Source organism: Pongo abelii, chromosome 2 (assembly GCF_028885655.2).
Source record: "Pongo abelii isolate AG06213 chromosome 2, NHGRI_mPonAbe1-v2.0_pri, whole genome shotgun sequence".
NCBI lineage: Eukaryota > Metazoa > Chordata > Mammalia > Primates > Hominidae > Pongo > Pongo abelii.
Window position 1 is genome coordinate 21,400,672 of NC_085928.1, and position 1,153,433 is coordinate 22,554,104.

Below are 1,153,433 nucleotides of genomic sequence, written 5' to 3' on the forward strand. Positions count from 1 at the left end.
TTCTGTTTTGGGCCCTGTTCTATTTGATATTTTTAGCAGTGACTTGAATAACAAAGTACAGGGCCTGCTTATCAAATTTTCAAAAGTCTAATTTGTGACGGATATCGAATACTCTGAATAACAAAATAAAAATTCAAGACTGTCAGATTAAAAAGTGAGCTAAAGGTAACAAGCTGAAAGTCAATGGGAATAAATGTGAAGTCACACTTAGATTAAAACATCCATTGCACAAGACAGGTTGGGGGAAATGGAACTTAATTGCAGTTTATGTAAAAACAAGCATTGATCGTTGGCACAATTTATGACAGAAAGCAAAGCGATCTTATACTTGAGTTAATAGAAATATAGCCTCCAGATGGTCGGAGGTAAAAATCCAAATGTACTCTGTACTGATTAGATTACATCTGGAGTCTTGTATTTAGCCAATATATTTTCAAACAGCCATTGAAAACTAGATGGTAATCGGGTGGTAGAAACATTTGTACACCACCATAGGACCTGATTAAGCTGGGAGAAGAAGAGATAGTTCGTGAGTATACAATAGTCATCATTTTATTTGAAGGTTTTCCACATGGAAGTAAAATTAAACCTGTCTCCAAAGGCAAAACTTTCTTCATAAATTAGACTTAAATTTGGGGTCAAATTTGAGGAACTGTTTTCCAACAATTAAACATACTCAAGGATTAAAGCTGTTTTGCAAAACAGGAAACATCCTGACAGAACGGAGGCCAGAAAAGAGTCGGGCAAGAAGGACTTAAAGCGAACACTGGCATTCATTGAGGGTTTGGCCTGTATGTAGATGATCTCTAAGGTCCCTTTTAACGCTGTGGCTGTACAAGAAGGAACTGGATTTTGAAAGCTGAATCTTTATAGTGAAAACGTGTTCCTTGGTATTAGCTGTCCAGGCTGCTGAGTCGTGCACATAGGCAGTGTTTTCTTTTGATTAGCTCATCTTTGTCTGATGGACAGGTGGTGTTTCCAGTGAAGCTGGCTCAGCTTTCTTTGTTTTAGTCACTTTGAAGCAGAAGGATTAATCCCCTCTGGAGATATTTGCTTGTTTTTGCTGTCAGAGCAGTCACACTTTTCCCTTTGTGTCTCTTAGATTGTTTTTTGAAGTTTAGCTTCACAGAGAAATAGGCCTCATGTTTCGTTGGTGATACACTGAGTCTAGATAGTCCCTCCACCGCCTCCTCAAACTGCCACTGATGGTTTCTTCATCCTGGTTTGCATTTTGGCCTCCACAAAGAAGGATAAAAGACCGACCACTTCTTGGGCCAAAACTTAACAATTTCTTGCAAAAAGTATCTCTCAGAGGTCAAACAGGCACAGGCCAAAGTCATCTCTTTCATTTTTTCCCCCTACCTTTATTTGAGGTGCCTTCTGTATGAGAAAATAAACAAATGTTAATATAAGTTTATATTTTAGAAATAAATGCTTTCATCAGAAATAAATATAGAAACTCTATATTAACCCACTTTGTAAAAGCGTTAATGGTTTACATTTAAGGCCTTTGCCATTTTTGAGTCATGGCAAATTGTCCCTTCTGGCGTTTCTTCCACAGGGCACTTTTTTCAAAATAGGATTGTTGTAAGGGCATGAACTTGGAAACACATTTATAAAAATTGAACTTGAATTAAATGGAGTAAAATATTATAAAATCTCAATGTAAATAAAACTACAAATACATATATGTCAGCTTTATTACCTAAATGCATTTTGTTAATGCCATATGAAATGGATAATTTAAATCAAATGTAAATTTTCCCTGGAAAGTATCTGGATCAAGAGAATAAGAACATAAGGCACAGACTGAGAAAAAATATTTGCAAAAGATACATCTGATAAAGGACTATATCAAAATTATGCAAAGAACACTTAAAATTCAACAATAAGAAAACAAACCCGATTTAAAAATGGGCCAAATAACTTACCTGACACCTTACCAAAGAAAATATACATATGGCAAATAAGCATATGAAAATTTCCACATAGTATGTCATCAGGGAAATACACATTAAAATAACAATGAGATACCACTACACATATACTAGAATTCCTAAAATCCTGAACACAGGTAATACCAAATATTGACAAGGATGTGAAGCAATAGGAACTTTTATTTACTGCTAGTGGGAATGCCAAATGATATAGCCATTTTGGAAGACAGTTTGGTATTTTCTTACAAAACTAAATGTAGTCTTACATATTATCCATCAATTATGCTCCTTGCTATGTACCCAAAGGAGTAATAAGCATATCCACACAAAAACCAGCCTACAGATGTGTATAGCAGTTTCATTCATAATTGCCAAAACTTAGAAGCAACCAAAATGTTCAGTTGGTGAATGGAGAAATCAACCATGGTACATACAAAGGAATATTATTCAATGTGAAAAAGAAATGAGCTATCAAGCCATGAAAATGCATGGAGAAATCTTAAATGCATATTACTAAGTAAAAGAAGCCAATCCGAAAAAAGCTATACGCTGTATCATTCTGACTATTGACATTCTGGAAAAGGCAAAACTATGGAAACAGTGAAAAGATGAGTGGTTGTCAAGGGTTTGGGAAGCAGCATGAATATGCAGAACACAGAGGATTTATAAGGCAGTGAAAATCCTCTGTACGATACTATAGTGGTATAGACATGTCATATATGTCATTTTTCAAAACCCATGTAATGCACAAAACCAAGAGTGAACCCTAATGCCAACTATGGACTTCATGTGATTATGTGTCAATGCAGGTTCATCAATTGTAACAGATGTACCATTCCAGTGGGGCCCATTGATAAGGGGGGAAACTATGCCCCTGTGGAGGGAGGGGCTATATGAGAAATCAGCGTATCTTCCTCTTAATTTTGCTGTGAACCTAAAAATTAAATCTTTTAAAAAATGGTATGTGGCTAGTGTGTAGCCATTTTTCACTGCTATGTCAGACAGTTGGAATAAAAATACCCTACAGGTCTTGCTATTTGAAATGTCGTCCATGGATCAGCTTCATCGACATCATCTGGAGACGTTTTAGAAGTTCAGATTCTCAGGCTCTACCCCAGGTTTAGTATATAAAACTGTACTTTAACAAGATTCCCAGTGATTTATATACACATTAATGTTTGAGAAGTACTGCTCTAGAACTTATATGCTCAAAAACTTGCAGATACCTAAAATCTAAAATGCAGACTAGCTCTAAGTTGATGGTACTGTTTTAATGATAAAATTTCAGAAAGATCATCATGCCAAACCATCTCCTGCTGTATTTTCTAGATTAAGAATACACATTTGGTGCGAAGGTCTACAATTCCACGGTGAAAGGTAAAATTTCTAAAAGCTCTTGATTCCACACAGAAAACTCTTTTGATGTGGGGGAGATCTTTTGTTCTCATTGGCTTATTTGCTTTAAATTGATTTTTTTTTTTTTTTACCTGTTTCCCATGGCTATTACAGTAATAGGTGCTTTGGGGGTTTCCTGGTGGGTGAAAGATGTATGCTTCTTTCCTCTGCAGCAATAACTTTGAGAAGGATAATAGGAAGTCACTGTATGAACCAGAAAAAAAGGAAACATAGAATATAGTCTAGCTTCTTTTTTCTTTTCTTTTCTCTTTTTAAAGATGGATTTTCGCTCTTGTCACCCAGGCTGGAGTGCAATGGCACGATCTCGGCTCGTTACAACCTCTGCCTCCTGGGTTCAGGTGATTCTCCTGGCTCAGCCTCCCAGGTAGCTGAGATTACGGGTATGCACCACCACCCATGGCTCATTTTTATGTATTTGGTAGAGACGGAGTTTTGCCATGTTGGCCAGGCTGGTCTCCAACTCCTGACCTCAGGTGATGAGCCCACCTCGGCCTCCCAAAGTGCTGGGATTACAGGCATGAGCCACCACGTCTGGCCTAGTCTAGCTTCTTAGGTATGCGAAAGGTGTCTTTACAGCTCGTAAGTGTTCCAGGACAGTTCATCATGATTAGAAACCTTCTACAGATTTAGGCTTAAAACTCTAGTTAGAAACAACAGTGTTCATATCTTGTTTATTATCCACGTAGATCTCTATTCAATACTTAGCATAATGATAGGTGGTTGAAGGGATTCAGGAGCCTGAAGCCTGGCAACAAAACACAAATGACATCTCTTAGCAGAGTTGAGCTCCATATCTTAAGAATTTGATTCAGGTTATATGGTAAATATCCTTGCTTGGGATGGTATGTTATATTAAGTGGGTCTCAACATCTTGCATTAGTGAATGACCTTAGGGCTGCTGTTAACAGTTAGGGAGTGGCAGCATAATGTTAATATAGCACCCAAGAAAAGTGCTTAACCAGAGAATTTAAGAAGGAATTGTTTTTGTCACTGGGTCATCTATAGAATTTTGCCCTGATTACAGTTTGTGTCTAATCTGCTCCAGGAAAGAACAAGATAACAGGTACAATGAGGTGGACTGCTAATTAAAACATAGCCTTAAATTCATTATCCATATTGTGAGTGATTATAGTCTACATTGTATTAAAATTTTTAAATCTAGAATAAGAAGAAAGTGATTATGAACTCAGGGTTAGAGATATTTGTGTGTGTTTTAGAAGTAATCTTTAGCTTTTTCTTATTTAAAATGAACTCATAATGACATACAGTCAATTTGAAAATTTGATGGTGTAATGCATGTGGAAGCACTTGGTAAGCTGAAAAAGACAGCTCAAATATTATATGTCTACATACAAACAGATACTATTTATTCTCTCACTTACCATTTTCTCAGTGCAGGTCAACACTGATTGTAACCTAAAAGCATGAGATGCAACTCTTTCTCTCTAGACTTAATTTGGTTATTTATCAAAATTTACAATTGATGAGAAAACGCCCCTGCCCCCAACTTAGCATATCTCTCTCCTTTCTTCAATTCTGTCCTCTTGCTCTGCTTATTCCCCAGACCATTCTAAAAAGTTCCTTCTCTTTCTTTGGTGTTTATATTCTTCAAATGCTTGTAGACAGTTTTCATATGCCACCTCAGTTGCTGCTTTGCCAAGCTATACAGTTTTAGTCCTTTTCATCTTTCCTCGTAAGTCACTGCCTCCATCTCTTTAATCATTTTTCTTGCTGTTCTCTGAATTCCATCCAATTTGTCGATATCTTTCTGGTAGAGAGGTGCCAAGAGCGGAGGGTACAGTGTGGTTAAGGAGCCGTGTCCATCACTTCTCAGCCAGATGGGATGGTTGTTACTTCAGAGGACACACTGAATATATACTGGGGGCTGAGATAAAGGAAAAGGAAACAGTAAATCTTGAGAAAGTGATTCTATAATTCATTGTCCCTAGGGAAAATAAAATAAGCATTTAATTAAAAGATGTGTTTCTAGTTTTGTGACTAGCAGATGCTATTTTGGTGACAAAGGCAGAAAATTGCATCATTTAATAAGATAAGAAAACACAGGAGCATAACGCTGTAAATCAGACTGTTTCTCACATTTGGAGAAACAATTGTAAACTATGAACAATATTATCTTGAAAATGCTTTCAGTTATTTTATTTAGTATGAAAGCAGACAGGAAATTTGGATCAAATAATTTAAAACATTTAACATAGTTCTTGTACCATGCTAATGCAGATAATAACCAATTCATAAAATGTGCCTCACAAAAAAGGATAAATTCTGTAAATTCATATTTATGTAGAGTTTCCATCAAAGGTTTTTAGGTTATGTTTCAAGATTTAGGTTTAGGTTTACTTGCAGGATGAGTGACAGGTTAAAGTGTGAATATTTGTTATGTAGGCTTTCCACAGTTAATACTCAGAAGCAAGTATTTTCTAGTGTATTAGACTGAAGCTGAATATAGACATTTCACCAGATGCTTTATTGAAGCTGAGTTTCATTACAGCCCTAATTTATCTTTAGTGTTTTGCTTTATGCTTATGTTTAAAGTTTTACTGTACTCATTGAACTGTGCTTGATCATTAATAATGGCAGCTATCTTTAATGAGATGCATGTCACCCTCTAGCAGGTGGTATGGTCTAATAGTCTGAGGATTGAATTATGATTCAGAAAGGAAATATTTCTTATATGGGACTACATCATAGAATGAGAAAGCTGCAAGTATCTTAAAAATGGAATAACACTTGAAATTGGAGAATGAAAAAATAAACAAAACATGTTTCCGGAATAATAATCATGCCCTCTTAGTCCCTGAAAGGAGAAATCACAATTCATATGTTGCTATTATAGAATCTAGCAGAAGCTTGGTCAACAAAGTGCTGACATCTTTAGTTAAGATAACCCATCTGTTACTCTCCTTTGTGCTGTAAGGAGGAGGAAGAGAGAAATAGTTACTACAATATATGTATGTTTTCTAGCATTATAGCTGCAGAGAAAATAAATATGCATGACCTTACTTCTTAGAACTCCAAGAACATTACTGAGATTGTGTTGGTCTACATACTACCAATACTTACACTGACGGTAATTCTTAGATATTGGCCTAGTCAGAGTACAAAGTTTAATTATAAATTCATATCTTCCCATTGATACCTTTATCCTAAAATTCAGGTTTTGAAGATGGGAAAGTAAAATCCAGAAATATAGGCACAATTAACAAAGCTATGTAATTGGATTCATAAGAATGAAAGTTTGGGTTTTAGCTTATCCAGCCATGTGACCTTGGGAAGCACTCTTTGTTAATGCAGTTTGTTAATGGAGTAATTATCTACACACTTCTAATTCCCAGGGTAGTCAGGAATGTCTAAGGGGATAATGCCATGGGGTAATAGTAAGGGAAGTGCTGTACTGAAAGGCACAATAACTCATTGTTTTTCATTTTGTGGTAAAGGTAATCATGTCTCTTTACATGTCTTTCATCTTCACTCTAAGGTCTACTCCTAAAAAGAACATTAGTTTAGAAAAGATTCAACTCTGCAAACATATTAGTTTTGCTTATAAGATTCAGAGTAGTGAATGGGAAAATAATTTGCATTGCATGAAAAGTAGTACTTACATTTAGAATTTTCTTTCGTATCAGTTTTTTATATTTAGAAGTTTAAAATTTTAGTAGAGAAATAAGGGATAGGAAATTATTCTAGTCCCAGCTGAGACTTCTATCTCATTGTATGGCTGTACCCTAAGGGCGTGGTTAGCATCACTTTTCTGGTCACTTCCTCCTAATATATTTGGGATAAGAAAGGGTTTATACCTGCTCTTCTGCCACATCTTCATCTTGACTATCACTTCTGCATGGCATTTTCTCTCCTCCGTCATTCTCTGTGTTGCCATGGTCCACTGAACACTTGTTGCTGGTACACCAGGGAAGTTATGTGTGGCAGACCCCTTTCAGTAAAACTGAGATCTTCAAAATGGCCTTTGCAGAGAGGGAGTAGATAGAATGGAGGGCAGGTCCTCTTTCATCTTACACTTGTGGGAATAGTAATCCAAAAAATTTTATGGGCATATATACGATACCACTGAAATCTTGGGAAACTATTTTAAAGTTAGAAATTTGTGGGAAATTTTAATTTTTATTCTAAGCGTTCTTTGTTTAAGAGAAATGTGCTCACGGTTCGAGTTTGCTTGAGCATGATCTGTGGGTACAGCCTCACTTAACATTGCTCTTTTCTTTCTTGAGCTCTCCAGCATTAGCAGAGGCCCTTCTTGACTAAACCACTGTCAGACTTATCTCTACCTACGTTTTAGGACACATTATCCTCTACCTATAGAAACTGATCTTATCATCTTCCTACCTCTAGCAAGATATATCTCCATGTCTTAAGTCTGGAATAATCTGGAATCTGTTCCCAGAGGAAAAGCTCAGGGTGGACTTTGGTACCCCTTGTGTAACAGAACAATCTAGGGTGTCATAGGAATATCATCTGTGATTCCTGTGAGGTCACAGATGATTTCATCAATATGCGCCTTTTGAAGGGGGCAGGGGTACTGGTTAATTGCTAAATCCCATACATAGAAGCACATACACACAGATCCATATTCTGCCTGCTCAAGAAGGAAACACGAATTCTCAGAGGCAGATCTTTCTAAATAAGAGTTCTCAAACTAGTAATCCACTAGCCTAATTCAGCTTGCATATATATTTTATTTGGCCCATACAGTTTTTGTTTATTTTTAGAAATTGCACCAACATTAAAAATGGATACATTTGATATAAAAATCCACATTTCTAGCTTTTCTCAAAAATATATTAAGATCTAGACCCACTAAGACCTATAATTCGACATGAGAAAATTTGGCTAAGCTGAGTAGGGGCTGCCTTCTATACGCAATGTGTATGGTCTTCATTCAGCCATGGTCTCTACCAGTTCCCGTTACTGTCCTAGCATGGAAGCCATGCTAATTATTAGTCATCACCACATTGTTTCTCTTATCCATAAGAAAAAAAAAATCCATTTCTGTTTTCAAAATCCATAATTCTGAGCTGTGGAAAATCAATTAAATGTTCTAATTTTTTTCTAAGCCTGATTAGTGGCAGTAACTGAGTTCAAATTTGTATATTTTCATCCATAACAAACTTGTATTTTTGGACCATAAAGTGAAAATAATAAAGAAGGAATAAAACTGTAAAAACCCACCTGATCAAAATAATTATAATTATTATTAACAAGGGGTACAAATGTAGAAAGACATATTTATTGGATAGATGACCATCACTAAAAAAAAAAAAAATTAACTCTCCATGTACTAAAGCAAGAACAAAGCATATTCCATTTTTTCCAATTCAGAATGCCATTGAAGTAGATTCTACATATAAGTAATCATGGGCAAATTATAAATTATAAAAGTGATATAGGCTTCCTTGAATAAAGAGAAAACAAAATAGACTTTATGTTTTCTCAATTCTTAAGATGTAAGTTGCCTAATTGTGGCTGGGGGAGATGGAATCAGAAAATATTAGAGATTGAATGACTCTTGCTAGCATTTAACTTCTCCCACATCCCAACATTTACTGATGAAGCAACTGAAACTGTCCATAGTAACACAATTCATCTATTGCAAAGGCTAGAAAACAGGATTTTTGGTTTAGAGATAGTGCTGCCTTTGATCATTAGAAATTATTATAACTCAGCACATGGAATTGGCATTGATCTTTTATGTTTGCAGTCTGCAAGATGTGCCTTTATTATTTTTCAATAAGTCTTAAGGCGGTCATTGGGCAGGGAGGATGGTCCTGCTATGGAGTAGGGAGAAACAAATCAACATAGTTTTCATTTCTATAGAATGCTTCACCTCTATAGCTATTAGACCATGAGACTTTATGAACTAAGTTTAGCCACTGCTCTTTCTACCAACTTAGTAGAGAGAACAGAGGCCTGGTAGTGAAGGTCAATCACTCTGATTTATGACCTGGCTCTACCTGGTATTTAATTTTAAGACTATGACTAGGAAATTTAATCTTTCTGAGCCTCGGCTTCCTTATCAGTGTAGTGAAGATAATGCTACTCAGCTTGCGGACTGTTCACTTCTTCATCGAAGAAGTGCATATTAAACCCCTACTATGTGCCAGACGTTGTTCTTGGTGCTGGTGGAGAGCCAGAAAACAAATGCTCTACCTTACAGAAGGCAAGGTAGTTGCAAGCATTGAAAAAGTCATCTGCAATGGTTTCTTACACAGAGGGCGTGTTCAATACTTTTCATTGTTCATTTTCTCTCTGATTCTTTTCCAAAACCACACCCTAAAATCAGGAGAATCTTTGCTCCTAAGTTTCAGTATAGACTGAGAAAATAAAGCATATAAATGGCCAAGAATAGGACTTTGTGAATTTTAAATAACCAACCAAGATCCAATTTTTGTATCTTTGTGCCCTGCGTGAATGAGGTAGGTTATGTAAGACAAGGACAAGTTCACAAGCGCCTCCAATCATACACTTTCCCATGACAACATGCACAATCTATTCTTTGTCAAATGTAGAGCAACTCCTGCAGTACCTGTATTTCAGAATTTTTCTATGGCTCTTAGAGCAAAATCACAGACATTTTACTTTGTCTTTGTTTCCGCCAAAAATTTGTAAGGCAGAGTAAGATTCCCATTCGTCTACGTTTTTATACACTAGGATTAGGGGCGGACACGGGTGATTAATCAAGAAAAAATTCTCATATCTTCTTTTGATCATCATCTCTGAAAGAGAAAAGAGAAATTAAACAGAATTAGGCTGCTGTGAGGAGATCTTGAAAGCATTCAGGAAGACTAACAACAGAATCGCTTATTTTTTTCCCCTAAAGGGAACTGTTGATAATTGAAGTAAGGAATGAAAGTAAACACTCTACTAGGCCCTTTATAGGTGTTTTCATTAATTCTTACAACATATAATCCAATAACATGAAATATAAATAATGGAACATTGGCAAAAAAAAAAACCCACACAATTTAAGTATAGTTTTGAATTATGTTTATGTTATCTCTGATTAGGAAGCCCATGTTTTTCCACTGCATCATAAGTGGGATTCATCATATCCCATTAGCCATTGTCAAATGTGTGTGACAGTGTTTTTCTGAGCTTTGTTTCATTTCAATCCAAAGTATACTTTCTTTGGTGTTGTGTACAGCTATTTGAGTAGCGACTTCTCCCTATTATAGGATCATGGGTTAATGAAAAATACATCCATTTCAGACCTGCTAATAACTGGTTGCATGGCATGGGTTGAACAGTCATTTTATTTCTCTTAGCCTCTGTTTCCTCACCTGTAAAATGGGATGAGGTCAGACTAGGCTACCTGTAATACCCGCGTAGCTCAGCAAAGGCAGTTCCTCAAATGTATGTGTGTGCGAGTGTATTTAAATAAGTTTTTAAAACTACCTGATTGTCTATTCTTTTATAATAATACTGGAAATATACTGAATTGTCACAAAATTAGGGTTCTGTCCCCTCCTGAGAGAAATATATTTGCTATTAATTCTAAAATACCCCCCTACATGCTTGTCATTTCCCCAGGCAAGTGATGGAAGAGAAAACAGGAACAGGAAACAGTACCTGCAGTTATGCATTTCTTTTTTCAGAACACTGGCTCCTAAATTAACAGAAGCCTGCCTGTTCCCCCAGCATCTTCTGTCTCTGTCTTCCCCTCCCTTTCATCAGTAATCTTACCTCTTCTCAGCTAGCTGTTTGCTAACCCAGGGTAAATTATTTTTCAAAAATGTGACATTATACTTATTGTAACAGTAGCAATTAACTTTCAGTTGTTTTCAGCTTGTAGCAGAAGTGAAGTGAGTTTTGGTAGGGGAGAAGAAGGAGGTAATTTCAGGGAATTCAAGCGTTTGGAGAAGCCCACATCTTATAGATGACAGTAACAAACAGTTACGGATTTAAAGAATGTAAAGCCCCAATAGAATGCCTGACAAATAGTAGGAGTTTAATAAATTGCATCCTATTATTCTTACTTCACAAACCAGCCTTATGTGTTTTATAATCTACTCAGATCCTTGGAAAGCAGGTTCTTCTTTAAAACCTCCATGAAGTCGGCTGGGCGCGGTGGCTCACACCTGTAATCCCAGCATTTTGGGTGGCTGAGGCGGGTGGGTTACTGGAGGTCAGGAGTTTGAGACCAGCCTGGCCAACATGGTGAGACCCTGTGGTGGTGGGCACCTGTAGTCCCAGCTACTCAGGAGGCTGAGGCAGGAGAATCGCTTGAACCCGGGAGGCGGAGGTTGAGGTGAGCCAAGATTGTCCACTGCACTCCAGCCTGGGCAACAGAGTGAGACTCCGTCTCATTAAAACAAACAAACAAACAATTAAAAAAACCTCCATGAAGTCCTTGAAACCTGGAACACTGTTTTATAATTCAACCTAATGTATTAGTTCTACAGATAAACCATTTTCTGTTGCCTTTTCTTTTCTCTTTCCCTGGATTTCGCTACTCCCTTATTTTATTCTTCATTCCCGTGTTTTCTCTCATTCCCTCTTTTGACTTTGTTCCTTTTACATCTGCAATAGAATTGCTATTTCCTAATATCCTTATTATCCAGCCCATCTCACTTGTGGCCATGAGGTAAGTATATTCTCTGGCTTGGGAGAAAGCCTACTCATGTGCAGAAACCCCATACCTGAGGCAAGGTGAGGATTTAATACGTTTTCTCATCTCTTCTTCCCCAGTCCCCCTCCTCTGTTTTCTTTTGTATCAAAGTGCTAAGAGTCATACAATCTTTTTTTTTCCCCAGTTTTCTTTTCTCTTGCCTTCTTTTATTTTGTTTTGCTTTCTGTCAGCTTCTGGAAGACTGAGAATCAAGGATGTGTGAAGAGATTGTCCAATAACATGAAAGCAGAAACAGCAAAGGGGTCAGTGAGTTTTGAGAGGACTACTGTGGCATTCATGCATACTACTGGTATTCTTTCACTTAAATAAAATGTCTTACGTTTATTTCTTTAAAAAATATCAACAATCTGTGGTTTGATTGCCCTTCCTCACCTCAGGTCTTTGTCTTTCTGGTATCCAATGCTCATTTCTCCATCTGCTTTTTCTTATACTGTTTCTCTTTCCTGGATAACTGGCCTCCCTCTTCTCTATTTAATACTCCTTTCAGTATAAATCTCCCTCATTTTATACGATTTTGCTAATGAATAATAATAATAAAATAGAAATTGTGTATTGCTTTACAGGGTAAGATTTTTTTATTTTCACGTTTTATCTGACTCTTGAAATAACTCCAAAAGACACATATTACTGTAATTCCCAATTTGCAGATGAGAAAACCAAGTCCAGGCCCCACATTACGTGGAACTAATAGGCATTATGATTCCTGATATTATGCCCTTTGCACAAAACTGTACTGTCTTTCTATCTTGCCTATATTGATCTTTGCCTTTGCTGATTTATTTTAGCACTGACACCAACTCTGTGTAATTTATTATTTAATTATATACTGTCGAGAATTATTCTAAAATTACTTTTTTTTTTTTTTATTTTTATTTTTTTTCTTTTATTATTATTATTATTATTATTATTATTATACTTTAGGTTTTATGGTACATGTGCACAATGTGCAGGTAAGTTACATATGTATACATGTGCCATGCTGGTGCGCTGCACCCACCAACTCGTCATCTAATATTCTAAAATTACTTTATAAATCATCTCATATATATTAGGTTTATTCAGTTTAATAGTTTATTCAGTCTAACGGGATGGAGATCCTATCTTACCCAATGCTTATATGTCTCTTTTAGTACTTGACTCAGTATTTAAACCACGCATATTTAATAAATATTTTTATTGATTGACTGAATTAAAAATTATTCTATTCAACAAATTTCATATCTTCTTATGTGTCTAAAGAGATGGCTAGGTGGTAATTGTAATGATGATGGTGATAGTTCTTGTTGTTCATAAACCCTGCTATGGTTTGAATGTGCCCTTAAAATGCATGTGTTGGAAATTTAATCCCCAATACAGCAGTGTTGGGAGGAGGGACCTAATGAGAGCCAATTAGGTTATGAGGTCTCTGCCCTCATTAATGGATTAATGTCATTATCTCAGGGGTGAGCTTTTTATAAAAGGATGAGTTCATCCCCCTTTTACCTGTTTCTCTCCTGTCCTTCTGCCTTCCATCATGGGATGACCCAGCAAAAAGGCACTTGACAAATGCAAACCCCTTAATCTTGGACTTCCCAGCCTCCAGAACTGTAAGAAATAAATCTCTCTTCTGTATAAATTACCCAGTCTCCCATATTCTGTTATAGCAGCACAAAAGGGACTAAGACAAACCTCATCATCTTAATTCCTGTATGAGAACTATGTGTGTTTCTCCTGCTGGTATTGCCATTTCACAGATGTAACCATGAAGCAGACAGTGACCAAATCACTTCTGCCAGTGTTGCCCTTGTCAAAGTGAATGATGACTGATGCCCTTTGGAATGCATACTGCACTCTCTATTTTGTAAATGTGGACTACCCATGTCAGCTTCAGCAATATTTGTCCAAGAGTAAATAAGATTTTTGAAATTATAGTCAAATGTTTGGAATACCACTTTACAAATCTGGGTAGGCTAAGTGCCATTGTGTTATACTACTCTAGCCTTCTGTACAATATGATATTTTAAATTCCTTTTTTAACTTCTATTTTTTTTAATCTGGCAGAGATGGTTTAAAGAAAAAGTAAAGAGCTGGCTACTGGCTTATTATTTTTTTCCAGTAGGAGGAGTACCTCTTTAAGGAGGAAACAGGTGTTGAAGTATTTCTCTTCTTTATCCTTAACCTACTCCCTATTTTTTTTTCCCTATCTTCCTCACTGGCAAGAGAGTCTGGCTTTTATACATAAGATTTACAGGAAATGTTTCTTCCTCGGCAGAAGAAATATTTAGACAGCAGCAGTGACAGACTTGAATCCTCCACCCACAGTAGACCTTCTGGTTCCATGCAGTCTTTCATATGAGAGAACTGAAGGATGAAAGGTGTTTTTCAAAAATTTTAAAATTATTTTTAATAATTACAGTTCTCCTCCTCAGAGACTGGCAATCTGGAGATTTAGGGATTTTTTTTCTCTTCACTGGCTTGAATTTTTCAAAATTCTGTTGCTTTCTTTTTTCTCTTTCAAGGATAAGTAGGAAACCTTACTACAGGTTATCATGCAAGGTGGCTTTTGAAAGTGATGGTGGCAAAAAAAAAAAAAAAAAATGGAATGCTTGCTTCACAGTCTATGTGGGAAGTAGTGATAAAGGAAGGGATGCTTTCAGGGCAGAGAGTGTATTATTTCTCCAAAAAACCAGGTCAGTATGTAATGTAGCAGACATGTTATGGAACCTGAAAACAGTACAAATGAAATAACATTAGAGAAAAACAAAACTACATCCTATAAAGAGAATATGAAAGAAAACCAGAGCACATATACAATGTATCCTTTCGGGAGCAAAGGCATCCTTAAACAAAGAAAAATGCCACTCTTGGTACTCTTAGTATTCTTGACACTATTGTTTTTTGGGATAAACAGCATTTCCTGGGAGCTTGTCAGAAATTCAGACCCTTCATCCCCACCTCAGATCTACTGAATCAGAATCCGCATTTGACAAGATTCCCCCGTGACTCACTCTGAGGTGCTGCTAAAGACGTTGGTACTAACTCTTTATTTCTGACTGTTTCTGCCTTTTCTGTCTTTGGACCCTTTGCCTTCCCGTTTCCCTTTATTTCAGCAGGTTCTTAAGGAGGACTCAGCTGACTTCTCAGCTACTGGATCAAGCCTGTCTGCTTGTAATAAATTGCATAATACTGTAGAGGGAATCTGTATTTAGATAGCAAAACACAATTCTGATGTCAGGCTAACTGTCTCTGGGGATGCTGGTTGGGCATGCTGCTGGGCACTCTGTGGTTGATATATAATTTTATCTTTGAAAGACAGAAATTAGATCAATGTTTCTTCATTTCCTTGGGTTTAAGAGTAGCTCACACTAGGATTGATAGGTCTCAATGTTTTTCAAAATGCTAATATTCGTTCTATGTTGTCAGAACAGTAAATCATTTACTCTAAGTTCATGCCCAAGGAATAGTGAAGCAATTACTGACTCTGGTCACAAGATTAAACCTTTGAAATAATATTTGCTGATACATTCTTCACCAGGAAATATCATCACTTTCTTTGCCAATTACTATGGGCTAATAATGAACCCCCATTACATGACCTATTGTTTGTTATTGCTTTATGCTGAGAAAACACCATGAAGCCATCTGGAAAATACTCATCAGCTGTTCTCCTCAAGTGCCATAATACCAAGTTCGTTCTGCATATTACCATATAATTGAGACTCAAACTTGCTTTGGCCTCTGAGGGAGTGGCTTTGGTGTGGAGTTCTTTCTAGTATATTACTTGTAGTATGCAGTTACAGGGACTTGTTTGCTGAAGATCTTACTCCAGTTTGATATTAAAATAGGAAAAACTCAGTATGTTTTTTCCTCTATGGTTAACTACAGAGCCAAAATAAAGTATATTAGCTGGTGCATTGGGATAGTGTATGATTAAAATCAAAACAAAAATTCATTTTGGCTGAGTAGATTCAACTCTGGGGGAACTAAAACTTCTTTCATTGTCATGTCTACCACTATGACTAAATTAGCTGTGGTGTCCCTAATTCAGTATTTGTAACTTTTAGTCATTAATTCTACAGCAGAGGATTTGATCAACCTTGCAGAAATTTGAATCAGTTCTTAATAGAATGAAAAATAATACTTCTATCTCTGCAGCAGAGAAACTCCATGAACACAGTAGGTGCTCAAAAATACTTGTTCTATTTCTGAGCTTATCAATAAAGATTTTGAAATTCTACCCTGTTTAACTGTTATACCTAAAATCAAAGAAACACAATACAAAGGGAGCTGTTTCTTTTCCCTAATATTGAAGATAATGCATCATGCTAGAAGAAAAATTCTAACATCAATGTTTCTTTAATCCATTTCTAAGAGATATGCCTTTGCCTAGAGCTATGTTGATTGACCTTCAGGGTAATTTTAAGCCCTGAGCACCACATCTGAATTGGAATCAAAACACGTATCTTTCTTGCTAAGCACAACATTCTTTTCAATTCAACAAGAATTTTCATGTGCTTAGCATTATCATAGGCAAGGGAAATGCTAAACCTATAGAACATATGGTTTTTCCTCTCTATACAACATATATATTATTACATAATACAGTTAGAGAGAATCTCAAAGAAGATGTAAAACAGAATAGCATGTATGAATTAAACCATTATCTGTATTCACCAAGCTGGTTCTCCTCCTTCCACTTCTCTTCTAGAGAGTAGCACCTAAGCCTTAAATTCAGATTTCATCCTAAACTCCTCCCTTTCATCTCCCATTACATCCAGTCAATCATCAAATCCAGTGGATTCTATCTTCGTAATATTTCTTGATTCAGTATCTTTTTCTCTATCTCTTATGCTGCTGCTTTAGATTGGCTGGCATTACCTTTAGCTTAGACTATTACAATACCCTTTTACATTTTGACTCATCTTCCTGAATGACTTTCCACCAACCCAGTTTCTTAAAACATAGATCTAAAACTTATACTGTTCTTATTTTCTCCATCAGTCACGAGTAAATGTCCGGACCCTATATTCTTGATCTGGGCCTCCAGTTTTGTCTCTATCAGCATAGATACTTATATCCTATAATTCCACCAGAACATATCCAGCTGTTTCAGCATCTGGAATTTTTCACATATTCCTCCCCTAAAATGCCCTTCTTTCTCTTATTTTCTCCACTTGACAACCAACAAAGTACCCTTCAAATTTTTATTTAAGAGGGTTTCTTTTTTTTTTTTTTTATACTTTAAGTTTTAGGGTACATGTGCACAAAGTGCCGGTTTGTTACATATGTATACATGTGCCATGTTGGTGTGCTGCACCCATTAACTCGTCATTTGACATTAGGTATATCTCCTAATGCTATACCTCCCACCTCCCCCACCCCACAACAGACACCGATGTGTGATGTTCCACTTACTGTGTCCATGAGTTCTCATTGTTCAATTCCCATCTATGAGTGAGAACATGCAGTGTTTGGTTTTTTGTCCTTGCGATAGTTTGCTGAGAATGATGGTTTCCAGCTTCATCCATGTCCCTACAAAGGACATGAACTCATTCATTTTTTATGGCTGCATGGTATTCCATGGTGTATATGTGCCACATTTTCTTAATCCAGTCTATCATTGTTGGACATTTGGGTTGGTTCCAAGTCTTTGCTATTGTGAATAGTGCCGCAATAAACATACGTGTGCATGTGTCTTTATAGCAGCATGATTTATAATCCTTTGGGCATATACCCAGTAATGGGATGGCTGGGTCAAATGGTATTTCTAGTTCTAGATCCCTGAGGAATCACCACACTGACTTCCACAATGGTTGAACTAGTTTACAGTCCCACCAACAGTGTAAAAGTGTTCCTATTTCTCCACATCCTCTCCAGCACCTGTTCTTTCCTGACTTTTTAATGATCGCCATTCTAACTGGTGTGAGATGGTATCTCATTGTGGTTTTGATTTGCATTTCTCTGATGGCCAGTGATGATGAGCATTTTTTCATGTGTCTTTTGGCTGCATAAATGTCTTCTTTTGAGAAGTGTCTATTCATAACCTTTGCCCACTTTTTGATGGGGTTGTTTGTTTTTTTTTCTTGTAAATTTGTTTGAGTTCATTGTAGATTCTGGATATTAGCCCTTTGCCGGATGAGTAGCTTGGGAAAATTTTCTCCCATTTTGTAGGTTGCCTGTTCACTCTGATGGTAGTTTCTTTTGCTGTGCAGAAGCTCTTGAGTTTAATTAGATCCCCTTTGTCAGTTTTGGCTTTTGTTGCCATTGCTTTTGGTGTTTTAGACATAAAGTCCTTGCCTATGCCTATGTCCCGAATGCTACTGCCTAGGTTTTCTTCTAGGGTTTTTATGGTTTCAGGTCTAACATTTAAGTCTTTAATCCATCTTGAATTAATTTTTGTATAAGGTGTAAGGAAGGGATCCAGTTTCAGCTTTCTACATACGGCTAGCCAGTTTTCCCAGCACCATTTGTTAAATAGGGAATCCTTTCCCCATTGCTTGTTTTTGTCAGGTTTGTCAAAGATCAGATAGTTGTAGATATGCGGCATTATTTCTGAGGGCTCTGTTCTGTTCCATTGATCTATATCTCTGTTTTGGTACCAGTACCATGCTGTTTTGGTTACAGTAGCCTTGTAGTATAGTTTGAAGTCAGGTAGGGTGATGCCTCCAGCTTTGTTCTTTTGGCTTAGGATTGACTTGGCAATGCAGGCTCTTTTTTGGTTCCATATGAACTTTAAAGTAGTTTTTTCCAATTCTGTGAAGAAAGTCATTGGTAACTTGATGGGGATGGCATTGAATCTATAAATTACCTTGGGCAGCATGGCCATTTTCACAATATTGATTCTTCTTACCCATGAGCATGGAATGTTCTTCCATTTGTTTGTATCCTCTTTTATTTCCTTGAGCAGTGGTTTGTAGTTCTCCTTGAAGAGGTCCTTCACGTCCCTTGTAAGTTGGATTCCTAATTCCTGCAATTAATTTATTCTCTTTGAAGCAATTGTGACTGGGAGTTCACTCATGATTTGGCTCTCCATTTGTCTGTTATTGGTGTATAAGACTGCTTGTGATTTTTGTACATTGATTTTGTATCCCGAGACTTTGCTGAAGTTGCCTATCAGCTTAAGGAGATTTTGGGCTGAGACGATGGGGTTTTCTAGATATACCATCATGTCATCTGCAAACAGGGACAATATGACTTCCTCTTTTCCTAATTGAATACCCTTTATTTCCTTCTCCTGCCTGATTGCCCTGGCCAGAACTTCCAACACTATGTTGAATAGGAGTGGTGAGAGAGGGCATCCCTGTCTTACAATCATCTTCCTAAGCATGACTGAACTTCCTCTCTCTTGAGTCCCATTCCATATACTTCTATACTTATTCCTACAATATTATATCTACTCCCATTCAGTTGTAAGCTCCTCAAAGAGGGGATCCAAATATTCATCTCTTCAGCTCCTTGAAGAGTGAGTAGAATACAGCCAACGCTCAACACAAGGAAAATGAGAATGAATGAACAAATGAGAGCTAAGAAAATGAATGGTCAAAGTGTGATACTCTTGTGGAAGAATATCTGAGAAGAGGCTCACCAGTGTATTAGTTTTCTATTGCTGCTGTAACAAACTGCCACAATCTCTGTAGCTTCAAACAATATAAAATTATAATTTTACATGCTAGGCCAGAAGCCTGAAACTGGTTGGCAGTAGCCTCCGTATAGAGGGTAGGGAGGAGAATCTGTTGCCTTGCCTTTTTCAGCTTCTAGTGGCTGCCTACTTTCATTGGCCTGTGGCCCTGATGTGGAGAGGAGACAGGGAAATACTGGGTAGAAGAGGGTGATTCCCCAGCAAAGTCCCCACCCTCAAGCCTGGAAACCCACAACCTAATGGGAACAGGCGTTCCTGTTTTCACACCCGAAAGTTGCCTCTTGGCCCGCCACACTCCCCTATCCTGTACCCATATAAACCTCAGACCCTAGGCTCCAGAAGGCTGATGAGAAGATGAACAGAAGAGCAAAAGAATGGCAGAACGGTGAGGGAGAGAAAAGAGAAGGAGCATCTGAATGCCCAGAGGAGTTCAGCTGGGGGCAGTTGGAGAGGACAGCAGCCACTGGACGGCTACACTCCAGGGGAAGATCATCTTCCCACTCCATCCTCATCCATCCCACTAAGGGCCACCTCCACCACTCAATAAAACCCCTGCATTCACCATCCTGCAAGTCTGTGCGTGACCTGATTCTTCCTAGATGCCAAACAAGGGCCCGAGTACCAAGAGGGCACTGAGCTGATTAACACTTAAGCTGTCCATGGACAGCAAGGCTAAAAGAGCACACTGTAACATAATGCCCACTTGAGCTTTGGAGTTGCAGACATCCACTCCTGGACATTGCCGTGGGGCCAGAACCCAGGGGCACTTGCCCAGCTCCTGCACCTGCCTGCCTGCATGCTTCCCTTTCCATAAGGGATTTGAGCATGCCGAACAGGCAAGCCACACCCCTGTCACACGCCCTGCGAGGAGAGTCATGGAATTCTCCTGCTTCAGCCCCACATCACTCTGACCTTCTACCTTTGTTGTCACATCTCCTTTTCTGACTCTTCTACCTCTCTCTTCCATCATTTAAGGACCCTTGTGATTACACTGGGCCCACCAATGTAATTCAAGATAACCTAGAATAATCTCCCCTTCCTTAATTAATTACACCTGCAAGATCCCTGTCGTCATGTAAAGTGACATATTCACAAATTCCAAGGAATAGAATGTGTATATTTCTGGCAGGCCATTTGTCTGCCTACTATGTGCAAATCAAGCAATTTCTTGTATGTTACAAATACCAGCCATGCCTATTATTGCATCGATAGGAAGATGGAAACTAAACTAGCAGGGAGAAGATGGCTGATACTAAATAAAATTCTTATAAAACAAAACCACAACGTGAGGGTCACAGGCAAGTATACAGGCTGATGGATTTGTCCAGAGAGCATGTGTACATGCCTGCACTCATGAGTACAGTCCTTCTCAATCCATCTCCAATTCAAGGTTCTCTACCATGCTCCATGCACTCCATATTGCCCTTATGCTTTTTCTCAAAAGTTTCTACCCAAGATGAGCGTTAGCTTGATTTCATGTGTTATGTGCCCAAGGACAGTAGTGTGATTTGACTCAGCTCTCTCCCACCTAAATAAAGACCAGAGTGAGTTAAATTTCTATTTCTACGTCTCTTCAGTCTTTGTAACATGGCAAGTGACACTCAGATTACTATTATTCAAAATCACCTTCAGAAATCAGAGTACTTGAGGAAAGAATGTGAATATCTTTTGTTTTAGATGGTTATGATTTTCCAAAGAGTTCCTTGCTTTGTTATTTCTTTAAAAAGCCTCAGGAAAACTCCGTCAGATGGATTCCAAGCACTCTTATGGCCTGAAATTCAATTTTTCCCATTGATATTGCCTAACTTTAAGATTCTCCATCTCTCCTCTAAGGTCACATGTTTGGCTTAGCTTTAAGTACGGTTTTGTTTGTGTGTGGCTAAAAGCTCCTTCAAGGCTGTAACACACACCTTCATCACTTGTCATATCACTTGTGAGTCAGTCAAACGACTGGTTAATTTTTCTGCTTCTGTTCCCTTGAAACCTAATGGTCCTCCCTGTGCATATTCATCAGCTCCTCTCTCTGTGCTCACTCAGATTCCTATAAATGTGTGTATATGTGTGTGTGTGTGTGTGTGTGTATGTGTTGGTATACTGAGCGCCAAATTTCTTTTCCCTCTTAATACTGGATTCAGAATATAGTAAGATAGTGTTCTAAAAATATCAGCACTAATCCTCTTGCCCTGAAGGGAATGGTATTAGGAATCTTGAAGTCTTTTATCAGACCAAACTCGATTTCTCTATAACTGGAAACCTCCTTATATCATAAATACTTGTTATGCAAATGTCTTCAAATGACAAGATAATGCCTTATCAATCACAAATTTTCCAAACTATGCAGATGTCTTCTCTTCTGTTTCTATTGTTATTTGTGGATGGTGCAAAAAAAGTTAGAAGTTTATAAGAGAGAATATTATCAGGTCATTTCCCTGTATACTTCAAAAGTCAAACACCTGTTTCTCACTGGTTTTAAGAAACAGATTGTTACTCATGCAAAGTCAGTTAATAGTAATTAGACACTGATTTTGTTAAAGAGCACTGGGTGTGGGGAAGAAAGTGGCATGAGGTAACTTTCTGGCAAACTGAAGTTCTGAATTGATTGAATTTGATTTTTACAGAATGGCTAACAACCCAAGGGCATTATCCAAAGCTGACAGTTATATATCAAGGAGTTCTCTGAATTTGGCTAAGCTTATTAGGGACAGCATTATCATTTATAAGAAAATTCCATGAGGCTTTTTAAGTACATGGAGTCCTCAAGAAATATCAAAAACACACACACAGTGAACTATGAGATAGGCAGTATTCAGTCTCTGAAGAATGACAGGTTGTCTTGACCCAGGCTGGATTTGAAGCTGAGGTTGGAGATATTGCAGAGCTGAGTTTTAGATCACTAAGTAATCCCCTCCGGCTCATCTTCTCTGCTTAGTCTGTGTCATTTTTTTTTAAAGTACCTGAATTACATTTTTATGTTGCTCTATAAATAAAGTGATTTTGACATTTTTAATACATTTACAGTTCCTGTAAGTCATTGCTCCTTTCACTTAATTGAAAGGAGGGGCAGATGGTTTAAATTTGGTAATATAGTATCAAATGTAGTTCAAGTGCAACTCAGAAATAAACAAGCTTTTTAAAATTTAAGTACAAATGTAGTATTAGAGGTGTTCAAATCATAACTCAAAAATACCTTTACTCAAGGAGTTTAAATCATTGTATAAACTACTAGAGAAACTCACAACCAAGTATGATGAGCTGTGAGCTCTTTGAAAGTAGTCACCCCATCTTATTTTTCTAATTCAGGTGCCCAATCAATTGTCTAGAATGCATTTATTCATTCATTCAACAAAGTTAATTTTTGCCTGCTGTGTACCAGGCCTATTCTGGGGCATGGAGATGAAGAAAGAAACATCACAGTTCCTCTTCTTAAAGACAGATATGTGGAAAATGTGGGACAGTGTAGAGTAGTCACTTCACTAGCCTGGAGAATGACAAAAAAGACTTTGAGGAAGAGATGATTCTTGAGCTGAGCTTTGAAAGGGAGTACAGGAGGTGGTCAAAGCAAGGAATCTGGCCATTCTGGGAAGTGGAAAACTAAACAGGAATGGACTGTTCAGTGTATGTAATGAGAGTGGGAAAAGTTGATTTTTAGGAGATAACAAGAAGACATTTAAGAAAAGCCTGGTGTGACCACACTGGACATTTGGGTTCTATTGTGAAATTCATAGGTAGCTGTTGGACAGTTTTAAGAATTAGTAGAACATGATCTGATTTGGGCTTTAGAAAGGTGACTCTTACAACATTATGAAACATAGATCGGTGTTAGGGAATAGTGCAAAAATGGAAGCAGGAAGATCAAAAGAGATGTTTCAAAATCCAGGAGATGGCTGCTTCATCTAGAATAGGATTGATGGAAATGTGGGTTGTAAAGGTAAAGAAAGAGTCAAAGATAATTCTTGTTTCTTGCTTGGGCAGCTGGCTGGAGGGCAAAGGTGTTTGCACAGGGAGGGAACAGTAGAGAAGTCATGCTTTGAGAACAAAAAGGTCAGAGGAGTGCCATTGAGGTTAGGACGATGGCACAGCATAATAACCTAATAAAGTTTGGTGCATCACTGCGTTGTCTTTTTTTCTCAGCAGGCCATTCTTTTCAATTTTTTGTAAATGAAATCTACTTTAACTATACTGCATTAACATCATCAACTTCCATTCCTTTTATGATAATAGCCTATTTTCTTCAACCTCTTGCCACATTTTCCCCCTTCTTTGCCGATACCTTTATTTTCCTCTCGGCTATAATTTTGGCATACCACTCACCTCTCATGCCTTGCCTTGCTATACCTGTCTGTGCTACAAGGCTAAATTTTAGCATTAGAGATTACCTTCAGTCCCTTCCAACTCAAATAATCATTCATTCCATGAGTCTTATTTTTTGTTGTTGTTATTTGTTTGTTTTTGTCTGTTTGCAGCTAAACCATATCAGACCTTCTCTTTGCAAATGATTTGGTATACCTTGGTCAGTTTCATGTTGACTCTTGCAAGGGTTCCACATGGGAGCATGTAAGCCTGAACAAGCTGCCTAAAGCTAATAACTAACCTCAAATAATGCCTATATATTTTCTTTAAAAACACTAAGAGAAGAAACAGAGCTAGCTTCAGGGAAGAAAGAGCAGCTAATGTTCAAACTTACCGCCTATTTCTGGGTCCTGAGCAATTTGAACACTTTTAATTGTGCTGAAAATCATGATTTTCTAACAAATATGCAATAAATGCCTTGGTTATTGCACAGTGGAACCAATCCTATGACAGATCCATTGAAAGATTTTAATTTATTATATAAAAATAAAAAATAATAGCGATAAGGAAGAAATAATATAGATAAAATAAGAAAAGTGAATTGGTCAGAAGTAAAAGAAGGAGACTATAAGTTTGAGAAGAGAAGTCAAACTTTCAAAATCCATCTTTAGCTCTTTAAATAAATTATTATGCCCTCCATCAAAACCGCCTGCCATAAGTAACATAGCATGTACGGGTGTGCCTTTTAAGTGTACTGATGGAATAAAGTATGGAGTGTGGCATCTGAGTCTCTCCTTCAGCTATCCGCTTGGCTTCCTCCCTTACCTTTTTGCAGTCTTTACTTAGATAATACCTTCTTAATAAGGTTTTCCCAGTCACTTCATTTAACATTGGCCCATCCTACATTCAACACTCCCTATCACCGTTCCGTGCATTTTTTGTTTGTTTGTTTGTTTTTGGCTCTATAGCATTTAAATCCATTTAACATACTCTATGTTTAACTTTTTTAAAGTGTTGTTTTACATTCATTTACATCCTCCTTCATCCAACTAGAATGTTTATACTTACACTGTCTTTATGTGTATGTATACACACACACACCCCACACACCATACAGGTGTATATATGTATGTCTATATAAATGTGTATATAAATGTGTATATACGTATAGATGTGTCACACACCATATATGTGCACTTATACACACATATATATGAGGTATAAGTGTGACTTCTTTGTTCACTGCTATATCCATAGCCTCTAGAACAGTGCCTGATACACAGTACACACTCAAGAAATATTTTCTTAATAAATAAATGGTCAATTGTTTTAGAACTATTTGCCTCTTTTAACATTTTAAAAAATTTATTTTCATCAGTTCTGATGTACTGAGAAAACTACTAAAAATGCTGTATAATCATAAAATTGTAAACAGAAGGACTACTGTGGTAGCAAAGATGAGAAATATCTTAGGTAATTGATCCTGGAGGATTTCCGCTGATATTTCTTTAAAAAAAAGGGAGAAATCTCTTTCAAACAGCATAGATATAAGGTAAGACTTTCATGATTTTTGGCTTTAGAAAAATTGATTTTTAAAACATTTTCATCAAGACTCTTACTTACATTTTTTGTGAAGTATGCTCTGGAAATATAAATATAATGGCCTAAGAAAAGAGAGGGAGGTCTTGTGAATATTCTGCTTTTGTATTTGGAATCTTTTTATTTTCATTTTAATCATTTGGATAATAGTCTCACAGTTGTTCCCCACTGTCTGATGGATTTAGAGCTTTTGGAAGAAGCCCAGAAATGAATGAGTAGGCAGAGTGTTAACTGATTACACATATCAGCAGTATAAAATCAATTTATTAATTTCTGCTTCATGCCAGTTTTTTAAGGGAGTGAAGAGTAAAGGTATGTTGTAACCAGGATGAGCTTAAGGGGCAGAAGAGACCCTACTGCATCTTACCTAACCTGAAAATTCATGCAGACTCTATTTTATCATTAACTACAATGCCATAGTCTGAATGAGAGGAGGAGAGAGAATACAGAGAGAAGGAGATTTAGGGACCCAAAGACTAGTTTTTACTTCTTCACAAATCTGAAAACTCTTTAACATATTTTCAGTTTTAATATGTTCATGTGTTCATTCATCTATTCAACAAAGGCTTTTTGATTGCTTGTTCTGTGCCAAGACACTATGCTCTACCCAGGTTATATTCATTTTTTACTGAAAAAAAAAATGCATTGCACCCCTACTAGTGCCAGGCCCCGTTCCAAGCCCTCATGATAGAGAAGCAAAAATATTAAGTTCCGACTTTCACTGAGCTTACATTATATGAAGAGGAAAATAATAGTAAGCAAGAAACCAGGTTAGGCGTGGTGGCTCACACCTGTAATCCTACCACTTTGGGAGGCCAAGGCAGGAGGATACCCTTGAGCTCAGGAGTTCGAGACCAGCCTGGGCAACATAGGGAGACTCTGTCTCAGAAAAAAAAATAAATTAAAAAGAAACCAAAACAGACAAACAAACCTATATTACCATATTCTGGCAAATGCTGTGATGCAATATATAGCTAGGTAGGTGGAAATGGAACATGGGATGAGGGCATAGAAATAAATCTGTGGTGAAACAAATGGCAATATTATATTTTGTGGTTTTGTGCTTAAGAAAGACAGCTCTAGAGGCAAGTGTGAGGGCCAGTCTGAATGGTGGTAAGACTGGGGTCTGATGGTTAGATATCATTGCAGCTGTTTAGGGCAGAGATGGCAATGGCTATGCTAAGGTGGTGGCAGTGGAGTAGAGTATAAGTAAATAGAGAGAAAGCATATATTCTATATAGTCAAGCACCACAAAATGACATTTGCATCAACAGTGGGCCATATATACCACTATGTCACCATAAATAAGATTATAATGAAGCTGAATAATTCCTATCGCTTAGTGATGTCACAGCCATTGTAAAGTAGTGCAATGTATTACCTTTTCTATTCAGATATGTTTAAGATACACAAATACTTATCGTTGTGTTACAATTGCCTGTGTTATTCAATACGGTGACATGCCATATAGATTTGTAGCCTAGGAACAATAGTCTCTGTGGTATAGGCATGTAGCAGGCTATACCATCTAAGTTTGTGTAAGTGCACCCTATGATGTTTGCACAATGGCGAAATCACCTAAGAATGCATTTTTCAGAATGTATTTCTATCATTAAGCCATGCATGAATGTGTATACTATATATATGCTCTGTATAAATATAGAAAGCCTATAAGTATATATGTGTATATACATAACAGAGTATAAGTATGCATATTTATACTTTACTGTCTTGCCAAATATATTCATATATATTACATATTTTAAATATGAGGAGGGAGAGATAGGGGACTATAGAGAAGGTATAAGCCATGTTTTAAAAAGTAGACTAGACAGGACCAAGTCACTGTTTAAATCTTTATTGAGCAGATGCTTAATTCAGGCAATATGCTAGATTCTCAGACACACAGGATACTTGTGTAGGTGTACAATATTTTACATAGGAAGGTCTGTTTTATATGAAGCAGCATGGACTGTGTCTGTTGCAAAGAATACTTAGCAAATTCATGAATTGTGCCTGCCACATTTTATGTATCTTCTCAAAAATATAATTACTTTTTAGGATGTATTAGTAAAGGAAAATGTGTTTTCATTTTAGAGCCATGTTTGTTTGTATTACATAAGCAAGTTTTCTTTTCCCTGCAGGCCACAGAGTCTGGTTGGCCCTACATTTACTGAAGGCAGTAATAAAGCCATCAGACTTTCATAAAGAAAAATTGCCTTGAGGATAGGAAGTGTGAGTTTCTGTATAATTCAAGAATTTACTGATTGTTTCCCACCTGAACTACCCTTTCAAGAATTTAGCCTCCAATTGCATATACACATGCACATACACTCACACACCTGTATGAACTAATTTTTAAAAAGCGTTCTCTGGTACTGACGAGTATCATTTCAAAATGCTTTCTCTTCCCATTAGATGGGATTACTGAGCTGGAGAGTGGAGGGTTTGTCCCTTTCTGACCAGGACACTGATGAGCCTCATAAGTTAAAATTTATGTCTTCCCTTGTTACTGATATACCACCTGGCTCTTTTGAATTATCACAGCCACCAAATGAATTTTATAGTCCATTGGGGGCTGTCCATGCTTGTTAAGGTGATATTTCCATCTCTGGTGTAGCATGGAATCTCATCTCCTCCTTGGTGAATAATCACAGTGCCAAATCCCCCATCAGCTATCTTTTGCTTCTTGAAATGGACTTTATGTTATATATCCTCTACTTCTTCAAAGGCCAGTCAAAAAATGGCATTACGGTCAAACCCCACTGGACCTGTTGATTATCGCTATCGTATATCATCTTCCTACTTCAGAAGCCTATGGTTTTGTGACACATATTCCCTAGATGAGTTCCTCTATTTCCATCTTTTCCACCTATTTCTATTATTTCTTTTACAAGTTTCTATTAATTTCTACTTCTCTTTCTTCCTCTATTTTATTAAAGCCACTTAATGACATGGTTTGGCTGTGTTCCCAGCCAAAATCTCATCTTGAATTGTAATTCAAATTGTAATTAGATCATGGGGGTGGTTCCCCCATGCTGTTCTCATGATAATGAGTGAGTTCTCATGAGATGTGCTGGTTTTATAAGGGGCTTTTCCTCCCTTCACTCTACACATCTCTCTCCTGCTGCCCTCTGAAGAGGTGCCTTCCGCCATGATTGCAAGTTTCCTGAGGCCTCCCCAGCTATGCAGAACTATGAGTCAATTAAATCTCTTTTATTTATAAATTACTCAGCTTAGGTTATTTCTTCATAGCAGTGTGAGAATGGACTAATACACTTAGATTCACTCTGCTAGGAGATTTACTTATGTCACTGTATTTAATTCCTTCAAGACTGTAATTAGGTATTTCTATTCTTATATTACAGATGCAAGAAAGGTGCCCAAGGTCAGGCGGTTAATAGGAGAAAAAGCCAGAATTCCACTTGAGATTATAAAATTCCCAAAGCCATCCTTTTTTACATCCAATACAGGCCCTTGGAAAAGTCATGGATTTCCTGTCATTCTTCTTGCCCTTACTATAGCATTCTCAACAGTTTACAGCAAACTCCTGGGAGAAGATGATGGAACTACAAGATTCACTTGAGTGTCTTTCCAGCAATTTTTTTCTTTGTCGTAGAAAATATGGGAAGATAAAAAACATAAAATCTAGATTAAGGAGATTTCGTTTGGAGTATAGTTCTGGTCCCAATTTGTCATCCAATCAAGTGTGAAGGACATAATTCCTGTAGTAACTTAGGGTTGTGGAGAGACTAAAATGAGACTGCTTAGAGGTGTAGCATTCTGGTGTCCACTGGGAAATCTGATTTATCCAGAGGCAAAAAATGGCTGAAGGCCAATGGCTTGTATGGTAGGACCATAATGAGATCACCTTAAATTTTCTGCAAACCAGATCCTGGGAGATACCTGGGTCCCTGTCTTTCCTGGGCCATGTATATAAAAAGCACTCAATATACATTTCCTAAATCTTTTTTCCCCCAGAACTGTACCACAGTAAGTTTGTGTTGTTTACAACCAAGAAAATACTAATACAATGTCTGCTCTACAACTTCCCAGTATTTTGATTCCCATGGGATCTCAGTGAGACAATATTCAGCATAGCTACTCTTTTGAGGAAAAATGGCAAAATTGAATAAATAGTAGGCAAGAAATTGGCTTTTGAGGCCAAAAATCAGTCTCATAAAATAAGGCGGGATGGGTCTTGGAAGTAGCATCATAATCTGTCCTTGTCTTATAGCATGACATCCCTAAATTGGCAATAATTCTCAATAAAGCTGACAGAGGGAACCCCTCAGTCAGAGGTAACACAGACGTGGAGTTCTTTCTCAAAGACAGAAACTTGTAAAACTGTCTTTGGCTCTGTTGCATGCCAGCGTCTCAATGATGTTGGAATGACAGCAAGTTCTGAGGTGAATTGCTAACTGAAGACAGTAATATTCTGAGCAAGGCTGCCTTTGTTGATGAAGAAACATAGGGGTTCATGTTCTAACTACTAGGTGGAAGGGAAGGCTCCACTAGCGTACATAAAAGGTGTCCCATTTTAATGCAACAGCTAATGTGCATTTGTGACTAAAGACTCCTAAGTCTTCACCCTTGAAAAGGATCAAGCTCCAGGCAGTGAGTAAATCGGGGAAGAAAAACATAAAAATTCTTTGAGAAATATATCTTTTATTTTTGTTACAATTTGTCCATGAAGAGTTCTTTTAAAAGATTACTATGATTAGTATTTTCTTAAGGTGAATTTCAAATTTTGGTTTTGTTTGTTTTTTTGAAGAAAAACGAGGGTAGGGGTGTGTGTGTGCATGTGTATGTGTGTTTGTGTGTGTGTGTATTCATGTGATGACTGTCGTGGTTTGTGATTACATTAAATTGAAATTCTTACGATGTTGGCAGGAAGATGACTGGAGAATATCTGATTTCCCAGCAATCAGTGTCATTACTAAACAAGTCTGTGCATGGATCTATATTTTTATTGTTTATCTAGCATAAGTAGTCCACTCGAGGCTGTACCATAAGTGAATAAATGAATATTCCTTTCATTTACTGGGACATTTTATCTACTAAGGGTGTGGTGAGTTTTGGATAATACATAAAGTCAAGATCAATACATGAAGTTTGGAGGGACAAAAACATTCTAACCATGGCATTCTGCCCCTGGCCCCCAAAATTCATGTCCTTCTCACATGTAAAATATATTTGTTTTATCCCAATAGTCCCCAAAAGTCTTAGCTTGTTTCAGCATCAATCTGAAGTCTAATGCGAAAGTCTCAACTAAACATCGTAAGGGTGATGCTCAAAGTATGATTCATTCTGAAGCAAATTTCCTTCCAGCTGTGAGCCTATGAAATAAAACATGTTACGTGCTTCTAAAATACAATGGCAAGACAGGATAGGATAGACATTCCCATTCCAAAAAGGAGCTACAGGAGAAAAAGAAAGGGGCAAGAGGTCCCAAATAAGTCCAAACCCAGCAAGGCAAACATTTCATCTTAAAGCTCCAGGGGACCTTGCCTCATGGCTTTGTTGGGTGTAGCCCATGCTTCAGCTCTTCAAATTAGAGTCGTATGCATGTGGCTTTCCCAAGCTGATGCTGCACACTGGTGGCTGTACAGTTCTGGGAGTGAGCCTGGCTCCATGGCTCCATGAAACATTGCCCTACTGGAGGCTCTCCAAATCAACCCTGACCCTGTAGCAAGTACCTACCTAGGCTATGAGGCTGTCCAAGACATCCTTTAAAATCTAGGTGGAGGTACTCCTGCATCCACAGCTCTTGCACTTTGTACACCTGCAGAATTAACACTGTGTGAATACAGCCATGGCTCACTGCTTGTGCCCCTTGGAGTGGCAGCTTGAGTTGCATCTAAGCCTTCTTGAGCCACAGCTAGGTTGGCTGAGTAGTGCTGCCCTAGAATATAGGGAGCAGAAACAGGAGGCAACCCTTGGCAGTGAGCCCCAAGTTCTTACAGGTGCCCTGGGACCCTCCCCTGAACCCATTCTGCCCTCAAGGCTCTAGCACCCTGGTAGCCCAAAGATCTTCAAAGTGCCTTCAGGATCACTCTCCCATTGTCTTGATGAATAGCACCTGGCTTTCTTCTAGCTAGACTAATCCTCTTATTAAACAATTGCTTGGCCACACCCTTGGTTTTCTCTCCTGAACTTGCTTTTTTTTTGTTCTTTACATGATCAGGCTAAAAATTTTGCAAATTTTTACATTCTGCTTTTCTTTTAATTATAAATTGCATCTTTATATCATTTGATTCTTCTCACATTTTACTATAGGCAGTTAAGCCACACAGCACACTGGATGCTTTGCTGCTTGGAGATTTCTTCCACCAAATATCCTAGCTCCTCACTCCTAAGTTTTTCCTTCCACAAAGTACTAGTGAAATGGGATAGTTCCCTTGACCCCTTCACTGAACTTGTGAAGGGGTTTGCTTGTTTACTCAGTCTGCAGCTCTCAACCCCTCACGGGAGGGGGAGCACACAGGCGAGCAGGTGCAGGGGCCAAGACGAGTGCGTCTGGGCTGCAGCAGGAGCAGAGCTCTGTGAGGCCCTGCGGCAGGGTCTACGGAGTACCTGCGGCCCCTGGAGCCCCCGAGGGCGTGTGTTACATTGTGCTCTTTTAGCTTTGCCCTCTGTGGACAGCTGAAGTGTTCAGCAGCTCAGTGTGACAGCTCTCTGTATCCTGAGCTCTTGTTGGGCGTCCAGAAAGAATCAGGTCACTCGAACGAATTGAAGATGGTACATATCGGGGATTTTATTGCCGATTAAAGTGGCTCTCAGCAGGATGGAGAGCTGGAACGGGGATGGAGCGGGAAGGTGGTCTTCCCCTGGAGTTCGGCCCTCTCCGGCCAGACAGTTCTCCGAGGTCTCACTGTCAGGCCGCCCCTCTGAAGTTAAGTGGCTTCTCTCCAACATCCGGGAGCATCTTCTCCTCTCCTTCTCTGCTGCTCCACACTGCCACTCAGCTACTCTGTCGCGCCTCTGCCAGTGGAGCCTGGAATTTTTATGGGTACAGTATAGGGGGTGGGGGTGGGTCAAAAAGCAACATTCAAGCAGGAAAACAGGAATGTATGTTCTCACTCTGGGCCGTGGTCCCAGGCTTGAGGATGTGGCTGTAGCCGGGGACTGCCCTCTTCTACCGAGTATTTCCCTGCCTCCTGTCCTTATCACTAGGACATAGACATAGTTCAGTCAAGTTATTTTTCCTTTTATAACAAGGGTGGCCTTTCCCCCAGTTTCTAATACCTTGCTCTTCGTTTCCATCTGAGACCTCATCAGAACAGTCTTTACTGTCATGACCACCTAACTATAATCCTTAAGAAAATCGAGGCATTCGCTACAGCTCTTCTCTTCTTTTGAGCCCTCACTTGAATCATCCTTAGTGTTCTGTTCATGGCAAGACAGGCTTTTTTCAGTATTCAACTTCAAAACCATTTCTACCTCTACCCATTACCTGGTTCCAAGCTGTTTCCACACATACAGGTATTTGTTATAACAACATCCTACTTCCCTAGTATCAATTTCTGTCTGAGTTCATTTTTGCTGCTATAACAGAATACCACAGACTGGGTAATTTTAAAAGAACAGTAATTTATTTTCTCATAGTTCCGGAGTCTAGGAAGTCCAAGATCAAGATGCTATCAGGTTTGGTTACCTGGTGAGGGCTTCTTTCTGCTTCCAAATGGTGCCTTCAACACTGCATCCCCCAGAGGAAAGGAATGCTATGTCTGCAGGTAGCGGACTGTGGAAGAGAAAAAAGGAATTAACTCCCTTCATCAAGTCCTTTTATAGGGCACTTAATCCCATCCAGGAGGGAGGACCCCTCATGAATTAAGTACCCCTTAAATGCCCCACCTGTTAATACTATCGCATTGGCCATTAAGTTCAACACATGGCCAGGCGGGTGGCTCAGGCCTGCAATCCCAGCACTTTGGGAGGCCGAGGCAGGCAGGTCACGAGGTCAGGAGTTCGAGACCAGCCTGACCAACATAGTAAAACTCCGTCTCTACTAAAAATACAACAAAATTATCTGGGCATGGTGGCATGTGCCTGTAATCTCAGCTACTCGGGAGGCTGGGGCAGGAGAATCGCTTGAACCTAGGAAGTGGAGGTTGTGGTAAGCCAAGATCGCGCCACTACACTCCAGCCTGGGCTACAGCGTGAGACTCCGTCTCAAAAAAAAAAAAAAAAAAAAAAAAAAATTCAACACATATATTTTGGAGGGAACAAAAATATTCAAACCATAGCAGTTCCCAAATATGCTTTTATGGAACATTATTTCTAAGTTTTGGGTTGAAATTATGGCTATTTGTTTCACAGAAATTGGTTTTCCTTCTTCACTTCTTGTTTTATAGTTTTTCGTTGGCTCTGTGGGGAGCAGCTAACATTCTCTATCCTGCCATCTTTGACCATGTTTCTGTAGTATGTTACTTTTACAAGTAATTTGTATTAATATTGCTTTTACCAATAAACAAAACATAATTCAGTGACTTTAAAAGGTATTTTGTTACATTATTATTTAATGAAGTGATTTCCTCTCTGTCTCTCTATGATTGCAACTTTTTATGAATCAAGGTGAAAACATGGTACAATGTACAGACAACCCCAGACTTACCATGACTTATTATTTTTTCAATTTTATGATCATACCAAAGCAGTATACATTCAAATACTCATACAAACATTCTATTTTTCACCTTCAGTACAATATTTAATACTTTACATAATATGTTCAACACTTTATTATAAAATAGGCCTTGTGTTACATTATTATGCTCAACTATAGGCTCATTGAAATGTTCTGAGCACTTTTAAGGTAGGCCAGGTTAAGCTATGATGTTCAGTGTGTTGGCTGTATTAAATACACAACCCTCTGTGTCTGGAGGATAATGATGCAGAGATCTACCTCCCTTGTGGCTGCTCAGGACCACACTTCTATCTGTCAGTTCCCAAATAAAATCACCATATGAAGACAAGCTGGACCTGTCTGCCTCCTTTGGTTTCTTGGTTCCTTCTGCAGTTGAGGGTCACTTCATGTAGGCAACTCTGTCACAAAACCCTTAGCAAGTGGCAAAGCCAGTCTTGTCTCTAAACTTCATTGTTTTGAGTGCTATACACATATCCAGTTGCTAAAAGAAGAAAAGTAAGTAAGGCAAAAAAGAGAGCAAATACATGGCATTTTTGAAGGTATAAAATGCATTTGTTATTGCTTGAATATATTGTGAGTGAAAGAGAAGCTAGAGATGGGGCTGGAGAAGTGATCAGGGCAGGTGTGTGTGTGTGTGTGTGTGTGGCCGAAGAGATTGGGCTACATTAGAAATAAAGTGAAAAACTGTTGAAGACTTATAAAGGCAAATGCCATGCAGAATTGTGTGATTTTGAAGTACTGTTCTGACTGCAAAGTAGAAAATGGATTTGAGGAGAGCAACACCAGTGAAAGGGGACCAGTTGGGAAGGTATTGTAGCACTCTAGGAGAAAATGAAGTTGCCTTGCTGACAGTGGTGACAGTAACAATGAAGAGAAGTAGAAAGATTTGAGAGATTTATGAGCTAGATTCCATGACATTCAGTTACCAATTGGATTTCAGGGGTGATGAAGTAAGTGGAATCAAAGATAACTAAATATCAGACTTGAGCAATTACTGGGATATTGATAAATAGGAATAAATTTATTGAGGGAGAAAATTTTAGCTTTAAACATTTTCATTTTCAGAATTGCCTGTGTATATGCATTTAATCAGGCAGTTGGATATGTATGCCTGGAGCTCAGGAAACATCTGAGGGGTGTGTGTGTGTGTGTGTGTGTGTGTGTGTGTATGTGTATGTGTGCATGTTAGTCATCTGATGTATTTGGTAGTTGGTGCCATGGGCCTAGAAAGCACTGTCCTGTGAAGTTTCTAAGAGTGAGGAAAACAGAAGAACCAAGACAAGGCTTTGAGAAACACTGATATTTAAAGGATAAGTACAGGAGGCAGAGCATGCATATGAGATTAAGGAAGGGTGACCAGAAGGGTTATGCTGCAGAGGCATGAAGAAGGGAAGTTCTGGTAAGACATGAAGCCAGATAAGAATGCAGAGTGCAGTTGGATTTGGTAGAGATGCAAGAATGCTGAAAAATTTTCTTTTTCTTTTATTTTTTCCTTTGAGTCAAAGGTCATCTGACTCTTGAGGTAAAAGTTTCCAATGTAAATAATAATACTTTTTATTTAATTTAAAATGCAACACAGAGTTAATATTTACTTAAAAGCAGAGTTTGAAGTAGGCACCTAGAAATTTAATGAGATTCGATAGTAGTGTGATAACATCTGTGAACTCTGTCACTTATGAATAACCAGTATAATGGGCACATATAACCATGGATCACATTCTCTTTTCACATTTCTTCATATTTTCCTTAGTCATTTCTTTTTATCCTCAGTTCTGCCAATAGGTGCTGGCTCCATCCAAGAAAGTACACCCCAAGGTCCTGAGGAATGAGATCATTCGGGAAGAGGGTGGCAAGTCTTTACTGTGCTTCTTTGGTAGACGTTTCTGAAAGGTCTAATCTTCAGAGCCATGCATCTATAGGACAAATGTATCTTTTTCTTGCTAATATTGGCCAGATCACATAGCACTACTTTGATGAGTTATTATGCCAAAAAAGTGCCTGACTTGACTCTGTCTTACAGACACACCTTCCTCACCAGCAGTGAAGAGGGAGGAAAAAAGGAAATAAGAGAAAATAAATTCTGTCTTGTCCCTTTGAACACATATGGAGATCCTGTAGAGGAAATTGACATTGTGGCTATATGTGCCAATTATACTGGTTATTCACAAGTGACAGAGTTCACAGATGTTATCACACTACTATCCAATCTCATTAAATTTCTAGGTACCTACTTCAAACTTTGCTTTCAAATAAATATTGACTCTGTGTTGCATTTTAAATTAAATAAAAATTATTATTATTCACATTGGAAACTTTTACCCCAAGAGTCAGATTGTCTAACGTCTAGTTTAGCTTTATAAGCATTCAACTTTAACAAACATTTTACACAATGATGATTTTAACTGAAGCAATGAAACTGGGGACATTGTTCTATCTTTCTAAATCTCTGCCCCCATCCCTTTTTTAATTTTGCTTCCTCTAACCTTATGTTCCTTAATCATTCTGATAGTTTGTGTACATGCAGAAGGAGGTGGGGGTGGCTGGTATTGCCACCTTTTCTTTCTCTGGATCCTGATTACTTCTTGTTTTATTTTTTTCCACTTCATTTCCATGTTTTTCCTCCTCCTACTCAGTGTCAAAAAAAAAGAAAAAAAGAGTGCTTTTTAATATGTTTAAAAAAACACTTTGAAATGATACTATCTCTGTCACTTCACTCTCACTTTTTAAATTATAAACTAAAATAAAAATTGGCATATTGATAAAAGCTTCCAAGGCTGCTGCCTGCTGCTTCCTGGTGATTAGGTGTGAGAAGGTGGCCTTTCTCAGTTCAGATAAAAAATATGCAGATGATGATATTTAAATCAAAATGACAGTATAGTAGAGGATGGAGGGGCACATTTATTCCCTTTCTTCCCAACCCTTTTTCTTTTGTATACCTAAGGAGGAGTTTCTAACTTCATGGACGAGTTGAAGATTAAGGAAAAGTTCATACCTGCACACCAAGTACCAACTTAGAAAGAAAACATTCCTGACCTTGCTTCAAATATTCTAAATTATCCCTCTCTTATTCAGATAATGCATTTAGTTTTTGTGACTTTTCTGCATTGAAAATTATCTTACATGTTTTGAGTACTTGATGTGGGCCAACGTTTATGCTGGGCTTTTAAATATGTTTTCATTTAATCCATACGCTCATCCTCCAAGGTAAAAATCTAAGTGTGGTCCAGGCACAGTGGCTCATGCTTGTAATCCCAGCACTTTGGGAGGCCGAGGGGGGCGGATCACGAGATCAGGAGTTCAAGACCAGCCTGGCAAACATGGTGAAACCCCATCTCTAGGAAAAATACAAAAATTAGCCAGGCGTGGTGGTACATGCCTGTAATTGCAGCTACTTGGGAGGCTGAGGCAGGAGAATCGCTTGAACCCAGGAGGCAGGGTTGCAGTGAGCCGAGATTGTGCCATTGCACTCCAGCCTGGGTGACAGAGCGAGACTCTGTCTAAAAAATACAAAAAGTAAAAACCCAAAAACCTAAATGTGATGATCAGACGTATCTAACACTAATGGATCCAAGATCACTGACTAGAAAGCGAGGGATGCAGGCCTGGGATTGTTTCATTCTAAATTACATATAATTGTCACCAACAAGAAAAGGGGTAGATATGCTCAGGGTGGACACTGAAGTGTGTCCAACATCTCTGTTCATGAGTAGAACAGAAGACTAAAAACATTTTCAGGTCTATTTTTAATGACTCCGAATCATCAACATGAATGCAATCCAGAAAAAGATGCACAAATATTGTGCAGTGTCTGGAAGGAGCATGCAGATAATTTTTTTTTATTATTATACTTAAAGTTCTAGGGTACATGTGCACAACGTGCAGGTTTATTACATAGGTATACATGTGCCATGTTGGTTTGCCCCACCCATCAACCTGTCATTTACATTAGGTATTTCTTCTAATGCTATCTCTCCCTCAGCCCTCACCCCCCAACAGGCTGCAGTGTGTGATGTTCCCCTCCCTGTGTCCATGTGTTCTCATTGTTCAACTCCCACTTATGAGTGAGAACATGTGGTGTTTGGTTTTCTGTCTTTGTGATATTTTGCTGAGAATGATAGTTTCCAGCTTCATCCATGTCTCTGCAAAGGACATGAACTCATCCTTTTTTATGGCTGCATAGTATTCCATGGTGTATATGTGCCACATTTTCTTTATCCAGTCTATTATTGATGGACATTTGGGTTGGTTCCAAGTCTTTGCTATTGTGAATAGTGGCACAATAAACATACATATGCATGTGTCTTTATAGTAGCATGATTTATAATCCTTTGGGTATATACACAGTAATGGGATCGCTGGGTCAAGTGGTATTTCTAGTTCTAGATCCTTAAGGAATTGTCACACTGTCTTCCACAATGGTTGAACTAATTTACACTCCCACCAACGGTGTAAAAGCATTCCTATTTCTCCACATCCTCTCCAGCATCACATGCAGATAATTTTTAACTAGCATGCATAGCCACACTGTGGCCACTCTATAGAATTTGAGTCTGAACTCTAAATTTTCCGTCATGTATTCTCACATATTTAGAGTCACAGTCAATTTAATGTGTTACCCAATAAACTGATGTAATCATAAGTTTTAATATGTATAAAGACCAGGAATTGGGGTTTTCTGGTGTAAATAAGAATCTAGTAACTGTGACTTCATAAATGCTGTGAATGTTTTGAAACTTAATGGGTAAGGGAGTACAGTGTGAATATAGTTTACTGTAGACCTCGGCTGGATATGATGTGTGAATTTCTCTGCTTCTATCTAAAAGGGTATTTTTTTTTTTTGCACAAAAAGAGGCGAAGGAAGATCTGGAAACCTGGAATGGATAACATTTTCAAAACAATAGCTATCTTTGTTGAGTGAAGACTGACTACTTGAATTTTAAATTTCTATTATTAGGATGTAATTAATCTTACCAGTGACACTAAATGGGTTTCCAAAAACAGTTTAACCCCAGGATACAAGCAATATCCTTGTAAAGCACTAGGGTCATATGCAACCTCCCAGCTGAATCCAGAATTACAGATGCATGTAAGAAAATTTATTTTCTTACTAGGAAAGCTAATACTAACTAACCTGGATTAAATTTTTTCAAGCTACTTGATATCATTTAAAGAGTAAATATTTGATTAAAATTTTACGGAAATATAGAGAGGAAAAAGAACATGGTATAGTTTGCCCCTTTGGACAAATGGCTGAATAACTATAGTACAGATACTTCTTATGATGTTTAAAGGGTCACATGTCCCATTCATGCCTCATGGCCTCATTATACAGCTGCTTCTGATGAAACTGTCTTTGTATGATTTCTGTCTCATAAATGTTCAATCCTTCAAATGGAGAGAGGTAGCAGTCTATCTCTGTAGTTTAAAAGAGAACATTTGAGTAGAATTGGGCATCTGTGTCTTTCATTTTAGCCATGTAGAAAAGACAAAATCAGAAGTCAGGAGATATGGATAGCTGGCACTTTGCCTATTGTGAAGATTACGGGAACCCCAGCAGCTTCCTCTAGAGACAACACATCTCTTTATTCTTTTATCAAAGAGAATTCGTCATGTTGAAAGTCTAAACTCCTTTAGCAAAAGAGAGACCTGATGGTGCTTTTGTGTCTCTCATCCCTCACTACTGTTTGATCTCTGAGCCTTTTGAGAAGTAGGTAGCATGAGACCAGGAACCTAATAGCATGTCTACTCATGCCGCCTCCTCCCTCTTCCCCTTCCCCCACCAAACTCTATGGGAAGAATAAGAATGAGGTCTTGTAAATTTGGAATATGATTCAGCAGGTTTTATATAAGCGAGAAAATAGAAGTAGTTATCAGATAACAAGTGCAGTTTCATGTTACAGGTCTTAGCTTCTCTGTGAGATACAAAAGAGATGCCACCCTGGACAAACTCTGATCCAGAATCTTCTCAACATACTTCTAATGATTGTACTCATGATGGGTTATCATTTTTAAAGATTCTAAGGTCAACAGAGTTACAAATTTGTGATACTCTTTTCTTAAAATTTACTCCAGGTCAGAAAAATAACCAGATTCATAAGTAGATATACCTTTAACCCCAACTTGTTAGAATTTGCCAGTCTTGTATCGGCCATACCTCCCTTCAAGCATATGTGCTAAGAGTTAAATGAAAGAATGCCGCCCTTTTAGGCATTAATTATCTCTCACCTTGGAAAAGCAAATAATGTTTATTCTGACAAGTGGTGTACTGCAATTTAATTCTGACACTAAACATGGGGAGTTAGTGTCAGACTCCAGAGGTTTAAGGCCATGGTCCCCAACATGACTGCCTTTACTTTAGAAACCAGATGCCCACTGGGAGTCCACAGGCCACTTGCAATTATGACTGAATGGCTATACATCTGGAGGTCGCCTGGGCCCCTCAGGTTTGATAATTCACTATCACAACACACACAACTCAGTAAAGTACTATGCTTATAACTAGAGTTTTATTATTAAGGATAAAATTCAGGACCAGTCAAATGAAGAGACACATTAGGCAATGTTTGGGAGGGTCTAAAATGCAAAGCCTTTGTGTCTTCTCCTTGTGGAATTAGGAAACATCACCTTTCTGGAACAACAGTGTGTTCACCAAACAGGAAGCTTCACTGAGCCTCAGTGCTGAGTCTATACTGGGGCTTTATTACATAGACATAATTGATTAAACTCATTCTCTAGCCTCCTTCCTCTGCCTGGAGGTCAGGCTGGTCCAAAGTCCCAACTCTGTCATCATATGGTTTATCTTTCTGATAACCAGGCCCATCCTGAAGCTATGTTAGGGCCTACCATGAGTCTCAGTGTAAACTCAGGTGTGAGCCAAAGGGCTCGTGAATAACCAAGATACTTCTATCATTCAGGAAATTCCAAGAGTTTTTGAAGCTCTGTGCAAGGAACCCAGAATAAAGACCAGACAAATTTTTAAGTAGACAATAATGTGAAATCCAGATGAATCTTGAACATTGTGCAGCTATAAGAGTGCTATTGTTTCAAACCAGAAAACAAAGTCTCAGATTTTCTACTTAGCTCACCCTCGGTCAAAAACATTTGTGGAAGAAATAGAAACAATACTAGAACAAAGGCTCTATGGCTGCCTGCTGTGTCCTCTGATCCTCATGTCTCTTTGTACATTAGCTTGCAGCAAAATGCCCTCCTGAAGCTGTCTCTATAATGTGCATTTTAAGACAGCTAATTTGAAATTTAGTACAAAACAGTTCAACGTGGGGTGGGATCTTCCTGCTTCCTCTCTCCTTTTCTATGCAGCAGCCTGAAGCTCCTTACCTCATGAAAATGAAGAGATGACTTCTTAAGGGTAAACATTTTGAAGCACACATAATGCCTGTTTGAGGAGGACAGGGCACCCCAACATTTTGTTGAGAAGAGTTACATTTTTGAATGACCCTTGACAGTTTTTGTCACTTCCTGTAATCTGCTGTACTTAATCCAAACAAGTAACTTCTGTATACAACCCTACATGATGGTTTGATTTTCAAGAGGATATATAGAAAATGGCTTGTCTTTGATGATGGACTGTTCAAAGCTATTTCATCTTTCCCTTCATCCTTCAAGGGAGAAAGACCAACACTTTCCATTTTCTGAGAATTCATCAATTCTACAGTCCCAGTGCCTAGATGAAAATCATACTTAGCTTGCCCTTTGTAGACTTATCTCTCTTGTCCCAAATAAGAAAAAAATTGCTCTCTCTGCTGATTCAACTGCAGGAGACACTTATAAACCAGTTTTGCTGTTTGCTTTTGCAAACACATGTGGCCGTATTTACACATTATCAGGATTATGAAGTTCCTAGTGATAATTTATGCTTGCAGATAATTGTGGCTTAGATTCAAGGCCTGTTTTGGCTTGATTTCAATTGTTTAAAATCAAGCCTGCCCTCATACAGACACTAAGCCTTCTTGTTTCTCTTCATTACCCATTCTGTTTTTTCCTTCTACTTTCCATCATCCCAGATATTTAAAGTATAGATTAAATGATAGATTATAAAGATATCAAAATCTTCCACTCCTATTTATCCTATAAATGACTACTTACTTTTTAAAAATGAACATCACCAATCATGCCATTTTTTTCCTCAAAAACTTGTTATGATCTTTGATTGCCCTCCATTAATTTAAAAATGAAGTACAAGTTTAGCTTGGCATTCAAGGTCTGTCATAACAAAATTTCTTTCTAGTATATTATTCCTTTCATATATGTTTGATCTGCTTCCAATCAGGTCTATAAAGTATTTTACGTATGCCTGTCAATGTTTTACAGATTGCTTTTGTTATTTCCATTTTTTAAAATAACATTTCCTCAAACGACGAAATTTGTCATCTTTAAGATTTAACTCAAATGCCGTCTCTGCCGGAAAATCATTCATTCTGTCCCTCTGACCTTACTTTCTTCTTTCCATGGACAACAGACTTTTATTGATAAACCACCATAAGTCAGGTACAGCATTAGTTGCTGGAAATTCAATGGTGATTAATTTAGAAATAGGAGCCTCCTTCCTTCAGAAATCTTAAAGCCCAGGGAGAGGAGACAGAGCAATACAACAAAGCATAAAGAATGCCATAATGGAGGAAGTATAAGGTTCTATGGGGACACATAAAAAGGGAACTTGGACCAGTCTTGAGCAATGAAAGAATGATTCTGAGAAAAAGTGATATCTTTGCCAAAGCTCGAATAAGAATTTACTACATGCCAGGATAAGGAATAAGGAAGAGGGAGGAAGGCTCCATGCAGATGGAAAACATGTGTTAAGGCCCAAAGGGGAGAAAAGCCACAGCATATTTGAGGAGTACACATAATTTCCAAATAATCCGAGCATAAAATGAATGAAAGAAGTGATGAAAGCTGACACTGGGAGGAAAGTAGGAGATTATTTCAGTTGCTTTTGAGCAATGGTGGGAAAGTTTATCCAAAAGAAAATTGGATTTACAGGTCAAGAAAAAAGAGAGATTTAGTTAAAAAAATTTGTAGTTGAGAATCTTCCATATATTGTTGGTCACTAACTTAATAACAGAGTGTGGCTATCACTCAAGATGAGTATGCAAAAATGTGACCCTAAAACAATTCTGAGGAATGCATTGGTAATTAAAGAATGGTGAGGTAGTCTAAAGAATGGCCAGAGAACTGGGAGAAAAACCAGAAGAATCTGATAGCATATCAGCAAGACACAAGGCTGGTCTGGCAAGACACAAGGCAAGGCTAGTCAAGAATTAAATGCTCCTAAGAAGTTATGTAAGATGAGAAATAAATATGCCCAATGTATTTAGCCAAAACAAAATCACTGGGAGCTCTAAAAATAAAAGCACCTTCAATGGACTAGTGAGGCCAGACAGTCTTGGGTTGAGATAAGACTGGGAAATAAATGGTAACACTCCAAGTGAAAACTTATAAGAAGACTGGCTATGAAGGGGTGGAAAAAAAGACATTGGTAGCCAAAGGCAAATATGGGTTGAGAAAAGGATGTTTTATGTTATGAAAGAAATAATATGTTTGGACAGTCCAGAGGAAGGTACAGGAGAAGGATTAGGAATACACGAGAGGGATGAACTCTTATTTAGTATGTCTACGGAAAGAAAGCAAAGCACGATGAACTATTACTCTTAGGCAAGAGGTTAATTACTTATTTGTAGCCAACAGGAGATTCCAAAAGTTAGGTGTGGATTTCTCATAATGCACAGGTTTGCTGGGCAAAGAGTTGGGAAAATCCCTGCCTGATGACTTACACTCTTTCCCAATTTCCATTATATTTGACTTGTGGCTTCTTTCGGCACTTCCTATATTATCTCATGGGTTTCTGGTTAATTCGTTTTGTCTCAACCAGACTATAGATCAGTGCTGTCCAAGAAAATTTTAGTGTAATTCACACATGTGAGCCCTATATGTAATTTAAAATTTTCTAGAGTCACATTAAGAAAAACTTAAAAAGAGAAAATTCATTTAAATAATGCATTTTATTTAACCAACATATCCAAGATATTATAATTTTAACACATTCTTATTCATGTGCCCCCTAACAATGTTTTGGTCAATGACAGACCACATATACAACAGTGGTCACATAACATTATAACAGAGTTGAAAATGTCTGTGGCCTAGTGATGCTGAAGCTGTCATAATGTGGCAGCACAGCACACTACTCACATGTCTGTAGTGATGCTGGTATAGACAAACCTACTGTGCTGCCTGTCTCATAAAAATGTATAGCACATACAATTCTGTTTAGTACATAATGCTAGATAGTGATAATAAACAACTACGATAGTTGTTTATTTACAATACTACACTTTAAAATGTTATTTTAGAGTTCACTCCTTCTACTTATATAAAAAAGTTAGCTGTAAAACAGCCTGAGGCAGGTCCTTCAGGAGGTATTCCAGAAGAAGGTATTTTATCATAGGAGATGACAGCTCCGTGTGGGTTATGGCCCCTGAAAACTTCCAGCAGGACAAGATGTGGAGGTGGAAAACAGTGATATTGATGATCCTGACCCTGGGTAGGCCTAGGCTAATGTGTGTTTTGTGTCTTAATTTTTAACAAAAAAGCTTAAAAAGAAAAATTAAATAGAAAACGTTTATAGAATAAGGATATGAAGAAAGAAAATATTTTTGTACAGCTATATAATATATATTTGTGTTTTTAGCTAAGTGCTATTACAAACGAGTTAAAAAGTTTTTTAAAAATTAAACGTTTATAAAATAGAAAAAGTTACAGTAATCTAAGGTTAATTAGGAAGAAAGACACATTTTTAAATGTAATGTAGTCTACATGTACAGTGTTTATAAAGTCTTCAGTAGTGAATAGTAGCGTCCTAGTCCTTCACATTCACTCACCACTCACTGACACCCAGCACAATTTCCAGTCCTGCAAACTCCATTCACGGTAAGGACTCTATACAGGTATGCGATTTTTTTCTTTTATGCTGTATTTTTATGGTTTTTTTTTCTATGTTTGGATGCTTAAACACTTACCATTGTGTTACAATTGCCTACAGTATTCAGTACATTAATAGGCTGCACAAGTTTGTAGCCTAGGAGCAATAGGCTACACCATACAGCCTATATGTATAGAAGGCTCTACCCTATAGGTTTGTGTAAGTACACTCTATGATGTTCACACAATGACAAAATTGCTTCACAACACATTTCTCAGAATGTACTCACATTGTTAAGCAATGCATGACTGTATATTTAATTGATCCAATAAATGCAAATCATCAATATCTACATAGTGTTTGTCAGCTTTGGTGCTAGAAAAGTCATTTTTTTTTTTCTTCAAAGACCTTCGGGAAACCGAGCTCATTTTAACAAACAAAACTGATGCTGTGTTAATTTGAGCAGCCTAGATGGGATTAGGAAGCATCCTGACCAAATCAGTCAGTTGTTCTAGCTTAGGCTTTCCAACATCTGCCTTTCCAAAAGAGATTCTGATTCAATTAATATAAATTAATACAAAATGCATCTGATTTGTTATTAGAGGAATTTGTCTTCTCTGAAGTAAACTCCACCATCTTCCTGACAGGTGCGTGATCTGAAAGACCTGGGAGGGGTTTCAGGTTTCTCTTCATTGGCTAACTACACCCAGGAACCAAATAAACATCAAAGAGTTTCTGCTCCAACAGTCCTTTCACAAATAGGCTACTTTTGCTAAAAGGTATATCCTTTGGTAGTGTCTATATGCTACAAGAATGAGTGAGTCATGGGGTTACAGAATATTATAGTTGGAAGGGACCTTGGAGATAATATTTTTAGCACTTCTACACCCTCCTCTCCCCAAATTCTTATAAGGGAGAAAGTGCTCAAAATATCACATTTTTTTCCCTGATATTAAAAGCAGAATCGAGACCTGGCATAAGACATTCCCTAGAAAACATTTTATTTAAAAGTGTGGTCCGACCAGAATGAATGCATGTTATACCTTACAGAATAATTCTTGCACATGTGGCTTATATATTTGCAATTGAATTTTAAAAATTACTCTGCTGTAATCTCAGCACTTAGTGAGGTCGAGATATGAGGATCCCTTGAGCCCAGGAATTTGAGACAAGCCTGGCAATATAGTGAGACCCCTGTTTACACATTTTTTTTTTTAAAGTTAGTTGGGGGCCGGGCGCGGTGGCTCACACCTGTAATCCCAGTACTTTGGGAGGCCAAGGTGGGTGGATCACGAGGTCAGGAGACGAGACCATCCTGGCTAACACGGTGAAACCCTGTCTCTACTAAAAATACAAAAAATTAGCCGGGCGTGGTGGCGGGCGCCTGTAGTCCCAGCTACTTGGGAGGCTGAGGCAGGAGAATGGCATGAACCTGGGAGGCGGAGCTTGCAGTGAGCCGAGATCGTGCCACTGCACTCCAGCCTGGGCGACAGAGTGAGACTCCATCACAAAAAAAAAAAAAAAAAAAGTTAGTTGGGTGTGTTGGTTGCACACTTGTGGTCCCTGCTACTCGGGAGGCTGAGGAGGGAGGATTGCTTGAGCCAGGGAGGTCGAGGCTACAGTGAGCTGTGATTGCTCCATGGCACAGACTGTCCCTCCCTCTCTCTCTCTCACACACACATACAAAATCACTGCACATATTCTGTTTCTCTAAATAGTTAAGTTTTATGTATTCTTGAAGTATAAAATGTATCCCTTTAAATGGATTCTCCCATTTCTTTTAAATTTCCTAAAATAAAAAGATTCCCACTATGTATGGACTTCTTTGTCAGTTCCTGCCACTGTACTCCCAGCTGTGGCTACTGAAGAGCTCCCAGCAGATTGCTCAGCTTTGCCTAATGCCTGAATCATTAAGATTCAGGCCCGGTGGTATATTAGAAACTAATTCTCCACCAGCAGGAATAAGAAAATTAGTCTCTAGCCCTATGCCAGGTGTCTCTTTTCTCCCAAGGACTACATCAGCATCAAGCTAAGCTTTCTTTCTCTAACCACCCTCCCCCTTCTTCCCTCTGCATTTCTATTCCATTCTTCTGAGCTGCCTGCCCTCCTGGGCCCCTTGTAATAAACCTCAACCACAAGGTAAGTTTTCTAGGGCTCTCCCCTCCTTCCTGCTCCCACAGGTCTCTTCCTCCAGGGTCTAGTTCCTACTCTTTGCATCCTCGGCTACTAGCTGCGGCTCTGCTTTAATCCCCGTGGAACTCCCTGACAGCATGGCTCAGTTCCCTCACCTAATGTCAGATACTAAACCAATCCCTGTTTGACCTTTCTTGCTTTTCTTCCTTTAAAGCAGACCTTTTGGAAACCAGATCTAGCCTGGAGGATTCACTGTGTTACATTAGATCTAGCGATTTTAACTTTACACCGTCTTCCCTTTGAGTTATAACATCTACCCTAGGATTATTCTTTCTAGCCTTTATTTTATTGTTTCCAGGTATCTTCCTTCTTTCCACTATTACACTGCAGGGCAAAACTCGGGCTAGAGTTATGCAAAGTATCAGATTCTAGCAGTTTTTCAGAAGCAGAATAAGAGACACGTGTTTGTATTATAATATAGTATCTCATTTCAGTTATCCCTAGGAGTCTTTCTGCAAGGTTATTATACTTTTATTATCTTTGATGGCTGCCTTACCAAGAAAAATTAAACATCTGTCTAATTTTAAACAGCTAGTTTAAAAGGCACTATCAAAACTTTGGCTATGGTATAGAGGCCCATAAAGATGAGAAAAGAGATTCTAATATTGTGAGTTCTGTTTACACAGAAAATCACAGATAAGCTAGTTGTGTAAGAATGGAAACCCATGCCGTATAGTGCCATATAGCATTATTGACCGTTTCTTTTTTTGCCTTCATATATTTTTGCTTTCTGATGCTAAGAAAAAACCTACTGTATAAAGACAGAGCTATTTAGGTACAGAAATCTTTACTATCAGGAATGTGTACACTAGAACACACCCTGACTCCACATATTAGCCTGCAGAGACTTCATCATATATTAGGCTGCAGCAAAAAAAAAAAGTGTTTATATAGCCATCTTGAAAATTGTCAGACAATATATCACTTGGAGGCTGTCATATAAAGTAAAACATTAAGAAGAATATTTATGGGGTTTTTGTGCTGTCCTAGCTTTACAATTCCGATACATCATTCCTCACCATGTACCCCTCTTTCCTTTCTGCCTTTGTAAAAGTTGTGCAGCTTAATAGATGGTTAGAACTTGGGAAGTCACAAGCCTGATGGAATCTTGAACTGGATGGTGGTGATTAAACTGCCATCCTGCGTGATGTTTCCCCCTAGCCTTTGAGCACCAAACTGACATTCACCCTGTGTACACTTTGTACACATCTTGCAGGAAATTAAAACTAGTTTGGTAAGGGAAAATGACTACATAATTTTAAAAGGCTTTCTAATTCCCAAATAACACTACAAAGCTGCAAATTAAAAACATATCAAGTGGTAGCCATCTCTTTGACAAGGTACTGACACCGAGCAGTTAGACACATCACACTGGCAGTTTGGGTTTAGGAAGTGCTACTAAGTAAGTAGCCTATCTTATAGCAGCTGGAAAGTTCTCCTGCTCTTTTCTGGGGCTTTTCAGGCCTGTGTTGATTCTTGTGTCAGGCTCCATACTGCCCTTGGTGAATGGTAAGAAGTCTAAGTAAAAGTCAGCAGCTTTCGTTCTAGCAGACACTACAGAAAAGAAGTATATGAAATAGTGAATAAGATTCTATACGTGATTTCTCTTTGTTTTTCCTAGGTGTGATTTCTAACAATCCATCTATGTGGGCAACATTTTGGACTTACCATTCAAAGGCACCTTTATTGTGTTTTAATGTTTAACTTGGATACATCGTACAGTGCTGCTGGGTACTGAGTGAGCCCGAGGTACTAATGAATTCAGAACTTAGAAGTAAAAGGAAGGGAAATGGAGTTGGGTTTTGAGTGCCATTAATATTCAGTTCAGAGCTTTCACAGTGGGGACCCCTGACCAACATGACAGGCAGATATGAGGGGCAGCTACAAATTCAGGAGGGGAGGGTGCTATCCAGGTCCCTATCTTCATTTATATTTCATCTCTGTACATTAGGCCTTGCAAAAGGGAAAATGGTAAGAACCTCTAGGCTTTTATTTTCTTATTCTTCTTCCCTATTTAGTTCTTCATTTATACAGAGATGGGAATGGATGTCCTCTTGTTTGAAAGTCTCATATCTTCTTTTTAGGGTTCCTAGGATAGCAGATACAGAATTTAAAACAAAACAAAACAAAACATACCACAAGACTGAAGGAAAGAAAGAAATTAATTCCATAGGTAAAAGTTAGTCAAGTATGACACAAATATTCTCTTTTTATTTTACTCTATTGTTTAAGGAAGCCACACCTAATTATGTAGCATTTTTCTATAATGTTATAAACACTGTGCAATCCAAGCTATAGATTTGCAATAGGGACATAGTCTGACTAATCTGTAATTCAGTGTAGTGAGCATCATCCACATTGACATGACTCTGCATGATAATTGTTTCTATATTTTTAAATGCCAGTTAATATGCTTACTTGCTAAGTTAAAACACGTTCCTTGGATTTTCAAATTTTTCCTAACTAAAGCTTTTTTTTTTAAGTGTCATGTGTTTCCATCCAAATTTACAACTTGAGCTAAGCTTCTTTAGATCAAATTGCAAATTTATGTGAGTATTAATATAAAATTATCAACATTTACCTTAAAAAAACAAATTGGCACATGTTTTGCATGTGTAATATAAAAGTTAAAATAATCTGGGTTTTCATGCATTTACTAATTTGTATATTACCCACAAATGTCACAAAAATGGAAAGGGGGGTATGTTATGCAGGAAGAGAGCTAAAGATAAAAGGTCATAATTCAGGGCCTCCCAATCCATTTGTGATCTCACTGAAATTATTTGACTTTCTCACTATAAGTATTTGTAAAATAGAGCTCTAATAACAATCAGTACTAGTACTCCTGAATAATTATAGAAAATTATATAAAGAACCTGGTTAATGTACAGCTCCAAATATTTCATAACACTGTCCTCACTGACTCTTCAACTGCTCTATGAGGTTCTTGAAGACAAACATCATGGCTGTATAGTTCCTGCACCTAGCATAGTGATTGGCATACAGTAGTCTCTTGATGAGAATTATTGGATTAATGAATGAAAGCTCATTGGCTTTGTAGTCACAACTAAGATCAGACTTTTTTTTATACTATATGTGATCCAAGTGACCTTGAGTAAGTTACTGAACCTCACTGTACATTGGTTTTAGTATCAAGAAAAAAAAGAGGACCCTCATACTTCTTATGGTAATAGTGAACTTCAAATAAAATAATTTATATTAAAAGAGATGGCACATTTTTAGGGCTCAAAAACCCACTCCCCTCCTTTACATCGCTATCATACAGATTGGAATTCAAGTCTTATGTAAGAAAAACTTGCTAGTGCATGGCTCTTTGATCTTTCCAGTAAACAGTCTTTCTCTCTTTCTATGTAAAAGTATGAAGAGAATTTCCCTGGGAACAGGAAATGTCAATAGTCAGAAAAGGAAGAGGGAAGAACAAAAAAAAAATGTTCACTTGGCCTTTGGAAATTCCATAAATCGTGAAAGGTGCTGGCTTTCCTACCACTGATAAACATATCCATGCAAGACAAAGTCGAGAAGCAGCTGTCTGTCCCTGCACTGCTCTGCCTCTTCCACAATACCAGTTCTCTGACTTTATTGGTCAGGTCCTTGACTTCCCCAAGGAACTGCAGGCTACTTCCAGTATACCTTGCTGGGACTTCCTGCTTAGCCCTTTCTATTTCCTATTTTCTTTGAAAACCCTTATTAAACACCATCCAATACTTCAGGCCTCTACTCTTCTTTCCTAATCTGATAAATTGATCTCTGCTAGGGAAGTTTTAAAGCAGACTATGATTTAATTAAATTAATTTTCTGTTTCGATGTTACTGTTTGTAGAGAACATGCCAAACTTTTGATGAATGTTTTTGACTGGTGCTTCTCAGGTCACATAAAACCATAGATTTTGTGCTTCCTTGTGCTGACACTTGAATCTTGACAGCAGTTGGTGGGAGCTGTTCGGGCCTTTGAAAAGCTTAAAAAGCTCTCTTTCTCATTCAAAATGAAAATAACTTTATTCACTGTTTTCTGGTCATTAAAGCAATCTACACACCTACTATATTAAGGGGGATTAGGTATAGAAGGAAAAGAGTATAATAATCTTTTATAAGACCCTTCTCTACTTTTAACATTTTGGAATATATATATTTTAGTATTTTTCTCTGCTACTGTAGAAGAAAACTGGGTCATATCATATTTTACTCTCCTTTTTCAGTAAAAAATATGGAGAGATTTTAATGTCAATGAAGATAAATCTACGTGATTGTTTGTAATGGCTACATAGAATTCTATTGCCTGTTGTCTTATGCTGTTCAGGCTATTGTAACAATATCTCATAAACTGGGTCGCTTATAAACAGTAGAAGTGTAGTTCTCACAATTCTGAATCCTGGAAAGCACAAAATGAAGGCATTGGCAGATTCAATGTCCGGTGAGGTCTTGCTTTCTGGTTCATAGACAGTACTTTCTTGCTGTGTCCTCACATGGGAGGTGGTGGGAAGGCATGATGGGTCTCTCTCTTGCCTTTTTTTATAAGGACTGTAATCCCTTTCATGAATGCTCCCTCTCCATGACCTAATCATCTCCCAAATGCCTCATCTCTTAATACCATCACCTTTGGGGTTTGAATTTCAACATATGAATTTTGAAGAGACAAACATTCTCTTCTTTTCTTAGAAGAATTTAGAGAGTTTTTCAAGCTTTTCAAAGGCCCAAACAGACCATAGTAGATATTATTATCATTACTTGTTTAACCATTTCCTTACTAAAGAATATTGTGGTTGTTTTCAGTTTTTTGTTCTTGTAAACCACACCTATGGATTTTGTTAAAAATACAACTTTGATGTTAATCTGATTGTACTCTGATATATAATTTTGAAATATATTCTTAGTGATTTGTTGAATCTAATGGAATATATTTTTAGATTTATGATTTATTTTACCAGATCGTGCTTTCAAATGTGTGAACCATTTTTCCTTTCCACTAAGAGAATGCCCAATGGATCTAATCACGAATACACACACACACACACACACACACGCTAGGTAATAACCAAAACACCTTTTGGTGTTTATAAAGTGCTTTCACATTTATTGAACCATTTGACCCTTATTGCTATCACTTGAAGTAGGTAGAGAAGGTAATATCCAGTTTTTATGGTTGACTAAACTAAGGCAACTTAGTTTGTTCACTTCCTTGATAGTCTAATGACTGTTGCTTCCAGGATACTTGCATTATCATCTCTTCATGGAGTGCCTTAGTCAGTTTTGTGAAGCTATAACAAAACACTTGAGATAAGGTAGCTTATTAAGAAAAAAATTTACTTCCTACAGCTCTGGAGGCTGGAAAGTCCAAGATCAAGGAGCCTTCTTGCTGCATCATCAAGAGCAAGTGAGAGAGGGAGAAAGAGAGGAAAAGGGGGCCAAACTTTCTATTTTATAACAAACCCACTTCCAAAATAATGGTATTAATCCATTAACTCTGCCCTCGTGGCATAGTCACCCCTCATTAGGCCCCACCTCCCAACACTGTTGCTTTGGGGGTTACATTTCTGACACATTCAAACAATAGCATGGAGGTAAGATAATATTTTATTATATTTTTAGTGTAGATCCAACATTTTAAAAATTCATGGTCTCTGCTAAAAGAAAATAGCTAGTGCCAATTGGCTTTTAATTTGCATATAATTTTCATCTAGCTCCTTGGATTTCACTATGTATAGGAATCCACTTAGCCTCTCATTTTAAAAAGCTACCTTTTTGGGTAAAAGTAACACCAAATCACCAAGGCTGGCACTGATAAGATACTTTATTACTGGGAAAGAACTAAACTCCACAGTGCCACTCTGCCTCTGAGACCCACCTGCCCTATGGATTTTCTTACTAATAATGCTGCCATTTCAATAATGCCCATGAGGCTTGATTTCTCTTAATACATTGGCCCTAGCCTTTCATTTAATATCTGTAGCATAGCTGAGACAAGTCTGTAATATATAACCAACACACTACTAACAAAAATCAACAGAAGATGCATGTCATGTTGCTGTTGTGTGCTGTATAGGCACTTGTGAATCTAATGTAAATCATAGATTATCTTAATGATTAAACTACACATAAACACTCATGCAAAACATTTTGTGTATTAATAAAATTCATTAACTCCCTAGAGTCCATACATGGACGGTAAATATCAATCTGAAATTCTTTGCTGAGATAAGTCTGATTTGAAAACCTGTATCTGACTCTCTTAGCTTATTGATTTATTTATTCAAAATATTTGTTCCTTCTTGAGTCTTTCTGTATCTTAGTAGGCAGTACCCAGTACTACATCCCTATACGCCAAGACACCCTCCAATACAATGCCAACCTTATCATTATGTAACTGCAGGTCCCTTTGCCCAGCAGTTTACAGTTTCCTTCCTGACCTCACCTATCAACCAATGCCCTGGTTCTACAAAACATCAGAAAAATAGCTATGTGTCTATACAACACGACCATCATAGCACACATACAATAAACAGAGATAAACCCATACAGAGCTTAGGTGGGAAAGACCTTCCATTTCTACTCTTGTTTTCTGTTTCCTTCTACCTTTTTCTAGTATTCGATATAGTTTCCTTTCTGTTTGCTGAAAGAGTTTAAAGTTCTGTATTATTTTGTAGTCTAAGAGATTCTATAACTTGAAAAACTCTTTTTCCCTTTTTCATAAAACAGTTGCTAGGAGACACTGGCTAAACAACTAGAAATCAATAAGCCTGTGGTCTGATGTTCCCTGGTAGTAGAGGTATAGTGTATCCTTTGCAGCAGAGAATATGCTAGAGAGAACTGAGCAACCTACTCTGAGACAAGATCTTCTAGTTCTTAGCAGAGGATAAGAAAGAATGAGAGAAAAGAGAATAACAAGCATTATTTTCTGAAAAATAGAAATTCTGAGATGATATTAAAAACTGGAATTTGATACAGCACTTGAGAGTTGATACTGAAAGAGAGAAATGGTTCCCTGCAAAACCAAGTAAAAAAATATAAGGGGATGAATACGGTTTTCAGTTTAGGACATTTTATCAAAACGCTGTGTGGTAGTCCAAATTGCAGTGATGTAAAGGAATAAATGCCTCTGTCTCAACTGGTAATTTACTAGAGCAGTTATCCTTAATTTTCCCATTTTTAAGCCCAACGAAAATTTGCTCATCTCTCTGCTTACCACCCCCTGCCTTAAAAAAACTATTTAGTGGGGCTTGGCCTGTAGGTTCCCCTGTTAGTGCCCAGTAATTCCAGGGCTAAGCTAAAGTAGGGCTCTACCTTCATTGTGTGATTTGAGGAGCAATAAAAGGACTATATATACTACTTCTATTGCTTTTTTGTTGTTGGTCACTCATTCTGCCTGTGACTGAGTTTTCTCAATTATTAATTTATTTCCTTGTCTATTAAAAGGCTGTGACATGTGAAGTGCATGCTATTTGGAAGGAAGAAAGGGGGGAATAAAGAAGGGAGAGGGAGGGAGGGAGGAAGGAAGGAAGGAAGGAAGCATGGAAAAGACGGAAGGAAAAGACTCACTCTGTTGAAGGATAATCAGTTGTATCAATACATACTTCAGAGGAATTAATTGCTGCAGTCTGAGTGGGGGACTGAACAGGATGAATATTTGGGAAAGGGCTGAGACCTTGAGATGGGAAATAGGGGACTTACTTCAGCAATTTTACCGGAGGTCAATCTGGCCAGATCTCTAAGGATTACATGAACTCTGAGAAGCAAAAAAGGAAATTAAAATATCCATTTGGGGAGGCCAATTTGTGCTGTTCACTTATTCCAGGGAAGAATTAGTGTTCTGTAGCTCTGGTTTCCACGGGCGCATTTCATCTCGGTGGCCCCTAGATACTAGTGTTTTTAAAACCTTATACTTTTTTCAGCAGTTTAGTTTCTTGACCAACACCTTTTCTAAATCTGTACCGTAGAAAGTCCTACCACCCTACAATTAATAATGACCAAAGCATTTTTCACCATCGTCTCAGTACAAAGGGTGACTGCTTTGTCTTTTTAGTGTATGTTCAGTAACAGTACATAAAAGCCTTGGCTTGCTGCCCCCCAGGTGACCTCAAAATCAGGCCTTACTTAGCCCACAGCTCCGGGAAATCTTCATACTGCTCTCTAGGGTTAGGTGACTGAATGAAGGGCGAAGTGTTTTAACCTTGGGAGAAAGCTGGAATCTAGTTGTGACTATGCTCTAACATTTTAACTTTGACAGCCATTTCCCCTGTTTGAGACATAGTTGCTTCATCTGTATACAAAGAGGATTCATTTATCCTTATCAAGCAGTAGCTTCATAAAAACCTACTTTGCATGGGGCACTGTGAGCCTAGATAATTCTTAACTCCCTTTTTGAACTGTAATCCTCCAGCTTTGTTTTTCAGCCCCAGCCCAGGGCAGGACTCATCATTGGGTACAATTTGCTAAAGATTTTTATGATATGGTCTCTGTATCCAATCAAAAGACTTTTTCTTACCCAGTGAGTATTACAGGCTCTATATGTGATCCTCTCAGACACTGAATTTTTCTCTATGTGATTTCCAGTTTCCCATGATTATGACTACCATGCTCCTGCCTCTTTCCCCCTGCTTATTAGTTGCTGCTAGAAGCCCTATTTCTTGCTGTCTTTTCTCTGCTTAAACACTTTGGTCTGGCCCTGGGTCCTGAGTTCCTGAGATCTGCATCCTGTTTTCTCTGTACACTGGTCAGAGTCTTGATTCCTGAATGACCACCCTTCTAATAATCCACCCAACCTCACTTCGATAGCCCAGATTGGCTCCACTGAACATAGTTGATGCTGACTTTCCCTCAACAGAATGGTGCTGTCACATTCCAATCCATGTTCTGACAGAATTCTGATTAAATACACCAACCGAAAAATAGAATATGTTTATGGCAAATCTTCAGGCAAATATAGCATATTTGTTTTGTTGTTGTTGTTTTTGTTGTTGCTTGTCTAAGTAGAAATGATAAACAAGTACTTCCTATTCTAAGTGGTAACAAACCAAAGGGGAACTAAGTGCTGCATTTCTGTTGTTTCATTATCCCCTTTTCTTTTTCCCTCTATTTTTGATTCTGTGTCAAATATTTATCTGTGTGTTGTCCTTGTTCCTCCCAAGCACTGGCTCTCTTTGGAGCTTTTGTTTTAGAAACATGCACACATATATATGCAATTAAATGCAGGCTTTGACTTTTCGCCTGGGAAACTGGAAGGATAAGGTGAGCTAAGCTTTTAATTACAAGTACCCATTCTGGGAGGCAGGGAGTTTGAGCTTCTGACAGCTACCACTGCTCAGCCTAATCCCATCTTTCAGGGAAGAAAAAGAAAAAGCCCACATGTATCTATCTACAAAAATGTTGACTTAATATATTTGACATTTTAAAAAATATTTGCTAAAGTAAATACTGCTTTAAAACCAGCAAAAATATTATTGTTGTTGTTCAATTGAAGGGTTTATGTAGCTATGATTCTTTGATTCCTCTTAGGTTATTCTATCTCCGTTTTGTTTAAAGTTGATTCTTGATACACAGAAATTCTAGTATTCTGCACTTTTATAACTGCTTTCATCCAGAATCCCAAATCTCTTTACAAATACTAATTACTGTGGTCTAATGTCACTGGAAATTGTTTAATATGCTCCAAAGAGGTTAAACACTTTAAATCCCAATTTACAAATTAAAAAAAGAGAATGTGGAAAAGCTAAGTTGCATTTGGGGATTTAAATACGGTTTTGGTTGAAACAACTGGAAATGACAGCTGTCAACCCAGTCCCCTGGTCCTTGAACTCATTTGATATCCTACACTTCTTGAATTATTATACATACAGAAAGATAGGTTGCCATTGTGAATTCAGACACTGAAGATCTCTTTTCCTCCAAATAATACATAACACCTAAAAGTATTACTGTAGAGTAGTGGCATCATCCCATGTCAAAATTTAAAATAGTTTATTTCTTCTAGAAGTCATTTTTTAAAACCCAGGATTGTAATAAGTGAAATTTTCTCTCCCCTTTTCAGGAATTTCTAGCTATCCATCAACCAGATTCAGTTTTGTAAATATTAAAAAAAGATACACATATATATTTTATGCATAGGTATGTTTATGTACATGCGTGCACATACCTATGTATGCATATATATCACATACATATATATACACACACAGAATTAAACAAAAATTACTTCCATGTAAGATCTTGATATAATGACCAAACAGATGAAAGTCTCTTGTGTTTCATGCGAATATGCATCAATATATTTCTAGTATTGCCTTCTTTTCTCTAACGGCTTGTCTGTATGTACAGTTTTGTTGAAGCAGCAGGAAGCAACATCTACACACATAAGCTCATAGTCTAACTTCATTTCTGTATTATTGTATTTTCTTCTCAAAAACTATTAAGCTAGAAAAAAAAAACCCACAAAAAACTATTGAGCTAGAGGTACCTCATTGGCCAACCTGGAAGTAGGCATCCATAGACTAGAAAGTAAGTCTAGAGAGTGAAGCTGATCTTAGTATAAATAACAGATGGTAATATGGTTTGGCTGTGTCCCCACCCAAAGTCTCATCTTGAATTATAATCCCCATAATCTCCATGTGTCAAGGGCGGGACCAGGTGGAGGTAATTGAATCATGGGGGCAGTTTTCCCAATGCTGTTCTCGTGATAGTGAGTCTCACGAGATCTGATGGTTTTCTAGGTGTCTGGCATTTATCCTGCTTGCACTTCTTTCTGCTGCCCTGTGAAGAAGGTACCTTTCTTCCCTTTTGCTTTCTGCTATGATTATAAGTTTCCTGAGGCCTTCTTAGCTGTGTGGAACTCTGAGTTAATTAAACCTCTTTCCTTTATAAATTACCTGGTCTTGGGTATTTCCTTATAGCAATGTGAGCACAGACTGGTCAGAAGTGTATTAGAACTTTCATAGGCATGAGGTAAATAGACATGACATCAGGCAATATTAGTTGATATTTGGAGAGTGAGGATAACAATTTGTAACATATGTTATGCTGTGTATTGATAGGGAAATTAAAAGACTAACATTGGCACAAATGACTTTTTATTGGAGTTGCAAAGAGGCCTTGCCAATATAACAAGCAAGTGTTGCATCATTTCCTCCTGAGTTCCATCCAAAATATTGGACCCTTGGTGTCTGAATCCAAGGAACATGTTTTCCTACCTGAATGTGAATCAGTGTATTTTGATGACTCATTTGGAAATAGGGATGTTATATAGAAGAGATATTGGTTGATGAATGGGTGAGACGCCAACAAAATAGTTTATTTAGCTACCAGAAACTCTTTGTGCGTGTCGAATTATTGTAGCAATTTTGTTCCTATTTACAATCCCCTTTATTTATAATTTCTCTTCTGTATTTTAAAATCCTCCCAAGTATTACCCAGCATAAAGTGATGATTATAATCTAGTATCTCTCTACCAACAATAATTCCCCTTAAAACTTATTTTTGATTAAGTTTATCTTGAATTTTATGATCTCAAATTACCCATGTGAAGTGACATTCCCTAAAGTGAACCAGTTCCTACCACAATCCAACATTAGAAAGACTCTAAAAGTTTTGTTCCCATTCCCCACTAGGTTTTGTCACATAATTACAGACAAAGATGCCCCCAGACCTGGAACCTGTAGGCTCCCGGATTCAGGTTCCTTCAATTCTATCTGATAACTGGATAATTTGGACATAGATAATATATGAGGATTAAGGTGAGTTTGAGCTATATAATATTTATATCTGTATTTATAAACCCACATCTGTATGTGGTTATCTGTATTACATGAGTTAATTGATATGAATCACATAAAAGAGTTCCTAGATCATGCTAATTGCTCAATAAGTGTTAGCTGTAGCTGCTGTTGTTGTTACTGTTGTTTCATGTGTTGTTTTGGTTGTAGGTATTATATGACATAATTACCTTCTGGGGAAGTATGAACTAAGATTTGAAGAAAGACAGGAGTCTTCATAGTTAGAAACTCTTAGATTGGAACATCGCATACCAAAAGTCATTCTAAGAAACTCTTCCCCAAACAAGAGTGCTTCACCTCACTAAGGGCTGGTATCTTTCACCCCAGAGTGCTCTTCTGTGATTGACAGCCCTATTTCTAATGCTGTCTCTGGGGAAGGAGCTGAAAGCCATTTAGATTGTGGGCCATTGTGTCAGACCTTCTATTCATCCATGAACAAGCACTCTTTATGGAGGATGGGTTTTTGGTCTGGCCAGGTATTAGCAGGATTCATAGAGTAAGCTACAAGAAGACATTTCAGTGACCCTAGCCTTTTCTTTTGGCTTGATGAAGCCCAAAGAAATCTCACAAGCTGGCCTTGGAGATTCTGGTACTGCCTCCTAGTTGTCAATCAACATGAGAGAAGGCTTATACCTGGAGTTAACCAGCGTTCTGATTAGTGTAATTAAAAAGTGAAATTATGTCTCGCTTGGAACTAAGCTTTGTACCAGAATAAATTCTGAGTCATACTCCATAGCCCAGGGTTATTATCTATTATCACACATGTGAGTATCCTCTCCATCTTGTCACTGCCTATGCATCATCTTCTCTAATTTTTCTGCAGTTTATCTCTTCAGTCTCCAGGTTAGGCAGTTTATTCTACCTGTTCCCATCATCATTTATCCTAAGAGCATGTACTATTAACAGTCAGATTACATCTCCCAAATTCCTCAAATCTCCACAAATTAATAGTGTTGCATGGCTGTTTAGATCATGGGCTTTGAAATCTGTCTGACTTGGCTTTATATCCTTTTTCTAACTTGCTGATTGGATGAATTTGGGCAGTTATTTAACCTCTTTGAGTCTTCCTTTCATTGTTCATAAAATGGTGATATTGATAACTGAATGTAAAGAGTTGCTGTGAGGATTAAAAAATAATGGTGTATGTTATTTTGTTTTGACCATAAATATTTGATTAATAATGAGGCACTTCTTTGGATTTTATGTAAAATAATATTATCAATAATTACCCTATTCCATGTACAGTCAATTTTGAAGTGTACAATGGATTTTCACATCTTTTATCTCATTTTGTCTTCAGAAAATATTCACCTGGTAGATTTATATTATCTCCATATTTTCAAATAAAAATTAAGTATCATAAAGACTAGGTAACTGCCTCATTCTCATTCTAATTAGACTTGCCGAAGCGGAACTCAAACCCAGATAATCTCACTTCAAGTTCAGAGTTCTTTCTAGTCTTTTCACTGCTATTCTTACTGCTAGTCACATAGGAGTTATTAAGACTATTTTGCGTGCATAGATTTATGAATGAGAAAATACTTTAAAGGGGAGGTGTTAAATAAACATTTTACTAAGTGAAGACCAGAACAGAGAAGTCTGTATTTAATACGTCAGCACCAGGTGGAGACCCTCAGAAGGGATATATAAATCTAGAATCCATTGAGAGAAGTGGCATTGAGGGGAAGGAGAGGTTACAGATGTCCTGGAATGGAAATCCTTCACCAAGCTTGAACAGAAGATGCTGACCAGCAAATTCTGAAAATGTCGTATTTCCTCTGGGAAAATTAAAATGTGAGCAGACAGATAATAAAGCAACAAATAACAAACAAAAAGATCCCAATGGTATATGTAAGGTTCTTGGCACATAGCTAATAATTGATTAAATGAGGTGAATATGCAAAATACTTACTATGATATTTTGGTATTCATGAGCATTCAGTGCATCTCAGTTATTACTAATGCTTCTTCTTCACCCTTTCTCCTTCCCTCAGTCCCTTCTTCTAGCTCTCCCTCCCTTTTCTAGGATCTTTGGGATAGAATAATTTATGATCTCTGACTTCCTGATGCTGGGAGTGGGAAGGAGTCTGAGGTGAAAAAAGAGTCAAGAGGTGGAAAGATGAGAAATATAAATAAAGTCTTATGATAATTCTTAGTAGGGAAAAATTGATTCTGGCTAGGGAGTGGAATGTCAAAGAAAGCTTCACATAGAAGATATTATTTGAACTGGCTCTTGAATGACTAAAACTGATCGTTTAATAATAAAGAAAAAGGAATGAAAGAAAGCCAGGAAATGTGATCACAGTCAAACATATTTGACCTGCTATAACTTGTCAGGTAATAAGAGCAAGGTGAGCAAAACAGCAACTGTGTCTTGAGACTCTAAGAGAAGCATTTGTTCAGAATAATTTGATTAAGTATTATTTTACCATTTTTCTCTTGACTCCAGAAAAGACCTCAAAGTGATTAAGAAGAGGACATGGAGTTCAATTCTTATTTTTGTTGTTTTAAGGCATTTATACAATCTGTAGTATAATAGATTTTGCTCTCAAGAGGCAAATTTTTCTAACTCTGAGATAAAGGGGTACTTTGTGGCTTTATTTTGGAGGCACCTCACCCACCAACCTATATCACATAAAACACCTATCTATATTGAATACATTTGTTTAATCATAAATAAAAATTACAATGAAAGTGTAAGCATTCCTCTAAATACCAACTATCATTAACCAGTAGTTGTTTTGGTTTTTTTGAAACATTTAAAAAAATCCCTCTTGACATACACTTGCTTGTGCTTACACACAAATCATTTCAAAGAGCATTACAAGAGCCAGAACAGTTGGCATTAGACTTAGAGGAGAGATTAGCAAGACTCCATTCCAGGAAAATCGTTATAGTGATCACTTGCCACTTGTCATTACATATACATCTTATTGGTCTTCTTGCTTCAGTTTCAGTTTAGACTTAACTAACACTTGAGAAATCACTCTTTATCGTCTTCTCTTCTTCTAGAATTCACTGGATTCATCTGACTGGCTGCCAATTTATGCTGGGTCTTCTGTTACCCACCTTATTAAGCTCTCTTTCATTCTCTTCCTTAAAGCCAAAAGAAGTATTTTTTTTTTTTGTATTTGTGTATAAGAATCAATAGCACACACATATGATATTGTGTTTAACAGGATGCCTCAAATGAAGCAAAACATAAACAAGATTCTCAGGACAGCCCAGATTGAGTAAAATATTGTTGGAATTTTCCTAAAGATGTTTGTGTTTGTAGAATGTTCAGAAATTTCCTAATCAATCATGGCAGAAATCCATTCTTCTCCAAGCGTATACTGAATTTTGGGATAAAAGTCTAACCTCGATAATATCTTAGGGAATGAATGTTGTCCTATATTAATCAAGGTTCTCCAGAGAAACAGAAATATATAGGATAAATATATATATTTTTTATATTTTATATTTATATATACATAGAAATTTATTATGAGGGATTGGCTTATGCAATTATAGAGGCTGAGAAGTCCCATGGTCCACTCTCTCCAGGCTCTGGAGGCCCAGGAGGCTGGCGGTGTAGCTCCAGTCCAAGCCTGAAGGCCTGATAACCAGAAGGGCCAATGATGTAAGTCACAATACAGGAAGTGGGGAGGGGCTCAAGAAGAGATAATTCACTTTTACTTCATCGTTTTGTTCTGTGTGGGCTCTGACTGAACTGGATGATCTTGGTGAGTCTGATTTGTTTCACTCCGTCTACCGATTCAAATGCTAATCTCTCCTGGAAATGCTCTCACAGACACACCCAGAAATAATATTTTACTAGCTATCTGGACATCCTTAGCTTAGGCAAGCTGACACATAAAATTAATCAACACATGTCCTATTTCTTTTTCAATAATATTTCCTTGCTGCATCCTATTTATATCTTTTAAAAAATATATATTGTTGCTATGACCTAAAAGAAATCTCTCTCTTTGCTATTATTTACTAGCTCCTCTCCCATGTGACTATATGACCGTCTTCAATGTACACATTCATCCCTTATTGGAACTTTGGCCTTTAAATTAGCTATAGTAGGAAAAAAAAAAAAAACCCTCTATATTCAGCACAAAGCTCTATGTTGAATATATAATGAGATGTCAGTGCCCATTGAATAAATAAATGAGTGAATGAATGAAAATAGCCAGAGATGCCAGATAAAGTAGAATTGTAGTAGATTATCTACTCTTGCTATATCTTTTATTCACACTATAGAGTAATAACACTTGTTGGGGTGCATTTCTATGAGAAAACTGCAAAAATATTTTGACTAATACATTAATAAGATAGCTTACAGACATAGGAAGAAACCCAGTATTTCAGACCAAAAATGGTTAAACTGTGAATGACCACTGAGTTTACTTTCAAAGTTGATACAGAATATGTCACATTGAAGCACAACTACCATTGCCTTCACTACTCGTTAGAAATATTTTATGCCCCAAATTTATAACTGGACTCTCTTTCACTTTGAGATACACCCCCAGTTCCTTAAGTACCTTCTTTGAGAAAGAACATATTCTTTCATAAATTTCTGCAATAAAAAGTGTTCTGCACTTTTCTGCAAAGTTACCTATAATTCCATCTTTCAGTTAAGGAAATGTTCCCTATTGAAAAAATCAAGAGGGGTGGCATTAGCTTCCATTATCAGATCTTAATAGCTTAGCCTGGATCTATTCATCATAACCTGAGATTTCATTCTTACCAAGGGAGAAAGGAGACATAAACTTTAGTGGGTTGACATGTGAAAAAATAGATTAGGAGTAATATATCTAGGTACAAATGGGCCAGGGTGTCAGACTTAGAAGGTCTGACACCCTGGCAATGTAAACTCAGAGTTGATTAGTATGAGGGATGGGTGGATGGGTTTGGTGACCAGACAAGTAAAGAAGAAACCAAAAATGGTGTTTTAAACAGAAAGGATGTGATAAGGATGCCCTTTTTGTTTAGGGCAGGACATAAATACTTTGGTGAGGTGAATTACACTTGTACTATACATATTAATAAGACAAATATGTTCTTACCTGCAATTGATAGCTTGTTGAAAATGAATAATATCTTTTTCTAGGCAGTAATTTCTACTGATTTACTATTAAGACAACATTCCTGAGTAAGCATGATTTGTATCCTACATGACAGATAATCTTTCCTTTTGGTCTGTAAGAATATACATAGAACTCTTTACAATGGTAGAGTCAAATGGAGCAGAACTGACTTCTGAGATTTTTAAGTTCTTTGCTAATATTTAATACTTTCTCTAGTTAGAATAAACTTTGCATTCTTTTTCAGCTCAATTTATATCTCTTAATATGTTCTACCAACCTGGAAAATGAAGCATTTTAAATTATGTTAGTAATAATTTTACTATACTGTGAAACTTTTGCCATTGCCTAGGTGTCAAATCATTTGACATCTAGGTATTTATTGAGCACCGGTGTATATGTAGTCATTGGCTAAAACACAAGACCTCATAATTTACCAGCTTTAAATAGGCAAAAAGTGAAGACTGCATAATAGTCTATTTATTTTATGGTACTTAATTATAGCATAACTACAGAAGAGAAGAGCTCCATTAAGCAATTCTTCCTTAAAGTATGAATGACAGCTCATGTAATGATATTATGACTCTGACTTGATCACTCAGAAAATAGTAGGAAAATTTTTTAAAATTCCAGCACCATTATATGTAGATAGTTTACACTTTTTGGTTCCAGTCACATCCCACTTGTACCCTAAGGGTTTCCTTACCTTTTTCAGTGTCCTGAATGTACACCCTGCTTTCAACACAAACAGACTATTATTGCCCTCACTTTCCATGACTACTCGGCTCTTCTTAACCAGCCCTCCACCCTCCACTCAGTATTATTTTATTTTCCCCCATGCCAAAACGTGTGATTTCTCCTCGTACTTATTTATATCTTTCATGGCTAATTTTCCCAGGGCTCTTTCCTTTGACTAATGACATCCAGGCTCAAGACTAAGAAACCCATGAGGATAGGAGTATCTGTTTCAAATCTTTTCCCATTCCTTTTTCTTCAGATTGGGCTGTACTTCTTTCATTTATTCTAAATTAAACTTCTCCTCAGGCATGGATTTTACAAGACTTTCTCTGCTTTCTAAATCCTAAATCTACCTTCTCTTCCAAATCTATAAGCCAAGTTTTACTTGTCAGTTCATTGATTCTGGCTTGAAAGTCAGGAAAAGCAAAAGCTATCCACCAGATGACTTACTCGTTCTACTCTCTCACTTTGGAAAAAAAGACAAATTCTGTGTCAGATTTTTTTTAGAGTAGTACTTTTCCTAGGGGTAAAGACTTACAAAGAATGTTATCTTCTTAGAAGAATTATGCCACATCAGAAGGTGCCATCAAGTGCGGTTTTTGAGGTGTTTATAAAGCATGTCCTAGAACTTTTCCTCATCACCATTCACAACAAAAAGGATGATCAAATCTATGGCCCTAGCTAAAGTAGATTAGTTATAAAAACGTCAATAGCAACTTAAGGAAAGATGGTCTTACCTATAAGGAGGTTCTGTGGCCAAGATCCCAGAAATAGCTGTAGGTTTATCATTATATTTACCAAATGTGATGCTGAACTGCAGGTCAGAACTGTGTCAGGCACATAGAAGGAACTCATTAAATGTTAGTCTCCTTCCTCCTTTTTATGTTTGTGGCTGTTCTATGCCATCAGTCTTCTCTCTCTCTCTCTCTGTGCATATGTATTTGTACTTAAAATCTACCTGAATGTTTGTAAGATATAATAATTATTTCTCTTTAAAATCTGAGAAAATTTAGTGACCTGTATATGGCATATAATGTGACTTTATTTGAATTTTAAACTTAAAAGTAAGAATCAGTGCCTTGCAACTAGGTTGCATTATGAAATGTGTAATGGGGAGTGGTAAGTCTCATGCCTTCAGGTCCTAGAATGCACAATAATTTTCAGTAACAATTTTTACTTCAGAAGCTAGTAGACATAGACCTTTCTTCTCCATGCTTTTTGACTGTAGACTATAGGACAGCCACAGGTAAAGCTTATGTTAGTGTAGCACTTGGTAGGTCACCTACCCCTCTTTTTTTGGTAAGCTTTAGACTGTTCAAAATAGTGTGTTTCAGTGACTACCTCTTGCCTCCTACTATATCTACAAAATTTCTAATCCACTCCTTATAATTTTTGGTCTAGTTTTTATTTTTGGTTGTTGAATAAACTAGAAGAATATGAAAGAATTACTTTTGTTTAAGTGGTTTCACAGCATTTCCTTAAAATGTTTTTACAATAACATTTGCCTTCTTTCTCAAATTCCAGTTTCATATCTATCATCTTCCTAAGAGCCTTTCTTTTATTTTAATCTCCATCTTTGCTTTGCCTAATTATTTTGCCCATTCCAAAGTACAACTGAGGTGAAGGGAACACACTTCTTGCTAAAATCTTAAAGAAAAAAGAGGGATTAACTATACTTTAACAATTATAATTTAATTTGGATAATTAAATTTGTACATCATTATTTATAAAGTAAAACCCTATATAGACTTAAATGTACTTTCTCTTCAGATACAAAATGTTTTATTTCATTAAAATTATCATTATTATATCATTTTATGAACATAAAATAAACTTGAATGTATTAAAAAGTAAAACACCTTCCCTCAGTACTCCTGCATGCTTTACTACTTCTTCATTCATTAGGATACAATTAACAGGCCTTTCAATAATATTGAACACGATCATATGCAAGGCTTCGATGAAGTAATGTGTTTCTCCAACTAGAATAGTTTTAAATGTGCATGAGTTTAGTTTATTCAAATCTTTAGGCTGTGACCACCTGAGTCACAGACTTTTGCAGAATTTTAGCTGTCCTATTACTAATTTCACATTTACATAATTGCTTATATTTTTATATACTCATTTTGTTCCTTGGCCATAAATTTTATTGTTTTCAGATTTCATGACGAATTATCTCTATAAAATAATGTTTACTCAATAAATAGTTACGAAGAGCTTATTATATACTTGTCTTAGTTTGGGCTGCTATAACAAAGTACTATAGACTGAGTAGCTTATAAATAATAGAAATTTATTTCTCATAGTCTAAGAGGCTGTAAAGTCTAAGATCAAGGTGCCAGCAAGTCATATCTGATGAGGGTGGACTTCCTGTTCCACAGATAGCCTCTTCTCATTGTATTCCCACATGGTGAAGAACAGAGACAGAAAGCAAGTTATCTTGTGTCTTTTTTTTTTTTTTTTTTTTTTGTGACAGAGTCTTACTCTATTGCCCAGGCTGGAGTGCAATGGTGTGATCTAGGTTCACTGTAGCTTCCACTTCCTAGGTTTAAGTGATTCTCCTACCTCAGCCTCCTTACTAGGTGGGATTACAGTCCGTGCCACCACGCCCAGCTAATTTTTATATTTTTAGTAGAGACGGGGTTTCACCGTGTTGGTCAGGCTTGTCTCAAACTCCTGACCTCAGGTGATACACCTGCCTTGGCTTCCCAAAATGCTGGGATTACAGGCTCTCTTGTATCTTTTTGTAAGGCCACTAATCCTATTCATGAGAACTCCATCTTGATTACCTAATTACCTCCCAAAGGCCCACTTCTATTACTATCACATGGAGAGTGAGGATTTCAACATATGAATTTTGGAGGGACACAACTTTGTCCATAGCAAAACAGCACCGATCTAACTACTGGGAAATAAATAGTATAATTACAAAAGCCCTGTTCTAATAAGTCTCATTCAACTTAGTGGAGATATTTGGTACAGAATAAATAGGTGTATTTTATAGTAAGTTGTGTGGTGTTAAGTGCTGCAGAGAAAAACAGATCGGTTAAGGGGAATAGAATTGAGGTGGTGTTGCATGTGTGTCAATTCATGTGTGTAGGTATGTGGATTTGCATACGTGTGTGCATGTGTGTGTTTGGGGTTATGTTTTAGTAGATTTGTTAGGAGAGGTTTCATAAGATGACATTTTGGCAGACATTAAAGGAAGCAATTGAGCAAATTACGCAACTCTAGAGGACTTTCCAGGGGAAGGGAACAGAGGATATGAAGTGTGACTTCGTTTGGCATATTCAAGGAACAGAAGGAAGGCCAGTTTGGCTGGAACAGAATGAAGGAAGGAGTGGGGTATGCACTCCCTTCAGAGATAGGTCTGAAAGTAACAGATTAGTGGGGAGGGAAGGAAGATTATGTTGAGACTTTGAAAGCCTTTGTAAAAATAATGATTTTCTTACAGAACTGATATGATTTGGCTTGCATTTTTATTTTATTTCTTTTTAATTTTTGAAGTATGATTTATGAACAATAAAATATACTGGTCTTAAATGATCGGGTCTAAAATTCTTGACAATTATATGTTTATATACACCATGTAATGACCATCCAGAACAAGATACAGAACATTTTCATCACACCAGAAAATTTCCTTATGCCTTTTCCATTCAGTTCCTCCCTTTTTCTGTTCTTAAGCTTTATATAAATAGAATGATGTAGTATGTACTCTTTTGTGTCTGGCATCTTTTGTGCAACATATGTTTATGAAATTCATCCTTGTTTTTACATAAATTAACAGTTCATTTCTTTTTATTGCTGTGTAGTATTCTAATGTTAATTTATTTATATTTTCATGTATTCATTTTCCTGTTGGTGGATATTTGGGTGATTTGGGGTTTGAAGCTGTTATAAATAAGGCTGCCATCATGTCTTTTTGAGAACATATGTTTTTAATTCTTTTGAGTATTTACCTAGCTGTCATGCTGGATCATAGGGTAGATGTAAGTTCAACTTTATAGCAAAATGCTAAATAGTTCTTCAAAGTAGTTGTGTCATTTTAAACACCCACTAGCATTGTAAAAAGTTGTGGTTGTTCTCTATTGGTACTACTGTGCTTTTTTTCTGTTTTTCTTTTCTTTTTTTTTTTTATCTTAGCCACACAGGCCAGACAGGTGGGTGTAAATGGTTTCTGTTGCTTTAATTTGCATTTCTCTGATAGCTAATGCTAATGCACACCTTTGCTGTGCTTGTTGGCCATGTCTTCCTTTGTGATGCACCTATTCAAATGTTTTGTCTATTTTGTAAATGAGTAGCCAGTCTTTGTATTGTTGATTTGTGGAAGTTCTTTATATATTCTCATAAGAAGTGCTGTTTTCAGGTGTATGTAGTACAAGTACTTTTTCCCAGTGTGTAGTTTTTGCCTATTACATTTTCTTAAAGGAATCTGTTAAGCGGCAGAAATTTCTTCTTTTGATGAAATTTATCATTTTTGTTCTGTTCAGTTGTACTTGTGCCCTGTTTAATCAATTTTCACAAGCCTTTAAAGCTATTCTTCTCCATTTTCTTCTAGAAGCTTTATAGTATTAGCTTTTATATTTAGGTTTATGATCTATCTCAAATTAATTTTTGTATATTAAGTTAGGAAAAGATTGAGGATTTTTATCCCGTGTATATATCCATATGTTAAAAAGACTTTCTTTTTCCTTATTGCATTGGCTCAGTGACTTGGTTGACCATTAATTGACCATGTATGACTTACATGTTACAAATATCACTGGTTCCTGTGTTGACAGTATACTGTGGTAGGCACATCAAGGAAAGAAACATAGATGACCATTAAAAGGCTATTAAAATAATCCAAATGATAGGCTTGGACAACAGTAGTAGCAAGTCTAATTTTAGGTATATTTTTAAGGAAAAGTAAGGAGATTTGCTAATAGATTGGATGTGGTTTGAGAGAAGATGAGACATCAAGAATGGCTCCAAGTTTTCAGGCTAGAATATCTTGTAGAAAGCTAAAGAGGTGAAGTTGTTATTTACTAAGATGAGGAAGACTGTGCATTAATAGATTTGAAGGGCAAAATTTGGAGATTATATATGTATCCCCACATACATACCCACATATTTGGTCTCCAGGTAGAGAAATAATCATTACATCCTTTTTTTTTTTAAGCCATTTGTGATTTGTTCATTAGGTGATTTTACTCACGTTTCCTCCAATCTTCAATTGGAAATTTTTATGGAAACCTTGATTCATACTTTCAAATGTCTACTAGATATTTCCAGTTGGAATGCACTCAAGTACCTCAAGATCACCTTTTCAAATCTAAACTTAACAACTTGCCCCCAGTATATTGTCCCCTCAACATTCTTTCCACAATTCTTTTCATGGTAGGATAATGTTTCAAGTCAAACGAAAACTGTGGAGTCAATCCAGATGTTTCCCTCTCTCTTGCTGTCATATCTAAGTCTCTTTATTTGCCAAGCCCTAGCAAAATATATATTAAAAATATAACAAAAACTTACCTTTCATTTATATCTCTTTTATAGGTATTGCCTAAGAATTTTTGAGACTGCATTCATAAAAATTCCTATTAACCTCTAGCCCCAGGTTTTTGCTCCCTAACGAAATCTGGCTCCATTGTATAGTAGTTAATACAGCACATGTTGGATGAAATGAGTTAAAATCCGGCTTGGGTTGATATCATGGTTCTGCCTTTTCTTAGCTGTGCAATCTCAATCAAATTAGGAAATATCTCTGTAAAATGATGATAACATTGGCAACGATATCATAGAATTTGTTGGTAGACTGAACTGGTTAGGAAATATAAAGTGCTTTAGTGCTTGGCACAGGGTACTCAATAGATGCTAGCTCTTTCTTGCCTCTTGTTTTTATTATTCTAATAAAACCATGAACTCCCCCTTTAAATTCAGGCTCATTATCTCCCTTGTATTACTTGCATTATTCATTGCACTAACTTCCTATCTGGCCTCCCTGACACCAGGTGGCAAACTCTGTTAGTGATTTAATTTTTCCTCTAAAATAAGAACTTGCTTAATTTCTTCAACTAGTTTAAAATCCTGCTATGAGTCCCACATTACCTATACAATACATGTTCCTATTAAGAGTGAGTCATTTATAACATTACCTTGCTACCCTTCTCTCTTCCTAGTCCTCGCTTTGTCCCCTCCAGTCTCATTTCCTATTGACTCCTCCAATGTTATGCTCAAGTTACACTGGTTAGTTCCCACTCAGGTACTGATACGTGCCTGTTTGCCTCTCCAACCTTCTTCCTCATGGTGACAAACAATTGTTTCTTTTTCAAGATTCTCTTTCAATACTTTGTGAATTTTTTTCTTTGTCTAACAAACCAACATAGGTATGCTTTCCTTCATGTTTTCTTTATTCATATCTTTCAAATGACTCTACCACAGCATAGAAAGGTAAAGTATTATTAAGAGTTGACACCAGAGTTTGGTTCACACATAATCTTTATTCAAATAAATTAATTAATAAACTTAGTAAGCTACTCTCATTAGAAGTAGAAACATTGAGTGTCTAGATGCCAGTAGGAACCCAAGTAACAAAGGGTCAGTACGGTTTTTCTATGTGGGAAACTGGGGTTTTATTTTAAACTGGATCCTACAAGAAAGAGAGGAAAAGTTAGTGAGTGTGAGATGAAGGAGTTTCCGGATGATGGCCCAGTGAACATACACTTGTATAGAGGCGTTTGAAGGACATTCATGTACAGACCTGCTAAATGTTTTTGTTGTTGTTGTTTGTTTGTTTTGCTTTTTTTTTTTTGAGATGGAGTCTCACTCTGTCACCCAGGCTGGAGTGCAGTTGCACAGTCTCGGCTCACTGCAACCCAACCTCTGCCTCCCATGTTCAAGCCAATTCTCCTGCCTCAGCCTCCCGAGTAGCTAGGATTATAGGTGCTTGCCACCACACCTGGCTGATTTTTGTGTTTTTAGTAGAGACAGGGTTTCACCATGTTGGTCAGGCTGGTCATGAACTCCTAACCTCAGGTGATCCACCTGCCTCGGCCTCCCAAAGTGCTGGGATTACAGGTGTGAGCCACCGCACGTGGCCAGATCTGCTAAATGTTTAACCTCTCCTCTGCCTCCTCCTGACATCTTCAAGTAATGTTGCTGCATGCTGTCTTGTGTACATGGTAGGTGTGTTGGAGGGAGTTGGTGAAGAGTTCAGGAAGCATCAAGGAAGGGCTGAATTTCACAGCAAATACAATGTGTAAAGGGCCCAGATGAGAGGAAAGAGGTATGGAGAGGAAGGTTTATATTTAGAGCAAAGGCACGAAGGTTCTTGCTGATAGCCTGGTTACAAGAGTAGACTCTCCTGCTACTTCTTGGCCTAATTAAATTTCTCACATTCAACTCTTAACCCAAATGTTTCTTCCTCAAGAAAGCGGGCCCTGACCCTGGGGTTAGGTTAAATTCCTTGGTTCCAGGATCTTTTGACACTGCATATTACAGAGCTAGAGTTTTTAATTTAAGGCAGTATTCCTCCCAGAGGCACTTTGCAATTCTGAACTATCTTTGTTACCACTGCAGGGGATGGAGGGAGGGGTGCTACTTGCTTCTAGGAGGTTGGAGATCGGGAATGCTGCTAAATGTCCTAAAATGTGCAAAGAATTATTCAGCTCAGTATGTCAATAGTTTTGAAGTTGTGAAGCCCTGGTGCAGAGTCTAATATAATTCTGTATGTACATAGCTCCCCACTACACTCTAACCTCTGTAAGGAAAGATTGAGTCAGTTAGTTAACTAAGGCATTCTCATTGCCTCAGCTACTGATTGGCACATAGTACATGCTCACTTAAAAGTTGATTGATTGAATGATTGATTGCCATTATATTTGTTTATTCATGTGTCTGTTTTGTACTAGACTTCACTCTTCCTGAAGCCAGAACAAGTGCCTTTTCATCAATGAGACAATAGAATGAAGCATAGTTCCTAATACACAGAAGATGGAATAGAATATTTTTTCAGTAAATGAAAAATTATACAAGTTCTCTGTGGTTTTGAAGAGAAGAAAATGCAAGGTTAACACATTCTCTCTCTACTTTTCCAAAATTCTCTTCAAATCCAATTTTTTTACATTCCCAGGCCAAGAAAACTTGGCCACAGGAATAATTTGTCCATAGTGATAATTAGTCCAAGACTGAGAAACTGTTTTAGGGCAAAAGAGAAAAAAAATTGTCTGTAAACTAATAACTTTTTCAGCCTCTTTCAGGTCTAAATAATAGAAGGGGCTGGTGTTTTAAGTATCAGAAAAGGAAGCTGCCTCCCTTGGTGATATTTTCCATGTTCTTAAAGAATTCATAATCTAGCGGGAAGGTAGACATGTAAACAAATCATCACAATGCAAGGAGAAAGAGAAGAGACTATGTCATTGGGTTCTCATTGCCTAAAATAGTGCTTGCTTAGAATAAGTACTTGCCAGATGAATTTGAAAGTAGCTGGCATAAGCCTGACAACAATGAGGTTCAATAAATAACCACTTTCACTTTTCTCCTAATGGGGAAAAACTCAACGTATTCAGGTTTTGTTTGGTGCGTGTGTTTTCTTAGCACTTCTACCACGTCTTTCACAAAGGATATGACTATGTTCACTGAGGGATCAAGGAATCTCTATTTTATGTTTGCTGAGGCTCAGTCTAAATTTGAGGGATGAGGGACAGTGAAGGAAAAGAACTTTCTTTCTTTGACTGGTTTTGTCTCAGTATTCTCATAGATACACACTACCCTCTATCCAAAGTGAACCAACTGTAATTCGCAGACCCTGTTTCATGGGGTTTCAGCTGTATGCCTTTGCTTCCTTCTGCTTCCTTCTCATGAAACGACTTTCTTTTCTTTAACAAAACAAACAAACAAACAAAAATCACTCTCACCTATCCAGTCTGAAAACCCCTTCGAGTAGTATAAAGCCTCACCTGTTCAAATAGTAGATTGCTCGCTCCTTAAATATCAATAGCACTGTTGTTTTCAGTTCAGTACCACTCATGTCACATAATGCCAGCTGTCTTGAATTCCATGGTCTGAGTACCTATCCTATCTCATTAGGTGATGGGAACTCTGCAGCACAAGGGGTTTGGGCTTTGAATCATACAGATTTGGGGTCTCAGGATGGTTATTTATCCTTCAGAAAATTATATGATTTAATTTAGACTCATTTTCCTCATCTGCAAAAGGGACATTATAATGTGCAACATTGAATCAAATGTTATTTAAAAAGTTCCTAGTGTAGTGACAGGCATATATTAAAATCTCAGTAAACTTTACTGTTCTACCTGTGTCCTTTTCACTAGATTGTAAGCTTCTAGATTCTTTTTTTCAGTCTAGAGCAAAACATAACAAAATCAGTGTACAATATCTTTAAATAAAGTTTTTAAAGAACAGTTTTAGATTTACAGAAAAATTGCAAAGAAAGTTCCCACTTACTTCCCACTACGTTTTCCACACAATTAATGTTACATTAGTATGATACATTTGTTACGATTTACAAACCAATATTGACACATTATTAAATTCATACTTTATTCATATTTTCTTAGTTTTTACTTAATGTTCTTTTTCTCTTCCAAAATCCCATCCACAGTTCATTACATTTAATCATATCTTTTCAGGCTCCTCTTGGTTGTGGCAGTTTTTCAGATATTCCCTTTTTTGATTACTTTGTTTCTTTTGAGAATTATTTGGTCAGTATTTTACGAAATGTCCCTTAACTGGAATTTGTCTGATTTTTCTTATGAGACTGAGGTTATGTATTTCTGAGAGAAGGATCACAGAAGTAAAGGGGATTTTCATCATAATGTTAAGGGCACATATTATCAGTGACTTATCAATGTTATTGTTGACCTTGCCTAAGGTAGTATTTGTCATGTTTCTCCATTATAAAATTACTGTTTTCGCTCCCTTTTTCATATTGTATTCTTTTTGAAGAATGTCACAATCTACAGCCCACACTTTAAATATGAGGTGTTATATTCCACCTCCTTGAGGGTGAAGTATCTAAATATTATTTGGAATTGTTCTGCATGGGGGATTTTAAGGTTCTACCAGAAAAGCAGAACCAATAGGATTATCCAGATAGATAATCCTATTATTATCCAGATAGATAGACAGACAGACAAACAGACAGGCAGACATGGCCTGTGTGATTATGGGGGCTGGCAAGTCTCAAATTTGTATAGGACAGGCAGCCATGCTGGAAGTTCTCATACAAGAGCTGATACTGCAGCCCAGGGAGTCCAAAATTAGAATTTCTCCTTGTTCCAGGAAATCTCAGTTTTTCTTTTAAGGTACTTCAATTCATTGAATGAAATGAGATTATCCATTTCAGATTATCAATGATAATCTCCTTAGTAAAGTTGATTATTACTCCGTTACTGATCATCAACTGATTGTAGGTATTAACTACATCTATAACGTATCTTCACAGTAACACCTAGATTAGTGTTTAATTGAATAAGTAGGCACTATGACCAAAGCTAAAACATTCAACTGACCATTACAGTCTCTTCTCTCTCATTTATATATGCAATTGTTTATTTATATCAATGTGAACTCATAGTTATTTATTTTTTACTTCAGGTTATAATGCAACATTACTTTGTTTATTCTGCTGCTCAAATTGTTCCAGCTTTGAACTCCTTCACTTGCCTACTGTGTCCCTTTAACATAATCCCATCTGTGTTTATGTGTGTATTTAGCACTTCTTCACTGTCTAGCACTACACGATGCTCCAGGCTTATTTTATATATGTCCTGGATAAATCAATTAGCCATTTATCCAAAATCCCAGGTTCCCTTTATTGCAAAATAGTATTAGAAACCAAGATTTCTGTGTCACATGTGCCGGTTATTATAGAGTACCCTATTTCTAACCCTCTCAACTCACAAGACAAAGAAATATATGTGTGCCCACTAGCTAACCAACATATATACATGATAGGGTTTGACTGTGTCCCCACCCAAATTTCATATTGAATTCCCACATGTTGTGGGAGGTACCCAGTGAGAGGTAATTGAATCACTAATTGAATCAGTGAGAGGTCTTTCCCATGCTGTTCTTGTGATAGTGAATAAGTCTCACAAGGTCTGATCGCTTTATAAGGGGGAGTTTCCTTGCACAACCTCTCTCTCTTTGCCTAATGCCATCCGTATAAGATGTGACTTGCTCCTCCTTGCCTTCCACCATGATTGTGAAGCCTCCCTGGCCACATGGAACTGTGGCCCATTAAACCTTTTGTTCTTCCCAGTCTCAGGTATGTCTTTATCGGCAGCATGAAAATGGGCTAATACAAAATACAAACCTGTAAATATTTCTTTATGCTTCTAACTCTAATATATTGCTACATGGATCATCCTAGCCTCTTATTTGTGGTTATCTGTAGACTCTCACTCCAACAGTAAGAAACCTTGCTTCTGCCATCTGCCTTCCATCTTTTTACTTTCAATTCCAGTATGCATATATAGTGGTTTGAGAATTGTTAACCTGTCCCCTCCTGGGAAGCAGCTTTATCAACTTCCAAAGTTACCTAGATCATTATGTTTCCTCCCCACCGTCTTCAATGAGGTAATTTCATACAGAGAGGCTATAACAAAGTTAGATTTTTTTTTTCATTTTCTATGTTCCATCCTGGTATTCTCAGTCCTATAAGTAATTTTTTAAAAATTTGCACACATTAAGTTTCACTTTTTGTGCTGTAAAGTTCTATGAATTTTAACAAATTTATAATATTATGTATCCACGATTACAGTAACATACAGAATAGTTTCACTATCCTAAAAACATTCATACTTTACCTACTCACATCCCCCTGAATCCCTAGCAACCACCAATCATTTTAAAGTCTTTATAGCTTGCCTTTTCCATAATGTCATATAACTGGAATTATACAATATGTAGACTTTCAGACAAGATTCATCCATGTCTTCACATAGCTTGATCACTCATTTCTCTTTTATCACTAAATAGTATTCCGTTGTATGAATATACCACAATTTTATTGTCTATTTACCATTGAAGCAACATCTCATTGCTTTGTGTTTTTAGCACAGTTATGTCTTGATCCATAAAAGAATGGAGTGGGGTATTGAATGAGAAAAACAGTGTCTTCAGGCTTAAAACTAAAAAAAAAAAAAAGGAAAGAACCTAACTTCTTTAATTTATTTCAACCTCAACTTCTCTGATGCTTCTTCTTCTTTGCCTACCCCATGCCTACTTAACTGGGAATTTATTTCTACCACTTATCAGAGAGGATTGTAGCTTTTGCAGCAGAAAGGAAATTTCACAGAACTATTATGTGTAGCCTGAATTGAATCAGAAACCCCCTAAACAAGGAAAGCTGCATTATCATTTTGTTTGCCCTGAAAAATATATAAAGCCTATTAAACATAAAAAGGAAAAACAAGCCATACATAGAGCCATCAGGAATAATCACAAAAGGACTAAAACTATTACGTTTTTCTTTGGATACTACAGTTAATATTACCTCTTTCTGGACTCTCATGGATGAGGATTTTAAGGTATAAAAGTTGTCAGGTGAAAAGAAGGTAAAATACATGGAGATGATTATTATATCAAATATTTACCTTTAATAGCACATTGACGAAAAATGCATATGTTATGCTGTCTAGTTTTTCTTTAATTCTGTTCTCAGAGGCCCTCAAAATCTCTCCAAATTGGAATGCAACACCCCTTATATCTTGGAAACAGAAATTGCTTTGGGACACCATCTCTGAAACAGGAAAAAAATAATACACCATCCTCACTGAAGCATGCCAATTCCAAGGCTGATTCATATTCCAAATCGAGTTGTTTTCCCTTTCTTAGCTTTCCTTTGAATCTGTTTCCAAGCCATAATCGGTAGACAACTGCTCGCCCACGTACCTGTGGTTAGGGCATTGTGAGACAGCTTTGCCTTTATTCCATATTAAATGCAACAATTACTTTAATGCAGCACTGAAGTAAAAATGCTGTAGGCACTCTAGAAAATAAAAGCCAGAAATTACCAACTTAATGGTCCTGGAGAAGAAAAATCTCAGTTTCATTGTGTGTCCTTTGCATATCACAATGTACGTTTGACGCAAAGCTGAAAGATAAATAAGATAAGCCACTTTCATCTTACTACTTATTATGAAGGATTAGAAAAATATATTCAGGGCAAGCTGAGGTCTTAGTTTGTCCCCAGTTTTGTTCTTGTGTATCTTTCTGGGCAGGGAGTTCTAAAGTCAGATTTCTGAGATGAGCTCCGGAGGAGGGCAGAGAAGAGAACTCAACTCAAATGTACCACTTAGTTGAATATATATCTTTTCAGTAATATAAATTATCTACCTGGTTTTTGAATTAAAATTGCTTCATATTTTTTAATTATAAAAGGAACTTTCATTTAATCAACGAATATTTGAATTTTTTTTTTTTTTTTTTTTTTTTTGAGGTGAAGTCTTGCTCTGTCCCCAGGCTGGGGTGCCGCGGTGCAATCTCGGCTCACTGCAACCTCCGCCTCCTGGGCTCAAGCAGTTCTCATGCCTTAGCCTCCTGAGTAGCTGAGATTACAGGTGTGTGCCACCACGCCTGGTTAATGTTCATATTTTTAGTAGAGATGGGGTTTCAACATGTTGGCCAAGATGGTCTCAACGTCCTGACCTCAAGTGATCCACTTGCCTCGGCCATCCAAAGTGCTAGGATTACTGGCATGAGGCACCATGCCTGGCCAAATAAATATTTCTTGAAAGCCTACTTTGCCAATAGAATGCTGATAAATTCTGAAGATATACTAACAGATTAAGAAGATAAATCAGATTAATTATTTATAGGGGAATATAGATTTATAAGACATTAACAACAAGACAGTATACAATTAAGTACTTGATAAGTGGTATAGAACTGTTGTTTCTATGAAAGAGGCACTGGTGGAATTGTTTGAGAAAATAGCAGAATCTCTTGAAATTGCTGGTACAGTCAGAATGTCATAAGAACTCATAAAAGAAAAAGAGAGTGAGCATGCACATTGTGGAGCCAGAGTATTTCAAGAAAGACATCAAATAGAATAGAGAGAGAAGAAGTAAAGCAAGATGACTGAATAGAACCCTCTAGCCATCTTCTCCCCACAGGAATACCAAATTGAACAACTATCCATGCCAGAAAGCACCTTCATAAGAACAAAACATCAAGTGAGCAGTCGAAGTATCTCTTTCAACATAATATCAAGGAACAAGGGATTGAAGAGGATAGGAAAGACAGTCTTGCAATACCTACACCAACCTCCCCTAACCCCAGGCAGGGCTGCATGTAGAGAGAATCTGTATGCTTGGGGGAGGGAGAGTGAAGTGAGTATATTAAATTTGCATCGGGACTCAGCATTGCTCTGTCATGGGAGAACACAACACGGGACAGAATTCTGCCAGTACCCATGGAGAGAGCATTTAAACCAGCCCTTGGCCATAAGATAATTCTCAACACCAGTAAAAGTAATCTGAGTCCTGGCTGGTGCTACCATAGGCTGGCTCTAACACAGTGGCCTAGGACCCAGAAAAAAATGTTCAGTGGTAATCAGTCCACAGGGACTGCAGTCTTTGCGTAAGCCCTGGTGCTGCATTGGTCTCAGAGGCAGTGGACTGACTTCACGTGTGCACAACCCAGTGCAACACCAGCTGTGTCAATCAAGAAAGTGCCGGCATCAAGGCAGTGCAGCTTAGGGAGAGTATCTTTCCACTTGAGGAAAGGAGAGGAAAGGGTATAGAAGACTTTGTCTTGCAACTTGGGTACCAGCTCTGGCACCGTAAAATAAAGCACAAAGCAGTTTCTGAAACCCCTGTTTCCAGACCTTGGCACTTGGATAGCATTTCTAGACCCATCCTGGGCGAGAAGGGAATCTACTGCCCTGAAGGGAATGACCACCTGCTGAATAAAAAGCCCTTGGCCTTGAATAAATATCGGCAGTAGCCAGGCAGTAGTCACCATGAGCCTTGGATGAGATCCAGTACTGTGCTGGCTTCAGGTTTGACCCAGCATAGTGCCAGCTGTGGTGGTCATGGGAGTGCTCATGTTACCTCTGCCCCAACTCCAGGCAGCCCAGCATGGAGAGAGACCCCTTATGATTAGGGGAAGGAGAGACAAGAGAGCTAGAGACTTTGCCTGATAACCCAGAGAATTGTCCCTTATTTCTCCAAAGTCCAGCGAGGAAGTCTGCCAGAGTCACAGCATTCCTGGATTTAGGGTACCTTCACCTAGTGGTGATAAGGCTGCGGCGACCACTGGCTTAGATCACAACACTCAATCCTGTTTGAATATGTGGAAAGCCCTCTCAAGAATGACAGGTACAAATAAGCACAGACTGCAAAGACTGGAATAAACACCTAACTCTTCAACGTCTAGACATTGATCAACATTCACAAGCATCAAGAACATCCAGGAAAACATGACCTTACCAAATGAACTAAATAAGGCACCAGTGATTAATCCTGGAGTGTTAAAGATATGTGACCTTTCAGACTGGGAATTCAAAATAGCTACCTTGAGGAAGCTCAAAGAACTTCAAGATAACACAGAGATGGAATTCAGAATTCTATCAGGAAAATTTAGCAAAGAGATTGAATTAAAATAAAAATCCAACAGAAATTCTGGAGCTGAAAAATTCAATTGACCAACTAAAAAATACAGCAGAGTCTCCCAAGAGCAGAATTAACGAGCAGAAGGAAGTATTAGTGAGCTTGAAGACAGGCTATATAAAAATTCACAGTCAAAGGAGAAAAGAGTAAAAAAGAATAAAGCATACCTACGAGATCTAGAAAATAGTCTTAAAAGGGAAAATCTAAAAATTACAGGTCCTAAAGGAGAAATAGAGAGATTAGGATAGAAAGTTTAATCAAAGAAATAATAACAGAGAACTTTTTAAACCAAGAGAAAGATATGAATATTAAGGTGCAAGAAGGTTATAGAACACCAAAAAGATTCAACCCAAATAAGAAGACACCATAATAATCAAATTCTCAAGGCATATAATAATCAAACTCTCTAAGCTCAAAGATAAATAAAGGATCCTAAAAGCAGCAAGAGAAAAACAACAACAACAACACATAAAGGAGCTCAAGTAAGTCTGGCAGCAAACTTCTCAGCAGAAACCTTATAGGCCAGGGGATACTGGAATAACATATTAAAAGTACTAAAGAAAAAATTCTTCCAACCTAGCATATTACATCCAGAAAAATTATGTTTCAAGCATGAGGAAGAAATAAAGACTTTCCCAGACAAACAAAAGCTGAGGGATTTTGTCAACCAGACTGTATTATAAGAAATGCTAAAGGGAATTCTTGATCTGAAAGAAAAAGACATTAACGAACCATGAGAAATCATCTGAAGGTGTAAAATTTACTGGTAGTAATAAGTAAGCTATTAAGAAAGAAAGTAAGAAACATACAGAATGCTGCAGCACTGTAAATGCAGTGTGTAAACCATTCATACATTTTGTAGGAAGTATAAAAAACTATCAAAAATTAATAACTTCACAACTTTTTAAGATATATAAAAGATATATAAATAATATAAAAATACAATATAAAAAGATATAAGTGAAAACAACAAAGAAGTCAAAAAGCAGGGGGAATGGAGTGGAAATTTAGTGTTTTTTGCTGGGCATGGTGGCTCACACCTGTAATCCCAGCATTTTGGGAGGCCAAGACAGGTGGATCACCTGAGATCGGGAGTTTGCTACCAGCCTGACCAACATGGAGAAACCCCGTCTCTACTAAAAACACAAAATTAGCCAGGCGTGGTGGCGCATGCTTGTAATCCCAGCTACTCGGGAGGCTGAGGCAGGAGAATTGCTTGAACCCAGGAGGTGGAGGTTTCAGTGAGCCAAGATCACAACATTGCACTCCAGCCTGGGCAACAAGAGCAAAACTCTGTCTCAAAAAAAAAAAAAAAAAAAAAAGAAGAAAGAAGAAAGAAAAGAAATCTAGTGGTTTTTTTTTTCTACCTTTCTCATTGCTTGTTTGTATTTTCTTTGTAATCGGAGTGGAGCTGTCATTAGTTTAAAATAATTGGTTATAAGATGTTATTTGCAAGCCTCATGGTGACCACAAAACAAAAACCTATAATACATAGGCAAAAATTAAAAGTTAGAAATTAAACCATGCTCCCAGAGAAAATCACTTTTACACAAAGGAAGACAAGCAGAGAAGGAGAGGAGGAGAGGACCAACAAAACAATGAGAAAACCAATAACAAAATGGCAATAGTAAGTCTTTATCAATAATAGCATTAAATACAAATGGACTAAATTATCCAATCAAAACAGAGTGGTGAATACATAAAAAAGACCTAATGATGTAGTGCCTACAAGAAACTCACTTTTTCTGTAAAGACATACATGGACTGAAGATAAGGAGGTGGAAAAAGATATTCCATGCAAATGAAAGATAAAGAGCAAAAGTGACTATATTATATTAGACAAAACAGATTTCAAGACAAAAATGATAACAAAAGACAAAAAAGGTCATTATATAATGATAAAAGGGTCAATCTAGCAAGAAGATAAAACAATTGTACATATGTGTGGATCCAATGCTGGGGCAACCAGATACATAACGTAAATATTATTAGAGATAAAGAAAGAGACAGGGGGGAGGAGCCAAGATGGCCGAATAGGAACAGCTCCGGTCTACAGCTCCCAGCGCGAGCGACGCAGAAGACGGGTGATTTCTGCATTTCCATCTGAGGTACCGTGTTCATCTCACTAGGGAGTGCCAGACAGTGGGCGCAGGTCAGTGGGTGAGTGCACCGTGCACCAGCCGAAGCAGGGGCGAGGCATTGCCTCACTCGGGAAGCACAAGGGGTCAGGGAGTTCCCCTTCCAGGGGTGACAGACGGCACCTGGAAAATCGGGCCACTCCCACCCGAATACTGTGCTTTTCCGACGGGCTTAGGAAACGGTGCCCCAGGAGAGTATAGCCCGCACCTGGCTCAGAGGGTCCTACGCCCACGGAGTCTCGCTGATTGCTAGCACAGCAGTCTGAGATCAAACAGCAAGTCGGCAGCGAGGCTGGGGGAGGGGCGCCCGCCATTGCCCAGGCTCGCTTAGGTAAACAAAGCAGCCTGGAAGCTTGAACTGGGTGGAGCCCACCACAGCTCAAGGAGGCCTGCCTGCCTCTGTAGGCTCCACCTCTGGGGGCAGGACACAGACAAACAAAAAGACAGCAGTAACCTCTGCAGACTTAAATGTCCCTGTCTGACAGCTGTGAGGAGAGCAGTGGTTCTCCCAGCACGCAGCTGGAGATCTGAGAACGGGCTGACTGCCTCCTCAAGTGGGTCCCTGACCCCTGACCCCCGAGCAGCCTAACTGGGAGGCACCCCCCCGCAGGGGCAGACTGACACCTCACACGGCCGGCCAGGTACTCCAACAGACCTGCAGCTGAGGGTTCTGTCTGTTAGAAGGAAAACTAACAGAAAGGACATCCACACCAAAAACCCATCTGTACATCACCATCATCAAAGACCAAAAGTAGATAAAACCACAAAGATGGGGAAAAAACAGAGCAGAAAAACTGGAAACTCTAAAAACCAGAGTACCTCTCCTCCTCCAAAGGAACGCAGTTCCTCACCAGCAACGGAACAAAGCTGGACGGAGAATGACTTTGACGAGCTGAGAGAAGAAGGCTTCAGACGATCAAATTACTCCGAGCTACGGGAGGATATTCAAACCAAAGGCAAAGAAGTTGAAAACTTTGAAAAAAATTTAGAAGAATGTATAACTAGAATAACCAATACAGAGAAGTGCTTAAAGGAGCTGATGGAGCTGAAAACCAAGGCTCGAGAATTACGTGAAGAATGCAGAAGCCTCAGGAGCCGATGCGATCAAATGGAAGAAAGGGTATCAGCCCTGGAAGATGAAATGAATGAAATGAAGCGAGAAGGGAAGTTTAGAGAAAAAAGAATAAAAAGAAACGAGCAAAGCCTCCAAGAAATGTGGGACTATGTGAAAAGACCAAATCTACGTCTGATTGGTGTACCTGAAAGTGACGGGGAGAATGGAAACAAGTTGGAAAACACTCTGCAGGATATTATCCAGGAGAACTTCCCCAATCTAGCAAGGCAGGCCAACATTCAGATTCAGGAAATACAGAGAACGCCACAAAGATACTCCTTGAGAAGAGCAACTCCAAGACACATAATTGTCAGATTCACCAAAGTTGAAATGAAGGAAAAAATGTTAAGGGCAGCCAGAGAGAAAGGTCGGGTTACCATCAAAGGGAAGCCCATCAGACTCACAGCGGATCTCTCGGCAGAAACCCTACAAGCCAGAAGAGAGTGGGGGCCAATATTCAACATTCTTAAAGAAAAGAATTTTCAACCCAGAATTTCATATCCTGCCAAACTAAGCTTCATAAGTGAAGGAGAAATAAAATACTTTACAGACAAGCAAATGCTGAGAGATTTTGTCACCACCAGGCCTGCCCTAAAAGAGCTCCTGAAGGAAGCGCTAAACATGGAAAGGCACAACCGGTACCAGCCACTGCAAAATCATACCGAAATGTAAAGAACATCGAGACTAGGAAGAGACTGCATCAACTAACGAGCAAAATATCCAGCTAACATCATAATGACAGGATCAAATTCACACATAACAATATTAACTTTAAATGTAAATGGACTAAATGCTCCAATTAAAAGACACAGACTGGCAAACTGGATTAAGACTCAAGACCCATCAGTGTGCTGTATTCAGGAAACCCATCTCACGTGCAGAGACACACATAGGCTCAAAATAAAAGGATGGAGGAAGATCTACCAAGCAAATGGAAAACACAAAAAGGCAGGGGTTGCAATCCTAGTCTCTGATAAAACAGACTTTAAACCAACAAAGATCAAAAGAGACAAAGAAGGCCATTACATAATGGTAAAGGGATTAATTCAACAAGAAGAGCTAACTATCCTAAATATATATGCACCCAATACAGGAGCACCCAGATTCATAAAGCAAGTCCTGAGTGACCTACAAAGAGACTTAGACTCCCACACATTAATAATGGGAGACTTTAACACCCCACTATCAACATTAGACAGATCAACGAGACAGAAAGTCAACAAGGATACCCAGGAATTGAACTTAGCTCTGCACCAAGCGGACCTAGTAGACATCTACAGAACTCTCCACCCCAAATCAACAGAATATACATTTTTTTCAGCACCACACCACACCTATTCCAAAATTGACCATATACTTGGAAGTAAAGCTCTCCTCAATAAATGTAAAAGAACAGAAATTGTAACAAACTGTCTCTCAGATCACAGTGCAATCAAGCTAGAACTCAGGATTAAGAATCTCACTCAAAACCGCTCAACTACGTGGAAACTGAACAACCTGCTCCTGAACGACTACTGGGTACATAACGAAATGAAGGCAGAAATAAAGATGTTCTTTGAAACCAACGAGAACCAAGACACAACATACCAGAATCTCTGGGATGCATTCAAAGCAGTGTGTAGAGGGAAATTTATAGCACTAAATGCCCACAAGAGAAAGCAGGAAAGATCCAAAATTGACACCCTAACATCACAATTAAAAGAACTAGAAAAGCAAGAGCAAACACATTCAAAAGCTAGCAGAAGGCAAGAAATAACTAAAATCAGAGCAGAACTGAAGGAAATAGAGACACAAAAAACCCTTCAAAAAATAAATGAATCCAGGAGCTGGTTTTTTGAAAGGATCAACAAAATTGATAGACCGCTAGCAAGATGAATAAAGAAAAAAAGAGAGAAGAATCAAATAGATGCAATAAAAAATGATAAAGGGGAAATCACCACCGATCCCACAGAAATACAAACTACCATCAGAGAATATTACAAACACCTCTATGCAAATAAACTAGAAAATCTAGAAGAAATGGATAAATTCCTCAACACATACACCCTCCCAAGACTAAACCAGGAAGAAGTTGAATCTCTGAATAGACCAATAACAGGAGCTGAAATTGTGGCAATAATCAATAGCTTACCAACCAAAAAAAGTCCAGGTCCAGATGGATTCACAGCCGAATTCTACCAGAGGTACAAGGAGGAGCTGGTACCATTCCTTCTGAAACTATTCCAATCAATAGAAAAAGAGGGAATCCTCCCTAACTCATTTTATGAGGCCAGCATCATCCTGATACCAAAGCCTGGCAGAGACACAACAAAAAAAGAGAATTTTAGACCAATATCCTTGATGAACATTGATGCAAAAATCCTCAATAAAATACTGGCAAACAGAATCCAGCAGCACATCAAAAAGCTTATCCACCATGATCAAGTGGGCTTCATCCCTGGGATGCAAGGCTGGTTCAATATATGCAAATCAATAAATGTAATCCAGCATATAAACAGAACGAAAGACAAAAACCACATGATTATCTCAATAGATGCAGAAAAGGCCTTTGACAAAATTCAACAACCCTTCATGCTAAAAACTCTCAATAAATTAGGAATTGATGGGACGTATCTCAAAATAATAAGAGCTATTTATGACAAACCCACAGCCAATATCATACTGAATGGGCAAAAACTGGAAGCATTCCCTTTGAAAACTGGCACAAGACAGGGATGCCCTCTCTCACCACTTCTATTCAACATAGTGTTGGAAGTTCTGGCCAGGGCAATTAGGCAGGAGAAGGAAATAAAGGGTATTCAATTAGGAAAAGAGGAAGTCAAATTGTCCCTGTTTGCAGATGACATGATAGTATATCTACAAAACCCCATTGTCTCAGCCCAAAATCTCCTTAAGCTGATAAGCAACTTCAGCAAAGTCTCAGGATACAAAATCAATGTGCAAAAATCACAAGCATTCTTATACATCAATAACAGACAAACAGAGAGCCAAATCATGAGTGAACTCCCATTCACAATTGCTTCAAAGAGAATAAAATACCTAGGAATCCAACTTACAAGGGATGTGAAAGACCTCTTCAAGGAGAACTACAAACCACTGCTCAAGGAAATAAAAGAGGATACAAACAAATGGAAGAACATTCCATGCTCATGGGTAGGAAGAATCAACATCGTGAAAATGGCCATCCTTCCCAAGGTAATTTACAGATTCAATGCCATCCCCATCAAGCTACCAATGACTTTCTTCACAGAATTGGAAAAAACTACTTTAAAGTTCATATGGAACCAAAAAAAAGCCCGCATCGCCAAGTCAATCCTCAGCCAAAAGAACAAAGCTGGAGGCATCACACTACCTGACTTCAAACTATACTACAAGGCTACAGTAAACAAAACAGCATGGTACTGGTACCAAAACAGAGATATAGATCAATGGAACAGAACAGAGCCGTCAGAAATAATGCCACATATCTACAAGTATCTGATCTTTGACAAACCTGACAAAAACAAGAAATGGGGAAAGGATTCCCTATTTAATAAATGGTGCTGGGAAAACTGGCTAGCCATATGTAGAAAGCTGAAACTGGATCCCTTCCTTACACCTTATACAAAAATCAATTCAAGATGGATTAAAGACTTAAATGTTAGACCTAAAACCATAAAAACCCTAGAAGAAAACCTAGGCATTACCATTCAGGACATAGGCATGGGCAAGGACTTCATGTCTAAAACACCAAAAGCAATGGCAACAAAAGCCAAAATTGACAAATGGGATCTAATTAAACTCAAGAGCTTCTGCACAGCAAAAGAAACTACCATCAGAGTGAACAGGCAACCTACAAAATGGGAGAAAATTTTCGCAACCTACTCATCTGACAAAGGGCTAATATCCAGAATCTACAATGAACTCCAACAAATTTACAAGAAAAAAACAAACAACCCCATCAAAAAGTGGGCGAAGGACATGAACAGACACTTCTCAAAAGAAGACATTTATGCAGCCAAAAAACACATGAAAAAATGCTCACCATCACTGGCCATCAGAGAAATGCAAATCAAAACCACAATGAGATACCATCTCACACCAGTTAGAATGGCAATCATTAAAAAGTCAGGAAACAACAGGTGCTGGAGAGGATGTGGAGAAACAGGAACACTTTTACACTGTTGGTGGGACTGTAAACTAGTTCAGCCCTTGTGGAAGTCAGTGTGGCGATTCCTCAGGGATCTAGAACTAGAAATTCCATTCGACCCAGCCATCCCATTACTGGGTATATACCCAAAGGACTATAAATCATGCTGCTATAAAGACACATGCACACGTATGTTTATTGCGGCATTATTCACAATAGCAAAGACTTGGAACCAACCCAAATGTCCAACAATGATAGACTGGATTAAGAAAATGTGGCACATATACACCATGGAATACTATGCAGCCATAAAAAATGAGTTCACGTCCTTTGTAGGGACATGGATGAAATTGGAAATCATCATTCTCAGTAAACTATCGCAAGAACAAAAAACCAAACACCGCATATTCTCACTCATAGGTGGGAATTGAACAATGAGAACACATGGACACAGGAAGGGGAACATCACACTCTGGGGACTGTTGTGGGGTGGGGGGAGGGGGGAGGGATAGCATTGGAAGATATACCTAATGCTAGATGACGAGTTGGTGGGTGCAGCGCACCAGCACGGCACATGTATACATATGTAACTTACCTGCACATTGCGCACATGTACCATAAAACCTAAAGTATAATAATAATAATAATAATAATAAAAAAAAAAAAAAAAAAAAAAAAAAAAAAGGAAGAGACAGACCCAGATACAATACTAGCTGGGGACTTCCAACACCCCTAACAGCACTGGGCTGATTCATTTAGACAGAAAAGCAATGAAGAAACATCAGACTTAATCTGCATTATAAACCAAAGGGACTTAATAGCCATTTATAGACCTTTTCATTCAACAGCTGCAGAATACACATTCTCCTCAGCTTAGGGAACATTATTAAGGGAAGATCATACGTTAGGATACAAAACACGTTTCAATTTTTAAAAAATTGAAATCAAGTATCTTTTCTGGCCACAATTAAATAAAACTAGAAATCAATAACAAGAGGAACTTTGGAAACTATACAAACACACGAGAAATAAACAATATGCTCCTGAATAACCACTCTATCAATGAAAAAATTAAAAAGGAAATTTATTATTTTTGGAAACAAATGAAAATAGAAACACAACATACCAAAATTTATGGGATACAACAAAAGCAGGGAAGCTTATAGCAGTAAATGCATACATAAAAAAGTAGAAAAACTTTAAACAGACAACATAACAATGTGTCATAAAGAGCTATAAAAGCAAGAGCAAACCAAACTCACAATTAGTAGAAGAAGAGAAATAATAAAGATCAGAGCATAAATAAATAAAATTTAAAAAAGTACAAAAGGGCAAAAAAATGAAAAGTTGGTTTTTTGAAATGATAAACAAAATCAACAAACCTATAGCCGGACTAAGAAAAAAAAGTAAAGAACCAAATAAATAAAGTCATAGATGAAAAAGGAGACAACTGATAACACAGAAATTCAAAGGATTATTAGAGACTATTATGAGTCAACACATAAATAAATGAATGCAAATAAATTGGAAAACCTAGAAGAAATGAATAAATTCCTAGTCACATACAACCTACCAAGTTTGAATAATGAAAAAATCCAAAACTTGAACAAACCAATAACAAGTAACAAGATTGAATCAGTAGTAGAAAGTTTTCCATCAAAGAAAAGCCCGAGACCGGATAGCTCCAGTGCAGAATTCTACCAACCATTTAATGAAGAACTATTACCAATCCTACTCAAACTATTCTAAAAAATGAAGGAGGAGGGGATACTTCTAAATCCATCCTATGAAGCCAGTATTGCCTCAATACCAAAACCAGACAAAGACACAACAAACAAAAGAAAACTATCAATACCCCTGATGAACATACATACAAAAATCTTCAAGAAAATATTAGCAAACCACATTCAACAACACATTAAAGATATCATTCATCATGACCAAGTGGGATTCATCCCACGGTGATTAGTATATGCAAATAAATCAGTGTGATACTTTATACCAATGGAATGAAGGATAAAAACATATGATCCAAAATTCAACATCCCTTCATGGTAAAACCTCTCAAAAAAAAAAAAAAGAGGAATAGAGAGAACACTATACAAGCCACATACAATACAACCCCAGCTAGTATCGTACTGAATGAGGAAAAACTTAAAACCCTTTCTTTAAAGTCTGAAACAAGAAGGATATCCACTTTTACCACTTTTATTCAACATAGTACTTGAAGTCCTTGTCAGAGCAATTAGACAAGAAAAAGAAATATAGGACATTCAAATTTAAAAGAACTGTTAAAAATGTTAAATGTTACAATGCTTATACTACCCAAAGCAATCTATAGATTCAAGGCAGTCCCTATCAAACTACCAATGAGATTTCTCAAATAAATTTTTTAAAATCCTAAAATTTATATGGAACCACAAAAGACCCAAAATATTCAAAGCTATCTTGAGCAAAAAGAACAAAGCTGGAGGAATCACATTACCTGACTTCAAATTATGCTATGGAGCTATAGTAATCCAAACAGCAGGGTACTGGCATAAAAACAGACACATAGACCAATAGGACAGAATAGAAAATACAGAAATAAATGCATGCATTTACTTTAATTCATTTTCAACAAAGATGGTAAGAACATACACTGGGGAAAGGGCAGTCTCTTCAGTAAATTGGCTGGGAAAACTTATCCATATCTAGAAGAGTGAAACTACACTCCTATCTTTCACTGCATACAAAAATAAAATCAAAGTGGACTAATGACGTAAATCTAAGACCTGAAACTTTAAAACTACCAGAAGAAAACTTTGGTGAGACAATCCAGGACATGAGTGTACAACCTTTTGGCTTCCCTGGGCCACATTGGAAGAATAATTGTTTTCGGCCACACATAAAATGCACTAATACTGACAAGCCAAGCAGATGAGCTTTAAAAAAAGAGTTAGTGAATAATTTTTATGATATTCACCACCACAAATAAGCAAAAAAGTCCTCCCTTTAAAAGGATTGGACACCCTTCATCCAGGACATTGGTCTGGGCAAAGATTTCTTGAGTAAAACCTCAAAAGCATGGGCAACCAAAGCAAAATGGAGAAATGGGATCACATCAACCTAAAGAAGGGCTTCTACACAGCAAAGGAAACAATCAATGAAGTGAATAGATAACCCACAGAATGGGAGAAAATATTTGTAAACTACCCATCTGACAAGGAATCAATACCCAGAATATATAAAGAGCTCAAACAACTCAATAGGTAAAAAAAAAATAATCAAATTTGAAAATAGGCAAAAAGATCTGAATAGACATTTCCCAAACAAAGGCATACAAATGACAATGGTATGTGAAAAAATGCTCAATATCACTAATCATCAGATAAATGCGAATCAAAACTACAATGAGTATCATCTCATCCCAATGAAAATGGCTACTATCAAAAAGACAGGCAATAATGAATGCCGGCAAGGATGTGGAGAGAGAGAGACCCTTGTATGGTACACTACTGGTGAGAAAGCAAATTTGTTATAGCCACTGTGGAGAACAGTGTAGAAGTTCCTCAAAAAAAAAGCAAAAATAAAAACAAAAAACGCAAGAGACCTATGATATGATCCAGTAATCCTACTGTTGGGTATGTGTCCAAAAGAAAAAAACCATAATATTGAAGACATATTTGCAATCCTATAATTATTGCAGCACTATTCACAATAGCCAAGATATTAAAGCAACCTAAGTGCCCATCAATGGATGAATGGATTAAAAAATGTGGTAATACACACAATGGAATATTGTTCAGCCAAAAATTCAGAATAGAATCCTGTCATTTGCAACAACATGGATGGAATTAGAGGACATTCAGTGAAATAAGCTGAGCACAGAAAGAAAAATATTCCATATTGTCACTCAAATGTGGGAGCTAAAAATAAATATAACTTATGAAGGTAGAGAATAAGATGATGGTTACCAGAGGCCAGCAGGGTAGTGGGGAGGGGGGTGATAAAGAGGAGATAGTGGGTATAAAAACGCAGTTAGATGGACTGAATAAGATCTAGTATTTGGTAGCACAATAGGACAACTATAGTTAAAAATAATTTATTGTATGTTTAAAAATAACTGAAATAGTAGAACTGGAATGCCCCTAACACAAAGAAATGATAAGTGCTTGAGACAATGGTTACCCCAGTGACCCCGATTTGATCATTAGGCATTGTATACCTTTATAAAAACATCACCTGTACTCCATAAATATGTATACCTGTTATATATCCAAAATAATTAAACATTTTAAAAAAGACATCAAATAGGGGGCAATTAAATCATAGGTTTGATTAACTTTTGCTACATAAAAAAGCATGCCCAAACTTACTGGTTTAAAACTACTAATTTATTTAGTTCAGGAGCTTGTGGATGGCCGAGTCCAGGCTGCTACTGCTGATTTCTACAGGGTCCCCCATGCATGTGTGGTCATTCATAATGGGCAGCTGGTGGTTGGCTGGTGGCTGGTAATGCAGGATGGACTCATTCACATGTCCAGTAGTTTCTGTAGTCAGATGGAAGACTCCCCCAGTATACTAGCTTGGGCTCATTAACAGGGTGTTCTCAAGGTTCCAAGTGCAGCAAGAGTGGACAAGTCCTAACGCAAAACTACTTTTCAAGTCTCTGCTTGATATGTTTGATATTATTCCATAAGCCAAGGCTAGTTGCAAAACAAAGTGGAGAAACAGATGCCATACTTTGATTAGAGGAGCTACCGATTCACCTTGCAAAGTGACATTCATGTGAGAATGGGAAAAATATATGGCCATGTTTTTCAGTGTATCAGAATATATAAAGCAGTGAGCAAAGATGTAGTTTTGATGGAGTAGAGTTTATGTTGAAAAGAAGTGGAGAAATATAGTCAGGTGTCCTTGATTGAGTGAGCTATTGGAGGGATTTTGTCAAGGGAAAGAGGAGGTGGTTAAATTACCATTTTATTAATATTAATCTAAAAGTTGGGTTGAGGGTATCTTGGAAGAGAGAGAATATAGGAAGACACTCCCTGTTTGTGAAAGTAGCTAACAGTGGCACACACAATCACTGGCAAATCCCAAATATTTATTTTACAGAAAGGTAAGGCAAGTGAATCAGTGACTAGAGAGAGTTGTAAACAGATTTTGAGGGTTTTTTTTTTTTTTGAATGAGAATAAGTAGATAAGATCCTCTTAAAAAGAGCTCATGTTGGAAAGAGATAGCTGACAAATTGTTTTCATATCTTAATCTGAATCTAGATGTAAGGTGGTAAGGACATGCCTTGTGTTAATGGCAAAAGGGTTTTTTTTTTTTTTTTAACTGCCAGTTATGATAAGTAGTTTAGAATAAATTATTGGGTTACTTTGATTATGATGAATTTGTGGGTTAAGGGCAGTAGTAAAAGGAAATAAAAAAGATAACTTTAAGGTTTCAATTCTTAGTGAGAAGAAGACTAGTAATATGTTAACAGATATAGAGAAGGAAGAATCCAGTCTGGGGTACGGTTTTGTTTGGACACATTAATCTAAGTAGATGGCATTTTATTGAATTAATCATGTTCAGTACAACGTGGTACATGTGGGCACAAAGCTTGAGACAGGGCCAGGAATATATGGATAAACATATATTCAGTTCATATTCCACACAGAGGTGATCAGAAAGTGTAATAATTGGATGAATTGTCTGAGACAGCATATACAGAGAAAAACACAGGGTGTTTTTTTTTTTATATGAACCTTAAAGGATGATCATTAGGGGAATGAAAAGAGTAAAGAAATCAGAAAAATATAAAGAACAGAGAAAAGAGTGATTAAAGAATTGGGAGTCGGGGGAGATAATATAATATCAGACAGGACAAATTAAGAAACCTTTTGAAAACAATTTTCTGGGGCTTTTTTTTTTTTTTAATAATCGGGAGTATTTGAAAGCAGAAGTTAAATTGTGTTGCTTTACAGGACCAACAATAACAAACAAAAGAGGTTGGCATGAGGTTGTCAGCAGTGCTAATGAGCAGTCTAGAAAGATGAGGAAAATGACAGTAATAATTGCAATAGAAGATAATTAAGGCCAAACTCCCAGTTGCCAGATTCTTCTTGCATCAAGGGGAAGATTGAACCTTGAAACCCTCTGTGTTTTGGCTTATCAAGCAGGCTGACCATTGCACCATTTGATACAAAGCAACTGGACATTTGAAGATGGAAGTTAAGAAAGTTATCTGACCTTGGCAGATAAAGTGTGAAGAGTCAACATTTTCTTCATTAATTTTGTTCTCACTTTCTGCTTTTAAAAATGATGCACAAGTTTATTTCCTAGTGTTGGATGTGTGTCCAGTGTTTGCTCTGCCATTTGTTGATTGTATGTTATAAAGTTAGTGGAAACAAACTGATATCCATGTTGCATTGTGGTCATTGTGAATAGGGTTGCCTACAGTTATGCAGCATAAAATGTGTGACCATTTGCAGCAGCTTAGGGTGGAAGGGAATCATTCTGAATAACTTATACTCCAATGTGGGGAAAAGACAGATGGAAAGAAAAAAAAAAACAGGCATTGCGTTTTTTCCCAAATATTTATTTTGAAAGATAAGGCAAAGGAATCAGTGACTGAAGAGACTTGTAACGAGATTTTGAGAAGTTTTTGTTTGGAGGAGAGTATAAGTAGACGAGATCATCTCAAAGAGAGCTCGTGTTGGGGAGAGGTAGATGACAAAGTGGGAAACCAAATATATAGGTCTCCCAAATGTCAGAATATTCAGCTTGGATATCATCAATAGGCTGCATAGAAACTTGAGAGATAGTAACATCTTCAGGAGAATTTAGAAGAGTGAAGGGAAGCTGTTAGGGGATGCTTTTGGGAAAAATAATTACCTTTTTTTTTTTATCTTAAGAGTTATGTACAAGTAAAATAGCATCAACTTATCTGATCTGCTTAGCCAAGGTAAATATCCTGAGATGAAGTAAATCTGTGTTGTATGTCCTTCAGATTTATTTTGCAATTTATTTTTGGATTACCAGGGACATTTTTGTAAATTCAGTATTATTCACATGAATTCTGATTTTTCATTCTGGTAATGTAAGAAAACTTAAGTACACATATTGTATAAAACTCAACTATTATTTAAAATGAATTTACGCTGATCAATGCCAAGAATATTGTCTTAGTATGTTCTTATTTTTCTACTTAAGTGAAATAAGTATGTCAAATTTTTGTTGGCTTGTTTAATTTGAGAAGACAAGTTTTCTTTGAATTGATATGAACATATCAATGGCTAATCAGTTTAAATAGCAATCATTACTGAATATATTTATGGGAACTTAATTATTGTACAGTAGTGCCATGTCAAGTGTGAAAAAGCATTAGAATATACTAGGATGTGTCAACAGGCAATGTCAGAAAATGCAATGGACTAAGAACCCATTAAACTTTATATTTTTAACCACTTTACTTGGACAAATCATCAAATCACAGTGATAACTTGCAAAGTATGCAAATTAGTAATATTGCACTTCCAAGCAAGCCATGACACATTCTTGGCCTATTTGCACATTCACTGTGTTCAACACAACTTACCATCAGGGTTGCTGTTGTCGAGTACAGATTCTAGAGCCTCTCGACTGAAATTCCGGTGATGATATGGGCGGGTGGTAAAAACTACATTGTCTATTTCAGCAATATCATCTAGAGCTATCTTACTTCATTGCAATGTTTTATACTTTATAACACAGCTTAGTTCATTGGGCAAGCTTGTCTTAGAAAACAGTCAAGCTTCATGCATGAAAGAATGGAAAGGCCAATTTTATTGCAAAGTTTCAGAACTTTAAGAGTTCTTAGCATTGCCAGGATAGATTGGATTTGAGTTAACAGCTGAAGTGGTGGCTCTGTGGGCAATGAGGGAAAGAAGGAAATGCCTATGGAGGTTGGGAGTAATGCAAGTGTTACAGTCTTGCCAATGCACCACAGTGTAGCAGTCTCACATTGTGAGGTATCACCCGGAGGTCTTTGTCTCAGGACCAGGAGAAATAAGGAGTATGGACAGAGGATGAGGCTGGAGTGAAAGTATAATAGGCGAAAGAAGAAAGCTCTCTGCAGCAGAGAGGGGGCCTGAATGGGTTGCCATTTTTATAGTTGAATGCAGAGGCTTTTATAAGAAACCAATGAGGACTGTGTATCTCATTTGCATAAGGCACAAATTTCTGGTAGCTCCACCCCATCCTCCTAGTGTGCATGTGGACTCTTAGCTTGAGTTACTCCATGTTGCTTTGTTCCCCTTACTGCGCATGTGTTAGGAAACAAAAGTTTCCATTGCAGGCATGTCTGGGCAAATCATCTGTGCAGCCTTTCTTATCTGTGTGGCTATGGCTATGTCTTAGGCAAGCCCCTCTGTGCAATTTCCCTTATCTGTACCTGCGGCCGGATTTTTTAGGCTGTTTGTTTGTTTGAAAGAATTCGACCAAGGATTCACCCTAACTGCCTGCCTGACCAATTTCTTCCTTTCTTCTCTCTCACAAGGTGCCTATTTTAGAGTTCTGAAATAATTTGATAATCAGAAATAAAAGACATATTGATGGTAGGAAGTCAACACTTAGGGATTTTTTTTTTTTTTTTTTTTTTTTTTTTGAGATGGAGTCTCGCTCCGTCCCTCAGGCTGGAGTGCAGTGGCAACTGCAACCTCCACTCCCAGGTTCACGCCATTCTCCTGCCTCAGCCTCCCGAATAGCTGGGACTACAGGCGCCCACCACCATGCCCGGCTAATTTTGTGTGTGTGTGTGTGTGTGTGTGTGTGTGTGTATTTTTAGTAGAGATGGGGTTTCACCATGTTAGCCAGGATGGTCTCGATCTCCTGACCTCGTGATCCACCCACCTCGGCCTCCCAAAGTGCTGGGATTACAGGCGTAAGCCACCGTACCCGGCCCCACTTAGGGATGTTTTTACAGCTGTCAGTTCTATCCATCTCTCACTATGTCTGATACAAGCACATATATGCTATATACTCACACTCATACACACACACACACACACACTCCTAGATACACACACACCCTCTTTAATGGTTAAAGACTATAAAATAAATATTGTTGCTACCCTTATCTCTTCACCACCCCTCTCCCCAAATTCTTCAGCCAAGCTTTTATTATGAACTCTATTCCAAAAGCTAGATGGGAGAGAAAATTTTCTGCTGTTAAATGGAATCATTGTATCCTATTTTCAAGCAAAGGTAGAGGAGGAAATAAATGCAGTCTGTTTTTTTAAGTCATTTTTTTTCTGACAGTCTCTGAACCTTATTGATAAGAACACTGTGTCTTGAGGGCTGCATTTTTTGCATCTGTTCTTTCCATAGTTTCTATAAGAGACACAATATTTCTATATAGTTCCACCTTAATTAAAACGGGGCCTTAAAAATGAGAGAGGGGTGAGGAAAAAGTAAAAGTAAAAATTAATTTTAATAAGAGAATAAATAAAAAGAGAGAGAAAGATAAATCAACCTGGCCAGAGAAGCAAAAATCAGAACACATGTGATTGGGGAAGCCAAAAAGAAATAAAATATGAAGGTTTGCAAGCTTTGGCCAAAAGCTACAAGACAAGTCTAACTGATACAGGTTTTTTGGTTTCCAAGGCTCCTACATTCACTCAGAAGCTTCCATATCCTTTTTTTCTTCTCCTAAATGAAAAAAAAAACAACAACAAAACCTTTTGATGGATTGATTGCTGTGATAATTGCACCCCAAATGCAAAGCCCTCTTTTCCCAAGTTAGAGGGAAGTAGGGCCATGGCCATGCAAATGGCTTGGGGATAGCTGGCTCCTAGTCAAAGGTATTTCGGGTCAATGTTAGACTCCCCCAGTCTCCTGAAAACATAGAATTTACACCATTTCCTCTCTACATGCATTTCTTTGAGAAAAGATGCACAATTCTGTGTCTGTGTGCTCACACGACTTATAACCTAGGAGTTTTACTTGTCATGGATTCCCTCCTTGATTCTGAAATATTTCTAAGATTCAGGCTTATAGAAACATTGTCAGAGAGAAGACATATTAGTCAATTCTACTAACCTACTTAAAACGAATAGGAAAGAAGTGGTGAGAGAGTACAATCACACCAGTCCAGCAGTGCAACGGGTCTTGCCTTTTAGTGTTACTAGCTACACATGAAACTGATGATATCTCACATCTACAATTTTTTCATCATATATACACAATATAATATCCATATGAATATTACTGTTGAAAAATGTGATTACATACGTGAAGAGAAAAGCATTCGGCTAAGTTCAAAGAAAATATGTTCTGGAAACTGGAGTATATTTTAAGTAATATTTCCTTTAATATTTTATATAGGCAATGTAAGAAAAGAGCTGAGGCAGCTAGATATTGAAAGCTGTTGGCAAAAGAGCCCTGAATTGTCCATGCTAAATTCCTAATACATCAGATTTCACAGAAAATTATTTTTTCCCTTTACCCTAATAATCTGGATTTTTGTGCTTTTTCCTTTTAACAAAATAAGACTTCCATCCAAGAGGAAACAAGCTGACCTGAAATTTTTAGGTTCATTGGAATCGATCTCTGAAAGGAGCTACACTGTCTCTCAGACCAAAAGTAGAACATAAAATTCATGCTGGCTCATTAAAACACTAGATGTTTCAAGCCCCATCTGTAATGATGACAAGTAGTAATCAATGTGATTGCAATGTGCACTTAATGCTTTTGCATGTGGCATGGTTTGGAGACACTGGAAATACTTCAAGATTGTTTTGAACTGTAAGATTTCAGACTGTATCCCTGTTTCTATTACACAATGTAATTGAAATGGGTGATGATCTAGGTAGGAGAGGAGAAGCTAGCAATGTGACTTTTCCCCCCCATTGTGGGCTTTTTGGGTTTCAGCAGCCCAACACTCTCAGTCCCTAATGTGATTCCCAAAGATACTGAACATAAGCCACACCACTATCTAGTGTTAACACCCGGAGATGATACAACCAGAAAATGTTTCCTTTTGGAAAGCCTCTGAGGATCCCAATTACTCTGAATCAAGAGAGAAGTCAGTCAGGCTTGAAGTAAGGGGCTTGCATTTAAAATCAGCAGAGAAGGAAAAGTGTGATGAACAGATAAATTTTCTTGGCTTGTCAGAGCTGCTGAAAACTATTACTGTCAAACTTACCACCTCCCTTCAGCCCCTCCCTTCTCTTTTACGGTATCTATAGGAAATGCAATCAGATCCATTCCTCTTCATCTTCCTACAAGAGCATGAGGTCACTTATTGACATTCTCTAAATTTCAACTCAAGAAGTTATTTTTCAGGACAGGATCCTAAGGAAGCCCCTACATCTCTCTTCATTCAGAATTAAAACTCAGGAGGTGCTTCTCAGGGAGCAAAAAAGAAGAAATGCCTGCAGCTGTGTTTGCTGCCAAAAGACTTAATGAAAGATTGCAGGAGCCACAGCCTCTTTAATTGAGTTTCAGCTTATTTCACACATGGGAGTCCAGTTGTCACAAGGGAACTATAAACAGATGCATTGCCCTTCATGGCTCTGGAGGCCACTGAAGTGGAGGATGAGAAGAGCATTATTCACAAAGATTGTCCATGCCTCCTTAGGAAGGGTCAGATGGCTGGAGTCCTTGAGCACGAAGTTACATTTCTAGGATGCTTTTGACAGTCTAGCCAGTCAAATACTGTTCGTTCTTTAAACATTTCCCCCTAGTGGTTGTAGTAAGAAAATGTACAGATATGCTGAGTAAATAATTAAATCCTTACCTTCTAAGACCAACGATCCATCTGGATTCTTAACAGACTTTGATCTCTTTGGTCAAGTAGTTTATTATTGATTATGTTTTGTGGTTTTGTAAAATAATTTTTAAATGTTTAATTATGATAGAAAAACACATAACATAGAATTTACCATTGTAACCATTTTTAAGCCTATAGTTCAGTAGTGTTAAGTATATTCATATTACTATGCAACAGATGTCCAGAACTTCTTCAACTTACAAGACTGAAACTTCATATCCGTTGAGCCATAACTCTCTTTTTCCTTCTGTCCCTATCTCCTGGCTACTTTCTGTTTTTATGAGTTTGATTGCTTTAAATATCTCATGCAAGTAGAATCATACAATATTTTTCTGTGTTCTGTGATTTTCCTTAGCTAGTTGATAAGTAGCTAATACTTACCTAACACTAATTCCACAAAGATTGAGTTTTTACATTCTAACTACTGTAGTATCCTGAGAAATAAGTTTCGGCCCTTATGAAACTTACAATCTAGTGGAGAAAATTGATATTTCAACAGTGACTACAATGCAAGGTCATATACACGATAATGACATATGCACATATAGTAATATCACTTTGATTAATAATCTTATCTCTAAAATTCTTTTCACCCGTGTTTCTATTCCAAATCAGAAATTTTTATTTCCACGTTCTTGCCACAGGTCTTATACCCTGAAATTTAAGATCATATTTCAATTCTTGTATTTAAAAATGTAAAGGTTACTTTTTATTTTCCACACTTTGTGCATCGACTTGTAGTATCTTAAGTCATAAGTATTGTTTGTCACTTTTTATTTTTAGAGAATTTTATGAAAAGTCCCCTTTCCACCCTTTTTTCTACTTTATCTATCAGTTCTGTGGTTCTCTGATATTTTACAAACATTCTTCATCCTTATGAGATTTCAGTATAAAGTTCACTCAGTCATATCCAGAGGACTTCTGCCAGGCATTCTTCCCAACTCTGTGAGATATATTGTATCATTTGAAAAATCCATATTTTTGATATTAAAAGGTGCTGTTTGGTATTTTTAAACACCCACATAATAATCTTCACTTTGAATATCTGCATTCAAAAATCTCTTCCAAAACAATAATCTTGAAACTTAGATAAAAATTATACTTGTACTTTTATAATTTCTACTCAGGTTTTTAAAAAATAAAAAAATTAGAGTTCTTTAATGGACTCTAAATTTCATTGGCATCAATGCTCCCATTTTGAAAATAAGAAAAATAAAGCCTGGAAATAGGAAATGATTTGTCCAAGGCCAAGTCATTAAATACACATTTTAGAATTTTTTTCTGGCTCAACTATTTTTTCTCATTTGAATCAACAGAAGTGGGTAGCAAATGGAGAGTTTGATGAGTCTTGGGAGGCACAGCATCACCTTTGGATAAATGCTCTGGAAAAATAACAAACCTCTCAATCAGCCTTGTCAATCTACGTAAAAGACATTTCTACAAGTGACTGTTCTCATATCTTTCTCCTAAGGTCTGTAATAAGATGCCTTGAATTTATTAGTGCCTATAAGTTTTTCATTATATAATGTGGCTCATGGGAAGTAGCTGCTTCTCTAACTACTATGGGAAGAGACACGTAATAGGTTTATGTTAGGTGAGACAGATTTTTTTTCTCCCTATTGTCTATGTCATGTCCTTCCTCTAAAATACTCTAAATCTCCTTTACCCATTCATGCATTCATTCCACAAGTGATCATTGAGCTCCTAATGCATTGCAGACACTTTATTTGGCACTGGACATAAAATAGTGAATAAGATAGACTTGGTCTCTGCATTCAAGTCTCTGCTTTCAAAACAGTCTAACATGACTATTATTTGTCTTTTCTACCTGTATTGTTTCTTGTAGGTAGCCCACGAAGACTTTGTTTTTTTTTTTTTAAGCAAGTGAGAGGGTAGAGAAATATTCCTCATGCTTTTTTCTTATGCCCTCACATAGAAAGGACAGCTCATGCAAGAAAACTAATGTGATAGAAATGCCCTCAAACACAAAAATGAGTTCCTTATTTATTCCCAAGATTGGAAATTTTATTTTATTTTTATTTATTTTTATGAGATGGAGTCTTGCACTGTTGCCCAGGCTGGAGTGTAGTAGTGCGATCTCAGCTCACTGCAACCTCTGCCTCGCGGGTTCAAGCGATTCTCCTGCCTCAGCCTGCCGAGTAGCTGGAATTACAGGCACGTGCCACATGCCCAGCCAATTTTTGTATTTTTAGTAGAGACAGGGTTTCAGCATCTTGGCCAGGCTGGTCTCAGACTCCTGACCTTAGGTGATCCACCCACCTCAGCCTCCCAAAGTGCTGGGATTACAGGCATGAGCCACTGTGCCCAGCTGCAAGATTAGAAATTGAACTAAAGTTCTCTGTTGTTAGCTCATGCCTGTAATCCCAGCACTTTGGGAAGATGAGGTGGGCAGATCACCTGAGGTCAAGAGTTCGAGACCAGCCTGGCCTCGAACTTTAGTAGAGGCAGTGGCGAAACCCTGCCTCTACTAAAAATATAAAAATTAGCCAGGCATGGTGGTGCATGCCTGTAATCCCAGCTACTCAGGAGGCTGAGGCAGGAGAATTGCTTGAACCTGGGAGGTGGAGGTTGCAGTGAGCCAAGATTGCACCACCGTACAACCAGCCTGAGAGAGATCCTGTCTCAAAAAACAAACAAAAAAAGTTATTTATTGTTAAAATTACCAGTGTGAAGGTCAACTAACTGTTTTTTTTTCCTGGGGGCAGGGAGAGGAGCTCCCCTCCCATGCTTGTTCATTTGTGGAGTGCTTATGTGTTTAGTAGTCCATAAATTATTAACATGATCTGTAGGTACTAACATGCCAATCTAGCCAACTACTATGTATCCATTGTTTCTAAAACAGGCCTGGAACTTAGCAAATATTTAATAAATACCACAGAATAAGTGAAAAAAATGAATGAATGAACTTCGGGAAATACTGGTTGCATGCAGACTGGTCATTTTTCTTTTTCATTCCTCATTTCTAGAAACTGCCCATTAACCTGAAAAGGGTTAGTAATTAGATTTAATTTCCATGAAACTTGCTATAATTATAGCCTTGTTAAGGAAAATGGTTTTGAGGAGTCTTTCTGAAAAATTCAATAGTGTTTCTCCTACATTCTAGTACTTTATTTTCTACTCACCTTCTTTTCCCTAGGCAACTGCCATCCTTGGAATCCTGACATGTGCCCAACCTTATGGAGCCCACCTGGAGGCATCTCAGCAAAGCTTGCTTTAGGGCAGGGGCTGGAATGGGGGCTGTTAATCTTACAAAGCGAAGTTTGCTTTTGTATAGCTGCCACCCACAGTCGAGTACATATTCTCACTTTGTGCTTCATTTCTCTGCCTGGATGATGGACTAGTTTAGAGAGGGCATGAGGAAATGAATAAAAAATATGTTGGATTAATTTTTTTTCATTTAGTAATTACGGTACTGCAGCAAACAGAACTGGGTCTGAGTGAATGTTGACATCTAATTTTCAGGTTTTGAATTGCTTGGAGAAAAAGCAGATCTCACTGTTTTCATCTACTAACTTTTCACTGTGAGGTAATTATGCAGAACAGAGTATGGTCTTGGGCAGTGTTTAACACAAGCAGGTCATAACTAGACAGAAAATGGACCCTTGCTTTTAGAATAGGAATAATTAAAAGTTCATAATCTTGGAGAAGCAATGGTGATGTTGTTTAACAGACATACACTTGCAGGGAATTGCCTGCTTGAAAGGCACACATTTTACTACTCTAGGGCATTCATAAACTGGCAACATAGTTTTGAAGCAAAGCCTCTCTTATCTAACCCTTTGTCCCATTGTTGGAGGTACATTTCCATCTCCATGAGCAACGCTATGCTTTATGAGCATTTTGTGGATTATGTGTTATTATTTCACATGCATGTTTTTCTCAGGTTCCAAATGAATGAAAATATTGGGAAAATGGAAATCTAAATGAAAAGTAGCATGGAGTCATGGAGCTGATGTTTTAGGGCTGTGAAAAGTTTCAATGATCACATTTTAATTTCCTTTTTATGCATTGCAAAGTATTAGGCAAAACGTACAATATGAAGAGATAGTCCCCACAATATTGCCAAAACTGAAGACAACAGCCACGAATCCATCGGTCTTCAGGATCACCGTCACTTCAAACTGGCTACAAGTTCAGGGATTTCTACAGATGACCGTTATCAAGTTTGGTAACTTAACAAGAATAATTCACAGGACTCAGGAAAGTGCTATATTTATGACTGCAGCTTTATTATACTGAAATAACGTAACTTAGAACAACCCAAAGGAAAAAATGCTGGGAGGGTTCAAAATGCAAACATAGAGCAGAATCTGGGAGGGTTCAAAATGCAAAGTTTACATTGTCCTCAGGAACACATTTTCTTCCCAGCACTGATGTGTGACAATATGCAAGGAATATTGTCAAACAGGGGAGTTCACCTGAGCTTTGGTTTCCAGAATTTTTGGGGGGCGGGGGGTGGTTATTACATAGGCATGATTATTTGAATTATTGCCTATGTGGGTGAACTCAGTCCCTAGCTTCCCACCCCCATGCCCTGAACGCCAATCCTTTAATCACGTGACTGGTCCTTCTGACATGGTTGGATCTCAGCTTGAGTCATCTCATTAGTGTAAAGTTTCTAGGGCTCCACCATGAGTTGCCATGTTAGCATAAACTATTGGGTATGATTGAGGGGCCCACAATCAATAACAAAGACACACCTATCTTTCAGGAAATTACAAGGGTTTAGAGGCTGCCTCCTAAGAGCAAGGGTAATGAATAGATTTCTATTTTAGATGAGGCCAAATTTCTTACTACATACACGCAAGCCCAGATTGCTTCTTTGCTTTAAGGAATTCAAGTAAGTTAGAGGAAAGAACTGGATCTCGGGGAAATACCTCCCGGCTCCTTGTCCAGAATTTTTTTTTCCCTACTGCCCAAAATTATAACTAGGATGTGAGATTTACTCCATGTCAGCTGTTACAGGAAACTATCCTGAAAAATACACAATTTATAAGGCAATGATAGGATGATTCTTGATTTTAGACCTGTCAGACTTAATTTCCATACAATGACCTCATCCAAGTTTGAATGGGAGCCTAATAATCAGGATAAATCTATTCGTAAAGAGACAAGGGTGATGAGTGGAGAAGTAGAAGACTGGTGGGCTTGGGAACTCAAGAAGAACAACACAGGATTTGGGGGAAGATTTAAAAAGGGGTAGTACAGGAAATTAGAGAAGATTTAGCTTTAAGGAACCTAAGAGGATTTTGAACAAGTGTAGTTGAAGATGACATTAGAGTTAAGTAACTGGATAGAAGACTTCAGAATTTAAGAATAGTTCAATAAGAAGTTTCTTCATCTTGTGTCTTTATTCATTTAATGTAGGCAAATGGGTAATCTTAAAAATCCTTGCATCACAGTAGAATATCTTTCATCCTAGTAGTTACCGTAAAAGCACATATATTTCATGCTATTTTTTGTGTAAGAAAAAAGGGCAAATAAGAAAACATGCACACATTTGCTTATTTTTACAAAAGAAATATAGTTGATACAAACTGAACAACCAAAGATGTTGTTTATAAGGCATTGGCAGGAGGAACAAAATGTAAGGGATAAAGGAGAAAGAGACACTTCTTTGACTATAATTTTGGTACAGTTTTAACTTTTGGAAACTTCTACATATTCAAAAATAAAAAATAAGAATAGGAAGAAGAAAACCAATGACTAGCAGCAAACAGAAACAATTTCCACTGTCTTTCAAATGAATGGCATAAGGACATTTAGAAGAAAAAACAAAAAAATAATGTAAGTGCTTTAAGATTATTATATAATTATCAAGATGTAATTTACATATAATAAAATTATCATTTTCCCTTATTCGTATTATTTAGTTCATGTATAATTTACTTGGTACAACATTTGTAAGGGAGATAGAAAATAGATAAAAAGAAGTGGCAATAACGAGTCATTCTGTAAAGACATACCAACTAAAATAACATGTTAAAGTTTGCCTTTAAATTTTTTGTGGTATATCAAAAAATACTATTTGTCCTAGATTTCTCAGGGCAGTGATGGTTTCAAACAGTTTATTACACGGTAAGTGTATTTTTCTGTGTTTATACTTGGACAATATGATTGCCATAAGCATACTTTTATTCATTTAATAATAAAATGAGTTGTTTGGGAAACCATGATTTGTGAATGGTTGATTTTCTATAAGTGTTGGTTTAGTCAGCGTGAGCTGTTATAACAAAATTCCATAAGCTAGGTGGCTAAAACAACAGACATTTATTTCTCACAGTCTTGGTGTCTTTGAAATCTAAGATTAAGGTGCCTGCTGATTTGGTTCCTAGTGAGGATCCCCTTCCTGGCTTGCAGGCGTCCATCTTCTTGCTGTGTCCTCACATGGCAGGGAGCGAGAAAGGTTGAGAACAAGTTCTCTGCTCTCCCAGGATGGCACTAATCCTGTTATGAGGATCCCACCCTCATGACTTTTTCTAAACCTAATTAATCTCTAAACCCCCACCTTCTAATACAATCACATTTGGGTTTGGGGCTTCAGCATATGAATTGTGGGGACACTCACATTTAGCCCATAAGAAGTGTCTACAACTATGTATTAAATACAGTCTTTTGACTGATATCCTCAATCTAGAGGGAAAAACTGCAAACCAAATTCTTTTTATGTTGTCTAGCTTTTTGTTTTTGATAGGGATATGAGTATAACAATTCTTAAATTACTTTGTGTGCATTGTAGGACTGAGCAAATAAATATTAATAAATGTGATGATGTTGAAAACAATGTGATGAAAGGGACGTTGGAATAAAGGAAGGCAAAGAAGAGCACTATGGGGTTATATTGGCAAGGGGGATATCAATAGAAAAATATATTTCTGTGTCCACCGAAAGGGCAAGACACAATAACATCCTCAGGAAGAATGAGCATACTTAACGCATAGATGTTGGTTTCTGTGTCATTCTTCACTAAATGAAACCAGAGATAATTGAAGATATGATTAATACCAGGACTGGGGCAGAGGAGGTGAAGCAGGATATTTCCCTGACTCCTTCTTAAGACTTGTGATGGGGGTACCTTTTTTACTCAGCCCACTGCTCTCAACTCCTCCAGGGAGGGTGCAGGTGAGTGAATGAGTGCAAGAACGGGAATGAATGAGCACTGGCACCAGCCAGCTGCTTTGGTGCCGGTGGGACCAAACTCCACTCACTTGGGCCTGCTGCCTTCCTCCCCTCATGGGATGGAGCAGCCGCTTTTGGGCACCAGCAGTAGCAAACTCTGTGCAGGCCCTGTGGCAGCATCCAGGCAGGGGTGTCTGTGACTCCTGAGGCCCCAGAGAGCATGCTATGGTGCTCTTTTAGCTCTGCCTTCCATGAACAGCTTAAGTGTTAACAGCTCGGTGGGCCTTTTGCTTTTCTGTGTGAGGCAGCTGCCCTCCACGAGTGAGGGCAAAGGGCCAGGGGCCAGTGTAACAGCCTTTTGTATCCACATTCATGGCTCCCAAGCTCTTGCCTGGCATCCAGGAAAAATGAGGCCTTGTGAGCAAATTGAAGGATGGTAAATGAGGGGGATTTTATTGTTGATGAAAGTGACCCTCAGAGGGAAACAGAGCTGAAAAGTGGATGGGGTGGGTAGGTAATCTTCCCCTGAAGTCCAGCCTTCTCCAGCTGGATTCTTCTTCGTAGTTACACTGTAAAGCTGTCCCTCTGAAGTCAAGCTGCTGCTTCTCTCCAATGTCTAGCTGTAGTCCTATCTGCTGGCTGAGTCTGGGGTATTTATAGGCACAGGATGGGGGTGGGGCTGGGCCAGTGGTGGTTGAGGAGAAGGCAACATTCAAGTGGAAAAACAGAAATATAAGTTCTCACTTTGGGCCACAGTTTCAGGCTGTTTGGATTGAGGGTGGTGTTTTGTCGGAGTCCTGTTGTGTCCAGAGTTTGTTCCTTCTGGTGGGTTCGTGGTCTTGCTGCCTTCAAGAATGGAGCGGCAGACCTTCGCGGTGAGTGTTACAGCTCTTAAAGATAGCGCAGACCCAAACAGTGAGAAGCAGCAAGATTTATTGTGAAGAGTGAAAGAACAAAGCTTCCACAGCTTTGAAGGGGACCAGAGTGGGTTACCGATGCTAGCTGGGGTGGCCAGCTTTTTATTCCCTTATTTATCCCCGCCCATGTCCTGCTGATTGGTCCATTTTACAGAGTGCTGATTGGTCCATTTTACAGAGCGATGATTGGTCTACATTTTACAAACTTCTAGCTAGCTACAGAGTGCTGATTGGTGTGTTCTTACAGAGCACTGATTGGTGCATTTTACAAACCTGTAGCTAGCTACAGAGCGCTGATTGGTGTGTTCTTACAGAGCACTGATTGGTGCATTTTACAAACCTCTAGTAAGACAGAAAAGTTCTCCAAGTCCCCACTTGACCCAGAGAGGCCAGCTGGCTTCACCTCTCACTGTCTTTCCACCTGGAATTTTTCTGCCCCCTGTTTCTATCAGAAGTATGAGTCTGGAACAGCCTATTGTTCAGGAAGTACTCAAGACAAAAACAGAAACAAAAAAACCCCAAACAAATAAAAATCCCAAAGAGGTGTGTTAAAAGGACACAGAAGCCAGCTTGCACACATGTAGGTAATATCTTCATCAAAATTTAAGGAGTATAATGGGTTAAAATACAGTGAGTAAGAGGAGTTCATGAGTGCATACTGATAAACAATAAACAAATAAATAAATGGGGAATAGGGGAAGGCTCTTCCTAACAGTAGACTAGCAACTGATAAATGTGAAAAGAATAGTGGAATTGGAAAAACATCATTTTGCAACCATCACAGAACAAATTGCTATAGGCAAGAATCATTCATGGATACTAAGTCTAGGAAGAAAAACTTGGTGAGAAACAGTGTATTTGTATAATTTAAACTATTTCTCCCCAGATTGCTTATTAGCTGCATGGGGGAAAGTAGTTACTATACAGTGGAGAAACTGGACAACACTTTGACCTGGGAATCCAAATTAACATCACTAATAACTGGGAGATGAGTAAGATGCCTTCAGATGTGATACCATAGAAAGAATATATCACTTATGTCATATTCCACCTGGGCATATATTACTTGAATAGAATTAAAAGGAAACATCAGATGTGACAACTAAATGCAATGAATGACCATGAACTGCTGGATCTTATACTGAAGGGAAAAAATGCTACAAAGGGCAGAACTGGGTCATTTGAGAAAATTGGAAATAAGATGTAGATTAGACAATCATTGTATCAAGGTTAAATTTCTTGAATTTGAAATGTACATATGTATATGCATTTAATATTATAATATGTATCTTAATATTAAATTATATAATTTAATGACAAAAAGAACAAAGGTAGCAAAATAATACAAATTGATGAAACTGGGAAAGGGTATGCAGAAGTCCTCTATACTAATTGAGCAACCATTACAAGTTTGAAATTATTTCAAAATTAGAATTTAAAAAGTGATGGACTTTTATGAATTCTTTACTATACAGGAGAATGCCCCAGGAAAATAAAGAAAGGGCTAAATTTCCAAGGAATGAGTCCTTAAATTGTTGGCTTGCAGCAAGGTAGATGGAGATCTCTTATTTCATTACTTTAAAGATCCCTGTTTGGATGGACCTCTAAAATCTCTTCTTTTCACATTAGATCGGCTGCCTTTTGTATTTCTTATCTCTCAATTCCTTTTTTGCCTTTTAGCACAGTGATTTGTGGGCATGTGTGTGCTTCCCCATTTGTTTACCCTGAATTATTATAGTCCAGTGGAGGGCCCCAGAAGAACACAAGTGTACAAATGCCTCATAGCTTGAGCAGATTCCCAGGTCATTCTTCTTCAGTGGCTCTTTTCCGTTTCAGCCCCAAATCTGTTTTTTTTTTTTTTTTTTTTTACTCAACCTAAGGAACCAGATGGCTCTCTGCACCTCCAAGGGGCCTCCACTCTGGTGAGAACTCACTTTACATCTTGTACGGATGATGAAGATTAACAATCCTGACCAGACAAATTATATATTGCCTCGTATTTGTCATGTCACCAGCAGCTAAGATACCTTTAAGGATTTCATTTTATTTACTCTGTCATGGTCTTTGAAAGGTAGATATGGGACATGTACCACAAGGTTCTTCCTTCAAGAGAATCAGTTTGTGCCCAGATATATATTATGTGCACTATTTGCCAATCTTGCAAAGGCTTTTCTGAAAAGAGACAATTTAATCTGTTTGATGGCAGCAGAGCTTTCCCCTGAAAAGTCCTTTTTGAAGTTACAAGATAATAATTTTAAAAAGCCATTAGAAATATTATGCATCCATCTCAGGCCACCATCAATATAATACCCCATAGCCACCTACTGGAGTTTTCATATGGACATATGACTTCTAGGGTGTGACTGTGTGTGTGTGTGTGTGTGTGTGCGTGCGCGTGTGTACATTTATGTTATAATTGTCCCAGAAATGATTTTAACATGATTACTCTTTGAGAAAGATGATGCGATTGTGAAATATATATAACTCTTGCTTTGGGTTTTTCAGAGGTTAGATGTCTCCAAATGCTGCACAATTGTAGAGCTGAGAGGAACCTGAGACACTTGCCACATCTGATACATTCCATTCTAGCAGGATCCTTTAAAAAGTAATCCATGAAGATTACACTATGTATTATTCTAGAGATTGAGGAGACAATGAGAATGCCGTGTGGAAAGGAAAGTCATCACCAATATAAATGAGTATGTTTAGTCTTAACAACTTTCTTTTTTTTTTTTTTCCATATATCTCATTGGGGACCTCAAGCATTGTTACTCAAATTACTTATTCTTCATTTTGATCACAACTTATTAAGAGCATTGATTTTTCTTTCTGCCTTCTTTGACTCCACTTCTTGTTTTTTTACTTTTTCTTCAGCCTGATTCAATTGCCATGTACTTTTTCTTCTCAAACCCTTTGAGTGTTGTTTGAGAATATATCATCCTAACCAACTCCTTTCCTTCGTTCAGATTTAAGTCTGAGTCTTTGAATCTGACCCTAAGTTTCTCAACTGTTAGTTGAGACAGGTATAACAAGAATGCTGTGATCTTGGAGTAACTTCAAGCCTTTCATTTCTAAAGTTATTAAACGTAGTTATTTTAACAGGGCTTCAAGATCATAGTCCTTAAACATTTTCCCCTGTAGGTTATGCTGTGAATTTTTATTTCTTATTTTGTGGCCTCAAATTTTTCCATTGAGTTTTGTTAAAGGAATGAGTATGGGATGTTTATTGATGGTGTTCAAAAGCTAATATCCCCATAGTGCAGTACACTGCTACCAAGAGAATACAGAAGCCTGGGTTCTGGGATTTTTGTGGACAAAAATATCTGAGAGACAGAATTTAGTACTATTTCCCACTTAATTTTTCTTTACATAGCATAACATTACATACAGCCAGTCTCAAACTGCAATAATTCACGAAAATTGTTGCTTTATCAGTGCTAGATGTTGAACCAGTTTGTTACTAAATTTTACAAATATTTACTGAGCACTAAAATTATGAAGCACTGTTTTAGGTAGAAACTAGATGGTGGGAGATGTAGTGGTCAATGAAACACTGCTCTCATGAAGCTTATATGCCATAGAATAGGACAAATAAAATACACTGACAGACAATGAATAGGGTAGCTTTAAGGAGTTATAAATTCTATGAAGGAAAACAACAGAAGGGGATATATAAGAAAGTGACATGATGGGGTAGGGTGGGGGCAGTAGTTTGATTTGGTATTCAGGGAAAGCCTCTTGAAGAAAGTATCTTCTGAATTGAGCCCTGGGTACTAAGGGGGCTGCCATTGAGATAGTGTGAGTGTAGACACAAAGGTCCTAAAGCTAGAAAGAGGTTGGTGCATTTGAACAACAACAATGAAGACCAGGGTACAAAGGGTAGGCAGCAGGAAGAGAAAGTGGTAGGAGATGACGTCAGAAAAGGAGACAAGGATATTGGACATGGTAGACCAAGATGAGGAATTCACCATTTGTGATTTCATGCTTATTTTAAATCTATAAGTAGCAGATACATTGGGAAAGGAGAGGTAATTGAATAAAATGGATGAGAGAAGGCGAGTTACTGATCTGAGAGAAGAGCTGTGGTAATAAGCCATAGAGCAATGTAAGTTTTTGGTAGGCCCTTTACCTGAAACCTCTAGAGCTAGTATATGAGGAATTTTGATTTTTTTTTTTTTTTTTAAGAAGGGTGGGCGGTGGTTGAAGATGTCATGTCACTATTTTGAGCTCTAGATGGCCCTCCCACAGGCTAGAATCTAACAGCCCAGCCTACCCTCACACCCAAGGGGTATATGGTAGATGGATATCCATTATTCTTTTTTTTTAATCGTAACAGGATGACTTTTCCTGAAGCTTTCGTAGGGTAGAAAGAATTTATTTAAATAAAATTCCATTCATCATGCTTTTGGAAGAGAAAAGTGGTAATGATAATCCCAAATAGCAACTAATACAAAATTTCATTTATCTTTGGTTCTTAATTATATGATATTATATTGATTTGGCATCAGGTTTTACCTCTTCATCATTTAGTAGCTGCATAACACTGGCCAAGTTCCTTAACTTCTTTAAGACTTATTTTCCTCTTCCGCATAACTAGGATAATAATACTCACTTGATAGTATTGTTGAGAGAATTATGTTAAACAAGATAATATATGCAAGGCACTTAGCACAATGCCTGTTACCTAATGACCACTGTGCACAGTTACAGAAGTTAGCAAAAATAATAACCACTCACATTTGCATAATATTTAAATTTTACAAAACACTTTCACATACATTATGCCTTTTGATGCTTACAATAATTCTGTGAGTATATATTACTTACACAACGCCAAGCAATTTTATGTAGTCAAAGCTGATTTTGATATAAATTTCTACAGCTAAAGAATAGAAATCTATTAGAGAAAAGGAGACAAAGGAGGCAGGAATAATGGCCTAGAAGCTAACTAAGTCTTAAGGAAAGTTAATAAAGGTTTCAGTTTTACAAAAATAATCTACAAACTAATGTTTCGTATATGGATCATGAAATGGTTAATCCATTTTGTACATTTATTAAAATGGCAACGCAATATCTTTCACTGTGTTGGAGTAATCATGTTAAAAATTCATAGCCAAATTGTGTTACAAGTTATATTCACATACCACTCATTAAATGATGCAGATGATCTGGTATATTCTATTTTAGACTTAGTTCTCTGACATGCAGCCACTTTTGGGAAGCAATATGGCCGCTCTTCAGCAGATACAAGTCTATGTAAATGCTTTACACAGGAATGGAAGATATCCTATCCACTTCAAATGGCAGGGAGATCTAGGGTGATATCACCAATAGAAATGCCTCATTAATGTGCTTCTGTGCAGTACATGTGGTACTCCTAAGAAACCCTGTAAGTGGTTAAAGATTCAAACCGGGATTTGGCTAATTCTCTAGAATACTCCTCCTCTGGCCACACTGCTTTCTCTCTTAGTATAGGAATAGGGCCAAGTAGACCAGAAGTGGCACTAACTAGATTGATGGGGGAACACCTGCCACTGAAATATTTTCCTGTGTGTTGCAGCTGTGTCATCTTCACTCTCATCACCCTACCTTCAGGCATTCTCTATCTTTTATTCAAGGAATATGACTCTACAAAAGAGACACTATCCTTAACAGCCTTGTTATGCCTTCAGGTCAATGCCAGACACACAGAGGTCACTGACTTACAAAGGGAAAATCTATATTTTGCACTCCCTCAGGCAAAATACAGGATGGGAATGGCTCAGTAAGCTGCCTTTATGTTTCTTTCTAGCCTGAGTTAACCGTAGGCAAAACTGTAAAATACTTGAAGTCTGAGGTTGATCTTTGGTTTCTACCTTTCTGTTTTCCATTTCTCTTGTTTAGGCTTTCTCCTATTGCTTAGGACCTGTACTGTGCCAGACACTGTGGGGAAGGTTATACCAAAGTACAAAGAATTATATGACATACTCTTGCTCCAGAGGAACTTTTGTGACCTAAATAGCTAATGGTGACATTTCTAACATGATAGCATCTGAGAATGAAGGCCAGTTTAGAATGAGGGTATATTCTCCAAATTATATGTAGCTGAGAGTCACCAAATCTGCCTGTGAGTCAGATGAGCACACTAAAAATAAGAAATGACCGTAAATGACTTCACCTCTAATGATTTGTTTTTTGGAAGAGCCATTGGGTTGACACATCACACTGAATGTCCTGAAATCATCGCTTGTCTCTGGGGTACAACACAGGTAGTATAAATTAGGAATCACAATTTAAAACTCTCTGCACTAGCAGAGGTACCTCGTTACAATATCCGACTGCTGTTCACAATAAATGCTTTTTAGTAACTTGATAGTTTTGGTTACAAATGCTAGAAAATTATAATGTGCTGTACTTCAGCTTGATTTATTTATTATATTTACATAAGCTGGCTCTCCAAACTCCTACCTAGAATTCAATAATGTAGTTAAGTTTTCTAGTAACTAATAGCCAAAAAGAAAAGAAACAGGGAAATGACAGAGAGAACATGCAAAAATATTTTTAGCTCAAGTTATAAATGAAATGGAGAGTCAATAGTGTTTTCAGTAGATCTCCAATGAGCAGAGGATTCACACGTAGAAGGAGTCACACTGCTGAAAAGAGCGTAAAACATCAAGACTCTTAGAGACATTCCAGAGCTCTAATTAAGAAGCCTGTCCCCACCACTCAAACACATATACATGCACACCCCTACGTAGACCCAACTCTCTTATTTTGACAATTTGACACGACCTTATGACACTTACAGGTTTGGAGAGGCAAAATTTTCTACTTGTGGTATTGAAGTCTGGAATATATTATCTTTATTATTTCTCTTTGACACATGTGCAGTGTATTATAGAGAAAAGCTAGTTGGAACCAGAAAATTTGAGCTTGAGTTTCATTTAGCCATTTATTCGCTGTCCTGTAAAACAATGCTTGTCCTCTCTCGCCCTTAGTTTGTTTTACTTAGAAATAGAGGCTAATTATAGCTTGTATTAAATAAGCAATCCCCAACTTTGCAATGTATATCAGAAAACTCAGCTGAAAATTATAACTTGAGTGGTCATATAGTTATAATGGGTTTAAATGGAACTTCAGAAGCTGTTTTGTGGTCATCGTGCCTGGTGTTGTATTTTACCTGGTGATTAGAGACTTTTGTTGTGCTTTTGATCAGAATGAAAGAAAATCAGGTCCATGTGTCAGTTTAATGTATTCAACTGCAACTAACACAATACTCTTTTTGTAGTGATGTTTAAAATAAGGTTTTATTTTTTTTCTTGTAAATCAGGAAGGCTAGATGTAGGAGGCTGTAGCTCTAGCCCCTGTATCTCCTTGCTGCCAGTTCTAGCACATCTGCAATATTATTTGACTTTCCTTTATAAGTGTAAAATGGTGTCCTCAGCCCTCAGTATCAGATTCCATTCAAGGTGGAAAGAAGCGCAGGGGTATGTGCCAGTCTGAGCAACAGAAAGAGACCCTGTCTCTAACAAGAAAAAAAAAGGGTGGGGGGAAGTGAAGGGTATGACAGACACTTTTTCTAATGAATCTATCAAATACAGAGATACTTGTCTTCTTTCATCAGTAAATCAAAAGCTTTTCCAGAAAACTTCAGCAGATATTCACTTCTACCCATTGATTATAGCAAAGTACTGGGGCCACCTGTTGGTGCAAATAGGTGTGAAAGAAGTAAGGTTTTTACCTAAGTACAATATTGCTCTGAATTTAATTTGGGATTTTTAGCCAAAAAAAAAAAAAAAAAAAAAAAAAAGTGGGTGGGGGGAATTTGGGCAGTTGATTTAAAGTATCTGTCATAAACTAAAGTCTCAATGAAATCATTTAAAATGGAGTAATTTTCCCTAATCAGGCACCAACATTTTTGTTACATTGAGACTTCAGTCACCAACATCTGGTGGCAGAGATACAGGTGTATGAAACATTTCTATTTACCCAAATATGCCAGTTCCCAAATAGGATGACTTTATTTAGTGTTAAACTGGCTTTTCTCATTAGATACTCTAATTGAGGAATATTTAGCTTCTTGAACAGAAACCATCCAAATCATGTTTTTTTTTGATATGTCTGTAACTATAAAAATCAGCAAATAAGAAGAACCAGACCAACAAGGCATTGACTTGTGCACACATCTAAGTTTACCAACAGTAGCTAATTAGTAGTTGTATCTAGATGAATTATAAATGGCGAAAGCACTGCAGTTAGCAACTATGACTCTCACGTAGGCAGCCAATCTCGGCTGGATCTGTAAATATCACAAGAACCACTATTGTGCTTCTTATAGGTTTGAAGAGAAAGATACAAGCTAACTTGTGTGCATAAAGACTTTCTGCTCATTTGATGATGGTAATAGAGTCATGCCCTTTGTATCTCATTGTATTTACCCATGAGCGTAAAAATTGCTATCTGTATCCATAGTGGCAAATGCAGTAGCATCATCTATATGGTTAGTATATAGCGCTTGCAGGGCAAGAATTCTGCCCTAGTTACATGATTTAAAAGGTGATTGAGGAAGAGCTAGTATACAAAGGAGACAACAGCCTGGAGGAAAAACTACTGTGTAGAGAGACCTTTAAAACAAGAAAAATGATCTATCTATATTAGCAAAGACCTAGGATGTATTTCTGGTTTTTTTTCTCATCAGTCTTCTTGGGCATAAGTGTAGAATGGTGGGAGTAACCCCAGATGCAGCTTGATCTATGGGATTACAAAGAAGTTAGGCTACATATGTGCACTTTGAGACTTCTTGGTAAGGACCATAGACATGCATGGCCCTACCTGTCTCAATTTAAATGTCAATTAAAAAAACATTAAGGTATTTGTTTCCATGGAAATAGAACTATCTCTGAGCACCTGGATTCATAAATAGGAAACGGTTGTCAATTTTTTTCCAGAAGCTGAAGGCATTTAATATTAGAACAACTTTACATTTTTTATTGTAACCACCAAGACCAAAGCAATGTCTGATTGTCTTGGTGAAGTGAATTAATTTGATTAAGATGATGTCCAGTACTGGATATTAGGTAAATTCTGGTTAGCATCCTTGTAGATTTCTGTAGACCATCACCAATCAGAAACTCATGGGATATTGGCTACAGTTTAGTGTGTGATTTTCCATAAACTCCAATTGCAGGAAAATAGAAGGATTAAAATCAACTCTATCAATTTGCTTTAAATTTCAGGAACCTTTAGTAGATGTAGAAAACTATAGCTCTCATGCAAGCTGAGTTGCCCCAAAAAACTCACCAAGACCACTTGATGGACTTTCATCCAGCACTATTGATGCCCCGCCTGCCTTGTCCCCATAATTGGTAAAGTGGAACACAGATGCAATAGACGTATTAGTATGCTAGCGTTTACACCACTACACCGCAAGCCACAAGAAGCTTAAAGGACAGTGCCAGAACACATTCCCTGTGTGAATGGAAATCTTTTGAGCTCAAGAAGAATGTAAACATTATAAACCCTTGAGACATTTCACCAGGGATATCTGTAGACAAACGGCTTCTTTAGTACTGTCTATACACCAGAACATGAAAACATGCAGACTACTTCAATGTACAACTGAAAAACAAGGAGACTGTACATTCACCTACATAAGAGAAAACCTGTATAAAGTATAGCTTCGGATATATAACTAGGTTGAGCCTTGGATGGTGATAAAATGATTGATTGTGGCCAGTAAAGTGAAATGTGATTTCTTGCCTGTCAACCATCACTTTCTTTGAGAAATCATTATATCCCATTCTCTCATAACCCCTGCTTACCTGTATAAACCCAGGAGTAGATATTTGACTCAGAATTAGTCAATTAGGAAAACTTATGCCCCACCCCAATCACAGTGATTGATCAGGTGTGATCATGTGACCCAGCTTGATGTCTGATGTCTCAGAGTCCTCACCAGGACATTTATGAAAGCTATGTGGTGAAAATGCTTCCTGGAGCCATAAGTAACAATCTTTCCCTCTGCACGGAAGGATAATGAGACTAAGAATGAAGTCAATGGTGACAAAAGCAAAGCTGAGAGATGGGGTAGTGGGGTGGGAGAAGAAAGAAAATGAGGGACTATGAATCATTTCAAAAGCTGCAATCAGCTGTAGTTGATCCTGAATCTATCTTTGGGTTTTTAATGCTGAGATCTTTTTTCTAAGCTATTTTGAGTTGGGATTCTCTCATTTGAAATTACAGGTATACTGTTACATACACAAAATTGAAAGCACAATGAATTCCAAACATTGGCTTATCTTCTAAAAGGTTTTTAGAACACAGCCAAAATAACATCATATAGCAAGCCAAACCAGAAACTGGCTTGGGTATGGCCTGGCTATATTGTCAGTGACATAAGGAATCCAGACCTGCTAAATGTGTCACACCTGAGTCTTTAAGTGATCTCATCACTGTTATTATGTCATACCTGCAGCAGCTTCTGACCTCATTAACACTATGTTCTATGATAACTGACAGAAGAACACTTCATGGCAATGCAATTTGAACTCAGGGCCTGGCACAGTGGTAACATTAACCAGGGAAATAAACACTCAGCGAGAGTGAGCAGGGCTATATCTGTAGTTGGAGGTTGTAATTACTTTTGTAACACATACTAAAATCTGAAGGTATTTTGCAGAAAAAAATTCAATGGGCCTGAGTTTGTGCTCACAATTTATATGCTGCACTAAAATTTTGCAGTGTTTCCTGGATCAAGGCAGGAAATGGTCCTATGTTTATGCCAAGAATACACAGTTGGGAAAAGTGGCTTTTTTTTGGAGTTTTGCTTTGCTTGGGGCCTAAAATTTAATCCTATACCACTGCTTCTCTACCCTCTACTACTTCACCATAAGCTGTGTGGGGTGCAAACACTTACGTATAAATAGCATGAGATAAATGGGAATCCTGAATTGTGACTACAGAACAAAGCCTAAGGAAAGTGACATCTACTTAGTTGAAGAAAGATGACTATCAGTGCTTGTCTGTCAAAGCTCTTAACTAAAAACCCACAGGACAAAAAAAAAAAAAAAAAAGACACTGCAGATCAGAAGTTAAAATATTTTTCAGATCAGGTTCTCTTTTTAGGCATTAGTCCAGTGTATTTTGTTGTTGTTGTTGTTGTTGTTGTTGTTTTTTACTTAATAAGCGTGTTGTGGGGCTCATATGGAGACTAGAGTCTTGTAGACATCGGCTTTGTAACAGCTCCTTGAGGGAATCGATCACAGATACTCTCTAGTTTTAACCTCAGAGCACGGGGTGGGCTTAGTTAAGTGCGCTTACTGTCAATATTTCTCCTCCATACATAATGCAGAGTACACGCTCCAAGTCCTAACTGGGTAATTTGAGTCAATACTTAGAAAAGTGAGAGAAGGAAAATCTCACGTTATGCTTTATAACCGCTGCTGTTTAACACTTAGATCAAAAACTTTATGGTGATCACAACTTCAGTGCATTTTACTTACATGGGAATGGCTGGAGGTGATTTATTTCTATTATAGTGTATTCCCTGTGGAAAGAAGTGGATGTCATTGGCCGATGTATTAAAAAGTTTCATGCTCTGTATGATTGTTGTGGGGCTGGTGGTGAGGGGAAGAGAGAATGCTGGCTATGGTATTCTTGGTCACAAATTGCTGTAGAGTTTGTACATTCTTATTTGGCAAAAACAGATAATATCACCACTGGTTTTTTTCTTATAATCATAATATATACATGCATATATTCTATGTGTGTATGGAATAAAAGATCTGATAGAGTATTTAGCAAGCTATTTTGGATAGCTGTAATATACTCAACACTGCACAAGTAGCTGGAGGGTCAATGAAGAGTCTATAGATCAAGTAGTCCTTTGCCTGCAACCAGTCTCATCTTTTAGGGCATCACCTGATTGGCTCCAAGAATCAGGATATCTTTGTCTACTTTATTCTTCTTGGGTTTTCCCAAAGGGAAGCTGGTGGTGCAAATGGCAGAGCAATGTCATGCTTGTGGTGTCCCTATTTGTAGTCCAGGGGACTCTTGCCTCTAAGGCAGCTCCAAGGAAGCAGGAAGCCAGGGATTCCAGTGCCAACAAGGATGTTGCAACACATATCTAAACCCTAGAGTGATGAGGAGAACTCAGTGTCTGCTCAGCATAAATTCTAATTTGAACTCTTCAGGACATGTCCAAGGGCTTCATTGAATCTAGTAATATTCAAGGATTCACTTGAAATCTTGCATTTAAAACAACAGTTGGCCCATTAAAAAGTGAGCAAAGAACAAGAACAGACACATCTCAAAAGAAGAAAGCATCCAACAAACAGATGAAAGAATGTTTAACATCACTAATCATTAGAGAAATGCAGATCAAAAGCACAGTGAGATACTCTGTCTCACCAGTCAAAATGGCTAATATTAAAAAGTTAAAGAATAACAGATGTTGGTGAGGATACAGAGAAAAGGGAATGCTTATATGCTTTTTGGTGGGAATGCAAATTAGTTCAACCTTTGAGGAAAGCAATTTGGAAATTTCCCAAAGAACTAAAAATATAACTACCATTTGACCCAGCAATCCCATTACTGTGTATATACCCAAAGGAATATAAATTCTATCGTAAAGACACATGCATATATATGTTCACTGTAGCACTATTTATAATAGCAAAGACATTGAATCAACCTAGGTGCTCATCAATGGTAAGCTGGATGAAGAAAATGTGGTACATATACATCATGGACTAGTACTCAGTCTTAAAAACAATGAAATCACGTCCTTTGCAGCAATATGGATACAGCTGGAGGACATTATCCTGAGCTAATTAACACAGAAACAGAAAATCAAATATTGTATGTTCTCACTTAAAAGTGGGAGCTAAATCTTGGGTTCACACGGACATAAAGATGAGAACAACAGACATTGGAGATTCTGAAAGGAGGGAGGAAGAGAGGGAGGGTGGCAAGGGCTGAAAAACTTCCTTTTGAGAACTATGTTTAGTGTCTCAGTGATGCGATCAATAGAAGCCGAAATTTCAGCATCACATAATATACCCTTGTAACAAACCTGCGCATATACCCCCGGATCTGAAATAAAAATGGAAATTTAAAATAAATATATACATAAATAAAATTGCAGTTGGATAGTCCCATAGATCTGGGATTTTTACAAACCATGAATCAGAATTTATTCTAGTTTTATTGTATGGGTTGAATATCCCTAATCTGAAAATCTAAAATCATCCTCCACATTCTGGAATATTTTGAACACCAACATGATACTCAAAGGAAATGCTCACTGGAGCATTTTGGGTTGCAGATTTTTGGAGTAGGGAAGCTGAGCCAACATAATACAAATATTCAAAAATCGGACAAAATCCGAAATCTGAAACACTTCTAGTCCCAAGCATTTTGAATAATACATACTTAATCTGTATTTGTAAAAGATATTTGAGACAATATGCTAGTACAGTTTCACAGTGGCCTTTGTCACAATAAGCAAGGTATAGATTATAAATATACTGTTTAAAGTCATTATGAATTAGGTGAGGTATTCATTTCTTGATCTTTAACTTGTCCTTTTAAAGAAATCTAGTATAGAGGAAAGAGCTGGAATGTGACTTAGGAGTCAGAAACACTGGAGTTCAGTCCTCCCGAATGTAATTACGGTGTAATGAGCCAGTCACATAATTTTCTGAGTCTGTTTCCCTTTCAAGTAAAATATAAGAAAATTTACATTTGAACTTGTGTTAAGTGTCAGACATTGTGATGACTAAATATTTTGCATTCATTTTATTGAGTTTTGTTATCGCCCCATGAGGTAAGCATTATCATTGTTCCTACTACACAGACAGGGCACTGAAATCAAGAAAGGCTAAATTTTTTTGTCTAAACTCACAAAGGTAGGAAGTGGTTAAAAAGGAATTTAAACCCAGAAAAATTTGACTTGAGACATTTTGCTAATTATTACACTTCTGATACTACACGTTTCTTTACAGGATGGTCATAAACAAAATTTTTTAATACATGAAAACACTTTGTAAACTGGAAGGTAATATGGAGGTATGGTTAATACATTATTTAGTCATATCTAGAAGTCCTGTTCCTCATACTTCCTCATTGATTGCTTACTCTTCCCTTGCTTGCCTGAACTCCTACTGCAGTAACTCATTCCATCCAAATGTTTCTGACCCCCTTCCATTAATGTTTGCTTATTCTAATTCTTTAGAGTTCCATTTCTGGTTGATGCCTAGCAAAATATTTTCTATGCTCAGTATATTGGTAGTCCCTGATATACCAAATAAATTTATTTTTCAGGTTAACATACTCACGTTTTAAGAGACAGTGCCTGATAGCCTCCCAATACCTCAATATATTGCATGACATGATAAGCCTAAGGAGGAACTTATCTTTAAGTTAGTGTAGTTATTCCATAAACTTTTCATGGAGAAGTCAACTCTGTGAGCCAGGGCTTTCTTGGGTCTGACCTTTCAACCATTTCCATCAAATTCATCCAGTATGTATAATGAAAATTTAGACTCTCAGGCCCCACTTTGAGAATTTGATTCAGTTACTCTAACAAGAGCCTTAGTTGAATCTTACACACCCTATAGTTTAATGCCAATTGCTCTAGAGTTAATTATAGATCCCACTCTATAATCTCTTACAGACTATTTAATACATTAATAGGTATTTCCCATGAGGGATGTCAGGGTCAGTTTGCTCAGAAGAGTGTTGACTGTCAAGGATAAGCATTATAGGAAAAAGTGTGTGTGCATCTTGCATGATGGAGTAGATGAGTTGTGTAATGTATAGAAGTGATCCATTCATTTAAAAGGCTGCTTTCCTAGTTGAGGTCAAATAGCATTTATAGTTGGCTTGCATAGCATCTTATTTGGAACGAACCAATAATGCAAACCCAACTGTTCAATTTAGCTGCATTTTGGGGAGATGGCTTGTTGATTCACTTGCAACTTTGTTTTAAATAGTTTTCCCAGAAAAAAAAGTTTAATGAATGTGCAGAGATATTTATTTTTAAAAGCTGTAATTTTTTATGTTCCCTTTGTGTAGCACATTGCAGACAAGAAATGAAAGAAGCCTTCCTCTAGGTCTGACGAGATTCATGAGCAGTCAGTGAGCAGGAGGAGAGGGGTTATTGAAGCAGTGTCGCTCTGACACGGTACTGAGTTGTAACATAGGAGCTTTTCCTGTGACTAAAAGGATAGAAAAAAAAAAATCAACCATCCCAGGAACATTGAGGTCTACTGAACCATGTGCTCTAAGCAGCCGGAAAAATCTCAAGTCTCTCACTTCAAAGGTGTTGGAAAACTTCCAAGTGCAAATGCCAGAGAGCTAGGACCCAGAGTTGAAAGACAGGAGCATGGTTTTTGTTTTATTTTCAAAGGAGAATAGTGTCTTCTGGAATCGCCATGAGTACATTATTTTGGGTGGGGGTAGTTTTTATTTAAGGGCCTCTGAAACCAAGACAAAAATATATAAAGATGATTGTGACACTAGAAAATAATCTTGTTCCCGAGGGTCTGTCAATCACCATATTCTGTGCCCATTCTCCCCCAGCTGTATAAATTGGCCCCAGGTTACAGTATTTGAGAGAGAAAGCTTCAGTCTCAGAATATTTCTCTCAACCCAATTTTTCTTAAAATTGGTCTGGCTATTAAGTTAGAAGATAGAAAATATAAACTTAGTGAGGGAGATACATTCACAGGGACATCTGCCAATCAAAGCAACTACATTTCCACAGACAAGTCTGCTGTCCATAGCGTGCTGAAATGCCCATGTCCATAGAAGAACATCTGAACATCAAATTTTGGAGACTATTTAGCAGATGAGTTCATGGGATTTGCGGTAGATTCCTTTGTTTGAACAAGTTGGAGGCTACTCCCTGGAGCCCCAACTCAGAGAATTTTAAAGCTTTCACTGAGTTACAAAAACGAAGGAAATAATATCGTGGGTCAGTGGCTACACTAGTAAATCATTTATTTACAAAGGCTTACTACAAAAACCCCTTAAAATCCCGTAAAATATAAATACTGTAAAATAGTTCACACCTTTTAGAAATCTGTGAATAGACTTGATTTTCTGCTAATGGATGTACTTGGGCAGCCTAGGGATTTTAGCAACTCCTCCTTCCTCTTGGTGGCTGCACACACAGAGGAGGAATTGTTGTCTCTTGTGGTTGGTGTTCTGAGTAAAAACAGCAAGTCTTCAGGAGCAATTGAAAATAGAAATCCATTATTAAAATTGAGTTGTTCTTCATATTCCCAAATGAATTACCTTAGAAATGGTTATTTAAAAAGCATTTGTCATGATCTGACACAGCCCCTTGTCAAGGTTTACTAGCTATCAGTGTTATTAGGATTTTTTGTGTTTGTTTTTTTCCATTAAGCTGTAAAGGTATTTTAAGACTTTATTATTTTTAAAGGATGCCTATGCTGTTTTGCTGGATTTTTAGCAGTTTATTTCCAACTTTTTTGCATATGGCTTCAGGAGAGACTATATTCCGCCTGATACTGTCTACAGGACAGTGTCTTATGTCTCTCTATTAACTATCACGTTAGTAAGTAGGACAGCAGGGCTGATATCTGAGAGAAGCATCAGAGAGAATCTTTAATTTACTCATTCAACAAGTATTTTATGGAGTTTCCAATATACGCCAAGCATGATTTTGGACATGGAAGTAAAACTGTGATCCAAAAGAGAAAGTTCCTCCTCTTAGGGGGCTGACTTTCTAGTTGAAGAAGAAAGTAAACAATTAATAAATATATAGTATACCTACCTGTAAAGAAGGAGAAATAATCTCTTCTATCCATCTTACATTCTCCAGCTGGGGCCCTGCAAATAAAATTGACCAAAGACATATTCATAAGAAAAAAACAAGCAGAATTTTATTAACTTGAGGATTGTACTTACAAATGGGAGTGCTCAGAGATGGGTAACTCAAAGCAGTGGTTAGAACTTGTATGTACATATTATCTTAGGCTATAACCAACAAAAAGGAGATTGGAGCTTCTAGATGGGTAGCCAAATTATAGGAAGGTGATCAAGACAAGTGTGGAGCATTGAGTTTACATGGACATAAAGATGGGGACAATGGACACAGGGGACTACAGAGGGGGTGGGGCAGGAGGGGGTGAGAACTGAAAAACTCCCTATGGGATTATATGCTCACTACCTGGGTGATGGGATTATTCATTCATCAAACCTCAGCCACATGAAATTTACCCATGTAACAAACCTGCACATGTATCCCCAAACCTAAAATAAAAGTTGAAAAAAAAGTCTGGTAAACAAGAGTTTTTAAATAAGTTTTATTGTGCAAATTTAAATTTCTCCACTAATAAAAGCTAAGATTCCTTCCTTCCCTGGTAAAGAAGAGGGAGACATCTCTACGAATGGGATTCATACTTGGAATTTTTATGTTGGAGGAACAGCAAGCAGGCTGGTATACCTGGAAGGAATGGACAAGGGGCAGACTCTGTAAGGCCTCCTAAACTGTGACCAGAAATTTAGATTTTACTCTGAGTGACAAGGAAAGCCAGAGGAGGCCTTGAGTAGATGATGGGGACACAATCTCATTTAGAATTTCAAGGAATCGCTCTGGCTACTCTCCACTCTGAAAAATAGACAATAGGGGAGAAATGGTGAAAGCAGAACAAAAGGTAAGAAGCTATTGAAACAATTCATACAAGAGATGATGGTGACTTTGACTAGTAGGTTGGGAGCTAGCAGGGAAGTTGATGAGAAGTGGTAGATTACTGGTGAATCTGAGAATCTGTATATAACCAATTTTCAAAAGGATGTATTATTCTTTAGGAATCCCAGTCAAATTTGTTATGCAATTGAGCTGAGACCTCAGGATACTCTTTAGATACAAAAAATCAAATTAAAGAAAAAGCCCCAGTGCAAGGGTAACATTTAGAAATCAGAAGATGTCAATGGCCAGGACCTTTGATTGAGAAGCTCAGAGGGATTCCCCATCTGGGCATAGATGCTAGCTTTAAACTATGGATTAACAACAAGAATTTCTTTGGAGAGTAAGACTAGCCTGTGTGCCTAAGCAGAGAATGTACTGCAGAAAAATTAAACTAGTTGAAATTGGATGAGAAAAAAGCCCTGAAAATCTGTGAACTTTTTATCTTCTTTCAAACAAGCTGATGATCCCAGTCCACATTATGCTTTATGAACTCTGCTTGGTAAATCTATCTACTTGTCTATTTTTATAATTTCTTTAAATAATATGTCACTTAGTAAAATTTCATCTTCTTATTACCAAAAAATGAGGGGTAATATTAAATGAGTGAAAGAAATTTTAACTTTGGGGTCCACATGCCTAGGCTTGAATATCAGGGCTGCAACCTCCTGTTTACCTGGACTTTGGACAGTTACTTAACTTCTTTGAACTTTCAGCATGATCTTCTGAAAAATGAGGCTAATAATATCATTCTCATAGCATTTTTGTAAGAGTTAAATGAAATCACATAGTTTTGGCATCCAGCATCACAAGTGACATGTAGTAAGTTTTTAATCAGTAAGTATCTTCATAAAGGTACAAGTATAATACAGAAGAATATAATGCCCTGAAGACCAACATGGTAGCAGCAGCCATGCTTCCAGATGGAGAACCAAGGAAATGAACTGGTCCCCTACAGACAGACAAATCTAATTCAAAAAGGAAAAGAAGAAAGATTTCAAATCATGGCTCTTTTCACACCTGGGTTTTCTTCCTCTCACAACACCTTCTATGTACTTGACTTGTGTGACAATGTTGGCTCTCCTTTATCTGAAGTCTCCCTTGAGTTCTGCTTCTCGTTAAGGTATCGGTTTTAGCCAGTTAGAATCTGTTGAGTTAATTAGGTGTGCAGGTGGAAAACTTGGAAGAATAATAGAACACTTGCTATTGTGGGCTTTTAGGGGATTTCTTTAGTGCTATCCTGGAAAGAATTGTGCACATTGGGTGGACATCTCAGAGAATCCTGCTGAATTAGACTGTGTTAAATCTGTTGAACTAAACTCTTTGAATTTAGATTGGTGTCTCTCCTGTCTTTGACTCTTGTTTTCTCCTTCTGTTGCCTGTGTAAAGCATCATCCAGTTCCTCTCATGCCTCTCTCCCTTTCATTTTTCCATCTGTTTGTCTCTCACTTTTCCCCATATCAGTTTGTCTCTATGCCTCCCTATGGCACCTTTCACCAGAGATCCTTGGAGCTCAACATAGTTGTTACCCAGTGGGCTTCACAGAGCACTCATCAGGTTTTTTATCAAAGGACAATTAAGTCCCTGCTGCCCTTCACTAACCTGTAGCAAGGGGTCAGGCTCTTCCTGGTTAGTTTAAGGCAGCAAGGAGCTAAGTGTTCCCTTAGTCAGTGTGGTGGTAAACTTCTTTTATTATGTTCACAGATTCACACTCTGCTCTTAAAAGAACTTATTCTTACTAACTTCTTGGCTGATTACCGCCCTGCCTGTAATCCATTCTTATGGCAGGAAAGGTGCTGTCAAGGCACCTCCAGGCAAAGTGGGATAATACAGTGTTTTTTGACACCTTTCAGTGTGAGCTCTGGCTTTCTTAAGAAATGGAGACAGCCTGCATCATTATTTTTAAGGAGAAAGATGTCACTCTATGGCTGAGTTTGTGTTCACTAATGTGCAGATTTGGGAGGCCATCATTTTCTATTTTCCTCGGATGCGTTGTCAAGAGATGGATAGAGCAGAGTGGGCTCTGCTTCACATTCAATGCTACAGGGCCTTAAACAATGTAGGCATTCTACAAAGGCTACAATTTACAAACAGTGTGTTCATATTCCCTATGCATTTGTTAGGCTGTAGTTAACACCTGAATGCATTGTGAATGAGTATTAGAAATATTCATGAGAAATACTAAGTGCAGGCAACATATATTTCAAAAAAGCCTCTCAATTTATATGAAAAATCATCATGTTTCTGATATTGTGGAGGCAAATATGCACAGTAAAAATGTAATCTTGTTCCATAAAGCCCAATTATCAATTAACACCTACTGGTTCTACCTGAACACCATACATCCTGGGATACTGCCAGCAACAACACACAGATTTTTCTACCAGTACCCAGTATAATGTGGGTGTACAGTAAATATTAAGCTACTGCTGAGGCAATTGAAAGATAAAAGGAAATTTTGTAGAATTGATTAACTGACAGTATTTATCATGACCATGATGATTCTTTTAGATTAATCGCAACACACACGCGCACACACATACACACACCAAATCCTCCTTTTTCTTTTCCACTTAACCCTCCTCCTTCTCCTCTTCTTTCTTTTCCTTCTTTTTCCTCCTCTCCCAGCCTCCTTCTCCTCTTCCTTCTCTTCCAAACAGTCCTTCAACTCCTTTTCTAATGGCTGTCTTTTTCCTTGGTCCCTTAATATTTCTTCTCTAATAAATCATTTCAAATGGAAAATTGAGGGTTGCCTTAATAACTTCTAATCAGTCCCTTGGCTAATTCCCTTGCTAAATCTCTCAACCTCAGCTCTATTTCTAAATATCACAGCTTCTATCTTAGCTTTGGTGTCCAACCACTTTGAGTTGTTGACCTGCCATCAATCTTTCACACATACTCTTATTCATCCTACATGCAGCTCCCAGACAATCTTTTCTTTCCTCTCCTATCTCAAGTTACCAATGTGGTTCCTAAATGCCTAATGAGTCACATTTCAGCTCCAAGCCCAGAATTCAAGACTTTCTATTGACTGCCCACACCATCAGTAGCATCATTTGTTACACTAACCCTTTGCCTATCTCTATTGCGCCAAGTCCAGTTGCCTTGCACCCTCTCCTGCCATTAACTCATTTTCTTCATGGCGCTTTGGAGCACTTTGCACAGATTGTCCTGTGGTACCCTGCCAATGCATGCTTCATTTCCTTATGAGTGGTTCAAACTTTTCACCTTCCTGGAAGTGTTTCTGGGAATTTTTATACCTTTATGAGTGTTCTACATAGTTTTACTTTGTGTATCAACATTGCTGGCAGCCAGATTTCATTTGTTGCTCTGTTACCTGGCAGTGTTTCTCAAGGAATGTGTGATTTCTTTTTCCTGTTAAATTATAAAGTAATGCTTGTCACTGACCTTGCTTATAAGATGTTTTGCATTTTGCTATGCCTGGTATAGAATTGTATATATAATAGACATAGATGAATGTTTCTTAACTAATTCTTCTCTCACTTCCTTATTGATACATTCCTTGTATTGCTGTTTCTTTTCACATAGGTGTGAAAAATATCTCCAGTTAGATTTTTTAACCCCTCAGTTGTATATTTTTTTTAGCTCTTTTAGGGTTCCGCACCCAAAGAGTAATCAAAATTGTCTTGACATACTAAAATAAAATAGCGAAGTTAACTAATTACGATTTTATCATGTTTTCATTATTAGCAAAAAGGCTTATTGCTTTTTCATTATTACTTCTGCAATTGATCTTGCTGTACTTTCCAATTGTTTGGAATATTATCTTTAAAGAAAAGTCATAAGCTCCTTTAGCAAAAGAACTTTGACTTCTGTGTTTTTTGTTTTGTTTTGTTTTGTTTCAGAACGCTGAAAAAGTTGGGCTGGAAAAGTAGTAGATTCTAAGTAATAATTTGCTGAATAATCTTAATAAAACAAGGCTCTCTTTTGTTTTGTTCATCAACAACATAACACAGTCAGCATTTAGAAGCACGGACTCTGAAGCAAAACTGTCTGAGTCTGAATTTGAACTCTATCCCTTTAAACTGTGTGACTTGGCCAAGTTACTAAACCTTTCTGTGCCTCAGTGTATACACTTGTAACATGGAAATCACAATAATACCTCTCAAGGTTGTTGTAAAGATTAAATTGAGTTACTATATGTAAAACATTTATTTTAAAAAGAACTGGTTGTGTAACAATTACTAAAATGTATTTGCTAATATATCTTGTCCACAAGCACTGTAATCCGGTAGAGTAGTTCTCAACCTTATTTCAATCTTTGATGGCTAGGATAATCAGACTCCACTTTGGATTTTTGCCTATGAATAAATATTGTAAAGAAATAACAGCATTACTAGTGCCTTGTACCCTTTTTTCTGTAGAACGGTATTAATGATTGATCTGATCCTGTTCATATAAGCAGAACTAGGAATGTAGTTAATAAAATCACAAAAATAAATAGTACAATCAAATAAGATCTTCAGATAATATACAAAAGATGGCCCTACAAAGCGTAAATGTAACTAGTGTTTAAATTGCCACTGCAGTATTCTGACCTCTTGACAAGAAGGATGTGTAAAAAGGGGCATTGACATTTTCTGGATGATGGCTTTGCAGAGAAGTGCCTTTTTAGAGTTATTCTTGGGAAATTATACTTTGAACTTATGCCCTGACTAGCTGGATCATGCATGATATATTTGCCCTCAGCCCAGAATCCCTTTCTCCTCCCATAACCATCTTAAACCTCTACATACCAGGCAAAATCTTATTCATATTTCAAAACTCAACTCAGGTGTCATTTTTGTAATTCTTTGTCCCTCCACCTTTACCTGCACCCCCCAAAAAATAAATCAGTTCTCAAAACTATTTCTATTACATACCCATGTTCCTGTCATTGTATTTATTACCTATATTCTAATTTATTTGTTTACATGCTTGTCTTCTTTTGACTTAGTTACTTTATGGACCGGACTTTAATAAGTTCTCTGTCCCAAGTTTCCAGTCCAGTTTCCAGTACACTTTGCCTGTTCAGTCCAATGTTTTTGTTTTGTTTTTCTTTGTTTATTGATTTTTTAAATCATTTATAAAAATATTGTTCATTTGTTGAATGGGAAATCAAATAAAAAGCACCAAGAGCATGAATCCTATATTGATAAGAAACATTCCAAAAATTAATTAGAACAGAAAATGAGAACTTACAAAGATCTTACAAATGTAGGATGTCTTCTGGAAGATACACGCAAAAAAACTCTTTAGTAATGTCTGCTACCTATATAAAAAGTTGCAAAGACATAAACCACACAAAAAAATCCAACGTTTGTTCACATAAAACTAAAGGCTTAAAAGCAGAAGTCATAAAGAGCAGAATAGGAAAAGTGTCCAGGGCCTGGGTTGGGGGGTGGAGGGGAGAGTTGGTGGTGGTGGTGGGTGGTATAGGATGTGATTTAGGATTAGGTGAATTTGGTTTCTAATTCCAATTCAGCAACTAATATGGCTTTAGAAAGTTAAAGCATTGCTGGGCATGGTGGCACGTGCCTGTAGTCCCAGTTACTTGGGAGGCTGAGGCAAGAGGATCGCTTGAGCCTAGGAGTTCTCTAGCAGGATCAGGTGTCTGCACCAAGTTTGGCATCAATATGGTGACCTCCCAGGAGCAGGGAACCACCAGGTTGCCCAAGGAGGGGTGAGCTGGCCCAGGTTAGAAACAGAGCACATCAAAACTCCTGTGCTGATCAGAAAGTTAAAGTATCTTTTCTTAACCTCAGTTTCCTCGTGTGGAAAATGAAACCTACCTCTGAGTGCTGCTATGAAACTTAAATGCTTGGCATGAATAACTGCTGAATAAATGTTAATTATTATCATCATTAGAGTAGATAAGATATAGGTTCATTAGTGGAAGCAGTGTAATAATGTAATTATTATCTTAATAGTTCAATTTCACAAAATTCTTGAGAATGAGAACCATAGACCCTTGTTAAGTAATATCCAAATCGAGGTGCTACTAGAAATGTATTATTTGATGTTCATATAGTTATAGAACCACTTTATTTTCTGAGTGTATACCAATTTATTCTGGCACATAACTTGTATTCTTTAAAAGGTACTTTCTTTATTACAGAAAAAATTAATTTTGGTACAGTTAGTTCAGGATACAATGAAATAATGATGAACTATCCTTGTAACTGAATTAATTATATGAAGTATATGTCTTCTGTTTTGAGGTATTCTATGATTAAGTATTTGATTAGGTTCTGGGTTCAAAGCTCATCAATATTTTAAAAGAAAAGATTAGACTTAAGCAACATAAGTCTTCTTACTGCCAGTGGATGAACACGGTGAACTAACTTCTATGTGAACACAGACCGTGCAACTAGAGTTAGTTTCACGTATGATCTCTCAAGATATCTAACACTGAATGGCCCTCTTAAAGTTAAGACTACTGAGTTACAACCATAAATTTAGAAAATATTAGATACAAGGTTTATTTGTATTCTTCTCTTTTCCCAACAGAGCCCCTAAAAATAAATAAAAATGGTGCTTTTGAAAAGTTCAGTAGTTTCATCATGCCAATAGAAAAAATATTGGCATTTCAAATTTTAACAACAAGGCTACTTTTAAGGAAAGAAAATTTAATATTGTAATATGGTTTCATGAACAGTCTTATATCAGTAAGTTCAAGCAACTGGCAACCCAACAAAAACAGAGCAAAATCCTTGTATATTCTATCGTATTAATTCCATTACAACAAGATTGAGCAACTCCAAGCCTGATTTTGGAAACCTGATTGATGAAAATAGTCCATATCTGTTATGAAGATCCTCCTCCACTCAATGTGAGAATAAAATCTTAAACAGAACTTAGTGTGACTGCATATTGTTTTTATGTCAAATTGTTAATTGTATGTTTCTTTATAGTACTTCTCTGTGGTAGGTTTTACTTCCATTTTCAGAAAAAAAACAAGAATAAAGCAAATTTAGTAAATTTTCCAAAATGAAAGGCAAACTGAGGCCCAGAGAAGACTTAATAGAAACTGTCAGATTGACCATCGGAACATTGTAAGTTTCCTATTAATTAGCTAAAATATAATTCTTAAAATATACAGAAAACATGCTAACATAGAGAAGGATTAGGGCATATTTGAAAGCTTGAAAGTTCCCTTAATAATGAACTTCTTAATGGGAACATTCATTTCGTCATTTCTCTCGTCTCTTTTTTCATCCACCACCTCCTACCCTTTCTTAATTACAAATGACTTTCAAACAAAGCTTCTCTCATAACAGGGATAGCCTGTGCCCCTCACACTACTCACCTGCTTATACACATACTGTCCTAGTTTGACAGCTCAGTCAATTAATCATTACCAGGCTCCTCCTGGCACTGATACACAGAGCTCTTTCACTTGGCAGAAGACAAAAAGAAAACAAAATATATAAAGAAGAGGAAAAAAAAACTTTTAGCAGATTAATGCTTCATTTGCATTTACCTCTATCTCATTCATTTTTGAATAGAATAAGCTTTCTAATTAAAACTTCCCACTGGTATAAAAATACTAAAACCACCTTAAAATGTAATAATGCAGTAATACCTTTTATTTCAAATACAGTGCTCATGTTTAAAGAATACAAAGCAGTTTAATGGTTTAAAAGAGAAACACTATTTCTCACCTGTTCTTTTACGTGTAACCTTAAATATATATGACAATCACTGTTCGGATTCTGAAATAGAACTTATGCCCGTGTTTCCTGTTCTGGTTTTCTTAAGATTGATGATACCTCACTTTAGAGCTCAGCAGAGATAATTTCTATTTCTTGGAAGTAATAAACAAATTCTCCCACAAGAAATTGTTAAGGATAAGGTTCCAATTTCCTCCAATATCTAGGGGGAATCTTGAAAACTCCAAAAGTGTTATAGGTAATGGTTATCTTTGAGCTAAAATTAATCTGCCAGAAATGGCCCATGCTAACAGCCACTATAAAGATAGACTGCCTTCAGGATGGATGGTGTTTCCGATGGAGAAGTTCTTTCCATATGAGACTTGGGTGGCCTATTTGAGTCAACATGAACTACACTCCAGGATCATCCAGCAGGAAGCAAATATGAATCTTAATAACTCCCTCTAAATTCATACTTATTCTGTGTTTGCATATTGTTGCTGGACCAAAACAGATACCAGAGTTATTATAATGGCCTGGTTCATTTTGAAGTTGTTTTCATACAGTAGGTAATGGAGACTTTAGAACTGAGGAAAAATCAGAGCACCGCTTGCTTCATTTTGGCGCTATGCCAAATCTTTACCAGAACAGGAGTATTTTGGTGATTATCACCATCTTGAACAGGCAGGAATGACACTTTGCATCTCTGTCCGTGGTCCTGAAGCAAAAACAGACAAACCATTCAATTTTAGATTTCCACAGTAGAGTTAAACACTGTTTAACAAAAATGTTTGCAATTGCATGTTTTGTAACAGAATGTGAAGTCTTCAAATTAGTTTAGAGATGTTTAACAGAGAATGGGGGAAAAAAGTAAAGTTGCAATAGATGCTAATTTAGCAGGTTAATTTGACATGCACTTAGAACAGATGCTCAGTTGAATACACCATTCAGTGTTAGCTTCTAAATTTATAAAAAAACATTTAAAATAAAGGTAGTACAAGCATTATCTGATTTCTTGAATATTCAAAGCACATCAATTAGAAAACTTGACAACATTACTAATTGAGTTGTGCAGATTTTATGCTGTTTATTAGTTTGAATTAAGAGCAAAAAAGAGAAAAGCAGCTTTGCTATTTTATAATTGCACTCAAAATATTCAGTGACACTTGGATTATGAAACTTACTTTAAAGTATTCAAGTGATCCTAACTGCTATACCAGTGGTAAGGATCCATGGATTCTGCAGCAGAAACGTTTAGTGCATCAATTTAAATCAGTTCTGTTCTTTATGGGAAGGGAAAATAAAATATTCTCCTGGGGGCTGCTAAAAAGAAAAGTACATTCTTCTGCCACCTGTCAGGTATTCCAATAAAGCTGAGATTGTACCTGCTTCATCTTTAAATGAGCACTGACTAAATTGTGTTTCCTACTGTGTGGATTTCCAAATCAGTTTTTTAAATACTGTGTTTTTCTCTGTCTTTGAAACCTACCTACCACCCTTTCTCTTGGCATATTAAAGAATTACTGTGGAGGAATATGCGAGAAGAATCTATATAGTGACATAGGGAAGGTATGAAATGTCTCCAAAATGACTAAGCTTATTTTAAAAAATTTATTTCATTGGGTTTTTTCAGTGTCGACTTTTCCTTCTTAACCACAGTCCTTTCATTAGCTCAGAGTTGGAGTGGTTTTGAACACAGGGCTTCTATTTATCACTAAAGCCACTGGCAATGTTTAAAGAAGAAAGGTCCCAGATACTCTCTTACCATTCTGGAAAAATGTCAATCTCCCAAAAATGTCCTAATATTTCTGAATAATCCTAAAACTGATTTGAAAAGGAAAAATTCCAACACCAAAAAATTGTTGGAGAATATTGACATTATTCTATATAGAACTATAGAGAAATGTTATATGGCTTGTTTGAGGATTTCAGGACATTGAGGTCATTATGTGGCTTATGTCTTAGAGGAATGTACATGTTATGAATGCAATATTTAGAAGGAAAACTACTTTTTGTATAAAAGTGTAATCTGGAATGATTCTGTGCCCTATCCTTCTTCCTTTGAGTTTTTGAGCTTATACTTTCAGACAGAGAGATACTTTTAAAAACTTTTTTTGTGCCATTAGTTCATGAAAGACTTTTGTAGTATGTTATTTCTTTGGTGACTTGTGATCACTTTTCACCTAGTCTACAACAATTTCAAAATGATCAAAATACTGCTGTATTAGTCAGGGTTCCCTAGAGGGAGAGAACTAATAGGAGATATATATATATAGTATTAATTTACATGATCACAAGGTCCCACAATAGGCTGTCTGCATGCTTGAGGAGCAAGGAGAGCCAGTTCAAGTCTCAAAACTGAAGAACTTGGAGTCCAATGTTTGAGGACAGGAAGCATCCAGACAGAAGAAAGATGTAGGCTGGGAGGCTAGGCCACTCTCGCCTTTTCAAAATTTTCTGCCTCTTTATATTCTCTGGCAGCTGATTAGATTGTGCTCACCAGAGTAAGGGCGCGTCTGTTTTCCCCAGCACTGACTCAAGTGATAATCTCCTTTGGCAACACCCTCAAAAACACACACCCAGGATCAATACTTTATATCTCTCAATCCAATCAAGTTGACATTCAGTGTTAACCACAAGTCCACCACTTGTCAACCTGAGCCCATACACATCTCCTGAGATCATACATAATCTTCAAATAAAGCCAAAAATAATTTCATAATTACACCTAACATAATACAACATCCTTCATACAACCAGAAATGCACCCGTCTCCAACCCAAATATTATTACCTAAAATTAACAATACTTCAATGCTGATATGAAGTCAATAAGTCTTAGTCACAGGATAAAGGAAAAGGAAATAAAGTGAAGATATTTTCTTAGTGCAAGTGTATACATGCACAAATATGTTTTTTTAAAAAAGAAGGAGGAAATACCTATAATGGTTACAGTCCTAGTTTCTGCAGCTGGTCACGTGGTTGTAGCCGGTACTGATGACTACCTTCTTTTACTACCCATTCTATATTCCCTTTGCCTTCAGCAAGCACCTCAGCAGATCATGTCTTTTGTTGTTGTTGGGGAGTGACCCAAGCCTTCATTCCTGAGGGGTCTGGACCATTTGTAGTCCTGCCTAGATTGGACTGTTGCAGTTTTCCATTGACCTTAATGACATGGCATGGTAATACTAAGAGACACCCTAATGGAACTCCTGTATTCCATTCATTCTCTTCATTACCTCTGTCATAGACTAGTAGACTGATTTCATCTTGATAGTTTGGGTCAGTCACCCCAGCCAACACTGTAACTCCCTTCTTAACCTGTTGACTTAATGGTAGGAGGAGCCCAAAGTGTCCAGGTGGCAATCTTAACTTCCAGTTTAATGGAATTTTTGTTGTGTCTCCTGGTGGCAGCATTCCTCCCTCTGGAACTAAGACCTCCAGACCAGCAGAATGTAATGTTGTGGGAATAAGGAAGCAAACATTTTTCTAGTGGATCACTAGGGGTGATGGTGAGTGGTGCCACTTCCACTTCCACCCCTTGATTCCTGCACCTGTGAATCCTGGCTATGGGAGAAACAGTGTCATATACTGGAGGCTGATTCAGAGCATATATGGCCTTCTGGAGAACTTTGCCCCAGCCCTGCAAAGTATTGTCAGCTAGTTGGTGTTGTGATTGTGACTTCAAAAGGCCATTCCACTGTTATATCAAACCATCTGCTTCAGGATGATGGCAAACATGGTAAGACCAGTGAATTCCATGAGCATGAGACCACTGCTGCACCTCTTTAGATGTAAAGTGAATGCCTTGGTCAGAGGCAATGCTGTGTGGAATACCATGATGGTGGATAAGACATTCCGTAAGTCCACGGATGGTAGTCTTGGCAGAAGCATTGAAAGCAGGATAGGCAAACCCATATCCAGACTAAGTGTCTATTCCAGTGAGGGCAAACCTCTGCCCTTTCCATGATATAAGAGGTCCAATATAATCAACCTGCCACTAGGTAGCTCGCTGATCACCCCGAGGAATGGTGCTATATCGAGGACTCAGTGTTGGTCTCTGCTGCTGGCATATATGGCACTCTGCAGTTGCCGTAGCCAGGTCAGCCTTGGTGACTGGAAGTCCATGTTGCTGAGTCCATGCACAACCTCCATTCCTGCCACCATGTCCACTTTGTTCATGTGCCCATTGGACGATGACAGAGGTGGCTGAGGAAAGAGGCTGAGTGGTGTACACGGAATGAGTCATTCTATCCAGTTGATTATTCAACTCCTCCTCCACTGTGGTCACCCACTGGTGAACACTAACATGGGATACAAATATCTTCAGTTTTTGACTACTCAGAGAGATCCATCCACATACTTCTTCCCCAAATTTCATTGTCACCAATTTTCCAATTATGCTTCTTTCAAGTCCCTGACCATCCAGCCAAACCATTGGCTACAGCCAATGCACATCTGTCCATTTCTCCTTCAATACAAAGTGCACAACCAGGTGCACTTCTAGAAGTTCTGCCCACTGGGAAGATTTCCCTTCACAGCTGTCCTTCAGGGATGTCCTAGAAAGTGACTGTAGTGCCACAGCTGTCCACTTTTGGGTGGTGCCTGCGTATCGTGCAGAACCATCTGTGAGCCAGGCCCTAGTCTTCTCTTCCTCTGTCAACTGATCATAGGGAGCTCCCCATTAGGCCATCGGTGCAGGTTGGGGAAGAGAAGGCAGGGTGGCAGGAGTGGAGTCCATGGGCATTTGAGCCACTTCCTCATGTAACTTACTTGTGCCATCAGTACCTGCTCAAGCCTGATCACATATATACCACTTCCGTTTGATGATGGAATGCTGCTGTGCATGACCCACTTTATGGCTAAATGGCTCAGAAAGCACCCAGTTCATGAAAGGCAATTCAGATTGCATGATGACTTGATCACCCATAGTCAAATGTTCAGTTTCCACCAAAGCCCAGTAACAGGCCAAGAGCTGTCTCTCAAACGGAGAGTAGTTATCTTCAGAAAATGGCAGGACTTTGCCCCCAAAATCCTAGATGCCCCCACTGTGATCCACCTATGGAGGCCTGCCAAAGGCTTCAAACAGCATTCCTATCTGCCACTGACACCTCAAGCACCATTGGATCTGCTGGGTCATATGGCCCAAGTGGCAGACCAGCTTGCACAGCAGCCTGGACCTGTTGCAGATCTTTCTCCTATTCTGGACCACTCTCAAAACTGGCAGCCTTTTGGTTCACTCCATAAATGGGCCAGAGTAACACACCAAAATGAGGACCGTGTTGCCTCCAAAATCCAAATAGGCCCACTAGGCATTGTGTCTCTTTTTTGGTTGTAGGATAGGCCAAATGAGGCAACTTATTATTCACCTTAGAAGGAATATCTTGACAGGTCCCACACCACTGGACCCCTAGAAATTTTATTGAGGGTAGAAGGTCCATGAATTGTAGTTGTATTTATTTCCCATCCTCTGGCACACAAATGTCTCACAAATAAGTCCAGTGTGTTTGCTACTTCTTGCTCACTGTATCCAACAGCATGATGTCATTAATGTCATCATATCAGTGTGCTATCTTGCAGAAGTAAAAAGTGATCAAGGTCTCTCCAAATAAGATAACGACAAAAAGCCAGAGAGTTGATATACCCCTGAGGTAGGACAGTAAATGTATATTGCTGACCTTGCCAGCTGAAGGCAAATTGCTTCTGGTGGGTCTTATAGACAGGAATGGAGAAAAAGGCATTTGCCAAGTCAATGGCTACATACCAGATACCAGGAGATGTGTTAATTTGTTTAAGCAATGAAACCACACCTGGTACAGCAGCTGCAATTGGAGTAACCACTTGGTTAAGCTTAGGATAATCCACTGTCATTCTCCAAGATCCATCTGTCTTCTGCACAGGCCAATGGGAGTGTTGAACAGGGATGTGGTGGGAATCACCACCCCTGTGTATTTCAAGTCCTTGATGGTGGCACTAATCCTCAATCCCTCCAGGGATGTGATATTGTTTTTGATTTACAATTTTTTCTAGGTACAGGCAGCTCTAATGGCTTCTATTTGGCCTTTCCCACCATAATAGCCCTCATCCTACCAGTCAGGGAGCCAATGGGGGGCTAGGGTTCTGCCAGCTGCTAAGTATGTCTATGCCAATTATGCATTCTAGCACTGGGGAAATGACCACAGGATGGGCTCTAGGACCCACTGGACCAACTGTAAATTGGACCTGAGCTAAAACTCCATTAATTACCTGACCTCCATAAGCCCCTACTTTAACTGGAGGACCACAATAACATTTTGGCTCCCCTGTAATTAATATCAGCTCAGAGCCCCAGTAGTCCCTGAAATAGTCAGACTATTCTGATTGCTGCTTTGCCTCTGCTGTCCATTACAGTAGCTACACCACCTTGCTTCTGACAGTTGAGTGCCACCACTTGGTCCGTGGCACCTTGGGATGCAATTATTCCCATTGTATTTAAATTTTCTAGTTGAGTGACTGTGGTTCCCATCATTAGCTCTGACATACAGAGAAGAGCAGTTACAGGGCTCTTCAAAGATGCAGGTGCTGCCCTCACAAATCTATTTCGCAAGGCATTGGTCAAGGGTGTATCTTCTGGACCCTCCCAGCTGGGATGAGTAGGTCTAAAGTGCCATCCACCCCACCATCCCAATCTCCCTAAGCCTTTGGATCCCTTCCTCTACATTAAACCAAGGTAGATCAGGCATTTCCACCTCGCTCACAGTGGGCCATCTTTTAATACATATTTCAGCTAACCAATCAAATAAACTATTAGAAACTTTTTTAAATCCCTGAGCTGCAATATTAAATGCAGAGTCCCTACTTAGTGGGCCCAAAGCAAAAAATTCAGCCTGATCCAACTTTATGTTTCTTCCACCATTATCCCATATCCTTAATATCCCTTCCCATGTCTGTTCTCCAGATTTCTGTTTATATAAATTAGAGAACTCAAGCAGTTCTTTTCAAGTGTAGCACATCTCCTCCTGGGTCACACTCTCAACCTCACCTCTAGGGGACCACCAGGACTTTAGTCTAGTTAGAGTTCGAAGCAAACAGGGGTCGTGGGGGTGGCTCCTGATGAGAATCAACATTATTTTGCCTGGCAACTTGCCTCAGGGGAGGCCATCACTGTTGCCTCAGGCAGTGCAGGGTTTATCTCCTCAGACAAAGGTGGAAAGGCTGATGGTAGCATGGGTTGGGGAGGGAATGTTGCCACTACTGGGGATGGTGAAGCTGTTCCTTCTGGCTAGATAGGTTTGTTAGAGTTTACAAACTCAGTATCCCCAGCTTCATCAGGGTCCTCCCATAGGTCCTCATTCCAAGTTGTAGGGCCCCATTATTTTCCAATCAATGCCCTCACTTTAACAGTAGACACCTGGCAAGGCTGTGCATGCACCTTTCATTTCAGGCCAGCCATTTACATGATAAGAGCTTGTGTCTGTTTTTCCACATTTCAACTCTTTCTCTACAGGAGATAAGACTCTCACTCAGGGCACTCTTAACAGATTTGATGCTCAGTATCTGCTTCTGAAGCCAGGAGATATAATCCCTGAGTTCAACACTTTCCTTCATCACTTTGTCTGCTGAACTTAGGAGCAACCAACCAGCTTCATTATGTTTCTTTGTTCTCCACATATGGCCAAAGGCATTATATACAGAGTCACTAAACTCCTTGCCTCTCATGAGTGGTGAATCAGGAGTGCCAAAAGCATTTATTTTGCATAACTCTCTAAACAGTTCAAGCCAAGGACTATTAGTGTTCTTCATACTATTAAATGTAGAGTCCTTAGCATTTTGGGGTCTAATCATATTAGGCGGCCAACACCAGAAACCCCAAAACCAATGAAAGAACTCAGTCCTTAATATTCTCTTCCTTTAGAACCAATCCTGGTACCAAAATCTATATTAGTCAGGGTTCCCTAGAGGGACAGAACTACAGGGACAGGAGATATACGTATCTATATGTATGTATGGAGATACATATATATGTGTATGGAGATACATATATATGGAGATACATATATGTATGGAGGTATATATATGTATGGATATATATATATATGGAGATACATATATATGTATGGATATATATATATATGGAGATACATATATATGTATGGAGATATATATATATGTGTGTGTGTGTATATATATATATGTATATGAGAGTTTACTAAGTATTAACTTGCACAATCACAAGGCCCCACAATAGGCTGTCTACAGGCTTGAGGAGCAAGGAGACCCAGTCAAGTCTCAAAACTGAAGAACTTGGTGTTCAGTGATTGAGGGCAGGAGGCATCCAGCACAGGAGAAAGATGTAGGCTGGGAGGCTAGGCCAATCTCAGCTTTTCACATTTTTCTGCCTGCTTATATCTGCTGGCAGCTGATTAGATTGTGCCCACCAGATTAAGGGTGGGTCTGCCTTCCCCAGCCCACTAACTCAAATGTTAATCTTCTTTGGCAACACCCTCACAGACACACCCAGCATCAATACTTTGCATCTTTCAATCCAATCATGTTGGCACTCAGTATTAACCAACACGACTGCTTTTATTGATTGTTATTGAGTTTGAGTTATTTTGACTTCACTTTTCCCACCCATTATGTTTAATCCATTCACTAACAACTGCTATTTCTCTTCCTGCTCCATTATTTTCACTTCTGTCTCCATAAAGGAGGTGCTCATACCAGAATCCTGAATTTTTGCAATGCCCCTGAAACACTTTTCTCTCACTTATCCATGTGGCCTTAAATCTATCCTGCTCCCCAGAGTTAAATGGCATTTATATAACACTATTTTGATGATAATTCGCTTTCTCTTAAAATGTTTAAGGAGATTCCTCTTTTTTTGTGAAATGTTTTAACATGATTTCTAAGACCTAAATTTATGTAACAACTAACTGTTTTCCCAATCTTTCATTGTGTTAATCATTCACATGTGTTCATTCTTTTGTATAGAGTCTTCCATGGGTGATCTACTGAACATTTCATCCTTACCCCTTGCCTTTTTGAACTCATGGTATGCTCTAAGGTCTGGATTCCCTGCCCATCTCCCTTCACCAATAAACATTAAACATAAGCTCCTATCCCTCATCTTTGTCTTTTATGAGGCCTACTCTTGTAATAACTTCACAGGGTAATCTCATAGCCAATGCCTTTGTCATTCATTCTCTCAGCTATTTCCCCCCTTCGATTATTATGTAAGTATTTCTCCCTGAGTATCATCTAAACTAAAACCTTCCTAGCATTTCTATGTATCTTGTACTCAAATCATCCAGCAAAATGCTGGGGTTGTGGAAGAAATGTATGCTTAGACGCATAAGCATAGATGCATTGATAGATGAAAATGTTTGATAATGAGATACTCTAATTTTCATTAATACAAAACGTTCCAAATAAGTGTATTCACTGTTTAGGTGTTAAGCATTCAAAACAATGAATCAGTACTAGGGGTAGGCATTTTGGCTATTCATAGCTTTAAGTTAACAAAACTGATACTGGTTTATATCTGGGCTCTCTACTTGTTTTAATATTGTTTAGCAAGTTGTGATACTCTGTTTAAGCTCCCCATTATAATATTCCTCTAATCAATGTTTTCTAATATTTCTTTCCTTTATGCCATTTCCGAACCATTTCAAACTATAGTGGTGGTAAATTACTTTGGTCTGATCACTGTATGCCCTATTCATGACTACCCCAGCCCTATGTTTCATTTCATTTCATTATATAGCCTGCAACACCTAAACCTTTCACTAGTTCCCCAACCTGTAACTTAACCTTTAAATATAAAGCTAAAAATTGTCTATGTCACAGAAGATGCCAGAATTCATGAAACTCTTTCTTTACTAATACTTGGATAAGAAAAATAAAAGTCACCATTTTATACCTACCTGCATTAATATGAATAAATACCAATATTCTAGTTTCAAAATGGAGCTTATTGTGCAAATGTACAATGATGCAGTCAATGTGAAAAACTGTAATGCTTTTTCTAAAAGTTATACATAGAATTACATATGACCCAATAATTCAACTCCTAAGTATTTGCCCAAAATAATTAAAAACAGGTATTCAAATAAAAACTTGTACATAAATGTGCATAGAATAATTATTCATGATATCTACAAGATGAAAACAACCTACATTTCCTTAAACAGATGAATGAATAAGCAAAATGTGGTATATCTAGATAATAGAATATTATTTAGCCACAAAAAGGAGCAAAGTACTGATTCATACATGCTACAACATGGATAAACCTAGGGGAAAGAAGCCAGTCACCAAAGACCACATATGTTGTGATTCCATTCACATAGAATATACAGAATAGGCAAATAAAGAGAAGCGGAAAGTAGATGACTGCTTGCTTAATGCTGGAGGCAGGGAATAGGAAACAAAGGATAGCTAAAGGGTATAGGATCTTTCTTTGTGGTGATGAAATATTCTAAAATTCACTGTGGTGACTGTTGCTCATATCCATGCAAATACTAAAATGATTGAATTTTACATTTTAAATGGGTGGATTATATGGTATAAAAATGAACTGTTTAGTAAATTGACCTTAGAGTAATTTGTTTCTGTTTAGATAAATGATCAACTACAGTGAGAGGTTTATTCATAGATAATGGAAGAGTAAAAAGAAAACAAGCCAATTTCAATGCTTCCTCCTGACATCCTCACCTCATTGGAAAGGAAGAAAAGGAGTTGTTCCTGAAGAGGGGAATGCACTAAGGGCTGTGGTTTCTATCCATTTCAGGGCAGCACTGATGTTAGTGCTAACTAACAGTAACTTTAACATGCTAATGTTAACAAAGTCAAGAGTCCTCAGAAAACTAAATAATTTCACTACAAGTCAAGGGAAAGACAGGAAGTCTGGAAGCAGGTCCCAGGCAGATACCACAGCATTAGCATGTGCCAACTGTGTGTATATTTACCTTAGATTTTGTGAGAAACGAGTCAGCAGATCCTCCTTTCTTATATGGTCAACTGGATATAGTCAGATTTTTATTGCCAGGGGACAGCATTTGAGTGTCAAACAACCTAATCATTTGGAAGCTGAACAGATGTTTAGGAGTGCTGAATGCATAAGGCTCTGAAGATTGTAGCATCCTAGGTAAAAAAACAAACAAACAAACAAAAAAAAACCTCATTAGACCTCTTAAAACAAATATCTTGAATGCTGAAATCCAATTTATTGTGTTAAAAAATTGTTTTTAATTCCTCTATATGAAGTCCTATTAGCCAGCTTTATATAGAGGGTTTACAGTTTTTATTTTAGGAAATGATCTAAGGATCAAGAAAGAAAGTCACATTACTTAAGATGATGAGGACCCTGAGTAGGCAAGTTTCAGGGACTGTTGACCAAAGCATTGCATTATTGTTCCTGCCTTCCTGGATTCAGCCCCTGAATTATCTCATTTTCACTAAGGTACAGAATGATTGTTCTAAAAGTATATCTCACATGTCCAGGAAAATAGCCACAAATGATATCCAGGGCTGAAACTGTTGTCTGATAATTCTTTCCTTTGAATCCATTCCAAAACATAAAAAATAAGGAAATTATAAATGTAAACACCACCTGTCATCAGTTACAAGACCATCTCCTTCCACTACCAGAGATTTTCTGTGAAAGAAAATGAAATTCTTTATATGACACTTTAAAAAAAAATTAAAGGAATTAGCAAAGAGTAGTTTTTAAGAGCTCTAGATTCTGATTAACTTAGCTAATTTCCCACTGTTGTTTAATAAATTGGATCGTTAATGCAAAGGCCAATGAATTTTCTAATGACGATAGTAGAATATAGCCCACAAGTGGCATGACTTTTCGCCTTTCACCTACCCAATTTAGAGTGAAAATATTAGACCACCAGAGAAGAGACTTTCTGAATAAATGTTTTAAAAATGCTATCATTTTCGGTCTAAAAACCAAATATTTTTAATAGTATAGACAAAATATACCATTTGAATTGCATATTAATCTTCTATTACTAGTACCATTGATAGCATCTACATAGGTCTGCATCTTGTCAATTAAAAACAAGGGCAAATATATACCCAGGGCAGTTGGCACCAAACACTGCCCTGCTCACAAGTGCTGTTTATAGTAGAAACTTTTAAAAACCATAGACACATATATACATGCACAGCATACATTTTCAAATCTATCTCTTTTTTTTCCATTTTTCTCGCTCTCTTTTTTTCTCCTCTAATATTCTACTACTTCCTTTACTCTTGGTATATTTACATAACGCTGATATACTAGAAAAACTCAAATGCCATGCTGCATGCTGGCAAATGTGTGTGATTAGCCATAGCCACTCAATTATACCCCTTCTGATATTTTTACATACCTCACTATGAAGTACTTCCTGTGTGTGTATGTGTTTCTTGGCAGTAATAGCATATGACAGTGTAAAATCGCTGGTCTGACAAATGACTGTATATTTCTCTTGGGTGAAATTTTTTAAAAAGTGCCCACATTCATACTCCTTCCATCTTCCATCTCCTTCTCCCCACACTGTGCACTATTGAGTGGTGTCTTTGATTAGAGTACATGAACCAGAAAAGAAGAATGGGCTCCTGCTGAAAAGAAGAAAATCCCATTGATAATTCTTGGGTTGTTTGTTCACTTACCTGGAAATGGCTCAACAAGGCGCGGTATTAAAAGAAATGTTGGAATTTTTCTCCTGTGCTTCCCAAGCAAAAGATTAGAAAACACTGAGTTTCTGTAATTATAATAAGTAAAACTGTTAAAGTTTGCCTAGACTGAGATTAAATCAGGAGTATAAAATATAATCAGGACCCAGCATAAATTAGCCATAGTCAGCTCACTGAGAAATATGCCAACAGACTGAGAGATATTTGATTTGATTTGACTCTCCTTTTATCTTAATTTTTTTCTATTTTTACCCTTTTTCTCATTGTTAAGTCTTATAAATGTATATATTTGCTCACCCACTGCTGGGTTTTTTTTCAGGATTAAATAATTCGTTACAAGTCTTTTATAATAAGAGAAATTTGTTACCCCTTGCATTTTATTTTACCAAACCCTCAGTCCACAAAAATTCCATGGAGTAAATTAATTCTTCCTTCCTCTTCACTGTAGAAGAAAAGGCAGTATAATGTATAGCTGTGTTTTACAAGAGAACAAATCTTTTTCTGTGGTGGTGACAACATGGAACTACGTATCACTTCGTCCTACAAAGAAAGTTGTCCTATGTTCAGGACAGACTCAAATGGGAGTGAATGGCACTGATAAACTGGTCATACAAATTAGGTCTTTATCATAAATTCATAGGGTGGCTTTTTAAGGCATTATATATGTACTTGAAGTGTGTTTTATATCATTTTCTGACCTTGGAATGTAGAGTTAAACTTAGGAAACACTGAAATGGATCAAACTTCATAGTCATAAGAGAAATATCTCATGATTTTATATTGTAAGCATCTTGGCCAGTACCTCTCCTTGGCCCTGCCATCCCTGCCCCACTCCATATTGAAAGTAATGGGTAAACTAGAATGCTTAGGGATAAGTGTGACTTCCTAGGCTGTAGACACCTATATGGTGTCATCCACCCTGAGTTGGATGGCTGACAGCTGGAGTCTAATCACTTCCTGGATAGACCAGAGCAGGGCCATCAACTTCTACTAGGAAACAACTCCTGGAGTGCTGGGAGCCACACTTGCATTCTCATCATGCAGAGCCCAAATATGTTTGTTGAATTTAAAGTGATTTAATGAAATTTAAGAAAATATATGAGGCCTTTTATCTCCTTTCTCACTCTTCTTTTCCTCTGAACTCAGGGTGAAATTCTGTTGACATTTTTTGATGGAAATGTGATTGGGTGTTATGTAAACTTTAGTGTGTTCCTTATCTTAGAAGACTAAATTAGTGCCAGACATAAACATGAGTTAGCTCATAATAGTGGATTAGACTTCTGATAAAAAGAAAGCCTCAAAGAGTGGAGCAAAAAAGATAATGATCTTGGACTATTGCAGTGGAGGCTGAAGCAGCTGGCAAGCAAAGGGGTTGGGGAAAAAGAAGAAAACTATGGAGACCTTGGATGCCCATGGGTATAAAGCCTGGCTGTAAGGGAGCGGGAAAAACAGATGTGACCTACTTTTTAGTTATACCTCAAGAAGGTATCCTTGGGACTTAGTTTTGAGTTCATATACATGTAAGTCTTCCCTTGAGTCATTTTATCGCTAATATTTACTATTAAACATTTTATAATAAAAGATTCAAGTTTGTATATTTATATAAATATATCTACCCACATGCATATGAATGGTTCATTTTTTTTTTCTTTGAATAGGTAAGGTTTTGTCTGAGAATGAATGATAATACAAAGAGAAACAATTCTTGATTAGAAAAGGATTTTTCATATAGAAACAAAATGATTCACAATCAAGATCAGCCACTTCAGGCCAGACACTACATAAACATAGATAAATACTCAAATCAATCAACTAAATAACCATCTTCTGTACTTGGAGTCTGAAGGAAAAATGTGGTTCTTCAATAGACCTTGAGATTTTAACAGAAAAAAATACGTTTTTAGTTCTGTTGCCAGTTACTTGGCATTTCTAACTTTAGAGCAAGGACACTAGCCTATTCTCATATTGTTCAGAGAGCTATATATGGGTATATATCCGTTCCACAAGCATTGATTGAGTGACTAATTGATTGAGCACTTAATGCTCCAAATATACCCTTGAATTGCGTAAATTTCTTGCTCTGAAAGCTCAAACAATTGAAAGATAGATGTGCAAACACATGTATAAGTTAATAACAACAGTAAGTATGTGTACCATGTTTGCTGTGTGCCAGGTCCTGTTCTTATATATTCTCATTAAATCCTCAGAGAGACCCTATGAGGAGGCAACGACATTATCCTAGTTCACAGATAAGAAACGCAGACAGACTAAATTAACTTGTTCAAAGTCACACAGCTATTAAATGATAGAGTGAGAACGTGCACCTAGGTAATTTTAACCACAGCTTCATGATGGAAAAATGTGGGAATTTAAATGAGGGAAGTTGTTGTGAGTAAGTAAAAGTATCATAAGGATAAATAAAACTGAGTTTGTTCTTTAAAAATACGTAAATAAGAGGGCCAGGTAGAGAGGAAAAAGAGTCAGGGATCTACATTTTTGGCAGAGGCATTTTTGTTAATAATTTATTTTACTAACCAAGGCTTCTATACAATAGATTTGGCTTCTTCTATTCAATTAACTAGACTTCAATTAAGGATAAAGAAAAATATTATTTTCTTAACGTGTCACGCTTAAATAAATTGGCCACTGTTATGGAGTGAGGAAATAAATAGTCTGGTTGATCAATTCCATGTGGTGGAGTGGGGTGGGCATTATTGATTTGATGTAATATAGAGCTGATAAGAAAACATCTACCTGATGTAAAATATTTCCACTACCACCCTACTTAGGCCTTGGTGTTACACCATTTAAGGCAGAAGATGTTATCTGGAAGGAATAAGCCCTTTGATGATCATCAACACATTAGCTCACATTAGTTTTATCAGTTCCCTAGCAGAGAGCAAACGGCCGAAGGCTAGGCAAGTGAGGCAGAGGATAAATATGTTCTGACTGGTAAAATTCAGAGAGGAGGAGAAGAAAACAGTGAGGAAAGGGCCTCTCCATGGGTGCTGAAACAGGCTGAAATGGGCAATGGAGTTGGGTCAGGGGGAGTGGCAAGGGCATTACTGCAGTCTTAGTTTTGTAACCAAATGTTATACTCAAATGCCCAGGAGTGCTGATCTTGGAAATATAGTTTCAAAAAGAAAGAAAGAAATTTTTTTCTTCCTGTGAGTGGGGAGCTGGGACAATCATCTACATCCTGAAGGGGCAGGATGGGGAGGAAACAAATCTTGGGGTACAAATGTCTTCCTTGACTGATTATATGTAGAGAGTGTCCGAAAATGTTAGAGCTTAGAGGCCATCCAGTTCCCTCCACTGGGTCTCAGGCTTGAGATCCAGGATTACCCTGTCAATTCAGTTGTCCCCACAATGCATGGTGTAACCTTCACATGTTTTGCTGTCCTTGATGGAATAGGTCACCTTATCTGCTGTCAGGCATTATCTTACAAACTCTGATAATCTTCTCAAGAGCATAATACACCTTGCAGAAACATGCTGACACTGAGAGGGATAGGTGCCTCATTTCATCCTCTCTTTCACTGCTTTACTTCCTCTCAAAAATAGAAACCTGGATCCAAAGAAGATATATAGTGAAGGACGCCAGAGTAAGCAAATAAAAATAAAGGATGTCCAGTTAAATTTCAATTTCAGATAGTAGCACTTTGGGGGCATGAGTATATCCCATGGAATGTTTAAGACATGACTGATGCTAAAAATAATTCGTATTCATCTGAAATTCAAATTTAACTGAATGCCCTGTATTTTATCTGGCAGTCCTGCCTGTACATGGCAGAGTAGATATAGCATAGGCCTTTGTGTTTAACAGAACATGAATTTCAATGCCAGCTTTGCTACCTAGCAGATGTGTGCATTTAAAGAAATTAGTCTCTCTGAGCCTATTTCCTCCCTTGAAGAATGAAAATAATATTAATATCTATCATAGGGTTGGTGAGAGGATTAAATAAGCTAATACATGAGCTGTATGGTGGAATGTCTGCAAATTGAAGTCTTGATAAATGATGGCTCCATCTGGAACACAGCAGCATTCAGAGGGTCCTATGAAAACTGATAACAGTTATTATTGATGGAGTTTAATTCTCTACTTTTCTAAAAGTGTTTTCATTGTCTAAATGCATGATCAATATTTAATTTTCATGTAAATTTCAGTATGTTTTAAATTTCTGAAAGGCTTAGGGATTGCTTTTATGTAAAATATTTCATAATCAAATAGAAAGCTATCAAGGCTGATGTTTCTTTGCAAATTAAATCTCTAAAAAGTTGCTTGTTATACTCCTGTGCTTGATTGCCAAAGCTCTACAGTAACCCTGCCAATTGCCACTCTCCCTTTATAACCTACTAGTTCAAGTGAATTCTGCAATACAACTTCCTGCCAGTGAGTACTCTTTGTATGTGTCTCCCTCTCTTTATCTGTCTTTCCTTCACACACACACACACACACACACACACACACACACACACACACAGAGAGAGAGAGAGAGAGAGAGCCCGAGAGAGACACTTACCTGCTCTTGCCTGAGAACAAAAAAAAAGCCCATTTATCTGTCTCAGAAAGAAAAGGATAGGTGTTCTAGAGATTTTTTAAAAATGTATTTTCTATTTAGAGGGGAGAAAGAGAAAGAGGAAGAGAGATAACCCCCAAGAAAGTCAAACTATCTATTTATTTAGTTATGTGTTTTAGGTTGCATTTTGCATTAATCACTGCCACACACAGGAGCCCTGCAATTTATTATTGGTGATAAGTGTGGACAGTAGCTATTATTTTCTCTCCCTGTTCTAAAATGTGGCATAGTGGGACACTTAGATTTATGGAACATGCATTATTCAAAACTCTAGTTCTGGGATGGCTCAGCAGGAAGACTCCTAGCTATTTCCATAACCCTTTTTCAAAATTTCTCCTCACTTGCTTTCTTCGTTTCCATATCGTGGTGTTAGAAATCACTCAAAACTCAGAAGTGGGAGAATTCATCATGGAAATCTATCAGTCCGGCATCTTTCACAAAGGGGAATGAGTAGGAACTCCCTATTCTGCAAAATCCAAGAAACCCTTAGAGGAAGCAAGTAGATTTTTATTGGTAGTAAAGAGATGAGCACCTAATACTCTAGGAGATTCCTAAGGCATTAAAGACCCACATGGTACAGATACCTTCCTCCTAAACTTGAGTGTGCTTGTGCTGATAATTATTTATCATTAATCATGTTTAGATATATATTTTGCTCAGTACTCTAGTGTCATGTATGTGCAAGATATTTGAAGGGAAGAAAAACAAATTAGAAATTTGAGAATAGTAGTCAATAAAAATAATTAAGAAGTAGAAAATATGTCCATCTATATATTAACGTTGATACATGTAAAGTGGATGAATATACAAATGTAAACCATTTAGAATTGTCAAAGTAAAATACAATTGCTAGTAGTAATGTATGTGGACACTTTTATGGGCGGTTCTATATAAGTGTGAATAAGACATAATTTTAAAATATTCAGCTTGTTGATTCAGCATAAGAAATCTCTCTGAAAATGGCTCTGGACTAATATGAAAGGTGTAAGCTTTAATAAGGGTGAGTTGAGATACTCACCCTTGTTTGAAAATGGCATTTTCAAACTTAGATTGAAAATGGCATTTTGATGTCATGGTAACCTAAAAAGGATCAATAGAACAATGTAATCCTTGGCTATAAACAATACAGAAGAGACAGATAATACAGGGGTGTGGTTAGCAGCCTCACTTCAAGATAGCTACTCTGTAGTTGTAATCCTACTTAACAATTATTTCTCTAGCTTTCAAATGGCTAGTTCTCTACTCCCTTTCTTTAGATGTGTGAGACTTATATTCTTTAGTTTCTAAATGCTTAACTTTGTGCCATCATCTATATTCTGTTGTGTTTTTGTATGACACATAACCATTTATGGACGCCTACTATATGGGAGCCATTCTGCTATTTGTTTTTAATATATTCAAGATCTTAGTGAATTTCAAACATTCTTAAGTTTTTCTTAATAGTCCCATTTTAGAGATGCTGAAAAGGTGGGGGAAAGATTGGTTGCTGAATTCTGAAGGAATTTCTCAATGTTGATAAATTTGTTTCTCAACATTGGTAAAAGAGAGTGTGACTTTGGTTCACAGAAAATAGCAATTAACTGAGAGTTAATACTGTGATTTACTGCAATTCCCTTAGCTAGAGGATTCTGGAAACAACTCAGCAATGAAACTACCATCCAGGGTGTTCAAGTTGGAGCTGCTTGATCTCCCTCTCCAGGCCTACTTCAGTATAACATAGTGGTTAAAGACTGGGACCAGACTACTTAGGTTTTAATCCCAGTCATGCCATGCATATACTAGTGTATGGTCTTGGGCAAGTTACCCAAGTGGGAAGAGTGATAGTCGTCATAACATGGATTTGTTGTGAAGAGTAAATGTGTAAATAACTATATAGTACCTAAGGCAGTTCCTGACACATAGTGAATGTTATGTAACTGTTAGCTATTTTAATTACTTGCATTCTCGTATTCTGAGCTGATTGAGACTGCAACAAGATTTTTTTCCACAAGGAATAAGCAGAGACCTTTAACCAAGAGCAAGGCTCTGCTAAGGTGGAGTGGAGAGATAATACATTACCTTGACTCCTTTACTCCTGTCTTCTCAGGCCAGTTCACCATTTTCTAAGGAAAGCAGAAATGAGAATTCAGACCATTTGAACATCTTATGATTCTAATTGGAGAGAATGAGAACATGCAATCAGATATCAAAAATCCAAGGTCACCCCTTTTGTGGTAACTTTCTGAAAAGAGCCTCTTCCCAAAATGGCGACTTTGTCTTTCATGACTTATCACATTGTAGAATATTCTGCTCACTAAGGTGAGAAGCATTCTTAAAACAGCACTCCTTTCTTTATTTCTTTGTTTACTTGATTGGTGCATGTGGGGGGGTAGCTTGGGGAAAATAAGGATTGCTAGGGAAAAAGAGGAAACAGGACAATGAAAGTGTTTAGAAAAAGTCGACTCAATTGTTCCATGTTTGTGTTAGAATTCCAGTTGAGACTAAGACCTCTGGGGTCAATATGGGGTTGAAGAAGGTGGTCAAAATAGTGGGCTGAGGAACCTGCAGAAAACTCAAGAGAAATTACCATTCGGCCTATGAACTATTTAAGAATAAGTTTAAATTAATTTCAAAGCATGAATCTATGTTTTCAGCTACTAAAGAAATAAAAGGATAGGCTAGAGAGAAGCCATATTTTTATGATATGCCTTGTATATATTTTTTCTGTTAACACTAAATACATGTGCATTGATGTATGTATAAAATATATATCTATCTCAACACCCAGTTATAACCGATCTTAACATTTTTGTGTATAGTTTCTCACCTTTTTCTATGCATATATGCAGTGGTGCTATTAATACTATTTAACAATCAGTATGAAAATATAAATTAATAAATAAATCAATACATCAATCCCCAAAATTTAAATTCCACCATATTTTCTTTTCTTTTCTTTTTTTTTTTTTTTGAGACGGAGTCTTGCTCTGTCGCCCAGGCTGGAGTGCGGTGGAACAATCTCGGCTCACTGCAAGCTCCGCCTCCCAGGTTCACCCCATTTTCCTGCCTCAGCCTCCCGAGTAGCTGGGACTACAGGCACATGCCACTACACCCAACTAATTTTTTGTGTTTTTAGTAGAGATGGGGTTTCACCATGTTAGCCAGGATGGTCTCGATCTCCCCTCGTGATCTGCCCACCTCGGCCTCCCAAAGTGCTGGGATTACAGGCGTGAGCCACCACACATATTTTCTAAATATATTCCATGGTATATGTTACAAATCTGCTTACCAAGCAACACAAGCCATGGTATAAATTTTTCATTAACTCATTCTTAATAATTTCCAAATCAGTGGATTTTTAGAGATAACTGCTGTCCTCTGCTCTCTCACATGTGGCCTTTTATTTTATGCTTCTGCCAACAAGGAAATGACACTCCAATCTTCATCATGATTTGACATAGCAAACCCTATCAAATTCTCCCAGCAATGTTCCTGTTAAAGTGATAGTCATTGGATGATTGCAGTCCCAATTAGAGGGTTTCTCTTAACTTCTATTATATTGTCAGTAGCACTTAATCTGTTTTCAGCTTGTGCTCAACTAGATAGGATAATAAAAGTATTCTAGCCCTTAACATATTTCCTGATATTTTAAAAATATAGTAAATACCTTGACTATTGACTCATTCTCAAATACCTTTTACTGGAAAGACATATTTGAATTGATGGAACGTGCGTTTTTATTCCAAGCAAGAAGTAGTACAGTAAGACAATAAAAACAGATCTTTTGTTAGGCTTCTTGGACTAAAATTCTTTCTCTGCTACTTAAATTTTAAATAATTCTCTATGCCTCAATTACCTTACCCAAAATATGGGAGTATTGATTGAATTTATAGTACTCAAGGGAATGTATTTTAAAACAGGTACCTATAAAGCATATTTTATATAAGACTGGCTGTAAGGTTATAAATAAAATTAATGTTAATGCCCATGATCATCAAGCATTTGATGATTTATCTTAAGGTTTTATTAAATAGAGGTTAACTGTCCCATCAAATTGATATTACATTCAAAAGGATGGAAAAACGGATACTTCCACATGAGCCTTCTACTTGTCTCTAGTGGAATAGATGCTCACATGTTCCATCTGTCCCCTTCAGCCTTCTTCCTATCTTTAGATTGTTGTCCATTCCATCAGAGCCTAAAATACTAGGCTCTGATTTGTGTCAGTGGCAGCTCCCATTATTCCTTCTTCTTTTTTTTTTTTTTTCTTGGCTTTTCCAGGTGCCAGATATTTCTTATTTATTTATTTAGAGACGGAGTCTTGCTTTGTTGCCCAGGCTGGTGCAATCTCAGCTCACTGCAACCTCTGCTTCCTGGGTTCAAGTGATTCTCCTGCCTCAGCCTCCTGAGTAGCTGGGATTACAGAAGTGCACCACCACGCCCCACTAATTTTTGTATTTTAATAGAGATGGGGTTTCCCCCTGTTGGCCAGGCTGGTCCTGAACTCCTGACCTCAAGTGATCCACCTGCCTTGGCCTCCCCAAGTGCTGGAATTACAAGCGTGAGCCACAGCGCCTAACCCCAGCCCCCAGGTATTTCAGAAGTGGGCCAGCTGAAATACATGAAACACATGTCCACTAGGATATTCATTAGCCACCTCCAGGAGAGCTGTTGCTAACATCAACAGCTGGCTGGCTGGTGGGCGAGAGATTAACAAGTAACACAGTGTGATTCCCTGGGATGCATGCCTAGGGCTCCTGGTCTAGGCTCCAGTGGTGCTTAAGGGATATGGCATTTGAGAACCTCAGGACAGTGGTTATTTGCTCACCTGTACAGAAGTTTCACTATATATTAAAAGCCACTAGCACTTATTGGTGTGCTTGTTGAAAAATCAGCCCTGTACCAATGTATATATAACTTCTCATGCTTCTATTAATATTTAACAACATATGGTAAACATTGTTTACAAAGCCATTTTTTAATAGTAAAACATCCTGTATAAAATTTAAGACTTCTCCAATTTCCTCAGTCTCTTCATTCCTCTTGAGAGTAGTGGATTTGGTCTTACAAATTCAGGTGTCTTGTATCAAAGAAGTTATCAAAATATTTTGAAAAAAGAATTTTTAAATTTTCTGTTCTCAAATTTATCAAGCACATTCTATTTTGAGATTTAAAGCCTTATTAGAAGGTTACATCTACTTGGAAGGAAGTTTGTACAATAGACATTGCAGAAAACACCATACTAAAAAAAAAAGATTAGCAAAAATGCTGAAGAGAAAATTCTGTGAAGTCTCTTTAGAGTGTTGTGTTTTTCATAGTTCCCTTGGTTTATAGTTGATTTTTAAATAGGGAGATATTGTCACAGCCTGGACTTATGGAATGCAAATGTTGTACTATATCATTCATTTACTTCCTACTCATTAGTCATGAATATGGATGACATTTACTCCTGTAATTAAAATATAGTCTAGTAATTTACACCTGAATTAAATTACAGCCTTAAAATAGGTTCTCCACGGAATCCTGTTAAAGTAACTCTGAGTTATTTTATTCTTGTTCTCATGTTGAGTAATAATACTGGCAAAGTCTTGGCCCAACACTCCTCCAATTCTCTTGCTATTACTCAAAGACACTCCTAAATGCTTCTTTCCATGTTTCAGACTCATTAATGACAGTTTGATTATACATTTACTTGGTGGATATCTGGTCTACTTCTAAACTCATGAATATAAACAAAATTTTTTTTCTATGTTTCTATACCACATTTGATATCCCTTTTGTTTTGATACTTGTCACTTTGTAACTTGTTTTTCTGTTTCTTACCTTCACTAAAATATATAGTTCTGGAGAACAGATATTTGTCTAATTCATGTTTAGCATAGCAGCTTATGCATAGAAGGTATTTAAAAATGAGTTGATGTATAACTAAACAAGCAAGAAATGCTATAAGAACTTCTACAGAGGATAAAACTATGAATTATTATCTCAGTGATTATTTTGTATTATAGTTTTAAAAAGAAAGAGGCACACTTAGAAGAATATAATTATTGTTTTCAATTATTATTGCTTCAAATTGTGAGGGATGTATTCTAAATACCTGTAACTCCCTCCTAAATACACTTTATGAATCTGTCATTCATAATTTTACCTAAACTGTTCTCCATCTGTGTCTTCTAGGGTAGCAAGCTGAAATGTTTACTGTTACCTTTGTAAGACAGCACTTTTTTAAAAGCTACTTCAAGCCTCAGAGGGTGTCTTCTGTTTTATTATATGGGAATTACGTAGGTAAGATCCCTGTTATCTGATCCATAATCTTTATTGGTTTAGGGCTCATGTCCCTCAGCAACCTCATTAAAGCAGTGTGAAGAGCTCCTACAGCTCTGGTCTGCCATCACACTGCATGCACACTGCATGCACCCACTTCCATTCCCTTGGCAATTTTAACCACCCAGGTCTGTATTTATTTCTTTAAAAAAATGACAAAATAAGGTATGCCATTTTAAAGGAGAAAAAAATTGTGATTTTTGTCATAAGTAAAATGATGATATGGACTTTATTTATAACCCTCTTCCAGATGAAGGCCAGCCTCTTTTTATCTTTTTATTCTACAGAAAAGAAATGTTAGTTCAGGTTTCCTAAGTATTAATCAGGACAGGGTCTAACATCCTTTCTAGATTGTACCTTTTAGGTATACCCTTAATGAAAGGCCCACACTATACTTCTGAAGATTTTTTATAAACAAATTCGAACATGGTGAAGTAGGAGCCATTTATTAGCTACTATGTGTGTGTGTGTGTGTGTGTGCATTTAAGTGTATATTTAAAAAGTTATAAAACCTAAATCTGAAATTTTATTGTTCATCTCATTTTCTAGGACAAACAGTAGTTGAAATGGGACACAACAAACATAAATGGGTAAACCCATCAAACTTTTTCACCCAAATATATATAGGTTGAGTATTTCTTATCTGCAATGCTTAGGACCAGAGGTGTTTCAGAATTCAGATCTTTTTGTAAAATTTTTGGAATATTTGCATATATATAATGAGATTTCTTGGGGATGGGACCTAAGTCTAAACATGATATGCATTTGTTTCTTATATACCATATATATATAATCTGATGGTAATTTTATACAATATTTTAAATAATTTTGTGCATAAAACAAAGTTTGCATTAAGTACTTACGTATAGAATGTTCACCTTGTAGTATCACGTCAGTGCTCAAAAGCTGTAGATTTTGGAGTATTTTGAAATTTGAACTTTTAAATTAAGGGTTGTTCAACCTGTGTTGACCAGTTTGATTTCTATCTTTACCTACTGTCTTAGTCCATTTGTGCTGCTGTAATAAAATACCGTGGACTGAATAATCTATTAGCAATAAAAATTTTTTCCTCACAGTTCTGGATGCTGAGAAATTGAGATCAAGGTGCTGGCAGATTCAGTATCTAGTGAGGCCCTACTTGCTGTGTCCTCACATGTCAGAAGGAGCAAATGCTGTGTCCTCACATGGTAGAAGAGCAAAAAGGGGTCTAAGCTATTTCCCTCCAGCCCCTTGATAAGTCACTAATCTTTTCATGAGGGCTGAGGCCTCATGACAATCATCTCTCAAAAGGCTTTACCTCTTAATACCACAACAGTAATAAACTTTTGACACATGAATTATGGGGGACATTCAGACCATGCCATTTACATTTTTATTTGCCTCCTGTGATTATTAGCCCATATTTTGTTATTGTTGTCAACAACTTTTTAACTAGCAATTATCATAAGAGACTTTTTACAGAGATCTATAGAAATAACTGCTACTGAGTCATGTTATTCACCTTTTTTTCGAAAACCCTACCTAATTAATGAGCATATGCCTTCATTAAGTTTTATTTATTCAATAATCCTATACCTCAATACTTCAATAGATACTACGTTTGAGATCTCTCTGTCTTTCTCTCTCTCTCTCTCTCTCTCTCTCTCTCTCTCTCTCGCCTTCCCTCCCTCTCCTCTCTGTCTCTCTTTTTAATTAGAACTAGAAGGGGTATTTTAGAATTAAGAGTGGTAGTATGACCCTAGCAGGAAGAAGAATTTAGAGAAATACTACTACTAATAATATAATAAAGCCAACCTCTATTGTGTTTTTCCTTTGTGTTAATAATTTAAAGTGCTTCTAACGTACTTTGAATATATTATATCATTTAATCCTCTCAACAGCCTCGCTGAGGCCCAGAGAGGTTGAATAACTTGCCCGTGGTCTCTTAGCTAGTTAACAGTAGAGTCAGGATTCCAACCCAGAGAGTCTGGCTTCAGAGCGTGGCATGTAAATTTTGGTGACTAGAGCGCTCAACTCTTTTTCTTTTGTGGTGGAATTGAAAGTATACTATTTACACAGATGTCTTTGAATGAGATAAGAGTTCACTTTTTATCCCCAGAGAAGAAGTGAGTCAATACTATTTTTACTTTTGCTCCTAGATTGTTGAGTTCCAAAGAAATGTTCCCATATGACAAAATTTTAATGGCTCAATTTATAATGCAGTTATCATAATATATTAGTTATAATATTTTCCATAACAGATGTTTATTTTTTACTATTTTTTTACTAAACAACACATGGAAAAACTAAAAATATCTAAACGTAAAGAATATTTTCATTATGCCTTCTTTCGGGTGTTTGTAGTTGTGTATCTGGAATTTTTTTTACCCTAATTTAGAGATTCCTATCAAGGTGTTTTGTATACAATAGGTACCAAGGAAGCCTTTTAAGAATGAAGGAGTTGCCTGAATGACAGATAACTTACTGCACACCTCAGTGAAATTCAGTTTTGAAAATTCATCTACTTTGCCTTCTCATATAACACAACAGCTGTTGCAACATTAATTTTATCATAAGTTTACATTTACTTTAGAAAACTTTTTTTAAAAATTAGCAATCAGATAGACGACGTGAATTCAAATCTCATGGCTATTAGCTGGGTGATATTGGATAATCACTCATTTCCCACCAAACTAAGTTCCTTCATCTTTTCTTCATAAATGGTAATAGTTACTATTTAAGAGAACCTCTAAAAGAACAGAACCACATAATATATGTGAAGTACTAAACACACTGTCCATATACAGCAGGCATGACATTAATATAATATGACATAGACTGATCTTGAGAAATTATTAATAATGACTGTTTTCAGACTCAGTTACTTAATCTTTTCCATCATAGTATGCTCTTAAAATATATTTCTACTAAATAAATTTATGTAATGCTGAACTTTAATATCTTATCTGATATGGCCTTATTTTGGTATATGTATCAGATCATTGATCAGAAGTTTCTTGGAGAGAATATATTTCTGAGGACCAAAAGGTTTTTGATAGATGTGTTTATCTTTGATGAGTAAGAGTAAAAGAAAATGGTGAAACACATTGTCTGTAAGAGAAAATCAATGTTTTCCTGAGCCCTGGGTTTTCCCATGTAGGATCTATTGCCATGGAGGATCTGCTCCCATTCACTTCCACACTGTCTTTGTGAACACACCAATTCTGCCATGCTCCTCTGAGACTGAAGGGCTGTCATCATCATTCTAATATGTGCATAATTACACATAATATGTGTCCAATCTGCCAGTCTAAATGTGGAGAGCTGACATCCTGGCATGCTTATGCATGTATTCCAGCCAGTTCTCTAAACCCTGTGGCACCTTTCAGCGTAGCTACTGAGTAATCCATAAAGTGCTTTAAGTCAGAATTAGGTGTGCAAAAAGAATGGGGACATGGGGAAAAGGAGCAGTTATACAAAGGTCTTAGCTCTGAATTTTTATTTTATTTTATTTTATTTTTAGACAGAGTTTCATTCTTGTTGCCCAAGCTAGAGTGCAGTGATGCAGTCCTGCCTCACTGCAACCTCTGCCTCCTGGGTTCAAGCAATTCTCCTGTCTCAGCCTCCCGAGTAGCTGGGATTACAGGCGTGTGCCACCATGCCCGACTAATTTTTTTTGTATTTTTAGTAGAGATGGGGTTTCACCATGTTGGCCAGGCTGGTCTCAAACTCCTGACCTCAGGTGATCCGCCCGTCTCGGCCTCCCAAAGTGCTGGGCTTACAGGTATGAGCTACCACGCCCAGCCGTAGGTCTGAAATTAAAGCTCCAGTGTTCAGGAAACTACCAGATACAACTGGGTAAAAATTATGCTTTTTCCAGTTTTGAGTCAAAATAATCATAAAAATGTTGAGACATTACTTGGCAGAAAGCATTATAAGAATATAGTGGAAGCAAAAAGTGAACATTTGCTGGCTTCTTACAATGTTCTAGATAATGAGCAAGGTATATACATTATCACATTTAAGTCTCAGAACAGTTTCACAGAGCAGGTAGCATTTGATCCATTTTGGAGATGACACTTATGGCACAGAGATGTTAAGTAGCTGACCAAAATTCACTTAGTTGAAATCTGAAACAAAACAAAAGAAAACAACAAAAAAAATTTCTGATTCTAAAGCCCATGAGTGTTTTTAGTACGTAGCAGTGCCTCATCAGGAATTCTGTGGATAAAAATGTGTGTCAGTATTTAAGGACATAATTAAAGTCTCTAAAGAAGACACAGTGAGAAACTATAAATTTCAATTCTTTCGATGTGTCTAGAGTCCCAGCAGAATCAGCTTACCATTGCATTCCTCCCACTGCAGTCTTGAGGGGTTGGTCTGTGAGCCGTGATAAAAGGGAAAGGAAATGGTTGAGTGGTGGATAGGAAAGAAATTTGATCCACTTGACCTTGTGTTGAAAGTTCTCACCTTGAAGTTGTCCCAAGACTGCCTGAATAACGAGGGCTGTCATGAGGGAGACTGATAAAGACTGAAAGTCTGACAGTGACAACAATAACATTTCATCATTGGTAAAAATGTTCCACAAGGGGCTGATAATATACCCAGGGATCATGCATGACTTATTCACATAATGGCAGTGGCTCCCATTCAGAATAGCTTCTGAAGACAATGGAATATGGGCTGGCAAAGCGTTTCTGCTCCATCAGTAAAGACATCTTTGTCCAGGAGTGAAGCTAATGAAATAACATTACTTGAATCCTTTCTTTTTTGTGTGTCAAAAGGTGGAAGGATGAAAGTTTAAGGCAAGATTTAATGGTCTTGTGTACTTTTATGTGAAATATGGAATTTGATGGTTCTTCTATATATTGGGACATGAAATAGACTTTAAAAAAAAGAAGCAAGAAGAAGATAAAGGTAATTTGGTGTTCTAGAACTGATTGTACAGGGGAGACCCACTTACATCTCAGGCCATGTGTGATGTCCTTTGAACATTAGCATAACCACCTGTGGATTTTGTAGAGTTCAAGTACACCATGCAAAAGACATTTTATCTGAAGAGTTTACTTTACTTTAAATTCTGTGTAAAAGCCACAGATGTAGTGGCTTAGCTTTATTCAGTTGTTAAATATGCATCTAAACAACCAGACAGTGATGTGGAGAAATAAGTACTTCTTTTACTGTGGGTAGAAATGTTAATTAGTACAATTATTGTTAAGCAATTAGAATATACTTATTAAATATAAAACATGTTTATTTAGAAAGTCATTATATAACATTCACACAGAAATAGTCATAAAAGCACATAAAGATACATACATACCTGTGTGATTTTCTATTTCTGTAAAATATGTACTTAAATAGGTATAATCTTTTTGTCCTTGGACATATATATACACACATACACATACATACACATAAACGTATTCATTCCAGCACTCATCACAATGACCAAAATTGTGTATAAACCTAATTAATAAGAAATTAAGCAATGTAAATTAGTTCAGCCATTGTGGAAAGTTGTTTGGCCATTTCTGAAATAGCTTAAAACTGAACAACCATTCGACACAGCAATCCCATTATTGGATACATACCCAAAGGAATGTAAATCATTCTACCATAAAGACACATACATGTGTATGTTTACTGCAGCACTATTCACAATAGCAAAGACATGGAATCATTGTAAATGCCCATCAGTGGTAGACTGGATAAAGAAAACGTTTTACATATACACCATGGAATACTACACAACCATAAAAACAAATGAGATCATGTCCTTTGCAGCAACTTGGACAGCTGGAGACCACTATCCTAAGCAAGCTAAAGCAGGAACAGAAAATCAAATACCACATGTTCTCTCTTACAAGTGGGAGCTAAACATCAAGTACATACGGACACAAAGAAGGAGACAACAGAGACCAGGGCATACCTGAGGGTAGAGGGTGAGAGGAGGGTAAGGACTGAGAAACTATCTATAGAGTACTATGTTTATTACCATGGTGATGAAATAATCTGTATATCAAACCTCCGTGACATGCAATGTACCTATATAACAAACCTGCACATGTACACCTGAACCTAAAATAAAAGTTAAAAAAGAAGTAAATTAGATGCATATAATAGACTACTAAACAACTGTTATAAAAAATAAGATAAGTCCGTGCCCAGATACAGATAAATTTCCAAAACATATGGTTAAACGAAAAGAAGCAAACTAAGAGCAGGAGGTGCAGTCTTACTTCATTCTGTGAATGTTGAATAAGATGAAATGTGTGTGTTTCCCAAAAACAGAATATTGCACAGAAAAAAAAAGGTGGTAAATAACAGATAATTATTCATGAAATTATAGGGGATTTTAAATATTCTGCACTGGACATTTCTGTATCATCTTATTTTTCATTATATGTATGTTTATATGCATATCTTTATAATCAGAAAAACTGATATTTATTTATGAAAAGCCATAGAGTAAACAAGGAAAAAAAAGCAGCAATCCAGGCCTAGAGAAGCTTTTAAAGCTACTGGTTGTGGCAGATGTATATGTGTAATACTATCAGGGTCTCCAGTGTGTACTAAAGAAAACATCATAACACCTCAAAAGCACAGGTCAAAAATACCTAGGATTTAGTGTTCTTTGACATTTCCCAGCTCTCCCTAAATAAATTTCTGAATGTCTTCATAATTCTTTATCCTCTTTCTGTGTTTTTTGCTGGCTGGTGTTCTTACTTGGCTCTTGATGGATCAGAGGATAAGCAGAAAAAGATCCCTTATAAGAACAAAATAACACTCAACAGTAGCAGAAAAACCATCTAAGGTTTTGAGGTCTGTAGCCCAGAAGTTGAGGGAGGTAGGGGTTGATGCCACTTTATATTTTTAGGTAAATTATGAAAAATATACTCAGCAATGTCTATGAGATGGTGGGTGGCCAAGGTTGTTAAAATAAGTTTTAAAAATTAGGGACAGAGATACAGATTATTATTATTTTCTTCAAAAGTCTAACTATAAAGAATTATCTGCTTGGAAATTTAAATTTGACTTGAATTTTTAAAATTTTATAAGTTACATATTTGATATTTTTAAATGGAAATAAAGCTAAGACATTTCGGTGGGCTTCTGCAGAAATTATTACTTGAGTGTGTGGAACTTATTCAAAACATGGTAAGAGCATATTTTAACTTCAGCAAAAAATTATGAAATATAGAAAAACAATATTGCTTCTGGATTCATATGAACAACTTTATTGACATATAATTGATTGTAATAAATTATACATATTTAAAGTGGACAATTTGTTAGGTTCTGATGTATTTCTACATCCATAAAGACATCACTACAATCAAGATACCTAACATTTCTGTCACCCACAAAGGTCCCCTCATGCCCTTTCGTAACATCTTCCTTGCTTCACCTCCATCCTTAGGCAACCACTGATCTCACTTTTGTTTATAGACTGATTTATATGTTTATAATTATATATCAATGAACTCACCTTACATGTATTAATTTTTGCTTGGCTTTTGCAACTCAACATAATGATTTTGATATTCATCCATGTTTTTCTATGTATCAATAACTTGTTCCTTTTTATTGCTGAGTAGTAGTACATGTGCAGGCATATTATAATCTGTTTATTCATTCACCTATTGATGGAAATGTAAATTGATTCCATTTTCAGCTGTTACAGATAAAGCTGTTATGAACATTCACGTACAAGGCTTTATGTATACCCATGTTTTCATTTCCCTTGGGTAAAATGTCTAAAGGTGAAATGGCTGGATTGTATGAATGATATACATTTTACTTTTTAAGAAACTGCCAAACCATGTTGGCAAAATAATCGCAGCAATTTTACATTTCCAATAGCAGTATATGAGAATTTCAGTTGCTGCACATCCTAGGCAATCCAATATGCGGTGAAATTTAATTGCAGTTTTAATTTGCATTTCTCTGATGAATGATGATATTGAACAAATTCTTATGCATGTAATGGTCATGTGTATATCTTCTTTTAAAAATTGTCTGTTCAAATCTTTCTCTATTTTTAATTTGTTTTTCACCTTCTACTTACTGCGTTTAAGACTTTTTTACACACTCTAAATGTAAGTTCTTTGAGATATATGTCTCAAATATTTTCTTTCAATGTAGGGCTTGCATTTTCTTTCTCTTAATGAATCTTATGAAAAGTAAAAGTATCTAATTTTGATGAAATTCAACCTAGCAATTATTTATTTTATGCTTCATGCTTATTGTGTTCTACAATACTTTTAACTATCCTGATATCACATGGTTTATTAAATAGTTTTAATATAAAATTTCAATGGTTTTAGATTTTACATTTAGGATTATAACTTTTCAAGTTAATTTTTGAATATGGTGTGAAATAAATGTTAACTTGTTTTTATATAGATATCCAGTTGTTCCATCACCATTTGTTGAAAAGATGATTTCATTTTCTACTGAATTTCTTTGTCATCTTTGCGGAAAATCAAATATTTTATGGGTCCATTTCTGGACTGTTTATTTTATTTCAGTGATATCTGTCTATCTTTTGCCTATATCAAACTGTCTTGATGATTATTAACTTTCCCCCAACTTTATTGAAGTATGCTTGACAAATAAAAATTGTACATATTTAGAATGTACAAGTGATGTTTTGACATATGTATATATTGTACAGTGATTACCACAGTCAAGTTGACTAACATGTTCATCACCTCACAGTTATCTTTTGTGTGTGTGTGTGTATGTGTGTGTGTGTGTAGTGATGTTCTGGATTCATATGAACAACTTTATTGAGGTATAATTGATTGCAATAAGTTATACATATTTAAAGTGGGCAATATGTTAGGTTCTGATATATTTCTACACCCACAGGTTCAATATAAGACCCATTTGAAATCTACCCTCTTAGCAAATTTCATGTAGCAATACATTATAAACAATGATAGCCACCATGTTGTACATTAGGTCTCCAGTAATTACTCATCTTATAATTGAAAGTTTCTACCCTTGACCAAAATCTCCCCCTTTGCCCCCACCCTCAGCCCATGGTAACCACTATTCTACTCTTTGTTACCCAGAGTTTGACTTGTTTTTAGATTCGACATATAAGTGAGATTATTTAGTGTTTGTCTTTCTGTGTATTTCACTTAGCACATTGTCCTCAAGAGTCACCCATGTTGCAGATGGCAGAATTTCCTTCTTTTACTAAGGCTGAATAATCTTTTATTATGATATTAAAAACCCTGTATATGTATATATATATATATATACACACACACACACGCACACACACACCACACACATATGCTGTATATATAACATAGCATATATGTGTGTATATTTTATATATATATTATATATACACATATATATAACCAACCACATTTTAAATAATTCATTAATTTGTCAACAGACACTTGTTCTTTTTTAGTTTGTTTTGTTTTATGAGACAGAGTTTCGCTCTTGTAGCCTAGGCTGGAGTGCAATGGCATGATCTTGGCTCACTGCAACCTCCACCTCCCAGGTTCAAGCGATTCTCCTGCCTCAACCTCTAGAGTCACTGGGATTACAGGCGCCAACCTAATTTTTGTATTTGTAGTAGAGACAGGGTTTTTCCATGTTGGCCAGGCTGGTCTCAAACTCCTGACCTCAGGTGATCCGCTCACCTTGGCCTCCTAAAGAGCTGGGATTACAGGTGTGAGCCACGGGGCCTGGCCCTTATGTTATTTTAATATCTTCGCTATTGTGAATAATGCTGCAATAAACACAGGAATGTAGATTTCTCTTCCAAACAGTAATTTTATTTCCTTTGGATATATACTCAGAAGTGGGATTGCCAGATCATATGATTTTTCATTTTGTGAGGATCCTCCGTACTGCTTTGACTGTACCAATTTACATTCTCAGCAACAATGAAAAAGGGTACACTTTTCTCCAAATCTTTATGAACACATCTTATCTTTTGATTTTTTAACTGTAGCCATCCTAACACGTGTGAGGTGATATCGCATTATGGTTTGGATTTGCATTTCCCAGATGATTGGTGATGTTGAGCACCTGTTCATATACCTGTTGACCATTTGTATGCCCTTTTTGGGAAACTCTCTATTCAAGTTCTTTGTTCACTTTTTAGGAGGATTATTATTATTTGCAATTGAGTTGTATGAGATTATCTACATATTTGGGATGTTAGTCCCTTATTGTATATAGGGTTTACAACTTTTTTTCCCATTCTGAAGGTTGCTTTTTCATTTTGTCATTTCCTTTGCTGCAGAGAAACTTTTTAGTTTGATGTAGACACTGTTATTTATTTTTGCTTTTGTTGCCTGTGCTTTCAGATTACTGTTAACTTTATAAGCAGTTTTGAAATCAGGTTAGGTAAATACTTCAACATGGTTCTTCTTTCCAAATATTGCTTTCACTCTTCTAGAGCCATTACATTTCCATATAAATTTTAGAATTAACTCATCAATTTCTGTTAAAAATCTGCTGGAATTTTGATTAGGATTGTGTTGACTCCAAAGGTAAATCTGAGTAAAATTACCATCTTAAAAATATTGAGTCTTTTAATTAATGAACGTGGTATATCTCTTCATCATTTGGATCTCCTTTAATTTCTCCAAGAAATTCTTTGTAGTTTCCACGTAGAAAAGAGTTTGGAAACCTTATTTTTTTTTTCTTTTATTTTTAGACAGAGTCTCACTCTGTCATCCAGGCTGGAATGTAATGGTGCTTTATTGGCTCACTGCAACCTCCACTTCCCAGGTTCAAGTGATTCTTCTGCCTCAACCTCCCAAGTGGCTGGGATTACAGGCATGCACCATCACGCCTGGCTAATTTTGTATTTTTAGTAGAGATGGGGTTTCACCATGTTGGTCAGGCTGATCTTAAACTCCTGACCTCAAGTGATTCACCCACATAGGCCTCCCAAAGTGCTGGGATTACAGATGTGAGCCACCACACCCAGCCAGACATCTTTTATGTATTTAATCCTTAGTATACATTTTTGGGGGTAAGGGAATTATTATAAATGATATTTTTAAAGTCAATTATTTCCCAATTGTCTGTTCCTAATTTATAATTATACTATTGATTTTTATACTAATTTTGAACCCCGTGATATTGCTAAATTTGTTTGTTCTAGAAATTTATTTATAGTTTCCTTGGGATTTTCTACATAAACCATTATAGCATTTACAAATAGGACAAGGTTACTTTTTTTTATTTCCAATCGTTACGTCTTACAAAATCAAAAAAAACAAAACCCAGGTGTTTTTTGTTTGTTTGCTTGCTTAACTTTCTTCTTTTTTAAAAGAAAAAAAAAATTTTTAGAGACAGGGTCTTGCTCTGTTGCCCAGGCTGGAGAGCAATGGTATTCCCATGGCTCACTGCATTTTCAACCTCCTGGGCTCAAGCAATTGAGGCTTTTTCAGACAAATAAAAGTTGAATTTTGTGAAATTCTTTCTTTGTACCTAACTAAAATAATCATTTTTTCTCCTTTATATTGTTAATATGGTGGATTGTATTGATTCAGTTTTGAAATGTTACTCCAACCTTGCATTTTGAGGATAAACTTCACTTGTTCATTATATGTTATCCTTTATATATATAGTCAAATTAAATTAGCTAGATTTTGTTAAGAATATTTTTAAGCTTTTATTTAAGGTTCAAGGGTAGATATGCAAGTTTATTGTATAGGTAAAATTGCATGTCACAGGGGTTTGGTGTACAGATAATTTTGTCACCCAGGTAATATGCATAATACCTACCCTCTGCTGTCAAGTGGTACCTGATGTCTGTTGTTCCGTTCTTTGTATCTATGTGTGGTTAATATTTAGCTCCCACTTATAAGTGAGAACATGCAGTATTTGGTTTTCTGTTCCTGCATTAGTTCTCTAAGGATAATGACTTCGAGTTCCATCTCTGTTGCAGCAAAGGACATGATCTTGTTATTTATTTATTTATTTATTTATTTATTTATTTTTGAGATGGAGTTTCGCTCTTCTTGCCCAGGCTGGAGTACAATGGTGTGATCTTGGCTCACCGCAACCTCTGCCTTCCAGGTTCAAGCGATTCTCCTACCTCAGCCTCCCGAGTAGCTGGGATTGCAGGCATGCATCACCATGCATGGCTAATTTTTTTGTATTTTTAGTAGAGACGGGGATTATCTGTGTTGGTCAGGCTGGTCTCAAACTCCTGACCTGGTGATCTGCCTGCCTTGGCCTCCCAAAGTGCTGGGATTACAGGCGTGAGCCACTGCACCTGGCCAACCTCGTTATTTTTATGGCTGTGTAGTATTCCTGCTACATATACAGCACATTTTTTTAATGCAGCCTACCACTGATGGACATTTACAATGATTCTATGTCTTTTCTGTTGTGAATAGTGCTACAATGAACATATGTGTGCATGTGTCTTTATGGTAGAATGATTCATATTTCTTTGGGTATACACCTAATAATGGGATTGCTGGGTCAAATGATAGTTCAACAGAACTAAATTAAGTTCTCTGAGAAATTGTCAAACAGCTTTCCACAATGACTGAACTAATTTACATTCCTACTAGCAGTGTATAAGAGTTCCCTTTCCTCAGCAAACTCACCAGCATCTGTTTTTTTGTTTGTTTGTTTGTTTGTTTGTTTTTACTTTTTAAAAATAACAGCCATTCTGACTGGTGTAATATGTCATCTCTTTGTGGTTTTGATTTGCATTTCTCTCATGATTAGTGATGTTGAACATTTTTTCATATTCTTGTTGTCCACATGTATGTATTCTTTCGAAAAGTATCTGTTCATGTCCTTTGCCCACTTTTTAATGGGGCTGTTTGTTTTGTGCTTGTTACTTTGTTTAAGTTCTCTTACATATTTCGGATATTAGAACTTTGTCAGATGCACAATTTGCAAAAATGTTCTCCTATTCTGTAGGATTTCTATTTACTCTCTTTATAGTTTCTTTTGTTATACAGATGCTCTTTAGTTTAATTAGGTCCCATTTGTCAATTTTTGTTTTTGTTGCAATTGCTTTTGATGTCTTTGCCGCAGAATCTTTGCCAGGGCCAATGTCCAGAATGGTATTTCCTAGGTTATCTTCCAGGGTTTCTATTGTCTTAGGTTTTACATTTAAGTCTTTAATTCATTTTGAGTTGTTTTGTATGTGGTGTAAAGAAGGGGCCCAATTTTAATCTTCTTTATATGGCTAGCCAGTTATTTCAGCACCATTTATTGAATAGAGATTGCTTTCTCCTTTGCCTTTTTTTTGTTGTTGACTTTGTTGTTGCTGTGTGGCTTTTTTTTGGTTGTTGACTTTGTTGTTGGTGTGTGGCTTTACTTATGGCTCTTTAGTCTGTTCCATTGGTCTATGTGCCTATTTTTGTACCAGTACTATGCTGTTTTGGTTACTGTAGGCTTGCAGTATAGTTTGAAGTCAGGTAATGTGATGCCTCCAGCTTTATTCATTTTGCTTAGGTTTGCTTTGGCTATTCAAGCTCTTTTGCGGTTCCATATAAATTTTAAAATAGTTTTTTTTTTCTAATTCTGTAAAGAATGTCATTGGCAGTTTGATAGGAATAGTATTAAATCAGTAAATTTCTCTGGGCAGTATGGCCATTTTAACAATATTTATTCTTCCATTCATGAACATGGAATGTTTTTTCATTTATTTGTGTCAATTCTTATTTTTTTTTTTTAGCAATGTTTTGGCATTCTCAATGTAGAGATTTTTCGCTTCCCTGGTTAGTGTATTCCTGAGTATTTTATTTCTATTGTGGCTATTGTGAATAAGATTGCATCTTGATTTGACTCTGTTTGGACACTGTTGGTGTATAGAAATGCTAATAATTTTTGTGCATTGATTTTGTATCCTGAAACTTTGCTGAAGTTGTTTATCACCTGAAGGTGCTTTTGGGCAGATACTATGGGGTTTTCTAGGTATGGAATCTTATTTTCTGCAAACAGAGATAGGTTTGACTTCCTGTCTTCTGCTTTGGATGCCTTTCACTTATTTTTTTCTCTTGCCTGGTTGTTCTGTTTAGGGTTTCTAGTAGTGTGTCGAGTATGAGTGGGAAGAGTAAGCATCCTTGTCTTGTTCTGATTCTCAAGGGAAATGCTTCCAGCTTCACTAATTCAGCATAATGTAGGCTGTGGGTTTGTCATAAATGGCTGTTACTATTTTAAAGTATGTTCCTTCACTGCCTAGTTTGTTGAGGATTTTTCACATGAAGGGATCTTGAATGTTATAGAAGGACTTTTCTGCATGTATTGAAATGATCATGAGATTTTTGTTCCTAGTTCTGTTTATGTGATGAATCACTCTTACTGATTTTTTTTTTATGTTGAGCCAAACTTGCGTCCCAGAAATGAAGCCTACTTGATCTTGGGGGATTAGCTTTCTGATGTCCTACTGGATTCAGTTTGCTGGTGTTTTGTTGAGGATTATTCTATCTATGTTAATCAAAGATATTGGCCTGAAGTTTTCTTTTCTGTTGTTTCTCTGCCATTTCTTGGTGTCAACATGATGTTGGCCTCATAGAATGACTTAGGGAGGAGTCCCTCCTCAATTTTTTTTTTTTTTGGAGTCATTTCAGTAGGAATGGTACCAGCACTTCTTAATATACTTGGTAGAATTTGACAGTCAATCCCTCTGGTCTTGGGCCCTTTTTTTTTTTTTTTTTTTTTTTTGGTTGGTAGGCTTTTTATTACTGATTCAACTTTAGAACTTGTTATTGGTCTGTTCAGGGAGTCAGTGTCTCCCTGGTTCAATCTCAGGAGGTTGTATAGTTCCAGGAATTTATTCATTTCTTGTAGGTTTTCTAGTTTGTGTGCATAGAGGAGTTCATAATAGTCTATGAGAGATTTTTGTATTTCTGTAGTATCAGTGGTTATGTCCCCTTTGCCATTTCTGACTGTGTTTATTTAGATCTTCTCTTTTTTTCTTTATTGGTCTAGCTAGTGGTCTATCGATCTTATTTATTCTTTCAAATAATCACCACCTGGATTTGTTGATCCTTTGGAGGGTTTTTATGTATCAATTTCATTCAGTTCTACTCTGATTTTGGTTATTTCTTGTCCTACTAGCTTTGGGATTGTTTTGCTATTGTTTTATAGTTCTTCTAAGTGTGATGTTAGGTTGTTAATTTGAGATCATTATAAGTTTTTGATGTGGGCATTTAGCACTATAAGATTTTTACCCTTAACACTGCTTTATCAGTGTCCCAGAGAATCGGATATATTATACCTGTTTTCTCATTAGTTTCAAATAATTTCTTGACTTAGACATTAATTTCATTGTTTATTTAAAAATCATTCCAGAGCAAGTTGCTTAATTTCCATGCAATTGTATGGTTTTGAGCAATCTTCTTATTATTGATTTCTATTTTTATTGTGCTGTGCTCAGAGAGTATGGTTGGTATGATTTCAGCTTTTTGTTGAATTTGTTAAGAATTGTTTTATTGCCAATTGTCTGCTCAATTTTAGAATACATGCCATGTGCAGATGAGAATAATGTATATTCTGTTGTTTTGGAGTGAAGAGTTCTGTAGATGTCTGTTAGGGCTATTTGGTCAAGTGTAGAGTTAAGGTCTCAAATATATTTGTTTTCTGCTACGATAATCTTTCTAATCCTGTCAGTGGGGTGTTGAAGTCTCCCACTATTATTATGTGGTTATCCAAGTCTCTTCATAGGGTTTAAGATCTTGTTTTATGAAACAGGGTGCTAATGTGTTGGATAAACATATATTTTGTATAGTTAAGTCTTCTTCTTGGAAGAAACCATTTACCATTATATAATGCTATACTTCGTTTTTTTTGACCATTATTTGTTTAAAATCCACTTTGTCTGAAATTAGAATAGCAACCCTACTTTTTTCTATTTTGCATTTGCTTGGTAGATTTTCCTCCCTCTCTTTTCTTTGAGCCTATGGGTGTCATTGCAAGACACAGGAGTCTCTTGAAGACAGAATACAGTTTGGTCTTGCTTTCTTTTCTAACTTGCCACACTGTACCTTTTAATTGAGTCATTTAGTCCATTTACATTGAGTCATTTAGTCCATTTACATTCAAGGTTAATATTGATATGTGTGGATTTGATCCTGTCATCATGTTAGCTGGTTATGATTCAGACGTGATTTTGTTGTTGCTATATAGGGTCAATGGTCTGTATACTTAAGTATGTTTTTGTGGTGGCCAGTAATGGTCTTTCATTTCCATAGTTAGCATTCACTTAAGGACCTCTTTCTTGTAAGGCGAGTCGGTGGTAATGAATTCCCTTAGCATTTGCTTATGTGAAAAAGATCTTATTTTTTCTTTGTTTATGAAGCCTAGCTTGTCTGTATATACAAATTCTTTGTTGCAATTTCTTTTCTTTAAAAATGCTGAATATAGTCCCTGATCTCTTCTGGATTGTAGGGTTTCTGACCTTCTTATAAGGTCTGCTGTTAGCTTGATGGGGTTCCCTTTGTAGGTGACCTGCTTCTTCTCACTACCTGCATTTATATTTTTTCTTCATTTTGATTCTGGAGAATCTGATGACTACATGCCTTGGGAGTGGTCATATTGTATAATATCTAAATACATTTCTTTTTTTAGAATCTTGGCTCCTCTAGTGAGGATGAGGAAATTTTCCTGGACAATATGCTCAAATATGTTTTCCAAGTTGCTCGCTTTCTCTCCCTATGTTTCAGGGGTGCCAGTGAGTTGTAGTTTTAGTCTCTACATAATCCCATAATTTTCAGGTTTTGTTCAATCTTTTTTATTCATTTTTTAAAATTTTTTGTCTGACTAATTCAGAAACCAGTCTTCAAGCTCTGAGAGTCTTTCTTCAGCTTGGTCTATTCTGCTGTTAATACTTGAGATTGTATTATGAAATTCTTATAGTCAGTTTTTCAGCTGTATCAGATCAGTTTGGTTCTTTCTTATAGTAGTCATTTCATCTTTAAGCCCCTGTATCATTTTATTGTGTTTCTTAGATTCCGTGGATTGGGTTTTGACTTTCTCCTGAATCTTGATAAATTTCATTCCTATCCATATTCTGACTTCTGTGTCTGTCATTTCAGCCATTTCAGCCTGGTTAAAAACCATTGCTGGGAAACTAGTGCAGTCAGTTGCAGATAAGAAGACACTGTGGTGTTTTGAGTTGCCAGGCCTCTTTCATTGGTTCTTTCTCATCTTTGTGGGCGGATTTTACTTTAATCTTTGAAATTGCTGTCCTTGGAATTTTTTTTTAAATCTTTTTGATGCATTCAGGGTTTTGATTGTGGCATAAGATGGGTTCAGGTGACTGCTTTCATTTCTGGAAGATTTTAGGGCACCAAGGTTGAACTCAGAACTCCTGGGCTGTGTGCTCTAACTCTGGGTGGCTGGTAAAGGGCCCTGAGCTTTGTTCCCTGCCCCCTTAAGGTTACAAACCTGCTGTGTGAGAGGGGCTGAGGTGTTCCCAGTTCACTGGCCACAACAATCTAATGGGGGGTGCAGGCCAACGGGCTTAACTGGGGTGGTGGTAGTGGGATCTGTGCTCGCTCACATGTACCTGATGCCGCAATGTGGTGGGGTGCCTATGCCTCAGCTGGGGCAGGTCATTTGTGGGAGTGGAGCGGTGGCATTCCTGCGCGTTCTTGCACTAGTGGTGGTGGTGGTGGTGCAGTGGGGTTGTGGTGCTGATGAGGGGAGGGTTACCAGTGTTTGCACTGGCAGTAGTGGGGTGGTGGGGTGCCTGTGTGTTAGCAGGTGTGGGGCTATGATGTGCACTTACACCAGCAGTGGTGGAGTGATAGGATTTGCGTGCACATGTGCACTGGCTTGGGAGGGGAGGCAAGATCGGCCCATGCCTGTGTGCTGGCAAAGCAGTTGGCAGGGGAGGTCATGGGCAAGTTCATGCTTGCAAAGTAATGGGTGGAGGCTGCAGTAGGGGCAGGCCGCAGATGGATTTTTGTGTGTTGGCCAAGGCTGGTCTGCTGGAGCTCTCCAATGGTCATGCCTGGCTTGCCGGTGAAGGAGCTATGATGTGTGCCCCCATTAAGCACCCTGGCTGGGCATTTGAGGCTGTGCTGCTAGCAGGGATGGCCAGAGAGGCCAGAGGAGAGACGGTAGTTAAAATCAAACTGGCTCTGTCTCACAGGCCTGCTATGTCAAGGTCTTACAGTCACCCAAAGGCCAAAGTTCCTAGAGGAGCATGGTGAGCCTTCAGGGATGGGCATCTCTGGCCATACCCCTCTCCAGCCATTCCACACCAAACCCTCTGGGCTTTGCACAGACTGAAGTCATGTTCCTACCACCTCTCCAAGCAACTTTCCCTGCCAGCTCAAGTGTCTTTGAGGGCTGCGGAGTCTCTTGGTGCTAGAATTCCAGATATCTGTGTTAAGAGCAGGCCACTTCTCATCTTTTCAACTCACCCCTTCCCCAGGAGTCACCTGAGGCTAGCAATGAGTCCCAGTGCTTGGCAGCCCCATGCAGTTTTCCCAGCCTCTTCAGCCTAGTGTCTGATTTCTGCTTCCATCCACTCTCAATGCCTTCCCACTAAAGTTCTGCTTGGAGTGTGCCCATCTTCCTGATATCCCAGCCTCTGCATGGGAGATGTTTCTCTTGGCTGCATCTAGTCAGCCATCTTGGCTCCCATCAAAATTTTTATATTTATGAGGGATATTGACCTCTAAGTTTCCTTTTTCATTATGTCTTTGTCAGATTTTAGTATTAGGTTTATGTTGGCCTCAGAAAACAACTTGACAGTGTTTAGTCCATCTCTATTTTTTTAAAAAGTATGTGAATGCCTTATGTTTTCCTATATATTTTCTTCCTCAAATCTTTGATACAATTCATTAGTGAAACTACCTATATCTGTGTTTTTTAGGAAAGATTTTTGAGGTTAAATTAAATTTCTTTAATTTTGAGATTAAACTAAATGTCTTTAATAGCTAGAGAACTATTCATGTTTTCTTTTTTTTCTTGTGTTAATTTATATTTTTCAAATGTATTTTTCAATATATTTGTCCATTTAATCCAGAATAATGAATTTGTTGTTCTTGGTTATTACCATGTTGTTAATGTCTTTTTTATGATTATAGGATTTTTGTTGGTAGATTCTTCTTTATTGCTAATATTGATGATATGAGTTCTCTTTCTTTTTCTTATTTCATCTAGAGAGAAAAACCAAGATTTATGTTAATTTCAAACAGCCAACTTTTAATATAGAAAGTTAAACACTCTCTGTATTATCTGTTTTCCCTTTCACTGATTTCTGCTTATTTTTTTAAATTATTTTCTTTGTTACTTCTGCTTATCTTGGGCTAATTTGCTCTTCTCTTTTGATTCTCAATGCAGATACATAGGTCATTTATTTTAGATCATTTTAGGTTTTTGTTTCTAATACATATATTTAAAGGTATACATTTTCCTGTAAGTACTGCTTTCTCTGCCTTTCACAAATTTTCATATGTTGTCATTTTGCTACCACTTAATTCAATGTATAATCATGCATCACTTAACAATTGGGATACATTTTGAGAAGTGCATCATTGAGAGATTTTATCCTTGGGCAAACATCACAGAATGTACTTACACAAATCTACATAGTATAGCCTACGACACACTTAGGCTATATGGTATAGCCTATTGCTCCCAAGCAACAAACCAGTACATCATGTTATTGTACTTAATACTGTAGGCAATTACAACACAATGGCAAATATTTGTGTATCTAAACATAGAAAAAGTATAGTAAAACTATGGTATTAAAATTCTATGGAACTACCATCATATATATGGTTTGTTGTTGACAGAAATGTAGTTGTATGCGGTACATGACTGTATTTCCAATTTATCTGATGATTTCTTATTTGATCTATGGCATTATTAATTTGCAGATAATTGAAGTCTCCTTGATATTTTATTGAATTTTTGTTTAATTCCAATGTGTTCAGAGAATATTCATAATATATATGTATAACTTCTAAATGTCTTGAAATTTGTTTTATAGCCCAACATAAAGTCTATCTTAATGAATACACCAAGTTAACTTGAAAAAAGATGTGTATTCCAAAGTTGTTATATGAACATTTATTTATTTATTTTTATTATTATTATTTTTTGAGACAGAGTCTTACCCTGTTGCCAGGCTGGAGTGCAATGGCGCAATCTTGGCTCACTGCAACCTCTGCCTCCTGGGTTCAAGCAATTCTCCTGCCTCAGCCTGACAAGTAGCTGGGACTACAGGTGTGTGCCACCACACCCAGCTGATTTTTGTATTTTTAGTAGAGACAAGGCTTCACCATGTTGGCCAGGATGGTCTCCATCTCTTCACCTTGTGATCCACCCATTTCAGCCTCCCAAAGTGTTGGGACTACAGGCATGAACCACTGTGCCTGGCCTATGTGAACATTTCTTATATAAATTTGACTTGGACAAAGACTGTTGATAGGGCTATTCACATAGTTTATGCATTTAATAATTTTATTTTTTATATAAATATTGCCATTTTAGTCATATTTTACTTACTGTTTACATGGTATCTATTTTTCCACCAATTCTTTGAACTTGTTTTTAAATTTGTATTTGAAATGTGCCTCTTATAGGCAACATTTAGTTGAGTCTTACATTTTTCTTCACTCCAATAATCTATGATTTTCAATTAAAGCATTTAACATATTAACATTTAGTGTAATTATTGATATTGTTAGATTTAGCCCTGCCATTTTAAAATGTGTTTTCTGTTTGGCATTTTTATCTATTTTTGTTTTCCCTTTTCTACTTTACTACCTTTCTTTGGATGACTTGAGTATTTTTATATTACATTGTAATTTATCTATTGACTTTTGGTTATATCTTTGTATTATTGTTTGTGTGTGTGTGTGTGTGTGTGCGTGTGTGTGTGTATTTTTCACTACAGCACTGGTGGGGCAGACAGTTCCTTTTCATATATATACACATATGTATTTCTTAAGTGTATGTACACATACATGTATATACATCACTATAATGTGTGTACACATTTTACATAGAGTTAATATTACATTACTTTATGAAAAATGTGAAAATATTGGCGTCACAAAGGGTAAATATCCCATTCCTCCCCCAAGTCTTTTATCGTGTAGCTGTCATTTATAAAGTACATCTATATAAGTATATAATGTACATCCATACATATTTAAAACATCACCAGACAATCTTATATTGTTTGATTTAAGTAGTCATATGTATTTTAAGGAACATAAAAGGAAAATAGTATTTTATATCTATTCCCATATTTATTTACCATTTCTGATGTTCTTCATTAGTTCCTGAATTTGCCAGTTGTTTTTGCATAATTTTCCTCAAGTTTGAAAAACTCCCTTCAGCATTTATTATAGAAAATGTCTGCTTTCCTCAAATTGTCTTCATGTTTTTCTTTTTTTTGTAAAATATGTTTATTTTACCTTCATTCCTAAAAGATATTTAAAAAAGAAGTTTAATTTGACAGGTTTTTTTTGTTGTTTATTTGTTTAATTCTTTCAGTATATTAAGCATGTTCTTTCATTGTCTTCTGGCCTCCATTATTTCTCAAATAAAACCATTCAATCTGTGTTTTATGAAAATATTGTTCTCTTATACAATATGTAAATTGTCTCTAACTTTTAAGATATTATTATTTAGCTTTCATTTTCATCAGTTTGATAGTAATGTACCTACACATAGTTTTTTAAAAGTTATCTTATGTGAGGTTAACCTAATCTACAAATTTATGGCTTTTACAAAATTGGGAAGACTTGGACAATTATTAATTAAATTATATTTTTTACCCTTATGTCTTTCTCTCATGCTGAGATTCCATTTACAGTTTTAACCCTTTACCTGCTTGCCCCCAAAATACCCACTGGTGGTGCTTATGGCTGCAGCATTTACCCGAAGACAATTTTGCCACAAAACATCCCACTTGTATTATTACTTTCAGTGGCAAAAACTGCAATTAGTTTTGCACCAACCTAATATTTTTCACATTGCTCTCGTATAGGGACTTGGAAACAAAAAGCATCATTCTATTTACAGCATTCTGTTTTTAGTAGTGTTATCTTCATTTACAAAATTTAGTAAATCTCAATCACTGAATATGTCAAATCCTAGAAAATGCAGCATCATTCCCGAACAGTTGTTGGCTGAAGATTCATTTGATGAATCTGATTTTTCTGAAATAGATGATTCTGATGATTCAGATAATTCTGATGTTAATTCTTTAGAAGTAACTTCAAGAACAGTTTTTTATATTTTATTTTCACATTGAAAATCAGTCAGATTTTCTTTAGCCTCAAAGAGCATTTTTATATAAAAATTAAATGAGCCCTGGCAGCAAGCTGCACCTTCTTTTCCTAAACAGGAAAAGGGTTAAAATCTTTCGATAGTGTACCACTAATTTTCAATTTTTTTCTCTCTGTTCATAGTACAAAATTTCCATAGCTCTATTGTCAAGTTCACTACCTCTTTATTGTTTTGACTGTCAATTTTGAGATTGGGTCATATTTTTCTTTTTATCTGTATGCTGAGTAATTTTAAATGTGATGTATATGTTCTGGGTCTTGCTATAATCCTGTGGAAAATGTTGAGGTTTTTGTTTTTGTAGGAATTAATCTTGTCACTTTAAGATTATAAATTTGGCTTAATTTTCAGTGTTCACGCCTCAGCTTAGTTATCTTAGACTTGCTTGTGTTTTTTCATGTCGGTCCACATATGTGTGGGTCATGGTCTAGGCTAAGACTTGTATGTGTTCCTATACAGAACTTGAGAGTTCCCTCTTCCTGTCCTGATCCTTCCATAATTTCCTCCCTACTCTCCACTGCTCAGGTTCTCTTCTCTGGTTTCTCTGGACAGAAGGAAAGCAGATTCTTTATTAGGGCATTAGTTGTCCATGCAGCTCCCTATGGAATGGGGCCTCTTCCTGAGTCAGAGCTATGAGGGGGAATAAAAGAGAAGAAAATTCAGCCCATGCAGAATGCCTCTTGTATTAGTCCATTCTCACGATGCTGATAAAGACATACCCGAGACTGGGTAATTTATAAAGAAAAGAGGTTTAATGGACTCACAGTTCCATGTGGCTGGGGAAGCCTCACAATCATGGTGGAAAGCAAAAGGCACATATTACATGGAGGCAGACAAGAGGGAGAATGAGAATCAGGGGAAAAAGGTTTCACCTTAAAAAACCATCAGATCACATGAGACTGATTCACTACTATGAGAACAGTATGAGAGAAACTGCCCCCATGATCCAATTATCTCCCACCAGGTCCCTCCTACAACATGTGGGAATTATGGGAGCTATAATTAAAGATGAGATTTGAGTGGAGACACAGCCAAACCACATCACCTCTCCAAGGTTTCTTTTTTATTCATATTCTGCCTGATTTTGACTAATATTTGAGTCCTCAGAAGTTGGGGGTTTTGTATTGTTTCATCAAAAGTTTTTAGTTCTAATAAGTGCTCCATATGAACAGTAGGTGTATTATACCACTATAATGGAACCTGAATGCCATGGTTTAATCTGTCCTGAAACTCACTAGTTTGTGTTATTGGGTAAATTATCTAATTTCTCTGAGCCTTGATTTTATCACTTACAAAACATGGATAACAAATCCACCATTTATTAAAATTAAATGAAATACTGTGTATCAGTGCCCCTCAGGTTTGGGCACACAGTTCTCTTGTTCTACTCCTTAATTTTCAGATCTGTGAAAGGCTATTTCCTTGTGTGAAACTAGAATTCCTAACTGGGTCCTTCAGAGAGCTGAATTGCTAAGACTCCTTCCCAATGAGGCTTTACTTTTCTAAGTCAGGTCTGGTATGGACTCTACTATATTAGAGGAAAACTCTCTGCTCTTTTCTACAAAAGCATACTCAATCTAGATTTTTATATCTTTGTACTGAAAATCAGCAAGAAGTAAAATATTAGAGTTGGAGAGAACTAGGGAACCCTTTAGTACAATCCTTAAAGAGAGAGTGTTTGACTTGGCCAAAGTCACAAACTGAAGAGTAGATCTAGAACTTCATCTCCACTTACTACTCAAACTCCTTTGTCTGTTTTTTTTTTTTTTTAATGAGTGTTTATGTATTCATTTTGAGATCTTAAAGGGAGGAAACCACTTCCACACTTCCATTTCAGTTCTTTAAAATTGTTAAGAGCTTGTTATTAAATCTTATCAAGCCCCCCAGATGTTAAATAAATGTGAAAACTCAGGGGAAAGTGTTCTGACCAATGTGTGTATCCAATAATTAACCAAATAATTTTTGACAGTTTGCCTAAAAATTGATCCCATTATCTATTTTGGAATGCATCAGAATCAGTTGTACATTTAAGTTACTGAAATGCAGCAAACCCTGTTTTCATGGAAAGGTCATGTTCCCCTCCTAGGCACTCAGAAGTGACATTGGTAAAATAGATCTCCTTCTCGTTAAAATCCTGTGCCATAGTTTTGAGTTTCTGTGGTTATCAGTTTTGGACCCTGACTAAGACTTTCTAAATGAAGATTATAATGTAGTTTTGGCTGAAGGTATAATAAACAGCTTTATCCAACCTTTCTACATCTAAGTGCCATGTCAGAGACTTGTTGAGGAGAATAATTTGTGATGAGGCTGCAAGGCTTATGGTGGGGTTTTAAATCTATTTTTGGGCAAACAAGGTGGGGACAGTTGTTATATCTGTACCAGCCACACAGATGTTGAAAGGTTATCAATTATTATTCTGACAGAACCATCTCATTTCAAACACAGTGATGGCCAACCCAGTTCAACCACAGTTAAGGCAATAAATATTTCTGCTTTAAAAATATGGCCTCCCCAAATTTTGGGCTGACAGAAATAATATTGGATGCGATCAATATAACAACGTAGGTCACATAAGATTTTACTACACATCCTAGCTCTGGCACTAATCTTATTTTTGTGTCTTTGCTTGTTATTCTTCCAGTTAGTCTGCAAGCTCCTTGAAGGTAGGAAGCATGTATTGTTCATCTTTGACACTATTCTCAGAATGTAACTTAATACCTGACACATATTAGGCTGTGAGCCGGGAGCAGTGGCATACACCTGTAATCCCAGCACTTTAGGAGGCCAAAGGGGGTGGATCACCTGAGGTCAGGAGTTCGTGAACAGGCTGATTAACATGGCGAAACCACGTCTCTACTAAATACAAAAAAATTAGCCGGGTGTGGTGGCGCATGCCTGTAATCCCAGCTACTTGGGGGGCTGAAACAGAAGAATCACTTGCAACTGGTAGGTGGAGGTTGCAGTGGGCTGAGATCATGGCATTGCATTCCAGCCTGGGCAACAAGAATGAAACTCCATCTCAAAACAACAACAACAACCACAACAACTAGGCTGTCACATTTTTTGAATGAATTATAAAATGACAATTAATACATAATTGTTGAATTACTCACTGAGCCATTTTGTTGATTTACACCTAGTCTCACTTTTTAAAATGATGTGGGGAAACTTACTCACTTGGATACCAGTAGAAAATAAATGTATTTTTAAGTAGGGAAAGGGGGAAATGGGTACAGAGTTCGAGCAAAGGATAAGCAGACAAAACTATATAAAATACAGTCTTGTATAGTTGTTAAATATGAGCCCCCTTTTTACTATGTATTTTCTAGATGCCAAAACAAAATGAAACAACACTGTAGCTGATGTTATCAGTGCCCTGCCATATTGCCTAAACCTTTCTGTGTGTTCCTGACAACATTCAGCTAACTTGGGGATCATCCGTGCTTAGGATTCTTTCCTCAAGAACTTAAGAAAGAAGATGGAAGTACTGAGAACTTATCACCCAGAGCAACTTCATTCAAAGACTTGTCTACTCCTCCACCACTTGGGAATGACCATTCTAAGGCATATGTTTTCCATCATTTCTCAGAGTTTCTCAGTGGGACTGAGCCTCTGTGGCTCACTCTGGTAGTGTTTTTCATCCATCTTTCACGGATTGCATCACCTCTCCACTACTTTGCCGGTGTTCATGGCCCTTCCCAAATAAACGACTTTTACTTTAATCCTTGTCTCAGTGTGTGCTCCTGGGAAGAGCCAGACTAAGATAGATATATAAATCGAAACTAGATTCCAAATACAACAAGTATAAAATAAATCATAGAGGGAGGAGCCAAGATGGCCGAATAGGAACAGCTCTGGTCTACAGCTCCCAGCATGAGCGATGCAGAAGATGGGTGATTTCTGCATTTCCATCTGAGGTACCGGGTTCATGTCACTAGGGAGTGCCAGACAGTGGGCGCAGGTCAGTGGGTGCGCGCACTGTGCGCGAGCCGAGGAAGGGCGAGGCATTGCTTCACTTGGGAAGCGCAAGGGGTCAGGGAGTTCCCTTTCCTGGTCAAAGAAAGGAGTGACAGACAGCACCTGGAAAATCGGGTCACTCCCACCCGAATACAGCGCTTTTCCGATGGGCTTGAAAAATGGCGCACCAGGAGATTATATCCCACACCTGGCTCAGAGGGTCCTATGCCCACGGAGTCTCGCTGATTGCTAGCACAGCAGTCTGAGATCAAACTGCAAGGCAGCAGCCAGGCTGGGGGAGGGGCGCCCGCCATTGCCCAGGCTTGCTTAGGTAAACAAAGCAGCCTGGAAGCTCGAACTGGGTGGAGCCCACCACAGCTCAAGGAGGCCTGCCTGCCTCTGTAGGCTCCACCTCTGGGGGCAGGGCACAGACAAACAAAAAGACAGCAGTAACCTCTGCAGACTTAAATGTCCCTGTCTGACAGCTTTGAAGAGAGCAGTGGTTCTCCCAGCACGCAGCTGGAGATCTGAGAATGGGCAGACTGCCTCCTCAAGTGGGTCCCTGACCCCTGACCCCCGAGCAGCCTAACTGGGAGGCACCCCCCAGCAGGGACAGACTGACACCTCACATGGCCTGGTACTCCAACAGACCTGCAGCTGAGGGTCCTGTCTTTTAGAAGGAAAACTAACAAACAGAAAAGACATCCACACCAAAAACCCATATGTACATCACCATCATCAAAGACCAAAAGTAGATAAAACCACAAAGATGGGGAAAAAACAGAGCAGAAAAACTGGAAACTCTAAAAAGCAGAGCGCCTCTCCTCCTCCAAAGGAACGCAGTTCCTCACCAGCAACGCAACAAAGCTGGACGGAGAATGACTTTGACGAGCTGAGAGAAGAAGGCTTCAGACGATCAAATTACTCTGAGCTATGGGAAGATATTCAAACCAAAGGCAAAGAGGTTGAAAACTTTGAAAAAAATTTAGAAGAATGTATAACTAGAATAACCAATACAGAGAAGTGCTTAAAGGAGCTGATGGAGCTGAAAACCAAGGCTCGAGAACTACGTGAAGAATGCAGAAGCCTCAGAAGCCGATGCAATCAAATGGAAGAAAGATTATCAGCGATGGAAGATGAAATGAATGAAATGAAGTGAGAAGGGAAGTTTAGAGAAAAAAGAATAAAAAGAAACGAGCAAAGCCTCCAAAAAATATGGGACTATGTGAAAAGACCAAATCTACGTCTGATTGGTGTACCTGAAAGTGACGGGGAGAATGGAACCAAGTTGGAAAACACTCTGCAGGATATTATCCAGGAGAACTTCCCCAATCTAGCAAGGCAGGCCAACATTCAGATTCAGGAAATACAGAGAACGCCACAAAGATACTCCTCGAGAAGTGCAACTCCAAGACACATAATTGTGAGATTCACCAAAGTTGAAATGAAGGAAAATATGTTAAGGGCAGCCAGAGAGAAAGGTCGGGTTACCCTCAAAGGGAAGCCCATCAGACTAACAGCGGATCTCTCGGCAGAAACTCTACGAGCCAGAAGAGAGTGGGGGCCAATATTCAACATTCTTAAAGAAAAGAATTTTCAACCCAGAATTTCATATCCAGCCAAACTAAGCTTCACAAGTGAAGGAGAAATAAAATCCTTTACAGACAAGCAAATGCTGGGAGATTTTGTCACCACCAGGCCTGCCTTAAAAGAGCTCCTGAAGGAAGCACTAAACATGGAAAGGCACAACCAGTACCAGCCACTGCAAAATCATGCCAAAATGTAAAGACCATCGAGACTAGGAAGAGACTGCATCAACTAACGAGCAAAATAACCAGCTAACATCATAATGACAGGATCAAATTCACACATAACAATATTAACTTTAAATGTAAATGGACTAAATGCTCCAATTAAAAGACACAGACTGGCAAATTGGATAAAGAATCATGACCCATCAGTGTGCTGTATTCAGGAAACCCATCTCATGTGCAGAGACACACATAGGCTCAAAATAAAAGGATGGAGGAAGATCTACCAAGGAAATGGAAAGCAAAAAAAGGCAGGGGTTGCAATCCTAGTCTCAGATAAAATAGACTTTAAACCAACAAAGATCAAAAGAGACAAAGAAGGCCATTACATAATGGTAAAGGGATCAATTCAACAAGAAGAGCTAACTATCCTAAATATATATGCACCCAATACAGAAGCACCCAGATTCATAAAGCAAGTCCTGAGTGACCTACACAGAGACTTAGACTCCCACACATTAATAATGGGAGACTTTAACACCCCACTGTCAACATTAGACAGATCAATGAGACAGAAAGTCAACAAGGATACCCAAGAATTGAACTCAGCTCTGCACCAAGCGGACCTAATAGACATCTACAGAACTCTCCACCCCAAATCAACAGACTATACATTTTTTTCAGCACCACACCACACGTATTCCAAAATTGACCACATACTTGGAAGTAAAGCTCTCCTCAGCAAATGTAAAAGGACAGAAATTATAACAAACTATCTCTCAGATCACAGTGCAATCAAGCTAGGACTCAGGATTAAGAATCTCACTCAAAACCGCTCAACTACATGGAAACTGAACAACCTGCTCCTGAATGACTACTGGGTACATAACGAAATGAAGGCAGAAATAAAGATGTTCTTTGAAACCAACGAGAACCAAGACACAACATACCAGAATCTCTGGGATGCATTCAAAGCAGTGTGTAGAGGGAAATTGATAGCACTAAATGCCCACAAGAGAAAGCAGGAAAGATCCAAAATTGACACCCTAACATCACAATTAAAAGAACTAGAAAAGCAAGAGCAAACACATTCAAAAGCTAGCAGAAGGCAAGAAATAACCAAAATCAGAGCAGAACTGAAGGAAATAGAGACACAAAAAATCCTTCAAAAAATTAATGAATCCAGGAGCTGTTTTTTTGAAAGGATCAACAAAATTGATAGACCGCTAGCAAGATTAATAAAGAAAAAAAGAGAGAAGAATCAAATAGATGCAATAAAAAATGATAAAGAGGATATCACCACCGATCCCACAGAAATACAAACTACCATCAGAGAATACTACAAACACCTCTACGCAAATGAACTAGAAAATCTAGAAGAAATGGATAAATTCCTGGACACATACATCCTCCCAAGACTAAACCAGGAAGAAGTTGAATCTCTGAATAGACCAATAACAGGCTCTAAAATTGTGGCAATAATCAATAGCTTACCAACCAAAAAGAGTCCAGGACCAGATGGATTCACAGCCAAACTCTACCAGAGGTACAAGGAGGAACTGGTACCATTCCTTCTGAAACTATTCCAATCAATAGAAAAAGAGGGAATCCTCCCTAACTCATTTTATGAGGCCAGCATCTCCTGATACCAAAGCCGGGCAGAGACACAACCAAAAAAGAGAAATTTAGACCAATATCTTTGATGAACATTGATTCAAAAATCCTCAATAAAATACTGGCAAACCAAATCCAGCAGCACATCAAAAAGCTTATCCACCATGATCAAGTGGGCTTCATCCCTGGGATGCAAGGCTGTTTCAATATACGCAAATCAATCAATGTGATCCAGCGTATAAACAGAACCAAAGACAAAAACCCCATGATTATCTCAATAGATGCAGAAAAGGCCTTTGACAAAATTCAACAACCCTTCATGCTAAAAACTCTCAATAAATTAGGTATTGATGGGATGTATCTCAAAATAGTAAGAGCTATCTATGACAAACCCACAGCCAATATCCTACTGAATGGGCAAAAACTGGAAGCATTCCCTTTGAAAACTGGCACAAGACAGGGATGCCCTCTCTCACCACTCCTACTCAACATAGTGTTGGAAGTTCTGGCCAGGGCAATTAGGCAGGAGAAGGAAATAATGGGTATTCAATTAGGAAAAGAGGAAGTCAAATTGTCCCTGTTTGCAGACGACATGATTGTATATCTAGAAAACCCCATTGTCTCAGCCCAAAATCTCCTTAAGCTGATAAGCAACTTCAGCAAAGTCTCAGGATACAAAATCAATGTACAAAAATCACAAGCATTCTTATACACCAACAACAGACAGAGAGCCAAATCATGAGTGAACTCCCATTCACAATTGCTTCAAAGAGAATAAAATACCTAGGAATCCAACTTACAAGGGATGTGAAGGACCTCTTCAAGGAGAACTACAAACCACTGCTCAAGGAAATAAAAGAGGATACAAACAAATGGAAGAACATTCCATGCTCATGGGTAGGAAGAATCAATATCGTGAAAATGGCCATACTGCCCAAGGTAATTTACAGATTCAATGCCATCCCCATCAAGCTACCAATGACTTTCTTCACAGAATTGGAAAAAACTACTTTAAAGTTCATATGGAACCAAAAAAGAGCCCGCATCACCAAGTCAATCCTAAGCCAAAAGAACAAAGCTGGAGGCATCACGCTACCTGACTTCAAACTATACTACAAGGCTACAGTAACCAAAACAGCATGGTACTGGTACCAAAACAGAGATATAGATCAATGGAACAGAACAGAGCCCTCAGAAATAATGCCACATATCTACAACTATCTGATCTTTGACAAAGCTGAGAAAAACAAGCAATGGGGAAAGGATTCCCTATTTAATAAATGGTGCTGGGGAAACTGGCTAGCCACATGTAGAAAGCTGATATAAGAAGTATCAGCTTCTTATATGTAGCTTCTTATATCAGCTTCTTATATGTAGAAGTATAAGATCCCTTCCTTACACCTTATACAAAAATCAATTCAAGATGGATTAAAGACTTAAACGTTAGACCTAAAACCAGAAAAACCCTAGAAGAAAACCTAGGCATTACCATTCAGGACATAGGCATGGGCAAGGACTTCATGTCTAAAACACCAAAAGCAATGGCAACAAAAGCCAAAATTGACAAATGGGAGCTAATTAAACTCAAGAGCTTCTGCACAGCAAAAGAAACTACCATCAGAGTGAACAGGCAACCTACAAAATGGGAGAAAATTTTCACAACCTACTCATCTGACAAAGGGCTAATATCCAGAATCTACAATGAACTCCAACAAATTTACAAGAAAAAAACAAACAACCCCATCAAAAAGTGGGCAAAGGACATGAACAGACATTTCTCAAAAGAAGACATTTATGCAGCCAAAAAACACATGAAATAATGCTCACCATCACTGGCCATCAGAGAAATGCAAATCAAAACCACAATGAGATACCATCTCACACCAGTTAGAATGGCAATCATTAAAAAAATCAGGAAACAACAGGTGCTAGAGAGGATATGGAGAAGTAGGAACACTTTGACACTGTTGGTGGGACTGTAAACCAGTTCAACCATTGTGGAAGTCAGTGTGGCAATTCCTCAGGGATCTAGAACTAGAAATACCATTTGACCCAGCTATCCCATTACTGGGTATATACCCAAAGGACTGTAAATCATGCTGCTATAAAGACACATTCACACGTATGTTTATTGCGGCATTATTCACAATAGCAAAGACTTGGAACCAACCCACATGTCCAGCGATGATAGACTGGATTAAGAAAATGTGGCACATATATACCATGGAATACTATGCAGCCATAAAAAATGATGAGTTCATGTCCTTTGTAGACATGGATGAAGTTGGAAATCATCATTCTCAGTAAACTATCACAAGAACAAAAAACCAAACACCGCATATTCTCACTCATAGGTGGGAATTGAACAATGAGAACACATGGACACAGGAAGGGGAACATCACACTCTGGGGACTGTTGTGGGGTGGGGGGAGGGGGGAGGGATAGCATTGGGAGATATAACTAAAGTATAAGAATAATAAATAAAAAATAAATAAAAAATAAAATAAAATAAATCATATTGGCAGGAAGAAATTTGTTCTGAAAAAAGCTTTTTCATGGATATACAGAGTGGGGCACTGGACACTTTGTAAAACAACATCTTTGATGACATTGATCAGGCAGTGTCTCCATCTCGTATGATCATGATGGCTTTTGACTCTTAAAAGAACCTGAGGAAGGGAAAAAAAAAAAACATTTAGTCCCCCTGCAGAAAGTGGAAATCAAAGCTCACATCTCTTTATTCTGGAGTTTTTATAATAAATATTAGGATTCAGATTATTCTATTACTGGTCACTTGACTATCATTGCATTTTCAACCCAATCACGACTTTCTTTTGTCACTTTACTCATTAGAAGGCTGCTATTCGTTAGCTACTTTGTTATAGTTTTGGCTGACAAGCTGCTCACTTTCCAGCTCTCTCTACACATTTGGTGTCACACATTTTTCTTATAAATTTACCTTTTAAAATAAAATTGTCATGCATGGTTCCTGTAGAGGTGAGCAGGCTTCTCCTTTGTTTTCTCCTGGGGAAGAAAAGAAATAATAAAAGAAAGGATGATGTGCTGACACATCGAATCCTTAAGCCAGACACTTCATTAGTATAGCAGGAAGTTTTTGATCATGAGTCTGATGGACAGTGCTAGTCTATATGTCTTTGCTGTCCTTGGACACCACTAGTTGTCATTGTCTCCTGAGTATTTCCTATACAATTCTGTCAAGAAACTATGCTTAACTTTTTTTCTACTCCTGTTTCCTCTGCCATTTCCTAATTATTCAATAACAATAGAAAAGCAACACTCCAGGAGAGTGAGAGTTAACAAAGAATTAAATGAAGTGAGAGATTCAGGCCATGCTTAGACATCTGAAAATAAGCAGATTGTACCATAGTTGGTCTAGTTATTTTAGCTTCTTTGACAGCTTGTTCAGCACACAGTAGTCTATCTGTGATTAATTGTTTGGCTATCACTTGCTAATACGGCAAGATAAAAAAATCAACTGTAAAGCTGCCGATTAGGCATGTCATATAGACTTAGCAAAAATTTGGGTTTATAGACTCAAGATAAAATATTTTGCTGAATAATTAAGTGTTGACTAATCAGTGCAAACCACCAGTGTGGAAAACTCAGCTTTTCTCAAAGACTACCACCCTCTCTCCTCCCTTCTCCCCAGCAATCCTCCTTTTTATATGTCTGAATATGAGCTATCCCAATATGTGTTATTCAAATGTGTGCTATCTGAATACATGCTATCTTTGGTAGGAACCAAAGCTGTCAGTTTGTTTATATATGGTAGACACTATAACTAAATGTTAATAGAAAAAAACAGCAGCTGCCTCTATCTAATTTAGGTAAGGCACTATTATTCTGATTCTTAGAAGAGTAGATTAAAAGAATGTAGATCCCTAGTGGTGAGGTCAATACAGTGCCAGAGAGTAGGACTATTATTGAGAATTTTATTAATAATAAACTTTCACTGAAAACTCGTTTAGTGCTAAACTATCTCCTAAGTCCCTTTATGCCATTTTTTGTTTAATTCTCACAACAATTCTGAGGTAAAAATCAAAATTACACTTATTTTACAGATGAGAGACTTGAGGCAGAGAAATTGAATCTTTTAGATATTATTAGGCATTCTCTGTGCTAGGCATTCAAAGAATGCCTAATAATAGCTGATTGGTGAATCTTAGTTCTCATTTTGGGAAAAACTTGTATTGTTAAATCACTTTATTTTAGAGAAGAAGAAATAAAGAGGTACTTCATTTGTAAGTATAAATAAGTATAATTTATTGAGCACCACGTGGCAGGCACCAGTCCAGCTCCTTGGTAGTGACAGCAACATCTGCCCTCACAGAGTTTGATGGGTTGTCCTCTCTATCCGGCAGAACAGAACAACCTCATTGACAAGCAAGAGACTTCAGTCTGTGACTTTCAGAGCCTTCCCCAGAATCAAACTGATATTTCAAAGAGATTAAAAACTGAAGGGAACATATAATATTCCCTCAAAGCTGAGACTTCAGATTTAATGAAGGCTGTATCAGAAAGATATGACTCAGATATCAAATTACATTTATTTAGTCCAGCACAGCTTAATAAATCACAGCCGCATTTAATAAATATTTATCTTGTTTTAATCATCATTTAGTGTGTTTCAGTGGTCTCATCTCTCTAAATAGTTCACTTCAATATTTATTTGATGTGATTTCCATTTCTGTAGTAATCTATACATCTTTATTTTATTTTTATCACTCAAATTTCCTTTGCTCACTTCTGTGAGATTTAATTAAGATTCTTTTTTCCTAATTTTTAAATATAAATTTCTACATTTTTACAATTAAATCATTAATAAGTAACATAATTTTGGTATGGATGTCCTATAGGGCAAAAACAAATTGCAGACATGGCACTAATTATTGCTGGATTAGGAAGTTTATCTTAGGTAAAGGTATTTTGTGATAATTATGCCTCCCAATATTGAAAAAAATTATATAAAGTTATAATATAGAAAAAAATACAATCAATATTATTTTCTATTTTGTATTTGATACAGTTCCTAGGTTTTAATTAGTAAATGACAAATGAAAATACTAAACAATTTTGAGAACCGTCATCATCCTAGAGGTCAAGCTAGAGTATATTAAGATTTAAGTTCTCACATTTTCTTGAATTCCAGTCTGTTTAAGAGCTTTATTGTGATTACTGTTTTTATAATAAAATGTATTGGGTTTTCATTATTTGTAGAGCACTGAATTTGTATTAGGAGTATCTAGAAGATGAGTAGCTGTTGAGAAGTGAAACCAGATTGTTGTAAATCACCATGTTTGCATTAGCTGAAAAAGCTCCTTGAGGACAATCTTGAATCAATTTTGCATCTTCCAGGGCCAAGCGTACTATATAAAGGTATTAAATATTTTTCAAATGAGCAATGAATGAATAAATGACTTATTTAGTCAATGAGTACAACAGAGAATCCTGGCCACCTTTAATAACCATTTTCCAAACTTCCCTAGATTTAGAATTACAAGTTTAAAATATGAAATTTATTTGTTACTTGAATTTTTTGGTGTGGAGAAAAGTAGTCAGTGATTTTGAGGATACTTGCTCATTATTACAGCCTACAAAATAGCCATTCCCTTCCCAGAGGCAATACCTGAGAATATGTGACAAACTACTATTTCATATATTTAAACATTGTTCAGGGTTCTGTTGATACTATAGTAAATAAACCAAAACAATTCTTCCCTTAAAGAGTTTATGGGGTTTTAAATAAAAGTCAAATAGTAAAAGCTGTTATGAATAAAAATAAGGTAGGATAAGAGACATAGAGAGGAAAGAGGTAGCACCTCTAAAATAAGATGTTCAAGGAAGAGCTTCTTGATGTTATTTAAATGGAGACCTGAAGAAAGTGAAGAAGCAGGCCATTCAAGATACCTGGGGGAAGAGTTTTCAGGAACAGAAAATAGTGAGTAAAAATGCTTTGAGGCAGAAGGCAAAGAGTACCAAAGAGGCTAGTGTGTCTGAAAGAGTAAGTTAAAGAAAATTAATAGATTAGGTCAAAGAGTAGCATGAGGTAGATAATGTAAGACTTTGTTTGAAATTGGAAGCCAGTGGGTAGTTTTAAGCAGAGTGGTAAGACCTGACATATATTTAAAGAACTATGTTGAGTGGAGAATAGACTCTCTGCTAGAGAATTCAGTATGAAAGGATAAAGTCTAGTTGAGATCATTGCAATTGTTCAGACAAAATAAGATAATGGCTTTGATCATGTTTATAGGCATGTTAGTTGTAAGAACTCATCAGTTTTTTACATATTTTGAAGGAAAAGACAACATGGTGTGTGCATGGGTTGAATGTGGGGTATAAGAGAAAGAGATGAGTCTAGAATCACATTATGTTTTTTCACATGAGCAGCTAGAGTAATGGAAATGTTATTTACTGAGATGGGAAAAGCCAGAGATGAATCTGGTTCAGCAGTGGTAGGAGTTGAAATTCAGAGTTCTTTTTGTGATGTTATTTTTGAAACGCCAGTTAGACTCTCATGTAAAGATGTTAATTAGGGAGCTACAGGATTCTGGATAAAGAAAGAGGTGTTGTGTGGAGATATGAATTTAGAATCTGTTAGCATAAAGGTGGCATTCAAGGGACTGGAAGAGATTACCTGGGAATTAAGTATAGATAGAGGAGAGAAGTTGTATAACACTGGACTCTAAATTATGAAGTTATAGAATTCACACATAGAATGATAAAATTTAATTGATATGAAACAATTAGAATTATAACAAAACAACACTAGAGAAATGAAATATAGACTTTGTATTTTGAAAACCAAGTTACAATCAATCCGGTAACATATTTTTCTTCAAAGGTCAGTCATTGGAATTAACTGCCATCTTTTAAGGTCTCACCCAGCCAATTAGTCTATTAATCTTCCTTTAAACTTCTACCTATACAGGCTCCTTTCAAATTTTTTCCCTGCATTTCAGTCCCAAGTATCGTTAAGATGAGCTAAAATCACAACTCTTCCTGAGATTGTGCAACCATGGATACCACTAGGCCCAAAATCAGATATAAGATAGGCTTTTATCATGCAGCCTATCACTGATGGTTTGCAAAACACAGCTCTTGGTTGTTCATACTGCTCTTGAGGAGGTGGAACCTTGATTGCTGGTAGGGTCAAGAAACCCGTCTTCATAGCATCTTCTTCCTTCTAAGGTAGTGAATGCATTCCTTTAAGTGTCTGAATGGGAGAAACAAGTCCCTGACTTTTCTCTTTTGTTCTTATAGAAAGGGAGACATTGTGAAAATTGCATATAGACCAAATTATTGATTTTAACTATTTCCTGGTTTTACTAAGAAAGAACATGTAAAAATAAGCTAATGCAATTGAATTCAACATAGGGAAGACTGTCTTGACAATACGAATTGATACCATGCTGAAATATGTTATATATATTATCATTTTCTAAAAATGTTAAGCATTTGAAGAAGTAGTGGGGCTCCATTTTTTTCTACTAGACTTTCAAAAGCACAAGTATTTCCAGCTTAGAAGTGTAGGTGTAATTTGGATTAAAGAGCAGTGACCATTCTAAATTAACATCTTCAAAGTTCTTATATAGTACATTATTTTTTAAAAAATTTTATTTTCTTAGACAGATTAACTTCATTTACCCTCAATGTGGCATAATCTTTCTCCTTTTTTCATTGCATTTTCCAGATGACTGAGCAAACAATAAAGGTAGGTCTTGTATAAGAATAAGAAGGAAAAAAAAACACAGCAAATAAAGCACACAACAGAATAAACCAAGTTAAACAAATAGATCTTTCATTTTAGGAAAATCAAACAGCTATCTCTTTATCATAGCAAGTGGGGAGGATAGAGATCTCTGTGGGTAATTACCTGCTCTGTTGTCTTCTAAATCTAGATACAATCAGCTCTAGTCATTTTTTTGTCTGTTACAGTGCAAAAGGAAAATTGTAAGGTTACAATTTCTACGGTACTTCAGATACAAACTACAAAAGCTACAGATTAAAATGTTGAAAGCGTGCTCAGAAGCAGACAGAATGTAGTAGGATATTTCACCATGCAACACCATGAAATAATAGTGTTGCTCTATTTGATTCTAAATCATAAAAGTGTAGCTAGTCAAAGAAAAATCCATATTATGAAGAAAGTATTTCATTACTTGAGATAAATGCAAATGGCTACATAAGGCTTGTCTACTAGGATTTCAGATATTGTGAGTCCACCTCAAAACTGTGAAATTTTATTACAAGAGAAGCACACACTAAGGCAGATTTTCATTGCTCCTCACCCTGGTTGTTTATGGTTACGTTTGTTAAACAATGAGAGCTATTTTAATCCTGTGGTTCTGTCTTCTATTTGCATCTCTAAGAAAGTTTTTCTTCTTCATTACTTACTTCATCCATGTTCCCCTTACTTACAAAGAACAAATAATAAGGATTTACCATGTTTGTGGCACCTCATTCTCATTTTAGTTTACATGGTATATCATCCTACTCTTGGATTGTCAAGACCAACATCACAGAATTTGCAAAATGTATCAAGGGATTATAGGCTTGTCCTACGATGAATCGTTGACATTACCTGACACAACAGAACTACCTTTATCTCCTCCAAGTATTCTGGGCATAATGTAAAGCCACTAAAAATCTTAGTAACAGATTAGCTTTCTAGCCTGATCTATCCCCATTTCATAATCTTTAAATTACCCAATTGGAAACAGCAGAGCCTCTTGGCATCATAGAAGAGTCTCGATGGAGAGACTACTAGTTGTTCAATATCATGGGTAGAAAGAGCTTATCACCAAAATGTTTCACTGCAGTTTTGTCTACCTTTTCAGTTTCCTATCAATTTACTATCTATTTATCTATCCATTCATCTATCTTTCTCTATCTGTATATACTTACTGACCTAGCTACCTATCATTTATCTATCCTGTGTAGTATATAGATAGGTTTGAGAGCTCAGAAAATTCGGCATGACTTTTGGGGCAGGATCTATAGAGGTAGGGCAACTGAATTCCTGCAGATTCTACCTTAGGTAGGGCAACTGAATTCCTGCAGATTCTACCTTAGGATCCCATGTGTTTGAGTGTGTGTGTGTGTGATATATATGTGTATATATATATATATAGTGTATATATATATATAGTGTATATATGTATATATGTGTATATATGTATATATATGTGTGTATATATGTATATATATGTGTGTATATATGTGTGTATATATATGTGTATATGTGTGTGTATATATATTTATATATGTGTGTATATATGTATATATGTATATATGTGTGTATATATGTATATATGTGTATATGTGTGTATATATGTATATATGTGTATATGTATATATATGTGTATATATGTATATATGTGTATATATATGTATATATGTGTATATATACATGTATATATGTGTATATATATGTATATATATACACACACACTTCAGCTTTTCTTCAGCATCTTTACTCAATGCAAGGTCCAAGACTTCCAATATCAAAAGTATTTCACATAACTCTGTGGTGTAAGGCTCCTGGAAGTCATCAAGAGCTTGGACAGTTTATAAGTCACACTACCATTAATAGCAGAGCTTGCATCCTATACTCACCCCTGCTCCCCAATCTTCAATCAATCATAATCCTTTCCCTCCACCCCAGGTGAAATCTAAAAGTTCTTCCTCTATTAGGAGAAACATAAATCAAATGTAAATGACTATAAAGCACAGAAGCATTTTTAGAAAAGGGAACAATGAAGGGCAAGTACAAGTACAGTTGAAAAATTATCAAGTTTTGCTTATTTTTTCTATATTTAATATTTTAACTCTTATGAGCAAAAGCAAGATGAAAAAGCAAATTTTATATGATTAATACATCGAAATGTATTTATCAAGAGTTATAGAATATATTGCCTATCAAAATAGAGTATTTTGCAAAGAAGTTGACAGTTCTTTTTGTAAGGTAGTTGAAAACGTCATATAATAAACTAAGGTTAATGCAGTAATATTATATTTTTATGATTTCCATCAGTATGTGAAGGACTTAGAATAATCACAGGAAGACGTAATGATTTTTTAGTATTAAAAATAGTATTTTCATTAACTTGTACCAAACAGAAAGTTTTCTGATCCTAGATTAAGAAACAATTGTGAACAATTTTTTATCGACTTATGTCTCCTTGTAGCCAAGGTTGAAATGTCTTCAGAAGTGCCCAACAGAGTACATGACATTTAGCTGATATTTTGGTCATAATTATGGAGTGACTGGTTTCTATAAATGAGAGGCTCCCTCCCTAGCTCACAAATTGTGCTGGTATAGGACATGGCCCTGGTTCCTTACGGGCAGTGAAGCAAGGTTTTTCACATAACATCACATAGACATTCTGCCTCAATTCTTCCAGGTTCCTGGGAGGTACTTGTGGCACAAGTGGAGCATCTAATCTTTCATAAAAGAAAATAACATTTGAGGAAGCTAACTGTGGAGAGAGACCTCTGGATAAGGTGCCTTAGTTTCCCTTTACTAAGCACACTTCCAACTCTGGAGTTCTAAGATAATGCTCATTCTGTACATCCATTAAGGATACAAGAGTTTCAGTCTACCAGATTTTAAGTTTTCAATTTACTTTTTTTGTTTATTTTGTAATGAATAGTTAACAAAACAACCTACTGTTATTTGTAACTAGCCTTTGACCTCATACAGTATTTGATGAATAGGAGAGCATATTGTGTCAGAAATGCAATAAGTTTGTTGAACTTTATGAACTAATTGTGTCGTTAATTCTTGAGGGTTAAGAAACAGCAAATAGTTCAAATATCTGTAGGAAATAGCATTTTTGATTGCTTTTTTGTTAAGGCTTTTTCAAAGTTAGCCACAATTTCATGACCACGTATTACTTAAAGTGCTTTCTTTCAGATGAGCTGTACAGTCAAATACCATAACACACTTATTTTTGTAAAATAAATGCATCTGAACTATCTGAATTATTTATTATGTTAAAAAAGTAAGTAGTGAATTCGTTTTCTTGGTCCCTTTTTATGAAGAAAATTAAATAATGTGTAATAGTACTATGAAAGCCTTATCCACTATTATTATTTGCTTATGAGAGGGAAAAGGAAATTACAGCTTATGGGCCAAATCTGTCTGGCCAGCTGATTTTGTAAATAAAGTTATTTTTCAACTCAGCCATGTTGATTCATGTACATATCATCCATGGCTACTTGTGTGCTCCCACAAGAGAGTTGAGTAGCTGGAACTTTACTACAAATTAAAAAATATTTACTATCTGAACCTTTACAAAAACAGTTCCTGGCCTCTGGCTTAAGCTATGATTCAATGGGAAGGTAACCTTTATATATTTCCCACTATTTTCTAGTCTGATATCCTGGTCAGAAGATGTTAGTCTTGATACTTCATAAACAGGAATCTGAAATCCTAATCAAATTTTCAAATGTCATGACATATGTAGAAAAGTATTTTCCTTGAATCCAACATTATTATGCAAAGGCAGCTTCCACATTTCTAAAAAAATGATTAATGTGTATTTTGTCCTCATTTCCATGAGGATATATTATTTATCTGTAGTTATTTCTTCCTCCCCCTTTTCCATTCTTGCCATAGCATTTAAACAAGTCGTGTGTGTGTGTGTGAGTGTGTGTGTGTGTGTGCTGTCTATAAGATGAAAAAACATTTTTCTTGATTAATTTTTCATGCGTTGGCCTCTTCACTTACTCTGAAAACTATCTCTATTTTTATTCCATGGCAGGATACTTTAATAGGACATCATTCAAGATTTCACTGCTATTACTATGTGTTATCATCTTCTATTTTACTCCTTTCTTCAATTCACAGCCACTTTCTTTTTCCATGTCACATTTGTTCTTCCCCAGTGTAGTGATGTGTTCCCTTTGCATACTTAATTCCACTTGAGTAAAAGAGATAAAACATACCAATGCAGTTCTGTGAGCAAATCGTCCTGTAGTTCTCTTAGACTTCAGACATTTTTCTCTTAACTGGTCTCTGATGCTTTGACTTTTATTAACTGTTTTAAACAAACTTTCTCTATTTAAAAGAGCCCTAAAAACAAAGTATAATATTGGGCACTACCATAATATTAACCACTGCTAATATCAAGCCAGTCCCAACATGACCTATCACTGAATAATCTGACACTAACGATAAACCTAAGAAATCCAATATATGGCAAATGAGGTAGCAGAATCTATAGCAGTAATTAAAAAGAAACACTTAGAAATGTCTCAAATAGAGGATTATAAGCTTTTTAAGGGCAAGAAGCTTATATTTAAATTCTTTCTGATTCTCCACTAAGTTCACTGTTTAACAAGAATGAAATAAGTGCTAAGAGCTGACTAATGTGGTGTGGACATCCTGTAGGAAGTTATGTCTTTCTCAGTAGCTACGTAACAGAAGTTAAAAGTGTTATTTTGAGTCCTTTGTCACTGCTGTTGACTACTCACTCATTCTCTTTTCCAACACTGCGGTTATCTTGCATGTTTCATTGTAAGATAAAGTAAATTCATCATTGGATTTTCCGATCTTTAATGACACACACTTAGAGAAATTGAGCAATCTTAAATTTATCTTCTTATAAAAGAGTATACCATTACAGGTAAAATCAATGTGGAGCAAGACAAATATAACATGAAGAATGAGTATATGAAATACTTTTGAAATCATAATAAAGATGTACCAAAAAATAGAAAGAAACATTTCCATTTGGTCACAGTCAGATAACATATTTCATTACGCTGTCATATGAGTCGTATAACATTCATTTCACGGATATCTAAAGTCAGAATCACTAGGGCAATATGAGAAGTAGACTGCATATTTGTATGTAACAGTTTCAACCACCCTATGAAAGCATCCATTTTAAGGTATCTGCTGTCATAGTTTTTAATTCTACAACAGAGGAATGGACACAGATTTTTGTTTTTTGGAGTGTCTCCCACTTAATTCACCTACAACTCTCAACCAAACACTTAATGGCTACTTTCTGTCAGATACTGTCTTAGGCACAATTGGAGATTATGAAGATTCATTCATTTATTCAATAAAGGTTTATTAAGTATCTCTTGTGTAATTTGCAAGGGTTAAATATGAGAAATGAAAATCCCTACTCTCAAATAACTTGTAATCCGATTGAAGAAGTAAGACAAATGCATTTGACTAAGAAGTGTGGTAAAAGGTAGTATGTGAAAAATACTGTTCAAATTTTACCATCAATAAATTTCAACAACAACAAAAAAAACTGAAATAGAAAGAAATTACCTGTAGCTGTAGGAATCTGAGGCAGTCTGGGAGGAGAGGGCACCTGAACTGTATTAGTTAAGACCTAATAATAATAACAAATAAGTTCATGGAGGAGAGGGGAGAGACTGTGAGAGAACAAAAAGATGCTGAAAAGGGAGTTGGGTCAAGCAAGTGACTAAGAACCCCCATTTTATCTGTGTTATATGCGTTTAAATTTGCTGGCAAGTATGATGAAAGGTAGGGAAAATGAGGCAGGAGAACCCATAGATAAGAAAAAAAATTATCCAACTATATTAGGAAATTTATTACTTGGATAAAAAACATCTTGGAAAAAATAAATTCACTTTTCTAATTTTAAAATGCTTTTTGATATAATCTTTGGAACTCTATGAACTATTTGTTTAATTTTATATCACCAAATATGTATGTATGTGCGTGTGTGTGTGTGTGTATGTATATAGACACAAAAGTTTATGTATTTAAAAATTTTAAACTTAATAAATTTGGATGTATGCTTAAAATTTTTAAAGTTGTTACAATTTTAGAGATAATAAATTGGCAGTTTTTCTATTGAGTTTTGAGAAAAATAAAGTATTTGTTTTCTGTAAATGTATTTAGTTAGCTAATGTCTAAGGTCCATTATATATTATAATGATAGTTATTTGATTATCAATTTAAATAAGTGATGATTGCAAATATATGGATCTTTTTGTTTATTATAGAATTGTTAGGCTTCATTAAGTAGCTTCTGAATCAGCCTTGATTATTTTCCATATATTAGTTTTTCAATAAAAATGGTGCTGTTCTAGTTGAACTTTCTCTACAACTTTACAATCCTAATGAATCTCTTTTTGGAGACATATCCCTCTTTGCCCTATCTTAAACACAATCAGCTCACTTACAGTATATAAATATGTTTTTGAGACAGGGTCTCACTCTGTTGCCCAGGCTGGAGTGCAGTGGTATGATCATAGCTCACTGCAGCCTTGATCTCCGGGGCTCCAGTTATCCTTCTGACTCAGCCTCCTGAGTTGCTGCGACTACAAGCCCCACATCACCATGCCCAGCTATTTTTTCTTTTTCAGTAGAGATGAGGTCTTGCTGTATTGCCCAGTTGGGCCTGAACATGAGCCACCATACTCAGCCCATTTGCAGCATATGTAACACATAAAATAATGTTGGTCCAGAGTGCCCAGGTTTTAATTGCAGAGAAATTAAGATAGACTTTTTTTCCTGGGATCTTGCTCTAGGTGATGGCTTCCTTCTGCACTTGACTGTTTCCCCTGCTTTTGGGTGACTCCTACTTGTTTTTGGTATGTGTTAGGCAGTTCTTGCATTGCTATAAAGAAATACCCAAGACTGGGTAATTTATAAGAAAATAAGTTTGATTGGCTCACAGTTTTGCAGGCCATACGGAAAGCATGGCACTGGCATCTGCTTCTGGGGAGGTCTTAGGGAGCTTTTTCTCATGGCCTATGGTAAAGCAAGAGCAGGCATTTCACATGGCAAAACAGAAGCAAGGGAGGGGAGCAGGGAGGAGGTGCCACATACTTTTAAACAACCAGATAATGTGAAAACTCACTCACTCTGGTGAGGACAGCACCAAGCCGTGAAGGATCTGCCCCCATGACCCAAACACCTCCGACCAGGCCCCACCTCCAACACTAGGAATTACATCTCAACATGAGACTTGGAGGGGACATCCAAACTGTACCACAGGAGGTTTTAGAAATGTTTAGAAACCTTCCTTCCTTGATTATAGGCACTCTCTGCCCTGATTCGATGTCCCTTTCTTCCCATTCATGCTACCATATCTGGCTTCAGGGGCTCATTGATCCCCCTACATATCCTAAACAGTGTGTGGAAAAATAAAGTTTTCCTTGCATTTAACTAAAATAAGATTAAACTTTACTGATATTTTAACTTTAAATAAAAACAAAACATAAGAGCAGTGAGTGGATTTTAAAAAGCAAAGATTTCAGAACTGACTCGTTAGCTAAAATTGGTCTTACCTTGGCTTGGTTCAGGAAGCTGCTAATTTCCCTCACCTCAAATATAAGATAATCCCTGTGGAGGAGTACACACTTAACTGAAACACTCAAGCAGCTACCCAAAGCCTCATTGGTTTAATAAATATTTTGATTTTCAGGCTCCCTCATAACCTATTTTGTATTTTTATTTAGAGGCAGAGATCCCAGAGTCATTCTTTTCATTCCAGGTTAGGTTGAAGTTTGTGCTGTTTGCCTGGCCTTGACCTTTTTGATCTTTATTTCTCGAACACCAAAATATCTGCTCCCCTGTGTTTCTCTATACTTGGAAACTTGACCTAATTTCCTATCTCATTGTGCTTTTTTCCCATCTGATTTACCTTCCAAAATGCCTACCAACCTGCTGATGGGACTGGTCCTGTTCTCTGGGGTGGCCCTTTGTCCATAAAAGCCCTATGAACTTCCTGGTGGATTAACTTCCTTTCTTGGGGGCAAGGCCCCCTCACATCATCTTTCTATATTTCTTGCACCCTCTCCATTACTAAGTTTCTACTTAATACATGAATTTGACTTATTGACTCCTAAGAATTGAATACTAAAGGAAAGATGCAGAACTAGTATGTGGTGCCTGCCTTCAAGGTGCTTATACGTAATTGGAGGGATTACTATATATTTGCATTACCATTTTTTCTGGCCACCATGCCTTTGTGTTCTATCAGAACAGTGTCTATAGCCTTGTGTATTTGCAAAGCAGAAACATTTTTTGTGTCCAGTTATTAGGTGTTTCTTGACTCAGATTACTAGATTGCTTCTCCTGGTTCTCTTTGCTGAATCTATCCTTAATTATCTCCAGTGGTATGATGGAACAGCATCCTATCACTATAGGCGTACAATATCAAAATTATTTTAAACCCAGACTCTAAGTCCTAGAGAAATAGTGAAAGTCAAATGTGTTTATGAAAAGAAGAGAAAGGTCATGAAAAGGAGATTCGTGGAATAACCATTCAAACTTTAACATGCTTATATGTTAAAGTAATTATTGGCTACTTTTGCAGAGGGAGAGGGAAAATGCCATAATATGTAATTGAACCCATAAAATGGCTTTGTTATTCCTGAAAGTTTTTAAACATTGTTCCCTTTCTACAATAGTCAAATTTTCACTCATGGCCCATGAAAGCATCCTTAGAAATATGAGGAGTTTGTCTGTTCGCTCTGATGATAGTTTCTTTTGTTTGTTTGTTTGTTTGTTTGTTTTGAGGTGGAGTCTTGCTCTGTCACCCAGGCTGGAGTGCAGTGGCATGATCTCGGCTCACTGCAAGCTCCACCTCCCGGGTTCACGCCATTCTCCTGCCTCAGCCTCCTGAGTAGCTGGAACTACAGGCGCCCGCCACCACGCCTGGCTAATTTATTTTTTGTATTATTTTTTTTTTATTTTTAGTAGAGACGGGGTTTCACCATGTTAGCCAGGATGGTCTCGATCTCCTGACTTCATGATCTCCCCGCCTCGGCCTCCCAAAGTGCTGGGATTACAGGTGTGAGCCACTGAACCCGGACACTCTGATGATAGTTTCTTTTGCTGTGCCCTTTAGTTTAATTAGATCCCATTTGTCAATTTTAGCTTTTGTTGCAATTGCTTTTGGTGATCTCATCATAAAATCTTTGCCCATGCTTATGTCTTGAATGGTATTGCCTAGGTTTTCTTCTAGGGTTTCTATGGTTTTGAGTTTTACATTTAAGTCTTTAATCTATCTTGAGTTAATTTTTATATAAGGTAGAAAAGGGTTCAATTTCAGTTTTCTGCATATGGCTAGCCAGTTTTCCCAGCACCATTTATTAAATAGGGAATTCTCTCCCCATTGCTTGTTTTTGTTGAAGATCAGATAGTTGTAGATGTGTGGTGTTATTTCTGGAAGAAAATTTTTGCAGTCTACCCACCTGACAAAGGTCTAATATGCAGAAATTACAAGGAACTTAAACAAATTTACAAGAAAAAAACAACTCCATCAAGAAGTGGGCAAAAGGATATGGACACTTCCCAAAAGAAGACATTTATGCAGTCGACAAACATATGAAAAAAAAAGCTAATCATCACTGATCATTGGAGAAATGCAAATCAAAACCACAATGAGATACCATCTCATGCCAGTCAGAATGATGATTCTTAAAAGTCAAGAAACAGCAGATGCTGGCAAGATTGTGCAGAAATAAGAAGGCTTTTACATTGTTGGTGTGAATGTAAATTAGTTCAACCATTGTGGAAGACAGTGTGGCAATTCCTCCAGGATCCAGAACCAGAAATACCATTTGACCCAGCAATCTCATTACTGGGTGTATATATACCCAAAGGTATATATTTGGGTATATATACCCAAAGGAATATAAATTATTCTGTTATAAAGATACATGCACATGTATGTTTATTGCAGCACTACTCACAATAGCAAAGATGTGGAACCAACCCAAATGCCCATCAATGATAGACTGGATAAACAAAATGTGGTACATACATACCATGGAATACTATGCAGCCACAAAAAGGAATGAGATCATGTCCTTTGCAGGGACATGGATGAAAGCCAGAAGCCATCATCCTCAACACACTAACATAGGAACAGAAAACCAAACACCGCGTGTTCTCACTCATAAGTGAGAGCTGAACAATGATAACACATGGAGACAGGGAGGAGAACAACACACACGGGGCCTGTTGGTGGGGGTTGGGGGCAAGAGCAGGGTGGGCATCAGGACAAATATGTAATGCATGCAGGGCTTAAAACCTAGGTGACAGGTTGATAGGTGCAGCAAACCACCATGGCACATGTATACCTATATAACAAACCTGCAGGTTCTGCACATGTATCCCAGAACTTAAAGTAAATTAATTAATTAATTAATTAAAAAATAAGAAATATGACAAGTTTTATTTTTCATTTGTCATTTCTAACCCAGAGGTTGATAGTCCTTTGTTCTGTTCTTTCAAGGGTCACTTTTATTTTCTATAAAATATTATATTATTATCTCAATATTACATTTCCATTCCATACCTATGTTAAGAGGACATAAGGTGCCAACACACCTTTTATGCAAATGACATGAAAATGTCCAGAGTATTTGGTTTGTTTTTATTTTCAAATATTGACTCACATCCTCCCTGCTTCAAATAGTAAGCACATGCAGATGCGTGAAAATTATTGTTCTTTAACCTTAGCATCCTGACTCCAGCAGGCATCTTCCTTCTTTCAGGAGGTAGAGGCCAATTGTATCTCTTTCTGTTTAACAACAAGTGACCTCAAAGTGGCAGTCTTTCAGAATACAGTATTGCTCTTACATTTTGGCACCTGCATTTTGAAGATTTGGTGACCATTTAGTAATATTAAGAAATCAACACAAATATTTTCTCTTGTAGTCCTTTTGGACATCACATTGAATTTCACAGAAGTTCTTACCATGCAGATATTTTAGCACCAACTTTTTAGTACTATTCATGGTTCGTTAATTGGATTTGAGATTTTGTAGCCAAGTCCTCTCCTCCCTTTTCTTGCTCATAACTAATGTTTCTTTATGTTCAATGTGTTTTAAAGGCCTATTTTTTGTTCCATTGCCTAAAAAATAAATCTTAGATAGCTTACCCAAAGAATATACAATAATGGATGGTTGTTAAAAGCACAGTTTTGGAGGACAGACACATATGTTGGCCACATATCCTAGAAAGAGCAACAGTGAATTTTCAATCAAATCTGTACTCTGTCAAGTTAGCTGACCTATTCTGTGACTTCCTTAATGGCACCAACCCACAGGTTTATTGGTTACATTTAATGAGACTGTCATTGTAAAACACTTAGTACAGGGCCTGGTAGCTGCTATATGCTCAATACCTCATAACTATACTTATTAATCACAGCCAGATCATACTCCAAAAGCATGCTCCTCACAGCCCTTCGCTACTACCTAAAGTATCCTCTTCACAGTAATTTTAGGATTGAGATACTGACTCTAGCTAGAAAGGCATTTAACAGGAAAACAACATCACCCACTTAGTGTGGTCTGATTTGTTAAATTAGCTGATTTTACCTCCATTTCATACATAACCACAACAAAACAGAAAAGATAGACTGATAAAAAGAGGAAGTTGAGGACATAGAAAGTCTAGAACTTGAAGTGAGGATTCATGTGTGTGAGAACGGGACTTGGGAGCAGTACAGCAGTCCAGCAAGACCAGGGTGCCTGGAGTGCAGATTTACATGTTTCTTCCTATTTTCTACTCCCTCTGTGTCTCCTGAAATCCAAATAATATTGTCTTATTCAAAATATTCTCATATGAAACATAGGAGATCTGATGTTCCTAAATTATAGTAACATTTACTCAGTGTATCATCAACAATAATCACTTAGAATTTTAATAAAACATATAAACATATATTATTATGTTAACTTTGTTATCATTTTTATGTTATAGTTGACAAAATAAAGTTTAGAGAATTGCCTTCTAAGTTCCCAGGAATAAGTAGTGTACTTTGGACAACATAGGCCCTAAAATAAGAAAGACTTAAATCTAATTCTGGCTCAGCCACATGCTTGCAATACAACCCAGTGATATTGAAACTGAGTCTCAGCAGCCTTTTACTGTGAAAAGTTGACAGCATAGGTTTTCCCTTGCAGGGTTTTTATGAAACCACATCTATGAAAATCCAAGTTTGTATGTGAAAAGATGTAGCACAGTGCATGACATGTTATGCCTATTTAATTAATGCCAATTTTTGTCTGCATGATGTTATGTTCCATACTCTTCTTGATTATTCCATGGAAAGATGGACCATTATTGAATCCTTTGTACTTCCAAGTTGAGAAAAGAGTTGACCCTCTTACATCCTCATCTAGATCCTGGACTGTCTTCCTACTTCTTTTGTCATCCATCCAGCTACTCCCTTACTTACTCATTCATTCATTATGTTGACATTTACGGAAGTGCATTACATTCTGCTTTCTTTAGCATTTTCTTTTTTCAGTCAAAATATTTGGCACTTTAAAAAAGTGATTATGAGTATGAGAAAATTCTGATTCCCAAAGTCCTGGGACTTCCAATCACTACCACAATATTTGACTGCTATTACACATTTTCTATATTAAAGGTGGTCCTCCTTGGAAATACTGGAAGAAATAGACAAGCCATCAATGGATATTTTCTACTTTCTACACTTGTTAAGAAAGATAATCCAGTTGGGGGGGTATGTAATAGAGAGGCCATGTTACACTGCAATAGCAGACATCCAGTTTTTAGTAGTTCAATATTATAGCCACTTATCCATGCCTGAGTAGGTACTCAGATCAGCAGAAAAATTCTACCCCAAGTGGTCATTAAGGGATGCCAGTTTCTTCTGTCTTGTTTCATCATGTTATAGAGCCATATGATAATAATCTCCAGCCAGAGAAAGAATAAAAAGCAATTATGGAGGATATATACCACACTTTAGAATAGCCTCGGTCTGGGAGCTATACACTCATATATGCTCATACCCATTGTCAAGACATAGTCATACAGACACACTTGATTAGTTATAAGGGGAGATGTTGAGCCAGAAACCTACTTCTGGAGGAGGAAGCATAACAGGATGCAGTAGGCAGTGAGAGATCTCTGCTACAGTGTATTAAAGAGAAACTATTTCAATTTTATGTTTGTTTATTCTAAAACACTAACTTGCTATTCTATTGATACATTGACTAGTATCATTTGCTAAAGAATCCCTCGAGGAATAGTAATTTAAATTCTGCCTCTTCCCATATGCAAAACACATTATTTGGGAGTGTGGATGGCATTAGTTGTAGAGGGGGGGTAATCCTTCTTGGTCTAATTTTAAATAACAGACCCAATTTAGTGCAGCACCAGCAAAATATTCAATTAAAATCACATTATTAAAATAAAAATTAATGTTCTGTTGTTGAACTGCTTGGCTGAATGCACCAATTAAAAGTTTTCTTATCTTCCTCACCCCCTCTCCAATCTATTTGGGAAAAAGAAGAGGCGTAAACACAAATGCACACACAACTTTCTGACTAAATAAACTGGGGTTGAAGATAAACTTTGTTCCTCAAATACTGTAATTGTACAATTACCTGTGGTGTTTAAGACATGTGTAATGTGGCAAATAAAATAAAACACACACAATGCAAATACTTTACTAAAATGAGTATAGTGTCTAGTTTCTCGTACTTAAAAAACTAGTTTTTATAACTATATTTAACCTTACTTTTCTTCCTTTCTCTTCTTGTCTTCTTAGGATAATTAGAGAAGTCACCGGAAATAGTTGAAAATGGTAGGGGCTGGGAAGTCAGGGTAACACTATGGAAAATCCTTAACTTAGACTGTGGCCTGTAATTTTAAATTCAGTTTTTGTTCTCCAAGTAGCCAATAGACCAGGAAAGATATCATCCTAGAACCCAGATGTGTTAAGCAAGTTTTGGACCCTAGATGTGCTGGATAGGTCTTCTATACCCTCTCTGGCTACCATAGAATATCTTCCAAACACATGTCATTTTTCCTTACTTTTCAAAATGTTTTTCACTCTTTGTTTGTAAGACATTTCTTGTCCAGGGTCCCTTGATGTCACTTAAATGTAAATGTGCTATAACAGTCCCCTTTCACCCCTTGAGAGCCCTACTACAGTGGGTATGCTTTAGCATTCATCCACCTCCAGGCAATTTCTTTCTTGTCAAGATCTCTTTGTGGATATAAGCAATACAGGGTCCTGTGAAGCAACATGTTCTCCAGCTTGATGCAACTGCCATTTTCCTTCTTCCTTCAGCCATTTGATTTTTCAGGCAGTTAGCTTTTCTATTCTAATGGAAAAATCTGCAAGCTTATTTGTAAAGCTTTGAATTCATTTGAACATTGATTGTACCTTCACTATTTTTCCAACACTCTGTGTGGCACTGAAAATACACAGATCACAGCAACTACTGTTAAGTTGGAAAGTGGCTTTCATATTTTTGTGCATTTGCACATCTGATTATGTTTTGTAAACTACACTAAAGTCAAATCTCTCTTGTTTTAAAAGAACTCATCCTCCAAAAACATTATGGACAAAATGCTAATAATTGTTTGAAGTGTTTTTAAAGTGTCACAAGTAGAATTGTCACCAATCTCAATTTTAAAATTGATCCCTTTGATAGCTCTGTGTGATGGGGCAAGAAGAAGTGAGAAGGTAGATATTTAAAACATACAAAAATGCCAGAAACTGACATCTCTCAGTACTGGCCTTTTGCCACATCGGGTTTTAGGAAAAAAGCAGGAAATGTTGTCTGGAAAGATCCAAAAATATTATTTATAAACATAGGTGAATTCACATCTTGTATATATACCAAACACATACACACCTGAATATGAGGACAGCTGCATACAAAGACACAGGACACATTCACACACTCCAAGTAAAAAGTAAGTGGGGGAAATAAAACTAAGTGGAGGAAGAGACTGTAAGTGCAGTCTTGAGGCCATATTCTGAAGCTGCTTTATTTTTCCAACATTTTGAAATTGTGCAGAGACCTCCTGGATAGTGGTTTTAATCAAGACCACATCCTGAAGAACATAGTCCCTCATTCTAGGAGATGTATGCATTTGTTGCAGAAGCATGGCAAGATTGACAGCCATGAAGATGTGCTTAAGATTATGAGTTGAAATGCCTGCAGGACAAGCTAATTGCGAGAAAGAGTTCCTTGTCTCCAGAAACTCTATCCATGGATAATTCTTCGTCTCATGTGAAGACACACCGTCTGTCATTTTCACAAAAGTAACTGCTTCTGATCCTAGTGAGTCTCAGTTCATATTTTCCTGTATCTGTTTCTTCATGTGCTTACCAACAGAAAATTGGTTAATGCCTGAAGGCAGTTCATGCAGTTCCTGCCTGGTCATTTCAAGGAGCAACATTTTTTGTTACAAGAAGCTACAAAGCCACTAGAGGCCAGGACTATTTCCTGATCATTTTCTCCAGCATCTGAGACACTTCTTAGTTCCTAACAAGCTCAGCTGTCCCTAACCAACTTTACCCAACCTGTGGTTTCTTTATTTGGTCTTTTGTAGACAGATAAACAATGACTTTCTCAGGAGGTGGCTCAATTTTTTAACTCAAAATTAATCAAATTACCTTAAATGAATGCCCTTTATTCTCTCTTCTTGGTGAAATTTAAAAAGAAAAACTTCATACAAGGTTTTTTTTATTTATTTATTTATTTTTTTTTTTTTGGAGACAGAGTCTCACTCTGTTGCCTAGGCTGGAGTGCAATGGTGTGATCTCAGCTCACTGCAACCTCTGCCTCCCAGGTTCAAGCAATTCTCCTGCCTCAGCCTCCCGAGTAGCTGGGATTACAGGCACGCACCACCATGCCTGGCTAATTTTGTATTTTTAGTAGAGATGGGGGTTTCTCCACGTTGATCAGGCGGGTCTCAAACTCCCCACCTCAGGTGATCCGCCGCCTCAGCCTCCCAAAGTGCTGGGGTTACAGATGTGAGCCCCTGCGCCTGGCCAAGGCTTTATTTTTATATGTGATTTCTATTAGACTGTGGTTAAACAATAATTGGTTGGAAAAATAAAAAGTCTGTGTGAACAGATTGGTTTCCCAGTGGGAATGAGCTCCAAATATCAGGGAGAGAAATGACCTAGAATCTTGAAAAGCTGAAACATTCCCAGGAGGAGGCTGCCTCTCAGGCTTTGCATAGCTTCTCATCCCTGAGAAGTACACTGTATTGAAATAGGTCAGCATGTGGAGAGATATTAAAGAGATGTTATCTGCCCTCTGAATCATGTTATTAAGTGCTTTATTTTCCCCTAGAAATTGAGGAAAGCAAGACCTCATTAAAGCAAATCAGGCCCAAATTTACAAGCATGTTTTGACTCTCTTGCAATGCATTCAGCCTTGAACTCAGATTTAGATTACGAGGATAACAGAAATGGGCAAAGGGAAATCCGAATGCACCCGCCATCTTCTGTTTGGTAATAATTTTCCTATACCTCAGATATCTGTGTCTTCACTGTTCATAATACTTGGGTAAGTGTTGCTTGGAATACATTAAAACTTGAGTTCCAGGAACTACTTTCAAGGATCTTACAGTCAGGAAAGAGCAAGAAGAAGTGCTAATAATGTCTACATTTAATTTGAAGAAATAGGCAAAGTATAGTCATGTACATAACTGATTCACCCTATGACCTCAGGTACTGTACGTGAACTATCTCATGTAAGTCTGACAAAAATCTAGTGAGATGATTATATGCTCAATTCCATTTTACAGATGAAGCAGCTAGAGTTAAGTAATGAGCTCGAGGTCACATGGTTTCGGTCCCTAGTCTCTCCAAACTTTATGGGCTTTGTATGTAACTGCCAGAGAAACCTTAAATACTTCTTTGATTAGAATTTAAATCCCTACTGATTTGTTCCAATGGCCCCCATTGCTGACTTAATAAAATAAAACTCTGTGATGGATTTGAGACCCTAGAGTCTGGGCCATACTTTGCTGCCCTCTCAGCCTCTACTTTCACGGGAACCAGCTGATTTTCTCTTCTCCTCTCGTTATGTCTCCACATAACGTATACTTTACAATACCTGAGCCTTTTCTCCCACCTTAAGAACTCCTTGATTTCTCCCACTTTATGAACTTCTCAGTTTCTAGGTGATGAGAATCTAACCTTTCCCTGCCACAGTTAAGAAAGACCAGTCATCCTGGCTGGGTCTCTGCCATGGCACTTGGTATTTGCTTGGCCTATACCTGGCTGTCTTTCTCCTCTGAATACTGTACTTGTACCAGTTGTCTATAATTATCAGCTTCTGCTGTTTTCCCAGGCTGACTGCCTATATTTGTCTTAAGGGCTTCTCTAGAAATAAAATCACAACAAATTGAGTGGCTTAAACAGCAGAAATGTATTGTTTTCCAGTTTTGGATGTTAAAAGTCAGATCTAGATGTCAGCAGGGTTAGTTTCCTCTGAAAATTGTGAAGAAGAATTTGTTCTATTCCTCTCTCCTAATTTCTGGTGGTTTTCTGGCAATCTTTGCTGTTCCTGGGCTTTTAGAAGCATCACCTTGATCACTGCCTTCATCTTCACATGAAGTGAATCTGTCCAGATTTCCCCTTTTTATAAGGACATCAGTTATACTGAATTAGAGTTCATCCTAATGACCCCATCTTTATTTAATTAATCACATCTACAATGCTGCCCCTTTTCCCAAATAAGTTCACATCTGAGGTACTGGAAATTAGGGCTTCTGAGTACTAAATTTGGAGGGACATATTTTAACCCATAACACTGCCCCAATATTTACCCAGTGTTCTATTTATGGCCCTCTCTGATTTCCTTAGCCACCACTGACCCCTATATTCTTATACTTTATGTAGTATCTGGTGACCTCTGAATGATAGCAGGAATTTGGGAAATGAAAGCAGTTATTACAGATCCTAAGGTAAGTCAAGTCTGAGAGTCCCAACCAAGTAATTGCATCACAGAGTAGGTTCCAGCAGGGAGCAGAGAGAGACTTGTAGTCACAATTATTTGGAAAGGAGTACTTTGCAAAATTCAACTTCTTTTCGGTTTGCCTTTTGATTACGAACCTGATGCATTGGGTACTATGGCTATGTCTACAAAGGCCCAGCCTAATCATATAGAACGAAGTGTGGCTGAATAGTGGAGCTGAAACCCAGAAAAATGGCATTAAGTCCTTCCAAATGTCATTAAGACAATATTTTGGATCAAATCAGATGAATAAATGTTTCCTTCCTGGATCTGGAACAAAAGAGCAAAATATAGCTTATCAGTGTCTCTTTGAATAACCATGCAATTCTACAAACACATTACTTTACCCACATAACCCATTACAGGGCATTCACAACAACATTATGGCTTTATCACGGCTACAAATTTGGCTTATTAAATCAATGAGGTATTTTTAGTTTTGGCAGATGTTACTGTGACTGTGTTTAAGAATCACTTTGTCCTTTTACATTCAAACCATTTTTAAAGGTTAAGAAAAGAAAAACTAATTTTCCCACCAAGACTTAGAAAACATTTTAAAAGATTATATTGTGGCTTGTAACTAAGTTATACAAATTTGCCGTGATCTCTTTTCCAAAAATAAGTCCTTCAATATTTACTATTAATTACAAAGGAGGGAGAATCTTTTAAAATGCCAAAGAAATAGAAAATAGAGAAGGGAATGAGAGCTTTGTCTGCAGATAAGTATGTCAAGATCAGAAGCAAGAAGTCAAAAGGGTGCAGGTAATTGGTAGAGAACAAGGACTAGCTATACTTTTAACTACTTTTAAAATTTTAACCTTTTCTATTTTATATCCAAGCTCCGTCATTGGCTATATAACTGTGGCAAATACTTAAACTTTCAGGATAGCTTACTCAAGCCTATTCCTGACTCACCTGTAGGCAGTCACTAAAATTATTGGTAAAATATAAAGAAAGAACTAACTTGTGAACATAATATGCAAAGCCAAAACTATATTTTGAGATAACTAATATCTTGGATTCAGACTCCATCAACACCATTTATTCCACAAGCACCAATTGTTTTATTCAGAGTTACCCAACTCTTTATTAAATTTAGTTGAATTTGGTCTACAATATAGTTTGGGAGATTTTGTCATTTGCTCTCAGAGATTTAAGGTGTTACCATGACAGGGACATGAAAAGTTGGCAACACAGGCAGAAAGAGGTAGTGGCTTCTAAGGCATTTGTCAAAAGAAACCAGGCTAATAATATTGAAAAATAATGGGTCTATGAAGAGGATTAGGAGAAACGAATGTGTAGCACAAGTATAAATAAGGCCACTATGGGAAAATGACGAAGAATAGAGGGAATTTCCACAGGGCAATAGAGGGGAGAAGTCTCAGAGGAATGCAGAATGAGATAGCAAGGGGCTTTATTGCTCTAAGTCTGAAACATGTTTTATACGTTTAATTAATAATGAAAAGATTAGAAGACTATAATTTTTTCTGTATAATTACAGAAAAGTAAATAAGTGATCCCTTTTTTGTTTCCACATGAGTACATTGTGCTATATTTCTCTTAAGCAGCAAGGGGGTTGTTTAAAATTCTGTGTTTGGAATCTTCTTGTAGAATGCAGATGGACTCTTCAGCAGTCATTTAAAACTTTTCAATCACAAGAGAAAAGGAAGAAAATAAGGAGGAATTCAGAATTGGTAAAATGCTAAGAGGGAGATGAATACAAGGAGATAAATATTATCCACTGGCATCTTTCAGTCAGGAAAAAAGTCATGCCCTTTCAACAGTTTTCCATAACTTTTTTTTTTACTAATATCCACTATTTTAAAATAATTCTTAGCAATTATTAAAGGTTGTTTTGGACAGGTTTTGTCTTTTTTCAATCAGAATTTATTTATTATATGGTATTTTGTGCTCAGAACTCAGTAAATCAAATTCTTTAACCTCTATTTTTTTATCATTCTCATCTGTGAAATCTAGATAATAATACTAACTAGCTCTTAGAGTAGTGTATATCAAAATGAATTGTTACCTTAAAGAAACTTCAAGCATGAAAAATACTCCTTGAGAAATATCTGTTATTATTTCTGATAATAAATTAATCACTTATATGAATTACATAAGACAAAAATATTGCCACTTTATTCTAAATTGAATAAAAGTGTGTGTATGTGTGTGTGTGTGCACTCACACATTTATATTTTGACATTTTGGGGGAATGCTGTGAAGATAACTTTAAATCTGTGGTTTAAAAATTTCATGCAAGATCTTGTTAAAATTATTTCAAAACTATTATTTTCTGCATAATTGAAAGGCTATTTTAGAATGTGGTTTATATCAAAGCTAGTTTGGAAACATCCCTATAGGAATATGATACTAATAGAATTGTAAGGTAAAGATACATATATGTACGTAAACATACACACACTCTCTCTCATACACACACAGTTATCAAATACTATCTAGTACAATACTCCATCACAAAAAAAAGTATTTTTTACATTTAAATGTGTTTTGCTGTCTCCCACCTCTCTCTCTTTCTATATATATATATTATCTCCACTTAATCAAAGTGGAGAGATTGACCTTTTTTGAATGGCAAAATAACTTTGAGATAGAACTTTATATTTTGAACTTCTTAAGACAAGAACTAGGTATTACTCATCCTGCGTACTCCCTGGCTCATATGCATTTATGAATGAATGAATGAATGAATGAATGAATAAATAAATAAATAATTCAGTAAATCAATAAGCAAATACATGAATAGGAGGATGAAAGGCAAAACGTTAAATGCTGAAAACCACAAAAGCAACACAGCAGTGACTGCACCTGTCATTCCTTTCTCACCAGTTGTTTTCCTTTAGCTAGTTAGACAGGGAGATCCTGGGGAGATATATTTTTAGAATGCTGAGAAACTATTTATTAAGCAAGAAACACCTTATCTGTTAAAAGACGGTTGTGGTAGTTGGCAGCCTTGAGAGAAGCTTGGTGTACTTTAACACCTTGAATCGGAAGGCCACTGAAAAACAAATCTAAACACACATTCACAGACCAAATTTAAAGGTTGCAAAAGGACTGATTAAGGAATAATGATTACATTTGCAATTATTTCTTTTTAATGTGTCCTATACTATGAGCTTTAAGATGTCAGGAAAACTCTTCACCACTCTATCCTTGGCACCGAGCCCACACCTTGCAAACACTATTTGTGCTTTAATAATAAGATTTTGCTGACGAATCTATTACTGAATTAATGATATTGAAAGGAGGTGTTAAGAATGAGGCAAAATTAGTTATGGGTAGAGGCTGATAGAGAAAATAACTGATAGAAGTAAACTAAAAATTGCATAGAAAGGAAGGAAAGACGTTGCATGGATATGAAGAAAGGGTGAGAAGGGATTACAGACTTACAGAAAGTGAACAGCATGGGAGACAGGAAGGGGTATTTGCTTAAAGGTTTGGTAATACTGTGTGTGAGTTTATTTTCTCTAATGAAAAAATGTTTAAGCAATTTGGGAGAAATGAAATTTAAAAAATTACAACAAACACAAGTTATGTATTATGTTTCTCTGCAGACCTCATAAAAGATCAATTTACTCTTGCATGTTCTCTAACTGTTTATAAGACAGAATGGTTTATGGGCATACTGATTTTGTAGATTTCCTTCCCATCTCTGACTCTTGACTAATTATCTTAAAAACAAAAAGTTTCTACACTTGGAAAACGAAAAAGTCTTTCTATGGCTGGGGCTTTTTGATTTGAAGATGGGGGTTCTGGGTTGATTACTCTGTCTCAGAATTAAAATAATTGAAAAAGCCACTAAAAAGGCAATTAGATTTCAAATAAAGGCAAGACAAGTTACACCTCCGTTTCTTCAAAATCCAATAAACCTGTCAGTCTCTTGGCTTAACTCACCAAAAATTAGTCAGTGGAGGCACCATAGAACATGTGGTGATGGCAGGTATCATATTAGGGCCAAAGAAAATAGGGCTGTCTCCTATGTTGAATAATTCCCCCCCCCACCGCCCAAGTTTATAGCTTTATGGAAAATGGATATTATCCTTATTATATACAATAAGAATAAAAATAAGTAAAGACATAGGGCTTAAAAGATATTGCACTGATGTCCTTGTTTAGCAAATTAGGACATTAAGGAGAAATACGGAATTGGGGTTCAGGAAACTACTCAAGGACAGAAAACTGAGGACTCCTGACTCCTTATGTAGCACTTTTTTACTCCAGGATGTACGTTTTAAAAATACACTTGATTACGTTGATGATAAGAAGAAGGATATGGTTGAAGTCTAAATCCTTGAATGGCCTAGAAAAGGCCATTTATTGGATATTCTAGTTCTATGAAAGCAAAGTCTGGTTCATCACTGTATTTACACTTGTTTGCACAGAATCTGGCACTTGGTAGGTGCCCAATACATATTTATTTTTAAATTAGGTATAATTTACATACAATAATATGCACAGATTTTAAGTATTGTTTGATAAATCTTAGCAATTTTATGTATGCATGTAGCCATGTACAGAATACAAATATTCAGTATATGAGTCCTTTGTCAGATATCTGTGTTAGGAAAAATTTTTCCAATCTGTGGCATGCCTATTCTTTTTCTTAATGATGTCATCTACACTACCCCAGAAAATTTCTTCATACCCCTTTTATGTCAATTTTCCCTTCATTCTGCCCACTCACAGAGTTGACCACTTTCTGATTTCTTTCTTTTTATTTAACTTTTATTTTTGGTTTAGGAATACCTGTGAAGGTTTGTTACATAGGTAAACACGTGTCACAGGGGTTTGTTCTACATATTATTTCATCACTCAGGTATCAAGGACAGTACCTAATAGTTACCTTTCCTGGTCCTCTCCATCTTCCTACCCTCCCCATTCAAGTAGATACCAGTTTCTGTTGTTCCCTTCTTTGTGTTCGTAAGTTCTTGTCATTTAGGTCCCACTTATAAATGAGAACATGTGGTATTTGGTTTACAGTTCCTGCGATAGTTTGCTAAGGATGATAGCCTCCATCTCCATCCAAGTTCCAACAAAAGACATGATCTTTTTCTTTTTTATGGCTGCATAGTATTCAATGGTGTATATGTACCACATTTTTTTTCTCCAATGAAAATGGATGGACATTTAGGTTAATTCCATGATTTTGCTATTGTGAATAGGGCTGCAACAAACATTTGAATGCATATGTCTTTATGGTAGAATAATTTATATTTGTCTAAGTATATACCCAGTAATGGGATTACTGGGTTGAATGGTAGTCCCGCTTTTAGGTCTTTGAAGAATTGCCATACTGCTTTCCACAATTATTGAACTAATTTAAACTCCCACCAGCAGTGTATAAGTACTCCCTTTTCTCGGCAACTTCACCAGCATCTGTTATTTTTTGACTTCTTTTTTTATTTTTTATTTTTTTGAGACGGAGTCTAGCTCTGTTGCCCAGGCTAGAGTGCAGTGAAGTGATCTTGGCTCACCGCAACCTCCACCTCCCGGGTTCAAGCAATTCTCTTGCCTCAGCCTCCCAAGTAGCTGAGATTACAGGTGCCCACCACCATGCCCAGCTAATTTTTGTATTTTTAGTAGAGACAGGCTTTCACTGTGTTAGCCAGGCTGGTCTCAAACTCCTGACCTCATGATCCACCCACCTAGGCCTCCCAAAGTGCTGGGATTACAGGTGTGAGCCACTGTGCCCAGCCTACTTTTTGACTTTTTAACAGCCGTTCTGACTGGTGTGAGATGGTATCACATTGCGGTTTTGATTTGCATTTCTCTAATGATCAGCGACATTGAGCTTTTTTTCATATGCTTATTGGCCACATGTATATCTTCCTTTGAGAACTGTCTGATCATGTTCATTGCCCATTTTTTAATCGGGTTGTTTGGTTTTCTCTTGTAAATTTGTTTAAGTTCCTTATAGAAGCTGGATATTAGAACTTTATGAGATGCATTGCTTCCAAAAATTTTCTCTTATTCTGTAGGTTGTCTGTTTACTCTGTGATAATTTCTTTTGCTTGGCAAAAGCTCTTAAGTTTAATTAGATCCCACTTGTCAATTTTTGCTTTTATTGTGCTTGCTTTTGATGTCCTGTCATGAAATATTTGCCCGTTCCTATGTCTAGAATGGTATTGCCTATGTTGTCTTCTACAGTTCTTAGAATTTCGGGTTTTACATTTAAGTATTTAATCCCTTTTGAGTTGATTTTTGTATATGAGACAAGGAACGGATCCAATTTCAATCTTCTGTGTATGGCTAGCCAGTTATCCTAGCACATTTATCTAGTTATACGTAGATGAATGGTATCCTAGTACCATTTATTGAATAGGCAATCTTATTCCCATTGCTTGTTTTTTCAGTTTTGTCAAAGATCAGATGGTCATAGATGTGTGGTCTTATTTCTGGGCTTTTTATTCTGTCCTATTGGTTTAAGTGCCTATTTTTGTACCAGTAGCATGCTGTTTTCATTACTATAGCCTTGTAGTATAGTTTGAAGTCAAGTAACATGATGCCTCCAGCTTTGTTCTTTTTGTTTAGAATTGTCTTGGCTATTCAAGCTCTTGTTGGTTCCATATGAATTTTAAAATAGTTTTTTCTAGTTCTGTGAAGAATATCTTTGGTAATTTGATAGAAATAGCATCAAATCTGTAAATTGTTTCGGGCAGTATAGCCATTTAAATAATATTGATTCTTCCTATCTATGAGCATGGGATGTTTTTCCATTTATTTGTGTCTTCTTTCATTTATTTGAGCAGTGTTTATGATTCTCATTTTAGAGATCTTTCAACTCCCTGGCTAGCTGTATTCCTAGATATTTTATTCTTTTTATAGCATTTGTGAATGAAATTGCCTCTCTGATTTGGCACTCAGTTTGGCTGTCATAGGTGTATGAAAATACTAAGGACTTTTGCACGTTGATTTTGCATCCTGTAGCTTTGCTGAAGTTGTTTATCAGATCATGGAGGTTTGGGGCCCAGGCCGTGGGGTTTTCTGGATATAGAATCATGTTGTCTGCCAAAAGAGATAGTTTGACTTCCTCTCTTCCCATTTAGATGCCTTTATTTTTTTCCTTTGCCTTATTGTTCTGGCTAGGACTTTCAATACTATAATGAATAGTAGTAGTGAGAGGGCATCCTTGTCTTGTGCCAGTTTTTTTATGTCTCAGTTTCCTTCAGTTCAGCTTCGTTTTTGTTATTTCTCATCCTCTGCTAGCTTTGGAGTTGACTTGTTCTTGCTTCTCTAATTTTTTCGGTTGTGAAGTTGTTATTAATTTGAGATCTTTCTAACTTTTTGATGTGGGCATTTAGTGCTATGAATTTCTCTCTTAATGCTGCCTAAGAAGTGCTCCAGAGATTCTACTTGTATCTTTGTTCTCATTATTTTCAAAGAACTTCTTGATTTCTGCCTTACTTTCATTATTTACCCAAAAGTCATTCAGAAGCCTGTTGTTTATTTTCCATGTAGTTTCATGGTTTTGAGAAATTTTCATTGTCTTGACTTCTATTTTTATTGCACTGTGGTCTCAGAGTGTGTTTGGTATGATTTTGATTATTTTACATTTGATGGGGATTGTTTTATGTCCAATTATGTGGTCATTTGTAGAGTATGTGTCATGTGTCAATGAGAATAATGTATATTCTGTTGTTTTGGGGTGCAGAGTTCTGTAAAGGTCTATCAGATTCACTTGGTCCAATATTGAGTTCAGGTTCTAAATATCTTTGTGAATTTCCTACCTTAATGATCTGTCTGATACTGTCAGTGGAGTGTTAAAGTCTCCCACTATTATTGTGTGGGAGTCTAAATTTCTCTGTAGGTCTGTAAGAACTTGCTTTATGAATCTGGGAGCTCCTGTGCTAGATGCATATTTATTCAGGATAGTTAGGTCTTCTTGTTGAATTGAACGCTTTACCATTATGTAATGCTAATCTTTTTCACGTGTGTGTGATCTTTGATGGTCTGAAATCTGTTTTTTTCTGAAATCAGGATTGCCACCCCTGATTTTTTAATGTTTTCCATTTACTTGGTAGATGTTCTTCAGTCCATTGAGCCTATGAGTGTCATTATGTGTGAGACAGGTCTCCTGAAGACAGCATACCATTTGGTATTGTTTTTTTATCCAATTTGCCACTCTGTACCTTTTAAGTGGGGCTTTTAACCTGTTTACATTCAATGTTTGTATTTATATGTGTGGATTTGATCTTGTCATTGTGTTGTTAGCTGGTTATTATGCTGGCTTGTTTATGTGATTGCTTTATAGTGTCACTGACTTGTGTATTTGTGTTTTTGTACTAGCCGGTAGTGGTCTTTCCTTTCTATATTTAGTGCTTCTTTCAAGATCTCTTGTAAAGCAGGTCTGGTGGTAACAAACTATCTCAAGATTTGCTTATCCAAAAAGGATTTTATTTCTTCTTCACTTAGGAAGCTTAGTGTGGCTGGATATGAAATTCTTTGTTGAAGATTTGTTTTTCTTTTTTCAAGAAAGAGTCTCACTCTGTTGCCCAGGCTGGAGTGCACTGGTGTGATCTTGGCTCACTGAAACCTCTGCCTCCTGGATTCAAGCAATTCTTCTGCCTCAGCCACCCGAGTAGCTAGGATTACAGGCACATGCCACTACACCCAGCAAATTTTTGTATTTTTAGTAGAGATGGGGTTTCACCATGTTGGCCCGACTAGTCTTGAACTACTGACCTCAGGTGATCTGCGTGTCTTGGCCTTCCAACATGCTGGGATTACAGGCAAAAACCAAATCCCCACACCGCCTGCCCCTGCCAAAGATTTTTTTTTTTTTCTTTAACAATGTTGAATGTAGGGCCCCAATCTCTTCTGGTTTGTAGGTTTCTGCTGAGAGGTCTGCTGTTAGGCTGATGGGGTTCTATTTCTAGGTGACCTGCCTTTTCTGCCTAGCTGCCTTTAATAACATTCTTTGTTTCATTTCATTTGTGGAAAATCTGATGATTATTTGACTTAGGGATGATCTTCTTGTGTAGAATCTTGTAGGAGTTCTTTGTGTTTCCTGAATTTGACTATTATCCTCTCTAGCAAGGTTGGGGAAGATTTCATAAGTGATATCCAGAAATATGTTTTCCAAGTTGTTTGCTTTCTCCCACTCCCTTTTTTAGAGATGCCAATCATTCATAGATTTGTCCTCTTTACATAATCCCATAGTTCTCAGAGGTTTTATTTATTACTTTTTTTTCCTTTCTTTTTGTCTGATTGTCTTATTTCAGAGAACCAGTCTTCAAGTTCTGAGCTTCTTTTTTCAGCTTTTTCTATTCTGCTGTTAATACATGTGATTGCATTGTGAAATTCTTGTATTGTGTTATTCAGCTCTGTCAAACCCATTATGTTCTCTTTTTTACCGGCTATTTTGTCCTTCAGCTTTTTTCACTTTATTGTGATTCTTATTTTCTTTGGATTGTGTTTTGCATCCTCCTGAATCTTGACGATGTTTGTTTCTATCTATATTCTTAATTCTATTTTTGTTATTCCAGCCAGTTCAGCCTTGTTTTAAAAAAAAAAAAAAAAAAGAAAAACTCTTGTTGGAGAATTGGTGCAGTCATTTGGAGGACATATGACACTCAGGCTGTTTAAATAACCAGAGTTCTTGTGTTAGTTCTTTCTGATCTCTGCGTGTGGGGTATTCCCTTAACTGCAGTGTAGATTGAGTACAGTCAATAGACTTCTTTTCTAGATGTTTTTTATTGGGCCAAGGCTTTGTAGAGTATATTTATTTGAAGCTGACTTTTTGTCTCTGCTTTCAGAGGGGAGTATGTTAGTTAGGTATTTTGCTGCTGAAGCTTTGGGGTGTGATCCAGCAGATGACACTTAGGCTTACCGGTCAGTTGGTAGACTCTTGCTTGGTTGTGTGGCTCCCTTGTGTTCCCTCACAGTTACAGCCATGTTCTCTCTAAACAGTCAGAAAGTGAGGGTTACTCTCTTTGTTGAGTGCTGGCTACAGTCTGTGACTTGGCACTTCTGGGCTGCCCACTGAATCTCTGGGGCAATCTCAGTGCTTATGTTCCTTCTCTAACTTGGAGGCAACAGAGGAAGGGATCTTAGTAGTGGTAGCGGCCAAGGGTTGTTTGCTTGTCTCTTGGAGACTCTACTCCAGAGAGATGCAGATCAGCACTCACTCAGTGCAATCAGCCCAGGGTGGAGGGTCTGTGGTGTGGGCCCAAGCCAGGGGTTCCCTGTCTGGTGACAAGCACTTCAGAGTGTTTGGGACCCTGTAGGAGATGGATTGGCCTCCTCTCCTTGGGTCAACTGCAGATTGTTGTAGGTGTGAATAAGGCAATTCAGATCTTTGCTCCTTTATTAGTCCAAGGGTGGCAAGAGCAGTTCCACTACAGAGGGAGTGGTGGCAGAGAGGCTTTCAGTTGCCCCTGGGGGCTCTGTCCAGGGAGTTGCCAAGTTGCTACTGGCTCAATAACTCTGGTGAGGACTGGTGGGAGGCCAGGCCTGGAGGACCTGCCCAGTGAGGAGATATGGGAATAGGTACCTGCATAACAGTCTGGCCACCGTTCCATAGGGCTGTTCCATATGGCTGCTGCCATATGCTTGGGGCCTGCTCCAGTCACTAGTTACCTCAAATTTTCCAGTATCTGGAGGTATCACTGGTGAAGGCTGCAAAACAGCAAAGATGGCAGCCTGTCCCTCCTTCTGGGAGCTTTGTTCCAGGGAGGTATGGGCATGTTGCTGGCCCAAAGGCACCTGTAGAAGGTGGCTGGAGACCCCACTTGGAAGGTCTCACCCAGTGAGGAGGAACACGGTTGGGAACCCGCTTAAAAAAGAAGAGCAGTTACGCTGTGTCCACTTCAGCCCCAGTTGCCTCAGACACTTTGAAGCTGGAAGGCTGGAACAGCTACGTCCCCCAAAAAGTAAAAAGGGCGGCATGCCCCTCCCTCTAGGAGCTCTATCCAAGGGAGGTTACAAATCTCCCAGCCAGAGAACACTAAGGGAGTAATTAAAAAATGTCCTTGATTAGTCCCAGTGTGAGTACCTGGATGTTTCAGCTGAAGGTGTTGTATTTACTCGCCCCTTCCGTTCCTCTCCATGAGAGCCATACACACTAGCTGCTTCTAGTTGTCCATCTTTCCACCTGATTTCTTTCATCATAAATTAATTTTGTCTATTCCTGGCAGTTATATAAATAAAATGAATCAGCAAATACATTTTTCTTTGCTGTTTCTTTTACTCCTCATAATGTTTTTGAAATTTATTCATGTTACTGCCTGTATCAGTTATTTCTCTCTTTATATTATGCAGTAGCATTATATTGTGTGACTATGCCATTTTGCTTCTTCAGTCTCCCATTGATGAATATTTGTGTTATTTACTTTTGGGAACATTTATGACTATAAAGTTTGCTAAAATATTCTTTTTCAAAATGATTTTTGGACATTTAGAGCACATTTTCATCCACTTATTAGCCATTTACATTTCTTCTTTGTGCAGTAGCTGCCTAATTGTTTTACCCACTTTGTAATCAGGTTGAATTTTTATTATTGATTTGTAGTAATTCTCTATATATTCTGGATATAATTTCTTTTCAAATATATGTACTATGAAAACTTTCTCCTAATGTTTTTTGCCTATTGATTTTCTTGAAAATGTTTCTTTCAGTGAGCAGTACATTTTAATTTTGATGAATTTCATATTTCTTTCTTTTAGGGTTACTGATTCTGTACCCTTTTGAAAACTCTTTTCATGCCCCCAAATTTACAAAGATATTATTCTTATTTTTCCCCTATGCATCGTGATGCTAGGTTTATATTTAAGTCTAAGATTCATCTAATTTTTAAAATCAAAATATAAGGGTTGAGTTGTTCCAGCACCATTTTTAAAAAGGTTTTCCTTTCCTTCATTAAATGAATTCAATGCCTTGTCTGAAGATTAGTTGACACTGTATGTATTGTCTATTTCTGGACTCTATTCTGTTCCACCGATCCATAGATTATATATTTAAGCTAATTATTATACTGTCTTACTGACTATAGCCTTACAGTAAGTCTTGAAGTTAGGTAATGTTAAGTACTCTAACTTTAAATATATATATGATTTTGGCTATTCTAGATCCTTCATATTTCCACCCGAATTTTAGAATCGGCTTGCCAATGACTTCAAAATGGGCTCTTTGCAACATGATAGATACCATATTGAATATTAGGTCAATTTGGGGAGAACAGACCACTTTAAAACATTATGTTTTGTCAGTGAACATAAGCATGGGTCTCGATTTATTTGAGTTATTTAAATTTCTCAGAAATGTTTTGTAGTTTTCACTGTGAAAATCTTGCATATTTTCAATAAATTATTGCCTATGTATTTAATATTCTTTGACGGCATTGTAAATGATATTTTAAATTTTGTTTTCTAATTTTTTATTGTTTGTATCTAAAATTGCTCTTGATTTTTGTGAATTAACTTTGAGTCCTGAAATCTTATGAAATATATTCAGTAGTTCTTGTCTTTTTGAAGATTCCATATGATTTTCTACATATATAATAATTTTGCCTACAAATAACACAGTTCTACTTTTCCTGTCGTATTGCACAAGAAGGAAACGACAGGAAAATATTAAACATAAATGATGAACCAGATGTTTTTGCTTTGCTTAGGAAAGAAAAAAGGAAAGTATAAAATATTTTACAATTAAAAATGTTAGCTATAGGGTTTTTGAGGATGTTTTTTATTAGGTTAAAGAGAGTTCCTTCTATTCTTAATTTGCTGAGTTTTTATTCAGAATGTATATTCCATTTTGTCAGATGTTATTTTCTACATCAATTGAGATGATTATATGGCCTTTCTCCTTTATTCTAACGTATGGTGAATTACTTTAATTGCATTTTCAAAATGTTCAAGCACATTTGCATACCTGTGATAAAATCCATCTGTTCAGGATGCATCACTCTGTGTGTGTGTGTGTGTGTGTGTGTGTGTGTGTGTACCCTCAATTTGTCTCTATGTTGTTAAAGAATTTGTATCTGTGATGATAATATATACTGGTCTATATTTTTTCTTGTAATATCTTTGCCAGGTTTTAGCATCAGACTTATACTGGTCATACAAAAAAGATGGAGTAGTGTTTCTTCCTATTTCACTTTTCGAAATAATTTGTGTAGAGTTGGGATTATTTATTACTTAAATATTTTATAACATTTCAGTAAAGCCATCTGAGCCTTGAGTAACTTTGTAGTATAAACTCAATTACTTTCGTAATTATGGGGTTATTTAGCTGTCCTATTACTTACGTCACTTTAGGTAAGTGTGCTGTTAATAGTTTTGGTTCACTTCATCAAACTTGTGGAATGGATTGGCATAAAATTGTTCACTATTATTGTTATTTTATTTCCTGTAGAATCTCTGGTGATGTCCCCTTCTTGTTCTTGATGTTGGCAATTTGTTTTTTCTCTCTTTTCTCTTGATTACCTTTGCTAGAAGTTTGTCAAGTTTATTAATCTTTTTAATTATCCCACTTTTGACATTTTGGTTTTGGGTTGCTTGTTTTATATATTACTGATTTTGGCTTTTGTCTTCATTGTTTCCTTTTTCTGTGTACTTTGGATTAATTCATTCTGCTTTATCTAGATCTTAAGTTAGAAGCTTTGATCATTTATTTTCTAATATAAGCATTTCAAACTATAATCTTCCTTCTAGTCTACCTTTAACTGAATTCCACAAATATTGATAGCTTTTTATTATTTCATAGTATTTTCTAATTTCCCTTATTAATTATTAATTGACTCATAGGTTATTTAGAAATTTTTAGTTAAATTCCAAATATTTGAGGATTTTATATATATATATTCATTAATTTCTAATTTGATACAATTGTGTCCAGAGAATATGTTCTTTATAATTTTAATCCTTTAATATTTTGAAAAATTTTTATGGCCTGGTATGTAGTCTATTATGGTTAATAATTTATGTGCACATGCAAAGACCATGTACAGTTGCTGCTGTAGTGTTATACACACACAGTTGTTTAGTAATGTGTTATATAAGATCTCTGATTATAAAGGTAGATTTCATCTCCATTTGGTCTATCAGGCTTCACCCTACATATTTTGAAATCCTATTTTGGGTGCATATACACTTATAATTGTTATGATTTTCTGATGAATCAATCTTTTCATAATTGTAAAATGTTCTTCTTTTTCTCTAGTGATGTTCTCTGTCTTGAAGTCCATTTTGTTTGATATTACTATAGCCACACCAGATTTCTTAGTCTTACTGTATATGGTATATTTAACACAACGAATCATGATCTGAACATTAAGATTTTTTATCTTAGTGTTTAAGTGGCATATTTTCATTTTTTGTTCTTCATTTTTCTTTATTCCTTTTTCTCTCTGTTGCTTTTGTATGTATTTATTAATCTTTAATTTTAATTTTAGGTTCAGGTATATGTGCAGGATTGTTATGTAGGTAAACAAGTATCACAGGGGTTTAGAGTACAGATTATTTCATCAACCAGGTCCTGAGCCTGGTATCCAATAGTTATTTTTTTCTGATAGTCTCCTTCCTCCCACCCTCCACCCTCAAGTAGGCCCCAGTATGTGCTGCTTTCCTCTTTGCATTCATGTGTCTCATTTAGTTCTCACTTATAAGTGAGAACATGCAATATTTGGTTTGCTGTTCCTGTGTTAGTTTGCTAAGGATAATGGTGTCTAGCTCCCTCTATGTTCCTGCAAAAGACATTATCTCATTCTTTTTATGGCAGCATAGTATTCCATATTGTGTATATGTACCACAATTTCTTTATCCATTCTGCTATTGGTAGGCATTTAGGCTGATTACATGTCTTTGCTATTGTGAATAATGCTGCATTGAAAATACATGTGCATGTGTCTTCATAATAGAATGATTTCTATTTCTTTGGGTATATACCCAATAATAGAATTGCTGGGTCAAATGGTATTTCTGTTTTTAGCTTTTTAAGGAATCAACACATTGCTTTCCACAGTGGTTGAACTAATTTACCCTCTCACCAACAATGAATAAGTTTTCCTTTTACTCTAAAACCTGGGCAGCATCTGTTAATTTTTAACTTTTTAATAGTAGCCACTCTGACTGGTGTGAGATGGTATCTCGTTGTGGTTTTGATTTGCATTTCTCTAATGATCAATATATTGAACTTTTTTCTCATGTGTTTCTTGTCCACATGCATGTCTTCTTTTGAAAAGTGTCTGTTCATGTCCTTTGCCCACTGTTTAAAAAGGTTGTTTTTCCTTGCAAATTTGTTCACGTTCTTTATAGATGCTACGTGTTAGAACTTTGTAAGAGGCATACTTTGCAAAAATTTTCTCCCATTCTATAGGTTGTCTATTGATATTAATGGTTTCTTTTGCAGGGCAGAAGCTTTTAAGCTTAATTAGATGCCACTTATCAATTTTTGCTTTTGCTGTGATTGTTTTGGCATTTTCGTCATGAAATTTTTGCCCATTCCTATGTCAAGAATGATGTTACCTAGCTGGTCTACCATGGTTTTTATAGTTTTGGGTTTTACATTTAAGTCTTTAATCGATCTTGAGTTGATTTTTGTATACAGTATAAGGAACAAGTCCAGTTTTAATCTTCTGCATACAGCTAGCCAGTTATCCCAGCACCACTTATGGAATAGTGATTCTCTTCCCTATTGCTTGTTTTTGTCAGCTTTCTCGAAAATCAAATGGTTGTGGATGTGGAGCTTAATTTCTGGGCTCTTTATTCTGTTCCACTGGTCTATGTGTTTGTTTTTGTACCAGTACCATGCTGTTTTCTTGCTGTAGCACTGTAGTGTAGTTTGAAGTTGTGTAACATGATGCCTCCAGCTTTGTTTTATTTGCTTAGGATTGCCTTGCTATTCAGGTTCTTTTTGGGTTCCATATGAATTTTAAAATAGTTTTTATCTACTCCTTTGAAGCGTGTCATTGATAGTTTGATAGGAATAGCATTAAATCTGTAAATGGCTTTGGGAAATATGGCCGTTTTAACGATGCTGATTCCTCCTATCCATGAGCATACAATGTTTGTCCCTTTGTGTTGTCTGTGATTTCTTTGAGCAGTGTTTTTGTAAGTTCTCATTTTAGAGATCTTTTACCTCCCTGGCTAGCTCTATTCTTAGGTATTTTATTCTTTTTGCAGCATTTGTGAATGGGATTGTGCTCCTGGTTTGGCTCTCAGCTTGGATGTTGTTGGTGTATAGAAATTCTACTGATTTTTGGTACGTTGATTTTGTATCCTGAAACTTTGCTAAAGTTGTTTATCAGATCAAGCAGCTTTTGGGTAGAGACTATGGGGTTTTCTAAATATAGAATGATGTCATCTACAAACAGTTTTACTTATTTTCTTCCTATTTGGATGCCCTTTTTTCTCGTGCCTGATTGCTCTGGCCAGGACTTTCAATAGTATGTTGAATAGGAGTGATGAGAGAGAGCATCCTTGTCTTGTGCCGGTTCTCAGTGGGAATCTTTCCAGTCTTTGCCCATTCAGTGTGATATTGGCTGTATGTCATAAATGGTCTTATTATTCTGAGGTGTGTTCTTTCAATGGCTAGTTTATTGAGGTTTGACATGAAATGATGTTGAATTTTATCAAAAGCCTTTTCTGCATCTATTGAGATAATCGTGTGGTTTTTGTCTTTAGTTCTGTTTATGTGATCAATCACATTTATTAATTTGTTTATGTTAAACAAACCTTGAATCCCACTGAAAAGGCCTACTTGATCGTGGTAGATCAGCTTTGTGTTGTACTGCTGGTTTCAGTTTGCAACTATTTTGTTCAGGATTTTTGCATCAATGTTCATCAAGAATATTGGGCTGAAGTTTTCTTCTTTGTTATGTCTCTGCCAGGTTTTGGTGTCAAAATCATTATGGCTTCATAGAATTAGTTGGGAAGGAGTCCTTCCTCCTTGATTTTTTGGAATAGTTTCAGTAGGAATAGTATCAGTAATTATTTATACATCTGGTGGAATTCATCTGTGAAACCGTCTAGTTTGGGCTTTTTATGGTTGGTAGGCTATTCATTACTGATTCGATTTTAGGTCTCATTATTTGTTCAGTAAATCAGTTTCTTCCTGGTTCAGTCTTGGGAGGGTGTATGTGTTCAGAAACTTATCGATCTCTTCTAAGTTTTCTACTTTGTGTGCATAGAGGTGTTCATAACACACTCTGAGGGTTGTTTTTATTTCTGTGGGGTCAGTGGTTACATCCCCTTTGTCATTTCTAATTGTGTTTATTTGGATCTTCTCTCCTTTCATCTTTATTGGTCTAGCTAGTGGCCTATCTATCCTATTAATTTTTTCAAAAAACCAGCATGTGGATATTTGATTTTTTTTTTTTTTTTTTTTTTTTTTTTCCGAGACGGAGTTTCACTCTTGTTGCCTAGGCTGGAGTGCAATGTCATGATCTCGGCTCACTGCAACCTCCGCCTCCCAGGTTCAAGCAATTCTCCTGTCTCAGCCTCCTGAGTAGCTGGGATTACAGGTGCCTGCCACCACACCCAGCTAATTTTTGTATGTTTTAGTAGAGATGGGTTTCACCAGGTTGGCCAGGCTGGTCCTGAACTCCTGACCTCAGATAATCCACCCATCTCAGCCTCCCAAAGTTCTGGGATTACAGGCGCTGGGCCTCAATGATATTTTTAATGGTTTTTTTTTTTGTTTTTTTTTGTTTTTTTTTTGTCTCTTGATCTCTTTTAGTTCAGCACTGATTTTGATTATTTTTTGTCTTCTGCTTGATTTGGGGTTGGTTCGCTTTTGGTTTTCTTATTCTTTTAGTTGAGATGTTAGGTTGTTCATGTAAAATAGTCCTAGTTTTTTGATGTGGGCATTTAGTGCTATACATTTCTCTTTTACCACTGCCTTAGCTGTGTCCCACAGATTCTGGTATGTTGTATCTTTGTTCTCATTAGTTTCAAAAAACTTCTTGATTTCTGCCTTAATTTTATTGTTTACCCAAAAGTCATTCAGGAGCAGTTTGATTAATTTCCATGTAATTGCGTGGTTTTGAGTGATTTTTTTTCAGTCTTGATTTTTATTTTTACTCTACTGTGGCCTGAGAGTGTATTTGGTATGATCTTGGTTCTTTTGCATTTGATGAGGATTGTTTTATATCTGATTGTGGTTGATTTCAAACCATGTGTCAATGAGAAGAATGTATCTTCTGTTATTTAAAGTGCAGAGTTCTGTAGAGGTCTATCAGATCCATTTGGTTCAATATTGAGTTCAGGTCCTGAGTATCTTTGTTAATTTTCTGCCTTTATGATCTGCCTAATACTGTCAGTGGAGTGTTGAAGTCTCCCACTATTATTATGTGGGAGTCTAAGTTTCTTTGTAGCTTTCTAACAACTTGCTCTATGAATCTGGGTGCTCCTGTGCTGGGTGTAGAGATATATATATATATATATATATATATATATATATATATATGTTTATATATATATATGTTTATTTATATATATGTTTATATATATATGTTTATATATATATTTATAAATGGAAGGTTTATTCATTTCTTTTCATTCTTTTTTATTTATTTTTATCTGTCTTATTTCAGAAAGCTGGTCTTCAAGTTCTATATATATATATTTTTATATATATATATAGGATAGTTAGGTCTTTTGTTGAATTGAACCCTTTACCATTAGGTAATGTCATTTGTCTTTTTTGATCTTTGTTGGCCTAAAGTCTGTTTTGTCTGAAATAAGAATTGCAACCCCTGCTTTTTTCCTGATTTCTATTTGCTTGGTAGATTTTCCTCCCTTTATTTTGAGCCTATGGGTGTCATTGCACATGAAGTGGGTCTCCTGAAGACAGCATACCCTTGGGTCTTGCTTTTTTATTCAGCTTGCCACTCTGTGCCTTTAAATGGGACTTTTAGCCCATTTATATTCAATATTATTATTTATGTGTGGATTTAATCCTGTCATTGTGTTGTTTGCTGGTTATGTTGGCTTTTTGTGTGGTTGCTTTATAGTGTCACTGGTCTGTGTACTTAATTGTGTTTTTATGTTGGCTAGTAATGGTCTTTCCATATTTATTTTTCCTTTCAAGATCTCTTGTAAAGTGGTTCTGGTGGTGACAAAGTCCCTCAGCTTTTGCTTATCTGAAAAGAATCTTATTTCTCTTTAGCTTTGAAGTCTTACTTTGGCTTAGTATGAAATTCTTGGTTGGAGATTTTTTTTCTTTAAATATGTTGAATAAAGACCCCCAATGTCTCCTGTCTTGTAGTGTTTCTTCTGAGAGGTCTGCTGTTAGCCTGATGAGGTTCTCTTTGTAGGAGACATGCCCTTTCTTTGTAGCTGCCTTTAACATTCTTTGTTTCATTTCAACCTTGGAAAATCTGATGATTATATGTCTTGGGGATGATCTTCTTGTGTAGAATCTTGCAGGGGTTTTCTGTATTTTCTGAATTTCACTGTTGGCCTCTTTAGTGAGGCTGGGGAAGTTTTGTAGAAAATATCCTGAAATATGTTTTCAAAGTTGTTTGCTTTTTCCCCCTCCCTTTTAGGGGTGCCAGTGATTCATAGATTTGGCCTCTTTACATAATCCCATATTTCTTGGAAGGTTTATTCATTTCTTTTCATTCTTTTTTATTTATTTTTGTCTGACTGTCTTATTTCAGAAAGCTGGTCTTCAAGTTCTGAGATTCTTTTTTCAGCTTTTTCTATTCTAATGTTAATATTTGTGATTGCATTGTGAAAATCTTGTACCGTGTTTTTCAGCTATAACAGTTCAGTTGGGTTCTTTTTTATACTGACTGTTTTGTCTGTCTGCTCCTGTATCATTTTATTATGATTTTCATTTTTCTTGGATTGGGTTTGGCTGTCTTCCTCAATCTTGATGATCTTTGTTCCTGTCCACATTCTGAATTGTATTTCTGTCACTTCTGCCAACTCGGCCTGGTTAAAAACCCTTGTTGGAGAAGGAGTGCAGTCATTTAGAGGACATAAGACATTTTGGCCATTTGAGTTGCTAGTCTTCTTGTGCTGGTTCTTTCTCTTCTCTTCATTTGCATGTTCCTTTGATTGCTGGGCTGCCTCTGATTGAAGTGGCAAGCTGGAGGCAGAGTGGTTGTGCTGGAGTCTCAGGTCAGGCAGCCCTGCCCAGTGAGGAGAAGTGAGGATGGGACCTGTATGTAGAAGAGTCTGGCCACTTCTCTGTGAGGTGGTTGCTGTGTGTTGAGGGTCTCAACCAGCTTCTGGTCCTCATGGACACTTCAGAGCCTAGAGATAGTAATGAGACAACAAAGATGACAAACTGCATCTCCCATTGGGAGCTCTGTCTCAGGGAGTTACAGAGGAACTACTGGCTTGATAGCCCCAGCAGGGGGTGGCTGAAGACCCAGGCTGGGAGGACATGCCAATAAGGAGATACAGGATCAGGACCTACATAACAGTCTGGCCACTTTTCTGTAGGGCTGCTGCAGTATGCTGGGGATCCACTCCAGTCCCTAGTCACCTCAAATTTTCTAGCCCCTGAAGGTAACAACAGTGAAGGCTACAAGACAGCAAAGACGGGGACCTGCCCTTCCCTCTGGGAACTCTTTCTCAGGAGGTATGAACCTGTTACTGGCCTGAACACACCAGCAGGATGTGGCTGGAGACCCCTGTTGGAAGATCTCGCCCACTGAGGGTGAATGGGATCAGGGACCCATGTAAAACAGCAGTCTGACTGCTTTTATGTAGGGCAGCTGTACTTTCCTGGGGGTCCGCTCCAGTCCCTGGTTGCTTTGGACTCTCTAAAGCCTGAAGGTAACAACAGCTAATGCGGCTAGATAACAAAGATGGCAACCCACACCTCCCTTTGGGAGCTCTGTCCCAGGAAGGTTTGAAACTGCTGCTGGCCAGAAAACACTGGTGGGGTTGACTGGACACCCCAGTTGGGTGCTTCCACCCAGTGAGGAAGAATGGCACTGGGGACCCATGTAAAAAAGCTGTCTGGTCACTATTTTTTGTGGAGCAGTTTGTGCTAGGGGTCCACTCCAGCCCCCAGTTGATTTGTACTCTCCAAATCCCAAGGGCAACAATGCCAAAGGCTGAGAGACAGCAAAGATGGTGGCCTGGCCCTCCCTCTGGGAGCTCCATCCCAGGGAGGTTTGAAACTGATGCCAGATGGAAAACACTGGCAAGGATGGTTGTAGACCTCAGTTGGGAGATTTCTCCCAGGGAAGAGAAACGAGACCCAAGACGACCCATGTGAGAAAGCAGTCTGGCCGCTTCTTTGTAGAGCTGCTGCTCTGTGCTGGAGAACTGCCCCAGGACCTAGTCACCTTGGACTCCCTACAGCCTGCAGGCAACAACAGCTAAGGCTGTGAAACAGCAAAGATGGTGCCCAGTTCCAGGGAGTCTCAGAACCACTACCAGCTGGAAAACACCAGTGAGGGTGGTTGGTAACCCTGGTCACGAAGTCCTACCTAGTGAGGAGAAGCAGGATCTGGGACCTGTGTAAAAATAGCAGTCTAGCTGCTTTCTGTAGTTGGCTGGACTGAAGGAAATAATAGCTAAGTCTGCAAAACAGCAAAGATGGCAGCCCACTCCTCCCTCTGGGAGCTTCGTCTCAGGGAGGTGTAACACTGTCTGGCTGGAGTTCCCAGTCAGCAAGTCTTATCCTATGAGGTGCCGTAGAAGCAGAGCCTGCAGACCACAGCTCCTCAGCTCCCTGGATTCAGCCCCTTTCCAAGGGGTATGTATGGGAGTCTAACCTCTTGCTTTGCTTGAGTTGCAGCCACTTTTGCTGGGAATCTCTGGTGTGTAAAGCTCCCTGGGCTCTGCATGTACTTGAGTGACTGCTCTGCCAAGACTCCACATAGTTCTGCATGTCAGACTGCAGCCCCTGGTGGAGTGGGTTCATGAGGGTATCGCCCGACCTAAGGGTTGCAAAGATCCATGGGAGGAGCATGGGTCCCTGGGGTCGCTCACTCACTCACCAGTTCCCTGGGCAGGGGAGGCTCCCCTGGCTCCATGTCACTCTCAAGTGGACAGTCCTCCTGCCTTACTTTTCTTCATTCTTCCTGTATCAAGTTGTTTTCTTGAGGAATCCCAATGTTTGAACCTGGATGTTTCCATCAAAGTGCTGTATTTACTCACCCCTTCTATTTCTTTCCATGAGAGCGGCACACACTAGCTGCTTCTAGTCGGCACTTGGCCAGCCTCTGGCGTATTTTTCATACATTTACTTTCAACCTGTCATTATTTTTTCTTCAAGACATGGTCTCACTCTGTTGGAGTGCAGTCACATGAACATAGCCTCACTTCAGGCTAAAACTCCTGTGTTCAAACAATCCTCCTGCCTCGGTTTCTCAAGTAGCTAGAACTACGGGTGTGTGCAACCACACGTGGCTAATGTTTTTATATTTTATTTCTATTTTTATTTTTTGTAGAGATGGGGTCTTGCTATGTTGCCCAGGCTGGACTCGAACTTCTTGCCTCAAGCAATCCTCCCACCTTGGCCTCCCAAAATGTAGGAATTACAGGTGTGAGTCACTGTGCCCAGCCTTAACCTCTGGATTTACACATAGAATGTATTTCTTATAAATAACATAGAATTGTTTCTCTTTTTAAATATAATATTATGATCTCTGACCTTTAAATGAAGTGTTTAGTTCATTAACATTTAATGTAATTATTGACATAGCTTGGTTTAAATTTCCTGTCTGTATTTGTTGTTTACTTATTCCATTTGTTATTTGTTTCTCTTTCCTGCCATCTTCAAAGTAAATCACAGATATTTGAATTCCATTTTAATTCCTATTTTTAATATTTATATATATGCCTTTATGTTGTATTTTAGGAGTTTATCTAAAGAAGTACTCTCTAAGTGAGATTTCTGCTATGATGGAAATATTCTGTATCTGTTCAGTCCAATATAATAGCCCCTTTTGTTCTTTAAATGTAACTAGTGTTACTGAGGAACTGAATTTTTAATTTTTATCTAATTTTAATTAATTTCTATCTAAATTTAAATGCAAACATATAGCAAGTATCCATCCTATCGACAGTACAAATTTTGATATTATAATACAAATCTTAGATTCATTACTGCTCACCTTCAAATAATACTGTGCTACTTCACAGGCAGTACATATAAATGGTTTATACACATTAAATATATATTAACATGTACATTTAATTAATGAATTTGATTTTTAGAGCAGTTTTAGATTCACAGAAAAATTAAGTGGAAAGTACAGAGTTTCCATATAATTCCTCTCCCGTCCAACCTCCCCAGCACACAGCCTGCCCACTGTTGACATCCCACACCACAGTGGTCAGTGGTACATTTATTATCATTGATGAACCTACATTGATATGTCATTACCACCCAGAGTCCATATTTTATATTATAGTTGATTCTTGGTGTTGTGCATTCTGAGGGTTTTGAAAAATATATAATGACCTGTATCCACCATTTTACTATGTTATACAAAACAATTTAACTGCCCTTAAAATCTGCTGGTCTTTGTCTATTCATCTGTTCCTCTCCACAGCTCCTCACAATCACGGATTTTTTGACTGTCTCATTAGTTTTACCTTTTTCAGGATGTTATATAGTTGGAATTATTCAGTATGTACCGTTTTCAGATTGGCTTCTTTTACTTTACATTTGCATAGAGATGGGGTCTCATTATGTTGCCCAGGTTGGTCTTGAGCTCCTAACCTCAAGCAATTCTCTTGTTTTGATCTTCCAGTTAGGATTAGAGACATGAGCCACCACACCCAGCCTCAACCTCTGCCTTTATTCATAAAATTTACTTCTCATAAATGACATAGAGTTTTTTCTCTTTTTTTACATAATCTTTTGGTCTCTGACCTTTACATGAAGTGTTTAGTTTATTAACATTTAATAGAACTGTTGACATAGTTTGATTTGAATCTCCTGTTTTTGTATTTGCTTTTTACTTATCCCATTTGTTACGTTTCTCTGTTTGCATTTACGGTTCATCCATGCCCTTTTATGGCTTGATAGCCCATTTCTCTTTAATGCTAAATAATATTACGTTGTCTGGATGTACCACAGTTTAATTATCAGTTAACCTACTGAAGGATATCTTGGTTGCTTACAGGTTTTGGCAGTTATGAATAAAGCTGCTACACACATCTGTGTGTAGGTTTTTGTGTTAACATTAGTGTTTTAATTGCTTTGGGTAAATAAAAAGGAGCACAATGGCTGAATCCCTTGGCAAGAGCATTTTTATATTCTATATATATGAATCTGCCAAACTATCTTCCAAAGTTACCATACCATTTTATTCTCATCAGCAACGAAGGAGAGCTTCTGTTGCTCCACACCCTCACCAGCATTTGAAGTTGTCGGTGTTCTTGGTTTTGACCATTCTACTAGAGATTTAGTAGTAACTCATTGTTTTAATTTGCAATTCCCTAGTGGCATCTGATGTTAAACTTCTTTTCATATGTTTACTTTCTATTTGTATATTCTTTTTGGGGAGGTGACTATTAAGGTACTTGTCTCATTTTTCAAATTGTGTTCTTCCTTTTAATATAGTTGAGTTTTAAGAATTCTTTATGCATTTTGCATAACAATCCATTATTACAAGAATCTTTTGCAAATATTTTCTCCCAGTTTGTGGATGTCTTGTCACTTTGTTGACATTTTCTTTTCCAGAGCAGAAGGTTTTAATTTTAATGAACTCCAATTTATCAATTATTTCTTTTGAGGATTATGCCTTTGGTGTTATATATTAAAAGCCATCCAAAACCCAAGGTTACCTCGATATTCTCTAATTTTTTTTCTAAAAGTTTTACAGTTTTTGTTTTACATTTAGGTCTGTGATCCATTTTGAGTTAGTTTTTGTGAAGGGTGTACATTGTGTGTCCAGATTTTTTGTTTTTGACTGTAGATGTCCAGTTGTTCCAGTACCATTTTGAAAAGACTCTTTGCTTCATTCAGCTTTCACTCCTTTATCAAAGATCAGTTAACTGTATTTATGTGGGTCTATTTCTAGGCTCTTTATTCAGTTCTGTTGATCTATTTATCTATTATTTTAGTAATACAACATTGTCTTGTTTATGCTAGCTTTATGGTAAGTCCTGAAGTCAGGTAGTTTTAGTCCTCCAACTTTATTTTTCTCTTTTAATATTGACTTGGCTTTCTGGGATCTTTTGTCTCCCATATAAATTTTAGAATAAGTTTGTAAGTAGCCACAGAATAACTTGCTAGGATTTCAGTTGGGATTGTGTTGAATCTATGGAAGAAGTTAAGAAAAACAGATATCTTGACAATAGTGAGTATTCCTATCCATGAACGTAGAATACAACTCCATTTATTTGTGTAGTTTTATTTTTATATCATTCATCAAAGTTTTTTAGCTTTCCTTATTTAGACCTTGTACATATTTTATTAGATTAATGTCCAAGTATTTCATTTTTAGGGTGCTAATGTAAATAGTAATGAGTTTTTAATTTCAAATTCCACATGAACTTTGTTTGTATACAGGAAAGAGATTGACTTTTGAACATTAACATTCTATCCTGCAACCTTACTATAATCACATATTCGTTTGTGGAGGTTTTTTTGTTGCTGTTATTGTTGAATCTTTTGATTTTCTACATAGAAAATCATGTCATCTCAGGACAAATATAGTTTTATTTATTCCTTTCCCATCTGTAGATATTTTATTTCTTTTTTTTTTTTTTTTGTCTCATTGTATTAGCTAGGACTTCCAGTATGTTATTGAACAGTTGTGAAAGGGACGTCTTTGCCTTGTTCCTGATGTTAATGAGGAAGCTTATAGTTTATTACCATTAAGTATGATATTAGTGGTAGAATCTTTGTGGAAAGTATAATTTTCTTCTCTTCCTGTGCTTTGTGCACCTTATTTCTCATACCTTTATTCTACATATGCTAAGAGCCTCTTAATACATTCAGTGTGTGTATATATATATATATATATCTTCTGTAGTCTTTTAAAAGTATAGAAATGTACACATAAATATAAATATAGATTGGAGATCTTTTGTATTTACCCATTTTCATGTCTTTCCTTTATTTATTCAGACCTGGAATTTCATTTGGTATAATTTCTTTTTAGCCTTAAGAGTTTATTTTACCATGTCTTGTAGCGCAAAGCCACGAGAAGCAAATTCCCTCAGTTTATATCATCTGAAAATTACCTTATTTACCTTCCTTTTTAAAGGCAACTGATAGACAGATAGATAGATAAATAGATAAATAGATATATAGATAGATCATACTTAGGTTGATGTTTTTTTCTTTTAGCATTTTAAATATATTATTACTTTGTCCAATAATATGTTGTCAATTATTTTTATTTGTATTTAGTTTTGCTTTTTAAATAATTTCAACTTTTATTTTATATTCAAGGGGCACATGTACAAGTTTGTTACCTGTGTGTGTTGTGTGATGCTGAGGTTTGGATTATAATTGATACCTTAACTCAGGTATGGAGCATAGTACCCAGTAGTTTTCAATCCTTCCCCCAGTCCTTCCTTCCCCCTCTAGTAGTCCCCAGTGTCTATGGTGCCATCTTTATATCCATAAGTACTCAATGTATAACATTTCTTTATCACATTCACTGTAGATGGACAGCTAGGTTTATTTTGTCTTTGCTATTATGAATAGTGCTATGATGAACACATGAGTGCATGTGTCTTTTTGGCAGAATGATTTATTTTCTTTTGAATATATGTACCCAGTAAAACAATTGTTGGGTCTAATGGTAATTCCGTTTTAAGGTCTTTGAGAAATCTTCAACCTGCTTTCCACAGTGGCTGAACTACCTTACATTCCCACCAACAGTGTCTAAGTTTTCCCTTTTCTCTTTAGGCTCACCAGCATCTATTGTTTTTTGACTTTTTAATAATAGCCATTCTGACTGGTGTGCATATTGTTGGTCCATGGCATATAATGTGTCTAGTTTTAATGGCTACTTTTAAGTCACATTCAATGTCTTTGGTTTCTAGCAATTTGACTATGAAGTGCCCAGGAGTGTTTTGCTTTGTAGTATCTGTGTAGGGTTCACAGAGTGTATTAATCTATTTTCATGCTGCTGATTAAGACATACCAAGCCAGGTGTGGTGGCTCACACCTGTAATCCCAGCACTTTGAGAGGCCGAGGCAGGTGGATCATGATGTCAGGAGTTTGAGACCAGCCTGGCCAACATGGTGAAACCCTGTCTCTACTGAAAATACAAAAGTTAGCTGGGTGTGGTGGTAAGTGCCTGTAGTCTCAGCTACTCAGGAGGCTGAAGCAGGATAATCACTTGAAACTGGAAAGGCGGAAGTTGCAATGAGCTGAGATTATACCATTGCACTCCAGCCTGGGCAACAAGAGCAAAACTCTCTCTAAAGACATACCCAATACTGGGTTATTTATAAAGAAAAAGAGGTTTCATGGATTCACAGTTCCACATGGCTGGGGAGGCCTCACAATCATAATAGAAGGAAAAAGGCACATCTTACATGGTGGCAGGCAAGAGAGAATGAGAGAACCAAGCAAAAAGGAAAACCCCTTATAAAATCTTTAGATTTTGAGTGACTTATTTACTACCATGATAACATTATGGGGAAACTGCCCCCATGATTCAGTTATCTCCCACCAGGTCCCACCCACAACACATGGGAATTATAGGAGCTACAATTCAAGATGAGATTTGGGTGGAGCCACAGCCAAACCATATCGTTCCACCCCTGGCCCCTCCTAAATCTCATGTTATCACATTTCAAAACCAATCATACCTTCCCAACAGTCCCCCAAACTCTTAACTCATTTCAGCATTAACTCAAAAGTCCACAGTCCAAAGTCTCATCTGAGACAAGGAAAGCCCCTTCTGCCTATGAGCCTGTGAAATCCAAAGCAAGTTATTTACTTTTTAGATACAATGAGGGTACAGGCATTGGATAAATACACCCATTCCAAATGGGACAAATTGGTCAAAAAGAAGGGGCTAAAGGCCCCATGCGAGTTCAAAATCCAGGAGGGCAGTCAAATCTTAAAGCTCTACTATGATCTCCTTTGACTCTATGTCTCGCATCGAGGTCACATTGATGTGAGAAGTGAGTTCCCATGTTCTTGGGCAACTCTGCCCCTGTAGCTTTGCAAGGTACAACCTCCCTTCTGGCTGCTTACATGGGCTGGTGTTGAGTGTCTGCAGCTTTTCCAGGCATACGGTGCAAGCTGTCAGTGGATCTGCCATTCTGGTGTCTGAAGGATGATGGCTCTTTTCTCACAGCTCCACTAGGCAGTGCTGCAGTGGGGACTCTGTGTGGGGGCTTCAACTGCACATTTTCCTTCCATGCTGCCCTAGCAGAGGTTCTCCGTGAGGGCCCCACCCCTGCAGCAAACTTCTGCCTGGACATTCAGGCATTTCTGTACATCTTCTGAAATCTAGGTATAAGTTCCCAAACCTCAATTCTTGACTTCTGCGCATATGCAGGCTCAACACCATGTGAAACCTTGCAAAGCTGGGGACTTGCACGCAGGCCACAGCCTGGGTTGTATCTTGGCCCCTTTTGGCCATGGCTAGAGCAGCTGGGATGCAGGGCCCTAAGTCCCTAGGCTGCACACAGCAGGGGGCCCTTGGGCCCAGCCCAGGAATTCATTTATTCCTTGTAGGCCTCCAGGCCTGTGATGGAACTGCAGCAAAGGTCTCTGACATCCCCAGGAGACACTTCCCCATTGTCTTGGCAATTAACATTTGGCTGCTTGTTACTTATGCTAATTTCTGCAGCTAGCTTGAGTTTCTCCTCAGAAAATAGGTTTTTCTTTTCTATTACATTGTCAGGCTGCAAATTTTCCAAATTTCTATGCTCTGTTTTCCTTTTAAAACTGAATATTTTTAGCAGCACCAAAGTCACATCTTGAATGCTTTGCTACTTAGAAATTTTTTCCTACAGATATACTAAATCATCTCCCTGAAGTACAAGGATCCACAAATCTCTAGGGGAGGGACAAAATGTCACCAGTCACTTTGCTAAAACATATCAAGAGTTACGTTTACTCCAGTTCCCAACAGGTTTCTTATCTCCATCTGAGACCACCTTAGCCTGAATTTCATTGTCCATATCATTATCAGCATTTTGGACAAAGCCATTTAACAAGTCTTTAGGAAGTTCCAAACTTTCCCACATTTTCCTGTCTTCTTCTGAGCCCTCCAAACTATTGCAACTTCTGCCTGTTACCCAGTTCAAAAGTTGCTTCCATATTTTTGGGTATCTTTATAGCAGCACCCTACACTACTGTTATCAATTTACTGTATTAGTCTTTTCTCATGCTGCTGATAAAGACATACCGAAAACTGGGTAATTCATAAAGAAAAAGAGGTTTCATGGACTCACAGTCCCATGTGGCTGGGGAAGCCTCACAGTCATGGCAGAAGGCAAAAGGCATGTCTTACATGTCAGCAGGCAAAAGAGAATGAGAGAATCAAGCAAATAGGGAAGCACCTTATAAAATCATCAGATCTCTTGAGACTTATTTACTACCATGAGAACAGTATAGGGAAAACCACCCCCATGATTTAATTGTCTCCCATTGGGTCCCTCCCACAGCACATGGGAATTATGGGAGCTACAATTCAAGATGAGATTTGGGTGGGGACACAGCCAAACCATATCACAGAGTGTCTTGGATATGTGTGTTAATGTCTTTTAATCCTTTTGAATCATTCCATGCAAATTTATTTAGATTCTTTTTTTAAAATCATATTCTCTTTCTTCTCTTTCTACACTCATGGTAGGTTTGATATTGTCCCACAGATCTCAAGCACTTTTGTCTGTTTTTTTCTCTTTGTACTTCAAAATGAATGCCTTCTATTGGCCTGTCTTTGAGAATAACCTTATATTCTTCTCTTCTTCCAGTCTGCTGTTAAGTTAATCTAATAAACTTCATTTTGATAGTGTACTGTTTTCTAGAATTTTCATCAGATATTTTTATTTAATATAATATCATTATCTCTGGAAAAATTTCTCCATCTCCTCACTCTTGTTGGCTATTTTTTATACTAGATCTTTTAGATGTTTAATTATAAATTTTTTAAGAAAGTGTCTGACAATTCTAACATCTGGGCCATCTTTGGCTCTACTTTTCTGTGTATATTCTCTCTTGGCCATGAGTTTTATTTACTTGCTTCTTTGAATGTCATGTAAGTTTTTATGGTCCTAGAGATATTTTACATTCAAAAAACAGCAGAAATGAAAGTAAATCATATTTATTTCCAGAAAATAGTTAGAGTTAAGCAACAAATAAACCTTATATGTAGTTGATATGTGTTAGGGCTATGTTGCAACTTTAATCTGACCATAATCTTTCAATGTTTTGAGAGTGGAGTTAGAATTTACCTCTGGTGGGCTTGGGGTCTAAACGCTACTGAGATGCATATGTCTCTATGTTTTTCTGCCCAAATGTTGGCTTTTGAAAACATGGAGCTCTCTCTCTCTGCTTTTGCAGCCTGGCTGCCAGCTCTATGGGTCGCTGGGGAGTTCTCTTTGCTTTGCTTTCCTTCAGTCCTCCCTGAGGCTTTCTATGCAAGGAAGTCCTCCTTCCTCCCAAAATGTTTCAGATAAGTCTCTCTTAGAACTCTTATCTGTCCCCAGCCCTTGGAAGATAAATCCTGCATTGAAATTGATCCCTCCTAGCTCTTCTCTCCTGCCTTCAAGCTTTTGGAAAACTGCCCTGAACACTTGGTAAAGACTCAGGCAATAGAGTTGGCAAGTGAATGCAGATTTGCTCTGCAGTTAAGGGGCTCAAAATTCCAGTTTTTCTTCACAGTCCACACATAGGCTTTAAAACTTTGTTAAAGATTTGGTTGATTTTTCCTTTTGTCTGTCCATAAGGGAATTTTTCTTTTTCTGTCAAGCAGCCAGGGAGGAGAGCAGCTTTGTATGTCTTCTCTCCAAAAGTGTTCATCACTGAAGTTTAGTTTATTTAAAGTTTCTTTGCGTTGTCGCTTTTTTGATGTGTTCAAAAAATCTGATTTTGCACCTCACTGAATTTGTTTTGTTTGTTATGATGAGAGTTGCACTTTCTTATAACTTTCTATTTCATAATTGGAAGGGAAACTATCACTAAATACATATTTGTTGACAAAATTGAAAGAAGCAGGGGGGCAGTCTCTATTGTGCTATGTTTTCAAAGTCTAGGTCTGTTCCTAATTTGTTCCTTGCTATATCCATGACTAGGTTTCTTTTAACATTTCTGTTTTCTGAAATATAAAAAGAGGATAATAATTATGCCTAATTTATATACATTTTGTGAGAATTAAATGAATTACTATATATAAAGCACTTAGACTAATACCTGGAGCATAGTAAGAATTGTGTAAATGTTTGTTATTTTTATTTTTTATTTCGAATAGGATTTTTCTTCAGAAAGCATATAACGTGTTCAAAAATTTCAGCAAGGAAGAGAAAGGATCAATATAATTACCCCCTGCTTTGTAGAGGGTAGACTTAAAAACTGCTACCAATTATTAAAACAAAAAGTATTTCCATAAATAGAGTAGTGTTTAATCAACCTGAATAACACTTTCAAGTTGTTGGTGAGTGAGGTGTTTCATCACTGGAATTAGACACTAAGTTGAATGGGGGAGAAAATATGCTGTTACGTAAGTTAAAATGAAAGTGCCAATCAGCCCCTCTTGCTTGAAGGCCTAAATAATCATTGCTGATCTGTATAACTCCTAGAGTTGACGGAATGCCCTACAGGACAATGCACAGCTGATACGCTCACCGTTTTTATGCCATCCGTTAAGCAGCACTGGCTGACTTTGCCTGGTTATAGGCTCCTGAGATTCTCTACAAATGAAAGAAATAAGCTGCAAAAACCAGAAGAAACAACTTTTTAGCCTCCAGTTTTTTCCCCTTTTAGTCTTTCTCTTCAAAGTCTTTCCTCTCCAAAGTCTCACCCCTTATTTCTTATTACCATCATAATACCTCTCAATTATGGTATTATTACCATATTTGGTAATATACTCAAATATGGTATATTACCATCATAATACCTCTCAAATATCCTCTCATTTTTTTCTCTCTTTTTCTCATGTACTTAAAGTGAAAATAATAATAGCTGATGTAGTATCACTTATGAGATGTATTAGAGAGATGAATGCATGACATTCTCGAAAAATGTATTTCTTGGTAATCTAGGACTTCAAAAATGTAAAAAAAAAAAGGTATTGAAAAAGGTCTTATCAATTAAAACAAACAAACAAACAAACAGCTCAGAATTATTTAAATTGGGTCTAGCCAGTCAAATTTGCGATCTGACAAAATTGTGGCTCCAGATCACAAACTCTTGTATCCCTGGCATTCATAGCTCTGTCTTCTCAGTCTTCTCATGGTCTCCTGGGTTTCTTCAGTTATAAAACATATGGCAAAAAAAAAAAAAACAAGGTTTGTGTGTTTAATAACATTGGGAGTATTGAACCATTCCATTTTTCTCTCAGCTTCATTCTTCCCTGACACCCTCATACAACTCTCCGTCTCTCTGTCTCTCTCTTTCTGTGTCTCTCTCTCTCTCTCACACACACACAGACGAGAGAGAGAGAAAGAGAAAGAGAAAGCTGAAAATAATGCAATACAGTACATGTATTCTGATGCACTTTCAGGTTCTGTGGTTGCTGGTTCAAGGAGGTATTTTTAGATAAGGGGCTCTTCCAGGATAAACAACCACATATATGTAAGTCTGGCTCTATTTCTAATGAATTTTCCAAGAAATAAGGGCTTTTGGGATGCAGTATGTGTATTTTCTAAATGAAAAGTTGAAAGTGGGCAACCTGCACTCCTTCCCATCTGTCCCTGTGCACTAGGCTAGGCAAACGACCACCATCGGTCATACAATCTGCTCCACCCACTCCACTAATGGATTGTTTCCTCTTTGCCTTGTTTTCAAGGTTGATGGTCTCCGAGCCAGACAGGCAGGCAGGCAGCTGCAGAGGATAAGAGCACAGCTCTTGAATTCTGTAGATAATTGCCAAAGGCAGCTGAGTTCAGGAGCCCCACCTGTTAAAGAGCTGCCAATTATTTATATGCTTATAAATCACCTTTTAAACACTAACAAGCACTAATAAGCCTTGGCTGCCAGTTACCATGGTAACTAGCCATGTCCCAAAGGGGAAAGAGACTACTGACATATGGACTGTGGGCCAGTGGTCCAGTATCTCCTGGGACTGATGTTTTTACTCCTGCACATGAAACTGTTATGTCCAAGTACAACCTAAAATCACATGAAAAGGAAGCCATAGGACATAATGAAATGCTGCCTTTTCTCCTGCAGCCCACAGTGTCTAAAGGGAATAGAACTGTGTCCAACTTCCCATGAGCAATGGGAAGAGGCTGCCCTAACTTGTTAAGTGGCAGTTCCTATGTACAGCCACACAGCTGGTCTACTACCCAGGCCACCTGCTGTCAGATATTTTATTCCTGAAAGCTTCCTGGGCTGCTGGGCTCCACTGCTCTAAAGAGGTTTTCCTAATACATTCAGTTTGCTGTTGCAAATAGATAAGATGATAAGCTACTTGGGGTTTGCTCAGTAATATTTAGTGAGATGGAAGGAATGGTTTTAGATGAAAAAACATATTTCTGCTCCCAGCAAACTGCAGGCATTTCTTCCTTTTAAAAGCACAGTAAGAAAGCAACCACCAGTGACCCAAAGCTCTTATTATATAACAGAGAAAGAAAACTACCTTCTGCCTTCAACTAGTTTTCCAAAGTAGTTATAAAGAAGCTCACCACAAGTGGTATCTGGTATGAGATGGCAGATACCAAAGAAGCTCATGGATACAGGGATAAGTGAACAGTGATCTACCCAAGCAGCATAGGAATGTGATTGTAATTGTTTTGCCATGACTCACCCAGAAATGGCTTTTGCCATGCTTTCTAAAAGACACTAGTTTTCAATATAAAATTGAATTGCTGATACCACAAAGATCTTCCTTTCCCTTCAAAGGATATTCAAATTGATACCTTTAATCTCCCAAGCTGTCAACTGTGGTGCAAACAACATTAGCTTAAGACCAAGAGTAACTAATTCGGGATTTATTAGTATTCTTACTATTTGTGTACTTTGAGCTGGAGAATAGCAGAAATGAATGAGCCTCTTTGCAAATATTTAGGTTTTGAGGAAAACTGTGCTAGTGGCTGGAGTATATTGTTGCCTCTACATTGGGCTGTTTCCTGATCTCTGCATTCATTACATTATGGAAGGAAAGGGTGTTCAGAGGCTGCATGAGATTTTGTATCATATATAACTGGATATAGGTACATGTTTCCTTAGAGTTATACATATTCTAGTGCTGGGGAATGTGTCCTTTCCTTGGCACTGTTCTCTTCTGTGGAAAGTGTCTACTTCATGTTTGGTTTCTATCAGTCCTTCCAATCTCTTATGCTTGTTAGTCTAAATATTCAGATAGGGATTTAGAGATAATGTGGAGGTCTTGGGTAGCATATTACACAGATTGGTCCCAAAAATGAGATATTCTGGCATGAGCAGAGTTGACTATGTGAATAAAAATGTAGTGGAAAAGAAGATATAGGACTGATGAGAGGTCAAGAGAGAATCAATTGTGCTCAAAACATTGTCATAATTTAATGGTTGCAAAGAATGTCTAGGTATTGACATTGATAATGAAAGGATAATCAACCATGTGAATTGTGGAGAAAGGTTTATGGGAGAACTTGTGGTCCTCTGGTCTTGCTCCAGCAGGTTGGCAGTGAGGTTGGCAAGGTGAATGAGTAATTTGTAAGTGTGTGCATGATTGATTTAATAAGGAATCAAGTCATTTGAAATGTCACGGGAAAGCAGACAGACTTATTTCCTATACAGGTGAAAATTTAACTGCCCCTACCCCACCCAAACCTTGTCTTCATTTAGAGTGTTTAAGTGGAAAGAGCAGAAACTGGAAACAGGACTCTAAAACTGCTTGTGCTTCTAAATATGTGTGTACCATTGGGCAAGTCATTTCTCATTTTAAGGCTGTAGTTTTCATATTCCCCCTATATGTACTTTATAAGGATGTATCTGTTTATAACTATATAATTAATGTGTAAAATCTATAAAAGGTGAATGTTTCTAAATAAAATATTGTTGGTGTAAAAGATGTTAATATTAGTAATGCTAATAATGACTCCTCCTGTCTTTTGAGAGTGAACTAATACTCTCAGAATTGATTAAGAATGGATATTGAATAAAATACATAGAGAAACTAAAAGAAGACTGCTCTACACACTACTATAAAATACTGGAAGAAAGAACTATGGGAAATATTTAAAAAGGAAAAAAGTAGATACCAACGGGATAGAAAGAGGCATGAGTAGAGGGGGGTGTACAGGGGCAGGAAGGATGCTTGCTGACAACTCTGGAGACAACTCCCGGCTCTGTCACTCACTGAGTGGCCTAAAACAAGCTGCTGAATCTCTCTCCAACTGGAAGTTCTCATTCTCTAACAAAAAAGGTCTTTTATCAAATGAAATTGAAAATGGAACCAGGGTGTATGAACATTGCTGAAAATCTTGTTTCTTTTGTTGAAAGCTTTCTCAGCATTTTCTTTACTCCCACTTCACATTGTGGTCTTGGGACACATTATTTAAAAATCCAAGAATTTGGAAACTCATAGCTTGAAAATCAGGGAACTGGATGGCATCTAGCGGTCTAACTGTACCATTCTTGCTTCTGAGATTCAAACACTCCTAGTGAAATCTGAATTCCTTTGAGAAGGAAATTAAAATAGAAACTAAAGGATGACTCAGGTGGAAAAAGAAACTTATTGTTGACTGAGCTAGTCCAAAAAAACAAACATCTAGAAACAATAGTCACCATAAAAGAGAGAACAGTCCATGGGCAAGCAATGTCCCTCAAATCAATACTATTCTAAGAACATTTGTATAAGCAGAGTAGGAAGAGGAGCCATTAAAGGGTCTATGAAAATAACTTGTATTGGCAGCCTCAACTCTCCATATTCATTGACATCTAATGCAGGCTGATCAAGTTTGCAACTCAGATGGGCTAAACACCCCAATACACCTGAGTAGAGGGTCCATAGGGGTGTAATCTTAGCCAGTTCTCGTTCACACAGCCTACTTTGTTATATTCCTTCCCTTTTTGCCCAATAATTCAGGGAAATTTCTAAAGAGAAATAGCATATGCATTGACCCACTCCTGAAAAGAGGCAGCTGAACAGACTTCTAACAAGGTTCATTCAATCTTTTGCAAACAAACAGAAAGGAAGGTTTTGAGGGGACAAGATCCACCTGCCTTTCTAATGAAGTCATCAGTTTCTACCAAAGTTTTTTGCAAAATGCCACACGAACACACACACACACAAAATTCTTTTATAAGAAAGCTCATACAACTCTTTCCTGAGTTTCAGAATAAGATTACTATTGTTTGGGGTTTTAAAGCTTTGGGGAAATTCTTTATATTTTCACCTTTTCTTTGAGCCTGAAATTTCAATTTCCAAGTTTGAGTTCTCCCAGTGGTCTGTACATGCACTGCCAGATGGGCTATACGGTTGAGAGAGGAAATGGAGAAATGCAGCTTTGGGTGGGAAAACACATTTCTCTGATAGTCTTCTGACAGCTCTCATCTGTATATCGTTGATGCAGTAACAAGCTCGTGAAGCTTGATGTTGAAATTTTTTTTATCTCAAAAAGAATTTTAAATATTCTGAATTTTTAGAAGTCTATTAATATAAATGTTTCAAGTTTCTATAACGCCCACTTTTGTTGGTTTTCAGATCAGATGCTACTCACTAAGGATTGTAAATCAGACATTTGGCTGAAATCTCACTTGGCATGCCTGATGATCTTGGAAAGTCAGCTTATTTTATGGTTAATATCTGAAGGGGCAAAGGATGAGTAAGAGGAAGTGGTGTTTTAATATTTTTAGCTCCTTCTTATCCAAGCAATTGAAGACCTCACATCTAACCATTTCTCTTTCATTTTTTTCTGTCTTTTCATCCTTTCATTGTTGTTCTTCTATTGTGCATCCTTACGTGTGTGTGTGTGTGTGTGTGTGTGTTGTGTGGAGAGATGGAGAGATTAAGAAGAAAGGAGTAAGGATTAGGCTTAGAGGTTTTTTTTTTTTCGCTTGTTTGTTTTGTTTTGTTTTTGAGACAGAGTCTCACTCTGTCACCCAGGCTAAGTGCAGTGGCTCACTGCAATGTTGAACTCCCAGGCTCAAGCGATCCTCCTACCTCAGCCTCCTAAGTAGCTGGGACTACAGTTGAACACCACCATGCCTGGCTAATTTAAAAAAAAATGTAGAGACAAGGATCTTGCTATTTTGCCCAGGATGGTCTTGAACTCGAGGGCAAGTGATCCTCCTGTCTTGGCCTCCCAAAGTGCTTGGATTATAGGCATGAGCCACCACACCCAGCTAGCTTAGAGTTTTAAAGAGAAAAGAGAAGAAATAATTTTAATTTTATTTTTCATTATGTCAAGTCCTTTTCTATGTCCCAGACTGAGCCCCACCTAAAGTGAGTATTTAATTTGGATACTTGATACTATACCTCATTAATTTAGAAAGAAAATGATTAAGGAGTGTGTGTGTTTGTGTGTGTGTATGTGTGTGTAGTGTGTGAGATAGGTCTGTGTGCAGCTACAAAGAAAATGTGTCCCATATAATTATACATGTGTCTCCACAACTATTTTGCTGCTAGTAAAGTTCAGTGCAAGCCCTGTGTTTTGACTCTTGTTTATCTCTCTAAACGATTTCTCCTACTGATAGCCTTACTCTAGACATACTAAAAAGCTTGCATTACCAAATGAGTAGAACAATGTATAGTTTCCTTCTTACTCCTCCTTCTTCTCAATTTATAAGAAATATATTTCGCTTCATCATCACTTTTACAACGAAGATTTACTTGAAATTATTTGCCCCATTCAGAAACTTTGAGAATACTTAATCAGTTTCACCTTTGTGCCTTCGTTCTTCCTTTTGCAAATATCTCAAATTTTTTGCAGCATCTCAAATTTCTAGTGTGCTAATGTGTTAGTTGGCATGATATTTCCTGTACTGTGAAAGCATAAACTGTGAAAGTAGGAGTATACCTGATTCCTTCTCATATTCCCATCATCTGACCAAGTATCTGGACCTGGAAATTTTATACACCTATAATATATAAATAATATATTTATTATTATAGTCATATTCTACTATCACTACATATACAGTATTGTGACAAATCTCAATTTTATATAAGGCTCAGAGCATCTAGTTACTTGATGATTATTTGGGTTCTACCTCTGATTTGCTGGATTTTAGGACTGGCTGGCTTTTGAGGGCACTGCTGGGAGGATATAGCAGGGAGGGGAGAGGACCTTCTGGGAAGCCAGAACTTGTGGCAGGGCCACGGAGTCAAGATATGAAGGACTGGCAGGAAAGACTGCTGCACATCCTGCCTTTGCTGAGCTGGTGTTAGGAATGAGGCCACCCTGAATTTCTAGAAGGGAGCTGGAAAAGGATTTCTAGAAGGGAGCTGCATGGGGCTGGTTAAGGCAGTGTTAAGAAAATGAAGCTGTATTTGATGTTCATGGTTTAAAATCACTACTTTACAAAACTATTTTCCTAAGGCCTCTGGACAGATTCTAATGTGATCCAGCAAATGTCTGCTTGGCTCTAAACTAATGGGCATCTGCTAATTTTTCTAACTGCTTTAATCATTTTTGGGGTTTTGCTTTAGAACCTTTCCAAATCTCCTCCTTCTCACTGAAGTCCCAAGCCTTCAAAGTCTATGCCGATTTTAATAAAGGACTAGGAGGATTACCTTACATTCCCACATTTAGCATTCTTATTTAAGATTCCACTCTTTGTCTCACTTAAATATATCATAATGCAGAATAGATATCCTTGAATTTCCAGGAGCCAATGACTTACAAAACGAGAATTCAATCTGAGATTACACATAAGCAAAAAGCAATTTGTGCGTGTGCCTTACACACTACAGTAGGATGTTCTTGAGGACAAGGACTTTTCTTGAAAATTTTCCCCTAGCACTTTGCAGTCTCTGGCTTCTGTTTCTTCCCTTTTGTCAAAGGTAAAAATTCAGGATTTGTTTATTGCTTTCATCCTAAAACCCTCCTAATCAAGAGTGCTTGGTGACTAAATACCGAATGGAAAATTAAGAACAAAAAATTCCAGAAAAGGTTTTCAGTACAAATATTAGATAATTTTTAAATTTTCAGTTGTTTTGTAATAATCCAGTGTGAGGCATAGGGTGTAGAGTGAGGGCGAAGAAATGAAAGAAAGCGATTGTTCAAAAAAAAAAAAAGATAAAGGAGTGCAGAGAAGGAAAATTTTCAGAAAAGAAATTAGAGTGAATGTGAGTCAGAAGTGTAGGGAAAGGGAGAGAAAACAAAGTGGAGACAGTGACTGGGGCAAAGTCAGAAACGCACATGCTAAAAAGGGCAAAGACTATGAGTAACCACCCTAATTTCCCTACTCATCAAAATCTGTCATAATTCAGCCCAGAGAGGCCTGAATATGCAGCTTAGCTGAAATAACCTTCCACTATCTGTCACTGGAGAAATAGTTGAACTAGATGATTGGTCCTACTTTGTCTTGTTCTCAAAGGTCTCATTCACACATCCCAAAATTGTAGACTTCTCTAAATAATGTATTTTTAGTCGTATAGGATTAGGTGTAACAGTTCAGATATTCCCCAGTAGCAAATCTTCAGGTTAATGAATAGACCATTAACTAAAGCATAACCCATTTAAAATTAGTCCTGAAATTCCAGATCTCTGATGAGTTTAACAAACTATGTATAAATGGATATAAAATATTATCTTTACATAGAGAGAAAGGTGAAGATTTCAAAAAGTCATGAGAAGTCATAGGTACTACTTCTTTAGAATAATACTTAATGGGAAGTGTAGCTACCAGTATTGCTTCTGACAAACAACACTTGGTTCACCCCCAACATTCCAGTACCGGTATTTATGAAAGTTAGGTCCTTATACTTTCCATAAATTTCAGAAACATTAAAATGAAGTACAGTATGATGTCTACAGTAAAGATACACTTCTTAGTTAAACTAAATAAAGAGTAGGATTTTGCTAAATTTGTCTAAATTAAATTGAACCATTTCTACAAACCCCTATGGAATAGTTACCATAATCAAGCACTGTGCTAGTCCCTGTGCATTCAAAGGCAAGCAGCTTATGATTCACATTCTCTTATTTTTTCAGACGGAGTTTCGCTCTTGTTGCCCAGGCTGGAGTGCAATGGCACAATCTCGGCCCACCGCAACCTCCACCTCCTGGGTTCAAGCGATTCTCTTGCCTCAGCCTCCTGAGTAGCTGGGATTACAGGCATGTGCCACCACACCTGGCTAATTTTGTATTTTTAGTAGAGACAGGGTTTCTCCATATTGGTCAGGCTGATCTCAAGCTCCCGACCTCATGTGATCTGCCTGCCTCAGCCTCCCAAACTGCTGGGATTACAGGCATGAGCTACCATGCCCGGCCTGATTCATATTCTTAAGGAGTTTGTAAAATAGTGAAAATGGTCCATGATCTACTCTAAAATAGTATACAGATGTATTTTCAAAGAACTCTGATGCGTTTGACAACTCTGCTACCAAAGTGATTCAGGTGCAGACAACTCCGCTACCGTGTACTTGAAATGATTCAAGTGCTTTCTATGAGAGTAAGGCAAGGGACACTACCCAAGATGGAGCAGAAAGCAGAAAGAGATGGTATTTAAACGGGTCTTGATTAAGGAGTAAGAATTTGCTACATAAGTGGTATTCACACTAGCAAAGACATGAAATCAACCAAGATGCCCATCAGTGGTAGACTGAATAAAGAAAATGTGACACAAATACACTGTGGAATACTATGCAGCCATAAAAAAATGGAATAATGTCTTTTGCAGCAACATGGATACAGCTGGAAGCCATAATTCTAAGCAAACCAGTGCAATCCTAAGCAAACATATAGTACATTATAATACTTTGGCTCTGTCTAGAAAACAAATACTGTACGTTCTTGCTGATAAGTGGGAGGTAAAAAACTGAAAACACATGGATACAAGTAAGGGAATAATAGACGGGACTGTCTGAGGGGGTAGGGTGGGAAGGTGGGCATGCATTGGAAGGCTACCTGTTGGGCACCTTGGTAATGGGATCATTCGTACAGCAAGCCTCAGTGACACACGATTTACCCATGTAACAAACCTGCACATGTACCCCCTGAACCTAAAATTTAAAAATAATAATACAATGATAATAATAATTCTTGTTTTATATATTATTATTTGTATTAGTGAACAGGTTATTCACTAACATGAACAGGTTAACCTGAATAACCTGTTCTCTAACACAAATAAAAATAATATACAAAACAAGAATTTGCTACATAAAGAAAGGTTGAAGGGAGTGGGGGAAGGAAGTAGGAGGACTTTACCCACGAAACAGACTAAGCGAAGAAATACATACACCCACACACATACACACACACCAACACAAACACATACACATATGCACACGGTCATATATGATGTCCTCCTTTGACAGGCTGTCAGTGTATTTAAATCAGAGTTCTGAACTGAGACTAAGAAGAAATGCTTTTTTATCCCGGCTCTCCTACAATCTATTATGTGAGCTTGAGGAAGATCTTTAAAGTCTAAGGGCCTCAGTTATTCCCATTGTAAAATGAAAGAGCTGGATCCTATGACAGCTATGGCCCCATCCAATGAAAAAATTGGAAGATACAATAAAAACTGTGTGGTTTAAAGTTTATAATTTAGGGGATATAATTATAGTTTATGAGAATTGATCAAAACTACCCCTTTTTATTTCTTATAAGGGAAAACATTTTAAACTTTGATCAACAGAAAAAAAATACTTGCAAATTAAATATGCCTTCACTCTGAATGTTTTTTCTGTTTTACAACACACGAATCTTTGGATATAAATTTGGCATTTTCTGTATAAATTAAGGACATTTTCCCTTGAAATTTCAGATAAAAAAACTGCTGAGAGTCAGGACATTGACATATAGTACATTATAATACTTTGGCTCTGTCTAGGCAAGAGGAGATGATAAAGAATCAGTGCAGTATTCAGCACCAAGTTTCAGGTGACACAATTGAATGGCTGGAAATACAGTGGGGATGTACCAAATCTTCTTCTTATATCTGAATATCTGTAGGATTTTTATTTGTCAAATATGAAAACTCAAGCTCAGAACCTATGCGTAATACCAAAGATAGCTCCAGACACATATCTTTCTTTCTGCAAACATTCTGCAAGACTTGGAGCTCAAGGTTTCAGTCTTCAGTTCTCTGGTTCTGCATTTGCCTCATCTAGAAACAACATGAGCACAACTAAGAACCAGCCTTGGAATCTAAACTTCTATAGTAAGGCTTTAATTAAATTAAGGATGAGTTACTGAATGAATATGTTTGCATATGTATTTGTGTGTGTGTGTGTGTGTGTGTGTGTGTGTGTGTGTGTGTTGGCAGTGTTGGTGATGCTCTATATCTTTTCAAAATTTTAAATATTTCTTGGGATAAATGATAATTTGTTGCTGGTTTCCAGAGGTAATATATTAATATTTCATTTGTGAAATGCTTGGAAAGCATCAGAATCTCATATTGTATTTGCAAATCAGAGTAACTATTATAAAATGACATTTGGGGGAATGATTTCATTTCAGTTGTTTACAAGAAAAAAATCCCACATGTATTTAAACAATTCCCTTGGTAAAAGTCCATGATCTTCCACTTTGATGGTAATAATGATGGTTTGTGATCTAAGAATTTCTCTTGGGAACATGAGTCCCACTATACATGTAGCAATAAACTATTGAATTAGTGTCAGTACTAATAAAGGGAGTACTGGATGAGACAAAAGGGCATATTTGGAGAGGAGACCACCCTCTTACACAGGGTGTTTATCACCTCACTACACACTTAGGGATGCCCTAGACTCTTCCTACTCTGGCTTCCCACCAGCCTTTGGTACTGATCCAAACCACTTAGTGATGAATATAGGCAGTACCCTCCTTCTATTTAAAGGTCTTGTGTATCTGTTATTGTTTTTATGTTTATTATCTTAATACCTGACATTTAAAACATCTTTCTTCCAAAGAGCTCTCTGGAGTGCTATAAGGTGTCAAGTGAAGACAAATGAATGTGAAAGCATTTTGTGCTGCACAGATGAAAGGAGATATACTCTGGTCCTGCTGCTTTTGAGGAGCAACTTTTCTTGCTTCTTCTTGCTCCAACATGGCAAACCCTATTCAAGATGCAGTTCTTAGACTCTACTTTTATTTTTGTTCTCTTAGTCTCTCAAACACACACACACACACACACACACACACACACACCTGCATTTCAACCCTTACCTCTCACCTTTACCCTGGTGACTTCTAAATCTGTGTTCCACTATGGGATACTTTCTTAAAGCCTAGCTCCATATTTATAACTATATTTTGTAAATTTATTCTTTAATATTTAAACTTAAATCTAACCTTCCCAACATAAATCTTATTATTTATTAATATTGATGAAAACTGTTTTATAACTTTGATATTCAAAATGCATTTTGAAATGTACAGAATACATTTTTTTAAATGGTCTGGCTCCAGTTAGAAATAGATTAGAATAAAGAAAGGTATGAGACACCCAAGGGCAGATGATAATGATGAACAATCAAATTCAGTGAGCATATCCCAGAATATTTTGGACCCCCTAAGAATTTGAAAATGAGATCTAGTTAATAAAAATAAATAAATTCTAGGGTTATATTAAACATAAGTTGATGACAATCAAACTTTAGTGGATAAAGTCCACTTAAGCCCAAGTATTATGTGTATCACATTTTTAGAGTGGATATTAGAGAATAATTAATGTCATTTTATTTATTAGTACTAACAAATATAAGCATCAGCATTGAAAGGATCATACGGCTTCTTTTTGCAATTTTTACTTTCTTAATTGTGCACATCTGAGAAATTCATATTGGTTGAGCTAATGCTGCCAAACCCAGTAACAGGCACACTCCATCTCATAGAAGTAGCTAACTAGATAGCAGGCATGATGTTTATGAGGAATTAGTTCCTCACTCCACCACCCCCAATATACTTTATTATGCTTTCTCAACTTCTTGATCCCTATCAATAATGATTCCATTCTTCAGAAACCAGGGTTGGGAGGAAGTGGAGATTCATGGGACTCATCTCGAATACCTTCCTCTTACCCATTTCATATACACAGTTGGCCAACAATTCCATTTGAGTCTTCTGTTATAATATATGTTACATTTATCTTTCTCCTCTATTCTTGACTGCCAGATCATTACCTGTTAGGCTTGAATTATGGAGAAAATGTCCTAGCTGGGCCCTCAATTTCAGACAGCTGTTAGACCAAATGCCACTTTCAATAACTTGCCCAAGAGATTAAAGCCCTTCTTGTTTACTAGTGCATTACATTCAGATTTCCCTCTTCCTGTCTTTTAAGGCTCTTTATAATCCATCTCCATCCTCCTTATCTAGAGATTCCTGCTACTTCATGGTGATCCTTCTCTGGTCAGGGACCCTCCTTTCCTGCCCCATGTCCTTGCTCTACGGTGTTAGCACCTGATTCCAAGCATTTATCTCTATTGTTGACCCTCTTGAAATGTCTCCCACATTCTTTCTTAACCATCAACAGCAACTCCTTAGTTCCATCCCTAAGTCCCACTTTCTCAGATGACTTTTTTAGGACACAACTCAGCTGTTATCTTTTCCAGAAAACTTTTCCTTCAGTCTGGATTTGGTGGCCTCCTTTATGTGAACAGAGTACCATGTGAGTATTTGCAAAGCTAATACTATATATTCACTGTCTGTTCATCTGCGTCTATCTCTAGGCTGTTCACTCTTTGAGTGTAAGAATCTTACCCTATGGTACTTTGTGACTTCAGTGTTTAGTATCCTAAATGCCACTTAGAAGGTTGAAGTGAACTTTCTGGGCATTTGGAGCTCTTTTCTCACAATTTCAGACTTAATTGCATACCATTTTCAAATTACTCTTTCTGTGTGTTGATCTTCTTTTTCTAACAATATTAAAATCATCTTATTACAGAGGAATCTTATTTCAGGGATCATAGAGAATAGCTCCCACAGATCTTTCAGAGTACCCACTTACACAGTAGGTGATCATTGATCAATTTTTGTTATTTGATTAAGTAACCAAGCATTATTGCCAATACTATCACAGACCAAAAATAATGTAACCCAAATTAGTAGGAATGAAAAGAAGTTGTGAATTATTACTCAATATTGTTCCTTAATAGAGAGGTGGTCATTTTGTCCCAAGAAAAATCATTTTGCCAGTTATGATATGCATTAAAGCAGGCACCAGCATTAGAAGGTCTCACATCAGCTTATGAATAAAAATGTTCTATCTCAAGAAATAATTGACTACATTACAAGTTTCCTTTCATTGCCTCATATCCTTCTCTTTCACTACCTATATTGGCTCACATTCCCTCTTTTTCATTTAGTGCTGTCACAACCGAAATTTTCTCCCCTGACTATCCTTTCACCTAGCCTCCTAACTCTTTAAAGTGTCTTGTCCATATATCCAAGCTAGATATTTCCTAAATCAAAGCTCTACCTATAACCCAATTCTATTGAAACAGCCAATATTCCTCATACCATCTCATTCCCATTGCTTCCAAACATCACAAATGTCTTCTAAAGCCACTTACCAGACTGATTTTATCCTAGGATCAACACTCTGTCATGCTTTCTTGAAATAGAAAAGAACACCTTAGAAGAAAGAAGACTAATTTTGCTACTGAAAAAAAAAAAATGTGAAAATTTTAACTGATAAATTGTCGTTGGATATGGGCATCAGGAATATTTACCAAGTGTATTGGAAAGTAGGTATATTTGTGAATTGTCTATAGTGTCTATATTTGTTTATATTTATATATACATATTATATAAAGTTTCACTATTTAACTTATTTATCTATTCCTGACTGATGCCTAGTATCTATATAAAAATTTTTAATAGACACAATGTGTTGAGTTGATGATCTAAGCTGAGCTTTCTCATATGTGAGTGGCTCTTATGACTTGAAGGATTAAGATCATGTAGGTTATGTTTGTAATTTTAATTCTGGATCTCTTAAGGTACGTTTAGAGTTGTGGACCTGAAATTTTTAAAAAACAAAGGTCTTTATCTCTTGCTAGAAAGAAGCAAGAGCTATTAAAGGACTCTTCTATACAAAAATATTTTTCCTAATATTTTATCTATTAGAAATGTATTGAGTTTAGGAAACCCTCCTTTTATTATATTTCTATCCCTTCAGACGTTGGAACTTACCAGTCACACACAAGAATAAATTATTTCAATCAAATTTTATTTCCTGCCAAGAGAGAATAGTGACATCCATTAAGAATGGGAGTAACTTTAAGGAGTAGTAACTCAGGTGAAAAGCCAGAAAGCCATAGTAGACTCTCTAGTAGGACATATAGGGAAGAAGAAAAGAGTGCCCCAGGCAGTGGGAGGGTGAGAAAATTTCACTGCAACTCTTCTACTAACACAGTCTGTAATACTCTGGCATTCCTGAAAATCATCTCAAGCCTTGCCTATGGTTATAGAGCCCCACCGTAGACAGACAAGTAGTCTATTCAAACAGGTGATTGAGGATTGCTTTACTTATTTGTCCAACTGATGTGAATTCCATTTATTTTGGTTTTGTTTTCCTATTGTTTCTTACTTTATTATAAGTTTAACATAGCTATGGGTTGTTCTGATGCAATGTAGATTTGGCCTCAGAGAAACAGACATTTTCAATCTACAACCCAGCCTACCTATGTAAATGCTTCAGCTATGCTATAAAGGATTTATATCCTGATATTATTAGGCAGGCAGCATGGTATAATAGAAAGGGCACTGTTTTGAGAGTTGGGCTTTTAAAATACTAATCTCAGTCATCCTAAATAACTGTGTAAAGTCTAAGTTTCCATGTCTCAGCTGTAAAATCGGAGGATTGAACAAGATTTTCTGGGTCTTTTCTATCTTTAACAGTATGAAATTCTTCTAATTACATACGCTTCCTGATTTTCCTCTAATTTCGTATGAGATTTACTGGCTTAAAGTCTCAAAGTAATTTTCTGACAAGTAGGGTGATAATACTTGTACTGTTTATCTCACAAAGTTGCAAGAAGATACCATATTAAATTATGTGTGTCACTATACATTTGCAAACTGCAAAGCTCTATACTTGAACAAAACACATTATCATTGGATATTTCTATTTCTAATATTACTATGGTTTAAAAAGATTCATGATACCTCAATATGCAACCAGCAGAGGGAGACAAGTTCAGATGATATTTCTTCTTGAAACATAGAGTCAGTTAATTGTTATATGGATGTGTTTTTAAAAATCAAAATGAGATTCGTTATTGGCAAATAGGTCACTTGCCAACATGCTGTATATATAAATATATTGAAGTAACAGAAACATGTGATAGAAAAAAAAGAAAAAAAAACACAGACAAATATGGGGGAAATAATCTGAATTTCTGGTCTTAGTTTATTACAGAATGCAGAGACAGCTCTCCTGTGAAGAATGTCATATTCCTAAGACAACTTCCTGAGCCTGTCCATCTGGAAGTGCAGGCTATTTGAGTATCAATTTAGGAACCAATCCAGAATTCTAAAAGTAGAATTTCCAAATTCCCTCTGAGTCTAGCTTTTTTTTTTTTTTAACTCAACGTTTCTATTTTATCAACCTGGACTTCAAGAAAAGAAAAGGAGAGGCATCTTTTGCCCTTCCTATTTCCTCAACTTCCATATCCAGTTAGTTGACAAGTCCCATCAGTCCTGTGAAATTTCTCTAAAAGTTTTCACCTCTTTTCTCTTTTCACTGTCGTTGCCCTGTAGTCTGCTTTTTTCATTTCTTGCCTGTGCTATTTCAGAAACTTTATAACTGGTCTTCCCTGACAGTGACTTGTCCCAATCTATCTTCCATTCCATTGCCAGTTAGTTATCTTCTTAAAATACTCCTTGCTCAAAGTTTTTGATGGCTCCATATTGCATACAGAATAAAGGCCAAACTCATTAACATGACTGTCAAGACCCCCACTAGTCCCAACTTACAGAAGCAGAGTCACTTTCCATTGTAACTTTTTGCCATCTCCACCCTCAAACACTTTCCTACAACTTGCCCTTCCCCATGAATGTGAAGTCTCTGAATGAAGGATTTCATTCCTCATCATTATTAGGAATATATATCAGTATATATAATTGATAAAGTTTGCCTCTCATCATTTCATCAACAACTTTATTAGCCTTCTAACTAGTTATTCTACTTCATCTTTGTTCTACTTTTTAATTTCCCATTGCCAAAATAAGCTCCCTAAGATGTCAGTATCTCTCCTCCCTCCTCCAGAATCTAAAGTAGCCTTCTAACTACGAGATGAAGCGTGACTCTTCATTCAGGCATTCAGGATTCTTCATTAGGCAGCTTCTGTAACCCACCTTCTTGCTCCTCTCCTCTCCTTCTGTTAGTTGGGTGAGTCTTCCTGCAGCTCCATTCTTGTTGCAGACTGATTCTCATGGCCATACTTTGCTTAAAGTGTTTTCTTCCTCCATTCTCTTCTTACACACCTTTCAACGATAAACTAAAATGCCATTTTCTCCACAAAGCCCCTTACTGGATTCCCTTTTCTGAATTCCCATAGCATTTCGATTCTGCTCCCTGACAATTCAGTCCTCAGTTACTCACTGACGAATCTTATTCTGTGCTTCATGTGTGCTCACCTTATTGCTCTGTTTCATGAGTTTCTGGGTACCTGAAAATGAGGACTCTGAATTTTGGTATTTTCAGTACTAATCAGCATCAAAGAGAAGACTGGACATATATGTTGATTAGTTTGCCTCTGTTCTATACTGAAGAGTAGGTTTGAAAGGTCTGCCTTATAATTTTACAAAGCCAATATTTAATCCCTCTCTGGAAGGAGCTTCTAATGCCATTTCCCCATTAGACTTGCAGAAGGGCAGGGTGGTCAGTCTTGTACATCATTGTTTCCTTAGAGGTTAGCACAGTCCCTGTTATATGATAGATCTCAATAATTATTCATTAATTTAATGAACTTTCTTATATATGGCAACACAACTGATTTGGCAGGTTTTGTGAATCCTCTTCCATCTAGGCAATGCTCTTAGACTCAATATTAAAAGCACAAACGGCTGAGAATGAGAATTACAGACAAGATAAGAAAGGAAGATACTTTTAAGCAGGTCGATTTCTGGGACCCTTTGAATAATATAATGACCTAATACTGAACTTGCCCTGCAGCTCGATATTGTCAGTAAACTCTGGAGAAAACATATTAGTGTTATTTACATGACTTATAGCCTCAAGATATTTAACTAGGCATTTTATTTAGATTTAGCAGGATAGCTAATGCCTGATAAATATAGATATGTGAGGAAATATTTAGTAAAGTTTAATAATTATATAGCATCTGTTCCTCTTGTTATGCACTTCTTAATTTCTAACACACTGGCTTATTACACTGATATTTAATTAACATACAATAAACATATTAATGGCAAGCAAAGTTTATACTTAAAGAAAAGCAGCAACTGGAACACTTTTTTTGACTAGCTGGTATTAATAACAGCCCACTTGACATTCTGTCAGTTCTTATTTGATGATTTGATGAGTGGTGGCTTTCTACAAGAGTATACCAGAATTGAATTAATACAGTGAGGAAGAATGCTGGCATATGGAAAACATTGATCACTTGTGATAGCAGATGGCCTTTTGGGGAAGATTTTCCCATTATGAGCAAATCTAGTCAACTCAATCTCCTCTCCATCTCATTTTTACCCCATAGTCTAAGCCAGTTGCCACTGGATGACTACGATTTTCTTCAGCTTGTTTCCTTGCTTCTGCTATTGCTCTTTTACCATCCATTCTTCAATCTTTCTAAGATGTAAATCAGATCATGTCAATCCCTTGCTTATTCAGGTCACTAGACTAAAATCTAAATTTCTTACATGGAACGTTTTCATTATGACCCCTCCTCACTTTCTAATTTTTATTTGTCTTTTCCAACTACCCTCATAACATACACACAAACTACATCCCAGGTTTACTGTCCTTGTTTTGGTTCCTGGTGTATGACACATTTAGTTCTACCTCAGGGCCTTTGCGAATACCATTTCTCTTACCCGGAAAGGCCTTCATGCTGATATTTGCATGGAAGCCTCCTTAGATTTTGGGATTTAGTTAAAATACCAACCTCTTCAAAGAGGTGTTGCTTGACCACTTTTCTTTATGTTCCCATCACCACATCTCCAGGCCATTCACTCTGTATCACACATTTTTCTTTAATAGCATTTACTTTCTGGAATAATATGTATGTACTTGTATAGTGTTCATTTCTCATCTAGGATACAAGTTCAGTAGAGGAGAGTCTTGGCCTGTCTTGATTCACTACTGTATCAAAAAAAGCATATTGATCAAATGAATGAATTACAAACCTATTGGGCATGTCAGAATATGGAATTGTACACCCAGCTCCACTATTCCTCAGTTCTCCTTGGTCTATTTTCAGATTGTAGGAATTCAAGTTACTACAACAATCACAAATAGACGGTAGAATTTCCTGATTACCTGCTTATACTAACATGTTGCTATACTGAAGATGCTGACTGTCATCTTTCCAGATGTTGCAATATTCCTCCCATATCTGGGGGGTAGATCAAAAAGAGTAGTAGCAATGCAGATGCAGCAGTTTTTAGCTATTTCCATCTCCTTGTACGTGGTGGCAGAGTGGACAACCTAGAAAAGAGGAAGGTCCAAGGGCTGGTATATATACTTCTGGGAAATAATAAGGCACATGAAAATTACTTTTCTGATGTGCAAATGCATCAGTAAGTGTAAGCACATATATGTTTATGCATAATCAGAAGCAGAAGCAAGAAGTGAGGATGCAGGTAGCAGTTGAAGAATCCCAAAGACCTTTCAAAAACTGGGACAGATCCAAGCATCGATGCCTACCAAAATAGAACAAGTGACCAAAGTATACTTACTTTGAAGCAAAAGACTGATGTGATAATAAGAAACCACAAAGACATGCACTAAATGCAAACCAAAGAGTGATTTTTTAATTGTGTAGGATGTGGACCACGTGTTTTACATCACTGGGGGAGGGGTTCTGTAGTAAAGATTTGGACAATATTTAACTGACTTGCAGCTGACTGATTTTCTTAGGCAGTGACACACATGCCAATGAAGTGTCTGTATTGGAAGGGCTAGATTCCAGAGAAAACTCATATAAGATAGTGCTATGTTTATAAGCATAAACTGGGTTACTTGAATATTGCTAAATTATGTTGAAATCATTGAAAATATCATACCAGGGATCCTAAGAAGAAGTATTAACAATTCTGCATTTCTAGTTCATATGGAAATGTTAATTCCACTTAGAAAAGTAAGGTACAGGCATGGTGTTATTATGATTAAGACCTTACAACTGTAGAAATGTAGAGTAGTATATTAATATTATAGACATGTTTAGCATAAAATGCAAGCAGTGTTGCTAAATTAGTTGCACATTCCAGGTTGCATCTGGATTTCATGTGAGCCCATTACCTTACAAAGCTAAACAGAAGAATAAACCTTTCATGCTTCTTAGGGTACTCAGACGTTAGCCAGTTTTTGTTTTTCCTGCAACATTTGTCCCTGGAGAGTGCCAGAATCTTTTAAAGCCTCTTTTAGAAAGGCAGTATGTTATTTTAAAGTAGTAGTTAAGATCATCTTACTTGGGTGATGATGGCTGTTTCACATGGCTAACAGCCATACTTGCCTCACAAATAACCTGAAAGTATGTTCATTTTTGCCAACCCTCTTGGAAAAATGTATATAGTGGTTTACAAAAAAATAGCTGTGTAAATTTCAGCCACACGTTTATTTGTTTCCTTCTCTGCATTTCTGAAGAAAGAAAGCAGAGAAGTTAATATCAAGGTAGATTTAGGGGAGTGACCATTAGGATGAGATACATTATCCAATGTATATTGACTGTTAGATTTCTTAGAAAACAAGAGATCATGGAGGACAAAATACCAGAAGATTTCTATCAGTAAGTGAAAAGAGGAAGAACTCTGAGAAAGCATAATGTTGAAATGGAAGTAAATGGTGCACCCTCAAATACTTTTATTATTTTGTAAATGGTGAGGTAAGCCAAGTAAGTGAGCATAAGCATTTAATCACTCTTCCGTTCTTTTATTTATCAAGTATAGAGTATTCCCTCTGGGCCAAGGGCTGGGTTAAAGAGTTGTACTTGAAGTGCTACCTGGATGTAAATAATAAGTTTTAAATGAATAAAACAAACTTTGTAATTTTGAAATTATTGAGAGATTCAGTCTAATTGAATCAGAAATAATTTCTGAACAGCCTAAATTAGAGATTTTTTAAAATATAGTCTTTTTAAAAAAATTGCATCTTACTTTCAGTTGTCATAGTAAGTCAATTTAGTTTAACAAAAGCTGCCAAGAAATGGACTTTATTTAATAAAGATATTTTTAAAAACCTTTAATTACATTATATGATTTTTATACACATATATGCTTATAATTTTTTTCTCATTATGTAGGTTAGGCAATTCTATAATTCTGATTACAATCCAGATTTACTTTAATATATCCATTTCTCAGAGTGAATGTAGAGACAAATTCCAGATTTGATTGAGTTACTACAAATTCCACATTCCTACTACTTTGATGTAAATTACTTCATATTTCAGTATGTTAAACATATGTTTTCTCCAAGCACCACCAGGCAAGTTCTTCTGGTAGTATGAGGTTACCAGTATAGGTATTAGCTAACAATCATGTATAAACATCTTCTGTTTATAATATGCTACCAGCCACCATACTTCCTCCTTGTCCTGAAAAAAACTTTCCTTTCTTCATACAAAATCTAGTTGACTGACACAGGAGAATACTCATACTCTTTAAACGTCTAATCCTTCCCCTCAGAGTATCTCTGCTCTTACTGGGCGTCATACTATTCACCTAGCACCAGCAATGGAAACAGATGATTCTCATAGCTACCAGTCCCTTTTATCTGTCTTTTCTTCCACTTGACATGGAAGAAGCACCAAACCAAAGGATATATGTTAATCGAAGCCTTTGTCTAAGCTAACTCTTCATTCCTAAGTGCTTAAAATTAGCCTGACAAGGATGGTCAAGTCTGTCGGTGGTGTGGGGAAAGGGAGGGTGCTCTTTTCTCTGCAATCTTGGCAGAAAATTATGTAATCCTTACATCTTTGATCTTTGTTTGTTTGTTTGTTTGGCACTTGAAGCTCATTTGTCCATTGATACTGGGATTCACGGGATTATGAGTTTTGTAGTCAACTATCCACTTGGCCTAACTATTTCTCCTATGGCAAAATGGATTCCAAGTTTTAAACAGCTGAGTTATAACTTAGTGGTCGAACATTGGTTTATTAACTGGGCACTGTGTATAATCCCTGACATAGGACACCTTGATTTATATAAAATGAATGCACAGTACACATAAAATTAATTGAACTCCATCAATCATGGATTTGTGACAATTCAGATTCCAATCCTCCGTCTTTTCTTAAAAGCAAAATGGGTCTTCCTTTTTTTCCTCACATAATCTGTAAGAGTTCATCTATCTTTTAAACTGAAAACATGCAGCAGAAAAAGTGCTTTGAATATTCTGAAGACAAGCCAGTTTCAGCACAGTGTTTCTTTAAGGCTTGTGCTCTGGTGGGGTTTGATAAGGATTCCTAAACATGTTTCTTTCTTTCTTTTTATTTTATTTTTGGCAAATGTCCTAGGCTAAACATTTGCTTACATAAGAGGGATGGGTATAATATCTATGTACATATTTATTTTTACATATATGGAATATTTATGGAAAGATATATAACAAACTGAAAATATATGTTGCCTCCAAAAAATGAGAAATGGGTTGCCTAAAGACAGGAATAAGAAGAAAACTACCGCTGGGCGCGGCGGCTCACGCCTGTAATCCCAGCACTTTGGGAGGCCGAGGCGGGTGGATCACGAGGTCAGGAGATCGAGACCATCCTGGCTGACACAGTGAAAACCCGTCTCTACTAAAAAAAAATACAGAAAAAATTAGCCGGGCTTGGTAGCGGGCGCCTGTAGTCCCAGTTACTCGGGAGGCTGAGGCAGGAGAATGGCGTGAACCTGGGAGGCGGAGCTGGCAGTGAGCCGAGATTGCGCCACTGCACTCCAGCCTGGGCAACAAAGTGAGACTCCGTCTCAAAAAAAAAAAAAAAAAAAAAAAGAAGAAAACTACAATTCACTCTATAGCATCTTGTACCATTTGGTTTTTGTACCATATGAATACTTTCATTTATTTAAATAAATATAATCCGAAAAGAGAAAAATAAAGTCCTCGGCTGGTACAAACACATTTTTTATCCTCAACATCAGTAATGAGGGAGATGTCCAAGAGTGTGGGGCTCTCACTTGAGTGACTATCGGTGGTCTTTATGGTCCTCATCATTTCATGGTCCTCATCACTTGCTTGGCTCATGGAATAAAAGGAGTGACAAATGATGGTAACCTGTCTGCCATTAGCAGGAGTACTGCACATAACCTTACTTAGTGTCTCCTTGCAAATGACAAGCTTTCTGATTTACGAATCTCCTTCCTTGCGTATGAACATTTTGAGAAGTAAGTGCCAGGAGGAACTTGGGTAGCAATTCAATGTGCCCTTTAAATAGTAATCCTTAATACCATTACTCATGTGTAGGATTGAGTGAGGGTTTCCTGGAGAGTGAAGTTGATTTAGGGATCAGGGATCAGCTGCTGAGGCTGGCACTTGGAAAAAACAAGCCTAGCATTCACACCCCAGACCACTCAATACCAGCATTGTCTCCAATCCATCTTTCATAAGGGGGTTCCAAGAGGGGGAGGGGATGAAGGAAGGAGAGAAAATAAACCATTTTAATCCTGTAAGAGAAAGTGCAGGAAAGAGGAAAGAATGAACAAGATTTGAACACGCAAAGCCAGTTGCCAGGAATGTTTCGTTTGAAATCAACTTTGGCTTTTAATCTTAGACTCCACTGTCAAGTTTCTCCTCAGTTTCCTTCTCCCATCTTTCAGGACAGTCCCCGCCCTCACTCCCCACCTCAATGCTTTCCTGTCCTGTCTCACTCCCCGCATTTGCAACTCTCCTTCCCACCTCCTTTTTCTTCTTTCCTCACCCCTTCCCTCTCCTTTCCTGGACTCTTTCTCCTGTTCTTTTATAACTTAAGTCCCTCTCCTTCTCCCCTCTCTCCTGAACAGTACCTCTAAGCTCCATTCCCCCTTCTTAAGGAAATCAGCCAGGCCTCAGATGGAGCTGTCGTCCTGACAACCCAAAGGCGCATCAGGCTTTCATTGAGGCTGGCTGCTGCTGAAGGGGGCAGTTGTGCAAAGCGAGGGGCCACGTCGAGGGGAGGGCGGAGGGGATGACGTGGAGGGGCTGTTGAAAACCAGCAGGGTGGGGGGAAGGTGGGGGGAGGGTGGGGGGGTGGGGGGGGAGGTGCTGAGCAGAGAGAGCGCCAGGGACTGGGAGAAACAGGAAAGGGAGGAGGGGGAGAGAGGCTCTGGGTTGCTGCTGCTTCTGCTGCTGCCGCTGCTGCTGCTGCTGTGTGGCTGTTTCTGTACACTCACTGGCAGGCTTGGTGCCGGCTCCCTCGCCCGCCCGCCCGCCAGCCTGGGAAAGTGGGTTACAGAGCGAAGGAGCTCAGCTCAGACACTGGCAGAGGAACATCCAGCCACAGACAGACCAAACAAGAACCCCTTCCTTTGGCTTCCTCTTCAGCTCTTCCAGAGGGCTTGCTATTTGCACTCACTCTTTTGAAATTGTGTTGCTTTTACTTTTCACCCTTCTGCTTGGGTTTTATGAGGGCTTTGTTAAGTCTTAGAGGGAAAAGAGACTGAGCGAGGGAAAGAGAGAGGCAAAGTGGAAAGGACCATAAACTGGCAAAGCCCGCTCTGCGCTCGCTGTGGATGAAAGCCCCGTGTTGGTGAAGCCTCTCCTCGCGAGCAGCGCGCACCCCTCCAGAGCACCCCGCGGACCCACACCTCGGCGTGGCCACCATGGTCGGGAGAGTTCAGCCGGATCGGAAACAGTTGCCGCTGGTCCTACTGAGATTGCTCTGCCTTCTTCCCACAGGACTGCCTGTTCGCAGCGTGGATTTTAACCGAGGCACGGACAACATCACCGTGAGGCAGGGGGACACAGCCATCCTCAGGTAGGGCTTTCGGGCAACTTTTCTGCAGCGCGCGTCTACGTGTGTGTGTGTGTGTGTGTGTGTGTGTATGTGTGTGTGTGTGTGCGCCTGATCTCCTTGAACTCCAGCTCCTGATGCTGCAGGCTTGTGGTGTGTGTGTGTGTGTGTGTGTGTGTGTGTGTGTGTGGTGTGTGTGTGTGTGTGTCCCCGTTTTACTGACTGGTTGGCATTATAGCTAACAAAATTCAAGGGAATTCTGGTCCCTGTCAAGCAGCAGTGGTGTTGGTTAAATGTTGTTCTGTTCTTAGGACCTTGTTTCTCTTATCAAGGAAGCCTAACTTCACCCATGGCATTAGTGACTTCTGGGCAGTATTCTTGCTATTGTAATTGCTGTTGCATTGCACTTGAGAGTTTTGCTGGGAGTCCTTAATTCTGAAAGAAAGGTTGTTGGATTGTGGCTCTCAGAGAGTAGTACACAGTACTGCATTCTCCTTGCTCCTCCCGTGTCTGTGTGTGTTTTCATGCCAACACACACACACACACACACATACACACACATATCAAGGCTGTGTGTGAGGGTTTCTGATAGAAGACTTTCTGTAAGGATCTTCTAATTGACATGGAGGGCAATAAATCAATCTTAGAACTTTGGTTGGTTACTGAGCCTTTTCAGGAATGTGGATATAAATCAACATAAGATTTGAAGAGCAGAAAGAAAAGGGACTTGCCAAATTGCTGATATTTAAGAGTAGGAGTGTTAAACACAGAGGTTGGGAAAGAATTAACCTGGCATAAAATGGATATTTCAAATTGATTATTGACTTCAAAGTCTTTTTTTCTGTGCAGCTCTGGCAAACTGTAAAATAATTTGAGATTGAAATTTGGAAAGGAAGAGTCCCAAGTCCTTGGGAGTTTGACCCCTATCAGGTACTGTGAGCTAGAGAGACTCAAATGAGACCTAGTCGTATTTTTATTTCTAAAGTGCTCCAAGGTTATTTTTTGTGCTTCTCTTTTCTCTTCCTCCTCTCCACCAACTGTACCTACCCCTTGTTCTTTTTTCTAGCTTTCCTTGAATTTCTGGCAGATGCTAACAAAAAGAAAGAATCACTCTCCTTGGAGATCTTTTAAAATCTCATTTCCTCCAAATAAAATGACCCAGTGTCAGTCTATCTAGCTAATATTGCTTGTTGTGGCAATAAAAACACAGTATACGATAGAAAATAAACCTCTAATCTGTGTGCAAGGAGCTGATAGTGCATAAACCCTGGGGCATCAGGGAGCAGTTCTCTAGCAGAGCTGCCGACAGCAGCAAAGTTTTCTTTCCTTTTCTCAGAAATAAATTTGGTTGGCTGTCACAGTGTCCTGCTTTGGGAGTTCTAGCCATGTTAGAGAGGAAAAGTGTGTGTTGTGTGCCGTGCATTGCACGTGTGTGTGTTGTGTGGGTATGTGTTTCTCCAGATTGTAAAAAGTAAGAAAATGCTAATGTGTAAGCACTCCTTTCTTCATTTCCTGAGCATTGGGTGATTACGAATCCCAAAGATCCTACTATCCAAAGCAGATTTTCCCTTCTAGCTCTTCAGCCTTATAAACCTGCATGTATGATTTATCCACATGGAGTAGTAAGATGTATAGAGTAATTTATCTGTTTGCAAAGGAATTTGGACATGGTGCAGAAAATGTTTTTGCAAACACACAAGCATGCCGTTTCAATTGCTAACATTCATAGTCCCTAACATTATTAACCCTTTAATGGTGACACACTCTATATAAATATACACTACCCCTAGAAATTTTGTTCACTGGTTACAAGACTGAATATGAGAAAAATGAATAACTTGAATGTGTAAGTTTTTTATTTCAGTGTCCTTGAGCTTTGTAAGGTCTTTCTAAGTTAGTATCTCCTATACCTTAAACTATAGTTGTCTGAGAGTTAGATAAGTATAGAAATGTTAATTCAGAAGAATAAAAATATTCTTATACTTTCATACAGAGGCAGTCTCACTGTATACATATCTATGGATGATACATAGGTGCTTTTGTATGTCTATGGTGCAATAGAAACAGAGTTTTAAACATTATGCTTTAGCAGACATTACAGTGTGGAAATAGGGACTATGAGAGAAAAAATAAACACAGAACCACTTATTCTCTGGGAAAGAAAAGACAGACAAACAGAGCATGCAAATAAGTCGCCTATGAAACACCATTTCTTTTCCAGACCTCACCTTACATGCCCTCTTTTTTATTTCCTTGCCTTGGACAAGGGTTTATTTTGGGGTTGGTGGAGCTTCATCAGAATTAACTATGGAGAGAATTCCCTTTGTCTTCTTAGCTGACCTTCTTCTCAATCTCTTTAAATCCAGTAAGCTTTGTGGGTCAGTTTCCTGGTGAAGAATGGTGCTCTTGCTTTCTGTTTGTAAGGCCAGACTGGGAAAGGTGTGTTTTCACTTTATTTGTGACATTTTACTGGATGCATGAGCTTTCAGGGAAGGTAAGGAAGGAGAACTTGATTCATTGGAAGCCACAGTAGATGTCTGGCACTGAGAAAGTGAAATGGCTAGGAGAAAAAAATAATTCTCTTAGTGAGTCTGTGGCCCTGAATAATATGAGATGGCAACAGGAGACAAGGGAGGTTTGTAATTCTGGTAATCCAGTGACAGGAGTTAGGCTGTCTGTCCCCAAAATATTTACCTTCACTGACTTAAAGTTTTCTGTGAAACAAGAGTTTCTTTTGGGGATTGATGCTCATTTTTGTATAATTATGATCTTTAGTATAATTATGCATCAGATATGAGAGTGCACACTAGGCTTCAGGTCTTGCCCTGCAATTTCTATCATTTTGAAAATAATAAAAACTATATAATTATGGTGACAAAACTGGAGGGAAAGAGAGATAGCCTCATGTATACATACCTAACTCAATTATTTTCTAGAGGAGATTACAGACCTGTATGAGAAATTATATAAAGAACTAAAGATAACCACAATACCAACTTCTGTCCCAGGGACAAAGAATCAAAGTGTGATTCACAGAGTAGTGGCAGCAGCAGCAGCAGCCTTGGAGGTCCTCCCTAAATAGAACAACCAGAATCTGCGTTTATATTTGTGTGCACAGGAAAGAGTGAGACACGCTTATCCACAGGACTTCAGTCATGAAGCTGCCTCAGGTGCTTTTCTAAACAGAGTCTACCTGCCTCATTACCAGCTCCCGCAGGAGTAAGAGTTCAATTACTGGATGAGTGTCTAACACCGTTTCTTCCCTCCTACCCTCATACCCATAGACAGTCACCTCCTGCTTAATATTGGAAGGTTGAGACTATGTATTAATAGTTCTCTTACAAGTCAAAGAATAGCGGAAATAGAGGCTATTTCAAACCAACCTTTAAAATTGCATGTTTACTAGTCCTACTGACCATATTTTCAACATGAGTGGCAGATTTCTGAAAAGATAATAAACTATTTGGCCACAAAAGAACCATGTTAGTTTTGTAATACATTATATTATCACATATCTATTCATAAGGCAACTTTGTAAAACATACATACACATGCGTATTTGGATATAAAACAAGCGGGCATGTGATAAAATACAGGGACTTCACACTTGTGATTTTAAATATTCTAAATTCAAGGTAATAAAATTTTATTTAGCTCACGATTCTGACCCTATTTGATGTTTACAGGATATTATAATACTTTTAATGATAATAACATTGTGCCCAGTTAAATGTCAGTGTACCTAACAAGTATTACAGATTCCCAAGGAAACTAAGTATCTAAATGAAGAATAGCTAATGTTTCGTTTTTTCAAATTTGGGGTCTTTAATTCCCTGTTTGTTTCTACACCAAGGGGGAAAAGAAGAAACAACAAAAGGAGATTGGATTATTTGATAGTGAAATATAAAGATCTTGTTCAAGTTTCTGTTTATCTTCTGTAAGTCATGTGGAATGGCAATATTCACTAATGAAGTGTCAACACTGAAATTCTTGATACGATATGTGATTTTCTATGACTTACAATTCACTATTTGAAACAAACTGTGGCCATAGGCCTACTGGGTAAGTTTGTGACCATCATGAAATTTTCTTTTTCTGTAGTTAAATCACTAAATGTTATCAAAATCTGTTGGTTAGCCCTGATACTTTAAGGATCGTGCATTGCAGATAAATCCTTTATCAAATATACTTAGTAAATAATGGAGCATAGCATACTATATATCATCTAGGAATATGGCATATTATATACATTTTGTTAAAGAATATTTATGTACCTGTGAACTTTATCATTTGTTGTCATTTATGGCCTGAGAAACACAGTGGGCAAATCTCGTAAGAAAAGCAAATTGTGGCCATCTGTGTTTCTGCAAGTATGGGACATATAAGCGCGTCTATACACACATACAGTACACAGGAGATTTTTATTTTATGTGGTTTGACTTAGAATGACGTATTTGTAGAATTGTGGAAAGAACCAAAGGTGACTGACTCATCCACTAAGTCACTGGTGAGGGTTAAACGTTTGTGTTTCTCAAAGCTGATTCCACATAACAGCAAACTCTGCCCAAAAAGGATTAGTGAATTTTACTGTGGTCTCTGAGAGTGCCAAATACAAAGGGCTGTGACTCACCCGATAGGAGGTTGCCTCAATATTCTTGTCCCTCTCCCTGTCATCATCTGAGCCTCGGAGATATCCCTCCTCCAGGGCATAACTTACAGCTTATAGCCACTGGCCCTGTTTTTCTGTCAATGTCCTGCCTGTTAGTTTGTAGGACTCAGAAGATCTGGGCTCTGAATTTGGATCTATCCTTGCATGCTGTAACTTTAAGCAAGTCTCTTGAATACTTTGAGCTTCAGTTTCCTTTACAAAATGCTGAAACTATCGGCCAGGGTGCGGTGGCTCACGCCTGTAATCCCAGCACTTTGGGAGGCTGAGGCGGGGGGATCACAAGGTCAAGAGATTGAGACCATCCTGGCCAACATGGTGAAACCCCATCTTTACTAAAAATACAAAAATTAGCTGGGCATGGTGGCACGCACCTGTAGTCCCAGCTGCTTGGGAGACTGAGAAAGGAGAATCCCTTGAACCTGTGAGGCGGAGGTTGCAGTGAGCCAAGATCGCGCCACTGCACTCCAGCCTGGCGACAGAGCCAGACTCCGTCTCAACAATAAATAAATAAATAAAAATGCTGAAACTATCTATTTTAGTTAACCTACAGGGTTGTTTTAAGACGTTCACAGGAGGTAAAGTAGAAATTTGTTGAATTGTAAAGTGCTGCACAAACGTAAACAATCAACGGCTTTTCAACCACAGACAGCCAGTTATTTAGACTTCAGGGAATTCTTTTTCCTTTTTTCTTTTTTTTAGGCCAGTGTGTCTCACATTTCAGTGTGTATGTAAAGTATGTGGAGGGCTTGCTATAGCAGATTGCTTGACCTCCATCGCTAGAGTTTTTGAGTCAGTAGGTCCCTGGTAAGTCTGAGAATTTGCATTTCTCACAAGTTCTCAGGTGATGCTGATAATACAGGATACAAGTGTGATCCACAGATGGGCATCTTAAGTATCACATAGTTGCATGTTAAAAAATCTCAGGACCTATGCGGGAGGGACTAAATCAAAGTCCACATTTTAATAAGACTTCCAAGCAATTCGCTAGCATATCGAGGTTGGAGAAGCACTGCATTCGATAGTTCATAGCCATGGGAGAACAGTAACGTCAGCTGGGGAACTTTAAAAAATACTGATGCCACATATCCTCTCATCTCAGAAATTCTGATGTAGTTTGTTTGGGGAAGGGACTGGGCACAGGTTGTTGTTCTTTTGTTTTTTAATGATTCTGCTATGTACATAGAGGTAAAAACCAATGCGTAACTGGATAAGGAATCTCTTTTACAGATCATTTTCAGGGCAGCACTAAATAGATAATCAGTAAAAAAAATTGGCGTCACATTGTATCGTTTGAGAAATATGTCAATAGCCAAAGATGAACAAATTCAAATAGGAGAGAGGAAACAGACGACCGTAAACCCATTTGTTTGTTACACAATTTCATCCTTATGAGGCCATGGAAAATGGGATGACTTTATTTAATATGGATCAGATTTACATAATGTCTATGGAAATAATGTAAAGCTTATTATTCTGTGCTGTCTCTCATTTGGGTTAGACAAGGTACAGAACTGTTCTAGGTTGCTTTTCTTGTTGCTTCTAATGCTATCACTAAGGGAGAAAACAGACAATATTTAGACGAGGAAAATGGCTTCTGTGCCAACATATTCAAGCGCAGTAAATTCTGTGCACTTATATACATGAACATGTGATTTGCAAAATAATTGTATCTTTATAATTCATCTCAATTTTATATAGTGATTTCTCTTTAGTTGAAACTTATAGAAAAGCCGGCGTCATAGATAAAGACTTTTCATAAAGGATATAATAAGTTCAAAATTGTCAACAAGTAGTCAGAAGATCAACCTCTTAATAGCATGAAATACTGTAATCTATTAAATAAAGATAACTGACAACTATTTTTGCCTACTACACAAGCTATTTTTATGATCAAATGATATTGTATGTATCAAAGTATTTTATAAACTATATAATGGTATAAACTATAAACTCTTAAGACTATAGTCATATATTTACAGCAGGATATAACTTTTAGAAAATTTTAAAAATGTAAGAAAACAAGCCTTTTATTCTTATTTCTATGCTATACACAGGCCATTTGCACTACGATGTTTTTATTATGTCATTTCAAGTCCTTTAAAGTCACAAGTATCTTACGATATAGTTGAGTTTCTTATCAGGAGTGCAGGGCAAGTAGACTTTTTTTTTTTTTTTTTTGTAGTTACCTGTAATTAAAACTCAATCTCCAGTTAATGTGTGATTAACCTTTACAAAATAAAACCCTTTACTTCAGATTTTGTTAATTACTGTAGGAAAACCTCATAGATATGTAGAATGGGAAAGGCCTTAGAGATTAGGCAGTCCACCATCTCATTTTAAAGTGTTGTAACTGAGAAGAGAAAAATTTAGTTCGTTATCCAAAAACTTGAGTGATCAATTGAGAATTAGAACTCATGTATTTTAATTTTCATTTCACAGTACCACTGAGATTACTTTTTTGGTTTTCATTTTATCTGATGAAATACCATTTTTATAATACATAAATGTATCCTTTAAAATGTCTTTCTCTCCTCTTCCTTCCTCTCCTTTTCTCTCCTCTCCCCTTCCCTTGTCTCCCTTCCTCCTCTCTCCAATTCTTCCCTCTTGCCTTCTCTCCTCCCTTCTCCTCTCTCCTTCCTCTCCCCTTTTCCCTCTCTCTCCTCCCTGTAAATCAAATCTGCATTTTACCAGTGGAGCATCATCCAGTTAGTGCTGGTCAAGGAGGATTTGTTTCAAGGAAATGTCCCATCTTTCACATGTCTACTATCTGTCTATACCACATGGGTTTTCCTTCCTCCACTTGCAGCTTCCAGCTTATTGGTTTTTACTATTATTTTTTTTCTATAAGTTTTTGGGATATAGGTGGTATTTGTTTGCATGAGTAAGTTCTTTAGTGGTGATTTGTGAGATCCTAGTGCACCCATCACCCGAGCAGCATACTGTGCACCATACTTGTTGTCTTTTATTCCTCGCCCCACTTCCCCCAAGTCCCCAAAGTCTATTGTATCATTCTTATGCCTTTGTGTCCTCGTAGCTTAGCTCCCACATATCAGTGAGAACATATGATATTTGGTTTTACATTCCTGAGTTACTTCACTTAGAATAATAGTTTCCAATCTCATCCAGGTCATTGCAAATGCTGTTAATTCATTCCTTTTTATGGCTGAGTAGTATTCCATTGTGTGTGTGTATATATATATGCCACACTTTCTTTATCTACTTGTTGATTGATGGGCATTTGGGTTGGCTTCACAATTTTGCAGTTGTGAATTGTACTGCTATAAACATGCATGAAACATGCGTATGCAAGTATCTTTTTTGAATAATGACTTCTTTTCCTCTGGGTAGATATCCAGTAATGGGATTGCTGGATCAAATGGTAGTTCTAGTTTTAGTTCTTTAAGGAATCTCCACACTGTTTTCCATACTGTCTGTACTAGTTTACATTCCCACCAGCAGTGTAGAAGTGTTGCCTGATTGCTGCATCCATGCCAGCATCTACTGTGTTTTGATTCTTTGATTATGGCCATTCTTGGAGGAGTAAGGTGCTATCGCATTGTAGTTTTGATTTTCATTAGTGATGTTGAGCATTCTTTCATATGTTTGTTGGCCATTTGTATATCTTCTTTTGAGAATTGTCTATTCACATCCTTAGCCCACTTTTTGATGGGATTTTTTCTTACTGATTTGTTTGAGGTCATTGTAGATTCTGGATATTAGTCTTTGTCAGATGTATAGACTGTGAATATTATCTCCCAGTCTGTGGGTTGTCTTTTTGCTCTGCTGACTGTTCCTTTTGCTGTGCAAAAGCTCTTTGGTTTAATTAGGTCCCAGCTATTTATCTTTGTTTTTATTGCGATTGCTTTTGGGTTTTGGGTCATAAAATCCTTGCCTAAGCCAATGTCTAGAAAGGTTTTTCCAATGTTATCTTCTAGAATTTTTGTAGTTTCAGGTCTTAGGTTTAAGTCCTTACTCCATCTTGAGTTGATTTTTGCATAAGTTGAGAGATGAAGATCCAGTTTCATTCTCCTACATGTGGCTAGCCAGTTATCCCAGCACCATTTGTTGAAAAGGGTCCTTTCCCCACTTTATGTTTTTGTTTGCTTTGTCAAAGATCATTCCCAAAGCTGTTTTTGCATTTGGTAGAACCTCTATAAGGATCCCTTGTTCCTCACAACCCCGGCCCTCTTTTAAGAAAATTCTTTTCCTCTTGTTTCTGGTACCTCTCCCTGTTACTCAGTCTTCACATCTGAATTTGACCCCTTCTCCCAGTTACTACAGCCTAGTTTCTAAACCTGCTGCCTTCTTATTGTTATTTATGAACTTCTGCCTGGTTAAGTTTCCTACCACTGTCCCTCTTAGAGGGACCCTGATTAGGATGGATGTAGATATTCTTTGAACACCCTCAAGAGGTTCTCTACTCATTATAGTCCCTGTAGATTTATTATTTAAAATCCTTTGAGGAAGGCAGAACTTTTTTTCCCAAATAGATACAAAATTTACCTTGGGCTAACAATGAAACTGATGGTGGCCATTTGGGAGGAACTGGGAATAGATCCAGCTCTGGCTCCTGAGTGGTGAAGGCAGTGTGCAAAGAGCCCTCTTGCGGGTGTCTAGTCGTTTCTGGTGTGGCACTCAGGACAAGATCTCTTGAGGTTTTCTGAGCAGTGAGAGTGAGAGATGGAGCTAGAGACATCCAACAAGGTCTTATCAAGAGAAGGACAAAGCAGAATAAGGAGAAATAACAGGCCAGCACCCCCTAGTTAGACCCACAGGGAGGCAGGCAGGGGTGACACGGAGGTTGTCAGCTAATGGTGAAGACTCAGTTACATGCCCCAGGAGTTCGGGAAAGGAACAGAGTCCTTGGGACAAGAGCTGACTTGAACTTGAGTCCTCAGGAATTACATACTTTCATACGCATGTTTCATGCATGTTTATAGCAGCACAATTCACAACTGCAAAATTGTGAAGCCAACCCAAATGCCCATCAATTAGCAAGTAGATAAAGAAAGTGTGGCATATATATATATGTGTATATACACATATGTATATATACACACATATATACACACAATGGAATACTACTCAGCCATAAAAAGGAATGAATTAACAGTATTTGCAATGACCTGGATGAGATTGGAGACTATTATTCTAAATGAAGTAACTCAAGAATGTAAAACCAAATATCATATGTTCTCACTGATATGTGGGAGCTGAGCTATGAGGACACAAAGGAATAAGAATGATACAATAGACTTTGGGGACTTGGGGGAAGTGGGGCGAGGAATAAAAGACAACAAGTATGGTGCAGTGTATACTGCTCGGGTGATGGGTGCACCAGGATCTCACAAACCACCACTAAAGAACTTACTCATGCAAACAAATACCACCTGTGTCCCAATAACTTATGGAAAAAAAAATAATAGTAAAAACCAATAAGCTGGAAGCTGCAAGTGGAGGAAGGAAAACCCATGTGGTATAGACAGATAGTAGACATGTGAAAGATGGGACATTTCCTTGAAACAAATCCTCCTTGACCAGCACTAACTGGATGACGCTCCACTGGTAAATGCAGATTTGATTTACAGGGAGGAGAGAGAGGGAAAAGGGGAGAGGAAGGAGAGAGGAGAAGGGAGGAGAGCACATTACCAAGATGGGTAACTTAGTTAAGGAGTAAAAGAGAGGGTCCCAGTTTTTAGAGCTGAAGCTCTGTACCAAAGCTATAGTAACTCAGGGATGACCTGAAGGTTAATCTCAGAGCACGGAGCTCCATCTTTTAAAACACTTACTGTATAATCTCAGATCATAAAACCTGGTCTAGCTCTGTGGGGAAAAGATGGAGACAAAGGTCTTGACATTAAGTAAGAACTGAACTAGTGCTTCTTCCTTCCTTAGTTAAGTTTACCAGATCACATCTTCAGTCTACTTAGAACTTCCAGACTTCATGGAGTTGGCAGAATGAAGGACCTGAGATGGTCTATGCAAGGCCTGTTGTTTTCCAGTATTCATCTAAAAATGTCGCTCGATCCTTCAAAGAACATCCACAGCATAAAGTCAAAGCCCCGGCTGGGCGCAGTGGCTCACGCTGTAATCCCAACACTTTGGGAGGCTGAGGCTGGTGGATCACAAGGTCAAGAGATCGAGACCATCCTGGCCAATGTGGTGGGACCCCGTCTCTACTAAAAATACAAAAATTAGCTGGGCATGGTGGCGCACGCCTGTAGCCCCAGCTACTCGGAGGCCGAGGCAGGAGAATGGCTTGAACCTGGGAGGCAGAGTTTCAGTGAGCCGAGATCGCACCACTGCACTCCAGTCTAGCAACAGAACAAGACTCCTCCTTCTCCTTCTACCCCTCACTCCACCAAACATCTTTACTAGTTACCTCTTTGCTCCTCCTTCAAGACTTAAGGCTCAGTTCTGGTGCTATCTCGTTCAGGAAATCTTTCTTAATTCTCCCAAGCTAAGCTAAGTATCCTGTTTATTATCACCGCTAGCCTCTCTGAATACTTTAAACTTTGCATTTACTACATGTCTTAAAAACATCTTGTTTACTTGTGTCTTGCCTCAAATATAGGCATTTCATTTACTTTACCTTTTCATCCCAGAATTTAGCTCAGTACCCGTGGATGCTCAAATAAATATTTGCCTACTGAATTGAACAGAGAAAGATGGTTGTACTATAAATCAAGCTGATTTAAGTTGATTTATAAAAAAGGAAACACATTAGAAGAAGATCAGACTGAAGGAAGATATTTTGGTGAAGTCAGCCACCACTGGAGTAATTGTGGATGTGGGGTTGAAGAGGGTCTAGTCGTAAAATCAGAGATAGATAATTCTCTGATTATTGGTAAGGTAAAGAGATTTGGTTAGAAATACCTTCAATATTTCCCATTGCAGTTATTCTTTTCAGGAATTGTTTTTTTAGAAAATGAGAAGGGCAAATGGGGGTATTTTGGGAAGAATCCCAAAGCTTCAGAGTTACAGACATAGGGACCTAGACAAAGCATGCCCCTTTCTTAGGTAAAATAGTAGTTTCTGACAGAACAAGGAGTCACTCAATGGCCCTGAAGGGAGATATCTGTGAAGAGGTCAGTATCCTGGGTAGCTCTGAGAAGAAGGAATCTACCTTCCTGGAGTGCTAGGTGGCTTTCTCCCTCTAGGGGTGATTGTGAATTTTCAGGGATTAAATAGGGGATTTGGGATTTACTTAAATAGCAGGACTGTGTGCAACAGGTATATTCATCTCCATCGATCCATTCTAGTTTCTTTTAAAATGAGGCAATGTGCATATCACTTACATTTATTTGACTAAAACTGGTTATTCATACTGATAGTGATGGTTACCTGGGCATTGCATCTTAGAGCTCATTACTCATTCCTGGAAAAATTAACGCTGGAATGTTCAGTGGAGTTTGTAATAATCCCAAATTTCCTTCTGTATATCTTTCCCTAATGTACAAGGGTATTATTTATGTGAGATAGGAGGGAAACCAATAACCATGAGGAAAAATGCAACCTAGCTTTCCATAAAATAATGCATTACTGTTTATTCTATTGTAATTGTCTAATGATGCATTTCTATGTTGAATCTCTATAATTTGTCCAAAATTAATTCTATCCTTTCTAAAGTTGTATTTTAGTTATGCTACTATTTGCCACCCTATCCTACTAGAAACAAAATATTAAAAAAATAAAGTGATGCAGCCTAACCCTAAGTCATGCATAGTAAGTATCTACATGTGAAAACAATGACTGGGAAACATAATTGGTTTCCTGACTTCTGATTGTTTTGTGTCATTACACACACCTCACTCTAGGATATGTGTATTAGGGCTGTTCATTTTATGAGATGTAAGCCACATATGGTTGCCAATTTGTAGCTGGTGTTTGTTCTGAGATAATTAAAGATCGCTGTCACCTTATACAAGTTCATGATGTGATTGTATAAGAATATCTAAAGATCAGCATTCTATATTGCTGAATCATTAACTTAGCAGGAGAATGGATTTTTTTCTTTGTCTCCCTTTCTGACCTCTGTTCTATCTCTTCTGGCACTAATATGATGCACTGATCATCACCACAACAATAAACTGCTTAAAGACTACAAGATATTACTTGATTGGATAAACCTCTAGATTGGGCATGAAAAAATTTAGCTTTTAGTTCTGCAAAAACCATTACTGTGTAAAGTTGGGAATTAGCTTCCATTGTTCCAACTCCTACTTGTCTTATAAGCAGAGATGTTGGTCTGGTGAAGTGGCTTTATGTTTTTTAATATAGCTGCATTCACAAGAAGAAGAAATGCCAGAAGTTATAAATAGAATGATAATATGCACAATTTTTAAAAAAACTCCTAAATTATATTATAAATGTCATAATATAGAAAACTTTAAAAATATATTTACATTAATGCCTTCATCCTTGCATAAAAATAAAACAGAACTCAAAATCTAATTCTTCTAAAAATAAGAGTATGTATTTGTACAGGATCTCTTATGAAGTATAATTAATTTGTGTCATGAATATATTTAATCTATATAGTGTGACTGTATTTGAATACAAGACCTTAACTTTATTTTTATTTTTGTATATATTTATAATTACATGTAAAAAAGTAAAAGCATAAATGTGCTTTGTATATGTACATAAAATTTACATACACAAAATGTGGACATGAATATTACTTTGAACTTGGGTCATGTCACACTTTAATAGGAACCTAATTAATTTGATGCATCACTTATACAGAAAACCAAATTTTTAAGGGTATCAAGCATGTAAACAGATACGATATATAAGAGGCATCACACAACGGCTACATTAATTTTTTTGATTAATATGTTTTATTTTTAATTAATCATGCAAGGTGCTAAGATTATATTGTAAGGGGAGTCAGACAATGTTTTTTGTTTCTATTAGATCTTGGCAATCATATAGTTCATAAGAAGCAAAAGGAAATCTAACACTTTCTTTTTCTATTTGCTATTATAGGACAAAAATTAATGCTGCCTTAGCTAAAGGAAAAATAACTGTATTTTTTAAAAATATAATTTAATTCTTTGAATTTGTGATTCCAAGTCCATACTAAATTTCTATTTTCTTTCAAAGTCACAAAGAGATCTAATGATTTGTTAATGAGCATGCTTAATGAAGATGACTAGTGTCCACTGGAAGAGAAGAATAATGTTTACCAAGTGAAATTCTCAAAATTATGCTCTTATACCCTTTGCAATTTTTAAAATCCAGGGCATATGAAGACGTGATTAGAATAATATAAACAAGTTCAGCTGTAAGACTGATAAGCATTATATCCAGGGCACTAATACAACTTGAGAGCATAACTATACAAACACTATTACTAACATTAGAAAATCTGTAGAAAACAGAAAAAGTTTCATAATGGTGACATAAAATATTGTCCTAATTATAACTACAAGGGGAAAATCATATTAAATCACTCTACCCACCAAAAGCCTACGTGCTAGAATGTAGTGTTATATAGATTTTGAAAAGAAAGCAGTCATCACTAGAAGCCAACATGTGTTCCCTGGGAACAAACTATAGCATGGCAAATAGATTTTTTTTAAATGAGCAAATATAATTCCAGGCTGTTGGATCAAGGAAATGCCATTTACTTTGAGTATCTGTACTTCAACAGGCTTCTAATAGACTTATTAATATATTATGGGTCAAAAATGAGCTAGATTTTTTTTTTCTCAAGCAATTATGCCAAAAAAATACTGATTGATAGTGGTAGAGGTCTCTCTCATTCTCTCTCAGGCCAGGATCAACACTTGGATAAAACCATAGGAAGCAAACTTTCCATCATGTGTATGAGACAAAGATAAGGGGATAGCTGAGGTGTTTGTTGATGGAATTATAAGGTAAATATGGATGAAAACTATAGGGAAGAAAATTTTAATTAATGTTAAAAAAATGTTATTTATGTGTATTTGTGATTATACCGAATCTCATTCAAAAAAGAAGAAAAGGAAGATGAAAAACAGAAGGAAAGAAAAAATATGGTAGTTTATAATTTAAATAGGACATAATTTAATTAAATAAGCAAATCTAGTTGAATGACATAAAAATGACCATTCAAATGGCATAGTAGAAATAACACAGTTTCTGGGCCAGAAGACCTAGCTCTAAGTATCCCCCTATCAATTACCAGCTCTGCAAACATTGGTAAATTATTTATCCCTACTAGGCCTCTAGTTCTTTATTTATAAAATAAAAATTATAATAATGATATTAAACTTCTCACCTAAGCAGGTCGTTATAAGAAGGAATTAGAAGTATCTATAATTATATTTAGGCCTATCTTTGGATATAGGTGTATTTATTTTGTAAATGTCAGTTTCTCTTCTGCCAAATGGCATGGCTTTCCTGTTAAGGAACTACATTTTCATATATTTTAGTATTTAAGTAGACCTCTATTAGGAAATATTATTAAAATAAAAACAAAAATAAAAACATCTTTATGGAGTAGAAGATTGAAATGGGTGATTTCTTAGGTCTCTGCTAGTACTTATATTTCATCATTATGTGATATTCTGAATTCCCTCTCTAGTTTATTTTGGATATTTTTTAATGGAATTCTATTATTACTTTGCTTATGAAGAATTTCATTTGGAAATATGTTCTCTAATAATTTTCAGTGTGTTTTAATATTCTTGCCTATATTATTTTCTTCCCACTGGAGAATTTGCAAACATGTCAAAAGAGAGGGACTGTGTATCATTAAGACTGAAGATCTATTTAGGCCTTTCATCTTTCTAGGTAGAGCAGTATCAAGACAATTCTGGTCTCAGAGAGTTATTTTTAACATCAGCCAGCTTCATACACATGCATAAGATTAATCAGGTCAAATGCTGACCTCATCTCTTACGTCTTCTAATTCCCTCTGTTACTTTGCCACACATGTTGATATACTTTTGCCTGAAGTCTACACTACGGTTTTAATTCCCACTGTATATCACATTTCTAACTGAACATTTTGCTACCATATGAATTAGGAAATTATGAAAACAGGGTTTCTTATATTAACCATGATATCCTTACCTGTTGTCAACCTCTTGGTCAATATGACTCGAACTCTTTACTCCCCCAAAGAGTAAAACATGATGTCATCTGCAAATCCATGTCTCATATTGGCTGTCTTCCTACTCCAAGGCCTGTGTTATCCCAGGCCTTGACCCTCTGCAATTTTGGCTCCCTCTGAACCCTGCCAGAACTCCACCATCTCCCTAGATATTTGATGTAATCCTTCTCTCTACTGATTCCCACAGTATCATCAGAGATGATCTCAGTAGAATGTAGTGGCAGTGGTCTTATGTAGACATTATTTGCCTATAAGTAAATCTGTTATTTCTAAATTAAGGAATGCTTTGTTTGGTGACTTCTTTATTTTTCATATCAAGTGCACTCATCAGCAATAATGAAGCAAAATAATTTGCATTTCTGGTTTTCTGTTCTTATAATTAAAAAAAAAAAAACCTTTTCTTCCACAAAATATGAGGTCAACCAACAAATGGAGGTCATCTGTCAATAATTTTACTGAATATATCTCCACCTCTTGCTGAAACCAATTTCTTTCTCCAACACCAGTATTTTGCTTTCTTACTATTTGTATGCATGGTTCATTATTTTATCTCTTTTTGTAAAGTGACTTTAATTTACCTAAAAGTGCAACTGTTAAAACTTATAAACAGCAATTATCAGAGTATGAAACCAGTCTCTTTCCTGTAGAGCTGACATGTACTTAGCTAATTACCTCATCATTGCCTTAGCAGTATTTACAGTGAAAGAAGCATTTATGCACAGCTTTGTCTGTGGAGCCAGGCAACTGTTAAATATATAATATAGCATTTTGGGTAACAGTTTTGAAATAGCTCAGAAAGCCCAAACAAAGAAAATTGAGGACTTGCAAAAAGAGTGAAAAGGTAGACAGAGTTTAGGAACTAACAGATTAGGGAAGGATCAGGTATCAGGATTTCAGTAAAACACTAATACCCCCCATCCCAAAGTTAGTTATCTGTCTGTAAAGCTGAAAATATTCCCAAGAATGTCACAAATTCCCAGTGGAAAAATCTATGGATATTAAAATAAAAATGAGGCTTCTTAAAAGATAATGCAAGGGATCCTAAGAATTATCTAATAAAGTCCTAAATATGTCAGAGTTCATTTCTTGAAAATAAAGTACGGTTTCACTCAATTTTAGTCCCAAGAGAAAAGCTTTAGGCAGTCAGTTCCCAAGCCATAGGTTCCTGGGGAGCTCCAGGATTAGTACAAAGGTTCCAAACTTCCATATACACCCTAATCATTATATGTAGACATTACATATCTCAAACATAAATGTATTACTCTTTTATAATGTGTTGTCTCTTTTATAATGAAAAATGCATTTTTTTCTAAATACATGGTAGGTTTTTTAAAAAGTGGACATTTCCTTAAAAACAGTTAAGAAAATTAGTTTGATGACAAAAGATCTGTCACCAGGCTGGAGTGTAGTGGTGCGATTTCAGCTTACTGCAACCACCCCCTCCCAGGTTCAAGCGATTCTCCTGCCTCAGCCTCCTGAGTAGCTGGGACTACAGGCCCACACCACCAAGCCCAGATAATTTTTCCATTTTTAGTAGAGACGGGGTTTCACCATGTTGGCCAGGATGGTCTTGATCTCTTGACCTCATGATCTGCCTGCCTCGGCCTCTCAAAAAAAGATCTTAATAAAGAAATTTGTAGACAATTCTAGACCAGGTAATGATATGTTCAGTTCAAATATAGGTAGGAAATTCACATGAGAAGGTTGGCAGGAGGGTAGAGAGATGAACAGTCCTAAGTAAATAAGGTAGAGCATAAATGGAAATACGTACATGGCAAATATGGGGAACAAATACAAAAAGACATATGGAATGAAATGGTAGATTTTCAAAGTAAGATTAATTTCATTGACTAAATTGAGTTTGAAATACTATCAGGTATTCAGGTAGAGCCCATTGACAAGTCACTCTGAGGACCTGATTAAGAGAATGCTCTGAGTTACCTGGGAACATCAACTGTTTTCCTATTAGGGTATAGTTTAAACTGTGAGTTTGATGCAATTGCCAAGAGAGAGAGTGTGTAACATGAGTAGTTAGTATGCATAGCCCTCTGCTGGAAATTCTGTGAGGATTAAATAAATGTTCAACAGAAGTGGATTTACAGGGAAGCTTAGCTTTGGAGCTCCTTACTTGCACGGGCCATTCCGAGGGTTTACCTCTAAATAGCTCTTATTTTTAATATATCATTTTGTATTTATTTTTTAAAAGAAAGACTTCACACTGTAAAAATTGCAAGCCCCACAAAAATCTGGATCCATACATGTTCTAGTCCCTCAAGGAACCTGTACAAATAAAAAATTAAGTAACAATAAAAACAGTTTGTTTCTAATTGCAGCTCTGATGGCTATTCAAAAAAATGCTGTGAGCTGATGTGTTTCTATGGACATGTTTAATGAAAGAGCTGAGTCTTAAGGGTTGCAATGACACTTGAATGAATAAATGAATGAATGAATGAATGAAGTAGAGAATTAATAGAAATGCAGCCATTTCATAAGGAAGTGAGGACACAATAAACAGAATAAATCAATCTCAGGTTGTATGCTACCAGAAAAACCCCAGGAGATTTTTGTTTTCAAGTTTCTTGGCAGACTTTTTTTTTTTTTTTAACCTCGAGGCAGATTAGTATTAATAATAATGATTACACTCTCCCATACTATAGTCTACTTTGGCTTATAATTCTTTACCATTACATATAACCTCACTATGCTGTTGACGGCACCCTGTTGTTACAGAGCTAGGAAATATGGTAAGATGATGGCCCCAGGGTTCAGGACAAAGAGAGAAGATACAGGCAGCCACAGATGATGTATTTACATTTCAGATTTGGTTTCCCGATTGTGCTGCAACGCTGTTTGGGTTTTATTATTAATTATTTTGCCTTTATTTTTCTTTACACTTGGTAAATTTAATGAGCTGTTTCTAAGTAATGGCGCTTTTTTATTCCCACTGCTATCATTCTATTCCAAATCCTTATCAGTCCATGACTGTATTAACAACCTCAGTCTTCTCATGTGTTGAGTTTTTTTTTTTTTTTTTTTTTTGTTTGAGACGGAGTTTCGCCTTTATTGCCCAGGCTGGAGTGCAGTGGCATGATCTCAGCTCACTGCAACCTCCACCTCCCGGGTTCAAGTGATTCTGCCGTCTCAGCATCCCGAGTAGCTGGGATTAATTTTTGTATTTTTAGTAGAGATGGGGTTTCACCATATTGGCCAGACTGGTCTTGAGCTCCTGACCTCAAGTGATCCAACCGGCTCGGTCTCCCAAAGTGCTGAAATTACAGGCGTAATTCAGCATGGCGCCCGGCCTCATGTGTTGAGTTCTTACTTTTTGGTAGGCACTCAGTTGAGTACTGGTGATGAGCAGTGAATGAGATGGAGTTTATAGCCTAGCCTTTTAGATTTTCACAACTGTTTATATTCTTTTTTAAACATACCTTTTCATCTGTTTATTTTTCTTTTCTATTTTTGCTCAATAAACTAAAATTGGCCTCCAGTTTTTGTTGCATCAGCCTCAATCTAAAGGCACCATCAGGTCTTAAAGTATCTCTCTCTCATACTCACCCTCTCTTTTTGTTAGGAATGTTTCCTGATATATCAAGTCCATCTTTCCTTTTGTGTGTATTGTTTTTTTTTTGCTTTAGGATGTATGGTTTTTTCCCATCTATTTACCTAAATTTTACTCTTTTTAAGCCCATCCTCCTCTAAAAAAACATTAATTTTTTCATCTTTATTGTTTTCCCCTCTAATTAATTAATTTATTTATTTATTGTTTATGGACTTATAGGCAGTATCAATTTTGTGCTTATGTTTGCTGATAGTTTTCTGCATTTTAGCTCTGTATCTTCAACCAGATTGTAAGCTCCCTAAGTCATAGACGGTTAAAGATTACAGGAGTAACTTGGTCTGAGTAACATTTCAATCAATATTTTTATTGACATACTCACCCAAGTATATCACATTCTCTGCATTTTAAAGAAGAGATAAAACTCTAAGAAAAAATGACTTTTCTATGGTCAAACAACTAGTTGTTAGCAGAGCCATATTTGCATCAGTACTATTTCCACTAAGCCTTATCTTCCATGTTCCACATGTTGCCTGGGCCAGGGTTGAACAGGTAGCAGGTGCTCAATAATTTCTTTTAATGGTATGTACAGAATGAAGTATATTTGTTGCAATGACTCATTCTATGGTTACATGGCCAAAGGTAAAGGTTGACAATAGAGGATCTATTTTTCCCTTGTCATAAGTAAATAGGGGATGGTGAAACATGAAGGGTCAATGAAAATATCAAAGGTGAGCATATAACCTCACTATGCTGTTCGTTATAGGTGAGCAATTCTTTTAAAATTACTTTCTTGCTAATTTTGGGTGATAATTGCATTTCCTGAGTCAATGACTTAACAAATGTTTTATGATTTAGAGGCACCGTCAGATCTAAATGCCCAGCCCCTGCACGGTAGACAATTTATTTGGCTTGGCAAACTCCACTCTCTTTTTTTTTTTTTTTTTTTTCCTTCTTCAACTACTAGTGAAGTTGGCCTCTTGGAGATGGCATTTTTAAGAGTAATGCAGATACCTCCTTTCCTATCAATAAAGCTGTGATTTACAGTATTTAATCTAGTTGAAAGGACGGAAAAATGGAAGTCTGCATACAGAATAAATGAAATTATAATAAAATGGCACACTCCCAAAGTTTTCCTTATATGTAGAGTATAAACCTGGCACCCAGCCTTATTTGCTGCATACAGAGCTCCATCGATCAGAAAAAATGGAAAGCCCGGCATTCCAAGACTCTCAATACTGCATTTCACTTACTAGGTTCTGTAGAATTTATTGGGTAAGTAATGTGGTATTTAATCCACACTATGTCCTCTCTTCTGTATAAGACTAAGTCTCTATGTAAGACCTAGAAGTATTCTTTATAATTTCTGCCTCATATCTATCTGGATTCTACTTTTTATCCGTGTACTGCCATATTCTGTGTTGTCCTGTGACCCTCAATTGATTATAAAACATTCAGCCTTCATTAGTAAGAGCTTCCTCTGATTTTTTTTTCCACCAATAATTGCCCCTTGGAGAAGGTAGGGCTATGGAAAATTGTTTGTGTTTTGTCACTAACTTAGAAATGCTGGAATGAAATTGAAATATTTCCCCAATGAACTACAAACTGCTCTCTCTTGCTCAGCCTCAAAACTTGAGTGTGATTTAATGTTTATTTAGCACCAACAATGTACAGCCACTTCAAAAAAGCATTCTGTTTATCTAGCACTCTAAACTTCTAGAGACGTGTCACATACATTGCCTAATTAGTCCTCACCAGACCCGAGTAAAGGAGGAAAGGAGGACATGCACATTATTCCCACTACACACACTGGAAATAAAGCTCAGACTTTTTAACAAGATATAATTGAAGTCAAAGGGCCACAGGACATGAATGAAACACACTCCCTGACTCATTCTCAACTAACCAATACAGTACATTGCTTGTTTTTCCTCTCTCTATTCCCTTTTTAGTCATTTGTTTCCATCACCTGTTTTAGACTCTGGTTTTAGACTCTGGCTCATTCTTGTCTTAAATTTTTTAAAAAATATTGATATTTTCTTTTTGATCTTGCTGTGTTCTTCTTCCCTTTGTGCAGTATCGTTTATGAATCTATTTCCTCTTCTTTTTTCTTTTCACTTACTACTGCATTTAAACTGTTACTATAGGAGACATCACAGGAGGGAAACACAGTGAGAACATTAAGATGGTCTCTCTCTCAGTCTCTCTCTTTCTCTCGTGTTTCTGGTGCTATGTTCAGTACTCGCTCTCTGTTCCCATTGAGGTTGCAGCTTCTCTGCTGAATCGCTGCTTTGTATTCAGCCAGGGACCATGGAGTATTCCCAGTGTATTTATTTTCTGTTCCTGAGCTGAATGCTGGGTGCTTCTTTGTCCTGATGCCTTCTGCAAAGGAGTTGAGGAGGTGGGGGATGGAGGGGAAAAAGAGGAGGAGGGGTAGGAATGCCAATAAAGCTTTCTCTATCCCCCAGAGGAATGTGTGCAAACGTCTTTAACATTGCTTTCCTCAGTGTTCTCCTCTCTGCCACCCTTGCTCTTAATTGGATCTAGACTCTAGAGAAAACAACTTTGTTAATGGGATGGTTAAAGAAAAAGAGAGGTGGATGTTGGCTGTGCTCAGTTCTGGCATCATGTCCTCTTTGGGAATAAAAGTCTCAGATGCCTGATCTGGGGAAGGAATTCCACTCTCTTGATCATGAGGAAATAGCATTTTCCTTCTGTTGCAAGTTTTTTTTTTCCCCCTCTTAAAATGAAAGATTATATTCTGTGTCTCCTAAAGATACAAGAAACTAATTTGCTTAGCAAATATGGCTCATCTATTTACTCAGCTATTTGTCTAGTCATCCATTAATCTGTTTGTTTATACCTTTGACATACGGCTGTTAACCATGTCTTTGTGCCAGGCACTGTGCAAAATTTTGGGAATAAAGTAGTAAATAAGAGAAATAAAGTAACAACTCTCACGGGGCTTACATTCTGATTGAAAAGGAAGGCAGTAAACAAGTATGTCAATACATAAATAAGATAGTTACAGCTTGTGGTAAATAGTAAAGTTGAAAATGAACAGATTATAATAACAAAACTATGAAAAGGATATTTTGGAGAAGGTATCCAGGTAAGACATTTCTGAAGGGGTAATATTGCAGTTGAGACCTAAAAGCTGCTTATATAAGCTTAGCAGCACTATTTATTTTTAGCAGTTTTAATGAGGTATAACTTATATATAATAAAATTCACTTGTGTAAAATATTCATTTCAATCCATTATTAGTAATGTACAGAGTTTTGCAGCCATCGTTACAATCTAGTTTTAGAAGACTTTCATCATTCCCAGAATTTTTTTCATGCCCACCTTTAGTCAGTCCCCATTCGTACTCCAGACTCTGGGCAACCTCCAACTTACTTTCTGTTTCTATATACAGTTGTTCCTTGGTATTCTGGGGTATTGGTTCCAGAATGTCCTTTGATACCCAAATCAAGTCTCTTCTATAAAATGGGGTAGTATTTGCATATAACCTACACATATGCTCAATGTACTTTAAATCATCTCTAGATTATTTATAATACCTAATACAAAGTAAATGTTATGTAAATAATTGTTATACTATATTGCTTTTTATTTGCATTATTTTTATTGTTGTATTGTTATTTTTCATTTTTTCAATATTTTCAGTCTGAGGTTGGTTGAATCCATGGGTGTGGAACCCATGGATATGAAGGGCTAACTGTGTTTGCTTTTCCTGGACATTTCATATAAATAGGATCATACACTATGAAGTATTTTGCATCTGGTTTCTTTGACTTAGCATAATGTTTTTGAGATTCATGCATATTGTAGCATGACTTAATAGTTTGCTCCCTTTTAATGACTAAATAGTATTCCATTGTGTAGATATGCCATATTATGTTTAACCATTCACCCGTTAATGGACACGTGGATTGTATCCAGTTTGGGGCTGTTATGAGGAATGTTGCTTGGGCATTTATGGTCAATTCTTTGAGGGAACATATATTTTCATTTCTCTTCCATAGGTACTGAGGATTGGAATTACTGGATTGTATGGTAAATCTTTTAACTTTTTAAGAAACTGCCATATTGTTTTCCAAAGTAACTACACCATTTTAGGTTCCCACCAGCAATATATGACTGTTCCAGTTTTTTCATATACTTGTCGACACTTATGGTTGTCTCTCTTTTGGGTATAGCCATTCAAGTGGCTGTGTAGTGATGTCTCATTATAGTTTTAACATTTACTTACCTAATACCTAATGTTGTGCATTTTTTCTTGTACTTATCAGCCATTCGTAGCTCTCCTTTTGTAATGTGTTATTCAAATATTTTGCCTCACTTTTGATTGAGAATTTTGTCCCTTATTATTGAACTTTGAGAACTCTTCTTCTTCTTCTTTTTTTTTTTTTTTAGACAGAATCTTGCTCTTGTTGCCCAGGCTGGAGTGCAATGGCATGATCTCGGCTCACTGCAACCTCTGCCCTCTGGGTTCAAGTAGCTGGGATTACAGGCGCCCACCACCATGCCCAGCCAACTCTTCTATTTTCAGTAGAGACAGGGTTTCACCATGTTGGCCAGGCTGGTCTTGAACTCCTGACCCCAGGTGATCCACCCGCCTCAGTGCTGGGATTACAGGCATGAGCCACCACGCCTGGCCCTGATAATTCTTTATAAATTCTGCATGTAAGTCTTTTATCTTTCAGGATATGGCTTATCTTTTTATTTTCTTTAAAAGTGTAAAAGTTTTGAATTTTGATGAAGTTCGATTTATCAAGGTTTCTTTTATAATTCTGCTTTTGGCATTGTAGCTAAGAACTTTTTGCCTAGACTCAAATTACAAAGAGTTATTCTTACCTTCTTCTCTAAAATTATATAGTTTTAGCTCTTACATTTGGGTCTATGATCCATTTTTTATCAATTTCTATGTATGCTATGAGGCAGGTTCTAAATTTATATTTTCTTCAATTTGGAGATCTAATTAGTCCAGCACCACTTGTTGAAAAGACTATCTTTTCTCTATATAATTGCTTTGGCATCTTTGCCAATTTATTTATTTATTTATTTTTTAAGACACAAGTCTCTCTCTGTCACCCATGCTAGAGTGCAGTGGCGCGAACTCCGCTCACTGTGACCTCTGCCTCCCGGGTTCAAGTGATTTTCTTGCCTCAGCCTCCCAAGTAGCTGGGATTACAGATGCATACCACCAGCCTGGCTAATATTTTTGTATTTTTTCAAATTAGAGGTGGGGTTTCACCAGGTTGGCCAGGCTGGTCTCGAACTCCTGACCTCAAGTGATCTGCCCACCTTGGCCTCCCTCCCAAAGTGCTGGGATTACAGTCTTGAGCCACCGCACCCGGCCCAATTTATTTATTTTTAATTGCTCTGTTTCAGAAGAAAACAATGGTTCATGAAAGCTGAAATATGTTAGTTTGTCCTTAGATCAGTCCTTGTTATCTGATGCTGAAATTTTTAGTACTTCATGCCGAATTTTCAAAAGATGTATAAGATATAGTCTTTTGATTATCTACTGTGAAAAAATGGGTTTGGCCTAGGCGCAATGGCTCAGGCCTGTAATCCCAGCACTTTGGGAGGCAGAGATAGGCAGAGTGCCTGAGGTCAGGAGTTCAAGACCAGCCTGGCCAACATGGTGAAACCCCGTTTCTACGAAAAATTCAAAAATTAGCCAGGCGTGGTGGCAGGTGCCTGTAGTCCCAGCTACTTGGGAGGCTGAGGCAGAAGAATCACTTGAACCCAGGAGGCGGAGGTAGCAGTGAGCTGAGATCATGCCACTGCACTCCGGTCTGGGTGACAGAGCAAGACTTTCTCTTGAAAAAAAAAAAAAAAAGAAAAGAAAAGAAAAAAAGGAAAAATAGGTCTGTACTAGGTGCAGATAGCTATAAACGCTTTTTCTGCTCTCAGTTTTCAGGAAGGAAATGATATATCTGCCTTAGCATTCAACAAGAATAGGTACAGTGTCACTTAGATGTCATAGGAACAAAACTTAGAATTTCTAAGTCAAGAGAAACTGACGTGAGAGTTATTTTTACAAAAGGTATTATGATAAATATATTACTGGTGGTTTGGCTGCATGTCTAAAATACTTTCCTCTATTTTTTTTAATGGCTAATACAAGTAGATGAATACTCAGAGTTATACACATCTCTATGTTGGACAGTGAGCAACTTATCCTATCTTTTCTGGCCCAAGTTGGTTCATTTTGCTTTGAGGTTTCTTATCTTTTCCCTGTGAATTTACAGACCTGGGTTTCCATTAGTCTGCCTTGTCCCTATTGATACCTGTTGAATTCTAAAAAAAGATTACTGCTTTACCCCAAATAAGTGTCTTTTAGATCTTCCTTATCTTTGTACACTGAATCTTGACCCACTCTGCCCTACTTTTCTCCTCTCCTGGCTTCTAGCTCCCCACTGTCTAGACCTCAGAGCACCCATTTTCTAAAAAAAAGAAATTTAAACAATTCTGAAACCAGTATTATTTAAAATCTGCAATTACCTATTCTCAAGCCTCTAGAAACACAGGGGATTATCTATTCTGTAACTTCCAAATGAAATCGGTAAATGATTTCTTGAGTACACATTCAGGGGATTAAAAAAAGATGTCACTTTTAATTGGAATTGTCAAAAAAAGGCTTCGAAAATATGTGGCAAATGAAACTTCTTTAAGGAGGATGAGATTAATTGTGTAGTGATGTGGTAGGGGATAGAAAAGTAGGGAACTCCAGGCGGTATCGTTTCATTTATCCATTCAGTCATCACCAGGTATAATGCCACAGTGGCAGGAAGCATAGGGTGATTTTGGAGAATATTTGTGAATTACCTACCCAGAATAGGAGACACAGGGTAGCACTTCTACAAAAGGTGACATCAATATGGTGTCTTTAATGCTCAAGTAACAGTTTGCCTATGATGGTTAAAAGGAATAAGAACAGATATGTTGGGCAGAGGAAATAGCACATGCAAAGGCACAGACACATACAGGTTTATGCAGAGTTCAGGGGACTAGTAGTGAGTTGGTATGGATGAAGCATAGTATGGACGTGACCATGAGCAAAGGAGTAAATCTGGGAGAGCTCAAGAGGTTTTAGGAAATAGTGAATCTCTTTACCTGGTAAATATGAAGGTTGCAGAGAAAATTAAGATATCTATCTATCTATTTATCTATCTATCTATATGAAAATGCAGACAAGAATTAGTTTTGAGCCACCTGGAATACCAAGTTCAGCTTTCTGAATTTAATTTTAATTTTACCGGGCAAAGGAAAGTAATTTGTTAATACACGTTGATGTAATTGTGTCCCATGGCATAGTTTAAAGGTGAGGAATGGCTGGCAGCAGGGGATCATCCAGAAGCTTCCTGAAGTAGTATGTATTTCATGACATGAAGGGATAAGCTAGAATAGTAAGTGTGGCATTGAAAATAAATTTAAAAGAAAAAAAACATGAGAAATATAATGAAGAAATGATCAACAAGAATTTGTAGCTGGTTGGCTTAACGTGACAAGTGTGAGTGAAGATGTCATTGAAATTTCAAGCTTGCAAATAATAGGGAATTAAGCAAGGGGAGCATTTTTGGTGTGGGAAAGACGACAAATTGGGTTTTTACACCTGCTGAGTTTGAGATGACATTGAAATATCTAATAGACCATTTTTGCTGGCCGACTGAGATAAGTAAGTTTCACGAGTGAGATCAGTGCTAACGATTGGATTGGGAAGGTTTGCGGTATAGTGGAAGAAAGATTTGTACTTTAAAATAAACATAAATGGCATAAAAATACATTGGCTCAACTGTGGCTATACAGGAAAGTGACCAACTAAAAAATCCAGATACCAGTGAGAGGGAAAGAGACAGAATAAACACATATTTACAAAACAAATATTCTAAAAATGGCACAACTTTTTAAGATTGCATCTTTGATAACTCAAGGGAGTTTAGGTTATTGAAGCCACTGTAATTAGTCTCAAACTTCTACCTCTCTAGAGTGTAAACATTTTCTCTGCAGTGTAAAAGGGTGCAGGCCTTTTCTGTGACTCCTGCAGCAGGAACTCCATAATACCTACGGGACCTAGGCACTGATACTTAGAGACACAGCAAAATATATTTTTACTGATGGAGCCTCAAAGATACACAAAAGTGTTATACTGTCCTCTTGTCATCATTTATTTATTATAATCAGGACAGGCAAGTGAAATAAAAAGACTCCTATTATTAAAAGAATAGGAAACCAAGCCAGCTGGTTTTTTAAAAAACGGCCAAGATGTAAGCCAAACTCTCTTTCTTTCCCTTTTTCATCCCCCTTGTCGTATTTCTGATTTGTGTTTTCTTGTCAGCATTTTCTCCAGCAGGTCGATTCCTCTTCAGCTAGTACAAGTGATTTTTAAGCAGAGGAAGAAACCTACTCTTTGCAGGTGAGAGATAATCAAATTAAATATTACACAGCCCCTGAAGTGCAGGCAGCTGATAACAAGAGCCAAACTCAATATCCTGTCAGATGTTGTCTTGGATTGATTAATCTCTTCTCTCACTCTGGTTTAGCCATCCTCCAGCGTGGACAGCACAGCCCCTTGGCCGCATCCCAAATGGGTTTCCACGTGGCTAGGACTGACCCAGAGAAGCAACCCTGTTAAATGTGCGATGGAATCCCTTCCTTTTGAGGAGGAGGAACTGAAAACCCAGCTACCTCTACTTTGAAATCCACTGTAGTAAGGCCAGATTCTGGGCTTCATTTATGGTGCTCAGAATAAAGATGTCTTTTCTCTGAATTTTTGGTTGATACACATACACACCATTTGCTCTTGAACTTTAAGGATTGAGGTATGCACATTTTTTGATGGAGAAAAATGTGGGAGATTTGAACAAATACAATCTTAAAAAGAAAAGAGCAAATAAATTACAAACTGCATCCAAATTTAAGTAGGGGAAGAAAAAAAAGATTCCTTTAGTCTTTCACTTTTCCTCCCTGCCTTCCTTTCACCTCTCTTGGACCCCTCCTGTGTTTTCCTTCCTTTCTGCCTCTTCTCTTACCCTTCCAACTTCCTTCTCTCCGTCTTTTATTCTGTTTAATATGTATTACTTATTAGTAAGACACTTGCTAAATGTTGAGGACACAATGAGGTTTAAAAAAAGAAGAAGAAGAAGAAGTCTCAGCCCTCATGCTGCACGTGCCTTTAACTCAGCAAGGGACCCAGGAGGTGATAAATCACAAAACAGCAATGTGATAAGCCATGTGTACGGGAGCAGAAAGATACCAGGGAAGGGTTCATAGGTTCATATAAGACATTAGGTTTGTTCTGGCCTTGAAAGATTGTCAGGTGGTCACCAAAAGGCAAGGAAAGGAGCATTCCAAAAGTAAGCATGAAAGAATGTGGTGTTTTGAGGTAGTTTGTCACCTGTATTCCAGCCTTGACAACTGCAGCATATTCACCACTCAGCTTGACACTTTCAATCACTTTCTAACTCCATTGTTCTTTTTATCCCCATTTTGCTTCTATAACCCATTCTCCTTCCAAATGTAGTATCTTAAACTGATGATCTAGGTTTTCAGTTTATTCCAACTGTAATCATGGTGCTCCCTTAAGATTATGTATTTAAGATGGCCGAATAGGAACAGCTCCGGTCTACAGCTCCCAGCGTGAGCGACGCAGAAGATGGGTGATTTCAGCATTTCCATCTGAGGTACCGTGTTCATCTCACTAGGGAGTGCCAGACAGTGGGTGCAGGTCAGTGGGTGAGCGCACCGTGCGCCAGCCGAAGCAGGGGCGAGGCATTGCCTCACTCGGGAAGCACAAGGGGTCAGGGAGTTCCCTTTCCAGGGGTGACAGACAGCACCTGGAAAATTGGGCCACTCCCACCCGAATACTGTGCTTTTCCGACGGGCTTAGGAAACGGTGCACCAGGAGATTATAGCCCGCACCTGGCTCAGAGGGTCCTACACCCACGGAGTCTCACTGATTGCTAGCACAGCAGTCTGAGATCAAACAGCAAGTCGGCAGCCAGGCTGGGGGATGGGGCGCCCGCCATTGCCCAGGCTCGCTTAGGTAAACAAAGCAGCTGGGAAGCTTGAACTGGGTGGAGCCCACCACAGCTCAAGGAGGCCTGCCTGCCTCTGTAGGCTCCACCTCTGGGGGCAGAGCACAGACAAACAAAAAGACAGCAGTAACCTCTGCAGACTTAAAAGTCCCTGTCTGACAGCTTTGAGGAGAGCAGTGGTTCTCCCAGCACGCAGCTGGAGATCGGAGAACGGGCAGACTGCCTCCTCAAGTGGGTCCCTGACCCCTGACCCCCGAGCAGCCTAACTGGGAGGCACCCCCCAGCAGGGGCAGACTGACACCTCACACGGCCGGCCGGGTACTCCAACAGACCTGCAGCTGAGGGTCCTGTCTGTTAGAAGGAAAACTAACAGAAAGGACATCCACACCAAAAACCCATCTGTACATCACCATCATCAAAGACCAAAAGTAGATAAAACCACAAAGATGGGGAAAAAACAGAGCAGAAAAACTGGAAACTCTAAAAACCAGAGCGCCTCTCCTCCTCCAAAGGAACGCAGTAATAAAGCTGCATTCGGAATAAAGCTGGACGGAGAATGACTTTGACGAGCTGAGAGAAGAAGGCTTCAGACGATCAAATTACTCTGAGCTACGGGAGGATATTCAAACCAAAGGCAAAGAAGTTGAAAACTTTGAAAAAAATTTAGAAGAATGTATAACTAGAATAACCAATATAGAGATGTGCTTAAAGGAGCTGATGGAGCTGAAAACCAAGGCTCGAGAACTACGTGAAGAATGCAGAAGCCTCAGAAGCCGATGCGATCAAATGGAAGAAAGGGTATCAGCGATGGAAGATGAAATGAATGAAATGAAGCGAGAAGGGAAGTTTAGAGAAAAAAGAATAAAAAGAAACGAACAAAGCCTCCAAGAAATATGGGACTATGTGAAAAGACCAAATCTACGTCTGATCGGTGTACCTGAAAGTGATGGGGAGAATGGAACCAAGTTGGAAAACACTCTGCAGGATATTATCCAGGAGAACTTCCCCAATCTAGCAAGGCAGGCCAACATTCAGATTCAGGAAATACAGAGAACGCCACAAAGATACCCCTCGAGAAGAGCAACTCCAAGACACATAATTGTCAGATTCACCAAAGTTGAAATGAAGGAAAATATGTTAAGGGCATCCAGAGAGAAAGGTCGGGTTACCCTCAAAGGGAAGCCCATCAGACTAACAGCGGATCTCTCGGCAGAAACTCTACGAGCCAGAAGAGAGTGGGGGCCAATATTCAACATTCTTAAAGACAAGAATTTTCAACCCAGAATTTCATATCCAGCCAAACTAAGCTTCATAAGTGAAGGAGAAATAAAATCCTTTACAGACAAGTAAATGCTGAGAGATTTTGTCACCACCAGGCCTACCCTAAAAGAGCTCCTGAAGGAAGCGCTAAACATGGAAAGGCACAACTGGTACCAGCTGCTGCAAAATCATGCCAAAATGTAAAGACCATAGAGACTAGGAAGAGACTGCATCAACTAACGAGCAAAATAACCAGCTAACATCATAATGACAGGATCAAATTCACACATAACAATATTAACTTTAAATGTAAATGGACTAAATGCTCCAATTAAAAGACACAGACTGGCAAATTGGATAAAGAATCATGACCCATCAGTGTGCTGTATTCAGGAAACCCATCTCACGTGCAGAGACACACATAGGCTCAAAATAAAAGGATGGAGGAAGATCTACCAAGGAAATGGAAAGCAAAAAAAGGCAGGGGTTGCAATCCTAGTCTCAGATAAAATAGACTTTAAACCAACAAAGATCAACAGAGACAAAGAAGGCCATTACATAATGGTAAAGGGATCAATTCAACAAGAAGAGCTAACTATCCTAAATATATATGCACCCAGTACAGAAGCACCCAGATTCATAAAGCAAGTCCTGAGTGACCTACACAGAGACTTAGACTCCCACACATTAAAAATGGGAGACTTTAACACCCCACTGTCAACATTAGACAGATCAATGAAACAGAAAGTCAACAAGGATACCCAGGAATTGAACTCAGCTCTGCACCAAGCGGACCTAATAGACATCTACAGAACTCTCCACCCCAAATCAACAGAATATACATTTTTTTCAGCACCACACCACACCTATTCCAAAATTGACCACATACTTGGAAGTAAAGCTCTCCTCAGCAAATGTAAAAGGACAGAAATTATAACAAACTATCTCTCAGATCACAGTGCAATCAAGCTAGAACTCAGGATTAAGAATCTCACTCAAAACCACTCAACTACATGGAAACTGAACAACCTGCTCCTGAATGACTACTGGGTACATAACGAAATGAAGGCAGAAATAAAGATGTTCTTTGAAACCAACGAGAACCAAGACACAACATACCAGAATCTCTGGGATGCATTCAAAGCAGTGTGTAGAGGGAAATTTATAGCACTAAATGCCCACAAGAGAAAGCAGGAAAGATCCAAAATTGACACCCTAACATCACAATTAAAAAAACTAGAAAAGCAAGAGCAAACACATTCAAAAGCTAGCAGAAGGCAAGAAATAACTAAAATCAGAGCAGAACTGAAGGAAATAGAGACACAAAAAACCCTTCAAAAAATTAATGAATCCAGGAGCTGGTTTTTTGAAAGGATCAACAAAATTGATAGACCGCTAGCAAGATTAATAAAGAAAAAAAGAGAGAAGAATCAAATAGATGCAATAAAAAGTGATAAAGGGGATATCACCACCGATCCCACAGAAATACAAACTACCATCAGAGAATACTACAAACACCTCTACGCAAATAAACTAGAAAATCTAGAAGAAATGGATAAATTCCTCGACACATACACCCTCCCAAGACTAAACCAGGAAGAAGTTGAATCTCTGAATAGACCAATAACAGGAGCTGAAATTGTGGCAATAATCAATAACTTACCAACCAAAAAGAGTCCAGGACCAGATGCGTTCACAGCCAAATTCTACCAGAGGTACAAGGAGGAACTGGTACCATTCCTTCTGAAACTATTCCAATCAATAGAAAAAGAGGGAATCCTCCCTAACTCATTTTATGAGGCCAGCATCATCCTGATACCAAAGCCGGGCAGAAACACAACAAAAAAAGAGAATTTTAGACCAATATCCTTGATGAACATTGATGCAAAAATCCTCAATAAAATACTGGCAAACAAAATCCAGCAGCACATCAAAAAGCTTATCCACCATGATCAAGTGGGCTTCATCCCTGGGATGCAAGGCTGGTTCAATATACGCAAATCAATAAATGTAATCCAGCATATAAACAGAACCAAAGACAAAAACCACATGATTATCTCAATAGATGCACAAAAGGCCTTTGACAAAATTCAACAACCCTTCATGCTAAAAACTCTCAATAAATTAGGTATTGATGGGACGTATCTCAAAATAATAAGAGCTATCTATGACAAACCCACAGCCAATATCATACTGAATGGGCAAAAACTGGAAGCATTCTCTTTGAAAACTAGCACAAGACAGGGATGCCCTCTCTCACCACTTCTATTCAACATAATGTTGGAAGTTCTGGCCAGGGCAATTAGGCAGGAGAAGGAAATAAAGGGTATTCAATTAGGAAAAGAGGAAGTCAAATTGTCCCTGTTTGTAGACGACATGATTGTATATCTAGAAAACCCCATTGTCTCAGCCCAAAATCTCCTTAAGCTGATAAGCAACTTTAGCAAAGTCTCAGGATACAACATCAATGTACAAAAATCACGAGCATTCTTATACACCAACAACAGACAAACAGAGAGCCAAATCATGAGTGAACTCCCATTCACAATTGCTTCAAAGAGAATAAAATACCTAGGAATCCAACTTACAAGGGACGTGAAGGACCTCTTCAAGGAGAACTACAAACCACTGCTCAAGGAAATAAAAGAGGGTACAAACAAATGGAAGAACATTCCATGCTCATGGGTAGGAAGAATCAATATCGTGAAAATGGCCATACTGCCCAAGATAATTTACAGATTCAATCAAGCTACAATTGCCATCCCCATCAAGCTACCAATGACTTTCTTCACAGAATTGGAAAAAACTACTTTAAAGTTCGTATGGAACCAAAAAAGAGCCCTCATTGCCAAGTCAATCCTAAGCCAAAAGAACAAAGCTGGAGGCATCACGCTACCTGACTTCAAACTATACTACAAGGCTACAGTAACCAAAACAGCATGGTACTGGTACCAAAACAGAGATATAGATCAATGGAACAGAACAGAGCCCTCAGAAATAGTGCCACATATCTACAACTATCTGATCTTTGACAAAGCCGAGAAAAACAAGAAATGGGGAAGGGATTCCCTATTTAATAAATGGTGCTGGGAAAACTGGCTAGCCATATGGAGAAAGCTGAAACTGGATCCCTTCCTTACACCTTATACAAAAATGAATTCAAGATGGATTAAAGACTTAAATGTTAGACCTAAAACCATAAAAACCCTAGAAGAAAACCTAGGCATTACCATTCAGGACATAGGCATGGGCAAGGACTTCATGTCTAAAATACCAAAAGCAATGGCAACAAAAGCCAAAATTGACAAATGGGATCTAATTAAACTAAAGAGCTTCTGCGTAGCAAAAGAAACTACCATCAGAGTGAACAGGCAGCCTACAAAATGGGAGAAAATTTTCACAACCTACTCATCTGACAAAGGGCTAATATCCAGAATCTACAATGAACTCCAACAAATTTACAAGAAACAAACAAACAACCCCATCAAAAAGTGGGCAAAGGACATGAACAGACGCTTCTCAAAAGAAGACATTTATGCAGCCAAGAAACACATGAAAAAATGCTCACCATCACTGGCCATCAGAGAAATGCAAATCAAAACCACAATGAGATACCGTCTCACACCTGTTAGAATGGCAATCATTAAAAAGTCAGGAAACAACAGGTGCTGGAGAGGATGTGGAGAAATAGGAACACTTTGACACTGTTGGTGGGACTGTAAACTAGTTCAACCCTTGTGGAAGTCAGTGTGGCGATTCCTCAGGGATCTAGAACTAGAAATTCCATTTGACCCAGCCATCCCATTACTGGGTATATACCCAAAGGACTATACATCATGCTGCTATAAAGACACATGCACACGTATGTTTATTGCGGCACTATTCACAATAGCAAAGACTTGGAACCAACCCAAATGTCCAACAATGATAGTCTGGATTAAGAAAATGTGGCACATATACACTATGGAATACTATGCAGCCATAAAAAATGATGAGTTAATGTCCTTTGTAGGGACTGGATGAAATTGGAAATCATCATTCTCAGTAAACTATCGCAAGAACAAAAAACCAAACACTGCATATTCTCACTCATAGGTGGGAATTGAACAATGAGAACACATGGACACAGGAAGGGGAACATCACACTTCGGAGACTATTGTGGGGTGGGGGGAGGGGGGAGGGATAGCATTGGGAGATATACCTAATGCTAGATGACGAGTTAGTGGGTGCAGTGCACCAGCATGGCACATGTATACATATGTAACTAACCTGCACATTGCGCACATGTACCATAAAACCTAAAGTATAATAATAATAAAATAAAATAAAATAAAAAGATTCTGTATTTAACATTTACATGTCACTGCAACTGTGAGTAAAAATGCCTTACTCCTTTTCCAGTTCTGGTACAAAACATGTGTAGGTGCGCACCGTGTCTTGGAGAGAGAGCAATTAAGTATGGCTTAGCTGGCACACAGAAGTGCTCAATTAGTGCTTGTTGTGTTATTTATTTCAATAATGCTGATTGAAGGCAAATGGCCTGGAACCATTTCCCATACTACCTGTTTTGCAGAATAAAGTTTTCATCTATGAAAATAAAATCCACGTGAATTATAACTCTGCTTCTTTGAATTTATGTATTATTTCTATGTTAGAATTGCAAGAATATACAGTGAAGCCTTTGTGAATGTCATCACTTTAAGGAAAATGTTTGAGTTGGAATAAACATTTCATTTTAAAATGTATACAATTTATGGAGTACATTTTCACTAGCCCTGCTTCTTTCACCCCAATCCCTAACTACACTGCTGCTGGCCTTCCCCTTGGCAGCTTCTCACCCCTTGTATGCCCAAAGCCTTGTTGATATATTCCAGAATCTTTCATTTGCATTCTCTGCAAGGGCCTATGTTACTTCAATATCAGCAGCATTACAATGCAGCATGAAGGGTGAAACACTATTATTGTTTATTGTGCTTTTGAGTTTATACTTTACCTGTGGGAAGTTTCAAATGACTGCATCATGCCAGTTTCCCATAATCATCTATACACCTTACTTGAGGGATGCCAAGCTCTCTCCAAGATGAAACGAGAAAACCAAGATGATCTGGGTAGTTCTTCCTGCCACTGTACCAAAGAGAACAATCTCCCTCCTCTAGATCGTTTTGTTATGCATGTTGAAAAGCATCAAGGAATGTATTTCTTGTTCTCAGCCCAGTGTCCAATGAATCTGTATCACAGCAGATTTAACTCTGTCCTCCAAACTTTGTCATTTAGGCCTATAGGTCTTTGTATCTATAGCCCTCCCTCAGCAATGTTGTGAATCCTGAAATACTTACCTTTACCTTGTCCAGCAACCATTTTTTTGACAAATCTGTGAATCACTATTCTGTCATTTTTTATGTCATATGAGCTCAAGCCATCTCTGTGAGCCTCACTTTCTTCCTCTGTAAAATGGTCATAAGAATAACTATCGTAAAATAAAAACAAATTTGGACTAAGATAGGGAGAGCCTTTAGTTAGAAAGGCTATTGCAATGGGGAGAATGCTCTGATCTCACAAATCTGTAAGCATCTTCAAATTAAGCAGATTTTTTTTTTCTTTTTTAGCGTGAAGGAGGGACAAGCAGAGGTAAGCAGAATCTTTGGAAGAAAAACTGGACAAGCAAGGGGAGATGGCAATGAAGTCTGATAGGGAATTACCATGCTGTGGTCAGCCACTTGCCTGGAGAAACTAAGGGAGCATGCTTCACTTTTTTATTGCTTGCTCAGGCCTGGGGGCAAGCAGAGTTAAAGGCCTGTAGGAAAGAGAGAAACCTTAGTAAAATTTGGTCAATACAAAGCAGAAGGTAAAAAAATAGGCAATCATGACTACTTGGTTACTATGTCACTATTATTCATAATGACTGTGGGAATTAAATGGCAGTGCATATGCAAAAAGTCACAGATCACAGAGTAGAAATCACAGAACTCACTGATGTTCCATGAGACAAATAGAAAAAGTATTCAACAACACTAGTTTGACTTCTGTCAGACTCCATTTTCCTCCAGTTCCTCAAGATACACTAAAGAGTCTAGTCAGGCTTTTGTGTGAGTTAGATGTGTTTTAGCTGAAATATAATTTCCGCTGAGATGAGAAGAACCAAACGTCGGATGGTTGCTCTGTCTGCTTCAACTCAGTGAGATGTAAGATTGTTGAGGTCAGACCTATGTTTTCAAAATATGTCTGATGAAGAATAAATAAATGAATAGATGAATGAATGAACAGATGAACTGGAAGACACCGGCTGAGCAGGGTAGGACTGTGATATGCAGAAGGAATTGTGCTGTAAAATACAGAGGATGGATGTGTTATTGAAATACACTGCACTGCAGGGTAGAGAATTCTGAGAAACCTGTTACTGAAGGAGTAGGGGGTATTTTAGGGAAAGAAAGAGTCTGCTGGCTTTTTTTCTCCTGTAGTGAAGACTTCTGCTATTTTTGCTGTGATAATGATCCTCAGATGAGGTATAAAATTTACCCTTCAAAAATATAAATTCCCCAAAATGAAAGTTGGTATAATGATCTGGCAGTGTACAACAGCCTGCTTAAAGATGCAGGAAGTGCTGTTTAAAACAAATAATGTCCATTCCTTCAATTGGATATTTTCATCCAGCCGCCTTTCCTGCCTCCTTCCTTTTCCACCTTCTTAGAATTGATTAACTATTAGAGATATGCATTAGGGTAAAGGAACAAAAAGGACTGATTGCAAAAAACAGTTTCCTGGGGTTTTTTTTGTAATTTTCTGTGAGACTACCAGGTGACTGTTTTCAACTTTCTTGTCCTTTCTTGTCCTTACCAGAACCACCAGTATGCTAGGAAGACTTTTGCTTCTGTCACTGGATGTTCTTTCTCTTGAATTTTTCTCTTTGTTTACTGTATACAGGAGGCCCTGAACTACAATTGGTATCTGAGACTTTTTCTGTGGATAATTTGTACCCATACCCTTTGATGCAGAGTGGCCTTTCTCCGCCTGCTGCATGTGTATAGGAACCAGTGGATGAGAAAATACAGGACTTTGGTGCTGATTCAATTTAAAGTATAGTACCTTTGCTCATGGTGACTGAATCATTGGGTTAAGTGAGTATCTAGGCTATGAACAGTCAAATTAAACCTTTCCACCCCTTGTGGCAAGCAAGTAGAAGGCACATAAACATATGGGGAGAGCCTTTGAGCATCTTGTATAAATATTTTAAGGATTATATAGAATATCTGCAAAGACTAGGACAGTGCTTAACATAAAATAGGTCCTTAATAAATGAGAAAGTGTTTATTTGGTTTTTAATGTTATTTTATTAGGCATTTAGGTAGTTTTCAGGATTTCCAAATAGCTTATTCTTTTGAATAACTTAATTTATTTTAATGAAATACAGAAAAATGATATATATGTATAAAATGTCATGAAAAGTATGCTTAAAGCACAATTAGTTTGAAGTCATTTATAATTTTCTTTACAAGAAATTTGTGGTTTTAATGGTATAATCATAAGGTTGCTGATATCATTATAAGCCATTGATTATCAAACTTTACATCAGAATCACCTGGAAGATGTGTTAAAAATGGATTGCTAGGTGGAACCCAATAATATGTATATCTAACAAGTTCCCAGGTGAAGTTGTGGCTGGTCTAAGAAACCACATTTTGAGAATCACTGTGGTAGCCAAATGCTGATGGTGAACAGCATCTGGCTACAGCAGTGATTTAGTGTTTAGTGTCTTCATTGTTTTCTGCCTGGTAAATGGAAAAAAATAATTAACTTCAAAGAGTAAATGTCTGCTTTCTTTCCAATACTATATTGATGCTTCCATCTCAGATTTATTCTCAGGAAGTAAAGGACTCTCAATTTTCTTTTTGATGTTTAGGTTTATCTCATTTTTTTGAAACGTTCAGAAAGTCACCCAACCATAACGATGCTAAATAATAACATTGAACAGTAAAATCCCTCATTTTAAAAGAATTTGGGGATTAGTATTTCTTTAGACTGTTGATGTGACAGCTTTCTTTGACCCAAGCTCAAAAGCAATGTAATTCATGATTTCTGAAGATGCTTCTCAACTATGAACTTGCTGTCAGTACTTGTTTAATTCTTGCTTGGTAGATGGCTTATTTTCTCATTAAAAACCTATTTTCATTGACCTAGGTCCTCGATTTCTCAAAACATTTCTTATAGAGGGGGAAGAGAGTTCAAGTTGAGTGATCAGAGATGTAGAAAGAATCATGAGTAAAGCACGTTTTTATAATGCCTTTGATGTGGGAACCTGCATAGTGAGACTGCATGTTTTTCGGGAGTTCCAGACAGAGAGAACCAAGAGAATCCTCTGTGATGCTTTCTAGAGAACAGCTCTTTTTAACTTAATCTAATCTATTGCTTTGCCTTTCTGTTCATTTCATACATGTCCATGTTCATTCTGGCTATTGGGTAGAATAATCATGTATGAATAATTACAGCTTCTACCTGTGTCCATTGAAGTCCCTCAGGAGAAATAGTTTCAGGGAAGCAGAATTAGCGGTAATAATGGTATCAGCAATATAGCTGCCTTAGTCCGCTTTCTCTTGATAGAGTGGACTACCACAGGTATTTAATAAGAACAGTTTATTTTGCTCACTGTTCTTGAGGCTGAGAAGTGCAAGAGCATGGCACCAGCATCTGGTGAGTGTTGTTCCATGGCAAAAGGCAGAAGTAAGCATACAAGACAGAGAAATGGGGGTCAAACTTATCCTTTTTTCAGGATCCCACTCCCTCAATAATTAACCCTCTCTGGCAATAACAGTATTAATCCATTCATGAAGTCAGAGCCCTCATGACCTAATCACCTCTTAAAGGTCCCACCTCTTTTTTTTTTTTTTTTCTTATTTTGTTATTATTGTACTTTAAGTTTTAGGGTACATGTGCACAAAGTGCAGGTTAGTTACACTTGTATACATGTGCCATGCTGGTGTGCTGCACCCATTAACTCATCATTTAGCATTAGGTATATCTCCTAATGCTATCCCTCCCCTCTCCCCCCACCCCACAACAGGCCCCAGAGTGTGATGTTCCCCTTCCTGTGTTCTCGTGTTCTCATTGTTCAATTCCCACCTATGAGTGAGAACATGCGGTGTTTGGCTTTTTGTCCTTGCGATAGTTTACTGAGAATGATGATTTCCAATTTCATCCATGTCCCTACAAAGGACATGAACTCATCATTTTTTATGGCTGCATAGTATTCCATAGTGTATATGTGCCACATTTTCTTAATCCAGTCTATCATTGTTGGACATTTGGGTTGGTTCCAAGTCTTTGCTCTTGTGAATAGTGCCACAATGAACATACGTGTGCATGTGTCTTTATAGCAGCATGATTTATAGTCCTTTGGGTATATACCCAGTAATGGGATGGCTGGATCAAATGGAATTTCTAGTTCTAGATCCCTGAGGAATCGCCACACTGACTTCCACAAGGGTTGAACTAGTTTACAGTCCCACCAACAGTGTCAAAGTGTTCCTATTTCTCCACTTCCTCTCCAGCACCTGTTGTTTCCTGACTTTTTAATAATTGCCATTCTAACAGGTGTGAGATGGTATCTCATTGTGGTTTTGATTTGCATTTCTCTGATGGCCAGTGATGGTGAGTGTCCCACCTCTGAATACTGTTACGATTAAATTTCAACACAAGTTTTGCAGGGAACATTCAAACCACAGCAATAACATTATAGCCAGCCACCTATGGCCTGGAGGAATAGAGCTGCTATAGGAGAGGGTGACCCATTTGCAAAAAAGAAGACCCTATGAAAAAGTGAAAAAGCCATTATGTAACATTTTCTGCTTATGCTTTGGAGGTACAAGTTAGACCAGAGAAAGGACAGCTAAAAAATTCCATCTCTCCTGGCAAGTTACTGAGCTTGATGGGCAAGGAATGAAGAGGAGAGACCTGATGTGGCTATGGGGTTGGATCTCTAGGAAAAGAATTCTAGGAAGCATCATAGAGTTTCATGGATGAACCAAAGGACAACCATTGTGTACTTGTCTGACCATGTATTATTTCTGTGACCTGAATTTTGCTATGAAAAGTTTTGGTAAGAAAAGAAGTTAAGGAGGTGTTTTAAAATAGAAGCTAGAAATAGAAGAAAGCAAAGGAAGTTTGTTCCCAGTTTAAAAAAAAAATGGCTAATTAGGTAATCCTACAAAAGGTTTTTAAAACTAGCAGTTGCTTTTAGAGGTGGATTCTAGCAGGTGATGGAGCTTCCTCTAATGTTAGTCCTTCTGCTGTGCAGTGTCCTTCAGCTTCACCAGAGTCCATTAGAATAACATGACACTAGAGGTTTTGTTCAAAAATCCCTTTTCTGAGCTCCCCTTGTCATTTCAATATTTAAGCCTCTATTTAGTGAGGTCAAGAATCAGGAGTTTTATAAAAAAAATTCTGTCCCTCCTATTCGGTATAACTGTCTATGAAAAGTGCCAAGAATCTTATCACTTAGAGTCATGATTGAGGTGCTATATAGAGATTTACCAAAAGCAGCAGAAATTATCTTAATATGATGAAAATTGTATCCTCATAATGAAAACTCACAAAGGATGGGAAAGTGAGATTCACCTGAGGTTAACTAAAGGACTGTTCTTGAAACAAACAAACAACACACTCAAGGAATCCTGTGAGTCCTCTTCCCTGTGGCACTAGCCTCAGTGAGAAATGTCCTAGCAGAGGAGGCAGAGTTAGGAATCTGAGCAGACACCTAGTGGGAGAGCTGGCTCTAAACGTGCCAATAATTCTCTTTTTCCTTCAGCATGCCTCCGTAAATAAGCATCTTTCTCCTTCCATTCAGCTCCTCCAAAGCATTTACAGCTCCTTAATTAGACATATGTCTGCTATTTATTACCATTTAAAAGGGCAAGTGGTTAATGTCCCACTGTTGAATATGTCTAGTAATTAATTATTAACTAAATAAGCACAGCTCTTTCTCTACTTACCTCATATTCGATTGTGTCTCCTTGTATTTATACATTAATATGGAGTAATTAAATGATAGCAGAAGTGCCTCAGAGCTAGCCAGTGTCATCAGCATTACAATGGACCTATGGCTCACCCTTCCAGTCACCATTAGTGCTATTTTTAAAGGATGGATTGCAGGGGTCAGATTCTACCAGTTGTTCTAACTTCCTCAGGTCATGAGTGCAATTTCTTATAGGTATAAATTGGAGCAGATTACCTTTATTTTCATCTTTAAAAGGGAAATGGGATGAGTGAAAACTACAGATCCCATCATGCAAAGCAGCTTGGTAGTACTGATCAGAAAAAGACCTTACAAAAAGACTTGTTTCATCTCCTTGAGCTGTCCCTCAGCAGTAAAGAGGAAGATGACTGAAGTCATCCTAAAGCATCTCTGTGACAAATTTGGGCTGGAAACTACACTTTGCCCACACCAGACTTACATCATCCCTGATGGATGCAGAGGGAAAATGCTTAAACAAACAGCTGGTGGTTAAACTTTTACTGTGTCTCATAACAATGTCAATGATAACCCTCTCTCATTCAAGAAATCTGGAGAGCTTTACTCATGATAGACACTTTTTAGCACTCCCAACACCCCTCCCAGGCAACTAGGAGCCAATATGATCTCTGGTGCTCAGATGGGGAAACCAATGTAAAAAAAGGGCAAATCACTTTTTCTGTTTCTGCACAATGACTCAACAGCAAGGAATAGAACGTATATCTCCTGACTGCAGTCCGCATGGGTAGGCACTGGACCACGTACTTAATGAGGAATTCCTTGTGAGAAAGACCATATGTACAACTAAAGCAAAGAAGGGTTTATGCTTTATAGTCATTGTGTATCTGACAATCAGTAAGCCAACTCATTTTCAAACTTCCAGTTCTTATGTTTTTATGTAGTTATTATTCTCTTGGTGTGACAGAAAAGCATTGACTTTGGAGTCAGATAGACTCAGCCATTAACTAGCTCTGAGATATTGTGCAATCTCTCTAGCTTCTCCGAGCCTGTTAAATGGAGGAAAATAGTATCTATCACAGTGGCTATGAGGATTACATGCCTATTTTTACTCTGCCCATAGTTAAGACTGGATGTTTTTCAGTGTGTTGAATGTAAACTGAAAGATTGTACCAGTCATTCAGGTGTGATTAAGTTGCTAGGCAGGAAAACTCAATTTAATACCCACTGCTTCTTTCTAAAATAAAATGCCAAAAGTATAAGAATGCTAAATATTCTTCTTCATTCAGATTTTATTTTCAGAAGTTCCACACTGTAGATTTGTCAATTTCAAATAAATTTTTGATTTTAGTTAATTTCTCCAAAGAATGAAAATAAACATTCTTTCTGCACTTGTAGAACACATAGCATTGATGAATGTCTCATCTATCCATTTATTTACTTACAGTAACATTGACTATAACTGTAGCTTTTATATAAATCACGTTTTCCAATTGCAGGCAATATATAATCATTACATAAAATTTAAATGACATAGATATGTGTAAAGATGGAAAACGTTAATAGTATTTGATGCATCTCTCTTTACAATCTCCTCCAAGAACATATTTCTCAGAGTCCATGTTTTGTCCCTATTTATTTTATTGGAAGTATTATGATAAGAAGTTTGTGTGAAGATTACCTCAAGCCTACTCCTTAATAAGTTTACATTAGGCTCTGATGTACCTTATTATTCATCATGGTTCTATAATAGTATATTTTAATACTATATAAAATAGGATGAAACTTGTTAGAGCCTGACTCTGTTTGTAGGAGCTTATGGCTTGTCACTTGTCACAAGAATTGGTCCACTTGGTGAATGATAGTTGGGTCTGGAGTTAAGAATAAATACCATCAGTGGCCACCTGGGAAGCTGGGTTTAGTAGACACTGGCCTCTAGATTGTTCCTGTCATGCTCAGCTTACCAATTTTAACATGCAAATTCATCATTTTCCATGACAAGGTAAATCGGGCATGCAAATCATGTACCATAGTCATGAAGATTGCTACATGAACAATAACCAACAATTTCTTAAGATTGAATAACCCCAAGGTTGCTTCCATAAGTCACCATTCGCTTTTATGCACATCCTCAGGCTATACTTAGACCTTTTTCCTAACATAAGCATTCCTTGCAAAGGCCTGAAGATGAATAGAATCTTGCTCTATCCTTACTGGTGGCTATAGGGGGGAATGGCATAGGGGTTCCTTAAAACCTTACTACTATTGAGAATCTATATTTAAAATTTGCAATAATCAGTATTGAGAATCAACTAAAGGTCATTTAAATTTGACTTTTATTTAATTACCTTCACATTTTGCCTCTAATGACATAACTGTTTCTGCTTTATTTAAAATAGTCTTTTAGGCTTCTCTCTGTATCTGCTTCACATAGGTGTTTGATGGATGCATGTTTGGAAAGACACCTGTGTATGTATTATAGGGTATAGACAAGTAGATGAAAGATGAATAGAGAGGAGGATACATAAATGGATTATGAACTGATGAAAATGTACTATGTGTTCCCTTCACAAACAGATATGCTTGGCTATTTTTTTATCGGTCTTCTTAAAGAAGTTGAAATTTAAATTAAAAAAATTCAATTAGTGGAGGCAGAAAGTTAAAGTTTCTTCATACTCTTGCAGCAGATGCTTTGAGAATCAAAGACAGGTGGCTTAAGAATTACTAAAAAGAGCCATCACTTGTCTTTTTTATTTTCCATTCTCTTCTTGCCATAATTTCTTCCTTTGCACTTTCTCTTTTTACCTCTTTCTAGGCCTCATCTTCCTTTTCTTTATACTTACATTTTCTACTGCCCTATTTGCTATTTTTTTCTCTCAGTCTCCCTGTTACTCTCTTTATTTTGTTCTACCTTAGTTCTGTCAAAAGCGACCATTTATTTTAGTTTTTACTTGTTATTATGGGGGTGCCATGTGCATGGAGAACAGGAGGAGATAAGCTTTCAAAAGAAATAGAAGTGCTGTTCCAAATTTGCCATTTTTTCTCTCTATTGCAATAGCAAGCATTTTCTACTCAATTTCTAATCAAAGAATGAGAAGAAGATGCAAAGAAAAATTGTGAGGTTTAAGTGGAAGTATTTGATTTAAATATCAATTAAAAATAAAAAAGGCAGGAAGCAAATGTAAGACAGCAGAGTAAAAAAAGAGGCTCAGAGAGGATAACCAAAAGGGAAATCACCAAGAAAGGATTCATAATTATATCATGCCTCCTGAAAGAGAGCCATGCCTCTGAAAATTTAAACTCTTTGATGATAAAGCTTTAACACTGCTTATTGATTCTAAGCTATACTGGGTAGTATAAACTTTAACCTATATCTATGGTATGATTTCCAAGACATAGAAAGAGTTGGGTGTTTGGATAAATCTCTTTGTATGCTAATTTATTCAGCGTTGGTGGTTGTGGCCTGCACTGCTTCATGCAGTACATCCTCAGAGTTCCCCAAGTCTTGAATAAGTGAGTCTTCAAAATAGAAAGGAATTTCAGATACCATGTTGTTTGTTGACCTTTAATTTTTTTGGCAGATGTACACGTCCAGATTTTTACCAGAGCTAAAAGAGAATATTAAAAAAGATAGAAATGTAACTGCTATGCAAAAATTATATCATTAGAATTTGCAGCAAAGTGAATATGGGAAACAACTAGAAATTTTATAAAGTTCTTGCTGAGAGTCCAGATAATTTTCTAGGCTCAGACACCAGTGAGAAACTAAAATCTTACCTGCTGAGAGTCCAGATAATTTTCTAGGCTCAGACACCAGTGAGAAACTAAAATCTTACCTGTTTCTAGTTTTTCCACTTTCAAGTAGTTATTTCTCTTTCTTCCCACTATGGTTCACACATACCTCCCTCCCAACAGATCAGAAAGGTGGATTCTACTTCTCTGTTATTAACTAACTGCATGATCTTGGGCAGGTTTCAAAATCCGTGGATTCCGTATCAGCACCTGCAAAAAATAATTAATAGCACCTCTAATGAGCCTTATAGATCTCAATATTCATGAGACTCATTAAAAACTTTTCTCCTCTTTCTTATTTTTCTTTCCTTTTTCTTATTTTATAACTTAGTGCTTCTGTTGATCACAACACTGCTCATTTGCTTGGAGTTTTGCATGTTTTTTTCTTGTGGTTCATTTAAAGTCAAGATGCAACATCTCCTCTTTAACTATTTATCATATTGGAAGCATTTCATATTGCCAGTGTGACTGTTACTAGCAGTGTGTCAGTCAGACAGAACATCTCAGAGTGGCATTTTTGCAACCCAGACAAAGAAGTTTCTCACACTGTCTGTCTCCCAGACACTCTCCACCTGTCTTCTGTTCTTATCAGGAAGATAAGTAAGTAGCTCATGTTCCTCATAGAAATAATTTAGCAGCTTGTCTGTCTAGAAGGTAATGGCATAGCATGTGTAATTCCTGCAATTTTGATAGTGTAACGTAATAGGAAATGAGACATCCCCAAACTGCAACCCAGACAGCCCTGTTGTTTAGAGTGGTAAATTACTCCAGCCTCCTACTCACAGAAGTATTGCGGTCAGTACCATGCATTTATGCCTGTTCTTTTGAATCTTTTCAAGCTGCCTGTCTCTAGGAAGCAAATATATTACTTACATACTGCCTAAAACTTTTAGATAGCCCAATATGAATAAACTCTTAGCCTCTGAATCCAATGATTTTGGGCTCTTTTTATTCCAATTTCCCATTGAGTTGCCCCTTTTCAATAAATCCTGGTTTTGTGCAATGTTAACATATCTCAAGTCCTGAGGTGTATTACTACATTGACCTCAGAGACTAGAAAATGAGACATTTAGAGGAAGAGAAACAGAATTGGTCACATGTTTGAATATCTATACAGAAGAAGAGAAAGAAAACTTCTAGGAAAAAAATATGAGCCATATTTCTCCTGTAAATTCTGAGTGTGGCTTTTGATATTTACCACACACAATAAAACAATTTTGTTGCCTTAGAATCATGTGATCTGTCTGAGGTTGGCTAACAAGGAGAAAAAGCCATCTGTTTTATTAAATTAAATTACAGTATTTCTTTGTGAGATAGTATATCTGTAGAGAGTTTTATTGTCATCATTATCATTGTAATAATAATGACAGGGTGTCTTCCTTTGACTTTACAACTTATTTACATTTATTCACCCATCTGTCCATTCATCTACCTACCACATTTATCCATTCACCATCCATCATTAATCTGTTAATTTCTTGAATGTGTTCTGTGCATATATTCTATGTAAGGCACTTTGCAAGGAACTAGGAAGTGCCTTATAGTTTACTATAACTTTCTATTTAAGCCAATCTGGTACTAACTGGCATATTTTTACTTTATGAGAAACCCTTCCAAAGCAGGGAAAAAGTAATATTTTCTGAAGCATTAAAAACAGAGAGAATTCTAACTTTCTCTATTAGATCACAATAAATAGATCCTTAAACTTGATTTTGTATTTACAACTGAATCTGAAATTTGCAATCAATATAATCATGGATCACATAGACTATTTGTACCCGTTTTTGGCATCTAAAAATACATGGTAACATTTCAAATGGTGAATTTTTACCGTGAGTTTTTTTTCTTTTCTGATTTCTTTATGAATTAAAACTTTAGGGGAAAAATACTTCCCCCTTTAATCTCCTATTTTAACATATAAAAAATTCTAAGCTGACTTTGGGAGGCCAAGGCTGGAGGATCGCTTGAGGTAAGGAGTTTGAGACCAGCCTGGGCAATATAGGGAGACTCTGTCTCTAGGTAAAAAAAAAAAAAAAAAATTACAAAAGTAGCCATGGTAGTGTAGTAGTACACGCCTGTAGTCCCTGATGCTCAGAAGGCTAAGGTTGGCGGATTGCTTGAGCCCAGGAATTTGAGGCTGCAGGAGCTATGATCACCCCCCTGCACTCCAACCTGGGCAACAGAATGATGCCCTGTCCTTTTTTTGTTTAAAAAAAAAAAAAAGATTTTATGCCAAATCTACATTTTGCAACTTTTAATGTGGTTAATCAATCATGTATGAGACACATTCACTGCATAAATCTTGAGAAAATATGTAAAATAATAAACCCATATGTATTTCTTTTTTTTTTTTCTTTTATTATTATTATTATTATTATACTTTAGGTTTTATGGTACATGTGCGCAATGTGCAGGTAAGTTACATATGTATACATGTGCCATGCTGGTGCGCTGCACCCACCAACTCGTCATCTCGCATTAGGTATATCTCCCAATGCTATCCCTCCCCCCTCCCCCCACCCCACAACAGTCCCCAGAGTGTGATGTTCCCCTTCCTGTGTCCATGTGTTCTCATTGTTCAATTCCCACCTATGAGTGAGAATATGCGGTGTTTGGTTTTTTGTTCTTGCGATAGTTTACTGAGAATGATGATTTCCAATTTCATCCATGTCCCTACAAAGGACGTGAACTCATCATTTTTTATGGCTGCATAGTATTCCATGGTGTATATGTGCCACATTTTCTTAATCCAGTCTATCATTGTTGGACATTTCGGTTGGTTCCAAGTCTTTGCTATTGTGAATAATGCCGCAATAAACATACGTGTGCATGTGTCTTTATAGCAGCATGATTTATAGTCCTTTGGGTATATACCCAATGATGGGATGGCTGGGTCGAATGGAATTTGTAGTTCTAGATCCCTGAGGAATCGCCACACTGACTTCCACAAGGGTTGAACTAGTTTACAGTCCCACCAACAGTGTAAAAGTGTTCCTATTTCTCCACATCCTCTCCAGCACCTGTTGTTTCCTGACTTTTTAATGATTGCCATTCTAACTGGTGTGAGATGGTATCTCATTGTGGTTTTGATTTGCATTTCTCTGATGGCCAGTGATGGTGAGCATTTTTTCATGTGTTTTTTGGCTGCATAAATGTCTTCTTTTGAGAAGTGTCTGTTCATGTCCTTTGCCCACTTTTTGATGGGGTTGTTTGTTTTTTTCTTGTAAATTTGTTGGAGTTCATTGTAGATTCTGGATATTAGCCCTTTGTCAGATGAGTAGGTTGCGAAAATTTTCTCCCATTTTGTAGGTTGCCTGTTCACTCTGATGGTAGTTTCTTTTGCTGTGCAGAAGCTCTTGAGTTTAATTAGATCCCATTTGTCAATTTTGGCTTTTGTTGCCATTGCTTTTTGTGTTTTAGACATGAAGTCCTTGCCCATGCCTATGTCCTGAATGGTAGGTAATGCCTAGGTTTTCTTCTAGGGTTTTTATGGTTTTAGGTCTAACATTTAAGTCTTTAATCCATCTTGAATTCATTTTTGTATAAGGTGTAAGGAAGGGATCCAGTTTCAGCTTTCTCCATATGGCTAGCCAGTTTTCCCAGCACCATTTATTAAATAGGGAATCCTTTCCCCATTTCTTGTTTTTGTCAGGTTTGTCAAAGATCAGATACCTGTAGATATGTGGCATTATTTCTGATGGCTCTGTTCTGTTCCATTGATCTATATCTCTGTTTTGGTACCAGTACCATGCTGTTTTGGTTACTGTAGCCTTGTAGTATAGTTTGAAGTCAGGTAGTGTGATGCCTCCAGCTTTGTTCTTTTGGCTTAGGATTGACTTGGCGATGCGGGCTCTTTTTTGGTTCCATATGAACTTTAGAGTAGTTTTTTCCAATTCTGTGAAGAAAGTTATTGGTAGCTTGATGGGGATGGCATTGAATCTGTAGATTACCTTGGGAAGGATGGCCATTTTCATGATATTGATTCTTCCTACCCATGAGCATGGAATGTTCTTCCATTTGTTTGTATCCTCTTTTATTTCCTTGAGCAGTGGTTTGTAGTTCTCCTTGAAGAGGTCTTTCACATCCCTTGTAAGTTGGATTCCTAGGTATTTTATTCTCTTTGAAGCAATTGTGAATGGGAGTTCACTCATGATTTGGCTCTCTGTTTGTCTGTTATTGATGTATAAGAATGCTTGTGATTTTTGCACATTGATTTTGTATCCTGAGACTTTGCTGAAGTTGCTTATCAGCTTAAGGAGATTTTGGGCTGAGACAATGGGGTTTTCTAGATATACGATCATGTCATCTGCAAACAGGGACAATTTGACTTCCTCTTTTCCTAATTGAATACCCTTTATTTCCTTCTCCTGCCTAATTGCCCTGGCCAGAACTTCCAACACTATGTTGAATAGAAGTGGTGAGAGAGGGCATCCCTGTCTTGTGCCAGTTTTCAAAGGGAATGCTTCCAGTTTTTGCCCATTCAGTATGATATTGGCTGTGGGTTTGTCATAAATAGCTCTTATTATTTTGAGATACGTCCCATCAATTCCTAATTTATTGAGAGTTTTTAGCATGAAGGGTTGTTGAATTTTGTCAAAGGCCTTTTCTGCATCTATTGAGATAATCATGTGATTTTTGTCTTTGGTTCTGTTTATATGCTGGATTACATTTATTGATTTGCGTATATTGAACCAGCCTTGCATCCCAGGGATGAAGCCCACTTGATCATGGTGGATAAGCTTTTTGATGTGCTGCTGGATTCGGTTTGCCAGTATTTTATTGAGGATTTTTGCATCAATGTTCATCAAGGATATTGGTCTAAAATTCTCTTTTTTGGTTGTGTCTCTGCCAGGCTTTGGTATCAGGATGATGCTGGCCTCATAAAATGAGTTAGGGAGGATTCCCTCTTTTTCTATTGATTGGAATAGTTTCAGAAGGAATGGTACCAGTTCCTCCTTGTACCTCTGGTAGAATTCGGCTGTGAACCCATCTGGTCCTGGACTTTTTTTGGTTGGTAAGTTATTGATTATTGCCACAATTTCAGCTCCTGTTATTGGTCTATTCAGAGATTCGACTTCTTCCTGGTTTAGTCTTGGGAGGGTGTATGTGTTGAGGAATTTATCCATTTCTTCCAGATTTTCTAGTTTATTTGCATAGAGGTGTTTGTAATATTCTCTGATGGTAGTTTGTATTTCTGTGGGATCGGTGGTGATATCCCCTTTATCATTTTTTATTGCATCTATTTGATTCTTCTCTCTTTTTTTCTTTGTTAATCTTGCTAGCGGTCTATCAATTTTGTTGATCCTTTCAAAAAACCAGCTCCTGGATTCATTGATTTTTTGAAGGGTTTTTTGTGTCTCTATTTCCTTCAGTTCTGCTCTGATTTTAGTTATTTCTTGCCTTCTGCTAGCTTTTGAATGTGTTTGCTCTTGCTTTTCTAGTTCTTTTAATTGTGATGTTAGGGTGTCAATTTTGGATCTTTCCTGCTTTCTCTTGTGGGCATTTAGTGCTATAAATTTCCCTCTACACACTGCTTTGAATGCATCCCAGAGATTCTGGTATGTTGTGTCTTGGTTCTCGTTGGTTTCAAAGAACATCTTTATTTCTGCCTTCATTTCGTTATGTACCCAGTAGTCATTCAGGAGCAGGTTGTTCAGTTTCCATGTAGTTGAGCGGTTTTGAGTGAGATTCTTAATCCTGAGTTCTAGCTTGATTGCACTGTGATCTGAGAGACAGTTTGTTACAATTTCTGTTCTTTTACATTTATTGAGGAGAGCTTTACTTCCAAGGATATGGTCAATTTTGGAATAGGTGTGGTGTGGTGCTGAAAAAAATGTATATTCTGTTGATTTGGGGTGGAGAGTTCTGTAGATGTCTATTAGGTCCGCTTGGTGCAGAGCTGAGTTCAATTCCTGGGTATCCTTGTTGACTTTCTGTCTTGTTGATCTGTCTAATGTTGATAGTGGGGTGTTAAAGTCTCCCATTATTAATGTGTGGGAGTCTAAGTCTCTTTGTAGGTCACTCAGGACTTGCTTTATGAATCTGGGTGCTCCTGTATTGGGTGCATATATATTTAGGATAGTTAGCTCTTCTTGTTGAATTAATCCCTTTACCATTATGTAATGGCCTTCTTTGTCTCTTTTGATCTTTGTTGGTTTAAAGTCTGTTTTATCAGAGACTAGGATTGCAACCCCTGCCTTTTTTTGTTTTCCATTTCCTTGGTAGATCTTCCTCCATCCTTTTATTTTGAGCCTATGTGTGTCTCTGCACGTGAGATGGCTTTCCTGAATACAGCACACTGATGGGATGGGTCTTGAGTCTTTATCCAGTTTGCCAGTCTGTGTCTTTTAATTGGGGCATTTAGTCCATTTACATTTAAAGTTAATATTGTTATGTGTGAATTTGATCCTGTCATTATGATGTTAGATGGATATTTTGCTCGTTAGTTGATGCAGTCTCTTCCTAGTCTCGATGTTCTTTACATTTCGGTATGATTTTGCAGTGGCTGGTACCGGTTGTGCCTTTCCATGTTTAGCGCTTCCTTCAGGAGCTCTTTTAGGGCAGGCCTGGTGGTGACAAAATCTCTCAGCATTTGCTTGTCTGTAAAGTATTTTATTTCTCCTTCACTTATGAAGCTTAGTTTGGCTGGATATGAAATTCTGGGTTGAAAATTCTTTTCTTTAAGAATGTTGAATATTGGCCCCCACTCTCTTCTGGCTTGTAGGGTTTCTGCCGAGAGATCCGCTGTTAGTCTGATGGGCTTCCCTTTGATGGTAACCCGACCTTTCTCTCTGGCTGCCCTTAATATTTTTTCCTTCATTTCAACTTTGGTGAATCTGACAATTATGTGTCTTGGAGTTGCTCTTCTCGAGGAGTATCTTTGTGGCATTCTCTGTATTTCCTGAATCTGAATGTTGGCCTGCCTTGCTAGATTGGGGAAGTTCTCCTGGATAATATCCTGCAGAGTGTTTTCCAACTTGTTTCCATTCTCCCCGTCACTTTCAGGTACACCAATCAGACGTAGATTTGGTCTTTTCACATAGTCCCACATTTCTTGGAGGCTTTGCTCGTTTCTTTTTATTCTTTTTTCTCTAAACTTCCCTTCTCGCTTCATTTCATTCATTTCATCTTCCAGGGCTGATACCCTTTCTTCCATTTGATCGCATCGGCTCCTGAGGCTTCTGCATTCTTCACGTAGTTCTCGAGCCTTGGTTTTCAGCTCCATCAGCTCCTTTAAGCACTTCTCTGTATTGGTTATTCTAGTTATACATTCTTCTAAATTTTTTTCAAAGTTTTCAACTTCTTTGCCTTTGGTTTGAATATCCTCCCGTAGCTCGGAGTAATTTGATCGTCTGAAGCCTTCTTCTCTCAGCTCGTCAAAGTCATTCTCCGTCCAGCTTTGTTCCGTTGCTGGTGAGGAACTGCGTTCCTTTGGAGGAGGAGAGGTACTCTGGTTTTTAGAGTTTCCAGTTTTTCTGCTCTGTTTTTTCCCCATCTTTGTGGTTTTATCTACTTTTGGTCTTTGATGATGGTGATGTACAGATGGGTTTTTGGTGTGGATGTCCTTTCTGTTAGTTTTCCTTCTAACAGACAGAACCCTCAGCTGCAGGTCTGTTGGAGTACCTGGCCGGCCGTGTGAGGTGTCAGTCTGCCCCTGCTGGGGGGTGCCTCCCAGTTAGGCTGCTCGGGGGTCAGGGGTCAGGGACCCACTTGAGGAGGCAGTCAGCCCGTTCTCAGATCTCCAGCTGCGTGCTGGGAGAACCACTGCTCTCCTCACAGCTGTCAGACAGGGACATTTAAGTCTGCAGAGGTTACTGCTGTCTTTTTGTTTGTCTGTGTCCTGCCCCCAGAGGTGGAGCCTACAGAGGCAGGCAGGCCTCCTTGAGCTGTGGTGGGCTCCACCCAGTTCAAGCTTCCAGGCTGCTTTGTTTACCTAAGCGAGCCTGGGCAATGGCGGGCACCCCTCCCACAGCCTGGCTGCCGACTTGCTGTTTGATCTCAGACTGCTGTGCTAGCAATCAGCGAGACTCCGTGGGTGTAGGACCCTCTGAGCCAGGTGTGGGCTATACTCTCCTGGGGCACCGTTTCCTAAGCCCGTCGGAAAAGCACAGTATTCGGGTGGGAGTGGCCCGATTTTCCAGGTGCCGTCTGTCACCCCTAGAAGGGGAACTCCCTGACCCCTTGGGCTTCCCGAGTGAGGCAATGCCTCGCCCCTGCTTCGGCTGGTGCACAGTGCACTCACCCACTGACCTGCGCCCACTGTCTGGCACTCCCTAGTGAGATGAACACGGTACCTCAGATGGAAATGCAGAAATCACCCGTCTTCTGCGTGGCTCGCGCTGGGAGCTGTAGACCGGAGCTGTTCCTATTCGGCCATCTTGGCTCCTCCCCCAACCCATATGTATTTCAACCCATACATTTTTGAGAGCACACAGAATTATTTCAATTAGAGTTTTAGCTAAATTTTATTAATTTGGATTTAGTTAATGTATGCTCTTCAAGTTGTAGATTTGTTAAATTTCTACCAAGGGATTTTTTTTCTTTTTAAGAATGTCCTTTAAAAGTTCACAAATATCTCCCAAATTAATCTACCGTCAGTAGTATATATTTAAGTGTTCAATAAACAAGAGATGCAAAAGCAAACTCTTAAGATGAATATCTTAATACATTCACAGTGATTTTTATGGAAATAGAAATACATTGTTTATTATTGAGCTTACATTCACAATTATGTAGTTTTAACTATAAAGAAAAGGAAACTTTCAAGCAAATGCCACATAGAAAAGTCTCAGAAGAGGGTTACTATTAGCATTAGTTTATTGTCCAAGGCACTGTCTGCAAACTTCTTGTTCTAGCATAACTATTAATAACATTCTCTTTCAGTTTCAAAAAATCCACTTTGGGCAATCAATCATTTTATGACTACAAGTTTGGGAAGACTGATTAACTTGGTTTAGGTTTCATGACCTCTCTGGACTAATCACTGTGATCAGAGGAATAGGATACAGTGATTGGCCATATCTGGATCATGTGCTAACACTTGAGTCCAGAAACCTAGGGAATTTGACAGCTTCCACTTGAAACATAGGTGGATTCCAGAGGAGCATTCCCTGTAGGCAAGAGTGGTTTTCACTAGACAGTGTAAAGATGTACTTACTGAACAGGTAAAACACACATATGTCCATTGAGTCATAACAGAGTGCAAAGAATGCTGAGCAGGGGGGTTTTACTGCATCTAGTATTTTGTATTACATGGGGTTTTATTGCATCTAGTATTTCGTATAGTAGATTTATCTTTTAAAACTGAAGACAGTCATAGTGCATACTCTGAAAAAATCAGCCCAGTCATTTATGTACATATACTCGCATATATATATGCTTGATGATGTATACGTATGTCTATATATGTGTGTATAAAAACATACAGCCTTAACCTTATTTAATGCCAATAAATAGTGAATTAATTATTAGCATACTTTGTAGTGTTATAATTATGTTTGTATTTATATAAGCAATTAAAATGACTTTGTCTGAATGAAGAACTTGGCAGTTTTTGTTTGTATGTTTTTAAAAATTTTCTTACTGTTGGTGATTGAGATATTGAGATATGCTGTTTTTAAATTAGAGTGGCACAGGTATAAGTAACATGTACACATTTTGCTTTCCTAGCCAGGCCTATCCTCAGCAGTTTCACAAGATAACAGTTTGCAGGAAAAGTCAAGATCTTTCTTAAATGAAAAGTGATTATTCATCATAATAAAATTGCAAATCATACCTTAATGAATGGATGTACTAATGTCTATTCACTCTTTAGATATATTAGCCTAAATTGGTCTCTAGCCCTAACATGTGAAATCACAAATAAAATACAAAATTATCACTTTAAAATAGCACAATATCAGCTATTTCACAGTTTGAGATGTGAGTCACCAAATGTTTTTTCACAATGGTGTAGTGAAATGTATTATTAGAAAATGACAGCAGTTGAATTTTCTAGTTTGGGTTGCTATGTTGGATAATGGAAACATGAAATAAGATTCTTCATAAAATAGCAAGTGGTTTAATTATTTTCTTAAAAATTTATGTAGTATCTACCTACCAATACTACCTACTAGTGTACTACTAGGCAGTCAGAACACAAAAATCATAAGACCTAGCCTTTCATCTCAAGAAAATAACAATCTACACAGTGAACCGACTTAAGCAATTTAATAAATGTGTATATATCTCTTTATGTATATATTTGATGATATTAGATGACAGAACATATATAGCCTTAACTTGGTCTATCTCTATGAATAGTGAACTAATTATATCTATGAGTTGCTGTGTGAATTGAGGAAGATAAATCCGACTCTGCGCAAAAAAAGAGTCAGAGGCTGGTCAGGTAAAATTTGAAAGAGAAGATTACACTTGAGTCTTGAAGGATTAGCAGGGATGATCAAGTCAGCAACGGACAGCCAGGAGCAGTGGCTCACACCTGTAATCCCAGCACTTTGGGAGGCCAAGGCAGGTGGATGGCTTAAGTGCAGGAGTTTGAGACCAGTCTGGGCCACATGGTGAAACCCTGTCTCTACAAATTATACAAAGATTAGCTGGGCATGATGGCATGTGCCTGTAGTTCCAGCTACTCAGGAGGCTTAGGTGGGAGGATCACCTAAGCCCAGGAGGTCTAGGCTACAGTGAGCAATGATTGTGCCACTGCACTCCAGCCTTGGCAACAGAGTGAGACCCTATCTCAGAAAAAAAAAAAAAAGTCACCAAGGGAGATTGTAGTATGATGTAAAGAAATCATTCCAGATGTTGAATACAGCCTGGGCAACAAGTTTCTCTTTAATAAATCTCTCTGGGGTTTTATATGGAAGCTCTGAGATATTCAGCACATGGTAAAGTACAGAGGTATATTAGGTGAGCAATAGTTTGTTGTTAGCCCTTATCTGGCTCATATCCTGGATGTCCTGGAGGCCAGGGTTTACCTAGGAAAATATGCAGCGAAAGCAGAACAACATCACTATTATCAGTGGGTCTTCTCTTGTTGGAATCTGAATTTACATGATTCTTTTGAAAGAGAGGTGGGACACTATTTGCTAGTAGATCAATCCTGTGGTATGTAGTATATATGCACAGGTCACAATAGCAGTACAACCAAACCACTGCAGAGATAAATAAGGAAAAGTAAATACATTACTGAAAAAGGAATAAAAGGTGGAATATGGAAAAAAATGCACTCAGCAAACAAGAGTGGTATCTAAAAGAAACAAGATCAGGCCGGGAGTGGTGGCTCACACTGTAATCCCAGCACTTTGGGAGGCCGAGGCGGGTGGATCACCAGACTCAGGAGTTTGAGAACAGCCTGGCTAACATGGTGAAACCCCGTCCCTACTAAAAATACAAAAATTAACCAGGTGTGGTGGCAGTTCCCTGTAATTCCAGCTACTTGGGGGCTGAGACAAGAGAATCACTTGAACATGGGTAGCAGAGTTTGCAGTGAGCCAAGATTGTGCCATTGTACTCCAGCCTGGGTGATGAGAGGGAAACTCCACCTCAAGAAAGAAAGAAAAGAAAGAAAAAGGAAGGAGGGAAGGAAGGAAGGAGGAAAGGAAGGAAGGAAGAAAGGAAGGAAGGAAGGCGGGCGGGCGGGAGGGAGGGAGGGAGGGAAGGAGGGAAGGAAGGAAGGAGAGAGAGAGAGAAAGAGAGAAAGAAAGAAAAGGAAGAAAGAAAGAGGAAAGAAAGATCAAACTTGGCTCAAAGTGGTGCTGATGTGGACAAGCCAGCCATGCAAGGCACATGTCTTTTTGGATGTGTAATGATTATCTCAAATGTTGACATGTTTGCCCATCTAGTGGACTAAAGCTGTGAGAAAAAAGGGAAACCTCATTAGAAAACTAAAGACTAATAATGCAAAGCAAGAACAAAATAGTCAGCTAGCTCCTTCTGGTATATATGAGAGAATCAAGGAAATTTAGGGATTTTTTAGATTTGTAGAAAGTATTACTGTAGCCTTAATATTTAGTCCTCAGATTTCCTGAGTAGTTCAGATGGAATGAAGCATAGACAAAAATATTTATACCAGAACTGAGTTTTTTAAACATCAGTTTTGCAACTTTTCTTTGATTTTATGTTTCCTTTCTTTCCTTCTGGCCACCAAGCTCAGAAACACACACACCCAGCACTCTGAATACAGTCTCTTGCTGTATCTTGCAAATGCTTTCTACATAAGTGAGCTGAAGACAGAATTCGGATAAGCTTATGCTTGTAGATGTGCAATGAGATGTCAGAGTTGACAATTCACATAGCCTCTGGACTGCTGGTCGGTAGCTTTTGCTCAATGGGATATAAACTTGTGGATCAAAAGGAATTCTTTCTCTCCTTGACTTCACAGAGCATATGACTTCAACCTGCAGACTCAAAAGGGAAGACCCATGCACAGTATTTTTAATCACTAACTGCCCCCACCTCTGCTTATTAACAAAACCTCTGTGATCTCATCAGTCAACAGAAATTTCTCTATATTGCCCATTTTTGGTGCTGCCCCTCTGTGTTTGATCCTAACTACTTTGCAACATCACCTTTCCTCTCTTTGCCAGTGTTTTCTATAGTGTGTCCCTGCCAATTTCACTTAACATCTCTCTTCCTTAACATCTCAATTCTGTTTCTTCTTATTTTCTCTCCCATTATTACTACCCATACACAGGCCCTTATTATTTCTTGCTTAGATCTTTAAAATCACCTCCAATGGTATTCAATGCTCTGTGTTGCCCCTCCAATCTATTCTACATTTTGTAGTTACAGCTTTCTAAATGTTGATTCTACTCTAATCATATCATGGCTTTTCTTACAATTATTTAATTGCTCCCCATTATTCTTAGAATGAAATTAAAATGTCTTCCAAAGATGAACAAGTCCTTTGTAATCTTGCTCCTGCTTACATACCTCTCTAGTCTTATTTTAAATCATTTTCTGCCTACTTTCTCCTTCCACCTCTACCTTCTCTTGCTTTCCAGTCCATTTGAAATGTAATCACACTGAACTTCTTCCATGCCTTTCAATGTGCAAGTTTCTCTTTCACAGTTCTTCCAGTCTTTCCCCTGCCTAACTCCAAATTTTCCTTCAGTCTTTATCTCACTTTTCTTTCCCTCTGGAAAGCTTTCTGTAACCCACCAGTTCTCTTGGTTAGGTAACCCTTTTACATTCGACACTGTCTATTGGATTCTTATTGGATTCATTTATATTGTCATGTTTCTGCCTCACAAGACTGCCAACTCATTGAGAACAGTGAAGTCTTATTCATCTTTAGCATCTAGTGCACAGGCTGGTACATATAGATTCTTAATACATGAATGGCCCAATTATACTGACAACATATTCAAGACACTTATTTTCTAAATTACAGACTCTTTTATGCTTCTACCAATTAGAAGCTGAATATTCTTCACCCTCCTTAAATACACTTTTCTAATGCTTTTCCAAACACATTCATTCTTCAAGTGATTTTCCCATGTGGTCTAGGTGCTGCGTAGTCCAAGGACCATCTCTTTTGATTTCATCAGAACAAATAAGAATTCTTAAATACCTCTATCCTTCATAGAGCTTTGTGAGCTAATCGGTCAACATTATTGAAATTATCCATTGATTCATGAGTATTTGAATACCTACTGAACCAGATACTCTCCTATGGACTGGGGATTTAGCAATTAGAGAGGTGATGTCTCTGATTACACATGATCATCTCACTCTCTCTTCATTTCTCCTTTCCTCAATGAATACTCACTTTCCACAGTGTTTTATGTGTATTTTTACTTTTTGCTCATTGAACAGATATTATTATCTAACTAAGCAGTGTTAGATACTGAGAATACAAGTGTGGAGCTCAGGACTGTATAGTAATATTAGAAATCCTAATTATGTCTTTATTACATGTCTTAAATTTATGGTTCAGAGTTTTTTATTTGCTTTTCTGCATCAGAGAGTAAACTTTGGGATGGTAGAAATGATCACATCTACCAATCCTGTATCATATATCTACTACTAGATACAGAATGCTGTGTAAAAGTATATTCAACCCTATTTTAGAAGTTAAATATTCCCATAAAAGACCACATAAGAAAAATCTACAAAACAATGTAAAAAGCACTCAAGTGGAAGGCAGGCATCAAAACAAATTTACAGATGTGTGCTCAAGGCAAGAAGAATTTCAGGCCTTTCCTGGGGTTACATAGGTAACCCAATGGCTTGAGCTTGGCCTACAGCCTAACACTTCTGGCCATGTGGGACACATACTATGACTCGTGCTACAAGAAAAATGTGCTTTCTCTGAGTGGTGCCTTCCTCTGAGAGTTTTTTCAGTGCAATTCCCATTTATTTTCTACTATATTCACTTTATAAGAACTTTAGCAAGACTATATTACCAGGCTGTTCATTTCTTCATTTGTGCATTCGTTGAAATAATTATTGAGCATTCACTTCTTGCCTGGGAGTATTCTAGCACTAGGCACTAAAGCAATGAACAAAACACACAGAAATTTCAGTGCTCAAGAAGCTTGCATTGTAGTGTAGGGAAATAGACAAAAATATAAATAAATAAGTAAATATTATGTTAGATAGTGATAAGTACTATGAAGAACAAGAATTAAGTGAAAAGGGATATGGTTGTCCCTGCTCCTGAATGACTACTGGGTACATAACGAAATGAAAGCAGAAATAAAGATGTTCTTTGAAACCAATGAGAACAAAGACACAACATACCAGAATCTCTGGGACACATTCAAAGCAGTGTGTAGAGGGAAATTGATAGCACTAAATGCCCACAAGAGAAAGCAGGAAATATCCAAAATTGACACCCTAACATCACAATTAAAAGAACTAGAAAAGCAAGAGCAAACACATTCAAAAGCTAGCAGAAGGCAAGAAATAACTAAAATCAGAGCAGAACTGAAGGAAATAGAGACACAAAAAACCCTTCAAAAAATTAATGAATCCAGGAGCTGGTTTTTTGAAACGATTGACAAAATTGATAGACTGCTAGCAAGACTAACAAAGAAGAAAAGAGAGAACAATCAAATAGACGCAATAAAAAATGATAAAGGGGATATCACCACCGATCCCACAGAAATACAAACTACCGTCAGAGAATACTACAAATACCTCTACACAAATAAACTAGAAAATCTAGAAGAAATGGATAAATTCCTCGACACATACACCCTCCCAAGACTAAACCAGGAAGAAGTTGAATCTCTGAATAGACCAATAACAGGCTCTGAAATTGTGGCAATAATCAATAACTTACCAACCAAAAAGAGTCCAAGACCAGATGGATTCACAGCCGAATTCTACCAGAGGTACAAGGAGGAACTGGTACCATTCCTTCTGAAACTATTCCAATCAATAGAAAAAGAGGGACTCCTCCCTAACTCATTTTCTGAGGCCAGCATCATCCTGATACCAAAGCCGGGCAGAGACACAACCAAAAAAGAGAATTTTAGACCAATATCCTTGATGAACATTGATGCAAAAATCCTCAATAAAATACTGGCAAACCGAATCCAGCAGCACATCAAAAAGCTTATCCACCATGATCAAGTGGGCTTCATCCCTGGGATGCAAGGCTGGTTCAATATACGCAAATCAATAAATGTAATCCAGCATATAAACAGAACCAAAGACAAAAATCACATGATTATCTCAATAGATGCAGAAAAGGCCTTTGACAAAATTCAACAACGCTTCACGCTAAGAACTCTCAATAAATTAGGTATTGATGGGACGTATCTCAAAATAATAAGAACTATCTATGACAAACCCACAGCCAATATCATACTGGATGGGCAAAAACTGGAAGCATTGCCTTTGAAAACTGGCACAAGACAGGGATGCCCTCTCTCACCACTCCTATTCGACATAGTGTTGGAAGTTCTGGCCAGGGCAATCAGGCAGGAGAAGGAAATAAAGGGTGTTCGATTAGGAAAAGAGGAAGTCAAATTGTCCCTATTTGCAGACGACATGATTGTATATCTAGAAAACCCCATTGTCTCAGCCCAAAATCTCCTTAAGCTGATAAGCAACTTCAGCAAAGTCTCAGGATACAAAATCAATGTGCAAAAATCACAAGCATTCTTATACACCAACAACAGACAGAGAGCCAAATCATGAGTGAACTCCCATTCACAATTGCTTCAAAGAGAATAAAATACTTAGGAATCCAACTTACAAGGGACGTGAAGGACCTCTTCAAGGAAAACTACAAACCACTGCTCAAGGAAATAAAAGAGGATACAAACAAATGGAAGAACATTCCATGCTCATGGGTAGGAAGAATCAATATCATGAAAATGGCCATACTGCCCAAGGTAATTTATAGACTCAATGCCATCCCCATCAAGCTACTAATGACTTTCTTCACAGAATTGGAAAAAACTACTTTAAACTTCATATGGCACCAAAAAAGAGCCTGCATCGCCAAGTCAATCCTAATCCAAAAGAACAAAGCTGGAGGCATCACGCTACCTGACTTCAAACTATACTACAAGGCTACAGTAACCAAAACAGCATGGTACTGGTACCAAAACAGAGATATAGATCAATGGAACAGAACAGAGCCCTCAGAAATAACGCCACATATCTACAACTATCTGATCTTTGACAAAGCCGAGAAAAACAAGCAATGGGGAAAGGATTCCCTATTTAATAAATGGTGCTGGGAAAACTGGCTAGCCATATGGAGAAACTGAATCCCTGAAACTGGATCCCTTCCTTACACCTTATACAAAAATTAATTCAAGATGGATTAAAGACTTAAACTTTAGACCTAAAACCGTAAAAACCCTAGAAGAAAACCTAGGCATTACCATTCAGGACATAGGCATGGGCAAGGACTTCATGTCTAAAACACAAAAAGCAATGGCAACAAAAGCCACAATTGACAAAGGGGATCTAATTAAACTAAAGAGCTTCTGCACAGCAAAAGAAACTACCATCAGAGTGAACAGGCAACCCACAAAATGGGAGAAAATTTTCACAACCTACTCATCTGACAAAGGGCTGATATCCAGAATCTACAGTGAACTCAAACAAATTTACAAGAAAAAAACAACCCCATCAAAAAGTGGGCGAAGGATATGAACAGACACTTCTCAAAAGAAGACATTTATGCAGCCAAAAGACACATGAAAAAATGCTCATCATCACTGGCCATCAGAGAAATGCAAATCAAAACCACAATGAGATACCATCTCACACCAGTTAGAATGGCAATCATTAAAAAGTCAGGAAACAACAAGTGCTGGAGAGGATGTGGAGAAATAGGAACACTTTGACACTGTTGCTGGGACTGTAAACTAGTTCAACCATTGTGGAAGTCAGTGTGGCGATTCCTCAGGGATCTAGAACTAGAAATACCATTTGACCCAGCCATCCCATTACTGGGTATATACCCAAAGGACTATAAATCATGCTGCTGTAAAGACACATGCACACGTATGTTTATTGTGGCACTATTCACAACAGCAAAGACTTGGAACCAAGCCAAATGTCCAACAATGATAGACTGGATTAAGAAAATGTGGCACATATACACCATGGAATACTATGCAGCCATAAAAAATGATGAGTTCATGTCTTTTGTAGGGACATGGATGAAATTGGAAATCATCATTCTCAGTAAACTATCGCAAGGACAAAAAGCCAAACACCGCATGTTCTCACTCATAGATGGGAATTGAACAATGAGAACACATGGACACAGGAAGGGGAACATCACACTGTTGGGGACTGTTGTGGGGTGGGGGGAGGGGGGAGGGATAGCATTAGGAGATATACCTAATGCTAAATGGCGAGTTAATGAGTGCAGCACACCAGCATGGCACATGTATACATATGTAACTAACCTGCACATTGTGCACATGTACCCTAAAACTTAAAGTATAAAAAAAAAAAACCCCATGAAAACATAAAAAAAAAAAGAAAAGGGATATGGTTGTCAAAGGTTTATGTGTGTGTATGTGTGTGTGTGTGTTGGGGGGGTGTATTTTAAATAGGGTAGGCTGAGGGAAAAGCACTCTAGGTTGAAAGAACAGCAAGTGAAAAGGCCTTGAGGCAGGAACTTACCTAGAGAATTCAAGGAATTGCAAGGAGATTTCTCTAGCCCACGTGGCTAAAGTGGAGTGAGTGGTGGAGAAAAGACATGAAATCAAAGAGATAATTGAATGTCAGGTCTATAGAGCTTTATAAGTTACTGTTAGGACTTTAACACTTTTCCTATTAAGACTTACAATTACTCTGAAATGGGAAGCCATAAGTGCCATTTGAGAAGAGGAGTGACATGATGACTTAATGTTTTCAAAGAACAACCTGGCTCTTATGTTGAGAATAGAAGGCCAATTAGATGAATATTGTGATGGCATTGTAATCATGATAGCATGGACAAAAGCTATAGTGGTACAAGTGGAAGAATTGATCGTGTTTTGAATTTGTTTTGATGATAGAAATGATATTATGTCATGATGGATGGGATGTGAAGTATGACAGAAAGATGAATCCAAGGTATTTTGGCCTGAGCAACTGGAAGAACGGAGCTTCCAAAAACTGAGTTAGAGAAAACAATGAACAGATTTTGAGAGGAAAAGATTGAGCGTTATGTTTGGATATCAGAAGTTTGATATGTCTATTAGACTCCCACAGGAAAACACTGAGTAGAACAGAGGACAAACAAGTCTAGGGTCCAAGGGAGATGTCCAGGATGAAGATATAATGGATATAATGCTTGATCCTGTAGAAATATAAAGTAGCTCTAAAATACCATCTCTGCTTTCTAGAGATGTATAGTTTGTTGGCTATATATAATAGATATGTGAAAGTAATTAACAAGCAATGCAAAGCAGTAGATGTAGTATTTTTACAAAGTATGTGAGTACCAAAATGAGTGCTGAAGAAAATAAGTGTCATAAGACTTCAGAGATGGGAGACAGACATCCAGGGGAAGGTCCTTAGAGAAGATGGGGTTTGAAATGGAGTTGAAGCAGGTGCTGAATTTTAATAGTTACAAAAAAGAGGCGAATCCCAGGCCCAGAAGAAGTGAGAACACAAAACTGTTGAAACATAGATACGCTCTTTCCTTCCATCTAAAACTGTATGTATGGAAGTCTCAAATTAGATTTTAGAGGATAGAATTGCATAAGAAGACTGATCTGATAAATCACTCTCTTAGAGATTTTTTGTTAGTGAATAACAGATTAATGCATTGTTTTCAGTAAATCAGCCTGGTAGCCACATTGCATATATTCAGTTTTATAAATCCACCTTTAGTACTTCCTCCAAAATGTTGGAGTCCATTAGAGCCTGGGAGCCTAATTAATAAACAACAAAAAAATATAATTCCTTAGCTTTTGAAGTGCTTTCACTGGTTTAAAATATAAGTCAACCTAGCAAAGATATTTAAATAATATTGATATAAAATTACTAATGTGTCCTTGAGTTCACACTTCTGTCCATTATGAAGTTGTCATATCATTTTTATATATTTGGATAGTCAAGGCAATATATATCTTTCTGCTCTAGGCAGGCTGTCTGGCAACCCTGTAAGAAAATAGGCAGTTTTTCTGTGGCCAGTAAATGCTATCCTACAGAAGGGAAAAGTAACAATGGGAACCAAAGAGGTTGAAATACTTTAAAAATCAAAACATATTCCCCTTCCATGAAGTGGTTTTACTTGCCCTGTTTCTAGTCACACCTTAGTTTTCCAAGCAGACTGTACAATCTGAGTCTTTCTCTAGAGATAATACTGGGTGCAGTCCTCTTCAAAGACAGGATTTGTGCTTGCTCGCAGCTCCCAGAGCTCTGTTCTGTCTAGTAGTTAAGATCTCCAATGTGGCTTATGGGCTTTGTGTAATTTCTATCTGCACCCAGACAGCCGGACTTCATTTCGTTTTATTTGCATTTAATAATAAGCCATCTTTCCTTAGCCCTTAAATTGTGAATTATCAAACACTATCAAATCCTGTCTTCCCATATTCAAGCTACACTTACTTTGAAACAAACTCACTGGTAACATGCTCATCCAGGGAAGAGCTGAGCTGTGTGCCATGCATCTCAGGGTGGGAACTACTCTATTTCTTTTGGGGCTACAAATGCCATTTCTGATCTAATGTGAACACTGGGAATGGCAGAGAAAGCTTTGTGGTGGATTCATCTTTACTTATTAAAACAGGAGAGATTATTCATGCTCCTTTGAAGTTCTTATTTCGTTTCCAGTAAAAGAAATGAATGTACAGGTCACTACATGTGAAGCAAGGTAGGTAGTGAGAGTAAAAGGGAAAAAACCCAAATAGAATGATAGAAGAAATGAAAATAGAGAGGAACAGTGGTTACAAAGAGGAAAATAACTGTAGAAATGAGAGCGAAACACAGAGATGGCCTGGCTTGTAGGAAGCTGGTGCACAGCTCTTGATAATATTTAAAAATAAGTGGATTTGAAATCTCTTTGCTAAATCATTGTCAGTCTACATAAATGCAACTGTATATCGACAGCCACAGGGCTTATAAAAGCTAATAATCAAGGAAAGATGAAAGGTGAGGGGGAAAGATTTAACATATTAACACTTGTGAGAGATTGTGTCTTCTAGCAATAGATGTGGAAGAAAAACATATATTAGTTCAATAAATTGAGGAAGCAGGAATGGGGCAAGGAGTTGGGAGGAGAAAAGAGTCACAGCCAGAATAAAAAGTCACTTGATATCAAGCATCAAAGATCTCAGTGTGTGGTTTTTCTTTCTGAGTAAAATTGTCCAGTTCCAGTAATTGGAAAGTGAGCATAATGAGGGGGCTGGTCTGAGTCATGCTCTAATGATTCAAAATTACAGCAGGTTGGGATCTGTTACACGAAAGGACTTGTGTGTGTGGAGGTGGGAGGAAGGTATCATTTTTCAGGAGAGAATGTCAAAAAAGCTTTCCTCTGGCTCAAGGTGTGTTGACAGAATTCTTCATTGGCCTAGGTCAGGGATAACAGAGGGACCATTAGGGCAGGATTAAGGTCTATTAATGGCTTATATGAATATTATCTCAATGTTATTATAATCACAGATAATGTTACATATCTATATAAAAGACCATTCATTTAGTTGCCTTTCATCTATAAGAAATTTGAATCTTCTTATGCAGTGAAATTTCCATAAGGTTGAGTTTGGGTTGGGACTATGGAGATGCTGATGATGGACACAGATTCTGAATGTTAGCCTGGAACAAAGTACCTCATTACTTAATTGTCCTCTAACCTGATACATGTGGGGTTAACACAAGCTTTCCACAATAAAAAGAGAGATATAGAAAGGAAACAAAAACAGGTGCCTTAGATATATGGACAAAACACTAATACTGGAGTTAGAAGAGCAGATTCGCTGGTCTTCCAGCCATAATAAAATCAATCCCAACTAAAAACTCATTCATGAACAGCACTTCAATGTAAGTAATGCAGCAAAATCCTCACTTCCTTGTTGTTCCATGCAAACGTAGTGTAAATATATAATCTCATCTATTCTTAATGCCACCAACCTTGAAATATACCAAAAGCTAGTTAGAAACACATTTCCCAGTTCATCACAACATTATATTTAGTTTATCAATAAAACCTTATCTCTACAGACTGACTTTAATAGCTCACATCTATAAGTTAAAAGGATATCATAGATTGGACATCCCTAAAAAGTAGATCCTAAAATGAGGAATTGTATTGTTATGGGATCTTTGGGGTGCTGCTTTTCTGGCTAGAAAACTCTGTGGTCAGTGTTGCCTTTGCCTGAGTTTTTGTTCGGGCCCGCTGGGCTCATTCCACCCACTCAGCCTGGTGGGCTGCACTTGACTCACACTACCAGACTGGGTCCCACACCTCCAAGGAAGACTGCAAGTCAGACATGGGGCAGTGAGTGGTATGTGAGCAAGCATGTGGTCCAGGCACTGTGCACTGTCAGATGCACTGGCTGTTGCTTCAGGGAGGGCAGCTCCAGGTGCCAGCATGGGCACTGGCTCTCTGTGAGGCTGCAGCTAGACCAGATACACTGCAAGCAGTTTACCCAGCTGGCACCAGGGAATACGCTGGTGCCTAGAAACTTGGAGACACCAGGAATCACAGTGGCCCAAAGAGGGAGTCACAGCCCTGGCTTGGGGAGTTCCTAGGTCTGGGCTCTCTGGAGGGCTGCAGCTCTTCTCTCCTTCTCTTTGCCCACAAGGTCGTGAGCAAAGGGCATGTTTTAGCTCTGTTTGTGTGTGTTACAGCTCTTTTAGCCTTGACATTCAGCAGGTCCCAAGTTCTTGTCCTGCGACTTGGAAGAATGACATATGCAGACAAGTGGAGGGTGAGCAAGATGAAGAGAAGATTTATTGAGCAATAGAACAGCTCAGAGGAGACCCCCAGTGGGCAGCTTGTCTCCATAGCCAAGGTGTCCCATCAAGTGTCCAGCTCTCAGCAGACAGGATGGTTCCTCTTTGCAGCAACTTGTCCCATCATTTCCTTAGTTCTCAACAGAGAGGAGACCCTGGGGTGGACAGCTCCTCTCTGTAGCTTGTCATCCCATCATCTCCCCATTGTCTCTCCATCCTCTGCTCAAGTCTGGCTGCGTCCTGGGTTTTTATGAGCCTCAGAGGGGAGGAAGTGTATGCTGATTGGTCCGTGGGTGGCCATGGGCAGGCCCAGGGAAAGCACCACAAGTTTCCCCTCTGGTCCATGGGACTGGCAGCCCAGCCCCCCGATTTCAGACCCTCCCCAGCCAGAAGGTGGAGCTTCACCAGGGACCCACCCTGTTCCACCCAGGAGCTTGCTTGCCGACGCCCAGGCTGTTCATGCCAAGGGGCACCTTCAGGCCAGCACCAGGCTGTCCTCAGCACCCCGTCAGCCTCTCTCCTGTGCTTGTCATTGCCTTAAGTCCAGAGGAGGCTGAGGTGGCAGGGGGCTGGCATGTCAGTGTTGCCCTGAATGTGTGCACCCCTAGCTGGGCTGCGACAGCAGCACCTGGGCTTGGCCCCTGACTTTGCTCCGAGATTGGAGCAAGTGCTAACAGTGGGGAGAAGCCAGGCAGTGGGAGCAGACACCCTCCAGCCTGTGGGAGGTAGGAGGACCTTCACAGTCCCCCTAGAGTGCAGAGATGCCTGAGTCTGCAGCTGTGGCAGGGTGGCTGTAGCTGCACCTGGAAAGTTCCCATCCACCAACTCAGAACAGGCAGGGCTCCCGCTTGTCCCCAGCTCCCACTGGCTCAATGGAATGTGCACCCCTGGCCATGCCTCTTTGCGGCCTGGTGTGGGAGCTTCAGGTCCTTGCTGGGCCCGGGCAGGCTTTCAGGGCAAGTGTGATATCTCTACAATTTCTTTCCATGGTCTGGATGCTGTGGCCCAAGGCTCCCCGTCACCAGGCTCATGGCCCTGCCCGTGGGGTGCCTTTGGGAGTGGATTGCAGCCCTGGGCCTGGCCATTTGGAGTGTCAGGGTTGGCAGTCATCCTAATGGAGGGTGGGCCTCAGGATGTGGCCCTGGGCAGCCTGGCAGAGAGCCTCTTCCCAGGCAGAGAGCCTCTTCCCAAGGCACAAGAAACCGACACCATCAGTTGGGGGTGAGTGCAGTGGCCACACTGCTGGCCGGATCCCTGAAGTGGGCACCAGTCACCGCTCCCATTTCTCACCCCGGGCCCAGCCCCCATGCTCCAGCTGCTCCAGACGGTCCACTGCTGCCATCAGTACTATCAAAGTGATTTCCCCGGAATCATTCCCTGGACAAACGTGGCACCGCCCCGGTTCAGCTCTGCCTCTGGTCCCCTCCGTGCCACTCCCCCGCCCCGCTTCCTGCCCAGTCATACTGCTCCCGGCTAGTGGGCGACTCCACCCAACCCCGCTGTGGTGGCCCCCAGGGTGGTGGGCTCCAGAAGTCTCCCAGGGGCAGGCTCCGCCTCCTTCCTATGCCCTCCCCGCAGCAGCAGCAGGCGAGAGTGGCGATGCAGGGCCAGGGTCTGGAGCAGCAGAGGTTCCTGGCCTGCGGGTGGGTCCTGCCTGGCTGCACAGGGGTCCCAACATGTGCACACAGGGGTCCCACATGTCAGCTGCCTCGGGGACATGGGGCACAGGGGGCACGGGGCACAGGGGTCCCACCACCGCCACTGCTGCTCCCTTAGCTGCTCCTGCCGCTACTGCCAGCGCGATGGCAGCAGCCGCTCCAGACGGTCCGCTGCTGACATCAGTACTATCAAAGTGATTTCCCCAGAATCATTCCCTGGAAAAATCAGTACAGAAGTAGAAAAATTGATAACCAATAGGAAGAATCCCAAAAGGGAGTGCAATATGATGCAAAATCCTGCTGTGGACAACTTTGGCTCAACTCCACAGAGAAGTTCTGAGGGAAATTTAAATCCTGTTCACTTGAGGAGCTCCATATGTTAGAATAAACCAGCAGCCCAAGGACAGCCCACTGACAAAGACTTTCAGGTGTCAGCTGTTCTGAGTGAACCCCACTGTAAGGCAGTGTACAAGAAAATGGTAGGAGATTGGAAGGGATATGAGCAGACCACTGACCAAAATCTCCTGAGAAGGAATGACACTTCATAGGTTCCCGACTGTCTGCAGAATATGGCTATTATTGTTACTGTAAGCACGGTCCTTGCCTTTTTTTTTTTTTTTTTTTTTTTTTTTTTGTGAGGTGGAGTCTCACTCTGTTGCCCAGGCTGGAGTACAGTGGTGCAATGTCATGTCGGCTCACTACAACCTCCATCCCCAGGTTCAAGCAATTTTCATGCCTCAGCCTCCTGAGTAGATGGGACTACAGTTGCATGCCACCATGCCCAGCTAATGGTCCTTGCCTTTTCTTCCATTGCCTACTTGCCTTCCTTTCCAACTCTGCAGAACTGCTTCCATTATCTCAACTGCAGCGTGCTGTTATACATTTCCTTGCCCTCATACCTGACTATTCTTTGGAATGCCCTTAACTAACCTCTGTCTTTTGATTGCCTGATAAACTAACCCCCATTCTTGCAGATCCTACTCAAGCTTTACCTTCTATGTGAAGTCTTCTGTAACTGAACTGGGAAGAACTGGCTTTCATTTCATCATGAAACTATGGCACCTTTAGTCTCCAACATGAAACATATCCCACTGCTTACAGTATCTTGGTTATGGTGTCTTTCTTTATCTTTGAAAATCCTAGATCCTTCAAAGCATGTTTGGTACCAGGTTGCTATCCATGAATGTTGCTGAATGTAACTAAATGTGTGTGTGTGTGTGTGTGTGTGTGTGTGTGTATACATACATACATATTTAAGTGTAGAAGATACATTGACTTTTTTACCTGGAAGGTCTTTCTGAGGTAATCAAGTCCAAGTTGCCACCCATTATAGAAATTTCTATCTGTAGCATTCACAACTGGTGGACATTTAATGTTCCAGCTAAAACTGTCACCTTTTGTTTAACTATACATTATGCAGCAGTAAGAGTGAATTACGGGAGTGCTCATTCCTTGGGCTAAAATCTTCACATTCTTCTCTTAGTAATTAGAGTTTATATTAAGTCTAATATTACTTTTTTATTATTTTAAATAAAAAAAAATCACGGAATTAGTGATAGTTATATTGATGTCAATATATTCTAGGTTCAGAAGTCAGTAGAGAATTCCAACACAGAAGATAAACGAACATCATGTTCAAAGCTGATACTATCCACCACTGGACATTTCATGGGCATTCATTCTTGCATGTGTATTTTCCTTTTGATTTATGTCCAGGGAAGGGTTTTCTCTTGCTACATCTTTTCCTGTGACCCTGCCATGCATTACTAAATCATCTGACCAAATTTAGCAGTGAAGTTTCTGGCTTTCAAGTAGTCCAAATGAGAAATACCCAGAATGTTTTGTTATTATTAGAGGGACAAGGAATACAGGCCTGTTTTGGAGGGGGAAATCGTGGATGATCCAAAAGAGTTAAGAGATATAACTGATATAAAAATGATTGCAATACAAATTTATCCAGCATCACTGTGGCCAAGGCAGGTCCTCTCTGCCTATCAGTCTGTTAGACAGTATCTTTTCTGTTCTTAACACGACTCTCCCATACCGACTAGCACCTTTTTAAAAAAAAAAAAAAAAAAAGTCATCTTTTGCCTATTCTACCACAGCTGGAAGTAGGCTAGCTTTTGGAAGAGACACTAGAGAGCCTGTGTTTGCATTTTTTCCTCTATGACATCTGTTCACAGAATGGATTACAGTTGCCTCCAGTTAAAAAGCAGATTGTCTTGGCCCAAGGTCAGGAGAGAAGTCTCAGCATCCTGTCTGACTGCTAAAAACCTTTTTCCCATCCCTCCAAGACACAAATGTAACATCTGCAATTAGAACTTGGGTTTCTTGACTGGTTCCTTTTGCTTTTGCATAGCAATGCTCTCCTGGAGATTTGCAATTGCACCTCCTCTTTGGCCTAGCCTCCTATTTCTTAATGCCAATTTATTTTCTATTGGGCTCATCTTTTTCTTTGTTCTTGTCGTTTTTGTTGTTTTTGTTTGTTTGTTTGTTTAAGAAGCCTGCCATCAGCCTAGATTTACCTTCAAATGTGCTTGTGCCCAGAACTTTCAGAACTGTGGTCCCAATGTACATTATAGGATTGGTGAAAAGAGCTATAGTTATATTTTGCTAGATTGCTTTGGCATTATCTTCAAATGAACATTTTGCATGTTTCAGTCTCTTTACTTTGTTTATTGGGGATAAGGAGCAGAGAAAGAGAGAAGACAGTGAAACCGAAAATCAAATCTTCCCCAAATTGTTGGGCAAACACTTTGGAAAAGAAGTAAAGAGATGCAGCGTATATTCTATCTGCCTCTTCCTCCTCAGAGCTTTCTGTTGGCATTTAGTAAAATATTTTCATGCGTTTTAGAGCCCTTATGTTCATTTAAAGAAAGATTTCTGAAATTAGAAAGGTCCTTTAGTTAGATCCAGCCAATTCCAGAGTAATGTGCCTTTGAGTGATAGAGGCAGCTCTGGGTGTAAATTGCGCAGAGCTGTAAAATGGCAAGAGCAATTGAGAATCAAAAGCTAAAAGAAACAAACAAACAAAAAACGCTCAACATCAGTCCCTCCACCTTTACCTTTAGGTGAATCAACCAAAAGGTTTTCTGAAATCTGAAAAATAGGGTCAATATATGCATATTGCTAATGACTTCCTAATTTCTCAGTCAAGTAGCCTCAGTTTTTTTCTTCATGCTTCTGTGATATTTGCTCCACTACTACACTATCTTCAGCATGTCTGTTTCTTTCTTGGCTACAATGCCCCTCCCTCTCTACTTGCCCCCACCACCAATTCAAATGTGGGTATATTCCTATGGTCTTTTATTTTTACACAAGCTCCGCCTCCCAGGTTCACGCCATTCTCCTGCCTCAGCCTCCCGAGTAGCTGGGACTACAGGCGCCCGCCACCACACTGACTCTTTTTTTTTTTCTTTTTTGTATTTTTAGTAGAGACGGGGTTTCACCATGTTAGCCAGGATGGTCTCGATCTCCTGACCTTGTGATCCGCCCGCCTCAGCCTCCCAAAGTGCTGGGATTACAGGCGTGAGACACCGCGCCTGGCAAAAGTAGATATTTTCAATCACATCAAATCTGTAGCTATTTCTGTATCTACATCTACATGTATGTATGATGTGTCAGTGACTCAATTTCAGTTTCTATATTATTTTTTTATTTTCACTAGGAAATCCCGATGTTGTTTGCCTTCTCATTTAGATACTCACATCTTTACCCCAACTAACCATCTTTTCCATGGGGGAAAGAGAACCCCAAAACACTGCTTTCTTGCTTCAATTCAGTCTTTTGTGTATGGAACCTTTGGACTAAGTTTGTTTGTTAGCATTTGTTTGTTAGTTTTTTATTGATACATAGTTGCACATATTTTTAGGGTACATGTGATATTTGGACTATGGTTCTGGAACACTTAAACTCATTTACCCTGTCAACTAACATTTACTGAACACCTCTGTATATATTAGATGTTCTTTGACTCTTCTGTATCTGACATTAAATATCTAAATAGTTCTAATTATAGTGATTCCTTATTTATAATGCTGGGCATTATAAATAGTCAGGCTTGGGCATTCTGTCCATATACCTTTATTCCTAGAGCCTCTCCTGAGTTTCTTAAACAGTCACTCTGGGTCTAGATTTTTACCTCTCCATTTATCCTGCGTGCCAGACCCTGATTAATTTTCCTATCTAAATGCTACTCCTGTCAATGCTACATTATTAGAAACCTTTATTATTTACATATGCTTACAGTATAAAGTCAATACTTCTTAGGCTGATATCCGTGCTCTCCCTCATGTGATCCCAAATTTTATTTCTAACTGTAATTTTCACTGTTGTCCTTGACTCTCTGTATAAGATAAACATTGTATCCTAATATAATATATTCTGTTCTTTTGTATCTTAGCCAATGGGTTTATTTGACCAGACACATCATCTCAGATGTTCACTTCTCCTCCTTCATTGTTTCAGCCTCCATCTGTCAAAATTCTAGTCATCCTTCAAGATCCAGTTTAAATGTCACTTCTTCCATTAAGGCTTCCCTGCAGGCTCCAAATGGAAAATGGCATCTTACCTAAATGAAAAGAACGTACTGGCCAGGTTCAGTGGCTCACACCTGTAACCCCAGCATTGTGGGAAGCCAAGGCAGGAGGATCACTTAAGCCCAGGACTTTGAGACCAGCCTAGGCAGCATAGCAAGATACCATCTCTACAAAAAATATGAAAGTTATCCAAGTATGGTGATGTGCATCTGTATTCCTACCTACTTGGGAGACTGAGGTATGAGGACTGCTTGAGCCTAGGAGGTTGAGGCTGCAGTGAGCTAGGATAGCACCTCTGTTCTTCAGCCTGGGCAACAGAGCAAAACTCCATCTCTCTTAGAGAAAGAGAGAGAAGAATGTGTACTATATGACTGTGCTAGGATACTGTAGAGGATTAGTGAGCAATAAGACTGGCAATGTAGACTATGACCAGGTGGTGGGGTACCTTGAATGTCTGCCTGAGATGGTTGAATTTTGGAGGTAGGAGATATAAAGGCATGAGCATTTTCTTTTAATCTGAAAATTCTGCTCAGAACTGGATTCAGAAAAATTAGCTCTGTACCTGAATATAGGATCTATTGGAGAGAGAAGAGGTTCTCAGATACCCCTTTGACTCCAATCCCATGATCTTAACCATTGCGTTATTGGCAGTTACTATGTACTAGGAGCTTTAGGGTTTTTAAGCAGATCTGGGTTGCAAACCTGCCTCTACTGCTTTACTATTCATGTGATCTTGGGCTTCTCGCAAAATTAGTTTCATCATCTATAAAATGAAGTTATAATAGTAAGAATTTCCCAAAGTTTTTTGAGGATTAAATAAGATAATACGTAAGTAATTATTAGCACAGTTTCTGGCCCATGGTAACTACTCTGTAAATGGTGGCTATTTGTAATAATATTAGTAGTAGTAGTATTAATGTCAATAATAATAACTATTCTTTGCTTTATTTCTTTTATACACGACTCAAAATCTTAATATACACATACCTACTAACACCACAAACACTAATCTTCTTTGGCTTATATAAAACACTACCCCAAACAGTACTCAAGGCATTCATTATTTTTTAAATTGCCTGTTGTGTTCAAATTCCCAAATGGTAACTAGACAGAGTAGATATTTAAAAATAGGCAGACATATTAAGGAAAGACATTCCAATAAAATACAGGGCGACTTACAAGAGTCCTTAATAATCATGAGACATAGACTGAGACTTTTGTGAATCCTTAAATTTGCAAAGATGCATAGAGAATAGGGACATCACACTGAAGTAGAGGCTGGATAGGCTTCAAATTCCCTACACAGCAGCCTCTTTAGATTTGAGATTCAACTTGGCCCTTGTGAAGTTACAATTTACTGTTTTCCTTGCATCTTTAAGAGTGCCCTCAAATAGTGGGAATAATAAAAAATAAATCCTTGCATGGCATCCTTACATTGCTGAAGTCAGCTTATGTGCACCTTACTATTTGTGTTCTAAGAAGTTGTCTCATAGAATCATAACACTTTAAAGCTTGCTGAGAATTAAAGGATTTTAACCAACTTTCTCGAGTGATGTATATAGAAACTGAATCCAGAATATGGGAAATATCTTGGCCAAGGTGGTGTGGCTGATTTCAATTCTCCCTAATTTCAATCTGTCTTTTTAGACTCTTAGGGAAACAGTCATATAAACACAGCGTTTCCTTTTCACCTTCTTTCTCTTTGGTTTTGTGTTTTTTTTTTCATTCCTTCTTCTTGAGTTTCCTATGGAAATAAAAGGAGCTAGATTCTGACCCTGTGACTGAGTGAAGCTCAGTGACTTACATGCACCCCTGCTTGTCCTATAATCCAGCCAGACTCAGTGACTGCTTAGTGCACAGCACCTCAATAATTCATTTCACATATTCCAGTCAGTGTTGTTTTGACATACAGCTTTCGAAAGTGAAAGGTAAGAAAGGGAGCATAGAGCTTTGCCCTGGTTATCCATGCTGGACTGCTTTGAATTAGAAAAACATAATTACTCATAAAATAGTGTGAGAAAATTGTACCTATTAAAATATGTGACTCAAAATTAAATGTGTTTTCTGTGTGGGTGGACAGGTGGTGATATGCAAGAAATGGGAAAAAAATCACGAAACACCTCCTCAAAGTTACCTTTTCTCTGCTTCTAATTTTTAGAACGTTTGCATGTACTGAGAACAATGCACCATCTGTCATCAATATTGGGAGTAATCCAGCTGATTTGTTAACTTTATCACTGTATATATCCCACCTCACTCTGTATCCTAGGCTAATGGGTCTAATTATATGTTTCAGAATACAGTAATTCTCAACCCCCAGTGTGCTGCAGACTCACTCTGTGAGCATAAGAAAATAAATCAATATGGATACCCAGGTCCCACTTCCAAAAATTCTGATTCAATTGGGCTGAGATGTAGGCCATGCATCACAGGGTGTCTATGAAATATTTTTAGGTGATCCTAATGTACAGACTGTTGAGAACAACTAAGCTACTGATTTCAGAAGCCAAAGCAATTGATGAATGAGATGGTCAAAATATGAGAATATTCTTCAGAATAAAGAGGTAACCTCATCCCGAATTGAGACATGAGGTAGCAGCAGGCTAGGAAGTAATCAGATAAATTGTGGAGGATACTGGTGTGGTATTTTTTTCTAAATTGCTTAACGTGTCATTTTAATCAGAGAAAGATGGCAGATTACTGTGCATTGCCAAGCAGAGATAGGCCAAATAATTCTCTGGCTTGATTAATGAGTTTTTTTCTTAAACAAGTGAAATGAGCATGTACTTGTTTAACAAAGTCCCTTTACGTGGCTTGGTCTGAGGTTAGTAGGTTTAGATCTCAGCTGAAGGAGGAAAGTGCTAGTTAGATTGCAGCTATTAGACACCAATACACTAATGAGCCAACTATGGCATCTAATCAATGTGTGAAAAATGGGTAATGCTCACTAATGCCCTGCTAATGTTCTCATAATGATCTGTCAAAGTGCTAGAGCTAATTATTGTCATGGCAATTTGGCCCAAGTTCACTAGGGATAATCCTGGCATTGGTGAATAAGAACATACATTGCCAGTGTGTCACACACTTTATATCTACTTTTCTATTTCTCCTCACATGGAGATCCTGTGTGTCATTTTCTATAAACTTTTAAACATGTGCTTACATACTTCATTTTTCTTTCATTTTCTTGTGTTTCAAGCTCCATGTTTCGTCTTTTCTTCCTATTTCCATTTATTTTTATTGCAAAAAGTAATGACAAGAATAGTGGACAGGCACTTAAGAGCCCTAGGACCTGGTCCTGGTCCACTACTCTCAGAGCAAGGCATTTTATCCTTATGGTAACAAAGAACTAGATAAGGCATAATGTACTTATTGCTTTAAAATAATAGAATTCTACATTTCCCTTTTATGTCCATTCAATGTTTTTATCCATAGTACCATTTTTTTTTTCCTTCAAGTTTATTCATCACCATGGAAATTTACTTTTGAGCTATGGGGCATATAGCAAGCAAGGTGGCTACTGTTAGTCCATGACGCAGAACATGGAGCTCACCTGCTATAGAGATTTAGAAGAGGGAGTAGAAAATAGAGGTTTCAGATACGAAAAAATACTTCGAAGTATTATACATAGCAAGGTAACACTGTTGCCTCCAAACTTTCTCCTAGAGTAGTTTTTCTTGCAGAAGAGTTTCTCATTTATAATCTCTTCAATAATAAATTACCATAGCAATGCTTTGGATCAATATAGCATGTAGTGAAGAGCTCAGATCCCTTTTTATCTCAGTTTACAACATCCTAGTGAGATAGCTGGATAGCTGGGCAGATAATAGCTAAAGTAGGCAAAGGGAAATTAACATTTATGGACAGAACAATTTTGCATTACACATTTCCTTTTTGAAATCATTCTTTATCTTAAGGCTGTTCTTTTCTTCTGTGTGTGTTTACAGAAGATATTTTCAGTAAATGCAACTCAACATCTTAAAGCACTTTGCCCTTTTTCACCTTGAAGTCAAATAAGGAAAGGAGGCAACTTTTACTCCCATAATAGACAAAAGCTGTAACATATAACAAACTTGGGGACTTTAAAAGATTTTTTAAAAATATGTAAACATGACCTTAGATCAGAAGTCAGAAAACTTCTCCTATTAAAGACCAGATAGTAAATATTTTATTTTATTTTTTAATTATACTTTAAGTTCTAGGGTAGATGTACACAATGTGCAGGTTTGTTACATATGTATACATTCGCCATGTTGGTGTGCTGCACCCATTAACTTGTCATTTACATTAGGCATATCTCCTAATGCTATCCCTCCCCCCCCCCACCCCATGATAGGCCCCGGTGTGTGGTGTTCCCCTTCCTGTGTCCAAGTGTTCTCATTGTTCAATTCCCACCTATGAGTGAGAACATGCGGTGTTTGGTTTTTTTGTCCTTGTGATAGTTTGCTGAGAATGGTGGTTTCCAGCTTCATCCATGTCCTTACAAAGGACATGAACTCATCCTTTTTTATGGCTGCATAGTATTCCATGGTATATATGTGCCACATTTTCTTAATCCAGTCTATCATTGATGGACATTTGGGTTGGTTCCAAGTCTTTGCTATTGTGAATAGTGCCACAATAAACATACATGTGCATGTGTCTTTATAGCAGCATAATTTGTAATCCTTTGGGTATATGCCCAGTAATGGGATGGCTGGGTCAAATGGTATTTCTAGTTCTAGATCCTTGAGGAATTGCCACATGGTCTTCCACAATGGTTGAACTAGTTTACAGTCCCACCAACAGTGTAAAAGTGTTCCTATTTCTCCACATCCTCTCTTAGCTATATGTTCTTTTTATGTTTTGCAACCGTTTTCAAATATAAAAACTATTTTTTTTTGTCTCAAACGCTGTACAAAAACAAGCCATGGTCAAATTTGGCCTCCAAAACACAGTTTGCCAACCTCTCCCTTAGAATCATGTCCATATTGTATGATCCTAAGACACTTAGGCCAACTGGAACACTGATGTTCACATGCCGATGCTCCTAAGAGGGGATGTTAACATATCCAGATAAGTAAAGTCCACATCTAAAAGGTGGTCTCTGCGGTAGTCAGCTTTATGAAAGTAAGATTCATTTTGTGGAAGGAATGCACTCTCTAATAAGCAACATAAACCTGAGTAGCAGATTTCTAAATTCTATCGAAAGTTCATCAGGGCTCAAGATATATGTTGTTGTCTAGGTTGTATCCAGCTTATAAAACTGATAGGTTTCTGAAAAGTAATTCTAAAATTGAAAGTTTGTTGAGTGAATCATTTTTCTCTTGTCATTTTAATATAGCATTACTGATAACTCCCCTGGAAAAAAATATTTTACTGTGGGACGTAATAGAGAATGCTCTTTATAATACTGGTGTTTTATTCATTTGTGGCAAATAATTTGTATTCCCATCATTCCTTATACAACCCTCAATGAGAAAAGTTTGTCAAGAAATAACCAATCCACATGATCTTTCATGTACATTATAATATACACAAATACATACGTGTATATGCACAAATACATAGTTCCAGATTTCAAGTAGTTAATAACTTTTTCATTGGACAGTCTAATGATCCATTGAACTTGTATATTTGCAATAAAGAATTTTTAGTCAAAAGAGACAAAGGGAAATATTTTCTATAAAACAAGCACCAATTTATTAAATCTAGATTAAATTTTTCTCTCATTTGGATCTGATAAAACCAAAATGGAGTAACAAACAAAAAGAGGGAGTAAATATCTCTTTTAAAATAAATACCTCTTTCCATATGAGTGACAATGAAGACTGAAAACCTAAATACATTTTGTCAGAATTCATTTTAATGTGCATATATTACATACCTGTAAGGAATATAACATAGGAAGCAGCAGCCTTTGATTTAGCTTCTGATTTTGATGAATTAATTCTATCAGTCATAAGTATATAAGTTCATGCTGTGTTTAGTATAACAATACTTGTAACAGTGTAAACAAAACCAAAGCAAACAAAAAAACCAAAGCTATACCTAATAGAAATACCCATCAATAGAAGAATGCTTGAAGATACTGTAAGATATTCATATTATGAAATATTTTGCAGTTATTGATAAGAATCAGATTGTAATCTATTCATATGAAAGAATGTCCAGAATGCATTAAGTTATAGAGCTCTTTATATAGTGTGAGCCCCACTTTGTAAGTACAAACTCCACAATATATTTGTGTAGTTTGTACAAAATGGAGAAATACGAGGAAAAACATATACTGAGGCTGTTAAATTGGTTGCCTCAGGAAAGTACCAGTGGCAGGGGAGTGGGGTAGGGAGTATGAGGTGGGCAGGCAACAATGGGTAGAGATTGTGAAACTTTTATTTATCAAATTAACAACAAAAATAAAGATAAAGAAAGGCACACAAATAAAGGAAATACAGGGCATAATTATATATCACTGATCTTAAATAGATACTACCTTTTAATGAGCAATAAATCAATTATATGCCAACTAACATGTGAGAAACATGAAAAGTAGATTTCTATAATTCTATTTTGACATATAACTAATAATAATATTAAAAACAGCTCACAGTATCTCTATATGCTCCAAATACTATGTTCAGCCCTTTCTATGGATTATAATTTTTGCTGCCTATAGCAACCCACGAGGTATGTGCTATTGATAATCCTTCTTTACCAATGGGAAAACCATGGATCAGTGAGGTTGTCAGTAGCTCATTCATATAGCCTGAAATGGGTAGCATGGAATTTTAAACCATGGTCTGCCTGCATCTAAAGTCCTTGTTCTCAGCAAAATCATGTTATTACACAGTATATGGTAGTGTTCTAGAAAGACTTTGAGGGTATAGAATTTTAAACACAGGAAAGCCCGTGATTATAGATAGTTTGCCAAATCAGAGATTCCAAACACAGAAGGGATCTGAGTGAAATGAAGGGTTTATGACAATGACTAAGTTTCCATCTTTCAATCCCACATTTGTCTGTAAGTAAGTGTCTTTTATCAGGTCATCCATGTCTGACTATTTCTCTTGCTTGTTCAAATATTTCTTCTAATTTCCACTCTCTTGCTTACCACAGATCTTTTTGATTATGCTGATTCTTATGGTTTTCACCTCTGGTCCTATAAATATATATATTTTTTTCTTCTGTACCCTCTGACTTCCTATAAAGAATTCTTAAATACTATTTACAGTTGGCCCAGCTGTTATTTCCATTCCAGCTGCCCACTTGATCCCGACAGACTTTGATCTAAGCAGTCTTCCAAAAATATAGGTCAGATCATGTCACTTCCCTGCTTAGAACTCTTCAAAGTCTTCCCATTGCTGTTAAAATAGACATTTCTGCCCCAGCCTATCAAAAACCACACATGATCTGGCTCTTTCCTTATGTCCAGTAATATATACTTTACTCTCCATGTCTCAAACTAACTGTACTCTTGTTGAAATGTCCATGTCTGGATCTCTAAGAGTCGTGATTCTTCTTGTCCTTCTCACCTACTCAGAGAAACTGCTCTGGCTACCCCATCACTTTTTATCCCAGTGGTCTGTTTTAATTCTCAACATGACACTAAGAACATATGCAACTATTATCTTTGTTAGGTTAATTAAAAATAATCATCTTTTTAATTTACAATTACCATAGCAATACAATGTATAGTCAATAATACAATTAAATTATTCACTAATAGTGACTGTTATTTCTTTAACATTTACCTTGAAAGACAACAGCATTCAGAATGCCTGTAGACTCACGAATGCTGTTCTGAAGAATCAAATTGTCATGGTAGGACTCGTGTGTGTGTGTGTGTGTGTGTTCTGAGCAATTACCAATAGCAAAAAGAACAGATCAAGCATAAATCCTGGGACATGCATTACTTCTGCCCTTTACTCACTGTGTGACCTTGACCAAGGTCAATTTAACTTTGTGAAGTTCAATTAAATCAGCTGCAAAATGAAATTGATCTTATTTATCTTATAGACATATCTACCTTATAGACTAGGTGAGGTTGTCCACTAATTGGGAGGAAGGAGGAGTAGGAGGTTTCTTATGTCAACCTTACTTCAGTTTTCAAAATTGTAAGCAATAACTATTTATGTAATTAGTTTAACTTTTTATCTTCACCATTGTATGTCTTATGTCATCAGGAATAGTATCTATTTTGTAAATCTATAAATGCTCAGCATTTAATTCAGTGCCAAGACATAGAAGACCATCGATAATACTTGTTGAAATAATAAATTGCTTGTAAAGATCAAATAAAATGTTATACAGTATAGCTTTTTATGACTTCTAAAATGTACTACAAATGTACAATATTAAATGATTCTCTACCCTGGAACCTAAACTCTTCAAGAGAGAGATGTTTTTACTCATTGCTCTTCATACCTATGAAAGAAAGGCTGCCCCTCAGGCGAGTAGGCTCTGGGAAATTATTTTTTGCAGGAGGCTTTGTCCATATGGGTTGCAAAATCACCTAAAATTAGTGTGCCAGCAAGAGTCTGGTAATCCAGACTGAGATGATCCCTTGAATAAAATACCACAACAGCTTCCAGGAACAATCCATTAGCTTGACCCTTCACCTGGAACTGAGCGTGGCCACAGGACCCTAGGTTATTTCCATTGTCATGAGCCTTGGTGCTCTTGTGAACATGTGGTCAAACCCACACAAAGTAGAGGTTTGGAGAAAAATGTGAAGGAGAGAAACAGTTCTGTCAAGGTTTAAGCCCTAGAAGGAGACAGAAAATCTGAGGAAGTCACTCTAAAGTTTAGGTGCTCCCTGAAGCACTGGGGCCAGACTATGGCTCTGCTTTCTAGAAACTGAGGTGGAAGAGCCATGCTGATGCCTGGGGCATAGTACTATCAGAGGAGTATGCTAAACTGAAATCCTGGCTCTAATTAATTCTGGCTCCCAATTAACTGGTTATTTTCAGGCCAACTGTATGTATTTCTGTCTTCTAATTGGTTAAAAGAAACAATGATGTTTTTCTTGTCTAACTCCCAGTATTGTGTGTGTGTTTGTATATTATTGACACACATATACATATATAAAGGGCTCTATGGGATTTCAGTATTATTAGAAGTCATGAAGAGCATGAAAACCAAATAAGTGAATGGGCCATGACTTAGGAGAAATTGTAGGCTATTGACCAATAAATAGTGAGTTTGCAAAGATCTAGAACCACAAATACCATTTAACCCAGTAATCCAATTACTAGGTATCTATCCAAAGGAATATAAATCTTTCTATTACAGAGACACATGCATGTGTATGTTTATTGCAGCACTATTTAAAATAGCAAAGACATGGAATCAACCCAAATGCCCATCAATGATGGAAAGGATAAAGAAAATGTGGTACATATACATTATGGAATACTATGCTGCCATAAAAAGGAATGAGATTATGTCCTTTGCAGGGACATGTATGGAGCTGGAAGCCAATTATCCTCAGCAAACTAACGCAAGAACAGAAAAACAAACACCACATGTTCTCACTTATAAGTGGGAGCTGAACAATGAGAACACATGGACACAGGGAGAGGAACAACATACACTAGGGCCTGTTGAGGGGTGGGGTTGGGGAAGGGAGAGTATTAGGAAAAAGAGCTAATGCATGCTGGGCTTGATACCTAGGTGATGGGTTGACAGGTGCAGCAAACCACCATGGCACGCATTTACCTTTGTAACAAACCTGCACATCCTGCACATGTACCCCGGAACTTAAAATAAAAATTAGAATAAAAAAATAGTGAGGTGTATGTGGTAAATAAAATAGTATTTGAACTGGTAGACTGAAGAAAAGACGGAATAAAGAGGGAAATAAAAGAGAGGGTATTTTTATTTCAATAAAAACTAATTGAAGTTGTCTTAGTAGTAGTACAAACAGATAAGACAAATTTTGTTGACGGCTGTCTTAAAATACAGAGTTAAGAGTTGGGATTTATTTAATATCTGTGGAGAAGTTATTGAACAAGATTCTGATTTGACAAAAAAACTGCTTTCAAAAGATTAATTTGGCAGTAAGTGGTGAATTATATAAACATTTATAGGTGCTAATTGACCCCCACCGGGGTGTCTTTGAAATGTGTTCTCCTTCTTCAGCTTCCTTTAAGTTCCCTTCTGGCATCAGTAAAAAATACCTAATCTGGAGATATCCAGTTACATAAATCAAAAATACTACTCTTGCTAGTTAAATGTAAAAACTGCACTAAGAAAAAATGCTTACAGACAGATTAATAGTACAAAAATATTGTTCCTTTGGATGAACCCAAAGAACCATCAATACCAAGAATTAAACTATGGCTTTCTTGAAGTGTTTGTGGGGTTTCAAGGATAAACCTCAATCCCACCGCAATCCCTGATATAAGAGGCTTTGTTGTTTGTTTTTGTCTGCTTTTGAAACAAGTCAAGCATTGGTATGGCCTGTGAAAGTAAAATATTTTGTTATTGTGATAAGAAGGAATCCCTTTTCCATCACATTTTTTATCCAAAATAAGAGACACAAAGTTTTTGTATTTGAGAAATAGGCAATTAGATGCAAGATTATCTCATCATCCTTGTTTAAAATTAATGGACCCAGTAGCTGTTTTACCTTATTGCATTTATCAGAATTCAAAGAGCATTCCTTATAAGGAATTGATAAGACTCAAAATATTCAACTGCAGCACCTCTCCAACTTACAGACTGTGTTCCAAACATTTGTTGGCAGACATTATTCTGAATAATTATCTTGAAGTTCTGAAAAGTTCATCCTGCTGTACTAGAGCAGGCCTGTTTGAATATTAGCAAGCAGTGCATTGATGAAGTCAAATAAAAATTATTAAAAGTTAATTATATACAGAGTAAAAATATGCACAACAGTTATAATCCTACAAAGAAAGTTGTCGTAAATGATGTACAGTTTACATAAAAGTCTACATTTTGAAGTGTTTTTATACAAAATGAAACTTCAGTGCATGGAAAGTATGTATGGATTTTAATCTTAACACTGAAGAGAGTCAAGTGATGAAAATAAAAATCTAGAACTATTCAAAGTAAGCTTATCAATTATGTTCAGTTTCTTTTCAACACTTAATTTCAGGATGATTTTTATGATCCTCAACTGTAAATGTTAATACAATGTCTTATAGATATTACAAATAAAATCTATCATTGAGCACTGTAGTTACTGTAAACAACAAAAAATACTTTTGTTAAAAAATGAGTAAAAAGGAAGGATGCAATATTTTATGTATACTATGACATTTGTAGTATAAAACCAAACTCAAGCATATAAAAAAAATCCTGTGGGAAAAAAATATTAAATGTTAGTGGTGTTTAGCATTAGATGATAGGCTATGGGTTTTATTTTTTATTATTTTTATTTTTTACTAATTTAAAAAATTTCCTAAATTCCTTTTTCTCTAATCCAATGTGACTAGTAATAAATTTTCTAAATTTCATGGATGCATATACTTAAAAAATTTAAAAAATAGTTTGCCTGTTTTTTTAATATTAACAGTTTGTTTTCTTTTTCCAATACTTTCCCAGCAACAAACAGCAGCCAAAAATGTTCAGCGTGGAACCCTGTTTAGAGTCCTTTTCTTCCAACGGTGGTTGAAATAGCCACCCTTTCTTCTCTTAGTCAGCATATAATAATGATTATAATGGTGATGGTAGACAGAGAACACAAAATAGCATGCATTTGAAAATCATAACATGACTTCAAAGCAATTTTCACATATATTTTCTGATTCGTTCCTCATGATATGAACTCTGAAGTAGATGACTTATTTATTAAAGGGAATCAACTCTTTTTTGTGCCTGAGCCCAAGGCAGGAGAAAGATTAAAGGAGCTATGCAGCCCGGAAGAAAGACATCTTAAGTCTTGACTGAACCATTGTTTATTTACCTAGCGAGTATATTTATCACCATTTCCTCATTCTCAGAATCTCTGTTGGTAGCAATTCATGTTCTGGGGTCCTAGGAGAGCTCCATTTGTGATCTTGCAGTTCTTGAGTCTAGGGTCAGTTGCATAGCCTGTAGAGAAATTTGTAGGATGATTGTAGAGATTGGATGGCACCAAAAATACATCAATAAATGAAATAGTGACAGTTATAGTGGCTTTGAAAAATAAGAAGTGAGTGTTGACAAGATTTACTGATTATTCACTATTGTATTTTTTGTTTTTTAATTGAAATTCTGTACAATTCAGAGATAATAAAACACAACCAGAAATCCAGTAGGTAAAGTGCAGATTAACCAGGTTTTGGATTTCATCTCTGTATGAAATGACATTCTTGGTGTCATGGAGTCAGACACAATCTTTTAGTATCTCAATTCATTATTAGTAAAATGCAGTTAATGTTGTCAAAATACTTATTTAAGCTTATTAAAACTCATAGGAGAGAGGTGCTAAGTTTCAAATGGCATCGTTCTTATGGAATGGGAAATGCCTACCAATTTTCTCAAAGTGTTTCATGAAAATCAAATGTCTCCATGCAAAAAGTAAGTCTCTTTGAATGCAATATAAGAACAGCTTCTTCTTGTATTACAACTGAATGTGATTTTATTGAAAATGCCTATGGAATCACTGCTATCCTCAGCAGAATAAAGAAATTCTCAGTGTCCTGCAACGTATTAATCATGTTTTCTAAAAAGTGATTGTTAATGAATTCCACAGTTCAATCTCTTTACTGCTGACCTTTTTCACCACATAATTTGAGCACCATATAGATGGCGTTTTCTTTCATATAAGATATTAGTGATGGAACATTGAACTGTACATTACATAGAGGACCCTGAAGAGGTCATTATAATAAAATGTGCATGTTCTCACTTGCTTTATGTAATGGACTCTGGGATTCTTAAGAGGTTTGCAGATAACTGTCTTTGATCATGTTGGCTGACTCAGCTAGTATGTTCTCCATTGCCTTGATATGTGAGAAACTAACTCTAAAGTCAGCAGCTCCATGAACCTCAATATTGATTATGGACTATTGCTTTAGGGTGTGTGGGAATCCAGATCCTCCCATTTGCCCACACTACTGGAATCCCTTTTTCTTAAATATACAAATAAAATTATTCAGTTCCAATTCCATATAATCGAAGACATTCAGAGTCTTCTTCAGAATTTCCAAAAAATATCAAGGGCATCATTTTGGTAGGTCTGGGCAGAGTTGGGGAAATTAGGTACTTCTCATAACTTTTTTCCAATTTTTAAAAAATTATGATAATATGCATATAACAAAATTTACTGCCTTAGGCATATTTAAATGTACAGTTTGCTGGCGTTTAGTGCATTTATATTGCTGTGCAACCATCACTACTATCATCTCCATAATTCTTTCATCTTCTAAAACTAAGCTCTATACCCATTCGAAAATAACTCCCCATTCCTTCTTCTTTCCAGTCCCTAGAAGCCACCATTCTATTTTCTGTCCTTATGATTATGAGTACTCTATATACCTCATATAAGTGGAATAATGGCTTATTTCACTTAGCATAATGCCTTCAAGTTTCATCCATGTTGTAGCATATGTCAGAAATATTGTTTTTAAGTTTGAATCATATTTCATTGTGTATGTGTGTGTGCATATATATACATATATATATAAAACACGTTTTGCTTATCTATTTGTCTGTCACTGGGCAGTTAGGTTGCTTCCATGTTTTAGCTGTTGTGAATAATGCCATTAATGTGGGTATACAAATATATTTTTAGATTATGCTTTCAATTTTTTTGAATATACTTAGAAGTGAAATTGCTGGATGATATGGTAAGTGTATTTTCAATTTTTTGAGGAATTACCAAACTGGTGGTAAGAATGTAAAATGGTACAGGTGTTGGTATTCCACAAGATCTGTACCATTTTACATTCCTACCACCAGTGCAAAATTGTTTTAATTTATTTGCTTCTTCACCAACACGTTATATTGTTTTTTTTTTTTAATAGCAGCTATATAAGGAGTGTGAGATGGCATCTATTGTAGTTTTGATTTGCTTTTCCCTAATGATTAGTGATGTTGAGCATCTTTTCCTGTGCTTATTAGTAATTTCTGTATCTTCTTTGGATAAATGTCTATTCAAGTCTTTTGCCCATTTTTTGATAAGGGCAATATTCAATTAATATTCTGAATATTCTTTTTATGATAGTATTTGTAAATATTTTCTAACATTCTGTGTATTGCCTTTTTACTCTGTTGATAGTGTCTTTCAGGGCCATTTTTGAAAACTTTTATAAAGTTCAACTTGCCTTTTTTGTCTATTATTTTGTTGTCTGTGCCTTTGGTGTCATATCCAAGAAATCATTGCCATCAAATGTTGTGATTTGCCCTGTCTTTCTCTAAGAGTTTTACAGTTTTACATCTCACATTTAGGTCCTTTATTCACTTTCAGTTAATTTTTGTATATGGTATTAGGTAAGGGTCCAACTTCATTCATTTGAATTTCGACATCCAGTTTTCCCAGCACCATTTGTTAATACTGTCCTTTCCCCCATTGAATAGTCTTGGTACCCTTGTCAAAAATTATTTAATCATACAGGCAAAGGTTTATTTTGGGGCTCTCTATTTTATTCCATTGGCCTATATATATGTCTTTATGCTATTACTGCACTGTTTTGATTACTATAGCTATGTAATAAGTTTCGAAGTCCTGCAAAAAATGTCACTGGGATTTTGATGGGGATTGTATCGAACTAGTAGTTCACTTTGGGTAGTGTTGATATCTTAATAATGTTGTCTTTCAATCTGTAAACATGGGATGTCTTTTCATTTACTTATGACTTCTTTAATTTCTTTCAGCAGTGTTTTATAGTTTTTATTGTACATCTTTCTTCTTATTATTAAGTTTCTTCCTAAGTATTTTGTTGTTTTTGATGCTCTCATAAATTGGATTATTTTCAAAAATTTATTTTCAGATTGTTCATTTTTAGTGTATAGAAATGTAGCTGACTTTGTGTGTTGATTTTGTGTACTACTTTGCTGAAATTATTTATTAGTTCTAACAGGTTTGTGTGTGTGTGTGATCTTCATAGTATTCTATTGAGAAGATCATGTATCTCCAAAGAGAGATAAATGTACTTTTTCCATTTCAATTTGGATACCTTTAGTTTCTTTCTCTTGCCCAATTGCTGTGGATGAGACTTAGTATTATGTTGAATAGAAGTGATGAAAACACACACCCTTGCCTTGTTCTTGATCTGAGAGGAAAAGTTTTCAGTCTTTCACCATTGATTATGATGTTCACCATGGGTTTTTCATATATGGCTTTTCTTACATTGGGGTAGTTTTCTTCTGTTACTAGTATGTCGATTGTTTTTGTTGTAGAAGGATGTTGAATTTTGACAAATGCAAAAATTGGGATGATACGGTGTTTTTTTCCTCTTTATTTTGTTAATGTGCTATATTACATTGATCAATTTTTGTTTCAAACCATCCTTTATTCCAGGAATAAATTCTATTTGGTAATTGTGTATAATCCTTTCATATGCTGCTGAATTTAGTTTTATAGTATTTTGTTAAGGATATTTTCTTCAATGTTCATAAGGGATATTGGTCTGTAGCTTTTTTCTTGCAGTGTCTTTTTCTGCTTTGATATCAGGGTAATGCTAGCTTCATGAATAAGTAAGGGGAATGTTCCCTCCTCTTCAAATATTTGGAAAAGTTTGAGAAGGATTAGTGTTCCTCTTTAAATGTTTGGTAGCATTCACCAGTGAAGCCATCAGTTACTGGGCTGCTGTTTTCAAGAGATTTTTGATTTATGATCCAATCTCTTTACTGCTTGTAGATATATTCAGATTTTCTATGTATTTATGGCATAGTTTTGGTAGGTTTTGTGGTTCTAGAAATATCCAATTTGTTGGTATACAATTTTCTCAGTACTCTCTTATAATCTTTTTTATTTATGTAAAATCAGTAGCGATGTCCTCACTTCTATTTCAGATTTCAGTAATTTTAGTTTTCTCTGTTTTTTCTTAGTCCATCTATAGCTAAAGTTTGTCAATGTTGTTGATCTTTTTGAAGAACCAACTTCTGGTTTTGTTGATTTTCCCTGTTACATTTCTGTTCTCTATTTCAGTTTGCACCCGTGGGGGGACATGCAACAACCATGGATGGCACCTCTTTGTCTGCACTTTTGTGATAACAAGCAGCAATCAGTGATCAGTGCATAGATCCCTGATATTTTGGATGGCAGGGTCATTTTTACCCTCCCTTCAACTCCCCACAAAATGTGTGCATGCTGCTTAGGTAATACGTGTACAACTGCTTGCCAAGACACTGAGGGTTGGGTGAAGGGTAGCTACTACTCTGCTAATTGATGAGATTGGACAAAATTAGTCACCATTTACTCTCCAAGCCTTTCCCGGAAATTTCGAAGCCTTCAGTACACTCTAGAGTTCCAAAATAATTAAGCAGACAGATTCTGCCAGTACAATTGTTATCTGGTAAAGGGACAGATTTCTGGTGCTTCCTTCTCCATTATCTTTCTAGAATCCTCCCATTCTTCTCTTAGCTTTACTAAATTCTTGTTCTTGTTGAATTCTTAATTACATATTTATAGACTCCTTCCTTACAGCTGATGTCTTCTGTGTTATGTTACCTCAAACATCTTTTCCCTTTTATTCCCCAAAACACTATAACTACAAAATTGTTGTGTGCATAGAATTTTTAAAAGCTTAATGATAATAAATAGATACAGACTATAGCACATACTAAAAATAAATAACAGTATGTTTTGTTCGTTTTAATCTGTTTTCACCCTGACATCACCAGTTCAATGTATTAGTTTGCTAGGGTTGCCATAACAAAATACCACAGGCAAACAATAGAATTTTTTTCCCACAGTTCTGGGGTTGCTGGAAGTTTAAAATGAAGGCGGCACCAGGATTGGATTCTTCTGAGGCCTCTCTTGTTGGCTTGCAATTTTTGCCTTCTTGCTGCCTCATCATGTGACCGTTTCTCTGTGAATGCGCCCCACTGGTGGCTCTTCTCATTCTTATAAAGACAGCAGTCATGTTGGATTAGGGGCCCACATTAAAGGCCTCATTTAACTTAATTACTTCATTAAAGAACTTAGCTCCATGTATGGTTATTTATATTCTGAGATGGGGGAGGTTTGGGAGGGGAGGGAGTTGAGATATTAATGTATGGATTTTTTGGGAGAGACGTAATTCCAGTCAATAACATTCTATTTTCCTTAACACCTCTAATTTTAGTAACTTCCTGTTTCTCCGGTGACCCTCCTCTTCCTCCTTTTCTTTAAATCTCTGTGCCCTCCTCTAAACTTATTCATTCTAGAGTGGCCAGAGGGCAAGCCCATATTTCTATATTTTATATCTCTTGGTCTCTCTTCTCCTTGATAGACCTGCCAGCGTGGGAAGAAGAGAAACAGCCAGAAGAGTTACATAAAAATATTTTCTGGAAGGTAAGAGCAATGCTCTCCTTGGAATGAATACTTCTATCATTGTGGCTCAAACTGCAGCCCGTGTTGTAAATAACATTTTTTCCCTTGACTGCTCAATGTGTATCACATTCAGCCTTCTATTAAAACTATTTGCTGCATCTGTCTGCCTCAACCGGTAGGTTGTAAGGTCTTCGTAGGCAGAAGCTCTGTCTTATTTACTGTTGTATTCCTTACAACCCCTAGCTGAAGCCTTCATATCACAGGATCAATCTTCTCTTTTTTTTTCTTGCTTTCCTCTTTATGGAAAAGCTGTGAATTTCTTTCAATAAACATAATACAATTATTTCTTCTATAATTTCTACACATTAGGTCTTAAGCTTTGTTCTTGAATTGTCCTTAAAATCTACCTATGTACTTCAAATAATACAAATTACCTCATACCCATTCTAGAATGTTTGTTAATCTCATTTCTGTTTATCAAAAATAAACTTTCTTTTCCAGTGAAGTGAAATTCTAACTTCTTAGCCATGAATTTTATATTCCATCTTTTAAAATGCTGCTTGTTTTCTAAAAGTTTAAAAAGGGAAGACTTAGAAACAACCCTAGATGAATTTTTTGTTGAGTGACATATGATCTCTATTATAACATATCTTATTACAACATTTGGTTACTAATTATTCTTTTATCTCACACTTATAGCTGGTGTATCCCATCAAACAGACCAGCATGATTGTAGATATTGTTTTTTCCTTTTTTCCTTTGAATTTGGGGGTTAACTGGCCTATTTGACTGAAACAGCTTGTTGAAACCCGTCTTTTTTTTTTTGAAACCAGTCATTTTTAAGAGGAAGCTTATGAAGTAGATTCAGAGCAAGGCTTCTCCAACCAAAGACTCTTCATGTAGCTTTGTGAATATTTTACTACATAAATCTAAAATTATTTTCTTTTCAATTGATCCTTTACTTTTTTAAGAATCTTGACAATCACTGTCAGCAATGGATATTAATAACTTCCCACTCACTCTTTCTGTACTTAAAAAAAAAAACGGTGTATCTTCAGAGATACAGGTGAGCTATATAAATATTAACAAAAGTGGTTTTAGGGGCTTACAGCAGAGTAAACATAACTCCTGCCTCACTTTTGGCAAATGCGTCTTTTGGAGTTACGAGTGCAAGGTTACCTTTAATCTTCAATCACTGTGTATTAGCCTAGTTTTCACCTGTAGAGAGCATTCTCCACCTCCTCTGTGCACGGCTGCAGTGGAACTCTGTGGGCATCCCTCTGAGCCTTTGCTGGTGCTCTGCTCACACTATTAATTACATGAGAAATATTATTACAGCATTTTTAAAAACCTATCAAGCAGCTAATATTTTCCGCCCACCCATATTTACCACAAGCAATTTTGCTTCCACTTACCTGCCTGCCACTCATTTCATGAGTTGAACAGAATGTTCGTTTGTGCTTGGAGACCAGTAGATTTCGAGATGGCACAGAGCCACAGTCATTCCACCTGAAAGGAATGTGTGCGGAAGCAAATACAAGAGAAGCAGTTGTGTCATTACTCCTGTTAGTAAGCAGTGGATTTCTTGTAAAGTTTTTTTTTGTTGTTGTTTGTTTGTTTAAAAAAAGGAAGAAAAACTGGCCAGGCATGGTCGCTCTAGCCTGTAATCCCAGCACTTTGGGAGGCTGAGGCAGGTGGATCACCTGAGGTCAGGAGTTCGAGACCAGCCTGGCCGATATGGTGAAACCCCGTGCCTACTAAAAATACAAAATACTAGCTGGGCGTGGTGGCAGACGACACCTGTAATCCCAGCTCTTCGGGAGCCTGAGGCAGGAGAAGCCTTGAACCCAAGAGGCGGATGTGTTGCAGTGAGCTGAGATTGGACCACTGCACTCCAGCCTGGGCAACAAGAGCTAAGCTCTGTCTCAAAAAAAGACAAAAAAAAAAAAAAAGGAAGAAAATAAATGTAAAGAAGAGAAAGCAACATTCTCTACCTGTTTAGAGGTAGAGAAACACAGGTGGTGAGAGAGGTACATCTGACAAATTATAGAAGAAATAAAAGGGATACACAAACTTGTGATTCAAGTGGGATTTATTTATATTCTACTGCCTTAGTAGTGGATGGCTTCCTGATTTCTCTTTTTACCTTTTACTAAGTATTTAGCATATACATATTTTATGACTTAGTTTAAGCAATAGAACACTGATACTAATTTGAAGATGCTGCTGGCTGTAATTTCTTTCGTGTAATGCCTCATATTCAAGAAACATAGGATCTTATTGATCTCTATTCCTATGACTCTTCTAATGAAACGATCCAATTATCTTAGCATTAATCTGATCAATCATTATTGAATGGGTTGTTAATCTGTTTGGTCAAGTCTAATATGCCAATTAGAAGTTTTTGGGTAAGGCATAGAAATAATACAAGTAATTGTTACAGGTTTTGGAGATGCCAGCTGTCTTACTCCTAAAGTCTGGCAAATCACATAAATCCACCCTTCCCTACCACCCATATTTTGTGAAGGGCTAGGCAATGCGGTGGCTCAGGAAGATAATGTGGGATGGGAGGGAATGTGTGTCATTGATAAGGAAGACTAAGAAAATATTATAAAATGTCCACATCAATAGGCCTTGGCTTTTGTACATAGCATCATTCCTTAATCCTGACCACTTTTATTGTAGTAAAGCAGAGAGGATGACGACCCTTAAGAGCACAGAGCTTAACAATCATTTGTGACTTCCCAGCCCCTAGTACAAACCAGCTACTAAATAAATGAATAAAAATGCATTACTTCTGAGGCACTTCCTCCATACCTTCTTGGGGACCACATGCCAGGACTTCTTTAATCTTTAGATGCTTTCCTCCATGTTCACTGATACCTTTTATTCATTTATGTAAATACATCTATGGGGAGGACCCTGAGTGATAGTTCTTTGTGCAGCTGAGAATGGATGGCCATTAAAAGTAATCAGTGTCAAAAGACTATACCTATGCTTGGAAAAAATACACTGATTCTCATTGCCTATCAATCTTGGCCATCGTTTTCATGAAAAGTTGATTAGTCTTAAAAAAGAGGTGCTTTTTGACAGAAGTCACATGTTGATTCATATATTGGCTTTAGGCAATCCAGTCTCTCTTTGCTCAGTTTGGTAGGGAAACAAAAAGTTACTTCCTATGTTTGTTGGCCACATGTATGTTTTCTTTTGAGAAGTGTCTGTTTATGTTATTTGCCCACTTTTGAATGAGATTTTTTTTTTCTTGTAAGTTTGTTTAAGTTCCTTATAGACTCTGGATATTAGACTTTTGTGAGATGGATAGATTGCAAAAATTTTCTCTCCTTCTGTAGGTTATTTGTTCATTCTGATGATAGTTTCTTTTGCTGTGCAGAAGCTCTTTAGTTTAATTAGATCCCATTTGTCAATTTTTGCTTTTGTTGCCATTGCTTTTGCCGTCTTCATCATGAAACGTTTGCCTGTGCCTATGTCCTGACTGGTATTGCCTAGATTTTCTTATAGGTTTTTTGTAGTTTTGAGTTTCACATTTTAGTCTTTAATCCTTCTTGAGTTATTTTTGAATATGGTGTAAGGAAGGGGCCCAGTTTCAATTTTCTGCATATGGCTAGAAAATGGTGCAGTTCTCTCAGCACCGTTTATTAAGTACAGACTCCTTTCTCCATTGCTTATTTTTGACAGGTTTGTCAAAGATCTGTGTAGCAAACCACCATGACACGTGTTCACCACCATGGTACATGCTTACCTATGTAACAAATCTGTACATCCTGCACATGTACCCCTGAACTTAAAAATAAAAGAAAATAAAAATAAAAAGTTTACTCCAGTTAAACTGCAGCTTGTTGTACAGGGTAATATGAGTCAAGTTTCCTAAAAAGCTACTTAATGCATAGGCTATGTAACATTTACACATTGGAACCAGCTACACTTCTGACATCCAGTCGGTTTTACCAAGATGACTATGGTTGGTCTGGATATGATTCCATAGTGCTTTGCTGGAGAGAGGCCAAGCCTATGCATTTTTTATCATCACCATTTGAAAAGTTTCAGCATCTTGATCTTATTTGAACACTTTTTGAGTTGGTATCACATACAAAACTTATATTTTTTCACTACCTGCTAACTCAAGGGAAAATATTTCCTTATTGATTGATGGACTTATTAATTAATTAAAAATATATTATATACATAGTACAAATGTATTTTATCTTAGAAAAGACTCAACCAAAAAGTAGTATGTATCATAAACTCTGTTCTCAATAAGTTTAATGTATAATTTTAAACATAATATTTTATAGTAACCACATTTAGAAAGGTCAAATCAAGAAAACTTTTCTTTCATAGAAACTAGGTTTAGTGTAGTTTAGTATGACAAAAATAACCCATAGATTTTATACGTGGTAAAGATATCAAGGGCAAATACGCCCACATTTAAATGCAATCCAAAGTTTATAACTGGAAATAACTATTTATTTATTTATACTCTATATTATTCCAAAAACACTTTTTGATGGAGAATAATTACCAAATACATGTTTGTTCTATTAACAATTTTTAGCTATTTGTACATATTACCGTTTTTAAAATGTTATTAAAACCAGTAGTATCTTTCATTAAGATATGATATTCGAATGACTCACATTTTTGTACTTTATGGTACAAATGATTCAGTCAGCATTTCTGTGTAGAAACAAGTATGCATAGAGAGATAGAATGTCTTTCATCTAGTAAATTAGTCATATTAAAGTGAAAAAAGCATTTTGATCGGTGGATTTTATTATTAAACTCTAGTAATGAGTATATTTAACAGGCTTTCATTGTTTTAAAAAATTGCTATCAGATGTAACTTTGCATAACAAAGCTTTTCTTCCGTCCAAGTGTGGGGAGGGGTTTATGCTTCTAGGTCATTCCTTTTTGTATGCATTTGCATCTGAGGTCACTAACCTCAGATGCAGTATTCCCAAGGCATCTAGACTACTGTCATCCAGCAACTCCCCTATATCCATATATCCTCAAACTATATTACTATATACTGTATATTACTATATTACTCACTACTGAAGTCCAGCAAACACCTCCATTGAGGAAAAAATGAAGAATAAATTCCTGTGTTGCCTTTCTAAGAGGGCTCTAGTGTTTTTGGCCTGCTAGAATTCTTTTCCCTCCTTCCAGTAAAAGCTATTAGCTTTTTCTTTGGGGAACAGACACTCCTATGTTCTACTTGGTGACATTCTGCCTGTCAACCATGAAGCATTCTCTATCTAGATTAAGGCGATTAGACTAAACAGTACTTTCCCAGCAGTTTGAATACAAAGCACTCTCATGCAAGGATAGAAAGTAATTGGAACTCATGTATCATAAGGAGGAAACCCAAAGAGATTCTTCATGAGTTTCTGCCTCCAAGTTTCCTAAAGTTTCCAGGTGTTTTACTTTCCTAAGACCTAGGTGTTCAACCTCTTTTTTTTTTTTTTTTTTTTTTTAATTCTGTGTTTTACTTTGTTTGTGAAAACAAGTCAGTTTTATGGTTTTCCTTATGTAAGCCCCAGGAAAGATTTTCTGTTGCTTTCAGTGAAGAGTGAACTGCTGTAAATTCTTTTTAGACTCTTCCTTTTAGGGTTTATTTATTATTTACTTATATTAGCTTTGGAACAAGCTAATTGGGCTTAATGGTTGTAAACCTTACCTAAAACCTATGCAGCAAATATATAAAATGTGTCTCAAAATAAACTTTTCAATTTGCATGTTAGATCATCTCTTTGAGGAGTGTACTCTGTATTTGAACTTTTTTTATTGTCTTAAAATGTACTGGGTAGATAATATTTTGCAATCCTCTATACCTAGTATTCTGGGAATAATTTAGTTACCATGTGCGAGGTTTTAAATTATATTATTTAATTAGTGTTTAAACCTATAGGTGTCATCTGTACATGCTTTGGAATAACCTCAGCAAGATTCTCCATTGCCTTTTTTAAACTTGAGGAGACTTTGAGAGTCTTCAACAATTTCACAAAAGATTCCTATTTCTCAAAGAAAATTCTGGTCATTTACTTTTCAGGGAAAATGTTAGAAATAATTGCTTTTTAATAAAACAGTGTTTTCATTTAATTACATACATATTGATTAAATGAGTGAATTCTGGTTTTCACTCATTATAAAATTATAGTTTTTTCACATTGACTCTAGAAAGTAATATTGGGGTAGTCATACCTGGTAATCTTGTTTGGCAATTTAATGATCTTGCTATAAGGTAAAATAAGGACCTAAGTGTTGATTGGGTCTATCATTATAAGAAACTGACTTCCTGGCCGGGCGTGATGGCTCACACCTGTAATCCCAGCACTTTGGGAGGCCGAGGCGGGTGAATCACGAGGTCAGGAGATCGAGACCATCCTGGCTAACACGGTGAAACCCTGTCTCTACTAAAAATACAAAAAATTAGCCAGGTGTGGTGGCGGGCGCCTGTAGTCCCAGCTACTCGGGAGGCTGAGCCAGGAGAATGGCGTGAACCCGGGAGGCAGAGCTTGCAGTGAGCCGAGATCACGCCACTGCACTCCAGCCTGGGCGACAGAGTGAGACTCCGTCTCAAAAAAAAAAAAAAAAAAAAAAAAAGAAACTGACTTCCTATAGAAAAATAATTTTAAGTGAGATTTCTTTTTAATTAAAAAATGATTATGGATACCAAGTAGGTGTATATATTAATGGGGTATATTAGATATTTTTTACAGACATACGATGTTACTAATCACAACAGAGAAGAATGTGTTTTCTATCACCTTAAGCATTCATCATTTCTTTGTGTTACAAACATTCCAATTGTACTCTCTCAGTTATTCTAAAATGTACAACAGATTACTGCTAACTAGTTACCCTGTTGTGCTATCAAATACTAGGTCTTATTCATTATATATAAGTATATTTTGTACCTATTAACCATCCCCATTTCCCACCGCCCACTCCCACCACCTCTATTCTTCCAAACCTCTGGTAACCATCATTCTATTCTCTATCTCCATGAGTTCAATTGTTTTAAATTTTAATTTCCACAAATGAATGAGAACATGTGAAGTTTTTCTTTCTGTGCCTGGCTTACTTCACTTAACATAATGCCTTTCAGTTCCATCCACGTTGTTACAAAGACAGGATTTCTTTTTTTATGGCTGCATAGTCTCCATTGTATATAATATGTACATTTTCTTTATCTACTTGTCCGTTGATGGACACTTAGGTTGCTTGCAAATCTTGACTATTGTGAATAGTGCTGTAATAAACATTGAAATGCAGTTATCTCTTCTATGAAACACTGATTTCCTTTGTTTTGGGTATATAGCTAGCAGTGGGATTGCTTGATCATATTGGTAATTCTATTTTTAGTTTTTTGAGGAACCTCCAAACTATTCTCCATAGTGGCTGTACTAATTTACATTCTCACCAACAGTCTGTCATGGCTCCCTTTCTCCATATCCTTGCCAGAATTTGCTATTGCCTGTGTTTTGGATAAAAGCCATTTTAACTGGAATGAAATGATATCTCATTGTAGTTTTGATTTGCATTTTTCCTTATGATTAATGATGTTGAACACCTTTTGATATACTTGTCTGCCATTTGTATGTTTTCTTTTGAGAAATGTCCATTCAGATCTTTTGCCCATTATTATTAGATTTTTTCCTGTAGAGTTATTTGAGCTCCTTGTATATTCTGGTTATAATCCCTTATCAGATGGATAGTTTGCAAATATTTTCTTCCATTCTGTGGGTTGTCTCTTCATTTTGTGGATAGTTTCCTTTGCTATGCAGAAGCCTTTGCACTTGATGTGATCCATTTGCCTATTTTTGCTTTAGTTGCCTGTGCTTTTGGAGTATTACTCAAGAAATTTTTGCCCAAACCAATGTTGTGGAGAGTTTATCCAATGTTTTCTTTAGTAATTTCATAGTTTCAGGTCTCACAGTTACATCTTTAACCCATCTGATTTTGATTTTTGTATATGGTGAGAGACGGGGTCAAGTCTCATTCTTCTGTATATGGATATCCAGTTTTCTCAGGACCATTTATTGAAGAGATTGTCTTTTTCCCAATGTATGTTCTTTGTAGTTTTGTCAAATAAATGAGACATTTTTATACACTAATTCCCAATCAGCAGGCATACTTATTTTTTTAAGAAAAGAATTATCTTGAAAATGTGAAGCAGACTGTATAAATTGGCTTGCTGTTTTTTTCCTTACTGCAGATATTACTCAAATCTTAAAACTCAGAATATTTATGCACATATAAATGTGAAAAACAAATATATATATATATATATATATATATGGTAAAGAACAAGTTAATGTTATGTCATGGATTTTATTTTATAGAATCAATAGCTAATACAATGAACTACTTATTTGAATCACTGTTGAAGCCAGTTATATATTATTATGTAATAAACAAACAGCATCTATACTGGAATGCTGGAGAATCAGTCATGCCATTTGATATACATGTGTGTTTATCTCAGTCTTCTAAATTCCCTCTTCCTCAAGAAAATATAACACACATGCGCACACACACACACACACACACACACACACACATACACCCAGAGAGAGAGAGAGAGAGAGCTTTTTATGTAGTTTTGAAGTCTTTGATTACTTTCTCCGTATTTCCCTCTGGAAGTACAAAACCATTGATGATGCCCCAATGTCTATCCTGGTCCTATTACTTTCTTTTGAGAATGCATAAGTAGTAGATATATGTTTAGTCTTTCCTCTGGCAGACTGTAAGGCAACCTACCATAAAACATTGCATTTGCATGCAATGCCCAAGTCAGCTTTAAACTTGAAGGATCTCCTTCATCTCTGTGAGCTGTAAAATTTTATAATTGTGTGATTCTAGCTATGAGGAAATATTTAAGCTTCTTCATTGCCAAGGGAAAGCCACTGGGACTATGATTCTGCAAATTCAACAAAGACTAACTCACAACAATGTTTTGGTAATTGCCAGAGCCATGTCTCCAATAGTGGTAGAGACAGTGAAGGCTGAAATGGCTAGGCCTGAACTAAGGTGTTTGTAACAAGGTGGTTATAAATAGCAGTACACATGAAGGAGCAGGTAGCATCAACAAGGTGTGGAGTTTGCATAGAAGTGTCTGACCTTGGGAATACCTGCTTTGGATTTTGATTCAGGGATGTCTTGGAAAGAACCAAGAGTATATGGCTGGAACACTGGAAAAGACAGGACAATCAGTTAATTTCAGATCTGGGTATGAGGGTTAAGCAAGACCAACTATTCAATTAGCTAACAGCTTTTTAAATATCCCCTGATCAGAATTAAAAGTTCATGTTGGCATTAAGTGACTCCAGCTTCAAGGGTGAAAAGGAAAATGTGGGAAGGGTTTTAGCAGATCCTGATAATACCGTCTTCAGTCAAACTCTATTAGTAATTCTCATAGCTGTCAAGTTCAGAATAAAATTTTTTACAAAACCATTGAATGGAAAGTCAGTTGGGAAATCTTATAAGCTCTCCTACAATGATTTTTATGAACTTTATTTTAATTGGATCATTAAGTTAATAGATACAAATGACTATTTCCTGAAGTAGGTTAATAATTTAGAATCCAGTGTTCGTGTGAACGTGCTCATATATGTAAACTTTCAGTGGAAATTATAAAACCAATGCACTTCATTATATGAAAATATGGGATGGAAAATGAATTGCTTGATTTTATTACATAATATCTCTATACTCTTTGCCTCTTCTCTCCATTTTTTGTATTGTCACTGGTCTAGATAGTTCTGGAAAGAGGTTTATACTATCCTAATTTTAAAGATTCATATATAACAATTCAATTCAGTACAGAATTATGGAGTGTACTCTGCATGTACTGGATTATCTGGGTAGGAGGATGTAGAGGAACCCAAATTAGATGGGAAGACAGGATCTCTGTCTTCAAGAAGTGTATGGTCCTTTTAAAAAATATAACTTTTGCATATGAAGTAATTAAATAACAATACCAAGGCAGTTTATAATAAAGTGTTAAATTAAATATTATCAAGTACTATAATTATATGGTTCCAACTATAACTCTTTCACAGAACTAGCCAGAGTTAATTGATCATTTTGAGTAATTCACTAAAAGAGTAGATGAATAAAATTTATCTTTGTCTAAATTTTCCCAGTTAGGTCACCTAACCCTTTTTATAACTTCTTCATATTTCTAGGCATGCAGTATTATTAACCCTCATTTCCTCTTGGTTTGCCTGCAGCTGTATCTCTGTCTCATGAACCTAATGTTTTTGTTTAAGCATACCACCCTGATTATCCAGAGGTCAGATTCTAGCTAATCACTTCCATCCAGAACATGTCTTTGAACACACACAAGAACAAGTGAGAAAACTCTAAGGGTACAGAGCCCAGCTGAATGAGTTGTAGAGGAAGCTGACCTGTATTTAGAATCTTAACGAAGTTAGGTATGAAATTCTACATTTTACAAAAAGAAGCAAACATCTCTTTGTTCAGACAACCGATGACACAGGGAAGAAACTGTACGGCTATAAACTTTGGACAAGTGTTTGAACCTTTTCACATTGAGTCAAATAACCCTATATAAATATTCAAGACATTCCAAAAAAGTCATTATTATACAATGCAGCAAGTGCTTGTTGAAGTGAAATACATACGAATTAAAGAAAGTGATTGATATGTTTTATAATTAGTTACAAGAAAAACTGTTAAAACAAAAGCATGTTTTTTAAGATTAATGAGATAACTTTCAGTTATTTGAATGTTTTACTTTGAGGTACATCGCATTCTCTGGAGAGACTAGGTAAAAGAACTATTGCTATGTATCTAACAGAGACCATTTCCATATTAGAGCACAAAACTTCAAAGGAGATTTATTTAATGACCCATCATTAGACTCAGTTTTGTCCCTAGCTGACAGTATAAAGTAAACGAGGTTGGCTTGCCTTTTCTCAGTTCTTCTGTCTCTACTTGTGACTTCTCTCACTGCCTTCAGTTTCTCTTTGCACTACTTACCATATGAGGTCCCTTAGGGCTCATGTAAGTTAGGGTTGAATGGCAAGATCCCATGCTCTGGATCGATCTCATTGTCTTTTTCCTCAACCCAACTCCTTCATAGTATGTACTTTAGAACTTTGTTCTCTGCTAGCTGCCATGATAAACTAATTCCACATCAATGATAATCAGGTATTCGTTCAACCCAACTCCTTCATAGTGTGTACTTTAGAACTTTGTTCTCTGCTAGCTGCCATGATAAACTAATTCCACATCAATGATAATCAGGTATTCGTGGAGTGATGTGTGGATTTTAAAGGATCCCTTTGTGTTGACTACCCTAGTGGTGGAAACGTCAGAGAAGTCATGGAATAATTTTATAAGAAGTGGAACTTTCTGCTTGAATACCTAGAGTTGGTGTCTCCTTCCACTGCCTGTACAAATGGTGAAGTGGTGAACCTTTTAACCAAACTGTGGAGCTGATGAAGAAGCATGACACAGTATTTGAAGGGTTAACTAAAATTTCCTCTGACATTCTAAGTGCTATTTTACACACTTTGTTCACTGAAAGAGGATGATATATATCCACATGTTGGGGATATTAATACATTGAAATAAGGAGTTAATTGATATTTGTCCCTGAGAAACAATGAGATATACTTTTGTTTGGTTTCTAGTTGAATATTTCCTTGAACTTCCTTGAAGATTTCCAGACCTCCAAATGTATTTATTCACATTACGTGTGAGCCAGCTAGTTTGAAGGGAATGATACTGGATAGCAAAAGAACCTTTCACATTTCAGCCGCATTCCAGATAAACAGACAACAGTTTCTAGGGCTCTGCTTCTATTCATTTAATTAGTTCATCACCGCCATCCATTCTGTAGTTTCCAGTGGAGTATTCTTATAATTATTGGGAAGAGTCTGTTTAGTCCAGGCTGATGAACTCTTACTGTATTGAGTTGACAAGGAACATAATTACATGTAATATGAGAGCTCAGAATGTATGGGTACATATGTGAATATGCTGCTGACTCTGGAAAATTCTTCAGAATCCCTTTCCAACATAGCCATGGTGAACTCTCCTGCCATTCCCCTGTCAGGTTCCAAAGCTACTTCTCCGTTACTCAGAGACTAATGCTGCTGAGGTGTCCTCATTCTGTATCTTCTCCCTTCAGATGTCTAGCTTTTGATCATTTTCCTGTTTAATGGCATCTCCATTGGAAGGTAGGGTGTGGGAAATAAACAAAGAGAAATTTAAACTAATCAATGGTATTGTATGTAGGACACAGCAGGTGCACTGCCTTCACTCTCAGCAATGCAGCTCTTTCTTCAATTCTTCTCCCCCAAATCCAAACTTTTGAATCCTTCCTCTTTTATGCAAACTCTTTCAATAAACTCTCAGGCAGTTTATTGAAACTTTCAGGGCTGAAAAAAAAAAAAAAAAAGCTTCTTTACAAAAAGTACCGAGGATGTTATAAAGGCAAATCCCCTGGCAAAAATGGGTATAGTCATCCCTCCTTCTCTGTGGAAGAAATGTTTCAAGACCCTCAGTGATGCCTGAAACCATGGATGATACCAAATCCACAAATTTAGTGCCTTTTCCATCTTAACCAAGCACTTATCATGCACTGTGGCACTTCATAACTTTTACAGTTTAAAGTGACAGCAAAACCGGCACGGATTTCTTTTATCCTTCTTCACAAGTTCACGGATAGAAGATTCGTTCTTACCGTAGACCTTAGCAACCTCAGCATACAATTTTTTTCTTCTCTTATTAAGTAAAGAACTTTCACCTTTTCATGTTAAGGAAACACTTTATGGCTTCTCTTTGGCATGTTCAAATTGCTAGCATCACTACTTATGTGCTTTGGGGCCATTATTAAGTAAAAAAAAAAAGAGTTCCTTGATATAAGCACTGTGATACCATGGTAGTTGATCTGATAACTGAGATGGCTGCTAAGTGACTAATGCAGGGATGAGCTGGACAAAGGGATAATTTATGTCCCAGGCAGGACAGAACAAGATTGATCTGAGATTTCATCACCATACTCCGAATGCAGTGCAATTTGAAACTTATGAATTGCTTATTTCTAGAATTTTCCATTTAATATTTTCGAACTGCAGCTGAGAGTAACAGAAATCATGGAAAGTGAAACCACCGATAAAGGAGGACAGTCATATGGGGTACATAGTGTCAGCAATTAGTATTTGTGTGTCCTTAACACACAAATAGTTGTACCTCTGCAGGGCTCAGATGCCCTTATCTGCAGAATACTTAAATGGTGAAAGAATACAGTTAAATTTTAGTTAGACTGGCATTTATTTAGCACCTGCTATGTGCTGTGACTGGAAATTAATTCTTCTGATTCCTGGGCTCATTTCCATCCTCCACTTACTCTTTTATTTATTAGCTCTAATCTTCTTAATCAATTATTTTAATATCCAAAGTAAAATATGTACAAATAAAAAGGTATAAAGAAGACACTTAAAACCTCTTCCAGCTTTACATCGCCAACATGTAGCCTCCCTGAAGTAATTAAATGTAATACATTCAACAACTTGGTATATTCTCATATATTTTCCTTCCATATTCACACAAAATATACAAACACATGCACATGTTCAGAAAACATGTAAATATACTTCACCTCTTCATATCTTTCAGGATTCTGCCCAAACGTATTCTTTTTTTATTTCCCCAGAGAGACTTTTCTTCACCACCCTGTTTGAAGTTAGTATCCCCTTAACCATCGTTGCCTCATTGGAAATCCCAGGCGTGTGACTACATTGCTTTATTTTTCTCCTATAACACTTAGCACCAGATATAATATATATTTTATTTATTCATTTATTTGTGTGTGAGAGAGTCCTCACACCTTACAATATATTTTGTGAGGGTCAATATTTGTGTCTGTTTTGTTTACTGCTGCAACCCAATACTATAACAGTGCCTGACAGTAAATGCTAAATAATTATGAAGGAATATGTGAGTGTGTGTGTGTGTGTGTGTGTGTGTGTGAGAGAGAGAGAGTGTGTGTGTGTAGTTTTTTTTGGGGGGGTCATTATTCTGTTTTTTTTTTAATTTAAAGTGTGATGATACTAAGTAAATAACTGTACAGTTTGCTTCTCATACTAAAAAAATCCAGCAAGAAGAATAGACACATATCTAGTATATTTTCTAAATTTTGAGATACGTAATATTCCACAGTATGGACTTCACATCATACTTAATTATTCTAATATTGATGGATAGCCAGTTGTTTTCATTTTTTAAATTGAGAAACAATATTATACACTTTCAATATTATCCTTATGTGCTGGTGCTTTTATTTCTAAAGCATAATAATAATAACTGTTATTGATTGCTTTTAGTGCAGAACTTTTCTAAACACTTTACATCCACTAACTCATTTAATTTTCCCAATAGTCCTATTCATTAGATATAGATATTATCCACATTCAGTGGAATACAACTGAGGGAAACAAGGCACTGGGAGTGTAAGTAACTTGCCCAGTGTCACAGGTCTGCCGAGAAGCTAAGCCAAGATTGAAATTCCATGAGTCTGAACCAAGAGACTGCTTTCCTAAAAATTATACAGATTACAAAAGTAGGATTGGCTTGTCAAAGATAATACATATTTTAAATGTAATATCTTTGGCCAGGTAATTTCTGAATATTAATTTTGTCACCAACTATAAATAAGAGTGTCACCAATAATAAATAAAAGTATTTGTTTCCCTTTATCCTCTTCAGGAGATTTTTTATATTTTCATCTCATTTTATGATATGTTAAATTTTTGCAGAAGTAATAGGTTAAAAGGAAAGATGTTTTGAATGCAGCTTCTAGCGAGGATTAATTCTGTGGTTGGGAATTAATACGAGTTTGTATATATTGCTTTACAGGTAAAAAATGTCTGTCACAAATGCTTTTGGTGAAATGGAAATGAAGGCTAATTTCTGGTGGTTACACAGTCATGGCCTCTAAATTACTATTAAGGTTACAGGGATTTAAAAAATCCCTATTCCTAGCAATGAGGCTGTTTCTAACCACCACTTCCCCTTCCTTCTCATAGGACAGGATGAAACAAACCTTGAATGTCAGATGCTTTGTTAAAGAAAAAGGAAGGTAAATGCATGACAGTGAAATCAGAGGGCCAAATACACTTGGGCTGTTGTTTTGGTATGGGTTCGTTATTCACTTAGTCTGCCATATGAGAGGTTTTCAAGAATGCAATTATAGCTGAGTTTATTCTGACCTGGATCAAATTCATTGTACCGAGGCATGAAGAGAATATGATCCCTTAGCAAAGGGGTCTATATTACAAACAACAGGTCGTGAATGAGAAATGAGACCAAATTTATTCAATTGTAAAATTGCCAACCTATCATGAATAATTTCTATCCTTAGGGTGACTGTATAGTTGATGGTTCAAACTGTGAAACTTTGAGAGTGGAAGGATTGCTACCGATAATTATGCTGGAGTACCAGATATACACTGAGACCTTTCCTGGGAAGCAGAGATGTATAGTCACTCTACATACCCCAGATTCTGATTTTTTATTTTTCCCACACTGATGCTTCAAAATCTGCTTGTAAAAAAATACTGGCTAAGTGATGGACAGTAGTATTTTTCATCTCATTCTCTTTTTATGTCTGTCTTTCCTTGTCCCTCTTTCCTTTTCTCATTCGTTATTTTTCTGCCATGCCATATTCTTTCATTTTAAAATATAATATTTCTATTTCCGATTGATAAGAATATAAATAAAAGCAAAAGATGAGCTGAAGTTGGCTGTGGGCTTCTTGGGTTCTAGTGTGGATACACCATGAGCTATGGTCCCGTCCTCTTGGTTTTTTCTGCGCTTACCCTTTTATTTTACTGTCACGTTACCTACAATTTCTGCCTAATAGTTATTCTAAAATAGAAATTCTTGAATTCCATGAAAACAAATATATCTAAATATTTTAAAAGAAAATAGGGTGGGTTGGGGGAGACAGAGACAGTGACTGAACTAGCTAGTACAAGAAAGAGAACACAAGGAAGTTTATATCAGATATAAGTTATCAAATCCTTCAACCACAGTTACTATCAATTCTCTATACACACATTAAGTTGCTGCCTGACTGTGTTAAATGAGACCAAAATTAATTTGCCTGTAAGTCTGGTGAGAGCCAATATTTGTTTTCTGAAGCAGTTATTTGACTGACCTACTAACTGTGAAAGTACTTCTTCAAGTTAAGGGTTAGGATAGGGAAGAAGAAGCAAGTTCTGTATGGACAAGCAAAAGATTGGCCCTTACCATCAAATCTCCTGTCATAAAGAGTGAATAGAAGGAAGGATTGTTATTATTATGACTTTGGTTTTATTTAAGTATAAAAGTATCAGCACTTTAATGCTCAAAGTATAGCCATAAGCAAGATTAGAAAAATGTACTTGCTGTGTATTGTTCCAGCAACACTCTGGGTTTGCCCTACATTTGTGGAAAGTTGGTTTTCTGTATTAGTGTTTTATCATAAACCGAGTATCATTTGTATATTTTTCAAAATTACATAAATAAATCATTTTATCATTTTATTTATTAAGTCCAGAAACTGATTTTAGGGTAGAGGGATGAGTTGTGCTTTTTAATCTTACTCTGGTGGATAAATGAACATATGGATTCAAAGGTGTTGAGTGAGAGAAGACTCTTGATATGTTAGAAGGCCACTGCTCTAGGATATGTGTAGAAACAAAACTGACACATAGTAGGTACTTAATGAATGTTTGTTGAATGAATAAATTTTCAGGCCTGCCTGAAATATCTATGTGACATGTGTCAACACATACAGCCTCTCTGGTACTCAGTATCATATTCTGAAAAATGAAGGTGTTAGATAAGGATTTCTAACAACTGTTTTATTTCTAAAATTCTGTAATGCGTGGTGGCTCACACCTGTAATTCCAACACTTTGGGAGGCCAAGACGGGCAGATTGCTTGAGCTCAGGAGTTTGAGACCAGCCTGGACAACATGGTGAAACCCAGTCTCTACCAAAAATACAAAAATTAGCCAGGTGTGGTGGTGCATGTCTGTGGTCTCAGCTACTGTGGACGCTGAGGCGGGAGGATCGCTTGAGCCTGGGAAGCAGAGAGGTTGCAGTGAGCTGAGATGGTGCCACTACACTCCATCTTAGCCAACAGAGTGAGACCCTGTCACAAAAAGAAAAAAAAAAAAAAAGATAAAACTAGCCCTTAGAAAAAAAAATCATATTTCCTGAATTTAAGAGAAAAAAATCTCATTGGGCATGTAGGCTCACATAAAATTTTAAAATCTTATTAGTAGAAACATATAACAATGCAAAGTAGAATCCATCTTCTTGAAATGGAGATATGGTTATTTGCAATGAAAAAATTAGTTTATATTTTTGTAAGTTTTGACTGAGGTTCTAGAGTCTAATCCTTTTAGGATATATAGTAATTTTAATAATTTGCACCCAGACACTTTAATTGGTAGAATATACCCTGGTTTCTTCCTTCATCTCATTTCAGAACAGATTCTGCCTTTAGATTATGTGCATGGCACACCGTATTTATTTCTTTACCAAGTATGGCATTCACAGTAATGGAAAACACTAGTCGGAAGCAGTCCATAATTATTATGATTATCTCTAATTCTCTTTTCTGCTTCTCTGGGTTTTTGTTTATTTGTTTTGGTTTTGTCTTGTTTTGTTTTATCACATAAGAGCCTGAGCTTCTCTAGGCCCAGTAGCTGAACTAGTAACTGACACTGCTATACCTAATTTTAGGGAAACTTCCTGGGCTAGATATTAACAAAATATATTTTTTTCTTCTTTAAGTCAGTATAAACAAACAAACAAAACCCAAACAAATCTCGGAAGTTCTAAAAAATAACATTATTATGAAACTGGAGAAAAATAAATATCTAAAAAATAAAATTTTAAAAATCAATGAAATTATGAACAGTTTTATTACTGAATGTAACTAAGTATCCACCCAGTTGTAGTTTCTGAAATTTACTGGAGAAATACCATTCCAATGATTGCCATTTACATTAGGTAGTCATTTCTCTGTTCATTTACAGAAAAGAGAAGATACACCCCAAGTCCTGAACTGCAGGGCCGATATCTAGTTCCTCTCATTTCCCCAGATGACCCCTGCTCTGAGGGGTTGACAGCCCTGCAGAATTCTAATTTCTGCATTTTTACAATATTAAGTTACTTTATGACTATAGTGTAATGATAATGACAACAGTAGTAATGGGAGCTTGATATCTCATACTCAGTTGCTCTGTTATGTAGCCACACATTTTCTTTAATAAATTACTAAGAATCAAATCTCTTCCTTTTTTTTTGTACATTGGCTACTATTTGGTCTTAAGGAATCTTGCCTCATCAAGCAAAGCAGACAAATAGTAATCTCCGTGAGAGCAGAGGGCATCCTTATTATTTTATCCACAGTCCTTCACACAGTACATAGTGCAGAATTATGTGTTCAATAAATATGTGCTAAACAAATCAAATATGTAACAGGTACACACACATACATACACACAGGGATTACAATCTATTTGCTTATATCCTAAAGGAGATCAAAACAAGTTTTAAGGAATGCCTACAGTGAATAATATAGAAATCAAAGAGTGGGATCTAAATGGATTTACAGAAACCTATCTCTTTTTCATTGATTCTTGCTGGAAACTTTGGAGTTAGTCAAACTTGGCTTTGAACTTCAGTGCTAGACTAAGTAAATATTTATCCTCCCAGTTTCCTCTTCTTTAACATTAGGGTAATAATACTTAACTTCTTAGGGTTGTTGCATTGATTAAATATACATAGAAATCTCCTAACACATTTTGTATCTAGATTAATGGTTGTAGAGCTTGCATGAGAATTAGAGTTGAGATCATTTGGGGTGTGATTTTTGGGTGTTGGCACCAGGTGCTTTCAGATGTGACAATTAAAGGAGGTAGAGTGGAAGAGGCTAGAGGCAGGAGATTTCTTTAGTGAATATGGTATGGTGAAGGTAGGGTTATGAGTATAATAAAATCTTTTTTGTTGAATGATTTCTGGAATCTCCTTGCAAGTTTGCATGCAATTAAATTAAAATAATGTTCTCCCCCTCATCACCCCCTTCTTCCATCTTTGGCTGTTAATCATTTATTCTGCTTTGTACTTAGATTTTTTTTACCCCAAAGCCATAAGTGATTAATGGATTTCTGGGTTATTTGCATTTTCTTCTGCAATTTCTTTCTTTCAATCTAATCTTCATATATGCCTCTTGTCTGTACCATTATAATCACAGCAGAGTTGGGCTTTTAAGGAGAAAGTTCAGCACATTTGTGACCTAAAACTTGTAGCCAATCCATATAGCAGAGCTACTCAGCATTTGGGAAAACGTGGTGCCATTATCTACATGCTGCCATAGAAGCCGGGTAAGTTTTTATTTGCTTGCTTTTGGTACCCACCTGATGAACTTATTACTCTATAGTTTAATTCCTTGTATTTCATGAAAATTTTCTTTTTCCATGAATATTACCTAAATATTGTGACAAGGAGATTTTCATATATTATCCAATTTCTCTTTTACTCAGGAATAATACATTTACAGTCTTGTAATGTTTGTAGAGTGATGCTGTAATCTGAAAACTACAAACTACCAGTTTCCTTTGAAAAAAATCAGATGGCTACCCTATCTGGACATAGTGGAAATGAAGCTAGACTGTTCAGGTTTCTGTGTGTCTATACGGTTCAGGGTGACCTGCATTCCATCTTTTGCTTATGCTGTGTTGACCCAGGCCATGCTTTTTGAAGATGAAGAAATTTATGAGATATGGCAAAAATAGTTCTTACGTTTAGCCACTAATAATCAACACAGAGACCCATGCTATCAGTGAACCAGGAATGACCTGAATCGATCATAAAGATTGCCTGTGGCCAGCAGTACAGGCCATTTTATACATGGCATGGTGCATTTTACTGAGCATGTTTGGCTAAACTGGCTGCCTCAGGTGACTATCTTGTTTCCATTAAAGCACTTGTATTAGGAAATTACCTGAAACCTAAGAAGCTATTTTCTTTACTATTAGAATATAAATAACAAGTGGACCCTGGTGATTATTATATTGCTTCCACATTCGCCACCAATCCCTTCAGGCCAGTCAGTGGCAGATCTAGGGTGGGTTTTTACTCTGTTTGCATTGCCTACTTTCAGGGTCACCAACCTGTCCTTTCTGTAACTTAGGGGCTCTTTAGTGACCCGTGTTTCACTGTGTTTGCTCTACAGCAGATGTCTGACTTTTTAAAGTTTCCCCTGAGCAAGATATCCTGTCTTTCCAAATCCATCACAAATAGGTGCAGAAATTTCACATTTTCTTTCCACTCCAGGGATCAGCGATGGATGGTCAAGGCAGTTTTTTGTTGTTGTTGTTGTTGTTTTGTTTTTGTTTTCTATTTTTCCACTTTCGTGTGCTAACCCATGATACTTCATTACTTACTTTGTTCCTAAATTGTATCTCCTTAGTATTGTAAATACTTAACACATAATGGAACAACTATTCAACTCTCTTTCACTTTCTTTCTTACATTTTCACTTTGGAAAGAATCCATCAATATTTACTCTTGAATCATGAAAATGATCCTACAGTCACTGAATTATAGAATCATAGAAAGTTAGAGCTGAAAAGAAGCTAAGTTGTATTTCTCTTGCATCTATGCTTCCAATAGAGCATATCTTGGATCGTTGTAACTGCATGAAAATTTCCCCCATGCAGCTTCCTATGTCATAAAGCATGTCACATGCTCTTGATGTTTGGGGTTTTAATGGAAAACCCCAAATATCTATTAAATTGAGCCCGTTCAATCTCTAAGACTATGCTGCAGCTATTTTCACAGCTCTGAATAGTATAGAAGGCATTTCAAAATATAAGCTTTTTCCAACTGAAAGCTTAGGGAATGTCATTTGAAGGTCACAGGGATGATCCATATCAAAACATATTCCTCATCTGTTGAACAGAGACTTCTTTGTGGAGAAAAATAATGTATTATCCTTTGTTCATACATTTGAGAAATGTATTAAACTGTTATCTAATATACTAGCATCTTAGTATAAATTGGTTCAGTCCTCTATTTTCTTTCCTTTATTGTTTTACTTAGAAGAGGAAAGTTCCTAGAGATTGATCATCAAAAGAAAGATTTGATGTGCATTCTGGAAATAAGGATGAGGACATTCAATTTAGTCTAAAGAGTGGGGTAATGGAGATCAGTATTTAAAAAGGTGCTGAAACCACAGTACACGAAATGCAATTGTTCCCAGTAACAACTCCCAACTGCTCAAGTTTCTCTACCTTGCAATTGAGAAGAGGGTCTCTCCAGTACTTTCCAATGACATCATGGCAAATAAAGGACTATTGTTAGTATGGTTGATGTCAGGATGTTATCTAAATCACTAACCTCATACTAAGTCTGCCCTGTCCCCTCTTAGATGCTTTTCCATGGCATTTTAATAGTATTACTGTTATTTTACATTTATATAGCCCTTTTCTCTGAGGGAAATTACACCTTTCAAATGTTGACTTAGTGCTACCCCAGCCCTGTTAGTCATTGCTTATCCAGCCAATACATGTTTAGCTCCTTTAATCTTTTTCCATAAATACATCATTCCATTTCTTTCATCATTTCAGTGCTATTCTCCGTACTCAGTCCAATTTCTCAACACATTTCAAGTGTCGAGGAGCCTGATGGTACCTTAGCCGAACCAGAGTCAAGGAAGGCGGGAGTCATTTCTCTACATTTTTGCTCTGCCCCAACATAATGGATCATTGTATTCAGTTCAAAATAGCATCAGCCCCTTTGGCAGCCATATCATATTGCAAACTGATATCTAATTTGTCCTCCATTATCAGCTCCAGGTCTTTTTTCAGCATTACCACTCACCAGGTTTCTCCTGTCCACTGAATTACTTTGCTCAAGATATATTGGTTTTCATTTTTCTAGGCTGAATCTCATTTTGTGATTTTCAAGTCATATTACTATCCTCCTCTGGTCAATTTATATGACATCTGAGGAGTCTCAAAGGTGCCTGCCATACATCTTCACTTATCACCTGCAAAGTTCATTAATAAGCTATTTCCACTGTTTCCTTATCTAGGAGATCATGAAAATAATGAAAATAATCCTTCTTCCAGGTAATTTTAAAAGAGATTTAATAGAACCTGAGCTAACACTACACCACCACCACCACCAACAAAAAACACTTTTTAACACTATTTTTATATATAATATTAGTTTTTTTCTACTTCTTTGTAGTTTAAATTACCTAAGTTAATTTGGATTACATTCTTAATAAAGATTTTCAGAGTTTGCTGATATTTATATATTTTCATAGAGACTCCATTTTATCTATGCATAACTTGGAGTAGTTAAAATAAAAATCCATTTTTAAAGTGTTTAAATGTCATTACCTTAGCTACTTGGAAGCCATCTGGATCCATAAAAGGATCATTTAGCTTCTCTTGTCTCCATATGCCACATAAGTAATTGTATCAACTTCTTTTATAGGGGGACTGAGGATGATACATATAGAGCTCATCAGAAATGTTTTCTTCTCCTATGTTGAAAGAGCCAGAGAAAATTACAAAGAATTGCCCAACTGGATGTGGTTATGTAGTATCACTTTCAGAGAGTCTAGACACGGAGAATTAGAAAGAGACATTGATGTGTTATAATAATTCCTAGGTTCTGAGGTTTACTGAGCAGTAAAGGCACTTTTTCTAATAGAGCCTTGAATCTGAGTTTACACGCAGTATTGTCTGTAGACTGTGTGACAGATCTATACTGATATTTTTATTTGTAGATAGAAGCCATGGTTAGTAACAAAATACGTAGTTTTTTTTAACGTAAATACTACTATTATATGCATGTCTGGAGATTATTTTAATATTTAAAAATGACTCCTCATATGGGCAAATGTTGGGTTCACTGATCTGCAATAAATATTTCAATAAAATATCTCATCTGTGTAAGGAATATGTTGGGAGGGACAGATAGTACTTTTTTCCATCTTGAGATTTGTTTGACATAATTTAGATGCATTGTGTTGATTTTCCTCAATTGTAAGGGGTAATAACTTTGATCTACACTGGGGTATGTAGAGATCTTTGTTATTTAGTTAGAATGGTGTCTGCAACAACACCAAAAAAGAAAACAGCAATACATATTAAATTTTCACTGTGAGAATTTATTCTCCTATGTAACAGGAAACATGTCAGGCACATTCATACACAGTGCCACTTTTAATCTTTATTGCAGTCTTAAGATATGCTTTTCCCTCTACTTTACATTTTAGAAAACTTGTCTTCTCAGAGCCTGCAGACTAAATTACCCAGAGTCACACAGGTTTTAACAGAATGATAGGGATAATTGAGTGACAGAGCTAGAACTATCAAATTCTCTAATCCTTGCTCTGTTCCCAGTGCCTTGCAAACTTTCTAGTCATGCTGTATGTTCTACCCCTCAACTTTTAACTGTAAAATAACCATGTTGTTATACTCTAGACTCTGGGTCAGGAATTTGGGCAGACAGTGGAGACAGCTTGTTTCTGCTTCATGATGTCTGGAAATTCATCACTGAAGCCTGGGAGTTACTCTGTGGCTTTGAATGGCTCAGTGGTTGGTAACTGGTAATATCTGGATGCATCGTCACTTAGATATGTGGCAATTAATGCTAGCTGTTGGCTGGGATCTCAGCTGGGGAAGTCAGCCAAGATGCTTACGGTGACGTCTTCATGTGAAGCATGACAAAACTCAGACTTCTCATCTGGTGGCTCAAAGCTCTGAAGGAAAAGTATTTTGAGAAAATCAGGCAGAAATTCTATTGCCTTTTATGATCTAGCCTTGGAAATCATAGAGTATCACCTCCTCTGTGCTCTACCAGTCAATCATTCCCTAAGCTTAGTCCAGGTTCCAAGGGAGAGAATGTAGACCCTACTTCCCCATTGGAAAGTGTCAATTTTCAGACATGTTTAAAACCTTTACAATTCAGTATCATAAAAAAAAAAAAAAAAAAAAAAAAAAAAAAACTTCGTTAGTGGCTGTGATAGTCATTCAGTTCTGCTGATTGTTTTAAATTTTTGAAGAACCCTCTTTCTTATGGCTTTGGTTTATTTGCTATGGGTCTTAACCATGGCTACAAGTCATCTCTGGAGAGCATGATAAATCTATCAGTCCTGGAATCCACTTCAAATTTTCTCAAAAAAAAAAAAAAATCTGTAGGAGGGGAGTACAGGAATATGTAGTTTCACCAAGTTCCTGGTGATTCTTAGGTAGCTGGCCTGACCTACGCACCAAGTTTTACTTACACCACTCTCTACAGATAGGGTTGTTATCAAAAGCCTACCTGGTAAACTCCCTGGCCTCTGCTTTTAACGCATCCTATCATTCTCATATTTTCCCTCTGCCTAGGAAAGGCACCTGAACCTTTATAAAATATCACCTTTAGATTTGCAAGTAGAATCCTGAGAGCTTCCTTCTTCATCTCATCCGGAATGGATGACAACACTCTAACAAAGTCTTTGCTGAAACTATCACAGCAGGAGGTGTACCAGCTTAAAGCTGTTGGTTGATAATCACGCTACTGTGAATGGTTGGGCTAGTAGCACCCAGCGATTCGATTTGAATATTTATGACTTGATGTGTTCACAGAAGTGCCACCTTGGGGTGCCACTGCAGCAGCTCCAGTCCAGTGAAAACATCTTCAAAACATCTTCAAAGAGCCTCGTCAGCTTCCTTCAGCATTATTTTCAGGTTTAGAATTAGAGGAGAATGACAGTCCACACCTCAGAAAGAACCCTGATAAAATCTATTAACTCCTTCTCCCCTTACACATCCATCTTTTAGCTGCAGCAGCAACCAGTCCCTTCAGTGGAAATTTTATCACTACTTGAATTGAAAATAAAAGAGTAAGGATTTTAGCACTACTTGAATTGAAAATAAAAGAATAAAGATGCTTCTAGCTTACCTGCCTGTCTGTGGTTTTCAGATTATGAATTTTACAAACAGATTCATCTCCACATCAAGATTGTATGTGGAGATGTCTACTATCCATACATGGAATGGGAGAGAAGAGGCTATAAAGGAACAGCTGGGGAGGATAAAGATATTTCTGTAGATTTGAGGCTGAAAGGGCACTTGGTAATTATCTTGAGTAAGGAGCAGGTCACTAAGGAAATTGTCCTGCAATTCAATAGAGAGGGTACTATATAAACCCTACAGTATTTATCCACAGGATAGGAAAGGCAAACTCAGCTTCCTAAGCTCCCTGGACCACAGTCATCCTAAACTCCAATCACTTCTTCATAGCTATGTCTAGAGGAGGATAAAAGGTGATGATGAAAGAGAATCCTTTCCACAAATCTTTCACAAAGTTGAGTGTCTTTGGAAAAGGTAGGTAAAACAAGCAAAAATCAGCGAAAGCCAAGTTTAATTATTTGTAGGACTGGAATAAGGTTGTGGAGGAAAAGAAGCAAATAGGTAACATTTTCTCTTCCTTTCTTTCCTCTTGGGTGATTTCAGACTGGGCCTAGCTATCTATTTCTTTAAAGTGTAATTCTTAGACAACTTATATCATAATCCTTTATGGGAAAAACGAAGATGTCTGGAACCCACCTTACATCTACTGAATCAGCAATTCTGGGAGTGGGATCCTAGAATCAGAATTTATAATGAGTTGCTCACTGACTCCATTACATACTTGAATTGAAGAAGGATTGACCTAGACCCTGCTATTGCTTGGATCTGGAAAGAGCGTTCCTAAATGTTTTTGTTAACATGCACCTACCTTTTCTCTGTCCTTGACTCTCAATGAGACCCAGGGGCACTAAGAGGGTCTTTTGAAGTTTGATGTTGTTAAGTGGTTGACTTTTATAGGTAGTAAGAGTCTTCTTTGTTATTAATTAATCATTGGGTCAGCAAGCATTCTAAAGGACAAAGCTAGCTAGAGTGCAACATACAGTAAAAATACCCTTTGGTTTTTGACTAAAAGTTAGAGATTATGTGCTATATCTCAACCCAGTAAAACTGCTTGCCCAAATGGCTGTTATAATTTTCCTAGCACTAGATGGAGCAATGGAGGCTGTGTAACGTTCTAATCAATGTAGGGTTCGAACAGATATCAAATTATGTATGATTTTTTCCCTAGGTTTTTTATTGTGTCAAAATATATGTAACATAAAATTTCCCATTTCAAATGTGTAGTTTAGTGCACCAAATACATCATAATGTTGTGCAACAGTTACCACCATCCATCTCTGTAACATTTTTTCTATTGTAAAACTGAAACTCTACACTCAATAAACAATAACTTTCCATATTCCCTTACTTCCAGGCCCTGCAACCACCATTCTACCATCTGTCTATGATTTTGACTATTCTAAGTACCTCATAAGTGCAATCTTATAGTATTTGTCATTTTGTGACTGATTTATTTCATTTAGCATAATTTCTTTAAGGTTCATCCAAGTTGTAACATGTCAGAATTTATGCTTTTTTTTCAAGACTTAATATCCATTACACACACGCACACACACATATGTGTGTGTGCGTGTGTGTGCCAAATATGGTGTATATATTAGACTTAGCCATTCATTTATTAATGAACACTTGCATTGCTTCTACATTTCAGTTGTTGTGAATAACATTACTGTGAACATGGGTATATAAATATCTCTTTGAGACTCTGCTTTCAATTATGTTGAGTTTATACCTAGAAGTGGAATTGCATTTTCATATGGTAAGTATATTTTTAATATTTCGAGGCATTGCCATACTGTTTTCCATAGCAACTATACCATTTTGCATTCTCACCAACAGTACCAAAGGGTTCCAATTGCTCCCCATCCTCACCAACATTTATTTTCTCTTGACAGTAGCCTTCTGTTATTTTGAGAGTAGCTACGAAGAAGTGAATACTTTGTCAACAATGGGTGTGAGAGGGTATCTCATTGTAGTTTTTATTTGCTTTCCACTAATGATTACTGATGTTGAGCATCTTTTCACGTGCTTGTTAGCCACTTCTTTGGAGAAGTGTCTATTCAGGTTCGTTGCCCATTTTTGAATCGAGATTTTTGTTTTTCTGTTTTTAAATGTTGGGTGCTTTCTCCATATTCTGAATGTTAATTATTTATCAGACAGAATTGCAAATATTTTCTACCATTCTGTAGGCTATCTTTTGCTGATAGTGTCTTTCAATGCACAAAATTATTTTTAATTTCCAAAAGTCCACCTTGTCTTTTTTGTCTATTCTTTTGTTGCCTATGCCTTTGGTGTCATAGCCAAGATATCACTGCCAAATCCAATGTCGTGAAGTTTTTGTCCTATGTGTTTTTCTAAGACCTTCACAATTTTATGTCTGATATTTGGGTCCTTTATTCATTTTGAGTTCATTTTTATATGATATTAGGCAAGGGTCCAACTTCATTCTTTTGCACGTGAATATCCAGATTTCTTAGCACCATTTGTTGAAGAGACTGTTCTTTTCCCATTGCATAGTCTTGACAGCCTTGTCAAAAATTATTTGACCATATACACTGTTTACAGCTGAACAATAGTTCAACTTATAATTTTTTTACTTCATGTCAGTGTGAAAGGAAAACATCTTGAGTAGAAACTGTAAGTTCGATACCCATACTACCATTGTGTTTTTCGCTTTCAGTACAGAATTCAATAAATTACATGATATATCCAACACTTTATTATAAAACAGGATTTGTATTAAATAATATTGCCCAACTTTAAGCTAATGTAAGTGTTCTGAGCATGTTTAAGGCAGGTTAGGCTAAGCTTTGATGTTTAGTAGTTCAGGTGTGACAAATGCATGTTTGCCTTATGATAATTTTCACGTATGATAGATTTATCAGGACATAATCCTGATGAACAGATGATAGGTTTAGCAGGTGCCCACCATAAGTTAAAGGACATCTACACATGCAAAATTTCTTTCTGGGCTCTCTATTCTATTCCATTGGTTTATATGTGTGTCTATATGCCAGTGCCACACTCTTGATTACTGTAGTTGTGTAGCAATATTTGAAATCAGGAAGGGTGAGTCCTCCAGTTTTGTTTTCGTTTTTAAATACTGTTTTGACTATTTGGGATCCTTTTGATATTCCATATAAGTTTTAGCATGTGTTTCTTCTATATCTGCAAAAATGACATCAGGATTTTGATAGAGATGGCATTCATTCTGTACATTGCTTTAGTTAGTATTGACATCTAACAATATTAAATCTTTCAATCCATGAACATGGAGTGTGTTTTCATTTGTTTATATCTTCTTTAATTTCTTTCAGCAAAGTTTGTTTTCATCATATATTCTTTCACTGACTCCGTTAATTGCTAAGCATTTTATTTTATGCTATTGTAAATAACATTGGTTTTGTAATTTCCTGTGTAGATTATTCATTATTATTATTACATAGAAATGCTAGATTTTTGTGTGTTAACTTTATATCCTGCTACTTTGCTAAATGTGTTTATTCTCACAGGTTTTTTGTGGAACTATTAAGATTTTCTATATATAAAATTATATGCAAATGGACATAATTTTATTTCTTTCTTTCCAATATGGATTCATTTTCTTTCTTTATCTTGCCTAATTGATCTGGCTATAACTTCCAGTACTATGTTGAATAGAAATAGTGAAAGTGCAAGTCCTTGCTTTGATTCTTACACAGGAAAAGCTTTCAGTCTTTCACCATTGATAATGTTTGCGGTGTGTTTTTCATATATGGCTTTACTTATGTGGACGTAGTTTCTAGTTGTCAAGTGTTTCTTTTTTTCCATAAAAGGGTGTTCAATTTTGTAAACTATCATCTTTACATCAACTGAGATAATCAGGTGTTTTTTATTTTCCTTCATTCTGTTAATGTGATATATTACGCTGATTGACTTTTTGTGTGTGTTGAATCATTCTTGCATTCTTGCCTGAAATAAATTTTGCTTTGTCATGGTGTAAAATCCTTTCAATATGCTGCTAAATTCAGTTTTCTAGACTTTTGTTCAGGATATTTGCATCAATCTTCATAAGGGATGTTGGTCTTTTGTTTCATTTTCTTGCAATGTCTTTGTCTGGCTTAGCTATCAGGGTAATGCTGGCTTCGTAGAATGAGTTGGGGTGTTCCGTCCTCTTTGATGTTTTGGAAATGTTTGAGAAGGATTGGTGTTAGTTCTTTAAATCTTTAAGTAGAATTCATGAATAAAGACATAAGTTCCAGGGTTTTTATTTCTTAGAAGATTTTGGATTACTAATTTAATATCCTTGCTAGTTATAGATCTATTCAAATTTTCTACTTTCTCATGATTTGGTCTTGGTAGGTGTTGTGTTTCTAGAAATTTGTTCATTTCAGCTAGGTTTTCTAATTTGTTGGCATCTGATTGTTAATAGTATTGACTTCTAATTTTTTTTTTGTTTCTGTAGAATCAATAGTAATGTCCCCACTTTCATTTCAGATTTTAGTAATTTGGATCTTTTCTCTTTTTTCTTAGGCCTTATAGGTAAAGATTTGTCATTTTCATTCATCTTCTCAAAGAACACATTTTTTGCTTTATTATTTTTTATATTGTTTCTTCTATCTCTAGTTTGTTTATCTCTAATCTTTATTATTTATTTCCTTCTTTCTTCTAGCTTTGGATTTAATTTGTCTTTTTTTAATTTCAAAATTTGTAAAATGAGTTTGTTTTTTAATTTTTTAAATATAAATGTTCATAGCATAAATTTTCTCAGCACTGCTTTCAATATGTCCCATATGTTTTGATGTATTGTATTTATGTTTTCATTTGTCTCTAAGTATTTTTTAATTTCACTTGTGATTTCTTCCTCAATCTATTGATTATTTAAGAGTGTGTTGTTTAATTTCCACAAATTTGTGAATTTTCCAGTTTTAGTTATTTTATTGATTTCTAACTTCAATCTATTTTGTTGAGAAAAGATACTTGTATGATATCTTTTTTTTTTTTTTTTTTTTTTTTTTTGAGATGGAATCTCGCTCTGTCACCCAGGCTAGAGTGCAGTGGCACGATCCTTGCTCACTGCAACCTCCGTCTCCTGGGTTCAATTCTGTGCCTCAGCATCCTGAGTAGCTGGGATTACAGGTGCCCACCACCACACCTTGCTAATTTTTGCATTTTTAGTAGAGAAGGGGTTTCACCATTTTGGCCCAGCTGGTCTTGAACTCCTGACCTCATGATCCACCTGCCTCAGTCTCCCAAAGTGCTGGGATTACAGGTGTGAGCCACCACACCCGGTCTATTTTCTTAAATTGATTGAGACTTCCTTTGTGGCCTAATGTAGGTCAATCATTAAAAATATCCCAGGGCACTTGAGAAGAATATATACGTTGTTAAGTGGACAGAGTATTCTGAATATGTCTGGTAGATCTAGTTGATTTATTGTGTTTGTTAGGTCCTATATTTTCTTACTTATCTTTAATCTGATTGTCCTATTGTTGACAGTTAGGTATTTAAGTCTACAACTATTATTGTATACTGTCTATTTCTCCCTTTAATTCTGTAGTTTTTATTTTATATATTTTGAAGATTTATTATTAGTTATATAAATGTATATATTTTTTATATCTTCCTACTGTATTGAACAGTCTATTAATATATAATTCCCCTTGTTATTTCTTATAAACTATTTTCTTTTAAGTTCGTTTTGTCTGATACTGGTAGAGCCATCCTGGCTCTCTTTTGATTACTATTTTCATGGAATATATTTTTCTATTCTTTCACTTTTCAACCTATTTGTGTCTTTGAATCTAAAGTAAGTTTCTTGTAGGCAGCATATAATTGCATCATGTATTTTTATGCATTCTACTAATCCATATATTTTTACTTGAGAGTTTAATCAATTTACATGTAAAGTAATTACAGATAGGAACAGATTTACTTCTATCTTTTTGCTACTTATTTGCTATATGCCTCATAACTGTTTTTGTCCCTCATTTTCTGCATTATTCTCCTTTTGCATTTAGTTCATTTTTCTCTAAAGAAATGTTAAATTCCTTTCTCATTTTCTTTTGTGCATATTCTATAGAATATTTTGTGGTTAGCATGGGAACTATATTTAACATTCTAAAATTGAAGCACTCTAATTTGGATTTATATCAGTTTAACTTCAGTGACATACAAAACCCTGCTCCTTTACAGCTTCACCACCACCTCTTTCAGTTGTTGATGTCAAACAATTTTATCTTTACACATTTTGTGCCCCAAAAATAACCTAATAATTATTTTAAATGCATTAGTTATTAAAATTATGTGTAAATAAAATGTACAGTTATAAACCAAAGTTTCAATAATACTGTCATTTATATTAATAATTTCTATCATGCAGAAATCATGACTTTTAAGTCATGCAGAACAATAGGGTGAAGGCCAGGTGTGGTGGCTCATGCCTGTAATCCCAGCACTTTGAGAGGCCAAGGCTGGAAGATTGCTTGAGTCCAGGAGTTCCAGCCAGCCTGGACAACTTACCAAGACACCATCTGTACCAAAAAATAAGCAAAAAATAGCTGATTGTGATGGCATGTTCTTGTAGTCCCAGCTACTTGGGAGGCTGAGGTGAGAGGAATTTTTGAGCCCAGATCTTCAAGGTGAGTGAGCTACGACTGCACCACTACACTCTAGCTTGGCAACAGAATGAGGCCCTGCCTCTAAAAAAAAATAATAATAAAATAAAGAAAGAAAATAAAAAGAAACAAAACAAAAAGTGAAGTTACAATCCATTGTTATAACAATATTATCTTTTATAATTTTCCAGATATTTATCTTCATTTGGATCTTTATTTCTTCATATGGCTTCAGGTTACTATCTGGTGTCCTTTCATTTTACCTTGCAGAACTCCATGAAGCACTTCTTTCAGGGAAGTTCTACTGGTAAGGAAATTCCTTAGATTTCATTTATTTGGACATGTTTCAATTTCTTCGAGGCCACTACCTTCTGGTATCCAAGTTTCTGATGTGGTATCCACTTTTAATCTTATTGAGGAGCTCTCATATGTGATGTGTCATTTTTCTCTTGTTGCTTTCAAATTATCTTTGTCTTTCCTAAGTTTGATTATAATGTGTCTTATCTTGAGTCTCTTTGAGTTACTTGGAGTTTGTTGAGCTTCTTGTGTATTTATATTTCTGTGTTTAATAATAATTGAGAAGTTTTTGGCTATTATTTTTTCAAATGTTCTCTCTGGTTCTTTCCCTTTCTCTTCCCTATCTGGAACTTCCATCATGTGTAGATGGTCCACTTGATGGTGTCCCACCAATCATTTGGGTTCTGTTCTGTTTTCTTCATTTTATTTGCTTTATTCCTCAGGCTTGGTAGTTTCTATTTTCCCATCTTCAACTTCAGAGATTCTCCTTTTATAACTGGTCACCTATGTCTTTGAATTTCCCTTGTAATTTTTTTTTCAGTTATTGAAATTTTCAGCTCCAGAATTTATTTTTAGGTTTGCTATTTATTGATATTTATACTTTGTCCATACATTTTTTTTTTAACTTTCTCCACATCTTCCTAAAGATGAGTATCTTTAAGACCATTGTTTTAAAGTCTTTGTCAGGTAAATCTGCCATTAGTTCTTTTTAGGGACAGTTTCTGTTGACTCATTTTTATGTATCTGAATGTGCCATACTACCTTCTTTCTTTGTATGCTTTATGATTTTTTGTTGTTGAAAATTGGACATTTGAATATAATAATGTGGTAACTTTGGAAATCTTTCCCATACTTAGTTTGGTGTTTTTGTTTATTGGTTTTTAAAAATTGTTTAGGCTGTTTCTGTGCCATGGATCAGCCTGAGAGTTAAACTTAGGCTCTCCTCAGGTCTTTTCTGAGCCTGTGCTTTTCCCTGGGCATTTGTTGTCACTTTCTAATTTTCCCAGATATACAATTATTTTTGAATGTGCTAGTTGTTAATGTTTGGCTTCCAAAACGGAGAAAAAAAGAAAAATAAAAAGGTTGGGTGGGGGGGAGCATGCTGGTCCTTTAAGTCCTCTGGAAATCTCTTCAGTCACAGGATATGGGGCTTGCAGCAATGGAGGCAGATGTAACAATAACAGTTACCTGCTTCTTTGTCTGTGCCTCTGTGATCAGAAGAATTAATCGGAGATCAGACCAAAGATTCCTTATATTTGTAGGACAAGGTCTTTTTTGCTCATCCTTGTCCCACAAGCCGTTACAGGAACACCTGCACAGCTGCCTGCCACAGAGCTGGGGATGTGGGATGGGTAGCTGTTGCTGCACTAAAGGCTGAAAATGATCAAAATTAACTGCACTTTACTGTCCAAGCCTTCCCCTGGAAGTTACAAGCCTTCAGTAGACTCCAGTATTCCAAAATATTGCATCAGACAAATTCTGCCAGTGCCATTGTTGTCTCAATGAGGAAACATATTCCTGTTACTTCCTACCGTGCCGTCTTCCCAGAATCCTTTCTTGTATGACGTGTTTTAATAACTGAACACTATGCGAAGATTATGTGAGTTAATTACCCTTTTGATTAAAGTTACTGGAGGAGTGATGTAGAAAAGAGACACGGTAAGTAGTAATTATTTGGTAACTGATATGTGCCAAGCACTGTATTGAATGACACATTAAACGTTAATTTAATTTAATGTAAGTTATCGGTATTTATTCTTTAAAAAAAAAATCCTTTCATATTAGTTAACTAGCTTTTTTTTCTGTTTTATTTATTCTGTGACACGAATTGGTTTTTCTCTCTCATACATCCACTAAAAATGGGATGGAAGTTACTGGAAATCCAAAATTAGATATTTTGCTCTGTAACATTTGAAGTGTAGGTAGATGGTATATTTGTTCTACTCCAGTTTTTTATCATTATATCATAAAGTCCTCCTTCAAAATTTTTGAATAATATGCAAATACTTGGTACAGAAATAATTACTTTTGAATATTGAAAATTTGGACCATACTTCATTTGTAATTTTTGATAGCTAAGAATTTGCATATATAACATCATCAAATTTTAGATTTAGCAGAAACATTCACTTTTTCAACAAAGAAACAAAAGTCCAAAGTTCATGTTTATTAAAATGTATTTTTTTCTGCCAACAATTTTTAATCATACTCTTAAAAAGGAGAACTACTTTAATTTCAGTGCTTTTTATCAAGTCAGAAACAAACAACTGAGATTTCTTTCATTTACCAATTTTCACAGAAAAAAATTATACTTGAATTTTAAAAGACTCTGCATGTGAACTTCTCTACTTACACATGAGCTGCCTTGGGTGACTCTCTGCTTTAGTTTGTCTAACCCTAATTTGCAATAAAAGATAGATAAAATTCACTGGGCTGTCGTAAGGATTAGAATATGTACATTCAGTGCTTAGCACAGAGCTTATTAAAGCTCAATACCTGTTTCCAATTATTTTATTATTTATCTATTAAATTCTACCTACAGGCAATAGCCTATTCTTATTAAAACCTACCCAATAATTTATAAGTTTTGCTAAACCAAAAGTCTCTTACCCTGCATTATTCTGAGTTGTGTGATGTTTTACATTATTTATAATTATAAACCCATCTTAATGACAATGAAATTCTATATCAAAAAGATGTGGAAATTCAAACTCATTTGCTTTTATTTCCACATACATCAAGCTGTACTCCTATATAGTTGAGTCATAAAGATTTAATTTTAAATAAGAATACTATTAATTTTTATAAGTATATAGAAACTACACATTAATTTTTCTAAAAAACCTTAAATAAAAATTATCCATTTTGATGAATGATAATTAGCTTTTTCTCTAGAGCATCGGTAATGTAAAGCAGCATCCTCTCTTTCCCATCTTACTTTGGTATGTCAGTGTACAGATGGGCCTTCTTTGTTGACAAGGCAGTAATGATGATGCCCCTATCACTTTTCAGCTCTTCTCATTAGCGTCTAACCACTTTCCTTTATTATGACTGATTCCCCCTAGTTCAGTATATTAAATGTTAAAAAATGGTTCTCATTTTATATGACAATTCTAATAATTAATGATTATAGAAGCATATTAGGCATGTAATGCCAAAATATATTACCTGTAATGTTAATCTCTAATTTGAGTTTCTTTTGTATGTTGGGAATAGAATATGCTATTTAGAAGAAAATGAATATATATGCATAAACACACTTGCATTTCTACAAATCTCCTTCTCAGTCTTCTGCCTATTAATTTAAGTCAATAAAGAATTTTGATTCCAATTTCCCATCATCAGTGTCAGGTTTGCAAGAGAGCTCTTTGTGGTTTAGAGAAGAACAGCATAGCTGTAATTCATAATGGAAAGGGATGGAAGGTGGCAAAGGGAAATATATTCTTGACGTTGCATTGCTTTATTGCCCAACTGACTCTGGGGGAAGATCACTTTCCTTGCATGATGGAGTACTAGTTTTCCTTCTATCCAGCTTTGGGGAAGAAGGACAAGGGTAGAGAAGCAGGCCTAAACACTTGGGGGCTCAACTAATGAGCACCAAAAAGACTATAGACAATGCAATAGAAAGAAAAATGCAAAGAGAAGGGAGGTGAGTGAAACAGTGCCTCAGAAATAAGGAACAGAATTGAGGAAATGTCAGAACTTGATCACACAACCATCCATCAGGAGTCCTGACCATTTGTAATATCTCAGCACAAATAGGACAGGCACAAGAGAGATTCACTGATGTCAAGGCATATCATATAGACTCCAGCCTAATCTATGCTGCTCGTTAACATTTTTTCAAGATTCATTTTGTTTTTCTTTTATTTTACCTCTCTCACAATCACATCCTGTTGCCAAATGAGTGTTATTTCTTAGTGAAACACATAATAAGATGTTATTAGGGACTGACATTCTACCCGATACTCAACTTTTCAGTCAGGAATGGATCTAAAATTCAGTGTGTTCTTTATACACTACTTAGTTGAACAAATATCTGCAAAATACTTTAGCATATCACAGAGAGTACTAGAAAATAAGGTTATATAGTGAAGAACCAAATGGAATTTTGTTCTTGATAGCTTCAGGATCTGGTAGAGGAGAAATGGCCATATAATCTTAAACCTTGATACAAAAGTGTCATATAACAGAGATTTAGAGGATAAAATCTTGAAGAAGATAATCTTTTGGTGAAGTCTAAAAAAAAAAAGTAAGAAGAATATTCCATACATAGAGAATAAGATGAACTAAGGTATAGCATAAACAAAACAGAACAAAACACTAGAGTGTTCCTGGCAACTCTGAACAACTTGGCCTTACTAGAAGGTAAAATGCAGGAACATGGGCATGACAGGTGGTGGGAACTGTAGGCAACAGGTCATGGAGGGACATGTGGCTCCTTGCTATCCACATGTGGATACTCAGTGCTATCCACAGCCCTCGGCATTGGCCACTGCTTGAGTTTATTGGAAATGTAACATCTCAGGCCAGAAGCACTATATCAAAATCTGGATTTTAACAAGATCCTTAGGTGATTCATTTGCATGTTAATGTGCAAAAGCACTGGTGTAGTAGATGTGGACAGATCTAAGAAAAACCTAACTGGAAGTTTGGGGACTACAAGCTCCTCTCAGCTATGGTCTCCACCTTTCTCTTTTCCTTTCTCACCAAGATTAACCCCCTACAGTAGCTTCAGTTTCAACTAGGACCTTGAATTCCTGCTTTGTGCTGCTTGATTTTCATGACACCCACGACCACATCCCCATGCCATTAAAAGCCTGAGTATGGAATGCCTTTGGTGTGTAAGGGTAAAAGGAAGGTGGCAAAGGCGTTATGAAAAACCTTGAAGCTTCATATGAAGAATTAATATTCTTTCAGTGCATGATGGTGCCAGTGTTTTCACATACATTTTTCTCACATCAGCCTGTGAGACCATGATCAATTTCCTCATTTTACAGATGAAGAAATTGAGAAAAATGGTATCAACTGTGGAAAGTCACATGGCTAAGGAAGAAGCAAAATAGGGACCGAACCGTGGCTTTTCTAATATCAGGCTAAGTGCTGCTGCTGCTTCTTCAGGTTGCTCTCCAAGCTCTCGTGCCTCCCTATCCCTGACCCACCTGTTTCCCATTGCTGCATTGCACTCTAGTGTCATTGTGGGACAGAGGATCCAAGGACACTGGAGTTGAGAGAGACTCAGGAGAGTTCTGCTAGAGGATGGTTGTGTTCAGCCTGTTCAAAGGAATCAGATCTGGTGAATCTTGGAGAAGTCTGGTTCTTTTGCCCTGAATAAAAATAGCCAGGAAAAACAATTATGTTATTTTTATATTAATTCTAATTGAGAATAGGGATTAAATCCTGATGAAAGTTGCCTTTTTTTTCCTTTTTACTGCTCAAGAATACAAAATACCATGTTTTTAGGGTAAAAACCACTCCACTGGAACGTGGTCAGGGTAAGGTTGAGAATTCATCTTAATGATTGAATTAAAATGTCTATATAGATAGTTTGATTGATTAAATTGAGATGAGTTATTACAAAAATAATTAAGTTAGAAATAAAGATTATACTGAGAAATAGCTGAATGTTCAAATATGGGTAAAATAAAATCCCCCACTCCTCAATTATTCAGCTTTTGATCACCAATTGAAAATGGACAAAAGAGAACCATGGGAAAAAAATTATGAATGTCTTTGGATATGCTTGTGCTTTCTTCACTCAATTTCTTTGGAAGGTTTCAGATCCTAAACTTCTCTTTGGCTGGTGAAGAGAAAGCAGAGACTTTTCATCATCAAAATAGAGATGCTGTTCTGCTGTAGTGGTCAATAATAATTTGATCACTGAGGGTTCAAAATAGCTCTACACTCAGTTTTTTCCCACCTTCAGCTCAGAGGCAAATGATGTTACTTAAACCCTAAAACTCTGCATCTGAAGTGTACATAAAGAGAAAATACCTGCTATAAATTCAGGGCTGAAAAAACTGAGGGAGAAGAAAAATATTTGAGGATAAGAAAGTAGAAATAGGATGGTGAGATCTTCTGTTTGTTCCTATTATATATGTCATTTCAGCTTTGGAAGTTCTACCTCCAGTGGAAATGAAATCTTAATTCATCTCAAACTTTGAGGGACCTGTATGCCCTCATTGAAATCAGGGATGTTGACTTTTAAGACAAATATGTGACTCTCTCTCCTTACCTTGTCATTTACTTTACAATCATAGAGACACTATTAAGACAGGGATAAGAGTATATGACTTAGATAAGATTGCAATATAGCAAAAAGTAGCTCTAGGAAAGAGGTAGCAATTCCTTGTTTAAGAAATAATATTTAGGCCAGGTGTGGTGGCATACACCCATAGTTCCAGCTACTAAGGGGACTGAGGCAGGAGGATTGCTTGAGGCCAGGAGTTTGAAGCTGCTGTGCACTATGATCATGCCTGTAAATAGCCACTGCACTCCAGCCTGGGCAACATAGTGAGAACTCATCTCCAGTATATATGTGAAATAATATATATTATGTTATATATATTATTATATATATGAAATAGCATTTAGTATTATGTGGAAACAGAGTCATCTGGAGTCAGATCTTCTAGATATGGCCAAGAAGCAGAAATAAAAATTTTTTAAAGCTATCATCTTGAATAATGCCAGTAGATATGTGTATCAACACTTTGCTAGTGTGAAAGACTATGAAGGATGGCAATAGAAGTCACATGAGAGGCTGAGAGGCTCAATCTAACCCTGGAAGGGCTGAAAATAATATCACAATCCTTGCAGCCTATGAAAAGAAAGAGGTAGTTATGAGGGAATGTAATTGGCTATAAAATCTTAAATGTTCTAGACAATGACAAGATATACTGGTTGTTGTCACCCAGCTTAGAAAAGACAAGCTGAAGAAGAGAAAAATAATTCCTCTTAGCTCATGAGAAAGTGCTATTCACACAGAGGCTATGGGCACCCAGCATGACTTGTTGCAAAAGGATGAATTCAAGGTAAGCAAGACAAGAGCATCCAGGGGAGACTAAAGCCTTATGTTGTGATTCAGGTGTGTAAGAACTCGGAATGAATAGATTATGACTCTAGTATTAATGAAACGTTTTATCACTACATACTCTGTAAATGTCTATATAGATCAGGAGTAGAAACTGTGTCTTTCTGTGTCCTTGCTAATCATTGTATCCACAATTCCCGGCTTTCAGAAGTAGATCCTCAATTGGTTCTTGCTAAGTGAGTAAACGAATGACTATTAAGCATGTTGATGTAAGATGCTTAGGGAGGTAAGAAATAGTATCATAACATTGTGTTTTACACTCAGTTAATATACAGAGAACTAAAGAATGTGAGGACTGCATTAGATATCACAACATCCTCAAATTTGTTATTGCTTCTGAGATGAATACTCTTGCATTATCCCTATAAAGAAACTTATTCCTTTTATTCATAAAGAACTTCAGAAAGAAGCATTATCAATTACAACTTACTTTCCAATAGTAATTTCCAAAAAGACATACACAAAAATTAGTCAAATAAACAATACCAAAGCACTTACCCAAATGTCAATTGTCGTAGTCAGGTTCTCCTGGTCTTAACAAGGCCAAGTCACCTCAGTGAACATAAATAGTTTCTTTTGGTTGAAATATGTTAATGTTCTGTGAAAAGAAACGATGTCTCAACCCAAAAGGCATTGAATCATTTTTTGAGTAATTGCAATTTAAGCTTGGAAGGAAGGGTTGAAGATTGTTTTGGATCTTCAGTTCTTACATGTTCATGAGCAATACATAAAGAAGGGCAATGAAGCTGAAAGAATGCTATAAACAAGGCATTTTAGTGGTGTCTATGCTCAGACAGTAGGACAATGTGTTCTAAAAGTTTTTGAGGGCCATGATTAGAGGTTGCAATTGAGCCTACATACTTGTTGGAAGAGGCAGCAGAAGATGGTAGAATTAGATCTTAGGTGGAAAAAGATTCTGCTTTTCCAAGAACCTATTCATCTGAGACAAACAGCTCTGTCCTTTACTGATGGGAGAAATAAGTAAAGTTACCTAGATGGAAGATAATTCATCTGTGTACAGAAACATCCTATCAAATCATCTGAGGAATAGAGAGGTTGAAAAAATATGAACTGGACTAGGGTACAGCCAATAAAAAATGATTAATTGGGTCAAAGAGATTTGCTCTGGACTTTGAATGGATGTTTTACCACAAATGGTTTAGTTAGAAAAGAATATTGAAGCTGAATCATGCAAAGAACCCATGACTTGATACTCATAAGAAGCTTGATTTGTGAGAAAACAGATGCTATGATTGACCAGATATAGTTTGGGGGAAAAAAACGTATGCAAAAGTAAGGGGAAATAATCACAGTTAAGGTGGAACTAGGAAGAATAATGGATATTCAGGGATGGATATTTGTGGAAAGTAGCTAAGTCATCTTTGTGAGAGAAAGATATTAACCAATTCCTGCTCTTTCTGCAACCTTGCTCTGTTATAATTCCTGCTCATTCTGAAGTTAGAGTAAAAAATTCATTAGAAAGTATATCCTTATAATGGAGCTCTAGTCTTTGTGATAAACCTACTTTATGACCAAGTACCAGATTTTAACCCGTATAGTAACTAAGCCAGTTTTCATTGTCACTTTCTCAATTTTAGATTTTTTTTCACATTGTTCACACACAATTCACAGTAAGTTCAGTTCTATTCGTGGTTTTGAAAATACAAACCCCATGCTTTTAGCTAGCTTGATACAATTTACAAAGAAGAGTGAGGGTAAGAGAAGGAAGGAGGAAAGAAAGTAGAGAAGCAGAGAAAGAGGAAGGAAAAGATGGAGGAAGAAAAGGAGAGAAAAAAGAAGACAAAGAAATAGATTAAAAGATGGAAAGATTTGGATAGGATGAATATGATCCAATGTTTAGCAAATTCCCCTGAGTTTGGAGTTTAAGATTTGTTTACCTACAACAAGTCTTTTAAAGTTACCATCTGTCAAAAGAAATGTTAGTCAATTTCAGAGAAAAAAAAAATGCCTGCCCAAATATATGAGATCTGAATCTTCTGGGTAAACAAAATGCTTCCACATATAACATAAAATAAACATTCTCAGTGTTAAGATAGGGGTGGTGTTGGCATGTGACTTGTGTACCAATAATCTACCTATCACTAACATTTCCTTTGTTTTTTAAAAGCATAACCATGCTTACAGAACCAAAAAATCTGTTTTTAAAAAATGTTTGGACGTTCCTGGTTGAGTCTCTGCACGTTTCTGGTTGAATAAGCAGGCTTATTTTCATGTAATGACTCAATGGAATGGTTATAGCCACTTCAATAATATAACAAAATTTACTTTTATATTCCATCATAAAATTACTTTACCAAAAGTGTCCAACAGTTTATCAGTTCTTAGAGCAGCTAGTATAGGATGTTACTGAGAAAGATGTGAAATCTCTCAGATGTGTCTAAGTATCCCAAGCTGTACACACAAGGGAAGTATTCTCCTGACCCTTTCTGTTGATCAGCTTATGTTATAAGACATATGGATTGATGACCCTTATAACATAGTTTTGCTTCAGTGAACAGTGTAACTAGGGATTTCTTTTATTGTCCTATAAATACCATGTTTTCCTTGAACAATTATTGTATTCGTCATGTGTCTTCCTCAAATTATTTTCTAGTGTTATTATTTCACATATTAAATAAGCATCACTAAACCATATATAAAATGAATGTATTTGGGGGAATAACTATTAGAAAGGAACTAGCCTTAAGAGCAGGGAAGCATGTTGAAAATAATTGGGACCAAACTGAAAAGTCCAAACAATTTCTCACCACCAGCCTCAGACTGTACTAAATTGATTGAGTTTGAAGGAGAAGGACAGTTCTAGAAGCTATTTTCTCTCTTATCTCATGGTCCTAAGAATGAGTGTGTGAGTTTGTGTGTCAGAGAGGCACGCTAAAACATTAGCACTGATAGAAAGAGCGAAAGGTAAAGTACCTAAATTCGAACCCAGGTTTCATCACTTGCTAGCTATATGATCTTGGACAATTAATCCATCTCAATTCAGTTTCCCCAGCAGTAAAAAAAAACATGAATAATAGAAACTTCTTTCTAGGTGTTGTGTGGATTCAGTGAGAAAGAGCCTGAAAAGCCCCTAATATGCTACTTGGCACATGGTAAGCACTAAGCAAAGGTGAATATCCCATAATGATTGTGACTATTTTCATGACTATTCTGTTTTTCCTTTTTGTTTTTGTTTTTGTTTTTTTGAGGCAGACCCTCACTCTGTTGGCCATGCTGGAGTGCAGTGGTAAGATCATGACTCACTGAAGCCTCAACTTCCTGGGCTAAAGCAATCCTCCCACATTAGCCTCCCAAGTAGCTGGGACCACGGGCATGCACCACCAAACCTAGCTATTTTTTAAAACAAATTTTTGGTAGAGGCAGGGTTTTACCATGTTGCCCAGGCTGATCTTGAACTCCTAGGCTCAAGTGATCCTACCACCCCTCCTAAATTGTTGGGATTAGAGGTATGAGCTACCATGCCTGGCAACAATTCTTTACGTAGTCACAGTGATTAAACTGGCTCATATAAATAGAATGAAGGATATTTTCTTTTAATATTTTCTATGCAAAGCTACCCTCACAAAGAGGCCACTGAAAGGGGTAAGGGACATGTTTGGGGAGGAAGCTTTTGCATCAAAGCAGGTTGGAATAAAAATGCGCAGCCCAGATGATTTCAGAATGATCCTAAAGGGAGGAAGAAAATACTCTGAAGGCAAGTAAAGAATAAAATGTTGTGAGTAAATTTACCAAGTACGAAACTGCATTCACTGCTTGCTTATGATGTGCCAGTCACTGTGCTAGTGCTGTCACTATAATGAAGGTGGGGTTTGGGCTATAAATGGTGAGAGGGAGAGAAAAATTAAGTCATCCTTAAATATGTCGAGAGGACAGTGAATGAATGAAGCAGAATACAGGGTAGAGAAAAGCAGGTAAAAGTGAGAATAAATTACTAAATCTAAGCTTTGTCTTAGTATTTGGTTCCTGACTCATTCTGACCGGGATTTCTGAGCAACACAATCAGGTATATGGTACAACACCCTAGGAGAATCTAATACTTCTGTCTCACAGCGGTTGTTATATGTAATGACATAATTGTACAAAGAGAGAAATGGAGGAAAGTTTAACTGGTGGTACAGATTAATACCTCACTAATGCTATTCATTAGTGTTATTATTATTATTATTATTTTCTGAGACAGAGCCTCGCTCTGTCACCCAGGCTGCAGTGCAGAGGCATGATCTCAGCTCGCTGCAACCTACGCCTCCTTGATTCAAGCAGTTCTCCTGCCTCAGGCTCCTGAGTAGTTAGGACTACAGGCGTGCCCCACCATGCTTGGCTAATTTTTGTATTTTTAGTAGAGACGAGGTTTCATCATGTTGGCCAGGCTGGTCTCGAACTCCTGACCTCGTGATCCACCCGTCTTGGGCTCCCAAAGTGCTGGGATTACAGGCGTGAGCCACCATGTCCTGCCTCATTAGTGTTATTATTTCCAAAGGCTGCAACATTGGAAATGCAATAGCAGTTTTCTTGTACATTTACCTGAAACACTAATGTCTGACATCATTTTGATGGGAGTAGGAGTTGGGGGCTTACACATATATCGCTTTGCCAACATATGCAAATGTTTGGAAGGTCTTCCACATTTAAAGGAGGAAAAAAGTACAACATAAATTGTAGTCAAGGAAAAAACAGACCATTGTTTGGTTTTCCATCTTCCCTGGGGAGCAGCTGCTGATTTCACTCTAATTTTAGCTGCTATTGCTTTGAGCTAAACTTTCCATTTTTATTAAAAAAAAAAAAAAAACAACAACTTTGAGTCTAGAGGATTACAAGCGCCTGTGCTTTTGATTTTTAATAAAAAGCGAGCATTTACCTCTGAACAGTAGCAGCAAGAAAGGGAATTAAACCTGAGGCTAGTGAGCTGACCTTTAGAGAGGTGCCGATCCAGAGGGATATGTGGAATTTAACACACATCCCTTTTCTTTCTCATGTACACACTCTCCAGCTAGTGTTCTTTTTCATATATTTATTTAACTGGGAAAATTGGTGATATTTAAAAAATTTATTATTCATTCATGTTTGTGTTTGGTGTATTAGCTAGGTGACTAAAGCCCCTCCAAGTGTTACATAGGCTGGGATTTCCCTATATAATATGAATGCTGATGGTGCCGATTTAAGGTATGGAATAGAAAGAGAAATCATGTAACTATCTGTATACAAGATACTACTGAATGGGGAATCTGGGGTGATGCCTGACGCCGTGAAACTAATCACTCCAACACAGCTGACAAAACACTGCTTTCAACTGGGAATATGTATACCCAAATTGCAGGAAAATCTCATTTTTTAATCTGTTAACTTTTTTACAGAGGAAAGGAAGCATAGTAAATTTAGTTTAATTTGCATTTGACTTTTTGGTAAAACAAGTATATTTCTGTGGCATTAAATAAATACCACTGTTCAAAGAAAAATGGTTGATGATCCATGAATTCAGTTTACTGATTACTGTTTGCATTATTCCCCTACTTCCCCTAGTAATCCCCACCCCCCCAATTCTATACAACACTATTTTGCCTCACCAAAGGAAGCCATCGATAACTAGCTTAGAATGTAAATGTTGAGGCTCTTGAAGTGGGTCTTTCACTTCTTTTATTTTTTTCATTCTCTACTCCTGCTTCTTGTGGAAAGAGTGTCAGCCTGATAGAATAGAGGTTGGGAGTTCATGTTTCTGTTAGAAATTGCTCATAGTTTTAATTCTCTCTGTCAAATGGATCACTACTCTTACAGCATTTAATTAGCTTTATCATCCAAAAACTTCAACTTTCAGAGAAAATACTTAAAGAGGCCTTGGTTATAGTATCCAAATATAATATATTGTATTGATTTTTGTTTTTATGAATTTTGCCTTCATGTGGGTATTGGTGTTAATTAGATGTGTACATTGAACGCTAGCTGCATTATGTTTAATTACCTCTGTTATTTAACTTTTCTTGTAATTTTAAGTTAGTTAAAATTATAACCATGGGATCATAGAAACCTCTCTTGGAGCTAATTAGATGACTAAAGATCATTTGTAAAGGTCAGGCTGACAGTTGGCTTGGGACAAGTGAGAGGCTTACTGGGTAGTGAATGGCAGTAAGGAGATATACTCTGTGTAGACTTAGAGAATGTCAGACTGGAAGGACATCAGAGATGGTTGTGCCCAACCCTTTTCTCCTCCTGGTGTGGAGACTAACTGGAGCACACTAGCTGCTACATCTCTCTGTGACTTGCTGTGAAATCCTTAAATGAATAATTTAATTTCTTAATGTCTGGCTCATACAATCCATTACTAAACTCCAACTTTCGATTAATGTGATGTAGATTGTCTAAGGAACTTAAAAGACATGACACACTTTGCCATGATCAGAGATAAGAGTGCATGTTGTATTACTGATTTTTTTTTTTTTTTTTTGAGATGGAGTCTCACTCCATCGCTCAGACTGGAGTGCAGTGGCGCGATCTTGGCTCACTGCAACCTCCGTCTCCCAGGTTCAAGCGATTTTCCTGCCTCAGCCTCCTGAGTAGCTGGGATTACAGGCACCCACCACCATGCCTGGCTAACTTTTCTATTTTTAGTAGAGATAGGGTTTCACCATGTTGGCCAGGCTGGTCTTGAACTCCTGACCTCAAGTGATCCGCCTACCTTGGCCTCCTAAAGTGTTGGGATTACAGCTGTGAGCCACTGCGCCTGGCCTTGTTACTGATTTTATATAAGACATTCGAATTAATTGGTTAAATGAAGAGACTTCTGGCCTCTTAAATGGATTTTTGATCCAATTGCTCACTTAGAAACCTCTTTTCTTGCTACTAATTAAAAACAAAAATCATGAACTATAACTATTGCCCCCAGTTTCCCCCTTAACATCATGCAGACGAGATTGGGCTGTCTTTGGGGCTGGGCGCGGTGGCTCACACCTGTAATCCCAGCACTTCGGGAGGCCGAGGGGGGTGGATCACAAGGTCAGGAGATCAAGACCATCCTAGCTAACACGGTGAAACTCCGTCTCTACTGAAAATACAAAAAATTAGCCAGGCGTGGTGGCGGGCGCCTGTAGTCCCAGCTACTCGGGAGGCTGAGGCAGGAGAATGGTGTGAACGTGGGAGGCAGAGATTGCAGTGAGCCAAGATTGCGCCACTGCACTCCAGCCTGGGCGACAGAGCAAGACTCTGTCTCAAAAAAAAAGAAAGAGATTGGGCTCTCTTTGTATTGTGTCCAGAGTTTGTTCCTTCCAGTGGGTTCTGGTATGGCTGACTTCAAGAATTGAGCCGCAGACCTTCACAGTGAGTGTTACAGCTCTTAAAGATGGCACGAACCTAAAGAGTGAGCAGGAGCAAGATTTATTGTGAAGAGCCAAACAACAAAGCTTCCACAGCATGGAAGGGGACTGGAGTGGGTTACCTCTGGTGGCTGGGGATGGCCAACTTTATTCCTTTTATTTGTCCCTGCCCTTGTCCTGCTGATTGGTCCATTTTACAGAGTGGTGACTGGTCAATTTTACAGAGTGCTGATTGGTCCATTTTACAGAGTGCTGATTGGTCCATTTTACAAACCTCTAGCTAGTTGCAGAAATGTTCTCCAAAGCCCTACTCAAGCTGGGAAGTCCAGCTGGCTTCACCTCTCAGTATCACTGGAGCAGTACTGTAGAAAATCATCCAAGACATCCCTCTGGCCAAATTGAGTGACCTCTTTTCAGGTTTAATCCTCTTTTATTTCATTTTGGCAGTAACTTTTATGCTTGACACCTCATTTTTAAAGCACACTTATTTTCCTTACCTTTCTTTCTTTCTTTTTTTTTTTTTTTTTTTTTGAGATAGAGTCTTGCCCTGTCACCCAGACTGGAGTGCAATGGTGTGATCTTAGCTCACGGCAACCTCCGCCTCCCAGGTTCAAACCATTCTCCTGCTTCAGCCTCCTGAGTAGCTGGGATTACAGGCACCTGCCATCCTGCCCAGCTAATTTTTGTATTTTTAGTAGAGACGGGATTTCACAATGTTGGCCAGGCTGGTCTCGAACTCCTGACCTCGTGATCCACTCACCTCGGCCTCCCGAAGTGCTGGGATTATAGGCGTGAGCCACGGCGCCCGGCCTTTTCCTTGCCTTTCTATACTGCTCTATCCTATTTTCTCCCAACTTTCTTTTCACATATGTTCGTTTATTCATCACTTATAATCACCTACCATTTGTCAGATACTTTGCTAGACATGGAGGGTACCTTGATGAATGATAACTCCTAAAACAACCTAAAAAGCATACCCAAACAGAGCCTTGTAGAGAATATAGGGTTGTATGAAATCCTACTTGCCAATAACTACTAATGATTAGTAGGTTCAATTCAGTCTCCTACTGCTTCACTAGAACATGTGATGTTTCCCAATTATTTGAGTTGTTACATCTCAGCATTTCAACTTATCGTCAAGGCCCTGAATCAAATACACTTTTTTCGCCTGTTTCTCTCTAGGTCCAACTACAGGAATTGTGGATGTTCTCACTTCTGTGACTTTGTTAACATTTCTTTCTCTATCCAAAATATCACACTTGACCTTCTCTAACTATTCAAGCTATACTTTTTGTTTTAATCCCCCTCTTTTTGAACACTTGTATTCTCATTTGAATTCAATAACTTTTTTTCCCTCTGAATGCCATTCATTTCTGAACATGTAATTGACATTCCAAAATTTAGCTGTTCATCATGTACCAAAGACAGTACATCCAGGACATAAATTCTGGAGTTAGTGTTCCATCACTTACCAATTGAGTGATGGTGCCATGCTTCTATTTTATCCTCAGTAAAATTGAGATAATAATAGTACACACCTCCTGGAGTTATTGAGAGAATAAAATGAGGAGATAGGTAGATAGCTAGATGGTAGATAAAGATATCACTTTATCACTTAGAACAGTCCTTAAAACATAGCAAACACTTAGAAAAATAGTAGATGCTATTTTATATTTACATTTGTAAATAACTATTCTCTGGGTAGCTATGTCATTTCTTAAAGTGTAAATTATTTAAAGGCAGGCTACTGTCTTTTTCTGTAATCAATGGAGAATTCTCTAGGTCTTTGTCAGACAGGGGATGCTAAATTGACTGATTGAAGAGTTTAACAGCTTTTTTTTTCCATATGACTCTGTCCCCATTTCTAACATAGATATGTAAATTTCCCTCCCCACCATTTAAAATAATTGTGCCACATGCTGTGGGTCTCAATTTAAGAGGGTATCTAGAACTAATACAGGACAAAGGGGATTTGGAAGAAGACAGTGTACATAAGACTGGGTCCCTATTGCATCTGAGGAAATTTTTATGCCTTAAAGAGGCTTTAGGAAGAAGTAGGCCTCTGAGTGCATCTTGGAGACTTGGTAGGTAGAATCTGATAGAAACTAGGATATAGGTAAGAACAATACAGGTGGAGGGGATAGAATAAGCAAAAGCCTGGAGGCTAGAAAGCCTGGCAGTGTGTTTAGGGAAATTGAAAGTCATTCAGTTTAGCTGGTAGGTAATGATCCTGTAATATCAGAGCACAGTATTGAAGCAAAAACCTGAAAATAGAGGTGATTTGCCAAACTGAAGGGACATTCTGTTTTGAAATTGAGGGTCATTCTATTTCAGGGCCAATGATGTTTTTATTCAATATACAGTGCTTAAACATTATCATTGTTTATTAAACAAAAAAGCCCCCAAGAATTGATATTGCATTCTGATTCCTGGGAATAGTGGCGGTCTTTATTCTTTTTGTAAGAGAAAAATGTTTCATTCTTAGAACCTATATATGGTCTTTTTGGATGAGTTCAGTTTTATATAAATGTTGACAGCTCTAAAAATAGCAGTACTAATGGTCCAGCTAAGCACTCAGTACAGCAACCTCAAAGGGCTTCCAGACGCAGGCAGGGGAGCTCTAAGTAAAACATGATTCCTGGAACTACCTTATCTGTCTTTATCAGTTAAACCCATAACTATATTCTGACATAGCCAGTTTCCACAAACACCATTGTGAATTTTATTTTCCTTTCATTCAGATGGGCTCATTTCACATTTTACAGAATGGGAGATGCTAAGTAAATTCTCCTGTGAGGTCTCACGCCATTTTCTTTTTAACGTTACTGAAAAGTGTTTGGCAGGTTTGTCCTGTAATTAATCTGTTTATGCATCTGTCTTTCCCACCAGCCTATGAGTTCTACCAGGAGTTTCTTGAAATCTTTTGCCATGTTTCTAAGCATTGTCCTAAGGATTTTACATGGATTCACCTTCATAACAATTCTATGAAGTTGGCGCTATTATGAATTAAATTTCGCAAATTAGCGATCTGATATATAGAGAGGGTAAGAAAATTATCCAGGTTATATAATTATTAGATGTTGGACTCAATCTATTTCCAGAGCCTGAGTTCTTAAATACATTGGGTTAGGAACTAGGACACTGAATCTCTAGTTCTAGGTTGGCTACAAACTAGCTGAGCAATCTTAAGCAATTATCTTAACTTCTCTGCACTGCATTTCTTTATGTGTAAAATAGTAACTGCATTCTTTTACTGTATTATTGTGAGAATTATGTTATACAGCTGTGGGAAAGTGCTTCACACAAGACTTCGTACAGTCCAATTTTTTTTTTTTTTTGAGACTGAGTTTCACTCTGTAGCCCAGGCTGGAGTGCAATGGTGTGATCTTGGCTCACTACAACTTCTGCCTTCCAGGTTCAAGCAATTCTCCTGCCTCAGCCTCCCAGGTAGCTGGGATTACAGGTGCACACCACCACACCTGGCTAATTTTTGTATTTTTAGTAGAGACAGGGTTTCACCATGCTGGCCAGGCTGGTCTCAAACACCTGACCTCAGGTGATCCACCCACCTTGGCCTCCCAAAGTACTGGGATGATAGGTGTGGGCCACTGTGGCTGACCACATTCTAAGTTTTTAATAAATGCTAGTTTTTCTTTCCCTCCTGCCCTTCTTTGCTCTAAGAGGCCTATGAACCAACCTTGACCTTTCTAAGGCACATGACTTCATGTCTCAATCTGTGCCCAACCCCTATGGACTAGAAGGTGCTTGCCCTCGCTTGAATAAGAGAAAAAACACAGGCAGTGCCAGAGATTATTGAGAGGGCAGAACTGGGTGAGGGTTATTGCAGCTGCCCTTCAGTGACCCATGATGGCAAGGGGCCATCATATCCATACGGGGTCCCATGTGGCCTTGCTGGGTGCACCCGCCTCCAGTCACTCTGTATTGCTAATGTGAGTTACACATGTAATTATCCAGGCAGCAGGCTAAAATATCTCCACAGACAGCAAAGTTTCATCAGCAGAAGGGCACGTTTTGTTTCATGTGACTCCAACAGAGTACTGCCGAGTGTTGCAGAGCTGTGGTGATTAATTGAAGGACAAATTAGAAAGTCATGGAATAGTATGTTGTCTCCACAACCAGACCTTCATGGGTTAAGCAAAGCAAGAGGTTTAAGAGTGCATCTGAGATTTTTAGAAATAAAAATATTCATAAAGGTGTTTTTGTGCTATGGGGTCTTCATCAGAATGTTTTTGTTCCAAAGAACTTAGGATCTGTATTTGTGCAACTGTGTCCTTAACATTGACTAAGACCATCACTGAAAAATAAGGTGAGGAATGACATTTTAGATAAAAATTTTGTTGGAGAGCAATGTCATGAGTGGAATGCATGCATTTTGTGAGTTAGATATGTGTCTACAGATCAAGACACACACACTTGCAAAGACAAATATTGGATTTTGGGAACATTTGAATGAAAACATTATTCTCTTGTTGCTGTATTATGGTGGCTTCTTTCACTCTCTAGTTGACCTTAGTTTCCTGAGAGACATCCCGTAGCGTGGGGACGAGGCTAGTGACCCACACCCCTTCTTGAGGGGAATGTAGACAGCTGCTAAGCCCTGCATGTTCTGGCATATCTAACAAATGCCTGCGAGAATTGTGAATAGGTTAAAGGCATAGATGATAGAAAAAAAATACAAAAGAAAAAATTAAATGGATTATTTTAAAAATGCAAAGAAGATGGGGAGAGTAAATAACTCAGAATGGAAAGGGGGAAAGAGAAGGAGGCAAGCATGCTACTGGCCATTATCTTCATAGTTGCACGGTGTCTGACTCTGTAAAAGGTGCTCAGAATGAATCTTAGAATATTAATGCTCATATTTTATGCCATAGCCTCTAGAGAGGTGAAAGAGAAGTCCAAAGATGGGCAGGGTTGCTGAGCTAACATTTCTAAGGAGCCCTTTTTGTCTGATTCACCTGCCATCTGCAGCCAGCCTCCATATAAACACCTTTTGTGATCAACCCTGATGGATTATTTGTTTGTTTAGTTGTTGGTGGGGGGGGGGGGATAAAGAGAGGAAAATGTGGGAGTACATGCGAATTTAGGGTGAAGCAAAAGATTTTTAGCTACACAGATCAATACCACCTTTTTCTAGCTTTTTGATAAGAATGCCAAATAGAACTGAGTCAAAAATATTATTGATCAATGGATTGTATCTATTGCTTTTCCCTTTTCTGTATGGCTTTCCACTCCACCAGAGATGAAAATTAAATGGACTTGTCAGGATTTTCTCCTCATATAGGCAATCATCTTGCTCAGGGCTTTATTTCTTCAAATTATTCCAATGGCTTATTTAACAGATTTAGTTTCTTTCTTAGTTAAATCAAAAGGTATTTATTGAGCAAGTACTGCTAATACTACCACTGCTACTGATGGTACTGTTAATGCTACTGTCCCTACTACTGCAATGACTGGTCTCATAGTGTTTTAGGCTGCCTTCAAGGTGCATCACCTTATTTAAATTTTACAACAAACCTTGAAGTTATATACAATTATATGAGGAACTAGGTCTCAAAAGTTTTATAATTTGCTCCAGCTCATAGTGGCAGGGCTGGAATCCAAGCTGAGATGTGTCTGGTTGTCCGGTTCTAAACCTTTCTACAGGTCACCTTGTGAAGAATGAGGATGGAGCTCAAACACAGATACACAAAGGAATACAATTAAAACTTGTTCCTGCTTTTAAAATGTAGTGGTTGAAAAGCCAGAAGTATAAATAACTCCAATTCTGTATAAATGATATTCTCGAATGCTGCATCAGAATCACTTGGGAGAATTTATTAAAAACATAGATTCCCAGACTGCAACCAAGAACTCTTGGATGAGACTAAGGAATTTGTAAATTAAAAAGAAAAAAAAAAGTGAAATTCTCTAATTTCAATGTCCAGCCAATTTTGAGAACTACTGTTTTTAATATTGAAACTACTGACTTTCATATTGAAAGTAATATAAGAAAGGATGAAGTAGTTCCAATGAGAAGAAACGGGCATTGAGAATGGCTGTTTGAGGTTATCTTTATGGTTTTCAGGGTTATCCAGGTCTTAGAAATTACATAATGATTTCTACAAATGATCATCGGTAGCTTTAGACTAGCACCTACTAATTCTGTAAGTGATGATCCTCAACCCTTGCTAATTTGAATCGATCTTGTTATTTCAATGTGCCGTTAAATTGACAAACTTCTCTATAAAACTACATAATATGATCTTTCAGGTAAACTATTCTAGTGATCTAGTTATCCGTGAACTATTCATATCCATGATTTAAAAAAAAAAGCAACTTATCATCATCATCCTCCTCACCATCATCATCACCATTTTAAGTTATAACTATCAATATTTTGTTTAGATACATTTTTATGTTCTTGGTCAAGTCAGTTAACTTTTATGGACCCAAATTTTTCCATGTATGTAATGAGGAAATTGAACTTAGTGACCTCAATTTTGTGTAAAGTTATGACATTAAGATCTTTAGGCATCATTTATTAGGAACCCAATTGCCTTGAGAAATTTTTCTTTCATTGGGAAACTTACTCATCATTTAGTAAATATAGAATCACAACTTCAAATGCCAGCTCTGGAATAACTGAGAATCTTTCTGGGCAGATTTAAGGTCTGCATCTGAATAGCTATATATACAGAAAGCCTAAAGGATCAAAATAGTCCAGAGCATTTCAGGACTGGACAGCTGGTGAGTGGGTAAAGGTTGCCTGTGCCTCACTCTGTCAGTCAATTTAATGAATATCAAAATCACTCATACACCAAATTGGGAAGCCAAGGATCTCATCTTGACTGAGAATCGGCACCTTCCAGAACCTGACTTAGTTTTGCAAGAGCAGTTCTAGTAGCTAAAAGTTTCTCTCTCACCTGCTGCTGCAAAGACTTGGATTGCCAGAGTTGTGTGACTTCTCTTGTCCTTGATTATAATATGAGCAAAAAACTGCCTTGAAAAGATAAACATATTTTACAGTCTAACCTTAAGATGCTCTTGATGGTATGTCTGAAGGAAAAGAAGGAACGTCTGTTCCCAGATAGGTTGAGTTCCTTCCTTATCAGAAGGGTTAAAATAAATATTCTTTCTCTTTTGTGCCTTCCTAGCATTTCTGCAGTAGATAAAAGGGGAAATGTGTGTTGGACTGAGAGTTATGGGGAATGAAATCCAAAGAGATGAGACAAACCTTTCTCTCTGCCAGTGCAGATCAAGTGTGAGTTTGGAGAAATAGAGAAGGAAGGATGTGCCAGTCAAAAAAGGTTGACCGTGGAAAGAAGAGTCACAAAAGTAAGGGCAGCAATGCTTGCAAAAACAATATCAAAGGAAAGTCTTGGCTGGCAGACTAAGTATTCTAGCAATAGCACTAGTCCATGTCTTTGGCTAGCTATTGTAACCAGATGTCATTAAGCATTTTCATCATCCAATCTCCTTCCTCGTTCTGATTCTAGGTCCCCTAAATCAACCTCTAATCATAATGTTCTTCATATGGAGAAAAGACATTGGCCATGCCCGACAGTTTGTGTGGGAGTTGTCTTTCACATCACAAAGTAATAAACTCTTGTTCTTTTTAAGGCATTAATTTGGCTAAGAAACAAATACAAAGTTTATATTTAGATTGCATGTGAAAGCTGGGGGGTGGTCCTCTTGAATACAGGGACTGGTTAGAAAGTCACTTACTCATATAGTAAGTAGCCACTAGCCAAATGTAGCTATTTAAATTTAAATTGATTTAAATTAAACTAAAGTAAAAATTAAGCTCTTCAATCTCACTAATCACAATTCAAGTGCTAAAAAGTCATACATAGCTCATGGTTGCTATATGTAACAGTGCAGACTATCAAAGATTTTTATTGTCACAGAAAGTTCTGCTGTGCAGCTCTAGGTTAGAAAGTAATTCTTAATTCCTTTACCAGATTATACTTGGTAATCTGCAATGATATACTTAGACCTAGCTGTGCCTCAGCATGCCTATGAAATGGGAAGAAGGATGCTGTCAACAAAATAGGAATTATGTGGGCATTTTAATGTAATTGCTAATTGATGCTTTATAAATAGAACAAATAATAGTTTGTATATTTAAATATTAATGTGAATCACATTCCCATTTTATTATGTTCCATAGGAACTCTATTGAACAATTTTAAACCTCTCCATCTTTCCAACTGCCTTTCTGTAGAATGAGGCAAAGGGATATATTGAAAAGTTGTCCTTAATCTTGTCAAAGAATTATAGGCTACTGTAAATTTGTAAAATGTATGTTACTAAATGTGACTTTCAAATAAGCAAAGCTTTACCAGCAAAAGAACTAATGATGATATCTTACATTTGTGTGCTGCTTTTCTGAAATGCTCTCACATGCATTCTTTGATACTTGAAATAACCCTTTGAAATAGTATATTATCATGCCCATTTTACATGTTCAAAAGTTATTTATTCTAGGCCGTAGTGGTAATGTCAGCAATAGAACCTGGGCTTTTGACCCCTAAGTTCATGTTTTATTCTGTTATTCCACTCTGTTTCAGTTGTTAGGACATGTATTATGTTTTAGGAAAGGTGACAATAGAAAGACAATAGAAAATGGAAATCTGAGAATTTGGAGTCATGAAATATAGACTGGAAATATTGTTCCTCCAGGCCAAAAAGTAGACCTGAACCTTTGGAAGTCACAGGGAAAGAAACTGCTGTCTTATCTTTCCTCTCTGCCTGCTTCATTCACAGAATTTATCTTGCATTCATTCATTCATTAATCCAACGTAGACTGAGCAATTATTGTCTGCCACACTTGTTGGGCTGTGATGATACAGAGAAGATCAAGACATGCCCTCTAATTTTGAGGACTCCACATTCTTCCGGGGAAAGCGATACATGTTGATTCATATCTTATGGCATAGATGCTGAGAAAGGGTTTATTGTAAAATGCTCTGACAACAAAAAAGGAAGGGGTGATTAATTTTGTCTAGAGGGAGCTTGTCCTGAGCAAAAGCTTCATACTTTGTATAGATGACACGTAAGATGGATCTCAGAGGAAAAGTAGGATCTAATAGGCAATTTTAAAAGATGGTAGGGGGAAAGGTTTTTAGGTAGAAGAAACAGCGTGAGCAAGTTTCTGTTGATTTAAAACAAATAAAAATAGTACCATTTATTGTGCTTATTTGGTTCCAGGCATTTTATGAATGCATTAAACATCTCTTTATTCTCATAACAACACTATGAGATAGAGATTATTATCGTGTGCATTTTATAAATAGGGAAATTGAGGCTCAGAAAGGTTAAGAAGTTTATTCTAGATCAAATATCTAATAACTGACACAAGCAGAATTCAAAGGTACACAGCTAGATTCCAGCAATTTTGCTCTTAACCACATAGTGGTTATAATGCTGTATAGTCAATTTTATAACATGAAAATTTTTTTCTTTTTATGGTATATCATAAGCTGTTTCTCAAGTCATTAAAATTCTCTCTAAATGCTATTTTAATAGTACAGAAACCCATCTTACTGATGCATTATAATTTGTTTAACTAGTCCTTTGTTGTTAGACATTAAGTTGTCTCCAATCTTTTACTATTTTGAATAATAGTGCATGACTATTTTTGTGTATCAGGACTTCCTTAACAGGCCCAATCTAAAGGAGAAAGTACCATGAGATTTTCTTAGTACTATCACCAAGAATAAGAGCAGTCAGAGAAAGCAAAAGCACATACTAAATGCACTCTATTTTGGATTATTTGCTTTGGGAATTATACCCAGCATGTTGAACAACCCAAGTTGGCTCCATTTGAAGTCTTGAATATTTCTAGGCCTCTGGTACCCAGTTAGTATATTATTTTAAAGCATTGCAAATTAGTTTTAATATTAACCTAAAAATAATTTTAAAAGTAAATCAGCTGAAAATGTTATTACAAACCCAAATAGAGGTGAACTTTGGATTATCTGCTCTTCTAAATTACTTATTATAGTGTTCTGTCCATTTAAGTGACTGCTGGCAGCTTTTGATTGCTTTGCCCTAAGTCAAATTTGGCAAAGAGAATGCGAAGGTTTAGGTTAAAATGTGAAATTTTTTTCTAAATAAATGCAATTTAAATTATTAAGCTTCACTTCACCCATACCGATTATATATCTCTTTTCTTGCTTAGTGATGGCATCCATTTTAAGGGACAAACCTGGAAATGCTGAGCGAAGAACACATACCCTTCATTTCCGAAGGTTCATTTCCCACTCTTACTTTAGATTGACAATGAGTTGTAGTTCAAAGGCTGCCCTGCAGGGAAGCTCATATACCCTATAATTTAAAGGGCCTCAGATGCCTCTTGGGAAACTTGGTAAAACATTCTATTTAGAGACATGCCTGCTGATATGACATATATTTTTATAGTTATACCCCTTTATTGCTGGGACATGAAACCTGTTTTCACTCAAAATGTTCCTGCTTTCAGAAAATAGAACAAGAGACATGCAGAAAACAGTGATTCTATTATTGTGTATTATGACTTTTGTTTTATAGTTCTCTTTTCCAACTCATCTCTTCCCTGCAGCTGTGGAATCTGGACAGCAAAATCTTGTGGACATTTATTCCACTAAGCTCAGGGATGAGATGGCGCTCAGGTTAAAGAACTAACATTTTCTGAACCCTTCATTAACTTTTTACCAGCACCAGGCCCTCTAAGTACAAGTGTAAGAATCCTTCATTCAATTCTTCACTCCCTCATTCCCATTACAAGCCATCTATACGATCAAAATTTCAGAAGCACTAGGTATGCACTAAGAATTGTGTTACATGTTGCCAAGAATACAGACATGAATAAAATATTCTGATCTGCTCTCTCCAGCTCTCTCAGTAATGACTATCCCTTGTAGAATTTTGCATACAGGAATATTATCCACTGCCTGACTCTAAACATTCTAATCTGACTGCACTTTTATTCACCCCTTCATCCTCTACTTCCTATTACAATGGGAAGAGGGAGAATGTGCTACCTTCTATTTAAGAATAATTCCTTCACTCTCTCATCCCACCCCAAACTTCAACCTATTTGAGGACAAAGATTGTATACCTACTTTCATATACCATTCTTTCTTTAGGGTCTAGCACAATTCCTGGTACGTGATAGCCTTTCATGAATATTTGTTGAATAAACATTAACTGTGCCATAGGAGATATTAGCTTCACATTGAAGCTTAGAAATGTACTGGGCACCGAGTACAAATTCAAAAAAACAACTGAAGAAAAAGTGATTATATAGTTAAAAAAAAAAAGCACTGAAATAATTTCATTACAAGAGGCAGAGGTAAAATATTATTCTGAAGAAGTTCAGATTATCTCAAACTGGGGAATGAGAGAAGTTTCATATTTGTGTCACACTTCAATCTATTGTAATATAGGTTTCTCTTGGAAAGTCCTTTTTTTCCATTATCTTCTCTAGTTTAAATAATTCTGTTTTTCAACATACTCTTACAAAATTTTATGAGTGCAATTTGGAAATGGATATAGAATTGTGATTAATACAAATAATATAATTTTGTAGAATTAAGAAATTTTTTTGTGTTTTGATGTTTGCACTTTCATATCAATGTTATTTATTTTCTTTCTGTATTTTTTTTTCATGCAAGCTGGCACATACTTTCTGTATTTTTTTTTTCATGCAAGCTGGCGCATACTTTATTTTAAAAAGTATTTGAAGGAGATGAAGGATTACAGTAGAAATGGAAAATGAGACTAGAGGTCGTCGTTTTTGTTTGAGTTAGATTCTGTTTGGTTCAAGGGCATCTTGCCTCAGAATCTGGGTTTTCCTGGGCCTCTTTATTCAAGATGAACTAAGTTGGGATAGATTAAACCATACAATATTTTAGTCCTAGATTTTAGAACTGTAGCAGGTTTATGGCTGTCCTCTTGCTCATTTCTATTCCTTTTTTTTGACCCAGTTGTGTAAATGAGCTGATCTTAAAATGAAACCTACCAGCTGTTCCAATAAATACAATAAACTGTAAGTAGGACATATTATGAGGGAACTATAGTAGAATTATGTGCAAGGTGCATCCCCATTTGTATTTCTCTGGGAATAGGGAAGGATATTGGAGCTATGCACTCAAACAAGAAGGCTGCCTGTTCTTGATCTTTCTTTAAAAGACAAACTTGCTATAAGTAGCCCTAGATATCTGGTACCATCTGGAAGTCTTAAAAACACCTTTAGTAGTGTATTTTGACTTATCTCCCTTTTCTTTCTGGATTCTGTCACTCAGCTTCTGACTTTCCTCCTTTTCTTCCATGAGGAAATCATTCAGAAACAGAAAAGTAACTCTTCTCTTTCCTTTCCACGTTTCCATCCTCCATCTTCCCCACCAATAAGATCCTGGCATAAATTTCTGTTCAATCTACTTCAGCATCACATGTGCATTCACTGTAGATACCGTCAGCACCATGGCCTTAGTTTAAGTGCACATCAGCAGGCACTGGGGCTATTATGATAGTATTCTTGATGTTCTCCGCACCCCAAAATTAATTTTCCCTAACTGCTGCTAGAGAAATATTTCTTCCTGGAAAGTCAAATATACATCTGACTTTCCACGCACCTGCTTGAAATCCTTTATTTTGTCTTCATTTGGGATGAACACATGTGTCGTCCTGACCCACGCTTCCCAGCTCAGTTTCCTTTCCCATGTCTCTGCACCCTTATCCTCATTCATCCTTCATACTTTGAACTTCAGCAGATCTGGCTCACATGTTTCCTCGGAGCCACCATGTTATTTCAAAAGGTTTTCCCTGTAGTTTCCTTTGTCCGAAACAGCTTCTTTGTCATGTCTGAATGTCTTTCTGGCTTTCACCTACTAAGGGAAACCTCCTGATCATGAACTTCCTTTTCAAACCCAAGCCCAACATCTTTACATATTTCTGCCTCTCTATATAATATTCCTGTATCTTATTCATTTTTTTATGATTATAAGTATATTGGATTAAATCTTTTTCATGTCTGCTTTCCCTCTAATTAACTCTTAACTCCTTGAGGGCACACAGTTTTACTTATTGGTCCTCAACACGTGGCACATAGCGATAGCTAAGTATCTTTGTTGAACCGCAGAGAACGTCTTACCAAGTAAGCAGACCAAGTTGAGTTAGCACAGTCAATGAGAGAATATACATACCATTAACCATGTCACATTCAGTAACGTAAAAATCATTTATTACCCCTTCAGGATGATTCTTGGGAGGTTTTATATCTACTCTGACCCCTTATCACACTCCTCCATAGGCATTACACCAGCCATGTTATTTAAGTGATTCCGTCCCTTAAGTTCTTTTGGCTGCTTTAACAGTTCCATCAGTTCACACTTGCTTTTCACAATGATATAAGGGATAACAACCCAAATATCACACACCGTGTAAAAGATTGTTCTGCGCATCCAGTTGTTAAATCTGTTGTGCTCCGAGTATGCCCGTGCCAATCTGCACGTACTGATTATTCGCTCGCAGGGTTAGAGACTGTAACATTTTTGATTAACCTCTCTGTACACTTCACAAGCACTTACTCTGGGCCATGTTCAGATCACGAAGATGCCCTAAATCACTGAGATGTTGCTGAATATCTGTTGACATAGTTTTTACCAGTGTGGAATAACTCAGTGCTCTTCAAATTCAAGGAGAGTCAAAATAGCATTTTTCTCTAGCTTTATTTGTTTTCGTCTCAGAGATACTAGACACTGAATTTCAAACCAAAAAAAAAGAAAAGAAAAAAATTATTTGAGATTACTTATGTAATGCCTACATACCAACATTTCTGTATTCATAGCCACACATTCAATTATTTGGCACCAAGTTAGCCAGTCCTTTTAAAGTCTACTTCTTCAATGTTTACAATCCGAAGTGAGCAAAATGATGTGCATCTTTAATTTCACTTCTAAACTCTAATGATGTATGGCAATTTTCTAAAAAAATCTTTATTTCTCCCAAATATCTTCTATAGGAAGTAAGACTTCTGTTGTTTGCTTAATTTAAGCCAGAGACAACTTGACATTTCGGTTACTATTTACCCTCTTTGCAGATGAAGCCAGGCCTTTGCCTGAGATTGAGAAGCCCTCTCTTGCTATTTCATTATTTTGGCATTCATGGGTGCATATTAATTTCATAGTTCAAAAAATAAAAAATAAAAATACTCAGGATATGTGTAATTTAGAACTTAGAATCACTGATGGCAAATGTCAAAGTAGTTTAAAATTGTAGATTCTCTGTTTTTGAAAAGGGATATATTTATTTTATAGGCTGACAAAAATGTATATGACTAACTTATAGGCTAGTCCTTCCCATTTTGTATATCCTAATGGAAACATTGGGAGATCACTGCTACTAAAATGTCAGCTTTCACCCTGAGTGATATCAGCTGTCCATCCAACCATCCATCCATCCTAATATTTTTTTGATTCCACATCATGTTATTTGCCTTCTACTGTGTTCCATGCACAAATGCCATTATAGGAGAATGGTTTTCAAAGAAAACAGATCTGTAACTTTGAATGACTGTTATGTTTTACTAAAGCAAACACATGATAAAACACTATGGCCATCTGGACTAAATCAAATACTACTCATATTTTTAGTGAAAGGTATTTATTCAACAGTCTACAAAAAGTTATGAACTACCTCTTATGTGTCAGACAATGCATTAATCATTGATGTGCTATTCTTCCTGTTTTAGAAAGTTAGCAGAATGGAGGTCTTTCTGTAAATTGTGTCGTAGGGGGTGGAGTTTTTAGAGGTGATTACCGTTTTAAATAACTGTTGGAAAAACAACATTTTATGGGCTTAGAAAGATGAAGGCTGAGAACTAGGGAATGAAAAGAGAAACAGGTAAAATGAGCATATTTACAGAGCGACAGTGAGTCATGGGGGAAAAAAGTTACTTATATACAGTTTTGCCTAGAGCCACCCCAGGCATGCTTATTTGGAAAGCAACATTCTCTGAAAATGTGCTGCAATAAATAAACTGAACACATTATTTAGAATGCCACTGGTGATGATTACCATAACAAGTGGACCCTTTCTGTTGCATTATTGGGTCACAATTATCAGTGCCTTCATTTCAGAACACCTTCTTCCTTCTTGACAGATTGCCATGGTCTCTACAGTAAATGAGTATTGATTTAATATTTGGAGCCATTGAGCAGTGTCTGTTACAAAAAAGGACCTGAGCTAGAGTGTGTACCTATTCTTGCCCAGCAGAGCTGCTCTGGGTGATGGAAATGTGGGTGAATTTTTACCACGTCCACACAGCTGCAGTCAACCATTTTTATTTACTCTTTCACTGGGAGGAGTGATTAAGATCAGATTGCCAGTTCTGTCATGATAGATTTGTGTCAAGAAAATATCTTGCTTGCTCTCTCTATAGAAAAAAACTATTATCTTTATAAGTTTTTAACTCATAATTTTATACTTCTATTCTAAGTTTTTTTATTCACCTTCTGAAGCCTTAATTTCCCATGGTTTGGCAGGAGTACGTTTTACCATGAATATATGCATGAGAAATGGGGCCCAGTTATATCTCCAGTGACTCAATCCAATGAAATGCATAAATTTTAGGCCATTATTGAAAATATCTCCTACTCCCTTCAGGGTGGACAGCTTTCTCAAGAAACTGTTTAGGGAAAGATGTATAGTCTTGGAAATCAGCAAAGAGTCTACGTGTTTTTCAGATAAAGAACATTAAAACATGTTATTGCTACAATCTTCTATCATCTTCCTTGATTATAAGTGTTCTAAGTCTTCATTATTGATTTTATTTTATTTATTTTTGTTTGTTTGCTTTTTGGATGTCAGGTACAGAGGGTTGAATTAATCTTTCTCCTAAATTCAGTGTCAGTTGTATTAACAATAAGTTTGGTTGTCAGAGGGTCATATTTTCAGCTGTAGCCTACAAGTAATTTAATGATCTACTCCTCAGCCTTGGTAAAATACTTTAGGTGAGACATACGGGTGTAGCTTTTTATTGCATATTTCTATTTTTGGATTTTCATTTCCGTTGACATATTTACACTAAAATGATCCTGGTTATAGGTGATATCAAATTTTCTTTCTTCTCTTTCATTTCCAAATATTAAAGATGTTATTTTAATTCCCAAAATATGTGAAAAATATACTCAATATATTAGCTTTTTTTCATTTTAAGGTACAATAATATTCTGAGCTGAATAACCACGTATTAAAAATAATATTTATTATATTTATTTTTATTTTTCCTTTTTTATTAAGATGGACAGAGATGAGCTGGAAGAGTTAAGTCACTTCCCCAAAATGAGCATTTTGTTTTCAGAGGTTGGATTGTTCTTTCATGAATATTACATGCCGACTTATGTGATGAGATGAAGAGACTTGACAGATCATTGCTAGAAGTTTAAGTCGGCCATCCCCAAACTTTTTGGCACCAGGGGCTGGTTTCATAGAAGGCGATTTTTCCACAAACTGGGGTAGGGGAAGTGGTTTTGGGATGAAACCTCAGATCATCAAGTATTAGTTAGATTCTCAGATCATCAGGTGTTAGTTAGATTCTCATAAAGAGCATGCAACTTAGATCCCTCACATGTGCAGTTCACAATAGGGTTCACGCTCCTGTGAGGATCTAATGCTGCTGCTGATCTGACAGGAGGCGGAGCTCAGGCCTGCCCCTTACCTCCTGCTGTGCAACTGGGGTCCTAACAGGGCACAGACCAGTATGGGGCTGGGGACCCCTGGTTTAAGTGACTTTATGTGTTGCAAATCAAGTCAGTAGGAGAGTGGGCCCATTGTCAATAAGGCCTCTGAACACTTGCCCAGTGCTTTCTTCCTGAGTTTGTGTGGTTTCTCATGTTCTGTGTATTCAGGTTGGGAACCTTGGGAACTGTAGCCAAGCTCTTATTTTCTGCTGTCTGTGATGACTTTGCCTGAGCAAGGGGATGCAGCACAATGCTGCTGCATAGCCAGCATGCTTTCTTCCTTCACCTCTCTGCTAAATGAACGTGATCAAAATGTGCCTCGGACATGGGAACCTAAATAATGGGACCGTGTTCCCTCATGGAGCTCAGTAATGTTTACTGAGCCCAACAGCTTGATTTTACTCAGTCTCTGCTGCCTTAATGTCTGGCTTCGGGGTGGAAGGTGGAAAGGGAGGGAATGAGGTACTGCTGAGAGGGACTCAGGCGACACAGTTAACAGATGGCCTTGTTAGAGACTGTTTCCCTAGGCCTAAGTGAAGCCTTTTTGTCTGAGTCGGCAAGAAGTGGGTCATTTTCCTGAGCTGTCAGGCTCAATGCTTACCTGACTTGTGGCTGTGGTTGCAGCAAGCTGTTGGTTTCCCCACAGGCTTTTAGTTTCCTGAGATATGCTAAGGGTCTTGTCGTTCTGGGCCTTTCCAGAGCAAGACTGGACTTCTGAATAGACAATTTGTTTCTTTTCTGAGCTGTAGGTTTCTCATCATTCTGCATGCTTCCTGCACAACTAGTCACAGTTGGGGATCTCTGAATCTCTGCCCTTTAGCTGGGTCCAGTGCTGATGTGGTCTAATGGTCCAGTGATTCTGAAACCTGGAGAGCCAGATAAATATTTCAGAGTCTTGAAACCATCTATATACCCAGAAACTTCTGTATATAGAATAAAGAGCAAGCCTAATTTATATTTGTATTGCTATTATTCTCAATGTAAGTACATTTTAAAATGAGCACAATTCAGATTAATTAAAAATATTTCTGAAGGCATCACTATGACTTTTTGTCATTGTGTACTTTCTCAGTTAGTGGATATTGGAAGAGTGACCATGGTCCTGTGTGGTTCTGCAGAATCCTTTGACAGTGTTTTCGTAATATTTGCTGAGAATTTACTCTCCATCAATCCTATTTCTAGTATGTAAGACTCTGTCTCCTTTAGGCTCTACCTGTCTCAGATTATACATCAGTGACCTTTTACAATGTCAATAGTAATCCTTCTCCTACCCACAGCTGTTTTGGAAGAATTCAGTCATTTTGTTTCTACTTCTCCCAATTCCCCAGTTCAAGGTCTTGTGGGTGGTCATTGTCTAGGGACATTGAAAGGGCAGAATACTTAAATGGTGAAGACAAAAAACAACTTTCAGCCCATTACTTAAAAAGACTCTGTGCTCTGAGACATTTGCATAAGGCTGTGTTACTCTATCATTTCTGCTGGCTAAAAATATATATTTTTTAAAATTTTTGTTCCATTCTCTTTCCCACTCCCCACACCCCTTTTTTCATAAGTCCTTAAGTGGTTGGCAAATACCCACATGTAAGGGTATACATTGCTCAATTTTGAAAACCTCTACAAAGATAGATTGTGTCTGTTCCTTCTGCTTGTTGTAAGGACCTGGCACAGAAGCAGAAACTCTAAATATAACGGGAAATAAACCAGTATCTCTAGACAGGCTCATGTGAATTCAAAAATTGTAAGTGCTTAATTAAGCCCAACTTGAAAATTATTTCCGTCTCCAACAAGAAAAAGAATAGAAAATAAAGTGAAACTGTGAGTTGAAATTAGTTCTCAAAACATATATAACATACTTTGATAGATAAGGAAACAATTTTATGGAGCTATTTTTCTCCCTATGTCACAGATTAATGGCTACATCTTTATAGATTGATAAGAGACCACAGAAATACATTTTCTACTGAACAATATTGCCCAAGATCCTTGGTATCTCTGTGCTTTCTCCTCCTCCTCCCCTTCTCCAGCAAACTCCAGAAATCAGAGAAAAGCCTCCTAACTCCCAGTTTTTTTTTCCCCCTTCTGAACACACACATCTCTCAAATGCATTCAGACATGTTGGAGCCAGCAAATATAAAGCTGCTGGTTTTAAGTCCATGATTTACTTGCTAAAACTGGGCATGATTTTGGGCAGAAAACTAGAGAGGGAAACAGAAGGAGGGTCTCTCCCTTCTGTCCATGGCTCTGCAGGGATTTCTGTTGGAACCAGAAGAGAAGAATTAGACAGAAGGTTTCTTTAGCTTCCAAGAGACAGTAAGTCAATTGTTGTATTATATTTTATGTATCTGTGTCTGCAACAAAAGCACAATGGATAGCTAGATGGATTTATAGATAGACACCTAGATGAATGATAAAGAGAAACAGAACATACATTGAGGAATTGTTGAAGAAGCATGCCTTTTGGAAGATTATTTGGCTGCCAGAGATGCCATGCATAAGGAAGATAAAGGAGATAGAGCCAAGAAGCAGGAAAGCTGGTATGACTACAGAATTAGTGGATTCTGGAAGAGGAGAAAGGGTGTTGGTCAACAGGGTATCACTGAAGAAATATAATGAAGATAAAATTAGAAAACATGAGCAAAACTAAAATACTGTGTTTTTTCACTCATCCTATAAGTGCAAAGGATGAATATGTATTTCCTAAAAACTAATTTTCACCTATTTTATTTTTATTACATACAAATAAACCAATGTACAGAGAAGTTAGTTGGCTTTTATCAATTTTTTACTGTCTTAAAATCACCCCATGTTTTGTTTTGTTTTTCTCAGTCTATCCAGAAAGACATTTCCAGGGTAAGACTGACAAAAATAAGGTAAATGGTTTGAAATGTAGGATGGTATATTCAACCCCAAACTTGGCATTTAAATTTTAGGTACAGTATGTCAATAGAAAATATCATATCATATATTTCACCTGTACAAGAAAAAAAAGTCATTTTGTTTCCAAAGGAATAACATAAAAGTTTCATGTATCAAAGAAAGTTTATGTTTTTAAATAATCATGCAGTATTTTCTTTAGAAGACAATGTTACGTCATACCTCTGATGTCAGCTAGGGATCTGACTATCCTTTGTTATCTAGGATGAATTTCTTTGACCACCCCAATAATATCCGATCCTGGAAAAGTTCAGTGGTCTCTCCAAGATTTCAGTGACCCCTTCTGAAGATTATTAATAATTCCCATGGTTTTATTTTCTTAGTTTTCTTCACCTCTACGTCTTCTATCTATATAGCCAATCTCTCTTTCACCTGTTTTCAATTTAAATACAGGATTCAGTCCCTTCACTGGGATCCACAAGAAGGCTAGTCACAGCATTTTGTTTTGTTTGTAGACTCTATAGAAAATTAAGAAGCACAGTCCTTGATGCTCAGAATCCTGACGTGTTTCTTGGTATACTTTTTACTTCTTCAAAGATAGGCAACAGATACGAGGAAAAGAATCCTATGAGGACATTCAGAACATGTTGTTTTTAATTTAGATGAGCCCCTAAAACTATGATCTGGGACTTGTCATTTAAGTTCCACAGGACTGCCCTCTTGTTTATGTAATAACAAATTTGGACTATTTTTCCATGTTCTTTCATGGTTGTAGATTCCAAGGGCCTCCATGGCATAAGGGTTATGTCTTCAACTTTGAATTTCCCACAATTCTGGGTATAATGTGTTACCCATAGGAGTAGAGCCTCAGTAGACCTTTACGGGTTTCTTTTTTTTTTTTTTTTTTTTCCCGAGACAGAGTCACGCTCTGTCGCCCAGGCCGGAGTGCAGTGGCGCAATCTGGGCTCACTGCAAGCTCCGCCTCCCGGGTTCACGCCATTCTCCGGCCTCAGCCTCCCGAGTAGCTGGGACTACAGGCGCCCACCACGGGCGCCCACCACCGTGCCCGGCTAATTTTTTGTATTTTTTTAGTAGAGACGGGGTTTCACCGTGTTAGCCAGGATGGTCTCTATCTCCTGACCTCGTGATCCGCCCACCTCGGCCTCCCAATATGGGTTTCTTAAAGATAAATCATTATTCTGTATAAGCCTGACACCTGAAGAACTCTGTGGACACTCCCTTGCTTGAACAAAGCAAATATTGCAGTAGTCAAACAGTATAGTTCTGGGCTGCTCTTAACCAAATCCCTTTTAGTGGGGGTTGTTTGTAGAATATTTTTACAGTAAAATAAAGCCTTTGGGGTTTAAATAATCCAGAAAATGTAGCAGCTTTGTCCTGTTCAATACAGTTAAGAAGAAAGTCTTCTTTACACTCAAAGTTTCAAAGACTGGGAGGGAATTAGCTAAGAGAGTAGAGAGCTACGACAATAGCTGTTCATTTCAGGCTCTAGCAATTGATTTGATTTTTGCATCTGTGAATTGGTTATGGTGACCATATTCATATTCACAGTGTTTCAGCTCTTCCAGCACACACAGACATGGACTTTTAAACTTAGCGGGAATGAGTGTTTTATTATAACCTAGATTTTAATGTCTCATCCAAATTTATACAAGCAAGTCCATAAATTGCCTAATGTACTATTTATTCTAAAGGCACAAATAATACTCTAGTCCCCTTCTTAATCTGAAGTCTGAACTGTGGGAGTTTATTATGTTTTCTCATATGGTATCTCATTTATGCATCTATTTACATAACAAAATAGTCATAGAAGCTTCCTTTTTGGGACTGGGAGGGTCAATACCTAATACCTTTTCGTTACCCTTCTAAATTCTAATTCAATTAAGACACAAGACACAAAGACAGATATCTCCTCTGTCTTATCTGATATGAGATGGTGATTTCAGTATTAGCAATAATGCCAACTAAAGAATGGAGCTATAGAACTGTGACTAGAAGGACATGCTAACACTTTCTGTCCCTTCTATCTCCCTCCAATTCCCTCTGTTCCTGGTGACTAGACCTTGGGACTGACTGACCACATAATAGAAAGTTTAAATCTATAGAATGTGTACACTTACCTAGAATTATAGCTTTATGCTGTTCAAGATGAGGAAAAAATAAATTCCTATAGCTAGCAAATTTTAAATAGATTAGTTCCAGCCAGTCAGGAAATGTGGATCCACTAATGTCACCTGATATTGAAATAACTCAATCTTGGAGAGTCATAAGGCCAAGGTATTATTGTACTGGAAGTTCTTCCAGATGGAAAATAGAAATCAGCAAAAAGAGGCTCCCTTCATCCTTACTTTTATTCAGAATTATTTAAAAATTCCTTTAGCCTTGGCAGGATGTATGATTCCCCCTCGAGTAGGATAAATACACAATGCCAATTCTGGCTACTTTTTCTTTTTCTGTCAACTATAAAGATATGATTTTCATGTCCTATTTTATCATTTTCTTTCTTTTAGTATTTCGTCAATCTTTTATGTTCCATACAGGGCCATTCTTATACCCCCTAGAGCCAAAAGATAAAGTCAGTTCTATTAGTTTATTTCCTGCTCTCTTGACAATGAGTTTTAATTGAACTTTGGGAAAAGATTGTAAGAAGAACTATGCAGTTGCTATAACTCCTCTGATCTGGCCTGTAGTCAGTATAAATGCTGTAAGTTCAGTTGGTGACAAATTGAATTTTACACACTCTGTCACCCTCCCTCACTGTTCCCCATGCCTAATCACAGCAGGTTTGAAAGTTAAGTGCAGGTTACCTATGTTATTTGATGTTAATGGTGAAATGGCTGCTTCTGTAATAGATATCCCACATCAGATATTATCCACGGAACATATAAATTAATTTTAGCTTCATAACATTTCTTAATATTTAAATTTAAATGGTGGTCTAAGCTTGTAACATTGTGTGTTACTTTTAATATTTTGAGGCACAGTAGGAAACACTGATTACTATAATGCTGAAATCTGTATGAATAGTATTTAAAAATCACTGCTGCTATGGTAACCAAAAAAAAATCTTTATTCTTTATTATAAGAGTCTGTTAAAGGATTTCTTTTTATTTCGGATTGATTTTCATATGCTTTTATTCATTCTTTATAAAATGACTTTTATGAAATAGAGGTGATTATTGTTCTTATTTCTGAATCCTAGAACATTCAAATCCTTTAGTAAACTGTAGTAAGACTCAGCAGTCAACATTTGGAATAATTGTAGTAAAATCAAGACCCCAAGTTGCATAGAAATATTATTTTCCAAACATTGTCCTTCCAGCCTATTTTATGAAATTCAACCATTAATAGTTGACAATCTTCATGTGAATAATCCACTGAGTGGACTGATTGTTGCCTGTGTTCGATGTCAAGTAGTTGTACCCCAGCAACCTAGTATGGGTGTGGCTTTTTTACACCCTGGTGTTAGTAGGGGCGTGTGTGTGGGAGGTGTAGATTGAAAGTGATGATGATCATCATCATTATTACACATTCTATCATGTATTCAATTATTCATTTATTCATCCTTACAGCTAGAGAATCAAACAACCAATGAAGTAAATGACTAACATATACTGAGGACACATAGCTGTCCTCATATATGTAGTATATACATATAGTATATATATGTATAGTGTATCATTATGTTGCATGTCACCTGAAAGAGAAAAGATTACATTTTTTAGTGTTTATTTGTGCATTCAAAATAATACATGCATACAACTAAAACCATCAAAGTATAGAACAATTCCTGCCTTACCCCCCACTCATAATCTTACTTCCCACTTTAAACAGTTTCAGTTCTTGTTTATTATGCTGAATGACTCCATATATCTCACTATAGTGCTTATGCTGATGCCTATATATTTATTAACTTTAGATAATATCTATTGACTTTATGTTATAATAGATAACAACTTTGCTTATTCAAACTATGCCCTCATTTTCCTAACTCAATATGATAATAAATCTCTTCTCAATTATTTTACTAGTCACCGCTGTATGAACTGTCTGTGACTAAATTCAATCCTCTGTTTTTTGTTCTATGAACCATATACAATATTTCTTAACCCCAATCTTGTAAGTTAAGAACAATTGGGATTTCTGCCTGTCTCTCTACTTTGTTTCTCACCTTTAAAAAAAGTATTTAATGAAAACAGAAAATAAAACATTATTATTCTACCTTTGTATAGCCCTTCATAATTTGCAAGGTTTTTAGGTTGCAGGGCAATCTTCAGGACAACTGATGCCCACCATTAGAATTTAAAATGAAGGGATATCCTTATATGGATATCAGATACATCCTTGGTAAAGTTCCCTGGTGTGAATACAATATGGATCTAGTACTGAGTATTAAGACCTTTGAAATAGAAATCACCTTGGTAGCAGAGCCAGTAACATTGGACATCCAAAAGAGATGGTCTTATCTCACAGGGAAAAAAAGCCAAACATGAGCATTCTGAAGAAAATGACGGTACATATGATAGGGTGAGGGTGTTAAAATGAACCTCTTTGGGCTGGTGTTCATTCGTGACATGGAAAGAAAATAAATAGAGAAAGAAATTGTTTCTGCTTCCTTTTGTTAAGGTTGACATAGCAGGTTTCAAGAGGTAACCCTCCCACAGGATATGGACTAAAAAAGGTTAATGTGATAGTCTTTGGTTTATTGCACATTCATATTATTTTGAGTTTTACCCTTACATGCCCTTAGGTTCACTGTGTTGTGAATGAACACTTTCAGGACAACAAAGAAACTATGTGAGCAAACCATTTAACCTTGCGAGCTTCAGTTATCTTCCATGGAAAATGAGGTTGGGAAACAAAATCATTTGTGAAGTCATTTTTTAGTGTTAATTTTGATACTGTGGATCACCAGTCAGGAGGCCAGATCAAGTACACTGAGTTCAACAAAAGATCTATAAACAAAATCGTACATTTGTAAAGCCCGCTACAAATTATAAACTCCAATGGTCCCCCTTGCCCTATTGATTTCTCAGGACAACTCTGGAAAATTCACTGGGTGTATTTGTCAAGATTTTATAGTTAAATAATGGCTGGGTTCAGATTAGAAACCTGATTTTCTGTTTCCTAGTAGTATTTTTCCTAACCCTCTGATATAGGCAGCGCACATTTATACAATGTCATTTATCCTTATTAATGATTTATTTACATCACTTCCACACAGTTTTTGTCCTGAAATCACCATTTGAGAAGTTATGGCTGGAATCATCTTCTTTTCATTCTTATGTGCTGCTTTTGCATAGTGAGACCCAGGATTAAAGATGAGTTGACTTGATGCACTGACTATTAATATATTGAGGAGATTAGGAGCCTTGTCAGTGTGATATTATTTCCTACTGGTATTTAATTATAAAATGCACATTCCATCTAAACTGCAGAAATGAAATAAATAAAGCAAGTAGGGGAGATTACCAAAGATAAATTTTAAATTAACTCACTGCTCTGCAAGTCAGGTGAAAAAATTCTGTTTCTTGTACATCTTTTGCGAGTGGTACCATTTTACATTGATGATTGCTGAGTGGTGATCTTAAAGCTTGGGAAATTTGTAGTAATGAAGAAGAAAATAAGAAAAGAGATCAAGATCAAAAGTCCAAACAGTTGTTGCCTGGCAGATTTCTCTATAAAAACAGGAGCTCTGCTGGGCACTTCTGTATGTGAATTAAGGATTATTTTTCCAGAAAAACTTCAGGTATATGCAACTTCTAAAGTGTGGCCTGAAAATGGATGTGTCTGTTTTACAGATGGGGCTCACTGCCAATGTTTCCAGTACCTTAGAGTCTATCTAAAGCCAGGATGAGTGTGGGAAGTTACAATGGGGCATCAGAAATACCTGGGCCATAAGGGAGGAAAGAAAGAAACCATCAAAGCTTGCTTATAGACCTGAAGTGAAAGTTTGGATAGATCCCTACCCCCTATTCTAACTCAGGTCATTTCCCAGTCTAATGTTGTCTGTAGCAAACCAGTTGAAGCCAACTGATAATTAGAACAAAACATCTATCCTGGTCTCATAGAATGTGATAAATTGAAAACATTCCAAGTATCATCTAGGCCAAAGCACTTATTTTGCAGATGAAGATACTGAAACTCACGGAGGTTGAGTGTCTTGCCCAAGGTTAAATAGTTTGTTAGTAGCATATCTGGGATTAGAGCCCAGATCTCATGACTTCTAAGCCAGTGCTTTTGGTCAAATTCAGCATCGTCTGTCCATATGGCCAAACCATATGGCAGCGTCCTCAAAGACCTAGCTATACTCCCAGAAAATCTAAGCTGGCTGTTATCTTCTCTTCAATTTTGTTTCCAATTCACCTATCCATATATGTGAACTCTAATTAGAAAGGCACAGATTTATAAGTTGGAGCATATATATTCAGAGGAGTAAGTAGGTTAGATTGGGGTAAGGAGACAAAGAGGAACATGCCCAGTACAGATAATGACTTGAGAAAAGACATAAACATGATAATTTGACTGGTGTCCTTTGCAACTATTGCAAAGATTAACAGTTTCTTGTTGGACATAAGGGGAGCATAAACTTAGAGACGTAGTTCAGATTCAGGATATGAAGTATCTTCAGTGAAATTTTAGAGTTTGGATGGGACCATGTGTGCAAGAAGAAATACAGGAGATTTTTTAAGAGAACATTGGCTTGTCTTAACCATTATTAATTTGATTCATTTAATAGCAGACAGTAGGGCTGATTATATCAAGGATAAGTTAGAGGCATAAAGATCAGCTAGGAAAGTTTATTTTTATTATTATTATTATTTTTATTTTTTGTGAGACAGAGTCTCGCTCTGTCGCCCAGGCTGGAGTGAAATGGTGCAATCTTGGCTCACTGCAACCTGCGCCTCGCAGGTTCAAGGAATTCTCCTGCCTCAGGCTCCTGAGTAGCTGGGATTACAGGCACACGCCACCACACCGGGCTAATTTTTGTATTTTTAGTAGAGACTGGGTTTTACCATGTTGGTCAGGCTGGTCTCAAACTCCTGACCCCGTGATCCGCCTGCCTCGGCCTCCCAAAGTGCTGGGATTACAGACGTGAGCCACTGCGCCCAGCCAAAAGTACTTTTATATCTAGATAATTTTACATATGTAGTGGGGAAGATGGGGGGGGGGGGAATTCTTCAACTTACAGATTTCAATTTTTAATATCCACTTGTTTTTGAACGTGTTACAACATAAGGAGTGAAATTTAATATTTTCCCTGTGTCAGTGTAAAAAGGGGCAGTGTGCAGGGACATGACATTGAAAGAAACTACCACATACAGTGTCTCCTATAAACTAAAATGCTACTACTCCAATTCCTTTTCTTGAAAGTCACCATAGGCTACTTGAATTAGAGATCTTTTTGACTAAATGAGGGAGTTGTATACTCACTCAAAGGTGCTATTCTAGAATTCATCAGATTGATTGATACAAAAAGCTTTACACAATAGGGTAATTACTGATTTACTGATCAATCAGAGTAGCCGTTTCTGGTATTTATGCTAGGAAATATAAGAGGATAAGCCAGCAACTAATGAAAAGAGAAAATAGAAGAAATCCAAAGAGAAAAAGAGATGAGGCAAGTAACTAGTTCATACAGCTGCTTTGTACTGTGATAGCTTTTTAATCCAGGTTTAGCTTCAGGCTATACATGTCTTTACCATAAATCCTCTTTTCCTAAGATAGCGTGAGTGACTCTCTTCTTTGTAGCAAACTGATAAGCATATTGAGTTAATTTTTAATATGGCCAATTTGATAATTAAAAACTTAATAAGCAGGTTTGTGCTGGGACACTGAACTAAAATTTCCATTTAAATGTGCCACAAAGTGACTATTGAATGATGTATTTCACTTATAGGATCTTACCACCGAGGCACTCTGACTTTACAAAAGGTCAAACAGAAGGGTTTTCTGGGCCTGTAGTTAGGCAGTGGCATATATAAAAGGAACAGAGTAGAAAGGTAGGGGAAATTGATTGCAAAGTCAATGGGTCCTCAGCAGCCTTTGCAGCATCATTTGGCTATTGACCTAATCAAACATTTTCTAAGTTTGTTATGACAAACTAAGGCATGCTGTAAATGTTAGTGGATATTCTGTTTTCTTGAAAAAAAAAATTGTTCTAAGTTAAATACAGGTGGAAATTGCTGTTTAAACAAATTAAGCAAATTAAACAGGTTTTAGGAAAACAGGGCTTTTCAGAGCCTTTCATATGTTATGGTACATTGTGAATATCTAAAAAATAAAATAAAATGTGTAGCAGTTTTCAAATGTTTGACAATGAAAGCCCCTACCTTCAGTTTTTGAGAACTGCTTATTTATATCTCAGAGACATACCAGTCTTGATTTACTCCTTTCTTTTATAAATTGGTGTGTTTTCTTTTGTGTTAGGCTTTCTCTGATTGCTATAGATGCTACTGATTGTTTCTCTCATGAAATTTTATAAAACAGATAAATAAACAAAACTCATCGTTCTATGAATTCAGTTTCCATCTCTAAATGTGCCCTGTATTGTAACATAAATCCTTTCAAGCCAACCTAATGAACTCATGGAATTTAAAACTGGGAAAGCACAGATCTGGTTTTACTATGTGTGAAATGGTTTAAACATTTATAAAAAAATTGAACCTCATTTATTCTCAAATGAACTGGCATACTGTTTGTCTCTCTTTGGTATTGAAATAACTTAAATACTAAGACAGTTTTGGAAGAGTACAGCTATTGTTTGAGGTCCCCTTATGAAAAACATTCTACCAGGTGGTTTGGTAGCAAAAGAAATTCTCACTGCCTATGCCAGGAAAATGAATAGTGCTGTGCTGAAAACTCAGGAGATCAAAGTGGCTTGGAAAAAATTTAGATACTGCATGTTTGGGGAAGTTAGCAAATTGAAACTCTCAGTATTTTCGGGACGTCATCACAGAAAACCTTCTGACTTTGTGAGGGAGAGAACAGCATAAATGGAATGAAGTTTTAAATCGGCTTTTTAAAGTTTGAAGAAGTTTCACTGACCTTCACTCCGTGGGTCCCCAGTGAAGAATCAACAATGTAAAAGTAACCATATGTGAAGCAATGAACACACATTTTAATCCATTGCTTGTAATGGTCATGATGGGGAAGCAGGCACCGGCTAAATGGCAGTTCTGCCATTTCTCTAACAACTGTTCTGTGTTGCCCACAATTAACGATACCTGCTTTCATCTGTGTTTTCTTTGAGACTCCATTCATAGAGGAAAACAGACGCAGCAGCAGATGTGAATGGGCAGAAAGACAGGGATGGTGCTCAAGGGTAGTTTACATCCACTCCAAAGAGCATGAGTGCCACCTCCATGTGCCTTAGTTTGCATTTGTTTCTTACTCTTTTCCCTATTCGTTCCATCTAATATAAACAAAACACTGAAGACACCGGGATCATAGGCTCTACCTCCTCCACTCTAAAACAAAAAGAAGAAACATACCTGCCTTCTTTGATATGGTCATAGTATCTTACTTTTTTTTAAATCTTTCTGCCTTTCTTCTATAGAGGCAGCACTCTCTGTCCTCTTTCAAGATCAAATTTATTAGAAGTGGAGAGGAAATATCATGCTTCCTGAGTCTAAGCAAGCTGGTTTGGAATAGCATAAAGTCTGAGGCTTATGCAGTGTTCTTAGCCAGGGAGGCTGCCCATTAACACTTCTTGTTGAGGGCAAACTAACAGCTCTATAAGAGCAGGCAGAGAAATCTGCATTGTGAGGTTAATGATTGGAGCATGAAATGATCAAACTGGAGGCGGGACTTTGGGATATGCTGGTGATGAGGTTGGTAAAGTTAGATAAATGGCCATTTATTTCGGTTTCTATTTTTTTTCATTAGGTAAGGAGAGAATATTTTAACATTTCATTCCTTTTCTACATTTATCTTTTTCAGGTTTATTCTTCTAGTGGATTTTGCTTTCAGAATTCTTAATATTTTACTCTTTACCTTTTTGTCTTAGGAAATGTTAAATCCACCAAGCTGTAGTAAGTGATAGAGCCAGATTTAACACACACAAAAAGGAATAAACATTTTACAGGCAGCTGCTCTTCCGAATGCACACAAGCTCATCATTACTGTATGAGAGCCTGATTATTATGCCCTCAACCCACTTGGACAGAGGAATTTGTGTGGATTGCAAATTAAGTCTTCATGCTTGGGAGTGCATCTTCTCATATTACAGGGTCACGTTGTGAGAGCTATAGGTGGGAAAATCACAGAGGAGTGCTAAGCAGTTTTGACCTAATCTCCATAATGCAAAACCATGCCAACATGTTAGCTGCAAACATGCATTTATGACTCTCTCTGCATGTGACACACTATCCTCCATATGCATGTACACACACACATATAGAGATACACACACACACATATCACCAAGTCTTAAACAGTTAACTTTAAAAAAATTACATATAAACCTTCCAAGGAAGTGCTACCAACTTCATCCAATTCTTGCTATATCCATAAGTGGCTATTACAAGGCAAGCAATGAGAGACTGGAGAAGACTATTCCATTTTATCTCTAGATGGTTATAGACAGAAAGGGATGAGGGAGTCACAGCTGGTGATGGCAGTGTCCTTTCCATAGACCTTTTAGGCCCTAGTTACCTTTTTTTTTTTTAACTTGGGAGATAATACACATGGTATGGGAGGCAGGCAATGCAGAACTAGAAAAAGTTAAGGGCATTAATATTTAATAGTAGGCTCTTCTACTGATGAAAATTAGCTAGATGCCAAACATAATTTTTTATAACAAACCTCAGCTTTTGCATGGTACAGATGATTTATGTAACTCTTGATCTAAATAGTTTAAAATCACTAGTTCTTATTGAAAAATGTGATACCAGTCCCTCTGCTAATCAAGGTAAATGAGCCGTAGTCAGGTAGATGGAAAAACAGACCAAAAAATGAAAGGGAAAAAAAGCTGGAGGAATGAAACGTTAAAATGAGTTAGAGGAAGAGAAGTGATTAAAACCACAAAAGCCTCATCTGAGGACATGAGCCCGAAAGAGAACAGCATCACTCTGAGCCTGAATTGCTGTGAGAGCTGTGCCTTTCCGTCATTTTTAATGGAATGTTATTAAAGACAAATCTGGAGTAGTCAACCCTTCAGTGCTTCCTCTTAATTTATTTATTTCTGCTGAAGGAAACCCTGTTAACCCCAGCAGATAATGTATTCAACAGCTTGTATCCATGGCAAGGTTGTTTCCTAAAAATTTTATGGGATAAATTTAGTTCAACATTTGCACATATTTACACATGAGGTCTCCATTTCAAGGTCTTTGGCTTAAGCAAGAAAGTCATTCCCAAGGCAGGATGTCTGCCAGAGCTGCAGAGTATATTCCATATGCATTGCAAAGCTTCCCTGTTCCCTAGGACATAGAAAGGACATTGCCTCAAATGCCCCTCTTCTCCTCCTGGAATTTCAAAGTTAGTCCAGGACTACTGTGAACCACAGGAAGCTTTCTGCAGTTAAGCCCTCTGGGTTTTGTCTCAGACCTAGACTGGCTCCCCCACAGTCTTTGTCCTCTTTTTTGTAAGCTCTAGAGATGAAGCCTGTCTTCTCTTTTAAACAACTCTACCCTTTCTAGGCCTCTTCCCCAATGAAACTACCCTGGAGTGGCACATAGTTTCGCTGTTTCCCAAATTCCTAAGACACACACAAATGCACAGGCCTTTTCCCTTTTAAGGGTTTTACAACTAATTGTTTTGTGTAGTGGGGTGAGGAGTGGAAGGAAAAAAAAAGAAGGCAATTATTTTTATTTTCCATTGACATTTAATGAGCACTTGCTATGCACCTAGCCTGTTTCTAGATACTAGGCAATGCCATAGTCTGGAAGCAAAGTCACTATTTTCATGACTTTTACATTCTAATGAGAAAAGACAGCAAATACCATCACTTGTTTCTATATAAATTCTGGGACAAAAATGAAAGCACAAGGAATGGGAGATGTTTTAGAAACTATCCTTTTTTTTAAAAAAATAATACACATTTCTCAGGAGCAGTTACATTAGAGCAGAGTCCTGAAAGAAGAGGGAATGAGCCACGCAAAAGTTTGGAGGTAAAACATTCCAGGGAGAAGAAATGACATTTACGAAGGTAACCTGGCATGGATAGGCTTGGGCTGCCTGAGGATTGGCAGACTCACCCATATATCTATAAGAGAAAAAGGGAGACAGAGTCTGGTGGGAGATGGGGTTCCTGAAGATAGGTCTCGATCACCTCCTGTAGAGACATAGGCCAATCAGAAGTTGTGATTTTATTCCATGAGTGACGGGAGGCCATTGCAGAACAGTGATATGAGATGATTTACATTTTAAAAGATCACCTGGTGCAAATGGGGATGAGGAAGTTGAAGGGAGTTCAGAACCACTCAGCCAATTTGGAGCTGAGCCAGCCCTAACACTCAAGCTTCAAACCAGTCTTAGGGATCAACGATTTCAGTCTTGACTTTGAGATTTAGATCTTTGCTTTCTTTGTTGTTTCTGTTATTTGTCTTTGAAAGTAGCAAGATCATTCAGTCATTTACTACTCAAAGGTACTTCACCACAATGCAAAGACGTCTTAGAACATATACTTGCCATTGTATATTTTCTTTCCATAATTGTGTCATATTTTATATTTCTTCAAATAGCACTGATGAAGAGACAACTAGATGCTTTGTATTCTGGATGAACTTGTGGACTTGATCATTTTTAGAAATCACGTAGTTGAATTTCAGATGGAATTGGTCATTTTAGAAGGATTCTGAAGTTTGGAAACCATCCTTTGTGTTCTTTGGATTGACAGCCCATGAGACAGAAGTGATTTCCTGGTGGGCTGTCTTATATACAGCCGGATGACAGCCACCAAGGAATTAAATGCAGGGGTTATCCTTCCATCAATACCAAAAAGTGTAAATGCCTTGGTTTGGAGTTAAGGATGAAACATAGAGATTTCACCTGATGGGAAGAAAGAAGATAGGCTGCATTTCTGAGAAATGGTCCACAGCTTCTATGATATAGTAGCCTTGGAGATGATGAAATTTATTGTTAATTGTTAAACCAGAATCATGCAAATGCATTACTAGCAAATTGCATGCCTTCCAAGGTCCTTTTGAAGCCTAAAGAATGTATACATCATCTCCTAGATAAAAATTATTTTTAAAAAAGAATCACAAAACTATACTGGTTTCATAATGATAGATGTGTGAGATTAATATATTTTTAAAAGCACTATTTTTTGGCATAGAACTTTGAATTTAAACACCAAGGTAGTAAATTGCCCTGCAAGAGGGAACATGACTACAGGTAAGCAATTTCAGGCATGAAACAATAGATCTCTTAGTGGAGGGGCTCTAAAATCAGCCTCCTAATCACCCTTACCGTCTTCAATTTTGGAAGTCATAAACTATGAAAATGTTTTTTACACGCATCCCGGTCTTCTCCTCCTGACCACATATTGAAACAATCACAAACTTATATCAAAGAAATATTTTTGTACCATAAAACCTAAAGTATAATAATAATAATAATAATAATAATAAAAGAAAAAAAAAGAAATATTTTAAGTTGAGACTATTTTTTAATTTTATTTATTTATTTTTTTGGGAGACAGAGTCTCACTCTATCACCCAGGTTTGAGTGCAGTGGCGCAACCTCGGCTCACTGCAACCTCCGCCTCCTGGGTTCAAGCAATTCTTCTACCTCAGCCTCCCAAGTAGCTGGGATGACAGGTGTATGTCACCACGCCCATCTGATTTTTGTATTTTTAGTAGAAATGGGGTTTTGCCATGTTTCCCAGGCTGGTGAGACTATCTTAATTGGAAGAAAAATAAAAACTAAGGAGGACTGAGGAGGAAAGTGCCATTTTCGTTAGACACATACCTTCACAACCTCCATCTGGCTCTTACAAAACACAAGATTCATAGGGTTCATTATAAGCCATCTTTATTTTTTGATTCCCAGAATCTCTTTAAAATTTATTCACTGGGATTATTCTCTTATGCTCCTGACCAGGAATTTTCTGGTCACTCTTAGGTAATACAAAGCTAGCCCTAAGGTAACGTAGCCAGATGAGGTTAGATAAGAAAAAGTCAGCCCTAAGGTAACTTTAAGCACAAAACTTAGACTTGATTGAAAAGTAAACTGTCAAGCCATATTAGTCAAGAGTTTTTTCCTCTATCTCATGCTAGAGTGTAATTCAGTCAGGGAAAAGGGATGCCGTTTCCTTATTTCCCTCTCCCATTCTTCCTACTCAACGACTATATACTTGTCATGGTTTATTTTATCTTCATAATTGTATCATATATTTCTTCAAATAGCATTGATGAACACATAACTAGGTACTTTGAAATTCTGGAGTTATAGGTACTTTTCCTCCTTTCTTTCTTTTTTTTCTGGAATTCTAGGTACTTTTTTTTTTCTCTCTTTCTTTACTTTTCCAAATCATTTTTCTGGGATTGGGACTTTGGGGAGGGAGGAAGAGCAAGAAGAACTGGAAACATTTTACCTTACTTACTGTTACAGCTGCTAGTACTACCCTCCTGTCATAGGTGGGAGAGCAGAGAGATGCTTACAGAAGGTGGCCAGCTGCCAAGAAAGGGCAACTTGTTATGGAATCTTGATAGGGTCATGGGTGAGCAAGAGCAGGATGAGGGTAAGAAGCAGCTTGCTGGGAGACAGACAGGGGAGAGAGGAAGGCCCTGAGAAGGACACTGACAAGGAGCACAGCAGTTTCATGAATTTGCCTCAGGTTTGTCTTGCCTAGCAGGAAGCCATCAGCTTCTGTTTAGGTCTCAATGTCAACCGTAAAGTGGGTTATGAGCCTCTCATTTTTTGGGGGGATGGGGGGAGTATCATTGGGATTCCTAAGTTAATGGGAAACCTTCTATTTGGTAAAAAGATGTATCACAACATCCTTAGCTTAGTTACATTCCAGAGCATTTTTTGCTGTGGTTGCTCCAGCGTTGTCTGCTTATAGTTAAAATCCACATGTCAGAAAATGTGAGATCGAGAGACTGGAGGCATCCATGTATAGAGACTAAGGGACATGGAAGATGTGTTCCCTATTAGTGCTACACTGAAGCCATTTAAGAAAGGTATATCACAACTGCGTGTTTCACAAGGAGATGCTTCAAAGAAAAGAACATATTAAGAAAAAAAAGAATGTTACAATGACAGACTGATGTCAGTAAAATTACTTTTAATGAAGAATTTATCTGCCACTAGTTAAAAGAACAGATTTTTTTTTTTCAAATCCTAAAACTATAGGCTGTTTCCGGGAGGCTGCCTCCCCAAGATATATTTTGGATATTTACATGGTATTCTTTCTCTTACAAAACCGGGGTTGAGGGAAACCAAAGTCAACCGACTCTGACACTCACTGCTATCCCCTTTCCTCTGCATTTTTCCCTCTGTCCTTGTAACATCAAAGCAAACTCTCACTATTTCAATTAAGTCCTGCCCGGCATGAGCACAGTCTGTTTTCTGAGCATGGAAGTTTACCAAAATTACCCTCACTTTTAGTAACAGGTGAAGATGTTTTTAAAGAGCATCTTGATTTTCTACAGAAAATAAACAAAGCAGCAGCACATGTGTAATCACTTAAATAGCATCCCTTTCCACAACAACAGTGAAACTTCTTATTGACAGTGTCAGAAGGTTAATTAAAAAGTTGTTAATGTGAAGATGGATGTTTTCATTTTAGATTGGTACCTCTCAAGATGTAAGAGTAACATTTGTTGGTTAGTACTAAAATATGTCATAGACAATGTGGGGAAATACCCAGCAGCCACAGAAAATTTAAACTTAAATGTGGGGAGGAGGGCAATATGCTTCAGAATGCTGTCACACTCTAAATGAAATCATATTCCTCTCAAAAGATAACTAATGGCTTTTGATTTAAGAGTATCTATTTAACATGAAGAGATGGGCTCTTAGATTTGCATTTATGCTAAAAGTAATAATAGTAATAGCATTTTATTATTTGTGTATCTTCTATATTACAACATGCTTTCATAGTCATGCTTAGTTCCCACAACTAAGTTCTGTAAGGTGGTGTCATCATGTTTATTTTTACAGTTGGTGGTTTAATGCACCTTCTAACTACCACATCTGAATCTGGCAGTTGTAAAGGTGAAATATGGCTTCTCTGTTTGCATTTATCAGTTATGATAGCTGTCATTCTTTCTAATTATAAAATGAGTAATTGTCATGAATGCAAAGGAAGGTATACTAAGGATTGTCTCACCAGTTTTTCTAATAAGCACTTCTCTTTGAAAACAGAAAGATGTCAGCCCAGGTGAAACTTGAAAAATAGAAGGCAAAAGTTTCAAAGGAGATATAACTTATCCTCCCCTGCCTCTGTTCCACGGCATCCACACATCTTTAATGTCCTTCTTTTCCCCAGTTCAAACACCCTCAAAATTCTCCTTCACAAATATCTTCAGTTCTGATTTTCTGTACTTCATGTCTTCCTTTGTTTCAGGAATCCCTTAGCTCTCATGCCTGTATTGTTTCCAAGTCTGCAACTGCTGGTTTTTCTTTCACCTTTATTCTATCATTTGCATCTATTTTCCTTTCACTCTTTCCTTCCTGTCTCTTCCCATTCTTTTTCTTTCCTTCCCTTTTCTTTCTCTTTCTCCTTTTTCATTTGTGTGTTCAATGTCTCCCAGTTTATTGAGGATAGAATCATTTCTTTTACTCATTAGATGGGTTTTATGTCAGAAAAAAACTATCACACTATTCTGGGCTTTCTGTAAGAGGCAGCATGTTATTCACAATCCACTGCTTAAGTTTGTGCTGAATGGTCACTTTCACTGGCTAGAGAAGAACAAACTGAGAATCATGATAGAGTGAACCACGACTGTTGAAAAGAAGGGGAAGCCCCTGGATATTAGCCAGTCACCTAGCAAATGCTGTCAGTTGCCTTCTCCTGTAAGTAAATCACATTCTCAGAAGATGTTTATTTCCAAGTCTATGAAAGTTCGTTTAGAAACCGCAGGCCCTAAGTATCATCGAATAGCACAGCATTTTAAAAACTCCCTGGCCAGCACCATAGAAATAGATGCCAATACTGGGTCTCTTTTCAGTTGATTGAATCCTGACCCACAGCCAAGCTACTTTAGGGAAGGAGAGCAATGTGGTGCATATCAATTGAAAATCTCAGTTGCCGAGTCCTTGAAAATGTCCCTCTTTCTCAGTTTAGTACAAGAAAGAAAACAGAGGACTAGGGCTCAGGAAGTTGAGTCTAGGTCTCTTCAGGTCTGCTCAGGGGTCATGTGATCCTGAGACGCTTCATTGCTCAGAACCTCCATGTCTTCGTCTCTATAGTGAAAATATATGCCATGCTTTCTTCACTCAGTTATCATGGTGGGAACTAATGTGATTTTGGTGAAATATGTGAAAATTAAAAAGTTGTTATGTATTGATTTAATACTACTGTACTTTCTATTTTTTTGTCTTCGTGGTGTAAATGTGTCTGGTCAGATTCTGTTTTCTCTTACGTTATGCCAGAGCGAAAAGTTTACAAGCATTATCGGTAATTAAAGCCACCAGTATTTAATTTTTTATGTGTGAATAATCCCATGTAAATGCCTGTATTACAGACATAATATTTGGCCCAACTCGGATTTTTTAATGATTGTTTCTTAACTAGTACTGAACTTAAATAATGGTAAATATTTTCAATGTATTATTAACATTTACTAGAACAGTTGACGTTGAAAAAATGGGCAAGTGCAGCTAATCTATCATATGATACTTGAAAATCATTTATAGCAGAGTTCAGTAATCATTAACTTTTGGAATTTTGGGAAAATGCTTATCATTTTCAATGAAATTTTTATGTTGTATATAAAAACAGATTTTCAAAATTCAATACAGATAATATATACTCAGCAGTATATAAAAACAGATTTTCAAAATTCAATACAGATAATATATACTCAGCAGTCAGCAATCTACATGGAACAGTACTATTGAACATAATTTTATGTCTACAATAATTACAAGCAATAAAATATAATAACCAAGAATATTGTTTCTTTAGGCAAGCACATAATTGTTTTCCAAATATGAAAAATTTGTACCACTTTTCAATATTTGAGACTAGCACAAATCAGTGTAGAGAATCTTTCACATGAGAGTAGATAGAATAGGCTCCCTACTCTTCTACCCCTGGCTTTAATCAAACACTAGAGTTATATTGAAGATGTGATGTTTATATAAGGAGAGAAGTATACTTTCTGGACAGCCAAGAAAGCTAGTAGCCAGGGCATGCCATCATTTTGGAAAGCTTAGTTGGAAATCAGGCCTTTCAGTGAGAAGGAGGCCGTTTTGCTTCAGGCAGTGCTCTTGTGTGATTCTACTTTCTCCTCTAAAGAGAATCTCCTTGTGACTGGTAATTTATTAAGAAGTGATATGTGTTGTCTGAGGGCAAGGCAGAGGGCTCTCTCACTCTCTCAGGGCTCCCTCTGTCCCTCTCTTTCCCAGGGACACATAGAATTAACATACTTTTAAAATGTAGGATTGAAAAATTGGTGAATGCATTCCTGTGACTCGTGTCCAAATTTTATTTAAATGGAAAGTACTAGCAAAAAGAATGTTAATGAAAATTCTCCTACAGAAAAAGCAAAAACTAGGTACAAAAACTTGCTGACAGTTTTATAGAATGAAGCTACATATATATTCTCCCAGGGCACTAGCAGAGTAGGAGTTTCCTTGGCTGCCCCTGGAGCAGGTGACTTTAGGCTAACATAGCTATCCATCTTCCTTGAGACAGGTGAGTAAATATAAAAGTATCAACAAAACACTTAATTTGACAGATATCCATTATAATCTATTTAATAAAATTGTATTTATCAAATATCTATTCAACAAAAATCTACTGAGCAACAGCAATGTGTAGGTGTTGAGTTTTAACTTTATTCACATTAAGCGTGGATAATATTATCATCAAAAGAGCTAACTTTGCTAGATATTTTCATGATAGAAAAGGGGTTCCTGTCATTATCTAAGGCCACAGTTATGTCACAATGGAAGTAACTTTCAGTTACTTCAAAGCTAAAGTAAACTCTGCGATTTAAAGATGAAAACAGTCCTAAGTGTGCCCATCAGAGACCCTGCTCCTCGTGGCTTTTTCTGCTTTCCATTTCTCTTGTTTATTTCTCCCAACTGAATTTGTATTCCTGCTTGGTTGTTTTGCAGATGAGTATGATACTATGAATTGAGGATAATAACTTCAGGTGGAGAACAAGCAGTAAAAAAATCAGCTAATAGTTTCATTTAAATGTCCTTAGTAGTAAATAGCAGGAAGTGGAAACCTAGACAATATATAATCTAGGAGCCGAATTATTGAATGGAATAATGTTTAGAGTTCCACAAAGTGACAATAGCTCTTAAATCACATGAAAGGAAAAGCTTATTTCAGCTTCTGGGTGTGTTTGTGACTCTTTTTGCTCCCCAAAGCTAGAATTGCTCTGATAATCAGCACACAGAAGGGTTGTCCTGCTAGGACTAAACTATAAATAAGAGCACTCTCAAAGGATTTTACCTGTAGTAATAGTGCTTTCCATCTTTAATACACTTCACTTTTATTATAGGATTATTGCTTTCAGTTTCTCTCCTAAATGTGCAGTTTCATCAGCATAATGTCTTGTACAGATAATGTTAAATAGTGTTACAGTAATTATTAGACATTGCAGTGACATCTTGTATATTACAGTACTAATATCATGCAAGTGTCTAAAAGACAGGACTTTTATTAAGCAGCAAACATAATTTTCTTCATTTATATGATGAAAATAAGAACAGGCTGAGTCTCTCATGGTTCTCTAAATAATCAGTATATTTGTCCAGGGACAGCCACAACCTTTATAACAGGTAACTGTTAAACAGCTCTGAAATGCAGTATTTAAATAGGTAGGCAGATTGTGGTTACACTCTTTAAACAGATGTATAAAAATAAGAAGAGCAGGCCGGGCGCAGTGGCTCACGCCTGTAATCCCAGCACTTTGGGAGGCTGAGGCGGGCAGATCAGGAGGTCAGGAGATCCAGACCATTCTGGCTAACATGGTGAAACCCCGTCTCTACTGAAAAATACAAAAAAATTAGCCAGGCATGGTGGTGGGCGCCTGTGGTCCCAGCCACTCAGGAGGCTGAGGCAGGAGAAATCGCATGAACCTGGGAGATGGAGGCTGCAATGAGCCAAGATCACGCCACTGCACTCCAGCCTGGGCGACAAATGAATTATTATATTCAAAGAATGTTGAACAGATATTAGGACCAAACAGCCCTGGAGATTCTTATGCCTAGAGTGGTGCTACATACTTGGAAATTTCAGTTAATTATCTGAATCAAGAAGTTTAACTGATAATGAGTAGGTAATATCAGCCCATGCTGACCACATGAAACTCCCTGCTGGAGCCTTATAATTAATTTATTTTTACAGAGCTAATATTATTTGACATCTCTTATCAGAGGCCATATTCTATTTTATGGTGTTTGATGATCCCTCAGGTGTCCATTGATGCATGGACTGAGTGTCCTACTGCCACTACTGCCTCTGTTCTTGATTCCTCTAGAGCTCTGTCTTCTGCTCCATGTGTACTCACTTATAATCAGACAGGATCTGCCACAGTCATGACTGTCAACAAACCTGAGAAACGTGAGTGCACTGCAATACTGTTCATTCCAAAGCCCCTCCTTAGGGACGCTTGTTAATCGGTCCATTCAGTAATGGTCACTCTGCCTGTCTGCCTTTCTCAGCAGGTTGTCTAGGATGCTCTCAATAAGAATTGTCCTACTGGGCAAGCCTCATGTGGTTGGGCTCACTTTATTTTTTATGGGTTTTCTTTGCAGACTTCAATCTTTTAGCTTAAATATCTGCTGCAAGGACCCTGTTTTCTTTTTTTTTTTCTCTTTTCTTTTTCCATAGGTTATTGGGGTACAGGTGGTATTCGGTTATGTAAGTACTTAATTGGTGATGCGTGAGATTTTGGTGCATCCATCACCCGAGCAGTATATGCTGCACCCTGTTTGTAGTCTTTTATCCCTCGCCTCCCTCCCACCCTTCCCTGCAAGTCCCCAAAGTCCATTGTATCATTCTTATGCCTTTGTGTCCTCATAGTTTAACTGCCACATATCAGTGAGAACATACAATGTTTTCTTAATAATACTGTGTACGTTTGTTATGAAATGTCTAAATTTTTGAACTATATTTATTTCCAGCTTAAACTAATTCTTAAAACAATCCATACGTTCTGAATGTTGACTAATTGTGCAAAGATTGATCTTTTTGAATTCCAAATGTAGTTTTTGAGGGGTTCAGAGGCACACTCAACTATAACATAATGAAGCAGGTGGGTTCATTTGTTTTCTTTCCAATCCAGACATTTGCTACTTAAAGATCATTCTCTCTTTGCACCTTTTCACAAGATATTTTTATGTATTAAAGTATAAACCAATCAGAATATAAAGAAACATCCAACAAGAAAAAGCCTGTTGAATCCATCAAATCAATTAGTGCTAATGTTAAAACATAGCCTGGTGTAAGTCTAGTCACCCTTGAAACGTGTTTTTCAAGGTTGTTTTCTGTCTCCTCATGCGTGTGATTATACATAGTTCAAAAACTTTACATAATTTACATAATAAAATGAAAAGTTTACGTAATTTCACCCATTCTATCTTCCCCTGATTTGGTTTTATTCAGTTACGTACAGAATGATTCTATCACTTACTACATCTTCTACCAGTTTGTCCTTTATGGAAATAAAATTAATTGATGAATAGGTCTCAAACTGGGAGAAGAGAAGTAGGAATTAGAGATGGAAATATACGAGAGGAGAGAAGGGGAGTGTAGACAACCTCATTATTGCCAGCAATGATTTAGTCTTCTTGAGAAGCAGATTTTGAATTTCTACACACAGTCCCGCCTGCAAAAGTCTGGGAAGAATATTATTTGGCTTTCACAATTTTTCTGCAGCACAGCAGTCTATGAAACCTAAAGAGTGAGGTTTAAAAAAAAAATGGAAAATGCAATGAAATTCTATGTGATTTTTTTCTATTGTTGTCATGCTTAATAATTAATTAGGTAAATAACATTTCTTTTAAATTATAGACTCCCCCAATGCCCACATACACTCACAAACATTGGATTTTTCCTATAAAAATGACCAAGGTGGCTTAAACATAATCTTTTTAGACATTATTTTAAAGAGAAGAATAGGGCAAACAAAAATATGGGTGGCGGGGCAGGATGTGGTGGCTCAAGCCTGTAATCCCAGTACTTTGGGAGGCCAAGGAGGGAGGATAGCTTGAGCCCAGGAGTTCCAGACCAGCCTGGACAACATAGTGAGACCTGTCTCTCTCTATCAATTTTTTTTTTAATTAGCCAGGCATGATGGTGCATACCTGTAGTCCCCGCTATGCAGGAGGCTGAGGCAGGAGAATCACTTGTGTGTGGGAACTCAAGGTTGCAGTGAGCTATGACGGTGCCACTGCGCTACAGCCTTAGTGACAGAGCAAGAGCCTGTTTATTTATTTTTTATTTTTTTTAAATCCTTTGTGTCCATGATTATAAGAAAGACAACAAAAGTTTTAAGATGCACAAAAATAAAAGTTGCTCTGGGCAGCAGTTTTTTTTTTTTTTTTTTTTGGCTATTTTTACTCGATGTTATTCCTCTGAATTATAAAAATATACTTTTTATATATAACAACAGCAGTACCTGATAAATTAAATGAATTTTGCCCATTTAATTTGTTAATGGTGAAGGGGGAAAGACTACAGCATGCCTATAAATTATATTGTCCCTTCAAATTATTTTTACTGCATTCAGGCTAAAAACCTTTTGCCTAGATTGCCCTTGATTGGAAACTGGTTTAACAAAAAAGAGAAAAGAAAAAAAAAGCCAAGGAAGTAAAACACCTTATTTACCAAATCCAGTGACAAATATCTTCTGTCTCACTGTTTCATTATTTTAACTTCACATAAACCATAGTTTTAAGTAGGTGGAGGGATGAGAAAAATCTTAGTTCAGCACCTTGTAGACCTTCAATATGTGTGTTTTAAATGATTTACTGAAATTATAGCACATGGTTTGAGGATGTTTATTTCATTTGAACCCGTATTTTAGGCATTGGAAAAAGATGTAAGAAAAATAATGAATGAAAAATAAACAAATAATACAGTGGTGTTCATTTCAGTCAGATAACATTTGATACATAGAAAATGAACAGTTTTATGATCATTGTTTCTTTTCTATTCCCAAGTCTGGAGAGCGCCTGTCATTTACTTATTCTTCCATTACCTAAATCCCAGTGACAAAAGTAGGAAGATAATAGTGAAAAAACAAAAGTACAAACTACACAACGGAATAACAATTATTTTTAATCCTGTTAAAATAGAAACTATATGTCTGCCAAATTCTAGCACATGAACCAAGTATAGAAACTCAAAGAGAAGTTCAAAGGCAGTTAGAAGGTGGGGTAGGGGGAAATGTTAACTTTGAAAATAGTATCCTAAATGTGAGAGAGAACAGTCCAGAAAACTCCTCTGAAATAATTTATAATGAAGAGGTAACATTTAATGAGAACACAGAGGAGAAGTGCTGTAAATGGAAAGTAACAGATAGGAAGCAGTGGAGAATCTTAAACTTGGAGGAACCTTAGTGGTCCTTTGGGGTTATTCTTCTAACCTATGGTCAAACACCTTTTACCAATGCATGCTAGGAAAGTGTTTGACCATGGATTAGAAGAATAAGCCCAGACGACCACTAAGAGAAAGAGAGAGAGAAAGAGAAAGAGAAAGATATATATCTGTAATTACATAATTCAAAATAAAAATTATATATATACATATATACATATATACACATATATACATACATATATGTGTATATACATATATATACACACACATACATATATCTGTATACATATATATATATATACATATATCTGCCTCTTTCTCTTTCTCTTGGTGGTCCTCTGGGGTATTCCTCTAACCCATGGTCAAACATCTTCCTACCATGGATTATGTGAATTCAAAATAAAAAGATCATAATTCCATATTCTAAAATAGATTACTCCAAGAGAGCAGTAATGCCAACTCAAAGTCTTGGTGTTAAAGTCGTTTCATTGTTTAATTTCCTTTTTCTTTCTTGGACTAAGACTACAAAGCCAGAAGTATTTCTGGGGTTGAATTTTTGAACTGATTGATGTGTAATTATGATCTCTCTTTAAATGCTTCTTACATGAATATTCTACTTCTCTCACTTTTCTATTAAGATGGAGGCAGGTTTCCCACTTGAGGGAAGAAAATAAAGAACTAGGTAGAGTGTGGCTGGTCAGAGGTTACACAGGGAATCAACTTGGAAGCCAGGATGAGAATGGGAAACCGTGGGAGTTCTTATCCAGTGCTGTGTCAGTCAAGGATAAGATGAGGTGGAGATAGGATTGATAGGGACAGCAGTTTGGCTGGTGTAGTAGGTCACACATGAACTCACATTTGATATACAGATAAGGTCTTCTGTCCTGCTTATCTCTTTCTGAAATTATTAAGTGCTTTGATGACCTTTGGGCGAACAGTGAGCAATTCTAAGTAGTGTTCAAAGAATGAATGACAGCACTTAATAACACCAGAAGGACTCAGGAAATCCAAGGGAACATATTAGCATATCATAAGCCCCAGAAATAATTTACGTGACTCTGAAAGGTTATTTATGCCCCAAATGCTCCTTTCATAAAAGAATAGAAAACAAAACAAAAAAAATTAGTTTACTATTGCCAAGACATTTAAATCAAATAGCAAACCAAAGTTTCATTTTTATTTTTTAAAAACATGTTAATAGAAAAGTCTTTTCTGCCACTTACTTAGGACAGATTCTTACACATACAGGAGGACATTATTTGTGTGTCCTGAACCTGTGGGGTTCAATATCATGCAGAAAATAACGGACTATCCAGGAGATGAATAGTTATTCCTATTGTCTTTAAATAAAAACAAAGCAAAGGCAAGAAAACACCACGGATAACAGCAACACAAATCATCAATGTAGTTGAAGGCCTTTGCTTCAAAAATAGTCAAGACAAATTAGATTAATTCTTCATTGAGAAATTGCATCTCCCTATTAGCCAGTGGGCATGATATGGCCAACTTGAGGAGTTGTATTAAACTGCTACTTCTCAAGCCATTATCAAAGGATTGACTAGGGATCAGTGCTTTGATGAGTGCAATAAGATGGCCTTTCTATCAAACAATGAGACTTATCTTGCCCAGTGACAGAACACCAACTCAGAGCCTTGATGTTATAGTTGTTGTTTTGTTGTCCAGTGTTATTTTTGCCTTTCTCCAAATACTGAATTAGTTGTCTCAGTCCCATGATAAAACAGGACTCAGGATAAGTCCATGTTCATACACAAATGCATCACTGGGCAGAAGTGTTATTCACACGTACATAGTTTCTGTGTTGTTTTTATTATATATATATTTATTTGTTTATGGAACTGTAATTTAGTGAGACATATGCTGTATAGGTGATCAATGCTTCCAAAGACAAAGAGATAAAAAGAGCTTTGAGAATTCCTTCCATCTTTACATCCATCTCTTCTATCATTCTACTTGCTTTCCTAAAATCCAATCTCTATTTCATCCTGGGTTTTAAATTTATTTTTCGCTTCACAAATGAATACTAGCCCATATATTTTTTTATTCACTTCAAATAGAATAAATAGGAAATACGTCATTTTACTTCCTTCTATTCTTAGTTTCTAGATATCCTTCTCTATAGCAGAAAGGAGCCCAAGAATAAGTTTGCATATTATTGGATTACTCTACCCACGGAACAGTAATGAAAGTCCAGCTTCTCTTTTAGACTAACTACAAATTGGCACACTATCTGTCAGCACATTGCATTTTATGCCTTGTCCACAAAGTTGATTATATTTCTGTGGTGTGACATGGGAAGTTTAAAGGAAAAAGTTTCCATTCGTTTTCTACTGTTAGTAGAGTAGAATGTTTTTGCTCAATATTCCTAAAGCATGTGGCCCCAACTGTTTATTAACAAAATCCAGTTTTGTTATTTTGATTCTTCCACCAAAGAAATCTAAAATTTGAAACAAACTAACGGGGAGTGATAGAACCTGGGAGTATTATATCAAGTTCTAGCAATCTTAAGGAAGATATTTAATTCCTTGGAGTCTTATTTCTCTCTTCCCATCTTACACCACGGAAATATAATCTACTTTGTGGACAAAGCATAAAATACAATTTGCTGAGGGATAGTGTGCCAAGTTGTAGTTAGTCTACAAGAGAAGCTGGACTTTCATTACTGTTCTGTGGGTAGAGTAATCCAATGAGTATAATTAACTTACTTATTTACCAGACAGTTATTTTTAACTTGAAAAAAATATTATAGTAATGGTAGCATGATACCTTGTATTTTTATACTAAAAATAAGCTGTTGTATATGAAATAGCTGAATTCTGTTTTTTATTGTCTTAAGTCTTGAATTAATTTCCTTCTTGGCCATCAACTCTTTAGAGTGGAACCATGGCAACATCATTATCTAATGTGTATTTACATAACCCTATATTTCTACTTTTTTAAAGGTCTAAGGACTCACTTCTAGCATGTTGCTTATGAAAAGAATCTGTACTATATCTGTTCCAGTCCCTTAATTTTACATATGAAGTAATTGAAATCTGGAGAAGTAAGCAAGCTTTGTTGAGATCTCAGAGCTAGTGACTAACACAGCCTGAACTGCATTTTCTGACTTAAGTTATGGTATTTTTTACTGCTTATTGTATATAATTATTCAAGTGGGATATTTGGTTTTATATGCAGAACCTGGGTTTACCATGAACATTTTCTATAAAGTGACATTCTGTGTTTGCAGCTTGTACAGGATAAACAAGGAGCCCTTAGAAAAGTTATAGCTGAAAGATTTCCTGAACCCTCCAACATTAAACATTAAGGCCCCCTGGGCAATTCACAGTTGTCCAGGCTCCAGCAATTATAGTGCCCTGGTGTTTCTAGGAATACATTATCTTGGACCTAATTGAGATCACCATAACCAATGTTTCATTTTATTATTAGTCCTTGTTGGTGGCTGAAGGTCCGAGGCTACTGCTGATGGCCTCAGACCCATCTTTGAAGTCATTCTGCAGACTCAACTGCTAAAACAATCACAATTGTTCTCAAATGAAGTAAAGAAGCTTCAGGGTCCATTTGACACTGCAACCTGAATTCCAGACAACCCTACTTGAGTTGTAATGGGCAGAAGGATGTTAACTCTGTGGTCATCCAGATAAATGGAGTGTTCACTGGAAGGGGAATTGACTTTTCCTATTGTACAGCAGCAGTCTTTTATCATTTCTGTTTATCATCACAGTGAAAATTTTCTGTGACTAAAAGGGTCCACAGTGACTGATTGACCAATGACATACTTATTAGGACATGTTTCATATAAAAATCTGACCTAAAATGTATATTGCTTTGGAAAACACAAAATAAAACCGAAGAAAATAACATTTTATTTTACGAATAAGGCAAGTAAATTGGGTAACAGGATTGCAGGTGGGAGGTAGGGTTGATGATTCGAATTTTAGAATAATTTGTCATGTTAAAAATGGTTTAGCTTGAAGAATCTTTAAATAGAATGCCCCCATGGGCATGTAGACACACATTCATTTATTAGGAATGCAGTAAACACAGTTGTTTAGGTACAAATTTGTTATACAATATAAGGTATGCTTATACAATGTTCGGTCAGTTTCTTTGGTTTAAACTGTGAGAGAATTGAACCTGTGTGTACATAAGCACAAATTCATTTGTGATCTTGATCAATTGATCAAACAAAGAACCATGTGCCTTTTAGTAAGGTGATCACATAAATGTTCCCATTTGCTCAGGACAGTCCAAATTTATACCAGTTGTCCTACAGTAATTATTAATAGTGCCCCTCTTCACTCTCAGAAGCGTCCTGGTTTGGATGATAAATTATACGGTCACTTATTTATATGGCTGCTGTACAATGAAATAAGCCCAATGTTTGTTAGCTTGAATATAGAACAGAATTACATAAAGAAAATTCAGCCAGCACTCACAGCAGTGCCATTAGGTTTAGCATCATTCATTCAACAGATCATTATGTAGTATTCAAACTTAGCAAATATTTATTAAGCATTGTGTACCAAGCAATGTGTAGGATGCCAGAGATCCAACTGTGAGTACTCTCTTAAAGGCTTTCATAAGCAGGATAGATTGTAAATGTGAACAGGGTATATAATATGTGTGTTGCATATTTTATTTAACATTTAATAAGAGAGATTGCCATTAGCATTATATAAATGAGGAAACAGGCTTGCAGACATTTCAAATCTTGCTTATTATCGCACGGCTTATACATAAAAATTCTGAAATTCAAACTCACTTGTTATTAAATTCTTTCACTTATCTCTTCATCATTTTCCCTTGAAGACATAATTGAGAGAGTAATTAAAGCATTTTGTGCTTGGTGTGTGGGAGGGGATGAACAGCAGTGACGATGAAAAAGGAATGGGTGGACTGCTATTCTATTACAGCAGCTTTCTTAGTTGTCAGGACCACCCAACAGAAGGGCTTCTCTAGGCCCTGCCAGAGAAATAATTACTTGATCACTAACAGGGTCAGTGTGGCACCTGGGCCCACTGAGTGACATGATGTTACATAGATTCTTTAATCTGGTTGGACTGCTATTTCACCGACTGTTCAAATCCCCAAAAAAGTTAGTTCCATTTCTATTCTCCATGAAAATCCCTGCCCTCTTACCAAGCTGTCCTTCATCCTTCAAGAGAATAATAATATTTTTTAATGAGCAAGAAATTATAAGCAACAAATGAGCAACAAATTATATACTTTATAATCTAAAATTATAAGAGTAAAATTTTTTAGAAAAGAAAGAAAGAAAAATAGAAAAAAATTGTTTAATCAAAAACACTCTGGAAATCTTAAAACTCACAGAAATTATTGAGGTCTAACCAAAAGGGGAGAGACTCTATGTTTGCCAAGTTCACCAAAAAGTGATGATAGTTCTTTCTCATATCCCCACCAGTTACAGTGCTCTAAGGATGTTAAAGAAATAGCATGAGCCTCCAGATTCACATCTGGAAACAGCAGCATATAAAGAGCTGGTTGTCTTCTCCCATCCCCCGTCCATGCCTCAGATACAGCTGAGAAAGAAAGAAGATGCAAAAAATTTAAATTGTGCCTTACATGAAGGATAGGGTATGGATTTATGCCTTATATTTCCATTATAGCAAATAAAAGGCATTTGGGTTGACCAGGCAGAGGAGCATTCGTGGTGTACATGACCACTCTACTTATCAAAAAGACTTCCCTTTATAAACAAAGTAAGAAGGAATGGTTGCGTCTTGCCTACTGCACACACATTTTTTTTTTAATGGCCACTCTTAATAGTTTAGGAATAGTACAAACAAACTGGAAAAAGGATGCGTTAGGATTAGATTTAGTTGCATATTACAGAAAGGTCAAATAAAGTGGCTTTAACAAGTTAGGGTTTTTATTTTTCTTTAATGTAAAATAGCCCAGAAGAGATGTCCAGAGCAGAAATTATATCAGAATTGCCCTGGCATATCATTTAACTTTGCCATCTTGAATGTGTTGCTTTCATCCTCCTGGTGCAAGGAAGAGTTTGGTGCTCCAGTCATTACACTCCATTCCTTCCTTGAGACTCTCTCCATTGACTTTTACTTACATATAATTGGCCATTCCATCAGCAAGGGAGACTATAAACTGGAGGATTTTAGCTTGGCTCATCGCTCACCCATTAATACAGATACTCTCCCACAGAGGAAGATAGATTGGAAGAAGAAATATTGGGGAGAATACTGTCAGTCTCTGCTGCAGGCGGAGAGTACCTTTCATATGTCTAAAAAACAGACGAACAGAGGATGGTGTCAGAACAGAGGGTCTTAAACTAATGAGCAGTTCACTGAGGTTGTGGCTACTCCAGTGACAGTGTTTTTTTGCCAGCTTAAATCTAGGATTCTCAGAGGGACAGAGAGGGCCTGCATACTGTCTTCTCCCCTTGGCAAGTAAGAAACTTCTCTATACATCCTGACTGCTGCTTTCCTCCTGTCAGTTCATTGATACTAAGACTCCAGGGAAAAGGGAGTATAGTTCTTCCTGATGTAAAGGCAGCACCAGCAGAAGTACAACAGGAAACATTGTACAAATGCACTGAGGGAAACAGCAACATAAAATTCCTTGCTATGCTGATTCTATTGCTTCAAAATTCATCCCATACTGCAAGTTAAGTAATAGATCCAAAATGCATGACATCAGCTTCTGAAAGCCATTTATCCTACTATTGGATACCCCTACTATTTTTCACAAAAAGGGATGGATCTGTTCTAACATTCTGTTGTTCATTTCTAACATTCCATTGTTCATTTTTATTTCCTCTTAAATGAGCATCTCTTATATTCTGGATGCAAGTGGCACCAACTTCAAAAAAAAATGTAACATCTGCCTTGCATTCCAGCTCAGTGTATACAGTGGGAGTCTACTTTTCCTGCTCTGTTTCACAAGATCTTAGTTTTGAATCCCTGCTTAGGGATAATAGTTAGAAATACCTGCATTGATCTTATCACATTGCCCTCTAGGATGAGATGTCATAAAGAGTCAATGAGTTGACATATGCAAAGTGCAAAGCAGTTGGCAGGTGCCTGCCACACAGAAAAGGAACACTCCAGTAGTGTAGGTTATTAATATTGTTAGTGTTCACTATTTTTATTGTTAGTATTAGTGTTGCCGTGTTTTTGCCTCTTGCTAACATTCCTGTTTACGCTTTGTAATATTTTTTCTCACAGACTAATCATATATATTGTATAACTAATCTTTTTCATTTGTCCTCTCTTCCTGTATCATCTTTTTTACCTCTCTATATGCTTGTGTGCTTGCCCTTGCCTCTGTTTCTGCATGAAATGCCAATCTTTTCAGGCTGTCTTTGGTGACTTCTAAACTAATATCCTCAAATCTGGACATAAGGCATACGTACAAGTAGCTGATCAATAGTTCTCTTCCAATATGCTCATCTCCCATCACTGGGCCTACCAGAAATAATAATAAAAGTTATCTATTTATTGAACACCCTCTGCTATGGATTCCATATTCTTTGTGGTCTCCTGTAAATCAAATACATTCCTTTTGTCTCTTGGTTTCAGCTCAGGTGTTGTTTCCTCTGAGTGATTCTGTTACTTGACCTTTCTGCCCTCTCTCAAAGTTCTTGGCTTGCAAGCGGCATGATAAATTCCCATCTCATCATCATTAACTGTCAACTAGAAATCCACAGCCTGGTGAAGAGTAGAATAGGAACCCATGTCTTGTCACTAAAGCACGCTAGATCTCTAATAGCTCATTAGCATACCATACACAAGCATCCTGCTTTTAATTAGTTACGTGGTGTGATAATTAAGTAGTATTTCTCCGCAGTTTCCCCTTCTGTGGGGAAGAAAGGGGAGGGAAGAGGTGGGCTAGCAACAGAAAGGGGTGTTAAAGCTTAAGTATGAAGTTTTAAGTAATTGTGACCATGGGGACAAAATAGTCAGCAAATTCTCAAGGGGAGAAAATAAAGTACTTCCCTTCTGTTAAAAAAAAAAAGTCAAGAGACAAATCTTTCCTCCCCGGTTCTCGCTAATAGTTATTTGAAGGAAAAAAAAAAAAAGCCCACAACTTTTTAAACTAAAGGTAAAAACAAATGAATAAGATCCAAAGAATGTCTTTTGTTACTCTGTCTTATGTTTTGAGATGAGAGCACAACTGATGTTATTGGACTAGTCCAGGTCAAGAGGATTAGGGGAAGACAACTGCCATCATTCTAAGTTGAACAAAGAATCCTAATGGGATCTTGATACTTCAACAAAGAAACATTTCAGGAAGCCTGTATTTGAGTCCCAAAGATTAACCACAATTGTTACCCTGTTCAATCTAATCATTTCTTTTCACAGGTGGGAAGGATGATATACCACCTCTTGGGACTGCTGTTATGCCATTAGTGTGAGACAAGGTGTTGGGGAAAGAAACTGCCCTTCCCAACAACTTCATCATCCTGGAATGAGTATTTAGATTCTTATGGCCAGAGCAGCAGGACATATAGACTGAAGTCATGTTCTGGCAGGGTATGTGCTATCGAGTTTCTTCGGATAGGAGAGCAGATGGCAGGCTATGAACCGTCTATATGTGGATTTGAAAAGTTACCACACTGTCAAAAGGACAGATGTAAATCTGCTATGATAGAACACACCAAATGCAGTCCCACATTGAGCTTAATAGTAATACAGTCTCTCACAAACCATATCTACTTCAAACAAGCGCCAAGCTCCCAATTAAAAACAATTCCAACATGAACCTTAGCCTTTCTTTAAGTGACCCTTTCTCAGGAAGAGCAGATCCCACAGCTTCATATTCTTCAGCATATGCTTTTTCATGTTGTGACATAAGAAGAATATATTAGGTCTTTGTCCCCATTCCTGGCACTGAGCTCCTAAAACCCTTCAAAATCGCTGGGTAATTGGAATGTATTTTGTTATTCATAACATGTCCCTTTTGATCATTCTTGAGTTTACGCTGATGAGGTGACTTAGGAAGGAGCCTCTAGAGAGCCTCAGGATGGGGCTGCTCACAGGAGAAACCAAATGATTCTAAGGTTGGAATGTTCAGCTCCACCCACAGACCTCAGGGAAGGAAGGCGCTGCTAGAGATTAAGCAGACCTCTATGAAAACTCTTTTTTTCTTCCCCCAGCACTTGGGAGGGCAAGGTGGGAGGATTGTTTAAACTCAGTTTTTTGAGACCAGCCTGAGCAACAGAGCAAGATCTCTTCTCTACAAAAAGTAAAAATTAGAAAATAGCGGGGCAAGATAGCATGCACCATTAGTCCCAGCTACTGGTATGGCTAAGGTGGGAGGATTGCTTGAGCCCAGGAGCTGGAGGGTGCAGAGAGCCATGATTATGCCACTGCACTCTAGCCTGGGCAACAGAGCAAAATCCTGTCTCAAAAACAAACAAACAAAAACCCACAAAACTGCCACCATATTCTCTTCTCTAACTCTCTATCCCTTAACTCTCTTATTTTTTGACAGTCACAGTAAAGCAGAAACACTACACAATGCCCCTTAGCGCCCATGAGCTTCTCAGAGAGTCTGGCCTCAGAAGGTGAATGCAGCAATTGATGAGGCTGTACTAAAGCCATGACTCAATGTCTTGGAAGCCGCCTCCTACTAGCATATGGGAAACATCATAAGGCTACTTCTTTGCCCAAGTTTGACAGTCAAGCAATTCCAGACAACCCTCCAACTTGGAACAAAATAAAGTCCAGATTAAAAATGTAATCTGGAAGAAGAACAGAGGGAGAGCTTTTTTATCTCTTTATCTCAGAAGAGTACATTTTTAGGGTTCACCTAGAAATTGAGTAAGAGACCAGGGGGACAGCAGAATATACTGTCTTTAATTTGATGAGCTAGTACACCTAATTAGATTCTGCTGAACTACTAGACAACATGATACTAAAAGGCGATACTTCCCTTAACCCTTAAATATGCCAGGCCTGTGGTAACAATCAAGTGCAGGCAGACTTGTTTTATTGCCATCCTGTTTAGAAGCGGCACAATATCACTTTCAGACGAAGCCTCTAGGAAATGTTCTGTACTTTTCTCCACACTTAGTTCTCAGTCTTGTAAGCAGTTACGTGTGTACCTTTCTCCTCTAAGTAAAGAAGCCATAGATGACTCCCTGAGACTTTTAGCAAAACTCTTGGCCTTAAAACTATGCTACCATATATTCTTAGAAGTCAAAGGATGAAACACAGAGAATACATTTTTCTATGAAGATTAATACAAGTGATATTAGTGGATATAATCATTAATTGTTTGGACTCAGCCTTATCGTCAAATGCAAGGTCATTTATCTAGATCAGTACTTAAAAACATAAAATTTTACTCTAATAAAATACAATATGAAAGTTGGTATAATCTTGATATGTGCTTTATAGGAGTGAAGCTGAAAATATTTAACCATATCACTCAATATACAGTTTCTTATATATGTTACTATAAAAATATTCATCATCTTTTTTTTTTTTTTTTTTTTTGAGACAAAGTCTTACTCTGTCACTCGGGCTGGAGTGCAGTGGCGCGATCTTGGCTCTCTGCAACCTCTGCCTCCCAAGTTCTAGCCATTCTTGTGCCTCAGCCTCCTGAGTAGCTGGGATTACAGGCAAGCACCGCCATGCCCGGCTAATTTTTGTATTTTTAGTAGAAACGGGGCTTCACCATGTTGGCCAGGCTGGTCTCCAACTCCTAACCTCAGGTGATCCACCCACCTTGGCCTCCCAAAGTGCTGGAATTACAGGTGTGAGCCACTGCACCCAGCCCCATCCTTTTTTATGGTAGGTTAATCAGTTCCTGTGGTTGAGAGCAGACATAGTTCATTATGATCACCTTCCTATTTTTGTCCTGATTATATTCTTTGTTGTGTTTGTTATTTGTAAATTAAAGTGGTCCCACGCTAACATTTTTTTGTCTTTCTCTTTTATAGTGTTATCTTCCCTCTGACCATTAGAGAGCAGACAGGCTTCCCCAGGGAAAGTAGGTAGAGTGACAGAGCTCAACCCATAGAAATAAAAGCTTTGCTTTAAGAGCCGAAAAATAAAGATTTTTTAGCCTTCTTCTCACTGAGCACTCAGGAAAACAGTTTCTATGAATGTATCTGAAGTCCTCAATCCCTTCACCTGCCACATGAGGAACCAAGAAGAGCTTTCGAAGTGCAGAAAATTGCAAGTTATGTGGCTTGCTTTGATTTTGATGATTTCATGTTTCCCTTGTAAATGTCCTTTCCCTCCTTCTATCTGTCCTCTCAAGCACATGATATTTTTTGTGTGCTTCAACTTTTTCCTTGCTCCTCTATCAAGATATGCTGAATGATTTATGACCTGAAATTTATTGCATTCTTTTCTGTGCAATGATAGCTTCCCTGATACAACAGTCTAACTGAGTTTTAGAGGGTCTGTTTTGCGTACACCCATAAGTGCTTGCTGAGTATCTGATACCTAAAGAGAACACCAAAGTGAATAGAGTCACATGCCTACAGCCCAAAAGCCTAGAATCCCAGACAGGGCTTGGGCATCTTATACAGTCAAAAGTGGACAAAACATCAACAGAAAAAGATGCATTTATGGGAAGATTTAAGACCTCAATATGGAGTCAGAGAAGAAATTTATCAGCATTTGTGTCACATATCCCATAATACCTAGAAACCTTACCACCCAAGAAGACTAAAATGTTCTCACATCACAGTCTAGGATCTATTGTTTCACAATTTCCAATTCCTTGATATTTAAAATGAAATTCCAGATTTCATGTCACCAAGTTAATAACAGCAACAGGCACAACAGGTAGTAACTATTAACTTCATTCACATAGGGAATGGAGGAGAGGCTGGAATGTCTTTTCTTTTTAATACAATAGTCATTGCATTTAGGTAAAAAGGTCCTAAAATGGCAAAGAAAATATGAATATTTCTATCCAAATTTGGGTTGGAAAAATGAAAACAAAAAGGTAAAGAAGGGGATCCATCAGGCTTAATAGGGAAGTGATTTATTAATTATTACATACTTAAGTTATTCTTGTGCTATAGAGATCAGCCACGTAAAGTATAAAAACACTTGCTCAACTGGTCTCTTACTTTAATTTAGAAAAAGATCTGAATGCAGATATATATGTAATTATATATTATATCATAATTTATTAATATATTGCATTAATATATAATGTATATATTTTATATTATTTATTATAATAACACATATGTGCATAACATATCAATAATACACACACACACACCTGTCACATAGAGAATAACACACATTCAAGTGAAAAAGAGAATGGTCTAAGAGTATTTTGGAAAGATTTCCAAGATCAGCCACATTTTATGAATCTGCTTTTAGTTGGCTAAGAATATTTTGAAGAACTTAGTCTTCAGAAAGATGGGATGCAGGACACTGTGCTAATTTCCTAGATAAATAATTGTTTTTTAATCAGAAAATTGTTTAAAATACAGATAACTTTCAACAAAGCAAAACTGAAAAAGAAAATGGAATTCAAAGGTATGAGAAAGACAGAGCTAAAGTGGAAGGATGCTATGAAGAAGAGAGCATCAGATGACAGCTTTCTAAATAGCGAGGTGACATGCTGATAATTCAATGTGATGCCAAGATAATAAAAATGCATAAGAGCACTGGCCTCGTAAACAGACACATGCTATTACGGAACAGGAAACCTGTACCCTATAGCTCCTATTTATAAGGTAAGGTGAGCTGCTATCTGGCATCCGCCTTCTAGGTTTGAATGCCCCAGGATCAGAAAGATGCTGATAACTGGAAATGAAAGAAGAAACCAACAACAAAAATGATTAAAGAACTTTAGGGTGCTTGAGGAAAGATTAGAAGAATAAAACAGCCCTAGTTTTACTGTGATAACTAGGAAGGAATATGCATGATCACTGTCTACAAGTGCTGTATCAGAAAGTTGTAAACACTAAGGAGGCAAAGGAATAATTTACAGTACTGTGATACCAAGGTGTATGTGGCTAAGGGTAATAGGATAGAATTACACTTTGCAAAATATAATTTGAAAGCTTAGGATATATTTTAGAAAGTTAATTGTGCACAAACTGTTTTACATGCCCAGAATGTTAATCAGCTGCATCCTTTCCCAGGTGATGCTCTATCTCTGCCTCCACCTCTACCTCATCAACAAACACTCAAGGAAAAGCACTTAGCTGAAGTCTAAATGTCCCAAAGGAAATGCTGCCTTAGACTTTAGGGCTTAGGATTAGGTTCTCCTTCTTTATCCTCAAGGCACAGATACACACTAATTGGCTTTCTCCCCTCTAAGCCTCACGTAGGTTGACGACTCAGGCCAAGGAAAAGGGAGCCAGAGTTAGAAACCTGAAAGTTATGCTGGTGTAGCAGCAAAGAAGCCCTATCCTAACTCTCTCCCTCACCTCCTCCAGGTAACCAGCACTCTTAGAAGGTGTCCAAGTGCCGTTACTAAAGCCCTAGAAGATCATGCCGTGGTCTCAAAGAGGATCCAAAGATTATGCACTGAGAACTTGAAGAAACTATTAGGAACCCTGTGTATTTTGTATCTGACTCATTTTTATTCCTATTTTTATATATTTTACATTTATAATATACTAGTATAGTTTATAGTAAGTTGATATAGCAGTTCATTATTATTTATATATTATTCAAACATTTTTAAAAATGTGTATATGAGGTCATGTGACCAATTATTATTATTTTAATAAATCTGTTTTTACTGGAGAGAAGAGAGACTCCTGGAGATTAAAGAATTCTACCTACCACTAGGCAGTGTCGGTAAATATCAAATGAGATCAAGTGTGTTTGTTTAAGCCCTTTGGAAAGTTAAATTTACTATACAAATGTAAAGAAGGATCCTTATTGAAAGGATTAGAAGGAGGGAAAGTTTAGCATTCCTTTCCTTAGAAAAAGACAATCACATAAAACCATCTTCTGAATGTAAATGAAAGATTTAGCCCTATATGTGAGGCGAATACCGAATCTTGGAAATGCAACTTCTCCAAGCAAAATACCTGGGAAATTACAGGGGGAATATTGAGAAGAAAGACTGTAGAAAAAAGAAAAGAAGAGAATCTGGAAGATGCATAGCATGAGGATAGAAGAAGTATTTTGAGATGAGGTAAAATGAGAAAAATGAGGAGAAAGCAAGCTGTGATGCTGCTGCAGAGGATAAAGATAGCTGTTACAAAGGCAGAGAGCTAAGAAGGAGAAGACCCAAGCACTCTGTTTTTCTTTCATTGTTTTTTTTGTTTGTTTTTTTAGTTGAGAGTTTTTGTTATCAAAAGTATTATCCAGTCACTTGTACACTCAACCAATAGGAGATAAACATATTTTTGCAAGCAACTTTACGAAATGATTGCATACCAACACTACCAGCACCACAGCTACACACATCACACATTTATGTAGTGCTTTCTAAGTTAAAACTACTTTCATGCACATCATTATTATATTGGCTTCTGGTTGTGAAAGAGAAGTAATCTAGCAAAATGAAATAAGTCTTAAAATATGACACAAACACATATAATTATTTTTAAAAATGGGCGTAAGAAGTAAGCCTTGGTGAAATTTTCCAATTTTAGTTTATCTTGTAGACTGTCAAGACTGAAAATGAACCGGTCTAAATTCTTCACCATTTATGAACAGTATAGCCATTAAATACTGTCTTATACCTCTAGAGCAATGTTAGAACAAACAAACCATATTTTATATGAGTGTTTTTAACTCCTGTCTCTGGGCCAGTGTCTCATAAATAAGCTAAAAAAGGTTTTTGAGTAAATGCAATTGATTGAGGCATGTGCACTGTTGGTAAGATCAGTTTGGCATTTTAAGTCTGACATGTTATCGAATTGCTAAATGTATGGTTGTGAAAATCTAACAGCTGACTGCAGATCCACTGAACAATTTTGTAGAATTTCTCTTGTTCTAATTACTGAATATGTTGAACAGTGTTAACACCACCAATGAACTGATATGTTCTGGTTTAATAAAAAGACAATCCTTGGGTAGGGTCAAGCTAAATCCTAATGTCTACAGATATGGCAAAACAAGGACAGAATGTATACATTTATGTGTAGGGGTTCTTTTTAAAACGTGTTTTTAGTGATGAAAAATATCTCCCCAATAGTTTTCAAGTGTTACACGTAAACCTTTTGATAAGAAGGTACAAGCTTATGCATAGATGTCACTCTCCTCTATCTTTTTAATTGAGCAGTCTCTGTATGATTATACAAATAACAAGAGGTCACTTTAGAAGTATGTGCCTATCTGAAAATAGCAACTCTATTTTACTGTTAGGCAAGTGTTGCGTTCACCTTCAGGAAGCAGGGCAAACACATGATTTTAAAAATAATTTTCCTATTGGCCGCTATTGCTTCATTGATTCAAACTGTGGACCTCACTCTTACTTAGAATATGATACATTTCCATAAAAGAAATTTCCATCACCTGATTATAGTACACAATTATAAAGGATGATCTTTTAAAAATATTATTTTCTTTTAGAATTCTGTTAAAATTTAATTTTTAAAAAGCTTAGAAAAATTTATCCCTGACATTCTGTTTACTACTTTAAAGATTACGGGTTTCTAATATACTAGCCTAGCATTAATTTTTAAAATGGAGGAAATTATTAACTGATTTAAAAAAAGATACAGAAGAATTAAATGAAACATCCATATTTAAATAAGTTGTTGGTAATACTCAGATAATAAAAGATATTTTGAAAGCTACTGAGAATTCAAAGGAGACTGATATAAATGGTAAAAAAAGATTATAATATGGGTTGGAAAATAATCTGGGAGAAGATGGATTAATCCTTAGATTCACTCATCAATTTTGTAGAAAGGCAGTGGTGTTAAATTTAGTTTAGGAGGCCAAAGAATTGCACATTCTTCTTTCCTTTATGAGAATGAGATAAAGAACAAGAAAACAAGCTGAAATCAAAGAATCAGTCAAAAGTAAAAAGGGTGACAAGCTAAGATCAATGAGGATCAGTTTTAATTCCTCCTGTTTTACCTGATAATTGCCTGGTTATTAATTTTGTAGTGTTAATTAATATTACTCATACTTAATGAGGCACGGCAAAATTCTGAGTCATTAAGGAAAGTCAAAGTATATTTCCATGTTTACTGAGAAAACAAAGAATACTTCCTTTTTAAAATTTCAATAAGAGAAGTGCAACAAGGAAAAATGACACAAAGAATAACATTCACTTAACCATTCACTGATTTAACTGGTATTTATATAGAGTACCTACCATGCATCAGCAGCTCTGTAGGTGTAATGAGGTTACAGGAATAAACAAGACTAGAAATTTCCGTGGAGGTAATAGAGCTTAAATTCAAGCAACCAGAAAAAAATTACATTGCTCATTATAATTCTCTACCAGATTTCTAAGCTGATTCTGTTTTTTTCTATTTTGTTGTTTGTTTATTTTATCATTAGCAGCAAATATTCAGAAAAGTAAATTTAATTTTATATCAGAAAGTGCAATAACATTATTGTTTCCTATAATCCAAATGTGTTTCATAAAACTGTCACACTGCACCATGCTTTGAATACTTCTTACAAATTGAATCTTGTATGACTGCTCAAGAAAATTATCCAAACAATGTTAAAAAGCAGAAAAGACACAAGAGAAAAAAAGGAAAGAAAAAGGACTAAGAAAAACAGAAGAAAAGAGTAACCCTACTTAATAGAAAAAGACCATTTTGCATAGTGAGTGTTTGGCTTATTATTCGCGCCTTCACCTCCCAGCCTTCTGAGGGATGGAGTATACATGCACAGATTGGGCATACTCCATTTGTAAATGTGTTACCAATTACATTAGTCAGTAAAATTTCCCCGTAACTATAACGCTTGGGTCCCTGCTAAAAGGGAGTTTAGAGAACACGCCCTAGATCTAAGGCTGAAGGGCATCCTCTGACCTCCCATTCTAAATTAGAATTTGAAAGCCACAGAGTGTGTACCTCCTTTGAGGAGCACACACCGTCCCGTGAAAACCACTCTCAGGGGCTTGCCCAGAAGTGCCTCCAGCATAGGGTTTGGAAGCAGATAGCCCAAGCACAGCAGCCCCAGATGTGAAAGCAGGGAAAAAGTGCTAGCTGTGCCTGAGTGCAGCAGCTGAAAGAAAGGTAAAATAGGACTTGATTTTTGTGACTGTGGAACAATAGCTTTTGCCACTCATGACACGTGACTCAGTGGATAGATGTCAGGGTCTGATTCATTGGATTCATCCTATCTCTCTCCTTCTCACTTGGAGTGGAGACAGTGATAGGGTGAAATGGATTGAATTATTCCACTCATAGAAAAGTGAGGTGAGACTGACACACAGAAGAGAGAAAGAAAAGAGAGGACCAGGTACAGGAGAAATACATAAATTGTAACAGCAATTTAGAGAGGATCAGATATTTTGAGCAGGCTTTCAACTCTTTACTTTCTATCCTTTACATACTAACCTTTGCGGATATGTTGTATATAATTACAGATAAAGGCATGTTATATATTAATTATATCATCAATGGACTGTTTTATTACTTCTTTCAACCAATTCTTCAATTTTACTCAAGCTGCAAACCACACTATCAAAAGTTAAAGATGAAAAACACTTGCGAGGTCATGGCTTGTCCTTTTTCCTGAGTAGGGGGAGGAAAACCAGTGTTTTCTTCAGTGTTTTGTAAAAGTGATATTCTATCTTTCCACGCTTGTGTGCACTACTGAGGTCTGCGCAAATGCTCTTGCTTTGCTGGTTGGTTTTGCTCAGAGACAGGTTTTAAATGTACTAGAGGAAAGCAGCTTTTGCTAAATGTTTTATAACGTGTCAGGAAACCTTTATCGAACATTTAATCCAAAACCTGGCTTTGAACCAGGGAGGCATACAATTTCGTAATTAATTTTTTTTAACCTTCTTTTGCTAATCGCTGATAAAAAGCTTAATTCTATTAACAACTCGACTTGACAAATTGCACTGCTCAATGGAAGCGTTTAGAAATTAATTACGCATTTTATTGCATTAGATCGGATAAACAAGGAAGGACCAGCAAGGAAAAGGAAAACCCAAAAAGAAGGAAAATGGCCAAATATATACAATCCACTGGTGTCTATTTCCATTATTACTCAGTGTGTCACCAAAAAAAATAAACAAACCTCTCAGATAGCAGTATCTCCTACTAAAGTGTAGTTTTTGCCTCTAGCATAGGTTAGTAACACGTTTTTGTTTTTCCTGGAAGCATACATTTTTTTCCCCCCTACAGCCAAAGCTGATTTGGATTTCTGTAGGGATTTCTTGCTTAATTGTCACAGAAGCTCAGCCCTTCCCCTCCTTACATTCACCAGCATCTGGTTTTAGGTCTCCCAGTGCCTGGCCTTCAGGGATTTAACTTAAGAGTAGCAAATTGTAATGGTAGGTGTGATAATGTGCTACCAAAGTATTAAAAATTAGAGGGGAAAAAAGATTAAATTGGCTTCCACTTCACTTCTCCAGCTAAAGTTAAGTGCTCCAGCGGTCAGAAGACCATATGCAATTTTTATGGTTCTCTTTGTCTATAAATACACGTTTCAAAATGGCTGTTGAAAAAGACTTCTGGCACATAATCAAACTGTTCTAGCTTGTGGACTCCTGCATTGTGTCTGCTCTAACCAAAGACTTCAGCTGTAGCAAACTTGTCAATAAATTCATGTTTAAAGCACCATGTTCTTTCTCTCTCTTGCATGATTTTGTAGCTCTCTGGCCAACATTCCTTTCCTTCTCTTACTTGATAAAATATAACTGCCCTTTTGGAATTTCTTCTCTAGTTAGTAGTGCACTCAGTTGTTGAGTTCTCTTTTGATTCAGTAATTCTCATGTCAGTACATAAGCAAGTTATTAAAACAAACATCACTACTGATGGTGATGGGTGGATCAAGAAGAGGAGGGCCTTGTCTACAAAAATGTGGAATAGAGCTCTTCGTTGAAATGAGATGGAAATGTAGAGAAAATGCAGTCTTGTGTCTCAGGCAGAAGTACTGTATAAAGATACATTAAGACCAAAGAGCAAAAGAGAAAGATGCTTTCCTAACATCCAATCTCAGTAACTGGTGAAAAGTGTCCCTTTAATCTTTAAGTACCTTAGGAGTTAATTTTCTATCAGAAATCAATTCCGAGGAAACAGAATAATTCTGAGAGATTGCACAACACTCAGTGCAAAATTTAAAATTCTTGGCAAAATTATGAGTTTTTATCCAGGGAGGTTTGTGGAAAAATACATTGTTGAGCAATCTGAGATTCTGGGAAATACTGTCAACCATTGGTGCGTCTTCCAAAAAGTAAAACTGAAAAGTCAAATCACTAAACAGATGGTAGTCAGAGGCTCGGATCAAGCCACAGGCGAAAGTTGGCTTTTTCCAGTTCTGATGAAGTCAGGGGCCCTCACTTTTAAGCTTGAGTTCTAGCAGAACTGTGCTATAACCTGACTGAAACAAAACGGTGTTAATAGAGGGAATTGGTTTTGTTTATTCATGAGAGGCAGATATGGTGGAAACCACCCTAATAGCCATCTTTATTGCAGCACATTGGGTCTTCTTTTCCTCCTCCTCCTTCTCCCTTCTTCCTTTCCCTTTCTCTTTCTCCCTCTATCACCCCCTCCTCTTTATTTTTTTTCTCTTTGATAATCTCTTCACTTTCCATCTTTGCATGGCCACATTATGTCATATTTCTTTTCTGAAAAGCAAGTAGGCAGTGGTGAGTGAAATTGTATATAAATCTGTATGTTGCATGAATCAATACATGGACTATTAAATGCAGCTGTAATTTGTGGACAGACTAATAGTTATAAAATTGATACAGAAGCTTTTTTTAATCAAGAGATCATTTTTTACCCCTTCTCTGTGTTGGATGGTACAAGAAGTTTGGGATACCAAGTGATGGTCCCTGTCTTTAGAGAGTATTCCACATATATTTAGGGTATGTTAAAAGGTAAATTACTCCATAAGTTATCAAATTAAACCTCCTCTATGAAGGATATTCAGTCAGTGCTACTGGACATTAGGAGATAAAAGACCATCATGGAACTGTAGGGAAAGGAAATAATGTGAAGAAGCACATGGTATTTAAATTGGGAAGAACTTGATGGTCTGAAAATGCATATGCAGTTCATAAAATGCTATGGTTATTGGGAAATGAGAATGAGCTTGCGTGGCCCCTTTGAATAAAGAGAGCTATCATCCTGCCCCTTATAGCAACTTGAGTCATACCACTCTACTCTGTTTTCCCGCCATTGTCTTTCATTCTTAAGTTTTAAACTTTGCCGGATTTATTAATTTACTTTCTTCCTGCTTTAAAACTTCTGGGTTCACTGAAGCACAATAACTGCTGATTCACAATGTTAAACAAATGAGAAATGTTCATGCCTAGAAAAGGAAGCTCCACAGGCCTTCTTGTAGCCTAGCTCCAGCTATGTGAACAAGTGAGAGAAAATTATTAAGGTTTATTATGCTTAACATTATGTAGTGCTCTTTTTCTGTTGCCTCTGTAGTCTTATTTTGGGTTGCTGTGAATTACCATCTGCAAAGACATGTAAAAGATAAAAGACAAATAAGAGTAATAAAAATATGCTGTATGTATCACCTATATGTAATGTTCTAGGAAAAATGTGTCCCTCCAGGGAGTTTAGCTGATGTTTATAACCACCACCATAGGAACTCTTTGTTTGGGGTTTGGATGTGGCTAATGGAAAATATCACCTCTTGTTTTCTGTATTTCCATGGGTGACAACTGATTGCTACAAATCACATTGGTCAGTATGTGCAAATGGTGAAGAGGTTTTTTTTATTTATTTTCTGTATTCTGTATTTATTTAAGTTGCAAAATGCATCCATTTCTTATACCCCTTTGCAATAGTAATATATCAAGAAAATTCCTGGCTCTCTCTTTATGAAGAAAGGGGGGAAAGGTGGGGCCACGTGCTGTGCTTCATATTTCTGATAATAATCCAAGGCTAGAACATCTTTGGAACTGCTGGTTAAGTTGAATGTCGCATTGATTCAAGAAGTCCAGAAAGGGCTGGACTGATTCAATATTTAAAGCCTCTTTCTTGAGATGGTCAGGTTATTGTAAACCAGGTGGGTTTCTCTCTTTGTTGATCAGTACTTATGCCTCCAGTTAAGTATAGTGTGCCCCTAATCCTTGACAATGGGGGTCAGAGTTGGCCTTTCTGGGGGCTGTTGCAAAGAAGAAAACATCCTGTAAGTTCATGATGACATCTGTGGAGCTAGCTGAAACCACACTGTTTACAGAAACGGTAGAGTTGAATGCCTGTTAAGTAGACATTTAGTGCAGTAAGGTTTTCCTCGAGTTATTCACGTTCATAATGCTGAAATATTTACTTCGCTGAGAAAATTGTTATTCATTAAAAATGTTTAGTCACTTAGAATCACGAGAATTCATAAGATTACAAGAGCCTCTAGAGATTTTCCAAATGAACCACCCATCATCATGCTGATAGTGTTCCTTCTATTTTTTTTTCATACATTATTGAGAAAAGCAGCATGAGAAAAAAGCAGTGACAAAATTCTTTAGCTACTTCAAAGATTGGATAAGCATCTGTCTTGCAGGTCACAGGCCACCTAAAGCCAATTCTATTATGACTGGCTTTAAACGGATGGCTTGAAAAGTCTCACTTTGCCTACACAATTGATTTCATGAGGTTTTCTTTTTGGTGTGAGATTACTGAGTTCTTTCTCCAGCACATTTCAGTTGCCCCTCGCGGTGACAGTACACACTGCCAACTGCCCTGCCCTCCTAAGTGGGTACCATCAATGTGGCCTTAACATTTGCTCCTTTGTGCTTATGGACTAGCTGCACATTTGCACACATGTGGCACAGGATAGGCTGTGTATACAGAGACCCCTGGGTCTCCCATGTGTTTAAGAACAATGAATGTTAATGTTGTTTCTAGCCAGCAGTGAGAGGAGCAGAGACGCTCCTAACGAGAGCTGACACAAGGAGAAATACTGGCTTTTTGTCTGTCTTGTATGTTAAACAATTCATGAGATTTGGGGTCGAGTGAGACATTTAATAAACATTGGCCTCTTGGGCTTCCCACAGCTGGTGATTTGTCACTATTGGTCAAATGTATGAGAAGCAGAATGAGTTTTTCAGCTTTTAGGACTTAAGGCTTAACAAATAATTCTATTTACCATCCATTTAAATTTAAAGGTACAACATGATTTAAGTGCTACATAACTGAATCTTGGCTTGTGTAAGAAAAGCAAGTTTTTCATAAGATAAAATTAAAATATTTGCAAATTGAAATCTTTAATAGAATCTAAGCACTGGAATTATTCTTACATGTCTTTCAGCCTAAGCTCCCACTCCTTGCAGTAATCCCTCCTGAAGAATGGGTCGGTTATCTATTCTTGATGTAACATTTTGCTCAGCTTCATTTAGTTTCTTTAAAGGAGCTGCCCTCTGTAGTCTTGACATAAAAGGAATGACCCTCTGGGTCTGTATTATCTTATCTTACCTGTCTATATCTGTATTGCTGACCTATCTTTTGCTAATGAATTCACCTGCTTGTGATTAACGTTATGGGTAAAGCATTTGCTGGGTGGCCTTGGCTCCCATGAACAACTTCTGTTAGAAAGGTGTTCTTGGTATTGAGGTACTTTCTGCCTGTTTTCTATCTCTACCTTTTTTACTAACCATGGCCTCCTCAAAAAAAATCAACACCAAACTTTGTGGCTGAATTAGGAATTCCAGATTTCAGATTATAGAATGCCAGTGAAGATTTCATCAGAGAAATCATAAGTTAAATTGATGTTTAATCAGACCTTAAATTAACAATAATTTATTCAACAGTTTATTGTTTTGGCTAATCTGTCCAAATGGCAGGGACACGTCTTGTAAAAAGAGAAACTGTTGCTTGAAACCACATATCTTATCAAGGAGGCAGCATATCTTAGCAAAGAGGGTAGTGAACTCATGACAACAAGGTGGGCACATAGACAGTTAACCTCCTGTCCCTTCAGTGGATTCCAGCTAAGGTCATCCATTCTTTGCAGAAACAGTTTGTCCTGCCTCTAAGACAGATGTACACACGTGGACAGCAATGAGTTTACTTTCCGTTTTCTTTTATAGCTTTCTTTTGTTCCCCCCAACACTCCCTTTTCTTTTGAGACAGAGTCTCACTCTGTCACCCAGGCTGGAGTGCAGTGGCACGATCTCTGCTTACTATAGCCTCCACCTCCCAGGCCCAAGTGATCCCCTACCTCAGCCTCTTGAGGCACTGGGACTAGAGGTGCATGCCACCGTACCTAGCTGATTTTGTATTTTTTTTTTTTTTTTTTTTGTAGATACAAGGTTTTGCCATCTTGCCCAGGCTGGTCTCAAACTCTTGAGCTCAAGTGATCCACCCATGTCAGCCTCCCTAAGTACTGGGATTACAGGCGTAAGCCACCAGGCCTGACATTTTTGCCTTTTTGTTTTGTTTTGTTTAAATCACAACCTTAGACATTTATGAAGGTAGAAAATAGCTGTTCCAGTATTGATAATAATTTGTGTTTAATTTCTATACAGAAATGGTTCTTTCTTGAATATTTTGTGGGGATGGATAAATTAAAAGTGAATTAAAGTCAAGATAAAGAGGCAACTCTTTAATAAAGGAAATGTTACCAAATCCATAGTGAAGAGTCGAATGTGTTCTTTTAGAGTAGATAGAAAGTCCCCAAGCTCCTGGTACTCTGTATTTGACATTATATTTCAGGCAGCAAAAAAAAATATGTTACCTTACTTGAAACATGTACTTGCAGGAAAGATAACAATACCACAATTATATCTATTTAAACTAAGATTAGGGAAGAAATATAGCATGAGTTTTGTTGTCAAGCACTCAGTTATTTACTTCATTGAATATGATTCTATATGGCACAACTCATTAAATTCTGGGACAACAAAAGACATAATGTTAAGATCTGGATTTTTCTTTACACTACTATGAAATAGCTAAGTTATCCTAGGCAAGTCAGTCATCTTTCTAGATCTACAAACCTTTGTTAATAAAATAGGATTTACAATAATGGCTATCCTATAGGTCATGAGAAAAATAAATGAGATAATGCTCTTAGAAGCACTTTGTAAATTCTAAATTAGAATTTTAATGGCAAGAGTTTTTGACAGTATGATATTGTCATTGGTAATAATTAAGACAATAATAATAATAAACATATGCTGAAGAGTAGTGCCGGCCCATAACTGTGGCTAAGTATGATCTAATGGGGTCTATTATTGATTTTGCTGAAAATACTAATTTTTCGGGACTCTCTTGGGTATACGGTACCCAGAAGACTATGTATTAAAGAGTCTTCTGGCTGGGTGTGGTGGCTTACACCTGTAATCCCAGCACTTTGGGAGGCTGAGGTGGGCAGATCACAAGGTCAGGAGTTTGAGACCAGCCTGACCAATATGGTGAAACCCCCCCACTCTACTAAAAATACAAAAATTAGCCAGGTGTGGTGGCATGCACCTGTAATCCCAGCTACTCAGGAGGCTGAGGCAGGAGAATCGCTTGAAGCCAGGAGACGGAGGTTGTAGCGAGCTGAGATTGCACCACTGCACTCCAGTCTGGATGACAGAGTGAGACTCCCATCTCAAAAAAAAAAAAAAAAAGAATCTTCTACTAGTTTCCAAAGCTTCTGAGAACTACTAGCTTCCAGGATAAGGCAGAAAACTTGTCTTGTCATCTTGGCATGGAAGTGAAAAAAATATCAGATAAAGAGTTCACATGAGCTGTTAATTCTGAAATTAGGGGATATTATTTTGGACACATTTAGATGAATACTGATTCTCCCTTGACTCTCATAGTATCAAAAGTGTTGTTTAAGTTTAGTCCTTTTTTTTTTTTTTGAGATGGAGTCTCGCTCTGTCACCCAGGCTGGAGTGCAGTGATGCAATTTTGGCCCACTGCAAGCTCCACCTCCTGGGTTCACGCCATTCTCCTGTCTCAGCCACCCGAGTAGCTGGGACTACAGGTGCCTGCCACCATGCCCGGCTAATTGTTTTGTATTTTTTAGTAGAGACAGGGTCTCACCATGTTAGCCAGGATGGTCTTGATCTCCTGACCTCGTGATCCACCTGCCTCGGCCTCCCAAAGTGCTGGGATTACAGGCGTGAGCCACCGCGCCCGGCAGTTTAGTCCATTTGAATGAACTGATGGGGATTATATCCAAATGCCAGCCTTTCACACATCAGTCTACACAGACATGGGTGTGCTCATGCCTACATATGTGCACAGGCATCCTTGGCCTGGCTTCTTGCTTAAGAAACCTCAGTGAGTTGGGGAAAGGAAAGGGGAGAGATGAAGGTCAAAAGGTTCCAAAGTGGCTGGCCTGGAAATTAAGCATGTTGGCCATGGTGGAGAATACTGCCTGTCTCCTTTGCCTGCTTTTTGACAGGTCAAGCTAACATTTGCAAAATGGAGGAATAAACTAAAGGGTTTACTCTGTCCCCATAGTCTGATACACAAACACACACACACACACACACACACACACACACACATTAGAGACAGGGTGTTACTATATTGCCCAGGCTAGACGGATTCAAACTCTTGGGCTCAAGTGATCCTCCCATCACAGGCTCTTGAGTAGCTGAGATTACAGGTGTGTGCACCTGTGTCCAGTTTGCCCCAAAGTTCTTGCTTAGATATGATAGCTACCTAAAATGCCCTTTCTCCTTTTCTAGCTGTTAAAATCCTACTCATCCTTCAAGGCCCTGAAAGGTAAGATTCTATTTCCTTCCTGAAACCATTTCTTTCTCCAGAAGGATGGCCTTTCCCTGCTCCCAAGTGAATTAGTTACTGGTGCATAAATCTTTCCCTTTAATCTGGGAGCTTGTAGAAATAGGACATTTATCTGCTTCATCTTTGTATCTCTAGTATGTAACACATTACCTGGCACAGAGTCTGGTAACTGCTAACACCCAGATGATTAATAGTGTCAGCATTAAAGAATATGTCCTTGAAAATATCTTCCCAAGGGCACCATACTCTTTGTTTTTCTCCCATGATTTCAATGCTGTACTGTGTGGACTTAAACCTGACATGATCTGAAAAGCTTTATGAGGACATGATGTTTCACTATAATTTAGGTGAGGAGAAGTAAGTGATGTTAAACTGTCTCAGATGAGTCAATATGGCCTGATAAAGATTAACGTTGGCCAGGTTCTTATTTTCACTTTATGTTTAACTACACAATTCAACTGTACATTAATAGTTGAAAACTAGTGATGAACCTTAGTTACTGAAGTCTCTTCTTTCTGAGTTCCATACTTGGTTCCAGTCCAAAATTCAGTTTGGTATTTCTCCCTGGTTTTTATCCACAGAAAGACTTTTTCCCTGAGTACACTCGTAAATTTGCCATAGTCCCAAAACTTCTTTCTTTCTAAAATGTTATCTACTTTGTTCCCACAATTTCTTCAAAAATATCTCTAAAAATCTCCATAATGTTATTCTTCTATGTCATATTTGTAAGATTTTCATTCCCAAGTAGGCAAAAATGCCTCTTGACATGTAAACATTCTTAAATACTTTTTCAACCTATCAATTAGTGTGTTTAGAGGATAACATTGATCCTATATAGCAATCTTCTTTATTCACAAATTAAGAAACCGTGTGACAGGTACATATTGAAAAAGGCCTGGACAGTCTGAATGTATATAGAAAGGCACTGGTCTGATAGAGTATAGTAGTGAGTTCTGTGTCATTGCTTGTGGATAAGCAGAAACCAGCACAATACAGAGGTAGGGATATTAACAGAAGCAACTTAAATATCAGGCAGTGGTTACTCCCAGACTTATAATTCTCCCAACTTTCACATTACTTTGTTGAGATCAGAGTTCCGTGACCTTACTTTTATGTCTAACTGAAAATGGAATGTAAGCCCTGCATGAATTATTAATACCGTACTGTTCTATATAATTTTACGAGCTTGTTTTCTAATCAAATATCCATTTCCTGACCATGTCTTTATCAGTAAGACGATGACCACCGTCACAAAAAAACTGGGGATGGAAAAGCTGATATGAGCCTTGTTGATTTCAAAGTGTCCTGAAATGAACATTGTCTCCACCCCAGCCCACCCCACTCTACCCTTCTTATGACTTATCTTCACCACTACCAGGACATTTGCAAAGTATGAGAAAGTCTCTCGGTCATGTAGCTGTTTTGAATTTCTAGGGCTGCTAGCCCATTTATCACTGGTCCAAGTGCTCACTTACTGCTTCTCCCTTCCCTCACCCTGCCATATGCATCACTTTGGATGTAACTTAGGAGGATGACATGCCCTCCCTTCTTGCCCCGAGGTGCTTGTGGAGCTAAGAGAATGATGTGCAGTTGGGTTGTTTATCACGGTGCTGAAAAATGGAAGGATGGCATCGCTACAGGAGCAGATGGCACTGCACGCTTGGCATAATTTTCTCAGACAAACTAGGACTAGGGCTGTGAATACTGGCATTTGCCTGCTATAGTCATTCACATCAAAACATAACAATGAAAATAAGGCAGTACTGCAAAAAAAGGTAGGAGATTTTAAATCACATGTATTTAAGCATTGTGGACTGCTGTTGTGTGCACGCAACGTGGTTGCACTCCTGAAATTTTGTGTCAAGAATATATTGTATATGAAAAATTTTTAATATATATTTATGCTCCTATGTATTCCCATAAATGTATTCTGGCAATGATACATCAGAAGATTGCATTCAGGAATACAGAGAATGTTTGAAAACATAGAAAGAAAAATGATAGAAGGAAGAATAAGAATGTGTTTTACACTCTAGGAACTATCGAAGGCTTGAAACAGAAATAGGATGTCATAAAGGGAGCATCGACTTTTGTTTGGGAAATTTGAATTAAGGTTCTACTACTCATTAATTGGTGATTTTAAGCAGGTCACACCTATTTGACTTTTCATTTTTTTCTCATTGGGAAGTAAAGAGTTTGGACTGGATGACTGCTGAGATTTCTTCTAATTCTAATATTCTTTGATTTGCTCTTTCTCTGAGAACTAGTGAAGCAATAATGCAGGCCACCTACCTTTTGGCCTACTTTGGGACTTTTTTTTAGCTTAAAGAATCATGGAACTAGAGGAGAAAGAACATAATGAAAATGGCCATAGGACTCAGTATGCATATTATTTCTGAAGTACATCCCATTTTTCTTTTCTTTTTCCCTTCTCTTTTTCCTTAGAATCAAAACTTGTGTGCCTCAGTTTTGGTTCTCTTTGAGATAATGGGACAATTTCCAAGAAAGTGGCTATAATCTCTCAGGTGTTTAACTAACTAACTTACTTTTTCATACATTCTGATTTTTAAAAATAATTTATAATTTCTCCAAAGAAGAAAGAAAAATTATGCAGAAGGAACAATACATACTAGGATGCAGGGTCATGAAAAGTTCTGGCATGTTTGGGGGAAAGTGAGAAATTGTATATAGCTTGCATATAGGATGTAGATGAAAAAGACATGAGTTAAAAGCTAAGAGTAAGAGATGGACCAAATTTTAAAGAGTATTGTATTCCTGTCTAAGAATTTGAATTTCACTCCTTGGGCAATAAGAAAATAGAGATTTTTATGAGGAAGGCTAAGTAACATGATCAGATTATTTGTTCGCAACATGTATTAGTTTGATAGGACAGCCATATCATAGCGGGGTGACTGAAACAACTGAAATTTGTTATCTCACTGTTCTGGAGCCTAAAAGTCCAAGTTCAAGCTGTCAGCAGGGTTGACGACTTCTGGGGCCATGCTCCTCATCTTGCAGGTGGTCATCTTCTCCCTGTGCCTTCACATGGTCTTCCTTCTATGCAGGTCTGAGTCCTTATCTCCTCTTCTTGTAAAGATATCAGTCATATTGATTAGGGCCCACCATAATGATCTTGTTTTAACTTAATTACCTCTTTAGACTCTATCTCCTAGTATAGTCACATTCTGAGGTACTGGGGATGAAGACCTCGACATACACATTTTGGAGGAATGAAATCCCCTGATAACATAATAGCTATGATGATGTGATTTGAAGATAATACAAAGGAAGTCTTACTTGTAGACTGGACTCTGAACACTCAAACCATTTGAAATAGTTCAGGAAAACAATGCTAAGAAGAGTAACTAAAGGAAAAATAGGAGAAATATATTTCTGAGGTAAGATCAACAAAATTCAGTTACTGATTGGATAACGAATAGAATGAGGTCATTGCCCATTTATTCAAAAGTATTAAACACCTACTATGTGTCAGCAATAAATAAAAGTCCCTGATGTTTTGGAGTTTATTTTCTAATAAGGAGGGGACAGAATAAACATAAACAAATAAATAACACTATCTGATGAAGAGAGTGCTCTGTGGATTATTAACACAAGATGCTGTGTGAGAGTCCCTGGACAGCTGTTTGAAGATAGCATGATTAGGTAAGTCTCACTGCAGCAAAGGGGAGAATGACAAGAATGACCCAATCACACAAAGAGCAGGAAGAACATATTCCAGACACAGGAACGGGTTCCAATCTTAGAAGTTAAATTGGTACTGGAAAATATTTGGAAGGGAAGATAATGACTTCATAGAGGACATGTTAGGTGGGAGGACATGGGTTTGCCTGACAGGCTTTGGGAAATATATTCAGTACATGATGAAGGATTAGGTCAAAGGACATAAATTTAGGAATAATCAGATTACAGAGGAAAATTGAAGTGGTATTGTCATTGAAAAAGAGATAAAGTAGAACATTTCAAAGAAAGAGCCTGATGTAACCAATTGCTGGAGGAGTTGAGAAAGGATAGGACCTAAGACTCAAGATAGCATAGGACTCAAGGGAGAAGGAATAGGGTGCTTTCTAGAGAATTAGTGAAGATGAATAAACCTATAGTGTTAAAGTAGTTGGAAGGGAAGTTGAGGAAAGTCTGTTACCTAGAGGTCTTTATTTTAAAAGTCGTTGGGATGTGGACTTTAAAGCAAAGTGGTAAGAGTTTAGGAAACCTACTACAGGAAGTGCACAAGAGAATTTACTAGGGAGAAATAAAAGATTTGCCAAGCACAGGGAACTTTCTACTGAAATTAGACTATCCTATTTTGTTTTTTTCTACCACTGCCCAGATTAATAATTTAGAAATACAAATTTTATAATTGTGAATCCTCAAATAATTTTTAATAAATTAAGCCTGGCTTTAAGTTAAAAAAAAAACTGTCACAAATGTTATTTTCATTTACTCCCATATATCTCCTTGCCACTTTCCTATAGACATTTAGTTCAGTAACAGCATACGATTTCTGAAATAAATAAAGGTGATAGCTGCACAGATACCTTTTCTTAGCCCTGATTCTCTTCAAATTGAATGGCTGCAGAGAGAAAATTTTGTCTTCAAGCATAAGAACTCTTGAGCTCTCACTGTTTCAGGGTAGATGATTCAAAGCTAAAACATGCATTGAGTAGTTAAGACTTGGAGAACTTAGAAAATTTTCAATATTTTAGATTTTGGAGCTCTTATAGGTATTTGAATTCTATTTCAATCCAGTCATTGATAAAATGCTAACACATAGAAAATGAAAAGTGAAAAAAATAGAATCATCCATTTTCTTCTAATACTAAAGAGCTAGATTGCGCTAGCCCCGAGGCAGTTAGTCCTCAGATCGGATCTTCATACTGCCCTGCTCCTCTCTTCACGGCAGGAGTTTGACTTTCATGTCTTTGGTTCCCAGACTCGTCTGTTAAGCTGGCTTCATGCTGGGCTCACCCAGTGGAAGGCATGGTGGGAGATTCGAGGGCAGGAGGAAGGGAACAGTTAGAATATTTCTCTTTGTCCTTTTTGCCTCAGTTGATATCTTGGGCAACTGCTCAATCTCTTCTACGGCCCCAGATCCCCAGGACAGACGTGCATTGTTCTAGGTTTTGCCCCTGGGTTCAACTAATATCATCTTCTCTGTCTTTCTAACTAGAGAGTAGAAGTAGCTTCCTGCCGTGACTAATCACTTTGTTGCCTTGGCATCCCCTGGTTGACTTCTCATTCTCTTCCATCCTCTCTTAATCAAGTCTCTACATTAATTTCTCTCTCTCTTAATGACTCATAGAGAATGATATTTTCCTGATGAGAACTGACTAACTCAGTCAAATCAAGAGTTTACTTCAGGATAAGGAATCTTAATATTTTAATCCGTATTTGAAGATAATTCAATAACCATCTGGACACTTCTTTCTATCTATGAGGCAGGTAAGAGTGAAAGTGTTGGAAATATTTTTTAGAAGACAATCTTTAGTGTTTTTTTTTTAATGTTAAAACTCAAGTTAGATAGGTTGAACATGTTTGGGCTGCAAAGATCGGTAAAGAAGAAAAGCAAATTTATTAGGGGAAAGAAAGTGGAACCAAAGCCTTGGAACGAAAAAGCAGGAAGAGAAACAGTACTTGGAAAAACATGTTAGAAATGATTAAGGGGTGGCAGAGAGAAAATAAAGTCCAAAAGAAAGGCGGAATAGTGGGAAAGCAGGGGACCTGGAAAAGAAAAGAGAGTCTTTCATAACAGAAAAAGAAATGAAGCTGACACCAAACATGCCCACTTTGGGATGTTGTCCCACTTCTTCAGGACAACTGGGCCTGGCTGGAGTATCCAGAAAGCTTTTTAATTTCAGTTCGTGACCAGCCCTTTCCCTCCCCCACCATCAACCTGCTAATGCTTTTCTAATAATTACCATTTTTTAAACTATTTTGGCTGTTAAAAATGTTTCTTTTTAATAAGCTGATTAAAAGAGGCTGCTTATTAGCATAAGCTCTTTGCCGTTCAGCCCTCTTTCTAATTAAAAGCACTCATCTGTGGAGACCTCGATTTTTCCCTTCTTTCTGTGATGGGTTTTTGGATATTTTTCCTTGGCAGTTTGTTTTATTTTACTCTTCATTCTTTTGGTGGTTTTCTGCTCCTGTGTTCCACAGAGATAGAAGCTACAGAGCAAAATAACACATGGGAGGGAATGTGCAGTCGGAATACTTGAGAGAGGAATGAAATTCCACCCATCTGATTAAGTTGAGTCTAAAAAGAAAGCCTCACTTTTATGGTAGTTATGTCATATTTCCGGGAATACAAGTAACCAAAAGTGATATGTAAAGATGAAAGGTGATGAATCCAAATCTGCTGTTCTCTGCATAGGGTTACACCCCCAATTCCAATGGCTATGCCCTCGGCAATGTTCTTTCTCTAACAGTGATAGTGGTGAGGAAACATATTTGGAAGCTTTTCTACAATACCTCTACAACATAAGGATATGCAGTGGACGACATTTGCTGATTGTAGGTGCACCCAACCCTCAGAAATGGACCTTAAGTATATGGCTAGCAAACTGGGGAAATAATTAGGTCTAGAATGGCGTGATCTGTGTCATAATTTTATTTATTTTCATGGGCAGAAGTTTATAATATAAAGAAAAGTATACTAAGACATTTTCCACAGAAAGAATTATCTATCTATCTATATATTTTTTAGACAGAATCTCACTCTGTTGCCCAGGCTAGAGTGCAGTGGCACAATCCAGCTCACTGCAACTTCCGCCTCCTGGGTTCAAGCGGATTCTCCTGCCTCACCCTCCCAAGTAGCTGGGACTACAGGCATGTGTCACCAGCCCAGCTAATTTTTGTAATATTAGTAGAGACAGGGTTTCACCATGTTGGCCAGACTGGTCTCAAACTCCTGACCTCAGGCGATGAGCCTGCCTCAGCCCCCCAAAGTGCTGGGATTACAGAGGCATGAGCCACCGCGCCCGGCCAACGTAAAGAATATATTAACAAAAAGGGTGCTCTACATGAAACCTTGGACAGGAAGCAAAAGAGAGAAAAAAAAATGGGAATATCTGCAAGTTTTTTTTTTTTTTTTTTTAAATGGAGTTTCACACTTGTTGCCCAGGCTGGAGTGCAGTGGTGCGATCTTGGCTCACCAAAACCTCTGCCTCTCGGGTTCAGGCGATTCTCCTGCCACAACCTCCTGAGTAGCTGGGACTACAGGCATGCGCCACCACGCCCGGCTAATTGTTTGTATTTTTAGTAGGGATGGGGTTTCTCCATGTTGATCAGGCTAGTCTCGAACTCCCAACCTCAGGTGATCCGCCCGCCTTGGCCTCCCAAAGTGCTGGGATTACAGGCATGAGCCACCGCCCCCAGCTGTCTGCAGGTTAAGGAAAATAAATTTTACAAAGATGATACATGTTTTCCTGTTTACCTGGCATAGCATGTTATTTAATGCTATTATTTGTTTTATCAACTCTCTTAAGAATCTAATGAAACTGTTGCCTTCTCATCCCTGAAAATAAATATGTGCATAAAAACATATTTTTGTCTTACAACAACTTGGGTTCCACAGATAACTTAAAGTCCAAGAGTCCATGAACATGAGGTGAAAAATTCTTGATGCAACTTCTACAATTGGTGCTGCTAGCTATATAGATCATTTTTCCTCTTTGGCTTTACTTTAATCTCATGCTTGCCAAGTGAACTTTTCATTTCATTTTTTCTTCTCCTGTAGTGTTTTCTCTAGGGGAGACATTGTGCCAACCATACTTAGTACAAATGTTTTTGTTTGCTTGGCAGACTAATATCTCTATGTAAATTTAGAACATAACATTCTTCCTTATTGTCTTTTTTAATCTTGCTAGTGTGGATTGCTCCCCTGACCTTTTTAACTCTGAACTGACTGCCAAGGTTTTATTTTTGTAACCACAAGGCCGCAGATCCAGGTCCACTGACATGGTTTTCTCACTAAAGTCTGCCATCTTACAAAAGCTCCAAAAGACCTTGCCTTCATAGAGCTCATAAATAGCATACATGATAGATATCATTTTTGACCAATCAAGTATTCATATTATGTAGGTTGCAAAGGAAGGATTCAAGGATACTTATATCCATAAAACTTTGTGACCTGTTCTTAGAACCATACTTTCTTATAATAATCATCAGTTATATAATTTGAAAATATTTTGTGTGTATATAGATTTTGTGAGTACATGAAGAATTATTATATGATGCTAAGTGTTCTATGTGTAACTGAACACACATATACCATGAAACAACTTTTTAAAAATGGAAGAAACCATTGACAGCTAAATGGCAGAGTAGATTATAAACTTATTAATATAAAGAAGTATGGAATGTAATTTAACTGATTAAACTTGCAGAAAATCAGGAAGGACCAAAGGATTAAGCAACAATAAAAAATTGACCTACCCCCTATTAGTGGTAGAACAGAAGGTATACTAAGAGTTTTACATTTTAGATTTATAATAATTTTTAAATCTAATTCTTATTTCAGTCAAATGTAGAATGCATTTAACAGACTTCCTGACTAACGGTCATCTAACCTGTGATTGAACTCTTCCAGGTATAGAGAGCTCATTATTTAAAAGACCCAACATTGTTCTGTTTGGTCCTTCCTGATTTTCTGCAAGTTAATTTATCTTCCATGCTTCAACAATTTATAATTTAAAATCGTTTTTTAATTTAGGGTACAACATGTTAATTTATTTACTGAATTAAACAACATATTCCCTAATATACTATCTTGTTTTGTCTTATAAACGCTATTCAGGAATTTAAGAATAGGATTCATAGATTTCAATAGATCTTTTTATTGCTGAAATGTTTTTCTTTCTCTTTTTTTTTAACATATGTTCTGGATAGTATTCGCTAAGATTTTTGGAACTGAAATTATAATTCCAAAGCCTCGTGAGTCAGGAAGCCACTTTAGTTTTCTATAGCTTAGTAAGTGAACTTTATCAAGACAGAGACATATGGCTGTGTGTTCCTACTTGACCATTCAGCAGCATATACTGATTGGGACACCAAGTCATCCCCTTTACTCTACTCATGAGAGACTCTATACATTTCATAGCCCTGTGGTGAGGTCAACAACCTCACAGAAGAACCCCTGGAACAGATTCTCTTTATTCTAGGCTTAGACTATCACAGGTGACATGACACAAATGCATGTCTACTACTCATAGTTTCTAAAAGCATAGCTATGCCTAGCCACATGGAGAGAACTAAGCTAAATACACTCTCAACTTGTGAATCATCAAAACCTTGTCACTTGGGTTATGGCTGTAGGATATAGTGTTGATGATACATGGGGTGAGGGGAAAAATAAAAGCACACAATGCAGTCTTTTTCTCAGACTGCAGAGGAGTGATTTAGTATTGCAACTTAAAAAAAAAGATAACCATGTCATTATTTCATTTTTATATTGAGCACATTTCCTGCTGAAGTCAGAAAATACCAATCCATATGGAATGCTTTGATATCAGGTTTATCTTTTCTTATCTGATTTTAGAGGAGGGGCAGATGGACGGGAATCTTATGGACTGATTTTATTGCTCATAGCAAAGACAGAATAGAAACTTACATGACAAACTGGGGAGAGACTCTACTACCATGATGAAATAGGCTTTGTATAGAGGTGTTAGGTAATTTCTTCCTCTCCTTCATTGTCCTCCCTTTCTGGATATATTGTACCCAAGTTGGGGCCACAGGGAAAGTGTTCCAGACAGGTGGACTCAAAATGTGCTGTCTGCCTAGTCGTAGTCCTGTATGTGAGTAACTCCTGCATCAGTCAGGATGGGTATTTGTGTGGATCACAATTATGCATGAATATTTAAACATTTGAAAAATGTTTTCAAAACGGCAGCTATTTTATGCTCCTGTTCTAGAATCTCAACCATGTTTCAAAAATGTCAGACAGGATCAAAATATTATGAAATGACTAAAACAGCTTAGATTAGTTTAGTAAAGACCAAAATGTTGTGTGTGAACCTTTGAGGGAGCCAATAACTTTGTAGGAGACAACCAAAAAGGTAAAAGCCCCAGAAGGCCTGGTGATAAATACGGGGATCCTATGAGGATTGATTACTCAGGTGTTCATAGTAAATACATCATTCCTTTAGAATGGAAGTTCTCAATATGGAGTGATTTTGACCCCCAGGAATTATTCGGCAATATCTTGAGACATTTTTGGTTACCACAGCTTGGTGGGGGAAGGGAGGGATGCTACATTTATCTAGTGAGTAGAAGTCAGGGATGCTGTTGAACATCCTACAATACATAGGACTGTCCTTCACAATAAAACATTATTCATTCCAAAATGTCAGTAGTGCCAAGGCTGAGAAATTCTGCTCAAGAGATTTATTTGTACTGGCCCTTGGATATCTGCCCTCCAAACTATTCCCTCCTCAATTCTAAAATATGCATGAGAACTTGGTTAATGGGTTGTTGAATTATGCAGTAATTAAGAGCATGAGCTTCAGAGTTGAATGGCATGTGTTTGAGTCCCTGTCAATAAGATGTGTGACCTCTGCTCACTTATCATCCTCTCCAAACTTCAACTTCTTCATATACAAAATAGGGCTAACAACATCTCTAAGGTTTATGGTGAGGACTCAGTGCTAGCAAAAGTATTAAATGAATTGTGGTGAAAATGAATAAAAGAGTTGGAACTAGATACCTTGTAAGAACGGTACCTCTGTATTATTGTGTAAGCAGATATGCATGAAGCTTAAGTATTTGGCCTGGTGCCTTGTGTTCCGTTTCATACTTCTTACCTTGAATGTATTGCTAAAGCTTCATGCTCATTTTTTCTCTCCTGATTTTTTCACTTATCAACAATCATTAGCATTGCCACCATAACCACAGAGGTTAAACCAAGAAAGGAAGAAAAAAAGGATACATTTACAAAATTGCTGCTGAATTGAATGTTTTACTTACTTACAAGCACACTGAACAAAGAGTTGCACATATTACAATAAAAGGAACACAGTACTTATAGGGTTTACATGTATTGTTACTAATACGTGAGAATGGCATTCGTCGTTTTGTTTGAGCTTTTGTGCGGAAGACTGTAGAGAGTAGAAAGTGGATTTTATTACATGTTAAGATAGGACTAGGCCTTATATTCCAACTGAGTTATAATCATATAGGCATATTTTTGATGTCATGATCAGAAAGTCATCTTAGTGTCTTTAATTTTACCTTCCAAACTTTGAAATGATTTATTTCAAACATTATGTCTAATATAAATATACCTATGTATGTGTATATATGTATATATATGGCTTATGTTGTAAAGACATTGCATTTTTGGAGTAGGGAATGACCTTATAAATCATCTAGTATAGTTATTTTGTTTTACAGGTAAAGAATCTAAGGCCCATATAGGCAGACTAATGTTTAAAGTCTATCTCAAAGGAATATGTCTGAATATTTCTTGAATTCATACATTGTGTTTTATTCAAATATCTTGAGGTAAAGAACTTTAAACAATGGACCTTTTCCAAATACTATAACACTAAAGGCAACTTGTGGGCCCAAAGGTGTTAACTAAGCATTATGTAGTGTACAATAATTGGCTCAATTGTAAATCTCATTTGCTGTCCTCTTATGATCTTGGTTAGGGTACTTTTTATTTTACCTAATTTTATAGCCTGGGGCTATAAAGAAGCCATGATTCAATGTTATGTGGTTTAGTATTTCAGAAGTGAAATCAAAGTGGGCACCAATAGTGAGTGAAAATCAAGATGAAGTTCAGATGAAGGGGTATGGAGCATTGAGAATAATTTTCTTCATTGTTTCTTTTTACGTTTGGTATTCTTTTATTTTAACATGAACCTTAAAACAAATTGGAAACCTTATAGTTGAACCTCTATGCTACACATTACTGGCCTGGAAATGAATCATTTGCCTAATCTTCTGACAAATATGACTTGGGTTATTTTTATTTTTTGAGTTTTATGGAAGTGCACAGCCAATTAAAAATAATAGATTAACAATATTTAAAAAACATCAAATTCTAAGCAAATCATGATTTTAGAATAATGAAAATATGTTTTGGAGATAAAATGAAAAAAATGGATTCACTACAAAGTTGGGTTTTTTTTCTGGTTACCAATGAATTGAGCTCCATTGTGTCTCATTATTCATTCTTTGATTACAGTCAATATAAAGTGAAAAAAACACAAGCAGTGTAAAGATGTACAATCAATTTTAATAATAAAAGGCACCAAATAAATTTATTCCGCACCTGTAATGTCCCTGCTGGTATTTTCACATATGTTGACAAACGTGTGAAAGACTAGTGTTTAGAAGTGAGATCATAATGCTAGAAATCAAAGCATATTTCTTAGTCTAAATTCCATCACAGTATCTGGGTTAAAATATGCAGTGGGATTTATTCTTCAGTTCTTTATTTATTTCAAAAGTAAGAACAGAATATAGAAGTTACAGGAATTGTAGAACTATGCTAATTTTTTCTATATAGTAAGACCATATTTTGAACTTACTTAGATTTCTTCAGAGAAAAATATGATTTTTGCAATAATTATTCTGGTAGTTTCATGAAATAACATATAAAATGCCTGAAAAATTGAATGACAATGGTATTTATTGGAATGTCATTTCCTTTTCCTTTACTGATATGTAGTAATACTTTCACTGATAAAAAAGGTTTGGAGATTCAATTATTTAACACTTAGCATCGTATCTCTATCTCTATCTCTTTCTCTCTTCCTCTCTCCTTCCCTTTCTCCTTCCGTTTCTCCCTTTTGTGCACTCATGCATGAGTATGCGTAATTCTTAAAGTTAATAAGGCCTGGGTGTGGTGGCTCATGCCTATAATTCCAGCGACTTGGGAGACCTAGGTGGGAAGATCACTTGAGCCCAGCAGTTCAAGACCAGTCTATGCAACATAGTGAGATCCTGTCTCTACAAAATATTTTAAAAATTAGCTGGGCATAGTATCATGTGCCTGTAGTCCTAACTACCTGGGAGGCTGAGGTGTGAGGATCACTTGAGCCCAGGTATTCAAAGTTGCAGTGAGCTGTTTATTACTTATAATAATAAATAAATAATAAACAAAGTTAATAAAAACACACTTTAGCAGGAAAACAAGGATTTGAATGTTGACTTACTTGAGTCTCAGTCTATTTTCTGTACTATAATGGTATGTTCCAAATTATGTCTTTTAGAATATTTTTTCTGCAGAAATATAATGCTACATTAAAAAAAGTTCATTGTCAAACTGGTAGATACTGATTTAAAGTCTTTCTTACAGGACTTCTCAGTGCCTTTAGTATCTTTATATGAGCTATCAATTTTGAAGAAAGCATATTATTATTTAAGTGTTCCAAACTTATTTTCCAAAGAATGCACATGTGCCATAAAATATAATTTTGGGAGGTACATTCCACTTCAGAATTTAAGTAATAGAAAAAGAATCTGTAAAAATTAGCTGTTTCCATTAGCAACATCAAGAAATCTAGGTACTCAGGGCCTCAATTCAAAAGCAGAGAATTAAATATTCAAATGGAGAAGAAAATATGCATTTCATTTTTTAGAGCGTTTGTTTTAGTTAACTTTCCATTAAAACCTGTAGTTTAATTTTTTTTAAGTCTTCTATTGAAACTACTCTGTCAGTACTAATATGGTCAGCTTTGATGTTAATTTTATTATTGAATTTTAAACGAGTAATTTTCTTTTGGTGGTAACAGGATTTCTTATTTTAATAAATAAATAGATTAATTTATTTCATAGATATATGATAAATATATCTATATATTTCATAAACAGATGAATGAATGAATGAAATCTCTAAGCTGGCTACAGTGTCCTTCACCATGTGCTTCTGTTACTAAGTTCTACCTTCTTATCAATCAGGCAGCATTTGGTCATTTCATGAATTATTCCCTGTGTACGCCCTTTCATTCTTTCTTCTTTCTCCTAACATTCATATCCCAAGAGAAGTTAAAATGAAAAATGAATGAGCTTGTGTTCTCCAATCCATGCGATCTGTGATCAGACCTGTAAAAAGCTAAGAAAAGCCCCTATTATTCAACATATACAACAGAAAAAGACTGAACTATCACAGGAAGAGTATGCATAGAGACAGGCTGTGTCCTGTGCAGCCAACTCTGTGATCCTTGATATCACTGTATTTATTTCTGAAAGCCACGTCTTAAAGTATTTGAGCCAGTAGCTGAGCAAGTTCCAGCTGCTAGTCAGAAGTTTTTTGCTTGAACCAGATTTTAAGTCCAGCACTTCAAGTGGAGAGTCTACAAACCAGTCAGCAGGAGAATTTTCTGCAGATCATAGAGCATGTTGTTATGCCTTCCGGAAGGAGGAGGGGAGAATCAGATAAACCATGTGACTGTTAAAAATTGAACTGCAGTGTGGAATTCATACACTGGAGGTCACAGGATATCAGTAATTCCCTTAAACTGGTAATTTAGTGTCATTTCTATTCTGGCCCATTTTCTCCTATACTGCTTCATTACTTCAAGGCCATCTTTTCTTTTTTTTTTTTTTGTTGGGGGGGAGCTAAAAAAATGTAATCTCATGGGAATAAAGAGTAGCTTGATGATTATCAGAGGCTGGAAAGGGAAGTAGGGAGTGGGAGATAAAGAGGGGTTGGTTAATAGGTGCAGAAATATAGTTAGATGGAAGGAATAAGAGCTAGTGTTTGGTGGGGTGACTATAGTTTACAATAATTTAATGCGTATTTCAAAATAACTGGAAGAGTGGAATTGAATGTCCCAAACACAAAGAAACATTATATATAAGTATTACCTAGTCCATCTTTTTTTTTGAGACAGAGTCTTGCTCTGTCGCCCAGGCTGGAGTGCAGTGGCACGATCTCAGCTCACTGCAAGCTCCACCTCCTGGGTTCACACCATTCTCCTGCCTCAGCCTCCTGAGCAGCTGGGACTACAGGCACCCACCACCATGCCGGGCTAATTTTTTGTATTTTTAATAGAGAAGGGGTTGCACTGTGTTAGCCAGGATGGTCTCGATCTCCTGACCTCGTGAACCGCCCGTCTTGGCCTCCCAAAGTGCCATCATTTCTTAATTAAAATGTGCCTGCACATTTTTTCTTGCAAGCTCTCAGATGTTCTAAATGGCAGTTTCCTTTTCTATAATACAAGATTCTAAAGAATAATTAAAGGCAGCGAGAAAAGAATCAACTGTGTATTTGAGCTTTGTCAATGCCACAAAACTTGACAGAAAATTGACAAATATTAGAAAGGCTGGTCGGAGTTGGCGGGTATTAAATAAATTTCCCTGGCTTGCTAATTTCTTACTAAAGTGGCAAAAGAATTCTTGCAACTGGTAGGGGCCTTTCTCCAGTTTGAGTAGTTCAGCAGCTGCTCAGAACCCCATCTGAATCCATCAAAACCCAGCTAGGTTCATTTAACCTAATAGTTCTACTTTCTCTGTGTTTAAAACCTATGCTCATCTGAGACTAGGACCTTCCTTGCCTCTGGCAGCAAATCTACCTGCTGGGGAAAAAAAAAAAAACACATACACACACACACACAAAAATAAATTAAAAAAAAAAAAAAAAGAAAGAAAAGAAAATTAAAAGAAAAAGAAAATGCTCCTTACATTGTCTCTTTCTCAGGCTGAACTAGCTGGAGATAGGATTGATTTTCCGCACTTGGAAATTGCAAATGCTACACAGCCAAGCTAAAACCTTTATAAAGCAACCAGGTAGGTTCTACAGGGCTGAACAGTCAGCAGGCTTATCTATCTCGATACTGAATGGACCAAGTGAACATTTTTCTCTAAACATCTTAGGTTGACGGGACTTTTACAAATTTCTCTTGTACAAATACAGATGGTTTTACTAAGAGAATATCAACTTTAAATCTTTAAATCTAAGGAAATCTAATTTTATAATTCGTGGGATTGAGAACAGAAGGAGAAGTAAGTCATACGATCACACTTACTATCGTTTTCCTGGAAAGCTGTTACCTGGTGATGCTAGTGAAATGGCCCTAAACATGGGATGGCTGTAGAATTTGGAGGACTCATTTTAGTACTCCCAAAGATTGTTTGGAGGCTCTCCAGCCTCTCTTCTTGTACTACCATTAAAACCCTTGCAGAGAGCTATTGATTTAATGTGTATTTCTCCAAATTTGCTTATTTCATGCACCAAGACTAGAGCCCTGACTTTGAAAGATGGTGCATGTAATTATTCCCATTTATAAGTTGTAGAAATATGTTTCTGGTTGAAAATACAACAGAGGCATATCAGGGATATAAGACTTAAGAAGGTGGAATTTTCAAGGTGTGACAATCTGTGGAACACCAAACAGAACTTAAGAGATCTCCCAGATATTGTTAAAGCACAATAAAGAGAGCTAGAAAAATTTCACCATTATTTACCTGCTGATAATATTTTTCCCCATTGATGGGTGACTGAGATATATAAAGGTTCTAAGTTCTGAGCTGCCGAGGAAATTCTTTTCTCCTTAACTGTGTCCTTTTTTCTTACTTGGGTTCATTCTCTCCGTGAAGTCATTACTCATTTCCTCAGCCCACAGTGTCCCTTCTCTTTAACAGAACTCTTATTTTACTCCAAGTGCCAGAGCCTTTAACCCTTAATTGCCCACTTCTCTGTGATTTATGCAGCTTAGCTTTTGTTTTTCTGGTGAGTGTATCAATTCTTTGAAGACAAGGGTTACGTTTTTCACTGTTACTGTGCCCACTGAAGCACCCTGACATAGTCCTAAGATACACACTAGGATCCCATTAAGCACATGTTTTTTGATTAACTAATTGCTGCTCCTTTATAAAATTTAGATCCCTAGCCACTGTGCTAATTTAGAAGTTGTGTCCCTCAAATAGAAATTGGAAGCAAAATTCGGAAAAATCAGGACAACAGAAGATGAAGAACCTGGCTCTCACTGGGCCTTTGCTTCAGCATGGAGAACAGTCAGATTTTCATACCCGAGCTCTTATCATCAATGATTGACTATGTCAGAACTGTGTCCTATGTAAAGAACCAGAACTTTTCACTGCATCAAATGTTAAAAGAAAATCAGACATCATATCTAATTAATAATAGCATAAAAGCCAGTTTCACAGCCCATTACTTCAAGCAGCCTGGTACTAGAAAATTGAAGGAGGGGCTTAAACAAACATGAGCGTTCATGTTTGTGGTCTTCATAGTAACCCACAGACAAATCAGAGAAAGTATAGCTTCTTTGTGTTCTCTCTCCAGCTGAAGGTTTTTGGCTCCATTAACCCAGGGTCTAACACAAAGGAAAAAGAGTCAGGAGAAAATTTAAAGCCCAACCTCCTCGGTTTGCTTCATTAATAAGGCTACAAACTCTTCCTCAGGTTCCTCCTTCCTTTACCCCTCCTTTTCTCTTTCTGTTTGGTTTAACTGAAGGCAATTCATCTCATTTTAATTAATTTTTACTTGCAGCATTATCACCCTGAGTATAAAGGCAAAAAGTATTTTTTTTTTAATTACAAAGCTAACGGCATTAATTACTAGCACAGTAAATGCATCAGCGCACAAAAGCCGAGTGGGTTCCAAGGAGCTGAGGCAGCAATTGGTGAACATTTCAACAACTGGAAAAGGCTTAGTCACAAAGGAGAAACCTTTCTATGGTAACAATATGAAAGCTGTCTTCACACTGATTGAGCCACTGTTTAATTGAAGGTGACATAGCCTATGGACTAGAGACAGCACTATTGCATTACAGGAAAAGGGTTATTCGCAGAGAGTCTCTCTGGACTTCTTGCTGAGTCTGCTGTCATATGGGAACCAAGAAATCAAGTTTTGAAATATATGAAAACAGCTACAATAGCATAGCAGTATGATAGGTATAAATGTAATGTCAAACATCCTTCGTTTTACCATCCATTCACTTTTTGCTGTACTAATTTAGAAGCAATCTCATGTGCTAAAAAGCTAAAACTCAGTACTGAAGCTCTGACTAGGAAGGACTGCCCAATGTTGAGTGTTTCTGAGATCACAAAGTTTCTGTAGTCATCTACCAAAGACAAAAAAAGTATTCTACCCACAATACTTATTGAGTGAAAGACTCAATAAGTGCATTCTACAGCCCAAGTATCTGTGTTCTTGCAACTTGTGTGTATTCTTTGGCAATCAAAATGTCATGAGGAAATATTCCTGCCACTTTAGAGACAGCTCATAAAACAAGTGGACCCCTGTTTCTGCCTCAACACTTTCTTATTCTTCTGCCAAAGGATTTTTCTGTGCTTCTTTCTCTGCTTACAGCACAGTAATCATTTTTCAGTCATTCTTCTTTGTTCCCAAATATTTGTAAATGCTTCTTATAATCTTCCACCCACCACCCCATCTCCATATAATTCAGTTACCCTCTCTTTCTTTCCATTACATTTTTTAGTCAATAACTGACATGCTCCTGAAAAGATAACTGTGCCCCCTGTACAATCTGAAATTATTTAGGGAAAAAGAAAATCTGGCCTAATGACTCCTGAAGGCCTTGAAAATACCCTTAAATCTTTGGAAACTCTACCAAAGATACCATATCTCTGATCTTCTTTGAGTTTTGTCATCTTTTTTTAAATATGTGAAATATAAATACAAATGGTACTTTTAAATTTTATTTTAGAGTTCTATTTTTATTTTTGAAAGAGTGTATATTAATTGATTTTCTTCTGTAGATCTAAGATATTTCATAGTGATTTCATGTAAAAGTAGCATTTGTGGTCTTATCTGTGAACTTAAACACAAATTATAAGTGTTCCTGTGGGAAAACTGTGTTTCCAGTTCCGAACGACTGAATTAAAAATGAAATTTTGGAATGTGTGCTTTGTATTTTGGCAGTTGCCTGTATCTATTCATCTTCAAGAGTTCCACTTAGTGATATCCACTAGCAAATTCATCTCTAGCCTATCAAAATTTTTAAAAAGCAGGGATTTCCAAAAAGTTTTAGCTCCATGGTTTAATTTTACTTAGACTCTGAGAATATATTATGACTTCTAGATTTCCTCTTTTTTCTTAAGCAAATAAATCATGTTCAAAGGATGTAAGAGAAAGGAGAGGCAAGTATTTTTGTTTGTTTTTCTCTGAATATCTGAATTTCATAGAATAACACTATATTTCTCCCAAAAGAAACACTTTCAAGATAAGTTCTGTTGTCTTTTCTTTTGTAAAATTCCCATGAAAAAGCTTACAAACCATACTTCAAAAAATAAAGAAAATTAATTGCTGACTTTGTTCCAATTTTTGAGAAATGTGACATTTGGATTTGAACTTGTCAAGTGTTCTTACTACTTGTTTAATCCAAGTGAGTTCACTGATCCCTAGAGAAATGTGATAGAACTGATATTTTCCAAGTGGTTCCTGAAGTTATCATTTGAAAGAGCCTGTAGGAAATACTGGATGAGATATTGGATATACCACCTGCTTTCCCTAATGCCTCCAGGTTTCTCAATGAGTACAGAGGGGATTAATGCTCATCTCCCTTTGAGAGTCCAGGCTAGTTTTCTTATAGTACCCACGTTTGATTTACTTGACATTTTTTTCCATATGATAACACTTAGAATTGGCCTCTCTTATTTTGCCAAATTGTTTTTACATTTAATAACAAAGTGACCTCTGATTCTACCACAATAACAACACAGCAATACTGGTAAGAATCATAGTAATAGTTACAGCTATCATTTATTGTGTACTTACTCCATATATTTACCACTATATTGGACTAATCAATTTCTAGGTTCATTTAATCATCATTTCAGGTATACACTATGTTACGTATACCCTCATTTTACATATGAGGAAATTGAGATCCAGAGAATTTAGTGATTTGTCTAAGGTTGACATGATTGAGCATTAGTAGGGGTGAAATCTGAACTCAAACCTAGATCTGTCAGATTCCAAAACCTGAGTTGTGATTATTCTAGTGATAGTAATGATAGCATTGTACATTCTACATTTAGGGATGTTATTTCTACTTTGGCGTATCCTTTAAGAACAATTAATGTATGTTTAGTCTAGCAATATTGATTTATCAATAAGTACTATTGTAGAAAACTTTATGAAGGGTATCTTTTCTAATACATTGCAATCTCTACAAGAAGAGTTTTGATGAATATTAGAAAAATTGTGGGCCACATAAATTAAGGACAATTTTTAAAGGTTTAAAGAAATCAACAGGAATGATGTCCTTCCTCTCTCCCGTTAGAAGGCAAAGTCTACTAATATTTCACACCTTCTATTTCGGGCCAGGCTTATGCTACCTTTAAAAAGTAATACTCAGACTGTGGTCACTATTTACAAGCATATAGCAATGCATTTAAATAGTTACAGCCCTGTATATGGTTAATACTAATTAGACAAGTATAGAATGTTTTATCTTCAGTCTCCTTTAGACCAATATCAGTCTGACTGAATTTCCATAAGATGTTTAAAATCAGTTATTGTGTCACTAGGCAAAATCATGTAGTTAAAAGTTATGACCATTTAAAGTGTGAATCAATTATTTCTATTCTTCTGTTTATTATTTAATAAACTCCAAATAGGAATATCTCTTCCATATGTGAGCAGTCACCCAAAAAGTCATCCATACATTGGCAGAGGAGGAAAAGAAAAGGAACTATGGAGCAAGATGATAATAGGAAAAATAAGAGGAGAGATAAAAAAAAATGGAGAAGGGTAAGAAAAGGAGAAATTTTATTCTGAGAGGAAAAAATAGATTGACTGAAAAACATATGTTCAACATCAGTTAAGCAGATTAAAGCTGGACTTTGGATGTAAGCTCTACTCATTGATTTAACAAATATTAGTTTACTGTCTGATATGTATTTGGTATTGTGCTAAGTTTATAGTAATGAAGAAAGTGGATATGGAAAATGGCTTGAAGCCAAGAGAAGGAAGTAAAATTTAACCCACAAATACTATACAAATATATATTATAATTAGTGCTATGATGGGACTTTAGCTGGGAGATATTTCTGAGATTAAATGGTCAGATAAGACAACTCCAAAGAGTGACTAAATTGAGACTAGAAAGATGTGTAGGCTCTACTTGAGTGTAGTACAGTACAAGGGAAGCTCTGTAGGTGTAGTTTACAAGCATATGGGTAGATTTTCCTTGAAAATGTTAGTAATGGTAGCAGAGTCATTTTATGAATCCTAAAAAAAGTGACTCTGTGATAATTTAGATGCATCCCTATAAAGGGGACTTGATTTTAGAGGAAACTGAAGCACAGTGGCAAAACCAAAGGCCACTTTCAAGAAAAAAAAAACTTTAATTCCCTGGATGTCAGGGACAGACAAAATCAGAAGAAAATGTTGGTTACGTATTTCTGAAAAAAAATTCCCAGCTTTCACCTTGTTATAAAGTGGAGGGAGAAGGAAGGGCTACAAAAGGCAACTCAGTGGTGGTGTGTGAGGAGCTTGGGTGAGAGGAAACTCACGGAGCCCAGTTCCTCATGATCCACTGCAGGACAGGTTGGAAGAGGTAGTCTTCCTGTTATAATATGCAGCCATGCACTTTATGAAGCCTGTGACATGTCTACACGACACACACAAAGTGAAGCCTATCTGTGACATGTCTATTACACTACAACAAACAGAGAACAATAACCCTTGAAGGGGTTCAACTACCTAATATGTAATTCTGCAAGAATGTGGGCCTTAAAAAGATGAACAACCAATGTTAAATGTCACTGATTCCAGAGAAGTAGATTGTCCATATTCCTGGGGCCTTGAGTGCTATTTCAGTGATCAACAGATAAGTTCTGTAAGCCAGAGGATGGTGTCACTGACAGAGAACAGCTTCTGGTGATAAAATAGAGCAAACAGTTGGCTTTATCCCTCTAGCAAAGATCAGCAATGAGATGAGAAGGAACCAAGGGGTGTCAGAAAGAAAATTTTATTTGTTGGGATCACTTTCTAGAAGTGAAATAAAAGGCAATTTATCAAACTTTGATCTTGCTCTCCCTGGAATAGACAATCAACTATTTTCAGAAGCTGAGGAGACTATTATCTGAGGAAAGAACTTGACTATAAAGCATGAGAATGGCACAGTCCAGGACCTAAAGGTCAGGAGAAGAGGTGTGTTGGGGTTGGGTGGGTAAGGAAATCATGGTTGCTGTTTTGTATAGCAGCTTACCAAGTTTCGGCGGGGGAGAATTAGAAATAGAATTTGGGAGAAACTTATTGATTGTTCATTAGTTAAATCACTAATTTTAACCTGAGGAAAAGGAAGATTTGAGGAGGTACCATGAAAAACTTTCAATTTGATTTTGAAAACCAGACAGAAAGATGCACAGAACATAACTTACAAAAAGAGCCAATGACAAGGTGTAGAGGTGAAAACTATGAGGTTTAAAGCTTTTCTTTTACATGTTGGAAGATGATTTGTAAGATTGTTTATTTATTTGCAAAACTGATTGTTATTTTAGTTAAAGAACCAAACATCATAATATAAGAGTGGTTGGGGAACACTTTTTGCTCACATTTTATTTAAATACTTTTAATTGCACAGAAAAAAACCCAAACAAACAACAATATACTAAATACCCAAATATTCAATTCCTAGGCTTAACAACTGCTATTATTTTGCCATATAATCGCTATTTGATGATGCATTTTAGTCAATTAAAGATATTATATTTAACCCAAAGTAATCAAATTTCGAATGTCAACAAAGTATATTTTTCTACATAGCCTCAATACCATGTCACATCTAACACAAATAGCAATAATTTTGTTATTTGTAATAACATTTACTAGAAGGGCTGTATTAGTTTCCTGGTGCTGCTATAACAAATTACCACATACTGGGTGGTTTAAAACAATAGTTTGGGAGGCTGAAGTCCACAATCAAGGTGTGGCAATGATGTGCTCCCTCTGACGGCTCTAGAGGATAATCCTTTTCCTCTTGCAACTTCTGGTAGCTCCCAAAATCCCTTGGCTTGTGGCGGTATACCTCCAATCTCAACCTTGGTTTAAAATGTCCTTCTCTGCTATGTCTCTTTGTGTCTTCTCTTATAAAAATACCAGTCATTAAATTTAGGAACCGCCCTAAAACCAAGACGATCTCGTCTCAAGATTCTTAACTACCTCTGCAAAGAACTTACATCCAAATAAAGTCACATTTATGGGTACTGGGAGTTAGTACTTGCACATACCTTTTGTGGGGGCCGCTACTGAATCTACACATTGTCTATATTCAAATTTCCCCCAAATGTCCCTTCATATCTGCTTTACAGCTGGTTTGCTGACATTCTTGTCAAATTCCTTATTTTATGAGACAAAATAAGTTATAATCTGAGAAAATCTGTCTCTGATCAATAAATCAAAATGTGTAGATTCATTATTTAAGAAATAAGTATTAAAACTAAGCACTTGCTATGGGCAAGGCTTACCGTTCTAGGCGCTGGTCATATAGTGGTGAACAAAATAGTCACTTGGAAGACCATTCCAGGGCTGGTAGCACTATCACAGAGTAACATGACCTCACAAGTGTTGCTTCAAGCTGAATAAGCTCAAAAACTGTGGCTTCCATGCAGGGATTTAAGATTGCCTATTCCATTGTACCTTTTGACTGGTATAAGCTTGACAAGCCTTTCTCTCAGGTGTCTAAATTTTTATCATGTGTTATTTCATTAGTTACATGTTTATAGGCACTTTACAGACCAAAATGATAAATTATGAACTGGAACATGAACAGGTTGTGAAGATACGCAGAAAAAAAGGAAACATTTTTAGACCCAGAAAAATATATCCCTGTTCCAATCTGAGTTGCATTACCTAGTTCTGAGTTCTGTATCCTTCTATCAGATTCCATTGCAATCTGCCAATGAGTTGAACAGTTATTCTAAAAGGAAAGGCGGCAACCAAGGATGAGTCTATGCGTTTTTTAAAAAGAAGTCCTTAGAAGCATGATTTTTAATATTGTTCACCTGTTTCTTGGATGTGTTATGCAAATGACTGAGTAACGAAATCTTGTAAAATGCTTGAGGATTCTTGGGTGAAGGGTCTAATTAAGTGAGCATTACTATTTTTATTATTTTCTGGGCATGGAGTAAAATAATTATAGCTGGATAACGTGAATAGTTGTTCCTTGAAACAGCTAACCTGGCAGCCTAGTAGGGAGGTTATGATCTTGAACTTGTAAGCCTAGTTGAGTCATTAAGCAGCAGAGAGCACAATCTAATTAAATTTGATGTACTCACATGCGAAATCAGACCCACAGGTAGTACTACAGCATGGAATTTCAGGAAAGATATTTTTTTTTTTTAAGAAAGTTCATTAGAAAGAGACTGAGGGGAAAAGTTTGAAATGAAAATTTATTAAATCAGCAAAGAAGCCACTTTAAAATATTCCCCTGGAGGAAGAATTAGAGCTGTGAAAGTATCAGCAATTTCCAAAGGGTTATACAATCTTCTATATAGTTTGTATGCATAAAGGGTCAGACCTCAGGCAGCAGCATTGTGGGACTGGAATCATCATGAACCTTAAGAAGACTCTCATATAGTTAAATGCTGTCACTTTCAAACCTGTCATTAGGCAACTTGGCACTTTTTATCAGTAAACAAATGTACTATAGTGTCAACATTAAATACCATCCTCAGAAGAATGACCTACAGTATCACCACTTTAATAAAAACTGTAAGTTTCACATTTTCATATTTCTTTCAAATCTCTATGTGAATACTGTTGAGATGCTAGCATGCAAATTATTTTATGGTCTGTTTTTCTACTTAAAATGATAGTCTAAATAGTTTCAGTACTTTTCTTATTCTTACATATTTTAAATCTAAGTGGCTTCATATTATTTTAATGAATTGATAAGCCACATTAAATTTATCTCCTAATTTTGGACATTTAGAATAGTTCTAATTTTTGATTACTATAGCTACATTTGTAATTAATTTTTGACGGTTAAAACAGTTCCTGGTATAATGTAAGTGCTCAATAAATATTTGATAAGGAACTAAGTACAATTACTTTTGTCTTTTCTTAGCTAGTATTTCTAGAAATGTCATTCTAATTTTGGAATTTCTATTACTTATTCAAAGGGTCATATACTATTACCGTGTCACCAAATTATATCTGTATTCTTTAGTCTCAACCTCTTTAGTATTTTTTATCTGTTAATCGCTTAAAAATATGCATCTGGGCTAAAACTTCCTTAATTTGCTTGCTTGGCATTGTGTCTCTTACACTAGAGAATACTTTAAACCCTTTGTGCAGTTTATGTATTTTGAGGCCGGGCGCGGTGGCTCACGCCTGTAATCCCAGCACTTTGGGAGGCCGAGGCAGTCGGATCATGAGGTCAGGAGATCGAGACCATCCTGGCTAACATGGTGAAACCCCGTCTCTACTAAAAATACAAAAAAAAAAAATTAGCTGGGCGTGGTGGTGGGCGCCTGTAGTCCCAGCTACTCGGGAGGCTGAGGCAGGAGAATGGTGTGAACCTGGGAGGCGGAGCTTGCAGTGAGCCGAGATTGCGCCACTGGACTCCAGCCTGGACGGCAGAGAGAGACTCCGTCTCAAAAAAAAAAAAAAAAAGGAGAAGATGAAAGGTGAGCAAAAAAGAGCAGCAGACTCCTCAAAGAAGATGTTGATTTCCTTCAGAGAGCCCACTCGTGGCTTCTATAAAATGGTACATGTTGACTTTTCCTCACTTCCTTTCCCATGCCCCAACCTATACTTTCTGTTCACAGAACAAAACTCTCAAACATAGCTCTTATTTTACAGACTTCACACCCAGACCGAAAGTCCCACCAACAAAAGTAGGATGGAAAATTATGAGTTTAAGCCTTTTTCCTACCTCACATTTAAATCGGTAGATATAAAAATGTGTTCATGCCCTGAAGGGGACATTTTTTAAAAGTTTAAAATGAGCACCAAGTAAGCAGTTATTAAAAAGCAACTTCATCCATGGCAAGCAACTGTCAACCCGTAGGATGCAGCACTGTGGGCATTTAAAAAAAGAAAAGTATCTAATTGTTTTTTTTTTTTCTGAAGTCATAAAATAGGGATAACGTTATAGGATATGAGCCAGAAGTCTTAGGAATCCCCCTCCTTTTACACATGAAGAACTATGCCCAGAGAGTTAACATGGTTCTCAAGATCTCAATTTGTTAGTGTTGGAGGAGGATTAGAACCTGGATCACTAGGCTTATATAACCCCATCTTTAGGGATCTTACTCCCAGAAAGAGAAGCAGACACCAATTTCAAGTGATGGAGAATGGAGGTGAGTCCAATGGCGTGGGAATGGCTTCTCAGAACCAGCTCATAAGAGATGCTCCATAATTGTCTTTTGAATAAATCCCCATGTGACCAAAAAGTCTTTTGAGAAGAATAAAGAGAAAAAGATCAGGACAATGTGTTTGCCACCCCTCACCTACACACACACACACACACACACACACACACACTTCTTTTTAGGATCACAGAATGTTGTACATAGAGGTTTTCAATCTGTTCTCTGTAAAGTTAATTGTAAGTGTCCCTTCACATCTCTCCAGGGCGAGAGTGAGGATGGAAGTAGTGAGACACCAGGATCTTCACTGGTGCGTTAATCAGAACAGCTCTGCCAGAATATATTGCATATATCAATGGTATGTGTAAGAATCTGTGTTCATGAAGGTTCTGCCTTTCTCACACAAACAGAGACTTTTCTAGACTTTTCTGTCTAGAAAGACACACACGGGCAGGTACACAAACACGTGTCTTTGGAAATCACTGATCTAGAGAGTCTATCTCAACAGACAAATGAGTGGAGGCTCATACAGGTGGAATGGCTGAATGACTTCCCTAGCTAGTTCAGAGGGTAGCTAGTTCAGAGCGGGGGTGGGAGAGTGGACAAGGCTGTAGCTTGGAATCCTGAGGTTCTTGGTTCACCGCTTGCCTCAATTAGTTCATCACGTGTGTTAACTTGGGCAAGAGTTAACTTGTAGAGTCTCAATTTTTTTGTATACAAAATGGGGTTAATTGCATTTTTCTGTAGGCAAATTTTAAGATAAAATGAAGCAGTATATTTAAACAAGTAGTTTGTATATTTTACATAAATGTTTCGGTTATATATATTGCTTCCCCTTTTCTTTTTTTTTTTTTTTTTGAGACAGAGTCTCGCTCTGTCACTCAGGCTGGAGTGCAGTGGCACACTCAGCTCACTGCAAGCTCCGCCTCCCGGGTTCACGCCATTCTCCAGCCTCAGCCTCATGAGTAGCTGAGACTACAGGCGCCCGCCTAATTTTTGTATTTTTAGTAGAGGCGGGGTTTCACCGTGTTAGCCAGGATGGTCTCGATCTCCTGACCTCGTGATCCGCCCACCCCGGCCTCCCAAAGTGCTGAGATTATAGGCGTGAGCCACCGCGCCCGGCCGCTTCCCCTTTTCTTAGTCTCAGAACCAAGACTGGAACCATGCTTCCTGAATCTGACTTAATGTTCTTTTGACTACAGAATGGCTGCTTATTCTGGCCATGTCAATATTGTTCTCCTATCCACTGTGCTTGATTACAGCAGTAGATAAGTGGCCCCCAAATCCCTTATCTCATTCTTCCATTCCAGTTTGATCCTAAAACTCTTAAATGTATGACGCTCGAGAATCCATCGTATAACAAATCCTGACATCTGAAAGGAATAAGAAATCGATATTGCAAACTATGTGCCATCTCCAATGCTTGGCAACTCAAAATGTCCCTAAGTCCCAATAGTCACTTTTCCAATACTGTTAAATTATCCTCTATTAAACATTTTTCCACTTGTGGCTTCTTTTCTAACTTCAGCTCCCCCAGCCACGTGCCACTCTTCCTTTGGTACTTTGTTCCTTTTAGAAGTATCTTGTGTGTGTGTGTGTGTGTGTATCATATGCAAATGACAAGGCAAAATGGCAAGATATTTTATTAAAATGAATGTAGTTATAGTTTCTCCATGTCCTCACCAACCCTTATCTTTATTTTTTTATAATAGTTATTTTGAGAGGTGTGAGGTGATATCTCATTGTGTGTGTGTGTGTGTGTGTGTGTGTGTTTTGAGACGGAGTCTCACTCTGTCACCCAGGCAGGAGTGCAGTGGCACAATTTCAGCTCACTGCAACCTCTGCCTCCTGGGTTCAAGTGATCTGCCTCAGCCTCTCAAGTAGCTCCGTATAGCTGGGACTACTTGCATGTGCTACCACACTGGCTAATTTTTGTATTTTTAGTAGAGACAGGACTTCACCATTTTCCCCAGGCTGGTCTCAAACTCCTGACCTCAGGTGATCCACCCATTTCGGCCTCTCAAAGTTCTGGGATTATAGATGTGAGCAACTGTCCCTGGCTCATTGTGGTTTTGATTTGCATTTCTCTGGTAATTAAAGATTATATATATGTCATTTTTATGTCCTATTTGGAGAAATGTCTCTTCAGGTACCTAGCTTATTTTTAATATTAGGTTATTTTTTTGAGTTGTATTAGTTTCTTATATATTTTGGATGTTATCCCCTTATCAGGTATATGGTTTACAAATATTTTCTTCCAATCCATAGGTTGCCTTTTCACTTCATTGATTATTTCCTTCGCTGTGCAGAAGGTTTTTAGTTTGATGTAGTCCCACTTCTTTACTTTTGTTTTTGTTGTCTGGATTCTTGGTAAGGTGTTGGTAGGAATGCAAAATGGTGTAGCCACTATGAAAACCAGTATGGAGGTAATTCAAAAAATTAAAAATGGAACTACCATATGATCCAGAAATTGAATTATAGGTATGTATCCAGAATAAGTAAAATCAAGATCTCAAAGAGATACTAGTTAGCACTCTCATGTTCATTGCAGCACTATTCACAATACCCAAGCTGTGGAAACAAACTAAATGTCCATTAACAGATAAACAGATAAAGACAGTTTGGCATATACACATACAATGGAATACTATTCAGCCTTTAATAAGGAGATTCCACAATATGGTACAACATAGATGGGCCTTGATGATATTATGCTAAGTGAAATGAGCCAGTCACAGAGAGACAAATACTACATGATTCATTTATTTGAGGTATCTAAAATAATCAAATTCACAGAATCAAAGGGTGGTTGTTGCTAGGGATCAGAAGCAAGGGAAAATGGGGGAATTACTAATCAATGTGCATAAAGTGTCAGTTAAGCAAGATTAATAAGCTTTAGAGATCTGTATTGTACTATATGATATGGTACTTATAGTAAGCAATAATGTACACTTAAAATTTGTTAAGAGAATGGGTCTCATGTTAAGTGTTCTCACCACAATGAAGTAGAAAAAGTATATGGTTCTTTTGTACTTGGGTTCAAAAGCAGAGGCATACATTGTTACCAATAGAAAATTTGAACCCACTCAGAATAAGTTGAAAAGCTGAGGACTGATTTCATGGCATTAAAAATGAAAGCAGCCCAGCGCAGTGGTATGCAACTTCAGTCCTAGCTACTTAGGAGACTGAAGTGGAAGGATCAGGAGGATCACTTCAGCCCAAGAGTCTGAGGCTTCAGTGTGCTATGATCATGCCTGTGAAAAGACACTGAACTCCACCCTGGGCAATACAGTGACACCGTCAGCTCAAAAAAATAAAAGGGAGAGGCAGTCCATTCAGTAGAGAAACACCTGGTAATGTAAGGTTATCAGTGAACTCCATACATTATTGCTGGGCACAGAGAAGTCCTCAATGTTGTACACTGGGAAGTGAATTTGACAAATCTATATCAAAACCGTTGACAGCTTGTGGGTGGGGAAAATGGAAATTCAGTGGTGGCAAGGAGTGGTTTAAGTTACACAGTAAATTTGTGGATATAGTCTGGTGACAAATAACCAGGAAAAACCCCAGTGTTGCTGTACTTTCTAAAACAGAATTCATCAGATAAAGCCTGTCACAATTTATTGTAAATCACAGGTAATATACGTAGGTAGAATGTTGATAATTGATCCATTTTATTTCCTTCTGAGATTGATGACATCTTTAGTTTGCATCTTCTTTCTCCTAAATCTAGTATGTAAGTCTGACTTTCCAAATATCTAATGGGCCCTACTCCTCTTGGAAAATCACAGCATGGAAGGAAAACTCCCACTCCTTCTCTTTCTTTCTCCCACCTGAACTCTTCAGAATTGTCTTTCATTCCTGAGTACCAAGACCACAGGATCCACAGCGCCCATTTTTTTCAGCATCAACAGACTGCTCAGTAGCAACTTCACATGCTGAAAAAGTTTAAGACTAGACATGCTTTATACCAAGTTTTAAAATGTGGTTCTTTTCACCTGAACCATGGTGGGAATAAAAGCCTTCCTCAAATTCTACAAAGGACTCCCTTGGTTATGGCCTGAAGTAGGAGCCCTTCAAGGGTTCTCATGGTCCCCTCTACACCTCCTACCTCAGCAGTTATGCATATGTAAGCAGTGTGCTACAGAGATGGGGAACAAAAATGTCAGGATCAAAACTACCTGATTTTAAACATTAACCTGGGCAAATTACTTAATTTTTCAAATTCTCAGTTTCTCATTCATAGTTGAAGACACTAATATCTCCATAGAACCTTTGTGTGAAATAAATAAGCAAATACTGTGCAAAATGTTTAGCACAGTAATTGGCACATGGAAACACTTTACAATAAGTGAAGAGAAAACTGCAATCCAATGTACTTCTCACAAGCCTGTAAAATGCCTCGAGGCAGAGACTATGTTTTAATATCTGTACAGAACATAGTAGGTACTTGGTTAATTTGGAAGAATTGAATGCAAGAATGCGTGCATTTGTAAACAAACCATAAAACTGGATCTCAGATAATTAAATAACTTGTTCAAAGTTAGCCACTGTTAGAAAAGTTAGAATTTGAGTCCAGATGTATGTTATTTTATGTTGCCAGTCACTATTCTATAACGTGAATGTGTCTTCAGTTTCTTTAGTTTGTGGATGGTTAGCTTTTGCGTTTTCAAGCATGATTCCTTGAGCTCTACAGGCTTGGTGATGAAAACAGCCATGAATCCTTGGGACTTGATATTAAAGTGTTTTGGCTCAATTACCTGCATGAATTTATCCGTTTGGTGAAGGTGTGGGCTCGTACCAGAACAGCCACCAGCAGTGAGAATTAATCTCGAGTCTTAATTAAAACAGCCTTTGGAGAATACAACTGCCTCAGAATGTGCCAGAAATCTCATTTGAAAGCTTCCTGATTGTGATATTTCCAATGTCAAGAAACTTGGGTGTTTGGAATAAGCTTAGAATAAGAACAGCCTCACTTTAAGTGCTTATCTTAACCACCAAACCATCTGTTCTTCTTCCATCATGGTTCTGAACAGTACATAAGAACAAGCATTCCTCTTCCTGTCCCATTTTGCATCTGAACACGATCTATTTCCAAAGTAGTTTATTTCTCTCCTTTCCCCATCAAGTAAAGCAGAAACTAGCTGTGAATATTTCAACAGAACTGCAAGAATTTCCACCCCTTTTTAATACTACCTCTCCAACACTTCTTCCTTAATCTCCTGTTTTAAACTCATAGTTATTTCAGTGAAGATGTTGATTTTTTTTTCACTATTCACATCTAATTCATTACTATGCCTGCTAATTTTTTTTCCTAAACAGTTTTTTGTATCTCCCACTTCCTATTCAACTTCATGCATTATGTTATTACGAAAATCTTTTTTTTTTTTTCTCATTCTTTGCTTCTGGATCCTCCCATGCCCATACCATCATACAAGATGTAAGAGTAAATGCACCTTTTACATTTTACATGTAAGAGTAGCAGTACTTTCAGGAAAAATAGACTAATTTGATCAATTACAAGATGTACACTGCTCAGAACAAGGACAATTAATGCCATTTTTCTTCTCTGTCCTTATCAGAGCATACCTAGGATAGCATGTTCAATTCTGGCACATCAAGAATGTTAACAGACTGAAGAGGACCCGTTACAGAGTGGTCCAGACAGCGATGGGCCTGGAAGTCATGGCAGATGAGGGACAAGTGAAAAATCTTGAGGAACTTTATTGGAAAATAAAAAGGTTAAAAGAAGACATGACTAGAATTTAAATTAAAGGGATATCACATAATAAGAGGCTTAAACTTAGTTTTCTGTCACTTTCATGAATAAAGTGATTCATGAAATCATGAATCACACTGGAAACTATGGATAGGAGGATTTCAGATTCATCTAAAAACATTGCTTAATGTTTAGAGCTATATAAAAAGCGAATGTGCACCTTTGTGATACAATGACTTTTCTGTTCAAGGAGCTGTTGCATGGTTACTTACTCCAAATTTGGTAAACAATATTAATGTGTAGGTAAGGGAAATAGACCACATGACCTTGGAATCCTTTACAGTGGTGAATAACTGTGTTTCTACAATCATCTAAGCATGTTATTCACTGCCAATTTCTTCATGCCTCTGTTTTGCTTTAATCAACTCCCTTATCCCCGCCTACCATGGTGTATCCTGATTATTGTGCCACTGTACAACCATACCCAACTTTGGGCAATTCATCCTTATCATCTCCCTCAAAATCAACTCAAGGAGTCTTCTCTAATTAAATGCATCTCTCTGATTGCTTGGCAGCTAATTAAAGTTTAGGGTAAGATTCTGCAACAAGTATGTCAGAAAATCAGACAAAAACCAGTGGCTGAAATGCAGTAGAAGTTCATTTCTCTCAAGTAAACTTTCAGAAGTAGACGGTCTTGATGAAGGTAGTTTTGCATTTTCAATAAGCGGCCTCCACCTCTGGGACCTAGGCAGCTGTTTTCTTTCTCTCCTTCTTGCAGCAGTGGGCCAAAAAAAAAGGTCCTAAGGCAGTGAGTGCTCAATACTTTAAAAAGCAAAGTTGGAAGTGGCAGATATCACTTGCACTCACATGGAATTAGCCAGAAATCGGTCTCATGTTTATACCCAACTGCAAACAACACAGGAAGATAGGGTCCTACCTGAGTGACCAAAGACCAGCTAAGACTTCATCATAGATGGAAGGGAGAATGAATATTGAAGAGCATCTCACAGTTGACCACAGCACACTTCAGTAATTTATTTTTTTATTTGTTTGTTTATTTATTTTGTTTTCCTTATTATGATGGCACATTTCATAAGCATTTTGAGAATAAGGACAATGTCCTCTCTTTTTGGTCCATCCGTCCGCAATGTATCCAATGTAGTGTTATGTACATACTGAGTTCTTAATAATGTTTATTGAATTAATAGATAACCCAAAGTATCATTTTAAAGTCCAATTAGTATTTCTTGGAGAGGGTGATTATTTTGTTAACTTCCAGTCCTTCTAAGACTTTTAAAATAGATTTAGTCACAGTTCATTGAAATTTATTATTTCTCCTCTTCCCATTACTCTCTTTACCGCTTAGAGATGACCCTGTCATACCTCTCCCCTGATGGCTCCTTCATATGTTTTAAAGGACCCGTCTTGGCTGGGTGTGGTGACTCACACCTGTAATTCCAGCAATTTGGGAGGCTGAGGCAGGCAGATCACTTGAGGTCAGGAATTTGAGATGAGCCTGGCCAACATGGTGAAACCCCGTCTCTCCCAAAAATACAAAAATTAGCCATGCGTGGTGGTGGACACCTGTAATCCCAGCTACTCGGGAGGCTGAGGCAGGAGAATTGCTTGAACCCAGGAGGCAGAGGTTGCAGTTAGCTGGGATTGAGCCACTGCACTCCAGCCTGGGTGACAGAGTTGAGACTGTGTCTCAAAAAAAAAAAAAAAAAAGACCCATTTGTACTCTTTATTTGAGGGCTCACGTTATAAACAGAAAACTCAGGGCCTTGTGCCACAGGATATAACCTGATTCCTGGCTTTTTAGCAGGGAAACATTTTCTCATACAGAGGTCAGCAATGCACTTTCACTCTGGGCTGGAGAGTTATAGAGCATTTGGTAATATGATCAATTCTTTGAACAGGACCTGACCTACAGCACTGAGCTTAATACACACATTAGCTGAAATAATGATAAGCTTTTTAGAAAGTAAACAACTTTATTTTGAGTCATAATTTGCCATTAAATTCCATTAAAAGTTTAGCTGTGAATTTATATGTTGAAAATTTTTAGCCCTTGGTTAATGTTGACATTTGCTTTTTTCAGTATGAGATGTGTATGCTTTTAAATATCCCATAAATTTTTTAAAAATCATTTTGTTGTGATAAGAACACTTAACATGAGATATCTTTCAATAGATTTTTAGGTGTACAATACATTATCCTTCACTATAGGTACAGTACTGTACAGCAGATGTCTAGAGCTGGCTCATCTTGCCTAGAGCTGGTTCATCTTGCTCAACTGAAACTTTATGCCCATTGGTTAGTAACTCTTAATTTCTCCTTGCCACTAGTCCTTGGCATCCATCATTTCACTTTCAGATTCTTTAAATTTGATTATTTTAGATACCTTATATAAGTAGAATCATGCATTACTTGTCCATCTGCCTGGCTTATTTCACTTAGCATAGTGTCCTCAAGATCCATCCATGTTGTACCATATTGCAGAATCTCCTCTTTTAAGGCTGCATAGTATTCCATTGTATGTATGTATACCACATTACTTTTATCCATTTATCTATCAGTGGATATTTAGTTTGTTTCCACATGTTGTCTATTTAGTTTGTTTCCACATGTTGGCTATTGAGTTTCATAATAAACTTGAAAATGCAAATATCACCTGAAGATCCTGATTTCAACTTGTATTAGTTCGCTTTCATGCTGCTGATAAAGACACACCCAAGACTGAGCAATTTACAAAAGAAAGAGGCTTAGTGGACTTACAATTCCACATGGCTGGAGAGGCCTCATAATCATGGCAGAAGGCTAGGAGGAGCAAGTCACATCTTACATGGATAGCAGCAGGCAAAGAAAGAGCTTGTGCAGGGGAACTCCTCTTTATAAAACCATCAGATCTTATGAGACTTATTCACTATCACAAGACCAGCACGGGAAAGAGCTGCTCCCATGATTCAGTTACCTCCCACTATGTTCCTCCTACAACATATGGGCATTCAATAGGAGATTCGGGTGGGGACACAGCCAAACCATATCACAACTCAAAATGATAAAGCTGCTATGGAAAACAGTAGGGTATTTTCACAAAAAATTAAAAATGGAACTATCGTATCATGCATTTATCCCACCTCTGGATATTTATTTATAAATATTATAAGAGCAAAATTGGTCATGGACAGTGAAGCTTCAGGATCTTTGAATGTAGTTTAAAAAATGCACACAGTACAAAGTGACCCATCGCAAAATCTTACATTACTGGAACTTCTTACTTACTGATGAAACTTGAAGTCTTTACATTTTTACTCAGATTACACCTTTACTGCAGTAAAATAGTATAACTTTGTACTTACAGAGACAAATAAATCAGATTCCCTGTGGTCTACTGCTCCCATCCCCCTTGTAGCATTCTTCTCAAGTAGTTGGGTGAGAGTGTAACCCTATGTACATATGTAAAGTAACCCTATGTTATACTCTCACCCAACTGCTTAGGAAGAATGCCATAAGGAACTAGCACTTACAAAAACTTATAACTCCAAAACAAGTTTTGATGATTTTTATAAGGTTCCTACATTAGCTACATGTTCATTAAATGCTTAAACATTTTTAGTATCCAATCAACTCAGAAGGGTGTCTTTGAAGATAATTTTACTTCTGTAGTTTTTTTTTTTTTGAGGTTTTGTTTTGTCTCTAAACAAAATTCTTTAAATTAAATCTTAGCCTTAACAGGGTAAATGGTAAAAGTGAAATTGCAAAGTGAATATCCTCAGGAGAATGTCAGTCTTCATAGACTAATTTCTCAATTACTTTCTTCTCTATTCTGTTTAAAATTGGCTTTTCCACTTAATCTGATCTTTATCAGGAAACACTATGATATTGCCATAAATGAAAAACAAAACAAAAAAAGAAACCTTCACCTTTAGCATCTTTAAAATTTGTTTAGGGAGTAATTTATTACTCCTGAATCACTTGGCACCTAGAACTGAACTTTGTGCATCTTTCCAATTGGCTGATCATAAGCATTCTCTCAATCCCAACTCCATTTATTTGATATCACACCACACATGGTTCATTATTTTCCAGAAGTAGTAGGCTGTGAATTGCCTCATGGCTGCTCAGCAAACTGTCAAGCAATAAAATTCTGTGTCACTGGATTGGGTAAAAGCCTCCTTCTTTAGCACTCTTTTCATAGTCTTTATCACAAGAAGAACCCAATTGTAACCTGACCTCTCTCTTCTGTTACATGTATGGAAGCACAGTCAGAATACTGACACAAGCTTTAACCCATGGAACCAAGGTCTCCTGCTATCATCTATCTGCTGGCCATCCCTCACGTTTTGTTTTTATCTAAAACTAAGGGCTGGAAGATGGCATCATCCTCATTAGACCAGAAATGATATAGGCTTCTTCCTTTGTGATGATAAATTCTGACCCAAAATTACTTTTCATTGTTTTTGCCAGACTGAGTAGTTCTTTTAAGTTAGGGGCCCAAATATGGGATATCTAATAAGAACTCACTCACATACATGTAAAATCAGCATATTGCTGCCCATTAACATATTTAAGCTGTAAGTAATGGATCTGCCCACCTTATCCTCTTTTTGGTTTCTCAGTATTCACTTTGGACCCCCTAAAATCCCTTGCCTTTCCCATATTTCTGTATTTACAGAGTACAAACCCAATTAGCTTAATAGAGTCTTGGTTATTGCTTTATTATTTATCAATTTTTTAAAATTAAATAACAATTGTTTATATTAATGGTGAACAACATGATGCTTTGAAACATGTATACATTTTTGAATGGCTAAATTATACTAATTAACATATGCATTACCACACATATTTATCATTTATTTGTGGAGAGAACACTTAAGATCTACTGTCTTAGCAATTCTCAAGTATACAATACATTGTTATGAACTATAGTCGTCATATTATAAAATAGGTATCTTAGATTTATTCTTGCTGTCTAAATGCAATTTTGTATTCTTTGACCAACATCTTGCCAGTCCTTCCCCCTCCTCCCACCCCTGGTAACCATCATTCTTCTTTCTGCTTCTATGAGTTTAGCATTTTTTTAGATTTTACATATAAGTGAGATCATGTGTTATTTGTCTTTCTGTGATTGGCTTATTTTATTTAACAGAATGTCTTCCAGGTTCATCCATGTTGCTGTTAATATCAGGATTTGTTTTTGTTTGTTGTTGTTTTTTTAAGGTTGAGTAGTATTCCATTGTGTGTATGTACTACATTTTCTTCATCCATTCATCTGTTGATAGACATAGACGTTGAATCCTTATCTTAGCTATTTTGAACAGCGCTGCAATGAAGATAGAAGCTGGATATCTCTTTGACATACTGATTTCATTTCCTTTGTAGTTACTGCTTTTTTTATTATCTGTCTCTGACTTTTTGTTGTTATTTACTATTAGAAATTTGCTCTACTTCTGGCCTATATTCGTGTATTTATGTTTCCATATCATCATCCTTATATTAGAGTTCACTAAAGGGACACAACTAATAGGATATACGTATATATGAAGGGGAGTTTATTAGGAGAATTGGCTCACACAATCACAAAGTGAAGTCCCACAATAAGCTGTCTGCAAGCTGAGGAGCCAGGAAGCCAGTCCGAGTCCCAAAACCTCAAAAGTAGGGAAGCCAACAATGCAGCCTTCAGTCTATGGCCAAAGGCCCGAGAGCTCCTGGCAAATCACTGCTGTAAGTTCAAGACTCCAAAAGCTGAAGAATTTGCAGTCTGGTATTCAAGGTAGGAAGCATCCAGCACGGAGAAAGATGGAGACCGGAAGACGCAGCAAGCCTGCTCTTCCACCTTCTCCTGACTGCTTTATTCAAGCCGTGCTGGCGGTTGATTAGATGGTGCCCACTCAGACCGAGGATGGATCTGCCTCTCCAAACCCACTAAGTCAAATGTTAAACTCCTTTGGCAACACCCTCACAGACACACCCAGGAACAATACTTTGCATCCTTCCATCTAATCAAGTTAACACTCAATATCAATATTAACCATCAAAATCATCATCATAATCACCATCATCAACAGCATCACAAATGAAACGTGAGACACCAGTGCCAAACGCACATTATTTATTTGTAAACAGGTTCCTACTGAATGAACGATTAAAAAAAAATAAACTCTCGGCCGAGCGCAGTGGCTCACGCCTGTAATCCCAGCACTTTGGGAGGCCGAGGTGGGCAGATCACGAAGTCAAGAGACGGAGACCATCCTGGCTAACACGGTGAAACTCCGCCTCTACTAAATATACAAAAAAGAAATTTGCACGGCGAGGTGGCGGACGCCTGTAGTCCCAGCTACTCAGAGGCTAAGGCAGGAGAATGGCGTGAACCCCGGAGGCGGAGCTTGCAGTGAGCGGAGATCGCGCCACTGCGCTCCAGCCTGGGCGACAGAGTGAAACTCCATCTCAAAAATAAATAAATAAAATGAATAAATAAATAAATCCCAAAATGTATTTGTTCAATCTGAGACCCTAGACTAAAGATGAAATACCAGCCAAGTCATTGATCACTGTTTGCGTTTGGGCTCCATCTTAGCTTGTCTTAGTTCTCCGACATCAAAGCCCCTCTTATTCTTCCCACATACAAACATACACACATACTGAAACCGCAGTGTACACAAGACACTTCAATTTGAACCTTACTGGCTTCCATAATCCAGCATATTCAAAAAGACTGGAAAACTATATGCATAGGAACAAACTAAATTATTTCAAAAACTCACAAACTTCTAAAAATAGAGAAATTTGAGAAAATGTACATATAAAAAATTAAGAAAAGACATTTAATCAAATTGTTTATATATTCATGATAAAAACATTTTGTATATTAGAATTGAAGGGAACTTCTTGACCTCATAAAGGAAATCTACTGAAGAGAACACAATGAAATACCTAATGGTGAAATTAAATATTGCCTTGGATATCAGGAATAAGACAAACATGCTCAATATGACAACATACTGCTGAAAGCTTCATAGCCAGTGCAGCAAGACAGGAAGGGAAAATAAAAGACATGAAGATTGGAAAGCAAGAAATAAAGCTCTTATTATTTGTAGAAAATATGATTCTCTAAAACTAGAGGATTTAAACACTCTTAGAACCTCTAAAATAGTTTTAAAATGTGGTTGGACACAAAATCAATACACAAAAATCAATCGTGTTTATATACTTCAGCAACAAAGAACACATTTCTATGTGTCCTTTCCTCTATAAATTCAGTGGTGCTTACCCATAATGATTGGGGGCTTGAATACTTAATTTGCAGAGGTGGGAACTTCCAGGCCAGAAGGCAAGGAGGTAGCGTCCTAGGGGAGTTTATTGAAGAGTAGGAAAAGCTTCCTGGAGTAGGAGTTACTGGAACTAGTGTTGAATATATTTAGGAATGAGCCAAAAAAAGGGTGCTTGGCATGGTGGCTCACACTTGTAATCCCAGCATTTGGGGAGGCTGAGTTGGGAGGATCGCTTGAGCCCCGAAGTTCTAAACCAGCCTGGACAACAAAGCGGGACTTCTATAGCTGTGTGTGGTGGCTCACATCTGCAGTCCTAGCTACTTGGGAGGCTGAGATGGAACAATAATTTGAGCCTGGGCAGTAGAGGCTGCAGTGAGCTATGATCGCACCACTGCATACAAGCCTGGGTGATGGAGCGAAACCCTGTCTCAAAAAAAAGAGAAGGAAACAAAGGGTGTGGGCTGGGCACGGTGGCTCACACTTGTAATCCCAGCACTTTGGGAGGCTGTGGTGGGCAGATCACTCAAGGTCAGGAGTTCAAGATTAGCCTGGCCACCATGGTGAAACCCCATCTCTACTAAATACAAAAATTAGCCAGGTGTGGTGGCATGTGCCTGTAGTCCCAACTACTCAGGAGGCTGAGGCACGAGAATCACTTGAACCTGGGAGGTGGAGGTTGCAGTGAGCTGATATTGCACCACAACACTCCAGCCTGGGCAACAGAGCGAGACTCTGCCTGAAAAAAAAGAAAAGAAAAAAGTAAAGGAGAGGAGAGGAGAAGAGAGGAGAGGAGAGGAGAGGAGAGGAGAGGAGAAGAGAAGAGTGTGGACTGGTGGGATAAGGGTAGTCATGACTGAAGTGGGCAAACCTGGAATCATAAGGGTCAGAGAATAAATTAAAGACCACAGGGGAAGAGGGGAGTTTATGAACTTGTCAAGAAACACCACTAAGTAGTTGGCTGAGGAGGAAATGTTAGGGTTTTCTGAGTAATAGAATGAAAAACACTACTGGTGTTTGTGCCAGTTAAACATGAAAAGCTAGCATCCTTGAGAGGACTGAATAAATCTATTGTTCTCTCCACAGCTGGTTAAAATAAGTCCTACTTTTCATTGGTCAGGAAAGAGTCTTTAGTTAGGTCCAGTCAAGGTGTTAATACTGAGGGGAAGAGTCAAAGTCCACCATACTTCAACAGCTTCAGCTGGTTATATGAGTGGCTATGAAGCACAGCATTGTTTCTATGTCTCCTGGACAAGAGCCTTAGTAAGTAGATCATTCTCCTTTTACAGAAGTAATGCAGGGTGTCTCGATCTGGATTTGAGGCTATTTTAAGGGGTCCATTAACCTGTAGCCAACAAGGAGCCCAAAATACTCTGAGAGAGAATGGCACAGACAGAATTCTGCTGTGGCAACTGGAGCACTCTGCCAGCCATGCACAGGAGGCTCCTGATGGGAGTTGACTATCCATGACTCTTCCCAAAGAGATATCAATTTAATTTTATAAAAAGACACTAAAGGCACAAAGGTGACTAAGACACTGTCCCTGCCTCCCCAAGCAGTGTTAACATTTTGGATATTTGGATGAGCTTGGTGTAAAGAGGAAAGGCTGTGTTTAAATCTGTATTGGCTGATGCTGCCTGAGCTTTACCAGGGCCTGAAGGAGGCCCTGCTAGGAATGGCAATTAACAGTCTGGGCACATGGGCACATGCTAGGAGCCAATGCATGCAAATGAAAAACAAACAAACCTGAAGGTGGGATGGGGAGAAGGAGGTACAGTGGGGAGGGACTGGGAGAGGATCAAACAGCTAACCCACCCATCCGATGAATTCTTCTCTGCTCTCATTTCCAAACTGCACAGGGTTGGCTAAGCGTGCTCCTCAATTGTTAATCTCCTTTTTGCATCCCTGTTTTTGTGGCTGTCAGAGCTCCATATTATGCAAATTGGGCTTAAGCAATTAAGGCAATAATGTTTCCCTTGAAGAGTTTGACAAGGTGGTGGGAGCTTGGGATGAATTTTGCAGACAGGAGCTTGGATGCTTATTTACCTACAAATAGAAAAGACAAGAAAGGGGAAAACACTGCAGCATCAAGCTTACCTGAGCTTGGGCTGCTGTTTTCTCTTGCTTTTTGTTTGGTTGCTTCATAGGAGAACAAAGGGTCACTCCATGGCATTAGTGGGTGGTAAATTTAGAACAAATGAACACTTTTCACAAGATGTAGCTTTAACCTGTTGAAGTCACAGCTGCAGAGATCACTGAACCAAGCTCGCTGGCAGAGTTTTAAACGGAACTGGGTGATTTCATGACAAACGAGATTTGAAGCCCCTGGGGGCTGTGTCTCCTGTTTGGGGTCATGAGCTGATTATCTCGAAGCTAGAGAGAAGCAAGTCCGGCAAGCTAGACTTTGTCTTTGATAAACTGAATTGCACAGTAGATGAGAATGTCACAACTACCTGACTCTGAAAAATCCAGTTATTAGGAAAACAGGATGTATCAGACTCTTAATTGGGAACGGCACATTCCACATTTCTATACTTAGGGAACAATATCCAGATGATACCATCCTCAACCTAAGCATGTGGCTGGACAACCACCTCTTATAGCTTGCCAGTTATTATTCCTCCTCTCCTAGTAGTGTGGTTGAAACTTCCTGAAATCTCAGAGTAACCATAGAAAACAGTGCCCTCTCTTCCGCTAGCATTTAGTATGAACTGTTCAACCTCTTATTAGTTGATCAACAAGTTGTTAGGAAATTCCTGCTATACATGTAGCTGTGTGTGTGTGTATGTGTGTATGTGTGTGTGTGTGTAAAGTAAGACTGAAAAACAGTAAAACTATAAGGTACCTTTCTCCCCATTTTTTGATTATTCTATTACCATAGCCTGCATTCCCAGCTCCTTGTACATTCATTTCCAGTTTACCTTACCTACAAATATTTAACATTTGTCAAGCATTTTTAAGCTTCTCACTTCCTAAAATATAAGATCTGCCACCCAATATAAACATCTATACATTCACCTTTCCTTATTTTTCTAAATTTATCCATGTATAGTCAATGGTTGCCACAACCACCTTCTCCCTTTCATAAACTTATCAAAGAACCAAATTCTGACCCCTCTCCCCTGAAATTTTTTATAAATCCTACAATTAAATATTATTTGCTTAATCTAATAATAGAGTCCTTCTTCTAATCTCACTCTACTTGACTGCTCTCTAACATTTCATACTGTTCATCTTCTGGAAATTCTGTCTTGTCTTCATTCTACTTCTCGCCTACACATTTGCCTGATAATGGCTGTCTCACTCATTTATTTGCTCCGTCATTTATTTATCCTAGCAGACTAGGTGCTAAGACTAGTGCTTACACTTCTACTCTGTGCTAAGAACTGAGATATGTTCTGGGACCACAAAATTGAATAAGACACAGTCCCACTCTTAGACACTTTTCTTCAGTGGGGATAAAATAAAAGCAAATGAACTAACATAATATTGTGGTTAAGTATAATACTAGTGTAAAAGAGGTAAGATGGAAGGCAGAAAGAAAGAACACCTAATTGTTGGGATTGAATATCAGGAAAGGCATCCTGGAAGAAGTGTTAACTGAACTGAGTTTTAAAGTTTTAAGAAATAGTTAACCATGTATTTCTTAACAGTAGGTGTCGACTAAGCTTTCCTACTCAGTCTTCTTCCCACCCAGCTCCAAACTTCCTTATTGCTTTTATCCTAAAAAAAAAAAAAAAGATAATTCACAAGCAAACATCTCAACCCTAATTTTTCTACTGAGTTCTGATTTTCTATTTATTTTATTTCATCTTATTTTTGAGATAAGGTCTTGCTCTGTCACACAGGCTATAGTGTAGTGACACAATCATGGCTCACTGCAGCCTGGACCTCCCAGGCTCAAGTGATTCTCCTGCCATAGCCTCCTGAGTAGGTGGAATGACAGGCATGCACCATCATGCCCAGCTAATTTTTTAAAAACAACTATTTGCAGAGATGGGGTCTTCCTGTGTTGCCCAGGCTGGTTTTGAACTCCGGAGCTCAAGTGACCCTCCTGCCTCAGGCTCCCAAAGTACTGGGATTACAGGCATGAGCCACTGCGCCCAATCCAGTTCTGATTTTCTTTTTTCTTCTTTTTTTTTCTGAGACGGAGTCTTGCTCTGTCGCCCAGGCTGAAGTGCAGTGGCGCCATCTAGGCTCACTGCAAGCTCTGCCTCCCAGGTTCAGGCCATTCTCCTGCCTCAGCCTCCCTAGTAGCAGGGACTACAGATGCCCACTACCACGCCCGGCTAATTTTTTGTATTTTCTTAGTAAAGACGGGGTTTCACCGTGTTAGACAGGATGGTCTCGATCTCCTGGCCTCGTGATACGCCCGCCTCGGCCTCCCAAAGTGCTGGAATTACAAGCATGAGCCATCGCGCCCAGCTCAGTTCTGATTTTCTAATAGAAATTTCCTTCTCCCACCCAGAAATCTTTTTTGTTGGAGTACTCAATCTCAGTTCATAATAAACTCTTTCATCATTCACTAACACTTGAAACTGTGGAGGCATTTTGAGGTTCTCATTCTTCTCCCTTAACCTACATAACACATTAGTCACCGACTACTGGAGATTCTTATCTCCCAAGGGAACATCAAATCTATTTTCTCCTTTTTATCCCTGTAAACTGTGGTCTTCACCATTTCTCACTATGAACAGTAGCAACTTCCCATCTGATTTCCTACAGAAATGCTCACGAAAGAAAGTTCATGCATTTTTAGCATATCATTCTGCCCTTATCTTTTCAACCTCATCTTTCCTCATTTTTTTATTCCAACTTGCACATCATTCACAACAAATGGCTCTTGCTTACCTGAATAAGATATGTCTGTATCTCCACGTCATTTCTCATAGTGTTTCTCTTTGTGCAATAACCTGCCTGCCTTTCTTTGACAGGTGAAATTGGATTTATCCTTTATGTTCCAGCTTAAATGTCATGTATATTTATATCTATATATCAAATATCTATATAAACAGTACTATACATCCTATTATAATAAAGTTGTCCATAAATGTGTTTGCCCACTACTGAACTGTATATCATTGGAAACAAGGATTGGATCTCGTACCAGTGCTTAATAGATGCCCAGAAAACACATCTGTAAAATAAAAATATGGATCCCTGACTATCAGTTTCCCAGTGTTCTTCTGCAGAACCAGAGATTCTCATTATTAAGAATAATTTGAAATAGATGGCTTGATACTGAAATAGAAGAAGTAAGATTATAATGACAAGAAAATAGAGCAATTCAAAATGACTGAGAGAAAATCTGCTGCCCTGCCTAGAAAGTGAAATAAGGAAGACATTGAAGAGTTGGCACAGTGCTTTAAGCAATTTTTAACTTAATATGCTGAGTCTGTAGAGTTGTAACTTATCCGATCTAGCTGAGTAAGGTGAGTTTGTATACTTCAAACTAGTCTGTAAACCATGATTGCCTGCACTATAGTTTAAAAAAAAAAAAGATAATGTTGTCTGCATCTTGAAGCAGCTGGCTCCATCTGAGTTTTGGGGGTGAGACGTTTGGAAGGAGAAGTGACAAGGACAAAGTTATAAATTTCAGACCTATAGTCTGCACTCATGCAGTTCCTGTCTCTCTCCTAAACTTATCCTGGAAAAAGAGGACAGAGAAAGGTTACAACAGGGAGTGGGTGGCAGAACCTAGACAAAGTGAGCGAGAGAGAGAGAGTGTGTGTGTGTGTGTGTGTCCGAGTGGGAGTTACTTTTGTTTTAGGCCTCACCAGGGGACCCCCATTTTATCAGAGACTGCTGATACAAAGTACTTGTTATTTGGAAGAGAATCATTGAATGGCTTCTAGTCTGCCCTTTCATTTAATGGACCTTTTGGGAGGTGCAGACAGTTTGGGCTGTAGATGAAGAGAATAACGAATGAGAGACATAGCAATGAAAAACCCAGTCAATGGATGCTCTCAGGAGTTATTCTGCAGAAGCAGGCATAAAGGATTGGGAGCCCAAGAAGGATGTGAGATCCTGAATGAAGGAGTGCCTGGCGGGAGGGTAATCCAAAGGAAAGGGCCCCGGAAAGTACAATGAATGAAATAATGGGGAGCAAAGTGAGACTGATACACTTCAGCACTTTAAAATTTTACCCATAACAGGAACTAACTTTATATTTTGACTACACATGATAAGGCAGGTCTCTAGGAGGAAAAAATTTCTGCTACTTTTTCTAATCTAAATTATTTCTCTGACCTCTTTTTCTCTACAGTTTTCATATAAAATTGAAGTTTTATCCTGGCAATGAATAGCTCAAATAAAAATCCCTGAATAATGAACATTATAGCTTAGATAGTATATTGGGGAGAAAGAAAATCAATACTATTACTAGTTATGATCTACTTGAGATAGGATTCTCAAATGTTTCTAACCACTGGTCAATTCGCATGACATGAGTGAGTTTAGTAGAACCCTCATCAATTGTCAAAAAATATATATCAATAGTTGAACACTGTATTAGGTTCTGTGAATAAAGAGATGAATAAAATAATTAATCTTATCATCAAATATTTACAGAAGACTTGACAGAGCCAGGAATTATTCTAGTTGCTATAATGAAATGAAGCCTAACATCACTCTGAGGATTAAAATCTGTCCCCTTGAGTACTTACTAGTAATCTTAGTCAAAATTATATCAGAATTTAGCTAAAGACCTCCACATATAAAAATTTAGCTGAATATTCCTGATAGTCCTCGGATGATCAATGAGAAGATGAGGTGAAGGGCACTGACCCTTATGGCTCAGTCTCTACGCAAAAAAAAGTGTTTAAATTTCTGAAATGTGGACTTTGCACTAGCTATCAAACAATTACTAGCTCAATCATTTCTAGTGACCAATAAATAGTATTCTATTTTCATTTTTAGGGCAATGAATCTCAACACTTAATACATATAAACATCGCTAAGTATGCTTATTTTAAAAATGGATTCTTGGATCCAGCACACCAAAGATTCTAATTTAGTCAGTCTAGGGTAGGGACTAGGAACAATCTAATATTGTTAGTAAGAACCTGGGTGATTCCAACATAAGTGATCTATGAAAAAATCTTTGCAAAACACTGCTTTATGAAGAGACTTTTCCTTTAAATGTTTTCTTCATTTTTTTTCTAAAAGACTTTTATCCTAGAACAGTTTTTTAAAAATATATTCACTTACTTTTGGGCTTCCATCTTTATCAAAACTGACTAAGTATGTGCTATTTCAACTTTTTTTCTGTCAATTTATTTTTCTTCTTGTTCATAGTTTAGACAATGTTAGTTGTGGTACATTACAAACTGATGTTGGTTTATTGTCATACCAATTTAGGAGAAATTTAGCAGAACTGTTTAGGTGAGATAGTTGAATTGTATATATTGGCTGTTTAATTATATTTGTGGTATGTTAATACTAACATGAGAAAAGTTATTTAATCCGAAATATTAAAATTGCTTTTAATAATAGAAAGCCTGAAAAAAAGATGGTTGTATTGGTGAAGACACACTCAGGAAACAGGAGACAGAAATCACTCAGTTTTAAAATAAAGAACATTCAGTTCAAATATTTGTAACACAGAAGTGATGAAATTTTGAAAAGCCAATTAGAGGGCAGTGAGTAACCCAGTGACTAGCATCAAGTGGAGAGACAAAGGAGGGGAACTGGGGTTACTGGAGTCAAGGGATTGATCTCTAGAGGAAATATAGCCATCGCCAAAGACTATGACCAAGGCAGAGGAAAAGGGAGATAAATACACTGCCTACTCCCTGCCCTCATACTCTAGTTTTCTGTTAGCACATCTCTCTGAATGAACCCAGTTGGTAGGGGATCCTGGGAAATACAGCCTGTACCAGTCCACTGCACAGTGATTCAGAAAAGAAGGGAAAGAATGAAGAATAACTTTTAGACTAATAGGTCAAGGACCAGCATGAAGTGTATATTCTATCAAATCTACTTTAATGATTTCCCCCAAATCTACTTTAATTGTTTTTTCAAATCTACTTTAATGTCAAGACCTATGATTGTCTCTGATAATCTTAATAAGCCACTTTTTGTATCATACCAGACCTCAATCTTGATCAATGATTTAGCTGAGCATTAGGCAAGAATTCGGAAGGATAGGAGGCGTAGTGGGCTATTTAAGAATCCCCCGGCCGGGTAAGGAGGCTCACGCCTGTAATCCCAACACTTTGGGAGGCCGAGGTGGGCGGATCACGAGGTCAGGAGATCAAGACCATCCTGGCTAAAGACCATCCTGGCTAGAGACGGTGAAATCCTGTCTCTACTAAAAAATACAAAAAAATTAGCCGGTCGTGGTGGCGGGCGCCTGTAATCCCAGCTACTCGGGAGGCTGAGGCAGGAGAATGGCGTGAACCCGGGAGGCGGAGCTTTCAGTGAGCTGAGATCGTGCCACTGCACTCCAGCCTGGGCGACAGAGCGAGACTCTGTCTCAAGCACAAACGAACAAACAACAACAACAACAAAAAACAATTCCCCACATCAGTACTGCAGTTTGATTCTTTGGGATCCACAGGAGAAATTGAAAAGGATTATGGCTTTTTTCGGTTTGTCTCTTCCACTGCCTATATTGCTCCTCGACCCTTCTCTGCATTTCTATCTGAGGTCTCCCATGGGAGCCATGAGCGTTTGTCCGTCTTCAGCTTCCTATATCCTAGTTTACATGGAAAAATCTGGCATTCATCTTCTAATGGCCATCATCCCTTATCTCTCTCACCTTTGCCACCTCCTCCCAATGTGATGTGCTTTTAACCCTGGTTTCTCTCCTATAGGAGTCGGATTGCGTTAACTGGTAAGCTTTAGAATGGTCAGTTCCATTGCACCTTGACTGCAACTGGCTTTCCGTTTTCTGTCTGAAACTCATCATGACTTAGCAAACACTGTGCACAACTAAAGAAGTGGATGTGTGACTGAACTAGGGTCAGCAAAGGGATGATAACTGTAGAGCTAGTGATAATGTGGTGTTTAATTCATAAAAAGCACTGGACTTATTTTGTTGTTGTAGCTAGTGTTTAATGTTTAACTTTCATAGCATTGTAGTCTTCATTTCATTGTGATGTTTTATTTAGTTAGATGGTATGAGTGGAAGGGTGGGAAATACTAGATGTATTTTCCTACATTTTGGTGGCCAGGATTTCTGGTCTTCTCCAGCTTCTGTTTTTAATATGAATTTGAGCTTGTTTCAATACCAAAATGAAGCATGTGTTGCAAAACGAGATCAGTCATTGTCTAGCACAGTGTCTGGCTTACTGCAAGCATTGTTTTTGTTTGTTTGTTTGTAAATATACTTTTTTTTTTTTTTTTTTACAAGGCTTACCAAGTCTTTCAGATGGGGAGCATTTCATTTAACTTTGAAAAATCATTACATGACAAGACAAATGGTATCCTGCTTTTCAAAAACAAATGTTTTTTCGAACTTCTCTACCAGGAATTAATGATTCCAAGGCTTGTCAGTCATGTCTATTATGACAAATAACTCCATAGATGGGAACTTTGAAGAAGATCCTGCCTGAATGAGCTCAAGTCCTCCAGTTTCCCTAACACCAGAGGAGAAGTTGGACAATCAGGCATTGATTTACCTTCTTTTTGTATGATAAAAGACTGCCTTACTGTCCCTGTTTAACCTTGAACAAATCAAATAATTGCAAGCATAGCACTCTCATTTATAAAATGTAAATTTGTAAAACCTTTAACTCATGATTTTAGGGAGGACATAATAAGTTTATGTATGTGAATGTGCTTTATAAATAATAAAGCATTAGAAAAGTAAAGAATAATAACATCACCCTCATCCTCATTTGTAATTGTACAGGAAACTACTCATCTACCATGGAGCTGTTCTATTACAGTGCAGTTGTTGGCAAAGCACTACAAAAGTTATCTAATTAAGTGGTGGTTGAAGCACCTGTTGTACCAATGCAATCCAATTACATTTACCAGGTAGAGGAAATTAGAGTGGAAATTTAGTCTTTGTCATGAATAGCTCCCTGATCATTAGCCAGGCTTTCAGAGCTGAAAAAGTCCTTAGATATCATCTATTCCAATAACCTAATTGCTTCATAAGAAAAACCACTGGAAACGTGGAGTAGCACAGCACTAACCATTAACAAGGTTGTAACAGAAATGATTTGGTGTAGGGCAGAAACTTTACCATTTTTCTATCTTTGCTGACTCATCACCTAATACTTTAATTTACCATCTTTCCAGGTGTCACTTATTAATAATATTTTCATATGCCTTCACATCTTCCAACTCATTCTCTCTAATCTCATTCCCACCAGTGTATTGGGAGATACAGGGAAAATGAGTGAGGCTGAAAGAGGCAAAGACTCAGGCAGCGAGAAGAAAAACGAAGGAGAGAAAGGTTTACTAAAGAAGATAGAGAAATTGAGGGAGTAGTGGAATGCAAATATTGGTGAGGATGGCTGGGCAGGGAAGCAAGTGATTAAAGAATAAGAAGTAGATGGAGCTCTAGGATTTAGAACTGGTGTCTGGCATTTCCTCATACATCTGCTCTTGTTCCATTTCCTTCCAATTCTTATGTTTACTCCTGCATCATCACTGCAGCAAGAGGTGCTTCTCAAGCTACCTCTCACTGACCGGAACAATCAGAAAGCCTTTGTCTAAGCCCTTGTTTGGCTCATGAATTGCTGTATTAATATCCAATACAATGACATCTGTTCCCATGAATTTAACAATCATGAAACCACAGAAGTCACAAATGTTTTAATTACAAGAATAATACATTGCTGTAATAGAATATTTTAAATGATTATTAGGTTAGGTTATGTTTGTTATCTTTTTTTCCCTCAGTAATTCAGAAATTCAGACAGATATTTGTGTTCCTAGTATGTAGGTGGAGAAGCTAAGGCCTGTGGCTACTAAGTAATTTACTAGAGATCACACTTCAAGTTAGTCATGTTTATCTAAGTGATGAAAGAGTTAAATCTGATGCTTGGATATGGATGAAAAGAATTCAGAGATGTGATTTGTACATTTTTAACACTTATTATTCACTAATTGTAAAAAAAACTATTATAATTTAGAAAATCTCGCTTTAGAAGCCCCATTAGGTTCCTGAAATAAGTCATTGGCTAATTGCAGGAATACCATGCAGGAATGTTGGGAAAATGGAATGGCACAAAAACCTGATTCAAGACAGAAGAGCTAAACCCGGAAACTAGACGGGCCAAGGAAATTACTTCCATTCCCTAAACCAAGCTGCTGAATTGTCCTGGGATTCAATGAAGCTGGCTGGGATCCAAAAGTTGACTGGAATCCTCAGCCCTAAACCGTCTCATGCCCTGAAAAGTTCTTAACCTTCCTGGGCTGCAGAGTCATTTGGGAATCCCCCCAAAAATGTGCAGTCCTAAAAACTCACACAATATCATTCAGTATCTGGCATTCACAGGCTTCCTAAAACCCACCTGTAGATCCCTTAGGGTGATGTCTCAATGTGTGCCCCTTGGACCACTTCATCAGTATCTCTTATGTTGTGCTCTTACTAAAATGCAGATACCTGACCCCTACCCCAAGCCAATCAAAACAGTTTCTGTGTATGGAGGATAGACATTTGCATTCTTTTTTTTTTGAGACAGAGTCTTGCACTATTGCCCAGGCTGGAGTGCAGTGGCACGATCTTGGCTCACTGTAAGCTCCGCCTTCTGGGTTCACGCCATTCTCCTGCCTCAGCCTCCCGAGTAGCTGGGACTACAGGCAGAAGCCACCATGCCCGGCTAATTTTTTGTACTTTTAGTAGCAATACAGCTAATTTTTACACAAACTGCAGTGTGACAACCAATGTTTTAAATATCCACTGAGCCTGGCATAAAACCATAAGTCTTAGAAAACTAAATTTGACACTGCCTCACAAATTCAACTATTTTGTTCTACCCTTAAATAAGGTTTCAGAGTAGCACATATTGAAGCTGGAATAGACGTGAACTCTAGGAAGACCAGTGGTTCTTTGTTCTTGTGTTTTTCTCCACCAAAGATGCCCAAGATGGCAGGGCATCTGACTTACCAAGGCCTCAGAAGGCATCTAAGGGTAATTCTCCGTTGTCCAGCACCAACTGAAAGAGGATTCTAGGTGGCTAAGAAGGCTTGTTAACAAAATGTTATGATCCCATTTATTCCAAAATTACATATATAATAATAGAAAATATTACCTTCCTTGTAGCTTTCCACTGTCTATGATGCATACACTTTTTACTGTATCCCACTGGTTTGGAAATATGAAGCCAGTATTGTAAAAAAGTGAATAGGCCAGTCCTGTTTATTCCCATTAAAATGCAGGTACACACTGTTTGTTTATCTCCCTCTGGGAACAAGCTGGGAAACTGTTAGTGTTGGGGAAAATAATAATTAAAAAAAAAAGTCTTAAGTGTTGACTCCACATTTTCAGGGCTTGATAAGTCCTTCTGAGTGTAGCACTCTATCACTTTTCTCAGCGGGGTATAATTACTCATAACTTGAAGGTTTTATCTCTGGGCTGCGTCTAATAAAAAGGGGGGAAAGGAAGGTAAATCTATCACTCACTGAAAGTATAGATGCTTAATTACATATCACATATAATTGTTTCAGTTTCTTGCGTGACAAGTGCACCATCCAGGAATTTGGAATGGAGGTGGGGAGATCATCCAGCAGACTTAAAAAGATTTTAGCTGTGGAGATTTCTTAATGTGTGTGTGTGTGTGTGTGTGTGTGTGTGTGTGTGACTACTACTGGACCTGAGGCTCATTGTGGTGTCTGGTTTTTGGTTCTGTTATTTAAAAAACTTATTTAATTTTTTACATAGAAAGATAAAATTATACATATTTACCATATACAACATGATGTTTTGATGTATATATGCATTGTGGAATCACTAAATCTAGGTGTCTGGTTTTTGAATCTCTCATGCTTGTTTAAAACAGGAAATTTCCTTGGTATTTTTGAACTACAAAATGATTGTTTCATCTTTCTGTACAACTTATTTGTGTTCCCACTCTTGTACAGGCCAATGTCTCTTTTACTTGGCATTTACATGTGATGAATCTGATATCACCCCGTGACAAAAAGTACAAAGGGAAAATTGGGGTTCTGCAATTATTAAAAAGGGGGGATCATGACTCCTTTTGTAATGATATAGGCCATTTAAAAACTTACACCAAAATGCATTGTAGGACCTTCTCTAATGGTTTCTTCTACCCTGAATCCAAGCAGCTTTGGAAGTTTTCAGGCAGTGTGTTCACAGGGCTGAGTTTCTGGGATTGTCCATCTCTGTTGAAGGCCTTCCCTAGAACTGAGGTGGTTTTGCTTTTCAAGGTTTGAGAAATAAATGGGCTTTTTCTCTAGATGTGTGGCATTGCCCAGACACAGTATTTTTTTGATGTCATTCAGACCCAGAGGAAGCCTTGATTCGTAGCACTTGCCAATTTCCTTGGTGTAAATATTCCCACTACAGCCAGTTGAGAGGCTCTACTGTATCTATGCAAGGTTTCTTTGTGATCTGCAAAAATGCCAACACCACTCTCTTCTCAAAAATATTTCTATGGCACTTCCTTATACCAGGAAAATTATTTATCTAGACCACCACTTAGGTCTCTCTGCCTTACTTCATTTACGCTTCCACTGAAATGTCCCCTCCTTGGAGTGGTCTTCACTAACCATATATTAATATTTATCCACTTTTTGTTCATAGTACTTACATTGAACTGAAACTATATGTTTACTTGTTTATTATCTGTTTATTATTCCCCCACTAGAATAGAAGCTTATGAATTAGTTGGTCTTTATTATCGTGTCTCCAGCACCTAGAATAAAGTTGACTTGTAGTAGTTGCTCAGAAGTAATTGTTGCATTAATGAATAAAATGCATGACTGATCAATACTGATGAGATGAAGACTGCAAAGACTTTTAACAGTTCTGGAAGATTTTTAATCAATGGTCAATCTCACTGTGCTTTTCCCATTCCTCATTCATATTTCTATCGTAGTTTCTGCTGAGTATATGTGAGCTTTGTGTTAGACTGGGAGCCTCTTAGAGAAAGACATCATTTCTTAATTACTTTTGAATTCCCCCATTCCCACAATATAGTAGAAGCTCAAGAAATACATGTTAACTGAGCAAACAAACCCATCACTTTATTATTCTTATCCCCTGTTTCCCAGGAGTGGTTCATAATATATCATTAGATTACAATAAAAGAAGCTTGTGTGAATCTAGCAGGGCCAGCAAGAACTTGAGAGCAAATAAACAGACTGCATTTTACTCCACAAACAGGCTAAAGGGCGACTAGAAAGTCAAGAGGATGGAGTCAGTTTTGGCAGCTGCCAATTTAAAGCAGCAAAGTTCCTAGGATTTTAGGCTAAAAAAGAAGCCCTGAGGCTTCACAGATTAATGGCTCCCAAGGGGCTTCCATCAGGAAACATGCAGATACCAGGCATTCATAAATATGTTGTAGTGTATCAAATTAGACCTTTAATCGATAGAGCTGCATATGATCTCAAAGTTTACTGTTCCTGGGGGGGTCTCCCTGGAAAAGCATGGGTCTGACAGGAGGCCCTTTAGAGGCCATGGCTTTTGTACATCTGCTTTTCCTTATACATAGCACGATCACGAAGTGAGGCAAAGAACTCCCACTAAAGTGGTCTGGATGGGGAGGGCATTTAAGGTCATATAGATATGATATTTGACACCAGTAAGGAGCACCAATGAACTTTGAAAGGGCCTGTTGTTTTTATGTGTTGGAATGATTTGCATAGAAAAATGTGTACAAAATACTGCATGTTCTCACTAATAAATGGGAGCTAAATGATGAAAACACATGGACACATAGAGGGGAACAAAACATACTGGGGCCTGTCAGAGGATGGAGGGTGGGAGGAGAGAGAGGATCAGGAAAAAGAACTAATGGGTACTAGGCTTAATACCTGGGTGATGAAATAATCTGTACAACAAACCCCCATGACACAAGTTTGCCTATGTAACAAACCTGAACATGTACCCCTGAACATAAAATAAAAGTGAAAAAAATGTGTACAAAGGGAAGATTATCCCTTCTGTAACTATATAAAATAAATCAGAATGTGATGTACCTTTGGTGTGGGTATTGTAAAGAAGCTATGTGCTGGGAAAAGAAAGATGCTGTGTGAGTCAAAGGGAAGTTTCATAACTCAATACCTTACTGTGTAATATCTATGAAGGAAGAGGTTTCTGTCAAGTGGAAAAGGAATAGGAAGAATATAAAACTTTTATGTTTGCTGGGTTCTTGATACTTCGAAAAAATGCACTGCTGACATTTTGAGGTAATAGAAAGATCACTGTAATTGAGAAAGAAGAGTGGAAAGTAGAGACCAGGCAAACAAGGAATAAAAGGCTGCATTCTCTTTTCTTTTCTTTTCTTCTGGTTCTTTGAGATAGCCAGTACTGAAAAGCAGTTTAAAATTCAGGAAATCTAATACCATCTTCATTTTTCATCATCTTCCTTGGCCAGGTTTACCATCTGTAATTTGCTCAAAGATACCCACATGGATATTGGCAGTTGGGGCTTAAATTTATGGTATCTTTGGTTTCCCCTTAAGCCAGTCCACTTTTTCATTACGCGTCACTAGGATATTCAGCTAAACTAATGTGGCACCACCTGCACCACCTGTGCACCATGTGCAATATGAAAAGAGTGCAAAATAGGCCAAGAAGCTGACATAGAGCTGAAGGATAAAGGGGTTGAAAACATCTAATTTAGAAAAACTATGAAGATCAGAGACATCAGGATAAGAGCATACTGCATTCTTTGTTGTGTTTTTTATTGTCTCAGTGAATATGATCATTATTACATACACACATCACCACCTCTCCCACCACCTGGTTGCTCCTCCTTCCACCTACCACCATTAGAAATAGTCTCCTGCATAGCAAGGCCTTTCTGCTATGCTGACCCAGCTATGTTCAAAGCCACAGGTTTGAATATACTGATTCAAGTATAATATCCAGTTGATGCAAGCCCTGCTGGTCAAATGATTTTCTAGGACAGAGGGAAGGAGTAAAAGTAAAATACCAAGGAAGAGAAGCCACAAGTAGAAATGGTAATTTAGGTCTTCTGCAAGTAAAGAGAAAGATTATATCGTGTGAGAAGCAAGAGTGTGGAGAAATGGATTGCAGTCCTATAATTTTATTGGATTAACTGTGAGTCCTTGAAGCTTGGTTTTCGCTTTATAACATGAGGGAATTTGTCAGGATGTCCTAATGGTGCCAATGTGATGTAATTAAGTCTATTCAAGAAATTATCCTTATCTTGATTAGGTAAATAGAACTTGATTAATTCTACTCTGATTAACCACTGCTTCTCAAAATGTCCTAGAGGCTTCTACCAATTCTACACAGGAATTCACCATTTTCTCCCAGCAAAAACTAAAAATATACCCTGTATCACTCAAGATAGAGATCAAGCCAAGATCCAAATGCTCTAAAACATAAAACACTTCTACAGATGGTTGTGGTTTGCCTTGCAAGAGGAGATGGCATTGGTCGGGACAAGATGATGGAGGAAAAGAGGGAGGGGTAGGTATAAAGAAGAGTTTCCTTTAAAACATCAAAAAGACTTTATACATCTTTTCTGCCCTTTCATAAAGACTTCATCTGGCAGCCAGATTGCCTTAATGGTCTGCCTAAAAAGGGCCACCCTGGCCTGACATAGCCAGACACACAATCTCCAGCTTTGCTTCACTTCTTTGATGCTGTCACATGTCCTTCATTTTCCACATTTCATTCATTCTTTGCCTTTAAGCTACAAAGATAAAAGTACCTAGCATTAAAAAAATCAGCTTACATTTTTTTAAAGGGGTAGACATTTCATGCAGCCTTTGATTTCCTTCCAGGAGAAAATCATTACTTTTCTTTAAAGGAGAAACTAAAGAGGTCTTTTTTTTTTTTTTTTTTTTTTTTTTTTTTGCTTCTTTTTCCTCCTTCCTACCTTTTACCCCAACTCCTCCATTTTCAGCAGTAAGTAATAGCACTGGGTGTGGAGCAGGAAACAGCTAGATAAATAATTTTCTCCTGGAAAGCTTTCATGCCACTACAGTGAATTTAAAAAGCCTGAACATTAATTTACTGTTAAAGAATGACAATAGATAATTAGAATGTTTCAAAGCACTGCACTATATTCAACATCTGTTGAATATGTTAAGATAACTATATTTAATACTAGGTGGCATGAAGGAGAAAAGGTAACCAATAGAGTATAATCAGTGTAGCCTGCAAAATCTATAAGGAAGATACATAAGGGAGATCTTGTACATGAAGGAGAGTATAAATGAAAACAGAGTAAAAACCTTATAGTACAAAAGAAACACTGTATGATAGAATCTGTGTGTGTGGAAGCATACAAATAATAAAATGAGGTCATAGGGATACACTCTAACCTTCTCTTCAAAACAGTGAGCGTGATCTTAAAATATGAAGGAACCCAGAGCGTCTGTAAAAGAAGAGCAAGTATTAATATTCAGGGTTCAGAACTGGCCACATATGAAGTGTATAAATAACCATATTGGGGAAAAAAGACTTGATAAGATTTTCAGATGAGGTAAATGACTAACTACATTCTACAGTAGGTGTTTAGAACTCAAATGAAAAGAATATGTCTGGAGATGATCCTTATATTTAAACAAAAACTGATGCTGGAGGTATGTGTAAATGTGTAAAAAATAAAATCACAAAATTCTGGAGGGAGAGGGGAAAAATGAAGAAATCTATCACCCAGCTATTAATCTCCAGGAAAGGAAACTGTGCCAAAATGTGAGAACTGGAAAAAAAGAAAGAAAGAAAGAAAAAATCTGCAAAGTTAAACCACAAGGAATCTGGAAACATTTAGCAGACTTCATTAGAAATTCAATATGTATGTATTCTGAGAATCAAACAGACCATGGAATGGTGAAAGGAAAACAAAACTGTGAATATCCAGTGAAGTCAAAGAATCTGTTGTTGGAAAGAGAAAAATAAAATCTTTGAGAAAGAGAAAAACAAAGAAAAGGAACTGGGAAAAATCAACCAGCAAGATTCAGCACCAAGCAAGCAGAATTCTAGAAGGTCCCTAAATATAGTAGGATCCCATAAAAGGCACTAAAAATATATATCATACTAAAAATGTCTTTCAATCAGTTAACTGAGTCTGTTAGCAAGCAATTGTATCTGAAGCTCAAGTGTGCCTGCAGGTACCTGCAACACAATCTTCAAACCCTCCTGCTAAAAAATAAACTCTATTGCACCAAATTTTATATTTTTAAAGATACCCCCAAATCCCAGTTACCCCAGGTCAAAATGTCTGAGTTATTTTTGACTCCCTTATTCTTCCTCATTTCTATACCTTACTAGTTACCTGGTCATATTGATTCCATCTTGAAATGACAGTGAAATTCTGTACTTACCGCCAAGATTCAGTGTAATATAATGACTAAGAATGCAAATAGTAGAGTTGACTGCCAGGATTTATACCCTTGTCTTTCCACTTAGTAAGAGCTATCGAGTTACTTAACCTCTGTGTGCCTCTCTTTTCTCATCTGTAAACTGGAAATAATGGTAGTAAAATCCATCATGGGGTTGTGGTAAAGTTAAATTAGTTGATACATGCAAAGTTTGAACATTTAGCCATAACGATGATGATAATGAAACTGATGATGAAGATATGATGATGATAAAAATGATTTCAGAGCCTTCTAATCTTTCCTGTGACCTGGTCTTTTAATGAGTTTCCCAGATTCTACTTTCTGTTCTCTCGAGTTCAACTTTTTTATCTGTACTAAAGTTGACATCGTACAGCACATATGATGATGTTTTTCCTCCTGTTCAAAAGCCTATTGCTTATAGAATTGCTCCCATATCCATTCACATGATATTTAATGTCCTCCATCATTAGGAATCAATCGACCCAGTATCTACAACTTTTCCTCTGCTCATTTGCCTATTTTCCTCTCTACTCTGATGTGTCCTACTGGTTCTTCCTCAAAATGTGTCCTAATTTTGATATCACTTTATTTTTCTTCTTGCTATTTTTATTATCAGGGATGCTTTTAAATCTAATCTTTGCCTATTAGAAACCTTTATAGGTCTTCTAATCAGAAATGGTGACCATTCACTAAAATATAAAGATGATCCCTATATTAATACTAAATGGGCAACTGTCATTTATTTGAATAACAGTATGCCAGAAACTCTATCTTATTAGGTAAATACTACCATTATCATCATTTTAGAAATAAGGAAACTTATGCTCTAAAACATAAAGTAACTTGTTCAAAATAACCCAACCAAAAAGTTGAGATTGATGTACATACCCATTTCTATCTACTTCAAGGGCCCATATGCTCTAACTAACCCATTACACTGCCCGAATACCTGTGTATATGTTTATTTCTTACCTGATACACTATCCTCTATTCCCACAAGTTAAAAACCTCTTCAAGGTCATTGTCTTACTTGTACATATCTTTCAACACTTTATCCTGTGCCTTCCATGCAATAAGCATGCAATCATGATGAATTGAACTGAATTTCTCTGGTACTTACAAAAGTGTGCATAGCCATGCTGGAGGTATGGGATGCAACCATGTCTTGTTTCCTCAGTTTTAAATCTAGGGTGTTTCCTTAAAAAGGAGATCATCTATCAGTTTAGTTTTATCCCCATCACTTCAATCATTCTGCCTCTAGGGGTCACATATGGATAATTCTCTACTTTGATGTATATCAAAACTAATAGCCTGCATATGCCTAAAGTCAAAAATCTATCAATAAGGCCAAATATGAAAACTCAAAGGAGATACTGATCAAAGGAATATTTATTATATGTTATGCAGGTGTAAACAGAGACCAGCAATTAGACCTAAGCTTCAACTCCACCCCATGTTCTTTGTTTACAGATATCTCTCAGCAAATCTACAATAGTCATTGTGATGGTAAAATATGGACTTTTATCTCTGTATTACCAATATATAGCACAATGGTTACTATAAAATAAAAACTCAAGAAATATATCTATTATGAGAAGGTACAAAAATATACATTACCAGGCTCAACTCTCTCCTAAAATTCAGATTCTGTAGGTCTGTTATGGGAATCAGACATCTCTACTAAAAAGACAAGCAAGCAACAACAGTATCAAAAAAACAGGTGATTCTTTATTGCCTTTTCTCCATTCTGTTTAGAAATATTAGGAAAGATTTTCTCTAGACAGTCTTCTTCTTTAACCTTTCGTCTACCCCTTCTTCACCCACATGTAAACACCTACCCTGAAAAAATGGAGTCCCATCTTTGGGCATCTCCATAGCATCTTGTCATAGCACTCATGATGCTCTAATTGCTTGTTTTAATTGGCAGACTTCTAGATTAGGCTCTAAGTTTCATGAGTGCTAGACTATTTCTATTTTGTTCACCGTCTTATATATGTATTTATATATATGTATATATAAGTTCAGTATATATTTAATTTAAAAACCCAATGTTTTTATAAACAAATAAATGAGGTAACTAATTTCTAAAATATGGTATCTATTTTCCTGTAGAAAATGTATTTTATGAAAAGAACCTTAGGAATAACTGAAATAGTTCTTCATAGCATTATTATTTGGCTGCATCATTTGCTACAGAGGTGTCATGAATGTTCTTGGAATCTACCAGTACCTACTAAGTTATTTCCATGGGAGAATGATTTCTAGTCCTTTTAATTTAAAAGAACTTTTCAAACATAACACATTTGGAGACTGTCTGCACAGATCAGGCTAGCAATTCCCAGTGACGCTGAAACACAACATGTTCTATTCATTTTAAGTAAAACTTGTGTCTTTTCGTCTTTAAGTTTTCTTCCATGACTGTTCTACAACAATGGTTCCTAAATGCAATCATTGGATAGACTGAAACACAGTTACCTGGGTGATCTTTATAAAAATATAGATTCTTGATTCCCACGAAAAAGATTTTCATTCAACAAGTCTGTGATGGGATCTGTAAATCTAAATTCTTAAATCTCATTCTAAGGAAATCAGATGCATAGACATCTGATTAGAAAATCAGTCTTGGGTCACAGTGGCAATGAAGATGGGAGTGTGGTATCTGAACGATAATGGCTATCTATCTTAGGATATTGTGATGAATAATAACAATAATTTCTCTGAAAGTTTTGTGAAAATAAGGGGACATATAAAGGCTAATTATTTAGGAATGTTTTAACATTTCTACTTTGCATAAGTTATATTGATGTCATTATGCAACACTTGCAAGGGTTTCTGATACTGTGAACGATGTGCCTCCTTAGGAAACGGGTTCATTTTGGATGTCCTAAGTCATTATAGACATAAACTTCCTGTGTAGATTTGGAAGTATTTTTAAAATAATTGTGTCAGTTCAAAACTTCATCATCAATCTTCTTCTTGGGGTTGACAACTGAGGAATTATGTGTTGAGTTATGACGTTTCAGTTTGGACTGTAAATCTGCCCTTTGTTACTATGTTAGCATAACTCTAGAGAAGGAAGGATCAAAGAAGCTTAAACATAATGACTCAACTAAAGGTGTTTGAATTGTTTGGCAGTGTTGTGATTTTTACAACTAAGTTATACCTGGATGAAGTACGAATTTTTCAAATTTGTCATTTGAAAAAATGATTGACCAAATGAGCAAACATCTCCAGATCTGACTCCAAGATGTTTATTATAATGCTATTATAAGGATGTTATATGTGCTTAGAACAAATACTACTTCTTTGGCCAAGCACAATTCCTACATACAGGGCAAAACTAATGGTTAAAAGAGTCACTTGGAGTACAAAACACTATGAAAATTATCTTGGACTGTTCTTGGCCAACTTTCAGCAGCACTCATATGCTGCTGTTATTTCAGCAGCTCTCTCAATATTCTACAAATCATATTCATGGAATCACCTAGCCCATGTTAAGGATACAACCATCTTTGTGGTAAAAAAGTGATAGCTGTTTAACACAGCACTGGCCCACAAAACATTACATTGAGGTTATTACTATCTCTTCAAAACTTTAGAGAAATTTTATAGTAATAGCCATCATAATGGCTATATTTTGTATTATGCTGGTTGCTTTGCCCTACTTATAAACTAGAGATGTAATTCAGTAAAGAAAGCATAACTTTTGTATGTAACAAAATAATTAGCCTATAAAACTATTGGTCATCAAATACAGGCATATTTCACATTTTCTCTTATTCCTCTACTTCCTCAACCTTGAAAATGAGCAATTTATTACATCATAAGAAGAATTGTGTGACCTTTTTGTATTAGCCAAAAGTTGTTTCAAATCACACCACCTATGTTCTTCACTCTCCCAGAAATCTTCCCTATGGAACAGCTCTTTTCCTCACCATAACAGGTATTTAACTAGTTTAATATCATTTATAATGCTCTAGCTTTTAACAGAAAAATGATAAAAAAAAAACATCTGGGATAAAAAAATCCATATCTTCCTGTCTCCACATTCAGGTAATGAACTCTCATTGCATCTTGTATTTTGTGTGTCTTTCCTTTATAGTTAAAATTGTATGTTCATTTGAGCAGTTATTTGAATAATGTCCATTGCCCCAGTTGAACTCTAAGTTCCATGGGAGCAGAGACTGTATTCATGTAATCCAAGGATATACCCCCAAGACAAAGCATAGCACCTGACATATATTCATTGTACATATTACCTCTGCCATTCTGGAGACTAAGTATATGGGTATAATCTCAAAAACATTTGTAATTTGAAAAAACAATTGAACGAAAATGAGCAAACATCTCCAGATCCAAGTCTAAGCTGTTTGTCATAATGCTATTATAAATATGTTATATGTACTTAGAACAAATACTACTTCTTTGGCCAAGCACAAACATTCCATTTAACAACAACAACAACAACAACAACAAAAACTACTAAAAAGAATAGGGGGTCAAAAGTATTTCTTTCTAGCAGCAATTAATTAGATACATTTTCTGACATTAATATTCTTGGGGACTGTTAACATACTCACTGATATGGTTTGGATATTTGTCCTTGCCCAAATTTCATGTCAAATTGTAATCCTCAGTGTTGGAAGAGGGGCCTAGTGGGAGCTGATTCAATCATGGGGCCAGATTTTCCCCTTGCTGTTCTCATGATAGTGAATGAGCTCTCATGAGATCTGGTTGTTTAAAGGTGTGTATCACCTCCCCCTTCATTCTCTTCCTCCTGCTCCGGCCATGGAAGACATGCCTGCTTCCCCTTTCAGCTTGATTGAAAGTTTCCTGAGGCCTCCCCAGCTATGCTCCCTGTACAGTCTGTAGAACCGTGAGCCAAGTAAACCTCTTTTCTTTATAAATTACCCAGTTTCGGGTATTTATTTATAGCAGTGTGAGAAGGGACTGATACACTCACCTAATCAATTATTCCCTCTCTAACCGCTTCCCTCTACCCAAATTCATCCTCTGATGTGCAGCCATCAAGCATAGATGGTATTCTTCAGTGGGGAGTGCTTGAGTACAGAAGTTATGCAGTCCTGTGATCTTACCAGTGTGTTTATTTTCTAAGCAGGGAAATTATTTGAGGAAGTGACCATAGATGAAACTGTTTCCAGATGTCTACAAAGGTTTTTGGGTTTTGTGGGGACTGAAGTACAGCAGGAAGCAGCACAAGCAGACAGAAAGAAGCCTTAGAGTGTAAGTCCTTGTTTTCACCCTGTTTGATTATATTCTTGAGAAATTTAAACTGCATCACAATCATAGGGATTATCCTGCAGGAAGAAGGATGAGGCCACTGCTGTTAAGAGGCATTTTTTTTAGGTAGTAAAAGTTGGGTAGCTGAGACCGTTGCAGAGACAGTGGGATACAATATCTTCGCATGAAACATAAAGTGATTAAAACCCAATTTGATAAAATTCCGAAGACTGAGACTGCTGCAGGAGCAGGAAAGAAGAAAGAAAAGACAGGGAGATCATGTAGCACTAAAGGAACTTCGGGTAGGGAGTTTTATCAAGATAGAACTTCCAGTTTTGTCTAAAATGACTGCTGAATTCCTTTTATTTAATTTTAAAATTTACTTATTTTTATTATCTATTTTGAAGTGTGGGATAGAGAGCCAGATGAGAAATAGATTTGGTTTATCTTGGGCTCCCAAGTGACAAGAATCTGTTTCTTTGCTTGGTAGCCTTTTTTTAAAGAGGTGCAGATTATCTGTTACCTACGTATCTTAAACCATCCTATTCCTTCTTACCATTCATAGTATATTTCCTCTATTTCATACTGTGCTTTCTACTCTCTCTGTATGTTGCTGGTTTAGGTACTAAGGCTTAGATTTATCATTGCCTCCTAACTGATCTACTTGCTTTAAATCTCATCCCTTTTGGCCGGGCGTGGTGGCTCACGCCTGTAATCCCAGCACTTTGGGAGGATGAGGTGGGCAGATCACTTGAGGTCGGGAGTTCCAGAACAGCCTGGCCAACGTGGTGAAACCCCATCTCTACTAAAAATATAAAAAATTAGCCGAGCATCGTGGCGTGTGCCTGTAGTCCCAGGTTCTCGGGAGGCTGAGGCAGGAGAATCGCTTGAAGCTGGGAAGCAGAGGTTGCAGTAAGCTGAGATTGTGCCATTACACTCCAGCCTGGGTGACAGAGCGAAACCCTGTCTAAATAAATAAATAAATAAAAATTAAGTCTCTTCCCTTTTGCATGCATATGCATTCATGTGCAAGCACACATGCGCACACACACACACACACACACACACGTACACAGGACTATCAGAGAAATAGCCCTGAAAGACAGGTATTATTACCTACTAACCCTGCTTTCAGTGTTTTCTCATTTCATCATTTAAGCTCTAAGCTCCTCTTTTCAATTTTCAAGACTGCCCATTGATTTAACTCCAGTATCTCTGATAGAATTTAGCACAATCTGCCATATATCCTAGCAGCTGTTTTATAGAAGCATAATTCTCTCCATTCAGACTGTGAGCTTCTGTAAGTCAGAGACATTTTTTTAACTGCTTCATCCCCATAATAACTAGGATGTGATTCCATATAGTAGGTGCTCAATAAATGCTAAATGAAGGGGTGACTACTTTTCCTGAGTTTGAAGGCAATCTCATCTAGGCCACAAGAGAAACCTGATAAAAATACCACCTCCCCTCACTTTTTTTCTCATGAAATTAAGTTTTAAAACTTTCCACAAGGTTGATTATACTTCTCATCCTTGGATAATTTTAAAAGAATTATTTTTATTGTATTATTTTGTTATTTTAGTTTAGTTTAGTTTTTAAATTTTCACTCTCTTCTGGTTTATTCACATGTGGCATTTCACATTGTAAAATGCACATAACACATCTGTGGCTACATTGTTAAAACTTACCAACCTATTTTGCATTTATTGAATCTCAAGAAGCCTATATCCTGCTTGCCTTGCGGGAGATTTCTTATGTAGAGTATTCATGTGCTCTGTATTACACAGATTCCTATTAACTTCCATCATGGCAAGATGTCTCTTGTTTGATTTTGACTAGTTTCCCTTGTCACTTATAAAATGTAGGATCCAAGTGTTCTTTATATTAAATCTCTGAGACATACTACAATTGGGAGATGTCAGCCTTGGAAATTATTGTTCCTTACTATAATCAGTGTTATATAAAGCCCTAACAGAAGCACACAAGCACTGCACCTTAGATATGTAATGCAGTTACTGAATTTCAGGGCAGTGGTTTTTAAACTGTATTCCAAGGACTTCTAGCATTCATTAGAGACTTCTCAAGATGTTTCTTATACGAAAAGCTACCACTTTTGCCAACTTTGCTTTTAGCTAATTATGTAACTTGGGTTCCAAGTAAGATTTACCTTGGAAAAAACACAACACCACAATTTTCAAACCTTAACAAAAAAAGTGAAATCAACTATGTTAGAAGATAAATAGAAAGATATAGAAATCTAATACTAACCTGAAAGAACGCTTCGATTATTGGAAGTGTTTTAACACCTATTTCTCATTTTATTTAATGCTCACCCCATTTGAAAGTCACTTATGTAGACCAGATGTTACTGGTTTCTGTTCCTATTGGTATGATAATCACACCACTTCCCCTCAAAAGATGACTCAGGATTTATTTTTTCCTGTAAGTATCTACTTGAGTCTCTCCATGTGCCGGATATTAGATATGACGCCAGTTATAACAACTAGATTAAACAAACAAACAAAAATTTGGTATGGTTCCCAACATTATGTACCTTATTATCTAATGGAGCTTGTGTTTTCATACACATCATTCCTGACACTAACAAAGAACCTTTGGTTGCCTGGTTGATTGTTTAGTTGTTGGCTTCTTTAGTTGGTTGCTTCATCCTTTCACTACTTTGACAAGTAAGATCATGGCAGTGGTTGAGGCATGGCAACATCCTGAAATGGTGCTAATTGCTCTTCCATTTGCAATAATCTTTGGCAATGGTCCTTTGCGTTCCAGTTTTAAATATGGAATTGTTACTTCTGTACTAGTACTGTACTTATAATTTCCCTTTTATTTTTCCCTGTTTTTCCTGCAAACTAATACCTCCCTATCTCTTTTGATAGCAGAGGTTATTTTTTATAAATTCATGAAATCCTCCATTTTCTAGTGCTTCTGGTACAATTCTTTACACATATAGAGGACTCCATAAAGTGTCTGAAATTGCCAGTTATATTTCTGCATTTCTGGTTCTACGAGTGAGGATAATGATTGAACTATTGCAGGTATTTTTGAGCCTCATGCCAAGCTCCGTCAAGGTAGAAGACTATTCTTACCAGGGATATTATATCAGGACTGTATCTATCTAGTAAAGTGTTAAATTGGGTGACCTCCAAAGCTCCTCTACTTCTTAATTTTTATGATTCTTTGTTATTGCACAAGGATGCAATTTTATAAACAGAAAAATAAGTTTGCCTTTGGGTGTTAGGCTTTCACATCCTTCAATGTGAGTTTTCATTGGATTTACTATAACCATTAGCACAGTGTTCTCTGCATTGTACTGAAAGTACCAGAAACGTTGGCTTTGCTTCTTAGCATAGAAATGTCTTTTTCACAAATCATCCTGCAAATATGTCTACTTATACCCATATGACACTCACTTTGACCCAGTCTCTTTTTTTAAGAAAAAAAAGGGAAAGATTATAAGATGTAAATATGTATGATTTAATGTGGGTATGGGTATGTGCTGCCATAGATCTGCTTCCTCTTCACTTTCCTTGGGTGTACACCTCTCCTACATTGAATCAATGTTTATTGATTGATATCAACATTTATTGATATTTATACTTCCTGGCTTCCCAGCACTGCTCTGGATGCTTTGGTTAAATCAAAGAAGGATACAACTAGATAGGACAAATAAGTTATAGTGTTCTATACTGTTGTAGGACAACTATAGTTAACAATAATATATTCTATTGTTTCAAATAGCTGGAAGGAGGATATTGACTGTTCCCAACGCAAAGAAATAATAAACGTTTGAGATAATGGACTTGCTAATTACACTGATCTGATCACTATACATTATATGTATCATAAATATGTACAACTATGTCAATTTAAGAATTTTTAAAAATGAAAAAGTTTATTTCCCAAAGAAAGAAAGAAAAAGAAGAAAGCAAGTATACCCTTGGCCTTGCAGAGAATAGTCTAAAAAAAATTTTTAATAGTCTAATCTAAAAAATAACTAAAGAACAATAACCCCAGCTGTCTCAGGATGAGTGTTATATACTGTGAGTAAAGGCTCTTCATGTAGGTTAAAGAACAATTCCAGTGGTGAATATATTTATTAAAGAAGAATTCTTACAGTTTAGACTTGTTCTCATATTGATGGAGGAGATATTTGAGAAGGTGGATAGTGGAGAAGTTGGCATAAGCCAGTGCACAAAAGTGAGACACAAAAGAATAAGGACAGGTGATAGGAAATGAACTGAAGCAAAGGGTCACACATATAGCCAGGTTCAAAGACAAGGATGGAAAAGAGAGTGGTGGATAGGCTAAATGATGGGTGATTTTGAAGGGAAATTGGTGGAGTTTGTATATGATGTGGTAGACAGCAGAGAGTCACTGTACATGATTTGGATTGAGTGAGTATTGTTTTTTGAGATGGACTTAGCTATATATAGAGGAAGAGCACAGCGATAAGAAAGTAAGCTGAAAGATGGTCACAAAAGTCACCCTATGAGGTAATAAGTTGCTTAGTCTTCTGGTTGAAGTGAAGGAGAAGGGACAAATATAAGATATGGCTAGATTTGATGAGCAGTAGTTTTATAGGCTAATTCTTTGGGTGCCTTTTAGTGAAGTTATCAGTTTTCTTTACTGAAAAATGCCTCTGGTTCATGAGTAGGCCAAAAGAATGAGCACAATAAAAGACATAGCTATTATGATTGCTATTTTTATAATATCTGTTTCGAGATTTCAAGAGAGAATAATAGTCTTAATGTGGTGTTTGGTAGGCCAGTGCTGTGTTAAACAGCTATTACTTACTACCCTGCGGTGACTGCTTCCCAAAGATGGGTGAAGTGATACCCAAGAATATGGCTTGCAGAATATTTGGGGATCAGCTCACATAAAAGGCACCATAAAAAAGCAAGGTGTCATTATCAATAGTCGTAACAGTGTTGGTTGTTATTGTTGTCTTGGGAAGTTTATAAGAACTAATTGCAGTGGCAGCTCATACTGCAGCTATAAGCTGTAGAAATAATCTTTTGGGTCATAATATTAAAAATGTCCAAAGGCAGCTAAACAGCCTTTGGAAATAAATGAGGCTGCTTTGATTTTTACCTGTGACAATGCACAAATCTGGCATTTTCTGATTTGGAAAAGTTCTGAGTCTGGAAATTAAACTGTCAGAGTTGAAAAGTATAGGAATGTGAGGACCAAAAACTCTTTAATCAAAGTGCTGGATACTTTTTCAAAAGGGGTAGGAAATAGATTGTCCAATAACAATGGTAACTGCGTGAAATGCATCTTCGGAACAAGGAGAGATGGAAGAAGAGGAAGAAGGCAAGAGAAACTGGAGATTGCTTTCCCAATTGTTAACAACAACAAAAAAAAATGTTTTCCCCTCTTCTTCTGTTTCTTCTATTATGGCAGAACATAAAATGTTAAATATACTCTCACTTATCTTCAATTAAAGCACTTGCCTTTGTAATTCTTCTATAGTCCACTGATTCAAATTTCTGGGGTTTCAAAATATTTGATGCCAAAGCAGTATTATACACATAATAGAAATCTAGCCTGTGTATGGGTTTCCACACATATGTTTTCCATTTTTAAGTCTTAACAGTCCTATCCCTACTATAAAGAAAGTGGTAACAGAAGGTGACAGCAAATGATGTACGTATTTTTTAACTCCTGAATTATTAGTGGGCATTTGCCACTGGATTATAAATTCTAGAGTTACTATTAGTGTTTTTCTAATGGATCTTTGTTATCCCCAAGTTGATCAGTGTTCAGCCATTTAATTGGCAAACTGAAAAGGCCATGGTCTATATCATATTCTGTTGCACCAACATTTGGATGAAGCAATTAAAACAAATATAGTGGGATTTACCCAAATAGAGGTCTGCTTTGTTACAAGAGGTGCATGCTTGCATCCAGGACAGCTAACCTGCCTCATTTTTTGTCACTTATTCATCCAACATTTATTGAATGCCAGTTCTGTACTCAGCTCCATTTTTGTGCTAAGATTGCAGGGATGTGCAAGTTACCCATAACCGTAAAGGACTTTGACCATAGCAAGAACACTAACCTGGTTCTTTTAGTTATCATAACATTCATGTATGTTGAAATAAGTAGATCTTAAGATTTTTGAGAATTTAGTGGTTAGCACTATTTACAATTTGCTCAGCTCTGTGTTTTATTTGAGGAGGTGGGACTATTTCTTTTTCTCTCATTCTATCATTTCCCTTCCTCTTTCCCAGTAGCCATTGTCGATGTGGAAACTGTTAAGTTTCCTGTTGTGAAGAGGGGGAAGAAACACTTCACTCAACAACGCCAATATAAGTGAACCAACCCTTACTTTTAGGTTATCAAGCAAAACTTGAATCATGACACAAAACATCCATTACACGAATGATTCTGAAAGCAGGCCTTCTTGCTTTCAGAAGAATTGAGAGAAAGTAGGTGCTTATATTTCTATCCCATATCCTCTCAACAACATTGCTACCATCTTTCTTGGGAGTTTTCAAATGCTCTTAAATCTAGGTTTGAAGTTGCCTTTATCCCTACTGCATTTTTTATGCTCTATCACAAGCTAAAGCAAAAAATATTAGTTGTTTGGGAAGCCCCAGTAACAAATTCCAGATATTTATATTGAGCTTCTATGGATATTCTCAACCCCAGAAGAAGTAAGAGACACTGACAATTAGGGTAAAAGAACTTAAGAGCTTTCAAGTAAAAAAAAAAAAAAAAGGAAAGCCTTAAAATAATAAAATTGATCCAGTTTTACTTCTTACCAATTCTCTGGTAAAATTTTAACCCTTTTTGCTGTCAGATTATAGACGGTTGTGAACATATACACTATTATCTGTAATTGTCGCATGGCCAGAAGTCATATTTTTTTAATCATTAATGTGTATGTAGACACTTACTCAGTACCTGACATGATGTAGAAGCTCAATTGATACTTATTAAATATATAAATTTAGTTATTTATTTAACCTTTTGGGAGAAGGTCAATAAAACTATTCTGTTTTTATAGTGTTGGTGGTTACATGACTGTGCATTCATCGAAACCAATAAAATTGTGCACTAAAATAAGTAATTTTATTGTATGTAAATAAAAAGTTTTTGAGTGAATGGATGCTCGCCTCATGAAGGATCCATGCATGCCTATTCAGTCTTCCTTTTATTAATCAGTCATTTTTTGAGGAACCGCAATGAACTGGTCACTGTTTGAACTCCAAAGAGATAGAGATAAATAAATGGTCTCTTTTGCTCCTGTCTAAAAGTTGATCCTCTCTTCTCCACCTGCTCCTTATACTCCAATCTCTTATAGTTTCCTTTTAGCAAAACCTCACCTTACTAGGGTCCCATGGATGATGGCTTCTCAGAGGACAGAAGGGCCCAGAGATTCTGGATTCTTTGGATTTGGAGATGACTCAAGGCTAAAATTAAATCCTATTTTATTGATATTATGGGTGATAAGAAGTTGTGCTTTTATTTGCCCAAATACTTGCTGGCAAAAATATGTTCATGGTTCAGATTAACAGATTAAAAAAATATCAGGTAGGGCCACCTACAGTTGTTCTGTCATTTGATTGTTATTTGTGGAGGTAACATGATAATTGTATTAAGATAATAGGAGCAGTAGTAAGAGTGATAATACTTTGAGTGTAGTGATCAGACTTGGTTTTCTATTTAATATAACTCAATTTTGTTGTGAGGTTTCTATATTCCTGCATGATTCAATGAAATGTGATCTTATCTCTAGCTGATATAGTCTTCTTAATCCAAACCAATAATAGTAATCCTATTCCCCTTCTCAGCAATTGGTATAGAATTTAAAAATCAAATGCTTGTTAAACATTTTCTATGTGCCAGCTACTGTTCTAAGCACATGATTTGTATTAACCCATGTAATCATCACAACAATCCAATGTGGAATGCAATATTATGACCTCCATTTATAGATAAGGAATTTGAAGCATAGAGAAATAAAGCAAAGCTCAAAGTTAAATAGTTCTGACGCACAATGCTGGAATTCAAACTCAAGTCATCTTATTCCCGTTTTCATGCTTTTACCACTATATTAACCTGCATCCAACCCAATTCTTGTCCATGAGATATGAGAAAAATAAACTGTTGAAAATTTCTCAGTTTTCTTGCACCTCAGGATTGAATGAACATAGAGAAAGAGCCAGGAACCACAGAGACGGCAAAGTAATGGTCAGACACGCCACCCTGGAGCCTGCCCAACTTGTGTACCTCTTATTATGTGAGATAATAAAAGTCTTCATTGTGTAAATCAGTTTGAGTCAGGATGTTCTCTTCTTTTATAGCCAAAATCATCCAAGTAGTTATTAATATATTGAATGCTAATTTCACTGCTTCTCACATAGCAAGTGTGCTACATGTAGTGTCTTATATAACCTACCAACCTAAAATCGTTTTTATTATACCCCTTTCCAGACTGAGGGTTTGAAAAGTTAACTAATTCACCACATTCATATAGCAAGTAATGTCAGAAGCTGGTATGCTAGATGTTATAACAGATGTTCTTAAACACTCTCCACAACTATGTCTATTTTCCCAATTATAAACATAATAATAACTTTTTTATCCAGTGCCTGTTATACAAAGCAAATTTTACCTCTTATAATAGGAAAGGTAATTATAAAATCTGGATGTTTTCAGTTGTTAAATTTTCACAGAGTAGCCACAAAGCGAGTACATTATATATATTCTGCTATCTTATGCCACTAAGCAATCAGATTAAATAAAAAATACTGGTTTCCTCTGACTGGCTTATAAAACAAGTCAAGGCAATTGATAGGCATTGTGACTTCTTTGTTACTTTTTTCTTGCTTTGTATGCAGATTGGAAAAAAATTTCCAAATTGAATTTTATTTAGTTATGTCTAATCTTATACATATAGGCTTGTACCACATTGCCTTATTGAAGAGGAACTTAAAAAAATGTTGGCATCTTAAAAATCTAAACACTAAAGCAAAGTACACAGACAAGCACAATATATAGATTAATAATTATCAAGAAAGCTGGCTGGGTGTATGATTATGATTTATCATAGGTGAGGTTTAAGCTTGTTAATTCGCTGGAAATTGTTAGTGCCCATCATTGGTGTTTACAGCCTGTAACAAGAGGTACAAACCTTTCTCACACTCATGCCCACTTGTTTAAAAGTTTCCTGAATGGTAGGCATCAAAAATGAATGATTCTATTTTCACAAGACCCACTGTCAGTAATCAACAGCATGAGTGGCGAGAAAAATCAGTTAGATTTAAAAAATACTTCCAGCTGAAAAATTCAGTAATTCTTCTGTTTCTACAAAGAATGAAATGAATTTAAGAAAATAAGGTTGTCTTTGGAGGGTGTGATTTTAAAATGAAGAATTTATAAAATGAGCTTAATTTTTAGAAGGCCTGCCTTATAAACAGTGATGGCTTTCTCTGTGAGGCATGGGGATTGTTCTGTTGGCATTGCTCGGCTTTGGACCTTCTGAACACACTCACAGGGCTGTGTATTGTCCACTGCTACATCCTTCACAATGTGAAGCAGAAGGGAAGAAGAGTGTGAATGGGAGGGAAGCAGGCTATGGAAGCTTAATCTATGATGAATACCTTAGCACGTGTACCCATCCCTTTCCTAAGCCTATCTTCCCATTTTTTTCTCTGGTCAGGATGTGAACTAGAAAACAGGAACAGATCCTCAAGCAAAACTGTTCCACTTCTAGATTCACTACAGCCATTGTGGGAGAAAAGCAATTTAAGTTTTGATGTTCCTTGATTTTTTCCCCCATATGCCTTATCCTGACTCCCAACAGTAGAGAGTAGAGCTATTTATTTATTTATTATTGTGAGAGACAGGGTCTCAATCTGTCACTCAGGCTGGAATGGAGTGGCATGATCATAGCTCCCTGTAAATGGAACTCCTGGGCTCAAGGGATCCTCCCACCTCAGCTTCCCAAGTAGCTAGGACTACAGCCATGTGCCATCACATGCAGTTAATGGTTTTTTAAATTTTTTGTGAAAACCCTGTCTTGCTGTGTTGCCCAGGCTGATCTGAAAATTCTGGCCTCAAGTGATCCTCCCGCCTCAGCCTCCCAGAGTACTGAGATTACAGTCATGTGCCTAGCCCTGGTTTATATCTCAGTCTGTCTCAAAATAGTCTTCATTTTAAAAAAGGACAATGGTAAGATAGCAGAGTTAGATTTAGTATTTAGAAATATATAATGAACTGTACTGTGCTTTCAGGGAATTAAATTAAAAACTGGTACCTACCAATATCTAATCCATAATAGCGCCTTGATTTATCCTAAGCATTAATCACTAATGGTGGAATTGTTGGCATCAGTGGGGAAGATGTTCGGGTCATTGAGGCTGCCCTGCACCCTGTCAACTCACACCATGGGAGCAAACACCTATTGCATAGCCAGGGGTATTCCAGTCAATTTGTGTCAGAACTCCATAAGTTAGGAAGCAGATATATGCTGAGAAAAAGCAGAAGGAAATGCCTTTCTCCACAAGACTTTTGGGGGACATTCTTAGAGGTTGTAAACATCAAAATAATCTCATTAAAATTTTACATCTTATCTCTGGGATGAATTTCTATCAAAGGACAACTTGGCAATCATGACAAGGGGTGGATTGATTGGAACAAAACTGACAATAAAATGATGGTTTTTTCTTTCTCTCTTGTTTCAAATGTAAATGAATGTTCTTTGATTCTCAGGAAATGCAGCCATAGTTCTGCTTCCCACTGTGGCACAGAGAGAGCTCCCCTCCAGGGATGTCATCTCTTATACCTGACAGATCCATTGGTCAGTAAAAAAAAAAATAATAATAAAAGCTTTCAAGATATCTTTCCCAAATCAAACACAGTGGTGATGGGCTGGTGGAGTTCTTTGTATTATTTAGAAAAAGGAACAATTTGAATAACTTGTTTATTTCCACCAATATATCTTGAAATTTTTTTAAAAAATATTTTAAGATGGATAGTTCTGCTTATCCTAGGAATATGGGCTCAACCTGCTGAGTCTGTTGGGACAGAGTTGGTTTTCCTTCTTCAATTATACTCTTCCATGGGCCCCTTCCTTTTCATTCATCCCCTGGCTTAGTACTTGCTACTTTACTCTCACTGCTCTTTTACCCCTTGCCCAGTGCTTCTCCTCTTGATGGCTGTGCCTCTGTTCCTGCTCAGCTTTCAGTCTTCGTATTCACAGACAGATTTATGTCTGCCCTGTTTTTGAATTGGCAGTGCATAATAACCCTACATTATTATACGTAGTATGTTGTATATAAGGGGTGTGGGCTGAGAGGTGTTGAGAACAGCATATGTCAAAATGTTTCTCCATGGGGGCAGAGGCAGTATCTGCCTTGATCACTGCTTATATTCTCTACTAAATCGCTTATATTCTCTGCTAAATCACTTATATAGTAATTGGTCCACGGCAAGAATTCGATAGATGGATGGAAGGACAGATGAATGGATAGAAGAATGGGTGAACAGATGGATGGATAAATGGATGGATAGATAGACAATCAGAGAGATGTATATAGATCAGATACAAAGGCCAGCTACACTCTTTATGAGATCCTGTATTCTTTCTCATTTCAATTCAACTTCATTGTGTTTACATACTCACATCTTTTCCTCTATCCTTTTGGATGAGTGGATTTGTGTAATAAACTCTCAGTCCAAATAATACTATAGAGAAATATGTTCTCACTCATGTGCAATACAACTGCATAAATTGTGGCTGGATATGAGGACGCAAAGGCGTAAGAATGATATAATGGACTTCGGGGACTCTAGGTGGGAAGGTTGGAAGGGGGATAAGGGCTAAAAGACTACATATTGGGTACAGTGTACACTGCTTGGGTGACAGGTGCACTGACATCTCAGATATCACCACTAAAGAGCTTATCCATGTAGCCAAAAACCTCCTGTACCCAAACAACTATTAAAATTTTAAAAAATTAAAAATTTTATATTTAAAAGTTGTGAGCCAGACAGGTTTGATGATGTGACATCAGGTCACAAAATTCTGCAAATGGATTCTAAATGTATATACTAGATTTTTTCCGGATACAATGACTATATATTTTTGAAGCCTATGGTCCAATGCAATTATAAAAAATGTATACATATATATGTACATATATACATGCATATATACACAGACACACACTCACAGGCATAACAAAATGGCGTTGTTGTTGTTTCAGTGCTGAGTGCCTGCGATTGCTTATAACAATGCTACAAATTGAAAGCCAGTATAGCATAGTTCCTAGGAGCATAGAATGTGGAGCCAGACTGCCTGGGTCCACTTGTTAGTTCTGCCACTTGTAATTTTGTGAATACAGACAAGTCACTGAAGGTCTCTGTGCCTCAGTTTCCTCATCTAAAAAATAGGAATCATAATAGTACCTGGCTCTTTAATTTTGTGTAAGGACTAAATATGTTAGTATGCAAAGCACTTAGAACTGTGCCTGGCACGTGGCAAGTGCTACAGAGAGAGCAGTTGTGAGGAGATAAATTGGGGTATTGTTCCAATGGCAGAAGGCTGCTGAAAGTTTTTCTTTCTGAGTATTTACTACTATGTCAATCATTCATTCATTGATTCAGCATGTAATTGAGCAATGACATGACAGGTATTATGGTAATCACTGGGGCTGCATAGGGGATAAAATAGACAAGTTCCCTGGCCCACCAAAATTATCATCCTCTATTACGACAAACATATGAACATATAAAGAACAAGGAAATACAAACATACACACACATATGATGTTTTTAGATGGTGATAAGGGCTTTAGAGATTATGCAACAGAGCTAAAGGGATCAGGATACCCTGGATGGGGTGGGAAGGGAACTGAGAACTCTAAGATGAGAAGAAGCCAGTTATGCAGAGAACCAGGGGAGATATTCCAGGGCTCAGCCATCCAGGCCCCTGGTGATAAGAAGCTTGGCATGTTTGTAGCATTAAGAACAAGAGGGGAGTGACAGCAGATGAGGCCTATGGGGTAGAGAAAAACTAACGCATTAAGATTAGCCTGCCCTGGTCACATTTCTCTCATAATTAAACACAATCTCTCTGGACCATCCTTAATTTGCAAGGCACAGATAGATCTAAATTTTCCTTAATTATCATTTCCTCTTTGGTGGATTTCTGAAAAGAAATGTGTGTGTGTGTGTGTGTGTGTTTAAATACAACAGACATCTACCTATCTATAGCTAAGCTTCTGATTAACCAAGTTTTAATCTATCTACCTTATTGTGCTTTGCTATTTTCTCTTTCTTTATCCTCCAATTGCTCCACTGGGTGGGGGGTCTGGAGGGCAAACACATTCATTATGTTGCCAGAAAACAAGATAGGAATTGCACTGCAGGGGACAAAATTAAATTTACAGCTTTCCCTTGTAGATGTCATAAACTATTGATTTAACACAAGAGGAGAAAGCTGCAATGATGGGGGCACAACTGCAGCGTATAGCTGGACTGTGTCTGGGGAGAGGTCAGCAATGACTACCCACAGCCAAGTCCAGACATCTGAGATCAACTCCTTCCCACAGCCAAAAGGTGAAGGAAGCTAGACTTTGTATAAATGCTATAAGAGCAAAATTTCAACCTAGAAGCATGGTCTGCTCAGACATACTATCTGTGCACTTGGATGAAGCACTGAGTGATTAATATGGAGAGAACAGATTCAGTGAATGTTTACATCAAGTATCTTGGAGTCTTTGAGCTGTGGGGGCCTTTAAAAAAGTAACAAGTGAGGAGTCAGGCTCAGAGAGGCAGATAACCTGATGAAGACTATCTCATAAATAATAGACAAGTTTAGTTGTCTTCCTATAGGAAGCCTTTTGTTGATACCTCAGTACTAGTTAGGAATGGCTCCTTCATACTCCCCCAACACCATGTACTTGGCACTGACATTGTTTCCTTGTCATCAGCCTTGCTAAGCTAGATGCTACTTGAGAATATATGCATATATATATATATATATATATATATACACACACACACATATATATGTGTTATATACACACACACACACACATATATATATAGTTGGATTAGTGACCCCATGTTGATTTCAAATGAAACAAGATTACTTACTAAACAGTTTATTCTCCACACTCTTATCTTCATCTGTTTAGGTTGGTGCAAACGTACTTGTGGTTTTTGCCATTGCTTTTGATGGCAAAAACCACAATTACGTTTGCACCAACCTAATAGAAACCTCTGCTTTTCCTCATTTTATTTAGTATTTGGCACAACTCTTACATGATGGAGTCAGGAATGAAAAGGAAGAATGATTGCTTCTGTTGCACAATTTCAAAAAGTTTTAAGCAGATTCTGTTGCTCTATCCATCCTAATAGTACATTGGTGAGTGTTAAATAATCTAACTGGAAACCAGATGCTTCTTTCTAACTGCATTTTGAATCAATAAATAGGACAGGGATTTAAGAAGCATGGTGTATGTTTGGATTAAAAAGTACTATTACCCAATATTTGTACAAATATTTGGCATATTCATGATTCAAAGGACCCAGCTCAAGCTGATAATTTAGTAGGTACAATGTTAAAATACAAAATGAAAGTCAGTAATACATACAACATTTTTCTAGCAAACTTTCACCTCAGCTGTGAATCTGTCTGGATAACTCAGAGACTCCTCAACATGCATGTGTGATCCTTATTTCCAAATGCAAAAGCATTTTGAAAACTCCAAAGTATATATGTGTGATCTTCTTCGTTTTTAAAATTATTTTCATTTTGCTGTTGCCCCTCTTTCCCAAGCTCTTTCTAGTGTTCCTAGTGAGGATAGTAAGCAACAGGTCCAGGGATGGGGGAACATGTAGGCTGAAGGCCAAGCCATGACAACTGCAATTGATCCTGTCAAGGAGCACCTTGAGAGGGAGAATAAAGCCTACAATTTCTTCCAGAACTGTAGGTCACAGATATTTATCAAGGCTGGAACATCCAGGAACATTACTGCCTTGGAAAGCAAAGTGTGTGTGTGCATATATGAGTGTGTGTATACAATATGTATATATACACACACACTCTCACACACTTTGCTTTCACACTATAGAGAACCAGTAAACAGCCACTATATATATATGTACATATATATAATGTACACACACACTCACACGCACATATAAAACATACACATTCATACACATATTCTCACACACACACCTGTATAGACAGAAAAACAAAGTCGTGTTTGTAAAAATAATATGTGGAGGTTAGCTTAATGAAACATTTTAGTAGGGAATAGTTTTCCAACTCTGATAACAAAGTGAGTCTTAAGAAACAAATGTATGTGCTGAGTCCTCACTATACCCTAACATCATCAGAAAAAGGTTTAGAGGTGTTGGTTCCAGAATCCATGCCTCTTCCTCTTTTCTGGCCAGAACTGGTTTTCTAGCGGAGTTTCTCCCAGGAACAAGGTGACTTCACCAAGCTGTGCAGGATATGAAATTTCACCAACACCAAACCATGCACAAGGCATGTGTACTGCCAAACATAGAATTTCTAAAAACAATTCTCTAAGACTACTTATTACCAGCCACATAAGCTTGCCTAAGATTTTAGTTTGGAGAGCAGTAATTTATTATAGACTAGCACTAGAATTCATTTTCATATGCCAAAATGCTAATGTGAATGTGCAGAAAGAACCTTTGTCTCTAGGGGTAAAGGAGGCGGTGGATCCATTAATGTTCTTTCTTTTCTGCCCTACTTCCCTTTCATTTTCTTTTCTGCTCGGGGGTGAGTTATTGTGACATGATTATGTACTCTCATTTCTGCATCCAGATCCGCTATTCCCCACCCTTGCCTGCCAACTTCCATCTATTGAATCTATGTGTATATGTGTGTGTTTTCTAGCGTTTCTGTGCATTTTCTAGCGTTTCTATCTAAATGCTTCCCAGCACAGATCCAATGAGTATGAGGCTTCTTATTCCCACTAAGCCTGACATAGGAATCCAACTTTTTTTTGGAAGAAGAACTGCTGTGTCATCTTTTTTGGTGCGTGGATACTACATATTGATGCCTTGATTTAGAATATTTATTGGCACTAAGCCCATCTGTAGACAGTTTGGAATCTCAGTTTCTTTTGTGACTTTCTTGGCAGTCAGCATTCCTCCTGTTTGCTTAGAAGAGTGAGGTCAATGGATCTGGGGAGCTCTTAAAGCCTACAACATAGCCATTTCTAACACCTAGTCCAGGCTTATGTACCTGATCTGATCAGCCACAGGCAGAACAGTCATAGAGCTAACTGGTGAGGCTGCCACATCATCTAATGGCATACCCACTGCTCAGTATTCAGTCATTTCAAGTACAAATAAATGGAGTTAACCACAGATGGCACATTTAGTTCACACTATGACTATAATATTACTCGCTATTTACAGACTAGTATAGGAATAAACATGTTTACTCTGATAATTCTGAATACTAATGTAAAATCATCTTGCTATATTCACTCATGGATTGGATGGAAACACTCTGCAGAAAGTGTTATTTCATGCTGTTTTGGAGATATGTATAGCTTCTTTTGCTTCCTCACTGTGGTGGGTACAATGCAAAACCTTTGCATGCTTCTTGTCCCTAAAAAAAGTACAGTATATTCTGAAGCTAAACTCTATAATGTGGCAGCCACTAGCCACATGTGACTATTTAAACTTAAAATAATTAAAATTAATAAAATTGAAAACTCAGTTCTTCACTTGCACTAGCTACTTTTTAAGTATTGCATAGCCCGATGTGGCTGGAGACTACCTCATTGAATAGCACATATGTAGAACATTTCCATCATTGCAAAAATTTTGATTGGAAAGCAATGTAAAGTATTAGTTTTTCTAAATGCAGTGTGTAGAATTGCTCCTTCTGCTTATTCAAAATGCAGATTTCTGGCCTCATTCAAGACCTACTAAATCAGAATCTCTAAGGTGTAGCCTTAAAATATGCATGTAAACAAACTTCTTAAATATTCTTTATGTGCAATGAAGTTTCAGACTGCTAAATAGAGTATGTCCTCACATCCATTACATATTCACATACCAGTCATCAAGTGTTGCCAAATATATTCCAAATATATTTTATTTTATTTTCAATTTTATGTTCAGGGGTATATGTGCAGGTTTGTAATACGAGTAAATTGCGTGTCACAGGTGTTTGGTTGTACTGATTATTTCGTCACCCAGGTCATAAGCATAGTATCCAATAGGCAGTCTTTTCTTTTCCTTTTCTCTTTTCTTTTCCTTTCCTTTCCTTTTCTCCTCTCCTCTCCTGTCTTCTTTTCTCTCTCTCTCTCCTTCCTTCCTTCCTTCCTCCCTCCCTCCCTTTCTTTCTTTCAACAGAGTTTTGCTCTTGTTGCCCAGGCTGAAGTGCAATGGCACAATCTCGGCTCACTGCATCCTCCGCCTCCCAGGTTCAAGCGATCCTCCTACCTCAGCCTCCCAGGTTCAAGCGATCCTCCTACCTCAGCCTCCCAAGTAGCTGGGATTACAAGTGAGCACCACCACACTCGGCTAATTTTGTATTTTTGGTAGAGACAGGGTTTCATCATGTTGGTCAGACTGGTCTCAAACTCCTGACCTCAAGTGATCCATCTGCCTTGGCCTCCCAAAATTCTGGATTACAGGTTTGAGCCACCGTGCCCAGCTGGTAGTTTTTCAATTATCACATTTCTCCCACCCTCTACCCCCGAGTAGGCCCCAGTGTCTGTTGTTCCCTTGTGTCCATATGTACTCATTGTTTAGCTCCCACTTATAAGTGAGAACATGCAGTATTTTGTTTTCTGTCCTGTGTTAGTTAGCTTAGGATAATGGCCTGAAGCTCCATCAGTGTTGCTGCAAAAAACATGATCTCATTCTTTTTTTATGGCTTTGTAGTTTTCCACGATGTATATGTACCACATTTTCTTCATCCACTCTACCATTGTTGGACATTTAGGTTGTTTCACATCTTTGCTATTGTGAACAGTGCTGCAGTGAACATAAGCATGCATGTGTCTTTACAGTAGAATGATTTACATTCCTTTATGTGTATATCCAATAATGGTAGATCTAAGTTATTTGAAAAATCACCAAACTGCTTTCCACAATGACTGAACTAATTTATACTCCTATCAGCAGTATATAATTGTTCCCTTTTCTTTGCAACCCCCCCCCCAGCATTTATTATTCTTGACTTTTTAATAATAGCCATTCTGACTGGTGTGAGATATTATCTTGTGGTTTTTATTTGCATTTCTCTAATGATCAGTGACATTGAGCTTTTTTTAATATGCTTATTGGCCACATATATGTCTTATTTTTGAAAAGTGTCTGTTCATGCCCTTTGCCCACTTTTTAATGGGGTTGGTTTTTGCTTTTCAATTTGTCTAAGTTTCTTATAGATTCTGGGTATCAAATGTTTGTCAGATGCATACTTTGCAAATATTTACTCCCATTCTATAGGTTGTCTGTTTACTCTGTTGATAATTTCTTATGTTTCACAGAACTTTTTAGTTTAATTAGGTCCCATTTGTCAATTTTTGTTTTGTTGCAATTTGCTTTTGGTGTCTTCGTCATGAAATCTTTGCAATGTCCTATGTCCAGAATGGTATTTCCTAGGTTGTCTTCAAGGATTTTTATAGCTTTAGGTTTTATATTTAAGTCTTCAATCTGTCTTTAGTTGATTTTTGTATATGGTGTAAAGAAGGGGTCCAGTTTCAATCTTCTGCCCCATTTATTGTATACCAGCCCCATTTGTTGGATAGGGATTCCTTTACCCATTGCTTGTTTTTGTTGACTTTGTTGAAGATCACATGATGCCTCCAGCTTTGTTTTGTTTTGTTTTGTTTTGTTTTGTTTTGTTTTTGCTTATGATTGCCTTGGCTGTTTGGGCTCCTTTTTGGTTCTTGTGAATTTTAAAATAGTTTTTTCTAATCCTGTGAAGAGTGTCATTGGTAGTTTGATAGGAATATCTCTGAATCTGTAAATTGCTTTGGGCAGTATGACCATTTTAACTATATTGATTCTTCCTCTCGATAAGCATGAAATGTTTTTCCATATGTTTGTGTCATCTCTGATTTCTCTGAGTTGTGCTTTGTAATTGTTGTTGTAGAGGTCTTTCACCTCCCTGGTTAGCTGTATTTCTAGGTATTTTATTCTTTTTGTAGCTATTGCAAATGGGATTGTGTTCTTGATTTGCCTCTCAGCTTGGATGTTGTTGGTGTATAGAAATGCTACTGATGATTTGTATACGTTAATTTTGTATCCTGAAACTTAGCTGAAATTGTTTATCAGATAAAGTAACCTTTGGGCAGAGACTATGGTGTTATCTGGATATAGAATCACATCATCTGCGAACAGAGATACTTTGACTTCCTATTTGGATGCCTTTTACTTCTTCCTGTTGCCTGATGGCTCTGAGAGGACTTATAGTACTAGGTTGAGTAGGAGTGATGACAGAGGGCATCCTTCTCTTGTTTTGGTTTTCAAAGGTGTTGCTTCCAGCTCTTGCCCATTCAGTGTAATGTTGGCTGTGGGTTTCTCATAGATGGCTCTTATTATTTTGAAGTATGTTCCTTCAATGCCTAGTTTGTTGAGGGTTTTTAACACAAAGGGATATTGACTTTTAACAAAAACCTTTTCTGCATCTATTAAGATGATCTGTTTTTTGTTGTTTTAGTTCTGTTTTTATGATGAATAACATTTATTGATTTGTGTATGTTGAACCAACTTTGCATCCCAGGAATAAAGCCTATTTGATCATGGTGGGTTAGTCTTTTGATGTGCTGCTGGATTTGGTTTGCTAGTATTTTGTTGAGGATTTTTGCATCTATGTTCATTAAGAACATTGACCTGAAGTTTGCTTTTTTTAATTGTGTCTCTGCCAGGTTTTGGTATCAGGATAATTCTGGTCACACATGAGTTAGGGAGGAGTCCTTCCTCTTCAATTTTTTGGAATAGTTTCAGTAGGAATGGTGCCAGCTTTTCTTTATATATCTAGTAGAATTTGGCTGTGAATCCATCTGGTCCATAGGCTTTTTCTGGTTGGTAGGTTTTTTATTACTGATCCAGTTTTAAAATCATTATTGATAAGTTTAGGGATTTAATTTTTTCTGGGTTCATCTTGGAGAGGTGTATGTTTCCAGGATATCCTAAGTATATCTTATTTAATATAGTTCTTTCTTTACTTATTTCTGTTTTACGTTTTCTTCTCTATTTTTTTTGAAATATGTTTTTGCCATGTATTTTGGAGTCATAATGTAATTCTCATAAGGAGAGTAATTACCACATGATTTGGTAGAAGTGATTAGCAGGGATCTTTATTCCTCCTTGTTACCAATGATTGCACATTAGGGAACATAACCAGAGAATAAAGTAATGAACATAGGAGCACCTGAGGAAACTAACATTTCCACTGAAATCTTCTTCAACTTCAGAAATGCCCCTCTTCCTTTTTTTCAGTTCCTTTAGTATTACTATCCCTATAAGTTATGGAGAAAGACAGAATCACAGTCTCAGTGATAAAGGGACTCTTAGAAATCAGCTTCCCCTCCCTGCTTGAATTATGTCTGTACAATCACAGAATGATCATCTAGCACTGGATCTCCACAACTTGCCTAGTCATTAGAACCACCCTGGGACTTGGGTCTGGGCCTGGTTAGGAAGTTCCCCCAGGTGATTCTGATAATCCAAAGTATTTGAAAACCACTAATCTGGGCTAAGATTGATCACCTCCAGTGCTCCGCGTATAACCTCCTTCCTGAGACTGCCTACTCAATCATTAGAGTCCTTAGAATATCCTTCCTTATATGAAGTTAAACTCATCTTGGAAGCATCTATCCACAGGTCCCAGTGCTGCTCATTAAGCATCTAAAGAATATGCCCAATTCTCTACCTGATACTCCTTTCACATGATACATTTTTCTACTTAAGACAACCAACCACATTTCTCCAGAGCCTTCTTTTCCTGTGATTATGTCCTGATTATGATTTGCTTTTTTGTAAACCATTTCATTTTAGGTATGGTATTGTGTCATCTCATCATACCGGTCCTCTCTTCTATAAAGTTTTTGGTTGGCTTGCATCTTTTTAAAATGCAGCATTCTATGTTGGTCACTGTGTAGAAGATTGTTATACTGTTGAATGTAGTATTGAGACACAGAAAAGATGTAGCACTTTGAACCATTTTTCCTATCAATAAAGCCTGACTTAATTCATACCATTTAGTAGCAATATCACCATCACATCACACCTGCTGTCCACCGACATCCAGTCATCCTCCTATGTACACTGCTGTTCACCATGTCATGCTGTTCACCTAATCCCAAATGTGTGTTTTGTTAATTTAATTGTTGGTTACATGTATCAATAGGTGTTCAGATGGAAATAAATGGCATTCCTTCCTCTGACCCCACCCCAAATTAGAAGGATTTTATGTGACTTTCTGCATTTTACTCAACGTTAGGATTTCAGCAGTGACATCTGTTCCTTTCTGTAACAGGTAGTACAAGCTGATCTGATCAGTTCTAATATAAGTCAGGCCTGGAGGTCTTTTTTCCCTTCTTTCATTTCCTTTCCTGCAGTGTGGGATTATATGTTTGCCACCCCGTGCCTGGGGACTCTGAATGAGATCTAAAGAGAACTGGAATTTTCACCAGTGTCCTAAATCACCATTATTAAGTCCAAAGAGCACATCCTGTACAGGAAAATTGCAGCAGCATATGGGCGGCCCCTTGCACTTCATATGTTATCCATCACATTACAGAGCCCTGCCACATGTTCCTGAAGCAACCAGGGAAGAACTTGGCTCACTGCTTGCTGAGTAGGGCCTCTTAATCTGTTTTACAGCAAACAGTTTTGCAATTACTGTGGGCACCATGGACCCAGCTGATATGTGAGCTTTGTCCTAACAAATCTGTGGCAAATAAACATATGACACAAAGATAGTCAACTGAAATCAATGGAAAAGGAACTAGAGAAGTGGAGAAAGCACTTTGGTTAGAAATATAGAGGTAAAAAAATGCAAATCTCTACTTACAGAGCTTTCATCTTGGCTAATTTTTATATGCATATGTATGTATATATATGTATATATGTTTTACAGACACAGACACACACATACACACATACACACATACACACACACACCCTCTTGCATACCTCACATTAAATACTTATCAAGTACTTGTGATAAGCCAGGCAACATGCTAGGTATTATGAAGGTAAAATATAATCAAAAATAGGTCCAAGTATGGTGGCTCACACCTGTAATCCCAGCACTTTGGGAGGCCGAGGTGGGTGGATCACCTGAGGTCAGGAGTTCGAGACCAGCCTGGCCAACATGGTGAAACCCCATCTCTACTAAAAATACCAAAAAAAATCAGCCAGGCATGGTGGTGGGCACCTGTAACCCCAACTTCTCGGGAGACTGAGGCAGGAGAATCACCTGAACCCAGGAGGTGGAGGTTGCAGTGAGCCGAGATCATGCCATTGCTCTCCAGCCCGGGCAACAAGAGCAAAATTCTTTCTCAAACAAAACAAAACAAAACACATAGACCTCAATACCTGCCCTCATGAGAGAGTCCAGTGAATGAGAACAGACATTAATCAAATAGTCTCAGAAATAAATGACTGTAACTAGCATAATGCTTCCCAGAAGTGTCTGGTGTTACGTGGGTCTACAAGATGAGATTTTCTCTTGGTCTGACATAAAAATAAAAAAAAATTCATGAAGAATGACAGTGGAGCTGAAATCTGAAGCAGTGGATTACAAACTTCTTTATACAATATACCCCAAATATGTATATGTTTATGCAAAAATTGTATACACTCCTACCTAGATGGCTATTTCAATATCTTTAAAGCATAATTTACTTTTAAGTTTAGGTAAAAGTAAGCAGAATAAAAGCTCTAAGGTTTTTTTCCAGTCCCCAAAAGAATTGTCTCATATTCCTCAAAGAATGCTCACATCCTACTTTGGAGACCTCTTTGAGGTTATCAATAAAATGACTAAGCAAAATGAGTAGGGATGGGGGAAGGATATGTATGAAGGCCTTGGAGAAGAAGGGAGCAAGGTATGCTTGAAAAGCTGAAAAGAGCCCAGTGGAGCTGAGTGCAGATGGGAGGGAGGGCATGCCTTTAGGTGAGGCTAAAGAATTCAGGTTACAGACGAGGCAGGGCATTGTAGAACCCAGTAAAGTCTTAGAGCATTAACCTAAAACCAATGGCAAGCTGTGAAATGTTTAATCAGTGGGTTAGAAGATTCCATTTGAGTCTTAAAAGCGTTATTGTATCTTATTGTGGAGAATGGATTTTTCAGCGCTCATGTTAAATCTCAGGCAACTGATTTTGCTTAAGGTGAATTAAACTTTATGGGAATATTATTTGTGTTCCAACTTTTGTTATTAAAAATGCTTTTCTAAGTTAGTCAAGGTACATAGTGTACCAAGTAATATAATGAGCATAATTAAATCTTTGGTCTTGCAGCTCCTCAAGATAGGCCAATAGATATTTGTGATTAATAATTATCCTGACAAGGCCCATCATCATCATTCTGAATCACATTTCTTTTAGCATATTGCTTTATTGTCTAAAAATATATAACAAAACAGCAGGAAAGCGTTTTACTTGGAACAACTCTGTTAATTCTCACAACCACTCCATGAGGTACATAGGCTCAGGATAACTCTCATGTTGCTTATGTCATAGACTATTGTTACAAATTATTCTATATGAAGTATTTTGGGAGATTGTCAATTTTTTTGAATAAATAAACACAGATTTAGAATGCTTAGTTCGCTAGAGCTAGAGCTGTTTGGTTGGTTTTGATGCCCTAAAACCAATGTTTTTTACAATAATTTTATATAAAATAATTTCTATATAAAATTTACCTTTTTCTACTTTCTCTTATTTACCTAGCAAATCTATTGCATCTCATTCGCTAAGGCAATAAATGAGTAGTTGCTAAGTACTGTAGATATTATAATTTAAGCTTAAGTGAAAGCCAAAGAGTTAAAACTATGTTGAAATTTTTTTTACAAGATTGAATTAAAAGATTTCTAAGTAAAGTGTCTCTTGCCCCTAGAACAATTTCTGAACCCTAAAGAAAAAGTGAGAGACAGTTTAGTTAATCTAATACCAATTCTTCTTTAAATAATATGAGGACACATAGTTTTCCATGAATTGGAATTGTTGTTACCAGCCTATAAAAGTCCTTATTGTTTTCAATTAAATTCCCTATAAGTTTTATATACAATCATTCTATACAAAAATAAGAATAATAATTATATACACTGCTACATTGAAGATGATAAAATAGACTGTAGTGTTTAGTAAAATGAGATAATTTGAAGATTCCTGGTTGATCTTCTTCTTCTTCCTTAAACACTAGAATTGGGAGATATGTGTGGCCTTTCCAGCCCTGAAACTATTTTTATCCTTGTTGAGTTCTTTTGCCCAGTCAATTTACTAAAGAGATAGCACAGTTTGAAAAGTCATCTTTCCTTAAGAAAAAGCAAGCTCTCCATAGCATGTGGCATAATTTAAAGCCATTATTCAGGAGAAACCCTGCAAAGCTGAGCTCCTAAATATGGAATCACTCTCATTTTCCTACAGTCAGCTTGAATCATGGATGTCACGTAGGTGTAGTTTGAGAAATCCCTTGCATTTCTCAGATGGTCTAGAATGAGCCAAAAGATAATAGGGGGCTCCAACTTTAGAGGAACTTGAGTAGAGCATGAAATCAAACTCGAAGTAATTTTGTAATGGCACACATAGTGTTTCTAAGCATTCAGTTGTTTTTCTTTTTTGAGGCAAATTTTTTCAGTTTATAGTTTCATTCTACTAGTATATTCTTAATATAGATATTTTTGAGAGGATAAGAGATAGCTTTTAAAAATTATTTAAATATAGAAAGTAAACACTGAGAGTATTTTGACACCTCAATTCTAATCTTCTTTTGAGTATTTTTTATATATTTGTATAGCTGAGACCATACACAGAAGATCTTCTTTAATAAAGACATTGTTTATGCTCTTCACAGTGTGTAAGTAATAATGTAGTGAAATAGAGACCCGATTTCAGTTCTCATTTTCTACTGGTCTGTTTATAACTTTAGATCAGTTGTGTGTGTGTACATATTTATAACAAATTTTATTTGAGCCTTATTTTTCTGCTTTGTGTACACTGAACCTGATGAGCTTTGGATTTCTTATACATCCCAACTCACATGATCTTCTTTTATTTCAATTACTGCCATAAGAATTTAATCTGCATAAAAACATCAACCATGTGATTTCTCTCCCCATGTATCTATGAGCCTAGCACATAGATGTTGCTCATTAAATATTTGTTAATCAGTTAATTGTTACAATAAATATCCTAAGTGGGAGAACAAATGAGTAGTCCTTCTAAATTATACAAGCTCAATTTAGTACAATTAAGTGCAGTATAGCAAAGTGGCCGAGGCAGTGCAGTGTCATGATTAACAGTGCAGGCAGTGAAACCAGATTGCTTGGATGTGCACCCCAGCTCCACCATTGACTAGCTGCGTGACTTTCTGCACATTCCTTAGCTTTTAAATCACTTTTTAGATATTAAAGCGTGGGTACCAATTGCAGATAAATTTTAGGTGATTATCAGAAATGAATGCGTTTGTACATGGAAAGCACCTAGAAGGGTGCCCGGCACATAATATGCCCTAAGTGTGTTTTCTGTCTATTAATAGCAGAGTGTATTGCAAGACTAGGGATGAGAAAAAGCCCCAAAATATCTTGGCATTTACAACGTTTAAAGCATAAAACTATAATAATGTATGCCTCAAGAGTTTATGTCAGACCTGATCAGAAGCAGAAACAAAACCATCTTAGTACAGAAGAATTTGCTTAGACTGGAGGTAAGGAATAAGTTAGGTAGGCCTGAGGTCAAGACCAGATAGATCAGATAAATTTAAAGGTAAAAAGAAAACATTGGAGACAAATAAAAGTACATTCTTATTATTTTGTTCTCCAACTAATTGCTGGTCTCATTGTGGCTAGAGTCTTGTGTCACTTTTGGGTGTCTCATTTAAAAAGAAACATGTGCCTAGTCAACCCTCTTCATGTATTGAGAAGCAAGTGGCTACCAGAGTTTGTGGAGTGGGGAGCACAGGGTTCTATGGACTGCATTATAATGAAGAAGTGACAGAGAGTTGAGGACCTGCTCCTTTGAGGAAAGTTGGTCAAGTTCCTGGGTTTTGGTCTTTACAGACAAGTCCAGTGACATGCCAAGTATCGTGTTCACTCAAGGTTCAATAGTAATGTCAGATTTCCCTGCCTCTCCTCCACCCTGCTCCTACCTCCAATTCTTAGCAACTTGAGGGACAAGAAGGAACTCATGCATGGAAGAGCCATAATAGATATTTTTGTGTTTAAAAAGCAGAAGCATTTTCAGAAGGGTATCTGGCCTCCCTATTTAGAGTAGTACATTATATGTTCACTCACCACAACAATCTCCCTCTGATCTCTAGGCCTCTGAATATATTATTTTCCTTGTTGGGACACTCATTCCTGCTTCTTGTACTGGGTTAACCTCTACACATTCTTAAAAGCTCGGCTCACATGCTGTCATCCCCAGAAAACCTCTTCTTACTATGTCCTTTCCATGACTGCTCAGATTGAGATACATAAATGCCCCTTTTCTGTAACCCGGGGCACTCTGTGCATTATTTCTCTCATGGTCATAAATTCTATCACTTTTCTGTTTTCCTCATTTAAAGTAAGATTCTTCATACCAATGACTTTGAATTTCTGCTGTGTATCCTAGGGGTTTACCTTTGCTTAATGTAAGAAAGGATTTTGAAATAATAGGGTTTGAAATGGGCTGTGGCAAACAGTTCTATAAGCACAAGTTCAGAATGGAAAACAGGGAGTGGCTATGTCCCCTCCCTCATCTGAGATGCTGTGAAATGTCTCATCCAATTCTTAAAACAGATCCAGTAAGGCACCACCTGGGAACACTATTATTAGCCAAAGATAGTTTACTTTGCGTATGCTAAGGTAGTGAAATGACATTTCTATAATATATTTAGCAATTTAGATTTTTGCCTATTCAGCAGGTTTTTCTTCTCTCTAAATTAGTAGTTTTTATTATGCCATTACATCCTCATAATTTTATATTTACTGTTTTAAAACTTGCTTCTAACATTTCAGGGTCAAGTTAAAACTGCTTGTCCTCACATAGGGCATTTTCCAGCCCTTCAGGTGGGTAGCTGTGTTTCTTGTTTCACTGCATCTTGATAAACCTGACTCCTATCACTGCGCATCACTTATCAAACTCTTCCTTGGCCCTCAGCCCCATTCAGACTTCAATTCTTTTTCCCCACTCAAGCTTTTTCTCTGGCCAGCCTTTTATTATTGATAATAGAAACATCATTTTCACTTTTCTTTCTGCTGCTGTGTAGTTGATATTTGAATGATTTCACCTAAAGCAGACATTTATTGTAAAAATGCCACAATCATAACCCCCTATTCTGAAACTTTTGAAAGTTTCTTTAAACCAAGTGTCTAAGGATGTTTAAATCTACAGGCATGGGTGTTAGAGACAATTATTAGACAATAGCTAAGATCCATGAGAGGGGAGAACAGCTATTTTATGAATAAAGAACTATTAGCATGACTAAAGAACTTCCACTTTAGGAATCAAAGCAAAAATGTTTGGTGACTTAAGTAAACCCTAGGCCTTGATTTCTTGTGTTAGTTTAAATGAAAGTGATGATTAAACTCAGGCCCCTGCTGTGAAAAGCAAGTGTATTAAATTCTAACATTCATGAGGTCAGCAGACTGTAATTTACTAATTAAAACACACTAAATGGCTTTACTGAAGTCCACATACTTTTGAATCAGCTTTGTACATTCTGTTCCACATTCTGTAAGTCATCTAATAATTGAACTTGTTATTTGCAATCAGATTAATGAATGCAGTTATTGCTTTTAGCTTACATAACCTGAGTGATATTCAATGCTACAGTTAGAAAGATATTTGCTATTTCAACAACATATATTTTTTGGTACGGGTAAGGATATACAAGGGGTGTTCATATATCTCTCAGCTGCTGAAGTCAATATGTGTATTAGAAATGCTTCCAGTCACTCATAGAGCCTTTTATGAAAGATATTTATTCAAGAGCTCCATCAAAAAAGAAGTACATCACCATTACAACAAAGTCTCCTTCCTTGAGATCTTGTGGAGTAACAGTACATATTCAGATAAATGAACCATTGAATGCTGTCTGTAATAGCAACAGCTGGCACCTCTCAGATAACGCTGAGCCGCCCAGCCCCCAAAGATCAGAAAATAGGCAACAACTAAGTAGAATTTTTATAGATCTGAAATCTGCTGAATACCCATTGAAAGAGAGCAAAATGTGCATTAGACCTCGCTGACAAATGCCCAAGGTTCAATCTCTCAGACGGTTTTGCAAACCAACAAAAACAGGAGTGAAAGGGATTATCTCCATCCTCAAATTTTCAACATGGTCAAAGGGACTGTAAAATCCTTCTGGTGAGCAAGCCAGGTTTAATGGTCGGGAACAAATGCTTCTTTAGTCACAGGGCAAGGCTTTTGGATTTGTAATTTCCTGTTAGGGACAGCAAAGGCAGTGCACACCCTCCACTCCTACTCTGCTCTGCTTTCCAGCCCTCTTCCCCATATTGTTTTTCCTTCTTTATTTCTTTCCCTTTTTTTCTAGTGAAAATCTAACTATACTGCAGGGTCTCCTGGAGTCTGCACATTGAGGGCATGAGGGCCATACTGTGAACTGTTCACCACCATTCTGCACATGAACCCACTCTCTAGAGAAGTAAATGTGTACTCAAACCGCTAACTGTAAACATAATTGATGACTAGTGGAAGGTTGAACGAAGCGCTAACAACAGCTCATTAAAGGCTGAATAGATGATCTTGTGCAATCAGTTGCTCTGTGGCTGTGCCCCAGCATAGCAGTGGGCCTCCTATTATAACTAGTCTTTTCATAGCCTGTGCCATTTTCTCTATTGACTTCTGTGATTGCAGATAGCAGAGAGTAGGTGCTGTTGTCCAAAATCAGTAGTTTGTTAAATGCAAACTACTGACATTCTTTTGAAACATAGTGGGGACTATTGTCCAATATTGTTACTGATTTATTCTGAATCTGCAATAGGCCCCTCTCTGTTTACCAATCACATGTTAAATTACTCTGACAGATGCATTTTAAAAAGTGACTAAATTTAGTCTGAGGTTACATGGAACAAAGATGTTGGATGGCTTATCATTAGCTTCTGGTGTCATTAACTCACTGGAACTTATATATCTGAATTTCCCACAGGACTAGAAACTGCCTTGAACTTATTACGGGTTCAATATCTACTTCTTTACTTCTTGATCACTGGTTTGTGCCCCCAAACAACTTTTATTTGCTATTGGATATGACTATAAAAGTAATATGAGGAATGTCCTTTATGTTGTAGCAACATGTTGAGTTTTTGCTTCAAAATACAGGAAAACAAAGGCAAATTTCTTGTATTGCCACTCACTCTACTAATTTGAGCTCTTTGCTAGTAATCATAATCCAGAGAAGGTGAGCAGGAGTCACCTGTATGACATTATATAAGTGTTAATACTGGTTTGCAAAATGATCATTTCTTTTAAAAGGACATCCACTAAATGATTAACTTGTGTGAATAAATAATGAATCAAATACAATCCTCTGTTCTTTCTTGCTTCTGTTGTTGTTGCTGTTATTTTAACTAACCTCTGAGAGAACAAATGCAAATTGGATAACATTCCTCATGAATTAAAAAAAGAAAGCACATGTTTTTATAGAACAAGCAAATTAAGAAGTAGATATGATAAAGGAAAAATATTTAAACATAGCACAAACCTCCAGAATAGTGTTTAGAAGTCTTGATATAGAATTAGGTCAACTCTGGGAATAATTTCTAAGCACAAAAAATTGTATATATTAGTTTTATTCATATTAAGTGAAAGAATAAGGAAGAGTTTGACTCAGACAAAAAGAAAAGGATGGTATCACATTTTTCCTATTTTGCAATTGTCAGCTGGGTAAAGGAGAAAGATTTCAAGATTGCAAAAGATGAAGCTCAAAACATAGAAATCGTGACACCATCTGACTAACTTAAGTGAGGTCAATTGCTGTTGGCCAGGTGAAATATGCCCCACTGCCTGCTGATAAAATCAATGACACTAACTTGGGATTTTTTGAAAGATCAAGGATAATGGACTCAAGGACTAAATATGGGAAAATTCAGCCCTGGTTTTGTAAAAAGAGTAAGGAGTTGGATGTTCTAACCATAAAATGTAGGGCCTGTTGTCAATTCTTGAAAAATATTACAAACAAATTCCTAACTTGATTGTGAGAAAAGAAAGTGAGGATCACCATGAGCCAGGATAGAGTCACCAAAAATTATGTTATGTCAAATTAAACTTATACTTTCTTGACCATTTTAAAAGACTATTAATTAGAAGAATGGAGTAGCAAAATATTGGAGAATATATGCCATGATACCATTGATGACAGAGAATAATGAATAGAACGTTAATAAAGCTGAGTTTACCTGGAGCAAATTTCTTAAGGCATGTTATAAGGATCAATGTTTCTGTCAGTGGATTGTATGGGCATATTAAACACAGAGATGATGTATGTAACAGGAATGTGGATAAGCACATAACATGCTGAATAGCAGACTTGAAATTTTAAGTTTTCAGGAATTTAGAATAATGACAGAAATAGAACATATGTCAAGTTTAGCATTTAGGTATGTGTAAAAAAATTGGCTTTTGAGTTGACTGCAATTTCAGCTCAAATCAATAGTCTGACATAGTTATGTCAGCAATAAAGAGAACTTTAAGTTGTAGTAGAATTAAGGAAGATGATGATCCAACTTGACCCTTCTTAACCATGAAATCCTGGGACCCCCAGTTTGTAAGGACACTTAAATGTCATCTTGCTCAATTTTGTTTATGGTTAGTATAACCAACTATATTTCTAATAAGTAGTGTTCCAGTCCTTGAATATCATAAAAACAGGTCATTCCATGTTTTATTTATTAAAAAATGTGAAAAATATCTTATTTTAGGTCCAAACTGATCTGCCTACAACTTTTACCAAGTTGATATGATTCTGTTTCCTTGAACCACACAGAACAGTCCTAACCCGTCTTCTATTTGACAGTCCTTTAGTTATCTGATAATCACCTCATTATCCTAATCAGATGGTATTTCCCTGCAAAATATACACTATCATGTCAACATCTTCTCTCAACATCTTTCTTGTTAGTATTACTGTTTATTCGTGCAACACAAAGTTACTGTTTCTAATTGGTGTGCTAGTATTGGTGATAGAAAAAGTAGATTTTTTTCTCTGCTCTCAAAGAGGCACTTTTTCTAAAAGGTGTCAACAAATATTATTGGCTTATATTGAGCTTTTTGTCAACTAAAATCTCTAAGGCTCCTTTTGCTTTTTAAGTAATAGCAGCTGCTAAGTAAGCCATGTCTCACCTACTTTAGTCATGCTAATAGTTCTGTTCCAAGCCCAATTTTAAAAGTAGCAAAGAGCTGAATCAAAGGTACGAAATAGAAATCTTTGAAAGAAACAAGGACATTCAAAGCCTGAGGATAACATGAGCTGATGCCATACATGACAAGAGATAACTGACAGGAGATACATGGTTTATAGGGTACTTGGGTGGAGTCAGGCTTTATAGGCCAATATAAATCAGAAAACAGGAAGAGTCACTACTGAATAAAGCTAGAACTTTAAAAAGTCTGCTCCCTAGAAGAAGGGAGCCATGAAACCTTTGCTAGTTGGTGCAACAGTCAACACTAAAGTTTGCCGCCTAGCCAGGCCTCAGTGGGAAAAAAAAGTCTTGCGTGAAATTGAAACCAAGACTGCACTGACTTAAATAATTCATAATTTTAAAATGGAGACAATGTAGCAATAAAAAGATTATAAATACTTCTAAGTGATTATGATAATATAAAAGAAAAGATATCTATTTTTAAAACAACTAAAATTTCTTGAAATAAAAACTGTAGTCAATACAATTAAAAAATCTATTCATAAATTAAACTACAGATAAGACACAGCTGAAAGTGAAATTAATAAACTGGAAGTTGTATCTGTGAAAGTCATATAAAATTTAGCAAATCAAAATAAAGACATATTAAATATTCAATGAGTAATATTCCTATATATTTTTATATATTCTATAAAAGATACAATGTATGATGGTTAATTTATGTTGTCTATTTGGCTAGGCTGTAGTATTTAGTTGCTTGGTTAAACACCAGTCCAGATATTGCTGTGAAGGTATTTTTTTGGGGGGATCTGATTAACATTTAAATCAGTAGACTTTGAATAAAATAGATCACCCTTGGACCTCATTCAATCAGTTGAGGCCTTAAGAGAAAAGACTGAGGTCCTCCAAAGAGGGAATTCTGCTTCCAGACTGCCTTTGGACTCACAACAACAGCATTAATGCCTGCTGGAATTTTTAGACTGTTGGTCTCATCTGCAAATTTTAGACTTGGAGACAGCACAATGGTATGGGTCAATATTTAAAATCAGTCTCTCTCTCTTTCCATATATAAATATATATGCTTTTAGTTCTGGTTCTCTGGAAAACCATGACTAATACAAAACGGGAATTCCAAAAATAGCCTGATAGAATTTTCAAAAAAAGAAAATAGATAAAATGGGGAAGAAGAAATATTCAAAATGATAAAGAACAAGAAGGTCTTAAGATTAAAACAGAAAAAGTCTATTTGCAAAATAAGCAAAAGCAAATTTCCACAAAGCCACCTTGTAGTTAAACTAAAGATCACCAAAGAAAAAGTGATAATATTAAAATCAATCAAACAAAATTAAGACCGAATACTTAAAAAGAAACATCAATTCAGTTTATGTGTCATCAGCAATATAGACAAGAAGACAATGGAGGATTATCTTCAATGTGATGAAATTAAACAAATTTTCTACAGTTCTATAACCAACTACGTTATTTTACATAATTTGTTCAACTGAGCCTATGTGTTTGTATGTGAATAGATATAGAAAAATTTTCAAACTACAGTCATACCTAGAACATAGAAAGTTTGAAACAAACAAAAGCACCAGGGAAATTTGAATTAAAAGTAAGATGTAATAAAAAACAAAATAGACTTTCATCAACAGAATATAATAAATCAGAAGTGAAATGTAACCAAATGAAAACTTTAAATTATATCCAAATACATTTGACCAGGTTAATAAAAAACACTGACAAATATAAACATAGTGGAAAATTTAATGTACCTTCACTTAAAACTTGTAGATGCAGAATACAAAAAAAAAAAAAATAAGGTGATGATAGAGTATTTTATTTTGTTTTGTATTGAGACAGGATCTTACTCTGTCACCCAGGCTGGAGTGTAGTGGCACCTTCGTGGCTTACTGCAGCCTCATCCTCCTGGACTCAGATGATTGTATCACCTCAGCCCCACAAGTAGCTGGGACCTTCGGCATGCACCACCATGCCCAGCTAATTTTTTAATTTTTTGTAGTGACAAGGTCTCCCTATATTACCAAGGTTGGTCTCAAGCAATCCTCTCATATTGGTCTCCCAAAGTTCTAGAATCCCAGACATGAACCATTGCACCCAGCCTGATATAAAGTATTTGAACAACAGAGTTAATGAGCTTAAGTGGAAGCATATATAAAGCCCTGCACAAAGCAATTGGAAAATATATATTCTTTTCAAGAAGGAATGGTTCATTTAAAAAAAATGACCACATAAAATGTCTCAAAAGTAACTGATAAAAATGCAATGACTTCCCCACTTCCAAATTTTATCTGCCTGGAATCTAAAAAACACAGTTTAAATATAGAATTTGTCAGAGCAAAATTTATCATGAAAAACTTGGAATATTTAGACTTCATGAAAACACTTTATACCAAATGTTTTAGTATGGCACTAAAGAGAGTCTAGAAGGAAATTTTGGCAATATTATAAATAAACACATTTTTAAAATAAGACTGAAAATTGATGAGCCTAGTATTTAGTTATAGAAAGTAGCAAAGGAGGAGGAAAGCTAACCTAAATAAGTGGAAGGAAATGAAAGACAAGGCAACAAATTTATGAAATAAGTAATAAAAAAACAATAGAGAAGATAAATTCAGAAGCTACTTTTTTGAAAAGCTAATAAAATAGGAAACATACACAATGAATAATCAAGTAAAACAAAGACAAGGCAGAAAAATCACTGCTAGGTGAAAGGGGTCATAGTTAAAATATACTAGACTTCTAATTTTGTGAATATATAGTAGATGTATATATTTATGGAGTAATGAGATGTTTTAATACAAGCATACAATGTGAAATAAGCACATTATGGAGAATGGCGTATTCATCCCCTCAAACATCTACCCTTTGAATTACCAATAATCCAATTACACTCTAAGTTATTTTAAGATGTACAATTAGTTATTATTGACTATAGTCACCCTGTTGGGCTATTAAGTAGTAGGTCTTATTAATTCTTTCTATTTTTGTGCCCATTTAGTAGAAATTTTAAAACATAAGAGTGTCAAATAAACAACTTTATGCAAACATATTTGAAAACAGATAAAATGGATATTTTTTGAAAAAAACTAAATGGCAAAACCGATACATGATGAAATGAGAAAATTTTTTAATCATTTTTTAATCACTTTATTCAGAAAGTGGTCAATAGGAACCATGCCTGTAAGGAGTTTATAACTTATTGAAAAGGCAAAAAGGAACACTTGGAGGGAGTACGAATGCTATCCAATATCCATGCTTAAATGTTATATCATGTTGGACAAACAATAAATACATTATGTAGATATAATGTAGTTATATATTATAGATAATATATTTTCATATATAATAAGTTATATTATATATAACTATATAATGTTAAACTTTGGAAAAAAATTAAAACACCAGTTCTTCAGGTGATCCCTATCCTAAAATAACAGCAGAGGATATGAACGAGGACACAAATTTTGTGAAAAGTTTGTGGTTCAGCCATCGTGATGTAGAAGCCTAAAGGGCTGATGTCACCTTCAATCTGCCTTAATAAAAAAGTAGCACCTGAATTTGTTGTTATTCAGATGAAACCTGATGTTTCTATTCTACTGTGAATATCACTCTGTAACAGGCCATAGTCAAATTGGAATATACTCTAAGGAGAATGACTAAAATGACGAGAGGATTTTAAACTATGTTTTAAGTCATGAGCTGTCTTCAACTATCTGAAGGGATAACATGCAGAATAATTAAATATGTATAATATGGTCCCTAAAAAGAAAACTAATATCAATGTATGAAAATTATAAATGAATAATCTGTCTTTATGTTGAGCTAACATTCTAGCAGTTGGATCTGTCCCAACATGGAATGATTTATGGCTGGAGATTATGACCTTCTTAACTCCGGAATTGCACCTGCACAGGCTGGAGGGTCACTTAGGACGTAACAGAGGGGACAAAAACAGCAGATTACAGGTGGAACAAGATGTCTTTTGGAGTTTAATTTTATGAACATAAAAACTATACTTTCTGGGTTTGCCTAGATGGGTCATTCCTGGGAAACAGTTTCAGTCATCCCATGCAAATTTATGATTTGCCTAGGCAAATGAAAAATAAATCTCTAGCCACCCTTTGCAATTAACAACTTTTCAATGTCTGGAATGAATGCACTGAACTCCTACAACAGGCGGGCGTGGGGTGTCCAAAAAAATAAACTACTTCAGTCATTAGTGTCCACGCTATAAGTGTTTAAATCCTGAAGAATTAATTTAGTCATAACCAATTCACTTACCACTGTACTATACTCGTGAGCATGATTTGCCTCACTGAGGAAATCCAGATTGTAGTTTGGATGTTATAGTGCACTGCCCAGATCCCCTTTTCAGGTCAGGGAACGGACTCCTCAGCTGCTGCCAATGTTGATACACTACCCTTGACCAATTTCCTCACTTGGCATTGCTTTCAACAAAAGACAGCCACTTGCCTAAGTCATATTCTCTCCTTGAGGATAGTCCACAACCAAAGATTGTCTGATAAAGTATTTAAAAACTCCCTGGCCCAAAGGTTGTATGATTCTGAAAGGCCATTTTAGCTCCAGAGCTCTCACAAGCAAATCTTGATCTCTGAGGCTGTTTCTGGGGAACCTGAGATTAAAAAATAATGTGATTTCTTATGTCGTCAGGGCTCCTTTTTGTGGCATGTGCACTAGGCTGACACACACAATCACATGATGACTCCCAGGTGCCATGATTGCATTGCTACAGTCATTCAAAAGTGTTAAAGAGGACCTGAGACCTAGGACCTCAGACCTTTCCTGCCACATTCTGTAATTTAACTTGGGACTTGGGGGAGGAAGTAGTAACAAAAATCGCAGAGTATAATGAAAATGGAGGAGAAGGAGAAGAAAGGTGAAATAAAAGTCTGAGAATTTTCTAGGTATAATTACATTTTCACCTTTCTCTACTAATGTACATCTTTCCGAAGCAATCCCTCCTCCATTCCTTCTCACCCTTCTCCACATCCCCGTCTTTGCATGTCTCTTCCAATTGTCCAAAAATAGAGGCAGTAGATCACAGATGTATGAGGTGCAATGCAGAGAACACTATTTATAATCAGCAGGTCTGGATATGTATCTTCACTCCGTCACTTACCGTAAATACATCTTTATATAAAATATATATAGTTTCAAGTAAACTATAAATAAAATTTAGTCCCTTGGCAGTCAGTGCAGATGAGACATTTTTAGTGGAAGGAATAGGACTTAAGTCATCAATTCTAACACAGTGGGCAATGGCATTTTCTTTCTAGATACAAGGATGCCTTAGTAGCTTAAGCTAGCTCCAGTGGGTATTATTTTTATAATTCTTCCATTTAGGCCATTATAAGTCCCTTTTAGTCAAACCCTAGCCTACAGAGAAAACCACTGATCTTTTGTCCTTCTCCCTCTTCTTTTCTTCCTATTCTTCTTTTCCAGAAACCTGAATTTCCTTTGGGTTGGTTTAAACATTTTTCCCTCTATAATTTTACTTTCTTAAAATTGTGACCATTTCAGAAAATGAATCTCAGATACTCATTTTATCTGTATCAGTTAATATACACCCTTGAGCAGATACATATTGTGGATAAAGCTTCATGAATGTTAGTTTGCTGTGAATTGATTACTACCTATTGCCTTAAAATATCAATGTTGTTGCATTTTGCTGCCATCATATAACAAATACGAATTACATTTTCCACCTTTTTATTTCAGTTTAGTTGATCTAGAGCTTCAGAGTGATTACTGAATGTTAGTTTTTCAAACTGCTTAAGCACTTTATTTTTCTAAGATGATCCAGTTATTCTGGCCAATTCAGAACAAGATTAATCTTCCACCACCGTCACTTGGGTGTGGGATCTCATCGCATTTAAATAATTGTAATCATGAAAATAAATTCAGTTAATGGTTTGACTTTCTGTATAAAAAGCAATCATGTGATTGTCCATTCATATGTCTGTTAAAATATGGCTCCATAAACAAAAACAAGTCTGGTGTCTCTAAAATCAAAGATTAATTTTAGAAACACTGTCACCTGGTGGTTCATTAGAGTTATTGCACTTGGCTTTTCTTCAAGTTTTTCAATGTCCGTGTTTAGAGAATAAATCCACATCTAAGAAATTATACACCACATCTTAATTTACTATGTGTATTTCAGAGTCAGAACTACATAAACTCTTTCTGTCGTGCCATAAGACTTTAAAACTATAGGACCTAAGACCATTTCTTATTTTGAGAAGTTTTACCTACTGTTCAGGGACCATTTTTGTCTACGCTTTTGTGTCTTTTATCACATGCATTTGTAACTTCCAGAAATTTGACGTGATCTTGGTAACATTTTGGACTGATAAAACCATCTCTGCTTATTATGCTCCTTTGCTAGTTTGTGAAAAGTAGGCCATAAATTCTACAAGAACCACAGACAAGATACTGTAACCCCATAGAAAACTCTGTCTACAGGGACAATGCTCACCTCTCTATACTGAAATGAGTCATGGAGTGCCTGGCTAGCGAGAGAACAGACAGCAGTTTGTTGTCTCTAGCTGCGTCTTTCCCATTCCCCCAAAGCAGGCATCACGAGAAGCATTATAGGTCTAAAAATAAGCCCCATGTGTGCTATAATATATTGATCTGGATATGCCTTTAAGGAGGAAAATAAAGGCCCATAGGTTGACAATGAATGACTTAGGCAATACAACTGTGCAATGAATCTGGCAGCATCTACTTGGCAATTAACTAGCTCATTTGACCAATGAAGATAGCAAATCCAAACATTTCAGACCACTATATCTTGTGGGGATGAAGAGATACAGTTAAAATTTTGAAGACAGAATTTAGTCTTTACCTTCTGCTGTGAGATTCATTTATGGCAGTAAAAACAATCATTTGCCAGCTTCATTGATGTCATAATGAAGAACTCCAGGTTGGCCTCAGAAACCTTGATCCACTAATTGGTGGAGGTTCATGTTTAATGTCAGAACAGGATATTTTGTGGTCTTAAAAGCTTCTGATCAAAATAAGTTTAAAGGCAAAGAGTCATCCTTTTAAAATTGGGCCCACGCTTTCCATGGCGCATAATAGTTGCTCTTTTGTGAGAATTTACTTGGTAAAAGTCGGGATACTACAACTTTCTTTGACTCTTCAGGCTTAAAAATTTAAAAGTACTGTTACCTTTCACAGCAGAATTATGAGCAGATTCCTAATAAGGCAAGTTTCAGCCCTTTAAAGACCCTCCTGATAATGCATATTATATATACTTATACATATTATATACATATGTAATGTGCATATGCATTATATATTATACATGTATATGATGCTTAATGTATAATTTTAGTAGACAGTGCAAATTTTTGGATCACTATTATAATCACCATAGTCTCTGGTGGATTCTTACGAAAATGACTCAACAACAACCATAAATTACTTTGGCTGCCACCTGCCCATGAATTCAATAACATTAAACCAAGCTAAAATGGAAAAAAAAAAAAAAGTCAATTTGCATAAGGTAAGACTTCAGCAACTAGAGCCATTACTCTGTAGCACATTTCTTTGGCAATGCATGAAATTAAATTAAACAGAAAACAAGAACATATTGATTTTTCTATAAATTAAATACATGCTTCTGAAAGTGTTTTATCTTCACTCTGTGACTGATCCCTACTCATTGCTGCATCTACTGAGACCTCCAGACTGGAACCCACAGTGCCACCCTGAATGCTGCTCCTAGAATCCAAGCAAGAGTTGTATTGCCATGGCATCTCCCTGACAACAGTCCCTAAAAGAGACACTGTCCTCATTGCTGAAAAGTTGTATCTTTTAGAATAGAGATCAATTGCATCAATCTTTAGAAAATTGCTTAAGGTAGATTAACTTTTATTAAATTGTATTTCTACTATTTCCCTAATATTTAAAATAGAAAGTTGATGCCAAATTTTATAACTGAAAGAAAATATCCACAATTGACTGAAACACTTGAGGGTTGAATTATGAATTATGTTTCATATGTCTTTAATTTTAACACAAGTTGTATAGAATTGGAGCTCAATGAATGTTTGTTGAATGACTAAAAGCTGCATAATTTTTAGCTTGTGTGACATAATAATAATTTGCAAGCCCTGTTGGAATAATTTGATTCTTTACAACTTTGATATTCAAAGTGTAGTCCTTGTTCATTATTTGAGAACTTGTGAGAAATATGGAATCTCAAGACCTACCACTGACCTACTATACTAGAATCTGCTTTGTAACAAGATTCCTAGGTGATCTGTATGTGAACAACACTGCTTCTATATAAGTCCTATTCTTGTATTAGGCTGGTCAGGCTTTGTTTTCCTTAGCTCTTGCCTTTTGAACATATTTCTTAGTTTTATGTTGATTCCTATGGGATCCTTAAATGAAACAGGCAGAGAGGACCTGTTTATATTCATTGCCAATAGGCAAAAACAAAAACATACCCTCCCCTTTTTGTGTATTCATTATCCTTTCATAAGGACATCGTTATCTAGGTTAATATCAGACTGATCTTCTCTAACACAAACCACAATGGTCTCATCTCTAGAATACAAAATATTTCATTTTATAAGTATTCAAGATTTTTCTGTCCTGATTCAAACTCTACTGAAGATCAATCAATAATTTCAGAATAAATTGATTAGCTGGGGCAGCCATAAAAACAAATCAGTTTAAACCTTATGCTTCTTTTTCAGCATTAATGTTTCACTATTTCTCAAAGGATGCATATGTTATATGTAAATCCATTGGAAGGATAAAGGAAAAAGTAACTAGTGTAAGTTTCTTAATATTTCCATGTAATGATCCAAAATTTATACTTTTGGTTAGTCTTAGCATCCATATTATCGACAAATGAAATGTTTATTACTTGTTAAAATAAAACCGAGTATAGTTTAGTTAATTACATTGGAAGTCTGGAAATAGGTGTAGTGAGTTGAACGATTACTAACTTCCCCCTTGCAAAGATGTCCACCTGGATCCTCAAAATATAACTAAATTTGGCACAAGGGCCTTTGCTGATGTAATTAAGATAGGCATCTCAAAATGAGATCATCCTGGATTAGGGTGGGCCTAATCCAGACCCAATGACAAGTGTCTATATAAGAGACAGAAAAAGAAAGAAGAAGAAGACAGAGAGACACTGGGAAGAAGGCCACCTGAAGAATCCAGCAGCAATTGGAATGCTATGTCTGTACACCAGGAACACCAAGGATCGCCAGCTGCTAGGAAGCCAGAAGAGACAAAGAAGGATTCTTCCCTAGAACCTTTAGAACCTTGCCAAAACCTTGATTTTGGATTTCTGGCCTCGATATTTTTGAGAAAACAAATTTCTTTTGTTTTAAGCCACTGAATTTGTGGTATTTTTTATGGCAGTCCCTAGGAAACTAATGTAATGAGCTAAATAAACTCATTGTTTGGTGGTGTAGTGACTGAATGAGTGACTTTGACATTACAATATTCTTACTTGGCACCATAGCACCCTTACATTACTTCATATATTATCTTCTGATCTTCCTTCTGCAAGTGTAGAGACACACACATAGGCACAGAAGGCAAGACACATGCACGCATGAATGAAGACTGAGAAAATAAGAAGTGAACAAGTGATAAGAACAGGTGATACCATCAGGAATGAAAAAATTGGCAGAAAAGAGAAAAGCAAAGTAAGATTTTTAAAGCAACTTTTGAAACTGGGAGGACAGATGTTTAAAAGAATCAAAGATCTGGAATAGATGTATTAAAGGCCAAAACCTGTGGCTTATGATATTCCCAATACACAAGCAAATTAATAAATTTAATGCAGCAATCACAGATTAACCCAGGGACTTTGAAGTCATTAGAGTTATAGCATTTTGTTCTTTTATGATGCCTGGGTTGACATCTGTGCACGTGTGTGGGTGCATGTGCATAGACCTGGGTGACTGAGAGATGAGGTTTATCTTCTAGGAAGCCTCTGCTGCACTCTTTTACAACCAAAATGTGGCTAAGAAAGTAGCCAGCTAAGAAAGTAGCTGGCTGAATGAATACCTTTGTAATTTGTTCCAAACATGCTCCAATCCCTTGCCAAAGCTACATGATCCAGCCAGATATTACAATTATTGATATATTAGGTATATGAAAGAAATGGGTGGTTTTAAAATAGTTTGTTCCATCTATGTCACTAATGTGGGTCTTGCCACCTTGTAGCCTCACAAATCAATATCCAAATTCAATGACAAACTTTTCAAAAATATAACTCATTAAGCTTTAGTGCTACTTAAGACAAGGACCTTGCTTGTGTGAGGCCATCAAGCATGGGTATTGACTCTCTAGGACATTTTTAAGGCTATTTATATCACAGTAAAGGCACTTTATTAGCCTCATCAATCAGGAAAGTGCAAATTTCACCCTGGAATCAGCCTGCCTGAGCCTGTGGAACAAGGAAGGATGAGAAATTATGGGATGCATTATCTTCAATCTCATTTGAAACTTCGTAATCGAAACAACGGACAAGCACAGTTTATTGCTTTTAAAATAAATGAAGGAGGTACCACTAATGTAATCATGAAAGTTTAGGCTTCTGGTTGTTTTTCCTCTACTTGACAGGGAGTTGGTGGTCAGCCAGCAGTGATTTCTGGTTTCCATGGTTAGTGACACAATACATCTGTCATTTGACCAAGATGAATGTACTGGTCAGGCAGTAGGGCTGCACCCAGCTTGTAGCAGCAGAGGCCTAGGCTAGTGGTTCCTGTCATCTGTGACTTGGCAAATAATACTGTCTTTCACTGGGTCAGGAAAATGCGATCCCATAGTAGTTAACAGTTCAGTCTCCAGAGCCAGACAAAATTGGGTTCAAATTCCATCTGACCTACTTGAGCTGAAATTTTCTCATCAGAATAACAAGGTATCTACATCATAGCACAGTTGTGAAATTAACATAGATAATGCCTTGTGCATAGTAAGCACTCAGTGAATGCCCTTTATAAACGTTGTTAATTTTTACAGATGTTTGCTTCTAGTTGGTATCTAGGACTGATATGAAAAGATACATGGATGGTGATGTTTGTAATATTAAGAGCATTGACTTTAGTGTCAGAGTTAGATTTGAATCCTAGTGTTGCCATTTATGAGCTGTGAGATCTTGAGTAATAAATTCATTTCCCAAGTTTTAGTTCCGTAAGCTATAAATGGTTATGAACATAATAATGCACCCCCTCAAAGTAGTGAAAACCAAATGGAAAATTCATTTTAGTAATGTATGTTGAGTGCTTTCTATACTCCTGTAGTGCCTTACACATCATAAACAGTCCTTCAGTAACATTTTTATACTATTATTGAGAGCCCAGCAAAATTTCAGAAAGATATATCAATGTGGATTCCCATAGAATTATTAATTTCATAGATTTTATTCATGTACTCAGCAAGTATTTATTGAGTACCTCCTAGAGGGGAGACACTGGGGATAGAGGGAAGAACAAGGATGGTAAGTTCTCTGCCCATGGATCTTACGATCTCAAAGAAGGATATGCACTGTTATAAAGTAACTAAAACAGGGTGATGTGAAAGACAGTGATTGGAGGATGGAAAGAGGCCATGTGGTCACCACAGGTCTCTCTGATTTGAACTAAGAAAGAACAATCAATGCAAATATTGAGGAAGAGGGTGGACGAACACATGAAGCAAAGGGAACTGCAAGAGCAAAGTCTCTGAGACAGCAACAAGCCTGATGAGGAAGTCCAGTATACCTGAAGCATGGTGAACGGGGGATGGATTGGCCAAATAAGAGTTAGAGGCAAGGTTGAAAGGACATTGAAAATTATGACAGTTTGGATTTTATTTTAAACGCACTGGATAGCCACTGGAAGATTTTTGGAGCTGGTGAGGATAGGGATCACACAGTCTGATTTCTTTTTTTTTTTTTTTTTTTTAAGGTAATTCTGACTGCTGGGAAGAGAAAAGATGGTGGTGATTTATACTAAAGTTACAGAAATGTATATTAGGGCTGTATCAGTGGAGATGAAGGGAAGTGAATGTAAATGGGCATGGGGCGTATTTTCCTTGTTGGATATGCTGATTAATTTCACAAAGAGAATTTTTAAAAAGAGAAGAACCAAGTATGGCTTGAAAATAGTTTATTTGAGAAAATTTTTTTAAAACCAATAATAACTCCTGTCATATTCAGCTTGGATTAAATCAATCCAAATGAGACCCCATCTTTTATTCTAGGTAATGTTGTGGCCTGTTCAGATCATGTTCTAGCTCAGTCCAAAGCTTATTCCTCCTTCCCAGCTTCTTCAAAAACCTCTAAGAGACTGGAAAAATAGTTCGTTCCATCTGTGTCACTAATGTGGGTCTTGCCACTTTGTAGCCTCATAAATCAATATCCAAATTCATAACAGAAAAAAGAGTTGGGAATACACCAGTCGGGAAGGAGAACTCACTTTAGATATCATGTTTTGAATTTTACCTTGTGGTATATACTATACTCTGGATTTATTTAAATGATATCATTTAGTTCATTCAAAAATGCTATTAAGTGAAATATAGACTTCAAGAAAATAGAATTTTGATTATTGTAATCAAAGTGTATTATAGAACCCTAGAATAATGCCTAGCTATATGCTTAAAAATATATGTTGAAATAATTATATAGGTATTATTTCCTCAATTTAAATATGGAAAGAGGCGGGGTCTGTGGCTCATGCCTATAATCTCAGCACTTTGGGATGCCAAGGCAGGAGGATCACTTGGATGCAGGAGTTCAAAGCCAGCCTAGGCAACATAGGGAGACTACATTTCTACCAAAAAATAAATTAATTAAATTAAATTAATATTAGCGAGGCATTGTGGCACACACTTGTGGTCCCAGTTACTTGGAGGCTGGGGTGGGAGGATCACTGGAGCCCAGGAGACTGAGGCTGCAGTGAACTGTGATCACGCCACTGCACCCCAGCCTGGGTGACAGAGTGAGATTCTATCTCCAAAACAAAAACAAAAACAAAGCAAAACAAACAAACAAAAAAAGGGAAAAAAAGTAAATATGGAAAGAGATTCATCAAGTTTAAGGTAACTACTCAAAGTTTTCTAGGTTGTGCACCTGAGGTAGAATTTGAATTTATCTTTTGTCCTGCCTATAGCTGATTGAACAAGAAGGCAAGTGCTAATCTTTCAAATCTTTATTCTGCAGCTTCCTGTTATGAAAATGTCTGTTTCCTTCAAACACAAAGAGGCTTGGCTGTGTCACAAAACTTTGGTTTAGTGATCTGAGGCACCATTTATAACCAAAATCTCACTCTATTTTGTCAAGCCCTTCCCTATACTTCATTTATAACAACACGGAAGAGGTGTAGGAGATGGTGTGAAGGAACAGGGACTAGACTGATAGGGAGGACAGACGTTCTCTCAGGTGAACATCACAGGGTAATTCAAGCACATGTATTTTGGGACATATGTATTCTAGGGCCAACATAAAGTATAAACTCATTCACTGAAGCAAACCAAGACATAATTACTAATTGTTTAAAAATTTAAAAGTTATTCTAGTTTCAGAGAAATAAAAGTGCTAAATTATTATGAGATGTAAGAGAAAGAACTAAAGGGAAAAAGGAGAGAAGAAGAAAAAGGAGACATTTGTTAAGAAAAAAATGAGAGAAAAGATTGGCTGAGACTACTCACCACCTTAAAAATTTGTGGACTTTTCATTCATGAGAAGTTCACGAGAGACATTTTATGTGGTAGAAGATTATATTCCTTATTCGTGCTCAAGTCCTTACAGTAACTGTTTCACAAAGGAAAGATGAATCAACATGCCTTACTACAAATAATCCATCAGGGGTGGAGCAGTGGGAGGAAGGCCACTTGACCTTTTACATCTTCTTTATCCCAATCCTCATTGCTAAGGGGTGCTGGTTGAGGCTTATCACAGCTGCTGAGTGTCCTATGGGGAATGGTATGTGCTACTAGGTTAAAGATGCTTGTCTTTCAAGGCCTCCAGGTTTGGAGCCAATTAGACTTTTTTTTTTTTTTTTGGATAGTTCTATAGTTAACATGTTATTGAGCTACAAAAGATTAGAAAAGTAGTTTTCATTGTATAGCAGCAGTTATTCAAAGGAGGGCTTGGACTTTGAAATTTGGGAGGCAAGACAGGGCATGGTGGCTCATGCCCATAATCCCAACACTTTGGGAGGTTGAGGCAGGTGAATCACTTGAGGTCAGGAGTTCGAGACCAGCTTGGCCAACAGTGCAAAACCCTGTCTCTACTAAAAATACAAAAATTAGCTGGGTGTGGTGGTGCACGCCTATAATACCAGCTACTCAGGAGGCTGAGGCACGAGAATCACTTGAACCCAGGAGGTGGAGGCTGCAGAAAGCTGAGATTGCACCACTGCACTCCAGCTGGGAGACAGAGCAAGACTCCATCTCAAAAAAAAAAAAAAAAAGAGAAAAAGAAAAGAAATTTAGGAGGCTACTGTTATAGGACTCAATCTCTCTCTCTGTTTGACACTCTTTGTGGGGTGGGTTTATCATTAAGTACTTTTTTTTTGGCTACAAGACACAGAAAACTTGACTTAAAGAGCCCAAGCAATGAGGAAGATTGTTGGTTTGTGTAAGTGAAAAGAAAAAAATGGAGGGGCTATCTGCAAATGTAGGATGACCACTTTTTCTGTGCCTTGCCTTATTTGCTTTTCTATTGATTTGTTCCCTGGTAGACTCTCTACACATGGTCAGAAGATGGCCATGCAGCAGCTCCAGGCCTTGCATCTTCTGGGCTTTAAGTCCCTTGAGGAAGAGCAAGTATCTCTTTCCCAGAAGACAGTAAAAGTCTCAAATCATCTCATTTTATTTCACTGACCCTGACTGGGTCACATGCCTGTCCCTCAACCCGTAACAGTTTCATTGCTTTGTGCCTCAGCCTTGAGTACTATCCCTGCAGTCAGCAAGTTCTCAGCCAACCTACAAACGTTGAGAATGATAAAAGTGTGGAACCTTAAATGGTTGTTACCTGAAGTGAAGTGAATGAATTTTGAATGACTAAAGAACAACATACACTCATTAGAGCAAGACCGAGTGAGAGAAGTAGAAGAATTTGAAAAGGGAGGAGGAGGAAAAGAGGGTAAAGGGGGAAGAAAAATATCTACATAGATATGATCTCTACCTACATATATGTTTAGGATTTCTGGGTAGGTAATTTTTTCAATGTGGAAAAACCTGTAGCTATACACTATATTAAAAACTGTACTTTCTATACTTTATTTTTAAAATTATATTTACAAAATGCTTAAAAATAGGGTGAGAATTAAAAAGTAAGAATAAGAATAGATTACTTTGGATTCCCATTATTACCATCAAAAAGAAGCCCATATTCAAATTATATTTTCAACACACTTAATGATGTAGAGAAAAATTACAAGTATCTCTCATTGCAGCTCTGAGGCCTTTAAAATGACAACATTTGTCATCCATGTTGTTTTTTATTGAATGCTTAATATTTTTCCAATCAGGTATTAGATGTCTGAGCTATGTTCAAAAGGACAAGCCACCTCATGTAAGAACTTTGGCTACCTACTTTTGTACCTATACAGTTGAGATTTAATCAACACAAGTTTTCTATTCATATATTTATAATCTTTGTCTTTGTATACTAAATTAGCCATCAGCTTGTTGGACTCTTTAATTAGCCAAATGACCTTCCAAAGGACTCCAGGGACACAGACAGACAATTCTGTAAATAAGGGAAACAGGTAATGAGGGGATAGGAGAGGATAGTGGCGGATGTATGAAGTAAAGGAAAAGAGAAAGTCAGGTAAGTAGGGCAGCCATGAAATGAGCTAGAAAGCATATTTTTCAGCACAATTACCCAGAATATTTGTCTTTTTAAAATACTGTCCTTGAAACTACTGAGAGTGTTCCTAGATATGCTTGGAAAAGCTTGTCGTCTTTATGTTTGGACTCTGCAATAAAAGAATATTGGTCTGCTGTTTCTGGAATTGGTGTCCAGAATACAGTGAATATTAAAAGTGAGATTGATAATCCAGTCCCCAAATCACCCTCCAGATGAACACATAAAATCTGAAGTCCAGTGCCTCTCTTAAGGCTTTACTTTCCACTGGGCTGACCTCCAGAAAGAGACAGTACATCCCCGAAGGGCTGGATTCATCCCCAAGGTCGTTCAGGCAGAACCAGGAGCATTTCCATGGAAACATTGCATATGCTCCTATGTGCACATATCCACCTGGCATTCATTCTTCCACTGACCAAGCCAAATGAGCCGATTTGTGCTATGGCTACTGGAAGCAGGGATTGCTTCATTAACACCACATCTTGCTAGTATGATTATAGGGGAGAAGGTGTTCATTTCCTTTAGAGAAAGTGCTTTTTCACTGGGTCCTTGCCAAAGGTCACACTGACAATGTTTTGAGACAAGCTGGGCCATACCCTTCACATAACTGTGATGTGTTTTGTGGCCAGATTTCCTTTTTGTAAATAAAATCTAATATAAGCAGAGACCTACTTACCTTGGGAGAGGGGGATGCTATTTACCCAAGGTAGGAAATTGGCAGTATATTATCAGTGGGTATTTTCTGAGCAAATATTTAATCAGAACCTATTTGTCTTTTTTGGCCCGAAGATGTTCTATGAAGTGCAATGCAGTGCCATTCTTATGTTTATGATTTACTCAGAGCTTTGCCACAAGCTGTTGTGTACGCAATAGAAAGTTCAGTATTTCTGATTACATTGTGCACCTAGTCTATTATCTGACACTCCTCTGTATTGCCAAATAAAAAGTTTTTATTAACACTCCTCATTGTGAAGGATTCATATCAAGATCCTATGAATTCATGTTTTATGTTTTTCAAGGGGTATCATAAATGTAATGTAAATATAGTTAGTTCTACATACTCTTGTCATACCATGCACATCTATGAATCCACCAAATCCAGTCTATTTGTGATTTTAGATTTTTCAATAGCCTGAACATTTATTTTTGAAAATAAAACCTTTCAGGGATGTTGTTGCATCACTGAAAGGTTTTTACTTAACTCAGGTGATATGTGAATGGCATTGAGCAAAAACATTAGTGACATGTCGTTTTAATGTTCTTTTTCTTTGCAGAGGTCACATGAAAGTGAAAATTAATTTTTCCCTCTTTTTCTGCATTGTGTTCTTATTCTACTTCTTAATCTTAGTTGAAGAAGTACATTGGGTCTTTTCTCTAAGTTTGCTTATCAAATAGTGAGAACAATGATTCATGCAATTGTAATGATGAAAGAGATTTCAAGTATAGTGACAATGGTCACTTAAATGATTTCATTCTTTGGAATACTGAAGGGGTATCCCAATGTGCAATACAAGTGAGTGGCAGCACAGACATTTTCTAGATTTTGTCCATTATATCATGTGATGCATACCACAATGCAATTATGGGAGCCATTACAAAGAGAATTTGTTTTGAGGGTGAATAACATGATCAAACCCAGCTAATTCTCACCCATGGATATAGTATGGGAACGTGTGTGTTTCTAAGCATAAAAGGGAGAAATTGATCTACCAACTTCCAACAACATCATTTAGTCAGGAAAAAGTATGGCTTCTGAAGTCAGAAGCTCAGATGTTTGAATACCATTACTACTTCTATCCAGCTATGAGAAATTGGCTAAATTCTCTGATCATCTTCCTTGTTCTCTTGGGATAAATAAGTGAAGAGATTTCTGTAAAAAGGTTTGAACATCATAGTTCAATCAATATGATTCTTCTTCAACTATGTAATGCTCTTGCTAGGGCAACAATTATACCTTTACCACCAGTATTTCCAGGCCCTAGGACATTTCTTAAGACATATAAGCTATTCCATAAGTGTTAATTGAATTAATGAGTAAATGTTAAAATTTGACAATTACATCCAACCAGGCATTCAAATTAAAAACTAAAACAAGCCAATAAAAATACTCCAAGGGTACTGATCACCTAATTTGGCCTAGTTGTGATAATGAAGGAAAAACTAAGACTTGAAGAACCTGATGAACAATTCATAGTAAAGATTTTAAAACTTCTAGTAGAAATCCTAAGCAGTGTGATATATTAAGTTAATCTTTAAAAATAGTGGTTTCAGGGTAAATGTTGCTTAAAATTAAATTAACTCCCCTAATGAATAAAAGGCAGAAATATAGAAATGTCCCATTTTTTAATATTCCCATTATTAAAAAAAGGAAAGTCAAAGGGTTTTTGTACTATTTGCCTCATGATCCAACAGGTCTACCAAAAAAAAATGAACAAACACTGAAAACATTTGCCGACTCAGCTTTCAGTCTTTGTAAAGATACTAATTTTCACTTTGAGAGAAGGTATATTTAAAAGGAACTTTCTCAGCTTTTATTTTTAAATGTGAGTATTTTTGTACTTGTGAATTTGCACATCTTCTGAAAATGATTTAAAACTTGCAAATGTACTTTGATAGTATTATTTTGAAAATGTATTTATCTTCTTTTTTCTGTCCTTTCTGTCACCTGTTGGGCATTCTTGCATTTCTCTAAAAATGTCTTTACTGCATTAAAGAAAGAACATTAGTTGAATCCTACTCTTTGATTAAGATGGGATGTATAGATGGGAAGAGTATATCCATATATTTTGACCAAGATATGTATGTGTCACTTGGATGTTATTGTCAATACCCATAGAAAATTATCAAAATAATCAGATCAGTCACTACATAATGGAGAATATAAACCAAACTTTTTGATATCCAAATTAATTAAAACTTCATATGGTAAATTAGATAATAAAACCCTATGCATTTTGCATTTTATTAGTAGGAAATTCCTAGAAAATCGCTAGAAAATCCTAGAGATTCCTACTCTATCACTTGGTTCATTCCCTGTAAATAAACCACAGTAGATCAATCCAGGCATAAGAGAATTTTATAGAAATAAATAATTAAAGTCTAAACCAGTAATTCTCATTCTAGTTAGATTTCTATTTCACAAAATGCCTTAAATATTTTCAGAGCAAAAAAGAGTTAGGAACCAGATAAATAGCATGTGCAAGTACTAGAATTTATTAACATAATTTCCTCATCTCCCTAGCTGGATTCTTTTTTTTTTTTTTTTTTTTTTAAGATGGAGTTTTGCCCTGTCTCCCATGCTGGAGTGCAGTGGCATGATCTCAGCTCACTGCAACCTCTGTCTCCTGGGGTTCAAGTGATTCTCCTGCCTCAGCCTCTGAGTAGCTGGGATTACAGGCATACACCACCACCCCAGCTAATTTTTGTATTTTTAGTAGAGACAGGGGTTTGCCATGTTGGCCAGGCTGGTCTTGACCTCCTGGCCTCAAGTGATCTGCCTGCCTTGGCCTCCCAAAGTGCTGGGATTACACACATGAGCCACTGCCCCTGGCCCCTAGCTGGATTCTTAACCTCTTAAAGGATAGATCAAAATTCTATTCTTATCTGCAAGTAGGCAACATAGTGCTCTGACTCTGGACATAGGTGCTCAAAAAACAAAAATGAGGGGTATAATCCATGGTAAATTTTTCTATCATTCATTAGGTCTTGAATCAACACTCCTTATTTCCAAGAGAAATTTGGCAAGGGAATTAATATACTTTGGGCATGGCGCATTTATAGCACTCTTGAGAGGGTCTTGTCTTCTGGCCTATCAGCTTCTATATACTTTCAACGCTCATCAGCTTCACTGTGGTACCTAGGGTGGTCATTCTCATATTGATGTGGCTGAGATTCAGGTTGAGTTTACACATTGCCAACAGAAAATTCAGTATGAGGTCCAGATGTTTTAGCTCCATGTTTGAGCTTTCCTGTTTGGTCATGATTTTTCTTTTCATGTAGACAAAAGTTTAGAAGCTTTGGATCAACATATTTAAGGTCCAAAGCTATGTTTATTCCCATCTTCCAAAGTAAAAACCTTTCCCTTCATTCTTGAAGACTGCAGAAGAATCCTATCTGCAAATGGATATAAAATGCTGAAGCTTAGAAATGAAGACTGAGTCCAGATTTTATTATCTATTTCTTTTTCCACAGTGTTATATTTCTTAACATGTAAAGGAACATTATTTACCATAAAAGAGCAATGAGCCCAGGAACAACCACAAATCTTAATCTAATGCTTACTGTCTTTTCTCTTTTGGTTACTAATTATAAATCTTTTTCAGTTTTCATTGTTGCCAGAAAAAAATACCATCATGTACACTCTGCTGAGTTTTTTTCTCTATTTATTTATTGAACTGCCCTCATTTATAAAGTCTATTATGAGTAGTGGATTGAAGGTGAGGTCAGAACAAAATTTCTAGGAATCAGTTTACAAAATGCTCTTCCATATCATTGTTTATCCAACTGAAATAGGGAAGCAAATAAGCAATCTTCAGAAAACCAATTCCTGTTGAGTTCAGGACAGTCAAGTTGAGGGAAGCCAAAGAAAAGAGTTGAGAGAGTGTTGGAAAAGGGGAAAAGACAGTTAAGATAGTGAAGGAGAATAAATGAAGGATACTGACACTGGATGAAACTCTCAACCAGGAAAGAAGGATCACAAGAAATGAACCAAGGAAAGATAAAGAAACACACTGAAAAAAAACAATGAAGGAAACTAGTGGCAGGGGGTGGGGGAACTGCTATGAATAATAATAACTATGCAAGGGAAAGAAGTAGAGAAAAAGGAAGCTAACAAAATATCCCAAAGGAGACTCTTGATTTTGTCTGGGAAAAAAATATGCACAAAGCAGATGAAGTCTTATTTTGTTCTTGTTAAAACTTCATTATATGTTGACATTTCAGAACTGGCTTTAGATATGAAAATTAATGTCACTGTCTTGTTCCCTGTAAGAGAAGCCATTCTCTACTTTTGAGTAGGAGAGAGACAACAGGGCTAGGGCACCACATGCAATAGGAGCACATCAGGCAAAGCTAGAGGTCCCTGGGAAGTAAAGAACCCCAAGTACTGCAGAGAGGAATTTCTTTTCTTACTCTCCTTCTTTCCAAAACCCAAGATCTCGACATTCTTCCAAACACTGTTATCGGATTTATCCACCCAGAATCAGCAAAAAACAGTCAGTTATTTACTATGCAAAGATCAGAGTTGGAGTTTACAAATGGAAACAATACCCTTTGCATGTGTAAAATGAATATTTCTTATAAAACCTCCATGTATTTATGAGCCCAATTGTGTTTTCTCTTTGAGTGTGTATGACCATGTCCATGTCTACAGCAATCTGATTGCTGTAAACAGCTTCATTTCTTTAACTGGATCTTAATTCCACATATTCTGCAGTTTTAAAGTTTAATGGAGAATATTTATTCTTCTCCATATTTTCGCATTTTCATTTTGTGTTTTCAAATCTCTCCTGCCCAGAAACGTTTTCCCAAACTGTAATTTACTTTTAAAAATATGGTTGGTGATACAATCAGTCTTTAAAATGTTTTCAAAGTTATTTACATTATAATGAATTTCAAATGCTTAAATGCTAAGGATATATATTTAGATTTGGTTTTTCCCAAACGACTTAATGCAAATCAACTTTTCAAAGTTTGAGACAAAGACCACACACTGAATAATTTTTCAAAGACTGGATCAGTGTCAGACAAGAATGTGATACTGTGGTATGATTCTGGAGCAACTCAGAGGCAGCCCACAGACAATTTTCATGAATGAGAAGCAGTGATGTATTTGGTTCCCTAAGGATATATGAATGGTAGATCCTCTATTCAAACTAGGCAAATTTCAATGGAATAAGATTTTTACATTTGTGGGCCATCCACAACTCTAAAAATGAGAAGTACCTCAGCAACTCCATCCAAGTTGCTGAGGTACTTCTCATTTTTGCACATTTGTGGAAAATGCAGAGTGATTCCATTGTTCTTTCCAGATGAAAAGATTGTCTTTCACAACACATATGAAAAGAATGTTGCATTTGTTGCTTTTCTGCCTAGAGAGTCAACCATATAAGATGGTAAGGAAGTCTTTGCCCCAAAATTATACTCTTATAGTTTCTGAGTGAACAGTTTTTTTATCCACATTATATCTTCATGGTAAGGAAGGCATATACTCTCTTGTTTGAGAGTTGTATTCTTATAGTTTCTTAGTGAATACTCTTTTCTCCAAATCATGCCTTATTATCTGGCACCCAATGAATTAAGTCATCTCAACATTTATGGGACATCGTACAGCATCAAAGTCAAGGCACTTAGCATATACTCCAAAGATGGGTTGTATAAGTCTGATTAATATCTACCGTGTTAATAAAGTCTTAAAGCAGATAGTGACTTTTTAAATTTAAGATTTAGCTACATCAAACCTAGCATCATGGATACCCTTATCCATTTAAAATAAAAAGATAACCCAAGGAAACATTTTTGATTCACAATGGTTTTAATGAAAGATGTAAAGAATGTAGCAATTAAAGCAGAATGGCTTTTGTTCTTCAAGTTCCATAGTCAATTTGTAATTGTTTTTCAACCCAAACTTCCTTCTACATCATCATGTTTTCCATATGGCATAATGTTGCCCATTGTTGGAATCTCATCTAAATTGAAAAACCTAGATTTTTGTTGCCATTTTTTTATATGCATTGTGAGATGCACAAGTTAAGATCAGAATATATGCAGAGGATAAACTATATCTCTAAACAAAAAATGTTCTGGCTGTGGCCCACGACTGGAGGAGGTGTCATGGCCTCCTCTGGTGGCCTTTGGCTACTTTCCCAAAACTCCTTTTAAGACACAGATCACACATATCCAGATGAGAAGGCAGCTCACTCCACCCTTGGTTATATCTGTTTATGTGTGGGTAGAGGAGACATGATCAAACACTAATAACTTACTGCTGGTTTCCTATTATTGATATTTTCATGAAAATTGTTTTTGACTTTTTTTGACAACTGTTTAAAACAAAATAATTTTTTTGACTTTTCTCGATCAGAAAGTAACTCAAAAAAAGCTATTCTTTCCTCAGTGCCTACAGTTTATAGTACCTCTTGTGTATCTTTTATCACTATACAGCTATTTATTTAAAAGTCTTTCAAAGCCATTAGACATAACCTTCTTAGGGCAGGGAGCATTGCTTCCATGTCTCCCATGGATACCACAGCTCTTGACCCAGCGTTTTACCCAAGGTTTCCAGTTACCTGTGATAACGTGAGTGAAAGTGAAGATGGAACAGGAGAGAATCGAGGAGCTTCTTTCGGCTTACTGTGAGGTTGAGATTTGCTGTGGTAAAATAATATACGTTAAATGTATGTTGAATCTTAGAGATATTTAACACTCATTAACTCATTTATTTAATAAATATTTAAAGAGCACTCACACAACTTTCTAAGTAATGGCAATGCAAAAGTGAGTTAGACAGACATAATCTTCACGCTCATAGAGATTACTTGTAGAGGAGATGGCTGAATGTGAAAAACATATTAAAAAGTACTAACAATAAGTATTGAAGAATGGTAAGTACTTTACAGGAAGATAGAGGGATGGGGTCTCTTCTTCAGACAGGGGGTCAGGAAAGACCTTTTGATAAGGTGACATTTAAACTGAGCTTTAGAAAGCAAAAGGGAACCAGCTGTGTAAAGATCAGATCATTCTTGAGAAAATAAATGAATATAACCTATTTAAACATCACTTGGTAATTACCATCATCAACATATCCTTTATTTGTGTGTGTGTTTCCATGTGCATATATGTATAAGTGGGTTTTACTATAGAATGTATTTGCTTTATTCATGTAGCAATATATTGTGAACATTTTACCAGCTTATTAAATATATTTCTAAATTAATGATGGCATAGAATTCCATTTATTGCAAATAATGTTATTTTGTTAGCCTTCCCCTATTGTTCTCACATTTACTTTATCTCCAATGCTTTGATGCCTTGATTTTTATTTTTTCACAGTCATAGCCTCTGAAAAAAAAGAGTATAGTGAAATAATGAACAGCACAGAGTCTAGAGCAGGGATGTCCACTATTTTGGCTTCTCTGGGACATATTGGAAGAATAATTGTCTTGGGCCACACATAAAATACACTAACACTACTGATAGCTGATGAGCTAAAAAAAAAAAAAAAAAATCACAAAAAAAGTCTCATAATGTTTTAAGAAAGTTTATGAATTTGTTTTGGGCCACATTCAAAGCCATCTGGGGCTGCATGTGGCCTATAGGACGCAAGTTGGACAAGCTTGCTCTAGAGACAGTTTACCTGAGTCTTGACCTGGCTCTACCATTTACTATCAGTGTTACCTTAGGTGAATTGCTTAATCTATCTGTGCTCCAATTTTGTCATCTCTAAAATGGGCATAATAGTAGTACCTACCTCATAAAGTTGCTGGTAGGAAACTTCACCAAGTTGGTACTCATATTGCCTAAAGGGGAATGCTTGCTGCCAACTAGGCATATTGATAAATGTGAGCTAAAAATTTCAGGTTTTAGAGAACTTGGGGGAGAATGAAATACATGTTCCCAAACCAACATTGCCAATATCCTAATTACAGAAGAAGCTTATGATTTATTTTTAAAGATTTATAAGAAAGTTTTGATAAAGCTAAAATTGTGTAGATTAAAAAACATCCCACTATACTCCACTAGGAACTTACTCAAGAATAAACACATTTTCAGGCCCTGTGAAGTTCATGGTTGTATTTTCTGGGTAGGTCAGAAATGTTGCAAACTTGTTTCTGGGCCTAATATTTGGATGTTGATAACATGCTTATCTCCTGCTCACTGAGGCCTCAAGGCTAAGCAAGAATGCAGTATTTTAGTTTTAGCTTTAGGTCTTTTAGTAAATAACTATTATTAGGTGGAAAGTTCTGCAGAAAGGCCAGTGAGTTCAAGTAATGAGAAAAGTGCACACAAATGAAATGTCATTGAGATGAAAAAACTGAAGATGTTGGGACCTTCTCAACTCTAAGCCATCACATTGCCCCTAGTCTGAGTGTTCTTAACCTGGAGTTCCTGTAATGGGTTTCACAGAGTTTGTCATCCACCTGAAATTGTTGACATTCTATAATCAGAAGGTCACTTGATGAGCATAGAATTAAAGTAAAGGGAGTTAGCAAGAATATCTAAATGGCTCGTAGCCTCCAGTTATGATGATAGCCTGATGTATCCATCAAGTTTGTTTTACTCAGGGTTTATGAAGAGCTTAGAAAGGTCTGTGATATCCTTAAAACTCTTAAACCCGAACCCAAACTTTGCGTGTGTTTATTATTTGGAGTTTTTCTAAGTAGAAGGTAAATAGCCTTAGTTACATTTTCAAAGATACCTGGAAATCAAAGCAGGTTATGGACCACTCATCCAGCCTGCTTAACTGCTCCAGAACCTGGGACTAGCCCTAGCCTTACGTGATTTTTGCTCTGGGAACTGCCCTCACCTTGACACCCTAGAAGCTTGTTCCTCTGACTTCTACTGCAAGTAAAAAATAACTGGGCTCTTTTATTATCTGTGAGTACTGTCCCTCACCCATGAACTTCAGTCTCCCAGAGAAACTGTGTTCCACACATTTGTTGCCAAAATTCCCAGGCCCTTCCTTTCTTCCTCCTTCCCTCCAACCCTCCCTCCTTCCTTCCTTCCCTCTCTCCTTCTTTCATTCCTTTTCTTCTACTGACCCCAATCCAGAGCCCACTTAGATTAAAATATTGTATTCTTACAGATTTTGGCAATATGTAATATTTGTTCAGCCACAGTTTTATTTCTTACGCTGTAAATTAGCTCACGCCTCCTACCACCACCACCATTTGCCTGGCTGAGCTGATTTCTTCCTCCTTTGGTCCATCAAGATACCCTTTACTTCTATTATAATATATCTTATTTGAAATTTCTTGGCTATGTATGTCCCGCCATATGACCGTGAGCTCCTTGAAAAAGTTTATATGTCTTTATCTCTCCATCATCAGCATCTAAATTCATGCCTGAACAAATGTATATTTTCTGGCTGCCTTATAAAATTTTATCCTAAGATTGTCTTTGAAAATATTATATGGAACATGACATGGCCTCCTCTTTATAAAGGTAAACTAAATAAATTTTCTTCGCTGGGCACAGTGGCTCACGGCTGTAATCCCAGCACTTTGGGAGGCCAAGACAAATGGATCACGAGGTCCAGAGTTAAAGACCAGCCTGGCCAAGATGCTGAAACCCCATCTCTACTAAAAACACAAAAATTAGCTGGGTGTGTTGGCACGCATCTATAATCCCAGCTACTTGGGAGGCTGAGGCAGGAGAATCTCGCTTGAATCGGGGTGGCAGAGGTTGCAGTGAGCCCAGATCGCACCACTGCACTCCAGCCTGGGTGACACAGCAAGACTCCGTCTCAAAAAAAAAAAAAAAAGAAAAGAAAAGAAAAATTATCTCTTTAGCCTTAGTAACTTATATAAATAATTATGTATCCATTTTTGTGCTGAATGTCCAGTGCTCTATGTATAATATCCCTGCTATTAACTGTAGTATTCATGGTATATATTTTATGTACTAACCCCAATATTTGTTTTATTTTATCTTTCTTATGATAATTTTCTTTTTGCTTTGATTTCCTTGTTTCCTTTAGTAAATATTATTTGCATGCAAAGTTAAATCATCTTAAATTAGTTTGGTACAATTTATGATGTAAACATACATATGCATATATCTATATAGTCATGTAATATTTCCTATCCCAATCATTTCTGTAACAGATAACAATCTTATGGCTATCTAATAGAATCTAGTTGGCACTGGAAGAAAGATACAATTTTTAAAAAGTATGTTTTACTCTCACTTTTCTCCCTACATCTGTCATTAACTTTTAGGTTGACCCGAGTCCTTTCTCTGGCTCCCTTTCTCTGGAAGGAGGCAATGTGCTGCTATCCAAGCCCTGACAAAGTTGTTATGTAAATAGTACCTCTATAATAGAAATAAAATGTGAAATGGCATTTTATAATGTCAGAATATATAGCGCTATAAATCTATTACTAAACATTTTGCTATACAAATTTGTGGACCTCAAACCAGCAGTCTCAGCTTCACCCAGACTTACTGAATTGGAATCTGCATTTTAAGAGATCCCCAGGGCATTTGTATGCACATAAAAATTTTGAAAAGCACTTATCTGCATGATCACATGGATGATAAATTTCATTTTAAATGTTAAAAATACAAACTTTATAATAGATGAGGGGTGGAAGTTTAGTGTAATGTAAAAAATAAAAATTAACTTAAATTTGGATTTGTATTTGAGTCCTGACTTGGCTTCCTATTTTCATTTATACCGGACTCAATTAATATTTACCTCCTACTCTTTATCGGGCATGTGTGTGGGTGATGTGTATACAAAGATGAGCAGCTAGAGCCTCTGGTCTCATGGAGCTAACTCTGTAATCCTGAGCAAATCTGTGGAAAGATGATGGATCAAACACACATCCAATTTTGCTCCCTCTCACCCACCCCCTGCAAACTCTACTAAATTTGCTGTAAAGGGATTTGTTTTTTCTAAAGACAAATATACAAGAATGGTGAGAACAAGAGAGAAGAGCACAGCAAAAACAATTTTGGAAGCTGTAGGGCAGATGGATGAGTAAAACTGACTTTGCAGATGTCAAAATGCTGAAGCGTAAGCCAGTAATGGGAAAAGCTGAGAACCAAAGCAATTCATCCCACAGACAGTTCAGGAATTGACAGCACCAAATACTACTAGAAATAGGGGGAAGGAAGGAAGGTTGGGGTTGGGATGGGGAGCAAGTAAAATAAGAGAAACTGTTTGAATGACATTTAAGAGTCAGAGAAATCCATAGATACTGTCCCCTTCCCATGCCTCTGGCTGACTCTCCCTAATTTAGGTTCATTCTCTGGAGAGAGAAAACAAGGTCTCTGTACTGGGGACCCCAGATATAGTTGAAGGTATGATATGTGACATATGCATATTAAATACTAAGACCCTACCGACACCCAACCTCAGCCTTAATTTTCCACTGAGAGTCCATAGTATTGGCAGCCAGGATTTTCCCTCTCTGCAGAGTATTGTAAGACTCTTTCTTGAGAAATATAAATGACTCAAAAGAAAAACAATCTTAAAAAAAAAGATATACGAAATAAATATTCCTGAGTCCATACTGATCGTAACTTCACAGTGGACAAAACTGACAAACACTACCTCAGGCAGGTCATCAAGGTCAGAGTCAATAGTGACAAGTTATGTTGAGAGTATATACCCTTCTTAATAGAAATAATTAAAATGACACTTTACCTCTGTGGTTTCCTCCCAAAGACACATAGCCCTAGTCTAATCATGAAAAAAAAAATTAGACAAATATCATTAAATAGACATGCCACAAAATACTTGACCACATCTCCTCAAAACTATCAAAGTTATCAAAAACATAAAAAGACTGAGAAGCTGTCACAGCCAAGAGAAGCCTAAAAAAGACGTAAGAACTAATGTGGCATACTGGATGGGGTCCTGGAATGAAAAAAGGACCTTAGGTAAAATATTATGAAAATGTAAATAAAGTATGAATGTTACTTAATATGAATGTATCAGTAATAGCCTATCAATTATGGGAAATGTACCATACCAATGTAAGATGCTAATAATAGGGAGAAATTGGCATGGGGTTTATGGGGAACCTTGTGCTGCTCGTAGTTTTTCAGTAAATCTAAAACTGTTCTAAAATAAAGTTTTAAAAACAATATAGAAAGAGAGAATTGGGGGGGGGAAATGACAGACATGAGGGGCTCCTGCAATAAATAGCACAGCCAGGTCACCCTGCAGCGAAGCCTTTAGCCAAGGAGTCCCACCCACACACTCAAGAGTTTCCAATCATCATTTTTAAAATAATTATACAAGTTGCATTTTATCTTACCATACCAGTATTTTAGATATCACTTTTCTGTGATAGTCCATATAAGTCGAATGTTTTGATTATCCCTTGCTGCATAAAGAATTACTCAAATCTTAGTGGCTTAAGACAACTGCCATTTTGTTATATCTCACGATTCAGAAATTTGGACAGGACTTAACTAGGTGATTCTTTTATTTGACTTGGTGTTGACTGAGGTTGCTCCATGCTGTTCAGCCCATGGTGGGCCGGTTCTGGAGGGTCCAGGTGGGCTTCACTCACTTGTCTGGAAGCTTGATAGGGCTGGTTAGAAGGCTGGACTGTTGGCCAGAGAACCTATGCATGGCCTCTGTAGTACAGTGGCCTCACCGTAGTCAAACTTTTGACATGGCTCCTAGAAAGTCTTCCAAGAACCCACTTACATTTTATTCCTCATTTTATTATTATTATTATTATTATTTGAGATGGAGTCTTGCTCTGTTGCCAGACTGGAGTGCTGTGGTGTGATCTGGGCTCACTGCAACCTCCATTTCCCAGGTGCAAGTGTTTCTCCTGCCTCAGCCTCCTGAGTAGCTAGGAATACAGGTGCACACCACCACGCCCAGCTAGTTTTTTGTATTTTGTATTTTGTTTTTAGTAGAGACTGGGTTTCACCGTGTTAGCCAGGATGGTCTCAATCTCCTGACCTCATGACCCCCACGCCTTGGCCTCCCAAAGTGCTGGGATTACAAGTGTGAGCTACTGCGCCCGGCCTTTGTTCCTCATTTTAAATATGAATTGCATATGAAGAGTTCCAGAGACCTAACGAATGCCTCTAACATGAAAGAAACCAAATAAACAAATGATAATGACAACTTGAAGAAAAAGAAGGATTTTAACAGGAGAAAATTTTTAAATATTATTAATATTCTTAGACAAGAGAAGATATTGCACCCATGAAATGAGAGATGCTGGAAATTACAAACATGATGGTGGTAATAAAAAACCCAATAGACATAATGATATAAAAGCTGAGAAAATGACTCACGAAATGGAGCCAAAAGGGAAAAAAAAAAAAAGGAAAATAGAAGAAAAAAATACATTATAGGACAAGTCCAGGAGGTCTACCATCCAATTAATAATACAGGAAAAAAAAAAGAAAAAAAATGAGAGGAAATTAACAATGTAATAGTTCAATGAAACTTTCCTGAACTGAATATGAGTTTCCAGGTTGAAAGAACTGAAAGGGGTGGAAGCCACCCCACGGGCATTTAAGTATAAAATTTCAGAATAATGGGATAAGGAGAAAAACCAAGAAAAATCCAAGTAGGAAAAAAAGAAACAAAAAACAACAACAAAAAAAGTCATACTCAAAGGACCAGAAATCATTTTGGACTTCTCAATAGCAACACTGGAATTTAAAATTTAATGGGAAAATGTCTTCAAAATTCTATAGGAAAATGCTTTTTAATTTAGGGTTCTCTACTCAACAAAGTTTTTTTTGTTTTGTTTTTTGTTTTTTTGCCTTCACTTTTAATTGATAGATACAAAATTCATAAAATAATTTCTATCTCACAAATCTTAAGAAGTCACTGGAGGATGTTTTCTACCAAAATAATTAAATAAACAGAAAAAGAAAAAGAAAGGGACAAGAGAAGGAAGGAGACTGAACACAGGACAGAGGTAAAGAGAGGTTCCAGGATTATAGCCCTATACAGATGTAGAGAGCAAACAGTTTAGAACAGACTAGATTCCATTCTCAGTGCCACCATTTATTGACTAGAATTCCTTGAGCAAATAATTGACCTGTGACTCACTTTTCTTTTCTGAAAAATGGGGATCATCAGGGTACCTACATTACATAGGCTGTTGTGAGAATTAAACCTGACAACACATGTAAACATATTTGAGCTGTGCCTGGCACTAAATAGATGCTCAACAAATACTGGCCTTTACCCTTTATTATTAAAGCCCCTTTCAGCTTTGCTGTCTTCATTCTGCGTTGAAAGTAATGCAAATGTATTGGCTTATTTCAAGAAAAAATAAATTCCCCAAATGTAAGCCACATTTAGTTTTCATTTTATAATTTCATAAAACCTGAGCTAGACTAAAAATTCCATTTTAAGTGTTTCCAAAAACCTCCAAAACCTGCAAACAATTATAAAAAGGTGAATAACATGCAAAACAATTCCACTTCATAAAATCCTATTGAAAAGCATCTACATTTGCAAATTATTCTAGATTCTAAAAGCTGCCATACTCAACTGTTAACCCAGTGGCATAAAATAAATGGAAAACATTGTAAACTGTAGGGGACTTTGCATCCCACTGACATAATAGCTGAACTAAATAGACAAGGAATGTGAAATTCCTAACTTTATGACTTACATGGAGGAATGATCTGAAGTGTAGGCAGACCTATTAGAGTCTACAATCTACCCAAGGGATTCACTTTCAGTGCTTTCATTGTGAGATTTATTTAGTGGATATCACAAGATTATAAATGTTAAGACTACTACTGTGTTTTATAAAAGCAAAGTTAGTATTTCTCTTAAATATGTGAGTGTAAAAAGTAGTACTACTGCTTTCTTAAGTGTCCAGTTTTATTATATCTCAGGATTTTATTATACCCAAGGCTCTCCGGTTTCTAACAGCTGTCCCTAAGTCCCCAGGGGAAAAAAAAAAAAAAACAAAAAAAAAAACACATTTCTGGAATGCATACATTTTGTGAAATAAGGGATAATATAATGAACAAGACCTTGTTCCTTATACAACACAAGTAAGAATAAAAACTTCCCTTTCTTTCTTCTTCCTTCCAACCCATGCACTGCCTAGGATTGCTCTGGACACTGCTCCCAGCCCAGTGTTCCACAGGGTAAGCTAGCACAGAGAGCTTTGAGATACAGGATGTGAAAAACCAAAGGCACCAGATAGTTACCAAAATGTTCTTACTCAGGCTCTTGCAATAAGGATATTCATTAGTGAAGAATACCTCAGGAAAGAAGGGAGCATGGGGTGCTATAGTTATAGGGCGTCTTTGGAGTCTATAGGAGTGATGAGGAAGGATTGAGACACGTTATGTGAGGGTGCTGGGATCCTTTGGTTGGTTAGCCATTTTCTAGAACACAAAAGTGTGGGGGATTTCTTAGCAATCCTTGGTTTCTGGAAGCACAGGGCTTAAATAAAGTTCAACATTTTCAACATAGTCTTCTACTATTTCCATGTCTCCCATTTAGAAGTTCAACTCAGTAAATCATGCTTCAATCAGTGTTTTAATCCTCCGAGTATTCCTGAGACTCTCCTCATTGCTCTTTGTAGCTTGCAATTATTGATCCACTCTTTTCAGAAAAAACAGTCTCATATCTGTTCCTTGTCATTTTGTTTTTGTGAGTAGTAAATATAATAATATCAGTAATAAAAAAATAGCAATGACAGCATCAACAATAGAGCGTAACAAGTATCATAAAATATAGGGCAAACATGTTTCTAAATTTCTAAACTTCTCTACTGAACATCATTCACCTATCCCCTCAAGTTTGTTGTTTTACAGAGGGTGAATGGTAGGGTGTGACTTGGGATAAAGAGAGAGAATGACTTAACATTGCCATATACAAACATTCTTATTCTTTTTTCTAAATCTCCTACTTAAAAAAAAATTCTGAATGTCTATTAGAGAATTTTCTTTGGCTTTTCTTATCATCTCTTTTTATCTGATTTTTAGTAGGTGCTCTGTAGCCACACTGTTTCTCTCCACTTCTCACTGTTTCTCACACTGAGTTTGTGTATGCATCCTTCTCTCTGCCTCATATTTCTCTTATGCCTTTCCTTACTTATTATTTGTTGTAGATACATTTCTGTCTTTTTCCATCTGCCTGAATCTACTAAAAAAAAAAAAAAAAGAAAGAAAGAAAAGTGAGTACTGGAATTCCAAAAGCTTGAACTCATTAGTAGTTAAGAGAATATTTTGCAATCTCCTGTCAGAGCCACAGAATTTTCAGGGATTATGTCTGCAAAACTGAGATTCAAAATGTAAAAAGGGCAAATTCATGGCAGATAACAGTATTGTTGGGTAAGGTAGCCAACGCATTTGTGAGAAGTTTCCCTGGGGAGACAGTATAGTTAATTCACCTAATTTTATTTTCATACCAAACTTGTTCCCCACTTCCTTATCCAGTTATTAATTCTCAGGAGATCCTAAACCTGCCTGTGGATGCCACCAGATCCACTCTTTTCAATTGCACGCTTCTAGGCTGGTTCCTATGCTACCAAATTCTTTAAGATGTGTATGAGCCGTGGACCAAAAGAGCCATCTATTAAAATACTGAAGGACTGAGTAGGGATTGTAACATCTGATTATTAAATGAATGATTCTTTTTCAGATTGTGAGTGATGCTAATTTATAGATCATTTATTAGTTTTATTATCATAGTCATTCGCAAGCGCATTGCCCATCTCCACACCCTTCCTTTGAGTTCTAGAAAAAGGATGTACTAGCTGGCTATGTTAAACTGTGTAGCCAGGCTGAATTCTGTTCTCTCCCATCCTGCCCTGTATCATACTTATGCGTCCTTTTATTAAGGTGCACACAATCATACTCTTTATTATTAAAAGCGTGATTGGTTTTGATTAGTTGTAGTCCCAAGACACACATTTCTAAGGAGAATCCCTGTACTAATCTTGAACTTCCACACAAAAAGCATTTTTAGGACTCTAATTTCTCTGTTATAGCTATTTAGCATTCCAGGTTAGAATAAAACTTTCAATTTTGTTATTCAGCTAAGAAGCTTTATCCTTGCAAGAAAGCAGGCCTCATCAAGAACACATGGCTTCTGTCCAGGTTAATCCCATTGAGTAATTATCTTTACATGCTGGAGAAGGAGCTGTCCTACCTATCTAAACCTTCTATTGTCTCCCTACCTTTGCCTCTGAAAATTCAGTGCAGGCTAGCAGAAGCAGAGTGGTTTTCACATGCCTCCACCTTGTGGCTAGGGTCCCCTTGATTTTGTTCCAACATCTATTACAGGGACCATCTTAACCTTGTTGAGAACATTTCAAAACAGCTAGCTAATATATCTCTTTCATTAGAAAACTTTTGTCAGAAGAGTAGTAAAAAGGGAATAAGTGTCATTAGCCAAATTAATTGATAAATTAGCAGAATTAATGAAATGGAAAAGAAAGTCTTGCAAATCTGTGCAATAATATACTAAACAAATTTTTCATAACCTATGGCAAAAAATGAGTGTTAAAAGGGGGAGAAGGAAAAGGAAAAAAATAGACTGCTAAGGTGATAAACCATATCACTTTATGAAAATCTACTTTTGCAGAGGGTATGATAAGTCTAAGCTTCAAAAATGAAGACATTTTGAAATTAACATTTATTAAGTGATTCTAAATAAACCTTTGAACATTCTAATGCCATTGATGGAAATGAGGAATTAACTCATGTCTCAGTGAAAATTTGTGAGCTCACAAAGTATCTGGAAATACCTTCTGTTAGGCACCAGAGAGAATAAAACTTACTATCGATCAAAGGAAGATATTTACTACCTGTCCTACCATTTCCCAGTGACAGTGCCTGTTTGACTCTGGCAGTCCAGAGCCAACTGTCCTATAGTCAACTCCAAAACTGTTTCTATTGACAGTGACTGTCAGGCCTCTGAGCCCAAGCCAAGCCATCGCATCCCCTGTGACTTGCACGTATATGCCCAGATAGCCTGAAGTAACTGAAGAATCACAAAAGAAGTGAAAAGGTCCTGCACCGCCTTAACTAATGACATTCCACCACTGTGATTTGTTCCTGCCCCACCTTAACTGAGTGATTAACCCTGTGAATTTCCGTCTTCTGGCTCAGAAACTCCCCCACTGAGCACCTTGTGACCTCCCACCCCCCACCGCCCCTGCCCACCAGAGAACAACCCCCTTTGACTGTAATTTTCCATTACCTTCCCAAATCCTATAAAACGGCCCCACCCCATCTCCCTTCGCTGACTCTTTTCGGACTCAGCCCGCCTGCACCCAGGTGAAATAAACAGCCATGTTGCTCACACAAAGCCTGTTTGGTGGTCTCTTCACACGGACGCACATGAAATTTGGTGCCCTGACTCGGATCGGGGGACCTCCCTTGGGAGATCAACCCCCTGTCCTCCTACTCTTTGCTCGGTGAGAAAGATCCACCTATGACCTCAGGTCCTCAGACCGACCAGCCCAAGAAACATCTCACCAATTTCAAATCCGGTAAGCGGCCTCTTTTTACTCTCTTCTCCAACCTCCCTCACTGTCCCTCAACCTCTTTCTCCTTTCAATCTTGGCGCCACACTTCAATCTCTCCCTTCTCTTAATTTCAATTCCTTTATTTTCTGGTAGAGACAAAGGAGATACGTTTTATCCGTGGACCCAAAACTCTGGCACCGGTCACGGACTGGGAAGGCAGCCTTCCCTTGGTATTTAATTGTTGCAGGGACGCCTCTCTGATTATTCACCCACGTTTCAAGGGTGTCAGACCACGCAGGGATGCCTGCCTTGGTCCTTCACCCTTAGCGGCAAGTCCCGCTTTTCTGGGGAAGGGGCAAGTACCCCAACCCCTTCTCTCCTTGTCTCTACCCCTTCTCTGCTTTTCTGGGGAAAGGGCAAGTACCCCAACCCCTTCTCTCCTTGTCTCTACCCCTTCTCTGCTTTTCTGGGGGAGTGGCAAGTACCCCTCAACCCCTTCTCCTTCACCCTTAGCGGCAAGTCCTGCTTTTCTAGGGGGCAAGAACCCCCAATTCCTTATTTCCACACCCCAACCTCTTATCTCTGTGCCCCAATCCCTTATTTCCGCACCCCGACCTCTTATCTCTGTGCCCCAATCCCTTATTTCCATGCCCCAATCCCCCTTCCCACTTTTCTGGAGGGTAAGAACCCCCGAACCCCTTCCGTCCGTGTCTCTATGCTCTCTTTTCTCTAGGATTGCCTCCTTCACTATGGGCAACCTTCCACCCTCCATTCCTCCTCCTTCTCTCTTAGCCTGTGTTCTCAAGAACTTAAAACCTCTTCAACTCACACCTGACCTCAAACCTAAATGCCTTATTTTCTTCTGCAATGCCGCTTTACCCCAATACAAACTTGACAGTAGTTCCAAATAGCCAGAAAACAGCACTTTCAATTTTTCCATCCTACAAGATCTAAATAATTCTTGTCGTAAAATAGGCAAACGGTCTGAGGTGCCTGACTTCCAGGCATTCTTTTACACATCAGTCCCTTCCTAGTCTCTGTGCCCAATGCAATTCGTCCCAAATCTTGCTTCTTTCCCTCCCGCCTGTCCCCTCAGTCCCAACCCCAAGTGTCGCTGAGTCTTTCTAATCTTCCTTTTCTACAGACCCATCTGACCTCTCCCCTCCTCACCAGGCCGAGCGAGCTAGGTCCCAATTCTTCCTCAGCCTCTGCTCCTCCACCCTATAATCTTTTTATTGCCTCCCGTCCTCACACCTGGTCCGGCTTACAGTTTCGTTCCGTGACTAGCCCTCCCCCACCTGCCCAGCAATTTACTCTTAAAAAGGTGGCTGAAGCTAAAGACATAGTCAAGGTTAATGCTTCTTTTTGTTTATCCCAAATCGGATAGCATTTAGGCTCTTTTTCATCAAATATAAAAACCCAGCCCAGTTCATGGCTCGTTTGGCAGCAACTCTGAGACGCTTTACAGCCCTAGACCATAAAAGGTCAAAAGGCCATCTTATTCTCAATATACATTTTATTACCCAATCTGCTCCCGACATTAAATAAAACTCCAAAAATTAGAATCTGGCCCTCAAACCCCACAACAGGACTTAATTAACCTCACCTTCAAGGTGTACAATAATAGAAAAAAGTTGCAATTCCTTGCCTCCACTGTGAGACAAACCCCAGCCACATCTCCAGCACACAAGAACTTCCAAATGCCTGAACCGCAGTGGCCAGGCATTCCTCCAGAACCTCCTCCCTCAGGAGCTTGCTACAAGTGCCAGAAATCTGACCACCAGGCCAAGGAATGCCCTCAGCCCGGGATTCCTCCTAAGCCATGTCCCATCTGTGCGGGACCCCACTGAAAATCGGACTGTTCAACTCACCTGGCAGCCACTCCCAGAGCCCCTGGAACTCTGGCCCAAGGCTCTCTGACTCCTTCCCAGATCTTCTTGGCTTAGCGGCTGAAGACTGACGCTGCCTGATCGCCTCGGAAGCCTCGTAGACCATCACCGACGCCGAGCTTCGGGTAACTCTCACAGTGGAGGGTAAGTCCGTCCCCTTCTTAATCAATACGGAGGCTACCCACTCCACATTACCTTCTTTTCAAGGGCCTGTTTCCCTTGCCTCCATAATTGTTGTGGGTATTGATGGCCAGGCTTCTAAACCTCTTAAAACTCCCCAACTCTGGTGCCAACTTAGACAATACTCTTCTAAGCACTCCTTTTTAGTTATCCCCACCTGCCCAGTTCCCTTATTAGGCTGAGACACTTTAACTAAATTATCTGCTTCCCTGACTATTCCTGGACTACAGCTGCATCTCATTGCTGCCCTTCTTCCCAATCCAAAGCTTCCTTTGCGTCCTCCTCTTGTATCTCCCCACCTTAACCCACAAGATACCTCTACTCCCTCCTTGGCGACCGATCATGCACCCCTTACCATCTCATTAAAACCTAATCACCCTTACACCGCTCAACGCCAATATCCCATCCCGCAGCACGCTTTAAAAAGATTAAAGCCTGTTATCACTCGCCTGCTACAGCATGGCCTTTTAAAGCCTATAAACTCTCCTTACAATTCCCACATTTTACCTGTCCTAAAACCAGAAAAGCCTTACGAGTTAGTTCAGGATCTGCACCTTATCAACCAAATTGTTTTGCCTATCCACCCCATGGTGCCAAACCCATATAATCTCCTGTCCTCAATACCTGCCTCTACAACCCATTATTCTGTTCTAGATCTCAAACATGCTTTCTTTACTATTCCTTTGCACCCGTCATCCCAGCCTCTCTTCGCTTTCACTTGGACTGACCCTGACACCCATCAGGCTCAGCAAATTACCTGGGCTGTACTGCTGCAAGGCTTCACAGACAGACCTCATTACTTCAGTCAAGCCCAAATTTCGTCCTCATCTGTTACCTATCTCAGCATAATTCTCGTAAAAACACACGTGCTCGCCCTGCTGATCGTGTCCGATTAATCTCCCAAACTTCAATCCCTTACAAAACAACAACTCCTTTCCTTCCTAGGCATGGTTAGTGCGGTCAGAATTCTTACACAAGAGTCAGGACTGCACCCTGTAGCCTTTCTGTCCAAACAACTTGACCTTACTGTTTTAGCCTAGCCCTCATGTCTGCGTGCAGCGGCTGCCACTGCTTTAATACTTTTAGAGGCCCTCAAAATCACAAACTATGCTCAACTCACTCTCTACATTTCTCATAACTTCCAAAATGTATTTTCTTCCCCATACCTGACGCATATACTTTCTGCTCCCTGGCTCCTTCAGCTGTACTCACTCTTTGTTAAGTCCCACAATTACCATTGTTCCTGGCCCGGACTTCAATCCAGCCTTCCACATTATTCCAGATACCACACCTGACCCTCATGACTGCATCTCTCTGATCCACCTGATATTCACCCCATTTCCCCATATTTCCTTCTTTCCTGTTCCTCACCCTGATCACGCTTGATTTATTAATGGCAGTTCCACCAGGCCTAATCACCACACACCAGCAAAGGCAGGCTATGCTATAGTACAAGCCACTAGCCCACCTCTTAAAACCTCTTATTTCCTTTCCATCGTGGAAATCTATCCTCAAGGAAATAACTTCTCAGTGTTCCATCTGCTATTCTACTACTCCTCAAGGATTATTCAGGCCCCCTCCCTTCCCTACACATCAAGCTGGAGGATTTGCCCCCGCCCAGGACTGGCAAATTAGCTTTACTCAACATGCCCTGAGTCACAAAAACTAAAATAACCTCTTAGTCTAGGTAGACACTTTCACTAGATAGGTAGAGGCCTTTCCTACAGGGTCTGAGAAGGCCACCTCAGTCATTTCTTCCCTTCTGTCAGACATAATTCTTCAGTTTAGCCTTCCCACCTCTATACAGTCTGATAACAGACCAGCCTTTATTAGTCAAATCAGCCAAGCATTTTTTCAGGCTCTTAGTATTCAGTGACAGACTAATGGTCTATTAAAAACACACCTCACCAAGCTCAGCCACCAACTTAAAAAGGACTGGACAATACTTTTACCACTTTCCCTTCTCAGAAGTCAGACCTGTCCTCAGAATGCTACAAGGTACAGCCCATTTAAGCTCCTGTACAGACGCTCCTTTTTATTAGGCCCCAGTCTCATTCCAGACACCAGACCAACTTAGACTGTGCCCCCAAAAAAACTTGTCATCCCTACTATTTTCTGTCTAGTCATACTCCTATTCTCCATTCTCAACTATTCATACATGCCCTGCTCTTGTTTACACTGCCGGTTTACACTGTTTCTCCAAGCCATCACAGCTGATATCTCCTCCTGCTATCCCCAAACTGCCACTCTTGAAGTAAATAAATAATCTTTGCTGACAGGACTGTGCTGAATCTCCTTAGGCACTCTCTAATCAGATGTCCTAGGTCCTCCCAATTCTTAGACCTTTTATACCTGTTTTTCTCCTTCTCTTATTCCATTTAGTTTCTCAATTCATCCAAAACCATATCCAGGCCATCACCAATAATTCTATATGACAAATGTTTCTTCTAACATCCCCACAATATCACCCCTTACCACAAGACCTCCCTTCAGCTTAATCTCTCACTTTAGGTTCCCACGCCGCCGCTAATCCCACTTGAAGCAGCCCTGAGAAACATCGCCCATTCTCTCTCTATACCACCCCACAAAAATTTTCGCTGCCCCAACACTTCAACACTATTTTGTCTTATTTTTCTGATTAATATAAGAAGGCAGGAATGTCAGGCCTCTGAGCCCAAGCCAAGCCATCGCATCCCCTGTGACTTGCACGTATATGCCCAGATGGCCTGAAGTAACTGAAGAATCACAAAAGAAGTGAAAAGGCCCTGCCCCGCCTTAGCTGATGACATTCCACCATTGTGATTTGTTCCTGCCCCACCTTAACTGAGTGATTAACCCTGTGAATTTCCTTCTCCTGGCTCAGAAACTCCCCCACTGAGCACCTTGTGACCCCCGCCTCCCCGCCGCCCCTGCCCACCAGAGAACAACCCCCTTTGACTGTAATTTTCCATTACCTTCCCAAATCCTATAAAACGGCCCCACCCCTATCATCTCCCTTCGCTGACTCTCTTTTCGGACTCAGCGCGCCTGCACCCAGGTGAAATAAACAGCCATGTTGCTCACACAAAGCCTGTTTGGTGGTCTCTTCACAAGGACGCGCATGAAAGTGACCATATCTGGCAGTCAGTAGACTGCAGGAGAAGCTGGGAGGTCTTTGCGGCAGTTAGTCCTCTCACATCATGCTTCTACTGTGTGGCTAGAATAGAGTCTCAAAGAATTGGCTGGCAATATTTGTTTCTTTATCCCAGACTGTATATCACCAGCTGTGGCAGTTTTGTTTTTTTTTTCCCTAGTCAAACTGAAAAATATCTCTTCTGTAGCCAAGAGTTCTATAAATGCCTTAATCATGCTAACTATCACATACCCAAATCAAACTTTCAAAATCTTTTAGAGTATAGCTGGCTGTTCCAGGCTAGTGCTTGCTGATGGTCAAACACATTTTCTGCCCTATATTTGACACTGGTGCCTGCTATGAAAGTGCCAAAGCAATAGTTCTCTTCCACTGCTGTGCTCCTGCCATGGCTGTATGTTTTATGAGGATGACAGGTAAAAGTGTGTGTGATAAGTCTAGAAAAATTCTGGCTTACAATATATCCTTATTAACTTTTCATCTGACAGAGAAGGAATGTCTGTAAGGTCTTTTTGTGTAGATTTAGGTCCCAGATGAGCACCAACTCTTAAAAAGGTAGAGTGAGCAGACTTAGTATTATGAAGTAACGTAAGAGAAATTGCGTTTCTCAATTTTAGAGAGACGTGAGGTAGTTCACTTGTGAGTGTATGGCAAAGAATCATACTGTAAGAAATACATTATTTTCTACACTATCTTAGTCCTGTGCAACTCCAGTATCTGACCTTTTATGTTGTTTTAAAATGGATGATTTGGGCAAAAATGATATAATAGAAAGGGTCAGTTAATATTTGGTGCAAAGTTGTTAATCTCTTCAAATCTTTCTTTATCATATTAGATTTCTACCTGATGAACAAAGCCTGGGTGAGCTGCATGGAAGAACATGAGGTGCAAGCCTAGTTTTCTTTGTTGGGTGGTTGATTCTTTTTTTTTTAACATTGCCTTGGGCAGGGTTGCATCTAACAACATTAGCCTCCCAGAAACACTTTACCGCACAATGGAGAGTGTTCTTCACTTATTCGTTGCTTGGGGCTAACAGGCTGCACTGTTTTGCATTGAATATGTATCTTTTGATCTTGCTTTATGTTCCTCTTACCATTTTGTTGCTGTTAAGAGCTGGTGATTAGGATAAATCAGTAAGTGAAAACTGCCAGAAAGGTTTTGAAATTATGAGACTGGACTCTCTGGCCAGTGTTCATACTGAGTTCTGGGTGGGCCACGGAGGCCCTGTGTAGAACTCAGTGATGGGGAAAGAAATCTACCTAGGCTTACTTAGAAAAAGCTTTCTACTTAATAAACAATGCATTCTTTGCCCACTTCCACTCTGATTCTGTCCTCTCAGGGCATATTTCATAAAGTTCCTATTTTCTTACCCTCTGTCACAGTATTCTGTGATACAGGTATTATACAAAGGTAGAATGATAAATCAGAAATTTTATTTTTGAAATTATCTTTATTGTTACAGAATTTTTTATTGAATACCCGTAGGATTTTTGTGAACTCAAATCATTACTGCACTGATACACTTAGAAAAAATAAATTAGGGACTCTGACTTCCTTAATTTTACAGTCTAGCAGAGGTATAATTTTAACGTGAAGCATCGTGTGACATGGCACAAGGTGTTATTTAGACAGAAGAATGTTCATAAAGATTAAGGGACTTTAAGGGACTCACACTGCATAAGAGCAAAAAGGGAAGGATATATAAATAAGCCATTTTCTTACATTGACTCATGTCCTCAAAGAAAGAATATAGCCAAAAAAAAAAAAAGATGGAATGAGAGGAAGTGACACAGAAAGAACACATGAACAAAAATATGATACGTACACTGTCTATTTTTTTTTTGAGAAGGAGTCTTGCTCTGTCGCCCAGGCTGGAGTGCAGTGGCATAATCTCGGCTCACTGCAACCTCTGCCTCCCAGGTTCAAGTGATTCTGTATCTCAATCTCTAAGTATCAGGGACAATAATCACATGACACTATGCCTGGCTAGTTTTTGTATTTTTAGTACAGACAGGGGTTTTGCCATGTTGCCCAGCCTGGTCTCAAATTCCTGGCCTCAAGTGATCCGCCCACCTGGGCCTCCCAAAGTGCTGGGATTATAGGCGTGAGCCACTGTGCCCAGTCTACACTGTCTATTATATCAGTATATTCTAGTCTCAGGACAGAATACAATGATTAATATAGTAAAGAAACTAGATAATCCACCTCTGACTAAAGCTATACACACCAATATTCTTTAAGTTTAAATATAAGGACATATGTTGATGAGCTAGAGTAGCAACTTCCTTTAGTAAAGTCTTTTTTGGTGGGGGGCTAATACTGTGATTGAGGATAAGAGAATAAGGACTTTAAGAAATATCTTCTTAGAGTGTGATAAAGAGCAAGGTATAAAAGACAATAATGTATTATTATTAATTTGATTGAGCTAAGCTCAGCTTACTTAAAAATATTTTGTTAAAACTTACTGTATTAATCTGATTTCTTCAGAGAAACAATACCCATAGAAGATAGATAGATAGATAGATAGATAGATAAAATTTAAAAATGGCTCACATGATTATGGAAGCTGAGAAGTCTCAAAATCTACAGCCAATAAGCTGAAGACTCAGGAGAGCTAATAGTGTAAAAGTAATTTCAGTCCAAGTCCAAGTGTGAAGGCAGGAGAAAACTAATGTACTAGCTTGAAGGCAGGTAATGAGAGATAATTCTTTCTTACTTAGCCTTTTATTCTATTCAGGCCTTCAATGGATTAGGTGAGGCCTACCCACATTTGGGAAGATCAATCTGCTTTCTCAGTCTACCAATTCAAATGTTAATCTCATCCAGAAACACCCTCACAGACACATCCAGGAATAATGTTTAAACAAATGTCTAAGCACCACTTAGCCCAGTCAGTAAGACCAATAAAATTAATCTCATTCTAAGTTTTTTCTTTTTCTTAATTCAGATTGCAGATTCAGATGTGATATACAGAATTCTGAGATTGTGTTTTATAATAATCCAAGAAAATAAATATAGGATGATATTTACCAAAATTAAGGAATGAAACATAGTTTTATCTGAATAACTACAGTGCCTCCTGTTGACTGAAAGAATCTGGACTGCCTAAATTTTAGTTGCCTTCCAGACAAAGGATCAGTGGAGAAAATTCTACTGTACGTATCTCTTTATCAGCCTTCCTGTTTTTCTTCTTGATCATATTATTACCTTACAGGAAAAAATAATTGCTAATTTCACAGTGAAATGAAGTAGAGAAAGAAAAAATTTTGAAGTTCTGTGAGACCAAATTAACCTGCTTCAATAGATCAGTGAGAAAACTGATTATGATCTAATCACAGTCCCTCTATAAACTCATAGGTGGTTAGTCCTCAGTGTGACATCTGAGTATGGATTAAAAAATATTTATTGGGATCCTTAAATATAAGCCTCTAAGGCAAGAGACACTAACAAAAGATAATACAAAGGTTCATATTTAAGTCTACCAAATACAGAAGGGGCATCAATATATTAGAAATCAGTTTTTGTTTTCACTCTTAAGCATATTTTTAGAACTTATTTGAGTTATGCAGTTTCCCCTGCATATTGTATTTATTTTTTAATTTACTGTTTGGATGATAAGAAGAGATTTGTTAAAGAATACAAAATTACAGCTAGATAAGGGAAATAAGTTCTAATGCATTCTGTACCACGATAGGATGACTAGAGTTAACAATAATATATAATTTCAAATAGCTAAAAGTAGGTTATTGAACCTTCTCAACACAAAGAAATGACAAATGTTTGAGATGATGTGTATGTTGACTGCCCTGATCTGATCACTATACATTATATGTATTGAAACATCACATGTAATGAATATGCATGATTATTACATATCAATTTAAAACAATTTAAAAGAGTGACAAAAAATTTACTTTCACATATCTATTATAGTATATGTGAAGTATCATTATATATATAGAATATATATATATTCTATATATATATATAGAATATATATATATTCTATATATATATAGAATATATATATATTCTATATATATATATATAGAAGTGTCATAGATATCATCATTTTTCTAGACCTAGAGGAGTAGAGAAAATGATAGAAGCAAATATAGGGAAATAAGATACCTGGTTTAGATTAGAAAAACATTTCTTGTCCTGTCACAACTTCTCCGCTTTCAACACCACTTGGAATAGTAAGTTTCTTCCACCTTCAAGATACATCAGAGTGGGGACACTCTTATAAATGTGAGATGAGAGGCAAAAGACTCTCGTGTATTCATTCATCCATTGAGTAATTATCTAGAAACTTCTTTGTGTAAGGAACTTTGATAGGCAATAGAGATGCAAAAGTTGAGAAGACATGGTTTGGGCCCACTCTTAAAATAGTGATGAAAGGCAGAAAAACAAAGACTTAAAATGCTAGCATAAGCTGAGAATCAACTAGGGAAATTGGAGAGAATGAATCACAGAGAAGGGCACATCTGAGATAGATTTTGTATAGTAAGCAGGAGCTTGCCAAACAAGACATTTTAAAGAAAAAGGAAAAACCAGAGCTAGAAAGGATGAGATTGAAGTCTGAATAAAGCATAAAATTCATAGCAAAAAGAGTATAATGTCAAGAGATCGGGGTTGGAAAGCTAGGTTAAGTGAACTGATGTTTTACTAATCTATTTGGATTTTTACAGGTAAAAAGACCACGAGCATTTAAATAAGATGAGTACATGATCAACTTTATGTATGTACATTCTGTTCACTATGAAAGACAGATGGAATAGCTGTGGGTAAGGGGATACAATATCACAGACCAAAACACCAGCTGGAAATCTACATAGTGATGCTGGTAACAATGACAAGGCACTGAACAAAGGCAGTGGAAGTGACGATGGAGAGTAGAGGTCAATTTATGAAAATACCAAAGGTGGTGTGTGCTAAAAATTTGTTTAAATAATTTTTTAAAAATTAGAAAAAATGTAAAATAATATGACTACATAAGACACATGAAGAAAAAGAAGGAAATAAGATTAACTTTGGCTGGGCACGGTGGCTTACGTTTGTAATCCCAGCACTTTGGGAGGCTGAGGCAAGCAGATCACTTGAGGTCAAGAGTTTGAGACCAGCCTAGCCAACATGTTGAAACCCTGTCTCCTAAAAATGCAAAAATTAGCCAGGTGTGGTGGCATGCACCTGTATTCCCAGCTACTCAGGAGGCTGAGCTGGGAGGATTGCTTGAACCTGGGAGGCAGAAGTTACAGTGAGCCAAGATTGTGCCATTGCAAGCCAGCCTGAGCAACAGAGTGAGACTCTGTACCCCACCTCCAAAAAAAAGAATAATTCTGTGGATACTAGCTTAAATTTATAGATGAATTAGAGTTCCATTAACTGATAACAGGGAATTTAGAAGAAGAACCAGAGTAAAGTGGAAGATGATGAGTTTCAGCTCAGGACATGTTGAATTTGAGGTACCTCAAATATCTACATGGATATGCCATTTCAGATTTCAGATTCTGAAATGGATATGCCATTTCAGATTTCAATTATATTAAATGTAATTAAAGCCAACACTGTATTAGGAGTGCTCTGTGAGGTCGGGAGAAAGGAAAAGTACAATCCAGGAGAAAAACAATGCATAAAAGCGTGCATGGAGAAAGAGGAGACAATTATGGAAATTGAGAAATTGTGAGAGAGTTAGGAAGAGAAACAAGAAAATGAAGACTGGGTGGTGACTGGTGCTGAAAGCTTTGAAGAGGTTACATAGGACAAATACTTCAGATAAATTCATTGGATGTGACAATCAGTGGACCATCACCATCATTCTAAGAGTGGTCATGATAGAGCCAGACAAAGGTGACTCATCCTTGAGGGAGTCTGGACATTATTAATTAGTTAATAAAATTCCTGGTGGTAGTCAGGTCAGTTTTCTGCAGAATATTAAGATTTCAACAAAATTTCTGGTGCTGTGTCAAGAAGTCGTGACTGTAAATGGCGATAATTAACCCAGGAAAAATAAAGGAACAATTTCAAAACAACACTTTATTAATCTCCACTTAGATTCAGCTCTTTCCCTCCCTCTACCTGTTCTTCACTTAATAGTCATATTTTGGGAGTTTTTGTGAGGAAAAATGCCTCTTCTTTAACATAATTTCAAAGCCATACTAGCCCAGGGACAGAGCGAGTGAGAAGGTGGTGTACAACTGCTCTGAGGCTAAAGAGATGGTACTTTTGAATCATAGGGTTCTTCTTAGAATGCAGAGTGTGACCTTCATCCTGAAGCGTCTGCAGCTCTCTCTTTAATTCAGACTGGCTGTGAAATTTTCGAAGGAACTTATATGGTGAATGCAGTAGTACAAGGGGGTGATGGCCTTTGACTTCTTCTCTCTTCCAAATCCAGATACCAGTTACCTCCCTTCACTTTCATCACCTTACCAGCGTTAGTGCTTTATGTAGGTTGGAGATTGCAGTTGCAGTCATTCTTCAGCTTTCTTTGTACAGTTTGAGTAGGCTGAGTTCATTAGAAGAGCTCTCCCAGATGGGCTTTCATTTCAAACTCATCAGCTCTTGCTTTTATTCCCATTTTTCTAAAGTTCTTTTTGATCATCCGGCTCCAACTCCCATTTACGACCTGATTGTTGATCTGTTCAAGAGAAACAGGCCTCCAGCAAAAGGGAGGGAAAAAAATGCTTTGGTGAGAGAAAGAAGAGAAACACACACATAGGTTGTCACACAAAGATGAAGCCCTCCTCACACCATTGTCCTTTGGAAGACAATGCTGAAGAAAATAAATAATTCTGGAAATAGAAAAAAATCGGAGGTGAGGTAAGGGAAAGTGAGTGATGGAAAAGCAAACATGGAAGTCATAAAAATTCTTATGATTATAATTCTCCATGTGAGAAGTGTCCTTGTGATTTATTTATATTTATTTATTTATTTATTTATTTGTTTTTGAGACAGAGTTTCGCTCTTGTTGCCAAGGCTGGAGTGCAATGGCGCAATCTCAGCTCACCGCAACCACAGCCTCCTGAGTAGCTGGGATTACAGGCATGCGCCACCACGCCCGGCTAATTTTGAATTTTTAACTAGAGATGGGATTTCTCCATGTTGATCAGGCTGGTCTTGAACTCCCAATCTCAGGTGATCCTCCTGCCTCGGCCTCCCAAAGTGCTGGGATTACAGACATGAGCCACTGCGCCCGGGCTCCTTGTGATTTATATGCATCCATCAGTGATCTATTGGCTTGTCATCTGGGGGAGGAGACCACTATATTTCCTTTGCCTGTGATAGATCTGTCTGATTATATCTCCTTCAGTTTGCAGCTACTGGAGTCCCCTATTTCACATTTGTTTCCACAAAATATATTTCAAAAATAAAGACTTCTGGCCAGGTGTGGTGGCTCATGCCTGTAATCCTAGCACTTTGGGAGGCCAAGGTGGGTGGATCACCTGAGGTCACGAGTTTGAGACCAGCCTGACCAACATAGTGAAACCTTATCTTACCTAAAAATACAAAATTAGCCAGGTATGGTGGTGCATGCCTGTAACACCAGCTACTTGTGAGGCTGAGGCAGGAGAATTGCTTGAACCCGGGAGGCCGAGGTTGCAGAGGGCCGAGATCACACCATTGCACTCTAGCCTTGGCAACAAGAGCAAAACTGTGTCTAAAAGAAAAAAAAAAAAAAGACTTCTTTTGCTCTTCATATGCACCTGGCTTTATCTTTGTCTCTTTTACCTCTATCTCTACCAGGGAAGGCAAACCAGACAGTAGAGCCATATTCTAATGGTAGCCCTGAAGACAGTCTCATTACTTATTTATTTACTTATGGACTTACATACTTATTATGTGTTAACTTCATTATAGCATACATGTTGTATCTATTAATTGTCATGTCTTAGAGGGCATAATTTGATCTGAATCATGTCTAAATGCATGTAATGTAATGATGAGTCATATTATAATGTGGTTCTGCTCCAAAGATAACATTTACATAATGGTATATATGACAAGACTATAAAGTAAGGGGCTGGGTTTCCAAGTGAGCCTTGTGGAAAACAGTCTCCTGACTTCACAGCCATGCCTCATACATCACAGTGCTCATCCTAAGTGCATTGTGGTTTATTGCAAGTGCTTTTCTTTCTCCCTACTGCTGGAATGAGATAAAGAATAAATTCTACATGGAAAAGACCATATTTTTTTTCTATCTAGAACTTAGCATGCTTTTGGTATCTGTAATGATGCAGAGGTAACACAATTTTCTTCAAATAGCTGTGGAATTGTTTTTAATTGCATAGTGAGTGAAGTTTTTAACTACAAATCTGAGCCAGAATTCCAAGACTAATTTTACCGTTTCAAAGGTACAACCAAAGGCAGTTTTTTCTCTTTCCAAATGAGAGATATTTTTCACAGAGAACGAAGACTCATAGGGAGAATCAAAACAAAAGCAAAATTTAAAGTTGTTTCTCATCCTCTCTCAACTGTATAGGGAGGAAAGAGGAGAATTTGTAGTTCAAAGGAGAGAAAGAAGTTGTAGATTCTTGCTGGTTTAGTGAGCGTATAATTGCCACTCAGTCACTGAGGACACAGAATAGGCCTTGTTGTTGCAACCTGAGAGTCCTCAAAGCATAGGGTATGCTTCATCCGGTTCAGGAGGAACTCCAGTTCAGCCAGCAGATCTCAGGGGATCACAAAGCGCAGCATGGGCCTGTATTTCAGCTATCCTAGAGACAGCCATGTATGAGTTCTGCCTTTTATGAAACTAAGTGGATCTGGTTGAAAGTGGTGAGACAATTAAGGCCCATGCTGCCTATGCACAGGTATCCCAAAAATCCTTTAAAAGTGTTCCAGAGATGGCATTAGAGCCTCAGTTTACACCATTGCACTATAACCATGCTGCATCATCCTGCTCTTGATTTAAATTCTGTGGGCTAGAAGAGGCCAATTGCTAACCAGAGGGGACCAAGGGGCTATCAGATGCAAGACAGCCCAAGCCCCTAAAAAGGGGTTTCCCTGAAAATGCCTATTAATAAGCAAGGATTGGATTGAGCCACAATATCTGGGAGTTGCTGGATTGATCCCAAAAATGGGTTTTCTACAGAATGAATGACCAAGATTTGAATTGTGGAAGGATATGGAAATAAAAATGTATCAGGATCTTCCAGAGCTCACTGTGTACTCCAAATATATCCTGTTTAATAGTTACAACAATCTGAGGAAGTACCTACTGCTCCTGTGTTGCAGAAGAAAAACCCTGAAGCTCTTTGAAAATATTGGACACATTAGGTCCAGGCATTGCTCTATATGTTTTTTTTAAACCCTTTTAAACATTACTAGTGCCAAACGAGGTAGATACTATGATCATCTTTGTTTTATAGCTTAGGAAACACATGCACACAGAGGATAAACAAATGTCCCAAAACCACAGAGCAAGTATGTGATGAAGCTAGAATTTAGAGCAGAAAATTGGCTTTGTAGCCTGAACCCATCACCACCCCACCACACTGCCTTTCTTTGCTAAGTAACTTGCCTAAAGCTACTAACTACTGAACCCATAACTTTTCCACTTCACCACTTGCAAAATAAGGAAGAATTTTGAGTTGAGATGTGATTAAGAAGAGAATGATTTATTTTTCTGACGTGATCCAGACTCTTGGAAAGATCCTAGAAGAGCTCTTTCCAACCACTAATAAATGTTCCTGGGATTGACTCTAACTCCAGCTGTGACTGGGATAGAAATCAGTTCTCTCCTGGTCTCAGTCTCAATATTTATCTCTTTTTAGAATTTATGTCTTATTTTTTCCCATTTATTTCTTCTATGTGAATGTAGAGATGGCACAGTTGATGTGACAACAATAGGAATACAGATGGTCCTAGAAGAGACAGTTTGTTGAGACACACTCAGGGCTTAATTGGGTGGTCCTGTTTCTTTTCCATCCACTCTTCTCTTAACCTCTACCATCTGCATGGATATACATCTATGCTTCTTCAAAAAGATGATTCTGAAATATAGTCATGCATGTATCATATATAACAATGCATATATGACTGGACAAGGTGTTCTTTAGTGATAGTAAGAGACGAAAAGCATGTCTATGGAGGCCTTTTCATTGCTCCAGAAATTGCGCAGCTTATCTGGGTTTTGCCCTTTGCCATGGTGAACTTTTTGCACTTTCAGGTGATGATCATTGTAATAAGTAGTAGCCTAATAACAGAAAAGGTGCTTTCACAGTAGAGCACATGTGAATAACTAATAAAAGTTGAGCATTTAGAGAAATACGTGACTGATCTGAGAGTCTGGGTAATAATATATATTTAGTGGGTTTCATCACGCTACAAAATATAAAGAGATTAACTTTTTGAATGTGACTTAGAGAAATCGATGTCTTTCCTTTAGTTATCTCTCTTATATGACTGTTTGCTTTTTATCTACTATCCTTTTACAATGAGAGACTATGAATATAAGCATATATATTGCTTTGTTTTATGAAATGTTTCTATGTATGTCACCTCATTTGATTTAAAGAACTATCTTGAGAATGGTTCTAAGAGGTTGAACAGGTATTGTTAGCCCCGTTTTACTTACAAAGAAACTAAGATAGAGAAAAGTTAAATGACTTATTTGTGTTCCAATAGTAAATAGGCTGTAAGGCCAGAACTAAAATGAGCCTCTTCAGGATCTAAACTGTTTGTTTTTTACACTAGCACTCCATCAGCAGTATACAGATTTCTGAATCATTGTGGCTGGTAATATATTTGCATGAATTCAGTTCCTGTGGGTTTACCACCTCTGTGTTCTACTAGCTCGGTGTTCTTACCCTGCCCTGAACATCCATTACTACTTCTGTGTGTGCATGTACACATGTGCATGTAGCCATTTGTACATCAATGTGTGCAAAGAAGCAAGGGTGAAGGGAGATAATCTGATCATGTAGATGCTGTCATAGTGTTAACTGGTCTACAATTTGGTATGAATCCAGAGAAGTCAACCATTACCAAACTAAGATTAGGGTCTGGGTCAAGGGGATGAAGATGAGGAGAACAGACATGCACAAGAGCAAGAGAATGACACCAAGAGAGCAGACAGGGGTCCAACCAGAGTTCAGGTGTGAAAAGAACTAAAGCTAGGAGCAAGGAAGGTAAGGAGCTGAAGCTTTTAGTTGCAGCAAAGGCTAACAGGGCTCCTGAGTGTCAGCAGTGAATTCCCACAGTTCTTTTTTTATTTCTAATTGAGTCTAATCTTAGAAAATGGTAATGAAGCAAAGATGATTCAAAATGATTGATGATTTAAAATTCCTTAAATTTGGTTTTTAGCTAACTTGGTATTTATTTTTTTGATGTGTTTGCATAGTTGTTGGAATTCATTATACTTAAAATAATGTTATAAAACCAGACTAAGGACTTCTGACTCAGGAGAATCTGGGATATTTTCATGCTTTATTCCATTCTCTGCTTAGAATTTTTCTGATTCCACATTTTAATGCTGGGAATATATAGCATCACTTCCCAGACCAATTATCTTTCCTTCTAGAGTGAAATGATTCTATGATAGTTTTGCTGATTCACTAAGGGTTTTATTTGTGGGATTGAAGTTACAAGGCAAACAGCATCAAAATAACATTCTTGAAGACATCCTTCCCATCCACATCTTGAATCTTTCCACATCTTACAAAAGAGGGAGATTCACAAATGTGAAAAATAATAAAGGTCAATGAAAAAGTTTTCTGATGAACAAAGACTAATTTTTTAAAAAAAAACCAATTTTTCTCCAACTGATTCTCCTTTACCTATCCTGGGTGTTATGAAATGATTACATCATTTTATGATTATGAAACTAAAACAACAAAAGGGGCATGATTAACTACTAACTTATAGTCATTAACTATCAACTTATAACCAGAGCCTCACTAAGCCTCATTGATGTGCCTTTGTCATGAACTTTGCTGCTGACAATTAAGTATGTATAAATTAAAAAGCATAAGCCTATGAAAACACACTACTGCACTTTAGATGTTTGTCCTATGCTTCTGGATATGTAAACCAAGAGACAGACGTCTATGTCTGGGTATTTCAACCTCGATCCTGTCAACATTTTGGATAAGATACATCTTTGTGATAGGGGCTGTCCATGGCATTGCAGGATGTTTAGCAACACCCCTGGCCTCTCCCTACTAGAAACCAGTAGCAACACCCCCTCCCTAGTTGTGACAACCAAAAAATGTCTCCAGATATTGTCAGTGTCATCTAGGGGCACAAATTGCCTTCACTTTGGAACCACTTATCTAACTGTTCTTTCTTAAGAAACAAATAGATTTCTCTTACCCATCCAGTTACACTGCTCCCAGACTCTGCAATGTATAAATATGAATATAGATAACTGGTGAGAGATTACATAAAATATATTTATTTGTTATCAGTGAATAAATACCAGATTATACTCTTGAGAAAAGAAGGAAATTTCTGCAAGGCTAAGTCTGGGCAAATTTGAATCCTAAGTTGGTATGTTTTTTAGCAGCCATTAATGCTTGTTAAATATGAAATGTGTCCAGCAGCAATTGAACAGGCTTAATATCTGGTAGATATGTATCAATTACATCATAGATATCTTGTCTGTACATACGCTATTAAGTAATCTGTTGGCACAGACTGATTTTTGCATTTCTTTTCTACCTCCAGTTATATTAATTTTTTAAGCAGTATAACCCCCACTCTTGTGCAATGTTACTAGAATTGTCAGTGTACCTGTTTGTATAAGTCTGCATAATAGACTTGATGTAAACTGTTTGAAGGAAATTCAATGCTTAAGATTTGTATGGGTGCATTGATTTTTTGTGACAGTTTTATGGAATCAAATATACTAAACGGAAGATAAAAATTTGTGTGCTTACCTTTCCTATTTTTTTTTAGAGATGATTATTTAAAAATCATAGATTTGCAGTTCAGGTAGGTAACCCATCTGATATTCGAGGGTTCATGATTAACGTGAGCAACCTCCTGAGCACTTATTTGGGATGCTATACTTTTTTTTTCACAGTTTTTCACACGCAATATAGATCATTTAGTTCCTAGAGATGATCTTTCTTCATAGTGGACACAGGAACACGTTTTTTCTCTCCTTTACTTTCATTTTAATACCACACTCAATAATTCTCTTTAAATTTCCCTTTATACCTGATAACTTTAATTATTTCTTAAGAAATATTAAAATAGTTATCCATCTTTACTGTACCTATTAGATAATTAATGAATATTTTATAATTGACCCAATGCAATTTGTTAAATTAAATTCAGCTTGTTTGTTCCACATTTCAGCAAGTTTCTACTATGCACATGGTATTTATGTTGCTAGGCTCAGTGAGGGCTCCAGAGGTGAATTACAAGAAGGTCACTGTCTTAATAAGCTTATGAGAAAAGATGAGTGCAAATAACTCTAATGCAATGTGGAGTATGATAAGGTCATAAAAAGGAAGTTTTAAGAAGGTTACACTGACGAGAGAAGATTTTCTGGAGAGGTGGCACTTTATAGCATACGTCCATGTCCTCAGCTGCCTTCCATAAAACCCACCCAAAGTGGAAGGATATTCTCTGATCCTCTCTTCGTGGCACTAACACCCACTGTCATTAGGGTCCAGTTCTTTCTAAACCTGGGAATTATTTGCAACATCATGTGTTCCTCAAGACAACATTCTATTAAAACAACACATAACACTAACAGGTTTTTGAAATACATCTCTTCATCTTCCTGCTTTAGCCCAGGTTGATTCTAGAGATAAAATCATTAAGTATAAAGTTTAGAACTAAATTGCAGCAACATTCTAGGTAGGTGATAATTCATTATTATCATATTATAATGGCATGGCCTGAGAATTCTCATTTACTCCACAAGCCTGCCTAATGCACAGTTGAGCCAGCATACCTCAGAGATGCAAGCCCATGATGCTTATTGGTGAGTCAGTGAATGCTGGGAACCTGAGTCTGTATTTATATCAGCATTTCTTATTTCCAGATAGCCAGGTGGTCTGTCAGTACACTGTATGACTAGTTATTATCTCTTAATAAATGTAGACCTCTACAAATTGAAACTACTGATTTTGGTTTACTTTATTTTCTTTTCTTTCTCTCTTTCTTTTCTTATTTTTAGACAAGGTCTCACTCTGGCCAGGCTGGAGTGCAGTGATGTGATCATAGCTCACTGTAGCCTTGAACTCCTGAGTTCCAGTGATTTTCCTGTCTCCAGCCTCCCAAAGAGCTGGGATTACAGGCATGCGCCACCGTGCCTGGTCCTACCATCTTTTTTTATGTGTACTTTTTATGATAAAAAAATAGGTGCTACCTTAAATTAAGATTTTAAAATTAAGAAAATATTTAGTTCTGAAATTGCATTATTCCTTTACTCATTTTTTTATTAAGAAAGTTTTAGTCACATTGTAGAAGGATTATTTTCCAGTTTATAGAGCTAACACATTTATTTTGCAACTATTGAGTACATAAAAAAGGAACCCTGAAAGATCTGGAGAAGTGGTTTCCTTTTTAAAAACACTATACTGTATTGTGTTCTGGTGCTTGGAGTTTGGCTAACCATCTGAGTTAGTAAAAAGTATATGTGTATTCTAGGCCGAGCACGGTGGCTCATGCCTGTAATCCCGGCACTTTGGGAGACCGAGGTGGGCAGATCACGAGGTCAGGAGATTGAGACCATCCTGGCTAACACTCTGAAACCCCGTCTCTGCTAAAAATACAAAAAATTAGCTGGGCGTGGTGGTGGGCGCCTGTAGTGCCAGCTACTCGGGAGGCTGAGGCAGGAGAATGGCGTGAACCTGGGAGGCAGAGCTTACAGTGAGCTGAGATCGCGCCACTGCACTCTAGCCTGGGCGACAGGGCGAGACTCCGTCTCAAAAACAAAACAAAACAAAACAAAAAAAAGTATATGTGTATTCTAATATACTATTCACTTGTTTGTCAGTAAAAGACGAATTTTAAAAATAAATAAGGATAAAACCCAGATCAAAAATGAGGTGCTATGTAAATTGTCATAACAAAATTTCCACATAATACGTTGTTTCATTAGATGCACTTTTATGCATCTGGCAATTTTGCTGAAATAGTCAATTACTTCTTTAGGTAAGATAGAGCTGAACACCCTCAAAGAATAATTTGGAATAATGATCCGTATGACTTTAACATTTCCGTGAATGAAAATTGCTAAAATGTCAAAGGACCATAAAGACCCGACTTATGAACTTTACCTTATGTTGTTAAGGAAATCTGTCCAATTTATTTGTGGATGCTATAGGACTTGGGATGGGGATGTGGAATATAGGTTACCAAATGTCCTGTATCTGCATGTGTGACCCAGTTAGTTCACAGGACAGGCATTTATCAAATGCCTATTTTATCCTAGATTAGTTATTGGTGGTATCCAAATGAATAAGGTAAAAATTTGCTGTTTTTATTGGATTCACAGGCCATATTTAGGTAAGCTATATTATATGGTATTTTTTCTTTTAAAGTGAGCAGATTGGAGCCATATTTGGGGCTAAGAGGCATTCAGAATACATCTATAATGTAGCAAATCTGGCCATTCTTCTGTTACGCTGTGCAGGTGAGAAACATGCACAGGGAAAAATGATAGAAGATTTAAAACACATTTACACAGGTGAATTTCTATCCTTCTTAGTAGAATAGAAAAAACATGGTAAATCTACATTCAACAATTTCATAATGGTCTAGAGTAAGACATCAAACATCCTATTAATTAATTCATCAATGATTTTAAATTCAGAGATGCTGCAAACATCACCAAGAACAGAGAAATGATGCCACAAGAGAGGAGAATAGCCAAAGTAAAACTGAGTCTGGAATGAGGCAGCAAGCATTCATGAAGTTAGCTTGGTGCTCATGATAAAAGGCCTCTAAATTATTAAACACATAAATTATACTCAATAATATATGCATGGCAGAGAAGCACATACTGGGAAATGGAGATATTAAATGATACCTAAATCTAGTTATGTTTATGAAAACAAATAGGTAAAGAAGAAAAGTAAGACGTGTGTATCTTGGCACCCAACTTATTAAGTCAAATTCTTACTCTAGGGTCAGGCATGGTGGCTCATGACTATAATCCCAGTGCTTAGGGAGGCCAAGTTGGGAAAATCACTTGAGGCTAGCCTGGACAACACAGCAAGACCCCATCTCTAATTTTTTTTTTTTTAAATTAGCTAGTCCTGGTGGCATGCACCTATCATCCTAGCTACTTAGGAGGCTGAGGCAGGAGGATTTTTTGAGCCCAGTAGTTTGAGGCTGCAGTGAGCTATGATCAGGCCACTGCTCCCCAGTCTTGGTGACTGAACAAGACCTGTCTCAAAAAAAAAAAAAAAAATCTCCCTCTAAATAACATATACAATTCATTTAAAATTAATAGGATAAGGAGGTCTTTGTATTATACCATAAATGGAGTATTTAAAAAGACTTAGCTTTTCTCTTTCTTGTAAGAGACACAGTTGGCCTTTATATTCCCATGTGGGACAGCCTATGGGTTATGCATCAATTTTCTGTCTATGTTTAGTTGTTTTGACCTGAGAGAAAAACTGGATTTTACTTGGTTTAGAAAATACAGGGGAACAGGGTGTCTTAATAGTCCTGCTGTTGTGCTCGTGGCACTTTCTGTTCATTCCCTCCTGCCCCAGAGTGTTGAGCAGCTGGCTTTGCAGCTGTGAACAGGGTTTGGGACATCTCCCTATGGGGTAGACATAAATCTTGCCACAGGGATGCAGACAGAAGGTTTTTTTGTTTTTATTTTCTGCTAGATTTTTCCATTGCAAGACTCTTGCTGGAACTGAAGGAGAAAACCACACTCACCAAAAAGTATTTACCCCTCCTTCACTAATGCATGTTCTTTGCCCCTTTCAAATTTCAGAAAGAGACCCTTTTAAGTTTTTTAAAGCAGTAATTCAATTAAGTGTTATTCCTTTACCCTTTCTGATCTATTGGTCTATAAACTACAAAATTGGCTTCTTCATCTTTGTTAAAGATTGCCTGCATTCAGTGTGACTGGAAATGCTGGTAGCAACCTAACTTGCCACCAAACAAGTTCTGCCTTCAGCAGCTGGAACCAAACTTATGCCAGATGATTTTTGCTTTGATTTCCTTGTCATAACACCTATCCCCTTATGCTTGGATCTGCTCACACAATTTTTACTCCTGGAAGTGGCATTCCAAACTTGTAAAGATTAGAAGTAAACTCAGAAGTCTAGTCTAATTCCTATAATGGTGGAGTATAACTTTTATCATTACACAATATTATAGGAAATACTTATAAAAGAGTAAACACAGTTCAAGATGGAGTAAAAGTGCTATGATATCAATCGTATAATTCTCAAAATTACTTAAACAGAGGAGTTCTGAGTGAGTGGCCTTTTCCTAAACAAGAAGAAGATAATGGGAAGTCAATACTAATTTAACTTTGCCTTCATTACTCATACTCAGATTGTTTATTGCTGAACTGAGTCTAATATAATGACATCCATCCACTGGATGGTAATTAGATCTTAAATGAAATAGTGAAAATTCTAAGGACTCCAAGAATGGCATGGCAATAATTCATTCTGCATATAATTATTTTCCTTGTTTAGAGTTGTTGACTCTGATCACCTAGAGAAGAAACGCAGAAATAGTTGTTGTTAAGGCACTAATATTGTTACTCTGCTCTGTCAGGTGCGTTGTAGAAGACAAGAACTCAAAGGTGGCCTGGTTGAACCGTTCTGGCATCATTTTTGCTGGACATGACAAGTGGTCTCTGGACCCACGGGTTGAGCTGGAGAAACGCCATTCTCTGGAATACAGCCTCCGAATCCAGAAGGTGGATGTCTATGATGAGGGTTCCTACACTTGCTCAGTTCAGACACAGCATGAGCCCAAGACCTCCCAAGTTTACTTGATCGTACAAGGTAAGGAAAGTGTGGGATAGAAGAGTGGTAAGAAAGAGGTGGGAGATGCAGAATAATAATGTACAAAATATTTGCAGAATCCTTCCTGAAAAGAAATATTCCCAAAGATATGATTGGACTTAAGTATCGATTTTCTGTCTAAAAAGAGACTTAAAATGAGAGGACCAAAAACGATATAGAGAGTGTACTCCTGTTACTGAGAGCCAGTAACATTGGTGAGAATGTTTTCACCTAGCCCTGAGTGTGAAAACACACAGCAAAAGCCACAGCTGTTGGAACAATGTAAATCAGGGATACAAGAACACATAGAATGCCTAGAGCCATATGAAGTACACTTTTCCACCCTATTAGGTACCAGATGCTTTGCTGAGTTTAAGAAAGTTTGGGTTTATCTGTCCTCACCCTGAAGATTAGCACTAATTATCTTTTTTGTGATATCAAAGTTCTTCTGAAAAAATAAAATTTTCCAGAGGACTTTTTATTTTTTCAGCTGTTCAAGTTTTTATGTAGTTTGTATCTCTACTTAATGACAAGTTACTGGTGATGAAATCCAGTGACAAGGATCTGCAAAGTAATTGGGGACAATTTGCTTCTAGATTGGGGGTTCTAAGGGCACATCTGAGTCATAGTTTTACAGGATAAAAACCTTAAGTGGCACTCACATACCCCCAAAACTGTTGCTCGATTGGGTTTCTTTCCCCATAATTGCAGAATGAGAACAAAGCTGATCAGCTGCACAATTTTATTGCAAGTGAAGTCCAACCACCAGCAGTTTCAATGTATCTATCAGGAAAGATCTAAGCACTAACAAACATTAGGGCTGTGTTCATGTATTCTTGATTTAGAATTCTATGTAAATTTAATGCAAATTAGGCATGGCCCTAGGGCTCCTGTCAAGGTTCCAATGCAGTCAGTGGTGTGGAAAAGTTTGACTGTAGCTTCTATTAATGTGCTATGGAATTGATTATTGTAGTGTTTAAATTACTGCTCTCCCAACTCCTCTGATTAATAGATTGAAACTGGAATAAAATACATCAGAGACTGCCTGGTGCAGGGGTGCTTTAGTCATGTGGCCTCTATTTTCGTCCATTTGCAATGGCTGACAGCTTCATTTTATTGCTTGTAAAAGGCATGTCTACTAGCTTGCAAAGTTCCAATCACAGTCAAAGCATAGGATGCTTTTCTTGTAGCTTAGTAGAGAGTACTTAAGCTCCATTACAAGAGAGACACCAGGGTATGGATCTCAGGCAACCTATTTAAATTTGTAAACATAACTAGAAATATGTAAATATGCCAATGGGTTAATTTACCAACTCCCTCAAAACAAATACAAGCACACATTTATTCACACACACACACACACACACACACAGCAAAACATAAGAAAAAATTCTACTAAATTCAATGGCAGAAGGAGGAGAGATAACTGGTTTACTTAGGACCACTTAGAACAGATTTTACCTACTGACCAGTTATTGAGATTATCTCGTGATTTTTCTTCTTTGATTTCTGATGTAAGATTGTTTATTCATATATTTCTTTATAATGGGTTATGCTTGAAAAAAAACCTGATTATATTATGATATTTCTACACAATTTTAGTAGCTTTATGGCCTTTGATGTCACTAAAAAGCCGCTAGAGACCATAACTAGAAATTGTGTATTATCCTATACTGAATAAATTTGACAATCTGAGCACTATATCCCTTGGTTTCTAGATGAACAAATAGAAGTTCATTAAATTTAGGTTACTTGCTCAAGGTCACAAGACAGTTCAGAGAATAGTTGAGTGCCAAGCAGATCTGTAAATCTAAAGCACCTTCCACTGGAATGGAGTTTTTTGGGGTTTTTTTGTTTTTTTTTTTGCCATTATTTTAAAGACTAATTTAAGGATTCATAGTTAAGAATTTATATTTAAGTCTGAGCTCTTAGCACCAAATGCCCAATGTTCCTTTTTTTTTTTTCTTATTTACCTTTGTACTCTTAAGCTACAAACATGACCATCTCACAAGGGTTAGAACTAAAATTATGTTAGATACTGCATGTACCTTCCTGACATGGCAGTGCAAATGAAATTAAATTTAACTTAAGGGATGGAGAAGTGCCAAGTACTATTTATCTACTATCTCATTTAATTCTAATAATATTACTTTTAGGTAGATGTTTCTCACTTTATTTTATATATATGCAAAAGCTTAAAGTTCAGAGACAGGAAAGAGTCTGCCAAAGGCTCTCTGTAGGCTTAGGACAGGGTTTCAAACCCATGTTTGTCTGATTCAGGGTATTATTGTATTTTATTCTCAGCCACATTGTTTTGACAGAAAAAATCAACAACAAAGCTTGTGCTTACAAGGGGGATAAAGAAAGCATGGTATCCTCCTTGAGCCTGAGTTGCCAAGGGGAATTTTTGGACAATTACATACATATTAGATAATTTGATCTCAAGTACCAGATGGCTGAATCACTTCCCCTTGGGGCATTCAGCCTTGTGGCCATCAGAGGTTCCATCCATTCACACTGTTCCCATTTATTTCTATTCCATTCTTCAACTCTCTGTTGTTTTCACCACATCAAAGATATTAATTCTAGGAATGGCTGACATCTCCCTTTTCCCTAACCTCACAGCACCTTTCTTTAGACTCTAAGACACTTTTGATTTTTCATGTCCTGCCGTGATCATCCTCCATGGTTTCTGCAAATTCAGTTCAACTAATCATTATGTAAATACTGTATTCCTTTTCCTTACACAATGGTGAGGTCAACCTGAGCTCAAAGGTGCTATGAGATATCACCAAAGAATAGCAGTTTAGAAGGTGGGCTCTGCAGAGTTGCATTGCTTGATTCAAATCTGTTTTCATTCTTGCTATTTAAATATACTTTGGGGGTAAACCACTTAATTTCTCTAAGGCTCAGTTTTGTCATATGAAAAATATACATAAAACTAATATTTTAAGTCCTCCTAAATTTATTGTAAGGATTAAATTAGATGATCTATGTAAACCTCTAGTCCAGTGTCTGGAGATCATGTTTTCTCACCCAGTAGGTTGATGATGATGTTGATAACAATGCTGTTGATGATGATGACAAATACCATGATGCTGCTGGTGCTCCAGTATTTCCATAAAGCTCACTCCTGTCCTAAAGTGCTACCCAGAATCTAACAGACGCTTTCACTTGTTGCCTATTATCTTTGCAGTAGGCTCCTTCAGTTTTTATTTTGGGTCCCTCTAGCCCATTTTTTTCACCTGTCCTTTTCCTTAGCATCTAGTCTTCAGCTTTATTTCCTTAGGATTCTAGAGAGCTTCTTTTTTTAAAAAAAATTATTTTAGGTTTGGAGGTACATAGATAAACACGTCAGAGGGGTTTGTTGTACATAGGGTTACATCACTCAGGTATTAAGCTCAGTACCCAATAGTTATCTTTTCTTCTCCTCTCTCTCCTCCCACCCTCCACCCTCAAATAAACCGCAGTGTCTGTTGTTTCCTTCTTTGTGTTCATAAGTTCTTATCATTTAGCTCCCACTTATAAGTGAGAACATGTGGTATTTGGTTTTCTGTTCCTGCATTAGTTTACTAGGGATGATAGCCTACAGCCCCACCTACGTTCCTGCAAAAGACATGATCTTATTCTTTTTTATGGCCGCATAATATTTCATGGTGTATATATACCACATTTTCTTTATCCAGTCTGTCATTGTTAGGCATTTAGGTTGATTCCATGTTTTTGCTATTGTGAACAGTGCTGCAACGAACATTTGCAGAATTCTACCATAGAGAGCTTCTTAAACTAGCATTTCTAGATGTGATTCCTGTATAGGCTGAAGCAAAATCAACATTTTGGCTCACTATACTTGTCAAAATGCAGATTCCAGAGAACCACATCCAGAACAATGGAATCAGAATTTATAAAAATGGGACCTAAACTTCTGAATCATTGTGCTCTGCAGGTGATTCAGATGCACACACACAAAAATCAAGAGCTGCTACTCTAAGGATCTAAGCAATCAGTGAGAGGGATTTACTCTCCCTGCTTGCTCATTTTCTTGTATGACATTGAATCAAATTATATGTAAAACTCTACAGAGCAGGTACTAGAGCCTTATAATAGTAAATCATATAAAATATCTGTGGACTCATCAAAAACATAGATTAATCTCATGTGCTTGAGCCCTGGGAATATTGGCTCCAAAAACTAGGGTATTTGTTTTAAATGTTACATTAAAAACCTTCATGTGTATATGAATACAAAGGAAATCCTCACATGACAACATTTTTAAAACGAGAGTCTTATTTTTAAATATCCCATTCACCATATTTTACAACGCATCTTTTATCGTATTTTCAATTTACATACTGCCTAATTGTTAAGTTGGTACCAATAATAGAGTGGTCATTTTTATGTTGAATCTTTTGCTCCCATTTTTATGCTATTCTAATTTGGCTAATGTTGTTTTCAAAATGGCCCAATCTGCAAATACTAAAATTGGAGATAATTTTTTTTAACATTTTGAAGTTTTAAAATGTATTTCTAAATAAAGATTTAAATTTCACTGTAGTACTAAATAGAATCCCATACATTTTTCTCAGCACTGTGATTCAAATCACACACATGGCTTGTCGGACTTTATCCATTAGTTGCCAGGAAATCTATTGCATAATTATGTTATATAAAATTATATAATTGTGAAAAAATATGAGAGTGGGACTTCTTATAAGACCAATATGTTTGGTGTGTGTTTTTAAAAATCTCCACATTTAAAAAGCCTCATTTCCTGTATCTCATTAATCCTAGAATATATATAAATCTATAATGGCTTAAAATTGTAATGTCTCTAGATGCCCTTTAAATTTAATAATTGAAAACTTAAATATTAGGAAACCCAACCTCTTTTTTTTTTTTTTTTTTTTTTTTGAGACAGAGTCTTGCTGTGTTGCCAGGCTGGAGTGCAGTGGCACCATCTTGGCGCGCTGTAAGCTCTGCTTCCCAGGTTCAAGCAATTCTCCTGCCTCAGCCTCCCAAGTAGCTGGGACTACAGGCGCATGCCATCATGCCTGCCTAATTTTTAGTAGAGATGAGGTTTCATCATGTTGGCCAGGATGGTCTCCATCTCTTGACCTTGTGATCCACCTGCCTCTGCCTCCCAAAGTGCTGGGATTACAGGCATGAGCCACCTCGCCGGCCCCCAATTTACATTTTTAGTGATTAGTCTAGAGCTTATTGTTTCTAGGATTTAAATTTTTAGAAGCAAGTTTTGCAATTCTGTTAACCATTCCGAATGCTGACCAAAATCTGTTACCCAGAACTCCAAGACGGTATCTCGTTTTTCTCTCAGAATCGCTCTCCTTTCCTTCTGTTACTTTCTTCTTTCTTCCTTCACTCCCACCCTTCTTCCTTCCCTTTCTTAATAAACATCATGTTGCACTGATTATTCTTTCAACAATTATACATTGCCTATAAAATTTTATTCAAAAGTTTAGCCTATAGCTCCTTTTAAAATTTTAAGGCATTCTAATAAAGTTAGAATTGGAAGTCTTAGATTTGTTCTTAGTGTTAATTTTGTTGATTATTGAGAATCTTAGTGATTAACTGGAATTTTCTCATTTGAATTTTGTATGCTGAAGTCTACTAATTTTTCTACTCTTCAGCTTAATTTTTCAGACAATAGCCTCTTGATTGGCTGTTGATAGGTCAGGTTCAGACTTGAAAGACTTCACTATTCACATCAGCAACCAGACAGCTAATGAAAGGGAAGAACTGCAACTTTTTAGTTAAGATGGTTAGCAATATTGCCTCATGCAGTTTTAACTTGATATTCTTCCCTGTAGAAAGGATTTCAAGTTTTATCTAAACCAGTCCCATCCAAGCATAATTAATTACTATCTCCAAACCCTTTTTATATACTTGTAGTCCATCTTTTAGTTATTAAATTATATAACTTATATACATCCACATACTTTCTAATCTAAACTGCTTTTGTCCTTCTTCAAAGGAGAGAAAATAAGGGAAAAGAGAAAAAGTTATCTTAGTACCAATAGTGGCACAAGAGTTGGCTCAGTATAAAAATATAGACTTCATGAAAGAAAAAGAAAGTTACTTGAAGACAGAGACTAACTAATATTCACCTATACTCAAATCTTGAATCATTGAATCTATGAAGATTTTAATGCCTTATGGGGAGAATTTTGAGAGTTATTAGGAAGATGTGGAGGTAGAGATTTATTTCTTATTGTATCTGCCCCTGCTAAATATTGTAACTACATCCAGTCTATGGCAAGTTATTTTTACTTGGATTTACGCAATATCATATGTGGCTATTCACACATGATCTGGTTTTTACACAGATATTTAATCTTAAGTATTAAAATAAGGATATATACCCTTTCAAATATGTTTAAATAGTACCATCAGCCACTATAAATTATCATTATCTGTAGCATTTGTGTTTTCTACACATTACCTTAAAAATGTACTCTTAAAAATATTAAAGGCAATTTTTTGAATTTATGTATTTAAAAATTCAAGAAAGATGGCATATATATATATTTAATATATAGTTATTCCTATTGTTTTCAGTTTGCTACAAATAGGCGACTTTTTTTTTTTGACAAAACTCTTCTGTATGACCTAGGTTGTCTTTATAATGTTTCCAGTCCTAGGTCTGCCTGAGTGAAAAACAATTTAAGTATATAAAATACAATAAGGCTTCTTTCATTCTTTCTTTTTTTTTTTTTTTTTTTTTTGAGATGGAGTCTCACTCTGTTGCCCAGGCTGGAGTGCAGTGGCCTGATTCTCCAGGGTTCAAGTGATTCTCCTGCCTCAGCCTCCCGAGTAGCTGGGATTACAGGTGTGCGCCACCATGCCTGGCTAATTTTTGTATTTTTAGTAGAGACGGGGGTTTCGCTATGGTGGCCAGGCTGGTCTCAAACTACTGACCTCTGATCCACCTGCCTCAGCCTCCCAATGTGCTGGGATTACAGGCATGAGCCACCGTGCTTAGCCAGCTTCTTTCATTCTTATTAGTTAAAAAGCTATTAGGCAGGCTGAAGTGTTGTGGAAGAGCAGCCCAACCTGTTCCAAGGCCTGAAGAAGAAAGGATTCTGAATGAGGAGGCATCTCGGAAGGGCCAGGCCCACCCAAGAGAGCAGCTGAAGGGAAAAACATCTGGGAAAGTTGGGACCTTGGCTACATTGAAGAGAATTGAGGAAGTAAATAAAAATATTGCGGATAATGATAAAAAGTTTCTTATTGTTGGAGAAAAGAGTATAAATGTAGACAGGGAGAAAGCTAAAATGAACCTTGTGATGTTGCATTGAAATTGAAGTTATTAATGATTACTCATAAGTTTTAATAGAAGAGAGAGAGAAAGAAAGAGAGAGAGAGAGAGAAATGTGTACATATATTTCCTAACCCTGCCCTTCCCCACTAAGAGGCCCTGGAGCACTGACACCCCAGTAGCAATTCGTATACCTAATACTTAGCATCCTCATGTTGGTTTTAAATATAACTATCCACTAAAAGGAAGGGTTACTTGGAGAAACAGCTGGTACCACTAAAAGGAAGGGTTACTTGGAGAAACAGCTGGTACCACTAAAAGGAAGGGTTACTTGGAGAAACAGCTGGTACCAGGACTGGGGCAAGGAAGGAACAATATAACTTGGAGCATCTCTTGGGCCAGGAAGTAAGAATGTACTCAAAAAAATGACGAGTCATGCCAAAAGTACACGGAAGCCAGCTTGAGAGAGACTTTCACCAGCCAAGTATAGGACAATTTGGGTATTGAAAGAAATAATTACAATATATTATAATTCTGATATAAATTAGACACTATTTATTAAATAAAGAGGATATAAAGCCCTTTTGTATTATAGAATGCTGACTAATAGAAGGAATGATGGAATTTGAAAAATATTATTTGGCAAACATCACAGAAATAATTAATTCAAGCAAGAAATATCAATGGATACTAAAACTTGCAAGTGAAAATGAAATAAGGAATAATGTTAAAGTAGCTGCCCACAAATATTTGTTAAATACAAAGAGAGAAAAGACTAATTAAAAAAGTAGTACAACCTAACTGACACAATATTAATCAAGTGATCAAAGTTAACACTACTAGTAACGGGACAAATTGGCATCATTTGCCAAAAGACAAGAGGCAATGAGCTAAACACACATCACTTCTGTGAAATATTTCCTAGAACCTGAGTCTAATAATAGGACGACATTGGGCACACACAAATTAAAGGACATTCTATAGAAAGACTGGCCTCTAATCTTCATAAATGTCTAGGTTATAAAAGTCAAGAGAGGCTGAAGAACTGCCCAAGATTGAAGGAGATAAGAGAGAAATGACTACTGGGTATACTATGTGACCTTTTTCTAGACAAGGCATGTTGCAGCAATTGACAAAACTTAAGTAGAGTCTGGGTGAAGTATACGTGGGAACTATTTGTATTATTCTTATAACTTTTCAATAAACTTGAAATTATTTCAAAGTGAAAGTGAAATACGATAATACTTAAGGCAATAATACTTAAGGCAGGTATTAAGATTAAAAACTTGTGAATAAAGTAAAAAATTATATTAAATATTAAATACAGCATAATTAAGCAGGTTTTTTCAAGCATAATGCATTATAAAGAAATGTATGAATAAAATATACTTCATTAAAAAGTCAACAGACAAAAATCATGAGACAATCCCATGAGGAACAAAATACATAGGATATAGATTAACTTCTATTCTTGATGTGTTTAAAATACTCTGAAATTTAGTGAGCTAAGTATAGATGATTTATTTCTTAACATGAAAAAGATGGGTAATTAAAGTCAGGACTAATGCAAGCATACCAACAATCATTATTATTATGTAACATTAGTTTAGGGACTATAGTCAATGCAATGAAACAAGATAATAAAATACAACGGTTTAAATATAGGAAAGGAGGAAATAAATTTATCAATATTTCCAGCTAATATGACTAACTAGAAAAACACTTATAAATTAATAAGCAAATATATTAACAATATTTAATGATAAAAATATATTAACAATACTAACAGATATATTAATTTGTATTAACATACAAATATATTAAGAATACTAACAATAGTTTGATAACTTGTGCATTTATCTGAAGAAATATATTAAATCAATAGTTTCTATATATAGTTATAATAAACACATAAAATATACTAAAAATGGTCATTCACAAAGCTGCAAAAATATAAGACCATTTAAGAATAAATTAAATAAACAATGTAGAGAACATACATGCAAAAATTGAAAGGATGAAAGAACTGGCTTTTTTGTTTGCTTGTTTGGGTATTTTTTGCTGTTGTTTTACAATAGAATGAAATAATTCTTGAATGGCAACACAAATATCATTAAAGATGTAAAGATGTTTAAAATGAAAATACAATGATCCCCGAGGTAAATTGAATTTTTTTATGTATCTAAATTGAATGGCAACACAAATATCGTTAAAGATGTAAAGATGTAAAGATGTTTAAAATGAAAATATAAGGATCCCCAAGGTAAATTGAATTTTTTTTGTATCTAAAAATTACTTTGGGGCTTTTGAAACTGAAATTACACCAAATTTATCAAATTAATTATAAAGAATGGGCAGGCATAAATAACCAACGTTAAAAAATAATTATTGGCCGGGTGCGGTGGCTCATGCCTGTAATCCCAGCACTTTGAGAGGCCGAGGCGAGCAGATCATGAGGTCATGAGATCGAGACCATCCTGGCTAACATGGTGAAACCCTGTCTCTACTAAAAATACAAAAAATTAGCCAGGCGTGGTGGTGGGCGCCTATAGTCCCAGCTACTCAGGAGGCTGAGGCAGGAGAATGGCGTGAACCCGGGAGGTGGAGGTTGCAGTCAGCCAAGACCGCACCACTGCGCTCCAGCCTGGGTGACAGAGCGAGACTCCATCTCAAAAAAAAAAAAAGAAAATTATTATTTTATTGGGAAGAAAGACTTCTACAGCTAGAAAACTACATCTGCACAACATATTTAAAAACCATCAAGTCAGTGGATCTAAATGAAAGGCTCAAAACTCTACTGTATATGGTCATGTCACATATGATGCAGGTTTAACATAATGGAGAAAGTGTCATTATTCAACAAATGATTTTGAATGAATTAATTTTTTAAAAAGTTGTATTTTTACTAAACAGCCATGTATGAAAATTAACACCAGATCGCTTAAAGATTTAAAAGTAAAAAGTAAAGAAAAAGGCTAGAAAGAATTATCAATAAATATGACTCTCCAATGGAGTGTGGAAGACTGTCTTAGCATAAAAGTAAATGAAAAGTATAGAAAACAAATTTGGCTAAACATATATAAATATATAAAATTAAAAGACTCTATAGGCTGGACACGGTGGCTCACACTTGTAATCCCAACACTTTGGGAGTCTGAGGCGAGCGGATCACCTGATGTCAGGAGTTCGAGACCAGCTTGGCCAAAATGGTGAAACCCCATCTGTACTAAAAATACAAAAATTATCCGGGTGTGGTGGCGTTGGCCTGTAGTCCCAGCTACTTGGGAAGCTGAGGCAGGAGATCACTTGAACCCAGAAAGCGGAGGTTGCAGTGAGCCGAGATTGTGCCACCACTGCACTCCAGCCTGGGTGACAGAGCGAGACGCCATCTAAAAAAAAAAAAAGGGATAAAGTGATTTAAAAACAAAATGAAAAAACAGACAAAGCTTCAATGCCATTGGCATATGAATAGATTACAACAGATTAATGAAGACGATTTTAAAAAAATGAAAAAAGGCCAGGTGCTGTGGCTCAAGCCTGTAATCCCAGCACTTTGGGAGGCCGAGGCGGGCGGATCACGAGGTCAGGAGATCAAGACCAGCCTGGCCAACATAATGAAACCCCGTCTCTACTAAAAATGCAAGAAATTAGCCAAGAGTGGTGGCACGTGCCTGTAGTGCCAGCTACTTGGGAGGCTGAGGCAAGAGAATTGCTTGAACCCTAGAGGTGGAGGTTGCAGTAAGCTGAGATCGGCCACTGCACTCCAGCCTGGGCAACAGAGCAAGACTCTGTCTCAAAAAAAAAAAAAAAAGGCTGGTTGCAGTGGCTCACGCCTGTAATCCCAGCACTTTGAGAGGCCAAGATGGGCAGATCACCAGAGGTCGGGAATTTGAGATCAGCTTGACCAACATGGAGAAACCCCGTGTCTCTATTAAAAATACAAAATTAGCTGGAGGTGGTGGCACATGCCTGTAATTCCAGCTACTCGGGAGGCTGAGAATCACTTGAACCCAGGTGGCGGAGGTTGCAGTGAGCTGAGATCGCACCATTGCACTCCAGCCTGGGCAACAAGAGTGAAACTCATCTCAAAAAAAAAAAAAGAATAAAGAAAATATGACTAAACTTTGTCAAAGACATAAATTGCCAATTTACAAGAGGACACATGGAAATAGCAAACATGGAAAATTATTAAAACCTCACTAATAATCAAGGAAATGCAAAGCAAAACAGCAATAAATTGTTATTTTTAAAACTAGTGATACTAGGAAAGGGTTAACAAAATGAGGATAGCCAGAGTTGATAAGTTAGTAGGAAAACTGACACTTTTATATCTCCCAGTTGAGAGTGTAAATTAATGGAAACTTCCCCTGGGGTAATGTAGGGATATCTATCAAAGTTTTAAAATATATTTGTATCATTTGACCCAGTAATTCCACTTCCGTGTGTATAGAAATAAAATAATCTGAAATACAAATGGTTTTGGGCAAAGTGGTCATTACAGAATTATTTTTTTAAAAAAAATTATGGAAAAAGTCATAAATATTCAGACTAAGGAATTGGGAAGTTAAGTTAAGATCATTTCATGAGAAATACTATTATAATGAACATTAGAGTGGCTGCCCAGCATTCAAACCTCTTCCCTGTTTTGGGGGATTTTCCTCCTTGTCAATATGGTTGGGAGGCAGACATTACCACCTGGTATAAATGCTGAAATAAAATCCAGGCATCCTCAAAACTGAGGCTTCAGCATGAGATCCAGGCTTTAAGATTCCAGTGCACCTACCTTAGAATTAGAATTTTTAATAGATATTATTGATACAAGGAGCTCAAAACCAAGGAGAATCTATTCAGGTAATTGGTGGCACTTGTACCAGTGAGCTTATATGGAAGTGGTTATATCACTGATGTTTCGGTAAGGCCTGGATCCAGGGCCACGTTGGTGGTGGTGAGAGCTATGGCATTCTTGTTCATATTCAACAGCAGTCATGCCCTCTTTATATGATTTTTGGCATAATTCTTATTTTAGACTCTTCCCAGTGATGTGGGTTGCAATGATTTCCTTTTCTACATAAGACAGCCAAATATTATTTTTTTCTGTTTTTTCCAACTAAAAACACTGAGTTATACAACTAAGCATACATTATCTATCATGTTTTATGAAACATTTTAATAAATGATAAAAAATATTTGCAATATATGGTTAAATGAAGTAGTAGTATGGTCTCAGCCCAAAAGCTTCTTAAGCTGATTAGCAACTTGAGTAAGGTCTCAGGATACAAAATTGATATGCAAAAATCACTAGCATTCCAACAAGGGAAGTGAAGGACCTCTTCAAGGAGAACTACGAAACACTGCTCAAGGAAGTCAGAGAGGACACAAACAAATGGAAAACTATTCCATGCTCATGGATAGAATCAATATTGTGAAAATGGCCACACTGCCCAAAGTAATTTATAGGTTAAATGCTATTCCCATTAAACTACCATTGACATTCTTCACAGAATTAGAAAAAAACTATTTTAAAATTCATATGGAACCAAAAAAAGAGCCCGAATAGCCAAGACAATCCTAAGCAAAAAGGATAAAGCTGGAGGCATCACACTATCCAACCTATCCAACTTCAAACTATAGTACAAAGCCACAGTAACCACAACAGCATGGTAATGGTACAAAAACAGACACATAGACCAATGGAACAGAAAAAGAACTCAGAAATAGGACCACACACCTACAACCATCTGATCTTTGACAAACCTGACAAAAACAAGCAATGGGGAAAGGATTCCCTATTTAATAAATGGTTCTAGGAGAACTGGTTAGCCATATGCAGAAAATTGCAATTGGACCACTTCCTTACAGTTTATAAAAAAATTAACTCAGGATGGATTGAAGACTAAAATGTAAAACCCACAATTATAAAACCCCTAGAAGAAAAGCAAGGCAATATCATTTCAGGACATAGGCACAAGCAAAGATTTTATGATGAAAATGCCAAAAGCAATTGCAACAAGAGCAAGCAGTGACAAATAGGATCTAATTAAACTAAAGTGCTTCTGCACAGAAAAAGAAACGATCATCAGAGTAAACAGACAATCTACAGAATGGGATAAAAATCTTGCAATCTATCCATTTGACAAAGGTCTAATATTCAGAGTCTACAAGGAACTTAAACAATTTTACAAAAAAAAAAAAACCACAAACAACCCCTTTAAAAAGTAAGCAAATAGCAATAACAGATACTTCTCAAAAGAAAACATTTATGCAGTCAACAAACATGAAAAAAAGCTCAACATCACTGATCATTAGATAAATACAAATCAAAACCACAATGAAATACCATCTCACACCAGTCAAAATGGCAATTATTCAAAAGTCAAGAAACTTAACAGATGCTAGGGAGGTTGTAGAGGAAAAGGAAAACTTTTACACTGTTGGGGTGAGTATAAATTAGTTCAATCACTGTGAAAGTGTGGCAATTCCTCAAAGATCTAGAAGCAGAAATATCATTCGACCCAGCAATCTCATTACTGGGTATATACCCAAAGGAATATAAATCATTCTATTATAAAGATACATGCACTTATGTGTTCACTGTAAGACTATTCACAATAGGAAAGACATAGAATCAACCCAAATGCCCATCAGTGATAGACTGGATAAAGAAAATATGCTGGCGGGGTGCGATGGCTCACGCCTGTAATCCCAGCACTTTGGGAGGCCGAGGTTGAGACCATCCTGGCTAACATGGTGAAACCCCATCTCTACTGAAAATACAAAAAATTAGCTGGGCATGGTGGCAGGCGCCTGTAGTCCCAGCTACTCAGGAGGCTGAGGAAGGAGAATGGCGTGAACCCGGGAGGCAGAGCTTGCAGTGAGCCGAGATCGCACCACTGCACTCCAGCCTGGGTGACAGAGCGAGACTCCATCTCAAAAAAAAAAAAAAAAAAAAGCTACATATACACCATGGAATACTATGCAGCCACAAAAAGGAATGAGATCATGTCTTTTGCAGAGACATGAATGGACCTGGAAGCTGTTATCCTCAGCAAACTAATGCAGGAACAGAAAACCATACACTGCATGTTCTCCATTGTAAGTGGGAGCTGAATGATGAAAACACATGGACACTTGAGGGGGAACAACACACACTGGGGCCTGTTAGTTGGAGTCAGGGAGAAGGAGAGCATCAGAAAGAATAACTAATGGATGCTGAGCTTAATTCCTTGGTGATGGGTTGATCTGTGCAGCAAATCACCATGGCACTCGTTTACCTATGTAACAAAACTGCACATCCTGCCAATGTACCCTAGAACTTAAAAGTTGAAGAAAAAAATGAAGTGGTAGTTTACAAAACAGTGAAATATGTAACCTCAATTTCATCAACAATGGTCAATATACCATATGTACTCATACCTCCACTGGAAAAAAAGAATAAAATATAACAAAATATTTTTTACAGTTTTTTGGGGAGAAGGGTGTTGGCTTTACAGGTAGAAATTTATATTATTTAGTTTATAAATTTGTGTGTGTTTGTGTGTTGTACCTGGAGAACAGCTCAAGAAGAATTGTTAAAAAAAAAAAACAAAACCCTCATGACTATTGAGAGGATAACCTTTCAGAAAACTTTTCAGAGAGTGAAAGTTGTTGTGATGCCCTTTTCCCCCTTTTATATTTCTTTTTATTTTTTCTTCTTTAGCCCTCCATCATTTCTTCACCTGAGTGTTCATACTCTTCTTTTTTTCTTTATGCGAACTCACAAAATCATCTATGCTAAAGTGATTAGGCCCCAAGTTTTTAAGTTATTACACCTTACGTAGGTACATTATTTTATTTATTTATTTATTTATTTGTTTATTTATTTATTTATTTTGAGATGGAGTTTCATTCTTGTTGCCCAGGCTGGAGTGCAATGGTGCAATCTCAGCTAACTGCAACCTCCACCTCCAGGGTTCAAGCGATTCTCCTGCCTCAGCCTCCTTAGCAGCTGGGATTACAGGCGTGTGTCACCACGCCCAGCTAATTTTGTATTTTTAGTAGAGATGGGGTTTCTCCATGTTGGTCAAGCTGGTCTCGAACTCCCCACCTCAGGTGATCCGCCTGCCTTGGCCTCCCATAGTTTTGGGATTACAGGCATGAGTCACCGTGCCCGGCAGGTACATTATTTTTAAAAGAGATATCATAAAGATAATGCTGCCTGCACAGTCACACACAAGTCTCAGGGAGGAGGAACAAAGGCAAAGATTTTGTGTGGGTAGGACCTTGTCAATCTCCTCAACTCAAGTAAAATTGCAGAATAAACAATTTCCTGCATAAAATTTCTAATTTAAATTTTAAAAAAGAACACTTAAATCAGGACCTCGTGGATGCTCCTTTAACCATTTACTGACATAATTTGTCTCTCTAGCCAAGCTAGAGCTTATAGTCTGACATTTCAGTGTCCACTTTACTGGTATCCAGAATTCTTATTCAATCTTATCTTGTTTTGATCTCTTCTGTCTCTAACCACGAGCAGCTCTAATAATTCTCTTTCCCCCTTTATTTAAAGGGTATTAAATATTCCTAGAAAATTGGATATAATAACATTTTGCTGTGTACCCTGTAAAGTCCTGCTAATCTCAGTTGAGTAAGCTTTCAGTAAGTCTCTCCATTCATCACTTGCTAATTTTTAACTCAGTAGCCTATCTTATTGTGTTCCATATCCTCTACTTTAGCCTCCCAGTGTCCCTCCCTTTTTAAAGAGCCAGCCTTCTTATGTCATTCTCTTTGACCTCTATTTAAGCACACTATGAATAATTCCCTTTTTTTGTAATTCCTTTTCTCTTTATTTCCTGAAATAATGCAATATTCTCATGTTCCTTCCATTTCACAGATTGTGTCAACTTGATCTCCTTTAGTTGTGTGATCTTCATATTCCTATGTTTCATCAGAGCTGTCCTTGCTTTGCTGTCCTTGCTTCTCCTTCCCTTTCCGATTTTGTCCATTGATGACTTCATCTTTAACGGTAACATCTATATAGTTTGGTTTCAAGTCTTCATTGCCAGCCTTTCCCTTTATTTTTCTGAATTCTAGCCCCGAAATACTTTATAAGCATTTCTGTCTATCTATCAGCCACTTCACTTTTATTATACTAAAAAAAAATTAATCTTTGCCTCCAAAATATCTCTTTTGTTTCTTTCTGATGTCCCTATTTCTGATAATGGCACAATTGATCTCCCTGAAAGCAGAGTTATTTCTAATATCTCCATTCCATTTATCTCTTCTTTTCAGTCAGTGATAACATGTTTGTAAACTGTGCCTTCTTACCTTCTCTAACATAGACCCTCATTACCTCTTTCCCAGATTTTTTTTTTTGTCTGAGGAAAGTGGTATCTCTCACACCCACCTTTCTGTATTCCAAACTGTCCTAAACATCCCTACAAGATATTTATGACATATAGCTCTGTCATTTTCATTTCCTGTCTTAAAAATCTTTCGGCTGCTCACAATAGTGATAGCCTGCTCATACATAAGAGTCTGACCCGGAATGAGTCCAAACGTTGTTCCAAATTTACTTCTTTGTATGTGCATACTTTATATCCTTGATAATCAAAGTCTTCCCCAAAATTGTGAAGGTAGAGTTAGCCACACATGGAGTGTGAGAAGGATTGCAGGCAGAACTAGGACATGTGGAAAGGCCCTAGCCAGTGAGCTGAAACGTGGTAAGAAGGGGCAGATAGAAAACAAGAGGAGGCTGATGAGGTACCCAGAAACTTGCAGGCCTGTTAGGGTGTGTTTTTTCTTTTTTGGTGTGTATGGATATTCTAAGTGTAATAGAAACTGACTGAAGGTTTTATGCAGAGGAGTAACAATGAGTTCCCATTGAAGTTTTAAACATATCACCAAGCATAGTTTATGTAAAGGGATATCTTGATCATGGCTTACTTGATCTTGCTATCCACAAGCAAGTTCTTTCTCTCTAATATGGGAAGCAAATTTACCTCTCTCTTAAAACACATCACATTCCACTTTATAACATAGCTGTTTCATTACACACCTTATTTCCTCTACTAGTGCAAGCTCCCAGAGTGTACAGAATGTGCCTTGTTTCTCTTTGAAACCACACAGAACTTCACAAAATACTTGGTAATGAATGAATATCTTACTTTCTAACATTAACCTTCAAGTTCACAGGAGAGGATGCAATCATATATAGAATGTTGAGATAGTTGATGAAAATCTTAGTCTTTATTCATTATGATTCTTTATCACTCTACCTTTGTGGAGATGAAGCAAATCTTTGTAATTATCTAGATATTGTTCACTCTATCTTTGAAACAGCAATAAATCTTATCGACCCATTTACAAGGCTGTAATAAACATTACCCAACTGATAATCATTGAGTACTTTTTCTAAAGAAAATACATCAGTTTTCTCTCCTAGTATTTGCTATATTAAATTTGAGAAATAACTTATTATTTTTTTTACCACATATCCAGTCAGAAGACCCAAAGCAGGCCTACAAGTTGGCAAAAAATGAGAGCATTTTAAATTGTTCCAAGGAAGAAGAATAGGAATGGATATAACTTTTCTGAATGCAGATTGGTTGTTGAACAGATAATGATTTATAGCACATTTAAAATTACTCTTCTGGATGGAATGGTTTATAGAGGGGGGAAATGGGATTGTTCTTTAATATCCTGAAGCATGTGAAAACCTATGCAACTTTCATTGATCTGCTCTCTGCTGGATAACACTGCTATTTAAAATCGATGACATATTTACTTCTCTCAGAATGCTTCCATGGTTATAAACCATTATTTGTTGTTTGTTGAGAAGTAAATTTCTTATTCATTCCCTCGTTAAATTGGAGTTTCCATAGACTTTGGGGTACCTTAGGTTTGTCAGTATTCAGCTTATTTTTTCATACTCCTTCCCATTCCATTTCCATTTCATAACCATTTGTGATAACTTGAGGGTCAATAGTCTTCAACGGTGTCTGAAAAACAAATTAACAAACTATTAAAATTCTGCATACTGCTCATCAAGCATATATCAGCAAAACCTTTCCTAATAATTATTTAATAAAGATAAATATAACATTAATTTGATGCTTTTGTTTTGTTTTGGGGGATGCAGATTTTTAAAAAAACAACAACAGCAAGATACAGAAAGGTGTACATCAAGAGATGAACTCTCCTGTATCAGACAGTCATATCAAGTTTTACAGCAGCTTATTTCATCACCTTAAAATAATGTTCTTTAACGGAGTTAAAAAGGGGAGAAAACCTGTTCAAGAATGCTGCCCAGCCAAATGGCCCATGATTGATGGGGCAGCAACAACCAGGGGGTATTTGCCAGTTCACCAGTGCCAAGTCCTCAGAGTGAGTTTGCTGCTTGTGACAGCTGGTGTTCTCTATTGGAAGGCTGTTTCTGTATACATCTATGATTTGCATATTTATATACCTCGGCTGCTGTATGAGGTCCACATTTCACAGCAGTGTGTGTAAGCTGTGCAGCCTTACTGCTTGAGTGCCTCTAGGCATGAGACGGTAGAATGGGTTTGAGTAAAATGAGAATTTTAGGTTTTTGTGTTTTGCAGAGTAGCCAGTAATGCCACATTTTTGTTCATCTCTCTCTTCATCAACTTCAGTAATATTTTTGAGTCATCTATATGCATGGGCTACCACTTGAAGCAGACACATTAGATGCTCTCTAGGAGGGTACAAGCTCAGATACTAAGGCATCATAGGAATATAGAAAGGAAGACATTAAAGGAATGTATTTAGTCAAGTTGAAGCCTGAAGTGAGAATTGTGGGATTTGCACATTGAAGGGAGTTAATGATGTTTTTCCTTAAGTTGGGGAGAACTTAAGAAGGTAAGAACTGCTCTGCTAAGTCAGATAAATGAACTTCTAAGCTGAGGCTTCTCTTTCTAAATAGTAATATCACAGGAATTCTGTAACAAACGAGATTTCCACAGTTGTTTGAAATATCAAATATAGAATACTTATTTGCAAAAAAAAAAAAATGGGGGCAGGCACATTGGATAAAAAGAACGTGAAGAATGTAGCTTAAAGGAAATAGGAGTTGGATAAATAAACAATGAATATGTGGAAATAAAGTGGTCTTAGGAACAGTGACAGTGGTTGGTGAATAGGAGGAGATCTATTAGGGTGGAGGTGTCATATAAAGAACTTAGAGGTGGTTGAGAATCTTAGCCTTTATTTGCTGTGAGATTGCAAATTTCTTAAGGTCAACTGAAGATGTTAATTTAGTAAATATGATGGGTGGGGTCTTCAAATGGAAAACATAATCTGAAGCAAGATGTTTGCAAAGGCAGTTTCCGGAAAGTGGCGGTATCAGAAAAAAAGGTAACCAGGTTAGAATTCTAATGAGTGAAGAGGATGGGGTAATTTTTCAACAAATGAAGACTATAATATCTGACAGAAATATTTCAGTTTTGTGTGAAGAACAATAAAGAGTTTACAAGTGAAGTGAAGACATCTTCTATACCTCGTTCTTCTGTCATGACCTGGAGCATCAGGTGGTTGCTGATGCAGCAGCTCCTATCTTGAAGAACATTCTTGTCATAGACTGAATGTTTATGTCCTTGCTAAATTCATGTTAGAACTTTATCCCAGTGTGATACTATTTGGAAATGTGGTATTTGGGAAGTGAATTGGCTCGACCCTCACTTATGGGATTAGTGCCTCTTTAAAATAGGCCCCAGAGAGGTCCCTTTCCCCTTCCACACTCTGTGAGGCCAAAGTGAAAAGTCAGCCATCTATGAACCAGGAAGTGGGTCCTCATCAGACACCAAACCTGTTGGCACCTTGATCTTTGACTTCTCGGTCTCCAGAATTGTGAGAAATAAGTTTCTGTTGTATACGTCAGTGTCTATGGTATTTTGTTATAGCAGCCTGCATAAAGACACTACTGTATGTTCCAAACACTCATATTCATTATCTATAAACCTTACATAAACACATGAGTGTATATTATCATCCCTAGTGTAGATAAAATAATGGAAACAGAAAATAATAAATAACTATCCAAGTTCATACAACTGATATGTGCCAGTGTCATGATTTGAGCTCAGGTCTGTTGGATTCCACAAGTTATTTTAGTTTATTTGCTTGTTTGCCCCTTTTGCTAACATGCTGCTTCCTTAGACAGAGGAGGAATATAAACAAAAGGTAGTGAACAGTTCTCTTGGGCATATTTAATTTGAGTTGGCAAGGAAATAGCCATCTGGAGAACCTGCTGAGACAAAATACTTGCTGGGTTTGCTCCATGCATACCTGTGAAATGTGTGGTGTTAGATATTATAGTCCCTATTTTATAATTTGAGACCTTAAGAAATGGAGTGGATTATGATAACAAAACTAGTTTATGCTAAAAGTGCTGAAAGTAAAGATGATCCACATGACCAGTCTGTATTTATTTCAAGTATAGCCCTCTAGTACAGTACAGATCACTGGAAAAGCATTTTGAGTGTCTAGACAGCAAACAATAATTTTTCACAAATATCAACCAAATATAAAAACTAAAATATTATATATAGCTGAAAAAAACTAGAAATTGTCTTTGAGGCATTACTGTCTGATGAAATGATAAATATCATGAATGATATATAAATCTAACTGTTTTAAAATTACCAATTTCTCTTCTTATTTCACTTGGCATAAGCAGGGTTCAGACCTACCTTCAGCATACTGCTCATACAGTCGGAGTGAACAGCTATTCGTAGAATCCTTTGCTAGCTCAGTCACAAATCCAAACTAAATGTTATCCATATGTTTACGCGAGACATTTTTTGGGATATGTTATCTTGTAAGTAATATCTGACAAAGTGGCTACTGTGGAATTCCATTCATATGCATCAGGTAAATGTCCATCTGACAAAATCAATTCATACATGGTAAATAATTTTAAAAATATGATTATTATTATTTTATATTGCATTGAACTTCACATTTAGAGCTTTAGACTATGGACTTGCCAAAATCCCATATCTAGCCTTAATGTTTAGTACACAGTGGCTTAAGACCATAGGTTCTAAGGTCAGACCATATGAATTACATTCCAGTCTGACTCATTTACTAGTTGTGTGATACCGTGCAAATTATATTACTTTTCGTGCTCGAGTTTCCTTTTCTATAAAGAATGTAACAGGCTCGAGTTTCCTTTTCTATAAAGAATGTAACAGTAACAATCATAGTTGTTTGTATGTCTTTGTGTGTGTATGTAACCACAAAGAGAAACTGTAATCTAAAGTCTTTACCAGACTGCCTGATATAGTAGGTGCTCAATTTTTTTTATTAGGTATTATTATTGTTTTCATTTTAATCGTATCTGTTAATACTTTAAAAACATGTTAGTCACATATGGGCTATGCTTTACTGCTTTTTCACACTAAGAAAATTATTTTCAATAACTCATCAGACTGACTTTCTTTTTTTTGAGACGGAGTCTCCCTCTGGAGTGCAGTGGTGCAATCTTGCCTCACTGCAACTTCTGCTTCCCAGGTTCAAGTGATTCTCCTGCCTCAGCCTCCCGAGTAGCTGGGATTACAGGCATCCACCACTACGCTTGTATTTTTAGTAGAGACGGGATTTCACCATGTTGGTCAGGCTGGTCTCGAACTCCTGACCTTAGGTGATATGCCTGCCTTGGCCTCCCAAAGTGTTGGGATTACAGGCATGAGCCACCATGCCTGGCCTCAGACTGACTTTCCATAGTGAAGGAAAAAGGTACAAAATCATTTTCTGTGTTTCTGAAAGCTTTTATATTTATCTTGCATAGGAAACTCCAAATGCTTATGATGTTGAAGAGGAAGAGGTTATACCTTTGAAGACTGTTAATAAGATTTGCTCTAGTAAATTACTGAGTTTCATTAAAACTCTCTTCTGAGACCAAACCCCTAAAAGGGGAAAATAATCTATTAATTCATTACTCTATGTTACCACCCACTTTATCATGTTTATTCAGAATTTGGACAAAAGACAACAAAAAGAAAAGCAAATAACAGTGGTTTAAAGTATGCTCAAAATGAAGAGAAAAATTAGATGTTGGAAGGAAAGTGGTTTAGAAGCAACATAATAGTTTTGATAGGGTTCCATGCTTTTTGAAGATTTGGGTTTTTTTTTTTTTTTTTTTGCAATAGATACCTACTTTACAGTCTATATTAAACTTAATCTTTATTTTTGATAAACTGTCATTATTATTTTAAAATGTTTTACTTCCTAGTTTATTTTTATTTCATAATAATTTCTAATAATCTTTGTACCTCATCATGATCAAGTAGTTAACAATTTTAAATACACATAAATGCCTTGGAACAGTTTTCAGTATTCAAAATTATATTGGTAAATATCTCTCAAAATGAAACATTTATTCTTAACTTTTAATGTAACAACATTCTCCAATTTATTTGTTTTGCATTCATGTTTTCTTTTTTTTGTGTGTGTGTGTCTTATAATTTTTTATTGAATTCCAAATACCATGTATTTTACCTTGTTGGGTGCTGAATACTTTCGTATTCTTTTTTTTTTTTCTTTATTATTATTATCATTATTATAATACTTTAGGCTCTATGGTACATGTGCGCAACGTGCAGGTAAGTTACATATGTATACATGTGCCATGCTGGTGCGCTGCACCCACCAACTCGTCATCTAGCATTAGGTGTATCTCCCAATGCTATCCCTCCCCCCTCCCCCCACCCCACAACAGTCCCCGAAGTGTGATGTTCCCCTTCCTGTGTCCATGTGTTCTCATTGTTCAATTCCCACCTATGAGTGAGAATATGCGGTGTTTGGTTTTTTGTTCTTGCGATAGTTTACTGAGAATGATGATTACCAATTTCATCCATGTCCCTACAAAGGACGTGAACTCATCATTTTTTATGGCTGCATAGTATTCCATGGTGTATATGTGCCACATTTTCTTAATCCAGTCTATCATTGTTGGACATTTGGGTTGGTTCCAAGTCTTTGCTATTGTGAATAATGCTGCAATAAACATACGTGTGCATGTGTCTTTATAGCAGCATGATTTATAGTCCTTTGGGTATATACCCAGTAATGGGATGGCTGGGTCAAATGGAATTTCTAGTTGTAGATCCCTGAGGAATCGCCACACTGACTTCCACAAGGGTTGAACTAGTTTACAGTCCCACCAACAGTGTAAAAGTGTTCCTATTTCTCCACATCCTCTCCAGCACTTGTTGTTTCCTGACTTTTTAATGATTGCCATTCTAACTGGTGTGAGATGGTATCTCATTGTGGTTTTGATTTGCATTTCTCTGATGGCCAGTGATGGTGAGCATGTTTTCATGTGTTTTTTGGCTGCATAAATGTCTTCTTTTGAGAAGTGTCTGTTCATGTCCTTCGCCCACTTTTTGATGGGGTTGTTTGTTTTTTTCTTGTAAATTTGTTGGTGTTCATTGTAGATTCCGGATATTAGCCCTTTGTCAGATGAGTAGGTTGCGAAAATTTTCTCCCATTTTGTAGGTTGCCTGTTCACTCTGCTGGTAGTTTCCTTTGCTGTGCAGAAGCTCTTTAGTTTAATTAGATCCCATTTGTCAATTTTGGCTTTTGTTGCCATTGCTTTTGGTGTTTTAGACATGAAGTCCTTGCCCATGCCTATGTCCTGAATGGTAATGCCTAGGTTTTCTTCTAGGGTTTTTATGGTTTTAGGTCTAACATTTAAGTCTTTAATCCATCTTGAATTGATTTTTGTATAAGGTGTAAGGAAGGGATCCAGTTTCAGCTTTCTACATATGGCTAGCCAGTTTTCCCAGCACCATTTATTAAATAGGGAGTCCTTTCCCCATTTCTTGTTTTTCTCAGGTTTGTCAAAGATCAGATAGTTGTAGATATGTGGCATTATTTCTGACGGCTCTGTTCTGTTCCATTGATCTATATCTCTGTTTTGGTACCAGTACCATGCTGTTTTGGTTACTGTAGCCTTGTAGTATAGTTTGAAGTCAGGTAGTGTGATGCCTCCAGCTTTGTTCTTTTGGCTTAGGATTGACTTGGCGATGTGGGCTCTTTTTTGGTTCCATATGACTTTAAAGTAGTTTTTTCCAATTCTGTGAAGAAAGTCATTGGTAACTTGATGGGGATGGCATTGAATCTGTAAATTACCTTGGGAAGGATGGCCATTTTCATGATATTGATTCTTCCTACCCATGAGCATGGAATGTTCTTCCATTTGTTTGTATCCTCTTTTATTTCCTTGAGCAATGGTTTGTAGTTCTCCTTGAAGAGGTCCTTCACATACCTTGTTAGTTGGATTCCTAGGTATTTTATTCTCTTTGAAGCAATTGTGAATGGGAGTTCACTCATGATTTGGCTCTCTGTTTGTCTGTTATTGATGTATAAGAATGCTTGTGATTTTTGTACATTGATTTTGTATCCTGAGACTTTGCTGAAGTTGCTTATCAGCTTAAGGAGATTTTGGGCTGAGACAATGGGGTTTTCTAGATATACTATCATGTCATCTGCAAACAGGGACAATTTGACTTCCTCTTTTCCTAATTGAATACCCTTGATTTCCTTCTCTTGCCTAATTGCCCTGGCCAGAACTTCCAACACTATGTTGAATAGAAGTGGTGAGAGAGGGCATCCCTGTCTTGTGCCAGTTTTCAAAGGGAATGCTTCCAGTTCTTGCCCATTCAGTATGATATTGGCTGTGGGTTTGTCATAAATAGCTCTTATTATTTTGAGATACATCCCATCAATACCTAATTTATTGAGAGTTTTTAGCATGAAGGGTTGTTGAATTTTGTCAAAGGCCTTTTCTGCATCTATTGAGATGATCATGTGGTTTTTGACTTTGGTTCTGTTTATATGCTGGATTACATTTATTGATTTGCATATATTGAACCAGCCTTGCATCCCAGGGATGAAGCCCACTTGATCATGGTGGATAAGCTTTTTGATGTGCTGCTGGATTCTGTTTGCCAGTATTTTATTGAGGATTTTTGCATCAATGTTCATCAAGGATATTGGTCTAAAATTCTCTTTTTTTGTTGTGTCTCTGCCAGGCTTTGGTATCAGGATGATGCTGGCCTCATAAAATGAGTTAGGGAGGATTCCCTCTTTTTCTATTGATTGGAATAGTTTCAGAAGGAATGGTACCAGCTCCTCCTTGTACCTCTGGTAGAATTCGGCTGTGAACCCATCTGGTCCTGGACTTTTTTTGGTTGGTAAGCTATTGATTATTGCCACAATTTCAGCTCCTGTCATTGGTCTATTCAGAGATTCAACTTCTTCCTGGTTTAGTCTTGGGAGGGTGTATGTGTTGAGGAATTTATCCATTTCTTCTAGATTTTCTAGTTTATTTGCGTAGAGGTGTTTGTAATATTCTCTGATGGTAGTTTGTATTTCTGTGGGATCGGTGGTGATATCCTCTTTATCATTTTTTATTGCATCTATTTGATTCTTCTCTCCTTTTTTCTTTATTAATCTTGCTAGCGGTCTATCAATTTTGTTGATCCTTTCAAAAAACCAGCTCCTGGATTCATTGATTTTTTGAAGGGTTTTTTGTGTCTGTATTTCCTTCAGTTCTGCTCTGATTTTAGTTATTTCTTGCCTTCTGCTAGCTTTTGAATGTGTTTGCTCTTGCTTTTCTAGTTCTTTTAATTGTGATGTTAGGGTGTCAATTTTGGATCTTTCCTGCTTTCTCTTGTGGGCATTTAGTGCTATAAATTTCCCTCTACACACTGCTTTGAATGCATCCCAGAGATTCTGGTATGTTGTGTCTTGGTTCTCGTTGGTTTCAAAGAACATCTTTATTTCTGCCTTCATTTCGTTATGTACCCAGTAGTCATTCAGGAGCAGGTTGTTCAGTTTCCACGTAGTTGAGCGGTTTTGAGTGAGATTCTTAATCCTGAGTTCTAGCTTGATTGCACTGTGATCTGAGAGATAGTTTGTTATAATTTCTGTTCTTTTACATTTATTGAGGAGAGCTTTACTTCCAAGTATATGGTCAATTTTGGAATAGGTGTGGTGTGGTGCTGAAAAAAATGTATATTCTGTTGATTTGGGGTGGAGAGATCTGTAGATGTCTATTAGGTCCGCTTGGTGCAGAGCTGAGTTCTATTCCTGGGTATCCTTGTTGACTTTCTGTCTCGTTGATCTGTCTAATGTTGACAGTGGGGTGTTAAAGTCTCCCATTATTAATGTGTGGGAGTCTAAGTCTCTTTGTAGGTCACTCAGGACTTGCTTTATGAATCTGGGTGCTCCTGTATTGGGTGCATATATATTTAGGATAGTTAGCTCTTCTTGTTGAATTAATCCCTTTACCATTATGTAATGGCCTTCTTTGTCTCTTTTGATCTTTGTTGGTTTAAAGTCTGTTTTATCAGAGACTAGGATTGCAACCCCTGCCTTTTTTTGTTTTCCATTTGCTTGGTAGATCTTCCTCCATCCTTTTATTCTGAGCCTATGTGTGTCTCTGCACGTGAGATGGGTTTCCTGAATACAGCACACTGATGGGTCTTGAGTCTTTATCCAATTTGCCAGTCTGTGTCTTTTAATTGGAGCATTTAGTCCATTTACATTTAAAGTTAATATTGTTATGTGTGAATCTGATCCTGTCATTATGATGTTAGCTGGTTATTTTGCTCGTTAGTTGATGCAGTCTCTTCCTAGTCTTGATAGTCTTTACATTTCGGTATGATTTTGCAGCGGCTGGTACCGGTTGTGCCTTTCCATGTTTAGCGCTTCCTTCAGGAGCTCTTTTAGGGCAGGCCTGGTGGTGACAAAATCTCTCAGCATTTGCTTGTCTGTAAAGTATTTTATTTCTCCTTCACTTATGAAGCTTAGTTTGGCAGGATATGAAATTCTGGGTTGAAAATTCTTTTCTTTAAGAATGTTGAATATTGGTCCCCACTCTCTTCTGGCTTGTAGGGTTTCTGCCGAGAGATCCGCTGTTAGTCTGATGGGCTTCCCTTTGATGGTAACCCGACCTTTCTCTCTGGCTGCCCTTAACATTTTTTCCTTCATTTCAACTTTGGTGAATCTGACAATTATGTGTCTTGGAGTTGCTCTTCTCGAGGAGTATCTTTGTGGCATTCTCTGTATTTCCTGAATCTGAATGTTGGCCTGCCTTGCTAGATTGGGGAAGTTCTCCTTTATAATATCCTGCAGAGTGTTTTCCAACTTGTTTCCGTTCTCCCCGTCACTTTCAGGTACACCAATCAGACGTAGATTTGGTCTTTTCACATAGTCCCACATTTCTTGGAGGCTTTGCTCGTTTCTTTTTATTCTTTTTTCTCTAAACTTCCCTTCTCGCTTCATTTCATTCATTTCATCTTCCATCGCTGATACCCTTTCTTCCATTTGATCGCATCGGCTCCTGAGGCTTCTGCATTCTTCACGTAATTCTCGAGCCTTGGTTTTCAGCTCCATCAGCTCCTTTAAGCACTTCTCTGTATTGGTTATTCTAGTTATACATTCTTCTAAATTTTTTTCAAAGTTTTCAACTTCTTTGCCTTTGGTTTGAATATCCTCCCGTAGCTCGGAGTAATTTGATCGTCTGAAGCCTTCTTCTCTCAGCTCATCAAAGTCATTCTCCGTCCAGCTTTGATCCGTTGCTGGTGAGGAACTGCATTCCTTTGGAGGCGGAGAGGTACTCTGGTTTTTAGAGTTTCCAGTTTTTCTGCTCTGTTTTTTCCCCATCTTTGTCGTTTTATCTACTTTTGGTCTTTGATGATGGTGATGTACAGATGGGTTTTTGGTGTGGATGTCCTTTCTGTTAGTTTTCCTTCTAACAGACAGGACCCTCAGCTGCAGGTCTGTTGGAGTACCTGGCCGGCCGTGTGAGGTGTCAGTCTGCCCCTGCTGGGGGGTGCCTCCCAGTTAGGCTGCTCGGGGGTCAGGGGTCAGGGACCCACTTGAGGAGGCAGTCAGCCCGTTCTCAGATCTCCAGCTGCGTGCTGGGAGAACCACTGCTCTCCTCACAGCTGTCAGACAGGGACATTTAGGTCTGCAGAGGTTACTGCTGTCTTTTTGTTTGTCTATGCCCTGCCCCCAGAGGTGGAGCCTACAGAGGCAGGCAGGCCTCCCTGAGCTGTGGTGGGCTCCACCCAGTTCAAGCTTCCAGGCTGCTTTGTTTACCTAAGCGAGCCTGGGCAATGGGGGGCGCCCCTCGCCCAGCCTGGCTGCTGACTTGCTGTTTGATCTCAGACTGCTGTGCTAGCAACCAGCGAGACTCCGTGCGCATAGGACCCTCTGAGCCAGGTGCGGGCTATACTCTCCTGGGGCACCGTTTCCTAAGCCCGTCGGAAAAGCACAGTATTTGGGTGGGAGTGGCCCGATTTTCCAGGTGCCGTCTGTCACCCCTGGAAAGGGAACTCCCTGACCCCTTGCGCTTCCCGAGTGAGGCAATGCCTCGCCCCTGCTTCGGCTGGCGCACGGTGCACTCACCCACTGACCTGCGCCCACTGTCTGGCACTCCCTAGTGAGATGAACACGGTACCTCACATGGAAATGCAGAAATCACCCGTCTTCTGCGTCGCTCGCGCTGGGAGCTGTAGACCGGAGCTGTTCCTATTCGGCCATCTTGGCTCCTCCCTCCTGCATTCATGTTTTCAATGCAACGTTGGGCTTTCTGAAAGTAGGATATACAGCTATTCTGTTTACTTTTCCTATACGACTGATAAGCCTATTCTTGGAATCATAATATAAATTGAGGTGCCTTTGACAATGGATGAGAATAAATCTCTTTTTCCCATTAATAAAAAAAGGCTTAGGCTGGATTTTGTTCTTCAGGGTGTACCAACAAGGTTAATTGTTAAAGTACTGTAAGAATTGTATTGTGTCTAATTCAGAAGGAGTTCTAAAAACTGTAGCAATTTCTGTTGTAAAATATTTAATGAGGTTTGTCAAATGCAAAGATCAAGACACCATAAATAGATATCCAGATTTGGTCTTCAGATTAAATTAGATAAGAAAATTTACTCTCCCTGAATCCAAGGTATTTATGTATAGACACACAGAGACACACACACAATATGTATGTACATAAGGAGTGATAATATATAATAAAACCAGTTTATAAGCAGTATAAGAATTGTTTATAAAATTCAAATAAGTTTAATTCTTCAAAATAATTCACATGACTTGAATGGAATACTCTTCTCATGTTGTAGTCCTTTCACCCTTCTGGAGAATTTCTCATTTACTGATAAATTTATGAACAATAAGAAATACATTTTTACAGTTTTATGAAAGTTTGTTTTTTACTGAACACAGTGTTACCCAACTTAATTACAGAATTTAATTATTAATATCTGGACTTGGGCTCTGTGAGTAAATATTTGTTGTGTTGGTACCAAGATATCAAGGTCTTTGAAGTCAATTTCCAAAATGAATTCCAGGAATAATTTGAACAATAATTACATTATTGAAATAAGAACATATTTTTGAAAAATAAATTTTCTGAAAAGCTCACAGATGACTGTTACATAACTGGCACAGATCCCGTCTATGTCTGAAGAAGGAAAACAAAGGGAGAGACAGAAAGAGAGACCCTCCTGAACTTTGGATTTCACACTGAGTATATACTTTTTAATTTTTAATTTTTTTTTTTTTGAGATGGAGTCTCTGTCGCCCAGGTTGGAGTGCAGTGGCACAATCCCGGCTCACCGCAACCTCCGCCTCCTGAGTTGAAGCAGTTCTCGATTCTCCTGCCTCAGCCTCCTGAGTAGCTGGGGTTACAGTTGTGCACCACCACGCCCAGCTAATTTTTGTATCTTCAGTAGAGACGGGGTTTTACCATGTTGGCCAAGCTGGTCTCGAACTGTTAACATCAAGTGATCTGCCCGCCTTGGTCTCCCAAAGTGCTGGGATTACAGGCATGGGCCACCATGCCCGGCCTGGATTTCACCCTGAGTATAAATCAGTGGCCATCTATCATTAAGGGGAGGGCAGGAGAGCTGAGACCCAGTAAAGTAATGAAGCTGATTCCATTTCATTGGCTTATTAGTACTTATTTTGTTTTTATTTTATAAGTAGTTTATGAACATGTTTTTGAAATATAAAATATTCAAAGAACACAGATAGATTGGAAGCTCCATTTCCACAATTTCTAGTCCAATTCTTCAGGAAAAAATGTTGTAATTATTTGGAGTAAGTGCCCCTATTTCACAGAGTCACATTGTCTTTCAAGAAGAACAAATAAAATAGATTATGTAAATAGCAATAATATCCTTGAATTCCTTCTACTTATACCTTGCTGCCTAAAAATTACTAAAGATTTATACATTCAATGAATGTTTGTTTAATATCTATTTGCCTCCTAGATGCTGGAGATAGAGCAGTGAATATAAATAATTAAGGTAATACAACAAAAAAACAAAAACTGTCCCTTCATGAAGCTTAGATTCCAGACCAGGAGATAGTTAATAAAGAAGATAAACAAGAAAAATCCACAATATATCTGATGGTGATAGTGCTATGGAGAAAAGGAAGGAAGGAGAATACTGGGGGTGTTGGAATTTAGGGGCAGGGGCTGCTGGAATCTTCAATGGTGTGACATAGAAATCCTCCCTGGTAAGGTGACATTTGAGTAAAGACCTGAAGGAAGTGAGGATGAACACAATTTGCTTACCACCACCACCACCTACCATGCCTCTCACCACATCTGATTTGGCTGTCTCACAAAAACACCATGCCCATGCATGGAGGATAATTAAGGCCCGGCCATGACAGGCTGTTCCCTCAGCCCCCTAAGGAAAAAGAACCTAAGCAGCTTTTCATAGTTAATTGCTTAAATTTATTTAAAATCATATTCCATTAAGTGAATTATGGACAGTTCTCTTTCCTGTGTGGTATGCCAGAAAGAGCATGAGCTTTGGAGCAGAGAGACATGGATTCAAATGCTGACTCTGCTAATGACTAGCTATTTACTTAATACAGAAAAGCTTCTGTTTGCTTATTTGCAAAATAAAAATATTAATATTAAAATATTATTGTGAGAATTGAACAGGTGCTACTAAATGAAATGTGATTAAAGTATGTTAGATGTCCCAGCAGTCTCCTAGTCCCTGATTCCATTCTATATGTTTACATTTCCCTGGCAACTTGAGGATGATATTCTCATGTCTTCTGATAGATTTCTGTCTACTAGAAAGTAAACTGCAAAATGTTAAAAATTAATTTTATTTATTTATTTATTTTTATTTATTTTATTTTATTTATTTCTCATTGTGATATTTTATTTTTTATTTGAGTATGTCTCAAAGTCAAGTTCCTCAGGTATTAGAGGTGCAAAATTTTGCAAAATGAATGAATATGTTTTTGTGGGTTTTTGTTGTTGTTTGTTTGTTTTTGAGACGGAGTTTCACTCTTGTTGCCCAGGCTGGAGTGCAATGGCACTATCTCAGCTCACTGCAACCTCTGCCTCCCAGATTCAAGCGATTCTCCTGCCTCAGCCTCCCGAGGAGCTGGGATTACAGGCATGTGCCACCACGTCCGGCTAATTTTGTATTTTCAGTAGAGACGGGGTTTCTCCGTGTTGGTCAGGCTGGTCTCGAACTCCCGACCTCAGATGATCCACCCAACTCAGCCTCCCAAAGTGTTGGGATTACAGGCGTGAGCCACGGCACCCAGACAAATGAATACATTTTATGTCTATGTGTGTGTGTGTTTTAAAAGTAATCCCTCCTTTTTAGAGATTCCATCTCAGATTTTGAAACTACCTATTCATTAGCACTTGGGTTTTCTTAGCTATAAAATTTCACCAAATAGTTGCTTTACCTCTTTAAGGGATATTTGATGTATTTGTGAGTTTTTTCAACTTTCTACTTTGACTTGAGAGAAATAAAGAACTCATACTCAGAATTTATTTGGCTACCTTTACAATGCTGCTAGTAAAAACAAAACAAAACAAAAAAAACTATGTTGCTTTAAAGACTTAGGCAAGAGAGAGGGGAAGAGGAGAAATGAAGGAAGGGGAGGTTAGGAAAGCAGAAAGGCGGGAAAGAGACAAAAGGGAAGGGAAGAGAGAAGAAAGGAAAAGGAAATTCCAAAGAAAGCCTTTGCCTTTTCCTAATCCCCCATAGCAAGCAATTATTGTCAGCATTTTCTGCCTGGAGGCATTGCTATGTAACACAAATCACAGAATGGCTGTGCTCAGCCAGGAACTGAGCGACTCAGGGAGAACTCCAAGTGGTGACAAGCCAGCCCTACCTCCAGCAGGAGGGCTGCATACACAGCTGGATCCCTGAGTGTTTCTTGTTACACCTCCTGGTGACTCAGACAAGCACTCATATGCTAGGGCAAGGGGTATTTCATTAGAGAGCATTCAGGTGATTTTTCATCCTCTAAAGCTGAGATGGAGCTGAGTCAGCCAATATAAATCCAGATACCGAATTAAAGGACCTCATTTGTATCTGCTTGGCTGCTTCTGTGTGAAGGCTCATAGATTGTCTAAGCTGAAGTTTCTATGAAAACTCCTGTGTTAGGATACACTAGCTCTACCTGCTGAAAAAGATTCAGCCCCTTGGCTCCTTTGGTGGAACTGTGCTGCACCTTTATCCAGGTGAACCATGGTGTTTGGTGTGGAAAATGTTAGAAGAAAAAGGAAGATAGCTCAGAAAAGTAGAACAAAGGTGATAATTATTTCATCTTCAGAATTTTCAGGAGCTAGATATCTTCTGCCACAACTCTTCCAACTTGATAAGCAAAATACCAAGGGGGTTCCAAAAGAAGCAGAGCTAAAGGAACACATCTCCTGATTATATTTTCTTGCATTAATCTATTCAAAAATATGAGTAGTTGAAAAGAGTTGCATAAGGCAAAAAGCTTTGACACTTTGTCTCTGCAAGATGCAAAACATCCTCTAATAAAAATAATTTACCTCTCTAATCCACCAAGAAGTAAAATAAGATTCCAGGATGAAACATAAATCATTTGTAATTTCAGCCAGCCAGGTTCTAAATGAGTTACCCTCTTATTTGGACATAGAAATTTTAATCTCTGGAGATTTATCATTTGTAACTTTGCAACTATAATTATGTTTAAGGCACATGTCTGTTCTTAACTAGATAGGGAATGTGTCACAGCCCTTTATGTATCGAAGGCATCTGCCATGGTGTCTAGCACAGCATAAGCATGGAGTCAGTGTTGATTGGAAATGATAAAAAAACAAAACGAACAAACAAAACCCTTGTACTAGTTTATGAATATTATTCATCTTTGCTTGGTTCCTTTCCTAGTGGCTAAGAAGCTGAAGACCTGTATGTGTCTTAGAAACACGTGAGTCTTTATCAGTCTTCTCAGTTTAACATTTATGTCCCAGTGATATAAATAGGGTTTTTGCTTTTTCTATTCCTAAAGCATTCTGAATTTGAGTATCTAAAATATGAACTTGAACACCCAAACTAAATTTTCTTAACTTTTATGCAGCATACTTCACAAAAGTAAAGACTCTGAATGTTCAAATGTGACCAACAGGCTTGGATTAAGTAAAAGCAATTACAGAAGATGACTATTTTCTGTGAGTAAATTACTATATTTCTAGTAGAAACTTTGACTTGGGGATTAACTTCAAAGAGTGTTAAAACTAAAAAGGACTTAGGAATTATCAAGCCCCATTTTTAAAAAACTTTTTAATTTTTTTTTTTTCAAAATTTTATACTATAGAAACCCTTGGAAACTGACATTCAAGCTTTGTAGATAGAGCAAATATGTTAAGTGCTCCTCTGGTTTAGAAAACAGGTTAGATATCTCACATTCCATCTCACATTCCACCTCACATTCCACCTCTCATATTCCACTTCTTGTGGTGTTACATGAAACATCTAGGGATCACAAGAGTCTAGTGGGAAAACCACTGCTCTTTACTTTACAAAGGAGGAAACTGAGGATTAAAATGTTAGAATGACTTGCCTATACCAAAGAGCTAGCTTGTATCAGAAGTGAAGATAAAACCCAGACCTTCCCTGTTTTGCTTCCATAATAAAGCTGCCTTCACTCCTTTCTTTATTTAAAAAGTAAAATATATTCATTGTAGATAATTCCACATTAAATGTATGGCATCTAACTCCCAGTAGAATTTTCTTTTCTACTGTACCATGCTGCTGCACTGTAGGTTCACTAGAATAAATACCATTCACTCTGTGTGTGTGTGTGTGTGTGTGTGTGTGTGTGTGTAGCTACTATACAGTGCCAAACTTCAAGCTGAAGGGAATTCAAACCACAAGTCAAGGTCTGTTAATTTTTTGGAGTGAATGATTCAATGGCAAAAATGTATAAAAATAGGTTAAGTAGAAAGGGGAAAGTATGCCCCATGTAACTGGAAAACACAAGGGTGTTTAATTTCAGGCATGATTGAATCTGGACGTTCAAATGATGTCATAAGAATTATGTTTTTCTCTCTACCTAAGTGCTTCTACATACAATGGGAAAGATGACCCTGGAAATTCCAGACTAGGTAATATATGAGATCTCAGAAGAAAAAAGAGCCAATCTCTCTCCTCTATCTTTCCCCCTTTCCTTCTCTCTTCCTCTTTTTTCAGCCATTTCAGTTTGTTGAAAGAAATAATCTGACTGGCTCTGATTTAGTCAATGCTCACTCATTAACCAAGTACTCTTTCTAAGGGAAATAGTACTCTGATTGACTAGTTTGATGACCAATGCTATATCAAGGGAGGTCAAGTTGTATGATAAAAAGCCACACCAAGTGAGTACAATTCTTTGAAGAAAAGATGCTACGCAGATAAAAGTGAAAGACAACTCTACATGAAGATAATTTCCAGATGCATGTATGGCTAAAAATGCCAAAATAGGATTTTACCTACTATAGTTCTTTTTACCTATAATCTAATACCTGGTTGATCATTCTTGTTTCTCTTCTGTTTTATCTTTACTTTTTTGGTAAATGTGCCACTAAACAAAGCAATATCCAAAGTGAGAGTTTTTAGGAACCAGTGGCTCCACAACAACCACAAATAGGAAAGTTTGTCAAAGGATCTTGACATTCAGTGGAAAAGCTGTTAAGAAGAGGTCACAGCAGTTGCTACAGACAAGGTCAGGCTTTGGGTAAATGATATATGCAAACCTCATAAAGGATCCACCCACAATTCTTCATAGCTTAATTTTACTATACATTCCTTTGTATTGCACACCAGGCCATTTTTTTGTGTCATTCTCTTTATGAATGCCACATCTGGGATACCACTCTAGATACATACTAGCTAGTCACTAAAAATTTACTTAGTGAATCTGCAAATCAATGAATAATAACTTCTCAGATGGTATTGTATCTAGATCCCACTGTCTTGATGAGGATTTGTTTCTTGGTTACTTTTTCTGCCATAACAGGAAAGAAAGGTTTATTGTGAGCACTAGGTATCTCTGGGGGATGAAGGAGACATTAACAGCAAGGAAAACACAGAAAATGGAGAGAAGGGGTGCTAAAATCATATTTCATGAAGTTGCCTCTCTCAACTTAAAGATGACTTTGTTATTAAAAATAAGCATTATGCTCAGAGAGTCAATTAGAACTAGTCTTCTTCTCAGAGTGTGTTTCTGACTATATGGTTGTATAATATGCTGTGCTTTCTAGTTTCTACTACTAAAAAGTACCATTATGACATATCTGGGTTACTTAGGCCAATTTCTCTGTCTGAATCATATATTTAGTTTGGGTTTCTATTCCTAAATTAGCTAGGTAGGTCTGTACCAGATTTCACTTTAGCCCAAACTAGTTCAACATTTATATTTGATCACAGAAGAGAATGGACAGGAGTGTGGATAACTTAGTTTGATTCATCCCTAATATGAGAAAGATGTGGCCTAGTGACAATAAAGATGTGGCCTAGTTCAGGAAAGCAGATCATCTTTGTGTTAGTATCCAGAACATTATGCACACTAATTGTCATGACATGGCAATTCTGTCCCCAAGTTTATAGTCTTTCTTGTAGCAGATATACATTCTAGGATGAAAATAAATAAATAAATAAATAATACATGAATAAATAAAATTAATATCAGAGCGGGGACTGAAACCCATGTCTTTCCTTATTATCATGACATTAGAAACTTGCCTTTATTTTATAAGAGGCAAGCCTCCAGGCTTAATGAAGCTGCTCCCTCAATAGTCGTGTAGTCGTGTGAATCAGAAGAGCTAGGGGAAAAAAAAGCAGGGATCCTTTTCCATCTTTTGCTTAGTTATAGTGCTAGTTATACTCCAAGTGCAAACTCTTTGAAAATAGTGATGATGTAGGAACAGGCAGAATTTTAGAACCTACATGGAATTTGCAACCTTAGCTTGAAAAATCCTCTCTTGACATATAGACTAAGCAGATTTGCTATATAAGTGATTTACAAAGAAAGCATATGGAATTCACTGTCACTTTTCTCCAATCACTCTTCACTTCTTCCACATATATTTGAAGGATTACAAAAATGACTGATCCTGGAATAGGTCCCAGGGTGAGCCAGGACCAGGAAACATGGTTTGCAATGAGTTCCAAAGAGCCTTATTCTTCTCCATTAGGTTACTTGTGAGTAGAGGGCGTTGTCAAATGTAGTCATTTTCATTTTTGTGTGAGGCAGAGCAGTGTCTTCCAAAGGCTGGGCAGGGGGACCTAACCCTTCAAGTCTTACTTCTAGAGAAAACTTACCTACATCATTCTAAATAGATTCCTCAAATCCTCACATTCATTTCTAATTATTAAACTACCAAATAAGGTTAAATAAACACACAGTTTATGTGTTTCTGTTATGGCAATGATCACAACTCACTGTGCTTGTTTCCAGGTCACTCTTGCCCACTTTTGGCTTTAGGTGGCATGTTACTATCACAGTATTCCTAGTGTACCACTGTGCATGACAAATAGCACATGTCAGTAACCATGGACAGTAACCACCATCAGTTTTGAACTTTATTCAAAGGGTTTTCACATAGGCAATCTCTTTTTATAACACATTTCCATAGCATATCAAGAGCCAATTTTTTAAATCTCTGAGTAACACACAGAAAAATTGAGGTGTGATAATGTGTATTACTCTGCTCCTGATTGCACAGCAAATCAGGGGCAAAATAGGATGTTTGCCTGAATTCCAAGCCCAACATCTTTGTACTACTTTCTTATATCACCTATACTCAGACTTCAGAATAAATGTGCTACATTCTTATATCAGCTGTATTCAGACTTCAGAATACATTTTCGTGTACCTGGAACATGGAAAATAGAATAGAGAATAAGAAAAAAGACGAACTTTCCAAAACACCAAACCCTAGAAATGAGTACCCCAAACACAGGGCACTTTTGTTCTTCAATCTTGCAGCAGAACATAACCACGTGGTGGTAAATGTGACTGTAAATGTCAGACCGTGTTGCTAATTTTTCAGTCAAGGATAGAAAAATGATTTTAGTCTTCCAAATATTTAATACATTTTTTGCAAAAATTATGTTTTTACTTTTTATATTTAGTGCATGTAATCATTTGTATATTTGTTAAATCTTTATTCAGTGTTGACTGTAAGTAATATAAAATGGCTTGAAGGTGTTGGTCGGGGAGTGAAGCCCTTTTCTCTCGGGCTACTTTGATTCACCTATGAGAGACCATGAACAGGACCAATTTCACTGGCTGAAATCTAGAAGATGTCTGTAGGAGCCCATGCTTAGAGCTTCACATTTCACCCCTGCATTATTCTCTGGGCTAAGTATGTCTGAGGTAGGCAGAATAATGCCCCTGTGCTGGAGATGTTTACTCCTAATCCTGGGAATCTGTGACTATGTTACCTCAAATGGCAAAAAGGGCTTTGCAGATATGAATAAATTAAGGACTTGAGATGAAGAGATTATCCTGGATTATCTAAATTGGCCCAGTGTAATCACAAGGGTCCTTAAAAGAATCAGAGAAGGAGAAGTGATGACAAAAACATAGCTTCAGGTCAAAACCAAAAAGAGATTGTAGATGCTGCACTGCTGGCTTTGAAGATGGAAGGTGGCCTGGAGCTCAGGAATGCAGAGAGGCTTTAAACTGGAGAAGGCAAGGAATTGATTCCTTCTCCAGCCTCAAGAAGGACCACAGCCATGCCACAACTTTGCTTTTAGCCCAGTGAGGTCCATTTTGGACATCTGATCTCTAAAACTGTAAGATGATATGTTTGGGCTGCCTTAAGTTTCCAGGTTTGAGTTAATTTACTATAGCTGAAATAGGAAAGCAATATGGTATTTAAAAACAAAGTGTTAAATATATAGAACTAAAAGGAAAACAGATTTACCAATTGCCTGTATTCTAAAATCCTCCAATCCACCTATCACCTCATTATTAGAGCTGCCTTTCAAAGACACACCACTGACTATTACTCTCCCATGCAAAAACACTTGAATGGCTCAACATTACCTACTGCATATAATACTGCACTTCAGCCTGACATTCATCTTTCCCACGAACTTCCTTACATTCTATGTATGTCATTTACTTACATTTTTCATGTTTCAGTCATATCAAACTACTTGTCAATCTCTGAAAACTCATTTAAGTTTTCCACCTTTGAACCTGTGCCCAAAGCATTCCTCAGCCTAGAATTTCCTCTTCACCCCTTCTATACATTTTCATTCAACTTACTTGTCCCTAAGGTCCAGTATAATGCTGTATCCTCAAAGAGACTTTTGCACAATTCATAAATTACTTTTCCTTCCTCAAAACTCTTTTAGCTGGTTGTTTTTATTCCATGGTGTCACCCATTTCATTGTGCCATGGTTGCCTATATTCCTGTCTCACTTCCTGGATTGTAAGAATACTGAGGGCAGGAAAGAAGGATGAGCAAATTGCCTGTTTTTCCCTGAAGTACCTTGAGCTAGAAGCTCAATAACCATGATTTAATTGAATTGAAAAGCTGACACTAAGCATTCATTGCTGACAGTAAGCAGAGAGGATTTTATTCATAATCATCATCTATCAGTCACAGCATCCTTGTAGTCAGGGCTGTGGATCTGAGATATGGTTCTCAGTTTTACTATTGAGATCCATATTTCAAGTGTGAAATAAGAATTTCTACTTTGGGTGACAGTAAACATCAGGTGATGGCTGGTGCCATTGGGCTTAAGAGTGAGCGTCCTCCCTTCTTCCCCACTAACTCAGAGCAGGCTGACTTATAAATAGAGACATTTTACCCAGATTTTATTTCCAGTGGTTTCACTCTGCATTCCACTATGCACCATTTAATGAAACCAAGTTTTGCTTCAGAACTGGTTGATTCCCTGCACCAGGTTAGAGAGTCCAGGGAGCATGTACAATCAAATTCCGTCCAACTAAGCAATGAGATGTGAAATAGGTTTGGGAGCACATGAGCACCTTGAACGATGTCACACTGACTTGTTTGCTACCAGAATGGATGAGTGCAGGCCCTCTCTGAAAGAAGTTTCCTGGGTAATTGAGCCCAAATGCCTGGGAACTAGTAGCTAGCAGGTAAATAATTTCTTCTCAACAGAGGTTAAACACAAGAATGCTTTGTCTTGTTTGGCTCATCATCCTTTAAATTTGAACTTCTTGGCCTCACGGGGACAGTGCTTACCTACCAGAGACCTAGAGGCATTAAAGCCAGTCTGGAGTTTCCAGGAAGGAAGAAATCCTTATAGTATATTTATATTAAAAATATAAATTTTATATGATTGTCTTCTTCATTTAAGATAAATACTTATTTGTGAAAGCTACAACCCAAGAGATTTAATAGAATAAAGGGAAAATTGAAAAACACATACAACGTTTCTTCTGACTCTTCTCTTCTAAATTTTCAGTTGGGGTGTTCATCCCCTACCCCTTTCTCTGTCTCTCTCTTCTTCTCCTTTTGCTGCTGTTCCACCTCTTCTTTATCATCCACTTCTACTTCTGTCCTCCTCCTTCCTTTTCTCCTCCTTTCTCTTCATTGCTAACACTAACCAGAGAGGATTTTATTCATAATCATCATCTATCAGTCACAGCATCCTTGTGAAGCATTCATTGTTGGCCCTCTGTCTACAGTGTTGAAGTACTTGGATCACTGGCCAGTCCAAAAATGGCAAGTTTCAGCTCATGGCTCTTCTCCCCACTGTTCAGTTTTCTACATTTAAATTTTACCTTTCTCTATGTTCTTTCTTACTTCACATCTTAGCACTTTTTGCTTTGCTCAACATTTAAAGAATAATACAGGATACAAAGAAGTTCTGAAGCAGTTGGTGGTGGTATGACAGCTGTTCCACTAGTATTTCCCCAGGGAGCAATTTTACTCCATCAGGAGAGGAAAATTAAATCACCCCCTCCCCAGCTCCTTGCACCATTTCACCGATGAGCACCTGCCAGTGCCTTCCAACTGGTAGCCATGACAAGAGAGGCCTCCATCGCTTTCTGGGTGGGCAGCCAAACCACAAATGACATCCCTGTGACTCTGCTGACAGCCAGATCTGGTCAAGAAGCCATTGCTCGAAACTTTCTACTTTCTGTAAAGAGGGGTCTGGATTCTGTCTGCCCGAAGCTAGTGGGTAAGAAAGCTAGGGTGATGGCTTCAGGGCTTGCCCTTTGATTTTTCACAACCTGATATCTCCCCAAAGTAAAGGTTGTTGGAGCTGGAAGGTGAAACTCTTTAAACAAACAACAACAACAACAGTAATAAAGGATTCCCAAAGAAAAATTCAATCATTTGAAGGAGAGAATGCTGCTGCCTTTCCTAGCCAGTTCTGCATTTTCAAAGGGAGATTTGTGCTGCAAGAAGCAGCTTTTGGAAGTCATCTCAGGAGAAGATTCTCTTTTTTTGCCTCACTAATCAACCCTTTTGTGCTGTCTGGGTCCAGTGACAAGTCACGTGGAACCTGCAGGAAAGCTATTTTAAACTGATGTTTTGCGTGCAAAATGTATGGGAGGCTAAAACCTGACAAGGGAGGTCACCGTCATTCACCTTGCTGCTCCTAGGCCGGCCTTGATGATTCACAACTTTTAGCTGTGCCAGGTACTGAGTGACTTCTTTCTTTCCTTCTTTTTTTGAACTGTAGATTCCATTACCTCTGGAGGGGAAAATGAGGCTCCCAAATATGTCCCTCATTGCTACCGCCACCAGGTTTCTGCTGGAGGCAGACATGAAAGAAGATTTTATTATATCACCATTTCAAATACTCTGTGCTAGTTTTTACTATTTAACACTTTCTTGGAATTCTGAAGTTGTTGCTGGGAGTCCTGTTGGCATTCTGGTGTGCCCTGTACTATGGCCTTATAAGGCGCAATTTATCTTCCACAAGATGTCATTGATCATACTGCAGATACAAATGAATTATATGGTTCTTGGAAAAAAGACAGTATTTCATAGCAACTCATATTTAGATCTTTTAGGAAAGAAGTCATTTAGAAGTAACCGGGAAATATGCCCTTGGCCTGGGGAGAGAGAGCAAAGCTGACTCCAAACCTTTTATTTTGCTATTAAAACCTTGGCTAGGAAGCATGCTTTAGTGGGTGAATGTAAGCCACAGCATAACGGCCAGTATCTGTCCTAAGAAATTCATCTGGTTTCCTGGTGCTTTTCTAGGCTAAAGCACCCATTTTTGACCATGTGATTTAGTGGATACATTTTTTTTTCTTTTCTAATATCCCCAAGGACCATATTCAGGCTTCAGAATAAAGGTAAACCTGAGTTAGAGTGCTTTTTCGATGAGACTCCCTGCAGGAAACAGATGGCAAACTTAAATTGGATAATGTCAAAGGAGTTTAATGGAAAATATTTTTTTAATGTTTGGACAAGAGGCAGGGGGTAAGGAAATCAAAGGGGATAGTGCAGTGCTCTGGGGCTAGTAACATCAGGAAGCTGTTAACACCTTTAGGTCTGAAGAGGGTAATGGGAGGGAGTGGTTACCAGGAGCTAGAGAAACAGAGCACTGTGTGCAGAGAGCCTCTGACAAGCACTAGGACTTGTACCAGGAGAACACAGGCAGCTCATGGAGATGCTGTGTTGTGGAAGCCAGGGAAATAAATGCCCAGATATCACTCCGCCACCCTTTCAGATCTTTTATTAATATTCCTCACTGATTGATCCCAATTGGAAGCCAGAGACAAGGATGTCATTGATATAATTCAGGTGATCAGCCTCCCAGGGCACAGAGCAGGGGACATCAGAGGATGGGCCATCCTATGTAAATGGAGGGTATCCAGCAAAAGAATAATTCCCAGTAAAGGTTGTGTAACCTTTACTTTTTCTTCGAAGGGACAGCTTCTCTGTCAAATAGGGTAAGTGAACAGAACCTTTGGCTTCCCTTGAGTAAAAAACATATCTAGTGTCTAACTCAATCTTGCATGTCTGTTTTGATTCAGCAATTGATGTTGATTAAAATGTTCATGTGAAAGAAATACAAAGTGAAAAGATCCATATTTTTCTCTAATTTCTGAGGGCTTATAATTCATATTATAAATAGATTTTTATAAATCCAGAACTATCCTTCAGAAAAAAATGTTTAATTGATCCAGGAACATATGAGTAGCATCATGCATGAGGCAGCTAGAGACCTCTTATATCCATTCAAAACAAAATGGTAACTTTATGAGTAGTCAGCAAAGGTAACCACCGTATTATGTAAGTAACCACCCTATTGTAATCGCCATTGTAACTACCCTACAAACACAGAGTTTAAAAGGCAAATATCTGTTGTTGGGTGAGATTGAAGGAACAGGTGACAGACGCAACCAACACTTTGCAATTAATTACTGGAATTTTTCAAATAGTTTATTTCCCAACTAATGGTCACTGGGAAAAATGGCACATTTAAGAATGTAGAGACTATGGAAGATGAATGGCTTGCTCCCTGGTTTTGCTACAGGCTGGCCCTGAATCAAGCTTTACTGTCCATAAATTCTACTAACAGCCACTTATGTGGCCAAAAACTGCTCCTAAATTACCAACACTGATGCCTTCTGATTCTGTTTGGCAGAAAGCAGAGATAGCAAAGCCCAGTAAATCCCAATAAAGCTAGGACAGATGGACAACCCTGGCTTCAAGCTCCGGTTGAGCATTTCAATGCTCTGTAACATAGACACTGTATTTACCGTCTCCTAATCATTGTCTGAGAGTGAACCTAGAGGAGGTTCTGTTCTCAACTGAATTTCTATAGTATCAGCTCCCATTTGCAGCATTGAAATTCAGCTAATTCATTCCTGCATATTCTTTCACCTCTTCAACCCCAGGAGTCCTTGGCCCTCTTTATTTTTAATTGCCATGTCTTCTTTACATTACATTTTGTCTCATATTGTGGTGGAGAAAGAAACAGGCAGTACTATATAGTGCAAGGAGTCATGGATTGAAACCGGAACACTGGTTTGATTCTGGTCTACACCTCTAGCTCTGTGACTAGGATGAGTTATATCATCTCATTATACCTCAGTTTCTGATGTTTAATATTGATATGATGATAAGACCCTGTTTAAATAATATGAAAGGACATAGCGTAGTTTCTAATATGTAATAAGTGCTAAATAGATAGTTCAATTTGATTCTGTCCTCCCTTATCATTAGGGTAGTGTGAATGCAAAAGTAGCTCACACAAAAGACTTGTTAGATTTACGTTTGTTCATTTTACTCACAATTGAAGTCATGTGACTCTGTTTATATTTCTTTTTGTTCAAATGTATAGTCCATAGCTAAGTCACACTATACAGAGATGTGCTTTTGTGGATACTTTAAGCATTGCCTATTGTCACCCCACTTTAATGCACTATATTTCAAAATCTCAGATATAACTAATCATTACTTAGCCTTCACAACTATATTGTACAAAATATTCCTTCCTTGGTAGACTGGATATTACAGGACATTTTGTTTGGTGATTCTTTGACATCTTATGTAAAGAATGCACATACAGAACAAAGTTATTCAAGATATATATGTTTGTTAACTTTATGAAGTGAAACATACATGATCATTCAGAAGCCCTGTCATTGATACTCTTCTCTAACAACGAATCCCTTTACCATTTGCTGCCCAAACAGTTGTATTCAGTGGGAAAGTTTATTCACAAATTCATCCTTTCGGCAGATATTTATTAGTAAGGGCCTATCATATGCCAAGCACTGTGTCAGACTTTGGAAATTCAAAGATGACTAAGAACAGCCCTGCCATCAAAGGCTAAAGGTGCATGGATGCCAAGGCGGGAAGAATAGAAATGCAAACAAAAATAAGTGACTATAGTCAATGACAGTATATTTTTTCTTCAGAAATGCAAAGATAGTGGATGTTAAATGTTTTCATCACAAAAGTGATGACTATGTGAGGTGATGCATTTTTAATTACTAGATTTAACTATTTGACAATGTATATATACTTTGAAACATCCATTGTACATGATACATATAATTTTACCTGTCAATTTAAAAAATAATTTAAAAATTATAATGTTCAATAACAACATCTGTGGAAATGTGAAGAGGGTCCAGTTGGCACACAGAGGGGAAATGGCTCTTTCCCTGGAATATGGAAGATTTCACTGAGGAGGAAAATAGGGGCAGGGCCTTGAAGTCAGAGTTGTCCAAGGAGGCAAAAAGATCAAAAGAAAGAGATGCATGCATGTAGAAGTGGTTGGGATGTTCAGGTAATAGCAAATAGTCTGTTTTAAATAGAGAAAAAGGAACATGGAGAGGAATTGAAAGAGATAAACCTGGAAAAAAATTGGTCGAGTCCAGAATGATGGGCTTTAAACACCTTAAAATATTTGACTTTACGTTATAGACTAGAGTAAGTTAGTTTTTTTGTTTTTGTGGTTTTTTGTTTGTTTGTTTTTGTTTTTTTAGACTAGAGTCGTATTTTAAGAAAGATGCTAGGAACAGTAAGGAAAAGATTAAGTCTATACCACTCTTTGAAATATTTGCCTCTATATAGGATTTTTCTGTTTTGGACTGAGTTGCAACCTTTTCTTTCTTCAGCTTATTTGTGATGCATAACATTGTACTGCTTCTGAAAGAGGATCATAATCTTTTAAATGTATTCGTTGAGAGAGTAGTCATCAGTATAGACTGGCTCGTGGAGGATTTTCTTGAGGGCATCAGATTATTTTTTCTGACTTGCTTAACCAAAATACGTGTCCCAAAGGATAGGAACTGCATTCCAGCATCAGTTAAGTATCTGAGCATGGCTGCATAAGCAAGAATAAATAAAACAGGGCTTGTTTCTCAGCGCTTTGAAATGGGAGATGATTTGAAGAACTCTGACCTGATCAGCCATTTTTTCATCTGCCTGACTTGGGTATGAGTGAGCCCCTGGAATAGTTGCTACATACTAATATCTAAAATACAGGAATGAATGAGATTTGGAGAAAGAAACGAAAGGGGTATTGACAATGATTATCTTCATTTCATGTGTGTTTTGGCCCTGTTGGTATCTGGAGCACTCTTGTTTCGCCTTTAGAAATTCAGAAGATGCTTATTATTTGGGCAAATGCAAAAAAGGATCAGACTATTATGCACAACTGCCAAGGCTCCCTAGCAATTATTGCTTCCTTTCAGGGTTGCTGCAGCAGAAGTATCTGACGTTGCTGGGGTGCTGGCAAACTCTATCTGTTGTCATTCCTCCGTCTGCTCCAGCCTCCCAAACCAGGGTCTTTGAGCTCTGCTCCCCATCTAATCGGAGCCTCCCTACCTAACAACATCCACTAATGTGTGCTAACAGATGTCTGAGGGAAAATTAGCTGTGGTGTCCAAATCAATTAGACCAGAGTTCTGTGCAGGAACAATTGCTCTGCAAGCTGTATGGGCTGTATTTTTTTTTTCCTGTTTCTTTTTTCCAAAGGTGAAGTCATGTAGCTCAGGCTCAGCTTCCCTAGTCCATATTTTCCACTTCCAGGCAGTCTACCTCAGTGCTTAATGGGTTCTGATATGACCACCAGATGGAGATGCCTCTACCAGGTGCAGTTCCCAGTAAACAAGTTAAGAACAGGAAGGCTGCCTCAACCCAAAGGCAATGTAGCCCAGAATGTCAGCTTCAAAGTACAGCTTTGGTGTGTATTTAAATTCTAGGAAATGCTATGTTGACTGAGTTGCCTTATATGACTTATTAGAGAAAGGCAACAATTTTTATGGATGAAGAATGACTTGATTAGCTAACATGCCTACTTTAGCTCATAGAAAGGGATTTCTACCTCCTGTCTCCTAATACAAAGTTTCAAAAGCATGAGTAAGTGGAGTAAAGACTTTCTATTCCAAGGTTAGGCAGACCTGGAGTCTGACCCTGTAAGCTATGAAACTTCGGGGAGTTTAAAATTGAACCTAGGTTATTTCCTTAACAGAGATGCCATTTACATTGAAATGTATTTGATCTCTTTGGGGCAAAGTTTAATTATGTGTAAAGTAGGCATAATAATATCTACATCTCAAGGAGGAATCTGGTAATTAAATAAAACATTCTTAAAACAAGACCTGTTATATAGTATATGCTCAATAAATGATAGGCATATAATCGTTAATCTTTACATTCTTTTCTCAGAGACACCTAAGTAACATCCAACTTATGAAGAATTCTCACCTTTTATAAAACAGGGCTTGTTTCTCACTGCTTTGCAATTGGAGATGATTTGAAAAACTCTGACCTAATCAGCCATTTTAGGCTTTTTTTTTTTTTTTACCACCTCCACCCAATGAAAAATATTTTTGAGCTGTCTGCGGTTTTATACTTTTTTTTCTTATCATCTTTTCCCAGGTTTGCTGACTCTCCAAAATATGACAGTGAAACCTCTAACCACTACCACTACTGCCTTCATTCCCTACTTGTTTCCTGCCACATTCTCTTCAAAGACATTCATTGTGATCTTCTATAAACTTTTATGTTGAGGAAATAAATACCTGTCCCCAAAATAGGACCAATGCTCATAATAAGAATTAATAAATGATTGGTAAAGATAATAAAGTGCAGAATTTAGAGGCACTTGTAGAAAGAAGTTAAATTTCTTCTCTTTTATTCTACACGCCTATATTTGGAGTTTCATCTTGCTTAGGTTAGATGATCCTTTTGAACATTTTCAATAACTGTCTTTATGCTGCTCATAATCCTTCAATACCATACTGCTTATTTATGTATTCCATTTTAAAGCTAAGAACCTTTGTGAAGCCTACCTCAGGCAACCCATGTATATGGAATGATCCTATTTTCAAGAATGTCTGACATTTGCTATAAAGCTTTTTCAGAAATGGCAGCCTGGGTTTTTTTTTCTTTCCATTCTGGAAATGTAATCACAACTGAAAGGCATCTAGTCTTCTCAGGGCATCTTCCACTGCTGGAGGAAGTGGAGACACAGAAAGACATGGAAGCCACTCCACGCAGCCTGAGCTCCCCATACTCACCTCTCCTTCTACAAGCACAAGTTTTGTTCACATTACCCTCCTGTACAGCCTTGGAGGTCTGGCCAGCTGGGGCTGTGAGAGCTGAGGATTGTGATATATGAATTACCTCCTAATCAGAAACCAGTGGGGTTGTTTTATCTTCATAAAGATTGCTTGTTTTGTTTTGCATTAGTTTTTTTTTAGATACAATTATATTTCTACTTTCAGCTGCTAACAGTGGCCCAGAAATAGAGACCTGTCAGACTCCCCATTTCAGTCTGTCCCCCTTTTATGCATGAAGCGGTTCTCCGTGAACACACAAACATCACACTCAGCTCTGTCAGATCAGCTTCATGGCCACATTTATCAAAATTATCCCAGAGTCCCTTGCAGAGATGAATATTAATAGGGTTCATTTAAAACCAGGAGTGTTACTAATGCTTTTTTCTATGTGCTAAATGGGAGGAAACAAGAATTACACAAACAAACAAAAAAAAGGTAGGGTTGTTAGAATAGTTAATAAGGCGAGGTGAAATCTTTGGGCAAGGGGAAATAACGCTGAGCTTTCAGAAATTTTGATACATCAATTTACATATTATTATTCCCATTGCTTTCCATCCAGAAAGCAAAGCAGCCTTTTTCTGTATACTCAGCACACTGCAGGTAATCAAGCCTGAGCATTTTCCCTGAGTACCTTCTATCTGTCCATCTATCAGGAGCATTCTTAATAGGTAATATATTAATTTAAAAGGGGATAATGTTATCTCTGCATTCAATTGGTAAAGAGGGCTCATGGAGGAAGAGTAGAGCAACTTTTGAAAGCTAACTGGAAAGACATTAAGAATTTTTTTTACATTAAGAATTTTTTTTTTTTTTTTGAGATGGAGTCTCGCTCTGTTGCCCAGGCTGGAGTGCAGTGGCGCTATCTTGGCTCACTGCAAGCTCCGCCTCCCGGATTCACGCCATTCTCCTGCCTCAGCCTCCCAAGCAGCTGGGACTACAAGGCGCCTGCCACCATGCCTGGCTAATTTTTTGTATTTTTAGTAGAGACGGGGTTTCACCATGTTAGCCAGGATGGTCTCGATCTCGTGACCTCGTGATCTGCCCACCTCGGCTTCCCAAAGTGCTGGGATTACAGGCGTGAGCCACCGCGCCCGGCAAGAATATTTTTTTATTTTCATTTTCATATAGATCCATTTGCACACAACAGACCAGGTATTATTGGCAGGTCTGCTTCACAGAGCAGCAAGCTAACTTAGTGGTGTCCCTAGTAAGTTTTGTTGGATAGCATTTCACACTGTGATGCTACTTCTATGCCCAGGAAATGCCATTTTGTTGCCTTGTGTGGGGTGACATCTGCTCTGAGTTAGGTAGATACTGCCATCATTCCTTCCTCAAGCAAAGTAGAGAATAAGAAGCAACCTTTTTGTGTCCATTGGCATTAAGCTGATTTTCATAATTATGTATTTTCCTGCCAGAATTCTCATGTTTCACATTCTACATGGAAGAAAGTAAACAGAATGCTTGTCTTAGACCCTTGTCTGCAATCACCTAAATCGGAAAGTTTTTCATGAGTTGGTTAGTTTGTTTTTAAAAAAAAGAATATGATAACCAGAGATCAGTGTTTAAAAAGTAAAAAGTAATGGTAATAAGTAAAACCATCACTTTTTAATTAAGTGGAACAGCATCCCAAAGAATGAAATTCCATCCAAATGGGTGAATACTACTAGTTTCCAATAGATAGAGGCCACGGATGTTGCTTTATATCATGTAAAAACTCCCACAACAAATAATTATCTAGCCCAAAATTTCAATACTTCCAAGGTTGAGAAGCTTTGTACTAGAAAGGTATAAAATTTCCAAACAGATCAGGGATAGATTGAGGAAAAAAAAAAAGGCACTGGATCATTATACTCCTGGAGTTTCTAGAATAGGAACATAGTTGTTTATACAACTCTGACTGAAAGATTATCCACCTTGTTCAGTAATATCATTCTTTGCTACCAAGTATGTGTGTTTGACGGAGACACATACATGCAGAATGGTGAAAAAGAAAGAAATCATGCAGCCAGATTACTTGATTAAGAACTGCTCATCAGGCCAGGTGCGGTGGCTCACACCTGTAATCCCAGCAATTTGGGAGGCCAAGGCGGGTGGATCACGAGATCAGGAGATCGAGACCATTTTGGCCAACATGGTGAAACCCCGTCTCTACTAAAATACAAAAAATTAACTGGGCATGGTGGCATGTGCCTGTAATCCCAGCTACTTGGGAGGCTGAGGCAGGGGAATCGCTTGAACCTAGGAGGCAGAGGTTGCAATGAGCTGAGATCTTGCCACTGCACTCCAGCCTGGCAACAGAGCAAGACACTGTCTCAAAAAAAAAAAAGAAATGCTCATTATTAGACTGGTAGATACTGATACTGCCAGAGTCTTAAGACTGATAGAAAAGAACAGATGTAGGATTCTAACCCAGACTATTTTTTCATCCATAAAATAAAAATATTTGGTATTTCTATTAGTACCATTAATAGCTTCTACAGTAGTACAGAGGATTAAATGAACTATTATGTGCAAAACACTTAGTAAGTGCTCAGTGAATGTTAGGTATTGTTATAATCCTTCATATCTTATCATAGTGGGAACATGATATAGGTAATCCTAAACTTGATAGAGTCACACATCCCTCAGAATAGTACAGATAAAATTTTAAGGTAGTGAAGATCCTGTTCATCACCTAATATTATCCATAACCTTAGTGCACAATTAATTCTAAGTGAATTGTATAATATATACATATGTTGGTTCCATTATAGCAGTGTGTCGAGATATATGTCAAGGAAAAATAAGTAACATAGTTTACTTCAAGCATAAATTAATCGTCCAAACATATCCAAGTAAAATAACCATAGGAAAAAAATGCCCCCACATTTATTAAGTTTTCAAACCTGGCTGCTATATAAAATGATATATTCTGTTTTAAAATCAAGGTTTTTTTTTTTTTTTTTGCGTGCTTTTGTTTACTTTTGTGGTTCCCAAAACATATGTATGACTTTGCTTCCTTCTTGCTGAATTAAAATCAAGTGTTATCTCAGGAGTTGTATATATTGAGAGGACTGAGAGGTTTCTGGTTGGTATCAAGCATTTGCTTCTACTGTCATTTTTTATGGTACACATCTCTATGGCACGATCAATGTTTGAAATCAATGCTGTTTGAAAGTACAGCACCTAAGTTCCTCTGCTCTTTCTCCACTACAGGAACAAGCAGAAGAGGCTTCATCCCAGGGACACTCAGTTCAATCATTTACTTGCTAAAGGACTAAATTTTGAATATAAATCATATTCATCTGCCTAAATTCAGAGGCCTTTGATTCTATAAAAGGGGAAAGATGATTTTGAGATCATATGTGTTTCATCAATCTTTGGCTAAACCTTGGATAAGCATGTTTGATAAATTGATGTTCATTAACAAGTAACTGTGCAATTCAGAAATCACTTATTTGTCATATACTCTTCTTTTGATTGTTCCTCAGAATCAATTCACCATTTTGTTGGCTAATATGGGCCTTAAAAATATGTAGGATCATGCATGGTGGCTCATGCCTATAATCCCAGCACTTTGGGAGGCCGAAGCAGGAAGATTACTTGAGGCTAGTAGTTTGAGACCAGGCTCGGCAATATAGTGAGACCCAGTCTCTACAAAAAATTTAAAACTTATCCAGGTGTGGTGGCTCACACCTGTGGTCCCAGCTTCTCTGGAAGCTGAGGTGGGATGCTCACTTGAGCCCAGGAGGTTGAGGCTGTAGTGAGCTGTAATCACACCATAGCACTCTAGCCTAGGTGACAGAGTGAGACCCTGTCTCCAAAAAAGTAAATAAATAAATGCAATTAAATTAAGAAAACAAATTAGCCAGGCGTGGTGGCATGTACCTGTAGTTCTAGCAACTCAGAAGGATTGCTTTAGTCCAGAGATTTGAGGCTGCAGCAGGCTATGCTCATGCCACTGCACTTCAGCCTAGGCAGCAGAGTAAGACCCTGTCTCTTAAAAGAAAAAAAAGGAAGAAAGAGAAGAAAAGAAAAGTGACCTCATTTACTCTAGCCACTTCAGTTTTCCTAACATGAAGCTGCCTTGGGAGACTCCTCCATGGCCACCTCCATTCCACCAAAGGTATTCCAGACGGTATTATCATGATTTTATTTGAGATTATGTTCACTTCTTTTGTGGAATTGCTAGGGCAGTTAATAATGACAGAAATACAGAAGTGAGAAATAACCAATGGAATAAGAATGGTGGGTACACAAATAAACAAGAGATGGCATGTAGAGCATGTGCATTTCAAGGTTATGTGTGCTTTATGTAGAGGGAAAAATGAATGTAGTTTTTTTGTCCAGATGAGCTCTACACAGATAGCAGTCATTTCTCCTTGCTTATCTGAGACTGTTGGACAACTGTCACCTCCCTTCATCTCCTTTCAGCGAAGACAGATTGCTCTCATCAGCTTTCCATTCTGAATTCTTCTCCCTTGACCTGTGTCTCTTAAGTCCCATTCTGGCAGTGGGAACATAGGCATTGAATTTTCTTCCATCTATAGAAATACTGGAGTGAGGTCAGCATCATAGTGTTTTGCCTGAGAGTTCCCCTCCCCTCAACTGCGTTTACCCAGGAAGGATAAAACTATCCACACATAACAGGAATTTGCTTTCTCTTTGGGTGTGTCATTCTGCTGTGCACTGTGCTTCAGCAAGCTTTCCATTGCCTTCTGTTTAATTCCACTCCCAGTAAGTAGAAAAGGGGACCAGTTTTGTTTTGTTTTTTTCCCAAAGAGAGGCAGAGTAAAGAGTTGCTGTTACCTGGAGCGTGGGGACTCAAGATGAGACAGGGCTTTAGCGATGTATGTTGAGGGCAAAAAGGAGGACTTTGAAAGGTGAACCTGAAAGAGACAAGCTGGTCATTGAAAACTAAATTGCCAAACTTGCCTCCAGTGAACAAATGCACCTGCCATTCGTATTGCAGCCAATTTGCTGTTTCTACTTTTATCTCTCTCACACGGCAGGCTCCAAACTCTCAAAGGTCTTCCTGTGGCCTCTCTTTGTAATGCCCCAGCCAGCAGGACTGTTAGATAGAGGCTTCTATGTAGGCATTTTATTCCCACCTTCTCTCCCAGTCATTGCATTAAAATAAATTGAAACAATAATATTCCCAAGAGAAGTAAAGTTCTAAGGAGCAACAGCTCTTCCTCCAAACCCTAATGCTACTGGAAGCTGTCCAGCTTTTCAAGATGGTGCATGGTGCCTCCATAAAATACAGGCACTGGAGCCTAGCCACCAAGGGAGAGACACTCTGTGCTGTTAACACCTTACTTAGGTGTGAAGTAATGCTTTTAAACGTACTCTCAGAGAGTGAATAATAGCTTCTGGAGAAAGACTTCCTTTGAAGGATGAAATTGTATAAGCAGGGTCTCATCCCCAAAGCATTTTTTGCCATGTGCAGAAATGTTTGATAATGAATGATCATCAAGTGACTAGTTTTAATTACCTAAACAGGAGGGGGAAACACCATCTTTCCATAAAAAGAATTCAGAATGACAAATGTAGATCTGCTTATGTGAAAACATTCAATTCAATCATTTCCAAAAGATTTAATTGTTTCAACATGTATTGTTGAGCTTTCACAATAGCTTACATTTCTCAACCCTGAAAGATGCTTCCAGTTACAGACTTCTAATTCTCTATGCCTGTGGTTCTCTGAAGACACCTCTATACATTTAAATATAGGCTATTGCAAACCCTGGCAGGGAAAAAAAGAAAGACCTTGGAACTGCATCAAATATAGGTTGTTTTTATCCTCCCTCTCTCATGAAAACCTGAAGTAAATGTTATGCAAAGTATTCTAACGCTGCCTTAAGGTTGGCATTTTTATTTGCACAAAAGAAACATTATTCAATTGTGGTTTCTCAATCAACTATAACTCTTACCCAATATAAGGGAAGATCTCAGTCTTTTGTCTTATGACATGCAGAAAATGACAAGTATTTAAGCAATATTTCTATTCTGTTGCCCTTCCTGGCCTTTCTGACTTGCACTTCTCTCTCTTACTTTAGGCCAGCCAAATGAACAGCCTTCAATTAAAAGTGGAAGCGCTAAGTGACTGTAGTGTGTATCTCAGAATGAGAGGCGGGTGTATATATATATATATATATATATATATATATATATAGAGTATACATCGCAGAGAAGGGGAGAGAGCTGTCATCTGAGAGCAAAGGAATTAGAAATAAAAAGAAAGTATTCAAGGCATTCCATGGTTCAAGAAATAAATCCTATTTAATGCTTTAGTTTTCTCTACAGAGATGTTACAGATTCAAGTAAATAGAAGTTGCTGGTCACCTGTCACCTCCCAAAAGTGTATGTCCAGAGAGAGGTCTCTGGCCTTCACTGATACATTTATTCATGCTTTCCCTTTCTGTGTTCCAGAGAAATATTTCAAATCACTATTTCTGATGTTCCAATCAGGTGGCACTAGCGTCTTCGAGATTAGTGACATTTATTATGAATACTTCCTATATTCCAGGCATCAGGTATTTCACATGCATTATTTTATTTAAAATTTGTAAAGGCCTCTAAGTTAATTTTCCCATCCTGCAGATGAGAAAACTGAAAGACTAAGTAATTTTCCCAAGATTAAATAGCTAGTAAATTGAGGAACTGGGATTGAAACAAGGCTCTGAAACTCAGTGTCTAACCACCAAATTATACCCTATGAATACATATTGAAAGAGATGGTCCCCATCCTCTTGAATCTTCAGACATCCTTTGTTCAGAACATTGATCACACTCACATCTTTTATTCTAGATCCCCGGCCTCTTATGTTCATCCATATAAGGAAGCATTAACCACGAGACTATGGAAGTTCAGCTCAGGGGGTAGTCCTCCTGGTTCACTTCTAAAATGCTCATCTAAACAGAATAAGCTTATACCACTGAAGTTGAGTACAATCTTGTCATATAGGACATTACTGAGATATATATATATCAGTATGATTATATATATATATATCTGATTATATATATATATACACACACAAACTATAAAGGTGTGCTAGGCCAAGTATAACTACATAGTCATGGGACATACTCTGCAAGCCCTACATAAAAATCAGTAATGTTACCATAAAATTCTGGCTCAATTTTCTCTTCCTTTTGTGCTTTCTGAAAAGAAGGTTACATAAAAGAAAATATTCTAAGCATATATACCCAATATACTTTCCCTAAATGATTTAGTTAATCCTTGTGTCTGTCCTGGAATCTAGAAAATTGGAATGTTATTTTTATCTCTTTGGAGATAAAGAGACTGAGCTATGGAGAGATTTTGTAGCCTGAAGGAGCCCTACTGAGAGTCAGAGAAAGTATGGGGCTCAAAATCTAGGTCTCCTGAAGCCTTGCATTTAGTGAATGGGACTGCTCTTAGATAACTGCTTACTTATGTAGGCCAGATCTTATTTTCTATTCAGAGTCAAACATTTTCAGTTTGTCCCTCTTACTATTATCCTGAAATCCTCCCTGGTTGGCCTTAAAAATAGCTTCTGTACTAGAAATATATTCAGTGAAATTCCTTTATGTTTTTCTTATGAAGAAGTGATTGTTTAATAAGGAAACCTGCAAAATGCCAAATATAGAATTGTTTCACTATGGGAAACTGAGAACATACTTAACCTATGTTTGAAATCTTATTTGTTCTGATAAAGCATAATTTTGTATTTCAGTAAGGGAAACTAATACAGAGGTCCCCGAGTCCTTGCATTGATTATGTAACAGATTTTCCTTAAATAATTCCTGAGGTATTGTCTTTCTCCTCTAGCTGGAGAAAGAAAAAAAGATCTGCAGGTACAAAAGATACCAAGGCAGAGAGAAAGCCAAAAATATTATCCAGGACTCATTTATTCCAGCAGCTGTGCTATTTACTAGCTAGCATATGCAAATGGAGAGAAACTTGGTTATAGTAACTGGACTGCAAAGTAAGAATTTTTAGTACAATATTTCCTCAAGCAATTTCTAGAAATACTTGGTACTGTTCATTATCTTAATAGTTGTGAATGGAAGTTGTGACTCTATTGATGAGAATGCCATTTTGCTAATTCAAATAATATTCTTTTATATTATCTTTGTTTAGATTTTACAGAATACTTTCTTTGACACTATGCATTTTATAAAATTCCATTTTGAGATTGCTGAATTTCCAGGCTCAGTGACTTATAGGTTAGGGGCCTGGAAGTAAACACTTACAGGTTTTTAGCACCAAAGATTTATAATCGGGGTGGGCTCACAGATAACGAACACCTGACAGGCAGTGAAGACAAAAGTGAGGCACAGAATTAGTCAAAGACATCAATTTCTGACTCTAAACTGTGGCTTCAGAATCACAGAGCAGAGAAGTTCCTATAAGTTCCTATAAGTTCCTATAAGGCCTATATCTCTTACAAAGTGATGGCCTATGTCAGGCAGGAGGCTATAACTCGTCAGAAAATAAAGAAGAAATGGATGAGTAGACGGGAGGATTAATTGTGTACTCATTAACATCCAAAGTCTCCACTGAATGGAGGAAGAAAGAGTTTCCATTCATGGAAACATGAGGGACTCTGAGAGGACATCATATAAAGTTTCTGACTTTCAGACCCACACACTCCTAAATAAAAGTTGTGTAATTTTCTCTTCTTCATGATGCTTTCATCAGAGTCATTTTGGTCATTAATGTTAGTGGCTGAAGCAGATATTGCTGAGTTCTCATGACTTATTTCTTGTTCATGTAGTCCAGTTCAGTTCATGCATGCCTCTGTTACGTAGCAGCTATGCCTTCTTGATCATGTATCCACCACAGTCGCTGTGACAAGGTAAGAAGGGGCTTTTATTTAAGGGCTAGGCCTCCATATTGCTTACCTCACATTTCCCAACATTTTCTTGGCTACAGCCCAGTTGTGTGGTCCCAAAGGAACCCCAAGAGGTTGGAGAATGTCGAGAAGCAACATAGATATTTGGTGAGCACTGACAGCCTTCTCCACAACGTCCAATGACATAATAGACAATAAATTGAGAATACCATTCAGAAGCACATTGAAAGTTAAGAGCACACACATTCATTTTTCCAGGAAGCAGATGGACTAAATGGTGAGGTCCATGGTCGCTGGACAGAGTATAAACAGAGCTAATTTAAGAAATATCTGGGTGGAAGCCTAGTGTATAAACGGAGGATTAAATGTTAATGTGTTGCTCTTTGTTTTTTTGCATCAATTAGGAGAATATGTAGCATTTGAAATATTTTCATGAAAGATGTTAAATAGGAGAGGCTAGATCTGCATTTGGAAAATTCACAAGTCTATGTAAAGTGTCACTCATTTCACCACCCCCTTTTCCTTCTCTTGACTAATTATTATCATATTAGTAGACTAATTTGATGTTCCCTTTGTCCAGTGTAAGTGAAACATTTCTATTACTCCCAGTTAGGACCTATAATCTAAGGTGTACTTTGAGTCAAACGATGTAGCATCTGATTGAAACAGAGAGAAAGGTTATACAGTTGTTAATGTGTGAATGAGGATTCATGTTTCACAAACAGCGGTAGCATATAAAATTTAACATGTGACTGTCTTAATCCCAAACATGTTATCAATTACCAGCATAGCAGGTTTCTGTTTGGTTCCTAATTTTTCTTTTTTACAGTGTTTTAAGATACTTTAAAAAACATCTATAATAATTTACTCTACTTTGTAATTAGACTTAGTGATTAGAATCTCTTTCACTTACATAACTGTTTTCCCTTAAATGGATGGCACCAGCTGGCTTATAGCTGAAACCTGATCTGACTCCCAAAGCCATCAGAGGGACCAGCATAAGGCAAAGCCTAATATGTTGTGCAGCTTCATGAAAAGTCAGTAGAGAGGAGATGTTTTGCGTTCTTTTACGTTTCTTTGGTAACATTATATATATGTTAAATATGTTGGAGAAGATTTTCTTTGAGACTTAAACCTTAGCTTCTCTGGGCATACCTTCAATTTTCATAACATGGAAAGAGGCTAATATTATGTTCTCTCACACAGCCTGTAATCATTAGAGGAAGGGCAAATAGCTAAACATTTGCAGTTTGGAGTTGAGCCACTTGGGGTATTTTACCATCAGGAGAAATGTGATGGCTGTATAATTAATGAAAAAGCATTAGCAAAAGGCTAAGAGAGCAAAGTAATCACAAGTGGCCCTGAGTATTGTTTCCTTGTAATTTTACACATGGTATTGAAGATTCGTTAACTCCCTTATCACACAGTTAATGAAAAGCCATATCAAACTAGGCACTGTGCTTTCTGCTGGTGTGACAAGTCTGACTCTTGGAAATAAAACACCCTATGTCCAAAGTCTCTGGGGGCCAAGTTATATTCCAGATGAGGTTAAGTGACTTGCCAAAGGCAGAGGGAGGATGGGTAGAGGAACAGACAGGGAGCAGCTCGCCCTTTCCTCATGGATTAAAAAGGAAGAGATATGGGCTGAGAATCAAGAATATTCCTGGTAGCCACCAGGCCTGGTTCTCAGTCCATCTGGAGCTGTTTGGAACCGATAAAAACAGGAATCCTACTCACTGCTGCTGCGTGTGTCTCTGCCTTGTGCAGTCTGTGGCTCACTGAGAGCAAAGGATCCATCATGTCAGGTACCTTAACTGACTGTGCCAATGTGCATCCAATTGCATGACCGCCATGACCATCTTGTCCTAATTCTTGCTTTGTAACCTGTCTCATGTGCTTGTAATGGGACATAGAGACAGTGGGAGCTGCTCACTTTCCTCATCCTGTGCTCAATTTCCTTAGAGTTTCTATAGAAACTCAAATGTAGTCTCTATAGATTTCCAGCGCAGACCCTATGGAAAAGCTACTATCCCTGCTGGCCACAAGGGCAGTACCAAATATAGAGCTGATGCAAAGTCAAGCAAGAAAAATTCCTCCTTTCTTCCCTTGTGGACGAGCTGCTGATTCCGACCCATTCTCAGGCACATCTGCATCACGTTCTCCCCACACCCAGCCCTATTTTTCCAGCAGTCAGGTTTTTTTTCTATATGAACCCAGAGTTCCAGTGGCAGTTAAAATCATTTCTTGTTGGAAGGAAGGGTCAGTGGACACATCGTGTTGTATAAGCACAAGCATTACCAGATGGATACAAACAGTCACAGAGGGTCGCGGCTGCCACAGAAATCATTCGCTAGAGTGCTCTGGCCCCGCAGCATGTTATAGAGAGACTGCTTTTTGTGAGAATTGATCAGCTCTCCTAAACACAGGTGTTGTGCATGTTTATGTGTGAGACTGGGAGCCACGAGGGGGAGATTTCTATAGGCAGTGTTTGTTTCCTTAGGACATAGAGGTTTGAATAAAACATCACAGCAGGGTGCAGAAGTAAGAGAAGAGAAATCTTTTGACATTTTCTCCATAACATGCCCAGGGCTCTGAACAGACAGATGGAACAAGAGGGCCCTCCATGTCTAACTTCACATTTAGCTCAAGATTAATGAGAGGCTTGCCCCATTTGGGATTTATTTGTGGAAGCAAAGATGGAATGCTCCTTCTCACCATCATCGCCATGCCCCCCTTCTTGAGTTTTAAAAGGAGAAGGGAGAGAGGAGAAATACCATTACATGTGGCCAAATTGAGGGAAGTGATACAGGCAGTAAATAGGCTCATAGAAATGGGTCTAATTTCCATTGCAAAATTGTTCAAGCTTTTCAAGTTGCACATATGAATATTATCACCATTATTTAGAAAAATACCTCAAAATCAGAAAGTAAATCCTTAACCACATAATCTTAGAACTGAATAATGCAGGAAAAAAACTAACTTCTGTAAATGAATTTCCCGTTGCTTCTACGCGATCAGTAGCATTTCCATTTCTATGCTGAACACAACTACCCACCTACCCAGACTTTTTTATCTCTAGCTGTGCCCCAGTTATCTTGGCCTCTGTTTAATTTAATCAATATGACAGCATCTAATTTGTCAGTGGTCAATTATTTATTTATTATTTATTTAAATTTTTTTAGAGACAGGGTCTTCTTTATCATCCAGGCTGGAGTGCAGTAGCATGATCATAGCTCACTGCAGCCTCCATCTCCCTGGCTCAAGCAATCTTCCCACCTCAACCTCCTGAACAGCTAGGACTACAGGCGTGTGCCACCATGTCCAGCTAATTTTTTTTCCATAAATTTTTCATAGAGATGAGATCTTGCCATGTTGCCCAGGCTTGTCTCAAACTGCTGCTTCACACCTCAGCCTTCCAAGTGCTGGGATTACAGATATAAGCCACCATGTCCGGTCAGTGGTATATAATTTAGTTTGTGAAATATCAAAGCTTTCCTTTCATCCTGACATAATCAAAAGAACTGGTCATGAACTTAGTACTTTCACTCTCTAGCTTTGTGATTTCAGTCAAGAGACTGAAACTCACTGAGCCTCAGTTGTCCAACCAATGTAAGGGTGAGACATAGTGGTAATGATACCTGTCTGAGCTATCACACAGGCATGTGGTATGGATCAAATATGGCAAAGCATATACCAGTGCTTTGCAAACTGTATAATGTTATGCTACCTTAGATATTATTATTATTATTAATTACTGTCATTATTATTTTTATTATTTCTTCTCACTTTTCTGCTTGTTTGTATTTTCTTTTATTATGTAATGTTGATTTGCCCCTCCAAAGAAGGGCAAACAAAGATAAAAAGGAAAAAAAATCTAACTCATATTCATCAATTCAAGGTTTCATCTGGGATTTCTCTCCCCTATCCCTATCCCACACCCTGCATGACATTATGTACCTCTCTGGAATTTTCAAGCTTAATTAGAATTACAGAAATTCTATCTCTCCTAGCTATGTTTAACCTTTGCAGCAACTACTGTGTTTTCTATCATTATAATTTTTGAAACAATTAAAATTGATGTGAATGTATTAATTAATTCACAATGGTAACTCTATTTGTTTAGAAGGAAATAAAGTGTATGTTCCACATTCTGTTTAAAATGGTTCATGGTAAGCTTTGAGCAGGGGCAATGCAAAGAAAGAAATTCTAAAACCTCCTGTGAATCATATTCTTTGTCTAAATATTCTATCTTCTGGGCCTTTAAGCAGTGGCAAAAAACAACTTTTATTATTTTCATTGTATTCTGGGCATGCTTTAGTTCACCCTAGTTGTTTCTATTAGAATGTACCTCCTTCTCTACATGCAAAGAACACTATATGCCTTAAGCAACTAAAAAAAAAAAAAAAAAAAAGAAAGAATTCAGGCTAGTTATGTAGGCATGAAATCATTACATTTAAGAGATCCTTACAAGCACCAGAGTTATCTTTACACATTTCTGATTCCCAAAATGAAATGAAAAATTAGATGAACAGTAAGCCATTTTGAAAAAGTAAGAGTAACTCTTCATATTATTTTCATGATAACCTCCTACTGGTACTTCTGTTGAAACAAGAAAACATGGTTGATCTAAGTCATAATTGTTATTGTTTTATCCCCTCATCACCTTTTCTCATGCCTAGCACAATGTCTTTATGTGTTGTAGGCACACAATAAATGTTGTTTTGTATGATCCTTAAGCATAATAGACAGGGAATTGGTCCCCGAACCCTTTATACTTCTATTTTCTATTCACTTATGGGTCCTTTCTTTCTGGCTTAAAATCTTCCTTGCTTTTCATATAATGACTTATCTTTTATCATATTATCTTAATAGCTAAATAAATCATTCATGGGATATAGGCAATATTTCCTCACATTCAATTTTTTTAAAAAATTAATAGAACACAGAAAAAAATATTTTGGTTGCCCATGACATGTTTTGAAGTTTTTAAGGATATGTCATATTTTAGGGCTAAATCCTACTGGCTTCCCCTGGAATAAGGAGTGGATTTCTGGTAGATGCCAGGAATGCAACCCGACTTTTCATCTGCTCTAAGAATTATACCATGCAACTTCCTTTCACATAGAAAAATACATCTTTTAGATTATAAAGAGGAAAAGTACACTTTTCTTTTCTCTGTTAATGTCTTAGGGTGCCACTTCACAGTTGGAATTCACTCAATTGCTATTTGCCACCTACCCAAGGTAGCCTGATAGTTTTTGAGCTTCCCTCTGTTTGCTACCCACATTTCTGCCAAGTAAAACCATCTGCTCTGGTTGGACAGTATCTAAATCCTATTCTGTTAGTACCAGAAACATAAAAGTTATTTTGCCTAGGTAAAGGAAAGATAGTAATTTTATTCATTCTATCTACTTAAATCAGCATCTGTGTGCTTTCCCAAATTAGCAAAAACAAATATCCAAATGGCTGGAATAACAGTCTGGGAATATGAGATTTCAGAGAAGTTGCTGACTTGCTGAGTAACAGCAGCTTCAGTGAGCAGACTCAGAAGGGTTCTGTTTGCTTTTATTTAGCAAGGCAATGACCCGTCCATGGGAACAGCCACTTGACATCCCACAGAGTGCACCTATTGCTGAAGCAGCAATAATGGACACCCTTAGCTGAATGCACTTGCTGGTGTCTGGATAATTTGTCCCTTTTCTGAACTAGAACACTCGCTTAGGTTCTGGGGTGATTGTGAACATTTAATACATATAGAAAAATTTCAATTTAATATACTTTGATTTTAGGTAGACTAAGGGACTCTCGGTTTGCAGATATCCACGCTACACATGTGTCACCAGCAGAGAACTTTCACCACTGGGTGGTATATAAATGAGCTACGTAACATTTCTTTGTCCCATGGCTACCATGTTTAAGTTATTTAGAGCCATCTAATTCAAATTAACCCTCCTTTTTGATGGTAGCAACTGTCTGGATGAGTCTCTAGGGACTGTTTTGTTGTAAATCTGACTTCCTGGGACAGTGCTTGGGGCTCATAAGGCCACTTGAGAATGTAATAATGTCGGACTCAAAGGCCCAAAAGAGTATGCTTTACCCAGCTTACACCTTTAGCCAGCATAGGAAAATGCTGGCTACATCTCGGAGGACTACATAACTGAAGCTTCAAGCACTAACTTTTAGTTACTTGTGCAGTTCAGAAACTGCTCCTGTCTGATGAAAAGAGGATTAAAGGGAGATGACTTTTTCTTGACCGTACATTGTCTTAATATGTCATTTTTATTAGCTTCCTGCTCCAATTTCTCTGAGTTTACTACATTAACACACACGGTACCTAGCATTGCATTGTTTTGTGCATACAGTTTATCTTTTCTTCTAAATAGTTCGCATATTATCTCTCTTACCTTGAGTTATTTGGATCATCACTTAATGCATGCATGAATGTAGCATTAGTAATCTCTCCTGGCAGAGAAATTTGAGTAACTGATACTTATAATGAGTTTTTTCTACCCTCAGCTTCACCTGACACTCAAAGAAGCTATAGTTTCTGTATTTTTTCTACTTTCCCGTGAAATTTGTGTCTAAATGAAATCATGTTCCGGTAAAATGTGATTCAAATGCCGATCCCACAGGCTGATGTTTCTTGCTTTGCAAATGGATCCTAATAGAAGTGGGAACTAGTGCTAGTGGAAAAGATATTCTCACTGCCAGTTGTATTCTACTACAAGGTCTAAGGCTTCAGAGACTCCAATGACAGCTACAAATCACCTGGCAATATCTGTTGTTTACAAGGACAACAAATTAAAGAAGACCAATTTTTTTATGGAGATATGACAAAGTATGTAAAATTGTGACAATTTTATTTGGGCCGCTTTTTCTTGGAAAAAGGAGTCAGCTAGGTTTCTAAAAAATTTGGTGAAAATTATTTCACTCATGGTATATATTCTTGCATTTTTGTGTCACTTTTTATTGGGGATATAAGGTGTCTAGACATCTATTAAATGGCTCAACATATTGGCATAGCTCTCCATAATAGTAAATAAAAGCTCAATACATATCTTTGGGGTAATTTATTGTTAATACCACAATTAATGATTCATTATAAAGTATAGCAATTACCTACACCTTTTGGCAATCATGGAGTCTGCAAAAATATAACTAGAATGCCATTAGCCACAGAAATGCATAGGCTATTTTACCATGTAATCCTAGGAAGGCTCAAGCCAACACTTCTTTATTAGCTAGTTTTAGTATGTAATAAATAATAGGTACATTTGTCAGACCTCTTATTGCTTTGTAGATAGACCAAGTTCAAATGCCTTATCTTATTTGACCCTAATGTCAATCCCGTAATATTGCCTAATGCCAACCTTGTGCCTCCAATTGCTAGGTGAGGAAACTAAAGCATTTAAATAATTTGTTATAGTTTGGTCATTTATTCACTCAAAATTGGTTAAGCGCCTACAAAGTGCCTGATGACGGAGATTCAAAAGCAAATGTCAGAGAATATTCTGCTGCATTGTGAGCTAGTGGCTGGGCAGGATCACAAATCCCCTGGTTCTCAATCTAGTACACTGTGCTACATTTTCCAGTCCTGTCATCCATCCTGGAAACTCCCACGCCATGCAGCAAAACATGCTTTAGTGGCATTTTCAGAAACAAAATGCCAGCTTAGATGGATGTTTGATGTTTCACTAGATGGCATTTATGTGTTGCATTGTGTATTTTTATTCTCTTTATTGAATCCTGGGAGTATGATTATTAAAGACAGCAAGTGCTGCTCAAGAAACTTTATGTAGATTTCTGAACCCAGTTCTTACATAGACACACCATATTCTTTCATAGCCTGTGACATATGCAAATAAACAGGGCTTAAGCTTTTCCTGCTGTACCAAAGAAAAGTTAAAAATTAGGGAGTTGATGGTGTTTCTTTAAGACCCCACCATCACCACATACACAGTAGTGTATACACCTTGCCCCATCTTTGAATGAACAATAACTAATGAGACTAATTTGTTGCTAATTTGTACCATTAGAAATGGCACTTTGAATTGAGTACAAATAATAACCGCTAATTATTTGAGGTTAGGGAAATGAGCCAACTGACTACTTTTCTCTCCTACTCTGGAACTGATTAGTTTCCTTCTGATGGTTGTTCAGTTAGGAACCAAGGATAAAGGCATTAAAACATTCACAGCTGGAATTAAATGGCTTTGTGGATCTAAGGTTGTTTTAAAGCAACCAAACTGACAGATACAAAACCAATGCTTAACATGCAACAAAGCTAGCATGTGGAAGCCAAAGGAATATCTAGGCAGAGATGACAACAGTTTACCTCTGTGGAAAGTCCCCTCTTCAAATTTTCCCCTTATTATGGCTAATCCTTACTTTGCAAAAATTAGGATTCTTTGATTTAAGCAATATAAATTGACTGGCTAGTCTGATGTATAAAGCAGGTGGTCCATTGGAAGAATATGAAATAACAGAGAATTGCTGGAAAACAGAAAAACTGTACTTCAGCAAGTACACAAGCCCCGTATCTCTGGATATCCAAATAATAGCCTCAAGTAATTAGTGGCAAAAACTAGTGAAGAATAATAGTTCTTTTAGGTGGTTACCCTTTCATGACGTGTACTAACCATTGCTGCTAAACAAATCACTTCGAAATCAGGAGCATAAAATAATAGTTATTCTTTATTTTGCACAAGTGGGGAAGTCAGCTGATTTAGGCTGAATTTCTTGAGGTGACTATTCTCCTAGGGTGTCCAGATTTGACAAGTAAAAATAAAGGATGCCCAGTTAAATTTGGATTTGGGATAAACAACAAATAATTTTTCTTATAAATGTGTCTCATGCAATATTTGGAACACATTTATACTAAAAAAGCATTTGTTGTTTGTCAAAAATTTATATTTAACTGGGTACACTATTTTATCTGACGATTCTGTCTGGCATCTCCCATCCTTCTCCTGGGATGAAGAGGCTCAGCTGAGCATGTTCTTCTCGTGGCAATGGCAGAGGCATAAGCATAAGTGAATTCAATGGTGCCAGCACTTTTCAAAACTATGCTTTTGTTCCAGATGCTGACATCCTGTTGGCAAAAGCAAGTAACATGGCCCAGGGATGAAAAAGTATGTCACCCTCTGTAGGAGGGCATGGATGTGGCAAAGGATGGGGATAGAGGGAGGAGTACAGATTTGAGGCCATTAACACAGTCTGCCAACAAGAGATTAAGTCAGTTTCATCCTCTTTTGAATCATTCCTCATAGAAACCAAGTTCCAAGGGGGGGATGTCTGAATGGTCCAGCTTAGGTCTTATACCCACTCCTTGTCCAAGAATTGGTCACTTGATTAAGAGTCCCAACAAACCAATAGCTGTGGGTGAGCAATGGTTTTTCCAAAGGAAAACCAGGATGTCTTACCAGAAGAAAGAGGCATGGATTCTGGGCAAGTAAATCATATATGTCTATTCCACTTATGTCCCTGACTTTGACTCCATTTCCACTTTTTGGCATATATAAGAAATGTTAGTCTTATACAAAAAGAAGAAGGGATGATTTGTGAACCTAGAGAACTGTACAAAGAACTCTGGACAGTCAACTCTGGGTCTGTAAGAGTCAGGGCAGACCCTGGAGATCTGGTAGAGGGTGGATAAAGGAACTACAAAGACAATAAGGAGGGACAGAAAAACAGGTGGCAGAGCCAGACTGACTGTGTCACGATCTTACTTAAGGCTGCCCCATTGCACAGCTGAGGGAGTCTATATTATCAGGTGCACCTAGATTTTGGTATTTCAGAAATCACCATTAAATTTTTACTAAATAGAAAAAAGATATGTAGGCCCAATGCAATGACTCATGCCTGTAATCTTGGCAATTTGAGAGGTCAGGGTAGAAGAATCGCTTGAGCCCAGGAGTTTGAGAATGCAGTGAACTATGATCACACCAATGCACGCAGAAAAACAAAAGAAAGAAATGTGTATTTTTTTAATGCAGAATTTATGTGCATTTCAATAAAGAATATTACCCATTTAATAATTCAAATTTTAAAATTAACACATAATAGTGTGGTATCCAAAAAATTAATGATGTATTTTAAAAATATTTTGGTTGAATTAGTTAGCATGGTAAGTAAGGTCTATGTTTACATGTTTCCCAGAAATACTGGGCTGGCCAGGTTGGTAGCACTTTATAGGGTGATTCTGAAAACCAAAAGAGTGTATGCACTTTACATCATTCAACAAATGGTATTGTGGACATTGGCTAAAAAATTATAGGGAGGAAAAAACTCTGATTATTTCTCATACTAGAAATAAATTCCATATGATTTAAAGAATTCAATATTAAAAAATGAAGCAATTAAAATAAAAAGAAGAAATTGAGATAAGTATTTAACTGTTCTTATGTTGGAAAAGCATTATTTATGCACAAAAGCAATGGAAGAAATAACAAAAGAGTAATCAATAGATACAACAACAAGGAAGCTTTAAACTTCAGCAAAACAAAAATAATCATAAACAAAAGTAAGAGCCAAAGAATAAATTGTAAATATTACTACATGACAACAAAAGGTCAATTCCTTACAATATAAGTAGCTCTCATTAATCAGTAAGAAAAACAAAATAATCCAGACAAATGTAGTTATCACTGAAACTGAATAGATTGAAAACATTGAATAAATGGTTCATGGCATTATATATAGGAAAATATAATAAATCACACTAATATTCTGTAAATAAGAATTGTTAAGGGATTGTCTAGAAAGAAAAAAAAAACACTACACAGAGTACTACGATGTTCCAAGAATTCAGCATAAATCAATATTACAGTGATTTTGAAAAATAAAAAACTTACATTTGCTGATTCAAATAAGAGTATTATGTTAAACAGTACTTTCTAGGCAGTCATTCCTACTGAGAATTAAACTAAAGAAAAAATATCATCTCTACCACTTTTGCAGAAGTGAATACGATCTAGAGGAAGAGTAAAGTTTGTGAAACATACAAATTGTAGGTTTTGGTTCTAGCTGTATTATTCATTAGCTATGTGATATTTACCCATTTTTGTCTCCTTTGCCCGCATGTGGGAAATGGTACTAGTAGTATTAATAATGATAATAATAATAATAATAATACATTTTACTTCCCAGGATTTTTATAAAGATTTTATAGGGTAATAGAATAAAATTTTTGAATTGCCACCTGATGTTATTGGTGATTATCTAAACTTAATTCTGTGGAGGGCTATGGGAAACTAGGAAAGAAATACTAAACTCTTACACTAAGAAAGGTATATCTGTACCTATCTATCTATTTCTCCCTCCTCACAGAAAAAGAAACAAAGACATTAAAACTCAGAAAAGCCTGTAGTTGAAGAAGTTAGACACGAAGTTCTTCTTGGTTCCTATGTTCCTGAAATATACAGACACTCCTCTGCCTCATGGTTAATGTTTTTTATTAAGGGTCAAATAAGTTGATAGTGAAATAGATGACTAAAGCGGTAGCTAAATAAATATTGATAAGAGCTCTATTTTACTGGTTCAAAATGAAAACTTATTGCTTTCTGACAAAAATTCTGTGAGATACCTTTCTTGAGTGAAGTAAAGAGTTGGGAAAAACTAAGTGAATTTTTTTCAAGCACTTTTTGAGCACCTACTATGTTCTAAGTACCATGCTCTGTAAGATTCAGCGGTTTAGAAAACACTGTGCGTCTTACAGTTTAGTGAAAGGCACAGGTAAGTAACCTAGCTGTCATGATTCAGTGCTGTGAGGGTGAGACACAGGGCATTTCACCCAATATGGCCTCCGGAGTGGGGCATGAGGTGAGAACACAGCAGGGCATTTCACCCAATATGGCCTCCGGAGTGGGGCATGAGGTGAGAACACAGCAGGGCATTTCACCCAATATGGCCTCCGGAGTGGGGCATGAGGTGAGAACACAGCAGGGCATTTCACCCAATATGGCCTCCAGAGTGGGGCATGAGGTGAGAACACAGCAGGGCATTTCACCCAGTGTGGATCCAGGAGCAGAGTGGGAGGCAGGATGGGGAATGACAGGAAGGTCTTTCACAAACAAGTAAGAAGACAAGCTGATGAGCTGAAATTTGAAAGGGGAAAGAGGGTAATTGCATGAAGAGTTGAAAGAAGAATATTTCATGTAGGAAGAAATATAATGTCAAATGCCGGAGTGTGAGGAGAGCACATTTCAGAAGCCAAAATTTGCCTGATCCCACCAGATGATGCAATGCAAGTGGAGTAGGAAATGAGGCTGGAGAGATAAGCAGGGCCAATCATGAATGACCTATTAAACCGTATTTAAAAGTTTGGATTTTATCTTGAGGACAATGAGATTAATCAAGAGATATTATATTCACATTTGCAATTTAGGGGAAAAAAAACCTGATTGTAGTGTGGTGAATGTGTGTGGCGGTGAGCATGAAGAGAGGAAGGCTAGAGGCAAAGAAACCTTTTTTTTTTTTTTTTTTGAGATGGAGTCTCACTCTGTCACCCAGGCTGGAGTGCAGTGGCGTGATCTTGGCTCACTGCAAGCTCCGCATCCTGGGTTCACACCATTCTCCTGCCTCAGCCTCCCGAGTAGCTGGGACTACAGGTTCCCACCACCACGCCCACCTGATTTTTTTTTTTTTTTAATATTTTTAGTAGAGATGGGGTTTCACCGTGTTAGCCAGGATGGTCTCGATCTCCTGACCTTGTGATCCACCTGCCTTGGCCTCCCAAAGTGCTGGGATTACAGGCGTGAGCCACCACACCTGGCCGAAACCATTTTTAATATTTTCTCATTTCAGTAATTTAGGCCCTCCCAGAAAGAACTGTTGATGTCTGAAACAAGGTTAGTGGGAGTAGGGACTGGGAGTAAAGAATGAATCTGATATGTGTATATATATATATAGAGAGAGACACACACATATGTATATATACACATATATATGTATATATACATCACATTTATATAAAATTGATCCTGCATACATGACATAAACCACAGAACATGGGGATCAATTTTTTATGAGTGTGGTGAAGGGGAGAGAGCAGTCAAGGGAGATGCTTTGCTTTTTTTGCTTAAGACAATTCTGCCTGATGATACTGTTAAATAAGATAATAAAACACAAGTGTTTTGTGGGAATGAAGGTAATGACTTTAGTCCTGAGTTCGTTGAAACTTGGGTGTCTGTGAGGCAAACAGTAGGGATACAGAATAGTCCATTGGAATGTAGGTATAACAATCATGAAAAATATCTGGGCTGCAGATGGTGATTGCTTTAGCTTCTGAATCTAGAAAATAGGTAAGATCCTTCGATGAATGTATAGATTGAGATGAAGACCGAGGTAAGTGATCAAACTCTTAAATACAGATAGTTAAGGAAAGGACAAGATAAGCTTAAGAGTTAATCTGAGAAGGCTGACTACAAGGATAAGAGGAAAAACAAGTTTGGTGTCCTAGAAACCAAGGGAAATAAAAAATAACAACTGAAAGGAGCATCGACAGAGCCAAATACTTCAGAGGAAAACAAGATAACAGAAATTGTCCATAGACCTAGAAACAATATGATAATTGGTGAGCTTCCTGACGGTAATTTCATTTGAGGTTAAGGAGAGAGTCCAGATTGCACTGAAGGTTGAGGTGTGGATGGGAGATGACGACGTGGTGCAGAACAATTCCTTCAAGAGATTTGGAAAGAGAGATTGAAAGTAAATAAGATGGGAAAAAAATAAAAATAAAAAAGGGACACATGTTCTCAGGATCTCCTGAAAGCTATGTCACAGGAAAAAAGAAAAAAAAAAGAAGTTAATAAGAGTTTAGGGAGAAATTTCTTTTGAAAGCAAAAAAGACTGCATCATATGTACATGCTTATGGGAAGAAGCTAGTACAAAATAAAGTAGGAAAACAAATGATGCAGTAAGACCCATTGAAAGTGATCCAGAGGTACATGGGATACACTGATACAACGTGGTTACATTCCTAACTATTCAGCACAAACACTTGCTGTATCTCCAGTCTCTGAGACTCGGTACCTGAATAGATTGTCCTTAATTAGGAGATGCAGTGTGGTTTGGTGGCCAGAACATAGCCCTGCAGTCAGTTATTCTAGATTTTATTCCCAACTTTTTCAGTACTTGTCTATGTGAAATTGAACAAGTGGCTTAACTGGTGTGACATGTAAATACAAAGTCTTTGCTGTATCTCCTTTTATTTTAAAAAAGAGAGAGAGAGAGAGATTGTGAGTCAATTGTACCACAGGTAGTAATTCTCTGGGATTTTTTTTAGTTGTGGATTTTTTTTCTGTTTTATAAATTTGCATGGTTTTATATTAGGGATATAGAGCCATTTTTATCAGAACATATCTATATTTCTTCTTACACTGTGTCCTGCATTGCAATTCACATGTAACTACAACTTTAGTAATGCGGACTCTTAGAATTACTATATAGCTTTCTATGATAGGTTTTGGATTGTTGAGGATGGCACCTAGTATGTCCACATTATGTTCTGAAACACTATCATTGATTTATAGTTCATTGCAGTTGTTTTGAAGATGTTCAGAGCACTAGCCTACTCATCTGGGAATTAGTAACTGTGAACTCGAAATAATGGAATAATTGGACATTCAGGAGCTCTGAATTCTAAGTCCAGCCATAGTTCTTGGTGGGCTCATCCTTAACAAGCCATCATTTTTCTCTGTGTCTGATATTATTCCCTGTAAAATGTATATGATCTTTCAGGTTTTCACTGCAAAAGTCTGTGAGAACATATTGCAAGACAGTGTGTGAATATGAGAAAATGACCGTTAACCCCAATAGCTAAAAGGAGGATTAGGAACTCTGTAAATAGAGATTGCTAAATATTTGGAATCAACTACAGTCTGCTGCCATTGGGTTTGACTGGTAATGACCGGTCCCCTACCCAGAGGCCCTACAAGAGTGGAATGCTGAGGTGGAGAGAGTCCTCATCCTGCTTCCTCCTTGTGACACTCTGAACCAGTCAGTTGCCCAAGTACCATCAGTGTCTCCTAATGAAGATTTGCAGGGATCGTTTGGCTGTCAGGTGCTTGCTTCTGCAAGCAGAAAATGTTCCTGTTTTATTCGTCACTACACAGAGTCCCTAATGGGCAGTAAGAATGAGAAAAAAGATACCATTCATTATTGAACTCCTTCATGCTCTTTTGTCCTCCTCCTTCCCCCAGATACATACTTTCTCAGGGACAGCCTAAACGAGTGAGTAAAAAAGAAGAAATTCACAGTCAAACTATAAACCCTGCTATTTGTAATCAGTGCATAACCTCTGTGATGAAATTTGTGAGTTATTCACTCCCCATTTAAGCCTACTGACGTGTGATCTAACGTTGCCACCCTGAACACTAATGAAGGAAGTCAGACGGCAGTACAGCTTGCCCTTGGGGACTCATTTCTCACATCACCAAAAACTAATTTCTGTTGTTTTCAGCCATCTGGTAGCCTGGGTTGTGAAGATGACGTTTCATTCAAGTAGTGCTTATGAGCAAAGGCCCAGAATTGGCTGGGATTCAAGCTCGTTTTCTGCCCGTCATCTAGCTCCCTCTATGCCTCAGTTTCCTACCCATAAATAAAAACTTCATAGCATGTCATTTCTTTATTATAAGAAGTTATTGAAGTAATATTTGTTAAATACTCTATGTTGGGTTTTAGGTATAATAAATGTTTAATTAAAGCTAGCTATTAATTACATTGTTAGTAGTAGTGTTGTTGGAAGTACTAGAAGTAATAGTATTTTTGAATGTCTACCTGTCTGTGACATAGGCCTTATTAATTCACGTTTTAAGTTCTAAGATACTTCATGCAGCCTGTTATACACAAAGATGATATTTAAATGCTTTCTATTGTGGTGATTAATCCATGTTCATTATGTTGCTAGATTATAAGTAACCAGGTATTGCCACATCTTAATAATACAGTAATGTAATCTTATGCTAAATAGCATTGTTTTTCTTTTGCTGGTACTTGGAGAAGACATTGGATTGTATTTATTTATATATACATAAGAAAATAAATTTAAATAACAATGATAATATTAATTTGCATAAATGTGCATGCTGTCTAATATCTAAATAAGGTCCATTCTATTATTTTTAAAAGCTAAGATATTTTCATCATACTACTTTGTGTATTTCCTACAGCACTCAAATGGCCACTGTGAAGGGTGTTCTTACCTTATAGTAGTGCTTTAGGACAACTTATGGATTTGGTAAGCAGATGACAAGCATGGGTCTTAAAAGCACCCTACTTCTTAACACAGAAATTCAAATTCAGTTATAAAACCTTGAATTTGCCACTTCCAGTTGTGTGGCTACAAGCCTAATCTTACTGACATGGTTACATATTCCATTTCCTTTTGTTTTCACAGTGCCACCAAAGATCTCCAACATCTCCTCGGATGTCACTGTGAATGAGGGCAGCAACGTGACTCTGGTCTGCATGGCCAATGGCCGTCCTGAACCTGTTATCACCTGGAGACACCTTACACCAACTGGTAAGCAATGCTCCAGGTTCCAATATGCCACATACTGTTTAAAATCTGCTCATGCTCCTGAAATTCTGTTGAATCAGAAATTTCAATTCAGTTCAGAATTAGAATTGAAATTCTGTTGAATCAGAAGGGCATGCATGTACCTTGTTATTAAAATACTAACAGAATGGCAACATAGGTCTTATTTAGGGTCCTCATGGTCTTTGCTAATGTGTTAATCTCTATAAAGTTTACAATCATTGTACTGAATATATATGTAGATCTATCTATCTATCTATCTATCAAGAGATCTATCTATCTGTAAAATTTCAGTTTCAATAGAACAGCCCCCCCGCAATGCAACAAATACAGAAGCTTTAAATGGCTTGATATTATATGTAAAATACATGCCAGTTTGGTGATTGAGCGTCTTGGGGCAATATTTTGTCTGAATTAATTTTACATAGTTGTTTGTATGTTTGTTTGCTTTGCTTTGCTTTTAACTACAGTTTTCTAACTTGTAGCACCTTGTGAAGAAATCTATCAAGAAAATACAGAATTGTTTCTGACTTTTATTGTCTTGCCCTTGGCATCTGGTTCTGTGCATCAGACATGGACTAAACTGCATGAACTCATTATGAGTCCCAGCTATTGATACTAATTCAGTCAAAATCAGAAACTCATTTCCCAGGAATGTCTTCAACATCCTTTCTTTCCCCTTCTCACCACCATCACCATAAAAAGGTTCCCAGGCCTCCTGCTTTTTGAACTTTATTTAAATGTTTGAGCAAATTATTTAAGATTAGGTATATACATACTCCTCTACCAATTACATTTTCTGGTATGCAAAACCATGTCTTATCAAATAACACAGTCTTTATAGAATGTAGCCTTCTATTTAAATCTTCCAGAAAGATAGGCAATAGGTCAATTATTCTTATAAAATATTATTGATTTTGTAGAGAACCCACAAATTTAACTAATTTATATCTCACAGTCACTTAAAATTTTCTCATATAAGTAACTAGAGATTTGTTACAACATATTCATTTTAAAATGAACACCATAAAAATATTATGCAAGACTAGATGTACAACAGGAGCTAAACTGAGACATTTCTAAAAGACCAGGATAGTGTTTGGTTATAATGTCTTTAAAACTATCTGTATTTTGTGGTGTGAAATGATGGGTCCCCTGTTTGATGTTAGATCCCAAATTAATTTCTCAAGTAAAATTTGGACCAACCTATAGAATGGTTTTATATTTAGGCAGGTATTCTTACTAAAGGCCTCTATTTTCTTGAGAAAGTGTCAATCAAAACCCATCCTTATTAACACAGGCAATTTCTCATTTATTGATAATATATACATGAGACACTTATTTGGGAGAGCAATCTTAAACTCATTGACTCGCATACTTATTTTAGACCTCATATGGAAAAAAAAATATGTATAAAGGATTGTCTCGAGTATGAACGTGCAGATATTATATCTTTCCCTTGGAATGAATTAAACCTTCAGAGCACGTTCTACTTGGATGGCATTGTGTTGGCTCCAATCCCATGCCACCTACCCCTGTCCCAAGTAGCACTGCTTTTACTGAATAGCAATTTGGTATATAAGCTATTGGCTCATATTTAAGGATGTTATAAAAGACACCTTCTAAAATCATTGTATTTACCGTAATGTTATAATTCAGAGATTGTTAATTGTTTTACATAGTTTTCCTTTGAAAAGACCATTTGAGGAAATTTGTTTTGTTTTTCAATATCTCTACTTTCGTTTTTCCTAAGCAATTGTTTGCTTTTTAAGAAAGGATCCAGTGAATTTTCATAAGTGATTGTATGTCCTTTATTGTTTGACTGTTAGTAAACTTAGAGCCAAATTTATGGACCATCTGTAAAAATATATAAATTATTATACATAAATTACACATTAAAAATTGATTATAAACAAGCTATGTAGAAGTTTATGGGATCAAGTCCATTTCAGATCACACTTGTGCTATCATCTTGTTTTCTTACCATTATTTTATTTTATTTTATTTTATTTTATTTTGAGATGGAGTCTCGCTCTGTTGCCCAGGCTGGAGTGCAGTGGCACACGTCAGCTCACTGCAAGCTCTGTCTCCCAGGTTCACGCCATTCTTCTGCCTCAGCCTCCGGAGTAGCTGGGACTACAGGCGCCCGCCACCACACCCGGCTAATTTTTTGTATTTTTAGTAGAGACGGGGTTTCACCGTGTTAGCCAGGATGGTCTTGATCTCCCGACCTCGTGATCCGCCCCCCTTGGCCTCCCAAAGTGCTGAGATTACAGGCGTGAGCCACCGCGCCCAGCCGTTTTCTTACCAATATTTTTATTTTGTCTCACCTTTTCTAATTAACTTAAATGTCTATGTAAAGATACTATTTCTAATTTCTTACTCTTATATGGAACAAGGTGGTAGATAAAAGAAAGAAAATTGGAGTTAGAAAGAAAGAAAGATTCTATTCAAGTTATAATCAAATAATGAACTACATTAATAGAAAGACACTTTCTTTTGGCACAATATTGACTAGCAAATGGGCTTTTCTTCAAGAAAAATTTGCTATGGCTGAACTGAACTTAAAGATAGATTCCTTTTTATCCCTTGAATTTATAAAACTTCTGATGTGGAACCAGAGTTTCAGCACCTTTCCCACCTTGTCTAGGAGTTTGGGTAGTCATAACTAACTCTCATAAACTTTCCCATGATAATGAACATGTGATTTGACCCTGTAGTAGCTTGTTTTTCTATGATGTTTCAAGTCAACAAAAGACCAGAGGACAAGCCATGTCTTCAAGAGTAAAGGCTGTATTTACATAAACTCAGAGAACGCTGGAGGCTTCAATATCAACCAGGAAAACAGATACACTCACAGGGATTCTCAATAGTCAATAACAGAGGTCAGCAAACCACAGCCTCTGTATCAAATTTAGTCTGCTCCATTTATGTACTGCCTGCAAGCGAAGAATAGTTTTTCAATTGTTAAATGGGAAAAAATCAAAATAATTTTATTTCTTTGACATGCAAAAATATGTCTGTATCTATATATATATACAATTCAAATTTCAGTGTACATACATAAAGTTTTATTGCAACCCAGCCATGCTCATTCATTTACAAATTCTCTATGGTTGCTTTTGTTCTAAAACAGCGTCACTGAATAATTGCAATAAAGATCACTTGGCCCACAAATGTAAAATATTTTCTATTAGGCCCTTTACAGAAAAGTTTATAGATGCCTGCTCAAGGCCATGGCTTGGGACATAGGACAAGGATTTGCTGCACTCATCCATGGCCAAGCGGGGCTTTGGGGATATACCCCACCAAGCTCCTTCAGACATCTCAAAGGAAACAACTTTACTCTTCTACAATCTTCTATCTAGGCCCACTTTGTAGGTCAGATTCTATTCTGGCACACACAAAACTAGCTTTCTATTGCGTTTACAGACTTGAGGGCAGACTACTATTCTCCCTTACATTCCCACACCTCCTCTTTCATTTCTTTCACATCTGACCTAAATAACCAACTGATCATAATCATATTCCTGGTGACAGGAGAGAGAACTTTCCTTTGCTATTTTATAAAGGAAACTAGGATTTTTGTTTGTTTGTTTTCATGGTTTTTAAAATTTTCTTTCAAAATATGGAAACAGTAGGTGATTCTTTTCAGCCTGTAATGTGAAGTCTTTCTTGGAAATTATAAACAAGCTATGTGAAAGAGACCCAAAGAAGAGACTCTGCTCCCTGTGTGACAGCAAAGCTGCCTGCAACCCGTGGCCATGTGAAAGAAAGAAAAAAAAAAAAACGGCTAGCTTTGTTCAATTATTAATTGTGCCTTCAACGGTACAGAGTGTGACTGTCTTGCAAAGGAAATATACCTGTAATTAGCTCGACCCCACAGAGACATTGAGCCCTGGATAGGGGAAGATTCTATGCAGGGTTCACAATACCTGATTATCTGTCATTTGATGACATGAGAGAAAGAAAAGAAAGAAATATGCATGGTATATTTTTATGAGGAGAATATTTATTACCTCTTAATTTAGTTTAAAAAAATTTGGTAAGGCCACTTTGTTTCTTTCTTTTTGCATCTGAAATTTCCTTTTCAAGTACACTGCAAGTGCTTTTAAAAAGGTAAATTAGAAGAATGGTGAATTTTTCATACATACAAAATAAAAAACACCTGAATTAGATGAAGTTGAAGACATTTATGCATTCTCTGCGTGACTTCTTATGTTTCTGATTTCTTAATTTTTCTCTCTTCTTCAGTTATATAGTTCAAAATGATGTGTCACACATGTAGTTATTAAATGTGACCTATTTTCTCCCTTAATTAAGTTAGACTTTCATAATCCTGTGACTCCCAGAGGGCAATTGCACTGTAACGTGTATTTTCTATGGAGTGTTTGATCTTCCTTCTGTGAGCAATGCTGCTCCCATCTTCATTTAACTTTGTTTCTAAATCTTTCTTCTCACATTTATGAGGAAGTCCCTTTCTCAAATGTGCATCATGTGTTGTCAGGATTGCTCAGGGTCACAGAAAGAGTTTCTATGCATTTCATTTCTGCAAAGGTTTTCACAACCTCCGCAGCTTTCTATCACTGAAAAACTCAAAAGGCACACTGAGGATTTAACCCTTTAGGCTGAGAACAACCCAAGAGATACTGTGTAATTTTCTTTTTCAGCCACAAACCAGATCTCACTTTAAAAATATTTTGCAATTTGTTGGAGTGAGTGGGAAAATATTGTGCCTGGAGAAGCTAAGAGGAGTCCAAAGAGTGTGAAATCCCATTTTCTCATTGGACATTGAGTTTTAACCACTTGATCTGAGATTCCCCTTTCAATTCATTTCCAAGTCTGAATCCTTGACTGATGGTACTTTTTAATTCTATTGATGCTATTACTCCCATTTGTTTTACTTCTAATTGTAACTCACCCAATATGACCAGCCTAGACTCTGACCTCATGGGTTTGAGAGGAATATATAATGTTAAACTGAACTCAATTATTTAAGTTGCATTATAGAAGTACCTGTGGCAAGTAACATCCGGTCCTTCAAGTTAGCATGTTAGGATTAGTATGATTTCATATTTAACACAAAGAACACATTATCTACAGTTTAAGTTTCAGGAAATTATTTCTCTGGGGCTTTCTTATGTGGACCTTCCAGAAGATTCAGTGAGTCAAACTTGGTGGCATATGCATGTGGAATAGTCAAAGGTATGCATTTTGCAGGTAAAGGCTGTTGACCATGCAGTAACATTCAAAAGAGAATAATGACTCAATTTATTCTATTAATTGCTTTCATTTATCTCTTGCATTTTTTATTTTTAAATATTTTCATTTTTTTCTTTTAAAAGAGGAGAAAGTAGATGAAGAACAATCTTATGTTTTATTTTCAGTGTCTTAGTTGTATATTGGTTTTAAAATATGTCATCCATCAGTACAGAATTATACACAGATTAATCTTGACCTCCATCTCACAATTTGTTCATTTGACAAGAATTATTTACAGTGTTCACTCTGTAAACAGACATAAGAAAGAATGAGACAGACATGGTCCTTGCACAAATTAAGCTTATAGTTCAATAAGTAAGCAAAGCATTAAACTAATACACACACTTCTTGACTTAGGATGGGCTTATCCAGATATAACCCCATCCTAAATTGGTGCACATGCTAAATGCATATGACTTTCACACCATCGTAAAGTCAAAAAATTGTAAGTCAAACCACCATAAGTCAGGACATCTGTAATTGCATGAATAGCCCCAAAATTAGATTCATTATGAGGAAAAATTATGGCATTCAATGAGACCATAAAACAGGGCCATGTAGCAAAATCTGCAAGACCAGCAAAGCTCACCTGAGAAGTACTATGCTGAAACCTCAAGAATGAATTGGACATAGCCAAGAAAATAGTGGAAGAAAGAGTATCCCAGGTATAAAAAATAACATATATAATGGCCTAGAATGATAATGCATTTAAGAATCCAGGCAAGTATCCGTATGTGAAATCATGATGTAGGGGTTTTGTTATGCTACTTTTCTTTTAATGTTTAAATCTCTTTTTTTAATCACACTTTTTTTTTTTTACTTTTTAATATATCCATTTCCTTCTTCCAAAAGTACAAAAATAAATTTTAAAATGTTTGCTATATTTTATTTTCAGTGCCTTACTTGTATATTGATATTATATATACCAATGTATAAACTACTATATATACTGTAGTAAATAACAGTGTATGTACTACATTATACACACACACACTCACAGAGAAAGTTATATACTTTCCCAGTATAGTCTCAGTATATCAGTAGCAGGTATATAGACAGCTGTTTGTGTGTATAAAATATCTTAAATTTAGATTTGAAACATATTTTCCCAATACAGATGGCTCCCTAATGGCCTAATCAAGTAAATACAAATTCTTTTTTAGTAACTTTATTATTAAAACAAATGGATCATTTAGAAAATGACTACAAAATTTAACCACATGATTACTGGCCTCCACAACCCAAACTTTAAAAATCCTGGAGATGCTCACAGAAACTGACATGGTCCGCCTTTAAGTCACTGAGAAGATCTGCACAACCTAATGTGCTGGCTATTCTTGCAAGTGTTGGACAAATGCCCTAGCATCACCCTACAACCCCACTCCTACCCTACACACATGTGTCATCAGATTCCCAGAGCACTCTGCCTGAAGAGAAGTGAATCAGCCTAGATGTGTTCTTGGGGAACTAGTTTGGATGTCAATGCTCCAAGACATGGTGGAACCTTGGGTGGGGAGAGGCAATAACTTAATCAGAAACTTTGTACATGGCCTAGTAAAACAGAAATACAGAGTCCACATCTCTCAGCATCTCACTTCTTCAAATACTTTTTGCCACGATTCCAAGTAGTCTGTGTTTAAAATACATTGAAAAATAGAATACGTATCATATATTATCTTGAAAATTAAAATAATATGTAGGCAAAGTTCTTGGTGCAGGGTTAGCTATTCTTGATATTATTATTATTATTTATTGTAATTATATTTAACTATATATTAGCTGCCCATAGTGATCATTTTGGGTGAGGTTAATAATTTGACTAAAAACCACCTCAGTCTCTTCTTTATTCAGGTCTATCCTTCATTCCAGCACGATAACCATGGGGATTTTAAAAGAGCTAACATCCAAGTTAGCCTTAATATTTTATATCTTACATTACATTTCATCCCAATGTACCCGCTTAAGGTCTGTTTTTCAAAAGGCCATGACAACGACAGTCTCTTGTTTGTTAGAGGGAGAAGTTCTGACATGGCTTATTCATATATCCATTCTCACCTGAGAAGATAGTTTTCCCACAGTCTGGTTATATAACAGTAAATATTTTATTAACTGTAGCTATATAGAACCTATAATGGTGAATTACAACCCTTGTTATTTTTCTCAAAACTGGTGTTTCAAGAGATGATTATACTATCACACACACAAAAATGACCTGCAATGTTCAAGACTGAGCCATTGAACAGCAACAGAGAGGAGTTACACAGAAAAATAAACAAGCAAACAAATAAGCAAATAAACAAATACTACATTATAGTTTCTTCAGGAGCATATTTAAAAATCAAAGTGACCATGGAGTTGTTGAAATGAGCAGATACTTGCACAATAAAATTCATCACAGTAAGTGCAGGTAGATTTATTTGGGAGTTAACCAAGCCACTAAGCAACAGGATGCAAAAGGATTCACACTGTGTTGAAATGGCATATCTATACAGGAAAAAGTCTCATTTGGTTGTACAGCTCCTGTGGACTGTCCACAATGGACTTTCCAATGTTGTCTATGGATGTCAGCTAAGATCTATTCCAATATCCCTCATGAGATGACAGGGTAGGTCTGATTTAGATCCTTGCCAAGGGGGACAATCTCAGGTCTCATGAATCAAGATATGTACCCAGGGTTGTCAGAAGCAAAGGGGCCAGAGGACAAGTTCCAAGAGATGTTCAGGGAAGGAAATAAAAATTGTCTGAGTCAGAAAGGTAAGAATGATCCTGGCCTCTTTTTCTTCCTTTGCCCCAGCAATGATTAATTTCACACATTATCTTGAGTATTTTCCTTGGTAACTACTAATTCATTCACTTTCCTTATTGTCATTGTCACAATGTAGTTCAGCCAATATTTCCTCTCACCTGCCTTTCATCAGTTTTCCAACTGGACCCTTTCTACTATTTCTAAGTATGGAAATGGTCAGGTTAATTTTTTTTGCTTAATTTTCCTATTTCCCGGCACTTTTGGAATAAAGTTCAAACTACTTAGCATGACATTAAATCCCTAATTCAAGTGATTATCCTATCCCTGGAACACTCTTGAAATTATACTCCTTTTATATTTCAAGAGTGTACTTTATTCACTTGCTTTTTGGCCTTCACAATTCTGGCTTTCTACTTGATACATGATTGCTTATCCCACTCGTACCGTCATTTTACCAGTATAACTTATTCTTGCAAGACCTTCAAGATGACACTTCCTCCAGGAAGGTACATCGTAAAATTAATAAAACTGCATTTTAACTATGTGCTCATTCATTCTTCCCCTAGTTTATAAGATCTATAAAAATGCAAAAACTGGCCGGGTGCAGTGGCTCACGCCTGTAATCAAAAATTAGCTGGGCGTGGTGGCATGCGCCTGTGGTCCCAGCTACTCAGGAGGCTGAGGCAAGAGGATGGCGTGAACCCAGGAGGTGGAGCGTGCAGTGAGCCGAGATCATGCCACTGCACTCTAGCCTGGGCAACAGAGTGAGACTCTGTCTCAAAAAAAAAAAAAAAAAAAGAAAAGAAAGAAAAAAAGCATAAACTATGCCTTATTCATGTGTATATTTTCAAGATATTAATTGGCATATTACAGGTGTTCAATCAATCAACTAAGTTATTGAATTAAGGATTTCATTCTAAAAAAAATAGAAATATTAGTGGGAAATAACCTAACACATCATGAAGTATAAACTAAATACATACTGATAATAAACCATGAGTGAACAGAAAGCAAATTACAAATGATACAATAGAATTATAGAACTTAAGCCTATCCAACTAATAGTTTCAGTAGTTTATTGCCAAGAAGATTCTGGACATTTCAGGAAAGTTCTCTGTCTAGGTCCAATTCAGATTCTTCTTGCCTTGAGTTTCTCTGATGTGCTGACCTGCTTCCATCCCACTTGCATCATTTTCCAATGTTCTATGGCGAATCCTCCCAAATCTCAACATTCTTGTAGCTGGCCCTTTCATAGTCTTTTATCACCCATTTATTATCAGCAATTGTTCTTTTCCTCTCAGCAGTTATCACACTCAGTAATTGTTTTAAACATTTGTTTACTTTTTTACTGTCTATTTTCCTCATGAAAGCAGCCACCTGCATGTCCTTAGTTCCCATTGTAGTGCCTGGCAGAGACTAAGTGTTCAATAAATATTTGCTGAAGGAATAAATGAATTACTTGTTCTAGGGAAAAGTCAGACTCTGTTGCAACCTGCTTAAAGCTTACACTTAAAGAACAGAGTCTTCATAAACTATAGTTTTACAGTACCATATAATGTACATCTTTAAAATATAGGACATTGCTTTTCCTGAAAACACTGTGAAATGTCGGGCTGGGTACAGTGGCTCATGCCTGTAATCCCAGCACTTTGGGAGGCCAAGGTGGGTGGATCACTTGAGGTCAGGAGTTCGAGACCAGGCTGGCCAACATGGTGAAACCCCATCTCTACTAAAAGTACAAAAATTAGCTCGGTGTGGTGGCATGTGCCTATAGTCCCAGCTACTTGGGAGGCTGAGGCAAGAAAATCGCTTAAACCTGGGAGGTGGAGGTTCCAGTGAGCCAAGATTGTACCACTGCACTCCAACCTGGGTGGCAGAGTGAGACTCCATCTCAAAACAACAACAACAAAACAAAACACTGTGAAATGTCTATTGCAAATTTCTTATCTGGGAAAGGATTTTTTTTCTTTATGTATGTGGTGACAGGGATCTCAACACTATCACTCCAATGATCTTGTGCTATAGTGGGGGTGAGGGTGTGGTAGGGAAGGGTTCAGTCCCACTCTGACAGTTAATAAGTTGAGTCAAACAGAAGAAGGAGCCCCCATTACAAGAGCTGGAAGTTTTATAATACTTCCTGTAATTTACTATAAAACCCTTCTGGTGGTGGCCACCTGTGGCCTAAATTTTGTGGCCACTATTAGATGGCCGCTGGATTTACAAATTTGGCTGATCATCGGAATTACCCAGAGTAGAAGCAAAGGTATTGAACAATACAAAGTCCTTAGCTAATCTTACACTTAAATTATCTCTTTTGGTGAATTTTAGGATTCTGTAGAAGTAAAGCCTCTCAGGGAGTTAGATTACAAGCCAGGTGAACAGAATGATGACACTATAATTACAGGGGGATTGCCAAGATGCTTGGAAGGACTTCTCTTACAACGGTGCTAGGAAATGATCTGAAGAATCTTATTAAAACGTGGATTTTGATTCAGTGAGTCTGGGTGGGGCCTGAAATTCTGCTTTTCTGACAAGCACTCAGGTAATGTGAGCACTGCTGCTCTATGGGCCACAGTTTGAGCATCATCCAGGATCTTCAGAACAAAATAGTTTGGAAGATTGTGGGATACATAAGTAGTCTAGCACAGAGAAACACCTAGGTAAGTTCCACAATGTGTGTAGTACCCACCAAATATTGTTACAATGTTTTATATTTTCAATTTTTCTGTTTCAGCCTAGAGATTGAGAGGTGGTTCAGAGAATGAAAATAATAATAGTTTTGAGAAATAAGGTTGTTCCTTGGCTACAAGGTTGGACTCTGACCATCAGAATTGGCATCACTGTGGAAATATAGAATATTGCTCCTGGAAGAAGTAGTAGAAGAAACAAGGAAATGCAGAATATTGGGTCCCATCACTGACCCACTGGATGAAAATCTGCATTTCCTCAAGATCCCCAGGTGGTCAGTAAATTTTGAAAAGCCCTGGGCTACAGGTAGAGAAAGCTGCTGTTCTTAGTATTCGAAGTATAGCAATTAGGGACCTTTCCCCACGTTCCTACCAATCGGGTAACACTAAAGTTCATCCCCACCTCCTTTCCCTTCAAATGCATTTTTACCATGAAAAGAGAAAAAAAAAGTGTCGGTGGGGAGTGGGGGTGGGGTTATAATACTTTGTCATTGAATACTTATCACTGGAAAGAACAGCATCTAATGCTGTACCTGCTACATCAGATGCTGCTACTAAATATTGGAGGAAAAATGTTGCCTAGTGTACAAAGAGATGCAGTCTGAATGACAGTAGCTACTTTTCTCATCATCTTTTATAATAGCTTTATCTGCAAAATGTAGACAATAATATGTGCCTTGCCTGCTTCAGACTGTTGCTTTCAGGGATCAAATGAGATAATGAATATGAAAGTAGTTTGAAAAATGTATGGCTCTCTACAAATGTAAAGAATTGAGAGGAAGAATAATTTGATAGAAAGAATACAGACTTTGGAGTCAGAAAGCCCTGCTGTCCATAATTTACTTTTATAGGGGTTTGGGTAAGTTCTTTAAACCCTCTACTTTCCATCTGTAAAACATGAATAATAGAATGCCTGCTCACCTATCATAAACCTTGTATTGCCTAAAGTGAAATAATCCATACGGAAGTGATTTATTAATGAAAAAGCATTATTCAAGTGTTTGTTGTTATTGTCTTAAGTTCCACAGAACAAAATAAAGACTTAAATTACAATCATTTTGGTTAGATAGTAGAAAGAACTAACTTCAAGACTGGAAAGCACCCCACTTGACTAAATAAGTAATAAAACCAGAGTTTCTGGATAGTCCAAAACATTGGTTCTTAGAGTATAACTCCTAAACCAGCAGCATCTGCATCACCTAGAAACTTGTTAGAAATGCAAGTTATCAGACTCCACACCAGACCTACATGAATCAGAAACTCTAGGTGTGGGGCCCAAAAATATAGCTTAACATGCCCTTCAGGTGATTCTGATGCAAAGTAAACTTTGAGAACCCCTGCACTAGAGAAAACACTTCTGTTTGAGATAGTCAGGGTTGTGTACTGTTTCTACCAAGCACAAATATAGGAGCATTTGAGATTCTTCCTGTGCAATAATAAGAAATCAACAGGAAATGTTTCAGTGACTGTGTGTGTGTGTGTGTTTATTAAAATATCTTGATATATATGCACTATCACGTTTGTTTGGTTAGAATTTCTGTCACTTTAGATGAAGAGGTTTAGAAGTAACAACTGCGCAGAAATTCCCACTTTGTCTTTTTCTATCTACATTCTAATGATGTTTGAGTCTAACATATCACTTAAAATGTGCACACATTTCTGAAATCCTCATCATTCTCTTGGCATATTCATTTGCAAGTCTCCCAGTACACTGAGGCTGCAATTCAGTCTAATAAAAAAGAGAAACCTCAATAGGTAATTCAAATGGGGTCTTGCTGCCCATAAAAGACATGCCAATAAAATTACCCCATGTCACTTAAGAAACTTTGTGAGAAGCAAACTCCTTGGCAAAAAAAAAAAAAAAAAAAATACCTTGTCATTTCCTTTATGTGTCAGCTGCCTTCGTTTCATTTCATGCATCAAGTCAGAAATTTTTCTCAAGTTGGTCAACTCAAAAGCCCATGAGGCTCTGTGAAGTCACAAGATTGCGGCTTTGTCTGCAGTTGACTGGAGTGTTAAAATCTGATGAAGGGAAGAGAAAAAGAAAACAATAATAATTCAGTTGGCAAATATCAATGCAAATCAGATCTAACTCTTTAAGGTATTCTAGTAATAAAAACTAAAATGTCAGTCTTTGAATGATATCAGTCTTTTTTTCTTTAATTTTTTGGGCCTGATAGCTGAGTCTTTATGCTGTTTGGGCTGTGGAAGACAGATCCAGATCAGGGGATGAGAGATTTGAAAAGCAGATGGGAAAATAGTCACAGAAATTTAGTCTTCATAGAACAATCCAGGAGACATTTTATATTTTTCAAAAAATAGGAAAATTGCTTCAAATTGCACCAAATTATATATTCAAGAATTTCACCTCAGAACAAAAGTCATTCTGATGATAACACATAGTATTGAGGACTTAGATGCCCACTGCTTATGGTCATGTCCGTGATAATGGACACAGAAGTAGGCAGGGGATGATTATTTGAGTAACTCTGGAATTTAGACAGGCTTACTTTTGGAGTCATCTAGGTGAAGACGGATGGATGGATTCCTGAAGAGACCAGAGATAAACATCTTCTATTTTCTCGTAAAGTAATTAGTTGTAACTATGGCTGCTACATATATGACTTCTAAAAGCCCACCTACTTAATATAACTAAATAATCCCATTTATTTAAAAAAATAGTTACTACGTTGTATCCATCAGCTGTGGGCTATAATAAAATACCATAAACTGGGGAATTTAAATTGCAGAGATGTATTTTCTCACAGTTCTGGAGGCTAGAAGTCCATGATCAAGGCGCCAGCATGCTCAGGTTCCGATGAGGGCTCTTTTTGGCTTGTCGACGACCACCACTTTCTTAGATCCTCCCATGACTTCCGTGTGTGTGTGGAGACAGTGAACAAACTCTCTAGTGTCCCCTCTTAAAAGAGCACTAGTCCCACCATGATAGCCTCAGCCTTGTGACCTCATTTTAACCTAATTATCGCCCAAAAGCCTCATCTCCAAATACCATCACATTGGGCATCTGGGCTTCAACCTAGGAATTTTGGAGGGACACAATTCAGTACATAGCATATAATATCTGCTCACATGATGCCGATTATCAGGACTTCTGGCTCATCTGTCTTTCTTTGAGCTCTGGGGTCACAGATTTTTAATTACCATGTTATCAGGTTTCTTTATGACTGCTATATCTTAGAGGTAAATCCTCTCTTAAACTCAGAATATGCAGCCATAACCAAAGGACCAACTGGAACCAGTACTGCCACCCTATTGCTAGCTCCTCACCCCAAAGTCTGAATGGCCTATCAGTAGAGCCAACCCTGGTTGTCTTCTCTATAATGCCAGAAAACTAGAAGGAGACCCAAAGGACACCCCCATTGGGTTATTCCTGTAACATACCAAGGCCAGCCTGAAAGGAAAATTTGTTTTACGCATGTGTGAGCAGCTATAACTTTCTACCATTGGCAGTTATGTTACTGATTGTTGCTAAAGGAGATAATTCCCCCAGGAACGATTAAGCACTCTAAGCTCTCCACAGCAGGCTGACTCAGCTGCTGCGTGTCAGAGTGGATCACGGGCTCTGCTGAGGCTAGTGTGTGATGTTGCTAAGCCTTTGAGAATGTATGTGAATCTTCACTCAGTTCTATTTCTTGTCAAAGGTGTGGTTCTGCCAAGGAAATGTCTGGCAGCAGGAATAACCCATAATGTTATTCTATCATGCTGTGTAAGGGTGGTAGACTGGGGACTGGGATGGGATAAAGGGCTGCTACCATGGCCAGTCTGTAAGGACTGAATCTTGCTTCTGACCTGATCATAAATACAGTCCTCATATGGAGATAGGTGAAGAATTATTTCAGTAGATCCAGAAAATTTATTATTGATCTCAGTTGCCTGAGGTGGTACATTTCTGGGTTTGAAGAGATTCTCAATATCCATGGAAACACTAAGATAGGGAGTTAGCTCTCTTTCTTTAGGGCTTCTTTCTTATATAAGAGAATTCCATAAGATTTGGACAAACCGTAATGAATATTCAGATCTTTTCTCACCATAGTATCTATCACCACCATTACTACTATTGTTATTACTACCTACTGCTCTACTACTACTACTGCTACTATTACTACCACCACTAGAACAGTCACATTAGTTTCAAATACTGGTGTCAATTGGGGTCCCTACTTCATGTCAGTCATGTCCCAGATACTCTGCATTGACAATTTCTCACATATGTAGGAGCTACTAGGAAGCCACCCATGTGTGATTCTATGAATTTTCAGAACCCAAGCCCAGAGTTCTACAGGCAATCAGCTATAAATCATGAATTGGGTCCAGAGAGAATTGCCAAGGAGTATTCCTGGGTTTTATCAGAAGGGCAAAATCTACCAGATACCAGTAGGGATTCCATATTCATTTATTTCCCTATTGACCTTTCATAAGAAATCAATCAAATGGGTAAGATATAGTATAAAAATGGTATAAAAGTACATACATATATACATATATGTATATACATGCTTATGTATATATGTTTATATATGCATATACATGTATATATAGACATCAAACCAAATGTATATATATGTGTACATATATCTGCACCTATGTGTGTGTATATATATATATACACACACACACATTTGGTTTCATGTATGTATGCATAATTGTGTATGTATGCATAATTGTGTATATATGTATATGTGTGTGTATATGTATGTATACATGTATATACATTTGCTTAGATTATTTGTATGAACTTGATATTATTTTTATTACTAGTTTTAGTGAAAATTTGTTGCTCGTATCACTATAATGATGAATATTCAATTACAATGAAATACTTGTTAGCCTTGGCCTGAATTTTTACCCTCAAAGCACAGGGACTATGAGTTTTCATTCTGTTCCTGTACTAGAAAAGAAACCATTTGGGACCACACTGAATATTATATTGAAGCCCTGAATGTCAATTGGACTTTTAGATTTTCAGTAATAAATATTATAACACTTTATGATTTCTCAGTTTGCATCAGTAAGAAACTAAACTACAAAAATGTATCCCTGAGACATAGTTGCAGTCATTAATCACACAGTTTTTCTCAGTAATGTTTGCCAAACTATCTTGACATCTGCACCATCAACTAACTACGTCTGTGTATTAGTTTGCTAGGGCTGCCACAGCAAATAATCACAAATGTGCATGGCTTAAAACAACAGAAAGGTGGGATCTCACTACTTTGGAGGCCAGAATTCCAAAATCAAGGTATTGGCAGGGCCACACTCCCTTTGAAGGATCTAGTGGGAAAACTTCCCTTACCTCTTCTAGCTTCTTGTAACTCCTGACTATCCTTAGCATGTGGCAGCTTATTTCCAATCTCTGCCTCTGTCTTCACATGGCCTTGTCTTCTGTTTTTGTATCTGTGTGTCTCAAATCTCCCTTTCCTTTCTCTTATTAACATCATTGGATTTAGGGTTCAGCTTTAATCCAGGATGATCTCATCTTAAGATCCTTAAATTAATTACCTTTGCAAAAGCCCCTTTTCCAAATAAGGTCACATTCACTGGTACTGGGGGTAAGGACTTGGATATATCTTTTGGGGGACCACTATTCAACCTACTACAATCTGCTTTACAGAATAAAAAGATTAGAGAATAATGAGATTTGTGTGGAACAAACCCAAATGACTTTTGAAAGGCAAAATGTGGGGAGCTTCAACTCTTGCAATATTGAAATCAAGTGTAATTAGATCTTGCCTTTATTATCAAATAATCTGAGAAGAGATTTTTTATACTACACAATTCTCTGAGTTTATCTATAAAGTCAAAGGTATTAGATAAACAGAGGAAATACGTAATGCAACTAAAAGGATACAATTAGGAAGTAGGCTAACCTACATTTGAGCTTTAGATATGATTTGCAAACTGTGGGACCTCAGTAAAGTGACTTCTTTCAGTCACATAATGATCTACAAAATGATGCTATCATAGAACTTTCTCATTACTGTTGCACACCGTAAAGAGATAATCTTCATGAAGTACCTTCCACGGTACCTGCCCTGCTAAGCTCTTGGTAAAGATAGTGGCTATATTGTTCTTCCATTAAAATTTCTGAAGTAAAATATTAAAAAAATACTATCACAGTTAACAATAACATGTTTGCATCTTTCCTTCACCCTAGCGCTTTAGTTATAGCGCTTCTTCTTAACCAGTCTTGAAATGATGGATTTTGTTCTTTCAAACATTGCTCATAATAGATGTGTCAGGTATCCTATTTAAACCCTAGTGGTTTTGCAAATATCAGGGCTTATGAAAACCCAAATATGAGATAAAAGAGAAACATTTAACATAATTCAGAGGCAAGCAGCCAAAGTAAGCTGAGGGCAAAAGGTTAGCAGAGAGGACATTTGTCTACAGCTGAGAAACAGAAGCCCATTTTGGCTCCATTTGCATGTACTTTCTTCCTGTCTGGACATTTTGTCCACACAGCTGTAACCTCCACTACCCCTTGGCTAGTATCTCTCTCATAACCTTAATCATGACTTCCCCTTATTCTCTGAGTGCACTGGGATTTTTTTTCCAAGGGATGCTTTCCTGCTCCTCCAGCAATGTACAGAGGGATGTAGGGGTACGTGGTGCAGCTGGGAAGGCAGCCAAAACTGCGCATTCAAAAGGCCTGTCAGATGGCATCCAAAGCTTCTTTCAGCCTGGCTTTCTGCCTTTGCATTTCTCCTTCCTAATATCCCCGTGTGTTCTCCAGTGTCTGGCACCAAGAAAATATTCTTCATCTTTTTTTTTTCCTTTTATGCTCTAACTTCAAGTTCTTCTCATCTTTAAATGAAAGCTCTAAGAAACAGAAGACTAAGCAACTGCCCTCTTTAGGGCATAAGTGCTAGTAAGCCACACACAGTGGAGTGGGCAATTGCCAGGGGAGCCTCTCTCCTGCTGGCTTGGACCAGGGCAAGGTGAGAATCTGACAAATAATAGCAGAGCTTCTGTGTGAACTTGATTCCCATGACCGTATGGAATTCTATAATTTTGATTTCAGGATCACTCTACTCATCATCTATAGAAAGATGATATTGTTTCAAAAGTTAAAGTCAAAGAGAAAAGAAAGAGAAGGATAACGTTGTGATGAAAAGTTTAAGAGGAGGGTAATAGACAGAATACTGACCTCCCAAAGATGTCTGTATTTGAACCGCTGAAACCTGTGAATATGTTACCTTACATGGCAAAAGGGACTTTTTTTTTTTTAACATGGCAGATGTGATTAAGTTAAAATCTAAAGATGAACAAATTAGTTTAGATTATTTGGATAGGCCCAATGTAATCACAAAGATCTTTATCAGAGGGAAACAGGAAGGTCAGAGTGCCAAGGGGATGTGAAGATGGAAGTGAGGGTTGTAGTTAGAGAGTTGTAGTTAGAGAGAGAGACTTGAAGATACTACGCTGCTGGTGTGAAGATGGAGGAGGGGGCCACAGCGAAGGACTGCAGGCAGCTTCTAGAAACTGGAAAAGACAAGGAAACAGATTCTCCCCCTCGAACCAACAGAAGGAGCTCAGCTCTGCTGACACTTGGATTGTAGCCCAGTGAGACCCATTTTGGACTTCTCACCTCCAGGACTCTAAGATAATAAACTTATATTATTTTAAGCCACTAAGTTTGCATAGCAATAAAAAACTAACACAAGCAGTTTCCCCTCAGAGTTCTTCATGGGCAGACACTCAGTTATGTAAAATTAGCTTGAGCTTTTCTGGAAGGAAATAAAAGATACGGAATATATGTCTGTACAGAATTCCTTTTTTTGGCATAATGGTGTATAATGGGGAATTGAAATGCTCTGATCAGTGATGTTAGCACATATTTTATTACTGGTGACTAATATTCAAAGAATTGTATTATGTTCAATTGTAATGCAAAAAACGACAAAGGAAGCTTTTCTGTTTTTTTCTTTTTCTTTTTTTCTTTTCTTTTTTTGTATGATCCACAAAGCACTTCAGGAACTTGCACTGCCTCGGGGTAATCATTGTGAACATCAATTATCATTGTACCATTGAAGCACAGAAGCACCCGCTAGTAATAATATTTCTAGGTGATGAGCACCAGATAAACCATCATTTACTATGATATAGTGCCTCAATTATGCCTGTTAAATTACGACTTTGGGAAAACTGCATAACTGTTTCAGAATTAAAATTTACTCATTTCAGGTATTTGCTTTGAAACTCCATGATGACAGAAATAGAATGAGATAAAAGGAGGTCCCATGGTTACTGTTAAATGCAGCTCTTAGAATACTGATATGAGAACTCCTCATCAGTGGTCTCTACTAGAAAAGGGGTTAGGTAAGCAGGTGTTTTGCTTTAGTCTCATTTGGTGAGCATGTGGGGTGTCCTCGACTTCAGGGTTATGAACCTGTCATACAGATACAACATTTTTATTGCCAACACCTGATAACGTGTTACTTGAAGGAAGAGCCAATATCGTCTTTCCTCACTCCCCTTCTCCATGTGTTATAATTCATAGAATAGAACCAGGTCCACAACAAGTACTCAATGAATGAATAAGCTAATGTTGAGTTCTTTAAATAGCAGTTGCTGACATTGGTGCAGCCCTCAGTGTACCAGGTGCTTTCCCACACATGGCTTTGGTTGATCACTCAAACACACAGTGAGGTGGTCATCCACGTTTGAGGAGGTACAGCTGCTGATTCATGATGACTCATAGTCACATAGTCTGCCATGGAATTCTGGTTCCATCATCCCTATCTAGGGGTTCTGGGGAAATTTTCTTAAACTTCTCAAGTCTCAGTTTTCTCATCTGCAACTATATATACATATATATTTCTTGTATCGTCAGGTTGTTGTGATGATTAAGTGAGATGGTTTCCACAATGGGCTCTAGCATAGAGCCTGGCACTTACAAAGGAGTGTATAAATCATAGATTTTTTGCTATTCTCAGTTGGTGCAGGAAAACAAAGAGTAGAGGCATTAAGTGACTTACCCAAAATCCCTAATACCAAGAGAGAAAATCTGGCTTGAATCTTCTCTTGATACTGGGTAAATATCTGAGTCCAGAGACCATTGTTTAATCTCTCTTTTTTCTTTGTTGTCTCTTCCCAGTGTGCATAGATACATGCACACACACAAACGCACACACCACACATACCCCTGCATCACTGCCCAGTTTGAGTTGCTGGGGAGAATGACTGGGGAACGCCGCATGTTCTTGTCGGGGAGCGCCGCATGTTCTTTTCAGGAACCTGCTAATGGCAGCTGACAGCTGTGCAGTGGCAGAAGCTGTGTGCTTTCAGGGGCCAGTCTCCAACTGAGAGGAGCAGTTTCACACCCAGTCCTAGGAAAGGCATTCAGCTTTTTCCTCCTTCCCATGAGAGCCTGAGGCAGCCTCCCTCCCCACCAACCACTGTGCTCATACAGCAGTTGGTTTATCTGCCCTTCAGTAACCGGCTAATTCCAGGTAATGGAAAAAACCCTTGGCAGAAGTGGTTTACCAAACCACCTTCAGGATTCTAAGGAAACAGGGCTTCCTTCACATGTCCAAGGTTTAGAGATGGAGATGGGTACCTTGTCTCATGAATGGTAGCCTCAGGGATTTGAATCTCTTTGTTTTATTCTTCTTTCCCCTGAAGCTCATCTTTCAAACAAGGCTCTTTAATTTAGGACATGATGGGGTCCATATATTAGGATAAGCACAACATATTAGCTCTGCAGGAGCTGCCAGAAAGGACAGTAGCTATTTTGTGCTTCAGGTTTTCAGAAGAAGAGAATTTGACAAATGGCCCATGTCCTTGGGGGATAACAAAGCAGCAAGTCTAGGGTAGCCAGAGAGGAGAATGATAAAGACAAGGGGAACACTGATATTCAGCTTTCCAAAATCTCTCTTCCCATGGAGGGAAAAGAAACATTGTTCAAGTTGCAAATCCTGCTGCTTGTGATCCGGAAGATTCCTGTCACTGAATATGCAGCTGAGCAGCCCTCTTTGCAAGGGCTGATCTCAAAGCCTCATCATCGTTGCCCACACGCCAGTCCTGGCATCGCTTTTCAAGGGATTTGTTTTGTATTTTCAGTATTAACACTCTGAGCTGGGAAAGGATGACAGCCCCATGAGCAACAGCAACACAGCTTGGTAATTGGTTTTTAAATGCTTTTTGCTTTAAATTGATACCATGGGTCTTTCATTCTTCCTCCCTGGAGGAATTTCAATCTTTTATTTTTTGAAGGGTGACTTTTCCTCATCCTATGAGAATTGAGGGACAGACATAATTCCTGGCTCTCTTAAGTAAGGACCCTAAGAGGAGATAGATGTCATCCTACCAGGCAGGCTGTCAGAACACGGGCAGGAGATGGGAGAACTGGGTTCCAGTTCCGACTCTGCTCCTGATTGTCTGTGTGACCTTATATAGATCACTCTTTGTCTCAAAGCATCTATGCTTTTAATAAGTAAAACGAGAAACTTAGCTTAGACTTGTGTGTCTCAAACTTCACCTGCGTATCAGTCACCTGGTGATCTTAGTAAAATGCAGATTCGGATTTGGCATCTCTGGGTGGGGCCTGAGGTGGTACATCTAAGCTCCCAGGTGATGACAGCACTTCTGGGTCAAGGACAATGCAAGGGTAAAGGACGTTGTTTTTCTGAATGTGGTCTAGTGACCACTGAAAGTCCCATCAGGGCGTCTCCCATTACACTTTGTGAATTCAACATGTTCTCACTATCCTAGCTGCTAAACACCAGTTCAATCCCATCATCTCTCTGCTAGACTATTCAGTAATCCACCCACTGGTATACTTTCTTCTACTTTCCACACCCCCTATTCCCTACCCAGCCGTGATAGAGCCCTTTTGAAAACATAAATCAGATCATATTTACCCCTTACCCCAATTAAAACCCCCCAGTGACTTCCAGAATCTCTTGAAATGAAATCCAGGGATTATTATGGCCCTACATAATTTGGTCACTCTCTATCACCCGACCCTCCTATCTTTCTCCCTCTCTCACTGTGTCCTAGTTGAGTGGTTGTCAACTAGGGATGATTTTGCCTCCCAGGGGACGTGTCAATGGCTGGAGACCTTTTTTGATTGTCACAGCCAGGAAGGTAAAACCAGCATCTAGTGGGTTCAGGCCAAGGATTTTGCTGAAATTACAATGCACAGAAAAGCCCCATATCACACACACAATATATATAAGTATTATATAATATATAATATTTTTAATAGTATATATAGATATTATATGTATATATGTATATGTATTTTATATATTATAATGTATAAATAATATATGTTATTATATATTCTAATATATAAAATACATAATATATTATATATTCTAATATATTAAATACATAATATATTATATATTCTAATATATTAAATACATATATTAGTATATTTAAATATATGCATGTATATATTTAAATATGTGTGTGTGTGTGTGTGTGTGTGTGTGTATATATATATATATATATATATATATCCCAAAATGTCAATAGTTTCCCTCTTGAGAAACCCCACCCTAGCTACACAGTCCTGCCTTGTATTCCCCAAGCTTACCAAGGTCCTTCCGACCTCAGGGCCTTTGCACTTGCTGTATCTCCTATGCCTTCTGTACTGTACCTCCTGTGCCTCAACCCACTGTATGTACACACACACATACACACACATTCTTTTCATCATTAAGGCCTCAGTTCAAACATCCTAAAGAAAGCTGTCTCTGATCACCTTAGCTCACACACACACCCTATGCTACTCTTTTCCCATCATGCTATTTTATTTCCTTGTAACACTGTCACTATTTGAAAGTTTATTATTTGTGAGATTTTTACCCATAGCCCTCCAGTAGAATATAAGTCTCATAGTCCCACAATGGAATGTACATTGTCCATCTTATTCACCGCTTTACCCTCGGTGATACTACTATACTATAGAAGGGTGACCAGGGCATATTTACTGCTCACAGATATATGTTGAATTGCTTAGCATATAAATGAACACAAAGTGAGTCTACTATATATTATTTAAATATAGCATTCTAAGCCCTATTCCAGATGTACTGAAACACAATCTCAGGAATCTACATTTTAACAACCATCCTTTGTGATTTCTGTACACACTGGCATATGAGGTCCACAGGGCTCTATAACAACTAAGTAACTCTTACGGCTAACAGAGAGTGAGTCACATGGTCACTACAGTCTGTACATGGATCTTGCCAGCCAATCAGCTTATCTTCTGTTCCGCTTGGAAAAGGCCAGCAATACTGTCTTTGGTTTTATCTCTGTGGGTGGGAGATTGAGAAGACTCCCAGTTGGGAAGACAATTCTGGCCAGGATCCAATCCATCTTTACCCTGAGGTTGAATAGACCTGGTTTATTTTTCTTGATAACTTGAAGGGAGCCTGAGGGGAGGGGAGGAAATGACCTTTCCTGAGCAAATAGTAATAAATAAAAAAATGAATAAAGGATAAACAAAAACTACATGAATTTAACCTCAAATAATGAGATTTGTATGGACTTAGAAAAAAATTGTTGTTTTGTTTTCCCCACAGCCATACCAGTGTCTGTGAGATCATAGTCAACTAAAAATTGTGAGTCATTTCACACACAAAGCTAATGAGCCATGTATTTCCCATTTTGAATTTACATCATTTTTTTTTAATTTAAGGGGAAAACTTCACATTTATCCCTGTTACATGTTAGCAGATTTGTTTTATTACTGAAGTCATAATACTGTAAAGCAATGATTTTGAAATTCTTGTTATAACAGACCAAGGAAAATCCCAATTCCCTGTAGATCTCTCTTGAAATAAAAGATGGTGGGGGGATTATCTGCATATGTCAGTCCAGAAGTAGAACTCACTAACTGGATACTATTCTACCATCCAACTATTCCTAACACGTAGTAAGTGTTCAATGTGTAGTTATTCTTATTACTGCTATTCTATGGTTTGGCTATTTTAATTGGTTATTCTCAGTAAATTTGATTATGATGTCCTTTTCTAAGTCCCTCAAATTGATATCAATCGTTTAATTAGCACACTTTAGGAAAAAATTTTAATCAGTTATGAATCAACTTTATTATAATCCAGTTCACATATTCCTTGTTGATTATAAAAATAGGTTCTAAATTAAATATATTCTAAAGTATATATTTAAAATATAGTCTAAAGTATTTCTTTGACCAGTTGTTGGGTAATCATAGTAAATTAATCTCAGGAATCCATTCAATCTAGAGTTCTGATTGTTAATGTATTGTATCTCAAGCTAAGTTTTCTCTAATGGTTATTCCCATGTCCCCATAGACTAATCACTTGTTATACTCAGGAAAATATTAATATATACAAGTTTCCTCACCAGCTCCGCATAAATGTCCATTAATTTTCCAAAAATATTTGATCATGGGGATAAGTCATTGGGGATCAAAATGTAACATGAGTTTTCTTAATTTAGTATTGAATGATACTTCTGTCCTATTACTAACATGTAAAGTCAATTGAACTAAAACATGTATCTTCGCATTTTATTATTTTTCTCTCCACCTCCTTAAGTCTAGTGAAATATTGATCACTGAATAGGTTATTGGGGGGAAAAAACCCTAAAACTGTCTTCTGAACATCCTCTGAAATGTATGCAGTTTTTTGATTCATTAACAACAAACACATAAATTCAATCATTAGAAATTGGTATTAATCAGAGAAGGCACTAGTGGTCTGTGATATAGAATAATTATCACCATCATCATCAACAAGTATTCCCTGAGTGGCTTCTATCAATGTGCCATGCAGCACTCTAGATCCTGAACACTGTGGAAGAGGAAGGGCACTAAATTAAGCAAGAGGAAAAAGACCCCTATGAACAGGCACTTTTAGGTGAAGATAACAAAGCTCTGGAAGGGGCAAGCCTATTGATCATGTATATCCTTAATTACCTGGCTACTGACAGGAATAATGGTGACATTACACAGAAAGTGGATGGCCCCTGGGGCAGGACAGGCTTCTTTCCTTGTTTTAAAAAAGAATGTATGGAAACGTCCTTTGGTGAATACTATGTATGGAAAGTTGACAAGCTTAGATAGACCAGCAAGATTTAAAGATGGTTGGTATACAAGTACAGGAAAGCTTCTAGGAATGCTTTATACAAATGTTTATTTGTACTTTTCTCTGAAAATATGGGCATTGTGCGATGCCCAGCATCTACATTCTCACGTATACCTGTATCAGACTTGACACATCTGTTTCAGAAAGGGATGAGGAAAAAGCCATTCTGTGATAGGTTATCAGCCCAGCATCTCCACATGCAAATGCCTGTTATCAACCAAATCTCTATCCACGTAGAATGAAAAGACAACTGCTGAACTTGACTATAGTTTCTCTTGAGTCCACAGATTAAAGCCAAAAGAAAAGTGAAGGCACCTGTGGCCAAATTTCATTTTTCATTCTAGTATAAAACAAAGCTCTCAAATTAAAAATTTGATCTTAATGACTCTACATTAACATTGTTTCTTTTATCTATTGAAATCCCAAGACATTCTACTACCAGTATTTGGGGATCACTCACTCCATGCTGAAATGAGGCTACCTTTCAGCAGTTAAATGTGGCTAGTCTAGTGATTATTCAACAGCACACTATATCAGTTACAAAGACTAAGACACATTAAGAGAAACCAAGCTTCATGAAAGGATCACAAGGATCATGACTTTTTATAATTAAATAATTTTATAACTGATATGACCCAGTTCTCAGGTTGCATTACCAAATGAAGTTGCCTTTTTGAGGGTAGTAACTGTTTTTATTATAATGACTAGAGCTCCCTTCATATCTATAGTGAGACTACTCTTTTCTCCTCTTTAGAAGTCACTCCTCACAAATCCCCAGGTGGTAGACTCATAAAATTTCATCCTGGTTCCTCCCTCTTTCCCTGAAGCTGACTTTTGTTTTTTGGTTATTGTTTCCCAAATATGCCAGCAATAAGAGCAGGAGAGTTGAAGAGCTGATGCCATACTGACATCCAGGAAGTCACTCTCTTCATTGCTGTTGTCAGTGCTGCAATGCCAGGTTGTCAGTGGTCATTTCCAAAGGCCAGATTCAAATCACAAAGGTAGAGAAAAAACAAACAAACAAACAAACACCAAAGTTTCTTTTTCCCAACTTCCACCATGTGAAAGCTCTAGAACCTGAACCACTAATTTTTAGTCTTTCAAAACAAAGTTCAAACCTAGAAGACATATCTGCATTTTTTCTAAGAATGTACTGATGTGACCCAACAGCACCATTCTCTACAGGTATAAAGTGTTTGCTGAGATAAATCAACATTTTAATTTTGATTCATCCACTTGTTAGTAATAAAAAATTGCATACTAATAAGAAAGGAAAGGAATTGAAAATATAATGAGATGGGGAAAACTTGATCATTGTATATTTCATACAGATACCACATTTTTTACTTAAAAACATTTTTTTTAAAAAAGCCACTATTGCAGATGTCATAATTTTGAGGGCAAAAGGTTTAAAATATGTATGTTCAAGTCTATAATAATAAGCAAAGTCTGTTTCTTTATGAGCACAAGGAAAATATCATAAAAATAATCAAATTAGCATAACATGTCATGACTAGGAAACTTTGAGTAGACAAATTATGAACAAATTTCAAAAGTGGAATAGATGAATTTAGTTTACATATCAATAAATGTTAATAAGATTATCTGAATATACAAAATATAGTCAGAAATTCTGAGGAATTGATTCCTTTGTGGAATACTAAATTCTTTCTCCTAGATGCACTAAAGAGAGGATGAATACACCACTACAGGCGATACAGCAGTAGAAATGGAAATGCTAGATGAATTTTTTTCTAACACTTTCAAGACTGTTATAGGATGTGTAGGATTTTACAGTGGCGCTGAGCTCAGATTTCTGTTAACATATCCAAACTGCCACTAGAAAAACTTAGGGGACTTCTTGTTTGCTTCTTTTTCCAAGCATTTATTTATCACCTTCTCCCAAAAATCTCTGTGCTTTATAAACATTTGACTTACAAATAATACTAACCATGTAGAGTATGTAGGAGAAATATAAATGTATTCCTAGCTTACAGAGTAAAAACTACATAGGCATACACAGCTTTGAAGCCAGATATCTATGCAATATCGAACTTCAGAAAGCTGAAAACAAATGCAGGAGAAATTGGCACCATCCATACATCCAGTATCAGCTAGGTAAAGAGAGAAAGAGAAGCAGAAAAGAGGGCTCTCGCAAGCCCTCAAAGTCCTGTGACTGAAGAGACAGCCAGCATCCAAGGGAGACCACTGTTACCCCGACAGCATTAATTAGAGCAGCAGATATATTAATGAGCAGTCATATCAATGCAACTTCTTAATTATCCATCTCTAGATGGTATTGCTGTCATAAATTTACTTTTTATTAAATATATTCTATTATTACCCTTTAGTCATCTTTATGAACTGTATCGACATTATCTGATAGTCTTCTACAATAGTAGAAAGACCATCAATACACAAAATAAATGCATTTTTGAAAAGCTTTTTATTTAAAAAGTTTGTGTAATGAATCTTACTTTTATGTTTATTTGCATCTTATGAGAAGATTTGACTCTGTGGTTTCAAATGACCAAATCTACTCAGTGGTATCATCTAACCTGTATGCTGGTTTAACCCCAATAATAGAAGAGGGAGGGTGTCTTTGATCATCCTACTCCCTTGTAGGAGCCCAAACATGTATCTTCAAAACTATAAAGAAGACCAGCAGCCACAGGAAAAAAAAGTTTAAAAATAAAGATTTTTTGACCTGGAGGAGGAGAGTAGCAAGATGAGAATCATCACTTGGACACCCTCACCCTCCTCTGGCCCTCATTAACTACTGCTGCCATTGCAAATGAGAGCTTAGACGGCCATCTTGACTGGGTCCCCATCTGTATCACATAGGCTGATGCTGGTGTAAAGTTGGAGACGGGGGCTGGGGACATCTAATCTGGCAATAACAATCCAAAGTATCATTACTCAGCCAAACACTTTGTAAAATATTTTATACAAAATGTATGTGCTGCACATTTTCTTCTCAAACTATACTGGAGGCAAAGACAATAAATAACTTAGTTTCTACATCCATGCTGTCCACCTGCTCCCTTTCAAAACAAGACATTGCGATAATTGAGGGGGAAAAAATCTAGTAGCATGTGCAAGAGCAAACATGGGTGAGCAAAAGAAGATAGTTCCAGATCATTTCCTTTCTCCTTTACCCTGGAGCATGGCATGGCCTTATTCCTGCCATTGGAGCTTGCAACAGTGTTTATTGCTGGGCACAAATAACCTCAGCACATTTAGCAACCTGCAGTGCAGTCCATGGCATTGCTTTCATAGTAACAGCCTACCTGTCTTTAAATGGCAGTTTCCCTTTTTTTGGGTTTCTACTGCTTTTACTTTACCTATAAAGAAGAATAGGCTAGACAGAGTGGCTAGAAGCCACATTTTCTTTTCCCAGATAGATATAATTCAGAGATGTTAACATTTGTTTCTAGCCCCTTGATTACTATGACTATGTAAGATTACTGTGATTTAATCATTCCACCTTGTATTCATGAATTATCACTTTGTACCCCACAAATTTATACAATTATAAATTATCAATTTACAATAAAAATATTACTCTGGCTCAGGTATTTTGCTAAGCCATACATGTGTTTGTGCTGTGTGTGTCCACAGGCATGCACATGTATATGTATGTATAATATATAATTGTATTTAATTTTATTAAATACAAGTTGAGTTCTATATGACATGTATGACTATCCCTATTTTACAGATGAGGATACTGAGGATTAGGAAATTAAAGAAGTAAAATCTACCTACTGTAGGTGATATTTCAGTTCACATCTCATGTTGAAACTGCTATACTGTGAGTTATAATCTTGGCAAAGCTTTCCAAAGTCTAATCCCTGTTTAGTTTTAAAATCATGCTATGCAAATGAAAAAGCTCTGTATTTTTTGTCTTCTTTTTTTCCAAGGAAGTAAATGCACTCAAACATTCATTTACAAAATACTTTTTAAAAGTGATTATTTAGTTTAGAAGAAATGGAGGCATAGTCGGGGGTGGGGGTAAGGAAAACCATTTTATTAATGTTTTTAGATAAAATGCTGAGATGTCTTTATAGTAGCCAATCTACTAGTAATTGGCCTTACACAATATTTCTCAAAATGTGATTCAGGGCTACTTATATCAAAATCACTGGGGTGCTTGTTAAATGGAGTTTCCTGGGGCCATCCAAGACATAACAAATAAAAGCCTCTGAGGATAAGCCCTAGGAATCTACATTCAAATAAGCATACTCTCCCTGTGATCTTAATGTTCACTAAAGATTGAGAACAAACGTCCTAAGACCTCGTTTTGTTTCTCTTCATGTTAGTGTGACAGGTATTAGACAAGGCAGTTGATGATAGGAAAATGGTAAATTTTAGGTAGATATAGTTCAAAAATATTTCAATATCATTCAATGACAGTAACAGCTAGTTTGGGAAGTTCAGGTGCATTTTCACCAGCCACTTAGAACCAAGCTACATTTGGAATTCCTGAGAAAACAGAAGCTGATTGGTGTGTTCAGACTGTTTTAATGGATGGCAGAAAGAAAATAAGCATTTTGGAGGAAACTTCTCTTACACATGACCTTGTATGCAAGCTGAGATGCCTACTACTAGGTCACGGAATTTATTTAAAAGAAATAGGCATTTTACCAAAGATTTTGCAATGTGTGCTAATCAGAAGCTGCCTGTCAAGTTGAAGTAGCATCAAGAGGCTCAGAATAAGGGCTCTTGGGCGTTAAATGGTTCCTCCCAAATACCAAACCTATTATCATGATTGGCTGTTATAGCCCTCTAAACGGCAAAGTGATTAAATTGATCATTATGAAACCCTAAAGATGCATAATTATGACAAATAAGACTCAAGTGCAGGGAGATTTCTATCTCACTGACTGGATTACATTTCAAGGAAGAATCAAAGAAGGAATGCTTTTTTTTTAATTTATTATTATTATACTTTAGGTTTTAGGGTACATGTGCACAATGTGCAGGTTAGTTACATACGTATACATGTGCCATGCTGGTGCGCTGCACCCACTAACTCGTCATCTAGCATTAGGTATATCTCCCAGTGCTATCCCTCCCCCCTCCCCCCACCCCACAACAGTCCCATCATTGGTGGGAATTGAACAATGAGAACACATGGACACAGGAAGAAGGAATGCTTTTAAAACCACAGTCAGCTGTGTGTGGAGGCTGGTTAAGAACTAGATTCTTCTGATCTTTACTCAAATCTCTTTTGTATGTCATCTCAACACACTCAGTTCAGAAATCTCTGCAGCTCTGAACTCTGATTTTAAATTCCAATCCTATGCAACAATCTATCCACTTATATTATAACTCTGAATGTACATGGGATGTTCTTTTCTGATCATTTGTTAAGTGTCAGGTGCCTCTAACATGATCTTGGGTTTATTCTGAGTTACTCTAACTCGCTCTAAATCAAGTCCTCAGCCTGGATGTGCTCATTTGAGTCACTTATCATTAATAATAGCAATGGCTAAAAATGAGGGCTATGAAATAAGCTATTTCTACCCAGTCTAGTCTACATCTAAGAATTGAGGACAATAATTCCGGAGACTAAGTACATTACCAAAAAGACAATGGTTCCCTCCTGGAAATGCACACACTAAAAACCCTTCTAAAATATGCCTGGATTAGTGACAAAAAGATATACTAGACCCAGAAAGTCTAACACAGAGTCAAGCATTTTTTCTTTAGCACTATAGAGGAGACAGATCATACAAATTCCATTTCTTGATAGAGTACCTTTCAATTGTTGACAGATGGGCAAAGAGAACACGGAAAGAGAAATAAATAAAGAAGCCTTTATTGTACTTTTGGAAATTAGTAGCTAGATGTAATACTAATGTAGTGACCACTACCAAGCTTCATTGCAATATCAAGCTTTGTTATTAGTAAAAAATAAAGTACTATTGATGGAATACTAATATTTTTCTAATTACCAATATTTTCTTTTAAAACGTCCCTTCTAAGAATGTGGTGTGAGGTACAATGCAAATTATAGTTGCAGTGGTTGATATTTCCTTGGAACAGAAAATCACCAGGAATGTGGTTAGCATTTATTTTCTCTGTTCATATTGCACACAGGACGTAAGCTATTCACTTTTCTATTTTTCCTTTTTTTCTTTTCTTCTCTCCTATGAATTGCTTTCACTTTCTTCAGTTCTATTTACCACATAAGTTGAACTATACTCTCATCCTGTGAACAACTCATTTAGTGTGAAAATTGAATGCCCTTTAAGAAATGAATTGTCAGTGTTTGATATCACTGTGCTCCTCTCATTTAGAAAAATGCTGTGGTTTTATTGTTGAGAAGGGAATATAGCAAGAGAAAGGGAGTCAAAACATCCTCAAGAATGAAAGAGTTTTAATTGTTTTCAAGTATATGTTAAGACTGTCATAACAACATGGGAAAGAGAACAAAATAGATAATGTTGATGAAAATAAACGATGACATCTGGACCACTTTTATTGTATCTCAACTGAAAGAACAAGGCTTAGAAAATACCAGCCACGTTGATAACTGAAAGTGTTGTTTTGCTATTAAAAATGAAGGAAATCAAAAAAGAATACAAAGAAGTAAATATATGTTTAAATTTATAGTTCGCTAATTTTCAACATTAGCCCAGTCTAAAGAGTTCATGCTACATCCACCCACAATTATTATCAAGGCACTCTCTAAGTCGCAATGGTGTGTACCTGTAATCCCAGCTACTCAGGAGGCTGAGGCAGGAAGGTCACTTGAGCCCAGAATTTTGAGTCTAGCCTGGGCAATGTAGTGAGACCCCATATTTCTCTTAAAACAAACAAACAAACAGACAAACAAACAAACAAAAAACACTTTGTTCTACAGACATTCTATTCCCTACCCTGATATCCAACATTTAAATTTTGTCCCAGAAGCAAGCTTGAGAAACAGTGTTTCTTGTCTTAGCACTACTCTTTTAGGCATGCTTGTTTCTATGTGCACATGAAATCAAATTAAACACTATGTAAAAAGAGTTCACTGTGTGATTTTAAGTGAAATATAGTAGATCAGAATGGAAATACATCACTTATATAATATTCTGAAGCATTGTAGTGAAAATTTGCATGTGATTTTGTTATCTCAAACATTAAGAAATAAAGAAGTTACTCATTGGAGTAGTTTACCTTTGTCTGGTTTACTTATAGTTAGAAAGCTTTGAGATGAGATGAGTCTTCTCATCTTTGCAGAGGAGATGGGATCATGAAGATATTAGCAGAATAAAAAGTCATCCAGTCAGAGAAAGATTAGAGAAAAATTACATATTTAGCTTTATGTAAATCACCTACATATAGTTTATAAAATTGTCCTTATGTACATAAAAGCTTAGAAAGAAAGAAATCTGACCTGCGGGATGAATTTGAAGAGTTTGAAGAACTTTAGCTGTGCAATGATAGGAAGTCATTCCATGCAATTTTTAAATAGGAAATCTTATATTCAAATATGCTTCCATTAAAGGTCCTATATCAGAGGTATAATTTGGATGTGTTGTCCAGAACTCAGTACATGCAATAAGTCATAATTCATAATCATCTGATAGCATATACATGAATTCACACATCATAAACCATTCTATACATGAAGCCTTGTAAAACTATATTCTATCTGATAAATGTTTTCTAAACTTTGAAGATGTTGACCTAAACAGTGTTACTTATTTAGTAGACATTTTACTGTTCTTATATAATGTGGAGAAGTGAAGGGAAAGGGATCTAAATTAATCAGGATAATTAATCCCAGCTGCCACTGTAATTCCTGAAATCTCAATAACACAATGTTAAACAAATATTGTTTAACACAATAAAAGTGTATTCCTCCTTTACATTGCAGTCCTGTGTGTATCGTTCTTCTCTAACTTGCAGCTCTGCCGTTGGAAAAACATGGCCTCCAAGGTCACTGTGATGGGGGAAGAGGGAAAGAACAGGAAAGGCACTAGCTGATAACTACCTCAACCAGAAGAAACATGTTTCACTTCCACTCACAATTCACTGGCTAGAACTCATTCTTGTGGGAGAGACTAACCACAGGGGAGGCTTAGAAATGTGATCCTGTTTGTGATCAGGAAGAAGAAAATGAAATGAGGTATGGTAAATACAAAACATTTTTTTTCTGACCTCCAGAGAGCCATATACTTCCTTTTTCACATAGCATACTGTCCCCTTCTCCCTAAGGGAGAAAACCCAGTAACTGCAGGCACCTCCAGTTCCACAGTCTTACCAAAATACACAGCCTTACTCATGAGGTTCAGATATTTTTCCTCTTAGTCCAGCAATTAAGGAAATAAAAGGATAAGCTGTCTGTCTCCTCCCCTCTCCATCACATATATGCCTAATATAAAATGATAGAAGAGAAATGGAATGAGGCTTCCTGGGAAAAAGGTATAAATGGTAGAAACGTTAGTCATTGGTCCAAAGCAATTCCAAAATTCCACTGGGTGTTATGAAAGCTCCCTCCTCCCACCTAGTGGTGAGAGATGATTGTTGTTGAGCTTCTGATTTTGTGTTCTTCCTCACTGCCCCCCTTTTTTTTTCAGTGGCTCCTGGATCTGCCATCTAGGGGTAGAGATGATCACTCACCTACTATTTCCTCAATCACATCTGAAGTGGGTATTTGGAAATATGCTTTCGTTAGGGGCTGCACAACTTTTTCAGTTCACATTCTTCTCGTGGTGGCCCAGGGTTTAAAAAGAAAAGCAAATTCTTCAGCCAATTTCTCAATTAAATAAAAATTCAAAAATCATATGTTTTTCCCAGAAATTCTGGCTTTCTTAGTCTGGGCTCATTATTTTTTTGGTGATATATGTATCCCTAAGATATACTGGTGAAATGTGTCTTAGTAGGCTTCTAATCTGTTTGCTTCTAGTCAGCAACTCGTGCTAACTATGCTCAATGTTCTTTTGAATTCAGTTGACTCAAATAGCTCTCAAGCATGTTTTATTTCTTTTGCTTTCTAACCCCTACATTCCTTCTCCAGCCAACTAATTGTAGCTACCTTGAGCCCCACCCTTAATATGGTCCTTGCCCTAAGTTTCTTTTATCAGCTAAGAGGTTTCATTGGCCCTTTGTCATTCTAAGTCTTTTAAAATTCCATCTGTTACCATTTGAGATCAAGAAGCAGTTGGCTTTTTTAACCCTTCAAAGTCCCAAACTTTTGGACTCTTCTTTTTTTTTCTACTTGCAAACTTGGCAATTCTCTCCTTTGATCATCTCTTCCAAAAGCAGCTGTATTCGTTACATATTGTTGGGTAACAAATCGATCGAAAAGTTAGCAGCTTGAAACAACAAACATTTATTATCTCACAATTTCTGTGGGCTGGAAATCCAGGAGCAGTTTAGCTGGGTGGCTCTGCTTCACAGTCTCATGAGATTGCAACCAAACCTTCAGCTGTGGCTACAGTCTGCGAAGAACTGACTGGCACTGAGAGTCTACTTCCAAGTTCACCTACATAGTTGTAGATGTTGGCAAGGGTCTTCAGTTTCTCACCATGTGGGACTTCCAGTAGAAAAGCCCCAGGGCTTCTCATAATGGGGTTTCCTTGGGCATCTGTTATCCCAAAACAGTGAAAGCCAGTGAGTGAGCATGACAACAGCCAAAACCAAAGCCACAGTCTTTTGTGACCTAACCTTGAAAGTGACATGCCATATGATATTGGTCATTTATACCGACTGTAGGATAACATGGGTACAAGGTATGAGCATCAGGAGGTGAGAATCACTGGGGATTATCTTTGAGGCTGTTTTCCACAGGCAGCCAATAGTGGCAAACGCAAAGTTTTTGAACTTCTTTTCAATCTACTTGCTGGGTTAAGCATGTAGCCTAACTCACAAGTTCATAGAGGTGACAATTTTACCAAATATTTTGCTGCTTCATATCATAGATCATGTGTCTAGTTCTTAACTGGCCACCAACCTTTCAGTTTGCTCACTAATTAACCATTAAGCCAATATTCAATTTTATATTTTTGTTCCAGCAACACTTTGGTGCTGATTTTTTCTTAGCTAGGATATTTAATAATAGCTATCACAATAATTGTTAAATTATCCTAAATGTTTCTTATTTCCAGGCTTTCTTGCAACAAATCCTTCTGCTGTAAAGTGGCCAGAATTTCCTCTGTAAAATACCTGTTTGAGCATATTAGTCTAAATAAAAGCCTTTTGGCTCTGATACCTTGAGGACAAAGTTTATCTTATTTTTGCTTCTTACAAGGCCCTTTACAATCTGACCCTAGACTATATTTCCAGCTTCATTTCCAACTGTTCCCCATACATAATCTAAGCTTTGATCACAAGACTGCTCACCATCTATGGAATGTCAGAAGCACTCTTACACCTCTGTGTTTTGTACATGCCAATCACTTTACCTAGGATTACATGTCCTCCCTTCAAACCTATACAGAACCCTGATGTCACCCTTTCACTCATTTTACCATTGCAATGTATGCATAACTTTACTGTAACAGTCTTTACAATGAATTATGTCTACTGAACTGTAGTGTGTACTCCTCAAAGGAGCTACACTAGAAATTACTTACCATTTTCATTGGGGCTTTATCAATCTTACTTTCTAACTGGATTCTTAATATTAATACTAAGTACTGCTATTTACTAATTAGTATACTATTTAATTTTTAGTAATATGATAAACATTCATTGAATCCATAAATGATTAGATAAATGTATTGACAAGGATCATTCATTCCTTCTTTTTATTCTCACCAGATAGCTAAATCCCTCACACTTTGTGCCTATAGTAGACTCTCAGTAAATGTTTAGCAACTATAAAATGGAAGAAAATCACTGATTCTTTCTTATTGTACCTGTTCTCCTTGGATGCTCTTATTTTAGCATACATCTAGCCTAGACCTATATCTTGAGTTTAAGGCCTGTATATCTAACTCTTTGAAGGAAATCTCTATTTATAATTCCCAAAATAAACTTGATTTTAATATGTAGAAAATCTGAATTAATCATGTTTCCCATTCATATCCATTTTTACTCCTGATTTTTTTTTCTTTGTGAATAGCACCCCCATTCAGGCAAGCCAGAAGTGTGGGTGTCATCCCAGACTCTTCCTATTTATTTGCTCCCCATACCCAGCTTGATTCTAAGCTGTGACTTAAATATCTCTTGAACTGTTTTTATTTCTTGATTTTTTTTTTCAACTTGGTATTATGTCTCATTTAGAGTACTGCAGGAGCCTCTTAACTGGTCACCCTACCTCCTCTCTAACATTCCCTCAGTTTATTTCCCATAGTGCTGTCAAATGATTGCTCTATAGCACAAATTTGCAACCTCTATTTCTGTGTAAATGCCATCAATAGTTTCCCATTGTCTCTTAATGTTAACATTGCCACTTTTGTGCCAACATCAAGAATACTCTCTGGTTCTGCCCTTGCCTATCTCTGAAGACTCATCTCTTGCCTGTTCTCCGTCTTCCTACAGGCCCCAGTGTAGGGAGCCATATCGTGTTCATCATCTGTGTTTTCCACTAGGCACTGTCCTCTCATGTGTTCTGCCCTCCCCTCTGTATGGCTCTTTCTTTGACTAGATGTTAATTACTTATTTTGGAAAATCTTCGTTTTAGGCAGACCTTTCTGTAAATAGTTGTTGGCTCAATGTGTAATTATCAGAAATCTTAACACTGAGGAGCATAAAACCAAAAACTAGAGTGTACTTTGTAATTTAGTAATTGTTATTATTATTACTATTATTATTATTCTGAGACAGGCTCTCATTCTGTTGTCCAGGCTGGAGGGCAGTGGTGCAATCATGGCTTACTGCAGCCTGGACCTCCTGGGCTCAAGCCATCCTCTCACCTCAGCCTCAAGTAGCTGGGACTACAGGTGTGCACCACCACACCAGGCTAATTTAATTTATTATTATTTTTTTCTTTTGGAGATGAAGTTTATAGTGCTTAGGTTAGCCCTGAACTCCGGTTGTTGAGCAATCCTCCCTGCTCAGTCTCCCAAACTGCTGAGATTACAGGCATGAGCCACCATGCCCGGCCATTAATTTCTTTATTGACACTGCTAAATACCACGTCAAATGTTAAGATTTTCCTATAGTGACCCAGATGACCCATACTCATTTTCCTTTTTGCGTCTCAGAAAGACAAGTTTTTAACTTGGTGTTTGTTGTTTTTTTGGTTGTTGTTGTTGCTATATTTTGGTGTTGGCAGGGGCAGCAATGAAGGAGTGAGATATGGAAGTTGGATTTTCCATAGCATTACTTTTAAATTGAATCTCAACTGACCTCTCTGGCAAGCTATTCATACTTTGCCTTAGACTGGATTTAAAAAAAAAAAAAAGTCTCCATGGGCAATGATTGGTTAAGACGGAGAAAAGAGATAACGGTGCACCTACAGGAGGAGGCTGAGAAAAGCAAAGACAGTGACAGGCAGATAAACAGAAAAAGAGGAAGTGATTAAAAATAAAAATAAAAATAAATCTCAGGTACTTGAAAAGCCCTGGCTGAGACAGTGATGGAGATAAAAAGAGAAAGAGGAGAAATACAATCAGCACAGCTGATAACTGGAGAGGCTGGAGGAATGGGGGATGGAGGCTCAGAGACTGAAAGAAAAGAAAAGAGAGAGAATGCACAATACAGGGGAAAAGGGAACGTAGGAAAAGGTTTTTAAAAACCTGAGAAACTAGTCAAAGAGTGTAGAAAATGGGAAATTGAGACACTGAGGACCTCTTGGGTCCTACTTCAGCTGTTTTATTAACTTCTGTACCAGAAGAATCTTGGGCAATTTGAGGATTTCCTCTTTTTATTTAAAATAAACAAGTAAATGCATATTTAAATAAAGAATCTGTATCTTATGAGACTAAGTTCAAAATCAGTGTGGACTAATAGGCATCCAGATGACTTGGAAGCTGTTACTAAACTAGGAAGTTAGAGAACTTGGCAAGCTTATCTCTTGAACGGGAGTCATGCCATCTACATTTCTTGCAATCACCACCCATCCCTGACTTTCTGCCTGTAAATATCTCCTTCATACACAGTTCAGTCTCAAACATCTACCAGTTGTATAAAGGTGTTATTCTCATTCATCAATAACAGCTGATGAAAGCCTTAGGATGTCTCAACTTTATCCTTTCTCTATCCATAGAATGAATTGATAGTGATGATTAAGTTTTATTTTATACTTCCTCCTTCCTTCGAAGATAAATAAAATGTGGAGGCATTGATGTTAAATTATCTAAAGAAAAATATTTTGACCACGAAGCTTACAAGAGATTAAGATGGGTGCACTTTGGACCTCCAATTTAGACTTTTCCATTGTTAGTGACTCTTGTCATTTTTACCCTTAGACACCTAGTCACACATGGATTGGGCTTCTTTAGATAACTATGTAAAGGTTTTCTTGTGAGACCATTCAAAGGAAGGTGGCATAGAAAGAATAATGTAATTTTCATAGCTGGAGGCTGGAAGGAAACAAGGGCCCTTGATTAGAATTCTGATGTGCGGATTTGGTTGTTTTTTGTTGTTGTTGTTAAATAATGCTCTCAGAAATCAGGTCTGCAAGAGAACATGGGACAATATTGACTAAAGCACAAACAATTCAGCAAGTGACCTTCATGCTTCTGAGCAACTAGCCAATCAGAATTCATGGCCAGTAGATGCCATCCACAACCAATCAGTATTCATTTCATGTGACTAGTAACCTGCTGATGTCAGAAAGTGGATGAAAGGCAGCATACAGGTATGTAATATGATTATAAAATAATAGATCAGAGTGCATTTCTATAAAAAATACAAGGTTAAAGAGGATTGGAAAATGTATTTTGTAGCTTTCAAAAGATACATTTTTTTTTTAAAGATCGTACTGTCAACAATAGGGAAAAAAACAGAAGCTCAAAGCCAACAAAAAGGAATTCACAACACCTGTTGCTTTCATTGCAAAAGGTCTAGCTTTACATGAATATCTAAGGACTTGCCTGAGAAATAATTTTACTATAAAGGTGTAGTGGGTATTAGTTTCCTGACATCTTTCTGAGAACTCAGCTTTGGAGGGCAGGACCTTTTAGCCCTATCCGAATTTTCACTCTGATTGATCACTGAACTTACTTCCTTTTTTCTTTTTAAGTGTATTTTCCATGATGCAGCAACTTCTTATGAAACAACATTCATTTCACACCATGAATGCCATGTCATTGCTGGGTTATAGTTTATGAAGTTTAAATGGGAAGGGAACTCAGTCTGGGACACTGGCATTGTGACCCAGGGTTGAAAACAACTAGTGGAAGTACTCCCCAAAGCTCTGGTTATCACCAGTGAAATGACAATTCACCTCTCTGTTTTCTTTCACTGAAACTGACACTGTAAGTTAAAAAAACATAGTGAGGTTTCAAAGAAAGGAAAATGACCTTTAAATTTTCTGAAGCATAAAGGCTACTTCATGCAACAGAGAACAGCAAAAGATATATGACCTTAGGGGTAAGTGAGATGACTAGATTAGGAGATATAAGGGGAACACAGCTGGGAACTTGGGGCTTGTCCTTTCTGAAGTCATAGGACCAAGGTCCCCTTTAAATGGAAAATAGAAGTGGATCAATCTCAAAAGACTCAGTACAGGTAATAACCCAAAGATCTCAATAATTATTCAAGGTATCTAAGTGTTCCAAAATGGATTGCCAACTTGCTGTATTTCAGTATTTTCCATTATACTTTTATAAAACCAGAATCAAAGGGAATATGTGGGAAAATTAATATAGAAATGTTTTCTGCTGTCTATAATCTCAAAGTAGAAGTTAAGACTATTTTCTTTCTAAACTAACAGAAGAAATCAAACTCCAAACTGAGAGATCACCATAGGGCTTATTTTCCTTTTACACAGAAAAAAGATTGAGGAGTTGGAAAATAGTATCTATTTTGAAGTTCTGGAAACTGAAAAATTTCAAAATTATAAAGAGAAGACGTCAACAGCTAAATTTAACAAAAAAACTTCCAATCTTCTTTAGTATTTTTAAGTAACAAATCTACAGTTTAAATTAACTGATCATTTGTTAAGAGGGAAATGACAAAGGATTAATAGTCTGAAAACTTGAAAGAATATTTTACTTCATGCATGTTAAAATATCTTCTTCCAATTCTAGGCTAAACTCTCAGAATGTAATGGGGTATCTTAAGTATTTTTTTAATAATAAATGTAACTTTAAAAAAGTTACAGTGAATTGCATGTACTAATCTTACTGGAAGTTCAAATACAAGTTGACTTTAGAGTCAAAAAGTATGTTAATTTAACTTAACAGACTATGTAAAGAAATATGCTAATGATTAAAGGGCACCTTTAAGCAGAAAAATTATAAGCCTCACTAAAGTATCTCAATCTGTCCAAAACCTATTTCCATTTAGAATTAGTTAGCAAACACTTATTAAACAACTACTATATGTAGCTATAAGTATTTGAGTCAATGGAAGATGCACCATGATTAGAAGGAATAATATCTGTTCTTTATTTACAGGAGAGAAACTTGATGTATGGTGATCAGAATTACTATTCATGGAACCATAGTACTCCAAGGGACCTCATGTTCTTTGAGATTTTAGGCAATGGAGATTCCTCAATCTCCGTTGGAAGTTCAATCCAAGGTTACATGAAGAAACTATGTTCTAAGCCTCTAATCTGAATACTAGCCACTGTCTAATTTCTGCTTATATTTCTGGGCCCAAAGGTACCTCTAAAGAAAATCATAGAACCATCAAAGCCATGCTTTCTCATATCAACTGAATCCTGCTGCTAAGCAATACTTGTATCTAACTCTGAATATCTCATATATATTTCATAATGGATATAATAAAACTTTTGCATTCTCTTCAAATTGGTAAATCTCACAATATTGTTGTTCTTCTCACGTCCTTCCACATAAACTAGAGCCCTTGGACACGGGCTTTTTCACCTTTCCTTTTCTCCTCTTTAAACTATTCCTCCTAAAACAAATACGGGTGGAAGCTAATTGTTCTAGGGTTGGTGGAGAATCTTCAATACGACCAACTTAATCTGTTTTTTTTCTTCTCTCTCTCCCCTCTTTGCTCTTCTTCCACAAGTCTAGTCTCTCTATCTGTGCACTCCTTTTAAAAAAAATCTTTAAGATACTCTACGTCTTAAACCCTTAGATATTGATCTCCTTTTGCCTTTTCAATATCTCTTTATTCATGCATAGCTCTCTGCCTTAAATATATAAAACTAAGTTTTATTGATTTTTTTTTCTATTTTACAATGTTTCCCACTCTACCAATAAATAAATTTCTTATTCCTTTAGTGCCAAATCTCTCAAGAAAGTTGACTTCATCTCCTTACTCACCTCCTTTTGATTTCAATTAAAGTTGGCTATCACTGCTTTCTTCCTAACTGCAAAATCAAATAATCTTGGCATCATCTGAATTCTCCTTTTATCATGGTAGCACTCAACTTCTCAACCAAAGCCTTTATCAGCAAGGCCACTGATAGGCCATAAGTTGATAGCCTGCCCAATTTTTTTCCCCCACTTTATCATTTCTGCCAACTCCTGAACTTTTTTTTTTCATTGATTCTTTTCTTAGTCTCCCATCTATGAAATAAGATGGGATCTGTTTATTTGTTACCTCGGAGGTAATCACTGTAGGATAATTTATTTATTTAGTAGGACTACTGCTAATAATACTGCATTTCTGAGCTTGTTTTCTCCTTGTAATTTGTCACTATCATTAAAAAACACAAAATTTCTTGCTTGACACCATTGTTATTCAAACATTCATAGTAAATTACTGATGAATAGTTTTTGATGTGGTGGGAAGAGTACTGGATTAGAATGTTAAAGATCTTGGTGGTGAAGAACAGGTAACTTAGCCTCATTTACCTTGAGTTTCCTTACCTGTAAATGAGGATTATAATGTCTGCCCTCCCTTATTGTCATGTTTATTTCAATCTATAATCTCTTCTTACTGGGAACCAATATTAAGTAGATCCATATATTACCAAAGTTGTCCTTTACTTTTCTTTTTTATAGAGGGCATATATTTTGCCTCTGCTATGAGAAGGAAATAACTACCATTTCCTTGCCTTAAGAAAGAAGTCACTGGACATGGTGGCAGGTGCTTGTAGCTCTACAGGCTGAGGTGAGAGGATCACTTGAGTCCAGGAGTTCGAGGCTGCGGTGTGCCATGACTGCACCACTGTACTCCAGCAGGGGCAACAGAGAGACCATGTTTCAAAAGATAGAAAGAGAAAGGAAGGGGAGGAAGAGAGGAAGGAAGGGAGAAAGGAAGGGGAGGAAGAGAGGAAGGGAGGGAGACAGGAAGGAAGGAAGAAAGAAAGACTATGGGGTTTGTCATAATATCTACCAATTTTTTAATAACTTAGGATAAATTTAATTTATTCAGTTCTTCAGTGCCATAAAAACTATGTCTTCTTTCTATTTTAGTTTGGCCTTCTCTCCTTCCTTCAAAATTGGAACTTGCTTTAGTCAACTATTCATATTTAAATCTGAAAGAAAGAAAAAGAGAGACAGTGAGAAGAAAAGACAAAGATTTTTTTTTTTCGGTGTTCTGTTTTATTCATTCCTGCTCTGCCATTTAATAAATATTATACCCAGCTTGGACAATAGGGAGGAGATATTTAAGTTGGGAGACATTTAGTAAGAAGGAGTCATTTAGATTGGACTTGCAAGAAACAGTACAATACCAGCTGGTGGAGTATGTGAGCGTTTCAGGCAAAGGACAAAATCTGAGCAAAGGAATTGAATTGGGAAGGTGTAAAGTAAACACAAGGGACAGTGACTAGCCATGTCTGGCAGGAACCTATGGTAAATTATAGTGTTTGGGCCAAATCTGCTTTAGAAAGGTAGATCCTAGATTCTGTGATTTGGGAAACACCCCAGAGATCATGTGGATCAATTTCTACTCTTGATGCTTGAATTAACCCTATAATATTTCTTCAGAGTTGTTACTCAGAGTAAATTTAAACCTATGATGACAGAAAACTTACCAGTGACTATGAGAATTTTCTTTTCTACATTGAGCATAAATCTATCTTCTTTTCATCCATTGGTCTTAATATGCTAGTCTGGGCCATACTGAAAAAGGCAAAATACCATTCTTCTTGATCATTCTTAATATATGTAAAAGGCATCTTGGGTCATTCTAAACCTTCTCACTTTCAAGCCAAATAGTATTCCTTTATTCAATAATATTTCATATAATATGAAATAGATTTCATTTCTTCCGCTCAATGTTATGCTCCCTCTCCCAAGGCTGGTCCCCAGTTGTTCTGTCCTAAAAGATACAGAATGAAATGCTCACTGTATTAGTCCATTCTCACATTGCTACAAAGAACTACCTGAGAGTAGGTAGTTTATAAAGAAAATAAGTTTTTAATTGACTCACAGTACCACAGGCTGTGCAGGTGGCATGACTGAGAGGCCTCAGGAAACTTACAATCGTGGCAGAAGGCAAAGGGGAAGCAAGCACATACTTCACATGGCAACAGAGGAGAAAGAGAGTTAAGAGGGAGGGGCCGCACACCTTTAAGCCATGAGGTTGCATGAGAACTCACTTATTATCATGAGAACAGCAAGGGGATAATCCGCCCCCATGATCCAATCACCTCTCACCACATTCCTTCCCCAACATTGGGAATTACAATTCAACAGGAGATTTGGGTGAGGACGCAGAGCCAAACCATATCATTCACTATGAATCCTGACCAAATGGAATAAAATAATACTGTACTGTTTGTCTCCTGGAGATCATCTTTTTAAAATTGCTTCTGAAATCTTTTTCTTCAAACAAATAGAAGTCCCTTCACAGTGATGATGACCTCTCTTGTTTGTTGTTTATGCTCAGCCTCTTTTGATTCAGATTGAGTTTATTGTCATGTATATATTATGTCTCCAAAAATATTAGCGATTTATTTTTGCACTTGCTAAATCGGTTTTTTCTGTCCACTCCTTTCTATCTCCCCTAATCTTCTCATTGTGAATTTAATCGTTTTGAATTCAAAGGATTGTTTATTCTCTGGAAAAAATGGAAATATTTTATGGAGAATATTTAGTGAAAGTATTATAAGTTTGCACTTAGTTAAGTAGACAGTGAAACTCCACTGAAAATTTTTGACATGATCCAAATTCTCTTTAAGGAGACTAATCATGCAGCCACAAATAGAACAGATTAAAATGGGAAGAAACAGGAATGAAGTTTGGAGAAGATTTCACTTGCCTCCTGGAGTGGTGTCAAAGAAAATGGAGAAGGGTATTAAGCATGGTGAAAGAAGCTGAAGAACTTATTAATGATTATTACCATGAAAGAGCTGAGAAAAGTAAAGTTCCCTGTAAGGTTTCAACCTGTAGTGACTGGGAGAATGGTAAAACCAAGGAGAGATGTTGCTTTGGAAAGAGGGGGCTGTTGGGACATTTTGAGTTTGAATGTCAGGTATACGGATGTGAAAATGGCTGTGTGGATGGTTAGAAATGATAGGATGGATCTCAGGAAAGAGATAGGGACTAGAAACATAGATATGTATCTTATTTACACAGAAGATTATTGGTTAGGGATTTTCAAGAGGTCAGTAATGTAAGATACAGGGAAAAAAATAGTCAGTGCTTTGGCGGTTTAGAAATCTCTGTGGTCAGAAAAGTAGGATAACTTGGAGGGCACAGAAGTACAGGAGTCAGGAGAGTGAAGTGTTTGTTTTTGAATGAGTCATCTCCATTCACCATCCCCAAACTATAATCTCCTCTCTTACTTTCTTGAATAACCAGCTGCCTGCCTTTACAGATATTGAAACTGATTTCTCAGAAAACAACTTACTGTCTGTCTCCTTTGCTTTTTCTTGTTGTCTTCTAACTGCAAGAGCATCCCAAAGCTCTGTCTCTGCTTCAATCATCTGCATAAATTGGGAAAATGCTAAAACTTTACCCCAACCTCTTTCATTAGTTCGAGACCTGTATTTACAGGCTAAGTGCCATAAAATCAACTTGGATGTCTCTCATGTTTTGTTTTTTTGTTTGTTTGTTTGTCAGGTTCTTTTAATTCTATTTTTTTTTATGAGATGGGGTCTCACTGTGTTGCCCAGGCTTGTCTCAAAATCCTGGGTTCAAGCCATCCATCTGCCTCAGGCTTCTAAAGTTCTGGGATTACAGGAGTGAGCCACTGTGCTCAGCCAGTCTCTCATGTTTGCATCTCACACACAAAGTATCCTAAATAGGATCCATAATCTTCCAGGACAATCTCATTATTGGCTCAGGAACACTCCAAGATGTCCACGTTGTAAACCTCCAACATAGCTTTGATTTGTTCTTCTCTCGCCCCTTACTGTTGAGAAATGAAAAAAGAATCCTAAGCCCTCAACTGACAGAACAGATCCCCTCTTGGCCAAGGGGATCCCAGAGAAACCTTGGAAGATGAGTTCCCAGCCATGACAGGATGAGAGGTTGGACACACCTCATTATAACCACCTCCCTCCTTAACCACCATTAGACTTTTTTTCTTAAGGGCTAAACAGAAACCAGCCCTTTCAAAAAAACTCCACACTGTTAATGTCTACTACTAGCTTATCTTCCCAGTACAAAACAAAGACAAGATGAGATTAGTCATTTTTTCACCCCTTCCTGAGACATCTGCTTCCTCTATTCCCGTTGTCTTCAAAGAGTCACCTTACTCTGTGTGAAATGAAAATTTGGGCACTAACTAAAACCTCACAAATATGTAATCATTGTCTCATTGCTGCCCTTACTTTTAAGGAAAATGTGTAGATACTAAACCTCCTGAGAACCTATTTGGAAAAAATAGTCACAGGTGTGTCTGTGATTCACAGTTTTTTCTGGGTGCACCCTCAAGCTGGCTCAATACAGCTCGATTGATTGGGACATCTGCCTCAGTCACTCATTTTAGTTGTCACTATCATCCATTTCTTTTTTCTTTTAATTTTATCATTATTATTATTTTTGAGACAAAGTGTAGCTCTGTCACCTAGGCTGGAGTGCAGTGGTGCGGTCTCAGCTCACTGCAACTCCCTCTTCCTGGGTTCAAGCAATTCTTCTGCCTCAGTCTCCTGAGTAGCTGGGATTACAGGAGCCTGCCACCGTGCCTGGCTAATTTTTGTATTTTTAGTAGAGGGGGGTTTCACCATGTTGGCCAGGCTGGTCTGGAGCTCTTGACCTTAAGTAATCTGCCTGTCTCAGCCTTCCAAAGTGCTGGGATTACACTACCCTCCATTTCTAAGGCCAAATCTTATCAATTTTACCCACAAAACATATTCCAGATCCATACCTTCAGCGTTATATTTTTCACAACTACCATCATCCCTATTCAAGACCTCATTATTATTTTACAAGTGGTATAGGTTGTGCATTCCTAATCCAAAAATTCAAAATTCAAATTTTCAAAAATTCCAAAGTTTTTGAGCACCAACATGACATCATAACTGGAAAATTTCACACGTAAGTACTTAACACAAATGTTGTTTTGTGAACAAAATTATTTAAAATGTTGCATAAAATTACCTTCAGTCTCTGTATATAAGGTGTATATGAAACATAAATTAATTTTTTTTTTAATTGGAGTTTCACTCTTGCCACCCAGGCTGGAGTGCAGTGTCACCATCTCGGCTCACTGCAACCTCCACCTCTCGGGTTCAAGTGATTCTGCTGTCTCAGCCTCCCAGGTAGCTGGGATTACAGGCACCCACCACCATGCCGGGCTAACTTTTTGTATTTTTAGTGGAGACGGGGTTTCGACATGTGAAGCAGGCTGCTCTTGAACTCCTGACCTCAGGTGATCCACCCACCTCAGCCTCCCAAAGTGCTGGGATTATAGGCATGAGCCACCATGCCTGGCCAACATAAATTAATTTTATGCCTAGACTTGTATCCCCTCCCCAAGATATCTCATTATGTATATGCAAATATTCCAAAACCTGAAAAAAATTCAAAATCTGAAACACTTCTGGTCCCAAGCATTTTGAATAAGAGACATTCAACCTGCATTATTCTTCTAGATGGACTTTTCACATCTAACCATTCTCATCTCTAATTTGTCTTTATAGACTGCTGCCAAATTAATCTTTCTAAAGTACAATTTAAATCATGTAATTCTACTACCCCAAAATGTTTAATCGCTTTTTATTAACCATTGAATAAGATCCAAACTCTTTAAAATAACGTTTAACACCATCACCATCTGGTGATATCCCATATTTCTAGAGGTATCTCCCATTTCTCCCTTTCAAAGATCCAATACTGCATTTAAACTACAACATGGCCCTCTCTTGTCTGCCTCAATCTCTTCATTCATTCCACTATTTTTGCCAGTAATGTCCTTTCTTCTCACTCTTCTTTGTGAAGCCCTTTTTGATTGTCCCAGCAGAAAATATTAATAATATATAATTCAAAACGTATTGGGCTAATACATTAAATGTGTTACATGCATTGTCATGCTAAATCCTCACGATAACTGCATCACATATCTACCATTTTCTATATTTTAACAATGAATAAGCTACTGTTTACATGGGTTTGTTTATTTAGCCAACAGTATCATAACTTGTAGCTTTCCATATTAATCTAATCTCAAAGTCAGTGTTCCTAACCTTAATTCAGATATTTTCAATTTTATCTTTACCCCTTAATGTAGAACAATGAGTTTCTTGGCTTTTCTGAAGCCATAGTAACAGGGCTTCAGTAATTTGAATTTTATTTGAATTCAAATAAAGGAGAGTTTATTCCCTTGACAAAATGGAAATACTTTGTGGGGAATATTTTAAACATATTAAAAATTTTAAATATTTTAAATGTATTAAAATACAAAAATTTTAATAATGACATTAGACACTAATAAAAATGTCTTTTTTATTAGTCATAGTTTATTGACATAACTTACATATGGTAAAATCCATGCTTTTTAGTGTACAGTTCTATTAATTTGGTCTTTCTAACTTATTTCTATGCTCTCTTTTTAGAAGCAGATAATTTACTTTTGCAGTTCCTTTTCATATGATTTAGTTGCTATAAATTTTGGCTTTCCTTTTATCGTACCATTTCTTTGGAAATGCAGCATGCTATCAATATTGTTTTTAGTAATTCTCTGACTCTTCTTTATGAACTCAAGCTTGTTCATAGAATAAGGAGTTTAGAGTTTGTTCATGGAAGGAGATGTCTATAATTATAGCCAAAGTTTATAGATTTTCTTCCATTAGAGCTTTTCTATCAGTGTGCTAAACCTAATGAAATGTATATTCTTGAAAATTATTTTCTACATCTTTATTTAATAGATATATAGGATTTATAGGATTTGTAGCCAAAAAAATGTGGAAAATGTGCCTTCTCAAGTGATAATTGAATGCAATAAAAGAAAATAATATGAGAATGGAATCTACTTTATCAGAAGCTATATTTCTGCTAAACCTATAAAATTAATTGATTTGTTCATTCCTTCATTGAATAAGCTTCATTTATTGAGCCTCTACTGATGTGAAACATTCCCTTAAGCAGCTTACCATCTAATAGGTGTAATTGATTAATGTTGTATACAGTAGGAAAAGGAAATTTCCATGGTGATAATCACCTTATCAATAGTTAATGGCTAAGTTATTTAAGTATTGGAGTCACCAAATGATAGAGAAGTCTTTATGATTTTTACTAACTTTTAGGAAGAGTTAACACAATAATATCTGGCATGTTACTAATGTTCAGCAGCAATGAAATAATAATTAGGTTTCAAGCCAAGAATGGTTTCAAAGCTTCATAGTATTAGGTCAGTCAGTGCACTAGAAATAAGAGGACTCTTTTTATATAAAATCAAGAGTCCTTTAGTATTGTGAAGCAAAAAAACAGTATTTTCCTTGTGGGCTTTTAAAGATAAGATAAAGCCCTTTTAAAAGCTTTATCATGAAGTTCTAACAAAAGTTTTGCTTGCAAGTATAGTCATAAATACATCATCTTGTTTTGGATCTCTGTTTTATTATGAAACTTTTAATGGAACAAACAATAACATGTACAGGCTTATCTAGTCATATTGTATTCCTTATTAATTGTACAGGCACAATTTTTGAACTTTTAAAAGGAAGTGTAAGAAACCTGTTTTATAGCCCTTTCATCACTCCAGGATCACAGTTCCACAGCTTCTCCTCCAGCCCTATATGCACTGCCTATCCATGCTAGGATTAATCCTTATACCTCTGAATAATCTGAATCAGCAATTGAACTTTCTCGCCCTGGCATGCCTTGGAGAAGCTGAATGAATTGTTCCCATTACTCTGTCTGTCACCTTCCTCTCTCCCATCCTCAGCTCCCATAACAAGTCATTAAGAGGGTTAAATGAATTATAATGTACAGTGATTACTATAAAAAACCCCTAACACACATCAATGATTACTATAAAAAACCCCTAACATATATCAATAATAGGTCTCATGACAACATATATGTCACAGAATTCAGTGGAAGAAAAGTTCTCTCGTGCACTCCACCTGCTAACCAGCATTACCAAAATTACTGTTTTAATAAGTAGGTAAATATCCTATTTTTAAAGATATTTTGCAACTACAAAGTGTCACATTTCCACCCTAACAATCTGAATTTTCACACCCCATAGAAATTTGTACATATATCTGTGATATATACATTCAAATGCGTAGCTAAAATATTCAAATGTACATAATAAGTCTAAGCAAGAACTTCTTCGTTCTGACCTAAAAGTACCTCATTAGCACAAATGTCCAAGATAGACAGCCCCAAGTACACTAAGCTCCAAGGGCATGAAAGAGCCCTCACTTTTGTAGACTAACAAACAGATTCATGCAAATTAGTGTGTGAACTTGAAGATATTATCCTGCCAAACTGATTGGTACAGACATACTGCCAAGGGGAAAACACCAGCTAGGCAGTATTATTATTACTGTTATAATTATTGCCAAAACCATAAGACCTTAAAGCTTTCTGGATGAAAGTCTTGCAAGGGAAAAACAATCTATCCTAGGGTTTGCTCTGTGGACTTGAAATTACTTTTCAACCTGTTCTTCTTATTTATCCAACTCATTTCAAAAGATGAAACACCTATTCCAAGGTGAGGAAAGAGGCTTCTGGGGAAAAGAAAAAATAAATTCTTTAGGATGTTCTTATTATTTTCTGTTCATTCTCCTGATTATTTTTCTCCCCTTCCTGCTTATTTCCCTGGTTTTAATTTGTCTTACTCTGTTTCTGTCCTTTCACCCTCAATTTTTCAGAATGTTCTGCATCTTTTCTCTATGTCTCATCTTGCAACCTCTCAGAAGTATTGTCAATCAGTTATATATTCAGTCTGTTCTTTTGCTGCTACTCCTTTAAAACATCCTTATGAACATTGCTTTGGAGAATTCATGGTACACATTATTGTCACTGAAGGGGTGACGGTATAATATATGAATTTGAAATTAGGCAGTATGATGTGAGGTTAAAAAGTAACATTTTGGACCCCAGCTGGTGTGCATTTGAACCCAAGAACTGCCATTTACTAGCAGTGATAAGGCTAGTTCTTTCACTTTGCTGAGCCTTACCCCAGAAGATCTTATGATTAATAGTATCTAGCTCACTAGGTGTTGAGGATTAATAAAGATAATAATATTAATAAAACACTGAGTAAAATGTCAGAAACATGAAAGCATTTAAAACAAACGAATGATATCAAGATGGTGGTGAAGGTGGTAGCAGTGGTGGAAGCAGCTGTAATTGTGGTGATTATAGACATGAGCTTTCAAAGAATTTTTTCGCCAAAAGGGGTGGGTCACCTTCATCCATTTGGATTGCAACTCTGTGATAAACATCGTGTATTTAAAAGCAGAGGAAGAAGTGCTCTGCTGTATCAATTGTACTTTAATATGAAGGTTATGATCAGGCTTAAATCTCTTCATGTTCCTAGAGACAGATTCACTTCACACACACATACCAAACTCTAAGTGCTACTCTGCCCTGCCTACTCTTTTTCCAACTATTATTGTAAAATTATTCGTACATTCAAAAGAATACTTAAACATACATGTGAGGGGAAGTGGTGAAAAATGGCCGAATAGAAGCCTTCACGAATTGCCCTCTCCACAGAAATGTCATATTTAACAACTATCCACACACAAAAGCATCTTTATAAGAACCAACAATCAGATGGGCAATCACAGTACCTGGTTTTAACTTCATGTCACTGAAAGAGGCACTGAAGTGGGTAGGAAAGGCATTCTTGACTTGCTGACACAACCCCTGACAGTGGTTGTGTGGGCCAGGGAATCTGTGTGCTTAGGGGAAGGTGAGCTCAGTGATTGTTGGACTTTGCATTGGAACTCAGTGCTGCTTGTCACAGCAGAAAGCAGGCCTGGGTAGACCCCAGCCAGTGCTGCTGGAGGGAGCATTTAGATCAGTCCTAGCCAGAGGGGAATTGCCCATCTCAGTGGTCAGAACCTGAGTTCCAACAAGCCTTGCCGTTGCAGACCAAAGCACTCTGAGGTCCTAAATAAACTTGAAAGGCAGTCTAGGCCACAAGGACTGCAATTCCCTGGCCAGTCCTGGTGCTGTGCTAAGCTCAGACCCACTGAACTTGGAAGACAAGAGACCTAGTGAAACATCAGCTGGGATGGCCAAAGGAGTTCTTGCACCATCCCTCCCCCAACCCCAGGCAGTGCAGCTCACAGCTCTGGGAGAGACTCCTTCCCTCTGTTGAGGAGAGGAGAGGGAAGAGTAAAGAGAACTTTGTCTTGCAACTTGGATACCAGCTCAATGATAGTAGGATAGAATATCAGGTAGAGTTCCGAGGTCTCCATTCCAGGACCTACCTCCTGGATGACATGTCTAGACACACCCTGAGCCAGAAGGGAGCCTGCTGCTTTGAAGGAAAGGACCCAGTCCTAACAGGATTTATCACTTTCTGACTAAAGAGCACTTGGACCCTCAATAATCAGCAGCAATACCCAGATAGCAATTGCCACGGACCTTGGTTATGACTCAGAGGCGAGCTCACTTCAGGTGTAACTCAGCCACATTCCCAGCTGTGGTGGCTATAGGGAGGGAATCCTTCTGCTTGAGAAAAGGAGAAGGAAGAAGGACTTTGTCTTGCAGCTTAGATACCAGCTAGGCCACAGTGCAGTAGAGCACCAAGCAGGCTCTTGGGGTTCCTTATTCCAAGACATGGCTCTTGGATGGCATTTCTGGACTGGCTTTGGGCTGGAAGGGGGCCAGATTCCCTGAAGGGAGAGTCTCAGGCCTGGCAGCGTTCACCACAAGTTGACTGAAGAGCCCATGGGCCTTGAGTGAACATCGATGGTAGTCAGGCAGTACTCACTGTGGGCCTAGGATGGTGGTGGTCACAGGGAGGGACTCCTCTGCTTGTGAAAAAGGGAGGTGATGTGGTTTGATTCTGTGTCTCCACCCAAATCTCATCTTGTAGCTCCCATAATTCCCACATGTTGTGGGAGGAATCCAGTGGGAGATGGTTGAATGATGGGGGTAGGCCTTTCCCATGCTGTTCTCGTGATAGTGCATGAGTCTCATGAGATCTAATGGTTTTAAAAATGGGAGTTTCCCTACACAGGCTCTCCCTTTGCCTGCTGCCATCCACATAAAATGTGACTTGCTCCTCCTTGCCTTCCACCATGATTGTGAGGCCTCCCCAGCCATGTCCAACTATAAATCCATTAAACCTCTTTCTTTTGTAAATTTCCCAGTCTCAAGCATGTCTTTATCAGCAGCATGAAAATGGACTAATACAGTAAATTGGTACCAGGAGTGGGGCGCTGCTGAAAAGATAAATGGAAATGTGGAAGCAACTTTGGAACTGGGTAACAGGCAGAGGTTGGAACAGTTTAGAGGGCTCAGAAAAAGAAAGGAAAATGTAGGAAAGTTTGGAACTCTCTAGAGACTTGTCAAGTGGCTTTGACCAAAATGTTGATAATAATATGGACAATGAAATCCAGCCTGAGGTGGTCTGAAATGGAGATAAGGAACTTCTTGGGAACTGGTGCAAAGGTGACTCTTGTTATGTTTTAGCAAAGAAACTAGCAGCTTTTAGCACCTGCCCTAGAGATTTGTGGAACTTTGAACTTGAGAGAGATGATTTAAGATAGCTAGTGGAAGAAATTTCTAAACAGCAAAGCATTCAAGAGGTGACTTGGGTGCTGTTAAAGGCACTTGGTTTTAAAAGTGAAACAGACCATGAAAGTTTGGAAAATTTGCGGCCTGACAATGCGATAGAAAAGAAAATCCCATTTTCTGAGGAGAAATTCAAGCTGGCTGCATAAATTTGCATAAGTAATGAGGAGCACCTAGATTAAGAAAAATAGAACCTTACCTGTATCTTTAAAGTTCTGGTTATGCCCTTCCCTGGTTACATCCCCTTCCCCTTCCTTCAGGATGCCATCAGGGAGGGGCATAAACAGAATTTCAAAGATATTGATAAGGTTCTATTTTATTAATCACTATCCTGAAATTTAGGTTTATTATTGCATTGCTTTTACTTATAAATTGCCTATATGTATGTATCCTCCAAATAATAAATTGTTTAAATTTTCTTGTTGTTGTATTTTTATTCAACATTGTGCTTATGGATCATATTATGCTTATGGTTTCTTCAGAGATTTAGTTTATTCCTAGCTCCATATTAGTAGTTCATCGGATAAAAACATAATGAAATTAACTATTCTTCTATCCATGGATTTGGTTATTCCAATATTTGGTCTTAGAACCATGGTGTTATGAACACTTTTTTTGTTTCCTGATGCATATAAGGATAAAGTTCTTCAAGGCATATACTTAAGGCAGAAAATTGTGGAGCTATAGAATTTGCACACTTTTAACTTTATGGAAGAATGTCAAATCTTTTTCTAATGAGGTTATATTGGTTAAGATTTGTTTAGGCTGCTGTGGCTAATAAAAATTTCAGAATCACAGTAGTTTAAATAAAATAGCCATACATTTCTATCTCAGGTTCAAGAAGCCTGGAGGTGGTTATTCCAGAGATGATAAGGCACTTCACAGTGTCGAGATCAAGGCTTCATGTACTGTGTAGGTTACCTTGTATGAACAATTTTCATTCCCATGTTTGTCTGTCAAGATCGAAAATGGCTTCTGGAACTCCAGCCAGTATATCCACATTTTGGCTGCCAACAGGAAAAAGAACCAATAGGTGCATAGTCCCTTCCTTAAAGATGTACAGAACACTTTTATTTTCATCCTATTGATCAGAATTTACATGGCCATATGGTTACATTTGCCCCACATGGCAAACTGGGAAATGTAGTTTTCTGCCAGTTTGCCATGAAGCCAGCTAGCAGTAGAGAAATCTTATTACTGAGAAAGAAGAGAAAGACCAATATTAGCAGATAACTAGCAGCTTCTGCCACAGTGGTTCTACTAATTTATATTAATTTATACATACATACAACTAAAGATAATTTGTGTTTCCCTACATACTTCCCACACTCAAAACTATCAGCCTTTTAAAAGTTTGTCAAAATGCTATTTATAAAATATTATGCCATCTTAAAAACTTGTATGCCTTTGATTAATAATAAAGTTTCATCTTTTCATAATTATTATTTTAATTTTTAAATAAGCTGTTTATAGTTTTCGTTTTTGTGTTGTTTGTCTTTCTTTTTTGGACTTTAAGCGTTTTGTATTCATATAGAAAATAACCCTTTACCAGTTATATAACCTGCAAAAAAAAAAAAACCTAAAATACAAAAATCTTCTAGTTGGTATCATAGCTTTTTATTTTTTCAATTGCTGTTTGATGAAAAGGGATATTTTGCTTAATTTACTTGAATTTATTAATCTATTCTATTATGACTTAAACTTTTTGTATCTTATTTGAGAAATCCTTCTCCACCCCATGGTTATAAGATATTCCTATGATTTCTTCTAAAAGTTTTGATTTTTTTCGCATTTCAATGAGTTAGAATTGATATTTTCTGTACATTTTGAGTAAGATTACAATTTCATTTGTTTCCCTCTGGAAAATTAAAAACTAATAGTCTCAGCACAATTGTTATAGTTTAGATGTTTACCACTTATCTGAAATGCCAACTCTGTAATATTCGTGTTTCCTTCCTTTGTAGATATCTGTTTCTGGGAAGTAGTAATATATTTCTATGTCTATTTATACTTTCTTTGTATGTATTAAATATATACTTGCCTAATATTTATAAGTAGGTGTGCTATTTAATAAATTGGGACCCTCTCTCATATAGTAATTTTTGCCATCAGGTATTTCTTAGTTACTGTATGCTCTTTGTTCATGCACATAAATTTCAGAATCACTTTTTCAAGTTCAACAGTAATTTAAAAAGTCACACATTAAATCTGTTGGTCAATTTGAGAATAACTGATATCTTAATAATATTAGGTATTCTTACTCATGAATTTGGTACAATTTTCATTTGTGGAGGTCTTCTTTAATGGCTTTCAATAATGTTTTGTGATTTTATGCCTAAAGGTTCAGCATATAGTGTTTTAGATTTATCTCTACATTTGGTATACTATTGTTACTATTGTTAATGTTACCTTTTTAGAAATATCCCCATTCAAGCTAAGTTTTTGCTGCCATCTAGAAATGCATTTGATTTTTGTTTCTTCAATCTGTATTCACCCAATTTTCTAAACTGTCTAAATCCCAAAAATGTATGGAATTTTTTTGGTTTTTATATAGACAATTTTATCATCTGCGCATAATGAACGTTTTGTTTCTTTCCTGCTAGTTTTTATACTTCTTTTTCTTCTTGTCCTACACTACTGGTTGGAACCACCAGCCAAATGCTGAATAGAAGTAGTGATAGAGAGCATTCTTGTACCATTCTAATTTTAAAAGAAATGCTTACTAACACTTCACCATTGAGAGTAATTTTCATGTAAGTAAATTAGGTACCTACATGGATGTACTTCTGTATATATGGCTATTGCTACATTTATATAGTGACAGCTGGACTGTACCATAACTCATTTGTTCAACTAATATTAATTGATTAATCATCATGTCCAAAGCTTACTCTAGTTGATATGTGAAATTCAAACATGAGTAAGACACATATCCTACTCCTAAATAGTTTACTACCTATAAAAGGTGATGATAACTATTGAAAACCAAATACAATAAAACACAAAAAATAAGTGCCATAAGAGTTCAAACAGGATACAATAAAAGCTATTAAGAACAGAGCAAAAACTGTCAATTGAACACTATCAGGAAAACTGTAGTAATTGAGATGGCATTTAAACTAACACTAAAGAAGGCTGGGTGATGTGGCTTACACCTGTAATCCCAGCACTTTGGGAGGCTGAAATGGAAGAATCACTTGAGCTCAGGAGTTCAAGAACAGCCTGGGCAACATAGGGAGACTCTGTCTCTATAAAAAATAAAAAAATGGCCAGGTGTGGTGGTGTGAGCCTGTGGTCCCAGCTATTTGGGAGGCTGAGGTGGGAGGATTGCTTAAGCCCAAGAGGGCAAGGCTGCAGTGAGCTGTGATTGTGCCACTGCACTCCAGCCTGGGCAACACAGCAAGACCCCATCTTAAAAATAAATAAATAAACTAACATTAAAGAATGGGTAGAGTCTTAATTGGAAAAAACATTCTGGGTATAGAGACAGCAAGAACTAAAGCTTCTACCTCTTATGTCTGTATTCTAAGTGAAGTTAAAACCCTCTTACACAGATTTCAAGTAGTCATACCCACCATTCCCTCAATCAAATTCTATCACATACTGGAGTCACATCTAATGGTCAGAGTTTTGTCTTAGCATGATCTATCCCCTCATTCGAGCACATGGGTAATGGGATGGGTTCTTCAACTGACCACAGACAGGATTATCCTGCTTGATTACCTCCCTTAGTAACCAGAGTACAATACTTTCAAACTTCTTTTAACTGCCTCCAAATTCAAATATACTCTCAGAGAACAATTTGTCACCTCTGAGAAGATTCAAAAGAATAAATAAGCACGTGAAGGCAATTCTCAAAGGATTCCCTAATTTGGGGTCATAGTAGTAGCATTAGAACAAGTGTACAAATGTACACAATGGCAGTTTTGAAGCAACCAATCATTTGGATTAATTATGGTACATGTGTTAAAATTCTAATCACTTTATTTAGTAGTTGTACTTATATATGATTTCTGGACCCCTTGTTACAATGAAACATGGAGATCCTGTGATCCCACACAATCAAGTTGTTCAGAAATTTTTAGGATAGAAAATCAGAAGAAGAAAATTGAGAAAAAAACCCATTTAAATATATAAATAACCTGAACCCTTCTCTCATCCTATTGCTCAGTAGTAATTTGGTCCCTGGCTAATGTATTACTCATAATTTATTGCAAATTTATTAAACCTCAGTAGCTCAGAACATAGTAGCTTATGGATGATCCTCTAATTAGTGGAATTAGAGGATGATACTGTTTCCTTTGATTAATTGGCACATGTGGAGACTGGGTGCCCTCTGAGGCCTACCATTTGCATATTAAGTTACCACATAACAATGTGCTGAAATCCAAAGGGCTGGGGGCTCCATCTACCCATGCGAAGGCAATGTCCTGTGGATCTAATTAAATCACTATGCTCTTGGCCCTTTCCCTTTTTTACTCACTTTGGCACAATTTTCCAAGGAGTAACCTAAAAGTTGAAAAGTGAATAAACAGCTTATGTATATGTAGCAATTTACCACTTAGAGATTCCTTTCACGTATGTTATCCTGTTTAACTCTCTCACAACCCTCTTGAGCATACAGAGTTTTATTCCTGTTTTGCAAATAGATAGTGAGATTGATAGGCCTCCCTGTTTACAAGGTAGTAATTGATCAAGCTAGGACTCACACCTGGATCTTCGTTCTCCAAGGTCAGAGCAATCTTCACTATGCCACGGTGTGTCATTAGAGAATTATCTCAAATTGTATGATAAAAGACATGAAGAAAATGTTCCTCTTCCAACATTGGCCCTGTTTTGTATAAAGTACTATCATACTCATTGCCTCTGGAGAAAGCAGTCAGTTCAATGGAATTAGTAAAAACAGAGCCTAAGCGCATGAAGGAAAGAAATGGTGGTCAGTGACAGCCAGCGTGCAGGAGATAGTAACTTCTATAATTCTTCATCCCAGGATTTCTAGCCGAGACTGAATGGCCATTTGATTGCAGTTCTAATTCAAACGTCAGCTGTGCAGTTGGGCAAGTCGATCATTAAGGTCTCCTTACTGTTTATGTGATTTTGAAGAAAAAAAATAGCAGACCACTTTGCTGGGTCAAGAAAATGTGCAGGCCAGTGCCTTTGCTGGTCATTTGTCAGCGTCTGGACACAAGTGAGGGTGTTATTTTAGACAACAGGTAGTTCCAGGACCCAAAAGCTATGAAGCTGTCTTTTAGGCACCTGTCACAAAGCATATTTTCTCTGCCGGATAGAAGTGAGAGAGTATATTTGAAAGGATTTAATAAAGGTTCTGAAGGACCCTCTTGGTATAAACGCCGATTATTGTTGTCAGTGTTATTTAAGAGCAGCAGGAGGGAGGCATTTCAAATAGAAGTTTAGCTTGTATTCCCAGAAGCCCCACCAGATCCAGAATTACTGTGGTCTTTAAGCAATCTGTGAAACTGGCCTCTCACAAGAGAGTGGAGGAAGGAGGCTGAGCTGCCCCACGTGGTGTTCTCATTGCCACCTCAGGGAATTGATTGGGGAACTATTTTTCAGTTTAGTTACTGAGTCATTTTTCATTTTGTTCTTAGTGCCAGAGGCTTATGCCCTTCATTGGCAGCACTGGGGAGAAGGCTAGATCAGCTTCCCTAGTGGGATATACACTGTGAATATGCTTCAAGCCAGATTTGTCTAAGAGGGGAAAAAACAAACACAAAAACTTATGCTTTTCTTCGTGCTTCTTGCTACAAATTCTAAAGGAAGCCCCAGACCTAAAGTTGTAGCTCATCCTGGGAGAAGAGGAGAATTGGCAGTGTCCTCCAGTTTCTCCATAAGATAAAATTGTGTGAATGTGGCCAGCTTGCTATGATTTGGTGCTTCCTAACTCATCTCCCACTGTCTCTTCTGACTTTAGGGGGCTGGAAAACACATCTGCACAGAAATGACAATATGAGAAGATCTTATGAGAAAAACCCTGTTGCTTAATGTTGCTTAATGTCCTATATCTAGCTTTTCTCCACTTACACTCCTCTCTCAGCTTCTCCCAGTCCCTCTGAAATAGCATTTGCCTCTTGGTGATGCCAGCTCCCTTACCTCGTTAAGCTGCTGCTGAAAAGCAGACCCGGGGATTGATGGCAGACAGGTTTAATGTGGCTTGCACGGAGCAGTCAAGTTGGGCGTGTGGGAGGATGCTGGGGAGGTATTACCGCAGGCGCAGGCACACCAGCTGATTGAAGTTGCTGTGAACTGACAGCTAATGGGGGAGCTTTCTTTGATAGCTGTTTCATTTTGACTCTGCTGGATTTTTAAAGAAAGTTCTCCATGGGGAAAAAAAATTAACTATTTTTTTTTTGTTTGCCTTTTATTAACAGTTGATTTCAGAGTATTCCAGGGGCATTATTTTGGCAGGCATTTTATTATCTGATATAAACCTGAATTGATAACTCTTAAGCCCTTCTTGTAGATGGTGAATATGCCAGGTTCCACAGTGCAGGTGGAAAGCCACGCCAACCATGTGCTAGAGAGGCCATTACAGTTGCTCAGAAAGGATAGCAGTGGTGGAGAGCACCAGATGAAACGCTGGCGGAAAAAATTAACGTGCTGACTTGGGGGATGCCTAAAAGATGACAACACGCACCAGTAGAATTTTACTTAGGAGAAAAGAAGAGCAGAACTGGAATTTCAAAGGAGTACCAGGCCCTGGTGTGTTTTCTCTGCATTTGGATTGGTAGAGAAAAGCCTGTTCTCTGAATTAAACTAAAATTTGAAATCTCCAAGTCTGACATAACAAAATAGCACAGACTGGGTGGCTTAAACCACAATGTATTTCCTCACGTTTCTGGAAGCTAACTCTGCTTCACACCTCTTCCCTTGGCTTGTAGGTTGTCCCGTGTCTTCATATTATCCGTCTTCTGTAGGCATTGTGTCCAAACCTCCTCTTTCTATAAGGAAACTAGTTATATTGGATTAGGGCTCACCCTAATGGCTTCATTTTAACTTAACCTCTTTACACACCTCACTTCCAAATGCAGCCACATTCTGAGGTACTAAGGGTTGGGACTTTAGCATATGGACTTGGGGTGCAGGGGACACAATTCAGCTCATAAGAGTAACGGAGAAAAATCATCAGTTTGGTATAAGGGATGTTCACCAGTCAGCATGGCCCAGACCCCATGACACCATCTCCCCATGGACTCTCTCTATATTCCCTTTGCCACCAGAACATTTCATATTCCCTTTATATGAGTTGGGGGGCCTGCCATTCCCATTCAGATCATCGAAACCCCATGCCATTCTGCCTAAATTGCAAACTAGAAAAAGGCAATAAATCCAAACTTTGGAATAGATCTAATAATAATAGCAAAAATAATAGTAATAGTGATGATAAAATTATAACAGCAGCTACCTTTTAGTGAGTGTTTAGTGTGTGCCAGTCTCAATGTCAAGCACATCCATATATTCCTTCATTTAGGCCTCATTACAAACCTGTGAGATAGGTGCAGTTACTGTAGATAGGGAAACTAAAGCACAGGGAGGCTAAGCAGGTTATCTGAGGTCACAAGGCTAGTTAGATGCAAAGTAAGATTATTCTTATAACCAACACACATGCTCCGAACTACTACATTTTATTGTATAAAAGCAACCATTTTCTAAATCAGGCTTTTAAAAATGTCTTTCAGTTATAAAACCCTCAATTTTTCCAACCAAAGTTTTATATTAAACTCTTACACAGCACAGATTTACAACATGTAAGAAAAGAAGAGGGGTACTGAACCTTCCCTATGCAGCCTCTTCGCTTTCCTCTTCTTGGTGGATCCACCAATTTGAAAACCACCACCCTAAATCATCCCTAAAATTTTGGACCTTTAGACTGTATGCCTCGAATGCATTGAGCTCTGTCTCCTTACAAACCCGATACTGGTGTGTCTCACAAGAAAAAATCTCAGGCTAAAATCCACAATAACTTGCCCAATGTACTGAATGAAGCCCTTAGTGGCATCTAGTAACAGTGAGAAAAGAAATATCTAGGTCTTATTAAGAACGTAGAATATTGCAGATTATTGCTAAAGAGGATAGAAACATCTAGATCAGGAGACAAATCTATAATTTGTGTCCTAACTATAGGGTGTGGTTTGCTGAGGAAGGAGAAGGAACTGGCATTTATTAGGCACTCCTCCCTCTAGGCACAATTCTGGGGCTCTGCAAGATTCTTATTTATTTTTTACCATAGCCTATGGGTGGCCTACAGTCCTCCTGGCCCCACTTCCACTGGCTTCCCCTGACAACGAATGCCCAGAAACAGATCTCATTCAAGGGGAAAAGTTGTATCATTTGGAGACAATTGTTTTTAAGTGCTTAACGCTTCACTTGCTGAATCTTGTGCAGAAAAACAGCCTTTACATCTACTTGCCTGGAGAAATGAATCCTGCCACAGAATATTATCTTCTCATCCTCTCTGCCATATGTTCAAGCAATCTGTGTTTCAGTCTATATTAATACACTGAGTCAGAGGCAGTGGGGTTCAGTGGGCTAAGCAACAGCCTGGAAAATTGAGGGGTGTGAGTTCTAATTCCGTCCTTTCCCCTCGCTTGCTGGCTGACCTTCGGGCAAGTTATATCAACCTCATATCAACCTCCATTTTCTCCTCATTTCTCACACAGGATTTATAATGTCTGAGCAAACTGAAGAAAAATACTGAGAATATTGGCATAGAATTTCACAAATATCTTTGAAACTTTTACAATTCAAAACCTCTACTTAAAAACACAGTTGTAAGGCTGTCAAAGAGCCTTAAATAAATGATCTTTACCCTATAGCTGTTTGTAATCTAGCTGGAAAATTAAGCATATATTTGGAAAATTTGTCAAAATTGTCATCTCAATAATTATAGATAGACATTTTCCCTTAAAAGTTCAAGTTATATTAGTCTTGATTAAGAAGTTCAAGTTATATTAGTCATAATTAAGAGGGCATCAAAATAGGCACTTTGCAACCCCTATAACAATGTTTTTATTTGACACCTCAAGTCCTTCCTAAAATGAGCCAAACTATGTGCATATGTATGTGTGTGTGCATGTATGAATAGATTTTTTTAAATGTAAATATGTTCATCTAAAAAATATAACAAGCTCACAACTAGTTATGACTACATTCCTGACAAGAGTGGGATTTTTTATATCCCCTTTCATTTGGGGCCAGAAAACCTTCCACCTCTCTTACTCCACTCCTGGGAAACCTGAGCAGCAAACACCTGGAAATGCTGGATAAAAAACAGAGGTGGTATAGAGCTAGTAGACAAAAAGCCTCTACAACAAGGTGATAACTCACAGTTGGAAATCCTATGGTTTAAGAAGAGTAGTTTTGGAAAGCTCTTCTGGATAAGTGGGTCACCATGTCTTCCAAAGAAAGGTACAAAATGGTCTTGCCGTATACACTAAAGCTACAATAATGGTACCAGAGCTTTGAGATGGAAGCAAGAGAATCATTACATTCATTGAAATTATACCATGCAGGCATTTGAGGCTGATGTGGAAGATACAAATTTCCTAGCTCCTTTGTCTTAGCTCAAAGCATACAATGGTGACATACTTATCATAGATAGCAAGAATACTGATGAATTAGCTGTTGTCCTAATGTCCCTTTGAGGATCATGTGGTTCCATTAGGTTGCCACAGCTGCACTGGGGTTTAGGTCTTCTCAAATAAGAGATTTAAAAAAAAATTAGGTGATGGGGCCTCAGGCTGGTCAGGATGAAGTTTGGGGCAAGGACAGTATTGAAAGACATCATTAAATATTGGTATATGGCCACAACGTGCTTATAAGAGTTTCCTAAACAAAGAGGCTCTGTTTTTCAACACGAGCCATTTGTGTAGTGGCTTTAGCCCTTGGAGATGGATGTGGTACGAAAGGGACTTCTACATCTATAATCAGAGGGGCTTCCTGAGTGTCTGATGTAAGTTTTGACCTCTATGGGTACTTGATTTCTTCAAATGAAAATGCCAGGATTCTCATGCCTATCATGGATATCTTTACTACATAAATTATTCAGTTAATTTGAGTTAAACTCTTTTAAGATATTCACAAAAAGGAGTGGAGATAGAATCAGAGTACTTTCATTAAAAATGTGACAAATATAAAAGTTTGAGGTATTAGTTTGACCATAAATCATTGTTGGGGTATACTAAATGGATCCTCACAAAAAGTCAAATAAAAGCTAGATTTCAAGTTCTTGAAGCCTTCTGGCACCTGAAGAATGTTGGAATGACTTCTTCAAGAAGCCTGTAAGGGGAGATTAGGGCTGAAGAGATGAAGATCCTAAATCCAAGAAACCCTTGAACATCCTTAACATGCTAGGTTATATACAATAAATCCTCATTTAAGGTTGTTGATATTGAGGACTTCTGATACGCTGATATCTCTTATTTGGAAATAGTTAAATAATTATAAAATTTTAACTATATAAGCTTCCAATTTTTTCTCTCCTTTGTTGCCTTTTGGATTTTTATCTTGAAAATAAACTGACATAAACATAAATCCAAATCTTTAGTGAATTATTTTCTGGGTGATAAGTACACTTGCCTCAGCTCTCAGGGAGGATATCTTTAAAACATGAGTGTCTTCTACCAAAGAATAGTCTGAACTAAGAATAGAGGTGGGCAACCAACTGGATGTTAAAAGTCAGTTGAAATCCATGGTACAGAAGGAGTGGATTTAATAAGGGTAGATTCTCAGTTGTGTCAATCTGCCATGTCAGAGTTTTTCTCCTCTATGGGGATTAAGGTCACTGAGAAGTGACTAGATGGATTATAATTGGAACTTCTCTCTTCTATAATTGTTTGGTGAAAGTGATGCACAGCTGCTCATTCCTGGATGGGAGGCCTACAAGATCAGATCTGTCTTGCAGAACTCGGTATATGCAGGTTCAGGTCCCAGCCTGATAACCTCAGATACCCTAGTGCTTTCCCAAGTCTTCCTCTCTGGTCAGACTGTAAGTTTCCCTTCACAGCTATATGGAGATAATAATCATGGGAGAGCACACAAGCTCTAAAAGTTATCATGAAGAATAGTATATCTCTAGGTGAAGTTTTGAGCAAAGAGGTCAATCATGGTCGTCTACATTTGAACTGAGTCACATTTTGAACTGGTAAGCCTCTTCTATGGCTCAGTTAAAGTTTTTATCCTTGGCAGTAGCTTGAATTTTCTATGAAAACTCTTTAAAAAAAAATGCCTGATGCTGGCCTAATGAGGGCTTTGGGAGTTTATTCATAGGACTCCACTCCTTTCATCTGCTCAAATGTTTAAATGAGGGATGCCACTGACCTTCTCAGGACCAATAGCATTCATGTTAGAGATTTTTGTTGGAGGCACCTCTAAAGACTCACGTGCTCCCTGCCCAGCTAAGCAGGTAGGGTGTGGGTGCTGTAAGAATAGCAACCAGAGAGGTTTCCTTTTGCTGCTGTCTATAAAAGTACCTGGGTAATTCTGACTAAACGTTTTATCTGATAACACACAGGGCACACACACACAACTACCTGCTGGGCTAGCAGACCTTTCTTTACCCATCAGCAGTTAATACAATGGCTTGTTTAAATACCTGCCTCCTACATCCAGTTATAAGTTCCCTAAGAACAAGTACCATGCTGATTTTGTTTATGGTTATATCCCCAGCACTTAGTACAGTGTCTAGCATACAGTAGGTGCTTAATAAATATTTGGAAAGGAATGAATGAAGTCTAATACCACAACTACTTTCACGAGAAGTGAACACGGTCTGCTGGGATATTTTAGGAAAGAAACTATCAGGAAAAAATCAGGAGCAAGGGAAAAACAAATTATAATACTAGAGAAATATGAAACCTGAAAAATCCTATTTAGGATGTAAGGATTTAGCATGAGGTTTAGGTTTACCAACAAGTTACAAATAAAATATCCAAAACATGGCCAGGCACGGTGGCTCACGCCTGTAATACCAGCACTTTGGGAGGCCGAAGCGGGCGGATCACGAGGTCAGGAGATCGAAACCATCCTGGCTAACACAGTGAAACCCCGTCTCTGCCAAAAATACAAAAAATTAGCGGAGCGTGGTGCTACTCGGGAGGCCGAGGCAGGAGAATGGCGTGAACCTGGGAGGCGGAGCTTGCAGTGAGCCGAGATCGCGCCACTGCACTCCAGCCTGGGCGACAGGGCAAGACTCCATCTCAAAAAAAAAAAAAAAAAATCGAAAACATTAGGAAGCAAATAGGTGGAAGGGTGGTGTCAAATTCATGGGCTCAGGAATCCACAGAAGCCAATCTGGAACAGGATCTGGTGCACTGAGAAATAAATAATAATGGAGCTATTTTAAAAGCCTGAGCCAATATCTTCCTGATTAAAAACTGCTAGAAAAGTGGCATCTAATAAATGCTGGGCTCTAGAGAGAGAACGCCTTTTCTTTGCCAGCCATCTTAAAATCATATATTTGGTTAAAAACACATTGCCCTTTTATCCTAATCTATATTTGGCCCCAACATTGAAAGAGCTTGGCTTTGGTGCAAATGAATGCTCTATCTCAGTGCAGCAGCTGATGTGTCAAAGAGGAATGTATCAGACTTTTGTACTTTTTCTGTCTCCATTTGCCATGTCCATTTCAACTTCTCTAGCTTCTTGCTGAAAAAGTCCCTGCAAATTCAGAAATTAATTTTTCTTGCTCCCTATGGTAGTATCCCTGTATCTGTCTATCTAGACGAGTAGATGGGTCAATTTCATCTCATCAGATGATCTCACAGAGCTAAGTGCATGAATGGCTAAGTGTGGAAATATGGAGGTAGGGCCTGTCCTTCAGCAAACAGCAGACCCAATGTAGGCTATCCACAGTAAAACTGTGCTCCCAGGCTGGCTGTCCATAGAAGCCCGTATGCCAGAGATGAATGAGGGAAAGTTGCAGACATTCCAAATAAGCAGGCCCAGAAAATATAGTAAAAAATAAAAATAAATAAATGGATATAACATACCAACTGGGAATCGGGATGAGGGAGTGGGGAAGAAGGCAGAAAATAAACAGTGAAACAAATAAACAAGATACTCTCAGATCATCATATGTGATACAAAAAAATTAAAATTACTAGCGTGTTATAAGAGGCAGTCAAGAGTGCAGGGCCATTTGCTTTAGCTAAGGAGGACAAGGATGGCCTCTTACAGAAGGACACATTTGACCTGAGAAATGAAAGGTAAGAACCAACCAACCAGGGAAAGGACTGGACAGAGCATTCCAGGCAGAGGGATCAAGAGGACCAAAGGGGTCCTAAAGCAGGAAATGACTAAATAAATGGAAAACTGGACAATGTGGTTACAGCACAGTGAGAGGACTCCCTCTTATAAAAAAGACTTTGGAGAAGTAGGCAGAAGCCAGACTCTGCAGGGTAGAAGATGTAGCAAAGGTAAGGAATTTTGCAAATTTCAGGATCTTGTTTTGTTATTAGGATTCCTTAAAATCTTGCCCTTTTAATCTCCAAGTTTTCTTCAGATCACGTTTATGGCAGCATCTCTCCTGGTCACCAGCATTTTACTCAGTGTGTCACTAAACTTAGTTATCCTGAGGGAAAAGTTTGGGGAAGGGAAAGCATGACTGCAGATAATATTGCAGAAAACCCCAAACTGCTGATCTACAAGGAATTTTTATTTGGCTTATTTTAGACGTGTGTGTGTTTGTGTGTGTGTGTGTGTGTATGCACACTACACTTTGTTTCATCCCATTAAATTTGTTTCACTAATCAGTTTTGCTAACTAACATTGGTCTGATTCTACTACATACATACATTCATGACTAGGATATGTAGAAAATGGCTCAAAATGAGAATTTGCCTTGGAAAAATCACCTAAATAATCAAAGCTCGTTACACTATATCAGCAAAAATAAAATTAAAAAATAGGTGTACATGTGGAAAAAATGGGCAGCAATTGGATGAGGAGATCTGAGATGCAAACACGAAGGACATACCTCATGGCCATCTCTTCTTCAGATGAGGAGGTTGATGAAGTGCAGTGGCTGAGAAGAAGCTCTGAATCAGACTGAAAAATGTTCAAGCCTCAGTTCTACCACTATCTCTTATGACTTTCAGCAAATTATTTCCTCATCTGTAACATGGAATTAACATTGCCTTTGCGTAGTGTTTTTGGCAAGGTTAAATGAAATAATAAAGCACTTTACAAAGAGACGGTATACAATAAGCCTTCTGTAGTTATTTTTTACTATTACAATAATTTTTCTTACATCTCAAACTGATTTTTTTCTGTTGTTCTTTACTTTTACATATTTTGATATCACTTTATCCACTTCCCAAATGTTTTCTGCAATAGATCAGGCCCTATACAAGCTTATTGAGCCCAAGAGAACACCAGGACCTCTAGTTTTTTTATTTCAATAGTTTTTGGGGAACAGATGGTTTTTGGTTACATGGATAAGTTCTTCAGTAGTGATTTCTGAGATTTTGAGGCACCCATTACCTAAGCAGTGTACACTGTGCCCAATATGTAGTCTTTTATCTCTCACCCTCCTCCCACCATTCCCCCTGAATCTCCAAAGTCCGTTGTACTATTCTTATGTCTTCGTGTCCTCATAGCTTAGCTCCCACTTATGAGTGAATACATATGGTATTTGGTTTTCCATTCCTGAGTTACTTCACTTAGAATAATGGTCTCCAGCTCCATCCAGGTTGCTACAAATGCCATTATTTCATTCATTTTTTATGGCTGAGTTGTATCCCATGGTGTTTGTCTACCACATTTTCTGTATCCACTCCTTGGTTGATGGGCATTTAGGCTGGTTCCATACTTTCGCCATTGTGAATTGTGCTGCTATAAACATGCATGTGCAAGTGTCTTTTTCAGATAATGACTTCTTTTCCTCTGGGTAGATACCCAATAGTGGGATTGCTGGATCAAATGGTAGTTCTACTTTTAGTTCTTTAAGGAATATCTATACTGTTTTCTGTAGTGGTTATACTAGTCTACATTCCCACCAGCAGTGTGAAAGTGTTCCCTTTTCACCGCATTCATTCCAACATCTGTTATTTTTTGATTTTTAAATTATGGCCATTCTTGCAGGACTAAGATGGTATCTCACTGTGTTTTTAATTGACATTTCCCTCATAATTAGTGATGTTGAGCATTTTTTCATGTTTGTTGGCCATTTGTATATCTTCTTTTGAGAATTGTCTATTCATGTTCTTTGCCCACTGTATTAGGGTTCTCTAGAGGGACACAACTAATAGGAGATATATGTATGCATATATATGTATATAGGACTTTATTAAGGAGTACTGACTCACACAATCAGAAGGTGAGGTCCCACAGTAGGCCATCTGCAAGCTGGGGAGCAAGGAAGCCAGTCCAAGTCCCAAAGCTGAAGAACCTGGAGTCCAATGTTTGAGGGCAGGAAGCATGCAGCACAGGAGAAAAATGTAGGCCAGAAGACTAAACCAGTCTAGTCTTTCCACGTTCCTCTGCCTGCTTTTATTCTGGCCACACTGGCAGCTGATTAGATTGTGCCCACCCAGATTGAGGGTGGGTCTGCCTTTCCCGGTCCACTGACTCAAATGTTAATCTCCTTTGGCAGCACCCTCACAGACACACCAGGATCAACACTTTGCATCCTTCAATCCAATCGAGTTGACACTAAATATTAACCATCACACCCACTTCTGATGGGACTATTTTTTTTCTTGCTGATTTGTTTGAGTTCCTTATAGATGCTGGATATTAGTCTTTTGTCAGATGCATAGTTTGTGAATATTTTCTCCTATACTGTGGGTTGGCTGTTTACTCTGCTAGTTATTTCTTTTGCTGGGCAGAAGCTTTTTAGTTTAATTGGGTCCCATCTATTTATTTTTGTTTTTGTTGCATTTGCCTTTGCAGTGTTGGTTATGAACTCTTTGCCTAAGCCAATGTCTAGAAGAGTTTTTCTGATGTTATCTTCTGGAGATTTTATGGATTCAGGTCTTAGATTTAAGTCTTTGATCATCTTGAGTTGATTTTTGTATAAGGTAAGAAATGAGTATCCAGTTTCATTATTCATCATGTGGCTTGCCAATTATACCAGCACCATTTGTTGAACAGGATGTCCTTTCCTACGTTATATTTTTGTTTGCTTTGTCAAATGTCAGTTGGCTGTAAATATCTAGCTTTATTTGGCTGTAAATATTATCTTGGGTTTTCTATTTTGTTCCCTTGGTCTATATCCGTGTTTTTATACCAGTACCATGCTGTTTTGGTAACTATAGCCTTGTAGTATAGTTTGAAGTTGGACAATGTAACGCTTCCAGATTTTTTTTTTTTTTTTTTTTTTGCTAAGTCTTGCTTTGGTTATGTGGCCTGTTTTTTGGTTCCATATGAATTTTAGGATTGTTTTCCCTAGTTTTGTGAATAATTATGATGATATTTTGATAGGAATTGCACTTAATCTGTGGATTGCTTTTGGCAGTATGGTCATTTTCACAATATTGATTCTACCCAACAACGGGCATGGGATATATTTCCATTTGTTTGTGTTATAAATGATTTCTTTCAGCAATGTTTTGTAGTTTTTCTTGTACAGATCTTTCACCTTCTTGATTAGGTATATTTCTAAGCAATTTATTTATTTTTTGCAGCTTTCCTAAAAAAGATTGATTTTTTCATTTTGATTTAATTCTCAGCTTGGTCGTTGTTGGTGTATAGCAGTGCTACTGATTTGTATACATTGATTTTTGTATCCTGAGACTTTACTGAATTAATTTATCAGATCTAGGAGGCTTTTGGATGAGTCTGTAGGGTTTTCTAGGTATATGATTATATCATCAGTGAACAGCTCCAGTTTGACTTCCTCTTTACCAATTTGGGTGCCCTTTATTTCTTTCTCTTGTCTGATTGCGCTGCCTAGGACTTCCAGTACTATGTTGAATAGAAGTGGTGAAAGTGGGCATCCTTATCTTATTCCAGTTCTCAGGGGGATTTCTTTCAACTTTTCCCCATTCAGTATAATGTTGGTTGTGGGTTTGTCATAGATAACTTTTATTACCTTGAGGTATGTCCTTTCTATGGCAATTTTGCTGAGGGTTTCTATCATAAATGCTGGATTTTGTCAAATGCTTTTTCTGTGTCTACTGAGATGATCGTACGATTTTTGTTTTTAATTCTGTTTATGTGATGTATCACATTTATTGACTTGCATATGTTAATCCATCCCTGCATCCCTCATATGAAACCCACTTGATCATGGTGTATTATCTTTTTGATATGCTGTTGGATTCAGTAGTATTTTGTTGCTAATTTTTACATCTATGTTCATCAGCGATACTGGTCTGTAGTTTTCTTTTTTTTTTTTTTTTTTTGTTATGTCCTTTCCTAGTTTTGGTATCAGGGTGATACTGGCTTCTTAGAGTTATTTATGGAGGATTCCCTCTTTCTCTATCTTTTGGAATAGTTTCAATAAAATTAGTATTAATTCTTCTTTGAATGTCTGATAGAAACTTCAGGTGTGAATATATCTGGTCCTGGACTTGTTTGGTTGTTGGCAATTTTTTTTTTATTAGTGTTTCAGTCTCACTGCTTGTTATTTGTCTGTTCAGAGTTTCTATTTCTTCCTGAGTTAATCTAGGAGGGCTGTATATTTCCAGGAATTTATCCATCCTTTAGATTTTCTAGTTTGTGTGCATAAAGGTGTTCATAGTAGCCTTGAATGACCTTTTGTATAAATCTAAATAAATAAATAAAACAGAAAAACTATTTTAAAGAGATAAACAAAATTGATAGACCATTAGTGAGATTAACCAAGAAAAGAAGAAAAAAGATCCGAATAAACTCAAGTAGAAACTACATGGAAGATATTATAATAAATATTATTTATTTATTTAGAGACAGGGTCTTTCTCTGTTACCCAAGCTGCAGTGCAGTGGACCAATCTTGGCTCACTGCAACCTCCATCTCCCAGATTCAAGCAATTCTCGTGCCTCAGCCACCCAAGTAGCTGGGATTACAGGCATGCACCACCATGCCTGGGTAATTTTTGTAGAGACAGGGTTTTGCCATATTGGACAGGCTGGTCTCGAACTCCTGGCCTCAGATGATTCACCTGCCTTGGCCTCCCAAAGTGCTGGGATTACAGGCATGCGCCATCATGCCTGGCTAATTTTGGTATTTTTTTGTAGAGATGGGGTTTTACCATGCTGGCCAGGCTGGTCTCAAACTCCTGGCCTCAAGTGATCTGCCTGCCTCAGCCTCCCAAAGTCCTGGGATTACAGGTGTGAGCCACCATGCAATATTTTGTATTACTATTATTATTTGTTGTTGTTGTTTTAATTTTATTTAGTTCTGCTCTGATCTTTGTTATTTCTTTTCTTATGCTGGGTTTGATTTTGGTTTGCTCTTGTTTCTCTAGTTCCTTGAGGTGTGATGTTACATTGTCTGTTTGTGTTTTTTCAGACTTTTTGATGTAGGCATTTAATGCTATGAACTTTCCTTTTAGCACTGTTTTTGCTCTATCCCACAGGATTTGATAAATTGCGTCACTATTATTGTTCAGTTACAAGAATTTTTAAATTTCCATCTTGATTTCATTGTTGACTTAAAGATCATTCAGGAGTAGATTATTTAATTTCCATATATTTCTACGGTTTTGAGAGTTCTTTTTGGAGTTAATTTCCAGTTTCATTTCACTGTGGTCTGAGAGGATACTTGATATGATTTCATTTTTCTTAAATTTATTGAGACGTGTTTTGTGGCCTATCATATGGTCTATTTTGGAGAATGTTCCATGTGCTAATGAAAAGAATGTATATTCTGCAGTTGTTGGGTAGAATGTTCTGTAAATCAGGACTTCTTAAATAAATAGGGAAGAAGGGAGGCGGAAATGAACTGGAAACCAAATGAATGAAATCTTCATTCAATAAAATCGTGTCTTTGTCATATGATTTGTTACTTATGAGGATGAGTGTATCTGGAAATTCACATCATTTCAACTAGGGCATGTATATTATTTAGACCTCATTCAGAAGAAATTGAAATGTTCTTGGACTTTACTATTTTGTCCCCAGATTTTCTTTATTGCACACTCTCATGCTAGAGTAATAAGATTATCACCTTTCTGGAAGATTTCACCTATACATTGATGTACTTTATTTCTGACTTTGTTCCTTAACATTCTCTCAAGTGTGCAATTCTGAGACAGACCCCAGAAAGTGGCCCTCCCATCAGCCAGCTACCTGGTTGGAGGTGCCTAAGGAAGCTGTTATATCACAAGAATGCACAGAAACACAGTCAATAATATGTTACCCATGAGGCTGGCTCATTCAAGTTCATCCCTCTCTTACTGTTTCATCAGCTTATGCACAAACTTGTATCACATTTAATTGCCAGTTGGAGTCCTTCAGCATGGGTTATATAGCAATAATTTATAAATTATTTTTGTAAACTTTTTTATTGAATTATAATGTGCATACAATAGAAATAAAAAATCTTGTAATCTTGATGACTTTCCACAAACTGAGCACGCTAGTGTTACTACAACCCATGTCAAGAAATAAAACATTACCAGAAACCCAAATGCCTCCCTTGTGGTCAGTATCACTTCTCCCAACATAACCACTATCATAAATACTGTCGCCATAAATAGGTTTCCCCTTTTTATTTTAATATGAATGAGATTCACACTGTGTACTCTTTCGTGTTTGACATCTTTCACTCGGTAGTATTATGTATATGTTCCATGCACAGCATCATACCATCTGCAAATCATGGGAGTTTTAGTTCTTCCTTTATAATTCTCCTAATTTTCACTATTTTTCTTGCCTTAATTCATTATTTGAGAGTTTCAGTATAATATTATTAGAAGGAATATCAGATATCCTTGTCTCATTTCTGATTGCTAAGGGAAAACTTTCAATATTTCATAATCAAATATAATATTTACTGTAGATGTTTGGTTAATCCTCTATATCAGATTGTGGAAATTCCTTTCTATTCCTAGTTGTTAAAGATTTCTGTCATTAATGAGAATTAGGTTTTAATAAATCCTTATTTTGCATCTGTAGAGAAAAATCCTATTGTCTTTCTATTTATTCTGTTAATATGGTGAATTACATTGTTTTTTTTTTTTCAAATGCTAAGCCAACTTGTTATTTCTTAGGAAAGAATCTAACTTGGTTTGACATGTTACCATATATATACAATTATACATACCTATATATCTAAACATATATGTTTGACATGCTAATATTTTAGTGTCTACATTTATAAAAGAAATGGGCCTGTTATTTTTATTTTACTCTTTATTTTATTTGTATTTTTTTGGTCAGGCTTTCTTATTGAGATTATAGTGACCTCAAAAAATAATTCTGGAAATGATTCCCTTTTTTTTTGTATTCTCTGGAAGAGTTTTTGCTTCAGATTTTTATTATTTGCTTAAATGTTTGCAAAAATTTTCCAATGAAGGGCTTGTAGTTTACTTTGTAGAAAGATTTTAATTATGCATTAAATTTTGTAAATAGATATTGGGCTATTTAGAATTTCTGGTATTTCTTGTGCCAATTTTGGTAAATTGTTTTTCAAGGAATACATTATTTTCACTCAGGTTTTTTAATTTACTGGCGCAAAATCTCTGTTTATATTTTCTAGCCTCTTAGCAGCTGTTTTCTGCCTGGTTTCTTGGCATCTTGCCCTCACATAGACATCTTGGAAATTGACATCTGCCTATAGGGAAAATTTCTTGTAGATCCCAGGATCACAGCCCATGCCTTAGCTGCTTTGGTAATACTTCATTCCTTTTGTTCTGTTAGTCTTTCTGGCCAACAGAAAGTTTTTATTCTTTGACCTACATTTCCCCAATACTGCCACCCTACCTACCCACTGAGCCCCTTGGTAACCATCATTCTACTCTCAGTTTCTATGATTTCAACATTCTTACATTCCACACATAAGTGAGATCAGGCAGTATTGTATTTTTTTTAACCCAGCTTTTATAGTTTTCCTCAGTGGGAGGGTTAATATAATACCAATTACTTTGTCATACCTAGAAATGGGAAGTCTCCTTATGGTATTAATTTTTTGTATTGACTGTGATGCTTTGTTCAATCAAATTGTGTTAAATATGTAAGCAGAGTTTTCAAGGGATGTTCTATTTAAGAGTTTGACTTTAAAACAGTCTTTCTTTCAAACTCTTATTGTATTTAAAAACTTCAGTTGAAAAGTACACTAACGTTGCCTTAACAAAGGATTTAACTGAACTAAGTAGGTAATAATGTCAATAAGAACTCAAAAGCAAAATTTGTTCTTGATGATCCATCTGTGAATAATTGAGATGTGTCTAGTTGAGCAGAGTTCTAGTGACAGTACAGTCTGTTAGACCGAAACTTCTTTTTAAAAGCTGTTAAACAATTTTTTTTTCTTAAAGCTGAGGTCTGATTTCCTTCAGTTTCCAGTCACATTAGAAGGGAAAAGTGGTTGGATGCTAGGACCAGAAAAATTGATGACAAGATATTCTAAATGTCACTGGTCATTCTGTTTGTGTCAGCATGATGTAGTGAAAAGAATATTGCAGGAGTATGAAGGTGATCTGAATTACAGTTTGGTGGCCCTGAAGCTTCAAAGTTGTGTGACCTTTGGTATTTACTTTCTCCTACCTCCCATTTCTCACCCCTTTACAATATCTGCAGCCTTGTAGAGCCCAGAAACTCATATCACAACCCTCTGTCCTCCACATCGGAGACAGACCTATAATCCCAGGCTCCCATATGTGAATACCTAATTAGAGCAAGTGCTTAGTCCAAGCTCTGACCTAGATTAATCCTAGGAATGCTTTCAGTGAATTACATTGCATAGATATTTTTGAGCACCTACCCTATGGGAAATATTTGATTTGTCTTTTGGGAATGTATGTAAGCCATAATTTGAAAGTTTATGTTGAATAGCAAAGTAAACAAAGCAAATATGGGAATGTATGTGAGCCATAATTTGAAAGTTTATGTTGAATAGCCAAGAAAACCAAGCAAATAAGATAAGAACCCTATGAGTTTTATGGAAGGTACTGAGATTACTCAAAGATGGAATCCATATCTGGTTAGAGGGATGTAAAGAAGAGGAAAGAAAAATTAGAATAAACTTTCTAGAAAAAAAATAGTACTTAATATCAGCCTTGAAGCAACATATAAACTTTTGATAGACAGATATGGGGAAGGAAAGGAATATACATAGAGAAACTATTTGGGTGGCACAAATAACCTGAGCAAATGCACAGTGAGAGGGAACATGGATGCCCTCCCAGTGGACTGGAGAGAGGCACTATACAATAGAGGTTAAAGATCTCTGGCTATGGTGTTAGATATTCTTGGGTTTTAATTCTAGCTCAGCCACCTCTAAGATATGTGACCTTGAACAGGATCTTAACTCATTGGGCCTCGATTACTTTATTCATAAAATGTGAATAATGATAGCTAACACAGAGTGCAATAGCAATTAATAACTAAGATAATTTATAAAATATTTGCCACAGTAAAAAGCACACTTAGTTTTGCTCCATAAAATGGAGTAAATGGCACTTACTTCATAAATGGTAGCTAAAATTATTTCAGAATTGGCAGAACAAGTTACACTAGGACCTTGGAGACTTTCAAATCCACCATTTGTTTTTTCCATCAGGAACAATTAAACTATAAGAGGATGGAGTTTCAGGGAGCTAATACTTAACTGATGTAGTTCCCTTTAAAGATTTCAATCGACAGTCACCCAAAGGTTCAATGTGAAACATGAGGCTGAATTTCAAATAGGCAAAACTGTCATGTTATTGATAACAATGCATGTATCCAAAGAGATTGTCTTTAATTGCCTAGGGTCGATAAGTTCTTACTTTCAATGAGGGCTAATACCTCACTTTCAGACCTTCATCTCCTCAGCAGCATCGGCAAGGACATTCCTACTAAGAAGAGTTTAGCAGAAATTCTAAATGTCTTAGCTAGCAGCAGCTTTCTTCCCTAGAGAGCCCCTGGCAAGAGCATACAGTCAGAAATTTATCATTACCACCAGCCATCACCCTCATTAAGTACTGTGGGAAAACTACATTAATGATTGTTTTTAATGCTGCATTGTAAATCTGTGGATTTGGTTATGTATCATTTTCTTCTTAAGGAATCCCTGGATTTTGAGCCACCAGGATGGCTTCTGGGGACTTGTTTCTAAATCAGCCTGTTACAAGATGTACTTTCCCGCAGGGTGAGAGAGAAGCAGTTCGAAAGCAGTTGGGGATTTCCCCAAAGGCTTGTTTGAGGACTGGTTCAGGTGTTTTTGGTGAAGTAGTATCCTCTAAGAGATACTCATAACCCAGGGTCCTACGAAAGGCTCTCTGGAGGCAGTGATGAGGGCTGATGAAGAGCAGGACGCTCTAAATCTCCACAGGTACAGTTTAATTCCTGTTTCAGATTAGATTTGAGAAGGTGAAGTAGCATCTCTCTGGCAAATGCCCATTTAAGTGACAATAGCTTAATCAGGACATGGAGATGTCTATTAGTTAAAGGAAAACTCAGTAGGAGTTTAAGGAAGTAAGATCACAGGGAGTTGAGAACAGATAGCCTGCCAGGCGTGTGCTCATGGTCTCCCTGATTATAGGAAAAATTAGCCTAACTATAGGAGCAGAACAGTAAGAAACCAGCATCTATCTTATTCTCTAATTGAGGGTGGTCACCTCAATGAAGGAGAAGAGAGGTGCATTTTGACTTCCCCATGAAAGCGGAAGGAACTACCAGCTCCCCAACTCCCAAGAAATATGTATCTAGCTTGTCTCAAGGAAGAGCCAATCTGGATAAAGTATTCTGAAAAGAAGTGAGAGCCAAATCAAGAGAAATGAGAATAGACCCATAAAGTAACTCAGCCCGGAAGACCTCCCCAGGCTCTCTTCCCAGTACTCTCTGACACAAGTCCAGTGCTGCTGCCTAACTAGCCCATTGGCTGCACCACAGGGTGAAACTTTCTTCTTCAAGATGTTTATTCATAGTTTTCTTTGTTATTGAAATGTGCCCCCCTCATAAATGCTCATCTTTTAAATTCTATTTCCTTATAACTGAAAATAATTTTTTCTTCATCTGAGTTCTTCTTAACGTATGTTGTTCATCCATGCAAGTCACTAATAACTTTTTATTGCATTGTATTGCTTTTATTTAAGCCTAGCTCATCTCCCTCTACTACACTATAAAATTGATCTGTTAAAGCACTAATGTTGACAATTGAATGTGAGCAGTCTGTTAAAGCCATGGATGCTTCCATGATTCTGTTTTCACCGTCAACATAAACCTAAACATTCAAGAGAGGTTTTTATCCAGCTTCCCAAATGTGGTCTGCAGATCACTTGCATGAAAATTTACTGGCAAGCTTTAAAAATACGTATTCCTAGGCTTTCCCATAGGCTTACTGAATCAGAATCTCTAAGGATGTGACCTGGAAATATGCATTTTAACAACGTTAGCACATCAGAGATACCTAGTACATACTAAAACATGAAATGATGGAATCATCATGTTTATGCTTATAAAATGCAGCAAAAAATATGTGAATGAAACTATAAACATTGCAGTTCAAATTTTACAGAAAGGAACTCTTTTCTCACATTTGTAGTCTCTTAAAGTACTTATTTTCCACTCCACAGTGTTTCTGTAACAGTGTGAGATAATTATCAGCTTAGAGAGGAGAAACTGACCCAGTCATCACAGTCTGGCTTTGTCTGATGACAAAGTTTTTACAAGTAGACACTTTTGCTCCTTTGAATTATGACCATTGGTTATGAGAAATACTTGCACTTTTAAAAGGGATACAGGTTTCTATATAAAGGAGAAATCAGCAAGGACACACACTTGAAGCTGGGCAACATTTATGATGGAACTCAAAAGAGACACTACATTTGTTTGCAAAGCTATTTATTTCTTTGTTTTGCTTCCTTAACTTCTCCTTCCATTTTTGTCTTTTTATAGCATGTATCTAGTACTTTTTCCTTTATTAACTAGCCAACTAGCCAGATTACTGATTCCCCTTTGTAATATATTTCTTTTAGTAAAATTTTAAAAACAATTGTCAAGTTATTGTACAATTAATAGAAAAAATATAATTAAAACAAAATAATTCTTATTTTAAAATGTCTAATTGACAAAGATTGTACATATTCAAGGTATACAATGTGGTGATTTTATGTATTTATACATTGTATACTGATTATCACAATCAAATTAATTAACATATCTACCACCACCAAGTTGTGCATTAGATCCCCAGAACTTGTTTATCTCATATTTGAAAGTTTCCATTCTTTGATCAGTATCTTCTCATTTCTCCATGCCCCAGCTCCTGGCAACCACTGTTCTATTCTGTTTCTATGAGTTCTACTTATTTAGATTCCACATGTAAGTGAGAACGTACAGTATTTGTCTTTTTCTGCCTGGCTTATTTTACTTAGCATAATGTCCTCTACTTTCATCCATGGTGTTGCAAATGGCAGGATGTTATTCTTTTTTATTGGCTGAATAATATTCTATTGTGTGTGTGTATCTGTGTGTGTGTGTGTTTGTGTGCCACTTTTTAAATACATTTATCTGTTGATGGACATTTAAGCTGTTTCCATATCTTGGTGATTGTTAATGCTGCCTGCAGTGAACATGGTGTTGCAGATATCTTTTCAGGGTAATAATTTCATTTCCTTTGGATACATACCAAGAAGCGGGATTGTTGGATCATGTGGTAGTTCTGTTTTTAATTTTTGAGAAACCTCCATACTCTTTTTCATAATGGCTATACCAAGTTACATTCCCACATTGTGCAAGTTTCCCTTTTTTCCAAACCCTTTTCCACACTTAGTTTTTTTAAGGATACCCATCTTCATAGGTGTGAGATGATATTTCAGTTTGGTTTTGATTTACATTTCCCTGGTGATTAGTGATGTTGAACATGCTTTCATATACCTGTTGAACATACGTATGTTTTCTTTGGAAAAAATGCCTATTCAGGAGGTTCTTTGCTCATTTCTTAATTGGGTCATTTGAGTTTTTGCTATTGAGTTGTATGAGTTCCTTATATATTTTGAATATTAACCCCTTATAAGATATATAGTTTACAAATATTTTCTCTCATTCTGTAGGTTGCCTGTTTATCTTGTTGATTATTCCCTTTTATGCACAAAAGCTTTTTAGAGAAAAAGAAATGGAACTAGAAAAGACCCTGAGTAGCCAAAGTGATCTTGAGAAAGAAGAACAAAGCTTCTTTGTATCACACTCCCTGATTTCAGACTATATTACAAAGCTATAGTAATCAAAAATATTACAAAGGTATATTAATCAAAACAGCATAATACTGGCATGAAAGCAGACACATAGACAAGTGCAACAAAACAGAGAGCCCAGAAGTAAACCCAAACATATGTGGTTAACTAATCTTTGATAAGGACAACAAGAATACACTATGGGGAAAAGAAAGTCTCTTTAATAAATGATGCTGGTAAAATTGGATATCCATGTATAAAAGAATGAAATTGGACCCTTGCCTTATGTCATACACAAAAATTAACTTAAAATAATTAAAGATTTAAATGTAATATCAGAAACTGAGAGGTGAAGCCAGCTGAGCTTCTGGGTCGGGTGGGGACTTGGAAAACTTTTGTGTCTAGCTAAAGGATTGTAAACGCACCAATCAGTGCTCTGTGTCTAGCTAAAGGATTGTAAACACACCAGTTAGTACTCTGTAAAAATGCACCAATCAGTGCTCTGTGTCTAGCTAAAGGACTGTAAACGCACCAATCAGCACTCTGTAAAATGGACCAATCAGTCTCTGTAAAATGGACCAGTCAGCAGGATGTGGGCAGGGCCAAATAAGGGAATAAAAGCTGGCCACCCCAGCCAGCAGCGGCAACCCATTCGGGTCCCCTTGCACCTGTGGAAGCTTTGTTCTTTTGCTCTTCACAATAAATCTTGCTCACACTTTGGGTCCGTACTACCTTTAAGAGCTGTAACACTCACTGCGAAGGTCTGTGGCTTCACTCCTGAAGTCAATGAGACCACGAAACCACTGGGAGGAACAAACAACTCCAGACACGCCACCTTTAAGAGCTGTAACACTCACCATGAGGGTCCGTGGCTTCATTCTTGAAGTCAGAGAGACCAAGAACCCACCGGAAGGAACCAATTCTGGACACAAAACCATAAAACTCCTAGAAGAAAACATAGGGCCTGTAGTCCCAGTGCTTTGAGAGAAGGAGCAGGATGATTGCTTGAGCCCAGGACTTCGAGACGAGACTGGAAGAGCTAGCAAGAACCCCATCTCTACAAAAATAAAATAAAACAATTAATCAAGTGTAATAGTGTGTGCCTATAGTTTCAGATACTTGGGAGGCTGAAGTGGGAGGATCACTTGAGCCCAAGTGAGTCTCAAGGCTGCAACAAGCTATCTGGCACCACTGCACTCCAGCCTGTCTCCTAACAGAAAGAAAGAAAGAAAAAAGAAAGAAAGGAAAGGAAGGAAGGAAGAAAGGGAGAAAGAAAACATAGAGAAAAAGCTCCTTGACATTGATACTGATCTTGACAGAGTCTTTGAATATAACATCAAAAGCACAGGCGACAGAAGGAAAAATAAACAAGTAGGACTACATCAAACAAAAATAGTTTTTTAAACAGAAGTAAACTATTACCCTTTAGGCTGCCATCTAATGTAGTGAATAAAGTACAATGCTGCGTCCCTAGATGAGAACAATGCCTACTTGGTTTGTTCTACTTTAGGTTATATATTTTCCCCTTTTTATTATAAAATAAAAAATCTTCTTAAGATGAAGAAACTAAGACTGGAGCTTCAGTGAAAAATTACATCTCGATGGTAAATTTATTTTTTTATTTATTAGAACCCGCTTTTTATTAGTTGGACTTTTCTACTTGTATACAATAAACTAATCTTGTGACAGGTATCAAGTCATTTTATGACTTTCAATACCAGTTTCTAAGGTCAAAGTGCATTCCCTTTGTTATTATGTTCTACATTTCAAAAGCCATAGACCCAACATCTGAAAGCCAATGAAACACATAGAATAAAAACTATCAAGTCCTATATTGTTACAATAAACTGACATTTCCTAAATACCTGCTCTCTGGTGCTAGGGATTCAACAAAAAATTGGGCATAGTACTGAAATGGATGAATTCCTTGTCTTTTAATGAAGATATTTACATAAACAAAAAATGCACTTCAGTTTGAATGAAGACTTGTACAAATGCTTGTTTCAGTGGCCTTATGCAACAACATGACTGCAATTGTTGACATACTGAAATTCACTACTTGTCCTTCTATATTGACATGTCTACATTTAATAAGATTTTATTTAATTTGTGTGCGTTATGCATCTTCTTTCGTACCTGAATTTTATACAAGGGAAGTTTTTCTTAAAACTCCTCTAAATCAAAACTCATGTTATTCAGGATTAATTCTACCAAAGATGGAGTGGATTGGTATTTTGCTTAGTTAAAATTGTACTTCCATGTTATAAGGTCGTAAACATAGTTTACAATTCATTCAAAATGTTATTTCTGATAAATACGATGCTTGACTTTTTTGTTAAATACTTTAGGTGATACTCATTAAAGAAGGAACTCATTATAGAAAGAATGTAATGGGAAAACTAAATGGTTAAATGTTGGAAAAGCCATTTCAAACATGGAAATAATAAAAAAATGTATTCCATAAACATTTCATTATTTCAATGTAGGCAAATGAGTATACAATGATATATTTATTTTTTGATTTAGAATCAAGGTAATTTTGGCAAGTATGGGTCTGCTCAGTAGAGTTCTGGGTCATTTTTCTCTCATAAACCACACTCATAATAAATTATCTGTTCATTTTCTGTTTTGGACTATTTTGAATGCAGTGAAAATCTAAAGACCTATGTAAAATAATATGAATGCAGTGTTTTTATCTATTTTTAGTTGTTTTCATTCTTTTACTGTTGTCTTGTCCACATTCAATACAAGAGTACTTTTTAAGCTTCTTGCCTTTAATGAATGCTTTCAAACTATTGACTATAGTTTAAATAAAAACCTTTTCTTACACACATATATTTTAACAGTCCACACAATAGTAAATTAAATTACTTAATTATAATTAATAGTACAACTGTTAGAAAGAGATTTCATAGGAAACACAACCAGATCATAGTAAGTATACATCTTCACTGTGGAAGAAGTAGCTGGCCATACAGGATTAGCCAATATCATTTAGCATGCTGCGGGCTTCCCTTTTAACAAAGGAATAGTGTGTTTGTTAAGTTAGTATGTGTAAAGAAATGAACCACTGTATTTTAAAATTTTTACATAATGCAAAACATTTCTTTTTTTATTTTTTTTCTTTTCTTATTTAGACAGGGTCTCACTCTGTCGCCAGGCTGGAGTACAGTGGTGCAATCATGGCTCACTGTAGCCTCAAACTCCTGGGCTCAAGCAATCCTCCCACCTCAGCCTCCCTAGTAGCTGGGACCATGGGTGTGCACTACCATGTTTGGCTATTTTTTTGATTTTTTATAAAGATAGAGTGTCACTTTGTTGCCCAGGCTGGTCTTGAACTCCTGGGCTCAAGCAATCCTCTCACCTCAGCATCCCAACATGCTGAGATTACAGGTATGAGCTACCATGCCTGGCCAAGACATTACATTTCTATGCCACCATGTTTTGAATTTTTAAAGTACAATCCATATAAAATCTTATTGCATTGACTATATCCTTTATTCATTGTGCCTGAAATTCTAGAAGCTGACACTAGGTGCTGCTGTTAATGGTTTGGTTGATTAAATGGTAGGTTCTCTTCAAAGAAAAATTTTATATATAAAACATAAAAAGTAGATAGTTGGATAGACAGAGCACATGTTTTCAGGTTAAATTATACTTTGTGATCTAAACAATGTATTTTTTAATAGGACCTTGTGATGCAACATATAAATCTTAAAGAATACTACAATCTTAATGGTACCTTTATGATAATTCATGAGTATATGAAAGCAGTATAGTACAATGTAAAGACAATTTTAAAGTAATTAAAATATTGAATATAGTTTATGCACTTAACTAAATGAAAACTACTATTAATTGCAGCTCTATCTAAATCTGAAGTTACTCAGATCTAGTCTGTGCATTTCCCCAAACTTCCTTCCTAGAGTCAGAACTCTCTTACTTTTGCTGACTTTAGTGTGGCTACTCTGCTCTTTGCTCCATTATATGTATTTCCAGCACCCACAACTGTGCCCAGAATATTGCAGGACCTTAATCTAAAAATGTTTAATGAATGAGTTGAAAAAATGAACTTTGGATGTGACTTCTTCCTTGGCTTAAAAATTCCCTCCAGGTTCCCAAAGGCTAATTTTTTTTAGATTGCTGCTTCTCTTATCACCTAAATGTCTCACTTTTCCTCCTTAACTCAGGAATAGTGATAGGTCTTTGTCACCTCCATGAAATGTCCAAGTAAAAATGACCTTCTAGCATTACTCACAGAGTCCCACAATCATTATATGGCCAATCCAGGATTCTCTTTTTATGACACCTCACTCTGTCTGCATTTTCAGAATGGATTAATAAATAGTTAAAGAAAAAGCACACCAAATTAATAAAAGCATGAAGCAATCAAGCTGAGGATTTATTTTGTTCTGAATTTCTGAAGTGTCAGGGGCAGCAACCCAAATCCACGCTAGTCTTTACTAACAATTTAAATACAACCTACAGAATATTCGGCAGGATACACTCTCCCTGCTCAAATAAAGATCCACATGAAATCTAGTCCCTTAGCTATTCTAGCTACCAAAGAATACTGACTCGCTAAAGCAAACCTGAGATATTTTAAGTAGGAAAACGCTGAAAGATACTGGAAGTGTTGTAAGAAAGTGTGGTTCTCTCGGACTTCCAGATTGATTTGCTTGTTTAGAGAGGTTTGGATGTCACTTATAGACGTTAAAGACCTTGGCTTATGGGTGCTCAAGAAATGTTAACTGAACTGAATTGAATTGAGACCCAAGTTCAAATCCAATTTAATACCAACATAGGAGAAGTGTGGTCAGATCATAAAGTCACAGCTGACAGTATTGCCTGGGACAGGTATTACAGCATGTGTGGTGGGAAGGAAAGGGAGGAGATTGGCAGGACGCTTCAAATTACGTTCCAGGTTCTGAAAGAGTGCTATTTACAGCCAAGAAGTGTCATGACACCTTGCTAGATTTTACAGACACTAAAACATTTTGCTATTTCTTGGAATTGTCATGATGTGAAAAATTTTTGTCTCTTCCTTTTCTGCTTCCTTGAAGACATACACCCATCCTGCCACTCTGAGATGAGAGTTTCTTTTCATCTAAAAGACAAAAGGTGCAGAGGTATATCTCAAACTCAGAAAGAAATAAGGCAGTGGCTACCCAATCAACTCCCGTAAGATAAGACTTTTAAATCATTTCTCAGGAGAATAGAGAACAGGATGAGATAACTCAGTAGTAAATAGCAGAGCCCCTGATACCTAGTGGACTTCCATTCTGCTGGGAGGAGCAGCGTGTGAAGCACAGCACTCAGGCTCTGTCCACTGTCCTCAAGGACCATAAAGGCAAGATTGTGGTTTGCCATGGTCTGTAGTTCATTCCACTTGACTCTCTCAAGAGCCTCTTTATCCCCCGCCCCCTGCCCCCCACCACTTTCTCAGAAAGCAGAGAAGTCATCCCTCAGGGCTTCTGATCCCTCAAGTTCATTCATCATCCTCAGGATCAAGTCTTCCTTCCATCTAAAACTGAGCACAGTACAAAACTGCCTGTTCTAAATGAACTTTACTGCCTCTATCCCCTCTATTTCCTTCCTTTCATATTTCATTCCTTGAGTTACCTTTTTCTTTCATTTTCTTGTTCAAGATTATATTTAACATTTCAGAAGCCATCATTATCTCACCTTTTTTTTTCATTATTTGGTGAGGTGTTTTTTGTTTTTTTGTTTTTTGTTTGTTTGTTTGTTTGTATTAGGTCTCATTCATGCCCTTCCTTTATTTCCCAATAAATAATTTAATACTCAATTTTGAAACTTTTTCTTGAAGGTTGACCAATATTCTAATCTTACTCATCACTTATACACAGTGTTTTTAAAATCTTCCCCAAAATAGAGCTAGAGCAAGGAAGGGAAGATACATAACATTTCCTAGATGTAATATGCCTAAGAACTTTTCAAGTCTGAAACTTTGATTTTTAGAAAATGAAACAGAGGCCCAGAAAAGTCAATTAATTTTCCCTAGGCTTCAAATCTGGCCAGTCACAAACCCATAATCATTCTTCTACATATGGAGTCAAGCTGATAGAAGCAATCTGTGTAGAAAAGAGAATAAATTTTCTCATTTAATGTCAAAACACGTGTTCTATCTACTCAAACCATTAGTTCATCAAGTACTGCTATCTTATATAATACAGTGTCCATTTTATCATGATCCAGAGATTCAAATAAAATATAGTATATATGTATTTTACATAAGATTTTTCTTCAGCCCCATAACACTTTTAAAACACCATATCAACTACAAGGCTGAGCACAGTGGCTCACACCTGTAATTCTAGCACTTTGGGAGGCTGAGGCAGGTGGATTGCTTGAGGTCAGGAGTTCAAGACCAGCCTGGCCAACGTGGTGAAACCCATCTCTACTAAAAATACAAAAATTAGCTGGGCATGGTGGCGGGCGCCTGTAATCCAACCTGCTTGGGAGGCGGAGGCTTGAGAATTGCTTGAACTAGGGAGGTGGAGGTTGCAGTGAGCCAAGATGGCACCACCGCACTCCAGCCTGGGTGACAGAGTGACACTCTGACTCAAAAAAAATAAAACAAAAATAAAAAATAAAACCCCGCATCAACTAAACATTTGAGAAAACCATTTGAGGAAGTTATTTTAAGGTAAATAAATTTAAGCTTTTGAGTTGCAAGGTCTCTTTCAAAACACATTGATAGAATTATGTTTTCCATAGCAAAAACTTTTCTTTATCAGTGCTATTTCCTCAAGTCACTAGTCAATCCTTCTCCTTTCCTTTTAATGCCAACATTTTTAAAAGAATGAATTACATTTGTTGCTTCTGCCCCTTGTTCCATGTTAAGTCTAACCTGCTGACTTCTATCCCAAACACTCTTCTATAGTATTTCCTTCCCAGAAGACTGACAACACCAACAGGCACATTCTCGCTGATGGCACTGCAGCTTTGACTCTGCTGACTCTCCTCTGTTTGTTTCAATAACATCTTACTAAGGTTCTACTGTTTCCTTAGATGGCTGATCATTTTCTTGTCACCACAATATGGAGATACTTCTTACGTTTCTGCCACTGGTGTTTTCTCTGCACACTCTTTCAGGGGTGCTCCTATGCCTATACAGACTAGAGCTTAACAACAGGATGTTCTGAGCTCTAGATATAAGTATTTCTGCCTGCTGGCCATGTTATTTGGTGCCTGCTCATGTTACAGGTCTCAATTTCAACATGGCCAATAGAACTTCTAATTTTGTGACAACTAGTTTCTCTTAATGTTAATAATTTTTCCTCTACTCATCCAGCATTAAGTTGATTTTTTTTCTTCTTTATTCCCCAAATTTAGTCATTCACAAAGCCTGCGGATCTTTGCTCTGTAACATCTCTCAACCTATTCATCTTCTGCATTGTCACTGTTATTACCACTTACCTGAGCAAATGCTGTAGACTTCCAACCAGTCTTTCAAATCTCCAGTCTCTCCCCTCTTGAACCATTCAAAATCACCACTGTAGAGTAACGTTTTTCTAATGCTTTGCTGGTCTCCTATTGTCACTATCCTATGAACAACCTTCAATGGGCTCCCAATGCCTTTTTCAAAGCTTGACATTCCTGGCCACAACAGGGTCTCTCCATACTTGTCGAGTGAAACCACTCCCTTTTGTGAGGTCTGTGCTCTGGCCTTCCTTGACTGCTAGCTCTCACTTTGCTTATTCCATTTCCCCTCTTTATTTTCTCTTTCTTCCGCCTGAAACATTATGAGTTGATGCTCAAGAGCTAGTTCAGTTTCACTTCCCTCCTCTAACACCCAAGTCACCACCTCTTTCCACTGCGTGCCCACTGTTCAGCACGAAGAGATGTTTCAGTGCGTTCTCTTCGTTTGGATTATATATTCCTTGGCCATTACTCACTTATTTATTGAGTTACTTGAACAACAGCAGGAATTGGAAAACAATTGAATAATAACTGAATAATATTTCTCTACTAAATGAAGTCATTAGATATATATCATTTTTAAAAATGACTACCATGTTGGAAAAGACTAGTAAAAAAAGAATAACTAGAGATAGTCAAGAGAACCATTCCATGGGTTATAATTCTTCCTTCAAATTGACTACTTCATGATTTTTGTAATGTATAAGTTATACTATATATCAAAAAATCTACGTGATTATCTTTTCAGCTTTAGCTTTAGCAATGGACTGTTTCTCTTCTCTTCACATCATTGTCTGTTCTGTGATTCTGGAATCCACCTTGCTATCCTATCCCTCTGTACCTCTGCACACATTTTTTCCACTACCTGGAATGACATACTCCCCTTTCTCACCAGAAAACGTTTTTATTTTTTTAAAAAGTATCCATTCATGCCTAACTAAAATTACAATTTCTCTATAAAATAGTTTCTTTCACTGACAACCAATTAGCATAATGTAAAAGTTAAAATCGCAGGTTCTGTGGTCGGAAGACAAAAGTCCAAATTTCCTTTCTCCCATTTTCTTAATGATTTGGAGTAAGACACAAGTTCAGTATCTATAACATGGGAACAGTCATTGTATCTTTCTTATAAGTTCTTGTCAGGTTTAAAATAACGTAATAAATGATAGCTATTTTATTATCATCTTACTCTCACCTTAATGTTATCAAAGCATTTTTTTGTACTCCTACCATGGCATAACACTTTTCACATTCTCTCTTTTTTAATATATAATTTACGTTAATGTCTGTCTCAACAATTACACTGTAAACTGCTCGAGTCCATAACATGGCCTGTTTCATCTTTGAATCCCCCACATCACCCAGCTCAATGCTAGACATCTGTTACTTGCTGTATCAGAGGGTTGGGCTTATATATTTTGAGGACAGATTAAAAATTGGGTAAAAATCTCCCTTCTGCTATTTACTAGTCCTTTGTTTTGGAGACAGTTACTCAACATTTCTGAGTCACAGTTTTCTCCTCAATAAACTTGGAATAGTTAACAGTTTACCTCATGGGATTACTGTTAATAAGATAAGGTGTACAGGATAACTGTTATAGGAATGTATATATGATGAGCTAAGTGCTCCAAAGAATAGCTATACATATTAGATATTCCATGCACCTTTCTTGAAATCAATTTAAACATTTGCATGAGAGATCTTTTCCATAGTTTTAAAGATGGGTCATGACAAGGAGAAAGAAGAGACATGATGGGGGTGGAGACGTGCTCTCAACAGGACCCTCTCTGACCCAACAGCTCATTTGTACCTGCAGTCTGACCCTGTGCCTCAGAGAATAAGAGCCACTTTGATCCAACCCCCTGACACTTGATTTCATTCTTCTCTTTGTGAAACAATCTCATTAGAGAAATCGTGCTGCTGAGAAAGCAGGTCACTCAGCTGGGGGCAGGCAAAGAAAGTCTTTCTCAGCTTAGTCATGACCTCCATGAAAAGTGAAGCGTTAGTGAGGGATCCTGGGATTTACAGCATTCTATGGCCAAGGTTTTCACCAGAGGCTGCTGGGATTTTAGGCAGAAGGAAGAGTAATGAAGGGATTGACTGAACTGCTGCTGTGGGTGTTGGCGTCAATTCTCTCCTCTGGGTTAGTAATGAGCTCTCTCCCCATCTTGTGGGGAATCCCGGGTGGAAGGAGGAAGTGGGGTGCTGCCAAGGGTTACACTGGCAGTGATATATTTAGAATAAACACCCAACTGGGTTGCTTATCATCTGCAGTCAACAATGACCTTATCACATTTTCTGTAAAAATAGAAGTGTTCATTAACAAACCTAGGACTGGCTTCAATTTAAGAGTATTTCTTTTCCAACAATTTATGTATTTTTTATCTTGTTTTTATAAAATGTGATAGAAAAAATAAAACTAAATATGCCATTAAGATTTTCAGGCTTAGATCCTCATCCCAAGGAAGACCAGATGATCTCCACAAAACAAGCCTGGGAAGTCCCGTGGTGTCAGGGTGTTAGGCAGAGGAAACTCTAAAGACCCAAATTGCTGTTAATCTCCTCTCATCTCCCAAAGTGAAAAATGCGAAGGTTAGCATTTGACCACTAACGAAATGCTTTACTGCACTTTAAAGTCATTCAAATCTAAAGATTTATACAGGTGCATGTTTCACTTGGATTGTAGGCTGTTGGATGATCCAAAGTTAAGAAGTGATAATAATTAATGCTAGTCTCATTTGGTTGGAGTGGATTTTCTTCAACCATATACCTCTTCTTTCTACTTAACTGTGGACTGGGTTTCTCAGCCTGATTTCCCTAGGAATATACTGAGTAGGAGACTAACCTAGCTAAGAAAACTTACCTCCTTTCCCTAGTAGCAAGTTAGCCACGTTAGTCACCTCATAGTCATATTGTTACTGCTGAATTTCCCAGTATCCCTCCTCAAGGAGGGGCTCAGATAATAAAAGTGAAAGTACCTAACCCTGTGCCTGGCCCATAATGCATGCTTATTGGGTGTTTATTATTTTCTTTTAGCTGTGGAGCTACAGGTTAAAAAAGTTACATTCTGACTCTCAAAAATAAATCTGTAATTTTGTTGAAGGAGGTTATTTTGGTAATTCAATGTGCTGAGAAGAGCATACCATTGCCCTTTTTATGGCATCAGAACCAACTGTAAAACAGATGGAGCTGGTATAGAGTTCCACCCAAAGTCACTGGTTATATAGCTAATCCTTTCCCCAGTCTAATTCTCTGCCCATGGGCTTCAATACTTCATAAGACCTATCTGTTGTGTCAAAAAAATAAAAATAAAAAAAAACCGAAAAAAAACACTCTGCTAAATTTATAGATCTGGATAATAAACATTTATTGTATATATCTATTATCTGTCAGTCACTGTCTCTTCCAGAAGTTTTGCTAGAGTTTTTAAGACGGTCACTAAAATAGAACTGTGCTTAATCACAAAAGATTGAAACAAAGAGTAGAACTCCAAGAAGCTAGAGGGTGCATGGTAGAAGGGAATGTCTCAGTCCTTTCAAGTTATTTTGAGATTTGCCACTTTTATTAGAACTAGCCCTGTGAATCTCAGGAGGGGCTCTTTTATGCCTTCATTACATTGTTTTTCTTTATAAATATATTTAGAATTTTATAGCATTTATGAGTAGGAAAGGAATTTACAATCCACCTATTCAACAGGTAAAATTTATTTAGCTAAGGTTAGACACTTGTTTAATGAGCAACTTGCTGCCAAGAAATTTTAGGAACCATATTGTCCCTGTTTGATGTGTATTTTCACCTGCCTGCTCAGTAGATCAAGAATGTTTTTTCTCTTTGGAGCTACCACCAAGAAACTAAAGAAGGGAATTTTTTATATTTTCTCCACTTACGTATAGAATATACAATTTGTTGAAATACCAGCTATTTGAGAATTGAGAATCAAAGTAGTGTCACAAGTAGAATTCCATGTGACCTTCTTACCTTGCCTAGATTTGTAGTTCTCACCGATCCTTTCAGACATTTCCTGCCTCTTGAAATATCTATGCCTCTGCTCCTGGCTCTTTAGGATTAAGGTGGGGTTTTGTTTTGTTAGTTTGGAGTTTTATTTTGTTTTCTTGTTTGTTTTTCATTTTGACTAGTCTTCCCATCTTTCTACTCTTCATTGCAGAGTTAATCAATTGCATTCACTTTCCTCATTTGATGCACTAAAAGACTAAGATGCTTTCCTGGTAGGCTCTAGGGACACCCCTCTATCTAGTAATATTTAGGGCCCACATTAATCAGCCAATATTCACATAGAATATTATTACAGCTAAGCGCTACCTAACTAGCCCTACAAAACAAACAAAAACACAAACAAAAACCTGCATGATAAGCCATAAGTCACATAGAAAAAAGAAGGCATCTTAACATCCCAACATTTATGAAACTGGTCTTCTTCCCTATGCCCTTGGCATTTCAAATGAAAATACCTTAACATTCCCTCAGAATTCCCATTTTCTCTCAATTTCCTTTCACTGGCCTGTGACCTGGGATCCACGGTTACAGAATATAATTCCCACACCTTGGGGTTAAGTTTCCTCAATATTCTTGATTTATGCTCTTCTTTCTCTCACCCTTTTCCTTTATTGCCCCTCCTCACCCACCCTGCACTCTGCAGGACTCTGCAGTCTTTCCTGCCAGGGATCATTTCACTGGGAAATAAATCAACAAATCCTATAAAACATCTCTAGAGATTCACAATATGCACTTAACATTTTAAAGGAAGTTCTCATCTTCTCCCCCAAATCTCTGACTTCCATTAAGCCATTAACGCTATTTTGTTTCTCACATTTACATTTTAGCAAAGGAAATACGGTGTAAGCCTTTTTTATAACCCACAGTCTTTGAGAAGGAGACATTTTTATCAATGTCTTCTCTTCATATACACATTGTGAACTACTAGGCACTGTCTTCTTTTACTTTTGCCGCCTTCACAAGCTCAGTGAGATGTTCTATGAACAGTGGTTTTAAATAAGAGCCTTTTGAATACATTAATCATTGAAGAAGAGAAGCAAATATGAGAAGCAAAGGCGAAAGCTAAGGGGGAAAGGCGAAGCTAAAGTAAAAAGTAAAAAATACCAGACAGTCCCAGGTTTTTTCATTTGAATTAGTGTTATTTAACTAAATTCTTCTTGGTTTTATTTAATTTTGATATATCATTTATTCATTTTGTTATTCAGCAAATTTTGTTGAGCATATACTATATGCTAGGCACTTTTCTGTGCATGGGGATTGCAATTTTAAACAAAACAAAAATTTTTCACTGCCCTCATAAACATTCTAGTAGTTGTTGTGGGAAGGCAGATAATCAATTAGACACAGTAAATGAAATTTAAAAGTATACTTATCAAGTAACAATTCCTTGGAGAAACGAAAAATGCAGAGCATAGTAATGGTCTTGAGGTATGTGGCTGGAACAAGGTTGCTCTTTAAATGGTGTTGTCAAAGTCAGACTTTACAAGAGGGTGAGATTTGAGCAAAGACTTGAAGCAGTGGGAGTGTATGGAGGGGACAAAGGGGCCAGGTGGCCTTCTGCAGAAAGGCCTTTCCTGGCAGCAAGTACAGCCTGTGCAAAGCCCTGAAGTGAGCATATGCCTGGCATGTTTAAAGAAGAGCAGGAAGTCCAATGTGGCCGAAGCAGAGTGAGCAAGGGCAGGAGTACCAGAGGATAGGATGCCAAAGAGTTAAGAAAAGGAGGAATGCAGAACCTTTCCATCAGAAATAAAATAATACATAACCATGGATATGTGGGGTGGGGTTGTTTCTTTTGGAAAGAAGAAGGGCTTTCTGGGAATAGATGGCCAGGCCAGGCAGCAAGCTGCTGTGTGTGGGAGGCAGGTAGGAGGAGGAGGCATAGAAAGCTGCAGATTGCAAATGCTCTCACAGATCCCTCAATGCACATCTGTTATTTCAGAGTGTGGTGAATATTTCAACAAGTCAGCTGCCATAGCCAGCTTCTCAGCAGGCTGTTTCACTCCATTGCTCTCTAGTTCCTTCTTAATTCTACTGTCTTTTATGCCAAATCTCTCCTCATCTTTTTTCACCATGCCCTATCTATTCTTTGTGGCTGGGAAACTTTTGAGATCAATGTCCTTTATGATATGTGATTTCTCCCAAAGCACCCTTGCTTGGTCAGCAAGAGTGGGGTTGAATATATTTCCCATAAAGAAGAGTACCATTCAATTTGTCAGTCAAACAGTCAACAAATAAGCAGTCATTCATACATTTATCTTCTCATTAATTTAACAAATATTTCTTAAGCATTTATTATTTTCCAGACTTCATTCTAAACACTGAATATGCAGCGAAGAATAAGACAAAGTTACTGTGCTTATGGAGCCTATATTGTAGTGGCAAGAAGACCAATTATCAGATAGATGAATAGAATTTTAGATAAAGAATGAGTACAAACAAGAGAAAGAAAAGTCAAGAAGAGATGGGAGATGGTACTATTTTAGTTCAAGTGAAGTGAGGGGGTAAAACTTTCAGAAGCCTGGGGAATAATGTTCTTGACAGAGAGAACAAATTCAAAGGTCTAGAATCAAGAAATTAATAAGCCTTTAGCATGTGCCAGGTCCTGTATTTCACAGTAGAACTGTGGTTCTCAACTCCTGATGCATGTCTGCATCCTTGTGGAGCATTTCAGGACTCCAGAGGAGCACACCCCCACAGGACTCCCAAATCTGAATTTCTCACGAGGGAAGCTGAGTATGCCTATTTTTTCAAAAGGCTCCACCAGATTGTTCATCCATGTTTGAGAACAATTGCACTGGCAATCCAACTGTGAACACGGCAAAAATTTTATCTGTCCTCATGACACTTTATTGGTGAGCTCTCAGTGCTAGAAAAATGTTTATGTATATGTTGGTTCAAAACCATTTCCGTGTGATTTCCTGTCCTCTGTTCTTATGTTCTCTAAGACTACAAAGTTCAATCCCCTTGCATGTGGCAGTCTTTCAGGTATTTGAAGGCAGCACTTGTTCCAATGAGTTCCCTTAATCCTTCTGTATGAGAGATATCAGACATGTTACCATTCCATTCACTCTCATCTAGCTTTGCCCATGTGTCCAGACTGTTCTTTAAATGCCATGCCCACAATTAAGTTAGAGGTTCCCTTTATGATCATGGAGGCAGCATGTGCCCATCTCCAGACACCTGTTTTCTGCACTTCTTCATACATCTCACGTAACAGTTTAGCTAACTCCCTTACAAGTTTTTTTTCTTTTTAATGCTCTCTAGGATGTAATGTTATCCTTCTCTGTTATTGTTTCTTTGTATCACATGTAATCATCATTTATGTTCTTCAATTCTCTTTCATTGTTTTTCCCTTTGGATCTGAAGTTCTCTCCCAAATAGCAAGGTTAAATGCTATTTTACAATTTTGGTTTGCCTTATTAAACCCATTCCATTGATTCAGTCCATCATATTCCTGTTTTTCTGCACTAGGCATGTCAACATATTCTATCCATTAATAAATAATACTATTCAGAAAAAGGTTAATTGACCCAATTAACTGGAACACTCAATCAGTGGCATTCCACTTTCAGAATTAAAAATGAAATTTTAATAAATAAGCCAATAACTCAGTGCTTAATTCAAAAGAACTTTCAAAATGTGTTTCAGGGTCAGTTCATATTAGTTACACTCCAAAAACTTTTGCAATGCCTCTGATCCATCATTCTCAAATAATTTTATTGTTATACAGTTTGCAATATCAAATATAGTATTTTTATAATACTTAATATTACCAAGACAGATAGGGCTTTCTCTAACATTTGTGAATCTTGGAGCAAAATTGCAAATGGAGGCCCATCATTTAATTGCCTCACACTTTAAAACTACAAATCAAGCTTAAAAAATTCCATCTTCTAACTTATAAAATTATTTCAAAATGGCATAGAAGTCAGGTTTGAATTTAGAATTCTTGGATACCTTTGAGTTCTGTGCCAGAAAGTGGTAGTGTTAACAGCTGAATTCTGAACCCTGGCTTGTAGTGATCCCTCTCCTCTTTTTACATTTGACTTTGTCCCACAGCACAAGGAGCTTTGTGAACACATGTGTGGACACTGTAGCCCCTGTGTCCCAGCTCCCTCTACACTCTCCACAAATAGCTCCCCCTTGTTCAACCCCAGGCCTAGGAACACACACATACCTGGGATATGGCCCACCCTTCAAAGAGTGGACTTGGAAGGAAACCCAGGCAGAACCAAGGAGCAGACTATGAGCCCCACAGGCAGGGAATTTTGGAGTCTCATATACCTAGAACATGATCTAGAACATATTGTGGAGTGGGTATTGGCTGTGGGAGGGAATGTCCTAATGGTCTCATGAATTTCTTATAAGAAAGAGCATATCAAGAGAGAGGCCAGAGAAGGGCCTGTCAAAGTGTAGAGGATTTTCTAGCCTGGGTCTAAGTGCACTATAGTACTAAGGGAGAAGTAGGACCCTATGTTTAGAAGGACTTTAGTTGCAAAGACTCAAATAAAATGGGCTTCCGATTATCCCCAATTTGACCCAACATTTATTTAAGCATAATTTTTAATGTAGGTATTTTTAAGGATATTGTATTTCCCCATAATACCTTCCTAAAAAACTCAAAGAATTCTGCAGGACAACAAACTTTCTCCCTACTTTATCAGCCTATCTTACGTAAAATGAAATAATCTTTCAAAAGTGGCTTCCCTTTTAAACACATAATGAGGCAATGTCTTCTCTGTCTCTAAATGTCCAAGTGATTTTAGACAAGTTTATCCCTCTGGTAAATATGAAGGCAACATTTGGACAATCTGTAAGGTCCCTTCCAATCAAACATTCTCTCTGTGACCCTATGTATTCACTGTTTTCCTAGAGGCCTACAAAATAAGTCCATTGGCGATTATAAAATTTAACGAAAGGCACAAGTAGAAGAAACACAGAAGAACCAGAAGAGAAGATGAAAATGGAAACTATATGTATTGATGAACTTCTGATCCAAATAAAGAAGATTAGATGGCTGCAATGGAAGGGGCCTAAGGTAATTAGAATAAGGCTGCACAAATGGTGATTAAAAAGGGCAAGGAGCTTACCATTTCACTCCAGCTAAAAATTTTATTTAAAGTCAAAAAATCCAGATTAGAAAAAAACAAACTAAAAAATTCAAAACTTTAGTATCTTTGCTAATGTGAATTAGGACCAGGTTCCTAGGAATTCAAGTTAAATTCGCATAACTGCTCTACACAATTTACTCAGTAAACATTTAATAAGCCCTTTATACTGATTGCCTTGCTAGATACTGGACGAAAAGAAAAAAAAATAGGCATCATGAATAGAAACAGATAAATTTAGGTAGTGCTCCTCTCCTGAAAATGTTTGGAGACACATAATGATAAAAACCTATTATAATACAATGTTATATGAATGCTAATATAAAAATGAAAAAAGGGCTATGAATATTTTAGAAGGGGGAGTAATTCTCTGGTAATTCACAATGCAGGTGAAATTCAGGCTTGTTCTAGAAATCCAAGTAGGAGTTCACTGGGCAAAAAAGGAAGGAAAAGTCATTCCACGTAGGAGAGACAATTAAAAAATGGAAGTGTAGTGTATTCAGGGAATGATATACATTTTTGTTAAAGGAGAAGATGATTGTGATAATAGTAGTAGCCAATAGGATATACTAAGCAGATACTATATATCATAAATATGTTAAGCATCTCACATAGATTATCTAAATTAAGACTTACATAGGAGTGATATCAACAAGATAGTAAAATAGGAAGTCCCAGTCCTTGTCTTCCACAGAAACACTGATTTAACAATATATGCACCAAAATATCTTTATGAGAAATCCAGAATCCATTTAAGAAGTTGCACCACCATAGGTGAGCACAAAGCCAAAAATAGATGCACTCAAATGGTCAGGAAGAGGAATTTCATTTTATATGCATTAGCCTTTGCCACAAGCCAACACAACTCAGAACCCCCAGGAGAGAACACGCTGGCTTGCAACTTCTTCATCAAGAGGAAAAAGGAAAAGTGGAATGTGAGTCCAACGATCTGGTTTTTTGGAGGCTGCCCAAAGGATTGGTTTCTGTCTCATCTCACCTAGAGTGTTAACAGAACTGGCCTTGTTTGAGTGTCTTGGGCAACTGAGAACACAGAAGCATGGAAAGAGGCAGCTTGCTACAGCTTTTGTGGTCAGGAAAGAACACAATTTGAGGCTTCTCTTTTAAGAGAGAGAGAGAGGAATAGAATGTGTGTTCAGTGTTCAAGCTTTTCAGAGAGTTTCCTGAGGAACTGATAGGTATACTGCCCACTCACAGTACTGGCAGAAAGTCCGCATACTTTGGATGTTTGGTAGCTACTAAGAAAAAGGGAGAGCTTGGTATTCTGCTGCTATAAAACCAGGGAACTTGCAGTGCCACCAACAGACACCAGATGGAGGAAGAGATTATAAACTCCTGCAAAAGAAACCAGCATACCTCTCTTCTCTTCACATGAGAAATTAAACTCACAAGCACAGAGAAGTGGCATCTCCCCCAAAAGATTTCAGAGGTACCTTAATCCCCAGCCTGACTGATGGGTGAGGATCTTCCCCAGTAAAAGCAAGTCTATAGAGAGTGGGTAAGATGGCTGTCTTTTCAAATGTGTGGACCCAAATAAACAGTTGTAAGACACACAAAGAAACAAGAAAACATGGACCAAGGAAAGAAACAACATAAATCTTCAGAAATTAATTCTTTAAAAATGGAGGTATATGAAGAATCACCTGACAAAGAATTCAAAATAAGCATCATGAAAATGTTCTATGAGTTCAAAATAATAATGATGAACAAAATGAGCATGTTGACAAAGAGATAGAAATATATATATATTTGAAAACCAAACAAATTTTGGATCTGGAGAATGCAATAACTGAACTGAAATATTCATTAGAGATAGTCAACAGTAGATTTGACCAAGCAGAAGAAAGAATCCATGAACTCAAAGACAGGTTATTTGAAAAGATCTAGTCAGAAGAACAAAAAGAAAACAAGGAAAAACCTAATGTGTTTATGGGACTTCATCAAGCAATATAGGCATTATGGAAATTCCAGAAGGAGGAGAGAAGGAAGCAAAAAGCTTGTTAAAAGAAATAATGAATGAAAACTCCCCAAGTCTGGACGAAAAAATCAGCATCCGGATTCAAGAAGCCCAATGAACTTCAACTAAGATAAATTCAAAGAAATTCACACTGCAATATTTTACAAACAAAAATTCACACCAAGGCATTTTATAAGCAAATTGCCAAAAGTCAAAAACAGAGAAAATTTTGAAAGCAGCAAGAGAAATGCAACATATCACATACAAGGGAGTAATCGTAAGATTATTAGCAGATTTCTTGCAATAACCTTGCAAGCTAGAAGAGTGTGAGATGACCTATGCGAAGTACTAACAGAAAAAAATCCTACCAGTGAAGAATACTATATTCAGCAGAACTATTCCTTAAAAATTAAACAGAAATAAAGACATTGCATACAAACAAAAATTAAGGGAGTTCAGCAGTGCTAGACCTACCTTATAAGAAAGCTAAAAAGTTCAAATTAGTTGAAGTTTAAGTTACAGAATGCCATATAGCAACATCAAAGCATATAAAAGTATAAAGCTCACTGGTAAAGGTAAATATATTGATAAATGCAGAATACTGTAATACTGCAATGGCGGTACATAAATCACTTTTTATTCTGATAGAAGTTAAAATAAAATGTATAAGAATAATTATAATTATAAAAATACATTAATGAATAATGCTATAAAAGGATATAATTTGTGACATCAATAACATACGTATGTGTGGAGGGGAGAAATGAAAATGTAGAGAATTTGCATGCAATAGAATTGTCAGCTTAAAATAGATTGTTATAAGATGCTTTTTGTAGGCATAAAGAAAATATCTCTAGAAGATACACAAAGGAAAATGGGAAAAGAATCAATGTGTGTCACTACAAGATCAATGAAACATAAAGGAAAACAAGAAGAAATGAAGGATGAAAGAGCTACAAGGCAGAAAACAATGAACAAAATGGTGATAGTTCTTCATTATCAATAATTACTTGAAACTTAATGAATTAAATTCACCACTCAAAAGATATAGAATGACTGAATGGATAGAAAAATGAGATCTAACTGTATGCTATCAACAAAACATTTACTTTAGATTTAAGGACACATACATACAGGCTGAAAGTGAAAGGATGGAAAAAGATATTCCATGAAAATAGTAACTGAAAGAAAGCAGGAGTGGCCATATTTATATTAGTCAAAATAGACTTTAAATCAAAAACTGTCAAAAGAGACAAAGAAGAACATTATATAATGATAAAATTGTCAATTCACCAGGAAGATATAACAATTAAAATATATATATATGCACCCAACATCAGAGAACCCAAAAATATGAAGCAAATATTGATAGAACAGAAGGAAGAAATAGACAGCAATGCAGTAATAGTAGGGTATTTCAATACTCCACTTAAAATAATGGATAGAACATCCATATACAAGATGAAAAAGAAAACAGAGGATTTGAAAGACACTATTGTCCAAATGGACCTAACAGACATATACAGAATATCCCACCCAACAGCAACAGAATACACATTCTTTTCAAGTGTACATGAACCATTGTCCAGAATAAATCCCATAATATGTCACAAACAAGCCTTAACAAATTGAAGAATATTGAACTCAATAACAAAAAACCTGATCTAAGAAATGGGCAAAGAACTGGAAGAGACATTTCTCTGAAGAAGACATACAAGAAGCCAACAGGTATATGTAAGATGTTCAACATCACCAATAATTAGGAAAATGCAAATCAAAACCAAAATGAAACATTGTCCCACACTTGTTGGAATGGTCATATTAAAAAAAGAGAGAGAGAGAGAGAGGAAAAAATAGAAAATAATAAGTGTTGGATTGGATGTAGAGAAGTTAGAAAACTTGTGCACTGTTGGTGGGAACGTAAAATGGTGCAGCCAGTATGGAAACCAGTAAAGAGGTTCCTCAAAACAATTTAAAAATTAAGAGTTATCATATGATCCAGTGATCTCACTTCTGAGTATTTATACAAAAGAATTGAAATCAGGATCTTTAAGAGTTATCTCTACTGCCATGTTTATTGCAACATTATTCATAATAGCCAGGAGGTAGAAACACCCTAACTATTCATTGAAAGGATAAGAAAAATGTGGTATATATGCAAGAGAATATTATTCAGTAACTGATAAGGAAGGAAATTCTGTTATAAGCTACAAGATGGTTGGAGCTTGAGGATGTTATGCTAAATGAAATTAGCCAGTCACAAAATGACAAATGCTACTTCAGTTATATTGGTATCTAAAGTAGTCAAAGGGCTGGGCACGGTGGGTGGCTCACACCTGTAATCCTAGCACTTTGCCAAAGTGAGCGGATCACCTGAGGTCAGGCGTTTGAGAGCAACCTGGCCAACATGGTGAAACCCCGTCTCTACTAAAAGTAAAAAAATTAGCTGGACATGCTGGTGCATGCCTGTAATCCCAGCTACTCAGGAGGCTGAGGCAGGAGAATCACTTGAACCTGGGAGACAGAGGTTGCAGTGAGCCAAGATCGTGCCACTGCACTCCAGCCTAAGTGACAGAGCAAGACTCCATCTCAAAAATAAATAAATAAATAACCCGTTTTGTCACACTTTCACATGCAGGAAACAAAGAAACAAGCAACAGAGATGATAATGTTCACATCCCAGTCCACATGCAGGAAACAAAGAAACAAGCAACAGAGATGATAATGTTCACATCCCAGTCCCCCATTCACACTCATTTATACATACACACCGTATTTACCTATGCACATACATGCTCAACCCCAAACTGACCTCTATAATTACAGTGAAAACAAAGGGTTGGCCAGCAGAAGCCTGGGCCTGATGTAAGGCAGTTGTACCCTCTTTCTCAGCTGGTATGGTTGAGCTGCTTTAACTAGTTGAGAAGCTATCTAGTTATTAAATCTTCCTAGACTATGCATTTATGAGTCTAGCAAGCACAAGAAAGGTCACCTGCAACTCTTTTGCCCTTAGAGCCAAAAAAGCCCAGGTGTATAGAAACAGGACTCTGAATGGATCATGTTGGCATTTAATTTCTAGATTCAGGAAGCTAAATTTAGAATGTCCTATTGACAACCCAATATCTGGCAGGGCAGTGAAGGTGAGGAGTGGGGAGGGAGGAAGCATAATTTTTCAAGTGCTGTGTGGTCTGCCCTACAGGAAGTAGAGAAGCATCAACTCTTCTAGAGCAGATATTTCATCTCTCTTAGTCCATCTCCAAAGAGATATTGTAGATAGTGTTAAGATTAGAGGTGTGAGTCCATTAGGTCTGAGTTTTCCCTATGCCAGTTTTGTAGCCTCAGGCAATCATTTAGCCTCTATTTCATTGGATTATTACAAGATTAAATGAGAAAAATACATGTAAGGAATTTAGCATAAAGGTTGGCACACAGAAAACGCTACATAAATGGTAGCATTATCTGATCTGGCCAAATTTAACTCATTCCAAAGTCTTTTTGAGACAGTTAAGAGCACCTCCCATCTCTCTGAGCTATAAGTACCATGAAGCAGAGACAAAAAAAAAAAAAAAAAAAAAAAAAAATCTGTTCTTTAAGATTTTGTCCCTAATCTAAAAATGAAGCTATCGAGGGATTTACTCTGAGCAAAGCAGCCACTGAGAGCTGCAGTTCATTATCACTCAGCCAAAGCTACAGTCAGGGCCAGAATAATTGAGCTGACTGTGGGGCTGGTTCCTGTGCTTTCTGTCACAGCCATGTCAGTGAGAGACTGATGTAGGTAAGAGTCCTGGCCAGAGAGATAACAAAATGCCCCCTTCTCCCACCTCAAAACTTAGCAGGCTATTCTAAGAGGTTATCGTGATTTCAGAAAGTGTTGCCTGAATGATTGAATCTGGATTTGTTTTACTGAAAGAACATGTAATATCATAACAGATAACATCATTCATTTCTCAGCTTTGGGAGAAATCTTGTGCATTTCATTTCCCCTGGCTATTTTTTATCCAGGCCAAGAAGAATAATCCATAACCTTTGCATCATTTGGAATAATGTGATCTTATCCTAGATATGTGCTAGTAATCTCCCTACATAAGAAGCTACTAATAGACTCAGGGTCTTAATGGCACTGGAAAAATAAAAGTCCTTCTTTGTCCCCCAGTAAGAAGCAATGGCCAGTGACCTGAAGGATCAGAGGGCCAGAGAGATCAGTAGATAAAAATGTGCAGTTGAACCTGACCTGACCCCTGCCCACAGCCACAGCACTGGCCCCAATTTCTGCTCTGCTTCTCATGCAACTTTAACTGAAGGGTACTTGCATTTTAAGGACTGTTTCAATTTGAAACGGAAGGTGCTTTTAGAAAATAATAGTATGTAATTAAAATCTTTCTGAAGGACAGAGATAATTTTTATATTTATGGAAGCTGGTGAGGCAGCAGATTTACTAGCATATTTGCAAGGTTAATGTGCTATGCTCAATAAAGTGTTTCATAATTTTTCAAGCAAATTGTAAAAATGGAAAAAGTGAAGAAAATCCCATTCCATTTTGAGTATCTAAAAGACACCAAATTAACCCATCTCCCTACTGGGTGCTATTTTCCTCCAAAGCATGTTTTCAGATATTTAGTAGTTATGAACTTGAAAAAAAAAGAAAGGTCATTAATTTAAAAGAGTGTTTGATGCAAAACGGGAAGGGATGGAATAAATTGGAAAATATTTAAATATATAATGACCTTTAGGGATGCTGAAAAATAAAAAGATATGAGTTATGAAGTTTCTGAGAGTAAGAAAAAGTAAAAGGAAATAAGTTTTAAAAGTATCAGGAAGGAATCGGGGGTGGTAATGGAGCTACCTCTGGAAAAGTGATAAAGAGGAAATCACTGAGAGATGGGTCCTGTTGCTACAGAAGTTCTATGATCTCTGGACTGAAACATTTTATTTCAGAAGGCAGCAACAATATAGAAGCAAAGGTACATAATAAACAATAGGCTCAAGTGGTAGAAAGGGAAAGGTTGCTTTCAAGTAAGAAGTATGGAAGCAAGTATCTAGGGATTGCCCAAAGCTATTGAGCATTGTTTAATATCCTAGTTCAACCCTCACCTTAATATTTTATTTTTCTCTTAAGTTTCCCAACCTAGGAAATATCTGAAGCCATCTGCAGTAAGTCATTTTGTGCCTTGGGATGCAATCATTTCCTTCTTTCCAGCTGCAAGCCCCAGGCAAGTTTCAGGAACTCATTAGCAGAGGCCCTTGTTCCTCTACTTGGTATTTCGCAGAACTATTGTCCTCTTACTTAGACTTTTTAATAATATACACATTAGGGATCTCATTCATAGAAAAATGAAGCTAGTCTTTGTAAGGAGACTATTACCACTTACTTTTCCATCCTACTAATTTCTATTTCTATCCTCCCCAGGATTTCAGAAATATAAAGGCATTCATGCAATGTGTGTAATGCTTGGGTGACAGAGATAGAGAGATAGACTTGAATATGATTCCTGACCTTAGGCAAGTGACAAAATCTCACAGCTTTAATTTTCCCATCTGCAATAGAAGAATAGTATCTACTTGATCAGATTGTTATCATGAGAAATAAATGAAATTACATTCATCTGTTTCTTTACTCAAGAAATATTTTCAAGTTCCTATAGGTTACAATACCTGGAAAGTTGGATTTAAAATGAATGAAAGAATGGATGGATGAATAAATGAGTGAATGAAATGAGTGCAAGAGAAGGTATAGGTGACTACCACAAAACACTATGGAGATTTTTCTTAACTTGATATACCTTATATATCAGTATTATAAGTGATTGGGCCTCTTTTCTCTTGATCTGAGCTATATAGAACAATTAAGATCTGTTAAATGATGGGAATTTACACTTGAGGTGAAGAGGTGACATTTGGCAGATACATTAAATTTCTATCTGCTTATTGTACATTTCATATGTGTTGAATTTCATGTCCCATTGCATAAACATCTGTTTGTTTTTATCTTGGCTGCTGAGCCCCTTGCAGCTCTCCATTGTTTTTCATTTGGAATCCCTCTACTGCTCACACCCCAGCTGATTAAGCAGCAGGCTTTGAAGAGAAAAGGCAGGTGGGAGATATCCCCTAAAGTGGGGCCAAGCACTCTCTGTGGCCTTCTTTGTCTACTTGCATTTATCTCTCTATTGAATGATCGGTGTTGGACTTAAGCTCTAATATTCCACATTTCAGATGTAGCCTATTCATCTGTAAAGTAAAAAAACTCTCACTCATGCTCTGCCAAATGAGTCTGACTGAAAACAGGATGGCCTTTGCAAGGCATTTCTGGTAACTTATATGTTAAGCACTGTTCCTTCTAGGCCAAAGTCAGCATAGTGTTCTAGGGGCTGTATCTAGTAAAAGATATTTCAGCACTTTGGGAGGCCAAGGCAGGAAGAACATGAGGTCGAGAGACTGAGACCAACCTGGCCAACATGGTGAAATGCCGTCTCTACTAGAAATACAAAAATTAGCCGGGCGTGGTGGTGCGTGCCTATAGTCCCAGCTACTTGGGAGGCTGAGGCAGGAGAATCGCTTGAACCTGGGAAGCGGAAGTCGCAGTGAGCTGAGATTGCACCACTGCACTCCAGCCTGGCAACAGAGCGAGACTCTGTCAAAAAAAAAAAAAAAAAAAAAAAAAGGATATTGCTAATTTCCATCCACAGATCATATCCCAAGACTGCCACTTAAAAGGCTGCAGCAAGTGAACTCAGGAGCTTTATGTACACTTATGGGAAGAAAATCCTGAGTGAGAAGTTACAGATTCTTAAACCATTCCAGCCTTTAACTGCGGGGAAATCTAAGTTATATTGTTTCACCTCTCTAAAATTCTTTTTCCCATCTATAAAAAAGGAAGGAACTGACCTAGTTGATATCAAAGGTCTTTTCCAGCAGAAAAATTCTGTAGTCAACAACACCTTTTACAACTAGGCAAGCAGACACTGGAGAAACTCCATCTCATTTCTCTACTTCTATATTTATCACTTCAGTCATCAACAAGATATTGCCCAATATAAGTGAGGTGAGTTAGCCATCTTGAATAGCATGGGAGTTGTCTCAGAAAAGTTAGGAATGTCAAACTTCACTCGAGTGTTTGGTCACAACTGAAGAAAACCAAAGGGAATGGAAAGGTGCAGCAAATCCCAGGTGCCCCAATTTTAGTTTAACTTACATAACAGCAAGGAAAGGGTAAGAGGACATCCCTTTTCAAACTGTTTCTATATCGCAGCAAGATGCCAGCCTCTGGCTGCTTTCTGGCTTCCAGGAAAATAAAAGAAGTACCTAACACACCCCTCCCCACCTTGCCTCTTTCAAGGTGATTATTCTTGCACCCCCTTTGGAGTCTAACCCAGGATACAGACCTTTTAAGTATAAAAATGTACTTCCCAATTCCATCTTCCCAGCAGTGCAGAAGAATCCTAAAAGGTTAGGAAGAATGAAGAAGCCTCTAAAATCTATGTGCTTGAGAGTACTTAGCATCACATTCTTCCTGACACAACAGGTAGTGTTTTATGTGATATGTAGCTAAAAAGAAAGACCTAGGGGTAACAAGGAGCAGTTCTGCCTGTTTATGAGAGAGATGCTTATCTCTTCAGTCTTTCTAACTATTAGAGGTAAAAGAAAGAAGTATAATAAGAGAGGGATGGAGGAAAGAGGCAGCTTCTCTAGTCCACTAGTAAACAAAAAAAATATCCCGGTACTTGTTAAAACAATGTCAAGACTATCACAATAGGGAAGAGAGATTGGGCTCAACTCTGAATGCAACAAGAACAAGTGGAGATTTAGAGACACTGGGTGGAAAGCACAGTCAGTGTATGGAAAATTATTGAGAGGAAACACCAAGGATAGGGGGATTCTTGCTAAACTAACCTAACAGGATTCCTGCTGAAGACAAGCCAGAGTGAACAGATATTATGGTTGGGGTGGTGCGGTATGAGAAATTTGATCAGCTATTGAGGGTGATTGGATATTGAGGGTTAGAGGATTCCCTCTAAACTGGCTTAGCAAGATTCTTGCTAAAAGTGATCTGTGCAAGCCCTGCAAGGGGAATGGGTTGTGGAGGTGGCAGAGCGAAGTCAACATCGATTCAAAGAGGGCTCAGAGGAGCTTCACTAAAGTTTGGTCAAGGATCTCTAGGTCTTCCATTTTTTTGAGGGTCTATTTTTCTTTTAGTCACTCTAACTTGTATCTGCGGAGCTGCCACAGTCCTATAGTTATCTTATGAAACTTATTGGTCTTAATGATCTTTGGTTTCTGTATCTTGACTTTCCTTCTTTTCATCTTTTCATTTTTTTAAAGATTTAATTATGCTTTTGGATTTACAAAATACAGTTCCCTGGAATTCTCTTCTCAAGGTCTACACAGGGTTTAATACATGATTCATTTAATACATGGTTCATTCAGCATGACATAGATGGATTTCGGCCCTTACTCTGTGCCAGGCATCATGGTAGGCACTTGGGACACATGCATGAAAAAGACATAGGTCCTCTTCTTATGGAAGAACCTCATGGGAAAACTTAGGTTTTCCCATAACTGAGGCATTACTCTGTTTTCTCTTTCATTTCCACGTCAAGGAGAGATTCCTCATCAATTAAGGTGAGTGTACTTATTTTTGTTTTCTTAAGATAATACTCAAACCAAGCTTCAAAAGAACTTTGTTGAAGAAAGGCATTTCCAGGGCATTTTTTTCTAACCTAAAATACCTGTATACCCTTTAGCTCTCTGACAATCCTTGCCCTGGGGAGGCTGAGGGCCATAGTACACTGGCCCCTGCTAGTCTGCTAAGCACCCAGCAAAAGTCTCTACCCTGTGGGGCATTCAATAAATATTTGTAGCCTGTCAGAAGCTTGCAGGTCAAAAAGACCATGGCTTTGTCATGCAGCCAGGTGAGCTGGAGATGTCAATAAAACCAACTGCATGAGATAGACAAGAAACACTGTACTACAAATGTAGAGGAATATGAAGTCAGAGAGAAACATAGTATCATTTACATTCTCTCCACTAGGTGTCATTATATAGGCAGATTATACAACTGATAAAGACCAGTTTTTTTCTCTTAATTTAATCATCAACATTAAAATTCTGTAATTTATTGATGCATCTGTCTTCACTATAAACTTGTGCTGTGGACTTTGAAGAGCTTATTAAAATAATTATTGCCTGCCAGAATAAACATCACATGTTTTCTAGACCATCAAGTTTTACTTAAAAATCTAACTTGGGGAAATCCACTTTTGAGGAGATGGAATACACATATTTGCCCCTATACTTCCAGAAAAACACAACTAAAACCCCTGAATATTCCATATAAAACAAACCCAAAAAGACTCTGAAAGTTGGAGAGAAGAAAAGACTAGGTAGGGACCTCAGGATGTAAGGAACAGCATGGCCATAAGTTCCCTGGGTGTTCTTTTTGTCTCATATATCCCAGAGTTGAGGAAGCCAGCAACCTGAAAATGCCAATGGACACAGACAAAGGAAGCCTCAACAAAAGCCTGCTCTCTAAAGCCAAAAGACCAAAAAAGAGGCAGAATAGGAAGACATAAAATTTTTTAAACAATAACCACTCTAGACCAGCCAAATACCACAGGGGAAAACAAACAAACAAAACTGGCTACAACTCCACTCATGCCAGCAAAGGTCAAGTATGGAGCCCAGACTTCTACACTCATGTGGCTGCAATAAGGCAGCACAGTATCCCTTGCCAAGATGGTGTCAGAGGAGGCCAAGGATGGAGCTGAGCTTTTCATATCCCCTGACCGGTAAGGAGCCACCTCTCACTCTGGGTTTCAGTGGAGTCCACATGGAGAGTCTGGCTTTCCGCACCCACCCAAGAGTAACAAGGGGTCCCTCCTCCTCCCAGTGGGGTTGGTGTCAAAGAGGTTTGCAGCAGTTGGACTTGCATGCACAAAAAGAAAAAAATTAAACATTGACCTAAGTCTAACACCTGGTATAAAAATTAACTTCAAATGAATCACAGACTTAAATGTAAATGTAAAACTGTAAAACTTTTTAGAAAAAAGTCTTCATGATCTAGGGTTAGGCAAAATGTCCTTAGGCTTGACATCAAAAGCATGATCTGTAAAAGGAAAAGTCAATAAATTGACTTCATCAAAATTAAAAACTTCTGCTTTGCAAAAGACCTATGAAAAGGATGAAAAGACAAGCACAGAGTGAGAGAAACTACATATCAGGCAAAGGAGTGATAGCTAGAATATAAAAATGACTCTCAAGACTCACCAGCGAAAAACAATCTAATTTTAAAATGGACAAGAGAACCAACCATTTCACTGACGAGGTTACATAGATGTTAAGTAAAAGATGTTTAACATCACTAGCCATTTAGGGAAATGCAAATTAAAGCCACAATGAGAGATCACCACACACTTATCAAAATGGCTAAAATAAAAAATATTGCAATACCAAATGATGACAAGGATGTGAAGAATCTGAATAATTCATACTTTGTTGTTGGGAATGGAAAATTGTATAGCCATTTTGGAAAATAATTTTGGCATTTGCTTTAAAAATTCAATATACAGCTACTATATGCTCCAGCAGTTGTACTATTGACATTTGTCTCAAAGAAATGAGAGAGTTATGGTCACACAAAAACCCATATGTAGGCCAGGCACGGTAGCTCACACCTGTAATCCCAGCACTCTGGGAGGTCAAGGAGGATGGATTACTTAAGCCTAGGAGTTTGAGACCAGCCTGGGCAACATGGTGAAACCCCGTCTCTACAAAAAATTAGCCAGGCGTGGTGGCAGGCACCTGTAGTCCCAGCTACTCAGGAGGTGGGAGGATCACCTGAGCCCAGGAGGTCGAGGCTGCAGTGAGCAGTGATTGCTCCACTACACTCCAGCCTGGGTGAAAGAGTGAGAATCTGTCTCAGAAAAACAAAAACGAAACCCCATACACAAGTGTATATAGCAACTTCATTCATAATAGCTATAAACCAAAAACAACCCATATGTTTCTCAATGATTGAATAAACTGTGGTACATCCATTCCACAAGACACTACATAGCAATAAGAAGAAACAACTGTATATATTTTTACTATAGCTGTCATTTATTGAGCTTTTACCATGTGTAAAATGCTTTATATATAATTTCATTTAATTTTACAACTCTTCAAAGTACATGTTCCTTTTAAAAATTGATGCATGACATTTGTACATATTTATGGGATACATGTGATATTTTGTTACATGCATAGAATGTGTAAATGATCATGTCAGGGCATTTAGTCTATCATCTTCTCAAGGATTTATAATTCCTAAATGTTGGGAGCATTTCAATCCTTTCTTCTAGCTATTTTGAAATATACGTCATTGTTAAGTATAGTCACCCTACTGTACTATTGAACATTGAGTAGTTCATTAAGGAATGAACTACTGACAGATGCAGCAACCTGAGTGATTCTCCAGTGACTTATGCTGAAAGAAAAAGAGTCTATGCCAACAGTTGCATACTCTATAACTTCATTTATATAATACTCTTGAAAGGACAAAATTATAGAAATGAAGAACAGGTTAGTGGTTTGCAGTGTTGAGGAGGGCGTGAGGACAGGAGAGAAGTGGTGTGGCTATAAAAGAACAATATGCAGGATCCTTGTAGTGATGGAAATTCTGTATCTTAACTATATCAAGCTCAATATCTGCTTTTTAAATCCTGATCTTATGATTATGCAAGATGTTAACGTTGGGAGAAACTAGGTAGAGGATACAGAAGGATCTCTGTATTATTTCTTACAACTGCATGTGAATTTTTGTCTTTTTTGCTGTCTCAAAATAGAAAAATTTAATTAAAAAATCAAATGGGGGTAGAGTAGTTAGCTAGAGGAGGCATTACTTATATTAAAACACACACTGATATATCATGGGAAGAAAGCAAAACTTGCCTGGTTTTTCAAAATAAAATATAAAACATCAAAGAAATTTTACATCTGCAACAGAACTTTCAAACTATATTCCAAATTCTTAGGAGCAAATATTTGCATAACTCTGTTTCCCAGGTGAAAAACTTTGAGGAGTGCTTGGTGGAAAAAAGAGAAGATTGAGCAAAAGACCTGGATTCTACTTCTTACTAGCTATGGGACTTTAAACACTTTGCTTAATTTCTCTGATATTCTGCTTCCACTTTAAACTGGGAATAAGAACAATGTTTTCTTACCTTTCTCCCTGGGTAACTATAATGATCAAATGAGAAAAAAATCCATAATCTGAAAAATATTGTTATGATTGAGACAAACAACACTGATATGAGCACATTGCATCAATGACTTATACGAATTTGAAAGCCCAAAATAACTACCATAAACATATTTGCACAAACAGGATAAATTTTTGTTTTCTTTTTAGAAGAGTGAAACACAGATATTTTAAACTTATGTAAAGGAGCTAGATTAGAGCAAAATTATATCCTCACTAATAAGGCAAACTTCTCATTAAAGTATATTATCCTGACTGGCTTCTTACTACTTCCCACCCAAAACTGACAGAGCACAGATTATACTATCTCTTTAGTTATTTGCAACACGTCAAGCTTTATCTTTGTGGCACTATCCCTCAAAACTCCAATAGAGGAAGACATTCAAAATATTGGCCTGATGCTCCCTATTTTAACAAGTGATGCGTTTCTTGACTTAAATAAAAAAAAAAAGAGGAAATAGAAACCCACAGATTAAACCAATATCTAGTAATAGGAGTTCCCAAACCAAGATGTACTGAACAGGGATTGGAAGAAGCAGGATTCTTACATTGCTGCTGAAGAAAAGACAAGAACTAATGTAAGCTAGGTGAATGATGACACCAAGGGAACAACAACAACAACCACAGAAGATACCTGAGCATTTGCCGTTCATTTGGAGCTCTTCCAACTGGTTCTTATGCTCGTATCTCAAGACAGAGACAAGCATGAAAAGACCACTTGCAAGATTGTGCAGACTCAGAAAAGCCTAGATGGAGAACTAGCAGAGATGTGATGCCTGGGCAGGTAGGCAGAGAATCAAAACTCTAGAACAAAAACATGTGGAATTTCAGAAAGTATCTGGGATCCGAAATCTGTGTCTCTGGGATGGCTAAAGAAAGATCAAAGCTAAGGATGGAGGAGGAGCAAAGACTGTCTATTATAAAGCTGATTCCCAGTCCTAGACAGATATTGAACCGGACGGGCATTAGGACAGGGAAGGCAGTATAGCAACAACATAGGAATTCAGTTATTTTTCAGAATTAGGCTCTAAGTTGAGACTTTGAGAAAAAGCCAAAAGTTATGTTATCTAAATTTAAGTACATGATCATGGGATACAAGACAAACAGCAAGGATGACTTGGTTTGGAATCCTAAAGAGTGACCTAGAACAGCTTATGTCACTCTTGACTGGAGACAGAAGTGCCGGACAGAAGGTCAAACATCTAGACATGTTGGAGATGAAGACAGGCAAGCTGCAAATAAGAGAGGCTTTTGTAAAGAAAGCTGTAAAGTCTCTGACACCTATACTTTATTTCCTGCAAATTCCATGTCTAAGATGACTTAAAACTAATGCTTTTTGCACTAGAGGTATAATATTAACAACAATCAGAGTAATAATGCTACCTTTTGTGCTTTTCCTCCTATGTTCTTCCTTTGTGCTCTGATAACAGTAGGAATAAGTTCTATATAAATATCAGAGGCTGCATATCTGTAAAATCACAGAGTAAAAAGGTCAGGTTATAAGCAACTTCAGAATCAGGCTTTTGGAGGATCAGAACAGGACTCCACCTCATCTTCCACTTTGCTGAATACCAAGGTAGGGTCCTGTGTTCAGGTTTTTGCAAATCTGGCCATCTGCAAAGTTTTGTTCTGAGCCTTGCAGGTAGACAGATATACTAAAGCTTCTCTGTTAGCTAGATAATAGCAAGATAAGATGTACTAAGTCTACAATTGAATAAGCTTGCTACAATATTCTTTTGTAAAGTTTAGGGTAAACTAAAATCATTTGATTGGATATTGAGGGGTAGGTTTTGAGTGATAGGTGATCTTTTTCCATTTATATGTATATAAACTGAGGGGAAATCAAGTGTCATCTCAGCACTGTGCTTAATAAATGTTGGTCTCAGATAGATGAAATGGGATAAATAAAAGTAGCATTAGTTTCTTCTGCTCTCCCAAAGTGACACATATTATCTTTCTTATCTTCCCTGTATGGTCAAACACCAGGATTTCATACATTGGGCTCAAATCTCCCCATGATTTAAGTGTAGATTACTAGCACTATTTCAACATTAAAGATCCTACTTTAGACAGATGAAGTCATCTGTGACATGAGATGGGGCTATGTTGCCCATTTGGAAACTGCCCAGTAAGTGTCATGTTGATCTTCATAATAAAAAGGCTTTGAGAAGCCCCTAAATGATGTCATGTTTTACTCAGCAATAGCTGGTGCATACAACTCTCTGCTTCTTCAGCAAGATACTTCACACAAAAATCTGTGATTTTACTTTGATTACAAACTAAATAATTTCAATTAAAACTTTTTATTTTTGAGTTTACCATAGACTCATAAACCATTTCTCAATTATTTGAGAACTACCTTTTGCTATTTGGCTGTTCCTAAGTGAATTTTCTTTCATGCGGGATCAGATGGGTCTGACTGGGGAAGCAGCCTGAAGAGATCAAAGTCAGAAGATGAATATCTTAGTCTGTCTAGGGTACTATAACAAAATACCTTAGACTGGGTATTTTGATACCCAGACTGATTTAATTTACAAACAACAGAAATGTATTTCTCACAGTTCTGGAGGCAGGGAAGTCCAAGATGAAAGTACCAGTGGATTCGATGTCTGCTGCAGGCCCACTCTCTGCTTCATAGATGACATCTTCTTGCTGCATCCTTACTTGTGGAATGGGGCAAACAAGCTACCTCTTTCTTCATTAATCCTACTCATGAAGGTGGAGCCCTCATGACCTAATCCCCTCCCAGAGGGCTCATCTTTTACTGCCATCATATTGAGGATTAGGTTGCAACATATAAATTTTATGGGGGACACAAACATTCAGACCTTAGCAAGGGATAGGCAAAATCAGGAAGAAAAACCGGAGCCAATGTCAGAAATTAGACAGGAATTAGATCCAAGTGGGAACAGGCTGGAAGCAAGTAACAAGGCTTGAAGGAGACTGTAGCAAATAACACTGGGTCTGCTGGAGTTGTTTAACAGTACAGGGTTGAGATGGAAAACCAGCTGACTGGTGCAGTTTTTAAAAGAAAGGGAGTTTGTTGTAAATATTCAAATTATTCTAGTATAGGACTAACATTAAGTTATTAGGATTGTTGTTTATCTCTTGGATTTAATCTATGTAGAACCTGACCAAGAATTCAAACAAAGCCCCAAAAGTTATATTGCTCACTCTCTGAAATTAAGCTAGCAAAGATATAATTAGCTGCCTCTAATTCAGTTTAATATGTAATACCTGGTTATTGGACCACATCTTTTTTCTGAGCTCTCTTAGCAAAGTATGTCTTAAAAATAAGAAACAGGACTTAACATTCAATGGGCACCTGCTGTGTGCCAAAAACTGTGCCAAACACTTTATAGATAGCAATTTATTTAAAGCCTTCAGCAAACAAAACTATTAGTTTTACTTTACAGATGAATAAATTAAGGCTTTGATGGTGGAAGTAACTTGCTCCTGGATATGCAGCCAGTAGGAAAGAGAAATGGAACTCTAAAGTTAATGCTTTATCTGCTCTTCTTTTTTGCCTCCCTTCTTTGGATTCCAGAGCTGTCAACTGCCTTCTCTTAGAAGTCTAGTCTGCAGGAAACTAGATGTTGCAATAACCATGATAACAACAAATAATTAAGTTGGTCTCTTAGCAATACCTACACCCAGACAATATCTGATTCATTTAAGTCATTTGCTGTCCAAAGCAGTATTATTTTTCCCAGGACTTACATGCAAAAACAATGAAAGAGAACTGAGGGGAAATCAAGTGTCATCTCAGCACCATGCTTAATAAATGCTGGTCTCAGATACATGAAACGGCATAAATAAAAGTAGCATTAGTTTCTTCTGCTCTCCCAAAGTGACACATATTATAAATGGCAGAACTCCATCATTAAATGCATTTCTGGCATAATACTGGAGAGCCATAGTGTGAAATTCCTCGGGCTGGTAACCTTGTCACCTTTTTGACATTGGCAAAAGCCTGTAGTCTGGATGGAAGCTCTAATTGCTTTCCGTAAGGTTCCAGCACCTGTTTTCAAGGTCCAGTGGTCAGAGGAACAGACTGAATGCCAAAAGTCGTGTTTCCTGTTTCCAGTCTTGTACTAGTCTCATGACCTTGGCATTGTAGTGTCCCCTAGCCTCATCCCACTTCTTCAGCATTCTCCAAAAATAGGAATACCCGGTAATTTCCCACTATCAAGACCCCTCACAAAAATGTCCTTATGTATTTTGAGTTCCTGATGCCCTAGAATGAGAGATGCTCCTGAGGAACAGCCAGGATGAGACCCCCCTCTTCCGCTGGGAACTGTAGGTACCAACGCTGTAGGGAGGGGAATGAGCATCTTGGCATCTTTTATCGGCCTTATAAGTGACTTCTTTATGTAAGGCTGTGTTTTCTATGGCACATGTTCTCAAGTATGTCCTGTGCACTGCCTGTGACTTTAATAATTCTTAAAGCCTTTTTTTGGTTTTGTGTTACTGACTCAATAGCAAAGGATCAATTTATATTAAAGGCCAAATATTAAAAATTTTAGGGAGGACTCTGGGGTATCTATTTTGGATTTAATTGAAATCAGTGTTGTTCACAGATGAAAAACTGAACAGGTACATTTTGGGGGCTCATAATGATAGTTCTCTATTGTGAAATGAAACTCAGCGGGGAGGAAGGTAAAACATTGATTTTTTTTTCAGGATGCCATGTGTCTGTGCAGTGAAGAATGTTTCCCAATATCATCAGTATCTCATATTAGAGCAACTGTGAGTTTCCCGTCTTTTGAAAGTACCTAGGAGAGAGAGGTGATGCTTTTATTGTCTCTCCATATACCAAACTTGTGAGAAACTTTTCATCACTAATAGAGACAGACTCTGACTTCGAAATAGGTTATATTCTAAAAGAACAGTTTTGGCTGTTCATTGTAACCTGGAGTGTATTTTCCCATAGATACAGGATTCTACTTGATGATGACTGACAAGCTGTACAAAAGAGCATTTTATCCAAGATATGTCTGAAGTAGAGCATGTACCCCACCATGTGCCAGCCATGTGCTGGACCCTAAAGACTCACAGATTCCTTCAAGGAGTTTAAAACATCATGAGGAAAACAAACTATTATAATAAGCAGAGTTCAATAAGGTGGGATAGGTGTTGTGAAGACAGGCACAAGTTCTCTATGGGTCCAAAAGAGGGACCAACAAAACCTAGTTTTGAAAGGCAGGAGTGTGAAGTCAGAGGACATGTAAGTAAAAATCAGAGGCATCTTTTAAAAACTGCAACAATAGCACAATAGGAAGTGGTAAATTATGAGGTTGGAAAGCTAGGCAGAGATGAAATGAGTGAGAACACAGGTTACCAGAGGAAGGAACGTTGAGGTTTTGTTCTGGTGATAATGAAGAACCCCTGAGTGTCCCTAAAGGACTGGCGTGATCAGATTTGCATTTTAGAAAGATCACACTGAGAGTGAAGGGTAGATCTGGGACAGGTGAGAGAGGGGACAAGGACACAGGTTAGGAAGAAATTTTAATGTTTTACTAGCCTAATAAAATAAGTTGTAAAGTGTTTGGTTGCTATTTTTATAAACGCAGGAGTTGTATGGTAAATTTGTATTGTTTTTATTATTTTTTCCTTCAATGTTGAGTAGAACGCTTCTATAATTTTATCTGGGACTGACGTTTTCTTTGTGGGAAGATTTGTATCCACTAGATCAATTTCTTAAGTTACTATAAAACTGTAAATATTTCCTATTTCTTCATGGATCCCTTTTTCTAAGTTATATTGTTTTAGAAATTAAAATTTTTCATTTACATTTTTAAAAATATTTGACATAAGCATTTTTAATTTTCCAATAAATAATTCCTAAAATATGTTTAATAGCTCTTTATCTTTTTAATCTATAGTGACATCCAATTTTTGACTAACATCTATAGTCATGTCCACTTCATAATTCCTATCTTTATTTGTTGCTTCACTTTTTTTGACTACCGTCGACAGATGATTCATAACATCTTTCAATTTGTGCCATTCACTAACATCTACTTTTGAGATTGAGTTTTATGTTTCAGATAGTGAAATTCAAACCACATCTTCAACTTTCTGCAGTAATGTGTCATTTATCTGGAATCACTCATCAGTGAGCTATGCAAACCCAAGACAGTTTTTCAAAAGAATTTTGGAGGGAAGCATTTTTATCAGAGATACATTTTTATCAGAGGCTAACTTACCTTATCCTCTTTCCAAATAGCATCTCAATAAGGTAAAATTTATACAGCAAAAAAAGCTAATGTATCCAAATGAACATCTCTGAGAAGAAGATATAAAATATCTCCATCCTCCTGTGAGGGTTCTTTATGCCTTTTTCCAACAAACTCCATCTCTCAAGCCAACCACTTTGTTGATACCTTTTTTTGAAACTTTTATTTTAAATTCAAGGGTACATGTACAGGTTTTCTATATAGGTAAACTCATGTCACTGGGGTTTGTTGTACAGATTACTTCATCACTCAGCTATAAAGTCTAGTACCAATTGGTGACTTTTCCTGATCCTCTCCCTCCACCCTCAGGGAGGCCCCAGTGTCTGTTGTTCCCCTCTATGTGTTCATGTGTTCTCATCATTTAGCTCCCACGTGTAAGTGAGAACATGCAGTATTTGGTTTTATGTTCCTCTGTTAGTTTGCTAAGGATAATGGCTTCCAGCTCCATCCATGTTCCTGCAAAGGACATGATCTCATTCCTTTTTATGGCTGCATAGCATTCCATGGTGTATTTGTACCATATTTTCTTTATAAAGTCTAACCATTGATAGGCATTTAGGTTGATTCCATGTCTTTGCTATTGTCAATAGTGCTGCAGTGAATATATGCATGCATGTATCTTCATGATAGAACAATTTATAATCCTTTGGGTATGTACCAAGTAATGGGATTGCTGGTTGAAGGTAGTTCTTAGCTCTTTGAGGAACTGCCACACTGCTTTACACAATGGTTGAAACTAATTTACACTCTTACCAACAGTTCATAGATGTTCCTTTTTCTCAGAAACCTCACCAGCATCTGTTATTTTCTGACTTTTTAATGATAGCCATTCTGACTGGTGTGAAGTGGTATCTCATTGTGGTTTTGATTTGCATTTCTCTAATGATCAATGATGTTGAGCTCCTTTTCATATGCTTGTTGGCTGTATGTATGTCTTCTTTTGAAAAGTGTTTGTTCATGTCCTTTGCCCACTTTTCAATGGGGATGTTTGTTTTTTCTTGTAAATTTTTTTAAGTTCCTTATAGATGCTGGATATTAAACCTTTGACAGATGCATAGTTTGCAAATATTTTTTCCCATTCTGTAGGTTGCCTATTTACTCTCTTGATAGTTTCTTTTGCTGTGCAGAAGCTCTTTAGTTTAATTAGATCCATTTGTCAACTTTTGCTTTTGCTGCAATTGCTTTTAGCATCTTTGTTGTGAAATTTTTGCCCCATTCCTATGTCTAGAACGGTATTGCATAGGTTGTCTTCCAGGGTTTTATAGTTTTGCATGATTCATAACCTTTTTAAAGAGTAAACTTTTAGTTGTGTTAATTTTTATATTGTTTCCTATTGTTGTCTTTTCCAATACTGTGGGCACTTATCTTTATTATCATTTTCTTCCTACTTTCAATGAGTTTATTATAGAATAATAGTAATATATGATACTATATATTTCTATGAGCTATTCTTTTGGTAGCTTCTAGAATACATGAGCTCATTTTTAACAAGTATTTCTTTATAATATAAACACTTAATGTTATAGATTATCCACTAACATCTGCTTTAACTAAAATGCGTAAGAGTTGATTTGTATGTTTTTATTATTGTTCATCTTACTTTATTGTAATTTTTTTCTGTTGCCTTTGAGTTATTTAGTTTCTAAATGGACGAGGTTTTTTCTTATCTAGTTAAATTTTATTATTGATTGCTAATGTAATTGCACTTTTACCAGAAATAGTTATCTGTAGATAACAATTCTGTTTATTGGTATTTGCTTTTTTATTTCTGAATGTGGTCAATTTTTGTAAACAACCCATATGTGTTTAAGAGAATCTATATTCTTTACTTGTAAAGTGTGATATTTTATATATGCCCAGGAATTAAATTTTATCATTTATATGAGATAAGATGTTGAACTAAAGCCCTGATAAGGGGGAAAGGAAGAGAATGTATTGGGGTGGTATTTAGAAGATTTTATTTGGTAATTAATTGGATGTTAAATATTATGGCAATTAAAAATCCAGGATGGTTTAACAATATTTTGACTTAGGTTACTGAGTGGATTTAGATGCTATACATTGAGATAGGAAATATAGGGAGATACGCTGGTTTTGTGGAAGATAAACTGGTTTGTGGGAGTAGAACGAAAAGTTGGGTTTTGACATGTTGCTTTTGAAATGCTAGTGTGTCATCCAGGTTAATATGTGTAGGAGACAGTTGAAAATAGGTATCTGTAACCTGGACTTGAACACTATTTCGGGAAGCATCTACATCAAGGGAGTAATTGCAGCCCAAGTAAAGTAGGTAAAATGAGAAGAGAAGGCAGCCAAGGACACACTTTGAAACCTACAAAAATGTATTATTATACATATTACCTCCTCACATGCCTTCCTATCTAGTATTTTACTGCTACATTGTCAAAAGCCAGTGATTATGTAAGTTGCTCTTGGCTGCCATAACTGACAGATTAAGCACAGACTCTTAGACCCCAAATGATTCTAGAGGCAGAGCGTCCAAAGGTCTGTCCAGAGCAGCTAATAGCAGAGAATGTATCCATAAGCATGCTCCTACTGCTTTACCTTCTCTTACTCAGTGTGTATAGCAGAGCCTGCTACTCACTACTAAGCAAAGGTGAATATAGGAAGGGCAGGCAGAATATGTATTGGTGGAGGAAATGAAACTTGTTTTTGCCAAAATCGAGAGGGAAGAAAGTAAGAATCTCAGCAAAGAAGAATACTTCCAAATAAATGAGAAAATTGTTTGTGCTGCTTTAGACATTTTTAACTCCAGGATCTATAGCCATGAACCAAAATCAGCTGTTCTCATCCTGATGCAGAATCCACTGTGAGTGCCAAAGGCCCAGTAAGGAACCTGAAAGCGAATAATGGTTTTTCTCCATTTAACCATTGTTCTTTCACTGTCAACATTTCCCTTGATGCTGAAGACAAGAGACAGGAAACAAAATAAATGGAGCAGCCAACTTCTCTCCTTTTGGTTGTATGCCTGCTCATGTACCCTTCCATCCTTTCATGATGCAGAATATTAGCAAATATTGAGAGTTCACAAATCTCTGGTCTTTTAGCCTTAGGGTCAGAGTTTGTGGCAAAAGCTGGCTCTGGTCTCAATTAGCATTTTTTTTTTTTTTTTGGACAGTCTCACTCTATTGCCCAGGTTGGAGTGCAGTGGTGCTATCTTGGCTCACTGCAACCTCCGCCTCCTGGGTTCAAGAGATTCTCCTGCCTCAGCCCCCCAAGTAGCTAGGGATTACAGGCGTGGGCCACCACACCCAACTAATATTTGTATTTTTAGTAGAGTCAGGGTTTCACCCTGTTGGCCAGGCTGCTCTTGAACTCCTGACCTCAAGTGATCCGCCCACATTGGGCTCCCAAACTATTGGTATTACAGGCATGAGCCACCACGCCCAGCTGAAATAGCAATTTAAACTTAAGTGAAGCTCTTAGTTTTGTCCTGCCCCAGTTTCTTCATCTATAGCATTTGGACCTAGAGAATAATATCTTTAAGGTCACAACCCACACTGAAATTCTCTGATGTATTGAATGTAGCAAGACAGGTAAAGAAATAAATATCCTAAGAGCAAATAGTTAAGTGTAATTCTACATTCAAAATTATTTATCATGCTTACAGCACCACTGTGAGGACATGAAGGATTATAGTACATAGAGGCCATTAATCTTCTTTTTTCCTTCACATCTTAGGAAAGCAGGCCATTCCTAATGGTCATCAGGAAGACGATCTTTCAATTTGGAAACTGGCTCTGTCCCTCTGAAATAAATTAGATGTGAATAAATATAAACTCCCATGCCATTTTTAGAGACTTCTGTTGTCGACAGTAAGCACAATTTAAAGCAGAGCCAGATGCCATGTCCCCTTCTTAGGATATTTAAGAATCTAGATTGTTGCTGACTGTGCAAAGTTGATGTTTGGACTATGTATAGAGTTAGATACAAAATCATTCTAATCAACAGAATAAAACAGCATCACATCTAGATTTTATGGCAATTTGACATGTAAGAGTTAGTGGATGTGCAGGATTGAGTTATTGGAAGAGTTAAGTCTACATCCCTTATTGAATACTCATTGTGTTCCAAGGACATGGTTTAAAAATAGGCATCAGGCAGTTAGGTATACAAGGGTAATCACAGCTCTCATAATAATAGTTTTTTAAAGTACCTTTCTCTTATTCACCAAGGAAAGTAGACTTGGTGATTTATAGGAATTGTGAATGCTCTGCACTGCCTCATCTTTCCAAACTAAAGCATCCTTTCTTTATGTAATTCCTTTTCTGGAGTGTTTCCTAGGAAGGCAGTGCCCTCTGAAACAAACAGGTGTTAAAGAAAATCTGATGCAAATAAGGACTCCTGCTGCCACAGAGACACATGCTTTGTACCTATATAAATGCATTTCTCAGAAAGCTCTCACTGTTGAAAAAAACTGTTTGAAAGGAAGCCGAGCTAGCTAAAAATGTTATTCTTTGTACCCTGAATACATCTGCTTCTGTTTCAGATTGGCTGCCTTAGTTATGTGTGTGTGTTTAACATATTAAAATGAGGCTTCTTTATCCTTTTCCATGATTTCAGCACAATTCTGTCCTCTGAGTTCTGGATACTGAACTGATTTGACTATATTTATACTGTGGTGCCATCTGAGACACCCATGGCTGTACACGTTGATGCATGGCTTCAAATGGTCGTTGTGTGACAGCCCCTTGGCCACTGCAACCCAGACTTAAGTGTGCATGTTCATAGCACCCAAAGAGAATTTACCACACACTAGTCCCTTTCTTCCTTTTCTCTAACTTCCTTTGTGGCTATGTAGTGGGTGGTCACCACTGGAGATGCCTCACAACCTTCAAACAAGGAAGCACCATGCTCCCCATCCCCCATCTTTGAGCTTTCTGCTAAGTGAAGTCTGCCTGATTCAGTCACAGCCAGGGAGGCTAGATCATTGGCTGGGTACTAGGTGAGTCTCAATCTAATTGTATCTTGTTAAGATCAAAGAAATGTCTTTTGGGTGCCTATATATATATATATATATATATATATATATATGCATCTTCATGCAAATGAGGCAATCATATATTGGTACTAAAGTGGACTGAGATGCAACCTCAATAGGTTGTTCAGATTTCAGCTGAATTCTCAAATCTACTTTCTTGGCTCTTCTGGACATTCAACTCTTTCTAGAAAATCCTTAGGATGCCCAAAACAAAAAGAAAATCTGTAGGTGGCCCCAGAACAGTATTTCCCAAAGTGCGCCTTATGGCTTGCCCTGATGAACACTCTGTAAAACAGTTCTATAGTCAAATAAATTTGGAGAACACACTGTCTTTATCTTTTGGAAATTTACAGCTCACATTAACATATGAAAGGTTTTAGGAACTCCTATAGTTGAAAAATAATCTGTTATTTTTTTTTTAAATCCAGTGTTTCCTAAATTTATCTTGATGTAGAAACTATTTTTTTTGCATAGCATTTATCATCATCCAAAATTTGGGGAAACACTAAACCCTTAACACCCTGAGAATGAGCCAAGAGTTCCCCATTGTTCCAGGTTTCTGAATATAAATCCTTAAGCAGATGGTCTTTCTTGAGCTTATCCTAACCCCTAGGACTTCCTCAGGAGGGATATTATGGACTAGCATTTTGGATCTGGAGTGAGATTTGAATTCAGCGTGGAAAGCTGAGCTGGCCAGAGCTCACGAACTGCTCCCACATGAAGCGGTATTTTGCCTGCCAACATGGCTTCCTGACATTGTTCCTCTCATATACCAAATTTGCCCTCCCAATTTAATTAACATAGGAAATTGGAGGTGGGAAAGCCAGTGATTTTTGCCAGAGGCGCTTCTGAATCTATTCTAACAGGAAGTGAGTCAGTGCTCATCTTTTTATTTTAAAGAAAGTCCAGACACTCTTAAAACACATTCTATTTTTAACAAAACACTATTAAACTGTCACACACCCTTCTTTCTATTTTCTTGTCCACCGCTGCTGATGGTGACCAAGATATTTGTATGGGAATAAAAGCTGTCTTCTTTATATTCAACTGACATCTCTACTTCCCTGATATTACTATTTTGCATTTCTATAGACTTTATCTTTCTGAAAGGCTTTACAATTATTCATTAGTTATTCCCCCAGCTTCTTTATCAGGTAGAACACTATGGTTTACCACTTTTACCATTTCATAGCCCTCCATTCAGTTCCTCTCCTCTTCTCTTCGTGGAGAGAAGAGGGAGGTAAATAACTAAATAACTGAGGGCCTACTGTATGTCAAGCTTTTTTAAAAAAAATCATGTAATCACCATAATCCTCCAACAGTAATAAGATTTCTTGACAGAATTTAGTGAGTTTCATGCTGCTCTGCTTTTCTCCTTCCAAGTTAGCTATAGAGAAAATTATATACAACAACAACCCTGGCCAAATGAAGGGAAAAATGATCAGCTTTATTAATAGCTGGGCGAGCATCTAAGCAATACCTCCTCCCTCCCCCTGCCACACACATACCATAGCCTCCTCCCTCCCCCTGCCACACACATACCATAGCCGAACCCTACCCAGTTCAGAGAGTCTCTGGTAAGGGTCACCAATGAGAAGCTTAATCTTGGAATCATGAGCGAGGCTTCTTATTCCTTCCCCATCAGCTAGCCTTCATACCTAAATGTCTAGGACTGCATTTACCCATCACTGACAGAAGAAAGGAGTGGGAATAGATACAACCCCAAAGGGCAGGCCTTGCTCAGAATGTGTTTCCAGGGAGGACAAGAAGTTCTCCATGCATGAGCACATTGGAACTTAGGAACCCATGTTCAGGGCATAGAAATCCTGCACTTATAAATCATGACCATAAAAAAAAAAGAAGCCCTCTTCCCTCAAATTTGAAAGTCCTTTCACTGAGGATAACAATGTGTGGACCACATGTAAAAACAGTAAAAGCTGCATACCATGAGACCAATTTAGAAAAATGAGGAGAGCAGTAGAAATTATCCTCACTTCCTCAATACCTAAATCAATGGTATTGATTATCTACATCGTTTTGCAAATGAGAAAAGCAAGGCACAGTTTTGATTAAATGAATGGTACAAGTTCATAAAAGCCAGCAAGAGACAGATCTCATTCTACACTGTTTTTGACAGTGCAGGATTGCCCCAGTATCTTGGATCCAGAATCACCTGCCTTGCAGCTACTGATTTCATCTTTTTCTACTCTGATGATAATTTTTATCTCAGATACCACTATATATATCCACAAGGAGTATATTACACCTCACTCAACTACCTGGGAGTTGGCCACCTTATAACTACACCTACCTGGAACTGAGAAGCAATCAATTTCAGTTGAATACGTATGTGGCGAACTATTTTAACAGCTAAAGACCATTATTTTTAGCTACTAGTGTACTTTGTTCACAGAAACCCTGTTTGGACCTTAAATTGCGCTTTTTTTAATTTAAAAACAATCCTAAGAACTGGATTTATTTCCTTGCTGTCTTATTTATAAATCTTAGTAAGGGGTAGAGAATTTTAGAAAAATTAGAAAGGAGAAAGAATAACAGTTAATAGCTTGACTGGGGAGAAAACATAAATGACAACATAAAAACATAAACAACAAAAGCAGATGCAAAAACTTAAAGCTCACACAAGCATAGGTAGATTTAGTGAAAGGCAAATAGCCCAGCAGATCCTTCAGTTAATTTTAATGGTATCAATGTTGTACAACAATAGATGTTCATAATAATAACCTTGGCTCTTCAGGGAAAAATAATTAATAGCAGTGTTTTCTTTTTGAAATGGCAAGAATATATGTGTGACACATTTAAGAAAGATTTTCATCCCTAGAAGTTAGATTGTAAAATGTTTTACTACTTAAAGAGGTAACCTCTCAACAATTATGAAAACAAACAAAACATTTCTCTCCAGAATAAATCATTTCCAAGGAGCGCTGGGTAAATATGGTCTTACAGATACACTTTGTATTCTGCCAGGGATAACTACAATGAAATGAAATCACAAATTTGTCACATATTTTTCTTATGTACTAAATACACTCATCCCTCCTCATCATACTTCTCTCCTTCCATTCCATAGATCTGTTCAAAGAAATATTTTCCCTCTTGATGCACTTCCAGCAAAGGAGTCTTATACTGAAAAATTATTTGTTTTTACCTGAAATTCAAATTTAGCTGGGCTGTTTGTATTTTTGTTTACTAAATCTGGAAACCACACTCAGGAAGTTCTAGTAAACAGCCAGTTTGTGAAACCAACAGAGTTTCTGCCATCCCTGTGGAGACCCTGGCTCCCAGTACCCAAAACTTGCTAGGAGTCATCTGACCCCATCTGTTTGGTCCTTTAATGAATGTTTGGTCTCTTGACTGTCAGTAGAAGAGCTTTGACCAACAATACCAAAATGATACATCCCTAAAGTCTTCAGTGATTTTTCTATCCAGCCTCTAAACCCTCACAATTCACAGTCAAGAGATTGAACTGCTCTGATAACAAGAGCTGTGACTTGTGAAATAGAACAAAGAACCATGGACGAACAATCTTTTAGTTAAAGGACAAAAGCCTGCATTTATACCTGATGATTCTGGTAATTGTCAATGGGAAGGAAGCATAGCAAGAATTTTTTAATAGGCCATGAATAAACACATCCTTTTTTTTTGTTTGTTTGTCTGACTTTAACGAGGTATATTAACCCTTAATTTTTCTTCCTTTTTATTCTCTATTCTATTCATCCGCATTTGGTTCTCTTGAGAATAATGAAAGGAAATCAAAGAGCCTTTGTGAGTTTTGACAGCCAAGTGCAAATAGATTGGTTAAAAACATGGTGTTTCTTTTTAAAATTTAAATAAAGGAGAGATTTGTGGGTAATATGCATAATATGTGTTCACTGGTAACAAGCTAGCAGTGGGAAGAAGGAGGAAATATTGCGGCACCATCAGCGTTGTTCTGCTTTTAAGCACAAGATTGATTTTAAATTTTTCCTGTGTGTCAGTTTCATTACAGGCAAATTAATTCTTCTTTCAGTGGCTTGAGATTTTTTTCTGAACATCGCATAGAAAAAAATATGTTATCAATGGTTTTCATTTTTCATGAACAATGCATTAAATCTGAATGCTGAATTAGTGGTCTTAACTCAGAAGATGGTATTTCTGAATAAGATGGTCTGCCAAAGAAGCCGTTTTCTTCTTACTTTATTATGTTTTCTTCATCCCCAAATTCTAGCATAAAGGTAGAGAGCTCAGAATGAGTTCATTCTCCTATCTCACTCACATAGAATTTTAATAGAAGAGTATTCCTTCATCCAGAGAGTACCGAGGGTCTTGGGCCAGTTCATGCATTGTGAGCACATACTTTATTTCCCTTTGCCCTTTAGGTGTTGCAGGTAAATAGGGACAAAAATGCTAATAGAAGGAAGTATTAGGATATAGGCAGTGGCCAAAGGCAAAGAATTGTCAGTTGTGAGTAAAATGTTAAAGCTCTATTTGACAAGTCAGAGATCTGGGCAAGGTTACCCTGGGTGAAAATAGGTGCACCATAGACTTTTGTCCAACCAGGCTAGAAGACAGATGGTCTAAATTCTTGCAGTATGGTTGATGGAATAAAGAGTTATGTGTATTTCTCTAATTCAAATAATACTGCAGAATAAGATTGTCTAAATTAAGAGTAAGAAAGTGAAAAGGGAGAAAGCAGACATGAAAAAGGAGAAAAGGAGGTTTGACCTGTGACATAGGAGGGGTCAGAAGCTGAAAGGGGATTTGAAGTGATGACAATCTGTCTGCCAGGAGACAGCCTTGCAACTGGGTCACATGGCTATGGAGTATGCATGTTGATTCCCAGCATGGTCATCTATCTCGATTCTGTGGTACCTGAAAGTTCTATAATTTGTAAGTCCTCTTGAAAAGAAGAACACAAATTGGGTGTAAAAGTCCATTTTTATTTAGAGTAAAAATAGAAGTTAAACATAAAATCAAGAGAATATTACCATCATTTTATGATTAATTGCCTGATATACATCTAATACTTTTATTCCTGATTTTTTTGTTTGAACATATTTTGATTGCTTCTTCATAAGACTACACTTTTGTAATATTTTATAGAGCAAATAAAGAGACAACTCAATTTTTCTCTACTATGATTGATCAAAAATTGTATGTTAATATTTATAGTTTTAAAAGGTCCTTTGATTTTTACAATTCTTCCTGCCAATATTATGCAAATGTTTAGGACTGTCATCAATTTGGGGAAAAAGAAACCTGTACTGAGACTCTTTTGTATATGAGCTACAAGAGCTAAGTGCATTTCAAGTTTTCTTGTGTGCTGATCACTCTTAAATATTATTTGAGTTGACAATATTCATTAACCAGTTTGTCATCAGTGTTCTCATTCTAGTAGCAAACCAAAAGTTATTTATTCTTGTTGATTTCTTTATTATACTTTAAATTCTGGGATACATATGCAGAACGTGTAGGTTTGGTACATAGGTATACACATGCCATGGTGGTTTGCTGCACCCATCAACCCCTCATCTACATTAGGTATTTCTCCTAATGCTATCCTTCACCTAGCCTCCCACTCCTGGACAGGCCCCAGTGTGTGATATTCCCCTGCCTGTGTCCATGTGTTCTTATTGTTCAACTCCCACTTATGAATGAGAACATGCAGTGTTTGGTTTTCTGTTCCTGTATTAGTTTGCTGAGAAGATTTTTATGTTTTGTATAAAGTTGATAAGAAATTTAAGTATTTCCTGATTGAGTGATAAAGTGAGATTTCACATACAACTTCACATACTCCCATACCCAATATTTATAGTTCTGTGACAGATTTCTGCCCTAAAAAGAGATTCTGACAAATGCCATTTCACACAGTTTAAATTAAAATAATATATATTATATATATAATATAATTGATGTATATTATATGCATACTCATATATACTACTTCATCAAGTATATTCCTGAAGGTAAAGTTTATCCATTTTGATGACAGCTGTATCCTCTGTTTATAATTTTTCAAATATTTTATTGAAGTATATACACACTAAAAAGTGTCCATGTTTTAATTGTATGGCTCAGTGAACATTCACAAATGTATAGCATGACACTGATATCCAGATCAAGAAATAGAACACTACTAGCACTCCCGAAACCACCCTTATGCTTTCTTCCAGTCCTTACCTGCTAGAAGAGTAACCCCTGTTTACCTGCTTTTGTACTTGACATAAGTGGAATCATACCTATAATACTTCTTTTTGTGTCTGGCTTCTCTCACTCAGCTTTGTGTTCGTGATATCACATAGTTTGGATAGTTTATCTTACTCTGTAGGGTTTTCCAATGTGTGAATATACCACAATATTTAGAGTCCATTCTACTATTTATAAACATTGGGTGGTTTCTGTTTGGGGACTATTGTAAATAGTGCTGCTGAGAATGTCTTGTACATGTCGTTTAATGAACCTATGAACCTGTTTCTGTTGGTTATGTTTTTAGAAGTGGGATCACTGGATTCTAAAATATGTAGCTATTCTGCTTTAGTAGATTCTACCAAATAATTTTCCCAAAGGTTTGAACCATTTTGCTTAAAATTTACAGGTCTGATGCTTGGAAGAATTTTTCATGGACCAGCTTCTGACTTTATACATTTTATCCTCTGCTACTCTTATAATTCTTGTACTGGGTAATCTAAGACATGTTCATATCATATTACAACCTTTGTTCCTGCAATGTTAAGTGATATAGTACAGTGAGAAGTAAGTACATTCCAGCACTGGGGTACTAATAATAACTTACCTATTCAAAGAACCGACTGTGAACATCATAATCATATCACTTTCTACTTAACTATATGCAGCACCAACTGAACTTCCCTTTAGCAGGATTCCCAAGATAACTGAAGCCACTAAAATGCCACCTACTACCAGGAGAAGTGTGATGGAAGAGAAGAGGGATGGTGGGAGGCAACAACTCTAATCCTGTGATTAAAATATCATATTTTTGCAAAATTTACAAAACTCTGACCAAATTGAACAAATAGTTAAGGCCTCTCCTGAGTGGTTTGGAATAGGGCCTTGGCAAAAGACTGGCCCTGAAGCTGAAGCTTCATTAGACTATTCATTTTCTGTTGCTTGAACCCTGCCATATAACAAACAACTATAAAAACTCATTGGCATTCAATAATAAGCATATTGCTCATGTGTCAGCACTGATGGTGGGCCAGGTGACTGTTGATCTCACCTGAGATCACTCATATGTTGTAAGGTCAAATGATGTAGGAAGGCTTTGACTGGGATGACGTGGCTCAGCTCTTCGCATGTCCTTTATCTTTCATCAGGCCGGCCCAGGCTTGTTTCTTCTCATGACATTATCAGAGAGCATGAGAAGAACAAGCTCCAGTGTGCATGCCCATTTTAAGCTTCTGTTTATATCACATTTACCAGCATCTTGATGGGTACAGCAAATCACAAACCTGAGCCTAGAGTCAGAAGTGGGAGGGGCCTACAAACTTCCATTGCAATGAATATGTATACATGGACGGAGGAAGACTGGGGCTGTTCCTGACATTATGTCATAACAGTTAGGTATCCAGTAAATCTGCCTCTGGTTCCCAGCCTTCCCTTCACATATAACTGAAAGTATTAGGGGTAAGCTACAGTTGAGTGAGCAAAGTTTACAGAAGGCAGAAGTGTAGTATAATTTGTGTCATAATGGAAACACTCCTTATCAACCTTATTCCTAGCTAAGCCTCCCACAAACTTTTTCCCATCAAGGCACACATGGAAAATGTAGATATTTTTACAGGATACTGAAATGGGATGCTCAAGATGCAATGCAAATTGGATAGATCCTCTAAGGGCTGAGGATCCCAATATCTCTATATACCTAGAACAAATTCAGACTGAGACTGCTCTGGCTTTCACCACAATAGCTACCCTTTGGCTGCATGAAACTCTTTTCACATAGAAGCACCTCTGGGATGATGCAACATAAGCCTCATCAGTCATTTACATATGAGTACATGAAGGCTTACTGGCTACATCTTTTACTGAGGTGTCATTTTCATTTGTTTTGTTTCCTGGGAAAAAGGGAAACAGAAACAGGTGAAGACTTTAAGCAGGAAAGAGTAGGAGAATATGTGTTTTGCAAATGTAGAGAAGAAAGAATGGATAGAAAGTGAGAGGACTTAGAAGGCAAATATCTCTCATAATTCAGATTCAACTTCAACCGGCTGTGAGAACATCTTATTCTTAACTGGAAAAGTGAGGAATATCATCATTCCAAACTAGTAATGTGGTCTTTAAGAGAGGCTTAACCTGAACTACTAGTTCCATATTGATTAATAGACAGTTTAGAGAAAATAGAGGAGTAAATTGTGCTTGTTGGATTATCATGTATAGTTACATGACTATTATATGACATATAGTTACATGACTATATGACTATCTGTTAGGTCACTGGTAATTTTAGCTGGTTGATGCTCCGATATTCTTTGTACAAGTTCAGAAACTTGTTTGCAAAATGTCCCAGAGAGAGCACATTAACGTTGTCTGTATTGAGCCAGCATATAGAACCGTGGATGCTTTTGAGATTTAGGAATTCATGTAAAATCTTATTTTAACCAACCTGAAAAGAAATCAAAATTGCTATACTGAACTCAAATCTCATTAAATGGAATCTCATAAAATGGAAGTTTACTGTATAGAGAATGAAGGGATATACTCTTTATTGAGTTTTTTATTTGTTTACATAAAACAAGTGTTAGGTATGCACTGTGTCTGCAAACAATAACAAATGGGAGAGTTGCAAAAGAGTATGTTTTTGCTAGTTCTGAGGGAGTAACTAAAATTATCTCTTCCACTGTTACTATATTTAAATGCAATATAAGATGCTCTTAATATGATTTGTATGTTTTTCGCATTGTTTTAGTAGTGATGGAAGCACAGACAGGATTCGTTTTGCGGTGCTCAATTTTTAGGACTATGACTTAGCCTTGTAGAAATGCCTAAACACAGTCACTAACGCCATATTGTTTATAGAGAATTCAGATATATTAAAGAGGGAAACTTTTCTTATAGGATTACCTTATAGAGTTACAGACTATTAATCTCTAAGGTCACTGCTCGTTTTTACTCTCAAAGGCCATTCCGCTGATACTCCAATGCCACCTTCTCCATTTATGTTATACTTAACTGGGGGCCAAAGCAGGACTGAAAACCAGTCCTTCTGAGATTTAATCCAGTGCTGTGTTCATATTAGAAATATCAGTTTTGCCTGGACTTGGATCCACCACCAGACCCTACAGTATGACTCCCTCTCAAGTTCTTAAGCCTTACCTAAATATAACCCCAATTTGAGCACCAGAATCCAAGTTTCATTCTTTAGTAACCCCTGCACACACACAGGCAAACACACCCATTCTTATCAGTTCATAGGTCTCTGAAAATTCACCAACACAACACCCAGCATAAGCGCATTTAGATTACAGATATTCCACTTCAAGTTTTATACGTAATTTCAAAAGAGTAGTATTTTCATTAGGTAGAATGGCAACTAACTTCATTCATATCCAGTTTTTAAACACAAGGAACCTTGCGCATCTTCAGGCTCACCTTTCCGTTCCAGCCCTGTACTGGATGAAAAGGACCCCAACTTCCTACCCAACTGGAACATGTGTGCTGTGAGTGCTTTAGAGAGAGGGAGAACATTCACAGGAATCTCAACAGATGGCATAAACAAGGCATGGTTCCACTTTGCTGGTTTTCTTTCCCTTCCTGTCTATTCTCTCTGCGTGGTTGAAGAAAGAGCCTACTCCTGAGGGGGACTAATATCTTTAGGGTTGGTATAGGGTGGCTGCCTCTTATTCCTCAGAATTTACTTCTTCTAGCCACAGGCTTAGAATAGACTAGGATTCCATTCTAAATAATCTCACCAGCCAAATTTGCCACATAGTTGACCTTCCTCTTTTCTACACTTATTATACTTCCAAACAGTCTGAGATCAGGATAGTAGATGGGAAGGAACTAAGAAGAAAAAATAGAAATTTGTTCAATTTAGTCACTCCTTGGGAGAATTTTTGAAAACAACACAAAGAAGGGTTATGAGCTTCAAGAGACCAAGCAATAAGTGTGGAAGTCTGGTTCTCAGAGAAAACAGTGGACCAAACATTGGAGTGGATTCGGATCAGTTTGAGTATGTCCCTCACTTCTTTTTGAAAATGTAATTGGAAGGTGTTGATTTAAGACTGAAAATGGAGATGCTTGGAACTCTGAACAGCATGGGGAATGATTTATACCAGAAGACTGAGTATGATGTGAGGTCAAATGCTGTGTAAAGTACTGGAGAGGTGTTAAAGAGGTAATTAACAACAATATTCCAAGTAAATCTAGGTTTGGGAGCAGATGGGACTAGAAGCAAAAGAAAAGGCCTGGGGTGGTTATAGAAAGATAAACAGCAATGTATTAAGAGATGGATTTTTTCTACAGTTATGTTAATGACAAAATAATTAATTGACACTTAAAAAGCATTTACTTCTTTTAGTCTTGTGGTGGTGTTTCATGGTTTATGAGAAGAAAATGGAACAATGATTTTTATGCTGCTTTCTAAATCAAAATAATTGTATATGTAAATAGTTATACACACATCCCCACACACGTAAATGTATTTTGAGTGAGAATATAAAAAGACAACTATTTGCCTTGCTCATCAATGCCTGACATAAATTCAATCAGTGGCAAGATGAATATCACTGTACTTTGCTAAAATGTGTCCACTATTTAGCCATTGAGACGTGGGGATCTGACTGCCTTTACTGCCCATCAAATAGGTTGATTTTAGATTTAATGGTAAAAATATATTAAAATACATATTACTTCAGAAGTATCAATGAATACTTCATTCTGCGGTCTTTAAGTGTGATTATGCGCTCACTGTAGCCAGGTGAAGCAGATTCTGTGAATTGCCAAATCTCCCCAAGGTCGCCTGCTCTAAATTTCTACCTATTTTCTACCCACTGCTCCTTGTCACTAAAAATATTGTGGATATATATATAGATACCCAATGCCTGCTAAACTGATAATTCATTAAATGACAGGGTGGCCTCAGCTTCTGCCTGTGGCTCTGAAAAACACATTTCAGAAAATGTTTAATCCACATCTTATCTCTGTCCCCCAACAAATTGACAACAATTCAGAGAAATGGGTTAAATGTAATTAAAATATGCATCTTCCTGCATGAATGCATTCAATATAGTTGTTCTACTTAATGCAAAACCAAAAGAGCAACATTTGAGCCAAATCAATTATTAAATGGCAGACACTTGTTAAAGTATTTCATTCATTTCATCAAGAGCAAGGTAGTGGTCTTAATATGCAGAACTTTGTCATTGCTAGTTATTAAAATAAAATATTTCTTTACTTTGATTTCATATTATAAGATAAAAATTACAAGCTGTTCTTACATATGCATAAATATATAGACATAATAAAATTATAAAATGATATATATAATGGGAAAGAGAAAAGTTGCTCTTACATAGTCACCCCTCTAATCATAATCAGTCTCACCATGGAATATTTATTTAATATTAGAAAGTATTAAGAGTCACTGAAAAAAAAGGAATTTGCTAAAACATAAAAATTGTTTAGGCTTTCCTGTTTAGATAGGCTATTCCTTTGTCCCATGTTTTAAGGTCAAGGGGGTTCAAAGAAAACCTGTTGTTCTAATATCAAGAACGTATAAAATGCCTTGTATGTTAATTATTGCTGATGCTGGCATGGCATTTCATATTAGGCCTCCATCATGGGAGAATAGTTTTTAAAAAATAATTAAAGCTGAGCATATTTATCCAAGAGAACATTATTGCTGAACTCTGTTTACATAAGCAGCAATGAAACACTCAACCATTTGAACAAAAAGAATTAGACTTAGTATCTCAAGGTGGTTTCCAATTTCCAAAATACAGAAAAAAAGACAACACATTGTTAACCTAAGATGATATCCCATTCTCAGAAACAACTGCTCCATTTCATCTTGGGCCACAAGTGAAGTGGGTTTGTGGAAATGCAGCTTTAGCCTATTGAGCTGGCTCTATTTTCCCACTTTGTTCCTGACAAACACTCAATAGAGGATAAGGACTAGATTAGCTAGAGGCACTAAAGGTCAGAAGTGAAAGCACCAATAACAATTTTGTTTAGGGAAAATCTAGAAATAAAATACTTACCAGTATTTCAAGTCTGAAAGAAAAACATGGAGAATTTAGAGTTGAGTTTTGGAATTTTGGAACTTCATTTGCTTGGATGTAGATTCTTTCAACTAAATAACTACCTTTGGTTGTTCTGATTTTAAATAGTGCATATTGTTATTTACATCACTGCCACTTGAAGTGTAACCCATGGACTGGGTCATGGCCAGTGGGTAAACTATTAACAGTACACAATGAGATAAATATAGAAATTAAGAATACATGTTTGGATAAGCATACATACCTGGTGTACTGTTTAATTTTATGTGTCCGTTGGACTGGGCTTAGGGGTACCCAGATAGCTGTTAAAACATTTTTTTCTGAGTCTGTCTGTAAGGGTATTTCTAGAAGACATTAGCATTTGCATCACCAGTAAAGAAGATGCCTCCTCACTGATGTGGATTAGTATGAAAAGGCAGAGGAAGGGCAAGTTCTTTCTTTCTCTTTTTTTGAGCTTAGACGTAGCTGTTCCCTTGTTCTCAGACACTAGAGCTCCTGGTTCTCTGAAGCACAGAGAGAATCTGTGCTCTCAAAGAATAAGTCTTTGCCAAAGACTTAAAGAAACCAATTAACCATTAAAAGTCATATCTGGATAGACAAACCTCTGTTGCAGATGAAAATTCCAATGTTGTCTTTTATTCAGTGCTTTAAGAGGTCAAGTACTCACTTTGTAGTTTTGGGGATCATGGGGCAATGGTTTTTTATTCAGGCTCTCCAGCCTCAAGAGAGCTGTCCGTGGTACTGTTTCAGATCCTGGTAGCATTAGCCTGCATGATTATTGACTCTAACTTAAGCCTTGCAATTTCTAAGTTGTTTCCAGTATTCCGATTGATAAGAAGCATCTAAATGCTTCTTGATTGATAAGAAGCATCTATCTTGCTTTATGCAGCAGATAGTTGTCCCCCCGCCCACACACACACACACACACACGCACACAAAGGTTGTTTACCTTTCAAATTGACCTCTGCTGGTGACAGCATGAATCCAGTCTGGATTCTGACCAGCTGCCCAAGACTTTAGCTGATATTAAACTTACCTCTTTCAGTCTGTCCTCATATTTTGTTGGTCAATATAACCTAGCTTCCCCACTAGTCTTCTAGTTTTTCTTCAGAACTAATAACCATGAAATTGTAATATAGAAGGGAACTGAGAGTATCTCTCCTGGGCATGTAGACAATCTCATAATCATAATGAACCTTGGATCTCTGTCACTCCAACTGTCCTTTTTGCAGTTTCCACACTTACAACTCTTAAAATTCTTGAACACAGAATAGGTTCTGTTGTGTATAAATCTCTCTCCTAAAGAAGAATGAAACACTGAAGGACAGGAACAGACAAATGCAAATTCTGCCTTTTTCCCACCCAGAACACCAGCCACATGGCACTGCACATTGCAGCTGTTAAATTTAAGTACTTGTTGAATGAGTTTGCATTATTCTTGCAGTTCTCCTTCTCAATTGTGTTTTTCCCTTCCTCTTCACTTCTGTAAGTTCCCTAAATGTTTTTACTCGGATTATAAAGATACCAAGTTCAATTTTATATATTTAATATACTTTCTTCTGTGAACACCTTTTTTAGTATTTTGTACATACTACCTATTAATGACATTTCTTTTCAAAATCAATTTGCCTGACCTTTGAAGAGTGCTTCCTTGCACTCCACATCTAAAGGAATACCTCTTTTATTACATTTGCTATATGCAGAATATACTTGTGTTTCTTATAATCATTCATGTTTATTCTTTTTTATGTTATTGACTTCCAGGTCCATCTTGTTAGTGAATATGTGTGTTTGTTAGATTGTTTTATCCTCTGCTAAAGCATGTATTTTTCGAAGCTCAATCTTATTTTAGATGATTTCTGCTCATATTTGTAAACTTGTTGGCATTCCTTGCATTGTTTTCTGTTCCCCAATATTTGCAATATCTTTACATCCAGTGCCATCTGCGACCCCTCCGTAGTCATCTTCTATACAGTGATGAACCTTATAATAGACTCACTAGAGAGATCACCAGAACCACATCTCTAATCATCCATGATCAATCTTTACTAATTGCCAATCCAACAGAATTAATTTCAGATTGAATTTGAATTGAATTAGAATATTTAATGTCTATTTTACATGTATTGAAATTCAACTATGAGTTGCCCTTCGTTGCCTTTTATTACTTCCTTAGAATTCTGTCCACCATAAAGCTATCAGAAATGGTGACCACCATTTGTTCTTCTTGAGATAATACTGCTTACCTGTCGTCTTGATGTTTAAGATTGTTCTCTAAGAACATCTGTTCCTTTCAAAAACTGCTTAATTCAGCCTCCAAAATCATTCTCTTTATGCATTATGAAGATTAGCTCCATTCACCCATTATTACTACATCTTTTATATATACATAGAGCTCTCTCTTTTCTTCACCCCTTTGCAAAAATCAAATTCAATCACTGTGACACCCTACTATCAAGTCAATTGTGGGCATCATAATCCCAGAATCATTGATTTGTTAATGTTCGAATTTTCCAATTACTACATTCTCTGCTTTTAGAAGCTGTTTTTGCAGAATCTTAATTGTATCCTAATCATACACAGTAATTGTTTTCTTATTAAAGCAAGATTTAAAAAATTAGTTGAGTTTCCCAGACAGTTTGACTTATCATTAATGTCTTTCATTTTTTTCTATTCCATTCACTCTCATTTTATCTTTCACTGTGTCCCCTCATAAGATAAAAATATCTCTTTTTACCTTTAGCCATCTGTACCAAATCCTGATTCATTCTTCTTTTGTAAGGTTCCATTTTTTCCTATGTTATAATACCCTACCATTTGTGTATAAATACATCTACAGTAATGCATAAAAAGAGAACAGGCAGGATTACTCCCCATCACTAGATTTAGATCTGGGTTTCCTACAGATGTGGATTCAGTGGTTGCTTGAGGACCCAATCAGTTACAACGTGAACCTGATTTCCATGCATCTACCATCTATATACACTGCCTACATTATATACACTGTCGGCTCAATAATATGCTCATCCCTTCCAGTGCACTCAGACTGATTATTGCGTATTTTCCAGCCCTGGTTCCATCAAAATGTATCACATTAGGACTACTGTTCCAACCTCCCTGAGGACCACCACTGGCCAAGTGCAGGTTGGCACTAAGGCATCTACATCTACTAAGGCTCCTCTGTGTTCCTTATTATTGATCCTCACTCTCTGTTCCCAATCACTTTTTCTTCTATTTACCTTTCTGTTTATCTTCTCACCTCCGTACCTTTACACTTCCTATCCCTTTTAGTCACTTCCCTGTTCTCTAACCCAAATGTGTTCTAATAGATGGCAATGTACAAAGTCCTCTGTTTAATCAATATCTTACCCAGCCCTACCCCGTTGCCTCCTTGTTACCAGTGGCAATTGATGAAAAAAAGTTTTAAGAACTGAGAAAAATATAAATAATGCTTAGGAATTTAGTGGAACAGGAATTGACCTCTAGTTCTCTTTCTCCCTCAGTCTATCTGCTTCATTCTCTCTGCACAAATTCTTCCATATAGTTATCAATATGGGAGATTGTAACTACAGTATCTATAGTATCTACAGTAACTATAGTTAACTATCTTCCAGATAGTTATCTATCACATAACCTGAGCATAAGGATACAAGTGGAGGAAAGCTGCTAGGGTTTTGTTTTGTTTTTTATCAGCATGAGGTAAACTTGGCTGGATGGAGGAATTGGAGCCAGCTTGTTACAACCATAAAAACAGGTATAGGAGTCCAAAAATAAGAATGGGGTGAGGGTGAGAGATGAGGGAGAGAAGATGCCAGAAAATTCCTTTGGTATTGATGCATTATCCAGTAAAGCAGTCCTTTCTTTATGTCAATGTGACATATGAAAATTCATATTTCAAAACAGATGAGTTTAGCGATTAATAATTCAGTTTATGGAAAAATTAACAATAGTACTTAAATAGTATACTCTCTTATACCATTTCAAATATGAGTCTATGGGAACTCTATTATGCAAATTTTTAGGAGAATGGCTCTTGAATAAAGTAAGGTGTATCAAAAATGTATGGATTCAGAGAAATTGGAAATTGTGAATCAAGAAAACCATTTATTATTCAGCAGTTACTGAATCAGAATGTATCTGGAAAAATTCAGAAGGAAACTCAAGCCCTTGAATGAAGGGACAATCTTATTGGAAAGATTGTCTTATTTATAAAAGTCTTAAAAAGATCCTTGAGCAAAAATCTTATTAAAATATTTAGCCCTAGTCCAGTACCTGGTACAAGGTGGATAGTTGTCTTAGGCCAGATTTCTTAATTACGGAGCCTGAGACAGTGTGTTAGGTGTATGTGAGTTATTGAGGAGTGTTGCTCAGAAAAACCTATAAGCAGGAGAGAAGTGGAATAGGAAAGAGGAAAGGTTCAAAAAAGAATATTGCCTTAGGAAAACTCTCACTTTGTCCTGATACATGGTGATGCTCTGTATTGTAAATAGCACTGCAGAGTTGTCTCACCTTGAGACAAGGGGCTTCACTTTTTAAACCTTCAAACAGTCTATCATTAATCACTTGGGAGCAGGGAAATTGTAACCAGCCAGGAATTTCTGGACATATTGGCTATCATCTACCAACAATTCTCCAGAGAGGGCCCCAGGTGGATGTTACTAATCACAGTTCTAAGAACAGCTGAGAGACAGGTGCACATTCAGGAAAGGAAATCTGGACTGGGTGTTTAAGGCATCTACTGCAATAATCAATAAATATTTATTAGATGAGTGAAGGGATGGGTATGACCCAATCTGACTCTAAAACAAATTCACATTTTATAGGAAGGGCGATATTTTCCAATTTGTCTTTATGGCAATGAATCTTATTCAACATACTGCACATATCCCATCTGGCTTAATCAGTGTCATTTTAGAACCCACATTTAAGTAGCAAGTGAATATAAACACCACCAAGTCCAAGAACACAACCAGTCAAGAAGCAGTAAAAGGATGCTTGCTCTTAATATAGCTCTTATTGACAGGAAAGGCAACACTATTCATAAGCAACTGTATGGATGAGATGATTAACAAGGTCGGTGGAAGAAATACTAACCTAGCACACTGCAAGGCTGAAAACAATGCAGAATGACTCTATAATACTCACAAAAGAATTGGAAATACATAATAGACAAGTAACATCCAAATATGGATTGTTTTTTCTAAATGGGTCCAAGCTAGGCCTCAAATGTTAGAAGGCACGGGAGTAACAATTTGATTTACTGATGCTCAGGAGGTTTTCAAGAATGCCCAGGCTGGCAAAGAGCAATGGTTATATGCATAACACTTTTCTTGAACACAGTCACATGCTACCCTTAGCAGCAGCAGCATTTATGAATGCAAGTGGCAAACTGTAAAAATTCTGCTTGTTGAAGTATGATATTAATAACTTGGGTGTAAGGATGACAGAATCTTACTGGAAATGGCACATAATGGCATTATGTACATTATTTTATTTATTTACTTTTTTATTTTTGAGACAGAGTTTTGTTCTGTCGCCCAGGCTGGAGTGCAGTGGCACAATCGGTTCACTGCAACCTCTGCCTCTTGGGTTCAATGGATTCTCATGCTTCAGCCTCCCGAGTAGCTGGGATTACAGGTGCCCGCCACCACACCTGGCTCATTTTTTTGTATTTTTAGTAGAGACAGGGTTTCACCATGTTGGTTGGCCAGGCTGGTCTCAAACTCCTGACCTCAACTGATCTTCCCGCCTCAGCCTCCCGAAGTGCTGGGATTACTGGCATGAGCCACCACACCCAGCCTATGTACATTATTTTAATAGAGCAGATTTTAAATGTTTAGGCCTCAAAGTAACCATGATCTTTTAATCTGATTTTCAAACTTATTAAAAATATTCTCTATTTACTCTGATTACATTAATTTTACTCATAATCCTGACCTTATGTTTTCCCAGTGATTTAGAAGCTTTGGTAAACAAACAGAATTTTCAGTATAGTCCTTTATTAAAATAGAGACTCTGGGATATTAAAGTTGTTTTCAAGAGCATCTCAAGGGGAAAATTTGGTTGTCAAATATTTATATTTGTTGATGTCCTTTGATTGTAAACAACAGAAATTAACTCGCCTGACAAAAGGCAAAACAAAATTTAAGAATTTGAAGTAAATTATAGATTTAAAGGAAAAATGGAACAATATATTCTTTATAAGGCAAAATAAGGCAACTCTTAAGAAGGAGTTGTTTGGGGAGTTTCTCTGTAACATGATGCCATTAATGAAACTCGTTATCTGAGACACTCCATTCAAGTTTCACATTTCCAGGAGACAGTTTTATTAGTCTAGCCTAAATCATTTTTCCCTCTTGGATCAATCAGTCTGTCCAGAGAATAATGACACAGAAATGGTCGTCAGAGAAATCACTGATATCCACTCTGCTATCTCAGTGTATGTTGGCTTAGGCATTAGAGTTTGTCCTTGGAATATCTGTTGCATTCGGTGTATTCAAATCTGTAAGAGCTTTTTATTTTTACCTTTGTGTTTCTTTGCTGGTTCTTAATTCTTACACCTAATTAGAATTTTTTTCAATGATAAATTGAACGAATTTAGATTCACAAACACCAAGCTTATGTTTTATGCTAACATTTTAAACTCACATTAAGGGTTTTTATCTTTGATATAGGGATTACCATAAAAATTTTTAATAAAGAACCTGAAAAGGAAGGCTATATTTGTAGTACCCAGTGCTTATATCTCATGGCTCTGAGTTTTACCCAGGCCTCCTTTGTGAAAAGTTAGCCTCTTTCTTAATAAGATGCCATTATTTCTCATCTACACATTGGCTTAGCCAATTAGCCAATTTTAAATTGTTTGAGGGTAACTACTAGTCTTAAAATTGTCACTCAACTGTGAGCCCCTGAAGGGCAAGAACCCTGCCCTCCATTGGTACAGCCCATGCTTAATGGAGCATGTTATAGGCACTACTGATATGTTTTCTTAATGGATGAGTGAATGACTAAATCTCTTTCTACCTTCTAATGTCAACTTTTTATTTATTATTTACAGTATAAACCAATACATACAACATCTATATAAACTTATAAAACCCATATTAGTCAGTTTTTCCACCTGATATAACTAATAAATGTTTCAGTGACTGGGGTAGAATTTGAAATTCTTTACTAGTATAAAGTTTAAACTTTATCTTTGGGTTTTATTTGTGTATTTATGATATTCCAAGTCTCCAATGGCTTGGGTAATTTGAAATTGACAATTTCCATTAATATTGTTAAATGTACACATTTGTAGATCTGTGTCACGGGTAACAGAAAAGGGTAGATAAGTGTATCTTCACAATAAATCTGAACCCATTTACTTGCTTGGCTGGACTTGTACTTCTTGGATCATAAAATTTGTCCTCTGTAAGCCCAAGGAATGGAAATAATGACATAAACTTGACTGAACTTGCAGCCCCAAAGGCATGAGAGTGATTATGTAGGACCTATTATAAATTTACTGTCATGTAACTTTCATCAACATTTTGAGACACGTGTCCTGCAGCTTTGGAGTAATGTATTCAACTTACAGACAGTGCAAATACCAAGGCTTCAGAAGCATCAGTCTCCACTACTCAAGTTGACCCCGTAATTCACCAAAACTAATCAGATCTATCATATCCTTTCTAGCTGCCATACACATGGCATTCCCAAGTAATTCTAACTCCTGGAATTGGTGACATGGGCCACCATTGTTGTTGTTGTTATTATTACAATTCTATTAGAATACCATGTTCTCAACCGAATGTTGTGGCTCACGCCTGTAATCCCAGCACTTTGGGAGGCTGAGGTGGGTGGATCTCTTGAGGCCAGGAGTTCTAGAGCAGCTTGGCCAACATGATGAAATCCCATCTCTACTAAAAATACAAATATTAGCCTGGCATGGTGGTGCATGCCTGTAATTCCAGCTACTCTGGAGGCTGAGACAAGAGAATCACTTGAACCCAGGAAGCGGAGGTTGCAGTGATCTGAGATCGTACCACTGCACTCCAGCCTGGGTGACAGAGCAAGAGTCTGTCAAAAAAAAAAAAAAAAAAAAAAGAATAGCATGTTCTCAAAGTATCAAGTAAATCTTTTCTTGGTTAATAATGTCTGAGGCAGATGAGTTTTCTTATCTCTTCCTTGTTTGTCACTCTTTATAACCAGAACAACAATACTTCATCATTGTGTTTCTTAAATGTAACGTATCCCATAACCAGTGGTAGTAGGCTTGGTACAAAGTGCCCTCCGTCACCTTTCCCTTGGTGTCCATCTTTCTAGATGGCCTCATGCTAAGACATTACTGTTCTGGGAGGACATTCATCAAGAGTCTCACTTTTCTGTGATATTTCCCCTTCTGAGTTCTGATTATCCACATTTACGACTGTGGATGTCGAGAATCCTCATCTTATCAAATCAGCATTGGTACTCCCACACTTCACATATACTGCAGAACAATCGTGTCTCCAGGTATGGCCCAGGGAGATGGAGCTCATTGGCCTGATGGCACACCTTCTTTCCCATTAAGTTTAAAATCCTGACTGTAGTAGAAGGTCAAAACAGCTTGGTTACTGTGCTTATTACTACATGTCATCATTTGCTTGCTTAGCTGTCGTTTCAGTAGCCTGTGATCTACCTAAGGATGGGAACCACATTTTAAAAAATTTTTGCAACCCCCCTCCCCAAAATGTCATAGCACCAGATGCATAGTTTCTGATGCTCCAACAGACCAAATTATTCCCTTGCTGAAGAACACAGAAAGCATGCCCACATGATTAGAAGCTTTGGCCAGGATATCACATTTGTGGCAGCAAAGTGAAAATAAAACAAAGCTTCAAAATATTTGGGAGAAAGGAGAGAGATGTGTTTAAAGTCCAGAAACTTTCCTCTGCTTCTAGTAGGGAAGGGATGCCTTTTTTGAAACAAAATACTACACTCTGGGCCTGTGATCTTGATGAGATCAGCACATAATGCTGATAAGATCTGAGCTACATTGTCGTTCTGTTTTTATTTTTTGTAGGCATTGCGCTCATGTATAAATGTTTGAAAAAGAAAAAAACTACTCATTTTGAAATGTTATGTCTGTGAATAAAATATGTACATGTATTTGAGACTCAGTTTGACACTACAACAGTATATTTAAGATAAACTATTTATCTTCCACAAACACATTTCACTGTTTTAACACATCCATTTGTTTCTGGAATGAAGGCAGAGGCATGAGGGTGGGAGGGAGGAAGGAGGCAGGAAGGAGAAAAAAAAAAACAGGGAGCTTTGTGTTGTGATATTTCAGCTTTTCTCTTGATGGCAAAATTCTAACTGGAATAAGGTTTTGTTATCCCGGATGTCAGTTCACAAATCATGAATTAAGCAGCTCAAGCCAAGTGGCACCTAGCAGTAAAACTGGCATTTCTCAAAATATTGGCAGATCGAGCAAGCAACTGTTGATTTTAAATGTTTAATGAGCAATATGTTACTTATTCCGGTAATATTGTTGTGTTTGCCTAACCTTTCTCAGACTGCCTCCTTCTGCTTTATTGCTGGAAAGCTTCCAAAATGGAAGGGGCGAGTTAGGGAGGGGAGAGCATGTGGACAGTTCTTATGAAGAAAAACTATAAGAAGAAAGAATTCATTAAAATTGCTCTCCTGATGATGAAGAACTATCCGTGTCTTCTCAGAATCATAACTCAGGGACATAATGGCATTTTAGAATCTCGACATATTTTTCCTCACACATTTATGATCACAATGGAGAAGAGAAGAATATAGGAAGAAAAAAATAGAATGAAAGAGGGGCAGATGAACCTGCTGAGGGGTGGTTGTAACAAGAATTCTAGAATAACTAGAAAGTGCTGGATGAGGAGATCTTAAGAGTGAAATCATGATGACAGAAACCTGGGTGAAGTCACTGCACATGGTTGTGATGGCAGAGTTGACCTAGAGAATGAACGTGTGGCAGAATTTTAACAGAAATCAAATCAGTGGAGCAAAAGGGTAAGATAGAAATCAATAGTAACCTCGTACTCAGTGGCAGACAGTGCTTGGCTTCTTGGTCCCATTTTACAGTTAAACACTACCAATACACACTCATTTCTTAGCAGGACTGGTTGGTGAGTCTGAATGCGTTACTGGTCAGAGTGTGTAAAATATCTGATGGAAATTAAACCTCTGTCAAGGTAAAGTTAATGACCCCTATGAAAACTAAGAGTATAATTTGTAGCCTTAAAAAAAAAAAAAAAAAAAAAAAAAAGCTCTCTTTTTCCTTTTTTTAAAATCAGAACAGTTTCTTTTAGCAAAAGTGAATGAGGAACTTCAGGCATTACTGAGTAAGTTTGAAATTCTCTACAGGACTAATGCAGATAATTCATGCAAAATATCTGAATCAGTAAGGGTGTTAAAATGAAGATAACCCTATGACTGATAAGCATAAAAAATTAGCTACAGAGACAAATCTCCTCAACAGAGCTCTCATTATAGTTGGGAACAGAAAGAAATTTCTCAGTGCTCTAAGAATTAAAATAAAAGAAAGAAATCAATTACCTGTTTGTGGAAGTTAGGGGAGAATTTTGCCTTTATAAAAATACACCAGAAGCCTGCTGTTAATGGTACTTAAGGCATTAGGGATATTTTTTCTAAATTTCAGTAGAAAAATTTTGTTGTATAGAGCTCACTCAGGATCACATTTTTAAAAGTTATTTCAAAATATATATCTATTTCCACTCTTCCAAGCTTGTGTTCATGTAGATGGGAACTATGATTTTTTTTTAACACAATCATAAGGCCTATTTTTGGTATTGGGCTCAAGAACCCTGGAAATAATGCTAATGAGGTAAGAACAATGAGGACAATTTCCCTAATCTAGTGAGCTTTGCCTGCTCCTTTGACCACAGTCTTTTAACCCTGGAAGTGACCCCTCATATGAATATTCAGTCACAATAGCAATAGCTTGTCAAAGAAAAATTATTTGAGATTCATCATTAAGGAGTCATCATTTATTGAGTATCTACTATGTGACAGGCCTAGCACATAGTGATATTTGGGATAATACTGTAATTATTCTGAACCCTTTAGTAATAGGTTTCTATTTATAGAGAGATGGCTACAGTGCAGCAATTTTGATAACCCATCACATTGGTTAAAATAAAATGCAGCGGCCACTTATCAAACCCCAACTTTAATATTTCACTCAATTAAATACTTCAGTACAGCAATGAGTGAGAGCATGAGGAAAATCTTATTCAGGAAGTGAAGTTAAAGAGTATATTTGGGACAAATACATTCAAATGTTAGGTTAAGGTTACTCGCCTTGCTTCTTCTGATGGAAAGGAAAAAGATAACATCTCTTCTGAGGAAAATATTTGGGTAAGGACCTCTAGAATAATTTGTGATTGGGACTGAAAGTAGCAGATAGTTTGTGTTATCTTTTCCTCACTATCCAATTCCTAATCTATCTTTTGAATTTGTTATAAAAAGAAATAAAAGAAACAATGTTCTCTCATATGGTTGAGAATTACCTGAAATAATATTGATGTGTGTAGAAAGCCTTAGGTAAATAACAGCTACTTTTATTAAATGTGTCTGTTTAATTTGAGGAAACTTTTCATTCTTTTTTTTTTTTTTGAAGTACCTACTATGTGCTGAAAACTCCTCATTTGATAACAAAATACTTCTCCTTCGGATCTCCACTTCAGTGGCTTTTTCTTAGGTGATCTTTCTTAACCTCCCTAACCAAGTGAAACCTCTCTTTCATCCACTCTTTCATTCGAGATATCTTGCCTGCTTCACACTGAATAGAGTTATAACTTAGGCTTAAATAATATACATACATACATTTAGATGGCAGCTTCATGAAATTGAAGACAGGCTGGTTTATTCACCACTGTGTCTTCACTCAGCATCTAGTGCAGGGTCTGGCTTGTAATAGGCACTCAATAATATATTTAATTGTATGTATAAATAAATGTACAAGTCAATGAAGCAATGGGGGGATATATAGATAAATGTGCCTGGAGCACAGACTTTACAAATCTTATGGTATAGCTGGGGAGACAAAATGTACACAAATGATGATAGTACAGCCTGATTTGTGCTACAATCACTGCATGAACAAAATTCTTTGAGAGAATAGAGACAAAACAAAACAAGACAAAAACCTAGGGGTTGAGAATAGGATAGTTTCAAGCAGAGCTTAGGAAGAAGAAGCAGGATAAGGAAAGATGCTGAGACAGACTTCCTAAAGGAGAGGGCATTGGAGCTAGTTCCCAAAGACTGATTAGAAGGAACCCAGAAAGAGAAAGGAATGTCTTTTTGGAGGAAGAGAGACAGCATGTGCCATTTACATTAATCAATCTATGTGCTGAAATCTAAAAGCTCCAACTCTGTTATATCAAACAAAACTGATGTTTTGCAATATTCAGAGGCAATATTCAAGGCTTCATTAGATGTAAATATACAATAAAAACTATGAAAAGGCTCCAAGAGAGAAAGATAAACTTAGAAAAGGGCAGAAGCTCAGAGTGTAATATATTTCTTATTACATAGAAGCTCTGGCATCTTGCAAATGGGTAGTAGTCAGTGCCTTCAGAAATGCACCATCATAGACTGCTTCCTAAGTGGAAGGTCAAATCCTGGTTGATCTTTAGAGGGAACAAATGGGAAGCAAGCTAGAGGCTCTCCAGCAGGCTAGGACAAGAAAGCTATTAAATATAACTGTGGGCATCTACTTACAGATGTAATACCTGGTAATTTGCATGTATTATCACTTTTAAACTTCTTAGCAATCTTATAGGTCATCAAAACTGATATTATAACCTCGATTTTACAGCAAACTAAATTTTAGAGATTTTCTATAACTTGCTAAAAGTTAGTGGCAAGCTATGAACTCAGGTTCCCCAAATTGAGTTCTAATACTCTATTATACTATACAGGATTAATTATTTTGTAAAACAAAATGAAACAGTAAAATAAAATAGAATGACCAGAAAAATTAATCACTAAATAGCTCATATTTTGGAATACTTTCCTCTCCTTTTTTCTCTTATTTTCTAGATTTGCTCTGTCTTATGCCATAGATCTCCTTTTAACCTAGTCCTTTTTCTGAAACAGAATTTCTGCCCTAGTCTAAAAAAGCATAGACTTTTTTTTTTTTTTTTTCAGAGCCTTACTCTGTCATCCAGGCTGGAGTGCAGTGGCATGATCTTAGCTCACTGCAACTTCCACCTCCCGGGTTCAAATGATTCGCCTGCCTTAACCTCCCAAGTTAGCCTCCTAAGTAGCTGAGATTACAGGTACATGCTACCAGTCCCAACTAATTTTTGTATTTTTGGTAGAGACAGGGTTTCATCATGTTGGCCAGGCTGGTCTTGAACTCCGGACCTCAGATGATCCTCCTGCCTCGGCCTCCCAAAGTGCTGGGATTACAGGTGTGAGCCACTGCGGCCAGCCTGAATTTAAATCTTGATTCCACTACTTTGTAGCTTTATATTTGTGAAAAACTAATTCGGTTCTCTGTCTCAACCACATTTATGAATGGGAATGTTTACATATATGTATGTATGTGTACATATGTATCATATATATGTTTCATATATATCATGTTATACTTCCTTAATTAAAGTAGTATTAGCAAGTGTCACATTGCTTAACACATGCCTAGTTCATAATCAATTCTCAGTAAATATTTATTTTGTGAATGAGTATTAGTTCTCTTCTCCTTCCCCACTACCTGTGTGATCTTAGACCAGATACTTAACAGCTATGAGCCTCAGCTACCTCATTTGTTCAGGGATTAGAATATTCGTACTACAGTTTTCAAAATGGTTAAATAATATAATTCACATGAGAATTCTTAGCACATAGTTTTCACTAAATAAATACTTACGTTCTTTCCTCTTTGTTTCTGTATTTTTATTCTGCATACCATTTAAACACTTCTTTCCATTCTTCCAATCTCAGGAGGCTCAATTCTTTTTTCTTTCCCACCTCCTATCTGCCTCCTGCTGTCGGCATTCATACCCCTCCTCTTTTCTAGACTTCTGCCTGCTATTTTCTCCTGTACTCTCTTCTGTAGTTTTCCCTCCTTGATCCGCTTCTGCCTTTCCTCTTCCCTTTGCTAACTCTTTGAGCTCTATAGTAAGGTGCAGGTGATGCCGCAGGGTGGCACACAGGGCAGCGGAACCTGCCCGGAGGACTCTTGAAGTAGTTGTAACAACTAAAGGATAAGTGATTTAGATATCTTTGATTTATTACAATGGAGGCAAGGAAATATATTTAACAGTAGAAATGCTCTTGATTCATAACCTTTCCCATTAACATACACACACACGCCCACCCAAGAGTTATGTATTTTATCACTTGTTCACCCATTCTTGTGGGTCCTTTTATCTTTATATTTATATTTAATACTAATTCACTCATTTTCAGAGCATCAAAAATAATTAGGCCCATAAATCAACAGAAATCTAAGAAGAGAGAAAAAGGAGATAAAAAGGGAAATGCTGAGATGTAAATGCCAACTAGACAAGAACATTTTAATTCTCTGAGAATCAGCACCCTCTTAACTATACCAGCTGAATTGTACACTTGTTCTAAGCTGTTTGCAACTCTTTCTTCTTTCCCACAAGGCCCTCTGCTACAGAGTGTAGGAATATTTTTGAGTCCAGTTGGTGATCACTTTATATCCTGAGGCAAAAGGATTGCTGGTGTGTGCTATACTTTTTCTAGCTTGTATAACTCAGATGGTATTCCTGCTTTGCTCATTCGCATGGAGGTTTAATTCTTCATAGAGTCTTACAAAGCTTCAAAAGTAACCAAGGAAAGTCGGGCAATAGGGAACCCTCAGGTTAGAAAAAAATGTCAAGGAGTAGGAGGTTGAAGCCATCTATCTCTCTGACTCTCTCTCTCTCTCTCTGTCTCTCTGTCTGTCTCTCTCTTTCTTACACACACACACACACACACACACACACACACACACACTATATGTTGGTTTTCTTTAGGTAGCTTTGTTCTTTGTACACTGAAACAACTTAAACAGGGGTATCATATCTTTGTATCTTTCATTTCAGCACTGCACTGCTAATATTATTTTTCCTTTGACTTTGCCTTTCCTGAGACCTTCAGGGGCCTTTGAAACCTTCGATGGCAAGGTTGATTTCCCAGGTATACACCTGTCTAAGGATGATTGTCTTCTGATTCCTTGTAGCCATTTTTTTTTTTTCTGTCTCTGCTGAATAAACTTAGTCTTGAGTCTTGACCCTGGGTAAAGAGGACAATTTAAAAGAAGGGAGAAAAATGAGTATCTCTATGTTTCAAGGTTTAAACTGCATGGCCATTCTAGGCTGCCAATCCCTATGAGAATGCAATGCCATTTTCTCTATGGTCTATCAATTTTAAGAACTCCCAAGCAGCATAAAATGAGAAAGAGGTTTACTGTGAATTTGGAATAATACTATTCTCAGAGGAAAACCTTTTCAACTATTGCAAATATAATTTCTAGTTCCATAATTTGAAAGCTCCATGGCTGATTCCTATGTATTTCTTTCCCATCTTCTTGTTGGGAGTTTGCCTGTGATTTCATGTAATGAGTTTTCTCTGCTGTGGGAAGTGAAAACACTGTGCACCTTACAGGTTTGTGATCACCATCTCTCCAGCAAGCAAAAGAAACGCCTGGGGCCTTTTTAGGTTTTTTAGAAAGAAACAAGTATAAGGCTGTTAGTCTGATTCTAAACTTTTACTGCATTTCTCTTGGGAACAACTCCACAGCAAATGCAGCAATCTCTTCCCTAGAAAGTCTGAGGATACATGATGAAATAGTTTAGTTCATATCAGCAGCTGGAGTGTTTAAAGCTTTCTTTACAGCATGGCTAGTTTGTTGAGGCCAGTTCAAAGGAACCAGTGAGTTGGGCCACCTTTGTGAAGTTTTTGCAGTGAGTGTGTACATCAAAATCACCACCAGAGTGTTAAAATGCAGATTCCTGGGGCCTGCCCTAGACGTAATGGATTAGAACTTTTGGAGGTAAGCCTAAGAATCTTCATTTTCAAGGAGTTCCCTAGGTGATTTTTCTTACTTTGGGAGCCACAGCCTTAGAAAAATATTTACGAAGAGCTAAAAATGTAAATGTACTGACAGGTACTGATATCATAATTATTTGAAAATAATTTATTGGCGCCTAGGTCATAGAATGTTACTTCTGAAATATACTTTTGTTCTCATCTACTATACTCCCCAACTTAAAAAAATGGGAAGTACAACAGCCCAATGAAAAATACACTTCTTCAGACTTGCATGTTAGAGCTTGTTTCTCTACACCATGGGTTAACAAACTTTTCCATGAAAAACAAGGTAGTAAATATTTTAAGCTTTGTGGGCCATAGGGTCTCTGTTGCGATTAAATTCTGTCATTGTAACTGAAAGCAGCCATAGACAATATATAAATGCATAGGCATGGCTGTGTCCAAGTAAAACTTTATTTATAAATACTGAAATTTAAATTTTATATAATTTTCATGTGTCAAAAAATATTGTTATTTTAATTTTTTAACTTTAAAAATGCAAAATTTACTCTTAGCTATGAGCTATGCAAAATCACTCAGAAGATCAAATTTGGCTCATGGGACATAACTTGCCAAGCCCTACTCTATAATGCTCCTGGTTCCCAAATTTGGGAAAAAATAAACAACAATCTCAGGAAATAATTTTATATATACACATATATATAAGGATATACATATCCTTATAAATGTCTGTGCCTAGCACCACAGGATTTTTGTTCAGAAAAGACGTATGCATTTAATCTACGATCTAACATTTTACAAGTGATTCACCAGACATAGAAAATGTTCCTCAAAGTCTAAGAGGTAAAGACTCTTGAAAATGATTGTAACAGAAAGAGAACGAGAGATTTAAAAGAAATTAATATTTAATGAGTACCTACTGTGTCTGGGCACTGTTCATCATATTCAAAAGTAAAGTACTAGAACATCTGCAAGTAATGAATATTAATGGTAAGAGCAAATTTAATTTATTACTAATTAATTGTTATCAATATAATGATAGTTTCCCAGATAGTGGCATCTTCTTTACTTTTAGTATTGTCTAACTATGCCTTGTTTTATCTCCCCAGCCTAGTGCTGGACATATAACTGTTGTCAAGTTAAATTATGTATTATGTTTTTTACTCCAAAGAGCTGATACTCATCAAGTAGAGATTTCAAAGGGAGAGCCATTCTTTTTGTATTTGTAGGCAGTCTCTCTCTCTCTCAGTCAATTTCTCTCTCTCTCAGTCAATCTCTCTCTCTCTCTCTCTCTCTCTCTCTCCCCCTCCAAGATAGAAGTTATGAAGGACCCAAGAGATGTCAAATGATCTCCTGACCTAATCCAGCTTTTTGTTTATGGCTATGAAAGTTTGAACAATTGTCAGTTGGTCTATGCAGCAGTCATGTTCTTTACTATACTTCTGAATTTTTTATTTTAGTGTAACCATTGAGCGTAGTTGCATTGATTTCTCTTTCTGGAAATGAGTTAAATGGTTTTGAAACTGTGTGCTAGAAAACACTCATATTCTACAAACTGAGCTTAACAGCTTTGTCACTAAAATAAAATATGGGTATTTTTTTCCTGATTTATAAAAGACAAATATTACTGAGTAGAATTGTGTGTATTGAAGTTTTTACCGTAAAATATTCTTAGTTTTTTTTACTGTCTGCACCATTTTTCTCCATTAAAATCTAACAATCTAATGTAAAAAAAGCACAATCAAATATTTTCTTCTTGTATTTGGACCTACCACTTGAACAATTTTGAGAATCTGTCCTGGATTGTATTTTGGAAAAGTTAGTATCTGTTCTAGAAAAAGAAGATTAAATCTGTATGGTTTTGATTAAATTACATTAGAGCTTTCCTTCAACCTCATTTTAAATATGTGTCAACCTCATTTTAAATATGTGTATTTAAAATGAGTTAATTAAGTTTCATATCTTCAACTCTTTAGTGAAAAATATATTTATGCTCGTTTAGGGGAAAATTCCATGTTCCTGAAAATCCAAGTTCAGTCAGGTACCATTCTGTAACTGGCTCTAAATATGTTCCACCCATCCCACATACACACACATACCTCTATTTTCTTCCAAATACTTCTCATCCTTAAGTTGCTTTATAATATTCCTGTTTTGACAACTTGATGGAGAGAGGGATAGATTTCTCAATGGCTAGTGCTTGGATTCAGGGAGTGGGAGGTCAGGCACATGACTGTTTTGGAATTGTGTCTTCTGATTAGTGTGGATCCAACCTTGCCATCCTCTAACCAATGGCTAACTAGTCCCATCACAGCACATGAAGTTTAATATGTAGCCAGCACCGCATTTCCCATGCCAATGGCCCACAGCTCTTTCTGTGATAGCATTCAACAGTTCTCCAGGTAGACAGGACACTAGCTATGAGTTGAATGTAGGAGCTAAATTTTCCATTATCCCTGATGTGCAGAAGATGCCTTGATAACCTGTCCAAGCCTAAATCTAAAGCCCTTAGACCAACTGTAACTATATTAAGACTAGGGATATTGGTTAGAAACAAGTAAACAAACATATTTTGGACCTCCAGTCCTTTAAAGAGGACAAAACCTTATCACTGTATTGTCAGGAATGAAAACTCCCATTTTGTGAATTGTAAGTTTTCCTCACTCAGCTGCCTTTGCAATCACATGCTCATCTATTTACTTACTCTCAGATATGTAGAGTGCCAGGAGAGCACTTCTTAGAATGATTATTATATGTCATATCAAAACGAAGTCTCTTAGTAAATAGACTTTAGACTCAACCAACCAAAACAAACCTCTCTGTTTGCCCTGACCACCAACAAAACTGATTTCTTTTCTGGAGGCATCTGTGAGATTACTTTAGGCTCTTGCAATTCTGGTGGCATTTTCTTCCTGCTCTTCTTCTTCCCCATGGTTTGGCTGGCTCGATTTCTTCTGTGATCCTCCTGTGTCCCGCCCTATTACTTTCTTGTTTGCTCAGGGGCTTCTCCCTCATGTTTTTCTGCTTTCACATCTTTTCCTGTATCTCCTCTGCTGCTCAGCACAGCGGGTCAGATAATGTTCCCTGAGAGCCACTGCTAAGTTGGCCTTCGGGTAAAGCCATCTGTCAAAAGGGGAGGATTTGTGGGGCTTAACTTTTTTCATCTGAAATTGTGAAGTTTTTCCCACTAGAAAATTAAAATTGCATCAGTATATGATATGTTGAGCTATTGATACAATAAGGTTTACCCTTCCAGAAACTGACAGTATTTTAGATTAGTATAGAAGGTTGGGAAGGCTGAGGAGATTTGAAAGCCTAGGAATTTATTGAAAATATTCCAAGGCCTCCTGCTCATAACTTACCCAATTATCTTCTGAAAAACTGAGCATTAATGTGCTTATCAATATTTGGATTCACAGGTTTAAAAGACCACCGAGACTTACATGTTAGTGAGAAGGATTTTCCGTCTCAGTGTTTGCTACTCAATTCCTAGCTACCCCAAACAGTTAGATACACTAAGCCAGCATTGTTTAAAATGAATTTATGACCCCCCCTTCCCCTAGCAGCATCCTCTTCTTTCATTCCAGTCTTTTTCCAGTTCCACAGAACCTATTCCCACAAGTACCCATCCTGATTGCCTGCAGGCTGCGAAATCCCTTAGGTGTTAATTGAGAATTAAGACGTTAGCTGATAAAAGGTATAACCACTTGCATTAATATTTGCATTGCAAAAGGAGTCTTAATGGGAAAATAATTAAGCTTTAAAGTTTGATATCTTTGAGGCAATTTATCCTGCTTGGCAACCTGTCAATTCTGCTCACTTTACATCAGCTTCCCTTTACTGCACCTCAGGTTGGCCACATGTCATTTGAATGTAACTTTGTAAACCAAGACTTGAGTGTGGGGTAAGAGAACTCAGAATTCTTCATAGCATGATGCAAAGAAACTTTAAATTTCTCACCTATTTATAGATTAACTTACTCTTAATGATCTTCCAACACTTGAGAAGGTCAGTAGCCCTCCGTCTGTCATTCTCCAAGTTCACCAACAGCTTATCCACCCATCAAAGGTGCTTTTATAACAAAATCCATGCATAATGAAACCAAGAAAGGTAATGTACATTTTCTTGTTCAACTTTGGGTGTAAATGACCTATTCTTAGTGATTTTTACAGTGAGGAAATCTAGTGATTATACCAGGCAACACTGAGAACTGTAGGATGGAGAGGAAAGAAAAGGGTAACCCACAATTGGGAGTTGAGATCCAGGCTTTTTTGGAGTTCCAGGTAGGCCAGAAAGCAGTCAGCGTTGGCTTTTGCCATGAATCTAGTGCCTAGAACTGGTAGGCAAATGAGGATCAATCTCAGAAGCACAGCTGAGACTTTACAAATATGATATAATTGATTAAAACACCAGAGTCACACAGGCATCTTAGCTCTTCCATTCACTATCTGTGTAATGTTGGGAAAGTTCCTTAACTTTTCTAAACTTCACTTCCTTCATTGGGTAACAAGAGACACAGAGAGAGAGAAGAAGAAGCCTATATAGATAAACTAGAAGATGTAAACAATCCATGTGACACAAAGTGCTACCCAACAAATGGAGACTGAATTGTTAGTTCAGAAATGGGAATTGAGTTCAAGTCAGAATGTTCATTCTCCTCATAATTTAACTTGTCTCCTTCAGTCTTTCCTGACCTAAATACTGGATTGATCCCTGATCCCAGGTCAAGATGGCTTCTGTGTCTGGAGTTAACCTAACTCCCTTAAGAAAAGAAAAGGTATATGTTTCTGAATGCCAAACTAGTAAGATCAGAAGGATGCTTACCAAATGTAGGTGTTCTGGAGTATCACCTGGTAGGTTTTATAAACTAATGGATTCCTGAGCCTCATCCCAGGAAATTCCGATTCAGTAAGTCTGTGGAAGAGCCCAGTGATCTGCATGTATTAGCAGTTTCCAGTGTGATTATTATATAGGTGGTCCATGGATCACAGTTTGAGAAACACCTGTACAGATGATGATCAGAATCTGAGATAAGCTGATCACCACACCTGGATACTATATCTGTGTGATTTTTAAAAGTGAAAGCAAAAGGGAAAATAAATAGATTCACATTGCTTCTTTTTTATTTCAAAATAGTAGCAAGAGTTGAAAAAGGCATCTACAGAGACTTATTTTCTGGAAACTAAAAAGATCCTTTTATAAAGGGTATTGAGTAATATGTTAGACAATATGTTGGACTGAAATTTATGAAATGCATAGAAAATGTGTTCAAAGGGGTAATTTTTAAATAGTCTTTAGAGAAATGTCCATGGTCTCACTTCAGTGAAGCCATTTCTAGGAAGTACTGAAATAATTGTGGTCAAAATGGTCTGCTTTCTAAATGTGTGATTCTTGGATAGAATCCAAAGACTTGAATAAACTGATAGTAGCATACCAAATAGATATGCCTTGCAATTATTAAGTGTCTTAAACAAGCATTTGATAGGTTGTACATTGACATCCATTAGCAAATGATCTCTAGACAGTTATTCTGAGTGGTTGCAATGAGATCTTATGTGATAGGTACAGGAGGCAAGGGGGTCAATCTTCTGGTCAACTACCAAGAATAAGATGAAATAGCTTCAGCACAGGGCTAAGACGTTGCATAATAATGTATTTCTCTCATATAAACAAATGATTGAGTACATTTAAGTGCTTGTTTGAGATCCTAAGTTCTGTGCCATATATAATAGAAAAATACTGCACAGCCTGACAGTTTGTATGGCAGGTATTAGTTAGCTCTCTCTATCCATGAAAATTCTCCATGTACACTCTATTAATCGTACACTTTCATGAAAATCATTTTGCGGTTCACACTGTTTAGGCTGGGAGGGTTAGGGGGTGGTGCTAGGACACTAGGGAACTTAGAAGTTCCCCGTGAGAAAGGAAGATAAGCTGAGTGTTTCCTGGGCTGAGGGAGTTTAGAAGACTTGAGTTAGAACAAAGGATGAGTTCTTTCTACCTCCACCTCAGAACTTTTCCCCTTTCCTGTAAGATTTATAGTTCATATCATTAGGGAAACTCAGGTTGGGCTTGTTCTCAGAATACTCAGATCCAAACGGATAATACCAAAGCACAGAGATTTCTAGGGAATGATGCTGCACCAATGTGAGCAGGCTATTAGTCAGCTATAAAATACAGCAAGAAGGGTCCAGCCCTGTAGGAAAAGTGATGGTGACAACTAAATGATGGGTCAAGTTTATAATTTAGCTCAACTTTAGTCGCAGCTGGGAACTGGCGTGCAATCTGACTGCCAGTAACAAGGATCAAAGAGCAATCAGGCAAACTGGTGCCATGGAGTGGAGAATAGTAAGGAAAATTCATTTGAGTGCACATACAGCTACCTGTCACCTTTAGTCAGCACTCTCAAGTCCAGACACCTCTCAATCATGAGCAAAGTGCTTCTAACAATTGGCCAGGCTCAAGTCTCACTGCTTTGGGGACCAAGATTACTGGACCTGTGGTTACAATTCTTTAATAGCCACAGTTGAACAGTAGAGGAGGTAGGTTGCAACACACAATGCCCATAGATAGTCATGAAAACTTTTTGTCCGTCTAATTAGAAAATTGTTCTGATTTTATATAATATCAACTTGCTTATTACTATGCCTCCTGTCATTTGGAATTGGTGTCTAATTTTCCTAATCATTCTTTTTCCCTTATGCCAGAAATAGAAAAATCATAGAGATTTTCTTTTTCATTCTGAGAAACCTGCCCTTAGGATACAGCCAGAAGAATAGGTATGTCTTTCCCGACCCTGAAATTATTAAATTCAGTTTTCTTTGAAAATATTGCATTATAAAGGTAATATATATGTATAATCTATGTCAAAAATTCAAGCAGGATAGGAAGGCATCAAATGAAGAGAAGTTCCCTGACCGCACACTTCTGGGCCTCCTGATCCCATAACCCAGAAGTAAGATTGTTAACATTATGTAAACATTTATTTATATAAATATAATATATATGTATATGCAAATGTGTTGTATATGAATAAGTATTTTTATCCTTTATTTGTATCCCATTGTTTAGAAGGAATCTCCATTTGAATGTCCTTTAAGCATTCCAATTCAATAGATAAAAAAACTCAGTTATTACCCTCCCACCCACCCCCCACCACCCATAAAAATATCATCCAGTACACAGATCAATCAAACCAAGAACCTTGGGGTCATCCCTCTCCCTCACTTGCCATTTTAATTAGAGGTGAGTGTGTGAAAGTAGCACTCTCCCTCTGAGGTCTACCCCTCAGGGTAAGACAGTCTTGTGGACTTTCTTTATTTCAACCATTTAAACCTCTGAGGTGGCCTTTTCTTCTCCCTTTGTTTTTATTTAAAAAGGAGCGCAGGAAACACCCTCATGCAGCGCTTTTTAAATGAAGTGACTTGTCAAGTTCGAGACTGTAGCAGTAATCTGAAAGGCAGTAAATTTAGCGACCCTCACTTGCACTGACAGCCTGTCGAGCACTTGAAACATAAATAGCAGTGGAGACAAATCGCTGCTGTTTTCCTATTAAGCTTTGGCCCACTGGCCTCATAGCCTTCTAGGAGCGCGTGGGCCCAGCCTGGGAGAGGGACTGCTTTCAAGAACAGGCAAGTGCTCTCTTCTTTTCTCTCCCACTCCACCTCTGCCTGCGCTCCTGACACTGCAGCTGGGACCCCCACTCCCACTGTGATCCATCTGCTTTACAGAAGGCTAAAAATCCTGAGCCCAGATTGAGGGGTGCTGGTAAGCAGAGGCCTGCAACCTAGAATGAATGTTGATGGAGTAATTTTTAGCTTGTACCTTTTGGTCAAAATGAAGAAGCCAATGGCCGGACCCTTTACTAATAATTTGTTTTGACCCCTGAGCTGGCCACCTTATGTTAAATGGAAACATTCCAAGAACATCACTTTAATTCATACTTAAACCTTTTCCTCTTCTGCCCTACTCCCACTCCTTACCCTTCTTTTCTCTTCATTACTTATGTATTGACTTTAAGCAAGAACAGTTCTCCAAATTGGATCAAATAGCTCATTCAGCACTGGGCCTAGCTGAAGAAGTAGATCTGGGATTTTAGGGTGAACCCATATGAGGTCATTGCAACATCAGGGTTAAGAAAGGGTGAAGGGCTAGATGGGGTTATTGTCTGCTTTGTTTTAATTACATTTCAAAGGCTTCTGTGGCTTCAAAACTCTGCCTAGCAATCCTTCCATAGTGCAATCACCCTGCTGAGTTTAACACATTCACTTACTAAATGCCAATTGATTTATGTGACTCTTAAAAACAGCAACTGCTGCTCTCATCTCTCTTGATATTTAATCCTGAGCCATGGCAGAGTTGCTAATAACAGGTCTGGTAATACCCCCACAGTTCTGATGACAACGGTGAGTGATCTTGTTTGTTACTGACTCTGTCCAGCAATTCTAATCTTTGTCCCTGCCAAACAACCCACTGCCCCTACGTTTTAGGAAAAAGTCTAAAAAACAATTAACATCTGCAGGAATCTTTACTTCTATTTTATTCCCACAGGACTCTTTTAAGTATATGGGGCTTTTTTAATCCTTTATTTTCAGTTTTGCCTCTTCTTCCCCACACCCCTGAGGTCATAAAAGTGAAGTAGGAGAGTGTGGGTGCTGGCTTTAGGAGCTACATCCTACAAATGTTCTGCAGCCCCTGCTCCAGTGATTTGAATTATAACCCATGTGTGGATTACAAATTTAAATCCACAGTTAGCTCAAATCTCTTACCAACCCCATATTTCCAAGTACCTATAGAATGTACTCCACAGTATGTCCCAGGAAAACCTAATACCAACCATATCAAAAATGGAACTCATTATCTTCACTGCAAAATGAGTACCCCCTCCTAATTCGCCAAGTGATTCCACCTGCATTCACACTTAGGCAGTCATTAGCTTCCAACCTACACACTGCATTTAGAATACATTTCTTCATACCTGAGAAAACCGAGTGGACTACAGGAAATTCAGGGCAGGTGAGGGTCTGTGTACAGGGTCCACATTCCTTCTCCTACCCTCCAAGGGGACAGTGCCACTCTCTCCCATTGAGCCCAGACACCACCTTAGAATCCTTCTGAACATCATTCCCCAGGCAGCCACTGTCAGTTAAACAAGGTTGATCACAATTTTTTGAAATCTTTGAAGAGCCCATCTCCACTTTCACAGTAATTCACAGGAAGGCTCATCAAAATACACGTTAGTACTCAGTGTCAAGAAACAGGCACTGAGAGTAAATAGTGTTGATGTATAAAGGACTTCAAACAAATAGAATTTTCATACAATTTTATGCTTACACATCATGTTTCCTATATGGTGTGCAGGGAGGAAGGAAAGGAAGGAAGGAAGGAAGGAAGGAAAGAAGGAAGGAAGGAAGGAGGGAGGGAGGGAAGAGGGAGGGACGGAGGGAGGGGAGGAGGGGAGGAAAAAAGGAAGAAAAAAAATTACAGAATAATGCCATTGTACTCAGTACCCTGTGGGTGCTGGCAGGCTTAAAGGGGATGTAGTGGTACCTCACACAGCAAATCCAGAGTCCTCAAACCACCCGTCACATCCCAGTGCATGTCCTCACACATCACCGTCCTCATTTTTCCTGCTCGGAGACTTCTAGATTGCCACACCCTTTTGCAATTTGCTAGCCCTAATTTTTTCTCCACTTGCATTTCTCAAGTTCCTGAAAACTTATTTCTCCCAGAAATCTTCTCTACTACTAAGTCTACTCTACACTGTCTCTGTAGCTCCTTTGCTGGTTGCTGGCATTTTTGTGTACCAATAGGTTTTTATTGCTAAGGGAGGGACTCCTAAAAATAAATGGTTAAGAGGCTAAATTTTTAAAGATCAACTTTTTTCCCCTCATTTATTGGTTCATTTGATCCTTTCAATAAGGAAGTTAAGTGAAGTGGACAAACCTCATAAAAGATGAAGCCTGTCTTTCTACCTTCTTTATCAATAATTGAGCTGCATTGCTTTGGAAATTTCTCAAATGTCTTATTCTCAATCTCCCATTCTATACTTGAAAGAAAGAAATAAAGCAGATTCTGAGAGCTAAGAATTCAGCCAACTGGAGCATCTTTCAGCATTCTAATGATAAAAGTAGTCATGCTTACTTCGGAACATGAGTCCCAAAAGTCCACAGACCTGGGTCAAAGCTCATGTCTTCCTTACTAACATTATAAGCTTGGGCAATTTTCTTGACCAATCTAAACCTGTGTTCCTATGTGTTACACATCTGTAAGCAATCTTAAAACTATTGTGAATTAAATAAGATAATATATCTGAGTCACTTAGCACAGTGCCTAGCAAGTGTTTATTAAGCAGTAGCTCATTCAACAGTCACTCTACTATATTTCTTAAACTTTTAATGGGTTCCGACATTGTGCTACACACTAGGGAAGGGATACAGTGATGATCAAACCAAATGTGGTTTTTACAGTGGTAAAGCCTTACAATGTAACCATAGCTATTCTCAGTACAATCCCCTTCAGAGAACTAAATATAGGGGATTCTGACTTCAAGCATCACATTTAGAAGGGCAGGGCAGTTTCTAAAAACTGACACCAAGTAGGGGGTAATGGTTTAGTATAAATACAATAAAAGAATGTCATGGCCCAGGACTGAAAAAAGGATGCATGCATGGCAGCCTCAGGTTGGAAGCTCAGCTCAAACTATTTCAGCTAGCTTATTTTTTATATGTGAAAGCAAAAATGCAAATCATAATGAATTGGATCTCTCTGGGTGCCAGGAAAAATAATCCCAGGGTGTTCTTTTTCATTTGGCCCATGCTCATTCATAGAGCCAAAGCCAGTTGTGAATCTTCCCTGGCATTGTTCTTGTCACTGGTTTCCGGGTACTAACTACATCCTTTGGGGTTGCAGAAGGCATGGGGCCAATTTGCATAATCCACCCCCTGTTGTGTCTTATTATTCAAATAGGGAACATTTCTATAGCAGAGTAGCCCACCCCTTCCCTTGCATGCAGCTCAAATGTCTTAACAGTCATATGCCTCTTTCTTCAGAAAACTCTCTCTCCAACTCTTCCCTAAAATCATCCTCATTATATCACATCTCTCCGTTTTTGTTTTTGTTTTTGTTTTTGTTTTCTTCATCCCCTTCAGTACCTTGTTCTTCCCTGTGTCTCCTTATCCTCCTGTGGTTGTTGCTTTTGACGACTGCATCTACCCCTTCCCTGCCTTCTTTCAATCAGGGATCATTTTACCACTCTTCACTCCTCCCCTCCAGTGGTGAAAAGTGAGGATGAGAAGTGGTTTCAGCCTTTGGACAGTAACATTGTCAAACACTAAGGGGTCTCTCAGGTGGAATGTGAAGCGGAGAAGCAAAAGCTTCAAATAATCTGGAGAGAGACATGGCTGGAAATGCAAACAGAACCCTACTGCAGGCATCTTTTCTAGATTTCTTGTGTTTCTTTCTCTCTTCCTTTCCTTAGCATTTTTGTGTAGAACGTGATGTGCAGAAAAGCAGGGAAGAAAGCAAAAACAGGAATAGGTGAGAGCATGTCCTTAGGGGAAAACAAAAGCAAAACATGAAACATACTGTAACAACAGGAACATGGTACAGCATTTGAAGTTCTCACAGGAAACTTCAAATGGCATCATTGATTCGTGATCTTTTTTCCTTTAATTCTCATAGGTAGACGTTCATAGCTTGCTTTTCTTGCTTACCTACTTCACTCACGTTTCCAATCACAGACCCACACAAACACAAATACACACACATATACACCTTGCAAGATAAATTCTAGTTCTTTGCTTTTCATTAAACTGTATGTATGTTTGTGTTTATAGCTAGTGTGTTTACAGCCACTTACATGTAAATATTCAAACGTAGGTGAGTAAAAGGAATAGCAACCCCATTTCAAGCACATCTTCCTATCTGTGAAAGACTGATCTACTGAGATGCTATACTTATAAAAGTCTTCTCAGAACAGTGAAAAAAAAAATGATCCGTTCATTTCCTAACATACTTTCCTTGGAATTCTATATTTTTAAAGTCACAAAATGCTCCAATTTAGCAAGTTTCCTAAATTGTATTTTTTGTATCTCAAATAAAAGGAAAGACAGGTACTATAATGATTATTAGAGCAATAGTCTTTAAAAAAATTTTAATTCCAAATATGGGGCTGGTTGTCATGTCTTGGGAAGTTTTTGAGGCTAGTCCTGCTCTGCTTAGTGAGCAAATATTTGAGGGTGAGGAAATGTGTGTGCTGCTCCCTAAAAGTTAACAGTAAAATCTTATATGTAAATAACTAGTTTTTTTATGGGGTGTTTGTGTGTGCATGTGTGTGTGTGTGAGAGAGAGATGGGAGGATGGAAGGAGGGAGGGGGAGGAGAGAAAGAAAGGGAATGAGAAATATATGGAAATATATTTAATTTCAAATGGCTCCTTTTTACAAATGCCTGGTTGACCTTATAAATCTAAATCAGTCAACATTTTGCATAGCAACTACCGGGCTCACTAAAGTATGGAACTCCGAAGGCACTGTACTCAGAAGGCAGCACCTGGCATACTTTAATTGGAGTTATTCCTGGCTGATTTGCCTCCACATTGGGGAACACAGGAGAGAACACTTTTCTCTTGCCATTAGCTCTAGGCCCTTCTTTCTGACTTATGAAGAAATATTAAAAGAACTAATATGTACAACTTGAGTAAACAGTGACTAAGAAGGGATATGCTAATTATGTGCAAGAGTTTAAAAGGTGCATACACTGAGGAGGATGAGAAGTTATTTAGCCTGGTAGCTGAATATTGCCAGGAGACACAAAAACACATTAAGCAAAGGGAGATTTAAACTAAACACTAGATCCCAGAATAAATATAACACTCAAGCGATGTGAGCAGACTTGTGGAAATTGGTTGAGATGTTTAAAATACCAAAATACTGAAATTTGCATTTCAAGTACACATTTCTGTAAGGGCAAAAAATAATAGGGACAAGAGAAAGACCCAAATTGTGGCCATAGAACTCGTCTACCAGAGAACTTAAACAATAGGTTTTGTGTCCATTTCTGGCCTGAGAGTCTTTTTCAGGTTGAGAGAATAAAAGACAATATTGGCAGGACCCTGGGGTTGAGAGCAGCCAGTCAGAGAGAACTGAAAGAAGTGGAGAAAAGTTGCCCTCTTGGGGGCAGGCACATGAGGGCAAAGGGAAAGAAAGGAACAGGAGAATCTGAGTGCATTTTAGAATTTTGTGACTCAAGATTCAGCTGGTGTATTCCATGCCTTAAAACAAGAAACGGCACTTGCTGAGATTGTATCGTGCCTGTGTCCATGGGGAGCTCTGTTGGTTTCCAAAACGGTAACTCCACATGGCAGATAATTCCTCGGGACATGGCCAGAGATGCCCCTGTGCAGTCCTTCAACAACAGAGTACGCAGCACACCCTTTCTTCCCCAGTAAAAGAGAACTCTATTAGGATCATTAAAAGGCAGTGGAGTTTTATGCCAACTTCTCTGACAGAAATACTTAACCACTTTTCAATACTTAGCTCTATTCTCTTAAACTATGTGAAGTGCTGACAATAACTCTAGTATCTCTTTGAATTTCTTAATTCAGTTCAGCTTTATCTCAGTCCATTCAGGTTACTATAACAAAAAATACCATAGACTGGGTAGCTTATAAACAATAGAAATGTATTTCTCACAGTTTTGGAGCTTGGGAAGTCCAAGATCAGGGTGCCAGCAAATTTACTGTCTGATGAGGGCCCACTTCCTGATTCAGAGACAGCTGTCTTTTCTCTGTGTCCTTACATGGCAGAAGAGGCAAAGGAACTCTCTGGAGTCTCTGTTTTCTTTTCTTTTCTTTTCTTTTTTTTTTTTTTTTTTTTTTTTTTTTTTTTTTTTTTTTTGAGATGGAGTCTTGCTCTGTCACCCAGGCTGGAGTGCAGTGGCTCAATCTCAGTTCACTGCAACCTCCGCCTCCCAGGTTGAAGCAATTCTGCTGCCTCAGCCTCCCAAATAGCTGGGATTACAGGCACATGCCACCACACTTGCTAATTTTTTTGTATTTTTAGTAGAAACGGGGTTTCACCATGTTGGCCTGGCTAGTTTTGAACTCTTTACCTCAAGTGATCTGCCCACCTCGGCCTCCCAAAGTGCTAGGGTTACAGGCATAAGCCACCATACCCAGCCTGGAGTTTCTTTTATAAGGCTTCATTTATGAAGGTTCCATCTTCATGACCTAATTACCTCCAAAGACCCCACTTCCAAATACCATCATCACTTTGGGGCTTAAGTTTCAACATATGAATTTTGGAGAAGCACCAGCATTGGGTCTGTAGCAAGCTAACTCAACAAACATTTATTGAGTGACTAATCTGAGCCAAACTCTGTGCTAGTTCATGAGGATATTATGAGTAAGGCATGGTCCCTGCGACGCTTACAATCTGGAGCTTTGGCTTTCCAACAACAGAAAAGCTCCCATTTCCTGTTAAATTTCTGTGAATTGGTAAGAAATTCTCAAGTGAAGCAGTAGAGCTAATGCATTGTGGGAAAAGTCTCCTGGGTGTGACTAGAACAGACTAATCAGGAAGGGCCAGGGAATGCTAGAGTTTCAACTGGAGGATCCAGGGGATAGGGAAAGGAAGCATGACAACAGGGAGGGCCCAGGGGTGTCTCTCAATGTTTTAAATTCAGTTTCTGGCCTGAGAGTCTTCTTAAGGTTGATAGAATGAAAGGAAATATTGGCAGGACCCTTGGGTTGAGAGCAGCCAGTCAGAATTGAAAGAACTGGAGAAAATTTGCTCTCATGAGGACGGACACACCGGGGCAAAGGAAAGAAAGGAGCAGGAGAATTGTTGGATGATATTGGTTGGATGATGGAACACAGTGTAGTTTCCCCTGCCGAAAGTTGGTTTGCACCTTGAGCCCACTTCCACTTTATTGAGATAGCTAGGCACATCGTGTGCTGGAGACAGAGGCTGCCATCAGAGAGGAGGAGAGCTATCACAGGAGAAGCAAAAATGATGTCTCTGCCTCTCATGTGGGTCACTTAAGGGAAAACTCTCCTTTTATCCTCAGGTAGTTTAGAGGAAATTCTAGAGACATGAGATTGAAAGTTTATCTGATAAGGATATGTTTTATCATCTGCTTATCAGGAACAAATGAGATTATTAATACTTATATTGGTATGTAAGAATCCCAGGCCCCCAAACACAATAAATATTGTTTTATTTTTCTCTCATTCATCTTACTATTTACTTTCATAGGTGCCATCTTCCAGAATTGGTAGGGCTTTAGTTGGTGCAGCTAAAAATAATCTTTTTCTCTCCTGCAACTGTTTAGTTTTTGTTTTTGTTTTATAAATTCAAAAAGCAAAGTAGGGACCCATAATCCACCATTTCTAGGTATTTCATGGGAATTGGAAAGAATTCAGTGTTGCCAATCATCTCTAAGATTATCCTTGTTCTCTCCTTCTTCTACTGACAGCTGTGTCCCCAACCAAGATTAAGATTATGGCTGGGGGATACGCAGTATGGGAAGAAATACTAAAACATTCTGAAATTATTATTAACTATTTTCTCATTAAAATTTACCATTATTCTCAAAATAAATAATGCTATCTTACTTTCTATTCCACCTCTGCATTCTAGGTTTTCAATGAGCTTACACCTATTTCTGCCTGCTAAATAAAAAACTAATTGTCAAAGTTGCCATTAGCCTTCAGGGTATTTATGTTCAGCTAGAAGAGTCTTAGCATCGAATAGTTGGCATGATGCTTAGTCCATAGAAACCATATGCAGGAAAGATCTTTTTACCCCTTCAATCCTGAATCCTGCCCAATTAATCCAGAAAAGTGGCCAGTTACCCTTTCTGAGATTACTGTTTTCTTCTCTACTACATTCTACTTCTATAACATGTAAAATCAGATCTAAGTACTTGCTTTAAATGTTGGCAAAGGAGAAGAGAAAAATGTAGACAGGAAAAAATCAACCTCTTAAAAATAATATTTAACTATATGCTATAGACTAATTCTAAAACATTCTCAGTAGAAGCATGTGCTAGATAAAGATAATGTGCAGAACTTCAGAACCAAATAATGTTATATTACTCTTGCCTGTTTTTTTAATCAAGATTGTACAGTTTCCTCAAAACTAGTGATACTGACAATTGAGAGAAGACTTGAAGCTTGGAATATCCAGAGAGTTGTGTTATAGAATGCTAGCAAGGAAGCCCCATGTTCTGTCAGGAGCCTAGTTAACAGGTTTAGCTGACATATTTAGAGTAAATTTGTCTCCTTGCTAACTGTCTGTTATGTTGATTTGGTCATCGAGGAATTTCCAAAAAAGGAAAACAGCTTATGGCATTTGAGCAGAGCTAATGACTGGTACCATTTAGTGTAGAATGACCAGGAGCATCATGGTTGCAGGACCGTGTTCTTTAACACCCTCCCCAGCTGCTCTATCCTAACTCGCGTAACAGTGGAGTTTTGAAATTTTGGGGTGAGGGGGTTCAGTTTAGCTAGAGTTGAAGTCCTTGGGCCTTTCTGGCCAAGCTCTGGCTAGGCTCTTCCTGCTACCCAGTCTCATTTCCTCTTCTCTTTCCTCTTTCACCTTCTCTTTCCTCAATCACCTTCTCTTTCCTCTTTTCATTTTTCTCCCTCTGTACGTCTTCCTTATTTCTCTCTCCATCTCTTCAGGAAGAAAATGGTTTAATCAATTATACTCCACATAGGGGAATTTAAACAAGGTTTCTTAAGTTGAGATTTCTTTACTAAAATGCACACACTCAACTATGTAGATCTTTCCAAACAGGACCTCCCTATTCCTAATCCCAACTTTTAAGCCAATAATATTTAACTCCCAAACCCCAGATGACAGTCCATCACAAACACACCATCAGCAGCACATTCTCATGGATCTGGCCCATGGCCTAAAAGCCTCTAGGATGATGTAGTTTGATATAGAACAGAGATCACAACTGCCAAGACAGTTTAGCATACAATCCTTGTGAGCAGAATTTAACAGAATCTGGAGAAGAGTGGTGGTTTCTCAAAAGGAAGCCACTTTGTCTAATAACAACGTTGGTGTAAAGAGTGCTTTGCAACAACAAAAAAAGAGTGCTTTGCAGCATGGGGTAATAGATGATGTTGGTGCCATATCCCCTCAGAGCACTTTATGATTTGCATGTACCACCCACCAGCTCCCACTTTGTTCGAAACCCTTAACCAGCGACTAGTGAGTGCATGCACGTATAAACACCCCAGCTCCCAGCCTCATGACCAGAATAATTTTGAAGTGGGACATGAGCTGTCCCCAGGCCTCCCTGAAAGACTGAGCCACAGTTGCTCTCTGTGGGACTTAGCCTGGCATTGCACCCTTGCTTGGCTTCTTTCTCTTCCAAGTCCCATTTTCCCATTTTCTTTCTGGTTTTTCCTGAGAGTATTTTCTACTCAATCACTTTCACAAGATTTTTGTCTTGAGGTCTGCTTCTGTGGAATCTGATGTCAGACAAAGTACATTTTCAAATCATTGAAAGGAAATGTGGACTTATTGCTTTTAAAAAGAATAATGAGAGGATCTACTGCCTATTTCAGACTTTAAAAAAGAATCATGAAAATCTCTGTTTTTCAGGAAGGGAATTTGAAGGAGAAGAAGAATATCTGGAGATCCTCGGCATCACCAGGGAGCAGTCAGGCAAATATGAGTGCAAAGCTGCCAACGAGGTCTCCTCGGCGGATGTCAAACAAGTCAAGGTCACTGTGAACTGTGAGTATGGCAGGAGCCAGCAGGTGCTAGGTGCTCTACCTCCAGTGAGCTCTAAAGATTCCATTAGCAAAAGAACATTATATTTCAAGCAGATGCTCCTCTGGCCAGGAATGCACATTTATACATTGAACACATCCAAGGACAGGACTTGGCCTTTGAATTTGATAAATCAACTCTAAATGTAATCCATAATACGTTTAACAATACCCTTTTTTACTCAGACTAAAGAATTAAGAAAACATGATCAGACAGCACTAACATTGCTGGCGGTCACTATGCTGGTCTTCGTGGAAATCAAGGTCATACTACTTTAGAAAAAACAACAATTTGTATCTGGTTTAACTGGAATTTCCATCTTAATGCATTGTTTGTCAGGAGGCAATGCCTCAAGATTATATTTTATCCTCTGCTATTTAAATAATTGGCCTTGGGAACAAATTAGAGCCACTCTGGTCAGATACCATGTGTCCCTGATGGCTAACAGGAATGTCTGATAAGTTAATTTCAGTTACCTATTTGTCCCAAAGTATGGGCATTAGAAAGGAAGATTTCACTAAGATGCATAGGTAAGTGGGCATACTTTGAACTTCTTGGATGAAAGGATTCTTAGATGTAGTTCGAAAGAGGGTGGGCGGGGGGAGGATCTATATGATGTGTGTCACCCAGCAAAGGAATAAAGAGAATTCGTTTACCCTGTTCAGTTAGCACTGACTCTGCATCATTCAAATTCAAGTTCCCACATCACACAGCTGTGGCTAGTGTGGAAGCTTTGACAGTTCGTCCCTTCTATGCATTGAATGTACACACATCCTACATACACACACATAGGCACACCGGCACACATGTACAAACATCTTAATCCATATTTGAAAGTATCCTTTAGGCTGTGATGAGTACTTTCTGTCACCTTATGTCCTCCTATGTGCCAGAGATTTTATATAAATTCTCTCTTTCTACTCAACAACCCCAGCAAGGTAGATATAATTGAGATCATTTTAGAGTTTGAAAAAGCACAACCCAAGGAGGTAAAACTGCCCATTCAAAGTGACACAGAAAGTAAATGTAAGAAAAGGGATTCAGACTCAATTCCATTTGATTCTAAAGCCCATGCTCACAGGAGGAAGATAAGGAATTTGCAATTCCACATACCTACTATGTGCAGCATTGAGTTAAGAGATTTATATTGGCCGGGTTTGGTGGCTCACTCCTGTAATCCCAGCACTTGGGGAGGCTGAGGCGGGTGGATCACCTGAGGTCAGGAGTTTGAGACCAGCCTGGCCAACATGATGATACCCTGTCTCTACTAAAAATACAAAAATTAGCTGGGTGTGGTGGCAGGTGCCTGTAGTCCAGTTACTCAGGAGGCTGAGGCAGAAGAATCACTTGAACCCAGAAGGTGGAGGTTGCAGTGAGCCGAGATCACGCCACTGCACTCCAGCATGGGCAACAAGAGTGAAACTCTGTCTCAAAATAAAACAGAGAGAGAGAGAGAGAGAGAGAGAGATTTATATTTGTTGTTTAATCCCCACAGCCATTTTAAACCTATGAGATAAGCATCATTAGTCTTACTTTAGAAATTTGGAAACTAAGGCTTGGAGAGCTGAGGAAACTTGCTAAAGTTTACACAGCCTGTGCTGGGATGCACCATTACCTGTGGCCTCCTCCAGCCTTGCAGACCTCTGAAACAAGCAGCAAAATCTCTTTCACACCAAACCTAGAGGAATCTAATAGAAACAAAGGACTCTGCTATAGTTTATGGCACTCATTTCCAAGAAGCAAAGGACTGCATTTCATGAGTTCTGAAGTGCTTCTATCCCTAGCTATCTTCAAATGTTTTAGTAATAGAGTTTTGAAATGCCAGTTATTACTATTATTTTCTAGTCTTGGGTGTGTTTCAAAGACACATTAATGATCGCAATGTTATAAAATGCTTTAGGACCTTTTTGTCACATGAAAGGCAACTTCTCTGGCTGTTTGTGTAAGTTTATAATTAGGTTAGCTTCTTTTATGTACACACAACCATGCCATCATCTTCCATCTCTTCCCGGACTTTTGGAGTTAAGGTTTCATTTTCTCTTAATTGACCTTCATCTTAATTAGATTTCTGAAAGTCCAATCATGGTGTACATAGATAATATTTATGCTTCCATTGTGTGAAACATCAAAGTGGTCTGGATTGCAGATGGTTCCCAAGATCAAAGCTAGCAGCCTGGGTCCTATTATTATTAGTGCAATTAGTCTGACATTGCTTCTTCTTGACTGTCCCCAAAGTGTAATTTAAAGCAGAAGAAAATACTTATAATTTTCAAGAAAAGACTTTTATGAAAATGTGAGCTTTTGCGAGTGATGAGTGAATCACAGAATGTGGACAGAACTTTGAGATTCTAAAAACATACTTCGTAACAAATTATATGGAAAGCTATAATGAGTTTAGTCACACATCCAGTATGTCCTAACAAGCAGGACCTAGCATGTGCCTGATCTTATAAAAATTGCTCAGTAAATGTGTATTGAATAAGTAGGTGAAAAATTCATAGATAAACTCTGCCCTCTTAACATTTCTCCAAATTTTGCAAATAATGTGGTCACGAATCTTGAAAAATATTCTGTCAATTTCCTTTGGAATCACCTTTTACCAAACCTCGTGAGCTGTGTTTATATTATATCAAAACTAGTCATCACAGAGTTGTCCTGTTCAAACAATTAATCCAACTTAAATATAGTTGTATTAAGTAGATGAAGCCTCTCAGATTGAATTATGGAACCGAGTCTACCTAGCAACACTCTTGCATACAGATAAATGCCTGGGATCACCTCTGTCACTTCATCTAATCCTGCCGGCCATGAAATCCATTATTTAAACTGATTCTGCTTCCTTTTCAAAACACAGGCTTTGGAATTAGGTCAGGGGATCAGGATGGTTAAGATAACTACTGGCCAAATAGATTACTGTAATGAACAGACCCTGAGTACCACTACAAGAAAAAAAAAATCTCAGGGCTGTTAACTTTCTCCCACCAGCACTTCATTGACTCATTTACTCAGTTGCCAACAGATGTTTGTTGCAGGGCACTGAGAGACTAGAGCAGTAAAGAAGAGAGACCCAACAGTCTCTCCTGTTGAGCTCACAAGCTGGACTCCATGGTGTCTTCTTTTTACTTCTTTTGGATAGCACTTCTCTGCAGTAGGCATATAGCATTACACATAGCCACTTTTACAGGCAAAATCTGTTTTCTAAGTGGTAGGAGGTCCTGGAATTCACAGAAAGCTAAAATGTTGGCTGAAAATCTCTTCAATTAAATAAGCTTAGTATAATTTAGACAATAGACAGGACTTTCAGCTTTCTGTATCTTACCCACAATGTAGCTGTTAATTTCTTTCAGATACCAGCCCTAGAGACAGTCTGTTCTTTCATTGCAGGTTCTAGGTGCAGGTCCTCAATTTCAGTTCACAGTGCGTTAAATGTAACTACTTTTGAGTTTGTCTCATCCTAGTGCCCAGTACACCTAGAATAATATCTAGCACCTAGTAAATGTTTAACAAATACAAACTGTTAATTTTATCTAGACTGTTTCAATACTGGACTCTTCCTATTCCTGGAGAAATTTTTCTCAAAAGCTGCTCCCAGCTCTCAAGCCTGTCCCTGCTCCATTGAACAGCTGACATTCCCACCTTCGACTTTCCCACAGGTCTCTCTCCAAATAGGTTCACATTGCCACTCCTCGCAACTCCTTTTCCCTTTATTTGTCTGTCTCTTTGAATTCAGTTCTGCCTCCACCCTGGTGTCCAGAGCTAATCAACCCAACCAACACCCATGCTGGGGCACTTGGGGAGCTGACATTTCTAAATGTGAGCTTGCCTTGCTTTTGATAGCCATTTATTTAGAGGAAGCAGAGGTTGCCACAGAACACACTATTGGGACTGGAGATACCTGTTGCCTCCAGATAATGTATATGTATTTTAACCGGTATCTTCAGTGATTTGATTCAAAAATCACCTAATGAGAAAACATTAGGAAAACAACTTTTTTGTTTGTTTGTTTGTTTTTGAGACAGGGTCTCACCCTGTTGCCCAGGCTGGAGTGCAGTGGCCCAATCTCAGCTAACTGCAACGTCTGCCTCCTGGGTTCAAGCAATTCTCATGCCTCAGCCTCCCAAGTAGCTGGGATTACAGGCACGTGCCACCACACCCGACTAATTTTTGTATTTTTAGTAGAGACGGGGATTCACCGTGTTGACCAGGCTGATCTCAAACTCTTGACCTTAAGAGATCTGCCTGCCTTGGCCAGGAAAACAACTGTTTAATATGGAACCAGACTGGCCAGCTTCTCTAGCTTTTCATAGTTACACCTATTCAGTCTCCATGCTCATCTTTAGTTTATTCTTGCCTGTGGGTAGGTAATGGTAAAGACATATCCTAATATTTATGAATCTATTATGAGGTCTTCAGAGGAAATATTCAGTAACAACCCAGAGTACTACAATGTTTCATTATAATTTTGCAATATGGACAAGAACCATAATTTCCTAAGTACCTTCAGAGTACCAAGACTCTCCTAGAGATTTCATATCGATTCACTGTAAACATCACACCAACAGTGGCTAACTATATTAATCCATTCTCACACTACTATAAAGAACTGCCCAAGACTGGGTAATTTAGAAAGGAAAGAGGTTTAATTGACTCACAGTTCCACATGGCTGGGGAGGCCTCAGGAAACTTACAATCATAGTAGAAAGCAAAGGGGAAACAAGGCACACTCTTCTCAAGGCGGCAGGAAAGGGAATGAGTGCAGGAGGAACTACCAAACCCTTATAAAACCATCAGATCTCATGAGAACTCATTCACTATCACGAGAACAGCATGGGGGAACCACCCCCATGTTTCAATTACCTCCATCTGGTCTTTTCTTTGACACGTGGGGATTATGGGGATTACAATTTGAGATGAGATTTTGGGTGGGAACAGAGCCAAACCATATCGCCAACCAAATTGGAAGGTGTATTGGGCCTGGTCTGCCCCAGTGAGAAGTATTTACTTTACCACTGGCATTGTTTAATATACATTGTTTAATATTGTTGGCACATGGTAACTTACAAAAATGCAACTCTAAATCAGTCTTATTATCATTTCTAAATTCTCTACAGACAATGTGTTTCTTATTGCCTACATCCTCTGCCTCTGCTGCTTTTTATACCACTGCACACTACCCATGGGAGACCATCTATATCATCCCCACGTAGAGAGGACAAAAACAAAGCTCAGTGAGTGTAAGCATGCTGTGACACAAAATCAAACAGCTTTTGTGAGTGGTAGACTTGGAACTCAAACCCAGGTCTAACTCCAAAGTCCTTTCTTTATCCATGATACCAAGTGAATAATAATACTAGAAAATAATACATGCAATCACTTTAGGCATTAAAAGTGCTATCATATTAATGATTTCATTTGATCTTTACATCAAACCTGTGAGATAGACAGGCAGGCATCATTGTCTATATTCCTAGGTGAGGGGCTGCAAGGGAGCATTGTGTCCCATGGTAACAATCTAAGTGGCGCTAGCGGAGATTGAGTCTGCATTTCCTGACTCCTAATACAGGTTTATATCCACTGTGTCACCACATGTTGTGCCATTGTTCGTACCCTGTAAATAATAGAAATATGCAACATTTACCTTTCCATCTACCAGCGTGCTCCCTCCCCTGAATGGTGTTTTTTCCTATTAGAAATTCATTGTTCTCCAAAAGAATTCATTCAAATAGACGTACCAGAGCAGAGAGGTTCAGAGCGTGAGTTTCAGAGCATGACAGACCTGGGGTTAAATCCATGGTCTGTCAAGTACTGACCATGTGAATTTGGACAACTTACTAACCCTCTATAAACTTGTCTTCTCTTTCATAAAATGGGGCTAATCATATTTATCTCCTAGGGCTAATTATTTGGATAAAGAGGATATCTAAAATTTAGTAGAGTGCTGACATGCAGTAAATGACTATACATTAAATTTTCTATTCAGAATGTTATTCTTTTATACTAATATTCCCAATATTAGTAAGATTAAATGAATGATATTTTATTTCCTAGTCTGCTGTTTTGTTACCCTATTTATTCTGATTGAAAGAGTCTTGTTATTGGTGATGTCAGAAGAAGAAAGGCCCTATTAATATTTTCAGAACATGGAATTTTGAATTAATATAAACTGGAAGAGTCCTTTGACAATTGTAAGCTATTCCAAAGTCACATGAAGAATAACAATGGACCTCTCTGTGCAGCATTTTTATGAAGCCACATTTTTATTATAACCATATTTTGAATAAGGACATCTATTATTTTAACTACACAAGGCATGCTGCAGTTAGATTTGTAATAGTCTTTCTTAGCCTCACCTATGCAGAATTCATTACAAATGAATTTTGAAATGTTCATTTCAATAAGCCATGAAAAAATAAACTTGCACTATGGTGTCATTTGAAAAATATTATAAACAATGAGCTCTTTGTATATTTATCAGTATTCGTATATTTACCCTGGTACAAGAAAATTCCCAAGTTTTCAGAGAGAAGCAAGTAGTTGGCCTTTGTAACTGACTAGATAAACGCACTTGTAAGTGCTCAATCCTACTTTACTGCCAGCTTTCCCATGCTGGGGTCTCTGAGAGGCTAATAAATAGCTTGCTGCTTAGTCATTCAGGTTCCAAACAAATTGAGAAGTAAGGAAAAGAGTGGTCAGGGAGACCTAAATGTTCCCATTTTTAGAGATCAAGGTGGCTAGAGATAGTAGCTTAGTGTGGCCGACTTACCTCCCCAGTCATGGCAGCCCTGGGGTGGGACGAGCCTGCCTACATGAAAGCAGAAAGGAGAGAGCCTAAGTAAGCCTTCTGACATGGAGAAACAGAGGAGAACCTCTGCTACTGACCAGAAGCTTGGTCCCAACAGGAAGATAGGAAAGATATGAGCCAAACAGGCCCAGTTTCTTCTTCTCAAACTTTTCAATCAGAAAAATCATTTATTTCCCCTGGGTCCCAAAGTGGTAGAGGACCAAGGGTAAATAGTCACCATTTGGCAGTTATAACCATGTGGCTCCAGAAACTCACAAACAGTAGTTAAAATTTATTTTACAAATTGGGAAATTGAACAAACAAAATTCATAAGCAAAATTATCTTCAGTCAACATCAATGGGCCACTGTGCTACAGATGATGGAGTCATTGGCAGCTAAAGCACACAATACAGTGAGAAGAAATGAGGACTGGAAACTAATATTTATTGAATATTCTACTGCTGGTCGTCTTATTTCTTTACTTATGAATCTTATCTCAGTGGATGGCATTACCCAGATGCCCAAGCCAGAAATCACAGTGTTACGTTTTCAACACTCCTTCTTTTCCTCACCCTTATGAAATCCATTTCTAGTCTCATCAGTTCTGAGGCCTAATATCTCTCAGCCTTCAAATGCACTTCCCTGCCTTGGGTTCCAACATTTTTTTATTTTTGAGACAGGGTCTTGCTGTGTTGCCCAGGCTGGAGTGCAGTGGCTCGATCTCGGCTCACTGCAACCTCCATCTCCTGGGTTCAGGAAATTCTTGTGCTGCAGGTTCCCGAGTAGCTGGGACTACAGGTACACACCACCACACCCAGCTAGTTTTTTGTATTTTAGTAGAGATGGGGTGTTGCTGTGTTGGCCAAGCTGCTCTCAAACTCCTGACCTCAAGTGATCCACCCACTTGGGCCTCCCAAAGTGCTAGGTTTAGAGGCATGAGCCATCATGCCCAGCCCCAACATTTTATAGATGAGGAAATGGAAGCAATGTGACTATTGGCAAAGTATTAAACTCTCAAATGAGGAAGGACAATGAGGAACAGAGCCTGGATTTGAGCTCATGTCTATCAAATTTTAAATCCAAGCCCAGAACCTCTATTCTGTGTCCCATCCCTTTATTAATATCTCCCCCACAGCATCACTACTACCAACTGTTGCATTATCCTTTGAACTAATGTGCTCTAATGATCTATATAACCAATTTTAGAAGCTAGCTTCTTTTTTGAAAAGATAAAAAAGAAAAAGGCTCAAACTGGTACAGATGTTTTCCCAGACCACAGCTCCGGTTAAGAATAGAGTCAAAATCAGACCTCAGATTTCCTCTTCTTGACTGCTAATCCTGGTTCTTAAGCCATGGAATAGACAAATGAGTTATAATTTGGAAAGTTAGCAATTTAAGAGTTAAATTAGTTAAGGGTTTGAAAACACACTTGGATCATAATGATGCCAACCACCCATTTGAAAAGAATGAGCAGTTTTAACTAGAATTGGGATAGTTTACAGTTGGAAAGGATGCTATAAATCATTAAAATAGGATTCCCTCATTTTATAGGTAATAAAACCAAGGCCCAGAAAGAAAACGTATGATGAGAAGTCCAAACAGCCAAACTCAAACTAAATCCCAGGACTCCTAGTTTCCAATCCAGGGTTCATTTTATGACAGCATCTTCCCATTTAGTGCTTATATGGAAATAAGGCAGTAAGTCTAAAGCAAAACAACAATACCAACAGCAGTACGACAACAAAACCCCATTTAGCACGCCTGTTTACATACAAGTGTTTATTCAAATGTGTTGTAACTCTGACAGTGATTTAAAAATGTCTCATCTTATGGGAAGATAAAATCATGAAGGAAATTGCAGACAAATCAGATGCTTTCTCGTACATTCTTTTAAACTCAGAGAATTGCAGTCTTCTATAGGTAGAAAACTTAGGCGATAGTTTTTTAATACAAAAAAAAAATCAGAAACAAGGAATATAGACCAGGTGCTGAAGGGCAGGGTTTAAATGAATTTACCCACTAACGTTCACTTTACTAATTTTCCTAAATAAGCTTTTTCCTCTACAGAGTCTAAACAGAGTGTCTGGCTCTGTTTTCCCCATGTGTACATAGCCAAGTTGCCATTTTCTGGCAAATGACCTTTGGACAGGAAAGGCCTTCTCTCCTTGAAGGCCCATAACCTGCACAAACACAGCATCATCCAGTTCAGGAGCTTGAGTCTACAATCCTAACACAGTCAAGCGGACATGCAAACACTCTTTCCATCCTCGTATGATTGTTTGAATGAGTCATGGAAAATTAGAGTGTCAAATGTGTTTCCCAGCTGATTTCAAGCCTGTGATAGTTTTGTAGGCCCATTCCTGGTCATAAAAATCAAGGGCCCAACTGCCAGAGAGAATAGAAGGCTGATATACCAGTAAGTCTTCAATGCACCAGGATAGACTTTAAACTGTACCCCCACACATAAAAGCTAAATTTACCTGAGTTGTGGTGATAAGGGAACACATAAAATAAAAGAAGGTAGTCACCTAATCCTAGTTTTGTTTGTTTGTTTCTGAATCCTGCAACAGTATCAGACCAAACTTGGGTTGGAAAAGCTTTAGCTGGCTATTATTTTCATCAGAATCCTCAAGGCCATCTCAAACTATAATGACAAGAAGAAGAAAAAGAAAAAATGGTCAAATTATACGTTGAGATTCCTAAGCCCTTCGGTATCATTGCTTCATTTATAAAAAGAAAAAACTACACAAATATTTATAATCTATAATTGTAATACCATGACCTATTGGAGGAGGGATAAAAAAATTCTAGATTCCATTTCCATAAAACCCTGCTAAGTGTCTCATTTTAGTAAACCAAGTCTATGTTTTCATTAATTATCTCTTATTTTTATTTACTTTTTTGGTGATCAACCCCATTCAGCTGATCACATAATTCATTCAAATGGAGCTTTAAGATGGCTCCCTTCCTGCCTCTCTCTAATTAGATTGTCCTTCTTCATTCCTTCCTGAATAGAAATTCTAAGCACCCCGACCCTCATGTAAACTTGTGTGCCTGTCCTTCCTACAGATCCTCCCACTATCACAGAATCCAAGAGCAATGAAGCCACCACAGGACGACAAGCTTCACTCAAATGTGAGGCCTCGGCAGTGCCTGCACCTGACTTTGAGTGGTACCGGGATGACACTAGGTATGTGCCAAACCTACCATCCCCCGTGACTCCACTGCATGGGCCTGGGGGCACCAGAAGCCCCACAACAAAGCCAAAGCCAAGCCAGTTGTAATTATGTAGAACTATATTCTCACACTCTTCCTTTTTAGTATCTCTTATCAAATTCTTTGGGGCCTGTAGCTCTTAAGCTGAAGCCCAAAAGCAGTGAGGTAAAATATAAAAACTGTTCAATGGGTAGCTTTCACCTGCGTGTCTTTCTTGCCTATAACAGAAACTCAAACCCATTCCCTAGTTTTCTCTGTTGATGGACATTGATTCTGATAATATGGCATTGCACAATTAAAATAGGAATCGGGCATGGAAAAACAAACTCTAGCTATTTCCTTTCTCTGCTTTTCCTCCAGTGTCAGGATGGGGAAAGAATTCTTAAGCTAAAATCTTCACCAGTGATCCTTTCTATTCTTCTGTTTTTGAACTCTTAGGATAAATAGTGCCAATGGCCTTGAGATTAAGAGCACGGAGGGCCAGTCTTCCCTGACGGTGACCAACGTCACTGAGGAGCACTATGGCAACTACACCTGCGTGGCTGCCAACAAGCTGGGGGTCACCAATGCCAGCCTAGTCCTTTTCAGTAAGTATGCCAAAGCAGGGCCCAACTTGATGGAATTAAATTGACTTTTCACATGAAAAACGTGAAAACCATTCCCTTAGCTATTAAAATTTCACTTAAACACACATAAGGATATATACACGGAAACAAAAATACAGGGTTCTCAATCCCTGTGCATAGCAGAGGTTTATAATGGAGCAACTTCTCTCTATAGTCTTTCTTACTTCTGATAACTGCCTTGTTGTTTGTTTTCCTTTTTGTTGTTTTTGGTTTTTTGTTTTTTTCCTGGTTAGTTAAATGAAATAATTTGCAGAAAACATAAGTCTCTTTGGCAGTGGTCCTTTAAGAAGCAGAGGTGATGTAAAAGCCTGGAAATGCATAACAGTGTTTTTTGTTTTTTGTTTTTGTTTTTTTTTTTTTTTTGAAGGCAGTGATAAGAGTGATGGAGGAAGAAATATTCAGTGAGAATAGATAAGGTGCTGAGAGAAGGGAGAGGCTGGAAAAAGAAAGTATATTTTTAACAACACAAGAGGAAGAGTAGAATAAATGATAAAAACATAATGTAAAATCTAAAGGAGGAAAAATGGTTGCAGAAAGCTTTCTGTATGACAGTAAGAGACATTACTTTTCTGATATATTTTTGGAACTGAGATGGAATGGTAGGAAAGAGGAACATTTCTGAAGACAGAGAAGATCCTGAAAGTAGAACAAGGAAAGAACAGTCATTCTAAAGTCACTGATGTTAATAGGAGACCCCACCTTGGAGTCCTGCTCTTTAGCAGCAAGTTAGAGTCAAGTCTGTAACTCCCTGCCTTGTTGGGCAGGTGACTATGAGCACAGAAGCAGATGCCCTCTGAGAAACAGAAGGATGCTAAATGGAGTCACAGGAAAATGATAACACTTGGAATAGAGACACATTTATCAGAATAAGCAAAACAAACCAAAAAGTTAGCCCATGCTGAATCAGAAAGTTCATTTGAACTAAAGGGAAAAGTCCAAAAAAAGTACTATTATTATTTTGGAATAACAAACCACCAAGTTTTTTTTTCTGCACAGATTCTATTGGAAAAACTGGAAATACTATGACCAGAAGAAATGTTTCTATCTTGCTATATTCCATTTAGATGAGCCTTCAAGAAAAAGTATTTTTAGAAAAAAAATCAATTTAAGTGAGAGTTCTCTTGAAATGTAGTGTTAAAGCCATTTTAAAACTCTTTAAGATCCAACTCCATTTATAAAAACAACAACCACAAATGACTCTAACTTCAGCCTTTAGTTTCTCATTCGTAACTCTCATTGACTTCAGTCTGTGACAGTTTGATGAGATACAGTTATACAAATGCTGCCTCCATATGAAGTTTAAAATTAACAACATGTTTACTTGTCTCCAAAGACCAAACATAAGTATTCTTTGCCTCAACTAGAGACATCAATATCCCTAAGATGCTTGAGAATATACTTCTTAAGAACTGTAGTTACCTGATTCATTCCTAACATCAAGGATTCCATAAATGGTGGCGGGAGGTGGGGGGTGCAGGGGGAACCAGCCTCAACTGGGAATTTAAGATTTACCAAATCTAAGTTGACCTGGTTAAGCAGAACAACATGCACTTAAAAACTTAAAAAGAAGGTTGTATAGAGATTAGTAAAGAGAAGATAGAACAATTGGATGAGTTACAGAAAGCAAGCAATTATACATTTGCATTAAAGTATATTTTCTTTCTATTTAACCTAGACTAAGAACTATGCTAATGATATATTTCAAATAATAAATAAAATATCATCTATAGCCTGAGAGAGAGGAAAAAGAAAGAGGTTGGAAGGATGGAATACTTGAGGGAGGAGGGAAAGTGAGCATAGAGTTGGTCAAAGGCAATGAGATACTGCTCATGGTCATGGAAGGTAACATCAAGCCCTACGATACCAATGCCCTATAACAGAAGTCCATTTAAAGGACTTAACCCAGAAAAATTGAGAAATGTCAAGAATCTTACAGAGTTTCTGTTTGTATACTGAGAATCAGGGAATAATCAGACAAGTGTATCCTATCACACTGCCCTTTATGATTTAGTAGAAGTCACCCTCCATTATACATTTGAGGATTGTGTGGTGCAGTGATTAATCATGTACTTCCTGGTGGTCCCACATAGGCACTACCATAGTTGTGTCTTTGGCAGCATGCAGAGGCACCACATGCAACAGTATTTGGTTTAGAATAGATGTCCCACTTTTATGGGAAAGTTAGGAGGTATAATACTTACTGAAAAATAGAATATGAAAGATCATTAAGCTTTGAGGTAAAAAGGAACTATTCAAATTGCAGAATATTGGTGACTCTATTGCACTATTTCTTAGATCCAAGGCCTAAGAACAAACATTTTGGGGGAGAAGCTCTCCTTCTTTTGTAGCAGGAATGACACTCCCTCCACCCATCCACCCATCCACCACCAGTTAGTTTTGCAAGGTCTATTGTTACAACCTGCATAGCTAGAACCTTTTATTTCACAGAGTTCTAAAAGAAAAGAAAGGAAAAGAGAGAGAGGGAGATAAAAGAAAGGAGAGAAGGAAGGAAGGGAGGGAAGGAGGGAAAAAATAACAGTACACGTGTGGGTCAATTGTCTATTACTTACATTCAAATAAATGGGATTAATTGGAAAAAGAAGACACTGTGCAAGTGTCAGCAGAGGTAATTTTCCACAGAACAGAGTCAGGAGGGGAGAAATGCTTGGGGGTAGGCGTCTGTGGCCACGGCCCTGACGGAAGCACTGTGTGGGCAGCGGGGTGCTCTGCTGACCAAGCCAGTCCAGAGAAGAACAGGCAGCTGGTGAGCCTCTGCCAGCCAGCGGCAGCAGCAGGTAGAGACCTAGAGCCAGAGCCCCTGAAGAGTTGGCGATTATTCATCTTCATTGGTGTGTCAGTGCATTTTCAGCCGTATCCACCACAGTGATGAGCTGACTTTCACACAGTGTAAACTTGCGGTCACATGCATACATACACTTCCCCATTCTCTATTCAAATACTGATCTCCAGAGGGGTCAAAATCATGGATTGAGGGTGTAAGAATAACATTGTATTCATAGTAAATTTTTCCTGAGCTGATGGAAGCATTCCTTTCTCATTCTTCTAGTTCTCCACGCATTCAGGCACTGTGTTTGTCAAAGATCTATACTACCTCAGTCGGTATAACCAAGTAATGCCTTGTATATCTTTTTCTTCATCTTTGGGCTAAGCATTACCTTATATTAACGTTTTGAATACATTAATCCAATGGCACAACGTATGGGCAAGGATTCAGCTCCCTAGTCTTTGTCAGACAGGGGGATATGCATGACATAGATGAAAACTTGGACTTCGAGTGATGCCAAGACAAGTTCCACCATCTGCATAAGTAACATAACAGACTGTATTTCCAGACTGATAACTAAAATTCACCCACAAAGGTGATAGATAGGTTTACCTTGTTTTATGCTCTTGTTGAGTTAGATTTAAAATAACGGACATGGAGGAAGAAAGGGTGATGGGTGATAATTTAAATGTTGTCACTTCTTATTAAGTGAGTGCAATGTGCTCTGCAGTATGTACTGGGCTAAATGTTTCACATACATGATCTGATTTTTAAAAATTATATTTTTGTGTCAGAAACGGGTCTTGCTATGTTGCCCAGGCTGGAGTGCAGTGGCTATTCATAGGCATGATTCCACTGCTGATGAGCATAGGAGTTTTGATCTGCTCCATTTCTGACCTGGGCCAGTTCGACCCTCCTTAGGCAACCTGTTGGTCCCCGATTCCTGGGAGGCCACCATATTAAACTTAGTGCAGACACCCAGTCAGCATAGCACACTACAGCCCAGAACTCCTGAGCTAAAGCAATCTTCCCGCTTCAGCCTCCTGAGTAGCTGGGACAACAGGCACGCATCACAACAACCATACTATGTACTTGTGCTTCTCCATTGCATAGAAAAGTTAAGTGACTAGTGCAAGTAAGTAAGGCTGAGCTTGAGATTTAAATTCAGGTAGTCTATTTCAAGAGTCTAGGCCCTAAATCAACACATTATCTGCATTTGTGTATGTGGGCATAAATATTAGGAGATATATCTTGTAAGTTAGGAGGTGAGCAGAATCTATTTTTTTCTCCTTTTTTCACTCAACGAGGCCTTTCCACTGTCTTTATACTGCTCCATCCCTTCCCACCCATGGGCACTGCTTGTGTTGCCTCCCACTTCCATTTTCATTAACTCCAAGTAGCCTGCTACCACCAGGTTAGTTCGATGATTGGCTTCTCTTTGGCATGTTGACGTTCTCAGTGAATATTCCAGCCTAGTAGTCAGCGTTTAGCCTAGTAGTCAGCGTTTGGTCTAGGAGGAGAATAAGGAGGAGAATATTCCCACACATTAAAGAACAATACCACTGATTGATTACCTTCTACTTTAGAGAAATGTGTGGATTATAAAGGTCTTTTGAGGCTTTTGAGTACAAAAGAATAAAAATGCAAAAAAAAAAAAAAATCTACGCTGGGCTTTGCTGCATCCGTGTGTAGGAGGTGTTTTTAATTTTCTTTTTAAACTTTAAAATATCATTAAGTTGTAAAGCCATAGCTGACTAAATTTCAAGTACTATCTGAGTAATCCAGCACTAGAGGGAGTCTTTATAATGAGGGCCTCCCCATTTTCTTTAAAAAGCATTTTGTTATCGGAAAGGCTTGCTGTTTAAACATACAGCACTTGATGATGCTAGTCAAGACTTGGCAAAGCCTAGGCCAAGCACAGTGGCTCAAGCCTGTAATGAGCTCAGGAGTTCGAGACCAGCCTGGGCAACATGGCAAAAACTCATCTCTACCAAAAATACAAAAAATTACCCAGGTATGGTGGCGTGCACCTGTGGTCCCACCTACTCAGGAGGCTGAAGTGGGAGGATTCCTTGAGCCTCAGAGGCAGAAAGCAGTGAGCCAAGATCAGGCCACTGCACTCTAACCTGGTGAACAGAATGAAGACTTGGCAAAACCAGCTACTTTTAGATGCCACACAATAAAACAGCTTAAGCTGCTATCTACCCACATGTAGTTTGAAGCACTAGATGCAAACTCCTTAAGTGCGCTCTGTGGATACATCTCCCCTCCCCTCGCCCACCCACTTAGCAGGTAAGAAACCAAAGCTGAGAGTTAAGAGACCTTGCTAAGAGCCACAGCATATAGTACTAGGGTCAACCTTATAGTTCTGTTCCCGAAATCTCCCAATCAGCTGCTAAGTGTGTTTTCCTCCTCAAGTAGCAGCTGCCAAAGGAGAAGTGCGTAGCACCAAGGGATCTGCCCTCCCTTAGTTTGAAAATCAAAAGTTGGAAAGTTTCTTTTTCCTTATAAGTGGTATTTACTTCACTTTACACTCTCACAAGATCCTACAAACCCTAGCATGAAGTGTAAAACAGCAGCAGAATAATGCTCAAAGAATAAGAATAAAAACTGGGATGGAGAAGCATCTAAGGAAAGATACGTGAATAGGATGGAATTAAGAGAATGAGAATAACTAATGGGGCGTGATAGGCCTAAGACGATGATAACAGGGTGGAGCTAAGACGGTAATAACAAGCTGAGAAGCAGTTGAAAGGCACTGAAAGGAGGGTGGGTGAGATGGTTTAGCAATATAAATGGTCATATGGAAATAAGGGCAGAGTGCATTTACCCAGCTGTGAACAGCATGATAAGAAAATATTAAGCTGAGTCATTTAAACAGTCTGAATAATAATAGTAATAATAAAAATAAAATTCAGTAGAAAGAGTATAATATGGGACAGTGGTCTCCAACTGCTACATAAATGCTAAAAGCAGTTTAGCTATTTATTTTCAAAGCTGGAAACTTAATACCAAATAACCAGTGGAGGCTTAAACCATTTTTCTGCTTGACACTTTTGTAACTAACACACAATTTTTCACTGGGCTGCTGTTGACCTGCCCCATCTTAATGGACTTAGGAAACTTTCATATTTAAGTGACAACTTCAGCCAAGCTGGAGAAAAGCTGACTCTGCAAGGAGACTGAGTTTTCTCAGTGTCCAGATGTATCCAGTGCCCAAAGTGCAGGTAAAATCTACTCTTTTTAAGCATAAGGCACAAGATGGTAGGCTATCAGATTTGAATATGCACATATGCTTTTCTCATTGTGGTTTTGATTTTTGTTGATTTTCATTTCTCATTGGTCTTTATTTAATCAAGCTGCTAGGAGAAACATAGAAAAGTGTGTGCTAATTATGTTACACTAGCACATAATTTGGGAGTTAGCAAATAATACATCCTATCCCTACTATTCCATTCTATATTTCTGAAAAAGCCCCAGAAGAGAATGTAAGCTTAGGTCTTTCATGAGATAAATGAAGGCCACCTTAAATTCTGAACTCTGTCAGTACATTCTATTTATGGTCAGTAGCTTATGTGTGGGACTGTCAGATACTTTTAAGCTAAGACCTCAGTGTTCAAAAGAAAAGTACTACTTATTATATTCAACAGGATGTATCACCAAGCAAATTTGATTGATTGATCAAATTTCGGGTGAGAATGTATTATAAAAAGAGGGGGAATTAAGGAATAGACTAAAAATAAAATTATAACATGCTAAGAATTTATTACCTTGACATTACTCCTATACTGGTATCAGTAATGTAAAGTAAAAACCTGAGGGAAAAGTTGAGCTAGTATTGTCCACAGTAAATTTTTCAAATGCTTGGCTAAAGCTGATGTGAACTATACGGCTTAGAGAGAGGAAAGAATTCTGTAGCTGACACACGTGCATCTGTCATGAGCTAAAGAGACGAGAACCAAGACCAAGATGTATCACCTGAATTTGATCACGATTATAAACACCCTCAACTTCAACTCTCTAAAAGATCTAAAATCTTGGTGGTGGGTTTTTTCCAGTAGGACTCTGTATGTAGGGTTATCACAATCTGATGTTGTCCTCCTATACTAGCTAAACTTTTTAAAGGCTCTGCATTTTTAATTTTGTTAATAAATTTCTTTGATAGTATAATGTTAATAGGAAGTACAGACAAATGTTTTATGAGAGATATGATCCTGTAAGCATGGAAATTCATCTGTTGTATAATTGTTTGAATAACTAAACATGAGAAAGATACATATATATATAATATTTAAAATCTCCATGATGATTACTATTTTTTCCCCTTTAGAACGTGTTTTACCCACAATCCCCCACCCCATTCAAGGTCAGTATGATTTTTATCACTGTAGCTCTCTTCCTGGGTCATTCTCCATCATCTTTAACATGCAAAACACACAATGGGGGGAAAACACATTCAAAAAATTCACATACAATATAAATCATTTTTTTCCCTTAAACCTTTTTTAAAAAGCCAATTAGTTGCTTCCAACACTAGTTGAATAGGCATGGAACAAGACTATTATCTGACTCATCTTCAAATTGCTCAGCAGCTGTGAAGGCAATACTAAACTCAGCAAGCAATTTTTTTCTACAGTCAATATCTATTACAAGGAACTAGGAACTCACATATTTGGGACACAGCCAGTTAAATTCTCTAGCCACAAAAATACCAATTCTCTGACTGACTACCCTCACGGTTGGAAGTTTATACAATCTGAATCTGAAGTCAATGGTATTACTTGTAAAAATTAATGTATATACTGCTAAAGGTTAATCAACTCAACCAGATTATAACAAAGATGTTATTTTTTCTTAAAATCTTGGCCAATTCATGGGTTTTTTTCTTTCCTTTTAAATATACTTGTCTTAGGAAACACAAATGAAAAAAGCAAGATAATCATTCAGAATTCCTTTTCATAAACTTTCTATGCACTCAAATTAAATTTTGCCTCCTACATCATATTTAGATGTAAGGTGCAGCCACAACATTCTAGCTTAAGGCTATTTAAAGGAAAATTGGCAAATAAAATTAAAACAATATAAAAAATCTGAAATGAAACCAACCTACCATTGAAATTAAATTCCAGAAAAGTGATTTGCAAATAGCACTCAAAGACCTGAGAAAAAAACGGAAACTAGGCCATGCGGGGCCTAGCGTGGAAAAAATAAATCCAATTAAGCAAGATTATCATACTCACTATAAAGGCAGTGTGCTCAGAATTAAAGGTAGAAAGCTGCTGTTTTATAAGTTTGAAGATGAATCATGTTTCATTAACATGTGTCCAAACTATAAATTCTTGCAAACTTGTGTGTAGATATTCAGTGTCAATAATGCAATGTTTTGCATGTATATGCATTCACATATGCAAATGTATTTTAATTATTTTTGAACTAAGGATTGCAAGGTTTCAAGGATCAACTAGACAGTTTAATAAGAGTTATTATCAAATTTTAAAAAGAGGACAAGCTATTTTTAGTATGAAAGCTTAGAAGAACTCTGTTGAATAAAAAAAAAATACTTTCCTAAAACAATGAAATCTGTTTCTAATCCCAGCCACTAAAAATAAGACTGTTAAAATGTGCTGTTTTTTAGACTTGACATGATACTTACTGTTCATGGAAAATATCCCATTTTGAATTCCTGACATGCCGCAATTATTTTAACACATTTATGTTCTAGTGTTGCTGCAGAGATTGACATCACTTTATCATGTTGCCGTCTTGCAAATATATTGATATGAAAACACACACATATGCATTTGTACCATTGGATAGCATTTTCAAAGAGGTCATGCCCCATCCGAGATGAGCTTTGTACATTATCACTGTGACTCAAGGTATCCTTTGTGAGAGCAGTTCTGCAGCCACCAACTCAAATATTTATCTGATCACGCATTATGATATATGTAACTTTCAACAAAGTGAAGCCAGACACCATTCACAAAAGACAGCTGTCAGATACTGAAAAACAGTCTGGACTAGGGATGGAACACGAGGGATTTTGTTGAACTTCATATTTCCCACAAACTGAACTGTTGATTGGAGAATGACCCTAGTTTGATTTTACATTGTAGGTAGACTGTAGTTAGCTTTCTTAGATCCAATAGTTTTTAGAGAATATAGTTTATCTTATACTAATACTTTGGTCTTCTGCTAGTGGAAATTGAAAAGCTGTTCATTAAGACTTGGGATGGCTGGCGTGAGAGTTTGCTATACAAAGATAGTCCCCTCCTAAGTTTTCTGTTCTTTACAAGGACTTTAACTTCTTAGGGATTGAATCACTTTTCTTCTCCTCTTTCCAATCGAGGTTAACCCAAGCGAAATGCAGCTTCCCATTGAAAGAAATACTAACAATAGGATGCTTAAGCCTTTTTATGGTGCCAGTTAAGTACCCAAATATCTATGAGAAGCATGCCTCACTGTGGTCATAGCTATAATGCAAGGTATCTTCATTTAATTGAATATCATATATTGTCACCATCTTTATGAACTCTTAAATTTCATTCCTAAAATATCAATTGTCTCTTAGAGATTGGTTGATGTAAAATGGCCTAAAAATTTTAAGGCAATTAATTTTGTTAAGGTGTTTTGAAAGTGGGTGTTTCAAAAGTTACAAAGATTTTTTCTGCCTTCCCATTATGAAAAGGAAAAACTTCTTTCCTAATTTCCAACCTCACAAAGATATATGTTTCATTTCAGCTGCTTTATTGTTAATATCTCTCATTGGAGGATCTTCCCTCCTATCCCCACTCTGCATGGCTCATCAAGATGGCTGGGGATGCACAGCAGAGTCGTAGCAGGAATGCAGTCCTAAACCCCTTCAAGCTGTGATTAAACAAAAACAAGCCTCAATAAATTAAATGCATTTCCCTTGGGTTTCCTTCATCATGTTGCTTGATTTTCTGCAGTGATAGTAATAATACTGGAATTCCACCAACGGGTAATTTATATTGGCTGTGTCCAATCAGAAATTTTCAAATGTCCTTCCCCCATCTGCCAAAAACAAAACAAAATATAAAACCAGCTTGCTTCCCTGCTCCTTAGTTTAAAAGATACAAATAAAATAGTGTTTTATCCTTGATCTGTTTCTGATAGGTGTTTTCTTCCATTAATTTTAATTTAGCTTTATTTATTCTGAAGTGAGTCCGGAATTGCATAAATTTGCATAAATACCTCCTACTATATTGCTGCAGAAAATCCACTGAATTGCAAAATGAGGAAAGAGTCAGCTCTCAATGTCTGGGGGAACTTTTCTCACTTTGTGAGGCTGACATTGTTTCCTGAGGTTTCTGGGTACTGAGCAATGATAACATTTCTCCCCATCACTTTACTTGTGCCTAGCTCTTCTTCATAATGCAAGTGCACCCAGAGACATTCTCATATTGAGGACCGTAGGTTCAGAATGAAGTGTTGAAACCAGCGTCAGAAAATTAAAAAGAAGTGAAACAAGGGGCAAAGACAAGGGCAAACAACCGTTTTGTTTATGTAACTCCCAAGCGAAAAATTCCCTTGAGCGTGGGGCTCTCTGGACTCAATCAGCCTATCCCTTTCTGATCACTGTCACTTTGAAACAAAACAAAACAAATCCTGGAATGTGTCTCACTTGTTTGCCTCCCATCTGATTATTTATCCCAAGTGAACAGCCTTTCCATTCACTAACCCCGTGTGGCAAGTGGGTTTGGGAAATGTTGAGATTATCTTCCAGGTTCAGGCATGGCACCAGGTTTGTTCACAGCTGCTTGCCATTCCATCCCTGTTTTTCCATTGATAAAATGCATTGCACATGGCTGGGTTTGCGTGATTAATACAGCTGTCCAGAGCTTTTTCAGAAAACAAAACAAATCCCCACTCCCAAAATTAAAGTTTAGAAAGAAATTAAAATCCAAACCACAAACAAGCGAGGCTTGCAGAAATCTGAAGTCGTCCTGGCATGTTTTCTCCCTAAGGGAGACTGATGTTCCTACAGGCAGGCCTGGCATCAGAACAGCCATATCCTATCTACAGTTAGAGGAGTGGGCATACCCGCCCTCACCTGGCATTCCCACTAATACGTTCTTGAAATCAAATTCCGAAAGGATGAGAGGTAAAATGGGAGAAAAATTTTGAACATATCCCATGCTGTGAAGATCACTGAATAATTTCCAGTTTCATTTATTTTCTGTAGAATACCATCCTTAGTATTAAAAAGAAAAAGCTTATTTTCAGCTCCTTAATACAACAGTATTTTGCTTTGTTTAATAATGGTAATAATATTAATAATAACAACAGCTAACATACATAATGGCCTTCTCATGTACCATTAGAGTTTTAAGGGCTTTTGGCTGTATTAACTCAACTCCCAAAACCCTAAGAAAGAAACGTGCACCTTTCTCCCACACTTTTTAATGATAAAAGGACACCTACATTTCAACCTACCCCTTATTGCACCCAGGCACGTATACAAATCTATAGTATATTAATAATCACCCTTGTGTATACATTCATGTTCATTAGATATGCATCTTCCCAATGAATTTTAAATGTTCATCTAATTTGTTTTATGTATTACAATGCTTATAACACTCAGTTACTTTAACGTCTGTACATTTTTACAGAATCTATTTTCAAATATGCTTAGCACAGTGAGATGTATGCCCAACTCACAAAGATTTATATGAAAGCATTCATTTTTTAAAAACATGAGCAGAGCTATCTGGCATCGGCACATCTAATTTCACACACTTATTCAGGCTGATTTACATATACACCTCTATTAATCATGGATAATTACTAGCATTGTTACTATAATTCAGTTTTTCCAACTGTGAAATGGGAAAGAAATTATATTTTTCATGCCTACAAGCTCAAAGTGGTATTTTAAATAATATACAAAAGAGAGCTTCAAGTTCCTAGAAAGAAGGCATATTGAATTTAAAATAATCATATTCAGATACACATGTATCTTATAATTTTTAAAAGCACTGATATTTGCAGGTATACTCGTATCATATTGCATGGACATCAGCTAGATATAAGTTCAATGTATTCTTTTTTTTTTTTTTTTTTTTTTTTTAGTTCAATGTATTCTTATTATATTTTGATGTATTATGGATTCTAAAGATTTCTGAAATCCCCACACTGCTAAAGTTTTAATGTAGAAGCATCCTAAGGCCAAATAAAAAATATTTTTCATTATTTTCATACCAATATCATAATATTACATTTAAGAAGAGCTGCAAAATTGCACAGTTCCTGGTTGTGTGGCACACACATATACACTCACACACTTTCAGCAGATGCCCTTCATACACACTACCATATGACTGCCAACCCATCAGCCTAAAGGACCAGCCCTTTTTGCAGTCAAGGGTATGAAGTACGTCCTAGGAAGGATTTCCCTTTTCAAATATGTCTCTCCTTCCCACTGGTTAGCAGAAACAAGGACTTTGTTTCTACGAATAGAATTTAGGCAGACATGTCAGCACCAGTTTACAACAAAATGATTGGCTCTGATTAATACACATGAAAATTATTGAGTTGACCTTCATACCTAATTCCCTGGCTCCTTTATGGGAACAATAGTCTGATTTCCTTCTGATTTTCTTTAGTGGTTAGAGACTCAAGTGGGATAATTGTACCAATATTTCATGTGGAATCAATGGTTCACTCATCAGTCCAATGATTTTGACACAGTGTAATAGGTGAGGTTTTCTCCCCATTTCTATGTCTTATCTCCCCCACCTCTTTACTCTTCCTTCTACTTTGTTTCCTAAACTGTTGTTCTCTCCCCTGCTAAAAGTTGCTAGCAAGAATAAATCCAAAATTTATTCACACCATTATTTAAATGTTCAACAAGGGCTTGGAAGTGTTATTTCTCTCAAAATTTACGTTTAGCTTCAAGCTAAATGACTAAAAATCCTACAGAGTCAATTTAAAGATAGGAGAATGTTTAGTCCTAGAACTCCTTTCTAATGCCTCTTCCTGCTTTTTTGAGTCTGGATCTGCCTGCACCAGTCAGCCTTTCCTGGTGATCTCCCTGTCCTTAATGCCTTGCTGTGCTATTTAGATGTCTAGAGCCAGCAGGGATTTGAAAATTAATATTTTTTTTAAAAAAAATCCAAGCTTCCACTAAATTTTAATTTGATAGAAATATTGCTCTTCTATGAGCTTTATAGAAAAAAAAAATTTCAAAGTAACAGTTACATTTGGGGATTAGGTTTAAGTAATTGGCAGTCTTGTCTTTTTAATTAAAAGGAATAAAGCTGCCTAAGAGGAGCTCAATGAGATTTTGCGCAGAAAATGTTGGCATGCTGCCCCAAAGGGTGAGAAGACCAGGATCTTGATGGACAGAAAACTGACACAGGCTCCTCTGGTCTTTAGAGTGCACGGCGGCACTGCTTGCTCTCGAGTCTGCTTCATGTGCCAGTTAACATGGGCATAGCAGTCGACTGTGAGAAACATTGTTGTGTGTAGACAGGAAGGAAGTCCTTCCTTTGGGAACTTAGTTCTGGGTTCAGAGACTGTATGGAGCGAGAGTCCTTTTTAAAAAGTGGTAGTGCATAGAGGAAACAAATAAACAAAAGCAAAAACAAAAAAACAACAGCAAAAAAAACTCTCCCAAGTATTAAATCATCAAGATAGTCCCAGCCTCTGACAAATGTCTTATCATAACCCAAAAAGTATGAACCTTAATTTTAACCTGTTCCTTGGCTCCTTCCTCTACATTTTCCACCATATTTACCAGGCATTACGTATGCATGTTCTCTTTGACATCTTTCAGACAAAACCAAAGAAAAGGTTTTGATAGTATTGACATTCACTTCTAAACACTGGCTACTAGCCATGCAAGCACCACCAAGCCCTTATCCCACCTATCTGGAGAAAACATCGACTTCTGGACAGGCAAGATACAAATTAAGCTTAGTAACAATTTCCCTTATACAGTCATTCCAGCCTCATGATATTCTTTCATCATCACAAGTTATTTGTAGGTATTAAACTAAACAAGCACCTTGATGGGGAAAAAATCAGTATAAGAGATCCCACCTTACACCTCCCCTTGTATACTGCTGTGAAGAAACACACCTGCCAAGTAAGAACACAGCATGGCATAATGAGTTTGCAATTCCAATTTAAGGTGTTCCTGTGTACTGAGATGTATGATGGGAGTAGGCAGACTACTCACTAGGACTCCATGGAGAATGTCAGCTTATATCCACCACAGATCAGTGGGGGAGAGACCTTACAAGTCATTAATCATGCTTCCTAATTGGACCCTGGGGAGCCAAGCACTGCCATAGTTTACTCTATAGTTTCGCTTATCACTGTGCTGATTGTAAAAGAAAATGCTCCCCACATCTCTGTAACACATACGTATGATTAGCACCCAGACATTACCACTAACATAGTCTCTTTACTATCAGTCACAGCTAATAGTTCATTCTACTTTTTATCTGCCCCATACTCGCAATAAAGATTCTCACTTAAGCACCCACCTTCTAAACCTCGGAATCTCAGTATGACCTTTTTAACTGCCTAAAAAGCCTAAAAAAACATTTGGGGGCAATAGTAGCATCCTGTAGAAAAAAAAAAAGTAGTAGAAGGTAACCGTGCCTTGGCCAAGTGTCCATTCTGTTTACCATCCCATGCTCTTTAGTTCACACAGCAGCAAGCATTCCCAGCCATGTTTTATGTTGGAAATTTGCTTGGCCATTCTACAGTGGTCTTTCAACTATACCTGTGGGTTTTGTATGAGTTGGAAGCTGGGGATGTTTGGAGAGCAGAAATAGCTAGAAACAAAACAAAGCAAACAAAATGAAACCAAGCAGTAACTTGCACTTCTCTGTTGAATTGCAAGCTAGAGTAACTTGGGAAATTTGTTTTATTTTTCTCCCTTGAAGTTCCAGAACACAGGTAAGTTTATCGCTGACAGCTGTTAAGTGCAGCAGCGCTAAAAAAAAAAAACAACAACAAACAGACGGAATGATCCCATTAATTGGAGGCTGGTCTTCCGTTGGGGGATCAACCTTCCCATTCTAACTCGTAAATAGTATGATTTTTTTGTTCTGTATTTAGATGTACTCTCCACTTGCTCTTGCCTTTGCTTTGTAGAGTTTCTTTTAGAGGTCACGTTTTCTTTTCATTATGATTTCTAATCATTAGGAACACAAGAAAGAGGTTTCATTCTTGATAGGCAGTTAAAACCCATTTTTTGGCACAGGTTAAGTTAATTTGACATGCACAATATCTTGATGACACCATTCATTTACTCAAAGAAATATCTTAGTATTTGCTCTGAGCTGGGTTTTGGGGATGACAAAGGAGAATGAAGCAGGTACAGCCTCTGCACTAAGACAGTTTACAGACCGAATGGAGAAGTACTTAATGAACTAAGCAACCACAGCAAACTTTAAGTCCATGTAAAGATAACTGTGAGGTGTTTGGGGAGAACAAACCAGGGCACATTAGCTAGTCTGGGCTGATGGGGGAAGACTTCCAGGTGAAAGTGAAGTTTAAAAGACAGAAAGAGGCCAGGCGCAGTGGCTCATGCCTGTAATCCCAGCACTTTGGGAGGCTGAATCACAAGTTCAGGAGATCGAGACCATCCTGGCTAACACGGCGAAACCCTGTCTCTACTAAAAAATACAAAAAATTAGCCGGGCGTGGTGGCGGGTGCCCGTAGTCCCAGCTACTCAGGAGGCTGAGGCAAGAGAATGGTGTGAACCCAGGAGGCGGAGCTTGCAGTGAGCCGAGACTGCACCACTGCACTCCAGCCTGGGTGACAGATCGAGACTCTGTCTCAAATAAAAAAAAAGAAAAGAAAAGAAAAAAGACAGAGAAGAAGCAGGGGTAAGAGAAGGACAACCCAGTACCTGCAAAGGTCTAGAATCCAGAAAGAACTTAACTCACAGGGATCCACTATAAAGCCTAATAAATTTTTTAAATCTAGAAAAATAATATTTTTTACCTAATAGTTTATCCTCTCTTGCATCTGGCCTGTTTACAAAAAGAAATAAACGTAATAAACCAGTGGAATTAAAGGTGAGGAATTTCTATAATTTACAACAATGTATGTACATTTCAGAATAGCTAGAATACTTCAAATATTTCTATATTTCTAGCATAAAGAAAATATAGATATTTAATGTGATGGATATCCCAATTACCCTGATTTGATGTTTATACCTTATACGAATATATCAAGTTTAAAAAATAAAGATAATTTCTAGAAAAATAAAAATAAAGGTTAGAGATTGGGCATTTTCACCTATATTACACTCAGGACCAGGAAGAGCACTTGTGGGCTTAATTGTATAGACACACATGGATATTATGTACTGTGTGGTAGGTAGCAGTATTTAGGTTTAGCTTTCTGGAGGATACTGACAGCCTGTTATTTAGCAGAATGTCTAGAGAAAACTTGCAGCTTTTCAGTAAGGAGGTTTGATGGTAGGTTTTTATTTTAGTTGTAGAAATAGGTTGTAAGGAGTCATCAGTATTTTCAGAGAGTTGCACAAGAACCTGACTATAATGTTATATTTGGAGTCACTGACATAGCAGGAGTTACAGACAAACCAAACTTGTTATTGAAGCATTCTGGAACTCCAAGGAATAATGTTGCTGGAAGTAGTCCAAAGCAGAACTACATTTACCAAGTTCTGCACTGCAGTGGTTAGTGCAATAGAGGTAGGTCCAAGGGTGACTCAGAGCATACCAACATTTTTTTAATCCCTTATCTCCTTATTTCCAGGAGCTTTAAAAACCCTGGGAAATCTCACAAATTCACTTGTTATCTTTACATTCAAATTCTGCAGGCCAGTTACCTCGTTTCATGGTATTTGAATGGTTTTGATTTTAAAACATACAAAATGAAAGGGCACATTACATTGATTAAAGATGGTCTTGCATGCCTTAGGATTTTGAATTTAAAATGTATTCTAAAATAAATCAGAAATTCACAATTTGGGACTGGAAAATAGAAAGTGAGGAGTAAGACCAGAAAGAATGTAAATCTCTGGAGACCTATCCAAACCTGTGTTTTTAATCTTTCTTACCCAGTCAGATAAATGAAAGTACAGAAGTCTTTAGAGTATACATAAAATTTATGTTTTTAAACTCAAATATGACATATATAATCTATTTTATGTTTTAGCAACTAAGAAGAATCAACAACTAAGTAGATTTAGGTCCGGAAGCTAGTTCTTTCTTTTTTTTTAGACGGAGTCTCGCCCTGTCACCCAGGCTGGAGTGCAATGACTCAATGGTATGATCTCTGCTCACTGCAACCTCCGCCTCCTGGGTTCAAGCGATTCTCCTGCCTCAGCCTCCAGAGTAGCTGGGATTACAGGCGCATGCCACCATACCCAGCTAATTTTTTGTATCTTTAGTAGAGATGGGGTTTCACCATATTGGCCAGGCTGGTCTCGAACTCCTGACCCCATGATCCGCGCGCCTCAGCCTCCCAAAGTGCTGGGATTACAGGCATGAGCCACAGCAACTGGCCTGGAATATAGTTCTTTATTAAATGAGTTGGCTGGTCTCTTAATTACAACAAAGATCAAAGGGCCAAGTTGCACCCACAGACAAGGGCCAAGGTGCATTTTAGGCACAAGGGCAGAGAAACCTGTTCTTTAAGACAGAAACTGCATGTCTAGTCCTGAGTACCTTACTGACAGCTGATCCAAATAAATTTACTTCTGGGATTTATCTAATCTTACACATATTTTCAGGTGGCATAGCCCAGAGAAACCCCTTTATTAAACTTAGCCTCTTTGGCATTCTGGAACATTTCAATTCATTGATTATTAAAAACTAAACCTCTCAGGCTAAATAAGAAACTCTCAAAATGTAAGAAAGCTGACTTGGTGCAAGAGACTTAAGAAAGCATTCTCTTTATGTTGAGAGTGTTTAGTGAGACTGCTCTTTCTGTAACAATCCGTATCACCATTGAGCAAAGCCCATAATGGTTAAAGTCAAATCATGCACCTATATTTACTTTATATGACAATACCCAGTACATTAAGCCTCTGGTCAGCAGGACCTCATCAACCTGGATGATAACTTCTTTTTATTGCATTGCCATTTCATGCTGTTAAGACCATGTTGCTTTGGAAATTAGGACTTACCCATCTTAGCTTCTCTTTTGCTTTACTATATGGTATCTCCCAACTGAAAAATGGAGAAAAAAATTTATTCTCCTTGTAATGTTGTCAAACTAATGCCAATGCCAAATAATCAGAAAGTGATTATTTCCTTTTCTCCACATTTAAAGGTTTTTTAAAAAAACGCATTGATTTGTTTTTATAAATAGTTTTCTATTCTGATAATAAATGTTATGCATTCTCATTATGGAAGAATTTGAAAAATATGAAACTATAAAGAAGAAAACAAAGCTCCTATGTAATCCCTCTCCTTAGAGATAACACCATTAATGCAATATAAACAAATGTTTTGTCTGAATGTTTGAGCTGCCAGTGTACTATAGAATGTTCAAGTTAAAAACATAAAATGTCTTTTACTTTTCCATGCTCTCAGAAGCTGGGCATGTTTTTGTTATTCGTTCAAGGTTATAGCAGAGGCAGGCCCAGGAGCTGCCCTCCTACCTGGGCCAGGGTGCTCTCCACAGTGATGTGCACACCCAAAGTGCTTTCAGGTCTAAGTCAAATATTGACTCACAAGGGATTTCCCTCATGCACCTCCAGGATCCTCAGTAAGGGTCCTCCTTTCAGATGTGGGGGCTCATATGTTCTCTCTCCAAGTTGGCACATTAATATTGTCCCTTTAATAGATGTGTTCTTTTTTAATGCAATGACAATTTAAGCATTTTTTTCAAATTCTATTCACTATAGAATATTTGATATAAGGAGTGAGGCCCAAATATTTTATTCACATTTTTCAACAAGAAATTATACCAGCATTATTTTAGTTTGGTTTCATTCATTCATTCAATGAGGAATTAACACCATCTGTCTAGGGCTGCAGTATTCTGGTACTGTCTGCTCATGCCTATGTCATTATTTACTCTGACAGAGCATCAAACTGAAGTCCATTTCTAATCACAGACAACTATAAAGAAGAAAAGCCTTTAGCGGTATTTGAAAGTAAAGTGTAGCATTCCTTGCTGGCCCAAATCTAGCTAAGGGAGGCCAACTTCCTTTTTCAAATATTGATGACATGCTAAGATTGCTTAGTTTTCTCAGCTGGTTTGATGTATTCTCTTAGTCATGAGGGCAATAGTCCACCTATTAACTAAGAAAATAGGAAGGCCGGGGGCAGTGGGTCACACCTGTAATCCCAGCTCTTTGGGAGGCCAAGGTGGGCAGATCACCTGAGGTTGGGAGTTTGAGACCAGCCTGATCAACATGGAGAAACTCCCTCTCTACTAAAAATACAAAATTAGCTAGGCATGGTGGTGTATGCCTATAATCCCAGCTACTCGGGAGGCTGAGGCAGGAGAATTGCTTGAACTTGGGAGATGGAGGTTGTGGTGGGCTGAGATCGGGCCATTGCACTCCAGCCTGGGCAAAAAGAGCGAAACTCTGTCAAAAAAAAAAAAAAAAGAAGAAGGAAAGAAGGAAAGAAAGAGAAAGAAAGAAAGAAAGAAGGAAGGAAGGAGAGAAAGAAAGAAAGAAGAAAGAAAAGAAGAAAATAGGAGGAATCTTAAGGTTTGGATTCAAATCCATTTCTCTATTTTGACTCTTTTCTTACTTCACTAGCCCCAGAATGAGTACTCTGACTCTCAGAAAACATTATTCTAGAAATATTTGACATTGAGGTTTATACAACATGAATATCATACATGGGAGAAAATCAAAAGCTCTAATAATTCAAATAGGAATCACAAGGCAAATACTTTTCTATGGCAAAAGAAAAAAATAATATTTGCGAGTACAAGCTGCTAATCCCTAAAGCCTCTGAGTGAAGAAATCTGTGAGAAAGAAATTAATAGCTTTCAAAGTGTGGCTTGAAAATTGAATTAATAAAAATTGCTCCCTTTTAAGCCACTATAATTATAAAGGTTTTATTTTTCAAAAATTTGGCCAATAAATAAATAAATAAACAAAAGTCAGAGGGCAAAATTCATAAATTTCCGTGGCAGAATCTTACAAATGTTATGCCTCAGGTCCTTGGCATCAGTGAGGAAGCAGCAGCAGGTATGATCTCCTCCTCTGTTTCTTTTATTACATTTCTTAATAATTTTAACCCCGCCCCTATCTGCAATTTCCAGGAACTGGAGGATAAAATCCCTATTGAATTTGGACCTCTTCCTGTCTCACTTCTGCAAACACACACTCTTACTAACTCTGGCCCAGAATTTTTAAAGTGCCATTAATTATTCATATGTCATTTTCAAAACCTGCAGCACATCAGAGGGTTGGCCTTATAGAAAGACTTATGTCACACACATAGAGACAATGTTCACGCACATAGAGATAATGTTTTCTTTTTCAAATGGGTGCAGCAGGTTGAAAAATAAGACATTTGTGTTCAAGTAAATACCCTAGAATTAGAACAACTGTGCAAACAATATAAACTCCCCAAACTCTACATTACCTACATGTGAATGCGGATGAACTCTTATAAGTAGAGGATTAGAGAAAAGTTGTCAAAAGTCAAGATTCAACGCACTAAACGTCAATTGTTTTCCTTATGAATGTGTTGTACCCTCACTTCATCTCCCAGATAGAACTCAAAGAAAGAAAAATGCAAAAATTTTCCACACATGAAGATATGAAGATTTCCTAAGATAATGAGGGAGTTCCCAAACTATAAACTGTAGAGTTTCCAATGGAGCATCTTTCATCTTTGCAACACTCAGTTGAATTTTTTCAGGGATGTGGATGGAGGGAGGGGGAGAGAGAGAGACAGAGAAAGAGAAAAAAATCATGTCACGTAGTGAGAGATGAGAGTAAGAGATCATAGTAAAGTGTAAGAGGAAGAATAAATCTTCAAAAGAAACTTGGGTTTTTATTTGTTAAAGTTGACATTTTTATTAGTCATGAAGGTGTTTTAAAATAAAGCTGAGCCCTCCAGAAAATGTTCTACCTGTCAGGATTTGGGAAATAAGGCAAGGATCTCCTGGCCCCATGTGACTCTTCAAGTAACTGTGAATTCCCAACAATAATCTCACCTTGGGTTCAGGCACCATGGTTCTAAAAAGAAAATAGAATCTCCCCTCTCTAGAATCTTAACTGGGGTAACACTTGAGGTATTAATTGATTCATTCAGTCTCTCATTCACTTATTTATTTATGCATTCAGGTATTTGTTCAGCATATCTACTGGACCCTTCTTCTGTGCTAGAGAAATACCAAGCTGAGGATACAGTAGTGAACAAGGCAGATATATTGTCTATGCCAATAAGAGAGGTTTAATCAATGTTTTTAATGGTGCAGGCTAATGTGGCTGGGTGTAATGAATCTGAAAGTCAAAAATCAACGACAGATTAGCTTAAATAAATGTTTCAAGGCTTTGCCTTTCCTAATATTAAATCATTCCCCCATTGTCTCCTTCTACCACCTCATCAGGAGCTAAGATCTAAGCATATGATGGTAAGGTTCTCAAGAGAAAGCCTAGTACATTCTCTATACTAGAATCTCCTAGTGTTGTGTTTTGCATTGCTTCAGTCGATTTACCTTTCTCTATTATACCTTGTACCTTCACTGCCATACTTATTTGTTGAGTGTATTTGCTGAAGCAAGATTAATATTTAGTTAGAAGTTTTCCTGAAAGGCATAAAAATCACAGGTTCCAGGTTGTGTTCTAAGCATGGTGCCCTGGAAATCTCTGCAAAACTTATATCCCTGGCAATGCAGTCTGATTCACGAACGTGAGATTGCGTTTTCACTAGAAAAGTAAAAATAATTTTTAGATGTTAAATGCAAAAAAAATTCTGTCTATAACAACAAAAGTCCTCTCTTGAAGAGTAATATTTCATGCCTGGCCTGACACTGGAAAAAAAAAAAAGTGTTTCTTTCTCCCACTGTTGCCACCTCGTGGACAAAGGTGATTCATTTGGACAGCACATAGGAGCATGTCTTAGTATTACCACAAGATGGCAACACATAACCACATTTTCAAAAATGTGCTCAGAATGTTCTGCTCCTACAGAAGGTGATGGGTAGGAAATAGAAGTCCAAAATAAGCATTCTATTCTCTTTTCCTAAAGAAAAATGGAATCCCAAGTGTTAAGATCTTTAGGATTTCACAAAGAAGTTGATTTATTACAGGCATAGGGAGGAGTACTTAACATTTAACTGGCAACCTGTTTTGCTTTTTAAAGATATTTCAAGCAAATGTATATTTCATATCTGAATTTTTCTGATATTAGCTTCACAGAGTAGAATATTTGGGAATTTTTTATATGCTTCTTGTAATCAACTTTCTCTAGTTGATTCATAGGGGAGCATCTGTTTCCGAAGAGATCCACTAGAATCCATTAGAACATGTAGATTCTTACCCACACCTATGCCAGTGACAGGTTAATGCAGGCACATTGCTAGACTTTTCCTGATCCAAATGTGCCCTAATCAATCCGCTTTCCTGTCACTTTTTTTCTTTTTTTTTTTTGGACAGAGTCTCACTCTGTCGCAAGGCTGGAGTGCAGTGGTGCAATCTTACTGCAACCTCCACCCCCTAGGTTCAAGCAATTCTCCTGCCTCAGCCTCCCGAGTAGCTGCGATTACAGACACGTACAACCACACCCAGATAATTTTTTGTATTTTTAGTAGAGACAGGGTTTTACCGTGTTGCTCGAACTCCTGACCTCGTGATCCGCCCACCTCGGCCTCCCAAAGTGCTGGGATTACAGGCGTGAGCCACTGAGCCCGGCCACTTTCTTTTTTTTTTTTGAGATGGAGTCTCGCTCTGTTGCCCAGGCTGGAGTGCAAGGGCCTGATCTCAGCTCACTGCAACCTCCACCTCCCGGGTTCAAGTGATTCTCCTGCCTCAGCTTCCCAAGTAGCTGGGATTACAGGCACGTGCCACCACGCTGGGCTAATTTAGTAGAGATGGGGTTTCACCATGCTGGCCAGGCTGGCCTCAAACTCCCAACCTCAGGTAATCCACCTTCCTCAGCCTCCCAAAGTGCTGGGATTACAGGCGTTAGCCGCTCCCGGCCTCCAATCACTTTTTTTGTGCTGGAATCTCCCAGTGTTTGTTCATCATATTGCTGCAGTTTTATATATATATATATATGTAAAATATATATACATAAAATATATATATGTAAAATATATATACATAAAATATATATATGTAAAATATATATACATAAAAAAATATATATATATAAATTCTTTGGACTTGTGATGCCATGACTTACTTGTTAAGATGTATTTTTCTCTCTCCACTAAAATTGCACTAATAATCCTGTCTAGTAGGATTTTTACCACAAAACTGACAACTTTCATTTATTGAGCATTTATGTGTCTGGCACCATTGTAAGTATAGTATGTTGATTCATTGATCTAATTCATAGCACAAATTTATAAGGTACATGTAAGTAAACTCATTTTAGAGATGATGAAACTGACGCAAAGAGAGGTTGAGAGAAAGCTTTCAGCAGAATCACTGGGCTTCCTACCTGTCTGGATTTCTGAACAATTGCTTGAAATCATTCCCATGAGGCCTGTGTACCAGAAACTTAGTGTTCTTTAACTGAAGATGGCCTCACTGAGGATTGAGGCCTCTTTTAGGAAAGAGCATCGCTCTGTAGCCTTAAGGGGTTCTTAAAAATTCTTACCATAATAAGCTAAGAGGCTTGATGCAAGAAAGAAGGAAAGTTGTACTTTGCAAAAGAGTCGTACCTTTCCAGCCAGTACTGAATCATTTAAATATCCCAGTGACACCTCTTGAGTCATACAGGCATTGCTTTCATAAAAACTGCCAAAGGGGTATTGTGGAATAATGGACTAGGTTCTGTCTAGAGAAGTGGGAGCCCTAAATTTCAGTCTCAGCTTTGACTCTCACTTTGCAAATGATCTCTCTGGGCCTCAGTTTCCTCATGTTTTCATGAACATATTCTCCACACTGCCTTTCAATAGTTTGTAATGCAATATGTTGATCCCAAAGAAAAGATGTCAAAGCTGGTATTATGAAAGGAAACAAGTGGCAGTATGTTTAATACACAACTTAAAACATCAGTGGTTAGATGATGAGACATATACAGAAAGTCGTCAACAGCTAGAGACCATTGTTTTATATATTAATAGAACCTGGCTTCACTTCCAGGGTGAGTGCTGGCTTCTGCATGAACTTGCAGTATGTTGCATTTGTTAAATAGAAATAACTGCAAGCGATGGGCTTCAAGGACAAAAAGACAGGTTCTGTATTCCACCAGCAGTTTGGGCTCTTCTATCTGAGCACCCGCTAAGTTGTTCCTGAGCTTCAAAGTGGTATCCTATAGAAGTTTTACATATTTGCTTCCAAAGACCTAAGAGCATTGTAGTTTACTTGATAAAGATACTTAAAAGAAAAACCAAATATTTAACCTACCTGAGCTCTTCTGACCCTGGGACTTATTTATAAATTAAACAAATATTTATTGAATATCCACTACCTGCCAAGCTCTAATCTAAGCACTAGGGATACAGTATTTGAGAAGGCACACACTGTTGCTGCCCTCGTGGAGCATATAGTCTAATGAAGAAGACAAAACTATAAATAGGCAAAAAGTATATGCATACCATGATGTCAGGTTACAGGTAAGTGCTATTTAGATCAGTAAAGCAGGGTAAAGGAATAGAGAAAATAACAGAAGATGCTATTTTTAACAAGATGATGAGAGGAGTCCTTTTCGAGTTGGTGTCATTTCAGCAGAAATCTGAATGAAGTGAGTAAGTGATCAACACAAAGATCTAAGGGAAGAATATTCCAAGCAAATGAAAAACAAGTGTGAAGGTTTTAAGTTGGAATAGACTTGATCTGTTGGAAGAAGAGCAGGACGGCCAGTTGGCTTGGGTGGAATAAACCAGGGCAAAATGGTAGGACAAAGTTATGGATCAGACACATTCTATTATTCCACTAAATTGCAGTCGAGTACCTTTACATTCCGTACTCAGAGTTCTTGAACTTGTCTACGTACATACAATGTAGCATCAGGTATTTGAAGCTGCAAATCATTTTTGCCACCTCCAACTGCACAACATTTGTTCCAACCACACAAACTCTTTCCATTTGCCTTTCTTTCCATCTCTACCAATATTCTTTCCTATTAAAATGTTCTTTCCTCCTTTTCTCTTATTCTCCTTTCAGTGGAGAGTATCAGACTACCTTTGTGTTTCTTCTTAATTGATAAAGATTTTTTATTTGTTTTTGTTTTGCTTAATGTTTCTTATTTTAGAAATTGGTACCACCGTGCACTTCAAGCAAAAAGGTATGATTCTTATTTTTGGTTACCTTCCATATGTCAAAATTAAGATTTCACAGCAATATATTGTTGTCTTATATACTTGAGTTTCTGTGGAATAATTTGTGATAACAATTTCCATAACACATCTGGCACTATTTTTTCCAAATTGTGAACTTTTTCATTTACAAGAAGTTCCTGATCAAACCCATGACCATTATATTGCTCTTGACAGTAATTTATTTTTAAATCCCTGGAACAGGGCAAGTTATGCTTTGCCCTACTGCTTGTTCCTACTTTCCCTTTCTTAAGTATTCATGGTTCATTCTGACAGAGCTGCAATTTTGGAAATGCTCACTGCCCAGTGACAGGGCTCTCAGAAGAGATGCAGGGCCTATTTTACATTCACTTGTTGGCTTCATAAAACAGACCCTAAAATGCAAGTAGTTACCAACTCTGAGGTGCTGTCTTTACAAGTCCAATAAATGCTAGTCCCTAACAGTGCCTATCCCCAGACCAAAACCACAGAAGCACCTATGTGGCCAGACCCCACCCTCTTTACTTCCTGATGGTCATCTACATGATTATAATTGTCTCATATGAAGGCATCTTCCTCTCTGAGTCTCAGAGGGGTGTGACAACCAAGATCACTCTCAATTGTGGAAATCTATTCTTGTGGAACTTATGTCCCACCAGTGATCAAGAGCCACAGAGATTATGGACACGTTATTGCTTACTCCCAAGAAAGGGCCAGCACCGTGTTTATGGCCAGTGCTAGAAGGTCCTCACTGAAGGCAACAGGGAAGAGGCCGCCATGAATATATACTTGGAAACAGGATCATTTGAGGCCTTCAAGAAGGCATAAAATATTGTCCCTTTCAGCCCTTCTTTTCTCCCCAATGCTATGATTACCAATTACGTTTTAATCTTAAGTGGCTAGTATTATATGTGATGCATTATGGCTTTGATATGTGGTTGAGAAAATAAAGCATAGCATTTTTTTTTTTTATTTCAAAGACAATATAAACTGCCAGTGTCACCAGAAGTTCTATGTATTGGACTAAAATTTCTAAAAAATGTATGCCAAAATACTTGCTGCTGTGTTGATGAAAAAGATGCAATGATTCTGACTTTAATGTGAAAGTATTACCAAAATCTCACTTTATAGAGAGTAGAGAAAATGCATAAAGAGCTAAAGAAAATGTAGGAAAAGCTCACATTCAATTGATTTTAAGACCCATTACTCAAAGAAAACATCAATACAGTAGTTCCCCCTTATCCGCAGGGGATATGACCCCAGGACCCCAGTGGATGCCTGAAACTGCAGATAGTACAGAACCCTACCTATATACACTATGTTTTTTCGAATACATACGTATGATGAAGTTTAATTTATAAATTAGGCCCAGTAAGAGATTAACTACAATAATAATAAAACAATTCTAACAAAATACTGTAATAAAAGTTATGTGAATGTTATTTCTCTCTTTCTCTCTCTCTCTGAACATCTTATTGTATTGTATGTGCCTCAGGTAAGTGAAACGGCAGAAAACAAAGCCACTGATAAGGGGGGACTACCGTATTTCCCCTCCTCTAATTTGCTCCAGCCTGAGCTTTAATCCCCAGTTCATTCACCCCGAGGAAGCTGTACTGGCAGAAAATGGACAGCAGGTGGCGCCAAAGTCAATTTTATCAGGCTTCATTTTAAATATGTCTTCCCAGGATACGAACATGTCTTAGTCGGCTGGGCTAGATGATACGGGAAGCAGATTCTTAGGAGATTGTGTAGATTACTGTTCTCCTTTGTTAAACAAGTGTTTTACAAATTGTTTAGAATTTTGTTCTATTTTCAGTCACTCAATCAGCCCTTAATAATTCTAAGAGAATTCAAACTCTAACTCCTCTGGCTTTTTTTCTCGTATGGCTGAACTACGAACTGGAATAAAATTATGATTTATCTTGATTTCTTAGTGGCTGAAAGGAATACCCAAGCATCACTGAAAGCATAATTGACAACCCCTTTGAATGAATTTAGTCCTAAATCCAAGAAATGGGCTCTTAGGAGGAGCAACAGAAAACCACTGACCAGATTTGAATTACAAAGTGTCGCTAATAATACGCTAAAACAGGTGTTGAAAAATCACCTGGTCCTTTACTTGAGATTTTACTGAAAGACAAATCAATTGGCTCCAGATCCTGAATCAAATTTATAGTCTAGAGACTTGCCAAAAAAATTCTCATATCCCTCAGTTTCAGAATGTTTTATCAATCTTGCCCTTAATCACAAATTCTCTTTCATTGTTATGGGAAAATGCAGTCCAGCATTCACCTGGACACAGAATCTAACTTATTCCACCTTGGGGTTGAGAACCTTGACCTGGCATGTTGACTTATGATTTGCAGTCCTGCTGCAGCTGAATTTTGTTCCTTGAGTCAACATTAAAAGCCTTGACCCATTTCACAAATCAATGCCTTTGATTCAGGTTGGTATTTCATCTCTTTCTGTAATCCAAACTTCTGCATTTGGATTAGTAATAATACAATTTACTGAATGTTTACCAGATACCACATACATCAGTGGGTGTGCACATATATAACACATATATAAAATGTGGTTGGATACTAAAATATGATTTTTGTCTCTTATATGAAAAAGACATAGCAAAATTTGAATTGTGGTTCTATTTGCCCATCTATTCTTAAGGCTAATTTATGTTTGCAGACTCTTGCTTTCATTTTATCTGTCAGTATATGAAAGCACTTGCTGAGCTTGGCCATCTGGTGTGGGAAATAAGATTTATCATTTGCATTTCCACAAATAAGCAGAAATTTCATAACTCTGAAGTAAAACATAATTAATGATTTTGCTGATTATTCTTCCCTGAAATAGCCATTAACTGAAGTAGTCTCCTATGCAGTCACATATATCTATAATTGCATACACACTTGTGATGATTTCCCAACTACCACCCATTTACCCTTGTATTTTTAAGCCTATTTATTTACTCTCAAACCCAATTATGAAAAGAGTAAGTCATGTAAGTACACTAAATAGCTATATGAGAGCACTTAATAAATAATAATTGATAGAGATGAAGATATCTTTAACTGATGCACAAAATAAGTTTCAAATATACTTATACATCACTTAATGACTGGGATACATTCTGAGAAATGCATTATTATGTGACTTCATTCTTGTGAACATCATAGAATATACTTACACCAACCTTGATAATATAGCTTACTACACATCTAGTGTATATGGTATAGCCTATTCCCAGGCTAAAAACCTGTCAGCATGTTACTATAGAGAATACTATGGGCAATGGTAAGTATTTGTGTATATGAACTTATCTAGACAGCAAAGGTATGGTAAAAATACAGTGCTATAACTTTATAGGACCTCCTTTGTATACATGGTTCATCTTTGACTGAAATGTAATGTAGCATATGACTGTATATAATATTATTATGATGGTTAAAATTAAAGATTATTAACAGTTATAATGAGATTCCTCATTATAACATAGAATAGCATGTGAAAATAACAGCTAATCGTGAATTATTTGTAAAAGATCAATAATATGCGTGTGTATCATGTGCCTATATGAGTAAGTATATAACATATACTTTGTATGTATGTGTATGTATACATGTATTATCAAGAATGTTATATGCGAACATGTTTATCTAGGTTCATATATTCTGCAATATATTTTTCAATAATGGAATTTTGGCTTTCTCAAATACTTACCACTGTCAAATAAAATGATAAGACTAGTCTTAACCTTCCCAAGATATCACTCAGCTCCAGGATGTCTACAAGATAATCTAGCCTGTCCTTGCACTAAAAATGAGATTAAGGAAATCAGCAGAATTGGACCCTTTCTGAAAACCTTTTGTTTTACACTATCTCTGGTGCAAACACAAGTATTGTTTGCCTAACCCTCTATGGCTTTAATTTTTGTGTAGTTTTTCTCTGTTTTGAAAACCTCATCAATACACAAATACAACAAAACATGCCAAGGAGCTCTTGCCATCTAGTGTACATAGAAAGACTAAAAGGTTAGGAAAGTAACATTCTTACCAGCCCAGAAGCCCTGGGGGAAGTTGCCACTAAGAGAGCTTGAAGGTCCCAAAAGTCCAAAAAGGGTGGGAGTAGGAGACATAGAAGTGGATTAGGAAAGGCCTTGAGCTGACTTAAGACACTTGAATTTAAGCACCTGGTCAACAATTACTAATTGGGTGCTTTCGTGCAAGATACAGAATCTCATTGTACCTTAATTCCTCATGAAATGCATGAACCTGAAGGTGGCTATGGTGTCTTTTGTTAATATGATCCTACAACAATTCAGAAAATTAGATAATTAATTTATTGAATCTTTATTCTGTGTTTCCATAGATTTCCACATAATACAGCTCATTTTATACTGTATGCTGATCAAAGTTTGTATATGTTCATATTTTTATATTAGGTGATGTTTTTAATATTCTCAAGAAGGTATTCTAGCCAAAACTCTCCTATCAAAAATCTTCTTTGCAATGATAGTAGTTGTCTCCTTGTTTTTGTTTGTGCTGACCATTTTAATCAAACCCAAGTTTAATTTGCTGAATGTTGACAGGAGACTTACAGGCACCCCTTTACTGTGTAGTACTGACAGGCAAAGACTCTGGAGCCAGATACCTGGGTAAAAACCCCAGCTCCTCTGCTTACAAGTTGTGTAAACTTGTACAGTGCATCTAATCTCCCTGTGCCTCGATCATTTCACTGTAAAACAGGTTTCATCATAGTATCTACCTTATAGCATGGTTGTGTGCTTATATTTATGAGGCAGCTGTGACAAAATCGTGTAGTAAGTGCTGTATAATTGTGGTTTTGTTTTTATTGTCGTTGTTGCTTTTATTATTTACATAAAGCATAGATTAGGAGACCACAGAATTTGGCATTTTTCCCTGTTATCCTATCTCCAATTGGGTATGTTTGTAAACAGTTTTGGAAAAATTCACATACCAGGGGATGCTTCCATCATACCTGCAAATCATCATAGTCTTACACACACGCACATACACACTCACACATAATCCATCTTCATATGCACTCTCAAAATTTTTAAGTGACTGACAATTACAGTCACACCAGTTTCTCTTTTGAACATCATTGTTTAAGTATGTAGTCTTAAATCCAAAAGTCCCTGTAGTGAAAAATACTATTTTTTCACTTTAATGGAATATGAGCAGAACTATACAAAAGCAGAAAATGGAACAAGCAAGGCAGAGATGATAAGCTCTTCTGCCAGACCACTGATTTCCTCCTCCCCAATCCTCTCTTTTATGAACACATAAGCCCCTTCTCCAGCTTCCTATCCATCCTATTTCCCCTCTCAGACCCACACCCACATCCCCCAAATTGTGTCTATATTGGGAAAAGTAAGGTGGCAACAGGAAACACGGATTGCCATTCCAGGTTAATCTGGGTGAGTTCAAATCTCAGTTCTGCTCATGGTTTGGACCTGCCTCTCAACCTCTCTAGGTGTGTTTGTTTATTTTTGTTGTTATCGTCTTTGTTTTTGTTTTTGATTTTTAAAGTGACAAATGAAGAGTTTGGAGGAGTTGATCCTTTGCTGCCTCTTAAGATTTTAAGATGTATTGACTTATTTTCTCCCTTGCCAAGGTACCATCTAGCCATAAGCATTACTTTAAAACAGTTCCCCTCCCCATTAGCAAATAAGTAATTACTGCCTCTCCCTCAGGACAGAGGGAGGCGTGGATTGGTTCCATGCTTTACTGGTGGAGATGCCGTGATGAATTGGCCAGAAGACCCTTGTCTGACTGCTGAAGGACCCTCACCAATGCTTGGAACCTTAATGAGTGCTGGCCCCAGAGGGCCACTTCAGGCAGGGCCAACAGGAGGAGGCTGGGTGAACAGGAGCCTGCTGTACCATCAGACGCATTAGTAATAGCCAGTGTAAGGACTTATCTGGCAAGAGCATTTTGTATTTAGAAGTGTTTCAGGCAATGATGCCCCTTAGGATACTTGTAGCCCAAGGAGGAGAAGGATTTAGAAAGGTTTTGAGCCCTTCTTGGGCTGCACGTAAGTGCAGTAACTTTGAGATGCTAGTACCCGGCCAGATCTTATCTCTGATACCATCAGCAGTCAGCTATAACATACAGTGGGCCCATGTAACTCATTCTCTTTTTCTCTCTCCTCTTTTGCTCTACAGGACCTGGGTCGGTGAGAGGAATAAATGGATCCATCAGTCTGGCCGTACCACTGTGGCTGCTGGCAGCATCTCTGCTCTGCCTTCTCAGCAAATGTTAATAGAATAAAAATTTAAAAATAATTTAAAAAACACACAAAAATGCGTCACACAGAATACAGAGAGAGAGAGAGAGAGACAGAGAGAGAGAGAGAGAGAGATGGGGGAGACCGTTTATTTCACAACTTTGTGTGTTTATACATGAAGGGGGAAATAAGAAAATGAAGAAGAAAATACAACATTTAAAACAATTTTACAGTCCATCATTAAAAATTTATGTATCATTCAGGATGGAGAAGGTTCTGCTGGGATATGTTTATATCTACTAAGCAAATGTATGCTGTGTAAAGACTACATCACACTAAGGACATCCAGATGCTATAAAAATAAGAGAAGAACCAGATGGATATTAAGCCCCCAACACACACTTTATCCTTCCTTCCTTCATCTTTTTTCATCTGTGGGGAAAAAAATAAGGTCTTGCCTTTGGTGTTTATATTTCCATAACCTTTTAATTCTATTTTTCATTTGAGCTGACTTGTAGCCACTTCAGACTATCAATGGAATGTTACGTTGAGCCTTTCTCTGGCTTTCCTTCCTCCACTATCTCTCCAACTTTAGAGATCATCCCCTCTCCCTCCAGTGCGTTCTATCTCCCCCACACCCAACCTAGATACTCCCTTTTTACCCACCTTTCCTCCCTCACCTCTCCTCACCCCCACCCCCTCCCCAGAGCACTAGTCATGCCGCAAATGCTAGGAAGTGCCATTTTAATTTTCTCCGCTGTGCGTGTGTGCTCAAGTCTTTCGCTCTCATGTGGGTGTACATGTGTGTGAGCGTGTGTGTGTCTCTCTCTAAAGCATGCCAAGGGAATGGTCCATGTGTACATAGACTCATTGTGCTGTAGATACTGTCCTGCATTGTAATTGTGAGATGCGGCTGTAACAAGTTGCTGGGGGAGATGGCGGGGAAAGAGGCAAGGAGCAGAGTCCTCCCCCCGTCCATGGCTGTCACATGGCATCAGTGTGTATTCAAACCAAGCTGTGCCCCTTCCAAGGGCAGGACCCCATATTCCTCCTAGTCCCATCATCAGAACCGAGTGGGGAGTCACTCAGAATATCACTGTAAATGAAAGTGCCTACTATCGATGGGGTAAGCAAACAGTATAAGGAATTATGACGTGGATGAGGTGACCTAGGAGAGAAAATTTCAGATTTTACTCTCATTTCATGAGTCAGAGGGATTCATATATTTCTGGCATTTAACAGGGTGGGCCCTGCTCCACTGTGAAAATGAGCAGCATGTGTTGAGTAAATCCCCAGAAACAGGAAGGTCTCCAAGTTTCAACTCCCAGTGGAAGAATGATGAACCACTTGGAGATCCTAAGCAGCCCTGTTTTACCTCCTCCCTAATCTTCAAATAACATTTGTCCCATGAATTCCCCTGAGCAGAGATTGTTTCCTATTTCAGATAAAATACAGTGAAAGTGAGCAAGGCAGAAAAAGTCAACAGATGCCCAGGCTCCTACCATATTCTGGAGATACTGTCAGAGCTCTAATACAGAGCACTGGCCATAATGAAAAGCAGTTCACTCCTTGTGCTCCTCTGCAGATGTTTTTCCCAGTGTTCTAGGTTAATGTTTTATTTGGTTGCCTGCATAATCCCTGTTCTGTTTCACTGATGGTGTTTGCAGCACCACTGTTCATGGTGGTCCACTGTTATCCTATGCCAGGGTGCTAAGAATTGCATGATATTCATCTTCCCTGCTCTATTTAAATTTACATCTATAAGAGTCATCTTGACATTAACACTGAAATGTGATCTAGGTCCTTAACCAAAATTGCTGGGCAACTTGTAATAAATTTAGACAGAAAATTTATGAGTACCACAAAGGTTGGTGTTACCACATCGCCAGAAGGATTTCTTAGGAAATGTCTTGCAGAGAGAGCTGGCTCTCTGCATGTAGATATCTTTGTCAGAAAACCACCCCTTGCTCTCACTTACACAGTAGTAAGCATTGAAAGTGGTTCAGTTCATGAGAGGACAGAGAATTATTTTGAGATTATATTTGAATGTAATCTTGCAGAGCCAAATATGGTACATCATTAAGTTGGAACCTTGTAAATAGCTGTTCCATGATATAAAATAAGAAACTTTGTAACTGGAAAAAAAGAAAGGAAAGAAGGAGGGAAGGAAGGAAGGAAGGAAGGAGAAAGGAAAGGAAAGGAAGGAAGGAGGGAGAAAGATCTAAGTAGCATTGTTTATTTCTTCTAAGGGATTATATTGTTTGTTTTAGAAGCTTATCACAGCCTTCTTTCATGATTTTGCAGTTTAGACTTGAAACAAGGGAAAATTCAGCTTGGGGATGGTTAAGAGTGTTTATAGCAGATTCTGACATAGGGGAGAAAACAAATTCTCATCCAAGAAGGTAGCTAGTAAAATATAGGGAAGGTGAGCCATATTCCTATGCAGCATCAGTTTATTGACAATCAGGTATTTCTCTTAACAGTTTGGTCTTCTTAGTTCAAGAATAAAGGGTATCATCTTTAATAATAAGCATTCCCCCAAAATTGAAGAGGCAGTCACACACTTAAGTGTGTGGCTTTAGAAAAGTGCATGCTAATTTAAAGATATACAGGAAGAGAAAAGTAGAAGGAGTTAAGTTGGATGTTGTTAGAAGTTGGATGTTAGTATTAGCTTCAGGAACAGATCCCCATGGCATGTCACAGGCCTTAATTATATACCTGGCTTTCTTATTGTCTCCACTTTATCATGAGGACAAGGTCTTAGTTTCATGGGAGGAACTTCTCCATTGAAATAAATGTCTGCCATGTCAGCACCATTTGTTCCCTTGGTTTTAATATAATGGACCATATATTAAACATAATTAAACATATGTTTAAATGTGGTGTTTGCCTATGTCTCTAGCAGGATCTGGGAATTTTAAAAATTTGCTTCTGGCTCCTGTTTCAGAGAAAACATTGTCCCCAGAAATCTCATAGGATTGAAAGTGTTCCCTAAGCAGTGTGAACAATGGAGGAAAATATAGTTTAGAGAAAGCTCAGGGAAAGGTAGGGCCAGAGGACTGACACCAAGAAATCATTGAATCTCAACATAAGACTTCTTGGAATTTAGTTAATCATATTGGAATAAATTCCTTCAAGAATCTTGTCCCTTGGTAATCAAAGTTTGAAACCCTGCACTGAAAAGCACCAACTGGTTGGAAATAATATACTGAGAGGAGTGAAATTCATCAATTAATCTGAGTGGCTAATATATTTAATATCCTTTGTATACAAAGTAAAACTCCACCATTCGTAAAACGAAATCCTTAGACCCAACTTTCAGTTAACAAAAACAGAAATGACTTTGACCCAGGGTGCTTCCTGAAGAATGAGAACTATCCAGGGCTTTACAACTGCAGAATTGTAATTATGCTCTGTGCAATTGTTGAGCAAAGGTTTTGTCTTGTTGGATAAAAAGTCTTGCTTGTTTTGAGACATGAAATCCCCATGTCTTAAAAGAACTAAGGCTTATAGAAAAGCAGATGGGTTTTCTTTCAGGAAGGACTGCCCCATTGACCTTTGCCTTCTCTTCCAAGTCAGACAGACTTCTCGCTTGCCATGGGCATTTTTTTACTACATAGTCAGACTACTGGGGCTACTCATAGAGACCTTGTAAAAGTACTCGTGATTTTCACGTTCTTGGAGGACCAAACAAAAATCTGTTTCTCCTCCAAAAATGGACTTACCTCCTTTGCACACAAAAGCTAAACTCCTCAGCATGAAATTGTTTGAGTTATTACTTTACCAAGTTGTGAGCTTCTTGAATCCTCCAGAGTCGCAGATTCCATCCCTGAGTTGGTTGTGGTTTCACTGTTTCTATTGGCTATTCTCCCTGAATTTTTCATTTTGTTCTTTGCAGGGCTCGAATTATTTGTGGAAAACAATAATATATATGTGTGTGTATTTTTTATCTTTATAGATGCTATATTTACAATAATGTATGTATTATAAGACAAATTAAGAATAATGTTTTGAACTTAAAAGGAAGAAAAGTACTGAATTTGGTTGTTTAGAAAAAAAATCTATGCTCATGTAGAAAGACATAGAGCCCCACTTTTTCCATTTTGTAATTATTTACCAAAAACAAATTTGCTTATAGACTATGTTTAATGGGATTAACCATGTCCTCATTTTTCTTTTTATCCTCATAAACTTTTAGCCTGCATTTAGTCTTGGTTACCGATATCATTTTTTAAGAGAAATGTAAGTACAATGCTATATCTGACCTACATAAACTATTAATATTTTGAAGACAAATGTGAAACATACCACAAATATGGTGAGATAAGACCCTGAATTAAGAAACAAAAATGCAGTTTAAGAAGCCTCCTCCTTGCTTAAATGTTTAGAATATTTCTTCTCCAAAGACTGCATTTGCCTCAGTGATGTAAATTTTCCGTCATGGTTGGCATAATATCTGTAAACATCTCACTAAATGCAAAATGGAGTTTACATTTATGTGCATACTAGCAGAAAAGAAGTAAACTATTCTCATTTGCATGTAGCTATGCTGTTCAAATGTCGCCAACCAAAATTTAGGAAAGAATTTGTTTTCACCCAGAATGTACATCTCACTTTTCTCTTGGCAAGGAAGCTGGTGTTAACATTGGGTTTAGGTTTAACATTTACACCAGCGAAAATGTTTATGAATATTATGGAAAACTTATTTTAAACCTTGATTTCTTTTGAGCGCATTTACATGCTGCGTGCTGATTAATAAATTAGGCACCAATCATGTGTAAATCAATGTAAATCACTAGTTTATGTACATAATATAAACTATGTAAACTTCATTTTTCATGCAGTGCCCAACTACTGCTAAACCTATGATTCTTAAGGAAAAAAAAAAATCAAATAAAAATAAATAAAAACCAAAACGTTTCACAGTTCAGAATGGGAAGAATTACGACTAAAGCTCCAAATACAAGGTTGCCTTAGCCAAAGGAAGCAGACCCACAGGAACAGTTCAAGGTTTATATCCTGCTCAAGTCACCTCTTTGGTCTTTCAGGATCTAAGTGGAGATTGTCCCAACTGTTGCTGTAGTTGTCTCACCTGACCCCAAAGCAAGGGAAAGAGAGAGGGAAAGGTTTTAAGGGCTACATGTCTGCTGTATCCACTCCCAGCTATCTTCTTTTTACTCATTTCTCACCATCTAAGATGTCTTATTTAAATAGCTCCAAGGAAGTGACCTAAACCTTGATGAGCAAAATATTACTCAGTTTTTATTTTCCATTCAACAAAAGCAGTGGGAAAGCTTGCCATCTGGATTCTAAGAAATTGTGCAATATAAAAAATGTTATATCCTTGAGAAATGTCTTGCTGAGTCACCCTAGAAATAACTACCTTTTCTTTATCTGGTAGCCTAATGTTTCCATACATTTATCCTGAATATTGCAAGTGAGGGACTGAATCATTTTTAATTGGGAGTTATCTTTCTCAGGCATGTTCTCTTGGAGTCTTTTTGAAGTGCCTGACGCATGTAACAGGATGACATATATATCATTCCTACAATATGAACAACTGTTACATAAAAAATTATCAAGGAGATGATTTCAGGAAACAAGTGAGCTTTCTGCAAAGACTTATAAAAATTTTAGATCAAATTAACTTCAGGCTTTAAATGCACTAATCTACCTAAGGAAAAAAAAAAAAAAAAAAAAACAACAGGAAGGAGTTTTAAGGGCTCATGTGCCTGTTGTATCAACTTCCAAGTGTCTTCTTGGTACTGCTTCCTCATCATCTAAGACAAACTGACAACTTTAAAGTGAGGTAGAAGGTGTATTGAATTGGGAGTCAGGAGAATTGGGTTCTAACCCCAAGTTCGGCCACAAATAAAGCTGTGAGACATTGGCAAGTCATTTAACCTTTCTGAGTCTTGGTTTTCTCATCCTGAAAGTGAGGGAATCGGTTGACATCTCTAAAATCTCTTTCAACTCTAACCTTTATTCTAAATAAAAATTTAATATTCACTTAGCGCTGTGCCCAGCACTGTTTGTAAACAGCAGCTGTTTGTTATCTCTAGTTTGGTCTCTGTATTCTCATTACTTCTCAGAACTATCATTCTACCGTCTTCATTTCTAAACCCAAAACTGCTAGAATACAGGGACTCTGGACTCGGTCTGTAAATTTCTTCTGATCAAAACTTTATAGCAGTGTAGAGAAGGGACACATTCAAATTACACTAAGGACATTGACATAGCTGGGGTTGTTTCCTTGTTTATAATATAAAACCTAAATGTGGAACTATATTCTAATAATCTTTCATAGGAAGGAAAATAGCCAGACTGGGTATTATGCATGTAACAAATGAGGACATTGTGCATAAGAAAGGAAACATTAGTTTTCTCTCATCCTGGGCCAAGTATCTCATTACAGTAAATGTGTGTCCTTGGAAACTTTTTGCTTGTGCTGATGGCGGTAAGCATGGGGTCCCAGGCAGGTTCAAAGGCTGATCTGTAAGAAATGGGCAAGACAATACATTTTGTTTTGGAAGGAATTTCTCATGGGATAAGTTTCCTAAAGCTTGAATTATAGGCTATGAAATAAAGCAAATAGATGGAGAGAAAACAAGTATTGTTTTCAAAAAGTACAAGTCAATTCTATTTAAAGAAGACAAGCTGAAAATAAAACAAAAATAAACACAATTTAAGAGGTTACAGAGTTGAAGACAGTATGAATTGTTGTGAAGGCCAAAATCAAATGTGAAAATTAGATTCTCCGAGAAGAGGGTAAGCAGAAAGGATGATTTCTCAAGCAATTAATAAGGAATTATTTTCTTGTGCCATGTTCTGGATGCATTGAGCACAGATCCTCTTGTCCTAAGATGTCCTAGAAGCTCAGGTTAGCATCTATCCAAAGTTGTCCTTTGATTTTATTGTCTGAAAGAACAGAAGGCATCGGAGGTTCCAGTCACTGAAGAGTAGGGTTTGTTCATCACTTCCCAGCAATCACATCACTTTGTGTAGGTAAGGATATATGATGTGCTTAGATTACTTATGAAGCTCTCTCTAAGTGGGAGAATGACCTGTCCATGGGACAACTCCCCGTTTTCATGGTCATTTCAGAAGTACCTCTTTTTGGGCAGTGCTCCTGGATCTACATCTACAGCCACATTCTTCTCTGCACAAGCCCTCTCTATGTAAAGCCAGGCACAAGTACAAATATGCTTCTTGCAAGTGAAGAAAACCCATGGAAGTCCTAGCTTCATGGCACGCTGCAGCAATCCCAAGCTACCAGGAGCCTCTTTTGAACCCACTTCCCTAAGTCTTTGCTCTTCACCAGAGAATGGAAATTGTTCGTCCTGGTGAACTGTGGCCAAGTTCTGCTCCCTAAGTATTTACTTGGAGTGGGGAGGTTAAAGGGAAGAAATTCAGGGGGAGAGAAGCAAAGGAGAACACTTCCAACTCCCTCCCCCATCTCCCAATGCTCCCACCTTCCTTATCACTGCTCTACTGAAGGGTGTGTAAATCCTGCTCTTGGTTAGAATTCTCCTTATTAACAGTGTTATATACATATAAATATATATATAAATATATTCCTTTTTTCAGCCCTGTAGACATGAACTGATCTTCCCTTGAAGATACAAACACATGGCCATTTTTTGTTTGGGATTTTTTGTTATTCGAGGTTTTTCATTTTTGTTTACTGGGTGGATTTTTTTCCCTGGGTACTAGCTCTGTGAAGGAAATAAAAAGCGCAATGTGTGTAAAAAAAAAAAAAAAAAAAAATTAAAATGAAAAAAAGCTTTTTTTCTTTTCTTTTTAAATGTATTTAAATTCTGTTTCTCTCTTCTGTTACTTTACACGTATGAATGCTCTGCTCTTCTGTGATCTTAAAACAAATGAAATAAATGTGAAAAGGAGATGTGTCTTCATTGACCTGAGTCAGTGATCTTGTGGTTGACTGCACTGCTTCTTGGAGGTTTTCATGAATAAAATAGAAAATGAAGCCAATGATATGAATATCATGTAAGGGAAGAGCAGAAATAATACTGAAAAATCACTTGAAACAGTTCTAACAATGCCTCGTCTGTCACAGAAAGGAACGTGGTATTTACAAGAATTTTCTTCACCTAAGCAAAGAAATTCTGTGAACGTGGTTTTTTTTTTTTTTTTTCTTTTTCTTTTTTTCCCTTAAGGGACAGAAAGAAATAAGTATAAATTACCACTGAAATGCTATAAATAAAGCATTAAGACACTTATGATTGTTAGACTTGAGTGTGACCTTGGGTTATGATACCAAAAACATTAGAAAATATGCTCTTTCTTTAAAGTCTCCATAGTAGTGGTTATCTTTAAGGGTTAGTTTTAATGAGATGCTACCTCATAGCAGTAGAAGGAACTAAGGTACCTTCTACAGCCACCTATTATTTCTACTTAAAAAAATGCAGTTTGTTTTCTATTACTGCTGAGAGCTATTATCTTCATGAAATATTTCCTGAATCTCTATAGAAGCCCTATTGCATTACACAGGATACATAGAAAGAAAATGAGAAATAAGCAATCTATAGTCCAAAGAGGTGAAGTTGGCTAATCATACATCAGGAGTGACTGGGAGCATCTGAAGTTCTACTCTTAGGAGTCAAATTGGCTTTGAAACACCTCCATGAGAATTAATCCCAAGTTAGGTGGCTGGGGGATGGAATGAAGGAATGAGCACTCATGATGGGCTTCAATAATGGGAAAAGGATCTCAAACAGAACCAAAATTCCTAGACCCCTCTGGCTCAAAGAAACAGATTACGGGCCAATCTCTCCACATTCTGAATTTTATTAAAAAAAAAACTCTGGCCTGTAATCCCAGCACTTTGGGAGGCTGAGGCAGGCGGATCGCGAGGTCAGGAGATCAAGACCATCCTGGCTAACACGCTGAAACTCCGTCTCCACTAAAAATACAAAAAATTAGCCGGGCGTGGTGGCAGGCACCTGTAGTCCCAGCTACTCGGGAGGCTGAGGCAGGAGAATGGCGTGAACCGGGGAGGCAGAGCTCGCAGTGAGCCAAGATCATGCCACTGCACTCCAGCCTGGGCAACAGAGCGAGACTCCGTCTCAAAAAAAAAGCAAACAAACTCTGAAAATGTTCTTCTGCAATGAGTTTTTCAAACTCAAGGTTAAAGACACAGTCTCACTTCAAAGACTATTTCACTTCAAACACCAGCTGCAAGGTTAGGGTTCTCAAACCACTCTCATTTCTGATCATTTCAAATCCAGGGTTCTTACTACCCTTTAGGTTCAATAATTTGCTAGAATGACTCACAGTACTCAGGGAATTATACTTAGGATTTCAGTCTTATTATAGCAAAGAACATAAATCAGAATCGGTCAAAGGGAGAGACACATAGGGTAAGGTCTGAGAGAGTCCCTAGTGTGGGGGAGTTTCTATTGTCCTCTTCCTGTGGACTGAAGAAGTACTAACCTTCTAGCACATTGATATGTGACAACAAACAAAGTATCACCAACCAGGCATCTAGATTTTTTGTTTTTGTTTCTAGATTTCATTACCTAGGCATGACTGATTGAATGTCTACGCCCCCTCCCCTGCCCAGAGGTCAGGCTGATATCATGGGATTCAATGCTTCAATACTGAATTACACGGGTGGTATTTCTAATACGTGCAGCCACCGTCCTGAGTCATCAAGTTAGTATGAACTATCTAGAGACCCACATGGGTCATTTTATTTATGTTATTTATATATTTTTTAGACAGAGTCTTGCTCTGTCGCCAGGCTGGAGTGCAGTGGTGTGATCTCAGCTCACTGCAACCTCCACCTCCCAGGTTCAAGCGATTCCCCTGCCTCAGCCTCCCAAGTAGCAGGGATTACAGGCACACACCACCACCATGCCTGGCTAATTTTTTGTATTTTAGTAGAGACGGGGTTTCACCATGTTGGCCAAGATGGTCTCGATCTCCTGGACCTTGTGATCCACCCTCCTCGGCCTCCCAAAGTGCTGGGATTACAGGCATGAGCCACAGCGCCCAGCCCACCCTGAGTCATCTTACTGGTACGCACTATTAGGTGTAGTCCAAGGGGCTCAACATGAATAACGAAAAAAAGAACTTTTACTTGGAAAATTCCAGGGAATTAGAGCTTATCTCCCAAGACGTGGGGACAAAAGCCAGCCACTCTTTATAATATACTAAGGGAGCAGACCACCCCTCATATTGTCTTATGCCCCAATTTCTGCCTCCAAAGAAAAAAAGAAGTAAAAACTAAAAAGCAGAAATGAAACCCACAGGAAGACAGCCCGGTGCCACACCCTGGGCCTAGTAGTTAAAGACTGATCCCTGACCTAATCGGTTATGTTATCTATACATATCCATACAGACATTGTATGGAAAAACACTGTGAAAATCCCTGTCCTGTTCTGTTCCCTTCTAATTACCGGTGCAGGTGCATGCAGCCTCCAATCACGTACCCCCTGCTTGCTCAATTGATCATGACCCTCTCACACAGACCCCCTTAGAGTTGTAATGCCTTAAAAGGAAGAGGAATTGCTCACTCGGGGAGCAGGGTTTTTGGAAACATGAGTCCGCTGATGCTCCCAGCTGAATAAAGCCCTTTCCTTCTACAATTTGGTGTCTGAGGGGTTCTTGTCTGCAGCTCGTCCTGCTACAATACCTTATATTACCAATGTATAAAAAAATTACTTGAAGTCTCTAAGTTTTCAAAGATGGCCTGAGATTTTATTTCTTTTAAGCCGTAGAAGCTTCAGGGTTACAAAGTCAACACCACCTTGAGGCTTGGCTACCATTAGTGCCTCAGAAGAAATTATTTCTACTATACTTCCATTTTATAATCCCTTTACATCCATCTATTTTAAAGTATGCCTAAAACAGCATGTGAGAGCTCAAAAGAAAATGGTCTGTGATTCTAAAGGAAAGAGTTTTGCAAATATTTGTCAATATAGAATTAAGTTGTATTCAATTCAACCAAATACACCAACCCATTACACCTGAAATTCTTTTCTATCACCAATCACTGTAACCTCACAATAGCTGTAGAAAATACCTGAATCCAAATCTACAAAAAAAGTGTATCTCTCCCTCACCTGCTAAAAAGAAAACTGTTACACAAACGTGGAAAATATGGTTGCCTATAAGCCCAAGACTGAAGTCTTACTGGTTGTTGGTATGAAGAGTTAATGAATTTCTCTTCACTTTCCTTTTTAAATTATTCTTTACTCTTCTCCAGACTGGCTACTGGCCAATTGGGATATCCTTTTATCAGTCAAAGCTATGTCCCGGTCAATGGATTTCAAACTGTTGAGGATGGTGAGCACTGGGGACTGTGTCTGAGAACATTCATTGAGGGACATCTTCTAACTCACCTTTTACAAACCGAGCCATTCTCAGGTGCTACCAGAGAATGTAAGGTGCTGCTGATTTGCCATGTGCTTTTAAAACAAGGAAGGTTATTATTAACTCACACAATCACAAGGTCCCACAATAGGCCAACTGCAGGCTGAGGAGCAAGGAGAGCCAATCCAAGTTCCAAAACTGAAGAACTTGGAGTCCGATGTTCGAGGTCAGGAAGCACCCAGCATGGGAGAAAGATGTAGCCCGGAAGGCTAGGCCAGTCTCTCTTTTCACATTTTTCTGCCTGCTTATATTCTAGCTGCACTGGTAGCTGATTAGATTGTGCCCACCCAGATAAAGGGTGGGTCTGCCTTTCCCAGCCCACTGACTCCAATGTTAATCTCCTTTGGCAACACCCTCACAGACACACCCAGGATCAATATTTTGTTTCTTTCAATCCAATCAAGTTGACACTCAGTATTAACCATCACAGGAAGTATACAAATTTGACTTAGCCTTGTTATCTTTACTTACTATCTTTATCGTTTTACCTGCTCACCCTGCCCCTGCCTGGTTTCCTAGGTCAAATTAGGAATTAGTCTTACAGCAAAGACCCCCTATTTCAAAAACAGACAAACAAAAAATCTCTATCTCAGGTTCTGCCTGCCCAAAAGAGATGTTTCTACTAGTCGGAACAAACATCAGAGATGGACCTTAATCAGAAACTCAGGAAGTGGGAGAGGATGCTGATCAGGTTAAGAGAAATAGTGCAGTTCCAACTCTGGGCAGCCCTCAGTAAGAGTCATCAGAAGCTTCCAGGCAATTGTCATTGAAAAATAAGTGCTACAGCACTACCTCAGCTGCTGCAACCACAGACCTCATTCAGAAATCTTTATTGTATTAACCCTTGTGTGTCTGGAATTGGTGAGTTCTTGGTCTCACTGACTTCAAGAATGAAGCCGTGGACCCTCACGGTGAGTGTTACAGCTCTTAAGGTGGCGCGTCTGGAGTTTGTTCCTTCTGATATTCGGATGTGTTCGGAGTTTCTTCCTTCTGGTGGGTTCGTAGTCTGGGTGGCTCAGGAGTGAAGCTGCAGACTTTCGCAGTGTGTGTTAGAGCTCTTAAGGCAGCGTGTCTGGAGTTGTTCGTTCCTCCCGGTGGGCTCGTGGTCTCGCTGGCTTCAGGAGTGAAGCTGCAGAGCTTCGTGGTGAGTGTTACAGGTCATAAAAGCAGTGTGGATCCAAAGAGTGGGCAGTAGCAAGATTTACTGCAAAGAGCAAAAGAACAAAACTTCCACAGCGTGGAGGGGTACCCCAGCGGGTTGCCACTGCTGGCTGGGGCACCCTGCTTTTATTCTCTTATCTGGCCCCACCCACATCCTGCTGATTGGTAGAGCCGAGTGGTCTGTTTTGACAGGGCGCTGATTGGTGCATTTACAATCCCTGAGCTAGACACAAAGGTTCTCCATGTCCCCACCAGATTAGCTAGATACAGAGTGTCCACACAAAGGTTCTCCAAGGCCCCACCAGAGTAGCTAGATACAGAGTGTCCATTGGTGCATTCACAAACCCTGAGCTAGACACAGGGTGCTGATTGGTGTGTTTACAAACCTTGAGCTAGATACAGAGTGCCGATTGGTGTATTTACAATCCCTGAGCTAGACATAAAGGCTCTCCACCTCCCTATCAGACTCAGGAGCGCTGCCGGCTTCACCCAGTGGATCCCGCACCAGGGCCACAGGTGGAGCTACCTGCCAGTCTCGCGAGGTGCGCCGCACTCTTCAGCCCTTGGGTGGTCGATGTGACTGGGTGCCGTGGAGCAGGGGGCGGTGCTCATCTGGGAGGCTCCGGCAGCACAGGAGCCTACGGAGGGGGTGGGAGGCTCAGGCATGGCGGGCTGCAGGTCCTGAGCCCTGCCCCGCGGGAAGGCAGCTAAGGCCCGGCGAGAAATCGAGCGCAGCGCAGGTGGGCTGGCACTGCTGGGAAACCCAGTGCACCCTCCGCAGCTGCTGGCCGGGGTGCTAAGCCCCTCATTGCCCGGGGCCGTTAGGGCCAGCCCGCTGCTCCGAGTGCGGGGCCCGCTAAGCCCACGCCCACCCAGAACTCCAGCTGGCCCGCAAGCACCGTGCGCAGCCTCGGTTCCCGCTCGCGCCTCTCCCTCCACACCTCCCTGCAAGGGGAGGGAGCCCGCTCTGGCCTTGGCCAGCCCAGAAAGGGGCTCCCACAGTGGAGCGGTGGGCTGAAGGGCTCCTCAAGTGCTCCCTAGGTGGGAGCCCAGGCAGAGGAGGTGCCGAGAGCGATCGAGGGCTGTGAGGACTGACAGCAGGCTGTCACCTCTCACTTGGATTTTAAGGCCTTGGACTATGAACATTCCTCTCTATTTTCTGTCTCTTAGACAATTAACTCAACCTGCACTTACTATTCTTAATATATAAACCCCAGGCTCTATATTAACAATCATGAGATTACAGAGCCTTCAAGAAGCATTGATTTACCCAGATATATTAATATTTGGGCCAATTCTCAAAGAAAAACAAAACAAACATATTTTCCAGAATCAAGACAACTCACCAGAAAAAGGACTGAGAACTCCTTCTGGATGAAGACACTTCCTAGGTGCAAGAGAGTTGAGTTGTACGTTTGAAAAAGCTCATTATAACCATGCTCCCCAGGTCTAGTCAGCCCCTCTTCACTTAGCCCTTCCCCACCAGCTACACTGCCCTGAACCTACCAGGCCTGATGAGTCATGTAGCCCAGCCAAGAAGTGAGTCAAGGGGAGACATGGGTCATAGGCATTCAATACACATGGCACTGCCAAAACACAAAGGCTTCTCTACGTAAACCTCACTCTCACTGCATATCCATGTTCTAAGACTTGGAGAATCTGTCTCAGGGTACAACCGGTGACACAATGTGGAAGGACACTGAGCTCTTGCTGTGCATCTATTACTTCTTTGTTTCACAAACTCCATTTTCCAGCGATAAAGCCTAAACCAGCCTTCTTATTGTTGTTCTGAAAAGATAAAGTATTTATTCTTAAATATCAACATCCTGGTGTTTTTTCCTTTTCAGTCGTAATTTGCGATAGTATAATGATACTTTCAGGAAGACAAAATATTTGTTTACCAACTAGTTGGACTGTCAAGGATCCTACTTACCCAATTCTGTCTTATATCCTAAATGAATATTAAAAAAAAAAAAGACATGACAAATGAGAACAAAGGAGAGTTAGTCTCCAAGTATAGTTGGTGTTAATAATACAGACATGCGGCCTCAGGGCTGCTGTGAACAGAAACTGTATCAGCCTTCTCTGTTTAAAACAACATACATGGGCAATAAAGTTTCTCACCTTCCCAAAGTCCTTTCGAAAATAAAAAGTAATAGAGCCAGAAGTTAAAAAACAAATCTTGGTGGTTATAATCACTGTTTTCATTAACATTTTAAATGGTTATTCTTAATGATTCATTTAACTAAAGCTAGCTTATCCATGGGAAGAGAATATAGCCATTAAGATCGGCATCTGTTGCACAAACTGAGGCTTCGCATTCAGTGATGCATGATTATAACACCAAGAATATTACATGCTAACAGCAGACTCATTAGCATTAATTGCTGCATTTAGTCCCACTTAAAACCTCCTATATCTTAAAACCTCCTAGTAACATTTGCTAAATATATCATTCTTTCTGAAGTAAAGACACCCTAAAATATTATTACCTAAGTAACAATGGAACTAATTTGAGATGGGCATGTGTGTTGTAGTGAGGACAAGAAAAGAAAGTAATGCTGATAACCCTAGACAAACAATTAGTTGCTAGAAAGCTGCCACTTGTTGACATGGTGCAAAACTCAACTTGGAAAGGGAAGGTCATTGAGAAGTGTGTGGCAGCTACAGATACAAGGGAACTTCACAATAGTTAACAGGTTTTTCTACATGAATAATGGAACAGACCCTGGAGAGGTGTGAAAACACAGATGCCTGTGCTGTGCATTCACTCACTTGGTCATTCTGAAATCTTCATGAAGGAACTGCTGGGCACCAGGCCCCATGCCAGTCTACTTGCTCCCTGATGGCCAACTCCTGTCTTTATGGAGCTTATGTCTGGCTAGGAAGGCAAATATTTAATGAAGATTTTTAAGTCAATCTTTTCATGATACAAATAAAGTACTTTAATGACCCTTTCATTGTCCTGCCATTTTGTCAAACACATTATGCCTAGAGCTGGGTCTAGGTGGAACTGGGGTCACTAAAACACAGGGCTCTGAACACCCTCTATGAATCAATAGGGCAGCTTCTCAGAACCCTTTACCATGGGTGATGTCCCAATCCCTCCTTTTCCTTTAAGCTATTTGATTCTGAACTGTACTTCCTGCTACTCTCTCAACATCTCTCTCTCTCACAGACACACACACGCACGCAAACACGCACACACACTCTCACACACACACAAGCACCTCCATGTCAGTGTTTCCTTGGCTGTAGGCTCCACACTGTCCTCCATCATTATTCCCCCTGGAATTCTCCCCACTTAGTAACTGTAACTAAAAAACAAATGAGTTTAGCGTTTCAGCTACTCTCTTGTCAATACACAGCCCATTTACTCATTCATTACCCAAATATTTGTGGGTTCTTCTTATTTGGCTGGCACTGTGCTAGGTACCGGGACACTATGGTGATTGAAGGTGAATACTGTTTTTGTCTTCATTGCTACCAGCTTACTCAGACTTCAGGTTGAGAAGAATGTGTTTGAAAATGTATAAGTGAGATGAAATTATGCCAACAAGTCAGCATTGCATATTGAAAGAAATGACTAAGACTCGAGTATGTGGTATATCAAGGGATTGCTTTAATGGAAAGGAGATGATAGATCTGCAAAGGAAAGTATATGAATGCTTTTTCTATTTTCACAGAAGGCCAAAGCTCCATAACCATTGAAAGCTGGCTGGGGGAAAAGAAGAAGAGGCAAAAAGATCAGCTGAAAAATAAACTGCTGTCATTGGCACAAAAGAATACCACAAAGATTATTTACAAAACTCAAATCAGGAGTAGAACAGACCTCCATGTGGAAGTTCAGTTGTGCTAAGAGGAAAGAGGAAAGGGAAAGGGTTTACAGAAATAAATTAATGATGATGATAAACTATTTTCGAGCCCTTACTTTTTTTTTTTTTTTTTTTTTGTTTGAGACAGAGTCTCGCTCTGTCGCCCAGGCTGGAGTGCAATGGCATGATCTCAGCTCACTGCAACCTCCACCTCCCTGATTCAAGCAATTCTCCTGCCACAGCCTCCCGAGCAGCTGGGATTACAGGCATGCACCACCATGCCTGGCTAATTTTGTATTTTTAGTACAGACAGTGTTTTGTCATGTTGGTCAGGCTGGTCTAGAACTCCCGACCTCAGGTGATCCACCTGCCTTGGCCTCCCAAAGTGCTGAGATTACAGGTGTGAGCCACCATGCAGGGCCCAAGCCCTAACATTTTGTATGCATTATTTTCCTTAATCTTCATATGAATTCTGTTTGTTGTTTATATTATTAGTCCTATTTTATATAAAAGAAAATGGATCTTTTAAAATTAATTACTCTAGGAAGTGCTATGGTTCGAATCTGTTCCCCCAAAGGCACGTGTTGGAAACTTAATCCCCAAAGTAACAGTGTTGGGAGGTGGGGCCTAATGAGAAGTGATTAGGTCATGAGGGTAAATGGATTAGTGCAGTTTTCATGGGAGAGGGTTGGTTATAAAAGGAGGATGATGCAGCAAGAAGGCCCTTGCCAGGTGCAGCCCCTCAGTCTTGGACTTCCCAGCCTTCACAACCATAAGCCAAAAAATGTCTGTTCATTAACAAAATTGGCTAAGACAAGAAGTAAATGGACTGAAATTCAAACTCAGATCTGTCTGCCTTTACAGACATTGCTCTTAAACACTACATTTTCTCCCAAACACTAAGAAACGTTGCCAGTCAGAAGATTATAAAAATGCTATGCAACGAAGCAGTACATATCATTTCACAGAACTTCTTCATCCAGCTATCTTAGGCAACCGAATACTAATAATTACATGTAATCATAATTAATAATAATGGCAAAACACTAACAGTTAGCTCGTGTTTCACAGGCAAGGCCAATTGAGACTCAGAAAATTAACTTTCTGACTCAAGATCACACAGCCAGCTGAATAATAGGACTCCAGCACCCAATCTCTGGGACTTCTGGGTCTAATGAGTGTTGTTTCTGATATAGACTTCTCTATCCCTGTGGAACCTGGAAGACTACTCTCAGTAGCCCATGTGAATATGCTTGGAGAATCTTACGGACTAAATTTTGTCCCACTAGATTTATATGTCAAAACCCTAACCCCTACTGCCTTAGAAAATCTATGACTATTATTTGGAGATAGGGCCTTTAAAGAGGGAATTAAGGTTAAATGAATCCATTGAGACTGGTTCCTAATCCACTCTGTTTGGTGTCCTTATGAGAAGAAGAGACATAGGAATGTGCATGCTCAAGGGAAAGACCATGGAGGACACCGTGAAAAGGTGACCATCTGCAAGCCAGGGAGAGAGGCCTCAGGAGAAAATGAACCTGCTGACATCTTAATCTTAGACTTCCAGCCTCCAGGCAAGACTGTGAGAAATACATTTCTGTTGTTTAAGCCAGCTGCACTGTGGTATTTTGTTATAGTAGCCCTAGCAAACTAATTCAAAGAGCAAGTTCACCGCTCTACGTGAGATTTTGTTAAATGTTCTCACTTTTCAACCCTACGGTGACAGTTACTATGGAGACATGTATTCTACTGTCACTCCAAATATGAACGCAAACCACTGAGTCTTATAAACTGGTACATTTTGTGTGTAGGGGTGAGAAACATTGGTAGGTGTGTGTCAGGGTGGGAGAATATACATACTGTGACATTTTATATACATATATGGATATGTGTGTGCATATATACGCAGTATACATATATGTGTGTGATATATATATTATATATTTATAAAATCACTGCATTTCTACTATCAATAGAAAATGCAGTTCACATCCCCATCCCATAAAGACCTAGATTCACAGATACATATAAGTTCTTTGTGATGAGCTCCCTTTAGGGCACAGCAGCCGAGCATGGATCTGAGCAGGTGAGCAGAGAACTGAGAAGCACTCATTGACTGCTACCGTAGACTCAATTTGGCCACAGCTTCAATGAACCCCAACTAAGAGTAGGGGTTCCTTGGCTGAAACCCTGATGGAGGATCCTAAGCAAAGGCACTAAACAGATTCAAGCAGAAAGACATATCATGGAGGAATAAAAAGGAAACTAGGGAAGTGAAATGTAAATGTTTCCATATTAAGAGGATAATTAAACAATTATTTAATGATTTGGAGATAACATAGTTAATTGGTTCTGAAACACTTGTGGCAAACATCCTTTCTCTCCATGGCATTGTTTTGCCTTTGCTCCAGGGAGCATCCTCTGGGTTTGCAAGGCATGTTCACTTATATTATCTCTTTTGAACTTCAGAACAACTGATTGCGGCAAAAATATTATAACTCTCCCCCTCTGATATAACCATGTCAGAGAATGGTTTTGTATTTGGAAGTCCCAAAGCATTGTTCTCTTCTTGTTATGTGCATCATAATCCATTCACTAAAATTATGAAAGAATGGTCTATCTCCAAATTGAATTCCTATTCTCAATAATCCCTGGGCACGTCTCAGTATGAAGGTCAAACACCAAGGATGGCCACTCTCCTCAGAGCTCCCTCTGAATGAATTAAGCAATGCTGACCCACAAGATGTCCATCCTCTCTATGCAATCACACAGATAGGCAACCACCTCTCAGTATGCCAAAATAAGCTGTACTGACCAAAATATTTTCATGAAACCATTTGTTACGGTAAATGAGTTTGGGCATTACTGCCCACGCCCATATGCAATGATTTATCTTCTGCCAAAACAATTTTTATCATCCTGTCCAGACTTTCTAAATGTGACCCCCCACACACATACTTGTGTGTGGGGTAATGTTGGCAAAATAGTAACTAAGAATGGGGTATAGAAAATCCCTTTTAACCTTTTTGCCACCATAACAAGCTATAGCCTAACACAGATCCTGCAAAATCTCTCTCTTTCTTTTGTTCTTCTAGGGAAAATGAAAGGATTAGGTCAAGAGTTACAGATGTGATCCAGAAGAACCTTTTTTTGTGGCCATTTGTTGCTGTTGGGGCTTTGTTTTGCTTGTTTGTTGATGAGTAGGTGGCAGAAGTCTTTTCAAGAGTGTTTGGCACATGCATTTGGATTCTGAGCAGCTACTGGTCTATTTCCCAAAGGACAAGTGAGCCCACAGAGGTCAGTGGAGAGAGGGAGAGAGTGTGTGTGTGCATGCTCATGAAACGTGGATCAGAATAACAAAAGCAGATGTAGCTGATGGCAGAGGGGCAAGGCTGGAGTTAATAAACCAGCACGCACAGAGGGTTCTGTCAGATGCAGGGAGTGCATGACATAATTGTTTCTGCCTCTAATGATCTTAGTGATGTGGGAGACATGAGAATATTAAAACAAGACAGAAAAATGGAAACTCATTTCTAGCAGCTGCCAAACAAAATGGGATGTAAAGCAGGAGAGAGGTATATTGAAATGTTCACAAGGTTCACTTCACCAAAATGAAACTTTACCTCTCACGGATGTCAAATCCCCCCCTCTCCCTCATGCAGAAGTCCCCTCCCATTTCCCATCAAACTGTTGCTCCCTGCATTCTTTCTGCATCCTTCCCTGTCACTCTCTTCCCTCGTCACTGTCACTTTGCCTCTCTTGCTTTTTAATCTCTTTCATTTTTCCCTTTCCTTCCTCCCCTCTCCATTATCCTGTCACCACAAACATGCTCTTACAGTTGTTCTCCCCCCTTCCCTCTCTCTCTCACACACGCGTACACACACACAAGAACATACACGCACAGACCACACCCCTTCTCATTCATTAGTAATCAACCTGGGAGCCACATCTCCTAATCCCAGCAGTTGAATGGAGCTGTAAAAATGCTGCCTTTGAAAAACACCCAGAAGTGACGCTCCCCGGGCTGCAGGTGGGCGGTGGTGTCGGCGCTGCTGCGATGCTTGCTCCTGCCACGAGGGGGCAGCAGTGCGCGCCGAACACCACGCTGCCCGTCGGCGCAGGGAAGGCGGCGCGGACGGCTGCTCACCCGGTGTCACCCGTCACCGCGGCTGACAGCCTGCGTCAGGATTCCGCCCGCGTCCCAGGCGAGCACGTAGGGGCGCAGAGAATAAGCAAACGATTTCTGATGAGTGCGGGCGGGGTGAATTCCGCCTCGGGCTAGTACAGATAGATCTTTTTCAGAAACAAAGGAGTGAGTCAGGCCGCCTGTGATTCGAGGAGAGAGGCAGGGCTGGGCGCGCCCGCTCGGGCCCCGCCGCCTAGCTTCTCCGCGCCCGCCTACTTGCGGCCTCCCTCCTGCCCTGCGGCCCGCGCACCCCCCGGACCACCCGCCCACCCGCTCGCGCTGCTGCGAGGCTCCCTCCCCAGGCAGCTGCAGGCGCCGCCGGGTCGGGAGGAAGCTAGAAGGCGGTGTTACTCGGCCACCTGGGGGCGGGGATGGAGCCGGCCTGCAGAGAGGGAGCGCGGGTGTGTTGGGGGCAGGGTGGGTTCGCAGCCCTTCCTAGGGGTGTGGCTTCCAGCAGTGACGGCAGGGTGAACTCGGCGGCAGGGGGCGGCAACGCTTCTGTCAACCCGCAGCCTCCGCGTGGCTGGGTACTAGAGCTCTGCACATGTTTGTCATAGGTCACCTGCCCCGACACGCGCGCGCACACGGGGTCCTGGGGTCTCGTTGCGATTCAGCCCCCTTTTACTCCAAAAGAGAGGTAACAGCGTCAACAAGCAGAGTAATAAGCGTTTATCGAGTGCTACGCGCCAGGCAGGCTCTGTTTTTACAGTAAATTTATTATTATTAATTTTAATAAAATGATAGTAAATAATAGCAATATGCCCAAATGATGCTGATTGATAACTATCTTATTTCCTTCGTTTTAAGTTGAGAGGATGCAGAAATATTTTTTTTTCTTTTTCAAGAAGATAGCTAGGTCTGGTTCTCCCTATTTCCAGAGGAGCAAGATGCCTTTATACTTATTCGCGTTGGAAAAACTAGGGTTATAACTACCGTTGGACAGGATTCAGCCTCCAGGCTGTTTTCCCTCCGTGCATTTTTTTTTTTCTTTTGAGACGGAGTTTCGCTCTTGTTGCCCAGGCTGGAGTGCAATGGCGCAATCCAGGCTCACTGCAACCTCTGCTTCCCAGGTTCAAGCGATTCTGCTGCCTCAGCCTCCTGAGTAGCTGGTACTACAGGGGTGCGCCACTGCGCCCGGCAAATTTTTGTATTTTTAGTAGAGATGGAGTTTCACCATGTTGACCAGGCTAGTCTCGAACTCTTGTCCTCAGGTGATCCGCCTGCCTCGGCTTCCCAAAATGCTGGGATTACAGGTGTGAGCCACCGTGCCCGCTCCGTGCATATTTTTTAAATGGGAATTTTCATGTAACTGTCCCAATTTACAGCATCTCTTGAACAAGAGAACATCTAGAGACTTGACCTAAATGGTAACCCCATTGGTGGGAGTTGAGGAGCTGTTATTGCCATTAGAAGGGGCAAGTGGCTCTCCAGTTTGCCACAGTACCCACCTTGCCCTAATATGGACTGTTATTACTTGAAGCTGCACCCCTGGAGGAGGGCTACAAGTCAACCCTCTCTCCCCTAACACACACACACACACACACACACACACACACACACACACACACTCTCTCTTTCTCTCTCACTCTCTCACACAATCTGTCTCTCAGTCTCTCCTTTATTTATAAAAGTAAATATTAGATTATAAGTTTCACGAGAGAAAGAATTTTGTCTTTGAATCCCTCATAGAAATTCACTGATCTGGACATATATTGTAGATACCACTAAGAACTGCTGAATGGAAATTTGTTGAATAAAATAGGCAATGGAACATTATTTAAAGTGTCAGCATACCACAGATATTGCATCCATTATTTTTAAGGACTATAAAAACATTCATACAAGGCACAACAATTTCTGCTACATATGCATGCATAAACAGAATTTGATGTTGAAAGCAAAAAAAGTACAACAAAATTAATGTATATGTACTTAATTATAAAAATAAACATTTTTGTTCCTTAGTAATCAGACACAGTAATAGTCTGAGAAATACTAAAGAATGATAGAAATACTCTTTTGTAAGCATTTCAATCTATAGCAAGTTTTGAGCCTGCTATAGAGGTAAAAGAGATATGATGTGATAAAAATATAAATCAAAATCATAGTGAAAAATAAACTAATATTATTTTATACTGTATGGAAACTCTAGCTATGCGATACTACATTGCATATGTATCAGTTACAGTTCTATTGGGGAAGTAGAACTATTGTGAGTGATATAAAACCAGGGATTTATTATAGGATTTAGATTCTATGCAATTATGAGAATGTGTTAAGTAGTCTAAGGCCTTTGCATCTATTCTTGGGCGTGAAGTCTGCAGGGCTGACGATCAAGAAGGAAAGATGCATACGAAATGGATACAGCAAAGAAAAAATGAAACTCATAGTTGTTTCTCATGGCCTCCATGTAAATGACTTGCAGCATAAACTGATGCTTTTCACCAAGGAAACATACACATACCTAGCCAGGGATTCAGAGAAGCGGAAGCAGGGGAATCTAGCAGGACTTGAAGGAGCCCATGCCAACAGGGTGAACCAGCAGATCAGTGACAACTTAGGTGAGCCTGGTTTCACACCCACCTTCAAATCATAAAGATAGTTGGTGCTTCTTTTCTGCCTTCCAGATCTTGTTCATTTTTTCCTTGTGGCCAGTCCTGACCCGGAAATAAAAGGAGTTCTTGGAAATGTGGTTCCAGTTAAGCAAAACAGACACGCACAAAGCCATAATAAAAGAATCTTTAAGATCGCAGCATAAAAATCACTGTGATACTTGGGCTAAAGCAGGGTATTTTGAATATTCAAAAATAAATCATAAATATATGGACCCAAATAATATATTTTTTAGTTATTTATCAGATTACTTTCTTAATCCGGGGGCATGGGAATTCAGTGGAGAATGAACAGCAAGAAGGAAAGTACTCAAGGTGATTTGAGAGGATGGACTCCAGAGGATATCACAGATTAATTTGGGTGGAGTCACATAGGCCAGGCATTTTAATAGGATTTAAGACGAGGGGAACTCAGTAGGGCCCTATGAGACAGAACTGCAGCTTCAGATCATCAAAAGAAAAAATAAAGATGAAGAAAAACTACCTATTATCTCTCTGGCATAAATGGCAAACACAGAAAAGGCCAGCCACCAGCAATGATGCTGGATGATGTTTATCACCACATTGAAAACTGCACTTTTAATTCTGCCCCTCACCACCTGCCCTTCTTTCAGGCTTCTCCCTCTCTGAAACTGACCCTGCATCCACCTGGTTTCTCAAGCCAAAAATCTGGGCATCAACCTTGATTTCTCTTTCCCTCATTCTATCTGCTAACTTAGTCAACTCTATCACCAAAATAGATCTTGAATGTTTTCACTTCTACTGCCACCACCATAACACAAACCTGATCTACTGTTACAGCTTTTTAACCAATTTCCCACTTTCATTTTTCTCCTTCTAATCCATTATCTGAACAGCAGCCAGCATGCTAGTATAAAAAGAGGAATTATACTATGTATTAAGCACATAATATCTGTATTTGATAGTATTATGCTGGATGCCAACATATGGGTTCTAGAGCAGACCATATTATTATTTGCTTATACACAGGACACACCAGCTACCCTTTGCCCCAGTTCTTACCCCCAGGGCAATATAGTGAAAACTGAATGTCATGATACATGTGAGGGAGTTTACTGCAGACAAGGGGCCTGACCACATGAATCTGGGCATTTATGTAGGAAAAAGAGGGACAGCTGTCCCCCCCATGTCTAGCCTTGCAACCTGGAGATGTCTCGTGATCCTGGTTCTTATCACACCTTGAAATGTAAACAAATATGCTTCCTGATTAAAAAAATCTGCCTAGTACTCAAGGCCTTGTCTCTGACTTTTCTCTCACTTCACTTCTGTTTCTACTGTGCTCCATTCCCACTGCTGTTCTTGTTTTTTCATTTTGTTTTGGTTTTTGGTTTTTGTTTGTTTGTTTGTTTGTTTGAGATGAAGTCTTCCTCTGTAGCCAGGCTGGAGTGCAGTGGCACAATCTCTGCTAGGCTCACTGCAACCTCCCACTCCCTGGTTCAAGTGATTCTCCTGCCTCAGCCTCCAGAGTAGCTGGGATTACAGGCATGTGCCACCACACCCAGCTAATTTTTGCTTTTTTTTAGTAGAGACAGGGTTTCATCATGTTGGCCAGGATGGTATCAACCTCCTGACCCCATGATCCGCCTGCCTCGGCCTCCCAAAGTGCTGGGATTACAGGCGTGAGCCACCACTCCCGGCCCCCACTGCTGTTCTTTCTAAAACACGCAAGTTCGCTTCTTCCTTAGAGTCTTTGTGCTTGTTGTTCAGTAGTTCTTTGCAAGGCTGGCCCCTTCTCATTAAAGGCTAAGTTCAAATGAAACTTCCCAGAGAGGCCTTTCCTGACCATCCACACTACACAGCACGCCAGCATCTTTATTACATCATCCTGTTTTACTTCTTTCATTCCAATTAGGATTATGAAAAAATCTTACTTAGGGAATTGTTTACTTACGTATGGCTGTCCTCTCAACCACACTGAGAGTAAGGAGTTTTTCTTGTTCACTACTGTGTACCAAAAGCACATCGCAGTGTCTAGCACATAATAAATGCCCCCAAAATATGTGCTAAATGTCTGAATACATATTTTTACACAGTTTAGTCAGGGATAATTTATACACTTTCAGAGCCAGTTTGTCATTATATCTACTCATCCACCATGTGGGCTACATTATCAGAAAGGAATGATGCCGCAGTGGAAAGTGCATGGGCTTTGAATGAGAGTCGTGCATTCAAAACCCAACTCTACCACTTACTTAGAATGTGACCTTCTTTTTTTTTTTTTTTTTTTTGAGACAGAGTCTCGCTCTGTTGCCCAGGCTGGAGTGCAGTGGTGCGATCTCGGCTCACTGCAACCTTCGCCTCCCAAGTTCAAGCGATTCTCCTGCCTCAACCTCCCCAGTAGCTGGGACTACAGGCACGTACCACCATGCCTGGATAATTTTTGTATTTTTAGTAGAGATGGGGTTTCACTATGTTGACCAGACTGGTCTTGAACTCCTGACCTCGTGATCTGCCCACCTCGACCTCCCAAAGTGCTGGGATTACAGGCGTGAGCCACCACGCCCGGCCTGCAATGTGGCCTTCTATAGATAAGAAATCTGAGGCTTTGAGAGATGCAGGGACTTGTCTAATGGGGACCATAGCACTAACTTTACAGGATTTTTGTAAGAATAAAATGCCAAGTGCCAACATAGATATCAGCGTTCTTCCCTTCTTCCCATGCCCTGCCAGCTTCTGTCCTCTCCATTCCCTTACTAACAACTCAAAGAGTCATCCTGGAGTCCCCTTTGATCTCCAGCCTTGCCCACATCAATAATCATTGATTATCGAGATAAGTAAAGAATTGTTCTACATGTAGAGAGCCTGTATGACACATCTCCGGTCATGAGGTACATATATCTAATGGAGTAATCACAAGATACAGACGCCTGCTTTTCTGGTTCTCTGTTTAAGACTTCACTGTTTTAACAAGAATTCCAGGGAACTCTTGAAACTCATATATGCTGATACTCAAAAGCACCAGCCTTTGATCACCCTGTGTTGATAATGAACTTGTTTCATACTTTCTGATTCAAAATTAAACGTATAAATAAATTACCGTAATTCCATCCATCTGCTAGTATTTCATACTAAATAAATATTTAAATAAAGGGCAAGTGATTTGAAAGCATAGCATGCTGAATAATGTAATGTACTATGGGACCAGGCTCTATCAAAGAAGTTAAAGTCAGAATTGGCCACAAGCCCTCAATGAGAACTGTTATTTTTTCTATAGAAATAAAACCAGTAATGCTCATTCATTGACGTCTCAGTACTAGTGGGCTCCAAACTTTTGATCACACATCCAATCTGGAAAAAAAATAATTTGGGCCTATGTCCTCATGTATACTTATTTATAAAGTATGTAGCTGCATTTCTGTACTAATAAATTATATATCATTTAAAACATACACAAATAATAAACCCTTTTAAAGAATGAAGTAAAAATACATGAATAGAAATTTGAATATTTTCTTTTTGTACTCTATTGGATCATCTTGCACATACTCTATTTTAGAGATTACTGATAGATCTAGTTGTTTTTAAATATTTTTATCAGGTGGAAAAATTCATGCAAAATGTTAAAAAATGAGCAATTACACAAGTAAACTGTCTTGTGTTTTGATATGACCAAGGAAAAGGGAAAAGAATGGAACAGTGGATCCATGACTTTCCCCCAACACCCACCCCGTCACCCATTCCATGCTGTACTTTACAGGGAGAAAGTAGAGCAAAAAGATAAGAGGAGAAAAGACTTCACATAAACTCACTTTGGACATTAGGCACTTTCTCTTTACTTAACTAGACAATGAATAGGGGATCCAGATTGGAAGAATGGGCTAGGGACTGAGTTGTGATAAAAATTTGTATCAGTTAGGACCATGGCAATTATTATTGCTTTGGGGCTTAAATGAAGCTGCTTCACAGCATGGAATTTATCTTTTAGCAGCTCCACCAAGCACCTGGGTAACAGGAATTAAAGTGGGGGGTAAGTAACACTATGGGGCTAATTCTGACAAAGGAGATATAGAAAAGGGAAAGGAGCCAGGAGATAAATCTCTCTCTTCTTCCCTCCAAGAGATCATTCTGCATTAGTTAGGTCCACCTTGCCTTGTTCAGAAATTGTGCTGTGTGACAGAGCAATGGGCTGTGTTTTCTTAAGAAGTGTGGCTACCTTGGTAACATGCCACATTTGCAGAGATGGTCTGGTCACATTTGGAACCTAGCCAATTACAGCCCTTATGATGAAGGGTCACACCTGAGATCTGAACCAAGTATTCACACACCTCCAGCCATAGTCTTTGGACAAAAGATTCAAGGCCATCTCTCCACTACTGGACAGCTGCCTATGGCAGGTCGAAAAGAAAAGCTGGGCCAGCTTCTTTTCCTGGGAATTTTGGGTTGGACAATTCAATTGAATGATGTTTATTGTCTGTGAGTACTGGAGTTGTTAATTCTGAGGGCTGAAGTGGCTGCTTTGGGCCATGGTGGTAATACCTCTCTAGAAAAAAGAAAATAGCAGACATAAAGATGAGGGTAGAAATGACTAGATAAGCCCAGAGAAAGAGAGACTGATAAAGAAGCTGCCTTGTTTCTTTGCAGTTCCCAGATACACTTCCCATGGGTCCAAACTATTCTTTATCATATTTGCATTGTGGCAGTCCTGTCTGTATTCCTACATCTTTTTCTTGCATCAACTTATATGAGTCTCTGTTCCCTCCAACCAAAAATGTCCCTAACTAAAGTGTTGTTGCTACCCAATATCTATCAAAAGCTCAGCTGAGAGAGCAGGTGAAGCCTGAGTTTGCAGTGCATCCATTTCTCTAGATACTATATAAATCCACCTCTGGATTAAGTCAAGCCAACAGAAAGCTGCAAACAGGATGTATTTTATGTTGTCAATCTCTTTCCAATTTCCATAGAATAGCTTCTTCTAAATTGTATCTGGGGTTATACCAACAGCTCTGTTTTGAGGGACTCTTTAAGAAGCAATGAAATGCATTGCCTCAAATATATGAATGTTGTTGAGGAATATGCTCATGATATTGTGGTATTATTCTTATAAAAACTCTCAGGATGCTGAGGCGGGTGGATCACCTGAGGTCAGGAGTTCGAGACCAGCCTGGCCAACATGGTGGAAACCCCGTCTCTACTAAGAATACAAAAATTAGCCCAGCGTGGTGGCATGCACCTGTAATACCAGCTCCTCGGGAGGCCAAGGCAGGAGAATTGCTTGACCCCAGGAGGTGGAGTTTGCAGTGAGCCGAGATGGCACCACTGTACTCCAGCCTGAGCGACAGAGCAAGACTCTGTCTTAAAAAAAAAAAAAAAAAAAAAAAAAACAAAAAAAAAACTAAACAAAAAACCTCTCAGGAGAAATATCTTTCTAGTCTAAGAAATAAACCTATTTCTTGCTGAGAAAAACTCATATTTTGACATAGAAATAGTTTCAGAATTTATATAAATGAATGCTAGAAAGCATAGAATAGGAATCTATTTTTATACTAAGTTCGTTTCTAATTCTAATTTATGTCCTGACCCACTATTTAACTTTTTAAAAATTTGCTTCTAATTTATGTTACCTATTTATGACATATATCATTGAACCCATCTTAAATGATTTCTGGAGTAGTGAAGTTGCAAAATAAAATATCTGCAATGCTGATAACACAGATAACAAAAACCTATGACATTATTTATGATAATAGTCTTGAAAAAAATCAGAAGAGTCAGACTCATACAAACATTAATTAGTCTTTAATGTAAGACAAGCTATCTAAGGTAACAATTCGGAGAATTGCCAGGTTTCAAAATTGTTGCTTGTTTCTACATCAGGGAGCTATCAAAGACACCAATACACACACACACACACACACACACACACACACACACACACACACAGAGAGAGAGAGAGAGAGAGAGAGAGAGAGAGCAAGAGAGAGAGAGTCATTACAGAATAAACCCAAGGAAGAAATTAAACAAAAAACCTAGTGACAGTCTATCATAGTTTGTCTCACATTGATCTAGAATTTTAACATCAGTCTGGGATTCTCTTATAAAGCAGAGTGGCATTCAGCAATAAAAAGAAGGCAACAGAAAATTATTTCTATCAATACGGTCTGTCTACAAAGCTCCATTTGATAATAGAATTGAGTGAGTTTAGGAAACCCTGTTAACTGCTGATCTCAGGGCCCTTTTATTTTTCTTTCCAATGGCTAGGGGAAAGATTGAGCTGATATTTCTGAAGGCACTCTAAATTCATAAAAGAATTAATACTTTTAAAATATTTTTCCTTCAATTTATTGACAGATCATATTCTTTCTTTTCTGTGATCATGTCCCTGATTCACAACAAAATATTATTCTAAGTGGGAGAAGTATAGAATGATGGTTAAGAGCATACCTGTTATTGAGGAGAAATAGGATATTTGTACAGTCTCAAAGCATATTCTCCCAAGACATTTATCAATTACAAAAAAAAAATTTTATAGTAGAGATATCTAGCAGGCACTACTACTTAACTAACTGAAAATACCCTGAAAAGGACACTGTCATAGTCTGTTTAGACTGCTGTAAGAAAATAGCATAGACTGGGTATCTTAAACAACAGAAATTTATTTCTCACAGCTCTGGAGGCTGGAAAGTCCTAGATCAAAGTGCTAACAGACTCAGTCGCTATTGCGGGCCCACTTCCTGGTACATAGATGGCTGGCTTCTCACTGTGTCCTCACAAGGCAGACAGGGCCAGGTAGCTCATTGAGGTCTCTTTGTAAGAGTACAAATTCCATTCACAAGGGCTCCATCATCATGGCTTAATCACTTCCCAAAGACCCTACCTGTAAATACCATCACATTGGAGATTAGGGTTCAACATATGAATTTGGGGGGAATACATTCAGTTTACAGCAGATACATCATCACTTCTGTGGTATTCACACCAAAAAAATGCATAACCTTCATCTAATTATGAGGAAACGCCAGACACGCCAAAATTGAGAGATATTTTATGAAGTTACTGACCAATACTCTTCAAAAGTGTCAAGTTCATGAAAAAAAAAAAAGGAAAGAATAAAAATCTGTGACATATCGAAGGAAACTAAGGAAACACAAAAACTAAATGCAATATGGGATCCTGGATTTTATCCTGGACCAGAAAAAAAGGCATTAGGATAAAACTTGGTGACATTGTAGTAAAACATGTTCCTTCATTACTAATTTTGTATCAATGTTCATTTCCTGGTTTTGATAAGTGTACCATGGTTATACAAGATGCTAACATTAGGTAAGCCAAGTAAAGGGAATATGGGATTCATTTTGTTCTTGTTTTGTAAAGCACATCCCCTGAAACTAGTCGGCCTAGAGCTAAATCCTGATTCACCACTTGCTAGTTGTATGACCTTGGGCAAATTATACTCCTGTGTCTCAGTTTTCTCATGCTTAAAACAGGGTTAATAATAGGGTTTACCTCATTGAATGGCTGTGAGGATTATAAATGAATAAAAATATATTAGTACCTTAAGACAATGCTTGGCACTTAATAAGCTCAATATTTATTGACTATTTTTATTTATCTTCTCTGTTTTTCCTGCCTTCCTCCAGCCTCCCATAATACTTTTTGTCTTTATCGGATCATTTAGCATGTAGTTAGTTGGCTTTCTATTGCAGACTTCTCAGGTATTGGAAACATGTTTACCTGACTTCAGATTTGTGCTTGAAACTTGACTTCAAGTTACTTATTCTTGCTAAGCCAATTTGCTTATATAAAATGAATATTAATATAATATTTATGGCTTTGTGAGATTAAGTGATATGTGTGAAGTGCCTCGTAAAGCTCAGTGACTCACAGTAGGCATTAAATAGATGTTAGCTATGTTTCTACTCTCACTCCTTCTGGTAAACTACAGACATATTTTATTCATCTTGCTAGACCCCACTTCCCCTAGAACCCTCATTTTTAATATAAACACATACACACAACATACCATACACACACCACCTGAATATCACGCACACATATGCATACACAATACATATAGATTAGCACAGTGCTATGCATATAGTATTAGGTTGGTGCAAAAGTAATTGCAGATTGTCCATTTTATTTGATTTTTATAGAAATAGTTTATGATCATCCTGCAATGAAGTAAAGGTGAAGCAGGCCTAGGAAATAAATAAATCCATTTTCATGCTAAAATGCATTTATTCTAGTTTTTATACAATAAACTTGCCCCTTCTAATGGCAAAAAACACAATTAATTTTGCACCAACCTAATAGATGTTAAATAAGTACGTTTGAAATAAAGAGGTAAACCAGAGGTTGTATTTGTTCCCTCCCTGATTCTATACTCTTTTCTTCAGTACGTGCTCCACATTTCCCTATATATCCGACGTGTATTTCATATAAAAATGTGTTTATTTATTTCCTAGCCTGCTTCACCTTCACTTCATTGCAGGATGACCATAAACTATTTCTATAAAAATCAAATAAAGATGGACAAATTCCAATTTTAAATGTCACAGTAAGTGCTTTTATAATCCACATGAGTCAGAGCCCCAAATAGTCCTGTCTTACTTACAGTGACATTCAAAGGTACCATAAATTTAACTCTACAAACTCTCAAAAATGATGTAAATTTTTGCTGTGGGTTTTCATAGAGGGCAGCTGAGGGGTTTTATACAGTAATGTAAACATATAATCTACTGTCCAAAGTGCGGTGTTTTTGAAAATGAGAAATTTCTCTTAAAAATCTTGTTGGACCAATAGGAATAGACCGAAACTAACCCAGGAACAAACCGAGCTTATCCTAGTCTTTGCCATCAAATTTAAAGACTTTTCTCAAATATTCTATTTAGTCATTTTTCCTTTCCCCAAAGTTCCAAACTCACAGCTGCCTCTAACATTGCTCCCTCCTACTCCAATCCAAACAGTGGCCTCTCACCATGCTGTTCCCTATATTCTTTCTTCTCTTTCTGATGCACTTGGCTACTCCATCTCTCTGCTGGAAGTCAACAGGGACTTCTCTTCCCACTTTTACTGAGCCAGTCTAGGGAGTTTAGAGGACACAATTGCTCCATGAACCCATTCCTCATTTGCTTCCTGAGGAAAAAGGCAGCTAAAACTCCTGATACATTTGGCTTCTCTAGATGATTTTCTTACAAGAAATATCTAATTATCAGCTTTATTACCTTTTCTCCTACTTAACATTATACTTCTCTGCAAAAAGAAGGTGTATGTTTGAATCTCCCAAGGGTCTACATCAAATGTTATATTCAAAAAGTCCTTCCTTGACTACTCTTTAACTAGCAAATCGGCCTATTTTATTTACTTGATAGTTTTTAGTACTATCTGAAATTTCTTAGTTTTTGTTTAATGCTTTATTTATTGTCTTCCTCCATGAAAAGGTAAGCTTCATGACGGCAGAATTTTTCCTGCCTTATTCTCCTCCCAGCACTTAGAATACTGGCTGTGCACTGTGTCTGAGGTCATGCTTTCCTGGCTCTTCACTCTCTATTAGATAGGGAGAAGAGACTCATGCTCTTGATAGTGCACCCAGCTTTACCAAAATTCCTTTAGTTCATCAACAGCGTTCATGATTTGGCGTGTACACTCAGAGAAAGATCACCTCTTTACCACCAAAAGTTCAAGTGTGAATCTAAGCAGTAAAGATCACACCTTTTTAAACCTTCCATCTCTGCATCCAAGGCTAAGAGGAGAATTGTGAATTGGGATCAATCTCATGACCCTTAAAGGCCCTCTGAGCCCATCATCATGGGTGAAGAGTGAGCTTCAGTGTTCTCTCCTACTCCACAAAACATAGAGCCCTGAGATCCCTGAGATTAATCACATCAGCGCTTCATCTCTCTTAGGTCACCTCTTACCTCTCAAGCACTAATCAACATAAAACTCTTCACACAACCCACCCATTCAACCTCTTTCCCCTAACTCCACCTGTATTAGTCAGAGTAAAACAACAACAACAACAACAACAACAACAAAAACAGAATCAACAGGAGAGATATATGTTTAAAAAATTTATTATAGCTAACTGGCTAATGTAATAATTATGGAGGCTGGCAAGTCCAAAATCTGTAGTGTGGGCCAGCAGGCTGGAGACTCAGGAGAGCCAATGGTGCAGATGAAGTCTAGAAAGGAGTCTGCTGGTGGGTTCCTTCTGGCTCACGGAGGCCAGCCTTTTTGTTCTATTCAGGTTTCCAACTGATTGGGTGAGGCCCACCTACATTAAAGAAGGCAATTCGTTTTATCCAAGGTTCACCAATTTGAATGTTAATCTCATCCCAAAACACCTTCCAAGTTGATATATAAAATTAACCATCACACCATCCTTCCAAGTGAAACCTTCTAAAATCCTTTCACTGGGCCCTCTGGTACTCATGGTCATCATCAGTAACAGTCTCCATACCATCAGCCTAATCTATGAATGCCCCCTCTCCTTTTTCTCTGATGTCTCTCTCAACCATTCAATTTCTTTCCCTCCTTGATACTTTCTTATGTTTTTCCTCCTCTACTCATATTATACTCATGGTATAATGGACTAAAAAGCAGATAAAATGGAAAAATAAAAAAGTATTACCAATTCAAATCATTGTAAGAACCTGAGAAAGAAAGGCCACTTTGCTCCTTGGTTTAATAGTAGAATTTAGCAAAAATAGTAGAATTTTTGTTGCAGACAAATGGAGTTACATGTTAACTAGAATGATATCATAGATAAATTCTAGCAGTTATATTAGGGAACTTTGATGCCTATAAAGCAACGGGAACATCTCCTACCAGTAGAAGAAGAATATAGCAAAGAGACTTCTACTCAGTGATAGGGGTGATAAGAGAAGAAGCAAAGAATAGATAATAATGCTAATATAGTAACAATAATCAATACAGCTAACACTTATTGAATATTTATAATGCAATGATAATATGACATGCATCATTCATTACTTTAGTTATCACCACAACTCTAGGAAGAAGATACAACTATTATTCCATTTTATTATAAGGGTCATAGAACTAGTAAGTAATTGAGCCAGAATTCAATCCTTGGTTGTCTGACTACGACTGGTGTTATAAAGTTTTATGCTCCCTTAAAAATGGTTTCTTGAGAATCACTTGACAGTCCTTAGAGGCATGGCAAATAAGATTTGTAATCATAAAATTACAAGTTATATTTTTAAGAGTATTTTGCCTAGCTAAACAGATACTTGAGTATCCCATGGACTACAAGAAAGGTTAGTAATTGGGCCCCTGTAGGGACTCATATTATGGAAACTCACATGACCTCAGACACAGGAGTTTGAAGACCTTCCTTAAGGAAGTTCTACCACTATTATAATCCACACCCAGCTGCTACTCCCTGTATCTCTGTTCCAATCCTCCCCCACCTTAAAAAAAGATGAATGGTGGAACTTGAATTTGTTATCTAGCTGTGGCCAAGGTAGCAATGTCATAGAGTAGAAATCTGGCTTCTAGAAGTCTAGAGAAAATGGTCTGATTAGATACCACTAATATATTTATTACATGACTATTTTTCAGAAAGAGTTTGATCATAAGAGAGCATGGGAACTTTAGGAACAGGATGATCAAAAGGAAGCAGAAAAGGGAGCTTTGAAAAACAGGAGGATCTGACAGGGCTAGAAAGATAGGTTCTCCAGTCCAGGAAGTCATGGAGAAGAATTTAGAAATAATATTTCAGTTCTAGACTGTCAAAGGGTCAGGGTGTATGAGGTCTGGGAACATCCTTTCAGCAAACCAAGTGGTGAAATCAACCAGAAATGGTTAGTATGATGTTTTACAGAATTAAAGTTTTATCTGGAAAAGAAAGATTAAAAAGAAAACTTGAATGAACAAATGTATAAGTGATTTTTTTAAAGAAAGTTCCAAATTAGTGAATCTTGGACTCAGAATAATATTTGCCATCAAATGAGATATCCTTATGAGGCCTATGATGAAGGAGAAATTACTACAACACCAGCTTCAAAACTGGTCCAGTACATAACCGCAAAGTTGTCAGGGCAAAGCCAGAGCTAAATACTTAGAGCACATGATTCAGTAGGCTTTTCTAACATGCACAACAGGAGGGAAGATGAAATTGTTCTGCAGCATGAAATTGATTAGGAGGATCTGTGAAAATAGGAGGGAAATGAGTTTTAGTTTGAATCGATGCAAGCTGAATCATCTGGGGAAATATCCAAAGCACCACATATTCAACGAGCAGGAGAATACTGAACAATAATGATAATGAAAGCGACCTTGAGGTGATGGTGGGCAGCAAATTCAGTGGGAGCTGGCAGTCAGAAGTGGCCAATTTGGGATGCTTGACACAGGAGGAAAGGGAGCACCCGGGGAAGTTGTGTCTGGGAAAGTGTGCTCCCCTCCAGACCTTTAGTGCCACTAAAATGGACTCATGGGATTACATCACTGAAATAACTTGAAAATCAGGATTTGGTAAAGAGTGTAGATGTAAAGGTGTAGACGCAAGGCCCTGGCCAAAAGAGGGATGGAGACAAGAGGTTTAGTTCAATGCCCCCTCTTAATTCGTTAAGTTGATTTGTTCCTAAGTGTAAACAAGAGAGGATTTTTTTCTTTCTCTTAAAATAAAACAGAAGGTTGCTCTGGTTCTTCTCATTTGTCTAAAAATCCAATAGATCAGAAGTTAATTCCTGAAATTCTCCTGTTGCTTTCAGGTTGCAGAATTGCTGGAAGTTACTTTATCCATGAGAGACGGGTGATTATGGAAGTATGGATAAAAACGTGGCATTTGAAGTGAATGCTAAAGAATGTGAGCAGATGAAAGTAGAGGGCCTTTCTGACAGATGATGTGAGAAATGGCAAGATGTACTTCAGGTCTAGCGAAAGGCTGATCTTGCTGTCCTTAAGGGATATTTATTAGCCAGGGACTGTTTGGTTGCGAGATAGTAGAAATTCACCTAAACTACCATAAGTTAACGGGAATTTATTCTAAGAACTAGAACCCATGGAAAAAAAGAGCAGGGACAGCAGCTAAGCCTCATTATTGTATAGAACCGAAAGCAGGAATGCCTTCAAGAACAAAGCCTTCTATTTTCCATCTCTTGTCTCTCTTTTCAAGCATCTAATTTTTACCGTTTTCTGGATTTTGGCCCCATTTACCTGCTTCCATCTGCAGAGTGCTCCTTTCTTTGAGGTCTCAGCATACAAATAGCTGCTGCAAAATGACAGTCATACACTTGTATCTATAATGTCATCCAGGCCCAGTAACATTAGGTAATCGACTGGGCTGAGTTGCTGAGTCTTAAATCCAAATTCCTTAGGTAGATAATCTGATTAATCCAGCTGGGTCAGGTGTCTATCCCTGCCAATCAGCTGTGTTCAGATAGGTGGGGCCACAGAGCTACTCAGGGAGATGTGGCATAGTGGACTCTGGAGATCTAACAGAAGGAAGTATACAGGTAGACGGGAAATGATGGCCAAAATGAAGATTTATAAAAGGTGATTTAGGCCTTTTTATTGAGGGCTTTAAATGCTGGGCAGAAGAGCTTTAATTTTTAAATAGTAAATAATTTAATCCATTCATTTAAGCGAATAATTCAAACCATTTTGGCAAAAGAGAGTTAAACAAAGCATTGCTATTATAAGATTGCTTTAGCAGCAGGATAATCTGAAGAAGGGAATGACTGAAGACACAAAGATCAGGATAAAAACTGCAATAACCATAGTTCAATATAATAAAATTTTAAACTGGGTGATGGTAGTAAGAATAGAAAACAGAGAGAAGGATTTGGGAGTCATCCCACTGATAACATTGGCTACACCCTGGTTGTAGGAATCAAGATAATGCATGTGAATGCATGTTAAAACCAAAAAAGAACTATATAAATGTACCAATAAATGTGTCTGAAAGGATAAGCATGACGATATTTTAATGCCAGACATGGATTTGAAGAAAATCCATGTGATAAAGTCTGACAAACTATTTGGAAATCAGGTCCCAAGGTTAGGAGAGAGTAGAGGCTAAAGATAGGACATTGGACAACTCTAGGACTTGAATTTCAATTATAATAAAAGGGAATGTGGGAGAATTTTCTTTAAAAAAGTTGATATAGAACATAAGAATGCCTAAGGGGGAAAAATTATTTTCACCTATTTATAAAATAATTATAATAACAAGACTCCTTCCTTTCACTTTCTCCTTCAAAAGAGTTTTGTCTTTTCTGGACTGATCATGCGAATCCAGCTATGGTTATGAAACGAAAATCGATCTTGCTGGTCTTAAAGTGATGTCTCCTCCTCCCTGCAAAAGAAGGAATGGGCATGACCTCACATAGCTGCCTTTCATGGTCCTTTGATAAATTTTTGATTGTGCAATTTCCCTATTGCCGGATGATTATGCATGGCAGGCTGATTCAGAGGCCATTGTCTGTTTTGAAATGAACCCCTAGAGTGCACTAATGGGATTTTATGCCATTAATGCTGAATAGAGTGGGATGAGAAATCACTTTTCTGATCTGCCTGCTCCTTAGTCTCAGTGCTCAATGAGAGTACAAGTGACTACTGTGAGAAAAAGGATTCACCAAGATGTTGGCCCCATCTATCCTCCCCATAAATCCCTATGGTGAATTAACAGGGCCTTACCTTTCCCATCTTTTTACCTCTTCGGGTTAACGTGAACATATCAAGTCATGAGCTCTAATTTGTCAGGGTGGGTGAGTCATCTGTCACCCTCTCTATAGCCCACTTCATCCAGAATAAAAAGCTTTGTGCTATGGGGACATTTTATACCAGGGAAAATCAGCTTTGTAGATCAGGCCCTTTGCCAAATTTCTTTTCAACAGCTTTCTTTTGCAGATTTTCCTTTTCTGGTCTTTCTAACTTTGAAGAATCTGACTGTTTTTGTGCCCTGTGTGAAGGAGTCAAGATGAGCTGAGTCATAGCTGAGCTGTTTATACTTCTTTTGTCTTACTACCATGTAAATCACTCTCCAATTCTATTCTGCAAGAACAAAACCTGAGAAAGGTTGGAAGCTCAGAGCTGGATTTGTGTGCCTCCTTCCCTGAAGGACAGCTTTTCAGTTATAAACTTAGAACTTGGAGCTAAACCTGTTGTTCCCTGTCTGCTTGCTAGAGTCTAAGAGCATGTTTGCATTCAGTGTGTTCACAATAAAAGTTGTCTTAGTCCTTTACATGGTTTTTCATATCTAGACGATGGTAAAACAGAGGTAATACATTTTGTGCCTATAGGAAATGGAATTTAACAATAGGCACCTACACAGAATGAAAATGAAAACCTGACCCAGAAGTAATACTCTCATAAAATATAAAACTAAATCTATTTGCTGACAAGCACCATCTGGCATGGGTATTTCCTTCCCATGAGCTAAGGCACTCTGCGGCCTTGGGAGTTCCCTCTGGTCTTCATCAGGAAAGTGCATCCTTCCACCTGCTTTTCACTTCTGGACGCCTCTGGGTCTCTAAAAGGCAGGGTGGACAGAAACATGCCACCTCACTCAAGACATGCCCCTGTAGAACAATCTGTGGGAAGCATAGAAGGCATATGAATACCTGATAATTGGGATGATTCTGGGAACATTAGGAAGATTTCATGGCAGCGATACACAAGCTGTGAATGCTTTGATAAACATTTCCCTCTTGGAGAGTGTGTAGGCAGTCAGATGAGTATTTTCATGATGCGAATAAACATGTGGATGTCGTGGCCTCCGCCCCCACTCCGCCACACTACCTTCTAACCTTGTCATGAGAAAAGAGGAGGGGGGAATGTGTCTGTGTAAGAATATGCATGTGTATGTAAGTGCACGCACACACACATACACACACACTTACACATAAATATAAATACATAGTTGTGCTTAGAAAGAAATGAAAGAAGAAAAGACTCTTATATCCTAAAGTAGGGGCTTTAAAATGTATGTTTGAAATGATCAGTTCTGGACTCTATTTGCAAGCAGAGTAGACTAGCCCACTGAATAGATTTGAATTGGTCTGTTTTGCTGATAAATGTGGGGAAAGGAAGTGATTCATTTCAGACAACTAGTTGAAGCTTTAGTTGTCCCAAATAATTATCTCCTACTAGCCAAGCATGGTGGCTCATGCCTGTAATCCCAGCACTTTGGGAGGCCGAGGCGGGCAGATCACGAGGTCAGGAGTTCACAACCAGCCTGACCAACATAGTGAAACCCCGTCACTACTAAAAATACAAAAATTAGCTGGGCATGGTAACGTGTGACTATAATCCCAGCTATTCAGAAGGCTGAGGCAGGAGAATCGGTTGAACCCAGGAGGCGGAGGTTGCAGTGGGCTGAGATCGTGCCACTGCACTCCAGCCTGGGTGACAGAGTGAAACTCCTTTTAAAAAAATAATAAAAAAAAAAATCTCCTACCACCCCCACCCACTCAAAAGTTCTACATTGAATTATATTGTCCTTAAACCAAAGGACAATATCCAGGTATACAGTGGGCAGTTTGAACCATAAAACTTTAGCTCAGGATATAGTCTAACCTTGAGATATAGGTTTTGGGACCAGGCACAGTGGCTCATGCCTGTAATCCCAACACTTTTGGAGGCCAAGGCAGGTGGACTATTTGAGCCCGGGAGTGAGCCCAGGAGTTTGAGACCAGCCTGGGTAATGTGGCAAAAACCAGTCTTTACAAAAAATACAAAAATTAGTCAGGTGTGGCAGCATGCGCCTATAATCCCAGCTACTCGAGAGGCTGAGATAGGAGGATCAATTGAGCTCAGGAGGTCAAGATTGTAGTGAGCCGTGACCATGCCACCATACTCCAATCTGGAGGAGAGAGCGAGACCCTGACTCAAAAAAATAAAAATGAAAAATAAAAAAAGATAAGGCTTTACACTTATTGGCATAGGAAGTAGATGAAGCAATAGAGGAGGAGGAGATTCCCCAGGGAGAATGTGTAGTCTGGGAAGGAGTGAGGATTTAGAACAAAGTCCAGAAACATCAGAATTAAAGAACTGATTAAGAAGTCTTGAAGAAGGCTGAAAATGATCTTTTCAGAGGTGGAAAGTAATAAAGAGAAGTCAAGAAGAGAGGGGGTTTTAAGTGGGCACACTGGGTAAAAATGAATCTTTTTTTTGTTTTTCAAAACAATTAATAAAGAGAGAAACTATCTTAGTAAAAGTGCCAAACAGAAGGAGTAATGTTATTTGAGTACCCACTGTATATCCGGCATTGAGCTAACCACCTTGCATGTGTGGTGAAACATGACAACATTCTCAGAACTGAAGTTTTATGGGTAATAATTCAAGATTTAAGAAATTATTTCTAAAATGTGGGACTGTAAGTGCATTTTCTGAATCCTCAGAATCCATGATGTTCCAGATACATTCACAGTGACCTGAAACAAATCACTCCATCTTTCTGGAATTTAGCGTTCTCATTCATAAAATCAATCAGAGAGTTTGAAAAAATCGCCAAGTTTCTACCCAACTTATGTAAGTGCCCTTACAGTATACTATTGCATGCTGAATATAGCAATATGGTACAATGGTTAATGACAAGACTCCTGGGGTCCATTAGCCAAAGATCCAATCTTGACTCCACAGCACTGATTTTCTTATTTGTTGAGGGACCTTATGGAAATTAGCTTTTCTGTGCTTTAGTCTCTTCATGTGTGAAATGCAGATAACAATAATGGCTCCTACCTTACAAGGCAATTGTAAGAATTAAATTAAATAAGCTAATACTTACAGAGACCTTTGCAGCGTTGCTGGAACATAGTAAGTTCTCAATAATTGTTTTGTAGTTGGTGGTGGTGATATTATTATAATCATCCCAGGTAAGGCATTCACAAGCATTGATATTTTTCAATTTCTATTGCACAATCAGGACTCAGCAGGAAAGAAGCAGTCCAGTAGAAGAAGAGTTGTTTCAGACTGTGCTTGATTGAGTGATTAAAATAATAACTTTTAAAATGCCTGGTTAACAGCTAAGGGATCAGCAACAAATTTAAGCATCAACTCTGTGCAATGCTCCTTATACTCCTATCTATCCTTGATTATATTGGGAACTTCTCTAAATCTGATTTCAACTAATAACAGAAACAGTGGTAAGACCTGTGTATCACATCAACACATGTTATTAATAATAGTGTTGACACTGTAGTCCACGTATCTACTCATGATGGTAGACACTTTATAAAGTTGGACCATGGTCAACCCAGATTAAAACTAGCCAAGGCCATGGCAGGATTGTTCTTTACTTAAAATCATATTAAGATTTATCATCAAGTGTGTGCTCATGCTACAGTTATTGACAGTAAGTTTAATGTTATGCACTTGTGCTATGAAAAATATTCTCAGAATAAGGGCACATTCCTAAAAAATATATCTGTAAAATATCCAACTGCCAACTCACCCAACCTTGTGGGAGAATTTAATGTGTTTTCAATTTAAGAAAGATTTGGCCAGATTTCTTTGTCCCATTATTCCCTCAATTTAAAATCTAAATCAGGATAAAAACAGTTTGCCAATAAATGATGTCAAATGAGCTACGAGGCTTCCTGAAGAGCAGGTAATTTAGGCCATCACAGGGAATCTTAATGACCATTCCACACACACCTGTTTAGTTCATTTAAAAAATTTTTTTTCTCAACTGGAAATGGTGTGGCACAGAAAAATGTAGAGTTGTGGTTCTCAAACTTGGCTGCACATTAGGATCACCTGGGGAGCCTTAAACAATCCCAGTGTCCAGGCCACACCACACACCAGTTAAATTAGAGATTATGCGGCTTGGGCTCAAGCTCAGTATTTTATTTTTGTTTTTTTGAGACTGGGTCTCGCTCTGTCACCCAGGCTGGAGTGCAGTGGTGTGATCTCAGCTCACTGCAATCTCTACCTCCCAGGTTCAAGCAATTCTCCTGCCTCAGCCTCCTGAGTAGCTGGGATTACAGGCACACGCTACCATGCCCGGCTAATTTTTGTATTTTTAGTAGAAACAGGATTTCACCATGTTGGTCAGGCTGGTCTTGAACTCCTGACCTCGTGATCTGCCCGCCTTGGCCTCCCAAAGTGCTAGGATTACAGGCGTGAGCTACTGTGCCCAGCCGAGCTCAGTATTTTTTAAAGCTCCCTTGGTGATTCCAGTATATAGCCAAGCTTTTGAACCAGGCTTTAGAATCTCGCCAATAAATCTTGCCAAAATTTGATTCATGGATTTTTACCTATAAATGTGTTTGTGTGTAAACCATTGCATAGTTTTAGCTATGAAGATTTTCCTTCCTAATTCAAAAGAAAGGGATTACACTTTTTAGTTTTAGTTTGTAAGTTCTATGACTCTAACTAGATAGAGATGAGTTCACTCAAAAGAAAGTACGCACTTTAAAGTATGAGAAGCGAAGACTTAGAGCATTGGTTCTTATCTGTCACTATGAATCACCAGAGGAGCATGTTAAACATGCAAATTCCAGGTGCCTGCACCTCTAATTGGTGATTTAGGCCTGCGATAAATCCTAGAAACATGCATATTAAACAAACATCCCAGATTTGGGTTGTGATATTATAAAGGTGCAGAAGCCTGGGTTCCGCTTCTGGGCCTTCTGATCCAGAGGATAAAAATAAGGCTCAATGTATGCATAATTCCTTGATTCATAACAAACCATCCCCAAACTTAATAGCTTTGAACAGCATTTATTGTTGCTCAGAAGTCTATGGGTGGTTCTTCTGTTCTTGACTGGCTTAACTCATGCTTCTACAATCAGGTGGGTATTATCTTTGCTGAAGTTGGCTGTTCTCTCTCATGTTGGGTGCTGACTAGCTGTTGTCTGTCTGTTGCCTGGTTTAGGACAATTTTGGTTTTTTTTTATGTTTCTCTTACATCCCTCTGACAAACTAGTCCAGGTTTATTCATGGTAAAAGCAGCAAAGCAATAAAGAGGCCCATCATCTCTTCTGCCACATCCTGTTGTCCAACGCAAATAAGAGACCAGTCCAGGACACAAAGAAGGAAACAACACACACCAGGGCCTGCTTGAGAGTGGAGGATAGGAGAATGGTGAGGATTGAAAAACTACCTGTTGGGTACTATGCTTATTACCTGGGTGACAAAATAATTTGTACACCAAACCTCTAGGACACAATTTTACCTACATAGCAAGCCTGCACATGTACTCTTGAACATAAAAGTTTTAAAAATTATAATAAAAAATAAATAAATAAGACTAGTCTAGATTCCTAGATTGGGAAATAGACTTCATCTCTTAAGGAGAGGTGCCCCAAAGTCACACTACAAAGAGCTTGGACATAGGGAGAGGTCAAAAACTGCAGCCATTTTTACAATAAACCAACCAGATTCAGACATCTATTTTTTAAAACATTTCTACATATTTAATGTAATTGTCACAATAATCTGATGACGTATGTAGTATTAGCTACATTTTACCAAAAACAAAGGACTTCAGGACTCTCAGAGGATGGTAAAACAGTTGCTAAAGATGTGTAAGGATGAGCTTCGGCTATACTTTGCAGATAAACATTTTAACTTAAATGAGCAGCAGAAGATGAGGTTATTACCCATTTGGCAGTGAGGGTCTATTATAAGTGGAAATGCACTGATTATGTGAGATGAAGATATTTTATGAAAGAAGAGGTAGCATTAAAATTCAGTTCATTTAGATCTCACAAAATTCTTCCATTTAACATGATTCTCATCCAGATAGATTGCATTGGGTCTGACACAGTGGGACATACGCAGCTGATGCCCAGTGCTTATGTTTGGCCCCATCTTAGGACTTAGAGGTGGGAAATGGGAAGATTACATTTATTTGACCTTTGGGAAGAAATTAGGAGAACTACCAAACCGCTGACCCAGCCAGGATGGTTTTGTAATATCATTTTGTGTTTTAAAGTCTCTGCAAGGAAAGTTAACTTTTATAAAGAAAAGAAATACATAGCAATGAGGGACAGAACTTTGATTCTGACCCCGCACCAGCTCATTTAATCTGCTGTGCTGTTTCTCATCTCTGGTTCTCTTATCTCGGTAGTTAAAACAGGGGCCTTGCCCCCTCCTTACAGAACCAAGGGAGAAAAGCTCTATTTTTATATGTCCAGACAGAACTGCCTTTTCAGCATATCAGGGCAAGTGAGGCAAATGGTTTTTCAGATAAAATCAGAGCTCATTTTTAGACCTAACGCTGATTTTTACCTTTCTACCTTAGGAGGTTCATTATAGAGAATGGTGCAAAATACTTTAATGATCTTTTATACTCACTGGACATTTTTTACCCAAATAATTCGGTAGCAATTCAACATTAGCTCTTTACTGGGGAATAAACTTATTTTTTTTTCTGGGCTTCTGGGGCCTTTCTTCACTGGGATATCAATGTAACACAGGATATTTGGGGAGCTTGGGTTGGAGGAGATAGGTGACGGTCTGATCTCAGGCTTTATTTCCTAGGAGACTGTGACATCCTTAGGAGAGAGCTGTATGTGTCTTTGTCATCTTGTGGCGTAGTTTAGAGACTATGTACTTCATATCACTCTGAGAATTTAATGAAACAATATACCTAAAATAATTAGATCAGTGCCTAGAACATAGTACTTAATAAACGTTACTTATCATTGCTTGAAATATATATTCAGTGAATAGAAATGCCATATTAATATCATATAATCTGACTACAGATGATGTTAAATAGTAACATAATTTGTAGATTATAAAGAATTTCTAGAAGAAGAGAGAAGAAATTTTAAAGCAAAAAGAAGTAGTATTGAGGGCTAATCTTGGTTTTTTTAGGTACTCTTTTCCTATCTTGCTTGCTTATTACATTTTTTTTTTTTTTTTTTTTTTTGAGACGAAGTCTTGCTCTGTCACCGAGGCTGGAGTGCAGTGGCATGATCTTGGCTCATTGTAACCTCTGCCTCCTGAGTTCAAGCAATTCTCCTGCCTCAGCCTCTTGAGTAGCTGGGATTACAAGTGTGCACCACCACACCTGTCTAACTTTTGTATTTTTAGTAGAGACAGGGCTTCACCATGTTGGCCAGGCCGGTCTCAAACTCCTGACCTCAAATGATCATCCCACCTCGGCCTCCCAAAGTGCTGGGATTACAGGCATGAGCCACTGTTCCCGGCCAGCATTTATTGCATCTTTTAAGTTTTGTCTCGCTTTTTCTTTGTACACATCAGTGCTGTTTTACAGTTCCTTCTCTTAGGAATTCTTCCATTTAACATGATTTGTAGTCTGATTTATAATATGTATAAATCATATATACATGATTACAAGGAATAATTATTATGGTTTTTGTTTCGTTTATGCTCTTAATTTATTTTTAACTTCTTCATCTAATTGTGGTTATCCAAGAATTCCCTGAAACTTAAAATTAGAGTAGCCCCATTTGGCTTGAAAAACAATCTTTGATTATTAATTTTTTAATGATATTAAAGGCTAGCACTCTCAAACTTCCCTTAGCAAGATAGGCAGAAAAGTCGAGATCTTGGGTGTTGGAATCAGAGTGGGGTTCCAATCATAGCTCTTCCAATAGAGGTTGATTTCTCTGAACCTTGGTTTCCTTATCCCTCAGAGATGATTATATTTATTTGATAAGACTGTTATAGTACCTGGCACATAGTACTCAGTGTAGTACTCATAGTAAGCACTCAGTAAAGGATAGCTTTCTGTTTTCATTTTAGTAAACCAGGATTAAAATCACTGAGAGGTCCTGATTGACAGGGAACAGCTGGATGATAGGAGGAAAAGGAGCTGGGTGAGTGGTCTGAAGGCAGAGCAAGGCCCCAAAAAGATATGAGAAGGTGCTATTTTGAGAAATGTGAGGTCAAATAATGCTGTTTTCTTGTTTGCTGACCTTTCATCAAACCTCTCCATGAAGACAACTTCTCATGATTCTTTTGGACCTGGATAGATTCTTACATAATGAAGAGAGAAGACACAGGTTGAGAAACGACATAGTCAAATCCCTTTTCCCAGAATGTGCCATTTCTTCACTCCCTTTGATCTGGTGAAAGTAGACATATCAGCTCTAGGGAAAGAAGACCTGCTCCTTGGGAGATAAACACTTTCTTTCCCTGCTAGAGCTGGGAGTAGGCAGCCACCACACACACACACACACACACACATCTATTTCCTGCACCAGTTTCTTCTTCTTTAGCTCCTCCAAGGTTTCTTTCCTAATGGAGGAGAAGGTGAGCATGAAAGAAACTGCTAAAGGCCCATGAATATTTCAAAAGGAAAAGCCAAGGGACTCCATTAAACCTTGTACACTATTCTGTAAATGGAGAAAGAAGCTGAATAATAAAATGCTCAGAGGTACTGAGGCAATTTCAGAGAAAAACAGGCAGATATAAAATAAAATGCTTCTCACCATGATGAAGTCTCAAATTTATTTTTTAGCCTTCTCTCTCAGCCAATTTTTTTTATATCTCCAACTCCTCGTGCCTATCACTACAAAAAGGCACAGAGGCCATACTGCACAGTGGCCAAAGATAGAAACTTTCTAGTCCAAGAGTCGTGGCTGGGATCTGGTGTCTCACACTGATTGTCTGCATTACTGTAGAACTGTAGGTTATTTTCTCATGGTGTCAAGATGAAGAAAGTGAGGGAGAGAGAGATTGTAATACAGTGCTCACTTTAGATGAGAATGACATATGGCAAAGCACGTAAATCTCAGAGCATGGGCTAATCACTTATTAAATATTTCTTCTTATTATTATGTATTCCTTGTCCACATTTTTTTCTACTTTCATAAAAAGTGTCCTCTTCTCCCAACTTCTTTACGAACCACAGCTGTGCAAGGCACCTGCCGCATTGATCAGGTCAGTAGGCAGCCCTGGCATTTCCAGTGGTAATCAGCCAGTCTGCCTAGCAGACACATATGTTGTAGCAGACCCAGTCCTGTTTCTAATGGCCCTGGGGGAACAGGGCTTTTAAGCCTGTACATGCATGCGACAGGCTAGAAAGCTTTTGTTAATGGCCCATGCACTGTCAGGACCAGTTAAGTCAGTTGGTGTGTAACAGGCAGTACCTTCTGCTTTGTGGTCTGGGCTGCTTTCTGGTCTCTTTTCTTTCCCCCTTTTTAGCTACCTCCACAAAATATAAAAGTTGCTTCTGAGTTTCAGACCATCCATGTTTTTCATTATCACGTCAGAGTGCTATTGGATATCTGTTTTGAACTCCAACCTTGGTGGAGTAGGAAACATGAGAAATATTCTCCTTTAAGGTTCTCTGTATAAATTTCTTGAGGGCAGAGATAACCAAGGCACTGACCAAGATATTTTGGAATCAGTTAATCTGTGTTCTCCAGATTACAGAATTTTCTGAGCCAGTAAAAAAACTGCAATTTCTACTCACAAATATCACTGTATGCCCACTAAATTGTCATCCACAGTGCTAGATGCTGCTTATGCAAAGCAGTTGTGCTCCCAGCCCTTAGTGTCTTAGTGTCTAATAGGGAGGGTAGAAAAACTAAATGGGTGATTATGATACAGTGGAAAGCTAGTATAGCAGTTATATGCCAGAGCAAGACGTATGTAGGAGGTGCCCTAAAGTAGATGAGAGAGTCAGGAAAGACCTCTCAGAGGTGGTAACATCTGAGCTGAGCCCTAAAATATGAATAAGAATTAACCAATTGTTTGGTACAATGCACAATTTCTACTTTTATCAGAGCAAATTCTTTCAAATAGAATGCTATATATTTGTTCTCAAATCTCATCTCCTACTTAAGATAATCTCACTTCTTTTTGATATTCTATAGCTTATTCATTTACACCTATAATTTAGAACCTAAACAAAACCAAACCTTGCATTGATGTTTCCCAACCATTTTCAGTCTTTTAAATCCTAAATAAAATGCAGGTTTCCCAAGAGTAGGGGTTTTATTAATATGGATTTTATATTTCCAATGATTCCTGTGTAGTTTCGTCAAATGGTTGCCTATCTGGAAGGCAAAAACAATGGGATCTATTCCTGACTCTGAAAGTGTTTGTATGACTTGCTGAAATCCTCATAGAGAGCAATTGCTGATTTTAGTTGCTCCATCTGTAAAATGGGGATAATATCTCTCTTCTAGCTGTCACATGGGATTGTGTAATGTTAATGATAGACTACTTCTAAAAACACTTAAGTAGTAAAATTCTGTAAAATGGCTTATGGAACAGGCCTCTGATAATTACCCTTTATTGAATGTAATGCTAGACATCTCATTGTCCCCTGTATCAATTAGAACAGGTGAGAGTAGGTTGTGATCAAGAACATCCCCAAATATCATTGACTTAAATCAACTAGGGTATATTCTTGATTATTTAACTTGTCCCTTCCAGATTGTGGATAGAGAATGGAAACTCTGCTCATTGCAGTCACTCAGAAACACAAGCTGTTGGCCAACCACAATTTTGAGTATTGCCAGATGCAATGACAGAAAGAGAATTTGAGGGTCTCACATGGGCACTTACTTGCTCATGCCAGGAAGTCACTGCTACTTACAATTCAATGACTAAAATTAGTCCCATAACCTCATACAGTCACAAGGAGAACAAGAAGTAAAATCTCACTGTGTGCCCAGAAGGCAGAAAGCCATAAAGATTTGGTGAATAGGAAGAATGTTCTGAAGACACAGTATATGAATGGTCTACTTCCTTTGAACAGCCCTCAGCCAAGTGAAGGAGATGGACAAAGTCCACACAATGAGTATAGTAAGGGGCAACTTCATGAACTAAGGGACACACATAGTGGACCAATTCATTCATGCAAGAAACATTTATTGAGTACCTGCATAGTACCAGGAACCAGGGATCCCAAGAAAACAATCTCTGCCTTCAAGGAGCACATGGTCTTAACAAGATGTAGAAAGAGAGAAGAGCATGTATTGAGTGCCACTAAGTGTCAAACTCTGGGGTATCTTTCTGATTTAGTCTCTACCACTGTCCTGCATAATTGCTACTGTTCTCCCCATGTCATATGTACCCTAGTCATTTCTGAGGTAACAATGTTATGGTGACGGAGCTGGAAATGGAACCAGGTCTGTCTACTTACTTCATGAGCTGTGCTCTTTTCGTCATGTCATACGGATCCTTTGGTCAAAAAGAGAAAATATATAAGCAGCAAATTACAGCATGGGAAATATTATGATAGCAATATGAACAGTTTATGTATTGTGTACTTTCACAATAACCTGGAGATGCAACTAAATGCCTGGGGAGTATCAGAAAGGCTTCTCCATGGAGGTGACATTTTAGCTGGGGCTTTTGAAAGATGAGTCAATATTTGCCATGCAGAAATCAATTCCGTCTAAGTAGTAATAAATGGGGCTTAAAGAGGCAAACAACCAAGTTGTTTATCTAATGTCAAATATCCCTGCAATTACATATTTCCATCTGGCTTCCTTGCCACCAACATCCTTCTAAAATCTCAGACTCATAACCTCACAGCAACCCTCAATTCCTTTCTCTTTCACCTTTACATACCATTGTGAATCTATTACCAAATTTGGACAAATTCTTCTCTGCATTGTTTCTCGGAACTCCACTACATGACCAGATCCCAGAGGGTGGTTGTCTGGAGGAGAGGAATGTTGCCTGGTGTAATCATGGAGCTTCTATCTGCTTATGGTTTTTTCAACACCAGCAGAGCTGAAGTCATATCAAGGGGATAGAGAAATTCTATTTTTTGCACACAACTTTAGCAACTGGAAGTTTATCTCTGGCTGATTCTGGCAAAGGAAGAAGAAAGGACGCAATGTGATGAATTGTTTCTAAAGGTGTAAGCCTGAAGCTGGAATAATTGTAAAGGTATCCCCATTTATAATAATGTTGCTTCAGCACTTCCCTGCAGATGCCTCCTTCTTTTAGCTCCTTACAGAAATAGAAGAGATTTTTGTCCTTTTTAAAAAATTTCCATTTCCATTTGCTAAATGAGACAATTTAACTTATAAAAAGAGATTTAAAAAAGAATAAATATAAAATATTGATATATATTTTGGAAACTCTGGATTTATGCTCTGTTCACTCTCTTAACAATTCAACTTGGTCATTCTGATCAGAACACGTTCTTTTATTTTCTCCAGTGGTCAACATTACACATTTTATCCATTAGTGAAAAATCTACCCATTCATTTGCTTATAATGAGGTATGAAATAAAGACCAAACAATTGGAAATAATCTGGAAATTTTGTCAATAATGAACAATTCCATTTGCTATTACTTTGCATTACTTTGGAACGTTCTCAATTAAGAGCTGACCCATGTTAAGGAATATTTATCAGGCAGTTGCTGAAGACATGAAGAGTGGTGCTGTTTTGCAGGTGGCATTGTATTCATCCATTTTTTAAGCAATTGCATGTATGGTAGGTAGGTGCAAGGAACCTGGAAGACGGCCTTGAAACTAGGTTGGCAATATTTAAAACAATCTCCAATGACAGATTTTTGGAGGCCTTCAGCGATGTTGGGAACAGTGCCAGCTCTGAATCTACATAGAAAATGAGAACAAACAGGTCCTCTCCAATATATCTAAGAAAGATTTGTAGAGGAACTGAGAATCAGGGTCTCCCTGAGTGACAGGACAATGATGACTTGAAAGTGGGAAAACGGGCCCTTGCCTATCTACGTTACACATTTATATTATAAATATACATACTTATAACAATATATAATACATTATATTAATGTATATGTTTATACATTATTCATTTCCTGGATTCCTAAAATGATATAATAATATGTTAATATTTCTAAAATGGGATTCATCTTCAAAAATGTATATACCTAATGTGAAAATGCTCTTTTTTGTTATATATTTTAAAGAAATTTTTTTAATACTTTAAGCTCTGGGATACATGTGCAGAACGTGCAGGTTTGTTACATAGGTATACACATGCCATGGTGGTTTGTTCCACCCATCAACCGGTCATCTACATTAGGCATTTCTCCTAATACTATCCCTCCCCTAGCCCTCCACCCCCTGACAGGCCCTGGTGTGTGATGTTCCCCTCCCTGTGTCCATGTGTTCTCAGTGTTGAACTCCCACTTATCAGTGAGAACATATAGTGCTTGGTTTTCTGTTCCTGTGTTAGTTTGCTGAGAATGATGGTTCCCAGCTTCATCTATGTCCCTCCAAAGGACATGAACTCATCCTTTTTGTGGCCGCATAGTATTCCATGATATATATGTGCCACGTTTTCTTTATCCATTCTATCACTGATGGGCATTTGAGTTGGTTCCAAGTCTTTGCTATTGTGAACAGTGCTACAATAAACATATGTGTGAATGTGTCTTTATAGTAGAATGATTCATAATCCTTTGGGTATATACCCAGTAATGGGATTGCTGGGTCAAATGGTATTTCTGGTTCTAGATCCTTGACGAATTGCCACACTGTCTTCCACGATAGCTGAACTAATTTACACTCCCATCAACAGTATAAAAGCAATCCTATTTCTCCATATCCTCTCCAGCATCTGTTGTTTCCTGTCTTTTTAATGATTGCCATTCTAACTGGTGTGAAATGGTATCTCATTGTAGTTTTGATTTGTATTTCTCTGATGACAGGTGATGATGAGCTTTTTTCCTATATTTGTTGGCCACATAAATGTCTTCTTTTGAGAAGTGTCTGTTCATATCATTTGCCCACTTTTTGATGGGGTTGTTTTTTTCTTATAAATTTGTTTCTTTGTAGATTCTGGATATTAGCCCTTTGTCAGATGGATAGATTGCAAAAATTTTCTCCAATTCTGTAGGTTGTGTGTTCACTCTGATTATAGTTCTTTTGCTGTGCAGAAGCTCTTTAGTTTAAGTAGATCCCATTTGCCAATTTTGGTTTTTGTTGCCATTGCTTTTGGTGTTTTAGTCATGGAGTCTTTGCCCATGCCTATGTCCTGAATGGTATTGCTTATGTTTTCTTATAGGATTTTTATGGTTTTAGGTCCTATGTTTATGTCTTTAATCCATCTTGAGTTAATTTTTATATAAGGTGTAAGAAGGGGTCCAGTTTCAGTTTTCTGCATATGCTAGCCAGTTTTTCCAACACCATTTATTAAACAGGAAATCCTTTCCCTATTGCTTGTTTTTGTCAGGTTTGTCAAAGATCAGATGGTTGTAGATGTGTGGCATTATTTCTGAGGTCTCTGTTCTGTTCCATTGATCTATATATCTGTTTTGGTACAAGTACCATGCTGTTAGTTTGAAGTCAGGTAACGTGATGCCTCCAGCTTTGTTCTTTTTGCCTAGGATTGTCTTGGTTATACGGGCTCTTTTTTAGTTCCATATAAAATTTAAAGTAGTTTTTTTCTAATTCTGTGAAGAAAGTCAATGTTAGCTTGATGGAGATAGCATTGAATCTATAAATTACTTTGGGCAGTATGGCCATTTTCATGATATTCATTCTTCCTATCCATGAGCATGGAATGTGTTTCCATTTGTTTGTGTCCTCTCTTATTTCCTTGAGCAGTGGTTTGTAGTTCTCCTTGAGTAGGTTCTTCACATCCCTTGTAAGTTGTATTACTAGGTATTTTATTCTCTTTGTAGCAGTTGTGAATGGGAGTTCATTCATGATTTGGCTGTTTGTCTATTATTGGTGTATAGGAATGCTTGTGATTTTTGCACATTGATTTTGTATCCTGAGACTTTGCTGAAGTTGCATATCAGCTTAAGGAAATTTGGGGCTGATGCGATGGGGTTTTCTAAATATACAATCATGTCATATACAAACAGAGACAATTTGACTTCCTCTTTTCCTGTTTGAATACCCTTTATTTCTTTCTCTTCCCTGATTGCCCTGGCTAGAACTTCCAACACTATGGTGAATAGGAGTTGTGAGAGAGAGCATCCTTGTCTTGTGCCCTTTTTCAGAGGGAATGCTTCCAGTTTTTGCCCATTCAGTATGATATTGGCTGTGGTTTTGTCATATATAGCTCTTATTATTTTGAGATATGTTCCATTAATACCTAGTTTATTGAGAGTTTTTAGCATGAAGAGGTATTGATTTTTTTTGAAGGCATTTTCTGCATCTTTTGAGATAATTATGTGGTTTTTGCCATGGGTTCTGTTTATGTGATGGATTGTGTATATTGATTTGGGTATGTTGAACCAGCCTTGCATCCCCGGGATGAAGCCAACTTGATCATGGTGGATAAGCTTTTTGATGTGCTGCTGGATTCGGTTTGCCAGTACTTTACTGAGGATTGTTGCATCGATGTTCATCAGGAATATTGGCCTGAAGTTTTTTTGTTTTGTTGTATCTCTGTAAGGTTTTTGTATCAGGGTGATGTCGACCTCACAAAAAGAGTTAGGGAGGAGTCCTCTTTTTCTATTGTTTGGAATAGTTTCAGAAGAAATGGTACCAGCTTCTCTTTGTGCCTCTGGTAGAATTTGGCTGTGAATCAATCTGGTCCTCAGCTTTTTTTGGTTGGTAGTCTATTAATTACTGCCTCGATTTCAGAACTTGTTATTGGTCTATTCAGGGATTCAACTTCTTCCTGGTTTAATCTTGGGAGGGTGTATGTGTCCAGGAATTTATCCATTTCTTCTAGATTTTCTAGTTTATTTGTGTAGAGGTATTTATAGTATTCTCTGATGGTAGTTTTTATTTCTGTGGGATCAGTGTTGATATCTTCTTTATTGTTTTTTATTGTGTCTATTTGCTTCTTCTCTCTTTTCTTCTTTATTAGTCTGGCTAGCGGTCTATTTATTTTGTTAATCTTTTCAAAATACCAGCTCGTGGATTCATTGATTTTTTGAAAGGTTTTTCATGTCTCTATCTTCTTCAGTTCTGCTCTGATCTTAGCTATTTCTTGCCTTCTGCTAGCTTTCGAATATGTTTGCTCTTGCTTCTCTAGTTCCTTTAATTGTGATGTTAGGGTGTCAATTTTAGATCTTTCCTGCTTTCTCTTGTGGGCATTTAGTGCTATAAATTTCCCTCTAAACACTGCTTTAGCTGTGTCCCAGAGATTCTGGTACATAGTGTCTTTTTTCCCATTGGTTTCAAAAACTTATTTATTTCTGCCTTAATTTAGTTATTTACCCAGCAGTCATTCATGAGCAGGAGCAGGTTGTTCAGTTTCCATGTAGTTGTGAGGTTTTGAGTGAGTTTCTTAATCCTCAGTTCTAATTTGATTGCACTGTGGTCTGAGAGACTTTTTTTTATAATTTCCATTCTTTGCATTTGCTGAGGAGTGTTTTACTTCCAATTATGTGGTCAATTTTAGAATAAATGCAATGTGGTGCTGAGAAGAATGTATATTCTGTCAATTTGGGTTGGAGAGTTCTGTAGAGATGTCTATTAGGTACCCTTGATCCAGAGCTGAGTTCAAGTCCTGAATATCCTTATCAACCTTCTGTCTCATTGATCTGTCTAATATTGACAGTGGGGTGTTAAAGTCTCCCACTACTATTGTGTGGGAGTCTAAGTCTCTTTTTAGGTCTCTAAGAACTTGCTTTATGAATCTGAGTGCCCCTGTAGTGGGTGCATATATATTTAGGATAGGTAGCTCTTCTTGTTTAATTGATCCCTTTACCATTATATAATGCCCTTCTTTGTCCCTTTTGATCTTTGTTGGTTTAAATTCTGTTTTATCAGATACTAGGATTGCAACCCCTGCTTTTGTTTGCTTTCCATTTGCTTGGTAAATATTCCTCCATCCCTTTATTTTGAGCCTATGTGTGTCTTTGCATGTGAGATCGGTCTCCTGAATACAGCACACTGGTGGGTCTTGACTCTTTATCCAATTTGCCAGTCTGTGTCTTTTAATTGGGGCATTTAGCCCATTTACATTTAAGGTTAATATTGTTATGTGTGAATTTGATCCTGTCATTATGATGCTAGCTGGTTATTATGCCAGTTAGTTGATGCAGTTTCTTCCTAGCATCAATGGTCTTTACAATTTGGCATGTTTTTGCAGTGGCTGGTACCAGTTTTTCCTTTCCATATTTAGGGCTTCCTTCAGGAGCTCTTGTAAGGCAGGCCTAGTGGTGACAAAATGTCTCAGCATTTGCTTGTCTGTAAAGGATTTTATTTCTCCTTTGCTTATGAAGCTTAGTTTGGTTGGATATGAAATTCTGGGCTGAAAATTCTTTCTTTGATAATGTTAAATATTGGCCCCCATTCTCTTCTAGCTTGTAGGGTTTCTGCCAAGAGATCCTCTGTTAGTCTGATGGGCTTCTCTTTGTGTGTAACCCAACCTTTCTCGCTAGCTGCCCTTAACATTTCTTCCTTCATTTCAACCTTGGTGAATCTGACAATTATGTGTCTTGGAGTTGCTCTTCTTGAGGAGTATTTTTGTGATGTTCTCTGTATTTCCTGAATTTGAATGTTGGCCTGTCTTACTAGGTTGGGGAAGTTCTCCTGGATAATATCCTGCAGAGTGTTTTCCAACTTGGTTCCATTCTCCCTGTCACTTTCAGGTACACCAATTAAACATAGGTTTGGTCTTTTCACATAGTTCCATATTTCTTGGAGGCTTTTTTCATTACTTTTCATTCTTTTTTCTCTAATCTTGTCTTCACACTTTATTTCATTAAGTTGATCTTCTATCTCTGATATCCTTTCTTCCACTTGCTCGATTCAGCTATTGATACTTGTGTATGCTTCACGAAGTACTCATGCTGTGTTTTTCAGCTCCATCAGGTCATTTATGTTCTTCTCTAAACTGGTTATTCTAGGTAGCAATTCCTGTAACCTTTTTTCAAGTTTCTTTGCTTCCTTCCATTGGGTTAGAACATGGTCCTTTAGCTCGGAAGAGTTTGTTATCACCCACCTTCTGAAGCCTACTTTTGTCAATTCGTCTAACTCATTCTCCATTCAGTTTTGTTCCCTTGCTGGCAAGGAGTTGTGATCCTTTGGAAAAGAAGAGGCGTTCTGGTTTTTGGAATTTTCAGCCTTTTTGTGCTGCTTTTTCCTCATCTTCGTGGATTTATCTGTCTTTGGTCTTTGATGTTGGTGACCTTTGCATGGAGTTTCTGTATGGATGCCCTTTTTGTTGATGTTGATGCTATTTCTTTCTGTTTGTTAGTTTTCCTTCTAACAGTCAGGTTCCTCTGCTGCAAGTTTGCTGGAGTTTGGTGGAGGTCCACTCCAGCCCCTGTTTGCCTGGGTATCACCAGCAGAGGCTACAGAACAGCAAAGATTGCTGCCTGTTCCTTCCTCTGGAAGTTTTGTCCTAGAGGGGCACCTGCCAGATGCCAGCCAGAGCTCTCCTGTATGAGATGTCTGTTGACCCCTGCTGGGAGATGTCTCCCAGTCAGGAGGCGCGGGGGTCAGGGACCCACTTCAGGAGGCAGTACGTGTCTTAGCAGAGCTAGAGCGCTGTGCTGGGATATCTGCTGCTCTCTTCAGAGCCGGCAGGCAGAAATGTTTAAGTCTGCTGAAGCTAAACCCACAGACGCCCCTTACTCCAGGTGCTCTGTCAAAAGAAGTTATTATTTAGAACTATACTGACCATTTGGATCATTTATCTTTATCTTCTACCATTGAATTATAAGAATACTTTTATACATCCCAGATGCTATTTTTTAATCAGATTATATCTATATCTATATATGTAACAATATATAGATATATATGTATCTAGAATATCTAGATATATCAGATTTTATATGTGTGTATCTTACAACTCAGTGTAAAAGAGAAATGCACATATTTTAAATTTACTGTTCAATAACCTTTGACAAATATATACACATATGTAACTCTCATTATAGTCAAGATACAGAATATTTCCATTATCCTCAAAGGTTACTTTCTTTGCTTCTTTCTGGTCAATCCTCATTTGTACCCCGACACCCAGGCAAACACTGAAACTTTATCACTTTACATTTGCATTGTCTTTTCCAGATTTTCATGTAAGTGAGATAATATGGCATATATTCTTTTGTGTCTGGCTTCTTATGAGCAGCATGTTTTGGAGATTCATTCATGTTGTTTACTGTACCAATAGTTTATACCTTTCTGTTGCAGAATATCTTCTGTTTTTGGGGTACACTCTAATTTATTCATCCACTTACTTTTTGAACTTTCTCACTGTTTCCAGTTTGAGTCTATCACAAATTAAATTGCTATTAACATTATGTACAGCTCCTTGTGTTAACATATATTTTCGTTCCTTTTTTTTTTTTTTTTTTGCAGTTGCAAGATTTAATAGAATGAAAACAGAGCCCCCATACAATGGGAGAGGACCCAAAGGGGGTTGCCAGTGCCGGCTCAAATGCCTGGGTTTATATATCCCGATCATTGTCCCTCCCCCTGTGCTGTCAGGTGATAGATCATTTGACTATTTCTTTACCTCCTGCTTTTAGCCTAATTGGTATTTTAGTGAGCTCCCTTTACAACTGATTGGTCAGGTGTGAGCTGAGTTACAAGCCCTGTGTTTAAAGGTGGGTGTGGTCACCTTCCCCAGCTAGGCTTAGGAATTCTTAGTCAGCCTAGGAAATCCAGCTAGTCCTGTCTCTCAGTCCCCCTTCTCAACAGGAAAACCCAAGTGCTGTTGGGGAGGTTGGCTGATGACTGCTCTAACTGCTTTCTGCTGAATTGGGGCATAGCAGGGGTCAAGCAGTTGAGATTTCCTCGGGAGGGGTGCCTTCGATGTCATCAACATCAGAGCATGGGCTAGCAGGCCAGTCCAGGGGTCTGCAGTAGATCTCAGTCATGGACTGCATCTGGGGCTCCATTTGAAGAACGATTTTTAGTTTTGCAGCTTCGATTCTGGAAGAGACAAACTTAACAAGGAGATTAAAGATATGGGGATTGAAATGTATGGCCTGAAGTGCAGGGGGAGGCACATCCAACAGTTAGTAGGGTTTTGGGCTGAGGCTTCATGGAGCCTAGTGAGGGTAGTATTAAATAGGCTTACCAGGCAAGTATGGGTATGGAGGGTGAAAGTGGGGTTTCCTTTAGAAAAACTCCTGTACGATGGGGCATCAATATTTCTCGGAAGTTGCATTCGCCATAGAAGCTCTTGGTGAGGGGAACTACTGGTAGTACAGCAGCATGGTGAAGGTGCAGTGAGAGTGAAAGGGGGTAGGAGAACAGTAAAGAGAAAAATATGACAAGGGAGGGCCATGGGGATCTACAATTCTAGTTACTTTCCTCATGGTTGTCATTTGAAGAGCAGGCACAGATCCTTTAGAGGTTCACAGGAATAGCTAGAATTGTCTCCTGCATTTTCGGGTTCCTTTGGCAGTATCCAGGGTTTTGGGATGAGGATAAGCCAGTATAGGCTGGATACGTTCCTCACTGAGGGCCCTGATTCCTTTGGATAATTTTAGCCCTAAGTATTTAACCTGCTGTGAGCAGAGCTGAGCCTTTGGTTTGGAAACCTTGTAGCCACTGGTGGCGAGGACGTTTAAGAGTGCTTGGGTGGCTTGATGGCATAAGGTTTCTGAACAGGAGGCTAAAAGTAAATCATTCACATACCAAAGGACAAGCGTGTCCAAGTATGAGAACTGGCTCAAGTCTTGGGCTAATGCCTGGCCAAATAGATGGCCTGAAACCTTGGGGTAAAACAGCCCAGGTGAGTTGAGATGTTGGGTTTGAAGGATATTCAAAGGCAAACAAGAATTGAGAGTCAGGAGGTACAGGGGTGCAGAAAAAGGCATCCTTAAGGTCCAGGACTGTAAACCATTCTGCTTCCTTTGGTATTTGGGAAAGCAGAGCATAAGGGTTAGGTACAGCTGGGTATAGAGGGACAGTGGCCTCATTGATAATCCTGAGATCTTGCACTAACCTCCACTGTCCATTGGGTTTCTGTACTCCTAAAATTGAAGTATTGCAGGGGCTATTGCATGATTTTACTAGGCCTTGGGCTTTTAGGTCCTTAAATCTTTTGTAGTCCTTGTTGGGCCTCAGGTCTAAGGGGGTACTGCCTTTGCTAGGGAAAGAAGGTGGAATCTTTTAGTTTAACTTGAAGGGGATGGGCATTCTTCGCTCGTCCATATTGTCCTTCTGTTGCCCAGACTTCAGGATTAATTCCTTCCTTAAGTAGGGGACAACAAATGTTTTTCCTTCTCCTATGTTTAGGTGTATAATGGCCCCTGCTTTTGCTAGGATGTCTCTCCCTAACAAAGGAGTGGGGCTTTCAGGCATAATTAGAAAGGCATGTAAAAAGAGTAAAGTTCCCCAGTCACAACTTAGTGGCTGGGAGAAGTATCTAGTGACTGCCTGTCCTAGGACCCTTCAGATAGTGACAAATCTGGAGGACAGTTGTCTGGCACAGGAGAGTAAGACTGAGAAGGCCGCGCCAGTGTCCAGGAGACAGTTAACCTCCTGGCCCTCAATGGTCAAGCATACCCGGGGCTCTGTGAGGGTGATGGCATGGGCTGGCGCTTGCCCCAGGCACCCCCAGTCCTGCTGCTGGATCATCTGGTTAGTGGCTTCTGACTCAGAGGAACTTCATCCCTTGGGGCAGTGGGCCTTCCAGTGATTCCCTTGACATAAGAGGCATGGATGAGGGGGCGGCTTATTTCTATTCGGACAATCTTTTTTTTAAAGTGTCCTTGTAGACTGCACTGAAAGCAAGCCCTATTAGGCATTCAATTTGCCCAGTCTTTCCCTTTTCCAGAGCCTCCAAAGTCTGCCTGCCTGAGGGCCATGACTTCTTTATCTTATCTTCTTTTATCTCCTGTATCTAAGGTAGTACAAGTGTTTAATAGGTTTTTGTGGATTCAATTGATGATGTCTTGAACTTGTAGTAGTTTCTAGGCTCCTGTGGAGTACCTATAAAACAAAAATTGAGGCCAGGTATAGTGGCTCATGCTTGTAATCTCAGCATTTTAGGAGGCAAGGCAGGACAATCGCTTGAGTTCAGGAGTTTGAGGCCTGCCTGAGCAACGTAGAGAGACCTCATCTCTACTAAAAATTGAAAAAATTAGCTGGGTGTGGTAATGTATGACTGTAGCCCCAGCTACTCAGAAGGCTGAGCCAAGAGGATCACTTGAGCCCAGGAGTTCGAGACTGCAGTGAGCCATGATCATGCCACTGCACTCCAGCCTGGGTGGCAGAGCAAAACCCTGTCTCAGAAAAAAAAAAAAAAGAAAGAAAAGAAAACAGATATTGAACATGTATAAATTGGAGAAGTGAGTCCATCCAAGTTGCCCAGGTCATGGCTTTAAAGCAGCAGATGAAGACTTGAACTTAGTAACACACAGCATGATGTGATAGCTCCAATTTAGTGCTCGCAAGGGTTATCTGGAGAAAAGGAGCAAAGGTAGCTGGGGACAACAACATGACTTTGCCTCTTCAGAAACACAATAAAACCCCCTTCCAGGGCAGTCTTGGTGCTGGTTAATGATCCCTATTTAATTTTTTTTTTTTTTTTTTTTTTTTGAGAAGGAGTCTCACTCTGTCACCCAGGCTGGAGTGCAGAGGCGCGATCTCGGCTCACTGCAACCTTTGCGTCCCGGGTTCACGCCGTTCTCCTGCCTCAACCTCCTGAGTAGCTGGGACTACAGGTGCCCACCACCACACCTGGCTAACTTTTTGTATTTTTAGTAGAGATGGGGTTTCACCGTGTTAGCCAGGATGGTCTCTATCTCCTGGCCTCTTGATCCACCCGCCTTGGCCTCCCAAAGTGTTGGGATTACAGGCATGAGCCACTGCGCCCAGCCTGATCCCTATTTAAAAAAATGTTCTGGTAAAATGAGCTCTTCCTGTATCCTAATTCCTTTGGAAAAGATTCAAAATAGGTACAAATGAGACTTGATTTTGTGTTATAAATGTTGAAGTGAAGCTTCAATGGTTTTGTTTTATTTTGTTTTCAATTTTGTATTTCTCATCTCATTTTTCTATATTTTATCAAATTATTACATACATGTATATACTATGTATATATACATTTTTATATATGTACCTGCGTGCATATACACATATATGTGTATATATGTACATAGATACATAGTGTTTTCTACTCCAAGCAACGAAACCATACCAATTTTCATTTCATTAAACACCCACTCTACTGTGGCATAACATAAATATATCCAGAGTAAATATTTAAAAATATTTGTTCAACATAGTTTGCTAATACGAAAGAATTCATGTTCATTAAAATGTATAATTACTTTTACACCATATGCTCTTCTGATGTAAAATAAAGTTAGAGTTTTTAAAGAGACACCTATGGCTTCAAAATTAGATTGCATAGAATATCCTGTTCTTCTAAGCATAAAATGTGCTTTATGACTTTCACTGAAAGTCTGGAGGTGGGAGAAGTGTCATTGGTAACACCTAACCTCAGTTCCAACTTTAGTTATATATTATTACATGTTCCTTCCTCTGCAGACATAATGCTGTTGTCCTTCAGCATTTTTAGTTTGTGGATTCAATCTTGAAAAAATATTGGACTACAATCAGCTGCAGTTGGAGGCTCCCACTGAGAAGAATGAAAACGGTGAGTGAATCCTGCACCAGCAACTAAGGTATCTAGGTTCTCTCATTGGGACTGACTAGGAGGTTGGCACAACCCAAGAAAAGCAGGGAAAAGCAGGATAGAGCAACAGCTCATCCAGGAGCCGAATGGGGCAAGGGGAACTCCCACCCCCAACCAAGGGAGGTGTTGAGTAATTGTGCTGCCTCACCCAGGAAACCATGTTTTTTCCATGGATTTGTGCAACCTGTGCATCAGGAGATCCCCTTGTAAGCTCATGCTACCAGGGCCTTGGGTCCTAAGCACAGAGCTGTGCAGATTCTCAGTAGCTGCTTGGCTGGAGACTGCCTAAGACTACCCAGTTCCTGGGGGCATGGGTGGCTGTCATCACTGTGGCTGCCTGCTGCCTAAGATGACTGAACTCCCGAGGGGAGAGACAGCAGCCATCACTGTAGCTCCAGTTGGCCTTTTTCCCTTGCCAGTGCTGGGGAGACTGGGTGGTTTGGTCCCAGGAGGAATTCCCCACAGTGCAGCACAGCAGCCTTGGCAGATTGTGGCCAGACTGCCTCTTTAGGCTGTACCAGGAGCCATCCCTCCTCATCAGACAGGGCCTGGGAATTTCAGCAACTCTAGCCAGGGGTTTAGGGACAGAACTCTAATCTCCCTGGGATGGAGGTCCTGCAGGGAGAGGTAGATGGAGTCCCCACAAATCAGCGGACTTAGTCTTTTCCCTTGCTGGCTCTGAGGAATCCAGGCAGTCCAGACAAGTGGGATTCCCCCAAGTGCAGAGCTCCTCCTCCACCAAGGGGCAGCCAGAGTGCTTCATTAAGCAGGTCCCTGGTCTTGTGCCTCCTGACTGGGTGAGACCCCCCAACAGGGGTTGCCAGACACCTTATACAGGAGCATTCCTGCTGGCATCAGGCTGGTGCCTCTCTGGGATGGAGCTCCCAGAGGAAGGAGCAGGCAGCCATCTTTGCTGCTCTGCAGCCTCCACTGGTGACACCTCCAGGTGTGGGAGGGACCCAGGCAAATAGGATCTAGAGTGGCCCCCCCAGCAAATCACAGCAGCCCTACAGAAGAGGGGCCAGACTGTTAAAAGAAAAGCAAACAAACAGAAGGCAACAAAAACAGCACCGTCAACAAAAAAGTACCCACAAAAACTCCATCCAAAGGTCAACAGCTTCAAAGATCAAACATAGATAAACTTGTGAAGATGTGAAGAATCAATAAAAAAACACACTGAAAATTCAAAAGCCAGAGTTCCTCTTCTCTTCCAGATGATGACAACACCTCTCCAGCAAGGGCCCAGAACTGGGCTGAGGCTGAGATGGATGAAATGGCAGAAGCAGGCTTCAAAACATGGGTAATAATGAACTTTGATGAGCTAACAGAGTATGTTCTATCCCAGTGCAAAGAAGTTAAGAACCATCATAAAATGTTAGAGGAACATAAATGACTTGATAGAGCTGAAAAACACAACATGAGAACTTCACAATGCAATCACAAGTATCAACAGCCGAATAGACCAAGCGGAGGAAAGAATATCAGAGCTTGAAGACTATCTTGCTAAAATAAGACAGGCAGACAAGATTAGAAAAAAAGAATGAAAAGGAACGAACAAAACCTTCAAGAACTATGGGATTATGTAAAAAGACTGAACCTGTGACTGATTAGGGTACCTGAAAGAAACAGGGGAAATGGAAACAAGTTGGAAAACCTACTTCAGGAGATCATCTAGGAGAACTTTCCCAACTTAGCAAGGCAACTCAACCTTCAAATTCAGGAAACTCAGAGGACCCCAGTCAGATACTCCAAGAGAAGATCAACCCCAAGACACATAATCATCAGATTCTCCAAGGTCAAATGAATAAAAAAATGTTAAGGGCAGCCAGAGAGAAAGGCCAAGTCACCTACAAATGGAAGCCCATCAGACTAAGAGCAGACCTTGCAACAGTAACCCTACAGGCCAGAAGAGATTAGGGGCCAGTATTCAACATTCTTAAAGAAAAGAATTTCCAACCCAGGATTTCATACCCAGCCAAACCATGCTTCATAAGTGAAGGAGAAATAAAGTCCTTTTCAGGCAAGCAAATGCTGAGGGGCTTTCACACCACCAGGCCTGCCTTGCAAGAGCTCCTGAAGGAAGCACTAAATGTGGAAAGGAAAAAGCATTACCAGCCACTACAAAAACAAACTGAAGTACAGAGACCAACGACACTATGAAGTAACTACATAAACAAGACTATAAAATAACCAGCTAGCATCATGATGATAGGATCAAATTCATATGTAACAATATTAACCTTAAATGTAAATGGGCTAAATGCCCCAGTTAAAAGATACACAATGGCAAGCTGGATAGAGTCAAGACTCATTGGTGTGCTGTATTCAAGATACCCATCTCACATGCAAAGACACACATAGGCTCAAAATAAAGGGATGGAGGAAAATCTACTAACCAAATGGAAAGCAGAAAAAAAAAAAAACAGGGGTTGCAATCCTAGTTTTTTACAAAACAGACTTTAAGCCAAGAAAGATCAGAAAAGACAAAGAAAGACATTATATAATGGTAAAGGGTTCAATGCAACAAGAAGAGCGAACTATCCTAAATGTATATGCACCCAATACAGGAGCACCCAGATTCACAAAACAAGCTCTTAGAGACCTTCAAAGAGACTTAGACTCCCACACAATAATGGTGAAAGATTTAACACCCTGCTGTCAATAGTAGACAAATCATCAAGACAGAAAATTAACAAAGATATTCAGTATTGAACTCAGCTTAGTCAAGTGGACTTGACAGATATCTACAGAACTCTCCACCCAAAAACAACAGAATATACCTTTTTCTCAGTGCCACATGGCACTTACTCTAAAATTGATCACATAATTGGAAGTAAAACACTCTTCAGCAAATGCAAAAGAACTGAGATCATAACAATCTCTCAGAACACAGAGCAATCAAATTAGAAGAAGATTAAGAAATTCACTCAAAACCACACAACTACATGGAATTTAAACAACCTGCTCCTGAATCATACCCAGTGGTGATACCCAGGCAAACAGGGTCTGGAGTGTACCTCCAGCAAACTCCAACAGATCTCCTGGGTAAATAATGAAATTAACGCAGAAATCAAGAAGTTCTTTGAAACCAATGAGAACAAGTAAACAATGTACCAAAATCTCTGGGATGCAGATAAAGCAGTGTTAAGAGGAAAATTTATAGCACTAAATGCTCACATCAAAAAGCTAAAAAGGTCTCCAATCTACATCCTAACATCACAACTAAAAGAACTAGAGAACCAAGAGCAAACAAACCCCAAAGCTAGCAGAAGACAAAAAATATCCAAGATGAGAACAGAACTGAAGGAGACAGAGACAAGAAAGACTCTTCAAAAAATCAATGAATCTAGTAGCTGTTTTTTCAAAAAAAAATTAATAATATGGATAGACTGCTAGCTAGATTAGTAAAGAAGAAAAGAGAGAAGAATCAAATAGACACAACAAAAAATGATAAAGGGGATATCACCACTGACCCGACAGAAATACAAACTACCATCAGAGAATACTATAAACACCTCTAGGCAAAGAAACTAGAAAATCCAGAAGAAATGGATAAATTCCTGGACACATACACCCTCCCAAGACTGAACCAGGAATAAGTTGAATCCCTTAATAGACCAATAATAAGTTCTGAAATTGAGGCAGTAATAGTCTACCAACTAAAAAAAGCCCAGGATCAGGTAGATTTACAGCTGAATTCTACCAGAACTACAAAGAGGAGCTGGTACCATTTCTTCTAAAACTATTCCAAACAATTGGAAAGCAGGGAATCCTCTCTAACTTATTTTATGAGGTCAACATCATCCTGATACCAAAACCTTGCAGAGATACAGCAACAACAAAAAAACTTCAGGCCAATATTCCTGATGAACATCAATGCAATAATCCTCAATACAATACTGACAAACCAAATCCAGCAGCACATCAAAAAGCTTATCTACCACAATCAAGTTGGCTTCATCCCTGAGATGCAAGGCTGGTTCAATATATGCAAACCAATAAACATAATTCATCACATGAACAGAACTAAAGACAAAAACCACGTGATTTGTCTGTTCCAAGATGGCCGAATAGGAACAGCTCCAGTCTGCAGCTCCCAGTGTGATTGACACAGAAGATGGGTGATTTCTGCATTTCCAACTGAGGTACCTGGTTCATCTCATTAGGATTAGTTGGACAGTGGGTGCAGCCCATGGAGGGTGAGCCAAAGCAGGGTGGGGCATCGCCTCACCTGGGAAGTGCAAGGGGTCAGGGGATTTCCCTTTCCTAGCAAAGGAAAGCCGTGACAGATGGTACCTGGAAAAATGGGACACTCCTGCCCAAATACTGTGCTTTTCCAGTGGTCTTAGCAAATGGCACACCAGGAGATTATATCCTACACCTGGCTCGGCAGTTCCCATGCCCACAGAGCCTTGCTCACTGCTAGCTCAGCAGTCTGAGATCCACCTGTGAGGCAGCAGCCTGGCAGGTGGAGGGGTGTCCACCATTGCTGAGGCTTGAGTAGGTAAACAAAGCAGGTGGGGAAGCTCGAACTGGGTGGAGCCCACTGCAGCTCAGCCAGGCCTGCTGCCTCTGTAGACTCTACCTCTGGGGGTAGGGCATAGCTGAACAAAATGCAGCAGAAACTTCTGCAGACTTAAGCGTCCACGTCTGACAGCTCTGAAGAGAGCAGCGGTTCTCCTAGCACAGTGTTTGAGCTCGGAGAATGGACAGACTGCCTCCTCAAGTGGGTCCCTGACCCCCATGTTACCTAACTGGGAGACACCTCCTAGTGGGGGCCAACTGACACCTTATAAAGGTGGATGCCCCTCTGGGATGAAGCTTCCAGAGGAAGGATCAGGCAGCAATATTTGCTGTTCTGCAATATTTGCTGTTCTGCAGCCTCCGTTGGTGATACCCAGGCAAACAGAGTCTGGAGTGGACCTCCAACAAACTCCAACAGACCAACAGATCTACAGCTGAGGGACCTGACTGTTAGAAGGAAAACTAACAAACAGAAAGGAATAGCATCAACATCAACAAAAAGGACATCCACACCAAAACCCCATCTGTAGGTCACCAACATCAAAGACCAAAGGTAGATAAAACCACAAAGATGGGGAGAAACCACAACAGAAAAGCTGAAAATTCTAAAAACCAGAATGCCTCTTCTCCTCCAAAGGATCACAGCTCCTTGCCAGCAACAGAACAAAGCTGGACAGAGAATGACTTTGACAAGCTGACAAAAGTAGGCTTCAGAAGGTCAGTAATAACAAACTTCTCTGAGCTAAAGGAGGATGTTCGAACCCATCGCAAGGAAGCTAAAAATCCTTTAAAGAAGATTAGAGGAATGGCTAACTAGAATAAACAGTGTAGAGAAGACCTTAAATGACCTGATGGAGCTGAAAACCATGGCACAAGAAGTACGTGACACATGCACAAGCTTCAATAGCCAATTCAATCAAGTGGAAGAAAGGTTATCAGTGATTGAAGATCAAGTCAGTGAAATAAAGTCAGAAGAGAAGATTAGAGAAAAAAGAGTAAAAAGAGGCCAGGCACAGTGGCTCATGCCTGTAATCCCAGCACTTTGGGAGGCCAAGGAAGGCAGATCATGGGGTCAGGAGATCAAGACCATCCTGGCTAACATGGTGAAAAACCTTGTCTCCACTAAAAATACAAAAAATTAGCCGGATGTGGTGGTGGGCACCTGTAGTCCCAGCTACTTGGGAGGCTGAGGCAGGAGAATGGCATCAACCTGGGAGGCAGAGCTTGCAGTGAGCCGAGATTGTGCCACTGCACTCCAGCCTGGGTGACAGAGTGAGACTCCGTCTCAAAAAAAAAAAAAAAAAAAAAGAGTAAAAAGAAATGAACAAAGCCTCCAAGAAATATGGGACTATGTGAAAAGACAAAATCTACTTTTGATTGGTGTACTTGAAAGTGACAGGGAGAATGGAACCAAGTTGGAAAATGCTCTTCAGTATATTATCCAGGAGAACTTCCCTTACCTAGCAAGGCAGGCCAACATTCAAATTCAGTGAATACAGAGAACGCCACAAAGATATTCCTCGAGAAGAGCAACTCCAAGACACATAATTGTCAGATTCACCAAGGTTGAAATGAAGGAAAAAATGTTAAGGACAGCCAGAGAGAAAGGTCGGGTTACCCACAAAGGGAAACCCATCAGACTAACAGCGGATCTCTCGGCAGAAACTCTACAAGCCAGAAGAGAGTGGGGGCCAATATTCAACATTCTTAAAGAAAAGAATTTTCAACCCAGAATTTCATATCCAGCCAAACTAAGCTTCATAAGGGAAGGAGAAATAAACTCCTTTACAGACAAGCAAATGCTGAGACATTTTGTCACCACCATGCCTCCCTTACAAGGGCTCCTGAAGGAAGCACTAAACATGGAAAGGAACAACCGGTACCAGCTACTGCAAAAACATGCCAAATTGTAAAGACCACTGATGCTAGGAATAAACTGCATCAACTAATGGGCAAAATAACCAGCTAACATAATAATGACAGGATCAAATTCACACATAACAATATTAACCTTAAATGTAAATGGGCTAAATGCCCCAATTAAAAGACACAGACTGGCAAATTGGATAAAGAGTCAAGACCCATCAGTGTGCTGTATTCAGGAGACTGATCTCACATGCAAAGACATACATAGGCTCAAAATAAAGGGATGGAGGAATATCTACCAAGCAAATGGAAAGCAAACAAAAGCAGGGGTTGCAATCCTAGTATCTGATAAAACAGAATTTAAACCAACAAAAATCAAAAGGGACAAAGAAAGGCATTATATAATGGTAAAGGGATCAATTAAACAAGAAGAGCTAACTATCCTAAATATATATGCACCCAATACAGGGGCACTCAGATTCATAAAGCAAGTTCTTAGAGACCTACAAAGAGACTTAGACTCCCACACAATAATAATGGGACACTTTAATATCCCACCATCAATATTAGACAGATGAATGAGAAAGAAGGTTGCTAAGGATATCCAGTACTTGAACTCAGCTCTGCAACAAGCAGACCTAATAGACATCTACAGAACTCTCCACCCCAAATCAACAGAATATACATTCTTCTCAGCACCACATTGCACTTATTCCAAAATTGACCACATATTTGGAAGTAAAGCACTCCTCAGCAAATGTAAAACATAGAAATCACAACAAACTGTCTCTGAGACAACAGTGCAATCAAATTAGAACTAAGGATTAAGAAACTCACTCAAAACCACACAACTACATGGAAACTGAATAACCTGCTCCTGAATGACTACTGGGTAAATAATGAAATGAAGGCAGAAATAAAAATGTTCTTTGAAACCAATGAGAACAAAGACACAACATACCAGAATCTCTGGGACACATTTAAAGCAGTCTGTCAAGGGACATTATGGCACTAAATACCCACGAGAGAAAGCAGGAAAGATCTAAAATCGATGCCCTAATGTCACAATTAAAATAACTAGAGAAGCAAGAGCAAACAAATTCAAAAGCTAGCAGAAAGCAAGAAATAACTAAGATCAGAGTAGAACTGAAGGAGACAGAGACACAAAAAAACCTTCAAAAAATCAATAAACCCAGGAGCTGGGTTTTCGAAAAGATCAACAAAATTGATAGACCTCTAGTAAGACTAATAAAGAAGAAAAGAGAGAAGAATCAAATAGATGCAATAAAAAATGATAAAGGGGATATCACCACCGACCCCACAGAAATACAAACTACCATCAGAGAATACTATAAACACCTCTACACAAATAAACTAGAAAATCTAGAAGAAATGGATAAATTCCCTGACACATACACCCTCGTGAGAATAAACCAGGAAGAAGTTGAATCTCTGAATAGACCAATAACAGGCTCTGACATTGAGGCAATAATTAATAGCCTACCAACCAAAAAAAGGCGAGGATCAGATGGATTCACAGCCAAATTCTACCAGAGGTACAAGGAGGAGCTGGTACCATTCCTTCTGAAACTATTCCAATCAGTAGAAAAAGAGGGAATCCTCCGTAACTCATTTTATGAGGCCAGCATCATCCTGATACCAAAGCCTGGCAGAGACACAACAAAAAAAGAGAATTGTAGACCAATATCCCTGATGAACATCAATGCAAAAATCCTCAATAAAATACTGGCAAACCAATCCAGCAGCACATCAAAAAGCTTATCCACCACAATCAAATTGGCTTTGTCACTAGGATGCAAGGCTGGTTCAACATATGCAAATCAATAAACATAATCCATCACATAAGCAGAACCAATGACAAAAGACACATGATTATTTCAATAGATGCAGAAAAGGTCTTCAACAAAATTCAACAACCCTTCATGCTAAAAACTCTCAATAAACTAGGTATTGATGGAATGTATCTCAAAATAAGAGCTGTATATGACAAACCCACAGCCAATATCATACTGAATTGGCAAAAACTGGAAGCATTCCATTTGAAAACTGGCACAAGACAGGGATGCCCTCTCTCACCACTCCTATTCAACATAGTGTTGGAAGTTCTGGCCAGGGCAACCAGGCAAGAGAAAGAAATAAAGGATATTCAATTAGGAAAAGAGGAAGTCAAATTGTCCCTGTTTGCAGATGACATGATTGTATATTTAGAAAACCCCATCATCTCAGCCTAAAATCTCCTTAAGCTGATAAGCAACTTCAGCAAAGTCTCAGAATACAAAATCAATGTGCAAAAATCACAAGCATTCCTATACACCAATAACAGGCAAACAGAGAGCCAAATCACAAGGGAACTCCCATTCACAATTGCTTCAAAGAGAATAAAATACCTAGGAATCCAACTGACAAGGGATGTGAAGGACCCCTTGAAGGAGAACTACAAACCACTGCTCAATGAAATAAAAGAGGACACAAACAAATGGAAAAACATTCCATGCTCATGGTTAGGAAGAATCAATATGGTGAAAATGGCCATACTGCCCAAGGTAATTTACAGATTCAATGCCATCCCCATCACGCTACTGATGACTTTCTTCATAGAACTGGAAAAAAACTACTTTAAAGTTCATCTGTCCTAGCATTGCCAAGACAATCCTAAGCAAAAAGAACAAAGCTGAAGGCATCACACTACCTGACTTCAAATGATACTACAAGGCTACAGTAACCAAAACAGCATGGTACTGGTACCAAAACAGAGATATAGATCAATGGAACAGAACAGAGCCGTCAGAAATAATGCCACATATCTACAAGTATCTGATCTTTGACAAACCTGACAAAAACAAGAAATGGGGAAAGGATTCCCTATTTAATAAATGGTGCTGGGAAAACTGGCTAGCCATATGTAGAAAGCTGAAACTGGATCCCTTCCTTACACCTTATACAAAAATCAATTCAAGATGGATTAAAGACTTAAATGTTAGACCTAAAACCATAAAAACCCTAGAGGAAAACCTAGGCATTACCATTCAGGACATAGGCATGGGCAAGGACTTCATGTCTAAAACACCAAAAGCAATGGCAACAAAAGCCAAAATTGACAAATGGGATCTAATTAAACTCAAGAGCTTCTGCACAGCAAAAGAAACTACCATCAGAGTGAACAGGCAACCTACAAAATGGGAGAAAATTTTCGCAACCTACTCATCTGACAAAGGGCTAATATCCAGAATCTACAATGAACTCCAACAAATTTACAAGAAAAAAACAAATAACCCCATCAAAAAGTGGGCAAAGGACATGAACAGACACTTCTCAAAAGAAGACATTTATGCAGCCAAAAAACACATGAAAAAATGCTCACCATCACTGGCCATCAGAGAAATGCAAATCAAAACCACAATGAGATACCATCTCACACCAGTTAGAATGGCAATCATTAAAAAGTCAGGAAACAACAGGTGCTGGAGAGGATGTGGAGAAATAGGAACACTTTTACACTGTTGGTGGGATTGTAAACTAGTTCAACCCTTGTGGAAGTCAGTGTGGCGATTCCTCAGGGATCTAGAACTAGAAATTCCATTCGACCCAGCCATCCCATTACTGGGTATATACCCAAAGGACTATAAATCATGCTGCTATAAAGACACATGCACACGTATGTTTATTGCCGCATTATTCACAATAGCAAAGACTTGGAACCAACCCAAATGTCCAACAATGATAGACTGGATTAAGAAAATGTGGCACATATACACCATGGAATACTATGCAGCCATAAAAAATGATGAGTTCATGTCCTTTGTAGGGACATGGATGAAATTGGAAATCATCATTCTCAGTAAACTATCACAAGAACAAAAAACCAAACACCGCATATTCTCACTCATAGGTGGGAATTGAACAATGAGAACACATGGACACAGGAAGGGGAACATCACACTTCGGGGACTGTTGTGGGGTGGGGGGAGGGGGGAGGGATAGCATTGAGAGATATACCTAATGCTAGATGACGAGTTGGTGGGTGCAGCGCACCAGCATGGCACATGTATACATATGTAACTTACCTGCACATTGCGCACATGTACCATAAAACCTAAAGTATAATAATAATAATAATAATAATAAAAGAAAAAAAGAAAAAAAAAACAAAAAAATAAAAAATAAAAATAAAATAAAAACAAAAAAAAAAAGAAAATGTGTCACATATACACCATGGAATACTACGCAGCCATAAAAAAAGGAAGAGTTCATCTCCTTTGCAGGGACATGGATGCAGCTGGAAACTATCATTCTCAGCAAACTATCACAAGGACAGAAAACCAAACACCACATGTTCTCACTCATAGGTTGGAATTGAATAATGAGAACACTTGGACACAGGGCAGGGAACATCACACCCCAGGGCCTGTCATGGGGTGGGGGCAGGGGGAGGGATAGTATCAGGAGAAATACCTAATGTAAATGACCAGTTCATGGGTGCAGCAAACTAACACGGCACATGTATACCTATGTAACAAACCTGTGCGTTGTGCACATGTACCCTAGAACTTAAAATATAATTTTTAAAAAGGGAAAAAACCCCATGTGATTATCTCATTAGATGCAAAAAAGGGACTTCAATAGAATTAAAAATACCTTCATGTTAAAAACTCTCGATAAACTAGGTATTGATGGAACATATCTCAAAATAATAAGAACTATTTATAACGAACCCACACCCAATATCATACCGAATGGGAAAACCTGGAAGCATTCCCCTTGAAAACTGGCATAAGTCAAAGATGCCCTCTTTCACCACTCCTATTCAGCATAATATTGGAAGTTCTGGCAAGAGCAATCAGGCAAGAGAAAGAAATAAAGGGTATTCATATAAGAAGAAAGGAAGTCAAACTGTCTCTATTTGCAGATGACATGAACCTGCATCTACAAAACTCCATCCTCTCAACCCAAAAGCTTCTTAAGCTGGTAAGCAACTTCAGCAAAGTCTTGGGATAAAATATCAGTGTGCAAAAATCATAAGCATTCCTATATACCAACAATAGACAAGCGGAGAACTAAATCATGAATGAACTCCCATTCACAATTGCTACAAAGAGAAAAAAATAACTAGGAATATAGCTAACAAGGGAAATGAAGGACCTCTTCAAGAAGTACAAACCGCTGCCCAATGAAATCAGAGAGGAGCCAAACAAATGGAAAAACATTGTATGCTCATGGAAAGAAAGAATCAATATTGTGAAAATGGCCATACTGCCCAAAGCAATTTATAGATTCAATGCTATTCCCATTAAATTACCATTGACATTCTTCACAGAATTAGAAAAAAACTACTTTAAAATTCATATGAAACCAAAAAACAGCCTGAATAGCCAAGACAATCCTAAGCAAAAGGAACAAAGCTAGAGGCATCACGCTACCTGACTTCAAACTGTATTATAAGCCTACAGTAACCAAAACAGCATGGTACCGGTAGAAAAATAAACACATAGACCAATGGAACAGAATAAAGAACTCAGAAATAATACCATGCTTCTACAACCATCTGATCTTCAAGAAACCTGACAAAATCAAGCCATGGGGAAAGATTTCCCTATTTAATAAATGGTGCTGGAAGAAATGACTACCCATTGCAGAAAATTGAAACTGGACCCCTTCTTTACACCTTATACAAAAATTAACTCATCATGGATTAAAGACTTAAATGTAAAACCCAAAACTATAAAACCCTAGAAGAAAATCTAAGCAATATCATTCAAATTTCATGATGAAAACTTCAAAAGCAATTGCTTGTTGCAATTGCTTGTTGCTTTTGTCAAGAAAAAATTGACAAATGGGATCTAACAGACAGCCTCCAGAATGGGAGAAAATTTTTCAGTCTCTCCATCTGACAAAAGTCTAATATCCAGAATCATAAGGAACTTAAATTTACAAGAAAAAAAGCCAAACAATCCCATTAAAAAGTACATGAACAGGCAAAGGACATGAACAGACACTTCTCAAAAGAAAACATTTACAGAGAAAACAAACATATGAAAAAAAGCTCAACATCACTGACCATTAGAGAAATGCCCATCAAAACCACAATGAAATACTGTCTCACGCCAGTCAGAATGGCAATTATTAAAAAGTCCAGAAACAACAGATGCTGGTGAGGCTGTGGAGAAATAGGAACACTTTTACACTGTTGGTGGGAATGTAAATTAGTTTAACCATTGTAGAAGACAGTATGGCAGTTCCTCAAAGACCTAGAACTAGAAATATCATTTGACACAGCAATCCCATTACTGGGTATATAACCAAAGGAATATAAATTATTCTATTATAAAAATATATGCACATGTATACTCATTGCAGCACTATTCACAATAGCAAAGACATGGAATCAACCCAAATGCCCATCAATGATAGAATGGATAAAGAAAATGTGGCACAAATACACCATGGAATACTATGCAGCCATAAAAAAGGAAAAAGATCATGTCCTTTTCAGGGACATAGATGGAGCTGGAAGCCATTATCCTCAGCAAACTAACAAAAGAACAGAAAACCAAACACCACATGCTCTCATTTATAAGTGGAAGCTGAACAATGAGAACACATGGACACAGGGAGGAGAACAATACACACTGGGGCCTTTTACAGGGGTTGGGGGAGCAAGGGGAGAGAGAGAATCAGGAAAAATAGCTAATGCGTGCTGGGCTTAATACCTAGGTGATGGGCTGATATGTGCAGTAACACACTTACCATGGCACACATTTACCTATGTAATAAACCTGCACATCCTGCACATGTATCCCAGAACTTAAAATAAAATAAAATATAAATAAAATAATAGCAAATAAAGAAAATATATTATCAACCTAATGGGGGAGAAATGATGATATGCTATGCACATTGCATTAGAAAACAAATGTTATTCTTATCCTACAAATATTGTGAAAATGTCCGAGAGCCAAGAAGTCAGGACCAGCTAGGTGGGAGCTTCCCTGGAGAGTCACTTATGCATAGGGGTTTATTGGGGCTGGGGCAAACATGGAAAGGCTAATATATCATGAATCTTTTAAGTTGTAAATGATGGAAATACAATTTAAGCAAGCTTAAGCACAAAAGGGTATCAACACACATTACTAAGAGTCCAAGAATAGTACTTACTTCAGGCATTGTTACATCTAGAGGACAAATGTTACCAGGACTGTCTCTTTCCTTTTCTTGGAAAGGCTCTCTCCACGTGGTGAGCAAACAGCCACTATCTATAGAAGACTCACATTCCCTTGTTTAGAAATCCTACCAAAATGAATGAGGGGTTTTGTTTTGTTTGTTTGTTTGTTTGTTTTGCTAGCTTTGGCAGAAAACTCCAAGGGAGAGCACGTCTTAAGTCAAGTGTCTGTGCTTAAATCAATCATTGTACCAGGAGGTGTGATGGTCTGATTGGCCAGACCTGGTTCTTGTATCTCTTCTGTGTTGAGGGTGAGAAGAATCAGAGTCGGCTCCATTGAAGCTAAATAGAATAGGAATAGGTAACTTATCATCAGAGGAATGTGAAAAGATGCTGGTGGGCCAGAACACAGATGCCTCCTGCTAAGGAATGTAACAAGACAGTGGTCCATGGATTAATTTACAGTTAGAAAGAACCAATTTTAAGGAGCAAGTAAAATACTTAAAATAAAAATTTTTCATATCCCATTTATTGAGATCCTAATGGATGCTAGGAAGTGTCTTAAGAGCTAGAGATATAAACAAAACAGGGAAAGTTCTTTTTTTTTTTCTTATTCTTCTTCTTCTTCTTATTATTATTATTATACTTTAGGCTCTATGGTACATGTGCACAATGTGCAGGTAAGTTACATATGTATACATGTGCCATGCTGGTGCGCTGCACCCACCAACTCGTCATCTAGCATTAGGTATATCTCCCAATGCTATCCCTCCCCCCTCCCCCCACCCCACAACAGTCCCCGAAGTGTGATGTTCCCCTTCCTGTGTCCATGTGTTCTCATTGTTCAATTCCCACCTATGAGTGAGAATATGCGGTGTTTGGTTTTTTGTTCTTGTGATAGTTTACTGAGAATGATGATTTCCAATTTCATCCGTGTCCCTACAAAGGACACGAACTCATCATTTTTATGGCTGCATAGTATTCCATGGTGTATATGTGCCACATTTTCTTAATCCAGTCTATCATTGTTGGACATTTGGGTTGGTTCCAAGTCTTTGCTATTATGAATAATGCCGCAATAAACATACGTGTGCATGTGTCTTTATAGCAGCATGATTTATAGTTCTTTGGGTATATACCCAGTAATGGGATGGCTGGGTCAAATGGAATTTCTAGTTCTAGATCCCTGAGGAATCGCCACACTGACTTCCACAAGGGTTGAACTAGTTTACAGTCCCACCAACAGTGTAAAAGTGTTCCTATTTCTCCACATCCTCTCCAGCACCAAAACAGGGAAAGTTCTTACTTTTATAAAGCTTATATTCTAGTAATCGAAGATAGGTAAATAAAATAATCGAGTAAAGGATATAGTATTTTAAATAGAATTAAGGCCTATGTCTATTTGAAATATTTTTATAGAAAGGGTAGTAGAAAATACTAATGGGCTGGTCTTTGAAGGCTTCAATGAAAAGGTAATATTTGAGAAATGACCTGGAAGGTGCCATGTGAATATCTGTGGAAGAGTATTCCAACCAGAAAAAAAGCAGAAAGGCAAAGGCAGGAATGAAGTAACGGAGAGTCGAAAATGCAAAGTCAGGAGTGGAATAGAAAAGGATAACGATGAGGTCATTGTGGCTGAATCTCTTGGCTGGTCATTTAGTGAATGAATATAACTTAGATTCTCATTTAGTGAATGAATATAACTTAGACTCATGTGGTAGTTTGTTGCCCCAAGTTCATCGTCAGGTATGATATGTGAAAGTGCTGAGTTCTCACGGAAATACTTCTTACTCATGGACAAGGGTATCTTGGTACCCCATGGGAAGTTTGTGAAGCCAAAGGAAGGGAAAAAGAGATAGATACTGATAGACAAGAATTAGAAGTCATTTATTCATTCATCCATTCATCCATTTATTTAGTTTGGCCTGCTATTTTCAGATGCTTCTGGAACCAAATAGGACAAAATATCCCATGCCATGCCTAAGGAATTTACAGTCCAGCAGGAGTCATCTAAGCAGACAGGGTGGGCTAAATCAAGGAGAAGAAGGCAGGATTCACAAGTCTAGGCTGGCAGTGTGGTTCAGAGGCAGGAGGTCAGAAAGTAGGCAAAGGCAGCACTGTAGAATCCTATTGGTGATCTCTGATGCTAAGGCAAAGGCTGCTGTTCCCCTTCAGGCGGAGGTAATGGTTACAACCTTCACTGAATCTTGAGATTGCTAAAAGTGCAACGGGGTGCTGCCTCCCTCATGCTGTCTTTCCATTTCCCCTTACTTAGTGAACACTACAGTGTTCCTAAGCTGGAGATCTTTTGCTTATTTTACTTACTCTAGGAAGAAAGGAGAAGGCATAAGGGAAGGTAGAAAAAGAAAAACAGATGCCAGTGTTTCTCCTTTCATTTCTATGCTTGTTCTATTTTTCCAACGTGGCAGAAAAAAATTTTTCAAGCATATTTTTCCTCCCATGCTTTTTTTCTAATTCCAAAAGAGAGTTATATCCTTTTTACTTCTAAATGTAAAATGAAATAGCCATATTCTTATCTATAGTTTAAACATAAATTTGTACCCATGGTGAGTTAATTAATTACCACTTGTTTCCCAAAACACTCCAATTTATAAAAGGTTCTACTTGTTCAGCTTCTTCAGGAGTACAATTTTTCTTTTTCTTTCAAACTTTTACTTTAAGTTCAGGTGTACAAATGCAGGTTTGTTACATAGGCAAACTTGTGTCATGGAGATTTGTTGTACAGACTATTTCATCACCCAGGTATTAAGCCTAACATCCATTAGTTATTTTTTCTGGATCCTCTTTCTCCTCCCACCCTGTACCCTCTGGAAAGGCCTCAGTGTATGTTCCCTTTTATGTGCCCATGTGTTCTCATCATTTAGTGTGTGTTATTTGGTTTTCTGTTTCTGTGTTAGTTTGCTAAGAATAATGGCCTCCAGCTCCATTCATGTCCCTACAAAGACGTGATCTCATTCTTTTTATGGCTTCATAGTAAGAACACAATTTTTCAAATGACCACATCTAGTTTCATAACTGTACTCTTCCCAAGTGCAACCCTGAAGAGTGGTTGGCATTATAAATTGGTGCTTTGGTTTGATAGACCTAGTTTTATTCTAGTTTAGTTTTCAACGTATTTTCAGAAGGTTTAGATAGATCATGAATTCTCACTTCTCCATAGCCCAAACCAGTTTCTAACCACTCCTTGTTGTCTGTATCCAGCTGTTTTATAATCTATACTTTCTAAGTCAGCTTTGGCTGCAGTAACAAAAGCACCTCCGACCAGGTGGCATATAAACAAAAGAAATTTATTTTTCACAATTCTGGAGGCTGGAAGTCTAAGATCAGTGTGCTAGCATGGTCAAGTTCTGGTGAGGCCCCTCTTTCAGGTTGCAGAGGCCGCTATCTTGCTGTATCCCCACATGGAAGAAAGAGAAATCTCATGTCCCTTCCTCATTTAATAAGGGCACTAATTCCATCGGAGTGGGGGGTGGTCTACCCTCATGGTGTAATTACTTCCAAATGCTCCACCTCTAAATACCATCACATTGGAAATTAGGCTTCAACATACAAATTTTAAGGGGACACTAACAGTCAGTTCATAGCAATGCCTTCTCTAAAAAGCAGGGAAACTTCTTAGTTATCTTACTAACTTTCTAGGAATATCAGATATTTAATTCCCAGGTCCTCATGCCCCACCCATTCTCAAGCATTACAGTCCATGGTTATCACTAAGACCTCACATAATCACAGCTGCCTAATGGTCCTCAGAAAATGTTTGGGAACCAGCAGTGTTCCCAACTATTCCCTTTGGGAGCAGCAGGGCCAGGATTAGGGTGAGGCAAGTTAAAGCTACTTGCCTTAAGTGCAAAATGTAAGGTTACATCAAAAAATTAGTAATCAAGATAGTGTTGGGGCCGGGCGTGATGGCTTACACCTGTAATCCTAGCAGCACTTTGGGAGGCTGAGGGAGGTGGCACTTGAGGTCAGGAGTTCAAGACCAGTCTGGCCAACATGGTGAAACCCCATCTCTACCAAAAAATACAAAAATTAGCTGGGTGTGGTGGCAAGCACCTGTAATCTCAGCTACTCAGGAGGCTGAGGCAGGAGAATCACTTAAACCTGGGTGATGGAGGTTGCAGTGAAGTGAGATTGTGCCACTTCACTGGGTGACAGAGTGAGCCTGTCTGACAAAAAAAAAAAAAAAAGTATTTTAATGCAATATTTCAAAATTCAAAATTAATGCAAAAATATCTATGGAAAAACAAAATACCAAAATTTTAAATAGAGACAGACTATTTGCTTTATGACTATATTATTGTGCAATAGAATAAGTCCCTTCCACTCAGCCCTCAGTTTACTTGTCAGGCAAATCAATACAGTCCACCAGTCCACCAGGAGGCATGTTTATGAAGGTTGACAACAGCGCATCAACTGATTGGGCAACACAGGATTTTATATATAATCATGTTTTTGTTTGTAGATCTGTTTTTAACTTTCTCACTTCATTCATACTATGGGACAATATTTTGATAAGTGTATGCAAATGGTCTTCAATTTACAATAGGTTGACTTACGATTTTTCAATTTTACAATGGGTTTATTGGGACATAAACCAATTGTAAGTTAAAGAGCATTTGTACTAGGTTGCACATTTTTCCTTTTGTCTCAGGCTTCTGAGGCTTGGCATGGCACTGGAAAGTCACAATGGAAACCACAAGATTTAAAATCCTCTGTCTCTAGCATGGCAATCTATATAAAAAGCATTTAAAGTACTCATGTCCTTTGAGCTAATTTTTCCATTTTTATGGATCTGGCTAACAAAATTATATTATAAACACATTATTAAAAATTTGCAGTTGAAAGTCTAAAGTTATTTACAAAACTATATGTATAACATGAGTCCATGTTTGTCTTAAATAGATAAGTGGATGATATATGGGAAGAGAGGAGCAGTTAGGCAGGTAGACAGATTACATAAGGCTGAATCTTTAAATATAAATATGGCTTAATTCTGTGTAGTAAACTGTGGATTATTTTTATCTTTTTCCTTATTTATATTTTCTACCTTTCTATAATAAAATAGTATTGCTTGGATAATTAAACAATCAAATAAACTTAAAATTTAATTACAATTTATGTGCTTCTGTAGCCAGATCTTATACAATATGAGATTAACCGAAATTTTTCTCCTCTATGGAGAGGCATCTCACTTCATTGAAAATGTACTTAGTAAGGTACATCTGTAACACTAAACATGCTGTAATTACCAACCATGACACATACCTGTAAGAAAACAAATCGGGTAAACAATCTGCTGGAAAATGTACATTCAAAATATCTCTGACACCTTGATAATGTTCTCCAAGAGGATTTAATAACTCATCATTCTCATAGCTCAATCTTGTACTCATTCCTGATGACTGAATTTTTATCCATGAAGAAAGGGAAAAATGAGGTTATATTGGGGTAAATATGTGACTGAAAATGGTGGTAGACATGGATGCAGGCCTTGCCTACATAACAGGCAGACATGGGCTTTGACCCCCCAGGAAGAAAAATTAGGCAAGAGTTCTATCTAAAATTAAAGACGCCCATGTTTCTAATGCTCATTAGCTGACATTTATCAAGGAGGATCACCAATCATTAAGTTATTTTTATAACCAGCTTAACAGAAGCTGTGTTTCCATGACAACAGTCAATGTTGGGAAGGTAAAAAAAAAAAAGAAATTAATGGAACTTGTGGTGATCTTAATAATGCTGTATGGAACTTATTCATTAATCTGGTTTTCCTGTTGTCTGGGCTTCCATGCCGACTGCAGAACTAACTGGCTTCTCTGGGGGTGTCTGACATTGGGAATAATGCATTTTTGAGAACTCCGAGTGCCTCTAACCCAGGTTACTGACACAGAGTTTTCTAATTCTTCTGTGATTTTCCTTTTGAACTGAGTGTGGGGTGGAATCATTGTAAAAGAACCCTTAGATCACCACAGACTGACCAAGAGAAGTGCAGGATTGGTCAGAGCAACAGGCACAAATTTTATCTTTATTCTCTTTTGAAATCCACAGCAGCAGATTTGCTCTCATGAATTAAATGTTATGTGAAAAAAAAAAAAAAGAGGAATCAAGTTTCTTTCTAGATTTCTGACCTAAGCCACTGGGTAGATGATGGTGTAAAAGACAGGAAAATCAGCCAAATGTGGATTGGGTGATAGAGATAAAGAGTTCTATTTTAGAAATCCTTTTATCTTCAAAGAGACTTAAATTGTATTACATCCTAACTGAACATTTTAGACCCAAATAATACACCTCAGTCAAAAGACCTTATTTCATACAGACAAGGCGATGATTTTGCTATCAATGAGATGGGTCTGGAGCCCACTGTCTGACCTTATTACTATTTGAAAAAAATCACCTGTCAGTGTTGAGGTCTTTTTGACTTGTCCTCAACCTAGTTTTTATTTTTCAAAGTAATCCAGATTTAGGTGTTTCAGAATCAACAACTTCGGTTGTTTCTGAACAGAATTTAGAACCTGTATGTTTCTGTGTCTTGAATGGCCTATTCGTCCCAATTGCTTCCTGACTTTGTGTGCTGTCTGTAAGTTTGAGTCACATTGTTTTGCATTTAGTGTTAGGGCTGCAATGATTCTTGGTATGTCTTTTGGGGGCCTCTCTATTGTGTCTTAGAGGCTCTATTACGAGCCTCTCTAATGTGTCTTCCTCCACCTTTACAATTCTATTAAGGAACCAAAGTTTATAAATGAAATAAATTTAGATACTAATAAGTAAAAAAAAATTCCCAACACTAACACAAGTAATAAGACTACTAAACAGTGTATACTAATATGTGCCTAAAAGATAATAGGCTATTGCTTTCAGCATAAATAAAGATTCAGCAGAAGATATTTAGAATTGTGTTTTGAAGGAGTTGAATTTTTCCAAGTCATAGGAATGTTGCTTTCAGGTATAGATTTGAGAAAGAGATTAAAGCATTTCTTACCAAAACACAAAAACAAAACAAAAACCTTTGAGGTAAAATAGAATTTTTAAAGCAGTGTGTTGCCAGATATCCTATGTGATACAACTTCAATCTATGAATGATCTTTTCAGCAGCTTATTCCACATCTGATGAGACTCTAATCAGATCATGACTGAGCCCCAGACATTCTTGCTTCCAAGTCTTCCATGAAACTCAGACCAACTCAGAATGAAATTGAACTCTTAAATTGTTTTAATATATGTTATTGATACTTTCTAACCTTTTTCTTTAGGTTGTTTCTCCCAATGAAAATTTGAGTTAGTGTCAGTGACCAAGAAAAGACCCTGTTGATTCAGTGAGGACTCATTTTTCACACGGCTTCACCTTTCTTTGATTAATTAGGCACTAGCTCTACACAAAGCTGAGCATAGTTACCGAGGTACAGGTTGAAACTCCGAGGATGACTTATTTCATTGATCTTCATTAGTTTGAGGACTTTCTCTTTGACTTAGTTTTCTCTTCCTAGCTAGGAAGTTCTATCTGCAGGTGAGGGTAGAAACCTGAAGGGAACCCCCTGGCCATGCATGTTCTGTGAGAGGAGACTCAGGGCCAGAGCAGAACATGACATGTTAGGAATCTGCACCAGAATTGATTTAGAAAATGTAGGGAGGGATATAGAGCATAGATACTTCAGGACTTAGAGATATTGCTTTGTTTCTTATGAGAACTGTTTACCTTCTAATAGAAGGCATTTTAAAAACTGGAACTGGAAAGAAATTTGAAATGGATGTGCTAAATGTACACCTTTTCTTTATATACTATCAACATCAGCAGGTATAATGATTATAACTAATCAAGAATCTGATAGCTGCCCTGTGTAGGAATTGTAAATTCAACATAATTTATAAGCTGAAAAAGATACGATGGACTGGCTCAATACTTGGGTTAAAATAAATTAATTAAACAAAAGCCTGGGGGTTTCCAAGAGTTGTAGACATCTCTATAATGAAATTATTTTTTATAGACAGGGTCACTTTAGGTTGCCTAGGCTGGACTTTAACTCCTGAGCTCAAGTTATCTTCCCACCTCAGCCTCCCAAGTAGCTGGAACTACAGGCATGTGCCTCCTCGCCTAGCTCCTCTTTGTAATATTTACCTTAGCAAAACCTAGAATAACTTTTCGTTGGATAAACTAAACTTCTCTTACATAATGAAAATACTCTGAGGTTATTTTAGTAAGAGTGAGTCTTAGTGTTTTTTTGAGATGGAGTCTCTCTCAGTAGCCCAGGCTGGAGTGCAATGGCGTAATGTCAGCCTCAGCCTCCCGAGTGGCTGGGATTACAGGCGCCCACCACCATGCCAGGCTAAGTTTTTGTATTTTTTGTAGAGATAGAGCTTTACTATGTTGGATAGGCTGGTCATAAATTAGTGTCCCTTATGGGCTGAATTGTACCCTATCCTCCAAATTTATATGTTGAAGCCTTAAGCTCCAGTACCTCAGAATGTGACCTCATTTAAAAATGAGGCTTTGACAGAGGCAGTTAAGTTAAAGTGAGGTCATTAGGGTGGGCCCAATTCAGTATCACTAGTATCTTTACAAAATGGGGAAATTTGGACACAAAGACAGGCATAAAGGGAAGATGTGAAGAGGCACAGTTAAAAGATAGCCACCCATAAGCCAAAGAGACAGGCCTGCAACAGATGTCTCCCTCGAGGGCCGGAGCTATTGGTCTTGACCAGAGCCTTAGGCTTCATCTGTGTTTTCTTTATCAGGGTAGTTGGTGTAAAACTGAGAGAAGAAAAAGATGAAATGTAAGACCCTAGCATGTCCAACCAACTAATGAGAAGGTAGAACAGAAACACAGAGCCATTGGACCTTGATTACTCTCATGATTTATTAATATTCAGGTTGAAAAAGGAGCCTTAGAGCCGCAAGTTTACGCTAATTGGCACATTTGCTTTATTTATTTATTTTTAAAACAAACTGGGTTTTTTGAATTTTTCCTTTTTGTTCATTCCATCACATTGAAAAGGAGGAAAACAAAAATGATTTTGAATTCACTCGATATTTTGGACTCCTCAGATGAACGGAACATTGCACACACACTTGGAACAGAGAGAGAGATAGAGAGGAAAGTGGACTCCCACAGGGCCACGCGCACCAGATCAAATAACTTGGATACAGTGCAAGAATTTCCCAAAATGATTGAATCATCATTACCAAAAACTCGCCATAACAACACCAAGAAACAAAAAATGTTTAAGCCACACTGTTTGACTTGGGATCTTTCCTGCTTTTTTTTTTTTTTTTTTTTTAATGTTTGCCACACAGAGAGAAAGAGGGCTAGTGGGTGGGAAAGGACAGACTCACAGACGTGAGCAGGACAGGAGGGGACTTCAGAGTGGAGCTGAGAAGAGGGTAGGGAGAGACAGGCTCAGGAGAGGGGAGGGTGGGGATGTGGAAAGCCATTTCTTAGAGTTCAGGCATGTTCTCGGTCAGCCTCAGGTTCCTCTTCTTTACCCTCATCCTGCCGGGCACTTTCCTTAGGTTTGGTTTCATCTACAGCTTCTGAGAAAGAAAACAAGATAGGATTGGGGGAAAAGGAGAGAGTTAGTATTTTGTCTTATCTGCTCATACAACGGTGCAATGCATTTCTTCTTTTTATGTCATTTCATAAGAACATTAAGATTAAAAGAGATTATTAATATCCCAGTTAATGTAAGTTCCAAGTTCAGAAGAGTTTACCTCAAGGAAGCTGTTCAGTGGCACCTATGGAAGAACTCAGGAGCAAAGGTATGTGAGTGACAAGGAGACCACTTAACAGAAGTTACTGTGGTCTTTAATCTCTCAGCCTTACAATCAAGGTATCCACATACAGGATCTTCACATAGGGAATCAACGACAATCTTGTATTGCTGTTCTACTAGTGTCAGAAGAATTGTGACAGATAATTTATGTGGACCATCGAGCATCCATTACAAGTTTCTTACCACTCATTTCCAGTATTGGAAAGTGAAGTAGTTGAATTTTCAGCTCCTGTGGGACAGTGCTAGTCAATTATATAGAAATTGAAATCCCTAGAGAGGGCAGAGTTGGGTTTTGCCCTTCACATTCTCCTATTCCTGATCACTTGGACATCAAACAATACATGGCACTGTAGCAGCTGCCTTGTGACCATGAAGACAAAAACTATACACTAAGGATGGTGGAGCAAAAAGAAAAAATCATCACTGAGTGACTATACCACTCCTAGATATCTTTCCCTCAGAAACAAGTCACTAGCCTCTTTAAAGCATTGTAATATAATCGTTTTCAGTTTCTTGCAGCCAAGCACATTCCAACTGAATACACTTATCCATAGGGAAAGTACTGCTTTGCTTAACAGGGAGGATATCATGTCTTTTTGAAGAAAAATTTTCCCTTTGTTTCCCGACAGAACTCAGTCAACTGATTTTATGCTACCTGATAGTTTACTAATATGCTAGCTTGTGGAAAAAGAATTCATTTGCTCTGAAACAACTTGTGTTGCCAAACAATCAACTCCCTGTGTCAATGTCCCCCAGGACCACCCCTAGGTTCAGTGATTTGCTAGGAGGACTCATGGGACTCAGCATGCAGTCTGCTTCATAACTAAAATTTATTGCAGCGAAAAAACACAAAGCAAAATAAGCAAAGCTGAAAGTTGCCCATGGGCAAAGTTTGGAGGAAACCAAACAAATTTCTAAGAGTCTTCTCCCCATGGAGTCACCCAGGATGTGCTTAATTCTTTCAGCAATAAATTACCATAACACATGGAAGATGTCATCTATTAGGGAAGTTTAACTGAATTTGCGTTGGTAATTGGTCATGTAGGCACCCTCCACCAAGCAGGTACAAAATTCAGACTCCCAGAAGAAAAATAGATGTTCAGCATAAACCACATTGTTTGTACTATGATTTCAGGCACCTGGAACCACTCTTATCAGTTAAGGAATGATGAGAATCTTCTCAAAATCCAAGATCCCAGATGCCAGCCAATGGTCAACTTTACAAACAAGCCTTTTTAAGGATAGCAGTCCCAGGCCTACTGTATTAACTGTTTTTTTTTTCTCAATCCCTGATATTGATGATGCCTGTGTCTTAAAATGGAGCTATTGTTATTGCTTGTCCTCCTCTTAACAACTACTAGGTGCTGATTATTCTTGGAAAGGTAAACTGGAGTCCATGGAATTTTGTTAGGCTAACAAATTGGTGTTTAATTAGAAGATAATAGACATAGTTTGAAAGCACTTGAGCAAGGAATATAATACAGCTATGGTTTGAGGAGCTTAAACTAGGAATACTAAATAAAATAGTTTTACTGTATGTAGATGTTGAGATTAGAGAAATGGGGTCATTAAGGAGACCATTAAAAAAGCTCATCAAAATGTATGTCTCTTTTAAATCAGCCAGCTACATGTTTACATTCAGATAAAGCTGAACATTTATACGCACCATTATTAAACACATTTCTGGAATTTCTTCTCTGAAACACCTATCAAAAAACATCCTTTTGGAGCTCTTCAGTAGCAGAAATGCTTATTTTTTGAAAATAGGTTAGGTTTTTAAAATCTAACTAGACTAGTCTGGTAAATAAAGTAAGCAGCTACAATGGGTAATTTTACCTTATAATACTCACTTTTGACCAGGGTTTTAAAGACTGACTTATTTTATAGGGTTCATAACTCACTATAAGCTATTCATAAAATATAGCTATTCTAGTGATGCTACCTACTACTACTCATAAGATTTTTTTAAGGCTATAGCTTTCCAAAGTGATTGTAATTACCTCTTGAACAACAGTGCACCTATCCAAGTTTTGCATGAAACTAACTCAATTCTGATCATTATAATACACTATGCATCAGCAGTATTCCTCAGGAATTATAAAAATTTTGGTGTGCTAATGAGTTACTTAATTTTCTACCAGAAGAAAGATTCCAGATTTATTTCAGTGAAGTCCTTCTAAAACAATCAGGAATTCTTTTGGAGAGTTTGCTTAGTTCCCTAACCTTGCTCAAACCTTTGGATATTACAAGTATGCCCAAGGTAGTTTACCATCCTTATCAGTTCCAAGAAGCAATGTTTTTAGTGCCCTTTTCAAACTGCAAAATAAACATAATATTGATTTACACAACCCAGAAATATATAGAAAGTTAGTAGTTATAGGAACAAGAGAAGACTTCAAATCTCGCCTTCCAAAATAAAGACATGGGAGCTATTATGTATGCTTAGAGGGAGATTAGGAAATGAGAGAAAAAGGGAAGCAGACTGGGAAAGGTGAGAATTGCATGTTTGTTGAATAAAGGGAATAAAACTCAAAAATGCAGAAACAGAAACCTGAACATTCAGATGGTTCTGAGATGCAGCTGCACTTTCTGTTCCCTTGTTGGAATACAATCAAGCTAAATCCTCCCAAATTCTCCCACTTTCTCTTGTCATCCATTGCCTGGTCCTAGGACAAAAGATGAAATTTGGCACAAATCTGTTTATTATGACGGGAAATTATGAAGCTCTATTGAGAAAGCTTCAATATATATTCATTTTCTCAAATGCTTCAAAGTATTTTAAATGTAAATATTTGTTAATTTATTTGTTCAATAAGTTGTTACTGGACACTTGCACTCTGCCAGGCATTCTTCTAGGTACTGAGAAAAAAAAAAAAAAGCAAAATCCTTGCTCTCCTTAAAGCCTTTCATAATATACCTTTAAAAGACAATAAAATTCAGGCTGGGTGTGGTGGCTCACACCTGTAATCCCAGCACTTTGGGAGGCTGAGATGGGTGGATCACCTGAGGTCAGGAGTTCGGGACCAGCTTGGCCAAAATGGTGAAACCCTGTCTCTACTAAAAATATAAAAGTAGCTGGGCATAGTGGCATGTGCCTATAATCCCAGCTACTAGGGAGGCTGAAGCAGGAAAACCACTTGAACCTGGGAGGCGGAGGTTACAGTGAGCAGAGATCCTGCCATTACATTCCAGCCTGGGGGACAAGAGCAAAACTCTGTCAAAAAAAAAAAAAAAAGACAATAACATTTATAATTATAGAATGTTAGAAATGAGTGGACCCTTTAAGATCATCCAGTCACTAAACCATAAACTCTTTAAGCGTAACAGCAGTACCTACTTCAGCTCAGCCTTGAATCCCATGTCCAGCATATAACCTAATTCAGGAAAGAACCTCAGTAAATATTTATTGAGTGAAGGAATGACTGGACAGCCTCATTTTACAGGTGATGACACTGAAGTCTAGGTGCATAAAGGAACTTTCCCTAAATCATATGACTTGCTTATGACCAAGCCAGAGCTAAAACTCGGGTCTATTTGTTCAGGTTTTCCGATTATATCAGGTGGCCAAACTCATTTTACCAATTCAGCACTAGAAACTAAGTAGCTAGAGTCCATAGGGTTTTAGTGATCTATAAAACTTTAGAGATTAAAAAATTGTTGGCTCCAAAGTATAAAATAAAAACCGTAAAATTAAAATTGATGAAGCTCGATTAGATGGCTACAAAAGGAAATGTTAGTCAGTTAGCTGGAACATATAAAACTCTCTCTCTCTCTCTCTCTCTCTATATATATATATGTATATATATATGTATATAGATATATATTTGTCTGAGATTAAAGTAATTTTTTACTTGATATTATTGAATATTAAGCAAAATATTTGCTTTGTTTTAAGCGACGGGATGACTAGTTGGCAGAAAAAAAAAGTGGGTCAAGTCAATGGATGCAGTGAAAGTTTTATAGGCCACCAAGAAATTATGGAGAGGAAAATAAAATATGGATGGAGGAAACAATGTAAAGAAACAATCTTTTACAGCTTCCAAAGTGAGATAAACTAAGAACTCATGATAACATTTTTTTAAAATTCTACATCCAAATAAGGGAACAATAGCCAGATGTGGACAATACGCCTGCTCTAGCTAGCTCTACTTTTGGTAGGAGACTGCATATGAGTTTGGGAAGGTTTTAACCTCTGACAAAGAAGAGCTTATTATAAACAGAATCCAAGTTTTGTATAAATAGTTCCATTTAAGCCTGAATACCAGAGGGAACATTTTGATATTGCTAGCTTATTCTCCCACTGATGTCAACCCTAGATAAATCATTGCAGTGATAAATAATGTCGACTGTTTAGTTTATATCTACATTTTCTTACCTGTTCTATTCAGCAGCTTAAAACAACTGCCTGGAAAGAATTATGGATTATGACTTCCCTGGTTCTTTGTAGAAAGTATTTAGTTATAGTTAACATTTTCGAGCTCTTACTATGTGCTCAGAACAGTGCGAAGTGTACCTGTATCATTGCATTTAATTCTCACATCTACCTTAATCACCTCATTTCACAGCTGGGGAAACTGAGACACAGGGAGACTGAATGGTTTACCTAAGGCCACACTGTAAATTCCAACGTAGGACAGAGTTATCTCAGCAGATTTTACTTTAGTTGCTTTCCCTGGTTTTACCTTTGCCCAGAAAGAATGGGTAAGTTCAGAGTGATAACTAAAGCAGGGAGTCCGGTCCACAGCTATGTAGGCCTGAAGATTACAACATTTAAAAATTGTATCATTAAAAGCAGCTAAAAATGAAGGGAAGAATCCTGATTAGTCTTCTGTAATATAAAATCTGGTCTTGGCACTTTCCAGCACTAATTATGTGATTTGTAAATGCTAGAGATGAGTTAATATGTAATCTTTAGTATTTTGTGCAAAATCTTTGATCATCATGGTGAGTGTCAAAGACAAATGAAGGGCTGAGGCCAGCTGGTCACTCCAATTACCATGATCCAATTAGAGTAAATAGTCACATTCCTCATCTAGCGGATCAACCTCCCTCTGAGACAGTTATTACTTAGGAAGAGGCTATAGAGGCTAGAAGATTGAAGTGTGATTTTCAACGCCAAGTGACATAGAACAAGTGAGTAGAAGCAATGACCTGGAGCTGGCAAATGAGGAAAGCCTGGAAGTGCTAGTGTGATGGCTGAAATCCAGCAAGGTGAAGCATAGAATATGCTTGTTCTTTTTCAGTTTGCCTCTGAATAGTACTTTTACTTGTATTAAACATTAAAACTTAATACTAGTACTGTTATTTTGTTTAAGACATTACAGGAAAAACAAAAATGAGTCACAGTATTATGCACTAAATGTCTGTGTTCCTTCAAAATTCATATGTTGAAATTCTAACCCCCTAAGGTGACGGCATTAGGAGTAGGAATCTTTGGGAGGTGGTTAAATCATGAGGGTAGAGGACTCATGATTGGGATTAGTGTCTTTATGAAAGCGACAACAGAGAACTAGCTAGTCTTTTCCACCATGTGAGGACACAGCAAGGTACAGAGAAAGCTGGCCCTTACCAGAATTTGTCTGTTGTTTATAAGCCACCTAGTTTATGGTATTTTATTATAGCACCCAAAGACACTCGGGTTGTGTGTGTGTGTGTGTGTGTGTGTGTGCGTGCGCACGCGCGTATCTATGTGGTGACCATTGAATGAATTTCCTAAGACTATTACTATTATCTACCTAGTGATGGCTTCTCCCCAAATCCATCTTTACCAGGGCAAAATCAATCCCCCAAATCCAGTTCTATTATAAAACAGAATGTGTCTACAACAAAAACAATAAACAAAAACCGATGATGTGTTTTAGTTTTAAATTTAGTTTTAGTAGTTTAGGCTTTTTTTCCTTTTAGGGGAAAAAGTTTTTTCAAGACACAAATTTTTCAAATGGAACATGGTCATATTTTCAGAAGTAAATAACCTTATTTATATGAGAGGCTTAAGCTAGAGGCTCAAAAACTTGATTAAATTCTTTAATGAAGTTGATTAAATACTCTTGCTGTGCCACGATTTAGTCTCAAAGATTATATTCAGTCATTTGGACAGATAATGTTAGAATCTGATAGAAAGCTGTAACCTGCCCATGCCATGGCATTTTAGCCTTGACAAAAACATTGCTCTTCCAAGCCCAAAGATAGCTTAGAGATTACCACCACGTTCACTGGCAGCCTCCATGAATTTTGTCATTTCTGTGTTAACTTAAAAAGAGAAAGTTAACATCATAGAAAGTAAATTCATATTCTTGATGCATGATAGCTCAAGGATCCTTCAAAAGGGAAGAAAGAAAATGTTTTCGTTCATTCATCTATTCATCCAGTGAAAGAAATTGAGTCTTACTATGTCCACACACTGTTCCACGAACTGCAAATATAGCAGTGGTGACACAGCCATGAAAACACAAAGCAAAAACCTCTAAGTTCTTGGAATTTATATGCTAGCAAATTACTGTAATAATGTGTTGTTTATTGGAGAAAGAATGGTAAAGGAAAGAATAGCTAGATAAGAAGCACTCAGCCCTAAGGAGTGTAATTCGTCCTGGGTCACTTCTCTTGGATTTGCAAAGCTGACTAACTTGAATGAATCTCAGAGGTTCTGAAAAAGGAAAAACCATAGTAGTTTCCATATTCTTGATCCACAACCACAATTCCTAAGAAAGATCAAAACCACACTAAGACAGCAATAAAGATCTAAGTTATCTCTGCATGTATTTACAACAATGTAACGGTAGCCTTAAACGATTCAGGGGATTAGGTGGACAATTTCACAGTGGTCCTTAAAAGATGTATGCCAAACTTGCTCTCTGATTCTTGCTAAAAGAGAGTTTGGAAGCAGTTCTTGCCTTTATGCATTCCATTCATTTCCTCGAAAGGGTGAGAATAGCATGTCGATGCATTCGTTGGTGAGCAAATACCAGGAGCATATGCAGCAGCGGCTGCTTGTGCGCTCAGCCAGGCAGCCTGGTTGCAATGCTGCTGGAGGGATGGCGATGTTCCCAGCTGCCATTGCCTACGCTGAGCTCTAATGGCCCTGTTTTCTGGCTCCAGTCCAGGCCCCTCCACAGCCCTACATTACTGAAATTAGGTTGAGTGGATTTCCGAGTAAAACATTACCTCTTGGGACCTGCCCAGCTCTCCCCAGCCTTGTCAACATTGATTAAATAGAAGCTGCTATCATCCTGGGGCCATGCCCACAATCACTCTACCAATCACCAATGAGCTGGGTGTTTGCTTCTTCTCTTTTTATTTTCATCTTTCTTGAATATTAATCATCATCACCTCAAAAGCTCAAAGGAAAGTAATAATAATAATAATAAAAACTTTGGCAGCTAACTCACATATGGCCCTTTTGTTGCTCACACAGTCTTTTTCTTTAGCTATATACCAGATGTCAATCTGGAGCCTGGATCATGGCTTTCAGTGGTCACTGTGATCCACATTTTGCTCATTTCATTACCATGTTTCACATTTTAAGTTTCTTTCAAAACACTGAGCCAGTATATTTCATTTTGATGTGAGGAGAATTATGCAAATAACACCTCTGCCCCCATTTCTTCTTTACTTTCCAAGCACTTGAAAGAGAGAATAACCTTTTTGCTAATAACACTATATACTAAAGGATTTCAAAGAGTAACCAAGAAGAAAAATCAGAGGCTGCATGATGGGGTCCCAGTGATATCTGCAATATGCCATCTACATGTCTACTTTTTCCCTCAAGTTTAGGCCTAAGAACAGGCTGATTCCTATTCTAGCCTAGACTTTGCCATTAACTAATCATATGACCTCAGAGAAGATGCTTTTCCTTTCTTTGTCTCAGTTTCCTAATGTACACATAATATGAATAATAATGCCTGCCCTACCTTATCATAGGTTGTTTGGAGTTTGAAGGGAGGTATTTGAAAGTGCTTTATAAAATCTAAAGTGCAGAATGTAGTTTGTCGAGATTTTAATCCAATTTATGGGGTTTGAGGTTTGCTGAATTTTAATCCAACCCTCAGGAAATGAAGGATTTGGGAAATTCACTCAACCTAATTCTAGCTGCCAAGTTTAATAGTCTCAAGAGGAAAAAAGCAATTCTTCCACTACCCGCAAAAAACTTCTTTCCCAGACAGATGATTAAGAGACCTTCTCCCCTAGAATGTTTCTGTAAAGTCTGACTCTGATAAGGAAACAAAGATATGAGTGACTAATTAATTAGAGAGCACTACTCAGAAAACAAAGATATGAGTGACTATTAATTAAGGACAGCTACTCTTATAAAACTAGGACAGAATATAATATTTCTAGTCTACAGAACCAAAGACAGTGTTTTTATCTGAATGGAGAAAAAACCCAGAGATTTTTTTTTTAATTAAAACTAAAGCCAAAGAAGGTACAAGTTGACTAGCCTTGAAAACTTCTTAAAACATTATTTATAAAGAATGTCTACCAAATCATCAAAAATTAGTGTTCTCTCTTCTTCCCCAACTAGAAATATGCAGAAACATCAAGCATTATAAGTTACATGGCTTGCCCACTTGCCCTCAAAAATTGTTGGAATAAGATGAAGTAAATATATTAAGTTAAATGATGTTAACTTTATTTCTTACCATTATTACAATGAATAAGTCAACTTCTAAAGGTTAAAAATTAAAACAAGAAATTAAGGGTATTCTCACTTTAGTATAACAGTCAAATAAAAATCACTCCCTCATCCCTGCTCCCAGCTAAATTACATGCTGAGCTAGCAGTGGAATCTGTGGGTCTATTGAGGCATTGCTTCAGTTTGTTTGGGGGTTGGAGGAAAGAGGTAGAATGCAGAGTCAGCCTAAAGATAAACATTGATGGCTCCGATGGCACTGAGAAATTATGAGAAATGCCATGTCGAGAATAGAAAATTAATGTGATAGTGAGTGTTGTTAACTAATAGTGATGATTAGAGACATTTCAACCTGGGAATTTTTGTTTTCCTCCTTTCTGTAGGGGGGTGTGTGTGTGTGTGTATTTAGAACTTAAAAATCCCATGTGTGCCCAGACTTTATCATGGACTTCTAAAGACCTGAGTTTCAGGAGCTCTGTTCTCTCAGCATTTTCAAATTCTTGTGAGCTTGCCATAAATTGATTGCAAGTGGTCATTATCACAGTTGCAGTGTTGGCTCATAGCATTTTGCCTTCAAATAATTTCCTGAATTCTTTTTGAAATAAGGACTATTCTATTCTCCCAGGGGAATTCCAAATACATGCGCGTGCGTGCACACACACACATACACGCACAAATGACTGTGAAGAATTTATAGCTTTAAGAACTTTGATATATGGTATAACCACAGAACTCTAAAGCTTGAAGGAACGTAAGAGATACTTTAACACCCAATTTTTTGATAAGAAAATTGAAGCTGTAAGAGATTAGGTAATTTCTCTATGGTCATAAAATTGAAAAAGGCAGCACTGAAATCCAGGACTCCTGACTCACAGCCCAGTACTCTTTCCTTTATGTTATGATATTTTTCTAGGGGACTGGTGCAGATGACATTCAAAACCCAAAAACATGCTTTATCTTTATGCCTTGGCAGGCTGAATTCACTGAGACAATGAAGCTGATAGTTTGGTTTAATTATCTTACCAAACATAAAAATGGAAAAGAAGGAAAAAAATAGGCTATGTTCTTAAATAATTTGAGTGGACAAAAATCATAAAACCTAGGTTTCACTTTGGGAGGGTTTATTTTTAACAGAATTTTATTATTAACTATTTTTTTTACCCAGTTTTCACTATGAAAGGACATTAAATAATGAAAATTTTTTGCTATGAACTCTAACCATGGACACAAGCAAGAGGTTGAAGAGCTAATTGGTCTCAATAAAAAGAGTTTATATATCCTCAAAATTTGGTTCAAAACAATTTTTAATGTATTTTTCAGAGATTTAAACTAAACCAAATTATAAAACAAAGACTGGAATAAGCAGAACCATCTCACTGAAATTCAACTATAGAAGTCCTTTTTTATACTGATCAATGAATCAGAAAAAGATTTTGTTATTCTCCCTCTTTAAAAACTCCACAAATCAGTTTTAATCAGGTTTAAAATAAACAAATATGTTTTAAATATTTGAGTTAAAATATCTAATTATCTCCAAACAAAATTGATTTTAACATTTATTTCACTCAGTTCAAACTTCTCAATTTTCACAGTAAAAACTAGGTCAAGGTATAGCCCATGATATCTACAGACAAAAAAAAAACAGTAGGTGAATAATTTTTCTAGTTTGACTTAGAATGTGATTTCCTAGAAAGCAAACTTTTGGGAAACTTTCATTTTATATGGTAACCATAAGTTATCTACATTGCTTGGCACATTATAGTGAATCAGCCCTTTAAATTGTAGTTCTCAAACCATACACATGAATCCGTGGGTGCTACAGTGAACTCACAGGAGTGCCAATATATATTTTTAAATTTGAGAGAAACTATCTGTTGGATACTGTGCAATATACTATTATTAAGCTCCTTGAACCTAACTACCTACTAAGCAGAGGTTCAGGGGTGCTGTAAAAAAGTTATAGAGCCATAAACTGAAAAAGTTGGAAAAATCTGTTTAAAATTAACATTAAAATCAACTGCTCATATATATATATATACACATATATATATGTTCATGTATACTTGCAAAATGCAGTAAAAATTGAGAATGCTGTTTGAGACTTTAAACTGCTATAAAGGACAGTTATAATATAACTGATTATCCAGTAATAACCTTTTTTCATATTAGCATTTTAAAAAGCTACTTAGTCAATGTTTGCACATCACCTTGAAAATGAAAAAGTGCTTTATGATTTGGTTCATTAGCATATATTCTTTGACATAGGCCTTAGAGTGAAATAAGCAAATTTATGTTATTGTTTTAGAACATGATCAATTTACCAACCTTTAATTCTAGGAAGTCAATGTTAATTGTATGTGTTTAACACTCTGAAAAGAAGTTTACAAGAAACACATCAGTAATTTCAATTCTACATCTCCCTGTTTCACTCCACAGGATCCCAGTTGAGAAGAATCCCAGCTGGGTGAAAATCTGAGCTGGGATTTCAGCCTCCAGCCTTCACAAACTCAATTGCCTAAGAGGCCAGGCAAACAACATTAATGTGAAAATCTGGCCAAGGGTAAAATTGGCAGTGGGGTCTGTGGGGAACTGGAGAGTGCAGGTTTTGCCTAAAGGCATTAAAAAATGCTAAAGAACTCTCGATGCAAAAGCAAGAGGAGGCAGGGCGTCTGGAGTAAGACATGTAAATTTGTGGACTCTGACTTAAAATGAAAGAGGTTCCCATTAATCAAAACTAATCAAAATAAAAGGCAGTCTCATACTTGCCTACAAGAACTAACTGCAAATCTGGGGTTCTGAATGACAGTGCTGCTTTTTCTATTTTACTAAATTTAAACTACTGGCATTTAAGATTTTTCAGTGAAGTAAAAATAAATACCTATTTCAGATTTTATAAATGTCCCATCAAAGCAAAAAGAGATAGCAAAAAATAAAAAATAAAAAAAAAACAGCCAGTTGTCAATATCATCTGTTCCCTCACTTGCCGCTCAAATATTCTACAACTCTACATCTCTCCACATGCCTTTCAGATGTCCTACATTCCTTGTAGTAGATGCTGTTGGTGCCCCTCTCAGATTTTCTTTACCAGGTCCATGCTCCCATCCCCCAGCTGCCGGAGGTGTTGGCTGCTAACAGCCCCACCTGCCACTTGGGTAAGGGATAGAAAATAGGCGCCACCTCAACCTGGTTCCTGAGGGGTCATGCCCTCTGCCTACCATGACTCCACTCCAGTACCCTTGCTTTTGGACTAAACAACCTCTATGGTGCAATTTGTGCTTCAGAGCTCTCTGTTGGATCAGGCTGAGACCACATTTCCCCTGAAGTCTCATCTTTGCCTGGTATCTTCCTCTGCTCTATCCTCTTTTCTCATTCTCTTATAAGTTTGCACCAATAAATTATATGCACAAGAAATCCCTTCTTGGACTTTGATTATGGAGATCTGGACCAAAGATATCTCTTTAACCAAAAATTAAAAACTGGAGTTGGGAGGCAGACCAGCCAATGATATCAGTGAAGGATGTAGTAAATCTTCAAGGTTGATTCATTTGGATTTACTGCTTATAATTCCTATGACCCAGCTCAACTACATTTTCAACCTCCAAACTTACACTAAACAGAATTCATCACTTCATTCTCATATGGAAGTTATATGCCTTGCATTATATCATAGTTTGTGGTATCTTTTTAGTCTTCTTCTGTGGACTAACTTCTCAAAAGAAAAGTATATATTTGTTGGTGTTTTAACTCCACAAAAGCAGAGATATTTTTATTTTGTTCACCAGTGAATACCAAGTACCTAGAAACATGCCTGGAAAGTATGTTTCTAGGTACTTGGCATACATGTGTATACATATATATGTGTGTGTGTGTGTGTGTGTGTGTCTGTGTGTGTGTGTGTATCCCGATATATATATCTTGAATGCTTTGTGACATGTAGATGTCACCAAAGTAATTAAAGTAACCTCAATTACCTCAGGAAGAAAACCTGTGGTCCTATAATGTTACCATGATCAAAGGAAATAGCAAAAGTTTGTAAATTTAAAAATATTGGATTATAAAAAGGAACCCCAGTGCTATTCTGTTTCATAGCCATGAAAATCATTATCCTATCATTCTCCATTTTTTTGCTAACTTTGATTTTATACCTATCTTCTAATTTTATAACCAAGTATTCATATATAAAGAAAAAGTAAGAAATAGATATCTACTATAAGCATAACTATTTTTAGATGCACAGAGTAGTAGTTAAGATAGTTGATTCTAGAGCCAGAGTGTTTACATTTAAATTCTGTCTCTTAGGCTGAGTGCAGTGGCTGATGCCTGTAATCTCAGCACTTTGGGAGGCTGAGGTAGGAGCATCACTTGAGCCCAGGAGTTCAAGACCAACCTAGGCAACATAGGGAGACTCAGCCTCTACAAATAATTAAAAAATTAGCTGGGCATGGTGGCATGTACCTGTGGTCCCAGCTACTTGGGAGGCTGAGGTGAGAGGATCATTTGAGCCTGGGAGGTCAAGGCTGCAGTGAGCCACTGCACTCCAGCCTTGGTGACAGAGCAAGACCCTGCCTCAAATAGAAACAAATAAATAACAAAAAAATAAATAAATACATTCTACTTCTGACACTATGACCTTGAGTAAATTACTTAACTTTTCACTGCCTAATTTTTCATAATATTGGTACCCACTTCGTGGGGTTGTTATGATAATTAAATGTGTTCATTTAAAGTCCATATCAATAAATGACATATTTAAGTAAGCGCTTATAAGTGTTGGCCATTATAATATGACTAGAAGGGACCTAACATTGGTTGATGTTTACTATGTGCCAAGCGTTGTGCTAAGAGTTTTCACATATAGGTAATCAATATGTATCTTTGCTGCTTTTCCATTTCTTCATAAGTAAAATAGGAATAATAATATCTACCTCATAAATTTGTGAACGTTAAATGAAAATAAAAATTTTAAAATGCCACTTCTTTGCTCACATGAATGCCTAATAAATGAGTTATCTTCAACCTTTTCCCTTTTAACTTATGCTTATCAAATCATAACTCACAGCCAAAGAGAAACTGTCTTCAAATATCCTGACAAAGAAAGAGAAGAGTCTCTGACTTGTAAAGTTTCTGCTTGTGGAGTGAAAAAAAAAAACAGTTTTTTGAAAAAGGCTTTGAAGTCAGGGACCAAAGTCCAAAAACGATCACAAAGGCAAAGGTGACCATCAGCCAAACTTGAAGGGCAGCAAAGAAGAAAAGTCATGATTCAGTAATTCAAGAATCAAGGCTACTAAGCAGTAATGCCTTCAAGGGCAAAGACCTTTCTGATATCGATGGTATTTAAAAGCAGAACAGCCTTCTCTATTTTACATCTAAAGAATAGCAGCCAGTTGATTAAACAAACAAAAACCTTATCTTTGAGCTAGCTTCGTTTGTAGAAAAACTATGTTTACCATACTGAATGAGTAAAAGGCCAAGTCATAGCCTACCCCCAGCTAGGTAGTAAATCTTGCATCCAATAGGCAAGTTACAGAGAGGATGTCAATTCTCCAGGCTTAAGACATTCCATCCAATTTCAAGAAAAATTCCCTTGTTCAGTCATAATGCTGGAATCCTATACTTGAAAAGGACCCTAAGACTGCTTTTTAATAATTGATCCCTTAAGTTTCAGGAAAATGGTAAGATGCAATGAGATTTTTCGGCTTTTTTGTGAGAAAGTTCTCATTTCCAGGAAGTACTGAAGTTATTTGGGGACAGGCATATGATGAAGGAGAAATCCTTTGAGAATACTGCACTGATGGGGTTCTTCTTTCTACTTATGCAAAACACTCTTGTTTCTGGGCGTTCTCAAATAGGGAATCCCAGCAGACTTTGAAGAATAAGGAATCAGAATGGGATAGGAAGTGGCTGTTCTCTTGAAAGATTTCTAGGCAAAGAGATGTCATACTTCTTTTGGAATCTTGTTCAAACATGACTGAAGTTAGCACCGACCTCCACCCTCCACGAAGGATTTTCTATAATTCCTCCTGCTGCATTTTGGAGGAAGTTAATAATTTTCAAAAAATTATACCTCGTGTATTTGATGTTAATTATTTAGGTCCATACTTAAGAGGTGAGGAAATATTAAACAGGCTAATCATGTTTGTTGGTAATTTTTTATTGAATCTACTTTCTTAGCTTTTCCTTCTCAGTTTTTCACATTCATTGAATGATTGCTTAGGCATTGTACCAGCCTTTTCAAAAGTTTGGGTTTTTTATGTTTTGGTATTTCTATTATACCCATTGTTTTCAACAATGTCACCCTAGATCTCATCTAATGAGATCAATCATAAAAGTGTTACTGTAGTAATTCCTGTCTGCCAGACTTTGAGAAAGTTAACGAATTATCTTTCAGTTATACTGATTTCCATTTAAAAATTCAATAAATTATTTTAAATGTTTTAATATATGATGAGTTAATATTCCTTATTATAAAGTTGGTATTTCCAATATTTACCTTTAAAAGCAAAAGCAGATCTAGGTTTGCCAAATCACATGATCTGATATTTGATTAAATGATTTAATTATCTGACACCAGGGTTAAAATACAGAAACTAAAGCCAGACATAATTTTAGCTCTGTAAGAATGACACCAATAGTGACTACAGCTGCCTAAAAATATTTCCTATTTATATCTATTGCTTGGGTAACATTTAAATTTTTAAATAAAAGCACTGCGTTTATGAGTCATTCATTCAGCTCATGCCTTGCCATGGTTCGGCATGATGTGTTTGGGTAGTACTTGAGATTAGCCAGACAATTATTTATCTTTGTTGTTTAATTTTCCCTTATGGCTGTATCTACACAGCACAAAGTAAACTAGAGACTTGGCAGTTGTCTTGTTAATTTTATCAAAGCAAATGGTTAAGCCACATAAATCAGGACAAAAATACAACATCTGTATATACTGTCACAGACTCAGCTTGTAGTTGTTCATGAAATTACAAAGTAACAGAAGCTGAAGGAGACCTTAGAGATGATCTGATTTCAGTTCCTTATTCTCTATGAGAAAAGCTAAAGAAGAAGAGTTTTTGTGACTTGTCCAAAGACACACAGCTAATTAGAATTCAGCGATCCTCCATTAGATCATATTGCCTTTCATAGCCTTGGGGAATGAATAAAATCTGCTTGATTTTAACTTACATCTCTTCCCAGAGTCCTAAATGTACTGTATTACTTCACTCCTCTCTCTCTTCTTTCTTCCTTCCCTCCATTCCTATTTTTGTTTGAGAAATGCAAGGTAATTCAATATAATTTTGCTTTAAGGCCTACCAAAAGTAATTTTAGATACTCTGGAGGCTTGCAGAGTCATGGCTGAGGATGACTGTTTTATCAAATTCTAACATGTTATGTTCAAATTGTGGGAGGTGAAGCGGATATTTTATGCAGAAAGAAAATAAGTGGAGACCTCTAAAATTAGTAACTAAGGTTGAATAGTTAGCATTTGATTATGGTAGGCTTCATAGACTAAATGGCTTAAGAGTTACTGGAGAATGAAAATCCAGAGATAGCTAAAATTACTACAAATGCTATCATATCTAAGAATTTAAGAGATCATTTCACTATCCTGAGGAAGAGGAAATAAAAGTGTAGGTAATTCCTCCCATCTACCACCCCCTTCACCTCCATTGCCAGCAGAATGTTAAAAAGCCAACTGTGAAGATTTAACTCAGTTTGGGAGTTAATTTTTAAAATATTATAATAACAAAAAAGCCTTGCATTATATACTTGCATGTGTGTAAACAAATGCAATCTCCATCTCTTACTGGGACAATTCACTTTGCAGTCATTGTGTGCCTTGGTTTCCTGGAGCCTGCCAAATTATGGTGCTGCTTTTGAGTAAAAAATCACTTAAGGAATCAATAGCACTCACTGGAACACAACCAGAACTATATTGAAAAAGTGATATTAGTATTTGTACTGATTTTTCATTTTTTAGTCAAAGATCTCCAAGCTCTTTACTTATTTTTAGTGGCAAAGAATGTTCTAGATTTGACTATTTGGGAACACTGAAACAATAAACAGTTAAAGAACAAAGAGTCATGGAGAGTCCGTGTTTTTAGAGGATAGCACTATAGAGTCATGTATGCTCTGCCTATCATGTAATACAGCCATTTGAAAAATCATCCCTCACTTTTCTCAACCCAATGTTTTTTTCTTCTCCAATAAAGCCATTTTCCAAGACATACTTTACATCTAGAAACTGCCTCCTATTTATTATCTACCTTATTTCAAAATCCTATTTATTTGAAAGCAATCAGAATACATACAGAAACTTCAGAGTAGAAAGAGGCTGTGGAGATCTTCTAGCATTTCCCCACCTAATGCAGGAATCCCCTATGATACCCCAGGCAGATGGACAGCCTCTGCTTTAACAGGAATTCCAGCTCTTCTGTAAATTATTCCAGATACTCAGCAGAAATCTACTCCCTCTAAGTTTCTATGGAGTTCTGTCTTCTGTAATAACACAGAACAAATATATCTCAAATATATTCTCTGGCACATGATAGCCCTTCAAAAAGGCAAAAATAGCCTCTTTGCTCATAAAATTACAAACATTTTCCTCTTCAATCATCAAACTTCACTAAAAAATAAACTGGAATTGTGCCATCTTTTCCTCACCTCTCCTTCCTTATTTCTCTGTGAACTGAATTTTAGCTTTACTGTTTTTAATAACTGTGTTCTTCTTGATTTCATAAATATACATATTCCCAATCCTAAGGCCTTTTCTCATTTACCATTGTTCTTTACCTTTCCTTAAGTACTCTTTATTTTGACTGTTGACCTTTACCTGAGCACTGTACTCCAGAAAACATCAACAATTAGGAAAATCCCTTAGCCTCTTGCTTTCTTAAATCTCCCACATCTTTTTGTACTCCAGGAAATGGCTAACCTTGAAGAACACTCTTCTCCATATAACTTGCGTCAACTCTTTCTTAGGACTCCCATAAGACTCAGGGATGTTCCCTTTCTTTACCTGTAACAAGGGCAAATATAGACCGTTCCTCTTTTGCCTGAACCTGCTGACAAAAATAGATACAGATACTCTAACTTTCCATTCTTTGTCTCATGGATGTTTAGCTGAGATTAGAATTTTTTCCTTTGAAATGAGCTACACACACAGAGAAACAAATCCTGTTTAGTTGACTGGACTTCCCCTGATTGCAAAACAACACAAAATTACCTGATCTATAACTTGTCTACTCCTTCCTATAAAAGTCTAATGGAAAACCACCCTGCCAAGACATGATCTTGAGACCTGGAGTCTCTTGCAACAGATGAAGTAAAATCATCTTCTTAACTGTTGGTGCATTTTGGCTTTGACACCTTCTTAAAATATTCCTTTTTCTTAGCTTCAATGAGCACTATATTCTGGATTTATTTCTGTTGTTTTCTAGCTTTTCTTTTGCCATTCTGGGCCTAGTTTTTTTCTTTCTGTCCCCTAACATGACTGCAATCCAAGATTCAAGTCAACATTATCCTTGTAGACTCTGTATCAGAAAACTCATTCCCTCTAATGACTTCAATCCTGACCTCTATCCAGGTAACCATCTGATTTATATTACCACTGTCTTATCATTAATCTTTAAAGATCACTGTAAGCATATTACTTTCTCTATCATGAAATCTTAACTCCTTGTCTCATATCCATCAAATTCCAAATTTTACTTCCAACTTCTTTAATTCTTAAATTACAAATTCTTACTTCCCAAGTAAGTAAGTACAATCTTGACTCTACTCCTGGCTCCAATCCTATGTCTTTATTTGAGACATCACCTGATCATTATCTCTACAAGTGTAACCAGATTGGCCTTAACATTCTCTCAGTGATTCAAATTTAAAACCCTCTCTCCCAAATGCACCTATATCTGTTGATTCTTCTTTCTCAGAGGCACATCTCTCTAATTGAGGCCTAGAAATGGAAAGAAAAGATATAAAAATAGGAACTGTTCTAATACAATTGATGTTAAATATATCAGACTCAAAGAGAATTGAGTCTAGCAATACTACTACAATTTGGGCATGGAACCAGTAATAGCCAATGGGAGGAAGGACAGGTTGGGGGGGGTGGAATGTCTGAGGCTTATGATTATGAGAAATAGTAAAATAGAAGGTCAACAGCAGAAGTAGTCAACAAACACTGGAGGTTGGTAGAACACAGCAACTAAAAAAGCCCAATGTAAATCAACCATGGACATTTGGGGAAATCTGTCAGCCAACAATAGAGCCTCCTAATTATAGGTCCAAGAACAAGATTACCATCTCCAAGAGAATGGATGAGAATAAGGCTAGGCCTTAGTCTTGGAGAAACCAGAATCTAAAAGAGATAAGATAGGAATGTAGGTAATGTAAACCAAGCAGAAGTCTAGTTAATAGAATTGTTCCCAAGTAAGAAACCAATTATTGGTGGGTACCATTTGACTTGGTGGTGAGCCAATTGTGTGTAGGGCTCTTTAAATGACCCTACCCCAGGAATAACAATGATACTGATTCCAAAGCCAGGTATAGAACTCACTTGAAAGAGAGATGGTGAGTGGTGAGTGATCTCACAGAGGGGCCCAGAGGATATATGACAGTACACCGAGCTGGCATTTCAGACGATGGCAGAGGAGACACTAATATCAAAACGAGTAGAGTCATATCTTAACATATCATTCTGTTCACGAGGTGGACCTCTTCCAGACTTCTTCTCTGTTGTGGATAGTGGTAGCTAAAATAGTCATTTAAAGCTGACAGATCATAATATGAACAGGAGAGGAGATGGTTGCTGCCCCAACAAATTATCTGACACCCTTTAGTCTGAAACAGGGAACATAACTTTCCTTGGGATTTAAGGGAAAGTGTACTAAATTTAAGCATTTTGTCATAGTCTTACTGTCATTTGACTGGGTCATGTTTGATGTCTGCTGTCAGTCTGATCTACATGTCCTTGTCATCATTGCTAATTCAGGTAATAAATTTCTCAATGAGTAGTAAAGATAATTATAAACTCATCTGTGCCCTGAGGCATCCTGTGTAATTATTGAGATCAAAAATGTGAAAATAATAGAGATAGAAAAAATAGAGTTAATTTTGTTTTCTACGTTAGGTTTTTATGAGATTTCAGAGGGAGAATTAGTGAATTCAGGAAGGTGTAGCAATAAATTTGGGGCAAAGATGGTATAGAAAATATTTAGATGTGGGAGAAAATGAGAAAAAGACTTTTTCACTGAAGTTAACTTCAGTGTACGTAATAATATAGAGAGAAATTCTATGGAGCATCAACCACTTACAGCCAAGACTAAAAGGAACACATATATAGTTGAGCAAAGGTGGGTTTATTTACATGTTACAGCTAGGAAGACTCTATGCTATGGAGAATCATGAGGTGTCTCACAAGAAGGGACTAGAAAGGGCTTTATTTGGGCAGGTGTTAGGTGATTTGGAGGTGGTTTTAGGGAAACAGAACTTTGCTCTGGATTGGAATGCTGTCACAAAACAGGAGTAATTTTTTTTTAAGCATCTCAATAAATATCATCTAGGAAGAGGGAGGAATAAAGTAAGCATCATTATTCATATTGGCCAGGCTGAGGAAATATTCAGACATTTTATGGTTTGGACAATGTGCATATTTAGTCTGCGTTCAGACATGATTATTATGGTGGTCTTGTTTTGTCCTGATCCATCACACAAAGTGCCCTTGTCTGATGCTGGTGTTCTGCAAAATTGTTTATATTAACAGGAGAACACTAAGGCTAACTTGTGAGATCCAGGCCAGCTCCTGGCTGTCAGAAGCTGCTTTTCACTTTCTTGAGACAAATAAGGAACAGTTAAACTTGACTTTTCCAGATCTGAGGTGTCATTTAAGGCCCTTTCTTATACTTGCCTGTATCCCACTGCATAGTTTCCCGTCTAGTAATACAACAGGCATGTAATTCCCCTGAGCATCATAGAAAGAGAAATTACATTGATTGTCCAGACACAGTGAAAAAAATTTAACCTCAACCCAGTGCCATCAGCTCAAGCTCTATCCTGAAAATGCTTTTACTGGCTCTTGAAGATGCATATGATTCCCAACGGACTAGTGGCACTGTTTCCTAATTTAAAATATTTTAATTAAATAAAATCCTTCTTAAAGAAGAAAGAGAAAACCAGATCAGAGTCTGTCACCTCGGTTGTCTTCTCACTGCACTGATATGACAAGACAGCAAGTTGGGGGTTTTCACCCTCTCTCTCATCCCCCTCTTCCTTTAATGGCCTGTCAAAAGGAAACTCCATTCAGTGTTGGCATTAATGCCTGCTGTAAATAAAAAGGAAATGGGAGGAAAGAGGAGGAGGGAAGAGAGGGGGTGTTTGATAGAAGCTAGATTTGCAGCTCAATTGCAAGGCATCTCTCAGAGTGTCTAGACACCAGCTGCCTGGTTACCATGGAAACCCACTAACTTTGGCTGGTGGGCTGAGTAGTAACGACTCTCAGGAGATCTGGGTGGGCGCATAGTGGTGGGGGAAGAGGAAGGAAGGTTGGGAACGATGGCACAGAGGGTGTTAGAACAATATGGGAGAGAACAAGTGAAAACAAAATTCTCTTTGTAAGAGAGTGGCATTAACCCTGTTACTGTTTCTCTCGTGCACTTCACACATGTGGTGACAAGGTACAAATCTGTCTTACTCAGCAGGTGTCAGGATGCAGGATGCTCAAGATGAATAGCGGAGGTAGAATGATTGTACTCTCATCAACCTCCTGCCAATGCCAAAGTATTTGCCAAAGTAAACCAAATCTTTCCATGGTAGACAGACACAATCAACAATTGTCCACCTAAGATCAGGAGCAGGGAATTCCAATCCATGAGAATGGCTGCCACTTTTACAAGGACTCAGCAGTAAAGATGAAACACAGCCCTTTATGCCTAAGGTGTCCTGCCTTCCAGCTCCTCCCATTTTCTCTTGTCATACGTAAGGGTTGGGTAGCTGTTCCAACAATGGAGGATGGTGGTGGGAATGTTGAGGCTATGAGTAAGAAATGAAGGATTACCAGTTTAGGGCCAAGTCATTATATGTACAACCATATTTTGTTATCTAACTTATAAACAGATTCCTATTATCAGGGGTTCTGGTCCATATATTTTAAAGTTTTATAGTTGCCTGCTGTCACCCTGGTCCCTTCCCACTTTCCTTTGGGATTGGGATTTTTCAGGTAGCACTGACATCCCCACACCCTCCACTCTCTCGTCACCTAAGTATGTGCTCATTTCCACCCTCTACCCACACTTTTCCACTCCACTTTCTAAGTTCCACCACATACAAACATAGCCCCACAGACAAGCAGCCTTTTCTCACCAAAGATTGTCTACAGCTATACGAACTAGATTTGTTTGTCTCACAGTGTTCTGCATTTATTCTTACCAACCACAGTTAGAATCTTAAGAGAAGACCTACTGGTTTTATTGGAGTAATCTGAGTCACAAAACTATTTTCTAATTGTGCAAAGCTAATGGATGATATGAGACTTAATACTTGGACTCTGATCATGATCAACAGAACTGGTTTTACATATATATATTTTATATATATTATATATAATATATATATTTTTATATATATACACGCACACACACACACACACACACACATGGACATGTACTCTGTGAATTTTTATGCAGTGGTTCCTTTGAAGAAATGCTCCCGTATGGAAAAATGTTCCAATCACACTGAGTTATAATCAATATGTAAGCAAATTTAACGTACTACAAAAGGGTTACTAATAGGTAAATGCTGAGTTAACTATAATTTATAAGTGGAAAATTTTAATCTGCCAGAGACTCTTTGTTAGACATTAAAGTTTCTATGACTTTGATTTGATGATTCAACATGAAAGAAAGGCAGCTCACTTCTAAGCAAAAGTGTGTTTTGCCATCTATTTCCAGTCTGGGCAGAATTCCCAGTGGTTTTGAATTTGCTAAAATGGTTCTCTGCTTTTAGAGATATATCCTTTGCATTGAAAGATGAAACAATTTCCTCCCTGTGGCATGGACTCCATGTAAGGAGGGCTTGTGAAGCAGTGAGGCTAAAACAAGGGGCTAGTGCCCTGATGCCACAGACACAACCCAGTTATAGTTGCTGTCCAGCGGCCATCATCTTCCGGTCATTAGGAGGATGGCATTACATGTGAGAACTCTATGAGTCACCAAAGAATGTACAGGGACAAAGGAAGGTGAGGAAACACGTGCTTAGGTGGAGGAGAAGAAGTTCCTTTAGAACTGCCTGTTTAATACATGTGCTTGGTATCTTCTTCACTCATTGAATGAATTGATATTTATTGAGAATTTACTGCTTGTTCCAGTTGCTGAGAATACCACAGTGTACGAAATAATAATAAAACCAAAAATACTCTGTCTTCATGAAGTTTATATTATTATTATAATTAAATAAATGTAATGTATAATATATTAGAAGGCAGTAAGCACTATGAAAATAACAACATTGGCTGGGTGTGGTGGCTCATGCCTGTAACCCCAGCACTTTGGGAGGCTGAGGTGGGTGGATCACTTGAGGTCAGGAGTTTGAGACCATCCTGACCAATATGGTGGAGCCCCGTCTAAATACAAAAATACAAAATTACAAAAATTAGCCGGGTGTGGTGGGCGCCTGTAGTGCCTGCTACTCAGGAGGCTAAGGCAGGAGAATCACTTGAACCCAGGAGGTGGAGGTTGCAGTAAGCCAAGATTGCACCACTACACTCTAGCCTGGGCTACAATGGCGGGACTCTATCTAAAAACAAACAAATAAACAAACAAAACTAACCAACAAACAAAAATTCCTGAAAATAACAAAATTGGGAAAGAGAAGGGGAAATGCTGGGATGAGGTTGGGGTAACAATATTAAACGAAGAGAAAGTTGCTTTGAGAAGGTGATATCTGAACGGAGAGCTGGAGATGGTTAGAGAGTGAACTCTATAAATTTCTAGAGGAAGGAGGTTTTGAGGCAGAGGGAACAGTAAGTTGCAAATTGCCTGGATATGAGCATACCTGTTTGTTGGGGGGGGGGCGGGCAGCAAGGAAATCAGTATTGCTAGAAAGGACCAAGAAATGGAGAGTAACAGGAGAGGAAATCCAAGTGGTGACCTAGTGGATATGCTGAGAACATGGAGTTTTGAGGCCACTTTAAGGACTTGACATTTGCTGAAGTGAGATGGGTGCCAGAAAAAGTGTCATGTGCTGAGATTCTGGATATATGTTGAAGGTGGAGCCAATAAGACTTGCTCATAGATTTAATGTTGTCAAAGGAAAAGAAAAAAAGGAATAATTTTAAGGCATATGGCCTAAGTATCAGGAAATGATGGACTTGTCATTTCCTGAGATGAGAAAGACTGGAGAAGGAGTAAGTTCAGAAAAAAAAGACAGAAGTTTGGTTTTCAAGAGATTTAATTTGAGGTATCTATTAGTTATCCAAGTTGAGATGTAGAGTAAGCAGTTGTCTGGAGTGGGGAGAGAGGTCTGGGCTATAGATGAGCTCAGAGAGATCACCAAAGTCACAAATGTAAATAAAAAAAAAAAGAGAGAGAGAATGTAGAAGAGGAAAGAGGAGAAGACATCCAAGAACTGAGCTGTGGGGTAACTCAACATTTAGAAATCAGGGAAATAAAGAAGGAAGGGCAAAGGAAACGAACGGAATGGGACTAGCCAGTGGGTTGGCAAAAATGATCAGAATAGGCAACATCCTGGAAGAGCAGTCATGAAAGTGTTTCAAAGAGTAGAAAGTGATCAACTCTGCGATGCTGTTAATAGGTAAAAGAAGATGAGGCCTTAGAATTGGCCACTGGGTTTTGGCGATGTGGAGGTCATTTGTGAGTTTGGCTAAAGTTGTTTCACTGGATGGGGAGTTCAGGGAGTGGGTAGGACGTAGATGTGATTGTTGTGGATTAAACGCAGAATAGGAAGAAACAAATTGGAGAGAGTATAGACAGCTCTGGTTGAGAACACAGACTCAGGAGCTAGATTGCCTGAGTTTGAATGTGTTTCCCAAATGTGATACCTCAGGCATGTTATGTGTTCTCTGTACTTTGATTTCTCCATCTATAAACAGGGGTGTACTTACCTCATAGGGTTGCTGTGTATGGATGACACATGTAAAATGCTTAGATTATATGCTCACTACGTATTAAATAAAACAATCCATATTGTCACTTCTCTTAATTCTTAAAAAGTTGGGGTCCTTGGAAACAAGTTCTATTTTCACTTCTGGAGACTAAAATAATAATAAATGTTATTTGAGCAACTGTGATGAAATTTCTGGAAATGTTGATCTATTTTAACAGTGCTTGATGACAGACTTGCATTGAACCACCTCAAGGGTGTGTCACATTCCATTTCCCAGTTAGTCTAAGGCTCCAGTTTTAAAAAGCATAGTCTAAGGATCCAGAGTATTTAATGCATTTAAGGTTTCCCAAGCACTAATATTCTTTAACTCTGAAAGATCCTAAAATTTTTCTTTTCTGATCACATTGAACTTCTGTGGTAGTTTATGTAAAGCACTTTGAAATCTACAATATTCAAAAGTGTTAAGGCACTGATATTTCCATGCTATAAAAACAGTTCAACTGGCATTTTGTCAAACAGAAGTCTTTATCAACTAACACTTCTGCACTACAATAAAAATTCGCATTTGTATAATGATCCTGAAGCATTTTATGACAATGATTACTATACTTCTAATATTGTGTATGTTTTATTATATCCCAGATCTTTCCTATTGGAAATCCAATCATGACATGAATAGCAATTATTAATCAAAATATTTGATAAACCAGAATGTTTCATTCCCCAATTAACACTGGATAGCACAAAATTTACTGTAAATGTGCTGTTCCTTTTCTATCTTGAGGATACGCATGTTGAATAATAAAAAATAATTATGGAAAGGGAGCAGAAATGAGACTCTGATATACTCACTAGCCCTGTGGCCTAAGATAAGTCATTTAAGTTCTCTTGCTTCTGTTTCCTCATTTGTAAAAAAGGGACAGTGATACCCCTCATCATAGGATCACTGTGAAGCTTAAACAAGAAACTCCATGTGGAGCTTTTAGCAGAAAGCCTGGCACAAGATAAGTAAATGTTATCTGTATTTTGATCATCATCGGTATTATTGTTGCTATTGTAATTATTCTATGGCGAGGGCCTAATAAGTGAAGCCAGACCAAAGACTGAGTAATTCAAAGCTATCAAATATGCATTAGGTTGGCTTCACATTTTAATTAAGGCTTGAGTTAATATTAGAAATATAGTCACCATTGTCTTTGTGAGGAAAGCCCGATTAATTATAGAAGCTCAATAAACATACAGGGCGTGTGATATATTCATAAGGATTTATTCCAGATAGATGGCTTTGGGGTGGAGCTGGAAAAACAAGCTTTGCTTCGATTTCTGGGCTGCCTGTAACAGCAGCGGCAGCCACTCAGGGCTTCAAGAGACGCTCTCACAGCCTCCTGAATGACTGCTCACCCCTCCCCTGCAAGTGACAGGGGGACAAATGGCTGCTGTCTCACCACACATCTCCTCTTCCCATCTCCTCCACCCTCCGCCAGCCCACCGGGCACGTGCCAACAATGAGCTGCCTGCCTCACTGGGATGCTCAGCTCCATTAATAAGCCCTGGAAGGCTGATAATTGGGGATTCATGGAGCCTGCAGTCTTTCAATAAGCCAGGTTGTTATGGAAACCAGCAGCAGACCTCCATGTCCATATTTTTGATCCTAAACAAAATAAAATAAAATAAAATAAAAGTGGGGAGCAGGAAAGGATCATTTCAATCCATCCTCTCCCCTGCCCCGCCCCTCCCCAGCCCCCATCATTTTATTTTAGAAGTTCATTACCAATTTGCACACGAGACTTCACAACTCTTCTCTCTTTCGGTTTCCTTCTCAGCACTCCCCTACCCCTTTCTTAATTACAACTGAATGTTTTTTCACCTCTAGCAGAAAAATCCGCTGAGCAGGGTACCAAAGGCACACCAGAGTAGACACTCTAAATCGAATTTAACACCATAGCATTAATGCTGTTTATTTGAGCCAAGAAAATCAGCAATGAATATCAATGTGCTTTCCTCACCGTTAAAATAAATAATAACAATAATAATAATAATTTAACAGGATTTTTTTAAATGGTCCCAGAGTCTCCCCATGGCTCTTAATATGTATTGTTCTCTAGCAAGACGGCCAAGCCACCACCCAAGATGAATCGCCCTGTGTGTTGAAACCAGGGCCCAGCTCTCAAACTGTCAGAGGAAAGGGGGCGGCATTTCCTTGGACTACTTTTAAAAATTAGCTGACAACCTTCTTACAATAAAAATCCAATTACTCCTTTTGGTTAATAAATTCAGGTATGATGCTGCAAAGAAGACACCTGACAGGGAGGCTTGGAGAGAACACTAAATGAATCCAGCCTGGAGGCTGCAGTGGGCCCGGAATCGCCACCTCCATCTCTATGTTGAAAAAGACGAGGACACCATTGTTTCCCGATCAACTTCCCATTTCATCCCAGCAGAGGGCACCAGTGTAATTCTGTTCCCAGCTGTGGAGGCTGAGTGGAAGGCAGGCATGCCAGGCGTCACTCTCTAGGAAGAAATGACCCCAGGAAAACTGCATAGCAGTGCAATAGGAACAACTATTGTGATTGGGTCCTATTTTGAAGTTAATCCTAAATCAATTTTGATTTTTTGGTCCTTCGGATATGACCAAAAACTCAGTCTAGAAGTAGATTGTTAAGTCATTTTAACAAGTACGCTGAAATAATATTAGTATCTTTGAACTGAATTCATAAGTGTGGATTGTGCTTTGTATATACTTCATAGAGACATCAGAGTCATTCTGGGAGCAAAAATAATATGGTGAAGTAAAAACTTTAACCACCCTCTATTTGCTGTTGGACCAAGACTGAAAACTTCCGACCACTTCAAGGTCCAGCATACCTTACCTTCTCACTGGCACAAATTACTAAGGCCAGTATCCTCACCAATGCTTCAACATAATGCTCATTTCTTTTCTTCAGACCCTACCCACTATCGTGGCCTCTGAATTCCTTTGTCACAACTACAGACGGCGGTTTGCAAGCAGTCACAAACTTATTTTGTTCTATACTGGTCCTGAGTCTTTTTTGTTTCTGTTTTCTTTTAAGAGCCTTACTTTTCTCCCCATCCAGATTGTAACTTCCATGACAACAGATATTCACTTTTATAATCTACATCCCTCACAATGCCTGTGTAGTGTGGAAATTATACGTATTAATAAGTACAAATTAATTGAATGACAGTAGAATACAGTACTTGCGACATCTGGGTTTATCTCCTCTATTCTGATGCTAACTCATTGTGGGACCACGGCCAGACCATGCAACTGAATCCCAGAACATGCTTCATCATTCATTAAAACACAGGCACACACAACTTCTCGAGGAGATTGTTCGAGCATAGTGGATCACAACATTTTTGTGCAGTGGTCCCAATAGAGTATCTGATGAAAGACAAGGTCATTTTGCCAAGAATATCATCCATATGCACACACAGTATAACGTGTTGCAAATAATCTTAGGAGATTAAAGAACCCTCCTGAAGCCCATCCAGTTCCCAGGCTTAGGCAATTTTTAAGTTTCCTTTTAGGTCTAAGACTGTAGGATTGAAATCCAAGATGTGACAAGTTATAGCTGGTATCTACCTGGAAAGAGTGTGTTAGCTATTTCCCTTAAGGTATCCTAACTTTTTCTATTGAATCCCTAGATTGCAGTTTCTGAGGGACCAATTACAAGAAGCCCAAATTAATCCTAACATCACTACCTGGTAGCATTGGCTGACTTCCAGGCTCAATCATTACTGATAATGTAAGGACTTGGTAATGTTGCTGAGCTGCAAGGTAGGCCAAATAGAATAGTCTCTGACTCCCAAAAGAGACTGCAAATCATTATGTGTCTCTCTTGCTGGCCATAAATCATGTCCTATTTGCACGTTAATTTCCTTCATAAAATCAGGTGTAGTACCAAAGAAAAAGAAAGTTTCCCAATAGCTTCAGCTGAAAGGAACAGGAACAATGGTGACTTTCTATTAGGCACTTACTATGTGTTCAATAAAATACCATAATAGACACCTTTTACACATGATCTACTTAATACCGACAACCACCAAGTTCAGCAATGAGGATATTTTATTTCACAATGACAAAGCTGATGCTGAATTAATGGCATAGAGCTGGTTAGGGACTGGACCTTTGATTCAAACATAGATAGGTCCGATTCCAAGACCTCTCTGATATTTCTCCTCCACTGCAGGCCTCCAAGCAAGAGATTTGACTAAATTCATGGTTGTTGCAATTCTGTCTATTGTTGCAGTATCCATTGAATAATATATTTGTCCTTTGTATTACTTTGAATACAAAATAATACTCTGAAATACTTTACTTTGGGTCACCAAGAAACCATTGTTCTCTTTATTTGCTGGATGAAGTAATTTCTTCCATTATTTTACCTGTAGGAAGATGACAGATTATCCATGCTTTTGCCATCTTCAATTTTAAGATTTGCCCAGAGTGGGCCAGGCACAGTGGCTTATGCCTGTAATCCCAGCACTTTGAGAGGCCGCGGTGAGTGGATCATGAGGTCAGGAGATCGAGACCATCCTGGCTAACACGGTGAAACCTCGTCTCTACTAAAAATACAAAAAATTAGCCCGGGCGTGGTGGCGGGTGCCTGTAGTCCCAGCTACTCGGGAAGCTGAGGCAGTAGAATGGCGTGAACCTGGAAGGCAGAGCTTGCAGTGAGCTGAGATCGCGCCACTGCACTCCAGCCTGGGCAACAGAGCGAGACTCCATCTCAAAAAAAAAAAAAAAAAAAAGATTTGCCCAGAGGATCTTCATATGGGGACAGGAGAGTATGAGGATGAAAAGTGATTATTTCAGATTATCAGAAGAAAACTTAGGCAAAATGATATTAATTGAGGACCTACTCTATAACTGGTTCTTTAAATATGTTACCTCATTAAATCCTCATCACAACTGTTTAAGGGTAACATTTTAATCTCCATCTTACAGATGAAGACATTGAATCATTAAAACCATGCAGTGAGGAACCTGGGGTTGAACCCAGGACTGTCCAGTTCCAAGACTGTCTCTCTATGAGGTGTTCAAAGTAAAAAATGTTTTTGAAACATGCCTTGTAATCTGAAACTTCATATCGAAATAGGCCTACATTTAAAATTGTGAGATTATGAAACTCAATCCTTTTCTTTTCCTGTCTGGAAGCAAGCAGAGACAATGTCTCTTGGTTTGTTGAGGCAGCGCTGGCTGGGGACTGATGCTGCAGAAGGGCTCAGACAATGGTGGGCAGGGGGTGGTGGGGGGTCTCTCCTAGGGGAGCTGTGCCCCATCTGCCACTTAGATCTGCTCAAAGACAGAAAATCCATTTGCCAAAGAACTCTTTAGGGCCTGCTGTTTGTGAAGCCAAGAACAGAGAGCGCTAGTGCTGGAAGATCCCATAAAACCATCTTCTTTTACCAGCAAGGAAGGTAAATTGGCCTTGGCCATGGCCAGAGAGCTTGTCAGAAACAGAGCTATAAGAAAACCACAGCTGTCTCTTGGTACTCAGCTCAGTTAGTGCCTTCCCCTGCTCTTCAGCACCCCTCCAGCCCTGCTTCTCCCATGCCTCTTGCTTTCTCGCCTATTACTCCTTCTTTCTCTTTTCTACCATCTATTCTTTCTCCACTTTGCCCTTGCTTATTCTTTCTGCCACCCCTGATCGATTTCTGGTCCTCTTCTGCTTTTTTTCCTCCCATTTTTTCCTCCATTTTCTACCCCATTATTCTTCCCTCCTACTATCCCTTTTCTCTATAGGAAGTAAAGAATCTCTATCCACATCCCCACCTTGTTCCTCCTAAGGGCCCACCTTCCTTTTTCACATTCTGACCAATTTTCCTTCTCAATCAAATACCCTCATTCAGACTCAGAGTGTCTGGGTGCCTGGGAAATATTTAGAAATGGGTCATGGAAAAGAAGTTGCTGATGTATAAAATTCCAAAGAACTGGGCTGCAAGCAATAAAGATGGACACTTGCCTGAAAAACTCTTAGCTTTTCTTGTGGGGCTTCAAATTTAAAAAATTAAATGGTTCTTTCCCTTTCAAGCTGTTTATGAAAAGAAATCTCTCCATAGGTGCAATCCATATTATTGGCCAGTCAGTGGATGTCTATTGAGAGCCTTCTATGTGCTGTGCTCTATTCTGAGCACTGGGGCTACCATGCAGCCTTCAAGAAATGAAAAGTCTACTGAGAGGGAGAGAAACTGAGGACGACACAGATAAACACAGTCGTTTTAGGCACTAAGAATGCTACGGAGAAAATAAATTGGGTAATGTGATGTAACTGTTGGCACTGGTAGGGGTAGTGCTGTTCTGCCCAAATGGTCAGGGAAGACTTCTCTGAGTAAGGGACATTCAAATGGAGACCTGAGTGCCAAGAGGCAAGGGCTAGGAGGTGACCATGGGAAGCTCAAGGGAGAAAGCAACTGCAAAGGTCCTGGGACAGGAGCAAGCTGTATGCATTCAAGACACCTCGAGAAAGCTATTAGGGCTAGAGAATGAGGAAGAAGGGCTGAGCAGAAGGACATCTGATCAGAAAGCTAAGACGTGAGATCACATGAGGCCTCCTAGGCTGCGGAAATAAGTTAGATTGTATTCAGATTGCAAAAAGTAGGCAAGCATTGGGAGGTTTTTTGTGGGGCATTGATATGGACAGGTATAAATTCATAGCTTTGTATGAGTGGTTTTTTGAGTAGTCTACTTGAATTTATAAGGAGTGAGCATGGCATTATGGGACCTATCCCTTTTACCCAGCTGAATTGTGTCACGTTGTGATGTTAATCACTGAAGAGGCATTTAGGATGTCAGTCTGTGGAGTTAATTAAGAATTGGTCCCATTGCCCATGCATATTTCCCTTTGGGGCACTTGCTTCCACAGAGGCACAAACAGCTATTGTCCACTAGGGCTAAGGAGTGGGAAAAAGAAAGGTGACAGATTTTTTTAGAATTTTTGAGACTGATTTTGGCCTTTAACTTTCTAGAAATCTTATTTTTGTGGATATTCCAAAATTGTATAGATAGAATTTTTTAAGTAGTATCCCATCAGAAGGAATGCATTATTTATACAATTATGTTGACACTGGAGTAGAACAAAAAAAATTACTGCATTATTAGCCTATTTTTTAAGTTAAAGTACCCATGGATATAATAATTTTAATAATTTGAGGCCAGGGGCAGTGGCTTATGCCTACAATCCCAGCATTTTGGGAGGCCGAGGTGGGTGGATCACTTGAGGCCAAGAGCTTGAGACCTGGTGAAACCAACATGGCAAAACCTCATCTGTAGCAAAAATCCAAAAAATTAGCTGGGCATGGCGGCACACTCCTGTAATCCCAGCTACTCGGGAGGCTGAGGCAGGAGAATCGGTTGAACCTGGGAGGCGGAGGTTGCGGTGAGCCAAGATTGCACCACTGCACACCAGTCTGGGTGACAGAGTGAGATTCCATCTCAAAAATAAATAAATAAATAAATAAATGATTAAAAAAATTTTGTTAGTAACCCTGGGTGAGTCATTCAAATTCCATTTGTTTATGATTTATACTACAAGTCAAATTTTAGAATTTGAGCAGTATTTGTTTGTAAAATAAACAATTCAAGCTAAGTACAGATTGGGTGCCTGCCTGAAAAGATGAGTTTTGAATTATGTTGAGTTTTAATCTTGCCAAGATTGAAGACCTTTTGAATTTGGTCTTAAGTTTAAAACAGTAATTTTTAATTATTACTAGTTAAAATGTCAAATCAAAGTTTAACCAAGATCACGAAATAGTTTGGTAGAGGTGTAGGGGATTGCGAGATAGGACCCCAATCCTGGGACCCCAATCCTTGTTAACCTGGCCTCTGCAAAACAACCCCAATTCCCAGAAACTACTGCTGAGATGCTGCTCCATGGAACTCCAGGCTCCAGCAACACAACTCAAAGTTCACTGATTAAGGATTCTAAAAAATAAATTTTCCTTGGGATTATGATTTGTAAAATATCATTTAGAAAATAAATTCTGCATGGTTTTAATACCAGTGGAACTAAAATTAAATGGAACAGTGCTTAGTTGCCTAAAGCCATGTTTAGAAGTCACTCAGACCAGTCCTATCTGCGACTACACAATAGGACTGTAATATGAATCAATTTTCTGTTGACCTTATAAGTAATACACATAATCTACTATATCATCAATATGGGTGCAGTTATCCATACTCATTGTGAAGATCAGCTTACAGTAAATGAGATCGATTGGCACTATTTTGTTGCTGTCCACATGTAGACAATAAGTAGCTGAGAAATTTCTGAAATTTGCATTTTTCAAACTGTACTTCAGGGCTCAGAAATGATCTACTTAGATGGTAGGGGTAGATGCAAAAAAAAAAGAGGGGGGATTTCAGGACATCTTCAGTCATCTCCACTTTCCCCTATCATTCTCAACCAAAGCTTCTCTGCTTTGGGGTTTAGTGTATATATTTTAAACTCATTTGAGCAAATAGTGGCTAGGCTAACAATTTTGAAAATGTCTGCCTTCAGCAATTACTTACTCATCTGATTCTACCTCTCTGAAGACATTGTTTCACAATGTTCCTCCCAGCACGAAAAGCATCTTTCTCACTACAAATTAGTATGAGGGAAGGAAATAGTCAACTCTTCCTCTGCATTAAATGTTAAATGGTTGCAAATCAATCTGAACCCTGAAATCATCTCTGAAAAACCAGCTGAGAAGAACTATTGCCTCCATCAACATGTCTATTTTTAAATTTTCCTTCTTTTCTTATGAAAGAACATAATAATTTTCAAACTAAGTTAATCATGAGAAAGAGGTTTTAAGAAAATTCTAAAATTTAGTATTTTGGGTTCCAAGATTTGAGAATTTTATATCTGATGATTACTTTTAACTCATGTTTAAAGTTCCTAAGTATCCATTTTATTATAACCTCATAAATATAATAAATTATGCACTTTCCTTTAAAAAAAGATAAAAAGCCTTTCAATGTATTAAAAAGATACAGCTCAGATCAAATTTTGAGGACAATGTACAAATTCCTTCAGTAGCAATTGTTTTTCTAATTGAATACAGGAATACCAATTCTAAACTTTACTTTTTTTCCTTAACATTTAGCAAGTGTGCAATGCTCAACAGAAACGACTGCAAATGTTGAAAGTACTTCTCATGCCATCACATATATATATACATAACTATGTGGTTTTACAAATGGATAGTTATATACTTCTATACTGATACATTATTTGGAAGTTGATAATTACTATTCTTAGTATTTTAGAATTATCAAAATAAAATTAATCAAATTGCTAAAATATAATGATTTGGGGTATGCAGGAGCTGACTAACATTGGCTGCTGACAGCAAGATATTAGCACTTCTTCCCAACTGCTTATTTGGAAATTACACATTGGTAGCCTGAAATCAGCTAGGATGGGAGTATTTATACCATAGAAATTGGCAAAAACTAAATAAAGGCTTTTAGAGTTTTGTTTTATTTTTTGGAGAGCCAGTTTACCAGCATGCTGCTGCAGATATCTGATAAAATCATAATGAATGGTTTATACCTTGGTGGCAAGAAAAAGAAAACTAACATATCTTCCAGTAGGGGCCAGGTTCTCTTATGAATCTATTATAATTAAACCACCAGTATCAAAGGAAGAGGAAGGAGGAAATCAAAAATCTTCCATCACTGGTTTTCCTCCTAAAAGGATTTGATTACACCAATGGGGAGAACGCTGAAACCACATTACTGAACTCTGTGCTTTCTTAGCCCTTTAAACTGGAAGAGAATTTCACAAAGTGGGGCACGTTCTGTCTTTTTACCAAATACATGAGGGTGACTTTAAGTTGCAGTTTTTGTGTAGGGAAGAATCCTTTCAGCCTCCCACTGCAATGTCCCTCATGGTCTGTAATCTGAATAGCTCACAGGCTGTACACAAATTATGTTTGCACTAAGGAGTGGGAAAGCCTGTTTACTGGTCTGTGTCCCAACACTGTTGGTTTGGGAACACATTAACAATTCACCCTACAGTGGAGCAACAGCAGGTTCAATAGACTCTTATACACCTTGCAAAGATTACTTAATTGTGTCAGATGAGGAAAAGAAGCCAAGGAACCTGGCAGATCATTTCTTCCCTGGGTGTTTCTGTCACACACTGGCAAGGGCCACCCACAGGTCATTCATGTGGCTGGAGTGAAATTAATCACCTGCTTTCAGTAGGGAGCAGCCTTGACTTCCTCTAGTTCTCAATATGTTTCTGAATATAATGCAAAATGCTCACACTGGTCTATGAAGCCCTAAATGGTTTGAATTCTGGCAACCTCAGGGATGACTTACAGGCCTGAGTAACAACTAAACTTTCCAATGAGCTTCTGTATTCATTTTCCTGTGTCAGTTTAGGATTTTCTCTACAGCATAATATTATTCATTCAAAGTATTGTCCTAGATGCAGGAAAAGCAACAATAAACAACACAGACATGAAGCTACTTTTTCCACTGAAGGTTAAAAATCTGCTGCAGAATTATGACCTGAATCAATTTATTTATATGTGTGTGTTAATTTGAATGAAAGGTGGTTTCTCAAGTTTTTAAATAAATGATATCCCTTTTCATTGGATATATTTTATCCTTTAAGATTCAGATGAGGCAACCTCTACACCAACAACTCTTCCTGGATAATGTTCCCCTAATTAGCCAAACCAGGGTTTTAATTCTTAGGCACTATAAATTTCATCTTAGATACCTTTAGTCCCAACTCTTAGCTGTCCTCAACCCACTGTAGGTTCACAAACATATCCTGATTACATGACCAGCCGAGAAACGACCATTACTCTTCACACACACCCTCAGAGAGACGAGGGGTGTTCCTGGAGCCATTCTCTACTTCTTTTTGGCCTGAAGGGTGAAGAAAATGTGGAACTTACCATTCTTCCAGATTTTCCCTACAGTCTGAACTCTTGGGCAGCCCTTTCCCTACATATTGAATGTGTGTGTATACATATGTGCTTGGGAATTGGCAGAAGGGTATACTACAGGCATGGATACAGTGCTTAAACATATCTAAATTATATCCTTCACTTTGTCATATACCAGGGAAGAGAACATTTTTTTCAAGGCTATAGAAATGTTCATCTCCACTTTATCTCAGAGACACACACATTCATCATGCACCAGTAAGAAGGGACCATTTTAGGTAAATGGCTTCTGGTTTATATTCCAAATTCCAAAAGATTCTACTAACTCATGCTGGAAAAACAAAATAAAACAGGAAAAAGAAAAGCCTTCAAAAGTTACTTCACTGTATATGTGCCACCAGGATAGAACATTTATGTTGAACATGTTTTACAAAGAAAGGCAAAAAGCCTTCCTAGAATCTTTCTTCCCCTGTAGGTATCTTAAGAACTACAATTTCCCTTCCAAGTAGAATGGTGTGAGATGACCAAAATGAAATATTTTAATTCTCATAATCCTCTAATTTGTGATTTGGAGATTACAAATAAGTGTGAGGATTGCTGAGTAATCACATCTAACTTGTATATCTTCCATACCACCTTTTCTCGGGACGTTCAATAGCCCAATTCAAATACTTAGGCCTGTTAGCCAATTTCACTATTGGTCAAATATCCAACGACTGTGAATGTAGAGTTTAAAAAAAAAGACTGGAAGAGATTTGTATTAGCTTATCCATATAATACTTTGTTTTAATGACAGTCTACTGACAAAATTTTAAAAAGCTTATCAGATGTCTATCAGATATATCCATTTTTCTACATAAGCATCCAAGGTTTTATTAACCCTTGAAGCTGTTTAATTACTTTAATGAAATAAAAGCATATAAAAATACACTGATATTGAATTAAGTGTAAGATGGAAATGAAACTATGGATAGCAAATTATGGCTGTCTATAGGCTATAGCCACTGTAGCTATTATAGCTATAGTTTTCCATCCAGAGACAGGGTTAGGAGGATTATGAATCAGAAGTCCAGTCATATCAGAAAACATCATTTTCAACTCTTTATATTCAATCTCAAGTGTAAGACGGGATTAGAAACCTCTATTGAGATATTCTTGCTGTCTTCTGGGCCTCTAGTCTAATAATAAACTTTCTTAGAATTGACTCTTCTAGATTCTTTGCCCCTCTATCTAAACTTCTCTACTATCAACCTCATCCCTTAAGCCCATTATCTAATAGTTAAGACAATAAGGGACTGTGGAAAAGTGAGAATGGTTGGCTAAGAAGCCATATGTCCCACACTTCAAAGATGCCTCCTTGGTCTACCATTGCAAGATTGTTGTGTGTGTGTGTGTGTGTGTGTGTGTGTGTGTGTGTGTGCGCGCGCACATGTATGTCAAGAAAAAAGAAAAATATTTTATGAATGTGTGTTAATATCCGAATAATAGTCTATATTTTAAGAAATATTAATTTTTAGTTCCAAATATAGTTTCACAACTTTAAAATTGGGGGAAGAACATGTCTTTCTGTTTTTCAGATTCTTTTATGAGGTGATAGTAACAATTTAATAAAAGCTATGAAAGAATGAATGAATGGCCTCAACAATGAGTCCTGTGACTCCGCAACACATTCCTTCATCTTGTCTTTTGTCTGCTTACTTTTTTAACTAAAGAGTTAATGAAAGGGCCAGGCGCAGTGGCTCACATCTGTAATCCCAGCGAGGCTGAAGCAGGTGGATCACCTGAGGTCAGGAGTTCGAGACCATCCTGACCAACAGGGTAAAACCTTGTCTCTACTAAAAATACAAAAATTAGCCAGGCATGATGGCAGGTGCCTGTAATCCCAGCCACTAGGGAGGCTGAGGCAGGAGAATCACTAGAACCCAGGAGTCAGAGGTTACAATGAGCCGAGATCGTGCCACTGTACTCCAGCCTGGGCAAGAGATGAGTGAGACTCTGTCTCAAAAAGAGTTAATGATTGCTCTTTAATTTGTCTCTTCTATTAAGTTCTTTAACATTTTAGTTATAAAGGTACCAGATCCTTTGGAAATGCACTTGCCAAAGGGGGGTAGACCTAAACAAGAATATAAAAAAGACACTAATTCTGATAAGCTAAACTTAGGGTAGCAATTGCCTACAATAAATAAAATGACTTTCATCTGATTGAAATATGAAAATTTCCATTTCTAATTTTCAGATCCTCCTGGCATAACTGATGTATTTGTTGGAGTCAGTAATACACCTGTTAAGAACAATCAATTTCAACTGATCTTTATAGCTCTCTCAGGTCTAATAAAACAGTACTTGGAGCGTTTTTGAAATAAGAATCTAAGACTCAGAAATAGTTTAATATCCCTAATAATTCTGGGGTGACAGGGCTGTGAGGGAATTATGATCAGGAATTATGGTAGTTACTAGATTCCCATCTGTAAATGCTATCCCTAATAATTCCCAGACAAGAGTCTGGAATATCCAATTATCCAAAGAAGAGAGATGTTCTTATATTATAACACATTGTTGGGGTCCTTAGACATTCATCTTCTCTTTGTTTCTTCCAGAATAGCACTTGGATAAGTGTCAGGGTTCAGCATGTGACCTCTCAGACTCTCAGGGTTTGGCTTCTGGTTCAACATTGCTAGCTGTCAACAATGATTAAGTCCCATAGTCTCCCTAAAGCTAAGATTTCTCCTTGTACAAAGGGAAGGGAAAATTACACCACTACTTTACTACCACAGAGTGGTTATGATAATTAAATGGAAGAATCCCCACATAGCACTCAGCACAGGATCTGGCAGTTAATAAATGCTCATTAAGTGCTACCTTAGACTTTTATATTTTAACTCTTGAAAGAAAATCTTAAAAACCAACTATTGTAGTCCCTTTTCCTAAGGATGAGACGAATGAGGTCCAGAGAAGCAATAACTTGCCTAAAATCTGGTTGGTAGAAATACTGAGACTAGAACCCTGGTCTCTTTATTTCAGTTCAAAGATCTTTTCCCTGCATTATATTACAGGGCAGGTAGGACAGAGAATATCCTAGTAAGGTCCTGGTTGGTATTTCCCAAAAGCATCAGATCACAACAACAGCTAAGATAAAAAAGAAAATGCAGAAACTGAGACAAAACATAACACCTTAATAGAAAGAACTGTAGGGCTACAGTTAAGGTGAGGATTTAGAGTTCAATCAGTTTGATCCTTGTTTTGTCACTGGCTGCATTTGTGGCCAGAATATCCATTTACTTTGTCCCTATTCTTGGAATATAAAAATAGAAAGAAAAATATTATCAAATGACATTGGGCTGTTGTCAAGAAAAGCCAATAAAAATGATTACTCTAGCAATATAAAAGTGCTCCATAAAAGCTTAATAATCAACAGTATTTAAGAGGTATACCACTGAGTATCTGACAGGGTGCCCATGTTTTATAAACAGCATTTATGGACTTCCACAACCAAAATTTTCATTCTTTGTGAGTTGTGTATAAATTTAGGAAGTGGTTGAAACCACATTTCAAATCAAAGCCACTCATGAGGCACCCTGCCAAATAAGTGTAAATACCCTCGGAAAATCTCACATCTAACACACAGCTTGGTAGAAGTGGACCTATCTTTCGGAAAGCTGAAAAATTGATGGTTACCTTGGGCCTTAGGGAAGGCCCAAGGATGGTTACCTTGTTCTGGGAAATGTAAATAATTTTTTAAATTCAGAAATATGAGCTGGTTATTTCATTTTCTTACACACAATTATCATTCTAGACATTCTATATTTTGCATCTATTCTTTTTATTAATAATTTGAGTATCAGGACATACATTATATAAAACATTTTCATAGTAAGCAGCAGACTGCATCTTAGCCCCTGAAGCACTGCCTCATTCATATTTTGTCCAAAGTGCATTGGCATAGGGAAGTGCCCTGTACCTATTTGCAGAATTTAATTGAGATTATAAATATGATTGTTTTCAATGTCATTCCCTAAATTTCATACTACCCCCATACCAAGTAAGAATTCATTAAGGTCAAAAGACTATATCTGGTTTTTGTTTGGTTTATTTTTTCTGAGACAGGGTCTCACTCTGTCACTCAGGCTGGAGTACAATGGCACACAATCATGGCTCACTGCAGCCTTGACCTCCGGGGCTCGGGTGATCTTCCTGCCTCAACCTCCAGAGTGGCTGGGACCTCAGGCACACACCACTACACTCTGCTAATTATTTATTATTTGTAGAGATGGGGTCTCCTTCTGTTGCCCAGGCTGGTCTCAAACTCCTGGACTCAAGTCCTCCTGCCTCGGTCTCCCAAAGTGCTGGGATTACAGGCATGAGCCACCGCACCTGGCCAAAGAATCATATCTTATTCATCTTTGTGACCCTAATACCTAGCACAGAAGAAAGTTAATATAAAGGGAAGGGAAAAAGAAAGGAAGAATAGAAAAAAAGGAAAGCGAATGGGAAGGAAGGATAAAAAAGAGGAGGAAGAGAGGCAGGGAGACACTAAGTTAATTTTTCTATTCAGGGAATGGCAATAGGAAACTCCTCCCTCTTTTCTTGATCATTACTGATGGCATCAATTTGCAAGACGTACTGAGACCATGAAAATAAAATGCAGCCAAGATCAACATACAGAACATTAAAAGTCACTCAGAGCTACACTTCCAACTAGCATCAGTCAAGGACCCTGTGGCAGCCACCCAATTAATATCACTGATTGATAGCCCTCTGGACAGGTTACCTTGGTAGTACCACATCACTGAATATGACCACAGCAGAGTCCTCTATTGGGGAAAATCAATAGTCTACCTTGGAGAAGAGGAGACATAAGAGAGAATTCCTTCACCGAGAGCCAATGAGCACAGTGACACTGCTCAGCAGGAGACCCCAAGGATATAATCACTAAAGGGGGCTTCAAAGTTCTCTACTCATGGCTGAATGGGGCAGTGTCCCACAGATGTTTTAAACATTCCTCTTCCTCTAAAGGAATCATTGTCAGAGGCGCGCTGAAATGTTTTTGTCCCAGGCACATAAAAAGCTGGGCAAGCAGCGTGGCAAAGTAGGGAGAGATGGACATACTTGGATAATTTAAAACAATGACAATAATCAACCAACTTCAAAGATCAAAATACAAATGACATCCCCTCATAACAGGTTGGTAGTAAATAGTAAAAGAAGTAAAATAAATAACATTAATAATTCTCCCAACATTTCCATAGGTATTAAAGTAATAATCATATCTGATCTAAAATTTTTAAGCCTGATACTGACAGAAATTATTTTCTTAGATTTTCTCTTTGTACCTATTTTGCCCGTTAACCCTGTTGCACCCTCTTAGATTGTCTGTCCATGCCCCTCCAGGCAGCTGTAGAATCCTAAAGCAACCCATGGTAGCCAACCATTTCCAAACAGTACAGCCCAGTGGAAGATGCTGCTACTTTAACCCAGGTTAAAATGAAATACAGTGGAAGGCAGAGGAAATGCAGTACAGGGCACCTGGGAATTTGGACCTGATATGATATGATAGATCTCCTTGTCACCTCTACCTTCTGTGATCCCATGAGATTCATCACAGCGGAGTAATTTGTGCTTGTCACATAAGAGCAGGCAAGGCTACTAGATACCTCAATCCAGAAAGAAACGACAGGCAGCATTTCTGAATCTAACCAAGAGGACAATACGTACCCAATTCTAAGAAACAATGTAAACTGCCCTTTGTGATTACCTTCAAGTTGAACTTCACCTACTGTTTCAATCACCTTTGAATGCCCATGATAAAGTCTGATTAATTAAGATATTTTTCTGTCAGAATCTGTAACATTTAGGGCAGAGAAGAGTGCTGTTTGCTTTCACTGACCAGACACATTTTTAATCAAATAAATGAATAGAATAAGCAAATATGCAAGAGAAATATATAAATGAGTGAACAAATTATTATCTATAATTTAAATTTCATCAATTTATATTCAATATTTGACATTTGTTGACAACTTACTACATAAAATATTTCATTAATTCATTTGGAGTTATCATAACCTGAAACATAATAAAACTTAATTTTTTAAAAATATATTATATATTAGACTTCCTACTGATTCAAGAAATCCTTCTCTCTATCAACCCAAATCATAAGCATATACCTAAAATCACATCATGTTTCTGTTTCTCACAACTTTAGAAATCTCAGTTAAAAAATATGGTCTGTGCCATGTCAGATATGTTCTGTATTTAAAAGCATGATTAATTTCTAAGATGTATGAAAATGACACATTAAGTAACTTGTGGATACGCAAAGTGATTTCCAGACATCATACCTGAGGCTCAAACCTTAAATCTAAAGAAAAGTAGTTAAGTTTTGCTTTGCTGAGTAAATTAAAACCCACACCCCACTTTTTATCACATGCCTTACCTTTTCCAGGGAAAAATTCCCATCTTCTAAACCTCAATGTCTGGCCCCTGGGACAGTTGTGTGTTAGAATAAAGATTCAAAATGAAAAGAAGCATACGATTTATCCAGAGCTGGAATATGCCAATAACAATGTTAATTAATATACTCTGGCATCTTATTCATAGAATTTTAGGGATAAAATGAAAGAAGTAGACCTAAAATATCTAGAATAGTCACCTACCATATTGTAGTATCTGATTTTGGGGAAATGTATATCAAGGTAAAAGTCTAATCATTACTTTCTCAATCTGATGGTCAGATGCCAAAACATTCCTTAGACCACTCTCATGGAGTAGGTTTTCTCCCAAGGAGCACACAGTGGTTCAGTCCATATTTGGACCCTTGGATGACAAACATCATTGGTTAAACCAAGGCGCTTCTAAAGGAGTAAACCCAATCTTTTAAATGGACACAGAAGAAACTTTATCTGAGGATCTTTGGGGCTGGAAAGTATTTATCGGTCATATTAGACTAGAGAAAGACCATGGAAACTGTTGGCCTCCTGTACCACTGTGGATGTGTTGGGGTGAGGGAAGGATCTAGTCTCCAGGGACGAAGCTCTGTTGAATTTATCTTGCTCTGGGAATATTCTATTCCAATTCCGCACAATTGAGCAGTAATAGTGAAAACACTCCAACTTTCAAGTTACAGCTCCAAACTGAAGAGAATCCAGTACCTTTTTGTAATCATAGGAACCCTCAATTATTTATGCATATTGTAGAAAGTTGTGTCTTCAACAATAAAATGATTATTTATGTTTGACTTCGCAACATATTCTGTATTTGGGGTTTTTCTTTTGTTTTTGGCAACATCGACAGACTTATTTTCCTAATTATGTTTGACCCCAATTAATGTTACAATTAACATTCTCTGAGCATACCCACATATACACACACTACTCACCAACCGATGGTGGAGAGAATGCCCAGAAACATAATGTGAGATAGGGAAGGGTGGTCTGAGATTATACTTTTGCTGCCAGCAATTCACACACTAGATAATCTGGATCAAGAAGAGGATGGCTGTATTTATACCAGGCATTTTCTAGAGCCAAATAATCACATTAGCTAATTCCCATCCATAAAATATATGTAGCCTCAGTAATTACTTATTAAACTAAGTCTATCAGCACACAGAATACTTTTTTAAAGCAGATTTATCTAGTTTGACTGCATATATCAATCCAATTAAGATAACTGCCAGATCTTTCTAGTACTGGCTGCTACATAGACCTGCCTGAGTCCTCTCTGGCAGTCCTCTCTGGAGATATTTGGGAATGTAACCTTAGTTTTAGTCCTGCCACTTTGGGAAATTAAGCACAGCTTCCCTTGATTTCTGGAAAACACCTTCTAGACTTTTTCCTCTCCCTCGATGACCCAGGTGGCCTGGTCTTCCGAATAGCAACTCCCTTCCCCATCCACCCATTGCATCTGACCCTCGCGGTTGCTCACCTATGTTCTCTTCAGCTTGGCTGCTCTCCCCAGTCTCCGTTGGAGGCTGGGCTGTTGCCTTGGCAGCAGCATCCTCTGCAGCAGGGGTGGTGGCAGCAGCAGCAGTGACAGCAGCAGGCACATCGGCTTGTTTAGGCTCCTCCTTGGCTGGGGCATCTTCGGCCTTGGAGGACGGCGAGTTATCAGTGGAAGCTTTAGTGGCACTTTCTGTCTCAGCTGAGCCGGCCTTCTCCTCTGAGGATGCAGGAGCCTGGGGGGCTGCCTGCTGTGTGGCAGCATCACCCTCCCCCTTCTTCTCCTCAGAAGGAGTTTCTCCTGCTTTGCCGGGCTCATCAGGCTTGGAGCCAGTGGCTGGGGCTGCTTCGGCAGTAGTGGTGCCTTCTCCCTTCTTCTCCACCCCATCGGCAACAGGGCCTTCATCCTTCTTATTAGCTTCAACCTCAGCAGCTTGGACATCATCCTTCTTCTCTCCTTTGAGCTTTTTCCTTGTTATGTGTCCACGGAAGCTAGCCTGAATTTTGGTTGCGGCCTTATGAGCTTTATCTTCTGGTTTGATACCATCTTGTTCAATCTTTTGGTCGTCATCATTTTTTTCAACCTTTGTTGAGAAAAGAAGGGGAAAAAAGGAGAGGGCTTCAATGACATTGTTCTCCTTTAAATCTCAGCATTCAACAAGTATTTATTAAGTGATTTATTTTGTGACAGGCACTGTTTTTGAGGTTAAGAATTCAACAGGACCCTGGAAGTTCAAATCAAGCCTCACCTTTCTCCCACAGTATTATATCGGAAAAGTAATGTCCTTTGGACCTTCCAGTATCACTGGCCATTTTTTTTTTTTTTTTTTTTTTTTGAGATAGAGTCTCAATCTTTCACCCAGCCTGGAGTACAATGGCGTGGTCTAGGCTCACAGCAACCTCCGCCTCCCAGGTTCAAGCAATTCTCCTGCCTCGACCTCCCAAATAGCTGGGATTACAGGCATGTGCCACTACACTCGACTAAGTTTTGTATTTTGTAGAGAGACGGTGTTTCATCATGTTGGTCAGGCTGGTCTCAAACTCCTGACGTCAGTGATCCGCCCACCTCCGCCTCCCAAATTGCTGGAATTACAGGCGTGAGCCACCGCATCTGGCCACTGGCATTATTTTCTACATATTTTCTTTCCCCAGCTCAATGTTGCTCAATGTTTCTCCACGTCAAGCTTAAACCAGCCTTTTTTTTTAGATGTACTTTGACAACTCAAATCACATTTACAAGCTGGGTGCAGTGGTTCACACTTGTAATTCAAGCACCTTGAGAAGTGAAGGCAGGAGGCACTTGAGCACAGGAGTTCGAGCCCATCCCTGGCAACATAGTGAGACCCCATCTCTACAGAAAATTATAAAATTAGATGAGTGTAGTGGCATGCACCAGTGGTCCTGGCTACTCAGGAGGCTGAGGCAGGAGGCTCACTTGAGCCTGGGAGGTCGAGGCTGCAGTGAGCTGTTGTTGTGTCACTGCACTTCAGCCTTGGTAACAGATTGAGACCCTATCTCAAAAAAAGCAAACAAACCAGAAACAAAAACAAAAAATAAATCACATTCACCCTAGGTTTTTATCAAAGAGCTCTGAAAGATAGAGGGTTTTCAGGGTTTTTGAGAAGGACATTGTATAAAACTTAATGGTTTAAAAAAATATTTTGCAAAAGTCTACTTTCCCCCAAGTTTTAAGCCTGATAAGGAAATTAATAAATTCAAGACAAAGAGTATAGTCAAAGTTTAAACCATAAATCCCATCAGGATTTTATGCAAAATGTAAATGAGTTCCAAGTCTTTAAGGGATTTGTCCAGAATGTGACAACATACAATGCTGGTCACAAAATAATGTCTAACTTTCTCTTGCGTGTGGTCCAACATTAGCAATAAACATACCAAACCTTTAAAATCTGAATTAAAAAAGACCACTATTCCTGAATTTTAAAAAATGACGGGAAACACGGTTTCTCCTTTTGAAAAAGCAACATATATTAACTAAGTCACAATTCCTTATTCCCAAAGCAATTGGGAACCTAAAATGTGTTCATATTATCATCAATAGAGCCATCTTAGTACTAAAGACAAGAGACTAGCATACAGAATTTTACCTTTTGATGGCAACATTTGTAGCCTAATATATGCTGCAAATGACTATTTTCCACATGAAAATTAAATCAGAGGATAGGAACAGCAGGTATGGTCATAGAAATAATTGTGTAGGCAAGTACATAAAATTTTATCCAGTTCCATTGTTTACCGTGGTGCCCCAACATGGCTACTGATAGTCTCCATTCTTAGATTTCTTTAACTTTTGAGCATTGAACTTTTGTTCACTTTTGTGAACACTGTTCTAGCAGAAATAACAGCAAAGAACAACACAGCAACTTTCTCTCAAAAGACCACTAATAAAAGAGTGTTTATCATGTAACATGTTCGGCGCCTGTTCTCAATCTTGGATTGGCCTTGACCTTTGCTCCAGTTTAGGAGGTAAGCTAATACAGAACTACTCAGGACAAGTTTTCCACCTGTCAAACCAGCTCTGCCCCAGTGACCCAGCTCCTGCTAATCATGATGTGGGGCTGTTAGACATTCTTTGGACAAGTGTACAGACCTGTTGCTGCATAGGACCATCAACATACCAGTGGATACACAAAAGTATTTTTGAAAATGAGCTACATATATGAGTAAAAGCATGTTTGATAATTTTCTCAGTCAAATTCAAGTCAACTTTTCCTTTTTCCTTAGTTAACCATGCATGTATACACACACAAAGATTAAAGGAGTAAATGAAAAGCACTTTGGAGAGGCCCGTCCTTCTCCCTTCTCCACTGCTCAGTTCTCTGATGTACTATCACCTTCTCACTACCCTGCTGCTCTTGATGACTCCTACTGGGACGAGCACAGCCCAGTCTGAGACACGGGAGCAGCTATCCCTGCCAGGAGCTCTCTGCTCAGAGATGGAAGCATAACCCTGTAAAATTAACAGTTGTGAATGGAGCATGGAGCCAAGATGTTGATAATTTATTTTACTCTATCTTGAGTTTTCTGAATGAAGCACCATCTTATATATTAGGACACCTGCACTTGGGCATTGATGCCAACTGGTTCTTTAATACAAATACTGCTCTTTGTGAAAGTAGACAAGTCAATTGTTTCAGAAGGAGCAGGTGTCCACAAAAGACTCTAGTGACTCAAGAAAGCTAAAATTTTAGAGCTCTGTCTTTTCTTTATGAACATAAGGCATAGGGGGATGAAACTCTTGAAAAGCTGGAAATCACAAAGAGAAGGAAGCTGAGAGTCTACATGATATAAACAAAGAAACTACAAGGATAAAGAAAGGGCTCTCAATTTTCTCTCCCTCATCTTTCTCTTTCTCTCTCTCTCTCTCAATTTCTTAAAGCATCTGCAACTTCAATTTTCTAAAAAATCAGAATTTAAGCCTCTGAACACGGCATCTATGTTAGAATGACTTTTTAGAAAGGCTAAGACTAGACTAGGGTGCCAAGATTGTTAGACAAACCTCACTTAAACAACCCAGAAGTATAAGAAATTCAAGGGAAGCAGGAGTGAGCAGAATGGGGGAGAACCATGAAAAACAAGAGTTAGGAGAGAGAGGTGAAGACAGTCTTGTAAGAGCCAGGTACCCAAATAAGTGACTATACCCAAAAAGATGCTCAAAGTACTCCACACGCATGTAGCTCATCCTGGAGAAACTGCTGGACTTCATCATTAGAGATTTAGGAAAACTAAATTTTAGAGATTAGTTGGGAAAAAAAAAAAAGACAATTAATAGAAGTTTTTCCAGATAGCAGTAAAGAAACAGACACACGGAAAGGAAAGGAGAGGAGAGGAGAGGAAAGGGGGGAGAGAGGAAGAAAGGGATGTGGGAAGGAGATGAAGAAATGAAAGAGGAGAGGGGAGGAAAGGGAAGGAAAGAAACCAGACTAAGAAGAGGTTAGACTTCAGTGATTGAACAGAGACATCCATAAATAAAAATATTTTAAGTTAAAACTGGGTTCGAAGCTAGACACCACTGGATTTTGTTTGTGTGTCTTTCTTTTGTATTTCTAATGATTCTATTAATATTCCTTAAACTGCAGGTTATTTCTTGGTAAAATTCTTTTCACAGTACAGTATAAAGGTAAGTAGACTGGGAGTGTATTTTATTATGTATTTTGTTAAGACAAGGAGAAAAAGAACATTTCCCAAAACTGACTATGTGGAGTAGCCCCAGGTTCTGAGAACACTTTGACCCTTTCCCCACTAGAAATAGAAGAGCTTACTTAAGATGAAGGACATTCAAGCCCAGAAAAAACAGACTACTCAGCACATTCAGCAAAATACTTTCACTTTCCAAAAGGGACAGCCCTGGCCCTGAAAAGTTAAGTGACTTGCCTAAATTCATAGAGCGAGTGAGGGAGACAGTGGCCCAGCTTGTATTTGACCTCAACTGTTCTCCCCTCCCACCTACTTCCAAGTCCAATTTTATTGCATGGCTGACCTGGAATAGCTTGGACTTACTTGTAGTAGATAATCCATAAGGCTTCACATCAGCATTCTTGTTCATTTATTCATTTAAAAATACTCAGCGCCTATGTTAAGCACTATACAAATGCTACTGAATGGAAGGATACTGTGTCTACCCACATAGAATCCTTTTGAAAATACACTTAAACCACATCACAGTGCTTTAACAATAAATAACTTCCCAGGAATTTGCAGTAGACACCTGATCTTACACTCCTCTTTTCAAGTAAGGACAACACTCTAAAACTCTGAGTTAAGATGAAATGTCCAGAAAAGGAATCCTGGTATCTAACGGCTAAAAAGTCAGCTCATAAATGTCACTAAAAATAGATTTATTTTTTAAACTAAGTCTTGCCACAAATAAGCTTTGTAATGAACTCTAATGTTTCTAAGGGAATTTCAAAGTTATTTCATTTTTACATAGAATTGTTGATATCTGCGAATTAAGTAAAGAAGACATTCCAGTGCAGTACATTATAGGTAGGAAGGGTGTCATTACGAGTTACCGTAAGTTTTTCAGGAATCTTTATTGTTATGGCTTAATATTTTTTACTGATTGATTTGTCTGAGAGCTCTGCAATTTATGAAGTTTTAAAGGAAACCAAGGTGTAGGACATCCCTACTTTTTAAACAAACATTAAAATCTCAGATGAATATTGGTTGGAAAAAATGAAGAGTACCATTACACTAACTTGTTGACACTAATGAAACTTCTAAATCCATTAGATGAATGAACAATGATTTTAATTGATATTTAAGAATTACAGATAAGAAAGCCAGAAATAAGAAGTAATTACTTAAATATCCAACATTGTTGCTCTGGTCTTCTTTTCCTTTGAGGAAAGGAGGAATGGACAACTTAAGATTTATTCTAAAATGTCCAAACGTTTGCATTCGATATGCTACAAAAGAGCTCTAGGCAAAAATCCATGAATGGCTAACTTTCAGAACTAAAAATAACATCATCCATTCATCTGGGATACCTCAATGCATTTCACTTTTCCCAATTATCATAGGAATGCCTCAACCTTCCAAGCAAATTAAAACTTGGCCCTGTATCTACTTCTGCTAGCTATAAATAGTACTATTATAATACTTAAATTTTTAAAAAACAGTATTGAATTTTAAATGCATTACAAATCATTGATGTACACATATTCTTCTTTCTGAGAACATCTTTAGTAAACCAAAATATAGTCCATTTGATCAAGCAAAGTTATTTTTGAGAACAAACTTGAAAGGCTGGAGATATCCTAAGCAATGTTTTTTTAAACATGTTGTAGTTTTCATGCCTATCAGAATCTCGTACAGCCTGTAAAGGAACCAGAATAAAGTGCTGATAACTATAAATGAAATCTAGGAAGTACCTACTTATGGCTCACTTTATTTTTTATTAATAATTTATTGAGGTGAAATTCACATAACAAAATTTCACTCTATTTTTAAGTATCATTGATACCATGGCAATTGACTTTAGGGAAAATGTGCAAGTATTAAAGCAGTTCACAGTGGAGCTTCTGTACTTTCTTTAAACCTAGACAAAGATAAAAAATATAGTAAAATACCCCTTAGGGAGGAGAGAGAGGACAGTGGGCCAGCCTCCTCCAGTTCTATAGATGGAATGTCACTGCTGGTTTCGGTGCAGGTGTAAGGAAGAAAGTGTCCCTTAAAAAGATGAATAAGCACAGCGGGCATACACTGGATCCCCCAACATGCAGTCTGGTTTGAAGACCTAACTGCAGGGTATGAGGGGAATGGGGAGCAGAGTGCACAGAGAAGCAATGAAACTGTATAAGAAAACAAAATATCTCATATTGGAAACTGCAGTAGTAATGTTAACTTTTCAGATAAGAGCTGGTGATCAAAAGATGTGTCTTCCGTCCACTTTAATGTATTATTTATTCAACATGTACAGCCCACCTGCTTCCAAAATAATATGAGGTGGTATCTTCAACATAGTATAAAGCATTATCAGAGTAGAACTCAGTTTCCAGTCTGAAAAGTTACGTTTTATTTTATTTTGTATATCTATAACCCTATTATGTTCCACAAAGACACAGAAGAGGCAAATAACGTATTGCAATTGATGCCTTCAAACAGAAAAAAAGTCAGCCTTTGAGAAGTACCTTGTCTATTTTACTTACAGCTGAATGCCCAGTTTCTAGAATGGTGCCTGGCACAAAGTAGATGCTCAATTAATATTTGTCGGATGAATCCAAAATCTGAGCATCTCTATTAGTGCTATTTCAGAAAGATGATGACAGGTGAAGAAATCTGGATTCGATTTTGTCAATTTTTGTTAAAATCCTTCACTTCTCAGTGGTGGAATTCAAGAGCATCTAACTACAACAGGTATATGATTCCCCAATTATAGAAATTAGTAAGCAGAGGTTTAACAAGGAGAGAAATAGCAAAGCTGTAGAAACGCCATTGATCATAATAATAAACAAGCACTTGAAAATAATAATACATCTAAGATAAAGACAACTGATTTATATTTATCTATTGACTTGTTAGAGTCATATCAATAAAATTATTTTCGTGTGTGTGTGTGTGTGTCTGTGTGTACTTTTTCTTTCTTTTTTTTTTTTTTAGACAGGGTCACTCTCTGTCACCCAGGCTGAAGTGCAGTGGCACTATCTCAGATGACTGCTGCAGCCTCAACCTCCCCAAGCTCAAGCAATCCTTCCACTTCAGTCTCTCAAACAGCTGGGGCTACAGGTACATGCCACCATGCCCAGCTAATTTTTATATTTTTTGTAGAGATGGACAACACTTCGCCATGTTGCCCAGGCTGGTCTCAAACTGCTGGACTCAAGCCATCTTCCTGCCTCAGCCTCCCAAAGTGCTGGGATTACAGTGTGAGGCACTGCTCCCCGCTTATATGCGTTTTCACTAGCAAAACTGGTGAAAATGGCCGGGTGCTGTGGCTCATGCCTGTAATCTCAGCACTTTGTGAGGCTGAGGTGGGCAGACCACCTGAGGTCAGGAGTTTGAGGCCAGCCTGACCAACATACAGAAACTCTGTCTCTACTAAAAATACAAAATTAGCCAGGTGTGGTGGCACATGCCTGGAATCCCAGCTACTTGGGAGGCTAAGGCAGGAGAATTGCTTGAACCCAGGAGGCGGAGGTTGCGATGAGCTGAGATCACGCCGTTGCACTCCAGCCTGGGAAACAAGAGCGAAACTCCATCTCAAATAAATAAATAAAAGTGGTGAAAATATTCATGGGAGATTGCTGGAGAATCTCTGCTCCCCGCTATTTATATTTAATCTGTGTATTGCTCTCCAAGGCTTAAGGGGAGTAGGCTGGGAATAACTAGTCCCTTAGTTATTCAAGGAAGGAAGTCTCCTTCCCTAAACTGGGGTTGGAAGAGCCCAGCGTTGCGACGAGGCATATTAATCATGCTGGTCATGTACCAAGGCACAAGCCAGACAGAATCACTTGACTAAACTCCTCTAGAAAACTTTTGGGTATAGCAGACATAGGTATAAGTTACCTAACTGAATCAAGGGTCAAAATCACTGAGACTCAGGAAAATACCTATGGGAAGTCAGCCCCGGGAGGAAGCATCTCTACTCTTGAGCAATGGCAGCAAACCCTCTGATGAACACTGCCCATTACAGAAGCACATGTTGACTCCCTCAAGAAATGACATGCTCAAAGGACAGAAGGGCTGGCAAAGTGAGGGGGACACTAGACTCTGCTCTCAGAGAGGTTGCTATGCCTTTAGTAGCCACTGTGAGCTAGGAACAAAAGGGTGGAACTCCCCACCACTCAGCTAAAAAGGCTATCACAGACCAGTCCATGAGAGGGACTGTGAGGCCTCTTCTGCTAGCAACTGAAGACAGAAGAAGAGCTGCAGGAAGCCAATGCATCAAGAAAAAGACAGAAAAGCAGTCTACCAGCAGACAAACCCCTACACTACCACCAGCGGCAAATCTTTCTCAGTTGAGAGGCCCCAAGAGCAAAGCACATGCCAAGCTCCTGAAGATGGTCAGAGCTCACCAGCAGGAAGAGAGCCCCAGAGCCCAGGGAATTTAGCATAAAACAATCTTCCTTCCAGGTAAGACACTGCGAAGTGGCTTTTGTTGGATACTCAAAAATGTGAGATGCAATAAGAAGTATTTACTTAAATTACTACAGTCTTCCTACTATGACAAATAATGATTGTTCATCTATTTTTTCTTAATTAAACCCCCTTCATAAGTTACAGTCTGAGTCAGTAGGTACTTGAGACATTTTGTTCAATGAATAAATGAGTCAGAGACTTTTCTCACCCACTCTTCCACACACCCTTCTCCAAATGTTGTCACTCTTGGTCCACTTCTCTGTCTTTCCCCTCTTAGTTCTTATGATCATCTGCTAATGTTTTTATTTTATTACTAACTGAATCTTCGCTTGGGCTATAAACAATCTGAGAGCAGAACTTTATCTGTTTTTTTACAATCTTCTAAGCTTCAGTGGCTAAAATAGTGCTGGCACATAGTTGATACTAAAAAAAAATGTTATTTTTAGTTGTTGCATGACCACATGCCACACTGTGTTGGTGCTCAGAGAGTGTGTAAACTCTCTGTGTGTGAACACTCAGCTCACTGGCTGGGTGTTCTCGCTCCAGGTCACTAATGCTGGAGCCTTCATCATGCCACTCTCCAGCAGTCATTTTCCTCTCTCTTCTTACATTTATAAGTGCACAGTATATATATTTAGTATTTCAATTCAATCCTCACCATGATCATGTGAGGAACACATCACTGTGCCTGTTTTATAATCGACACAGATGAGGAACCAGGAAGGAGCCCAGTGTCATCCAGCTTCTGAATGACAAAGCCCATGCTTAGTCCTCCTCCTATAAAAGTCAATATTCCCTGGTGCTTAAGAGCATGGGCTGTGGAGTTAGACATGTGTAAGTTTGAATTCCAGCTCTGCCAGTTACTTGGTAGATCCTGACCTTGGGCAAGTCAGCCTTAGGTTCCTCATCTGCAGGATGGGGAAATAACAAAACTATCCCATTGGGCTGATATGAGAATCAAATGAGTTAATGTACATAAAGCACCCAGCACAGTCCCTGACACTTTGTACATACTCAGAAAGGGGTAGCTGCTACCATTATTCTCATCATAATTATTGCCATCACCATTATTCTCTCAGAGTAATTTCTACAGCATCATGACATTAAGTTAAGACACGTTGATGAGATAAATACCAGAGGAGATTTGGTCATGAGACTGTATTCATCCTGATGATTGTAGGTATCATCACTCAGAGTGGAAAAGCTATTTCTTAACTTGACAGTACTACTGAGCTATATCTATTCTCAAAGAGATAAGCAGAAAACCATGTAAAGTGTGCCACAGTACTCAACTCTGTTCTTTCTTATCTTGGGAAGGAGGAAGATCTGTTTACATTGTCAGAGTTAAGTCACAGTCCCACTCTACTATCACCTGACACACACCGATTCCTTCTCAGTCTTCTCTAATTTACCCATCCCCCAAAACTTCACCTAGTGTAGGAGCTTAGTGATAGAAATTCACTGAAACTAGAAATCTATTCATTCCCAAAATATGTGACCTTCACCTGACCTCCCCCAGCCACACACACACACACACACACACACACAAACAAACTCATTTAGCCTCTATTTCATATACAGTATCTATCCCATTGATCCAACTATATCCCTCATACATCTAGTAAAACAATTGCCTCTGCAGGTTCTGAGAGCTACTCTATGTGCTTGTGTGTGGTAATACTCAAACCTGATAAAAGTTATAAATGAAGCTGCCAGACATTTGTAGGGGACTAGCTTAGGAGCATCTGGTACTGAAGATCATTATAATTTGAAATTGCCAAGCCAAGTATATCCAATGCAACCGCATTGGCTAGTCAGTAAAGCCCGAATATTATGTACCTCATATCTAGTAAGGATACACAATACGTGTCAGAATGCATGCTAAAAGTCTAGTTGGTGGGAGAAGGAATTTAAGACCCCATTTGCCAAAGGCTGTGGTGGGGGGAAATGACAGTGGTTTAAATTTATGCATTATAGGTTATGAAGTACTTTCAACTTAAAATGGTTCCTCTGAGAATTATAATGAAGAAGGCTAAGCAAGTGTGCCATCCCCTTTAAAACAAATAAGGAAACACAGATTGTGGAAAGCCTCACAATTAGTAGAATGGGTCTTAAACTTAGCCCTCCAACCTCTTATATTTTAAGGAAACTAATAGAAAATTCAATCTAAGAATTCAACACTGAACACTCGAAAAGTATGATTGAATAAGTAGCAATCCTAATATCAGCTCTAGGACTACTTGAAGTAGTTTTAACGAGCAAAATTGGTCTATATTTCAGATATTCTGAAGGGGGTGGCTCCAGAATCTCTGTGTAGGAGGCATTAGGGGAAAGAACATGTTTGCAAGGGAGAGCTGAGTGATTTTTCTTAAAACTGCACTTGCATAGCAAGCATACTGCTTTTTGAAGTATACCTATTTATTTGAGGGGGGCCCATGGGATGATTTTGTAAGGACAGTGTTATCTATCAGCAGTAATTTGTACACACCTTAACATTCTATATTAATCACCAGGTGAGTGATTATCCTTATAGAACAGTATTTCAGAAATTAAAAAAAAAAAAAGAGCAAGTACATTTCTCCCTGATTCTAGAAGGTATGTTGTTGTATTCTTCCATATGTAGAAAAAAATAACTGAATGCCTTTTTTCAGGACTGGGGTGGAAGAGGATTGCATCAGGTACAAGGCATGTGGTTTGAGCATGCATAGACTTCCATTTTAATTAGATTTCTGTCCCCAAGCTGCTGGACAGTTTAAGGAAAAATATGCAGGACTCTAGAAAAATCTTTAACTGTTAATTTTGGATCTAAGTTTGTTCTTGTTGCTCATGCTGCTATTGTCCTTGTTCTTATTTTCTTGACACCCTCTTCATTTTTGGCACTGAATTCTCTCTCAATGATCAGTCATTGACACTCATTGATTACTTGTTACCTGGCATGGTTTTGGGGTCAAAAGATCTGAGTTTGAATCCTGGCTCATTCACTGCTTAAATGTATGACCTGGGATAAATTACTTAATTTCTCTAAATTTCAGTTTTCTCATCCCCCATATTAGAATCCTAGTACCTATTGTGCAGAATGTTTTGAGGATGAAAGAAAATAGTATTTGTAAAATGCCTGGAAGAAGACAATGCAAATGAAGTAAAAATTGCTACTTTCTGGAGACTGGAGAGTGAGTGAATTATATGGCAAATATTTTATAGTTTTCTTTTATAGCTCCATAGAAGGATGTTTCAGGGACATGCACACTTAAAAAAATAATAAATGCCTCCCACTAACACATATAAAAAAGCGACCTTTAAAAAAGTAATGACATAAAATACCCTCATATGCTTGGAGAACATAATAATAACAAATTTTAAAACTATATGTCAAGCACTCTTCTAAGCACTTTTATATGATATATACACAACCCCTAAACATATTTATTGCATATAGTTTGTATATTAACTAATTCAATTCTAAGAACAAAACTATGCAATGGGTACTATTATCTTACAGATTAAAAGACTAAGTAGAAGGACATTAGTTAAGTAATTAAGTAATTTGCTCAAAGTCATACAGCTAGTAAGTGGCAGAGTCAGGGTTTGAACCTAAAATACTTGTATAGGTTACAAGTGAGCTAAAATTACCCTTGAAATCCAGAAAGTCAAGAAGCCAAGTGAATAAGGACTAGGTCGATCTGCTCTCTGAAGGTTTTTCCTCAAGCCTCCCAGGCAAGGTAAAAAGTGGAGTGCAGGGTGGCATAATTCAGAGCAGGACTTTGTCATCGCCAGTGTCTGCCAATGCTGGCCTAGTTCACTGTCTAAAAGACTAGGCTGCAGAGCTGTCAGTCCAATTTTATCTCCTGTTTTGAGATCTCTTTACAATAGAAAAGTAGAAATAAATTTTTTAAGCAAGGGCTGAGGTGTTATGACCTCGTCACGTAGGTGATGCTGTGACTCATTTTCCTTGTGAAGATTTTGACAGGGAAAATTCACACTTGAGATGTTGAAAACAACCCAGAGACCAGGTTCCCTTTTAATTCTGAAAGCAAGAGAGAAAAATATCAGAGAGCAGGGAAAGCAATACTGGGAGAAGAGGGAGGGAGAGGGCATCAGGTCAGGAACTACGGCTATTTAATAAATGAGAAAAGCAAATGAATGGACTGGAGTCAGCCTTATGCATTCTTATCAGAAGGAAGGGATTGAGCAGGTGGTAAAGAGAAGGTTCTGCGATTTATTCCTGAGTGTGAAGATTTAAATTCAGCCTGAGTTCCTGAATTAAACATTGCTTTTTACTTGAACCAACTATTCCTGTTCCTTTTTTTCACAATTGTAGTGAGGTATATAAGGAAATCCATCTAGAACTGTTTCATGCATGACATACAAATTGCTCTGAATCGAATGATACTCAAAAAGTATCATATTATTTATGCAGCATAGGTTGTGGAGAAAATGTATATGTTTGACGACCGTGTACTTCATGGTAAAAAGCACCAGCACACCTCCCACTTTGTGGTTCTGCAGGGAGAAACACCGAACACTCTGGAGCCATCAAAAAAAGAAAATTCCCTTTTATTTAGTTTGGAAACCAGGCAAGCAAATTTTACAACTCTTGAATTAATTCCTATGAACCTGCATTCAGGGATTAATAATAATCTAATCTTTGAATGAAAGAATTTGGCTAAATTGGGTAAAAATAGGAAGATATTGTCTAATTCTGCAGTCTTGAGGTCAATGAAAATAACTTTCTACTTGACATATACACCACTATGAGACGTGCCACAACCCCCTCATAAGTGATGTCACATGGCCCAAAGGGATGTACAGAGCACCAGATTAGTGAAACTCCAACAATGGGGAGCTTTACAGATGTGTTGCTGCATGAAAAGTCCTGGAGACTCTCCTGAGTTCAAGAGGTGATGTCACCACTCTTACCAGGATTCTGATTTACTTATCAGAAACCAAGGATTCCCCATATTACTGTATCAGCTCAGAATTATACCCAAGACTAGGAACAAATGATTCCCAGAAAAATCCAGTAGCCAACTCTCCCTGTGGTTTGCAATTTGACAGTTACTAGGTAGAAAATTCCCTAATTCCTCCCCAAGCCAAATTTGCAATTCAAAGTCATATCAAAATCCAGTAAGCTGAACAAACCAAAGTTGCCTGATACCTCTGCAGCCTCTGGTAAATGAGTATGCATCTGTGTGACTATGCCATGATATGGAAGATATGGAAGCACCCAAGAAACATACAACAGAAGGTTTAAATCACTGCAGAGAATCAAGGCAATAACAGAGGTAGCCGGTGGCGATAGTGCAGTGGGTATGCAGGGAGGACCTAGACGAAGATTCTCCTTTTACCAAATGCCAGAAATTCTACCTAGAAATACTATTCTCATATTTTAAGGTTTAAAACTGACAATAAAAGCTAACACTATAACATTCAATCTAAGAAGCTCTCTTCCTTAGTCTGTCTTCCACTCCGTGCAACATATTTTATCAGAGTAAGCTAAAATAGAATTGTGGTTTCATTACAATATGCCCTTCCCCTTCCCCCCCACCCCCACCAAAAACAAACTTTAGACATTCCCATTGCTTACCAAGCTAAGAAAATATGCATTGCTTTGGCATTTGAGAAATTCATGAAATGGTCCCTATCTTCTCACTTCTCTTGTGAGCACGCCCTGTGGTTTGCAATTTGACAGCTCCCAGGTAAAAAAAAAAAAAGCCCTAGTTTCTCCCCAAGCCAAACTTGCAAGTCATATCGCCGGGCGCGGTGGCTCACGCCTGTAATCCCAGGACTTTGGGAGGCCGAGGCAGGTGGATCACGAGGTCAGGAGATCGAGACCATCCTGGCTAACACAGTGAAACCCCGTCTCTACTAAAAATACAAAAAATAGCTGGGCTTGGTGGCGGGTGCCTGTAGTCCCAGCTACTCGGGAGGCTGAGACAGGAGAACGGCGTGAACCCGGGAGGCAGAGCTTGCAGTGAACAGAGATCGCGCCACTGCACTCCAGCCTGGGCCACAGAGCGAGATTCCTCGCAAAAACAAACAAACAAACAAACAAACAAACAAAACAAAGTCATATCAAAGCCCAGTGGGCTTGACAAACCAAAGCCAAGTCAAACCACCCTTTGGGTGACACTGAAGTTTGCCTGCCTTAGAAGAACCTCTGCCCAGTTATATCTTAGAGGCTTGCTCAACTCAGATGCTGCACAAAGGCACTTACAGCTAAATCTAGGCGTCACATGCAGAAGTGCAGGATAGAAGAGAGTGGTGAAAAAAAGCACAAAAAGCTTGCTGGGTTCCAGTGGCAGGGCCAGACCAGTGAGCTAGCAGCATGCCAGCTGCACTCCCAGCTGCAAGGGAGTGCAATGAGCTGCAGCTGGGAGGACACTTGTGGAAGGAAAAAGAGGTTTTTTTTAAACAATCTGAGTTGAGTAAATTGCTTATGTGTGAAAGAAACGTTTTGTGGAACCAAGTTAAATGGTGCTAAGTCACTAGACAAAGGATCACACCCTCCAGCTCAAGACACCTGTCTCTAGGGACTATTTCTAACAATCTTAGATCTGGATGAAGACAAGGCAGTGAAAGGTATGCAAATTAGCTAAAGGAGCACAGTGACCTGGCAACAGAAACAAAAAGGGCTTCTTAAATCCCCAGGGTGGTTCCCTCAGCAAGAAGGAAAGGCAAGGAGGACAGATGCTGTCTACAGCCTAGCAGTTCCACATGTGGACCAGCAACATCTGCACCACTAAGGGCAGTTTGGGCTGGCAATGCAGACTGTCGCCCCGCCCAGGCCCACTGAACCAATATCTCCATTTTAACAAATCTTTTGCACATTCAATGATGAAATATACTGGCCCACAACACTTAGACTAAACACACTCGTTCTGAGAAATCTACAGTTCTTTTTGAATATCTCTTTAAAGTTTCAGACAGTTTCAGAGGTGCCTCCATTATAAAATTCAGAGAAATAATTAGCAGCAAGAAATAATTAGCAGCAAGGAGGCCAGGCCTGACATATCCCAACCTGACTCCAACTTTATGAAAGTCTCTTCACTTCTCTGGACCTGTTTCTTTGTCTGTACCTTAAGGGAGTTGACTAGGAGATTTAAGACAAACATTCAAAGTGTAAGTTTGAATTGTGTGCAAATGTATATATGTTCTGTTTCCCTATTTCTCTAGAAAAGAAACGTCTAAGAAGTTATCTGTGATCTTATTCTAGTATCTGGAATGGACAGTGTCTCCCCCACACTGTGGCCTGTTTTGTCACTTACCTTCTAAAATTTTACATATATATGTGAAATTACAGTTCCCTATTTCCCTAGAAAAGAAACATCCCTATTTCCCCAGAAAAGAAACATCTAAGAAGTTATCTGTGATCTTATTCTAGTATCTGGAATGGACAGTGTCTCCCCCACACTGTGGCCTGTATTGTCACTTACCTTCTAAAATTTTACATATATATGTGAAATTACATATATATAAGTAATTATAGGTTTATAATTACTGGAAACTTTGGAATATGTATATAACATGAGGATCTCCAAACTGAAAGAGCACCAAACTTCTCCGCTGGCCAGCCTCCCATGTGGCAAGACCCTTGACTCTGTACAGTTGAGGATGACTTGACCTGCATGCTTCTATGAACTGTTACATAAACCACCTCAACAGGAAAGCAGACACCATCCTTTAGGCATCTAATTTCTACCCTCTCAGAATGCAGTAACAAACCCTTCATGATTCAGCAAAAAGCTAAACATTCCCCCAAAGCCTCTGCGATGAAAAAGTGAAAGATTCTAAAGAAATGCCTTCCTTCACAAGTTTTAAAGCCAAGTTTTTAGCTGTGTTGAAAATCTGAATGGAACTCACTGTCCTAGTTGTGGGGGAGGGGGCTGCTAAAAATAAATAAATAAGATATGCGAATCACTGTTATCTTCTACCACAGTTGGCTTCAACCTATTTAAAAAAAAAAAGAGGTCAGAAAACAGAGAGGGAAGGTTCTAACCCTCATGAGCTTCCTACACTCATCAATGGCAGATGCAGTATTGTCTCTCTACAGCTCGTCTATCCTCGTTGGTCTCTTCAGTCATCAGCTTTTAGGGATGGGGACCCATTCTGACCCTAAGAAGCTTCCTGCCTGACACCTTGCCCCTCTTCCCTTTTCTATCTCTCTAATATTTTATTTTAATTTTTGGCTCCCCTTTCATGTGGACCTGAAGCCACTTACAGCCTGTGACAAAGCCCATCACATCGTAGTGTTCAATGTTCATTCACATTATTGAATGAATGAACAAATGCATGCTGGTGCCATGTGTTTCCAAGCGAAGAGGAAATCTCACACCAAGTCTAAATTTGGTCACGTCTACAATCATCTCACTTCTTTCCACCTGCTTCATTTACCCTCCCCCCTCCACCCCCGAAAAAGAAACTTGTGTGCAATTGTCTATAGAACCTGCATTTCATAGTGAGAAATGGAAACTTCAAATGAAAAAGCCTAGAAAACTTTTTAAAAATAGTAATAATCATGAAGGGCCATTGTTTACCAAATGGAGTCTCTGGCCTTAACTCCTTAGCTGTTTTTTCTTTCCTATGCTGTCTTCTAAAGACAGAGCTTTGCTGTTTAGTTTCCAAAGGTCCGCTTTTGCTGACAAAGAAACCTTCCTGCCTGCCGCTCTTCCACTCTCCTGGCCCCGTTAGAGAAAGAGGCGCAAACAGCCCGAGGAATGCTAAAGTGCTTTTTGCCGCCTCCAAGCAAGGAAAAACTGGGCGGGACGAGAAGGTTACTTCCAATTGACCCAGCTTTCTCTCTTCCCCACCCGCTGCTTAACCTTGGCTGACCCAGGGCTGCTCAGTCCCCGGAAGCAGGCTGCGGTTGCTGCTGCGGGTGGGAGCTGAAGGCGAGCGGGCCAGGAAGGGCGAAGGCGAGAGCCCGGCGCATCGCCCCTGGGTGCCCTCCTCCCGCGGAGAGACCTGGGGCCCTGGGCTGACGCTTTTGTTCTCCAAGCCCCTGAAAGAAGCAATTATCTCCCAAACAAGAGATTGTGGAGATTCGTTAAAATGAAAGCGAACTCCCGGGTGTTCGGGGAGCAAGAGGCCTCCCCGGAGGTCTGCGGAGTTGGAGGAGGGGCCCCGCGGACCGCGAGCGCCGTGTCGCTGCCTCTGGGGGGCTCTCCGTGCAGCGGGCGGAGGCCGCGCCACGCCCTGCGGTCCCCAGGGTCTCAGCGGCCGAGGCCACGCCCGCAGCACGGCCGCGAGCCCGCGCGGTGGGGGCGCCGAGAGCCGGTGACTGACGGCAGCCAGGGAGAAACAAAGAGATGAGATCACACTGCAGAGCCGCCGAGGGAACGCCTAAAGAAGGCAGAAAATGAGACGCGAAGAGGGCCTCATGGAGTCAGAACGCAGAAGGTGGGGTAGGAAGGCCAAGGCAGAGAAACGAAACCCTGAGTTGGAGAAGGGAAACCAGGCAGTTTGTAAGCCCAAGAGTAAGAAGCAAAGTGGGGAGAAGGAAGACAAGCCAGAACCAGCCCTACTTAGAAAAAAAAAACAAGGAAGTTTGCTTCAACCCTCTCTCCTCTCCTCTGCTGCCCGTCACGTTGTTCTCTAAACTCCCATGATTTGTGTCAGTTCTTTGCATGGTATTTTGTTTTGTTTGAGTCTGGGGTCTAAGGATGGGCTCCAGAGTATCCCTGAAGTAGTATGCAGTATATTTGGTTTATATGATTATTTCAGTGTTGAATGTTCATAGCTTTTTTATATGTCGAAGGTATGTAATACCCCAAAGAAGGTTAACTGTTACTAGGCCGCACCATTGTGGAAAAGAAAAAACAAATAGAAAACACCTAACATGGAAATGTTACCAGGGATGAGAAATTTAGTAATATCTTGTCTCTTTGGTTAATCAGATTAATACCAGTCATCTAATCAAAATAAACATTTTTGGCTGGGTACGGCGGCTCACATCTGTAATCCCAGAACTTTGGGAGGCGGAGGTGGGGAGGATTGCTTGAGCTCAGGAGTTCGAGACTAGCCTGGACAACATAAGGCAATTGTGTCTACAAAATATATTATTTCATATATTATTAATATATGTTTTATAAATATATATATGTATATATATAAAAGCCAGGTGTGGTGGCGCACACCTGTGGTCCCACCTACTCAGGAGGCTGAGGTTGGAGGATCCCTTGAACCCAGGAGGTCAAGGCTGCAGTGAGCCATGCTGATGCCACTGCACTCCAGCCTGGGCGACAGAGTGGAGACCCTGTCTCAAAAAACAAACAAGCAAAGATAAACATTTTGAAGGCAAGAGGCCAAAGGCAATTAAGTTTTTATTTAAGGGAAGACTGAAGATTGTATTATGGAAGACCAAGGGGTAGGGAAGAGAAGCCTGCCAGGCGCTGCCCTGAGGTATGGGCTGGATGGTAGAGAAAAAGAACTCCTGGGCCTTTCTTTTGGTTTTGCCTGGGGCTCCTTGAGGCAAGTCACCGAAGGAGCAAGGCCAAATCTCATTACATAAGATTATTAACTAGAAAAGACTAATTTGTTCTAGGGCCGTACTTGTACCTGATAGCTTCTCACCCAACTGTAAGTTGATTGAGGGCAGTGACCTTATCTGGTTTGTCATTTTAACAGCAGCTCCTAGCATAGTCCGTGGGACTTAGTAGGTACTGAAAAAATATTTGCGAAAGTAATTAATCAATTAACAAGTGAAAGATAGTCTTCTCCCCATCTCCCTATAAACTGATCAATACCCAAGAGGCCCTGGATCAGTTTCACCGTCTGGTGGTAACTATGGGTAGTTGACAAAATCTCACCCAGTGTTCCTTTCTTCGGCCTGGGGGTGAAACACACCCAAGCAGTCTTTCTCCTTAGACCTAAGCAACTCACCTCTCCTACACTTCCACTTTAGCTCATCACTTGCTCACATAAGCCACTCATTTCCTCTTTTATTCTCTTTTTATCTGTTTTCTCTTTGCCCTTTCCCCACATGATATTTCTTCCAACCTTTGAACATCATAAGAAATCATTTTATCCATCCCTCTTTTCATTTATCTTGAGACTGTCATTATGACACAAAAGTAACTAATACAAAAGAGTTTTGCTATAATTTTCATTCTCAGTACTGTTGAGGGTGGGCTACCATAATACTTGTAGACTAGAAAAGGGAAATTATATCTATACACAAATATGTGTGTATATAGTTTTTTATATGTTTGCATTTTTAATGAAATTATATATGAGGAAATGGTTCTGTTACACTCCGAAGCCCAGTAACATTATTTTCTTCTATGTTTCCATTGCAAACATATAGAATTTCAGTTACATTTTGGATCAATCTGAGTTTTACAGACAGGTCTGGAAACTTTAGGTTATTTCTTGGGGAAAGCGTTTTATGTTTCAAGTTTAACAATTTCTTTTTGAAATACAATCCATTTTTTACTAGGAAATTGCTTGCTTTTCTAAGAAACTTCTCTAAGGGGCTGTTCCACTGATACTCACACTTTTTCTTTCTGAGAACGATAGAAAGATAACATTTCTATTATTACAAAATCAAAGTTTAGGTAGATTACATAATTTTCTCCCAACCAAATTTCAGATTAGCAGAAAAAGTCCTCTTTTACCTAGATCAGAGGTTCCCCACCCTCAGTATATGTATTTACACCAAAGAGGCTTGTTTAAATCCGATTCATAGGTTCAACTTTCAGAGATGCTGATTGAGGGAGCCTAGTATAAAGAGCCCACAAACTGCATTTTAGTAAATGTGCTAGTGGGCTGCATCTATGGTCCTTAGACCTGAACCACAGTCCTGTTTGGAAACAGCTTCCTTGATTTTATATTAAACAATTCAGAATTTTCTATTTCTAACCCATTACCTCTTTACTTTCAAGTCAAGTGGATACCCAGCAGCCACTATCCCACACAAATGACCAAGAATCACTATTCTAAATTCCAGCATGCATAGACCCGCTGAACATAAGACACAAGGCCTAGAAGAGACCATCACACCATGTCATTTCATAGCCATTGAAACTGAGACCAAGAGAGTGAGTCAGTAGAGCCCCAGATAGAGCTGGGGCTACCCTCATCACCTCCTGTGTTTTTGTTTATGTCCCCAGGGCACAGAGTATGAGAAGGCTGAATTTTGGACAAAGTAGATAACTGAATTAGATCATTAGTGTCAAAGGCATGCTTGGCCTAAGGCATGTGGCAGGCCTCAATTTATAATCCTTCCATCCCAGGCCTGAAAAATCCAGATTAACAGACTAGACTGTTCCTGTTGTATTTCAGTCATTCTAACATGCTTTGATCCTCCTGGGTAGTTCGTGTGGAATTATACAAGCATAGCTTGAAAAAAATAGTTTATACTTTTCTGTCCCAGAAGCAAAATGCCCCAGGTTTGTATAATGTCATTGAATATTATAGTATTCAATGTAAATGCAAATTAACTTTCAGTGTTTTATCACATTTACTAAGTTATGAAATATTGGTCTTATGCAAAGTTTTGGTACATGTGAAGGTACTGATAGCCCCAGTTCAGGAGAAATCTCATCCTTCAGGCAGACACTAGATCCCTGTATATAATATTCTGCACATACTATTTGACATGATTTAAGAGAATTTTGCAGAGAGAAGATAGTGAAGCTTATAGTGATATGCATATTTGTAATAACAGACCTGTTCAATAACTATTCTAATACAATAAGCTGACCTTAGTGTTGTGTTTTAATTTTTAGGGATAATACTGATTACCATATAGTCACATAAATATATATCCTGGGGAAAAGCAAGTATCTACAACAAAATAAATTCATTAGTAGAAAGGATTTCATCTAATTCTTGTGTCCAAGGTAACGTTGGCTTTTTACATAAGGAACCATTGACTCTAGTTTCAGGAACCTGATCCCTGCCAGACCCTTCAGCAATGAGTTTAGAAATATTCTGGTGTTCACAGATTGAAAATTTGATCACCTTGACGCAACCTGGCCTCACTAAAGTTTAGTCTATACCTAAGTTACACAGATCTCAGAGGTGTGTGGGGCATGAGAAGTTTCCTAATCCTACCTTCTACTCAATACATATTTCTTGCCTGGAAAACTTTATAATCAAAGATTTGTTACTACTTTCTTTAGATGTGGAGATTTGCCCAGTATTACTAGAAATTTTTAAATGTACCAAACCATCTGAATCATTTCCTAGGTGTCTCTGGACTTCCCTGCTAGATGCCCCCCCGTGAATTTCCATATTCTTTAAATGTCACCTCACTCAGTAACAGACACTAATAAGACCTCTGCACAGAATGTTACAGCTGCACTGTACTGTGTACATTTCTGGAAAATGGACTTGGTATTATTTTCCCCCAAGAAACCACCAATTTACACATCTGTTCTTTGCAGCAGTGGATATAATTATCATGATGCTGTTTATAGGAACATGACCCTCTGAAGGGGCACTGGCTAAATATCTGTAAACAGGGATAAACATACTGTGTTTCTTTCTCCAGCAATTTGAGGGGAAAAAAAGCCATCTTTTGTCCAGCCAACGTTTGGCAGGATTCGCCTTTCTGAAAGTGTGACTGTGTGTGATTCGTTATGCCCCAGGAAGGCAGATTTACTGAAGCACTCTTTTGACTCAGGAACATAGTGTTCAATTAAAACAGAGCTTTAAAAAAAAGACTGCTAAGAGAGGTGAGCTGAAGTAGCATTGGGTCTGCTCATCTTTTCCTCAGATCTTCTTGGGATGAGCTGGGGTCTTCACTAAGGACCATTTGTATTTTCTAAGTATCTTTCTCCAGAGAAGAACTTTTCAGATAAACTCTCCTCCTTTGCTGTTTCATCTACTGGATAAGTGGACAAGTATGTGACTTGCTTAAGTTTATATTGAAATTGAGTAGAATAGTCAATATTTGAATCACTTGGTACTTCATTCTGAGCACCAGGCAATTCTGTTTTATATATATTGTGGCCAACTGATAAATTAAAGTGAAAACAATTGAAATATGGATGTATTTTTTACACCACAGCAGAAAACTTCAAATCTGTGAGAGCCAATTGAGTTGAATTTTTCAGCCTTAAAAAAGGCGGAATCATGCAATCAGAGAAGGAACGAGTAAATGCCTATAGACAGTGGATTTGGTGTTGGGGGAGTGGAAAGGGGAGATGTGGAGACCAATATTTCCTCTCTACTCTTGATCCATGTATTGTAGAAAACATTCATTAGGGCTATTTTTTTTTTTTTTAATTTCAGATGTTAAGTATCTGAAAAGTGATACATGAATCTATCTTTCATAGGAAAATTCATTAAACATGAACAAGGCAAAGTGTTATTTTTAATATAATAGCAATATCTACATTTGGATGGAATTATTCAAACTCTAGGGCCAGTGCAGAGTGGGGACTTCAGAGATAAGGCCCAGAGGCAAGATTAGAAAACCTAACATACAGCCAGGATTAAGAAGCATGTGGCATGTCTCTAAACAAGGGATTTGAACTAGATGGTCAAGTCTTTTTCAACTCATTAATTCTAAGAATCTGTAAACTTAGTCTTGGGAGAAATAAAAGTTTTAGGAGGTGCAGGTTACCCTTGGTGAAATAGTGGTATTTCACCCCGCCACACAAAGTGGGGGTAGACACCATTCTTCAAAAACTTTTTCTAGTCTCCTTTGACATTGGAAAAATTACCTTTTTATTTATTTTATTTTATTTTTAAGACAGAGTCTCACTCTGTCACCCAGGCTGGAGTGCAGTGGCAAGATCTCAACTCACCACAACCTCCGCCTCCTAGGTTCAAGTGCTTTTTGTGCTTCAGCCTCCCAAGTAGCTGGGATTACAGGCATGCACCACCACACCCAGCTAATTTTTTTGTAATTTTAGTAGAGGCAGGGTTTCACCATGTTGGCAAAGCTGATCTTGAACTCCTGACTTCAAGTTATGTGCACCCCTCAGCCTCCCAAAGTGCTGGGATTACAGGTATGAGCCACCGCGCCTAGCCCAGTACCTCATATTTTGGGCAAAAAAGGCAAAAATTTATATGCCCTATTGTCAGTATTCTCCCAGATGAGGTATAGAAACCCAGTCTTGAAGTTTTAGCTCTGCCTTCCCTCTCATTTGAGTGTCTGCTTAGTCTAACCTGACTAGATCCTTCAACTTGCCTCATAATTTCTTTGGCTGGTAACTTCCTCTTTCAGAAGTTCTGAATAGCAGAACACATTCAGTTGCAGAGGTATATAAAATTGTACAGAATCCACTGTTAATAAATTACAGAAATTCTCCTGTCAGTACATTTAGTAGCTACTATTTTGTCTCAAGATGGTGGTCTGAACCAAAATTACACTTCATATCTATTCATTTTCATCAAAATCTGTCAACTCTTTCAAAAATTACCACAGTGAGAAGTATATGCAAAATATTAGGAACTTAGCTGAAACATCTTAATAAAAATCATTTATTGAACACTGCATAGGAGGCTGGGTGCAGAGGCTCATGCCTGTAGTCCCAGTGCTTTGTGAGGCAGGGGTGGGAGGATCAGTTGAACTTAGGAGTTTGAGACCAGCCTGGGCAAGAGCGAGAACCCGTCTCTACAAAAAAGTTTTTAAAAATTAGCTGGGCATGGTGGCACGTGCCTGTAGTCTCAGTCACTCGGGAAGCTGAAGTGGGAGAATTGCTTGATCCCAGAAGTTGAGGGTGTGCTGAGTTATGATGGTGCCACCACTGCACTTAAGCCTGGACAACAGAGCAAGACTCAACAGAGCAAGACTCTATCACAAAAAAAAAAAAAAAAAAAAGAATGTTGGATAACAATCATCAGAAATACAGGAATACAGAGATGTAGAAAATACAGTTCTTTCCCTCAAAATAATTACTGTTTAAATATGATAACAACAAATGAAATAATTAAATAAATAATACAAAAGATAATATCTTCAGAATTAAATGAGCGGTACAGTTTATTTGTGGAGAATTCAAAGGGAAAGATGGATTTTGGGGAAAGGTGATGGACTCAGTTTCAATGGTAAAGGTTTGGAAGGAACTAGTAAACAACTAGAAGCATCTTAGTACAGGAAATATACACTTGAGTGTCTTTTATGAGAAGGTGATAGTTGAAGCTATGAAGGTGGAAGAAAATTCTAACTAAGAGAATTAAAAATAAAAGATCAGAAAAACTAAGATCATGTTTTTATATCACCGCTATCTAGAAGACAGAGGAGAAAGTAAAACCAGCTTAGAGGAGGAGAGTAACAATTGAAGAGGGCCAGAACAGGGGCCAAGAATAGAGAGGATCCTAAGAAGCGGTGTTCAGCACAGTCAATGCGAAAATGTTAAGTGAAGGCTGAGAAAGGTCTTTACAAATGCAAATTACAAGGCCACCAAGGACCTCAGGGAAAGCAATTTTAGAACAGTGCAGGAGGGAGAGAAGAACAGATTACATGTGTTTAAGAAAAGCGTGGGCCAGATAAAAATGGAGGAAATTACTATATTCTTTTGAGGTGTTTATCAGAAAAAGGAAATAGAGAAACTACAACCTTCTGTTTCCGTGTTGGTAAATAAAATGGAATGCAGCAAGAGAAAAGAAAAATATAGAAATGTACATATGAACTGAGTTTAGGATAGATTTTTTCTCTTGATGCCAAGGTTAGGCATCAAATGAGGGTTCAAAGTTGACTCCCTCTCATCCTAGATAACTGGTAGTAAAATTTATCTTGCCAAATGAACAAAAAAATTCATGCAACAAATTGAAAACAAATGATATACTTTTCAAACACTAACTTAACTTTTCAAACAACAGGTCTTCCGTATGTGCAATGAGTGTGCATGGATGTGTGTGTGTGAGAGAAAGAGGGAGAGAGACTTGACTTCATTTAGCAAGACACTCATAATGTTGCAGAATCCCGCCTCCCGTGACCATGCTTCATTTACTGAGGGCCTGCTGGCATATGGGTTCCAAATAATAAAAGGTTTCTCAGTGTGACAGAATTGGATTTTACTTTCTTTATTATTATTATCATTTTTTTTTTCCAGACAGGGTCTCTCCCAGAGTGGAGTGCAATGGTACAATCACAGCTCACTGTGACCTCCATCTCCTGGGTTTAAACAATCCTCCCACCTCAGCCTCCCAAGTAGCTGGGACTACAGAGGCATGCCACAATGGCCAGCTAATTTTTTTATTTTTATTTTTTTGTAGAGACAAGGTCTCGCTATTGAGGCTGGTATGGAACTCCTGGGCTCAAAAAAATCCTCCCACCTTGGCCTTCCAAAGTGCTGAGATTACAGGCATGAGCCACCATGCCTGACCAGATTTTACTTTCCTCCACACACTTTTTCCTTCCCCTTTAATTTTTAGAAGGAGTAAGACTAGAGTAAAAAAAGACTAGTGTATGATTTTAAAAGACTAGAGTATGATTTTAAAAATCATAGTTATATATCAAAGTTATGCTATTAGAGATGGTTAGGTTAGCAAGAAAGCGCCTGTGGATCTTCCACATGTGCAGATTCTAGTGCTGACTAGTGTCTGCAGATTCTAGCGCTGAGTCTCTAGGGTAGAGCTCAGTGCAATGCACAGAACCATAAAGATCTAATGTCCCACCTCAAGTCAAGGATGGAAGTGGGACTGGGGAGAAGGAGGAACAGAGAAATAGGAGATGGTATGGGAGGGAAAGAGAAAAGAAAGGGGGCTCACAGAGAGAAGGGGATCCCAGATGGCTGCCCGAAATAAACTCTTAATGGACTGAAAGGTAATTCAGTAGAAAAAATACACAGTTTACATTCTTCTGAAACTTAATGTGTGCACATAATCAGTACTGAGGTTTTCTTTTGGGTTGTGGATATACTATAATGTCCTCGCTGATATTTTGGACCTATCTAAGAGCTTATGCCGGTGTATACTGGGATAAGTTGCACTCTTTACCATAGAAATACACCCAGTGAAGGGAGCCCTGTGAGGGATGTGAAGAGAAAAATAACCACAGGTTGAGAGACAATGTAGCTTCCTGCTACGTTCCTAAATTAGTCAGCGTTTTCAAGATGGCTCCACCTCCAACAAGGCACTCACTCCTGGACGTTTGCAAGCATCATAATCGTCTGAGGACCTTGTGAATGAAGTGTCTGCTCCAGAGATCATTTTAGAAACCTTCTCCAGGTGACACCATGTCAGGTGATCCATAGAACACTTGGGAAAATGCTGTCTAATTCATTCCTGTCAGTTAGTAAACTCCCCTGAAGGTTTTTGCTTTCCCATTTTTACTCTGAACAGCCAACCAAAGTTCTTCACTGAGGGAAAAAAAGAGGGGAGGGTTTCAGGGTTTCAGGATTTTCTTTTCTTTTCTTTTTCTTTCTTTTTTTTTTTTTTAGAGACAGGATCTCACTATATTGCTCAGACTGGTCTTGAACTCCTGGCCTCAAGCAATTCTCCTGCTTCACCCTACTGAGTAGCTGGGATTAAAGGTGGGAGTCATCACATGCAGCATCAAAATTCAGGATTTTGACAGGATCCCCTGAATATAAACCATCCCATTTCAATACATTTCTTGTCCTCTTCTTTTTCCTTTCTGTTTCAAAGCTGTATCATTTCTCCATAAGGAACTCTGCTGAGATCTAAACATTTGAACTTATCGCTTCTTTACTGTCACATTGATTTCTTCTGTTACCCTTTCAGTCTTCCCTTCTCTATTATTCCCTCTACTTTAAAACAGGTTTCTCCCTACCTTGAAAAATAGCACCTTTTTATTACAGTCTCATTTCTCTTTCTCCATTCGACACTGTTATGGTTTGAATGTCTGTGTCTTTTCAAAATTCAAGTTGAAACTTAATCCCTAATGCAATAGTATTAAGAGATGGGGCCTTTCGGAGGTGATTAGGTCAAGAGGTCTCAGCAAGTGTCCTCATAAAAAGGCTTGAGAAAGTGAATTTATTCTTTGTTGCCCTTCTGCCATGTGAGGATGCAACAGTAAAGCACCATCTTGGAGACAGAGACCAGGCCTTTACTAGACACCAAACCTGCCGGCGCCTGGATCAGTGTACAGAATTGTGAGAAATAAATTTGTATTACTAATAACCAATCTGTGATTTTTTTTTGTAGCAGCAGGGATTGACTGAGAGAAATACTGAATTTCTAGATTTGTGGTCTATGCCAGTTATCTGTATTTCTTCTACTTCAATCTTCTTCTAAGCCTTTAAACTCTGGCTTTCATCCTCACTACTCTACTAAACTACCCACTCGGAGATTATCAATGGTCTCTTTATTCCTATATTCAATGGTCTGTTCTCCATTGTCATCCTTCTTAATCACTCTGATTTAATAGTACTGACCATTTATTTTAGAGCTTTCTTTTTGTTGGCTTCCCTGATCCCATATGCTTTTACTAACTGCTCTTTCTTTTTCTCTGAATGAAGTATCTTCTGCCATTGAAGGGTGAGTAAGCCCTTATCTCAGCTCTTTTCTTTCTAACCCTTCCTCAACTAATGCCATGAAGATGAATAAGCTCTCAATCAGCCTTTGAGTCATGTGCCCCCTGTACCTTCTGCGTCCACTTCTGGACCTTCAATTAGTGATTTCTTTCTGGGTGTTTTCCTCATGCTGGCCATGCTGGAAATAAAAATCATTGTCTTCCTCACCAAATCAGTTCTTCCTTTTATCAGTTCTGCCAATAGCCCATCCAGTCCAGTAAATCTAAGCTAGAAATCTTATAATCATATTTATTTCTCCACACATCATAGGGCAAGTTAGGGGGATTCTCCTGGCTTATAGGATGTAGTGGGTTTGAAATAGGACAATGGAGTTCAATGCTGAAGATGGTGTCCAAAGCTAGAGAACAGAGCAGGAGAAAGAGCCCAGTGGACAGAGGAGTCCCAGTCTCAGAGGCGAGGACAGCATATCAGATAGGGTCTACCTGAAGGAGTCAGAAGCAGAAAAGAAGGTTGAGGTATACAGCCAGCAGTCCAAGAATTAGGGAAATAAAAATGGAATGCAAGTAGATCTGCAGAAGGGCCCAGAGTATTGCGTAAAAGAAGGACTACTTCCATGATGAGCCTTGTCACACTGTCACACAGCCTAGACTACAAAACAACTGGTTAGCCAAATTGAAAGGGTCATGGACCACATGTATTGGCAGAGACTTTTCTTCATGTGTCATAGGCACTGAAAATGACCCATTTTTCTTCAAAAAGTCTGCAATTCATTTTACATTTAAATTTCAATTATGAACACTCTAGTCCATGGTTTTATTTTCTCTTCTATATACATGTTTCAAATGATAACCTCTTAACTTGTTTCCTGCCTCCAGTCTTCCATGCACTCCTGCATGCACAGGTGCCATAAATGCTTTTTACATCACTTTGCTCCCCTAGCCAAAAGCTGCTAATGGCACAAAGTTCTTGCCCTATCAGGCCGTTTTGTTTGTTTGTTTTTTTTTTTTGGCTATGGTTTATCTTACAGGCTCATTTTCCCTCCCCTCTAATTCTTACCATCAAACAGTCTCCACTATTTTTTAGGATGGTCCCCTCAAGGCTCCATGACCATGCCCCATGTTATCCCACTTCTCTGGAATGCCTTCTACTCTCCCTTCATACTGGGCACTCTCCTAGTTTTTTCCCTCTTTAAAGCTTTCAGTTTCCCCTGCCTCCTCCTGTGAGTCCTGAGCTCTTATAGTACTTGTATATTTTAATTACAAACTGCCTTGTTTTGTTATTTTTGTGAGTGTTATTCCTTAATTTGTACTTATTTCTTAAATATCAACCTTCTTTCTTCTCTGTTTTAGTTCCCACTGCTATTAAAAAACAAAATAAACATAAACTGGGTAACAGTAGTTAACAAGAGAAATTTATTTCTCACCATTCCAGAGGATGGGAAGTGCAAGATCGAAGTGCTGGCAGATTTGGTGTCTAGTGAGGGCCTGCCTTCTGTATAATAGACCGAGCCTTCTCATGTTCTTACATGGCAGAAGGGTCAAGGAAGCTCTATGGGGTCTCTTTAAAAGGGCACTAATCCCATTCATGAGGGCTTCACTCTCATGACCTAATCACCTTCCAAAGGCCACACCTCCTACTACTATCTCAGTGATAGTAATCCCAGATGTAATCCTCAGATGAGGATTTCAACAGAGGAAATGTGAGGGGAACTAACATTCAAATCATAGCACCCTCCTTGTTGGTGGGGTTTGTATCCCTCTGCCCCCATCACAATGTCCCATACTACCTCTAATAGACTTTGGTTCATTGTAGGGGTTCAGGAAATACATGTTGGTTGTTTAGTTTCCTGAAAAGAGATACTTAATATATAAGGTGGAGTGAGAAGAGGGTTTCTGACACATCTTTTATATTAAGACTCATTTGCAATATGGTACCAAATCGCAAATGAGTCTTAATAGAGAGGTCTCTTGTGGTTGGGGTCCATTCTAATTATGTCTTCTCCATAAGAAAAGACAATCTACTAACTTAGAGCACTGTAAATATTTCTGAGGGTTTATATTTAATTCAAGATATCCGAAGGGCTTTCCCTCTTTTGTCTCAGGTTACTTCTGCTTTCCTCTATTTCTTCAGTATGATTTGAAGTTCTCTCTCTTTTTCTCTTTCATTAGAGCCCTTCTGAACCCCCACCTATCCTATTAGGCAATATTGCCTATTAGGCAATTATCCCTGAATCCTTGCCATATCAACAAGATGAACTGTGCAAAGTTTAAATGCTATAATCTTGAGGTCTTATTCTTCAGCTACTATCCTTGACCAAAAGGCACTGGGTAATTGAGCCTTTCTGGGATCCAATAAATAGAAAAAAATTTCTAGCACAGTAGTAATTAGTTGTATAAGCAAAGCAAACCTAGGAAATGACAGCTTTGGAAGTTTCCACTGTGCATATAAACAGTTGGCATAGGCAGAGTTGCTTGCAGGAAAAGAAATCTTTATAGGTCACAAATGTTGGACAGATTGGTGGCCTAGGCCAGACAATCTGTTTATCTAAGGCTGACTTACCCTTGGCACTGAGTTTCTGGATCCTGACAGTGAAAGAATAATAGGAGATTCTTAGATCATGGTTTAAGAATAATCTTGGCAAGAGGCATAATCCAATATGGTTTAGTTATAGGAGTATATTTTAAATTTTAAAACTTAGTCCAACACTTAATTTTTAAAAATTATTACTAAATCAAAGTTCCGATAAGTGACAATTGGCCATTATCTTAAACCCAAACTAGAAATCTAAAAAATCCCAAAAATTCCGGAGTTAAGAGTTTGGTGTCTGCATATGTTTGCATGCTACTTTACTTTTTATTTTATGAGACCTTGAAATGCCTTACATCTTGCCACAGCCAATGATGAAAAGCCTTAAGAAATATTTTTCTGGGGATATTTCTAAGCATTTTACAAATATAGCTATTTCATTTTAACTCTTAAGATTTATTCCAATGCTTGATTTGTGTATGCAAACAAAACTAAACTGAGTTAAGTTTTCATTCAATAAAAAGAAAAAGTGTTCTAAAATATATTAAGGGGTTTGGGGACTTTTAGATCATTTTTGGGTTTTTTTTTGTCACCAAGATACTAGTATTTACTAGGTTACAAATATGAAATTTTAGTATTTTGCTTCCATCTCTGGATAAGCATAGAGAATGACCAGGTACAGTGAAGTTTGACAGAAGCCAAAACAAGAAGATAAGGTGAAAGAGTTCGCTAAGTTAACTGTTCAGCACTTCCACTCTGATCCTTCCTTGGTCTCTACATCTGACTTTTTGAATAATGAGGGGTAAAGAAGAGTTGGTTGGGCCTCACTACTTTAAGTGAAGGCTAATTTTCTTTTACTCACTTGAGGAGTGTTGTATTAAGTGAGTAGCATCAACACAAAAAATATTGGACATACTGCACCAAAGCCTGAACTCCAACCTAGCAAGGATGTCGCGGAAAATAATTAATGAATCCTGTAAAGGGAATAGACATATCTGATTCATATATTTACCCTATATGCTTTAATTTATAGTGGCACTAAATAAAGATTTCCTAATGAATAAATGAATAACTCATAGATAAGATGCCTTCTAAATTTCTTCTAACTCTTGAGATACCATGAAAGCAATAGATGATCTATTGATAAACAAAAATGATATAGGGGCCAACAATACATACACTTTAAAGTTGTTTCTCCGTGGAGAAAGATAAAAGATTGAATAGCTTCTTTAGGCTCCCTGCCTCAACAAGATTGTTAGATGGATTCAGACATGCTGAAGTTACCTTACATTAGCAGAGCTATGACCTCACTTCTATCTGGAATAAAACCTCTGATGATCCAGCTTTGAGAATGCCAGGGGCATTGGGTTTTGATTTGAGATCAGGTTATAACCACAGAACCCAGTGTCTGACATTGTGCCACTTGCCATTATACATTTTATCCTTCAATTCCCACAAATCAAATTTTCTTCTGGAATGTTTTCAGAGATTCATTTTTTTAAATTTCTCTATTTATAAATCACTGATGCTGAGAAAAGAAATATGCAGCATTTTAGCTACAACCACAACTGTGCAGATTCACAGCATACTCAGTAACCATAAAGGATTTTTCTTTTTGCCTTGAAACTTAAATCTTTTCTAGAAGATCTTGCTATTTTTATCTTGGAATGTTTTTGCCATGTTGACTCTTTGAAGATTAACTGGGAATGCAAATAGGGTGTGGAATGGATGCTCTGTCTTATTCAGTGCTTACAATGCTTCATGGTGACTGACTTATTGCTACAGGTTTGTTATCCTTTTATCAACCAGTGTTTGAACTCCTCCCACTCTCACCCATTCATCACCCTGATAGTCCTGTCCAAAAACTATCAGGTAAAATACAATAATCACTCAAAGCCAGATGGTGCCAGTGGCAAAGCAAGCATTTCCCCTACAGTGCCTGCAATAAATAAATAAATAATACCGTTACACTTGACAATTTAATAAGTATAAATTTACCACAGCAGGACAATCCTCCCCAAATATTTAAACAATTAAAATATAAAAGGAGAAATAAATAGGCATTTTGTAGTGGTGAGCAGGACCAAATTCTTCTTTCATCACTCTTGGGAAATCCGCTACATCACATACCTTAGACTGACAGCTAGGTTGAAAGAAATATATGGGTTACTGCTGGTTCAGATTAAGGAACAGCAATCAGGAAGGACGTGGGGGCAGGTGGAAATGGATGCATTAGCTGTAGCACGTGTTTAGCTTATTATTACTTCTGAATATAATTTAAGTGCATTCATGTATTCATTCAATAAATATTTGTTGAGTACCTGATATGTACCAGGCACTGTACTAGGTTCCAGGAAATATAAGTCACCAAAAGAGTAATGGAGCCCTCATGGAGTTTACATACCACTGGTGCCAGCAGATTATAATAAGTATCTTGAGTAGATACAAGGGCTAGAGAAAATAAAATGAAAGAGAACAAAAGGGGACAGATAAAGAGTGTTAGGGTGGGGTGCCATTTTACATAGGGTAATGAGAGAATTCCTTGATAAGATGTAAACAGGTGAGTTTGAGTAGAATCCGGAAGAGGTAAGGAAGCTACTCATGTGAATATGTTGCAACAAAGTATTTTAGGCAGACAGAACAGTGAGTGCAAATCTCCCAGGCTATTGCAATAATCCAGGTGAAAAATGTTAGCAGCTTGCTCCTGATTTCTGACTACAGGGTTACATCAGTAAGATTTTTCAGCGCAAGCAATAGAACCTGAAATGGATTAGGATAATATCAGAGAGCTCACAGTATTAATGGCAAGGCTAGAGAAACAGTCTCAAAAATTAGGCAGGAACCAAGTGAAAGTGGACCCAGGAAACACAGTCAAGGCAAAACCACCAACTGATTAGAGCATGGGTCTGTAGATACCATAGCCACAGATCGTGGATACCACCATCACTGAGGATAATTGGTAATTGCCATTGCATCTTTTTTTTTTTTTTTAATTATCATCTTTACGTCATTCCTTGAAGATAAAAAGTGACTGAGTCTAGGTATTGAGATGTCTACATTTCAGCTCCTTGCAAATGATGAGCCTCTCTGGTTTCTAAGTAGAGGCAGCTTGAAATTTTTATTCAAACTTTATTAGCCACAACTGTAAGATAAGGCTACATCTCTGAGTTCTAAGACTGCAAGAAACAATGTATATTAGCATTAAAGAGTGTTGAGAGCATAGGACATGCAAAGTTTAAGTCAGTGGCATTAATAACTCATTTCTCAGTTAATCAATTGTATTTTCATTGAACTTCAGGTGTGTATGCATGCATTCACACAAACACACACATATACCCCTAAAATCCAGAAACCTGTCCTTTAAGAATCACCACAAAAAGCTATTTAGATATATGATTCACTTAATGTAGATAAAATATCGTCATCAACAACAGCATCAACAATAACAAGTAATAACTAACGTTAAATGCTTACTATGTGGCAGGCATAGTTATAAATATTAACATATTTAATTCTTAAAAATCTTTTGGAGTTGTGGTACTTAAGTCTTTAGATCTATGGATGTTCTGTTATTTACAAAATTTATCCCCCAAACCTCCAAGGCTTGTTGATAGTCGCATCTATACAAGAAGAAACATTAGTGTAAGCCTATACTGGGAAATATTCTTGAACAATTAGGAAAATACTACCTGAGATTAAGTAAAATTATTTAAGAGCACATTCTAGAATACAGACTTTTAAATTGACACACATATGTCTACCACACTACACTATGAGCTAATTTAGGGTAAAGAGTGTTTCTTTTAAAAAAAATTCTGTATTTCCAGTACCCAGCATAGTTCTTGGCTCATGGTAGATTATTAATAAATGTTTTTTGAATGAATAAAGGATTGTAATGTAATATTAGAGGAGATATTGTGTCTAAAATTGGTCTTGATGATAAAGCCTAATTGAAAAATAAGATGAGTAAGAGTCAAAAGGTGGAAAACAAAAAAATAACTTCTAAGTCTTCATTTGTAAAAGAGCCCTGTTTACTCCTGAATCACATAAATGCTGAGTTAACTTTAGAAAATTTAGGCATATGTACATCTAGAAATTGGGAGTATGGTCTTCTTTCACCCCTCTGAAAAGAGTAGCACTGACATGGGAAGAAATTCCATCTTAGCCCTTTCGAGTTGAATGGCCTTGAGCATAGAACCTACTAACATCTGCACCATGAAGGATTGGCTGTAGATCAGTGTTTCAAAATCTGCTCCCCAGGCTTCAACAGGGGGTTTCAGAGGAGACAGGAGGGAGCTGACCAGACAGATCTCTGGACCACCAAACTCTGCTTCAGCCGCAACAACATCTTTTTATCTGTTTTACATTCTTGGATTCTGAGAAATATTTCAATCTGGGTCAAAAAGATGCTGTGGTTAAATAAATACAAGATAAAAGAAAAACAAACTAGGTAATTCCTAAGCTCTCTTTAGCTCTACTAGTCAATGATAATTATCACCATCAGGTACAAAGACAAAGAAGGTGACAACTTTTCCTTGGGAGCTTGAATAAAAATTTAGTAGCTTTAACTGTGGACCCAGTATGTGCAAGCATTGCATAGTGCCTTGTATAATCTAAAACAGAGGAAATCTCAGGAATGAGCCTTTTAGCAGTCTCTAGGGAAACAGGAAAGCACCGTGTGTGTGTGTGTGTGTGTGTGTATGTATGTATAATATATGCACAAAACATATAAATGCACTCTTTCTCTCTCTATATATAGTGTGTGTGTGTATATATATATATATGCACACCCCATGTGTGTATGTATACACACACACACATACTTCTATGTGTGTATGTATACACACACACATACTCCTATGTGTGTATGTACACACATACACGTGCATGCACACACATAGACAATATGAGAAAATGGGAGTTGCTAAGGAGGTTACTATAGTGAATGCCATATGGAACCAGATAGGGAATGAGGAAATGTTTAAAATGATTTTATGAAGGTGATTTTTCAACAGAATTTTTGAAGGCAGAATGTGGTTTGGTAGAATGGAGGAAAAAACATTTCAGGGCCAAGTGTGGTAGCTCTCACCTGTAATCCCAGCACTTTGGAAGGCCAAGGCAGGAGGATTGCTTGAGCCCAAGAGCTCGAGACCAGCCTGGGCAACATAGTAAAACCTCATTTAAAACAAACAAACAAACAAAAAAAATGGAATAAAGCAAGAAAGGGATAGAGAAAGAGAAATAGAAGAAAGAAGGAGGAAGGGAGGGAGGAGGAAAGAAAGAAAGAAAGAAAAGAAAGAAAGAGAAAGAAAGAAAAAGAGAAAGAAAGAATTTCACGTGGAGAAAATAGTACCAGTTTTATTGTTAGGTGGTAATAAAAGCTCATACATAGGGAGAGCGCCCAGTAAACGTCATTATTCCTTAATCTAATCTCCGATTTTTTTGTGCCAACATAGACCTGACCTCTTGACCCTTCACTGGAATCCAAGGGAAACCCCTTTCTTAGTTCCAGAGAATTTGGAAGAAATTTGGTTTAATCAGAGTAACCCAGACTTGTTGGGTATTCTTGGAATGTCATATAATTACTGGCAATTTGAATTTACAGTGGGCTGACACTGCAGTGTCTCTGGGTGTACATCAATTGAGGAGTCCAGAGCCTTGAGGTGGAAATGGTTTTCCACTCTGTCAACATATAGTTTTGTTGAGAAAACAGCCTAATAGAAAAGCCTGTGAAAACTGGAAGCAAAGGAATATATGACCAGATAAGAGGAATAGCAAATGAATTATCTTCTAGAAAAGGCTCTAAGTGGTTTTACCCATGATGGTGGGTCTCTCAAAATTCTACCATATCCCACCAAATCAATGTCTTCAATACTGAATACTTGCCTGTCTTACCTGCTTTCTTGGCAACCCAAACTACTCATGCATCTTCTTCACCTTCGACATAATTAGAAATTTTAAAGTACAATGGAAAAAAAGTGACATATTTTTTCAGCTAAAGTGTACTTCATCTTGCTTTCCTTATGATCATCCATTCTCTAAACAGAAAAATTATATTCTTTTGGTCCTTCCTAAATTTTATTTTTGAGTGAACACTATCGCAACCTACAAGTGAGATGTATTTCCAAAGTTTATTTTCCAAGTTACCAGTTTGAAACTTAGACTAACATTTCCTGAAAAAAATAAATCCAAGAGAGTGTTTAAGTTTCCCATCTAGACCCCAAAGAGATATATTTAATTTCTATGTTATTTAGCTTCACTTCAAAAAGATCTAGCTACCTAATGTTCGTGGACCATTCTTTTCCCTTGTTGATTCTCTTAAATATTCTAGCAAAGGGAACAGATTTAATTGGAGATATTTTTCCCTCACCAGAATTATAAGGGGAAGCCCATTCCTTCCCAGATCTGTCCCCCAGGAATTATATTTTGTGTGTAGGAGATATAAGTTAGGGTTGAGAAGTCATTGATTTTCTGGCCGTTTGTACTTTTATTTCCCTTTAGGAAAATCTACTAGTATTTTTCCTTTGTTTATTGGTTTGGGGATAGATACAATAACATCAGACAGATGGATACTTCCCCCATAATAAAGGGGGACAAGAAAAAATAGCAACAACTAAGCGTTATTGTACATAGTTTTTTAACTAGAGAAGAGACAGTGTACATGTAACTATAAATTATATTATTGACAAAGGGGAAGATCTAAAACCTCACCAGGATTCCTGTGGGAGGAGTATCAGAAGATACAAGCTTTAGATGTGAGGAAAGGCTAACTGTTCAGCACCAAGCTTAGGAAGCAGAATAATTGACTAAAATGATATAGCTGTATATTTTACAGTAAGTACTCATCCTTAGCCCAGATATTAAGAAATTTATAGTGTCAAGGATGGCTATCTTTCTGACTATACTAAAGTATCTCTCTATAAAATGGTGACCGTTATTTGCTGAAGCAACCAGCTGGTATCACTTGGGTGAAATCCAAGTCTGTATGGTCTTAGCTCTGTGTGAAATATCTATTAGCTGCCCAATTATGGACTGTGCCAGAAGTGAACAGTTTCCATGACTGATCATTGTAAGCTGGCCAACCTTTGCCTTAGTCCTAACCAAATTTTGCCATCTCATACTACTCACTGGACACTGGTATTTGTTCATTTTATAGGCTGCACTTATTCAACTCAAATTTAGTGAGAAACCATAGTGTGCAAAGCATTCAACTAGATCTATACATGGACATAACTCCTACCTGAAAGGAGCTCCTGGTATAGCAAAAGAGATAGACATATACATGAATACGTATAATAAAGTCTATTGAATGTTGTAATACAGGTATGTACTAGACATAAGACACAAAACGAAGAATAATTGTATTAGGCTGGAGGATCAGAGAGTCTCCATAAAGAAGAAAATAACTGTAGCCACGTATTTCCTGTTTATTATCACGGAAATAAACAGGAAATGTGTCATGTAGAAAAGGAGAGGAAGGAAGACTACAGACAAAAGGAACAGTGTTTAGAAAAGGAGAAAGGATGAAATAATATGGGACATTCCATGAAATAACACAACTGCAATAGAGTCTGGGATGTGAAGGGGGTGGGTTTTAAAGCTTGAAGAGATAGGCAGTGACCAGAATATTGAAAAGTAAATACTTTAAAAAAAAATCAGATTGAGAGCATCCCAAAAAGATTAAAAAAAAAAAAAAAAAGTGTGATGTGTTAGAGAGTGACTTGGACACCACTCAGATGGAAAGGCTTCTCAAGTAAAGAGCCAGAGAAAGAGTATTCTGTGCACAGGGAGCAACACATGCAAAGGCCTTGAAGTGTGAACATGTTTTATATGTTTTAAAAACTAAAAAGAGGCCAACAGACTTGGTGACCAAGAGGCCCATGGTTGTTAAGCAGAAACTAAAAAAGAAGGCAAAGCCTGGATAATGTAGGATTTCTTAGGCCTTGTATTAAGTTTGGTTTTGATTCTAAGTGGAATGGGATGCTATCAAAGATTTTTAAATAGGGGACATACACAATCTTATGGACACTTTTCAAAAGACCACTCTGCTGCTGAGGGAAGGATTGTAAAGGGTTGAGGGTAGAAGAAGGTGATTATAGGGGGAGAGTATTGCATTAGTCTCCATGAAAAATGGCTGGGTTAGAGCTGACTGGAGATGGAGTGGATAGAGTCAAGACATATTTCTTTCTTTTGTTTATTTATATTTTTACTATGCCCTCATAGTATGAGGCATATTTTTGAGAGGAGAAAATATGCCTCCTCTCATAATATGAGAGGCATATGAATGACATATTTTTGAGAGGAGGAAAGAAAGGAAGGAATGAAAAGGTTTTTTATTTGTTTGGTTTTTACTTATAGAAACCAGAGAAAGAACAGTAGCATCCAATGAAAAAAAGAAGATATAAGGGTTCTGTTTCTGAATTACATGACTGGATAAGAAAGGGGAAGAGATTTGGGAACAAGACATGGTGACTTACTTTTAAGACCTGTTGAGATTGGGGTTCCTGCAGGTCAGCAAAATATTTCTAGTAGACAGTAAGATACAAAGCTCTAGAGCCGAGGAAGTAGGTTTGGATGGAGAGCCTGGAGAATTTGAGATTCACTAGTCCAAGTGAGACTTATGGGCACAAATTAGATTATTCACGGAACTTGTGTTGAGTAAGAACATGCAAGTATAAGGACAAAACACTGAATAACACCAACTTTTCAGAGGTTGGTAGAAAAGAGAAGCCAAGATGGGAAAAAAGTGCAACCAAAGGTGTAGGTGGGAAAAGCCAGCAGAATCAAGTGTTATGAAAGCCAAGAAAATAAAGAGATTCAAGAAGCAAGGTATGTTTCATGATGTCAAATGTCCCAGAGAGGCAATGCAAGATAGTTCCACCTGTCTTTCTGAGAAATTATTTGGCTTGTACATTCCCTTAGAGTCTAATACAGAGCTTATCACAGAGTAGATACAATATGTGTTTCTTGAGTCATGCACTGTACTGGATATCTTACCCTTAAAGAGTTTGCAAACTACTTGGGAGAATCAGGTACATAAAAACGCAAACGGGTGGTTAAGGCTCTGTTTGATGAATGCCAAAGCAAGGGGACAGGTAGTATGTGGTGCAAAAGATCTAAGAGGCAGAACAGGTCATGGAGAACTGTGTTAGTCAGGAAAGCCCTCACAAATGAGATAAGTCTTGATTCAGGGCCCAGAGTTTAGGCGAGATTGAGCTAGGCCCAAAAGGGGACTTTTCAAGTAGTGGCAGTAACAACGAATAAAAGTATAGGAAACTTAATACTTAAATGTATACTAAGTCTGGGTGGGACAGAATATCCAAGTAAAAGAGGCATTTTGCTATAGAACATGTTTGTTAAAAGTTGGAAAGCCTTAGAGATGATTTCATTCAATACTTACGTTTTACGTAAAAGGAAATGACAACTGAGAGAGACTAAATTTATTTAAATTCACAAGCCTAGTCAGTGCCAGAGCCACTAGGAGATAAGACAAGAGTAGGAAATTGGTAATAGATCCTAAGGAGCCTTGAAACACAACCATAAGTAAATAAATTAGAATTAACCTTGTAAACAAAGAGAAACCATTGAAATTTGGGGAAAGCAGGGATTAAACATAAGATTAGCCAGCAGACAATATGTAGAGAATTGTGGTAACTGTCCAGCCTTTTTTCACCTGGAGTTTCTCATCTGAACCACAGAACACGAAAATGAGTGACTATTTTCTCTTCTTCTAAGGATGGTATATAACAGGTACCCATCTAGATGCACAAGAGAGGGATTAACTCATTACATACATATGGACATTAGGGTCTTAGGGCTTTAAGGGTTGGGTTTGGCTCTCTTCTGGAATGCTGGTTAAGAAAGGCTGGCAGAAGATGAAAAGAGCATATGTGAAATACATTACAAAATGAATTTGGTAACTGATAGTATGACTTTTATAAGAGAAGGAGAGTAATCAATTATTTCTGTTATGAGCTGGGAAACTGAGAATGTGCTGGGATCTCTAAAAGATATTGTTAAGAGTAGGGGAGTATAAAGTCTAATTTGCAAAGAAGATAATTAGTTCAACATGACACTTTTTGAGGGAACCACAAAAAGTAAAAGGAAAAATAATATTTTTAATATTTGGAGACCTTGAACAATGGAAAGTTAATTTTCCTATTGGTATTCTTATGGTTTGATTCTTTACAGATGGAGTTTTACTATATACCCAAGTTGAGCAAAAGTAACAATTTTGGTAAGATATGATTAATAAAATAGACTTAAGTGTGTACACAAACCAATCAGTCTCCAATGACACGGGAATGATAATGCAGGAGAACGGTAGAAGCTTGCAGGAAAACAGTTCATTGCTGAAAGATTTGGTCTAGCATAAGATATGGCAACAACCATGACAACAAAATTGGCAGTCCTCTTTTTAGCTAAGAATCAATAGTTTCGTTCCACTAAGTGAAGATAAAAACTGAATTGGGTCCTAAGTTTGGTTATGCATATTTAAGCATACTAGTGCTCACACTTATTTATTTTTTTTTTCATACCTAGTCTTGCAGAATACTTCTTGGATTCTTTTCTGAATACTGTTTATCTTGGGCTTATTGTGTTTTCCAGATGATGTTCAGAAGTGAGGTCTGAGCCATCTGTGGTCATTAATGATCCCATGACAGTTTTTACTAGAAGGTTATGGCCCAATTCCAAAATGAGTAATTTTATTTTATAACTCTAGTCTCCTTCTCCCTTTTCAATTATAGAAATCCTCATTTCCTCCTCCATACTGGTTTCACTCAAGAGGTGTAAGGTACAAAGTTTAAGATGGAAGAAAGAATGTGTAAGCAAGGAAGTCTTGTCCTTAGGTTTTCTATACAGTTCTCCAGTTAATTGTCCATCATTATGGATGCACAAATCTGGCTGAGTTATCAAAAAACTATCACCTTGCATCTTTCAACCAAAGGCAATCAAAGCCCTGAGGCACACTGAATTAAGAGGATTATCGTGAAAGACTTTTTCAAATGAATATTTAATACCAACCTGAGTTCTCCAGAGTAACTTTCCCAGGTGATAGAGAAAACAATTTCCTTCTCTTTCATTAGGATAAACAAGTCCTTGAGAGTTAAGGAAATATTGCAGATGTTGCATTTCAGGAAAAAAAATGATGTTTGAATAGATCAAACTCCCAGTTTGGATTTTACTGAAGAAAGAATTGGTGTTTTTTAAGTAAGACAATATCATTCTCCCTTATGAAGTCTGTTATTCCTTCCCGCCTCTCAAATAAAATAATACTTTTTAAAATTGATTTAAGGATCGAAATGCAATGTCCATGCAAAATATAACTCAATGCTTATTCCTTTCCCCACTGGAATGTCAGTAAGAGTCTGGACAACCAAAGTGGGCTACCCTCAGTACAACATGGACCTATAAATCTAACTGCAAGTTAATTATTTGGAAACTGGGGAATTTTTATTTTTTATTTATTTATTTATTTTGAGACGGAGTCTCACTCTGTCGCCCAGGCTGGAGTGCGGTGGTGTGATCACAGCTCACTGCAGCCTATACCTCCTAGGCTGAAGAGATCCTTCCTCATCAGCCTTCAGAGTAGTTGGGACTACAGGTATGCACCACCACACCCAGCTAATTTTTTTATTTTTTGTAGAAACAAGGTCTCACTATGTTTCCCAGGCTGGTCTTGAACTCCTGAGTAATCTTCCAGCTTCATCCTCCCGAATTTCTGGGATTACAAGCATGAGCCACCATATCCAGTCAATTTTTTTCTTTCTTTCCTTTTTAGGTAAATAATGAGACAATTGCCTCTATCAAAATTTGTGTAGACCTGTAGAATAAATCCCTTGGAAACAGCTATTATAGGAACTAGTTTGGCCATTAAGAGGAATTTAATTCTCAGCTTATATTCCAAGCAGGTAAATTGGTTCCGGAATCAAAGCAAAGTAAGAATAGGAAGAGGATATGCATCCTCACAGGTTCCAGTCAAGCCTAGTTATGCTGACTAAGAAGTTCTGCAGCCACTTAAGAAAAGCAACCAATTTCTGAGTTTGCTTAACCTTTGGAGATCATTTTGTCTATTTTTTTTCTTTGCTTCATCTAGCTCTTTTATCTAGTCATTAATGAAAGGATATTAGGGTCTTCCCAACTTCCATTTAAAAATAACATTTTTGAATATTATTGGAACTGGAATTATAAATAATGGATGTAAGGCTAATTACCAATATTCCACATTTAGAGCAAATATTTTACAAAGTGCCAATTTGCTAAAAATAGATAAATGTGGTTATTATTGCTGGAATTAATTCAAGAACGTTCAAAATGAGATGACTAATGTCAAGGAGTAGCATTTCGGTAATATAAATCCAATTGAGCTGTTTTACACCCATTATTGTCCAATCTTTTTGCAGGAACTAGATCTTACAACCTGAAAAAGAGACGTTAGAGCGAAGCTATACCATTCCAAATTAGCAAGAATATATGGTAGCTAGTATTGCTTCTAGACAGGTGGCACCTGCCAGAGGTAAGCCTCAGGAGGATGGTGAAAACCCAGTGTCTGTCATCTCCACACTGAAACCAGTATGGAGATTTGCTCTGACCTTTCTTTTTTAGGTGTATAAGCTCGTAGGTTCAGTTATCTGTGTGGTTACTACTTCCTTTTAGAGCCATCAGTGATAATAACCCTACCAATAATATGTAATACAGACAAAATTGAAAATAACCAAAAGGAAAAATGAATGGTCCACCACATTTGAGATAAGTTCCTCCTGACTCGGGTAGCTAACCCACATGTGGACTATGTGGACATATAGGTATATATGCAGGAGACTAATTCTCAACCAACTTACCCTCTCACTAGATTTACAAGTGTGGGCTTACCAAAATTGTCTCTAACCTATGTCACCCAGCCCTTTTTCCAGTCAGAGATATTGGCCCTGTGGCAGTTGCTAGGTGACCCAAGCAGGACCAATAAAATTCATTCATCCTCATTCTCTCTCTCTCTGTCTCTCTCCCTCTGTCTGTCTCTCCCTTTGTCTGTCTCTCTCTTATCTCTTTCTCTCTCATCATTTAAAATTTGAATTGTACCTGGGATTATTAATAACTGAGTCTTTTTTGATGCAGAGCCCCAGAAAGAGTTTATGAATTCCTGTTATTGAAATTCTACTGTAGTTCCCATAGGCTTCATTGTTCAACTTACTAATTTCATATGATCGCTACTTTTTTTTTTCGAATAAATTCCTTTTATAGACTCTTAAAGTTGGTTTTGGATACTTGTTCCCAATCAAAAAACCCATATATAATAGAAGTGGTGTGTTCTGAGGCAGAAGAAGAAAAAACAGGGAGAAAGGGATGTGGCTAGAGTGAAAGATTAAAGGTGATACTCACCATTAACCAACTATAAATATAATTTAAAAAATCATTATTTCCTTCTGGACACCAGTTTATTTTCAAATTTCTAGCTAACACACCTTTCTATTGCAGTCTACATGAGCCTTTTGTATAAAAGTATTTTGGCAAAATATGTACGATACTAATTTTTTTATGCTAAACTTTTGGCTTCTAGGAAAAATAGGATTTCTTAGAACTAATTTGATCCAGTTATTATGCTTTAAAGTATTTCTAAATGTTATCCATATGTTTAAAAACTCAGTTTCTTTGGTTTGTAGAATTCTGTGCTTATAGGAAAATCTGATAAATTTTGTTGTTTTAAATTGGTAATTTATCCCAGTCATACCCAGGGACACAGAAGAACTATAATGTCCTTTGTGGACATCTTGAGGGCTCAAAAGATTATGGCATTTAGAGTTGAGTCTGGAAAGGTTTAGGATTACATATCACCTCTCTAATCAAGGTTTATTCCTGTTGTATTGAGGAGCCCTGAAGTCAAGTTGTGGAAATGGTGATCAAGTGATCATCTTTGAAATGTGCTTCCCCCAACCAAACTGTATCTACATTTTCAGTCTCCCAACCAGCCCTGCATTTTCTCTCCACTCTTCTGCCTGACTGGGCCCTCATGTGATGGATGTGAGCACAGCATGCCTGGCCATCTTAGTGCTGAGAACCCAGTTTGGAGGTGAAGTGGGGGTGGGTATAGAGGGGGAGGCAGCAAACTTAGCAAATGGAGAAGAAAAGAGATCTAAATGTGAGGAAAAGACTAAAACAGAAAAAGATAAAAAGAAAAACAGTGGGTATTTCTAATGCATTTGAAGTGATCCTTGGGTCTTATAACACTTTGAATATTGGCTTATCTAAATTCTGTCACTGAAGTTTTCAAAGGAAATAATAAAGAGATACTATGTTCCCATCCATTAGCATGGTTAATATTTACTCTGAGCCAGGCACGGTGGCTCATGCCTGTAATCCCAACATTTTGAGAGGCCGAGGTGGGTGGATCACTTGAGCTAAGGAGTTCAAGACCAGCCTGGGCAACACGGTGAAACCTTGTCTCTACTAAAAATACAAAAGTGAGCCAGGCATGGTGGCATGCAACTGTAGTCCCAGCTACTTGAGAGGCTGAGACAGGAGAATTGCTTGAACCTGGGAGGCGGAGGTTGCAGTGAGTCGAGATCACACCACTGCACTCCAGTCTGGATGACAGCAAGACTCCATCTCAAAAAAAAAAAAAAAAAAAAAAAAAATTTACTCTGTAGAGTATGGGAATCAGGTGGAAATGGGGAATGTGTGTATTCTATACAGAGAGCAAGAGTACTTCTTGTTTGCTTAGAGCCATGAATACTTTAGTGCTCGATCTATGAAATTCCTTAATTAATAATACTTACATTTCAAAAACACATTGTTTGCAAAACACTTATTGTTATCTCTTTATTTGAGACTCACACCAACCTAATTTTTAAAAAAAAGGTAAGACAGGATTTGGAGGTTCTTTTTATGTACCCACTACACAGATGAATAGACTAGGCTCAGAAAGGTTAAATTACTTACCCAACATCACATGACAAGCAATTGGCAGAACCAGGTCTAGAACCCAGGGAAAGGGTTTATTCCACTACAAAGACATGAAACAGGACATTAAACAAACAACATCTAAGAAAATAAGATCTGTAAATAATTAAGGATAGGAAATCTGGAAGATCACATTCCCATGCTAAACCTGAATGAAATGACTGCAAGTGTGTCTCTCTGATCTAAGCAGACAGGAGAGGGAATTGAATTTTGACTACATCCACCTTGTGAGGGGGACCAATAGAGCTGAGCTTGCATTTACACAAAGCCCGCGCTGAATAAGTAATCAGAAATGGTCGTCTGTCCCAAAACATCTCCCCTAATGACCCATCATGATGCTCCCTCCCTTCCTACATTTATTACTTCAACAAATATTTATTGAGAATCTAAGATGTGCCAGACATAGCTTAAAATACCTGTTTTGTCTATAAATACTTTTTAGAAAGCTTGAAGAAACACACTTTTTCTTAAAGTTCTCCTTCCGTAGCCTCACCCACTAAACACTAGCATGAACTGGTATTACTTAATCAGAAAAACTCTACCTGGGTCTGACAGGAGAAAATAATAGAAAAACTCAATGCCAAAGAGATTGGGAGCAGTAAGCAAGATATCAAGTGAGGGTATGGCAATTGACAAATACTGCTGAACCTTACCAGTTGAAGACAAACTTCACTTACAAATTATTTAGTCTTTCTGCTGTTCTCAAGGACATGCCAATTCAGTCAGAGAAAATACACTGCTTAGCGTCTGGCAAGAGTGTTCTCATGGAAAACAGTGGTTGCAATTTGTTCCATGCTGGGCACGATAGGCCTACTTCAGAACTCAAGTCCCTTCAGTCTATTTAAACCTAAGAAAAATCCAATTCATCTGACATTAACATTCATTTAACAGTCATTTGAGGGACTACTTACCATTCACCCTCCCTATACCTCCAATCATGATTTCTCTTTGTGAAATATTATTATGTGTATAGTTCACAGGGAAGAAAAGAAATCCAAATGAAGGTAAAATTAATTTTTGAGCACACACACCTAAGCACAGGCCAGCACTACATGCATTTAAAGAAAAAAATATTGCTAGTCTTAGTTGATTTATTCCATGGATCACACAGATTGATTTACGGTCTATTTGTAATAGTTGTGAAGCAAAGCAGTGAGTGCAAGCACTTGGAGCCTCAAAGGAAGGGCACGTGAAGATCCAGGGTTGTGGTAACCAGAGAGGGTGGGGCTGTAATGCTGGTTGTTGGATGAGGAGGACATGGAGGGGAGATAGTGCCAGCTATGAGAGTTCAGAGAAATACAGTCTATAAATGGGTTCATTTTGTGGCTGCTTTTATTAAAAACTGATGGCTCTCATGTCTATAAGTGAATAACAAGAATCACTGATGATCAGTTCCACTTTAAAATTTCATGCCAAGACATTTTTTAAAAAATCTCCTAGTGATTCTATCCATTTAGATATGCTACAGCCTGTGAAAAGACTATAAACCTGGTTCCATATTTATTTAGCAAACAGATTATTCAAGGTTAACATGAGTTATTTTATGTACCAAGTATTATGGTAGAGATAAAACAAGAATTATGTTTTCATCCTTTTCCCCAAGAAGCTCACAGTGTGGACACCAGTATGTGAAAAAATAAATGTCAAATAGTGCAATAAGTGATAATAGAGATAGTACAAAATACAGCACAGGCAAAAAGAAGGTAGAAGAAAACTTAATTAGGAAGGTTAAGAATGGCTTCAAAGAGCTAACTCTTGCAGGGAAACTGGGAATATTTCAGGCTGAGAGGAAGGGTAACGTGGGCAGAGAGTGGAGTACAAGCGAAGGCACCAAGGCCTGAAATCTTGGCATGGTGTCATCAGGTAAAAAAAAAAAAGCAGGGGGGTTGTTGGAGTTTGGCACTAGAAAAGCAGGCAAAACTAGCTTATGTCGTTCATGCTGAAGAGTTTATATTTTAACAAAGAAAATAACAAAACCAGATTTGCATTTTGTAAAGATACCTGTGGTGTTATTTGCAAGGTAAACTAAAGAACAATGTGGTGGTAGAACTCCACATAGAAAGTTACTGCTTTTGTCCAGATGAGTAGTCATAAAATGTCTGAGCCAGGTTATTTATATAAACAGGGTAGAAAAGCAGAGGATTTATTCAATCTTTTAAACAAGAATCAAAGAATCAAAGGATTTAGAAACTGGATATGCGAGTTGAAATAAAATACATTCAGGATTACTCTCAGGTTCCTAGAGCTCTGAGGCTGGATGGACAGTATCAGAGCAATAAGTGTAGGGAGGCAGATCAAGTGTGATACACAACAGAAGACACTGAGTTGGGTTTTGTACCTAACAAACTTGAGTGTCTCTGAAATGAATCACTTAGACCAAGATAACTATGGATCAGAAGCTGAAAACAGACATCTGATCTACAGATCTGGAAATCACGCAGGTAGCTAAAGATTTGGACGTGGATGACCTGATGAGATCACCTAGGATTAGTGAGTCAAACGAGAAGAATGGAATGAATGAAGATTATGATCCAGGAGATCATAGATTTGGGGAGGTGGGTGAAGAGAGCAAGAGAAGCCTATTAAGAGACTGAGCAGGGTCTTATCTGAGAGGGAGAATAAGGAGAGCTATTAATATCATGCAGACCCAGTAAGGGGACAGTTTCAGGAACAGGGATTGACAACAACACAAAATGCCAAAGAGACATCAAATAAGATGTAAAATGAAGGGTCACTGGATGTCGCACCCTTTCAGAATATGTTTTTCAGTGAAATTATGAAAACCAAAGCCAAATTAAACTAGATGGAATAGTGAATGAGGAGTGAAGAAGAGGAGAAAATGAGGGTGGAGAGTACTTGGAACTTTGTTCTAAAGGGAGAGTGAGACAGAGAACTATAGAGATGGGGACATAGAGTCAGGAGAGGATCTTTTAAGATAGATGAGGCAAAAGCATATTCATAAGCTGTAAGGAAAGGAGCCAGTGCAGCACAAGAAGATGAAATCTCAAGAAAGAGCAGGGCATGAGGGAGTGGAGTTCTGGGGAAAACACGGGGGGAGGAGCAAGAGCACAAGCAGAAGGCTCAACTAAGACTAGAAGGAACTCATCTCTAACAGGGAAAGGTAGACATAGCAGGCACTAGATCATCCTGCAGAACTGGGGTCTCTAAGACAAGCCTCAAATTGCAAAACTTGGGGAGAATAAAAATTTCTTATATTGATCTTTATTTTCACATCAAGTATGTTTAAGCCCTACAAAAATCCTTAAGGTAAGCAAAGTGTTCATTTGTGCGTGGTTTTTGGTTTTTACTCTTCATTCTACAGAAGGAAACTGAAGCCCAAGGTGATGTGATTCATTCAAGATCACAGTCAGTAAGTGGCCTGCACTAAGGACTCACAGTATAATAATCTTCCCAACACTTCTGAAACTGTTATGAAGATTTAATTACAAAGGTACAAAAGCCACCTGACCACACTTCAGAAATTCAAAAGGGAGAATTCCCGCATGAAATCACTTCTTTGGTTTGCAACAGCCACTGCTTGGTTGCCCTAATGCCTTTATTAATACTAATAGGGAAGTGAATAGTTAAATGCTGCTGTACCCTCTCTTGAAATGACCTGGTTATACGCATTCTTTGAACTATTAATAGAGGAAGACATGTCTTACTTTATCAGTATGATTGGTTAATATATATGCTCTATTCTTGCCTGAAAGAACCCCAGTACCCCTCCTTATGGGGCCAGGTAAAAGTCTGAAGTCTGTGGATTAATTCAGCCCCAGGCATAACACTGGCAATTTCACTATGACAGAGGCAAAGGAGACCCCAAGCCACTCTCCCTCTCAGTGAACAGGAGTACTGCCCTTTAGCATGAAACATCAAAGGAGGTTTCTGTAGTTTTGCCAGCTCAGCAAGAAAGAAAATTAACTCTGCATTTTCTTATTCCAGTTGCCTCAGCATGGGTTGGTAGGGGAGGGGGTGGGGAAGAGAGTTACACAGACTCTGTCAGCAGGAGAGATCAGGGCTCATTGTGTATGCGCCCTGGCATGGGTTAGAAGGAATTATAGAGTCACCAGAAATGAACACTTTCTAGACTCACCATGAATTTTCTAAGGTTCTCTGCAAGTCCAGATAATTTGGCAAAAAAAAAAAAAAAAAAAAAGAAAAAAGAAAGAAAGAAAGAAAATGCCCTTGAAATATTTTTTCTGTTTAAATTTGGAAACCTGTGGTGAAAATCACTATTAAAAAAAAAAAAAAGAACGAGAAGCTTCAATTATATTAAGTAAAATGGCTCAGCTTAATTAATTCACTAAGTCCCTGGGTGACACTGGGTGTGGCTCAGAGAGATTTGGGAGGAATCCAATTTATCACTAGGAAGAATCGTCTGCACCAAGAAGCAAGGCAGCATCCTTCCACACCTTTCCAACACTGCAAGGAAAAGGCAGAGAGGTCGGAATTCTAAGCCACAGATCACACTCTCAGAGAAAAGATTTATTTGTTGCATGAGGAAAAAAGCAGATATTGGCATGGATGGGGGGCTGGGGAGTAGAGGGACTGCTTGCATGAAATTCTTTACACTTCAATTACAAACTAAAGTCATTATTTTTCAACAAAAGAAACACCTCATAGTTTTCTTGCTTTGTAGACATAAATCACACCTTGCCAAGTTTTTAATCATCTGCAATACACATGGCAATTAAGCTATTTAAAGTAAGCCCCAAGATATTTGAAAATCATAAGGAAATACAATCTTAGGGATTATTTTATTTTATTCCTCCTTTGCCCACTCCTTTACCATATTCTCATCTCTACCCCACTCTCATTCTCTTCTTCCTGCTATAATAATCTATAGTGATAACTAATGGCTAATAGAGATCATTTATGCTTTCTTCTCACCCACTGGCAATGTATTCCAACTTAGAAATCCAAGGTTGCTTCTTTATGCCGCTCAAGTGGAAGAGGAAGGAAGTGCAAGCCCTTCAGCCCTCCTCCCACGTTTCTGCTGGATTTTATGGGTGTGGCAGAGCTTAGACCTTTGCAGGTTTTTGCCCTTGTTTTATTCCATGTTAAGTACTAAGATGATGAATAGATGACAGCAGAAGGATGGACACCACTGGATTTTGTCATAAATGATACAGAATTTCATCCACAAGCAGGCAACCTGCGTGAGACTTAAGTACTCATGCTACATAAATGCCAGTCAGTGTAATGTGAGCCCACGCCCTGAATACACCATTTCCTTTAGTCTGATTGAATGGTATCCTAAATACTGGCTAATGTGAGTGATACACAACAGTGGTATATAAGAGACATGACCATTTCACACAGAAGTACACATTTATAAAATGCATGAGCAAAGTAGGACAATTTTTATACCTTTAATTTTCTCTTGAATATAAATGATGCTAAAACACAGGGAGGCATGTGGAAACCACTTACACATGCAACTGTAGCATATGAAGTATGTGGATGCTGTATACATTTACATGCGAATTTCTACAACTCTAAACACACAATTTCAGCTTCATCACTTTGCACATCAGAGTGAATGCTTGGGGCTATTGGTGAGATAGAGCCCCAGGGAAGGCAGCTGTCTTCATTTTGGGAAGGGGATTCCTTTAGCCCTAATTCCTTTTCTAAAAATCATACATGATTTCCTTTATTAAAGGAGTTGTATGTATGCATGTGTACACATAGGGTGGGAACAAATTATGAACCTGAATATTTTTCTTTCCAAAATTAAAGCTTTTTAAGTGGATGGCTTTGGCTTACTTAGTGCTCCACCTTCCTAAATTTTATTTCCCCAGCTCACCAGTGAAATAACCTCAGGACTTTTCTTTGACAGTGTTCTTAACCCAGACACCTGTATTTATTACATTTATATATTAAAATGAAGGAGGACACGGAGAGAAAATGCCCTGGTTTGATAAAATGAGCCAATGGAAACATCAATCTCTGTAACCATAGGGCAGTTTCAGGAGATGCTGAAAATACTGCCCCCAACTCAATCCCCCACTATCCGACTTTTCCCCTCAAATAGCCCCACACAATCCAGAATGTCTGCTTATTTATTTATTTATTTATTTATTTATTTATTTATTTATTTATGCCAAACCTCTACTCCCACTGCTCTGACATTCTGCTTCAGTCTCCCTTCCTCTTCCTGCTCCTTCTCCTTCATCCTCACTCCCCACCCTTCCTTCCAGGGCGCTGGCTAAATGTGCTAAGCTGGCAGGCTGTTTCTTCTCCACTCTCTTCCACCCCCTTCGGATTCAGGGAGTGTATTACAAATTGCCCAATTTCCAATACCTGCACTGGAAATTATACCCAAATTCCATCTCTTGCACCCCACCCCTAAGGCAATCAGTCCCCACCGCCACCACAGTCAAGCACACGCACACACTCACCCGTATCCCACACCCATTTTTCTCCTTAACCTTTGCCAAAATCACTCAAATGCATTCCAACAAATGTTTGAAAGCTTCTTTTGGAGACTGCCATGGCATGGTCGGTTGCTGCGGAATACCACACTCGTCATTCCTTCCCACTCTCACCCCAATCAAGTTTCTAAAATGTCTTTCAAGAAACAAGCGAGCAATTGGAAATGGCTGTAAAACCTGGGCAGTGGGGGAGGGAAGGAGGGGCTCTGATTCTTGCTAATATTGGATGTGTCCCTCTTCCTGATGAAAATGAGTCACCATACTTATTATCCAGGATGTTAGCCTGTCTCTGGTCACTGACAATCCCAGGAAAGAAGCAAGGGAAAGGGAGAAGAGAAAAGACCTGGTTTCCAACAGGTAATACCCGGCTGTCTTTCCCATCCCATCGGAGCTCCTAGGGGCGTGGTCCACCCTCTCCTCCGACCAGCTGGTGCACAATCGGCTGCTGATCTTAGGAAGGGGATTTTCCCCTTCTGCATGGCCAATTTCTCCCCCAGCCCCGGTGGTCTTAGCTTCTCTTAAAAAAAAAAACTATCAAATCACAGTTTCATTCATTCATTGAAAAATAAATATTAAATAAATAAGACCTGCACATTTTTCCATAAATACCTGCGCCCCTTCGAAGCTCACGCATGTACGAAATAAGGCATCTTCCGCAGCACATGTGAGAAAATTGTATGACAGAGGCAATACTCAGTTCTGAATATTATTTCCTCAACCCTGCTTTTTGCAAATAATATAAAGAATTGCCTCCCCATCTTGTAGGTAGAGCCCACATCATCTCCCCCACACCCCTTTCTACCTCCACACCCTCAAGACCAGAGACCTCAAATGCTGAGCATTCACTAATAAGCAAAAAAAAAAAAAAAAAAAAAAAAAAAAATTATTTCTAGCCAAACAGGCATGTTTTTTCTACCCTCACCCTAATTAGTAGCAGCATTCCAAAACCAGAGCATGAAAGACAGAAAAGCTGGGATGCAACCATCGGTTACCATATGCTAAGGAAGCGCGAGCACCATGGCCAGAGCAGAAGCAGTAAAAAAATTGTTTGCCTTTACAGGGAAATACTGTACTCTGGTTATTTCACAACAGCAAGAAGTAAAAAATCTTTAGCTCTACCTGTTTGGTTCTTCTCATACAGCACAGCATGGTTGTCTCGTCCCTTGCCTTCTTCCTGCCTTCTCTCCTTTCCTTCTCTCTCTTTCTTATTCCCCCCCTCTCCACCTCTTTTCTGCTCGCTTGCTCACTCGCTCTCTCGCGCTAGCGCGCTCTCTCTCCCTCCCTCCCTCTCTCTCCCTCACACACACCAGGGCAGTTAGCAGCAACTGTAAGGTCCACAGCTATTGCTCATCGCACATGCTCGCTCCCTCTCTCTAGCGCTCTCTCTCTCTCTCTCTCTGGTGCTCTCTCTCCGCTGTCCTATCTTCTCTTCCCTTCCCTCTCTTCTCCTTTTTTCTCCTTCCCCCCAATATCTATCTATCTGTCGTTTTCTTCCCTCTCTCTCCGTCTCTTTCTCGGAATTGTTCGCTAGCCTTCAGTGACTAATCACTTCCCCCAGCCCCTACCCCCATTCTAGACAGTCGCCCCCTCCCAGTCCCCTGCCAGCCTCATGAATATTTAAACACCTCCAATCTGGACCCAATTACCCACCGACTTTTCCACTGCATTGAGAGGGTAATGGGGTGGGGGCAGAGAAGGATATTCCAGTCAATCCAGGAGATATGATAGAGCATGTTTTAGGGAAGAGGGGCTTGAGGAATCCTTGTATTTCTTTAAGAACTCTTCTCCTCTTTTCCTAGTATTATAAAAGCAAAGAACAGCTATTTCTAAAGAGGAATTGTAGTCAGTCCTATACAATATAAGTCATATCTGCCATTACATTTTATGCATAGTTAATAATTGTGGAGGTTAATTTCCCTCAAAAAATGAAATAACATGTAAATATCATACACTGTTTATATATTCTTCTCAGTATACATATAACCTGAAATAAATACAAAGCTTAGATATGCACAAGCATATTTTATATATGTTCCAATATCCTGGAAAAAATCCACATAAATATATTGCATTTTAAACATTCTAAGCATTTGAGCTCAGAAATAATAAATAATGTTTAAGAATTGGCATCCATATCTAAATCACATGGTAGTTTTGTTTTTTTTTTCTTAAAGCACATATAACCTGTTTGTAAATTGTGGTTTCTTCTAATTTTACTGAAAAAGCTGAGCACATTCAAACAGGTCTGTGTAATATTGACGGTGATCAAAATGATATTTTACAATTTGGGCATGATAGATTAAAGTGAATTCATCTGAGATGAGAAGAAACGATATGTCATGAAGCCTACTTCTTGAATTCCTTCTATGGCCTTTCATAATTTTGGGGGAGGAACATGTGACTCTTAAAGTGTGTATAGCACAATTTTTAGTTATTTATTGTTGAATGAGTTTGAGTGTGTTACTGAAGCTCTTTGCACCTAATTTTCTCATCTTTAAAATGGAGATAATAATGCCAACCTTGACAATGTGTTTTGAGGACTAAATGATATAACGCATGCAAAGCACAACAGTCTCTCTGAGTGTATAATAGCTTTACTCCAGAGACTGTACTTTTCTGAAATTTGGGTGACATTTGCAAGTGAATATCTCAAAGAAGTTTTCAAACTATTTCTTGTTGTTCATTAGTGATGACAAGTACCCCTAATTAAACAGCTCATATTCTTCATAGCCCCTCCTAGACCTCCTAGACATAAACCTAGTTAATAAGTGGCAACTAGGCAGCTTATTATTAGGCATATTTCAGGATCACTGAGCTCAATAAGTGCTTAGTACATTTTAACACAATTTAAGGTATATCTATTTCAAAATGGACTATCTCAGACAGGTACCTGGGGATGATGATGATGATGATGATACTCAGGAGGTGATGCTTAAAATTAGCCTTAATTATTCCTCAGGAGTCTTCCTGAGAATGGCCTGCTTCAGATCCACTGATTTGGTCTTTCATTCTTCTCAGTTTGCTTCCTAGTTTTCATATTTATGATTAAAAAACAGAATTAGTTTCTGAGATTAATAATTTTTTAATGTTACAATGAGCCCAATTTTGAAAGCCCGGCCACTTTCAGAACAGCCTTCCATGATTTTAAGTGATAGAAGAGGACAAAGAGTGGGTGAGAAATGGCTTCTACCAGAAACATTCCGGTTGCAGATTAGGAACACCCCACCTAGCCTGCTAGTGGCTAAAGAGCAATGAAGGGAGGAGGCAGAGAATGTGGGGATTGGGGATGATGGAGAAGAAATTGCGCTTTTTGGTGTTTAAACAGGATAACTCCATTGATAAGACCATTTCATTAACTATGTGGCCAAACTTAAAGAGTGGGACTAATTCCTTTCCCTTTCGATGTACTTACCTCAGCCATCCCATTTATATTTTTTTCCCCTTTATTTATGGGAAGGAACCTTGGAAACAAAGTGGCATAATGAAGTTAAACAAGCTAGGGCTTAAAACTGGGCACAAGCATTGATGAACTTTGTGACTAAATATTTGAAACCACCCAGCTCAGAATCAGCTTCCTCATCAGTTTACATGCATTATTTTATCTAATACTCAAAATGAGGTAGGCACAAGCAGTAATCCCATTTTGATGGGGATGCTAAAGCTAAGGGAAGTTAAATGCCTTGACTAAGTCACAGAACTAATAAGTAGTAAAGCTAGGACTCTATAAGTCTCTTAACAACGAGGCTACATCAATCACCACTTAATAGGCCTCTACTCTTCATTACTTCTAGTCCTTAAGAGATTAAACTACATAGTGGAAGTTTTAATGTTGAAATGAAATCAGCATTCAATGTTGAAATGAAATCAGCAAGATCCATCTTTTAGGCCCAACTCTTACTTCAAGAGCCATGGAGAACAAGCTGATATCTTCATGCAATAGAGAGCCCTCTATGTATTTCTGATGAGATGTCTGCTCCTTCAACTACCCTCAGGTGTCTCAGTGTGTAAGGTCCTCACCATTTTGGATGCCTTCCTCTGGACATACTACATTCTGTCAATGAACCTTTAAAAATTACCTCCCAATTTGGGAGCCTAAGATTCCAAATTTAATTTGAATAACATGGAATCAATTCTAATGCATCTTTTTCTCTAAGCAGTGGTGGTTATAGATGGCAAAAGAATAAGGGGGAGAAAAGCACAAACTGATATGAGCTTTGCAAAAAATATATTTAAAAAAAATAACTGATGTCCCAATTTTTGCCAAGCAAATACACAATAGACCCACTAATCTTTGTACTTTATAACTAATCCTAGGAAATGCATAGGCTTAAGCCCCATGACTAACCCTTTTACAATTTTAGATTAGCAAATTAACTCATAATACTATCAATTAACTTCTTGACTATAGGTTAGACAATAATAACATTCTAGAAAAAGATGAAGAGTGGTGGAGGCCAGGTCCCAGTTCCACGCTCAGATCTCTTTGAACTTTATATTAAAGTGATACTGCTTGTATAATAAACCCAGAAGTCGCTGGCCTTTACTAAGGGCTCTGTCAAATAGTCTACCATTTTAACAGTATGGCTTGTACTTGAGAGAAGATAATGTCATCAATTCAGGTAGAAAATATGTTAGTCTTATTTCTCCCTTTTTTAAATTTTATTTTATATTTTATTTTATTCTATTTTATTCTGAGACAGGTTTTCTCTCTGTCACTCAGGCTGGAGTGCAGTGGTGCAAACATAGCTCACCACAACCTTGAAATCCTAGGCTCAAGCAATCTTCTACCTCAGCCTTCTGAGTACACAAGCCTTCTGTGAACTACAAGTACACATCACCACTCCTGGCTAATTATTTTTTATTTTTTATTTTTGTAGAGACAAGGTCTCATCATGTTGCCTAGACTGGTCTCAAACTGCTGGCTTCAAGCAATCCTCTTACCTCGGCCTCTTCTCTTATTTTTTCAGTGCTTAATCTAAGCCTTTTACTTGCTGCATTAGTTTTCTAGCATTGCCGTAACAAAATGGCACAGACTGGGTGGCCTAAAAAACAGAAATGTAATTGCTCACAGTTCTGAAGGCTGAAAGTCCAAGATCAGGCTGCTGGCCGAGTTGGTTTCCTCTGAGAGTCCTAAAGGAAGGTTCTTTCCAACCCTCTTTCCTGCACTTGCAGCTGGCCGCCCTCTGCTGCCTCTGCACATGGCATGGTTGCCCCTCTGTGTGCATGTGCACTCCTGCTCTCTGTCCCTGTGTATCATAAGCTCCCCTTCATAAGGACACCAATCAAATTGGATTAGGGCCCACACCTTTGGCCTCATTTCACCTTAATTTTCTCTGTAAAGGGTCACATTAAAGATCTCCAAATACAGTCACATCTTAAGGTACTGGTAGTTAGGTTTCAACATATAAATTTGCAAATAAGGGGGACATAATTCAACCCAAACACCTGCTTTCTCTGTCCATACTTGCTGTTTTCATTCACTTAATCTATAGTTTCTATGTTGCAAAAACCATGCTGCCCTCAAGGAAAGTCACACATACATGAAAAGCAAAGCAAACACTGTGTGCACCAAATATGATTCAATGTCAAATGTGTTTGATAAGAATTCAAAATAGGAAATAAACCACTGTAGAATAAGATGGGCCTTTCGTTTCAGGATTAGGATTAGAATGAATAGAGAAGACATAGGAGTTTTAAAAAAGGGAAAGGGATCACATTAGAAAAGACAAAGTGCACAAATAATCACTGCATGCTCAAGGGAACGGCAGGATACAGAAGTGGGGGAGGTTGTAAAGGATACTGGTAAGAGACAGTGTTGAAAAGGTAGGTTAAAGCCAGATTAAGAGGAATCTTCAAGATCAGGCTAAGGGGATATATTAGTTTCCTAGGCCTGCTGTAACAAATTTGGTAGCTTAAAACAACAGAAAATTACTTTCTCACATTTCTGAAAACCTGAAGTCTGAAATCAGTTAGCAGGGTTTGTTCCCTTTGGAGGCTCTGAGGGAGGATACATTCCAGATCTTTCTTTTAGCTTCTGGTGGCTGTGGTCAATCTTTGGTGTTGCTTGTTTTGAAGAAGCATCACTCTAATCTCTGCCTTCATCTTCATAAGACCTTCCCCTCTCTGTGTCCCTGTGTCTTTCCCTTTTCTTCATTTTTTTTTTTTTTTTTTTTTTTTTGAGGCAGAGTCTTGCTCTGTCACTTGGGCTGGAGTGCAATGGCAGGGTCTCAGCTCACTGCGACTTCTGCCTCCCAGGTTCAAGTGATTTTCTTGCCCCAGCCTCCTGAGTAGCTGACACTACAGGCGTGTGCCACCACGGCTAGCTAATTTTTGTATTTTTAGTAGAGTACTACTTTTGCCATCTTGGCCAGGCTGGTCTCAAACTCCTGACCTCAGATGATCCACCCGCTTCAGCCTCTCAAAGTGCTTGGATTACAGGCATGAACCACTGCGCCTGGCCCCATCTTTCTCTTTGTTAGAAAGACATCTGTCATCAAATTTAGGGCCCTCCCTAAATCCAAGATGATCTCATCTTGAGATCCTCAACTTCACTACAAATTACACCTGCAAAGACTTTTTTTCCAAGAAAATTCACATTCAGTGGTACCAGGAATTAGGACTTGGACATAGCTTTTTGGGAGACGCAAGTCACCCCACTACAAGGGATTAGACCTAAGATTTGTGGATGGGGACATTTTAAAGAATGCCTGTGGTAACATTGTGTAGTATGAAATGGTGAGAAAGATATACTGGGGTCCTGTAAGAAAAACATATCTGGGAGGAACCATGGAAGAAAAAGTGAACTGTCACCTGTTAAGTACCTAATATGTTCCATTTACCACATATTTTGTGCTTTACATATTTTGTTTCTTTTATCTCACAGGAGAATATCTAGGAGGAAGAGAAGAATGGAAGAACCAAAAGTTGTACAGAGATTGAACCTAGACAGCCTGGAAAATGAGAATTATAAAAGTCAGAAAGGGACATGGTTTTGTGAGAAAGGTGATGAGTCAAGCTTGAAAGTGTTCATTATATGAAAGCATTGACATGTTCAAGAGCAATACAGGATCAGATGGTAAGAAACAAGAGTCAGAATTGTCTTTCTATGGGTCATTGTTGGAGCCATCAAAGGGAATTCATTTTGTGAGCTACAGTGTGCTATAGAAATCAGACGACGAAAGAATAAACTTTGAGAAATGTTCAGGATTCAGGAACTTAAAGACAGGATCAAGAAACAAAGCCATCAAGGGGGTAAACTAGAGGTAACAATAGCCTAAAAAATGCTTGAGAAAGTTCCTTGCCTTTATCCTCTTAAAATGTCATTTATAAATTCAATTGATTTGTCACTATTTAAATACCTGCATAAGTAAGTAAACCAGGTGTGATTTTATAAGCATCCATAGTGAGAACTATTCAAGGAATGACACACCTCTTTCCAGAGGAAGGGAACGTTCTACATTGTGCTGTCTCAAGATGTTAATTTTAAACATCCTGAATGGAAATACTGAAATTCAAAAACCATAACAATAGCTGGTCAGAAAACAATATATCATCAAGATCCAAGATTTGAAGTAGGACAACATGGAGGTGCACTGATGTTAAACTAACATCCTCTTAACTAAAAAGTAACAAAACAAAATACAAAACAAAGAAAACTCCAAATTAAAATCTTTACTTTTCAGTGGTGAGACTCTTACAGCACTTGGTTTCCATACCTTCTCGCTTATAGTGGGGAATTTTCTGCAGTAGAAGACGCCTCATGTGTGTCTATCAGGTAAAGAAGCAACAGCAGCAGAAATCACAAAATTAGATCCTTGCTCTATACAAATCAAGCTGAAACAATAATTATATCTAAGAGTATACTGGGAAATCTTCAATACTCCTGTGGACTTTTGAATACTTTTTAACAGCATTCGGGGCTCAGATGACGTTGGTTTGGGACACATTTCTCAAGGTCTGTTAGCACCAAACCACCCTAAATGTGGATTCCTCATGTTTGCCCTGTTCCATGGCTTGGCACCCAGCAGTACAACATTAAATAAAATCTCTCTCAAATAGAAACTTTAGAACTAGGTGTTCAACTACTTGCTGTGAATACACACAGATGGCTCATAGATACCCCAATCTCAAACTAAAACTCAACTTGGCCTCTTGGCTGCCAGCTTGTTCCTCTCACTGTATTCGCAGTATTAGTAGAGCGCCCCATGATTCATCATTCACCCTAGTCAGCATCACCTCCTCCTTCTCCATGACAACTACCACTCCAAAACCAACCAGTTTTCACGTCCTCCTAAATGTTCTGCCCATCTTTATCTCTGAAATATTCTTTTTTAAGTCTTTCTTCTTCGATTCCTCTAACACAGGCCTTCAGCATTTCTGGCCAAGATTATTGCAATAACATTCTAATTGGTTTTGCTATTTTTGTATTTACCCACCATTTAGTTCTACCTTCCACACTTTACCCAGATGGATCTATCTAAAATGAAAATCAAACAACACCCTTCCCCTTCCTAAAATCCCTCTGTGGATCCCTGTGCCATAATTAGTCAGTCTCAAACTTTCAGCACACAAAAGAACTGCCTGAGGAACTTGCTAAAAATGAAGATTCTCTGTACCTCTTTAACAGATCATTGGACTCAGTAGATGGGAGGAAGTGCTTAGAATCTGCAACATGTATAGTTATCGTTTTGGGATAAGGTTGGCACAGTGATCCTTGGATCACACTTCGAGAAAGAATGGTCTAAGGAACAAAGCTCAAGCTTGAATTAATGACTCCTGATACTGTTCTGGCAGTATCTTCTACCTCTCCCCATTTTATACTTTATAATATAATGAAGAAATCGTTCAATGAACACCCCATCTTGTTTCCATTCTTGAAGCCATTCTGTTCCACATACTTAGAAAACTTTACCCACTTCATATGAGTCCTGAAAACTCAGTAACCAGACAAAAAGTAAATTTCCCTTAGCAGCCTTCTCTGAACTCCCAGAAGAGACTTGCTCACCTCCTCTGGGTTCCATAACACGCAGGATACAGTATTTTATTGTCACTTGCCACACTAATATTATTTACTGCCCTCACTCAGAAGTAAGTTTTCTGTTTGCAGGGGCCCTCTCTTGTTCATCTTTTTACTCCTAGCACCTGGCCTGGCGGCTGGCACATAACAGGTACTCAGCAAATATTTTCTGACTGGACCTGGATTGTTGTTCTGAGATGATGATGCCAGGCAGAGTCTGCCAAAAGCTTCCAGGCAGACATGGCTGCATCTGGTTCCAAGGAGAGGCTTGCCTCTATGATATGATGTCACAATATTAATTAGGCTGATAGCCTTTCAGTATGGCATCACTGCCAGGATTCACCCTGCTTCCTGTAGGCAGACAAGATTTCTGAAGCCAAGATCTGGATGATTTAGGGGACCCTCCAAATCTCCATCCATCTTTCCAGACTTGTCTCAAGTCCTTTCAGAGTTCCTCCTTCCAGCACACCATGGAAGCTGCCTTTATTTCTGAATAGCCAATATTCCATAACAAAGAAATCTTAGTGAGGGAGCCCTGTGCTGGTGGCACAGAAAGAGAAGATTTTCATCTATGTAGCCCCAGAGGAAGTTTATGATTGAGTGAACAAATCTAACTCAGTGGCTTACTAGTGCATTAAGCAGGTAAGGTGAAAAATTCCATTAAATTGCACCAACTTCCACCACCAACACACCATCACAGGCTGAAATCAAAGCATTCCATTGGGCTTAGTCATTGAAGTAGCCACAGAACTTTTTGCATACCTCTTTTCTATTTGCCTTTCAGTATCGTGACAGTTTGTTTACAAGCTCATATCCTGCCTAAAATGCACATTTCTGGATGGCAAGCACCATGTCTCAGTTTTTAAATTTGTTTTAAATTTGTTTTTTAAATTTGTTTTAAATTTAAACAATTTAAACACCAATTTGTTGGTGTTTCCAGCAGGGATATATATGGGCCTTATCGGGCTTAAAGAGTATATGATTTGGAGGGGCCCTTCTTTAAGAAAAAGAATACAAGTTAAGTATGAAATGAATACTTATGTAGAATAAGGAAATAAATCACAAGTTGTATATTTTTAAACATTGATATCTATCACAAATATCACAGCATTCAGAAACATAAATGTATTATTTTCTTTAATTTAATTTAATTTAATTTTACGTTCTGGGATACATGTGCAGGTTTGTTACATAGGTAAAGGTGTGTCATGGTGGTTTGCTGCACCTATCAATCCATCACCTAGGTATTAAGCCCCGCATGCATTAGCTATTTATCCTGATGCTCTCCCTCCCACTCCCCTTCTCCCGACAGGCCCTAATGTGTTACTCTCCTCCCTGTTTCCATGTGTTCTCATCATTCAGCTCCAAATTATAAGTGAGAACATGCAGTGTTTGGTTTTCTGTTTCTGCATCAGTTTGCTGAGGATAATGGCTTCCAGCTCCATCTATGTCCCTGCAAAGGACATGATCTTTTTCCTTTATATGGCTGCATAGGATTCCATGGTGTATATGTACCATATTTTCTTTATCCAGTCTATCATTGATGGGCATTTGGGTTGATTCCATGTTTTTGCTATTGTGAACAGTGCTGCAATGAACATACACATACATGTATCTTTATAATAGAATGATTTATATTCCTTTGGGTATACGCCCAGTAAATGGCATTGCTGGGTCAAATGGTATTTCTGGTTCCAGGTCTTGAGGAATCACCATACTATCTTCCACAATGGTTGAATTGAACTAATTTACATTCCCACCAACAGTGTAAAAGTGTTCCTATTTATCCATAGCCTCACCAGCATCTGTTGTTTCTTGACTTTTTTTTTTTTTTTTTGAGATGGAGTCTCGTTCTGTTGCCCAGGCTGGAGTGCAGTGGCGCGATCTCGGCTCACTGCAAGCTCTGCCTCCTGGGTTCATGCCATTCTCCTGCCTCAGCCTCCCGAGTAGCTGGGACTACAGGCACCCACCACCACACCCAGCTAATTTTCTGTATTTTCAGTAGATATGGGGTTTCATCCTGTTAGCCAGGATGGTCTCGATCTCCTGACCTTGTGATCTGCCCAACTCGGCCTCCCTAAGTGCTGGGATTACAGTTGTGAGCCACCGCGCCCGGCCTCTTGACTTTTTAATAATCGCCATTCTGACTGGTGTGTGATGGTATCTCATTGTGGTTTTAATTTGTATTTCTCTGATGTTCAGTGATGTTGAGCTTTTTTGCATATATTTGTGGGCCACATAAATGTCTTATTTTGAGAAGTATCTGTTCATATATTTTGCCCACTTTTAATGGTTTTTCTTTTTTTTTCTTATAAATGTATTTATGTTCTTTGTAGATTCTGGATGACCTTTGTTAGATGGGTAGATTGCAAAAATTTTCTCCCATTCTGTAGACTGTCTGTTCACTCTTATGGTATTTTCTTTTGCTGTGTAACAGCTCTTTAGTTTAATTAGATTCCATTTGTCAATTTTTTGCTTTTATTACAATTGCTTTTGGCAATTACATCATGAAATATTTGCCTGTGCCTATATCCTGAATAATATTGTTTAGATTATCTTCTAGGGTTTTTATAGTTTTGGGTTTTACCTTAAGTCTTTAATCCATCTTGAGTTAATTTTTGTATAAGGTATAAGGAAGGGGTCCAGTTTCAATTTTCTGCATATGGCTAGCCAATTTTCCCAGCCCCGTTTGTTAACTATCTCTGTTTGTAGATGACATGATCCCATATCTAGAAAACCCCATCCTGTCAGCCCAAAGCTTCTTAAGCTGATAAGCAACTTCAGTGAAGTCTCAGGATACAAAATCAAAGCGCAAAAATCACTAGCATTTCTATATACCAACAATAGACAAGCAGAGAGCCAAATCATGAATGAACTCCCATTCACAATTGCTATAAAGAGAATGAAATACCTAGGAATACAGCTAACACAGGAAGTGAAAGACCTCTTCAAGGAGAACTAGAAACTACTGCTCAAGGAAATCAGAGAAGACACACAAATGCAAAACATTCCACGCTCATGGATAAAAAGAATCAATATGATGATAATTTGGGCCATACTGCCCAAAGTAATTTATAGATTCAACGCTATTCCCATTAAATTATAATGCCATTGACATTCTTCATAGAATTAGAAAGAAACTACTTTAAAATTCATATGGAACCAAAAAAAGAGCCCATATAGCCAAGACAGTCTTAAGCAAAAAGGACAGAGCTGGAGCATTACGCTACCTGACTTCAAACTATACTCCAAGGCTATAGTAACCAAAACAGCATAGTGATGGAACAAAAACAAACACATAGACCAATGGAACAGAATAGAGATCTCAGAAATAAGACCACACATCTATAACCATCTGATCTTTGACAAACCTGACAAAAACAAGCAATGGGGAGAGGAATCTCTATTTAATAAAAGTAATATTTCCTAATAAATGCCTGGCAGATCTCTGTAATTTTTTTTTTTTGCATTTTTTAGCTCTCTGCTCTTTGATAACCTCTTTATGTGAAAATGACTTTGTAATATAATTTTTTAAGGGAGAATGGAAAGATAATCTAGTGTTTCCTCTAAAATAGTTGGATTTGATTTTACTATTGAGAGTTGGGAGTCCTAAAACAGGAGACTTCATGTACAGATGTATTTGTTGTGTAGGGAACTAGCAGTAATACAAAAACACAGGAATTCTGAGAAATTCTATTTCAAACAATTGCTATCGAAAGAGAAAAATATGTATATTTATAGTTGTATACACAGCATTATCAAACTTATTTCTGACAAAAATAACTTTGATTTTTATCAGGCTTTGATAAGAACTGAATTCTCCCACTCACAATTGGGCACAGGTAATGATCAGAATTTCTCCCAGAACAGCTTGTGGCTTCATACATTTCAAACCTTGATTCTCATCTTTACTATGTGTTTCAGATGCCAGGCGACATATGACATGTTTGTATTGTAATTCAACCTCTAGTCCTGACCTTCTGGTCACAATTCCCAGTGCATTGGCACGTTGCATTCCTTGAAGCCATTCCTACACCAGGATGACTAGCAATAACTTAACTCTACATAGAAGTCCCTAGTTGCAACATAAATATATCCCATTAAACCTGATCTGCATGTAATACCAATACCATTCCTCATCTTAGCTGATTTCCTAAATTTCCCACAGCCATTCAACACAACCTGACCTGAGGGGAAATATTGCAGAGGGGAAGTTTAAACAGAAAGAGATAGCAGTCTTAATGGATTGATATTAAAATATTTTGCTGTTTCAAATATTATACAAAAGCAGAACCGTGGACACATGGTCCATCCAAGTGAGAAGCTCTGAAGCTTAGGCCACATTAGTTTCTTTGTTAATGTGATCCTGGCCTCTCGGATTGAGTACAGAGCTATTGAATCTTCAATAAACAATTAATTATTAAAGAAAAACAGGAGGGAGGAAGAAAGGAAGAGATGATGAAGAAAACCAGAGAATAAGGGAAAAAAAGGAGGGAGGAAGGCTGTTTTAGCTAAATTTCAAACATTGATTTTCAGAATACCAAATTGTTTCAATCTGCTATTGTTATTTTGTTCTGCACAGACATGGCTAGATTTCTCACCATGTCCACTCATATCTTGCATTTGTCCCACTCTAAATTTTCTTCTGGAATGCACATGGATTGGAGAAATGACAAAACACAGCCTTTCTCATGGGCTTTAAACTTGAAGCTCTCTATTTGGGTTCTATTAAATGCTAACTGTCATCACATGGGGTATCAGAGAGATGTTTTTCTTCAAAGCCCATATCCCTAAATGCATCACCGTTTATCTTCTCTTGTCTTATGATGCCTCTTTTACTATAATACCTTATTTTACCTCTTTGTAAAATATACTATTTTCTACAGACTGGGGAAGTATTGGGAGGTTTCATATTTATAAAATCTACAGTTGTATGGTAAAATAAATTTCAGGTATTTAGCATCATTTTACTTAATTTGCTTTCTTGGCTTGAGGCACAGATACATTTCACTGATTTCAACCCTCATTCAAAGAGGGAAGTTCACTCTGTAATTTAATCCTTTGTGTTATTGTTCCCTTTCCCCACCCTTCTATAATTCTGTCAAGCCAAAAACTGAGCTTTTTTACTTAACAACCTTGGTCTTTTTATGCCTGAAATCCATCTACCCTTCTCCTTTAAATAAAAATTCTTCATAGTGAAGGTACCAGAAACACACCTAGAATGTCTAATGTAACTCAGCCACAGAATTTTCTTGAACAAACTTCTACATTTTCTCTCCTTAAAGCATGGGGATAAACATTTCCAATAATCTTCATTCGATCTTCCTTTAAATTGCTTCTAGTACCTATTAGTTACTCCAAAATTATTTTGCTGGTTTTCAGTTCTTTACTTCCAAGTTCTCTACATCAAGTTCTCTCTTCCTTTTTCATCTAAAAATCCCAAACTTCTCTAAAATTCAACCAAAAACTTCACCATTGAGGCCTTTCAAAATTTTTTGTTGATAAAAAAGGTCCCTGACTGAACTTCTAAGACAATGTTAGCTATCCACAACTGCACAATACAGCTGATTCTTGAACAACAGGGGTTTGAACTGCATGGATTCACTTGTACACAGATTTTCTTCCACCTCTGCCACCCCTGAGAGACCAAGACTGTTGCTCCTTTTTCCTTATCTTCCTCATCCTATTCAACATGAAGATGATGGGAATAATGATGATTCATTCCACTTAATGAGAAGTAAATATATTTTTCTTAAGATTTTAAAATAACATTTTATTTTCTCTAGCTTACTTTAAGACAATATATGTTAATCAACTGTTTATGTTATTGATAAAGCTTCTGGTCAACTGCAGGGTGTTGGCAATTAAGATTTTGGTGAGCCAAAAGTTATACTAGAATTTTCAGCTGGGTGGGAGATCAGCACTCCTAACTCCCATGTTGTTCAAGGGTCAACTGTATTTTGATCCATACCATAGTCTCCCTAATCCACATATGAATGTTGAGTACAAGAGGGTGATTTTATACATACATTAATTATATTTTTAATTCATTTCTTTAGACTATACAGCATTGGAAGGTTACAATTTTTGAAGCTGGAGCTCAAAAACATCTTCTTGTCTATCTTCCTGTCACCAACTAGTTACTCTGAAGTTTTACTTTTTCTTTTAATCAAGGAAGAAAAAGTCTTGTCATTCTCATTCCTAATATCTGATATATTAGGAGTGTCTTTCCTTCATGTTAGCAAATTGTCATCTTTTGGACCTCCATCAGAGTGGATGTGTTTAATGGTCTGAATGACAATGAGGATATGGACTCCCTCTTAATAAGCCTTGAAAAATTAGATTCACAGAAATTTATCTCTGCTTAACTTCAATCATTTACATTTCATGTGCTGAACTTCAAAGATTCCAGGTTAGACAATACCTATAAGATCATCCACACAGCTCCCCATTTGATGTTACCAAATGTTAAAACATCCTGCGCTTGAAGGAAAGCATGTTACTTCCAAGCTTTTCATTTTTAACTTTTAACAACTGTTGGGATTCTTTCCTATAAAAACTGATGTTTGTCTCCCTATAAGGTTCACCTGTTTAGCCCTGTTTGGATGCCTTGGGGCCACCAACAATAATACTACTTTCACATATTATTTCAGCAAGTGGTTTAATACAAATCCTGCATCCTCCCCAAGTCTTCAGTATGCTACACATCTCTTCAGCTAGTTTTCATTTTACAAGATTTTGAGTCTCCTCATTTTGGTTACGCTCCTATCTTCTTTCAACACACTATAATTTATCTATATCCTTGAAAATGTAGGATCCATAACTAATAATTATATTTGAGGTGAGAAAGGATGAGATGGGAAAAGTGAATAAATCACTGCCATAATTAATATTAAATATTAAATAATATATCACAGAACTTAAGAGCTCTGTTCTGTGTGTGTGTGTGTGTGTGTGTGTGTCTCACTATCATACCAATTAATTGTGAAATTATTAAGTGGTATGTGCTGCTAAATGTTTAACAACTGGCTCTCAGGGGGAAGGAGAAGATATTATTTGTAACATTTTTCAATTTCCATGATGTAAACACTCCCACCATGACATATTTCAAGCTATGAATGTGGCATCATTAAATGCAGAGCTGGAGAATGATGCACAGCATAGTACGTCTACCATACAGATAAAACAGACATAAATAATCTCAAGAGCATAGATAACAGTAAAATAAAATAATTAAGAAGTGATGCATTTTCAGTATTTATTATTGTTTTAATATAATTATTTAATTTTGTATTCATATAATTTAATTTGTAATAATGACTGTTTACCAACTGGCTTTCAAAATTCCTGAAAACTTAACAATTGGCTCACAAAAAAATGACCATATTGCCAAAGGCAATCTACAAAGTCAATGCAATTGCCATCAAAATACCACCATCATTCTCACAGAACTAGAGAAAACAATCCTAAAATTCATATGTAACCAGAAATTGCCCACATAGCCAAAGCAAGACTAAGCAAAAAGAACAAATCTGGAGACATTACATTACCCGACTTCAATCTATACTATAAGGTCATAGTCACCAAAATAGGACAGTACTGGTATAAAAATAGGCACGTAGACCAATGGGACAGAATAGAGAACCCAGAAATAAAGCCAAATATTCACAGTCAACTGATCTTTGGCAAAGCAAACAAAAACATAAAGTGAGGAAAGGACACCCTATTTAACAAATGGTGCTGGGATAATTGGCAAGCCACATGCAGAAGAATGAAACTGGATCCTCATCTCTCACCTTATACAAAAATCAACTCAAGACGGATCAAAGACTTAAATCTAAGACCTGAAATCATAAAAATTCTAGAAGATAACATTGGACAAACCCTTTTAAACATTGATTCAGGCAAAGACTTCATGACCAAGAACCCAAAAGCAAACACAACAAAAACAAAGATAAATAGATGGGACTTAAACTAAAAAGCTTCTGCAGAGCAAAAGAAATAAACAAAGGAGTAAACAGACAACCCACAGAGTGGGAGAAAATCTTTGCAATCTATACATCTGACAAATGACTAATATCCAGAATCTACAAGCAACTCAATCAAATCAGCAAGGAAAATACAAAAAATCCTGTCAAAAAGTGGGCTAATGACTTGAATAGACAATTCTCAAACGAAGATAAGTAGATGGCCAACAAACATATGAAAAAATGCTCAACATCATTGATTATCAAGGAAATGCAAATCAAAACCACAGTGTGATGCCACCTCACTCTTGCCAAGAACAGTCATAATAAAAAAAAAATCAAAAAATGAGATGTTGGCATGGATGTGGTGAAAAGGAAGCACTTTTACACTGTTGGTGGTAATGTAAACTAGTACAACCACTATGGAAAACAGTGTGGAGATTCCACACTGTTCAAGAACTATAAGTAGATGTACCATTTGATCCAGCAATCCTGCTTCTGGGTATCTACCCAGAGGAAAATAAGTCATTAATCAAAAAAGATACTCGCACATGCATGTTTATAGCAGCATAATTTGCAATTGCAAAAATATGGAGCCAGCTCAAGTGCCCATCAATCAATGAATGGGTAAAGAAAATGTGGTATACCATGGACTATGACTCAGCCATAAAAAGAAAAATAATAATGGCAATTGCAGCAACCTAGATGGAATTGGAGACCATTATTCTAAGTGAAGTAACTCAGGAATGGAAACCAAATATTGTATGTTCTCACTCATAAGAGGGAGCTAAGCTATGAAGATGCAAAGGCATAAGAATGATACAATGGACTCTGGGGACTCAGGGGGAAGGGTGAGGTGGGTGAGAGATAAAATGCTACACATTGGGTACAGTATACACTGCTTGGGTGATGGGTGTGCCAAAATCTCAGAAATCACCACTAAAGAACTTATTCATGTTACCAAATACTACCTGTTCCCCAAAAACCTACTGAAATAAATAAATTTAAAAAAAAATTGGCTCACAAAATCCCATACTACCATGTGTAGAATACCACTAATTTACTCCAACTAGAATATCAAAACATTTATTTACACCATCCTGAACTTTTCAGTTGTATTATAGTTTTATTTCATTTTTTTCACCAGGGTAAAATATTGGATATGTGTTCTTGTTTATATTTATCTCCTTAGATAAAACCAATCACTTCACTCTGTCAATATTCTTTAGATCTTAATTCTGTCATCCAACATTTCCATCATCTTTATCCCTTCTGGCTTGTTTGTACACATTTAATGAGCAAGCCTTATATTTTTCTACCCAAGGTATTGAATTTTTCAAAAAAAAAAAAAGACCTTACAGGACAGAGCCAAGGACAGAATCCTTGGCCAGGCAGATTGAATTCTCTCTCCTCACAAACATCAAATCACTAATCAGCATTGATTCAACAAGGTATTTTGCCTACTGAATTGCCTTTGCATCTAGTCCGAATTTCTTTCTTCACCTTGTGCATAAGACTCTAGAGAAATTATTTATTAAGTGCATAACAGAGTCCCGAGTCCCTCACTTAATTCCTTCTTATGTCAAAGATAAAGGTTACATTCCCCCTATGCAAAGCTGATCACACTCTCCAGGATGCATCAATGATACCTCCTCTCATCTCTCTTTTCAACCTGCCTCTCCTTCTACCTCCACTCTCTAGCATATAAACATAACATATAAGCTGTGCCTGAAAATAATTTTTTTCTCCACTCTGCCTTTTCTCCCACTTGGCATATTGCAGATTTCAGTTTTTTCCACTCTCCTTGGGCTTACTATTCCATCTGTCCCCCTTTATTCTCAGCAGATGACTAACACCATGACCTTGCTCCCACTTACAAAGTAGATGCATTCAGACAGGGACTCCACCCATTTGCTGCTTTGCCACCTTCAGACTTATCAGCACCCGAACCTGGCCAAGTGGAGGTGGAAGTTTCCCCTCCATATTTGGAATATCATCTTCTCACAGTAATTCCTCAGAGACATTGGTTCTCCTATTCTGTCTCTTATATCATCACTCTCTTCTTCTCAACTGAATCTTTAACCTCATTCTTTAGATGGCTCTAGCCTCTTTCTTCTCTTTACAAGTAAAATATTATCCTTCAACTCTAGTTCTCCATCTTACTGTACTCCTTTGCCCACCATCTGCACTTGTTCACCCCATCTTCAATTTTTAGCTCTCAACAATTTGCCTTTTGGGTTCACCACTCCATTGGATCACCAGGAAGTTCATAGTTGCAACACACACACAAATACATACATATGGACGCTTATTATTTCTTACCTTATATGACTTCTCTGAAGCTTCAAGACTAACCACTTCTGTTTTGTATGGCTTTTTCTTTAATTTTCTCTTACCTTTGTTTCAATGACACCTTACTCTCCTAATTTTCTTTCTCCATCACTGGATGCCTTCCCTTTCTTTTTGTCAGGTTTCTCTTCCTCAGTCTCCACTTGCCTGGGCATTCTCAGCAATCCCCACAGCTTCCACCACCACCACATCTTTGGGTATGACTCTAAATTCTCTATTTTCAGCCTAGACCTTGTTGGAATTTTGCTTCAAATGTAGATCTCTATATGCATGATTCATTCTCCCAAAATGAACATTTTTTTCTTCCCCCTGCATCCTCTCACCAAAATATGCACCTCTTCCTGCAATCCCTATTCTTGTTTATAGGACTACCACTCACCCACTTGCCCAAGCCAGAAATATCCTGGAAACCTCTCTCCTTCTCTTCACCCACGTTCAATAAGTCACGAAACCTTCTAGATGTCAATACTTTAAATTCTCATTTTTTTGTCAGATTTTTAAAATGGTAGTTTTCCAATTACTTTCCCTGCCTGTAGTCTCACTTCGTTAATCTTTCCTCTACTTACAACCAGAATCATCTTTCTGAAACAAACCTGTCAGATCATGGTCCTCCACTACTTAATACCCCACAGTGACTCTCAGTTTATGTCAGAAGCATGTCTAAATGCCTCATCATCACGTAACCTGTCTGCCTATCTCTCCAATGACATCCCTAAATATCTAATTTACTGCATTTTCTAAATACATCTATGCCTTAATGATTTCTATGTCTTTATACACACTGATTGCAATTCACAGAATAATTTTCCCCGTTGTTTAGTGATTGAATTCTCATTTTTTCCAAGTAACAGGTAAAATAGACTCTCCTCTGTGAAAAATGACTTTCCTCATACCACCATTTCTTATATGTTACAATTCTTTCTTGTACAGGCCACTGTCAAGCATTTATCACATGTTGACAGTATTTATTTACCTGCCTATTTTCATCACTAGATGGGAACTTGAAAGGTAACAAATTTGTTAAAGGAAGGAATTAAATCGTATTTATCTTTATATCTCCAGTTCTTAGCAGATGGCCCATCACATCTTAGGTAACTCAGTAAATCTTCACTGAATGAATGACTTTCCTTTATTTAATACATTATACCCCATTTAAAGAAAGAAATGTAGAAACTAGCCTGATTTGCTCTTGGTGAACAGAGGCTGGTTCTTTGGGATTAGTACTTTTTTATCTATCCCCAAAACATAATAGCAATATTCAGCTCTAGATTAATGAACCAATAATAAATTCATTAGTTTTATGAATAAACACTTTTCTCCTCATTTTAATTTTTTGAAAACAGAAATAAAACTTGTTTAAACCCAACTGTCTTGCCCCAGAAATGCTACTATACTCTGCCATTGCTATAAGACTTATCACGGTTGGGTCACATTTTTTGGAGTGTATGTATGTATGTGCAAAACCAGGCATAGAAGGGATGTACCAGGAAGGCTTTAGAGCTATAAGTAACTGAACCCAATTAATAATGGCTTAAAAAATTAAGAATTGAAGCAGGGTACAATGGGGTGCACCTGTAGTCTCAGCTACTCAAGAGGCTGAGACGGGAGTATCATTTAAGCCCAGGAGTTTGAGTCCAGTCTGGACAACATAACGAACCCTTGTTTCTAAAAAAAAAATACAATAAAAAAATAAAAATAAGAGTTGAGCATTATTCTATAATAAGAAGCATAGTGGTAAGTAATTGCTTGCATTCATTCATCTCATGGATGGCATCATTAGGGACCCAAGCTCTTTACTTTTGTATGCTCAAACATCTTTAACCATTGAGTGTGTTTGTGCCTTCCCCCTCTCTGCCTTCCTTCCATCCTATGGGTGTTGTCTCTGAAGGTAAAACGGCTGCTGCAGCTCCAGGTATTATAGATGCTTTTCAGGCAGGTAAGAGAGGAAGTGGGAGGACCAATACATGGCCCTTTGGTAAGAAAGTAACAGCTTCCCCAGAATCCTCCCAGCAATCTACCCTGTGCTGCATTGGTCAGAATTGAGTTGAACGATCATACCTGGACAGCAGGGAGGTTGGAAAAGTAAGTATCTTGCTTTTTCCCCCACTGTGTTCATAGCTGAAGGAAAGCAACAGAGAGGGGGTTGGAAAACAGCTCCTGGTTGCCATAGGGGATAAGATCAGGTGTCACTCTCCAACCATTGCTCTGTTTCCCAGTTAGAATTGTTTTTCATCTTATATTACTCCACTGCTTTCTTAATTCAAAATTTTTATGGAACTTGTCTTTGAATAGTTTGGACATGGATTCTACTGTATTTCTCACCTGTGTAACATCTGTTTGAATAACATTTTCCCTGATATATTGGCTGGCATTTTTATAGCCCAAACACTAATATTTTCTACCTGTCTTCTAAGCACTTTAGGTCCATTTATATTATTTTGTCTTCAATAAGTTAAATTTTAACATAATTTCACTGGGTGCTGCATACTGCCTTCTAGATCATGAATATAATCCTAAATAGAACCAAATCAGAATGTATAATATTGACCTTTATGTCATCCTAACGGGAACATTTCTCACCAACTTTATGAATGCTCATTTTACAATTTCTTCACTTATCTAAACCAAATATTAAGCCTTTCTGTAGAATAAATGAAGATCAAAATCAAATGGAGCATCTGGCATTGTGCTCCAACACCCTTTATTTTATAGTTCAGATAACTGAGACTGAAAAATTAAAAACGACTAGTTAGTGTTTGAAATAATGCTAGAAACTGGCTTCTGGGCCTCTGGTTTGATGTTACTTCTAGTAGGTTGAGGTATGAAGGGGTTTGGTATGAGAAAGATGTCAGATATTAGAAGCATCAGACTAGTGGAGCAGAAGCCAAGGAGATGGAACTGTAAGGTTAGTTCCCAAAATGGCAAGGACAAAGCCCAGCTGAAAAGCATGGAGCAGGCTCAGGCATGGTTCAAGCAATCTCGGACACTAGGTCCAATGTGGTAGGACAGAGCACAGCAGTGGGTGAGCCCTTGGGAGCCAGGCAGGTGGCAGTCATGGTTCTGGGAGATGTGCCCATATGTTGCAGAATCCCCTCCAGAAGGATGAGTTCAGGCAAAGCTCCAGTTCCTGGGGTAGAGCGCTGACAGGTGCCAGGTGGGGTCCAGGCTCTAGCCAGATATACTACAGTGCAGAACTGGGCTCTGGGCATAGGGAGAGGGATGCCTGTCTCATGATAACTGGTCACAAACCAAAAAGAAGTAAGTTAAGCAGAAGTAAGATAACACAGCCAGGACTAATTATCAGGGGGAGTACTCTAACATGGGCTGCAAGGACACCTACGATTCACTCTGAAATTACAGTTTTTGAGTCAAACGGGCAGGAAAAGATAGTTGTAAGCCATGAAAAAAACCCTAGCAGTCATAGATAAATTTTCAGGCCTCCAGTCTAGGTGTCTAGATTTATTTCAAGACCTCACCAGCCTCAATAAGCACTGCCTCAGGATGGGAGACAGGGCTAAGCCTATAGGCTTGAAGCTCTATTGAATGCGGTTGGGAGATCAGGACACCATACCGGGCAGTTGCTAAAATCCAATTTACACTTAATGTTTGACCTAAAATTATACTGTGGGTGGAGGATGGAAAAAGGCATGTAGGGATCTACAAATCTCAATTTAATGATTCCATATGATTCCATAGTGGAAGTTTTATCTTGTGCCTTTTTTTTTTTTTTAAAGCATATCAGTTTTAGGTGCTATTTTTAAATTCTTTATCTACAATATGCTTACAGATTTATGTCTTAATATAGTTGTGTTATTAGTTTATGTTCATTTTAGACCTTCTTTAGTGTCAACTTAGTTTTCAGAGCCTTTTTAAGAAATAGAGGCAACATGAAAACTGTCCTTTATGGAGTATAAGAATATATCCATTGAAGATGGAGAGAATGCATGGCAGTCAGGCTTCTTTACGGTCAATTCAATTGGGTCGTTAAGGTGACTAAGATCGCCAGACCATTAAACACTTGGTCCAATCATTTCATCCATCTTAATGACCAAATCCAACCAAGTGCACAATGATACAATCAATTGGTCAGTAACTATCCATTATAATGGCAGAAAACAAAACAAAATAAATTGGCAGTGTTTTGGTCAGTTCAGTAAAGCTACACAGACAAGATTGCCAAGCATATGCTGGCTCCTAGTTTTTATGCTTTTTGTGATTCACATGCATTTCCCTCATTCCAATTGCTTAGAAATACTCAACTCACCAAGTTTTTATCTTCAACCTTACTTATTACTGTTAGTTTCTGTTGATTTTACTTTTCTTCATTTATTCTATTAGGACAGGTTTTTAAACCAATCAGTATTTTTTTTTTTTTTTTAGCCAGCTTTCATTTTATATCCCTAGTTATTTATTATGTCTTATTAGAAAAACTATTTTTTTCTGTTTCGGTTTTCTCTGCTACATTTGTATGAGCCTTCTAATTTGCTTACTTCTCTTCGAAAGCATTAACTCAAGCAAAACACTGGTATAAATTACATATTTTACACATTAGCAAAGATACAATAAATGCATCTGACGTTTTTGCATTTACCTAAATGTACTTAGCTTAAATATATACCCACCTATGTATTTTTAGATTAGCTGTAATCCACATCCAAATACTTAACCATCTATTCTAGATATGCCATCTCGTATCTTGCAAGTGGATTGGTCTGTTTTTTTCCCTCATGAATTCTCCTTAATTGAATATCCAGCTTTAATATTGCATATCTTTATATAGTGGTCAGATTCCACTGCTTTATCACTTGCTTTGTTCTCAGCTTTTATAGGCTGAGCGTACACAACACTTCATTAGCCAGAAGTTAAATTTTTGGTAAACTAATAGTTGTCTTTTTGTGTGAATTTGGGGAAAAATTAACTTTTTTTCTGATTTTTTAAATGAAATGATTAGAATTGATAAAATGCTTGGTACATGTAGTCACAGAAAATAATTTTGTAAAACTTTTGTTTCCTGAAAAGACTTTTGACTGAAGAGAATGTTCTATATAAAAAATACAGCTTCTTTTTTAAAAAGAAAGCTGGATCAGAATTATCTCCATTTTCTATTAATCTTTTTTCTTATAACCTGATAACTTTTGAGTGTTGCCTTATTGGTGTGTGTATGTATGTGTGTGTGTGTGTGTGTGTGTGTATGTGTGAATGCATATATATGGGTGCATTTTTTATGGCAGTTATAGTTAAAATAGTAACAGTAGGGGACTCACTGCAACAACTTTCGTACGGATGCAGTGTGCAATTGCCTCATGTTATGCTACTGGAATGGATGATAGTTGAGGTCAGATAAAAGTCATGGACAACCAATTGGATCAGGAAACTGATTATAAGGATTAATGATGGACAGATGTGGATCTGATGGGGTCAGAGTGGGCAGCTGTTATTAAGGGCGCTTGAAGTCAGAGAGACAAAGTTCCAGGCAAGGCAGTCAGATGGGTGGGTGGCTCCGGATGTATAAGAGAGCACTTCAGACAGAATCTATCCATGGTCCGGACAGCTCCCTGGAAGTAGCTTTAACACATTTGACAGCCTGAGAAGACTTTTAGTCTCAAAATCTCGGACTTCTGGGTTGTCTCTTCTAGAACAGTGGTCCCCAACCTTTTTTGGCACCAGGGACAGGTTTTGTGGAAGACATTTTTTTCCATGGAGAGGGGGGCATGGGTATGGTTTCAGGATGAAACTGTTCCACCTTAGATCATCAAGCATTGGTTATATTCTCTTAAGAAGTGTGCAATCTGAATCCCTCCCATTCGCAATTCACAATAGGGTTAGCGCTCCTATGAGAATCTAATGCTGCCACTGATTTGACAGGAAGCAGAGCTGAGGCAGTAATGCTGGCTCCCCCACTGCTCACTTCCTGCTGTGTGGCGAGTTCCTAACAGGCCACAGACCAGTACCCGTCCACAGCCCTGATGTTGAGGACCCCTGTTCTACAGAGCAGAACTCCAGTTAGCTTAGTTGACTCAAACTGTTGTCCCTGTATAGATTTCCTCTTATAATTAGTATACATTAACTAAAGAATCATCTCCATAATTTAAAAGACTGTCCCCAATACTGTTCTCATGGTAGTGAATAAGTCTCATGAGATCTGATGGTTTTATAATGGGAAACCCCTTTCTCTTAGATTTCATTCTCTCTCTTCCCTGCCACCAATGTAGGATGTGACTTTCACCTTCCATTGTGATTGTGAGGCCTCCCCAGCCATGTGGAACTGAGTCCATTAAACAGCTTTTTCTTTATAAATTACCCAGTCTTGGGTAGCATGGATTATCTGAATTTTATAATGATAGTACAAGGATTATCTGAAGAGTTTTAAATTGGCTACCATTGCTACTTCTTACAGTTGTGTATTAGTCCATTTTCATGCTGCTGATAAAGACATACTAGAGACTGGGAAGAAAAAGAGGTCTAATTGGACTTACAGTTCCACATGGCTGGGGAGGCCCCAGAATCATGGCAAAGGCACTTCTTACATGGCGGCAGCAAGAAAAAGTGAAGGAGAAGCAAAAATGGAACCCCCTGATAAACTCATCAGATCTCTTGAGACTTATTCACTATCACGAGAATAGCATGGGAAAGACCAGCCCCCATAATTCAATTACCTCTCCCTGGGTGCCTCCCACAACACATGGGAATTCTGGAAGATACAATTCAAGTTGAGATTTGGTTGAGGACACAACCAAACCATATCAAGATGTAAGAGTTGAGAATTTCTTGAAGTTCATACTCATATCATTAACTGCTGGAGAAAATACTCTAGACTTTGTGTATATACCATTGCTATGGTTAGCTAGAGGAAGAAAAATGAATGAGAATGTGGTAATATAAGAAATACATTTGTTCTTTGTCCCCTGTTTTTGGCACAGAGAGCCTAAAACCCTAGGAATTTATTGAGTGATAGGAATGTCTATTGTTATTCATAAGGAGCCCCTTTGGATAACTCTTTTTATGAGATGATTTATGTTGGGGCTTCTAGATAGCCTCAGGATAAGAACTGATCACTAGAAAGACCACATGTGTACTGAAAGAATGGGAACTCTCAGCTCTGCCTCTTGACCTCTGGGGAGGAAAGGAGCAGCTGGAGATTGGGTTACAAAACGCACCCACCCCCACCCCCCGTTTTTTTTTTCTTTTTTTTTTTGAGATGGAGTTTTGCTTTTGTTGCCCAAGCTGTAGTGCAATGGCACAATCTCAGCTCACTGCAACCTCCACTTCCCAAGTTCAAGCGATTCTCCTACCTCAGCCTCCTGAGTAGCTGGGATTACAGGCACCTGCCACCATGCCTGGCTAATTTTTGTATTTTTAGTAGAGATGGGGTTTCATCATGTTGGCCAGACTGTTCTCGAACTCCTGACCTCAGGTGATCCACCCACCTTGGCCTCCCAAACTACTGGGATTACACACAGGCATGAGCCACTGTGCCTGGCCATGGGTTACAAAAACTCTTGAAGAAGGAGGTTTGAAGAACTTCCAGGTTGGTGAACATTTCCACTTGCTCAGAGGGTGGCATACTCAGAAAAAGCATGGAAGCTCCACGCCTCACCCCTCGTACTTTGCCTTATGCATCTCTTCCATTTGGCTATTCCTGAGTTGTATCGTTTATAATAAAATGGTAGGTGTAAGTAAAATGTTTTCTTGAGTTTTGTGAGCCAAACTTGAGGCAACCTAGCAAATTATCAAACATCAGGAGGGTGTCATGGGAACTTCCGATTTATAGCTGGTTGGTTAGAGTGTGGGTGGTCTCTGAAACTTACCATTGGTGCCTGAAGTCTTCTGGGACTGAGCCATTAAACTGTGAGGTCTGGATAGTGTCAGAATTGAACTGTTGGACACCAAGTTGGTGTTATAAAATTGGAAAGCTGGTTGGTGTCAGAGAAAACGCCCCAGAGGGGAATATTAGTCTGAAAGTCATTGACAGATTCAATCAGTCAATTCACAGGTTTTAAAAATGGTAAGACAGAGAGAGAGTACTTGATCTAATTGTACCATAGATCTTTCCACAATAAAACATGAAAAATCTTCTATCGACCCGAGTGGTGTATTACAAGGAACATGCAATTTAGGGACAATTTATGGTACATTAGTTTAAGCAGTCTAATGTAATTTTGTCAGCAATTAAGTCTAATTTCTATTTCTCACTCACAACAAGCCAAAGTATCAGAAGAATGCACCTACTCTTTATCACTTGTAAAATGATAAAAGCAAGGGCTGCTTGATCAACGGTAAATTATAGCTACAGAGAAAAAGAGAGCAGTTCTCATGTTGTATCCCTATTCTTCATCCTTCCGTCTGCCAACTCTCCGAAGATAGAGCTGGATAACTGAGGAAAGGCAAGACTGTTATCCATATTAGTTATGATTTATTTTTGCTGTAAGTAACCAAAACCTGAAAAATAGTGGCATAAACAGAGATAGGACTCCTTTATCTCACGTAACAAAAAATATCAAGGTAGATAGTCCAAGGCTGATGTGGCCATTCAAAGGTGCTCTTACTAATTGAGGCTCATTGTATCTTCTTTCTCCATCTCTAGCCAGGGCTTCCATCTTTGTGGTTACAAGATGACGGTTACAATTTTGCAAATCATATCAATGTTCCAGGCAGGAAAGTGACATGACAAAACTAAGGGCAAAAGGAATTGAAAAGCCAGTTGTCTGTCCACTTTTAAGAGGCTTTCCATAAAGACCCTCCAGTGATTTCTGCTTACATCTCTGGGGAAACTGAGTCACATGACCTCTCATAGCTGGAGGAAGTATGGGGTCATTCATATTTTAGCTGAGCATATTTTATACTTAAAAAACAACCCCATAGCTCTGAGGCACAGATTAAGGGAAAATGGATATTGTGCTAACAAATAGCACTGATCCTTTTACTAACTACAGTATAAACACTGACCACCTACAAAACAAAAACATGACTTCATAGTTACTGACCAAATAATTTCAAGTTTCAAACACAATTCGACTATTATACCTATTCCACAGGAGATGTTCTTCTTCCTCTTATTTCTCTCCCTCTGCCTTCTCCTCATCTTCCCATTCTTTTGGTCACATCTCCTCCCGCATCTCATCTCTCCCTTTAGGCATTTGTTCTCTCTTGTATTCTTATTTCTCTTCTTCCCTTTGCCTCTCTTATTGTATCCTATACTCACTTAGTAAAGACTTACACTTTTCTCTAGCCACTTGCTCCATTTATATACTGTTGTATAACAAACCACTGCTGAAGTTTGACAGGGGTCGGCTAACATTTTCTATAGAAACTGTAAAGTAGACATTTTCAGGTTTATGGGTCATATAGTCTCTGCCATTGTAATGCAAAAGCACCCATAGATAAGATGTAAACAAATAAGCCTGCCAGTGTTTCAGTAAAACTTTATTTACAAATAGGTAGCAGGCCAAATTTGGCCTGCAAGGCTATAGTTTGCAAATTTCTGGCTTAAAACAACAATGGCTATATCATTTCTCACAATTCTTGGAGTTGACTGACTCAGCAGAGCAGTTTTTCTGTTTCGTAGCACAGCTGAGGTCTCTTATGTGGTTGCATTTAGCTGATAGTTTAACTACAGATGGAACATCAAGGGTGGCTCCTTATCCTCCATGGCCTCTCTCCACATAGCTTCTGATGATTCATCAGCCTGATCTGAGCTCTTTTATCTCATGGAATATGGCTTCCAGGAAGGAATGGACCAAGAGTTCAAGCCCCACACAGCAAGTGCTTATCAAACCTCTTCTTCCATCATTTTGCTAAAATCTCATTGGCTAACAAGAGTCACATGGATGATCCCTGAGAGAATGTGGGAGGGGACTATGGCTTCCAGGAAGGAATGGACCAAGAGTTCAAGCCCCACACAGCAAGTGCTTATCAAACCTCTTCTTCCATCATTTTGCTAAAATCTCATTGGCTAACAAGAGTCACATGGATGATCCCTGAGAGAATGTGGGAGGGGACTATGGCTTCCAGGAAGGAATGGACCAAGAGTTCAAGCCCCACACAGCAAGTGCTTATCAAACCTCTTCTTCCATCATTTTGCTAAAATCTCATTGGCTAACAAGAGTCACATGGATGATCCCTGAGACAATGTGGGAGGGGACTACACACGCCTGTGACTCCTGGGAAGCATGGATCATTGGGGGCCACCAATGTGACAGACTACCACAGTCTGCCTTCAGGCCCTCAATTATTCATGCCTTTCCTACATTCAAATTATACTTACCTTCTTTCCAGGACCCACAAAATGCTTTACTTTAGCATCAGGTTCAGGCTTGGCATCTAGCCTCTTGGCATATAAATCAGTTTCAGTTCCAACTTTATTGTCACAAGGTGACAGTTACAATTTTGCATAGATGACAGCCCTGGGGTGTGGTTCCTCAGGTACAGAGAAATGTGAAGTAAAACAAGAAATCTGCCCCCACTCATTCAATGTTCAATGATAAAAAAGAGAAATAATCACTGCAGTAGACATTTCCTTTCCAAAAATGTAAGTGAGGAGGAGGGCCAGAGGTACACAACTATTGCCCCCATAGCAATTCTGTCATCCACTGAGCACATGTCACTTGGGAAAAGGAAATGTTTGTTGTGCTTCCTGAGAGCAGTTTCTGAATCCATTGCTCTCTTCAACTCTGATCTTCTGAGTTCTTGGCTCCACTTTGTGAGATGGCTTTCCTTTCCCTAAAGAACAGCTCATGCCTGCAGCTGAGTAGTACTCTCAGGCCATTTCCTGCTGAGAGTAAGTTGGTGACTCAGAGGCTTCTTTTCATTTTGACCTGTCCCTTTGTATCCAAGCTGATACAACTCCTTTAAAAATGGTATGGGTTTTCTATATATCAAATTTAAAATTTAAAATGCATTGCATTACACAAAATCTTGCACACACAAATCTCTTTACGTAGGTCTCTCCCTAATTTGGGCTGAGAGTAAGTATGTTGCGTAAAATGTCCATGAGATCTTCAGAAGAGATATTTTTCTAGCTGAGAGGTTGTAAATCTTTAAACTGATATTTACTCTTAGGCCTCATTTTACTGATAGCCCCATAGAGTTGCTCTTTATACCTGAGGACATTTCTTACTTTAAAACATTTTGCCAGCTGGAGATAGAAGAAATGAGAAACAGTTGTATTGTCTAACCCAGAAAGTCCTGAGCTGGAAATATTTTCTTTAAATTCTGTCAAAAACTCAATAGTACTCTAGCTTCTCTCCATTTTTCTTGCAATATCTTATCACAGATAACTTAAAACACCAGTTGACACCTTCAGTGTTTTGCTTGGAAATCTCTTTAGCTAAAATTTCAAGTTACTAGTTATTTTCTTTTATCTTGCCTTCTACGTTACCACAGGTGACAATCTCCTCCATTTTTCTACTAATATATAACACAGGTTCCTTTTTCTCTAGCCTTCAGTAGAAATTTTACTGTTCTTCCAGCCTCTACCCATCATTTCCTCACTTTTCAGGCCTCCATCTTCTATCTAGTCCCAAATCCTGTATTAATCATGTCTTTTATATTTTGTATTTGATGATACTTTGACATCTTGAGGGCCTTGCTGACACGGGAGAGACTGCCCCTTCCAGAGCTAGCTAATTCCTAGAGATAGCAAGAAATTCCCCCAAGGGCACACTTTTTCTATGCAAAAGAACTTTCCTGGTCTGCTTGGGCTACTCTAACAAAAGATCATAGACTGAGTGGCTAAAACAACAAATATTTATTTTTCACACGGGAGGCTGGGAAATCCAAGATCAGGGTTCCAGCATGGTCCGATTGTTGGCAAGCCTTCTCTTCCTAGCTTGCAGATGGCTGCCTTCTCACATAGCCTGTCGTGGCAGAGAAGGGGAAAGGTCTGGTCTCTTCTTCTTCTTCTTAAATGGTCACTAATTCCATCTGGGAGGCCCCACACTTATGACCTCATCTAAATCTAATTACCTCCCAAAGGCCCAAACTCTAAATTCCATCACATTGTGGGTTAAGGCTTCAACATATGAATTCTGGGTGTGACACAAGCATTCAACCTATAGTACCAATCAATCTAAAGCCCACTCCCCAGTTACCTCCTTTATGAAGATTTCACCTGTCATTCACTGCCCTAATTGCCCCAGGGATAAATATGAGACAACTCAGGACAGCTCCTACACCCCAGAGCCCACTAAAATCATTCAAATTCTGCAATCCTAAACCTGCTTAGCCTAATCAGCCAGCCTCACTCATTGCGTACCATGAAAACCATAATAAGGACTTTTGCCCATGCTTTACCCTCACTTCTTTTGCTTCCTGACAGACCCTGGTGCTTCCCCATGTGGCCCTGTGTAGCATGGCATGCCATCTCCTCTTCACAACTGTGGGTAATCAATCGTCTTTCCTGACATCTCTATTGTCTTTCATTTGGACTTCAATTACAAAACAAACAAACAAACAAAATATATCCCAGGTATATTGAAAGATAATTCAATGCCATTTGCTTTAGGTTTTTGTAGGTAATTGCTATGTTAATATTTGTTGCTACGTAAAAATTATCCCAAACCCAATGGCTTAAAACATTAATGGTTTATTATTTCTCACAATTCTGTGGGTTGACTGGTTCAGCTGAGCATTCTTGTGCTTCATGTAGGAGAGCTGAGGTCACTTAAGTGGCTGCATTCAACTGGGAGTCAGCTGGGGCTGGATGTCCAAGGTGGTGCTTCAGGGCCCCTCTGTACTTGTCTTCTCATTATTCATTGTCAAAATCAAGCTTTTTAAAAATGTGATAGCTGGTTTTCAAAAGCAAATGTTCCAAAAGACAAGCTCAATCTGCAAATATTAGGCCTCTGCTTGAGTCATGCTTGCTAATATCTCATTTTCCAAACCATTCAGTTTCCAACTCCATGTGGGTAGGAACTACTGAAGGGCTGAATATCAAGAGGTGTGGGTCTTTGGGGCCCACCAATGTTGTTATAGTCTACCACACTGCTATACATAATGCTATTCCAAGTTTCTTTTTGCTTTGGAGGATGGCCCATGGACAATAGCAGAAAATGTATACACGTAAGGATGTAGTGAAGACAAAAGACCTGTGAAATAAGGATGTAGACAAAACAACCCTAGTGGCTTGGTTTTTTACTACTCAACTGGGCATTTTGGCACCCTAAAGACACAACTTTGCGTTTTGAAAGAATGTACCTTCATTTAGGATTAATTGGTATTGCACTGCCAGTAAGCTTTTATTTAATTGATATCCCCTTCACTATTAAACAGGCCTACTGTGGCTAACTATATTTGGGACTACAAGATTTTCCTTCTAGTCATAAAAATGTTTTTCATTATTGTCATTTGTTTCTGTTCCCTTTTCCTACATAGATTCCTCTCGTTACATTGACATTCTGAGAAGAGATAGTCCTCAGCAATTATCCACATGGAAACATGTACTACTTATGGCAGTCTGCTCTTTCTTGTTTCCTGTCTTGCTAATTTTGTGAAGTTGGTTATTTATGAAGAGTTACTTGATTACAGAAATAACTTGCCTAAGCCTAGAATTGTGGTAAAGACTTGGACAATTAAGGTCATCTACATGAGTCTGAATCATTGAGATGAATAGAGGAAAATCCAGGCTACCATCTGACTATCAAACATCTAGATACTTGGGGATAGCTTTAGAGTTTTAAGTCACATAGTGAAAGCTCTCAAACTGAGAGCTGCTTTGTTGAGAGGATGAAAAATAGCAGGGCCTGTGTTCATCAGACAACTCACTCCAGAGGTAGTCCTAAGCCAGGCCTCTGTTAAATATAATTACTACTACACTGTGTACATTAACCTCTGCTTACACCTTCTATTTACAATGCATCGCCACTTTTATGTCTCAGATTAATTTACATAACCTCTGTCTTGGAGTCCTCTGCAAGTTTTACAAAGTAGGATCTAGCAATAACATGCAAGAAAATTACTTGAATTGCCATTTTAAAATATAGATCCCTGGGCCTGATCTCAGATTCACAACATCAGAGTCTCTTAGGTTTGAATTCTGTAAACTGCATTTTAACACGTGTCCATATTTGCTTTTATAGATACTAAAGTTCAAGAATCACCATTGTAATGGGAAAGACAAAATTGAGCATGAAATCCAACCCGAGTGAAGTAATGTCTATGGAGGGACAAGATCTGCTTTTGGCAAAATCCAGAATTGAGATTTGTCTGTGGGGACTTTCTCATCTCCCTTTCATCTTTGCTCCCTTTCTTTTTTCAACAGTTCACCAGTACTATGATTTGTCTTGCTTCCACCATGAGGTAGGCACTGGGTCTTGGGCTTCACTAAATCCTGTGCGATGAGCAACAGTGTCATCCCTCCATTTTGCAAGTGAGGCTAATGAGCATTTGTTTAAGACCAGGAGCTAAGAAAAAGTAGAGCTGGGATTTAAACTGAAATCTGCTCCCTAGTCACCTGCTTGAGAAACTAATTCATATCAGCGTGTTAGTGGCATTAGGTTTTCAGGTCCTTGAGTGTCCCCCCATCTGCCCTCTGGCTATCCCGTTTATAAGGACTGTCAATGCCAGCACTCTCTTTTTTTAAAGCTACTCTCCAGTTTCCTTTGTATAAATATTTCCCAATTCTTTATACGAAAGGATTAGAGGCTCCCCTCCTCAGCCCTCTCTGGAATGTCTGTAGGCAAAATGCAGCCTCTTTGGTTATACAACTAGCTAAATATCTCCAGGAAAGAAAAAAAAATGAGTATAGGGCATCTTATTGCAGAAACCCTGTCTTGTTCATACATGACTCCAAAGAGCATAAACTCCATGTTTATGTTTCAGTTGTTATTCTGGCTCCAGCACCCAGAAGAGTGTTTGGTGTATCAGGACTCACTAAATATTAATTGAATAAATGAATGAGCAAACCCATTTTAACTTTATGGCTCTCACCAGAAACTCAGAAGGTAGAAAAACTCAGATCTGGATTTAAAGTTCTGGGAAGGGAAATTCGACCTTCTAGACAGGGCAACACTTGCCCTATGCATTTACCTCAGTAAGCAACAAGCTGTAGCTGTAACCTAATGTGTGGCCAAGGAATGGGAATTTCAATGGTTTCACTAGGAATATTTGGCCAAATGCTGATGGGTGTCTGTATTAAAACTAAGCTATGCATTTTCTGATAAATGTATAAATTTATTATTTCCCTTATTAAACAAATGTTTATTGAGTACCTACTATGTACCAGACATAGTTCCATGCACTGAGAATACATCAGCTAAAAACATAATAAAAATTCCTAGTTTTCATGGAGTTTATTATATTCTATTTGGGGAGTGGGAATGAGGTAGCAGTTGGTGAAATGGAAACAGAGACCATGACTAGTCTGGTTAACAGAAAACTACAGAAGAACAAACACTCAGACTATGCATCGAGGAGGGAGGAAAAACTACTTGAGCGTGATATATGAGAGAGTTGCACAGTGCATGGTCCTTTCTGCACAGGGCTATCACTCCAGAAAGGGCTAGGATCTTGGGGATGGGCTTGGTCTGAGGGAAAAAATGATGCCAGGAAGGTAGTTACCATGGTGATACTCTACAGTTTCCCCTCCTCTGGTCTCCCCAACCCCCTCTTCCTTTGCAACCTGCATTTCTATGCTGAAATGCAAGGGTAGAAAGACTGTTTCCTGTTCACTACGAAGCTTGTAGTACAGGTTGATCTGCTTTGAATGCTACAGAAATCCTGAGCTTGTACATCAGGGTCTGCTGTGGAATGGGTGACATGTGCAGACAGAGATGCTGTGCCTGCTTACCCTGGGCTGGTAGGGTGCATGAGGTGACATTGCGGGGGAAGACTATGCTTCGTCTTGCTCCCTGTCCTGAGTCCAGCCCTGCCTTTGGGCCTCGGTGACACACAAAAGTTTTTGTTCCTCAAAGGCCAGGAACATTTTCCATTTTGAGACCCAAACATGCCTGTTTGGGCAATCTCAAACATAATCAGCCTGGGCTCTCCTTCCTCCTCTAATCCATATGTATCTGAGATTTGTCTGAATGTTTGAGTTTTTGTGTTCACCTGTTCTGTGAAAAGAACTGGGATTTATGGTCCCCGAATTATCATTTTGTCTTCTTCCAGAAAATATCTTGACCTACTCCTGCTTGAAGGACTGGTACATTTTTATCAGTGTCTTATCTTTATTTCCTTTTAAAATGCAAATAGTCTAGGGAAAGTTAAATTATTAAATTCTTAACACATGCTCATGAATTAATTTCTCAGGTAGGTGACAAGATAATTAAGATTAAGAAAACTGCTAGGATAGGTAAAAGGTGTATATGGGTGCAAAGAATTGGGGGACTGAGAGCAAGAGATTGAAAATAGAATGAAAATAAGCATACATTCACTCACAGAAACACATGCACACAACCTGAGATCATCAAAGCCAAACTTCTCTTTTGCTATTCTTGCTTGGACATACCCAAAGTGTGGCAGTTCAACAGTAAGCTGTAGGGATAAGTGCTCGAGCTCTGGAGTTAGAGAAAATGGGTTCTGACCCTAATTCATTTCTTTGTATCTGTATTACTTGCTACAAGTTACCGAATCTTTCTGACCCTTAATTTCCTTATCTGCAAAAAGGGATAATAACACTTATTTCTTAGGAGTGTTGTGAAGATTAAATAAGATGATGTATACTGAGTGATTGGCACAGTGCCTAATACATAATAAATCAAATTAAAGAGTAGTGAGCTTCAGTATACATTTAGGAGGACTCTTGGCTTTTAGGAAAGAAGTCAGAAGACCCCCAAGCCCCTCCCATCTCCTCTGTTGCATTATTTTTCTGGAAGGGATTAAGGAGGGGTTGGCAAGAAAGAACAGATGACGTCCCTATGCTATTTACACTGGCCTAACCAGAATCTGCAAATATTTCTCTTCAAACTGGGCAGCACTGAGGCATTTACTTCATTGCACAGTGACTTTCTTCTCTAGCTACTGCTTCTCCAGCCAGCATGCAATTAGCATGATTGCTAGTTCTCGCTGGGGCCCTGCACACCAGAAGATATTAGGGTGAGGACAGGACAGCCTTGTGGGAGATGCTTTCTCAATGCCAGCCAGGCTCTCTCCTAGCTGGGAAATGCTGATGCTCCAACATCAAATATACCATCCCTCCCCCTTCAGTCTATTCTCTTCTTCTCTCTGCTTCTGCACAATATGCAGGCACACATCCTCTGGGGTTTTATTTCTAAGTCTCATTTCACCTTTTGCTCTCAGCCTGAGGCTTTTGCTACGGAATTTTGGAGAGTGAGAGCAGAATTTGGATTCACCTTTATAAACAGAAGCCAAGATTCCCGGAATCAGCTGCTGGCTCCCCAGGTTCCCCAGCTTTGGCTTCAAACTTTGTCCTCAAGTGGCCTGGTTCATTGACCAGGGAACTTCCATTGAATCCATGGCAAGGAAGAGAATGTGAGGCAGTCCCATTGGGCTTTGAGCAGGAAGAGAGCATTTGAAGCTATAATTCCTCAGCTTGTTACCAAGGGTGGCTAATGGATTAATCAGTGCCTTTGTAGCAAGCCTTGAATATTAGTGTGAAATTAGCTTGGTTAAATACCCAAGGCAGGAGTGAGCATGTTCATGCATACATGAAGGAAAGGGATTTAGTGAGTCTCCTGAGAAATGCTCTTTTTTCCAAGGCTTACCTTCTCCACCCACTTCTGCCCCACTCCATCCCCAGCAAGGTGCTTGGTTTTTAACCCCATTCTGACCCCAAGTGTAAGTCTGGTCATCATTAGGAGAATGAGCAGGGTTTGTTCTTGTCCATCTGTAGACAATGGTCACTCAGCCTTTTGGCATCTTCCATAATAATTGATGAGAAAAATGATTATGTGGGGACTGTAGAATATGGTTGCTCAAGTCTGAAGTCTCTTTGGGACAATTACTCTTATGCAAATAATTGATGTAAAGCTGAGTTTCCTCCTCAATAAAATGTTGATAGCAGCATCTACCTCAGAGGGTTGCAGAAGAGTTAACTAAGCCAATGAATATAAACTGCCAGCACAATGCCTGGCACATCATAAGTACTTAATAAATGTCAGATGCTATTAATAATCCTCTACGTCTTTATAGCACTTAATTATTTTCAAAGTACTTTCACGCAGTCTCACATGACTCTCCTAACCAACCCATGAGGCATAAGATGCAAAGTACATAGTATTATCCTCATTTTTACAATTAGAAAATTAAGTTAGCACAGGATTAAGTATCATAACTGTAATTAATGAGAATCCATTCCTGTCCCACGCCCTTTCCACCACCCCACAGCTGCCTTAAGAAACCAGACTAGGAGAAATTCACTATTTACATCAGAAAAAGCAGGAGACCTGAATTATAACATGTGCTTCCCATCAAATAACAGCCTCTCTGAGTCTGGCTTTTGTATTTGTGATGTTAGAGGACTCCTTCCAGGGCTGATAATCTGTTGCCTTCAATTCTCTCTTAATAATGGAGCTGGGTCCAGAGATATGCAGAAAGGAGAGAAAGCCACTGCTCACTGGTCCTCGTTCTCTACCACTCCCAAGACCCTGAGAATGTATTGCCTGTATCACAGCTACTTCTGTGAATATATTATCTTCCCAAGTAGAGCTGAGCTCCAGGAGAGCAGGAGAACAATTTTATTTAATTGTGCTTCCTCTAAAGCAGCTAGCACAATACTTTCCACATAGTTAGGACTCAATAACTACTTGTAGATTGATGATTTTGTAATTTGGAGCTCTGATTCAGGACTAACTAATGCCTGTGTGAAGGTCAGCCTCATTATCCTATCAAGTATTTGGCATTCTTATGATTCTAACCATTTCAGTTTGAAAACTGTAGCTTTAAATGCTGTGTGTGGTGCTGTGTGAGGGGCTGTGTCATTGTGAAGTTACTTTTTTCTCCTTATGTTAACAAAGTCTGTAAAGAGAGATTTTGAGGTTACATAAATATCCTGTTTCTTATCAAACTTTCACCAATTGTTATAGCACCCATTGATGATTCTTACCTGATAGCCATGGATAACTAAAATGGTTTTACCAACAGGGTAGAAGGGGAACACATCTCTGTAATCTAATATATTGTTTAAAAAATGTCAGCTGCTCCACAGGTCCCAGAGACACCCATCATAATCCTTGTTAGTGAAAAGAACCAAAAGTAAAGTTTTCCTGTATATACCAGCATTAATCTTTCAAGATATTAGTTAAAAATGTGCCCCTGAGACATGTACTAGACAAAGCGAGGAACACCCTCAATTGGGGTAGCTGACAATCATCTGTTACATGTGAGGGCAGGGATTACAAAGAGGAGACACACTGCCACGCTCCATCAGGGATCCTTACTGTGCAGTACTCAAGTAGCCTCACAATCTTTTGGAACACAGAGTCTTAAGCAGCCATAATAAATGAACTGAAATTGACATGTCAGATCAAATCTATTTGGCATCTCTGATGTGGGGAACACGTTTATAAGGAAAAGCAACTATATCAATGTCATTTCTCCTTTTATGTGGACTTGGATTCCAAAGCAAATCACTGTGCAACTTTCAAATAAATTAGGTAACTTTCTCTGGACAATGATCATGAGTAATTGAGGGCCTGGGTTATTGTATATTCTATAGTCAACTTGCCTTTCCTTTAAAATTGAACTTTAGCATGACAGCAAAGTTGATCAGTCAACTAATGAGAAGATGGTATACAAAAATAATAAACTACTTGAAGGAATACAAACAGGTATATGCTAAAGAAATATAAATAGATGATATAATAAGACACCAATATGTAACTCTTAACTATTATCATGTATGTTTAATTTAATTCTGATTCTAGCCCTGGAGAATTGAAAAACAATTCATCCAGAAATTTTTTTAAGGGATAAAATTTATATACAGTTTCTGCTTTTCCGTGTTTGGCTTGTCATGAAAGACCTTTAAAAAAACTTTACTCCATTTTGCTTGGCACCCATACCATCTAATATTTCCATTGTTCTGTTTTCTCTTCAAATTCTTTAAATTTCAAAATGGTGATTTTTTTTGTTCCTAATTCTGAAAGTGTATTATAAAGCAGTCATACAACATGACTGCAAAGATATATGTAAAATCCTTTTTCCAAATAATTTCCATCTAACAACTTTCCTCTACATAAGAACTTCTTTTGAAACCTGGAGCTGAACATTAACTTAGAAATTAAGTTTATTTATTTATTACTTCTTAACTACTAATTTCCGGGTTGGCCTCTATCAAAACCCATTGGCAAAAATGCTTCAAAAATTATTTTGAAAATCCATTCAAACAGAATACACACAGGTTTAAAAAAAATTTTAACTCGTTATTTTGAAATAATTTCAAATACAAAAAAGTTTCAAGAATAATAAAAGTAGCTCTTGTATTTTATTAATTCTAATTTACAGATTGTTAACATTTTACATTTCCCTTTTCTCTCTCAAAGTATTTGAAATTAAGTTGTATAAGTCAGGCCCTTTTACTCCTAAATACTTCAATATTTCTTAAGAATAAAGACATGCTTTTACATAAACATAGTGGAATTGTTTAACTGAGAACATTTGATATTTATTCAGTACTGTCATATATTATAAGAGTCACTGTATGAACTTTCACTATTAGGGTAATCCTTCCTGTCCCATTCCCAATTTAGAATCCAATCCGGGATAATACATTTCAATTAGTTGTCGTATGTCTTTGGTCTCCTTTAATCTGGAACAGTTTTTCAGTCTTTGTCTTTTACGACATTGGCTTCGTTAGAAAAGTACAGGCCAGCTGTTTGGAGTTTGATATTTCTTCATGTTCCCATGCAGGAGATGCACTTTCAGCAGGTGATGTGTTTTCAGCAGGTATAGTGTGTAAGAAATACTGTGTCCTTCCCAGTGCATGACATGAAGAGGGACATGGTGTCAGACTGTCCCATTGCTGGTGATGTAAACTGTGATTGCTTGGTTGAGGTGCTGTGTGTCAGGTATTTCCATTGTAAGGTTACCATTTTCTCCTTTATGTTAACAAAGTCTGTGGAGAGAGGTTTTGAGATTATATAAATATCCTTTTTCTAATCAAACTTTCAGCAATTCTTATAGCACTCATTGATGATTCTTACCTGATTTCCATGGATGACTGAAAAATGGTGATTTTTAAAATCTATTATTCTTTCCACATTTATGATGTAACATGCTACTGTAAGGGTTTTCCCTTCTCCCCTCTTGTTTACTTACATATTTCCTTATTGTCAATATGAACTCATTGGTTCTTATTCAATGGGTTATAATAAATTACCATAATTATGCATTTCAATGCACAAATCATCACAGATTTGATCAGAGATAGCCCTTTCAAGTTGGTCATTGTGTCCTTTTAACAGGTCTACATCTTTCGTTTAAAAAAAATTACTTCTTTACTTTGTAGCACCGTAAGATATTCTAAGTTCATCTTGTATTTTCTTTGCCCCAACCCTAGAAGCAGTCCTGTGTGTGTGTGTGTGTGTGTGTGTGTGTGCGTGTGTGTGTGTGTGTGTGTGCATGTGTGTAATGAGGGAATGGTATTTACAAACCCAAATCTAGACATAAAATTAGATTTTAAAAGATATTTACTGTTTCTTCTGTTGTGGTTAAGTGCCAGTTTGGACAAATTTAATTGTCCATGTAGTCAAACAGTGGGTGATCTATATTGGCAGGCCTAGTATTATAAATCTTAACAAAAATGTAAAATACTGCTGCATTTCTTCTATTTTAAGATACTAAGATGCACCATAGTTTTAATAATAGCTTCTTGGAGGGTGGAAGGGGGGTAAAAAACTCCACATTAAATGTTCACATTGATTATAAGGCATCTACTAGTTTCAAAAACATCAAGATGTGAAGAAATTTGCATCTAAGAATCAAGAAAATAAGCAATTTGTTTCAAATAAAATCATGTCATTATAGCTTCATGTAGAATCTTTCAAATGATTTAAGGAAAGCATTGAATAATATTATAAATAGCTTTATTTATGTTAATCCTTTCTCTTTTACCCTTAACTGTATATTGTTTCATATTTGGTAGGTTGTAATAAAAATTCAGGGGATAGGTCAAAAGAATCTACTTTATTTTTTAAAGATACATGAAAGATAAGAAGAAGCTACAGCCAGGTCTACCCCTCAATGATTGAGCTTAAAGAAGATATTACCAGAAACATGTTGATTTGTTTTATGTTTTCTCATGTGTCTACATTTTAATAGGTCTGTTGTATCATCTCAATGGCTTGGAAAACCAAATGTATATTAATAATAATAATAAGACTACCTTACATATAAATAGGACTTTATGTTAAACACATTACAAAGGCAATGTTATTAAGGGTAGCATAGTGTATTAACTAACTAGAATTTTATTGCCTAGGACAAGTTCCTCCTCTGCTACTTACTAGATTTGTACCCTTAGGCAAATTACTTATCCTTTCTAGGCCTCAGTTTTCTCATCTGTCAAATGAAAATAATACCCTAAAGGAAACATATCCTAAAAGTCATTGTGAGTATAAAATGAGACAATTCAGGGAAAACACACAGACCAGTACAGTGGTTGGTATTCAGTAAGCCTCTCAGTCAATGTTAGGTAATGAAAAGTCGTTCAAAGACAGAGGTTTGTATCATTCCAATATCTCAAATGAATATTTTCTTTTTACATCCCTTATAAGACAATTTAGTACATTTTTCTATTTGTGAACCCAAATAGAGTCAATAGTGTAATGGCCCAACGGGTTCTCCTTGCCTACTGCCTAGACAGAGCTAATTTATCAAGCCAGGGGAATTGCAATAGAGAGTTTAATTCACACAGAGCTGGCTATACAGGAGACTGGAGCTTTATTATTACTCAAATCAGTCTCCCAGAGAATTCAGGGATCAGAGTTTTTAAGGATAATTAGGGGATGGGACCGGTGAGTTGGGAGTGCTGATTGGTTGGGTCGGTGATGAAACCATAGGGAGTTGAACCCGTCCTCTTGCACTGAGTCAGTTCCCAGGTGGGGACCACAACACCAGATGAGCCAGTTTACCGATCTGGATGGTACCAGCTGATCCATTGTGTACAGGGTCTGCAAAATAGCTCACTCACTGATCTTAGGTTTTACCATAGTGATGTTATCCACAGGAGCAATTTGGAGAGGTTCAGAATTTCACAGCCTCCCGCTGCATGATTCCTAAACCATAATTTCTAATCTCGTGGCTAATTTGTTAGTCCTTCAAAAGCAGTCTAGTTCCCAGGCAGGAAGGGGGTTTGTTTTGGGAAAGGGCTGTTACCATCTTTGTTTCAAAGTTAAACTATAAACTAAGTTCCTCCCAAAGTTAGTTAGCCCTATGCCCAGGGGTAAACAAGGACAGCTTGGAGGTTAGAAGCAAGATGGAGTCAGTTAGGTCAGATATCTTTCACTGTCATCGTTTTCTCAGTTATAATTTTTGCAAAGACAGTTTCAATAGGAAGAATCTTCTTAAGTTCTAAGTCAGGAATATGAATTAGGAAGCTGCACCAAGGTGAACAAGTACACCTACCTATGATGGTTTACTTATCTCTTTGTTTTACTCACCACCAGCAGGTCCTAAACTGACAAACCTATCCTGTGTTCTCATCTACTACTGTCCCATCTATAGGAAAACAACGATTCTCAGAAGCCATTGGTTTAAAAGACTGAGAAAACATATTTGAGACCCAGATAAGCAGAGAAAAGAAAAAAAGAGCACACACCCAACAAGTTTAGATTGCCCCATCTCTCTCTCGGGTTTAGATTGCCCCGTCTCTCTCTCGGGTTTAGATTGCCCCCTCTCTCTCTCTCTCAGGTTTAGATTGCCCTGTCTCTCTCTCGAGTTGTGTCGCTCCGGCTGACTCACACTCTGTCATAGTGCTACTCATAAAGAGTCCTGAGGGTACTTAACCCAGGACAATACCACACAGATGATTAACATCAAAGAAAGAAGAGAGACATTCTTTATCATCCATAATAAAGGATTCACAATTTCCCTTTTAATTCTTTAATTGGCCTTTCTAATTAGAGGGATTTGCTGCTTTATTTGGCAGTAGTTGGCTATGATCTGTATGGTTTCTGCAACACTAAGCTTGATTGTTTGCATCTTAAAGGGATTCTGGGGACTCCCTACCCTTTCAGGGATTTCTTTGATGCTCTTCGAGGGTTTTAGAGAGCTGAGGTCAAGGATGATCCATTAGCATGCAGAAGGAAACTGGGACTCCACCATTTATTTCAGAGCAGTTACATCACTCACTCTGGCTCAACTCCCATATTGTCAAGTGAAGCAGTGGATGAAGCAATAAATGTGATCAGGCTGCCGCAGGTCCCCCTGCCATTTGCACAGCTCTTGTCCTAGGAAGTTTTAACATTGGATTTTTCAAAGTTTTCACCAAACTAAAAGCTGACAAAGAAAATAAATTGTTTGGAAAATATTACAGCATGTGGAGGTATGTGGGAAATCAGTGTGAAACATAGTTTACTAGGGGTTGTACTATAATGCTCCTTAAATACATAAGGTTAGAACAGAAAATGTAATTATACAATCATCATAAGAAGCAACTTGTAACAATTAACTCTTCAGGGAGGCCTGTTTCCACCTTGCCCTGTGGAAGCCTCAGGTGTTTTTTTCCAAGGGACCAAACCCAGAAATGGCCAAAGTCCTCTTAAAACTAGGGAGCCAACAGCACTGAGTTTTGCACTTTACTGCTTAGGCATTTCTTGTCTGTTAACGCCCATCCTGCCCCCTTTTTCCCAGGCCCCCATCACCCAGTGTTCACGAAAGTTAGACTCAGAGGTGTCTCAAGTCCCAATTTTCTCTCATGCTTTGCACAGAAGCTTAATGCTTTGTAGAAGCTGGACATGTGGCTTCCTTTTCCCCTCTAGCTACCAGTTTACTGACCATGATCTGTTTGACCTTTGGCTACCAGCCTATATCCCTTCACCCTCAGGGGTTTTCATGGCTATTCCTGGTCTAAGATTTTCATATTTGAGTTCAGTGGATTACCAAAGATCTAATTCAGCAGACTGTCTGCCTCTGGCTCCTTAATTAGCTCCCGGGAGGCTTTCCTTGAAAGTCTTTCTGGATCATTTTGAAAGGGGCATTTCCTGTGTCTAAAGCTCCCTCCCCATCAGGAGGTATAGCTTAAAGCTCGGCTTACTCACCCTAGACACAGCTCACCAAGGCCCCTGATTATAAAAATATGCTATGAGAAGGATCAAGGATGAAATAATTTCTCTCTTTATTCGTTTGTTTCCTCAAAGGATGTTACTTGGCCACCTATATATTTAACACACTGAAAAGGATACAGTGATGAATGTATTTTGGTTCCTGCCTTAGAAGATATACAATGGTTCTCTAACTTCATTGTACATAAGAATCACCTGGAGAGACTATTAAAAACAAGACACTCAAGCTCCATAACTCGAATATTATGATTCCATTATCTCAGTGTAGAAGGTGTAGATGGTGGCCTGAGAATCTGTTTTCTTTTGTTTTGTTTGAAACAGAGTCCAGGCTGGAATGCAATGGCTCCATCATAGGCTTACTGCAGCCCTGACCTCCTGGACTGGAGTGATCCTCCCACCTCAGCCCTGCAAGTAGCTGGGACTACAGGCACATGCTACTACACCAGGCTAATTTTTAAAACTTTTTTGTAGGGAAGGGGTCTTACTCTATTGCCCAGGCTGGAGAATCTGTGTTTTGAATAAGCACCCCAAAGAACTGATATGGGAGCCCCTGGATACTTAAATAAACACAACTCTGCAAAAGAGATACTTCAAGCTTACCTCATCCACTCTCAGGTACACAGTTCTGGAAACCAGTAGACAAAACATGGCCTATGTGTTTGGTTTTCCTAAATAAAATGTGGAACTGGTGTTCTATCTGTATTGTTTATTCCCTCCAAAATACTCATATTGCTTTATATCCTTTTACTTTCCTTTCCTTTGTCACTGAAGTGAGCATTGTATGTCTCTATTTTAGAGACAGGGAAGAAGTTACAAACCATCGCTTGATCTACCACCCATTGCACAGCAAGTTGTAGCAAATTCAGGTCTCCAGCAAGCAAACCGACCACCTTCACAACATAACAAGACAGCATTCTTTTTTAACTTCAGAAAATACTGTGAGCCCCCCAAGCTCCTGTGTGCATTGATTACTCAATGATGCAAAAATAAGACACAATTTGACTTTCTCAGGTTCACCAAGCTATGGGTGTTGCCTAGGAATCTGAAATTTTTAGGAGGTCTCCAGTGAAGCATGCTGCTGGGAATGTATGGAGGGTTATGGGGGAGGAATGTATAGATGGTTCAGAAGAGAATAGGTTGACTCTCCTCACCTGCAAGTCCCACAGTGCTCTTCAACTTGTATCCATTGAACTTTGTGTTCATGTCTATTCTTATTCTTTCCTGGGCTTCTGAACCTAAACCTTTCTTGTTTTTATTTCCCTTTAGAAATAAGCTTTCTTGTTTTTATTTCCCTTTAGAAAAATATTCAGGGCACAATTATCCCTGTCTATTTGGAGCAATGATTGTGGTCTTTCTATATGTGATTGCCGAAGTCCATTTATCTCTAGTGTGAATGAAGCGTGTGGATTCTCTGGTGTTATCTAAATTATTCTGGTGTTAAAAGATATACTTGGGAGTATAGAAAATTATAAATAAGGTAAATATGAATATATATGTAAATATACGTGTGTGTATACGTGTGTGTGTGTGTGCATTTTGAGATCGGGGCTTGCTCTGTCACCCAGGCTTGAGTGCAGTGGTGCCATCACAGCTAGCTAACTGCAACCACCACCTCCAGGGCTTACACGATCATCCCACCTCGGCCTCCTGAGCAGCTGGAACTATAGGTGTGTGCCACCATATGCGTATAATTTTTGTACTTTTGTCAAAACAAAGTTTTGCCGTGTTGCTCAGGTTGGTCTCAAACTCCTGGACTCAAGTGAACCACCCACCTAGGCCTCCCACAGTGCTGGGATTACAGCCGTGAGCCACAGCTTTAGGCCAAATATGCACATGTTAAATAGATGTTGTATACCTATATATAATAGGTACACATTTCAAAAATCTTTTGAAAGGTCCATTTGCCATCAGTTCTTTTATTGCAACCCCTTTTCCAACTTCAACTTCAAATATTATATGAAGCTTTTCTCAAAACAGTTTGTAATGGAAACACAAGGATTTATTTGCTGGCTCTCATCCCAGTCAGAGAAATGCTTTGTGGATGGCCATGTTAAACTCATGTGAGGCATTCTAAAACTCTGGAGAGAGGCAGTGGAAAAAAATCTCCAAGTATCCTCATCTGCATAATCTCTGCTTGCAAGACTGGTTCACAGTAAAACCATGAAGAGCACCAGCATTCTACCGGGTTCCAGCTTCTTCCTCTCAGCTCTGCAAATATTTCCATGTTAACAATTCCTCTGGTCTATCTCAAGCATCAGCATCCTCTACCTTGATGAAAGTATAGATTTTTGTGTTTTTTTCTAACGCGTAAATGATCACTGGAGGAGAATTGGAAAGTTCTTGATAAATGTAAAAAGGTTTCAGAATCTATAGACCTTCATCTAGATCCTGCTTTTCCCTGCTTTTCTCTTGAGCTTGGACAAATTGTGTGGCCTCTCTTAGCCTCAGTTTCTTCAGCTATAAAATGAGGTTAATAATAGTGCTTCCTTCAAAGGGGTGTTGTAATGAATAAATGAGAAAGGCACACAAAATGCTTAACATAGCATGGGCTCATAATATGCATTCATTAATAATTATTATTTGTCTTGGGAACATCTGTGTGCTCATTATCAGAACTTTAAGAAAAATAAAACTTTATTATCAGCAAGCAAATGGATGAGCATTTGTTGGGGGTAGGGGGACTCAATAAATGTTCTTGCTTGAAATAATACTGTTAGCTTTTTTCTTTTTTTTTGACAGAGTCTGGCTCCATGGCCCAGGCTGGAGTACAGTGGCGCAATCTCAGCTCACTGCAACCTCCACCTCTAGGGTTCAAGCCATTCTCCTGCCTCAGCCTCCCGAGTAGCTGGGATTACAGGCATGTGCCACCATGCCCAACTAATTTTTGGTACTTTTAGTAGAGATGGGGTTTCGCTATGTTGGCCAGGCTGGTCTCGAACTCCTTGGCCTCCAGTGATCTGCCCACCTCGGCCTCCCGAAGTGCTGGGATTACAGTCGTGAGCCATCATGCCCAGCCACTGCTAGCTTTTGATAATCTGGCTGCTGGATGTCTGAGGAAGTCATTGTTTCCTTCAGATGTATTTATTCAGCAAAACTGTATTGTGCATATGCTATGTGAACTACATGTCAATAAGTTAAACACACACACACAAACAGAACTGTACTGTGCACTGTTCTATATGCAGAGTACTGAGATAAGTGCAAAGGATATTAAGATAAAGAAAGCACAGTTCCTGCTCCCTGAATGTGAATGGGAGATCATCAGAGCTTTGTTCATATCTTCACTCTCCATTTAACACATCCCTAGAGCACACTTCAGCACTCAAAGGAGAATGTACCTGAATGAGTCAATGCGGAAGACGGTACACAAGTCCCCCTGCTCTGAATCATCTAACAGCTCCTCTAGCCACCACAGGAGTCAAGAGAAGTCCTTTCTCATTTCACTTTCTTTCCTTGCCCAACCTGGTGTCAGAGTGACCTCTGTCAAGAGTCTCCTCCATAAGGAATTGGGAAGTGGTTATTATGGGAATGGAGATGGTAAGGACCAGATCATCAAAATGGGATTTCTACAAGTGCCATGGCAGGTTGGAGCAGTGGCATAGAAAGCAAAAACCATAAATTTCCTGTCACTTTGAATCTCAGACTTCACACAGTACAAGTTCTCCATTGCTACAAGGCTGCAAAGTGTTCCAGCTAACATTCCCTTGCCAGTGTGAAGCCACTTCTACCTCTCCTCTCCCCGCCTCAGGGCTTAGAAATGCTGAAGTTACGAGTAGAAGTTTTCCATTGCTTTGCCATTTTTTTTTTTCTCAAAGAAAGAAAAATGTTAGTTTTCAGGGCAAGATAAAATGAAAAACAGTTTGGGTAAATCAGCCAGGCCAGCAAAGAATAGTTTTGGACCAGAAATTATTCTGGCTTTATGAAACGGAAATTAAACAAAAAAAAGATGATGACTTCTTGGCCAGAATGAGATGTCTTTTTTCAGTAGCAGGGGAATGTTCTGTAATACAGCAGAGGAGCCCTGAGCTGGGAGTTAGTTGAGAAGCATGGGTCTTACCCTGGCTATTAGTGGTTTCTGTGATCTTAGATAAGTTGTATCACCTATCTTGCCTCAGACTCATCACTAGAAAAGAAAACAATATGATCCTTGAGGTCTCTTCCATCTTAGACACACCATCTGTCTGTGAAGTGTAAGAGTATAACATCACAGCTCATGGAGCTATTTAGATTATTTGGTGGGTTTTCTTCCCAAGTCTTATCACAATATAGACATGCAGTTATGACAGAATGTTGGATGCATAATTCTAACTCTAAATCTTGCCTTTTCAAACCCTGAGTCTAAATGATTCCTAAGACTGGCATTCAATTTCCCCCAGCAGCTATGTGTTGGTAGCTCACAAATCAATTTTCTATACATTATTTTATGTAACTTTTATCACCACCCTGTGAGGTATTATCTTTCCATTTTACAGATGAGAAAAAAAAAAAAATGAGCTCAAAGAAGTGAAATGCTCTATCTTCCACAGATGATAAGTGGCATAACTGGGACTTACATAAATATTTTGATTTTCATGTTAGTTCTCTTACGCTATATCTTTGTGGTAATCCTGGTTAATGTGGAAAGAGCTATGAAGCCTTGGTTAAATAGTTTCAAGTTGAAATATTTTTGTCATCTGTTAACTGAGGCCCTGCCTACATCACTTCTAATAGAATTAATTAGCTGCCACCATCCATATGAGATACTGACCGTGAAAGACCTAGAGACATTACTTTAATAATACCACCAAGTCAGATTATGGCTAACTATTCTTGTCCTCTTCTACTTCTCATCTTGTTAATACATTATCACCATTTGTGCATTACCCAAGCCAAAACCTCCAGGAATCTTTCACTTCTTTTATCTTATCTGCTATGTCTAGCAGGTCACTACATCTTGTACTTTTTTTCCCTTGGAAATATGTTAAATCCATCTCTCCCACCTATACCACTGCCAATTCCCAGGGTCAGCTCAAATCACTTGATCTCCTTGACTCAAGCTCTACTGTCACTAGTCCATTTAGAACACACAAACAATTATTTTTCAAAATCATAACTTTATGCAACTCCTGTTCTTAAGAACCTTTCATCCATACCCTCCATGACCCCTGACCTCCAAATTAGACTCTATATCATGTCATTATCATCTTTCCTCAATCAGCTTCCAACTTAAATGTTCTGGCCTGTCTCTTCATTCTGCTCAATGTTCACCTTACACTTAGTCTCCAGTTCCCCTCAGGAGAGAAGATATAAAATGAGAAGAGTAAAATTAAATGGTCTAATTCTAGAACCATCAACATTTGAATGTTAATTGAAAGAAGAGGAATCAGTGGAATTGAGATAAAGCAGCCTCAAAGGTAAAAGGTCCTGCATTCATTAAACAACAATGTGTAAGGTCTTTTTCAGAAAAGATCTGAACATAGCTGAAATGTTCTTGGTAGGAAAACAGGAGCTTCAGAGGGCACAAAGGAATAGAGAACAGGAAGAAATGGGTCCAAAAAAGGAAGGGGCTGAACTTAGCGGAAATGGGAGAGTCAGAACAGACAGCTCAGTACATCTCAGGGATAGTAAAGGAACAAAAGCACTGTGATTGGATCCCACCTTAACACAAAAGTGTGGTTGCAATCTGACTACTTCCCATAAATAAATTATCCTCAACTGGTGATTCATTCATTCAACGAGTACTTTCTGTGTGCTTGGCATAAGAATAGAAGTTCAGTTAAGCAATGGTGACCCAGAAATTTAAAGGGAAAACGAAAAAAATAGAAGAAAAGAGAAGTGTGAAAAATTCCACAATCCTTATATGAAGGAGCCTATGACCCAGTGTTTGGGAATGTCAAGTGTTTGGGACTGTTTTATGACTTTATCATAAAACAATGATAAAGACAAGCACAGGATTTGGGGGTAGATAGAGCCCTGAGGGATCCAGAAAGTTTTCTTCTTATGGAAGATGTGATGGAACTGATTTCGGAAGCTTTAGCCTCATTTCTTGGGTTTTGAAAGAGTTTGACTAGTTCACCTGTACTAAAGAAGTTAAGGAATGACATCCTATTACACTGACAGGTGGGTCTGAGAACCATCATAATTGAGGTACTTAGGTTACTATAAATTTCTACTTTCAGACTTTCTTTCAACATCTTGCATAAGAAGAAAACTTCCTGGATCTCTCAGGGCTCAGTCTACCCCAAAATCTGGTGTTTGCCTTTATCATTGTTTTATTTACTCGACAGTCCAAAAACACTGGGTCATAGGCTCCTTGAATATAAGGATTGTGGAATTTTTCAAACTTCTTCTCTTGGTCTGAAAGTATGGGCACATTTATAGTAACCTAAGTACCTCAATTATGATGATTCTCAGCCCCACCTGTCAGTGTAATAGGATGTCAGTCTTTACCCTTCCTCACCTAGTCCTCTCATCCCCTAGTGTCCAGGATGGTGCTGTCCAACCAGGATCCTTTGTCATTCTGGGCCTCTGCCTCTTTTCCCAGTCATTAGTGCTCTGGACTCACCAATTCTACTCTATCTATAGGCCTATTGCACATCTGCTGATTTCCTCCTGTGATCTGGGACACCTGACCTCCCTGGTGAATTCTGCAACCATCCCACTAACTTTGGAGTGAGATGGAGATGGGGCCAGAGGCTGCCCTCCTTTATGACATTTCATTGAATGGATGGAATGCACCCTTTTCTTCACTTCCCATAGCAGAGTAGAGCGCAGGCTGTGTCTTTTAATAGGACTTTATTGAAGTTCCTCTGACAAAAGGGAGTCACAACTCATAGAGTAACACAACTGCTTCTGGATGTGGTTGTGGTCAGAGCTGAGCTTAAGGGCCAGTCATTCACACCAAAATATTCTTTAGATAGTTCCTGATGAGCTATGAGGCTCCCTGCCTTCTAAGCCTTCCTGTGAGGTAGAGACCAACATAACCCTATCACCAGAAACTTACTCAAGCAAGTCTAAAATCTCTAGAACTCTGGTTCCAAGGGTCAGAAGGCTCAGAGAAAAAGAAAAACCTAGAGTTGGTGAGATGTTTATATCCTATTTTCCAAGATCTCATTACCTCTCCAAAGGTCAGTCGCTTGCCAGGATGATTGCCAACAGGAATAATGACCTTCCCTAAGAGAATTATCACCTTCTACTCACTGGGGTGTGACCCTGTTCTCAGGTCCCAACAAGGCAACACATCAGTACAGATGATAATGATAATAATAGTAAATGTTCTTATTGTGCAAAGTGCAGGGTACTGTTCCGAGCACTTACGTTATTAATTAATCTTCAATGTTATCTCAAGAGGTGTGTACAATTATCCACCCCTTTTAAAGATGAAGAAATTGGGGCATAAAGTAGTCAAGTAACTTGCCCAAGATCACATAGCTTCTAAGTGGCAAAGTTGTACTCAAATCCAGGCAGTCTGAATCCAGAACCTAAACTGTTACCCAGTGCATCATACTGGCTTACAACCAGGTGAAGTACTTTTCCTAAATTCTGAGTGGTTCATTTTTTTTAACTTGAGATTTAATTCACATACCTTATGATTAACCCATTTAAAATATTTAGTTCAGAGGTTTTTGGTATATTTTCAAAGTTGCATGACTATAATCACAATCTAACTCTAAAATATTTTCGTCACCCTCTCAAAAGCACTCATAACCATTAGCAGTTATTCTTCATTTCTCCTCTGCTCCACATACCCCATGGCAACTATCACTTTGTCTCTGTAGGTTTGCTTATTATAGATATTTCATATAAATGGAAACATACAAAATGTGGTCCTCTGGGACGGGCTTAATTCATATACCACAATATTTTTGAGATTCATCCATGTTAAGCATATATCAGAACTTCATTATTTTTCACTGCTAAATTATATTCCACTGTATTGATATGCCACATTTTGTTTATCCATTCATCAGCAGGTGGACATGTGGATTGTTTCCACTTTGAGGTTGATATGATTAGGCTTTGGGTCTCCACCAAAATCTCATCTTGAATTGTAATCTGAATTGTAATTCCCACATGTTAGGGGAGGGACGTTGTGGGAAATGATTGGATCATGAGGTGCGGGGGAGGGGGTTCCCCCATGCTGTTCTTGTAATAGTGAGTGAGTTCTCACAAGATTTCATGGTTTTATAAGGAACTCTTCCCCCTCCACTCTGCATTTCTCTTTCCTGCTGCCTTGTGAAGAAGGATGTGTTTGCTTCCCCTTCTGTCACGATTGTAAGTTTCCTGAGGCCTCCCAGCCATGCTAAACTGTGACTCTATTAAACCTCTTTCCTTTATAAATTACCCAGTCTCAGGTATTTATTTATAGCAGCATGAAAACGGACTAATACAGGGGTATTATGAGTAACACTGCTATGAACATTCATGTACAATGTTTTGTGTGGCTATATGTTTTTATTTTTCTTGGGTGCATATTAGAAGAATTATTGGTAACTCTGCATTACCAATAATTACTGGCAACTGTTTTTATTAGTTTTAAATTGTTCAAAATATAGGCCAACAGGAGCACAATCTAGTAAAATTTCCAATGGTTTGCAATTGTTACTTACTTTCTTAAAATAGTTTTTACAGTGAGAAGTAAAAAATTCACATATTGGTCTTCTTATTAGCTTCTGAGACTCAGCTCAATGACTCAGGAATCCAAGGACACATTCAAGCACACACCTACATTCACACACACACACACACACACACACACACACACTTTTATATTTACACATATCCTGCCATTTAAAGTGCAAAGTCAACTTTTCTATAATTGAAGGAAAATTGGGGATATAAAGTCTGTGTATTAATAAGTAGACCTAGTAGGTTAACTATTTAGTCATGTGTTTAATAGGCTTTATACTTGTGTGCCTCCCACATTACCTGGCTCATTCCTTTAATTTTCCCTTGTCTTTGCATTCCTGTGGCACCAGTGCCACCCTGCAGCTTGAGGTCAGCGTTACTTTCCTCAAAGCCACCTGAACATGGCCCACGTTGGCTCCCTGCAATTCTGGTTGGCAAGTATCTCTTCCTCTGGAGATTTTCCTGAGGATTGAAAAATACAAGTTTGAAAATGGCCTAGTGAACCTTTCAGGTATTTTGTGCAAGGTAGGGAGAGTCTTGGAGAAAAACAAAGAATGAAAATTCCCCTCACGGCAATGATTTCCAGAGACAGGATGTCAGTTTAAACATGATTCCCAAACTCACAACCTCAAAATTTTTAAACATTGTTGGGTGGATGCCATCTGATTTTGGTGATTTATCTGAATTTAGCTCATCAAACAGGCTTTGGTTCTACATCTACCTTGAGCTGCTACCTCTTCTTTTCATCTTTCCGGTCTGGTGACTGACCTCTCTCCTCAAATCTGCGAGTTCTAGGCTGTTGACATTAAAGATTTCTTTCCCAAGAAAAATCTCCAAGAAATTTCTGGATGAGGCAGAACGATACCGCACCTCTAAACTACAAATGGTTCCCTGGTTGCTGGGTCTATGTTTTTATTTTACTTTTTAAAATTGACAAATAATAATGGTACATATTCATGGGGTGCATAGTAATGTTTTGATACCTGTAATATATGGTGATGAGAGCAAAGTGATTGGCATATGCATCATCTAAAATATTTATCATTTCCTTGTGTTGGAAACATTCCATTTCCTCCTTCTAGTTATTCAAAACTATGTATTATTGTTAACTATAGTCATCTTAAGGTAGCATGATGCACTAAAATGTGTTCCTCCTATTTAGCTGTAATTTTGTATCCTTTAACAAATCTCTCCCCATCCCTCCTTTCCCACTATACTTCCCAGCCTCTAGTATCCTCTGTTCTACTTTTTACTTCTGTGAGATCACCTTTTTTTTAGATTCTGCCTATGAATGGGAACATACAGTGTTTAAATTTTTGTTCCTGGCTTATTTCACTTAACATCTTTCAATTCCATCCATGTTGCCATGAATGACAGGATTTCACTCTTTTTTATGACTGAATAGAATTCCATTGTGTATATATATCACCTCTACTTTATCCATTCATATGTTATTGGACACCTGGGCTGATTCCATATCTTGGCTATTGTGTATAGTATTGCAATAAACATGGGGGTGCAAATGTTTCTGGCAGAATGATTTCCTTTCCTTTGGATAAATTCCCAGTAGTAGAATTGCTGGATTATATGGTCATTCTACTTGTAGTTTTTTGAGTAACATCCATACTGTTCTCCATAGTAGCTGTACTAGTTTACATTCCCACCAACAGTGTTATAAAAATACTCTTTTCTTCACATCCTTACCAGCATTTGTTGTTGTTGTTGTCATTGTGTGTGTGTATTGTTGTTGTTGTCTGTTTGGAAATAGCCATCCTAACTGGGGTGAGATGATATCTCATTGTGGTTTTGATTTGCATCTCCTTGATGTTAATGATGTTGAACATTTAAAAAATATATTTCTTATCCATTTGTATGTCTTCTTTTGGGAAATTTCTGTTCAGATCATTTGCCCATTTTAAAATCAGGTTGTTTTTTACTGTTGAGATTTTGAGTTCCTTGTCTATTCTAATGATATTAATCGCCTGTTGGATAAGTAGTTTGCATATATTTCCTCCTATTCTATAGGTTATCTTTTCACTTTGTTGATTATTTCCTTTGCGGTGCAAAAGCTTTTTAGTTCGATATAATCCTACCTTATTTTTGCTTTTGTTGCTTGTGCTTTTAAGATCTTATTCATACAATATTTTCCCACACCAATATCCTGAAGCATTTTCCCTATATTTTCTTTTAGTATCATTCTATTTCTTCTAGTATATTTTCTTCTTTTATCATTGCAGGTCTTACATTTCAGCCTTTGATCCATCTTGAGTTGATTTTTGTTTAGGGTGAGAGGTAGGGATCTAGTTTCATTCTTCTTGCATATGGATGTCCAGTTTTCCTAGTATCATTTATTAAACAGACTATCCTTTCCTAGGGATCACTCTTGGAAACTTTGTAAAAAATCAACTGGCTGAAAATATGTGGATTTCTGGGTTCTCTATTCTGTTCGATTGGTCTACATGTCTATTTTATGACAGTATCCTGCTGTTTTGGTTACTACACCTCTGTAGTACATTTTGAGGTCTGGTAGTGTGATTCCTCCATCTTTGTTATTTTCACTCAGGATTGCTTTGGCTCTTTGGGGTCTTTTGTTATTTCCTACAAATTTTATGATTTATTTTTCTATTTCTGTGAGGAATGTCATTGGTATCTTGATAGAGATTGGGTTGAATCTATAGAGAGCTTTGGGTAATATTGTCATTTTAACAATATTAATTCTTCCAACTATAAGCATGGGATTTTTTTCCATTTGTTTTGTATCCTCTTTAATTTCCTTTATCTGTACTAGCCTGTTCTCATACTGTTGATAAAAATATATCTGAGACTGAGTAACTTATAAAGAAAAAGTTAAATGGCCTCACAGTTCCATGTGGCTAGGGATGACTCACAATCATGGCAGAAGGTGAAAGCCATGTCTTACATGATGGCAGGCAGGAGAGAAAATGAGAACGAAGTGAAAGGGGTTTCCCTTTATAAAACCATCAGATCTCATGAGACTTATTCACTTCCATGAGAACAATACGGGGGAAACTGCCCCTATAATTTAATTATCTCCCACCAGCTCCCTCCCACAACACATGAGAATTATGGGAACTACGATTCAAGAGGAGATTTGGATGGGGACATAGCTAAACCATCTGACATCACTGTTTTTGTAGTTTTCCTTGTAGAGGTCTTTCACTTCCTTGGTTACATTTATTCTTGGATTCTTGGGTACTTTTTTTTGTTTTTGGTAGCTATTGTAAATTGAATTACCTTCTTGATTTATTTTTCAGCTAGTTTGTTGTTCATGTATAGAAGCACTACTGATTTATACATGTTAATTGTGTGTTCTGCAACTTCACTGAATTTGTTTATCAGTTCTAAGAGCTTTTTGGTAAAGCTTTTAGTTTTTTCTATATATAAGATAATATCATCTGCAAACAGGAACAGTTTGACTCCCCCCTTCCAATCTGAATGTCCTTTATTTCTTTTGCCTAATTGTGCTGGCTAGCACTTCCAGTTTTATGCTGAATAGGGGTAATGAGAGTAGGCATCCTTATCTTGTTCTAGTTCTTAGAGGAAAAGCTTTCCCTTTCAGTAAGATGTTAGCTGTGGGTTTGTCATATATGGCCTTTATTGTGTTGAGGTACTTACCTTCTATACCTAATTTATTGAGATTTGTTTGTTTGTTTGTTTGTTTGCTTGTTTTTTGAGACAGAGTTTCACTCTTTCACCCAGGCTGGAGTGCAGTGGCGTGACCTCGGCTCACTGCAACCTCCGCCTTCCGGTTTCAAGTGATTCTCCTGCCTCAGCCTCCCGAGTAGCTGGGATTACAGGTACCTGACACCACGCCTGGCTAATTTTTGTATTTTTAGTAGAGACAGAGTTTTACCATGTTGGCCAGGCTGATCTCCAACTCCTGACATCATGATCCACCCGCCTCAGCCTCCCAAAGTGTTGGGATTACAGGCATGAGCCACTGCGCCCAGCCTATTGAGAGTTTTTATCATAAATTTTGCACCACTGAATTTTATAAAATACTTTTTCTGCCTCTATTAAAATGATCACATGGTTTTTGTCCTTCATTCTATTGATGTGATGTATAGCATTTATTGATTCACATATATTAACTATCCTTGAATTCCTGGGATACATCTCATTTGGACATGGTTTATCATTTTTTTGATGTGTTGTGGATTCAGTTTGCTAGTATTTGGTTGAAGATTTTTGTGTCCACGTTCATCAAAGATATTGGCCTGTAGTTTTCTTTTAAGGTTGTATACTTGCTTTGTTTTGGTATCAGGGTTATGCTGGCCTCATAGAATGAGTTAAGAAAAATTCACTCTGCTTTAATTTTTTGGAATAGTTTGAGAAAAATGGGTATTAATTCTTCTTTAAAGTTTTAATAGAATTCAAGCTCTGCCTCCCAGGTTCACGTCATTCTCCTGCCTCAGCCTCCTGAGTAGCTGGGACTACAGGCGCCTGTCACCACACCAGGCTAATTTTTTTTGTATTTTTAGTAAAGATGGGGTTTCACCATGTTTGCCGGGATGGTCTGGATCTCCTGACCTCATGATTCACCCACCTCGTGATCCACCTACCTCAGCCTCCCAAACTGCTGGGATTACAGGCGTGAGCCACCATGCCCGGCTGCTTATTAAACTTCTTTACCCACTTCTTAGCCTGCTCCTGTCTTGGGTTCTTCACACCTGCTGCCTGCCTGAATATGTGGTTATGATTCATTTAATTTATAAGCCATCATTATGCTCTGCCCTTCTTTTCTGGTATTGAGGGTCCAGTCTCCTTCATCTCCTTCATCACCCAACTGCTGATGGTCTATTTTCATGTAGAAACATCACTACCCTTTTGGTCTGTTCACCATCCTGTGGGCTCTCCTTGTTCAAATATCTTCCTTTATCCACTGGCTCTACTGTTGTTGATGGAGCCAGCATGACCCAGAACATTTACTCCTATTTTATCAAGTATCTGACCTCTGCTCTGCATTAAAAGATTCTTGACCAAGATGAATTCAATTCTATTCCCTTTTCTATTCTGTTTCCACTTCAATAAAATCCATATACGTTACCACAAAAAAAGAAAAAAGAGACAGAAAAGAAAATAGCAAAGGAATATCACAGGCAATATTTTAAGATGATTCAGAAATTTTCAGTGAATCTGTGTAATGAACCATCATTTGACTGAAAAGATACTGTTTCTCTAAGTCTAGCATAACTTAAATTCACGGAATTAAATAAATTTGAATACTATTTTTAAAATGGAAACATCCAAGGGAAAATGGAAGAAAAATAATTTAAACCTATGATTGCCTAACATTTTAATATTAATCGACTGATTCTGAAAGCATTAGCAAACCTAATTTTACATATGAGGTAGTATCAGATGTACTGTCAGATAAAGAATTGCCAGGGGAGGAGCCAAGATGGCCGAATAGGAAGAGCTCCAGTCTACAGCTCCCAGCGCGAGCCACGCAGAAGATGGGTGATTTCCGCATTTCCATCTGAGGTACCGTGTTCTTCTCACTAGGGAGTGCCAGACAGTGGGCGCAGGTCAGTGGGTGAGTGCACCGTGCGCCAGCCGAAGCAGGGGCGAGGCATTGCCTCACTCGGGAAGCGCAAGGGGTCAGGGAGTTCCCTTTCCAGGGCTGACAGACGGCACCTGGAAAATCGGGCCACTCCCACCCGAATACTGTGCTTTTCCGAAGGGCTTAGGAAACGGTGCCCCAGGAGAGTATAGCCCGCACCTGGCTCAGAGGGTCCTACGCCCATGGAGTCTCGCTGATTGCTAGCACAGCAGTCTGAGATCAAACAGCAAGTCGGCAGTGAGGCTGGGGGAGGGGCGCCCGCCATTGCCCAGGCTCGCTTAGGTAAACAAAGCAGCCTGGAAGCTTGAACTGGGTGGATCCCACCACAGCTCAAGGAGGCCTGCCTGCCTCTGTAGGCTCCACCTCTGGGGGCAGGGCACAGACAAACAAAAAGACAGCAGTAACCTCTGCAGACTTAAATGTCCCTGTCTGACAGCTTTGAGGAGAGCAGTGGTTCTCCCAACACGCAACTGGAGATCTGAGAACGGGCTGACTGCCTCCTCAAGTGGGTCCCTGACCCCTGACCCCCGAGCAGCCTAACTGGGAGGCACCCCCCAGCAGGGGCACACTGACACCTCACACGGCCGGCCAGGTACTCCAACAGACCTGCAGCTGAGGGTCCTGTCTGTTAGAAGGAAAACTAACAGAAAGGACATCCACACCAAAAACCCATCTGTACATCACCATCATCAAAGACCAAAAGTAGATAAAACCACAAAGATGGGGAAAAAACAGAGCAGAAAAACTGGAAACTCTAAAAAGCAGAGTACCTCTCCTCCTCCAAAGGAACGCAGTTCCTCACCAGCAACGGAACAAAGCTGGACGGAGAATGACTTTGACGAGCTGAGAGAAGAAGGCTTCAGATGATCAAATTACTCCGAGCTACGGGAGGATATTCAAACCAAAGGCAAAGAAGTTGAAAACTTTGAAAAAAATTTAGAAGAATGTATAACTAGAATAACCAATACAGAGAAGTGCTTAAAGGAGCTGATGGAGCTGAAAACCAAGGCTTGAGAACTACGTGAAGAATGCAGAAGCCTCAGGAGCTGATGCGATCAAATGGAAGAAAGGGTATCAGCCCTGGAAGATGAAATGAATGAAATGAAGCGAGAAGGGAAGTTTAGAGAAAAAAGAATAAAAAGAAACGAGCAAAGCCTCCAAGAAATGTGGGACTATGTGAAAAGACCAAATCTACATCTGATTGGTGTACCTGAAAGTGACGGGGAGAATGGAAACAAGTTGGAAAACACTCTGCAGGATATTATCCAGGAGAACTTCCCCAATCTAGCAAGGCAGGCCAACATTCAGATTCAGGAAATACAGAGAATGCCACAAAGATACTCCTCGAGAAGAGCAACTCCAAGACACATAATTGTCAGATTCACCAAAGTTGAAATGAAGGAAAAAATGTTAAGGGCAGCCAGAGAGAAAGGTTGGATTACCATCAAAGGGAAGCCCATCAGACTAACAGCGGATCTCTCAGCAGAAACCCTACAAGCCAGAAGAGAGTGGGGGCCAATATTCAACATTCTTAAAGAAAAGAATTTTCAACCCAGAATTTCATATCCTGCCAAACTAAGCTTCATAAGTGAAGGAGAAATAAAATACTTTACAGACAAGCAAATGCTGAGAGATTTTGTCACCACCAGGCCTGCCCTAAAAGAGCTCCTGAAGGAAGCGCTAAACATGGAAAGGCACAACCGGTACCAGCCACTGCAAAATCATACCGAAATGTAAAGACCATCGAGACTAGGAAGAGACTGCATCAACTAACAAGCAAAATAACCAGCTAACATCATAATGACAGGATCAGATTCACACATAACAATATTAACTTTAAATGTAAATGGACTAAATGCTCCAATCAAAAGACACAGACTGGCAAATTGGATAAAGACTCAAGACCCATCAGTGTGCTGTATTCAGGAAACCCATCTCACGTGCAGAGACACACACAGGCTCAAAATAAAAGGATGGAGGAAGATCTACCAAGCAAATGGAAAACAAAAAAAGGCAGGGGTTGCAATCCTAGTCTCTGATAAAACAGACTTTAAACCAACAAAGATAAAAAGAGACAAAGAAGGCCATTACATAATGGTAAAGGGATTAATTCAACAAGAAGAGCTAACTATCCTAAATATATATGCACCCAATACAGGAGCACCCAGATTCATAAAGCAAGTCCTGAGTGACCTACAAAGAGACTTAGACTCCCACACATTAATAACGGGAGACTTTAACACCCCACTGTCAACATTAGACAGATCAATGAAACAGAAAATCAACAAGGATACCCAGCAATTGAACTCAGCTCTGCACCAAGCAGACCTAATAAACATCTACAGAACTCTCCACCCCAAATCAACAGAATATACATTTTTTTCAGCACCACACCACACCTATTCCAAAATTGACCATATACTTGGAAGTAAAGCTCTCCTCAATAAATGTAAAAGAACAGAAATTATAACAAACTATCTCTCAGATCACAGTGCAATCAAGCTAGAACTCAGGATTAAGAATCTCACTCAAAACCGCTCAACTACGTGGAAACTGAAAAACCTGCTCCTGAATGACTACTGGGTACATAACGAAATGAAGGCAGAAATAAAGATGTTCTTTGAAACCAACGAGAACCAAGACACAACATACCAGAATCTCTGGGATGCATTCAAAGCAGTGTGTAGAGGGAAATTTATAGCACTAAATGCCCACAAGAGAAAGCAGGAAAGATCCAAAATTGACACCCTAACATCACAATTAAAAGAACTAGAAAAGCAAGAGCAAACACATTCAAAAGCTAGCAGAAGGCAAGAAATAACTAAAATCAGAGCAGAACTGAAGGAAATAGAGACACAAAAAACCCTTCAAAAAATAAATGAATCCAGGAGCTGGGTTTTTGAAAGGATCAACAAAATTGATAGACCGCTAGCAAGATTAATAAAGAAAAAAAGAGAGAAGAATCAAATAGATGCAATAAAAAATGATAAAGGGGATATCACCACCGATCCCACAGAAATACAAACGACCATCAGAGAATATTACAAACACCTCTACGCAAATAAACTAGAAAATCTAGAAGAAACGGATAAATTCCTCAACACATACACCCTCCCAAGACTAAACCAGGAAGAAGTTGAATCTCTGAATAGACCAATAACAGGAGCTGAAATTGTGGCAATAATCAATAGCTTACCAACCAAAAAAAGTCCAGGACCAGATGGGTTCACAGCCGAATTCTACCAGAGGTACAAGGATGAGCTGGTACCATTCCTTCTGAAACTATTCCAATCCATAGAAAAAGAGGGAATCCTCCCTAACTCATTTTATGAGGCCAGCATCATCCTGATACCAAAGCCTGGCAGAGACACAACAAAAAAAGAGAATTTTAGACCAATATCCTTGATGAACATTGATGCAAAAATCCTCAATAAAATACTGGCAAACAGAATCCAGCAGCACATCAAAAAGCTTATCCACCATGATCAAGTGGGCTTCATCCCTGGGATGCAAGGCTGGTTCAATATACACAAATCAATAAATGTAATCCAGCATATAAACAGAACCAAAGTCAAAAACCACATGATTATCTCAATAGATGCAGAAAAGGCCTTTGACAAAATTCAACAACCCTTCATGCTAAAAACTCTCAATAAATTAGGTATTGATGGGTCATATCTCAAAATAATAAGAGCTATTTATGACAAACCCACAGCCAATATCATACTGAATGGGCAAAAACTGGAAGCATTCCCTTTGAAAACTGGCACAAGACAGGGATGCCCTCTCTCACCACTTCTACTCAACATAGTGTTGGAAGTTCTGGCCAGGGCAATTAGGCAAGAGAAGGAAATCAAGGGTATTCAATTAGGAAAAGAGGAAGTCAAATTGTCCCTGTTTGCAGATGACATGATAGTATATCTAGAAAACCCCATTGTCTCAGCCCAAAATCTCCTTAAGCTGATAAGCAACTTCAGCAAAGTCTCAGGATACAAAATCAATGTACAAAAATCACAAGCATTCTTATACATCAATAACAGACAAACAGAGAGCCAAATCATGAGTGAACTCCCATTCACAATTGCTTCAAACAGAATAAAATACCTAGGAATCCAACTTACAAGGGATGTGAAGGACCTCTTCAAGGAGAACTACAAACCACTGCTCAATGAAATAAAAGAGGATACAAACAAATGGAAGAACATTCCATGCTCATGAGTAGGAAGAATCAATATCATGAAAATGGCCATCCTTCCCAAGGTAATTTACAGATTCAATGCCATCCCCATCAAGTTACCAATGACTTTCTTCACAGAATTGGAAAAAACTACTTTAAAGTTCATATGGAA

General features: G+C 37.7%; 2 protein-coding genes, 3 long non-coding RNA genes and 1 pseudogene across 7 annotated transcripts; 2 read left to right on the forward strand and 4 right to left on the reverse strand.

Moving 5' to 3' along the window:
- Positions 1-300: 300 nt before the first annotated feature.
- Positions 301-7,810, reverse strand: LOC103890095 (uncharacterized). Its single transcript, XR_008523593.2, has 4 exons — positions 7,713-7,810; positions 4,736-5,238; positions 3,425-4,098; positions 301-1,380 (listed from the first exon to the last, which is right to left on the reverse strand). It is a non-coding gene; the product is annotated as an uncharacterized LOC103890095 (long non-coding RNA).
- A 40,899-nt stretch (positions 7,811-48,709) lies between these two features.
- Positions 48,710-147,293, reverse strand: LOC129058364 (uncharacterized; annotated as a pseudogene).
- Positions 147,294-267,546: 120,253 nt separating this feature from the next.
- On the forward strand, positions 267,547-915,684 carry LSAMP (limbic system associated membrane protein). 3 transcript variants are annotated; one of them, XM_054551477.2, is made up of 9 exons: positions 267,548-268,223; positions 627,456-627,688; positions 700,512-700,637; positions 867,747-867,881; positions 877,769-877,889; positions 878,354-878,502; positions 885,657-885,692; positions 903,689-903,721; positions 909,919-915,684. In XM_054551477.2, the coding sequence occupies exons 1-9, from the start codon at positions 268,069-268,071 to the stop codon at positions 910,014-910,016; spliced, it is 1,086 nt and encodes a 361-aa protein (XP_054407452.1). In that variant the 5' UTR covers positions 267,548-268,068; the 3' UTR covers positions 910,017-915,684. The 3 variants fall into 3 exon arrangements, with proteins under 3 accessions (XP_024100793.1, XP_054407452.1, XP_054407453.1); XM_054551478.2 differs by lacking the exon at positions 903,689-903,721; XM_024245025.3 differs by lacking the exons at positions 885,657-885,692; positions 903,689-903,721 and having other exon boundaries at positions 267,547-268,223.
- On the forward strand, positions 367,882-417,205 carry LOC134760986 (uncharacterized). The gene is made up of 2 exons (XR_010139135.1): positions 367,882-386,350; positions 390,953-417,205. It is a non-coding gene; the product is annotated as an uncharacterized LOC134760986 (long non-coding RNA).
- Positions 915,685-994,011: 78,327 nt separating the features above from the next.
- On the reverse strand, positions 994,012-1,091,607 carry GAP43 (growth associated protein 43; the record flags this gene model as incomplete). The annotated part of the gene is given in 3 exon segments (NM_001133604.1): positions 994,012-994,644; positions 1,038,460-1,039,057; positions 1,091,503-1,091,607. Coding segments are annotated over 3 exon segments (717 nt in total). The 3' UTR covers positions 994,012-994,555.
- On the reverse strand, positions 1,061,248-1,088,075 carry LOC134760987 (uncharacterized). Its single transcript, XR_010139136.1, has 2 exons — positions 1,084,624-1,088,075; positions 1,061,248-1,083,989 (listed from the first exon to the last, which is right to left on the reverse strand). It is a non-coding gene; the product is annotated as an uncharacterized LOC134760987 (long non-coding RNA).
- Positions 1,091,608-1,153,433: the final 61,826 nt, after the last annotated feature.

Bases quoted from the DNA above. Each gene is read 5' to 3' on its own strand.
- LSAMP (XM_054551477.2), top strand. From the start codon at position 268,069: ATGGTCGGGAGAGTTCAGCCGGATCGGAAACAGTTGCCGCTGGTCCTA. The intron at 700,638-867,746 runs GTAAGCAATGCT...TCTGTTTTTCAG, and splicing joins GAGACACCTTACACCAACTG to GAAGGGAATTTGAAGGAGAA. The intron at 903,722-909,918 runs GTATGATTCTTA...TTTGCTCTACAG, and splicing joins CGTGCACTTCAAGCAAAAAG to GACCTGGGTCGGTGAGAGGA.